Source organism: Schistocerca piceifrons, chromosome 1 (genome assembly GCF_021461385.2).
Source record: "Schistocerca piceifrons isolate TAMUIC-IGC-003096 chromosome 1, iqSchPice1.1, whole genome shotgun sequence".
NCBI lineage: Eukaryota > Metazoa > Arthropoda > Insecta > Orthoptera > Acrididae > Schistocerca > Schistocerca piceifrons.
Window position 1 is genome coordinate 1091919096 of NC_060138.1, and position 1153433 is coordinate 1093072528.

At 43.6% G+C, this 1153433-nt stretch overlaps 2 protein-coding genes and 1 non-coding gene across 3 annotated transcripts; all 3 read left to right on the forward strand.

Moving 5' to 3' along the window:
- Positions 1 to 203258: 203258 nt before the first annotated feature.
- LOC124777853 (rap guanine nucleotide exchange factor 6-like) lies at positions 203259 to 814614 on the forward strand. The gene is made up of 5 exons (XM_047253392.1): positions 203259 to 203408; positions 271088 to 271094; positions 592148 to 592769; positions 755659 to 755786; positions 814479 to 814614. The coding sequence occupies exons 3-5, from the start codon at positions 592635 to 592637 to the stop codon at positions 814612 to 814614; spliced, it is 399 nt and encodes a 132-aa protein (XP_047109348.1). The 5' UTR covers positions 203259 to 203408; positions 271088 to 271094; positions 592148 to 592634.
- LOC124721686 lies at positions 653017 to 653120 on the forward strand. Its single transcript, XR_007006375.1, has one exon. It is a non-coding gene; the product is annotated as a U6 spliceosomal RNA (small nuclear RNA).
- Positions 814615 to 825681: 11067 nt separating the features above from the next.
- LOC124777864 (fibrous sheath CABYR-binding protein-like) lies at positions 825682 to 992339 on the forward strand. The gene is made up of 5 exons (XM_047253401.1): positions 825682 to 825799; positions 861958 to 861992; positions 877930 to 878036; positions 986803 to 986935; positions 991026 to 992339. The coding sequence occupies exons 1-5, from the start codon at positions 825682 to 825684 to the stop codon at positions 992337 to 992339; spliced, it is 1707 nt and encodes a 568-aa protein (XP_047109357.1).
- Positions 992340 to 1153433: the final 161094 nt, after the last annotated feature.

Consider the following 1153433-nt stretch of genomic DNA (forward strand, 5'->3'; position numbering starts at 1 on the left):
GTGGGTAATTACCCCCACGCTGCGAACCACTGCTTTATATGCAAGGCAATTGGAACACAGGATGAAGTAACTAAAACGAAATAATAACACTTATAACCCATTTATTTTGTGATTATTTTGTTGTTGCTGTTGCTGCTGATGCGATCCTTTTGCAACGTTAAGTGTTTACCTCTAAATTAAAACCTTGTTAACTCTTTTCTCATGTGAAATAATATAAGAGTCTTTATGTCAATTCCCTATTTTGAAAATCCATCCAGTTTGTGATTTGACATTTGTTTCAAGGCTTCGGCAGAAGCCGGAACAGAACTAGTGAACGATCCACATGTGCCTTGTCCTTTGTCTTCCAGCAGGTCGGTGTAGTCAAGTGTGCTCAGTGCCATTTCAGTTTAAACGTACTGTAAATTTACAACTAAATTCTCTCAGGTGCACCAATCTCGATCCTCATCGCCCCTGATACAAGGATTTTGAGCGACCACTTTCGCGTAAGACATAAACCGGAATTATGTCCAAAACAGATATGTTCCTCTGTTCTGAGTATTGTAAATTCTTCGAAAGCAGCTGCTGGATATCGGACAGTGAAATGTAGTTGAATTAATCTCTTTGAAATGTATGATACTAGTAGCAAAAATAACTATAATACTATCTGAAAAAGCGAATTGGATGCTGATATGTGTGTAATTAACACAGTTGCAGAAAGAGCCTTCGTGCCCTTTAGTGAGAACTTTCTTACAATTTGTCTAGGTGAAAACAGAATTATCTGAAATGAACAGCTTAGTTAAATCACCCTAGATAGAATAAAAAGGGTGTGTTACTACAGTAGAATCTTGCACCGCAAGGAAGCAAGGGAGAGGATGTTGTTGTGAGTGGCCAGAGTCCTCTTTCTACTTTACAAACACCGAGCGAGGTGGCGCAGTGGTTAGCACACTGGACTCGCATTCAGGAGGACGACGGTTCAGTCCCGTCTCCGGCCATCCTGATTTAGGTTTTCCGTGATTTCCCTAAATCGTTTCAGGCAAATGCCGGGATGGTTCCTTTGAATGGGCACGGCCGATTTCCTTCCCCATCCTTCCCTCACCCGAGCTTGCGCTCCGTCTCTAATGACCTCGTTGTCGACGGGACGTTAAACACTAATCTCCTCCTCCTCCACTTCACAAAGGTACACCTGGATTAATACTGTTCTTTATTTACATGAATTGCAAACACTGATTTAACTTGAATAGAGTCCATGTTCTGTGGTACAAGCTCACCAGTAATAGTCCTCTTGTTGACTGATGTAATGTCCAAATCAGTAATCTTGCTATTACATACATTAGTTTCTCACTGCTAGTAAAGTAAAATTCTGGTTGAGGTAAACTAGTCCCGCTATAGTCACTAATCATGTGATTAGCCTGTGACGAACTAACTCCGCTCTGTGAGTAAAGAGACAGACACCAAACTGGATGATTGAGTGAGGCCCTCCAGTCAGTGGCAGCGGCCTAAATACACTCCTGGAAATGGAAAAAAGAACACATTGACACCGGTGTGTCAGACCCACCATACTTGCTCCGGACACTGCGAGAGGGCTGTACAAGCAATGATCACACGCACGGCACAGCGGACACACCAGGAACCGCGGTGTTGGCCGTCGAATGGCGCTAGCTGCGCAGCATTTGTGCACCGCCGCAGTCAGTGTCAGCCAGTTTGCCGTGGCATACGGAGCTCCATCGCAGTCTTTAACACTGGTAGCATGCCGCGACAGCGTGGACGTGAACCGTATGTGCAGTTGACGGACTTTGAGCGAGGGCGTATAGCGGGCATGCAGGAGGCCGTGTGGACGTACCGCCGAATTGCTCAACACGTGGGGCGTGAGGTCTCCACAGTACATCGATGTTGTCGCCAGTGGTCGGCGGAAGGTGCACGTGCCCGTCGACCTGGGACCGGACCGCAGCGACGCACGGATGCACGCCAAGACCGTAGGATCCTACGCAGTGCCGTAGGGGACCGCACCGCCACTTCCCAGCAAATTAGGGACACTGTTGCTCCTGGGGTATCGGCGAGGACCATTCGCAACCCTCTCCATGAAGCTGGGCTACGGTCCCGCACACCGTTAGGCCGTCTTCCGCTCACGCCCCAACATCGTGCAGCCCGCCTCCAGTGGTGTCGCGACAGGCGTGAATGGAGGGACGAATGGAGACGTGTCGTCTTCAGCGATGAGAGTCGCTTCTGCCTTGGTGCCAATGATGGTCGTATGCGTGTTTGGCCCCGTGCAGGTGAGCGCCACAATCAGGACTGCATACGACCGAGGCACACAGGGCCAACACCCGGCATCATGGTGTGGGGAGCGATCTCCTACACTGGCCGTATACCACTGGTGATCGTCGAGGGGACACTGAATAGTGCACGGTACATCCAAACCGTCATCGAACCCATCGTTCTACCATTCCTAGACCGGCAAGGGAACTTGCTGTTCCAACAGGACAATGCACGTCCGCATGTATCCCGTGCCACCCAACGTGCTCTAGAAGGTGTAAGTCAACTACCCTGGCCAGCAAGATCTCCGGATCTGTCCCCCATTGAGCATGTTTGGGACTGGAAGAAGCGTCGTCTCACGCGGTCTGCACGTCCAGCACGAACGCTGGTCCAACTGAGGCGCCAGGTGGAAATGGCACGGCAAGCCGTTCCACAGGACTACATCCAGCATCTCTACGATCGTCTCCATGGGAGAATAGCAGCCTGCATTGCTGCGAAAGGTGGATATACACTGTACTAGTGCCGACATTGTGCATGCTCTGTTGCCTGTGTCTATGTGCCTGTGGTTCTGTCAGTGTGATCATGTGATGTATCTGACCCCAGGAATGTGTCAATAAAGTTTCCCTTCCTGGGACAATGAATTCACGGTGTTCTTATTTCATTTTCCAGGAGTGTACATGCTGCCGAGAGTGCGTTGTCGGCATGTTGCTTGTGGGTCTGTCTCTAGTCTCACTCGTGATAGGCGCGCTTGATCCAGCACCTAATAATCTATCTTCACCCTTCATCTTTACCGACCGGTGTGCTGACGACAGCTTACGCGAGCCAAACCATTGTATGATGACCAGTCGTGAGCAATTTCCTTGGAACACATAAACAGAGAAACATACACATTGTTAATGCGACTTTTGAGATAGCTAACCACTCCAACAAGTGTTGGCTTAAACTCTGTTACACAATGCAAGATGAGAAACAGCTTGCAATAGCATTCAAAAGCAGTAAAGTACGTCGCCTTGATCCTCATCTGAAGTGAGGCAGCCCATATGCTGCTGTCCATACTTTAGCATGTGATAATGAAACACTCTACACGCAGAATATTTGAAAAAAGAAGAGAGAATCACGTTCTTACAGGAGATAGTACTGGTCGAACCCAGAACAAAACTCCTAACATATTTCCGCAAACAAATACTTGAGATATTAATCAGTTTGTTCTATGATAACTTACACTACAGTATGTTCTCAGTGAGGTTGCTGCTCCATCTTATTCATTCTTCAGCATGCGTTTACAAAGTATCACTAACTCAAGCGAACATATTTGGCTGACTACGGGTTTGGTCACATCCATTTTGTAATGTTTCGAGGTGGAAAAGCATTTGACAATGTCAAATGGTGCAAGATCTTAGAAATTCTGAAGAAAATAGGGGTAAGCTATAGGGAAAGACCGATACTATGCAACACGTACAAGAACCAAGAGGGAATAATAAGACTAGAAGATCAAGAATGAAGTGCACGGATGAAACAGGGTGCCAGACAAGGGTATAGTCGATCACACCTACTGTTCCATCTTTATGTCACAGAAGCAATGACGGAAATAAAAGAAAGATTCAGGTGTGGCATTAAAATTCAGGGTGAAAGGATATCGATGTTAAGATTCGCGGTAGAAAAATTACAGGATCTGTTCAATGGAATTAACAGTATAATGGGCACAAAATATGGATTACTAGTAGATTGAAGAAAGCTGAAGATAATGAGGAGTAGCAGAAATGGGAACAGCGACAAACTTAACTTCAGAACTGGTGATCCCGTAGTAGGTGAAGTAAGGGTTACTGCTACTTAGGCAGCAAAATAACTCATGGCGGACGGAGCAAGGAGCACATAAAAAGCAGACTAGCATGGGAAAGAAGGACATTCATGGCCAAAAGAAGTTACTAATATAGGCCTTAATTTGAGGAAGAAATTTCTGAGAATTTACATACGCAGCAACGTTGTAAGGTTTCCTATCATTATTTCTTACCGAGCGAGGTGGCGCAGTGGTTAGCACACTGGACTCGCATTCGGGAGGACGACGGTTCAATCCCGTCTCCGGCCATCCTGATTTAGGTTTTCCGTGATTTCCCTAAATCGTTTCAGGCAAATGCTGGGATGGTTCCTTTGAAAGGGCACGGCCGATTTCCTTCCCAATCCTTCCCTAACCCGAGCTTGCGCTCCGTCTCTAATGACCTCGTTGTCGACGGGACGTTAAACACTAACCACCACCACCACCATTATTTCGTTTCCACAGGCCACAAACATTTACTATAATTCAAACGGTCGGGATAAATAGGGTGCTGAAACGAAATATTGCTGTTTTCAGACTTAGTTTATTATAGAGACAACACGTGAATTCCGAGAATTAGCATATAGATTAAAATTACACAGAAAAAACACGAAACAAATACACGGTGACAGATGAGTTTGGTGGGTGGCAAAATTCTCAAGGTGCAAGACGGTCAAGCTAAAGCGATGCCTCCCGCAAGGTAGTAGCAACAAAGCTTTCTGACTATATTTGGGGTACTGACCGAGGTCGTGGACCGCGAGCTGTACCTCAGTACGACATGGGTTGTTTGAAGGACAGGGCTGCGGGTCGACTGGACTTTCTGCAGTGAAGACTAAATCCTCAGCTTGCCAATACGTCCGGGTTGCCGATATGCTCGCCACTGAACTGTCCTACGGGTGATGTGGATACTGGCAGTAGGTGCGCAAGTGCAAAGGCCGCGACCGGCGTATCCTCGCACCAAGATGTACAGAGCATCACGCCCCAAAAATTAAGACTGTCTTCTGTGGCGGATCTCCTCCAGTTTGTCCAAGATACAGCATACCTCAGCCGAACTGCCCAGACCGTCCACAAAAATCTCTCCTCTCTTCACTCCTCGACGCCAAATCCACATGGATTCGCCAAAAATTATCTCCTCCAACGGCTAAGCTGTTCGCATAAATTGCATCAATGTCGTACCCATAACACCACGCCAGAACTCCCTCCTAGAAACGGCATAGCAGTATTCTTCCAATGGGGAAGTTTGCCACCAAAATCTGTGCTCTTCTCCACTAAACTCGGCGCCAGGGAAAAATTTTTGCATTCCGCGGCTGTGTTGGTCAGTGCTCTCCTCACAGAGCGATCATAAAGTTCGGCGCCCGTCTGTACATGGTATACCCGAGGAGTACAATACTTAATCGCAGTGCAGGCCACTGGCCATTATCCAGCTGAAGACCGGGTTGCCCTCGTGGGCCTACTTCATGGCAAGATGCAACTGCCTGCGCTCACAAGCAAAGCAGTTGCACTTTCACGCAAGCCTACACTCTTTCCTAGAGGAGCCTATGGCTGTTTCTTTGACTTCTGCCACCCTTCTCGTATCTCCCTGCCGTCTTCGCCGATACAGAAAAAAATCTAGTGCCACAATTATTATTGTTAGCGGCAAACAAACTCTGTCATACCCTCTCGTACCTAAAGCCTGAAGGCTCGCTACGTATGTAGTTGAGATGACTGCAGGAATTACTAATTTACAAAGTGTCAAAAATGGCGTGCCCAAAGGACCGCCAGCTTTAAATGTTCGCTGAACGGTCGTTGAGGAGACACTGTTGTCTGGCCCTCGTTTCATCTGGGTGGTGAGTTGCTCAGATGTTGCATGTTTATTCGCCCATACACATCTCTCCACCTGTTGTTCACCCCTGCCATCCAGACCCGTGGCACACCGTAGTTGCCTTGGCACCAGTTCTGGATAGCGCCATTTTGCCATGCATAAGAATACTTTCAGAGTATCAAGTAGGTAAAAAGACGAGGGCTAGTAGAAATCCTTGGGTAACAGAAGAAATATTGAATTTAATAGACGAAAGGAGAAAATATAAAAATTCAGTAAATGAAGCAGGCAAAAAGGAATAGAGGCGTCTCAAAAATGAGATCGATAGGAAGTGCAAAATGGCTAAGCAGGGATGGCTAGAGGACAAATGTAAGGATGTAGAGGCTTATCTCACTAGGGGTAAGATAGATACTGCCTACAAGAAAATTAAAGAGACCTTTGGAGAAAAGAGAACCACTTGTATGAATATCAAGAGCTCAGATGGAAACCCAGTTCTAAGCAAAGAAGGGAAAGCAGAAAGGTGGAAGGAGTATATAGAGGGTCTATACAAGGGCGATGTACTTGAGGACAATATTATGGAAATGGAAGAGGATGTAGATGAAGATAAAATTTGAGATACGATACTGCGTGAAGAGTTTGACAGAGCACTGAAAGACCTGAGTCGAAACAAGGCCCCAGGAGTAGACAACATTCCATTAGAACTACTGACAGCCTTGGGAGAACCAGTCCTGACAAAACTCTACCATCTGGTGAGCAAGATGTATGAGACAGGCGAAATACCCTCAGACTTCAAGAAGAATATAATAATTCCAATCCCAAAGAAAGCAGCTGTTGACAGATGTGAAAATTACCGAACTATTAGTTTAATAAGTCACAGCTGCAAAATACTAATGCGAATTCTTTACAGACGAATGGAAAAACTGGTACAAGCCGACCTCGGGAAAGATCAGTATGGATTCCGCAGAATTATTGGAACACGTGAGGCAATACTGACTTTACAACTTATCTTAGAAGAAAGATTAAGGAAAGCAAACCTCCGTTTCTAGTATATGTAGACTCAGAGAAAGCTTTTGACAATGTTGACTGGAATACTCTCTTTCAAATTCTGAAGGTGGCAGGGTTAAAATACATGGAGTGAAAGGCTATTTACAATTTGTACAGAAACCAGATGGCAGTTATAAGAGTCGAGGGACATGAAAGGGAAGCAGTGGTTGGGAAGGGAGTGAGACAGGGTTGTAGCCTATCCCCGATGTTATTCAATCTGTATTTTGAGCAAGCAGTGAAGGAAACAAAAGAAAAATTCGGAGTAGGTATTAAAATCCATGGAGAAGAAATAAAAACTTTGAGGTTCGCCGATAACATTGTAATTCCGTCAAAGACAGCAAAGGACTTAGAAGAGCAGTTGATCGGAATGGATAGTGTCTTGAAAGGATAAGATGAACATCAACAAAAGCAAAACGAGGATAATGGAATGTAGTCGAATTAAGTCGGGTGCTGCTGAGGGAATTAGATTAGGAAATAACACACTTAAAGTAGTAAAGGAGTTTTGCTATTTGGGGAGCAAAATAACTGATGATGGTCGCAGTAGAGAGGATATAAAATGTAGACTGGCAATGGCAAGGAAAGCGTTTCTGAAGAAGAGAAATTTGTTAACATCCAGTATAGATTTAAGTGTCAGGAAGTCGTTTCTGAAAGTATTTGTATAGAGCGTAGCCATGTATGGAAGTGAAACATGGACGATAACTAGTTTGGACAAGAAGCGGATAGAAGCTTTCGAAATGTGGTGCTACAGAAGAATGCTGAGGATCAGATGGGTAGATCACATAACTAATGAGGAGGTATTGAATAGGATTGGGGAGAAGAGAAGTTTGTGGCACAACGTGACTTGAAGAGGGGATCGGTTGGTAGGACATGTTCTGAGGCATCAAGGGATCACCAATTTAGTATTGGGGGGCAGCGTGGAGGGTAAAAATCGTAGAGGTAGACCAAGAGATGAATACACTAAGTAGATTCAGAAGGATGTAGGTTGCAGTAGGTACTGGGAGATGAAGAAGCTTGCACAGGATAGAGTAGCATGGAGAGCTGCATCAAACCAGTCTCAGGACTGAAGACCACAACAACAACAATAATACTTTAACCATGGCAGCACACAAGGCAGTTTACAGGCTTAGTCGTTTCAGAAATGCTCTCACCATTGTCCCAAATACAATGGTCAAGTCCACTAAGACGTCAGATAAATCACTGTTTCCTTATTACTACTACAACTGCACTATTGGCCACTTCCCCATGGCACGCTTTATATACCCTCTATTGCTAATGCTGCCACCTGTTATCTGTGAGTGATTATTGAACGTTGAGATCGAATATAGGCAATGGTCACATTAACGTGACTAGACCGTTTTTTTGAGATGGAATAAGATTTTGACGAAGCCACTTGGGGTGCCTACGTGTGCCTGTCGATTAATACAGTTTGTTAAACCGTGGAAGAGTACCATGTCTGCGATTTTCCAAGTGGAATAATAGGACTATTTCACTGTTGATGTTCTACATTATACGGAATCAATTACATTGTTCAGATACCTGAACTACTTCAAAATTACATACAAAATTATGTAGGAGGCAATTGTAATTGTCTGAAGACAGCATCACGGTCAGACGATTAAGTACAGGATCAGGCAAATCCAATAAGAAAAGAGTCTGCATCTCTGACTACTGGCTGTTCTTGGCGCAAGTGTAATGGTACATATTTCAACAAGTATTTAGTTCTGGAGATACGTTTAGAGGATTCATTCTTCTAGTTTGGACCAGTACTATCTCCTGCAAGACTAAGGAAAAGGTTTTTAAACGTCTTATATAAATTCTATGATCGCACTGGAGCTGAATTTCACTTAATGATCACAACGTACTTGTGATTGTCTCCCGTTATAAAGCAGGTACTCACTAGAGATGATCTAACTAGTGTCATCCCATGTCAAATCGCCTAATTTATGAACATTTTTCTGCTCGAACATCACGGATTTCGACGAAATTTTATGTGCAGATTCGCACATGTCCACGATGAACACTGATAAAGTTTGACATTTGTCGGAGCAATACTGGCCCAGATACAGTCACTCATTTGACTCCGTGAGCGACTTTACGCAAAGCGAGCGTGAATTTCTGGCGACTTTGAGCTGTTATATATCGAACAATATTTTGTTGAAAGAAATGGAATTTGGTCGTCGTATACAACTGGACCAGTTTTATTAAGAATAATAATGAAACGAATTTTACAAGACATATTCAACCAGAAAAGTTTAGACAAAGCCACCCGAAAAAATCAGCACCCGGAAAAATTTCAACATTTAGCTTGTTATATCTCAGGGACTTAAAGGTATGACATACGTGAAACTTGGCATGAGGTAACCTAAAAATACAAGGGTCTCAAATATAAAGTTTCATTTAAGTACGATTTTCCAATACTGAATAAATTAAGGGCAGATTTGAAAATGTTGTAAAAGTTACAAAAATGCCGTATCTTCGACCTGATAAAACTTTTTAAAGTGGGCTCATTAGTAACAATATGGGTTTAAAATCCTAAAACGCGGAATGACAAAAATATAGATTTTGGATTCTTATACCCCGCAGAGTAAACGCACAGAACATAAAATTTAATGCACAATACATCGGTAGCCCAAGGATGTGAATTACAAAATTTTATTCACCTACTGTTTGCCAGTAATCCACAAATTCGTCGAAAAGATAACAGTTTTTGTGAAGAGCTGAAAACAATGCATATTCGACACTTCTTTTTCAAATGCCGTTTTCTGGTAGAGCTTCAAAACCAGTTTTATCCGAAACAACGTGTCTTAAGCCCTCGCAAAACGGTGAGTTTAATTTCCAACATGGGCTATCAACGCTACGTAAATTGAGGCAAACTAGTGGCAAACATAGCGCTGCGCGTAAAGTATTAACTTTGGGTTCTTATACACTACTGGCCATTAAAATTGCCACAACAAGAAGAAATGCAGATGATAAACGGGTATTCATTGGACAAATATATTATACTAGAACAGACATGTGATTACATTTTCATCCAATTTGGGTGCATAGATCCTGAGAAATCAGTACCCAGAACAACTACCACTGGCCGTAATAACGGCCTTGATACGCCTGGGCATTCTGTCAAACAGAGCTTGGATGGCATGTACAGGTACAGCTGCCCATGCAGCTTCAACACGATACCAGAGTTTATCAAGAGTAGTGACTGGCGTATTGTGACGAGCCAGTTGCTCGGCCGCCATTGACCAGACGTTTTCAATTGGTGAGAGATTTAGAGAATGAGCTGGACAGGGCAGCAGTCGAACATTTTCTGTATCCAGAAAGGACCGTACAGGAACTGCAACATGCGGTAGTGCATTATCCTGCTGAAATGCAGGGTTTCGCAGGGATCGAATGAAGGGTAGAGCCACGGGTCGTAACACATCTGAAATGTAACGTCCACTGTTCAAAGTGCCGTCATTGCGAACAAGAGGTGACAAGGACATGTAACTAATGGCACCCCATACCATCACGCCGGGTGATACGCCAGTATGGCGATGACGAATACGCGCTTCCAATGTGCGTTCACCGCGATGTCGCCAAACACGGATGCGACCATCATGATTTTGTAAACAGAACCTGGATTCATCCGAAAAAATGACGTTTTGCCATTCGTGCACCCAGGTTCGTCGTTGAGTACACCATCGCAGGCGCTCCTGTCTGTGATGCAGCGTCAAGGGTAACCGCAGCCATGGTCGCCGAGCTGATAGTCCATGCTGCTGCAAACGTCGTCGAACTGTTCGTGCGGATGGTTGTTGTCTTGCAAACGTCCCCACCTGTTGACTCAGGGATCGAGACGTGGCTGCACGATCCTTTACAGCTATGCGGATAAGATGCCCGTCATCTCGACTGCTAGTGATACGAGGCCGTTGGGATCCAGCACGGCGTTCCGTATTATCCTCCTGAGCCCACCGATTCCATATTCTGCTAACAGTCATTGGATCCCGACCAACGCGAGCAGCAATGTCGCGATACGATAAACCGCAATCACGATAGGCTACAATCCGACCTTTATCAAAGTCGGAAACGTATGGTACGCATTCCTCCTCCTTACACGAGGCATCACAACAACGTTTCACCAGGCAACGCCGGTCAACTGCTGTTTGTGTTAGAGAAATCGTTTGGAAACTTTCCTCATGTCAGCACGTTGTAGGTGTCGCCACCGGCGCCAACATTGTGTGAATTCTCTGAAACGCTAATCATTTGCGTTTCACAGCATCTTCTTCCTGTCGGTTAAATTTCGCGCCTGTAGCACGTCATCTTCGTGTTGTAGCAATTTTAATGGATAGTAGTATATCTTGCTGATTAAAGGAATGATATACTTGAAACTTTGGACACAACAACGCAATAACTTAAGGTTTTCCCAGATCAACTGTCACTCACGTATTTCTTTCCAAATTCCTACAAAATCATTTCAGACTTTATTTTCGTAAAAATTACAAAAATAGATCACATGGAATTTACTTTTAGAAAATCTGGTTTGCATAACTGATTTTAAATTAATCACAGTTTGTGAGAGCATGTTTTCAAGCTTTCTGAAAATCACAGTCGCTGCTACAGTGTGTGCTAACAATATCAGAAAATGACAATAAATTTGAGGTAATGTACCGCGGCGACAAGCTACGAGCTCGTACATTGCAGTAACCTGTTGTCCTTGTTTCGTTACATGCGGTTTTTATTTTTAAAGTGACATGTAATATCTCACTATATTACGCAGGTGCATGGTGACATTGTCACTACCGGTTCAGGAACGTGAACTGGCAACGCCATCGCCATAGGGGTCTCGACCGATAGGCGTGCAGTACCAGCCACGGGTGGGTTTCTTTATCCAGGATCCCTAGCCGCTTATGTGGTTTCTTAACTTAGGTTCTAAAGCCTTGTGGTGGTACCTGTTTGTCTACAAAGCCAACCAAGCCTAAGTACCTTATCTCCATTTCTCAAATCTCTAGGACTGTCTGTCACAGGCGGCAAGCAAACAGTAATATCAATTTCGATTTAAACTTTTCGACGCTACCACATTATTGACATTTCAGGGGAACAAATTCATGCACTGATACAATTTATGCGTCCTCAAGATTCAGCTCATGCTGGATGCTTGTTGAGTACCAGAACAGGAACTCATTTCCACGCTCTCTGTCCATTCAATATCATCAGGTGGCTGACAGTATCAATTTCCAGTAAATGAACAGCAGAAAGTCTCTAAAAAAATTTCGAAAAATGTAAATTGCGATGTTGTGAAATTTAAAATCAAAATTGGTATTATCTTTTGGCGCCAATGTGAGACACTCCAGCACACTTGAGAATCGAAGAAAGGTACTTAGGAAATGGTTTGTCATCTACATCTACATCCATACTCCGCAAGCCACCTGACGGTGTGTGGCGGAGGGTACTTTGAGTACCTCTATCGGTTCTCCCTTCCAGTCCAGTCTCGTCAGTCGTCAACAGACAGGTACCACCACATGGCTTTGGTACTTTAATTACGAAAACAAATTACAGGCTAGTGGGATCTGAATGAAGAAATTACCTATGACTGGTATTGCACAGCTGTCGGGAATGATCCCTATGGCGATAGGGTTGCCGGTTCATATTGTTGAACCGCTAGTGACAATGTTATCATGCACCATCGCAATGTAGTGAGATATTACCTGTGAATTTGAAAATAAACACCACATGCATCGAAACACGGATAACAGGTTACTACAATGTAGCCGTTTGCCATGGTACATTCCCTCAAATTTGTCATTATTTTCAGATACTGTGAGCGCACACTGGAAACTTGAAAGTGATTTTCTGAAAGCTTCAAAACATGCTCTTTCCAACTGTGATTAGTTTGAAGTCAATTTCACAAAAATCGCCACCTTTTCTACGAATATGTAGATTACTGGAAAACAGTAGGTGAATGAAATTTTTTGTTCCACACCCTTGTGGTACCGATCTACTGTGTATTAAGTTTCATGTTGAGCGGGAGGTTACGCTACGAGATATAAGAATCCAAAATTTACATTTTCTTCAAGCCGCAGTTTTCGCAGCCAAATTTGATTCAAATTACCTATCTATGTTAGCTCACGTTGTATAATTAAATACACTGTTTTAGGCTGCTAAAGCCATGATATTTCTAATAATCCCAGTTTGAAAAGTTTTGCAGAACATAGTTTTTTGCAAACGCTGGTCGTGAATACCGCTTTTTTTACCTTTTTACAAAATCTCCCACTCTGCACTCAATTTATTCAACATTGGAGAGTGGTACATAAATGAAACTTTACATTTGAGACCCTTCTGTTGTTAGATTACTGCATGCCAAGTTTCACGTTCATCAAGCCTTGAGTCTCTGGACTAGAAGAAGTCAAACTTTGAAATATTTTCGGGCGCTGATTTTTTTCGAATGACTTTGTCTAACGTTTTTTGGCTGAATATACCTCGTAAAATTCTTTTCTTTATTATTATTAAGAGAAAACGCGCAGTTTCGCAGGATGGGCAAATCTCATTTCTTTCAGCAACATATTGCCCGAGATATAACAGCTCGAAGTCACCAGAAATTTACGTTCGATCCGCCTGAAGTCGTGCATGGAGTCAAACGAGTGACTATATCTCGGCTAGTATTGCTTCGACGAATGTAAACTTTATCAATGTTCATCGGGGACATGTGCGAATCTGCACATAAAATTTCGTCGAAATCCGTGATGGTCTAGGGGAGACAACTGATGAATGATCCACTAGCAGTGAAACGAATAACAGAAATTCTAAATTACTGCTGCTGGATAATAAAAATGATGTATATCATAATTCAGCTGACATTTGTGGACCAGAATACACATAAGACGTATTTATGTTGCAGGAAGACGCAGATGCGTTCGTGCGACGAAGTGCGTAACGCACTTCTTGTCCGTCTGGAAGACTGGATGTCGTCCTTCTCCACGTGTAGCAATTGCTCCCGCTACCAGGTGATCACTCCTCCCCTGTAAAGGAGGGGCAGGGAGGGTTGGGCTGATTCCTAACTGTGTTCAACACTAACTGTAAGCTCTGTGTGATGTTTATCTTGAAGCTTCCTGACAGATTAAAACACTGCGCTGGACCGAGACTCGAACCCGAAGTTTTGACTAAGGCAGGCAATGCTCTGACAGACTGAGCTATCCAGGGACGATCCACGATCCACCCTCAAAGTATAACTTCCGCCAGTGCTCACTCCTATTTTCAAAATTTCACAAACCTCGATCAGCACTACTGGCAGTAAGAATATCGCCGACAAGAGACTTAGCCTGAGCTACGGGATAGCTTCCAGGAATAATCTCATAGAGTTTTTTTAAAACAGCGCACAGGCCACAGCTGGGTGAAGAATTAATCCTAGATAATATTTGCCTCGTTAATCGACTTCTGGGTTGTTAGGTCCTCATCAGACAATCGTTGACTGTCTTTATCAAAAATGACCTCACGCTTGTAAAAATGTTTTACTAGTATATTAGAGGAGAAAAGTGTGTTGCAGTAGCTAGGAGACAGAGAGCCATACCATTTACTGTCTAGTTGAGACATACCAAAAAACAATAATAATGGTTGGCCTCTATTGGAAGAATCCTAAGGAAATGCAATCCGAAAACAAAGGAAGTAGGTTACAATACGCTTGTTCGCCCACTGCTTGAATACTGCTACGCGGTGTGGGATCCGTACCAGATAGGGTTGATAGAAGAGATAGAGAAGATCCAACGGAGAGCAGCGCGCTTCGTTACAGGCTCATTTAGTAATCGCGAAAGCGTTACGGAGATGATAGATAAACTCCAGTGGAAGACTCTGCAGGAGAGACGCTCAGTAGCTCGGTACGGGCTTTTCTTAAAGTTTCGAGAACACGCCTTCACCGAAGAGTCAAGCAGTATATTGCTCCCTCCTACGTATATCTCGCGAAGAGACCATGAGGATAAAATCAGAGAGATTAGAGCCCACACCGAAGCATACCGACAATCCTTCTTTCCACGAACAATACGAGACTGGAATAGAAGGGAGAACCGATAGATGTACTCAGGGTACCCTCCGCCACACACCGTCAGGTGGCTTGCGGAGTATGGATGTAGATGTAGATGTAGAATGGTTACGGTTAAAACTCATATAAAATATAGTAAAAGACATTACAGTTGCCTTTAACTGTAACTGTTATTTATATGCGCTACTGCAGATTCGTCCGTGTGGACATTGTGAAGTGGTATAACTGTGCTGTAGCACATGTGAAATCTAAAAATAGTCTGATGCGTTTACTCGTCACCGTCGTACCTATACGCTGGTTTTTTAACGTTGACATCTTTAACATGAACATATCCCTATTCCTGGATAGTGTTTACATAACAATTCATGTGGAGGCTGTAGACGAATAGATTTGGTGTGATTCATGTTAAAAATGTCAGCCATGTTAAAAGACGAGTAGTATGAACAGTATGTACGAAGAGTGAGTTGATGGGATTCAAGTTAAGGATGTCAAAAACCTTAAAAAGACCCAGCATACAGCTATAATGATGACATGTAAACGTATCAGTCGATTTTTAGATTTTTAATATATGCTAAAGCGCAATTACGGCACTCGATAATCTCCACACTGTGGAATATGAAGAAGTGCAAATAAATAGCTTTTAAAGTAAAAGGTGACTATGTTGTCTTTTACAGCATAGTACTAGTAGTGATTAAAAATGAGGATGGATGAATGTATTCCTGCAAAATGGATTATTCATTATAATCACACTATAACTGATTATAATTTAATAACAAAGGAATTACGTAATCTAATATAAGTTTTTAATAATAGACGTGTTCCTGTAAATACAAGTAAGGAATTACCGATAGACAGAACTACTGAGAATTTGTAAATACGGTAAAACAGCAAGCTGGTTCACGATTTATAATATATAGAGAACCAAAAGGTGATAAATATAACACAAAGTGGACAAACAGGGTGGGGCAGACTTTACTGGGAGTGTAGAGAAGTTGTTTCAACACAATGGATGATATTTAGGTACGGGAAAGTACGAAAGTGAGTTTGATAGTTTAAAATAATGTATGGGCTGCCTGCCTGATGTTCATTGGTCTCAAGGATCTTCAGCAATTAAAACTTTCGTCCTGTCTTTTGTCAAATGGGGCGCAAAAAAAAGGTTGAGCGGTACCATGGCTTCCAATCACTAAATATCGGAAATTTTAGAATCAGTGTTCTGTATTATCCAGTTACACTCATATTAGGCTACTCTTGCTGCCTTAGCTCTGTATGACCGACGAATGTAAAACTTATCACAGAAGAATAAGCAATTTTATATTGTTGCCGAACAATTATTTCTTGCCTTAGCTGAGCGCTAGAGGTTCCAAAATATAATGAAATTTTATAGTTTTAGACTGTGAATATTTTAGCCACATTCTGCGATACGTAGCGTAAGTATGAAACGTAACACCATTTTCGCCAGAAGGGAGAAATAACTGGACAGGGAATAGAGGAAAAATATAAACTGCTGTTCATGTGGTTGGCTGTACTTACTGGTGCGTGGTATGTCTCTATGTCTATGACCAGATCCATACTACATATTTTGGAAGTAACTAAAGTAACTATTTGAACTGTTTTGACCATACCACGTCAGCGTAGGTTTATTTAGCTCCTGATTTTTACAACGCCTCTGAATGTAGTTAAATTAGAATCTGAAGTTATATATTTTGCTATAACACTATTAGCAGATGCAGCAAGAGATGAGATCCACTCAATATGCTGAAACTTGCAAACAACACGAAGAAATCATTACACAATTGACTGACGAAGCCGGCCGGGGGGGCCGAGAGGTTCTAGGCGCTACAGTCTGGAACCGCGCGACCGCTACGGTCGCAGGTTCGAATCTTGCCTCGGGCATCGATGTGTGTGACGTCCTTAAGTTAGTTACGTTTAAGTACTTCTAAGTTCTAGGGGACTGATGACCTCAGAAGTTAAGTCCCATAGTGCTCAGAGCCATTTTAACCATTTTTTTGACTGACGACTCCTGTTTAAAGCCATGGCAGTCGTTCACTGCGGATTATAGAAACTGTATTGCTTTCATGCATTCCTTCTGACTGTTAAATTTGTTGAGGTTTATGTGTCCGTTCAGTGGATATTTGTCGAGTGTTGTTCCATCTCGCCTTTTTATCCTTAAGCCTCTATGACAAAACGAGACATTCCCTTTTTCGTTGCTACTGTATTGTAAAGGCACCATACAGTGTAATGTAACCTGAACCATACTTGCTAACTGTAGATAACTGCTTTTATTATTTCCTGTAGATGATATGTGTTTACTCTATACAGTAACATTTATTGACTCACACCTAGGATGATAGACATGACTAAAATAAATTGTATACCACAGATTTGAGAATTCGATATGGTTGAAGTTTGCACCTGCTGATATCGGTACAACTATGTCGTGAAATGATACCATATGGAACCTGCATTGGTCCCTGGGAAACCTGCTTCCAGACAGTTCGTTTGCGAAGCCAGGAACCACCGAAAGCAATTCATGGAGCATAGTGACGCACTAGCTGCAGAAAATACACAGGTTAACGTCACAAGTCCTACAATCTTGACCACGATCCGCGGCCAAGTCTGAATATCTGTGTTACATACAACCAACCCAGTCCACATTTAGACTCTACCCAAAAGTGCGTTTACACGCTTTCTGCGCAACCAGCCATGTGAAGGAGCAAAGGCCATCAGAAGTGACCGAGCGGTTCTAGGCGCTACAGTCTGGACCCACGCGGCCGCTATAGTCGCAGGTTCGAATCATGCCTCGGGCATGGATGTGTGTGATGTCCTTAAGTTAGTTAGGTTTAAGTAGTTCTAAGTTCTAGGGGACTGACGACCTCAGAAATTAAGTCCCATAGTGCTCAGAGCCATTTGAACCATTTTTGATGGAGCAGAGGCCTGAGCAGTCTTCCTTCCGACAACAGAGAAAGGCGGACGTGTGTAGCCAATCAGCAGGCTTTGTTCGCCCGACAGTTCTCCCTAATTAATTCGATAGTTAACATTTAAATGATGAAATTGAAAGCACTTGCCGCTGTCTCCTATTTCTAGACATGGGAAATGCCTTTCATTTTTTCCCTATTAACATTGCTACGCCATTTTTTTTTAAAATATTACTTCATTTAGAATGGGCGGTCCTTTAGAATGCGATAAAGGAACCAAACGGACGATATTAAAGACGCATGACTCTCCTGTCAAAAGCCTAGGTCGCGACAGTAGAAACATACAGAATAGTTTAAAAGTTATGCACAGGCTACGAAAAGGTAAATTACTTCGTACATGAAGTTTCTGTTTAAAATCTCAACTGACAGTCGCATTCTCTGGCCCGCAGGTCGTTCCCACGTTGTGTTGTCTTTCATACGAGCTATGAAAATATGTAATGTTGATTGATGCTTTGCAGGGTAGCTTTGGTATGCTCAAGTTGGAGCAGTGACAAATGACGCGTGCGACGATAGTAGCGTAGGCATTCTCTCAGCAGTGTTTATGTTAGAGCATCGCTCTGGTCTACGCTTACAAGGTGGGCTGCGCTAGGAGCGGCGATAAACCTAGCTTCAATTTTCTTCGCTAGTATCGAGTATGGTGTCGGAAGTTTTATTGCTTAAATATATGATAGGCCTGCATTGTCGGAAGAAAGAACAAAAACTATCGCAACTAGGTTCGTTTTGGGCGAATTCTGGAATCACCTGGCAGCTAAATTCAAAACAGTACAGATGAGAAGAAGTTTATTTTTCCTGTAATAGCTGTAATAAATAAAACTGAAATCAGACGAAGGTAAGTTTTGAAGAGATGGTGAATATTTGCCGCTGTTTGGTTTGATCTTCCCGTGCAAGAAATGTTAGATGACAAATACTGTCTGTGACGTTCTCGCCATGTGAGGTAATACTCAATGCCTTCCCTGTCTCATATGAAACCATGCAATAAGCAAATGCCTTTAACTTTGGCGTCGGCCCATTGCCGTGGCTAACATTCTCTGTTTAGAAAGTGTTACACCAAAGGCACGTTCAACGACGCTCGTGATAACCTACTGGTGAAGTATTCTTTGTCAGCACTTAATTCACGCCTTCCGTTCGGTTTTAACGAACTGCTTGAAACTGGTTTATCTTCATAGTCTAGAATAATAAAATTAAGTCATCCCACAGATCGACAGAGCACTAGCGTCAGGAATTCTGAGTCTTCTGTTTCACAAATGCAACAACAACAACGCTGAAGATCAGAATGTTCCACCACCATTATGTTTTACTACCACTAAATTTAATGTTGATGAACTTATAATTACTATCAACCAGTCATTTTAACACAACAGAACATTCTGTTTGTAAGTTTTGAACAAAGATCTAGAACAGGCAGGGCAAATAATACGAATGAGTTATTCATCTACGCCTCGTAAACAATTATAAATATTCCACTTACAAAGGTAAACATCCGCGGTTTTTTGAAATCATCGACAATTTTCGGTTTTGACAACGATAACCTTAATTACCTCGTTTTTCCCAAGCGTTGGAGCTCCAACATCAAACGAAAACGCTAGTTTCTAAATGACTGACCGAAAGACAGATATCTGAAAAAGTATGGAATTGACTGAAACACATACCTTTTTCAACTTGTCACGTGTTAATAGTTAGACAGCGTGGTTTTGAGCAATATATCCTTGATCGAACATTGCTTTGTTTTTCAGGAACTACTGTACGAAATAAATCGAAAATCTGGCGCGTTAGATTTAGGAATACCTTAGCTTCCATTCCAAATACAAAAAATATACTTTTCGGTACTCAGTTCAATGCTGTTCTCACATCCTGTACGTTGGTAGAAACTTAGAATCAGCCTATGCTTTGGTCACTGTTCTCTTCGACGCCCTTCTCTTTTACTATAGCCCCAACGTAAACCTATCCTTAGGCACGGAGAAACCTTAAAAGTGTCGATCAGAAGAGGGCGAATACAGTTATAGATAAGATGTAGAGAAAAAATAGTTGCTACCGCTGCGCAAGACTGCCGAAATATCAGCGTTTGTGTCAAATGTATTAGGTGAGTGGAAGACTTAACTGCGAATGGGAATACCGTTGTCTTCTAGGTGTATGTATTGCCTTTGGGAGCTCCAATATTTGGTTATACAGTGAAATGTGATTTTTTCTACTGCTTGGTCATCGTTTCTACGAATATTATTATTATTATTATTATTATTAGCGAATGTCCCCACGGGAGAACGATAAGCACGCGATTTTCAATCTTTCTCGGGGTTCTTCATTTTTTCCCAATATTTCTTCATTTTCTCCCCAAAGACCTTCTTTCTTTCTTCCGTCCACTTTGGTCCTTATTGTTTTGGTTCCGTCTCCGGAGTAAACTTATCAGTTTTTCTTCTGAATGTATCCATGACTGATGTGTTTGTTACGTCAATTTTTGCCTTTGTTAAATCCTTCTTAACTTCAGTTACCCAGGGTATTGATGGTTTAAGTGATGTCACATACTCAAATAGACGTTTTGTTAGTCTGTTTCCAGGTAATCTGTCTAGGTGTCCACAGACCTTCATTCGTCTCTTTCTGGTGTTAATTTCGATATTTGACACTTTTTCTGTTGTCTCGCTGGTTTGCAGTCTTTGTCCATCTTGCGTGTATTGTGGTGCAGAATTTCTTAATTTTTTTGGAAATCTAGCTTTCGATTCAATGAGAATGTTTTACTTGTATATGTGACTGTCGGTTTATTACCATGTTGTAGCGTCTGATTTTAGTGCCTTTTGACAGGCATTTTTATTATACAAATCTCAGACAAGTCCTGACGCTTTCTTGATTTTCTGCAGTCTGTTTTTCTGTGCTATTTTTTCAAGTCCTGTTGGTTCAATAACTACACCGAGATACTAGAAGTCTTTGACTGTTTATTTCACCATAATTTAAGTTTCGAAATATCTAGCTTGGAAAACACAAATTCAATCTTCTCAAAGGAGATATGCAGGCCAGCCTTCTCTGTACATTCTTTGAGGGCTCGATTTGTTTTACTTCTGTTTCTTCACTGTCGGTTAGAATCGATAAGTCCTCTGGAAACGCTAAATATGGGACGTTAAATTTTCCTTGATCTCTTCCTAGTTCGATGGGCTTCCAGAAATTTTGTTTTCTGGTTCTATTTCCCATTCTTTCATTACTTTCTGTAAAGCTATGTTGAATAATAGTGGCGAGAATGGTTCCGAAATTTCATCTATGAATTCAATCTTTGACTTGGTTTCTGTCAGTGTTTGTTAGATCAGTTTTCGAGTTTTAGTGTCTATTTCTCGTTCTATTAGAATACTGCAAAGAGATTTCTATCTATAGAAACGTATGCTTTTTAAAAAATCAACAAATGTGCAGACTATTGGTTTCGACCTAATTGCTTTAATTTTTAAAATAGTTTTAAGATTAAAGATCTGTTCGGGCACGATCTATTAGGTCGAAAGCCTGCATGGTAAACTGAAATTGTATGTCTAGTTGTGCTGTGCCCTCTTTAGGAGACAACCGGATAAAATTTTGTAAGTGGCCGGCAAAAGTGAAATGCCTCTGTAGTTGTCTACATTTAATCTCCCTCCGTTTTTGTGCAATGGATGAATTAGTGCACATTTCCAGTCCTCTGGAATATTTTCTGTCTGACGAATTTTTTGGATGATGTGAGTGACCCTTTTTAAGGAATTTGGACCAAGGTTCTTCAGTAGTTCAGATACAATTACATCTTCTCCAGATGACTGATTATTTTTGAGATTTTTAATGTCACTACAAAATTCTTTTTGAGTTGGCTGTAGTGATGTTTCATTTGTGTGTTCTGGTTGTAACCTGGGGAATTTCGTACATGGTTTCGAGCAGTTAGAAGCTGTGATAAATATTTGTCAAATTCTTGGCAATTTTCTTTGTTAGTTAGTGTCAATTTTCCAGTTCGTTTCCTGAAACAGAGGTTTCGTGTTGGGTATCCTTTGATTTGATTTACAAACGTTTTGTAAACGTCGTGTGTTTTTTGGTTCCTAAAGTCTTCTTCAATTTAGTTTAGGTATTCATTGAGGTATTTTCTTTGAGTTTGTCTAAGTATTTTAGCTGCTTGTTTTCTGGCTTCGAAAAATTTCTCTTTGTGGTTTCTGATTTGTCACAATTGTTGTCACAATCGTTGTCTCTCTTCTACTGCGTTATCACAATTAAATTTCCACCATGGGTATTTGGATTTTTTCTCTGATGGGATCAGTTCTCCTGCTTTCTGTATAATTTTCGTTTGGAAACCTCTCCAGTTGTTTGTAAGTAGTTTTTCTCGTACTTCTGTTATTTTTTATTCTTGGATTTCTCAAATCAGATTTGGGAATTAGTGGTGTTTTCTTTCGGCAATTCCTTTTTGGGTGTGAATTTTAGAAGAATTTGAAATTCATCTCGCTGAAGGATTGGGGATCGCCATGTTTTTTGTTTCTTAGGGTTCTTTCGAAGTGATGTCGACATGATTTTTAGATTGTTTTGTTGGTACAATTCGATGAGCCCGTCGGTGAATATGTGTGTAGGGTAATTGCCGGCTGTTTTTTCACGTTTCTCTCTTTGCCAATCTGTGCGTTGAAATCACCTAGAAGAATTTTTGAGTCCACCTTAGGAATTCTGGACATTTAAATTTCAAGTCTGTAAATGTTAGTAGGTGCGTGAACATTAATAATTGTGTATGTTTTGTTGGTGTGCTTAATTCGCATGGTCATTAGACTGTTGCTGATTTGTTTACATCTGTAACAGAGTCAATAATGGCCCATTTCACAAATAAAGGCCATGCCTAATACTGCAGCTCCTTTGCATATTTTTTTGTCTGTTCCGCCTTTAAATATACGGTAGTTGTTGTAGTCTGTTGTTTCCCAATCGATGAACCTAGTCTTTTTAATTTAAAGGACTTGAATTTTCTGTCTGTTGAGTTCTGTAGTAAGATTCTGTAATTTACAGCTTGAATAAGTGTTTGGATGTTCAAGGCGCCAACACATGTGTGAGATTTTCGTGGACGTCCACCAGACAACTCCGACTTTCTCTGTTGACGAGCCCAAGCTCCTCGAATCCGATAGCTTGGTTGTCGCCACAGGGCGAGTGAATTGACCACTTGGAGCAATGTTAATATTACTTGTACGAATGATTCTGCTTGTAATTAAGTTCCATCTAATGCGATTATTATTATTATTATTATATACTTGTATGGCCTCATTGGACCACTTTAGTCTATCATTTGCTGGTCATCTTCTTTGATAAGTACATGTTTCGTTCCTTCCGAATTGTCCAATATCTTTTCATTCGTTCTGACCTATTTCGTCGTTCATCACTGTAAACACCCTTTTTGCGTGTGTCGTTTGTCTATTTTTTATTTAAATCTTATTTCCATGTTTCTTCAGTTTCTTGAGATTTTGTCTTTTGTTGGTCAGATCATACAGTTTTTATTATATCTAGACCACGTTAGGTTTTGAGCCTTTATCATGTTATTTGTTCTTTCTAACCAAGTAGTTCTTTTTCATTCAAGTTGTAGGTTACAATTTCTCCTAGATATTTAAACTGTTTCACTGTTTTTTCTGTTGTTTACATAGAATTTTGCATTTGTAGTTGGGCTGTTCGGATTCTTTGATGCTGCAGCTGCAGCTTCTATAATTCTTGTGTCCGCCGCTCGTGGTCTCGCGGTAGCGTTCTCGCTTCCCGAGCACGGGGTCCCGGGTTCGATTCCCGGCGGGGTCAGGGATTTTCACCTGCCTCGAGATGACTGGGTGTTTGTGTTGTCCTCATCATTTCATCATCATCCAGGAAAGTGGCGAAATTGGACTGAGCAAAGATTGGGTAATTGTACGGGCGCTGATAACCACGCAGTTGAGCGCCCCACCAACCAAACATCATCATATAATTCTTGCCTGGTGTGTATATGCGTTGCGTATCATAATTAATAGTCAAATCTGATACAAGTGAAATTAAACTATAACAAGAGCAAAATCGTTCCAGTTAATATGGGTCCGTAAACTCGCCGTTTCTGAGAACTGCGAACGTGTGGTTACGAGCCGACAAGGACTTCAGTATCAAGTACACGACGGAAAAAAATCGCAATATCAAAAAATAATTAATATAGAGTAATGAAATTTCGATAATACATTTGTGTAGGTAACATATTTAAGTTATTAACGTTGCAAGATCACAGGTTAATATAAGCGCGAGATACGTCATTGCAAATGTGAAATGCTGGTGCATTAATTAATTTATTTATTTACACGTCAAGTCCCATTGGACCAAATTGAGGAGCAAGTCTCCAAGATCATGGAACATGTCAGTACATGAAATTGGAACGTAAATGTAATAACAGATAAAAATAAAATGTTTATGAAGCCTAAAAAGTCAAGCCATAACTTCAAGTAAACGCAATCAACAATATAACATAAGAATCAGCATAGTTTTTCAAGGAACTTCTCAACAGAATAGGGGGAGTGACCCATGAGGAAACCCTTCAGTTTCGATTTGAAAGCCCCCCCAGGGGCTCAGCATTCATTTGCTGAGTACGGGCTTGGCGACCCCGGGGTCCTGAGCTGGGGACTGGTCAGCGCCGCCAGTCTCCTGTCACCGTAACCCCCGGACATGCTTCAGCGACCACCGCACGGCGCGGCGGTGGAATGTTGTGTGCTGCGGGGAATGGTAATCTTGGCTTGACCGCCTGGATTGCGAGCAAGGTAAACCTCTATAACAACCCCTCAATCTTACGGTGTGCTGCGCGCCTATAAGATGCATGGCCGTTGGGGTGGAACAGTCGCAAGCGGGCAATCTCTGGGGCACCTGCCGCGCCCCAGTTGTATAAGGCTTACCTAGGCACGCGGGGCTCTGTCTAGGTGGACTTCTAGTTCCCTAGCCGCTCGTGGGACCGAGATGGAACCCTCGAACTTTTATTCTTCTCCTGCCAGCGGAAAGGGTGGACTGCTGGTGGGTTCTAACACCCAATCCAACAAGAGGGCTCGTGTAGCCAGTCCTCCTGATACAGGTAGTAGTAACAGAACGCATGCTGCTTCGCAGAATGTGTTTTTCATAATTAAAAGAAAAGATGGGAGTTTTGAAAAAGTTTCGCCATTTTATATACAGAAGGGCTTAGAAGGTATTGCTGGCACATTAAAATCTGTAAAGCGCTTGCGAAATGGCACCTTGTTGGTTGAAACATCTAGCTTCGAGCAAGTCCAGAACCTTCAGAAGGCACAATTTCTTGGGGAGTTTGCGGTAGAGACTGAATTTCACAACACCTTGCACTACAGCAAGGGTGTTGTGACTTGCAGAGATCTCGTTGACATTCCCCAAGACGAACTGAAGGCTGAATGGTCCCGGGAAGGAATTGTCGACGTGCAACACATTATGAAACGGGTGGATGGTGCTCTCATAAAGACTGACTCATTTATCCTTACATTTAACACCACCAAATTGCCAGAGCATGTGAAGGCAGGTTTCCTACGTCTCAGTGTATGGCCTTATTACCCCAACCCCATGCGGTGTTTTAAATGCCAACACTTGGACACACTACTCTCGGCTGTAGAGGGGAAGCCCCTTGCGGGAATTGTGGTAAAGCCGCCCATGAGGGAGTTGGTTGCTCCTCTCCTCCCAAGTGTGTCAACTGCTCTGGGGATCACCCTGTGTGGAGTAGAGTTTTCCTTGAGGAACGGAAGATCCAGGAACTAAAAACTACAAAACGCATCCCGTATGGTGAGGCGAAGAAAATCTACAAGTCCATGCAGCCGCCCACATTCGCTGCTTCCTTTTCTTCCGTTCTCAAACAACCAGTCTTGAAAACTGATGCCGCTACACAAACGGAGGTTGCTACTGTCAGCACTAGTCAATGTACGTGTGCTGCTGCCGTTCCTGTGAAGCCTGCTGCTCCCCCCCGGCCTTCTGACCAGGCCGTGGTAGTTGACATCATGGAACTTCTTGCCCCTTCCCGGGGCCAGTCTTGTGCACTGCCCAGCGCTGCTACACCCCCTACTGCTTCTGAGGTTTTGGCTCCAATGCCACCTCAGGCCAGAACATCGAAGCCAAAGACAAAGGTGAAGACTCGCCCACTAAAGGAGACTGCAGTTATACAGTCTCCTGATGTGGATGTCATTCTCTCTGACGTCTCTCTCGACTCCTCTTCTGAGGCGATGGAGGTTGATGTCAGACTGGGGCAATCATCTCGCCCCAAAACTGAACCTCCACCTGTTGTGGGCTCTCCTCCCCAACAGAAAGTATGAAGGTACTCCCACCCTGATAGATGGCTCCCATTATACAGTGGAACATGAATGGATTCCGGGCACATGTGGAGGAACTGAACCTCCTAGCACGGCAACGCCCCCTGTGCTTGTGTTTACAGGGAACGCATTTAAAACCATCTGATGCTCCTGTACTAAGGGGCTATACGTCATATCGCAAAGATGACCTGACTGGAGAAAGGGCCAAAGGCGGAGTCGCTGTGTTTGTCAATAATGACCACCACTCCTCTGCTCTCCCCCTGGATACTGACCTGCAAGCAGTTGCAGTTGAAATTCATTCACCTCGGAGGCTTACCGTTTGCTCCCTTTATTTACCCCCTCTGGATGCAATGACCTTAGACGCTCTCACAGATCTTATCGACCAACTGCCCCACCCATTTCTCCTCCTGGAAGACTTCAATGCCCATCATGTCCTGTGGGGCTCCACTTCTCTTTGCGCTCGAGGTCGAATTTTGGAGAGCCTCCTAACATCTCAAGTGTTGTGCATCCTCAACACAGGTACTCCGACTCATTTCTCTACTGCTACAGGGTCATTCTCAGCCATTGACCTATCTTTCTGCTCTCCAACCCTCACCGACTCTGTTCACTGGGAGGTCATTGACGACCTTCATTCCAGCGATCACTTCCCTATCCGCATTCATCTCCTGGATGGTGTATCACTGGAGCAGAGGCCACCATCGTGGATGATTGGTAGGGCTAACTGGCCACTGTTCACTCTGTTGGCTGTCTTTGACCGCCACAATGACGTACAGGAATGGGTGGATCACATCACGCTTGTGGTCCATCATGCTGCTGACCTGTCCATACCACAGTCTTCTGGCACTCTTAAGCGGCGCCTTGTGCCTTGGTGGACAGAAGAGTGCCGTTCAGCCATCCGGGACAGCCGTGCGGCTCTTCGCCGATTAAAATGCCGCCCAACAGCGGTCAATCTTACCGCCTTTCGAATCGCGAGAGCCAGGGCACGCCGTGCCATTAAAGAGAGCAAGAAAAGGTCATGGCAGGAGTTCCTGGACTCCATCAACCGTTCCACTTGTTCCACAAGAGTATGGGAAGCCATCCTGAGGATTTCCGGTAAACATAGCCGTTTACCAATAGCTGCTGTCCTGAACCAGGGATGCCTCCAAACGACACCCAGAGCCATTGCTCAGACGCTGGCAGAGCATTTTGCACAAAGTACTGCCACTGAAAATCAGGATCCAGCGTTTCGTCGCTACCGTGCGACTGTCGAAAGAGCGACCTTGGACTTTCGGTCGAACAGTTCTGAGGCCTACAATTCCACTTTCTCCATGTGGGAACTTGAATCGGCACTTACTGAGACTTCTGACACTGCACCAGGTTACGACCGCATCCGGTACTCCATGCTTCGACATCTGCCAGCGGCGTCAAAGGAAATCCTCCTCGAATGTTTTAATCTCATATGGCAGACAGGAGTGTTCCCCACCTCGTGGAGGGAGGCAATTCTCATCCCTCTCCTCAAACCAGGAAAGGACCGCACATGTCCCGGTAGTTATCGTAGTATCGCCTTGACAAGCTGTGTCGGAAAGACTCTGGAACGGATGGTTAACCTGCGTCTGGTCTGGCTGTTAGAGATCAGACAGCTCCTTAGCCGCTTTCAGTGTGGATTCCGAAAATTTCGGTCCACGGTCGACAACCTGACCCTCCTAGAGGCGGCTATTCAGCAGGCTTTTCTCCGTCAGCATCACTGTATCGGTATCTTCTTTGAGATCAGTAAGGCATATGATTCTACTTGGAGACACTGTATTCTTGCACAAATGCATCAATGGTGCTTTCGTGGCCGCCTCCCGATTTTCATTCGGTCTTTCCTGTCTCAGCGGTTTTTTCGGACCCGTGTTGGTAACACACTGTCTGATCGCGTTGGGCAAGAGAACGGTGTCCCCCAGGGCAGTGTTTTAAGCGTTACCCTCTTTGCCATAGCCATCAACAGTATAACGTCTACAGTGAGGAGTCCAGTACAGTGCTCCTTATTTGTGGACGACTTCGCTGTTTTCTGTTCCTCCTCCAGTGTTGCAACCGTGAGACGTCAGTTGCAGCTAACAGTGCGGCGGTTAGAGGAGTGGGCTGCAAAGACGGGTTTTCGGTTTTCTGCCGATAAGTGTGTTTGTGTTCATTTTAATCGTTCTCGTCATCTTTTTACTTTGCCTGCCTTGCATATGGGGGATACTGTCCTACATTTTAGAGACACAGTGCGGTTTCTGGGCCTAATTTTTGACTCCAGGTTGTCATGGCTGCCACACCTACGTGACTTGAAAGCCAGAACGCTGAAGGCACTGAACATCCTCAAGTGCCTCAGCCACAGATCTTGGAGCGCGGACAGGGCGCGTCTCCTTCAGTTTTATGGAGCTTTTGTGCGTTCACGGCTGGACTATGGGTGCACAGTATATGGGTCAGCGAGGCCATCTTATTTGCGGATCCTTGACGCTGTTCACCATGCTGGGATCCGACTGGCCACAGGTGCTTATCGGACCAGTCCCGTACCCAGCCACTGTGCTGAGTCTGGCGAACCGCCACTTACCATCCGGCGGCAGCTCCTGCTGGTGCGCCAGGCTTGTAAGTTTCTTGCAGCTCCCAGATCGCCTACTCACCATCTTGTTGCCCATCCACCTCTGGACCGCCTTTTTGTCCGCCGTCCCCGGGCTACGTTGCCGTTTGGGATCCGTGTGCAACGTGTATTAGAGTCCCTCGGTGTGGAGTCTGTGCAACCCCAAATCCAAGGTTTTAACCGCCTGCCACCCTGGTTACTGAAGAGAACCGGAGTGATTTTAGATTTATTGCAGTACAAGAGAGATTGCACTCCTGCCACAGTTTTTAATGCAGCATTTTCTGCCATATTATCTGAGCACCACGAATGTAGCTGTTTTTACGGATGGGTCGAAACAAGGGGATTCTGTTGGTTGCTCAGTTGTTTTTCCATATCGTGTCCTCAATGTCCGACTGCCTCAGACTTTTACTGTCTTTGATGCAGAATTGTTTGCGATCTTGCGGGCACTGGAGCACATGAGACATTCTTCCTCTCCTAAATTTCTTGTCTGTTCCGATTCACTCAGTGCCCTTCACTCATTGCAGCGTTTGTATCCGGCAGACAAAATTGTCCAGACCATCCAGGATGCCCTCCTCCGACTACAGCGACTGGGGAAGGTTGTAGCTTTCTGCTGGGTTCCGGGGCATGTTGGCATTGCTGGGAATGAAAGGGCAGATCTCGCAGCCAAGGAGGCGTGTCGTGCCCCACAAGTATCTCAGTGTGCTATCCCCTTGCACGCACTCACCTCGCTGTTGAGCTCACGGGTCATGCGTCGGTGGGAGGATGAGTAGCTGGAAGTGACTGACAATAAGCTCCGTATAGTCAAGCCCACAACGCGTGTGTGGTGTACTTCCTTTCAGCCCCATCGACGGGACGAGGTTTTCCTCACTCGGCTTCGAATAGGCCACAGCCCTATGACGCATGGCTTCCTTCTCCGACGAGAGGACCCTCCAATGTGTGGTGCTTGCGGCGTCCAGGTCACTGTGCGCCACGTTTTATTGGATTGCGTTTTATTTTCTGACCAGCGGGTCGCGGCTGACTTGCCAGCGGACCTGCCATCTCTTTTAGGCAACACTCGGACGAATGTTGTTAAAGTTTTAAAGTTCTGTGCCATGTCAAATGTTCTTACAAAGATTTTAGGGAGAGGATCTTAATTTGCTCACTGTGTGACAAGCTCGCCCATATTTTATGTAAGTGGCCAGCCAATAACAATTTCCTGTGACATTCTTGTTGCTATGTTTCCCCTTTCCTTAGGTTTTTACTTTCTTATGTAGCATTTTCCTTCTTTTCCTGCTTTCTTTGAGTGTGTGCTTTAGTTTTCTTAGGTCTGTCCACATTTGTTCCTTTTAATGTGTGTCAGGGCGCTGATGACCTCGATGTTGAGCGCCCATAAGCCCCAACACACCACCACCACCACCACTCGATTTGAAAGCGCTTGGATTACTACTAAGATTTTGGAATTCTTGTGGTAGCTAACTGAAAATGGATGCAGCAGTATGCTGCTCACCTTTCTGCACAAGAGTTAAGGAAGTCTGATCCAAATGTACGTTGGATTTCTGCCGAGCATTAACTGAGGGAAAGCTGCTTATTCTCGGAAACGAGCTGATATTGTTAACAAGAAACGACAGTAAAGAATGTATATATTGAGAGGACAACGTCAAAATACCCAAACTATTGAACAGGGGTCGACAAGACGTTCGTGAACTCACACCACTTATTGCCCGAACCGCCCGTTTCTGAGCTAAAAATATCCTTTTAGAATGGGACAAGTTACCCCAAAATATAATACCGTAAGACATAAGCGAATGAAAATAAGCATGGTCGACTAATTTTCGTGTCGAACGATCACTTACTTCAGACACCGTTCGAATAGTAAAAATGGCAGCATTAAGTCTTTGAACAAGATCCTGAGCGTGGGCTTTCAATGACAGTTTACTATCTATCTTGACACCTAGAAATTTGAACTGTTCATTTTCACTAATCATATGCCTATTCTGTGAAATTAAAACGTCGGGTTTTGTTGAATTATGTGTTAGAAACTGAAAAAACTGAGTCTTACTGTGATTGAGCGTTAATTTATTTTCTACAAGCCATGAACTTATCTCATGAACTGCACTGTTTGAAACCGAGACATGTTGCACACAACATCTTTGACTACCAAGCTAGTGTCATCAGCAGACAGAAGTATTTTAGAGTTACCTGTAACATTAGAGGGTATATAAATAAGGAATAGGAGTGGCCCCAACGCTGACACCTGGGGCACCTTCAGTTGACCGTACCCCACCCAGATCCCACATCATAGCCGTTATCAACATTGTGAATAATGTCCTTTTGCTGTCTGTTGTTAAAGTAAGAGGTGAACCAATTGTGAGGTACTCCCCGTATTCCATAATGATCCAACTTGTGGAGCAATATTTTGTGGTCAACCCAATCAAACTCCTTAGTTAAATCAAAAAACACGCCTAGCGTTCGAAACATTTTGTTTAACCCATGCAGTACCTCACAGAGAATATAGCATTTTCAGTTGTAAACGACTTCTAAAGCCGAAATGCACATTTGATAGCCAACTAAGTGATATAAAATGATCAATTATCCTTAAATACACAGCCTTTTCAATAACTTTAGCAGACACTAAAGGCATAGAAATAGGTCTAAAATTCTCTACATTATCCCTTTCTCCCTTTTTTATAAAGCGGATTTACTACTGAGTACTTTAATCGTTCAGGAAACTGACCATTCCTGAAGGAAAAATTACAAATATAGCTAAGTACAGGGCTAACAGGTGCAGCACAGTACTTTAATATTCTGCTAGGCACTCCATCATATCCATGAGAGTCCTTAGCCCCTTAGTCTTCATCGATTTAATTATTCAAATGGCTCTGAGCACTATGGGACTTATCTTCTGAGGTCATCAGTCCCCTAGAACTTAGAACTACTTAAACCTAACTAACCTAAGGACTTCACACACATCCATGCCCGAAGCATGAGTCGAACCTGCGACCGTAGCGGTCGCGCGGTTCCAAACTGTAGCGCCTAGAACCGCTCGGCCACTCTGGCCGGCGATCTAATTATTGACTCAATCATCAGGAAACATTAGAGATCTCCACCCTGCCTTTCACTGAGGTCTCGCTGGACACTACTCAAATTGCATATGGCAATGGTTTGGGGTCAGTGGAATGCACGCTACAGGATGACTGGCTCGGAGCTGTCCTTGAAGTAATCGATTTGTTAGAGTTCTTTGTGTGTCTGTGGTGCCAACTGCTGCTCATATTGCTAATGCCGATGCAGCTTGGTGCGTCAGAGGCATACGCCGACCACGATGGTCTTCCGTCTCGGGAATAACACGTGGCCTTTTGGAACCACGTCTTCTGGCGACCGTACATCCTCGTGACCACTGCTGCCAGCAATCATTCACAATGGCTACATTCCTGCTAAGGTCTTCTGCAGTACTGCAGACGGAACATCCAGCTTCTCGTAGCCCCATTATACAATCTCGTTCAAACTCAGTGGGGTGTTGATAATGGCGTCTCGGTAGCCTTAAAGTCACTCTTGACTAATATCAACACACCAGGTCCAGTCTCACGTAGGTGGTATAGCACTTAGCAGCCCCATCAGTCAAACGAATCAGTAACAGTTTGCACTGTGCGTGCTGTACATTTTTGGAACACAACCTACGACCAGCTTGGAGACAGAAGTGATGACACTTTCTGCGGGACCTGACCATCATATTGCACGACAACGCTCAAGCACGTACAGTGCAAGCTGTGACTGATTTGTTTGACTGATGGGGCTGCTAAGTGCTATAACACCTACGGCTCTCGCCTAACTCAAGCCCTTGTGAGTTCAATTCTATCTCTAAACTGAAGGAAACACTTAACGGCATTCGCTTCAGAACTGCCACAAATTCCTCGGGCAATAGGTCGCGCCGCTCGAACTGTCAACACAACTGGCACTGCTAAGAGTATCCTACGACTTCCACATCACTGGCAACGGGTTATACAAAATGTTGTTGACTACTTTGAAGTTCAGTAAAACTTTGAAACACGCATCGATTTTGTACGAGCTGTAAATAAATCCTCCAATTTTCTTACTGTTTAGAATGTCTCGTAGTATAAACTTTCATGAACCCCTCTCTTACATTCATACTCACAAAAGGCATTTTTCAGTATCTGTTGTTCCAGAGATATTTGCGCTGAAACGTTTAAGTGGACCACCCTGTATACCATATCTATATACCAGGGTTTTCCAAACTGTATTTTGCAGAACACTGGTCTTCCACGGGGAGAGAATAAGTGCTCCGCAAAAACCTATTAATACCATGATTCTTTCCGACATTTTGACGATACTATCTTTTTAAATTTTTTATGATTTCTGTGTTATTCGTTATGATTTCAATTTGAAGTAATCACTGAACAAAACAAGTTTCTCTCAATTTTTTGTATTTTATGAATCTTCAAAATAAACATGGTCTTCCATCAAAGTACCATGACTCTCAAAGTGTTCCGTTAGAGGAAAAGTTTGGGAGCCCCTGCTCTGCATATATAAACTTGGAGTTCCCTGCTCGCTTCTGTCGGTATGTATGGGCTAATCTTAAGAACTACTGTAGAAATTTTCATCCTGTTTTGAATAATAGACTGATTCACAGGAAGGTACGTGTGTATCTTTTACAGAAATTTCGTGGCACTGGGGAAAACGTAATGAATTAAAGTGGCAGTGCCAGCCGCCGCAACTCCAGGTAGCAGTGAAGCTAGAGCAGAATCAGATACAGACCCGGTGGTCTAGCACGTGCCTCAAAACCAATAGTTTGCGGGATCGAACCCCTGTCGGACCACAGATTTTTCCTGTCTTTTAACCTGGCAACCACGTCTCATGTTATCGACAATGGACAATGACGTAACAATATGCAGGGAATAATGCATTGGACAATGTTGATTTTAGTCCTCAAAAGAGTGTAGAAGTAGCGTTGAAAATAACAGGTTATTAATGTTCTTGTTTCCGGCAGGTGGTGTCGGTGGAGCCGAACTCTCTGTGGCTGTGGCACAGGTCGGAGTGGCGGTCTGCGGCTTACGAGGCGGACATCTCGCTGTTCTTCTCTCCCAGGCCCAACAACACCTGCCACGTCTTGGTGAGTAACACCAGGCCACACCATACGGTACCATCCATGGACTGCCCGGGGTACGAGACAGTGGGTGGCTGAGTCTGTGAACAACTGGCAGTCTACAGCTAGGAAAGGCTTCTCCTTATTTATACACACATCAAAAAAAGTTTTGCATCACCCCGGTTCCCAGAACTCCTGAACTCCTGAAGACAGACATTGACTGCGGATATTGTATCACAGACACAGTCCCTTGACTGTTCAGAGATGTCACTAAACGCGCCCAAAGATGTAAACAACCGTGCATGAGCAGCGCCTATTAGACGGAGGGGATCCGACAGCCGATCAGTTCCAGTCATACCACCAGGAAGGAAGTACACGGCTGGTTTTGACTGTATTTCAGCCATGCCTAGATGGTCAATACTGCGGTTCATTGCGTCTGCATTGTTACCTTGTGCCAGGAAGGGCTCTCAACAAGGGAAGTGTCCAGGCATCTCGGAGTAAACCAAAGCGATGTTGCTCGGACATGGAGAAGGTACACAAAGACAGGAACTGTGGATGACATGCCTTATTCTGGCTGCCCAAGGGCTGCTACTGCAGTGGATAGCCGCTACCTACAGCTTATGGCTGGGAGGTACCCTGACAGCAATGCCACCACGTTGAATAATGCTTTTCATGCATCCACAGGACGTCATGTTACGACTCAAACTGTGCGCAGTAGGCTGCATGATGCGCAACTTCACTCCTGACGTCCACGGCGAGGTCCATCTTTGCATCCACGACACCATGCAGCGCGGTACAAATGGATCCAACAACATGCGAAGTGGACCGCTCAGGATTGGCAGCACGTTCTCTTCTCCGATAAGTGTCGCATATGCGTTCAACCAGATAATAATCGGAGACATGTTTGGAGGCAATCTGGTGAGGGTGAATGCCTTAAACACACTGTCCAGCGAGTGCAGCAAGGTGGAGGTTCCCTGCTGTTTTGGGGTGGCATTATCATTATGTGAGACCGACGTACGCCTCTGGTGGTCATGGAAGGCGCCGTAACGGCTGTACGATACATGAATGTTGTCCTCCAACCGATAGTGCAACCATATCGGCAGCACATTGGCGAGGCATTCGTCTTCTTGGATGGCAATTCTCGCCCCCCCCCCCCCCCCCATCGTGCACATCTTGTGAATGACTTACTTCAGGATAACGACATCGCTCGACTAGCGACCAGCGTGTTCTCCAGACATGAATCCTAAACATGACTGGGATAGATTGGAAAGGGGCCGTTTATGGATGACATGACCTATTAACCACACTGACGGATCTACGCCGAATTGCCGTTGAGGAGTGGGATAATCTGGATCAACAGTGCCTTGATGAACTTGTGGATAGTATGCAACGACGAATAGAGGCATGCATCAATGCAAGATGATGTGCTACTGGCTATTAGAGGTACCGGTGTGTACCGCAATCTGGACCTCCACCTCTGAAGGTCTCGCTGTATGGTAGTACAACATGCAGTGTGTGGTTTCCATGAGCAATGAAAAGGGCGGTAATGATGTTTATGTTGATCTCTATTCCAATTTTCTGTAGAGTTCCGGAACTCTCGGTATCGAGGTGATGCAAAACTTTTTCTGATGTGTGTATTTGATTAGCTTTACCAGTTACTGTGAAATAAAAAGAAACGATTAGAAGTCTTACAGAAGGCTGTTCATTATAAGATAAATTGATCGAATAAGAAGCTAAGAAGTCCTGCAACAAGAGAAAAAAGTCAAAGGACATAGAGGGAATGGAAGTGATATAATATTAGGTATGTTTCTAGAAACTTAAGTTGAAGGGTTGGTAAGGAGGAACGTAGGCTTTAACATCATGTCATCGTGGACAACGTTTGCTGACAGAGCACGAACTGTGAATGGGAAAGGCAATAGACCATGTACTTCTAAAAGAAACACCCAAGCATTTGCCTTCAGCTATTTAGGGACTGCACGGAAAACTCTAATCACGGAAAACCTAAATCTGTATGGCTGGACAGTGATGTGAATCCATTGTCTAAATCACCCTGTTGATCTCGGTAGCATAATGGCTCTGAGCACTATGGGACTTAACATCTGTGGTCATCAGTCCCCTAGAACTTAGAACTACTTAAACCTAACTAACCTAAGGACATCACACACATCCATGCCCGAGGCAGGATTCGAACCTGCGACCGTAGCAGTCGCGCGGCTCCGGACTGAGCGTCTAGAACCGCTAGACCACCGCGGTCGGCGGTAGCATAAACACTGCCGGACAAAAACCGTAAAGCGCCCACAATGGAACGAAGAAATGTAATGAAACTTCACAGGTTGAGGGAGCCTTTGATGTTATTTCAGTGATAAAACGAGTCAAATTTACAAAGAACTTGGCAGTACAAGCCCAAAGATCAGCATGACGTTACACCCCCTCTGTCCTGAATCCAGGCATTGATTCATTTGCGAAAGGTATCAAGAAGCTGTTGTATAATGTCCGGAGGCAAGCCGAACCACAACTGCACAACTGTTGTGACTGGTCCTTGATATCTCTGATACTGGTACTGGGGCAGAGTTAACGTCCGAGGTTGTCCTACACACGTTCCATTCGGAGCGTATCTGGCGATCTTGCTGGCCATGTGAGTACCACAACATTACGTCGGCAGTTCACAGACACATGTGTCATGTGTAGGGGCATTATTCTGTTGAAAAATGACAACACGGTACTGCTCCATGAGAGGTGACACACGAAGACGTAGGATGTCCGTGATGTATCGTTACGCCGTCAGTATTCCCTCTAGTGCTACCTGTAGTCATACCCGATGTCAAGCATACACCATGGCACCAGGAAAAACACCGCTGCCTCTCCAAAACTTTGGAAGAATTGGTCCTCTCCTCTGCCCTCGCCATACGATTGTCACCCAGGGTAGTGGACCGAGATTTATCGCTGAACACAGTGCAGCGCCATTCTTCAGCAGTCCACGTCTCCCACTCACGGCAACACTCCAAACATAACCCTTTGTGTTGTGATAATGGCAGCCTACACATGCGACGGTCATTCCCTTTTGGGACGAGTGGCGCGAGACGACACAGAATGTTGCAAGGAGTCTATTACTTGTTCTCGGATGGCGGACGCAGATGTTTGGACTTATAAAGTGCTTGGCGCTTGGTGATTCTTCCCAGTGGTGGTCAGACGTGGTCGACTGGAACTTTGACGACGAGTATGCTTCCCCTCACGTCGCCATGCAGTCCAGCATCGAGTCAATGTCATATCTGAACGCCCCACAAAAGTCTGGATATTTCACGACTGGACAATCCGGCCAAATGGAGACCCCTCCACACTCTGTCAGTTGCTGATAACGCTTTCTCGCACGATATCGATAACTCCATGTCCTTCACATGTTCACTCGTCATACGACGCTGCTCACGCCCCTTGCGTACCATAACAGGCCTGATAACAAGTCTAAACACGGCCGATACTAATGCACTTGATGGCCGTTCTACTTGTCACAGACAATTACAAATCGTTTACATACGTGCAGATTGTATGCGCGTGTACCAAGCTACTCGGACATCCGATCGTATCTTCAGGGTGTTTCACCTTTTTGTCAGGCAGTGTATACATATGTCAGATTGTCGAAGACGAAGAACGCAGCATTTGCGGTCAACTGAAGAGAATAGCTGGGAAGCTCATTCGAGTTTACAACTCCAGCAACTATATGGCAGACGCAGACTGTAACTTCCGCATCTGCCTACCTTCTCCACCTCGCATTCTGTACCAACTCATCTACTTTCCGCGATCCAGGTCAGTTTTTGTGATGGATTGTCACTTCTCCCCTAGCCACCGCAGTCACCAGATCTCAATATTATTGAGCACTTCTCGTCTACTTAGGAGAGAAGGGCGCGTGAACGCTGTCCAACTCCATCATTGTTACCAAAACTTACCACTATTTTGCAGGAAGAATGATATAAGCTTCCCTTGAAGACCGTACATGACCTGTATTTGTCCATTCCGAGACGCCTGGAAGTTATTTTGGATGTCAGCGGATTTCCTACAACGTAACAGACGTGATAATGTGTTGTACTTTTGGTTTTTCCATATTTTTGTCGGCTCCCCTGTATGTTTGTTATGCCCTGCAACCGTGAACTGTACAGGTAGCTATATTAAAGGATCCAAGGTCGAGGAGAGGAGATTCATGGTAGTGATAAACCCTGAAATAACATTTTTGTACAAGTGTTTATTTGTTTACACGCATCGATTTCCAAATATCGCATCTACCTTTCGGAACGTAAAGTAGAGTGTAAAATACAGCGTCTCGAAAATGCCAAGTAATTCTGAAAATTACAAGCTACGTTTAACGTAACATACTTTCCACTTGCTTGTGTGAGAGCCTGCCTGTGTAACCTGACTGGTAACATTGCAGTCAAGTAAAGGCGTACATTTCCAGGTGACAGTACGTGCTGTCAACAACAAACGCGACACGATTCGTGAGTCCATAGATAGAACCGGCAAAACAGAGCAAGCTGAGTAAGGGAAGGCAGAGGGAAAGACCAACGACTAAGACAGAAAAAAATTATTATCATTGTATTAAACCACTGAAAAAATTTTATTGGAGTTATTATCTGAAAATGACACGTTTCGCTTGATCTTTATTTTCATTTGTTTTGTGAAAACATTCAAAATCACTCGAACACATTAGGGAATATCGTAAAAATAAGTATTCAAAAAAAATCATAAAAATGTTAGTATTTCACTCTCAAAAATACTCTCGAATGCTCAGGGATACTTTTAAGTACTCATAAATCCACTTAATCGTTCAACAATAACCTAATTTGAAAGAAAGTATTCTGTCACTCTTTTATTTCTTTACAGAACACCAAGAACATTCCAAAAAATTCGAGAACATCCTGAAATGGTCGAGAACGTTCCAAAACATTCATAAACGATAGGGGAAAAAGTTAGAGAAAACACTGGAATTTCAGTTTGTTCGTCGCCAATGAAATACACCCTACAAAAATTTATAAGTTTCATTTGGCAATGAATGGTATGATCCTACTCTATGACAGAGTGCTCCTTTAATCGAAAACACAGGATTGAACTGATGTGCACTGCTCATGGAAGTAGCTCCAAATGATGGCATTTCAAAGCAAGCATTGTATGCTCTCGCATTTTGTAAAAAATTGTTTGATTCCAGAGTTTCTGCAATCATGTTGTAATTCTGGTAGAGCCACTTCGTGTGATACTAATCAAATTTTCTCACTCACACAACACATTCCTGGTGTTTCTCAGCACCTAGTCCCAAAGCGAAAAAAATCTCCGACCCGGCCAGGAATCGAACTGGGGTCCCTTTGGCTAGCAAGCCGGTACACTGATCTCGCAGCTACCGGGGAGTCTCTGTGTCAGCTTGCTGAAGTGTCTCACTGGACACTCGTCTCTAATTTCATTTCGTTGTTCATCTGTTTTCTCCCAACCGATTCATTCTCTCAGGCTGTGAAACTAAACATGCTTCTCACTCCTCATCTATTTCATTTCTTCACGGTTCTGTTTTACTCTTTTCAGTTCACCACTGTCAAAATCTACTCCTCTTTTACATAACGGCATCCTGTTAATTGACAAACTGCCTATTGGCTTCTGTCTCGGGTTCTTCGGCCGACGTTCATCTAATGATTTTACTGACGTTTCGCCAGCACGAGTGGCTGGCATTGTCAAGGCTTCACCCTCCATTGCCGGTGGTGAACTGGAGCCGAGCTCGCGGCCGCAGACTATATGTACCTGGCGCGCCAACGTCCGAGGGCTTCTCCGCGGTCATTTCCGGTGCGGTTCTCCTCTTGCTACCTGCGACGGTCGTTCGCTGCAGTACGGGAAGCCAGGATCCGTTTACCTTAAGGCTTTCCTCTTTCTTGTTCAAACTGTTAGCGTGTTTTTGCATTTCTACAGCTTCTCTGAACAAGCGCGTGTGATAGTGCTTCTCTACAGCCAGGACTTCCGTGTCGGCGAAGTTTATTACGTGGTCGGTCTCACCTAGTGCGCGCTCTGCCACGGCCGATTTCTCCACCTGCCCCAGCTTGCAATGTCGCTTATGTTCTTTGAACCTGGTGTTGATTGATCGTCCAGTCATTCGGACATAAACTTTCCCGCATGTGCATGGTATACGGTATATTGCAAGTGGGTCCCTTTTCTCCTTTGCCGATCTAAGACACTCTTTGATCTTTCGGTTTGAAAATTGTCTTTACGCCTTGTTTGCGCAATATACGGCCGATTCTGTCCGCCACTCTGGGAATGTATGGCAGAGAGGGGGCGTCCCCAACATTTCTTTTTTTGATTCCTTACTTCGCCGAGTGTTTGGCTCTGTTGCTCTTCTAATATGATTTGTGGAGTACCCATTGCTCCTCAGAACACTTTCCAGGTGTTACTCGTCGCGTCTGAGGTATTGTGGCTCACATATTCGTCCTGATCGCGTTACGAGCGTATTAATCATGCCTCTTTTCTGGCTCGGGTGGTGGTTTGATAGTTTGTGAAGGTATCGATCCGTGTGTGTCGGATTTCTATACACTCTGTGTCCCAGGTTTTCGCCATCCCTTGTGACCAGCACATCTAGAAATTTAGCAAACATGGCACACGCCAGTGGCCTCTGGGTACCCCAGAACCAGAATTTGGTCTCCAAAGTAATCCTCCAGGACATGAAATACACTCCTGCTTCGACGTGGTCGAGCTCCGTCTTGGATGAACCACAGCTTTCCGAAATCAGGGCCACTTTGGATAATGGAAGTGAAATCATCTTCCAAAACATTCACGTACTGTTCGGTCGGCACAGTAGCATCAAGGAAGATCGCACCGATTATTCCGTGACTGCACATTGTACACCACACAGTCACTCGTTGAGGTTGAGGGTGAAGAGACTTCTCGATCGCAAAATGCGGATTCTCAATCCCCCAAATGTACACAGTCACCCGTTGCGGGTGAAGAGACTTCTAGATCGCAAAATGCGGATTCTCAATCCCCTAAATGGGCCGATTATGCTTATTGACGAACCTATCCAAAAGAAAGTGGCATTCGTGGCTAAATCAAACCATGCGCATGCGCATACTAATTCCCAACATGCCCCGCGGCCAACCGTGCAGTTCAAAAGTCCTAACGCAAACAGTTCAGAAGTTGTGACGATTTAATTTCATATACACTACTGGCCATTAAAATTGCTACAACACGAAGATGACCTGCTACAGACGCGAAATTTAACCAACAGGAAGAAGATGCTGTGAAACGCAAATGATTAGGTTTTCATAGCATTCACGCAAGGTTGACACCGGTGGCGACACCTACAACGTGCTGTCATGAGGAAAGTTTCCAACCGATTTCTCATACGCAAACAGCAGTTGACCGGCGTTGCCTGGTGAAACGTTGTTGTGATGCCTCGTGTAAGGAGGAGAAACGCTTACCATCACCTTTCCGACTTTGATGAAGGTCGAATTGTAGCCTATCGCGATTGCGGTTTATCGTATCGCGACATTGCTGCTCGCGTTGGTCGATATCCAATGACTGTTAGCAGAATAGGAAATCGTGGGTTCAGGAGGGTAATACGGAACGCCGTGCTGGATCCCAACGGCCTCGTACAACTACCAGTCGAGATGACAGGCATCTTATCCGCATGGCTGTAACGGATCGTGCAGCCACGTCTCGATCCCTGAGTCAACAGACGGGGACGTTTGCAAGACAACAACCATCCGCACGGACAGTTCGACGACGTTTGCAGCAGCATGGACTATCAGCTCGGAGACCATGGCTGCGGTTACCTTTGACGCTGTATCACAGACAGGAGTGCCTGCGAAGGTGTACTCAACAATGAACCTGGGTGCACGAATGGCAAAACGTCATTTTCTCGGATGAATCCAGGTTCTGCTTACAGTATCACGATGGTAGCATCCGTGTTTGGCGACATCGCGGTGAACGCACATTGGAAGCGTGTATTCGTCATCGCCATACTGGCGTATCACCCGGCGTGATGGTATGGGGAGCCATTAGTTACACGTCTGTGTCACCTCTTGTTCGCATTGACGGCACTTTGAACAGTGGACGCTACATTTCAGATGTGTTACGTCCCGTGGCTCTACCCTTCATTCGATCCCTGCGAAACCCTGCATTTCAGCAGGATAATGCACTACCACATGTTGCAGGTCCTGCACGGGCCTTTCTGGATACAGAAAATGTTCGGCTGCTGCCCTGGCCAGCACATTCTCCAGATCTCTCACCAACTGAAAACGTCTGGTCAATGGTAGCCGAGCAACTGGCTCGTCATAATACGCCAGTCACTACTCTTGATGAACTGTGGTATCGTGTTGAAGCTGCATGGGCAGCTGTACCTGTGCACGCCATGCAAGCTCTGTTTGACTCAATGCCCAGGCGTATCAAGGCCGTTATTACGGCCAGAGGTGGTTGTTCTGGGCACTGATTTCTCAGGATCTATGCACCCAAATTGCATGAAAATGTAATCACGTGTCAGTTCTAGTATAATATATTTGTCCAATGAGTACCCGTTTATCATCTGCATTTCTTATTGGTGTAGCAGTTTTAATGGCCAGTAGTGTAGTTCGATAATTGTCAGCCTGTACGTGGTGGAGGGCCGTGAAGCACTTGAGATGAGGAGCGGCTGTGGTGCGTTGCAGGCGCAGTGCCGGTCTCGCGGCTGGATGTGGCCGCTGGACGGCGGCGCCAGCTTCTGCGCGCTGACGCGCCTCGCGGCAGACTCCAGCTTCCTGGGCCCGCTGGCCACGCAGGCCACCGACGACCCCGTCTGCACGCAGTTCTCCTCGGCCGCCTGCCCGCGGCTCGCCGTTCCAGAGGTATGTCGCCCGCCCCTTGCACGGTGTTTTCCTCTTAACTTACAACGTAATAAGTAGGGGAGATGGGGGCAAGTTGGCGATGTTAACGATTAAACATTTTTAAACAATTAATTTTTTTGAAGAAAATATTTTTTCGTTGCAAATATTATTAGACTGGTCTTTATTGCAATGTTCGTAGTTATATATCATTTTATTGTAATGTTATCCGAATTTTTTCGCTAATTTTAGAAAGTAATGCAAAACTGTCATCTTGCCCCAGCACGGGGGCAAGATGACTTTGACCACCGGGCAAGATTACACTTAATAAAACTGCAATACATTTTTATTGTTATAAATATCAATACATTGTTGTACATACATTAACAAAAGTCACATACAAATTTCCCTCCTTCACAGTTTGAACAGTCTTCGTGCCACCATCTAAAGCACTTACAGCACTGTATCCAGTCTTCTGATGGAGGGTCTTCGTATATCTCATCACATCCAGGACACTGAAGTAAACTTTCTTGGGAAGCATAGGTTGATTTTATCGAAACTCTGGGTTTTTTTTATATCAGAAAAGGAAAATGCTAGTTTCTTAGTAAAACTTTTATTTCTTGCATCCCGAGCCTGTCGTCTTAGTTGCTTTAGAAGTTCTTGTTCCATCTTCTTTGCTTCTTTCTGCTCTAAACTGTCTTTCATAGGCGTGCTTGTTAAAACATTTGCACATTGTTTTTGAGTTCTACATTTCCTCATGCTTGGTTTTTCTTTTGGCACTGGTTTTAAGTCAAAAATACTTCTGCATAATTTTGGTTTATCCTGATGGGCACTACTTGAAGGTCCTGCTTCTTCATTCAGCTTTTTTGAGGAGTGGACATTAGGTTCTTCACTCTGAACTGCAGGATTTTCATGTTCAGTAGGACTGTCTCAAGCAAGAGCATGGTCTGTGACGTCTGCTGCAGCAAAATCGTCCTCATCAAACACAAGAGGATCATAAGGCTCGATTCCACATTTTCTGAATCCCTTAACGGCATTCCCAACGGTGGCTGCTTTGAAATAGGCAGTGCTCAGTAGCCCACCAACATTTTTGTCAGTAATCGCCTGCCCTGGATGAGTGACCATAAAGTTATCACAAGCTTGGCTATAATAGTTCTTTAAAGGCCCAAAACATGAAACGTCCAGTGGTTGTAGACGATGGGTAATGTGAGGTGTAAATCCTACCACAATTATCTGATGTTCCCTGCAAAATTTGATAGCCTCCAGCGTTATGTGAGATTTATAGTTGTCAACCAGCAACAAAACTGCTGATTCAGAAGTCAGCTTAACATGAGAATTAAGATGCTTCAAAAACATCAAAAATGCGTCTCCATTGCTCCATCCATTGTCACTACAGTGTCCAATTGTTCCTGGTTGTGCTCTTTCCACAAGCTCAGGTCGCATCTGTTTTCTTGCAAAAATAAAAAAATGGTGGCAGGTAATATCCAGTAGCACTAATGCAACAAATTATGGTAACATTCCTTCCTCTCTCCACTGACTCAATTTTGGAAACTCTTAGTTCCTGTGGGTGAAATGACGTTTGGTAACTTATTAGGCACAGTGGAGATCCAGATTCATCTGCATTGTAAATGGTAGAAGCCGTAAGTTTATATTTCTCTCGCAATTGTTTCAATATTGAGAAGAACTTACCAACACTTGGCTTGTTAAAACCCATTCCTCTAGCTATCTATGTTGCCTCTGGTTTCCGTACACCGAATTTAAATTTTTTCATTAAATTTGATAGCCAGTCATCACCTGCTATCCTGGTAACAGGTTCGAATGGATGGGATATCCCACACTGCTCTGCGTAATCAAAGGCAAGCCTTCTACATTGCTGCTTCGTTATTCCAAAACACATTTTATACATTGTTGTCACATAGCCCTTTAGATCTTTTAGTTGCACTTCATTAAAAACTTCTCGAAATCGTCCACCATGAATAGGTTGTTCCTATGAAAACTAAAAATAAATAAGCGACCTGACCCCAGGTCCTACATAGTCTCTAAACATTATGTTATGTTGTGGTAGGCCTATTTATTATACGATCTAGGCCCTATATAGGCTAAATATCACAAACGCACGCGCGCACGCGCAGACGTACAATGCACACACACACGCGCGCGCACACACACAAAGTTATACGAATATTTTTGCGTATGAAACAAACATTCATTTCTTACGTCATCTGTTTTCTTCAAATTACGACGTAGTGTTGCTTCAGGGATATTGTAAACGTTTGCTGCACGCAAGCAGCTCTTTCTTCCTTCTTTGACAGCTCTTATTGCAGCTGCCATAGCATTTCGGTCCCACTCGCCTCTAGAGGACATTTTTTTATGACTTCTCACCATGTCTGGATCATAATGCGTCATAAATTAGTAAAGTAGCCCACTTTCAGCATGTTAAGAAATACTTTGTGAGTCATGAAAGTCAAGACTGTTACACAAAACACAAAAAAGACAGTCAAAAACTGAAACAGGCACAGCAAAAATCATATGGGGCAAGAAGACGATGTCAAGTTGCTCCAGCCAACTATCCCCGAACGACAAAGTTACAAACTTCCCGTTATTGAGGCAGTTTAAAGAAGAATGAGGTATAAGTATACAGTCTTTATGTAAAGCACATTGTTTGAGTTACTCGTGTATAGCAAAGTATAAAACAATATCTTGCCTGTTAGTCTGCGAAGTCTTAGCTCACAGATGTAGAAAATTGCAGCACGTCACAGAAAATTCTCGATCAGAGTATAGCAAGGAACGATACGGCACGAGTGGCGTCAGTGCACTATATTTTACTTCCTAGTCGTGTGGAGCACTAGTAGTATGCATACGATGCTGCTACATAGATATGGGAATCTAAACCAAATCATTTTTGATCTTTCCCCGCTCGTAAAAGTACACTTTCTGCGGAGTTGTGGACATATTTTTGCTGTCATGTAGCTGATGAATTTAAATCAGCTTTTTACAGATCAATGTGTAACAAATTTCAGTTAGGGAACTAGCAAATTTCAGAGTTTTGGGGGCTGGATGCAACATGTTGCGCGTAATAGGGATTGCCGAAATGTTCATTTACGTGAATATACAATTCAATTCGTCCTCTAAACGACCTGCAGACGAATCGTAAAGTTGCTGGCTTCAGGGATTGACTAGCCTCCTCGATGCATTTTTTGAAGGCAACTGGGGCTGTTCTTTCAAGACGTAAACTCGGTTCTTTAGATATAAAAAAAATGCAGTGTCATTCCGTCATGAGGTTAAAAACTTTCGGGGGTAATGGACAAGGTTAAATTAATCAGTTTAAGGCAAGGGAACCTGATATATATTAACGACATAGGAGACAATCTGAGTAGCCGTCGTAGATTGTTTGCAAATGATGCTGTCATTTACCGTCTTGTAAAGTTATCAGATGATCAAAACGACTTCAAAATTATTTATATAAGATATCTACATGGTGCGAAAAGTGGCAATTGGCCCTGAATAAGGAAAAGTGTGAAGTTATTCACATGAGTGCTAAAAGAAATCAGCTAAATTTCGATTACGCGATAAGTCACACAAATCTGAAGGCTGTAAATTCAACTGAATACTTACGGATTACAATTGCAAACAACGTAAATTGGAACGATCACATAGATGATATTGTCGGTAGGGCAAACCAAAGACTGCGATTCAATGGCAGAACACTTAGAAGGTGCAACAGGTCTACTAAGGGACTGCTTGTCCGCCTATTCTGGAGTATTGCTGTGCGGTGTGGGATCCGCATCAGGTGGGACTGACGGATGACATCGAAAAAGTTCAAAGAAGGGCGGCTCGTTTTGTACTATCGCGAAATAGGGGAGATAGTGCCACACACATGATACGTGAATTGGAGTGGCAATCATGAAAACAAAGCCGTTTTTCGTTGCGACGGTATCTTCTCATGAAATTTAAATCACCAGTTTTCTCCCCGATTGCGAAAACATTCTGCTGGCACCCACCGACATAGGGAGAAATGATCATCAGGATAAAATAAGAGAAATCAGGGCTCGCACAGGAAAATTTAAGTGTTCGTTTTTCCCGCGTGCCGTTCGAGAGTGGGACGGTAGAGAGACAGTTTGAAGGTGGTTCATTGAACCCTCTACCAGGCACTTTATTGTGAATAGCAGAGTAATCACGTAGATGTAGATGTAGATGTCCGGAAACAACTGAGTCGAAAGTTATAAGTGAAAATCTTTCTGATACCTCTGACAGTGGAATACATGCACCTGTACTGTTTTGCTAAGACTGTAGAGCAGGCAACTGTCAGAGGTGGTAGTATGGATCCAAACAAGCAAAAATGTCTAGTGAACATGGGCTCTAAAATACATACCTTAAGGTCCACGACCACTTATTCTATAAAGGAGGTGTGTTTCACAGTTTCGAAGATGAACATGGGCTCTAAAATACATACCTTAAGGTCCACGACCACTTATTCTATAAAGGAGATGTGTTTCACAGTTTCGAAGATGAACAAGTTCTCATAGCTCCTCAAGTATGCGTTTCACAGCCCTTCTTTAGCAGACTTTTTTCTTGTCTTGGTCCATTCTACCACGTCTGAAGTTCTCGCTTCCCACGCCCGGGTTCGATTCCCGGCGGGGTCAGGTATTTTCTCTGCCTCGTGATGACTGGGTGTTGTGTGATGTCCTTAGGTTGGTTAGGTTTAAGTAGTTCTAAGTTCTAGGGGACTGATGATCATAGATGTTAAGTCCCATAGTGCTCAGAGCCATTTGAACCAACCACGTCTGAAAGTTGTCTACCCTACAATACCGCACATGTATTCCACTGTCAGAGGCATCACAACGATTTTCACTTATAAATTTCGACTCAGTTGTTTGCAGACCAAAGTCTCTTACCTCAAGCTGATACATTTACCCTTCTCCATCACCCTCGAAAGCTTGTAAAATCATCGCCGAATCACCGTGCATACCGGCGTAAAATCGGACGACAGTGTGAGTCTACATCTACATAGATAATCCCCAACCCACGGTTCGGTGCGTGGCGGAGTCTACCCTGTACCACTACTTGCATTTCCTTTCTACATCTACATCTGCATCTATTTTTATACTCCGCATGCCACCCAACAGTGTGTGGCGGAGGGCACTTTACATGCCACTGTCATTACCTCCCTTTCCTGTTCCAGTCGCGCATGGTTCGCTGGAAGAACGACTGCCGGAAAGCCTCCGTGCGCGCTCGAACCTCTCTAAGTTTACATTCGTGACCTCCTCGGGAGGTATAAGTAGGGGGAAGCAATATATTCGATACCTCATCCAGAAACGCACCCTCTCGAAACCGGCAAGCAAGCTACACCGCGATGCAGAGCGCCTTTCTTGCAGTCTGCCGCTTGAGTTTGCTAAACATCTTCGTAACGCTATCACGCTTACCAAATAACCCTGTGACGAAACGCGACGCTCTTCTTTGGATCTTCTCTATCTCCTCTGTCAACCCGACTTGGTACGGATCCCACACTGATGAGCAATACTCAAGTACAGGTCGAACGAGTGTTATGTAAGCCACCTCCTTTGTTGATGGACTACATTTTCTAAGGACTCTCCCAATGAATCTCAACCTGGTATCCGCCTTACCAACAATTAATTTTATATGGTCATTCCACTTCAAATCGTTCCGTACGCATACTCCCAGATATTTTACAGAAGTAACTGCTACCAGTGTTTGTTCCGCTATCATATGATCCTCGCAAATACAGCGCGGGAAAACGACTGTCTATATGCCTCCGTATGAGCCCTAATTTCTCGTATCTTATCTTCGTGGCCCTTACGCGTATTTTATGTTGGCGGCAGTAGAAACGTTCTGCAGTCAAATTCAAATGTCGTGTTCGCTAAAATTTCCCAACAGTGTTTCTCGAAAAAAACTTCGCCTTCCCTCCAGGGATTCCCATTTGAGTTCTCGAAGCATCTCCTTAACACTTTCCCGTGCTGTTCTAACCTGCCGTTAACAAATCTAGCAGCCCGCCTCTGAATTGTTTCGATGTCTCCTTCAATCCGATCTGGTACGGATCCCAAACACCCGAGCAGTACTCAACAATAGGTCGCACCAGCGTCCTATATGCGGGAGGTGAACCACTTTTTTCTAAAATTCTCCCAATAAACCGAAGTCGACCGTTCATCTTCCCTACCAAAGTTCTCAGGTGCCCGTTCAACTTCATATCACTTTGCAATGTACTTGACTGTGTGAAGCAGGACTCTAGTCACACTGTATCTGAACATTATGGATTTGTTCTTACTTTTCATCTGGGTTAACTTACATTTTTCCACATTTGGAACTAGCTGTTATTCATTACACCAGCTAGAAATTTTGTCTAAGTCGTCTTGCATCTTCCTATGATCACCCAACCTCGATACCTCACCGTACACCGAGCGAGGTGGCGCAGTGGTTAGACACTGGACTCGCATTCGGGAGGACGACGGTTCAATCCCGCGTCCGGCCATCCTGATTTAGGTTTTCCGTGATTTCCCTAAATCGCTCCAGGCAAATGCCGGGATGGTTCCTTTCAAAGGGCACGGTCGACTTCCTTCCCCGTCCTTCCCTAATCCGATGAGACCGATGACCTCGCTGTCTGGTCTCCTTCCCCAAAACAACCCAACCCAACCCGTACACCATAGCATCACCAGCAAATAACCGCAATTTGCTGCCTGCCCTGTCCTCCAAGTCATTTATGTGTACAGAGAACAACAGCGGTCCTATCTCACTTCCGTGGGCGCTCCTGACGATACCCTTGTCTCCGTTGAACACATGCTGTCCAGATCAAGATAATGGGTTCTATTATTTAAGAAGTCTTAGAGCCACTCACGTATGTGTAAACTTATTCCATACGCTCGTACCTTCGTTAACAGCCTGCAATGGAGCACCGTGTCAAATGTTTTCTGGAAATCTAGAAGTATGGAACCTGCCTGTTGTCCTTCATCCATAGTTCTCAGCGTATCATGTGAGAAAAGGGCAAGCTCAGTTTCGCACGAGCCATGCTTTCTAAAACCGTGCTTACTCGTGGACATAAGGTTCTTAGTCTCAATAAAGTTTATTATATTCGAACTGAGAATATGTTGAAGGATTCTGCAGCTAACAGAACTTAGGGATGTTGGTCTGTAATTTTGCAGGTCGGTTCTTTTACCTTTCTTATATACTGGAATCAACCTGGAGCCATTCCTAAGGACTACGGCATTCTAACCATATTCCAGGAAACCACTTGTTCAGTTACTGTTCACGCGCAGAATGAACTGAGGGAACATCGTGCTGCATCCACATACGGCCTCAAATGTCCGGACTGACATTTGCAAGGGGAGTACTGATACTTTCGACGGTAAAAGTTTGATGCATCTCACCCCTCAGAGAACAAGCGAAGTAGTGTGACTCGATGATTTCATCCTGAGGGATTCCACATCACATATTAATGGACCACCTCGATTGTCGATCGACATGACGTATCCAACTTCTATTTTCAGTGGGCCAGTAACGCTTATTAGGACGGTTCATTGTGCCATATTGTGTGATGTCGATTCAGCGGAGAACGCAACACTTCGTAAATCGTCCAGAGTGAAATTATTAACGGCACCTCGCAGAATGTAATTTTTTGGTTGAATTCCAATTCTCTCGAGTGTTGGTGATAGGTCGTAGCTTATCACAGTGTGCTATTTGCCACACCACACATCGATATTAGGCTGATATCATTTAATTCGGCAACTTGTTGTAAGCAAACATGCGGATCTTGGTCTACTACATCTAAAATGCTTCGATAGCTTTACTGTTTGGTGGTCTTCGTCTGTTGCTGCTGTCCCTTATCAGACAACTTGTTTCTCGAATCCATCGTTCAGCACGTAAGAACGTAATCGCTAATGCAGCTTTTTGACGAGTATGTCTCCTGGCATAAGCAATGGCTGCGTGATTGGTGGCGTGTCGGCATTCGCCAAGGATCAGCAACGTCTCAACGCACACGTCGGATGAGTACGACATATTTATTCCAGGTCAATATCCGTGGCAGGGCGAACCTATTTTGTCTAAGCGAGCGTGACTTTAAACTGCGCATCGAGGAAGCTTCACACCAACAGCTTCACATCTCGTCTGCAGGTCGTTTCGAAGGTGCAAAACGGACACTCGTTTTAGCACCTCACTTAAAAGGACATTCTGACTCAAGAACACCAATCTGTATACATCCCCAAAAAATTGATAGTTTCCAGCTACCTTGGTAAAATTAATGGAAATTTGATGTAAACTGATTTGTACTTAGTTAGCACAAATACAGTAGCTACATGACAGAAGAAGTTTTTTATTTAAAAAATTATAAATCGTAGCTGTGAATCTCTGGAAAATAACCAAATAAGCCCTATTCGTAACTAGGAGAAAGGGTAACATTTCTTGCATTTACCTTTTTAAATGAATACTCCTTTCCCCTATAATTTTGTAAGTTACAGACAAAAAACGTCATCTGAAACACCCTGTGGATATTAGCTAGTCGAAAGAGATAAAAGACTGCTGCAGGGAACTTAAGATAATTCAGGTGTGGGTTATATGACTCATGAACTATCCGTGAAGTAGTGGGGCGATTTTGAAAGAAATGAAAAAAAGGAAACCAGAAGGATTCAGTTATAATTAGAACGAGTATTATAGTTCAGAACAAAGATTTGCAGTTGTGGGAACTTAGGTGATGGAGATGGTTAAACACTGATGCCTTCTAACCGGGATTCGAGAAATGTGTGCTTGGTAAAGTAAGAGAGCGAACACAAGGCTGTCGAGAAAACATTTTGCAGTTGCAGTTGCGCAGGCACGGTGGCCAAGATACATGTCACGACGACGGAAGGAATTTAGCATTTTACGTAAACACTAATTTATCTGTACGACTAATCTTCCCCGGAGTATGCAGCATTCCCTCAAAAATATAAATATACTTGGGAGAGCCAGCTATGACAGGACTATTCTACTTTTCATGCAAGATGCATCGGACAGGCGGAAAACCCTTCGATTTTAACAAGAATGTGAGTGACGGAAAATACCAGTTATGGTTGGGCAACCTCATCAGAAAGCTGCAACAAAATCAAAGAGTTTCAATGCAAATTTAATCGAAGCCAAAGCCTCACAGAAAATGCCGGCAACTTGATAGATGCCGCACTTAATAAAGCGTATGACAAGTGTTTCAAGTGGAAGCTATCATTTACAGCCTACACAGAAACTGATTTTTCAAGACTATAAAGCAGAAATAAAAAGAGTAAGCAGGATCGTTTCTGGTCATACGGTGGCCTCCTCCTTCCCAAGGTTATCTTGCAAGAAAAATTGTGCAGTATCTCTCTCTACAGCCTGCATTCCCTAGGCCTGTGTCACCAGAAAACACTCCTTGACGGTAAGCTTGCCATCTTGGCCTTTTTTCGCTCTGATGGCCGTCTCAAAGTGAAAAATCAAAGTTGGTCAATTCATTCACTCATAAACATCCCCAAATTGGCTATTAAAAGTGTCCTCTACAGCAGAACCTCAATTAAATTTACGAAAGGTTTCATGTTTTAACACACTATTGAGAAGGTACATTTATTCAGAGTTTGAATAAAAATGTGGATGTTAGTGATGTGACAAACATATGTTCCTTTACACAAACACTGAGGAGACAAAAATTATGGGATACCTCCTAATATCGTGTCGGACCTCCTATTACCCGCTGTACTGCAACAACTCGACGTGGTATGGATTCAACAAGTCTCTGAAAGTCCCCTGAAGAAATATTGAGCCATTCTGCCTGTAAAGACGTCCATAATTACAAAAATATTGGCAGTGCAGGATTTTGTGCATGAATTGACCTCTCGATTATGTTCCATAAATGTTCGATGGGATTCATGTCGGGCGATTTGGCTGGCCAAATAAATTCGCTCGAAATTTCCAGAATGTTCTCCAAACCAATCACGAGCGACTGTGGCCCGGTGAGATGGCGCATTGTCGTCCATGAAAATTCCATCGTTTCTTGGGAACAAGATGTCCACGAATGGATGCAAATGGTCTCCAAGTAGCCGAACATAACCGTTTCCAGTCAATGATCGCTTTAGTTAGACCAGAGGACCCAGTCCATTCCATATAAACACAGCCCACCCCATTATGGAGCTACCACCAGCTTGCACGATACCTTCTTGACAATTGAGGTCCACGGCTTCGTGGGGTTTGCAGCACTCTCGAACTCTACCATCAGCTCTTACCAACTGAAACCGGGACTCATCTGGCCGGGTCGGGGGTTTTCAGTCGTGTAGAGTCCAATACATATCATCACAAGCCTAGGAGAGGCGCTGCAGGCGAGGTCGTGCTGCTAGCAAAGGCACTCGTGTCGGTCGTCTGCTGCCACAGCCCATTAACGTCAAATTTCGCTGCACTGTCCCAACCGATACGTTCGTTGAACGTCCAACATTGATTTCTGCGTTTATTTCATGCAGTGTTGCTTGTCTGTTAGCACAGACAACTATAAGCAAACGCCGCTGCTCTCGGTAGGTAATTGAGGCCGTCGACCACTACGTTGTCCGTGGTGAGAGGCAATGCCTGACATTTTGTATTCTCGGCACGCTCTTGACACGTGGATGTCGGAATACTGAATTCCCTAATCATTTCCAAAATAGAATGTCCTATGCGTTTAGCTCCAACTACCATTCCGCGTTAAATGCGTTTCAATTCCCGTCGTGACGCCATAATCACGTCGGAAACCTTTTCACAATTACCATCTGAGTATAAATGACAGATCCACTGATACGCTGTCCTTTCATACCTTGTGTACGCGATGCAACCTCCATATCTACGCGGGTTGGAACGTTAATAGTGGCAACTATTAATTTACAGCTCGTTCAAAATAGATACGTGTTTCAAAGTTTTACTGACCTTCAAAGTAGTCACCAGTGATGTGTACAACCCGTTACCGGCGATATGGATGTGGTAGGATACTCTTATCAGTGCCAGTTGTGTTGACAGTTCGTGCGGCGCGGTCTATGGCCCGACGAATTTGTAGCAGTTCTGAAGCGAATGCCGTGAAGTGTTTCCTTCAGTTTAGAAATCGAGTTGAACTTACGAGGGCTTAAGTCAGGGGAGAGCTGTAGGTGGTATAGCATTTAGCAGCCCCATCAGTCAAACAAATCAGTAACAGCTTGTACTGTGCTTAAGCATTGTCCTGCAAAATGATGGTCAGGTCTTGCAGAAAGTGTCATCACTTTTGTCTCTATGCTGTTCATTTTTGGAACACAACCTACGACCAGCTTAGAGACAGAAGTGACAACACTTTCTGCAGGACCTGACCATCATTTTGCAGGACAATGCTCAAGCACGTACAGTGCAAGCTGTTACTAATTTGTTTGACTGATGGATCTGCTAAGTGCTATACCACTTACTGCACTCCCCTGACTTAAGGGGAGTCGTACCGCCCTATCTCGACAATGTTAAATTGATTATATAAATGCCCCGTTTTCTCAGGAACTTTTGAGTATATAAAAGTGCACACCAGACCATTGCGTTAAAAAAAAAATGTCGTGTGACTAGGGCCTCCCGTTGGGTAGACCGTTCGCCTGGTGCAAGTCTCTCGATCTGAGGCCACTTCGGCGACTCGAGCGTCGATGGGGATCAAATGATGATGATTAGGACAACACAACACCCAGTCCCTGAGTGGAGAAAATCTGCGGCCCAGCCGAGAATCGAACCCGGGCCTTAGGATTGACATTCTGTCGCGCTGACCACTCAGCTACCGGGGGCGGACACCATTGCGTTGAGATAGCTTTTTAGAAATTTCAATTTCCACTCGACATATACGACAACACACTGTTTCACACAAAGCTGAAAGAAGTATATGGAGATTAATAATGATACTGCAGTTTGTTTTACTGTCTGAAGCTGAGTTGTATTTTACATCATACCCAGCAGTTTTTTCTTGGAAGCACTCGGAGGAGTAGAAAGACTGTCACTATTTACAATCAAATTATCACGCCCTTTGGCGCTAACCACTCTTTTTACTGTTACTATATTAGTTCCTAGTATCTGTTTCCTTTGTTTCGTATTTTTTTAAACACTCCTTTTGGTTTAGTCATGACGAAAACTATCACAGGAAATACAGAAACTAAAATGCAGCTAGTGGATAACTGTTGTTGTCAAACACAAACAAATGTACAGTTCAAAGAGTTCACCGCGAAGTACCGCCAGTGTAGGCAACCTATGAAACGGACAGTTCTCTACAAAACAAAAGAAACCACAGCCTTCTGGACTATATAGTTCCAGAGAAAAATGCCAATATGCGAAATGATGGACAAACAAATTCTCGGAAATGTGGCTGCATGATTATTTTCAAATATTTATTTAAAATAGTAAATAATCGAATATTTCGATAAAACCAACACCAAATTAACCATAAACATCCATATTTTCGTAATTTGCATAAAAGTAAAAATGTAAAATTTTGTCATTTTGGGCGATACGACTCCCCTTAAGCCCTCGTGAGCTCAACTCGATAACTAAACTGAAGGAAACACTTCACGGCATTCGCTTCAGAACTGTTACAAATTCGTCGGGCAATAGACCGCGCCGCTCGAACTGCCAGCACAACTGGCACTGCTAAGAAGATCCTACGACTTCCACATCGCTGTCAACGGGTTATACGCAATGCTGGTGACTACTTTGAAGGTCAGTAAAACTTTGAAACACGTATCTATTTTGTACGAGCTGTAAATAAATAGTTTCCACTATTTAAGTCCCAACCCTCGTATATGTGCGTGTCGCTATCCCATGACTCGTCACATCAATGTATGTTCAAGTATGCTACACGTAAATGGCATTCTAACACTGTTTGGGGATCTGAATAAGATAAAAGGTGATGATATTTTAGAGAACTACGCACATTTACACTTAACTGGGAACATTTGCTAGAGTGTGAAACTGTCAGGGAGCGCGGTTGACAGGAGCCGCCACACGACCCGTCGCTGCTGACCAGCTTACTGGAGGTGGAGGCGCCGCGGGAGGACGACTGGCTCCGAAGCCAGGACCGCGCCGCCGCCAGCTGAGGCCTGTCTCGCCGCGGCAAATCCTACATGCAAATTCCCAGTGAAGCGGCCGTCGACCTCTTACCGTCGCGTGCCACTACGCAGCGCAACAAACCGTCCCAAGAAGATGCAAGAAAAAACAACAGTTCAATAATAAAGCAATCCTGACTTAACCGTTGTGAGTGGTTGGTGCTTCGTAGTCCGACCAGTCAACCTTAGCAGTGCACCAAGTCGCAAACGTCCACAGTATTTGTCGATAGATATAGTATATTAAGTGTCCGTGTATCTGCAGCTCACCCTACTGTTGTGCTAGACGTTCTATTCTGATAAGCTACATTTCTAAATAAATTTATGTGGTACTATATTACACTGTCTTTGCTTTCTGCTACTGCTTCAAACTGTGTTTGGTGATTGACTATCTGAAACAAAAATCTTATATGAACCATGTCTAACATTCCTCCTCTTTTGTGTATTACTATACTATTCTTTTAAATCTGCTACTTAAAATACTACATTTTTTTTGACCATGTACCCTTTCTTTCTCTAGTTTCGGACAAGAAATATTACAAACAAATTTACATCGTAGGCGATTGGAGTCTGGGATCAGAAATCTCAGTATGGATTAATAACACGCAGAAGACAATGAACAGATTTTAATGATTACCTTTAGTATATTATCGCAGATATTCGAATGGTAATTAATAACTTTCTAAATGTTAATATTACACATGCCGCCGTATTCATAAGCATGCACGTAATGGCAGATTATACACTCCTGGAAATGGTAAAAAGAACACATTGACACCGGTGTGTCAGACCCACCATACTTGCTCCGGACACTGCGAGAGGGCTGTACAAGCAATGATCACACGCACGGCACAGCGGACACACCAGGAACCGCGGTGTTGGCCGTCGAATGGCGCTAGCTGCGCAGCATTTGTGCACCGCCGCCGTCAGTGTCAGCCAGTTTGCCGTGGCATACGGAGCTCCATCGCAGTCTTTAACACTGGTAGCATGCCGCGACAGCGTGGACGTGAACCGTATGTGCAGTTGACGGACTTTGAGCGAGGGCGTATAGTGGGCATGCGGGAGGCCGGGTGGACGTACCACCGAATTGCTCAACACGTGGGGCGTGAGGTCTCCACAGTACATCGATGTTGTCGCCAGTGGTCGGCGGAAGGTGCACGTGCCCGTCGACCTGGGACCGGACGGCAGCGATGCACGGATGCACGCCAAGACCGTAGGATCCTACGCAGTGCCGTAGGGGACCGAACCGCCACTTCCCAGCAAATTAGGGACACTGTTGCTCCTGGGGTATCGGCGAGGACCATTCGCAACCGTCTCCATGAAGCTGGGCTACGGTCCCGCACACCGTTAGGCCGTCTTCCGCTCACGTCCCAACATCGTGCAGCCCGCCTCCAGTGATGTCGCGACAGGCGTGAATGGAGGGACGAATGGAGACGTGTCGTCTTCAGCGATGAGAGTCGCTTCTGCCTTGGTGCCAATGATGGTCGTATGCGTGTTTGGCGCCGTGCAGGTGAGCGCCACAATCAGGACTGCATACGACCGAGGCACACAGGGCCAACACCCGGCATCATGGTGTGGGGAGCGATCTCCTACACTGGCCGTACACCACTGGTGATCGTCGAGGGGACACTGAATAGTGCACGGTACATCCAAACCGTCATCGAACCCATCGTTCTACCATTCCTAGACCGGCAAGGGAACTTGCTGTTCCAACAGGACAATGCACGTCCGCATGTATCCCGTGCCACCCAACGTGCTCTAGAAGGTGTAAGTCAACTACCCTGGCCAGCAAGATCTCCGGATCTGTCCCCCATTGAGCATGTTTGGGACTGGATGAAGCGTCGTCTCACGCGGTCTGCACGTCCAGCACGAACGCTGGTCCAACTGAGGCGCCAGGTGGAAATGGCATGGCAAGCCGTTCCACAGGACTACATCCAGCATCTCCACGATCGTCTCCATGGGAGAATAGCAGCCTGCATTGCTGCGAAAGGTGGATATACACTGTACTAGTGCCGACATTGTGCATGCTCTGTTGCCTGTGTCTATGTGCCTGTGGTTCTGTCAGTGTGATCATGTGATGTATCTGACCCCAGGAATGTGTCAATAAAGTTTCCCCTTCCTGGGACAATGAATTCACGGTGTTCTTATTTCAATTTCCAGAAGTGTAGTTTTAATTCATTAAATTATTGCTAATGGTGGATGAGTAGGCAATGTGTCTTATCTACTTGAGTAGCATACTAGAACTATTTTTCTTCATTGTCTCCGTCTTCGAATAAAAAGAAAGAAAAGTAAGGAATCCACAGAGTAATATTATTATTATTGTCATCTGTGGCCTGTGTAATTGTAGGTTGTATTTATTCATTCCTAATACCTAAGGAAAAGCACAAAGGTTGAAGTATATAGAGGGCCTATACAAGGGCGAAGCACTTGAGGACAATATTATGGAAATGGAAAAGGATGTAGATGAAGATGAAATGGGAGATACGATACTGCGTGAAGAGTTTGACAGAGCACTGAAAGACGTAAGTCGAAACAAGGTCACGGGAGTAGACAACATTCCATTAGAACTACTGACAGCCTTGGGAGAGCCAGTCCTGACAAAACTCTACCATCTGGTGAGCAAGATGTATGAGACAGGCGACATTCCCTCATACTTCAAGAAGAATATAATAATTCCAATCCCAAAGAAAGCAGGTGTTGACAGATGTGAAAATTACCGAACTGTCAGTTTAATAACTCACAGCTGCAAAATACTAACGCGAATTCCTTACAGACAAATGGAAAAACTGGTAGAAGCCGACCTCGGGGAAGATCAGTTTGGATTCCGTAGAAATGTTGGAACACGTGAAGCAATACTGACCCTACGACTTATTTTAGAAGAAAGATTAAGAAAAGGCAAACCTACGTTTCTAGCATTTGTAGACTTAGAGAAAGCTTTTGACAATGTTGACTGGAATACTCTCTTTCAAATTCTGAAGGTGGCAGGGGTAAAATACAGGGAGCGAAAGGCTATTTATAATTTGTACAGAAACCAGATGGCAGTTATAAGAGTCGAGGGACATGAAAGGGAAGCAGTGGTTGGGAAGGGAGTGAGACACGGTTGTAGCCTCTCCCCGATGTTTATCAATCTGTATATTGAGCAAGCAGTAAAGGTTTTAAAATACATGGAGAAGAAATAAAAGCTTTGAGGTTCGCCGATGACATTGTAATTCTGTCAGAGACAGCAAAGGACTTGGAAGAGCAGTTGAACGGAATGGACAGTGTCTTGAAAGGATGTAAGATGAACATCAACAAAAGCAAAACGAGGATAATGGAATGAGTCGAATTAAGTCGGGTGATGCTGAGGGAATTATAGTAGGAAATGAGATACTTAAAGTAGTAAATGAGTTTTGCTGTTTGGGGAGCAAAATAACGGATGATGGTCGAAGTAGAGAGGATATGAAGTGTAGACTGGCAATGGGAAGGAAAGCGTTTCTGAAGAAGAAAATTTGTTAACATCGAGTATAGATTTAAGTGTCAGGAAGTCGTTTCTGAAAGTATTTGTTGGAGCGTTGCCATATATGGAAGTGAAACATGGGCTATAAATAGTTTGGACAAAAAGAGAATAGAAGATTACGAAATGTGGAGCTACAGAAGGATGCTGAAGATTAGATGAGTAGATGACATAGCTAATGAGGAGGTATTGAATAGAATTGGGGAGAAGAGGAATTTGTGGCACAACTTGAGTAGAAGAAGGGTTTCGGTTGGTAGGACATGTTCTGAGGCATCAAGGTATCATCAATTTAGTATTGGAGGGCATCGTGGAGGGTAAAAATCGTAGAGGGAGACCAAGAGATGAATACACTAAAAAGATTCATAAGGATGTAGTTTGCAGTAGGTACTGGAAGATGAAGAAACTTGCACAGGATAGAGTAGCATGGAGAGCTGCATCAAAGTAGTCTCAGGACTGAAGACCACAACAACAACAACCTTTCTTTAAATTGCTTTGGCCTGCTAAAAACCACAATTAATAACTAAAGTCTCATTTCTTTTCTCTTTACTTTCTTTCCAGTTAGTTTTTTTTTCATTCTTTGTCTGTACTTTCCTCTTCTTTCTTTTGTCCATATTAAACCTGTCTTTTTCTTGTTTTCTCCTGGAATCAACTGAAACTTTTCAGTTTTTCTCTGATCTTTTCTCTTTCTTCTATTTCTTCCTCCGTTATTTCCGTTTCTCTCAGGCGTACTTTAACTTCTTTAATCCATTTCATTGATATTTTTGGGTTTGTCAAACTATTTAGATATTTTTATTCTTGTCCTGTGTTCATTAAGCTGTTTTAGATGTCTGTAGAATACAACTATTCTCTTCCTCTTTGTGTCTGATATTGCTTCTGTTTCTTCGTAAATTTCTTTGTTACTTCTTAATTCCCATTTCCTATTTTCTGGCGCTTTCTTCGACGACAAGAGACAGTTCGGTGTTGAGTGGAACGACTCACACGTCTCTTCAAGTTGACTTACACATTGTGCTTGCAGCCGATCTCTTCTTTGCGTTATCAGCTACGTTGCTCTCACCGTTTAATTCATCTCCGAAGACTGTATCAGGTTAAAGGGAATATCATTAACCAGCTCTATATTCTTGAAATAAATTATGTACTCGTAGGAGGTTGTCAGTTCAACAATAATATACAGGGTGATTCAAAAAGAATACCACAACTTTAAAAATGTGTATTTAATGAAAGAAACATAATATAACCTTCTGTTATACATCATCACAAAGAGTATTTAAAAAGGTTTTTTTTTCACTCAAAAACAAGTTCAGAGATGTTCAATATCGCCCCCTCCAGACACACGAGCAATATCAACCCGATACTCCAACTCGTTCCACACTCTCTGTAGCATATCAGGCGTAACAGTTTGGATAGCTGCTGTTATTTCTCGTTTCAAATCATCAATGGTGGCTGGGAGAGGTGGCCGAAACACCATATCCTTAACATACCCCCATAAAAAAAATCGCAGGGGGTAAGATCAGGGCTTCTTGGAGGCCAGTGATGAAGTGCTCTGTCACGGGCTGCCTGGCGGCCGATCCATCGCCTCGGGTAGTTGACGTTCAGCTTTCATAACTAACCTTTTTCGTAGGACTCTCCATACAGTTGATTGTGGAATTTGCAGCTCTCTGCTAGCTCTACGAGTCGATTTTCCTGGGCTGCGAACAAATGCTTGCTGGATGCGTGCTACATTTTCATCACTCGTTCTCGGCCGTCTAGAACTTTTCCCTTTGCACAAACACCCATTCTCTGTAAACTGTTTATACCAACGTTTAATACACCACCTATCAGGAGGTTTAACACCGTACTTCGTTCGAAATGCACGCTGAACAACTGTCGTCGATTCACTTCTGCCGTACTCAATAACACAAAAAGCTTACTGTTGAGCAGTCGCCATCTTAGCATCAACTGACGCTGACGCCTAGTCAACAGCGCCTCAAGCGAACAAATGTACAACTAAATGAAACTTTATAGCTCCCTTAATTCGCCGACAGATAGTGCTTAGCTCTGCCTTTTGTCGTTGCAGAGTTTTAAATTCCTAAAGTTGTGGTATTCTTTTTGAATCACCCTGTATTTTCTACTCTCGTCCCAAAGTAACAATTGCTCTCTACAAACTCCACCATGCCAACTGGTTCCAAGATAAATTTCAGAATCTACTAAACACTCATACAGTTACATATTTTCTGCCTCATGCAGAGCCAAGACATAAAGTACTGGTCTCTATATAATACACGCTTCATCTGTCTCTGTAAGATTCCTCATGACACCACAAACCACGGAACATTATACAAACACTCTTTGACTTTGATGTAACTTCCAAGGCGCTGCTGTTAACCACTTGTCGGGACCGCTCGTCTGACGCAGCTCCTGGCTTCTCGTGACAGCTGTCCCTCCTGCACACACAGACATGTGTGGCACAGTAAAAAGGCTCTCTCACCTTCGTCGTTAAAATAACTTTTCTAATTATTTTCTTTACTTCTTTTCTATTTCATCTTTAGTTTAGCACTATTTAACGAAAGGAATTCAGAAGCATTAAGGCATTCTCGTTTAACGACAGTATTGTGGTGCCTGAGTTTTGCATTTATGGAAATAGATTTGTTGTTATACTTGTCACTTGTTAGGTGAAAAGTGACCTCCATTTTCATTGTCCTTGTTAAGTTAGCTTCTTTGTCCAAAGCATTTGGTTGTATTATTTATTTGAAAATTACCGTTTTAATTCGTAAGCTCATTAGAGGAAAACAGAGGTCTTACGCGTGCCACACGACTTCCATGTGTTCCGCTGTATTTTACACGGAACAAACTACTTCCTGACGAATACAAGGCATATGGAAAACAGTAGGTAACAAGAGAGGCTAAAATACTGTAAATCCCTCGCAGATATCATTATGAACTGGGAAGACAATGTAGTAGAGAGACACTAAGTAAATTCCGAAGGGTTGTTTAAACACCACAGTGTTTCAATAGGCGCGATTCTATTGGAGGTCGTATCCTAATGCCTTCCTGTGACTTTTGAACTGAATCTCCCAATCAGTTAGAGGGGGATGTAGACTCAGATCTACGGCACTACTAGGTAATTTTCACATTTACAACCACTATCAGAGCTGAAAGAAGTCATAACTGACAGATAAAAAATCCTAGAACTAACCACGGATCAAAGCCCGGGCATTTAGTTTCGAAGTGTGGCACTTAACTTCTGGGCCATTTGTAACAAAGGATGTAAGCCGGTGGATGTTTTCATCCTGTAGTGTTTTCTCTGCTCCCCCTCCCCCCCCCCCCCCTTGCAGTCTCCAAAAATTTCGAAGATTAACTTAGGTCTTATCCAACTTAAATTCAATATCCATTACATTCTTATGGTAAGTTATAACTCATATGTGTAATTACTTTACCTAAAACTGTGATAGTTACAAATACCTGTAAGATAAACCTTAGTTATCATGGTTAGTATGTAAATATATATCTGATTGCTAACTTACTGATAAGGTAGATGAAAAAGCCATGTATAGGACTGCAGCATTTATACAGTTAATATCGAAAATATGTTAGCAACTTTTGCTCACATTTAGTTTCGGAGTAATTAGAATTATTAGGAAAATCATTGTTACTGATGTAGAGCACCAGTTTTGGTGAGCTAGACAGCATCATTCAATAGAAACAACTGTTCTAACTGAAAGTCCTAGCTAATATATCTCTCCACTATTCCGTTATTCAGGAATATAGATCTTTAATTGTAACTTAGGAAAATCCAGCAACTTTAATTTTAATTATTGCAAACTTATAAAAGGGAGACTTCTGGAAGACGTTTGAGTCTGTCTGCAGTGAGTTTGAAAGGGGTAACATCTATGTCCGCCAATTCCGGAAATACACCGCAGACAAGTTAACAAAAAGCACAAGGCGTAAAATGTGCCGATCTTGATCTACATTTCGTATCGAGGAGATCATTCTGTACTTTAGTGACTGTTTTAAATAACTGGTTGGACAATGAATGTGTAATTAATATCAGGGACTGTGCCAAACTTCAATAACGCTCACTGGGTCAACTGGGTCGAACAGTGAACTGTGTTATTTCCAAATTATACTTCCTGATTACAAAGTTGATATGGAAGTTTTGATGTGACTATCCACTTGCGAGGACAGTGTTAATGATTTGTGTGCCACATGTGAACTTTGTGTCACTTTATTATTATGTTGATGCACTCGAACAATCTCATTACCTTACTATCAACAGAGTGTGGTATGTGGCTAACCATTTATCTGTGCGTAAAACATAATATGTGAGAGTCTATCTGGCCATAAACAGTAAATTACTCAACATCAAAGTGCAATTACGAATCAAGTATTTGAACGGTAAACTTTGTGTGGACAACATAATCAAAACAGCCTGCTTTAGACAACCACTTTTCAGCGAGATGGCGTACTGCGGCCACCACGAATTCCTCTCCTGTGCCAACTTTTTCATCTCAAAGTAGCACTTGCACACTACGTCCTCAAATATTTGCTGTATGTATTCCATTCTCTGTCTTTCTTTAAAGCTTTTGCCGTCTGTAGCTCCCCCTAGTACCATGGAAGTCATTCCCATATGTCTTAACAGGTGTCCTACCATCGTGTCCCTTCTTCTTGAAAGGTTTATCCATATATTTCTTTCCTCTCCTATTCTGCGCAGAACCTCCTCATTCCTTACCTTATCAGTCCGCCTAATTTTCAACATTCGTCTGTAGTACCACATCTCAAGAGCTTCGATTCTCTTCTGTTCCGGATTTCCCACAGTCCATGTTTCGCTGTCATACAATGCTGTGCTCCACGCCTACATTGTCAGAAATTTCTTCCTCAAACTAAGGCCTCTGTTTGATACTACTAGACTTATCTTAGCCAGGAATGCCCTTTTTGCCAGTACTAATCTACTTTTGATGTCCTTCTTGCTCCGTCCATCATTGGTTATTTTGCTGCCTAGGTAGAAGAATTCCTTAACTTCATCTACTTCGTGACCATCTTTCGTCGTTCTTTGATTTACACTCAATCCATATTTTGTACCCATTAGACTGTTCATTCCATTCACCCAATCATGTAATTCTTCTTCACTTTCACTCAGGATAGCAATGTCATGAGCGAATCGTATCGTTGATATCCTTTCACCCTGAATTTTAATTCAACTGCTGAACCTTTCTTTTACCTCCATCATTGCTTCTTCGATATGTAGTTTGAACACCAGGGGCGAAAGGCTACTTACCCGTCTTACACCAATTCAATCCGAGCATTTCGTTTTTGGTCGTCCACTCTTATTATTCCCTCTTGGCTCTTGTACGTATTGTATGTTTCCCGTCTCTCCCTATAGCTTACCCCTATTTTTCATCTTGCACCATTTTACATTGCGAACGCTTTTTCCAAGTACACAAATCCTATGAACGTGTCTTGATTTTTCTTTAGTCTTGTTTCCATTCTCAACCACAACGTCATAACTGCCTCTCTTGTGCATTTACCTTTCCTAAAGCCAAACTGATCGTCAACCAATACATCCTCAATTTCCTTTTCCATTCTTCTGTACATTATTCTTCTCAGCAACTTGGATGCATGAGACGATAATCTGATTGTGCGTTAAGTCTCTCACTTGTCAGTTCTTGCACTCTTCGGAATTCTGCGAATAACATTTTTCTGAAAGAGAGGATGGTATGTCACCATATTCATACCTTCTACACACTAACCTGAATAGTCGTTTTGTTGCCATTTCCTCAAATAATTTTAGAAATTCTGATGGAATGTTATAATGTTATCTATCCCTTCTGCCCTATTTGATCATAAGTCCTCCAAAGCTCTTTTAAATTCTGCTTCTAATACGTGATACCCTACTTCTTCTAAATCGACCCCTGTTTCTTGTTCTATTACATCAGACAAATCGTCCCCCTCATAGAGGTCTTCATTGTTCTCCTTCCACCTATCCGCTCTCTTCTCTGCATTTAAGAGTGGAATTCCCGTTGCACCGAAGCTTATTTTGACTTTCCTATATGCTGAGTCAGTCATTCTGACAATTATTTCTTTTTCGATTTCTTCACATTTTTCATGCAGCCATTTCGTCATAGCTTCCCTGCACTTCCTATTTATTTCATTCCTCAGCAACTTGTATTTCTGCATTCCTGAATTTCCCTGAACATTTTTGTACTTCCATCTTTCAACGATCAACTGAAGTATTTCTTCTGTTACCCACTGTTTCTTCGCAGTTACCTTCTTTGTACCTATGTTTTTCTTTCCAACTTCTGTGACTGCCCTTTTTAGAGATGTCCATTCCTGTTCAACTGTACTGCCTACTGAGCTATTCCTTATTACTCTATCTATAGCCTTAGAGAACTTCAAGCGCATCTCGTAATTCCTTAGTACTTCCGTATCCCACTTCTTTGTGCACTGATTCTTCCTGGCTGTCTCTCAAACTTCAGCTAAATCTTCACAACTACTAAATTGTGATCTGAGTCTATATCTGCCACTGGGTATGCCTTACAACCCAGTAACTGATTTCGGAATCTTTGTCTGACCATGATGTAACCTAACGGATCTTTTCTTATCCCCCGGCCGCTTCCAACTATACCTCCTCCCTTTTTGTGCCTTGAACAGAGTATTCAGTATTACTAGCTGAAATTTATTACAGAACTGAAATAGTCATCCACTTCTCTCAGTCCTTGTCCCAACCCCATATTCTCCTGTAACCTTTTCTCCTACTCCTTCTCCTACAACTGCATTCCAGTCCCCCAAGATTATTAGATTTTTATCTCCCTTCACATACTGTATTACACTTTCAATATCTTCGTATACTTTCTGTACCTCTTTATCTTCAGCTTGCGAGATCGGCATGTATACCTGAATTATCGTTATCGGTGTTGGTTTGCTGTCGAATCTGATAAGAACAATCCTATCACTGATCTGTTCACAGCAACGCATTCTATACCCTACCTTCCTATTCATAACAAATCGTACTCCCGTTATACCATTTCTGCTGTTGTTATTACTCTATACTCATCTGACCATTTCATTTCACTGGTCCCTACTATGTAGACTGAGTCTCTGCATTTCTCTTTTCAGATCTTCTAGTTTCCCTACCACGTCCAAGCTTCTGACATTCCACACCCCGACTCGTAGAATGTTATCCTTTCGTAGGTTATTCAATGTTTTTCTCGTGGTCAGCTCCCCTTGGCAGTCCCTCCCCTGTCGGAGATCCGAATGGGGGACTATTCCAGAATCTTTTGCCAATGGAGAGATCATCATGACACTTTTTCAGTTACAGGCCACATGTCCTGTGGATACACGTTATGTATCTTTAATGCAGTGGTTCCCATTGCCTTCTGTATCCTCATGCCGTTGATCATTGCTGATTCTTCCGCTTATAGGGGCAGTTTCCCACCCCCAAGAACAGGAGAGTGCTCAGAACCTCTGTCCACTTCTCCACCCTCTTTTGACAAGGCCATCGGCAGAATGAGGATGACTTCTTATATCGGAAGTCTCCGGCCAGCAATGCTGATTATTAATCAAAATTTAAGCGGTGGCGGATTTCGAACACGGAACCCAGAACGTTTTGATTGCTAATCAAAGACGCTCAATCTAGATCTCTGTACCCTAGCAGCTGGAAATCAAAACAACAAACAACAAAGAACACAACATAGGCAGATACAAGAAACTTCGGACATAGAAAGAGGGAATTAAAATTCAATCTACAGGCGAAAAATCCGTAGAAAATTAAGGTGATACTCAAACTCATTTGTAACAGAAGAAAAAATCACAATGCATAAGATGACATCTGCAAGCAGCAATAGTTTAGTTTAGGTATGTAGTATTTCATAACAGCGTATTTTAGTTAACTCATTACTTGCATTCATTATAAGTGTACTGATTAATCATGGACCCTGTTGGTCACTAGTGCAACGAAGATAACTACGACGACTGCATTGGTAATTAACCATATGGCCACAACCATGGACAGAGAAAAGAGCTATTATGGTGATAACAAATTCAAACTCATTTATAAATGATGAAAATATCAGAATGCATAGGACGACATAAGAAAGCAGCAGTAACTTAATTTAGATGTGTAGTGTTCCATACCAGAACATTTAGGTCAACTCATTACTTGCATTAGTTATAAGTATACATAATATCCTTCACGATTTTGGCGCGTTGCTGTTGGTCAATAGGGTAAAATGGATAACTACATTGTCTCCGTCAGTAATCAACCGTGCTGCCACAAATATGGACAAGGAAAAGAAGGATGTCCCTGTGAAAGACTTTGGACTCTCAGTATCAAGTATAGAAAAAATCCCTAAACTGCAGGCCTACATCAGACATTTATCAGAAATAAAAATAGAAGATCTATCAAGAGCACTAGCAAAGAAAATTAGATGTAGGAGTAGAACAAATGTAAACGCAAAATTCTCTAATTTTTCAACATTTTTAAACTGAACTTTCAAAAGACATTTCCAAAAAATACCTACAACAGTATCAATGACACAAAAATAATTGGACAACAGCAGGTAGTAGGAAGTCCTCCCTAAACATTAAATTTCTCAGCTCCATGAAAAAACGTCATAATGAGCCAGAGTTCATATGTACAAAAAGATTTGTATAAGGGTGTTGATAAGTGCAAAGAAACTCGTTTAGTAACAAAATAATACACAGTGCAGAGAATAAAAGCAAAACAATCTGGGATGTCATATAACAGCAAACAGGGAGTGAGAAACGAAAACATTACAACATACTGATAAGAAATAGGGATAAAGTATGATGACTAGCAAACTATCATTTTTCAGGTATTGCAGAGCACGCAGAGGTAGCGCAACACGATGTGACATGGACTCGACTACTATCTGAAGTCGTGCTGGAGGAAACTGACACCATGAATCCTGCAGGGCTTTCCACAAACCCATAAAGTACGAGGGGGTCGAAAGATCTTATCAACAGCACACTGCAAGGCATCCTATATATGCTCAATAATGTTCATGTCTGGGGAGTTTGGTGGCCAGTGGAAGTGTTTAAACTCACAAGAGTGTTCCTGGAGCCACTCTGTAGCAATTCTGGACGTGCGGGTTGCCGCATTGTCCTGCTGGAATTGCCCAAGTCCGTCGGAATGCACAGTGGACATGAATGGATGCAGATGATCAGACAGGAAGCTTACGTACGTGTCACCTGTCAGAGTCGTATCTAGACGTATCAGGGTCCATATCGCACCAACTGCTCACGTCCCACACCATTACCAAGCCTCCACCAGCTTGAACAGTCCTCTGCTGACATACAGGGTCCATGGATTCATGACGTCGTCTCCATACCTGCACACGTCCATCCGCTTGATGCAATTTGGAAAGAGACTCGTCTGACCAGGCCACATGTTTCCAGTCACCAACAGTCCAGTGTCGGTGTTGAAGGAGCCAGGCGAGGCGTAAAACCTTGTGTTGTGCAGTCATCAAGAGTACAAAAGTGGGCCTTCGGCCCCGAAAGCCCATATCGATGATGTTTCGTTGAATTGTTGCACGCTGACCCTTGTTGATGGCCCAGCAATGAAATATTCAGCAATTTGAGGAAGCATTGCACTTCTGTGACGTTGAACGCTTCTCTTCAGTCGTCGTTGGTTCCGTTCTTGCAGGATCTTTTTCCGGCCGCCACGATGTTGAAGATCTGATGTTTCCTCAGATTCTTAATATTCACGGTGCACTCGTGAAATGGTCATACGAAAAAATCCCCACTTCATCGCTACCTCGGAGATGCTGTGTCCCTTCGCTCGTGCGTCTAATATCACACCACGTTCAAACTCATTTCAATCTTGATAACGTGCCATTGTAGCAGCGGTAACCGATCCAAGAACTGTGCCAGACACATGATGTCTCATATAGTCGTTGCCGACCGCAGTGCCGTATTTTGTTTGTTTACATATTCTGTATTTGAATACGCATGCCTATGCCAGTTTCTTTGGCGCTTCAGTGTATTTAAGACAGGTAACAGTTGTACCGCTATTAAAAATATTTTAAAAAAGTATTGTAGAAGATTTATAAAACTAAAGGCCTATTTCCCTACTGTCATAGTTCGCAAAACTAACATAATCAGTTACGAAAGAGAAATTAATGAATTACTTGAATAATTACAACCTTCTAAGTGAATCACAGCTTGAGTTCCGAAGTGTCAGAAGTACATATCAGCCATAGTAGAATTCAGGAAAGTGGTACCTGATACGATTTACAAGGATGAGTGTGTCACAGGCATATTCGTGGATCTTTCTAAGACTTTTGATACTGTTGGCGATAGGAGTGTGCTAGGTATAAGAGCCGAAGCTAATGAATGTAGAATTCCTAGGAATAAGAGCCGAAGCTAATGAGTGCTTCTAATCGTCCTAGCAGAACCAAAATTCGTTAATATAGGAGTTCCTCTGCGTAGCTTACTATGAACAGTACTTTTCCCGAATACTCGAATTGATATATTACCCCACAGTGTTGGTCATGCGGAAAAAATTCTCTTTGCTTATGGCAGCAATATTACAATCAATGAGAAAACTATAGTACTCCTTGCAGAGAAAGCAAAGTGACACAGAATATAAAGAAAACAAATGCCATGAACTTCAGTTTGAGGAGGGAACATTTAAATTAATCTATACTGCTACCTGTATAGACCGCTTAACATCAATGTAATTAATCGTACAAATGATCCAGGGAACACGAGAGTAACTAATGTAGCCAAAATTTCTAGGAATGAATATGATTCTCAGTTGAAGTGGTATGAATGCAAAATGATATTTGCAAAGACAATGTCTTCAGCATGCCCTGTCATCAGTTTGTAGCAGCTAGTGTCTTTTAGCTGCATACTATTCACTGGGTTCTTAGCTATTAAATTTTTTTCTGGTGAACAAAACATGAGCATAGTTTTCTAACTACAAAGAATGGCCTTAGAATACTGACCAAAAATGGTAGTCGACCTCATGGTAAGTTTCTTAACAAAACTATGGGAATTTTAATTACACCAAGCGAGCACTTTAACAAATCGCTTATCCACATCAAAAATAACATTAAAATTACTTCACAAGCAGCTCTCTCCGCGGTGGTCATGGAACAAGATCTAGACCTCACTTACATCTACCAAGAAAGAATGAACATAAAACTAAAAACGTCATTATTTCCAAAAGAATAAAACTGTACAGTTAGTTAGTTACGTATTCCATTGATCAATAGCACGGAAAAACCGTTATGATGTGGAAGGTGTCAATTGCACAAGAAATGCGCACAGGAAACAAGTTTTTTTTGTTTACATTATAGTGTTATACCTAAATATTTCTAGTATCTATCCCATTCCCTCAAATGACACAAAACGCATATATTATTCCTCCAGATTTATTTACTCATATTCAAGAATTCATCTATGATATAGAAGGAGTTGTCAAGGAGGTATGATTTCAATTTGTTTTTGAAACTATTACTGCTGTCTGTCAGACATTTTATTTCATCTGAAACGGCGCAATGAGAGTTGTAAAGTGAACTTATTTAGAATGACGAAGGGTTACTAAGATAACACAGAACAATGATTTGTTAACTAATCTAGCACAAGAAAACAACAATAACAATAATAATAAGACATCTATCATTTCACGTTAACACACATTGTTTTTTTTCTATCTGAAAACTTTACTCTCAAAGCTACGTACAACACTAACACCCACTCCCTTTCTGAGCTCAACATCTCACTCATTACATACGGACGCTGACTCAGATCTTCAGGCAAACAAATGGGAAGTTGCAGTACACAAAATGGAAACCAAACATCGTCGTTATTGTACCGATATCAGATGATATTGTGTGCAGCGTTACATTATGAAACAATGTGTTTGCAGTGTATAATCTGTGCTGTGTCTGTGAGTGAGAAATGGGTGAACCGTGTAACTTCTTTGCACAACAGTATTGTAAACTGGGGATAAACCATATAAGGTAGCACTAGTTTAAACAGACCGGCCTTGTATTCGTGAGGATGGGCGTTACACCTTCACCTGGCCGTCCTGACTTAAGTTTCCGTGGTTTCCTTAAATTCCTTCAGATCAATACTGATACGATTCCTACTGTAAGGCAACTAACGACTAACTACTTGTTCCTCCCATCTCAAATGAGACCTGTAAGTATGTAAACTCCTGTATATATGAATTACATAATTGTTGCTATTATTAAATTGTAATATCGTGACATGTCCAACATCCTTGTAAAAGTGATCCACGGATACTGCTACTAATTTTATGGCTTTTTACTTGTCGACATCAAATTTCCTGAGTCGAATTAAAAATGAAGCTCTTTTTTAATAAATCTGGGACCCAAAGGCAGCATAATTTCGTTGCATACAAGTCGTAACATTAAGCCGGAGAAATAGGGCACTTTATTCTCACGACGTTGTAAGGTAATATGACTCGTATTCCGTTTGGTTTCATCAGGTAGCCACTGCTCAGGACATGTAACGTCGCCAGTTCCATGTTGTGGGCTTTGAAAACAAAGCAAAAAATCCATGTCGGAACATATGGATTACAATAAAGGACATCATAAAATATGCTGGGTGAATGGAATTTTATCGGTAAAGCTGTAGCATCAACAAATAAAAAGAACAGTACGATGCACAGCTCAGCTTCGACATATCTGGAATGTAGAAACATGATCCTCAAAAACGCGGAATAAAAATGCAGACACAGATTTGTGAGTAGAAGTACTACAAATAAATTAATACTCCAACGTGGAAGTAAAAGCGCTTCTACAAAGGAAATACTCCATTGGAGTTTACCCGCCTAACCGAGAAAGTGATGCGACCTGTCCCTTAGGCAAATTGTGCACTCACCCAGGTAACAAACAAAACTTTGTGCTCTCTTGCCGCGCCTCTGACGTGCCACCACATTCTCTCTGCATTCTGCAAGTCGGTGGAAAAGTGTAAGGGATCCACGTAGTTCACATTGTGAGTGCATTCGTTTTATTACTAGCATCAACAATTTCTTGGCCCGCTCTTCCACAGGAGCCCACATTAAATACCGTCCATTAAAAGGAATACTTAGCATTTTGAATGATTTATAAATTTTACATGTCGAGAAACATAGCTTTGGCACGTAAAGAAGCTACCCTCACTATTATTGTTCCTCCTATCCTATATATGCATCCACTGGCGGTTTTGTTTACCCTCTAGACTTCAAACCATTACTTACATAATAACTCATTCCACTGCAGCGCAGTTAACCTAGCGTGCCCGTGCGAAGTTATGATCTGGATAAGAGGAAGAAATATGAGCATTGACGTGTTTTGATGACGAGGGCGTTGCAGACGGAGCACGAACTTGCATGTGACACAGATAGGAAAGAAAATTAGCAGTGGCTTTTCAAAGGAGCCATTGATCTTAATTTTGGGGAACATCGGTCTTCCAAATTGTGAGTACTAATTTTCTCGCCACACTCCTCAGTCAGACCATCTATAGAAGGGGAAGAGGAGACAGGTAAGAGCAGAAACATTCAGAGATAATACGCCCAAGCTACCTGTACCAACCCACACAACAGCTGCTGACCAGTCTCTTTGACCCAGCATATCCTTACTTAAACTCTACACAAAATCTGGCTAAACTGCCACTGCCTTTCAAAGAACCGCTGCCCATGAAACTTTGTATATGGAATCATCACACACACTCACTCTCTCTCTCTAGCAGATGAAACATGTGGAGGAGGAAATGGAGCTCACAAATATAGCATGGTACACAGAAATATATAGTATGTATACACAATAAACGTGGTTTTAGGAGTATATATAAACTTAACAGACCTGTAAGTGTGTGAAACATAAAATAGAAACTGAGAAATCGAACTATAAAATGCCACTGTGGGTGTCCAATGGAACACTCTGCTTTTCATCTCTCTCTCCAAATCAAGAGCACAGATGGGCCGACAATCAGAGGTGGTAAGAAGTATCGGAAAGCCCAGATCAGCTCAGCAGAACTAATGGAATGACTCACATAAAGACGTTTCATGGCCTTGTGCCTCCCGAGAAAAAATGAGGAGGGGTGGCCTTGCCATGGAAGAGCGTTTCCAAACATTTTTTACATACACAAGGTTACATCAAAGAAATATTCCAAAAATACCTGCACCAAGAATTCCATAACTAGATTTTACCATAAGTTAACATCTTACATCTACACTCTTTATTTAACTGTGGTTTTGGATGAAACAGTCAATACGGGCCTCTTGCAGACCAGCAGGGTTTACTTATGGCCACCTCTTTTAATATTTCAGCATAATTTAATGGCTGCTCCACTGATGGAATCATCATACGCAAAACGCAACACAAATTTAAGACAAAACACAGACCAAAGAATTCAAAACACAAATAATTTGCCACATGAAAAACATAGCCAACAAAAAATTCCACAGAATATACAATGACTTAATAATAAATCGAGGCAAATAAAATACACCAAATCTCAAGATAAAGTTGTGTGACAGTCAGGCTGGTATCCCACCGCTGTCCAGGGCATCTTGTAACACTCCAAATACAGAAACCCTATACAAACAGCCCTTTGTTGTAAAAGAAGTAGGAAAATTAGTCATCCTGACAGTGACGGCAGCTACTGACGACAAAATTTACACTTGTGATAATTTGATCAACAGGATTGTCAAGTGAATAACAATATTTGTCATGAAATAGAGACTGAATGAAAGAATATGATAGGATACGCAACAAAAACATCAAAGAAAGAACTGCAAAGTAATTAATAACGAAGGTTAAGTCCAGATGGTGGATTGGCCAAAGATAACATTTACCGTAGAAGTGAGTTGTAGCCGCATCGAAAAAGAAGTTCGATGTGGCTATAATGTAGCTCGGAGCCTCGGACATGGAAATATTAGCTTCAATTGCTATCTAGTCGCTCTCTAGTACTATTGCGATCGTAGCGTAAGCGCTACTAGATTGTTTTAAGCTAATCGGAAGTTTGAAAGTTTTGCGATGTAGACTGAAGCATTATTCAGAAGTCATACTCAAAGCAAAGTCATCATTACCGTTAGCAAGATAACGGGATACGGAGATTCGCGACGAAATTAAATCGTGTGAGATTTGTGATGGGACTTAGCCTTAGTGATACTGAATAAGCACCAACAGTCAAGGACATTGAAAAAGAAAGATCGCCGACAGAAAAACAATTATTAATCTCGAGTAGGTAACATTCAAACGCCAACACGAAGAACGTACAATAGCGCCGAGTTCTCAGAAGTTGACGTCAACGACAGGATTACTGATGCAAACGGAAGCAATTCCCTGAGTGAGAAATCGGTGTGCTTGCTCAGTGTAGCGACAATTAATTACAAGGAACAATAAAATTGGATTCAAACTTTAAGACTTCGTGTCGCCTACATAATTGAATAGACATTATCAATTGTATTAGTGAAAATTGACTATTACAATATTATGAAGTGAAAAGTGATTTGCTGAAGTATATCTCTGGAACTACATCGTATAGTTATTGAACACGCGACGTAGCGACGTCTTGACGAGGGAATAACAATTTGTCAACTTAACATTCTCTCAAACCCATACTGTGGCCACGACTTAGGTGATGGATTGAAGATTCAAGACTTTATATTACACTACTGGCCATTAAAATTGCTACACCATGAAGATGACGTGCTACAGATGCGAAATTTAACCGACAGGAAGAAGATGCTGTGATATACAAACGATTAGCTTTACAGAGCATTCACACAAGGTTGGCGCCGGTGGCGACACCTGCAACATGCTGACATGAGGAAAGTTTCTTACCGATTTCTCATACACAAACAGCAGTTGACCGGCGTTGTCTGGTGAAACGTTGTTGTTATGCCTCGTGTAAAGAGGAGAAATGCGTACCATCACGTTTCCGACTATGATAAAGGTCGGATTGTAGCGTATCGCAACTACGGTTTATCGTATCGCAACATTGCTGCTCGCGTTGGTCAACATCCAATGACTGTTAGCAGAATATGGAATCGGTGGGTTGAGGAGGGTAATACGGAATGCCGTGCTGGATCCCAACGGCCTCGTATCACTAGCAGTCGAGATGACAGGCATCTTATCCGCATGGCTGTAACGGATCGTGCAGCCACGTCTCGATCCCCGAGTCAACATATGGGAACGTTTGCAAGACAACAACCATCTGCACGAACAGTTCGACGACGTTTGCGGCAGCATGGAGTATCAGCTCGGAGACCACGGCTGCGGTTACTGTTGACGCTGCATCACAGACAGGAGCGCCTGCGATGGTGTACTCAACGACGAACCTGGGTGCACGAATGGCAAAACGTCATTTTTTCCGATGAATCCAGGATCTGCTTACAGCATCGTGATAGTCGCATCCGTGTTTGGCGACATCGCGGTGAACGTGTATTCGTCATCGCCACACTGGCGTATCACCCGGTGTGATGGTATGGGGTGCCATTGGTTACACGTCTCGGTCACCTCTTGTTCGCATTGACGGCACTTTCAACAGTTGACGTTACATTTCAGATCTGTTACGACCCGTGGCTCTACCCTTCATTCGATCCCTCCGAAACCCTACATTTCAGCTGGATAATGCACGACCACATGTTGCAGGTCCTGTACAGGCCTTTCTGGATACAGAAAATGTTCGACCGCTGCCCTGGCCAGCACATTGTCCAGATCGCTCACCAATTGAAAACGTCTGGTCAATGGTGGCAGAGCAACTGGCTCGTCGCAATACGCCAGTCACTACTCTTGATGAACTGTGGTATCGTGTTGAAGCTGCATGGGCAGCTGTATCTGTACACGCCATTCAAGCTCTGACTCAATGGCCAGGCGTATCAAGGCTGTTATTACGGCCAGAGGTGGTTGTTCTGGGTACTGATTTCTCAGGATCTATGCACCCAAACTGCGTGAAAATGTAATCACATGTCAGTTCTAGTATAATATATTTATCCAATGAATACCCGCTTATCATCTGCATCTCTTCTTGGTGTAACAATTTTAATGGCCAATAGTGTTTATATTATCTCTGGAACTACGTCGCGTAGTTATTGAACACGTGACGTAGTGACGTCTTGACGACTGAATAACAATTTGTCAACTTAAAATCCTCTCAATTCCATAATGTGACCACGACTTGGGTGATGGATTGAAGATTCAAGACTTTATTTTTTTAGTATTCAACAACCATTTTCTAACTGGGGCAATATAAAAAGAAGAACTACAGTTAGTCAGTTCACACGAACTGAAAAGTCTATCGCGGACTCACAACAAAAGAAGGCCACGCGAGGAGTTTGTGTTTTTCTACTACTTACAGGATGGCATTGTCGTGAGCGACGGACGCCGTTCCACGTCATACTGACTGGGACAACCATCACCGCCGAATCGTGTCAAGGAGACGCAGACGCCACAATCTGCAGACTCGTCTTCGTTGGTCATGGGGGACTGGAATCATATTGACTGGAGGAGAATTGACTTCAGTGATGAGTCAAGTTTCATTTTAGCCCCGATGACCAGCAAAGACGTGTCTGGAGTCGCCCCAGACAATGGCGGGATACCAGGCTGACTGTCACCAAAAAAAAAATGTTCAAATGTGTGTGAAATCTTATAGGACTTAACTGCTAAGATCATCAGTCCCTAAGGTTACACACTACTTAACCTAAATTATCCTAAGGACAAACACACACACCCATTCCCGAGGGAGGACTCGAACCTCGGCTGGGACCACCCGCACAGTCCATTACTGCAGCGCTTGAGACCGCTCGGCCAATCCCGCGCGGCGACTGTCACCCACTGTACGGCCCTGTAACCAGGAGTGATAGTCTGGGGTGTTATCTTATTTCACAGCAGGACCCCATTGGTGTCATCCACGGCACTCTTACAGCATAGCATTTCGTCGTCGATATTCAACAGCCCCTTTTGTTGGCCTTCATGGCAAGCCATCCAAGGCTTACATTTCAGCAAGATAATGTCCGTCCGCACACGACCAGATTTTCTACCGCTTGCCATCGTGCCTGCCAAACCCTACCTTGGCCAACAAGATCGCAGAATCTCTCCGCAGTTGAGAACGTTCGGAGCATTATGGGCAGGGCCCACCAAACTTCTTGGGATTTTGACGAGCCTGTTGGACAGAATTTGGCAAATATGCCTCAGGAGCACCTCCTACAACTCTGTCAGTCAATGCCAAGCTTGCTCAATTAATGGACCCCTTTCTCTGGAATAAACTATTCAATTTTATGGGATGGTAATCATTTGTGTATCTGTACAGGTACGTTACATCTACTGATTTTTGTCCCCCTCGGATAACTCCTTCGTGGTGCGTCGTATTTTTATCTTATGAGTGTACAACATTACAAGTTGGGTAGGAAACCTGTAATGCTCAGTAACATTTAAACAACATTTTTCTGTAAGTTTCCTATAATGTCTGAAATCACTTTATACAAGTTTTCGATTTCAGCCACTCATAAACGTAATTCGCTGTAACACATTCCTTCTCATCGAGACAACAGATCTTCAGCTGAAGCACTGCAGCAAAGTTGTGTGATAACTGATCGCTCATAAGAGTGTGTTAAACGCTGGATTCTAAGTAAAAGCAAATGCATCAGTAGTCATAACATGCAGTAACGCTAACTAGCATCACACATGTTCACAAGGAGATTTATCATCCAGTATTTATCGAGTTTAGCGTGAAGGATTATAACCTTGCTGTTTTACAATAGCAGCAGTGATGAAGTAACTGTAGAGCTCAGAGTATTTATTTCTATATAACGGAAACAAAATTGATACAAATTGCATTTCTTATAACCACATATACTGCCACTAGAATAATTTATATATTAACAGTTATCGGTAAACCATTCTCCCAGTCGTGTGAGCACTCTCAAAGGTTAATTATTTTGAGACATATAGCAACACTCCTCAGTGCAAGACACGTAAATGTTAGTGCTGACGATTAGTAATGAGTAAAGGAGCTATGACGACAGTTTTAATTTATTCAAGATGATGGATCCTCCCCTATCCCTCTCCCTGCCCTACTGAAGGAAAATTCAAACATCAGCAGGAAATTTTTTTTTCTCTGGCTGTGAAGCATGCGAGGTGGGAAGGGGTAGTTGCCATTGATCGAGCGCTGCAGAGAAACTCTAGCCAGTCTCATCAATAACTGCTGGATGTAGAGAGGATATTTTCGCTATTATTCTAGCACTAGAGAGTTGCTCCAGCCAGTCTAGCCAATAGCCCTATGAGGGAAGGATAGGTAATAATAATAGGACAGCGAATAATCACCGAAGTGCAGGAGAGTAGACTCCTGCCGATCTACAAGTGGACAGCAGCTGGAGGAGTCATGTAGCAACAGCATAGGGGAATGAAACACACTTCTGCAAATTTAGTAGTCACAAGTCACAACCTAGGCAACAGAAATGTGGGAAATATATCATACGATTATTTTACGAGTGCAGTGCTCATTATCTTACTTGAACATGGCATGTCAAGACGAAAAAACTGGCCAGTCACCTCCCGTCCAGTCCAGTGCCATCTACTAAGTGTAGTGTGCATCTGAAGATGCGATCAGCTGGAGCCTTTCTCTGTACCTGCCCGTTCATTACAGGCTAAGCCGCAGCTTCCGGTCGGACGAGTCCTCTTAACCACGCCTGCCGCTGTCCGCGGACCGACCTCGCTAACTCCCAGAACACAGCGAGACAAGCAGGTGTGGCTTGGATGTAGAGCTCTGACTGCAATCTGTAATGCGCCAGATCATAATCGCTCCGAAAAAAGGGGATTGCTTGTTTGTATCGCCTCAACTTATCGACTTTTATGTGCTAGAAGAATGAAGAGTTAAAGTTGTTTATAAAGTTTTCCTAAATTTTTGTGTTAAAATGTTTTAGATATGTGACACTTGAGGGTCGAGAAAAGCTGTGTCCGATTGCTAAATCGCGGCGTGCGACAAAGATATCAACTACGCTGCAGCTGGCCACTACGAACGTTTGCGGCGACTGTGTAGAAGAAACACTTACTGTTAAACAAGAATTAGCATGGTATGTTTGTTCGCAGAGAATGGATCTTGGCTTGTCCTTTGAGAATTTTAGGAGTAATATCCGAGTATGGTATGGGGATGCAATGGGGATGGAGCTCAAATGTATTCAGAGCAGTTCTAAGTTGTTTAGAAAGGTATTTTGAGAAGATTATCGGATTAAACAAGAATTAGCATGGTATGTTTGTTCGCAGAGAATGGATCTTGGCTTGTCCTTTGAGAATTTTAGGAGTAATATCCGAGTATGGTATGGGGATGCAATGGGGATGGAGCCCAAATGTATTCAGAGCAGTTCTAAGTTGTTTAGAAAGGTATTTTGAGAAGATTATCGGATTATGTAGGAAATGATTATTTCGCCGACTTTCCGTAGAGTGTACTTTCACCACGTATAGGGAAAGCTCCGATTCACTGACGTGCGAGATTAGTTTCTCCTAGTTGTGATTAATGGTGCCTTGTGCTGTTTAATAGCCACTCGATGGTAGGCGAACCTCATTTCAATATCTTTGAGCGATTTTCCGTTGGATGGTGTATGTGAAGAGACGTGTTCACGCGAAGTCGTTTAGTTGTTTTGTGGTTGAGGATTAAAGTACACACTAAGGGATAGTAGCGTTGCAATGTATTATTGTGGTTGTATGGGTGTACGCAAGCGCTAAGGAGTAGTGACTTGGCGGTATTTGGGTCAGGATTTAGAGGGTGACTTCGGCGTGAGCGTCGCAATATAGTAAATTTCGGAAATCTCGTTGGATTCACTGAATGTGCAGACTATATTAAAGAGAACGGTCGTCCTATGCAATACTTATTTATTGAGAAACAATCACAGGTTTATTGAGAATGTAATATCTTTTCCCTTTGGCCCTAAACGACAAATCAACAACCATTTAAAAGAGAACACGCTAATTCTCTCTGAAAGAGATCGTCGAGTGCTGTGCTTAGAGCTATAAATATTAGTGGGTCGTGGAAGAGATAATCTAGTGCCGTGTTCTGAGTTATAAATATTAGTGGTGACGGAAGTCAACACCTGAAGTGGTTGAACGTAGTCTGAGTATTTGAGTTCATATAGCTGAAAAGCGGCACTGACGCTCAGCTTTTTTGTTTCAATTTTTTTTTACATTTCCGCTTAGTGGGGATCTGAATATTGGACTAGCGCTCGTAAATAAAACGCTGACTTGTAGTTTTAAATGATTTAATTGCACAAAATAAAGAAAGCCCCTTTAAACTGAGAAAGTCAGTACCCGACTAGTCTTATATCTCTAAACTATTACAAAAAAAAATAATCACAGGCTTATTTGAAAGCAGACAAACTTCTGGAATGTATCTTTTTGGAATAAAGTAAATCCAAAGGCCAATAAAGTAACAGACTGGAATATTGGTAAAAGCAAAGTTCAAAGAAATTACAGAAAAGAAATACTATTTTCAGTGAACGACTTATAACAAAAAGAAAGATAATTAATCTTTAGACAGGAAAATCAAATTTCCGTGTTACGGAAAAGTGATTAATTATAAATGAAAAGTAAGTCCATTTAATACTGAAAGATTGATAGTAACGAAAGAATTTATTACGATAAATTTCATTAGAGTCAAAGATATAGTTGTAGCGAGGCGCTACATATAGAGATTATCTTTGATTGACAACGAGACATAAATAGTATAAAATTATATCTTTGCCTTGTGAACGTATTCGCTAACATAGGTTGCTGTTATTGGTGAAGTAAATACATCATTCCTAGTCCGCACAGACTCTCGCATTTACACTACTGGCGATTAAAATTGCTACACCACGAAGGTGACGTGCTACAGACGCGAAATTTAACCGACAGCAAGAAGATGCTGTGATGTGCAAATGATTAGCATTTCAGAGCATTCACGCAAGGTTGGCGCCGGTGGCGACACCTACAACGTGCTGAAATCAGGAAAGTTACCAATCGATTTCTCATACACAAACGGCAATTGACCGGCGATGCCTGGTGAAACGTTGTTGTGATGCCTCGTGTAAGGTGGAGAAATGCGTACCATCACGTTCCTGACTTTGATAAAGGTCGGATTGTAGCCTATCATGATTGTGGTTTATCGTATCGCGACATTGCTGCTCGCGTTAGTCGAGATCCAATGACTGTTAGCAGAATATGGAATCGGTGGGTTCAGGAGGATAATACTGAACGCCGTGCTGGATCCCAACGGCCCCGTATCACTAGCAGTCGAGATAACAGGCATCTTATCCGCATGGCTGTAACGGATCGTGCAGCCACGTCTTGATCCCGGAGTCAACAGATGGGGACGTTTGCAAGACAACAACCATCTGCACGAACAGTTCGACGACGTTTGCAGCAGCATGGACTATCAGTTCGAATACCGTGGCTGCGGTTACCCTTGACGCTGCATCACAGACAGGAGCGCCTGCGATGGTGTACTCAACGACGACCCTGGGTGCACGAATGGCAAAACGTCATTTTTTCCGATGAATCCAGGTTCTGTGTACAGCATCATGATGGTCGCATCCGTGTTTGCCGACATCGCGGTGAACGCACATTGGAAGCGTGTATTCGTCATCGCCATATTGGAGTATCACCCGGCGTGATGGTATGGGGTGCCATTGGTTACACGTCTCGGTCACCTCTTGTTCCCATTGACGGCACTTTCAACAGTGGACGTAAAATTTCAGATGTGTTACGACCCGTGGCTCTATCCTTCATTCGATCCCTGCGAATCCCTACATTTCAGCAGGATAATGCACGACCACATGTTGCAGGTCCTGTACGGGCCTTTCTGGATACAGAAAATGTTCGATTGCTGCCCTGGCCAGCACATTCTCCAGATCTCTCACCAGTTGAAAACGTCTGGTCAATGGTGGCCGAGCAACTGGCTCGTCACAATACGCCAGTCACTACTCTTGATGAACTGTGGTATCGTGTTGAAGCTGCATGGGCAGCTGTACCTGTACACGCCATCCAAGCTCTGTTTGACTCAATGCCCGGGCGTATCAAGGCCGTTATTACAGCCATATGTGGTTGTTCTAAGTACTTATTTCTCAGTACCTATGCACCCAAATTGCGTGAAAATGTAATCACATGTCAGTTCTAGTATAATATATTTGTCCAATGAATACCCGTTTATCATCTGCATTTCTTCTTGGTGCAGTAATTTTAATGGCCAGTAGTGTAGTATTTTTCTGGTGATTGATACTAGTTTTGGTGGTAGTTTATCTTTCGAACCTAATGAACCCTGATAGTCAGGTGCGTTTTAGTAGTTAATATGAAGATAGTTACCACTGACCCCATTATACTACGAAAAGTGTCATTGTGTCTATCCTTTGGTACATAGTGTGTCGTAGCGAGCGGTAGAGCAATTTATAGCGTGAGAAGCTGAATATAAAATCTTATGTGTCGTCTTTGTGTCAGTACAGGCGATTATTTCTCGTCACACAGATTACGTCGTTGAGTGTAGGCAAGTTCTTGTCAGGACAGCTAATTGTAGTATTACAAGAGTGAACTACATTGGCCGACGTTGATTTTAAAAAAAAATGGCTCTGAGCTCTATGGGACTTAACTTCTGAGGTCATCAGTCCCCTAGATCTTATAACTACTTAAACCTAAAGAACCTAAGGACATCACACACATCCATGCGCGAGGCAGGATTCGAACCGTAGCGGTCGCGCGGTTCCAGACTGACGCGCCCAGAACTGCTCGGCCACCCCGGCCGGCGTTGCTTTTCACCTCCGTATTGCAGCCCTGATAGAGCTCGTTCATACAATACGAGGTGCACTCAAGTTCTAAGGCCTCCGATTTTTTTTCTCCGGACTGGAAAGAGATAGAAACATGCGCATTGTTTTAAAATAAGGCCGCATTCATTGTCAATACGTCCCAGAGATGGCAGCACTGTACGGCAGATGGAATTTTACCGCCAGCGGCGAGAATGAGAACTGTTTTAAATACTTAAAATGGCGACGTTTTCCTTACTTGAACAGCGTGCAATCATTCTTTTTCTGAATTTGCGTTGAGTGAAATCAATTGAAATTCATCGACAGTTGAAGGAGACATGTGGTGATGGAGTTATGGATGTGTCGAAAGTGCGTTCGTGGGTGCGACAGTTTAATGAAGGCAGAACATCGTGTGACAACAAACCAAAACAACCTCGGGCTCGCACAAGCCGGTATGACGACATGATCGAGAAAGTGGAGAGAATTCTTTTGGGGGGTCGCCGAATGACTGTTGAACAGATCGCCTCCAGAGTTGGCATTTCTGTGGGTTCTGTGCACACAATCCTGCATGACGACCTGAAAGTGCGAAAAGTGTCATCCAGGTGGGTGCCACGAATGCTGACGGACGACCACATGGCTGCCCGTGTGGCATGTTGCCAAGCAATATTGACGCGCAACGACAGCATGAATGGGACTTTCTTTTCATCGGTTGTGACAATGGATGAGACGTGGATGCCATTTTTCAATCGAGAAACAAAGCGCCAGTCAGCTCAATGGAAGCACACAGATTCACCGCTACCAAAAAAATTTCGGGTTACCGCCAGGGCTGAAAAAATGATGGTGTCCATGTTCTGGGACAGCGAGGGCGTAATCCTTACCCATTGCGTTCCAAAGGGCACTACGGTAACAGGTGCAACCTGCGAAAATGTTTTGAAGAACAAATTCCTTCCTGCACTGCAACAGAAACGTCCGGGAAGGGCTGCGCGTGTGCTGTTTCACCAAGACAACACACCCGCACATCGAGCTAACGTTACGCAACAGTTTCTTCGTGATAACAACTTTGAAGTGATTCCTCATGCTCCCTACTCACCTGACCTGGCTCCTTGTGACTTTTGGCTTTTTCCAACAATGAAAGACACTCTCCGTGGCCGCACATTCACCAGCCGCGGGTGCTGCTATTGCCTCAGCGATTTTCCAGTGGTCAAAACAGACTCCTAAAGAAGCCTTCGCCGCTGCCATGGAATCATGGCGTCAGCGTTGTGAAAAATGTGTATGTCTGCAGGGCGATTACGTCGAGAAGTAACGCCAGTGTCATCGCTTTCGGGTGAGTAGTTAATTGGAAAAAAAAATCGGAGGCCTTAGAACTTGAATGTACCTCGTATATCTCGTACGATTGAAACATAGTACAAAGTTGGCCTTAGTGCTGTGTGAATGGTGGAACAGCACAAATTCCAATCCCGGCATAGACTCGCTAGTTAAAAAAAAAAAAAAAAAAGCCACCAGAGTCGCATGATCGATTTACGATCGCACGCTCGATATGTATTGTTTGGACCCCTCGACTTCGATAGCCAATCATTCTTGGAAATTACCGAAATCGGAGTATAAATGCGTTTCCTCATCGCTAAAAAGTCGTTAACTTGTTGATTCTTAGAGTGAAAATCCTGTAGAATATGTGGAATAGTATGACGTAGGCTATATTTTCTCTAAGTATTCTCTCATCCGGTAAAAAAATCTGTTCTTATCAGCTCAATGTTTGGTAAGGTCTGCATCACAGGACTCGAATGTTAAACTAATTTTTGGCTCATTAAGGAGTGCTGACAGCATACTGTATCTCTGTCACAGGATGCCTGCTCACTTTCGAACTCCCTTAAGGAAGTCAATTGTCTCATTACCTATGAAGTCTCTTGATGTAGCAAAATAGCAGCACAGAGTAGTTGTAAAGATTTTATTACGATTTTATTGCGATGTCTCCCTGTGTACATGAAAGACAGAAATGTCATTAAGAGATCTCACAGCAAGGCAAAAACGCCTGATTACCACTCCAGAAAGCGAATTATATCCGCGGCACTCTCGCACTCGCTTCCAACCGCCTGGCGGCGCGTCACTAACAAAATTGGTTAACTAATTGATGAAACTGTTCATGAGATTCCCTCTGCATAGTGATAATATTTTTCTCGCAGTCGAAGTAAATCACCAGGTAACTGTCACAGATGCTTCCGTGATTTCTCTCGGAGCTTCCTATAGGCCAGATAATCACTTCGGCTGGTGGAAGTAAGTCACTTAGAAATCTGGTGTATTGCTCCCAAACTAATCCTGCTGATAACTGAGACATGCCGGTCTATGGGGACAGTAGGATACTTCACTGTCCTCCCTGCCCCTGCGATGCCCTAACCCCGCCCCCCACCGTGTTGCAGGCGAACAGTTGCCACCACTGCCACTGGGCCTCCAACCACCCCCTGCACGTCAGCGCTGTATCGCTGGCTGTGAAAAGCCACAGCTCGCCGTGCCAGGCAGCTGTTGATGATTCCAAGACTCGCAAAAGCTGTCCTACTCTTCTCAGAATTAACTCATACCAGGTTGGTGAACATTATACTTCCCCTCCTAAAACTAAACTCCGCCCGAACAGGCCATGAAGGACCAATGGTACTGACTGGCCGCCGTGTCATTCTCAGCCCATAGGCGTCACTGGATGCGCTGATATGGAGGGGCATGCGGTCAGCACACACTTCTCCCGGCCGTATGTCAATTTACGAGGGTGGAGCCGCTACTTCTCCATCATGTAGCTCCTCAGTTTGACTCAGAAGGGCTGAGGGCACCCTGCTTGCCAACAGCGCTCGGCAGACCAGATGGTCACCCATCCAACTGTAAGCTCATCCAGACAGGTCTTAACTCTGATGATCTGAGGGGAACAAATGTTTCCACTGCGGCGAGGTCGTTGGCATACTTCCCCTCCACCAACTGCAAACGGAAACGTACTGAGATGTGTTTTCAAGATATGTCAGAAATTTTGCATAATCACCAAGAAGATAAGGCACGAGAAATTAGCGCTTATACAGAGGCATTTAGACAGTATTTTCCCTCGCTCTATTTGCGAATAGAATAGGAAAGAAAATGACTAGTAGTGGTACAGGGTACCCTCCGCCACACACCACTCGATGGCTTGCGAAATATGCATACAGATGTAGGTGTAAATTTAGTCTACCTATGAAGATGCCTGCCCATCCATTTATACGCACACGAAACTCACGGAAGAATGTTCTCTCTCATTTTTAGAGGAAACAAACTACGGAACTTCTCTTGCTGATTGTCTCCCAGGAAAATCCTTTGTGTTAGCCTCTAATTTTCCCACTGCAATCACTCTGTGAGCCTTACATCTCCAAGCATAATTCAGAGCTACTGCAAGAGTAGGTGGAAATTCGGGACTTAATCACAGCATTGCTCATTTTTACACCAACGCGCTATTCAATTGTGAACCGACCATCTTACAGTATTCCGGCTAGACCACAGTATATCCACATGGGTAGTACACATTTGAATAGTGGTAGTTATTTGTTTAGAACCAAACCCAGCCCTACATGCTTATGCAACTATCATACATAGAGTGCCAATTAACCAACGAGTACAAGTCGGACCAAATCAGTGTCAATGTTTCCTCCAGCAATTGCTGTAATGTTAGTACCTCTTGCAGCTCAATCCGAATTGTTGGGTCACAGTCTCTAGGTGGCATATCGACGGGATTTGCGGCCACTCGCCTTCCACACTGTCACTTCTTGGTTGGTGGTGTTATTAGTTTTTATTCGTTCTATTTTGCATGTATGAACTGTTTGTGAAATAACTCTGTAAACGATGCACCTGCTCTCATTTTCAATTTACGCATTTACTTGAGTGTGTCGACTCCTGAAGTCTCATTTTCTTTATTTCGTTGTCTCGCTCTCGTAAGGTAAGGACGCCATTCTACTGTGCTCATTGTAAAGATTATTGTGTAAATGGTAATTAGGGCTCGTAGTATGAAGTTAAAGTTATTCTACCTTTTATTTCTAACAAAAATCATGTCACTTTTACATGATTTTTAATTTGTGTGATGTGTTTTCAGAGGATCACGGCTGGAACAGAGGCGTCGATGGCACGTTGTTATTGGACGTTAATGACCGAACACTTTGCATTGTGTCTTACGGTGTACGTCCTTGCTTGGACCGGTCATTTTATTTGTACCTTGCAGGATTTTCACGCATATTATGCAAAGAATGCTAACAACGATGTCGTTATGCGGCCTACACTAGTTGGACAAAGGTCCCACCAACATTTAAAAGTTCTTGCTAGTGGTTAATTTTCCTTATATGTCGCATTCTCAGCTTCACGCCGAACTCAGTACAAAGCGTTGGCTGCATTACCGCGCTGAGCCGTACGTACTGCGGACGGCATACACGCATACTGATGACTTCATCAGTAATGCTTCTTACAGTTTGTATTATAATTAGGAACGATGTAGCATCCAGCTATCCGATACGTAATTTTTAAAGATGTGAACAGAAGGCAAAGATGTTATAACTGTACCAGTAATATTAAATCGCTGCTATGAGTCAGCCGCCTAGCATTTGTCTTAGCATTGCGAAATATTTTTCGCCATTCTGTAGCCATTCTTCCTGTCTGAGGCATCGCACGGGCAGGACACAAATTTCGGCGACTATTCCTATTCTCATACAAAAAGTGTAATAGTGGAGATAGATCTGTGTTAAGCAACTGATTCAGAAACACTTCATTCGTGTAGTATTGATATTTCATCAGAAAGCTGATCAAAAGGAGAAGATTTTATCACAACACTGTGACAATAAAAATAGTAATAATACATCTAAATGCGAATTAAACTGGTTAATTTATTTTATCGAATTAAACAGAAACAAAAAAGGATTTTACAGAGAAATGTATAGAAGAATCACATTTACTTTCTGGAAAATGGGGTATTTGCAGGTGGGCCAGTAATCAGAAATCGTTTTGCATCACTGTTCCCCTAACAGGAATTCGCTTCTCGGTGCTGCTCCAAATTTGGGTCGCTAGCCTGCAGCTCCCTGCCAGCCTCAGCAGTTGCTTCATCTGATCCGCCAACCTGCATGGTACTGTCAGCCACAATAGTTACCTCATTTGGTTCACTACTCTTCAATACAGAGCCACCCTCAGTGGAATTTTCTTTTCGACTACCATTCTCCGTAAACCTGGCACCGAGAATCATCTCCTCCTTTGGTTCACTTCCTTCCAATACACTGCCATCCTCAGTGCAATTCTCTGTTCGACCACTGCCCATCACTACACTGGCAGTGAGAGTAATCTCCTCATCTGGTTCTCTTCCTTCCAATACACTACCATCCTCAGTGCAATTCTCTTCTGGTCCTCTGCACTTCATGACGTTGGCAGACTTCGCAGTCTTCTCGTGACATCTGCTGCTCTTCAGGTCCCCAGCAGCCGCAGAAGTCTCCTCAGCCTGTCAATAATTAGATAATTATTAGATACTCGTTGCCCATAGATGTTGTTTGCTTGTTATTACATTGATTGCAAGATTATGCATAATAAGTAGCTCTGTTATCAATCGGGGTGTGTCCGTTATTCTGGTCTCTCCATAGGTTCACCTTCAGATTGGTTGCTATTATCAACGAGGGACGTAAAATATCCTAGAGCTGCTACGTCCGTGTTTTGTCTGTCCATGTGACACGGATTCCGTGGAGGCTTGTTGCCGTGTTCACTTTGAGTATTCTTCTTGTTTTTGACTATTTTGGACACTAATTTCTAATCCCCCCTCCGTTATAGCAGAACTGGATATTAAGTCGCCCCCTGAGATAAAACGTTGCATGATAGTAGCAGACAGGTTCCCACATAGTGCTATTTACATGGCTGTCGTATTTGAGGCGAAAAGTGCACGTTCTGTGTGGGCGTTTGCCCAATAGTTTAACTTGATGGAGGTTATTTGTTGTGTGGTCACACTCTTCCATTACCATTAATATTCATCCAACATTATTTTGATTATAATTTGTGGCTCTTAAAGCGAAGAGTAGTTTTCATGTACACCAGGTAGATGTTATGTTACGACTAACATGTGTAGGCATTTGGATATGCGACTTGACCAACGTTTTCTTTGTTTATAATTAAAAAACACACCGAGAAGGTACAAAGCAACGCGACCCTTATACAGAACTTTTTTAAAATTTACTATATTTTTTTATAATTCTACCTCCTATCTTGGTTCCATTTGACGCAAAAAGTTAAGTTGTGCGAAATTTTCTCACGTCAGGAAAAGGAAGTGGTTCCCCTAGGATTCCAAAATTGGGAAATTTAGAGAAAATATGAAAATCTTGGACTTCGAAAAGCATTACTTATGCATTACGAATTCATTCGTTACTTAATGTAGGAAAAGTGTTTACTTCAGTCTTCTTAAGCGAATACATTCTGAAATGTCAGTTTGCAATGGTCCATTGAAATGACGAGTGAGTGAAACCAAAAGCCGGCCAGAGTGGCCGTGCGGTTCTAGGCGCAACAGTCTGGAGCCGAGCGACCGCTACGGTCGCAGGTTCGAATCCTGCCTCGAGCATGGATGTATGTGATGCCCTTAGGTTAGTTAGGTTTAATTAGTTCTAAGTTCTATGCGACTGATGACCTCAGAAGTTAAGTCGCATAGTGCTCAGAGCCATTTCAACCATTTTTTTAACCAAAAAAGGTAGATGGACGTTTCTTTTTACAGCATAACTCAGTACATCCCATTCGTGTCTGAGTTTCGGGGGAAAGTATGAGTCATGAAAAGCACAGTGCTTTTCTCCGTTGTTCGTGTAAGGGACAAAATATATTTCCGGGAGTTTCACTCAGATGAAATGAAGAGAAGCAAACTGCTATGTGTATTAAAGGTTTACTTTTACAATTTGCGCGTATGTCTATTAACTGTGCGTCAAACTGCCACAAAATCTGTGCGGGAAATGATGACTGAGGATGAGAACGAATTAGATCACAGCAGCTGAGAAACTGTGTGCGTTCTGCAGCCGTCAGATGTATGAAATCATTCTCAAGAGCATTGCTGGGGGAAAGACTGGCAATGCAAGCACAAGTCCAACTAACCACCCTTGAAGAATTCAAAATCAGTGACGATAAATTTCAGACTGTAATTTGGCATATAATGGCCGAGGCACACTTTGGTCAAGTCGTGTGCTTGGAATCCTTCATTTGGTGTGAAGTATTAGCTGTGGTCGCTCGTGGTGAAGTAATATTTCGTACGGCCTGTGTATAAAAATCGCTGATGAAGGTCGAATTTGACCTTAGTTCAGATACTTAACTTTGTTCAGGACTCCACTGCATCGTTTGACACTAAACTTGGATCCACTGAACAAAATGCAGAGTTAATCTAAATTTGCACAAAACACGCATTGCAACTACACTAAAACCGACGCGATTATCGTGCTTCGAGAGCAGATATTAATCGTACATCATAGATACGCACTATTTATTATTTAAGTGGTTGTTTTGTTAAGATGGAGAATACGAAGAAAAGGGTATATTCCTCGAAATTCTTCGCTACAAAAAAACATTCGTTGATGGAAATCGTACAGAGAGCAAAAAAACTAATAACGTTACGACGACCAAGAAATAATAAGCATGGAAAGAAATTACCGTTGACTTTAATTCGCAAAACATAATGAGAAATCGTGACTGAAAAGTCTGAAGAAGTATGATGGCCGGCCGGAGTGGCCGTGCTGTTCTAGGCGCTACAGTCTGGAGCCGAGCGACCGCTACGGTCGCAGGTTCGAATCCTGCCTCGGGCATGGATGTGTGTGATGTCCTTAGGTTAGTTAGGTTTAATTAGTTCTAAGTTCTAGGCGACTGATGACATTAGAAGTTAAGTCGCATGGTGCTCAGAGCCATTTTTGAAGTATGATGGTAGTATTTAGAAAAGGACCAAGAAAGTATTCACGCATGAAAAGGTATTATTTTAAGTCGCATCTTACAGTCGTTACATATCATCTTTATGGACTTATGTGTTCTGTGTCAACTGCACGAGAAACAGTGTGAAATTTTGAAGGTTGAAATACGTAAAACTGGAGGCAGTAATTTTTCAGGCCTACTGTTACAGAAAGTAGATAGAAGCGGCCTTAGAGCCCCAATTCATCCTCACTGCCAACTCCTTCGATGGCGATGGATATTTTCATCCGAAATTTGTATGCTGCTGTTCGTAATCAATTTAATACGCTTGTGTAAAGCTTTTGGAAAGTATTTGCTGAGTATAAAGCAGTATATAATACAGTATTATTCAATAAGTTCCTGTTCATTTCTTTTTCTTTTAAGTAATACAGAAGGTTGCAGTTCATTCACATCAGTGACGCAGAAGGACACAATGTTGCAGGGTGTCAACCACTTAATCTCAGATAATAGGCTGGGATATGAAGTGGTTACGATTTGCTTGGTGCTCTATATGGTGATCCGTTCTTGTGGTGGTCAGATATGATCGAATGGAACTTTCACCATGACTATGCCCCCTATACATTCCCATTCACTTCAACATCGAACCAACGTCACATCTGAAACCCTACAAATATGTATATTTCACTATTCGATCAGGCGACCAAATGGACATCCACAAAGAAGCCTCTTTCAAACTCTGTGACATAAGTATGCTGCGTCCCTGTATCTTTCACACAAACACACACACACTTCTTATACTCCCTATCAGGCCTGGTAACAACACTAAATACGAACAGCACTAATATAATCTGGTTCTAGGTGTCACAGAGAATTGCAACTGTATTATCTTTTACATATCCACCGATGGTGTGTACATGTACCAATTTACATTAGCATCGGACCTAGTCTTCTCGCTCTTTCATTTTTTTGCGAAAAAGTGTATTATTTATTTAAATGAAAAGCTCTACTTGCTTTTGTTCTACAGTACTAAATTATTGTGTTAAGCGATTTTCGGCTTACAAGGCCATCATTAGACATTTATTTATTTATACCAGTTGTCATTTCAGCCTGTCAACACCGCATTCTGTCATCCCAATGGGAATACTGAATCAAAACTGAATACAGTGTTTACATTGAATTGTGAAGCAAAACCTTCAGATAGAAATATTAAAATGGTTAAAGTAGGATTCAATCAAATCACACAGCTGGGTCAATCAGATTGTTTTTGATGGAAGAATATTGTTTTGCACCAGATCTGACTCCAGTGACAGTTCCTTTAAGTCACATCATTTGGAGTGTCATAAAAATGATGTTTTCGTCAACGGTATAGACCTCGTTAGTAAACTGAACATTGTAAACGTTGATTTTCGTGAATTGTTTAGAAAAAAACGAGGAACAGAAGCAGAATGAAGTGGCTGAGGTTGTATCCGAGTGGCCATAAGTTGTATTATTGTGCCCTGCCCGCGACGTAATAACATACTGTTTTCCTTTCCTATCGAAATATCAAGAGTTAAAGATGTAATTTAACCACTGAGTTAATGAACAGCACTGCAACTCAGCGAATATGTACGCCTAGGTTAATGAAAGCGGCGTAGCATTATCATCTGTATTTTGTTCTATATAAGAATGCGCGCTCGTCTTTTCTTTCTCTTCTTTAGTCGCGCACCTTTCCGACAGCATCTTACTCTATCAGACACTTGTTTCCTTCCATTTTGTTCAAATGAACTGAAATTATGTTCCTATTAGGATTTTGTTTAATTGTGTCATTATTATCGCCAATTGCGATTACTGATATGACTTTACTATGAATACTTTTTTCTTTCTCTCCAGATTCGGCCTAAGACTATTGCAATTTTTACGTATTTTTCTGGAATACGGCAAAAATTCTTTGTTATGTCTAAAACTATGAGATTAATGCACGATATGTCAGGCGTCTGTATAAAAAGCTTCTTTCGTTAAATAATAATTGCTTAATTTGGCATTTCTGCTTTCATTTCGTAGTAACGATCATCAGTTCCCAATTTATGAATGTTACAGATGTTGCTTTACTACACTTTATCTTACGTTGCCAACGCGATACCCACGAAAATAAATTGAACTGTTCTGAATTTTCTCGGGAGGGGAGAAGACAGTTAGTAATTTCCCTGTGATTATAGAAACCCAAATTAAACGTTATTCAGCACGCCACGAATCTACCGACCTTCACTTCAAACAATAAAAAAGGTAAAAAAAGAATATAATTAACTAAGGAGTGAAATGATTTTTTTTACGTAGTCGATCGTGTGCATTTTCGGACAAAAAATAGTGTTTATTATAGAGACTAAGAAAGTGGTGTGTGTGTGCGGGTGCAATATTTAGGTTCATTTTACTTTTCATTTAGTAGTTTTCCTTTTAATTAATTATTTATTTAATTATCATCAAGTATTATTATTATAAAGTTTACAGGGGAAACAGACTTGTCACAGAATAGGGTTATTAAAAGACAGTGTAATTTCCTCGTCATATTTGCGTCACGACAGCATGGTTACATCACACACGGTCCAGTCACATTAATGTCACCACCTGTCAGAAGTCCTATTAACCCATTTTGCAGCGCGGATGTGCAGGAAGTGTGGCAGTAACGTTCCGGAAGGTACTGACAGAGATGTGGAGCCAAGGCGATTCCAGTACCGTAGCCAGGTTGGTTGAAGTTCCATAGCGCGAACACTCCGAGCGAGGTGGTCCATCAGATTCTCGATTGCGTTTAAATCCAGAGAGTTTGGTGCCCAGGGGAGTAAGGTAATCTCATCCTGGTACTATTCTAGCGACGCACGTACACTGCGAGCTGTGTGACATGTTGCGTTGTCCTGCTGGTAAATGTCATCGCGCCGAGGAAAAACAAACCGCATTTATGGGTGGGCGTGGTTCCCAAGGATAGCTGCACGATTGTGTTGACCATTGTGCCTTCCAGAATGACGAGGTCACGCAAGAATGTCATGAAAACATTCCACGGAGTATTACGATTGTTGCCCTGACTTGGAAAATTAACGGTTGTTGTAGGGCATCACACACCAAAGGCCATTCGTCCGATGGAGCATAAAATCTGAATCATCGTTGAAGCCCACTTGTCGCCCTCACTGGACGTCTACTTGCGGTACTAGCGTACTAGTTCCAGATCTCGTCTTCCAGGAACAGCAGGCAGCATGGTTGCATGAACAAGCTGACTGCTGCGGTGTCTCATATGCAGGAACTTCCGCTGAAGGGTCGTTGAGGAGACACTGTTCGTAGCCCCTTGTTTCACCTGGGTGTCAGTTGCTCCATAGTTGCAGGTCTATTGGCCCGTACACATCTCGTAGCCATCGTTCATCCCTGTCATCTACGTCCCGTGATGCACCGCAGTTGCCTCGGTACCAGTTTGGCATTAGCGCCATTATGCCATGCACGATATATATTTCAGCCACGGCAGCATGCGGACAGTTTATATACTTAACCGTTGCGGAAATGCTTCCACTCTTGGCCTTAAAATCAATGATCATACATTTTTGGACATCAAATTAATCGCTTTATTTCTGCACTACGACAACGACTGCACTATTTTCCGTTTCCCCTCTCCGCGCTTTATTCAGGGTGTAAATTTTAAGTTGACAACCCAGAATAACTCGAAAAATAAGCTTCACACGAAAAAATGTGTAGAATACAAAGTTGATTACTTTCGAGGGGGACATCTGCTGGTGCTAAAATTAGCCTGCCACCCGAGCCCCCTGGAGGTGGGGCGGGGGGTAACTTTAAAATTTCAAATGGGAACCCACATTTTTTATTGCAGAAACAGATTCTACATAAAAAAACTGCGTACATTTTGTCTTCAACATTTGTTTTGATTCTTGGTAAATGGCGCTGTAATTTAAGAAAATCCATGTTCTAATTTTTGCGTGGAAAATAGTTATCTTCGTAAATTTTGATTCGCTAAAACTGAAACCCTCCCTCTCTCCCTGTAGGGTGTGGTTTGAGAGAGAGGAATTAGACATTTACAAATGTTGACCCAAATACTTGGGTCAAGAAAATCCATGTTCTCATTGTTGCGTGGAAAATGGATACGGATAAATAAAAAATACTTATTTACTTCGTAAATTTTAATTCGCTGAAACTAAAACTTTCCCTCTCTCCCCATAGGGATATGTTCTCATTTTTGCGTGGAAAATGGTTACGGATAAATAAAAAATACTTAGGGTGGGGAGAGAGGGAGGGTTTTAGTTTTAGCGAATAAAAAATTTACGAAGTAAATAAGTATTTTTTATTTATCCGTAACCATTTTCCAAGCAAAAATGAGAACATGGATTTTCTTGAATTACAGCACCATCTGCCAAGAATCAAAACAAATATTTAAGACAAAATGTACGTAGTTTTTTTTATGTAGAATCTGTTTCTGCAATAAAAAATGTGGGTTCCCATTTGAAATTTTAAAGTTGCCTCCCGCCCCATACCCATGGGGCTGGGGGTGGCGGGCTAATTTTAGATCCATCAAATGTCCCCCTCGAAAATATTTGTATTCTACACTTTTTTTTCGTGTGAAGCTTATTTTTCGAGTTATTCTGGTTTGCCAACTTAAAATTTACATCCAGCATACCCTCCACTGCTAGTGCTGCCATCGGCCGTCTGTGAGCCGTTGCTGCACGCGGACGGTGTACATAGACGGTGGTGAAGTTAATGTGACTGGACCCTTTATATTGCATTTTTAAACTTTATACAGCAATATTAATCATTAAGTTGAAAGTATAAGTTATTAACTAATTAGCCACTCCCAAACTAGATACTTAAGCTATAATCACCAGATTTTAGTGCAGTGTGCCTATTAATTTCAAGTTTTAGGCCTCAGTGGCCCTCCGTCCCTTTTCTTATTGAGCCCAACTCAAAAATAACTAATTTTTTTCGGCAATAGAAGTAAACTTGCAGGTACCACAAAGAAGAAAACCAAACTTGGAAAATAAGAACCAACCGGTTACGCTGTGTATACGGTGAATAGTTTGCAGTATGTCTATGCTGCATTGTCCGTAAACGCGAGCCACTAATGGAGCTTTGCAAAGTCCAGTTCGTCCTATACCTGATACTAAGTTACAATATGATGTAATAACCAGTGGCTGCAGTAAACGCGATCTGAACGTTCCTAAGCACTGCTATGGCGCTTTACACTCACGTACATCTAGGACAGACTGACTTGCGGACGACCACTCACCTGCTCTCTGCACCACCCTTCGCCCTCTTCTGCCCCAGCCCTGCAGGGACAAAGGATCCGGACCCAGAGCGGGGCCATCTGCAGGAAAAGAAATATCACGTCAGGAACTGTGTCGCACTTTCTGCATCATCTCGGCAAGCCATCGTACAGGATGTGGCTTGGGTACCTGGGGTTACATTCGCAAATTGTGTGCTGGGAAAAACAAACTACGATCAGTAAAATGCATAAGAATTAAAAGTTCTGTGATTTTTCTGTCATTGTCAGTTCGTATACGGGAGTAAGTGACATTCTTCTTGACTTCTTCTGTGCTTTTCTTTGAGCATACGCTTCTGAAAATTAAACGGTAAAACACCCCGCGACGCAATGAACAATTTAGTGATATACACTCCTGGAAATGGAAAAAAGAACACATTGGCACCGGTGTGTCAGACCCACCATACTTGCTCCGGACACTGCGAGAGGGCTGTACAAGCAATGATCACACGCACGGCACAGCGGACACACCAGGAACCGCGGTGTTGGCGCTAGCTGCGAATGGCGCTAGCTGCGCAGCATTTGTGCACCGCCGCCGTCAGTGTCAGCCAGTTTGCCGTGGCATACGGAGCTCCATCGCAGTCTTTAACACTGGTAGCATGCCGCGACAGCGTGGACGTGAACCGTATGTGCAGTTGACGGACTTTGAGCGAGGGCGTATAGTGGGCATGCGGGAGGCCGGGTGGACGTACCGCCGAATTGCTCAACACGTGGGGCGTGAGGTCTCCACAGTACATCGATGTTGTCGCCAGTGGTCGGCGGAAGGTGCACGTGCCCGTCGACCTGGGACCGGACCGCAGCGACGCACGGATGCACGCCAAGACCGTAGGATCCTACGTAGTGCCGTAGGGGACCGCACCGCCACTTCCCAGCAAATTAGGGACACTATTGCTCCTGGGGTATCGGCGAGGACCATTCGCAACCGTCTCCATGAAGCTGGGCTACGGTCCCGCACACCGTTAGGCCGTCTTCCGCTCACGCCCCAACATCGTGCAGCCCGCCTCCAGTGGTGTCGCGACAGGCGTGAATGGAGGGACGAATGGAGACGTGTCGTCTTCAGCGATGAGAGTCGCTTCTGCCTTGGCGCCGTGCAGGTGAGCGCCACAATCAAGACTGCATACGACCGAGGCACACAGGGCCAACACCCGGCATCATGGTGTGGGGAGCGATCTCCTACACTGGCCGTACACCACTGGTGATCGTCGAGGGGACACTGAATAGTGCACGGTACATCCAAACCGTCATCGAACCCATCGTTCTACCATTCCTAGACCGGCAAGGGAACTTGCTGTTCCAACAGGACAATGCACGTCCGCATGTATCCCGTGCCACCCAACGTGCTCTAGAAGGTGTAAGTCAACTACCCTGGCCAGCAAGATCTCCGGATCTGTCCCCCATTGAGCATGTTTGGGACTGGATGAAGCGTCGTCTCACGCGGTCTGCACGTCCAGCACGAACGCTGGTCCAACTGAGGCGCCAGGTGGAAATGGCATGGCAAGCCGTTCCACAGGACTACATCCAGCATCTCTACGATCGTCTCCATGGGAGAATAGCAGCCTGCATTGCTGCGAAAGGTGGATATACACTGTACTAGTGCCGACATTGTGCATGCTCTGTTGCCTGTGTCTATGTGCCTGTGGTTCTGTCAGTGTGATCATGTGATGTATCTGACCCCAGGAATGTGTCAATAAAGTTTCCCCTTGCTGGGACAATGAATTCACAGTGTTCTTATTTCAATTTCCAGGAGTGTAGATGCTGTAATGCAGTAGTAACGGGTCTGCACGTCTTTGTATGTGCAGCACCTTACAATTGCTTATGTTGAAAATCAACTGCCACTTTGTTTATCAAGTGTCAATACACACAGTTCTACCTGAATTTCTCTAAAATGTCTGGCCGTTGCATCCAGAACAGCGTCATCTCTAAATATCAGTATGGAGCTTCCGACTATATCAATTTGGTATTTATACGAACAATAACGCTCCTGTTGTAATACTAATGCTTTATACTGCAGCCTTTACCACACAACTCTTTTGTACTACTTCTGTAAATATGGGTGTATTATGATTTACTTTGTGTGCTCTCAGTTTTGTGTACTTATTCTACTGATCGTTGTTATGAGATTTATTTCCTTCTGTGGCTTGAATGAGAGAAACATTTTCTGTAAGTTCTCTGGTTCTCGTATAGGAAATGTAACTGTTACGAAAAGGTGGAGGAAAGCCTCTGTGTGTTTGGGATCTGTAAATGTTGCAAAGGAAAACGTGGAAGGACGTGGGGTGAGCGTGTACAACAAACATTAGCCTAGGGCTAGATCTTGAAGTACCCACAGCTGCAGTGAGAAGCGAGGATAAATTGTTTATAATTATCTTAAAAGAGCATCATATGGAAATAACATTTGTTGATTTCAATGCGACGTATTGCTGAATGCCCTAAACTATTTTGACGTTGCGAAGAAGAGGTTTTACAGATCAAACTATCCGTTTCCCGCAGCTATGCTCGCACATCACTAGTTTGGTTGTGAAGAGTGACTGTAAGTCAGCTGTTTGTATGTGCAAAACCTTCAGCTGCCCCCACGTGCCTGTCAGTTCGAGTAACACAGACACGGCACCCACAGCGTCACTAACAAGCGTTGCATGTGGAGGGTCATGAACAGGAACACCTACCTATGCAATCTGCTATCGAAGTAGCTACAGTTCGTCAAAGACCGTTTACATTGTAAGGTTGCAGGGTTTTGTTTTTGCTTGCTTATTCCTGAATTGAGAACAACTGTGTGAGGTGAAATGACAAGTTTAATGTCGCAATACTTCTTACCACATTACAGCTTTTCACACAGTTTTCAACTCGCCAACATAAAAACAGCGCAATGGATAACGCATCTGCCGGCCGAAGTGGCCGTGCGGTTAAAGGCGCTGCAGTCTGGAACCGCAAGACCGCTACGGTCGCAGGTTCGAATCCTGCCTCGGGCATGGATGTTTGTGATGTCCTTAGGTTAGTTAGGTTTAACTAGTTCTAAGTTCTAGGGGACTGATGACCTCAGCAGTTGAGTCCCATAGTGCTCAGAGCCATTTGAACCATTTTGATAACGCATCTTGCCAACATCAAAAAGTGAAATAAATTTATACACAACAATGTTGAATATTAACTCTCTGAAAGAACATTAATCTTAAGCACAATATTATGAAAGTTTAATTGGAAGTTTCTTTACATTAATCCTAAGCACAATATGTTGTTGTTGTTGTGGTCTTCAGTCCAGAGACTGGTTTGATACAGCCCTCCATGCTACTCTATCCTGTGCAAGCTTCTTCATATGAAAGTATAATTGGACGTTTCTTTACAAAATTGCTCCTACACATACGTTATGATGTTGGTCAGTACTACGAAAATCGTCCGATTCCGGTTCAAATTTCGGTACCATTTAGGATGACAATCAAGTCTACGGTGGATGGTTAGTTAAGTGACAAATTTGAGCGCAAGATTACCCAAAGCCGCTCGAGTTTACAGTGGACGCAAGCTGGTAAACCAACAAAGTTTACGCCTCTGCACGCGGTATTTTCCTTAAGCTGTGACGTGCTGCTGTCCGCAAGGCCGCTCTCTCCCACTGAAATTCCTACAAAACTAATCTGGCCTTTACTGAACTTACCGGCAGAAACTTAACCTATGTTTCTCATTATGCGAGGAAACATGTACTCATCCCTGGTCTTATTATGTGGCGATATACACGCGCATGGTTGGAGGAGCGTGCATATTGTAGTGCCCTCTCAGTTCTAGCAAGAATAATTAACTAATTTGGCTGGTTCGTTTCTCCACAGTTGGAACTAAACGTTGCTACAGCTAATTTTAGCTGGAGTGCAGCCGCTGTGAACGCAGTGTCCACACCAATTTCTTCTCTGCGTCGTACGGAGCGTTAAGCGCTCTGTTCTGCTTTCGACGCCAGTTCAGAGAAGCGTCCCCACCACAAAATTTCTCTCTTGTCCCACTCATGGCAAAACTGCCTCTCTCCACTTGGGTTCCTCTCTCACGTCACGGCTTTTTTTGACCAATAGGAGCGTTCCTCTTGTTTTGTAGAAACACCCTCTACTAATAGCAACGTCCCTTCTATCAAACTGCGTCGAAACTTCAGTAGTTTTCTCCTTCCTAGTGAGTTTCCAACAATCGGACGTTTTGTGCCCATTCTAGATGCCTAAAGTACATTGATTGACCTTTCCATGTCTCGCACTCGCTGGACGAAAATGCGTCACTTGCTTTTGTTCGTATCCCATTGGAATTTCGAAACACGGTTTTCTAAAGCTTCTTCTGTGCCCTTGTACCGATGCCCTCGCTACAGGCGGCTCTCCAGCTTGAATCACCTGGCCCGGGGTCGCTGTTCTCTTTCCTGCCATTCCTTTATGTGGTTGCCGGCGTAATTCCCGCAGCGCGGTTTCGCTACGTTGTTGTGGAGCTGGCTTTTCAAAACTAACTGCAGCTCGACTCGGTTTCCCTGTTATACTTTCCGCTCAAAGACATACATTGTATAGGAATGGTGTGTTAATTACCGTCGATTGACTGTCATCCCTTTTTGCAGTACATATTGATAGGCAAATGTTCTCCTAACTGTCGGTTTACGTTAGGTGTCATCTTCACCTTCTCATTGCGATTTGTAAAGGTCTCATGTAAGGTGTGAATCTGACCATTTATGCTGCCACCTTACAACATTATGCAATCAATTTAATAATTTTTAACATTATGTCCACTGATGTTAAAAGAAAGACGGTCATTTCCCTACTTAAGGGTAGATTTTTTTTTTCTTTTTACTGTAGCAGACGGAGAACCATCCCTGTTTAATATTACTAGTATCGAAATATGATTAACATGTTTAGCATTGTATAAGGATTGTGTTCATTACATTGAATAGTGTTACGTAGAAGATATCAACCAACAAAATCATTTCCACAAATACAGGAATGTTCAAAAGCCAAAACGAGATACACTCACGCTCATAAATTAAGGATAATTGCTGGCCGGAGTGGCCGTGCGGTTCTAGGCGCTACAGTCTGGAACCGAGCCACCGCTACGGTCGCAGGATCGGATCCTGCCTCGGGCATGGATGTGTGTGATGTCCTTAGGTTAGTTAGGTTTAATTCGTTCTAAGTTCTAGGTGACTGATGACCTCAAAAGTTAAGTCGCATAGTGCTCAGAGCCATCTGAACCAAGCCAAGGATAATTGCAGAATGTGGTGCCACACAATGTGGTACGACACAAAACTGACGCTAATAGCGTAGGCACATAGGGAACACACATAACACAGATCTGTAAGTCCACGGTATTGGTGATAAGTGGAAAAAACCGTCCCGATACACATGTGCTACAAAACGCCACTGTTTCCTGCGCATGCACCCTGAGATCAATATGGGATATGATTACCAAGCACACGTACACAGGCCACACAACGGGCTGGCATTCTCTGGATCAGGTGGTCGAGGAGCTGCTTGCACCAGTGCCTGTCGGAGCTCCTGAAGTGTCCTAGGGGTTTGAAGACATGGAGCCATACAGCGAACGAGAGCATCCCAAGTGTGCTCAATGGGGTTTAGGTCTGGAGAACAGGCAGGCCACTTCATTTGCCTGATTTATTTTGTCTCAAGGTACACCTCCACGATGGCAGCTCGGTGGGGCCGTGCATTATCATCCAGCAGGAGGAAGGTGGGACCCACTGCACCCCTGAAAAGGATGGACATACTGGTGCAAAATGATGTCCCAATACACCTGACCTGTTACAGTTCCTCTCTCAAAGACATGCAGTGGAGTACGTACACCAATCATAAACCCACCCTACACCACGAAACCACGACCATACAGGTCCCTTTCAAGGACATTAAGGGGTTGGTATCTGGTTCCTGGTTCACAACAAATGAGAACCCAGCAAGAATCACTGTTCAGACTATACTTGGACTTGTCCGTGAATATAACCTGGGACCACAGTTCCAATGACCATGTACTGTGTTCTTGACACCAGGCTTTATGGGCTCTCCTGTGACAAGGGTCAGTGGAATGCACCTTGCAGGTCTCCAGGAGAAAAAACCCTGTCTGTTCAGTCGTCTGTAGACTATGTGTCTGGAGACATCTGTTCCGGTGGCTGCGGTAAGGCCCCAAGCAAGGCTACCTGCAGTACTCCGTGGCCGTCTGCGGGCACTGATGGTGAGATATCGGTCTTCTTGTGGTATTGTACACTGTGGACGTCCCATTTTGTAGCGCCTGGACACGTTTCCTGTCTGCTGGAATTTTTGTCATAATCTTGAGATCACCCTTTGTGGCACACATAGGGTCCGTGCTATAACTTGCTATGTTTGACCAGCCTCCAGTCGACCTAGTATTCTACCCCACATAACGTCATCAATGTGTGTTCTTTGAGCCATTTTCAACACACAGTCACTATTAGCACGTCTGAAAATGTCTGCACACTTACTCGCTGCACCGTACTTTGACATGCACCAACATACCTCTGTGTATGTGGACTCCTGCCAGCGCCACCGTGCGACGACCGTAGGTCAAACGCACTGCATCGTCATACCCTGAGGTGATTTAAACCCGAAAACCGCCCACCAGAGCGTTGTTTCACCATGTATCAACATTATCCTTAACTTATGAGCATGAGTGTAGTTGTTCAAGAAGTAAATATTTTTCCCCTGATCTCTCTCTCTCTCTCTCTCATATATATATATATATATATATATATATATATATATATATATATATATATATAGTGTGTGTGTGTGTGTGACGTCTTTCCATTTATTTTACTCTGTAGCCAAAACTCTTCACTGCAGACCAATGGCGTAAATGCGTGGCTGCAGTCTTAAGTCTCGCATTGTGCACTATAGTGTTTTGGTTGCGGTGGGTGGAAGTGGGCGGTTTTGGGCATCGAAAATTATAATGTTAACGTAATTAAGGGTCGACGGTGCCAACACAAACTGCTTGGTGTAATCTCTACTGAGCACATCCCAATATTATTTGTAATAATCGCAGGAAAAGAAGAACAAACTGAAAACTGCTCGCGAAAACTATGATTCAGTTCCAGTTCAACATCTAAAGGAGGAGTAATTAATATCTGTGTGTAGTGATAAATAACTTGAATATATATTAGAGTAAAATGCTCAAACGTAAAAGCAACTTTTCCGACCTCGTATAATGTTGAAAGACAAAAGACGGCGCGGAACTACGAAACCCAACAAGAAAGAGAAGCTCGTCTAGCAACGTTACGACAAAATTCTCAATGAAGAACGTGTAATCTAACAGAAGACCAACATCAAATTATTAGGGAGACAGATCGGAGAAGAAAGCAATCGTATAGAAAAACAGGAAAAAGATCGGATAGCAAAAAAATGATTAACAGGTTACAGAACTAATAAATACGAGTAATATTCCCACAATAAATCAGGTCGCGGCACAATCATTGAAGATATCTTCAAATCTTGGCTGCACAAGGAGGCAAGAACGCCATTGTCTTAAAAATGAGGCATTTCTTTACGATCCAACTATAAAATACAATGAACATCCAAGTATAGCAATTGGGAGAATGGATAGATCATGTAAATATTGTAAGGCAAAAAAATTCAGAGGAGCTGCTCAAATATTAAAATTATATTACCAGCACTAAAACTACCTCTACCTGAATTCTTTGAATATATGAAAGGTGAAACACTGATATCGAAGGATTTTTTGAAAAAGAAAAATAAGACGCTTTAACTCATGCTTTCAAAGGACATCAGAAAGTCAAGCAACTGCAGATAATATGTGGTTTAAATCTGATTGCTCTTGGTTAAATATGTACTACGAAGGGTATATTACGTGTCATACAATTTTGAAACTCGAAAGTACCTTAAGAAATGTGCTGAATATCATAACTGTTTTAGGGTCCACATTTCCGAGACACTCTGCAAGTCAGTAAAAGCGTTATTAATTATTATAACAGTCTGAGGGTTCCCATATACTCGACACTGCCTGGTTCAGTAATTAATTATATTTCATTTAAGAGAGTCGTTTTTATATTCCATATGTCTATGTGTAGTAAAAGTTCTTCCAAATATGTAATTGTATTCTGTAACAGTTTTAGGGTCCCAGTCTTCCAGGCAATGTGTGGGCCGGTAATCAATGCATTTTCATTAAAGAATGATGTGGTTATCAAACCGACCAGCTAGTACATGTAATAGTGTAACAAAGGTTGTCGCTTTAGTCAGGCAACTTTATAGTGGTAGTAAATAATTAATGCTCCTAGTGTGTTCTCGTCCGATTGGCCCCTGTCTTTCATTCTGAACGTAAAGAGGTTGGTAGTATTGTGGGGCGGCTGGTGGAAATTAATAGTTTATATAATGTAGAATTGTAATGTAGAAAAGATGCATTTCCCAGCCAGTGCACCATATGTGGGGCGGCTCGTGGAAAATATGTTGTTATTTAATAATGTGGAATTGTAATGTAGAAAAGATGCAATTCCCTGCCGTTTTAAGCATATGTGGGGCGGCGGGTGGAATTAATTGTTATATAATTGTTTCTATCATTTATGCTGTCTTTTGCCGTTCTCAACACTGGCTCTCTAACTACAATATTGGCAACCAGAAAGTGATTAGCAAAACATGAAGCCTGTAATTAGAATTCCTAGTGCCCACTTCATCTGAGAAACACACTTATGGCTACAGCTTATAGCTCTGAGGAATTAGGAAATTGTCTGGGACTCATAATCAAAAACGATCGTGTAAAAACGTTCTCTATATTCTGAAAGTCACAGATGAAAAAAAAGAATCCACACAATCTGACTAACAGAGCAGTTCAGAGTCTAATGCGCTGATGCAACTATAACTGTCCAAATTAAGTGTTTAAGTGAATGCTCGCCATAATTTGATGATAATGTTCATCAAACGCCACGCTAAATAATGGTAGAATGTCTGTCCCGCGGCGACACGTGAAAATACGACATACGTAAACTGAAAATAGATAATTAAAGTCGTCCCAGAATTAACACTTCACTCGAAATAATGTCATGGTTACGCGTATCCCGAGTAACTTAATACGGCATCCGAGGCTGTTTATAGCAATGATACCGACGCGACGCGACGCGACTCCCGACACATATGGTGTGCTATTCAGTGTCTGGAGAGAACTGGGGCCTTCTTCCTCGCGCAGCGTTCTTATATATAAAGCCGCGGTGCGGACGGCTAAGGGAACGCCTGATCAAATCGGCTCTCCCAACTAGCCGCTGGGCTAGTAAAGCACCACTTTAAGTTACCGAATAAATCATAGCTTCTTTTGCTGATGGCCGATGAAGCTCTCAATTTAAATGTGCATTCAGCACACAGGTAAGTAATCATAATAAAAATCTGATGTGGCTAAGTCAATTATTTTGGGCGAGAGAATTAATTTCATTACACTACACGCAGTAGACGAGCTCTGAACCTGCCCTTTGGAGACACGCTGTCGCTATAATTTTATAGTTATTCAATTGAAACTTCTCACGTCTTTATGATTATAGCGGATCTCCATTCATCATGAATTTCAACTAAAATCTTAATTTGTCAGATCCAGAAGACTGTTTCTATTAAATTATTATGAAAAAGGAATCTAAATATAAATTTTTAAGTCTCTAGCTCTTTTCTGTTGCGCCAATGATTTTTTACAGAAAAACGTCCAAATTTCGAAAATGGTTAAAGTTATCGAACTGATATTCAACACATATTAATTTAGTATTGCTCCTGACATGCTAGAAACGTTTTCGGTTATTTACTTGATTTTTAAAGTATTGCGCAACATTTATGACGTCGGAGCTAGATACAGCGGACTGGGCTGGCACACAATGGAAAGACTGATGAGAATTTTATTACGGCGTGAGTAGGCTGCTTCCCTACAGAACCCTCTACTTAAATTTTTTTCTTTTTTTTTGAATGTTAATGAATGAGAACAAAAATTTAATTACAAAAAGGGAAGCAAGGGTACAGCTTAACTCCCTATGAGAATTAAAATTGAATTGTAAACATATAGAAATATTAAAAGAAAACTGATTACCTACTTCAATTATTTAAATTACTGACATGTTCACTGCCTCTTAAGCAATATTATCCCTCAAAATTTAAGCAAAATCAATGAAACACTTTGGCATACGTATTGCCTTAGACAAACGAACTCATAAAGTATGTAAAATTATGAAAATCTTAAATCCATTAAATACATTTTTACATACACAAATTCAAAGAAAATAACACAGTTATTCAACATACATAAACAGATGATTATATCTTAGCATTCTTTTCTAAACCTGAAAGAAAATTTCACAAATCATTTTTACACACGTGGTTGTAGCCGCTTTGGCTGGCGTTCTACACTTCCATCCACAAGGGTAGAGGAGGGGAAGTTGCTATGGTGTGCGTCCTTCACGTTCACTCTAAATTACATGGGGAAAGGGGAGGGGTCACTGTGAGTTGTGTCCAAGTCACTCCACGCTTTCACGCAGCTACCAGGCTGCCATTATCTGGTTTGTCCTGTAGAACAAACAAAAAGAGTGCCTCAGACTCTGTTCACTTAACATCTAAGGGTGGGTCACAATGAAATGGGGATATATACATTTTATCCTTCAATATGTTGCTGGAACAAAGTTAACAGAACTTTTCAATTTTACTCTCGTGGTTACTTAACTGTCATAAAATCGGTAAACAAATGGCTCAAAACGCCTTTAGTCACGTATTAGAGAAAATTTATGCTCAAGGTATACCATCATAAATCCTATTTAATCTCAATTTAACATTTCTGGGCCGGAACACTGATCCAATGCTCGGTACATTCCTGACAAATCTGTATTTTATTAACTTAACTGACTCATCTTTGATTACCTTATTCTTAGAGATAGTATGAGTATATTTGATTAGTAGTTGTCTTCTCAGCTTCTTTGTACATGTGAGTAACTTGTGGTAATAGTACAGTTCTGAGTGTTCAAAACACACTACGTTTAGTTGATTACTAACTCCACTCATTGGTCCTCTGCTGCTGTGTCAGTTCCACATCTGCAATTATGTACTTACTTCATCGAAGTGTATTTATGCTGAGCTATAAATAGTGTTTCACGTCTGCCATTATGTTACTCAATCACGATGCTAGTGTATATACTTATTTAACACTCACTATTAACATTTAAAGCATAGGATAGCACATTTATTCCATATCTATAGTGTATTGTAGCTGATCAGTTTGCTCACGTGGCAATCCATTTCCACTCGATTAGATGCTGAAACCACAGGTAGTCTCTCTCGACCTACCACTAAAATGCATTAAGTAATTATGGACGAGCGTAATGCTAAATTCCTTAAACTTATAGGACACCATGAGCTGCTCTGTCTTATCTAACATAAGGGTACCTATGGTCGCATTCACGCCTCCAACTCATAACCTCAATACGTGTAGGTGTGTCCTGTCACACACTACACCAAATAACGGCCAGTTCCAACCTTATAAATACTTCAGGGACGTGTCCTTCACGTCTCAACCACAAACACTGTTCAATTCTATTACACTGCCATTCCTTGCTACACAAGGTGAGTTCATTTTTACAACTTATCTGCATATTTTTCATAACACTAAGCAATCTCTTTTACTATTAATTAGTTAGCTCTACAGCATACAATAGGTTTCACTGCCACTTCAGATCCTGCTTGTACACGAATTTGTATATCTTTTTAAATTACTGTTTGATGGACCAATTCCAGTAAAACAACAACTTTGTACTTATAATATTACCAAGGTTCTATACATACTTGTTACTCAAATACATTTGTATCTTAATTATGTCATACTTCTCTGTTGTTTGTCACTATTAGGTTTGTTACATTAGGTATTTTCTTCACTAATCGGTGGATAGAATGGTTACAGAACTCATGGCTTGATAGCCATGTCAGAAAATTTTCATATTGGAAAGAAGGGGTCGAAATTTTTGTAGATATGAAAGATGAAGAATGAGTGAGACCTGAAATGGGAAAGAAGATCTCACACAGCTGGGACTGCACAGCTGCCACACTGCGTAGAGGTTACAGAACAACCTCCTCGCTATGGAATTCATTGGTTTCAGAAAATTTTCGTATTGGAAAGAAGGGGTCGACATTTTTGTGGATAGGAAAGACGAAGAATGAGTGGGACCTGAAAAGGAAAGAAGATCTCACACAGCTGGGACTGCACAGCTGCCACACTGTGTAGAGGTTACAGAACAACCTCCTCCCTACAGAATTCATTGGTTTCAGAACATTTTCATATTGGAAAGAAGGGGTCGAAATTTTTGTGGATAGGAAAGTCGAAGAATGAGTGAGGCCTGAAAAAGAAAGAAGATCTCACACAGCTGGGACTGAACAGCTGCCACACTGTGTAGAGGTTACAGAACAACCTCCTCCCTACAGAATTCATTCACTACCTATGAACTTCTTTAGGTCGATCACGTTCCTGAGACCTAATAGCTTTTTACCCCTAGGGTACTCTAGCCTACATGCATTGGCATGTGGTTTTCCTATGATCATGAAAGGTCCTTGGTATACGAACATGAATTTCTCTGTTCCAGCATTTATTTTCTTTGATTTTTCCTTGGTTTTGACAAGGACTAACCGACCTATTTCAAAACTGGTGAGTACAGCTTTTGCGTCATGACGCTTCTTCCTTTCCAATGCTCTTTTTCTTATATTTGCCCTAGCCTTTAACTGCTTCTCGTCTGTAGATATTTGCGTTAGAATAGGGAATTCTACCATATCTGCAATCACATTGTGCGGTTCTTGGCCAAACATCAATTCGCAAGGTGCAAAACCAGTTGCATCATGTCTTAAGTTGTTAATTAAATTCTCAAAATACTTAATGTGCTCTGCCCAACTTGAGTGTTTCCGAGCACAATAAGTCCTGCAAAGCCCATTCGATTCTCTCATAATACGTTCACTCATATTTCCTTGGGGGAAATACGCAGATATTTTCAGATGTTTCACTCCGGCCTTATCTAGACATTCCTTAAATCTATCAGAAGTAAATTGAGGCCCACTGTCTGACAGCAATTTCTTCGGAACGCCAACGTTCACGAAGAAATCTTTTTCCAACTTTTCTACCAACGTTTTTGCATTTGCTCTTTTAATTGGGTATGGCTTAACATATTTACTGAATCCATCCACAACAACAAAAACATGGGTGCACCTACCTCTCGAAGCAGGAAGAGGGCCAAACAAATCACAAGCAAGTAATTCTAGGGTTTCAGTTGGCTCTACTGAATGCATATCCCCTTGTATTCTTGTGTTAGCAGCACGGACTTTCTGGCACACTACACAAGATGCTAGATGCTTGGCCACACGGCGGTACATGTTGTCAAACACAACTTTCTCTTTTAATTTTGCAATGCACTTCTTTGCACCGTAGTGCCCATACCTCAGGTGTACATAGTCGATTAGTAAGTCTACATGTTGTGAGGGAAATTACATCTTCCACTCAGAAACACCTACCTTTTTCCTCCTAAACAGAATACCTTTATGCAGACAATAGTATTGCGAAACCTTAGGATAGTTCGCATTTCCTAAATAGCTCTTCACTAATTTCAGTTGGTCATATGCATTCTGCTCACGTCTCAAGTTCTTAATCACTCTCTTTAATGCACTTTCTTCCTTCACTTCGTGCAACGCAAACATTCGTACTTCACTTAGGTCTGTTGCTGCAATTACCGCGTCATCACAGAGCTCCGCACTTCTAGATAGCCCATCAGCTACCAGATTGTCTTTCCCTTGAATATATCTAACTTCAAGGTCAAACTGCTGGAGATACAATGACCATCTTACCAAACGAGAATTCCTCAACTTACAGGTCTTTAAAAAGGTCAACGCCTTATGGTCACTGTAAACAATTATCTTGTGACCTAATAGATACTGCTCAAACTTCTGTACCCCAAATACAATTGCCAATGCTTCCAGTTCTGAGATGCCATAATTTCTCTCTGCTGCCTGTAAAGATCGACTTGCGAAAGCTATAGTCTTGTGCACTTCTTGTTCGTTCTCTATTTCTACTTGGAATACCTCCACAGCTATACCATAGCCACTAGCATCAACAGACATACAGAATGGTTTTTCAAAATCAGGATGATGTAAAATAGGACTATAAATTAAAGATTGTTTAAGCACCTCGAACGCCTGTTGACATTCTGCTGTCCAAACCTAAGGGGTATTCTTTTTCAGCAGGAGGTGAAGACAGGGAGCATTAAAAGCCTGATCACTAACAAAACGCCTATAGAAGCCGAAAAGACCGAACATCGATCTCAACTGCTTCTTGTTTCTGGGAGCCTCAAATTTTTCAATGACTGCTAGCTTGCCTGGGTCAGGCAGAATACCTTTTCCACTTATCATATATCCCAAGAAACCTATTTCCTCTTTAACACACTCTGTCTTTTCAATCTTTAGTTTCATGCCACCTCTCTCAATAGCCTCTAACACTTCCTCTAATAAAGCTATGTGTTCTTCCCAGGTAGGAGTTGCTATTAACAGATCATCTACGTAGACTGTTATTTTATTACTTAAGGCTGGTCCTAAAACATGGCACATCACACGTACGAAGGCACAAACAGAGATATTAAGTCCGAAAGGTACAACACGATACTAGTAACAAACTCCTTCGTACAAGAAAGCTGTGTACTTCCTTGAACTTTCCGTCAGCGGCAAATTCCAATATCCACACGTGATGTCCATAGAAGTTAAGAATTTTATTCCCCGGAACTTTTGCAATAACTCGTCCATGTTCTGCGGTCTATCACTTTCCCTAACCACTATTTCATTCAACCAACGAGCGTCCAAGACCAATCTGACACTCCCGTCTCTTTTTGGTACAACAACAAGAGGATTATTGTACTCACTGACCGCCTTTTCAATCACACCCCACTCTAGCAGTCTCTGTATCTCCTTTCGAACCGCCTCCTTCCTAGCTACATGTATTTGGTATGGCTTCCTGAAAAACACTTGGCCAGGTTTCACCTTTAACTGACATTCATAACCTTTGACCACGCCAGGTCTATTTGAAAATACCTTATGATGCCTTTTTAAAACCTGTCTCAGTTCTTCCTTCTGATTAGCTGAAATTTTATCGATTTCCTGCACTTTAGCTCCTATTTTGTCCAAAATAACTGCTTCTTCTTCATCTATGTTTAGCTTACTTGTACTAAGATTAACACCTTCGTCCCAATATCTCCTATTTTTCAGAACTCGTATAGGCAACTCCCAAGTTTCATCATTAGTTACTACACGTTTATCACTAAAAGGTACCATAATTACTCCGGTTATTGGCAAGACCATTTTTAACTGGCTTCTTTCAAAGTCAACAACACTCTGATATTTCGACAAGAAATCTATGCCAATTAATTCCTCAATACTGAGATTGTTTACAATTAAGCAAGAATGATCAATTAAATTACCATTAATATTAAAGGGCAGCAAAACTTCTTGCTTTACCATTTTTGACACCTTGCCAGTTGTTGTTGTTGTGGTCTTCAGTCCTGAGACTGGTTTGATGCAGCTCTCCATGCTACTCTATCCTGTGCAAGCTTTTTCATCTCCCAGTACCTACTGCAACCTACATCCTTCTGAATCTGCTTAGTGTATTCATCTCTTGGTCTCCCTCTACGATTTTTACCCTCCACGCTGCCCTCCAATACTAAATTGGTGATCCCTTGATGCCTCAGAACATGTCCTACCAACCGATCCCTTCTTCTGGTCAAGTTGTGCCACAAACGTCTCTTCTCCCCAATCCTATTCAATACTTCCTCATTAGTTATGTGATCTACCCATCTAATCTTCAGCATTCTTCTGTAGCACCACATTTCGGAAGCTTCTATTCTCTTCTTGTCAAAACTATTTATCGTCCATGTTTCACTTCCATACATGGCTACACTCCATACGAATACTTTCAGTAATGACTTCCTGACACTTAAATCAATACTGGATGTTAACAAATTTCTCTTCTTCAGAAACGCTTTCCTTGCCATTGCCAGTCTACATTTTATATCCTCTCTACTTCGACCATCATCAGTTATTTTGCTCCCCAAATAGCAAAACTCCTTTACTACTTTAAATGCCTCATTTCCTAATCTAATTCCCTCAGCATCACCCGACTTAATTAGCCTACATTCCATTATCGTTGTTTTGCTTTTGTTGATGTTCATCTTATATCCTCCTTTCAAGACTCTGTCCATTCCAGTCAACTGCTCTTCCAAGTCCTTTGCTGTCACTGACAGAATTACAATGTCATCGGCGAACCTCAAAGTTTTTATTTCTTTTCCATGAATTTTAATACCTACCCCGAATTTTTCTTTTGTTTCCTTTACTGCTTGCTCAATATACAGATTGAACAACATCGGGGAGAGGCTACAACCCTGTCTTACTCCCTTCCCAACCACTGCTTCCCTTTCATGTCCCTCGACTCTTATAACTGCCATCTGGTTTCTGTACAAATTGTAAATAGCCTTTCGCTCCCTGTATTTTACCCCTGCCACCTTCAGAATTTGAAAGAGAGTATTCCAGTCAACATTGTCAAAAGCTTTCTCTAAGTCTACAAATGCTAGAAACGTAGGTTTGCCTTTCCTTAATCTTTCTTCTAAGATAAGTCGTAAGGTCAGTATTGCCTCACGTGTTCCAGTGTTTCTACGGAATCCAAACTGATCTTCCCCGAGGTTGGCTTCTACTAGTTTTTCCATTCGTCTGTAAGGAATTCGTGTTAGTATTTTGCAGCTGTGACTTATTAAGCTGATAGTTCGGTAATTTTCACATCTGTCAACACCTGCTTTCTTTGGGATTGGAATTATTATATTCTTCTTGAAGTCTGAGGGTATTTCGCCAGTTTCATACATCTTGCTCACCAGATGGTAGAGTTTTGTCAGGACTGGCTCTCCCACGGCCGTCAGTAGTTCCAATGGAATATTGTCTACTCCGGGGGCCTTGTTTCGACTCAGGTCTTTCAGTGCTCTGTCAAACTCTTCACGCAGTATCGTATCTCCCCTTGCCAGTAGCACCAATTATTCTTAGTCCTCATACACTCATTACTGTAAGCTTGTCTTTACCAGGTAACGCATCAAAGAAGGACTGAGATATCGCACTCACCTCACTTCCACTGTCTAAGAGACAACGTACATTGATACCCAACATATTCACTATTATTATAGGGTGGCTTATTCTCTGTTGTACAGGTGGTTCCTCAAACTCATCCAACCTGCATATTTTTGTTTGGAACAAAATTACTATCATTTGGATGCCATTGTTGGTTCTGATAATTATTTCTCCAATTCCTACCTCTCTTAGAATGGCGAACACCTACTGTTCTGATGTTTACATTGCCATTCTGTTCATTCTTAAAATTACTACTAGTGTTATTAGCATTTCTGTTATTACATGCTTGCTCCTCATTGGCAGCAACATGTTCTACACGTTCCAAATACTCAATGAAACGATCCAGATTGTCTCTAGGGGCAGATATAATTCTAGTTTGCCAATACCATGGCAGTTTGGCTTCAAGACCTAGTATTATCATTTCAGGTGACAAACGTGAGATCCATGACCTTGCAAACTCTTTAATAGATTCCTTGCCTGCATTGAAGCGTTTTCCACTCCAAAATTCTCTCAACACTTCATTTTGCTTATTGCTAGACCAATAATCATTAATGAAAGCTGTTTTAAACTCCGCTAATGTTTTGCACTTCAACATAACATCAGCTGACCAACGCATGGCGTCACCTGCTAAATGGCTTCTAATAAATTAGATTTTCTCTCGTTCAGACCAAGTTGGTGGAATCACATCTTCAAAATCGTTCCAGAAATCTAGCGGGTGGATATTTTTATCTGGATCGAACCGCAAGAACTGCCGAAACCCGATAAAAGCGGCGTTTGCAGCTACAATTTGTTGCATACTACTATTACCAGAAGTTACTGAAGCTAATTTACTCTCAATGTTAGCAATGTTAGTACTAATATTTTCTACTCTCATTTCAACATTATCTACTCTTTGCACAATATGAGTAGTATCAGTTTTGTTTGCGTCTACTTCTGCTTGACATATGTTTACTTTTATATCAACATCTTTAAACCTATCTGAGCACAGTTCAGATTCCGTCTCGATCATTTCTGTTAACTTGTGCTCCAGCTTCGCATCTTCCATTTGGAAGTCTTTGCGAACCTCAGCAACTTCGGATTTTACTGTTTTATACATTTCAGAAAATTGTTGAGCAACCTTTTTCTTAATATCCTCATGATTATAATCAATTTTATAATTCAAACTGTCCAGATCCTCTTTCAACTTATTGCAGCCAGCCTTGAAGGTATTGTCCATTACCTCCAATCGTTTATTAAAATTAATTTGGCTGGCCACAATCTCATATTTTAATTCAGCATTATTGGATTCTAATTTATTGTCCATTGCCTCAAACCGTTTATTAAAATTTGTTTGGCTGGCCACAATCTCAGACTTTAATTCAGCTGTCATTTTTGCATTACTGGCAGCTATTGCTTGTAATATTACATTTAAATCCACAGCCTCAGTATCTCTGGGTTGCTCACTAGCTGGCTTTTTATCACACTCAGGTGACGAGAAACTAGCTCCAATACCAGAATCATCAAAACTAAATGAAACTTCTGATTGATCAGTCATATCTAACTTCTCCTTCCTAAACTCTGCCATCTCTGATGACTGTTTCGGTTTTAACTCATCAGATAAACTATCATCCAGTAAGTTAACAATTTCTAATTTCTGCTTTACTACAGGGGTCTCTATTATTGAATCATTGCCCCTTTTCACACTACTGCCAGGAGACAATACTTCATATTTCACTTTAACATTACTACTTTCATGCATATTTATACTTAAATTGTTGTCTGGATTTACAGTTCCCTCAACAGACATAGGTTCCGATTTATGTTTAACCCCAGTTTCTTCTGGCGATTCCATCGCCGACAGTCTTTTAGTGCAGGTTAGTAAAATTTTTAACAGCTTTTCACTTAACTTAGTTCCTTCTGCACGACGAATGGCGTTGCCGGCGCGGCGTACCAGGATTACTGATGCGACGCGACTCATTGAACTGCAGACGGCACTTCGACGGCTGCTGTGTGTTTGCGTGGACCGCAACTGCAGGCGCAGCTCCGGTTGCTCCGGCGGACGACTGCGGTGAGGCGAAACTGGCTTCTCACAATGCCAGCAGCGCCGCTAGACTCAGTGCCAGCTCCGTCAATCCAGATGCGTTGTTAATCCAATTGCGTCGTCCACATGCACACGTAACACTTTCACTGTTCTATTACTCAGTTGCGTGTCGCATTTCACTCGCGGATCCGAATATTTACAATCACTTTCACTTTACTCAGTTTCTTTCTCGGCCGATGCACCAATTGTGGGGCGGCTGGTGGAAATCAATTGTTTATGTAATGTACAATTGCAATGTAGAAAAGATGCATTTCCCGGCCAATGCACCATATGTGGGGCGGCTGGTGGAAAATATGTTGTTATTTAATAATGTGGAATTGTAATGTAGAAAAGATGCAATTCCCTGCCGTTTTAACCATATGTGGGGCGGCGGGTGGAATTAATTGTTATATAATTGTTTCTATCATTTATGCTGTCTTTTGCCATTCTCAACACTGGCTCTCTAACTACAATATTGGCAACCAGAAAGTGATTAGCAAAACATGAAGCCTGTAATTAGAATTCCTAGTGCCCACTTCATCTGAGAAACACACTTATAGCTACAGCTTATAGCTCTGAGGAATTAGCAAATTGTCTGGGACTCATAATCAAAAACGATCGTGTAAAAACGTTCTCTATATTCTGAAAGTCACAGATGAAAAAAAAGAATCCACACAATCTGACTAACAGAGCAGTTCAGAGTCTAATGCGCTGATGCAACTATAACTGTCCAAATTAAGTGTTTAAGTGAATGCTCGCCATAATTTGATGATAATGTTCATCAAACGCCACGCTAAATAATGGTAGAATGTCTGTCCCGCGGCGACACGTGAAAATACGACATACGTAAACTGAAAATAGATAATTAAAGTCGTCCCAGAATTAACACTTCACTCGAAATGATGTCATGGTTACGCGTATCCCGAGTAACTTAATACGGCATCCGAGGCTGTTTATAGCAATGATACCGACGCGACGCGACGCGACTCCCGACACAGATGGTGTGCTATTCAGCGTCTGGAGAGAACTGGGGCCTTCTTCCTCGCGCAGCGTTCTTATATATAAAGCCGCGGTGCGGACGGCTGAGGGAACGCCTGATCAAATCGGCTCTCCCAACTAGCCGCTGGGCTAGTAAAGCACCACTTTAAGTTACCGAATAAATCATAGCTTCTTTTGCTGATGGCCGATGAAGCTCTCAATTTAAATGTGCATTCAGCACACAGGTAAGTAATCATAATAAAAATCTGATGTGGCTAAGTCAATTATTTTGGGCGAGAGAATTAATTTCATTACACTACACGCAGTAGACGAGCTCTGAACCTGCCCTTTGGCGACACGCTGTCGCTATAGTTTTATAGTTATTCAATCGAAACTTCTCACATCTTTATGATTATAGCGGATCTCCATTCTACTTAAATTTAAACATCCTAGCCTTATTTATTAGCCTACTTAATCTATCTTGCTTCCTTAATTTTTAAGACAAAAACCAGAAAATCATGAATTTCAACTAGAATCTTAATTTGTGAGATCCAGAAGACTGTTTCTATTAAATCATTATGAAAAAGGAATCTAAATATAAATTTTGTAAGTCTCTAGCTCTTTTCTGTTGCGCCAATGATTTTTACAGAAAAACGTCCAAATTTCGAAAATGGTTAAAGTTATCGAACTGATATTCAACACATATTAATTTAGTATTACTCCTGACATGCTAGAAACGTTTTAGGTTATTTACTTGATTTTTAAAGTATTGCGCAACATTTATGACGTCAGAGCTAGTTACAGCGGACTGGGCTGGCGCACAATAGAAAGACTGATGAGAATTTTATTACGGCGCGAGTAGGCTGCTTCCCTACAGTATGCATTTCATTTCTGAAATTTGAAATTCATTTATTATTGTTCTAAAATTATTGGGAAATGGCGAGAGGTTTTGTTTATTTGACGACAAACTATTGATGTAGCCTGAAGAATTTTGGTTCGAATGTCGTTACTGGTTCATTCTCTCTTTTTAATATCTATGTCAGGAAAGGAGCCTACAATTTGATTTGCTTTTGTCCCTTAGAGACAAGATTACGATCAGTTAAGCCCGTAATAGTGGTAACACTTACTTTGCGTGTAGCAAATAACAGCGGGAAGCATTATACAGATGTTTGCATACAGTAACTTAAGCCACATTGTTATGCTGTGACAGTCCCTTGGTTTACGCCAGAGGCTAATTTTACGTCTGACGACAATGCGCTGGTAATAACGACATGTTGAATTATATTTCCAGGCTGGTCTGATATTGTGCAAGCTGATATGTTATTTACGAGGGGGTAATGCGAACGCCTTCTGGACATCAAGAACCACTGCAACATTTCTGGTGCCGTTATTAACTACCTTCCGGTTCTCGTAGATGAACAGTGTCAGACGGTTGTAAAGACCCGTCGTTCACTGAATCCACCTTGGTTCCTGCAGGAGTGATTTCCAGTCTCCAAGAAGGTCACCCTTCGTATAGGCAGAAATGGCCGGTTACTTTTCCAATGACTTCGAGCTCTATTTCTATAGGAAAACTGCTACTACAAGGGGCGCAAGCAATCGTGTCGTGTCGTCAGGTACGACAGCATTCCTTTCGCTGAGTGATTTTTTTCTTCCATTCCATTAGATCTGTTACTTCGATATTCGTTCGATAGACTAAAGGAGGAACAATTCTCCGTCAATTAAATAATTTCGGGAGACAAATGAAGTGACAGTTTCCTTTCGTTCTTACATGACCACTTAGCGATTGTAGTTTGGGGCTACGTGATGATTTAAAACGTTTGCTCAGTTCAAATTTAATTTAGTCCATCCACACAAGGGCCTGTACACTGCTGATGTGGGTAGTGAAAGAAAACGTAACGAGTTAACTCTACTCTTCATTCCTCTTTCTGCCATGCCAGTTCTCCTTAGCTGCCCCTAGTGGTTCCATCCTGTACAGCAGAGCAAAAATTGTGGTCGTGCTACACTCGAGAGGGATCAGATCACTTTTAATTTTTCTAAGGGGATTAGTGAATTTCTGTGCTGATAAACCTCTTACGTCATTTGATTTTGAAACAGCTGAGCAGAACTGAACGTACTCAGACATTTCTCTCTTTACTTATTCTGATCAACACTAAACTGACACACAATATTTTTAGCGCAACGCAATCTGGCTTTCAATAATCCCTACAAAAGAATGGCCCTGACTAACAATAACCTATACCTTTTACGAATCACTTACCTCACAAAAATCTTCATTACTCGAACTACTGCAATACAGCGAGCGCCAATACTGCCAGCTAAATAAAAGATTCAAACTACTGAAGGCACTAACTACTGATAGGCATAGTTAGCAAATGAAAGATTTTGATGGAGAACAAACAATGTATTTACCTTAATAATATTCAAAAGTCATCATATATATACACTCCTGGAAATTGAAATAAGAACACCGTGAATTCATTGTCCCAGGAAGGGGAAACTTTATTGACACATTCCTGGGGTCAGATACATCACATGATCACACTGACAGAACCACAGGCACATAGACACAGGCAACAGAGCATGCACAATGTCGGCACTACTACAGTGTATATCCACCTTTCGCAGCAATGCAGGCTGCTATTCTCCCATGGAGACGATCGTAGAGATGCTGGATGTAGTCCTGTGGAACGGCTTGCCATGCCATTTCCACCTGGCGCCTCAGTTGGACCAGCGTTCGTGCTGGACGTGCAGACCGCGTGAGACGACGCTTCATCCAGTCCCAAACATGCTCAATGGGGGACAGATCCGGAGATCTTGCTGGCCAGGGTAGTTGACTTACACCTTCTAGAGCACGTTGGGTGGCACGGGATACATGCGGACGTGCATTGTCCTGTTGGAACAGCAAGTTCCCTTGCCGGTCTAGGAATGGTAGAACGATGGGTTCGATGACGGTTTGGATGTACCGTGCACTATTCAGTGTCCCCTCGACGATCACCAGTGGTGTACGGCCAGTGTAGGAGATCGCTCCCCACACCATGATGCCGGGTGTTGGCCCTGTGTGCCTCGGTCGTATGCAGTCCTGATTGTGGCGCTCACCTGCACGGCGCCAAACACGCATACGACCATCATTGGCACCAAGGCAGAAGCGACTCTCATCACTGAAGACGACACGTCTCCATTCGTCCCTCCATTCACGCCTGTCGCGACACCACTGGAGGCGGGCTGCACGATGTTGGGGCGTGAGCGGAAGACGGCCTAACGGTGTGCGGGACCGTAGCCCAGCTTCATGGAGACGGTTGCGAATGGTCCTCGCCGATACCCCAGGAGCAACAGTGTCCCTAATTTGCTGGGAAGTGGCGGTGCGGTCCCCTACGGCACTGCGTAGGATCGTACGGTCTTGGCGTGCATCCGTGCGTCGCTGCGGTCCGGTCCCAGGTCGACAGGCACGTGCACCTTCCGCCGACCACTGGCGACAACATCGATGTACTGTGGAGACCTCACGCCCCACGTGTTGAGCAATTCGGCGGTACGTCCACCCGGCCTCCCGCATGCCCACTATACGCCCTCGCTCAAAGTCCGTCAACTGCACATACGGTTCACGTCCACACTGTAGCGGCATGCTACCAGTGTTAAAGACTGCGATGGAGCTCCGTATGCCACGGCAAACTGGCTGACACTGACGGCGGCGGTGCACAAATGCTGCGCAGCTAGCGCCATTCGACGGCCAATACCGCGGTTCCTGGTGTGTCCGCTGTGCCGTGCGTGTGATCATTGTTTGTACAGCCCTCTCGCAGTGTCCGGAGCAAGTATGGTGGGTCTGACACACCGGTGTCAATGTGTTCTTTTTTCCATTTCCAGGAGTGTATATATATATCAGTTCATGATATACAGTATTATAAATTAACTCTTTATGATGGACACACGTCCAGATCGTCCGCTCTCAAAATTCTGCCATCTCTCTCTCCACATCCACCACTGCTGGCGGCTCACCTCCAACTGCGCAACGCTGCGCGCTATTCACATCCAACTGCCCACCACTATAATAGCAAATATTCCAACAATGCCAACCAGCCACAGATTGCACACAGCACAGTCAGTGATTTTCATACAGAGCGCTACGTGGCGTTACCAACACAAAAACCTAAACAGCCTACTTACATAGCCCCCATGCTCCCCACAAAAAAATTTTACTAATTGTTTTGGGCAGTGGCCAATACATATTTGTTTACAAAAATTTTATATTAACGCTAATAAATATATCAATTGCACACAAAGACAATTCATGCACGTTTGCTTGCTTGCATTCAACATTATGCCAGTTACGTCGGTTATTAATGTACCAGCATTTCACATTCGCAATGGCTCATCTCGCGCCTACAGTGAGCTTGCAATGTTAATCACTTAAATATTTTACCTAGACAAATGTATTTCCGAAATTTCATTGCTCTAGATTAATTAATTTTTGGTGTTGCGATTTTTTTTCCGTCAGTGTTCTACACTCTTTTCTTTCACATTGTAAGACAGGATGTAGACATGCTTTGCTAATTTTGTTGTGACTTTTTTAATACTGTGTTGTTATTCTAATAAGAGGCTGCAAAATGTCCGTGATAATTTTGAATGTACAAGTATTCTTGTAGCATACGTGTATATTCAGTTGGCTTTAGATACGAATGATGGTCATTATTTGTCTAACGTGAATTCGGTAATGTGTGACGTCACAGGAAGTATTTAAGGGTGAACTGTAGGGAGCTTGTGATGTTTTGCTGGTCAGTGGTCATTGTGCTTTGATCAGTCGGTGTTAGTGGGTCGGTTTATGAACTTCGCAGCTGAGCAGCTGCGTGAGTTACGTACTTTTGCCAGACCTGGAATAACTTTGTGAGTGCTTGTTACATACTCTGGATTCGTAGTTTACGTCATCATTCAGACTTATGTGATTCTTATTTTTATCAGCAATTTATGTAATATCACTGTTCACAGATACGCATGTTTTAAACATTTGATTTGTTTAAACTATAATTATGCGGAATCGTCAACATCATTAATGCTACTAGGTTTATCCTGTGATTTCAGTTGTTTACGTGTAATTTTCTCTGACTTGCCTGTTAACTAAAAAGGATTTAAAGATAAAATAATGCTGTTATAAATGTATGGGGTTTAAAGCGACGGTGCACGACCGACATCTGTGCTATCATAACGAGTCAAGCCATCAAGTCAGGTTGTGCATTGACTACACAGACAGGAGCCGACTTAACCGCCGGTGCGATCGTACTGCCTTGGTACCAACAGACGCAAGCGCAGCCGTTTTTCCTATCACCAATCTCCTTGAGAAGAAGAAGAAGAAAAAGTTGCCGTTGAAATTTTTAGCGGATTTTTGCAGTAGTTGTCATTTTGAGGAAATATAGAAATACTCTCTTAGAGATCATATTTGAAATCAGAATCTAGAAAACTGTTTTCCACTACATAGCGGATCTGGCAATTATGTTATCCTATTTCTTCATTTGTTTCTGAGGGAGTAATCTCCATGAGCGGTTTTAAATACTTCGGAATAAAATAAATAGCAAAAACAGAAATTCATCAGCGCGTTAGACATTAAGAATGGGTCTTTTCCTTGTGCGCTTTAAAGCTTAGGCGCTTGTGTCTGTTCTGTCTTCACTTTTCACTGCCACCTTATCTGGGTCTTTGTATTTACTTTCTTCTTCTTGGCTGGTAAAGCATGGTCCCCACAATCATCCTTTGTAGTTGATGTTTATACCATATTTTATTATTTTTTTTCAATATTTTCATTAACTGGCTATTACAGATATCTAGTTTTTCTGTAGCATCCTCATTTCTTATGTGGTAACAACTGCAGCTTTCCCAAGAAACCTGGTTGCTGATGCTCGTAAGTTCACTTCTCTCAGTTTTTTAGAGGTCTACGACAAAGTTTTACGTAACACTACAGATGCAGCCGTGCTATTATAAAATTTAAATTTTGTTTCCTTTCGTATTTCGTTCTGGAACCTTTCGTTTCTTATTCTGCGCGTTGATTTATATTTATTAATCTTATTTTCTTTAGGCTTGTCCATATCATAGCTTATAACAATTCAAAAAAAAATTGAAGCTGGTCATGTCCTCAAGTTGGGTATTTACCTGTTACTGTTTTTGAGTGGGTGGGTATTTCCCATGATAAGCTATTATTCGTTTCCTTTATTGCAATAAGAATGTTATGTACGTTTTTCCCTAATTGATGTAGTTTATACATTGCTTTTTGCAGTTCATCTTCACTTTCTTCCAGAATTGTTTCATCATCTGCGTACATGAGGATATTAGCATACTCGTACTTATTTCCAGTAGTCTTTATACCCGGATTTACTTCCTGTCCTCAGTTCTAAATCAAACGTTTATATGTACGAGGGCAATCCCAAAAGTAAGGTCTCCTATTTTTTATAAGTACATAGACCTCTTTATCTCTACAATAGTTTACATCAGTTTGCAGCTTGAATATTTAGCTATTTTTCCACATAACCACAATTTCTGTCGATGCATTTTTGTAGACGCTGTGGCAATTTTTGTATGTCCATGTCATACCAGCTCGCCGCCATGCTGTTCAGTAAGTTATGAACCTCTTCTTTCACCTCGTCGTAGGAGCTGAATCGCTTTATGGCCAAATGTTCTTTTAACCTAGGGAACAGGTGATAGTCACTGGGCGCCAAGTCAGGACCATAGGGGGGTGGGTGATTATGTTCCACTGAAACTGTTGCAGGAGAGCAACGGTTTGCCGAGCGATGAGTGGGCGAGCGTTGTCATTGAGAACGTGTACACCCTTGCTCAGCATTCCTCTTCTCCGATTCTGAATTGCCCGTTTGAGTTTTTTCAGTGTTTCACAGTACCTGTCAGCCTTAATTGTGGTCCCAGCGATTCAGCTCCGACGACGAGGTGAAAGAGGTTCATAACTTTCTGAACAGCATGGCGGCGAGCTAGTATGACATGGGCATACAAAAACTGCCACAGCGTCTACAAAAATGCATCGACAGAAATGGTGATCAAGTCGAAAAATAGCTAAATGTTGAAGCTGTAAACTGATGTAAACAGGTCTATATACTTATAAAAATAGGAGACCTTACTTTTGGATTTCCCTCGTACATTACATTAGGTCGGTGACAATCTGTAGCCGTGTTAAGTCTCCTACCAGTAGTCATTTCTTCGGTTTTTAATATATTTTGTATGGGATCTAAAAATTTAAAAACCTCTCTCACACCGGCCTGATTTAGCATCACTGATCAGGATAGTAAAAAACATGCGTATATTAAAGGAATTTTGATTGACAAAGCAGGCTTATCACATTCACACAGTTCAATACTGTTCTATCCTGATTAAATTAAGCTTAACTTAAATTCCATAAGGCAGTGAAGCAATTTCGAAGTCTCGGTGCGACGAAAATTGTCAGTCGATCTCCTGGAAACATTTGTAATAATTATTAACTTTCGGTGATCACATGAGGAAGACCGGAGACCTGCTGGTAAGACCGTGTTAGCCTATTTATTTGAAGTAACTGGATATCTTGAGCATACAAAACGGCAGGTTCGTCCAGTGTAAATCAGACGTTCCCCACTGATCCCGTGCAACACAGCGTAGTAAGCAGACACTGTCAATGATAATAATCCGTTAAATAATACGCGAACACACTTACTTTAGTTTAGTTCATTTATTAAATTCCTTCTCATACAGAATCTCATCGAGATGGCGACTAGCTCAACAATACATACATATACATCCCTCTTTCACGACTAATCGGCAAGAAGTCCCCTATTCTTTTTCCTAAGAAAAAACATAGATAGCAGAGAAGCTATTCCATGGAGTAAATGGACGCTCCAAGGAATAATTGGGCTTGAAACTACTTTGCATTGATAATCGGTAAGATAAGAAGAGATATTTCGAGATATGTACTGAGTTATATAATTTATAAAATTTCTGAAAATATCGTGGAGAGACCGCTGCAAGAGACATTACAAGTTGTATTATTGCCAACTTTCATTATTATTTTTGTGTCCTTGTGTATGTTTTTATAGGTTCAATAAGAAGTGTAGGATATCCAACTTCGCCGGCCGGGGTGCCCGAGCGGTTCTAGGCGCTTCAATCTGGAACCGCGCGTCCGCTACGGTCGCAGGTTCGAATCCTGCCTCGGGCATGGATGTATGTGGTGTCCTTAGGTCAGTTAGGTTTAAGTAGTTCTAAGTTCTAGGGGACTTATGGCCTCAGATGTTGAGTCCCATAGTGCTCAGAGCCATTTGAACCATATCCAACTTCAATCATTATGTGCCATAGTTTCTTTCGGTTTAGATTCTCAAAAACTTTTAAGAAGTAGAAAAAGGTATCTGCGCCTCTAAACTGACTTTTAGTTGCTTCTCTAAAATTCTTTTTGTGGTCATCACTACATGTATGGAAAAAGTATATATAAATGTCACTGGCTGACCACTTACAAAAAACACGAGTGAGCCGGTCACCCTGCTTTGACATTAAAAACATCTCCCTAAAATCTTGAGAAAAACGATCGACAATTCACAACACTTTAAAACCCTAACCACACTCGTCTGTACGTTACCTAAAAGGGTAGAGCCGTCGGTAAATCCGCCCCGGGCCGCTGGTCGGAAAATAAAACACAGTCCAATAAAATGTGGCGCCCAGTTATCTGTACGCCAGAAACACCACACGTTCGAGGGTCCTCTCGCCGGAGCTAGAAGCCAAGCGTCAGAGGACTGCAACCTACGCGAAGACGAGTTAGGAGGACCTCGTCCCATCAACGTGACTGGAAGAAGGTACGCCACGTCACATTCACCGTCCCAAGGATGCAGGCCAGTCGCAGTCGGCACCGGATCATACAGATTGGATGGTGGATCAATTGGAAGTTGTTGCCTCATCGGACGAATTACATTTCCATTTAAACCAGATAGATAGTAGCGTCCCGATATGCCGCCATTCAGATCATTCACCGCCCCAAGGCCAGTAGGAGCAATATTATACAAAGGGTATCACTCACCTGGGCTTACGTGGGACCTGTTCCTAATAGATGGTACTATGATACCTGTGGACTACTTGAACATTATTGCGAGCCACCTGCATCCCTGCATGTTTGATGCCCTCGCCCACGGCGATGGCATTTTTAGAAGGATGGTCCTCGGTTTCACTCTAGTCAGAAGAGAGTCATAGTTTGCACACGCTGATGTTCTGACCGCCAAGCTTGCCTGACCTGAATCTAATAGAAAACATCAGCTACTCTATTGGGGGCCTGTTCCGCTGCAACAAACCACCGTACCGTTATTTTCCGGAAAATGTTTGACCAGTAGGTAGTGCCACATACCTCTGTAAACCAACCATTGGCTTACCACGAAAAATGACTGCTATATTGCGCCCCAAAGATGGACTTTTATACTGTTAAGAGCACGGTCACAATGTATTGGCTGTTTGTACTAGGGTTGGAACTTTAATAGTGGGAACTATTTATTTACAGCTCCTACAAAACAGGTACGTGTTTCAAAGTTTTACTGACCTTCAAAGTAGTCACTAGCATTGTGTACATTGTGTATAGCCCGTTACCAGCGATGTGGAAGTCGTAGGATACTCTAAGCAGTGCCAGTTGTGTTGACAGTTCGAGCGGCGCGGTCTATTCCCCGACGAATTTGTAGCAGTTCTGAAGCGAATGCTGTGAAGTGTTTCCTTCAGTTTAGAAGTCGAGATGAACTCACGAGGGCTTAAGTCAGCGGAATGCAGTTGGTGGTATAGCGCTTAGCAGCCCCATCAGTCAAACAAATCAGTAACAGCTAGCACTGTACGTGCTTGAGCATTGTTGTGCAAAATTATCAGGTCCTACAGAAAGTGTCATCACTTCTGTCTCTATGCTGTTCATTTTTGGAACACGACCTACGACCAGCTTAGAGACAGAAGTGATGACACTTTCTGCACGACCTGACCATCATTTTGCAGGACAATAGAGTATCTTTATTTCCAGATATGGAAAATGTTATTGTTAGAATTAGGAGTAAAGTAAGAGGTATTATTTCAGTGTAAGATGATGTGATTGAACGAAATCAGACAAACAGCATCAAACAATAGGTATCCTCTTTCCTTAGTGGACTTCATAGTGCACAAAAAGCAGAAACAATAGATGCACTGTCTTCTTTTCCCTTTCTTGACCAACACCTCAGTAACTCAATAAATGCTGCAAAATTCTATATGTAGGGAAAGCCTCATTGGAGGTAGCCAGAAAGCTCAAACCCAGGAACGTGAAAACATAATTTTATGTGCACAACAGTGTTGGACGCTTTTGCCCATTAGTAAAGACAGAGCTCCAGCTTTGGAAAAGAATGGACTACATTAAAGTTACTGTACCTGTAACTGTGCAAAATTCTATATAGGTAAGTCTGGCAGGGCAATGTACACCTACTTAAAGGAACACTACAGAAGTTGGAAACTTACAAAAGGAGACTCTACATTTGCAGACCACCTGCTTAAAGAAGGTCATAGTTACAAGGTGAAACACGAAGCAGTACTTCTCACCCATAAAGGAAGATAGATGAACTGCCTTGAAATGTTGGAAATTAATAAACACATGTCCATCAGCCCAAACGTAATACTGAGTGACCACAGTTCCCTTACTCGCCACGTATAAAAATGGCTCTGAGCACTATGGGACTCAACGTCTGTGGTCATCAGTCCCCTAGAACTTAGAAATACTTAAACCTAATTAACCTAAGGACATCACACACATCCATGCCCGAGGTAGGATTCGAACCTGCGACCGTAGCAGTCGCGCGGTTCCGGACTGAGCGCCTAGAACCGCTAGGCCACCGCGGCCGGCTCGCCACGTATAACTGCAGATACTACTCACAATCCCATCCAGGCCATGTTATAATTTTATCTCTCTGACTCAAATGCCCTATTTTCCTTTATTTCAGTTACTATGATTTCCCTTGTTGTATTAAAAAAAATTTACTTTGCAGAATCACATCTGCTTTACCCACCTGCTTAATATCACTTATATCTTATTTGGTTGTGATTTAGTACCTATTAAAGACAATATTATTTTGTTCAGCCATATCTTCGGAATATGTTGCCAAAGTTTCTCGTTCCGTTATTTTCTTTTATAAAGAACTGTTGTAATATGTCTATAGTTCATTAGTTAATATGTTCCATATTGTATCTCACTGTTACTTAAGTAATCTTTCATCACATTCACACAGAAATAACCCCTTTTGTTTTATTCCTAATTCTAACATTAACATTTTTGATCTCTGGAAATGAAGATACTCCGTAGACACACTAGGTTAAAATTCACACTAGTTTGATCCAACAAAATTTTACTTCACCACATGCTTATCTTTCTGCCTGATGATGGCGGAAAGCCGAAAACCGGTTTGAGAAACAAATAATAAATATTGTAGGATATTACACTATTGTTGTGTGTGTTTCCATTCATAACATACAGATGGCGGTAGTGTCGCCCACACAAGGTGTAAAAGTGCAGTGCTTTGTACTAAAGTCATTCACGTGAAAAAGTTTCCGACGTGATTATGGCTGCAGGAGGGGAATTACTAGACTTTCAACGCAGAATGGAGGTTACAGCTAGACATATGAGACATTCCATTTTGGAAATCGTTAGGGAATTTAGCATTCCGCATCCATAGTGTCAAGAGAATGCCGAGAATACCGCATTTCAGGCGTTCTCATTACCACGGACAACGCAGCGACCGACGGCCTTCACTTAAAGACCGAGAGCCGTGTCGTTTGCGTAGAGTTGTAAGTGCTAAAAGACACGCAACACTTCTTGAAATAACCGCAGAAATCAATGTGGGACTTACGGCGAACGTATCCGTTACGCCAGTGTGGCGAAATGTGGCATTAATGGGCTATGGCAGCAGGCAACCGACGCGAGTGCCTTTGATAGCTGCAGCGCTTCTAGTGAGTTGGTGACCATATCGGTTGGATCCTACTCGACTGGAGAACCGTGTCTGGTCGGTTGAGTCTCTATTTCAGTTGGTAAGAGCAAATGGTAGGGTTCGAGCGATGTACCCAAGTTGTCAACAAGGCACTGTACAAGCTGATGGTGGCCTCAAAATAGTGTGATCTGTGTTTACTTGGAATCCACTAGGTCACCTGGTCCAACTGAACCTATCATTGATTGGAAATGGTGAAATTCGGCTACCTGGATACCATTTTCAGCCATTCATGGACTTCATGTTCCCAAACAACAATGGGGTGTTTGTGGATGACATTGGGCCACAGTTGTCCGCGATTGGTTTGAAGAAAATTCTGGACAGTTCAACCGAATGATTCAGCCATCCAGATCGCCCGACATGAATCCCATCGAACATTGATGGGATTCACTCGAGAGGTCAGTTTATGCACAAAATCCTGCAGGCAACACTTTCGCTATTGTGGATGGCTATAGGGGCTGGAGCTCAGTATTTCTGCAGGAAACTTCCAACGTTTCATTGAGCCCATGTTACATAGAGTTGCTGCACATCGCCGGGCGAAGGAGGACCGACCTGATTTGGGAGGTATCCCATGACTTTTTTCATCTCAGTATATTGTTACTAAGTGGCAACGGCCATGCCGCCGTGGATCCACCAGTTCCCGTGAGATCACCGAAGTTAAGCGCTGTCGGGCGTGGCCGGCACTTGGATGGGTCACCATCCAGTCCGCCATGTGCTGTTGCCATTTTTCGGGGTGCACTCAGCCTCGTGATGCCAATTGAGGAGCTACTCGACCGAATAGTAGCGGCTCCGGTCAAAGAAAACCATCGTAACGACCAGGAGAGCGGTGTGCTGACCACACGCCCCTCCTATCTGCATCCTCAACTGAGGATGACACGGCGGTCGGATGGTCCCGATGGGCCACTTGTGGCCTGAAGACGGAGTGCATATTGTTACTAACATAGCGAACGTGATGTGAATACGTATCCTGCACTGAATCAGTGACTGTTTAATATATTACCCGTAGATGAATTAATAAAGTGCACATTCATTTCATAGAGGATTTTAGTTGGTGTATCAACGCGTCCGGCGAGATTTATTTAACATAAATAATGGAGATGCGGTATTTTCTTCCGGATTTATCTCTATGCGAGGCAATCCGTTGCCAACTGACGTCCAAACAGTTGTTGCGATGGAAGGAAGGAAAGTTAGCATTTGTCGTTCCATCGACGACAAATTCAATACGGACGGAGAAAAAGTTCGGATCGCAGGAGGAAGTCCTCCGTGCTCTTTGATAGGAGCCATCCTGCCATTCACCATAAGCGATTTAGGGAAATCACGGAAAACCTAAATTTGCATGGCTCGCGGGAATTTGAACCACCATTCGAATGCAAGTCCAATGGCTCACCACTACGCTTTCTTATACTACTGTGTAGCGATGAAGAAGTATGACGTAATATAACACGTATCCTGAAAGTGGCTCGCAGCTGCCGAAAAGCCATTCCAGACAGCCATATAAAGTCGTGATCATTCCCGCCCTCCCCCCACCAGTTCCACCGTCACCAGCAAAACGCAGTTTTCACTTGAGTCATGGTATTCAAGCTAAAGGCTTTCTTCGCTCTCGAATTTATGAAAACCAATTACATTGTCACTGTGTGGAGTGTTTTTCAATGGACCTCTAGCAATGTGTGCACATCCTTCTCTAAGAATATCCCACAGTAGTTTCGACAGTTCCGAGGCAGTGTGTGTCTGATTAAAGTCGCGAGTATCCAAGAAAGACGTGCGGAGAATCAGGGCGAAATTGAAGGCGATCTCCCCCCCCCCCCCCCCTAGATACTGCAGGGGACCGTCCCCCATCCTCCCCCTCCAATCTGCTCCAGTAGAATGCGGAGAAGAGCTCTGCGCACGGACTGCAGTCGATACCTGTACTTCTACAGAAAATATCGATACAACATACTCAGTGAGAAGGCCGAGATGATGGCAATGAAAGCATTTGGAAATTTCTCAAGCGTACCACATGATACACATTAACTCCTACTTCAAGCTCTTGTTCAGTGACTAGAATGCAGGGCAAATTCCATCAAACCGATTTCTTACAAAATAAATATGCTGAAATCTATGTACATATAGAGGCAGTCATAATATTTGCTCACTTCGCCAGTTCTGGAAGTTATTTGATAAGCATTATGCTCGTATTACTGAATTTTAGATTAGCACCGTCAGTTTGAAACTGCGTAAAGCCAGTAATTGTTTTGTCAGACGCATTTCGTCTCATTCTTTTAGTGTATCATAAATGGCCCGAAATACACACAGGGGAGAGATACCTTTAGAGATTTAATTTATTATAGCCCAAACAATAAGTTATAAAATTATTTAAACAATGCCATTCTCAATCGCAGGCAATTGTTATTGATGTCTGATTTCAAAGATTATAAATGCTTAGAAAAAGAAACATTCTACACTTAATTATCTAAACATCTGCATCTGGTACAAATTAGGGATATGGTTTCCTAATTTGTGCCAGTGGATGCATAAATTGTACCACCCCTACGAACGATGTCCCTGAGCGTAATGATATGTGCTAGTCTCAGTTTAAAGAAATGTTTCGTATTGTAGAACTTACAACACTAATTGCTGGCGTTTCACTATAATTTCTTCATTCTTTTCCCCTCTTTACACACTTTGCCTGAATCCACATTTTGCATTTCATGCATCTGATCATTTCTTCCACTCGATCTTCCTGGCACTACTTGCTACATCATTCCTCTGTTTTACAAATGAGTTTCTTTGGAATTCCTTTGGTGACTTCTCCGCAGAATCTCCAAAACACTTTGTTTTCATAGGTGGAGCTGTTGTTCTAATTTCTTCAGCTTTGGTTCGGTAAGCTTTTTTTGCGTGGTCTGTACATCAACTCACAGAAATGAAGGTTTGATTGGAGCTATCAGATTCGTCGATATTCTTTAAATAGACGCCTTCAGTTCAATTTTTGCCTGCCATGGTTTCTTCTACATTGAAAATATGGCGCAATTCGTTTCGTTCTGCAATGTCGAACGCAAGTTTTCTAACATTCAACATGTTTAACCGAATCATCGCAATGACTGAATATGCTCTTCCAGTTTGTTTTCAGTTTCGTTTGAAAACTACTGCAGCCAACTATTTTTATATCCCCATTTGCATCTTTGTTTTCAGTTTTAGCATGCCTCTTAGTTGTTGGCTTAGACGCATTGTGTATATGCTCTTCCAGTTTGTTTTCAGTTTCGTTTGAAAACTACTGCAGCCAACTATTTTTATATCCCCATCTGCATCTTTGTTTTCAGTTTTAGCATGCCTCTTAGTTGTTGGCTTAGGCACATTGTATATGTGGCCTCCCGGCCAGCAATGCCATACGTTCATTTCATTTCATTTTGCAGGTAAGCATCGTGCAAGTCGATGTGGGGAAAATACTGGCCCCCGACAGCTTCACCAACAATACCGCCAGCCATGGAATAGGATACCAATCGCAACACATTGTGCATTGACTGTCTGTTAAAATCGCCACAATGCTGCACGGCGCTGTCGGGCATCTGTATCGCCACCAAGGGGACGTCCGCTGACTCAAAGAAATAGGAAAAACGACAGCCTTGTCCTGCCAACGTTGCAACTCAGCCTTTAACATATCACGCATGGCGAAGGGAATGTGGTGGGGGTGAAGAAATTACGGTATCGACAATGGCTAAAGGCAAACATGTGCCTCGAAATTTTCTGCCCTGTCGAGGATATGCTCAATCAGCGGCAGTAAGACTGCAGTGAGGAGTCCAAATCGTGAAAAGGAACGGATTGAGATACTAAATGCACTTCGCCAACGCCCTCAAAGCTGACAACAGAAAAGCGTCGAGGCCAAATATATATTGCATCAATGGGGAACTGATCACTAACAATGTATGTTACCATTCCACATTTTTGTAATGCACAGAAATGACGAATTACCCTCGCAAGGGAATCTATTCTTTTCTATAAGACACAGTCTGATGGAGCGGCCTTTGCAGATTCAGGCACCTTAAGATCCTGTACGTATCCAACTTAAGGTGGCTGATTGACTGGCCACCCACCCACAACCAGCATCAGCAAAATACGCTAGGACGATACGTGAAAGATGCTGGAGGCAGCCCCAGAGTCCAGGGAAAACAACGAGGCATCCGATGACTGACTCATGGCTCGCCAACTGTCATAAACAGCTGCCAAATGACCTATCTGATGGCATAACCCACACGTGGCGTCCATGTGCGGGCAGTCTCGGTGAACATCCAACAAATGATAAGGGGGGACAGGACCGTTGGCGTGCCCAATAAGCAGAAGGAGAACGATACTGAGAACCCGAAAATTGCGAAGCTGCGAGCACACGAACACGCCGAGCTAAATGCGGATGAAGACGGGCAGCGCAAATGTCGGGCGCAATTGTTAGATCCGTAACCGATCTAACAATTGTGCCTGACACTTGTTGTCTTATATAGGCGTTGCCGGCCGCAGCGTCATATTCTGCCTGTTAACATATGTCTGTATTTGAATACGCATCCCTATACAAGTTTCTTTGGCGCTTCAGTGTATATTAATGATCCTGTAACAACAACGCTGCTACAATGGCAGGTTTTCAAGATTTAAGTGAGTTGGTGAGTAACATGGTGTTATAGTCGGCACGCGGGTGATGGGATACATCATCTTCGAGGTAGTGAAAAAGTGGGGATTTTCCTGTACGACCAATTCACGAGTGTATCGTGAATATCAGGAATTCGGTACAACATCAAATCTCCGACATCGCTGCTGCCGGAAAAAGATCCTGCAAGAACGGGACCAACGATGATTGAAGAGAATCGTTCAACCTGGCAGAAGTGCGACCCTTCCGCAAATTGCTCCAAATTTCAATGCTGGTCCATCAACAAGTGTCAGGGTGCGAACCATTCAATGAAACATCATCGATATGGGCTTCCGTAGTCGAAGGCCCCCTCGTGTACCCTTGATAACTGCATGACACAAAGCTTTACGACTCGACTGGGTCCGTCAAAACTGACAATGGACTGTTGATGACTGGAAACATGTTGCCTGGTCGGATTAGTCTCGCTTCAGATTGTATCGAACGGATGGACGTGTACGGTTATGGAGACAACCTCATGAATCCATGGACCCTGCATGTCAACAGGGGACTGCTACAGCTGGTGGAGGCTCCTTAATGGTGTGGGGCGTGTGCCGTTGGTGTGATATGGGACCCCTGATACGTCTAGATACGACTCTGACAGATGACAAGTATGTAAGCATCCTGTGTGATCACCTGCATCCATTCATGTCCATTGTGCATTCCAACGGACTTGGGCAATCCAGCAGGACTGTGCAACACTCCACATGTCCAGAATTGCTACAGAGTGGCCCCAGGAACATTCTTTTGAGTTTAAACACTTCCGCTTGCCACCAAACTCCCCAGACATGCACATTATTGAGCATATCTGTGATGCCTTGCGACGTTTGTTCAAAAGAGATCTCCACCCGTTTGTACTCTTACGGATTTATGGACAACCCTGCAGGATTCATGGTGTCAGTGACCTCCGGCACTACTTCAGACATTAGTCATGTTGTGGGACTTCTGCGTGCTCGTGGGGGCCCTACACGATATTAGGCGGGTGTACCAGTTTCTGTGGGTTTTCGGTGTACTCAACTAAATATAAATGTCTAGCACGTCGTTTCTATTTAAACATTTAGCTATGGTGTTACCGCCGCTGTGTTTAGTGGGATGGGGATAGAGGCTATCATTTTATTCTAGGATCTGGGTACTCTTTTATTTACTTCTATGTTTTGTTTCAGTTATGTGAATATCTACATTACACCAAGTGCCACGACAGCAGACACGCCTCTCAGAACGCAAGTTGCCTCTATTCCTCCACCAAGAGTGGTCACTGTGTAAGTAATTCATCCCCTGAGAGTGCAGTCCTGTGTTAGGTGTCTATGCTGTCATCAGGGGCAGCTGCCCCACCACAGAAAACAACAAGAAAAGAAAGCTAATGAGCTAATGAGCTGATGAGCAAAAGATTATGACGACCTGCTTGATAGCTTATTTGTCCGTCTTTGGAACGAAATACATCACTGATTCTGCGTGTCAGGGATCCGACAATACGTTAGTAGGTTTGTGGAGGTTTGTGGCATTAGGTGTTTACGTATAGGTCACGTAATTCCCATAAATAACGGGCCGTTGATTCGCGTGCGCGGCGATGGTGTCCTATAGCGATCCAGAAGGTTTCCATACGATTTACATCAGGCGAGAGTTCACTATAAAGCTCCTCAAAGTCATTGTCGCATGCTTCTGGCTCCGAGATTCGGACAAGTATGCTGCTGAAAGTTGAGATCACCTTCGAGGAAGACATCAAGCATGAAGGGATGCAGTTGGTCCGCAGATGTCAGCCTGACTTCGATTACTACCACAAGTTCCATGCAAGCGCAGGAGAATGTCTCCAACAGCGTAATGCTGCTCACATCAGCCTGCGTCCGTGGCGCGCTGCACGTTTCGAGCCGCCGATCGTGGTGACGACGTTTGTGGAGACGGTCATAGACCTAGTGTAGCAAAAATGTGATTCACCCGAAGAGCCGTCACTATTCCATTCATCGACGGTCGAATACTGCAACCATAATCGGCGATGTCGTTGGGTCAACAAGGGAACACGTAGGGGTGGTCTGTTGAGGAGCTCCACATTCGACAATGTACGATGAACGGTGTGCTCCGAAATACTTGCACGTACTCCAGGGTTGTGGTCTTTCGGCAGAGATGCCACAGATCACCATCGATCCTACTTTATAGAGCAAGCAAGCATCCGAAACCTATGTTCTGTGAAGAGTCGTGGACGACCAATCATTTAGCGCCTAGTGATAGTTTCACTGTCCTACCTCTTTCCGTAGATGCCCACGACAGTAGCACTTGAGCTTTGCAGTTTTCGAGATACTCGTTATCAGGCTCTACACAATAATAATCTGCCCTTTGTCAAAGTCGCTTATCTCATTGGATTTTCCTATTTGCAGCCCCTGCATGCTTTTGTCATCGTCTCAAGTGCCTGCAAGTGGCGTCCATTGTTGCAGTGGGCAGTGATCATAATATTTGGCTTATCGGAGTATTGCTTTACTGCACAGCGATGCAATATTGCTGCCGAGCTGTTATATAAGTGTCATTTTAATACACTGCTAAATTTATTGCTTAAGCAGGCGTATCTGCACAAAAAACCCGCAGGTCCCTTATCGTAATATGCAAGTACGATTACAGATCACTGGTCAAGAACCAAAAAAATCTTGGGTCAAAGAAAAAATTGTCTGTATTACTATTTATCAAAATACACAATATTTCGAGTACAAAACGCCTGTGACACTAGTTCTATAGCAATAATCTATGAACCATGGACCTTGCCGTTGGTGGGAAGGCTTGCGTGCCTCAGCGATATAGATAGCCATACCGTAGGTGCAACCACACCGGAGGGATATCTGTTGAGAGGCCAGACAAAGGTGTGATTCCTGAAGAGGGGCAGCAGTTTTTTCAGTAGTTGCAGGGGCAACAGTCTGGATGATTGACTGATCTGGCCTTGTAACATTAACCAAAACGGCCTTGCTGTGCTGGTACTGCGAAAGGCTGAAAGCAAGGGGAAACTACAGCCGTAATTTTTCCCGAGGGCATGCAGCTTTACTGTATGGTTAAATTATGATGGTTAAATGATGACGTCATCCTCTTGGGTAAAATATTCCGGAGGTAAAATAATCCCCCATTCGGTTCTCCGGGTAGGTTACTCATGGGGACGTCGTTATCAGGAGAAAGAAAACGCGTTTTGTCCATCAGAGCATAGAATGTCAAATCCCTTAATCACTCAGGTAGGTCAGAAAATTTAAAAAATTTAAAGTTAGATATAGTGGGAATTAGGGAAGCTCGGTGACAGGAGGAACAAGACTTCTGGTCAGGTGACTACAAGATTATAAATACAAAATCAAATAGGGGCAATGCTGGAGTAGGATTGATAATGAATAAAAAATAAGAGCGCGGGTTAGGTACTGCGAACAGTATTCTGAACGCTTAATTCTGGCCTAGATAGACACGAAGCCCACGGCTACCACAGTAGTACAAGTTTATATGCCGACTAGCTCTGTAGGTGACGAACAGATTGAAGAAATGTATGATGCGATGAAAGAAATTATTCAGATAGTGCAGGGAGACGAAAATCTAATAGCCATGGGTAGCGTTGAGAGATGAAATAGTGAAGGCAGCACAGGATCAAGTATGTAAAAAGAAGAGAGCTAGTAGAAATCCTTGGGTAATAGAAGAGATACTGAATTTCATTGATGAAAGGGGAGAGAAGGAAAAGTAGTAGGTGAATATGGAACGGGGGTAAAGAATGAAAGAGGAAGCCGCCTGGTAGAATTTTGCGCAGAACATAACTTAATCATAGCTAATACTTGGTTTAAGAATCATGAAAGAAAGTTGTGTACGTGGATGAGGCCTGGAGATACTGGAAGGTTTCAAACGAATTATATAATGATAAGACAGAGATTTAGGAACCAGGTTTTAAATTGTAAGACATTTCCAGGGATGGATGTGGACTCTGACCACAGTTTACTGGTTATGAACTGTAGATTAAAACTGGAGAAAATGAAAAAAAGTAGGAATTTGAAGAGATGGGACCTGGATAAACTGAAAATAGCAGAGGTTGTAGAGAGTTTCAGAAATGCATTAGGGAGCGACTGACAAGAAGAAATACAATAGAAGAAGAATGGGTAGCGTTGAGAGATGAAATAGTGAAGGCAGCAGAGGATCAAGTATGTAAAAAGACGAGAGCTAGTAGAAATCCTTGGGTAATAGAAGAGATACTGAATTTCATTGAGGAAAGGATAAAATATAAAAATATAGTAAATGAAGCAGGCGAAAAGGAATACAAACATCTCAAAAACGAGATTCACAGGAAGTGCAAAATGGCTAAACAGGGATGGCTAGAGGACAAATGTAAGAATGTTGAGACATATATCACTGGGGGTACAGGTAATTTAAAGAGACCTTCGGAGGAAAGAGAACCCCCTGTATGAATATCAAGAGCTCAGATGGGAAAATGATCTAAGCAAAGAAGGGAAAGCACTAAAGTGGATGGAGTACATAGAAGGTCTATACAAGGGCGATGTACATGAGGGCAATGTTATGGAAATGGAAGAGGATGTAGATGAAGATGAAATGGGAGATAAGATGCTGCGTGAATAATTTGACAGAGCACTGAAAGACCTAAGTCGTCACAAGGAACTACTGATAGTCTTGGGAGAGACGAAACTCTACCATCTGGTGAGCAAGATGTATGAGACAGGCGAAATACCGTCAGACTTCAAGAAGAACACAATAATTCCAATTCCAAAGAAAGCAGGTGTTGACAGGTGTGAAAATTACCGAACGGTCAGTTTAGTAAGTCACGGCTGCAAAATACTAACACGAATTCTTTACAGACGAATGGAAAAACTGGTAGAAGGCGACTTTGGGGAAGATCAGTTTGGATTCCCTAGAAATGTTGGAACACGGGAGGCAATACTGACCTTACGACTTATCTTAGAAGATAGATTAAGGAATGGCAAACCTACGTTTCTAGTATTTGTAGACTTAGAGAAAGCTTTTGACAATGTTGACTGGAATACTCTGTTTCAGATTCTGAAGGTTCGAGGGGTAAAATAAGGGATCTGAAGGTCATTTACAGTTTGTACAGAAACCATATGACAGTTACAAGAGTCGAGGAGCACGAAAGGGAGGCAGTGGTTGGGAAGGGAATGAGACAGGGTTGCAGCCTCTCCCCGATCCTATTCAATCTGTATACTGAGCAATCAGTAAAGGAAACAAAAGACAAATTTGGAATAGGAATTAAAATCCATGAGAATAAGTAAAAACTTAGAGGTTTGCTGATGACATTGTAATTACGTCAGAGACAGCAAAGGACTTGGAAGAGCAGCTGAATGTAATAGACAGTGCCTTGAAAGGAGGATATAAAGTGAACATCAACAAAAGCAAAGCGAGGATAATGGATGCAGTCGAATTAAATCAGGTGATGCTGAAGGAATACGATTAGAAAATGAGACACTTGAAGTAATAGATGAGTTTTGCTTTATGGGGAGCAAAATAGCTGATAATGATCGAAGTAGAGGGAGTGTAAAATGTAGACCGGCAATAGCAAGGAAAGGTTTTCTGAAGAAGAGAAATTTGTTAACATCGAGTATAGACTTAAGTGTCAGGAAGCCGTTTCTGAAAGTATTTGTATGAAGTGTAGCCATGTATGGAAGAGAAACATGGACGATAACTAGTTTGGACAAGAAGAGAATAAAAGCTTTCGAAATGTGGTGCTACAGAAGAATGCTGAAGATTAGATGGGTAAATCACGTAACTAATGAGGGGGTACTGAGTAGAACTGGGGCGAAGAGGAATTTTGTGGCACAACTTGACTAGAAGAAGGGATTGGTTGATAGGACCCTTTCTGAGGCATCAAGGGATAACCAATTTAGTATTTGATGGAGGTGTGGACGCTAAAAATCGTAGAGTGAGACCAAGAGATGAATACACTAAGCAGATTCAGAAGGATGTAGGTTGCAGTAGTTACTCGGTGATGAAGAAGCTTGCACGGGATAGAGCAGCATGTAGAGCTGCACGAGACCAGTCTTTTGACTGAAGACAATAACAACAACGATAAAAACGCATGGATCACATGGATTACATTTTGAAGCTACCATTAAATGTAAATGTCGTGTGACTAGGGCCTCCCGGCGGGTAGACTCTTCGCCGGGTGCAAGTCTTTCGAGTTGACGCCACATCGGCGACCTGCGCGTCGATGGGGATGAAATGATGATGGTTAGGACAACACAACAACCAGTCTCTGAGCGGAGAAAATCTCCGACCCAGCCGGGAATCGAGCCCGGGCCCTTAGGATTGACATTCTGTCGAGCTGACCACTCAGCTACCGGGGGCAGACGAAACTACCATTGATAGAATGATATTGACTGATTAATTGTGGATGATCCGTGAAGCAGCCACAGCTATATAAAAGATCCAGTGGATAATGTCAGAAGTCCATGAGGCTGGGCGCAGGTGATGCGGTTGTCCATAACAAAGAACGACACCGGAAGAGTTTAGCAAAATGGCAGAGGATTGATGGGGGTGTACAGAGACCTGGACTCTGGTAATGTGAGGTGCTGCACACAAATAGCCCAAGAAACCCAGTAGTGTATGATTGCGGTCTTGACGACAAATCACTAGAAACAGAAACCACCGTAAAATACCTGGAACTAAGCATCTGGAGTGACCTAAAATGGCAAGACTATATAAATGAAATAGTCCGTAATGTATACATTAGACTCATGTTCATTAGAGGAATCTTAGCAAATGTAATCCACCGAGGAAGGAAGTGACTTACAAAACACTTGTTCGGCCAGCCCTTTTTGGTATCGCTCAGCAGTCTCGGAACGTTACCAGGTCCCATTAAAAGAGGGGGCAGACAAGATCCAAGGAAGAGCAGCACCCACGCAGCCGTTTAGTTGGCATGAGAGCGTTACAGATGGTAAACAGTCACTACAAGACAAGCTTTACTGTTGAAAAGTTCCGAGACAGTAAATTCTGGGCAACACGATACTTCCTCACACATGCCTGGCAAAATGACCGCAACGAGGAATTAGAGCTAACATTTTATTCACAATCATTCTTTCCACGCATCATTCACGAATGAAATGGGGACAGGCGTTAAATGACAGACGTATAAAAGGGGAGCAAGTTTGCACATGCACACTATCCAAGTAGCAGGATGCTGGAAAAAAATAGATATCAAAGTCAGTCATACCGACCATTCCATTCTCGTATAGAATGGATGGGGAGGGAGGAGGCTAAATTAGAGAAGTACTCTCCACCGCATATCGCAACCTGGATGCGGGTGTTACGCGTCTGATTTCCAGCACGGTTCATGAACAAACATTAGCATCATCTAGGAAATGCTTTATGAATCGTCTGTGCAATGATATGTATTGTAAACAGTGTAGAAGCCCAAGCGTGGATTATGTAGGGGTTAGGAAGTAAATCGTTCACGTGCTTCCCTAAGGAGTATCACAGCACGCAGTAACACGCTACTTAGACGACCGACAGGCGCAGTGTAAGCGGTCTTTCTTAGTATAGATTTGCTGCGTCTTCTTCATGTTCTGGCATTAAGAGGCAGACTTTGACTCACCCTGCCAACGTAGCTTTAGCACTGAAACTTCCTGGCAGATTAAAACTGTGTGCCCGACCGAGACTCGAACTCGGGACCTTTGCCTTTCGCGGGCAAGTGCTCTACCATCTGAGCTACCGAAGCACGACTCACGCCCGGTACTCACAGCTTTACTTCTGCCAGTACCTCGTCTCCTACCTTCCAAACTTTACAGAAGCTCTCCTGCGAACCTTGCAGAACTAGCACTCCTGAAAGAAAGGATATAGCGGAGACATGGCTTAGCCACAGCCTGGGGGATGTTTCCAGAATGAGATTTTCACTCTGCAGCGGAGTGTGCGCTGATATGAAACTTCCTGGCAGATTAAAACTGTGTGCCCGACCGAGACTCGAACTCGGGACCTTTGCCTTTCGCGGGCAAGTGCTCTACCATCTGAGCTACCGAAGCACGACTCACGCCCGGTACTCACAGCTTTACTTCTGCCAGTACCTCGTCTCCTACCTTCCAAACTTTACAGAAGCTCTCCTGCGAACCTTGCAGAACTAGCACTCCTGAAAGAAAGGATATAGCGGAGACATGGCTTAGCCACAGCCTGGGGGATGTTTCCAGAATGAGATTTTCACTCTGCAGCGGAGTGTGCGCTGATATGAAACTTCCTGGCAGATTAAAACTGTGTGCCCGACCGAGACTCGAACTCGGGACCTTTGCCTTTCGCGGGCAAGTGCTCTACCATCTGAGCTACCGAAGCACGACTCACGCCCGGTACTCACAGCTTTACTTCTGCCAGTACCTCGTCTCCTACCTTCCAAACTTTACAGAAGCTCTCCTGCGAACCTTGCAAAACTAGCACTCCTGAAAGAAAGGATATAGCGGAGACATGGCTTAGCCACAGCCTGGGGGATGTTTCCAGAATGAGATTTTCACTCTGCAGCGGAGTGTGCGCTGATATGAAACTTCCTGGCAGATTAAAACTGTGTGCCCGACCGAGACTCGAACTCGGGACCTTTGCCTTTCGCGGGCAAGTGCTCTACCATCTGAGCTACCGAAGCACGACTCACGCCCGGTACTCACAGCTTTACTTCTGCCAGTACCTCGTCTCTTACCTTCCAAACTTTACAGAAGCTCTCCTGCGAACCTTGCAGAACTAGCACTCCTGAAAGAAAGGATATAGCGGAGACATGGCTTAGCCACAGCCTGGGGGATGTTTCCAGAATGAGATTTTCACTCTGCAGCGGAGTGTGCGCTGATATGAAACTTCCTGGCAGATTAAAACTGTGTGCCCGACCGAGACTCGAACTCGGGACCTTTGCCTTTCGCGGGCAAGTGCTCTACCATCTGAGCTACCGAAGCACGACTCACGCCCGGTACTCACAGCTTTACTTCTGCCAGTACCTCGTCTCCTACCTTCCAAACTTTACAGAAGCTCTCCTGCGAACCTTGCAGAACTAGCACTCCTGAAAGAAAGGATATAGCGGAGACATGGCTTAGCCACAGCCTGGGGGATGTTTCCAGAATGAGATTTTCACTCTGCAGCGGAGTGTGCGCTGATATGAAACTTCCTGGCAGATTAAAACTGTGTGCCCGACCGAGACTCGAACTCGGGACCTTTGCCTTTCGCGGGCAAGTGCTCTACCATCTGAGCTACCGAAGCACGACTCACGCCCGGTACTCACAGCTTTACTTCTGCCAGTACCTCGTCTCTTACCTTCCAAACTTTACAGAAGCTCTCCTGCGAACCTTGCAGAACTAGCACTCCTGAAAGAAAGGATATAGCGGAGACATGGCTTAGCCACAGCCTGGGGGATGTTTCCAGAATGAGATTTTCACTCTGCAGCGGAGTGTGCGCTGATATGAAACTTCCTGGCAGATTAAAACTGTGTGCCCGACCGAGACTCGAACTCGGGACCTTTGCCTTTCGCGGGCAAGTGCTCTACCATCTGAGCTACCGAAGCACGACTCACGCCCGGTACTCACAGCTTTACTTCTGCCAGTACCTCGTCTCCTACCTTCCAAACTTTACAGAAGCTCTCCTGCGAACCTTGCAGAACTAGCACTCCTGAAAGAAAGGATATAGCGGAGACATGGCTTAGCCACAGCCTGGGGGATGTTTCCAGAATGAGATTTTCACTCTGCAGCGGAGTGTGCGCTGATATGAAACTTCCTGGCAGATTAAAACTGTGTGCCCGACCGAGACTCGAACTCGGGACCTTTGCCTTTCGCGGGCAAGTGCTCTACCATCTGAGCTACCGAAGCACGACTCACGCCCGGTACTCACAGCTTTACTTCTGCCAGTACCTCGTCTCCTACCTTCCAAACTTTACAGAAGCTCTCCTGCGAACCTTGCAGAACTAGCACTCCTGAAAGAAAGGATAGAGCGGAGACATGGCTTAGCCACAGCCTGGGGGATGTTTCCAGAATGAGATTTTCACTCTGCAGCGGAGTGTGCGCTGATATGAAACTTCCTGGCAGATTAAAACTGTGTGCCCGACCGAGACTCGAACTCGGGACCTTTGCCTTTCGCGGGCAAGTGCTCTACCATCTGAGCTACCGAAGCACGACTCACGCCCGGTACTCACAGCTTTACTTCTGTCATGCCTCCGCTGTATCCTTTCTTTCAGGAGTGCTAGTTCTGCAAGGTTCGCAGGAGAGCTTCTGTAAAGTTTGGAAGGTAGGAGACGAGGTACTGGCAGAAGTAAAGCTGTGAGTACCGGGCGTGAGTCGTGCTTCGGTAGCTCAGATGGTAGAGCACTTGCCCGCGAAAGGCAAAGGTCCCGAGTTCGAGTCTCGGTCGGGCACACAGTTTTAATCTGCCAGGAAGTTTCATATCAGCGCACACTCCGCTGCAGAGTGAAAATCTCATTCTGGAAACATCCCCCAGGCTGTGGCTAAGCCATGTCTCCGCTATATCCTTTCTTTCAGGAGTGCTAGTTCTGCAAGGTTCGCAGGAGAGCTTCTGTAAAGTTTGGAAGGTAGGAGACGAGGTACTGGCAGAAGTAAAGCTGTGAGTACCGGGCGTGAGTCGTGCTTCGGTAGCTCAGATGGTAGAGCACTTGCCCGCGAAAGGCAAAGGTCCCGAGTTCGAGTCTCGGTCGGGCACACAGTTTCAATCTGCCAGGAAGTTTCATATCAGCGCACACTCCGCTGCAGAGTGAAAATCTCATTCTGGTAACTTTAGCACTGTTGTACATGGTAATGACGTTATTCTGCCCCATTTCTATTGACGCACAAATGCTATTTATAAATGCATAATTATTATTAAATTAGTATGAGGGAGGTTACTATACAGTGCCATTCTGACAGGTGGATGTACTCTTAGTGGAACGGATGTAATGTTTATTACACATTTGATTTTCTGTACATCCTTCATATAGACCATGGCATTGTCTGGGAAAGCTGTATGGAGCTTCCAATCTTATAATATGCACATTTGTTTAGTTCTTAATTGGTACAAAGTATACAGTACAGGAATTCTTGCATGACTGTGTGGCATCAATTACCCTAAATCGTTTACATAATCCTTTTGTTCCACTTGTTTTTTGAGGTATAACTGAGCAATGGATACGCTCTTTATTATTCTTGTTTGTGTTGAGCATTATACATCGCTCTCAAAGTTGCAGCGTCCATTGAGCCAGAGCACTGAGTTCTGTGAAATGGTGCCCTCGCAAAGCTGATGATGGCACTGGGGATAAAAAAAGATATGTTTAATCAGCGAGGGAAAGCCTGGCCTATCAGAGTGCTCTGACCTTGGCGGTAAAATGTGGCCGTTGCAGCCTCTATGTGGTTACTGTAGAGAGTTTCATACTTCTTTAAAGTACACTCCTGGAAATGGAAAAAAGAACACATTGACACCGGTGTGTCAGACCCACCATACTTGCTCCGGACACTGCGAGAGGGCTGTACAAGCAATGATCACACGCAAGGCACAGCGGACACACCAGGAACCGCGGTGTTGGCCGTCGAATGGCGCTAGCTGCGCAGCATTTGTGCACCGCCGCCGTCAGTGTCAGCCAGTTTGCCGTGGCATATGGAGCTCCATCGCAGTCTTTAACACTGGTAGCATGCCGCGACAGCGTGGACGTGAACCATATGTGCAGTTGACGGACTTTGAGCGAGGGCGTATAGTGGGCATGCGGGAGGCCGGGTGGACGTACCGCCGAATTGCTCAACACGTGGGGCGTGAGGTCTCCACAGTACATCGATGTTGTCGCCAGTGGTCGGCGGAATGTGCACGTGCCCGTCGACCTGGGACCAGACTGCAGCGACACACGGATGCACGCCAAGACCGTAGGATCCTACGTAGTGCCGTAGGTGACCGCACCGCCACTTCCCAGCAAATTAGGGACACTGTTGCTCCTGGGGTATCGGCGAGGATCATTCGCAACCGTCTCCATGAAGCTGGGCTACGGTCCCGCACACCGTTAGGCCGTCTTCCGCTCACGCCCCAACATCGTGCAGCCCGCCTCCAGTGGTGTCGCGACAGGCGTGAATGGAGGGACGAATGGAGACGTGTCGTCTTCAGCGATGATAGTCGCTTCTGCCTTGGTGCCAATGATGGTCGTATGCGTGTTTGGCGCCGTGCAGGTGAGGGCCACAATCAGGACTGCATACGACCGAGGCACACAGGGCCAACACCCGGCATCATGGTGTGGGGAGCGATCTCCTACACTGGCCGTACACCACTGGTGATCATCGAGGGGAAACTGAATAGTGCACGGTACATCCAAACCGTCATCGAACCCATCATTCTACCATTCCTAGACCGGCAAGGGAACTTGCTGTTCCAACAGGACAATGCACGTCCGCATGTATCCCGTGCCACCCAACGTGCTCTAGAAGGTGTAAGTCAACTACCCTGGCCAGCAAGATCTCCGGATCTGTCGCCCATTGGGCATGTTTGGGACTGGATGAAGCGTCGTCTCACGCGGTCTGAACGTCCAGCACGAACGCTGGTCCAACTGAGGCGCCAGGTGGAAATGGCATGGCAAGCCGTTCCACAGGACTACATCCAGCATCTCTACGATCGTCTCCATGGGAGAATAGCAGCCTGCATTGCTGCGAAAGGTGGATATACACTGTAGTAGTGCCGACATTGTGCATGCTCTGTTGCCTGTGTCTATGTGCCTGTGGTTCTGTCAGTGTGATCATGTGATGTATCTGACCCCAGGAATGTGTCAATAAAGTTTCCCCTTCCTGGGACAATGAATTCACGGTGTTCTTATTTCAATTTCCAGTAGTGTATTTGAGATCTATACAGGTGTACCTGTGTAGTGATAGTATGTCAGCGTGATGGAATGTTAATAATAACATCTCATTCCCGGAAATATCCCAGATGAGTTTCAGACCACTTATGATACTAGTGTGTTTAAGTGTAAGACTGGTGGGCACTCCGTATCTACAGTCGTCAGACCATAAGTTACCTCTAGTGGCTAGAGCTGTGAGGCCCTATCCCATTCGATCTTACGCTGTGGTAATTTTTAACCATTAAACGTCTTCTATTTACGATAAACTACACACAGATTTCGATAATGATCTTGAAAATGAATTCTGGCAATGTTGTCTACTGCAAACACTAGATTCTTCCCATAGCTACATTTTTTTAAAAAAATTCCTGATTTATCATCAACAACTCTAAAAGTTATATTACATCGGTAATTGTTGACTCTCTTGCACCTTTTGAATTTTACTCTTAGCACTGCACTGAATATTCCTAAACAAACAGACCATTCCATATCACTTCCATTTTTTTAACTTCCCGCCATTTTTTGCACGTCTACTGGAACGTCATATTGTCGACTAATCGCGGGCAGCCAAGATTGACAGTGACGCCATGTTGTTGTTGTGTTCTTCAGTCCTGAGACTGGTTTGATGCAGCTCTCCATGCTACTCTATCCTGTGCAAGTTTCTTCATCTCCCAGTGCCTACCGCAAACTACATCCTTCTGAATGTGCTTAGTGTATTCATCTCTTGGTCTCCCTCTACAATTTTTACCCTCCACGCTGCCCTCCAATAGTAAACTGGTGATTCCTTGATGCCTCAGAACATGTCCTACCAACCGGTCCCTTCTAGTCCACTTGCGCCACAAACTCCTCTTCTCCCCAATTATATTCAATACCTCCTCATTAGTTATGTGATCTACTCATCTAATCTTCAGCATTCTTCTGTAGCACCACATTTCGAAAGCTTCTATTCTCTTCTTGTCAAAACTATTTATCGTCCATGTTTCACTTCCATACATGGCTACACTCCATACAAATACTTTCAGAAACGACTTCCTGGCACTTAAATCAATACTCGATGTTAACAAATTTTTCTCCTTCAGAAACGCTTTCCTTGCCATTGCCAGTCTACATTTTATATCCTCCCTTCTTCGGCCATCATCAGTTATTTTGCTCCCCAAATAGCTAAACTCCTTTACTACTTTAAGTGTCTCACTTCCTAATCTAATTCCCTCAGTATCATCCGACTTAATTCGACTACATTCCATTATACTCGTTTTGCTTTTGTTGATGTTCATCTTATATCCTCCTTTCAAGACACTGTCCATTCCGTTCAACTGTTCTTCCAAGTCCTTTGCTGTCTCTGACATAATTACAATGTCATCGGCGAACCTCAAAGTTTTTATTTCTTCTCCATGGACTTTAATACCTACTCCGAATTTTTCTTTTGTTTCCTTTACTGCTTGCTCAATATAGAGATTGAATAACATCGGGGAGAGGCTACAACCCTGTCTCACTACCCTCCCAACCACTGCTTCCCTTTCATGTCCCTCGACTCTTACAACTGCCATCTGATTTCTGTACAAATTGTAAATAGCCTTTCGCTCCCTGTATTTTATCCCTGCCATCTTCAGAATTTGAAAGAGAGTATTCCAGTCAACATTGTCAAAAGCTTTCTCTAAGTCTACAAATGCTAAAACGTAGTGTGGGGGGCGGGTAAGTTGTAAAAATATAATTGCTGTATAAATGCTTGCATGTTGAATCAGTTTCAGGCTTTTAGAATGTTGTTAATGCTGTCTTTCGCCGTTCTCAACACTGGCTCTCTATTTACTTTTTAGCACCCAGAAAGTGATTTAACAAAACGTGAAGCCTGTAATTAGAGATCCTAGTGCCCACTTCATCTGAGAATACCATTATAGCTGCAGCTTATAGCTCTGAGGAGTTAGGAGATTGTCCGGGATTTCTAATCAAAAACGGTTTTCCAAAATAGTTGAGTATATTCTGAAATTCACTGATAAAAAACACAAGTATCCCTACAACCTAACTAACAGAGCAGTTCAGAGTCTAATGCGCTGATGCAACTATAAATGTCCGAATTAAATGTTAAAAAGAATGCTCGCCATAATTTGATGAGAGTATTTCATCAAACGCCACGCTAAATAATTGGTAGAATGTCTGTCCCGCGACGGCACGTGAAAATACGACAATACGCAAACTGAAGCTAGATAATGAAAATCATCCCAGAATTAACCCTTCACTTGAAATGATTTCATGGTTCCGCGTATCTCTAGTAACTTAATACGGCACCCGAGGCTGTTTGTAGCAGTGATACCGATGCGACGCAACTCCCGACACAGATGGCGTGTTATTCAGCGTCTGGAGAGAACTGGGGCCTTCCTTCCTCGCGCAGCGTTCTTATATATATAGCCGCGGTGCGGACGGCTAAGGGAACGCCTGATCAAATCGGCTCTCCCGACTAGCCGCTGGGCTAGTAACGCACCACTTCAAGTTACATAATAATTTATAGCTTCTTTTGCTGATGGCCGATGAAGCTCTTAATTTAAACGAGCATTCAGCACGCAGGTAAGTATTGATAATAAAATTTTGACGTGGCTAAGTTAAATATTTTGGGCGAGAGAATTAATTTAATTACACTGCACGCAGTAGATGAGCTCTGAAATGACCCTTTTGAGATCCGCTATCGCTATAATTTTATAGGTATTCAAAAGAAACTTTTCACATCTTCATAGTCATAGCGGACCTCCAACCTATTTAAATCTAAACATCCTAGCCTTATTTATTAGCCTACTTAATCTATCTTGCTTCATTCAGTTTTGAGACGAAAACCAGAAAATCATGAATTTCCACTAAAATCTTAATTTGTGAAATCCAAAGTACTGTTTTTATTAAATCATTATGAAAGATGAATCTAAATGTAAATTTTGAAGTCTCTAGCTCTTTTCTGTTGCGTCAATGATTTTTTCAGAAAAACGTCCAAATTTCGAAAATGGCTGAAGTTATCGAACTGATATTTAACACACATTAATTTAGTATTATTCCTGACATGCTAGAAAAGTTTTAGGTTATTTGCTTGATTTTTAAGGTATTGCGCAACATTTAGTACAGCAGACTGGCTGGCACACAATGGAAACTGATGTGAATTTACTACAGCGTGAGTAGGCTGCTTCCCTACATCACCCTCTACTTAAATTTTTTGTTTATGAATGTTAATGAATGAAAAAAAAATTAATTACAAAAAGGGAAGCAAGAGTACAGTTTAACTCCCTATGAAAAAATAAAAATTGAAATATAAACATGTAGAAACATTAAAGAAAACTGATTACCTACATTAATTATTTAAATTGTGGGCATGTTCACTGCCTTTTAAACAATGTCATTACTCAAAAATTTTAAGCAAAATCAATGAAATATTTTGGCATACATATTGCCTTAGACAAACAAACACATACAAATTGAAAAATTATGAAAGTCTTAGATCCATTAAATACATTAAATACATTTTTACATACACAAATTCAAAGAAAATAACATGATACATAAACAGATGATTATCTCTTAGCAGTCTTTTCTAAACCTGAAAGAAAAGTTCACAAATAATTTTTACACACGTGGTTGTAGCCGTTTTGGCTGGCGTCCTACACTTCCATTCACAAGGGTAGAAGAGGGGAAGCTGCTATGATGTGCGTCCTTCACGTTCTCTCTAAATTACATGGGGGAAAGGGGAGGGGTCACTGTGAGTTGTGTCCAAGTCACTCCACGCTTTCACACAGCTACCAGGCTGCCATTATCTGGTTTGTCCTGTAGAACAAACAAAAAGAGTGCCTCAGACTCTGTTCACTTAATATCTATGGGTGGGTCACAATGAAATGGGGATATATACATTTTATCCTTCAATATTTTGCTGGAACAAAGTTAACAGAACTTTTTCAATTTTACTCTTATGGTTACTTAACTGTCATAAAATCGTTAAACAAATGGCTCAAAACGCCTTTAGTCATGTACTAGAGAAAATTTATGCTCCTAAGGCATACAATCATAAATCATATTTAATCTGAATTTATTATTTCTGGGCCGGAACACTGAACCAATGCTCGGTACATTCCTGATACATTTGTATTTTAAGCACTTAACTGACTCATCTTTGATTACCTTATTCATAGAGATAGTATGAGTATGATTAGTGGTTGTTTTCTCAGCTTCTTTGTACATGTGAGTAACTTTTGGTAACAGTACAGTTGTGAGTGTTCAAAACACACTACGTTTAGTTGACTACTAAATCCACTTATTGGTCCTCTGCTGTTGTCAGTTCCACATCTGCAATTAGGTACTTACTTACTTTGAAGCGTATTTATGCTGAGCTAAAATAATGTTTCACGTCTGTCAGTATGTTATTTATTTATTTTGCTGGTGTATGTACTTATTTAACACTCACTCTATCAATATTTAAAGCATAGGATAGCACATTATTTCATATTCATAGTGTATTGCAGCTGATTAGTTTGCTCACGTGGCAATCCATTTCCACTCGATCGGACGCTGAAACCTCAGGTAGTCTCTCTCAGACCTACCACTAAAGTGCATCAAGTAATTATGGACGAGCGTAATGCTAAATTCCTTAATCCTATAGGACACCATGAGCTGCTCTGTCTCATCTAACATAAGGGTACCTATGGTCGCATTCACGCCTCCAACTCATAACCTCAATACGTGTAGGTGTATCCTGTCACACACTACACCAAAATAATGGCCAGCTCCAACCTTATAAATACTTCAGGGACGTGTCCTTCACGTCTCAACCACAAACACTGCTCAATTCTATTACACTGCCATTCCTTGCTACACCAGGTGAGTTTAATCTTACAACTTATCTGCATATTTTTCGTAACACTAAGCAATCTCTTTTACTATTTCTTAGTTAGCTCTAATGCATACACTAGGTTTCACTACCACTTCAGATCCTGCTTGTACATGAATTCATATATCTTTTTAAATTACTGTTGGTGGACCATTTCCAATAAAACAACACTTTGTACTTACTATATTACCAGGGTACTATACATAATTGTTACTCAAATACATTTGTATCTTAATTATGTCATACTTCTCTGTTGTTTGTCACTATTAGGTTTGTTACATTAGGTATTTTCTTCACTAATCGGTGGATAGAATGGTTACAGAACTCATGGCTTGATAGCCATGTCAGAAAATTTTCATATTGGAAAGAAGGGGTCGAAATTTTTGTAGATATGAAAGATGAAGAATGAGTGAGACCTGAAAGGGAAAGATGATCTCACACAGCTGGGACTGCACAGTTGCCACACTGTGTAGAGGTTACAGAACAACCTCCTCCCTACAGCATTCATTAGCTTAATGCTGGCTTGATAGTCATAACGGAAAATTTTAGTATTTGGAAAGAAAAGGTCTAAATTTTAGTGGATAGGAAAAAGGAAGAATGAGTGAGACCTGAAAGGGAAAGATGATCTCACACAGCTGGGACTGCACAGTTGCCACACTGTGTAGAGGTTACAGAACAACCTCCTCCCTACAGCATTCATTAGTTTCTTGTTATTGGCTTGATAACCATAATGAAAAATTTAATGTGCTGTAAAGAAGAGTTAGAAATTTTAGGTGGATAGAAAAGATGAAGAGTGAGTGAGACCTGAAATGGAAAGAAGATCTCACACAGCTGGGACTGCACAGCTGCCACACTGTGTAGAGGTTACAGAACAACCTCCTCCCTACAGCATTCATTGGTTTAATGCTGTATTGATAACCATACCGGAAAATTTAATGTATGAAATAAGAGGTCGAAATTTTTGAGGACAGGAAAGAGGAAGAAAGAGTGAGACCTGAAAGAGAAAGAAGATCTCACACAGCTGGGACTGCACAGCTGCCACACTGTGTAGAGGTTACAGAACAACCTCCTCCCTACAGCATTCATTGGTTACCTATGAATCTCTTTAGGTCGATCACGTTCCTGAGACCTAATAGCTTCTTTCTTTTAGGGTACTCTAGCCTATATGCATGGGCATGTGGTTTTTCTATGATCCTGAAAGGTCCTTGGTATACGAACATGAATTTCTTTGTTTCTGCATTTACTTTCTTTGATTTTTCTTTGGTTTTAACAAGGACTAATTGACCTGTTTCAAAGCTAGTAGGTACAGCTTTTGCGTCATGACGCTTCTTCCTTTCCAACGCTCTTTTTCTCATATTTGCCCTAGCCTTTAATTTCTTCTCGTCTGTGGATAGTTGCGTTAGAATAGGGAATTCTACCATATCTGCAATCACATTGTGCGGTTCTTGGCCAAACATCAATTCGCAAGGTGCAAAACCAGTTGCATCATGTCTTAAGTTGTTAATTACATTCTCAAAATACTTAATGTGCTCTGCCCAACTTGAGTGTTTCCGAGCACAATAAGTTCTGCAAAGCCTATTCAATTCCCTCATAATACGTTCACTCATATTTCCTTGGGGGAAATACGCAGATATTTTCAGATGTTTCACGCCGGCCTTATCTAGACATTCCTTAAATCTATCAGAAGTAAATTGAGGCCCATTGTCTGACAGCAAATTCTTCGGAACGCCAACGTTCACGAAGAAATCTTTTTCCAACTTTTCAACCAATGTTTTTGCATTTGCTCTTTTAATTGGGTATAGCTTAACATATTTACTGAATCCATCCACAATAACAAAAACATGGGTGCAACCACCTCTCGAAACAGGAAGAGGGCCAAACAAATCACAAGCCAGTAATTCTAGGGTTTCAGTTGGCTCTACTGAATGCATATCTCCTTGTATTCTGGTGTTAGCAGCACGGACTTTCTGGCACACTACACAAGATGCTAGTCGCTTGGCCACACGGCGGTACATGTTGTCAAACACAACCTTCTCTTTTAATTTAGCAATGCACTTCTTTGCACCGTAGTGCCCATACCTCAGGTGTACGTAGTCGATTAGTAAGTCTACATGTTGTGAGGGAAAGCACAGCTTCCACTCAGAAACACCTACCTTTTTCCTCCTAAACAGAATACCTTTATGCAAACAATAGTATTGCGAAACCTTAGGATAGTTCGCATTTCCTAAATAGCTCTTCACTAATTTCAGTTGGTCATATGCATTTGCTCACGTCTCAAGTTCTTAATCACTCTCTTTAATGCACTTTCTTCCTTTACTTCGTGCAATGCAAACATTCGAACTTCATTTAGGTCGGTTGCTGTAATTCCCGCGTCATCACAGAGCTCTGCACTTCTAGATAACCCATCAGCTACCAGATTGTCTTTTCTTGAATATATTTAACCTCAAGGTCAAACTGCTGGAGATACAATGACCATCTTACCAAACGAGCATTCCTCAATTTACAGGTCTTTAAAAAGGTCAATGCCTTATGGTCACTGTAAACTATTATCTTGTGACCTAATAGATACTGCTCAAACTTCTGTACCCCAAATACAATTGCCAACGCTTCTAGTTCTGAGATGCCATAATTTCTCTCTGCTGCCTGTAAAGATCGACTTGCGAAAGCTATAGTCTTGTGCACTTCTTGTTCGTTCTCTATTTCTACTTGGAATATCTCCACAGCTATACCATAGCCACTAGCATCAACAGACATACAGAATGGTTTTTCAAAGTCAGAATGATGCAAAATTGGACTATAAATTAAAGATTGTTTAAGCACCTCAAACGCCTGTTGACATTCTGCTGTCCAAACCCAAGGGGTATTCTTTTTCAGCAGGAGATGAAGACAGGGAGCATTAAAAGCCTGATCACTAACAAAACGCCTATAGAAGCCGAAAAGACCGAACATTGATCTCAACTGCTTCTTGTTTCTGGGAGCCTCAAATTTTTCAATGACTGCTAGCTTGCCTGGGTCAGGCAGAATACCTTTTCCACTTATCCTATATCCCAAGAAACCTATTTCCTCTTTAACGCACTCTGTCTTTTCAATCTTTAGCTTCATGCCACCTCTCTCAATAGCCTCTAACTCTTCCTCTAATAAAGCTATATGTTCTTCCCAGGTAGGAGTTGCTATTAACAGATCATCTACGTAGACTGTTATTTTATTACTTAAAGCTGGTCCTAAAACATGGCACATCACACGTACGAAGGCACAAACAGAGATATTGAGTCCGAAAGGTACAACACGATACTAGTAACAAACTCCTTCGCACAAGAAAGCTGTGTACTTCCTTGAACTTTCCGCCAGTGGCAAATTCCAATATCCACACGTGATGTCCATAGAAGTTAAGAATTTTACTCCCCTGAACTTTTGCAATAACTCGTCCATGTTCTGCGGTCTATCACTTTCCTTAACCACTATTTCATTCAACCAACGAGCGTCCAAGACCAATCTGACACTCCCGTCTCTTTTTGGTACAACAACAAGAGGATTATTGTACTCACTGACCGCTTTTTCAATCACACCCCATTCTAGCATTCTCTGTATTTCCTTTCGAACTGCCTCCTTCCTAGCTACATGTATTTGGTATGGCTTCCTGAAAAACGCTTGGCCAGGTTTCACCTTTAATTGACATTCATAACCTTTGACCACTCCAGGTCGATCTGAAAATACCTTATGATGCCTTTTTAAAACCTGTCTCAGTTCTTCCTTCTGATTAGCTGAAATTTTATCGATTTCCTGCAATTTAGCATCTATTTTGTCCAAAATAATTGCTTCTTCTTCTTCTGTGTTCAGCTTACTTGTATTAAGATTAACACCTTCGTCCCAATACCTCCTATTTTTCAGAACTCGTATAGGCAGCTCCCAAGTTTCATTATCAGTTACTACATGTTTATCACTAAAAGGTACTATAATTACTCCGGTTATTGGCAAGACCATTTTCAACTGGCTTCTTTCAAAGTCAACAACACTCTGATATTTTGACAAGAAATCTATGCCAATTAAGACCTCAATACTGAGATTGTTTACAATTAAACATGGATGATCAATTAAATTACCATTAATGTTAAAGGGCAGTAAAGCTTCTTGCTTTACCGTTTTTGACATCTTGCCAGTAGCACCAATTATTCTTAGTCCTGATACTCTCATTACTGTAAGCTTGTCTTTACCAGGTAATGCATCAAAGAAGGACTGAGATATCGCACTCACCTCACTTCCACTGTCTAAGAGACAGCGTACATTGATACCCAACATATTCACTATTATTATAGGGTGGCTTATTCTAGGTTGTACAGGTGGTTCCTCAAATTCATCTAATAGTTCCTTTTGGATTTGTCTCCAACTAAAGTGATCGACATCTGTCTTCATTACATTTAGATCACAATGTGTAGGGGTTTCCTGAATTACATTTTCAGCTGCCTTTTCCAGTCGGTCTATTAATTTCAAATCGAAACACCGCACGACTTCATTACATTTAGTATGCTGAACATAACCCAAATTACTGTAGTCTGAGCGATTCTGCGCCTCCAGACCTGGCATAACATTAGTTACAGCTAAACCACTTTCACCATTATCGTCGGTTTCCTTCTCAAGTGACAACTGGTCACAGCTACTGGGTTCATCGACCCTCAACAGCCTACCCTCTACATTTTCACTTATCTCCTGTCCTAAATCTAATAGTACATTATCAACATCCTGCACAGGCACTTTAGATAAGAGCACATCATCTTCATCGTAAATATAAGCATGAATTTCTTCTGCTTCTTCACCTGACAATTCAATATTTTGTAGCTCTTCCCTATCATTACACTGCTGCGCCATCTCTTTCTCTTCCCACTTAGAAAGCGTTTCTAACACGGTATCTATCAAATACTGTGAGTGATCTAATATTTCTGTTGTATCCTTAGATGCTACCGACACTTCATCCACCTGTTCAGTTTGAGTATTCTGATTTGTCTTACCGATTCCCGTAACTACTGGCTTAGGAAAAGTAACCGCCTGGTGAGCGCCAGTGTCCTCATAGACGGGAACTAGTTTTCCTGCCTCGGCCTACTACTGTTTCCTTTAGTTTCATTATAGTTAGCTGGCATAGCATTGCTTTCCGCGCTGTTGTTTACCTGCATAATTCTGTTTGGAACAACATTACTGTCATTTGGATGCCATTGTTGGTTCTGATAATTATTTCCCCAATTCCTACCTCTCTTAGGATGGCGAACACCTACTGTTCTGATGTTTACATTGCCATTTTGCTCGTTCCTAAAATTACTACTATTATTATTAAATTTCTGTTATTACGTGATTGCTCCTCATTAGCCGCAACACGTTCTACACGTTCCAGATACTCAGTGAAACGATCCAGATTGTCTCTAGGGGCAGATATAATTCTAGTTTGCAATACCATGGCAGTTTGGCTTCAAGACCTAGTATAATCATTTCTGGTTTTAGCTTTTCCGCCAAATGTGACAAACGTGAAATCCATGACCTAGCAAACTCTTTAATTGATTCCTTGCCTGCATTGAAGCGTTTTCCACTCCAAAATTCTCTCAACACTTCATTTTGCTTATTGCTAGACCAATACTCATTAATAAAAGCTGTTTTAAATTCCGCTAATGTTTTACACTTCAACATAACATCAGCTGACCAACGATTGGCGTCACTTGCTAAATGGCTTTTAATAAATGAGATTTTCTCTCGTTCAGACCAAGTCGGTGGAATCACATCTTCAAAATCGTTCCAGATATCTAGCGGGTGGATATTTTTATCTGGATCAAACCGCAAAAACTGCCGACACCCGATAAAAGCGGCATTTGCAGCTACAACTTGTTGTATACTACCATTACCAGAAGTTACTGAAGCTACTTTACTCTCAATGTTAGCAATGTTAGTACTGATATTTTCTACTTTCATTTCAACATTACCTACTCTTTGTACAATATGAGTAGTGTCAGTTTTGATTGCTTCTACTTCTGCTTGACATATGTTTACTTTTATATTAACATCTTTAAATCTATCTGAGCACAGTTCAGATTCCGCCTCGATCTTTTCTGTTAACTTGTGCTCCAGCTTCGCATCTTCCATTTGGAAGTCTTTGCGAACCTCAGCGACTTCGGATTTTATTGTCTTATACATTTCAGAAAATTGTTGAGCAACCTTTTTCTTAATATCCTCATGATTGTAATCAATTTTATAATTCAAACTGTCTAGATCCTCTTTCAATTTATTGCAACCAGCCTTGACGGTATCGTCCATTACCTCCAATCGTTTATTAAAATTTGTTTGGCTGGCCACAATCTCAGACTTTAGTTCAGCATTACTGTTTTTGACCTCAGTTATTTCAGACTTTAATTCAGCATTATTGGATTCTAATTTATTGTTCATTGCCTCAAACCGTTTATTAAAATTTGTTTGGCTGGCCACAATCCTGTTATTGACCTCAATTATATCAGATTTTAAATCAGCGGTCATTTTTGTATTACTGGCAGCTATTGCTTGTAATATAAAATTTAAATCAACAGCCCCAGCATCTTTGGGTTGCTCACTGGCTGGCTTTTTATCACACTCAGGTGACGAAAAACTAGCTCCAACACCAGAATCATCAAAACTAAATGAAACTTCTGATTGATTAGTCATATCTAACTTCTCCTGTTTAAACTCTACTATCTCTGATGACTGTTTCATTATTAACTCATCAGAGAAACTGTCATCCAATAAATTTACAATTTCTGCTTTCTGCTTTACTACAGGGGTCTCTATTATTGAATCATTGCCCCTTCCCAAACTAATGTCAGGAGACAATATTTCATATTTCACCTTTACATTACTACTTCCATGCATATTTACACTTGAACCGTTGTCTGGATTTACAGTTCCCTCAACAGACATAGGTTCTGATTTAAGTTTAACCTCAGTTTCTTTTGGCGGTTCCATCGTCGACAGTCTTTTAGTGCAGGTTAGTAAAATTTTTAACAGCTTTTCACTTAACTTATTTCCTTCTGCACGACGTATGGCGTTGCCGGCGCGGCGTACCAGGATTCCTGATGCGACGTGGCACGTGAAACTGCAGACGGCTCTCCGACGGCCGTTGTGTGTTTGCGTGGCCCGCAATTGCAGGCGCTGCGCCGGCTGCTCCAGCGGACGACTGCGGTGCGGCGAGACTGGCGTCTCGCGATGCCAGCAGCACCGCTAGACTCAGTGCCAGCTCCGTCAATCCAGATGTGTTGTTAATCCAATTGCGTCGTCCACATGCACACGTAACACTTTCACTGTTCTATTACTCAGCTGCGTGTCGCATTCCACTCGCGAATCCGAATAGTTAAAAAACACTTTCACTTAGTTGATTTCCTGGCCGATGCACCATATGTGGGGCGGCGGTTAAGTTGTAAAAATATAATTGCTGTATAAATGCTTGCAAGTTGAATCAGTTTCAGGCTTTTAGAATGTTGTTAATGCTGTCTTTCGCCGTTCTCAACACTGGCTCTCTATTTACTTTTTAGCACCCAGAAAGTGATTTAACAAAACGTGAAGCCTGTAATTAGAGATCCTAGTGCCCACTTCATCTGAGAATACCATTATAGCTGCAGCTTATAGCTCTGAGGAATTAGGAGATTGTCCGGGATTTCTAATCAAAAACGGTTTTCCAAAATAGTTGAGTATATTCTGAAATTCACTGATAAAAAACACAAGTATCCCTACAACCTAACTAACAGAGCAGTTCAGAGTCTAATGCGCTGATGCAACTATAAATGTCCGAATTAAATGTTAAAAAGAATGCTCGCCATAATTTGATGAGAGTATTTCATCAAACGCCACGCTAAATAATTGGTAGAATGTCTGTCCCGCGACGGCACGTGAAAATACGACAATACGCAAACTGAAGCTAGATAATGAAAATCATCCCAGAATTAACCCTTCACTTGAAATGATTTCATGGTTCCGCGTATCTCTAGTAACTTAATACGGCACCCGAGGCTGTTTGTAGCAGTGATACCGATGCGACGCAACTCCCGACACAGATGGCGTGTTATTCAGCGTCTGGAGAGAACTGGGGCCTTCCTTCCTCGCGCAGCGTTCTTATACACTCCTGGAAATGGGAAAAAGAACACATTGACACCGGTGTGTCAGACCCACCATACTTGCTCCGGACACTGCGAGAGGGCTGTACAAGCAATGATCACACGCACGGCACAGCGGACACACCAGGAACCGCGGTGTTGGCCGTCGAATGGCGCTAGCTGCGCAGCATTTGTGCACCGCCGCCGTCAGTGTCAGCCAGTTTGCCGTGGCATACGGAGCTCCATCGCAGTCTTTAACACTGGTAGCATGCCGCGACAGCGTGGACGTGAACCGTATGTGCAGTTGACGGACTTTGAGCGAGGGCGTATAGTGGGCATGCGGGAGGCCGGGTGGACGTACCGCCGAATTGCTCAACACGTGGGGCGTGAGGTCTCCACAGTACATCGATGTTGTCGCCAGTGGTCGGCGGAAGGTGCACGTGCCCGTCGACCTGGGACCGGACCGCAGCGACGCACGGATGCACGCCAAGACCGTAGGATCCTACGCAGTGCCGTAGGGGACCGCACCGCCACTTCCCAGCAAATTAGGGACACTGTTGCTCCTGGGGTATCGGCGAGGACCATTCGCAACCGTCTCCATGAAGCTGGGCTACGGTCCCGCACACCGTTAGGCCGTCTTCCGCTCACGCCCCAACATCGTGCAGCCCGCCTCCAGTGGTGTCGCGACAGGCGTGAATGGAGGGACAAATGGAGACGTGTCGTCTTCAGCGATGAGAGTCGCTTCTGCCTTGGTGCCAATGATGGTCGTATGCGTGTTTGGCGCCGTGCAGGTGAGCGCCACAATCAGGACTGCATACGACCGAGGCACACAGGGCCAACACCCGGCATCATGGTGTGGGGAGCGATCTCCTACACTGGCCGTACACCACTGGTGATCGTCGAGGGGACACTGAATAGTGCACGGTACATCCAAACCGTCATCGAACCCATCGTTCTACCATTCCTAGACCGGCAAGGGAACTTGCTGTTCCAACAGGACAATGCACGTCCGCATGTATCCCGTGCCACCCAACGTGCTCTAGAAGGTGTAAGTCAACTACCCTGGCCAGCAAGATCTCCGGATCTGTCCCCCATTGAGCATGTTTGGGACTGGATGAAGTGTCGTCTCACGCGGTCTGCACGTCCAGCACGAACGCTGGTCCAACTGAGGCGCCAGGTGGAAATGGCATGGCAAGCCGTTCCACAGGACTACATCCAGCATCTCTACGATCGTCTCCATGGGAGAATAGCAGCCTGCATTGCTGCGAAAGGTGGATATACACTGTACTAGTGCCGACATTGTGCATGCTCTGTTGCCTGTGTCTATGTGCCTGTGGTTCTGTCAGTGTGATCATGTGATGTATCTGACCCTAGGAATGTGTCAATAAAGTTTCCCCTTCCTGGGACGATGAATTCACGGTGTTCTTATTTCAATTTCCAGGAGTGTATATATAGCCGCGGTGCGGACGGCTAAGGGAACGCCTGATCATATCGGCTCTCCCGACTAGCCGCTGGGCTAGTAACGCACCACTTCAAGTTACATAATAATTTATAGCTTCTTTTGCTGATGGCCGATGAAGCTCTTAATTTAAACGTGCATTCAGCACGCAGGTAAGTATTGATAATAAAATGTTGACGTGGCTAAGTTAAATATTTTGGGCGAGAGAATTAATTTAATTACACTGCACGCAGTAGATGAGCTCTGAACTGACCCTTTTGAGATCCGCTACCGCTATAATTTTATAGGTATTCAAAAGAAACTTTTCACATCTTCATAGTCATAGCGGACCTCTAACCTATTTAAATCTAAACATCCTAGCCTTATTTATTAGCCTACATAATCTATCTCGCTTCCTTCAGTTTTGAGACGAAAACCAGAAAATCATGAATTTCCACTAAAATCTTAATTTGTGAAATCCAAAGTACTGTTTTTATTAAATCATTATGAAAGATGAATCTAAATATAAATTTTGAAGTCTCTAGCTCTTTTCTGTTGCGTCAATGATTTTTTCAGAAAAACGTCCAAATTTCGAAAATGGCTTAAGTTATCGAACTGATATTTAACACACATTAATTTAGTATTATTCCTGACATGCTAGAAAAGTTTTAGGTCATTTGCTTGATTTTTAAGGTATTGCGCAACATTTATGGCGTCAGAGCTAGTTACAGCAGACTGGCTGGCACACAATGGAAACTGATGTGAATTTACTACAGCGTGAGTAGGCTGCTTCCCTACAGTAGGTTTGCCAGTGACGTCATACTGTATCATAATTATATTCTTAAGATGAAACATCCCGTGACCATGTTAAGTCATAATTTATAGCAATAAAGAAGAGAGTGACATAAATATAGTCATATTGGATAATAAATTGGATCCTAAATGAACACAGAATAACAGCCCAAGTAGCCTACTGGAAGGAGGTGGAGGGGGTGGGAGAATGGATGATGGGTGCAGTTTGTTTACATCATCATCATCAGGATTTCCTTTCAGGCAGTCGAGTAGGAACTTTGTAATTACTGTCCCGGTATAGCTTTCCTCTCTCCACTGCACCACACATAATTCCTCTCCTCTTGAGATCTTCACTAACTTTACCTGCCCATCTCTTCTTAGGCCTCCCAATCGGTCTTTTCCCTGGTGCTCCATCTCCAAATACTGACATGGAGTTCAAAGCAGCTGAATTCGTTTGACATGACCTGTTCCCTTCAGTCTTGCAGCACCCATTCTTTCCTCCAGGGTCAAGGTCACCTGCAGGTTTCTCCTTGCATATTAGTTCCTGACTCGGACTCTCTTGGTATTTTTTTTGTAGAGCTGGCCTAAGGAACTTCATTTCACGTACTTATATTTTACCCTCTTCTCTCTTATTCACAACGCAGATCTCCAGACTATACGTTATGACTGGTAGGAGATAGGTTTTACCTATGTTCTGGATAGCTCTTAGTAACCAGGGTTACATAAGGGTCATAAATCACTTCACCAGCTCTCTTTTTGCTACACTACTAACTGTCTTTGACATTATCATTAGTTTAGCATATGTTTTGAGCACGGTAGATATCAAGATATCTAATGGATTTTCATAAAAATAATGAATTCAGCACTGACAATCTTTGAGTGCTATCCGAAGAATTTCTGAACTGAAACGTGACAAGACATAGGTGCAGTACGTGAACTCTGAAACTATGGAACAGTCCAAACAGTGGATACACACTCATTCCCCCAATAAGACAAAAAAATTCAAGCAGATGCTGTCAGACTGCAAAATGTTTTCGTAGCTCAAAGGAATTTTGACAAAACACTTAATGACTGTAACGTATGAGTAAAGTGCAGCAGCACAGTTTTTGTGAGACTCTTACAGAACTCCAAAAATCAACGCTAAAACAAACGGCGTGGGACGATTACCGAAAGAATCATTCTCCTTCACCACCATGTGCGTCTTCACGCTGCAATTCAAACAAAGTAAAAACAGGTTATTTGGCTGGGAGAATTTTCAACATATTCCTACTGTCCAGACTTGCCACAAAACGACTTACACAGCTCTTCACCACCGACAATGAGATAAAGGATATATTGTCAAAAACCGCCAGAAGTACCAGGCGGTACCATTTGTTGATGAAAGCTGGTGTCACGGAGCGACAAAAATTTCAGTTTGGGTTGTGAGCAGGTGAAGGATGTTATGTCAAAATGTAAGTACAGGTTGCACATAATTTTTTATTTAATTTGTTTTCGTAGCCAGTCAGGGTGAATTTATGAACAGCCCTGATATGACAGGGATGAGACTTCGGAGCAAGCATATTTTATGGCATTTTCATCATTGGACGCACATATCTGCAGAGTTTTAAAAAAGTAGCTGTCAACTGAAATTCCATGAAATTCCTGTTAGTATTTTCAATTGTGGTAGAGCTGCAATCTAGTGGCTACCCTCCCGCCGTTTATCGAATGAATTCTTTACGAGAAAAAAAACCCATATTCTTCTGCACGTAACCTACGCTTAAACAGAGTCAGCACTGGTTGCATACGTTATGCACTTAGCAGCGGGAGGCGGCCGGAGCTATTTCGTTTACATTCTGATGAGGTACTCTGCTGGTAAGCAAACAAGAATCTGCAGACCACCCGCACGAGCGTGCATAGCTCGAGCACCACCTCGTTATTTCAACGCCTCCGGTCTCTGACGCACAGGACTTCATCACTTCCACTGCAGGCGGGATACACGCAGAGATGAGCAGAGTCCACACATCACCGCACACAGGTAAACACACGCGAGTGCCGTTTGCGCTGTTAAGCAAATTATTTCGCCTTAGAGGAACTGCGCTAGTTTCTGCTCTGATGCAGTAGCGTTCCCGCAAAATTGCACCAGAGATCATGGAGAACTCTGCGTCTCTAGATAGACGAAGCGCGTTTCAGTAAGATGATATCGCGATCGCTTTGATGTGCGTTTATGCAGCATCGCGAAACAACTAATCGTCGCATGAAACAAGCTAATGGAATGTAGTCAAAATAAATCAGTTGATGCTGAGGGAATTACAGATGGGCAGACTATTAAACAGGACAGGCGGCGAACTTTGGCGGAACTAACATCAGACTTTAATGCTGGGCAGAGCACAAGTGTGTCTGACCACACAGTGCACTGAACATTCCTAACGTTGGGCCTCGTCAGCCGACGACCCATGTACACTATGTCATCAAAAGTATCCGGACATCCCCAAAAACATACGTTTTTCATATCAGGTGCACTCTACCGCCACCTACTAACAGGTACTCCATATCAGTGACCTCAGTAGTCATTAGAAATCGTGAGAGAGAGCATAATGGGGCGCTCCGCGGAACTCATGGACTTCGAACGTGGTCAGGTGACTGGATGTCACTTGAGTCATACGCCTGTAAGCGAGATTTCCACACTCCTAAACATCCCTAGGGCCACTGTTTCCGATGTGGTAGTGAAGTGGAAACGTGAAGGGACACGTACAGCACAAAAGCGTACAGGTCGACCTCGTCTGTTGACTGACAGAGACCGCCGACAGTTGAAGAGGGTCGTAATGTGTAAAACGCAGACATCTATCCCGACCATCAAACAGGAATTCCAAACTGCATCAGGATCCATTGCAAGTACTATGACAGTTAGGCGGGAGGTGAGAAAACTTAGATTTCATGGTCGAGCGGCTGCTCATAAACCACACATCACGCCGGTAAATGCCAAACGACGCCTCGCTTGGTCTAAGGAGCGTAAACATTGGACGACTGAACAGTGGAATAACGTTGAGTGGAGTGATACACAATGTCGCGATCCGATGGCAGGGTGTGGGTATGGTGAATGCCCGGTGAACGTCATCTGCCGGCGTTTGTAGTCTCAACAGTAAAATTCGGAGGCAGTACACCATGAGGGTATCAGGCTGGCCACTGGTGCCTTCCGTACCAGTCCCATCCCCAGCCTGTGCGCTGAGGCAGGGGAACCGCCGCTCGCCATCCGCCGGAAACTCCTCATGGTGCGACGAATGTGTCACTTCCTTGCCTGTCCTACCTCCCCTGCGTACTCTACCGTTGCCCGACCGCCTATGGAACGTCTCTTTTCCAGTCATCACAGGGCAACGAGACCATTTGGGATTCGTGCCAAGCATTTGCTCGAGTCCCTTGGTGTGGAGCATGTGGCATCCCAACTCCAGGGTTTTAACCGCCTGCCTTCCTGGTTGCTCCAGAGGCCCGGCGTCGTTTTAGACTTGTCAGAGTACCGGAGGAGCTGCACTCCTGCGTTTGTTTTTACCTTATTTTAAACCAGCATCCCGACCATGTACCAGTATTTACGGATGGCTCTAAACAGGGGGACTCTGTTGGTTGTGCTGTTGTTTTCCCTGATCGAGTCGTCAAGTTACGGCTTCCTGCGGCGTTTACCATCTTTGATGCCGAATTGTTTGCGATCTTGCGGGCACTGGAGCAGATGATATGTGTTCCCAGTCTTAAGTTTCTCATCTGTTCTGACTCCCTGAGTGCCCTTCAGACCATGCAACACTTGTACCCAGCGGATACGGTCGTCCAGAACATCCATGATGCCCTTCTCCATCTGCAACGGCAGGGGAAGGAGGTTTCCTTCTGCTGGGTGCCGGGGCACGTGGGTATTAGGGGAAACGAACTGGCGGATGTGGCTGCCAAAGATGCATGTTCCCTCCCTCACGTTGTTGAATGTGCCGTCCCCCTCCATGCTGTTACCTCCCTTTTGCGTTTTCGTGTTATGCGTCAATGGGAAGAGGAGTGGCTGGCAGTCGGTGAAAATAAGCTGCGTCTGGTCAACGCCACCACGCGGTCATGGCGTACGTCCTACCAGTCGTGCAGGCGGGATGAGGTTCTCCTCACTCGCCTCCGCATCGGGCACAGTCCCTTAACGCACGGTTTTTTACTCCGGCGGGAGGACCCCCCAATCTGCAGTGCTTGTGGCGTCCAGATTACTGTCCGCCACATTTTACTTGACTGTCCTTTATTCTGTGACCAGAGGGCGGTGGTTTCCTTGCCACCGGATTTGCCCTCTATTTTGCAAGACGACGCAACGACTGTGGTTAAGATCTTACGGTTTTGTGTCCTGTCCAATTTGTTGCCTCGGATTCTAGGGAGAGGATTTTAATGTGCTGCTGGGTGACTGGCTCACCCAGGTTTTAGGTAAAAGGTCCGCCAGTCACGATTAACTACTTGTTTCACTTCGATTTGTGTTCTCTTTTGCTTGTGTTTCCTTTCCTTTTTTAGTGTGTTTCTTTTCCTCTTGATTTGCCTCTGTATGTGAGGATTTGGAACTGCGTCAGGCCTGTGTCTTTTAGCCGTTCTCCTTGTTCGCTGTCCGTCTTCGTCCCTTCACCGCATGTGTTCCTGTTTCTATGCGTTTGGGCGCTGATGACTACGCTGTTTAGCGCCCGAAAACCTCAAAACACACACACACACACACACACACACACACACTCGGAGGCTGTTGTGTTGTGTTGTGGTCGTGTTTTTCATGGAGGGGGCTTCCACTCATTGTTGTTTTGCGTGGCACTATCACAGCACAGGCCTACATTGATGTTTTAAGCACCTTCTTGCTTTCCACTGTGCAAGAGCAATTCGGGGATGGCGATTGCATCTTTCAACACGATCGAGCACATGGTCATAATGCGCGGTCTGTGGCGGAGTGGTTACACGATAGTAACATCCCTGTAATGCACGGGATGCACTGGCCTGCACAGAGTGCTGATCTGAATCCTGCAGAACACCTTTGGGATGTTTTGGAACGCCGACTTCGTGTCAGGCCTCACCAACCGACATCGATAGCTCTCCTCAGTGTAGCACTGAATAATGGGCTGCCATTCCCCAAGAAACCTTCCAGCACCTGATTGAACGTATTCTTGCGAGAGTGGAAGCTGTCATCACGGCTAAGGGTGGGCCAACACATATTGAATTCTAGCATTGCCGATGGAGGGTGCCACGAACTTGTAAGTAATTTTCAGCCAGGTGTCCAGATATTTTTGTAGTGTATGTGCCAATGTTAACACCATGGTATCGACAACCACGACTGAAATTGGTACGTGACCATCGGCGCTGGACGTTGGCTCAGTGGCAGACCATTGCATGGTCTGATGAACCCCGATACCTTCTTCATCATGCCGACGGGAGGGGCGAATCCGTCGTCTTACAGGGGAACAGCTCCTTGAGATCTATACTCAGGGACAGAGACAAGTTGGCGGCGGCTCCATTGTGGTCTGGGGAACATTCGCGCGGGCATCCATGGTTGCAGTGGAGTTCGTGCAAGGCACCATGACGGCCTAGGAGTATTGTGCACTGGTTGCAGACCATCTAGACCCGTTCATGACGATCATGTTTCCTGACAGCAGCGGTATGTTTCAGCAAGATAATGCGCCATGTCACAAGGACTGGAGTGTGACGGAGTGGTTCGAGGACGACGCTGGCGAGTTCCAATTGATGCGCTGGCCCCCCAATTCGCTAGATCTGAACCCGATCGAACATGTCGCGGATGCCTCTATATGTCCATCTTTTTAGCTATGGTTGAGTCGGCAGGAGATGGTTGAAGTAATCACTGCAACGGATATCTACCAATGCCAGTATAGCTGACCCCTGTTTTGGTCACAAGCGAGGTGGATTATTCCTACACCTCTCTCAGGGGCCTGAAAATGGCGTAGTAAAACTGGTTGCCCAATAAAATAAGATTGGAAAATGACGGCTGAAAGGCGTTTAATTTGACATCCTGTAACTTGGATGTGATTAAACGTGACGTCAGAGCTCATCTCCCTCCTCCGCGGAATATAGGGGAATTAGGTGACGTTTTTGTGCAGATGTGGTGTCAACTCCCTCCAGCGACCTATCAAGGCCTCATTGCTTCCATGCCACGACGCGCCGCCGCTGTTATCCGTGACAAAGGTGGACATACCGGCTATTAGATAGGTGGTCATAATGGATATGATACACTGAAAACAGTTCACGTGGTTTGCTATTTGCAAAAACAATTGCTACAAAGGGAGAAATACCCTGGTGTGGCCGGCCGCGATGGTCTCGCGGTTCTAGGCACGCAGTCAGGAACCGCGCAACTGCTACGGTCGCAGGTTCGAATCCTGCCTCGGGCATTGGTGTGTGTGATGTCCTTAGGTTAGTTAGGTTTACGTAGTTCTAAGTTCTAGGGGACTGATGACCACAGCTGTTAAGTCCCATAGTGCTCAGAGCCATTTGAACCATTTGAACCATTTGAACCCTGGTGTGCTAAATGTAAGGACGAAATTAATTTTCGCATAATGTGTCACTGCCAAGTAACTTAGCTCGTTGTAACTTCGACCATACATAGAAAGAACTGCTACAGTATAGTACGAAAGGTAATTGAACGAAATAACCAATGAGACCAACAAAAATGACACTTTTATTCACAGCGATTCGTGATGGTTCTCTGGACATTACAAAAGGTGGACTTGATTCTTAATAGGATTGTGACCGCCACGGATGGCAGTGTATTGTCTGCAACGTGCTGGGCTGAAGCGCCCAGAACCGCTCGGCCACTTCGGCCGGCAACACAGCTTGGATGGCGTGTACAGGTACAACTGCCCATGCAGCTTCAACACGACACCACAGTTCATCAAGAGTAGTGACTGGCGTATTGTGACGAGCCAGTTGCTCGGCCACCATTGACCAGACGTTTTCAATTGGTGAGAGATCTGGAGAATGTGCTGGCCAGGACAGCAGCCGAACATTTTCTGTATCGAGAAAGGCCCGTACAGGACCTGCAACGTGCGGTCGTGCGTTATCCTGCTGAAATGTAGGGTTTCGCAGCGATCTAGTGATGGGTACAGCCACGGGTCGTAACACATCTGAAATGTAACGTCCACTGTTCAAAGTGGCTTCAACGCGAACAAGAGGTGACCGAGACGTGTAACCAATGGCACCTCACATCTGTGGCACGTAATCTTTGTGGTGTAGCAATTTTAATGGCCAGTAGTCTATTTGACTGGAGTGTAGCATTATAAGCAAGAGATATGTAGACGATTAACACTACAGACAAGAACACAACAGAAGAATTTGAAATTTGATGTTACAGACGATTCTTGAAAATTAATAGGTAAGTTAGTTAACCAATACAGAGGTACTGAATCGAATTGTGAAAAAAGATTTTAATGGTACGGCTGGACTAAAGGATTAAATCAGAAGATAGACACATCCAGAGACATCAAGTAATTTTCAGTTTAGTAGAGTCACTAAAACTGCCCACCCTATTCTCCAGAGACTTTCGCATGAGAGCTCACGCCGGCTGGAACTGGCGATGAGTGTTTGTGTGCGACACAGTTGTGATGTGCGCTATTTCGACCGTATCATTCCCGCCTACGGACAGTTATCACGGCTACGTGCCGATAAGCATAGAGATTATCATACTCCGTGTTTGCTGTATCGTCTTCTCAATCATTTCACTCCTTCCTGTATATCTTCAAGCCTTACACTACTATCTGAAAAAGACAGCAGAGATACCCATTCCCAACAAAGTAAAAGCATCTCTGTAATACTAGACGACACTGACATGTTCTCTAAGTCATTTTCTGTATCAAGAATCCGACTCTGGAACAACCTTCCTCAAAAATTAGAGAAATTAAAATATTTTCAAACTTCAAAAGGCAGTTAATGGCCCACCTTCTGTCACATTAGCTATCTCTTCTTGCAGCTCAGCCTCATCAACCCTCCCTCCCCCAACATTTATTCCTTCCTTTGTCTACACAGTTCCCTATTGAAATTCTGTTCTTTCCTAGCAACCATTATCGCTTTCATTTCGACACTCTCCTCTTTCTTCTAATACCAAACAAGGCTTCAAAAGTGCTGAACTAATCAATATTATTCTTAATGCCTCCATTATTTTGTTATTATTATTATTATTACTGTTATTCTTACTTTTGTTAATAATTCTAATTATTATTATTGAGTTTTATGTATGGGAAGGGTAGGCATAGTGGCCACTGCGGGCATAGTGGCCACTGGCTGTTAATGCACTGTACAGTGCTGCTACACAGCGGCGGACGCGTCAACTATTCCATTGGTACGCCATCTCAGATGTGTTGCAGGTGGAAGCTGTTCAAAAGTTATTGAATATTTTCGTGTTTTTCAATGTCCTGATTTAAGGTAAGTGTATTTAATTAACTGTTGTAACCAAACTTTCATTGATAATACAGGCAACTGATAGTAACATCTTAAAAGAGGTGTATTTAGGCTACATAATGATGTGTCTGTGTAACGCTTTGCTCGATTCGTTTAGCCGGTAGTGTGGCATTTATGTAATGAAGGCGAAGAGGGCAAAGTAGCCACGTCTGTGGCCACTGTACCCGACTGTAGCCACTTTGCCCGACATAAAGTAAAATATATTTTCATTGAAAAATAATAGTATTGTATGTTGTTTACAAAACTTCTGAGGGTTTCAAACAGCCAACCTAGCCCACTGCCTCACTGCAACACTTCATGTAATTCAGTCAGCATCTCCAAGACCAATAGGCCCTATACTTTTGCTGTAAGCCCACAGGATATTGTTCCAATCCCTAATGCAAATATTATCAAACGAGAAAATAAACGAAAAAAAGGAACAGTTGCAGTTTTGACCTCAAGCCCTTTCAAGATGGAACTAGTAGCCGCAAAAGCAGAAAAAGAAGAAAAGGAAAGACTTAAGAAAATAAAGCTGGAACTGAAAAAAGAAAAACAAGAGTAAGAAGAGGAATGAAGGAAGCAAAGAAAAGTTAAAGGAAAGCAGAAAACGAAATCAAAATCAGCGAAGCGTTCTTTGTTTAATGACTCGAACAGTGACTTGAGTGATACTGATTGCTTTTTCTACCGGGACTTATATTCCAAGTCAAGGGAAAAAGAAAGGTGGATAAGATGTTCGGGCTGTTTACGATGGGTACATGAAGTTTGTGCCAGGTGTGAAGAAGAAGACAATGACTTTATTTGTGACGTTTGTAAATAAACTCAGTGTGGAACTTCCTTTTTCTACGAGGTAATAATGTTTTTATTTTGAAAATACACTTTCATTTAGTATACAAATTAAGTTTAAATTTTGTATTTTATATTGGGCAATGTGGCCACCTCATGGCCTCTTTGCCCCACCCCAAAGGGCAAAGTGTCCATTTGGTAGGGATAGATTATATATATATATATATATATATATATATATATATATATATATATATATATATATATATTACCGAGATAAAGTCAAAATAATAATCGCCTTATGTAGCTAAATATGTAGGATATCGTATGTTAATATACAGTTTATTTCTTATTTATTTTCTTCAAGATAAAAAAAAATATTCCTTAGCATGGCCACTTCGCCCACCCTTCCCCTAAAAGCTAATTAATACCATTCTTAGTTCCTCCACTATTTTATCATCATTATTATTATTACTATTATTGCCAATTATGATTTTATTAATAATGCAAATTATTATTATTGTGATTGCTATGTAATATTTATTGTGTACACGTTGACTACCGCAGCGCCGCGAAACGGCATCAAGAAGGTGCTGACCCCCGCGCCAGTGGAAAGAGCGGGCAGCGCCACACCTCCAGGAAAACAGACTTCAGCGCCCCCTGTCAAGCTGACATCACCAGCCGCCCGTCGCTGGTCGCACCCAGTTCAGTCGCAGAGAGCATCAGTACTGAGTAAGAGGAAGACGCTACTTAGTCTGCGTTCTGCGAGTAGCAACAGAGAGTAAATGCAATAATTGTATGTAGGAGGCACAGGGAGCGCAGGAAGACACTCCATTATGTCTCTTTCCTTTTTAGAAACATTTCTATTAATTTGAAAGTTTAATGAACAGATCATTTCAGATTCCTGACACCGGCCATGTCAACTTGTCTCCATCCTTGTTTGTGCCGGTGCTGACTCCCACAGTGGCCGACTCAACATCTGGTGACGAGGATTCCAGAACCAATGCTGCCGTCACAGCGCGCCACTAATATTTCTCTTTTCTTTCAGAGGAGCATTGCTAATAATTGTGTTCTTTCTTGCAGACTAGCCGCAACGCTTCCTCTAGTGTGCATCTGCCTGTTGGGCTTTTTTCTCATTAAAATGGCCTCTAAACCGCCTTCTATACCACCTGCGCCTATGCATCCGGTTGCTGTTGGCTTTGATCTAATGCAGTTCATTCAGTTTCAGAACCACAGGATGTCGCAGTTGATACTGGCAGCCCAGCAGCTCATTAATGCACAAACCGCTGCTGCCTCAACTCAGCCACGACAGCCAGCCACATCCACAGCACCGCCTCTGTGCATTCCACCGTTCCGAGCTTTCAATGAACAGCAAGAGGAATGGAACGAATGCTACGCTCAGTTCGATGCTCATTGTAGTACAAATCACGTGCAAGGTACTGTGAAACTTTCTTATTTTTCGTCTACGGCCGGCACAGGAGTTTACCACCTCGCTCAGAAGTTATTGCCGAATAGTAGTGGCTCTGAGCACTATGGGACTTAACATCTGTGGTCATCAGTCCCCTAGAACTTAGAACTACTTAAACCTAACTAACCTACGGACATCACACACATCCATGCCCCAGGCAGGATTCGAACCTGCGACCGTAGCAGTCGCGCGGTGCCGAATAGTAGTCCACAGTTTTTGAAGATTTAGTTCTCGCTCTCACTAAGTATTCCGTGGACCAGCTACAAGTTGCTGCAGCTCGTTACAAGGTCTTCCGACTGCGGGAGAGGTAGAACAGACATACCTGAGCCGGCCGCTGTGGCCGAGCAGTTCTAGGCGCTTCAGTCCGGAACCGCGCTGGTCGCAGGTTCGAATCCTGCTTCGGGCATGGATGTGTGTGATGTCCTTAGGTTAGTTAGGTTTAAGTAGTTCTAAGTTCTAGGGGACTGATGACCTCACAAGGGAACCTCCCCATCGCACCCCCCTCAGATTTAGTTATAAGTTGGCACAGGGATAGGCCTTGAAAAACTGAACACAGATCAATCGAGAAAACAGGAAGAAGTTGTGTGGAACTATAAAAAAATAAGCAAAATATACAAACTGAGTAGGCCATGCGCAAGGTTGGCAACATCTAGGAGAGTGTCAGCTTGCGAGCGCCATGTTCCCGTGGTTAGCGTGAGCAACTGCGAAACGAGAGGTCTTTGGTTCAAATCTTCTCTCGAGTGAAAAGTTTAATTTTTTATTTTCAGACAATTATCAAAGTTCAGGCACTCACACATAATCAACTTCGGTCTCCAAAATTCCAGGACATGTTTAGATTTGCTTGGACATATGTAGGATTTGACGGTCTACACACGGAAACATTTGAAAACGTAAAAAACATATGTTTTGACAGAACACAGGGAAAACTGTGCGACTGTGAAACTGTTGCATACATTTGTTGCAGTTTATGTGGCAAACTCTTATGTTTTCATCACTTTTTTGGGAGTAATTATAACATCCACAACAAAACCTAAATCGGGCAAGGTAGAAGAATCTTTTTACCCATTCGCCAAGTGTGCAAGTTAGGTGGGTCGACAACATATTCCTGTCATGTGACGCACATGCCGTCACCAATGTCGTATAGAATATATCAGACGTGTTTTCCTGTGGAGGAATCGGTTGACCTGTGACCTTGCAATCAAATGTTTTCCGTTCCTATTGGAGAGGCACGTCCTTTCGTCTACTAATCGCACGGTTTTGCGGTGCGGTCGCAAAACACACACTAAACTTATTACAGTGAACAGAGACGTCAATGAATGAACGGACAGATCGTAACTTAGCGAAAATAAAAATAAAATTTTCACTCGAGGGAGGACACGAACCAAGGACCTCTCTTTCCGCAGCTGCTCACTCTAACCACGGGACCACGACGCTCCTCGGCTCAGTGTCTCCTTGATGTTGCCTATCTTCCACATGAACTACTCAGTATATTTTTCTTATTTTTCCATAGTTTCATACAATTTCTTCCTGTTTTCTCTGTTGATCTGTGTTCAGTTTTTCAAGGCCTATCCACTGCGTCAATTTATAACTAAATCTGAGGGGGGTGCGATGGGGAGGTTCCCTTGTCAGATGTTAAGTCCCATACTGCTTAGAGCCATTTTTACATATTGAAAGACGTGCACTTCATTCACCACTCTGGCTCGTATTTCATATTTCTAATCCCAGCATTCTGGTATTCGGTAATATAACAATTCAGGCCCTGTTAATAATTTCTATGGGTTGCCTAATTTATTTGACGATGTTTACAGTTTCTCAGACTGATCTGTGAGAGGAGCTTGGTGCTAGGAATTTTCTTTATTTATGGGTCTTCCTAGCAGCCACGATGGCTTCCCGTTTCCCATCCTTTTTCCGATCGCCAGGGTAACACGTGGTGTCGTTTGAACGTTCAGTAGTGGCCAAAGTTTCTCGTGTTCTCAGTTCCCCAACCTGCCTTACCAACCTTGTAACTGCTATTTCTGCTCGATTTTAATGTCGCGAGGTCGCATCCCTGTGAGATTCCGGCCCTCTGATTGGCCGGTTGAGGTTGTAACACCATAACTCTAGTGCTCTACTGATTTGTTTTGCTTTTGTTTCATTTAATGTTACATCGTTGAGCTTCTGTAAATATGTTTGATTGAATCGATAACACAAAGTTGTATACTTCTTTCTTTGTAAAAACTTTGGATGTCATGATTTGATTCCATGTAATGTAGTATCTGTCATTTAAATTCTTTGTTCCATTTGGAGGAAATAAAAGTTACTATATATAATTGTAATTTCTGTGTGAATAATTTTTTTTAGAAATGTCAATATGTGGAAATGTTCGGTTTTATTTAATGTGTTTGGTTGCTGTTACGTAAACTGCTGATCCTCACTTAGGGTTCTTAGTTCTTCAGTATATAAAGTGTGTAATAGTTCCCCTCGGGAACGGAACTGTGTAGCGCGCGCAAATTGTGGTAGGCCTAAGTAGAAAAGGTGGAATTGAGAGTCAGTCGGGGACGAGCTACCAAACTGTTCACTGCCATGTAAAAGTTGCATATTGTGCTGGTTCCGAGAGAGGCTTTTTCTGCCACTTTCCAATGCCTCAGAACGATGGATTAATAGCTGGAACGATTCTGGAATTGGTATTCGTCATCGCCACCAAGAAGGGACAGAGTCCAGCAATTCTGCCTGCAAATCCACCTACCAACATGCAGTTGCCACCACATTGCGCAATCACTGTATCGGAATGCTATAATAATGTACAGTGAAGTTCAGCTTATTGGATGTTTTAGTGTGCACAAATATAAGGTAAGTTATAACTGAATTCATGTATCTACCTTGATTTGTTCCCTATCACAACACCTCTCAGGTTCCTCTCCATTTGAACTATGATTACCGAGTGTCCTAGTTTGTGGAAAAAATGAAAGCTTCAGAATATTAAATAATGTTGTTTGATCTTTGGTAAGAAGGGAGCATTCAGATTTACTATGGATTTAGTGAAATTGTGGGAGGTAGTAAATGTAGTCTTGTGAAAGCCTCCCAGGGATGGAAACAGTCTAACTTAAAGTTTCGTGGAGTTTCAAAGTCTTCTATTTAATCATTTACTTGCAAGTAGAAGACTTTGGTAATAAAGACAATTTGCAGTTTCTTTTAAAGATTAAAAGCTCTTAAAACTGCGGTTTATAAAGTTTTGCTTAGTAAATGATCACATTGCTGCCTGTAGTAAATTCTAAAAGGTGTCAGTTTCTTGCAATTTCGTCAACATTGTGTTTCACTGTAGTAAAAGTGGAAAACTGCAATAGCAGAAAATTATATGTTCATGATTGCTAAGTGTTTCTCTTTTGTGTATTGGAAGTGCATATTAATAGTATAACAGGATCCACAGTTTGTTTATTGTGCTAATGCTAGGTAACAAGTAACAGGAAGACCACTATTTACGAAAACTATAATTTCTTTATTCAAAAGACAGTGAGAAGTAACCTGTTAATGAATTCCATTTAACTTTCATTCTAAATGGAATAGTATTTAGTTGAGAGATATTTAACTTGTGACCAGTTCATAAAAATGCAGTGAACTGCATTTATAATTTTGTCAGCTAGGAAAATATTTGAACAATAATACTGAACCTATGTTCAATTAATGATTCTGCAGTGAATAGTAATAATAGCGTTATAAAGACCATTCAGTTTGAATAGGCACTGAAAGTAATAGTGTGTTTCGTTATTTGTTATATTTATGCAAATAGTTTGTGCTGCTCTAGTTGTTAGTTACAACCTGAACGTTAAGATATGCAGGTGTCAGAGTTCATTGCACTCGCGTGTGGTAAAATATAGGTTGTGTTATCCATTAAAGTTACTCATACCTACTTTCTTTAACAAGATCGTTAATCTTTCTCTTGCCTAATTAGGCTGGCGACCGTTTTCCTTATTCTTTAAACAGTGTAGCTAGGTAAAACATTATTAATTACTGTTTGAATAATTACGTAATTCTGGTTTTTACTTCCGATAAGCCACTTCCGTTAGGTACAACACCTCTCAGAGGCTAACACTGCTCTGTTGCTTTATACCATAATTACTCTAACAAAATAATCCTGTTTTGCAAACTGCCTCCAGCTTCGAGGTTATGGTATAGCAGTAGCGGACAATAGTGTTATAAGGTGCGCGCCCGTTTTTCGCGGACGGGCGCCAACCACCCTCCGCGGATGGATAGTGGACAAGGGGGCGGTAGTCAGTTCTGGTGTGACCGTGCCTGAGGCCGGAGGTGCTGCTTCCAGGAGATGAAGTTCGGTAAGCATGAGCGCCGACGTGCACTGTAGCTTCGCACCCTGCGGTCCAGAGGGAGCCTTATAGTTCATTTTACTGATGTGCGTTCCTTAAATTACTTGAAGTGTATACTTCCATGCTCACTTTTCCGCTTCGTCTGGCAGTAGTTCTTTCAGTTCTCCCGTGCAAAATTTGACTCAGAATTTAGGTCTCCCTAGCTTGAAAACTTGTCCCTTTGTCCTACGCCACGTGGTGAGTGTCTGGCGCCCCTTCATGTTTCGTTAACGTAGTCGGACCGCGAACCAAAGTTATCTAGTATCGCCTGTATGAATAGTTTCGCGTCTTGCCGGTTTTATCCCTTTAGTACAGGATGCTACCTAGCGATTCACCCCCAGTAGCATCTTTCTTAGTCTTTGGTTGATTGATGGTGGTGGTCGTTGCACGCCTGCAACCCCTTCCTTTAGTAAATTGAACCCCATTTGATAATACGGCGATCGTTCCTAAAATTCCTTCCCTCCTGATATCGTGGCTTGTTAGGAACGTACATTGGGGCAGGCTGTTGAACTCAATTCTTTCTTCCCCCACCCCCATTTAATTGTATAGTTGTTCAATATTCAACTGTTAAAATGTCAAATGAATGGGTCCTTTAATCTTTACATTCTCCCTTTCACTACGTGAAATCACAATTAGTGTCACAGTAGAATAATGCAGAACTATAACGGTTGCTATAAGGCCGTGCAGGTCTCACACCTTTAATGATAGGATAAAGACTCAATATCGCGCGCCTGGCACGATCATTGCACGCATGGCACCGATAACAGAATAATAATTTTCAATTATCCCCCATTGATGAACTGGGAAGTGTTCACGGCTCAGTGTGAGTACGTGAGCACTAAATCCACTTGATGTGGTGGAAATAGTGGCAAGGGATAGTAACCTGTAAAAATAAAACGAGCCACCGCTTCTAATATCTGAGCCTTGGCGGCTCTAATCTTGGCGGTTCTAATCTTGGCGGTATGGTATTCCACTGGCGCCAATGGCTACTTAGGCTGCCGATATCGATTCGATCGTGCGTCGCGAGCAGAGGTCTTTGGTCGAGGTGTGTGTGCGCAGTTGGTTTGGCGGGGCCTGGAGATCCGTGGGCTGAGGAGCGCGTGGCTGGAAAGTTGTGACTTTTGGTGGACTCCGGCTGTCCAGGGCAGGTCTAAAGAAGTGGCGTAGGGTAAAATCGATCGAGGGCGATCTTGGCCGGCCCGTTTAAGAACTGGTAGCGGCGGGCGGCGCGAACACAGATGGACGTCACGTGCAACCTGGTCGGCAAGTTCACGGCCTACTCTGCAAACATAAGGTTTACGGCACTTCGACGATCGCCTGCCTGATGGGGGGGGCGGGGGGGGGGGGGCGGAGATCAAACTGCGAGGTCATTGGTCCCATAGAATTAGGGAAGCATTGAGAAGGTAGTCGGCCGTGCCCTTTGAAACGAACCATCCCGGAATTTGCCTGGAGTGATTTAGGAAAATCACGGAAATCCGAAATCAGGATGGCCGGACGCGGGTTTGAACTGTCGTCCTCTCGAATGCGAGTCCAGTGAGCTAACCGCTGCGCCAACTCACTCGGTCGATCGCCTGTACGGGCTGGAGGCAATAACGCCCTGGCTGGAGTCCTGCAAGTCACGGCTCCTTCACACATGAGAGGAATAATTTGTAAGAGGTCCATGACTAAGGAATTTATTGCTAGCGCACTCGAGCAGATGTAGCTTCGATGGATTGCTCACGCGCTGCCTGCAATATGTAAGCTACAGTAGAATCGCAGACCAGAGAGCAGTGTCGGAAGCAGTAGTTGTAGTAGTAGTTCGCAGTTGGGCGGTTGGGCCGGTCGTGGAGAGCGTCGGCGGTGCCTCAGCGATGTAGTATAAAGTGAAAGCAGCCGCGCGCATATGTAATTTGTAACAGCTGATTTTGTACTATTGCTATATCAAGTCCCATGTAAAAGTTTTTAAAAAATCTTTTAATAATACTCTTTCTTATAAAATTAACTTTTGACAGTCATTCATCTGAATTTAAAGATTTTACTAATTTCTCCTATCCATGGTCATCCCGATTATCGTAAAGAAAAATCAGTTGTTTCTTTTTATACATGTCAAATCTAGCGGCCAGCATTTCACTGGGCTGTGCCACAAAAATTTCTTATAGGAGCAGATATACACGCGTTATCCGGCGACTTAATTGAGGTAAGAATTTTAAGTTTGTTCAGAATGACTTTTCTGGGCCATGACGCAGTATTGCTGACGTCCCGATTTACTAGTTTATACTGAGTCAGTTGATTATTGAAAGATTATTATGAGTTACCATTGTTATTGCTAGGTTACGGGATTTATCTGTTGGGAGGTTACGAAGTGTTTTTTTCTTATTCCGAGTACTTCATACCGTAAGGCCGGGTCTGTGTTATATGGAATTGTACCTGTTATATTGGAAATGGAAGAGGATGTAGATGAAGATGAAATGGGAGATATGATACTGCGTGAAGAGTTTGACAGAGCACTGAAGGACCTGAGTCGAAACAAGGCCCCCTGAGTAGACAACATTCCATTGGAACTACTGACGGCCTTGGGAGAGCCAGTCCTGACAAAACTCTACCATCTGGTGAGCAAGATGTATGAAACAGGCGAAATACCCTCAGACTTCAAGGAGAATATAATAATTCCAATCCCAAAGAAGGTAGGTGTTGACAGATGTGAAAATTACCGAACTATCAGTTTAATAAGCCACAGCTGCAAAGTACTAACACGAATTCTTTACAGACGAATGGAAAAACTAGTAGAAGCTGACCTTGGGGAAGATCAGTTTGGATTCCGTAGAAATACTGGAACATGTGAGGCAATACTGACCTTACGACTTATCTTAGAAGAAAGATTAAGGAAAGGCAAACCTACGTTTCTAGCATTTGTAGACTTAGAGAAAGCTTTTGACAATGTTGACTGGAATACTCTCTTTCAAATTCTGAAGGTGGCAGGAGTAAAATACAGGGAGCGAAAGGCTATTTACAACTTGTACAGAAACCAGATGGCAGTTATAAGAGTTGAGGAACATGAAAGGGAAGCAGTGGTTGGGAAGGGAGTAAGACAGGGTTGTAGCCTCTCCCCGATGTTATTCAATCTCTATATTGAGCAAGCAGTAAAGGAAACAAAAGAAAAATTTGGAGTAGGTATTAAAATCCATGGAGAAGAAATAAAAACTTTGAGGTTCGCCGATGACATTGTAATTCTGTCAGAGACAGCAAAGGACTTGGAAGAGCAGTTGAACGGAATGGATGGTGTCTTGAAGGGAGGATATAAGATGAACATCAACAAAAGCAAAACGAGGATAATGGAATGTAGTCGAGTTAAGTCGGGTGATGCTGAGGGTATTAGATTAGAAAATGAGAGACTTAAAGTAGTAAAGGAGTTTTGCTATTTGGGGAGCAAAATAACTGATGATGGACGAAGTAGAGAGGATATAAAATGTAGACTGGCAATGGCAAGGAAAGCGTTTCTGAAGAAGAGAAATTTGTTAACATCGAGTATAGATTTAAGTGTCAGGAAGTCGTTTCTGAAAGTATTTGTGTGGAGTGTAGCCATGTATGGAAGTGAAACATGGACGATAACTAGATTGGACAAGAGGAGAATAGAAGCTTTCGAAATGTGGTGCTACAGAAGAATGCTGCAGATTAGATGGGTAGATCACATAACTAGTGAGGAGGTAATGAATAGGATTGGGGAGAAGAGACGTTTGTGGCACAACTTGACTAGAAGAAGGGATCGGTTGGTAGGACATGTTTTGAGGCATCAAGGGATCACAAATTTAGCATTGGAGGGCAGCGTGGAGGGTAAAAATCGTAGAGGGAGACCAAGGGATGAATACACTAAGCAGATTCAGAAGGATGTAGGTTGCAGTAGGTACTGGGAGATGAAGAAGCTTGCACAGGTTAGAGTAGCATGGAGAGCTGCATCAAACCAGTCTCAGGACTGAAGACCACAACAACAACAACATATTGGCGCGCCTGCGAGTGTTCCAGCGCATGACCATCAGTCAGTGTTACTAATTGCAATTTGTGTTCTAGGCCCTATGTCGTGCAAGTGTAAGAGTATCCCCTGTGGTAGCTTCCGTGAAGGGAATAAATTGTAACGTGATCTGTGTGGGAGGCAAGGTGGTACGTGTGTATGTTTGTTTTGCACCAGCAGGCGCTAATACCATCACTTGTGAGTACTAGTAATTTTATGGAGTGTTAAATTTAACCTATATTGGTACCCTCTTTGCCATTAATTTATATTTTTTACTTTATGGCCATTTTGTACGAGGGTGAGTCAAATAAAACCTTAAATATTTTTTAAATATTATTTATTGTGCAGAAGTGGTACAAACCTGTATCACTTTTCAACATAATCTCCCCCACGCTCAATGCAAATCCACCAGCGCTTACAAAGTGCATAAATTCCTTTAGAAAAAAATTCTTTTGGTAGTCCGTGCAACCACTCATGCACTGCGTGGCGTACCTCCCATTGCGTCTTTGAGTGGTCCAAACTTACGGAAATCACTTGGGGCAAGGTCTGGTGAGTATGGTGGATGAGGAAGACATTCAAAATGAAGGTCTGTGATTGTTGCAACTGTTGTACGGGCAGTGTGGGGCCTTGCATTGTCAAATTGCAAAAGGACACCTGCTGACAGCAATCCACGTCGCTTTAATTTGATTGCAGACCGCAGATGATTTTTTAGGAGATCTGTGTATGATGCACTGGTGACAGTGGTCCCTCTAGGCATTTAATGATCCAAAATGACGCCTTTTCGTCCCAAAAGACAGTCAGCATAGCCTTCCCTGCTGATGGTTCTGTTGGAAACTTTTTTGGTTTTGGTTATATAGGAATGGCGCCATTCCTTACTAGCTCTCTTCGTTTACGGTTGGTGGAAGTGAACCCAGGTTTAGTCTCCAGTAACGATTCTTGCAAGGAAGCCATCACCTTCTTGTTCAAAGCGCCGAAGAAGTTCTTCACAAGCATCAACACGTCGTTCTCTCATTTCAGGAGTCAGCTGCCGTGGCACCCATCTTGCAGACACTTTGTGAAACTGGAGCACATCATGCACAATGTGGTGTGCTGACCCATGACTAATCTGTAAACATGCTGAAATGTCATTCAGTGTCACTCGGCGGTTTTCCTTCACTATGGCTTCAACTGCTGCAATGTTCTGTGGAGTCACAACTCGTTGTGCCTGATCTGGACGAGGAGCATCTTCCACTAAAGTCACACCATTTGCGAACTTCCTACTCCACTCGTAGACTTGCTGCTGTGACAAAGATGCATACCCGTACTGAACCCTCATTCGTCGATGAATTTCAATAGGCTTCACACATTCACAACGCAAAAACCGAATAACAGAACGCTGTTCTCCCTGGTGCAAGTCGCAAGTGGGGCGGTCATCTTTATACTGACACTGCGACGGTATGTGTGCATCTGCACTATGCTGCCACCTACAGGCCATTCTGCACGCTGTTTGTAGCACGCTTACCAGCTTACAGGATAACGGCACGAATTGTTATTACAAGTTTAACTTTTCACAAGCTGCGACATTGCTGCGAAAAAACAGTGACCCGTATATGTAATAAGTTTCCTTTAATTTACGCCTATGGTCACAAACTTTTTGTTAACAGATTACTGGTTTAGGTCTTTAATGACCATCATCAGATCTGCAGCAAATATTGGAAAAACATAAATACACTCGCAAACTGTCTACAGCTTAAGAACAATACATAGACCATACTGAAAAGTAGTACTGACAAAATTTACATTCGTGCGCTTTAAATATTAAGAGGCATACCTGTATCATAAAAACAAAGTCCTAATGTGCTGCAGCCATAGTGGCATCGTCAAATGTTAAATGCGTAATCAGTACCAGCATCGCAAATACATATAAATGACATCACATGCACGAGTCATGTTGTTAGTAGTACTACTGTTTAAAACAAGCTATCGTACAGTAGCCACAAGATGTTTGTGTTGTAAGTTCACCAGATGTCGCTAATGTCGCCATACACTAGTTTTCAATAATTAGTTGAAACAGCGAAAATAAAGGGGGATACAATAGTTGAAGTCTGTAATAAGCTTATAACGCATAAAAGGCATTATGGTAATAAAAAGCAATAAAAAGAACACGACAAAAGTAAGATTGTTAAAAAGAGGAAGAGTTAAGAAACAGTGGGTGACATGTGCTCTAGTGCCAATATTCTAGATAATGACATAAATATTAAACACCGTTTATAGTGCACCGGGTAATACGAAACAACCATAAAACAAATCGCTGAAGGAGCCTCTTTTTAACAATCTTACTTTTGTCGTGTTCTTCTTTTTATTGCTTTTTATTACTATAATGGCACCTTCCATTTTTTTCCTTTAAAGATGTCCCAAACACAGCTGTGAGATATCAGTACCTTCAGTAGGTCACTGAACTTCAGGTTTTGACAAGACGGCGTCGTTTTTACTATAGTGACGCAATGATTCGTGATGCAGTCACGTAAAATGAGCCGAACAGCGGATTCGTGAGCAAATTCTCAAAAATTTTAATCCTACTTTGAAACAAGTGTTATAAATTACTGAACACCAGGATTCATATGATAGTGCCGTAGAAATTTTGAGGTAGTTCGCATTTGCAGTGTATTGCAAAGTGACAAACAGGTACGGCCTGCTGACCGACCACTGCGTGCAAACAGTCCGATGCGCCGTGGACAGAGCAAATAAGTGTCAACACGTATGTCTGCTGTGAAATCATGTCCCTGCTGCTTTTACACGTATGAAAGACAACATTGCCCATCGCAGAACGCTTTGCTTGTGGAAAGCCAAGTGATATACAGTCTGTGTGCTTGCAACAAAAAATTACTCTACCCACATTCGCTCTTGTTAAGTGTGCAGCACCTTCTCACTCGGTGAACGTAGGTTTTTTTCTAAACCGGCTACCAGTGCTATTAATGACCAAATTCAGGACGTGCCTTCACACCGCCCACGTGCTGTGCAACGACAATTAAAAACAAACTGTTTGTGAACTTAAGTCTTTGGCTAAAACTGTGTGTGACTTCAGTTGGACACAGGCGCTTCCGTTGCAGTGCTTTATCATGTCACTTATTAACAGTTGGGCTCGCCACAGTTGACAAAATCTTGCACGTAACTTACTGCGTATAACGGTCAGGACATTTCAGTGCATGGTACACGTAGCTTGCGTTCCACATTCCACTCTCACACCAGAACAGTGACACAATTTTGCGTTCACAAGACTGTGAAAATATTTTTGGGTTCGATTCATTTGATTTGTTCGGTTTTCTCACTCAGGAGAATGTACTTTCCGTTTCTCCATTCAGCCCAAGTGACAGTGTTACTCAGTTGATTACGGAGTTTCCTGATTTATTTTCTGAAGTACTTGGCAGCGCAAATAATTTTGTGCTGCACGTTACAGCGGAGGACAACACACGTTACAATCAAAGACAATGCGAAACCTAAGTTTTTTCAGGCATGTCCCATCCCTAATGCGCTTAGAGACAAGGTGCAAGTGAACTTAAAAGAATGGCAAGACAATGGTATTACAGCTCCTAACCAGGCTAGTACAGTAGTCAGTGGGCTTCTCGCTTAGTAATCTTACCAAAGCCTTGTGGAACGCTTCGTCTTTGTGTTGACTTTAAAACACTGTCAATCCACAAACAATAATTAATAGTTATCCGTTGCCTCGCCCTGAGGAATTAATTGACAGGTTTGGTGCAGGCCGCTATTTTGCAAATACTTACTTACGCGAAGCGTATTCGGAAATTCCGCTAGATGAGGAGTCTCAGAAAATGTTTGTGGTCAACTCACATATAGGGTTATTCTAGTTTTTGCGCTTACTCTTTGGCAACGCTTCCGCGCCGGCCATATTCCAACGCTAATTAGAATAATTTATTTCAAAAGTGCTGTAACACCGAAAATGTAGTTAAATTACCTTCTCCATCATCCAGAATTTTTACTGCTAGTTTTGTTTGTTTGCTAATGACCAGTTTCAGTCTAAATTTTCTGCCTCAGTAGATATTCATTCTTGTGTTTCATAACAGAAGCTTATCTAATTTGCAGGTTTGGATATTAACTTCCTTCACGTAAAGTAACGTAAACTGTCATTGGCAAAAACTAAACACAAGGTACAGTACAAATTCTTCTGTATTTAGCTTAGCGAATGACTTCTGCTGTCTTCGTATGCATCTAATTGTTGTTATATTAAAAGTAAAATCAGTTGTTCATTTGCTTAAAGTAAATTCAGCTCAGTCCTTCAATAGCCAAAAGTAAATTGCTTGCCTTTTTCTAATTTTTGAGTTACGTCACACTGAGGTTACTGAAAGTCATTATTTACATAACAAAGTTTAAGTTACAAAAATAGTTCAAATGGCTCTGAGCACTATGGGACTCAACTTCTGAGGTCATTAGTCCCCTAGAACTTAGAACTAGTTAAACCTAACTAACCTAAGGACATCACATACATCCATGCCCGAGGCAGGATTCGAACCTGCGACCGTAGCAGTCGCGCGGTTCCGGACTGAGCGCCTAGAACCGCTAGACCACCGCGGCCGGCGTTTAAGTTACAGCCAGTCATTTATTTAACCAGTAACTTCATTTAACTTTACTTTCAAAATTTAGTACTTCAGAATAAGTAACTGCAAACTCAGTGTTCTATGATTCATTTATTTTCTCGTGAACTGTTGTGTTCTGGAAAATCGTTTCAACCTTTTGTTTCCACGCCAGTGATTTTTGATTAAATTTCTTTGCCATTACCTTTCTTAAGATTCTGGAGATTCATCGCCCTATCTGGCTGGCGACTGTTTAATTATCCCCTTTTTAGCTAATCAATATTATCACTATTATCAGTACTTTTTAAAAATATTACGTGGTACCCTTTTCCCCCTGTGTGGTTCGTGAGCGACTGTACTATATTCCATCCATTTCAAAATTGTCATCAGGATTTGGATTAAGTTGAGAATAGATTCTTCCGTCAGAAGGGTCTGTTGTACACTTTCGTCCTACTAACTGGTATCATTTTCCTTCGACAACTACAGCCTTACTCACTAAATTTCATTCGGCATACGCGATCACGTTCAATTACATCGCAATCCAGTAGGCCGATTAGGAAGGGGGAGGTTACAGTTCCATTCTGTTCAAATTACTTGGGCGATATTGTGGTATTAGGACACACACCAGAGACACCGGAGGAACGTATCAGTTACCTTCGTACGCTTCTTCAATATCTTTCAGAAGCAAGTTTGAAGTGTACCCTGGACAAATGTGCCTTTTTTTCAGACTGAAATTTAGTACTTAGGCCATGTTCTTAACAGCCAATGTGTTCTTCCCCTTCACTCACATTTGCTTGCCATCCTGGACCTCCTTGCCCGGCCGCAGAATTTGACGGAATTGCCGTCAGTTCTCGGGGAGTCGACATATTATATCCGGTTTATACCCAACGCAGCCAGATCGCGGCTCCGTTACATCGTTTACGCCGGAAGAAAGTGCCTTTTTGTTTAGATCAAAGAGTGTCAGGATGCATTTCAGAAACTTAAAAATGCCTTTTTGAGTGACAGATGCCTTGTTCATTTCGATCCCCTAAGCCTGTGGTTTTGACAGTGGACACTACTTCGTTCGGAATCGGAGCTGTGCTCTCGCAGGGATTTGGTTCACAGGTCAGGCCGATTGCTTTAGCTTCCAAGTTATTGACTCAATGTAACTGAAATCCCTGGGCTAGCAGGACAGAGCGGATGCGGTTATATTTGTGCAAAGGGGCCAAAATAAGTTACTGTCAGATGCACTCAACATACATACTTTATTTCTTAAAACACACAATCACACAAGCAAGACTCACAACTCTCAAGGTTTTAACGAAAGACCTCCTTTCATTTAATATAGATCGGCTGAAGGACACATTGAAAATACAAGGCCCAAGGCCTAAGCAAGGAACTGAGGTACAAGAGTTCTTCTGGAGGTTTCACTTCTTTGGAAAAAAAATTTTATCTTCAATGTAAATAGGCTGAAAGTTTTAGCTTAAATTTTTCCCATAGAACTCGGCTGAAGGCCTTCCATTAATCAAGAACAGTGTTACTGCTTAAGGCCGAGACAAAGTTTTTCAATGTTTAATCTAAATAGGCTGAAAACTCGGCTGAAGGCCGCATATCAACAAAACAATTTAACGGCTTAACACCTAGGAAGAAGAGCTTTCAATTTGAAAAAGCTGAAGGCCTTATCTTAAAATATTTCGTGTAAAACTCGGCTGAAGGCCTCAAACTAAAGAATAACAATCTTATGACTTAAGGGATTTGAATTTTTAATCTAAGAGAGATTAAAACTCGGCTGAAAGCCACACACACCATGCAGAAAACAATTTTACGGCTTAAGGCTTAAAGGGAAGAACTTGTAAGTTTCAACTAAAATAAGCTAATGGCTTTATCCTAAAATGCTTCAAATAAAATTCGGCTGAAGGGCACATACGAAACTCAAACAATCTGACGGCCTCACACACGGAAACGGTCAAAAAGCCAAATACACGCCGGCCGATGAGACAACCGACCGTACGACAAACCAACGGTCGTTCGCGCTCCAGTCTCCTTCCGTCGGGCAGTGCACGTGTGTCCCCAGCGGTCGGCAACTACTGGCTGTCAGCACCTCACTGGCGCTCCGTCCCCGACGCTGCTCCGTGCCCGACTGCACTCCTGGTCCGTCTCCCAACTGCTTCCAGACACACGACGACCCGGAAATGCACAACTGGCCATTAAAATTGCTGCACCAATTAGAAATGAAGATGATAAACGGGTATTCATTGGACAAATATATTATACTGGAACTGACATGTGATTACTTTTTCAAGCAATTTGGGTGCATAGATCCTGAGAAATCAATACCCAGAACAACCACCTCTAATCGTAATAACGGCCTTGATACGCCTGGGCATTGAGTCAAACAGAGCTTGGATGGAGTGTCCAGGTACAGCTGCCCATGCAGCTTCAACACGATACCACAGTTCATCAAGAGTAGTGACTGGCGTATTGTGACGAGCCAGTTGCTCGGCCACCACTGACCAGGCGTTTTCAATTGGTGAGATATCTGGAGAATGTGCTAGCCAGGGCAGCAGTCGATCCCGAAAGGCCCGTACAGGACCTGCAACATGCGGTCGTGCATTATCCTGCTGAAACGTAGGGTTTCGCAGGGATCGAATGAAGGGTAGAGCCACGGGTCGTAACACATCTGAAATGTAACGTCCACTGGCTAAAGTGCCGTCAATGCGAACAAGAGGTGACCGAGACATGTAACCAATGGCACCCCATACCATCGCGCAGGGTGATACGCCAGAATGGCGATGACGAATACACGCTTCCAATGTGCGTTCACTGCGATGTCGCCGTACACGTATGTGACCATCATGATGCTGTAAACAGAACCTGGATTCATCCGAAAATGACTTTTTGCCATTCGTGCACCCAGGTTCGTCGTTGAGTACACCATCACAGGCGCTCCTGTCTGTCATGCAGCGTCAGGGGTAACCGCAGCCATGGTCTCCAAGCTGATAGTCCATGCTGGTGCAAACCTCATCGAACTGTTCGTGCAGATGGTTGTTGTCTTGCAAACGTCCTCATCTGTTGACTCAGGGATCGAGACGTGGCTGCACGATCTGTTACAGCCATGCGGATAAGATGCCTGTCACCTCGACTGCTAGTGATACGAAGCCGTTGGGATCCAGCACGGCGTTCCGTATTACCGTCCTGAACCCACCGATTCCATATTCTGCAAACAGTCGTTGAATCTCGACCAACGCGAGCAGCTATAAACCGCGATCACGATAGGCTACAACCCGACCTTTATGGAAGTCGGAAACGTGATGGTACGCATTTCTCCTCCTTACACGAGGCATCCCAACAACGTTTCACCAGGCAACGCCAGTCAACTGCTGTTTGTGTATGAGAAATCGTTTGGAAACTTTCATCATGTCAGCACGTTGTAGGTGTCGCCACCGGCGCCAAACTTGTGTGAATGCTCTGAAAAGCTAATCATTTGCATATGACAGCATCTTCTCCCTGTCGGTTAAATTCGCATCTGTAGCACGTTATCCTCGTGGTGTAGCAGTTTTAATGGCCAGTAGTGTACTATCGGTCGCTCCAGAAATGGTACGACAGTGCACTTATGCTTAAGCGCTGCTGCTGCCACTCACGGGCAAGTAAGGCAGAAGTTAGTGACGCCAGTACTTGGAATAAGAAAACGAGGCGGCAGTACCGCAAAAGAAGATGATAAACAATAAATGGCATGAACACGAGACGCGCACGGGTCACTAACTATTCCCAAACCGAGAAGGAAGTGCTCAGTATTATCAATGGCGGGGAAGTTTCACCATCTTCTGTTTGGTCGAAAATTTTACCTATTGACGGACCACAAGCGACTTCAGCCTTTGCTTCATCCGTCCAAACCTGTTACTGCACGCACGGCTCGGAAGCTGCAACTTTGGGCTTTGACATAGTCACAGTACCATTACAAAATATTTTACCGGCCCACGTTGAAGCATGCAAATTCTGATCCCTTTCTCGCTTTCCTTTTGGTCCGATTCTGAATTCGATGCCACTGGAGCATCTTGTCGTCAGATCGATGCGCAGGACACTGAACTTCTACAGACTTTTCCTCTCCACCATAGGAAAGTCGCACAGGCCACTGACCGTGACATGAACATTTTGTGGCACTCCATCCGTACCGCTTGGTTCGTTCAGTGAAAAACATTCAGAATTCTTTTGTGCGCCGATATTTTGCTCGGCATAGCCTCTCCGTCCAGCACGGTGTGATGTTATTGGAAAATGACGCTGGACAATCGCGTGCGCTTATTTCTAAAGTGCTGCAAACGGGTGTGTTGCGATTGCTCCACTAAGGACATTGGGGAATTGTACGCACTGAACAGCTAGCGCGTCGACAGTTTACTTGGCCGGGCATGGGCGCCCACATTGAACAAGTGACGTCACACTGCCTCGTCTCGAGTCCGTCGGCCGTCGTAATTTAATTTATCATTTACTACGGAAATTGATTGGTAATGGTGACTGTTGTCGACTTACGTGGTGGACCTTAATCAAAATGATATTTCATTCAATTTTTATTAACAATTAAACACTTTTGTGAAGTTCTCTTTTTTAACAATGTTAATCTTCAGTGGAAATTATTTGTTACGTTAATGAACGTTAGACTCGCTGTATCTTAAAACATGAGCATATAAGTTGAACGACGGAATAAACTTTTCATATTAATTTCCTCGCCTAGTCAGTTCAGATGGCTCTGAGCATTATGGGGCTTAACTTCTGACGTCATCAGTCCCCTAGACCTTAGAACTACTTAAACCTAACTTAACCTAAGGACATCACACACATCGATGCCCGAGGCAGGATTCGAACCTGCGACCGTAGCAGTCGCGCGGTTTCAGACTCTAGCGCCTAGAACCACTCGGCCACTCCGGCCAGTCGTAGTAACTTCACTTTAAAGCAAAAAATCTTTAGTTAGTAATTACAATTGCGGCCCACCCACGCGCGAGAGTATGTTTTTTTTCTTACCCCCGTTAAGCATTACATTGTAGTCGGAGTCCTGGCTCTGGCTCTTGGCTGTTGTACTGAAAATAAAGATCTTAAAGCTACGTATTTTCTGCAATGTCGCGCGGGTCTGGAGAAAAATGCGTATTATCTTAATAGTGGGCGTGTTTTTCGCTTCCGCTAATTTTATAAGTTAATATCGCCAAATAATGGCGTCGCTGGCTGCATCGGCCGCTGCGATTGTTGAACTGTAAATTACTCGAATGCAGGTTAACTCAAAGGAAGGCGGACATGAAATCGGGATCACCCCTTACAAATTAAAAGTGAAGAATAATATTAAATCAGTATAGACAAGAAGAGAATAGAAGCTTTCGAAGTGTGGTGCTACAGAAGAATGCTGAAGATTAGATGGGTAGATCACATAACTAATGAGGAGGTATTGAATAGAATTGGGGAGAAGAGGAGTTTGTGGCACAACTAGACTAGAAGAAGGGATCGGTTGGTAGGACATGTTCTGAGGCATCAAGGGATCACCAATTTGGTACTGGAGGGCAGCGTGGAGGGTAAAAATCGTAGAGGGAGACCAAGAGATGAATACACTAAGCAGATTCAGAAGGATGTAGACTGCAGTAGGTACTGGGAGATGAAGAAGCTTGCACAGGATAGAGTAGCATGGAGAGCTGCATCAAACCAGTCTCAGGACTGAAGACCACAACAACAACAATATTATCTGCTTAATTAGTGCAAATATGCTTACATTTGGCCGGCCGAAGTGGCCGAGTGGTTCTAGGCCCTACAGTCTGGAACCGCGCGACCGCTACATCGCAGGTTCGAATCCTGCCTCGGGCATCGATGTGTGTGATGTCCTTAGGTTAGTTACGTTTAAGTATTTCTAAGTTCTAGGGAACTGATGACTTCAGAAGTTACGTCCCATAGTGCTCAGAGCCATTTGAATCATTTTCTTACTTTTGCCAGCACTCGCAAAAAATGGTTCAAATGGCTCTGAGCACTATGCGACTTTACTTCTGAGGCCATCAGTCGGCTAGAACTTAGAACTAATTAAACCTAACTAACCTAAGGACATCACACACATCCATGCCCGAGGCAGGATTCGAACCTGCGACCGTAGCGGTCACGCGGTTCCAGACTGAAGCGCCTTTAACCGCACGGCCACACCGGCCGGCCAGCACTCGCAAGATGTCCGTCTACACGCAACCAAGACAAGAGAAGCGAAGACGACTAAAAAATTAACAAAAGAGCGTATCTTGTCGTCTCTTTAGATCATTTTGTTATGTTTCTTTGCCTTCGAAACTTACACAGAGAAAGTATTATAATACGGATACATGAGGAAAATGTATGTTCCCCTGAGCGGCTGATGTCCACTTATTATTCAATTTTTAAATGTCTCGTCTTTATAAATACTGTTTTTCAAGTCTTTTCTCATTATTTCAGTGGGGACGCTATACGCGTTTGTGCTGGAACTCTGTCGGGAGCAGGCGCTATTGCTCTTCCTCACAACTTACCGCTCCCAGCCCAGCGGAGCTCCAGCACGATCGGCGCCCGCGCAAGCTTTCCAGTTGCTACACTCACCGCGTCGCATGCCGCCTCCTACGCTACGCAAGTATCGCTTTGATCCTAATGATTCTATTCTTTTCATAGTTTTTGGTCGCACGAGGCGCTGGAAGACAGGAACAATACCGCGAAATACAGACGCTTACATTGTGAACATGTGGGGTTGATCTGCTATTCTGCGCAGCGGATTAATCTGAGATGTACCTATTTCCCTGTGGCTCCTGCAAGATGCAAATGCCACCCCCACACTACTACAGAAGTCAAACAGACGCCCCTAACGTTCTAAAGAGAAATGCCTGAAAAACTTTCAGCAATAAATATCTTCTGGAGTCGTCCGATGTAAGGAAACGACACAAAAATTCACAAAATTTCTTACGTAACTAGTGGGATACTTGGGTGTTGGAGTAGTGCTAGTTAGTGTAAGAAAAACATGAAATTAACGAAAATTATTATTTATTTCGCAAAAATTCTGAGAAATCACAATGGCACTTTTAGTTATGAATTGAAAAAGTTATATCCTGGTTCTTTTCGGAATGTGAAGTTACCTCTCAAGGATAGGATTCGCTAATGAAATTTCTATACAAAGTTTAAGATTGTTATTGACTTGGCAGAATGGCTGAGAGGCGCGCCTACTCAACTTGAATAATTATCCTCTAGAATGTTGCTAGGTACGGTCGAGGGTGTCGCGTGTGAAATGCAGTGAAGTGTACTGCTGTGGAGGAAATACGGGGCTCGCAATAGCTGTAGCGCACAATACCGTAAGCTGCGATGACTGCTGTCTGCGCCGCTCGTTGCTGACAAATAAGATAACTCTCGTTCTATCTGGATTGACCTTTGCCAATCAAACTCTCCCTACACCTTGATGAGGTCAAGGATTCCTATTCGCCCCTAGTCTAACTATTGGCGTGGTACACCGGTCAGATAACCAGTCCACCACGATGCCACTCAAAAATTCGCTCGCAGGTGTTGAACTATAGCTCTGTCCGTTCACACCGCACAATAAGTGTGTCGGCCAACACAATGAGCAACGCTTAAACGCAAGGACTCAGTATAGAGTCGCACTCCGATTCGCTCTCGACAGAGGTGTTCTCCCAGTGAAGTACTGAGGAGAGACTTGTTCCTCACTCCAAGAGCGACAACGGAACGGCGCCTCTCCACGCCAGACGTGAAGGGATATATCTTTTGGTCTGTTCCATTACTCCTTCAGCTCAAGGCGTCAGAAATATCGTCTGAAAATCAGCATTGCTCTTCTAAAACCAGAGAATGCCGTTTCGTTTAAGGCGACCATATCGGAAATCTGTAGTGCCGGCGCTTAGCGTTTGCTGTCTCCCTGTGAAAATCTCTGAAACTGCGTGCTATGTGTAATGAATGCGTAGGTTGGACGCTCCCACACAATGTAGCGGAATTTGCTTTTAAGCCGAACACGGGGTCGTTCCCCCTTTCACTCAGGCACACACTGTCTGCTCCACGGGTGGCCGAGGTTGACTCGTCCTCTGAAGGGACCCGCCTCCCGGTGTGTGGTCTGCCTCTCATAGAACTAAAAGCTCCTGTGACCATCGTGTTTGGAATGTATGTGTGTACGCCAGCCTCGAGTATTTCAACTCCGGTGCGCACTTGTTATTTGCATATCGTTTACATGAATTCATACAACATTGACTTTATCTTATCGATTTCGGGTTCGAATGAAGCGTCTTGATGTGCGGAATATAATTGTGAGGGTGGAATATGTAAGCAATGAAGGTCAGGAGACCACAACGTCTTACAACATGTATTTAATTCAAGGTCCTGCTGGGTTGCTGCGCCGCCACCAGAACCAAATTGGTGCTTGTCGATTGCGAGATTCTTTCGCAGACTTTCTGCCCCCAGATTCGCAACCTACCAGGATCCTGCGGCATGCGCGGCCGGCCCCGGTCCTTGGCACCGCCTGCAAAACCGTTAGCTCAACTTCCCGGCGCTCGTCAAGGCGACCCCCGTGGAGCCGCCGCCGCTGCAGCTGTCATCACCGCTCTCTCCGTTTTTCGTCGGACCGGCTCTGGAATAGGGCAGGCACCTTTCTGGAGGCTATGCGATCGACACTCCCCTCGGAGCCTAGGATGGATGTCGGGCGCGGCCAGTGGCTCCGCGTCGGTCTCAGTAGCGGCTCCCGGCTCCTCACACCACCCAGCTTCCTGCCACTCTCCCCCTGCCCTGCCTCCCACCCCCGTGAGATGGATCCTACAAGACAACGGTGCGGGAGGAGGGAGGAATGCGCAGTCCTAAAGCTTTGACTGCACGGGGAATAGCGCAGCATCAAGAAGGCTGTAAGTAGGCTGTTTAGGTTTTTGTGTTGGTAACGCCACGTAGCGCTGTGTATGAAAATCACTGACTGCGCTATGTGCAGTCTGTGGCTGGTTGGACTCATTGTTGAAATATTCACTTGTGTAGTGTTGGGCAGTTGGATGTGAACAGCACGTAGCGTTGGGCAGTTGGATGTGAGCCGCCAGCAGTGGTGGATGTGGAGATAGAGATGCCAGAGTTTTGAGAGGTTGCTATAAGCGGACGACCTGGACGTGTGTCCGTCAGAAAAAGGAAATTTGTAAAGATGTATGTCATCAATTGATAGAAATACCGGGTGATCAAAAAGTCAGTATAAATTTGAAAACTGAATAAATCACGGAATAATGTAGATAGAAGGAATACAAACGTCTCAAAAATGATATCGACAGGAAGTGCAAAATGGCTAAGCAAGGATGGCTAGAGGACAAATGTAAGGATGTAGAGGCTCGTCTCACTAGGGGTAAGATAGATACTGCCTACAGGAAAATTAAAGAGACCTTTGGAGAAAAGAGAACCACTTGTATGAATATCAAGAGTTCAGATGGCAACCCAGTTCTAAGCAAAGAAGGGAAAGCAGAAAGGTGGAAGGAGTATATAGAGGATTTATACAAGGGCGATGTACTTGCGGACAATATTATGGAAATGGAAGAGGATGTAGATGAAGACGAAATGGGAGATATGATACTGCGTGAAGAGTTTGACAGAGCACTGAAAGACCTGAGTCGAAACAAGGCCCCGGGAGTAGACAACATTCCATTAGAACTACTGACAGCCTTGGGAGAGCCAGTCCTGACAAAACTCTACCATCTGGTGAGCAAGATGTATGAGACAGGCGAAATACCCTCAGACTTCAAGAAGAATATAGTAATTCCAATCCCAAAGAAAGCAGGTGTTGACAGATGTGAAAATTACCGAACTATCAGTTTAATAAGTCACAGCTGCAAAATACTAACGCGAATTCTTTACAGATGAATGGAAAAACTGGTAGAAGCGGACCTCGGGGAAGATCAGTTTGGATTCCGTAGAAATGTTGGAACACGTGAGGCAATACTAACCTTACGACTTATCTTAGAAGAAAGATTAAGAAAAGGCAAACCTACGTTTCTAGCATTTGTAGACTTAGAGAAAGCTTTTGACAATGTTGACTGGAATACTCTCTTTCAAATTCTGAAGGTGGCAGGGCTAAAATACAGGGAGCGAAAGGCTATTTACAACTTGTACAGAAAGCAGATGGCAGTTATAAGAGTCGAGGGGCATGAAAGGGAAGCAGTGGTTGGGAAAGGAGTGAGACAGGGTTGTAGCCTCTCCCCGATGTTATTCAATCTGTATATTGAGCAAGCAGTAAAGGAAACAAAAGAAAAATTCGGAGTAGGTATTAAAATTCATGGAGAAGAAATAAAAACTTTGAGGTTCGCTGATGACATTGTAATTCTGTCAGAGACAGCAAAGGACTTGGAAGAGCAGTTGAACGGAATGGATAGTGTCTTGAAAGGAGGATATAAGATGAACATCAACAAAAGCAAAACGAGGATAATGGAATGTAGTCGAATTAAGTCGGGTGATGCTGAGGGAATTAGATTAGGAAATGAGACACTTAAAGTAGTAAAGGAGTTTTGCTATTTAGGGAGTAAAATAACTGATGATGGCCGAAGTAGAGAGGATATAAAATGTAGACTGGCAATGGCAAGGAAAGCGTTTCTCAAGAAGAGAAATTTGTTAACATCGAGTATAGATTTAAGTGTCAGGAAGTCGTTTCTGAAAGTATTTGTGTGGAGTGTAGCCATGTATGGAAGTGAAACATTGACGATAACTAGATTGGACAAGAGGAGAATAGAAGCTTTCGAAATGTGGTGCTACAGAAGAATGCTGCAGATTAGATGGGTAGATCACATAACTAGTGAGGAGGTAATGAATAGGATTGGGGAGAAGAGACGTTTGTGGCACAACTTGACTAGAAGAAGGGATCGGTTGGTAGGACATGTTTTGAGGCATCAAGGGATCACAAATTTAGCATTGGAGGGCAGCGTGGAGGGTAAAAATCGTAGAGGGAGACCAAGGGATGAATACACTAAGCAGATTCAGAAGGATGTAGGTTGCAGTAGGTACTGGGAGATGAAGAAGCCTGCACAGGATAGAGTAGCATGGAGAGCTGCATCAAACCAGTCTCAGGACTGAAGACCACAACAACAACACCAATGTAGATAGAGAGGTACAAATTGACACACATGCTTGGAATGACATGGGGTTTTATTAGAACCAAAAAAATACAAAAGTTCAAAAAATGTCCGACAGATGGCGCTTCATCTGATCAGAATAGCAATAATTAGTATAACAAAGACAAAGCAAAGATGATGTTCTCTACAGGAAATGCTCAATATGTCCACCATCATTCCTCAACAATAGCTGTAGTCGAGGAATAATGTTGTGAAAAGCACTGTAAAGCATGTCCGGAGTTATGGTGACGCATTGGCACCGGATGTTGTCTTTCAGCATCCCTACAGATGTCGGTCGATCACGATACACTTGCGACTTCAGGTAACCCCAAAGCCAATAATCGCACGGACTGAGGTCTGGGGACCTGGGAGGCCAAGCATGACGAAAGTGGCGGCTGAGCACACGATCATCACCAAACGACGCGCCCAAGAGATCTTGCACGCGTCTAACAATATGCGGTGGAGCGCCATCCTGCATAAACATCGATCGTTCCATCAGGTGTTCATCAGCCAGGCTGGGGATGATGCGATTCTGTAACATATCGGCGTACCTCTCACCCATCACGGTAGCGGTCACTGACATTTTGCTGTCCAGCGCCATATGTCGGACATTTTGTGAACTTTTTTTTTGGTTCTAATAAAACCCCATGTCATTCCAAGCATGTGTGTCAATTTTTACCTCTCTATCTACATTATCCCGTTTTCAAATTTATACTGACTTTTTGATCACCCGGTATATATATATGATGACTTCTGAAGACTATTAAGGTAAATACATTGTTTGTTCTCTATCAAAATCTTTCATTTGCTAACTATGCCTATCCGTAGTTAGTGCCTAGAGTAGTTAGAATCTCTTATTTAGCTGGCAGTATTGGCGCTCGCTGTACTGCAGTAGTTCGAGAACGAAGACTTTTGTGAGGTAAGTGATTCGTGAAAGGTATAGGTTATTGTCAGTCAGGGCCATTCTTTTGTAGGGATTTTTGAAAGTCAGATTGCGTTGCGCTAAAAAATATTGTGTGTCAGTTTCATGATGATCAGAATAAGTAAAGAGAAAACTGTTTGAGTACGTTGAGTTTTTCTCAGCCGTTTGAAAATCAAATAACGTAGAAGTTTACCAGCATAGTCATTCATAATTTTTCTAAGGGGACGTTTCATAAGGCGCTGACCCGTGCGCGAATGAAAAGAGCAGGCAGCTCCACACCGCGAAAACAGATTTCAGCGCCCCCTGTCGACTTAACCAGCCGCCCGTAGCTGGTCGGACCCAGTTCGGTCGCAGACTTCAAGAGCATCAGCACTGAGAAATAGGAAAGCGATACTTAATTTGGATTCTGCTAGTAGTAGTAGTAGAGAATAAATGTAATTCTGTGTGTAGGAAGCACAGGAAGACACAACATAACAAGAAGTTATGTCTCTCTCCCTTTTAGAAACAAAGAATTCTATAAATTTGGAAATTTAATGCACAGATCATTTCAGATTCCTGCCACCGGTCATTGCAACTTCTCTCCATTCTCGTTTGTGTCTGTGCTGACTCCCACACTAGCCGATACAGTATTTTGTGTGTGTTCTTCTCGGTCAGATGTAAGAGAGGGCATTAAGGCTCTAATATGGTCAGGCTAAATAAACAATAGATACTTAAAAATTGTAGGGGGAGAGTGGGGCTTGACTACAGTAAGCAGATTCAAATGGATTTGGAGTGCAGTAGTTATTTGGAGATAAAAAAAGGCTTGTATAGGCTAGAGTAATGTGGAGAGCTACATCAGACTAATCTTCCGACTGAAGACCAGAACGACAAGGTGTTAGTCTGTTTACTTGGTGGTGTTACCACGCTACCTATTTATTCCAATCTTCTGTTAGACAGAACAAATAATCCGGTCACTCTCTAGTGGAAAATGAAATTGATGTTATTTCCATCTGTGAATACAAAACGCAAATCGATGTGAATCTAATAAATATAAATGTGGTTTGTCAATGCGTGCCTCACAGTACATTTACTAACTAATGAAATTTTTTCTCAACAACATGGACCAGTTTACAAACAACAGTGACATTCATGATTATAATACCAGAAAAAACAAAAACTTACACTATCCTTTACTCAACCTATCTTTGGCACAGAAAGGTGTAAAATATGCTGCTATAAAAATTTTCGACAAATTACCCAATGAAATAAAATGTCTCACAGACAGCAGTAATAGCTTCAAAAATAAATTGAAATCAAATCTCCTTGACAACTCTTCTATACCATAGACGAATTCTTGAATAGAAATAAATAAATCTATAAATATACTATATGCATTTTGTGCCATTTAAGAGAATGTTGTGAATAATAGAAATATTAATCTTTAACTCTGTTCAAATGGTTTAAATGGCTCTGAGCACTGTGGGACTTAACTTCTGAGGTCATCAGTTCCCTAGAATGAGATTTCCACTCTGCAGCGGAGTGTGCGCTGATATGAAACTTCCTGGCAGATTAAAACTGTGTGCCCGACCGAGACTCGAACTCGGGACCTTTGCCTTTCGCGGGCAAGTGCTCTACCAACTGAGCTACCGAAGCACGACTCACGCCCGGTACTCACAGCTTTACTTCTGCCAGTACCTCGTCTCCTACCTTCCAAACTTTACAGAAGCTCTCCTGCGAAACTTGCAGGAGAGCTTCTGTAAAGTTTGGAAGGTAGGAGACGAGGTACTGGCAGAAGTAAAGCTGTGAGTACCGGGCGTGAGTCGTGCTTCGGTAGCTCAGTTGGTAGAGCACTTGCCCGCGAAAGGCAAAGGTCCCGAGTTCGAGTCTTGGTCGGGCACACAGTTTTAATCTGCCAGGAAGTTTCAGTCCCCTAGAACTTAACACTACTTAAACCTAACCAACCTAAGGACAATACACACATCCATGTCCGCGGCAGGATTCGAACCTGCGACCGTAGCGGTCGCGCGGTTCCAGACTGTAGCGCCTAGAACCGCTCAGCCATTCCGGCCGGCTTTAACACTGTATTGTATATATATTAAAAAATCTTGTTTCGTATGTGCATTTCTTGTGCACTTGAAACATTCCACATCATAACGACTACCGTACCGTACGAGTGATCAATGGAACACGCAACCAACTAAGTAACTAACTCCACATCCCGGTCTGCAGTCATATGGCACGACAGCCCTCTACCCCCATCTACGACAAAGGTTTTGGTTTGGAACTACAGGTGTTAGGTTCGAACATATGGCTGTCAAAAGAGGCCGTTGAAGTGGCTGAAGTGCCAAAGTGACCAGAATGTTCGATAATGTTGGAAAACGTAGTAGACTCTTCCAGAAGGCTCGTGAATGTTCTAGAATGTTACACAAGAGCGTCTTTCTCGGCTAGTTATCAACTAAAATCGCTTACAAATTCACAATGCTATTAATTTAGCACAGTGATTGGTATAATTTGATTCGATAATTAGGATTACAGTACAAAGACAGATAAATAACCACCCTCTACAAAACGAAAGTGGGAGTGACAAAAATCCAACGTCAAGAAAGAGAATTTCGTGTTATAAATAGAATAAAGCAATATTGCAAAAAATGTTCGAATGTGTGTGAAATCTTATGGGACTTAACTGCTCAGGTCATCAGTCCCTAAGCTTACACACTACTTAACCTAAATTATCCAAGCACAAACACACACACACACACACACCCATACCCGAGGGAGGACTCGAACCTCCACCGGGACCAGCCGCACAGTCCATAAGCAATATTGCAGATTATCATCATTGTTGTTCAGCTTCCACATCGAAGAATCTATAAATGAAGTATAAGACTCTTCTGAGAGAGGAATAAAGCTCCAAGGAGAATAGAAATCAAAGCTAATGTCTGCAGTGACACGGTCATTCTGGTGGGTTTTAGGATGGCTTAGAAGACCTGCTGATAGCAATTAAGAAGTTGATGGTGACTAGAAGAAAGGAGAATAAATACTATCTTAATATCAGGGCCGAAAAGGACACACTACTGGAAGAAGTAAAGGAAATCTCTTATCTAAGAAGCAGGATCACACAGAACAACCGAACAAAAATATTTCAGAAGTTGGTTGGCACTGGGGAGTAAAGATTTGTTCAATGGGTGAGCTTTACTGAAATCACGTATTGATTTGGAAATAAGGAAGAAATTCCCACAAATATTTGTCTGGAGTACACAATGTATTAAAAGGAAACGTGGAATATAGGAAAAGAAGAAATTGGAAGCGTTTGAAATGTGATACTATCGGAGAATGTTAAAAATTAAGTGGACAGATAAAGCACAAAATGAAGACGTACTAAAAAGAGTAGATGAGGACAGAAGTCTCTGGAAGAGCCTTATCAACAGAATGGACAAGCTAATCGAACATCTGCTACAGCAAACTTCCTGTTGGCTCCTGTCTCGGGTTCCTCGGCTGACGTTTGTTTGATAATTTTCCTGGCGTGGCTGGTATTGTCATCGCTTCACCCTCCATTGCTGGTGGTGGACGGAGCTTCGAAATGCCAACGTCAGTAAAACCATCAAGCGCCGGCCGAAGAACCCGAGATAGAAGCCTTCATGCAGATTGTCAAAAAATGGCCACAAAAGCCTTAACAATTTTACCTGTTATGGTGTCCAGGAATAGTTAATTTGGCACTAGAATCAGGAAGTTAATTTAATGTGGATTGAGGCTCACGCTGGGAGCCGTCACAATGAAATGTTGGATCTTTCAGCGAAGTACAGTATTAAAGAAAAGGCTGTATGCAAAGCATAACTCTATTTTATATTTGATTCCACTCAAGAGAAATTATCCATCTACTGGCTCACAACGCAGACAGATAAAGTAAAATATTAAGAACCCAAAAGCCAAAAGAAATAAATAATAAAGATATTTTGTCCGAGTTTAAACTGTCACCACACGAAAGCCATGTTTTTATGAGCTGAATCTGAATAACCGACATACTGCATTCGTTGTTATGCTGCCCCTAGGATACGGGTGTTATCCAAGTTAAGGACAATCGATATTTACCCCGATGAGCCTTTTCAAAACTCTAACCTCAGCCACATCATTCCGAGACGTAAAAATTATGGGAAAGAGCAAGTTGAACTATACGAGAAACTTGTGAAACAAGGAATCACATTCTCCACTTCTGTATTTGTTTTATTGTATGGAAACACTTATACAATTTTAACTTCCTTTTTGCCTGTGGTAAACAATGTCCACAAATTAATAAATGATCTGACGCTACACAGTTATTCCATACATTGTAAAATGAATGAGAAAGAATAAAATTGATCGTTATTGTCCATGTAACACCGTATTTTCATGAATTCTTGTATTATACTTAGGTGCCTAGTGTTAGACGATTGATTCATTTTATACACTCCTGGAAATGGAAAAAAGAACACATTGAAACCGGTGTGTCAGACCCACCATACTTGCTCCGGACACTGCGAGAGGGCTGTACAAGCAATGATCACACGCACGGCACAGCGGACACACCAGGAGCCGCGGTGTTGGCCGTCGAATGGCGCTAGCTGCGCAGCATTTGTGCACCGCCGCCGTCAGTGTCAGCCAGTTTGCCGTGGCATACGGAGCTCCATCGCAGTCTTTAACACTGGTAGCATGCCGCGACAGCGTGGACGTGAACCGTATGTGCAGTTGACGGACTTTGAGCGAGGGCGTATAGTGGGCATGCGGGAGGCCGGGTGGACGTACCGCCGAATTGCCTAACACGTGGGGCGTGAGGTCTCCACAGTACATCGATGTTGTCGCCAGTGGTCGGCGGAAGGTGCACGTGCCCGTCGACCTGGGACCGGACCGCAGCGACGCACGGATGCACGCCAAGACCGTAGGATCCTACGCAGTGCCGTAGGGGACCGCACCGCCACTTCCCAGCAAATTAGGGACACTGTTGCTCCTGGGGTATCGGCGAGGACCATTCGCAACCGTCTCCATGAAGCTGGGCTACGGTCCCGCACACCGTTAGGCCGTCTTCCGCTCACGCCCCAACATCGTGCAGCCCGCCTCCAGTGGTGTCGCGACAGGCGTGAATGGAGGGACGAATGGAGACGTGTCGTCTTCAGTGATGAGAGTCGCTTCTGCCTTGGTGCCAATGATGGTCGTATGCGTGTTTGGCGCCGTGCAGGTGAGCGCCACAATCAGGACTGCATACGACCGAGGCACACAGGGCCAACACCCGGCATCATGGTGTGGGGAGCGATCTCCTACACTGGCCGTACACCACTGGTGATCGTCGAGGGGACACTGAATAGTGCACGGTACATCCAAACCGTCATCGAACCCATCGTTCTACCATTCCTACACCGGCAAGGGAACTTGCTGTTCCAACAGGACAATGCACGTCCGCATGTATCCCGTGCCACCCAACGTGCTCTAGAAGGTGTAAGTCAACTACCCTGGCCAGCAAGATCTCCGGATCTGTCCCCCATTGAGCATGTTTGGGACTGGATGAAGCGTCGTCTCACGCGGTCTGCACGTCCAGCACGAACGCTGGTCCAACTGAGGCGCCAGGTGGAAATGGCATGGCAAGCCGTTCCACAGGACTACATCCAGCATCTCTACGATCGTCTCCATGGGAGAATAGCAGCCTGCATTGCTGCGAAAGGTGGATATACACTGTACTAGTGCCGACATTGTGCATGCTCTGTTGCCTGTGTCTATATGCCTGTGGTTCTGTCAGTGTGATCATGTGATGTATCTGACCCCAGGAATGTGTCAATAAAGTTTCCCCTTCCTGGGACAATGAATTCACGGTGTTCTTATTTCAATTTCCAGGAGTGTATTTACTACTTCTACAGTTGTTAAAGAGGCTGATAATGTACTTGAATTGAATGATCCCTAATAAATAAAGCATTACCTATATGCGCGATATTGTGAGAGAAAATTGTAAGAATAAATAATTACTTACAGCGCAAATAAGGGCAACCCCCTGATTTTTTAAAAAAATCTTTCGATTAAAAGAGCCACTTCTCTTATGTCTGTATTTTCTAATTTATTTTGGTCAGACATCAACAATACAATTAACGTTTTGAGATTTGAGCAGTGTCAATTTATGAGTGGAATAAAGAAATAGAATCCCACAACACTACAGCACTATGTGCGTCCAGACAAGAAAAATTACAGATATGTGTACTTAGAAGAGTGATAAAATGTATAATGTTTTCCGAAAACCCTGATAGAGGCGGAAAAACGGTACAACTCTGAAAAACATAGATCCAGCATAACAATGAGCATTAAAACTCTTTGTAATAAAACTCTGTTATGTCAGTAATACATATTTGCTGGATAATAGGAAAAGAATACGAATGGGTTTGAGAAATTTACTAGTGTGAAGTAAATTTCCCGCGACAGCTATTTACAAAATTTGAAGCGCCAACTTTAAGTGAGTAATGTACGAATATAACACCAATCGTATAGCTTCCACAGGAATCTTGAAAACAGATTGTAATATACAGCTATAGTGCGCACAGAAGCGTTTTCGCTACCGTTGTTTCCAACAAGCGGTATGAATGTAGTAAAGTAGCTCATTTCTCTTCTTTTGTACTATTGTATCTCTCGAGTGTATGCAATTTATTGTTTGCATTTTGCTGCGCGATAAATATTTGGAAACCGCGCATTACTGAATGGAGTAAAGGAAACTTGCTTCCAAAGCATTTCAAAAATGTAGCTCTGAAAGAAGCCCGTTGCAGAGAATAAAGTTAATAAGAGTAAACTTTTCCTATAGCACTGGTAGGTAAAATAAATCAAGACGGGGAGGCGGCCCACGAAACTTTCTGTTTGGAATATCATGGGTAGAGTCTGTCGACAGCAGTCGAAGTTGCAGCGTCTACCGCAAGGAGCGCCGCCAGCGCTTACATGCGCTGCGCCACCTGTGCCACGGTCGCAGAACTAGCAGCTTGTTCCGTTGGTGAACCGCGCGGAGCGGTAGTCCGGTTTGAAACGCGGCGGTAAGCGGTCGGGACCGAGTGGTGTTCATATTGTGTATCGTGTCATTCGATGTTTGTGTTTGTGTTGCTGAACGTGGACGTTAGAACTATACATATGCTGCGACGGACTGCTGTCTGAACAATACTCGTGCGCAGACACAGGTAAGCAGGCGGGCTTTTGTGTAAGTCAAACGCAGTCAAGGTTCCAACCGGGTGAACACAAGCCGCACGCACCTGTCTCACGGTAAACAACGGCTGCGTAGGGAGTCAACAGGACCAGCGGGGGAAGTCAAGCTCTTACCTCTTGTTCATTACGTATCTGCTGGTTTTACGAAGACTTCTAAAGCCCTGTATCCAGTAATAATAAAAGGAACAACCTAGTGTGGATTATATACAAGAATGTGGAACATTGAGGCAGTATGTCACGTATGTAGAAATTGCTTTGGATGTGCCAAAATAATTTGATGGGGCAATTCAAGGAGTAAATTAACTTTTTTTTAGGCTACGGTGCTGTGTGAAATGTTATATTAAAAATTCTAGAGTTGTCTGATTTTTAACTAGACACGCCTGCTGCAAAGTTGTAGTAAAAAAAAAGTGCATTTGCTACACGATAGAATCTGATCACTTACGAATGACGTGAAGTAGAATAATTAGCAGGCACAGTCGTAGTTACAGGACATGGTAGAGTTAAATTGACTGGATGTTTGAGAATAGTTAGTCCAAGGAAAATGCGATTAGATCAGTACTTTCTAAATTCAGTATTTTATTGTTAGTCTCCAGTACTTTGAATTTACCGTAAATTATTTTGTTTGAAATAGAATACATGCTGTTAAGTTTTTTCCAGGGTTCCTTTTAATTCGTTGGCATTTGTGCGGTGAAGCCGGTCATAGATGGACGGCCTTCGCTTTTTGTCTTATATTTTACTTTCATAGATATCATTTCTTGTCTTCAAAAACTTGTCTGTTGCAACTATTATTTTTTCTGGTAGTTAAATTTTTCATTCCAGAACTTTTTTGCGACGAAGGCTCTATGATGCAATGCCATTATAGAAAATCAACAAAAAGACATACTAAAATAGTGCCCGTTAAAATTGGGGTGTAATCACTGTTAGAGCAATTATGTTGTCTGTGTAATGTATATAGGACGGACGGTAGTGGCAGCTTTTAGGAAACGTCCGAAATTTTCGTTTGTTCTGAAGGTCGTGCGGAAATAGTATAAATTTACTGATAATTCTCAATGCCGTATTCGACTGTTCTACTTATTTCTATCGGGCTCATAACTTAATGGATTTATGAAATAAATTTTCGGTGATTGTACTTAGAAAAACAATCTAGATTGCACAAATCAGATTTATTGGTTTCTGTGCAAAAGCGTACCATCATTCGAAAGTGGCCCATCTTTGGACAGAAACCTGGCACCAGTAAGGCTGATTTGTGCGATCCGTTTTTCAGAGTAAAATCGAAAAATCGGTTACTGTTTTTCCCTAAATGTGTCCGAATGTTATTTCCATGATTGTAAGCGTCTGAACCCTATGGCTAGCTGTCAGTGTGTGCAAATCTAGGTGTTGATCCATTGGTACACGAGTAATGTTAGGGAAGAGCGCATACGTATTGTAAGCAGCTGTGAATCGAAGTGTGATAACTTTGGCGTGTGCATCATGTTGGCGTTAACAGGCTGAAGTGTCCAATAACGCGTACCATATGACGAGCACGCTTTGAACAGACACGAATCATATCTGATAGCTGTGAACTCACACTGCCTCATTTCGAATGTCGGCCTCTTTTGAGGTAGTTTCTGTGCCAAATAGCTACACTAATAAATTCTTTGCGTTCATTATTTCTAGTTATGTAATGGATACGAACAGCGGTACGGCTAAATTCGACTCGTCTCACAATCTATTAAATTAACTTACGTAGCGTGAGGAAAAATAAGGCACTATCTTTATTGGTTTAAAAACTTGGCGTTTTCTCATTACGCCCATTTTAAAAAATGCGTAGTGTAATTTGAGCCCAATTGTGCTGCAAGGAGACTTAATAAATAGGCAGTACTGTTTAGCTAGCAGTATTTCCACCTCATTGAAGGCGGATGAATGTATTCGCGGATATCTGACAATGCTTAATGTAGTTGGCGAGGGAAGTGAATTTCGCCTGGCATACCGCAATCACAAGCTTGAAATTTGTTAGGTAGCGTCTGTAAAGACACTGGAAATGAAGAGAGCTAAATAGGACGGTGACTGTTCAGAATGAAACGCGAGATAGTCTAGTCGTCGGTAAAACGAAATATTACCTTGTGACCATTGACATGAGGGATGGTTACTTCTGACACCATCGTACACAGAAGTGGGTGTGTCGCGTTTTTAACACTGGAACACTTGCCATGCGAGTGTGTGCCATACTTTGATTTCAGGAGTGAAAATCTCTTTGCTATGTAGGTTTCGTTCAGTTTTTAAAACAGCTGGAATTGGATCTTGGTCGGTGTTTTGCTCACCGTCATTGTTCGTAAGTTAGGCAAGTGTGTGTAGGCGTTCTGTATTCCGTCTAAAGTGAACGTGCATCTACGTTCCCCTCCACCCACTCCTCCCCCCCCCCCTCTCTCTCTCTCTCTCTCTCTCTCTCTCTCTCTAGGTTGTAGCGGCAAATAGGTCGTGTGTAGGCTAAGCCGACGAGTGTGCTAAAAAAGTTTGTGGTAATAGATTAACTTGTAGCGCAGCCTGACATTTCTCACCATATATAACGCATTCTCCATTAAGAGAACTATAACTGGAAGGCAAATTCAGGATGCCTCAAGCCATTGTTTTGTTGTGTACTCAGTACTTCGTACGAAAGCTGCGAAAAATGAGTTCACTATCTTGCTCAGGAGTCATTTTCTCGATTGAATTTTCATGGTAAGCTTAATTGTTCTCGGTATGTGTGAAGCTGAGCGATAGCGGTAAGAGTATTAATGGACTATATAAATATCGCACCTCACAGTGGTCAACCAATTCCACGAAATTGTACTGTGCAGATGGGTAAATCGCGCTTACACTTGGAACATGAAACCACGTATTTACTGAGATTAGATTTTCGGCCTTGGTTTCACTGCGTTAGAACAGTTTTAAGGGTCCTTACCAACATTCGAAGGGGTCTCTGCTCCGAAAGCACTGAATAGCTAATATGGTAATTCTTTACTGTATGTAATGTGGCCTATATGTCTCTTGTTCGTAATATAGGTCACAATTATTGGCATACCAAGTTAATGTTTGTCATTTTCGAAAAATCTTCAGTCGGTAAGTTCCTGGTTAGTCTACTAAAGTTTTCATATATTTTTATTTCTTACAATATTCTAGAATTTCACTCTTTAGATCTCTTTGGGAATAATTATATGAAAGCAGGCACCACCTACCGGGACCTGAGATTTTTGTTCAAATTAAAATTGCTATAATTTGTTTCGTCGTCCAATTATCTTTTGACAGCGTACGGAACCTCAGCTGCAAAAGCCTAACCTTCAGCGAAACCATCGCAATGCCATGTGATGTAAACGGGGTCGTGCTTGCTAGTATAGGACCTACGTATTGCGTGCTTGTGTCCTCACACTGTTTTTGGATATTATGTGAACGAACACTCGGTATGAAGGCTTCTTATAAAATATAGTATGCTTTGATAATTTTCAAATCTGCTTGGTCGTTTTGTTTTGAAATAGTTTTAAAATAAAATTGCTGTTGTGCATTGCACCTGTCTAAGGGTGTCCTGTAATTACGAATAAGTTCAAAGTTGAACAGAAGATGAATTGAAAGTTTAAGGATATAGAGAAGTGATTAAATTGACTGTAGAGCACTTTTCAGTGACACACCGATAGTTCGAATATTTTTATTTTGCTGTCATTGTTATAGGAAATTTGTCACTGAAGACAAGCGGATGAGTCTCGTACAAAAAGTGCAACATCTGCATTGCATGAGTACCTGTTTGATACGCGTTATTGTGGATTGTGGAAGTGAAATCTAATTCGCGGAAAGTTCACATGTTTAAGTAACGTCCCTTCTGTACATAATTATACAGCAGATGCCTCATAGATTACTTGATATTATTTGATGGAAACTAAGTCCTCTCAGTCGTGGCAAAATACCTACAGCAAGGATTATTGTGAAGTAGTAGGAGGCATTTTCCAAATTAGCTCAAATCGAAATACTTTAGCGTGTCGGATTGTATATTGTATTTTGCTGTTAAGTGCTCTTAAAAAAGCCTTCAGCATCGTAAAGTAGTCCCTTGTCGACGACTTGAGTTAAAGAAGCTGGAATACCTTCGTTTCCTAAGATACGAGGCACTGTCAGGTAGATCTAATTTTTACGCAATTAAGTAAATCACCTGGCCAAGAAAATTCTTTGCTAGACTCAGATATGAGGTGGATGAAGACGTAATCAAAAATGGGTAAGACCCATGGGAAATCATGCAGGAGCAGTATTGGTGACTACAACTGAAGATCTAATCTATGGTTAGTTTTGAACTACTTGTACAGCAGTGGTTATGAGGAGGGGGAGTCGGCTGGGTGCCCTGGCGTGCTGTAAATAAGGCTACAGCAACAGGGAACGATGGTGCTGTGAAGCTAACTCACAGTGTAGGGGAAAAAAGCAAGAGAACAGACTTACACAGGGCAGAATAAAGGTCCATGAGATAACAAGTCTACAGGGTAGAGTAAGACAACGTTATGAACGTTAATGGCCACCTGACAAACTTTGAATTGGCACAGCGGAATTTTCGCGACGCTGAAGTTGTTTGCTTGAATGTAAAATAAATGGTCAATTTTGTAATAGCTGTTAACTCAATATTACACCGTAAAGAAGTTTATTAACGCCTATTCTGACTTACCTGTTTAAGATTTCGATTTTTCATAGTTCTAGTGGAAAGAAAATACTTCTTAAGGGCCAGTTTTCACATATTCCGGACCTAGGTTTACACAAATTTAAGTCTTCATAAGTATTAAGTGGAGGATCAAGAAATTGATACTGTTGAAACGGAAGCAGGGCAACCAAGAGCGCAAAGACTGTTCACGTCAAATTGTATGAAAAATTTAAGTCAGAAGTTGAAAAATTTTTAATACGGAAATTTTTTCTTGTCGAGAAAATAAAATCCAGATTTTCATTGGAAAAGGCAAGGCTATATATGGCAGAGGCAATACTTAAACAGTTCAATAAAATTGAAATTCTCCACCTCCCCTTCTGAACTTACGAAAAGTCTTGCATGGAATCATGGCGTTCCTAGCAGAATACGAACGGCTTGTTCACAATAGATACGTAAGGTTCTCAGCCATATATGTAACAGCTCAGTGAAAGTCCTTTTACCTGAAGGACTGAAATACTGCTGTTAAACAGTTGCATAAAAAGGCGATAGGTCTGATGCGTTACTACCACCCAATCTCACTTCTGACAGCTTCATCTAAAATTCTCGAAAAAGTAATGTCTTAAAAAATAGTTTATCATTTTTGCGAAAGTAAAGGAGTAAGATAATGTTAGTTTATTTTCCGAAAGGTTTTTCAACAGAATGACTGATCAAATGTTAAGTGGGGGAATAACCTAACTTCACCCTTTCGTATTCTTTTTCTGAGGCTTTTGATTGTGTAACCATGTAAGAGCAGTGTGTAACGAGTTCTTCCTGAACATTAACTATAAGCAATCGCCGATTTACGACAGCTGCATTATACAAACCGAGTGGAAGACTTCTCCGGTTGATTAACATGGTAATAATGCTCCTGGAAATAAAATACCAAAAGATCGCTTCCCTATCGTAAGGAACTACATAAAAAGCTTTCCTCATTACACGAATCACTATTCTCAGTAAACGTAGCCCCCCACAGGAAATACCTGTCGTCAGTTACGTCTTAATGTATGTGCGTTATACTAAGAAAACATTTTGCCAGTGAAGGCCTCCATTTACAGTCAAGTGTTGAATTCAGAATTTAATCTATCACTTTATAAGCTAAGGAGTGACACCTGCGATACTTGTTACCCATTAGAAAATTTAATTAAAACAAAGGTACATATCAGTAAAATTAACAATCTAAGTCTGGAGAAAGAGCTTCACCTAAGGGGAGTTGAGCAAGCAAGAGCCGTTAAGATAGGAGATACACAGAAGTCAAAAGAAGGCTCAATACATGTACTTACTTTAGACCTTGAAAAAGCATTGCCAACTCCAATGCTAACAACAAATCTTATTTACAAGACAGCTTTGGACATTTAATCTTGGAATACATGTCTGTAGAACAGATCATGCTGCCATGTATGTGGTCTGAAAAAAATGCCTCACTTGGCCCTTCAGAACTGGGTTTTTGCTTAATGAAGTGTGTAAAATCATTGCCATCTGATATTTAATGTTATTGCCTACACTGACAGTTGCGGTAGGCAAAACAGAATTCAAATAATAGCCCGATTTTGGCTCTATATTGTTGGTCATACTTCTATTGAAATTGATCAGAAGTTCCTCGTGCCTGGACATAGTTAGCTTGAAAATACTGATTTTTTTTTTCTCTCATTGAGAGGAAGAAAAAGCAAATAGTTTATATTTGTGCCACAGGATTCGATGACGCTTGTAGAAAATGTCAGGGTGACATTTCGTGTGAAAGAAATGAAGCAAGATTTCCTATCTACAGAACTGCAAAATTTCTCATAAACAGGAAAACACACTGAGAAGCAAAAGGTTACTTGATTGACACTGGGATGGATGTGATACAGAAAAGCTGAACTAAAAACTTCCTTCATCAAGGAGACATTGAATGAAGACATAAAATTTGGAAAAGTAAATCTTGCCCGTCCATGTAGATCTGGAACAATAACTGAAAAATTTCCACTACATCAACATCGATCAGCATGTTCAAAGCAAACAAAACTTGATGACTTGACGTCGTTCTTACAGTTCATTCCTCCAGTGTACCAAAACTTCTATGAGAGTCTCACTGATTCAGAGTTCACCAGAAAACCAACCAGAACGTTGTGGTCGTCCTCGTGGTCGTGGCAGAGGTTAACATCTTTCACGCTTTCAACAGTACACTGCACAACTAGGTGATGAATGCTACCCAGACAACTGTGATAGTGATGAAGTGAATGAAAGCGAGTAAGACGAAAGAGTTTAATCTTTAAAGGCATAGTGATAGAAGTGACATTTTATGAAGACATTTTGAAACCATTATAGTAAATGTATTAATCTATTATGTTCTAAGAGGAGGTCCATTGGCCCCTACGTTGACGGATCTGTTGGTAAACATTATGCAGTGTTGTGATGAACGGTAAAGCGCAGTCTTTGGATCACACAAGGTCGGAGAGCAGGCCAGATGGCAGTGGCACGGAATCCTAAACGCCCATTCCCCCACTCTAAACGCCCAGGTTGGTCAGGCGAGATGAGCCCCAGCCGGCGCTGTGTGGCTTCCCTTCCCAGATATTTCCGTCATCCACAGCTGGTGTACTCTACCGAACCCTGCACTCTGTGGGTCTAATCTCTGATATCTTCATGTAGGCGGAAAATGACTCAATTATTACACTGTATTATTTAATTTTAACACTGATTCATTTTCCCCGAATCTTTCTTACATTTCTAAATTAAGATTTTAAGACTGTTTACCTTTCGAGCGAAAATCTGAAAGTTAAGAAGCATGGAGTTACTCTAAAGTGCCATTGTATTTTACTGTTGCAGGTAAATTTCGTTCTTAGCTTCATTTGAAATAGTTAACAGTGATGGACACAAACATTTGGATTTGAGCAAGTGTCTGGGATAGGAAATTCAGTGTAATTTTGACTCTTTTTCGGTGTAAATAATTGGTTTTATTTAAAGAAGACTGTTCAGTCTGTGTTTTGACAGTATGAAACTGTGGACCTTCGGGATAAACAGGCTAAACGCATTTGGTGATAGAAATAAATTCTCAATTATCACTACGCTGCTGTCCCATTGCTAAATAAAATATCCGTACTATACAAGCCATTTGACGATGCGACTACGTGTACTACAATAATTTTTCCCTGTCTTTCACAGTGGCGACTGGTCCGTAGGGAGTTCATTAAAGTAGCCATTGGTACGAGCTAGAATTAAGTTCTCCGACATGGCCACTGCGCTGTCAAGGAAGGAACAAGTAATAACTGCAAAAACCCTCTTGGAAAATACGCTATCGGAATTCTAACAGTAGACATCGGTGACGCACACCACATCTTGTAGCGTCCATCACCGCAATTTGGACATCTCCGACGCTCTTCAGCTTATGAAGCTCGCATTCGGGAGGACGACGGTTCGATCCCGCGTCCTGCCATCCTGATTTAGGTTTTCCGTGATCTCCCTAAACCGATAAAGGCAAATGCCGGGATGGTTCCTTTCCAAGGTCACAGCCGACTTCCTTCCACCTCCTTTCCTAATCCGATGAGACCGATGACCTCGCTGTTTGGTCTCGTCCCCAAAAACAACCCAACCCCCTTATGATGCGAGCCCGAGACGATACGCGCTGCTCTGACTTCGTTGGGATCCCATAGTGACGAGCAGAATCCGTTGACTCTTCCGTAAGCTGCTTGTGGTCCTACCAGTGAGAAGTTGCCGACATCTGCTTTTTCTAAATCTAATTTTCTCGTTCAACGTGATACAGCTTCCGGGCTTGTATTGTAGACATTTTACTGTTTGCCAACCGTCTCATCGGGAAAACAGCGGAACTTAAGTTCACGCGTATAATTGTTAAACTGACATTTGTAGCGCAGCATTTCCCGTGCGTAGATAAATTCCTTGCATTGCATCTAACATAAGCCATCGATAGGAATGGAAAACTAGCCTAGATTAGACTTCTTAGCAGAAATCAGCTAACTTTTTAGTAACTGCACACACCAGCTTAACGGATATTATCTAGGACAAGTTAGAAAAAACGCGTGTATGATTTCTGAAGGTATAACATCCTAGAAAAAGGTAACTAGCCGGCCGAAGTGGCAGAGCGGTTCTAGGCGCTTCAGTATGGAACCGCGCGACCGCTGCGGCGGAGATTCGAATCCTGCCTCGGGCATGAGTGTGTGATGTCCTTAGGTTAGTTAGGTTTAAGTAGTTCTAAGTTCTAGGGGACCGATGACCTTAGCTGTTAAGTCCCATAGTGCTCAGAGCCATTTGAACCATTTGAAAAAGGTAACTAGCTATGAATACTAGTCAAAATGCAGAGGCTTGACCGTTCCAAAGTGGAAACTGTAGAGCATGGGCAGATGTTTTTACTCTGTTCTAACCAATCAGTAAACCCCGACAACAGATTTTTAAAGTATCGAACTTCGGTTTATTAAAAAGCAGCTACAAACAGCTGATTATTTTACAGTTAATGTGTTAAATATTTCGTTAAGCAGGTAAGCGAGAAAGTTTGAAAAGGTTCGAAACTTTAAATTTCGTAGGAAGTTAAGTGTCATCATTCTCAACTACTGGTGTGGATACCCTGCGCGTCGTGAATTCCGCTGTATCAAGACGTTTACAGAGCTCTGTAATCCTGGTCTTACTATATTAAACCACAGTTGTTAATAACAAAGTCGGTAGACGTGCCTACTTAAGACAGCCTCATAAATGATAGCAACTGTTACTTTCAGGTGTGACCATAGTTCCCACTGAACGTGAAAACGCAGTTGACACAAATCAACTGAAATGGACCTAGCATTTATTTATTGTGAATCATAGACTTAAACAAGATGCTGAAAGTTACCTGCAGCATACACCAGTACACGTCTAAGCATATAGATACAGCCGATGTAAAGATTGAATATCTATGGCGGAAACTTTATGGTTGATGGTGTCTTTAAGTTCCTGCGGTGTGTGTGGACTTGTTTCACGCATGTCGATCTTAGTCCCCACAGGAAAAATGACACGAGTGTCAAAATCTCGGTCCAGTGATTTGATTTCCTGTTACACCGCACCAAACGCAGTTTTTCTTCGTGGAGTGGTTGCCGACACATGATCTTCGGGTTCTCAGTTGCCCAGTGCCTTGTTTTGTGAATTAACATGACCAGAAAGATGAAACCATACTTAATCACTCATAATGTAATGGAAAGGGTGTAACAACCTTTAATGTTCTTCAGAAGCCACATGCAGTAGTATACAAGACCGTCATCGTCCCGCAATTGCTGAACAGTTGTCGCAAGACATAGCTTCAAATTGACTTCCCAAGATCCGCTGCCAACACATACTTCATGCGCCTGTTCGGCCAATTTACTTCTAGACTTCGTTGGGCCCTGAATAATTAGTCGGCGAATGTATGCAATAACTTCCGGTGTGCGAACTGAAGGAATCTTTCGTCGTTCTACACTTTGCACAGATCTCTAGGTGCGCCACTTCGTTCGTTACGGTCTTAAGAGACTGGTTTGATGCAGCTCTCCATGCTACCCCATACTGTGCAAGGTTCTTCACCTCTAAGTAACTACTGCAGCCGACATTCTTTTGAATCTGTGTATTCATCCCTTGGTCTCCCTCTGATTTTTACCCTCCCCGCTTCCCTCAATACTAAATTGCTGATACCTTGATGCCTCAGACCGTGTCCTACCAACCGATCCCTTCTATTCAAGTTGTGCCACATTCCTCTCCCCAATTCTATTCAGTACCTCATTAGTTACGTGATTTGCCCATCTGATCGTCAGCATTCTTCTGTAGCACCACATTTCGAAAGCTTCTATTCTCTTCTTGTCCAAACTAGTTATCGCCCATGTTTCACTTCCATACACGGCTACACTCCTCACAAATACTTTCAGAATGGACTTCCTGCCACTTAAAACTATACTGGGTATTAACAAATTACTCTTCAGAAACGCTTTCCTTGCCATTGCCAGTCTCCATTTTATATCCTCTGTACTTCGACCATCGGTTTTGCTCCTCAAATAGCAAAACTCACCTACTTCGTCTCATTTCCCTAATTCCCTCAGCATCACCTGATTCAATGCGGCTACATTCCATTATCCCCGTTTTGTTTTCGTTGTTCATATATCCTCCTCCAAGACACTGTTCATTCAGTTCAACTGCTCTTCCAGGCCCTTTGCTGTCTGACAGAATTACAATGTCATCGGCAAACATCAGTTTTTATTTCTTCTCCGTGGATTTTAGTTCCTTCACCGAATTTTTCTGGGTTCCTTCACTGCTTGCTCAATACACGGACTGAATAACGTTGGGATGGGCCACAAGCTTGTCTCTCTTCCCAACCACTGCTTCCCTTTCATGCCCCTCGACTCTTATAACAGTCATCTAGTTTCTGTACAAATTGCAAATAGCCTTTCGCTGCCTGTATTTTACCCCTGCCACCTTCAGAATTTGAGAGGATTAAAGTCAACATTGTCAACAGCTTTGTCTAAGTCTGCAAATACTAGAAAAGTAGGTTTCCCTTTCCTTAATCTATTTAAGTCGTAGGGTCAGTATTGCCTCATGTGTTCTAATATTTTTACGGAATCCAAACTGATCTCCCCTGAGGTCGGCTTCTACCAGTTTTTGCATTCGTCTGTACAGAACTAGTCGGTATTTTTGCAGCCGTGACTTATTAAACTGATAGTTAGGTAATTTTCACACCTGTCAACATCTTTCTTTGGGATTGGAATTATATTCTTGTTGAAGTCTTTGGGTATTTACATGTCCCATACGTCTTCCTGCATCTACGTGATTACTCTGCAATTCACAATAAAAAACTCACCAGATGATAGTTTTGTCATGATTGGCTCTCCCAAAAAACTGTTAGTAGTTCTAATTGAATGTTGTTTACTCCTGGGGCCTTGTTTCGACTTAGATCTTTCAGTGCTCTGTCAGATTCTTCACGCAGTATCATATCTCCCATTTCGTCTTCATCTATGTCCCCTTTCATTTCCATAATATTACCCTCAAGTAAATCACCGTTGTATAGTCCATCTACATACGCCTTCCACCTTCCTGCTTTCCCTTCTTTGCTCAGAATTGGGTTTCCACATGAGCTCTTGATATTCATACAGGCTGTTCCTTTCTCCAAAGGTCCACTTCGTTTACTCTCAGTATTGCTCTTTCGCTGGTAGTCCTTTATCCGAATACTTGGCCCCGAAAATTTCGCGCGTTTTCTTAATCGAACCTGTTTCCACATAAGCTACCACAATTTCATTTATTTCTTCCATTGAGAGAGTTAGTTTTCAGGCCGCAAAGGGAAACGTCTAACTGCTCTGAGGAAATAAACTGAATGCCGACAGAAGGCTAACAATAGATTATTCAATAAAACTGCCCATTGTTGTAGCTGTTGACTTTCAGAAGTCGAAAATTCGCATTCGCATTCAAAGGTGAGACGGGCTACTTTCAACTGCGCTACCTTATATAATCGCAAAAAGCATTACAGGCCCATTTGGATTGCGTCGGTAAATGACTGCGATAAGCAATAGTAAAACAATGGACGTGTGTGGCGTTTGGTAGTACTGTAATGACAAGCAGGGAACATGTTGCCCTTTACGAAGTACTGATCTACTTCGTATTAGATTCATTCATATGGCTTGCAGCAGCTCTACGAATTCTTGAATTATATGAAGGGACTTCAAAAAGTAATTTAAGTACTGTACAGGGCTAAGTAATTTCCTTGAAGGCTGCGCTGCGAAGTGGCACAGATACACTGGGCTATACAAGTAACCAACGGTTGGAGCGTTCTATCAGTCGTTCAGTTCCTCGACGATGGAAACACGCTCCTTGATCACGGAGCCATTAGGGAACAGTTGTCAACGTCCTCATTGTCGGAAAATCTGAAATTGCTGCGAATCAGAAACTCAGTTTATAACCCTCCTACCTCTCCGGCTAATTAGGCTTTTCTATCTGATTGTGTACCTAAAGTTTCTAATCTGGGGAAAAGGCATCTTCTCCAAAGAATAACGCAAAACCGAGAGAAGTAGATGAAGTTAGAACAGAATCGCCACCGCTCAGTACTTCAGCAATGACGATTAGAAACAAAGAACGGTTAACTTCATATGTTTTTGTTAGGTAAACTAATTTAAATTAAGTTTGTGGAAAGTTTGGAATAATTTTTCAAAGTATGCCATCAATGACAGTAACCAACGGACGCCAATTCCTTACCAGAACAAGAATAATTAAATTTAAACTGAACTGCATACTGCAGTTTGGCGTCATAACGTAGGCACAGTACCTAACACACACTTTAAAGTACTTCATACTAAACATGTCACAGTAGCCAAAAATCAAACAGCAAACACGTACAATATATTATATTTTCAAAGATCAATGAAAGTAAGATTATTTGCTGGCTGTGGACACTAACTTTTATGAGTTAGTGACTGTAATACTGACTGCCGTAATTTTAGAAAGCAGAAAGAATGTCTGAATTTACTCATTGGTAAAGACTGTTTTATATCTAGCAGTTACTCTGGTATTTCTTTGTAATAAAAGCTATAAATTATGCCACAAGCTATAAATTAGAACTCTGCTTAGACAGGGAAATACCGTGTCAGTTACGTAAAATTTTACTACAGACCTTTTATTATGAAAGTTACTTTATTTTTAGCAAATGAATTAATACTGACTTTGGCATCATTCTATTTCTGATAGTGATACTGCAGCCAAAGATTTCGTTATTAATTGTCCAAAAGTTGGAAAATTTGTTTTGATAATCTAATAAATCAATGTTCATTTTCAGTTTATTTTCTGATTATCTCAGTTTTTACAAAGGGATAGGATGGGTACTTCTTGGATAACGACTTGAGAAAATCATTTTCGTGACAATAGGCACGAAAACATCATTAAAGGAATAAAATTCCAACCAAGCCTTTCACCTTATTACATTTCTAGTTATAAAAGTCTAGATCTTACTTCACTTAATGATGCCGTCGGTTTGCCGAGTGGCTTCATTTAGCGGTAAATTAGGGTACAGGTTGATATCTTCTTGCCATATCAGTTAATAAGTGCCTACAATACTCTTGTACGTGAATTACTCTTACTGCATTTGTACTGTGCCCAATAAATGCTATGCCCGTATTAAACATCCGCCAAACCAACCATTTGTTTTCACTGTTCTGCACTTGGGAAACATTTATCTCCGCACTTTTGCATAGCCACACCGGCGAATGCATACAAATAGGGACATCAATAGTCTCCTCGCGACTCCGAACTACTTTTTGGGGCGCTCGCACGCCCAGTGACAACGCATTTACAATTTATTACACCCTTTCACAATAGCTTTTCCCTGACTAGGCCAGCGTGTCTATTTACAAAATGTTAACATTCCATGCGTATTCTTTCTTAAATAATAGCATTTGCAACTTGACAACATAATTGCAAGGATAATATTCACCACAGCTAATAAAATAAACTTCGTAAAACACACAGAAAAAGTATGATCATTCAGAGTTGTGGTGTTACATGTTACCTGGACGTTTTCGCCTGTGGTCGATCTTGTCGATGCTTTCGTTCCCGGTCAACGTCCATCCTTGACGACGGCGCTTCCGGCAGAACGTCCTTTCCTTCCGATCTGCACCATACAAGTCTGCACGGCCTCAGTCAGATTGTTGGCTGGATGTGACAGTGCATTTGGCCCATATAACGCTAGAATTTCGCGGTGAATCTGATCAGTTCAGGCGTTTTGCCCACAAGAATCGTTGTTTATCGTGCTTCAGCCTTAGAGTAAGTTTAAAGTTACCGCGCAATTTGAATCACACGCTGCGATGCGTCTGCTACCTGTACCACAGGAGCACTGTATTTATAGGAAATACTGAACACGAACTCTTGCGACATTTCGCCGCTCATGTTGTGCAGTGGTTTTACCAAGCCGTGACTTAATGTCTATAGTAGTCCCGTTCTATAATTCTGCCAGTCAGTCTTCCTTCGACTGTTACTTAGGGGAAGTCTGTATTGTACGGACTCTGAAAGTGGAGCGGCTATGGGTGGATCTTACAGAGCGACTGTTTTGCTACGAGAAGATCTCGAATTCATTAGGGAACTGTAAGGTTCCTATCAACGACGACGACTACTAAAAGGAACATACAGCAATGCATTCGTACAAAGGGAAGGCTGTCGTAATATAAAATGAAAGGGTTAGCTTGGTGCTCGCTTTAGTGAAACCGTTACTCTTTACTTCGAGGGTAACGACTTCGGGAAAGTCATAGTCGTTTCGTTTGGTTTAATTCTTGAGACTAAATTTGGAGCGCTACAGAAGTTTCATCCTGACATTGTCGAATGTGTACAGATTGCAAATACTTCGGTGATAGATGCTTTCAAACAGTCGCCTACGAACTCTCTGCAACACAAGACAGTCGCGGTGGAAGTGTAATTGCGAAGTGTATCCATTTCCGTTATTACTCATCACTGGAGATTACTCGCAGTTAATGAGCCGTGAGAGTCCTGAGAAGAGTCTGTTGAGCGCTAATAGCCGCAGCGCAGTAAACCTGGTAGATTTCTGTACAGCACGACGTTGAAAGCTCTTCGTGAATAGTGACTCAGGCCATAAAACCTCACAGCTTGTCACAGTACATTAGCGTTGGGATTGCTGTCCGTAAATTATGTACTCCGGAAACGTATAACGTATAAAATTTCACTACCCAACAATACCTTTACTCAGGAAGAGCTCGAATGGGATTAGTCACTAAGCCAGCAGTAAACAACATTGCTACAGGCTAGGGAGGGTTAAATGTAAAAGTACTTATTTCATTTATAATAACGTAGCAGAACGTTGTCCCAGGATCTCTTCGCTCGCAGTCGTGTGGAGTATGCCACAAATAAAGGGAGTGAGGGGGCGCAGATAGTCCCGCTCAAAGTATTTTTGTCAGATGCAGACGATGGCAGCAAATTAAACTCGATTTGGGTGGCATAATCTTAAGAAATTCCCTTACAGACCATGCCCTTACAGACCATTTTTGGTCGCCAAAGTTCATCATTTTTGAAAACTTTGACTGATTAAAACTTTGTCAGACCCCCGCGGGCAAGTGCCCTACCAATTGAGCTAACCAAGAACGACTCGGGACTTGCCCTCACAGCTTTACTGCAGCCAGTACCTCGTCTCCCACATTCCAAACTTGACAGATCTTCCTCATTGTTTCATGTGTAAAACCACCTGGTAGTTCCTCAGCGAGTGGAAGTTAGAAGTATTCTGCCTGGAGAAGAAATATTCTTAAAACTAGCTGGTCAATTCAAAATTTTCGTAATTCGCTTAACGGTACGTTCAAGTAAAGCCTTCTACACCCTAAGTGACAAATGAGAGCTTGATGGCAGGTCTGGAGCTGCGTAGACCTTGCGAACTTTGGTACAAAAGGCTGCTTCGTTTATGAAGCGATAGGCAGATCATGGGTAGAAATTGAACGAAGCAGTGTCTACGTGTCTCCGAAAGTGTAACACCTAGGCCTATACGAGTTTTTAGGAAGAAAAAATGGGAATAGCAGGCAATATTTCTGAGCACAACACTTGGGTCATTAATGTTTCATTATAGCATATTCTCACTTCAAATGTAATAAACTGTAAAACGTTATTCCGCTAAAACGGTAACAGCATTGATTCAGAAAATGTCGTACAAAGCCCAACTCGAGGTTTTCTCATCTCAAATCGTGTCGTGGACCAAGGCGATCGGGTGGATGCAATTTTTTCTTGACTTATGAGCATTTGACTCGGTAAAACCCCAACGCTTCGTCATATATCTACGATCATATGGTGTATTCAGACATTTGTGATTAGACAGGAGATTTCGTTGCAGGTAGGATGCAACATGGCATCTTAGATGTAGTCAGATGTGGAGCTAACGTCAAGCATGCTGCAGGCAAGTGTCGGAAATCGTGGTAATGTTGTGTATAAATGACATTGCACGTTACTAACAGTTACCTTAGACCATCTGCAAGTGATATTTTTATCTATAAAAGAGCATGCGATGTAGATGTTCGAAGTGGTGCAATGGTTTAGATGTTAAGAAATGTGAAATTGTGCGCTCCACGATACAAAGAAACTTAATATGCCACAACAGTAGTAACGACTGGAATTACGGAGTCAGCTCAAACAAAATACCTGCTTATACGAAAAGACCGCGGTGGTTCAGCAGTAAGCAAAGCAGGTAGACTGAAGTGCATTGGTAGGCTATTCAGAATGTTAAACTGGATGAGACATTGCTTACATTCGTTCGACCTATCTGAGAAAACGGCTCAAGTGTGCCACCTGTACCAAATAGTACAATGGAGAGACAAAGTGCAGCACGAATTGTTCGAGCTTCGGAAGAGTGTCATGGCAGTGCTGAAATAACTGAGCTGGCAGACACTTTAAGACAGGATTCGCTGCGCTCCGTGTACATCCTTGAGCCTAGCGGTGACGTGCGAGCTGAAACTGAACCGCTGAAATAGTGGCGGCAGGCACTTTGGTTAACGGTGGAACAGCGCGACGCACGTTTAGTGCCTGCAGTGTAGTCGCAATAAATTGTTTCCTGCGATTGTTTAGTGCGGTTCCTTGCGATGACTTCTTGCAAGATAATTTTTCTCGGATCAGGAAAACACGAGGATCTTGAACGCCAAAGTTCAAATGAAGTAGTTAAAGACAGTGGCACACAGTTAAGTAGAAAAATTAAAATAACTACTAAAAGTTAAAATTAACACGAGAAGTTCATCATACCTTTATTACGCAAAAATTCAGGTTTTAAGATAACAGCCACAGTTGTTAATAATATTCAATAAATTGTTCGTGAATGATTTCATTACTGTTGACGTATTTCTGAACGTTTCTGACTCTGATGGCGCATCTTGAAGCACTATTATTTGCTCTTTTATTTTGAAAGCGTGCTGCCTAAGCATTCAGATTGTCACTGTAAACACTATCAAAGGAAGATGTCTAGCATCTTTTGTTGTCCCAATTAATTGTTGGTGAGGCCGGTGCCAGGTTGAGATACATTGGGAGAGTCCTTAGAAAATGTAGTCGATCAACAAAGGAGTTGGCTCACAAAACACTGGTTAGACATACTTCACGATTGCTCATCAGTGTGGGATCCGTACCAGGTCGGGTTGACAGAGGAGATCGAGAAGGTCCAAAGAACAGCGGCGCGTTTCGCCACAGGGTTATTTGGTAAGCAGGATAGCGTTATGGAGATGTTTAGGAAACTCAAGTGGCAAGAGAGGAGCTCTGCATCGTGGTATAGCTTGCTGTCCAGGTTTCTAGAGGGTGCGTTTCTGCATGAGGTATCGAATATATTGCTTCCCCCTACTTATACCTCCCGAGGAGATAACGAATGTAAAATTATAGAGATTCGAGCGCGCACGGAGGCTTTCCGGCAGTCGTTCTTCCCGCGAACCATGCGCAACTGGAACAGGAAAGGGAGGAAATGACAGTGGCACGTAAAGTGCCCTCCGCCACACACCGTTGGGTGCCTTGCGGAGTATAAATGTAAGATGTAGAATACGGGCGCGTCGTAACCTGGACGTGTTTCCCAACAATGACCCCGCCGCCCCCCCCCCCCCCCCACATGCATACATTGTCGGCGAACGATCTATTCAGCGGACTCAGATATTCTCGACTGCTGTAAAGTGATTTTTGATGAAGATTGCCAGCTTCAACATAAAAGTATAGTAAATCTACTACCATAGTAATCATCACCCTCTAGCTTTCCATGTGCACTCGGAGCGAAGATCCGAATATTAGAATCAACGTATAGAACACGAGAATGTCTCTTCAGTCAGACTGGCTCCTCTTAACGTCCTTAGCAATCTCAACGAAGTATCCAGAGAACAGTTAAAATGTGTGATTAGGTAGTTACACCCAAATCACACTTTCCAGGAAACATTAGCAAAAGCAGCCGTTTCCTTCAAGCAGCTGATAGTGGTATTAGCTCCTCCAACACCAACTTGTCAGATAAAATTGTACTGCGGCCTTGGGAATAAAGCTACCATCGTGTCACGCGAGACAGTGGACTGAGATGAAGTTCGGAAATTTGAAACCGTGTGTTGCCGCATCTTTCTTGCAGAGAAAATTTGCATATCGTCAGATTCGGCGATCGCTTCTCGAGCAAATAAATCAAAAATGGTGGAAACAGTGGTCTAAAATAGAAAAAAGCCGTATACAATACCAAAATATTTCTGAGTGGTGCATAAAGTAAGGTTAAGCTACAGTTTTAACACTCCTAACTTCATATACAGATAGGATAACGTCTGTTGCTAAAAGCGAACACTAGAATTTTTATGACGTTAGATAACACTTCATAATGTTTAGTGAAAAATTTCACGAGAGTGATATTGAAGTAGACTTGCGTGCCAGACAGAAATGTGGAGGCACAGCGCAATTTCGCCCTCGTTATGTTATTTACGAGGCAATTGAGGTGAGACTGAGATAGGCTGCCCTGGGTTCCTCGCGTACAGATTACCGCCTTATTTCCTTAGTTTCACAAAAGCCGCATTGTCATCGTTTGTACGATAGCTCTTCGTAGCCGAAAGTATGAAAGTAGAAGTTAGGTTATATACTACGAACTGAACACACCCCGAAAGTAATTTGGCATATTAGGCTTAGAGGGAATATATCCAAAAGGATGATAAATAAAAATATTTATCAATAGTTTACTGATGTTTTGTTTTGAATTACTTTACCCTCTACATAAATTTTTGATTTTAGTTCCATAAACATGGATTTTTTGATTGAAAATATCACAATTTTAATGCAAAATCTGTACAATAACTAATAATAAATTATTAAAACATAACGTTTTCTTACACTATGCGCATAAAATGAAGGAAATTTCTTCGTGATATACAGAGAACATAATATAAAACAAAATTCAGGAACATTTCAAATTGTCGCGGTTGACCGTACATCTCACGACTGTACACGTGCCGTCGAGCCCTTCGGAAAGATCTTCAGATGTAGTTCTGTTGAACGTCTATTTCAGTCTATACTTCAAAACAATAAAATCGACCTGCATTACCTATTACAAAAGTTCTCCTCGCCACGGCTTACCAGTGTACTGAAATACATCTGATACAAATCACTGTATTTAGAGGGTCACACAATTCGAAAACCTGCTGAATTTTGCACTTAACTTAGGTAAAGTAGTTCTAAATAGACGGTTTCGTAGTTCGTACGTGGGTAGCGATAGCCATGTGGAAGTTTGTAAAAAGCCTATGAAAAATGTTCGCCCGAATCACGGTGAAGTTTATGGAAATCTTTGAAAACTAAATCGGATATCAGTTACAAACTTTTTAAACATTGATAGTCCAATGCTTTATTAATCCTCCCGTTAAAATTAGCATATGCTACGAGCGCCTAACCCTTGTAAACAAGAATTACTGTGTGAGAAACCATAACGCAGTAATGATATTCGCATTTTATCAGTACACGGACTTTTTGACGTGGAAGTTTCTTTATAGAACTGTTACAGTGGGGGAAACCAAATTCTCTGTAGGTACTGCATGGACTACATTTAATTGTATTGCATTTTTTTACACGGACCTGTAGTAGCTTTATATGTCGAATATAACGAAGTCATCTCTGAAGGCTTTTGAGTGTAGCCTGTTACGGAAGTGAAACGTCGACGAAAGGCAATTCTGACAAGGTAGCTTCTGGAATGTGATGCTGTAAAAGAAAGCTGAAGATCAGGACAGGTCCAGCAACTGAGACACTGAACCGAGTTAGAGAGAATAAATTTGCCGCAACTTGATCAAAAAAGGGATCTGTTCTTGGGCCACAACCTGAGGTAACAAGGACTTGTCAATTTGGTAAGTTTTTTTTTGGGGGGGGGGGGGGGGGGAATGAGTGAGTCAGGATACACAAGTTGAAATGGATGTAGATTGCAGGATTGCAGATAATTAGCGTTGAGCTGCATTAAATCAGTTTTCGGACTGAAAACTGAATAAAATATCGATAAGCAGTATAGACAAACTAAATAAATGGGCGCACACATACCTGTTTCCCTTATTAACAAACACGAGCCATCAGCATTGTGCTATATAAGAAACCTAAAGCGTGAGGTGATACTTGAAGGGACCCACATAAGGACAGTAAACTCGTCGCGATAAAACGTCTGGAAAAGGTTTTGGCCATTAAGACACTGCTGAATTTTGGTAGAGATCGACAAATGGGATACCGATTCTTCTGGGTAAACACGGAAAACCTAGAATTCTCAGCATTAAATTGTACCTGAAAAAATCCGGAAAAGCTTAGGGAGTTGTAGGGCTTTCATAATCTCAGGTACTGTTTTTAACATAAAATTGGAATTCAATTTAGTTTTATAAATCAAAATTTTTGATATACTTGCTATTTTGAAGTATATTAATTACACGAGTAGTATTCCATTTAAATTATCGATGTTTAATGACTGCGGGCAAACTACTGCTTATGGATAGTATATCTCGGCCAGGAGGAAAGAAAACTTCTTACTGCGAGATGCTCACTTCTCTCCCCCGCTCAGTTAATTTCAGTCCTTACAAGCCATCGCGCTTCCCATACCTGGAAATCTCACGGAATTTCTTTTTAAAGTTTGAGTAGCCATCATGCTGCAGAATAAGTTGAACGATCCTGCTGGCAAATCAGAGAGGTCCTTCAGCAAGCTCGGTCGAAACAAAACCTGAATCTATGAACAAGGCCATTAGCAGATAAAAGCTAAGGTTGACTAAAATATGTTTGAGGTGCACTTGCGTCAACAAATCTTTTGCTTGGCTGTCCAGATAACCACGGCGGCAGATCCTTTAGCCACCTTGCACGTATTTGTCGTTAACAGCGATAAAGTAAAATTTGATTCCTCGGAACTTGACTACTGACTCGCACCATGCCACGACTTTATTCTCCTGATTTAACTTATTCCTCCTCAGAGTTGCCGTGGATAAAACAGAATAGCATCTTCCAATATCATTTGGAAAAAATTAAGCCCCGAAATAAAACATACCGAGCAGATTAAATGCTATTGGGTTACAGTTCTTCCTGTAAAAGCCTGACAGTGCATATCTATTTCATCGGATTTCCACTTCATCGTGAGCGTAAATCGAACGTTCATTAAAAATTAAGCTTTCACCATAAACTAATCAGAGTAGAGCCAAGCAGTTTAGCAGGAAAAACTTCAAATTACAGTGAAAACCTTTTACAGCGTTCAGCGAACTTAAAAATTTATAAGCTTGATTGATCAAAGCATATTACTAAACGGCTAAAATGGTAAACAGATCACTATTGCAGGTACGTAATGGCTTCAAAGTAAGACAAAAATCTGATTTTCAGTGTCATATAATTACTGAGGAAGACTAATAAAACATAATTAGGCTTCTGCGCATTCGACTACAAAGATTTTAATTGAGCGAAGTCAAATATTTAATACAGTAACTCAATCGGATATTAGACGTTACAAAATGTTTAATCCAGAGGTGTTAAATTTTTTAATGGATGGTATGGAGGAACAGGTTAAGTAATCAGAGCTGAGAGTAATAAATTTTGAGAACTTGTAAGCTTACTACATTAAAAATGCACTACTGCCCCCTTGATCTCCTTCTCTTTGTTAGTAGCCATGTACTCTGCTCCTTAATTCATTAATGGAAATAATCACCTCACGATTAAATGTATGTAGAGTTGATATTGTGCCTTAGTGTAAGTTGCAAGCAATGGAGATTCAATGCGGAAGGTATACTGGAGTGGGTACAAAATTAGTTTTTGGTAATCTGGTCAGCGCTTTCGTTGCCTTGTGCTCATGTAGCCAACGTCCATGGAAACAGTTCAATTTATTGGAAGCCTTCCCGTACATACATACATCCTTGTTCCATAGATCATGAATACATTTCATAATGATGTAGATCGTGTCACTTCAAAAAGTTTTCTTTACACAAAATAATTTTTGTTTATAGTTACTACTTCTATAGTTACATCTATTAAGAATTGTCATTCAGAAATTCTTCTAGTTTGCTTTTAAATGTTGATTGGCTGTCATTTTTAGTACTTTGTGGCAAATGACCAAAGATTTTTATGGCAGCATAATTCACCCCTTTCTGTGCCAAAGTGCGATTTAATCCAGAATAGTGGATATCATCCTTTTTTCTAGTGTTGTAGCTATGCACTTCGCTGTTACTTTTGAATTGGTATGAGTTATTAATAAATTTCATAAGTGAACATACGTATTACGAAGGTACTTTGAATATCCAGAGTTCCTTAAATAAATGTCTGCAAGGTGGTCTTGGGTGGGCTCCAGCTATTATTCTGATCACACGCTTTTGTGCTGTGAATACTTTCTCTTAATGATGAATTGCCCCAAAATATGCCATATGAAAGCAGTGAGTGAAAATAGGCATAGTAGGCTAATTTACTGATACGTTTATCACCAAAATTTGCAATAACCCTCCTTCCGATCTTGATACACCCTGAAAGGTTTTCCATACAGAAGTAGTGTAGAATCACACCGCCATGAGAGAGGTCAGCAAAGAAATAAAGGCTTCAATTTGAGGTGAAATGTGTTGTGGCTATCTTAAACGAAACATCCCACTATTCGACTATAAAAGGGTTTAGAGAAAAGACGGAACCCTAATAAAAATATAGTTGCTGTCAGGCTTGTCTAAAGTGTTTTCTTCTGGCTGCATGTGTCTACAGCGACATTCAAATCGGTTCACATATGTTTGAGATCGGAAGTTCCGCAACATGGAATGTCTGCAGTCTCACTGTAGTGATCCGGTCTCTTCGGAGATAATTACCGTTAGCCTCCGCCCTACAAAAGTGTACCTAATCTGAAATTCAGTTAGTTTATAATGTAGACACTGTTAACTATGTCTCTAATTCTGTATACCGTCGGAGTTCTTCTGTGTAAGCGAAATTTTAGCGTCCAGTAGTTTCCCCTACGGAAGATCTGGCCAGCGCATTGCAGCGGAAGTAGCAACGGCGGAACCGACAGTAAAGAGATTTTATTGCTGTTTCTCTGAATGGATCAGTCCAGCCCTATAGCTGTCAGATGCCAACTCTATTCTGTTCTTTTACTACTTGCTGGCTGCGTAATGAACTGCAAATTCTGAATTGGAAATGTTTTAAGACTCATTAACTGTGAAGGCATAAATGGAAGTCAATGAAATGCTTTTACAGCCGGCTGCCAGACAGACTCCATCAAACAAGTCTGAAATAAACTTTCTAGATAGTTTAATAGTAAATGTTCTTAGGTGTATTTTCTTCTTACTGGGAAACTTGTTGTTCTTTCTGCTGTGGTGGTCGTTTCGAATACAGCCGCCGTAGAAGTTGCTAATCGATGACAATACCGCCTAACGAAAGAAACTTGTTTGATATGGTCAGACGAACCGTTTGCCAAATAGACAGGCACTTTATTTATATTAAACCAAAATACCATCTTCTTAACAAAGCTGTCACAATGGGAAGAGACGCCACACACCTCTTTCTGCCGATGTAAAAAATGAATTACCTCTCATCTAATAGCGTCTCTGCTGCAGCGCGTAGCTTCCTTTTTACGTTACGTATACCTCTTTGGAAAAGTTCAGCGAGTGTCGTTACACAATCGAATTAAATAGTATTATAGAGAACAGTTTACCCAGATTCCAGGAATGACTCCCTTCAGCGGCGTGCGGTAAGTAAGAAGAATCCTTGCGTGGGAGTATCGCGCTGTATTGCCCCGGTGACGGGACGGCGGACTTGCTGCCCGCGCAGACAAAGGCAGCGGCGAGTACGGTACAGTAGAGCAGTGTGTGACGTGACGCCCGTGTGGGCGGCTGCGGCTGCTCCAGAAACAAAGCGTGCGCTGACGGCGCTCCTGTAGCGTGACGATTCACAACATTTCGTTACACTAAGTTAGTTCAACTGTCAGCGTCTGCTGGCATGACTACAGTGTTTGAGCGACAAGTTACTCTACTGAATCTCTCTCCTCCGCCCGATGATTGTACGCATGACGGGTGAAAGAGGAGGTGGTAGCGGCAGCGGGGGTACTCCACGGTAATGAATCCCATTTACTTTCATAGCCTGCAAGCCACTGCGTACCGCGTATTAGTGTTTCTTCCCTTTCCATTCGCGTATGTTTAACCGCCTCCTTGCGCACGACAATTAACCTAGTCCTGTCATTGTGAGTTAACGAGTATTGCGCTCTCATTTCAATATATGGCCGAAAGTCATCCTACAGGACTGTGTGCCACAAAGGGCGTAGGTTCATCATAAGATGGGTAAACTCACAGGCGTCTATCTATTGAGGCCTAAGCGCTGTAGTGTGCGGGTGAGACAGACCAGAACCTGTCATAGGGAAACCTAGTAGCATTGTTAAATAGGGCGGACCTAAGATACACCATAAAGGGAAACACGTATGAAAACTATTTAATTCTATAGAAGTGCATGGAATCAAGCCACAATAATTCCAAGCTGCCATCCTCCATAAATTCTTATGGTGATCCCCATAAAACTTGAATATTGACCATATTTATAATAGTTTAAGATTTACTGTCGGTGAAATTCACAAGTTTTGTAACAAAGACCTGAATGCTACAATCTGAAAACTTTGTTCGATCTTAACGATCGACATTTCATGTAGAAGCGCATCATTAAAATGACAAACGTTGTAAATAGCAACTCTGTAACTTCGTTTAAAAGATACAGTACATGTAAATTACCCGTATTTACAGTTAAGCATCAGATCATTTCCTCCACACAACACTGAACGGTGACAGCGTGACACCTTATTGAATCATTAGGTAATAGAATATTTGTTGTAAAGTTTATTGCATAAGTTACTTTCGTTCATTTATCAGCAAGCACACGGTGCAAGGCTACTGGCTGTCGCATTTAAAGCTAAGAAGGAAATGGTATTTTTATGTGAAAGATTTTAACGTTTATTATGTAATGTGTTACTTCATTTACAACGTGAAAGCGGTCAAGCTTTATTTAAATACGTTAAAACGTAAAATAATGTAGAATACGCTGTAGCCAATCAGATGGACGGCTTCAGGAAAGGGAACTGTCCTAGTCAGTTGAGATGATGATAGGCGCGCAGGAAAAGCGGTCGGAGACGGGCGGGCGGCAGTGCTTGTCGAGACACAGAAGGGGTACAGTTCGGCTGGAGACACCGAAGGGTACTCCAGGGATTGCTCGGTACGAGTGCCTGTAAATTCATTGTGAGGTTGGTAGTGACAAAAGACGTATCCTCCCTCCCTCACCCTACTCACCAGACCACAGTTCATGTGACTTAGATTCCACAACTGAGGAAACTACTGCGTGGGAGGCGCTTTGCAGTGTGAATGCCATCACAGCATTTCGGCGACGGGTGCAACACACCGACGGCGATCCAATGTAATTCAACACATTCCCAACCGTTGGCAACACTGTGCGTGCAGTGGGGGACTATTTTGAAATAAGACAGTTGATTCTAATTCACTTTAGTTTTATTTGTATTGCTGCACGATGTAAATACAGTCCCAACAAAGTTGCCAAGACTTAGTGAAAGATACTCGCAATTTACGGACCCCTATAGCAAAATGTAAAACAATCCAGTCACAAATCTATAGCTGTAAGATTCAGGTACAGGAACACGGAAATTAGCCGTAAAATGCTGATGAACACGCAGATTCAGTAAGGTGCCAGGGGAAACTGTAACTCAAATGTTATTCTTCCCTATGCCATGTTTCGCTGGCTAATATTGGTCTCATCTGTACGAAAATCTGAAGCTGTGTATCAAAAGGAGTCGAAATACTTCCTACTGCAAGTGCAGCAATGCCCATCTATTTAAAAATGTGAAAATGGGTACCTACACGCCTAATCCCTTGCCCAGGCTGAAATACCACAGGTTCACTTGCTCAGAGTTAGATGTGTTTTATGATAACTCGTTAGTGATATTGTCCGGTTAATTTTTTATTTAGTATAATAAACACCAAACTTCCATTAGAAGCCAACATGGCAGATGTCACCAATTTTAAATTTTCAAAAATCATAGCAGTAGCAGACAAACGTGTGCAGACAAGAACGGAACTACTGCCCTCCTGTGTAAAGTGGGTTTTTCGTTAAATTGGATGTTCATGAAGGAAATTTGACACTTCAAACAAGTTAACTACATTGCCTATAAAATATAGTGAAAATAATAAATTACATGTCATTCACTCGATATCAATACGTAAAGATTACGTAAAGCACAGCCATATACTTCGGGTCTAGTATTTGCCCGTAAATCGTGTGAAGAGAATGATACCTAGTATCTTCACCTGAAGTTTTGTAGTATTATTGGCTTACCTATCTGCGGGTAAACTGTGACAATAGTCGCAGTATAGTTTTTGACAAACTACGACACCTTATGACACACGGAAAAGCGTAATGATTGCGGTTTTGTACGAAGTAAGGGAGGAGGGCGAGCGACCGCCATGCGATGCACGTAAGACATTGGAGGTCAAGTAAGACTTGGTTTGCCATGTTGGGTATTAGGGCCGTGCGTAATTCTCCGTGTATGACGACCCTGGTGGCTGCAGTTGGCACGGTCCCGTTGCTGCGCTATCTTCACCTCTCTGCAGATAGCGCTGTTTGAGCAGCGAAGCCAAGCTGTATTTAGATTGTGGCGACCGGCGCAACAGACTGAAATTATCTTTCGCTGAAACTTGCCCTCGCTGTAGTCATTAATCCTAACTCGGTTGATAGAACCACGAACATAGCTTGTTTAACAAACCAGCAGAAAAAACTTAGTCTGCTCCTCCGGACCAGTATGGACACGGAGTGGCAGTAATGATATGGTCCACAGAGTACAAACACGGAGCGTGTGTACGTAAGTGATATTTCAGAAAATTAACAGGTACTATCTATACACGACACTGGCCATATAGACATGCTCCATGAAAGTCCTCTCCAAATGCAATTCAGTGCAGCACTATTGCCTTAGTCTCCAGAATTCCGTAATAATATTCTTTGTTCTTCGAGCAAGGTAAATCCATTGTTGATCGCGATGACAGGCCACAACAGTTATCGCTTTGTTTGCATCAGAGGATGCAGCGGTTTAGGCGCTGGACTACCAGTGCAGTCGAAGAGTCAAATCCACGGCAGGTCCTTTCTAACGTCATCGACGGAAAGTTGAACCTCATTTTTCTTCCGTCTTAGGCATAGAAAACTAATCGCCTAAGTTGATCTGCAGTTCAAAGTTTGGAGAACTCCATATAAACTGAAAATGCTTGACCATTTTGGTCCATTAGTTGTACAGGTACAGTAGATGCGTATTAATTTTTTGTTCTCCAAATGTTAATATTCGCGTTTTCTGTTGACTTCGTCCCAGCGAGACAATAAGAACCTAACCTCCTGATAAGTGACTAGATACATAACAGAAAATCAGTAAAATTTAAACACAAGACCCTAAAAATTATTGCAATATTTGAAGTGGTCTTCACTCTGAAGACCGGTTTAATGGAGCTCACCAGGGTAGACTATCCTGTCAGCCTCTTCATGTGTGCGTAACTACTGGAACCTTCGTCTGTTGGAAGTTGCTTGCTGTAGTAAAGGCTTGGTCTCCCTCTGCAATTTTTATCCTCTACATTTCCCTCCATTAACAAATCCACCACTCCCCGACGCATCAGGGTGTAGTAGAACATGCAATCACGATAACATTTAGCGGTTTTGAAGACTGACACGGAATTCGTAGTTAAAAAAATCACACATTTGAACCAATGATTACTGGAAGAAAATTGGGTGTAATTAAGGTACAATTACTATTTCGCGCAGAAGCTTCGCAATAGTTTCGGAAAAGTGAGCAATTACTTAAATCTCTTGAAAAGTTTAGTGAGTGGAATTAAATTTCAGCTGAAGGAGAAAATTTCATTATATATAAAAATAAACCAAATATATTGTCAGCAATAGGAAAAACTGAAAGCGATCGTTGATACCTTGGAGAAACCATGTGGTGGAATGGTGTCCAAAATTTTCGAATAGATGCATGAAATGAGAGAACGGAAAAAACATAATTTAACTAAAGATATCAATAAAAATGTGTACCTTCGATACAAAACTAAAACACTCTGCAATAATACGAAAACTTATATGCACGTGAATGTTGAACAATGAACTACAGCTGGACAAGATATACATTCACACTTATTACAAAAATGGCTTCAATAAATCGACAGCGTTGGATAAAAAGTGGTTATCTAACAAAAGCAATGACAAACGTCAGTCCGCGGATACCCCTACCGAATAAATAACAGGCGAACAAAGCATGTTCGTGTATTTTTGTAAAAAATTAAAGATGGTAATACATAAACTAGAACAATATCAAGGAATAAAACCATTGTACTAACAAAATACAAAATTGAGTCTTTAAGGACAAAAATAGGTAACAAGATACTGATGAAGGGAAGCCAACTTTGGGAAGGCAGTGTTCTGGAATATAGGGCCGAAAGAAGAGGCGTTTTATGAGGTAAATATTATAAATACGAAGGCATCTAATTGTGCAGTGAAAGCTCTTAAACTATTCCATGTAACTCATATAGTGTGTACCACAATGAACCCTTCAAAATTACATCTGTAAATTAAATCTGCAGGATAATCCAAATCTTTCGCCTTTGTGTGGTCTGAGTGAATGAAATGAACTGAAAGTCTTGCTATGTAGTACGTGTAGTGAGACAGCAATTGTTCAGAGGTAAGAGCGATGACGTGCACGAAATTTGAAAATTCTCACTGCAGATCTTTCTGACCATCTTTCCCCGATCTGAGTGAATGTGAATAGGTATCAAAAATACCATAAAACATAAAATAAGCAAAGTAAATAAGCTTTCGGGTTACAGTGAATCTCCCTTCTAGGGAACGTTACACTGTTTATGCACAGTGCTCTGAACGTGATGCTTACAAAAGAGCTTTCCATTTATCTTCAGTCCTAATAATTTAGTTCGTACGGCTTAGAAAATATTCATTTACGTAATATCGTTGAAGTATGTCTTCCTTACCGTTCAAGAAATCTTCCAATCATTCCATATGTGCTGGTGGATGTTGGTTATATCTTACCATACTGTACTCCTTCCATAAGCTACTAGAAATGGGATATTACGCCAGCAATGAGCTTCGATGCAACGGATCAGTTAACAAATGATTTTCAGTTTGTAGTGCAAATGTGTAAACTGTTGTTAGACCGTAGGGGTCTACTCGTAGTAGTGTTACCAGTTTGTTTTCCCTTAACATTATTACTGAATTTCCGCCATACGTAGTTCACAAACGTACCTGGATAAGTTTTTATACCCACAGGGACTTTAACATTCCCCCTTCTCCTAATACAACTGATAAATTTTCAATGCATTTTACTAAATTATTTGTTTGCTATTACTACATTGTCATTTGATACTACTATTAAAGGAGGGGCCTGGTACTTTTACCTGCCGCAAGTACATTAGAAATAGCTGTTCAGTAACTTAATTAGATCGGTCGCGTTCGTAGTTAATCCCGTGCATCCAGATCAATCTTCTTGCCATGTATTTGCGACTCTCCTCCATGACTCTGCAGCAGGATCGGATGGCCATGAGACAAGTGTTAGCTTCTCAGCCTTCTACAACGTGAAGGATATATGGCACAGCTGTTGGTTTCATCTGTTCAAAAGTCTCTAAGTAACGGCTTTCCGATGTGCCCATGTAAAGGTGTCATTATGTCTTAAACGATATGGCAGAGTGGTGAACTTCATTTGCCCAGTGGTAAACTGCAATTAAGACTGGAGTTTGTTGTTGTGGTGGTGGTGTTATTTCCAGTAATATACAAACTTTTTGCGGTAAAACACAATTTTGAAATTATGTGCGGACTTGCTCTATTCGAATGTAATGTTTGACTTAATAATGTAATAAAAGTACTAGAGACATTGGCCATAATGTAGTCGACACTTGCGCGCAGCCTAACTATTCCTTATAGAATAGAGCCCAGTAGGCATAATGATTGAATTGTTTTCCTGGCTTCGGCTGATTATAGCACTTGCTGCTATGTTGCATATCTTTCTTGCGAATGAGTTCCAGTGAGATCGGCTTGTGGAGTGCCCTGGCACGATGTTGAGGTAGCCGCTACGTATGACCGGCAGCAGCAGGCGGCGGTCGTGTCGTAACGTATGCGTGACGTCGGCCGCCACCTGGCCTCCCGCACCCCTTGTTTAGTGGGTGGCGGTGCGTGGGACGCACCTGCTGCGCTGCGTGCCGCGAGTTGGCGCGCGCAGTTGCGGCTCGGCTCGCTATTGGCCAGTTCGAACCGGGCTCTGGCTCAGGCCGACATTGTCAGTCACGCGAGCGTTTCGTTAAGCTGTATGCAGACGGAGGAATACACTGCTAACGTAAACATCAAACTGCAAGGGCTTTGTCAGGCAACTTTAGTGTAACATTTAATAAAATATTCCATGTGCTCGAGTAACTTTCGACATTTCTAAAGATGTGGTCCTTGCTTCCGTGAAACACTGACTGTGGTTTGTCCCTATTTGTAACGTTTGTGGACAGTAACATTTTGTCGTGAGAGAATGTGATTGACTAAATCCTTAATACTTCATTGTTGTTCGATCCAGTCTCATAGCGCGTAACACTTCAGCCGGTATCGATATTAAATGAACAGAACTGGTTTCACAAGCTGCAACATCGTCGCGAAAAAAGTGACCCGTATATGTAAGAAGTTTCCTTTAATTTACGTCTATGGTCACACTTTGTTAAACAGATTACCGGTTTCGGTCTTTAATGACCATCAGATCTGCAGCACAAATGGGAAAACTAACACACTAGCAAACTGTATGCAGCTTAAGAACAATACATACAGCATATTGAAAAGTAGTACTGACAAAATTTAACATTTTTGCGCTTTAAATATGAAGAGGCATATCTTTCATAAAAAGTCCTAATGTACTGCAGCCATAGTGGCATCGTCAAATGTTAAATGCGGAATCAGCACCAGCATCGTCAAATACATGTAAATCACATCACATGCACGAGTCATGTTGTCAGTAAAACTACTGTTTAAAACAAGCTGCCGTACAGTAGCCACAAGATGTTTGTGTTGTAAGTTGACCAAATGTCGCTAATGTCGACAGATATTAGTTTTCAATAATTGAAACAGTGAAAATAAATGGGGGATACAATAGTCTGCAATAAGCTTATAAAGTATAAAAGGTGTTAAAGTAATGAAAAGCAATAAAAAGAACACGACAAAAGTAATATTGTTAAAAAGACGAAGAGTTGAAATATGCTCTAGTACCAATATTCTAGACAATGACATAAATATTCAACACCGTTGATATTGAACCGGGTAATATTAAACAACATAAAACAAATCGCTAAAGGAGCCACAAATTGAAGAAAATACAGTTCTGCATATAATCAGCGCCCTCTGTTAGCGCTGACGCCAGAATTCCGCACAGACGGGAAGTGGTTGGAGGAACATGACTACTCAGTTGCAAGAAAAGAATGATAAAATTCATTACATAGACTGCGTTAATCAGATAATGTAGATCATCAACTCTTACGGAATTTTGTCATTCTGAAGTTAATCTACAAAAAGAAACATGGAGTGCGTAAACGAAATTACAGAGAAGAAAAGTTTCCTAAGGAGTAAAGGACATAAGGGACACCCTTGGAGCAGCCACTGAAAGCGAATTAAGTAAATGCTGCAACTCCCAGTACGAACACGTACAGAAACTGTACCAAACCCAGTTCAGCATTAGCTAACGAAACGGCAGCTGCACAGTCTAGTCATTGTGACCACTGCCTATCTGTTACGTCAACGTGCAATAATCACACAAGACAGGTTACAGCGCTAGCAGTGAAGGGTATATAAATCGAACTGGCAGTATGCGAGAACGGTACGGTACTTGTCGTAATGCCGAAACGAAACGATTTATCTGATTTCCGAAGGAACTTCATCGGCTTTCGGGCCAAGGGTGAAGCAAAGGCAAAGTTCCTAAACTGTTCCCGTGTCGCCATGGTTAAAGTATTGCGTGTGCAAGGCAACTGTGGTTCACCACGTGCCTTAGGTGATAGGGATGGAAGAGGGCTACAGAGAAGTGTATGGGAGAGTAGACCTCGAACTGTTGAGCAAGTGACTGCTCAGATGAACCTTCGGGTGTTGCAGCGGGTCTCCACAAAGACCGTTCAGTGAGCGATGTTGCATGTGGTCCTCCGCAGCCGGCGCCCGGTTCATGCATCCACACTCATTCGCAAAGGAGGCTGGAATTTGCACGCTAGTACCGCAACTGGACGTCCGCTGAGTGGCGACAGGTGGCCTTTTTAGATGGCAGATGACCGTTGGCGTGTACATCTACATTTATACTCCGCAAGCCACCCAACGGTGTGTGGCGGCGGGCACTTTACCTGCCACTGTCATTACCTCCCTTTCCTGTTCCAGTCGCGTGTGGTTCGCGAGAAGAAAGATTGCCGGAAAGCCTCCGTGCTCGAATCTCTCTAATTTTACATTCGTGATCTCCTCGGGAGCTATAAGTAGGGGGAAGCAATATATTCGATACCTCATCCAGAAACGCACCCTCTCGAAACCTGGGCAGCAAGCTACACCGCGATGCATAGCGCCTCTTGCAGAGTCTGCCACTTGAGTTTGTTAAACATCTCCGTAACGCTATCACACTTACCAAATAACCCTGTGATGAAACGTGCCGCTCTTCATTGGATCTTCTCTCTTCTGTCAACCAGTCCTGGTACGGATCCCACACTGATGAGCAATATTAAAGAGTACAGGTCGAACGAGTGTTTTGTAAACCACCACCTTTGTTGATGGACTAAATTTTCTAAGAGACTCTCCCAATGAATCTCAACTTGGCATCCGCCTTACCAACAACTTTATATGATCATTCCACTTCAAACTTCAAAAACTTTGAGGTTCGCCGATGACATTCTAATTCTGTCAGACAGCAAAGGACTTGGAAGAGCAGTTGAACGGAATGGACAGTGTCTTGAAAGGAGGATATAAGATGAACATCAACAAAAACAAAACGAGGATAATGGAATGTAGTCGAGTTAACTCGGGTGATGCTGAGGGAACTAGAGCAGGAAATGACACTTAAAGTAGTAAAGGAGTTTTGCTATTTGGGGAGCAAAATAACTGATGGTCGAAGTAGAGAGGATATAAAATGTATACTGGCAATAGCAAGGAAAGCGTTTCTGAAGAAGAAATTTAACATCGAGTATAGATTTGTGTCAGGAAGTAGTTTCTGAAAGTATTTGTATGGAGTGTAGACAAGAAGAGAATAGGTTTCGAAATGAGGTGCTACAGAAGAATGTTGAAGATTAGGTGGGTAGATCACGTAACTAATGGAGGTATTGGATAGGATTGGGGAGAAGAGGCGTTTGTGGCACAACTTGAAGGGATCGGTTGGCGGTTGGTAGAACATGTCCTGAGGCATCAAGGATCACCAATTTAGTATCTGGGGGCAGCGTGGAGGGTAAAAATCGTAGAGGGAGACTAAGAGATGAATACACTAAGCAGATTCAGAAGGATGTAGGTTGCAGTAGGTACTGGGAGATGGAGCTTGCACAGGATAGATTAGCATGGAGAGCTGCATCAAACCAGTCTCACTACTGAAGACCACAACTACTACTTCAAATCGTTCCGCACGTCGTGAAACATCTGAAAGAAAACAACTTACAACAATCGTCGGGAGGGCCCACACGGGAGGATGGAGCGTTATGATCTGTGGGAAGTTTCCGTGGCAATCTCTGGAGGAACTTGTCATTCTGGGATGCGCAGTGAATAAACAAAAGGACGAATCCATCGTTGGGAACCATGTCCACACCGCCACAGTTTCTCCTTGGCACGATGGTCCCTACCAGCAGAACAGGTCTAGACTGGAACTACTACACGGTCTCGCTAGTAAACCTACCCAGAGGATACCCTTAGATTTTGATTGGGTTTCAATATGTTGAAGTGCAAAGCAAAACAGACATCTCATACTACCCCATGCGGCCGTTACGGGCTGTGAAACATCCACTTGAAAAATTGAGATCAGTGTTGAAATGGTGAGATACAAAACAAGTACCAATAAAAGTTCCAACTTTTTCATGCACGTTACAACGGTGCACCCACATTTGTCGATAAAGCAATTTTTTCGAAATCCCTTCCTAGAGTTTTTCATTTAGACACTTGACGAATAGCAAACTCTATAGCATCGTTAATATCAAATTCAATCGCATGTGATGCAGTATTTCGAAGACGCATTTTTCAGAAATAAACTGGAAATATCTCCATACCGCTGTAGGAGCCTGATAAATCTCTGCTTCAATGCCAGTTGTCACGTCGGGTTGTTAAGTATTTGCCAGCTAAATATATCACAAATGTGCATTCTACATATTCTGTACATGCACGTAATTAAAACTATTGAACTTCGGAAATAAAATCGTCATAACTTCTGAACGCTTTGCATTACAAGCACGGTTGACCGTGATGGGAATTAGTAGGGTTTGGCTTAGCGACGAAGCCCACTTCGTCAATAAGCGAAACTGGCGCGTTTGGAGGACTGAGAATCAGCATTTCGCCATCGAGAAGTATCTTCACCCTCAACAGGTGACTATGGTGAGCAATGTACAATCACAGAATAATCGGTGCGATATTCCTTGATGGCACGGTGACTACCGAACGTTACGTGAAGGTTTCGGAAGAAGAGTTCATCCCCATTATCCAAAGTGATCATCTTTTCGACAAGATGTGGTTCATTAAACTGGGAACTCGACCCCACGGAAGCAGGAGAGTGATGTCCTGGAGGAGCACTTTGGGGACCGCATTCTGGCTCTGGGTACCTAGGGGCCGCTGGCATGGGCATAGATTGACCGCCATGTTCTCTGGATCTGAACAGTTAAGACTCCTTTTTCTTGGGCTATATTAAAGACAAGGTGTACAGCAATTACCCCAAAACCATTGCTGAGCTGAAAACAGCCATTCAGGAAGTCATCGACAGCATCGATGTTCAGAAACAAGTGGTTCACGCAGAATTTCCCTATTCTTCTGCGCTGCATTATCGCTAATGACGGCAGGCATATCGAACACGACATAACCTAAATCCGAATATCCTAGTGACATAAACATGTTACTCTATGCACGCCATAGTTTATAATTTTTCGTATAGTTCAGTAATTGTAATCCTGTATGTTTTTAATTTTATTTCTTCTAATACGGTTTACTTTTTAATTTTTATGTTGTGGTTTTCAAATTGTATTATTTTGGTATGTTTTACATTTGAAATCGTTTCTACACCGTTGTACCACTACTACAATTCTATACAATCAGGAATTGGGCAGCAGAGGAATGTCACAAGACTTTCTCGACAAGTCTGGCTGTACCGTTGTAACAGCCGTAAAAGATAACTCTTATTCGAAGTTTTTTAATTACATGTTACCGTTTCAACAGATTGTTCAGAAATTTTAATAAACGTACATTTCACCCCCTTAACAGCCGTAAGAGCACGTAAAATCTTTCGCTCATTAAAACTGATTAAAAGCCAATCAAAATCGGAGTTTAATTTCACTTGTTAATCTTACAAAGTGGGTACTAGATGCACTGGTTTAGTTCATAAAACCTAGAAACACTTCTCCTAAGCTTTATCGTACTTCCACCATTACGCGGATACGTTTCCAAGAGTTTTGACTCAAGGCCACACAACATGGTTTAGTAATACCACAGCGGTCATGTCTCACACGTCACCATTTCAATATGAAGACTAGAATTCTGTTGGCAGTAATTGTGAAACGGGAATGACTACGCCTAGCGTTACAGCGATGACTGGAATGGCACCCATTAAACAGTATAGCACAATAATTACTGCATCCAGTTATTGCTACAAACTTCCATTACAGTTAAGTTACCTTACCCACGAGGCTTTCACATGGAGCGCAGTAACAATAAGAAAGTAAAGAGGTGCACAGATGTGTGGCTGTAGTGACGCCAACATGGACGCGCAAATAGAAATGAACAGCGCTTTCGGTTCTCAAAAGTCCACACTCAATACAAGCACGTATTAAGTGCTGCCGTGTCGCTGGTCAAGCAGGCAGGCAGATACGGGTGCCTCGCACCTGGAGCCAGGACTCGTTCTCCATGCGGCTGCCGGCGAGTGCAGAGTGCACACGAGCGTGACGTGGTAACAACGTGCGCGGGGTGCGCTGCCTCGCCTAGCACAGTGGTCACACATCGTACGTGCTGTTCCGGCAGCAGTGCTTTACGGTAGGAAGGCCCGTGTTTTATTCATGGCCGCGGGCGCTCTCTAATCACGCCGGTTCGGGTAAGGAAAAAGACAAATAGGTGCACGGAATGCGACTGTATTTAAGGACCGCAGTGATTTGAATTACATGAATTCCACGAATAAGGACAAGCACTGAGCTGAACTTGGGACGAATACATCACACCATCAGCGCTGCCGACAAAGAATGTCTTACAGCAGAGCCAGTCTGAGATTCGCACAAAAATTACCATCTGAACCATCCGAGTACTGGAGTGCTATGAGTCATGTCGGCACATTGTGCATGGCGGAGGGTATTTCCTGCCAATATTGGGACTTTTTCCCTGTTTCATTGGTGTGCTGATATTGCGAAAAATTAGTCACTACACATCCTTACCTCATCTTACTCTCCAGATCGCCGCTAGAAGTCGATGTTGTCAGCAGAGTTCGTAATCACGACTTCGAACAGTGGTAGTAGTAGTAGTTTTAAGTTTATAGATACAGAGAATCGGTAAAGTTAGAGTAGCGTCGATTCGTGGTTTTTTAGTGGGTAGAGGCAAACACGCGAATTTCCTTACCGTAATAAAAATGCAACCTCGTTCTGAAAATTTTCCATTACCGCCTATGCCCAGTCAAGAGTTACAGATCTATTTATTTATTGCCAAATTATATACCTGTTACCTGATGTTTAAAACAGGCCGTACATCTTATAATTTTCGTTTTTCGTCTTTTACAGTTTTCTTTCCTTTTGTTTTATCGACAACATTTACAAAGAATGATACATCTGAAAATAACAATAATTTAAGGCTGAAATATAAATAAAATTTTGTTTTTAAGAAGAATATAAAACGATCGGATGGATGAGAGATTTGTTAGTACCATCAGTGTGACTGACGGTGAATACCTCGGAATGGTTTCTTAGAGCCGTTGACTGCCAGTCACACACAAATGGTTATTAGTAGAGGAATAATGTTGCTTATCCTATTTGTTACTAATCCTATGTGTTACCTACTTTAGGTGCCCATCCATGTACAGCATTTGGTGTTTTCTTGGCTAGATTGCCAGCAATTTGCTTATTTACTGTCACATCTCAGATTTTACAGATGTGGAACATTGTTTGCTGGACTTGACAAATAGTTTCCTTTTCAGGGCAGCTGCAGCTGAAGTAATCAATGTTTCTGAAATAAACCACCTTGAGCTGTATCTGACCATGTACAGGAACACAGCTTCTTGATGTGGTTCGACATCATCAGGTGTACATAAGTCAATAAAACCTATAAGCCCTGAGGAGGTTGAGTACCCCTCATTCCCGTGTCATGGCTTAAATGTTTTACTGACATAATGGAACTGTTTGCGTCGCTGTAAAAGTTCATATAAAGCTCAAAGCGGTTTATTTCAGAAACATGGACTTGAGTTCTGACTTGCTAAATGTCGGAAAACTTTGAAACGTCCCCTTTGAACAATTATTCATGACTGTCCTTAAACTGATCCACAATATTTTTTTAGCGCAATGCAATCTGACTTTCAAAAATCCCTACAAATAAAATGGCCCTGACTAACATTAACCTATGCGTTTCACAAATCGCTTACCTCACAAAAATCTTGGTTACTCGAAACTACTGCAATACAGCAAGCGCCACTACTGCCAGCTAAATAAAAGATTCAAACTACGGAAGGCACCAACCACTGATAGGCATAGTTAGCAAATGAAAGATATTAATAGAGAACAATGTATTTACCTTAAGTCATAATATATATATATATATATATATATATATATATATATAGTAGTTCATGACATCCAGTGTTACAAATTTCAAAACTCCGTCATCTCTCTCCCCACATCCACCACTGCTGGCGGCTCACCTCCAACTGCGCAACGCTACTCGCTGTTCGCATCCAGCTGCCTAACACTACAATGGCAGACAACAATGCAAACTAGCCACAGACTGCACACAGCACAGCCAGTGATTTTCACACAGAGCGCTACGTGGCGTTACCACCTAAACAGCCTACTTACATAGCCCCCATGCTCCCCACAAAAAATTTTACAAATTGTTTTGGGCAGTGGCCACTAATGACTTGAAAAATTTTTCATAATTACAATAACAAAGAAATCAAATGCACACACTTATTGATACAATGTTGGTCAAAAGCTAAAATTTTGTCACAGTCCATACAGTCAGTCCTAATCATCATAATAGTAATTAGTTTTTTTCACAAAGTCTCATTAGTAAAAGAAATTGCACACAGAAGTAGTGGATTTCCATGCAGTCTTGAAGAAGTAGTGTTGTCCTTCCAACGGAAAGACAGCAGAGCAAACCCACAGCAGTCAGTCGAAGTTTTGAAGAATATTGGTAGGTAGGTCATCACAGAGCAGACCACTGTAGTCCTGGTAGAAATAATTGTACTGGTGAGTCAGCAAAGGTGTAGACCCGCTGTAGTCATTGTAGAGACGGCCAGCAGCCATCTGTTGCGACTGTGCAGGTGCACAATCACCATCGAAGATTCTTGCGGAGAATATAGCAAGTCCATAACCACCACTTGTGCACTCACAAAGTTTTTGGAATTGTCCTTAGAACCAGCAATGCTGTTATCCAGTCCCTTGCTGAATTGACACATGTGCAAACACTAACAGTCCCTACTTCTCACATATTGTCCATATACTATGACCAACAGAAATGTGTGCAGTGAAATGGAACTTACAAGTTGCTTAATTTGATGGTGTAAAGTACAATTTTATAACATAAGAACACAATAACAAAGGTACAAAACACATCATTAAAAACATAATACAGATAACATTTGTTGTAATAGGGGCTTTACAAAAGAATAGAAATAAACATATACATCAGTGTTACAGGAATTATGACATAAGTAAATACATAAAAGATCAGAATAACTTTTGAAACATCACCTTCACATATGAGCAACAAAACAGAATAAATGTCTCAACATCTTTACAAAGTAAATAACATAGTATTAGGAAAATTCTACAACATAGCTCTCATCAGCTAAACACATAAAGACAGGAAAAACACAAATACACAAGGGTACACAAACCTATAGAGGGATGACACAAAAGGAAAGGGCAGGGTTTGTTTTACTGCAGTATTTTGCATGGAGATCACCCTTTGTTCATCATTATTCCCAAAAGTACTATCTAAGCAGGCTTTCTGTATTCTGTCCATATCCTTTTTCAAAATAGTTTTTCTCCACTGTACACTACTTTTTTTGGCCAAACCATTTTCTTATATCTTCTCAATGCATTTCTTCCAATTCATCATAGTTTCTTATAGTCTACCCCTCTTAAGCTAACTTAAATCTACTGAGCTCAGATGCTAAACTAAGGGACGAGGCAATGCAGCAGCACAAAACAATTAACACAAACAGCAATGATAAAAAATACAAAAGGCAAAGCAAGCAGCATAAATTACAACTAATATAAGGCAATGAGCAGCAAACAAGAAAAATAAATGCGTAGTAAAACTGGCTTAACAGCGTAATACAAAGTCAAATTCAATAACATTATGCCTGGCAACCAGCAGCAGAAAATGAAATAACTTATACCTAAACATGACAAAGCTCAAGCAGAAAAAATAGTACACTAAAGATAACAATGCAGACAAGGGAAATGTATAATCACATCTTAATGTCTATGTAATTAAAGTGGTGCACCACAACTTATTCTACAAAAGAAATTACCAAGTACTTGAAAAGAAAATTATGAATGCAGTTCCTGTGAAGGTAAATGTCTTTTTTGTGCTCCCTCATTTTTTTGAAAAGTTATTATTTACTCGATCTGTAGACAGAAAATATTTATATTAGTACATCTATAAAATTTTATTTTAAACAATGCTGCAGTGCAGCTAGAAACTAGATATCAAATGAAATAAGCAACTATGTACAAAGCAAAGCATAAGAACATCGTTCAATAGCCCTGTGGCATTTCATAAGTAGTAAAAAATCTCTCATCTAGAAAGACAGTAGTCATAATCAGGTGTGTAGACAAACTATTTCTTGTCATTTCATTAGGCATTTCAGTAACTATCAGAAAGTACGATATGTTTCCAAGTAATGAGTGTCGATCCACCACTGCTGGCGGCTCACCTCCAACTGCGCAACGCTACGCGCTGTTCGCATCCAGCTGCCTAACACTACAATGGCAGACAACAATGCAAACTAGCCACAGACTGCACACAGCACAGCCAGTGATTTTCACACAGAGCGCTACGTGGCGTTACCAATAAGAAAACCTAAACAGCCTACTTACAACTTGTCGGGCCATTGCCACTCTTCTAGATCCATTTTGTGCCTTATTCTTAAAGACATAGTTTACTGAAGTTCATAAATATATATTCAATTACGTGGCGGTTCCGCCGCCGGGTACAAGTCTTGTGTGTGGAGCAGTTCAGGCGAGGCGACTTGCGTGTCGGTGATCAAACACAACACCCAATCCCAAAGCATAGTAAATCTGACCTGGGCGGAAATCGAACCTGGGCCTCGTCTGTTGGCATTCAGCCACGCTGACCCTGCAACTACTACCAAAGGGGACGTGTGACCTCATGAGTTGTAAGAAAATGAATCGCCTACAGCCGTCTTCACTATCTAATTTGTGTAGGCACCAGTTCCGGCGCTTCAGTGCGCTGTCTCCAGGCAGTAGTTCATGCTGAAGGGGTTAACACGATCAATATATAAACCGCATCAATGGCCAACCTAACTGGTTACGCAGAATACCTGTAAACGAAGGTGTCAGCTCTCTAACCATCAAATGCCAACTCAGTTGATGGTTCGGCTGCTGTTATCAAAGTTTAGAGGTAGTCTGCGTAAGTAGTTGGGTTGGTTACTGATGAGGTGTACATATGGATCGTGTTAACCCTGTCAGCATAAACTACGGCCTAAAGACAGCGCGTTGAAGCGCCGAAACTGGTAGCTACACAAATAAGATCGTAAGGACAGCTGTAAGCGTTTGTCTTAAAATAGTGAACGGCCGTCGTGCAAAGACCATCAGTCAAAAGGATGGACATACTCAAATTTTCTCATAACGGACAAAATGGAGTCCACATCATCCTCAGGCTAGCGGAAGGATAGTGTTCATCAGATAGGTGGAAACATGTTAGGTTATTACATAAATGCACACGATGCAGACAATGACACATTTATCATCTGCAGTGAATATGTATAACTCCAAAGTATACACTAGCCCGTTTAGTCAACGTTTGAGGTGGCATATGAAAAAAGATAACTTCACTTACAAATGTTAACGGACAGAATGAGGCAGGAACGGTGAATTGGCCTGAGAACTTGGGAGAAGTGGAGAAAAGGTCCAGCGAACGAATGCAGTGAAGTTCTAGAAGCAAGGAGATAAAATAAATCGAGTGGGAACATGACTGCGGTACAAAGGAGGACTATGAGAGATGTGAGTGAGTCAATAGACTGCAAAGGGGAAAACCAAGTTTATATAACAGTATCAGGGGCTGTACAAAGTGGATGAGACGGTCACCAGTGAATGTAGAGTTGTAATGGCCACAAAGGCCAGCAGTTCAGCATGTTGGTCGTGTATGGCCATTCAGGGGTACTCCTGCAGAGATTTCAGAGATGGTAGGTTGAAAATGGGGCCAGAGAAGAAGAAAGGTAGAGATGAGCATGAACTGGTGGTCCAGGTACCTCACTCTCGATGAGCGTTGAGGCCAGGGCATTATATATTGATTTTAGGTGTTTTTGTTGTATTATAAGTTGTTCACTTTATTTGAGCTGAGTATGTCTTCATGATAGGATGTATCTGTAGGGTATTTCGACATGCTGTCAGCGACAGCGGACTTCTGAGGGGAGAGGTCATAATGGTCCCTGCCCTCACTTCGCTGTACGGAGGAAGGGCGTCAGCTAGTACTCCTAACTGAAATTTGGAAGCAATAAAAGCACGGATGCAAGAATTGGCTGTGAGGAGAACGCTAACAAGACTACAGCAATCTCAAGGGGATAACATTCGGGATGCAAGAGTAGAACTGACGAACTTGCAAGAAGCCATTTGTCAGACGTGTCGCATGCACTTTTCACCTGCGTAGTATTTGAGGGAACGAAGGTTGAACCCGTGGTTTAGGGGTAGCGTCTTTCATTCAAAATGTCTTAGGTCCTGGGTTCAAATCCTGCCGCTGCTTAAATTCAGATTAAGTCAGCATTAGTGGCCGAAGACTTCAGTCATAAGAAATCACCCCTCATTCTACCAACGGTCTTGCCAAAGAGGGCGGAGGAGCGGACAGAGGTTCAGGGCACTTTCTTGTCTTAGGAGTGGGAAACTGCCCCTAAATGCGGCTGAATCAGCAAAGATCAACGGCATAGGATGCAGAAGGCAGTGGAAACTACTGCATTAAAGACACGTAACGTGTATCCACAGGACATGTGACCTGTAACTGAAGAAGTGTCATGATCTTTCCATTGGCAAAAGATTCCGGAGTAGTCCCCCATTCGGATCTCCAGGAGGGACTGCCAGTGGGGAGGTGACCATGAGAAAAAGATGCAATAATCAACTGAAGGATAATGTTCTACGAGTCGGCGCCTGGAATCTGAAGCTTGAACATGGTAGGGGAAACTAAAAAATCTGAAAAGGAAAAGCAAAGGCTCAATGTAGATGTAGTAAGAGTCAGTGACGTGAAGGGGAAAAGTTCAGTGACAGGTTTGTTCTTGTCAGAATTGACAGCAAACTAAAGAGATAAAAATCGAATAGTCCTGGGGCACTGGGATGCAGTTGTAGGGGGAGGAGTAGAAGAAAAGGTTAGAGGAGAATATGGGGTTGGGACAAGCAATGAGGGAGGAGAAAGACTGAGTTCTGTAATGAATTTCAGCTAGCAATAACGAAAGCTCTGTTCGAAAATCACAAGAGGCGGCGGCATACTTCGAAAAGGCCAGGTGATACGTAAAGATTCAGTTCGATTACATCATGGTCAGACAGATTCCGAATTCAGATACAGGATTGTAAGGCATACCCAGGAGCATATATAACCTCAGATCACAATATAGTAGTGATGAAGAGTAGGCTAAAGTTATTGATCAGTCAGGAAGAATCAATACACAATGAAGTGGGATACGGAAGTATTAAGGAATGACGAGACACCGTTGAAGTTACCCAAGGTTATAGATACAGCAATAAGGAATAGCTCAGTAGGCAGTACAGTTGAAGAGGAATTCATTTCTAAAAAGGGCCATCATAGATGTTGCGAAGGAAAACGTAGGTACAAAGAAAGTAACTGCGAAGAAACCCGTTGGTAACAGAATACTTAAATTGATCGATGAAAGGAAGTACAATGTTCCAGGAAACTCAGGAATAGAGAAATGTCACTGAGGAATGAAATAAATAGTAAATGGAGGGAAGCTAAGACGATATGGCTGCAGGAAAAATGCGAAGAATTCGAAAAACAAATTGTCGGTAGGACTGACTCAGCATACACGGGAGCCTAAACAATCTTCGGTGACATTAAAAGCAAGGGTGATAACATTAAGAGTGCAACGGGAATTCCACTATTAAATGCAGAGAGCGGATAGGTGGAAAGAATACATCGAAAACTTCAATGTAGTGGAAGATTTGTCTGGTGTGATGGAAGAGATAGGGGACCCGGTATTAGAACCAGAATTTGAGATTTGGAAGACTTAAGATCAAATAAGGCAGAAGAGATAGATGACATGCTATCAGAATTTCTAAAATCGTTGAGGGAAGTGACAACAAAGCGACAGTGATATGGTGTGTAGAATGTAGGAGTCTTGTGACATGCCACCTGATATACGGAAAAACTTCATCTACACAATTGCGAAGACGGCAAGAGGTGACAAGTGCGAGAATCCAAAATCATCTTAACAGCTGAAGCATCCAAGTTGCTTACCAGAATACTCTATAGAATAATGGAAAAGAACATTGTGGAATGCGTTAGATGACGATCAGTTCGGCTTCAGGAAAGGTAAAGACACAAGAGAGGCACTTCTAAAGTTGCGATTGCTAATGGAAGCAAGACTAAAGAAAAATAAAGACACGTTCATAGGATTTGTCGACCTGAAAAAGCGTTACAGTGTAAAATTGTGCAAAATGTTGAAAATTCAGAGAAATAGGGGGAGCTATAGGGAGACACGGGTCTTCTACAGTATGTAGAACAGCCAAGAGGGAATAAGAAGAGCGGCCGACCAACAACGAAGTGCTCGTATTAAAAAGGGTGTAAGAAAAGGATGTAGCCTTCCGCTCCTACAATTATCTGTGTATAGAGGAAGCAATGATGGAAATAAAAGGAAGGTTCAGGAGTGGAATTAAAATTAAAGGTGAAATGATATCAATGATACGTTACATGATCTGCTGAATGGAATGAAGAATCTGAAGAGTACAGCGTATGGATTGAGAGTAAATCGAAGACACTCAGGTAATGAGAAGTAGTAGAGATAACAGGGTGAAACTAATACGGATGGATGGTCATGAAGTAGATGAAGTTATAGAATTCAGTTACTTAGGCAGTAAAATAACCAATGACAGACGGAGAAAGGACATGGAAAGTAGACTACCAATGGCAAAAAAGGGCATTCCTGGCCGAGAGATGTCTACAAATATCAAACATCAGCCTTAAATTGAGGAAGAAATTTCTGAAAATGTACATCTGGAGTACAGCATTGTATGCTAGTGAAACATGGACTGTCGGAAAACCGGAACAGAAGGGAATCGAGGCATTTGAGATGTGGTGCTACAGACGAATGTTGAAATTTAGATGGACTCACAAGGTAAGGAATGAAGTTCTGTGTAGAACTGGAAAGGAGTATGTGGAAAACACAAGCAAAAGGGACAGGATGATAGGACACGTTATGACATGAAGCAATGACTTCTATGGTACTAGAGGAGCTGTAGACGGCAAAAACTCTAAGAGGAAGACAGATTGGAATATATCCAGCAAATAATTGAGGACGTAGGTTCCAAGTGCTACTCTGAGATGAAGAGATTAGCACAGGAGAGGAATTCGTGGCGGTCCGCATCAAACCATTCCGAATACTGATGACAAAAAGTTGCTATTAGGGAATTAACTCCAGAATTAGTTAGCCGCAGAACCGGTGGTAAAGAACAGTGGATGTACGACGGATAATGCATACCAGTAAGATACTGATAGCGAGCAGGCATGCGTTATTCAAATGTTATTAGGTGCGCACCTATCCAGTGAAGTTGGTGGCAATTACAAAGTCTGTGGAAGTGTGTTGATAGTAGCAGGAGATGGGGACTGAAACTTGCCAATGACAGGTGCCGGAACAAGATGGTCAATATATGACCGACTCGGGGTTGCAACTGCTGGAGGTTATGCAGTTGTTCATAGGTACAGCAGAGAGACGTCCATGTCAGAAGTGATAAAACAAAACCGTAATTTGGGAGAGTAGGCTTACGTTGAATATTAGTATAAGGCAAAGTAGTAGTGGTAGCTAGTAACCACGAGCGAGGAAAACTCTTGAGAGCAAGGTATTCAGTTGCAATTAAAGTAATTAAGCAAGCATGTGACGATTCGCACCACCTATTTTTCGTTCATGCTCAATGCATGTTAACGCAATCTGATCTGAATCACTGTTAGCGTTCCTGTATGGAGTGTCGGTGACTACTTAAAGCATGATACTGCCTTCATTAGTCATAATTGAGTCTTGCACTCCAGTCTGTGCCCAGAAGTATCTTCCGGTCTCATAGTTCCCGACGTACGTCGAAACAAAATGTTTAGTTTTTTAACTTCTACCTACGTAGAAACCAAACTACCACTCTCAAATTTAACAGCAAAAACAGAAAAGCTAACTCGGCAACCATTCAGGCTGGGCCTATATCCACACATTCCACCATTTTAGTTACTGATGCCATTACGCTGGGAAAAACTAAAGAAATCTGACAACTATGCGGGCTAGGTTAGCGTCCTAGAGTCAACTGTCTTGGATTCTATAGATATGACAAGTGACCTCGTTGGATTTCCCACTATTTCACACTTAGGGCAATTGGGCCTTCAACTGTGTCTTCATAGGAGTGGGGGGGAAGCTCAATAGAACAATTTAGCTGTTTTGAATGTCCTATTTTATGGATAGGACAAGTAGCCTATGATGCCAGGAGATGTTTGCAAAATTATGGATTGCAGTAATTTAGGGAAACAAATTGTCGGGATATCCAGGAGGAACTAAAACCACTAAATTTCCAGTTAAAGGCTCGTACGTAAACAGCGTAATATCGTTCGGTTTACTCCTGGTACACAACTATCTTGTTCGGACAGCATTGCAAAGATCTTACTTCGTAATTTAAAAAGTTAGTGCTACTCTGTTAAGATACTAACACCAGTGACGCTCCTAATTCCTGCCCATAATTACCAAATCAAACGTCGTGTACGTGCGGTAACTAAGAGTGTATTCCTGCTGTCATTCAAAGTTGCACCCAGACCGCCACTCCACCTGTAGGCCAGTGTGTGTAACACGCAGACAGGTTGGTTGCAGGACCTCAGCTGGCCTCCTAATAAATGACCACCTCTAGCACAGGCAGAAACATCTTTCATCAGAAACCATGCTCCCCAGTGAGCTCCTTTTTGACACCACTGAAGCCTCAAATGGCCGTGGTTTGGTGGCCATGGAATGCAAACTCAGGGAATCTAGCTCGGAGCCGTCCTTAAAGTAACATTTGTAACAGTTCGTTGTCACTGTAGTATCGTCTCCTGCTCAAATTGCTGCTGCAGATTAAGATACGCCAGAACCATTCTTCGAACACAGCCTTGCCTCGGTAGAGGTATGTACTGTCAGCAATCGTACGCAGAAGCTACATCCCTTCAATGTTTACTTGTCATATCGCAGAAAGATATTCAGCTACGAGTAGCCCTGTTACACGACCTCGTTGAAACTCGGTGAGGTGTTGATAATGGCGACTTTATTGCTTTAAAGGCATTCTTGACTGTAACAGCTCATCACGTCTAATCTCAAAGGTAATTAACGCTCATGACTTTTAAACGTGTAATTACAGCAAACGTGTAATTACAGCAAACGTGTAATTACAGCAAACGTGTAATTACAGCAAACGTGTAATTACAGCAAACGTGTAATTACAGCAAACGTGTAATTACAGCAAACGTGTAATTACAGCAAACGTGTAATTACAGCAAACGTGTAATTACAGCAAACGTGTAATTACAGCAAACGTGTAATTACAGCAAACGTGTAATTACAGCAAACGTGATTTGCATCCTCATCGTGGCGACACTAAGACCACTCCTACGCGACTGGAGTGAAATTTGAACAAATCTTTCAGGTATAGGAACAAGACCACCAACTCCTTGATACTGAGATCGTTTGTCAGTGCATGTTCAGTCGAGGAGGCGTCGTCGAAGGGCGAACAACGCGATGTTCCCTTCAAGGCGTTTATAGATGCGTCGAAGCTCGACCCAGTACTGTCAGCACATCAGTGTGTGTAGGTACAGAACTAAGAGAAAACGGGTGGTACGGTGCGAAGGAGTGGAGGAAGTGCACACCAGAGAATGTTCCAAGAGTGGAAGAACACTTCAACCGAAGTCCTGCGGATTCTGCACACAAGTATGCGCTGTAACTTGACACACGGGATCGCAGTGTACGGCGAATATTGCTCAAGGAACGACAATACCAGACATGTATAATACATTTAGCGCAAACACTTAATGCGGACGACCTCTGAGAGACTAAACGTTTGCCGGGAATTCTTATAACTCGCAAACAACCCACGCCTTCGTGACGGTACGATCACGAGTGACGAGGTCAATTTTTGTCAGGTTTTTTAACAACCAGAACTCTAAATTGGTGACGTGAAAAGCCAGAAATTTTAATGAAACGCAAATTCAAAGTTGTAGCGGTCTGGCGTATCATCGTTGGGAATCACAAGGCCCTATTCCTTTTAATACGGTCGCGACAATGCTTTTACTGTGACTACAGAACGTTACGTTCGCATGTTGAACCATTTCTTACTGCGACAGCTTGATCTTCTTTAAAGAGCAAACGCATCCTTCCAATATGACATGGCCTCATGCCATACCAGGCGACATAACATTAACGCGCTACAGAAAATCTTACCTGATAATCTCATCTCAAAGTACGGGGACATTTCCTGGCCTCTTCTGCGTGATTCCTTTCTTCGGGGAAATCTCAAATATTCCCGTGTGACCCACCACGCACCGTCCAGGAACTGAAGAGTCAGTCGGGAGGAAGTTAATAGAATTCCAGTGCGAGTCATGCAAAATGTGATTAGTCTCTCACGTAAGTCAGACGTGTGTGAAGGAAATTGACAGCCACCTAGGTGATGCCATTTTCAAGTGATTAGCATTTTAAATTGCAAGCATTGTAAATTCATGTTGCCGTTCTATACATCGCTGTGAATAAATTCGTATCTCTGGCTGGTTACAAAATCGCGGCTGGTTACAAAATCGCCCGTTTCACTGCCACACCTCTTACCTGCACAACTGTGCAAATATCCAGTGTGCGCCGTTGTTGCGTAACAAATTTGCTACATTCACTCACGGTACTTGAGCTCAAGTGACGTCACTTAACCCGACGTCCTAAAGTTCGCATTCAGTGCGGCTCAGTATTGTCTTTGGTTTTTCTCCGACAGTGTTGTACATAGTCGTACACAGCAGTATGGATAGGTCAAGTGATGATTATGCCGAGATATACCTCATGTATGGCTTCACTGAAGGCAACCACATCACTGTACTTCTGCCTCTGAGGGGTGTTAAATTGTTTTGGACGTTCTGGTGAAAATATTTTCAGAATAACAAAGGTGACTGGGGTACCAAATCGAACAAATCAAATAATTGCCTTTCATGAAGCTAATGACTACGGATAGCTTATACCAAAATACTCAGAAAATACCGCTGGGAAACGTCCAAAAATTCGTTAGTTACGGTTCAGCCTGTTGATCGCTCCATCCGTGGATGTACATGAGAATCCCTTGCAACGTCGTTAACGCGGGCTAGCAACGCTCAGACCTCAAGTGAGGTGAGGTGGTTAGTTAGGTGTTTGCCGGTGTTTGTGCCACTAGCCGGCAATCAGCAGCCCCGGGATCGATACTCGGCGGCGAGCAGAGGTTCGCGTGCGGTCGCACCTTACGTAAAACTCCCAAGGGTCGCTGTGTCCTGTCTTCCCTCCCCAGTGGGTTGCATCACGAACACCCCCCCCCCCCCCCACCCAACTGCGCCAACAATTCAATTGAAAGGTCTTCTTGTGGCTTATCGACTGAAATGCCAAGTTCAGTTGGGACCCTAATACACTTGCGTAAGTACTGCTCTAAAAGTGGAATACTACATCTAATTATTTCGTAGAACTAATGCTTCAGTGTACATAAAATACTAAAATGTAGTAGGCAATTAAATTTGCAGATGTTCTAAGCTTTTGTTAGATTCCCCATTAATTTAGCTTGTACCATTTAAAACACGATATTAGTTGTATCTTCACCCTTGTTTCTGAAGCGAGCTTACGGCGTATGGCTGAGGGTACGTTGGTACCATTCTCAGCCTCCATCTGTGTCAATTTGCAGATGTGTAGCAAGAAAGGTTGACACGGTGCCACATTGCCGATTGTTGACTAAGGTAGTAACATACGGAATAGGTTCACAGGTGAGTGGCTCGAAGACTTCTTAAGTAACAAAAACCATTCCTCGACAGTGAGTGTCCATCAGACAAGGGTATCGGCAAGAGTGCCCCAGGGAAGTATGAACTTCCCACGAGGGTAAGTCAATTATTATCCGCAAACTAGTTACAAAATTTTATTGTAATCAAATAGGAAACTTACAGGAACATTGTTTTTCGACATAGTCTCCTTGCGTTTCAACGCACTTGGCCCATCGTTATAAAAGCTTCCTGATTCCCTCATAAAAGGTTCTCGGTTGAGCTGCGAGCTAGGAATGCACCGCTTCTTTCACTGTTTCGTCCGAGGCAGATCGACGGCCCGTTAATGTCTAAGGGGGGGCGAGATCGGGACTATATGGAGGATGATCCAGTACTTCAAATTTGAGTTTCTGGAGCATTTCAGCAGTGTGGGCAGCAGTATGCGGACGGGAATTGTCGTGCAACAACACACCTTTTGACAGCAATCCTCGGCGTTTGCTTCGAATTGTAGGCTTTAGCCTGGCAGTAAGCATCTCATTGTAACGTACACTGTTTATTTTTGTGCCCCTTTCCCCATAATGTTCCAGTACTGGACCCTGTGCGTCCCAAAAAACCGTAAGCATCAGTTTTCCTGCAGATGGCTGGGTCTTGAACTTTCTCTAATACGGCGAATTGGGGTGTTTCCATCCCATACTCTGCCGTTTACTCTCCGGCTTGTAATAATGGATTCATGTTTCGTCACCAGTAATGATCCTGTCTAAGAAGTTACCCCTTCGTTACCATAGCGATCCAAATGTTTCTTGCAGATGTCCGTTTTTTATGCAGCATGCACAAACTTGATGAAACCCAAATCTGTTAGGGATGATTTCGTACGCAGAACCGTGGCTAATTTGCAGACAATGTGCCACTTGGTCAATAGTTAATCGTCTAAGAGAATCATTTCACGTGAATGCTCAATGGTTCCTTCATTTGTGGCGCTAAACTGTTGTCCGTTTCCTTCATCGTGCGTAACACTTGTGCGACCAATTGGAATTTTTCAATCCATTCGTAGACACTCTGTTGTGGCAAAACACTGTTCCTGTACTGTACCAAAAGTCTTCCATGAATTTCGGCCCCTAATACGGCCTCCAACCACAAGAAACGGATCACTGAACGTTGCTCTTCTTAGGAGCAAATAGACAGCAGAGCAGCCATGATTAACAGCACGGCAGCGATAACGAAACTAACGTAGCAGCTTGAAAATTGCAAAGATATAACAAAGCATGCGTCATAAAAGTAAAACGATAGTACACCAAAACAAACAAGAACAAAACTAAATTGCGGATGATACTTACCCTCGTATATACATACGTAAATGATGGGGCAGACAGGGTAAGCAAGAGTCTGCGACTGTTTTCTGATAATGCTGTGGTGTACGAGAGAACAGTCTCTGAGTGGCTGTCGGATGTTATAAACAGCAGCTAGCTCTAAATATAGGAAAATGTAAGTTAATGCAGCATTAGTGGTGTGCTACTTGAAAGCCACGTTGACTGAATATCTGGAAGCAACGCTGCAAAGAGATAATGATCACATATGGATTGTGGTAGGGAAGGCGAATGGTCGAGTAAGGTTTATTGGGAGAATTTTAGGAAAGCGTGCTTTGTCTGCAAAGAACACATTTGATACTAGTGCAACACGTTCTTCAGTACTGTTAATGTTTCCGATCCACACCAGATTGGCTTAAAAGGAGACGTCGAAGAAATTTGGAGGCTGGCTGCTAAACTTGGTACGTATAGGTTCGTAGAACACGCAAGTATTACGGAGAAGTTTCGGGAACTCAAAAGGGAATCACAAGAGCGAAGGCGATGTTCTGTTCGAGGGGCACTAATGAGAAAATGTAAAGATCCTGCAATTTAGGCAGACTACAGAACGATTTCATTGGCGCCAACGTCAAAGTCGCGTGAGGACCACGGAGATAACATTGGAGAGATTAGGGCTTCTACGGAAGCTTGCAGACAGTCGTTTTTTGCCTGGCTGTTTGCGAGTCAAGAAAGTAGTGGTACAGGATACCCTCTGCCACACACCATACGGTGCCTTGCAGAGTATGTATGTATGTATGTATGTATGTATGTATGTAGGTAGGTAGGTCGTCGGTAAAGCTTCGTATGAGATCTTGATGTGTAATTTTTCTCGTCGTGATTATTTCTCGAGGTGACCGTAGAAGTAATGTTCATCCATCCTTGATGGAAGGTACTTAATAGGAATTTAAACTCTCCGTTACGCCCAGCGTCTCACTTATTTAGTCTGCCACTGGAATTTGTTGAACATCTCCATAACGTTCTCGCAGCTGCTGGCCGATCCCATGGCGAAGAACGCAAATTTTCATTGTAGCCTCCCTCAAAAGGAATGCGCAGTCCCGTTTAGGTAGCTCCGGATGGTTACTGCGAAGTGTTTCGCGGTAGGTACTGTTCACATGGACTTGCTGTCAGTGCCTAGTGTAATATTCCAATAGTGGCTCTCTTAACCCGTTTGTGCATAATGAGTTGCATTATGTACGTTCAGGATCAACTGCCTGTCCCTGCAACGATCATTGGTCATTTGCAGGGGTTCCTGCTTTTCGCTATGGCCTGCTGCCGTTAGGACCTACCTATAAACAGCACTTCGATGAATACACCTTCCAAAATTCAAACGATGATAAAGGCGTCAGACATGTAGCAATGGTCTAGTAATAAGATACATCAGATTTTCGTTTATGGACATCTGTGATTAACACACACTGTCAATGTTGTTGCAAAATTTCGTTAAGACCGTCCAACATCGGTTCTTTCGTGCGGAAAACATAATAGCCAACTTACCTCCTGTTGACACTACTTGATAAACAGTTTGTTATATTAGCATACATTCTATACGCTTCGCTGTGGCTTACTCGATATTGTTTTTCTGTCGAAAGTTGACACATTGTCCGTGTAAAGAAAGCTAGCTATGCTTCACGAAGTGGTAGTTTTCCTAACTCCGTGCTGATTCTGAGCGGAAAAAAAGCCGGTGCGGACTCCAGCCGACGGGCGCATTGCCATAAAGAGCGACTTACACAATGAAGCATTGCAAAGGAGGTTGGAATTTGATCCAAGACGTCGGTCTAAAGTGCAATGAGCAAAAACTTAATGCCAGCGCTTTTCAAAAATTGCGGTAGCAAACCAGAATCGTCTTAAGATCACGGAAGGCAACCTACAAGATGATGGACTCTGGAAACATCGGAATTAGAGGCCTGTGTTCAGCTTTCACGAGACGATCCACAATACAAAGTACGCAAAGTAATATTGATGCTAATACAGTACTATTGTGCTGTTCTATTTCATTACCATTGTTACTTAATTGTGATTAGGTGTTATTGTGCGTTCTTGGATCATACAGAGCTATTATTGCAATCTTCGAAGTTTCGAAGCAGCTCTCCCTTTTCTCCCTTGATTCTTCTGTTTTGTGTACGGGCTAGTGATGCATTAATTGTCGAGCAGTACTTCCCAGCTGCTGAATTTTTTTTTGTCCATGTTGGTTAAAAATATCAGATGAAGTGACTTTCCTAAATCCTTTTTGAGCAACTGGATCCAGGAACTGATTTTGAATTATATGTAAGTCACAATTTTGAGTCTTGTTAGGAGTGTGTATATGCCCACAAAATATCGATCTTTTATGTCTGTGGCCAAATACGATATCTTCTCGGGGCTGTAGACTCATCTTCTGTTCTTTTGGGCTTCGTTCCTCAGGCAAAAATTATATACCTGTATTGCTCATTTACGATTGAATAGACATAAAGTGTCTACTTAAAATAAAATCATGTGAGATTTTTTCAACATTTATATAAAAAATTATAGTTCCTCATTGCATGAAACAATGAAAGATACCTGCATTGGTATCGAACCTCACTTGCACAATTACGTTTAGGAGTTTCCAGTTAATTTCGAGTAACTAGCAAACCAAAATAGGAAAACTGACACGGTTCATGTTACGAAAATGTATCCTGTACTTAAATATGCTACAGTATAAATCGTTGTGGTCTGTAGTCTGAAGACTGGTTTGTAGCTGCTCTCCGTGCTACTCTATTCTATGAAAGCCTCCTTATATCCGAATAACTTCTGCAACTGCAACTTGCATTCTTCTGAATCTGCTTACTGCATTCGTCTCGCCGTTTCAGATGTTTACCCCTCACACTTGCCTCAGAAAGAAATTAGCGATCCCTTGTCTCAATGTGCCCTATCAACGTATTCCTTCTTCCAGTTACGTTGTGACAATTTTCCTCCCCAATTCTGTTAAATACCTCCTCGTTGGCTACGTGAATTACTCATCTAATCTTCAGCATTCTTCTGTATCACCAGATTTTAAAAGCTTATATTCTCTTCACCAAATTTTTTATCGTCCACATTTCACTTACGTACATGGCTGCACCCATACCAATACTCCCGGAAAAGACCTCCCGACACATCTATACTCGACTGTCATTGGCAGTAAACATTATATATCATCTACTTCGGCCATCATCAGTTATTTTGCACCCAAATAGAAAAACACATCCACTGCTTTCATTATCTCTTTCTCATTTTCTCAGCACTGCCTCATGTAATTAGAGTAAACCCCATTATCCTCGTTTTTGCTTCTTTCATCAACTTGTATCCTCTTAAGACACTGTCCATTCCATTCAACAGCTCTTAAGTCCTTTGCTGTATCTGATAGAACAATGTCATCGCAAAACTGTTTTCATTTTCCCTGGACTTTAATTCCTACTCAAACTTCTTTCGGTTTACTTTAATGCTTGGTCAATGACGGATAAACATCGGGAACGGGCTACAACCCTGTCTCCCTTCTTAACAACTGCTTCATTTCCATGCCCCGCGACTCCAACTTTCGTCCGGTTTGTGTAAACGTTGTAAATAACAGTTCGCCACCTGTACTTTCCCTGCTATTGAGTACCCCAATTAACTTCGTCACAAGGTTTAAGTCTACGTGGATTTGCCTTTACTTATATTACTTACGCCCTTGTTCCTACATTTCTCAAGAAACAAAATTGATCTCCGTCGACGTTAGCTTCTACGAGGTTCCCCCTTGATAGTATCAGTGCTGAGCTTATTCCATGTTGAATCGGTGACATATCGACCAAATGCGCTGCGGAACGCAGCCAGAACCACCTTGGCGGAAAGTTGTGGAAGACGCTGCGATCTGCGCAGGCGGCCGCTGCTGGTATCTCCAGCCTTGGGGTCCAGGTCGCCCTATCCTGAATATTACCGCAGGATGACGTAAGATGGTGCGCGGTAACGGCTCGTATTGTTAGAGCAGCCGTTTCTGTGGCCGCCGCGGAACGACCTCCACGTGCCTGCTGACTCAGCAGCAGTGGGACGCGTGGAACACTGGTAGCTATATGCAGTGGCTGCTACAACAGCACACAGTGCGTCAGCAAGGTCGTGGAGGGAGGGGGGACGGCGGCGGCTGCTACATCTGGGTCTGTATTCGTCACGACACCTTTCGGAACGTGAGAGGGGGTGTTTCTGCTACCGTTCGGGTTATCAGATGGGATTTTTTGGACTAGGGCCTTTATTAATGAACCTTTTACATATAGTGGAAAGAATAAAAATTACAGTTATAGTGGACGTCATTGGTATTTCTTAACACCACTCACTTCGCCGAGAAACTGCAGTGTGCAGTTTGTAAAACTGTTCAGTGCGTTCAATAAAAACTGTATTGCCATTACGAACTCCGTAAGTGCCTGTTAATAGGCGGTTTCTTCCTTTACTCCACTTACCTATTAAGAAACACTGTAACCTCCCAACAATAAAAATATGTACTGCATTCACATCCAGTGTAACCTCCCAACAGTTTATTATTCCGTAACCTCGCAGTAATCACATGACTAACCTAATAAAAAAACTCATATGTAACCTTTCAATAATTGACTGTGAATCTAAACTGGTAAATCTGGATGACAGTAGTGCTGCGCCATGGCCCTGAAAGATCATACTGAATAAATCGAAAATTCTTACCTCAATGAAGTCGCCGGATAACGCGTATATATCTGCTCCTGTAAGAAAATTTTCTAGCACAGCCCAGTGCAATGCTGGCCGCTAGATTTGTCATGTCTAGAAACAAACAACTGATTTTTCTTTACGGTAATCGGGATGACCTTGGATTGCAGAAGTTAGTAAAATCTTTAAATTCAGATGAATGATTCTAAAAAGTTAATAATATAAAAAGGATTTTTAAGATTTTTCGAAACATTTACGTGGGACTTCATATAACAATAGTACAAATTTAGTTTAACAAACTACATAGGCGCGGCTGTTTTTAACCTTATACTACATCGCCCAGGCACCGCCATCGCTCCCCATGACCGGCCCACCCAACTCGACACACACGACAGTTAGCTACTACTTACTCCTACTGACACTGCTCTTACTGCAGCCAACACTGCTCTCTGCTCTGAGATTCTCTTACAGCCTACATATCGCAGGCAGCGCGTGAGCAGTCCATAGAAATTACATCTGCTCGAGAGCGCTAGCAATAAATTTCTTAGTCGTGGACCTCTTACAACTGAAACGTTCGCATTTACATTAGAAGAGTACATCATTTTATCTAGACTTCGGCCTGTCTTCTATACCTTCATTTACGTGAGCTATGGTAACGCTGTAAATTACAGAAATGATCAAACTGCTTCGGACAAAGGAGCATTTTTGTTTCACATACTCCTGCAGATTATATCAGCGTTCAGTGGGGGTAAAACAGCAGACGTATAACGCCACAAGGTAGGAGAGGCGACGACACACGCTGCTACACAGGATGATTCTGAAGTAACTGCACCCACGTCGTGGGTGTAATGTAAGCATAAAAATAAAAGTTAAATGTCTGAAATTGCTTTATTTTCGAGATACTCTAGAGTACGGATCACGAGGGCACCACAAACAACACAAAATCAGTTTTTCTCAGAAACCAGTGACGCAAAAGGACCCGAATTTCAATGCAACTATGTACTGTACCATACCCCACAACATGTTCAGAATAATGTCCATGTAGACGAACAGTGAAGTGCTCATCTTCCCACACAGTGCTGTAGCTGTGCCAAATTCCCATTTGCAACGCCATACACGAACTCCTTGACGGCCCCAAAGACAGTTCAGGTTTAAGATCCGGAGATCTGGCGGGCCTGGTCCTGCACGACCTGTCCATTAATCGGTGCAAGCAAAATAGATACTCCCCTGCCTCCCGACAGAAATCTGCCGGGGCACCGTCATGCATTAAAGTTGGTGCTTGTAGCAAGTGGGACATCATGAAGCAGAATACCAAATAGATGTTCCAAAAGCTGTTGATACTGTCTGGCGCTGTGGAATAACATGCGACCCGAGTAACTGACTGTCAACAATAAGACACCTAATGTTCACCTCAAAACGGTATTTATATCCCCTTACTGTAGTTACGCGAGAATTATCATTACCCCTACACGTGCATGTAATGAGCGTTCACGATAACCACCAGGGTAAAGATGCTCTCTCTCTCGTAAACAGTACCAGACCACCGAACAGTGGATCAGCATCATGGCGCTCGAGTAACCACTAACAGAAATTCTGACATCTAGGGTAGTTTGCAGGTGTTAGTTCACGTATCGTCTGCAGGTGAAATTAGTGGAATTGATGTTTCCGTAGCAAGTGCCATGCAGTTGGTTGAGGAAGCCCTACCGCGGCACTCGTAAGGCGGGTATTTACGGTCGGAACTTCATCTACCATTTAGAGGATGTTATCAGCACCCATGATACGCCTACCACAAATGACATTCTGCATTGTAGCTCGAAAATACAGCAGTTTCACAAAACATTCCATTCTCCTGCTGTGTAAATTGTACACGCACAGTGTTCAGTTACTTTCGAATCACCCTCTACATAGCATTATGGAGCAATCTTCAGAAACGCCGCAAACAAACTGCTTGCTCTGATTGTCCACGGTGGTGATTACACTCTTACGCGCGTAAATACTATAACTCAATTTGTTAATAGTAACTACACCTTTAGATGCACTCCCAACTACTATGGGGGACCCCCGCACAATTCTGTGCTTCCGTGGAGTATTTGACAATGTTGCAGTTAATTTTAGATACGCTGAGACTATATACACAAGAATTAATGGGTAATATTTTACCCAGATTAGACGTGCCAAGAAAACTTAAAGAACTTCGCCGCTTGAAGCGTCTTTGTGGTACGCGCATGCTGGCCCATGAAGCCCCTCCGTACCAAACCCCTGAATGCCTCAGCTGATGGTGTCTGCCGTGGAAGTTATCGTATAATAAAAACGTCGCAAAATCAAACCGGGAAAAGCTTTTAAAATTCTTGCCAGCGTCCTAAAGAACGGCATGGTTTGTTGGTTATGAGCGCATCGCACCGCTGTGACTACAGTTGTTTAAATCACCAGGTGTAAGACTTCCGTAATATAGCAGTGATAGTTTGGTATGTACAGCAAACATAAAATGATTCATCAATTAGGTCAGATGCACCGGTTCAGAAAAAGAGGGCAAACAATTCGTATTAAATCATAGAATGAAATGCAGAAATAATTAAATTTTCAATAATTGTCAAGCCGCAGCACAACGTATGAATTTGTTTCGTGCTAACAGTTAAAAATTGAATTTAACAATGACTGTGAATTATATCGTAGCGAATGTGTTATTTGTATTGGGTTTTTTCTTTTGGAGTGGAATGAAATACTCAGGTGTCACTTCGTTCCAGCTTCTCCATAGAGCCAATTCGTGAATGTACTGCGAAATTTTGGCTTAGAATAAAGTTCACTTTCGTTAGAAAAGTTGCAAAGTTTAGGAGAACCTTCCTGATATTCGTAAGTTTTGATTATGTGATGGTGGAAATGAATGACTCAGCGAGCACAGTTGTAAACATTACTTTGTGATTTGAAACTGGAATTAAAACTGCTACAACTAAGCCTTTGTTAGTGGCTGTCATGGCCTTCATACAAGGCAGCTAAACGCTCTAACGGGTGAACTATTGTAGGCCTACCACAAAGTATAAGACGTGTTCTGTTTGGCCAATAAGTAAGTCGTCATTGTTGGCTTGCATTAAATCTCCGAACCGTTGTTTCGTGACGTGTAAGCGTTATGCTTGCCTGGTACGCTGCTTCCGCGGCTCCACGTGTGATCACGGAGCGAGATAATCCTCGACGGACCGCTGGTTCGAGAGAGAGAGAGAGAGAGAGAGAGAGAGAGAGAGAGAGAGAGAGAGAGAGAGAGAGCGAGCGGGGGAGGGGATTTTTTGGCTGCCTGCGGCTCTCCGTGGCCCACACTCCAGCCCTTCCAGATAACTTTGCGTTACAGAAAACCGGCAGTTTTTCCGCAATCGCGCACTCGAATTTCGCTCGCGTTCAGTTTTTGTAGCGCCCCATTCTTTACATAAATAAAAAGTCTGTTATAACTGTGATAAAAATTCAGCTTCGCTGTGAAAATAATACCAATCCAAACAAGATTACATAAAAAGCTACAGGCACAACCAGTAAAAGGAGCTCCGGGAAAAGAGCAATTTTACGTTGACGCACTTGGTGTGGTATATATGCTCTCACCAACTGAAATAGTGACCCATCTGACCAGGCCACGGTTTTCCAGTCGGTGAAGATCCAGTCTATACGGTCACGAGCTCAGGAGAGCCGCTGCTTGCGGTCATGCTGTTAGCAAAGCCACTCGCGTCGGCCCATGGATCTGGCTTTCTGTTAAGGGAGCATCGTTTCGTTACTGTAACTATGAAGTTAAACATATCTTCCTTACTTTACAGTTATTGAAAGGGTTACTTAAAGTTATTTCGTTATGAATACTGATGTTGCAGTACGCAATGTTTGTTCAACATCAAAATTTTGCCGTGGATTTTTGTTAACAGTAAAACACCAATAAGTACCACGGCTAACATGCAAGAACATGAGACTATTATCAGAGAAAAATGTTTTCACTATGTTTGCCACACCAGAACTAAGATATCATGCGCAGCCCGCGTCCACCTGTAAAGCACATAATAAAATCTGCTGCTCTGCCCTGCAGTCCAGAGAGCTGAAAGAAATAATTTTAGTTCACTGTTACCTGTCCGCTTCTTTGCGGTATGATTGGTTTCATTTAATGCAGTTTGAATGCGCCGCACCAGCGGCTCGTTCTCTCGTAGCGTAGCTCTGCACCACGAATAATAATTAAATAGTTTAAAATGTGTTAAAAGGATGGGATAAAATACCAGGCAAGCTTATTACAAATCATAATGTAAGTTCCCACTAAGTAACTCTATTCAAAACATTTAGACAGATTAAATTATTACACACCTTCACAAATCAGTACCTAATGGCGTCCTTCTCTCAATCTTGACAAAAGAATGCTACACAAGCATACAATATAGCGTCACAGTAGGAATACTCTTGTAACTCCAAGACGACGACAGAAATTAATGCTCGGTCACTACTATTTATACTCGTTCACATTCTCATCTTCGTTTGATATTTAATAAGTATCGTCTGTGGCGGTTTCAGTACTCGCCGACTCATATCTTTAATAAAATCGGTACATAATTCTATAAAAGTATAAAACATGACACACAATGGTTTCTCTTTATTACATAAAGTTCACACAATCATTGTCCACGCAATTGCAATCATCCAGTTCAATTACTCTTTACTCCTTTTTTACCACATGTTTTGCCAGGAGACGTTACATATGCTTCTCACAAATGACACGACATTGAAAGGAAACAGTATCACTTCCACTTTTATATATCACAGCGACTATCTAAATAAAATGGCATATTTCTTCCATTAAGAGCTTCATATAAATAATGAACCGCAATGTAGGCAAAATAGGTGACACTAGTTTTGTAGGTTCATTGTCAATTTTCTTGTAAACAGAGCTTCACATATTAATAATCCATCTGAATATAGTGGAATGGTATAAGTCAGCGTGCCTGTTGTTACAGGAATAATTCAGTAAAGTAAATATTTGTCAGTTGGATGAAATAGTGCTTTAGGTAACGATGTCAGCCTGAACCCACATTTCTTTTCTTGTTAGAGAGTAGAGGCGGGGTTAGCCAAAACATTGACGAAAGACAATTTATGTTCACGTATCCGCTCTTTTCTCCTTGTCTACTATGTGGTGGCTGTTACTATGCTACATCGGCAGACCACTAGCCAGTGTTAATTTTCCTGAGCGTACACCTCCCATTTCACATTGAAGAAAACATTTAAGATGTGACTGCCGAATAAGATTCCCAGTCAGTATTTCTTACGATGTTACTGCCCTTTTTGCATTGATTTTTTGCACTCTCAGTAGTTCCTTCTTTCCAGGGTTAAGTAAAATTGGATGGATGGACAGTGATTAAATTTCAAACCTCCAGAATGAGAACATTCTTTGCCAGGGCGTCACATTGCTCATAAACTCCGTCCTACGTTAGATCATCGGAAGCCTGTTGGCAGCAGTTAACTTTCGAGCTAATCAGGTTTTTAGAGCAACTGGAACGTGTAATGAGTGCGTAAATGGCGTCGGGAACCTGTCTCACTTGTCAGCTGTGGAGAGAAACAGAGCGGCCTTGGCGCGCTCATCGCTCAGCGCAACGAGCAGAAATGCATCACGAGGAATTAAGACCCCGAGCAGGCTGTCCACCTACGCGGTTTGGCAGCTGGACATAATTCAATACACTCCGCTACCTGCCCTGACTTTGGGGGAAGACAGGCCTGCTAATAATACCTGTGACGCGTGTCGGATCGCTGCCACGAACCTGTGTAGAATATAGAGACCTCTTAGCTTGCGGTTCTCCGTCAGCAGGATTTATTGGCGTCCCAAGCACTGCCAACCCTGAGTTTCCATACCAGGATCATGTAGAACCTGGAAACGGTCAAAGGACAGCCTGTCGCGGAGCGTGCTGGAGTAAGCTTCCAGGTAAACTCTAAAAACAAAATTCTTATTTTACTCGGAACTGAAGTGTACAAACCGTACGCCAGTGACACTAGACAAGTCTCAACCTCCAGGCTAACAATGTTTTTAAAATTCCTGACATCTCGTTTAGTCCCCGAACTGTTCGGAGGACGATGGTCTAGGTTGAAGTGTAACGTATTGGTCTCCGAATCCAACAGCATTAATTTACCTGTTTGACGATTGACCAGAGGCCTTTATGTGAACTGTTGACTTTTCAAAAGTCACATGATCTTCATTACATAAAATATGCAACTGACTGTAAAACAAATTTTGTCCGTGTAGATTCCATACATGGTTTGTTTCTTCTAACCGTCTTCAAAACGGTAGGCAAGAAAATAAAATTACTTAATCTAAATGCATACTTTTTCTTTACACAGAAAAACCAAATTCACTAGTACACACCGGACAAAAGAGACGAATAATGCGTAGATTTCAGTAAGCAATATGCAAGCTACACCGTAAAAAAGACAATTTCCATTGTTAATAGAAGCCCACTACGCAACTGACAAGTCACGTTACTATCTCTAGCCGAACTCGAGCCTCGTATTAGATACATTTATTGCATAGTCCAACATTACATACATTCCCAGATTTTTTAATGAAACGAAACTTCAGACAGAAGGAAAATTCATTTCATAAACGCTTATATTTCGAAAGCCAAAGAACAATGAAACGAGTGTACTGATACCTCATTTGACTAACAAGCACTTGTAAGGGTCACACGTAAATTAGAAAAAGAAATGGAAAAAATACCTTGACTCAGAAGGTTGTAACCTTACACAGAAGTAAAAGTTTGTAACCAACAATAATACACATTTGTATTTAAGCACAGTATTCACCAACATATTCGTATGAAACATTAATACTAAATCTCTATAGACCTGACAATCTATGTGCAGTGCAGAGGAAATGTCACTGAAGCTATTTCTTGTAGTAAGCATTATGCTGACTAAAGTTGCAAAGAAATAACATTAAAATGTTACTCAGCCTTCAGTTCTTCATAAAATTGTTCGAATTTCTCTGGAATATACTTGCAAATGCCCATAAAGTCTAAAAACTTTTCTGCTTTTATCGGCAACAGCTGAGAATAAGAACAGGAATTTGTTAGCGCCACACTGTAATGCTTAAAATATATATTGCGAAGCCTTACGGTTTGAGATGGAATATACATTCCAGAATTGTAACACGTTGTGGTTGATACTCAAACGAACAGTTCCTAGATCTGCTGATACCTGCATCCAATGTGACATTTTGAATTTCGGATCCCTTCTCAACGAATGTTTAAAATGACTCAAATGTTTGCAGTTCTCAGGCTGCGTACAAGAAAAGGTTTCATGGGCTTTGCTGGAGCGATAACTTCTATCCAGTGTTCAGGAACATGCACAGTACGATTCTTTTGACTATCAGGGCAAAGTCTCGGTCCCACTGCAGAAAACTAACCTGATAACAAGAACCTTTGACTGACTGTCGTAAAGCATGCCAGACTAAGTTTTGCCAAAGTGGCAACATACAAAAATTGTTTTGCACTATGCATTTGTCGGACACAAATAACTAGTGTGGCCTCTCGCCGAGCAAGAGGCTGATAACTGGAGGTGAAGAAATTTCGTCTGATCCTCGCCTGGCCTCACTTTAAGGGCACAAGCACATCGTTGCATCATTAGGCCAGCATTATGTATGGTTTGATTATAACGTCAATACTGCCGTTGATGGAATACTGAGGAGTGGCACAGTACAGGACGGAAAAGCACTTGCTGTAAATCAGTGTAAAGTACAACGTAATAAGACTTCGTTTAGCTTTGTTTTAATGTTACTTCATTGCTTTATAAGGTACTTCGACCTTGCCGTGATGTAAACTTTGATCTTAAACAGCCTGTCTCTCAGCTGTCTCTGCTGACGTAATACCCAAATAAAACTTGCACAAATACAGTTTAAACACAAATACACACTGAACGTGTACGGAATGGGTAGCGTAGAAGATAATCTGGGCCAGTTCATGGTTCACCGGTTAGTCTCGCCTTTTTCATCCTTTTTTTCCTTCAATTTGAAGCATCTACGTCTCGTAATTGTAAAATTACTTATTTTCATGAATAATGCTAATCTTATTTCTAGTTACACACTGCACGCGAAATTCGTTCCCATTTCAAATATAATTTATTAATCGATATTTTATGAAAGATAGTTTATGTAGTGTGCTTAAATTAAGAAAACATAATTTTATAACAAATTAAAAAACTAATCTCTTTTCGGATTGTGTACATTGTTTTACACCAACGATGTAGTCTGACATAGTGATAAGTGTCGTAGAAACACGAAAACAAATTTTTCACAGCATCGAGCACACCATATAAGTGCTGCATTTTTACATGTGCCACTGTACCATTACAATATGAACCAAACAGAACGGATCTGGAGCAAAGTTAAGGGATTTGTCCTGAGAAACAAGACCGTTAAGCTTCCAGACGTGCAGTAATTAACGCACGCAGCTTTTTCACATGTCACACTGAACGCTGGCGAGATATTGAACGGCACGTCACAAGAGAAGAAAATGCGGCGCCTGGGTGATTTTCGTGGATTCTGCTGATTGACTCGTTATCAACGTAGCTGTAGTTGGAAATAATAGTTCCAGAACTGAAGTGTTTTTTTTTCAGATAAAGGAGCTGAGACTACCAAATGACTGACTTTATTTGATGCCTTCATTGGCTTCAGTATTAAACAACGTGAAATCCCAGCAGCATGCTTTTTCATCACACAGCTCGCTCAGAAAAATTACCTGTGTTTCAGTTACGAATTTTCATCTCTTGCTTGCAATTAGAATACCATGTTAGGTGAAAACGAGAGCATTTTTTGCTTTTCGTCTTTCTAGAATTCTGCCGAATATTATTTCGTTCTCTTCCAAAATAAATGACATTCAAAGCTATATTGTTTCCCTGCTCGAACCTTTTAACATCTGAACTGCAACTGGCTCATCATTGCAGGTTAGTTGGACCAGCTGGCAGGTCAGTGCTGTCAAAGTTAAAATGTTCCTGTAAAGCTGTTGTCCCGCACTGTCGCTCAGGCTGTGTGCGTGTAACACAGCATAAAACGTATCCGCATGTTCTTATTTGACTGTACTGTACAAAACGTGGCTTCTGCTCCACTTGAAACGAAATCCAATGAGACCCAAGCAAACGTTGAAGCACACGTGGTGTAATGTTTACATCAGGTTTATTCTTACGATGGCCACAGTGTAATACTTTACGCAATGCAGGCGGTTGAAAAAGGGCTGATAACTGAAGTGTTCTAATTGTAGAAGTGTTTGTTCTAAAATGAAAGGGCGTAAGACCAAGTAGAAAATGTCCGTACCACACAAGTGCAGAAGAGCCATATTCGGGGTATTTCATAAGGTAGAAAACGAAAAGTCCAACTTGTATACGATTCGAAATTTAACCTAGTTTAATGAGCAATTAACTCGTTCAGCGAACTGATTATGAAAGTTAAGTATAATCATAGAAGTGTGGTGTTTTTATAACTGTGAATCAGCCACCTTACAGAGCCAGCAAAATTATCCACACCGCAAAACTCAAAGGTGTCCATCGTATGTCTGAAGTTTTGACGTAAATATAATTTTTGGCGTAAAGGTTATCATGTCATTACTATATTTTGAAAAGGTTGTGCGAGAAAATTCGGAAGCAGACACCACAGGTGGGAAAAGACGAGTCGGACTCCTTCAGCATGATAGTGTGCTTACTCAGCTTTGTGCTAAAAATTGGTTGCCTAGCGCAGCATTTCCCAAATGTCTGCGTTGGTGTCGCAGACATTTTTGTCCCCCAATCATGCGTGTTTCACATATCTAGAACATACTGTCGCCAGATAGTTCCTCGGAGTAACTCTACTTCCAAGAAATGGACCCTCTTCGTTTGCAATTATGCCTATAATAATAAAGTGTGTACTTAGTTTTTGTATCCACAAAGATACGTAGGGGTGTTGCGGACGTTTGAAACGTGCTTTGGTGTACACCAAAGGAAAAATGTTAAGAAATTTAGGCCTAGACTGTCGCAGCGTAACTTGACTAAAAATATAAGGGAAGATTATTTTGGCCCAACTTGATAGGTTTCACAAACAATGCAATCGCTGTTTGGAAGTAGTAACTCTCTTCACGTTTAAAAGAATAGCAAGATTTGTCTTCTGTGTTAGTTTTCTTAGCAAGTGTTATAACTAAAAGAAGTTACATAGAGAAAAATACATTAAATTAAACTAAGATTTCCATAGCATAGATAAAAACTGCAGTAGTTAATTTTTGCTAAGTATTGCGTATTTAAATTTCATGCGAATGTGGTGACAGTCTCTAACACACAATGAAGAGATGATACTGGCCACCCCTTCTCAGTAAAGGATCCTCCAACGATCGTGTAACTTAGTTTTGGACGCTTGTTCCATTGAAATGTACTTCAGACCTACTCCTTCAGTACTGCGTACCCATAGTATATTTCCTCTTGAATTCACGTATGTTCACAGTGCAGTTTAAATTATGAAATATTACATTCATCTGAAAGAATAACAGAATGAACGATTGAATGTGTTCTGTAGAGGCGTAAAGATCTTAGGCGCTTCAGGAAAGTTGGAAGAATTGTCTACTGATCACAAAATGAATTTTCTTACTTCCTGTAAAAAGGAAGCTGCTGTGTTTCTTACATAAGTTTCGTTCAAATTCTTAAATTGAAGCTGTTCTTGCGTTTGGAGGTGAATCTAAAAATTATTACACCCGTGACCCCTGTTTGCTGCAATTCCTTCGGTATTCAACGTCATACATTCAGATTTCGTTGTATTTTGTACTTAAATTCAGTGATAAATATTGTTTACTATAATCTATACAGCAAAAATTGTTTTGGTACCCTGCAGTCGATAAGGCGGTAAGAACAGACTAACGTCTCGCACGTTCTGCGTAAGACGACGTATCTCGCTTAGGCGGCGTACAGTCATTTGTCGTTCCTGACCATTGCATTGTCAGTGTTAATTTTTCTGCAGATCAGATAGTTCAGTAAAACAACGAAAATTTCGTTTCGTAATTCGCGTTAAGGTTGGGCGGCATAAAAATAAGATGGTGAAAAGCTGCAGTGTTTCTGTATTAGTCTATATTCTTTACCCAAGTTATCACATATGCTTCAAAGGTATTTAATTTCGGGACAGAGTACCAGGACACAGAATTGCTTAGAATGAAGAAAATTAACAAGAGAAATTATAATTTGCTCTTGGGGTAGGACAGCCCATAAAATACTGGCCAATGGGTAAATATGTCCTGCATTTGCTGTATGTTACAGTATTTAATATTTTCTCTTTTTGTTCCAGGAATCAGGTAATGAAACGTCAGCTGCAACCAATGGGACGAGTCGGTGACTTTATTTCGACCACGTGAGTTTCGTTGACTTCGTTCAGTCTCAAGTCTCCAAATTCGGTTTATTACTTAAGGGAGCACTGCTGCTTGCATACGTAGAATATAACGTAAGGGTATGGGATGTGGACACTTAGTTTCTCTATCAAGTACTTGAACAAAATATTGTCAGGCATACGTGAATTGATAGTTGTAGTAATGCAATATGCCTGATTTGCAGAACTCGGAGACGTTAAGGAACAGTTCATTGTGGAGGTAAACATTGCAGAGACAAAGGCTTTTGGTCACAGAAAGTAGGTTCGAGTAGTTAGGTAGAGTAAGTTTTACGAGGGACGACTAGTGTAGCTGGTTCGTCAAACCATTCCTCTAATTGAAAACTACGTCCATCCAATAAACGTACAGTGTGCATTGCTAAATTTACTAATTTTATTTACTTCTCGTGAGTCTATTATTCAACCTCATACGGGACGACGCAGCTAACGTTGACGCGGACGAGAAACAATATCAGGGGAGGTTATATACGTCCCGGGACGAACAGGAAATCTGCGAAAACCCGAATTTTTTAGACTTACTGGAATTTTTCATTCTAGTTTGCAACTAAATTTTTGTAATTTTGACAGGTAAGAACAGAACTGCAACAAAGAATTTTACTTCAGCCCGCTACTACAGAATAATACTGCAGCAATAAACCACAAACGAGAGTAAAACACCAAATTAAAACTTCAGTTGCAAAGAGAATGCGCCATTTAAAACATGGTGCAAACATAAGTGCCTGGCACAAGCAAAATGTCGAAGACTACGCTATGCTATGCTTACTAACAAAAAACTGCTTTCAATGCGTCTTTGTGAGTCTCGTTTTGATGAGCGTGATGTCAAACTGTTTACATTTGAAATAGGTCGCGCGAAAATATTGCTAATGGTGGTTAGAGAAGCGTTACTTCAAAAGTAAATTTTCTTCTGCGCAAGATGAATTATTATTTGTGAGAATGATGAATTTAAATCACGGAGCATTTGACCCTCATTAAAAACTTTACTGAGGACCCCCACACAGAAAAATTTCCGGCCCGGAAGACCAGTAATTTATGCCGTTATTTAATAGTTTACTGGCATATTTGCGTTTGATATCTTACATGGTAACACATGCTAAAATAGACAAAATTCTAGATTTTTCATAATTTTAGTTCTCACAGATTGCAAATTATGCAGGAACTATGGCAAAAAGTAGAATTAACGTCCAGAACATGTGCGAAGTGAGTTATTGAGAAATTGTACGTGTAATTGGCTTATCTGTGAAAAAGTTGAAGTGCTCAACGTAACATATTCAGCCAGGTAACCCACGAAATGTTTGGTGCACAGCACTGAATCTTACAATCGTGGTTGTCAGACATATTTAGATGGTGCAATTTAAGCTCTGTCCCTAGGACCCTGCCTAATCATACCTCTGACAAAAAATCGACAAACATTTATTGACGATCAGTATTGTATGTGAAAGCTTACCATGCTGTATGTATAGTAACGTAAACCATTACCTCCTTCAGTGCGTTCTCGCTACTTAACGATGATGTTGGCTATTGGCTGACTACCACTTGTCCTGCGCTCAGAATATCAGCTGTCGTCGGCTGGCGTCAAGAGCTGATTGGCTGACAAAAGTGCAGCGCAATCTATATTTCGGTACTTCGGAAGCTGCCGTGCTTTATTTGGTGGAATCGCTGTTGCTATATCTGCATTTGAAGTTAATACTTCAGTAATTCGAAAACACGCGGTGTCAAGGTCACTGCACGCCAAAGATGTTTTTGCTGGGTTTCGTTTCAGTGCTGGGTAGTTTCATGCTGGTGTATAAAACTTTCGCCATTAAAATAAGTTTTACGTGTGGAAGGGAGAGTATATTGCCACTTATTACAGAAAAAAATGTACTCCCATCAGGGGCATAGTGTATTTTCACGCTTGAAAATTGTTCTAACCGGGAAATCCGGGTAAAACCCGGGAACTGTTGTCCGCGTATACACCTCGCCAGACGCAGCGCTCCCGCGTCACATAGAACGCCCTCGTTAACGTGATCTGAGACAGCAGCGCCCTTCAGCGGCAGCTTTGTTGGATCTGTCTCGCAAACGAGAAATGGACGCATGTAAAATTCATACGTTAACTCTTACAAAACGCATCTCCTTCCTTGCAAAAATACTAGCCGTGTTCTGCCTGTAGCACACGCAAATAAAAACTTCACTCTCAATGAGCATGTGTTGTTCGATTTCAGTCATGTAATAACCGCGTCAGTGGTTCACGGGCATCGCGTCGGATAATACGAACGCTGCACAATATCTACTCGCCGTCTTCAGAATCATTTTCTGACAAGTTGCTGCAGTCGCTCGCTAATGAGCTGGCATGCTAGAAATCGCAGGCGCCAAGGGGTGGGTGGAACTAGCATCACATCAGTAAACACCTGAAGGTGACGAGCAGCTGTCTCGTTGAAACACGGTGCAGCTTTCACATCCGTTGCGGCGCCCGTGATCCTGTCAAAAGGCAAAGACAACTTTCGTGTAAAGTCAGTAAAGGCATCAGCTTATAAAACTCCACTAAATCGAACAAACTTACTACTGAGAGAGCCCTCTTACTTTAATATAGAATGTTACAGTATTTCTTCTTCCCCCCAGGGGGTCCACAACTCTTTTGTGGATACGTGCGTGGCGAGCACGGGGCCCCGAGCCATTAAAGCCTTCTTTCTCTCCCGGGCTGCATTTCCTTTCCCTACCCCTCCTTTCCCCTCCATACCCCTTTCCCCTCGCCCTCTCCTCTCCCTCTATTGGTGTCCTTGCTTATGTTGGCCCCCACTATCCTCCTGGTTCTGTTGGTTTTACACTCCGGCTTTGTTGCGTAATCATCTCCTCCTTTTGGCATTCCTTGGTCCCCCTCTGGGGTTCGACCTCCATTCCAAAATTTCTCTTCCGTAGTGTGAGCCATTTGGGGAAGAGCACCTTACCTAGTGTCTCCGACGTGTGCCCTCCTAGTACATTCCACCTTTTCTTTTACGTCGTTGTCTGATGCTAGGGTGCATAGCCAGCACGGTAGCCAGCCCGTGTGGTGGGGTTGCTATGTACCCTTTTGGTTGAGCCCCCTGAACACACAGGGATCACACTTCTGATACCTGAGCTGTGACCTCCTCATGCATGCCTTGGAGTGGTTGCTCGTCATCCTGGAGCATCGGAACTCCCGGCAATGGCCGCCGTGCCAGACGGCCCTTGCTGTGGCTGGGTGGCGCCCGTGAGGAGAGCCCCTGATCGGAGTGGGTGGTATCAGGGCGGACGCTATGCAGATGAAACGCATACGGGTCCAAAACTCTGGCCGCTCTTCTGCGGCCGTCTCTGTGCATGGTACTGATTCCTCAAGTGCTGCTTTTCTTGCCCCTTCGGCCTTCCCTTCCATGGCTACCCCCTGGGAGGAGGGTCAGGCCCGTCGTCTAGGGGCAAAACCTTTCCCCCGTTATTTAGTTTGCACCAGGACTGATGGAGATACTTTCACCAGTGTCAAACCTTTATTCTTTGTGGAACACATTGAAGACAAGTTCGGCGAAGTGGACTCCCTGAGCAAGATGCGGTCGGGTTCGTTGCTGATAAAAACTGCTTCGGCTGCCCAATCTGCAGCCCTTCGTGCCTGTACCCATCTTGGCACAATTCCAGTGTTCATTACCCCTCACCAGTCTCTAAATATGGTACAAGGTGTGATTTTTCAGAGAGACCTCATCCTTCAAACTGATGAGGAACTTCGGGACAATCTCGGACGGCGGGGTGTTCACTTTGTTCGGCGTGTTCAGAAGGGTCCTAAAGATAATCGTATTGATACTGGTGCCTTTATCCTGGCCTTTGAAGGGGATACCCTTCCTGAGAAAGTTAAGATTATGGTCTATCGCTGTGGTGTGAAGCCGTACATCCCACCTCCTATGCGGTGTTTTAAGTGCTTGCGTTTTGGCCACATGCCTTCTCGCTGTTCCCAGGACCCTCTCTGTGGTGACTGTGGACGTCCACTCCATGAGGGGAGTCCCTGTGTTCCCCCTCCTGTATGTGTAAATTGTCATGGTAGTCATTCTCCACGTTCAGCAGATTGCCCAGTCTATAAGAAAGAAAAAAAGATACAGGAGTATAAGTCCCTTGATCGTTTAAGCTACACAGAGGCCTGTAAGAAATATGCACGATTGCACCCTGTGTCCATGACATCTAGTTACACCTTGGTTACATCTTCATCCCTTCCTCCCCCTTCCTTACCCCCATCCCGGACCCCTCTCCTTCCCCCCTCCCCTGCGGCTCCCACCCCTTCTCCTCTGGGCGCTGCTCCCCCTCCCCAGCCGGAGAAGTGTCCCACTCCATCGGCGTCTGCCGGTCAAGGGCGCCTCTCCCGGGATGCCCCTTCCCGGCACCTTCCAGGTCAAAGGTCTGCTGCAGCGCGGCGACCGCGAGAGCCGCGGTCTATCGGCCCCCAGGTCGCCCGGTCTCTTTCTGTTCCTGATCTTGCTGCAGCTGGCTCCATTATGCCACACAGCCCTCCTCGATCTCAGCCTGAAAAGAAGAAGAAACATAAGTCCCGGGACAAAGAGCCTCTGGTGTCACCGGAGGTCCCTTCCCCGGCTTCACAACCGGATTCTGACCTGTCGTTTATGGATGTCGCCCCCTCCTTGTCGGTGACGGGTGGGGACCCGGCGGTATACTGGATTTAGCGTGTTCAGCCCTCATTTAAACCATCGTTCTGTGGTTCTCCAATGGAATTGTAATGGCTACTATCGTCACCTTCCGGAATTGAAATCCCTTCTTTCGTCCTACTCAGCAGCTTGTGTGGTTCTCCAGGAATCTCATTTTACTGATGCTCACTCACCGACCCTCCGTGGGTTCCGTGTTTTCTGTCGAAATCGGGTCGGACCCTTGCGGGCTTCTGGTGGCGTTTGTACGTTGGTCCGTACAGACATTGCTAGCACGTGGATTCCTCTCCAAACTACATTGGAAGCAGTTGCTGTTAGGGTCCACTTAGACTCTGCAGTCACAGTATGCAATCTTTATCTCCCTCCTGACAGGACTCCTACACCTGCTGCCTTAACCACCCTTCTTCAGCAACTTCCTCCTCCTCCCTTCCTCCTCCTTGGGGATTTTAATGCTCATCATCCTTTGTGGGGCAGTGCCTTTCCATCTAGACGAGGTCTTCTTATCGACCAATTTATTGCAGACCACGACCTGTGCCTTCTTAATGATGGCTCCCCTACTCATTTCAGTGCTGGTCATGGTACCTTTTCTGCCATTGATCTTTCTCTTTCTTCTCCCTCTCTCCTCCCTTCATTACACTGGTCGCCACACGACGACCTTTGTGACAGTGACCATTTCCCGTTGATTATCACGCTCCCTTCCCGCTCCCCGATGGAGAGGTTACCTCGTTGGTCTTTCCACCGCGCCGATTGGCCTCTATATACTGCACAGGTCGAGTTTTCTCCCTCTTTGTCGGGTTGTATTGATGACGTCCTACGTGACGTGTCTGACGCGATTGTTCGCGCTGCTAACCTTGCTGTCCCGCGCTCATCTGGACAATTTCGTCGTCGGCAAGTCCCGTGGTGGAGTACGGCCCTTGCCATTGCCATCCGTGATCGCCGTCGAGCTTTGCAACACTTTAAGAGGCACCCATCTGTAGCCAGCCTTTCTACCTTTAAGCGCCTTCGCGCTAAAGCCCGTTATTTAATCAAACAGAGCAAGCGGATATGTTGGGAACGATTCGTTTCTTCCCTTGGTTCCACTGTCCCTCTGTCACGGGTATGGGCTACACTTCGCTCTCTCCAAGGTTGCCATCGGCAGTCCACCCTCCCAGGCCTTCACCTCCCAGATGGCATTTGTACGGACCCATTAGTTCTTGCAGAACATCTTGCGACCCATTTTGCAGTGGCATCAGCGTCGGCCTCCTATCCAGCTGCTTTCCTTCATCAAAAACAGCAGGCTGAAGCTGTCACCTTATGTTTCACCACTTGTGAGTCAGAATCTTACAACGAACCTTTCACTGAATGGGAATTTCTTTCTGCTCTATCTGCTTCTCATGATACGGCTCCTGGCCCAGATTCCATTCATAACCAGCTGCTTCAACATCTCAGTGCTCCACAACGGCACCATCTTCTTCGGGTGTTTAACCGTATCTGGCTCCAGGGTGACTTCCCTTCTCAGTGGAGGGATAGCATTGTGGTTCCTGTCCTTAAGCCTGGTCAGAACCCCCTATCTGTTGACAGCTATCGGCCAATTAGTTTGACCAATGTTGGTTGTAAGTTACTTGAACGGATGGTAGCCCGTCGGCTCACTTGGGTCCTCGAATCTCGGGATCTATTGTCCCCTTACCAGTGTGGCTTTCGAGAGGGACGATCTCCAATCGATCATTTGCTTCGCTTGGAATCCGCAGTTCGGCAGGCTTTTTCCCAGCGCCGCCATTTGGTTGCAGTGTTTTTTGACCTTCGCAAGGCCTATGACACGGCCTGGCGCCATCACATCTTACTAACCCTTCATCAGTGGGGTCTTCGGGGCCCACTCCCGATTTTTATCCGCCAGTTCCTGATCCATCGGTCATTCAGAGTTCGAGTTGGTACTGCTTTTAGTTCTCCACGGACCCAGGAGACGGGCATCCCACAGGGTTCTGTCTTGAGTGTCCTTCTTTTCCTCATTGCTATCGATGGACTTGTGGCCTCTGTCGGTCCCTTGGTCGCCCCTGCCCTGTATGTGGATGATTTCTGCATTTGGGTTAGTTCCTCCTCGATGGCATCTGCAGAACGGCAGCTCCAGGTGGCTATACGGCGTGCCTCTGCATGGACCCTCTCCCACGGGTTTCAATTCTCTCCTTCAAAATCGCGGGTGGTCCACTTCTGTCGCCGTACTACGGTCCACCCTGATCCAGAGCTCTATCTCGCTGCACAAAGATTGCCTGTGGTTCCACAGTTTCGTTTCCTAGGTCTTCTTTTCGACAACAAGCTCACTTGGCTGCCCCATATCAGACTCCTGAAGGTAGGATGTTTCCGTAAACTCAATGTCCTTCGCTTCCTTGCCCACTCCTCCTGGGGTGCGGACCGTTCCCTCCTCCTCCGTCTTTATCGTGCTCTAGTTCTGTCACGTTTGGACTATGGTTGTCAAGTTTATGGTTCAGCTGCTCCTTCCACGCTGCACGTGCTGGATCCAGTCCACCATCGTGGTATCCGTTTGGCCACCGGTGCCTTCCCTACTAGCCCTGTTGATAGTCTCCTGGTTGAAGCTGGGATCCCCCCCCTTTCTGTTCGGCGGTCCCAGCTTCTGGTGTCTTATGCCCTTACTATCCGTTCTTCTCCCACTCATCCTTCCTATTCTATCCTATTCCCAGACCATGGACGTCGCCCGCCTGACTCCCGCCCTCGGGCGGGTTTACCGGTTGGGCTGCGCCTTGCGTCTCTTACCCGTGATTTTCGGCTTCCTTCTTTGTCCTGTCTTCCTCGCTCCCTCCCCTCCACCCCTCCTTGGTTAGTTCCTCGGCCTCGAATTCGGATGGATCTCCGCCGCGGTCCGAAAGATTCCATCCCCCCCGGTGGTGTTCCGTTCCTTTTTCCGCCAAATTTTATGGGAGTTTCGGGATGTTGTTGTTTTTTACACTGATGGCTCTAAATCTGCTGATCATGTTGGGTATGCCTTCACGTCCTTCATTGGAACGGAAAATCATCTACTGCCACCCTCATGTGGGGTGTTTACTGCGGAATTGATGGCAATTTCCCGGGCCCTTACCTTTATTAAAACCGCGTTTTGTTATGTACGGACTCGATGAGTGGCCTTCTTGCTATTGACCGGTGTTTTTCGCGCAATCCCTTGGTCTCTGCCATCCATGACCATCTCGCTGATCTTCACCGTGCTGCTTGTTCCATTGACTTCCTATGGGTCCCGGGCCATGTGGGTATCCCGGGTAATGAGCTCGCTGATCGTTTGGCTGGGGGAGCAGTTACTTACCCCCCGTTTTCTGTAACCCCTCCTGCAGCGGATTTACGGCTTCACATCAAATCCCACTTTGCACAGTCATGGGCCAATTCTTGGGAGGCTACTCCACTGTCTAATAAACTTCGTGCCATTAAGGTGAATACAGGCCCATGGCGTTCTTCCTTTAGCCTCTCCCGCAAGGACTCGACCACACTGTGTCGTATCCGCATTGGCCATACCAGGCTGACCCATGGTTTCCTTTTGCGTGATGAGCCACCCCCGCTATGTGGTTGTGGAGCCTTCCAGTCAGTGGCCCACATTTTGGTTGAATGCCCCCTTCTTTTGGCTCTGCGTGCTAAGTACAGACTCCCCCACACTTTACCTTTGATGTTGGCTGACGATTCCCGGATGGTCTCTCTGGTTCTAGGTTTCCTCCGGGAGAGTGGTTTTTATTCTCAGTTTTAAAGTTTTTAATCTCCCTCTGGTGTTGGGGCAGGGCGGTGAGTGTTTGGGTGTCTCCCACTGTAGGCAGTGTTCAGAGATTCCCGATTCACCTCCCTGACCGGAATCCTCTTTTCTTTCCCTTTTACTCTGTTTTTACCCCTTCTTTTTAAGGCTTGGTTAGTTTTTCTATTCCCATACGTACTTTCTGCATTATAGCAGTTGTACCTTTTAAGTCACAGGTGGTCTTGCCTATGCTGTTTCAGCATAGTGTTGGGTTCGTTCTCTTGCCAACTTCCCTCATTTGTTTTTACTAATGACAACGTGACTGCCCTTTTACGTTTCCCCTTTATCCGTTTTATTTTTCTGACTATACTGAGATGTCCCGTTAGCAGAATGGAGTCTATTTGAAACAAGGGACTGATGACCTTGCTGTTTGGTCCCTTTAACCTCAAACAACCAACCAAGTATTTCTTCTTAGTAATGACCTTTCAGAAAACACGAAGGTGGGAAAATAGTTGCATACAACACGACGCGAACCTGACACTCTGCCTCATACTTAGTCTCCAACAACTAAGCTACGCTAAATCTACAACAAACAACCTTTCATTTTGTTACTGCCTTGTGAAACGTTTAAACGACGATATTTTATTAAGAGATGTAAGAAATTCTACAAAGATGACGCGCTTTTCATGAATATTCTATGTACCATTTCCTTAAAACAGCGTACTTAGACAATACGCAAGTTAACTCGAAAAACTAAATACGAAAATTCGTTAACAATCGATGTATCCTGCCATATTATTACAACAAATAGTACCAGTAACTACGTGTTTTTGAGGATCTCGTAATAACCCTTTCTAAAAGCTTATTTGTATGTTTACACCAATGTTTACATCGATACAAATGACAGGTTTTCTGTGCAAATGCATGAGTGATAAAAGACGTAGCCTAAAAATTTCTTCAGAGCAGTTAGGAGAAACCTTACTGTTCACGCTTTGCTTCCTGCTTTCATCTATCGCAATATAAGCATCGTGGGCTGTGGCTGTCAATGATTCCATAACATGCGGGATTATTTTCTCATTTCCTTCCGGTAACCGATCAGATCACAGGTTTCTATGAACATTCCTTGTACTTCGAATCGTATTTTTCAGAGTTTGTAACAAGGGATATGTAACAGTTCGATGTAGCATCGACCCGCTATTGGCGTGATTTCATTACTAATCTGCAATGTTCACTCCTACGTATTATGTGCCCGATTACCAAATCGCAATATGCAGAGTAGATTTTAGAAAAGTCCGATCGGTCCACATGCACTACTGCGTAGCTCCCAACAGTCTTCATTCTAGTAAAAATATAGTGAAATATTAAGTTAGCGAAGGGGGAAGCCAACTCAGTCTATCAGTGTGCCAGTGCGCAGACGCAGCATCCATTGATCGGGTGTCCGTAATCTAAAATCCACGAAATGAGGGGTTTAGCTAAAAGCAACAGATGAAATAATCGTCTCAAGTTACGTTTGCGAAGTGTTCTTTTTTATTGGTTCAACTTCTCGTCACACGTTGCTGAAATGTCACAGAACATACGGTTTCACGTGAGGCAGCGACTCTTCAATGTGAAATTACAGGAAGTCACAACTCGTACATTTCGGCGTCTACGTTATCTAACTCGTGCTACTTCAGAACGGCATTACTCCTTACTAGACACACAACCATATCGGCTACATAAGTCAATGTTTCAACAACGAAGTAAGCACTTCGTAAACTAAGGGACCGAACAATCGATGGTGGGACTTTAAATCCGGCGAAATACGTGAGCGGCATGTGTATGCATAGCTGGAAGACAAGGCGCACGGGGTCTGTCAGCTGAGCTGAGCTCGTCTGGTCCAGTTCCAGCTCCAGAGCCGTACCGCTAGGCGCGACCAATTGTGTGCGCGGCGTGTGGCCTATTAGCGTGCGTGTCGGCGCGTGGGTGCGTGGGTGCGTTCACAGGCGGGCGTGTCGTGCTGGCCTTGAGGGCGCCAGCTCCGTGGCGCTGGCGCCTCGGTGGTGTGCATCATCAGTCCCTACCGGCAGGGGCAGCACCAGCTGGCATGTTCCAGCAGCTCACCTATACGTCCAGCTCTTTATGCTCATTATAATTATCACATACGTAAAAAAAGATTCATTTTACGGAGTCGGGGTTAAATGCTTAGTGGTAAAAATACTTTGAAAGATTTCGTTGGCCAAGATTTGTCCCAGGATGATAGATTAAAATAATAACGACCACTGCTACCAATCATGTAGCCATCGCACCTGCACACGAGGATGACTGACCCGACTTTTGGATTGGAAATAAAACACAAGAAGAGTTTGCGCTTCACCTGCCGACAAGTTCGTTTCAACCTCGCAGGTATCGAGGGATACTGCTTTGGTAAAGTCGGTCATACACAAGCACTGTTAATGAAACGTAGCAGTCTTTTTCTTCGTGAAACCCTTTTCTAGCTATCTGTAATGAGATTTAAAGTAGCATTTGATAGCGAGCAGCCTGAACTGTGCACATCCCCTATACACCAGTGAGAGGTGAATTACCTTCTCTTACTGTGTTACAAAAGCTTGGTGCCCGTCAGATCCGTCAGGCGCTACTTAAAAAGATACATGTATTATAACGATTTGTTTCTCGTGTCTCAAGACGTGCGATGCCAACAGTCCAAAGAGGAGACCAGCATCTGGGAGACGCTGTAGAGATGCGCTGTGTGGCTGGAGACAGTCCGAAAAGCTTGCAACGGTGCTTCAGGGTGGGGTGTGCTAAGAGAAATTAGATACTTCGCTCAATTTCAGAGTTAATTAGCACTAAAGTTAACAAACCAGGTCGTCGCGCACGAAAATTCAAGCGGCTCGCCCAATACATTTAGTTGCAATTTCTTTGATAGCGTGATGACAGCGCAAGACACTGCTCAGCCTCTGGTTCGGTGTCGATCGTAACGTGTCACGTCCAATTTTTGTGTCGCTCTCTTGTTAGGTTTTAGGGAACTAAACGAAGAACACGTTCGGCAACACTGTCTCGAGCGGGCAACTGGAATTTTTGCGCGGAGTGGCCTGATCGGCTAATTCCTCTGGCAATTACCTCCGAAACACAACGTGTAAAATTTTTCACAAATTATTTCTCAGCACAACCTATATCCAGCACCCTTAAAAGCTTTCCAGATTTCCTGACCACCTTGTCCATCACACGAGAATTTCAGAATTCTTACTTGGACTCCGTAGGATCTTCAGTGTGTCAAGTGATTTTCAATCGCCTAGAGCGAAGCGTTGTGGTGCGCGCCTGCAAACCACACTTATCGCGAAAAGGTCCTATCTTCGAATCTTAAACGTCAGGTGCCAACTGCTTTAAATCGGACCAATAATTCACAGCAGTGTTACTGACATGATACATACTACCGCTAGATGGCAAAATTGGGCTTCATAAATAGTAACTGCTGAAGTAGCTGTCGCCTGATCTACCTGCGGCAGCGTATGGTCGCCACAGATTCTACACTCCTGGAAATGGAAAAAAGAACACATTGACACCGGTGTGTCAGACCCACCATACTTGCTCCGGACACTGCGAGAGGGCTGTACAAGCAATGATCACACGCACGGCACAGCGGACACACCAGGAACCGCGGTGTTGGCCGTCGAATGGCGCTAGCTGCGCAGCATTTGTGCACCGCCGCCGTCAGTGTCAGCCAGTTTGCCGTGGCATACGGAGCTCCATCGCAGTCTTTAACACTGGTAGCATGCCGCGACAGCGTGGACGTGAACCGTATGTGCAGTTGACGGACTTTGAGCGAGGGCGTATAGTGGGCATGCGGGAGGCCGGGTGGACGTACCGCCGAATTGCTCAACACGTGGGGCGTGAGGTCTCCACAGTACATCGATGTTGTCGCCAGTGGTCGGCGGAAGGTGCACGTGCCCGTCGACCTGGGACCGGACCGCAGCGACGCACGGATGCACGCCAAGACCGTAGGATCCTACGCAGTGCCGTAGGGGACCGCACCGCCACTTCCCAGCAAATTAGGGACACTGTTGCTCCTGGGGTATCGGCGAGGACCATTCGCAACCGTCTCCATGAAGCTGGGCTACGGTCCCGTACACCGTTAGGCCGTCTTCCGCTCACTCCCCAACATCGTGCAGCCCGCCTCCAGTGGTGTCGCGACAGGCGTGAATAGAGGGACGAATGGAGACGTGTCGTCTTCAGCGATGAGAGTCGCTTCTGCCTTAGTGCCAATAATGGTCGTATGCGTGTTTGGCGCCGTGCAGGTGAGCGCCACAATCAGGACTGCATACGACCGAGGCACACAGGGCCAACACCCGGCATCATGGTGTGGGGAGCGATCTCCTACACTGGCCGTACACCACTGGTGATCGTCGAGGGGACACTGAATAGTGCACGGTACATCCAAACCGTCATCGAACCCATCGTTCTACCATTCCTAGACCGGCAAGGGAACTTGCTGTTCCAACAGGACAATGCACGTCCGCATGTATCCCGTGCCACCCAACGTGCTCTAGAAGGTGTAAGTCAACTACCCTGGCCAGCAAGATCTCCGGATCTGTCCCCCATTGAGCATGTTTGGGACTGGATGAAGTGTCGTCTCACGCGGTCTGCACGTCCAGCACGAACGCTGGTCCAACTGAGGCGCCAGGTGGAAATGGCATGGCAAGCCGTTCCACAGGACTACATCCAGCATCTCTACGATCGTCTCCATGGGAGAATAGCAGCCTGCATTGCTGCGAAAGGTGGATATACACTGTACTAGTGCCGACATTGTGCATGCTCTGTTGCCTGTGTCTATGTGCCTGTGGTTCTGTCAGTGTGATCATGTGATGTATCTGACCCCAGGAATGTGTCAAAGTTTCCCCTTCCTGGGACAATGAATTCACGGTGTTCTTATTTCAATTTCCAGGAGTGTATGAACATTCTAGCACTTAGGCTGTCCCTGAACTATCGTAAGGGAAGTAATCTAAGATAATTACAGCATTGCTTGTGTGATTTAAGAGTCTTAGCGCTCTGACCCAAGCATGCCTGTTCTGCTGGGCTGTAAATGGTTGCATACATGGAAACGGCTTCGCACTTCGTGCACACTTATTACTTCGTCGTCCTCTGGTTCGATGTGGTCTGCCACGAATTTCTCTTGGGCAGCCTCTTCATCTGAACTTCGTCAGATAGGCCTACATTCTATCCCGAACAGTTCACACCATCTACAGCTACATCTAATGCCATAGGAGCTTTTGCCTGTTTTCCACTCTTGCCAGTGCTTTCCATACGTTTGACTCATTGTTAAATCTGCGGAGAGCGTCTTCATTTCTTACCTTAATGAGTAAATCTAATTTAAACTTCCTTCTGGCGCACCACATTTCTTCTCTTTTCTGGTTTTTCTCACAATTTCCACATTTTTTCCTCAAATTATAGCTTGTGTTCGATGGTATTAAACTTCCCTTGCACAGAATGCCCTCGTTGCCTCTGTCAGTTCGCTTTTTATATCCTGTTCCTCCTCCTCAAATCATGTTTTACTTACAAAGTAATAGAATAATCTTTCATTTTGTCACGAATTTTGATAAGTTTCTCAGTAAACTCATTTGTTACTCAACCTTCTTTCTTTTATTCCTTCAATCTGTATTCTGTACTCAGATCATCAATTCCAAGCAGCATTCTTGTATTCCTTAAATTTTTTCTGACCATCTTCTCACTGACATCCTTCCACGCTGACTTTTAATCCCACTCTGGAACCTTCCATTTCCGTCATTCCTTTACCGATTTGTAGATTCAATGGTAGGGGACGAAAAAATTCAGCCCTGTCTTAAATTTTTCAGTATGACCTTTCCCTTCATGATATTAAATTCTCAATTGTTCCCTCACTTCAACATGTTGCATGTTGCCCGTCTTCCCCTATAGTTCATTCCAATTTTTCTTAGAATTTCGAACATATCTAACTCGACAAATCCTAAGGCCGTGTCTTCATATGACTCCCCCCAGGGGGTCCACAACTCTTCTGTGGATACGTGCGTAGCGAGCACGGGACCCCGAGCTAATGTGGCCCTCCTTCCTTTCTGGGCTGCATATCCTCCCTTTCCGCATCCTTCCCCATCCCCCATCTTCGCCCCCCCCCCTCACCTCTAGCTCTTTCCTTCCCTTTCTCCCCCTGTGGGAGTATGGTTTGTGCCTACATCTGGAGACGGACGCTCGAAACCGTTACAAATTCCTTGCTTTCTATACTTGCCAGTCTTCGTCCTTCCTCTGTCCTTCTCTTTTCCTTCCCTCTTCTCTTTGCCCTTTCCTCCGCTTCGGCGTTTGAGACCCCCTCTTCTTTCCTTTCCCTTTCTCTTTTTTCCTCCCTGTGCGTGTCTGAAGGCCGACCCACGCACTTCAATGCATAGCCGGTGACGGGGTAACGCGTAATTCCCCACCCCGGGTAGAGAGGTAGGACACGTACGTACCCCCTGGTAACGGCCAGGCCCAGAGAGGGGTGATTACCCGAGCTGATACCTTCCGAAAGTGTCGATTGGTCCCTCCGTCCGTTTGTCGGGAGGTGTGACCTGAGGTGTGAACAATCACCTAAGGCGGGAGTGCTCTCAGAGAGGGTCCCCACAAGGGAGGAGCGCGCCATCGGAGACGCCGGTAATCATGGGGATTCTTCCGCAATGGTTTCCTCACTTTCCACTATGTCTGCTCACAAGCGTAAGTTCACGGAGTCTCAGCCACAGACAGTTCTTCCATCGTTGCCACAGTTCCTTGTTGTTTCTCGCTCTGACGAAAGTCACGACTTCTCCACGGTCAACCCTTTCATTATTCAGAAAGGTGTCGACGCAATTGCAGGTCCTGTAGTGTCTTGTTCCAGATTACGGAATGGCACCCTGTTGTTGGCAACAGTCAGTGCCCTCCAGGCACAAAAATTGCTGTGTACCTCACTACTACACACCTTCCCTGTCCGGGTGGAACCGCACCCGCGTGGAGTCGTTTATACACGCTCCCTCGATGGTTTGTCTGACGAAATTCAGCACTACCTGTCTGACCAGGGCGTAACGGCTGTTCATAGGGTTATGAAAAGGGTTCACACGAACATCATTCCAACCCGCACTGTCTTCTTGACATTTGACAAAGTTCAACTCCCATCGAAAATCAAAGCAGGCTATGAGAATTTCCGTTCGCCCTTACGTCCCAAACCCTACGCGTTGCTATCGGTGTCAGCGGTTCAATCACACCAGCCAGTCTTGTTCCAATCCGGCCAAATGTGTTACGTGTGGCAAGGATGCCCATGAGGGTGCTTGTCCACCTCCATCCCCTCGCTGCATCAACTGTATGGGTGACCACGCTGCTTCCTCTCGAGATTGCCCCGTTTTTAAGGACGAAAAACTCATCCAGGAAATAAGAGTGAAGGAAAAGGTGTCTACCTTTGCTGCTCGAAAATTATTCGCCAGTCGAAAGCCCACCGTGCCTCAGACAGGAAAATACAGCACTGTCCTTGCTTCTCCTCGGCCAACAAAGGAGGCGGCCACGCAGACTTGCGACCTTACCTTTAGTGCCACGGTCGTCAGATCGGCCAGCGCAAAGATCGCCCGTTCAACCTCACCACTTTCGCCTGCCCACTCTCTGGCTCACCCTTCATCGGGTTCTGCTAAATCTCGAGCCCAAAAGTCGGACACCAAGACTTCGAAAAAAGAGCATAATCGTGAAGAGGTTTTACGTACCGCAACTTCCCAACCATCGGTTCCTCCTTCCTCTAAACATCGTACTTCCAAGAAGGCTACAAAGAAACCCAGTTCCTCTCCTCCTCCGCCAAGGCGTGTCCCTTCTACAGCACCACCTGGCGGAAATCGCCCTCGGCCGTCTTCTGTGTCGCCGAGGCACACTGCTGGCGGCCGATCAACCGGCCGATCGCTGGTGGCAGGAGCTGCTCCTGAACAACCTATGGATCAGGATCTTCTGCCTTCGGCTGAATGCCATTCCATGCTGTCGGTCGCAAGCTCTGAGCAGTCGATGAGTCGACAGCGACTTTGGTCACATTCCTCCATTTTCTGTTCTCCCTATGTCCATTATCCACTGGAATATCCGCGGTATTCGAGCCAATCGGGATGAATTGTCGATCCTCTTACGATCCTACTCGCCGGTCATCTTCTTTCTTCAGGAAACAAAGCTGTGTCCCCATGACCCCTTTGTTCTCCCTCATTTTCAGTCCGTCCGATATGATCTCCCCTCTGTTGAAGGCACTCCAGCACATGGAGGACTCATGATTCTTCTCCATGATACTCTCCATTATCACCCAATCCATTTAAACACTTCCTTCCAAGCTGTCGCCGTCCGTCTTTCCCTTTCCGGATACATGGCACGAGCTGATCTCCTTCATCTTCTTGGTCATCTTCCACCCCCCCCCCCCCCCCCCCATTTGCTGGTTGTGGACTTCAATGCCCACCACCCGCTTTGGGGATCTCTGCATCCTTGTCCACGTGGCTCACTATTGCTAGACGTCTTCCACCAAGCGGATCTAGTTTGCCTCAACAACGGGGTCCCTACATTTTTGTCTGCCTCCACGACAAATTTATCTAATTTGGACCTTGCGGTCGGTACTGTTCGGCTAGTTCGGCGCTTCGAATGGTTCGCCCTTGACCATACACACTAGTGACCACTTTCCATGTGTCCTTAGACTGCAGCCTCAACTGCCATACATGCGCCCGCGACGCTGGAAGTTTGCCCAAGCTGATTGGACGCTCCTTTCGTCTCTAGCGACATTCGATGACCGTCACTTTCACAGCGTCGACGATGAGGTCACACATATTACCGACGTTACTCTTACAGCTGCGGAACATTCAATACCACGCACCTCCGAATTGCCCCGGCGCCCCCCCCCCCCCCCCCACCCCAGTTCCTTGGTGGAACGAGGCATGCCGTGATGCAATACGTGAGCGGCGACGTGCTCTCCGCGTTTTCCGCCACCATCCTACTTTGGCCAACTGTATCCGCTATAAGCAGTTCCGAGCGCGATGCCGTCGTGTCATCCGCGATAGCAAGAAGGCAAGCTGGAAATTCTTTATTAGCTCATTTAACACCTTCACTCCCTCCTCGGCAGTTTGGAGTCGGCTTCGACGGTTCTCAGGCGCGCCTAGTTTCTCCCCGGTCTCTGGGCTCACTGTCGCGCATGATAAATTAGTGGACCCCGTCGCAATTTCTAACTCGTTGGGTCAGCACTTTGCTGAGATTTCGAGCTCTTCAAATTACCCGCCAGCGTTTCTCCCGAAGAAACGTGCAGCGGAAGTGCAACCTCTTGCTTTCCTCTTTCAAAATCGCAAAAGCTATAATACTGTTTTCTCCATGCGGGAATTCCAACATGCACTCTATTCTTCTCGCTCCTCCGCCCCAGGACCGGATGGTATCAACGTCCAAATGTTGCTGCATTTATCAACCCATAGTCTGCGTTTCCTCCTTCGCCTTTATAATCGAATTTGGACCGACAGTACTTTTCCCAGACGATGGCGGGAAGCTATCGTCGTTCCTGTTCCGAAACCTGGAAAGGACAAACATCTCCCCTCTAGCTATAGCCCCATTTCTCTCACGAGTAGTGTATGTAAGGTATTGGAGCGTATGGTGAATTACCGTTTAGCGTGGTGGCTGGAATCCCGCAGTCTTTTAACATCTGCCCAATGCGGATTCCGAAAGCATCGTTCTGCAGTTGACCATCTTGTTGCTCTCTCCACTTATATCATGAACAATTTTCTCCGGAAACGCCAAACAGTAGCAATATTTTTTGATCTGGAGAGAGCATACCATACCTGTTGGAGGACAGGCATCCTCCGCACACTGTTCTCTTGGGGCTTTCGAGGTCTGCTGCCCCTTTTTCTTCGCGAATTTATGGCAGAGCGCACATTTAGGGTGCGGGTGAACACCACTCTCTCCCGTACTTTCTCTCAAGAAAACGGGGTACCCCAGGGCTCCGTGCTGAGTGTTGTACTGTTTGCCATTGCCATCAATCCAATTATGGATTGTCTTCTTCCTGATGTCTCGGGCTCCCTCTTTGTGGACGATTTTGCGATCTACTACAGCTCTCAACGGACCAGCCTTCTTGAACGACGTCTTCAAGGATGTCTCGATCGCCTCCACTCTTGGAGCATCGAAACCGGCTTCCGTTTTTCTCCCAGTAAGACCGTTTGTGTTAATTTTTGGCGACGTAAGGAGTTTCTTCCACCCTCCTTACATCTAGGACCTGTCAACCTTCCGTTTTCGGACGTCGGTAAATTCTTGGGTCTTATGTTTGACAGAAAACTGTGCTAGTACTCCCACGTTTCCTATCTTTCGGCTCGCTGTCTGCGATCCCTTAACACCCTACGTGTCCTGAGTGGTACCTCCTGTGGAGCGGACCGAGGGGTCCTTCTCCGCCTCTATCGTGCCTTAGTGCGCTCGAAATTGGACTACGGAAGCATAGTTCACTCCTCTGCTCGGCCGTCTATTCTTCGTCGTCTCAACTCTATCCACCACCGTGGATTACGTTTAGTGTCTGGAGCTTTTTACACCAGCCCTGTGGAAAGCCTTTATGCTGAGACTGCTGAACCTCCGCTGTCCAATCGGCGAGCAGTCCTTCTGAGTCGTTAGGCTAGCCACCTGTCTTCCATGCCTGCTAATCCAGCCCATGACCTTTTTTTCGACGCCTGCTTTGATGTAGGGTATGCAGGCCGCTCCTCCTCCCTACTACCCCCCGGGAGTCCGCTTCCGTCAACTGCTCCATTCTCTTTCCTTCCGCTTTCCTAAAACCTTCTTGACAACTTGGGGTACAGCACCGCCTTGGCTCCGTCCCCGGATCTACTTGCTCCGTGACCTATGTCAATTTCCCAAGGATGGTACCCCTACACTTGTTTACCATCGGGCATTTGCTGCTCTATGTGCACAAATGACGGACGCCACATTTATTTACACCGACGGCTCGAAAACATCGTTAGGTGTAGGGAGTGCCTATATTGTTGGCGACACCCCAAATCACTTTCGGCTTCCCGACCAGTGTTCGGTTTATACTGCGGAGCTTTACGCTGTTCTCCAGGCTGTCCACTACATCCGCCGCCATCAGCGGATACAGTACGTTCTCTTCTCAGTCTCCAAGCTCTTTACCCTGTGCACCCTCTGGTCCACCGGATTCAGGACTGTCTGCGCTTGCTCCACCTGGGGGGCGTCTCGGTGGCGTTCCTCTGGCTCCCGGGACACGTTGGTATCTGTGGAAATGAGGCGGCCGATATTGCAGCCAAGGCTGCAGTCTTTTTAAGACATGTTGTGACGGCGCCACTCACGGGAACATGTTGAACTAAGTTTGTAAACAAGGGGGAAGGATGTATCTACACACTGTAAAACTTTCACACATGCAGAATGAAAACTGTAATTTTACGAAAATAGTGTGCATTTCTTTTGGAGTGATCCTCGTATGTTTTATTTCAACCTGTTAACATCGTAGCAGCGTCTTTGAATTTGTCTTGTCCATTTAATGACCGTCTTCAAAGACGGTGGTGGTGGTGGTGGTGGTGGTGGTGGTCAGTCCCGAGACTGGTTTGATGCAGCTCTCCGTGCTACTCTGTCCTGTGCGATCTTAATCTCCCAGTGCCTACTACAACCTACATCCTTGTGAATCCGCTTACTGTATTCATCTCTTGGTTTCCCTCTACATTTTTACCCTCCACGCTGCCCTCAAATACTAAACTGGTGACCCCTTGATGCCTCAGAACATGTCCTACCAACCGATCCCTTCTTCTAGTCAAGTTGTGCCACAAGCTCCTCTTCTCCCCAATTCTATTCAGTACCTACTCATTAGTTATATGATCTACCCATATAATCTTCTGCATTCTTCTGTAGCACCACATTTCGAAAGTTTCTATTCTCTTCTTGTCTAAACTATTTATCGTCCATGTTTCACTTCCATACATGGCTACACTCCATACAAATACTTTCAGAAACGACTTCCCGACACTTAAATCTATACTCGATGTTGACAAATTTCTCTTAAAAGCTTTCTTTGCCATTGCCAGCCTACCCTTTATATCCTCTCTACTTCGACCATCATCGTTTTGGTCCCCAAATAGCAAAACTCCTTTACTGCTTAAGCTTGATCTTTAGCTTTAGCTCAGTGTAACAATGTTATAAATTTTACTAACCCCCGGCCGGTCACCTTTTCGGGCAGATATAGATGTGGGTTGTTAATCTCAAAACAGTCATCCGGCACGTCTTCTTCCTTTTAAGGTTGGTATTCTAGCCATTAGCCAGGATACCATCTTTGTCTTCTGTCGTCCGGAACACGAGTAGTTCGCACTAACAGGAAAAGCTTTCCCCCATTGACGACTACCTTGCTGCTGAACTTGATAAGTGTCGGGTCCTACATTCTCAGCAGCACACCACTGGCCTTATGGTCTAGCCATAACGGGGAAGCACAGTGAGGCAGGTGACGCAGTGCCGCCGTCCTGCATCAGCTCGAGTTGTAGGCGGCTAGGCGTACCCGCGCTCCACTCTGTACTTGGTCGGCGTTCCGCGTGGCGTACACAGTACGGTCTCGCGTAGGAAGAGCCTCAAGGCTCGTGGATAAAATATCACGCGCGCTCGTACACTGCGAAACCTGTCCTGCTAGAGGTCGCAGTTAGCTGACTTACAGAAGCGACTAGGCATTAATTTTCCTCGCCCCCCCTCCCACTTCCTTTACGGAATATTACGCCATCCTCAGACGGGAATCTGTGCCACCCATGAAGCACGCGAGCACATGCGGTGTAAGAATCAGTGGAAAATGGACTGATGCCAAAAAATGGCAACTTCGGTGATAAACATTGCAAGATCACAGGTGAATGTAAGTGCTGGAACATTATAAATAGGAAGTGCTGGTACATTAATAACCGGTATAACCGCCAGAACGCTGACTGCAAGCATACACATGTGCATGCTTGGTGTTACACAGGTGCCGGATGTAAGTTTGGAAATGGTTCGATGCATTTTGCACTGGGTCAGTACAGGGACTGTTAATGCTGGATATGGATGACACTGGAGTTGTTGTCCTATGATGTCCCATAACTTCTCGATTGTAGACGCCCGTTCATCGAGCAGGCCAAGGCAACATTTCGACACAATGCAGAGCATTTTGTGTTAAAACAGCGGTCACTGGCGAGCGTTATCCTGTCGGAAAACAACACATGTAATGCAGTTCATGAATGGCGGCACAACAGTTGGACTCACCAGACTGTCATACAAATTTCCAGTGAGGGTGCGTGGGATACCCACGAGTGTGCTCCTGCTGTCCTATAAAATAGCACAGAGGCCATCCAGGTGTAGGACCAGTGTTAGTACACAGATATGTGGTTTGCAGGACCTAACTGGCTCCCTCCTAACCAACACACTGGCAGCAAAGGAGAGCCACCTTTCAACACAAAACACAACAGATTTCCAACCAACTCTCGCTTGACACTTTCAAAGTCGCAAATACCGGTGCTTTGGAGCCAGTGGAATGCACGCTACAGGCTGTCTGGTTCGGAGCTGTCTTTGAAGCACCTGATCGGTAACAGTTAATTACGACGGTTGTGAGAGGTGATACTTGCATTGCTGCTGCAGATGCAGTAAGATGTGCCAGAGCCATATGCCTTGGCTCTCCATAGTGCCACGTGGCCGTCGGGGGCCCGGTCTCCTCGAGACGGTACCCTCCCGTGACCGTCGCAACCAACAGTCATGTACGTTGGCTACATTCTGCCAAGTCTTTCTGCCCTACCGCAGAAGGAACATAAACCTTCGTGTAGCCCTGTTGCACGACGTTCTTAAAACTCGGTGAAGGGTTAATGGCGTCTTTGTCCCCTTAAAGGTATTCTTGACTGACATAAACTTCCTACGTTCAATCTCAAAGATAACCAATGCTTACGAGCGTTACAGCATGCATTTCAAGCAAACCTGGTTTGCATCCCCATAGTGGGGACTCTTACATGACTTTCTCCTGCGACTGGCGCGTAATTTGAACAGACTTCTTTCAGATATAGAAACACACGAACTGCCGTACTTCGCACAGCTCCTCGATGAAATTTTTTCGTCACTGTGTATAGTCTGATTGCTACGTGTTAGCTACGAAGATTATCGGGGCCACTGCTTGGACGGGAGCGGAGTTATAGCTACTTACGGTACGCTGACACCACCGGTGGTTAGTAAACTGAGCAGACAGGGCCACTTGGAGGGTGAGCAGAGGTGGCTACTGCTGTGACCTCTGGGGCAGCACTAACCAGGAAGACGTTCTTCTGGCGGCTACTGGCTCACCTGCTGACCTCCAGGCACAAACATGGCCGCCGCGTCTGCTGCAGCCGAGCTCTGACGTAACGCTGCACTAGTCGTCCCCGGAGGGCGCTACGTTTGTACACGGGACGGATGAGACTTACGGAATAATAGTACACTACTGGCCGTTAAAATTGTTACACCACGAAGATGACGTGCTACAGACGCGAAATTTAACTGACAGAAAGATGTGATACGCAAATGATCAGCTTCTCAGAGCATTTAAACGAGGTTGGCGCCGGTGGCGACACCTACAACGTGCTGACATGAGGAAAGTTTCCAACCGATTTCTCATACACAAACAGCAGTTGACAGGCATTGCCTGGTGAAACGTTGTGATGCCACGTGTAAGGGCGAGAAACGCGTGCCATCACATTTCCGACTTTGATAAAAGTCGGGTTGTAGCCTATCGCGATTGTGGTTTATCGTATAGTGACGTTGCTACTCGCATTGGTCGAGATCCAATGACTGTTAGCAGAATATGCAATCGGTGGGTTCAGGAGGGTAATACGGAACGCCGTGCTGGATCCCAACGGCCTCGTATCACTAGCAGTCGAGATGACAGGCATCTTATCCACATGGTTGTAACGGATCGTGCAGCCACATCCCGATCCCTGAGTCAACAAATGGGTAGGTTTGCAAGACAACCATCATCTCCACGAACAGTTCGACGTCGTTTGCAGCAGCATGGACTATCAGCTCGGAGACCGTGGCTGCGGTTACCCTTGACGCTGCATCAGACAGGAGCACCTGCAATGGTGTACTCAACGACGAACCTGGGTGCACGAATGGCAAAACGTCATTTTTTCGGCTGAATACAAGTTCTGTTTACAGCATCATGATGGTCGCATCCGTGTCTGGCGACATCGTGGTGAACGCACATTGGAAGCGTGTATTCGTCATCGCCATACTGGCGTATCACCCGGCGAGATGGTATGAGGTGCCATTGGTTACACGTCTCGCTCACCTCCTGTTCGCATTGACGGCACTTCGAACAGTGAACGTTACATTTCAGATGTGTTGCGACCCGTGGCTCTACCCTTCATTCTATCCCTGCGAAACCCTACAATCCAACAGGATAATGCACGACCGCAAGTTGCAGGTCCTGTTCTGGCCTTTCTGGATACAGAAAATGTTCGACTGCTGCCCTGGCCAGCACATTCTCCAGATCTCTCAACAAATGCAAACGTCTGGTCAATGGTGGGCGAGCAACCGGCTTGTCACAATACGCCAGTCACTACTCTTGATGAACTGTGGTGTCGTGTTGAAGCTGCATGGGCAGCTGTACCTGTACACGCCATCCAAGCTCTGTTTGACTCCTCAGGATCTATGCACCCAAATTGCGTGAAAATGTAATCACATGTCAGTTCTAGTATAATATGTGTCCAATTAATACCCGTTTATCTGCATTTTTTCTTCGTATAGCAATTTTAATGGCCAGTAGTGTATTAGTACAACGATAGAGCGCTGCTTCAAAGTTACCACTGACATCAGTTTCGGATACTGGATTGCGTAAAGGCAAGCCCGAAAACCTCTGATTATTCACCAGGATAGAAAGACAAGAATTAAGTACACAAATTTCACTGCTTTCTGAATCTATCAATACTGAACATAAACTGATGTGACGCCCCTTCTCATAATTTCCCGCCACTGTGCATCAGACTCGCGAGCGTCTTGAACCACTAGGCTGAGATGGAGGCGGCGTGGAATGGAGAATCGCGAACGAAAGTGATGAGCGTTGCCAAGGCCGGTGCGAGCATCACCTGTCCCGCTGTCCCGCTGTTCTTGCTGTCACTAATGACACGCATTACGACGCGACCTGTGATTACGGCGTGGGCAGGTGCCAAGGCCGCCGTCTGTTCCACTACGGCACTGTGCCAGCCAGCCAGCCAGTCTCTCTCCAAACACTTCGTAGCGTAACACGAGCTGGCGGCCCGACACGCTATCTGGTGGTACGCTTGGCTTCAGTAGTTGCCGCTTTCCGCTTCCACTTAACAAGCTTAACATAACGGGAAGCTGGTGTAAGACAACAGAGCACCCGATAGTGTCAGATTGAAAGATGGGTGGCGAAGATCTGGAACACGCGCGAAGGTATTAAGTCGTATACCATGGAAGGCCAGTTCAAAGCATTTTGTTGGCGCGGTTCTGAGAAGAATCAAACGACTGCGACCAATTGGCAATTGGCTAGAAAGTAGTACTAATTACGTAGTCTCACTTCCACTTCAAAGTCGGCCGCGGTGGCCGAGCGGGCCTAGCCGCTTCATTCCGGAACCGCGCGACTGCTTCGGTCGCAGGTTCGAATCTTGCCTCGGCCATGGATGTGTGTGGTTGAGGTTGGGTTGTTCGGGGAAGGAGACCAGACAGCGAGGTCATCGGTCACATCGGATTAGGGATGGACGGGTAAGGAAGTCTGCCGTGCCCTTTGAAAGGAACCATCCCGGCATTTGCCTGGAGCGATTTAGGGAAATCACGGAAAACCTAAATCAGGATGGCCGGACGCGGGATTAAATCGTCGTCCTCCCGAATGTGAGTCCAGTGTCCAACCACTGCGCCACCTCACTCGGTGATGTGTGTGGTGTCCTTCGGTTAGTTTGGTTTAAGTAGTTCTACGTTCTAGGGGACTGATGACCTCAGATGTTACGTCCCATAGTGCTCAGAGCCATCCACTTCAAAATTAGACAGGTTCCCGATGACAAGCATCGATTGTAAGTTTCTGATAGTGGTGAAACGTGTCACTAAACGATTAATCAGATTGCCACTATAACATTACCGTCTGTAATTGCGTGAAATTTGCTCTTTATTCTGAAGCGGATGCTCAAGAGCATTTGTTGGTAATGTTTTCGGTTTAACTTCTTCCGCGAAAATCAAGAATGATAGTACTGTTAGCTTTCATTTCCTTTAAAACTGAAAGATAGCTGCGGTCCACAGTTAGCTTGGAAACAAAACTGCTGTTATTTTACTGACGGTGTAAGGAAATGCTTTGATTTGTAATAGTTGCACTCAAGAAAACGACTGGACGTTCTAACATGTAAACAGTAACTACACATAAAACGACTTGAGAAATAATTGCGGACCAGCCAAAAGCTTCTCCTTTAAGTTTCATCACTTTTTATGAATGAAATCATTTTTATCCAACATTAAAGAGGATCTTAAAATAGTAAAGGTAATCCGCAGTTTATTTTTATGCTTTAATGAAGTTACACAACTTAAATTTAGTAATACAACTCAGTAAAAGCGATCGAGAGAGACCTAATTCTTAAAAATACCTAATCGTAAGAGAATGATTGTGCAAGCGAGTGCTAAAGAAAACTAGCTTTTCACGTGCGCATAGGCCGTTTCATAATATTGTAACTGTTACATCTGCGTAATTTCTATCTCAACACAGGTTAGAAGGTTCCCTCCTTGCAGCATTACATAGATGTTTTAATTAGAAAGATTAAAAATTGTTCCACTCTAGCGGACTAGACGCTGTCATCTAGTAATTATTTCTCTTCTGGGGAAAACTCGTTGTCTGCCTGTGACGCCACACCACCTGGAAAAGTCATCAGCAAATTGCAACATCTGTGTAATGCGTGCTATACTGTAATGTACTGCTCCAGCGTTTGTACTTCGTGACAAGTAGAGCACGGCAGAAGGCAACGAATGAATTCTGACGTGCTGCAGGAGCCTAACAAATGAGCATAGCTCGTACAAATGTGTAGCTGACGCGCAAGGAACTTTGAAGACTTCCCTTCTTGCAGCCATAATGTCCCCAGTTTCTGTAAACATACATTTAAGATAGCATATCTATTTCTACAACTAAAAACAAACTATTTATTCTACCATCCCCGTTTCATTTTAGTAATGTAAATTATCATTGTTTCGGAATTACATGTGTACAATTTTGGCTTGCTCTGATATAAAAAAATTTAAATTTAAGTGGAAATTGGACAAAACACGACAAACGTGACACTCTATCATTAAAATCTATACATTTATAAGCAAAACGACTCTAAATATTATTGCAGAAAACTTACGATGTTCTAAATGAACGGAACATAACCGTATGGTGAAATTATTTTTAGTTTCATACTTTCTGTAATAAAGTGCAAATGTTCCGAAGAAAGGCGACTAGTTCCCGGAAAACCGTATAGTGATAAATTTCGATAAACGGTGCGCGAGGAAGACGTGGTTCTGCTGCCTCCGTTGTGTATGTCACGTTGGGATTGAGAGGTAGGGAGTGGCGAGAGGAATATAAAATTAACGTTATTTAACTTAATACACGAAGAGAGTATAAATTCAGTAATACCGGTACCACACACTATTCTGTGGCTTTCGGAGTGTACTAGTAGGCCACAATATTATCGTACCCCCAAGGGGCTTGAGACTCTTTGGCGGGTTCGTGCTTGACTACCACGGGACCCCAGCCTCTGCAGCATTTTTGCCCTTCGGTGCCACATATCAATCCCCTTGTTCTCCTTTTCCCCTTCCTTGGGAACATGTCTGGGATGTTATTGGCAATATTGTGCATTCTCTGCCGCTGACGTAAGAACAGTCTCACCATTGTTTTTCGATCCCTTTTCCCTTCCCACGTTCCTCCGCTTCGGCGTTTGAGGTTCCGCTTTTTCTTTTCTGTGCGCTGCTGAAGGCCAGCCCACGCCTGTGACGCGTAGGTTACTGGGTGACAAGTTATTCCCAGCCCCGGGTCATCAGGTAGGGCTTGCACGTACCAACTGGTACAGACCAGGCACAGGGAGGAGTGGTTGCCTAAGCTGCAACCTTCCCAAATTGCCCATTGGTTCCTCTGTCAGCTGTTCGGGAGGTGTGACCTGAGATGTGAACACTCACCCAAGGCGGATGCGGCCCCCTTGCGAAAGGGTCCCCCAGTTGGAAGTAGTTCATCAGAGATTCTGGCAATCATGGGGATTTTCTCGCAATGAGTCAGCCATCTTCCCAATCAACGTCTACTAAAAGTAAACGTAATGAGGCTACCGATTCAAAGACCCTTCCAACTGCACCACAGTTCCTCGTGGTCTCACGTACTGAGAACGGTCAGTCCTTCGCCAGGGTAAATGCGTTTATTATTCAGAAAGGTGTTGATGCAATTGCCGACCCTGTGAAATACTGCTCCCGTTTTTGAATGCCACTTCGCTTTTGGAGACTATTTCCGATTATCAAACACTACCCCTGCTTGCCGTCTCGCTTCTGCGTGACTTACCTAGTCGTGTCGAGGACCATAGAACTGTTAATACTTCCCGTGGTGTAATTTACACCAGAATGCTCGACGGTCTAACAGAGCCTGAAATCCAATTTTACCTCTTATCAGGGTGTCATTGCTGTCCATTGTGTAATGAAGGTAGATTCCTCCTTAGTGCTCACCTGCACTCTTTTCCTCACCTTCGACAGTGGTGCTTCCGTCTAACATCAATGCAGCCTGCGAAATTCAGTCCAACCGTACATTCCGAACCTGATGCGCTGCTACGAATGTCATCGTTTCAACCACACAAGAATGTCTTGTCGACACCCAGTCAAATGTGTAGCCTGTGGTAGGGATGCGCACGAGGGCGATTGTCTGCCTTCTCCCGACTCTATCAACTGCAATGGCATTCATGCTGCCTCATCTCCGGATTGTCAAGTGAATCATAATGAGCAGGTTGTCAAAGAGATCAACGTAAAGGAGAGCGCCTTACCCAATCGCTCGCAAGTTACTAGCTAGTTGCAAACCCTGCATTCACCCGTCTGGCACCTATAGTACTGTTCTTGTTACCCCTCGCTCCATGAAGGACACGGCCACGCAGAATTGCGACCTCAAATTCAGCTCAGAGGTTGTGAAATCGCCCAGTGTCAAGGTAGCATCACGATTCCCCCGTCCAGCTGTGCAACAAAGCGTCAAACTCTCGCCTCAAGGGGCGAAGCCACCATCTACACAACTGGTAGGCCGGAAAGGACAGTAGTAGTATTTTTGTGAAGACATCCTCTGTCCCTCCAGCCAAACAACAGAGTCTCTCTATAACCAGAAAGTCTCGAAGTCCACCAGAGTCAAACGGTCTTCTCCTTTGCCAACTCGAAACCCTCTTCAATGGCGTCAGCACGTGACGCCTTAGCCTGGCCAGCCAACGTATCGCCAGTGCATACCAACCGTTTTTCAGCATTGGACTCAACTGACCGACGGCACAAGGAAGCCGATGCTTCTGTGCACCCCATGGAGCAGGATCCTCCTGCTTTTGTGCCCTGTAGTAGCGACTCTACACCGGCTGTCACTCGGCAGCCACCGAAGTGACACCCCTACATCTCATCTTCAAGACTCCAATGTAACGTTCATGGCCTTCGGTACCACAAATAGGATTTACAGGTGCTTTTAGCATCGCAGTGTCCGCTTGCACTCTGCCTTCAGGAAACGAAATTACGTTCTCAAGACTGCTATGAGCTTTCACATTACTTACCGATTAGTTTTGACCTTCCCCTTTAGGTTGGCATTCTCTCACTGGGGCGTCATGATGCTCATACAGGATGACCTTCATAGTCAACTCATCTCCCTGACTACCCATTTTTAAGCTGTTTGCAGTATGCCTTTTCCTTCCCTACCTGACTTCTTCCCTCTGTACCATTATGTACCTCCGTCATTGTCACCAGGGCAGACTTCCTTAAACTTACTGGGCAGCTACCTCCTCACTTTCGCTACTTGGTGGCTTTAATTTGCATCATCCCCTTTGGGGTTCTCCCAGGACCTGTCAGAGGTGCCCTCTTGGCTGACCACCTTAACTCTTCCACCTTAACACTGGAGCAACTATTTTGCTTCACAACTCCTCGCACACCTATTCCCATTTGGATCTATCCTTGTGCACGGCCTAGTTTGCCCATCGTCTTGAGTGGTCCATTCTTTGACATCTACTCCAGTGATCATTTCCCATACGCTATCCATTTACGCCTACCCCATCCGCATGCATGTCCAAATGGCAGATTACAAAGGCTGACTGGCAGCTTGACTCTTCCATGGCGACCTTGGCTGGCTGGAGTGGCCGTGCTGTTCTAGGCGCTGCAGTCTGGAGCCGAGCGACCGCTACGGTCGCAGGTTCGAATCCTGCATCGGGCATGAATGTGTGTGATGTCCTTAGGTTAGTTAAGTTTAATTAGTTGTAAGTTCTAGGCGACTGATGACCTCAGAAGATAAGTCCCATAGTGCTCAGAGCCATTTGAACCATGGCGACCTTCGAAGAATGATTTCCCCAGTTGTGATGACCAAGTGGAATATCTCACAAACGTTATCCTTACTGGTGCAGAACGTTCGGTTCCTTGTACTTTCCTTTACCACGTTATGCCCCAGTCCCTTGGTGGACTGAGGCATGCCTCCTCGCAATTCGCAGATGGAGACGTGGTCTTCGCGTTTTTAACAGTCATCCTACAGTGGCAAACTGCATTCATTGTAAACAGATGCTTGCCAAGTGTCGTAGTTCTTCGGGATAGCAAAAGAGCTAGGTGGATTTCATTCACTAGTTCTTCTAACAGTTCCACCCCTGTGTCGTGTGGGCTAATCTCATACGTCTCTCTGTCCATTCACCAATTTCTGGCGTGGCAGTAGCTGACGTTGTCATCGTGGACTCTATTGCTATCTCCTACACGTTGGGCCACCATTTTGCGGAAGTTTAGAGCTCTTCCCACTATCACCCTGCCTTCCTCCATCGGAAATGACCGGACGAGGCTCTTCCCTCTCTTCCCCGAATCGTTAGTGCTACAGTTCTTCCTTCACTATCCTCTGTCCCAGGGCCACACGCCATCCACATCCAGATGTTGCAGCACCTTTCTCTTGCAGGCAAGCACTTCCTGCTTCACATGTACCACCACATCTGGGCAGAGGGCAAATTTCCTGGACGCTGGCGTGAAGCCACTGTCATACCCATATCTAAGCCTGGTAAGGACAAAAAGTTTCCTTCTAGCTACCGCCCCAAAGCTCCTACAATCTGCGTTTGCAAGGTGGGGAACACACGATTCATGCCCGGTTGGTATTGTGGCTAGAGTCTCGCAATTCCGTGGTCGCCTACCCTGTATCCTTCAGGCATTTTTGAAAGATCGAGTTTTCAACGTGCGTGTGGGTTTTGCCTTGTCGGAAACATTTATCCAGGAAAACGGTGTGCCTCAGGGTCCCGCCCTGTGTGTCGTCCTCTTTGCTATAGCCTTCAACCTCATCATGGCCTTTCTCCTGCCGAGCATCTCAGGATCCATTTTTGTTGACGATTTTGCCATCTCTTGCAGTTCTCCACGTATCTGTCCCACTGACAAGGGAACCTCCCCATCGCACCCCCCTCAGATTTAGTTATAAGTTGGCACAGTGGATAGGCCTTGAAAAGCTGAACACAAATCAATCGAGAAAACAGGAAGTTGTGTGGAACTATGAAAAACATAAGCAAAATATACAAACTGAGTAGTCCATGCGCAAGATCGGCAACATAAAGGAGAGTGTGAGCTCAGGAGCGCCGTGGTCCCGTGCTTAGCGTGAGCAGCCGCGGAACGATAAGTCCTTGGCTCAAGTCTTCCCTCGAGTGAAAAGTTTACTGTCTTTATTTTTCGCAAAGTTATGATCTGTCCGTTCGTTCATTGACGTCTCTGTTCACTGTAATAAGTTCAGTGTCTGTGCGACTGTGAAACTGTTGCATTCATTTGTTGCAGTTTATGTGACAAACTCTTAAGTTTTCATCACTTTTTTGGGAGTGATTATCACATACACAAGAAAACCTAAATCTGGCAAGGTAGAAGAATCTTTTTACCCATTCGCCAAGTGTATAAGTTACGTAGGTCGATAAAATATTCCCGTCATGTGACGCACATTCCGTCACCAGTGTCGTATAGAATATATCAGACGTGTTTTCCTGTCGAGGAATCGGTTGACCTAGGATCTTGCGATCAAATTTTTCCGGTTCCCATTAGAGAGGCACGTCCTTTCGTCTAATCGCACGGTTTTGCGGTGCGGTCGCAAAACACACACTGAACTTACTACAGTGAACAGAGACGTCAGTGAACGAATGGACAGATCATAACTTTGCGAAAATAAAGTAAACTTTTCACTCGAGGGAACCAAGGACTTCTCGTTCCGCAGCTGCTCACGCTAACCACGGGACCACGGCGCTCCTGAGCTCACAGTATCCTAGATGTTGCCTATCTTGTGCACATGGACTACTCAGTTATTTTTTTCATAGTTCCACACAACTTCATGTTTTATCGACTGATCTGTGTTCGGTTTTTCAAGGCCTATCCACTGTGCCAACTTATAACTAAATCTGAGGGGGTGCGACGGGGAGGTTCCCTTGTGAGCAACGTATTCAGCGATGTCTTGATCGTCCTTACTCTTGGATCATCGGTAATGGCTTTTCTATTTTCAACTGACAAAAGCAGTTTGTATGAATCTCTGGCGAGGTATATGGTTTCTCCCACCATCTTTACATCTTGGCCATGTTGCCTTTCCGTTCGTTGAAACTGCGAAATTCCTGGGACTCACGCTCGATAGGAAACTATTGGTCTTCCCATGTCTTAGCTGGCAGTTTGCTGTACGCAGTTCCTCAGTGTCCTACATGTCCTCAATGGTATTTCCTGGGGTGCCGATCGAACTACCCTCCTCCGTTTGTACCGGTCCCTTGTCCGTTCGAAACTATGGGTGCTTTGTTTATGCGTCTGCACGCCCATCCGTCTAATGCTTTCTCAACACTACACACAAACGTGGTATTCGTTTGGCCACTGGCGCCTTTTTCACTAGCCCGGTTGAGAGTCTGTTTGTTCAAGCTGCTGAACTACCACTGTCCTACCGCTGTGACTTCCTCCTCAGCAGGTATGGATGCCGTTTGTCTGCCATGGGTGGCCACCCATCCTATGCCGCCTCCTTTGATTCCTTCGATCGCTAGTAAGGGGGGCGTCCCTCTGCTGTTACTCTTGGATTCCGCTTTCGTCACTTGCTACGGCGACTTAACTTCACGCTACCTGCAACTTTCCCAGTGGGCGTGAACCCTTCACCAACTTGGATTCGTCAAGCGGCCCATGTTAACTTTGGCCTTCATTCGCTTCATAAGGACACTACTCAAACATCGGTCTATCGCCTTCAATTTCACAACCTTCGCTTGGAATTTCGCGATAGTACCTTTGTATACATTGATGATGGCTCTAGGACTGACCATGGGGTCGGGTGTGCGTTCGTCACTGGCAGCCGTGTGTTTTGACATAGACTTCCGGCACACTGTTCAGTATTTACAGCCGAGCTCTTCGCCCTGTATCAGGCCGCGGAGTACATCCGGCGACACAACCTTTTCAATTGTGTCCTCTGCTCAGGCTCGCTCAGTGCCGTCCAGTCTACGCGCGCTGTACACCGCCCATCCCTTAGTGCAGCGGGTCCAGGAAAACTCGCTGGTTCACTCTTAATGGAACCAGTGCGTTGTTTGTGGGTTCTTGGTCAAGTCGGTCCGCCAGGAAACGAGGCTGCTGACGCTGCTACCAAGGCTGCAGTCCTCGTACCTCATCCCACGAGTACCTGCATTCCCTCCGATGATCTCAGCGTTGCCGTCTGTCAGGTGGTGGTGTGCCTTCGGCATCACCAATGGTCCTCCCTTCGCGGGAATAAGCTCCGGCTTATTAAGCCATTCCCAGCGGCTTGGACGACCACCTCTCGGCCCTTCGGCTGCATGTTGGGTACTGCCTTTTCAGCCCCGTCATTTGCTAAGTGGCGCTGCCCCACCACTTTGTACACATTCCGCCGAAATCTTCTGTCCGCCACTTTCTGCTGGAATGTCTTTTTTTTTTAATCGTTCACGTTCCCGCTTAGGTTTGCCGTCTGAGTTATCGACCGATTTAGAAAATGAAGCGCGGGCTGCCGACCGCGTTTTACTTTTCACCGCCAAAGCAATATCGCGAAGGCCATTTAATTTTTAGTTTTGGACCTCTGCTTCTGTATGGTATCTTTTTAGCCCTTTTTCCTCGTGCCTGTTTTTAGCTGTCTCCTATTATATCAGTAGACTGACGTATAGTCGTTTAACTCCTTCGTCTTCGTGCTCTATGGTTTTGACTTGGGCGCGTAGGACCCTAGTTTTTTGCGCCCTAAAGCAAAACAAAATATTATCGCACCTGGGAATGGGAGCGCTTCGTTCGGCTTACCATGACCCAGCGCGTAGGGCGGTTCATGGTGTGCGCGCAACTGCCATGAAAACATTGATACCACCGTAAGTTTTCCCTGGTGACCACTGTACTTTACTGTACAGACACTGCGTGTATACGACGACGGCAAATGCGATAGTGTCGTGGTTCAGTACTTCGTACGTAGTTCCGTGTAAATTGTCTTCAGACCGAAAACAGTTTCGCTGCATCTGTGCATAAATACAGCAAACTAAAGTCCCTTGAAGCTGCTTGCTGTATTAGTCTTGACTTGGGGTGTGTAGCGGTGGGTACTATCCGTTCATCTTCCTGTTAGACTAGTGCATATTAACGCGATCATACAAGCTGTACGGAAGCCATCGTGTGAGCTCGAATTTGAATTTCTTGTTACAGTTTAGGTTGGAGGAAACAGGTTATCCCAGTCTTCTTGGAACAAACGTCATTGTTTTTACTATAAACATCTCGTGATCCACAGTGTCTTGTAGCGCCCGCCACGAAAGTTCGAAGAGAATCTCCTTGGTGGTGTGGTGCTCGAGTTACCGTACGCTTGAGCAGATTGGCCGCACTCCTTTGGCTCATCTCCGTCTAATGATACCACCTAGTGTGGTTGCAGAATGGCGAGCAGTACTCCACAATTAGTCACGAAGATCTTTACGCTTCATACCTGTTTACGTAATAACCTTACCCTCGCTGCTTAATGTAATAGCAGTCCAGCACCAACGGACATATCTTGTACACTCGCAGCCATGTTTCGGCTTAATGTTAAATATGCGTTGGTTTGTTAAGTAGACTTCGATGTAGGAACACGGGTGATTACTTAAGCTCCAAATTTTACTTGCCTTAGAATACAGATCGGGTGATACTTTGACCAGAATTTAAATCAAGGCTCAGTGTTCAAAAGACGAAATAGTTTCGCGTAGTTTGTTGGAATAAAATCTCCGGAATGCAGACGGCTAATATCCCAGCACCGCCTATAGTGCACACGGACACACGCACTCGGCCTAGAATAGTCTGGCTCGGCTAGGGTCTGCTGTCCGCAAAGGTGGTGTCCTTTCAGCTGATTTAACCAAGGAGACGCGCGTCTCCGTATAAGCTCAGTGGCGCACAGCAGCTCGCATACCTACTCGATGCATTATTCAGCAGGTGGTGTTCATTGCCTCTGTACAGTGTTGGCGATCGTGTAGCCAACAAAAGAAATAGCACTATCCTACGGACTGCCAGCCGTCAAATAGACGGTAGTGGCGGTGTACTAGTTATTTGAGGCGTCGAAATCCTCTACCAGTTATTGCGGATGGTATCGTTCGGCCTTTATTCACTCAAATAAGCATTGGGAAAGTAATCACGAGAATTCTGTCGATGTTTTACCAGTACCTTGGATTACCACAGATATCACTATCGTACACAAGTTTCAGAAGCTGTGTATGAAACTACACTGACTGTACAGAACAATAAATAATTCTGTTAGTCTAAGTTGCTATCATACTAAACTCAACTTGTCACTGTGTTTAATCACATGTTCATATGCTTTTCACAAGACTTTTCCTCATAGTTAGGCTGAGGTTACTACTTAAGAACCTTAAACATCGCAGCGCGTCAGCAGTCGTTGGTTAATATATTAAAAAAACTAGAAACCCGCCTCGATTGCGAAAAAGCACCTAGTGTTAAGCTAGGTTTCGGCGTAGATAACCACACCTTCTTCAGAACAATAAAACCCACAAGTGCCTAAGAAGACCTTTGTCAATAGTGGTCTTTTAATCATTGACAAAGGTCTTCTTAGGCACTTGTGGGTTTTATTGTTCTGAAGGTGGTGTAGTTATCTACGCCGAAACCTAGGTTAACACTAGGTGCTTTTTTCGCAATCGAGGCGGGTTTATAGGTTCTTTAATATGAGGCTATTACTTCCTATCGCTGCAAGAAATTGTACGTATTGTTCTTTGTGGTATTGGGTACTGTGCTGCTTCGAAAAGGGAAGAGCCATATCTTAACACAATCAGTATAAGGGGAGCTGCCAAACATTAGGAAATAGGCGCACATCTTCTGTAGGAATGTACCCTAGTTGCAGATGTAGAAAGGGTCTCTAAGCAAGTTTCAAAAGGGTATAATTACTTAAGACAACACAGAATACGATGACTTTATTACAAATCATATAGCCTACGCTCTCAGAGAAAAAGCAAAAGGTAACTGTAGTTAAGATACCACGATAAAGGGAAGGAGAAAGAAAGTAGACTGCTCTATTGTTCCCTTGTTATATTGTTCACTGGTTATCGTTGTAATGATAATAGATTCGTTCCGATGTAAGACAGCAAGATACTAATGGACCCGGCTACGTGGCCGGTCTGGTAGGGCATTTACGAAGAAATGAACGAGCGTGAATTAAAAGATAGTGCACTAAACTGTGCTGGTGATCACGGATCTGAACAGTAATCGTAACTGTTTCACGAAATACTACCGTTGCCGATTGCCATTTACGTAAGCGAAACACAGATAACAAAGATACAGTAAAAATACGTGGTGCGAAGATGTGATTTGTCATACGTAGGATACATGAGGAAGACCCATGACTCAACATAATTTCATTACTGGATACGGAGTAATCTCTTAGACAGCCACCAATACGTTAGCAATAGTAGTTGAATTGAAAGGTAATACTATAAATACTGCTAATTTAAAGATTCAGTATAGAACAGTAACCACTGAAATTCACGTGAATGGATGAAATAAATAACTAAAGTTGAGCGCCCAGGGAAACAAAGGGAGACTGATTCCTTACAGACATGACACACAGCTGAAGGTCGTTAACTTCCATCACGTCGTGCGCACTTTGGCGGAGGGAAACTAAAGTTGTGGCATCCTGGTTGGACTTCCATTGCAGCGCCAGTGACGGGCCGGCCTGGTGTACTGATGTTGCGTCTGCTGACAAAGCAGCGGGGCGCAGGCGGTGTTTGTTGCCTGCTAGCCCATGTTGACCAGACGAGCGCATGCTGCCATGCACAACAAGTTCACGCCCTTCCTGACTGAGTGATGCAAGTGGCAAAGCAGCAACAACCGGCTCATTGTCGGACCTTGCTTTCACGATTTAACGCACCCAAATCTCAGGTTTTACGTGCAGGTAGTTTGTCTGTGTTCGCGAACTTCGAATTTGTCCTGGTGGACGTTTAATCCTCTTGTGTACCAAAGATTACTTCAAATACGAAAGATTTATTGCTCGGAAAGGCGAACTGAAGACAGGACATGTGGGCAGCACCGTTGGCTACATCCGAAAAACGGCGAGGGGTAGTAGTAAGATGTCAAAGATGTTACTGTATGTGTATGTTTCGATCTCAAGAAGCGACGGAAGATTCAGTTAAAATGTAGTAATGGGATATTGCTCAAAAACATTCCATCCGGATAAATTACTGGCAGCTTCGTTTCTAGTTAGAATGCCGCATCGGTGACACTGCTTAAACCGTCCCATAGACTAACCAATTTTTCTCGTTCACACAAAAAAGTCCAGTCCTACGTGACAAAAACTGCGGACTTTTCGCATAGTTACTATTTCTGTTTCTGATAACTTCGTACAGATTCCCGCCTAACAAAATTATCCATACCGCCGGTGGGAATATCACGCGCAGTTTGCTGCTTCATGCTTGGCAGTAGATAGTAGAATCTCACTGTTGTGAAAAGCATAGAAGCAGTCGTTCTTCATGAGCTAGCGTCCCGCTCACCACAAGCTAGTGCCACCCACGTTCATATGACATGTTCCTCATCGAGCCTGCCTCTCTCTCTCTCTCTCTCTCTCTCTCTCTCTCTCCCTCTCCCTCTCCCTCTCCCCCCCCTCCCCCCCCTCCCCCCTCCCTCCCCAGTCTCTCTCTTGCCGTAATTTGTCTCTAATCGACTTCATCGACATTCACATTTTACTTGCACATTGCGTCACATTTACCATTAGCCCTCTCGTTTTTACTACTCATCTTTTAATGAACCCGAGAGGACATTCCTAGCTTCGTGGGAATATTTTGACGTAAGTCATTGCAGAATGTAAAGCAAAGTCTGAGCAGGTAAAACGAAGAGATGAAGTAAATAGCATTGGAATAGTGAACTATAAGCTGTAAAGTACAGGCAGTCCATAAAGTTCGTTAGTTTCAAAACGATGCAGAAAGGGAACCTCGGCTCACAGTGATGTCAAACTTCAACAACATGTTATTGACACGTTGGGAAATGTCAAGGAACAAAAAAATTAACAATTTTAACATAAGGCAGATCGAGTACGAATTACAAATAAATCGCAATGTAAGGGCCATGGTTAGCGTTGAACATAACACGATTCGCACTGTTTAGTTTAATAGCTGCAGAAGTTCGGCAGTCACAGTTGTGGCACTGTTAGTTAAGCCCATCTACCACGGCAAGCTCCCACCAGATCGGATGGTAAAAATTGCATTTTAGTTGTCCTAGGGCCAAAAACCGCATTAAATCAAAATGAAATGGGTTTTTAATTGTTCTGGGACCATAAACTTCCAAAAGAATATAGGTTTTAGTCCTGAGACAGCCTAAAGACATACTTCAAATTCCTTCCACCGTTTCTGCAACAAGTTGAAATAGAAAAACAGCATGTTCAACGGGAGTTTCTCAGTAGTCATGCGATCCGGATGGCCAAGCTGTAGGGAAATGACGGACGATAACGCTAGCATTTTAGAAATTCCTCTGCAGCATCCGCTTCACTCGCTGTGCAGCGTGTGGGTGAGCGCCGTCTTGCATAAAAATAATGCTACGTACACATGCACGCTGCTGAAGGGTGTTGTTGTGGTCTTCAGTCCTGAGACTGGTTTTATGCAGCTCTCCATGCTACTCTACCCTGTGCAAGGTTCTTCATCTCCCAGTACCTACTGCAACCTACATCCTTCTGAATCTGCTTAGTGCATTCATCTCTTTGTGTCCCTCTACGATTTTTAACCTCCACGCTGCCCTCCAATGCTAAATTGGTGATCTCTCGATGTCTCAGAACATGTCCTACCAACGGATCCCTTCTTCTAGTCAAGTTGTGCCACAAGCTCCTCTTCTCCCCAATTCTATTAAATACCTCCTCATTAGTTATGTGATCAACTCATCTAATCTTCAGCATTCTTCTGTAGCACCACATTTCGAAAGCTTCTATTCTCTTCTTGTCTAAGCTGTTTATCGTCCACGTTTCGCTTCCATACATTGCTACACTCCATACAAATACTTTCAGAAACGACTTCCTGACACATCAACACTCGATGTTAAATTTCTCGCTTTCCTTGCCATTGCCAGCCTACATTTTATATTCTCTCTACTTCGACGATCATCAGTTATTTTGCTCCCCAAATAGCAAAACTCCTTTACTACTTTGTCTCAGTTCGTAATCTAATTCCCTCAGCATCACCCGACTTAATTCGACTACATTCCATTATCCTCGTTTTGCTTTTGTTGATGTTCATCTTATATCCTCCTTTCAAGACACTGTCCATTCCATTCAACTGCTCTTCAAAGTCCTTTGCTGTCTGACAGAATTACAATGTCATCGGCGAACCTCGAAGTTATTATTTCTTCTCCATGGATTTTAATACCTACTCCGAACTTTTCTTTTGTTTCCTTTATTGCTTGCTCAATATATATTGAATAACATCGGGGATAGGCTACAACCCTGTCTCACTCCCTTCCCAACCACTGCTTTCCTTTCATACCCCTCGACTCTCACAACTGCCATCTGCTCTCCGTACAAATTGTAAATAGTCTTTCGCTCTCTGTATTTTATCCCTGCCACCTTCAGAATTTGAAAGAGTATTCCAGTCAACATTGTCAAAAGCTTTCTCTAAGTCTACAAATGCTAGAAACGTAGGTTTGCCTTTCCTTAATCTTTCTTCTAAGATAAGTCGTAGGGTCAGTATTGCCTCACGTGTTCCAACATTTCTACGGAATCCAAACTGATCTTCTCCGTGGTCGGGTTCTACCAGTTTTTCCATTCGCCTGTAAAGAATTCGCGTTAGTATTTTGCAGCTGATAGTTTGGTAATTTTCACATCTGTCAAAACCTACTTTCTTTGGGATTGGGATTATTATACTCTTCTTGAAGTCTGAGGGTATTTCGCCTGCTCATACATCTTGCTCACCAGATGGTAGAGTTTTGTCAGGACTGGCTCTCCCAAGGTTGTCAGTAGTTCTAAAGGAATGTTATCTACTCCGGGGGCATTGTTTCGACTCAGGTCTTTCAGTGCTCTGTCAAACTCTTCACGCAATATCATATCTCCCATTTCATCTTCATCTACATCCTCTTCCATTTCCATAATAATGTCCTCAAGTACATCACCCTTGTATAGACACTCTATATACTCCTTCCACCTTTCTGCTTTACCTTCTTTGCTTAGAACTGGGTTTCTATCTGAACTCTTGATATTCCTGCAAGTGGTTCTCTTTTCTCCAAAGGTCACTTTAACTTTCCTGTAGGCAGTATCGATCTTATCCCTCGTGAGGTAAGCCTCTACATCCTTAAATTTGTCCTCTAGCCATCCCTGCTTACCCATTTTGCACTTCCTGTTTACCTCGAGACGTTTGTATTCCTTTTTGCCTGCTTCATTTACTGCATTTTTGTATTTTCTCCTTTCATCAATTAAATTCAATATCTCCTCTGTTACCCAAGGATTTCTACTAGCCCTCGTCTTCTTACATAGTTGATCCTCTGCTGCCTTTACTATTTCAGCCCTCAAAGCTACCCATTCTTCTACTATATTTCTTTCCCCCATTCCTGTCAGTTGTTCCCTTATGCTATCCCTGAAACTCTGTACAATCTCTGGTTCTTCCAGTTTATCCAGGTCCCATCTCCTTAAATTCCCATCTTTTCGCAGTTTCTTCAGTTTTAATCTACAGTTCATAACCAATAGATTGTGGTCAGTCCACATCTGCCCCTGGAAATGTCTTAAAATTTAAAACCTGGTTCCTAAATCTGTCTTGCCATTATATAATCCGATACCTTTTAGTATCTCCAGGGTTCTTCCATGTATACAACGTTCTTTCATGATTCTTAAACCAAGTGTTGGCTATGATTAAGTTGCGCTCTGTGCAAAATTCTACCAGGCGGCTTCCTCTTTCTTTTCTTAGCCCCAATCCATATTCACCGACTACGTTTCCTTCTCTCCCTTTTCCTACTACCGAATTCCAGTCACCCATGACTATTAAATTTTCATCACCCTTCACTATCTGAATAATTTCTTTTATTTCATCATACATTTCAATTTCTTCGTCATCTGCAGAGCTAGTTGGCATATAAACTTGTACTACTGTAGTAGGTGTGGGCTTCGTATCTATCTTGGCCACAATAATGCTATGCTGTTTGTAGTAGCTTACCCGCACTCCTATTTTTTATTCATTATTTGATTTTGTATTTATAACCCTGTATTCACCTGACCAAAAGTCTTGTTCCTCCTGCCACCGAACTTCACTAATTTCCGCTATACCTAACGTTAACCTATCCATTTCCCTTTTAAATTTTCTAACCTACCTGCTCGATTAAGGGATCAGACATTCCACGCTCCGATCCGTAGAACGCCAGTTTTCTTTCTCCTGATAACAGCGTCGTCCTTAGTAGTCCCCGCTCGGAGATCCGAATGGGGGACTATTTTACCTCAGGAATATTTTACCCAAGAAGACGCCATCATTTAACCATACAGTGAAGCTGCATGCCCTCGGGAAAAATGACAGCTGTAGTTTCCCCCTTGCTTTCAGCCGTTCGCAGTACCAGAACAGCAAGGCCATTTTGGTTAATGTGACAAGGCCAGATCAGTCAATCATCCAGACTGTTGCCCCAGCAAATACTGAAAAGGCTGCTGCCCCTCTTCAGGAACCACACGTTTGTCTGGCCTCTCAACAGGTACCCCTCCGTTGTGGTTGCACCTACGGTACGGCTATCTGTATCGTTGACGCACGCAAGCTGAAGGGTAGGAACGACATTGGTGCGTGCCTCTCTGATAGCGTTCACCAGTGGCGGTACGGGTAAAACGACCCGCAGTACTCGCCTACAAAAATAGCCCTTCAACGAAATATACCGCCAACCCGCACTACAGTCACCTTCACAGAATGAAATGTACCGGTTGAAGTGCGTCTGAATTTTCCAGAACCAATATTCTGAAATTCTGCGTATTGACACCTCTGCAGACGAATAAGTGTTTAGTCTGTCAACAGAATGTTCGATGGGCTTTCCTTGTCCACTTTCACGCGAGCAAGAAATTCCAAAGTGAACGTATAGGTGATTGTTTACGGATAATAACGCAGGATGTTTCGCAAGATATAGTGCGCAGTCCTCGCGGGCATGTCAAACGTTCTGGCAATTCCCGTGCACTGCATACGCGCATACCACCGTCCCGCCCCTCCTGCAGTGCTATGGCTATATCTTACACGTCGAATCAACTGCTTGACTCCCTCTGCCACATAGTACGTCAAAAGAAACTATATTCTTCAATTTTGTAATCGTATTCTCCAGACCCTTAGCGGGCATCGGTCGAATGGCTTTCTTCATAGCCTTGCGTCCGGAACTTCAAGGCTACTGGCATGCAGTCAACGTACATGTGAAAGAGCTATGCTAAGAGGACGATCTTGTTGGGTGTCTCGGAAGCAAACTGAGGAACAGCCGTCAATTATTGATGGATGTGCTCTGAAACTTCCAGCGCCGGCTATTGGTAAAATTTTCTTTAATCTTTTTATGAGAAAGTCACCACAGTTGTATCTTGAGGATGTCTTTCGCTCATACGACTCGTTTGATCGGTATATTACCGCCATCCTCAGGCCCCACCACTACCGTAGGAGTATTAGATTTCCAAGGCACATTCATTGTGGAGTCCTTTTTACTAGCACACGTGAGCTAGCTTTCAGCAGGGATCTCTATTGGCCACCGTGTTGTCTCCAATAAACACGTGGAGACAACACGGTGTCGAGTAGACCCCTGATAAAAGCTAGCCCACGTGTGCTAGTAAAAAGGATTCCACAATGAATGTGCCAAGGAAATCTAATACTCCTACGGTAGTGGTGGGGCCTGAGGATGGCGGTAATGTGCCGCTGAAAAGAGTCGTGAGACATTAGACACTCTCAAGATAAAGCTATGGTGGTACTTTTTCTCATATGTATAGTCAGCTGAAGTCCGTCGTCCATGAAATAGGATGGAAATTCATAAAATGTTTTTTTTGTTCGTACCATGACATTTCCTCCTGCTTCAATAATATACTGTTCAACTTTGACGTCATTTAGAGCAGTGGTTCTTTCTACACATTTCTGAAACTGGAACTTCCATTACGAGTCCCAGGGTCACTAAACGTGGATTTAGTAATTCAAGCGGCGTCGTAATGTAAAGATTACTTTTGTGCTTGGAAGTTAGGTGTTCAGAGCTCCTTGTCTGTTAAGAAGTCCACAATTGTTCTCCGCTATCATACAAATACTTCATCATACTAAACGTTAAGATAGGCGAGACTCGACAGCTTCGAGGAGATGGTAAACAGAGCACGTGTGGCCTTGAGTGATGCCCATCAGATACACAGGGGCGTATCTGGCAGTGAGTCTCCTCTCTCTCTCTCTCTCTCTCTCTCTCTCTCTGCTCCTGACCTTGTTCCTTCCTGCCACCACAAAGAACTTTGGCCCGCTAACACTTCTGCTGGCTGGCCGACTCCAACCGGTAGTTGCCACAGAAGATACATCTGCACGACTGAGGATTAGTCTTCCTCCAACCAGCCAGTTTTGCTCGTACAGCCACCTAACACACATCATCAGAACCGAGCTCGACAGTAAGTCTATTTGGGCTCATTAGTGCTTGGCCCATAAACTATATCATTTCCAACTGATGTGTTCTATTCGTTTACACCCGGATTATTCTCATTGTCGTCATTTCACGGGTCCTCCGAGGCAGGAAGTATGTTGCCTGGCTTCTGGTCACGAACGCTCTAGGGATACTTCCAGTAAACGCCTGTGATTCGGCGTCTCAGTGCCGTTACAAGAGTATCTCCGTGACACTCCCGCACTTGCCAAATATATCCCACTTACCGGATCTCCTCTTGTAATTCTTCATCCAGCTATACTTAAGACAAGTTTTTTCTGGCGTTAACTCTGTTCTATTCTTGTGACGTTGTCACAGCTCTTCGTTGACTAATAGTCGATACTCATTGTTGCCTTGACTGGAGGGGCTAATGACAACACTGTTACCCTGTGTATCTAATCCACGATCTATAAACCATTATAAAGTGCATAGCAAGGGTACCAGGCAGACAACTTACTCTCCACAATCAGCGGAAAGTGCTTAGGTTGTAAAGTAAATTTTCTACTCATTCTTCAGTGAATCTACTGCGTATGTGCCTTCCCTAATGCTATTACTTCGATCGTTAAATTTTAAATCGCTATGTAGCCACACGAAGTGTTAAGCAGTTAATTGCTTCCAACGATGAACGGTTATGATGTAAAACAAAGTTGAGACCTTCATGGCCACTTGTGAACACATTACCTGTTCCCGTTCTAGCACGGATCCTTCGGCCGACGTTCGATGTAGGGCGAAACGGTGACAATATCAGCCACTCGTGTTAGCGAAACGTCGGAAAAATCCTCAAACGTCGGCCGAAGAAACGTAACAACGTAAGGTAAGTGGAACTATACGGTTCCAGAGACACTTTCAAAGTGTCAACATCTGTGCTCTACGTATGTAGAGTGAAGCGACGAATGAAAATTTGTACAAATAGGTCTTCCTATGTACATCATTGATGTTTGAGACCTGAAAATATTTCTGGAACCATATAGGTTCCTTTGATTAAATCACCTACGCCTTGGGTTAGTCTCACATTTCGTTCGATGCTGAGGTGCTATTCCGATACAGTTAGTGCCTCTTCAGTGTAGTCACAGTTCAGGGGAATACAAAGTAGACGGAGGCGTGAGTGAGAATTTGGATTGAGGAGAGACGTGCTAGGTTAGTCTGTGCATTTATACAAAGCCACTTCACCTGCCAGGGTGCTGTACTGATTAACGCATTTGCCTAGTGAGAAAGAGACCTGGACTAGTCCCGGCCTGCGTAAAATTTTCATACGTCGCTTCAGTCTGCATATACACAGCAATGTCAATTACGGTGTAATAAATTTGCTACTTGTTCATGCTCAGTACGTTAAGTGTATGATCAGTTAGCTGGAAGTTCACTGATAAGCGTAGATACACCTAAGTGCTCGTACTCTGACGTAGAATTTTCTTCTGTTGCAGCAACGGCACCATAACAGAAATCGCTGTTGGGCTTTCACTCTGCACTGGAATTTTATGGCTGGTCGTGTTAATAAGATATTAAATTCTCGTAGTAGCATAAGTGGTCTAATTTTGTGAAACATACTACTGAATCGTCATTTTCATGGCTCAGAATGCCGCATAGCAAACTTCGTTTGGCCTCATTACGGATGCTAAGTTTACACAAGCTTGTCGTATGTAATATTACATTCTTATAGTCAAGCAGCGGACTGGGCGTATCCGGTGCTTCACTGTGCACAATTTGGAACAAGGAGCTTTTTGCACCTATTGATTGCCTCTCCGCCCTTCCGGCAATTGACTTTCTGCAGACCTGTAATCGAAGGCGGGAGTTAAGACGTAACTTTGGAGTAGAGATTACGCGGGTTAAGTTCCGCTGTATGCCTAACCGGTAACTCGCTCTGCAGGTCGTGCTAATCTCAACTCGCGCGCATGCTGCCAGCCCTGCGGCCCAGATGGGAAAACTTACCTCGGCGCCAGAAGCGGCAACCGCAGCCCTCTAACGAACCAATAACCAACCGCGCGCCCGCCGGCTTTCCGCGTGGTTGCGCGGGACTCCCCCGCCGTGACGTGTGCAGTCGCGCTGGGTGCTGATTGGCCGCGTCTGCTCCACTGAGCTCGCGTTATGCGGTGCTGGTCGCTCAGGCGCGAGATTGCACTTTGGCGGGACCCGCACTTCGGGCGCAGAGGCGCAGCCGTCGTCCATTTTCCGTGTCACTACGCCAGCCGTCGACCCGTAAAACTACCACCGCCGTATACATATCTTACGAAATCTTCATCCATGTTCTTTTTCCATCAGATAAGGAAGCTGCAGTACATTACGCATGTCGTCATATCAATGGTAGACAATGAAAACCTTGTAACTCTGCTTCGTTGAATTTTATAGGAGAAGCAAAAAATGTCTTCAAAAAAGACAAAGGCCTTACATGTAACTATATAACTGAAGGGTAGTTAGTGGCATACTAGAAATTCCATGCACTTTCAGATCCCTTTGATAATAGTTAGTGAGGTTTTCACGGACAGATCTTTCCGTTTTCTACCATTGATACGGAGATAACACAACGATCATGTGGGGGGTGGGTGCTGATTGCAGGTGACTTCCAGAGTAAACGTTAATTTTACTAAAGTGTCTTCAGTCAACAGTTTGATAACAGGTGGGGTAGTGTTATACAGTATAGCTTATTACAGAATCCGGGGTATGGGTTACTCATACTGTTAATCATCCATACCCTACAGTCACTCGACGACACTTCCCCATACAAGACCGGCAAACAGATTGCTGCTCACCCTATCGGTGAGCTCGTTAATACGAGTGGTGTCTAGAAAGTAAGTTCCAGTCAGTCGGGAAATAGAAACCACAGTAATACGATAAAAAGTTACATAGATCTGTTGAACAGTCTCTAGTGTGCCCGATGATCGCGTCACGTGACACTTCAGTCCTGAGCGCACATAGACCCAAGCAGATGTCGCCCGCCAAGTATGAATGTTTGCCGAGAGAGGACTCCGAATTTCACGCACCCAGACATAACGTGACCGTCAAGAACATACTTTCCACCACAGTTCTTAACCGCACGCAGCAGGGGCAGTGAGGACGACTCACTGCAGTATTTTCAACGGGATGTTTTTGATCACCCATCATGCAGCGTGGACGTGGCTCCGTCTCTCATCTGTGCCCACTTGAACTGCTGGCTATGAAGACGATATTTCGGCACAACGATCTGCAGACCAACGTAAATAGTTTGCGGAGAGCACTCGGCAACCTCCTATGACGAGGCAATTGGAAAGTTGGTACAACACTACGACAGATGTCGAAGTCGGAGCGGCGGCAATGTACAGCAATAGCTGGAATATGTAGCTAAATGTTGCGGGGAGAACATTCTTTCTTTTCGCTGTCATTTCCATTTCGCGGTCGATCGGAGCTTGTCTCATGGATAATCCTCGGTAGCGTTGCTCTTAGGGGGCAAAAAGAAAAAGCGTTGCTATTTTATATTTTTTTTGGAAAAAATGTCGAAAAAGTGAATATTTTGGTGGACCACTTGGCAACAGAATCTGGGATTGATTACACTATAACATACGTTGAGCATTAAATACCTGAATAAGAGAAACATTATCATTTCTGTGCATTTTTATATTCGCGATGTAGTCATACCCGGAACAACACTAAGGGACCAGAAGGTTCATAAACTTTAAAAGAAATGCAACACTACACAATTAAAAAAAATTGGTTCAGAAATAATACGAAAACGATAATGTTCCTTCTGCCTCATGCTGCATTCGGCCCATCAGCGTGATCGTAATTTCTGGTGATGAACTAACACAATTATCAATTAAGTAAATGAGATGGAAATCATAAAGGTTAATTTACCAAAATAACACCTATCTTTAATACTTTATAATGCTACGTACCTTTTCATACTAAATTACAATAGACGACCATTGTGGTTAAATTATTTATACGTAAGTCAAAATGTCCTCTTGATGCTGTCTGTTCGTAATCAGTTACAAGAAACATGTTTTCTGATTGAAAAAAAATTAGCATTCACTCAATATTTTCACATGAAATATAAAATACCGTTGCGGAACGCAGCTAGTCCGCGTCCGCCTTTTATGGAATACAAACAGAGACAGGTGAGGCGCCAATTGCCTCACTTGTCTAGAAACAATTCTTTTTTATATCCTTAATCGATACATGTACATAAAGATTTACAGGCACCGCGCAAGAACGGCAAAGATAAAGAATAATAGATTCTGTCGCTGCTATGCGATGGTTCATTCCTTTTACTTTACAATTGTTCGATAACTTTAGGCCATCAGGCGTGTACTATTGAGCGTATATTAATGTATGTTAGGCGAAAATTACTGATATTACACCTCGTACAAAAGAGGAAAAAAAGCAGTTCTGGCACACTTCTGAGTCATTTCCGACGATACCTTTCTCGGGTGCTCGTTGACTGAGACAACATGAAAAATGCTATTACATCAGGTGTGTGTGTGTGTGTGTGTGTGTGTGTGTGTGTGTGTGTGTGTGTGTGTGTGTGTGTGTGTGTTTCAGCGTCCTTTCTCACATTTTGTACCGTTCGTTCGAATAATATTTGTACTTAATCATGCAACAGTTCATGCAGAAAGTTGGAAAGAGTGTTTACGCTATTTTGAGACGCATTGAGTTAATAATGGAGTTAAACCAATATAGTTGATAATAGCTACGGAGGTAAAAAGTTAGTTTTATCCTCTATTCACTTCAGTTTCCCGCAAAATGTGCAAGGTGTTAACTAAGTTGATCTGTGAAGCGACTGTATGGACGGAGAGGCGAGATACTGTGGGATAAAATGCTTCCTGAGACAGGAGATGAAAGCTGTATTAAACCTGTCACTGGCACACTATTTGCATACGTATGTTTTTCGTATGTCTGGAGTCTGCAGTTGCTATCAAAACTCGTTACGTTGGACGCAGCACAGAATGCTGCGACATAACGTATGCATGAAATGTGTGCAGCCGAAGCGGCGAGTTGCAGAAGCGGAGCGAATAACTGGGTCACACAATCACGCCGGGTTTTTTGCACGTAATGAATTTTCTGCTATCTGCCGGGCGCATCGAATAATTGGAATAATTGAGCGAGCTGCGGTCTCGCGGACAGATGCGGAAACTGCTGGCGTTATCTAGTGTAGCGCTGTTAATATTCGGGCGGTCAGCACTATTGGTGATGAGTTCGCTGGCGCATGTGTTATGTATGGGCCGCTGCATAGCGATAAACAGCGGGACACGCCAGGACAGCGGCTGTTAGCGGAGTGCAGAGCGCTGGCGCCAGTTACGTCAGACAGTGCCATGTTCACGTTGTGGCGCCCGTAGTGCGTCCAAAACTAGCAGGCAAGTTCCAAAGACGTGTCACGAAAGACTACAAAGTGGTTCAATTATGAAATTTCAATGTGGTTGTGTCCCCTAATTCTCGTTACTGGAAAAGTCGAGCTATACTTTCGCGACGTGTCTTTCCAGTCAAATAGTCATTCATTTTCGAGCAGTCCTACGAACCTCAATCACACTTAAAGAGATAGAGATCTCCACTATAGCCTCACTATATATATATATATATATATATATTCACTTATGAAATTTGTTATTAACAATCCGAACGAATTCAAAAGTAATAGCAGTGTACATGGCTACAACACCAGGCGAAACGATCTTCACTACTCACTTTGGCGCAGAAGGGGGTAAATTATGCTGCCACGAAAGTCTTTGGTCACTTACCTAATAGCATCAGAAGTCTGACAGATAGCCATATAGCATTTAAAAGGAAATTAAAAGAATTTCTTAATGGCAACTCCTTCTACTCATTAGATGAATTTTTGGATATAATAAGTGGCTAATTTCCCCAACCCCACAAAAAATTAAAAATATTGTCATGTAATATTTTGTGTAATGTAATATCTTGTATAGGCACCTTTTATTAACCTGATACATTCAACATCATTACGAAGTGTCGTATTCATGATCTATGGAACAAGTACTAATCTAATCTCATTTCCTCACGATAAATAGCCCGTCAATGCAAAATTGATAATGCTTTTTCTAGGGTGTCAGTGAGTCTCGTCATACTGGCTTGTAAAATCTCTGCCACAAACAAAAACATCCTCTCATTCAAAACAGTGGGACAGAATCCAGATGAGTTATCTCAGCCCTGAAATGGAGACGTTATAACTTCAGCTAGTATAATATACAAATACTTGAAATCTTTTCTGATCGTTGGTAAGTTACCGTACTTCGAGGGAATAAGTGTTCCACAGCTCTGTTTAACTCAATTTTTTGATCAATTTGGAAGATTTAGGGGGCCAGCACAATTACAAAAGGCTGTGTTACCGCATAAGACACAAATTACCAGGCAAGGTTTTAATGGACATGGTTTACGGTTTTGGCTATTCTGTGATAGTCCTGTGGGATCGGAGAGCTGGTAGATAACTGGAGGAGGTGCTAGAAGAAGAAACTGACTTAGAGAGGAACACAACAGTGATGACTAACCGTGCTGTTCCCATGGAATTGTTAAATTTTGGGATGACTTTCTGACGTTATCACCTTGCCAGCCGTTTTCCCGATATACTGAGATTCACAGGACATAGTGAAAAGATCTGCAACTCGAATTCAATTCGATGTTACGGGCCACTGATAAGTTATGTGCGAGATACTTTTGTACAGTGTCTAAAGTCAAACTGAGGTTGGCCATCTTCATCAAGCACTACTAATACATGGTATTGTGTGTGTATTGTGTATTGAACCCGGGACCTAGAAACGATTGAGTCTTCGTCCCGCCGTAGCCCTCAGTGGTTCATAACCCCACAACAGACCACAGCAATCCACCCACATCACCGCCGCCACTCACCGAACCCAGGGTTATTGTGCAGTTCGGCCCCAAGTGGACGCTCAGGAACGTCTCACACCAGACGAGTGTAAGCGACACGCCTTCCTGCTCGGGAATTAGCAAGTTAGATCGCGCGGCTAGCCGGGCGGGCTAATAATATAGTAGTGACGAGTTTATGAAGGTGAGTTGATTAATAATTCTTTCGCCGACGACGGTGAAATTCACACTTCAAATACTTGGCCGTGGAAGATAAGTGACTTTGGCGCTATTTAAAGGAAAAATAGATCCTTTCCTCATGTCTTCATCAAATAAGGGAGAACTTCGTGTGTCCAGAGTTGTCTTTCAACAAGGCCTCCGTTCTGATCGCTAGCAGTGGAGACAATTACTGCCGTAGAAATTTGTATATGTTCATTGCCAATTGTGCAGCGTACTTAGCTGTGCTGGCTGTGCACTGTCGTCTGTTTTGTCGGACAGGTAGCAGAATGATTTTTTGGTTGCACTACCTTCATTGCGATTTTTTCGAAAAAATTTAGGTGCGTTGCTAGCCCATCGCGGGGTTAGCTTCTACTCCAGTTCAGAAAAGGAAGCTGTATATCAGGCGCTCCTGAAACCTCAAACTTTCTTCGTCTGCGTACTTGCAATATGCATTGAGGAGAAACTTAGTACTGACGCCTCGTGAATTAAGAAAAATGTGAAGTCATTGTGACCCCGGGAGGCAATCGTGACCAATATCGTCAGGCGACCGTAGCAATAAACCCCTGTAACAGTTTTAAAACATTACCCAACCAATCCAGCATGGAGGAAAATTTTATTTTATCCTACAAGGGGCAGAAGACAAATATGAAAGGAAAGATAGCTACACAAAAATTCATATGTAACACATCGTGAGGGTAACGAAGTTTCTCAAAAGGTACTCCGGAACTTGGCAGCGTCCATTCTGGCCTAATGAATTCCTCGAGAGCAATGCAGTCTTCAGATGCTTCAAATTAATCATTGTAAGGACTTACTCCCATTATTACCGTAGGAAATAAAAGGGCCGTCTTGTAACTTTTTTGTATTAGTCTTGGGGCACACAAATTATAGAATTTCCTGTTTAAAGTACCTAGGTCACCAGATGACAGCTTTAAAAATGAAATTAAGGATATTGAAATACTGGGGAACGTAATTACAAACTAACCTCGGAAAACTAAAACTGTGCGAAACGTTCTTCTCATATTATTACTTCAGAGACGTTTAGTTAAAATAACCATACATTGTTTTCGAAATAAGATTTGTAGTCAAAGGATCAAGCGCAGCAAGGGGTCTAAGTCCCGTCCGACACAGTCTTCATTCCCTTGTACAGGTGATGGTTCTTTGTATTCGCAACTGCGAATACATATCACGTATTTCAAGAATACTGTAGTCGCCGCAGTGCCTACTGCCTCGGACATTTATGGTTGTTTGAAGAAACACCACATAGTTAGTAACACAGGCACTGCAATATTGCATTTCTGACAAGCTGATGGATTATATCGTACCTCACCCTTTTTAACTCGTAACACATTCATTGAGCTAACTGAACTGCTGGTAACAATTCGGAACTGTGGCGATACCTTCCGCTGATACATGTGATACCTAGCAAGCACCCTCTGCATTGCTCCTCGTCTGTCAGTAAGAGGCTCCCTGGTGTCAGTTCAGCTGTGGTTGTTCATTTGTGTTCCCGCTTCAGCCACATGACCTACAGTCTACTCGGGCAGCTTCAGAAGGTATGAAAGGTTCCAAGTGGATTTGATACTTGGTTGACATCAAATGACTAGTCAGCGTTCGAACTACTGAGGTCGCTTGACCCAGCCGTTTCGCTGTTATTGCGTCTCTACTGACAACGTAATACACCACGCATCCTTTCATATTGCGCATACGCATCGCGTTAGGTGTAGTGGTCAGTTCAGTCCGGGTACTTCCGATCACATAGTGCGTGTTCACATCGTCAGCACCTCTCTGGATGTGTTCAGCAGACAAGTTAATATATAGCGTCTCCGTTAAATTAATAATTCATTTCCTAGTGTATATATGGTTCTCGGACGAGACGTCGGATGTCATAGTGAAAATTCCACAATGTCATCAGCGCAACTGGCAGACATCTTCAGGTGCGACGAACACAATGCAAAGGCAGGACCAGAGCCCCCTATTTATGCCAGTCTTAGGCAGGAAGTGCGCATGCGTGGAGGCGCCAAATTCGATGGTCAATAGCGACGATAGCAACAGATTGCTGGAAGGACAGCAATGCCACCTACAGGATGAAGAACCGAAGACTTCGGCGCAAGCGCGGAGGCTGCCGCTGCCGCCGCTGCTCTGCGCTGCCATCGGCCGCCCCAGCGACCTCTGTCGGAAGCCGCAAACAAAAATGCGCGTCCTTGTAGGCGCGTGACTATCCTCCTGTTGTCAACAGAATATTTGTTTCTAGCGAATCGTCATCCGTCGTATGACCAATAGTACTCCTCTGCTCGATGCGACTTCAATATGGCCACTGCTGGATCCCAAGCTGTACGGAGCTGAAAGTCCCTGTCTGTTTACAAGATTCGTCGAGCTACGTATGTCCACTGATTCCTTAACACTGTCCCAGTACGAACTCGTCGATGCGACAATTTTGGTGTCAATAATTCATGGAATGACCTGTACTGAGACAATGCTCGGCAACTGCAGACTTCTCTGGTTGCTCCGGACGAGTGTAGCGTCGGTGTTCAGTACGTCTCTTCTACAGTGCGACAAGTTTGTCCAATGTACGACATGCCGCAGCTACAAGAAATCTCGTAAACACCTGGTCGTCTTAAGCCAAGGCTGTCCGTAGATGAGCCCAAGAGAGCTCTGAATGCGCCGAAGTCTTCCGTTCTTCATCCTGTAGGTGGCGTAGCTGTCCTTCCAGCTATCGGCTGATATCGTCGCTATTCACCATGGAATTTGGCGCCTCCACGCATGCGCACTTCCTGCCTAAGACTGGCACAAATAGGGGGCTCTGGTCCTGCCTTAACAGTGTGTTCATCGCACCTGAAGATGTCGGCCAGTTGCGCAGATGAAATATTGTCGAGTTTTCTCTGACATCCGACGTCTCGCCCGAGAACCATATATACAACATGTACGTCGGGAAAGCCTCAAGCAACTCACTTCCTAGTATTTAAATATTACCTGGTTCCCTTTGTAAACAGATCATTTAATGACTACTTCGCAAGAACTGGTAAGGTGCTTATGGCCTGAAGTTAAAAAATGAAATAAACGGAGGAGCGGCCACACCTCTGTGGTGCGCTACGCTACGCCACGCCACCGGCCAGCGACAGCACGCAGCGGCAGACAGTGGGAGGTGCCCTGCGGCCCGCGCCGTGTGTGCGGCCGCATCCTTCCGGCCCGCCGGCGGGCGTCGGCTCGCGGAAGGACGCTGCGGCGCACCCCGGCTGTGACGTCACGGGCGGCCAGCGACCCCAGCGACGGCGCAGAGGTCTAGGTCGCGCCGTGCCGCGCCACGCCGCGGCTACGTTGCAGCTAACGTCGGTATCTCCTAGTTTCAGAAACGTGGTTTCATCCCGTGGAAAAGTTCGTAACCCCCTACGCTGACAGGGTGTTTCTCAAGTCCGAAGACAGGTTTGATGCTGCTCTTCTCAAGCCTCATCATCTCCGAATAACTACAAAAACCTACATTCTTCTGAACCTGCTTACTGTATTCATTTGTTGGTCTTCCTCTACGATTTTTACCCTCCACACTTCATCCAGTACTAAACTGGCGATCACTTGATGTCTCACAACGTGACCTATCAGCCAGTCTCTCTCTCGTCAGGTTGTGCCAGAAATTTTTCTCCCCCGTTCTGTTCCGTACCTCCTCATTAGTTACACGATCTACCCATCTAATCTTCAGCCCTCTTTTTGTAGCACCATATTTCAAAAGCTTCTATTCTCTTCTCTAAACTGTTCATCGTTCACGTTTCACTTAAATACGTGACTTTACTCTGTACAAATACTTTCAGGAAAGACTTCCTGCCACTTAAGTCTATACTCGATATTAACAAATTTCTCTGCTTCAGAAACGCTTTTCTTGCCATTGCCACTCCACGTTTTATATCCTCCACTACGGCCGTCACCACTTTTGCTGCCCAAATAGCAAAACACAGATACTTTCAGTGGCTAGTTTTCTAATGCTATTCCCTCAACAGCACCTGATTTAATTACACTATATTCCATTATCCTTTGTTTGCTTTTGTCGATGTTCATCTTACATCCCCCATTCAAGACACTGTCCTTTCCGTTCAACTATTCTTCAAAGTTCTTCGCTGTCCGACAGAGTAACAGTCATCAGCAAAACGCAAGATTTTTATTTCTTCTCCCTGGACTTAAATTCCTACTCCATTTCTTTTCTTTTGTTTCCTTTACTGCCTGCTCAATATGCAGACTAAACAACAGCGGGGATAGATTACAAACCCTGTCCCAAGCATTTCTCAAGTAGTGCTTACTTTCCATGTCTCTCGACGCTTACTACTGCCATCCGGTTTCTGTAAAAGTTGCAACTAGTCTTTCGCTCCCTGTATTTTACCACTGTTGCCCTCTGAATTTCAGCGTATTTCAGTCAATATTGTCAAAAGCTTTCTGTAAGTTTACAAATGCTATAAACGTAGGTTTGCCTTTCTTTAATCTAGCTTTCATGAGAAGACTTCAGGGTCAGTATTGCCTTGCGTGTTCTTAGGTTTCTCCGGAATACAAACTGATCTTCCCCGAAGTCGCTTTCTACAAGCTTTCCCGTTCTTCTGTGAAGAATTTGTTAGTATTTTGCAACCATGACACATTAAATTGATAATTCGGTAATTTTCACACGTGTTACCACCTGATTCCTATGGCATTATGATTATCGTATTATTCTTCAAACCTGGGGGTATTCAGCCAGTCTCAAGCATTTTCAGCCAGGATCGTATCTCCCATCTCCTTCATTTTCGTCCCCTAAAATTTCTATAATATTGCCCTCGGGTACATCTCACTTGTATAGATCCTCTTAAACTATTCTAACCTTTCAGCTTTCCATTCTTCGCTTAGGACTTGTTTCCCGTCTGAGCTCTTGATGTTCATAAAGCTGGTTCTCTTTCCAAATGTGTCTAATTTTCCTGTAGGCGGGATCTATCTTTGCCACGGTGAACTATGCTTCTAAATTTTTAAATTTGTCATCTAGCCATTCCTGCTTAAGCATTTTGCGCTTCCTGTCCATCTGATTTTTCGAATGTTTGTATTCCCTTTCGCTTGCTTCATTTGCTGAATTTTTATATTTTGTCCTCTCAACCGTTAAATTGTCTTTAGTTACCTAAGGATTCCTACTAGGCCTTGTCTCTTTACCTATCTGATCCTCAACGCCTTCGCTATTTCATCTCTTAAAGCAGCTCATTCCGTCTTCTACTTTCCCTTGTTCTAGTCAAGCATGCCTAAGACTCCCCCTGAAACTCTCGGCAACCTCTGGTTCTTCAAATGTACTCAGGTCCCATCACCTTAATTTCCTAGCTTTTTCAATTTCTTCAGTTTTAATGTACAGTTCCCAACCAATAAATTGCGATCAGTTTACATCACCCTTTCCAGTATCATAAAATTTAAAATCTGGTTCCGAAATCTGTATCACCACTAACTAATAAGTCTGAAACCTTGGCGTTTCCACGTCTCCTCCACGTATAGAACCTTTTGTGGTTCTCAAAGTGTTAGCGATGATCAAATTATGCTGTGAACAAAACTGTGTTCCTTTCCCCCAGTCCATATTCACGTATTATGTTTCCTTTTCTTTCTTTTCCTACTGTCTCTTTCTAGTCCTCCAACACAGTCAAATTTGTCTCCCTTAACTGTCAGAATAATTTCTTTTATTTCCTTACACGTTTCTTCAATCTGTTCACCTGCTGATCTGATTGGCATATAGTAAAAGTAGTTAACGTGTAGTATTGTGGTAGGCATGGGCTTCGTGTCGATCTTCGCCACGATAATGCGTTCACTGTGCTATTAGTAGTTTCTGTGCATTCCTACTTGCTTATTCATTACTAAACCCACTCCTGCATTACCCTTGTTCGACTCTGTATTTATAACCCTGTAATCATCTGACCAGAAGTTCTGTTCCTCCTGCCACCGAACTTCACTGATTACCACTGTATCTAACCTATCCATTTCTCCTTTTAAACTTAACCTACCTGCCCGATTAACGCATCTGACATTCCACCCTCCGATCCGTATGCCAGTTTTGTATGTCCTTAAAACATCCTCCTGAGATCCGAATGGGGGCGCTATTTCACCCAAGGGGATGCCATCATTTAACCATACAGAACAGCTGCACACCGTCGGGGAAAAATTACGGCTGTAGTTTTCCCTTGCTTTCAGCCTTAAGCATCAGCACAGCAAGGCCATTTTGGTTGATGCAAGGCCAGATCAGTCATCCAGACAGTTGCCCCTGCAAACTAAATAAGCAAATACGCTGTTCTTCTGGGCTGTTAGACTGATGTTCATCTAAAACGGTTCCGAACTACGTAACATTGTACAGATTAAAGAACGAAGGCGGAAATAATGTGGGAAGTGTTGTACGTACCATGTCAGGCTCGCAGATCGCCACATTGTGATAACCAAAACTGGTGAAGGCAAACAAAAAGGGTTGTCTGGATCTGGAAAGTTACAAATTATGAAACATGATAAACTAATACTGCATTCACTTAGTCTGAAGCTAATCACACATCCTGTCAGTGAAACTACCTCGTGAGCCTCTAAGAAGCAAATACTGACACCTGTATGGATTGTAAAGAACTCTCATGGTTTCCAGCAATAAGTGATGATGTAAACAATTTGTATGAATTGGATAGCACCGGCAACTTGTGTGCAGCCACGAGTATTTGCCTTTGGAGGTGTTGGCAGCCTGCCCGCGCGGCCGCTGGGTACAGAGCAACTTGCCCACAGTCACAGAAAACAACTTGGCGCCCGGGAAAAAAACTTTTTCTCTCGGCAGCTGTGCTGGCAGTCTCCAGTCAGCCACAAAAAAAAAAGCGCCTACAGCTACTGTTCACTTGGCTTTTCAGCTCCTTTCTTCGTCTGCTGCACGGATCCAGTTAAGCTGGAGTTGAGTGTGCCTGCAGGAATACTCTCGAAAAGGTCTGCGGTTTCACTCGCGAACTTGGTGCTTCGATTAGCGCTCTGCGCACTGCGCAGTACTCCAGGGCTCAAAGGAAAACATTGCTTTTGTTTGTCTTTAATGTAAATTTGTGTAGAAATACACTCTACAGAAGCTGCTGCGATCACAAGCGTAGTTTCATTTTGCTCTCAGCTAGAGCGCTCATAAATGGGAAGGTCGGTCTGTGCAGCACAGTTCTTACCTGTTGCTCGACAAAGAGAAATATCAGCCTAGAAGTAAATCCTTGTGTAATGGAATGGCTGAAGTGCAGTATGACTACTGAGTCGTCACTCTTCTAACGGACAATTATACCTTAGCAAGAGGGGAGTTTGATAGTATCAAAGGTTATACTAATCAATAATTTTTCGTCTATCTTGATAATTTTAACGGTACCACGTTGCTTTGTTGGCATCTTACTTTGCATAGTCTCTCTAAATGATCTTATTGGATACTGTATGTGTACGAGGGTCAGTCAAAAAGTAATCGTTTTTTTATTGGTCAAGAATTTCTAAAGCAATTACATACGTTAAAAATCACATTGACGATTAATTTGAGTTCTCAATATAATCTCAGTCCAGGTTTTGAGCAATCTTTTAACAGGGGCATGTATTCCAGAGTGGTAAACCTCACAGCCCTGTTTTCGAAGCCACTGACGCACAGACTTTTTTAGGACGTCCTCACCTTCAAACTGAATCTCGCGATGAGCTTCTATCAGCGCGCCGAATAGACAATGTAAGGTCAGCTGTATCGGGATCAGGCAAGACTTCCCACTCAGATTTCATAGTCTCTGCAGTAGCACGAAGACGTGTGTAGTCTTGCATTGTCATACAAAAGTAGTAGTCTGTCATAACTTTCATGCGGACTCCATGAAGTCGTAGTTTAAGCTGTTAGTGTCCAGACGTATTGGCCGGGATTGATAGTGCATCAGTGTTCCAAAAACTCGACCGACACTCCTGCCTCTCAGAATACTAAAGCCACAACTTTCTCTGCCGACTGCACAGCTGGGGGTTCCTGTGATTGCATTATATCGACTGCCTCTTTGCTTCTGATTAAAACAATTAATCCGTGTTTCGTCTGTTTTCCGGAAACTACCCTTCCTTCAAATGGAAGTGTTGCAAGAGTTTGGAGGAAATACTTTTCTTGTCTTCATTCTGGTTCTAAAGTTGCACTACCCTTAATGTATCAAAGCAGGCGAATAATCGTCACATTGCCTTTACTGAGGGGGGGGGGGGGGGGGGGCTAATGCGGCACGAATCATCTGCAGTCACCCGGCGGTCACCGCGAATGACTTCCTCGATTCGCTGAGTGTTGTGTGGAGTCTTTGCAGTCGCTGGCCTGCCGCACCGCGTTTCTTGAGTCAACAATGTTTGCCCTTCAGCTTCGTTCAGCTACGAACCCATCGTCCGGCGGTGCTGATATCGATTGCTGCCTGCACCACTGTAAGCATTTTTAAGCCTTTCATGAATGGGATGAGCGTTTCACTTTCTGAATTAAACAAATGTATCACACCACTAATACGATGTCGGCCATTTTGCAAGCGACTGCAGTATTGGAATGTGCTGATGCAGAAAGTTATTACTGCAGGGGATGGGAGAAAAAGCTTTGTGGAATAGCATGAAATTCAAATTATCATTTCAGTGATACGTGAATATGAAAAGTGCCAGGTTTCACTGTAGTTGGAGTCCACATTGAACTGTAGGTCCTCTTACAACTGCCTGGGTCAGTGATTTAGGTCAGATCAGACAACGGCATACAAATCATCAAAGCACGGAACGGTTCAAACCAATAGTCGGGTTGAGGGCAATTTAGTTTCTCTCTTAATTTCGTGAGCTGCTCCCCTGATGTGGCGAGTCACTTTAGCTATGTGACTCGTTTGGAACAGTCTGACAGAGCGAGATGATGCAGATGTTGACATTACTGGACGCACATTCGTAAAGTCGGGGATTCAAATATCCGTCCGACCATTGAGGTAGTTTACCTGTCACTCCCCTAAATGGCTCCAGGCAATTGCCGGAATGATTATTTTGAAAAGGGCACGGTCGGTTTCCTCCTCCCCCCTCCCTGTAATCGGAGCTTGTGCTAGGCTTCCAGTGACATCATTGTAAATGGGATATTAAATCTTGATCTTCCTTCCTTCGTCCTTAGAGTAGTTCGAAAAAATGGTCTGTGTTGTTTAGATTAGGTTGTTGCGAGACTGAAGTTTTCAAATCTTTCGATTTTGACCACCATGTACTTGCATTAGTTTAACAGGAAAGGACACGCAGTACATGATTTTGCGATGTATGGTCAGAGTTGTAAGATACTACATAATTAGAAACTTAAATTAATTTTTTTCGTATGGTGGTACCATAAGCTCACGTTAAACCTCGCAAGGGACCGTTAGCTCTTTGTTGTTCGTGCTGGGTTGCCAAGTGGCCCCAGCATTTGCAGCAAATCTTTCTGTGCTGCATCTCTATCATCCTATTCTTTATCCTCCCTTAGGGACTACGTTATGGGTATTGTTGGAAATGCGTTCTAAAGTTCCGATAGCCTGGCATCGGAACAGTTCTTTCCTTATTCGTTCTCCATCTCCCCTTCCTCTGCTTCGGCGTTCCAGGCTTCTTTGTTTCTTCTTCCTCCCTGTGCACTCCTGAAGGCCGTCCTACGCGTTTGACGGGTAACAGGTGACTGGGTAACGCCTAATTCGCAGCGCTGGGTGACTGACAGGGTTCGCACGTATCCCACGGTACAGGCCAGGCCCAGGTGGTAGAGGAAACTGTTTGACCTGTCACCTTCCAAATTAGTCGGTATGCTGTTACCTTGCCAATTAGTTAGTCCGTCGGGAGGTGTGGGAGATGGTGGTGTGAAGTCAATTAACGCAGGTGAGCCGCCCCCACCTCTGAGGGTATCCCCAGCCAGGTAGACGGAGCGCGACATCAGAGAAGTAGGCTATCATAGGGCATTTTTTCGCTATTAAGTTTCATCTCAAAGGCCTCTCTCTTGCTAAAAATCAATGAAATTTTTATTCAGAAAGGTGCTGATGCAATTGCAGGCCATGCAGAACCAACCCTTCGTTTCTGGAGACAAGTTCTGGTCGTCACGCCCAGCAACTGCTTACAGCTTCGCTCCTCCATGGCCCATCGTAAACAGAGTTCTTCGCAAGGTGTTCTTTACAGCTGGCTGCTTGATGAGATGACACAGAGGGAATCATCTCTCTGACCGGTTAATGTAAAAGGTTAATGCAATCTTTGTGCCTACATTCACTTCTTTCTCACATTTGAGTAGTGCTTCCATCAGATTAAGGCATGCTATGAAGTCAGTCCAACTGAACACTCCATACTCATACATTGCAACCAGTCTCAGCGTTATAACCACACTCGCATATCTCGTCAAAACATAGCCAAAGGTGTGGTAGGGATTGTCAGGAAGGCGATGGCCCACCTCTCTCCCCGCTGTATCAATTGTAACGGCGTCCATGCCGCCTAATACCGTGAGCGTCCCGCGAATCTCAATGAGCAGAGCATTCAGGAGATCGGGGTGAAGGAAAAGTACGCTACCTCGTTGCTCGCAAGTTGCGGGTAGCTGTAAGCCCTAAATTTTACAATGTGGTACTCAAAGTACCATTCTTGCTACGCCTCGATTCACGGAGGCCATGGCCATGCAGACTAGGGACCTCCAGTTCAGTATTGGAGTCGTGAAATCACCAAGTATCATGGTAGAATCCCTGTCTCCTACAGCTTCGCGATAAGCCACCAAATATTCGCCTCCGGCGGCGCAATCACCTGCTACACAACTGGCAGGTCAGTAAGGAGAAAATGAACACTCCTTCTAAGACTTTTTACGTCCCTCCAGCCAACAAACAACTGGTCTTCGTCTACCAACCATGAAGGTTCTAGCAAATAGAAAAAAGGCAAACACTCTTCCCCAGCCCCGAACCACAGATTGTTTTCAATCATGTCACTGCATGATACTCCCACTTAGCCGACGTCCACATCTCTGGCGCGCACCACCTGCAGTTCATATGCCCAGGAGTAAAGCCAATCCAGTGAGAATGCAGACGCCTCCGTAAATTTCTTCGAACAGGATCTTCAAAGTTCTGCATGGTGTAGCAGTGAGTCTTCGAAGTCTGTTACTAAGCAGCTGCTGAGGTTACGGCCTTTCGTTTATTCCCTCCTCCCCATTCTTCGTTGTGGCTATTTACCAGTGGAACGTTCGTGTCACTATATACAACAAAGCATTGCAGCTGCTGCCGGAACTGCAGCGTCCTTTTTTCTTGTGCCTCCAAAAAACGAGTCCAGCTTACTGGTCAGTTCTCATCCCTTTTTTGGTGCTTGGCGACTTTAATGCCCACCATCCCGTTTGGGGCTCTGAGTACCTCTGAGGGGTTCCCTTTTGGCTGACCTTCTCCATCAACTCAACCTTATGTCTTCGCACTGGAACACCCACATTACTATGACTCCATGCACACCTATTACCACTTGGACGTCTTTATGGCCAATTCTATCTGACTTGTACTCCAACGGCCATTCCCTGTGCACTATCCGTTTGCTGACACGTACACCCACCTGCATATAAACCCAATTGGCAGCTCTGTAGGACAGACTGGAGGCTGTACTCCTCCCTGGCGACCTACAACGAACATTTCCTGAGTTGTGATGACCAGGTAGGGTACCACAAGAACCTTACGCTTACCGCTGGAAAATGTTCCTTACCTCGCACTTCCTCCTTGCGCTGTGTGTCCCACTCCCATGATGACTGAGGTGTGCCGCCACACGATTCACGCTCGGCGGCGGTATTAGCCGACAGTCTTTGATGGCGAATTGTGTTCGTTGTAGACAGTTGGGTGCGCAGTGTCGTCGCATTCTATGGGATAGCGAAAAAGCTAGCTGGATTTTCTGTACTGCTTGTTCTAACAGGTCCACGTTTTCTTCAGACGTCTGGGGCAACCTCCATACTCTGTGGGAGTGTTCATTCCCTGATTACCCGTATGACCATAGCAGATATCGTTGTGGACATTATTGCTGTCTCAAAAACCTTCGGCCGCTACGTTGCGGAGATAACGAGATTTACCCACCATCACCCCGCCTTTCTCCTTCGGAAACGATTAGAGTTGGCTCGGGTGGTATCGTTATCTCAGAATCGTGAATGCTACACACACCAAAAAAGTTTTGCATCACCTCGGTACCCAGAACACCTGAAGATAGACGATGACTGTGGATATTGTATCGCAGACACAGTCCCTTTGACAGTTCAGAGACGTCATGAAACCTGCCCAAAGATGTAAACAAAGATGCATGAGCACCGCCTGTTAAACGGAGGGGGGTCGACAGCCGATCAGTTCCAGTAATTCCACCAGGAAGGAGGTACACGGCTCATGCACTCAGTAGTCCAGCCATGCCCAGACGTTAAATACTGCGGTCCGTTCGCGTCCCCATTGTTATATTGTGCCAGGAAGGGTTCTCAAAAAGGGAAGTGTCCAGGCGACTCGGAATGAACAAAAGCGGCGATGTTCGGACATGGAGATACAGAGACAGGAATGGTAGAGGGCATGCCTCGCTCAGGGCGCCCAAGCACTACTACTGCAGTGAATGGCCGCTACCTACGGATTGTGGTACGGTGGTACCCTGTCGGCAACGCCACCCTGTTGAATAATGCTTTTCGAGCAACCACAGGACGTCGTGTTACGGCTCAAACTGTGCGCAACAGGCTGCGTGATACACAACTTCACTCTCGACGTCCATGACGAGGTCCATCTTCGTGACCACGACACCATGCAGCGTGGTACAGATGGGCCCAACAACATGCCTAATGGACCGCTCAGGATTGGCATCACGTTATCTTCAACGATGAAAGTCTCACATGCCTTCAAATAGACAATCGCTGGAGACTTGTTTGGGGGCAACCCGTTCAGGCTGAACGCCTTACACACTGTGCAGCGAGGTGCAGGTTCCCTGCTGTTTTTGGGGTGGCATTATGTGGGGCCGACGTACGCCGCTGGTGATTATGGAAGGCGCCGTAACGGCTGTACGGTTCGTGAATGCCATGGTCCGACCGATAGTGCTACCATATCGGCAGCATACTGGCGAGGCATTTGTCTTCATGGACGACAATTCGCGCCCCCCATCGTGCACATCTTGAGAATGACTTCCTTCAGGACACCATCGCTCGACTACAGTGGCCAGCATGTTCTCCAGACATGAATCCCATCGACCATGCCTTGGATGGATCGAAAAGGGTTGTTCATGGACAATGTGACCCACCAACCACTCTGACGGATCTTCGCCTAATCGCCGTTGGACCAACAGTGCCTTTATAAACTTGTGGATAGTACGCCACGACGAATACAGGCATGCATCAATGCAAGAGGATGTGCTACTGGATATTACAGCTACTGGTGTTTACTGCGGTCTGGAGTACCACCTCAGAAGGTCTCGCTGTAGGGTGGTACAACATGCAGTGTGTGGTTTTCATGAGCAATAAAAAGAGCGGAAATTATGTTTATGTTGATCTCTCCCAGTTTTCTGTACAGGTTGCGGAACTCTCGGAACCGAGGTGATACGGAACTTTCCTTGATGTGTGTACAATGTCGCCTATGCTATGAGGGTGCACAACCATGCTCCTATTCCATCCTGATCTTCCACCCCAGGGTCAGAAATTGTTAACATTCAGTTGCGGGACCTTTCTGTTTTAGGCAAGCACTTTCTCCTTCGTATGTACAGTCTCATTTGGATAGATGGCACGTTTCCCAGACGCTGGCGCGAAGCCAGTCATAATTATACCTAAGGCCAGTAAGAACACACACTTTCAGCTATCGCCCCATTTCCCTCACAAGCTGTTTTTGCAAGGCGATTGCACGTGTAATGCCCGACTAGTAGGATGTCTTGAGTCCTGCAATCTACGCACCGCACAAAATGGATTTCATGCGCACCGTTCTACAGTTACCCACCTCGTCAACCCCTGTTACGTTTTTCTGTGGTAATACAGGCTGTGGCCATAACGTTTGATGCAGAGAAAGCCAATGGCACCTACCAGAGGAGTAGTATCCTCTGTACGCCATACACATGGGACTTAGGCGCCACCAGCCCCATTCGCTACCGGAATTTTTAAGACAGTTCTCAAGATACGTGTGGGTTCGGCCACGTCGGATAGCTTTAAGGATAAGAGGGTGCCTCAAGGTTCTACACAGCGCATCGTCCTCTTCGTTACAGCCGTTAACAATATTATGGATGGGCCCATGCTGGGCATGTTCTGCTCAATTTTAATCACTACTTTGCGAACTGTTGCAGTTATTCATGGACCTGTCCCCTTGAGCGACGTTTTAAGCGACATCTCGGTCGTCTTTATTCATGAAGCAGAGACTGACAGAACCGTTCGTATGAATTTGTGGCGGCACAAAATGTTTCTTCCATCGTTAGGTTTTGGGCCTGCTCCTCTTCACTTCCGTGAAACCACGAAATTCCTAGTGCTGTAGGGCTCATCCTTCATAACAAACTGTTGGTCCTCCCATTTACATTTTTCTCTGTCTGTCTTCTGACTACTTTGATGGGGCCCGCCATGAATTCCTCTCATGGGCCAACCTTTTCATCTCAGAGTAGCACTTGCATCCTACGTCCTCAATTATTTGCTGAATGTATTCCAGTCTCCGTATTCTTCCATTCTTACCCTCCACAGCTGCATGTAGTACAGTGGAAGTCATTCCCAATGTCCTATCATCCTGTCATTCCTCCCTGTCTCTCCCACATACTCCTCTCCGATTCTATGCAGAAGCTTATCAATCCACCTAATTTCAAACATTAGTCTGTAGCATCACATCTCAAATGTTAGTATTCTCTTCTGTTCCGGTTTTCCCAGTATACCTACCATACAATGCTGTACTCCAGACTTACATTCTCAGAAATTTCTTCAAATTAAGGCCGGTATTAGTGGACTTCTCTTGCCCAGGAATATCCTTTCTGCTTTTAATGTCCTCCCTCCGACCGTCATAGGTTATTTTGCTATCTAAGTAGCAGAATTCCTTAATTTCATCAACTTAGTGACATCAACCTTGATAAGTTTGCTGTTGTCATTCCTTCTACTTCTCATTAATTTCTTAGATTTACTCTTAATCCATGTTCTGTACTCATTATACAGTTCATTCCATTCAGCAAATCATGCAATTCTTCTTCACTTTCACTCGGGATAGTAATGACATAAGCAAATCGTATCGTTGATAGCTTTTCACCTTGAATTTTAGTTCCAGTACTGAACCTTTTTTGTTTCCGTTACTGATTCTTCGATGTACAGATAGCAGCGTAGGGGCAAAAGACTACATCCCTGATTTACACTCCGTTTAATCAGAGCAATTCGTTCTTGGCCTCCCACTCTCGCTAGACTCTCTTAGGTCTTGATCATATTGTATGTTACATGTCTCTCACTATACCTTACCCCTATTTTTCTCAGGATTTCGAACATCGTGCGTCATTTTACATTGTCGAACGTGGCCGAGCGGTTCTAGGTGCTTGTCCGGAACCGCGCTGCTGCTACGGTCGCAGGTTCGAATCCTGCCTGGGGCATGGATGTCATGTCCTTAGAACTACTTAAACCTAACTAAGTCTCGGGGACTGATGGCCTCAGATACGTCCCAAAGTGCTCAGAGCAATTGTCGAACGTTTTTCCAGGTAGACAAATCCTATGAACGTGTCTCGATATTTCTTTAGTCTTGCTTCCATTATTAACCGCAACCTCAGAATTGCCTCTCTCGTGCCTTTACTTCTCCTAAAGCGAAACTGACGTCATCTAGCACGTCTTCAACTTTATTTTCTGTTCTTCGGTGTGTTATTCTTGTTAGCAACTTGGATGCACGAGCTGTTAGGTTGATTGTGCGATAATTCTCGGACTTGTCAGGTCTTGGCGTGTCTGGAATTGTGTGGATGATATTTTTCCGAAAGTCAGATAAGATGTCGCCAGGCTCACATTCTACACACCAACGAGAAAAGTTGTTTTGTTGCCACTTCCCCTAATGATTTTAGAAATTCTGATGGAATGTTCTCTCTTCTGCCTTATTTGATCGTAAGTCCTCTGAAACACTTGTAGATTCTGGTTCTAATGCTGGTTCTCTTATCCCTCCTAAATAGACTACTGTTTCTTCTATCATATCAGACAAATCTCCCTCCCATAGAGGCCTTCACTGTACTCTTTCCACCTATCCGCTCTCTGCTCTGCCTTCAACAGTGCAATTCCCGTTGCACTCTTAACATTACCACCCGTGATTTTGTCACCGAAGGTTGTTTTGTCCTTCCTATACGTTGAGTCAATCCTTCCGACAAACATTTCCTTTTCGATTTCTTCACACTTTTCATGCTGCTTAGTGGATTAAGTTGTAGGTTTGCGATAGGAATGAGACTGTTTCCATTGCGGGTGCGGAACAATTTTTCATTTGTCGAGTCTTTCCTCACTCATAAGAGGTAAGTTCCATCTTCAGCACTGAATAAATAATCATGATTGGATCTCACATTTGACTGTAAGAAAAAGCTGCATCACTCAATCGCAGAGCCAGACGATAGTCCGCAGCAGATGGTATCGAAGCCTCGCTGAAGGTCAGCTCGGAGCGCGAACCGCGATGTACAGAATAAATGACCTTGCGCCGGGCGTGAACCGCGGCCCTGAGCTGGGCTGCTTGCAATCTGCTCCGTCACTCTGCCGTTGCTGCCGCTGACAGCCAAGACCGATTGTCAATGGAAGGTTTCCACTTCAATGGCAAGTCGTTGGAGGCAGTGGATATTCCGGTAGTGCAGAAGGTACAGTGGCTGTATGCTGATCATCCAACTGAAATGATGCAGATTTTGCTAGAGAAGAAACACCTGTGACTTTACAAGTGGAATCAATTTCTACTGTAAAGAAAGACTCTGATCATTAATGAATCTACACTTAACTATTTCTGTAATGCGTATTGGTTCACCTTTGGAACGCAATATTGCCATCTTCTGCGTTGCCTGCATTCAACAAGTTAGTGGTAGATTTCCGAGGGTCTGTTGCACCAGCTGCGGAGCCCCATCTAAATCAACGTACGCTGAATGGTGTGCCTACACCCGTAATGTACTCTCTCTTCAGGTGTCACACACACCGCCACCTGGCGTGCTACAGAGTCGGCAAGACTCCGACCTCCACGTCTTGCGTGGGCCGTATCGTCACTGCCTCCGTTCCGCTTGCATACTTGCATTACTGCGTCACTTACACGCATCCAATCTCTGGCTGGGCAGTGGTCATAATGTTCTGTGTTTTCAGTGTACGTCCCTGTTCAGCTGTTAAAATCTTCTTAATGCAAAACGATCCTATGCGATTACTGTCAACAGTCAAGATCATATACATAGGAGAGCTACAGAATCTCTTACAACCTCAAGCAAACTATTGGGTGGTGACATTAAACGTACTATAACAGATTTTACTTTGAAATTAAAGCTTAACCTTTCTACTAGAGGTTTTGTCGACAGGACCTGAGACCTAGGTCTCCTTTAATTTCCTGCAAGTTAAATAAGACCCTCCCTTGCGCCTAGTTACTTATTCCAGTACTAGAATAAACATTTTGCCAGAAGGCAAGGTCATAGCTATGCTGTACGTATAGACTTCAAGCTGTCCAGAAGGTTTGGGGCAGTAGACAACACTAACGTTGTTTGCAGTACAGTGTAATTCAGAAAGATCATTGCTTTTCCACAAGACTATAGTCTACGTTAGTGAATGTAGGAACTTCGGTTGAATTTTTACGTTCACGACTACGAAGTTTTTGTTTCAAAAGCGCTCTCTCATTTTCCAAGAACATCACACACACATGCAGCCTTCAGATAGCTTTCGCAGCTGTAATTGAGGTTAAAGATTCCATTTATGTTTCACAAATATACAACATGCTTTTCACCGGACATGGAGCAAACATTCAATAATAGTGAAAATAGTCCCTCATTCTGTGAGGATGTCGAGAATTACTGCAAGTGGCGCTATACGTCGTTGAAGTTCCCCTGAAGGTACTCAAAGGCGCACAGACGAATCCACTAAAAAGACATGAAAAATATACCTAACTCAGAGCTGCTCCTTGCGGCCGATCGATCGTAGAAGCAGCTCACTGTTAGTAAACGCTCTTACGTACAGGAGCCAGAGCGGTGATACTATAAAATTTTACACACGTTTTCGCATGTTCCACGCTCACTTGTCGATGAGTGAACCGGTAGGCTGCATCAGGGAAACCCTTACTGAAGATTAATAATTGCCGCCAAATTTACTCAAGGGATTGACAGGATAATGTAGAGGATCGACTTGAGAAATTGAGCGCGTAGTCTTCGAACACCCTGCATTGCGGTGGTAGCTACAGTTAGGTGTAAGCATTAGTACAGTTACTGTCGAATCGCAATGACAACGATGTACAGAAACTAATATACATTAGTTTCGTTAATCTACCGGGTGATCAAAAAGTCAGTATAAATTTGAAAACTTAATAACCCACAGAATAATGTAGAAAGAGGGGTAAAAATTCACACACATGCTTGGAATGACATGGTGTTTTATTAGAATAAAAAAAATCAACGTTCGCAAAATGTCCGATGGATGGCGCTAGACAGCAAAACTGCTACCGTGACGGGTGAGAGGTACCGCCGAAATGTTACAGAATCGCATCATCCCCAACCTGGCTGATAAACACGTGCTGGAACGTAGGATGTTCATGCAGAATGGCGCTCCACCCCATATTGGTAGACACGTGAAAGATCTCTTGTGCGCGTCCTTTGGTGATGATCGTGTGCTCAGCCGCCAGTTTCGTCATGCTTGGCCTCCCAGGTCCCCAGACCTCAGTCCGTGAGATTATTGGCTTTGGGGTTATCTGAAGTCGCAAATGTATCGTGATCGACATCTCTAGAGATGCTGAAAAACAACATCCGACGCCAATGCCTCACCATAACTCCAGACATGCTTTACAGTGCTGTTCACAACATTATTCCTCGACTACAGCTATTGTTGCGCAATGATGGTGGACACATTGAGCATTTCCTGTAAAGATCATCTTCTTCGCTTTGTCTTACTTCGTTATGCTAGTTACTGCTATTCTGATCAGATGAAACGCCATCTGTCGAACATTTTTTGTTCTAATAAAACCCCATGTCATTCCAAGCATGTGTGTCAATTTGTACCTCCCCATCTACATTCTGTGATTTATTCAGTTTTCTGATTTATACTGACTTGCTGATCTCTCTGTACATTAATACATGATACAATGAAAGGAACCCATAAGTATTCACAAATAACGCAGAGCGAATACCAGATATGCCTCGTTGTCTTGGGACCCTACAAGTTCTACAGTGAAAAACTGATTTACTTCAGACACGAAAAAGAACAGTCCAGTAACCCTGGGTCGACAGCACATAAGACATAGGTTCTGGCCTCCACAAGCGCAAGGGACTCGAAACCGTAGAAGAGCACAATAGGATGGCAGCTAAAAAATGTAAATACATTTTCTTTGGCGACATCGGTTTAACTCCATTCAGTGTAAAAATAAGTTATGTAAAACTTGTGCGCAGTAGAGTAAGGGTAAGAGGAGTGCTCTTGATGTCGAAAATCGGAAAATCAAGCAAAAACAGGGAGAACTTGCAAAGTGTTAAACTTACACGATAATTGCGTTCATTACCTGGTATAGGCAAGTTGTTAAATTAAATCTCCCTAATTAAAAGCGTTATCTCCCAAAGTGTGTGGAAACAGATTCGGACGTTCCCCAGGGAAGTGTTGGTACCCTTGATGTTCATGTTGAATGTCAATGACCTTGCTCTAAATTCTGATCTTTGTTTTTTAGCAGTTTTACGAAACTAGGTTTCGTACGTCATGAATATTGTCATCCTGGTTAGTGTTTATTGTCATACCTAGTTCCTTATGTATTTTATACGATTTAGGAAAATTCCATTGTGAAGAAGATATCCCTAGTGCGTGTCGAAAACTTGGTCAGTGTATCTACCAGTTACGTGCAGCCGGTTGACTGTGTAATTCTATGTTGAAAATATAAAATTGATTGCCCTCCGGAAACTGTTAAATAGGCAACCTGCAACTGGGGCCGGTTTATGGGAGAGCTGTTCAGTAATACAAATGTGCCTAGCCTGGCGGTGGTGTAATGTGAGCAGGCAGATCGTATGTTACTTCGAATGAGGCACGGGTGCTAAACTCGTCGATCGCCGTAGACAGGTCGGATCACCCTGACCTTATGAATAGATCTTTCAAAACCTTTATCCGAAATATGTTTGAGCTGCTCTCATAAAATACCAGCTTGTTGGCAAGGAGTGTTTCGCAAGGTATTTGTAGGCGGTATATCTGAAAAGGGATCCGTCTATATGGTCTCCTCCTACATTTCACCGCCTCTAACGCTTGCGCCCAGCAACAGTTTCGCCTCGCGCATGGTGAGGTATTACTCGCGAACCGTAACTTAGCCCGTTGTGAATGCACATGACTGCGTGTGCGTGTGCAACATCTTCCACCTTCGATAGGCAACACTCACTTGTTTCTCATGAGCTACCCGGAAACAATGCCCGTAATAGAGGAAATACGATTTCACACTGATACTTGCGTAGTCAGAATAAAATGCAGAAAACTTTCGGAAATTAGTGAGTACAAAAACCAACCCTGACGTAAAATAGGCATCGTATGTTTTATCGTTTTGGCTGAAATTATTTTTTGTGTGGCAGCGTCTCCAGTGATAAACGTAGTGTAATCTAAAGTGTAGAAAGAAACTGACTGATCCTCATCTTTTGGTCCGTGTGAGGTTGGTTCTGATAAAACATTCATTAGACTGTTACAAACTACCCAATAATATGCAACGCAAAGTATCTCTCAAAACTTTTCACCATTTAAGGTGGTGAATATTTTAGTGTTCTCCACCTGTAATTTCTTGAAAACTGAGCAGTAGGTCTACAACTTTAAAATGACCTGTGTATACTGTGTGATTAAAATGGTTACTTTAGGCTACAGTGGTATTTTGTGCTTCCACCTCGAAAATTTTTTAAGTCAGTAGATCTCTAAATGGACTAAATTGCAACTAGATCTCGAGCCTGAAAAACTGGGCACCTCTGGACTGAGGAATTCGAAGCGACGCCGCAGTAGGTGAGCGTCTGTGGGGACACGCAGTGCGTGAGGACGGGTGGCGGTGCGCCCCACGCACTCTGCGTGTCCCCCCTGCCGGGCGCCGCTCCTTGTCTGAATGTTTCATGAGTCGGCGGCCCTCGTCTCCCCGCCACAAACGACGCTCTCAGGACCTGCGGAACTGTGCCCGCAGAGCGCCGACAAAACACGTCACCGTGTGACGCAGACCGCCGGCACGGGCCGAAACACCTCCTGTCTGCGTTGTTCTTCTGATCTGTTCATCACGATTTCCTGTTAGTCTCGTTTATTTTTATTCTCCAGAGAGACGTCGTCTCTATAGGTTCTCACAGCGCTTTACACAATGACTTACTACTTCGTGAAAGACCATAGGTAGGCAAAAGTAGCTGCACTTAGACTGGTTATTCCAACTCAGTTACTATGTGATTTGCTGGAACAAGGGAAATACTCAAAGACGATCGCCTAAGACGGAATAAATATCGTTTTAAAATACGAAGGCGTGAGGGTTCTAAGAGTCATAAAGATTATTAACCTCTGAAACCCAACCTTAGGGTACGAATAATTAGGTTAACTCGTCCAAAGGCCGAAACTAAAGCCCAGGCCGCTGGAGGAACAATACCGCGTAGCAGATTCACAAGAACAATAAAGCAGGAAAATGACGAACGTTTCAAACAATGTACCAGAATGTTAAAATGCAGTAATTTGTATTTCTTAAATTTGTATTACAATCTTATAACCCTGTTGCAAATAGTACATTTGTAATTGATACAGAGACCACAGATTTTATCAAGTCTCAGGTGTGTTGCAGAGGAACCTGTCCGGAGCACCCAGCTACCAGCTATGCGCACATCGTAAGTCTGTAACCAGTCATACTTCGACTATGCGAGTGTAGCGGTTAAACGGGCAATGTTTTACCAGTTTCATCGTACAGAATCCATAAATAGTACGTCATGCAAGCAAAATAATAAAAGTGTAGTCTTCCTCGCCATAGTAATTTCATTAAGTTCCATTACAGCAAACTTAGTTCAAAAATCTATACAGTTTCTTACGGAATAGATAACAGTAACGTCTTAGTCACTATTACTCCCTGTGCTAGAGCAGATTTCAGAATGGTACTTGTCATAGAAGCAACCGAAACACGGATTCGTAGAGCACCACGCACATCTAATGAAAGCCACGGCCTTGCAGGCGCGCGAGTTTTTTCATATGATGCCGGGAAACTCATTTCGTTTAACTTAAAACAGATGGTTCTTTCTTCGATAAACTTGGATGCGAACCACGCAGATTTGATCATTACTGTCCAAGCAGGTGTACTAAATTGATGGAGAATAAAGGAATGTATTTTTATGGAATCTCCCCTTGAATTGCTATCTTTGTCATCCTTTAACGAGTCGGTATAATTTGGATTTTTGCGTTGGAATTGCCACTTTTCTGTAAAATAGTTACTTTTGGCAAAGAAAAGTACAATGGGGTGGAATAACTTTGACGACGCAGGTGCATCGTCTTCTTTCTTACAAAGATTTTATTGTAAAATGTCTCGTCAGTCTGCCCACTCCACTTACCAGTAATACAACTAAATCTATCCGTCCTACGTTCAGAAGAATGACAGACTTTAGAAACATTTTGTATAGCACATAGGGGACTTCCTGATTTCGTGTAGACCATAATTACAATTACTTGGTAAACTCGCAACTTTTTAGAGCAAGCCGACCGAATTTTCCGGATTTTTTATTTTGAGAAAACGTAAGGAAATATGTTTCTTGATGCACTCCTAGTTTACTGCGAAAGAGTGAACAATCTCGATCAGTTCTGTCTTTACTTCGTTTCACAAGCGAACTTCCGTACATCTGTTGGTACTGCCAGCCGGTTTGATCGCTATTAATAGCATAATAGAGGTCAAAATTAGAAGAGTGCTTTCGCCTGCATCTGGTATCCTTCTGCAGTTTGCTAATACTTCGTCCATCGTTGCGAACTCTTGGAGTCTGTCAAAATATTTGCAGTTTTAACTGGCTTACTACGAACGGAATAAAGTTTGACGAAAGTGTGCGATTTATTAATGAAATTAGAGTGAAAATGACCAGTTGTGAATTATTTTGTAACACGTATACCACTTCATGACATTCTTGAATCATTAAATTCAAAGCAAAAAATTCCCGGGTAGAACTGGAACTCTTAAGCGCTATCGTGGTAGCCCTGAGTCTGTCGTTTAGCTGCGCTACCTCCCTAGGTCGGAATGAGATTAACTTCACAGATACAAAAGATATGCATAAAATTTCTGCACGTTTTCCCAGAAACAATGGGGGGTCGTCAGTTTAAAAGCCACTAGCCAGATATTCAAGACGGATGTGTGTACATTCCACAACATACCTAAAACTCGCGAAAATCGGTGATCAACAGGCCCGGTGGTTCCTTTGTGGGACTTGCAATGAAGATCTTAGTTATTAAACCTTTAGTGACTATATTTAATCCATTATTAATGCAAGCTATAGTTCAGATAGTAAAAGTTGATCCCTGACTGCTGCTGTGGGCTGTACCTGAACCAATAACGTAACGCGATATTGTAAACGTCACAATGGCAACGCATCTGCATTGTCACAGCCCTCTAGACAGCCGCTGTTTCCACTTGCAATCGCTAGCGCTCAACAGTCGAAAGCGCGCAACAGCACTGCGAGCTGTTATGGATTCCCTTACACCGTCTCGACTGAATTGACTTCAGTACACTATTAATGGAAATGCGAATATAGCGTCAGTGAGTTGAATGAAGCACGACAGAAGCGCATCAAATGGATATGCTAATCATGCAAATTCCTGGAAACTTAATACTGCGTGCCCAACTGTGACTCGAGAGTGCTTTGCCTATTGCGGGCAATAGATTATATTAAAAACGAACTTAACCAAACACGTGAGAGACATCACAATGCAGACATTGGTACGGTATCTAAACAGAAATGAAAGCACACTCGTGAGTACAATAACTCTCTCTGTGAAACTACCTTAAACATGTAACTCACATAACAGGCAGTTAATGTGAGCTTGTACAATCACTAATGTCGCTCGAAATATATTCACTTAACCCAACGGCGTGACAGATCGTAATTCAGAAGCACTTCACAAATACGACGCAGTTTCCAGTGAGGAAGTTGATAGCTGCATATGCAAAATGGAAAGCAACAAGTGCACGATTAGTATCGTTGAAACTGAACCTAAGGTTCAAAACGAACCCCGTTACAGTTGATGTAACTTAAGAAATGATACCCAGCGCGCAAGGCACCACACCCTTCAAGTAAAGCGGCCATGGACCCCCTTCTTCAGCCCCATTGTCCAATGCTTTTAACTGTGGATTTAATACTGACAACTGCCTGCCTTTACAAGAACAACAAAGCTTAACACCAGCTGAGTTAGCAGTCCGGCCTGATTTACCAGCAGCAGTTCTCTTAAACACAATCTTATAAAGTTACTCAAATGATCTCAGCCCTTACTACTAAATCCGTAAAGTAACTGAGCGGCACACGGGCACGCAGTCTCAGAGCACCAGGGACGCTCTTATACGAACAAATTTATCTTGACTTCCCACTATTGTCGGTGTTTCCGGAGTGCAGATTATCCAACGGTTGTTGCTGGCCTTACGGCCTCGCGTATGAAAGGCAACTGCCCAGTGGATCCGGCCGCACAGGCATCTTAGGGCGCGCACCCTCTAGGGACGAGGCTAAGGGGGCGACAGACCGGATTCGGCCGAACGTTGGTCGCCAGCGCATTGGCGTTCGGCTTCCCGTGCACACCAAACCAAGGGCTTCGGCCATGTGGAATCGCAAATTGCTCTGATAACCTGCCGAAGTTGCTCCCTTTTTGTTGTTGTTGTTGTTGTTGTTGTGAAGCAGCGTACTAATTGAAATTTCGCCGGCCGATATTATGAGGTTAAGAAGAGGATTTAGGAACAGCCCCACGTGCAGCATTTATTTTACGGCAAGAAGCTGAGCATCAGGAGGAGGAGAATCAAGGCTGATAAAAGACCTCTCTTCTAAACAGTAAGGAGCAGTGTGGTGGGACAAAACTAAAGTCTGTCTTAAAGGTGAATTGGAAATGGGCTACTTCATAATTTTTCCCCGAATAAATGCTACAGATATCAAATTTTTGAATCCTACAGGCCCTAAACTTTCCAAACGTAACACCTCGTTTGGGAGAGCTGTGTCTGCAGCAGAAAGTCACTGACAGTTTTGTTTCTCTTTGTCGTTCACGGCGAAAAGGTGGCAATAAAAACGCAATTTCCTTTTTCTCATCTTGCCAATAATTTACTAATAGCCGGGTTATTTCCCTCAGTTTCTTTTCCATTTCTTATGATCGCAGTTCGAAGGGGCCATAAACTTCCCCGTTCACTAAAACAGCTTTAATTCCCTTCTATATTCTACTCCAGTCAAATATTGTTAAACACAATACGCACACACCCATATCGAGAGAAGGCGTTCCCTGCAGGAGAAACAGCTACTGTTGAAATTAAGCAATGCAGGACAGTTAAGTCCTGTCGGCATGTTTCATTGACGGCTTTCACTCTTTCCACGCAACTACTGTACTTCAAATGTAAATTAGAGTATTTGATGATACTCTTAAAAATTAAAGGACGACAGGTCAATAAAACATCCTAAATGCGACCTGTAGTTGTCCTAACAAACTTAAATACACACCGTTCTAGACACAAAAGTTCGCTACTGAACGAACATGTATTCGGCCCGGTGGCCACATTAGGAGACGTGTCCAAACACCAACCAACCGCCAACGCTTCGACTTTATCGCTAGCAGGCCGAACTGCAACCAAGACCAACCGCTTCGTTGGCTCAATGTGTCGCCCGTTGACAATAAGTAAATCTCGGCCAACGAAGCCTTAGTTGGCTAGTGTGTACGCGCCTTTGCAGCAGCGCCCTCTTTCCTCGCCAAATCCGGTCTTTCAGGTGTGTACACCGTACTGCAACACATCCCATCCACGAGCCACCCGAACTGTTCCTCGGGGTTGACTTCCTCCAGACCCAGCACGGCATGCCTCTAATTACTCTACCTACCGGACAGTACTGCCCTCTCCTAGGCTCCACCCAGCCATGTCTGCCAAGCCAGGTGCGGAAAGTACCATTCTGGAACTGCCACCAACTGGCAGTTTCGCGCGCACGGCACATTAACGACTATCAGTTTCGGGAGATAAAGTTCCGTCAAGTGTGGCCTGTTACTTCTTTTTTTCTTCTGTTGGTCGGCCTACTTGGAACTCCCTTATAATGCCGAAATAGGCAGAAATTTGTAAGTGGATCTAGCTCATAACTTTCGGACACTGTAAAGCAAAAAGGTAATAGGTGAGAACGTTCGTGTTCTACACTGGCTTACTTCCTTGAATTTCCTCAAGAGATTGTGGAGGGAGAAGGCACGAAATGTCGGTAGGGGTTGCATGCTGATGCTGGAAAACATTAAGACGGTCTGACATATCTCTGCCCTGCTGTGCAGTTAATACGGCGCGACCGTGGCGGACCATTAGCTGCTGACAGCGCAGGACTGCAGGGCTACCTATAGGCGACAAAAGGGACAGGAACTAAACTGCTACGCCCTTGCGCAGGTCTAACGAACCAGCAAAATATCAGCGCACCGGACAAGGTAGTACGCTAGTGTATACGTTCGTAGCGTTTTTCCGCAAGTTTAATGATCACAACATAGACAGGGATTCACGCATCAACAGTAGATTCTCCTTCACTAGTCATGTCGGCCACCGCTGGGGTAACTTCTAGATTCTGCAACTACAGAAATCACATGGTTTTGAGGCGAAGAACTCAGAGCCATGTTCGGAGAGCGTTTTCGTATGGAAAGGAGGTATCTTGAAGGTTGTGTAAGAGATTAAGGTTGGTGCGTAATGACTTCCAACGCAACTAGTATACTTTCATCGGTCTAGCTGAATACGACGGGCGGGATCATGAAGTAGCGTCAGTATACGCAGTCTTTCTGATAGTTTTTGGATTGCCTCTGCAAGACGCCTCAATTGATGACAGTAAATATGAGCAGTAATGGTGACACCTCGGGGAAGCAATTCGTAATACACCACACCGCCGCTGTTCCACCAGATGCGTAACATTATCTTCTGTGGATGCGGCCAGCTGTTTGTACGGGGAGTTGATGCTTTCCTTACTTTGGGATAAAGACTTCCTTTCTCGTCACCAGTAGCGATACAAGATAGGAATGGTAGTTTTTCTTCGTGACCCAGCTGATAATGAGCAAGCAGAAGTGCACATATGGGCACTCGCTGATTTAGTGTGTTTGACTTAGAGGATGCGGTACCAGTACATTCGATTTTTTGAACCATCCACAAAGCACGCAAGACGGTGGAATGACGACAGTCGATCACATTTGCCATTTCTCGTGTATACTGAGGTGCATCATTGTGGATCAATGCGTTCAAACTATCTCCACCAAACGCTGAACGACGTCCTGTACGTGAGTGTTATTGTCAAAACGGCGCTCCTTAAAATAAGAACGCTTTTTCTCACCGTGCTCTGTCCAGTGGCATTATCCCAATACACAGCACAAATTGGTGTGTGAGGTACAAAAGTTTTAAAGACGTTCGAGTCGATAGAAGTGCAGAGTCGATGCGGTGTGCGTTGTTTGTATTAATGTCGCCTGCAAGTGGTGAAAATTTACGCACCTACTTAAGAGGCAGTAAAATGATTTGCAAGAAATGTAAAGCGAGTCCCTCCTAATATCAGTAAAATTGGAAATTCAGTTATTCACGCAGTTTCACACAATAAAGCCAGGATCGTATATTTTACCCCCTTCTACTTCCGTCAAGTTCTAGTATTTAACTCAGTTTTTCTGTATTAATACTCGCCAGGATCATGTATTCCATAAGTATTTGTCGCTCGTTACAGTGCGCTGTTGGTTTTACATGGACTCAAATTTAAAAAGTCCACGTAATTGCGGTCAGCGGTAATCCTTTTCGCCCCCGCAGCAGCTGTGTTAAATTGTTCGAAAATATTAGATAAGCGGCAAATGCAGGCTGTTATCCAAAAGACGGATACATGTACGCTCACTGTTGCTTTACAATGCATTAAGAATTACAATAATGATAAACTTACCACAATCCCGACCTCTAAGTCCAGATAAGAACAATCGGTCTTCTAACAAACGAAACAAAAGTAGCTCGATACGAGATACGAGCAATAAAGATCAATATTGAGAGTTGCTATTTATACGCGATTTACAATAGAAGCGATTGTTACTCCTGCTTGCGTTACATCTTTGTCTTTCATATAATTAATATGTGATATAAGTAAAAGAATACATGGATCAACGATTGTTAATTTCTAAAAGTTGAAAGATATTGTGCGTAAATTCTTAATGTCAGTTTTTCTATACCGGTACGTTATGTACGCAATAAAATGTTTCTGGCTTCCTCCGCTATTGTCAACCTTCCACTGAACTCCAACAGAACAACGTCGCAAATGTTCACTCCCCGCCTGCCGCTCCATTCTCTAGCGTCCACAGCTCCACTCACAAGATAACATGTATACTCAAATAACAGTGAACTAAATCTATAAATAACGATCGATAAACAAACCCATAGCAACAGGAACACAACATGCAAAACAAAACGCTGCGAACCTAATATTACTCACGCTTAGGAGAACTCTGGTAGCTTTGGTACCAGCCGGTTGACCAGGCTGTATGGGAGGAATTTTCTGAAGTGAAGAGAATTTTATTAGCAGATTCTATGGGTAAAATGTTCTCCTTCAATAAGTTTCCCTTCTCTGGTTGTATAATCTCGTCCAGTATTTCAGAGGCTTTCCAATTTATTTGCCTTGCAGAGCGTGTTTTCTGTACATTTTCTTCCTAAGCTTTAATGCTGACGCACTGTTCTCTCATATTTGTTCTGTCAGCTAGATAACGGAAAATGTATAGTAGAAATACCTGTTACAAATACAAATAGTAAAATTAGTGAAAATAAAATTGTTTGTCTCGCAATTTTTCGGAGTAACATGCGAAACTGATAGAGGTCTCTAATTGTTTTACTGTATGTTTTGAAATTTTACTTCTCCATCGTTTTCTTACGAACACTCTTCTCCCCATAGCGATTATCCAGTGTAATAGAGCAGCAAAACATCGAAACAAAGTATGAACTTAGTTTGCTTTCATTCTGAAACAATACAAAACTGTTGGTTGACATTTGGGAATTAGTAGTTCGAATTTCAAAGAAAAAATCTGGGATAATCTCAATTATATTTACTTTCAAATAAGCAAATAAAAATTTGAATTTTCGTGCTTACTGCCATCGTCTCCCCTTAAGGAATAAACAGTGAAGGTAGGTTAACCACGGACGAAGGGGCGTTCATGCCAGCAGTAAACAAGAGGCCACACGCGCAGACCGCGCTTTCAGTTGTTAAGACGAAGTTAAAGATGGTGGGAATTAAAGTGGCAGTTACTGTGTTCAGCCTTCCCACTAAGAGTACTGAAAGAATGTAAGTGAACAGCATGGTTCATGCCAGTTCTTACCGAATGAGCCTGGATGCTCTTAGTTAAGTGGTACGGAGTCGGCGGTGGCAGGTACTTCAATGCCATCAGAGGTGAGATACATACAGGGTGGTTATATTTTCCGCTACTTAAGAAGGCCCCCATGAAAATAATCCAAGGAGTTATACTTCATGGAAACCTTCGTAAGGACACGCAAAAATAGCGAATAAACCGTGGAAAGAAACACTTTAATTTCCACATCACATTTGTTAATTGCATACCAAGCATTCTAGATAGCCTGGAACCGCACTAGCCGGCCCTGCTGTTGTCCGTGACAACGGTGGAAGACAGAATGTCAGGTGTTGGGAAATACCTTGCACACTGCTTGAAGATAGCACAGCGTCCTCACCCATGACAGCATTAACTTAAAAGCAAATTGCGGCGCAGTTGGTTGTCGGCCTCTCCCAGGAGCAGTTACGAAATCGCCAGTTAATTCGAACTTCAAGAATTATGCTCTTGAAGCCCGGTGGGGAAAGAGGACCCCCTCCATATTCCTTTAAGGCGTCAGTACTCCCGAAGAGCTGTAGCACTACAGCTATTTCTGTGTAATAGCTTTATTAGTAAAGCCCTGTTCACCTTGTCCAGACCCATGCTGACTTCGGCAGCTGTAATGGACACTACCGCTTGTCCTTAAATCGTATGTCGCCTACCAGTATCGGCGCCTAATAGGAAGTCAAGACACTAGTAGCATGGCGAATCCTTCAGCGTACAGCGTGACCATCATTCCAGTATATGGTTTTCCGTCAACATTGGCCCAAGTTGAGAAAGTTTAATTGTAACCACCCGTATTATGCGAAATCACATACGTAATCATTCCCATTATCGGAACTTAACATAATCTACTTTCACATTTAGTGACGTCCTTGTCCTGCTTAATTATTTCCATCTAATAATCTATATTAGTAACACAGACCAACGAAAAAGTATTTCTGTAGTGTAATAGATTAAACCTACTTCCTTCGACTGAATCCATAAGACCAGTTTGTCATGTACTGTGACCTCGTTACGAACTAGCAGTAGCGAGCGATTCACTGGTAATGCGAATCAAGTGTTCAGTTTCGTCATTGTAATCGAGGGTTTCATTGTAGTACAAAAATAAAATTCTCTTCATTATATTTTTACTCTGACGGCAGGACATGTTGATTTTTCTCTTCCTTGAACCAAGTTATGCAGCATCTCCTCCGATGAATTACGTATGGTTCGTTTCGCGAAAGTGACTAAGAGTCTATCGTATCGATGTTCGCGACCCAAATGCTCTACCCATCATTATAATTTTCTGATAATGAAATCGTTCGTTTTGGCTGTTACATCCAAATGTTCAGGGAAAACAAAGGTTCCGGTCCAAAATACAATCATTAGGCTCATCAAATAGTCTAATTTCTTGAAGTTTCCGAACATGTGGGCAAAAATGCAATGCGACTCTTTCTTCTTGCGTAAGAACTTAGTACCATCATCCAGTGAATAAAAGTTTCCTACTCGGCCATTTCTTATTCAAAGTCGGAATCGAGTATCTTTTAGTCGTGTTCAGTGAATATGCACTATTTTAATTTCGCTTACGAAAATACCTATCAACCATTCCCACAGTAATAGCAGCTTCATATTAATCCAGCTCAGGATATGAGAAATACAAACGTAGTCCCTCTGCTGCTGTGTTAACGGGATTCGGTGCTTCAGAAGCCAAAGATACAAGCCACCTTCATTAAAATATCATTCGTGCTTGTAACGAAATAGTCACAAATTTCTTTAATCTTTGCTCCAGCTCATTTTAACAAATTACACGATAAACCACGTCGCTGGAAAGCACTTAATAGCTTTTGAATGGGCTTTCAACACACTTTGGAAATAAAATTAATTACCAATCGGATATTTTGTATCGCAAAATAGCAAAAATAGCAGTGCAGACGCGGAGGGAGGAAAAGGGCTCTTTCAGCAGATTTTGTATCCCAGTTCAGGAGACCGTTAAACAACTAGTAGTTAAAATGTGGAACCTTACACTGTCCCTACCTTTACCACTCCTATAAAAAAAAGTTTTAAAATATGCGCGCACGTTAAGATAACTGATGGCAAGGAACAAGTTCCAAACGGGGGCAATTGCGTACGGAAAGCGCGGCGCCTTCATAGTTGGATTGATGGCTCCCGCTTAAATGTGAATCCATTTCGTCTCCAGAGCTGCGCAACGCGCGTGCTAAATTTCGCACGTGATGGCCGCCGCTACTGGGCCCCTGCTAACAGTTCGCGATCGGGTTCTCTCTTTGTCTTTTATGGTCGCCGTTCTGGCAATGGCCATCGGAAAAACATTAAGGCCGCGTGTGGCAGGATTGTTGAGCCTGTGCGGGCCAGAGAACTACTCTGCTGCTATGGCGAAGCTCAAACGGCCAGCAAGTTGACGTGAGTTACGGTGACGCAGCGCAGCTTGATGTGACGTGGCGCCAGCTCTTGCGTGTACCCGCGCTGTTAGCCAATTCCGTGTCAGCCGGTCGTTAATTCGAACGTTATTTGCGTACAAGCTGCTGTGCGCCGCAGAAATGCGCACCATTCGGTCCGGTCTGCTATGCAGAGGTCCTCTTTCCTCCCGAAACGGCAGTTTCAGTTGAGCTTACGACGATCTGTCACTCGGAATCTCCAAATGAGTAGCACTGGATCTCTGTTGCTGTAACGAGCAGCATCTGGTGGGAGGAGGGCCGCGATAATGAGTTCATCACCCACAAACACCGATAATCCACCTTCTATCCTGTAAATCTTCAATGACTGTGTGAGGGAATCAGCCCGTTCCAAACGTTAATCGGAGACGAGACTCCAACCCAGTCGGCATAAGCCATGCCAACATTACAGTATGTCTCTAACCGCGGAGCTAACGTAGAGTGCAGGGCGTTTTCAGCAGTGTTCCGTTGCTTGGAACCACGCTGTCCAGCAGTTCATAATATATACATAACCGTACTAGAGTCGGATTGAGATTTCTTGATAGTTGACAGTCTAAGCATTGGGGCTGGTTTCCTCCAGAGTGGGGACTGGGTGTTTGTGTTGTCATCATTTGAACAGTGACTAGATTGGATCGTGAAAAGAAAATGGACTGTGTAAAAATTGGGACTTTGTACGGGTGCTGATGAGCGCTCAACGACATGCCAAAGTTGTACGCCATTGCCAAACTGCCGCAATAGTTAGATAACTTTCAATTCCTTCTCCGGTATTATTTCTTGGTGTTTGGATCTTGAATTACAGTCAGAACCTCTTCTAACTCCTGTAGTAACAAGGGAGGCGGAAATATGCCCAGGAGTCTGCGCTCGAATGCCGCCGACAAGAGATCGGTAATATTACTCAGGGACTGTGCTGGCCAGTTCAGTTGCACGCTCTTCATACCACGATTGTACTGTCTTGGCTATGTGAATAGGTGCATTATCGTCCTGAAATACAGCACCTTTGTTGTGAGCAATATTTGAATCATGATGATGATCACCTGATCACCAAATGTTCGCATAATCGTTGGCTGTAACATGGCCTTACAGCTTAACGATGGGACCAGCAGAATACCATGATATGGTTGCTCACACAACCACACTTCCACCTCCATTCCTCACCGTTGGAATCAAATGATGAGGATTGTAGGCTTCTTTTGGCGTTATCCAAACGTAAACCCGGCACGATGTTGGAAATACTGAAATCGTCGACACGTCAGACCATATGACGTGGATCCACTGAGCAGCCGTCCATGATTTATGCTCCTGACACAATGTTCTACGCATTGTTGCGTTGGTTGTCAGTAATGGTTTCGGTATAGCAGCTCGTCCATGAATATTCGCTTTCTGGAGTTCTCGGCGGACAGTGTCGATAGGTAAGGGGTGTTAAAGGTGGCTGTTGAGCTATGCAGTGAATTTAGCCGGCGTAGTTATGTGTTTTGACACATTCGTATTAGCGTATGACGATCTGTCCTATAGTTTTGATTTGTGCCCAATATTGCGTTTACACGATGGTGCCTTACTAAGTTCTGTGTAGGCTGTCACGACTGTTAACTGAGTTTCTTTTGGAAGTTCAGTAAGTTGGCTGTCTCGGTTACTGATCCTCCAGCTAATCGAGCCCCCACTAACTGCCCTCTTTGGAACTCTGTTAAGTCTTTCATTTCACGTCGATCTTGACCGTCAAACACTACCATCCCATTTCTACCACTGTTCACATTATTTTACCTATCCTAAAGAAATACACACGTTTCATACACAGAACTAATTTAAACCCTATTGGGTACTTCGGCACAAGACACGATTCAGCGTCACATATGTCATTACCATAATCACAGATCGGCTTACGTGGGATAAGCTTCGCACATTACGTGAAACATGGCTCTTGAATCGTCATTGCGACATCTGCATTCAGTTGTCTGCTTCTCCTTCAGCGTTAGCCGGCACGGTAGCTCAGCGTGTTCGGTCAGGTCAGCTGTCATCTGTAATGATAAAAAAAAGTGAACGGGTCAATGATGAACTTGAACGGGTGTCATGGGACGTCCGCCCAGAACAAATGCAGCGAACAAAACGAGATCAACAGAAACAGTAGCGGTATGATACGCGTATTATCCAGCTGTGCTGAAGGTCGTAGGTTCGACTCTCGTCAGAAGCGGTGAACTTTTTACTTCTAAATCAAGAATTTATCATTTTTATTCAGTTAGTTGGTTCAAATGTAATTTTTCAATTTCTGACTCTTTGGCACGTCATTTTCATCAACGTATTGGCATTTTTATTTGCTCTGATTTCCCTACGTATCATTAGTCTGTAGTCTTCAACAAAGTCCCAGTGAGGACCGTTCATCTGTTGGTAACGCGGCAGCTCATGTAGTCAGTGTGAGGATAGTTCCAGGTAGCCAATGATAGAAATTTGTTTGCTTGTCCTGAGTTTGCTCGTAGGGGTTAGCTTTAATCGTAACCTACCGTGATTTTAGTTCTGCTGCAGATTGTTTACTACACTTTCTCGGCAACACAATACTCATCGAGGTTGCGGTTACGAAATGCATAGTCTGCTGCATTTCAGCCATGGGTCACTTAAAAGCGGCTGTCGACAGAGCATCTCGCGTTTCCGACATACCATGCGGCGACCACTTTCTACATTGCTCCGCGTTACATATTGACAGCGTTTGAGAAGTAACCTGCTCTTTGTTTTCCATGTCTGAGGTGTGGGGTTGATATGTTATTCTGCACAACGGATTAATCTGAGATGTACCTTTTACCCTGTGGCTCCTGCAAGATGCAATTTCCACCCCCCACACGACTACAGAAGTCAGACGCCCCTAACGTTCTAAAGAGAAATGCGCGAAGAACTTTCAGCAATAAATATCTTCTGGAGTCGTCCGCTGTAAGGAAATGACGCAAAACTTCACAAAATTTCTTATGTAACTAGTGGGATACTTGGGTACTGGAGTAGTGTTAGTGTAAGAAAAACATGAAACTAACGAAAGTTATTATTTATTTTGCAAAAATTCAGAGAAATCACAATGGCACTTTTAGTTATGAATTGGAAAAGTTATATCCTGGTTCTTTTCGGATTGTGAAGTTACCTCTCAAGGATAGGACTCGCTAATGAAATTTCTATACATAGTTTAAGATGGTGGTTGACTTGGCAGAATGGCTGAACTTAAATAATTATCCTTTAGAATGTACCAGGTACGGCCAAGTCTGTCGCGTGTGAAATACAGTGAAGTGTACTGTTGTGGAGGAAATATGGGGCTCGCAATAGCTGTAGCGCACAATACCGTAAGCTGCGATGACTGCTGTCTGCGCCGCTCGCTGCTGACAAATAACTCTCGTTCTATCTGGATTAACCTTCGCCAATCAAACTCTCCCTATGCCTTGAAGAAGTCAAGGACTCATATTCGCCCCCTAGTCTAACTATTGGCTTGGTACACCGGTCGGATAACCAGTCCACCGCATGCCACTCAAAAATACGCTCGCAGGCGTTTAACTATAATTCTGTCCATTCACACCGCACAATAAGTGTCGGCCAACACAGTGAACAACGCTTAATCGCAAGGATTCAATGTAGAGTAGCACTTCGATTCGCTCTCGACAAAGGTGCTCTCTCAGTTAAGTACTGAGGACACTTGTTCCTCGCTCTAAGAGCGACAACGGAACGGCGCCTCTCCACACCAGACGTGAAGGGATATATCTTTCGGTCTCTTCCATTATTCCTTCAGCTCAAGGCGTCAGAAATATCGTCTGCCAATCAGCATTGCCCTTCTAAAACGGGAGAATGACGTTTCGTTTAAGGCGACCAATCCGGAAACCTGTAGCATTGGCTTTCGCTGTCTCCCTGTGAAAATCTCTGAAACTGCGTGCTATGTGTAAATAGTGCATAGGCTGGCTGCTCCCACACAATGTAGCGGAATTTCCTTTTAAGCCGAACACGAGGTCGTTCCCCCCTTCCACTCTGGCCCACGCTGTCCGCTACACGGGCGGTCACCGGCCGACATAGGCTGGGTCGTCCTCCGAAGGGACCGGCGTCGCATTGCGCGGTTTCTCTCCCGAACTAGAAGCTTCTGTGACCACCATGTCTGGAATGTGTGTGTGTACACCAGCCTTGAGTATTTCAGCCATGGTGTGCTTACTTGTTAATTGCATATTGTTTACATGAATTCATACAACATTGACTTTACCTTATCGAGTTTGGGTTCGAATGAAGCGTCTTGATGTGCGGAATATGATTGTGAGGGCGGAATATGTAAGCAATGAAGGTCAGGAGACCACGACATCTTACACCTGCAACTGAGCGGTAGCCACTGGCTGATTTGGCAACACTGTAGGGGCAAGTGACAGACGCCAGCTATCAAGTAATTTTAAACCATCTGTACTTAACACCGCCGTTGGCAAGAAAGGGCATGACAACAAACACACCTTTCGGTGGTCGGTATGTAATGGTACTTTTCTAGAGTTCTACATGACGAAATGAGTCGATGCATGACTCAAGTCGGTTTATCGCTTCAGTGCTTAAATGCAGTGGTTACTTCTGTAGTCATAATTCCGGTTATATTTAATCGCTGTTAGTGTGTGTATGACGCTTTGGAAGATAGCCTCTGAGGAAATGCTCCCATGTGTACTTTCAAAGCAGTGAGCTTAGTCTCCCTTCCTTGAGTTTTTCCAAAGTTCTGATACACGTTTCTTCAGGAAACATCAAAACTTTCTGCCAAAATTATTGTGGTTCCATGTCGTGCGTTAGGCTACAGTGTCATGGGGCGTGGTCATCAACTAAGGATCGAGAGTATGCAAGCTAATCCTGGTGTATTAAATTGGATATGTATCATCGCCTTAAGTGATATATGTACTTCGCAGCTGTCATTTTTGGAAATATTTTTTACTTGTGGTGAGGGGCAACTTTAGATGATACACATAGTCATCTGCAAAGTATGCTAAATGTTTTGTAGTTGGCATCAAGCAAGAAATGTCATGCTTCAAATTCTATGTAGAATTACGAACCGCACGAGTACGTGGAGAGAACCTCACTTGGCATTCACAGAATTTTTCACTGGTTCGGTATAATACCAGTGACGTCCCTGTATTCGCTCCGCTTTCACGCTAGTCTTTGCTACAATTCAGCACCTGTTGCTCCTTAGTAGTCCCTATCTCTGAATCTTAGTACGGTACTTAAGAGTTTAAATTGTTCCCGTTGCCACGGCTCCATACCGCTCACCCTACCCGCCGTGCAAATAAAACAGCTACTTCGGCGGTTGCACCGCCAAAATATTGAAGATTATTATTTAATGAGGCCATAGAATAACAGTAGTATCCTCCTTTGTCAGGTTTCCTCGGCTCAAAGTGTTTCCACCGGCCCAACATTCTAAAGATCTGTGGTCGTGATACATGCTCAGAGAATAAATATTCATTATTTGTGATCATCGACTCGCTATACTTTATCAATCAATCTCACAGATTGACTTAACCTCTCACAGCAAACTCTTACTTCGACATGACGAGTGCTAGAAACGCAGATGAAATTCAGATGCATATAAAATTCCTCAAAGCACTACCTCATAATATTCAGCTCTGTGTTAATATCAGTGTTCAGAAGTCGTGTCACGGATTGCGCGGCCCCTCCCGCCGGAAGTTAGTCCTCCCTCGGTCTTGGGTGTTCCTGTTCTTAGCCTAAGTTAGTGTGAAAGTCTAGGGACCGATGACCTCAGCAGTTTGGTTCCTTAGGAATTCACATACATTTGAACATACCAGTGGTCAAATCAAAATCTGTTGGATTCAGAGATTTTGCTTACCCGCTTACTAAGCATGCCCATTGATCCGCATATACACTGTTAGGGATGCACATTACCGTTCCGAATTTGCACCCTGGGCAACCTCCGTTTGTGATTAAAACAGAATTCACACGTTTTTAGCACCCCCGCCCCACCCTATTACTATCGCTTAAGAGACAACAGCAGGTTACAAATTCATTTGAACTCCCAAAGGTGTCGTTCCCTACGCATTTGTGTAGTAGATACAATTTTTCGCCCTTAAAACGCTATGTTCGAATTTTTTCTCTGGCGAACTACAGATTTTGAGTGACGTATACAGTGTTTTTCTGCACGTACAGAACTTAGTAGTCTGATTATAGCACTAGTATCTGTACAGCGTGGTAAACATCGCAGCACCGTTTTATTCATTGTGGAAAGGGTAGAGATCAACCTCGAAACATGAAATTTACCAGGTAAAACCCTGATAAATAACTTCATTCAAAAGAATGGACTGTAACACAAGCTTCTGATGGGCAAAATTGATAATTAAGGTAACCAACGAAGGAAAGAAAAGGGAAGAGTTCGTTGCAACAGGGTCAACAGCCGTGATAGTGACTAACTAAATGGTTTGCTGCAACGGCGATTTCCGTATTTTTACTTTGTATAACATCGTTTCGACTGTGTAGCAATTTTCAGGTTAAGTGTTCAACCCGTTGACTAATGAGTTTTGGGTCACTCACTTCCCATGGAGAGTCCATTATCGGGCTTGAAAACTGTAGCTATCATATCTGGTACAGTACAGCCATTGGCACATAACTATGCCATTACTATTGGTCGTGTAACGTGGACAGCTGCCGAAGTATGTTCATCACTAACAAGTACTGAAACCTCCATCGGCTTCCACCTGTGCCATATTTTAGACTAGGGTTCCTTCACTATTTTGACCCCCGCAAAAAATTTCCGATACCAGTTTAACTAAGTTATCCTTCTTTTAGTAACATTTGCTTTTTGAGAATGAGATTTCCACTCTGCAGCGGAGTGTGCGCTGATATGAAACTTCCTGGCAGATTAAAACTGTGTGCCCGACCGAGACTCGAGCTCGGGACCTTTGCCTTTCGCGGGCAAGTGCTCTACCAACTGAGCTACCGAAGCACGACTCACGCCCGGTACTCACAGCTTTACTTCTGCCAGTACCTCGTCTCCTACCTTCCAAACTTTACAGAAGCTCTCCTGCGAACCTTGCAGAACTAGCACTTCTGAAAGAAAGGATATTGCGGAGACATGGCTTAGCCACAGCCTGGGGGATGTTTCCAGAATGAGAAGAGCTTCTGTAAAGTTTGGAAGGTAGGAGACGAGGTACTGGCAGAAGTAAAGCTGTGAGTACCGGGCGTGAGTCGTGCTTCGGTAGCTCAGTTGGGAGAGCACTTGCCCGCGAAAGGCCAAAGTCCCGAGTCTCGGTCGGGCGCACAGTTTTAATCTGCCAGGAAGTTTCATTTGCTTTTTGCTTAAGGCCTTATTCCTGCAGCAATGCGGGGTCGGCCTTGTCACCATTGATTTGGCAGTGTTAGTTTGAGGGTGGCTGGATGCTGTCCTGCCGCCACCCCGAACCCCCTGGGATGGAATTAGTGTACCCCAACTGTCTGCGTCTAGTGTAAGCCACGGAAAAGTGTGAACGTGTTACAAATGTCTGAGAGTCGTCACTGAAGCGGAAAGTGGGACCAGCCCGGTACTCACCAAGTGGGATGTGGAAACTGCCTAAAAACCAGATCCAGGCTGGCTGGCATACCGGTCCTAGTCTCCAATCCGCCGGGTGGTTTTTATCCGGGGCCGGTGCGCCTACCAGTGTCCAGGAAGCAGCGCATTAGCGTTCTCTGCTACGCTGGCGGCTCTTCGTTTGGTAACACTGTGCCATCATTTGCAATGACCCGTCCATGTAGCATTAAGCTGTCCTGTGCAAGACGAGGCAGCTAACGTTGACACGGACACGGACACGGACACGGACACGGACACGGACACGGACACGAGAGAGAGAGAGAGAGAGAGAGAGAGAGAGAGAGAGAGAGAGAGAGAGTGGGGGGGAGACGTCGGCACACGGGACGAACTGCTAATGTGATTTGTGTTCTCAGCACTTTCCAGCTGTCGTTGGCGGCTTTATTTGGCCCGCAAACAGTTCTTTTACGAAAATGGATGCGCGTGAAACAGCTGCGTTAACTCTGTCAGCGATTGTCGAAGAAAAGCGGAGAAAATTGAGACTAAGGTCCTTGACTTGTCGATGGCTTAAACAGCGAATTGCCGTTACGGGATACGACATAATGCTGCACAACGATCAAAGACGAATACCAATAGAAGCAATTCGTCAACACTATGGAATTTTATTCACATCTTCGGTGTTGAGTATATTTTAGGTATAGTATCAAACGTCAGTTTGCAGGTGCATAATATTCATATTATCGATGTTGCACTACACGCACACGCACAGACACCGAAATAACTTGTTTCTTCATACAAATTTCAAAATATACTCTTAATTCCATTCGAATGGAAGAAATTTTTTCGAAACTGCTAACAATCATTCGAAAAGATATTCACTGTAAAGACATTAACACGGCTAGTCCATAAACCCAAACTTCCACAAAAAGTTTCAGGATAGTAAAAATAAACTTCTATTGCATAACTTCCCTACGTTCAGACAGACGGGCAATCATTAAGATTCCTGGCCACTGGGAAACTTTCCAGTCTTCGACCTTTGCAACAAGAATTGCAGCAAATATATTATTAATTTTAAATAACACCGATTTTTGAGATAAAAACCACTACCTTAAAGAAAACAAACGGCGAAAAAAGATTGGAACGTCATGGATGCGAACCTCTCTTCACCAATCAACATTTCACGACGCTACCAAATGCGCTACAGCTTCAACATACGTACCGCTGCTCACTATATGATACGCTGAACTGACAGAACTCACGGGATAGCGATATGTACATCTATAGATCGCGGTATATCGCCTATACACTGTGTAAAAGGTGAAGCTACCATTTGTATTTGGGTTATTCGTTTGAAAAGGTTTCCGACTCGACTATGACCGCACGACGGGAATTTAGACTTCGAACGCGAAATCGTAATTCGAGCTAGAGGCATGGGACATTGCATTTTGTAAATCAGGAAATTAAATATACGGAGACCCACAGCATCAAGACTGTGCCGACAATACAAGATTCAGGCATTACCTCTATGGACAACGCAGTGGCCGATGGCCTTTGATCAACCACTGAGAGCGTCAGTGCTAACAGACAAGTAACACTGCGTGAAATAACCGCAGAAATTAATGTGTGACGTACGACAAACGTGTACATCAGGACAGTGCGGCGAAATGTGGCATCAATGGGTTATGGGAGAAGGCGACCGACGCGAGTGCCTTTGCAGCACGACTGTTGGCCACCAAATATTACTGCAGAAGTTGGACCATTATGGAGTAAGGGGAGTAGCTTACAATTCGTTCGTCTCTTACTTCAAGAACAGAAAGCAGAATACAATTCTCCGCAATATTGAGACTGGTAGTGATGTTCAGTCCCAATAGGGCACTGTTAAGGGGGGCGTTCCCCAAGGGTCGGTGCTGGGGCCACGGCTGTTTCTTATTTATATAAATGATACGCCTTCTAGTATTACAGGTGATTGAAAAATATTTGTTTGCTGATGACACCAGATTGGTAGTGAAGGATCTTGCGTGTAATATTGAAACAGTATCAAATAATGTAGTTCATGAAATAAGTTTGTGGCTTGTGGAAAACAATTTGATGCTAAATCACAGTAAGACTCAGTTTTTACAGTTTCTAACTTACAATTCAAAAAGAACCGATATTTTGATCAGACAGAATGGGCATATTATAAGCGAGACGGAACAGTTAGTTCCTAAGGGGTTCGGATAGATAGTAAGCTGTTGTGGAAAGCTCATGTCCAGGATCTTGTTCAGAAGCTAAATGCTGCTTTATTTACCGTTAGAACAGTATCTGAAATAAGTGACACTTTAACACGAAAAGTAGCCTACTTAGCATATTTTCATACGCTTATGTCGTATGGTATTTTTGTGGTAATTCTGATTAAAAAAGGGTATTTTTGGCTAAAAAACGGGCTGTTTGAGTTATGTGGTGTAAGTTAGAGAACCTCTTGTCGACCCCTATTCAACAGTCTGGGTATTCGGACATTGCCCTCACAGTATATATTTTCTTTAATGTCGTTTGTTAGCAATATTAGCCTATTCCAAAGAGTTAGCAGCTTTCACTCGGTTAATACTAGGCAGAAATCAAATCTGCGTGTGGAATGCACTTCCTTGAATTTTGTGCAGAAAGGAGTGCAGTATTCTCCTGCATCCATTTTCAATAAGCTACCACAAGAACTCAAATCTTTGCAGTAGCCCAAAGTCTTTTAAGTCTAAACTGAAGAGTTTCCTCATGGCTCACTCCTTCTATTCTGTCGAGGAGCTCCTGGAAGACCTAAAAAATTAAGCAAATTCCAGTGTTACATTGTTGATTTTCTTTATTTAAACTTATGACTTGTCACCTGAATGTTTTTTATATTTCATTTTATGTTTCCACTATCGTATTAAAATTTCGTGAATTGACTCGTTCCATGACCATGGAGACTTCTCCTTCATTTGGTACCACGGAACAATAAATAAATAAATAAATAAATGTTGCAGCGCCTCTCCTGGGGTGGTGACCATATCTGTTAGATCGTAGAGACTGGAAAAAGCGTGGCCTGGTAAGATGAATCCAGATTCCAGTTGGTAAGCGCTGGTGGTATCGTTAGTGTGGCACACACCCCACCAAGCCGTGGACCCAAGTTGTCAACAACGCACTGTGCAGGCAGCTGGTGGCTGTAATGGTGCGGGCTGTGTTTACGTGGAATGTGCTGAATCCTGGTAGTGTTTCGCTACTCATAGACCATTTGCAGCCATGAACGAACTTCACGTTCCCAAACAGTGGAATGTTTACAGATGACGGTGCGCCATGTCACTGGGCCACAGTTATTGGCGATTGGTTTCAATATCATTCTGGATACGAATCGCATCGAATATTTGTGGAACATAATCGAGAGGTCAGTTCGTGCACAAAATGCTGCGCTGGCAACACTTCAGCTACTACGGATTGCTACAGAGGCAGAATAGCTCCATGTTTCTGCAGGGGATTTCAAACTGAGTCCATACCGAGTTGAGTTGGTCCACTGGGATCGGCAAATTGGGGATCCGACACGATGTTAAGAGGTATACATGGTCTTTTGTCACCTCATTGTACAGTGTCCAAAGATTGTATCTACAAATGAAGTCATTCTTCAGTTAATATGAAAATTGTGCCAAGTCATGCTTTTGATCATGTGGTCTTACCATGGCTTCGGTTTGCTTCCTTAGCACGCAAATTACAACATTAAAGCCATAAAATGCTGGTAGCCTTTACCTACTGACATGAAATTTCATTTCATTATAATAAACAGTAGCCAAAGCGACTCCCTTTCGACAGATCCTCAATTTGCCGATTCTTTGACACGGCTTATACTCATCTTGGGTACTCCACGATAGAAGAGAGCAACCAAATACGATGTTTAACGTCATACAATAGGGCGGCTTCTATGTTTCGCTGAGGACTTAAATGGATGTTGCATCTCATTGGTCATGTTCCTCTCCACGAGGCAATAGCGGACATAACGGATTCTTTCTTTACAACTCTGGGGATTAGTGGTACCTGGAATTCAACTCTGTGCCGTCACCAGCTCGCCGGCGGCTTAGATGTCGTCCAAAATCCACGCTCAGACTGCCACGGTCTAACACAAATACTGGGCTGATCCCCCCACTTCTCGCGCCGGAAACACTTCACACACAGTCAAAAACAGGATCACATGAAGTTTACACTCAATTCAAAACAGGACGAACACGTGCTTTCCCTCCCACAGGTAACGGAGTCAGTGGCCAAAGGAAGGAAATCCCGCTGCAAGAGTGAATGAAACTAAAACTGCCGAAATTTTAGTACAGCTGAACCCGTATTTAAGACGAGATAGAATCTAAGAAAGGATTCCATAATTTTCCTCCCATTCGATTCAGTATCCGATTACTCCACCCATGTAATCTCCAGCATCCTTCCGAACAACTAAGTTTCAAAGGCTTCTCTTGGAACTGCTTATCTTCGGTTCCACTTCGGAGCAAGGCTACTCACGACATACTTTCCAACCGAAACATCCAAATTCGGTAGTAACATGTGTCTTTCAGAAAGGCTTTTCTTGCTGTTGCCTGTCTGATGACCATACTAGAGAGGCTATAAAATGCAGTTGTTTCACTGACTAAATAGTGAAAACTCGCCTACTTAGTCACTTTCTAGTCTAATTCCTCAGCACCATCGGATTTATTTTGATTACATTCCAATACCCTTGTTCCACTTTCGTCGACATTCATCACAAGTTTCAATGTACTAACCATTCCATGCCTACTCAAACACCCCCATTGCATCTTCAATCATTTAAATTTGTATTTGTTTCTCTCTTGTCTTCCTAAATTTCGCAACGGTCATCTTCACAGCTTGCCCGATATACGGACATCGTGGATCGGGTACATATTCGCTTCTCTCTTTACCCTTAAAATTGGACTCTGGTTTCTGTAATAGTAGTAGAGAACTTTCCTGTGTTCCGATAATACCACCTTCAAATCCACGCGGAATCTTAACATTGGATAGCATATTACTGTATCACACTGCATGCGGAGTAATACTTGAGACTGGTAGTTAACGTCAGCACTGTCAGCATGCATGCTTATTTTAATTACTCTTATCACAGTGTAAACCAAAGTATCAATGAGAGTATGCAGACCACGACACGAGGCGAGACACGGAAACATCCCGCAGGCAAGCTAATTTGTCTTCCATACGATAAACAGTGTAGCGGCACGATATAATTATGTATTGTAGTAGCTTCGTGAGTTAATGTTTTTCTGTTGAGTTTAAATAAACGTTCTGGTTGATGTGAAAGGAGACGGTGAGTCTTATTGGTTGGAACTACACCAAACAAATCTCACATTGAGTGTTGGTGACAATAGTTAGCGCAATGCCTATATTACGTTAACATGGGGTGAAGGACATCATCGTGCTCCGGGACTCGAATGGTCTAAGTAAACTGCAGTGGAGCTCAGACCAAGGTATAGAAAGGTGAAACGCTTAACTGTTCAGTAATTCAGCTACAACAAAAAGCGGACAAGCTTGCAACAAAGCAACACAATCCACTTTTACCCAGGCCGAACTGTTTCTAATAATCTATACTTCAGACTCCTCCGTTTCGTGGGGAAGTACTGTACCCACTCTGGCACAGTTCGTCTGTCGGGAAGTTTCAATGTACACCGCATTTGCATTAATATGTTACTCATCAGTAGAAAACAGCCGTACTCTGTGGTACGGGGTACGACTGCCTATTTTCCTACTTGCTATGCTGCAGACTGCCTATTTTCCTACTTGCTATGCTGCAGACTGCCTATTTTCCTACTTGCTATGCTGCAGACTGCCTATTTTCCTACTTGCTATGCTGCAGACTGCCTATTTTCCTACTTGCTATGCTGCAGACTGCCTATTTTCCTACTTGCTATGCTGCAGACTGCCTATTTTCCTACTTGCTATGCTGCAGACTGCCTATTTTCCTACTTGCTATGCTGCAGACTGCCTATTTTCCTACTTGCTATGCTGCAGACTGCCTATTTTCCTACTTGCTATGCTGCAGACTGCCTATTTTCCTACTTGCTATGCTGCAGACTGCCTATTTTCCTACTTGCTATGCTGCAGACTGCCTATTTTCCTACTTGCTATGCTGCAGACTGCCTATTTTCCTACTTGCTATGCTGCAGACTGCCTATTTTCCTACTTGCTATGCTGCAGACTGCCTATTTTCCTACTTGCTATGCTGCAGACTGCCTATTTTCCTACTTGCTATGCTGCAGACTGCCTATTTTCCTACTTGCTATGCTGCAGACTGCCTATTTTCCTACTTGCTATGCTGCAGACTGCCTATTTTCCTACTTGCTATGCTGCAGACTGCCTATTTTCCTACTTGCTATGCTGCAGACTGCCTATTTTCCTACTTGCTATGCTGCAGACTGCCTATTTTCCTACTTGCTATGCTGCAGACTGCCTATTTTCCTACTTGCTATGCTGCAGACTGCCTATTTTCCTACTTGCTATGCTGCAGACTGCCTATTTTCCTACTTGCTATGCTGCAGACTGCCTATTTTCCTACTTGCTATGCTGCAGACTGCCTATTTTCCTACTTGCTATGCTGCAGACTGCCTATTTTCCTACTTGCTATGCTGCAGACTGCCTATTTTCCTACTTGCTATGCTGCAGACTGCCTATTTTCCTACTTGCTATGCTGCAGACTGCCTATTTTCCTACTTGCTATGCTGCAGACTGCCTATTTTCCTACTTGCTATGCTGCAGACTGCCTATTTTCCTACTTGCTATGCTGCAGACTGCCTATTTTCCTACTTGCTATGCTGCAGACTGCCTATTTTCCTACTTGCTATGCTGCAGACAGCTTCGTTTCTATACTAGATAAGTTTTCAGGACGCTCGTTGGTTACGGTACGCTGCAGAGACACTTCGGCTACGATTTTGATTTGAAACTGTGGCCAGGATCTTCAGCCGCGAACGAAACACCACGATGTCAGTGTTTCGTGGAAGATACGAAGAAAGGAAAAAGAACTGAATGACGTCACTGCGCAGCGGCTTGTGTTCGCGTATGGTATTAAAAGGCTTGCTACCCAGAACTATATCTAGGCTAGGATCAAAGTCAGTTAACACGGTTCTCAGTAAAGGTATTGAACATAATAGTGCTATAATAAATACTCCTGAAATTCAGTTAATTGTCAGTATCGGCAGAAAGAACATGAATCACTGTGTGAACTCGTTGAGAGAGAAAACGCGCGCGCGCGCGCGCGCACACACACACACACACACACACACACACACACACACACACACACACACACACCTGCGTTCTCTCTATCGAAGCGTCGATTTGCCGCTTTTGTTGTAGAAAGGAAAAAAGTCCAAATACTGATACGATCGACCTAGGTGAGAAAAACGCTTCGGCAAAACGCTCATACTAATTCGTGCCATATACTATTTTGAGTTTCCACGTAAATTGTCTTGAAGTCATTAAAGAAGTGAAGCAAACCATGGTACAACCGAGCTAAACTGGCTCAGTGTGTGCCTCTAAGAATCATTTTGACACAAACTAGAATAGAAAATAGTGTACTATAAACATTAAAAGAAAGTGACGTTAAACAGTATATGAATATAGTTACAAAACTTACATTCACATTGAAAACAGATAAGTAAATATAACAATACATACTGCATATTTGGTTCATTTTAGTTCTAACAGTCTTCCGAAAGCATGGAAGTTCCTTAAAATAGTTGGTTTGCGTTACGATCATCGTTCCTGTTAATTGCAATAAATGAATTTCACACACAGAACAATGCTTTGCAGTTACATACGAAGACACGCATTTCAATTTAGTTTTGTTCTTTCGTTCTGTTCTTCAATCAGGCAGTAGCAGCCGATCGAGACAAGGAAGTAACCGCTTTTGTGACATCTGAGTTCCTAACTAGGTGCGAATTTTATTATATCATCTGTGCGCCTTAATAGTTTGGTTTCTTGAGTTTCTGCATGTAAATTTAATATCTAATAGCCACAGTTCTCGCATTTTTCCTTTGCGTCGGAAAGTAAAAGTAAACAGATTTTGTGGCATATTAAAAGTTCCTAATCAGGGGCAAATTGTTTAGTTTCCGAAGAGTGCTTCGGTACTTAGGTTTTCGAATATCTGCGTATTACTAGACACAGTTCGTGCGTTTCCGTCAGGGTCTAGAGTTGCGCAGCGCGTGCCGATAGTCCGTTTATCTGCATAGTTTAGTTTTCCACGGTCTTTGATATGGACAGGGACTGCGATTGTTGTGTGCGGTTGCGAGCCGATTTCGTGACGTTTCGTTCTCAGCTTCAGGCTGTGATGGCTTCGGTTACACAGCTTGAAGCTGCAGTGGATGGGCACCACTGTTGTGGGCCGGCCGTAGGGATCCAACGGACGTCCAGATCCTCCCCGGTGGCCAACCCGGTTACTGCTCACACTGACGCTGACCCCTCACCTGTGGACGAGTGGGAGGTCGCCCCGGGGCGGAGCAGGCGGCGGAAGACTTCCCAGGCAGCCGCACGTAATGCCTCCACGGTTCGTCTGACAAACAGGTTCTAGGTGTTGTATGTGGCTGACACTGTCGCTGAGCCAGATACTGTCGCCTGTAATGTTTCAGAGGAAATCTCTCAGCCTGCAAGATTGGGGCAATTAGAGTGTGGGATTATTGGTAGCTGGGAGCTCCAACGTTAGTCGCGTTATGGGCCCCCTCAGGGACTTTGCTGACAAGAAGGGGAAGAAAACTAATGTGCACTCTGTGTGCATACTGGGTGGAATCATTCCAGATGTGGAAAGGGTCGTCCCGGATGCCATGAAGAACACAGGATGTAGAAGGTGGTTGCTCACGTCGGTACCAATGATGTGTGTCACTTTGGATCAGAAGAGATTCCATCTGACTTAGAGTGGCTAACAGAAGTGGTAAAGGCTGCCAGGCTTCCTTGAAGATGAAAGCAGAACTGACCATCTGCAGCATAGTCGACAGGACCGATTGCGGACCTGTGGTACAGAGCCGAGTGGAGGGTCTGAATCAGAGGCTCAGACGGTTCTGCGACCGTGTAGGTTGCAGACTCCTCGACTTGAGCCAAAGTGTGGTTGGGTTTCGGGTTTCGCTGAACAGGTCAGGTGCCCACTATACGCAGGAAGTCGCTACACGGGTTGCAGGGGCTGTGTGGCGTTGACTGGGCGGTTTCTTTAAGTTAGAGGGTCTCTGGAAAACACAAGAAAGGCCTCAGTCACAAAGGGTGCAGGCTGAACAAAGAAAGAACGTAGATAAGGAAACCATTTGTTTTAACAGTTGTAAATTGTCGTAGATGTGTTCGGAAAGTACCAGAGCTCCAAGCGCTAATAGAAAGGATTGATGCTCAAATCCTTACAGGCACTGAAAGCTGGCTAAAGCCGGATATAAGCTCAGCCGAAATTTTTGCGAAGAACCTAACGGTGTTCTGAAAGGATAGGCTAAACACAGTTGGCGGTGGCGTGTTGGTTGCTGTTAGAAGTAGTTTAACTTGTCGCGAAATTAGAGTAGATACTTCCTGTGAGCTAGTATGGGCACAGGTTACAATTGGTAACCGGAATAAAATAATAGGATCCTTTTACCGTCCTCCCAATTCAGATGATACTTGCTGAAAGGTTCAAAGAAAACTTGAGTTTGATTTCAAACACGTACCTGACTGATATAATTGGTGGTGACTTTATATTACCTTGGTTATGTTGCCGAAAATACATGTTTAATTCCGGAAGTACGCATAAAATACCATCCGAAATTGAGAGAAACGCATTCTCTGAAAATTATTTCGAGCAATTAGTTCATGACCCCACGCGAATAGTAACCGGTTGTGAAAACACACATCACTTAGCAACAAATGATCCTGACTTAATAACGAGCAACAAAAACGATAGAAAAATTAGTGAACACAGGGCTGTCGTAGCGACGTTGAATACTATAATCCCCAAATCCCCGAAAAATATGCGAAGAACGTACCTATTCAAGAAAGCAGATGAAAATTCACTTTACACCTTCCTGAGAGAATTCCCACTCATTCCAAATTAGTGTAGACCAGATGCGACTTGAATTCAAAGGCATAGTATCGCCAGCAATTTTATACCAAATAAATTAATAAAGGATGGAGAGGAACCTCCTTGGTACACAAAATGGGTTAGAACACCGTTGCAGAAACAGCGAAACAAACGTGCCAAATTTAAACAGACGCAAAATGCCCAAAATTGGCTATCTTTTACAGAAGCTCGAAATTTAGCGCGGACTTAAACGTTAGATGCTAATGTTTCCAAAACTAAACTGTCTCGAGACCTGGCGGAAAATGTAGAGAGATTCTGGTCGTATGTGAAGTACGTTAGCGGCAAGAAACAATCAATGCCTTCTCTGCGCGTAAGCAATGGAGATACTACCGAAGACAGTGCTTCATAAGCAGAGTTTCTAAACACAGCCTTCCGAAATGCCTTCACGAAAGAAGACGAAGTAATTATTCCAGAATTCGAATCGAGAACAGTTGCCAACGTGAGTAGCGTAGAAGTAAATATCCTCGGAGTAGTGAAGCAACTCAAATCACTTAATAAAAGCAAGTCGTCTGGTCCACACTGTATACCAATTAGGCTCCTTTCGGAGTATGCTGATTTATTAGCTTCATACTTAATAATCATATACGACAGTTTGCTCGACGAAGGATCCGTACTCAGAGACTGGAAACTCCCACAGGTCGCACCAATAGTCAAGAACGGTAGGAGTAATCCACTAAATTACAGGCCCATATCTTTAACGTCGATATGCAGCAGGATTTTAGAACACACATTGTGTTAGACACACGTCTATTGACGCAGCCAACATGGGTTTAGAAAATATCGTTCCTGTGAAACACAGCTAGCTCTTTATTCACATGAAGTGCTGAGTGCTATTTGAAAGGGATTTCAGATCGATTCCGTATTCCTGGATTTCCGGAAGGCTTCTGACACTACCACACAAGCAACTTCGAGTGAAATTGCGTGCTTTCGGAATATTATCTGTTACGTGACTGGATTTGTGATTTCCTGTCAGAGGGGCCACAGTTCGTAGTAACTGACGGATAGTCATAGAGTAAAACAGAAGCGCTTTCTGGCGTTCCCCAAGGTAGTGTTATAGGCCCTTTGCTTGTTCCTTATCTATATAAACGATCTGGGAGACAATCTGAGCAGCCATCTTAGGTTGCTTGTAGAGGACGCTGTCGTTTATCGACTAATAGTTATCTGAAGATAAAAACAAACTGTAAAAGATTTAGAAAAGATATCTGAATGGTGCGAAAATTGGCAGTTGACCCTAGATAACGAAAAGTATGAGGTCTTCCACATGAGTGCTAAAAGGAACTCGTTAAACTTCTTTTGCACGATAAATCAGTCTAATCTAAAAGCAGTAAATTCAACTAAATACCTAGGTATCACAATTACGAATAACTTCAATTGGAAGAAACACACAGAAAATGTTGTGGGGAAGGCTAACCAAAGACTACGGTTTGACAGGACATTTAGAAAACGTAACAGATCTACTAAGAAGACTGCCTACATTAAGCTTGTCCGTCTTTTAGAATATTGCTGCGCGGTGTGGGATGCTTACCACATAGGACTGAGGGAATACATCAAAAAAGTTCAAAGAAAGGCAGCACGTTTTGTATTATTGCGAAGTATGGGAGAGAGTGTCACAAATGATACAGGATTTGGGCTGAACATCATTAAAAGAAAGGCGTTTTTCGTTGCTACGGAATCTTCTCACGAAATTCCAATCACCAAATTTCTCCCCCCGAATGCGAAAATATTTTGTTGACACCGACCTACATAGGAACGATCACCACGATAAAAGAAGGGAAATAAGAGCTCGTACGGAAAGATATAGGTGTTAATTGTTTCCACGCGCTATACGAGATTGGAATAATGGAGAATTGTGAAAGTGGTTCGATAAACACTCTGCCAGGCACTTAAATGTGATTGGCAGAGTACGCATGTAAATGTAGATGTAGGCGGGGTGGAGGACAGCTACCTACGTTTAATGACCTGATGCAGACGCGGCTTTGACAAATTCATCCAGCTACGAAGTGGTTCTGAAAAAGGTTTGCATCTCGGAAGCTAATCAGATGCATAGAATGAACTGAAAGGAATTGCACAAGAGCCAGGGCGATGTATTTGAGGGGGAGCTTATCAGCTCCCTTCGCCACGTGGAAAGTGTCAGCAAGAATGTCAACGGAGCTCTCTGGTTTTTGGGGCATTTGAGCCCCGGTTAGGCTGCAGATAAACGGTCCACTCCGCTGTTATCTACTGTGTGTGTGTGTGTGTGTGTGTGTGTGTGTGTGTGTGTGTGTGTGTGTGTGTGTGTGTGTGTATTTTTTTTGTTTTTGTTTGTTTTAAAAGACACTTAAATTTCTCTTCCTTTTACAGGTAGGTGTTGTAGCTGGTGTCCTAGACTGTCCTGCCTTCCATGTCAGAGAGTGAACTGGTAAGATTCGGGGTACTGAGCATTCGATTTCCATTCGATCGTATATCACTAGGAAATTTTACATAAAAATTGAGTATGCGATAACAGAAAACATATTGGCCACTAATGATGAACAGAAAGATTGAAATGACTATCGGTCACAAAGTAACGCTAGAAAGTCGTGAACTCTAAGTTCTTCACGTTCCTATGCAACATGTTACCTAATAAAACAATTAGTTCCTCAAATGTATGCAGTTGTGCCAGGTTTTCGGGAGCGTCTTGATTCATTGATGCCATATCTTACGATTCGTGAGCTTAGTTGTTCCAATACATAGAAAACCGTCTGAATGACAGTTTCTTGCGCTAACGACATATCATCTTCAGGTATGGCGCCGCAAGACGCAGAAGTATGACCCAGACGATGTTTTCTCATTTGTTTCTAGTCTAGATGCTTGACAAAAAATTACGCTAGAGCACCGTATAATTGACTGAACTCAATGTAAAAGGATGGTGTATTTGGGATGTTGGTACAACAAATTTTCTGTTCTCCCATAGCCTGTTGCAAACAGGTCGGTCGCTGCTGTGCGGTTCCTCCGTTGTTGCCGACTTAGGTATTCGACGTATGTCGTCCTGAAACTGCCGGTAGAGGTATGGGACTACTAATAAAATTAAATGGATTTTAGAAAAGCTTAGTAGCACCTTTTGGTTTGAGACTACTAGCTTTTCCAAAATCCAGTCAATTTTATTTGGCCGAACACTTCTTCACTGCACGTTTTTCCGCTTAACACCAAATCCACAATAGTCAACAATATAGTAAACTGTGTATCATTCAGATGCAGTTCTAAAGATAAAGATTGTAGTCAGATGCTGCACTTCCCAGTATTTACATTTTGAAGTTGGGATAAATGAAACGAAGCGAAAGCACTTCGTACATTCTTCATGCAGTTAGTCGTAAACTGTATTTTCAAACTAAGATGTTTGTTGATTCTCATACTACGTGGTTTTCATGTGAAGAAATGTTTCATACTTAAACACATTTCACGTGCGGGCCTATTGCAAAAAAATAGTGAAATTTGTAGTCTTTACATATTGGCACCAATAAATTAACAATGTTATTTAGCCTTCCATTGTGATGGAAAAACACGGCTGGCTGTAGTCACTTCATGGCCGGTTCCGCGCAAGTTTAGGCGCATCCTCAGGTCGTACAGATCGTTTCTTCAACGTTATATTTGGCTGTTCTGAAGCCTCTCCCCGTCCGTGATAAATTAAAACCTGCTAGAGGCGTTTGTCAAATTGATAAAAAAAGTGTTCCATGTTACCGGCTAGAGGCAATGAACGCACGGTCATAAGGAACACTAAACTACTGTCTTTCGGCCTTATTGTACTTCTGTCATATTTTTTATGAACTTTCTACAGCCAGACAGCTGTTCCTGCCTTCGTGTAGAAAATGTGGGCATTTGGCTGCGGTTGACCGTAATTCAAAATATTTATGTTGGTTTTAAAAGCCAGTGTCTGAACCCCCCGTTAAGTAGCACTTCCGAATAAGACGAAGGGTTTGGTATTCCGAAAGTAAAAAGTATTTTTCATAGTTCGCAGCGTATTTACCTCTCCACGTCTTCCTGGTAGTAATTGGGAACTTAATGTTGTTAATTGATTCATACCAAAACGGAAGTTTCCTCTTTTCGTACTTGCGGGGAATCAATATGAAACACTTTAAAAATGCGTCAAATGGGTCAAAGCAAAACGTAATTCATATTCTATGCGCTGCTGAATAAGAAGTTGCACCACAGTGCAAATAAGTTTCTGAAAGACACAATCTACCTGTCCTTGAAGTTAATTACATTTTAAACGCGAGATCGAAATTTCGGCACTTACACAATTTTCAAGTGTTTCTGCTAAGTAATCACTACTGTAAAAAGTTACATAACATGCAATATTGGAAACAATACACACATTTAAGTACTTCAAACATTTCAGCAATCGTGATAATCTCATATATATGAAACTATCAGCTTTGATTGCGGTAATGAAACCAACCTTTACCTAGGTTTCAGTCCAAGTAATTGAGCCTTCTTCAGAAGATAAGCCTGTTTCTATAATATGTCCACGAGGGCACGGTCTAGAAATAAAACTAAAACAGCCTGAATAGGCGTAGTCACACTTTAAAAATGCGGTACATAAGTACTAAGTCAACACCAAGACTTAAACTCCGGCGTGCGCCTCGTCTCCATGGACGCCGTGCAGTGGGCCTCGGGAGCTCACGTGAAACAAAGTAGGACTGGATAATGCGCTGCAAATCGACATGGCGGGGAACATTGCGCATGTCTGAGACTATGACTGTCAAAGATAAGACGAACGCCGTTATCTTAAAACAACTTGTAGAACGGTTGAAACTGTTACATTTAAGTCAAAAACAGGTGCAGAGGCTTTGTTTCAAACTATGCATGGATTTATGAGTGCGAACGCACTACCCCGACTAACACTATTACGATATATCGGCCCTTTCACAACGAACGCTGCATAACGCAACCATCGTTAATAATGAAAGATTACATAAAACAGCGAAACTGTAGTATGAAAACGCCAAAATGCAATAATTTCGGATAACCTGTACACAGATGGTCGAGTAGGTGTTTGTCAGTTGACGTAGATATGCTTGTTATTGCTGACATGCACTGAACGAAGAATATTAATAAGATTAATTTTTATCTTATTACTAAAAAAGAGTGAATGAACGCCCTTTCATCGTCCTTATACTGTATCGACCTACAGAGGTCAATTTCTTTACGTGCTACAAAAGAAAAGTATCGCCTATTACATTAAGTGCTATTGTTAGAGATACGACAAAACTTGCGATTCTTGAGTTTCTCCTGGCGTATTTGATAATCAAAATATCCACGGGTGTACTGCCGGTCTACAGTGTCCAACGGGCACAATATTTCGGCGATCATACATGTCGCCATCATCAGGTGAACTGACGGACTGAGCTCCTGTGAACGTGCCGGCACGGAGATCGGTACGCTATGACTGCTCAGAGGGAACGGGGTTCGGTCGCGGCGGCAGCCGATTTAAATACCCTCCGCCCGCGGCACGCTCCTTCCGCCGACCGCGCCCTGCGCCACGGTCGCGCGGTGGAACAGATTGCGACGTTGTCTGAGATGACGTCGGTGTGATGGCTCTGTCCGCCGTGGTCGTCACAACTATACGTTTGCTCGATTTACTCTTGATTAACCCAATCGCTGGTTCCCAAGCCTTGCTAAGATTATAGCCAGTCACGGTTTATGAGGTCGCCATTGGTGCGAATTTCGATGGCCTCTCTAACAACGCTGTCCCGGTATCTCGACGTCTGTACCAGAATCCTCGTGCGTTCATACTCCATAGCGTGATTTTTCCGACAAACAATGTTCAGCGACCGCCGACTTGACCAGATACATCAGTCGAGTGTGCCTCTGGTGTTCACGGCATCGATCCTCGACAGTACGCATCGTCTGACCAATATACACCTTGCCACATTGACACGGAAGCTGGTACACGCCGGCCTTCCTTAAACCGAGGTCATCTTTGGCGCTCCCCACCAGTGCACGAGTTTTATTCGGAGGACAAAACACAGTTCCGACCCGGTGTTTCTTCAAATGCGTGCGATTTTCCCCGAGAGTGCGCCTGTATGTGAAATAAACGCAGTGCCTACCTCCTCCCTCGTGATTTCATCCATCTCCACAGGTTGTGCTGTAGTGGTTGGGCGGAGAGCATGTTGTATCTGCCACTCTGAGTACCCATTTTTTCGAAATACAGTTCTCAGATGTTCTAATTCCCGGGGTAGACTATCTGCGTCAGACAATGCGCGCTCTATGTACTAGTTTTAAGTACCCCATTCCTCTGTGAAGGGTGGTCGCAGTTGTCTACGTGCAAATACAGATCAGTGTGCGTTGTCTTCCGATACACCCCATGACCTAGGGTGCCGTCGGCCCTTCTCTTGACCAAGATGTCAAGGAAAGGTAATTTACCCTCCATTTCAGTCTCCATAGTGAATTTGATGTTGGGGTGTACTGAGTTTAGATGTGTAGGGAAGTCAAGCAGTTCATCCATACCATGTGGCCAGATGAAAAACGTGTCATCCACGTAACGGAAAAAGCAATGTTTCCATTCGGATAACGACAGGGCTTCCTCCTCGAAGTTCTCCATGTACAAATTCGCTACCACCGGTGAGAGTGGGCTACCCATGGCGAATTTCTCCGTTTGTTCGTAGTATTCTCCATTAACAAGAAAATACGTGGAAGTCAAGACATGCTTAAAAAGTTCAGTGGTCTTCTCGTAAAACTTCTGACTAATCAATTATAGTGACGCTCAAGGGTACCCTCGTAAACAAGGAAACGTCAAAACTCACCATGATATGACTCATCCAACCTGAAACTATCAGGGCGTTCAACAAAATCCACGGAATTACGGACATGATGAGGGCATTTACCCACATAAGGACTTAATATTCCCGTCAGGTATTCGGCCAACATACATGTAGGTGCCCTGATGTTGCTGACAATGGGGCGAAATAGTACCCCCTCTTTGTGAACCTACGGGAGTCCATGTAGTCTAGGCGGTACCGGACCTTGGGGTAACAATTTCTTAGCGTCACCCTCCGGTAAATCTGCGTCCTTAAGAAGCGACCTCTTCTTTTTCTCCACCTTCTTTGTAGGGTCAACGCTGATCTTCCGGTAGGAATCGTCATTTAGCAGGCTTTGCATCTTATCAGTGTAGTACTTACGGGAGACAACAACTGTAGCATTGCCTTTGTCAGCCGGTAAGACAATTTCAGAGCGCTTCCTCAAATCACGACTGGCCACCCTCTCTTTACCGGTAATATTTTACTTAATCGGCTCGAATTTCGTCAACTCACGACAAGTTTCAGAACGTACTGCCTCAGCTGATGCAGGCGGAAGTCGAGCTGAAACATGTTCAACAGCACTAACAATTTCTGCGACCGGAGTGAACTTGGGGGGTGGGAGCGAAGTTCAGACCATTCTGCAAAACAGAGACTGCATCAGCACTCAACACCATGCCACTCAAATTGATGAGTCTCGCAAGGAACCTGCAGAGATGGTTTCTAAAGGAGACGTGAGAACGTAACTGTTCGACGTCCCGTTGCCGCCTTATGGGCGGAATCAGCTGCAACCCAGGTGACACCATCAATCCAATCCCAGGAGAAAGAAGTGTAATTACTAGCTAGTTGCAAATGTAGTTAGAGTAATTCCTGTGGCAAACTCAAGGCTCACCGGGTGAACTGCACTCTCACGTACCAATGCGATGCTGGCTCGTTTCTTGATTCTCTTAGCTGCTGCAGAATCGATGTGATGCATAAACTTAGCAAAATTTGGAACAACATTCTCGGAACGACATCTCATTACAAACTCAAGAGTACATAGCAAACGACATGTACGGTGGTGCAACTTTTCTAATTTCTTCATGCTGCGGCACATCTGCTCCCCGTAAAGGTGTGTGATGCGATTCTCGAGTTTCTCTCGGCGAATTTGATAACCAAAAGATAACGTTCACAGGAGCTCAGTCCGTCAGTTCACCGGATGGCGACATCTATGATCGCCGAAATATTGTGCCCGTTGGACACTGTAGACCGGCAATACACGCGTGGATATTTTATGTAATGCCTTGGATAGCAGGACAGAGCGGACAAAATTGCGGAAAGGGTCCAAAATGAGTTTGTCAGTTGCACTCAACATACAAACTTTATTTATTAACGCACAATTTTGATTATCAAATCAGCCGGGACACCTTCGGTCTTGTTCCTGTGATGCCAGTCATGGCACTAGTGGCACCGTGTCGAGGTATCGCTAATTCGAAAGCTGTATCTACCATTACGCTTGCACCATTCACTACATTCATACTAAAACGGGAATGTATATAAAAATGATAGCAAAAAGCCACTGCCAGCTGATGGGAAGGTATCCTATGTTTAACAATAAATGATGTAAATGTGTGGGTTGTCATTTCTTGAGCTGTCATCGACCCCTTAGGCCTTGTTCCTGTGATGCCAGTCATGGCATTAGTGGCACCCTGTCGAGGTATCGCTAATTCGAAAGCTGTATCTACCATTACGCTTGCACCATTCACTACATTCATACTAAAACGGGAATGTATATAAAAATGAGAGCAAAAAACCACTGCCAGCTGATGGGAAGGTATCCTATGTTTAACAATAAATGATGTAAATGTGTGGGTTGTCATTTCTTGAGCTGTCATCGACCCCTTAGGCCTTGTTCCTGTGATGCCAGTCATGGCACTAGTGGCACCCTGTCGAGGTATCGCTAATTCGAAAGCTGTATCTACCATGACGCTTGCACCATTGACTACATTCATACTAAAACGGGAATGTATATAAAAATGATAGCAAAAAACCACTGCCAGCTGATGGGAAGGTATCCTATGTTTAACAATAAATGATGTAAATGTGTGGGTTGTCATTTCTTGAGCTGTCATCGACCCCTTAGGCCTTGTTCCTGTGATGCCAGTCATGGCACTAGTGCCACCCTGTCGAGGTATCGCTAATTCGAAAGCTGTATCTACCATTACGCTTGCACCATTGACTACATTCATACTAAAACGGGAATGTATATAAAAATGATAGCAAAAAACCACTGCCAGCTGATGGGAAGGTATCTTATGTTTAACAATAAATGATGTAAATGTGTGGGTTGTCATTTCTTGAGCTGTCATCGACCCCTTAGGCCTTGTACCTGTGATGCCAGTCATGGCACTAGTGGCACCCTGTCGAGGTATCGCTAATTCGAAAGCTGTATCTACCATGACGCTTGCAGCATTGACTACATTCATACTGAAACGGGAATGTATATGAAAATGATAGCAAAAACCACTGCCAGCTGATGGGAAGGTATCCTATGTTTAACAATAAATGATGCAAATGTGTGGGTTGTCATTTCTTGAGCTGTCATCGACCCCTTAGGCCTTGTTCCTGTGATGCCAGTCATGGCACTAGTGGCACGCTGTCGAGGTATCGCTAATTCGAAAGCTGTATCTACCATTACGCTTGCACCATTGACTACATTCATACTAAAACGTGAATGTATATAAAAATGATAGCAAAAAACCACTGCCAGCTGATGGGAAGGTATCCTATGTTTAACAATAAATGATGTAAATGTGTGGGTTGTCATTTCTTGAGCTGTCATCGACCCCTTAGGCCTTGTTCCTGTGATGCCAGTCATGGCACTAGTGGCACCGTGTCGAGGTATCGCTAATTCGAAAGCTGTATCTACCATTACGCTTGCACCATTCACTACATTCATACTAAAACGGGAATGTATATAAAAATGATAGCAAAAAACCACTGCCAGCTGATGGGAAGGTATCCTATGTTTAACAATAAATGATGTAAATGTGTGGGTTGTCATTTCTTGAGCTGTCATCGACCCCTTAGGCCTTGTTCCTGTGATGCCAGTCATGGCACTAGTGGCAGGCACCCTGTCGAGATATCGCTAATTCGAAAGCTGTATCTACCATGACGCTTGCAGCATTGACTACATTCATACTAAAACGGGAATGTATATATAAATTAATGCAAAAAACCACTGCCAGCTGATGGGAAGGTATCCTATGTTTAACAATAAATGATGTAAACGTGTGGGTTGTCATTTCTTTAGCTGTCATCGACCCCGTAGGCCTTGTTCCTGTGATGCCAGTCACGGCACTTGTGCCACCCTGTCGTGGTATCGCTAATTCGAAAGCTGTATCTACCATGACGCTTGCAGCATTGACTACATTCATACTAAAACGGGAATGTATATATAAATTAATGCAAAAAAACCACTGCCAGCTGATGGGAAGGTATCCTATGTTTAACAATAAATGATGTAAACGTGTGGGTTGTCATTTCTTGAGCTGTCGTTGACCCCTTAGGCCTTGTTCCTGTGATGCCAGTCATGGCACTAGTGCCACCCAGTCGAGGTATCGCTAATTCGAAAGCTGTATCTACCATGACGCTTGCAGCATTGACTACATTCATACTAAAACGGGAATGTATATATAAATTAATGCAAAAAAACCACTGCCAGCTGATGGGAAGGTATCCTATGTTTAACAATAAATGATGTAAACGTGTGGGTTGTCATTTCTTTAGCTGTCATCGACCCCGTAGGCCTTGTTCCTGTGATGCCAGTCACGGCACTTGTGCCACCCTGTCGAGGTATCGCTAATTCGAAAGCTGTATCTACCATGACGCTTGCAGCATTGACTACATTCAACGGGAATGTATATATAAATTAATGCAAAAAACCACTGCCAGCTGATGGGAAGGTATCTTATGTTTAACAATAAATGATGTAAATGTGTGGGTTGTCATTTCTTGAGCTGTCATCGACCCCTTAGGCCTTGTTCCTGTGATGCCAGTCATGGCACTAGTGGCACCCTGTCGAGGTATCGCTAATTCGAAAGCTGTATCTACCATTACGCTTGCACCATTGACTACATTCATACTAAAACGGGAATGTATATAAAAATGATAGCAAAAAACCACTGCCAGCTGATGGGAAGGTATCCTATGTTTAACAATAAATGATGTAAATGTGTGGGTTGTCATTTCTTGAGCTATCTGTCATCGACCCCTTAGGCCTTGTTCCTGTGATGCCAGTCATGGCACTAGTGCCACCCTGTCGAGGTATCGCTAATTCGAAAGCTGTATCTACCATTACGCTTGCACCATTGACTACATTCATACTAAAACGGGAATGTATATAAAAATGATAGCAAAAAACCACTGCCAGCTGATGGGAAGGTATCCTATGTTTAACAATAAATGATGCAAATGTGTGGGTTGTCATTTCTTGAGCTGTCATCGACCCCTTAGGCCTTGTTCCTGTGATGCCAGTCATGGCACTAGTGGCACCCTGTCGAGGTATCGCTAATTCGAAAGCTGTATCTACCATGACGCTTGCACCATTGACTACATTCATACTAAAACGGGAATGTATATATAAATTAATGCAAAAAACCACTGCCAGCTGATGGGAAGGTATCCTATGTTTAACAATAAATGATGTAAATGTGTGGGTTGTCATTTCTTGAGCTGTCATCGACCCCTTAGGCCTTGTTCCTGTGATGCCAGTCATGGCACTAGTGGCACCGTGTCGAGGTATCGCTAATTCGAAAGCTGTATCTACCATTACGCTTGCACCATTCACTACATTCATACTAAAACGGGAATGTACATAAAAATGATAGCAAAAAACCACTGCCAGCTGATGGGAAGGTATCCTATGTTTAACAATAAATGATGTAAATGTGTGGGTTGTCATTTCTTGAGCTGTCATCGACCCCTTAGGCCTTGTTCCTGTGATGCCAGTCATGGCACTAGTGGCACCGTGTCGAGGTATCGCTAATTCGAAAGCTGTATCTACCATTACGCTTGCACCATTCACTACATTCATACTAAAACGGGAATGTACATAAAAATGATAGCAAAAAACCACTGCCAGCTGATGGGAAGGTATCCTATGTTTAACAATAAATGATGTAAATGTGTGGGTTGTCATTTCTTGAGCTGTCATCGACCCCTTAGGCCTTGTTCCTGTGATGCCAGTCATGGCACTAGTGGCACCCTGTCGAGGTATCGCTAATTCGAAAGCTGTATCTACCATTACGCTTGCACCATTCACTACATTCATACTAAAACGGAATGTATATAAAAATGATAGCAAAAAACCACTGCCAGCTGATGGGAAGGTATCCTATGTTTAACAATAAATGATGTAAATGTGTGGGTTGTCATTTCTTGAGCTGTCATCGACCCCTTAGGCCTTGTTCCTGTGATGCCAGTCATGGCACTAGTGGCACCGTGTCGAGGTATCGCTAATTCGAAAGCTGTATCTACCATTACGCTTGCACCATTCACTACATTCATACTAAAACGGGAATGTACATAAAAATGATAGCAAAAAACCACTGCCAGCTGATGGGAAGGTATCCTATGTTTAACAATAAATGATGTAAATGTGTGGGTTGTCATTTCTTGAGCTGTCATCGACCCCTTAGGCCTTGTTCCTGTGATGCCAGTCATGGCACTAGTGGCACCCTGTCGAGGTATCGCTAATTCGAAAGCTGTATCTACCATTACGCTTGCACCATTCACTACATTCATACTAAAACGGGAATGTATATAAAAATGAGAGCAAAAAACCACTGCCAGCTGATGGGAAGGTATCCTATGTTTAACAATAAATGATGTAAATGTGTGGGTTGTCATTTCTTGAGCTGTCATCGACCCCTTAGGCCTTGTTCCTGTGATGCCAGTCATGGCACTAGTGGCACCCTGTCGAGGTATCGCTAATTCGAAAGCTGTATCTACCATGACGCTTGCACCATTGACTACATTCATACTAAAACGGGAATGTATATAAAAATGATAGCAAAAAACCACTGCCAGCTGATGGGAAGGTATCCTATGTTTAACAATAAATGATGTAAATGTGTGGGTTGTCATTTCTTGAGCTGTCATCGACCCCTTAGGCCTTGTTCCTGTGATGCCAGTCATGGCACTAGTGGCAGGCACCCTGTCGAGATATCGCTAATTCGAAAGCTGTATCTACCATGACGCTTGCAGCATTGACTACATTCATACTAAAACGGGAATGTATATATAAATTAATGCAAAAAACCACTGCCAGCTGATGGGAAGGTATCCTATGTTTAACAATAAATGATGTAAATGTGTGGGTTGTCATTTCTTGAGCTGTCATCGACCCCGTAGGCCTTGTTCCTGTGATGCCAGTCACGGCACTTGTGCCACCCTGTCGAGGTATCGCTAATTCGAAAGCTGTATCTACCATGACGCTTGCAGCATTGACTACATTCAACGGGAATGTATATATAAATTAATGCAAAAAACCACTGCCAGCTGATGGGAAGGTATCCTATGTTTAACAATAAATGATGTAAATGTGTGGGTTGTCATTTCTTGAGCTGTCATCGACCCCTTAGGCCTTGTTCCTGTGATGCCAGTCATGGCACTAGTGGCACCCTGTCGAGGTATCGCTAATTCGAAAGCTGTATCTACCATGACGCTTGCACCATTGACTACATTCATACTAAAACGGGAATGTATATAATAATTATAGCAAAATAACACTGCCAGATGATGGGAAGGTATCCTATGTTTAACAATAAATGATGTAAATGTGTGGGTTGTCATTTCTTGAGCTATCTGTCATCGACCCCTTAGGCCTTGTTCCTGTGATGCCAGTCATGGCACTAGTGGCACCCTGTCGAGGTATCGCTAATTCGAAAGCTGTATCTACCGTGACGCTTGCAGCATTGACTACATTCATACTAAAACGTGAATGTATATAAAAATGATAGCAAAAAACCACTGCCAGCTGATGGGAAGGTATCCTATGTTTAACAATAAATGATGTAAATGTGTGGGTTGTCATTTCTTGAGCTGTCATCGACCCCTTAGGCCTTGTTCCTGTGATGCCAGTCATGGCACTAGTGGCACCCTGTCGAGGTATCGCTAATTCGAAAGCTGTATCTACCGTGACGCTTGCAGCATTGACTACATTCATACTAAAACGTGAATGTATATAAAAATGATAGCAAAAAACCACTGCCAGCTGATGGGAAGGTATCCTATGTTTAACAATAAATGATGTAAATGTGTGGGTTGTCATTTCTTCAGCTATCTGTCATCGACCCCTTAGGCCTTGTTCCTGTGATGCCAGTCATGGCACTAGTGGCACCCTGTCGAGGTATCGCTAATTCGAAAGCTGTATCTACCTTGACGCTTGCAGCATTGACTACATTCATACTAAAACGTGAATGTATATAAAAATGATAGCAAAAAACCACTGCCAGCTGATGGGAAGGTATCCTATGTTTAACAATAAATGATGTAAATGCGTGGGTTGTCATTTCTTGAGCTGTCGTTGACCCCTTAGGCCTTGTTCCAGTGATGCCAGTCATGGCACTAGTGGCACCCTGTCGAGGTATCGCTAATTCGAAAGCTGTATCTACCGTGACGCTTGCAGCATTAACTACATTCATACTAAAACGTGAATGTATATAAAAATGATAGCAAAAAACCACTGCCAGCTGATGGGAAGGTATCCTATGTTTAACAATAAATGATGTAAATGTGTGGGTTGTCATTTCTTCAGCTATCTGTCAGCGACCCCTTAGGCCTTGTTCCTGTGATGCCAGTCATGGCACTAGTGGCACCCTGTCGAGGTATCGCTAATTCGAAAGCTGTATCTACCGTGACGCTTGCAGCATTGACTACATTCATACTAAAACGTGAATGTATATAAAAATTATAGCAAAAAACCACTGCCAGCTGATGGGAAGGTATCCTATGTTTAACAATAAATGATGTAAATGTGTGGGTTGTCATTTCTTCAGCTATCTGTCATCGACCCCTTAGGCCTTGTTCCTGTGATGCCAGTCATGGCACTAGTGGCACCCTGTCGAGGTATCGCTAATTCGAAAGCTGTATCTACCGTGACGCTTGCAGCATTGACTACATTCATACTAAAACGTGAATGTATATAAAAATGATAGCAAAAAACCACTGCCAGCTGATGGGAAGGTATCCTATGTTTAACAATAAATGATATAAATGTGTGGGTTGTCATTTCTTCAGGTATCTGTCATCGACCCCTTAGGCCTTGTTCCTGTGATGCCAGTCATGGCACTAGTGGCACCCTGTCGAGGTATCGCTAATTCGAAAGCTGTATCTACCGTGACGCTTGCAGCATTGACTACATTCATACTAAAACGTGAATGTATATAAAAATGATAGCAAAAAACCACTGCCAGCTGATGGGAAGGTATCCTATGTTTAACAATAAATGATGTAAATGTGTGGGTTGTCATTTCTTGAGCTGTCGTTGACCCCTTAGGCCTTGTTCCTGTGATGCCAGTCATGGCACTAGTGGCACCCTGTCGAGGTATCGCTAATTCGAAAGCTGTATCTACCATTACGCTTGCACCATTCACTACATTCATACTAAAACGGAATGTATATAAAAATGATAGCAAAAAACCACTGCCAGCTGATGGGAAGGTATCCTATGTTTAACAATAAATGATGTAAATGTGTGGGTTGTCATTTCTTGAGCTGTCATCGACCCCTTAGGCCTTGTTCCTGTGATGCCAGTCATGGCACTAGTGGCACCGTGTCGAGGTATCGCTAATTCGAAAGCTGTATCTACCATTACGCTTGCACCATTCACTACATTCATACTAAAACGGGAATGTACATAAAAATGATAGCAAAAAACCACTGCCAGCTGATGGGAAGGTATCCTATGTTTAACAATAAATGATGTAAATGTGTGGGTTGTCATTTCTTGAGCTGTCATCGACCCCTTAGGCCTTGTTCCTGTGATGCCAGTCATGGCACTAGTGGCACCCTGTCGAGGTATCGCTAATTCGAAAGCTGTATCTACCATTACGCTTGCACCATTCACTACATTCATACTAAAACGGGAATGTATATAAAAATGAGAGCAAAAAACCACTGCCAGCTGATGGGAAGGTATCCTATGTTGAACAATAAATGATGTAAATGTGTGGGTTGTCATTTCTTGAGCTGTCATCGACCCCTTAGACCTTGTTCCTGTGATGCCAGTCATGGCACTAGTGGCACCCTGTCGAGGTATCGCTAATTCGAAAGCTGTATCTACCATGACGCTTGCACCATTGACTACATTCATACAAAAACGGGAATGTATATAAAAATGATAGCAAAAAACCACTGCCAGCTGATGGGAAGGTATCCTATGTTTAACAATAAATGATGTAAATGTGTGGGTTGTCATTTCTTGAGCTGTCATCGACCCCTTAGGCCTTGTTCCTGTGATGCCAGTCATGGCACTAGTGGCAGGCACCCTGTCGAGATATCGCTAATTCGAAAGCTGTATCTACCATGACGCTTGCAGCATTGACTACATTCATACTAAAACGGGAATGTATATATAAATTAATGCAAAAAACCACTGCCAGCTGATGGGAAGGTATCCTATGTTTAACAATAAATGATGTAAATGTGTGGGTTGTCATTTCTTGAGCTGTCGTTGACCCCTTAGGCCTTGTTCCTGTGATGCCAGTCATGGCACTAGTGCCACCCAGTCGAGGTATCGCTAATTCGAAAGCTGTATCTACCATGACGCTTGCAGCATTGACTACATTCATACTAAAACGGGAATGTATATATAAATTAATGCAAAAAAACCACTGCCAGCTGATGGGAAGGTATCCTATGTTTAACAATAAATGATGTAAACGTGTGGGTTGTCATTTCTTTAGCTGTCATCGACCCCGTAGGCCTTGTTCTTGTGATGCCAGTCACGGCACTTGTGCCACCCTGTCGAGGTATCGCTAATTCGAAAGCTGTATCTACCATGACGCTTGCAGCATTGACTACATTCAACGGGAATGTATATATAAATTAATGCAAAAAACCACTGCCAGCTGATGGGAAGGTATCCTATGTTTAACAATAAATGATGTAAATGTGTGGGTTGTCATTTCTTGAGCTGTCATCGACCCCTTAGGCCTTGTTCCTGTGATGCCAGTCATGGCACTAGTGGCACCCTGTCGAGGTATCGCTAATTCGAAAGCTGTATCTACCATGACGCTTGCACCATTGACTACATTCATACTAAAACGGGAATGTATATAATAATTATAGCAAAATAACACTGCCAGATGATGGGAAGGTATCCTATGTTTAACAATAAATGATGTAAATGTGTGGGTTGTCATTTCTTGAGTTGTCGTTGACCCCTTAGGCCTTGTTCCTGTGATGCCTGTCATGGCACTAGTGGCACCCTGTCGAGGTATCGCAAATTCGAAAGCTGTATCTACCATTACGCTTGCACCATTGACTACATTCATACTAAAACGGAATGTACATAAAAATTATAGCAAAAAACCACTGCCAGATGATGGGAAGGTATCCTATGTTTAACAATAAATGATGTAAATGTGTGGGTTGTCATTTCTTGAGCTATCTGTCATCGACCCCTTAGGCCTTGTTCCTGTGATGCCAGTCATGGCACTAGTGGCACCCTGTCGAGGTATCGCTAATTCGAAAGCTGTATCTACCGTGACGCTTGCAGCATTGACTACATTCATACTAAAACGTGAATGTATATAAAAATGATAGCAAAAAACCACTGCCAGCTGATCGGAAGGTATCCTATGTTTAACAGTAAATGATGTAAATGTGTTGGTTGTCATTTCTTGAGCTGTCATCGACCCCTTAGGCCTTGTTCCTGTGATGCCAGTCATGGCACTAGTGGCACCCTGTTGAGGTATCGCTAATTCGAAAGCTGTATCTACCGTGACGCTTGCAGCATTGACTACATTCATACTAAAACGTGAATGTATATAAAAATGATAGCAAAAAACCACTGCCAGCTGATGGGAAGGTATCCTATGTTTAACAATAAATGATGTAAATGTGTGGGTTGTCATTTCTTCAGCTATCTGTCATCGACCCCTTAGGCCTTGTTCCTGTGATGCCAGTCATGGCACTAGTGGCACCCTGTCGAGGTATCGCTAATTCGAAAGCTGTATCTACCTTGACGCTTGCAGCATTGACTACATTCATACTAAAACGTGAATGTATATAAACATGATAGCAAAAACCACTGCCAGCTGATGGGAAGGTATCCTATGTTTAACAATAAATGATGTAAATGCGTGTGTTGTCATTTCTTAAGCTGTCGTTGACCCCTTAGGCCTTGTTCCAGTGATGCCAGTCATGGCACTAGTGGCACCCTGTCGAGGTATCGCTAATTCGAAAGCTGTATCTACCGTGACGCTTGCAGCATTCACTACATTCATACTAAAACGTGAATGTATATAAAAATGATAGCAAAAAACCACTGCCAGCTGATGGGAAGGTATCCTATGTTTAACAATAAATGATGTAAATGTGTGGGTTGTCATTTCTTCAGCTATCTGTCAGCGACCCCTTAGGCCTTGTTCCTGTGATGCCAGTCATGGCACTAGTGGCACCCTGTCGAGGTATCGCTAATTCGAAAGCTGTATCTACCGTGACGCTTGCAGCATTGACTACATTCATACTAAAACGTGAATGTATATAAAAATTATAGCAAAAAACCACTGCCAGCTGATGGGAAGGTATCCTATGTTTAACAATAAATGATGTAAATGTGTGGGTTGTCATTTCTTCAGCTATCTGTCATCGACCCCTTAGGCCTTGTTCCTGTGATGCCAGTCATGGCACTAGTGGCACCCTGTCGAGGTATCGATAATTCGAAAGCTGTATCTACCGTGACGCTTGCAGCATTGACTACATTCATACTAAAACGTGAATGTATATAAAAATGATAGCAAAAAACCACTGCCAGCTGATGGGAAGGTATCCTATGTTTAACAATAAATGATGTAAATGTGTGGGTTGTCATTTCTTCAGGTATCTGTCATCGACCCCTTAGGCCTTGTTCCTGTGATGCCAGTCATGGCACTAGTGGCACCCTGTCGAGGTATCGCTAATCCGAAAGCTGTATCTACCGTGACGCTTGCAGCATTGACTACATTCATACTAAAACGTGAATGTATATAAAAATGATAGCAAAAAACCACTGCCAGCTGATGGGAAGGTATCCTATGTTTAACAATAAATGATGTAAATGTGTGGGTTGTCATTTCTTGAGCTGTCGTTGACCCCTTAGGCCTTGTTCCTGTGATGCCAGTCATGGCACTAGTGGCACCCTGTCGAGGTATCGCTAATTCGAAAGCTGTATCTACCGTGACGCTTGCAGCATTGACTACATTCATACTAAAACGTGAATGTATATAAAAATGATAGCAAAAAACCACTGCCAGCTGATGGGAAGGTATCCTATGTTTAACAATAAATGATGTAAATGTGTGGGTTGTCATTTCTTGAGCTGTCGTTGACCCCTTAGGCCTTGTTCTTGTGATGCCAGTCATGGCACTAGTGGCACCCTGTCGAGGTATCGCTAATTCGAAAGCTGTATCTACCGTGACGCTTGCAGCATTGACTACATTCATACTAAAACGTGAATGTATATAAAAATGATAGCAAAAAACCGCTGCCAGCTGATGGGAAGGTATCCTATGTTTAACAATAAATGATGTAAATGTGTGGGTTGTCATTTCTTCAGCTATCTGTCATCGACCCCTTAGGCCTTGTTCCTGTGATGCCAGTCATGGCACTAGTGGCACCCTGTCGAGGTATCGCTAATTCGAAAGCTGTATCTACCGTGACGCTTGCAGCATTGACTACATTCATACTAAAACGTGAATGTATATAAAAATGATAGCAAAAAACCACTGCCAGCTGATGGGAAGGTATCCTATGTTTAACAATAAATGATGTAAATGTGTGGGTTGTCATTTCTTCAGCTATATGTCATCGACCCCTTACGCCTTGTTCCTGTGATGCCAGTCATGGCACTAGTGGCACCCTGTCGAGGTATCGCTAATTCGAAAGCTGTATCTACCGTGACGCTTGCAGCATTGACTACATTCATACTAAAACGTGAATGTATATAAAAATGATAGCAAAAATCCACTGCCAGCTGATGGGAAGGTATCCTATGTTTAACAATAAATGATGTAAATGCGTGGGTTGTCATTTCTTGAGCTGTCGTTGACCCCTTAGGCCTTGTTCCTGTGATGCCAGTCATGGCACTAGCGGCACCCTGTCGAGGTATCGCTAATTCGAAAGCTGTATCTACCGTGACGCTTGCAGCATTGACTACATTCATACTAAAACGTGAATGTATATAAAAATGATAGCAAAAAACCACTGCCAGCTGATGGGAAGGTATCCTATGTTTAACAATTAATGATGTAAATGTGTGGGTTGTCATTTCTTGAGCTATCTGTCATCGACCCCTTAGGCCTTGTTCCTGTGATGCCAGTCATGGCACTAGTGGCACCCTGTCGAGGTATCGCTAATTCGAAAGCTGTATCTACCGTGACGCTTGCAGCATTGACTACATTCATACTAAAACGTGAATGTATATAAAAATGATAGCAAAAAACCACTGCCAGCTGATTGGAAGGTATCCTATGTTTAACAATAAATGATGTAAATGTGTGGGTTGTCATTTCTTCAGCTGTCTGTCATCGACCCCTTAGGCCTTGTTCCTGTGATGCCAGTCATGGCACTAGTGGCACCCTGTCGAGGTATCGCTAATTCGAAAGCTGTATCTACCGTGACGCTTGCAGCATTGACTACATTCATACTAAAACGTGAATGTATATAAAAATGATAGCAAAAAACCACTGCCAGCTGATGGGAAGGTATCCTATGTTTAACAATAAATGATGTAAATGCGTGGGTTGTCATTTCTTGAGCTGTCGTTGACCCCTTAGGCCTTGTTCCTGTGATGCCAGTCATGGCACTAGTGGCACCCTGTCGAGGTATCGCTAATTCGAAAGCTGTATCCACCGTGACGCTTGCAGCATTGACTACATTCATACTAAAACGTGAATGTATATAAAAATTATAGCAAAAAACCACTGCCAGCTGATGGGAAGGTATCCTATGTTTAACAATAAATGATGTAAATGTGTGGGTTGTCATTTCTTCAGCTATCTGTCATCGACCCCTTAGGCCTTGTTCCTGTGATGCCAGTCATGGCACTAGTGGCACCCTGTCGAGGTATCGCTAATTCGAAAGCTGTATCTACCGTGACGCTTGCAGCATTGACTACATTCATACTAAAACGTGAATGTATATAAAAATGATAGCAAAAAACCACTGCCAGCTGATGGGAAGGTATCCTATGTTTAACAATAAATGATGTAAATGTGTGGGTTGTCATTTCTTGAGCTGTCGTTGACCCCTTAGGCCTTGTTCCTGTGATGCCAGTCATGGCACTAGTGGCACCCTGTCGAGGTATCGCTAATTCGAAAGCTGTATCTACCGTGACGCTTGCAGCATTGACTACATTCATACTAAAACGTGAATGTATATAAAAATGATAGCAAAAAACCACTGCCAGCTGATGGGAAGGTATCCTATGTTTAACAATAAATGATGTAAATGTGTGGGTTGTCATTTCTTGAGCTGTCGTTGACCCCTTAGGCCTTGTTCCTGTGATGCCAGTCATGGCACTAGTGGCACCCTGTCGAGGTATCGCTAATTCGAAAGCTGTATCTACCGTGACGCTTGCAGCATTGACTACATTCATACTAAAACGTGAATGTATATAAAAATGATAGCAAAAAACCACTGCCAGCTGATGGGAAGGTATCCTATGTTTAACAATAAATGATGTAAATGTGTGGGTTGTCATTTCTTCAGCTATCTGTCATCGACCCCTTAGGCCTTGTTCCTGTGATGCCAGTCATGGCACTAGTGGCACCCTGTCGAGGTATCGCTAATTCGAAAGCTGTATCTACCGTGACGCTTGCAGCATTGACTACATTCATACTAAAACGTGAATGTATATAAAAATGATAGCAAAAAACCACTGCCAGCTGATGGGAAGGTATCTTATGTTTAACAATAAATGATGTAAATGTGTGGGTTGTCATTTCTTGAGCTGTCGTTGACCCCTTAGGCCTTGTTCCTGTGATGCCAGTCATGGCACTAGTGGCACCCTGTCGAGGTATCGCTAATTCGAAAGCTGTATCTACCGTGACGCTTGCAGCATTGACTACATTCATACTAAAACGTGAATGTATATAAAAATGATAGCAAAAAACCACTGCCAGCTGATGGGAAGGTATCCTATGTTTAACAATAAATGATGTAAATGCGTGGGTTGTCATTTCTTGAGCTGTCGTTGACCCCTTAGGCCTTGTTCCTGTGATGCCAGTCATGGCACTAGTGGCACCCTGTCGAGGTATCGCTAATTCGAAAGCTGTATCTACCGTGACGCTTGCAGCATTGACTACATTCATACTAAAACGTGAATGTATATAAAAATGATAGCAAAAAACCACTGCCAGCTGATGGGAAGGTATCCTATGTTTAACAATAAATGATGTAAATGTGTGGGTTGTCATTTCTTCAGCTATCTGTCATCGACCCCTTAGGCCTTGTTCCTGTGATGCCAGTCATGGCACTAGTGGCACCCTGTCGAGGTATCGCTAATTCGAAAGCTGTATCTACCGTGACGCTTGCAGCATTGACTACATTCATACTAAAACGTGAATGTATATAAAAATGATAGCAAAAAACCACTGCCAGCTGATGGGAAGGTATCCTATGTTTAACAATAAATGATGTAAATGCGTGGGTTGTCATTTCTTGAGCTGTCGTTGACCCCTTAGGCCTTGTCCCTGTGATGCCAGTCATGGCACTAGTGGCACCCTGTCGAGGTATCGCTAATTCGAAAGCTGTATCTACCGTGACGCTTGCAGCATTGACTACATTCATACTAAAACGTGAATCTATATAAAAATGATAGCAAAAAACCACTGCCAGCTGATGCGAAGGTATCCTATGTTTAACAATAAATGATGTAAATGTGTGGGTTGTCATTTCTTCAGCTATCTGTCATCGACCCCTTAGGCCTTGTTCCTGTGATGCCAGTCATGGCACTAGTGGCACCCTGTCGAGGTATCGCTAATTCGAAAGCTGTATCTACCGTGACGCTTGCAGCATTGACTACATTCATACTAAAACGTGAATGTATATAAAAATGATAGCAAATAACCACTGCCAGCTGATTGGAAGGTATCCTATGTTTAACAATAAATGATGTAAATGTGTGGGTTGTCATTTCTTCAGCTATCTGTCATCGACCCCTTAGGCCTTGTTCCTGTGATGCCAGTCATGGCACTAGTGGCACCCTGTCGAGGTATCGCTAATTCGAAAGCTGTATCTACCGTGACGCTTGCAGCATTGACTACATTCATACTAAAACGTGAATGTATATAAAAATGATAGCAAAAAACCACTGCCAGCTGATTGGAAGGTATCCTATGTTCAACAATAAATGATGTAAATGTGTGGGTTGTCATTTCTTCAGCTATCTGTCATCGACCCCTTAGGCCTTGTTCCTGTGATGCCAGTCATGGCACTAGTGGCACCCTGTCGAGGTATCGCTAATTCGAAAGCTGTATCTACCGTGACGCTTGCAGCATTGACTACATTCATACTAAAACGTGAATGTATATAAAAATGATAGCAAAAAACCACTGCCAGCTGATGGGAAGGTATCCTATGTTTAACAATAAATGATGTAAATGCGTGGGTTGTCATTTCTTGAGCTGTCGTTGACCCCTTAGGCCTTGTTCCTGTGATGCCAGTCATGGCACTAGTGGCACCCTGTCGAGGTATCGCTAATTCGAAAGCTGTATCTACCGTGACGCTTGCAGCATTGACTACATTCATACTAAAACGTGAATGTATATAAAAATGATAGCAAAAAACCACTGCCAGCTGATGGGAAGGTATCCTATGTTTAACAATAAATGATGTAAATGCGTGGGTTGTCATTTCTTGAGCTGTCGTTGACCCCTTAGGCCTTGTCCCTGTGATGCCAGTCATGGCACTAGTGGCACCCTGTCGAGGTATCGCTAATTCGAAAGCTGTATCTACCGTGACGCTTGCAGCATTGACTACATTCATACTAAAACGTGAATGTATATAAAAATGATAGCAAAAAACCACTGCCAGCTGATGGGAAGGTATCCTATGTTTAACAATAAATGATGTAAATGCGTGGGTTGTCATTTCTTGAGCTGTCGTTGACCCCTTAGGCCTTGTTCCTGTGATGCCAGTCATGGCACTAGTGGCACCCTGTCGAGGTATCGCTAATTCGAAAGCTGTATCTACCACGACGCTTGCACTATTGACTACATTCATACTAAAACGTGAATGTATATAAAAATGATAGCAAAAAACCACTGCCAGCTGATGGGAAGGTATCCTATGTTTAACAATAAATGATGTAAATGTGTGGGTTGTCATTTCTTGAGCTGTCGTTGACCCCTTAGGCCTTGTTCCTGTGATGCCAGTCATGGCACTAGTGGCACCCTGTCAAGGTATCGCTAATTCGAAAGCTGTATCTACCGTGACGCTTGCAGCATTGACTACATTCATACTAAAACGTGAATGTATATAAAAATGATAGCAAAAACCACTGCCAGCTGATGGGAAGGTATCCTATGTTTAACAATAAATGATGTAAATGTGTGGGTTGTCATTTCTTCAGCTATCTGTCATCGACCCCTTAGGCCTTGTTCCTGTGATGCCAGTCATGGCACTAGTGGCACCCTGTCGAGGTATCGCTAATTCGAAAGCTGTATCTACCGTGACGCTTGCAGCATTGACTACATTCATACTAAAACGTGAATGTATATAAAAATGATAGCAAAAAACCACTGCCAGCTGATGGGAAGGTATCCTATGTTTAACAATAAATGATGTAAATGCGTGGGTTGTCATTTCTTGAGCTGTCGTTGACCCCTTAGGCCTTGTTCCTGTGATGCCAGTCATGGCACTAGTGGCACCCTGTCGAGGTATCGCTAATTCGAAAGCTGTATCTACCGTGACGCTTGCAGCATTGACTACATTCATACTAAAACGTGAATGTATATAAAAATGATAGCAAAAAACCACTGCCAGCTGATGGGAAGGTATCCTATGTTTAACAATAAATGATGTAAATGCGTGGGTTGTCATTTCTTGAGCTGTCGTTGACCCCTTAGGCCTTGTTCCTGTGATGCCAGTCATGGCACTAGTGGCACCCTGTCGAGGTATCGCTAATTCGAAAGCTGTATCTACCGTGACGCTTGCAGCATTGACTACATTCATACTAAAACGTGAATGTATATAAAAATGATAGCAAAAAACCACTGCCAGCTGATGGGAAGGTATCCTATGTTTAACAATAAATGATGTAAATGCGTGGGTTGTCATTTCTTGAGCTGTCGTTGACCCCTTAGGCCTTGTCCCTGTGATGCCAGTCATGGCACTAGTGGCACCCTGTCGAGGTATCGCTAATTCGAAAGCTGTATCTACCGTGACGCTTGCAGCATTGACTACATTCATACTAAAACGTGAATGTATATAAAAATGATAGCAAAAAACCACTGCCAGCTGATGGGAAGGTATCCTATGTTTAACAATAAATGATGTAAATGTGTGGGTTGTCATTTCTTCAGCTATCTGTCATCGACCCCTTAGGCCTTGTTCCTGTGATGCCAGTCATGGCACTAGTGGCACCCTGTCGAGGTATCGCTAATTCGAAAGCTGTATCTACCGTGACGCTTGCAGCATTGACTACATTCATACTAAAACGTGAATGTATATAAAAATGATAGCAAAAAACCACTGCCAGCTGATGGGAAGGTATCCTATGTTTAACAATAAATGATGTAAATGTGTGGGTTGTCATTTCTTGAGCTATGTCATCGACCCCTTAGGCCTTGTTCCTGTGATGCCAGTCATGGCACTAGTGGCACCCTGTCGAGGTATCGCTAATTCGAAAGCTGTATCTACCGTGACGCTTGCAGCATTGACTACATTCATACTAAAACGTGAATGTATATAAAAATGATAGCAAAAAACCACTGCCAGCTGATTGGAAGGTATCCTATGTTTAACAATAAATGATGTAAATGTGTGGGTTGTCATTTCTTCAGCTATCTGTCATCGACCCCTTAGGCCTTGTTCCTGTGATGCCAGTCATGGCACTAGTGGCACCCTGTCGAGGTATCGCTAATTCGAAAGCTGTATCTACCGTGACGCTTGCAGCATTGACTACATTCATACTAAAACGTGAATGTATATAAAAATGATAGCAAAAAACCACTGCCAGCTGATGGGAAGGTATCCTATGTTTAACAATAAATGATGTAAATGCGTGGGTTGTCATTTCTTGAGCTGTCGTTGACCCCTTAGGCCTTGTTCCTGTGATGCCAGTCATGGCACTAGTGGCACCCTGTCGAGGTATCGCTAATTCGAAAGCTGTATCTACCGTGACGCTTGCAGCATTGACTACATTCATACTAAAACGTGAATGTATATAAAAATGATAGCAAAAAACCACTGCCAGCTGATAGGAAGGTATCCTATGTTTAACAATAAATGATGTAAATGCGTGGGTTGTCATTTCTTGAGCTGTCGTTGACCCCTTAGGCCTTGTTCCTGTGATGCCAGTCATGGCACTAGTGGCACCCTGTCGAGGTATCGCTAATTCGAAAGCTGTATCTACCGTGACGCTTGCAGCATTGACTACATTCATACTAAAACGTGAATGTATATAAAAATGATAGCAAAAAACCACTGCCAGCTGATGGGAAGGTATCCTATGTTTAACAATAAATGATGTAAATGCGTGGGTTGTCATTTCTTGAGCTGTCGTTGACCCCTTAGGCCTTGTCCCTGTGATGCCAGTCATGGCACTAGTGGCACCCTGTCGAGGTATCGCTAATTCGAAAGCTGTATCTACCGTGACGCTTGCAGCATTGACTACATTCATACTAAAACGTGAATGTATATAAAAATGATAGCAAAAAACCACTGCCAGCTGATGGGAAGGTATCCTATGTTTAACAATAAATGATGTAAATGTGTGGGTTGTCATTTCTTCAGCTATCTGTCATCGACCCCTTAGGCCTTGTTCCTGTGATGCCAGTCATGGCACTAGTGGCACCCTGTCGAGGTATCGCTAATTCGAAAGCTGTATCTACCGTGACGCTTGCAGCATTGACTACATTCATACTAAAACGTGAATGTATATAAAAATGATAGCAAAAAACCACTGCCAGCTGATGGGAAGGTATCCTATGTTTAACAATAAATGATGTAAATGTGTGGGTTGTCATTTCTTCAGCTATCTGTCATCTACCCCTTAGGCCTTGTTCCTGTGATGCCAGTCATGGCACTACTGGCACCCTGTCGAGGTATCGCTAATTCGAAAGCTGTATCTACCGTGACGCTTGCAGCATTGACTACATTCATACTAAAACGTGAATGTATATAAAAATGATAGCAAAAAACCACTGCCAGCTGATGGGAAGGTATCCTATGTTTAACAATAAATGATATAAATGCGTGGGCTGTCATTTCTTGAGCTGTCGTTGACCCCTTAGGCCTTGTTCCTGTGATGCCAGTCATGGCACTAGTGGCACCCTGTCGAGGTATCGCTAATTCGAAAGCTGTATCTACCGTGACGCTTGCAGCATTAACTACATTCATACTAAAACGTGAATGTATATAAAAATGATAGCAAAAAACCACTGCCAGCTGATGGGAAGGTATCCTATGTTTAACAATAAATGATGTAAATGTGTGGGTTGTCATTTCTTGAGCTGTCGTTGACCCCTTTGGCCTTGTTCCTGTGATGCCAGTCATGGCACTAGTGGCACCCTGTCGAGGTATCGCTAATTCGAAAGCTGTATCTACCGTGACGCTTGCAGCATTGACTACATTCATACTAAAACGTGAATGTATATAAAAATGATAGCAAAAAACCACTGCCAGCTGATGGGAAGGTATCCTATGTTTAACAATAAATGATGTAAATGTGTGGGTTGTCATTTCTTGAGCTGTCGTTGACCCCTTAGGCCTTGTTCCTGTGATGCCAGTCATGGCACTAGTGGCACCCTGTCGAGGTATCGCTAATTCGAAAGCTGTATCTACCGTGACGCTTGCAGCATTGACTACATTCATACTAAAACGTGAATGTATATAAAAATGATAGCAAAAACCACTGCCAGCTGATGGGAAGGTATCCTATGTTTAACAATAAATGATGTAAATGTGTGGGTTGTCATTTCTTGAGCTGTCGTTGACCCCTTAGGCCTTGTTCCTGTGATGCCAGTCATGGCACTACTGGCACCCTGTCGAGGTATCGCTAATTCGAAAGCTGTATCTACCGTGACGCTTGCAGCATTGACTACATTCATACTAAAACGTGAATGTATATAAAAATGATAGCAAAAAACCACTGCCAGCTGATGGGAAGGTATCCTATGTTTAACAATAAATGATGTAAATGTGTGGGTTGTCATTTCTTGAGCTGTCGTTGACCCCTTAGGCCTTGTTCCTGTGATGCCAGTCATGGCACTAGTGGCACCCTGTCGAGGTATCGCTAATTCGAAAGCTGTATCTACCACGACGCTTGCACTATTGACTACATTCATACTAAAACGTGAATGTATATAAAAATGATAGCAAAAAACCACTGCCAGCTGATGGGAAGGTATCCTATGTTTAACAATAAGTGATGTAAATGTGTGGGTTGTCATTTCTTGAGCTGTCGTTGACCCCTTAGGCCTTGTTCCTGTGATGCCAGTCATGGCACTAGTGGCACCCTGTCGAGGTATCGCTAATTCGAAAGCTGTATCTACCGTGACGCTTGCAGCATTGACTACATTCATACTAAAACGTGAATGTATATAAAAATGATAGCAAAAACCACTGCCAGCTGATGGGAAGGTATCCTATGTTTAACAATAAATGATGTAAATGTGTGGGTTGTCATTTCTTCAGCTATCTGTCATCGACCCCTTAGGCCTTGTTCCTGTGATGCCAGTCATGGCACTAGTGGCACCCTGTCGAGGTATCGCTAATTCGAAAGCTGTATCTACCGTGACGCTTGCAGCATTGACTACATTCATACTAAAACGTGAATGTATATAAAAATGATAGCAAAAAACCACTGCCAGCTGATGGGAAGGTATCCTATGTTTAACAATAAATGATGTAAATGTGTGGGTTGTCATTTCTTCAGCTATCTGTCATCGACCCCTTAGGCCTTGTTCCTGTGATGCCAGTCATGGCACTAGTGGCACCTTGTCGAGGTATCGCTAATTCGAAAGCTGTATCTACCGTGACGCTTGCAGCATTGACTACATTCATACTAAAACGTGAATGTATATAAAAATGATAGCAAAAAACCACTGCCAGCTGATGGGAAGGTATCCTATGTTTAACAATAAATGATATAAATGCGTGGGCTGTCATTTCTTGAGCTGTCGTTGACCCCTTAGGCCTTGTTCCTGTGATGCCAGTCATGGCACTAGTGGCACCCTGTCGAGGTATCGCTAATTCGAAAGCTGTATCTACCGTGACGCTTGCAGCATTCACTACATTCATACTAAAACGTGAATGTATATAAAAATGATAGCAAAAAACCACTGCCAGCTGATGGGAAGGTATCCTATGTTTAACAATAAATGATGTAAATGCGTGGGTTGTCATTTCTTGAGCTGTCGTTGACCCCTTAGGCCTTGTTCCTGTGATGCCAGTCATGGCACTAGTGGCACCCTGTCGAGGTATCGCTAATTCGAAAGCTGTATCTACCACGACGCTTGCACTATTGACTACATTCATACTAAAACGTGAATGTATATAAAAATGATAGCAAAAAACCACTGCCAGCTGATGGGAAGGTATCCTATGTTTAACAATAAATGATGTAAATGTGTGGGTTGTCATTTCTTGAGCTGTCGTTGACCCCTTAGGCCTTGTTCCTGTGATGCCAGTCATGGCACTAGTGGCACCCTGTCGAGGTATCGCTAATTCGAAAGCTGTATCTACCGTGACGCTTGCAGCATTGACTACATTCATACTAAAACGTGAATGTATATAAAAATGATAGCAAAAAACCACTGCCAGCTGATGGGAAGGTATCCTATGTTTAACAATAAATGATGTCAATGTGTGGGTTGTCATTTCTTGAGCTGTCGTTGACCCCTTAGGCCTTGTTCCTGTGATGCCAGTCATGGCACTAGTGGCACCCTGTCGAGGTATCGCTAATTCGAAAGCTGTATCTACCGTGACGCTTGCAGCATTGACTACATTCATACTAAAACGTGAATGTATATAAAAATGATAGCAAAAACCACTGCCAGCTGATGGGAATTTATCCTATGTTTAACAATAAATGATGTAAATGTGTGGGTTGTCATTTCTTGAGCTGTCGTTGACCCCTTAGGCCTTGTTCCTGTGATGCCAGTCATGGCACTAGTGGCACCCTGTCGAGGTATCGCTAATTCGAAAGCTGTATCTACCGTGACGCTTGCAGCATTGACTACATTCATACTAAAACGTGAATGTATATAAAAATGATAGCAAAAAACCACTGCCAGCTGATGGGAAGGTATCCTATGTTTAACAATAAATGATGTCAATGTGTGGGTTGTCATTTCTTGAGCTGTCGTTGACCCCTTAGGCCTTGTTCCTGTGATGCCAGTCATGGCACTAGTGGCACCCTGTCGAGGTATCGCTAATTCGAAAGCTGTATCTACCGTGACGCTTGCAGCATTGACTACATTCATACTAAAACGTGAATGTATATAAAAATGATAGCAAAAACCACTGCCAGCTGATGGGAATTTATCCTATGTTTAACAATAAATGATGTAAATGTGTGGGTTGTCATTTCTTGAGCTGTCGTTGACCCCTTAGGCCTTGTTCCTGTGATGCCAGTCATGGCACTAGTGGCACCCTGTCGAGGTATCGCTAATTCGAAAGCTGTATCTACCGTGACGCTTGCAGCATTGACTACATTCATACTAAAACGTGAATGTATATAAAAATGATAGCAAAAAACCACTGCCAGCTGATGGGAAGGTATCCTATGTTTAACAATAAATGATGTAAATGTGTGGGTTGTCATTTCTTCAGCTATCTGTCATCGACCCCTTAGGCCTTGTTCCTGTGATGCCAGTCATGGCACTAGTGGCACCCTGTCGAGGTATCGCTAATTCGAAAGCTGTATCTACCGTGACGCTTGCAGCATTGACTACATTCATACTAAAACGTGAATGTATATAAAAATGATAGCAAAAAACCACTGCCAGCTGATGGGAAGGTATCCTATGTTTAACAATAAATGATGTCAATGTGTGGGTTGTCATTTCTTGAGCTGTCGTTGACCCCTTAGGCCTTGTTCCTGTGATGCCAGTCATGGCACTAGTGGCACCCTGTCGAGGTATCGCTAATTCGAAAGCTGTATCTACCACGACGCTTGCACTATTGACTACATTCATACTAAAACGTGAATGTATATAAAAATGATAGCAAAAAACCACTGCCAGCTGATGGGAAGGTATCCTATGTTTAACAATAAATGATGTAAATGTGTGGGTTGTCATTTCTTGAGCTGTCGTTGACCCCTTAGGCCTTGTTCCTGTGATGCCAGTCATGGCACTAGTGGCACCCTGTCGAGGTATCGCTAATTCGAAAGCTGTATCTACCGTGACGCTTGCAGCATTGACTACATTCATACTAAAACGTGAATGTATATAAAAATGATAGCAAAAACCACTGCCAGCTGATGGGAAGGTATCCTATGTTTAACAATAAATGATGTAAATGTGTGGGTTGTCATTTCTTCAGCTATCTGTCATCGACCCCTTAGGCCTTGTTCCTGTGATGCCAGTCATGGCACTAGTGGCACCCTGTCGAGGTATCGCTAATTCGAAAGCTGTATCTACCGTGACGCTTGCAGCATTGACTACATTCATACTAAAACGTGAATGTATATAAAAATGATAGCAAAAAACCACTGCCAGCTGATGGGAAGGTATCCTATGTTTAACAATAAATGATGTAAATGCGTGGGTTGTCATTTCTTGAGCTGTCGTTGACCCCTTAGGCCTTGTTCCTGTGATGCCAGTCATGGCACTAGTGGCACCCTGTCGAGGTATCGCTAATTCGAAAGCTGTATCTACCGTGACGCTTGCAGCATTCACTACATTCATACTAAAACGTGAATGTATATAAAAATGATAGCAAAAACCACTGCCAGCTGATGGGAAGGTATCCTATGTTTAACAATAAATGATGTAAATGTGTGGGTTGTCATTTCTTCAGCTATCTGTCATCGACCCCTTAGGCCTTGTTCCTGTGATGCCAGTCATGGCACTAGTGGCACCCTGTCGAGGTATCGCTAATTCGAAAGCTGTATCTACCGTGACGCTTGCAGCATTGACTACATTCATACTAAAACGTGAATGTATATAAAAATGATAGCAAAAAACCACTGCCAGCTGATGGGAAGGTATCCTATGTTTAACAATAAATGATGTAAATATGTGGGTTGTCATTTCTTGAGCTGTCGTTGACCCCTTAGGCCTTGTTCCTGTGATGCCAGTCATGGCACTAGTGGCACCCTGTCGAGGTATCGCTAATTCGAAAGCTGTATCTACCGTGACGCTTGCAGCATTGACTACATTCATACTAAAACGTGAATGTATATAAAAATGATAGCAAAAACCACTGCCAGCTGATGGGAATTTATCCTATGTTTAACAATAAATGATGTAAATGTGTGGGTTGTCATTTCTTGAGCTGTCGTTGACCCCTTAGGCCTTGTTCCTGTGATGCCAGTCATGGCACTAGTGGCACCCTGTCGAGGTATCGCTAATTCGAAAGCTGTATCTACCGTGACGCTTGCAGCATTGACTACATTCATACTAAAACGTGAATGTATATAAAAATGATAGCAAAAAACCACTGCCAGCTGATGGGAAGGTATCCTATGTTTAACAATAAATGATGTAAATGTGTGGGTTGTCATTTCTTGAGCTGTCGTTGACCCCTTAGGCCTTGTTCCTGTGATGCCAGTCATGGCACTAGTGGCACCCTGTCGAGGTATCGCTAATTCGAAAGCTGTATCTACCGTGACGCTTGCAGCATTGACTACATTCATACTAAAACGTGAATGTATATAAAAATGATAGCAAAAAACCACTGCCAGCTGATGGGAAGGTATCCTATGTTTAACAATAAATGATGTAAATGTGTGGGTTGTCATTTCTTGAGCTGTCGTTGACCCCTTAGGCCTTGTTCCTGTGATGCCAGTCATGGCACTAGTGGCACCCTGTCGAGGTATCGCTAATTCGAAAGCTGTATCTACCGTGACGCTTGCAGCATTGACTAAATTCATACTAAAACGTGAATGTATATAAAAATGATAGCAAAAAACCACTGCCAGCTGATGGGAAGGTATCTTATGTTTAACAATAAATGATGTAAATGTGTGGGTTGTCATTTCTTGAGCTGTCGTTGACCCCTTAGGCCTTGTTCCTGTGATGCCAGTCATGGCACTAGTGGCACCCTGTCGAGGTATCGCTAATTCGAAAGCTGTATCTACCGTGACGCTTGCAGCATTGACTACATTCATACTAAAACGTGAATGTATATAAAAATGATAGCAAAAAACCACTGCCAGCTGATGGGAAGGTATCCTATGTTTAACAATAAATGATGTAAATGTGTGGGTTGTCATTTCTTCAGCTATCTGTCATCGACCCCTTAGGCCTTGTTCCTGTGATGCCAGTCATGGCACTAGTGGCACCCTGTCGAGGTATCGCTAATTCGAAAGCTGTATCTACCGTGACGCTTGCAGCATTGACTACATTCATACTAAAACGTGAATGTATATAAAAATGATAGCAAAAAACCACTGCCAGCTGATGGGAAGGTATCCTATGTTCAACAATAAATGATGTAAATGTGTTTGTTGTCATTTCTTGAGCTGTCGTTGACCCCTTAGGCCTTGTTCCTGTGATGCCAGTCATGGCACTAGTGGCACCCTGTCGAGGTATCGCTAATTCGAAAGCTGTATCTACCGTGACGCTTGCAGCATTGACTACATTCATACTAAAACGTGAATGTATATAAAAATGATAGCAAAAAACCACTGCCAGCTGATGGGAAGGTATCCTATGTTTAACAATAAATGATGTAAATGTGTGGGTTGTCATTTCTTCAGCTATCTGTCATCGACCCCTTAGGCCTTGTTCCTGTGATGCCAGTCATGGCACTAGTGGCACCCTGTCGAGGTATCGCTAATTCGAAAGCTGTATCTACCGTGACGCTTGCAGCATTGACTACATTCATACTAAAACGTGAATGTATATAAAAATGATAGCAAAAAACCACTGCCAGCTGATGGGAAGGTATCCTATGTTTAACAATAAATGATGTAAATGTGTGGGTTGTCATTTCTTCAGCTATCTGTCATCGACCCCTTAGGCCTTGTTCCTGTGATGCCAGTCATGGCACTAGTGGCACCCTGTCGAGGTATCGCTAATTCGAAAGCTGTATCTACCGTGACGCCTGCAGCATTGACTACATTCATACTAAAACGGGAATGTATATAAAAATTATAGCAAAAAACCACTGCCAGCTGATGGGAAGGTATCCTATGTTTAACAATAAATGATGTAAATGTGTGGGTTGTCATTTCTTCAGCTATCTGTCATCGACCCCTTAGGCCTTGTTCCTGTGATGCCAGTCATGGCACTAGTGGCACCCTGTCGAGGTATCGCTAATTCGAAAGCTGTATCTACCGTGACGCTTGCAGCATTGACTACATTCATACTAAAACGTGAATGTATATAAAAATGATAGCAAGAAACCACTGCCAGCTGATGGGAAGGTATCCTATGTTTAACAATAAATGATGTAAATGTGTGGGTTGTCATTTCTTCAGCTATCTGTCATCGACCCCTTAGGCCTTGTTCCTGTGATGCCAGTCATGGCACTAGTGGCGCCCTGTCGAGGTATCGCTAATTCGAAAGCTGTATCTACCGTGACGCTTGCAGCATTGACTACATTCATACTAAAACGTGAATGTATATAAAAATGATAGCAAAAAACCACTGCCAGCTGATGGGAAGGTATCCTATGTTTAACAATAAATGATGTAAATGTGTGGGTTGTCATTTCTTGAGCTGTCGTTGACCCCTTAGGCCTTGTTCCTGTGATGCCAGTCATGGCACTAGTGTCACCCTGTCGAGGTATCGCTAATTCGAAAGCTGTATCTACCGTGACGCTTGCAGCATTGACTACATTCATACTAAAACGTGAATGTATATAAAAATGATAGCAAAAAACCACTGCCAGCTGATGGGAAGGTATCCTATGTTTAACAATAAATGATGTAAATGTGTGGGTTGTCATTTCTTCAGCTATCTGTCATCGACCCCTTAGGCCTTGTTCCTGTGATGCCAGTCATGGCACTAGTGGCACCCTGTCGAGGTATCGCTAATTCGAAAGCTGTATCTACCGTGACGCTTGCAGCATTGACTACATTCATACTAAAACGTGAATGTATATAAAAATGATAGCAAAAAACCACTGCCAGCTGATGGGAAGGTATCCTATGTTTAACAATAAATGATGTAAATGTGTGGGTTGTCATTTCTTCAGCTATCTGTCATCGACCCCTTAGGCCTTGTTCCTGTGATGCCAGTCATGGCACTAGTGGCACCTTGTCGAGGTATCGCTAATTCGAAAGCTGTATCCACCGTGACGCTTGCAGCATTGACTACATTCATACTAAAACGTGAATGTATATAAAAATGATAGCAAAAAACCACTGCCAGCTGATGGGAAGGTATCTTATGTTTAACAATAAATGATGTAAATGTGTGGGTTGTCATTTCTTCAGCTATCTGTCATCGACCCCTTAGGCCTTGTTCCTGTGATGCCAGTCATGGCACTAGTGGCACCCTGTCGAGGTATCGCTAATTCGAAAGCTGTATCTACCGTGACGCTTGCAGCATTGACTACATTCATACTAAAACGTGAATGTATATAAAAATGATAGCAAAAAACCACTGCCAGCTGATGGGAAGGTATCCTATGTTTAACAATAAATGATGTAAATGTGTGGGTTGTCATTTCTTGAGCTGTCGTTGACCCCTTAGGCCTTGTTCCTGTGATGCCAGTCATGGCACTAGTGGCACCCTGTCGAGGTATCGCTAATTCGAAAGCTGTATCTACCGTGACGCTTGCAGCATTGACTACATTCATACTAAAACGTGAATGTATATAAAAATGATAGCAAAAAACCACTGCCAGCTGATGGGAAGGTATCCTATGTTTAACAATAAATGATGTAAATGTGTGGGTTGTCATTTCTTGAGCTGTCGTTGACCCCTTAGGCCTTGTTCCTGTGATGCCAGTCATGGCACTAGTGGCACCCTGTCGAGGTATCGCTAATTCGAAAGCTGTATCTACCGTGACGCTTGCAGCATTGACTACATTCATACTAAAACGTGAATGTATATAAAAATGATAGCAAAAAACCACTGCCAGCTGATGGGAAGGTATCCTATGTTTAACAATAAATGATGTAAATGTGTGGGTTGTCATTTCTTCAGCTATCTGTCATCGACCCCTTAGGCCTTGTTCCTGTGATGCCAGTCATGGCACTAGTGGCACCCTGTCGAGGTATCGCTAATTCGAAAGCTGTATCCACCGTGACGCTTGCAGCATTGACTACATTCATACTAAAACGTGAATGTATATAAAAATGATAGCAAAAAACCACTGCCAGCTGATGGGAAGGTATCCTATGTTTAACAATAAATGATGTAAATGTGTGGGTTGTCATTTCTTGAGCTATCTGTCATCGACCCCTTAGGCCTTGTTCCTGTGATGCCAGTCATGGCACTAGTGGCACCCTGTCGAGGTATCGCTAATTCGAAAGCTGTATCTACCGTGACGCTTGCAGCATTGACTACATTCATACTAAAACGTGAATGTATATAAAAATGATAGCAAAAAACCACTGCCAGCTGATGGGAAGGTATCCTATGTTTAACAATAAATGATGTAAATGTGTGGGTTGTCATTTCTTGAGCTGTCGTTGACCCCTTAGGCCTTGTTCCTGTGATGCCAGTCATGGCACTAGTGGCACCCTGTCGAGGTATCGCTAATTCGAAAGCTGTATCTACCGTGACGCTTGCAGCATTGACTACATTCATACTAAAACGTGAATGTATATAAAAATGATAGCAAAAAACCACTGCCAGCTGATGGGAAGGTATCCTATGTTTAACAATAAATGATGTAAATGTGTGGGTTGTCATTTCTTCAGCTATCTGTCATCGACCCCTTAGGCCTTGTTCCTGTGATGCCAGTCATGGCACTAGTGGCACCCTGTCGAGGTATCGCTAATTCGAAAGCTGTATCTACCGTGACGCTTGCAGCATTGACTACATTCATACTAAAACGTGAATGTATATAAAAATGATAGCAAAAAACCACTGCCAGCTGATGGGAAGGTATCCTATGTTTAACAATAAATGATGTAAATGTGTGGGTTGTCATTTCTTCAGCTATCTGTCATCGACCCCTTAGGCCTTGTTCCTGTGATGCCAGTCATGGCATTAGTGGCACCCTGTCGAGGTATCGCTAATTCGAAAGCTGTATCTACCGTGACGCCTGCAGCATTGACTACATTCATACTAAAACGGGAATGTATATAAAAATGATAGCAAAAAACCACTGCCAGCTGATGGGAAGGTATCCTATGTTTAACAATAAATGATGCAAATGTGTGGGTTGTCATTTCTTCAGCTATCTGTCATCGACCCCTTAGGCCTTGTTCCTGTGATGCCAGTCATGGCACTAGTGGCACCCTGTCGAGGTATCGCTAATTCGAAAGCTGTATCTACCGTGACGCTTGCAGCATTGACTACATTCATACTAAAACGTGAATGTATATAAAAATGATACCAAAAACCACTGCCAGCTGATGGGAAGGTATCCTATGTTTAACAATAAATGATGTAAATGTGTGGGTTGTCATTTCTTCAGCTATCTGTCATCGACCCCTTAGGCCTTGTTCCTGTGATGCCAGTCATGGCACTAGTGGCACCCTGTCGAGGTATCGCTAATTCGAAAGCTGTATCTACCGTGACGCTTGCAGCATTGACTACATTCATACTAAAACGTGAATGTATATAAAAATGATAGCAAAAAACCACTGCCAGCTGATGGGAAGGTATCCTATGTTTAACAATAAATGATGTAAATGCGTGGGTTGTCATTTCTTGAGCTGTCGTTGACCCCTTAGGCCTTGTTCCTGTGATGCCAGTCATGGCACTAGTGGCACCCTGTCGAGGTATCGCTAATTCGAAAGCTGTATCTACCGTGACGCTTGCAGCATTGACTACATTCATACTAAAACGTGAATGTATATAAAAATGATAGCAAAAAACCACTGCCAGCTGATGGGAAGGTATCCTATGTTTAACAATAAATGATGTAAATGTGTGGGTTGTCATTTCTTCAGCTATCTGTCATCGACCCCTTAGGCCTTGTTCCTGTGATGCCAGTCATGGCACTAGTGGCACCCTGTCGAGGTATCGCTAATTCGAAAGCTGTATCAACCGTGACGCTTGCAGCATTGACTACATTCATACTAAAACGTGAATGTATATAAAAATGATAGCAAAAAACCACTGCCAGCTGATGGGAAGGTATCCTATGTTCAACAATAAATGATGTAAATGTGTTTGTTGTCATTTCTTGAGCTGTCGTTGACCCCTTAGGCCTTGTTCCTGTGATGCCAGTCATGGCACTAGTGGCACCCTGTCGAGCTATCGCTAATTCGAAAGCTGTATCTACCGTGACGCTTGCAGCATTGACTACATTCATACTAAAACGTGAATGTATATAAAAATGATAGCAAAAAACCACTGCCAGCTGATGGGAAGGTATCCTATGTTTAACAATAAATGATGTAAATGTGTGGGTTGTCATTTCTTGAGCTGTCGTTGACCCCTTAGGCCTTGTTCCTGTGATGCCAGTCATGGCACTAGTGGCACCCTGTCGAGGTATCGCTAATTCGAAAGCTGTATCTACCGTGACGCCTGCAGCATTGACTACATTCATACTAAAACGGGAATGTATATAAAAATTATAGCAAAAAACCACTGCCAGCTGATGGGAAGGTATCCTATGTTTAACAATAAATGATGTAAATGTGTGGGTTGTCATTTCTTCAGCTATCTGTCATCGACCCCTTAGGCCTTGTTCCTGTGATGCCAGTCATGGCACTAGTGGCACCCTGTCGAGGTATCGCTAATTCGAAAGCTGTATCTACCGTGACGCTTGCAGCATTGACTACATTCATACTAAAACGTGAATGTATATAAAAATGATAGCAAGAAACCACTGCCAGCTGATGGGAAGGTATCCTATGTTTAACAATAAATGATGTAAATGTGTGGGTTGTCATTTCTTCAGCTATCTGTCATCGACCCCTTAGGCCTTGTTCCTGTGATGCCAGTCATGGCACTAGTGGCGCCCTGTCGAGGTATCGCTAATTCGAAAGCTGTATCTACCGTGACGCTTGCAGCATTGACTACATTCATACTAAAACGTGAATGTATATAAAAATGATAGCAAAAAACCACTGCCAGCTGATGGGAAGGTATCCTATGTTTAACAATAAATGATGTAAATGTGTGGGTTGTCATTTCTTGAGCTGTCGTTGACCCCTTAGGCCTTGTTCCTGTGATGCCAGTCATGGCACTAGTGTCACCCTGTCGAGGTATCGCTAATTCGAAAGCTGTATCTACCGTGACGCTTGCAGCATTGACTACATTCATACTAAAACGTGAATGTATATAAAAATGATAGCAAAAAACCACTGCCAGCTGATGGGAAGGTATCCTATGTTTAACAATAAATGATGTAAATGTGTGGGTTGTCATTTCTTGAGCTGTCGTTGACCCCTTAGGCCTTGTTCCTGTGATGCCAGTCATGGCACTAGTGGCACCCTGTCGAGGTATCGCTAATTCGAAAGCTGTATCTACCGTGACGCTTGCAGCATTGACTACATTCATACTAAAACGTGAATGTATATAAAAATGATAGCAAAAAACCACTGCCAGCTGATGGGAAGGTATCCTATGTTTAACAATAAATGATGTAAATGTGTGGGTTGTCATTTCTTCAGCTATCTGTCATCGACCCCTTAGGCCTTGTTCCTGTGATGCCAGTCATGGCACTAGTGGCACCCTGTCGAGGTATCGCTAATTCGAAAGCTGTATCCACCGTGACGCTTGCAGCATTGACTACATTCATACTAAAACGTGAATGTATATAAAAATGATAGCAAAAAACCACTGCCAGCTGATGGGAAGGTATCTTATGTTTAACAATAAATGATGTAAATGTGTGGGTTGTCATTTCTTCAGCTATCTGTCATCGACCCCTTAGGCCTTGTTCCTGTGATGCCAGTCATGGCACTAGTGGCACCCTGTCGAGGTATCGCTAATTCGAAAGCTGTATCTACCGTGACGCTTGCAGCATTGACTACATTCATACTAAAACGTGAATGTATATAAAAATGATAGCAAAAAACCACTGCCAGCTGATGGGAAGGTATCCTATGTTTAACAATAAATGATGTAAATGTGTGGGTTGTCATTTCTTGAGCTGTCGTTGACCCCTTAGGCCTTGTTCCTGTGATGCCAGTCATGGCACTAGTGGCACCCTGTCGAGGTATCGCTAATTCGAAAGCTGTATCTACCGTGACGCTTGCAGCATTGACTACATTCATACTAAAACGTGAATGTATATAAAAATGATAGCAAAAAACCACTGCCAGCTGATGGGAAGGTATCCTATGTTTAACAATAAATGATGTAAATGTGTGGGTTGTCATTTCTTCAGCTATCTGTCATCGACCCCTTAGGCCTTGTTCCTGTGATGCCAGTCATGGCACTAGTGGCACCCTGTCGAGGTATCGCTAATTCGAAAGCTGTATCTACCGTGACGCTTGCAGCATTGACTACATTCATACTAAAACGTGAATGTATATAAAAATGATAGCAAAAAACCACTGCCAGCTGATGGGAAGGTATCCTATGTTTAACAATAAATGATGTAAATGTGTGGGTTGTCATTTCTTGAGCTGTCGTTGACCCCTTAGGCCTTGTTCCTGTGATGCCAGTCATGGCACTAGTGGCACCCTGTCGAGGTATCGCTAATTCGAAAGCTGTATCTACCGTGACGCTTGAAGCATTGACTACATTCATACTAAAACGTGAATGTATATAAAAATGATAGCAAAAAACCACTGCCAGCTGATGGGAAGGTATCCTATGTTTAACAATAAATGATGTAAATGTGTGGGTTGTCATTTCTTCAGCTATCTGTCATCGACCCCTTACGCCTTGTTCCTGTGATGCCAGTCATGGCACTAGTGGCACCCTGTCGAGGTATCGCTAATTCGAAAGCTGTATCTACCGTGACGCTTGCAGCATTGACTACATTCATACTAAAACGTGAATGTATATAAAAATGGTAGCAAAAAACCACTGCCAGCTGATGGGAAGGTATCCTATGTTTAACAATAAATGATGTAAATGTGTGGGTTGTCATTTCTTCAGCTATCTGTCATCGACCCCTTAGGCCTTGTTCCTGTGATGCCAGTCATGGCACTAGTGGCACCCTGTCGAGGTATCGCTAATTCGAAAGCTGTATCTACCGTGACGCTTGCAGCATTGACTACATTCATACTAAAACGTGAATGTATATAAAAATGATAGCAAAAAACCACTGCCAGCTGATGGGAAGGTATCCTATGTTTAACAATAAATGATGTAAATGTGTGGGTTGTCATTTCTTCAGCTATCTGTCATCGACCCCTTAGGCTTTGTTCCTGTGATGCCAGTCATGGCACTAGTGGCACCCTGTCGAGGTATCGCTAATTCGAAAGCTGTATCCACCGTGACGCTTGCAGCATTGACTACATTCATACTAAAACGTGAATGTATATAAAAATGATAGCAAAAAACCACTGCCAGCTGATGGGAAGGTATCCTATGTTTAACAATAAATGATGTAAATGTGTGGGTTGTCATTTCTTCAGCTATCTGTCATCGACCCCTTAGGCCTTGTTCCTGTGATGCCAGTCATGGCACTAGTGGCACCCTGTCGAGGTATCGCTAATTCGAAAGCTGTATCTACCGTGACGCTTGCAGCATTGACTACATTCATACTAAAACGTGAATGTATATAAAAATGATAGCAAAAAACCACTGCCAGCTGATGGGAAGGTATCCTATGTTTAACAATAAATGATGTAAATGTGTGGGTTGTCATTTCTTGAGCTGTCGTTGACCCCTTAGGCCTTGTTCCTGTGATGCCAGTCATGGCACTAGTGGCACCCTGTCGAGGTATCGCTAATTCGAAAGCTGTATCTACCGTGACGCTTGCAGCATTGACTACATTCATACTAAAACGTGAATGTATATAAAAATGATAGCAAAAAACCACTGCCAGCTGATGGGAAGGTATCCTATGTTTAACAATAAATGATGTAAATGTGTGGGTTGTCATTTCTTCAGCTATCTGTCATCGACCCCTTAGGCCTTGTTCCTGTGATGCCAGTCATGGCACTAGTGGCACCCTGTCGAGGTATCGCTAATTCGAAAGCTGTATCTACCGTGACGCTTGCAGCATTGACTACATTCATACTAAAACGTGAATGTATATAAAAATGATAGCAAAAAACCACTGCCAGCTGATGGGAAGGTATCCTATGTTTAACAATAAATGATGTAAATGTGTGGGTTGTCATTTCTTCAGCTATCTGTCATCGACCCCTTAGGCCTTGTTCCTGTGATGCCAGTCATGGCATTAGTGGCACCCTGTCGAGGTATCGCTAATTCGAAAGCTGTATCTACCGTGACGCCTGCAGCATTGACTACATTCATACTAAAACGGGAATGTATATAAAAATTATAGCAAAAAACCACTGCCAGCTGATGGGAAGGTATCCTATGTTTAACAATAAATGATGCAAATGTGTGGGTTGTCATTTCTTCAGCTATCTGTCATCGACCCCTTAGGCCTTGTTCCTGTGATGCCAGTCATGGCACTAGTGGCACCCTGTCGAGGTATCGCTAATTCGAAAGCTGTATCTACCGTGACGCTTGCAGCATTGACTACATTCATACTAAAACGTGAATGTATATAAAAATGATAGCAAGAAACCACTGCCAGCTGATGGGAAGGTATCCTATGTTTAACAATAAATGATGTAAATGTGTGGGTTGTCATTTCTTGAGCTGTCGTTGACCCCTTAGGCCTTGTTCCTGTGATGCCAGTCATGGCACTAGTGGCACCCTGTCGAGGTATCGCTAATTCGAAAGCTGTATCTACCGTGACGCTTGCAGCATTGACTACATTCATACTAAAACGTGAATGTATATAAAAATGATAGCAAAAAACCACTGCCAGCTGATGGGAAGGTATCCTATGTTTAACAATAAATGATGTAAATGTGTGGGTTGTCATTTCTTGAGCTGTCGTTGACCCCTTAGGCCTTGTTCCTGTGATGCCAGTCATGGCACTAGCGGCACCCTGTCGAGGTATCGCTAATTCGAAAGCTGTATCTACCGTGACGCTTGCAGCATTGACTACATTCATACTAAAACGTGAATGTATATAAAAATGATAGCAAAAAACTACTGCCAGCTGATGGGAAGGTATCCTATGTTTAACAATAAATGATGTAAATGTGTGGGTTGTCATTTCTTGAGCTGTCGTTGACCCCTTAGGCCTTGTTCCTGTGATGCCAGTCATGGCACTAGCGGCACCCTGTCGAGGTATCGCTAATTCGAAAGCTGTATCTACCGTGACGCTTGCAGCATTGACTACATTCATACTAAAACGTGAATGTATATAAAAATGATAGCAAAAAACCACTGCCAGCTGATGGGAAGGTATCCTATGTTTAACAATAAATGATGTAAATGTGTGGGTTGTCATTTCTTGAGCTATCTGTCATCGACCCCTTAGGCCTTGTTCCTGTGATGCCAGTCATGGCACTAGTGGCACCCTGTCGAGGTATCGCTAATTCGAAAGCTGTATCTACCGTGACGCTTGCAGCATTGACTACATTCATACTAAAACGTGAATGTATATAAAAATGATAGCAAAAAACCACTGCCAGCTGATGGGAAGGTATCCTATGTTTAACAATAAATGATGTAAATGTGTGGGTTGTCATTTCTTCAGCTATCTGTCATCGACCCCTTAGGCCTTGTTCCTGTGATGCCAGTCATGGCACTAGTGGCACCCTGTCGAGGTATCGCTAATTCGAAAGCTGTATCTACCGTGACGCTTGCAGCATTGACTACATTCATACTAAAACGGGAATGTATATAAAAATGATAGCAAAAAACCACTGCCAGCTGATGGGAAGGTATCCTATGTTTAACAATGAATGATGTAAATGTGTGGGTTGTCATTTCTTGAGCTATCTGTCATCGACCCCTTAGGCCTTGTTCCTGTGATGCCAGTCATGGCACTAGTGGCACCCTGTCGAGGTATCGCTAATTCGAAAGCTGTATCTACCGTGACGCTTGCAGCATTGACTACATTCATACTAAAACGTGAATGTATATAAAAATGATAGCAAAAAACCACTGCCAGCTGATGGGAAGGTATCCTATGTTTAACAATAAATGATGTAAATGTGTGGGTTGTCATTTCTTCAGCTATCTGTCATCGACCCTTTAGGCCTTGTTCCTGTGATGCCAGTCATGGCACTAGTGGCACCCTGTCGAGGTATCGCTAATTCGAAAGCTGTATCTACTGTGACGCTTGCAGCATTGACTACATTCATACTAAAACGGGAATGTATATGAAAATGATAGCAAAAACCCACTGCCAGCTGATGGGAAGGTATCCTATGTTTAACAATAAATGATGTAAATGTGTGGGTTGTCATTTCTTGAGCTGTCGTTGACCCCTTAGGCCTTGTTCCTGTGATGCCAGTCATGGCACTAGTGGCACCCTGTCGAGGTATCGCTAATTCGAAAGCTGTATCTACCGTGACGCTTGCAGCATTGACTACATTCATACTAAAACGTGAATGTACATAAAAATGATAGCAAAAAACCACTGCCAGCTGATGGGAAGGTATCCTATGTTTAACAATAAATGATGTAAATGTGTGGGTTGTCATTTCTTGAGCTGTCGTTGACCCCTTAGGCCTTGTTCCTGTGATACCAGTCATGGCACTAGTGGCACCCTGTCGAGGTATCGCTAATTCGAAAGCTGTATCTACCGTGACGCTTGCAGCATTGACTACATTCATACTAAAACGTGAATGTATATAAAAATGATAGCAAAAAACCACTGCCAGCTGATGGGAAGGTATCCTATGTTTAACAATAAATGATGTAAATGTGTGGGTTGTCATTTCTTGAGCTGTCGTTGACCCCTTAGGCCTTGTTCCTGTGATGCCAGTCATGGCACTAGTGGCACCCTGTCGAGGTATCGCTAATTCGAAAGCTGTATCTACCGTGACGCTTGCAGCATTGACTACATTCATACTAAAACGTGAATGTATATAAAAATGATAGCAAAAAACCACTGCCAGCTGATGGGAAGGTATCCTATGTTTAACAATAAATGATGTAAATGTGTGGGTTGTCATTTCTTGAGCTATCTGTCATCGACCCCTTAGGCCTTGTTCCTGTGATGCCAGTCATGGCACTAGTGGCACCCTGTCGAGGTATCGCTAATTCGAAAGCTGTATCTACCGTGACGCTTGCAGCATTGACTACATTCATACTAAAACGTGAATGTATATAAAAATGATAGCAAAAAACCACTGCCAGCTGATGGGAAGGTATCCTATGTTTAACAATAAATGATGTAAATGTGTGGGTTGTCATTTCTTGAGCTGTCGTTGACCCCTTAGGCCTTGTTCCTGTGATGCCAGTCATGGCACTAGTGGCACCCTGTCGAGGTATCGCTAATTCGAAAGCTGTATCTACCGTGACGCTTGCAGCATTGACTACATTCATACTAAAACGGGAATGTATATGAAAATGATAGCAAAAACCCACTGCCAGCTGATGGGAAGGTATCCTATGTTTAACAATAAATGATGTAAATGTGTGGGTTGTCATTTCTTGAGCTATCTGTCATCGACCCCTTAGGCCTTGTTCCTGTGATGCCAGTCATGGCACTAGTGGCACCCTGTCTAGGTATCGCTAATTCGAAAGCTGTATCTACTGTGACGCTTGCAGCATTGACTACATTCATACTAAAACGTGAATGTATATAAAAATGATAGCAAGAAAACACTGCCAGCTGAAGGGAAGGTATCCGATGTTTAACAATAAATGATGTAAATGTGTGGGTTGTCATTTCTTCAGCTATCTGTCATCGACCCCTTAGGCCTTGTTCCTGTGATGCCAGTCATGGCACTAGTGGCACCCTGTCGAGGTATCGCTAATTCGAAAGCTGTATCTACCGTGACGCTTACAGCATTGACTACATTCATACTAAAACGGGAATGTATATAAAAATGATAGCAAAAAACCACTGCCAGCTGATGGGAAGGTATCCTATGTTTAACAATAAATGATGTAAATGTGTGGGTTGTCATTTCTTGAGCCGTCGTTGACCCCTTAGGCCTTGTTCCTGTGATGCCAGTCATGGCACTAGTGGCACCCTGTCGAGGTATCGCTAATTCGAAAGCTGTATCTACCGTGACGCTTGCAGCATTGACTACATTCATACTAAAACGTGAATGTATATAAAAATGATAGCAAAAAACCACTGCCAGCTGATGGGAAGGTATCCTATGTTTAACAATAAATGATGTAAATGTGTGGGTTGTCATTTCTTCAGCTATCTGTCATCGACCCCTTAGGCCTTGTTCCTGTGATGCCAGTCATGGCACTAGTGGCACCCTGTCGAGGTATCGCTAATTCGAAAGCTGTATCTACCGTGACGCCTGCAGCATTGACTACATTCATGCTAAAACGGGAATGTATAAAAAAATTATAGCAAAAAAACACTGCCTGATGATGGGAAGGTATCCTATGTTTAACAATAAATGATGTAAATGTGTGGGTTGTCATTTCTTGAGCTGTCGTTGACCCCTTAGGCCTTGTTCCTGTGATGCCAGTCATGGCACTAGTGGCACCCTGTCGAGGTATCGCTAATTCGACAGCTGTATCTACCATGACGCTTGCAGCATTGACTACATTCATACTAAAACGTGAATGTATATAAAAATGATAGCAAAAAACCACTGCCAGCTGATGGGAAGGTATCCTATGTTTAACAATAAATGATGTAAATGTGTGGGTTGTCATTTCTTGAGCTGTCGTTGACCCCTTAGGCCTTGTTCCTGTGATGCCAGTCATGGCACTAGTGGCACCCTGTCGAGGTATCGCTAATTCGAAAGCTGTATCTACCATGACGCTTGCAGCATTGACTACATTCATACTAAAACGTGAATGTATATAAAAATGATAGCAAAAAACCACTGCCAGCTGATGGGAAGGTATCCTATGTTTAACAATAAATGATGTAAATGTGTGGGTTGTCATTTCTTCAGCTATCTGTCATCGACCCCTTAGGCCTTGTTCCTGTGATGCCAGTCATGGCACTAGTGGCACCCTGTCGAGGTATCGCTAATTCGAAAGCTGTATCTACCATGACGCTTGCAGCATTGACTACTTTCATACTAAAACGTGAATGTATATAAAAATGATAGCAAAAAACCACTGCCAGCTGATGGGAAGGTATCCTATGTTTAACAATAAATGATGTAAATGTGTGGGTTGTCATTTCTTGAGCTGTCGTTGACCCCTTAGGCCTTGTTCCTGTGATGCCAGTCATGGCACTAGTGGCACCCTGTCGAGGTATCGCTAATTCGAAAGCTGTATCTACCGTGACGCTTGCAGCATTGACTACATTCATACTAAAACGTGAATGTATATAAAAATGATAGCAAAAAACCACTGCCAGCTGATGGGAAGGTATCCTATGTTTAACAATAAATGATGTAAATGTGTGGGTTGTCATTTCTTGAGCTGTCGTTGACCCCTTAGGCCTTGTTCCTGTGATGCCAGTCATGGCACTAGTGGCACCCTGTCGAGGTATCGCTAATTCGAAAGCTGTATCTACCCTGACGCTTGCAGCATTGACTACATTCATACTAAAACGTGAATGTATATAAAAATGATAGCAAAAACCACTGTCAGCTGATGGGAAGGTATCCTATGTTTAACAATAAATGATGTAAATGTGTGGGTTGTCATTTCTTGAGCTATCTGTCATCGACCCCTTAGGCCTTGTTCCTGTGATGCCAGTCATGGCACTAGTGGCACCCTGTCGAGGTATCGCTAATTCGAAAGCTGTATCTACCATGACGCCTGCATCATTGACTACATTCATACTAAAACGTGAATGTATATAAAAATGATAGCAAAAAACCACTGCCAGCTGATGGGAAGGTATCCTATGTTTAACAATAAATGATGTAAATGTGTGGGTTGTCATTTCTTGAGCTGTCGTTGACCCCTTAGGCCTTGTTCCTGTGATGCCAGTCATGGCACTAGTGGCACCCTGTCGAGGTATCGCTAATTCGAAAGCTGTATCTACCGTGACGCTTGCAGCATTGACTACATTCATACTAAAACGTGAATGTATATAAAAATGATAGCAAAAAACCACTGCCAGCTGACGGGAAGGTATCCTATGTTTAACAATAAATGATGTAAATGTGTGGGTTGTCATTTCTTCAGCTATCTGTCATCGACCCCTTAGGCCTTGTTCCTGTGATGCCAGTCATGGCACTAGTGGCACCCTGTCGAGGTATCGCTAATTCGAAAGCTGTATCTACCGTGACGCTTGCAGCATTGACTACATTCATACTAAAACGTGAATGTATATAAAAATGATAGCAAAAAACCACTGCCAGCTGATGGGAAGGTATCCTATGTTTAACAATAAATGATGTAAATGTGTGGGTTGTCATTTCTTGAGCTGTCGTTGACCCCTTAGGCCTTGTTCCTGTGATGCCAGTCATGGCACTAGTGGCACCCTGTCGAGGTATCGCTAATTCGAAAGCTGTATCTACCGTGACGCTTGCAGCATTGACTACATTCATACTAAAACGTGAATGTATATAAAAATGATAGCAAAAACCACTGTCAGCTGATGGGAAGGTATCCTATGTTTAACAATAAATGATGTAAATGTGTGGGTTGTCATTTCTTGAGCTATCTGTCATCGACCCCTTAGGCCTTGTTCCTGTGATGCCAGTCATGGCACTAGTGGCACCCTGTCGAGGTATCGCTAATTCGAAAGCTGTATCTACCATGACGCCTGCATCATTGACTACATTCATACTAAAACGTGAATGTATATAAAAATGATAGCAAAAAACCACTGCCAGCTGATGGGAAGGTATCCTATGTTTAACAATAAATGATGTAAATGTGTGGGTTGTCATTTCTTGAGCTGTCGTTGACCCCTTAGGCCTTGTTCCTGTGATGCCAGTCATGGCACTAGTGGCACCCTGTCGAGGTATCGCTAATTCGAAAGCTGTATCTACCGTGACGCTTGCAGCATTGACTACATTCATACTAAAACGTGAATGTATATAAAAATGATAGCAAAAAACCACTGCCAGCTGATGGGAAGGTATCCTATGTTTAACAATAAATGATGTAAATGTGTGGGTTGTCATTTCTTGAGCTGTCGTTGACCCCTTAGGCCTTGTTCCTGTGATGCCAGTCATGGCACTAGTGGCACCCTGTCGAGGTATCGCTAATTCGAAAGCTGTATCTACCGTGACGCTTGCAGCATTGACTACATTCATACTAAAACGTGAATGTATATAAAAATGATAGCAAAAAACCACTGCCAGCTGATGGGAAGGTATCCTATGTTTAACAATAAATGATGTAAATGTGTGGGTTGTCATTTCTTCAGCTATCTGTCATCGACCCCTTAGGCCTTGTTCCTGTGATGCCAGTCATGGCACTAGTGGCACCCTGTCGAGGTATCGCTAATTCGAAAGCTGTATCTACCGTGACGCTTGCAGCATTGACTACATTCATACTAAAACGTGAATGTATATAAAAATGATAGCAAAAAACCACTGCCAGCTGACGGGAAGGTATCCTATGTTTAACAATAAATGATGTAAATGTGTGGGTTGTCATTTCTTCAGCTATCTGTCATCGACCCCTTAGGCCTTGTTCCTGTGATGCCAGTCATGGCACTAGTGGCACCCTGTCGAGGTATCGCTAATTCGAAAGCTGTATCTACCGTGACGCTTGCAGCATTGACTACATTCATACTAAAACGTGAATGTATATAAAAATGATAGCAAAAAACCACTGCCAGCTGATGGGAAGGTATCCTATGTTTAACAATAAATGATGTAAATGTGTGGGTTGTCATTAATTTCAGCTATCTGTCATCGACCCCTTAGGCCTTGTTCCTGTGATGCCAGTCATGGCACTAGTGGCACCCTGTCGAGGTATCGCTAATTCGAAAGCTGTATCTACCGTGACGCTTGCAGCATTGACTACATTCATACTAAAACGTGAATGTATATAAAAATGATAGCAAAAAACCACTGCCAGCTGATGGGAAGGTATCCTATGTTTAACAATAAATGATGTAAATGTGTGGGTTGTCATTTCTTGAGCTGTCGTTGACCCCTTAGGCCTTGTTCCTGTGATGCCAGTCATGGCACTAGTGGCACCCTGTCGAGGTATCGCTAATTCGAAAGCTGTATCTACCGTGACGCTTGCAGCATTGACTACATTCATACTAAAACGTGAATGTATATAAAAATGATAGCAAAAACCACTGTCAGCTGATGGGAAGGTATCCTATGTTTAACAATAAATGATGTAAATGTGTGGGTTGTCATTTCTTGAGCTATCTGTCATCGACCCCTTAGGCCTTGTTCCTGTGATGCCAGTCATGGCACTAGTGGCACCCTGTCGAGGTATCGCTAATTCGAAAGCTGTATCTACCATGACGCCTGCATCATTGACTACATTCATACTAAAACGTGAATGTATATAAAAATGATAGCAAAAAACCACTGCCAGCTGATGGGAAGGTATCCTATGTTTAACAATAAATGATGTAAATGTGTGGGTTGTCATTTCTTGAGCTGTCGTTGACCCCTTAGGCCTTGTTCCTGTGATGCCAGTCATGGCACTAGTGGCACCCTGTCGAGGTATCGCTAATTCGAAAGCTGTATCTACCGTGACGCTTGCAGCATTGACTACATTCATACTAAAACGTGAATGTATATAAAAATGATAGCAAAAAACCACTGCCAGCTGATGGGAAGGTATCCTATGTTTAACAATAAATGATGTAAATGTGTGGGTTGTCATTTCTTGAGCTGTCGTTGACCCCTTAGGCCTTGTTCCTGTGATGCCAGTCATGGCACTAGTGGCACCCTGTCGAGGTATCGCTAATTCGAAAGCTGTATCTACCGTGACGCTTGCAGCATTGACTACATTCATACTAAAACGTGAATGTATATAAAAATGATAGCAAAAAACCACTGCCAGCTGATGGGAAGGTATCCTATGTTTAACAATAAATGATGTAAATGTGTGGGTTGTCATTTCTTCAGCTATCTGTCATCGACCCCTTAGGCCTTGTTCCTGTGATGCCAGTCACGGCACTAGTGGCACCCTGTCGAGGTATCGCTAATTCGAAAGCTGTATCTACCGTGACGCTTGCAGCATTGACTACATTCATACTAAAACGTGAATGTATATAAAAATGATAGCAAAAAACCACTGCCAGCTGATGGGAAGGTATCCTATGTTTAACAATAAATGATGTAAATGTGTGGGTTGTCATTTCTTCAGCTATCTGTCATCGACCCCTTAGGCCTTGTTCCTGTGATGCCAGTCATGGCACTAGTGGCACCCTGTCGAGGTATCGCTAATTCGAAAGCTGTATCTACCGTGACGCTTGCAGCATTGACTACATTCATACTAAAACGTGAATGTATATAAAAATGATAGCAAAAAACCACTGCCAGCTGATGGGAAGGTATCCTATGTTTAACAATAAATGATGTAAATGTGTGGGTTGTCATTTCTTCAGCTATCTGTCATCGACCCCTTAGGCCTTGTTCCTGTGATGCCAGTCATGGCACTAGTGGCACCCTGTCGAGGTATCGCTAATTCGAAAGCTGTATCTACCGTGACGCTTGCAGCATTGACTACATTCATACTAAAACGTGAATGTATATAAAAATGATAGCAAAAACCACTGTCAGCTGATGGGAAGGTATCCTATGTTTAACAATAAATGATGTAACTGTGTGGGTTGTCATTTCTTGAGCTATCTGTTATCGACCCCTTAGGCCTTGTTCCTGTGATGCCAGTCATGGCACTAGTGGCACCCTGTCGAGGTATCGCTAATTCGAAAGCTGTATCTACCATGACGCCTGCATCATTGACTACATTCATACTAAAACGTGAATGTATATAAAAATGATAGCAAAAAACCACTGCCAGCTGATGGGAAGGTATCCTATGTTTAACAATAAATGATGTAAATGTGTGGGTTGTCATTTCGTGAGCTGTCGTTGACCCCTTAGGCCTTGTTCCTGTGATGCCAGTCATGGCACTAGTGGCACCCTGTCGAGGTATCGCTAATTCGAAAGCTGTATCTACCGTGACGCTTGCAGCATTGACTACATTCATACTAAAACGTGAATGTATATAAAAATGATAGCAAAAAACCACTGCTAGCTGATGGGAAGGTATCCTATGTTTAAGAATAAATGATGTAAATGTGTGGGTTGTCATTTCTTGAGCTGTCGTTGACCCCTTAGGCCTTGATCCTGTGATGCCAGTCATGGCACTAGTGGCACCCTCTCGAGGTATCGCTAATTCGAAAGCTGTATCTACCGTGACGCTTGCAGCATTGACTACATTCATACTAAAACGTGAATGTATATAAAAATGATAGCAAAAAACCACTGCCAGCTGATGGGAAGGTATCTTATGCTTAACAATAAATGATGTAAATGTGTGGGTTGTCATTTCTTCAGCTATCTGTCATCGACCCCTTAGGCCTTGTTCCTGTGATGCCAGTCATGGCACTAGTGGCACCCTGTGGAGGTATCACTAATTCGAAAGCTGTATCTACCGTGACGCTTGCAGCATTGACTACATTCATACTAAAACGTGAATGTATATAAAAATGATAGCAAAAAACCACTGCCAGCTGATGGGAAGGTATCCTATGTTTAACAATAAATGATGTAAATGTGTGGGTTGTCATTAATTTCAGCTATCTGTCATCGACCCCTTAGGCCTTGTTCCTGTGATGCCAGTCATGGCACTAGTGGCACCCTGTCGAGGTATCGCTAATTCGAAAGCTGTATCTACCGTGACGCTTGCAGCATTGACTACATTCATACTAAAACGTGAATGTATATAAAAATGATAGCAAAAAACCACTGCCAGCTGATGGGAAGGTATCCTATGTTTAACAATAAATGATGTAAATGTGTGGGTTGTCATTTCTTGAGCTGTCGTTGACCCCTTAGGCCTTGTTCCTGTGATGCCAGTCATGGCACTAGTGGCACCCTGTCGAGGTATCGCTAATTCGAAAGCTGTATCTACCGTGACGCTTGCAGCATTGACTACATTCATACTAAAACGTGAATGTATATAAAAATGATAGCAAAAAACCACTGCCAGCTGATGGGAAGGTATCCTATGTTTAACAATAAATGATGTAAATGTGTGGGTTGTCATTTTTTCAGCTATCTGTCATCGACCCCTTAGGCCTTGTTCCTGTGATGCCAGTCATGGCACTAGTGGCACCCTGTCGAGGTATCGCTAATTCGAAAGCTGTATCTACCGTGACGCTTGCAGCATTGACTACATTCATACTAAAACGTGAATGTATATAAAAATGATAGCAAAAACCACTGTCAGCTGATGGGAAGGTATCCTATGTTTAACAATAAATGATGTAAATGTGTGGGTTGTCATTTCTTGAGCTATCTGTCATCGACCCCTTAGGCCTTGTTCCTGTGATGCCAGTCATGGCACTAGTGGCACCCTGTCGAGGTATCGCTAATTCGAAAGCTGTATCTACCATGACGCCTGCATCATTGACTACATTCATACTAAAACGTGAATGTATATAAAAATGATAGCAAAAAACCACTGCCAGCTGATGGGAAGGTATCCTATGTTTAACAATAAATGATGTAAATGTGTGGGTTGTCATTTCTTGAGCTGTCGTTGACCCCTTAGGCCTTGATCCTGTGATGCCAGTCATGGCACTAGTGGCACCCTGTCGAGGTATCGCTAATTCGAAAGCTGTATCTACCGTGACGCTTGCAGCATTGACTACATTCATACTAAAACGTGAATGTATATAAAAATGATAGCAAAAAACCACTGCCAGCTGATGGGAAGGTATCTTATGCTTAACAATAAATGATGTAAATGTGTGGGTTGTCATTTCTTCAGCTATCTGTCATCGACCCCTTAGGCCTTGTTCCTGTGATGCCAGTCATGGCACTAGTGGCACCCTGTGGAGGTATCACTAATTCGAAAGCTGTATCTACCGTGACGCTTGCAGCATTGACTACATTCATACTAAAACGTGAATGTATATAAAAATGATAGCAAAAAACCACTGCCAGCTGATGGGAAGGTATCCTATGTTTAACAATAAATGATGTAAATGTGTGGGTTGTCATTAATTTCAGCTATCTGTCATCGACCCCTTAGGCCTTGTTCCTGTGATGCCAGTCATGGCACTAGTGGCACCCTGTCGAGGTATCGCTAATTCGAAAGCTGTATCTACCGTGACGCTTGCAGCATTGACTACATTCATACTAAAACGTGAATGTATATAAAAATGATAGCAAAAAACCACTGCCAGCTGATGGGAAGGTATCCTATGTTTAACAATAAATGATGTAAATGTGTGGGTTGTCATTTCTTGAGCTGTCGTTGACCCCTTAGGCCTTGTTCCTGTGATGCCAGTCATGGCACTAGTGGCACCCTGTCGAGGTATCGCTAATTCGAAAGCTGTATCTACCGTGACGCTTGCAGCATTGACTACATTCATACTAAAACGTGAATGTATATAAAAATGATAGCAAAAACCACTGCCAGCTGATGGGAAGGTATCCTATGTTTAACAATAAATGATGTAAATGTGTGGGTTGTCATTACTTGAGCTGTCGTTGACCCCTTACGCCTTGTTCCTGTGATGCCAGTCATGGCACTAGTGGCACCCTGTCGAGGTATCACTAATTCGAAAGCTGTATCTACCGTGACGCTTGCAGCATTGACTACATTCATACTAAAACGTGAATGTATATAAAAATGATAGCAAAAACCACTGCCAGCTGATGGGAAGGTATCCTATGTTTAACAATAAATGATGTAAATGTGTGGGTTGTCATTTCTTCAGCTATCTGTCATCGACCCCTTAGGCCTTGTTCCTGTGATGCCAGTCATGGCACTAGAGGCACCCTGTCGAGGTATCGCTAATTCGAAAGCTGTATCTACCGTCACGCTTCCAGCATTGACTACATTCATACTAAAACGTGAATGTATATAAAAATGATAGCAAAAAACCACTGCCAGCTGATAGGAAGGTATCCTATGTTTAACAATAAATGATGTAAATGTGTGGGTTGTCATTTCTTCAGCTATCTGTCATCGACCCCTTAGGCCTTGTTCCTGTGATGCCAGTCATGGCACTAGTGGCACCCTGTCGAGGTATCGCTAATTCGAAAGCTGTATCTACCGTGACGCTTGCAGCATTGACTACATTCATACTAAAACGTGAATGTATATAAAAATGATAGCAAAAAACCACTGCCAGCTGATGGGAAGGTATCCTATGTTTAACAATAAATGATGTAAATGTGTGGGTTGTCATTAATTTCAGCTATCTGTCATCGCCCCCTTAGGCCTTGTTCCTGTGATGCCAGTCATGGCACTAGTGGCACCCTGTCGAGGTATCGCTAATTCGAAAGCTGTATCTACCGTGACACTTGCAGCATTGACTAGATTCATACTAAAACGTGAATGTATATAAAAATGATAGCAAAAAACCACTGCCAGCTGATGGGAAGGTATCCTATGTTTAACAATAAATGATGTAAATGTGTGGGTTGTCATTTCTTGAGCTGTCGTTGACCCCTTAGGCCTTGTTCCTGTGATGCCAGTCATGGCACTAGTGGCACCCTGTCGAGGTATCGCTAATTCGAAAGCTGTATCTACCGTGACGCCTGCATCATTGACTACATTCATACTAAAACGGGAATGTATAAAAAAACTATAGCAAAAAACCACTGCCAGCTGATGGGAAGGTATCCTATGTTTAACAATAAATGATGTAAATGTGTGGGTTGTCATTTCTTGAGCTGTCGTTGACCCCTTAGGCCTTGTTCCTGTGATGCCAGTCATGGCACTAGTGGCACCCTGTCGAGGTATCGCTAATTCGAAAGCTGTATCTACCGTGACGCCTGCATCATTGACTACATTCATACTAAAACGGGAATGTATATAAAAATTATAGCAAAAAAACACTGCCAGATGATGGGATGGTATCCTATGTTTAACAATGAATGATGTAAATGTGTGGGTTGTCATTTCTTGAGCTGTCGTTGACCCCTTAGGCCTTGTTCCTGTGATGCCAGTCATGGCCCTAGTGGCACCCTGTCGAGGTATCGCTAATTCGAAAGCTGTATCTACCATGACGACTGCATCATTGACTACATTCATACTAAAACGTGAATGTATATAAAAATGATAGCAAAAAACCACTGCCAGCTGATGGGAAGGTATCCTATGTTTAACAATAAATGATGTAAATGTGTGGGTTGTCATTTCTTCAGCTATCTGTCATCGACCCCTTAGGCCTTGTTCCTGTGATGCCAGTCATGGCACTAGTGGCACCCTGTCGAGGTATCGCTAATTCGAAAGCTGTATCTACCGTGACGCTTGCAGCATTGACTACATTCATACTAAAACGTGAATGTATATAAAAATGATAGCAAAAACCACTGCCAGCTGATGGGAAGGTATCCTATGTTTAACAATAAATGATGTAAATGTGTGGGTTGTCATTTCTAGAGCTGTCGTTGACCCCTTAGGCCTTGTTCCTGTGATGCCAGTCATGGCACTAGTGGCACCCTGTCGAGGTATCGCTAATTCGAAAGCTGTATCTACCGTGACGCTTGCAGCATTGACTACATTCATACTAAAACGTGAATGTATATAAAAATGATAGCAAAAAACCACTGCCAGCTGATGGGAAGGTATCCTATGTTTAACAATAAATGATGTAAATGTGTGGGTTGTCATTTCTTCAGCTATCTGTCATCGACCCCTTAGGCCTTGTTCCTGTGATGCCAGTCATGGCACTAGTGGCACCCTGTCGAGGTATCGCTAATTCGAAAGCTGTATCTACCGTGACGCTTGCAGCATTGACTACATTCATACTAAAACGTGAATGTATATAAAAATGATAGCAAAAAACCACTGCCAGCTGATGGGAAGGTATCCTATGTTTAACAATAAATGATGTAAATGTGTGGGTTGTCATTTCTTGAGCTGTCGTTGACCCCTTAGGCCTTGTTCCTGTGATGCCAGTCATGGCACTAGTGGCACCCTGTCGAGGTATCGCTAATTCGAAAGCTGTATCTACCGTGACGCTTGCAGCATTGACTACATTCATACTAAAACGTGAATGTATATAAAAATGATAGCAAAAAACCACTGCCAGCTGATGGGAAGGTATCCTATGTTTAACAATAAATGATGTAAATGTGTGGGTTGTCATTTCTTCAGCTATCTGTCATCGACCCCTTAGGCCTTGTTCCTGTGATGCCAGTCATGGCACTAGTGGCACCCTGTCGAGGTATCGCTAATTCGAAAGCTGTATCTACCGTGACGCTTGCAGCATTGACTACATTCATACTAAAACGTGAATGTATATAAAAATGATAGCAAAAAACCACTGCCAGCTGGTGGGAAGGTATCCTATGTTTAACAATAAATGATGTAAATGTGTGGGTTGTCATTTCTTGAGCTGTCGTTGACCCCTTAGGCCTTGTTCCTGTGATGCCAGTCATGGCACTAGTGGCACCCTGTCGAGGTATCGCTAATTCGAAAGCTGTATCTACCGTGACGCTTGCAGCATTGACTACATTCATACTAAAACGTGAATGTATATAAAAATGATAGCAAAAAACCACTGCCAGCTGATGGGAAGGTATCCTATGTTTAACAATAAATGATGTAAATGTGTGGGTTAGCATTTCTTTAGGTGTCGTTGACCCCTTAGGCCTTGTTCCTGTGATGCCAGTCATGGCACTAGTGGCACCCTGTCGAGGTATCGCTAATTCGAAAGCTGTATCTACCGTGACGCTTGCAGCATTGACTACATTCATACTAAAACGTGAATGTATATAAAAATGATAGCAAAAAACCACTGCCAGCTGATGGGAAGGTATCCTATGTTTAACAATAAATGATGTAAATGTGTGGGTTGTCATTTCTTGAGCTGTCGTTGACCCCTTAGGCCTTGTTCCTGTGATGCCAGTCATGGCACTAGTGGCACCCTGTCGAGGTATCGCTAATTCGAAAGCTGTATCTACCGTGACGCTTGCAGCATTGACTACATTCATACTAAAACGTGAATGTATATAAAAATGATAGCAAAAAACCACTGCCAGCTGATGGGAAGGTATCCTATGTTTAACAATAAATGATGTAAATGTGTGGGTTGTCAGTTCTTGAGCTGTCGTTGACCCCTTAGGCCTTGTTCCTGTGATGCCAGTCATGGCACTAGTGGCACCCTGTCGAGGTATCGCTAATTCGAAAGCTGTATCTACCGTGACGCTTGCAGCATTGACTACATTCATACTAAAACGTGAATGTATATAAAAATGATAGCAAAAACCACTGCCAGCTGATGGGAAGGTATCCTATGTTTAACAATAAATGATGTAAATGTGTGGGTTGTCATTTCTTGAGCTGTCGTTGACCCCTTAGGCCTTGTTCCTGTGATGCCAGTCATGGCACTAGTGGCACCCTGTCGAGGTATCGCTAATTCGAAAGCTGTATCTACCGTGACGCTTGCAGCATTGACTACATTCATACTAAAACGTGAATGTATATAAAAATGATAGCAAAAAACCACTGCCAGCTGATGGGAAGGTATCCTATGTTTAACAATAAATGATGTAAATGTGTGGGTTGTCATTTCTTCAGCTATCTGTCATCGACCCCTTAGGCCTTGTTCCTGTGATGCCAGTCATGGCACTAGTGGCACCCTGTCGAGGTATCGCTAATTCGAAAGCTGTATCTACCGTGACGCTTGCAGCATTGACTACATTCATACTAAAACGTGAATGTATATAAAAATGATAGCTAAAAACCACTGCCAGTTGATGGGAAGGTATCCTATGTTTAACAATAAATGATGTAAATGTGTGGGTTGTCATTTCTTGAGCTGTCGTTGACCCCTTAGGCCTTGTTCCTGTGATGCCAGTCATGGCACTAGTGGCACCCTGTCGAGGTATCGCTAATTCGAAAGCTGTATCTACCGTGACGCTTGCAGCATTGACTACATTCATACTAAAACGTGAATGTATATAAAAATGATAGCAAAAAACCACTGCCAGCTGAGGGGAAGGTATCCTATGTTTAACAATAAATGATGTAAATGTGTGGGTTGTCATTTCTTGAGCTGTCGTTGACCCCTTAGGCCTTGTTCCTGTGATGCCAGTCATGGCACTAGTGGCACCCTGTCGAGGTATCGCTAATTCGAAAGCTGTATCTACCGTGACGCTTGCAGCATTGACTACATTCATACTAAAACGTGAATGTATATAAAAATGATAGCAAAAAACCACTGCCAGCTGATGGGAAGGTATCCTATGTTTAACAATAAATGATGTAAATGTGTGGGTTGTCATTTCTTGAGCTGTCGTTGACCCCTTAGGCCTTGTTCCTGTGATGCCAGTCATGGCACTAGTGGCACCCTGTCGAGGTATCGCTAATTCGAAAGCTGTATCTACCGTGACGCTTGCAGCATTGACTACATTCATACTAAAACGTGAATGTATATAAAAATGATAGCAAAAAACCACTGCCAGCTGATGGGAAGGTATCCTATGTTTAACAATAAATGATGTAAATGTGTGGGTTGTCATTTCATGAGCTGTCGTTGACCCCTTAGGCCTTGTTCCTGTGATGCCAGTCATGGCACTAGTGGCACCCTGTCGAGGTATCGCTAATTCGAAAGCTGTATCTACCGTGACGCTTGCAGCATTGACTACATTCATACTAAAACGTGAATGTATATAAAAATGATAGCAAAAAACCACTGCCAGCTGATGGGAAGGTATCCTATGTTTAACAATAAATGATGTAAATGTGTGGGTTGTCATTTCTTCAGCTATCTGTCATCGACCCCTTAGGCCTTGTTCCTGTGATGCCAGTCATGGCACTAGTGGCACCCTGTCGAGGTATCGCTAATTCGAAAGCTGTATCTACCGTGACGCTTGCAGCATTGACTACATTCATACTAAAACGTGAATGTATATAAAAATGATAGCAAAAAACCACTGCCAGCTGATGGGAAGGTATCCTATGTTTAACAATAAATGATGTAAATGTGTGGGTTGTCATTTCTTGAGCTGTCGTTGACCCCTTAGGCCTTGTTCCTGTGATGCCAGTCATGGCACTAGTGGCACCCTATCGAGGTATCGCTAATTCGAAAGCTGTATCTACCGTGACGCTTGCAGCATTGACTACATTCATACTAAAACGTGAATGTATATAAAAATGATAGCTAAAAACCACTGCCAGCTGATGGGAAGGTATCCTATGTTTAACAATAAATGATGTAAATGTGTGGGTTGTCATTTCTTGAGCTGTCGTTGACCCCTTAGGCCTTGTTCCTGTGATGCCAGTCATGGCACTAGTGGCACCCTGTCGAGGTATCGCTAATTCGAAAGCTGTATCTACCGTGACGCCTGCAGCATTGACTACATTCATACTAAAACGTGAATGTATATAAAAATGATAGCAAAAACCACTGCCAGCTGATGGGAAGGTATCCTATGTTTAACAATAAATGATGTAAATGTGTGGGTTGTCATTTCTTGAGCTGTCGTTGACCCCTTAGGCCTTGTTCCTGTGATGCCAGTCATGGCACTAGTGGCACCCTGTCGAGGTATCGCTAATTCGAAAGCTGTATCTACCGTGACGCTTGCAGCATTGACTACATTCATACTAAAACGTGAATGTATATAAAAATGATAGCAAAAAACCACTGCCAGCTGATGGGAAGGTATCTTATGTTTAACAATAAATGATGTAAATGTGTGGGTTGTCATTTCTTGAGCTGTCGTTGACCCCTTAGGCCTTGTTCCTGTGATGCCAGTCATGGCACTAGTGGCACCCTGTCGAGGTATCGCTAATTCGAAAGCTGTATCTACCGTGACGCTTGCAGCATTGACTACATTCATACTAAAACGTGAATGTATATAAAAATGATAGCAAAAAACCACTGCCAGCTGATGGGAAGGTATCCTATGTTTAACAATAAATGATGTAAATGTGTGGGTTGTCATTTCTTGAGCTGTCGTTGACCCCTTAGGCCTTGTTCCTGTGATGCCAGTCATGGCACTAGTGGCACCCTGTCGAGGTATCGCTAATTCGAAAGCTGTATCTACCGTGACGCTTGCAGCATTGACTACATTCATACTAAAACGTGAATGTATATAAAAATGATAGCAAAAAACCACTGCCAGCTGATGGGAAGGTATCCTATGTTTAACAAATGATGTAAATGTGTGGGTTGTCATTTCGTGAGCTGTTGTTGACCCCTTAGGCCTTGTTCCTGTGATGCCAGTCATGGCACTAGTGGCACCCTGTCGAGGTATCGCTAATTCGAAAGCTGTATCTACCGTGACGCTTGCAGCATTGACTACATTCATACTAAAACGTGAATGTATATAAAAATGATAGCAAAAAACCACTGCCAGCTGATGGGAAGGTATCCTATGTTTAACAATAAATGATGTAAATGTGTGGGTTGTCATTTCTTGAGCTGTCGTTGACCCCTTAGGCCTTGTTCCTGTGATGCCAGTCATGGCACTAGTGGCACCCTGTCGAGGTATCGCTAATTCGAAAGCTGTATCTACCGTGACGCTTGCAGCATTGACTACATTCATACTAAAACGTGAATGTATATAAAAATGATAGCAAAAAACCACTGCCAGCTGATGGGAAGGTATCCTATGTTTAACAATAAATGATGTAAATGTGTGGGTTGTCATTTCTTGAGCTGTCGTTGACCCCTTAGGCCTTGTTCCTGTGATGCCAGTCATGGCACTAGTGGCACCCTGTCGAGGTATCGCTAATTCGAAAGCTGTATCTACCGTGACGCTTGCAGCATTGACTACATTCATACTAAAACGTGAATGTATATAAAAGTGATAGCAAAAAACCACTGCCAGCTGATGGGAAGGTATCCTATGTTTAACAATAAATGATGTAAATGTGTGGGTTGTCATTTCTTGAGCTGTCGTTGACCCCTTAGGCCTTGTTCCTGTGATGCCAGTCATGGCACTAGTGGCACCCTGTCGAGGTATCGCTAATTCGAAAGCTGTATCTACCGTGACGCTTGCAGCATTGACTACATTCATACTAAAACGTGAATGTATATAAAAATGATAGCAAAAAACCACTGCCAGCTGATGGGAAGGTATCCTATGTTTAACAATAAATGATGTAAATGTGTGGGTTGTCATTTCTTCAGCTAACTGTCATCGACCCCTTAGGCCTTGTTCCTGTGATGCCAGTCATGGCACTAGTGGCACCCTGTCGAGGTATCGTTAATTCGAAATCTGTATCTACCGTGACGCTTGCAGCATTGACTACATTCATACTAAAACGTGAATGTATATAAAAATGATAGCAAAAAACCACTGCCAGCTGATGGGAAGGTATCCTATGTTTAACAATAAATGATGTAAATGTGTGGGTTGTCATTTCTTGAGCTGTCGTTGACCCCTTAGGCCTTGTTCCTGTGATGCCAGTCATGGCACTAGTGGCACCCTGTCGAGGTATCGCTAATTCGAAAGCTGTATCTACCGTGACGCTTGCAGCATTGACTACATTCATACTAAAACGTGAATGTATATAAAAATGATAGCAAAAAACCACTGCCAGCTGATGGGAAGGTATCCTATGTTTAACAATAAATGATGTAAATGTGTGGGTTGTCATTTCTTCAGCTATCTGTCATCGACCCCTTAGGCCTTGTTCCTGTGATGCCAGTCATGGCACTAGTGGCACCCTGTCGAGGTATCGCTAATTCGAAAGCTGTATCTACCGTGACGCTTGCAGCATTGACTACATTCATACTAAAACGTGAATGTATATAAAAATGATAGCAAAAAACCACTGCCAGCTGATGGGAAGGTATCCTATGTTTAACAATAAATGATGTAAATGTGTGGGTTGTCATTTCTTGAGCTGTCGTTGACCCCTTAGGCCTTGTTCCTGTGATGCCAGTCATGGCACTAGTGGCACCCTGTCGAGGTATCGCTAATTCGAAAGCTGTATCTACCGTGACGCTTGCAGCATTGACTACATTCATACTAAAACGTGAATGTATATAAAAATGATAGCAAAAAACCACTGCCAGCTGATGGGAAGGTATCCTATGTTTAACAATAAATGATGTAAATGTGTGGGTTGTCATTTCTTGAGCTGTCGTTGACCCCTTAGGCCTTGTTCCTGTGATGCCAGTCATGGCACTAGTGGCACCCTGTCGAGGTATCGCTAATTCGAAAGCTGTATCTACCGTGACGCTTGCAGCATTGACTACATTCATACTAAAACGTGAATGTATATAAAAATGATAGCAAAAAACCACTGCCAGCTGATGGGAAGGTATCCTATGTTTAACAATAAATGATGTAAATGTGTGGGTTGTCATTTCTTGAGCTGTCGTTGACCCCTTAGGCCTTGTTCCTGTGATGCCAGTCATGGCACTAGTGGCACCCTGTCGAGGTATCGCTAATTCGAAAGCTGTATCTACCGTGACGCTTGCAGCATTGACTACATTCATACTAAAACGTGAATGTATATAAAAATGATAGCAAAAAACCACTGCCAGCTGATGGGAAGGTATCCTATGTTTAACAAATGATGTAAATGTGTGGGTTGTCATTTCTTGAGCTGTCGTTGACCCCTTAGGCCTTGTTCCTGTGATGCCAGTCATGGCACTAGTGGCACCCTGTCGAGGTATCGCTAATTCGAAAGCTGTATCTACCGTGACGCTTGCAGCATTGACTACATTCATACTAAAACGTGAATGTATATAAAAATGATAGCAAAAAACCATTGCCAGCTGATGGGAAGGTATCCTATGTTTAACAATAAATGATGTAAATGTGTGGGTTGTCATTTCTTCAGCTATCTGTCATCGACCCCTTAGGCCTTGTTCCTGTGATGCCAGTCATGGCACTAGTGGCACCCTGTCGAGGTATCGCTAATTCGAAAGCTGTATCTACCGTGACGCTTGCAGCATTGACTACATTCATACTAAAACGTGAATGTATATAAAAATGATAGCAAAAAACCACTGCCAGCTGATGGGAAGGTATCCTATGTTTAACAATAAATGATGTAAATGTGTGGGTTGTCATTTCTTCAGCTATCTGTCATCGACCCCTTAGGCCTTGTTCCTGTGATGCCAGTCATGGCACTAGTGGCACCCTGTCGAGGTATCGCTAATTCGAAAGCTGTATCTACCGTGACGCTTGCAGCATTGACTACATTCATACTAAAACGTGAATGTATATAAAAATGATAGCAAAAAACCACTGCCAGCTGATGGGAAGGTATCCTATGTTTAACAATAAATGATGTAAATGTGTGGGTTGTCATTTCTTGAGCTGTCGTTGACCCCTTAGGCCTTGTTCCTGTGATGCCAGTCATGGCACTAGTGGCACCCTGTCGAGGTATCGCTAATTCGAAAGCTGTATCTACCGTGACGCTTGCAGCATTGACTACATTCATACTAAAACGTGAATGTATATAAAAATGATAGCAAAAAACCACTGCCAGCTGATGGGAAGGTATCCTATGTTTAACAATAAATGATGTAAATGTGTGGGTTGTCATTTCTTGAGCTGTCGTTGACCCCTTAGGCCTTGTTCCTGTGATGCCAGTCATGGCACTAGTGGCACCCTGTCGAGGTATCGCTAATTCGAAAGCTGTATCTACCGTGACGCTTGCAGCATTGACTACATTCATACTAAAACGTGAATGTATATAAAAATGATAGCAAAAAACCACTGCCAGCTGATGGGAAGGTATCTTATGTTTAACAATAAATGATGTAAATGTGTGGGTTGTCATTTCTTGAGCTGTCGTTGACCCCTTAGGCCTTGTTCCTGTGATGCCAGTCATGGCACTAGTGGCACCCTGTCGAGGTATCGCTAATTCGAAAGCTGTATCTACCGTGACGCTTGCAGCATTGACTACATTCATACTAAAACGTGAATGTATATAAAAATGATAGCAAAAAACCACTGCCAGCTGATGGGAAGGTATCCTATGTTTAACAATAAATGATGTAAATGTGTGGGTTGTCATTTCTTCAGCTATCTGTCATCGACCCCTTAGGCCTTGTTCCTGTGATGCCAGTCATGGCACTAGTGGCACCCTGTCGAGGTATCGCTAATTCGAAAGCTGTATCTACCGTGACGCTTGCAGCATTGACTACATTCATACTAAAACGTGAATGTATATAAAAATGATAGCAAAAAACCACTGCCAGCTGATGGGAAGGTATCCTATGTTTAACAATAAATGATGTAAATGTGTGGGTTGTCATTTCTTCAGCTATCTGTCATCGACCCCTTAGGCCTTGTTCCTGTGATGCCAGTCATGGCACTAGTGGCACCCTGTCGAGGTATCGCTAATTCGAAAGCTGTATCTACCGTGACGCTTGCAGCATTGACTACATTCATACTAAAACGTGAATGTATATAAAAATGATAGCAAAAAACCACTGCCAGCTGATGGGAAGGTATCCTATGTTTAACAATAAATGATGTAAATGTGTGGGTTGTCATTTCTTCAGCTATCTGTCATCGACCCCTTAGGCCTTGTTCCTGTGATGCCAGTCATGGCACTAGTGGCACCCTGTCGAGGTATCGCTAATTCGAAAGCTGTATCTACCGTGACGCCTGCAGCATTGACTACATTCATACTAAAACGGGAATGTATATAAAAATTATAGCAAAAAACCACTGCCAGCTGATGGGAAGGTATCCTATGTTTAACAATAAATGATGTAAATGTGTGGGTTGTCATTTCTTCAGCTATCTGTCATCGACCCCTTAGGCCTTGTTCCTGTGATGCCAGTCATGGCACTAGTGGCACCCTGTCGAGGTATCGCTAATTCGAAAGCTGTATCTACCGTGACGCTTGCAGCATTGACTACATTCATACTAAAACGTGAATGTATATAAAAATGATAGCAAAAAACCACTGCCAGCTGATGGGAAGGTATCCTATGTTTAACAATAAATGATGTAAATGTGTGGGTTGTCATTTCTTGAGCTGTCGTTGACCCCTTAGGCCTTGTTCCTGTGATGCCAGTCATGGCACTAGTGGCACCCTGTCGAGGTATCGCTAATTCGAAAGCTGTATCTACCGTGACGCTTGCAGCATTGACTACATTCATACTAAAACGTGAATGTATATAAAAATGATAGCAAAAAACCACTGCCAGCTGATGGGAAGGTATCCTATGTTTAACAATAAATGATGTAAATGTGTGGGTTGTCATTTCTTGAGCTGTCGTTGACCCCTTAGGCCTTGTTCCTGTGATGCCAGTCATGGCACTAGTGGCACCCTGTCGAGGTATCGCTAATTCGAAAGCTGTATCTACCGTGACGCTTGCAGCATTGACTACATTCATACTAAAACGTGAATGTATATAAAAATGATAGCAAAAAACCACTGCCAGCTGATGGGAAGGTATCCTATGTTTAACAATAAATGATGTAAATGTGTGGGTTGTCATTTCTTCAGCTATCTGTCATCGACCCCTTAGGCCTTGTTCCTGTGATGCCAGTCACGGCACTAGTGGCACCCTGTCGAGGTATCGCTAATTCGAAAGCTGTATCTACCGTGACGCTTGCAGCATTGACTACATTCATACTAAAACGTGAATGTATATAAAAATGATAGCAAAAAACCACTGCCAGCTGATGGGAAGGTATCCTATGTTTAACAATAAATGATGTAAATGTGTGGGTTGTCATTTCTTGAGCTGTCGTTGACCCCTTAGGCCTTGTTCCTGTGATGCCAGTCATGGCACTAGTGGCACCCTGTCGAGGTATCGCTAATTCGAAAGCTGTATCTACCGTGACGCTTGCAGCATTGACTACATTCATACTAAAACGTGAATGTATATAAAAATGATAGCAAAAAACCACTGCCAGCTGATGGGAAGGTATCCTATGTTTAACAATAAATGATGTAAATGTGTGGGTTGTCATTTCTTGAGCTGTCGTTGACCCCTTAGGCCTTGTTCCTGTGATGCCAGTCATGGCACTAGTGGCACCCTGTCGAGGTATCGCTAATTCGAAAGCTGTATCTACCGTGACGCTTGCAGCATTGACTACATTCATACTAAAACGTGAATGTATATAAAAATGATAGCAAAAAACCACTGCCAGCTGATTGGAAGGTATCCTATGTTTAACAATAAATGATGTAAATGTGTGGGTTGTCATTTCTTGAGCTGTCGTTGACCCCTTAGGCCTTGTTCCTGTGATGCCAGTCATGGCACTAGTGGCACCCTGTCGAGGTATCGCTAATTCGAAAGCTGTATCTACCGTGACGCTTGCAGCATTGACTACATTCATACTAAAACGTGAATGTATATAAAAATGATAGCAAAAAACCACTGCCAGCTGATGGGAAGGTATCTTATGTTTAACAATAAATGATGTAAATGTGTGGGTTGTCATTTCTTGAGCTGTCGTTGACCCCTTAGGCCTTGTTCCTGTGATGCCAGTCATGGCACTAGTGGCACCCTGTCGAGGTATCGCTAATTCGAAAGCTGTATCTACCGTGACGCTTGCAGCATTGACTACATTCATACTAAAACGTGAATGTATATAAAAATGATAGCAAAAAACCACTGCCAGCTGATGGGAAGGTATCCTATGTTTAACAATAAATGATGTAAATGTGTGGGTTGTCATTTCTTGAGCTGTCGTTGACCCCTTAGGCCTTGTTCCTGTGATGCCAGTCATGGCACTAGTGGCACCCTGTCGAGGTATCGCTAATTCGAAAGCTGTATCTACCGTGACGCTTGCAGCATTGACTACATTCATACTAAAACGTGAATGTATATAAAAATGATAGCAAAAAACCACTGCCAGCTGATGGGAAGTTATCCTATGTTTAACAAATGATGTAAATGTGTGGGTTGTCATTTCTTGAGCTGTCGTTGACCCCTTAGGCCTTGTTCCTGTGATGCCAGTCATGGCACTAGTGGCACCCTGTCGAGGTATCGCTAATTCGAAAGCTGTATCTACCGTGACGCTTGCAGCATTGACTACATTCATACTAAAACGTGAATGTATATAAAAATGATAGCAAAAAACCACTGCCAGCTGATGGGAAGGTATCCTATGTTTAACAATAAATGATGTAAATGTGTGGGTTGTCATTTCTTCAGCTATCTGTCATCGACCCCTTAGGCCTTGTTCCTGTGATGCCAGTCATGGCACTAGTGGCACCCTGTCGAGGTATCGCTAATTCGAAAGCTGTATCTACCGTGACGCTTGCAGCATTGACTACATTCATACTAAAACGTGAATGTATATAAAAATGATAGCAAAAAACCACTGCCAGCTGATGGGAAGGTATCCTATGTTTAACAATAAATGATGTAAATGTGTGGGTTGTCATTTCTTGAGCTGTCGTTGACCCCTTAGGCCTTGTTCCTGTGATGCCAGTCATGGCACTAGTGGCACCCTGTCGAGGTATCGCTAATTCGAAAGCTGTATCTACCGTGACGCTTGCAGCATTGACTACATTCATACTAAAACGTGAATGTATATAAAAATGATAGCAAAAAACCACTGCCAGCTGATGGGAAGGTATCCTATGTTTAACAATAAATGATGTAAATGTGTGGGTTGTCATTTCTTCAGCTATCTGTCATCGACCCCTTAGGCCTTGTTCCTGTGATGCCAGTCATGGCACTAGTGGCACCCTGTCGAGGTATCGCTAATTCGAAAGCTGTATCTACCGTGACGCTTGCAGCATTGACTACATTCATACTAAAACGTGAATGTATATAAAAATGATAGCAAAAAACCACTGCCAGCTGATGGGAAGGTATCCTATGTTTAACAATAAATGATGTAAATGTGTGGGTTGTCATTTCTTGAGCTGTCGTTGACCCCTTAGGCCTTGTTCCTGTGATGCCAGTCATGGCACTAGTGGCACCCTGTCGAGGTATCGCTAATTCGAAAGCTGTATCTACCGTGACGCTTGCAGCATTGACTACATTCATACTAAAACGTGAATGTATATAAAAATGATAGCAAAAAACCACTGCCAGCTGATGGGAAGGTATCCTATGTTTAACAATAAATGATGTAAATGTGTGGGTTGTCTTTTCTTGAGCTGTCGTTGACCCCTTAGGCCTTGTTCCTGTGATGCCAGTCATGGCACTAGTGGCACCCTGTCGAGGTATCGCTAATTCGAAAGCTGTGTCTACCGTGACGCTTGCAGCATTGACTACATTCATACTAAAACGTGAATGTATATAAAAATGATAGCAAAAAACCACTGCCAGCTGATGGGAAGGTATCCTATGTTTAACAATAAATGATGTAAGTGTGTGGGTTGTCAGTTCTTGAGCTGTCGTTGACCCCTTAGGCCTTGTTCCTGTGATGCCAGTCATGGCACTAGTGGCACCCTGTCGAGGTATCGCTAATTCGAAAGCTGTATCTACCGTGACGCTTGCAGCATTGACCACATTCATACTAAAACGTGAATGTATATAAAAATGATAGCAAAAAACCACTGCCAGCTGATGGGAAGGTATCCTATGTTTAACAATAAATGATGTAAATGTGTGGGTTGTCATTTCTTGAGCTGTCGTTGACCCCTTAGGCCTTGTTCCTGTGATGCCAGTCATGGCACTAGTGGCACCCTGTCGAGGTATCGCTAATTAGAAAGCTGTATCTACCGTGACGCTTGCAGCATTGACTACATTCATACTAAAACGTGAATGTATATAAAAATGATAGCAAAAAACCACTGCCAGCTGATGGGAAGGTATCCTATGTTTAACAATAAATGATGTAAATGTGTGGGTTGTCATTTCTTGAGCTGTCGTTGACCCCTTAGGCCTTGTTCCTGTGATGCCAGTCATGGCACTAGTGGCACCCTGTCGAGGTATCGCTAATTCGAAAGCTGTATCTACCGTGACGCTTGCAGCATTGACTACATTCATACTAAAACGTGAATGTATATAAAAATGATAGCAAAAAACCACTGCCAGCTGATGGGAAGGTATCCTATGTTTAACAATAAATGATGTAAATGTGTGGGTTGTCATTTCTTGAGCTGTCGTTGACCCCTTAGGCCTTGTTCCTGTGATGCCAGTCATGGCACTAGTGGCACCCTGTCGAGGTATCGCTAATTCGAAAGCTGTATCTACCGTGACGCTTGCAGCATTGACTACATTCATACTAAAACGTGAATGTATATAAAAATGATAGCAAAAAACCACTGCCAGCTGATGGGAAGGTATCCTATGTTTAACAATAAATGATGTAAATGTGTGGGTTGTCATTTCTTCAGCTATCTGTCATCGACCCCTTAGGCCTTGTTCCTGTGATGCCAGTCACGGCACTAGTGGCACCCTGTCGAGGTATCGCTAATTCGAAAGCTGTATCTACCGTGACGCTTGCTGCATTGACCACATTCATACTAAAACGTGAATGTATATAAAAATGATAGCAAAAAACCACTGCCAGCTGATGGGAAGGTATCCTATGTTTAACAATAAATGATGTAAATGTGTGGGTTGTCATTTCTTGAGCTGTCGTTGACCCCTTAGGCCTTGTTCCTGTGATGCCAGTCATGGCACTAGTGGCACCCTGTCGAGGTATCGCTAATTCGAAAGCTGTATCTACCGTGACGCTTGCAGCATTGACTACATTCATACTAAAACGTGAATGTATATAAAAATGATAGCAAAAAACCACTGCCAGCTGATGGGAAGGTATCCTATGTTTAACAATAAATGATGTAAATGTGTGGGTTGTCATTTCTTGAGCTGTCGTTGACCCCTTAGGCCTTGTTCCTGTGATGCCAGTCATGGCACTAGTGGCACCCTGTCGAGGTATCGCTAATTCGAAAGCTGTATCTACCGTGACGCTTGCAGCATTGACTACATTCATACTAAAACGTGAATGTATATAAAAATGATAGCAAAAAACCACTGCCAGCTGATGGGAAGGTATCCTATGTTTAACAATAAATGATGTAAATGTGTGGGTTGTCATTTCTTGAGCTGTCGTTGACCCCTTAGGCCTTGTTCCTGTGATGCCAGTCATGGCACTAGTGGCACCCTGTCGAGGTATCGCTAATTCGAAAGCTGTATCTACCGTGACGCTTGCAGCATTGACTACATTCATACTAAAACGTGAATGTATATAAAAATGATAGCAAAAAACCACTGCCAGCTGATGGGAAGGTATCCTATGTTTAACAATAAATGATGTAAATGTGTGGGTTGTCATTTCTTGAGCTGTCGTTGACCCCTTAGGCCTTGTTCCTGTGATGCCAGTCATGGCACTAGTGGCACCCTGTCGAGGTATCGCTAATTCGAAAGCTGTATCTACCGTGACGCTTGCAGCATTGACTACATTCATACTAAAACGTGAATGTATATAAAAATGATAGCAAAAAACCACTGCCAGCTGATTGGAAGGTATCCTATGTTTAACAATAAATGATGTAAATGTGTGGGTTGTCATTTCTTGAGCTGTCGTTGACCCCTTAGGCCTTGTTCCTGTGATGCCAGTCATGGCACTAGTGGCACCCTGTCGAGGTATCGCTAATTCGAAAGCTGTATCTACCGTGACGCTTGCAGCATTGACTACATTCATACTAAAACGTGAATGTATATAAAAATGATAGCAAAAAACCACTGCCAGCTGATGGGAAGGTATCTTATGTTTAACAATAAATGATGTAAATGTGTGGGTTGTCATTTCTTGAGCTGTCGTTGACCCCTTAGGCCTTGTTCCTGTGATGCCAGTCATGGCACTAGTGGCACCCTGTCGAGGTATCGCTAATTCGAAAGCTGTATCTACCGTGACGCTTGCAGCATTGACTACATTCATACTAAAACGTGAATGTATATAAAAATGATAGCAAAAAACCACTGCCAGCTGATGGGAAGGTATCCTATGTTTAACAATAAATGATGTAAATGTGTGGGTTGTCATTTCTTGAGCTGTCGTTGACCCCTTAGGCCTTGTTCCTGTGATGCCAGTCATGGCACTAGTGGCACCCTGTCGAGGTATCGCTAATTCGAAAGCTGTATCTACCGTGACGCTTGCAGCATTGACTACATTCATACTAAAACGTGAATGTATATAAAAATGATAGCAAAAAACCACTGCCAGCTGATGGGAAGGTATCCTATGTTTAACAAATGATGTAAATGTGTGGGTTGTCATTTCTTGAGCTGTCGTTGACCCCTTAGGCCTTGTTCCTGTGATGCCAGTCATGGCACTAGTGGCACCCTGTCGAGGTATCGCTAATTCGAAAGCTGTATCTACCGTGACGCTTGCAGCATTGACTACATTCATACTAAAACGTGAATGTATATAAAAATGATAGCAAAAAACCACTGCCAGCTGATGGGAAGGTATCCTATGTTTAACAATAAATGATGTAAATGTGTGGGTTGTCATTTCTTCAGCTATCTGTCATCGACCCCTTAGGCCTTGTTCCTGTGATGCCAGTCACGGCACTAGTGGCACCCTGTCGAGGTATCGCTAATTCGAAAGCTGTATCTACCGTGACGCTTGCAGCATTGACTACATTCATACTAAAACGTGAATGTATATAAAAATGATAGCAAAAAACCACTGCCAGCTGATTGGAAGGTATCCTATGTTTAACAATAAATGATGTAAATGTGTGGGTTGTCATTTCTTGAGCTGTCGTTGACCCCTTAGGCCTTGTTCCTGTGATGCCAGTCATGGCACTAGTGGCACCCTGTCGAGGTATCGCTAATTCGAAAGCTGTATCTACCGTGACGCTTGCAGCATTGACTACATTCATACTAAAACGTGAATGTATATAAAAATGATAGCAAAAAACCACTGCCAGCTGATGGGAAGGTATCCTATGTTTAACAATAAATGATGTAAATGTGTGGGTTGTCATTTCTTGAGCTGTCGTTGACCCCTTAGGCCTTGTTCCTGTGATGCCAGTCATGGCACTAGTGGCACCCTGTCGAGGTATCGCTAATTCGAAAGCTGTATCTACCGTGACGCTTGCAGCATTGACTACATTCATACTAAAACGTGAATGTATATAAAAATGATAGCAAAAAACCACTGCCAGCTGATTGGAAGGTATCCTATGTTTAACAATAAATGATGTAAATGTGTGGGTTGTCATTTCTTGAGCTGTCGTTGACCCCTTAGGCCTTGTTCCTGTGATGCCAGTCATGGCACTAGTGGCACCCTGTCGAGGTATCGCTAATTCGAAAGCTGTATCTACCGTGACGCTTGCAGCATTGACTACATTCATACTAAAACGTGAATGTATATAAAAATGATAGCAAAAAACCACTGCCAGCTGATGGGAAGGTATCTTATGTTTAACAATAAATGATGTAAATGTGTGGGTTGTCATTTCTTGAGCTGTCGTTGACCCCTTAGGCCTTGTTCCTGTGATGCCAGTCATGGCACTAGTGGCACCCTGTCGAGGTATCGCTAATTCGAAAGCTGTATCTACCGTGACGCTTGCAGCATTGACTACATTCATACTAAAACGTGAATGTATATAAAAATGATAGCAAAAAACCACTGCCAGCTGATGGGAAGGTATCCTATGTTTAACAATAAATGATGTAAATGTGTGGGTTGTCATTTCTTCAGCTATCTGTCATCGACCCCTTAGGCCTTGTTCCTGTGATGCCAGTCATGGCACTAGTGGCACCCTGTCGAGGTATCGCTAATTCGAAAGCTGTATCTACCGTGACGCTTGCAGCATTGACTACATTCATACTAAAACGTGAATGTATATAAAAATGATAGCAAAAAACCACTGCCAGCTGATGGGAAGGTATCTTATGTTTAACAATAAATGATGTAAATGTGTGGGTTGTCTTTTCTTGAGCTGTCGTTGACCCCTTAGGCCTTGTTCCTGTGATGCCAGTCATGGCACTAGTGGCACCCTGTCGAGGTATCGCTAATTCGAAAGCTGTGTCTACCGTGACGCTTGCAGCATTGACTACATTCATACTAAAACGTGAATGTATATAAAAATGATAGCAAAAAACCACTGCCAGCTGATGGGAAGGTATCCTATGTTTAACAATAAATGATGTAAGTGTGTGGGTTGTCAGTTCTTGAGCTGTCGTTGACCCCTTAGGCCTTGTTCCTGTGATGCCAGTCATGGCACTAGTGGCACCCTGTCGAGGTATCGCTAATTCGAAAGCTGTATCTACCGTGACGCTTGCAGCATTGACCACATTCATACTAAAACGTGAATGTATATAAAAATGATAGCAAAAAACCACTGCCAGCTGATGGGAAGGTATCCTATGTTTAACAATAAATGATGTAAATGTGTGGGTTGTCATTTCTTGAGCTGTCGTTGACCCCTTAGGCCTTGTTCCTGTGATGCCAGTCATGGCACTAGTGGCACCCTGTCGAGGTATCGCTAATTCGCAAGCTGTATCTACCGTGACGCTTGCAGCATTGACTACATTCATACTAAAACGTGAATGTATATAAAAATGATAGCAAAAAACCACTGCCAGCTGATGGGAAGGTATCCTATGTTTAACAATAAATGATGTAAATGTGTGGGTTGTCATTTCTTGCGCTGTCGTTGACCCCTTAGGCCTTGTTCCTGTGATGCCAGTCATGGCACTAGTGGCACCCTGTCGAGGTATCGCTAATTCGAAAGCTGTATCTACCGTGACGCTTGCAGCATTGACTACATTCATACTAAAACGTGAATGTATATAAAAATGATAGCAAAAAACCACTGCCAGCTGATGGGAAGGTATCCTATGTTTAACAATAAATGATGTAAATTTGTGGGTTGTCATTTCTTGAGCTGTCGTTGACCCCTTAGGCCTTGTTCCTGTGATGCCAGTCATGGCACTAGTGGCACCCTGTCGAGGTATCGCTAATTCGAAAGCTGTATCTACCGTGACGCTTGCAGCATTGACTACATTCATACTAAAACGTGAATGTATATAAAAATGATAGCAAAAAACCACTGCCAGCTGATGGGAAGGTATCCTATGTTTAACAATAAATGATGTAAATGTGTGGGTTGTCTTTTCTTGAGCTGTCGTTGACCCCTTAGGCCTTGTTCCTGTGATGCCAGTCATGGCACTAGTGGCACCCTGTCGAGGTATCGCTAATTCGAAAGCTGTGTCTACCGTGACGCTTGCAGCATTGACTACATTCATACTAAAACGTGAATGTATATAAAAATGATAGCAAAAAACCACTGCCAGCTGATGGGAAGGTATCCTATGTTTAACAATAAATGATGTAAGTGTGTGGGTTGTCATTTCTTGAGCTGTCGTTGACCCCTTAGGCCTTGTTCCTGTGATGCCAGTCATGGCACTAGTGGCACCCTGTCGAGGTATCGCTAATTCGAAAGCTGTATCTACCGTGACGCTTGCAGCATTGACCACATTCATACTAAAACGTGAATGTATATAAAAATGATAGCAAAAAACCACTGCCAGCTGATGGGAAGGTATCCTATGTTTAACAATAAATGATGTAAATGTGTGGGTTGTCATTTCTTGAGCTGTCGTTGACCCCTTAGGCCTTGTTCCTGTGATGCCAGTCATGGCACTAGTGGCACCCTGTCGAGGTATCGCTAATTCGAAAGCTGTATCTACCGTGACGCTTGCAGCATTGACTACATTCATACTAAAACGTGAATGTATATAAAAATGATAGCAAAAAACCACTGCCAGCTGATGGGAAGGTATCCTATGTTTAACAATAAATGATGTAAATGTGTGGGTTGTCATTTCTTGAGCTGTCGTTGACCCCTTAGGCCTTGTTCCTGTGATGCCAGTCATGGCACTAGTGGCACCCTGTCGAGGTATCGCTAATTCGAAACCTGTATCTACCGTGACGCTTGCAGCATTGACTACATTCATACTAAAACGTGAATGTATATAAAAATGATAGCAAAAAACCACTGCCAGCTGATGGGAAGGTATCCTATGTTTAACAATAAATGATGTAAATGTGTGGGTTGTCATTTCTTCAGCTATCTGTCATCGACCCCTTAGGCCTTGTTCCTGTGATGCCAGTCATGGCACTAGTGGCACCCTGTCGAGGTATCGCTAATTCGAAAGCTGTATCTACCGTGACGCTTGCAGCATTGACTACATTCATACTAAAACGTGAATGTATATAAAAATGATAGCAAAAAACCACTGCCAGCTGATGGGAAGGTATCCTATGTTTAACAATAAATGATGTAAATGTGTGGGTTGTCATTTCTTCAGCTATCTGTCATCGACCCCTTAGGCCTTGTTCCTGTGATGCCAGTCATGGCACTAGTGGCACCCTGTCGAGGTATCGCTAATTCGAAAGCTGTATCTACTGTGACGCTTGCAGCATTGACTATATTCATACTAAAACGTGAATGTATATAAAAATGATAGCAAAAAACCACTGCCAGCTGATGGGAAGGTATCCTATGTTTAACAATAAATGATGTAAATGTGTGGGTTGTCATTTCTTGAGCTGTCGTTGACCCCTTAGGCCTTGTTCCTGTAATGCCAGTCATGGCACTAGTGGCACCCTGTCGAGGTATCGCTAATTCGAAAGCTGTATCTACCGTGACGCTTGCAGCATTGACTACATTCATACTAAAACGTGAATGTATATAAAAATGATAGCAAAAAACCACTGCCAGCTGATGGGAAGGTATCCTATGTTTAACAATAAATGATGTAAATGTGTGGGTTGTCATTTCTTCAGCTATCTGTCATCGACCCCTTAGGCCTTGTTCCTGTGATGCCAGTCATGGCACTAGTGGCACCCTGTCGAGGTATCGCTAATTCGAAAGCTGTATCTACCGTGACGCTTGCAGCATTGACTACATTCATACTAAAACGTGAATGTATATAAAAATGATAGCAAAAAACCACTGCCAGCTGATGGGAAGGTATCCTATGTTTAACAATAAATGATGTAAATGTGTGGGTTGTCATTTCTTGAGCTGTCGTTGACCCCTTAGGCCTTGTTCCTGTGATGCCAGTCATGGCACTAGTGGCACCCTGTCGAGGTATCGCTAATTCGAGAGCTGTATCTACCATGACGCTTGCAGCATTGACTACATTCATACTAAAACGTGAATGTATATAAAAATGATAGCAAAAAACCACTGACAGCTGATGGGAAGGTATCCTATGTTTAACAATAAATGATGTAAATGTGTGGGTTGTCATTTCTTGAGCTGTCGTTGACCCCTTAGGCCTTGTTCCTGTGATGCCAGTCATGGCACTATTGGCACCCTGTCGAGGTATCGCTAATTCGAAAGCTGTATCTACCGTGACGCTTGCAGCATTGACTACATTCATACTAAAACGTGAATGTATATAAAAATGATAGCAAAAAACCACTGCCAGCTGATGGGAAGGTATCCTATGTTTAACAATAAATGATGTAAATGTGTGTGTTGTCATTTCTTGAGCTGTCGTTGACCCCTTAGGCCTTGTTCCTGTGATGCCAGTCATGGCACTAGTGGCACCCTGTCGAGGTATCGCTAATTCGAAAGCTGTATCTACCATGACGCTTGCAGCATTGACTACATTCATACTAAAACGTGAATGTATATAAAAATGATAGCAAAAAACCACTGACAGCTGATGGGAAGGTATCCTATGTTTAACAATAAATGATGTAAATGTGTGGGTTGTCATTTCTTGAGCTGTCGTTGACCCCTTAGGCCTTGTTCCTGTGATGCCAGTCATGGCACTAGTGGCACCCTGTCGAGGTATCGCTAATTCGAAAGCTGTATCTACCGTGACGCTTGCAGCATTGACTACATTCATACTAAAACGTGAATGTATATAAAAATGATAGCAAAAAACCACTGCCAGCTGATGGGAAGGTATCCTATGTTTAACAATAAATGATGTAAATGTGTGGGCTGTCATTTCTTCAGCTATCTGTCATCGACCCCTTAGGCCTTGTTCCTGTGATGCCAGTCATGGCACTAGTGGCACCCTGTCGAGGTATCGCTAATTCGAGAGCTGTATCTACCGTGACGCTTGCAGCATTGACTACATTCATACTAAAACGTGAATGTATATAAAAATGATAGGAAAAAACCACTGCCAGCTGATGGGAAGGTATCCTATGTTTAACAATAAATGATGTAAATGTGTGGGTTGTCATTTCTTCAGCTATCTGTCATCGACCCCTTAGGCCTTGTTCCTGTGATGCCAGTCATGGCACTAGTGGCACCCTGTCGAGGTATCGCTAATTGGAAAGCTGTATCTACCGTGACGCTTGCAGCATTGACTACATTCATACTAAAACGTGAATGTATATAAAAATGATAGCAAAAAACCACTGCTAGCTGATGGGAAGGTATCCTATGTTTAACAATAAATGATGTAAATGTGTGGGTTGTCATTTCTTGAGCTGTCGTTAACCCCTTAGGCATTGTTCCTGTGATGCCAGTCATGGCACTAGTGGCACCCTGTCGAGGTATCGCTAATTCGAAAGCTGTATCTACCGTGACGCTTGCAGCATTGACTACATTCATATTAATACGTGAATGTATATATAAATTAATGCAAAAAACCACTGCCAGCTGATGGGAAGGTATCCTATGTTTAACAATAAATGATGTAAATGTGTGGGTTGTCATTTCTTGAGCTGTCGTTAACCCCTTAGGCATTGTTCCTGTGATGCCAGTCATGGCACTAGTGGCACCCTGTCGAGGTATCGCTAATTCGAAAGCTGTATCTACCGTGACGCTTGCAGCATTGACTACATTCATACTAAAACGTGAATGTATATAAACATGATAGCAAAAAACCACTGCCAGCTGATGGGAAGGTATCCTATGTTTAACAATAAATGATGTAAATGTGTGGGTTGTCATTTCTTGAGCTGTCGTTGACCCCTTAGGCCTTGTTCCTGTGATGCCAGTCATGGCACTAGTGGCACCCTGTCGACGTATCGCTAATTCGAAAGCTGTATCTACCGTGACGCTTGCAGCATTGACTACATTCATACTAAAACGTGAATGTATATAAAATGATAGCAAAAAACCACTGCCAGCTGATGGGAAGGTATCCTATGTTTAACAATAAATGATGTAAATGTGTGGGTTGTCATTTCTTGAGCTGTCGTTGACCCCTTAGGCCTTGTTCCTGTGATGCCAGTCATGGCACTAGTGGCACCCTGTCGAGGTATCGCTAATTCGAAAGCTGTATCTACCGTGACGCTTGCAGCATTGACTACATTCATACTAAAACGTGAATGTATATAAAAATGATAGCAAAAAACCACTGCCAGCTGATGGGAAGGTATCCTATGTTTAACAAAAAATGATGTAAGTGTGTGGGTTGTCATTTCTTGAGCTGTCGTTGACCCCTTAGGCCTTGTTCCTGTGATGCCAGTCATGGCACTAGTGGCACCCTGTCGAGGTATCGCTAATTCGAAAGCTGTATCTACCGTGACGCTTGCAGCATTGACTACATTCATACTAAAACGTGAATGTATATATAAATTAATGCAAAAAACCACTGCCAGCTGATGGGAAGGTATCCTATGTTTAACAATAAATGATGTAAATTTGTGGGTTGTCATTTCTTGTACTGTCGTTGACCCCTTAGGCCTTGTTCCTGTGATGCCAGTCATGGCACTAGTGGCACCCTGTCGAGGTATCGCTAATTCGAAAGCTGTATCTACTGTGACGCTTGCAGCATTGACTACATTCATGCTAAAACGTGAATGTATATAAAAATGATAGCAAAAAACCACTGCCAGCTGATGGGAAGGTATCCTATGTTTAACAATAAATGATGTAAATGTGTGGGTTGTCATTTCTTGAGCTGTCGTTGACCCCTTAGGCCTTGTTCCTGTGATGCCAGTCATGGCACTAGTGGCACCCTGTCGAGGTATCGCTAATTCGAAAGCTGTATCTACCGTGACGCTTGCAGCATTGACTACATTCATACTAAAACGTGAATGTATATAAAAATGATAGCAAAAAACCACTGCCAGCTGATGGGAAGGTATCCTATGTTTAACAATAAATGATGTAAATGTGTGGGTTGTCATTTCTTGAGCTGTCGTTGACCCCTTAGGCCTTGTTCCTGTGATGCCAGTCATGGCACTAGTGGCACCCTGTCGAGGTATCGCTAATTCGAAAGCTGTATCTATCGTGACGCTTGCATCATTGACTACATTCATACTAAAACGTGAATGTATATATAAATTAATGCAAAAAACCACTGCCAGCTGATGGGAAGGTATCCTATGTTTAACAATAAATGATGTAAATGTGTGGGTTGTCATTTCTTGAGCTGTCGTTGACCCCTTAGGCCTTGTTCCTGTGATGCCAGTCATGGCACTAGTGGCACCCTGTCGAGGTATCGCTAATTCGAAAGCTGTATCTACCGTGACGCTTGCAGCATTGACTACATTCATACTAAAACGTGAATGTATATAAAAATGATAGCAAAAAACCACTGCCAGCTGATGGGAAGGTATCCTATGTTTAACAATAAATGATGTAAATGTGTGGGTTGTCATTTCTTGAGCTGTCGTTGACCCCTTAGGCCTTGTTCCTGTGATGCCAGTCATGGCACTAGTGGCACCCTGTCGAGGTATCGCTAATTCGAAAGCTGTATCTACCGTGACGCTTGCAGCATTGACTACATTCATACTAAAACGTGAATGTATATAAAAATGATAGCAAAAAACCACTGCCAGCTGATGGGAAGGTATCCTATGTTTAACAATAAATGATGTAAATGTGTGGGTTGTCATTTCTTGAGCTGTCGTTGACCCCTTAGGCCTTGTTCCTGTGATGCCAGTCATGGCACTAGTGGCACCCTGTCGAGGTATCGCTAATTCGAAAGCTGTATCTATCGTGACGCTTGCAGCATTGACTACATTCATACTAAAACGTGAATGTATATAAAAATGATAGCAGAAAACCACTGCCAGCTGATCGGAAGGTATCCTATGTTTAACAATAAATGATGTAAATGTGTGGGTTGTCATTTCTTGAGCTGTCGTAGACCCCTTAGGCCTTGTTCCTGTGATGCCAGTCATGGCACTAGTGGCACCCTGTCGAGGTATCGCTAATTCGAAAGCTGTATCTACCGTGACGCTTGCAGCATTGACTACATTCATACTAAAACGTGAATGTATATATAAATTAATGCAAAAACCACTGCCAGCTGATGGGAAGGTATCCTATGTTTAACAATAAATGATGTAAATGTGTGGGTTGTCATTTCTTGAGCTGTCGTTGACCCCTTAGGCCTTGTTCCTGTGATGCCAGTCATGGCACTAGTGGCACCCTGTCGAGGTATCGCTAATTCGAAAGCTGTATCTACCGTGACGCTTGCAGCATTGACTACATTCATACTAAAACGTGAATGTATATAAAAATGATAGCAAAAAACCACTGCCAGCTGATGGGAAGGTATCCTATGTTTAACAATAAATGATGTAAATGTGTGGGTTGTCATTTCTTGAGCTGTCGTTGACCCCTTAGGCCTTGTTCCTGTGATGCCAGTCATGGCGCTAGTGGCACCCTGTCGAGGTATCGCTAATTCGAAAGCTGTATCTACCGTGACGCTTGCAGCATTGACTACATTCATACTAAAACGTGAATGTATATATAAATTAATGCAAAAAACCACTGCCAGCTGATGGGAAGGTATCCTATGTTTAACAATAAATGATGTAAATGTGTGGGTTGTCATTTCTTGAGCCGTCGTTGACCCCTTAGGCCTTGTTCCTGTGATGCCAGTCATGGCACTAGTGGCACCCTGTCGAGGTATCGCTAATTCGAAAGCTGTATCTACCGTGACGCTTGCAGCATTGACTACATTCGTACTAAAACGTGAATGTATATAAAAATGATAGCAAAAAACCACTGCCAGCTGATGGGAAGGTATCCTATGTTTAACAATAAATGATGTAAATGTGTGGGTTGTCATTTCTTGAGCTGTCGTTGACCCCTTAGGCCTTGTTCCTGTGATGCCAGTCATGGCACTAGTGGCACCCTGTCGAGGTATCGCTAATTCGAAAGCTGTATCTACCGTGACGCTTGCAGCATTGACTACATTCATACTAAAACGTGAATGTATATAAAAATGATAGCAAAAAACCACTGCCAGCTGATGGGAAGGTATCCTATGTTTAACAATAAATGATGTAAATGTGTGGGTTGTCATTTCTTGAGCTGTCGTTGACCCCTTAGGCCTTGTTCCTGTGATGCCAGTCATGGCACTAGTGGCACCCTGTCGAGGTATCGCTAATTCGAAAGCTGTATCTACCATGACGCTTGCAGCATTGACTACATTCATACTAAAACGGGAATGTATATAAAAATGATAGCAAAAAACCACTGCCAGCTGATGGGAAGGTATCCTATGTTTAACAATAAATGATGTAAATGTGTGGGTTGTCATTTCTTGAGCTGTCGTTGACCCCTTAGGCCTTGTTCCTGTGATGCCAGTCATGGCACTAGTGGCACCCTGTCGAGGTATCGCTAATTCGAAAGCTGTATCTACCGTGACGCTTGCAGCATTGACTACATTCATATTAAAACGCGAATGTATATAAAAATGATAGCAAAAAACCACTGCCAGCTGATGGGAAGGTATCCTATGTTTAACAATAAATGATGTAAATGTGTGGGTTGTCATTTCTTGAGCTGTCGTTGACCCCTTAGGCCTTGTTCCTGTGATGCCAGTCATGGCACTAGTGGCACCCTGTCGAGGTATCGCTAATTCGAAAGCTGTATCTACCATGACGCTTGCAGCATTGACTACATTCATACTAAAACGTGAATGTATATAAAAATGATAGCAAAAAACCACTGCCAGCTGATGGGAAGGTATCCTATGTTTAACAATAAATGATGTAAATGTGTGGGTTGTCATTTCTTGAGCTGTCGTTGACCCCTTAGGCCTTGTTCCTGTGATACCAGTCATGGCACTAGTGGCACCCTGTCGAGGTATCGCTAATTCGAAAGCTGTATCTACCATGACGCTTGCAGCATTGACTACATTCATACTAAAACGGGAATGTATATATAAATTAATGCAAAAAACCACTGCCAGCTGATGGGAAGGTATCCTATGTTTAACAATAAATGATGTAAATGTGTGGGTTGTCATTTCTTGAGCTGTCGTTGACCCCTTAGGCCTTGTTCCTGTGATGCCAGTCATGGCACTAGTGGCACCCTGTCGAGGTATCGCTAATTCGAAAGCTGTATCTACCGTGACGCTTGCAGCATTGACTACATTCATACTAAAACGTGAATGTATATAAAAATGATAGCAAAAAACCACTGCCAGCTGATGGGAAGGTATCCTATGTTTAACAATAAATGATGTAAATGTGTGGGTTGTCATTTCTTGAGCTGTCGTTGACCCCTTAGGCCTTGTTCCTGTGATGCCAGTCATGGCACTAGTGGCACCCTGTCGATGTATCGCTAATTCGAAAGCTGTATCTACCATGACGCTTGCAGCATTGACTACATTCATACTAAAACGTGAATGTATATAAAAATGATAGCAAAAAACCACTGCCAGCTGATGGGAAGGTATCCTATGTTTAACAATAAATGATGTAAATGTGTGGGTTGTCATTTCTTGAGCTGTCGTTGACCCCTTAGGCCTTGTTCCTGTGATGCCAGTCATGGCACTAGTGGCACCCTGTCGAGGTATCGCTAATTCGAAAGCTGTATCTACCATGACGCTTGCAGCATTGACTACATTCATACTAAAACGGGAATGTATATATAAATTAATGCAAAAAACCACTGCCAGCTGATGGGAAGGTATCCTATGTTTAACAATAAATGATGTAAATGTGTGGGTTGTCATTTCTTCAGCTATCTGTCATCGACCCATTAGGCCTTGTTCCTGTGATGCCAGTCATGGCACTAGTGGCACCCTGTCGAGGTATCGCTAATTCGAAAGCTGTATCTACCATGACGCTTGCAGCATTGACTACATTCATACTAAAACGGGAATGTATATATAAATTAATGCAAAAAACCACTGCCAGCTGATGGGAAGGTATCCTATGTTCAACAATAAATGATGTAAATGTGTGGGTTGTCATTTCTTGAGCTGTCGTTGACCCCTTAGGCCTTGTTCCTGTGATGCCAGTCATGGCACTAGTGGCACCCTGTCGAGGTATCGCTAATTCGAAAGCTGTATCTACCATGACGCTTGCAGCATTGACTACATTCATACTAAAACGGGAATGTATATATAAATTAATGCAAAAAACCACTGCCAGCTGATGGGAAGGTATCCTATGTTTAACAATAAATGATGTAAATGTGTGGGTTGTCATTTCTTGAGCTGTCGTTGACCCCTTAAGCCTTGTTCCTGTGATGCCAGTCATGGCACTAGTGGCACCCTGTCGAGGTATCGCTAATTCGAAAGCTGTATCTACCATGACGCTTGCACCATTGACTACATTCATACTAAAACGGGAATGTATATAAAAATTATAGCAAAAGAACACTGCCATCTGATGGGAAGGTATCCTATGTTTAACAATAAATGATGTAAATGTGTGGGTTGTCATTTCTTCAGCTATCTGTCATCGACCCATTAGGCCTTGTTCCTGTGATGCCAGTCATATCACTAGTGGCACCCTGTCGAGGTATCGCTAATTCGAAAGCTGTATCTACCATGACGCTTGCAGCATTGACTACATTCGTACTAAAACGTGAATCTATATAAAAATGATAGCAAAAAACCACTGCCAGCTGATGGGAAGGTATCCTATGTTTAACAATAAATGATGTAAATGTGTGGGTTGTCATTTCTTCAGCTATCTGTCATCGACCCATTAGGCGTTGTTCCTGTGATGCCAGTCATGGCACTAGTGGCACCCTGTCGAGGTATCGCTAATTCGAAAGCTGTATCTACCATGACGCTTGCAGCATTGACTACATTCGTACTAAAACGTGAATGTATATAAAAATGATAGCAAAAAACCACTGCCAGCTGATGGGAAGGTATCCTATGTTTAACAATAAATGATGTAAATGTGTGGGTTGTCATTTCTTCAGCTATCTGTCATCGACCCATTAGGCCTTGTTCCTGTGATGCCAGTCATGGCACTAGTGGCACCCTGTCGAGGTATCGCTAATTCGAAAGCTGTATCTACCATGACGCTTGCAGCATTGACTACATTCGTACTAAAACGTGAATGTATATAAAAATGATAGCAAAAAACCACTGCCAGCTGATGGGAAGGTATCCTATGTTTAACAATAAATGATGTAAATGTGTGGGTTGTCATTTCTTCAGCTATCTGTCATCGACCCATTAGGCCTTGTTCCTGTGATGCCAGTCATGGCACTAGTGGCACCCTGTCGAGGTATCGCTAATTCGAAAGCTGTATCTACCATGACGCCTGCATCATTGACTACATTCATACTAAAACGGGAATGTGTATAAAAATTATAGCAAAAAAACACTGCCAGCTGATGGGAAGGTATCCTATGTTTAACGATAAATGATGTAAATGTGTGGGTTGTCATTTCTTGAGCTGTCGTTGACCCCTTAGGCCTTCTTCCTGTGATGCCAGTCATGGCACTAGTGGCACCCTGTCGAGGTATCGCAAATTAGAAAGCTGTATCTACCATGACGCTTGTACCATTTACTACATTCATACTAAAACGGGAATGTATATAAAAATTATAGCAAAAAAACACTGCCAGCTGATGGGAAGGTATCCTATGTTTAACAATAAATGATGTAAATGTGTGGGTTGTCGTCATTTCTTGAGCTGTCGTTGACCCCCTTAGGCCTTCTTCCAGTGATGCCTGTCATGGCACTAGTGGCACCCTGTCGAGGTATCGCAAATTCGAAAGCTGTATCTACCATGACGCTTGCACCATTTACTACATTCATACTAAAACGGGAATGTATATAAAAATTATAGCAAAAAAACACTGCCAGCTGATGGGAAGGTATCCTATGTTTAACAATAAATGATGTAAATGTGTGGGTTGTCGTCATTTCTTGAGCTGTCGTTGACCCCTTAGGCCTTCTTCCTGTGATGCCTGTCATGGCACTAGTGGCACCCTGTCGACGTATCGCAAATTAGAAAGCTGTATCTACCATGACGCCTGCATCATTGACTACATTCATACTAAAACGGGAATGTATATAAAAAATTATAGCAAAAAAACACTGCCAGCTGATGGGAAGGTATCCAATGTTTAACAATAAATGATGTAAATGTGTGGGTTGTCGTCATTTCTTGAGCTGTCGTTGACCCCCTTAGGCCTTCTTCCTGTGATGCCAGTCATGGCACTAGTGGCACCCTGTCGAGGTATCGCAAATTCGAAAGCTGTATCTACCATGACGCTTGCACCATTTACTACATTCATACTAAAACGGGAATATATATAAAAATTATAGCAAAAAAACACTGCCAGCTGATGGGAAGGTATCCTGTGTTTAACAATAAATGATGTAAATGTGTGGGTTGTCATTTCTTGAGCTGTCGTTGACCCCTTAGGCCTTCTTCCTGTGATGCCTGTCATGGCACTAGTGGCACCCTGTCGAGGTATCGCAAATTCGAAAGCTGTATCTACCATGACGCTTGCACCATTTACTACATTCATACTAAAACGGGAATGTATATAAAAAAAAACACAGCCAGCTGATGGGAAGGTATCCTATGTTTAACAATAAATGATGTAAATCTGTGGGTTGTCGTCATTTCTTGAGCTGTCGTTGACCCCTTAGGCCTTCTTCCTGTGATGCCTGTCATGGCACTAGTGGCACCCTGTCGAGGTATCGCAAATTCGAAAGCTGTATCTACCATGACGCCTGCATCATTGACTACATTCATACTAAAACGGGAATGTATATAAAAAATTATAGCAAAAAACACTGCCAGCTGATGGGAAGGTATCCTATGTTTAACAATAAATGATGTAAATGTGTGGGTTGTCATTTCTTGAGCTGTCGTTGACCCCTGAGGCCTTCTTCCTGTGATGCCAGTCATGGCACTAGTGGCATCCTGTCGAGGTATCGCAAATTCGAAAGCTGTATCTACCATGACGCTTGCAGCATTGACTACATTCACACTAAAACGGGAATGTATATAAAAATGATAGCAAAGAACCACTGCCAGCTGATGGGAAGGTATCCTATGTTTAACAATAAATGATGTAAATGTGTGGGTTGTCATTTCTTGAGCTGTCGTTGACCCCTTAGGCCTTGTTCCTGTGATGCCAGTCATGGCACTAGTGGCACCCTGTCGAGGTATCGCTAATTCGAAAGCTGTATCTACCATGACGCTTGCAGCATTGACTACATTCATACTAAAACGGGAATGTATATATAAATTAATGCAAAAAACCACTGCCAGCTGATGGGAAGGTATCCTATGTTTAACAATAAATGATGTAAATGTGTGGGTTGTCATTTCTTGAGCTGTCGTTGACACCTTAGGCCTTGTTCCTGTGATGCCAGTCATGGCACTAGTGGCACCCTGTCGAGGTATCGCTAATTCGCAAGCTGTATCTACCGTGACGCTTGCAGCATTGACTACATTCGTACTAAAACGTGAATGTATATAAAAATGATAGCAAAAAACCACTGCCAGCTGATGGGAAGGTATCCTATGTTTAACAATAAATTATGTAAATGTGTGGGTTGTCATTTCTTGAGCTGTCGTTGACCCCTTAGGCCTTGTTCTTGTGATGCCAGTCATGGCACTAGTGGCACCCTGTCGAGGTATCGCTAATTCGAAAGCTGTATCTACCATGACGCTTGCAGCGTTGACTACATTCATACTAAAACGGGAATGTATATATAAATTAATGCAAAAAACCACTGCCAGCTGATGGGAAGGTATCCTATGTTTAACAATAAATGATGTAAATGTGTGGGTTGTCATTTCTTGAGCTGTCGTTGACCCCTTAGGCCTTCTTCCTGTGATGCCTGTCATGGCACTAGTGGCACCCTGTCGAGGTATCGCAAATTCGAAAGCTGTATCTACCATGACGCTTGCAGCATTGACTACATTCATACTAAAACGTGAATGTATATAAAAATGATAGCAAAAAACCACTGCCAGATGATGGGAAGGTATCCAATGTTTAACAATAAATGATGTAAATGTGTGGGTTGTCATTTCTTGAGCTGTCGTTGACCCCTTAGGCCTTGTTCCTGTGATGCCAGTCATGGCACTAGTGGCACCCTGTCGAGGTATCGCTAATTCGAAAGCTGTATCTACCATGACGCTTGCAGCATTGACTACATTCATACTAAAACGGGAATGTATATATAAATTAATGCAAAAAACCACTGCCAGCTGATGGGAAGGTATCCTATGTTTAACAATAAATGATGTAAATGTGTGGGTTGTCATTTCTTGAGCTGTCGTTGACCCCTTAGGCCTTCTTCCTGTGATGCCTGTCATGGCACTAGTGGCACCCTGTCGAGGCATCGCAAATTCGAAAGCTGTATCTACCATGACGCTTGCACCATTTACTACATTCATACTAAAACGGGAATGTATATAAAAAAAAACACTGCCAGCTGATGGGAAGGTATCCTATGTTTAACAATAAATGATGTAAATCTGTGGGTTGTCGTCATTTCTTGAGCTGTCGTTGACCCCTTAGGCCTTCTTCCTGTGATGCCTGTCATGGCACTAGTGGCACCCTGTCGAGGTATCGCAAATTCGAAAGCTGTATCTACCATGACGCTTGCAGCATTGACTACATTCATACTAAAACGGGAATGTATATAAAAATGATAGCAAAGAACCACTGCCAGCTGATGGGAAGGTATCCTATGTTTAACAATAAATGATGTAAATGTGTGGGTTGTCGTCATTTCTTGAGCTGTCGTTGACCCCTTAGGCCTTGTTCCTGTGATGCCAGTCATGGCACTAGTGGCACCCTGTCGAGGTATCGCTAATTCGAAAGCTGTATCTACCATGACGCTTGCACCATTGACTACATTCATACTAAAACGGGAATGTATATATAAATTAATGCAAAAAACCACTGCCAGCTGATGGGAAGGTATCCTATGTTTAACAATAAATGATGTAAATGTGTGGGTTGTCATTTCTTGAGCTGTCGTTGACCCCTTAGGCCTTGTTCCTGTGATGCCAGTCATGGCACTAGTGGCACCCTGTCGAGGTATCGCTAATTCGAAAGCTGTATCTACCGTGACGCTTGCAGCATTGACTACATTCATACTAAAACGTGAATGTATATAAAAATGATAGCAAAAAACCACTGCCAGATGATGGGAAGGTATCCTATGTTTAACAATAAATGATGTAAATGTGTGGGTTGTCATTTCTTGAGCTGTCGTTGACCCCTTAGGCCTTGTTCCTGTGATGCCAGTCATGGCACTAGTGGCACCCTGTCGAGGTATCGCTAATTCGAAAGCTGTATCTACCGTGACGCTTGCAGCATTGACTACATTCATACTAAAACGTGAATGTATATATAAATTAATGCAAAAAATCACTGCCAGATGATGGGAAGGTATCCTATGTTTAACAATAAATGATGTAAATGTGTGGGTTGTCATTTCTTGAGCTGTCGTTGACCCCTTAGGCCTTGTTCCTGTGATGCCAGTCATGGCACTAGTGGCACCCTGTCGAGGTATCGCTAATTCGAAAGCTGTATCTACCATGACGCTTGCAGCATTGACTACATTCATACTAAAACGTGAATGTATATAAAAATGATAGCAAAAAACCACTGCCAGATGATGGGAAGGTATCCTATGTTTAACAATAAATGATGTAAATGTGTGGGTTGTCATTTCTTGAGCTGTCGTTGACCCCTTAGGCCTTGTTCCTGTGATGCCAGTCATGGCACTAGTGGCACCCTGTCGAGGTATCGCTAATTCGAAAGCTGTATCTACCATGACGCTTGCAGCATTGACTACATTCATACTAAAACGTGAATGTATATAAAAATGATAGCAAAAAACCACTGCCAGATGATGGGAAGGTATCCTATGTTTAACAATAAATGATGTAAATGTGTGGGTTGTCATTTCTTGAGCTGTCGTTGACCCCTTAGGCCTTGTTCCTGTGATGCCAGTCATGGCACTAGTGGCACCCTGTCGAGGTATCGCTAATTCGAAAGCTGTATCTACCATGACGCTTGCACCATTGACTACATTCATACTAAAACGGGAATGTATATATAAATTAATGCAAAAAACCACTGCCAGCTGATGGGAAGGTATCCTATGTTTAACAATAAATGATGTAAATGTGTGGGTTGTCATTTCTTGAGCTGTCGTTGACCCCTTAGGCCTTGTTCCTGTGATGCCAGTCATGGCACTAGTGGCACCCTGTCGAGGTATCGCTAATTCGAAAGCTGTATCTACCGTGACGCTTGCAGCATTGACTACATTCATACTAAAACGTGAATGTATATAAAAATGATAGCAAAAAACCACTGCCAGATGATGGGAAGGTATCCTATGTTTAACAATAAATGATGTAAATGTGTGGGTTGTCATTTCTTGAGCTGTCGTTGACCCCTTAGGCCTTGTTCCTGTGATGCCAGTCATGGCACTAGTGGCACCCTGTCGAGGTATCGCTAATTCGAAAGCTGTATCTACCATGACGCTTGCACCATTGACTACATTCATACTAAAACGGGAATGTATATATAAATTAATGCAAAAAACCACTGCCAGCTGATGGGAAGGTATCCTATGTTCAACAATAAATGATGTAAATGTGTGGGTTGTCATTTCTTGAGCTGTCGTTGACCCCTTAGGCCTTGTTCCTGTGATGCCAGTCATTGCACTAGTGGCACCCTGTCGAGGTATCGCTAATTCGAAAGCTGTATCTACCGTGACGCTTGCAGCATTGACTACATTCATACTAAAACGTGATTGTATATAAAAATGATAGCAAAAAACCACTGCCAGATGATGGGAAGGTATCCTATGTTTAACAATAAATGATGTAAATGTGTGGGTTGTCATTTCTTGAGCTGTCGTTGACCCCTTAGGCCTTGTTCCTGTGATGCCAGTCATGGCACTAGTGGCACCCTGTCGAGGTATCGCTAATTCGAAAGCTGTATCTACCATGACGCTTGCACCATTGACTACATTCATACTAAAACGGGAATGTATATATAAATTAATGCAAAAAACCACTGCCAGCTGATGGGAAGGTATCCTATGTTTAACAATAAATGATGTAAATGTGTGGGTTGTCATTTCTTGAGCTGTCGTTGACCCCTTAGGCCTTGTTCCTGTGATGCCAGTCATGGCACTAGTGGCACCCTGTCGAGGTATCGCTAATTCGAAAGCTGTATCTACCGTGACGCTTGCAGCATTGACTACATTCATACTAAAACGTGAATGTATATATAAATTAATGCAAAAAACCACTGCCAGATGATGGGAAGGTATCCTATGTTTAACAATAAATGATGTAAATGTGTGGGTTGTCATTTCTTGAGCTGTCGTTGACCCCTTAGGCCTTGTTCCTGTGATGCCAGTCATGGCACTAGTGGCACCCTGTCGAGGTATCGCTAATTCGAAAGCTGTATCTACCATGACGCTTGCACCATTGACTACATTCATACTAAAACGGGAATGTATATATAAATTAATGCAAAAAACCACTGCCAGCTGATGGGAAGGTATCCTATGTTTAACAATAAATGATGTAAATGTGTGGGTTGTCATTTCTTGAGCTGTCGTTGACCCCTTAGGCCTTGTTCCTGTGATGCCAGTCATGGCACTAGTGGCACCCTGTCGAGGTATCGCAAATTCGAAAGCTGTATCTACCGTGACGCTTGCAGCATTGACTACATTCATACTAAAACGTGATTGTATATAAAAATGATAGCAAAAAACCACTGCCAGATGATGGGAAGGTATCCTATGTTTAACAATAAATGATGTAAATGTGTGGGTTGTCATTTCTTGAGCTGTCGTTGACCCCTTAGGCCTTGTTCCTGTGATGCCAGTCATGGCACTAGTGGCACCCTGTCGAGGTATCGCTAATTCGAAAGCTGTATCTACCATGACGCTTGCACCATTGACTACATTCATACTAAAACGGGAATGTATATATAAATTAATGCAAAAAACCACTGCCAGCTGATGGGAAGGTATCCTATGTTTAACAATAAATGATGTAAATGTGTGGGTTGTCATTTCTTGAGCTGTCGTTGACCCCTTAGGCCTTGTTCCTGTGATGCCAGTCATGGCACTAGTGGCACCCTGTCGAGGTATCGCTAATTCGAAAGCTGTATCTACCGTGACGCTTGCAGCATTGACTACATTCATACTAAAACGTGAATGTATATATAAATTAATGCAAAAAACCACTGCCAGATGATGGGAAGGTATCCTATGTTTAACAATAAATGATGTAAATGTGTGGGTTGTCATTTCTTGAGCTGTCGTTGACCCCTTAGGCCTTGTTCCTGTGATGCCAGTCATGGCACTAGTGGCACCCTGTCGAGGTATCGCTAATTCGAAAGCTGTATCTACCATGACGCTTGCACCATTGACTACATTCATACTAAAACGGGAATGTATATATAAATTAATGCAAAAAACCACTGCCAGCTGATGGGAAGGTATCCTATGTTTAACAATAAATGATGTAAATGTGTGGGTTGTCATTTCTTGAGCTGTCGTTGACCCCTTAGGCCTTGTTCCTGTGATGCCAGTCATGGCACTAGTGGCACCCTGTCGAGGTATCGCTAATTCGAAAGCTGTATCTACCGTGACGCTTGCAGCATTGACTACATTCATACTAAAACGTGAATGTATATATAAATTAATGCAAAAAACCACTGCCAGATGATGGGAAGGTATCCTATGTTTAACAATAAATGATGTAAATGTGTGGGTTGTAATTCTTGAGCTGTCGTTGACCCCTTAGGCCTTGTTCCTGTGATGCCAGTCATGGCACTAGTGGCACCCTGTCGAGGTATCGCTAATTCGAAAGCTGTATCTACCATGACGCTTGCACCATTGACTACATTCATACTAAAACGGGAATGTATATATAAATTAATGCAAAAAACCACTGCCAGCTGATGGGAAGGTATCCTATGTTTAACAATAAATGATGTAAATGTGTGGGTTGTCATTTCTTGAGCTGTCGTTGACCCCTTAGGCCTTGTTCCTGTGATGCCAGTCATGGCACTAGTGGCACCCTGTCGAGGTATCGCTAATTCGAAAGCTGTATCTACCATGACGCTTGCACCATTGACTACATTCATACTAAAACGGGAATGTATATATAAATTAATGCAAAAAACCACTGCCAGCTGATGGGAAGGTATCCTATGTTTAACAATAAATGATGTAAATGTGTGGGTTGTCATTTCTTGAGCTGTCGTTGACCCCTTAGGCCTTGTTCCTGTGATGCCAGTCATGGCACTAGTGGCACCCTGTCGAGGTATCGCTAATTCGAAAGCTGTATCTACCGTGACGCTTGCAGCATTGACTACATTCATACTAAAACGTGATTGTATATAAAAATGATAGCAAAAAACCACTGCCAGATGATGGGAAGGTATCCTATGTTTAACAATAAATGATGTAAATGTGTGGGTTGTCATTTCTTGAGCTGTCGTTGACCCCTTAGGCCTTGTTCCTGTGATGCCAGTCATGGCACTAGTGGCACCCTGTCGAGGTATCGCTAATTCGAAAGCTGTATCTACCATGACGCTTGCACCATTGACTACATTCATACTAAAACGGGAATGTATATATAAATTAATGCAAAAAACCACTGCCAGCTGATGGGAAGGTATCCTATGTTTAACAATAAATGATGTAAATGTGTGGGTTGTCATTTCTTGAGCTGTCGTTGACCCCTTAGGCCTTGTTCCTGTGATGCCAGTCATGGCACTAGTGGCACCCTGTCGAGGTATCGCTAATTCGAAAGCTGTATCTACCGTGACGCTTGCAGCATTGACTACATTCATACTAAAACGTGATTGTATATAAAAATGATAGCAAAAAACCACTGCCAGATGATGGGAAGGTATCCTATGTTTAACAATAAATGATGTAAATGTGTGGGTTGTCATTTCTTGAGCTGTCGTTGACCCCTTAGGCCTTGTTCCTGTGATGCCAGTCATGGCACTAGTGGCACCCTGTCGAGGTATCGCTAATTCGAAAGCTGTATCTACCATGACGCTTGCACCATTGACTACATTCATACTAAAACGGGAATGTATATATAAATTAATGCAAAAAACCACTGCCAGCTGATGGGAAGGTATCCTATGTTTAACAATAAATGATGTAAATGTGTGGGTTGTCATTTCTTGAGCTGTCGTTGACCCCTTAGGCCTTGTTCCTGTGATGCCAGTCATGGCACTAGTGGCACCCTGTCGAGGTATCGCTAATTCGAAAGCTGTATCTACCGTGACGCTTGCAGCATTGACTACATTCATACTAAAACGTGAATGTATATAAAAATGATAGCAAAAAACCACTGCCAGATGATGGGAAGGTATCCTATGTTTAACAATAAATGATGTAAATGTGTGGGTTGTCATTTCTTGAGCTGTCGTTGACCCCTTAGGCCTTGTTCCTGTGATGCCAGTCATGGCACTAGTGGCACCCTGTCGAGGTATCGCTAATTCGAAAGCTGTATCTACCATGACGCTTGCACCATTGACTACATTCATACTAAAACGGGAATGTATATATAAATTAATGCAAAAAACCACTGCCAGCTGATGGGAAGGTATCCTATGTTTAACAATAAATGATGTAAATGTGTGGGTTGTCATTTCTTGAGCTGTCGTTGACCCCTTAGGCCTTGTTCCTGTGATGCCAGTCATGGCACTAGTGGCACCCTGTCGAGGTATCGCTAATTCGAAAGCTGTATCTACCGTGACGCTTGCAGCATTGACTACATTCATACTAAAACGTGATTGTATATAAAAATGATAGCAAAAAACCACTGCCAGATGATGGGAAGGTATCCTATGTTTAACAATAAATGATGTAAATGTGTGGGTTGTCATTTCTTGAGCTGTCGTTGACCCCTTAGGCCTTGTTCCTGTGATGCCAGTCATGGCACTAGTGGCACCCTGTCGAGGTATCGCTAATTCGAAAGCTGTATCTACCATGACGCTTGCACCATTGACTACATTCATACTAAAACGGGAATGTATATATAAATTAATGCAAAAAACCACTGCCAGCTGATGGGAAGGTATCCTATGTTTAACAATAAATGATGTAAATGTGTGGGTTGTCATTTCTTGAGCTGTCGTTGACCCCTTAGGCCTTGTTCCTGTGATGCCAGTCATGGCACTAGTGGCACCCTGTCGAGGTATCGCTAATTCGAAAGCTGTATCTACCGTGACGCTTGCAGCATTGACTACATTCATACTAAAACGTGAATGTATATATAAATTAATGCAAAAAACCACTGCCAGATGATGGGAAGGTATCCTATGTTTAACAATAAATGATGTAAATGTGTGGGTTGTCATTTCTTGAGCTGTCGTTGACCCCTTAGGCCTTGTTCCTGTGATGCCAGTCATGGCACTAGTAGCACCCTGTCGAGGTATCGCTAATTCGAAAGCTGTATCTACCATGACGCTTGCACCATTGACTACATTCATACTAAAACGGGAATGTATATATAAATTAATGCAAAAAACCACTGCCAGCTGATGGGAAGGTATCCTATGTTTAACAATAAATGATGTAAATGTGTGGGTTGTCATTTCTTGAGCTGTCGTTGACCCCTTAGGCCTTGTTCCTGTGATGCCAGTCATGGCACTAGTGGCACCCTGTCGAGGTATCGCTAATTCGAAAGCTGTATCTACCATGACGCTTGCACCATTGACTACATTCATACTAAAACGGGAATGTATATATAAATTAATGCAAAAAACCACTGCCAGCTGATGGGAAGGTATCCTATGTTTAACAATAAATGATGTAAATGTGTGGGTTGTCATTTCTTGAGCTGTCGTTGACCCCTTAGGCCTTGTTCCTGTGATGCCAGTCATGGCACTAGTGGCACCCTGTCGAGGTATCGCTAATTCGAAAGCTGTATCTACCGTGACGCTTGCAGCATTGACTACATTCATACTAAAACGTGAATGTATATAAAAATGATAGCAAAAAACCACTGCCAGATGATGGGAAGGTATCCTATGTTTAACAATAAATGATGTAAATGTGTGGGTTGTCATTTCTTGAGCTGTCGTTGACCCCTTAAGCCTTGTTCCTGTGATGCCAGTCATGGCACTAGTGGCACCCTGTCGAGGTATCGCTAATTCGAAAGCTGTATCTACCATGACGCTTGCACCATTGACTACATTCATACTAAAACGGGAATGTATATATAAATTAATGCAAAAAACCACTGCCAGCTGATGGGAAGGTATCCTATGTTTAACAATAAATGATGTAAATGTGTGGGTTGTCATTTCTTGAGCTGTCGTTGACCCCTTAGGCCTTGTTCCTGTGATGCCAGTCATGGCACTAGTGGCACCCTGTCGAGGTATCGCTAATTCGAAAGCTGTATCTACCGTGACGCTTGCAGCATTGACTACATTCATACTAAAACGTGAATGTATATAAAAATGATAGCAAAAAACCACTGCCAGATGATGGGAAGGTATCCTATGTTTAACAATAAATGATGTAAATGTGTGGGTTGTCATTTCTTGAGCTGTCGTTGACCCCTTAGGCCTTGTTCCTGTGATGCCAGTCATGGCACTAGTGGCACCCTGTCGAGGTATCGCTAATTCGAAAGCTGTATCTACCGTGACGCTTGCAGCATTGACTACATTCATACTAAAACGTGAATGTATATATAAATTAATGCAAAAAACCACTGCCAGATGATGGGAAGGTATCCTATGTTTAACAATAAATGATGTAAATGTGTGGGTTGTCATTTCTTGAGCTGTCGTTGACCCCTTAGGCCTTGTTCCTGTGATGCCAGTCATGGCACTAGTGGCACCCTGTCGAGGTATCGCTAATTCGAAAGCTGTATCTACCATGACGCTTGCACCATTGACTACATTCATACTAAAACGTGAATGTATATAAAAATGATAGCAAAAACCACTGCCAGCTGATGGAAAGGTATCCTATGTTTAACAATAAATGATGTAAATGTGTGGGTTGTCATTTCTTGAGCTATCTGTCATCGACCCCTTAGGCCTTGTTCCTGTGATGCCAGTCATGGCACTAGTGGCACCCTGTCGAGGTATCGCTAATTCGAAAGCTGTATCTACCGTGACGCTTGCAGCATTGACTACATTCATACTAAAACGTGAATGTATATAAAAATGATAGCAAAAACCACTGCCAGCTGATGGAAAGGTATCCTATGTTTAACAATAAATGATGTAAATGTGTGGGTTGTCATTTCTTGAGCTATCTGTCATCGACCCCTTAGGCGTTGTTCCTGTGATGCCAGTCATGGCACTAGTGGCACCCTGTCGAGGTATCGCTAATTCGAAAGCTGTATCTACCGTGACGCTTGCAGCATTGACTACATTCATACTAAAACGTGAATGTATATAAAAATGATAGCAAAAATCCACTGCCAGATGATGGGAAGGTATCCTATGTTTAACAATAAATGATGTAAATGTGTGGGTTGTCATTTCTTGAGCTGTCGTTGACCCCTTAGGCCTTGTTCCTGTGATGCCAGTCATGGCACTAGTGGCACCCTGTCGAGGTATCGCTAATTCGAAAGCTGTATCTACCATGACGCTTGCACCATTGACTACATTCATACTAAAACGGGAATGTATATATAAATTAATGCAAAAAACCACTGCCAGCTGATGGGAAGGTATCCTATGTTTAACAATAAATGATGTAAATGTGTGGGTTGTCATTTCTTGAGCTGTCGTTGACCCCTTAGGCCTTGTTCCTGTGATGCCAGTCATGGCACTAGTGGCACCCTGTCGAGGTATCGCTAATTCGAAAGCTGTATCTACCGTGACGCTTGCAGCATTGACTACATTCATACTAAAACGTGAATGTATATAAAAATGATAGCAAAAAACCACTGCCAGATGATGGGAAGGTATCCTATGTTTAACAATAAATCATGTAAATGTGTGGGTTGTCATTTCTTGAGCTGTCGTTGACCCCTTAGGCCTTGTTCCTGTGATGCCAGTCATGGCACTAGTGGCACCCTGTCGAGGTATCGCTAATTCGAAAGCTGTATCTACCATGACGCTTGCAGCATTGACTACATTCATACTAAAACGGGAATGTATATATAAATTAATGCAAAAAACCACTGCCAGCTGATGCGAAGGTATCCTATGTTTAACAATAAATGATGTAAATGTGTGGGTTGTCATTTCTTGAGCTGTCGTTGACCCCTTAGGCCTTGTTCCTGTGATGCCAGTCATGGCACTAGTGGCACCCTGTCGAGGTATCGCTAATTCGAAAGCTGTATCTACCATGACGCTTGCACCATTGACTACATTCATACTAAAACGGGAATGTATATAAAAATTATAGCAAAAAAACACTGCCAGCTGATGGGAAGGTATCCTATGTTTAACAATAAATGATGTAAATGTGTGGGTTGTCATTTCTTCAGCTATCTGTCATCGACCCATTAGGCCTTGTTCCTGTGATGCCAGTCATGGCACTAGTGGCACCCTGTCGAGGTATCGCTAATTCGAAAGCTGTATCTACCATGACGCCTGCATCATTGACTACATTCATACTAAAACGGGAATGTATATAAAAATTATAGCAAAAAAACACTGCCAGCTGATGGGAAGGTATCCTATGTTTAACATAAATGATGTAAATGTGTGGGTTGTCGTCATTTCTTGAGCTGTCGTTGACCCCTTAGGCCTTCTTCCTGTGATGCCAGTCATGGCACTAGTGGCACCCTGTCGAGGTATCGCTACTTAGAAAGCTGTATCTACCATGACGCCTGCATCATTGACTACATTCATACTAAAACGGGAATGTATATAAAAATTATAGCAAAAAACACTGCCAGATGATGGGAAGGTATCCTATGTTTAACAATAAATGATGTAAATGTGTGGGTTGTCGTCATTTCTTGAGCTGTCGTTGACCCCTGAGGCCTTCTTCCTGTGATGCCTGTCATGGCACTAGTGGCACCCTGTGGAGGTATCGCAAATTCGAAAGCTGTATCTACCATGACGCCTGCATCATTGACTACATTCATACTAAAACGGGAATGTATATAAAAATTATAGCAAAAAACTGCCAGCTGATGGGACGGTATCCTATGTTTAACAATAAATGATGTAAATGTGTGGGTTGTCATTTCTTGAGCTGTCGTTGACCCCTGAGGCCTTCTTCCTGTGATGCCAGTCATGGCACTAGTGGCACCCTGTCGAGGTATCGCAAATTCGAAAGCTGTATCTACCGTGACGCTTGCAGCATTGACTACATTCATACTAAAACGTGAATGTATATAAAAATGATAGCAAAAAACCACTGCCAGCTGATGGGAAGGTATCCTATGTTTAACAATAAATGATGTAAATGTGTGGGTTGTCGTCATTTCTTGAGCTGTCGTTGACCCCTGAGGCCTTCTTCCTGTGATGCCAGTCATGGCACTAGTGGCACCCTGTCGAGGTATCGCAAATTCGAAAGCTGTATCTACCATGACGCTTGCACCATTTACTACATTCACACTAAAACGGGAATGTATATAAAAATTACAGCAAAAAACTGCCAGCTGATGGGAAGGTATCCTATGTTTAACAATAAATGATGTAAATGTGTGGGTTGTCGTCATTTCTTGAGCTGTCGTTGACCCCTTAGGCCTTCTTCCTGTGATGCCAGTCATGGCACTAGTGGCACCCTGTCGAGGTATCGCTACTTAGAAAGCTGTATCTACCATGACGCCTGCATCATTGACTACATTCATACTAAAACGGGAATGTATATAAAAATTATAGCAAAAAACACTGCCAGATGATGGGAAGGTATCCTATGTTTAACAATAAATGATGTAAATGTGTGGGTTGTCGTCATTTCTTGAGCTGTCGTTGACCCCTGAGGCCTTCTTCCTGTGATGCCAGTCATGGCACTAGTGGCACCCTGTCGAGGTATCGCAAATTCGAAAGCTGTATCTACCATGACGCTTGCACCATTTACTACATTCATACTAAAACGGGAATGTATATAAAAATTATAGCAAAAAACTGCCAGCTGATGGGACGGTATCCTATGTTTAACAATAAATGATATAAATGTGTGGGTTGTCATTTCTTGAGCTGTCGTTGACCCCTGAGGCCTTCTTCCTGTGATGCCAGTCATGGCACTAGTGGCACCCTGTCGAGGTATCGCAAATTCGAAAGCTGTATCTACCATGACGCTTGCACCATTTACTGCATTCACACTAAAACGGGAATGTATATAAAAATTATAGCAAAAAACACTGCCAGCTGATGGGACGGTATCCTATGTTTAACAATAAATGATGTAAATGTGTGGGTTGTCGTCATTTCTTGAGCTGTCGTTGACCCCTGAGGCCTTCTTCCTGTGATGCCTGTCATGGCACTAGTGGCACCCTGTGGAGGTATCGCAAATTCGAAAGCTGTATCTACCATGACGCTTGCACCATTTAGTACATTCATACTAAAACGGGAATGTATATAAAAATTATAGCAAAAAACACTGCCAGCTGATGGGACGGTATCCAATGTTTAACAATAAATGATGTAAATGTGTGGGTTGTCGTCATTTCTTGAGCTGTCGTTGACCCCTGAGGCCTTCTTCCTGTGATGCCTGTCATGGCACTAGTGGCACCCTGTGGAGGTATCGCAAATTCGAAAGCTGTATCTACCATGACGCTTGCACCATTTAGTACATTCATACTAAAACGGGAATGTATATAAAAATTATAGCAAAAAACACTGCCAGCTGATGGGACGGTATCCTATGTTTAACAATAAATCATGTAAATGTGTGGGTTGTCGTCATTTCTTGAGCTGTCGTTGACCCCTGAGGCCTTCTTCCTGTGATGCCTGTCATGGCACTAGTGGCACCCTGTGGAGGTATCGCAAATTCGAAAGCTGTATCTACCATGACGCTTGCACCATTTACTACATTCATACTAAAACGGGAATGTATATAAAAATTATAGCAAAAAACTGCCAGCTGATGGGACGGTATCCTATGTTTAACAATAAATGATGTAAATGTGTGGGTTGTCGTCATTTCTTGAGCTGTCGTTGACCCCTGAGGCCTTCTTCCTGTGATGCCTGTCATGGCACTAGTGGCACCCTGTGGAGGTATCGCAAATTCGAAAGCTGTATCTACCATGACGCTTGCACCATTTACTACATTCATACTAAAACGGGAATGTATATAAAAATTATAGCAAAAAACTGCCAGCTGATGGGACGGTATCCTATGTTTAACAATAAATGATGTAAATGTGTGGGTTGTCGTCATTTCTTGAGCTGTCGTTGACACCTGAGGCCTTCTTCCTGTGATGCCTGTCATGGCACTAGTGGCACCCTGTCGAGGTATCGCAAATTCGAAAGCTGTATCTACCATGACGCTTGCACCATTTACTACATTCATACTAAAACGGGAATGTATATAAAAATTATAGCAAAAAACACTGCCAGCTGATGGGACGGTATCCTATGTTTAACAATAAATGATGTAAATGTGTGGGTTGTCGTCATTTCTTGAGCTGTCGTTGACCCCTGAGGCCTTCTTCCTGTGATGCCAGTCATGGCACTAGTGGCACCCTGTCGAGGTATCGCAAATTCGAAAGCTGTATCTACCATGACGCTTGCACCATTTACTACATTCATACTAAAACGGGAATGTATATAAAAATTATAGCAAAAAACTGCCAGCTGATGGGACGGTATCCTATGTTTAACAATAAATGATGTAAATGTGTGGGTTGTCGTCATTTCTTGAGCTGTCGTTGACCCCTGAGGCCTTCTTCCTGTGATGCCTGTCATGGCACTAGTGGCACCCTGTGGAGGTATCGCAAATTCGAAAGCAGTATCTACCATGACGCTTGCACCATTTACTACATTCATACTAAAACGGGAATGTATATAATAATTATAGCAAAAAACACTGCCAGCTGATGGGACGGTATCCTATGTTTAACAATAAATGATGTAAATGTGTGGGTTGTCATTTCTTGAGCTGTCGTTGACCCCTGAGGCCTTCTTCCTGTGATGCCAGTCATGGCACTAGTGGCACCCTGTGGAGGTATCGCAAATTCGAAAGCTGTATCTACCATGACGCCTGCATCATTGACTACATTCATACTAAAACGGGAATGTATATAAAAATTATAGCAAAAAACTGCCAGCTGATGGGACGGTATCCTATGTTTAACAATAAATGATGTAAATGTGTGGGTTGTCGTCATTTCTTGAGCTGTCGTTGACCCCTGAGGCCTTCTTCCTGTGATGCCAGTCATGGCACTAGTGGCACCCTGTCGAGGTATCGCAAATTCGAAAGCTGTATCTACCGTGACGCTTGCACCATTTACTACATTCATACTAAAACGGGAATGTATATAAAAATTATAGCAAAAAACACTGCCAGCTGATGGGACGGTATCCTATGTTTAACAATAAATGATGTAAATGTGTGGGTTGTCGTCATTTCTTGAGCTGTCGTTGACCCCTGAGGCCTTCTTCCTGTGATGCCTGTCATGGCACTAGTGGCACCCTGTGGAGGTATCGCAAATTCGAAAGCTGTATCTACCATGACGCCTGCATCATTGACTACATTCATACTAAAACGGGAATGTATATAAAAATTATAGCAAAAAACTGCCAGCTGATGGGACGGTATCCTATGTTTAACAATAAATGATGTAAATGTGTGGGTTGTCGTCATTTCTTGAGCTGTCGTTGACCCCTGAGGCCTTCTTCCTGTGATGCCAGTCATGGCACTAGTGGCACCCTGTCGAGGTATCGCAAATTCGAAAGCTGTATCTACCATGACGCTTGCACCATTTACTACATTCATACTAAAACGGGAATGTATATAATAATTATAGCAAAAAACACTGCCAGCTGATGGGACGGTATCCTATGTTTAACAATAAATGATGTAAATGTGTGGGTTGTCATTTCTTGAGCTGTCGTTGACCCCTGAGGCCTTCTTCCTGTGATGCCAGTCATGGCACTAGTGGCACCCTGTGGAGGTATCGCAAATTCGAAAGCTGTATCTACCATGACGCCTGCATCATTGACTACATTCATACTAAAACGGGAATGTATATAAAAATTATAGCAAATAACTGCCAGCTGATGGGACGGTATCCTATGTTTAACAATAAATGATGTAAATGTGTGGGTTGTCGTCATTTCTTGAGCTGTCGTTGACCCCTGAGGCCTTCTTCCTGTGATGCCTGTCATGGCACTAGTGGCACCCTGTGGAGGTATCGCAAATTCGAAAGCTGTATCTACCATGACGCCTGCATCATTGACTACATTCATACTAAAACGGGAATGTATATAAAAATTATAGCAAAAAACTGCCAGCTGATGGGACGGTATCCTATGTTTAACAATAAATGATGTAAATGTGTGGGTTGTCGTCATTTCTTGAGCTGTCGTTGACCCCTGAGGCCTTCTTCCTGTGATGCCTGTCATGGCACTAGTGGCACCCTGTCGAGGTATCGCAAATTCGAAAGCTGTATCTACCATGACGCTTGCACCATTTACTACATTCATACTAAAACGGGAATGTATATAATAATTATAGCAAAAACACTGCCAGCTGATGGGACGGTATCCTATGTTTAACAATAAATGATGTAAATGTGTGGGTTGTCATTTCTTGAGCTGTCGTTGACCCCTGAGGCCTTCTTCCTGTGATGCCAGTCATGGCACTAGTGGCACCCTGTGGAGGTATCGCAAATTCGAAAGCTGTATCTACCATGACGCCTGCATCATTGACTACATTCATACTAAAACGGGAATGTATATAAAAATTATAGCAAAAAACACTGCCAGCTGATGGGACGGTATCCTATGTTTAACAATAAATGATGTAAATGTGTGGGTTGTCGTCATTTCTTGAGCTGTCGTTGACCCCTGAGGCCTTCTTCCTGTGATGCCTGTCATGGCACTAGTGGCACCCTGTGGAGGTATCGCAAATTCGAAAGCTGTATCTACCATGACGCCTGCATCATTGACTACATTCATACTAAAACGGGAATGTATATAATAATTATAGCAAAAAACACTGCCAGCTGATGGGACGGTATCCTATGTTTAACAATAAATGATGTAAATGTGTGGGTTGTCGTCATTTCTTGAGCTGTCGTTGACCCCTGAGGCCTTCTTCCTGTGATGCCTGTCATGGCACTAGTGGCACCCTGTGGAGGTATCGCAAATTCGAAAGCTGTATCTACCATGACGCCTGCATCATTGACTACATTCATACTAAAACGGGAATGTATATAAAAATTATAGCAAAAAACTGCCAGCTGATGGGACGGTATCCTATGTTTAACAATAAATGATGTAAATGTGTGGGTTGTCGTCATTTCTTGAGCTGTCGTTGACCCCTGAGGCCTTCTTCCTGTGATGCCTGTCATGGCACTAGTGGCACCCTGTGGAGGTATCGCAAATTCGAAAGCTGTATCTACCATGACGCTTGCACCATTTACTACATTCATACTAAAACGGGAATGTATATAATAATTATAGCAAAAAACACTGCCAGCTGATGGGACGGTATCCTATGTTTAACAATAAATGATGTAAATGTGTGGGTTGTCATTTCTTGAGCTGTCGTTGACCCCTGAGGCCTTCTTCCTGTGATGCCAGTCATGGCACTAGTGGCACCCTGTGGAGGTATCGCAAATTCGAAAGCTGTATCTACCATGACGCCTGCATCATTGACTACATTCATACTAAAACGGGAATGTATATAAAAATTATAGCAAAAAACTGCCAGCTGATGGGACGGTATCCTATGTTTAACAATAAATGATGTAAATGTGTGGGTTGTCGTCATTTCTTGAGCTGTCGTTGACCCCTGAGGCCTTCTTCCTGTGATGCCAGTCATGGCACTAGTGGCACCCTGTCGAGGTATCGCAAATTCGAAAGCTGTATCTACCATGACGCCTGCATCATTGACTACATTCATACTAAAACGGGAATGTATATAAAAATTATAGCAAAAAACTGCCAGCTGATGGGACGGTATCCTATGTTTAACAATAAATGATGTAAATGTGTGGGTTGTCGTCATTTCTTGAGCTGTCGTTGACCCCTGAGGCCTTCTTCCTGTGATGCCAGTCATGGCACTAGTGGCACCCTGTCGAGGTATCGCAAATTCGAAAGCTGTATCTACCATGACGCTTGCACCATTTACTACATTCATACTAAAACGGGAATGTATATAAAAATTATAGCAAAAAACTGCCAGCTGATGGGACGGTATCCTATGTTTAACAATAAATGATGTAAATGTGTGGGTTGTCGTCATTTCTTGAGCTGTCGTTGACCCCTGAGGCCTTCTTCCTGTGATGCCAGTCATGGCACTAGTGGCACCCTGTCGAGGTATCGCAAATTCGAAAGCTGTATCTACCATGACGCTTGCACCATTTACTACATTCATACTAAAACGGGAATGTATATAAAAATTATAGCAAAAAACACTGCCAGCTGATGGGACGGTATCCTATGTTTAACAATAAATGATGTAAATGTGTGGGTTGTCGTCATTTCTTGAGCTGTCGTTGACCCCTGAGGCCTTCTTCCTGTGATGCCAGTCATGGCACTAGTGGCACCCTGTCGAGGTATCGCAAATTCGAAAGCTGTATCTACCATGACGCTTGCACCATTTACTACATTCATACTAAAACGGGAATGTATATAAAAATTATAGCAAAAAACTGCCAGCTGATGGGACGGTATCCTATGTTTAACAATAAATGATGTAAATGTGTGGGTTGTCGTCATTTCTTGAGCTGTCGTTGACCCCTGAGGCCTTCTTCCTGTGATGCCAGTCATGGCACTAGTGGCACCCTGTGGAGGTATCGCAAATTCGAAAGCTGTATCTACCATGACGCTTGCACCATTTACTACATCCATACTAAAACGGGAATGTATATAAAAATTATAGCAAAAAACTGCCAGCTGATGGGACGGTATCCTATGTTTAACAATAAATGATGTAAATGTGTGGGTTGTCGTCATTTCTTGAGCTGTCGTTGACCCCTGAGGCCTTCTTCCTGTGATGCCAGTCATGGCACTAGTGGCACCCTGTCGAGGTATCGCAAATTCGAAAGCTGTATCTACCATGACGCTTGCATCATTTACTACATTCATACTAAAACGGGAATGTATATAAAAATTATAGCAAAAAACACTGCCAGCTGATGGGACGGTATCCTATGTTTAACAATAAATGATGTAAATGTGTGGGTTGTCGTCATTTCTTGAGCTGTCGTTGACCCCTGAGGCCTTCTTCCTGTGATGCCAGTCATGGCACTAGTGGCACCCTGTCGAGGTATCGCAAATTCGAAAGCTGTATCTACCATGACGCTTGCACCATTTACTACATTCATACTAAAACGGGAATGTATATAAAAATTATAGCAAAAAACTGCCAGCTGATGGGACGGTATCCTATGTTTAACAATAAATGATGTAAATGTGTGGGTTGTCGTCATTTCTTGAGCTGTCGTTGACCCCTGAGGCCTTCTTTCTGTGATGCCTGTCATGGCACTAGTGGCACCCTGTGGAGGTATCGCAAATTCGAAAGCTGTATCTACCATGACGCCTGCATCATTGACTACATTCATACTAAAACGGGAATGTATATAAAAATTATAGCAAAAACCTGCCAGCTGATGGGACGGTATCCTATGTTTAACAATAAATGATGTAAATGTGTGGGTTGTCGTCATTTCTTGAGCTGTCGTTGACCCCTGAGGCCTTCTTCCTGTGATGCCAGTCATGGCACTAGTGGCACCCTGTCGAGGTATCGCAAATTCGAAAGCTGTATCTACCATGACGCTTGCACCATTTACTACATTCATACTAAAACGGGAATGCATATAAAAATTATAGCAAAAAACTGCCAGCTGATGGGACGGTATCCTATGTTTAACAATAAATGATGTAAATGTGTGGGTTGTCGTCATTTCTTGAGCTGTCGTTGACCCCTGAGGCCTTCTTCCTGTGATGCCAGTCATGGCACTAGTGGCACCCTGTCGAGGTATCGCAAATTCGAAAGCTGTATCTACCATGACGCTTGCACCATTTACTACATTCATACTAAAACGGGAATGTATATAAAAATTATAGCAAAAAACTGCCAGCTGATGGGACGGTATCCTATGTTTAACAATAAATGATGTAAATGTGTGGGTTGTCGTCATTTCTTGAGCTGTCGTTGACCCCTGAGGCCTTCTTCCTGTGATGCCAGTCATGGCACTAGTGGCACCCTGTCGAGGTATCGCAAATTCGAAAGCTGTATCTACCATGACGCTTGCACCATTTACTACATTCATACTAAAACGGGAATGTATATAAAAATTATAGCAAAAAACTGCCAGCTGATGGGACGGTATCCTATGTTTAACAATAAATGATGTAAATGTGTGGGTTGTCGTCATTTCTTGAGCTGTCGTTGACCCCTGAGGCCTTCTTCCTGTGATGCCAGTCATGGCACTAGTGGCACCCTGTCGAGGTATCGCAAATTCGAAAGCTGTATCTACCATGACGCTTGCACCATTTACTACATTCATACTAAAACGGGAATGTATATAAAAATTATAGCAAAAAACACTGCCAGCTGATGGGACGGTATCCTATGTTTAACAATAAATGATGTAAATGTGTGGGTTGTCGTCATTTCTTGAGCTGTCGTTGACCCCTGAGGCCTTCTTCCTGTGATGCCAGTCATGGCACTAGTGGCACCCTGTCGAGGTATCGCAAATTCGAAAGCTGTATCTACCATGACGCTTGCACCATTTACTACATTCATACTAAAACGGGAATGTATATAAAAATTATAGCAAAAAACTGCCAGCTGATGGGACGGTATCCTATGTTTAACAATAAATGATGTAAATGTGTGGGTTGTCGTCATTTCTTAAGCTGTCGTTGACCCCTGAGGCCTTCTTCCTGTGATGCCTGTCATGGCACTAGTGGCACCCTGTGGAGGTATCGCAAATTCGAAAGCTGTATCTACCATGACGCTTGCACCATTTACTACATTCATACTAAAACGGGAATGTATATAAAAATTATAGCAAAAAACTGCCAGCTGATGGGACGGTATCCTATGTTTAACAATAAATGATGTAAATGTGTGGGTTGTCGTCATTTCTTGAGCTGTCGTTGACCCCTGAGGCCTTCTTCCTGTGATGCCAGTCATGGCACTAGTGGCACCCTGTCGAGGTATCGCAAATTCGAAAGCTGTATCTACCATGACGCTTGCACCATTTACTACATTCATACTAAAACGGGAATGTATATAAAAATTATAGCAAAAAACACTGCCAGCTGATGGGACGGTATCCTATGTTTAACAATAAATGATGTAAATGTGTGGGTTGTCGTCATTTCTTGAGCTGTCGTTGACCCCTGAGGCCTTCTTCCTGTGATGCCAGTCATGGCACTAGTGGCACCCTGTCGAGGTATCGCAAATTCGAAAGCTGTATCTACCATGACGCTTGCACCATTTACTACATTCATACTAAAACGGGAATGTATATAAAAATTATAGCAAAAAACTGCCAGCTGATGGGACGGTATCCTATGTTTAACAATAAATGATGTAAATGTGTGGGTTGTCGTCATTTCTTGAGCTGTCGTTGACCCCTGAGGCCTTCTTCCTGTGATGCCAGTCATGGCACTAGTGGCACCCTGTGGAGGTATCGCAAATTCGAAAGCTGTATCTACCATGACGCTTGCACCATTTACTACATTCATACTAAAACGGGAATGTATATAAAAATTATAGCAAAAAACTGCCAGCTGATGGGACGGTATCCTATGTTTAACAATAAATGATGTAAATGTGTGGGTTGTCGTCATTTCTTGAGCTGTCGTTGACCCCTGAGGCCTTCTTCCTGTGATGCCAGTCATGGCACTAGTGGCACCCTGTCGAGGTATCGCAAATTCGAAAGCTGTATCTACCATGACGCTTGCACCATTTACTACATTCATACTAAAACGGGAATGTATATAAAAATTATAGCAAAAAACACTGCCAGCTGATGGGACGGTATCCTATGTTTAACAATAAATGATGTAAATGTGTGGGTTGTCGTCATTTCTTGAGCTGTCGTTGACCCCTGAGGCCTTCTTCCTGTGATGCCTGTCATGGCACTAGTGGCACCCTGTCGAGGTATCGCAAATTCGAAAGCTGTATCTACCATGACGCTTGCACCATTTACTACATTCATACTAAAACGGGAATGTATATAAAAATTATAGCAAAAAACTGCCAGCTGATGGGACGGTATCCTATGTTTAACAATAAATGATGTAAATGTGTGGGTTGTCGTCATTTCTTGAGCTGTCGCTGACCCCTGAGGCCTTCTTCCTGTGATGCCTGTCATGGCACTAGTGGCACCCTGTGGAGGTATCGCAAATTCGAAAGCTGTATCTACCATGACGCTTGCACCATTTACTACATTCATACTAAAACGGGAATGTATATAAAAATTATAGCAAAAGACTGCCAGCTGATGGGACGGTATCCTATGTTTAACAATAAATGATGTAAATGTGTGGGTTGTCGTCATTTCTTGAGCTGTCGTTGACCCCTGAGGCCTTCTTCCTGTGATGCCTGTCATGGCACTAGTGGCACCCTGTCGAGGTATCGCAAATTCGAAAGCTGTATCTACCATGACGCTTGCACCATTTACTACATTCATACTAAAACGGGAATGTATATAAAAATTATAGCAAAAAACACTGCCAGCTGATGGGACGGTATCCTATGTTTAACAATAAATTATGTAAATGTGTGGGTTGTCGTCATTTCTTGAGCTGTCGTTGACCCCTTAGGCCTTCTTCCTGTGATGCCTGTCATGGCACTAGTGGCACCCTGTGGAGGTATCGCAAATTCGAAAGCTGTATCTACCATGACGCCTGCATCATTGACTACATTCATACTAAAACGGGAATGTATATAAAAATTATAGCAAAAAACTGCCAGCTGATGGGACGGTATCCTATGTTTAACAATAAATGATGTAAATGTGTGGGTTGTCGTCATTTCTTGAGCTGTCGTTGACCCCTGAGGCCTTCTTCCTGTGATGCCAGTCATGGCACTAGTGGCACCCTGTCGAGGTATCGCAAATTCGAAAGCTGTATCTACCATGACGCTTGCACCATTTACTACATTCATACTAAAACGGGAATGTATATAAAAATTATAGCAAAAAACTGCCAGCTGATGGGACGGTATCTTATGTTTAACAATAAATGATGTAAATGTGTGGGTTGTCGTCATTTCTTGAGCTGTCGTTGACCCCTGAGGCCTTCTTCCTGTGATGCCAGTCATGGCACTAGTGGCACCCTGTCGAGGTATCGCAAATTCGAAAGCTGTATCTACCATGACGCTTGCACCATTTACTACATTCATACTAAAACGGGAATGTATATAAAAATTATAGCAAAAAACTGCCAGCTGATGGGACGGTATCCTATGTTTAACAATAAATGATGTAAATGTGTGGGTTGTCGTCATTTCTTGAGCTGTCGTTGACCCCTGAGGCCTTCTTCCTGTGATGCCAGTCATGGCACTAGTGGCACCCTGTCGAGGTATCGCAAATTCGAAAGCTGTATCTACCATGACGCTTGCACCATTTACTACATTCATACTAAAACGGGAATGTATATAAAAATTATAGCAAAAAACACTGCCAGCTGATGGGACGGTATCCTATGTTTAACAATAAATGATGTAAATGTGTGGGTTGTCGTCATTTCTTGAGCTGTCGTTGACCCCTGAGGCCTTCTTCCTGTGATGCCAGTCATGGCACTAGTGGCACCCTGTCGAGGTATCGCAAATTCGAAAGCTGTATCTACCATGACGCTTGCACCATTTACTACATTCATACTAAAACGGGAATGTATATAAAAATTATAGCAAAAAACTGCCAGCTGATGGGACGGTATCCTATGTTTAACAATAAATGATGTAAATGTGTGGGTTGTCGTCATTTCTTGAGCTGTCGTTGACCCCTGAGGCCTTCTTCCTGTGATGCCTGTCATGGCACTAGTGGCACCCTGTGGAGGTATCGCAAATTCGAAAGCTGTATCTACCATGACGCTTGCACCATTTACTACATTCATACTAAAACGGGAATGTATATAAAAATTATAGCAAAAAACTGCCAGCTGATGGGACGGTATCCTATGTTTAACAATAAATGATGTAAATGTGTGGGTTGTCGTCATTTCTTGAGCTGTCGTTGACCCCTGAGGCCTTCTTCCTGTGATGCCTGTCATGGCACTAGTGGCACCCTGTCGAGGTATCGCAAATTCGAAAGCTGTATCTACCATGACGCTTGCACCATTTACTACATTCATACTAAAACGGGAATGTATATAAAAATTATAGCAAAAAACACTGCCAGCTGATGGGACGGTATCCTATGTTTAACAATAAATTATGTAAATGTGTGGGTTGTCGTCATTTCTTGAGCTGTCGTTGACCCCTTAGGCCTTCTTCCTGTGATGCCTGTCATGGCACTAGTGGCACCCTGTGGAGGTATCGCAAATTCGAAAGCTGTATCTACCATGACGCCTGCATCATTGACTACATTCATACTAAAACGGGAATGTATATAAAAATTATAGCAAAAAACTGCCAGCTGATGGGACGGTATCCTATGTTTAACAATAAATGATGTAAATGTGTGGGTTGTCGTCATTTCTTGAGCTGTCGTTGACCCCTGAGGCCTTCTTCCTGTGATGCCAGTCATGGCACTAGTGGCACCCTGTCGAGGTATCGCAAATTCGAAAGCTGTATCTACCATGACGCTTGCACCATTTACTACATTCATACTAAAACGGGAATGTATATAAAAATTATAGCAAAAAACTGCCAGCTGATGGGACGGTATCCTATGTTTAACAATAAATGATGTAAATGTGTGGGTTGTCGTCATTTCTTGAGCTGTCGTTGACCCCTGAGGCCTTCTTCCTGTGATGCCAGTCATGGCACTAGTGGCACCCTGTCGAGGTATCGCAAATTCGAAAGCTGTATCTACCATGACGCTTGCACCATTTACTACATTCATACTAAAACGGGAATGTATATAAAAATTATAGCAAAAAACTGCCAGCTGATGGGACGGTATCCCATGTTTAACAATAAATGATGTAAATGTGTGGGTTGTCGTCATTTCTTGAGCTGTCGTTGACCCCTGAGGCCTTCTTCCTGTGATGCCTGTCATGGCACTAGTGGCACCCTGTGGAGGTATCGCAAATTCGAAAGCTGTATCTACCATGACGCTTGCACCATTTACTACATTCATACTAAAACGGGAATGTATATAATAATTATAGCAAAAAACACTGCCAGCTGATGGGACGGTATCCTATGTTTAACAATAAATGATGTAAATGTGTGGGTTGTCATTTCTTGAGCTGTCGTTGACCCCTGAGGCCTTCTTCCTGTGATGCCAGTCATGGCACTAGTGGCACCCTGTGGAGGTATCGCAAATTCGAAAGCTGTATCTACCATGACGCTTGCACCATTTACTACATTCATACTAAAACGGGAATGTATATAAAAATTATAGCAAAAAACACTGCCAGCTGATGGGACGGTATCCTATGTTTAACAATAAATGATGTAAATGTGTGGGTTGTCATTTCTTGAGCTGTCGTTGACCCCTGAGGCCTTCTTCCTGTGATGCCAGTCATGGCACTAGTGGCACCCTGTGGAGGTATCGCAAATTCGAAAGCTGTATCTACCATGACGCTTGCACCATTTACTACATTCATACTAAAACGGGAATGTATATAAAAATTATAGCAAAAAACACTGCCAGCTGATGGGACGGTATCCTATGTTTAACAATAAATGATGTAAATGTGTGGGTTGTCATTTCTTGAGCTGTCGTTGACCCCTGAGGCCTTCTTCCTGTGATGCCAGTCATGGCACTAGTGGCACCCTGTGGAGGTATCGCAAATTCGAAAGCTGTATCTACCATGACGCTTGCACCATTTACTACATTCATACTAAAACGGGAATGTATATAAAAATTATAGCAAAAAACACTGCCAGCTGATGGGACGGTATCCTATGTTTAACAATAAATGATGTAAATGTGTGGGTTGTCGTCATTTCTTGAGCTGTCGTTGACCCCTGAGGCCTTCTTCCTGTGATGCCAGTCATGGCACTAGTGGCACCCTGTGGAGGTATCGCAAATTCGAAAGCTGTATCTACCATGACGCTTGCACCATTTACTACATTCATACTAAAACGGGAATGTATATAAAAATTATAGCAAAAAACACTGCCAGCTGATGGGACGGTATCCTATGTTTAACAATAAATGATGTAAATGTGTGGGTTGTCATTTCTTGAGCTGTCGTTGACCCCTTAGGCCTTGTTCCTGTGATGCCAGTCATGGCACTAGTGGCACCCTGTGGAGGTATCGCAAATTCGAAAGCTGTATCTACCATGACGCTTGCACCATTTACTACATTCATACTAAAACGGGAATGTATATAAAAATTATAGCAAAAAACACTGCCAGCTGATGGGACGGTATCCTATGTTTAACAATAAATGATGTAAATGTGTGGGTTGTCATTTCTTGAGCTGTCGTTGACCCCTTAGGCCTTGTTCCTGTGATGCCAGTCATGGCACTAGTGGCACCCTGTGGAGGTATCGCAAATTCGAAAGCTGTATCTACCATGACGCTTGCACCATTTACTACATTCATACTGAAACGGGAATGTATATAAAAATTATAGCAAAAAACACTGCCAGCTGATGGGACGGTATCCTATGTTTAACAATAAATGATGTAAATGTGTGGGTTGTCATTTCTTGAGCTGTCGTTGACCCCTTAGGCCTTGTTCCTGTGATGCCAGTCATGGCACTAGTGGCACCCTGTGGAGGTATCGCAAATTCGAAAGCTGTATCTACCATGACGCTTGCACCATTTACTACATTCATACTAAAACGGGAATGTATATAAAAATTATAGCAAAAAACACTGCCAGCTGATGGGACGGTATCCTATGTTTAACAATAAATGATGTAAATGTGTGGGTTGTCATTTCTTGAGCTGTCGTTGACCACTTAGGCCTTGTTCCTGTGATGCCAATCATGGCACTAGTGGCACCCTGTGGAGGTATCGCAAATTCGAAAGCTGTATCTACCATGACGCTTGCACCATTTACTACATTCATACTAAAACGGGAATGTATATAAAAATTATAGCAAAAAACACTGCCAGCTGATGGGACGGTATCCTATGTTTAACAATAAATGATGTAAATGTGTGGGTTGTCATTTCTTGAGCTGTCGTTGACCCCTGAGGCCTTCTTCCTGTGATGCCAGTCATGGCACTAGTGGCACCCTGTGGAGGTATCGCAAATTCGAAAGCTGTATCTACCATGACGCTTGCACCATTTACTACATTCATACTAAAACGGGAATGTATATAAAAATTATAGCAAAAAACACTGCCAGCTAATGGGACGGTATCCTATGTTTAACAATAAATCATGTAAATGTGTGGGTTGTCATTTCTTGAGCTGTCGTTGACCCCTTCGGCCTTCTTCCTGTGATGCCTGTCATGGCACTAGTGGCACCCTGTGGAGGTATCGCAAATTCGAAAGCTGTATCTACCATGACGCCTGCATCATTGACTACATTCATACTAAAACGGGAATGTATATAAAAATTATAGCAAAAAACTGCCAGCTGATGGGACGGTATCCTATGTTTAACAATAAATGATGTAAATGTGTGGGTTGTCATTTCTTGAGCTGTCGTTGACCCCTGAGGCCTTCTTCCTGTGATGCCAGTCGTGGCACTAGTGGCACCCTGTCGAGGTATCGCAAATTCGAAAGCTGTATCTACCATGACGCTTGCACCATTTACTACATTCATACTAAAACGGGAATGTATATAAAAATTATAGCAAAAAACACTGCCAGCTGATGGGACGGTATCCTATGTTTAACAATAAATGATGTAAATGTGTGGGTTGTCGTCATTTCTTGAGCTGTCGTTGACCCCTGAGGCCTTCTTCCTGTGATGCCAGTCATGGCACTAGTGGCACCCTGTCGAGGTATCGCAAATTCGAAAGCTGTATCTACCATGACGCTTGCACCATTTACTACATTCATACTAAAACGGGAATGTATATAAAAATTATAGCAAAAAACACTGCCAGCTGATGGGACGGTATCCTATGTTTAACAATAAATGATGTAAATGTGTGGGTTGTCATTTCTTGAGCTGTCGTTGACCCCTGAGGCCTTCTTCCTGTGATGCCAGTCATGGCACTAGTGGCACCCTGTCGAGGTATCGCAAATTCGAAAGCTGTATCTACCATGACGCTTGCACCATTTACTACATTCATACTAAAACGGGAATGTATATAAAAATTATAGCAAAAAACACTGCCAGCTGATGGGACGGTATCCTATGTTTAACAATAAATGATGTAAATGTGTGGGTTGTCATTTCTTGAGCTGTCGTTGACCCCTGAGGCCTTCTTCCTGTGATGCCAGTCATGGCACTAGTGTCACCCTGTCGAGGTATCGCAAATTCGAAAGCTGTATCTACCATGACGCTTGCACCATTTACTACATTCATACTAAAACGGGAATGTATATAAAAATTATAGCAAAAAACACTGCCAGCTGATGGGACGGTATCCTATGTTTAACAATAAATGATGTAAATGTGTGGGTTGTCATTTCTTGAGCTGTCGTTGACCCCTGAGGCCTTCTTCCTGTGATGCCAGTCATGGCACTAGTGGCACCCTGTCGAGGTATCGCAAATTCGAAAGCTGTATCTACCATGACGCTTGCACCATTTACTACATTCATACTAAAACGGGAATGTATATAAAAATTATAGCAAAAAACACTGCCAGCTGATGGGACGGTATCCTATGTTTAACAATAAATGATGTAAATGTGTGGGTTGTCATTTCTTGAGCTGTCGTTGACCCCTGAGGCCTTCTTCCTGTGATGCCAGTCATGGCACTAGTGGCACCCTGTCGAGGTATCGCAAATTCGAAAGCTGTATCTACCATGACGCTTGCACCATTTACTACATTCACACTAAAACGGGAATGTATATAAAAATTATAGCAAAAAACTGCCAGCTGATGGGACGGTATCCTATGTTTAACAATAAATGATGTAAATGTGTGGGTTGTCGTCATTTCTTGAGCTGTCGTTGACCCCTGAGGCCTTCTTCCTGTGATGCCAGTCATGGCACTAGTGGCACCCTGTCGAGGTATCGCAAATTCGAAAGCTGTATCTACCATGACGCTTGCACCATTTACTACATTCATACTAAAACGGGAATGTATATAAAAATTATAGCAAAAAACTGCCAGCTGATGGGACGGTATCCTATGTTTAACAATAAATGATGTAAATGTGTGGGTTGTCGTCATTTCTTGAGCTGTCGTTGAGCCCTGAGGCCTTCTTCCTGTGATGCCAGTCATGGCACTAGTGGCACCCTGTCGAGGTATCGCAAATTCGAAAGCTGTATCTACCATGACGCTTGCACCATTTACTACATTCATACTAAAACGGGAATGTATATAAAAATTATAGCAAAAAACACTGCCAGCTGATGGGACGGTATCCTATGTTTAACAATAAATGATGTAAATGTGTGGGTTGTCGTCATTTCTTGAGCTGTCGTTGACCCCTGAGGCCTTCTTCCTGTGATGCCAGTCATGGCACTAGTGGCACCCTGTCGAGGTATCGCAAATTCGAAAGCTGTATCTACCATGACGCTTGCACCATTTACTACATTCATACTAAAACGGGAATGTATATAAAAATTATAGCAAAAAACACTGCCAGCTGATGGGACGGTATCCTATGTTTAACAATAAATGATGTAAATGTGTGGGTTGTCATTTCTTGAGCTGTCGTTGACCCCTGAGGCCTTCTTCCTGTGATGCCAGTCATGGCACTAGTGTCACCCTGTCGAGGTATCGCAAATTCGAAAGCTGTATCTACCATGACGCTTGCACCATTTACTACATTCATACTAAAACGGGAATGTATATAAAAATTATAGCAAAAAACACTGCCAGCTGATGGGACGGTATCCTATGTTTAACAATAAGTGATGTAAATGTGTGGGTTGTCGTCATTTCTTGAGCTGTCGTTGACCCCTGAGGCCTTCTTCCTGTGATGCCAGTCATGGCACTAGTGGCACCCTGTCGAGGTATCGCAAATTCGAAAGCTGTATCTACCATGACGCTTGCACCATTTACTACATTCATACTAAAACGGGAATGTATATAAAAATGATAGCAAAAAACTGCCAGCTGATGGGACGGTATCCTATGTTTAACAATAAATGATGTAAATGTGTGGGTTGTCATTTCTTGAGCTGTCGTTGACCCCTGAGGCCTTCTTCCTGTGATGCCAGTCATGGCACTAGTGGCACCCTGTCGAGGTATCGCAAATTCGAAAGCTGTATCTACCATGACGCTTGCACCATTTACTACAATCATACTAAAACGGGAATGTATATAAAAATTATAGCAAAAAACACTGCCAGCTGATGGGACGGTATCCTATGTTTAACAATAAATGATGTAAATGTGTGGGTTGTCATTTCTTGAGCTGTCGTTGACCCCTTAGGCCTTCTTCCTGTGATGCCAGTCATGGCACTAGTGGCACCCTGTCGAGGTATCGCAAATTCGAAAGCTGTATCTACCATGACGCTTGCACCATTTACTACATTCATACTAAAACGGGAATGTATATAAAAATTATAGCAAAAAACACTGCCAGCTGATGGGACGGTATCCTATGTTTAACAATAAATGATGTAAATGTGTGGGTTGTCATTTCTTGAGCTGTCGTTGACCCCTGAGGCCTTCTTCCTGTGATGCCAGTCGTGGCACTAGTGGCACCCTGTGGAGGTATCGCAAATTCGAAAGCTGTATCTACCATGACGCCTGCATCATTGACTACATTCATACTAAAACGGGAATGTATATAAAAATTATAGCAAAAAACTGCCAGCTGATGGGACGGTATCCTATGTTTAACAATAAATGATGTAAATGTGTGGGTTGTCGTCATTTCTTGAGCTGTCGTTGACCCCTTAGGCCTTCTTCCTGTGATGCCTGTCATGGCACTAGTGGCACCCTGTGGAGGTATCGCAAATTCGAAAGCTGTATCTACCATGACGCCTGCATCATTGACTACATTCATACTTAAACGGGAATGTATATAAAAATTATAGCAAAAAACTGCCAGCTGATGGGACGGTATCCTATGTTTAACAATAAATGATGTAAATGTGTGGGTTGTCGTCATTTCTTGAGCTGTCGTTGACCCCTTAGGCCTTCTTCCTGTGATGCCTGTCATGGCACTAGTGGCACCCTGTGGAGGTATCGCAAATTCGAAAGCTGTATCTACCATGACGCCTGCATCATTGACTACATTCATACTAAAACGGGAATGTATATAAAAATTATAGCAAAAAACTGCCAGCTGATGGGACGGTATCCTATGTTTAACAATAAATGATGTAAATGTGTGGGTTGTCGTCATTTCTTGAGCTGTCGTTGACCCCTTAGGCCTTCTTCCTGTGATGCCTGTCATGGCACTAGTGGCACCCTGTGGAGGTATCGCAAATTCGAAAGCTGTATCTACCATGACGCCTGCATCATTGACTACATTCATACTAAAACGGGAATGTATATAAAAATTATAGCAAAAAACTGCCAGCTGATGGGACGGTATCCTATGTTTAACAATAAATGATGTAAATGTGTGGGTTGTCGTCATTTCTTGAGCTGTCGTTGACCCCTTAGGCCTTCTTCCTGTGATGCCTGTCATGGCACTAGTGGCACCCTGTGGAGGTATCGCAAATTCGAAAGCTGTATCTACCATGACGCCTGCATCATTGACTACATTCATACTAAAACGGGAATGTATATAAAAATTATAGCAAAAAACTGCCAGCTGATGGGACGGTATCCTATGTTTAACAATAAATGATGTAAATGTGTGGGTTGTCGTCATTTCTTGAGCTGTCGTTGACCCCTGAGGCCTTCTTCCTGTGATGCCAGTCATGGCACTAGTGGCACCCTGTCGAGGTATCGCAAATTCGAAAGCTGTATCTACCATGACGCTTGCACCATTTACTACATTCATACTAAAACGGGAATGTATATAAAAATTATAGCAAAAAACACTGCCAGCTGATGGGACGGTATCTTATGTTTAACAATAAATCATGTAAATGTGTCGGTTGTCATTTCTTGAGCTGTCGTTGACCCCTTAGGCCTTCTTCCTGTGATGCCTGTCATGGCACTAGTGGCACCCTGTGGAGGTATCGCAAATTCGAAAGCTGTATCTACCATGACGCCTGCATCATTGACTACATTCATACTAAAACGGGAATGTATATAAAAATTATAGCAAAAAACTGCCAGGTGATGGGGCGGTATCCTATGTTTAACAATAAATGATGTAAATGTGTGGGTTGTCGTCATTTCTTGAGCTGTCGTTGACCCCTGAGGCCTTGTTCCTGTGATGCCAGTCATGGCACTAGTGGCACCCTGTCGAGGTATCGCAAATTCGAAAGCTGTATCTACCGTGACGCTTGCACCATTTACTACATTCATACTAAAACGGGAATGTATATAAAAATTATAGCAAAAAACACTGCCAGCTGATGGGACGGTATCCTATGTTTAACAATAAATCATGTAAATGTGTCGGTTGTCATTTCTTGAGCTGTCGTTGACCCCTTAGGCCTTCTTCCTGTGATGCCTGTCATGGCACTAGTGGCACCCTGTGGAGGTATCGCAAATTCGAAAGCTGTATCTACCATGACGCCTGCATCATTGACTACATTCATACTAAAACGGGAATGTATATAAAAATTATAGCAAAAAACTGCCAGGTGATGGGGCGGTATCCTATGTTTAACAATAAATGATGTAAATGTGTGGGTTGTCGTCATTTCTTGAGCTGTCGTTGACCCCTGAGGCCTTCTTCCTGTGATGCCAGTCATGGCACTAGTGGCACCCTGTCGAGGTATCGCAAATTCGAAAGCTGTATCTACCATGACGCTTGCACCATTTACTACATTCATACTAAAACGGGAATGTATATAAAAATTATAGCAAAAAACACTGCCAGCTGATGGGACGGTATCCTATGTTTAACAATAAATCATGTAAATGTGTCGGTTGTCATTTCTTGAGCTGTCGTTGACCCCTTAGGCCTTCTTCCTGTGATGCCTGTCATGGCACTAGTGGCACCCTGTGGAGGTATCGCAAATTCGAAAGCTGTATCTACCATGACGCCTGCATCATTGACTACATTCATACTAAAACGGGAATGTATATAAATATTATAGCAAAAAACTGCCAGGTGATGGGGCGGTATCCTATGTTTAACAATAAATGATGTAAATGTGTGGGTTGTCGTCATTTCTTGAGCTGTCGTTGACCCCTGAGGCCTTGTTCCTGTGATGCCAGTCATGGCACTAGTGGCACCCTGTCGAGGTATCGCAAATTCGAAAGCTGTATCTACCATGACGCTTGCACCATTTACTACATTCATACTAAAACGGGAATGTATATAAAAATTATAGCAAAAAACACTGCCAGCTGATGGGACGGTATCCTATGTTTAACAATAAATCATGTAAATGTGTCGGTTGTCATTTCTTGAGCTGTCGTTGACCCCTTAGGCCTTCTTCCTGTGATGCCTGTCATGGCACTAGTGGCACCCTGTGGAGGTATCGCAAATTCGAAAGCTGTATCTACCATGACGCCTGCATCATTGACTACATTCATACTAAAACGGGAATGTATATAAAAATTATAGCAAAAAACTGCCAGGTGATGGGGCGGTATCCTATGTTTAACAATAAATGATGTAAATGTGTGGGTTGTCGTCATTTCTTGAGCTGTCGTTGACCCCTGAGGCCTTCTTCCTGTGATGCCAGTCATGGCACTAGTGGCACCCTGTCGAGGTATCGCAAATTCGAAAGCTGTATCTACCATGACGCTTGCACCATTTACTACATTCATACTAAAACGGGAATGTATATAAAAATTATAGCAAAAAACACTGCCAGCTGATGGGACGGTATCCTGTGTTTAACAATAAATCATGTAAATGTGTCGGTTGTCATTTCTTGAGCTGTCGTTGACCCCTTAGGCCTTCTTCCTGTGATGCCTGTCATGGCACTAGTGGCACCCTGTGGAGGTATCGCAAATTCGAAAGCTGTATCTACCGTGACGCTTGCAGCATTGACTACATTCGTACTAAAACGTGAATGTATATAAAAATGATAGCAAAAAACCACTGCCAGCTGATGGGAAGGTATCCTATGTTTAACAATAAATGATGTAAATGTGTGGGTTGTCATTTCTTGAGCTGTCGTTGACCCCTTAGGCCTTGTTCCTGTGATGCCAGTCATGGCACTAGTGGCACCCTGTCGAGGTATCGCTAATTCGAAAGCTGTATCTACCGTGACGCTTGCAGCATTGACTACATTCGTACTAAAACGTGAATGTATATAAAAATGATAGCAAAAAACCACTGCCAGCTGATGGGAAGGTATCCTATGTTTAACAATAAATGATGTAAATGTGTGGGTTGTCATTTCTTGAGCTGTCGTTGACCCCTTAGGCCTTGTTCCTGTGATGCCAGTCATGGCACTAGTGGCACCCTGTCGAGGTATCGCTAATTCGAAAGCTGTATCTACCGTGACGCTTGCAGCATTGACTACATTCGTACTAAAACGTGAATGTATATAAAAATGACAGCAAAAAACCACTGCCAGCTGATGGGAAGGTATCCTATGTTTAACAATAAATGATGTAAATGTGTGGGTTGTCATTTCTTGAGCTGTCGTTGACCCCTTAGGCCTTGTTCCTGTGATGCCAGTCATGGCACTAGTGGCACCCTGTCGAGGTATCGCTAATTCGAAAGCTGTATCTACCATGACGCTTGCAGCATTGACTACATTCATACTAAAACGGGAATGTGTATATAAATTAATGCAAAAAACCACTGCCAGCTGATGGGAAGGTATCCTATGTTTAACAATAAATGATGTAAATGTGTGGGTTGTCATTTCTTGAGCTGTCGTTGACCCCTTAGGCCTTGTTCCTGTGATGCCAGTCATGGCACTAGTGGCACCCTGTCGAGGTATCGCTAATTCGAAAGCTGTATCTACCGTGACGCTTGCAGCATTGACTACATTCGTGCTAAAACGTGAATGTATATAAAAATGATAGCAAAAAACCACTGCCTGCTGATGGGAAGGTATCCTATGTTTAACAATAAATGATGTAAATGTGTGGGTTGTCATTTCTTGAGCTGTCGTTGACCCCTTAGGCCTTGTTCCTGTGATGCCAGTCATGGCACTAGTGGCACCCTGTCGAGGTATCGCTAATTCGAAAGCTGTATCTACCATGACGCTTGCAGCATTGACTACATTCATACTAAAACGGGAATGTATATATAAATTAATGCAAAAAACCACTGCCAGCTGATGGGAAGGTATCCTATGTTTAACAATAAATGATGTAAATGTGTGGGTTGTCATTTCTTGAGCTGTCGTTGACCCCTTAGGCCTTGTTCCTGTGATGCCAGTCATGGCACTAGTGGCACCCTGTCGAGGTATCGCTAATTCGAAAGCTGTATCTACCGTGACGCTTGCAGCATTGACTACATTCGTACTAAAACGTGAATGTATATAAAAATGATAGCAAAAAACCACTGCCAGCTGATGGGAAGGTATCCTATGTTTAACAATAAATGATGTAAATGTGTGGGTTGTCATTTCTTGAGCTGTCGTTGACCCCTTAGGCCTTGTTCCTGTGATGCCAGTCATGGCACTAGTGGCACCCTGTCGAGGTATCGCTAATTCGAAAGCTGTTTCTACCGTGACGCTTGCAGCATTGACTACATTCGTACTAAAACGTGAATGTATATAAAAATGATAGCAAAAAACCACTGCCAGCTGATGGGAAGGTATCCTATGTTTAACAATAAATGATGTAAATGTGTGGGTTGTCATTTCTTGAGCTGTCGTTGACCCCTTAGGCCTTGTTCCTGTGATGCCAGTCATGGCACTAGTGGCACCCTGTCGAGGTATCGCTAATTCGAAAGCTGTATCTACCGTGACGCTTGCAGCATTGACTACATTCGTACTAAAACGTGAATGTATATAAAAATGACAGCAAAAAACCACTGCCAGCTGATGGGAAGGTATCCTATGTTTAACAATAAATGATGTAAATGTGTGGGTTGTCATTTCTTGAGCTGTCGTTGACCCCTTAGGCCTTGTTCCTGTGATGCCAGTCATGGCACTAGTGGCACCCTGTCGAGGTATCGCTAATTCGAAAGCTGTATCTACCATGACGCTTGCAGCATTGACTACATTCATACTAAAACGGGAATGTATATATAAATTAATGCAAAAAACCACTGCCAGCTGATGGGAAGGTATCCTATGTTTAACAATAAATGATGTAAATGTGTGGGTTGTCATTTCTTGAGCTGTCGTTGACCCCTTAGGCCTTGTTCCTGTGATGCCAGTCATGGCACTAGTGGCACCCTGTCGAGGTATCGCTAATTCGAAAGCTGTATCTACCGTGACGCTTGCAGCATTGACTACATTCGTACTAAAACGTGAATGTATATAAAAATGATAGCAAAAAACCACTGCCAGCTGATGGGAAGGTATCCTATGTTTAACAATAAATGATGTAAATGTGTGGGTTGTCATTTCTTGAGCTGTCGTTGACCCCTTAGGCCTTGTTCCTGTGATGCCAGTCATGGCACTAGTGGCACCCTGTCGAGGTATCGCTAATTCGAAAGCTGTATCTACCATGACGCTTGCAGCATTGACTACATTCATACTAAAACGGGAATGTATATATAAATTAATGCAAAAAACCACTGCCAGCTGATGGGAAGGTATCCTATGTTTAACAATAAATGATGTAAATGTGTGGGTTGTCATTTCTTGAGCTGTCGTTGACCCCTTAGGCCTTGTTCCTGTGATGCCAGTCATGGCACTAGTGGCACCCTGTCGAGGTATCGCTAATTCGAAAGCTGTATCTACCGTGACGCTTGCAGCATTGACTACATTCGTACTAAAACGTGAATGTATATAAAAATGATAGCAAAAAACCACTGCCAGCTGATGGGAAGGTATCCTATGTTTAACAATAAATGATGTAAATGTGTGGGTTGTCATTTCTTGAGCTGTCGTTGACCCCTTAGGCCTTGTTCCTGTGATGCCAGTCATGGCACTAGTGGCACCCTGTCGAGGTATCGCTAATTCGAAAGCTGTATCTACCATGACGCTTGCAGCATTGACTACATTCATACTAAAACGGGAATGTATATATAAATTAATGCAAAAAACCACTGCCAGCTGATGGGAAGGTATCTTATGTTTAACAATAAATGATGTAAATGTGTGGGTTGTCATTTCTTGAGCTGTCGTTGACCGCTTAGGCCTTGTTCCTGTGATGCCAGTCATGGCACTAGTGGCACCCTGTCGAGGTATCGCTAATTCGAAAGCTGTATCTACCATGACGCTTGCAGCATTGACTACATTCATACTAAAACGGGAATGTATATATAAATTAATGCAAAAAACCACTGCCAGCTGATGGGAAGGTATCCTATGTTTAACAATAAATGATGTAAATGTGTGGGTTGTCATTTCTTGAGCTGTCGTTGACCCCTTAGGCCTTGTTCCTGTGATGCCAGTCATGGCACTAGTGGCACCCTGTCGAGGTATCGCTAATTCGAAAGCTGTATCTACCGTGACGCTTGCAGCATTGACTACATTCGTACTAAAACGTGAATGTATATAAAAATGATAGCAAAAAACCACTGCCAGCTGATGGGAAGGTATCCTATGTTTAACAATAAATGATGTAAATGTGTGGGTTGTCTTTTCTTGAGCTGTCGTTGACCCCTTAGGCCTTTTTCCTGTGATGCCAGTCATGGCACTAGTGGCACCCTGTCGAGGTATCGCTAATTCGAAAGCTGTATCTACCATGACGCTTGCAGCATTGACTACATTCATACTAAAACGTGAATGTATATAAAAATGATAGCAAAAAACCACTGCCAGCTGATGGGAAGGTATCCTATGTTTAACAATAAATGATGTAAATGTGTGGGTTGTCATTTCTTGAGCTGTCGTTGACCCCTTAGGCCTTGTTCCTGTGATGCCAGTCATGGCACTAGTGGCACCCTGTCGAGGTATCGCTAATTCGAAAGCTGTATCTACCGTGACGCTTGCAGCATTGACTACATTCGTACTAAAACGTGAATGTATATAAAAATGATAGCAAAAAACCACTGCCAGCTGATGGGAAGGTATCCTATGTTTAACAATAAATGATGTAAATGTGTGGGTTGTCATTTCTTGAGCTGTCGTTGACCCCTTAGGCCTTGTTCCTGTGATGCCAGTCATGGCACTAGTGGCACCCTGTCGAGGTATCGCTAATTCGAAAGCTGTATCTACCGTGACGCTTGCAGCATTGACTACATTCGTACTAAAACGTGAATGTATATAAAAATGATAGCAAAAAACCACTGCCAGCTGATGGGAAGGTATCCTATGTTTAACAATAAATGATGTAAATGTGTGGGTTGTCATTTCTTGAGCTGTCGTTGACCCCTTAGGCCTTGTTCCTGTGATGCCAGTCATGGCACTAGTGGCACCCTGTCGAGGTATCGCTAATTCGAAAGCTGTATCTACTATGACGCTTGCAGCATTGACTACATTCATACTAAAACGGGAATGTATATATAAATTAATGCAAAAAACCACTGCCAGCTGATGGGAAGGTATCCTATGTTTAACAATAAATGATGTTAATGTGTGGGTTGTCATTTCTTGAGCTGTCGTTGACCCCTTAGGCCTTGTTCCTGTGATGCCAGTCATGGCACTAGTGGCACCCTGTCGAGGTATCGCTAATTCGAAAGCTGTATCTACCATGACGCTTGCAGCATTGACTACATTCATACTAAAACGGGAATGTATATATAAATTAATGCAAAAAACCACTGCCAGCTGATGGGAAGGTATCCTATGTTTAACAATAAATGATGTAAATGTGTGGGTTGTCATTTCTTGAGCTTTCGTTGACCCCTTAGGCCTTGTTCCTGTGATGCCAGTCATGGCACTAGTGGCACCCTGTCGAGGTATCGCTAATTCGAAAGCTGTATCTACCGTGACGCTTGCAGCATTGACTACATTCGTACTAAAACGTGAATGTATATAAAAATGATAGCAAAAAACCACTGCCAGCTGATGGGAAGGTATCCTATGTTTAACAATAAATGATGTAAATGTGTGGGTTGTCATTTCTTGAGCTGTCGTTGACCCCTTAGGCCTTTTTCCTGTGATGCCAGTCATGGCACTAGTGGCACCCTGTCGAGGTATCGCTAATTCGAAAGCTGTATCTACCATGACGCTTGCAGCATTGACTACATTCATACTAAAACGTGAATGTATATAAAAATGATAGCAAAAAACCACTGCCAGCTGATGGGAAGGTATCCTATGTTTAACAATAAATGATGTTAATGTGTGGGTTGTCATTTCTTGAGCTGTCGTTGACCCCTTAGGCCTTGTTCCTGTGATGCCAGTCATGGCACTAGTGGCACCCTGTCGAGGTATCGCTAATTCGAAAGCTGTATCTACCATGACGCTTGCAGCATTGACTACATTCGTACTAAAACGTGAATCTATATAAAAATGATAGCAAAAAACCACTGCCAGCTGATGGGAAGGTATCCTATGTTTAACAATAAATGATGTAAATGTGTGGGTTGTCATTTCTTCAGCTATCTGTCATCGACCCATTAGGCCTTGTTCCTGTGATGCCAGTCATGGCACTAGTGGCACCCTGTCGAGGTATCGCTAATTCGAAAGCTGTATCTACCATGACGCTTGCAGCATTGACTACATTCGTTCTAAAACGTGAATGTATATAAAAATGATAGCAAAAACCACTGCCAGCTGATGGGAAGGTATCCTATGTTTAACAATAAATGATGTAAATGTGTGGGTTGTCATTTCTTCAGCTATCTGTCATCGACCCATTAGGCCTTGTTCCTGTGATGCCAGTCATGGCACTAGTGGCACCCTGTCGAGGTATCGCTAATTCGAAAGCTGTATCTACCATGACGCCTGCGTCATTGACTACATTCATACTAAATCGGGAATGTATATAAAAATTATAGCAAAAAACACTGCCAGCTGATGGGAAGGTATCCTATGTTTAACAATAAATGATGTAAATGTGTGGGTTGTCATTTCTTGAGCTGTCGTTGACCCCTTAGGCCTTGTTCCTGTGATGCCAGTCATGGCACTAGTGGCACCCTGTCGAGGTATCGCTAATTCGAAAGCTGTATCTACCATGACGCTTGCAGCATTGACTACATTCGTACTAAAAGGTGAATGTATATAAAAATGATAGCAAAAAACCACTGCCAGCTGATGGGAAGATAACCTATGTTTAACAATAAATGATGTAAATGTGTGGGTTGTCATTTCTTCAGCTATCTGTCATCGACCCATTAGGCCTTGTTCCTGTGATGCCAGTCATGGCACTAGTGGCACCCTGTCGAGGTATCGCTAATTCGAAAGCTGTATCTACCATGACGCCTGCATCATTGACTACATTCATACTAAAACGGGAATGTATATAAAAATTATAGCAAAAAAACACTGCCAGCTGATGGGAAGGTATCCTATGTTTAACAATAAATGATGTAAATGTGTGGGTTGTCGTCATTTCTTGAGCTGTCGTTGACCCCTTAGGCCTTCTTCCTGTGATGCCAGTCATGGCACTAGTGGCACCCTGTCGAGGTATCGCTACTTCGAAAGCTGTATCTACCATGACGCCTGCATCATTGACTACATTCATACTAAAACGGGAATGTATATAAAAATTATAGCAAAAAACACTGCCAGATGATGGGAAGGTATCCTATGTTTAACAATAAATGATGTAAATGTGTGGGTTGTCGTCATTTCTTGAGCTGTCGTTGACCCCTTAGGCCTTCTTCCTGTGATGCCTGTCATGGCACTAGTGGCACCCTGTGGAGGTATCGCAAATTCGAAAGCTGTATCTACCATGACGCCTGCATCATTGACTACATTCATACTAAAACGGGAATGTATATAAAAATTATAGCAAAAAAACACTGCCAGCTGATGGGAAGGTATCCTATGTTTAACAATAAATGATGTAAATGTGTGGGTTGTCGTCATTTCTTGAGCTGTCGTTGACCCCTTAGGCCTTCTTCCTGTGATGCCTGTCATGGCACTAGTGGCACCCTGTCGAGGTATCGCAAATTCGAAAGCTGTATCTACCATGACGCTTGCACCATTTACTACATTCATACTAAAACGGGAATGTATATAAAAATTATAGCAAAAAAACACTGCCAGCTGATGGGAAGGTATCCTATGTTTAACGATAAATGATGTAAATGTGTGGGTTGTCATTTCTTGAGCTGTCGTTGACCCCTTAGGCCTTCTTCCTGTGATGCCAGTCATGGCACTAGTGGCACCCTGTCGAGGTATCGCAAATTAGAAAGCTGTATCTACCATGACGCTTGCACCATTTACTACATTCATACTAAAACGGGAATGTATATAAAAATTATAGCAAAAAAACACTGCCAGCTGATGGGAAGGTATCCTATGTTTAACAATAAATGATGTAAATGTGTGGGTTGTCGTCATTTCTTGAGCTGTCGTTGACCCCTTAGGCCTTCTTCCTGTGATGCCTGTCATGGCACTAGTGGCACCCTGTCGAGGTATCGCAAATTCGAAAGCTGTATCTACCATGACGCCTGCATCATTGACTACATTCATACTAAAACGGGAATGTATATAAAAATTATAGCAAAAAAACACTGCCAGCTGATGGGAAGGTATCCTATGTTTAACGATAAATGATGTAAATGTGTGGGTTGTCATTTCTTGAGCTGTCGTTGACCCCTTAGGCCTTCTTCCTGTGATGCCAGTCATGGCACTAGTGGCACTAGTGGCACCCTGTCGAGGTATCGCAAATTAGAAAGCTGTATCTACCATGACGCTTGCACCATTTACTACATTCATACTAAAACGGGAATGTATATAAAAATTATAGCAAAAAAACACTGCCAGCTGATGGGAAGGTATCCTATGTTTAACAATAAATGATGTAAATGTGTGGGTTGTCGTCATTTCTTGAGCTGTCGTTGACCCCTTAGGCCTTCTTCCTGTGATGCCTGTCATGGCACTAGTGGCACCCTGTCGAGGTATCGCAAATTCGAAAGCTGTATCTACCATGACGCTTGCACCATTTACTACATTCATACTAAAACGGGAATGTATATAAAAATTATAGCAAAAAACACTGCCAGCTGATGGGAAGGTATCCTATGTTTAACAATAAATGATGTAAATGTGTGGGTTGTCGTCATTTCTTGAGCTGTCGTTGACCCCTTAGGCCTTCTTCCTGTGATGCCTGTCATGGCTCTAGTGGCACCCTGTCGACGTATCGCAAATTCGAAAGCTGTATCTACCATGACGCCTGCATCATTGACTACATTCATACTAAAACGGGAATGTATATAAAAAATTATAGCAAAAAAACACTGCCAGCTGATGGGAAGGTATCCAATGTTTAACAATAAATGATGTAAATGTGTGGGTTGTCGTCATTTCTTGAGCTGTCGTTGACCCCTTAGGCCTTGTTCCTGTGATGCCAGTCATGGCACTAGTGGCACCCTGTCGAGGTATCGCTAATTCGAAAGCTGTATCTACCATGACGCCTGCATCATTGACTACATTCATACTAAAACGGGAATGTATATAAAAATTATAGCAAAAAAACACTGCCAGCTGATGGGAAGGTATCCTATGTTTAACAATAAATGATGTAAATGTGTGGGTTGTCGTCATTTCTTGAGCTGTCGTTGACCCCTTAGGCCTTCTTCCTGTGATGCCTGTCATGGCACTAGTGGCACCCTGTGGAGGTATCGCAAATTCGAAAGCTGTATCTACCATCACGCCTGCATCATTGACTACATTTATACTAAAACGGGAATGTATATAAAAATTATAGCAAAAAAACACTGCCAGCTGATGGGAAGGTATCCTATGTTTAACAATAAATGATGTAAATGTGTGGGTTGTCATTTCTTGAGCTGTCGTTGACCCCTTAGGCCTTCTTCCTGTGATGCCAGTCATGGCACTAGTGGCACCCTGTCGAGGTATCGCTACTTCGAAAGCTGTATCTACCATGACGCCTGCATCATTGACTACATTCATACTAAAACGGGAATGTATATAAAAATTATAGCAAAAAACACTGCCAGATGATGGGAAGGTATCCTATGTTTAACAATAAATGATGTAAATGTGTGGGTTGTCGTCATTTCTTGAGCTGTCGTTGACCCCTTAGGCCTTCTTCCTGTGATGCCTGTCATGGCACTAGTGGCACCCTGTGGAGGTATCGCAAATTCGAAAGCTGTATCTACCATGACGCCTGCATCATTGACTACATTCATACTAAAACGGGAATGTATATAAAAATTATAGCAAAAAAACACTGCCAGCTGATGGGAAGGTATCCTATGTTTAACAATAAATGATGTAAATGTGTGGGTTGTCGTCATTTCTTGAGCTGTCGTTGACCCCTTAGGCCTTCTTCCTGTGATGCCTGTCATGGCACTAGTGGCACCCTGTGGAGGTATCGCAAATTCGAAAGCTGTATCTACCATGACGCCTGCATCATTGACTACATTCATACTAAAACGGGAATGTATATAAAAATTATAGCAAAAAAACACTGCCAGCTGATGGGAAGGTATCCTATGTTTAACAATAAATGATGTAAATGTGTGGGTTGTCGTCATTTCTTGAGCTGTCGTTGACCCCTTAGGCCTTCTTCCTGTGATGCCTGTCATGGCACTAGTGGCACCCTGTCGAGGTATCGCAAATTCGAAAGCTGTATCTACCATGACGCTTGCACCATTTACTACATTCATACTAAAACGGGAATGTATATAAAAATTATAGCAAAAAAACACTGCCAGCTGATGGGAAGGTATCCTATGTTTAACGATAAATGATGTAAATGTGTGGGTTGTCATTTCTTGAGCTGTCGTTGACCCCTTAGGCCTTCTTCCTGTGATGCCAGTCATGGCACTAGTGGCACCCTGTCGAGGTATCGCAAATTAGAAAGCTGTATCTACCATGACGCTTGCACCATTTACTACATTCATACTAAAACGGGAATGTATATAAAAATTATAGCAAAAAAACACTGCCAGCTGATGGGAAGGTATCCTATGTTTAACAATAAATGATGTAAATGTGTGGGTTGTCGTCATTTCTTGAGCTGTCGTTGACCCCTTAGGCCTTCTTCCTGTGATGCCTGTCATGGCACTAGTGGCACCCTGTGGAGGTATCGCAAATTCGAAAGCTGTATCTACCATGACGCCTGCATCATTGACTACATTCATACTAAAACGGGAATGTATATAAAAATTATAGCAAAAAAACACTGCCAGCTGATGGGAAGGTATCCTATGTTTAACGATAAATGATGTAAATGTGTGGGTTGTCATTTCTTGAGCTGTCGTTGACCCCTTAGGCTTTCTTCCTGTGATGCCAGTCATGGCACTAGTGGCACCCTGTCGAGGTATCGCAAATTAGAAAGCTGTATCTACCATGACGCTTGCACCATTTACTACATTCATACTAAAACGGGAATGTATATAAAAATTATAGCAAAAAAACACTGCCAGCTGATGGGAAGGTATCCTATGTTTAACAATAAATGATGTAAATGTGTGGGTTGTCGTCATTTCTTGAGCTGTCGTTGACCCCTTAGGCCTTCTTCCTGTGATGCCTGTCATGGCACTAGTGGCACCCTGTCGACGTATCGCAAATTCGAAAGCTGTATCTACCATGACGCCTGCATCATTGACTACATTCATACTAAAACGGGAATGTATATAAAAAATTATAGCAAAAAAACACTGCCAGCTGATGGGAAGGTATCCAATGTTTAACAATAAATGATGTAAATGTGTGGGTTGTCGTCATTTCTTGAGCTGTCGTTGACCCCTTAGGCCTTGTTCCTGTGATGCCAGTCATGGCACTAGTGGCACCCTGTCGAGGTATCGCAAATTCGAAAGCTGTATCTACCATGACGCCTGCATCATTGACTACATTCATACTAAAACGGGAATGTATATAAAAATTATAGCAAAAAAACACTGCCAGCTGATGGGAAGGTATCCTATGTTTAACAATAAATGATGTAAATGTGTGGGTTGTCGTCATTTCTTGAGCTGTCGTTGACCCCTTAGGCCTTGTTCCTGTGATGCCAGTCATGGCACTAGTGGCACCCTGTCGAGGTATCGCTAATTCGAAAGCTGTATCTACCATGACGCCTGCATCATTGACTACATTCATACTAAAACGGGAATGTATATAAAAATTATAGCAAAAAAACACTGCCAGCTGATGGGAAGGTATCCTATGTTTAACAATAAATGATGTAAATGTGTGGGTTGTCGTCATTTCTTGAGCTGTCGTTGACCCCTTAGGCCTTCTTCCTGTGATGCCAGTCATGGCACTAGTGGCACCCTGTCGAGGTATCGCTACTTAGAAAGCTGTATCTACCATGACGCCTGCATCATTGACTACATTCATACTAAAACGGGAATGTATATAAAAATTATAGCAAAAAACACTGCCAGATGATGGGAAGGTATCCTATGTTTAACAATAAATGATGTAAATGTGTGGGTTGTCGTCATTTCTTGAGCTGTCGTTGACCCCTTAGGCCTTCTTCCTGTGATGCCTGTCATGGCACTAGTGGCACCCTGTGGAGGTATCGCAAATTCGAAAGCTGTATCTACCATGACGCCTGCATCATTGACTACATTTATACTAAAACGGGAATGTATATAAAAATTATAGCAAAAAAACACTGCCAGCTGATGGGAAGGTATCCTATGTTTAACAATAAATGATGTAAATGTGTGGGTTGTCGTCATTTCTTGAGCTGTCGTTGACCCCTTAGGCCTTCTTCCTGTGATGCCAGTCATGGCACTAGTGGCACCCTGTCGAGGTATCGCTACTTCGAAAGCTGTATCTACCATGACGCCTGCATCATTGACTACATTCATACTAAAACGGGAATGTATATAAAAATTATAGCAAAAAACACTGCCAGATGATGGGAAGGTATCCTATGTTTAACAATAAATGATGTAAATGTGTGGGTTGTCGTCATTTCTTGAGCTGTCGTTGACCCCTTAGGCCTTCTTCCTGTGATGCCTGTCATGGCACTAGTGGCACCCTGTCGACGTATCGCAAATTCGAAAGCTGTATCTACCATGACGCCTGCATCATTGACTACATTCATACTAAAACGGGAATGTATATAAAAAATTATAGCAAAAAAACACTGCCAGCTGATGGGAAGGTATCCAATGTTTAACAATAAATGATGTAAATGTGTGGGTTGTCGTCATTTCTTGAGCTGTCGTTGACCCCTTAGGCCTTCTTCCTGTGATGCCTGTCATGGCACTAGTGGCACCCTGTCGAGGTATCGCAAATTCGAAAGCTGTATCTACCATGACGCTTGCACCATTTACTACATTCATACTAAAACGGGAATGTATATAAGAAAAAACACTGCCAGCTGATGGGAAGGTATCCTATGTTTAACAATAAAGGATGTAAATCTGTGGGTTGTCGTCATTTCTTGAGCTGTCGTTGACCCCTTAGGCCTTCTTCCTGTGATGCCTGTCATGGCACTAGTGGCACCCTGTCGAGGTATCGCAAATTCGAAAGCTGTATCTACCATGACGCCTGCATCATTGACTACATTCATACTAAAACGGGAATGTATATAAAAAATTATAGCAAAAAAACACTGCCAGCTGATGGGAAGGTATCCTATGTTTAACAATAAATGATGTAAATGTGTGGGTTGTCGTCATTTCTTGAGCTGTCGTTGACCCCTGAGGCCTTCTTCCTGTGATGCCTGTCATGGCACTAGTGGCACCCTGTCGAGGTATCGCAAATTCGAAAGCTGTATCTACCATGACGCTAGCACCATTGACTACGTGTATAAGTAAAAGGGTATGTATATCTAAATTAGTGCAAGAAGCACCGGCAGCTGATGGGAAATTATCCTATGGTTAACAGTAAATAAAAGGGGGGGTTGATGACGGAGGAACATGCAGGTTATGCCACTGGCCTACCTCGCCGTATAGTGCCCTCCGCACCGAAGGTCTCGTCGAATTGATTTCGCACTGCCTGAGCGAAGTGCGCAGATGAACCATCATGTTGATGGGGGTACCTCATGCGGTGTCGAACATTGAGTGGGACACGCTCAAGAGTCCGCCAGTGTTTCCCTTAAGATGATTACATATCTATATATGAGTCGTCCGGAGCACATATGGACCAATGAAATTATCGTCTATCAATCCAGCTCCAACGTTCACAGCAACGCGCTCTCTGTGACCATGTTCAAAGGCGGCTTGTGAGTTTCCCGTGCCCACACGTGTTGAGTGTGGCCGTGGATCACGTCTTCACTCGTAAAGGATGCCTGATCCGTAAAAAGTTCAAAGTGTGGGAATAAGTGGTTGAAAGGCACACTCCTGTAAGAACCACTGGCAGAAGTCAAAGCAATGCGGAAAATCTTCTGGGTTAACGTTACGGATCTTCATTCCATACACACTAGACTGTGGCTTACACTCGTTTCTCGAGCGACACTCCGCGAGCTTGTCCAGGGCTTATTTTGCAGCAGTGCTAACGCCTTCTCTTAAAGCCCTAAAATGCCAAATCAGAAAGCTGTCAGCCGTCTAAATTTCCCGTTTTATTTTCTTTGTGCAACTAGTCTCAGCTCTACATTGCGCCATCTTCATCCCCCTGACCGACGTGCGGGAAGAATCCCGCCTCAGGTTCAGTCAACCTAGGGACCATCATTCACTGACTGGTATCTGTAGATTCCTTTTTAGTACAGCCATCCCTTCGGTCATCACTTGCGGTTCTCGATGGCGTAATGCAGCGCTGAAACTGGTTGCTGAGGTCCCGCACAATCTTCTGTAAATATGGACGTACAGAGACTTCTCAAACTCTGGTGTGTACACCGCATCCATGCGCCCTTCGCAGTTGCCTCAAAACGAATGCATCGGGCTTTGATGGAGACGTTAAAAAGCACATTGGGCATTACACCACCTTGTCAGTGGACAACTCACCTCAAGTAAATCTGTCCCCTCTGAGACCTGTGAATAGCGGTGAACGTACGGAACTAAGTGAACGTACAATCGTTAACCAGCGAGATCATTTGCATCCGCCGCCGCCGCCTAAGCATACTGTATGTCTGCCCTTTCCTCTCAGGAAAAGCGACCTATTTCCCGTCCGCTCTGCGCGGTGCCAAATCGTAATCTTTTGTTGACACACTGATGCCGGGCAAACCAGACTCGGCAGTGTGCACAGGTGCCGACCTCTGTGCAACATCGTATCAAACAGGCATTTGCCGTACCAAACTAAATGCTTTCGCATCCCACCGAACGCCGGAAGAAAGTGCATTGTGCTCTCCTGGCCAAAATACTTCGGTGATTTCATCTCAAATCATACGGGTAAAGAGTGAATGTGTCTCACAACAATTTCAAAGTTTGCTGAAAAAAATCTTAAAATTCCACGTGATACCTCTCCAAAACATTTTGAATTTCTGATGGTTTGTTGAAACATTACAGAGTAAATGAGTATTTGTGAAAAATTGTAAATCGTAATAAAGAAACCAAAAGCGATAGAGATCTAAACTTATTTTCAATACACACATCGCTCCCAATGCTACGAGACATGTTTAATACACTCTCTCCTCTGAGCTTGGTTTTTTGGAAAACCTGAACAGTCACACGATGTAAACTGCCTTCAGATACGTTGAAGTGGAAGGGCTGCTAACTGTCAGCTGTGACATTATTGCCTGAAGTCCTTAAACTGTCAAAATACTTGTATATAAAGATCAAAGAATCTGAAATGTTTTGGTTATTTAGAAATATTCTCCAAAACCCTCCTCCTAAATGTTTTAAAAATTTCATAGGACGTTAGTTCTCGCTGTTCTGCGGGAAGTACAATCAGTTCGTAAAAAATGTGGGAAATTTTGTAGGTAGATCTACCTGTACTCTAAATGTGAAAAAAATCATTGACTCCTGAATATTTATTGATGGTTGATTTTAAGTAAATGTCATGCAAAACTGCTACTTCTGAATCAAAACTATTACTTCGCAACATTGCGATTGGGAAAGCAATTCATAATTTCCTTCGAAAGAGAATGACATGTAGAATATTTATACCAATTTTTTTTATTACGTTGTTCACAAATTATTATTGTCTGTCAAGATTTTGCTTATTCATGACTGTACATGGAGTAAAATTGCCTACAATGAACGATAAACACTGAACTGTTCAGAGTTAAGTTTTTTCCATTTGGTTCTCCATGAATTCGAAGAGACGAGCTGAATTTGCAGGAGGACAAGGATGTAGTGGGAAATGCTCACTGAGTGTTTGATGGTCACTTCAAAGCATTAACAGGACCATGAGGGGTCGTATAGGAGACGGCTATATCTTGCAGCTCATGACATACACTTACGTCCTACCCACCACCGATTGTCATACACACGAGGAATGAAGTGGCTCAATATAAATTTTTCAAATCTATACTGTGGTCCTTGCATTTCACACACAGTAATAGGCTGCATTTCGAGGAAAGCCGTTCTTGCATAATGTCACAGTAATGCAACCCAATAGTGACTTGAATAAATTCCTACCACAGGCTTCATAACAGACCACTCTTCTCTTTTTTAAATGGAATTCCCCTAATGTACTCTCATTTAGAATTAAGAGTTTAATTTCGTTACTAATGTTGATATGGTTTGTACAAATCCAGTAGCATGTCTTGTAGCATCAATAGCTTCATGCTGGAGATTATATCGTGTTGAAAGATGCTTCTAAGGCGCTGCAGTCACAGATTGTGCGGCTGGTCCCGGCGGAGGTTAGAGTCCTACCTCGGGCATGGGTGTGTGTTTTTGTCCTTAGGATAATTTAGGTTAAGTAGTGTGTAAGCTTAGGGACTGATGACCTTAGCAGTTAAGTCCCATGCCGGCCGGTGTGGCAAAGCGGTTCCAGGCGCTACAGTCTGGAACCGCGCGACTGCTACGGTCGCAAGTTCGAATCCTGTCTCGGGCATGGATGTTTGTGATGTCGTTAGGTTACTTAGGTTTAAGTAGTTCCAAGTCTAGGGGACTGATGACCTCAGATGTTGTCCCATAGTGCTTAGAGCCATTTGAACCATTTTTTGAGTTACGTCCCATAAGATTTCATACACATGTAAGCATTTTAAAGATGTTTACAGAAACCTCCTACCCCATCACATGCGCTTTATCGATGACCTATTGCTGAAAAATCCATACTTTGTCTCAATTCTTTTACTACAGTGTTGACGAAGTTCATAAAGTTGAAAGCGGTTTTTAAAATTAGATGTTGCACAGTGAGTCACATGCACATGTCAAGGAAATTCATGTCCTCTAGATGCTATATCATCAGTTAGAATGCTGACAGCGTAGCATTCATGTGCATTGTCATGTATGAGATCACTGACAACAGCAAAACAGTGTGATGTTCTAAGGAAGTGAGCAACACATGTATGTTGATACCTGTGATGTGTGCCAGTGGTAACTTTGAATTTCGTTTTGCAAAGCAACACAGTTCTAAGCAAAGTCAAAATGAATAACTAATGAATCCGTATTCTGCGATGTGACTGTTTTACTTCTGCGATGGCCTCTCTGAATCCTCCGGATATGATGAACTATTCCTTTCGTGACCCAATGCGTAACCTCTGTAACAAGCTTCTCTGGCTATACTGTCTTCTTCACCAACTCTCCTCCCTCCCACACTGCATAGGTTACGTCATTGTCAGTATCCTGACGGTGTAATACCTACACTCATCACTTCAGCACCGGTACATATTGCACCCTCCTGTTCTTGACATACACACAAAAGCATCAGGTCCATCTCTGTGTACTCTGACACTGCTTATGTCGAAACAAACAACTTCAAATTAATGCTGTAGATACATGTGCATACTTTATTCACAGGCTGGTGTTTCACAGACTTTGCTCGTAAGGTGTAGAATTTTGAGAGACCAATTTTTTTAGCTCGGATTCTCCCTTTTCATTAAGAGATATGCTTCTCTTGTTGATCTTGTCATATATCTATCTACTTTAACTTTTTCACTAACGGAGATAACATCAGCCTGGTTAAGACTTCGCCTTCTGCAATCTTTGACTTGCGTAATATTGCAGAGTAACAGTAAGCGTATCGTCTTGCAACGGATGCCCCCTGTAAGAATCTGGGAATGCCCAAATATCTTTCTCATTTTTTATTTTACGAGCTTTTGGAATCATATTATGTGAGAATGTGGGTACGTATTTCTAGAACTGCTGTTCAGAGTACCTACTTCCTATCAATGTCAGTAACTGTATCTTCTCAGTACAGGTGGCTGCTGAGATAGTATTTAGGGTTTGAAACCACACAACATTTCGTGCACACTTATCACTTCAGCAGCTTTAGGTTCTGCACAGACCGCATCTGCATCACACAATATAAAAAGGTCTGAAGATGTTGCATGTGTAAAACTTTTTTAATTTCTTCCGTTTTTTGTTTACATACTATTTCCTCCTTGTGCTCCTTAGCATTCCTGGACGTTTTAAGGGAGATACAGTAGGGGCTACAGTAGAAATGCTAAAATTCAATACATACACGTCACACCCCGGAATATTGCATTGTCCTCTTTTAAGTTTTGGTCGGGTGACACTGATAGTTCAGCTGGGTTGTCAAATTTCTTCTTGTAGTGAGTGTAGGAATTCTTACACAAGGGATGCGATGCTAATACCGTCACTTGAGGACCAATATACTTGTGCAATACATGTGACACATGTCAGACTACTGTGAAGTGTTTTTTCACTTTTCTTGAACACCAACTTGTCTTTTCTTCAGTCCACACACGTCACTCTTTCACTATTGTGGGTCCTTACTGACATAATATCTAACAAAGTTCAAACAAAACACAAAACACGATGCCGAATGGTTTATATGCAAGTTCTCACTAGTTTGCTGTTAACAGAAGAACGCTGGAAACAATGTTGCAAACATGCATATTTTACACTAGAAATTCAATGCTGCTAAATACGTTTCCCACTGTTTGCACTGACTATTAACTTATTAACCAAACAATATTTTATGTAATTCTCAAAAGTTTTCGAGTAAATAATGCGTAAAATACTTATGTTTTTAGTAATATTTACATAACAAAGATAGCTGGAGCAGAGAGGATACTGTTTGTAGTTAAATCAGTAGTATCTGGTAATAACAGAAAAGATAGCGTTTCGTTACTTCCCAAATAAGAACAAAATTTCAGTGGAAAAATTAATGTAAACTTCGTATTTTCGTTTTATATTTGTAAGTTAAAGGAAGCCAATAAGAGTCAGGTTGTTAGGTACATTTCAACACTCTAAGAGGGAGCTTTAACACAAAATAACTTCTGGGTCTCGAGTACTTTTAGTTTATTATATTGTGTTCCCTACTGTTTCAAGAATTATTTACAAAATACACCTTTTTTTCAAAGGACTGTACCATTTACACTTACGATATGGAGGTCTAATATATATTTTTTCCAGAGAAATTCATGACTAGTTGACATGACTTCCATGATAAGAGAGAAAATCACCCGCTTGCTACCATTTCGACTCGGATTGTGGGTTGTACGTCTACATTCCCGGTGGCGCGCGAGACTTTGGAGATGAAATCCGCACAACTTTATGTTAAAAATATCGTGTCAGAGCATAGATCGGAGCGCCATCTTCTCGACGCGAGATTCACCTATCGTCCCGAGAATAGGGTTCATCTCGTATGACAACAGTTGACGGATGTCTCGCTACCTGTCCCTTGACTGCTCCTGCTGCTGCTTTGTTGTCATCTAGAATTATCAAAGAAAATGTAGCGAACGTAACGGCGAAAGACTGAGCCAGTATGGTTGCATTGAAGTAGTTTCGTGCATGTACAACGTAGGTTTTGCAGTTTGCCAGAATTTTGCTACAAATACGCCACGTTTGTTGAGTGAGCAAGAAAATTTGACGCTAAAGGGGAAGAAATTTCTGTGACCTCGCTGTTTTTCCTAGGGATGATAATGTTACTTTGCGTCATTATTTCAAAATTCGTAAGCTAACAAGGAACTAAAATAAATACGAACCATGGATCTTGAAGCTTGGTCCTTCGTATGTATTACTTTTGAAGACGCATAAACTACATTTTTGCTAGTACCGCTTTAAATAACGTCAGGGATATAGGCCCGATATCCTAAGTGGCCGGTCTCGAAAGAATTAACGACGCCTAGCACCGAACGCTGAGGGATGCGATCATCAGCTATTGTGAAAGTGGCTCGCCCAGACCCTCTCTGCCAACCCTCTCATTTCAAGCGTTCTTTCTAGAAAAACCCTGTATACATAAGTTCATTGTTAAGTAATCCACAGTGAGACACATGTTCATAGTGTAGCATATGTGTTAAACTGCTAAATGGGGTCGTGACAGTGTGTGTCTCGCAGTTTAGTATTAGTACGCTACAAGAAGCTTCAGAGTGACCAGGATGTGAGGTCTAGATCAGTGACATTATGGTTATAGTTTCGGGGTCCAACCAGAGACTACTCAGAGTACCTTCGAAGGAGCAAAACTACCATAGGAACTAATTCCCAAAATCTCACTTGTACACGCAGACGAGTTCTGATATGTCAATGTACATGAGGGCGCACGAGGATCTGTGGTGTTATCCACGAGATCACCGATTCTTAATAATAATAATAATAATAATAATAATAATAATAATAATAATAATAATAATAATAATAATAATAATAATAATAATAATAATAATGGTAGCGTAATCGTGTTGCAGCAACAGGGGATGCGACAAGTCGGAGGATGATGTCTGAAAGAAATATCAATTAAAGAAACTGAAGTCGGTATCGTAGTTCGTTACTAATGGTGATTTGAAAGAAGCATTGGTCCAAACAAATTAATGTAACAGTGTGCGCTGTAGACACACAAAAAATGTCAAACATTCATCAAAAGTGTGTAATTGATCACACATTAATTTGGGCCTGTGTGTATTTGAAAATGAAAAAAATTGTGTGCGCGACCATAAACGCAGTATTTGTTCTAATAATAGAACGTTTATTAAAAAAGTTAAAGGCAGTACTCAGATGCCAGCAATCGAGACATACACGGTTGACGCTACTTCGTATATTCATGGCTTTAAGAAACACGAAACACGTGTCGTGTGCACCATCTGCCTTGAAATCTTGTTAGGCCGCGTTTTTCACTGCTTGTATATGGTACTGCTTGAAGTGGAGATCGGAACCAGCCCAGCATTGGCCTGAACGAAAGGAAAGCTGCCTAAAAGCAACTCGGGGCAGCTTGTCCAGTGTAACAGGCACAGGCCTCACTCACCTTCATGTGTCACTTTGGTCAACCCTCGGTTAAAAAGACGTCATGAGGTTGTCGGTTAAATGAGCGGTTCATCCTTAACTGTTAGCGAATTTATACTAAATGCTCATTATAAAGTCTCCCGTAATCAGAGATGCAGCATGTTTCAAGGTAACTGCATCACCCTTCTAAGGGTGACAGATCACCTTACAAGAACAACTTTCGTTAAAAACACGATGTTTGATGACGTTCCAGGCGACGCTAGGCATCTATTAATGTTCCCGGCCCTGGAAAGGGGAGATTTCACCTAACTTGCAGCGTCTGCTAACCAGATGTTCCATACGTACCCACACCACTAAACTGATTGTGATTTTCAGCAAGAAAACTGAAAGAATGAGTCTAAGCGAAGAATGAAATTTGAGAAACGATTCAGGAACTTCAATGTTGCTAGGTCCACCTCTATCGAATGGAGGATTATAGGATATAAACGCATGTTGCGGTGTGCCTACACCCTGCCGCCTCTGAGGGGCACAAATTGCACAAAAAGAAGCCAAGCGTCGACCTGAAGCGTTAGCGAACATTTCGTGCCTAGCAGCTATTCCTCCGTGATGTGAAAAATCACCATTAGACGTTGAATGAAAAAACTTAAACAGGTTGTGTATATGGTAAATACACACATGAATTACAATCAAGGCTGAGCCGGCCGAAGTGGCCGAACGGTTCTAGGCGCTACACTCTGGAGCCGCGCGACCGCTACGTCGCAGGTTCGAATCATGCCTCGGGCATGGATGTGTGGATGTCCTTAGGTTAGTTAGGTTTAAGTAGTTCTAAGTTGTAGGGGACTTAAGACTTCAGCAGTTGGGTCCCATAGTGCTCAGAGCCATTTGAAACTATAATCAAAGCTGAGCGTAGCACACGGAGGCGACACGCCGTATGATATCTGAAATATCGTGTTTGACCTCCTTTTGGCCAGCATGGTACAGCAACTCAACTTGGCATGGAGTCAACAAATCACTGAAAGTCACCTGCATGAATATTGACCCATGTCGCCTCTGCAGCCGTCCATAATTGCAAAAGTGTTGCCGCTGCAGGATTTTGTGCACAAACCAACTTCTCGATTATGTCCCATAAATGATGGATGAAATTGATGTGAGGCGATCTCTGTGGCCAGATTATTCGCTCGAAATATCTAGAATGTTGTTCAAACCAATCGCGAACAATTTTCGTCGACAATTTGGGTCCTTGGCTCCGTGGGATCTGCACCACACTCGAACCCTACCATCAGCTCTTAACAACTTAAATCTGGACTGATGTGACCAGATGACTGTTCTCCAGTCGTCTATGGTCCAGTCGATATGGTCATGATCCCAAGGCCGAGGCCCACGAGAAAGACAGCCCGCGGCGCGTACGTCACGAAGGTAGTCCTGAACTCGCTCGCTCGCTCAGCTCAGCTGACAAAATGCGTTTCTAAACCTGTTAACTCCCAGCTGGGCGTGTAAGTACTAACGAGAATTGCATCTCCCACTGGAATCTGCTATTATGAAGTCTTGCTAATTAACAGTACTACAGCAAAATATAATTTAAAGCAATACCGGATGTAAATGGTATAACAGCTTGATTATAGCATTTAGTCACTTCTGCTTCACAGTACTCACTACATGCTGGAAGTAGTGTCTTCTGCAACTGATAATCATTTACGCATGATTTTATTTTATTGTACGCCATACAGCCGTAACAAATTATAAGCAGGCCCATGGACTTCTCATTATAGGGCTAATAACAGTAAGATTCCATAATAGCGGATTCCAGCAGAAGATTGTTTTCGTTTGTACGGACAAGCCTAACTCAGTTAAAAGGTGTAGAAGCGTAGTTTGTCTGCTGATTTGACAGAGCGGGTGCAGGACTTCCTTCGTGACGTACGCGCCCCGGCCTGTCTTTCTCGTGGGCCTTGCCCAAGGCACTGCAGGTGATAGGCTTTTAGCAAAGGCATCCGCGTCGGTCGTCTGCTTTCACATCTCTTTTACGGCAAGTTTCACAACACTGTCCTGACGGATACGTTCGTCGTACGTTACACGTAGAGACCTGCGTTAATTTTACGCAGTGTTGATTGTCTGCTAACTCTAACAACTCTAGGCAGACGCCGCTTCTCTTCGTCGTTCAGGAAAGCGATCGGCCACTGCGTGGAGAGTGGTAATGCCTGAAGTTTGGTATTCTCGACACACTCTTGTCACTGTGGATTCCAGAATATGTAATTGCCTAAAGGTTTCAGAAATGGAATGTACCGTGCGTCTAGCTTCAACTACTGTTCCTCGTTCAAAATCTGAATTCCAAGCGTTCGACCATGATGACGTAGGAAATCTTTCCACATGAATCCCCAGACTACAAATGACAGTACCGCCAATGATCTTTCGTACCCTGTGTAAAAGTGCAGGTTACTAGCCCATGACTTTCTTCACTTCAATATAAATGCTTTGTTACTAGAATCGGTAGCGATCGCTTGCCTGAACGGAAGCGTTCATTCTGCTCGCATCTGTTGTGAAATGGAAGACAGTGGAAAGTGTTCCTGTATTATAATAAGCTGAAGTGCTATAATAGGATATCGTAATAAATTAATCACGTCGTTGAGTTACGTCAACGTTAGTGGAACCTTAATGTCTCTTCGATTTCTAACGCAAATATACTCCACCAGGTCTTGTGAGCGTTGTAAGCGGTCAGTTTGTTGTTCTCAATGGAATTCATCCAGCACTTGTCTCGTAAATATAGGTCCTTGAAGTTAAGCAGATCAGCTCTACGATATTGACTCTTCACTACACTCCCGATATTTTTCAACACTTAGAGTGTCTAATATGATCCCCATAACTGTAGCCTAGGAAAAACTTTTCCTTCTGGACGGAATTGTGTTAACAGACTTTAAAAGAGAACAGATACCGCAGGCATTACCTCATTTCCCGACGAAGATCTAGACTTAAATCATAAACATAGAATTCCGTTACATTACTTCAGGACATTTTTGGCGTTCCAAGAAATTTACAAATGACCCATGTATTCGCATGAAAGTGCATATCAAATACAATCCCTAATACAAGCTGTTCAACTTTCCGACATTTATACATGAGTAGAATGACGACACATCAAGCAGTTCTGACACACTGCATGCCATAACACGGAACTAACAAAGTTTCCGTTCCGTATGTGCCAGTATGAGGGCTACTGCCACGTCAGCGCTACCGAAGACGCCGGATCTGGGATTTTCTCTTTGCCCTGGGATAGGGCGTACGCTGTGCAGATAGGGACCTCCCAGTGTGGACAAAGGGCGCCATCAAGGGATTGCCGCCGCCGCCGCGGAGGATTAGGGCCCATTCAGGCAAGCTGCGAGTCGGCGGATTTAGATGCCAGCGAACGCCCCTTGAGAGAGTGACTGCAAAGTGCCAGCAAGCGGTTCGTACTTAGCTCCATTTCGCAATACGTCTGCTGTCATTGCCTGCTGCCTGTACTACAGGTGAGACATGAGCCGTCAGCTATTAACTTTCCGGCTCCTGAATGGGAGGATAAGTTGAGAAAACAATGTACGAAATGTTGGTGGCTTCGGTGTTCGATGCGACTACTGTGGAAAATAACAATGCTACTTTTCTGCGCATTCCCGTGAGAAGGGAGTTTGTGTTGCTGTGTTGTAGATTCTGAACTGCTGCTGAAAAAGCGTTGTTAAAGATGCCGGAGATGCAGTCCATGCAACAAACTTTTCACGATTGGGTCACCAAGAGTGAAGTGAAGTGAAAGTGCTGCAGCAAAGTCTTTCATTGAGTGCCGAGTTTAATAGACCATAAGTCCGCCCTATTACTAGAGGTTTCAAACACTGAATTGGTACTGATCAGGTAAGCAGGTAACGAAAGAGTATAAACTGGATGTTTGCGTTTCTAGATTGAAGAAATAAGTGAATTCATAGACTAATACTTCTAGCGCTGTTGTATCTACATCTTGGAACAAACGAGACCATGGCGCCACAGACGATTTGGCACTCCACGAAGCCTGCTTTACGCCATCGCGTGTGTTGGGGCAAAGTAAACTTACTTAACGTGTTACTCTGTAAAGGGCATGACTTTTACATTTATTATTTTTAGGACGATAACATCCATCGAAACATAATTAAAAATTATTTGTGCACCATGAAGATAGGCAACGGCCTTGCCGCAGTGGCTACACCGGTCCTGTGAGATCACCAAAGTTAACCGCTGTCAGGCGTGGTCGGCACTTGAATGGGTGACCATCCAGGGCACCATGCGCTGTTGCCATTTTTTTCGGGATGCACTCGGCCTCGTGATGCCAATTGAGGAGCTACTCGACCTAATAATAGCGGCTTCGGTCAAGAATACCATCATAACGACCGGGAGAGCGGTGTGTTAACCCCACGCCCCTCCTATCGGCATTTTTAGGATGACACGGCGGTCGGATGGTCCCGATAGGCTACGCGTGGCCTGAAGACGGAGTGCACCATGAAGATTGTGTAAAAGCCACTTCACCACTGTGGCAGTTAGGTTCTCTCTAATAAGTTTCATTAACACCCTGAAAAAATCAGGTTTTAATTATATAAATTTTGATCCGTACAATGTTTATTTTATGTCAGAAAGGCAGATAAGCTTACTCAAATGTAAAAGTTTTTTAAAGTTCATCATTGTCGCCTTTGGATGTAAAATTATTTATTTATCAGATCCACTACTGAAATTTTTGCTGTATGGCTGTATGGAATACTGAAAAATTGTACTTCAGTGCATGTCAGAAGCTTAAAAAGCAACTGACTTGTGTGTGCTCACGTCGTCATATCTATATGTTCGGTGTTCAGTGTTCCGTTAAACACGGTGAAGGTTGCAGTAGTGGGAGTAGTTTCCAATTTTAATCAAAGGCGACTACCATCACCAAAATTTTTACGACTGTCGGGCCTAGTAAAGAGAAGTCAAATGAAGAAGTGACTGAATTTTAATTGCATTCTGGGGTAAGTAAATGGTGCACTTCCTACTCCCACGTTACATTTTACTTCCTTATTTTCCAAAGTTACATTTTATATCGCTTCTGCAGGTGTCGGTAGCATCAAATAAGCTCCGGCAGCACTGCAGAACGCATAGGAAGGGAGTAAGATTTCAGTTCCTGCGCTGACAGAAGTAGCCTCTGTCAGCAGGCGGTGGGGTGAGGAGCTGTGGCTAGCTGCGAGAAACATCAGTAACACGACACATGGGGAAACCACAGCCATTCTGGCGAGAAGCAAAAGATTTCGTTTAGTAAGTACTTTCTAATAAAAGCTGGTTTCCCCACTACAGATGCTAGAAGCATATTAGTCATAAAACAACAATAATGCAACACAACAAAGCAATACTTTCGGTAAACAGACGAACAGTGCCCAATAATCTTACCTGGGAACGTAAGATATTGACATTACAAGGAACATCCGAATCTGACTGCTAAACCAATACCTCATACATTCACGGGATTTTCACTTTTCGTTTCAGTGGTTAACGTCACTCTTTCAGTACATTTGTATTATATTAGGCAAAACATACGTAAATTTCGATCCAATTTTGACATTTGACGAAACAGGAACATGCAACTATGTTACGTAAATGTGAAAAAAAGAACTTCCTGAATCTCTTGTGTGAATAATGGCAACGCAAAAAAGAAATACTTGCTTCATATAGACTTCATTAGAAAAATTATATACAAAACGAAAGAGAACGGAATCACGAAAACATAGCAATAAAAACAAAAATAGTCTGTAAAAGTATCGACCTTCAAAGAATTTGAATACGTAATAACAGAAATGACAGTAAAGAAAGTTCGTGTGAATTCTAACAACTGAATATTACATTCTAAATATAAGTGATAACAAGCAAAGGTAAGTTACACACTGTAACACAAAATCCACGATACTCCAGAAAACACTACACTCCCGCCCCGCGGCACCCTACTCATTGATCATCTGAAATGACAGCACAGCTCTTCTTCAGTTATTTTAAACATTTGATTGGCTGCTATCCAGTAACCGTACGCTGTTTAATTACAGGACGTTTATACAGCCACTTCGGTTGCACAAAATTGTCAATTGACCACGGTTTCGGTTGCATTAGGGCAAGCTTCATCAGAATAAAAAGTTACATGAAATATACATAAGCACACCATGGTTTGAAACATCTGAGCAAAAAATGCTCTCGTCAAACAGAAATGTCATAGGAATAAAACTAAAATGTAAAAGTGTAACATGATTGTCAACCAGATTAAATACTTTCGTACTCTTTAGAAGATGAAAGGTCATAAAATGTAATTGCTGTGCATCAAAATGGGATATTCGTGACTGTATACGTCACTGGGAACGCACGTCTGTGAAATATCATTGCTCAAGTGGGAATATCCGCCTGGGCAGCGGTTGCATTTATATACGTTTTTGGGGTATATTTGTCTGCGTGATAGCGTAGGTTTCGGAAAACCAGTGCTCACTGCGCCAGGCGAGCAACCGCGAGCGTGCACGCAGTCTTCCCGGCAACGCATGAACGGCTGAGTCACTCGTGGTCTTAAAGGGAAGTACAGGAAATTGCAGCGCTCCGGCGTCGACAAGTTCAGTATGTATCCGCCTGTGAGGGGAGTGATCCATGTTAAGGGCTGAGATGAGTAAGTCCAACGAACAGCTACGATTTTTCACGATTGTAAGTAAAAGATCTAGACGGCGTGCCTCGATCTCCTTCCGCCGTTAGACCATGCTCTCAAGAAACGGCTAGTTTGAAGTTAATAAGGAAGATACAGTTAATCAGTTTACGGTGTTTTCGTAAATAAACACATCTTAATAGTATCGAGAAACATTATTTCTAGTAATACAGCTTCCCACTTCATCAGAAATTGAGCTATCTAGAGAATCGGATGGCGTTGGTACTGATACGCCGATGGACACCAACTAAGTGCTTTGCGGCTGAACAGGAAGGAAGGAATCCTACACAACTACTCAGTAAAACTATGCAAGCATAAAATACGTAAAAATGAAAAAATAGTTGCGCTCTAGACCGGTAATGGCTGGTTAGCCTCCTTTGTCATAATTTTCGTTTTTGTATTCAGTTCGGAAACCTACTGAACTAAGTAATTCATGAAATGTATGCCACCTGACACACCTTTAATAGTTCTATATGGAAAAGTGGATGCCCTGTTTGTAATATTAGCTGTTGCCTGCAGTTTCGTACACAAGTCCATAGTTCAGTTTTGAGTGATGCTAAGCAATTATGCTACTGTATGTGCAATAACGTCAGCCACCCTCACGTGTCTGCCTGTTTCGGTAAGGGTATCTCAGGTGTGTGTGTGTGTGTGTGTGTGTGTGTGTGTGTGTGTGTGTGTACAATATTTTTGCGCACGTGCTTTTCGTTGCAAATGTAAATTAACTACCGGTCTTTTTATAAAAGATAGTTAATAAAGATCCTTTTAATTAAAAAGCCACATTTCTTCCTTAAATATATATAATCTCGCGATTCACTGAAATGCTCATGGAGCATTTCTCTCCCTTTAGTTTTACCACTGATTGAAATTCAGCCAGAGCCCACGCACGCGTTAGGTGAGCGTTATGCCACAGAAACGTTACCTTTGGGAAAGAAGACATTCCTTTACCGTAATAAAGACCCCCAGAAAAGCTCGACGTAAATTTTCTCGAATTTTTGAGAGTTGCATTGAACTGCCGTGGGATGTTAAAATTGCATTTATGCACTTAACGTTTCAAAATGTTAATATTTCATAGACCTTCCTCTTATGTGTAGCACTTCTGTTAACCTCTGCGGCATGAAATGAACGATTTTTTGGTAGTATCGGAGGTAATACGTTGCCATTCTTGTTGCAGACATTGTTTCAGAGCAGTCTTACTTTGTGTTTAATGTCTTCCGACCGGTCTTTCAAGAGTACTCCGAAGATGTTCAATGCATTAAGGTATGATCCCTTGCTGGAAACGTGAGGACATTGGAAGTACGGTACAACCACGACAGACGAACAATAGTCGCTATATGCTTATTGTCTTGTTGATAGTAGTAATCTGTACCTATACCCAAGCTATGAACATCTTTCTGGAGATTTTCATTCGAAATATTTAAATAATGAAATGTAACCATGTTACCTTAATTAAAAACTGGTTGCCGAACACCAGATTTAGCCATACTTCCCGATACCAGTTTGTTCCTCCACCGTGTTGTACTATAGGTGGAATCATTAAGGCGCGCAGAGACTTCACAAGCCGTCAATTTAGGATCTTCTGTGACGATCTTTATTAACATAATTCTTCCTCTTCACTTTAGCTTCTGTGGTAGCCTTCTTTCGCTGTTAGAGTATTTCTTTCTATTAATCGTGATATTATGGTCTGCACAGTTGCCCGGCTTCTTCCTGTATCAGCTATTTCTGCAAATGACATTCCCTTGTCGTATTGGGCGATAACTACTTGCGTTTCCTCTACAGTTTCCTCCATTACTTTCGCGACCCATTTTACTGTTGCATGGCATTCACTGCACATCACAACCAAGATGCACGAGGTGCAACTTTCCACTGAAAGCGTTCAGTGCTGCAAGAGGTTAGTTAGTCCTTCCTACTAGTGCAGGAATACTTTCTTCTCAACTGTGTGAATCCTGCTGGTGCATAATTAACTGCTTTTTGCAGAATGCTAATTTAGTTAATCCTTCCATGTGTGCAGAATAGGAAAGATACTCGACACTGTTAATGATCCTTCCTTTATGAGGGAGCAGAATCACACAGAATTCTTAAAATAAAATTTCTCCACTTAATTGTTCACTTATTTTTCACAATCATGATTCCAGCCTTTGGGCTGTTTTCAAGTGCATGTTCAAATGATGTGTGTCTGACCTGTCTGATATGTAATCGTCCAAGAAACATGTGTCGGGTCTTCCAAACGAGTTATATTACAAGATAAGAGTTCGTGGCTCACATTGTGTACAGTGAGAAACCACAAAGTATAGAGCAATTAGCAGCTACATATTGCTATGACCTGCATTCATCACTTTCGTTACCAACAGTGATAAATGCATGTCACAGGAATATATTAGGTTCCAAGTACGCCATACGGTATGTTAATGATTTTTCGAGTGCACAATGTCAGCCATATTATGTATTTTCAATATGACATATAAGAAACTATCAGCCTCGATTGGGTAATGAAACCAACCTTTACCTAGGTTTGAGCGCAAGTAATTGAGCCTTCTTCAGATGATATACTTGATTCTACAATATGTCTACGAGGGCATGGTCTAGAAATAGAACTAAAACAGCCTGAATAGGCGTAGTCTTATTTTAAAAATGCAGTACATAGCTACTAAGTCACCACCAAGACTTGACTTAAGCTCCGGCGAGCACCTCGTCTCGAAGATGCCGTGCGGTGGGCCTCGGGAGCTCACGTGAAACTAAGTAGACCTAAATGACGAGCTGCATATTTTCAATATATACTGGTCTTGTGTAATACGACTCGTCTGTAAGACGAGAAATGTTTTTTCGACGATGACAATTCAGATACATTTCAACATCGAAATCATGGTTGTGTAAAATAAGTGAACAATAAAGTGGCGGAAACTTTTCAAAAAATATTTAGAAACCCATGACCTTAACTTACCAAGTAACATCTATGATTATAATCTTCAGTTCAATAAAATAAGGTTGCCTATATGAACAACGGTGTAAGAATATTTCTTCCCTGGCTATCTAAGGTCAGAGTACTGTGTGGTCTCGTTGTTCGTGCAAAGTATAAACGAGTAGCGTCAGTAGAAAGTCACGTAGCAATCCCTGTATGACGTGGCTACACGCGGTGTACTGCTAGTGGACGGGTACTGCGAAAGGGAGCCGATTGCGGGGCGGAACTGCTGAGAGGAAGCGCGGCTTCGCAGATTGGCCCCGTCTGAGGCGGGCTCAGCACTCGCTGAATCACCGTCGGCATCCGGCGGCGGCGCTGTAATTCCGCGATCGGCTGCGGCCCGCCGGTGACATCAAGCGCGCTGAACAATAGGGGCCATCTCCACCCAGCGCTGTATGCTAATGGCCGGCAGGGCGGGCCGCTGGCGAAATCTCCACATTCCATTACCGTTCTGCGACCTGGGATTCGTCTGGTAAACCCAGAGCGGCACTTCAAACGCCCGTGTACTTGAAGCGTAGCTTTCCATCAACGTACTTCCACAACGTGCCAAGTGCATGGTCTAAAGTACTTAACAGGTAGGTGCCATGAATTCTCCCGGTCTCTTAGCTTATGGAGCGACGTAAGAATGACTGCTGAAAGGAAATAAGCCTTCGTGTGGGCTGTTACCACACTATCGCTTTCGCGGTCGATACGGTAGGGGTACATAAGGAACTAAAGTACATCGCTTCAGTGGTATCACGTATCGATATCACGCTGAAAGATGTAAATGTCGCTATCGGCGTATCACAGTTGGCAACGAAATTGAAAGTTCCGTCCAACGCAGACAGCGATCGTGCAGGATCCGGCTGACCCAATGGAGCACGCTGACTGAAACAAGCTTCCAATGGCTGTCGACTATGAGCACCTTCTGCTGCCACGACACTGGATGGCCGGCGGCAGTGCCTCAGTCCCACTTGCACTTTCAGCCACTACGCTACAACGTCTACAACTACATTTATACTCCGCAAGCCACCCAACGGTGTGTGGCGGAGGGCACTTTACGTGCTACTGTCATTACCTCCCTTTCCTGTTCCAGTCGCGTATGGTTCGCGGGAAGAAAGACTGTCTGAAAGCCTCCGTGCGCGCTCGAATCTCTCTAATTTTACATTCGTGATCTCCTCGGGAGGTATAAGTAGGGGGAAGCAATATATTCGATACCTCATCCAGAAACGCACCCTCTCGAAACCTGGCGAGCAAGCTACACCGCGATGCAGAGCGCCTCTCTTGCAGAGTCTGCCACTTGAGTTTATTAAACATCTCCGTAACGCTATCACGGTTACCAAATAACCCTGTGACGAAACGCGCCGCTCTTGGTTCGTGCTTATTCCTCGTCTCACAAATAGCTGGATTCTCTCTCGTTGCATCGTCTGAGTCTTCGTACGTTTGGAGAAACAGTTCAGTGTATATGCTGTGTCAACTGTTCACTAATTACTTCTGCTCTTATCCAGCTTTCCTAGAATGACAGTTGCAACACAGCTTTGTAGCCCACCTCTTCCTACCGCTAAGTAGACGAAGACGTACACAACAGCTCCATGCTTGTTTTCAGACTTTGTAAAAAGGCTTTCGCGAGATAATTCTGTATGTCGCTTAGCATATGCCAGTCTAAGCTTCTTCGTATTTCCCTCTCTCTCTGCCGTCAAACAAACATGTAAACCATTCGTGCTACCGTTCCTTTTATACGTTCCGTTTGCTCAGTTTGTGGTGTTCTTTTATGGGTTGTGTGCATTCTTGTCAAGTTGTAGTTATTACACACACCAAAAAGAGCTTTGCATCACCTCGATTCCGAGAGTTCTGGAACCTGTACAGAAAATTGGAATAGAGATCATCATCATTTTCGCCCTTTTTATTGTTAATGAAATAGCGCATTTCATGTTGTACCACCATACAAAGAGACCTTCAGAGGTGGTGGTCCAGATTGCTGTAAACACGGGTACCTCTAATACCCAGTGGCACGTCCTCTTGCATTAATGCATGCCTGTATTCGTCGTGGCATACTATCCACAAGTCCAAGGCACTGTTGGTCCAGATTGTCCCACTCCTCAACGACGATTCGGCGTAGATCCGTCAGAGTGGTAAGTGGGTCACGTCGTCCATAAACAGCCAATCCATCCAAGGCATGTTCGATAGGGTTCATGTCTGGAGAACAGGCTGGCCACTGTAGTCGAGAGATGTCGTTATCCTGAAGTAAGTCATTCAAAAGATCTGCCCTATAGGGACCGCGAATTGTCGTCCATGAAGACGAATGCCTCGTCAATATGCTGCCGATATGGTTGCACTACCGGTCGGAGGATGGCAGTCACGTATCGTACAGCCGTTATGGCGTCTTTCATGACCACAAGTGGCGTAAGTCGGCCCCTCATAATACCACCCCAAAACAGCATGGAATCTGCGTCTTGATGCACTCACTGGACAGTTTCTCTCAGGCGCTGAGCCTGACCGGGTTGCCCCCAAACATGTCACCGACAAGTGACTGGTTGAAGGCATATGAGACACTCATCAGTGAAGAGAATGTGATGCCAATCCTGAGCGGTACATTCGGCACGTTGTTGGGCCCACCTGTACCGCGCTGCATGGTGTCGTGGTTGCAAAGATGGACATCGGGAGTGAAGTTGTGCACGGTTTGAGTCGTAACACGACGTCCTGTGGCTGCACGAAAAGCATTTTTCAACACTGTCACGGTTCCTCCGAGCCATAATCCGTAAGTTGCGGTCATCCACTGCGGTAATAGCCTTGTGATATAAGGAACCTTTGTGAGAAAATTGTTTCGCTTGAAATTCTGAAAACATAAACAAACAAACAAACCGTTTAATAAGGCAAGATTTAATGCCTGAAGAAGGTAAACTGTTTTTGTAATGTTTTGGAATAGTGAAAATTTAGTTTATTAATGTAAATAAGCCTTGTTAAGTTGCCCTCTTTCAGTAGGAAAATACGTTGTGGTCTTCAGTCCTGAGACTGGTTTGGTGCAGCTCTCCATGCTACTCAGTCCTGTGCAAGCTTCATCTCCCAATACTTACTGCAACCTACATCCTTCTGAATCTGCTTAGTGTATCCATCTCTTGGTCTCCCTCTACGATTTTTACCCTCCACGCTGCCCTCCAATGCTAAATTTGTGATACCTTGATGCCTCAGACCATGGCCTACCAACCGATCCCCCCTTCTTGTCAAGTTATGCCACACTCTCTTCTCCCCAATTCTATTCAATACCACCTCATTAGTTATGTGATCTACCCATCTAATCTTCAGCATTCTTCTATAGCACCACATATCAAAAGCTTCCATTCTCTTCTTGTCCAAACTATTTATCGTCCATGTTTCACTTCCATACGAGTACATGGCTACACTCCATACAAATACTTTCAGAAACGACTTCTTGACACTTAAATCTACTCTCTATGTTAACAAATTTCTCTTCTTCAGAAACACTTTCCTTTCCTTGCCATTGCCAGTCTACATTTTAGATCCTCGGTACTTCGACCTTCATCAGTTATTTTGCTCCCCAAATAGCAAAACTCATTAACTGCTTTAAGCGTCTCATTTCATCTAACTCCCTCAGCATCACCCGACTTAATTCAACTACATTCCATTATCCTCGTTTTGATTTTGTTGATGTTCATCTTATATCCTCCTTTCAAAACACTGTCCATTTCTTTCAACTGCTCTTCGAAGTCCTTTGCTGTCTGACAGAATTAAAATGTCATCGGCGAACCTCAAAGTTTTTAGAATTTAAAAGAGAGTATTCCAGTCAACATTGTCACAGGCTTTCTGTAAGTCTACAAATGCTAGAAACGTAGGTTTGCCTTTCCTTAATCTTCCATCTAAGATAAGTCGTAAGGTCAGTATTGCTTCACGTGTTGCAACATTCCTCCGCAATCCAAACTAATCTTCCCCGAGGTCGGCTTCTCTGTTTTTCCATTCGTCTGTAAAGAATTCGCATTAGTATTTTGCAGCTGTGACTTATTAAACTGATAGTTCGGTAATTTTCACATCTGTCAACACCTGCTTTCTTTGGGATTGGAATTATTACATCCTTCTTGAAGTGAAGTGTGAGGGTATTTCGCCTGTTTCATACATCTTCCTCACCAGACGGTAGACTTTCGTCAGGACTGGCTCTTCCAAGGCCGTAAGTAGTTGTAATGGAATATTGTCTGCTCCCGGGGTCTTGTTTCGACTCAGGTCTTTCAGTGCTCTGTCAAGCTCTTTACGCAGTATCATATCTCCCATTTCATCTTCATCCTCTTCCATTTCCATAATGTCCTCAAGTACATCGCCCTTGGATAGACCCTCTATGTACTCCCAACTTTTTGCTTTCCCTTCTTTGCTGAGAACTGGGTTTCCATCTCAGCTCTTGATATTCATACAAGTCGTTCTCTTATCTCCAAAGGTCTCTTTGATTTTCCTGTAGGCAATATCTATCTTACCCTAGTGAGATAGGCCTCTACATCCTTACATTTGTCCTCTAGCCATCCGTGCTTAGCCATTTTGCACCTCCTGTCGATCTCATTTTTGAGACGTTTGTATTCCTTATTGCCTGCTTCATTTACTGCATTTTTATGTTCTCTCCTTTGATCAATTAAATTCAATATCTCTTCTTTTACCCAAGGATATCTATTAGCCCTCGTCGTTTTACTCATTTGATCCTCTGCTACTTTCACTATTTCATCTCTCAAAGCTACCCATTCTTCTTCTACTGTATTTCTTTCCCCCATTCTCGTCAATTGTTGCCTTATGCTCTCCCTGAAACTCTGTACAATCACTGGTTCTTTCCGTTTATCCAGGTCCCATCTCCTTAAATTCCCACCTTTTTGCAGTTTCTTCACTTTTAATCTACAGTTCATAACCAATAGATTGTGGTCAGTCCACATCAGCCCCTGGAAATGTCTTAAAATTTAAAACCTGGTTCCTAAATCTCTTACCATTATATAATCTATCTGATACCTTTTAGTATCTCCAGGATTCTTCCATGTATACAACCTTCTTTTATTATTCTTGAACAGTGTGTTAGCTATGATTAAGTTATGCTCTGTGCAAAATTCTACCAGATGGCTTCCTCTTTCATTTCTTAGCCCTAATCCATATTCACCTACTATGTTCCCTTCTCTCCCTTTTCCTACTCTCGAATTCCAGTCACCCGTGACTATTAAATTTTCGTCTCCCTTCACTACCTGAATAATTTCTTTTATTTCATCATACACTTCAATTTCTTCGTCATCTGCAGAGCTAGTTGGCATATAAACTTGTACTACTGTAGTAGGTGTGGTCTTCGTATCTATCTTGGCCAGAATAATGCGTTCACTGTGCTGTTTGTAGTAGCTTGCCCGCATTCCTATTTCCCTATTCATTGTTAAACCTACTCCTGCATTACCCCTATTTGCTTTTGTATTTATAACCCTGTATTCACCTGACCAAAAGTCTTGTTCCTCCTGCCACCGAACTTCACTAATTCCCACTATATCTAACTTCAACCTATCCATTTCCCTTTTTAAATTTTCTAACCTACCTGCCCGATTAAGGGATCTGACATGCCACGCTCCGTTCCGCATAACGCCAGTTTTCTTTCTCCTGATAACGTCATCTTGAGTAGTCCCCGCCCAGAGATCCGAATGGGGACTATTTTACCTCAGGCCTGTTTTAACTCTGGAATATTTTACCCAAGAGGTCATTTAACCATACAGTAAAGCTGCATGCCCTCGGGAGAAATTACGGCTGTAGTTTCCCTTTGCTTTCAGCCGTTCGCAGTACCACAATAGCAAGGCCGTTTTGGTTAGTGTTATAAGACCAGATCAGTCAATCATCCAGACTGTTGCCCCTGCTGCTAATGAAAAGGCTGCTGGCCCTCTTCAGGAACCATGCGTTTGTCTGGCCTCTCAACAGATACCTCTCCATTGTGGTTGCACCTACGGTACGGCCATCTGTATCGCTGAGGCACGCAAGCCTCCCCACCAACGGCAAGGTCCATGGTTCATGCTTTAAATCAGGAAACTACCGCTTCTAACACTTTTGGAACACAATGCAAAATTCGGATTTTGTGGTTTAACTTCTTATGTTCAGTAAATGTAACTCCATCCTATGTCAGGAGTGCGGGACTTACGCTTTTAGATTTCTGACAACAACTAATAATAAAATATGAACCGCTGTTATTTTGGTTTTGTTAGGCAACCAGTTTCGGCATTACATTATGCTATATTCAGGCCTGCATATATCGAGTAATCCTAGTGTTCTAAACCAATGCAGCACTGTCAATTGGTATCGAGGAGATTTCCCTCCCCCCCCCCCCACCCCCCCACCCCCCCCCCCCCGGAGATGTGCCCTGCTGACAGCTGTCAAAGGAGCACACATGCCCATGGAAAAAAAATCTTCCCGATACCAGTTGATAGTGCTGCATTTGTTTCTAACGCGAGAATTACTCGATACATGCAGGCTTAAAGATATCATAATGTAATGCCGAAACTGGTTGCCTAACAAATAAAAGCAAAATAACGGCTGTTGGTATTCAATTATTGGTTTCCTAATGTTGCACTATTTCAATAGGAAAAGATAAAATCAAATTATTGCAGCTAGCAAATCTTTGCCGAAAGAAACTTCAAGTTTTTAATGTATCGATTTGCTGTATTATGGTAAAAATGTGACGGAGTCTTTCCATTGGATCTCTTCATTGCATCCTCGATGACGTCACGCTGGACCTGGGGCGGCGGGACTCGTTGGTGTCGTTGTAAAAAGCTCTTTGTCATCCTCCAGGCTGTTCCGTCTTACATTCGGAGAGTGGCAATTCTGCCGGCCCAGTCACGGTTTCGGTGATTTGCGATCGCGAACTCCATTTCGCGACATGTTGTATCTATCGTGGCCTTGGTTGCCGACTGTCGTCTGACCTACCACTCCTGGAACAAGTAGTTGTTCTTCGGGATGGCCTGGAAAATACCTTGCGGAAGCTGTCCAGTGTGTTCTTGCTGTCGTCTTCGCTCTCGCAGCGAGGCTGCTGCGGCTGCTTCACGTGTCAGGCCCTTAAATGCGGCAAATGTCGCGTCGGCGCCCTCTGCCTCTGGTGAGATATTGCGGCGACTGTCTCTCGGAAGTGGTCCCGGTCGACGTTGCGGTATTGCATGCGGTCCTCCAGTGGTGCGACTCTGTTGAAGGTAAGATCGGATACCATCGGGAAGCGATCCGACTATAGTGCCACGCGATGGCGCCGCGTGCGGCACCCTCAACGATTGCGACATAAGAGAGGGGCGGCTGCGCTTGGGATAGTGTGTGGGGTCGAAAGGCCCCAGCACCATCGCGTTGTGCTGTTGGGCCAGTCGCAGTTCCCTCCTTCCGGTCCATCGTCGTCCCAGAGTTCCACTCTGTGCTTGACACTGAAGCCGCCGCCGATGAATAAGTTGCCTCGAATCGACGGCAGCATGCGGAAGTCGCGCAGTTGCAACAGTCATCCTGGCTGTCAATACTCGGCCGCAAACTTCATGTGGCCCGCTGAGGTGTTGACCACATCATCAGTAGCCTCTACTGTGATCAACTCTGGCATCTGTAAGCGATGATGGCGAAGTGATGCCGTCACGTACACTGCTGTTCCGCTGCCAGTCGTCTCTTGATCGTTGCTGTAGCACCCTAAGTTCGGTGCCTGCGCACGTACTCCTGGTTTCAGCCAAGCTTCGGTGGCGAGGCAGACTTCCACAGCCTCGTCACGCAGAAACTGCCGAAACTCGCCAGCTTGATCTCTAATACCACTTGCATTTCATATGAAAAGTGTAAGTTTGTTACCCATGATACGGGGATGGGGCTGTTCGTGTGGTGGTGGCGGCCTGGTTGACCACAATCACGGCAGATACAATCATATGCTGAATCTGCAGGATGAGATGATTAAACTCACAGCATCTCGCATGCTCTGCAGCTTCGCTGGACGCAGCTGCGTCAATGGAGGCAGAGCTTCCTCGGTGGATTTCGGTAATAGGGTGTCGCTGATAGGCAGACCTCCCCGTCTTCCGCACTGGTTTCCTGCCCCACTGGCGTGCCAGGGGCAGACTGCTGTATCCGTAGTCCGCACTCCAGGACGTCCGAGGGGAGGCGGGAGGTATCTGGGGGTGATTTCGTCGGTGTCGCAGGTGTAGTGGCGGACATAGCGAAGCTCCTGGCTGCTTGCACACTCTGGGGGGGGGAGGGGGATCAAATGGCCCACTGGCTGCTGTTCTCCTAAAGGAATTGCAGCCTCTGTAATTGGCTACGTGTGTCCCTCTGCAGTTAGAGCAGGTCGGAGGGTCCATTTTGGGAATGGGCACCTCCCTGTTGAGGTGGCCTCCAGCGCATTTGTCACACCGTGGAGTCATTTGGCAGTATTTTGCAACGTGGTCAATTCGTCAACATTTAAAGCACTGTGTAGGTCGCCTTATGTGCCGTAGTTTCTCCACGGTGACTTCTGCGATGCCCACTCTCTTCTCCTGGAATATTTTTATGTGCACACGATTGTCATACAGGACAACCAGGAATAGAGGCTAGACACTGCTGTCTGCGTGCGACTCCATCCGCTGTCTGGTGCGGACTACCTAGCCCTTTACTTCTAGCAGCTCCCGGAGGTAGGTACGATCCGTCCCGAAAGTCGGTTTTCGAAAAATCACCTTCAGTGTCGTCACCGGTTGGGACGAATATATGGAGTAGTAGAGTTCCTCACGCTTTGCCAGGTCCATCACACCTCGGTAATCATCCAGTGTAATCACGCAGTACAGATACCTGCCTGCCGTCCGTGTCGTGAAGGTGCCCTTCACCACCTGCTTGATCTTAAGGTTAAAATCAACAGTCTAGATCGGAACATTATTTATTTACCAGTTTCGGCTTACGTTAAAGCCATCTTCAGAATTTTTGGCGCATTGTGGCTGGTCGTTGGGGCTCCTAGGTTTTCTGTCAGTCTATGATCGTGGCATCACGAGAATACCGTGCATTTTGTTCACAAGACATTCAGTGGTAAGAGCAAAGGAGAATAGTTTACATGCTGCGGATGAAAATATAAATACGTGCAAGAGAAACTTATTTTCATCGGTTAAGTACCACAAAGTAAAGTGGATTTCGAGGTGATCAGGTGGCCACAGAAGATGTGCTTTGCGCAATCTGAATTTTCACTCCATAGATAAATTTGCATTCATTTCTTTGCTATTTTCTTTTCGTGTGTTACACAGATAAAATAAGACTGAACGTTGCTCATTAGTCGGCATGAATATAGCACGTAATATTTAAGGTCGGTTCAGATGTGTCAATAATAATGGCGTGTGACCTCCCGTCGGGTAGACCGCTCGCCTAGTGCAAGTCTTTCGATCTGACGCTACTTCAATGACCTGCGCGTCGATAGGGATCAAATGATGATTAGGACAACACAACACCCAGTCCCTGAGCGGAGAAAATCTCCAACCCAGCCAGGAATCTAACCCGGGCTGTTAGGATTGACAGCCTGTCGCGCTGACCACTCAGCTACCGGGGGCGGACAGATGTGTCAATATAAGTAAGCATCGTGTGTTTAAGTTGGAAAAGAAAATGTGCATAAAAATATCTACTTGTTAATAATTAACAAGATGTATTCGTGTTACGCGTGGGCCATGTGGCGCAGAAATAGAAGTGCAACCAGAATCCAGAAGGAATATGCTATTGGTCTGCGGGACTGAGCTGCATCGCTAGGTCATAGACTTCGTATTCATAATTCTGGACTACACAACTCTGCGGCATTACACTTTCGTAGTTGCTATCAGAACCAAGCTACATTCCTCATTCGTCTGATGACTACAGCCCCCTCCCCACCTGGTGCGCTGGGGCACAGCTCAGGATCCACAGGGGCTGTGCCACTCGTGCTGTACACATTAGGCATTAGGTGCTGGCTGTCAGGGTCTCTGCAAATGCTTCCTGTTTTCCCCGAGGCTCATCTCCTTACTGCTTCAGGTAAGTTGTTGTAGATGCATGTTGTCATGTGTAGCTTGTAGGCTTGCACCTCATAACTTTATATTTTAGCTGACAGAGTACAGCTTGTGCCGCAGCTCCCCATTCTTCATTGCGTTAAAGACTCCTGTATTACGAATGGTGCTTTCATCGCGGTGTGTAACTTTTTCCAATGTTAAACTCCCTACGATCTGGTCCAACGTGTCGTTTGCTCGACATTCAGATGTCTGTGGTGCGTTGTCGTATGTTCAGTAAATAGCTGGGATATGGTCCATGTCCCGACAGGTAGTATATAGCTTCCTTGCTCGGAAGGAAGAATGAATGTCTGTTGGTGCCTTGTCCCAGGTTTCTCCCCATTCTGTCAACGCAAGCCTTTACTTCCATACTCGATACCTGCTGTCCCCAGTGTTCCACTTCAATTCGTCCTCTTTGAGTCCACATTGTTCACACCTTTCTTACGGCTAGGTCCAGAACCAGCAAGTCTAGCATGAGCAGCGGCGTCCCAGTATGTATTCTGTACGAACCTGTCAGGCGCTGGAGTAAGCACTCATCTGTGCTCGACGTAGAGCCAGTGCTGTCCTTACCTTTCCGGTTCTGTGCGTCCAAAACGCAAGATTGGTTATACTACGCTGTTATTCCGCTTCATTTTATTCAGGATTTTAATGCCTCCCAGGCACGTGATATGTATGTGTGCATGATAGTTTCGCCTTTCTTCGACGTTTGTAGCGGGGTAACTGTAACCTTTTTTTCCCAAAGGTTTCATTTATTCCGATTGTGAGGTTTGCCAGTCGAGATAATCTTCCTTTTTGTTCGAAGATAAACCGTTCACTGTGCTGCTCCATAGGTAAGTAAATAGGCAAATACTATGTTCAATTTTAATAACTTTTTGGAACAGCGATCAAAAATTTAAAAACTTTTTACTTTTTAAAATTCAGTGTTGATGGCACTACCTATGCTACAAAAACATAGGTGACCAGTTTCGGTCATATCACATGACCATCATGGCACCCGTGGCATCCTTTGAAGATCGTAGGTGGAGCATTCTTCTCAGCTGCTGTGATGTCAACCAGTTGATGGTCACCTATGTTCTTGTAGCATACGTGGTGCGATCAAGACTGAATTTTAAAAAGTAAAAATTTTTTTAAAAAAAATACTATGTTACTGCTTGGTACAGCTTAACCATCGGTTGCTAGGTTCCTAGAGATAAAATTAAATACGCAGCTTCATGATTTGTACTTTAAAAAATGCAATTGATTTGACTCAACGAAACAAGGTTCTTACACTTCACTGGAAAAGTTTTTTAAATTTTGTTTACAAAAACAAATAACATCAGTTCACTTTCCTGATCGCTGGGATAAATGGTTAACAAGGGGAGGCACATTAGACAGCACCTCGTGCCACCTTAGTGATCCGAACAGCGGAGATAAGGACGTTAGGAAGGCGCTGCGATGGCCTCGCGGGGCGGAGATAGGCCGGCGGGCTGGTAATTGAAGTCCCCATTCAGCGCTCGATACGGCGTGCGCCGTGCCGTTCTGCCACGTTCCCATTTCCGGTTCTCCGCAGGAAATTGGGTTCTCCAGCTTGGAGGCTTCTGCCAAGGTCGGAGGCCATTATCGGCGCCATTTTAATTTCGGCTCCTTATTCTGATGTCATACCGAGCCGGGAATTCCGTCCACTTACCGTGTCTAGGGGCGCTCCTCATCACAGTATACTTGAGGTGGGGCTAGTACCCGCCCAATGCGTGTCATTTGAGGCAGTGGAGTAGACTTGGTGGTGAAGAAAGCCTTTCATTCAATCTCGCCAAAAGACAAGGTGATAAAAATTCTCTTACTTGGTAATGTTTCTTCTTTTCTGGAGTTGAGTCATACAAAATTGTTCGAAAGACATCATTGTTAAAACTGCTTAATATCCACTTCCGCCGTTAAGTAATTTCTCCAATGGAATACAGCCAGCTGCAGTAAATAGTGAACAAATTCTAAAAATAGTTCACACATACTTACGTAACAGTTCATCCTCTTACCTATAGCTGACATATTTGTCTAGAGAAATGCAGCAACTGTACTGATAGTTACAATCGTATTTATTGTTCCGTCACAGTCGCACATTTTTATTAGCTTACATGTTTCGATGCTTAGGATCATCTTTAGATGTAAAACTAAATACGTAGTACCCAATAATTTAAAGTAAAAGAGGAAATAGTTGTATATCAGTCTAGAATTTGGTAGTACAGTCAACAACTCGTCTTGACTACTCAGAACCACACATCAGAGTACAGTTTTTTTTTGCAAATGCAGTCAATGTTTCAAATAGGTATGTGTTGGTGGTAGGGGAGGGGGGTTCAGGAAGGGGAATGTGAATAGAAGCAGGGAGGCGGTGGTGGGGACATAACGAGTTTAACAAAAAGGATCATGTTAAAATTACGGAACGTATAATTAAGTAAAAATTCTCGTTAAAATGCTAACAGTGTAGAACAATGGGTATGTGGAATGTAAACGTCATAAAATAGAGAAATTATAAAACGGAGCTAAGTGGGATGAGAGCGGACAAAAAAGGAAAAAAGGAGAGCAATAGTGACACCGATGCTTGTCTATCAAGACGCAGTCTTATTGAAAACTGCTAAGTCAGTTATGTGAAAAAAAGCATTCCGTTGAAATACCAGAATCGATGCGTAAAACTGTAAAAAGTGATAAAATAGTAAATAAAGTGGAAATAGAGTAACGAAAATTGAATTGGGATGTTAAGATAATCAGTCTTAAACTTCGAAAGAATAAGTCTTACTCACAAATCGTACAAATATTTTCGTTGAAATATTAAAAGTATATGCGTAGAACAGTGGATGGATAAGTAGTGGCACACGAAGATCGTAAAATTACGGAAGTGAGCTTACGTAGAGGACCTAGATATACATGAAGTGTCATTAAATATTATGAATTAAAAAACATTAAAAAGATAAAGCCGTAGAAAGTATAAAAAATTATAAAAGTGAAACTAAGTGCTGCATCTGAAGTCACAGGGAACAGGACGTAAGGTTCATTGCATTTGGTTCTGCGTTGTGGCGCTGGGTTTTGCAGTACGTAGGGAAGGCAGTCTGCACGCCTGCCTGCTGCTAGCACAGTGTGAGCCGATGCACTGTAGCTGTCGCCTCCCGGTGCGTGGGACTGTTGGTCACACGTACGCTGCGGTGAGGTGGACGAGTGGAAGAAGCTTCCAAAGTTTCTGAAAATGCACTGGCAATAAAATCGTTCTGCTGATTTATGTTGCCAAGCTCAATTTCTTCCAACATGATCACAGGTGTCCCTTCGGTTCATTGTGCAGCAGTTACAAATGCGTATCATTATTCAAACAGCAGGGTTCGATGTTACCTTCGTCGACTGTCAATGGGAAGATTATCAATTTACGGTTATTGATTTCTTAATGTAAAAAGGACTTAAAAATTTCGAAAATTCGTACTAACTTTCTAACGACAGAAGGAAAATAAAGATTAGTGTCACTTGGTATGGTAGTACAGAAACTCGTCACCATAAGAACAATTCGCAGTTGCAGCAAAAAATGGCTGCCTTAGAGGGTGTTTTTTGTGTGTCTGGTTGGAAGAGGTGAGGTCTGCAACAACTGCGCAACGTAATCTTTGTACAGAGTATGGTAAAGATCCTCCGGATGAGCCTATTATTTACCCATGCAGAAGTGTCTTACTGAAACTGGATACTCCGTAAGACACGCAGAACTAGTCGTGAAGACTTGCGTGTGGAAATGGGTTAGAATGATTGGATGAAGATTTTCACTTAAATGGGTAAGGTAGTAAACGCAACGGTAGGATATGGAGCAGTGAAAATAAACGAAAATTCATGGGAAACGAACGTGATAACTCTAGAAGGAATGTGTTCTGCGCTTCGCTCAAGAGCAAAGTTTATGGACCTTACTTTTCCACGAGAAAACTGTTAGCGGAATACTATACCGAGATATGCTGCAAAACTATTTGACCCCCAGACAGTTAATGCAAGATGTCACACCGCCAGAGTACCCCTCAGACGTCCGCGATCTAAATGTCCGCTTTCCAGGCAAGAGGATGGACCGAGATGCGCCAATTGCCTGGACCTCACGTTCGCCGGCCCTGACACCTCTTGACTTTCTCTTTTGGGGATTAGTAAAGGATAGCGTTCCACCAATACCAACCTTTCTACCAGAGCTCAGAGCTAGAATCTACCTCAGAACTGAATACGTCGCGTATGATATGCTGCAAAGTTCGATAAGAACTACACGTCAGAAAGGACGTGTATTATATAACCAATGGAAGTCGCATTCAACAGGTGTGGGTATAAGGTAAATAAAACTTGATGCCACGTAGCAACGACACCAAAATCATGCCCGTAAGTTAAACGAATAAATCGACAGGAATTTTTAGTGTTGTGAAGTCCTCCTCGATATATCCATTATATCAATTCATTCAAAAATAATAGGTCGTGACTGACAAGATGTACATTTCATTTCGTTCATGTTTGACATGTTGTTTGCGGACAGCGTGCGTGAGCTTGTTCAGAGTGGAAAGTTTACATCACTAAATGGTCACACAGTTATGTATTGGCTATACTGCTGTCTACTTCTCAGTAGTTCCTAATAGTCCTAAAGAAGTGGCACATTTTGTTTAAGGTTGATAAACTACGTGAGGCAGAGCAGACTTAGTTGTCGGAATAAGTGGCGGTTTCATTGAGATGGAATAGATAGGGCAACGATTGGGATTTGGTGCAGGGTGAGACGACTTCCAAACTATTGGTTGTTTTGGAGGACGACAGTAACAAATATATCTTCAGCTTGGTATGGAACTTGTCTCTGTCATGTTCGTATACAAAAATACGAAAATATGCCAGTGATAAGTCACCACCCGACCAAGTAACAAGTCGTACACAATACATTGTGCGCGCAAGTGGACCCGGGCAGCTGGCGGAGCTGTTGCCCGTGGCAGCACCGGTGACGTCAAGTGGCGCCAGGGGCAGGCGCCATGTTTGAAACTGCCGCTCTGCACATGTGTGTTTGCTTTGTTTCGATGTCCAGCTTCCATCCCCAGACCCTGCTGAGTGTGTATCCCTGGTCTGTGTTGAAATTTTTGTTGTTTAAACGAATCTCTGCCGCTTCCTTTACAACGGAGTCCCAGTATGTAGACGCATGAGCCAACACTTTTGTATTTTCGAACTGTATTTTATGTCAATTTTCTACGGAATGCTCCGCTGTGGCCGACTTGTCAAGCTCCCTTTGTTTTATATGGCGCTTGTGCTCAGTACAACGGTCAGCAACCGTGCGAATTGTTTGTCCAATGCACATGCTGCCACATTCACAGGGTACACCATACACACCGGACACTCGAAGAGCAATGTCGTCCTTAACAGGGCGCAACATATCTCGTATTTTGGGGGTGGGTCGGAACACTGGTCTTAGCCCATGTTTTTACAGCAGACGTCCTAACTTACTGCTAGTTGCTCCACAGTATGGCAGGAATACAGTCCATTTGGCCTCTTCTACTGATTCCCCAGGTGTCTTTCGTCGGCGGCCCTTGAAAGCGTTTGCGATTTCTCTTTCGCTGTATCCATTTTCCCTGAACACAAATTTTGCAATTCCGACTGTAGGTGGTCATAGTCAGTGATAATGTTGGCTCTATGAACTAACGTGTTCACGACAGCTTTTTGTGTACAGGTTGGTGGAAACTATTGGCTTTAAAGTACCGATGTGTGTGTGTGTGTGTGTGTGTGTGTGTGTGTGTGTGTGTGTGTGTGTGTGTACCTTTCCAGCTTGCTGTGCTTTCTCGACAGTAAATTTATTGTTGGGATGGACACCATTCATACGATCGACGAATTGCTGTAGTATATCTTCACGATGAGGCCATATCAGGAAGGTGTCATCAACGTATCGTAGAAAGCAAGACGGCCGTAAAATCGCAGTTAGCAGAGCCTGCTTCTCAAAGTGGTTCATGAAGAAGTTAGCGACTGCTAGAGACAATGGTGGTTCCATGGCTGTGCCGTCCGTCATCTCATAATACTCATCACAGTACAAAAAGTACGTTGTCGTTTGGAAGTGACGGAAAAACTTAATGATACCAGATGGAAAATGTTAGTCCAAAAGATCGACCGTATCCTGTATTGGCACCCTCGTAAAAAGTGACATAACGTCCAGGCTAACCATTAGGTCGTTTGAGCCTATCTTCATTCTCGTGAGCGTCTCGACAAATTTCTGCGCGTTGACAACATGGTGTTCGCTATGTCCCAATTTTGGTGCTAATAATCCTGCCAGATGTTTAGCAAGTCTGTAGGTGGACGAACTGATTGCACTAACAATGGGCCTCAGAGGAACACTTTCCTTGTGTGTCTTTGGTAATCCATAGAGCCTGGGAGGTCTGGCGGCACGAGGCGTTAATTTCTTCACCACTTTACCTGGTAATCCGGAATCCTTCAATAACGTCCCTGTCTCTCTGACAATGGCCTGTGTGGGATCACGACTAAGCTTGCGGTACGTGGCGTCTTCTAATAAATGTACCATCTTCAGGTGGTAGTCTGCAGAGTTCAGAAGTGCCGTCGCATTCCCTTTGTCAGCTGGCAAGACAACCAAGTCTTCATTCTCAGGTAGTAACAGTAAGCAGCGTAGTTCCTCCTGGCTAATATTAGATGTTGGTGGCTTGGCTTTAGACAGGATATGGCTGGTAGTTAGCCTGACGACCTCAGCTGCATCGTGCGGAAGATTCCTAATGCACGGTGTGGCCGTGCGGTTCTAGGCGCTTCAGTCTGGAACCGCGTGGCCGCTACGGTCGCAGGTTCGAATCCTGCCTCAGGCATGGATGTGTGTGCTGTCCTTAGGTTAGTTAGGTGCAGAACTATCACTTCTGAAAGAAAGGATATTGTGGAGACATGGCTTAGCCACAGCCTGGGGGATGTTCGCAGGAGAGCTTCTGCAAAGTTTGGAAGGTAGGAGACGAGGTACTGGCAGAAGTAAAGCTGTGGGGACGGGGCGTGAGTCGTGCTTGGGGTAGCTCAGCTGGTAGAGCACTTGCCCGCGAAAGGCAAAGGTCCCGAGTTTGAGTCTCGGTCCGGCACACGGTTTTAATCTGCCAGGAAGTTTAAAGCTCGTACCGTGTCTGTCGTATCCGCTGCCACACTATGGCGAGACTGGTCCTCTTCAAAATTCTGTCCACTGCAGCAGTTTGAATGTGGTGCTTGACTACTGCAAAGCGAGAAATTACTTCCTTGTCCCGACAGCGTTGTAAAAATGCCAAAGAACTTCGCACATGTGATCTCCTTTTCCGCAGTTTTTATAGCAGTCGCACACTGCGCATTATGTCCTCAACGTAAAGTTGCCTCCTCGGAGTCTTTCGCGAAGGCATACATGAATAAAACGTTCTCCGTTTTCCAGCCGCGTCAATTCGTATAAAATCCTCGAGCTTTCGATGGCCACTGCTTCTCCTGCCAACTTCAGTACGAGAGAGCAACGGTGCAACTAACTTCTACATTACCTTCTGTTAGCACTTCACTTGCTGCATGCGGCTCTTAGCAAGTCACTAGGGGACTTCCTGTCAGTGTGAGTGATAAAACAGCAAGGCGTTGAGTCACAAACAGCTTGCCTTCCGTCTGCTCACAGCTCGCCCGCCCATATCCAGCAAGGTGAGAACAGTAGCAGCATGGTGGGGGCGTGCGCTGCCGCGGGCAGTATGTGGAGCGTGCGGTGCACGGCTGCGCGCTGGGTGGGCACAGCAGCTGCACCGGGACCGCTAGCTACTTCAAGCCCAACTGTCAAAGTCCGTATTATTCCAATTTGATGAGGTCAGGACCGCATGAAAGAGCCGACCTAAGACACATTTCGGCTTCCCACCGCATGAAAGAGCCGACCTAAGACACATTTCGGCTTCCCACCGCATGAAAGAGCCGACCTAAGACACATTTCGGCTTCCCACCGCATGAAAGAGCCGACCTAAGACACATTTCGGCTTCCCACCGCATGAAAGAGCCGACCTAAGACACATTTCGGCTTCCCACCGCATGAAAGAGCCGACCTAAGACACATTTCGGCTTCCCAATACTTCATCCTTACTTTTTTTCTGTCGGTGTGCCGCCTTCTTTTTTTCGGATTTTCTTCCGAAAACTCTAGACTTCCTATACTTCTTGTTCAACTCGTGTCCATTTTCTGTTTCTTCGTTATTCCCAACTCCTGTTGATCTTTGTCAGCTTCTACAAACCGTGAAATTCAGGCTTTCGAATTTTCGATAAGGTTGAATACTTTTCGTGAGCCTCTTACCAACCATTCTTTTCAAGCGACCATACAACGCAATCCCCCATTTTCTCGTATCTATTCCCTTTTTTATACTCTTCAATTTCCAAATCGCATTGTCATACTTAACTCCCAAAACATTTCTAACTGCGTTTATTTCTTCTCCAAATTAAGTCAGGCTTGGATCACAGCGAGGCATTCTGAGGCATATAGACAGCTGGTTCTAATCACTGCATTGTAAAGCCCCAATTTTGCACTAACAGATCAGCATTTCTTATTGTATGTTCTCTTTTACGTGGAATGTCACATTTTTTTTGTGGCTATATTTTTTGTTTCACGTTTTGTCCAGAGCATTTGGCCTGCTTTTTTCTGCAGATATTTAAGTTTTGAAACTTTATTATCCATATTTGGATTCTATATATTTCGGTGCACGTTTAATGTTGGTTATGTATACGGTTTTTTTCATACGATATTTGTCATCTAGCTTTTTTGCTACCTCTTCTGGAACATTCGTCTATTTCGATGCATCTGATACCTATAGGTTCCCTGCTAAAATTGCTAAATCGCCATCTCCCAACTTAACGACCGTTTTAATTGCAAAAGGTTTGATGTATCACCTAAAACATTGTTAGGAAAATGATGTATTACTCAGTCTGCTTAATGATTGCCAGTTTTGTCTCCTCCAGATTCTTCTTAAACACTGAGTAGTGTACCTCTTCCGACAGAATCGTTGATTGCATGATTGCTTTTTTAGAAAATAATCATGGATTGGGGCTCAAAGACCTCATTCGTATTCACTCTTCTCCTCCTCCCCCCCCCCCCCCCCCCTCTCAGATTTCCTGATCAGTTGGTCGAAGTCCGTATACTTCACACAACTGTCATGTGCGTTTACAAATACGGCAGAATAGCCTGCCTTCTCCCTTGTCACAGATTCCTAGTTTAAAATAGTGTTTGTGCAGTCATTTGGAGGTGCCCACACAGCACCACTTCTGTAGTTTCGGCCTCTTAACTCCACTGCCCCCATATTGAAAGCTCTTTTCTTCTTACAAAGGCAAAGTGTAAATTAAGGTAGTAGCAACACTGTGTCGAAACTAGACACTTGGAAACTATCAGTGCTACCAGTCCCGTAATTTCGATAACCTCTACAGTAACACACTGGACTTTCTCTCCGCCGAGATACCTCATTGGCCACTGCAGGTCTGAATAAAGTACATCCAATCGAACTGCTATGTTTATTAGTTTAGTAGCCCAGTGGGTGAGTGTGATCTACCTCTGCAAATCACTTTTACATATGGTTAACGGTGTGCTTTCGGGAGCTAAGATGTTGATTCTGCTTATCCACAATATTTCGACGACTGATCCAGCCTTCTTCAGGGGCTGCGCGCAGTTCGGAGTACGAGCTGCCTGCACACCACCTAGTTTCACCATCCGACAGCTTTCCATCAGCGGCGCCGAGAAGACTTCAGAGATTGCTCCTATATTTGGATAAGTTGCATCGTGTTTTTTTAGCTGCAACTGTTTTTATTGTGGTATTGCATTTCGTCCAGTGTCAAGCATACAATAAACCGCACCAGGAACACGTAACAGAACAGAATGTATAACAAAATCTGCAGTGTAACATTCACAACTTACAAAAGTATGAGACATACTATGGTATTGAGTGGGCTGGTTGCCAACGGAACTACTGAAGTACAGAGATGCGAAGGTTGTTGCTGCCACACAGATTGCGGCATTGGAAGAAAGAACTTTCCTCAGGCCTTTGGCACCCAGCTGTACCAGTTAGTTAAGCCACGAGGAGGGATTTGATTATTTTGCGATAATGCCTCGTTCTTTGTAGTATAGTTCGTATTTTCACTAAATCAGTCATTTGGATCTACGGTGTTTTACTATGGAACGGTTCAGCAACTGGATGTGGAAATGTACAGTACCAAGACAGTAAACATATTATTTAATTTTCAATTAGACCCGAAGTCTAGGTAACTGCCTTCCAGCTCCACATAACTTCCACATTTTGTTCCTTAACTTATGCGTGCAGTCACACTTTCTGCATATTTAAGGGGTTATACACTGATCAGCCAAAACATTAGGTAGGTTGGAGGTATGTGGCTTCAGAACTCTAGGTGCAGGTCATGTAATTTCCCTAAATAACGGGACACTGACTGGCGTAGACACTGACGGCGCCCGACAGCGATACACATGGCTTCCATATGTTTTACATGAGACGAAATTGATCGCCGAGACGTCAACGTGAGTCACTAGAGTGCTCCTCAAACCAGTGTAGCACGGTTCTCGTTCAGAAACACAGACAATTATACTGCTGAAAGGTGATATCAGGCATGAAGGGATTAAGATGGTTTGCAGCTGTCGGCGTGTCTTAGATTAATGCCAGAGGTCCCGTGCAAACGCAGGAGAGTGTCTCCCATAGCATAACACTGCTGCCACCAGCCGGCGTCCGTGGCGCGCCGTACGTTCCGGACAGCCGTTCACCTCGATGATGGTGTTTGTGGAGACTATCATCGACCTTTTGTAGTAAAAATGATTCACCCGAAGAGCCGGCACATTTTCGTTGATAGACTGTCGAATCCCAATGGTCCCGTGCCCACTGCAGTCGTAATTGACGATGTCGTTGGGTAAATATGTGAACACGTAGGTGCGGCATGCTGCAGAGCAGCAGCGTACGATGAACGGTGTGCTCCGAAACGCCTCAGCGTGCGCCACCAGTGAGCTGTTTCGGCAGGTAATTATCTATCCCACTTTACAGAGCAGACAAGCCTCCAATCTCCACGTTATGTGAAGAGTTGTGGACATAAAACCATTTAGCGTCTAATGGTAGTTTCACTATCCTACCTCTTTCCGTAGATATTAATGACAGTAGCACATGAACATTCGACCAGCTTCGCCGTTTTCGAGATACTCGTTCACAGGCTCTGCGTAATGATCTTCCCTTTGCCAAAGTCGCTTATCTCAATGGATTTCCCCATTTGCAGCCCATTTCTTCACTATGGTGCTCTGCTTACATAACTTCCGTTACCGCATCACATGCCCTCAACGCCAACAGACGCCTTCCAACGTTGCGATGGGCAAAGGTCATAATGATTTGTATGTTCCTTAATATTTCCTTACATTATTGAAGTAAAGCTTGTTGAGTCATTAGATAATCATAGATGCACAGGCAGTAAGCAGCCTTTAAATTGTTCTGCTTTTTTAATATGTACTGTTTTCCTATTAAATTCTAGCGGAGTGGCTGTGGGAATCTTAATTCACCAACTTTTTTGAGTGTCAAACGTTCATACAAGAAAATAAAAATATTTTGTTTATACTGTTAAAAATCTTTCATAAAAGGTTACATACAGCCGTGTATTGTACGATGCTGCTATTTTTGACTACCGAATCGGTCACACCGACAGTCACCAAACCAAAGTACCAAAAGGGTAAAATTCATAAACAAGGTACGTAACGTACATAGTGACTCTTAGTACATTTTTGGTAATTATATCTGCTTATACACTGCGTCAGTCAGGCAAAGTACTGTAAGTACAGTCTTAATGTATTTGACACTTTGTATAATGCACGTATGCTCAAAGAAAAATGTTACCAGTTTGTATGTATGTATGGTTACTATGTGCACAATACATGTACTTACTCTCCTTCGGCGCAGATGGCCAAAGGGTAGTCAGTGAAGCATATATCGAAAGTCTTGATTATAGCTGTCAATTGCGTGACGCAGTTGCTTACATGGAAAATACATAGCTGGGAAAAATAGTCCCGGACCTCGACCGACAATTTAGCTGAAAGCACCACGTGGTGCGATCGCGCACTTATTTTTGCTGCCTGGACAGGAGCCCCGTGCAGTGGGTGTGGTCCCAGTTCATCCGCGGTTATAATAATAATTGACAGGCGGTCCTGCACCCAAATAGCGCACCGTGGGCGTGCCCGCCGGTCGACCGCACAATCTATAGTCGGTCGAGACGCACCTCGCTCGACCTTCGGATGGTCCGTATAATCAGTGGCCATCGGCACCTTTCACGGCGGGACCCAAAGGCGGTGACAGAGTATCATGGGGTCTGGGGATAGAAAACTGAATTTAGTTTCGTTCGAATTAAATGGGCAAAAAGTTCATTACTTTTGAATACATCGAAGGAGGAGACAGTGATCAATGTTACTACTAGTAGTTACTATTACAAATCAGTCTCGATCACAAATTTATTTATTCCGGTAACCGGTTTCGACCACGCCTGTGGTCATTTTCAGACCTAAAAGTCAAAGTCCGATCAGAGGGCTACATAATTAAAGAAAAACATAAAACTACAAAGTTATAAAACGATGAATTACCAAAATGCTGTATGAGCAGGCGCCGCCGCCTGGTGGGAAATCACTGCTAGATAGAGCAGTGCTCGTCTTACAAATACTGGAAGCTCTGACAACTTTTGACAAAATGCTGTCATCGCTAACCAATGTGTTAAGTCAAATAACAACGTAAAATTTCGTAATTAAAAGAACAATGACAAGAACGAAAAATAAAAATACATGGAACTTAGCTGGTTCAACAGCTATTGTCAGATAAAATATATAAAAATGGTAAACATACGAGATACATAATCTTTCCGACAGTACATGGGTTGCTCTCTCTCTGGGCCTGTTGGAGCGCCAATTAGAAGCTGCTGGTTGCCATGGTAAGTATAGACACCATTCCAAAGATGTGGCAGCGGGCTACTCTTCAATGAGGTTGTTATAATATCGATAGGCAAATACTGTCACGTCAGACGACGTACCATTAACAGCAGCATATTGTTAAGGAAACTATAGGCGTTCTGCCAGAGCGCTTTCCGTTAGGGAGGCTGCAATGACTGACATGTTGTAGTAAATGCTGTACAGATATAATTTCAAGGTGTAACAAGAGACATCCGTTTGTATAGATTACTCGAGCAATAATGATTAGTTCTTGCAGATGAAAACTGAGAAAGTAATAGAGGGCACAGTACTTGAGCATCTCAAAATACTGCCTATGACCTTCCTATATATATTGCAAATTTTACATGTGACAATATTAAACGACATTGCTCTGTTTGATTTTACATGCGTCTTATAAATAAAAATATAGTTAAAGTATAAAAATAATACTAGAAGACTAAGACTATAACAATGACAGGTACGAAATTAACAGGTACCTGTGACACTAAAGCACGTGAAATGCTTTATTGGTCGATAAAATACATGCACAAAATTGTATATAGAATTGTTTTGCATTTTGTTTCTTCGTAAAATGTAAAGTAGCAAAAACTGAAGTGACTAAAACGTACGAGACAGACTATGTTATCATAGATTAAGATCACTTGCACGTAAGTATATAAAAATGTTCATTAAACAAATATAGGAACATAAATAGTGTATATACCATTAGTCAAAAAGTAGAGGGAATTTAAAATACTACAAGCCGTAGTGTCAGAATATTAAAAGGATTTGAATTTGCATTATGCAGTCTTAAAGCGACAGAGTATGTAACTTCTAAAAACAGATTGTCAGTCATAAAATATTTGCCAAATTAATAAAGGTTACAAAGTATAATATGTTGTTATAAAGGTTTGAATAATTTTAACAAATGAGACAGAAGAGTATTCTAAACCAAATCGTCAAAAAGCTCAAAGAAATGTTTCTCTTTGAATTTAAGCTGCTGATTTAAAACAGATAACACTTTACTTTTATAAAGTGAAAAGATTCAAATTTCTTCTAAAGTATTTAGCAGAAGGCCTTTTGGTACATTATATAGTATTTTCAAATTGCTAGAAATGTAACCCTCAGTGTTTGTATTCGTGAAGATGCTGTCCAAATATTGATTTGGTACGTGCAGTACCCGTAATTTGTTCCTTCAAACGTGTTGGAAAGTTACGGCCAGTCTGACAATACACTGTTTCTCACAGTCGTTACATTGTATTTTGTAAATACCTGACTTTTGATATTTGATTCCCCGATTATGTTAAAATTTCATCTAATGTAGGTTGTTGGTTTTGAATGCTACTGTCACATTTGTATTCTTAAATAAATTCATTTATTTTATCTGAAATAAGTCCCATGTATGTCATTTTAGTAAATCTCATCTTGGAATTTGTAACAGCGTCATGAGTTCGTTGTAATTTTTGATGTAACACACAAGTCTGATGAGCATTATACTTGTTAGCAACCGCTATCTGTTTATTTTTCATTCTTGTCATTGTTCTTTTAACTACGGAATTTTACGTTATTTGACTTTAAACCCACTGGTTAGCGATGACATTCTGTCAAAAGTGGGCAGAGCCTACAGTATATAAGTAAGACGTACACTACTTTATCTAGTACTGATTTACCACCGGAAGGAGGCTCCTGTTCATACATCATTTTGGTAATGCATCGTTTTATAACTTTGTAGTGTTATATAAATGTTCGTTAATGTATGTAGCCCTCTGATAAGACTTTGTATATGACTTGTAAGTCTGAAGACCACTACAGGCGTGGGCGAAACCGGTTACCAGAATAAATAAATTTGTGATCAAGACTGATTTTAATAGTAACTATTAGTAATAACAAACTGAATTTAGTTTTGTTCGAATTAAAAGGGCAAAAAGTTAATTGAATACTTCCGCAGAGGCGTGGCAAGTAGACCAGTATCTGAGGGCGGTGTGAAGGTTACTGATCAGGAAGTCAGTGCTGATATGTCAGCATGTGTCCAGGTATACAGTCAGGTTATACATCATTATCTTTGGAAGGGAATGCACCAAGGCAAGCATGCTGCGTACAATTAGTTTGAAATGGATCATCACACCTGTTAGTAATATTTCGTGTTGGTCTGAAAACTGCCATGTTCACCGTCCCATATTATGGAGTATATTCGAAATTTTATTGTATCACCAAAATCTCAATGTGTAAACTGAAGGCAAAAATTGATGTATGCATATTATCCACTCGGTTTTAGTTTCTGAATTATAAACCCGAATCATAATGTAGCACATCTAGTGTCGTCGCCGATGAGTTGTGAGAAGTGTGTCTGAAGACTGCGAGAATTGTCTTCAGGATTGTCACTTCGCTCCTCTTGTTTAGTTTGCCTGTGCAGTTAACATCCTTGCCTGTGTGGTGTACAAAGGTTCTCACCAACGTAAGCTGAAAAATCAAGGCCATTAACACATACCAACAGTAATTGGTAACCACCAGACTTCGTCCGGAAATAGCTGCTCTAACACGGTTTTGTATGTTCTTATAAAAAAATCATTAGCCAAGATCGCAAATACTTGTACATACATAACTAGCCTCAGTAAACTGAACTTCTATCTTCAAATTTGAAAAAAAATCAAGAAGCAGGTTAGAAGTCAAACGGATGTTCATAATAAATGTATCTCACAGTAAAGACATTGTTACGCTCCATAGGCTTTCGTAATGTAGTAGGTGCATCAAAATGGTGTAATAAGCAGGTAGCAAAACACATTTCTTCTAATGCAATGTTTATACCTCATGATATGTCAAAACACAAAGGTGGTCACTTTCCGTTCAGTATTTTTATGCAAGCCTACTCCAGTGTTACTGCGCCACATAAGGAATTCCTTTTTTATAACACTCTGCACTTCATTGAATTTAATTTCTAACTGAAAGAATTTTATCTAAGTTTTGAGTATCTTGCAAAACCTCAGTATTTATGCATGTCACGTTCGTCTTTTTTAACAACTTATTTATTTATTTACTTACTTACTTTCACTTTCCTTATTACCAGAGAGTTGAAACCTACAATTCTGGATAAAGGGATGTAAGGCGAAAGGTTAAGGCCTATGTACCACCATCTGTCATTTCCTGTTACTACATTATTGAGATCAATAACTCTGAAACAGGTAGGCCTTCGGCAATCACAATTTCCGTTAGTCACAACACAGATTAAGATACCAGGTCTCAATAATAGGGCAATAAAAGGAGGTAGGCTTTGATTAATAAGATTTTAGCTAACCTAAATTATGAAACAGTTCTTAATTTAATTAAAAAGGAACAGCCAGGCCTTCAACAATAATAGCTTCAGTCTAGTAAAATAACCAAACAGAAAACAGACAAGCCTTCTATAATAGCTAAGACTTCAAAAATCCAAAACTTTATTGAAATTCAGGAATCTAAGTTGAAGCTTGCCGGTTCCAAAGGTGGCAGACACTTCAGCTCTCATCGGTGTGCCACGCCCCAGAGCTGGCTGGCCAGGCTACTCACGAAAACTGCACTCCAAGTCGGCCACGGATTCAAATCGGGCCAACAATATGGCCACCAACCACTAGCCGGACGCCGAGTCCAAGACGCTTTAGCAAGTGATCGCCGGACGGACCCCTCTCACCTTCCACCTCGCTCCGTTAGTACTCCCCAATTCGCCACGCCACAACACGCCCCTCTTCCACCAACCACATTGAGTGACCTTGAATGAGAGGGACGTCACAAGACAGGGAGAGCTAGTGGCGCCAGGAATTCTTAAGGCGACGCCAGCAACCCGCCGCGGCTCCATAGTAAGAATATTAAAATCGCTAAATTTATGTGAAAACAGATGGTTCAGTACATACGCAAAATTTAACTTCAGCATTTCTACTACATAAATCCCGCAGTACTTTGACCTGCACTTCAAACGTTAATCCACAACAGTTTTGAGACATTTATTCAAAGATAAAAATAAGTGCTTGTAGACACGGAACAAAGTACTTCAAATGTTCTTAAAACAGCTTTACTCGGAATAATTAAACACCAGGAAAGGACCCTATATAGGTAAAGGATTAGGAATAAAATAACACGGTGAGCCAAATTTTATGTTAACACAATGATTACTCCACAAAGTCAACTCCGAATTAATAGTTCAAGCTTCTAGAATTCTAATTATGCAATTCGTAACCTTTGGGCTGTAGTCGTTGGCTGTGGCGGATAGTAATAAAGGCTAAAAAACCATGGTATGGCGTGCAAGTTTCTTGAAGTATGGTGTGATTAATTCTTCCTGGCGTCGTTTCAACGCCCATAACATAGCCCAGCAATTTGTACCAAAGTTGTAATCATTCAGCAGTCGTAATCCGAGGCTACTGTGAAACAATTTCCATGCCTGCTCCGTCCAAGTCTTGCTTCTTTCTCTGCTGCCTATTGAGTGTGTCCTCTCATTCTTGCTCGTTACACTTCACGTAATAACTTTTGTGCAGTACAAAAATACTCCATCTTTAAAATAACGCATATCGTACACATTGTCCCTAAGCTTTTACCATTATATACAAATGACAACTTGTACACATACATAAAATTACATGCATGAACATTCTCATTTCATTAATCCATGACAAAATATTATTTAGTAAATTATGTGAAAAGTATGTTTCTGTACATAATTTACTAACGTACATTAGCAAAGCACTAACATCAAACATATTACACCTTCCACATAGTCTTCGCGTATCAGTTACGTTATGACAAACATTAAAGGCAAAATTTTTTTAGAAATTAAGTGAATGAATGTCACAACCTGACACAATTCTCTTGTTTTGGTCCATACTACCAACAGATAAAATTCCCTGCTCCACAACCTAAGCAGCAATAGTATCGGTACATGTCTTCCACTGTAAAAGATGTAAGAACAATTTTAACCTAAAACTTTAAATTCGGTCGTTTCCGGCACATTAACTCTTTGACCGCCAAATCGATAAATTTAGTCTCCTCCACCATCCCCAGAAGTCTGTGTCATCATAATGGAGACAACAGACTAATTTCCTGCACATACAGATATTGACCCAAAACACCATCGAACACAAGACATCTACAAATACAACCAACTCATAAACTAACCTCCGCGCCGTAATGAATTCGCACACAACACAACACCCTTAAGTGACGGTCGAAGCAGACGGATGAGATCTGACGCCTCCGTTGACCCATTATCAATGTAAAAAAGGAGCAGCTTGATGCATGGAGAGGTAATAGGGAGTAGAGAATGAATCAGGTGTTCCGTATTTTAAATTAAGACGAAGACTTTGTCCTAAAACCTTGGTTTCTAATTTGTGATTAGTACTTCATTTTAGGGGCGCGTGACTGATCGGTAGAACGCAGAAACGCAGATAACAGCTTCATTTCCGTAACATGGAGCTGTGGATTACATTCCACATACGTTTGGGGAATGCTAAATATCAAATCGATAAAATGATAGTTGGAGCTAAGTGGCCAGTTCTCATACAAACTGATACAAGGCAGTGCACCTATCGCCTGGCAAACGGAAAATAGTTGGTTTGCGTCTGAGTCGGTCAGATGCCTATTTGCAGGAAAAGAGGTTTCAATAAGGTTTTTGTGACATTAAAGAGATGGCTGCACCGCAGTAAACGGGCCCGTAGTTAAGCAGCAGCCTGGCAAAAGGTTAACGGCGTCTCCGCGTGTTGCAAGTCTGCTGTGTGCGGTGCGTTTGTGCAGCACTAATGATAGCAGCAGGAGCCCATAAACCGCAGGTTGCGCCGCTCTGCGTAATGCGCAGATCCACCGCACCGGCAGGAGCAATTTTATATGAAGTCTCTCCAGTGAAAGTAGACCCGTCGTTCTCCGTTTCTGGCGTGTACTGCAGCAGCCTGTCAACATCACTGCTGAATAAGTCACTCCTCTAGACTAATGCGTGTGTTACGGTATCCGTCAATGTGCATTTTCTAATATCGCCTGCTCAGCTTCCATTAGGCCGTCGTTTCACTAATTCCTTACTCTTCGGTATGCATCAGAACTTGATTGGTCGATGCACCACTCTCTCGTCCGGTCCCATGTTTGACTCACCTCCATTCCGCTTTCATCAGTCGTTATCGCGTCTTCTGTTCCCTGATCCACTTATTTCCCCGTCTGTTGAGTGTTCCCAAAATGAGTCTCTCCATTACTCGCTGAAAAACCATCGTGTCAGGATGATTTCTGGCCGGCCAGGGTGCCAGAGCGGTTCTAGGCGCTACAGACGGGAACCGCGCGACCACTACGGTCGCAGGTTCGAATCCTGCCTCGGGCATGGATGTATGTCATGTTCTTAGGTTTAAGTAGTTCTAAGTTCTAGGGACTGATGACCTCAGAGGTTAAGTCCCACAGTGCTCAGAGCTATTTGAACCATTTGATGATTTCTGCAAAAAATTGTCTAAAGTCCTACCCAACAAGGGCTGCAAGCGCTGGAATAGGGCTCCAGAGCTGGTGTCACTAGTGTCCACTTTTGGATTTCCTTTACAAATGTTCTGCAACTACCCGAACTCGTCAAAGGAATCTCTAGTTTTTTGAACTTTGTTGATCAGGGACCAGCAACCTTTTTTTAACATTCCATGAAGCGTTTCTTAATAAATCTAAGAGTTAAAATACATAAGTTTGGCGACTAGTTCCAAACCAACTGGTTCATTCCAGAGTCTGAACAACCGAGAGTGACCTGCAAGTGCCTGATGTAAATAAATCAATAAATGCTTTGGAGAATCATCGTGGATGACTCACTAACAACGTGTGCCTACTCGGCAAATCAAGATCTCTGCTTGCCCTAAATTTAACTGATATAATGTAAGATGATCATAAATGCTGATTATAAACTGTGCTTTCATTTTTTATTGGAAGTTTACTTTTGAAAGCTACATGGTTTCAAAGAGCAACCAGGCCGTTTTAGCAGTTAATTGCATTATTTTGGTGACCATCCAGTTTCCGACACTCTAAATGTAAAAACTCGCCGATCGATTCAAGGACATAATTGTTAATTTCTTGTACTTTCTATCGGTTATTACTTCAGCCTAATTCTAATTTAATGCGGATGAAGTTAAACGGCGGCTCAAACAATTTCGTAAAGCAAGACCGGAAGTACATTTGGAAAAACGGATAGCAGTACAACAGTATCATCAGCGAATCCTAAACTGTTCAGATATGTTCCGTCAGCACGTGTTCCTCACTCCCAATGTCACCTTAAGACGGCTGAAAGTGTCCGGGTGACGAGATCTTTGTCTGATCTCCGCTATTCTAATGAAGTCTAATGAAAGACGTTCACAAATCTTTCCTAGTACACAACATGGGTTCACAGACCTGTGTGATTCAGGCGACGCACCCTCTGCCTGCGCTTCAGTCGTTTTCAGTGTGTAAATGTAGATGCGTTCTCTGGAAGCGTACATGTGCTAAGTCTAGCGTGTTCATTTGCTCCATGGAAAGCGTACACGTTTCCTAAATGAATAGTAATAACTAACATAGCGTCCGCTGCTTCGCTCACGTTGACGGTTCTGAACAAATTCCTTCCTTTCTTTTAAACGAATTTTTAGGTTCACAAATTGCAACATCTCACAGACTTGGTACAAAAATTAAGGCGAATGTTGGTGCCAGAATCTCATTTTGATCAGAAGTCTAGTCAGAGGAGTTCCCATCGTGCCTTGTGAGTTCTTCGGTATTTCCGTAGAAAATTTCATCCCGTAACACACACTTCTGTAGAACTCAAATGCTAATTTTCGTCGACTTAGCTTTAAAAGTTTTAATATAACGAAACATTTTCCTAATAATTTCCTTCCCATATTTAACCTCCATAGTGGTCGAATTTCCAAAAATTCTGAAGCAGGTACTTCAGTATGACAGAGAAACCAAACACCATTTTTGGAGTTGTAGCTTCAAAATTGCTTTAATAGCGACATACTCTAAAAAACCTTTCAGCACCTACTTCACCCATTCAGGGCCTGAAATTTCGAATAATCCGTTTCTAAACGGTGCCTACAGTAGATCAACACACTCTCCGAATTTCATGTCTGTATCATCAGCGGTTTGGGCTGCCCTTGAGGAGCAAAGGGAGACACTTCCTTATATATAGAGATTCTACCGAATAACATGCACATGTTGGAGAGGGATAGATGTGTAGTTTTTTCCTTCCATTTAAACAATAATAATCGCAATTTATTCTGCGTATACTACGACAAACTTTCGTGCAGGAGACCCATAACTCTTTCAGTTCAATCTTCCATTTCTACTGTCAAGATCGTCTTTTGTTTACGAACGAGTAGCGGCTCACTGGCTGCATACAAAGCCCATCTGCACACGGCAAATGATAAACAACTAGTAGACGCGTGTCAAATGTCAATGTAATTTGACTAATTATAACTGCCCCCACCTTCTTGATATCTTCCTTGGCGTAAGACCAGTTTTACGAATACCGAAAACTCAGTAATGATTTAACTTTGATGAACGAAATTACTTAAATTGCTACAATTTATTACATCAATTCGAATAATGTTCCAGCTACTGCCATGATCTAAAACTTGGCATTTTGATATCACGACTCTGTTTCGACTGGAAAGTCTTGTTGACCTGTATAGAGATGGTTGTAGCGTACTGACGCGCACATAAACATTTTTACAAATATTTTGCTGCTGATATTGTTGGTCAGTTCGACACAGATCCCTCTACTCGATTTCGTCTTACTGGGTGAGGTGTAGTAGTTGGATAAAACTGGTTGAGACACACTTCAGATATAAAATTGGTACCAACCTATGAAAACTAATTAATTAATTACCCCACGCCAGATGTCACGGGTTTTCTCCAGTCAGCACGTGGTCCCATACCACTCCCTCCCGTGGTGTAATCCACAATGGCGGCCTGGGAAAAAAATGAAGGGAAATTAGCTCAGTTTGTGTCGAGCTGCTGGACTCAGAGGACCTCACAATGGTAGGTTACTATAGCGTGAATAAGGGTTTGTTTAAACAGTTTAAAAATATTACTTCTGAAATAGTAATACTCCTACAAATCGACAATAGTGTTTAAACAATTTAGACTGTTAAACAATTGCGGTTCCTTTTTTTAAATTCCGATAGCGAAAGGAGCCAATTGATGACAAGGTCGCAAATCGTGCTAAATATGTTTGAAAACTATCTCGCACGCACTCGATCCACCAATCGCGCCCATTGGAAGGTGGCATGCGCCGGGCTCGCTGCACCGGTCAGTCAGTCAGATACGCAGCAGCCCTAGGGCAGCACTAAGAACTCGCTGTCAGTCTGGAAATACCCCGGTCTTCCTCCTCTTTGGCGCAAGTTCCTTTCTTGCATAGTGATCACGCCACTTGGAACCGGCAACAGACCGCAAGCCACCCTGCCTTCCTCCCTGGGATACTTCACGTTATTTTATTCTGAGGAATACCTCCACACTTGAACACACTCACATCGCGGCAGGTTCTCGCACACACCTCAGTCTTAATCCAGTCTTCCTCTCTGAGACATCGCGCCGTTTTGTGACGATACAATCTGCTGTAGTAACAGTAGTTTTAATGGCCAGATGTCACACGTTGCTATCGATCGGGAATTTTACGTCGCCATAGGCTGTCTAAGGCACTAGACAATTCCCAAATTGGTTCTCTCCGCTACATTAAGGACGAGGAGGAGGAAGGGCTTACGATATGATGAGATACAGACAACAGCAAATACCACTGCAAGACGGTCCACTGCAATGTACTGAACAGTGCTAAACACGACACACTTAAACTACGATCTAGTCCGTAGCAGTAGGTACCACCATGAGTCTCAGATCGCTGAAACAGCCTCACATGCCGTGCACTCGTGTCCCAATGTCCACACGAGGCGCGCCAATCCCCTCATGCACCGCCAGCGCCAACGCCAACGGTGAGAGGTTGGTGGAAATTACTGCAGCAGCCGCAGACATGGGCGTGAACACACAGGAAGACCAGAGTGCACCACCCGCGGCCATGGAGGGCATTCGAAGATAATTGGAGTGTAGAAAGAACTTCAGAAAGCATATAAACTGACGGGGACGCACTGTAATAAGAGAAATTTTTAAAGACAGACCAAACTTGGGCAAAATAATAGTTATACTACCAGAAGCACTCTACGCATCAGAGACGACCACAATCAGAACATTTGGCTTCAGAGACAGAAAAGAATAGAACGTAAAATCTTCAGAAAAATTTTTGGTGCAGCTCACATATTGCAACGATGAAGAGACCAACAAAAGAATTACATGAACACACAAACACGCTCACAGACATCAGAAAACGCTAACATACATAGAACGAATATCACTCACAAAGAGGATTTTTGATGTAGTAAGCAGTTCAAATCAAGAATCAATTGTTTTCATGAAATAGACTTAAAACAAGCAGGGACCAGTACCGAAATGGTAAATGACGGAGACAAATTCAGAAACCAAATTAAGAACACGAAATTTGAAGCAAAAGAAAGAAACTATAGACAACATATGGATAGAGGAGACAAGGAAAAAAATGAATAATGTAAGTCAAGTTAACCACCGTCCCAGAGGCAAATACATGAAAATAATAGTGGTGGTGGTGGTGGTAGTAGTAGTAGAAGAAGAAGGAGAAGAAGAAGAAGAAGAAGAAGAAGAAGAAATGGGAAAGATAGATATCCAATCAAGCTCTGTACATTTGGGTTGGGTAGTGTCTCCACTATGCCCATAGTGTCACCTCTCCCCTAAATTCTGAGGTCACAGCTAGTGAATAGTCCTACAAAATACTGTTTCGCCAAGCATGGGTTCCTGGCAAGATATTTCTCCTGATTTCAAAAACCCCACATTAAACGTTACACATGAAGACGCTCTTGCAGCGTTTCCGGTGGGAAGAGTTGGATCACCCACCATACAGACCCGACTTGGGCTCCCTCTGATTATCTCTGCTCAGATGAACCGCTGGCTATGAATACAACGCTCTGGCATAGACAACGAGCTGCAGTCCAGCATAAAAAATGGTCGGAAAGACAAAGAGGCAGCCTTCCGTGACGAGGGTTCTGGAAGGTAAAGTTAAGTTGCAAATAAGTTTTGATTTTTCACTGTTTCAATTTCGCAACCGGCCATTCCTTACTTTCCGAATATCCCTTGTATTAGTTTTCTCCCGTTCCATTTGTATCGGAAGCGTGGAAGAACTACTTAAAATGCCCCTGTTTGCGCTGTAACTAGTCTAACTGTAACTATGATATCTACAAGAATAAGAGGCAGGGACTTTAATTAGCAGGTTGCTCACTTAAAACTGCTCAAATATCTGAAAGTTGGCATTCAACGGATAGTTCCCATCAAGCCTCTAGCGGGTGAAATATCTCGGCATTTCCCTGATGATGCCCTCCCGAGGTTCAAACAAAACTGTGACCATTCGTGCTGCCCTTCTTCGTAGACGTTCAGTGTCACAACTCGTACTTCCTACGGCTCTCCAGCTTTAAAAATTTTAGGGTAGGTTACACGACTGTTACGTAATCTTTCTTTTGTACATTAAATACACGTCGCCAGCATCCCGGCAATAAATCGGTCTGCTACCTGTTAATACTACTAACCGTCTGGTGATTACATTTCACATCACCTCAAATTCCTACACTTAGGCATAGGAGTTGATTCCGGTTGTGAAAAATTGATATTGAGATCACAAGACACTGAGTTTTGCTTCTTCTAAAGTTAAGTTCCACATTTTAAAGCACGTTGACAGTCTTCCACCTACATCCAACAGCATGTGCTAAGTGTCTGAGGTTAATATTATCTGCTAGGTCGTTAACAACAAGGGTCCCATACACTTGCTGGAGCTCTGATAAGTTATTTCCACGTTCGTAATGATAAGTTCATTAAGGAAATGGTCATAAGCTTTCCAGAAGGTAACAGATAGTACAGTTACAGATAGCCTTGGGCCATGGCTTTCAGGAAGTCATGCTGATTCAGTTTTGTGTAACTGATCTCGTAACATGCTACTTCGCATGGAAATACCTACATGTAAACTGTGTGGACACACAATCACCGAGGCCGATAAGTTACACTTTATCGGTCACCGCAAATTTCTCTCGATATTTCTGTTTCAAGCGGTGTTAGTACTCCGTGTCCCTTCTCTCTCTCTCTCTCTCTCTCTCTCTCTCTCTCTCTCTCTCTCTCTCTCTCTGCGCTGCAAGATATCATCGCTGCCTGCCAGCCTTTTATTGCTGTAACAAATTAAAAATCTAAGACTATAAACAGTCAGTATCGCCATGGAAAAGGTGGCTCTCATTTAAAGATGACCATGCTTTATTAAGTGTCAAAATATTGGCGAAACGCAAAAATTCGTAGTGGCACCCTCACAACTGCAATAAGTGTCAGAATGAAGATTCACAGGAAAAACATGGGGTAGTGGACTTAGTCCTTCCTCCCATGGTGACGTCCCAACTGTGTGGATCTAGGACCAACTGCAGGCCCAGTGTCCAATGTACCAAGTGTTACATTCGCGCACGGATCGCCAAACATATTTCTGAAAACTTCGTAAACTCTATCTGTCGAACATCTCTTTACTTTGTCATATTCAGCGCGGAAGTAATGTTCGTTGTTGGTAATTCATTAAACTTGCTTGTAGAACAAAAGACCGTTTTGGTAAATTCGTGGCACACAATAATAGGACGAATTATTGTTACGTGGGTAGTTACTTTTACTGTTACATATTCTATTGTATTTTGACATGCAGTTAACTTTTTTTACTTTAACTTGAGCTGCACCGGTTTTTGTTGTTTAGTAATAAGTGTCCGTCATGATGTTCCGTAGAGACTAAAATTACTACTGCCATGTATTCTCATTAATAGTTACCATAAATTAGGAATGTCTGGAGTGTGCATAGCTTACTCCTAATGTGGTCACCATTGAACTGGAGCGGGTCTCATGACTCCAGTCAACGCTGTTCGTTGTGATTTTTCACTAATATCAGAACAATAAATCCGCATGTGATCATTCAGTTTATAAACATTTAATACTACCAAAAAGAGTAATTCTTACTGCTACGCGTATGGAAAGACAAGCTGAGTGTCAGTCTTGTTACCTTGGACGCAATGTAAGCTGACGACGAAGATTGTTTCACGCATCTGCATGCTCACTCCAGACATTCCTACTCAGAGGGTCACAGCTGTTGAGCTTGGTTAGTCAAACGTTTGCCCTTATTACTGTACGATGTCCAGCGGAGTCAATTCCGAATGACGTTTTGTCACTTCATAGCAATAGTTCCGCAACATCCACAGCATGTAATTAAACATGTTGAATGTTGCAAAGCTAGAGGGTTATAATATTAATTATAATTCATATTTACAATTGGTAGAAATTAAACATTACAATAATCAGAATCACATTCTGGCCACACAACTGTTAGACGTAGAATTAGACTGGAGATGTTGTTACGCAACAGTTACGACATTCGAAAAACAAGTGTAAGCGCTAGTCAACAATATGTACATGCACATGTTTGCACCGGCATTTACGGTAAAAAGAAAAATTGTACTCAAGCGACGATAGCTGGTGAAGAATACCAACGCTACAAGTTTTCCCATTGTATGTTACTCCAACAAGGACGTAAATATGCTCCCCCATATAAAAACTGGCTTTGCCCTAATGTAACCGCATGGCACATTCAGAAACCGCTACAAAAAGCACTAAACATTAACTGTAACAACTACTCAGTGAGTAGCGGCCGTATTACCTACATCTGCGATTCCGTGGGGCGCTACGTCGAGAGACAAAATCCGTTTGGAGAGGAACAGGAGCGTATAACAGTCATCTGGGAATCTAAAAGAAATGGTTTTCAGGTGTACAGAGAACTAAGACGGCATAGTTCTGATACTAGAAGTCAACAGTAGGAGAAATATTGTGTCGAAACCAAATTCATGTAAAATTGGACGAGACATACTACCCACTGTAATAAGGAACTTCGACCCTCTAACATACATGTTCTAAAATGACTTAAAAGTGTGTTAGACGTCGCATTAGTAAGTTACCTTCCTGTGGCGATGAATCATGTCTCACTGAACCTCAAGACGGGACTTTGGAAACTAGTGGAAATCCGAATGATTTACACAAACACTTTTTCATAATGGTTGTATATTTACTGTTCGTGGAAATAGCTACTATCAAGAAAGGGTACGTACCACGCCAAATTTATCACTTAGTCAACGAAGTTACCAGAAAGTCCATGCAGCTCAGTCACCATTACGAATAGTCCATCAGAGAGAATCCAGATACCTACTGGTAGATGCGGCGAAGCCTTTCTTTCGTGGCCAGGCAGCGAGAAAATCGGCGCAGTTCGGAGGTAAACAGACGAGATACTGTCTGGGCTGCCGAGTTCGAGCGCTCAGATGTTCGTCTGTTAAGCTGAAACTCGGATCCGGGGCCAGACTGCGATGATACGTGACGTCAACCTGAAGAAACGCCGCTTGTGTGTGTGTGTGTGTGTGTGTGTGTGTGTGTGTGTGTGTGTGTGTGTGTTTGTCGGCGGAAAGAAGTGAGAGCTCCGTCGACGCTGCGCTGTTTGTTGTTGTGTCACCAGGTGACTGGAGTGGTCATTTCTTGTACCAGTGGAGACAATTTTATTCGCACAGTTCTAGGTGTGTGCAACATTAACAGCAATGGGAAACTGAGAGATCGAAAGGCACCTCGATGTGAGTGGAGGTGATAAAAGGTCGCATGGTCGAATACCTTCAATATTCAAACAGAAAATGTCAGTGCAGAAAAGGACGTCACAAAATGTAAAGCATGGTTGCCGAAATGCCAATAAAATACGTTCGCTGAAGTTAGACATGGCTAGAAGCCGGTCGCAGAGAAGTGAGTAGTCTTAATTTTCATTAATATGAGTTTCGGGAGGGAGAACAAATCGAAGATGCAATTAACGTAATGCAAAGCCTACCGATAACTACAGAGGGAAAATAAGCGGGATGTTGATTAAGATCCATTCAGCATCCTCTAGTCGTCTCTCGTCGCTAGACTGAAAGATGTGGAATCCCTGGATGACCATACGACGACTTATAGGATTACTGTATAATAAGAGTGAAATTGTCTGCAGTAATTGCGAAGCACGTCACAGACTCCGTGGTTTCATCTTCTAGAATAATCAGGTAGGACACCCCTGGCGTTCTAGCGAAAAATAGTCAAATCATACTGACGTGCCGGACCTATTGTTTCAGATATCATGAACCACTGTGGAACGAATTAAGTAATGCGCAAGCCTTAACACTTCACTCCTGCGTTAGGTTCATATAGTCTGTGGTCAAAAAGAAATGAAATTATTGAACTAAAAAACTCCACAACGAAATTGGGCTCAGTAATACTATAAACGGATACGTATTTAGGAAACACTCAACCCAGACACGAGCCAAATACGTGAAAATTGAAGAACTGCTTCCGGCAGTAGCCACAGTGAGCTGACCTAAATTTAAGAGTCCAATCTACTGAGCAGCTCTTGGCATACGAGCTGGGACAGCGCCGTCAGTCGCAGTCTTGAACAAAATTAAACAGCGAATGCACCTATGGCTGAAGAGGGCCTACAGACGTACGTGTCAAAACGTTGCTCAGGATTTTTTGGATTTTACCCCGATGATTCACAAACAAGGATTTTTGGAGCACTGTCCTGGCTGCACAATGAAAGTAGAGATACTGTGGAAGGAATCAATGTCCGAGAAATCCTCAGTATCAGTAAGCAAGAGTTCAGCTACTAAAAAGTGGTGTACATGAGGGACAAAACGGAAGTAACATTACATTAACTACTGTCAGACTATGTGACTAAGACGAAGCTCTTTACAAGATCTAATAAACTTCAGCTCTGGTCAAGGGCCATGTTTTTCTGCGCTTACATCGAATAAAAGGATTTTCTCCGAAGTTAACAGTGGGCGATGTTAGGACCCGAGGGCAAACTGTTCCTGCACAAGTCTGTATGTAAATGCTGAGGTAGAACATTACCTCGTCGGAGGCAAAAGCATATAAAACAACAGAGTGAGGTGTTTGAATTATAGCAATTCGTTTGCTCCAACTGACGTGCGTTGCGGTTCACTCAGGGATGATTGTGGCATGATTTTGAACTTCTCAAGGTAGAACTGCATTCAGTTACTTCAAACAAGATCTCTTAGAATCTGATGGTGGGTGGAGCGAACCCCACACGCAAAGTTCATAACGGCAAGATCAAGCATCCTGTGGCTGTATTTTTAATGTCAAAAGTTTAATATTACTTTAGCATAACAATTACTGAAGTGTCAGTACTAGGAGAAATGACTATGTAATAGTTGGCCAGCTAAGAGCAACTGATAAGATACCTGTAGTTTTTAATGTAGATTCTAGTTAGTAGATTTTAGTAGTTTCAAGACATACTTAGTCCATTACGGACTGTTTGGCAACAGCTGCGACTCATTATGTAATATAAAACAAATCATAGATTTACTGTTTCAGTAGCTGGAGCAGTAAATCTAAGATAGTTTTGTGTAACAGTAGCAAGACGGAAAATAATCCAGAACCAAATACTAAGCTGTGAAACAATGAAAATGTACCTATATTGATTAAATATTCAATGAAAGCAATGAGTAAATTTAAAAATGTGATATTCTATACTTAAAAGTAAGGTTCAGTATTCCTAGGTTCTAAGATGGAGTTCACCAAACTGAACCGAATAACAGAAATAGTGATAGTTGTCATAGTAGTTCAGTGTAAAAAATGAACAGTGATGTCAGACTAAACTGAAGCGCACACATTCCGTAAATAAGTTCGTGCATAGCTTAAGCTAGAAATTCGTATAGTTTTAAAAGCTCTGCACGCTTCATATCGCTGTTCAAAAGTTTCACACTTAATATGGAAGAAGACTGGCGTTATGTCTGTGGAATCTTCAATGCAATGAACAAGGTGCAAACGACAAGCGAAGATCGTACTTTCTGATAAGTCTTGTTATAGGTGCAATAACATTACATGTGCATTCGAATCTAGTGACAATCTACCAGTGCTCAGACGCTAAAAATGAAAATCTTGGTTATAAGAGAATAAAGATTTTCGATGCCTATTCAGTAACAGAATGGAACCCATCTGATGGTTGTAGACGTACAGCGACGTGAAACAGTTCCACGCATACTCGAGTGGACGAAATGGTGTCGAACCCACCCTACCTTAAAGTAGCTTCCTATGTGATGCCATAGTCCAGACTACCGCCCTTAATTTAAACTGAAACCATGTATCCGTTGAACCCCAGACTAACCTGTACACGAGAAGTGTGGAAAAGGAAACGTGATATCCAAACAAAACTCATATGATCTGGGCAAATATGCAAGTTCCAAATAAATTACAAAAAGTCCTTACTTCCAGGGTGGAACTACCTAACACCCAATAGAGTAACAGTCACAAAAGATCACATGGTCAAACGATGCAAGTTCCCTCTGTAATTGGTCTTCCATCTACACACACAAATTATACCAACTTTGACGTGTCAAAAAGAGGCAACTGGCCAAACAAGTAATGAATCGGTACCGGTAACCATCCGATAGCGAACCACTCTACAGCTTCGGAAAGGCACTTCAGCGTTCACTTGGTGTGGCCAATGAGAGAGCAGAATTGGAATGCGGTGGACCAAAATTTGTGGGAGCAGACGGAAGATGGCTCACGGCAACGCTGTTCAATTCTCCAATGACAGCTGGAAAGGAACTTGTGCCTGATGGCGTTTCATGAAGTGGTGTCAATCATAAAGTTAAGTCAGATCGATAAATGGCAGTAGAAATTTTCTCCGCTGTAAACAAAAATCATGTTCGCAACTTCATCGTGAAACCAATACCATGACGGTTGGATTAAAGGAGAGCCTACTGGCAAGCGCAACGAAGTCAAGGCTTTGGTCAGACAAACTATACAGAGGAAATTTTGACCGTTTCAGTAAATAATGAAACGGACCGTTCCGAGAAATCATTGTGGAAATAACATATTTATAAAAACACTAGAGCTAGTGTTAGGCAAATTATCTGGACTTACCTATGTGAAAATGGCATTATGCGATGTGGAAATTTTGGTTCTGGTTGGAAGGAAACGTCATTTTGATTACACACACACTCCGACCAAGTGCAATTTTCGCTTATGGTTATCTCCATTGTACCTGAGTCTTTCTAAGCACTGACATTCATGGAACAACTCGACTCGCAGTCGAGATTTGCGATCGTCCTTCTCGAATTTTCTTACATTGCAAAATTTATAGTGCAAATTAAGTGGCCAGAAGGTTTAAATCCGGGCATACGCTGTCTGTAAAGTCGGAAAAGCCGGTTACTGTCGTCCTACACGATGTCAGTGGTGCGCCTCGGGAAGAAAATTTGATCTCTGCTGACAATTCAAATTTGTTTCTTTGCAGACGTTCTAGGGATACGTTCAATGTCCCTACTCATTCCCGCGTAAGACGACATAATGCCAAAGTGGATGTGGAAAGGACGAATAAAATATTGTCCGCTAGCTTTGATGTCGAGTACCCCGAAATGGAGTGAGATTTGGCTACTGAAGTAAATCAGTCCATTGTCGCCACATACGGAAAATCTTCTTTCATGAAATAAGTACGCAGTTCCAAAATAGGTAACATACAGAAGAGCCATTGCAGAAAATAAACGTTAATGAAATTTCTGCCTTGACGTCGATCGTCATGGAGAATTGGCTGTACTCGTTACGTGCCGTGTGCAGTCACTATGTTAAAGCATTAAAACTACAGTTTGTGTTACACATGGGAAACTGGCGCGGCAAATCCTGAGATCTCGGAGGAACCGTGAGCAAAAGGCTTACCTGCTCAAAGGACACTCTAGAAATATCAGCAAAACACGAAATTCTGATAAAGTTTGGAGACCATAGAAGGCTAAAATTACGTGTTAAGGAGAACAGGAGTTTCTCGGTTTACAAGAGCAGCAAGACACTGCCCTAGGTGCAACTTAATTTTGCAGAAAAGCGGCTGTAGAGATTCACCCATCAATACTCGCAAGACAACTGAAGGAAACAGTACTTGGGCGGAACCACTGCGAACTGTCAGTGGGAAGTAGGGTAGGGTAGGGCAGGACTGTGAACTTTACATTGCACATGCTCAGGAGATTCAGTGAAAGGCCACACATGGAACAATCTTAGAGAGGTTACCGTGCTTAATGACGTCACTTCTCTTCAGTGAGGCCCTTACACAAGCCACCATATCCAGTTCCTCACTACCGACGCCACCACTGTACGGTTTCGAGAGTCACACGCTTCACAAGCAGGACTTGATGCCAACACGCACGATGACTTTGTGGCTAAGCTTCAGATGAAACGATCAGCCGATTGCGAAGATGGATTGTTTCGCAGTAATTTGTGTCCGTATGAGGACGACGCAGGATGGACATACGTGACAGGGAAAGAAGTTTCGCAATGCGCAGATACCATAGAATAACAGTTTTATATGCAGAAGAAGAAAATTACTTCGTAATCCGAAACGGTTTTTAAAGCGCCACGCCCATGGCCTTACCCCACACAGTACTGGAAACACTTCTGCTGAAACGTGTCCCTCATATTCTATCCAACACAAAAGCTCTACCATGCAACAGTCTCATATACAAGCTGCTGCTAACAGACGTCACCGTAAGAGAAAATTAACAGTACAGAAGTAGCAGCACTGGACTCTCTCCGGTCCTAAGCAACAAACAATCAGCAGTCATTCGTAGAGATCCCTCAGGAAAATACAGGCCAAAACGACGTGATGGGTTAGTCTCGACGTGTTGCGAGGGTGCTGGTACGGGGCATGCTGAATCTTCTGGCCCAACAGTTTCCCCTCTGGGATCGTAATGCTGTTCCGCCATGTTTTACCGACAACTTACTTCCTCTGCCGCAACTAATATTATGAGGTGACGGATGGCACAGCCGAGGGATAACTGCTATCTCCAGCCGTCGTGAACTCCTTCGTGGAGCGCTTGGAGAAACAAGCTCTGAACTTCGAGGTTGCCGTAGTCTTGCTTTTCATGGTAAGCTGACACCACCTTCCCGATACGGCTTCACGGTGAAAATTCGCAGTTGCAGTTCGTCGACCACATTAACGTCTCCATCCCAACATTAAATTTACTGTCGAGATGGAGAGGGATGGCAGGCTTCCGTTGTTAGATGCAAAAGGCTGTCTTGGTAATTAAGTGCACTGGAAATGTGTGCACTCTGTCCGGTACTTGGATTCAAACAGGTTTGACCACGCCGTTAACAGTAAAGCTGTCCTGATGACTTCAACACAAATAGCAAAGACTATTTGTGACGATGACTATCTGGACTCTGAATTTCAGCATTTGAAGCGTGTATTCAGGGGAAATGTTGACATCAAGGGAGATCTGCAGAAGCTTTCAGGTGCGCCGACGAAAGACGCGTCGTGAATGGGCGGAAGAGGCCAAGCCAGCTGCATTCTCTCCATACTGTGGAGCGACGATTAGCAAGACAGGACGTGTCCTGAAGAGGCAAAAAGGTTGCGGTCCGCCTCAAAGATAAAGATGTGTTATGCCCCGGTACATATAATGAAGGGCCTAGTGCCTGGCGTTTATGGTGTCCCATGTGAATGTGGAAGCATTTACCATAGGTCAGACTACTAGTACTCTTGCTAGCGTTGTACGACATACTAAACGAAGCAAACATGAAGTCGGCCGTAGCCGAACATTGGCTTGAAAAGAGGCATAGAATACAAATATTGAGATTTTGTTACAAAAGAAGCGGGCGAAATTAGAATAAACAACGTTAATATTAAGAGCGCCCAGGGGTACACACTCAACACAGTATGGAGGTGCGGACTTCGTATATTCAGTGGAAGCAGAGACGAATGCTTGTCCGGATGCGGGAGCGGCCGTTTCAGACGTGGCGCCGGCCCCTCGCGCCACCTCACGTCGCTTTGTCCCGCGGCGGGACGGAGCCGCCATGAGCTGCCAGACCTGCCTTCGGTACATGATTCACTTGAGCCCTCTCTGGAATGTTACACACGCTGTTGGATCTGTATAAGTACAACACGTGCCAACTCCGGCTGTCAGAGGTTTAACTCCTGAGGACGACGGCGGAGGCAGCTATCGAACGTGTTCGATGTGATGCTACTTGCAAACCGAGGAGATATTATTGAAGCATGCCACTGTGAGACTTGGACGACGCAAGGGTCCGCACTTCTGTGTAAAATTGCCTTTGCATCTATCGTCACACATTTTTCACCCTACCTGGTTAGCACTTGATCTGTAACATCAAAACCCGGTCACGTCCTGATAAACAGGCATATACGGCTGTGGACATACGACGCGAAGAAGAAATTACAAGAAAATATAACAGTTAACAAACTAATAGCACAGCAATAAAACTGGAGGAGGAATAAAGAGGGCAGCAGCTAAAGTGTAAAGGAAACCCCGCCAGGAACTAAGATACAATTGAAATATCAGATGAACCGAAAGAAATACTGTACGTTAATTGGCAAAAGCAAGGAAAGAAGAACCCATGACGTCGAATATTAAGGATGGGAAAACACTCCAGCTTATTTGCAAATCCTGTAAATGGAAGACCCTCATTTCCTTAGTTCTTAAGAACGCGATGGTTCCAGTAATTTGCCTGCCCTCTGTGACTGGTGGGTGAGGAAAGTCACTTCTCACTTTCGAAAAGTGTACAATCTACACAATCCCGACTTGAAGTCATAACCTGGCGGACTGAATTTCGTAATATCCGGACAATCTCTCACGAGAAACCTACGAAGACGGGTGATCCAGCCAAAATGTTCCAAATACTGTCCAATTCGTCTTTCGCCTGCGATGAATATGCTTGGAGAGGATTCCGGACGACTCTATCCGCTCAATCATCCAGCTTGCTGGCACTCACATGTTGCTGTAATATATATGCTTAGACTTACTCGATCTTCACCGACTGTCTTCATTGTGAGAAACTGATGGAGAACCACATTACTGCACATTGTTCTCATTGATTTGAAGAGCTTTCTGTTCTACACTGATTTGGTGCACTCTAACAATAATGTGCCTAAACGTTGGCTTTACTAGGGCAAAATGCTGTATGGAAAAGCCAAAAGCTTAATCTGTTGAACAGTTCACCTAAGGCAGCTTTTGCGCAACCATTGGTCTGCACTCTTGTTCAGTTCGACAGTCACATAGTTCGGCAGCGAAATATGCCTTGGAACATCTACACGAAAGGTCCGGCACAGTGACACGCACCTCAACCAGTCAATTTCGATTCAGACTAAATGTCGCAAAAAAGTAATTGCGAAACTGGTCTTGAACTGAAGCGTTCCAGTACTGTCGGTGTTGATATGTGAAGGTGGTGGACGTATTCAGTTACCTTGAATCTCAGTTCTAGGAGCATCATTAATGGACAGAGAGAAGAATATAAGCAGCCTAGATGCAGTGGCAGAGCGCATCATGAAACAAGACAATGGAAAGCGAGGATACAGTTTATCATCTTGTAGCGCTGTATGGCGAAGAGTTCTGGTTATCAGCAATGTGTAACCTACACCAGCATATGCTACTTCGTGACAGACCAAACTAAATGACAAACAACTGGCATATCTCGCTTTACAGGGAGAATTCAGAAAACTTATCTTCGATGGTGTGAACATACGGTAACATCTCTTGTGGCTAAACCTGCGTACAACTACATGCAACTGAATCAATGGCAGGTGCCCATTGGAGGACCTAATAGAGATGGGATATCGTTAAGATACGGGAAGATCGTTTCTTTTCCACAAGACAATTATGAGTCCAGAAGAGTTAAAACAATTACTTCTGGTGAAAATTAAGTTTTACCAAGCCTGTTCAAAGAACAGAGTTTGTCATTTATCTCATTTTCAAATTAACAGCACTGTTCACGTAATCTATATCAGAAATAAGGATAACATTAATAAAACTTAAATCCACTTTGGTTCTGAAATGTGGCGATTATCAGAAACTATTCCCAAAGAGCTTAGCAGCTACGATGTAGCGACTGAAGAGTCTGAAGGAATGTGTTAATGATAAATTATTAAGTCAAACCAGTTGACGATGTCAGCATTTGTTACGTGATACATTACCGTATCACTTTGTAAATGTGTGTGCCTTTCTTTTCCTGAGGAACGAAAAATGTATCGCCTAATTTAAAATAAGAGAAAACAGGGTACCAAGATAAGAACCAGGGACTGCCGTAGTTAAAAAGCAAGAACATTTTGGAAGGAACAGTTTATTCTGCAACAAAAGTACTTCTGGACATTTCCCTCATAATCAGCTGAAAAGTTAACATAAGATGAAGCCAAGTCTAAAAGTGCACACACATAAAATATCATATGTCACGCTCTTTATTAAAGATCACCTATTTGAAACTGGACTAGCCTAGAATCATGAGTTACTAATTACAGTAAATAAAATTCCACATGGAAGATCACAGCGACATGCCATAGCCTCCAATTTTACTTCATGGCCTTACATGAAACATTAAGCGTACCGAGTGATAAGTCTCCTCAGGATTACTTGTCGACATTAAAATACCTGAAAATGGAGGAATAATCTTCAGAAATCTGTAGCATCTAGCACAGTGCTGGAGACAGAAGTGAAATTTTATTTACTGCAATATCTTTATTACAACTAAGCTGTAATAGATTCAACCCAAATGTTAATATATGGCAGTAATAATTAAAATAAAATTCGTTCTTAGCAGTTATTTTCAGCTCAGCTAGTAAAGTCATTGTATGCAATTCATTATGTATGCGACATGAGTAACTTTCCAATAAACAGGTCAATGTTTGTTATGACATCGCCTGTATTTCAACCGCTTCATAAGCCGAAAGAATAATGGAGAGAAGAGGCTTTTTACTAAAATTCCATGAATTGATTAGGTACGGGCACTTCAGGTAGAAGGTACGTCCAGACCTTTTCAGTTTCTCACTACAAGCTGAAAAAAGCGTTTACGTGAATTTGAAATAGCTAGAGAACAATCCCAAGATGGGACACTCCCACAGATTTTTCCTTCATTGTGGTTGCAACTCAGTTAAGAGCTGATAACTTACCATTTTTTGGCGTACTGGGTAAGCAGTGGGCTATACATTAAAGACGCGTCGTTCGATAATGGTGTGACGGCCAAATTCCTGAATATCAGAAAAGAGCATCGTTACACTGAAAGACTATTTTGTGTACAATTTACCGAAGATAAATGCCAAGTTCTATTTTTTTCACAAAGAAGATATTTACAGTGGTGAGAAGTGGAGGGTACATACCTCCATGAAGTAATGATCGGGAGATGATAGGAGCGGGGGGGGGGGGGGGGGGTCAGAGGAGAGCGGGAATAGAAATGTCTCATCTATCCACTCACAGGCGTTCGCAATTACTGCACAAAGGTGCCATCAGTTGTACGCAAACGTTTCCAAACCACTGGAAGTGGACTGTTGACTGTGAACTGATCTTGGAAGAAGAGTTCCACCATAACCTTCAACGTCCTGTGACTATCTCAAACTATTGCAATTTTTTTCTTGGCTGTATTGTTACATACTCAAATGCCTGAACAATAAATTAGAGAAAAGAAAACAGTGGCTGTATGAGGTGGTTCTTTCGTGCGCCAATCGGATATTGTCTTGCTCTTAAAGCATCCGGTGAAGCAGGAGCAGTATCATTACCAGTTGTCTAGAAAAATCATCGTGTAATTAACTTCAGTTGAAGGGTGGTGCTTCTGTCAGCTCACTTCGCATCCTTGAGTTGGGCGTCTCTGTGCTGACAGCAAGGGTGGTCACAGTTAACGGTACAGCTATCCAGTCTTTGCAATCGAAGATAAACTGCAGAATTTATCAAGAACGTCGTACATTTTTATGTGGCTATTAGTTTAGGCAAATCATTCCTTTCGATCGTAATTTAACGATACAACACACATTCATTGAAGATCGACTAGAATACAGTTTCGTACTTAAATCCATATTGAAAGTATAATAAAGTTCTGGGCCTAAAATAAAGATCATGTACCGCTGTTTTAGAGAAGTCTGTTGCGTACGAAAGTCACTTCATCTAGCGTAGTAAGTAGACTCTGCATTTCGTATGCTTAATCTGAGCTTGTCCCGTCAGTTTTTTGCGTACATCAGTGTTCAATTTCTCTGATAAACACTGTATCATAACGTTGACAAGAAGTTTCTGACTTTTCATACTCCGAAAGCCTGGCTTAGTAATTGGTATACAGTGCGAAGAATGTCATTGTTGTCGCGTGTCGAGGAAAATCTGTGAAGACCGGCATGTAGGTACTGAATTAAATTTTTCTTTCTAAAATTCAGTCTTAATTGCACCACCTATGCTACAAGAACATCGGTAACCGGTTTCGGTCACATCACATGAGCATCATCAGACCCATGGCATCCTTCGAGGATGGTTGGTGGAGCACTCTTCTCAGCTGCTGTGATGTCAAATACAACACTTCCAAAAATGTTTATTAACACTGTTAGGTACTGTATGTTCAATTAAAAAGGCAGCACTTCACCTTCCAAGCCGCTGAAGCAGAACTTACATGCCTCCGTTCTTTCCGCTTTTTGAGCACACTGTCCGCAACAAACGTACCAAAATGTGCCACACATGCAGCTTCTGAAGCTGATTTTCATTGCTGTGTGCTTTCGTCTTTCTAACTAGGGTTTAAAGCAGCGCGTATGTTGCACATACTGTTCGTATCACATGCACCTACAAAAAAATCTGAAATGTGTATTTCAGCATTACGCTAAGAATACTCTACAAAAGTGCTCTACAAATGATAGTGTTCACAAATCACTTGGGGAACCATACCGAATAGAAAAGGGCAAATGTAACGTGTACGGAGGAGGAGAGTACAAAGATCACAGGTTTGTTTGACTCCTGGGAGGTTTGCTACCTCTGTGACCGACGCTTCAAGGTAATCGGTAACATCCCAAGAAAGCCTGCTGACGAAGATTAAAACGAGCTTCCAGTGATGAAGTTGGGAATATATTAGAAATCTGTACATATCACACTATTAAAAATCGCGAGGACAAGATTAGATTAATTAAAGTGCGCACAGAGGCATTTAAAGTGTTACTCTGCCAGTGCTCCATAGGTGAATGCAACGGGAAGAAACCCTAATAATTAGTACATTGAAAAATACCATCTGTCATGTACTCCAGTGGTTTGTCGGGTGTGCATGTAGATGCAGAATAATTAGACATCGAGAAACAGATCTCCTTTCCTACTAGGGCTCACTTGGACAGGAAAAAACGCGTATACAGAATCCAGAACGCGCACCACTTTGTACTGTTCTGTCCCAAGTTGCTAGGACACAGCTTTGTAATCCAAAATAATGCGCTCACAAGCCATCCTTTGTGACTTCAGGATGTCAAATTACACCTTTCAGCTGCCTAATTCCCAACCCTGGTTTATTTGGCGACCAGTTCCAGCGTTTTACTACGCCATCGTCCGCGGCTGGTGGTCTTGCGGTAGCGTTCTCGCTTCCCGCGCACGGGGTCCGTGGATCGATTCCCGGCGGGGTCAGGGATTTTCTCGGCCTCGAGATGACTGGGTGTTGTGTGTCTTTCATCATCATCATTGACTCGCAAGTCACCGAAGTGGCGTCAGCTAAAAAGGACTTGGAATTTCGGCGGCCGAACGCCCCGCATGGGGTCTCCCGGCCAACAACGCCGCACGACAATTTCATTTCACTACGCCATCTTCAGGCCCCTGACAGACGTGCAGGAATATCCTACCTCGATTGCGATCAAAACCGGGCCAGCAATGCTGCTATTAGATTTTTGCTATAGCGATCACTTCAACCATCATCTGCCGACCACCGCTCGAAGAGCGCGTAGCCTGGAAAAATGTGTGGCCACTAACAAAATAAAAAGGGTTTCACGAATCGTGACATACTCGCAGCTAGATTGACAGAGATCCAGGGGAAGTTACGTATACGTGTACTACTACTACTACTACTACTACTACTACTACTTACGGACCACAAATTTTTGTGCTATGTGATTAATTTTGGTCTGTGTTGTCCATAAAGACCTCCAAAATGGTAAGACAAAAGCATTTTATGGTACGAACTGCAGCAACTCATAAACTAAACCAATCGGAAATAAATGACACATTCATATACCTGATAGAAACAATTTTTTCCTCAGATGGAACAAACATATGTAGATATGGTACTGTCTCAAAGTAATAAACGAGGTGATTCGCATTTTTTATGTAAGTGTCACAAAACATTCGAACAGGCATGTTGACTGTGTGCAGGATCTTGAAAGACTAAGGTACAGCGGCGAGTGACGTGTGCGTAGCTGACGTCCCAGGTGTCGTCTCTAGTGCACGAATTGTACAATTAACCATTTACGAAATTAGCGAATGCAAAAACCCGTTTAGGTAGGTCAATAAAACTAGCTGAAAATACTCTCCCCTGTTCGGCTTCTGAGAACAGTTGAGATTCCTCCGCAAAGTGTAAATTTTGCTGATGGAGCAAGGGCTAGGCCATGGGGATACGTTTTCATCTAATGTATAATGTAGCCTTTCTTCTAGCCACTTGCGCTACTAAAAAGAATTACTGTTCATGAAGGCCCCACTTCGCTGAAAGCGGACGGTTAGCTGCGGACGCTATGTTGGAACTGACTGTCGCACGCGGGTGTGTACCGAGCAAGACGGCGGATCACGCACAAGCGCGCTCGGGAAGTCAAAGGTGACGGCCATTGGCGGTCTGTTACGTACGGGAAATTACGTATAGTTAAACTGTAAATTTGTTACAGAACAAGGCACTAAGTGGATAAAATCCCGATGAGCGTTAACTGTAAACAGATACCCTATTAACTAATAAGAAATTTACTTGTAAAGTTCAACTTGTTACACTAAAACCGCTATGTTGCATGGTTCCGCACGTTCTCATGCGGGGCATGAACAAAGTTATACGTACGTAACGCGAGGGTTAGGGGAAGATGGAAATAAAATAATTCCCATTATACATGGAGTAAACCGTAAATTTAACGCGAAATTTGACTAACGTTATGTTATGGCACTACATTACTATGCATTTATGATTTTTTTTTTGTGTGTGTGTGTGTGTGTGTGTGTGTGTGTGTGTGTGTGTAAAGCTTAGGGCATCATTTTGACTTTATGCACAGATGGTCAACGTTGTGTTCAGGAAACCTTTGATAACTCAACCAAACATACACAAACTATAAATACAATACGTACGACCGTACACTATATGTAATATTAAGGGTGATGTGGAACAAAACAAGGGAAAAGGTTAATTATTAGTTAGTAGTGGGTTCAAGACCCCTATGCATTTAAAAATTTGAATTTTTTTTTGTTGAGAAATTATTCCTCTCAAAGGTTAATTTGCAGACTATATTTTGTAAATGCTTGACCTATGTCTGTGAATAGTACGTAAGTGTGATAACGGGGGCGTCGTACGCCCAGTCACACCCTACTTTAAATATTAGGTTCTGATTTATACTACGTGAGACACTTTTACTTTGCTCACTATTAGACCATATCCGTAATTTGTTCCCGTTCAAAAGGGAAGAATATAGCTCATATTATTAACTAGACCTTTGTCGGTCAATACCATATAAGTGTGTTGACAGTGGCGTTGTACGCCCTGACACACCCTATTTAAAATATTAGGTCCTTATTTCGTGGTAGTCTGTGTGAAAATTCCACCACGCTCACAATAATCCTCATGCTAAACAGTTAATAGCCTTATAGGCAATATCCTAAACAGGTAATATCTGACACACTGCAGTATGTGTTTAGACAATCTCAAATGCGAATTCTTAAGTCAGCAATGTTGGATATAAATGTAAAATTCTACTCATTAGCTTTCCTATGATAAAATTTCTCATTGTTTTATCTGGATTAGAACCAGAATTATATAAGTCGAAACAAACGCATGTAAATTTCACACAATTTAAAAACTTTTCATACCTGTAACTTCCTTCACAATTCTCCTAAACATCTGCAGTGGCAGCTTTCCGTATCTTATATGGAAAACTGAATATCGCAAAGTTGAGATACCTGAGTGAGTCGCTTTCAGAGCTGCGTTGATTTGATTTGGAATTGCCCTATCTTCAAATCATTCTGCTAGCATAGGTCTATCATCCTGTCGCCGGTGTCACTCGAACATTTTCCTTACACTGACCAACAGCGGGGTAATCAGTTCTCCACACAATACAGAGGAAAGGCACTATCATCAAAAATTACTACATTCGATGCTATGTTCGGAGAGTTTGTTTCCAGTTCTCCGTGTGAAGCTCACCTAAAAAAACAACCGTCCGTCTCAAACCCTACCGTTGCATGCCCCGTTTAGGTATGTGAAGCAGTAACTGTTGTCAACCAAGGCCAACAATACAACACTGTTCGATAATTTAAAATTAAAAGTCTGATCCCAAATTTGGAGGTTTTCCGCTTAACGCTCCTACACATCCAGGAAAATACCATTTGGTTCTGAATCAATGTTCAATGTACTTCCATTCTTCTTAATTTGCTGTCACTTCAAACAAGAATGTCAAACACATTCTTCTCTCTCCGTTCGTTTCTTTTTAGGCACAGAAATCAGATAACATCGTCTCTAACACCAACAGTAGAGCATATGATATTCGATGAATCATCTGCAGACTTGTCTACATCCTCTGAGTCAAAAAAAGTAACCTGTCTTTACATCTGCCCGACCACCTAAGAAAAAGAATGAGGACTCAATGGAAAAGGTCTATAAAATTCTAGATAAAGAGACAAATGACCTTTCGTACGCTGCGGATGATGAATTTGTCATTTGGGAATAGCGGAGCAGCCCAGTTAAGAAAATGACCTATTTCTAGTGCAGTACGGTTACAGGCAGAGATACAGTGTCTCATTTAAAACGAGCGGTTGAAACTCCTCACCAAAAAATCGCTGTCGGCACCTTGACAACTACAAGCAACTGTGAACCAAGATAGCTGACAAGAGGAAAAATGTGCTGTTTCATGAGCACGAAGTTTCAGTGCAAACGTTACACCATGAAAATACGAACAAGGTGGATTATTTCGAAGGGAAATACTGTCTCAACGATAAGAAATCCAACTTCCCTATTTGTTTTAAAGGGACCGTGTAGTATTAAAAGGCACACACAACCTGATTTATAGATCGACCAAATGAATACTTAATCGATTATTTACGGACATCAAAATGTGCTTTAAGTGTCTTTAAATGCGAAGCTACAAGTGGCCATTAAATAGATTTTGAATTTAGTTTTAACATAATCCTTGTTTTTCACATTGAATGAGTGAACGGTGATAAACCTTATCTCAATATCTCATTAATAATGTTACGGTAAGAATGAGTTCATAGCAAATACGAAGGGCTTCGTATAGGCCTGTTACACTATCCAGCCTATCTTACACTTCGTCTCGTGCTCCACATGAAAATGTTATTAACATTGTAACAGTGATTCATTATATTGAAATTATTTTAATATTACATTGAACTATATTTAAAAAACGTCGCTTATTAAAGACATGTTGTACGTGCTTTTATGAAGTCTTCCAGAGCATGATACAGGGCACTGAAATACTTCAGGTAAAATTCTGCTGATTGTGGTAACAGGAAACTGATATAGAACTTAAAGAGACTTGAAACTTCCACGTGCAAGTAAATATAGCAGCACCACTTCGAGCTTGTTGTGTTGGTAATTCTGGTCTCATGTTTGTGTGGTGTTTTTCTATGATAGGGGTGACTTTGTGCAGTAATCGTGCAAACTTCGCTCCGTCCATCTGCATATAACTTTTTTAAGAACAGGTGTCCTCAAGTGACAGTTCTCGAATTAAAGTAGCCGGTGTTCCCAGCCTCTGGCGTCTAAGTATCCACTTTTATGTCCATATCTGCTTTATCTGTGGTTTGATAACTATCAACTCTTGAAACCTAAATGAATAGTTAGACGCATCAGTTCACAAAAAAGTTCTCGAAGCAGATCATCCATTTCAGCCGTCTCTAGTAGGTACTCTCCATTGACTAAGATGCGTACTGTTCGCGTACTAAACGCAGAGCAACACGTACGCAATGAGGAGTAGGCAATAGACTGTAGCAACTAGTTACTCAAACTGCTACACAGTTCCTACTGCAGTCAACACTGCTCTCTGGTCTGAGATTCTCTTACAACTTTCATATCGCAGGCAGCGCGTGAGCAATCCATCGAAATTACGTCTGCTCGAGTGCGCTAGCAACAAATTCCTTAATCATGCACCTCTTACAACGTGAAGTGTCAACTATCGAGTAATGTAGTGGCACTGTTGCCCCGGTTCATGACTAGGGGTTTGCAGGCACGAAAGTAAATCTGTCACACTAGAGATAATCCCTAGAGCATTGGAGCTTACCAACTTCACGTACAAGACATTCTACAGTTAATTAGTAAGAGACGTCTGATTTCTGGGTTACTGCCACTGAGGCACTCTCACTTAAGAACCACTGAGCCGTCTCTCTCTCTCTCTCTCTCTCTCTCTCTCTCTCTCTCTCTCTCTCTCTCTCTAGCGTGACGCGGCTGTTGCAAGACTAGAAAGCAGGAGAGTGCGGCCTGAAGACAGGTGGCGGTCGCGGGGCGTGACCAGGTCACCGTGGCGACGTTGACGGGAGGAAGCACGCACACCTGGCTCCACGACGTGTGCCGCCCGCTTCCTACCCAGTGCAAATGGTTCAAATGGCTCTGAGCACTATGAGACTCAACTGCTGAGGTCATAAGTCCCCTAGAACTTAGAACTACTTAAACATAACTAACCTAAGGGCATCACAAACATCCATGCCCGAGGCAGGATTCGAACCTGCGACCGTAGCGGTCTTGCGGTTCCAGACTGCAGCGCCTTTAACCGCACGGCCACTTCGGCCGGCCTACCCAGTGCAGACTGACACATGTCAAGGTCTGCTCGCAGTGCTCGCCGTTTCCTCCATAGTGCCCCGAACAACGTAGCTTAGTGATGCTGCGGTGGATTGGTAGGTCGCCCTCTCCCTCCGTACGGGTGACACACTGAAGTACGCCAACCGTTCTACGCATCCTAAATCTCTGATCAGAGTTCAGTGGCACCATACGAGGACAAGTCTTAATTTTTCTTACTCCGTCGGAAGTTACTGCCATGCCGTGTCAGTCAAGTAAGTATAAGTGTGGAGGATTTATGAGAGGAGTTGTTGCAGGTCATCGGCGAGTAGTATTGCAGCCACACCAAAACCCTTCGTGCGTGGATGCAGAATCGCACCGGGGTGGCGCGACTGCCCAAATTCCGTGACACACCTCTTAAGACCCAGTGTTAAATTACAATTGCTCAACGGAATCACTACCTCAAAAATAATAATTATTGTAATAAAATAATTGAAGGAAACAAGTCACTTCACATGAAATACAAATAAAATTAAATTGATGTTTTACCATATTAAAAACAATAACGTAGCATGAGATTCACAAGGGGAGACCATTACGTTTGGAACGCGGATTTACTGCAGACTTCTTACACTCGTAGTACTCCACGAGGAGAACAAATAGTGTAAGCAGTACCGCGTACTTCTCAAGCGTTACTGAGAAAATCGCAAGATAATTTCGGTCGTCACATATGTACACCTGTGCATGGCCATTTTTACTATGAAGCGCTGGCAGCCGAGTGGTGAAAAATGCCGTCAACTGGTTGAAGGGACACGTGGTATTTTACCTACTGTCCAGTAAAGAAAGGAGCGAAGGAGATTTTTGGACTTATACCTCCCACCAGCATCACGAGATGCTACGCATCAATAATTACTGTAATAAATACGCTAACTTCCTCAGAATAACCGCCATGTGAACTCAGTTTTCGATGATGCGATTCAGAACATGGAGAAACGAGACAATTTGATATTTGAAAAACACAAACGATCAAATGACGAAAATCACACTCTTGTCTAGACTTTGATTTCTAAAATGTCAAGCAACCTGTAATTAATTTTAATTTGTTTTATTTCTTTAAATGTCTCTTAAAAATTATGTACTACTGTCGAATGTTATGATCAATAAAAAAAAGTGCTAGCGTTCAAGCCCCGTAATCGCTGGATCGAGTCCCGCTTGTCAGTTTTTTCCCCTAACAGCCATTTCCTTTACTATTTATATTGCGCTTGATGTAATGGGAAAAATTCGTGTAATCGGATGAACTTTTATTAAATTTACAATGTTGTGTGGAAGTCTACAGATTTTCATTATCACAAATAATACAATATTCATAACTACCGACTATTAAACGGCCAAACGCATAAAGTGATACTGAAAATGTATGCTAGATTGTGTCTTCAATATTGTTCGTATTTAATAGAAATAGAACGAGAAATTTCTTGTGAAGACGCTATTGAAATACATTCGATACTGCATGACCAATGATCAGTGCCGATATTTAAGGAAATGCTGCGTTATGCATGGTTTGCTTCCAAATTATCGGCTGAAAGAGGTTTTTGAAAATGGTAACGAGGTTTGTTTTTCCACGGAAAACCTCAAAAGACCTTACATGTGCGGAAACATAGCATTTATTCAATGCAGCTGGTGGCGTTTCACTTCGTTTTTCACGTTTTTACGAAAAATACCATCCCGTAACTTGTAATGTCGAAAGCGACGAAAGCCGTTTGTAGCGGTCAAAACATGGAGGTAGCAAGTCGTTACGGGCTCCTTCCAGGCATGGGTGATTCCCAAATCACAGAGAAGCATACATTTTCAGTACCACGTCATGCGTTTGGCCGTTTAATAGTCGGTAGTTATGAATATATTATTTGTGATGATAAAAGTTTGTAGACTGCCAAATAACATAAAAGTTCATCCGATTACACTTATTTTTCCAATTACATTAATTGTAATATAAATAGTAAAGAAAATGACTGTTAGGGGGAAAAAACTGACGAGCGGGACTCCATCCATTGACCTAGCGACTACGGAGCTTGAACGCTAACAACTTTCTTTATTCCACAAAAACAGTGACAAAAATGGCTACAATGAAATAACACAGCTACCGGCGCTTCATGGTAGAAATGGCCACACACAGGTGTATATATTTGACGACAGAAATTATCTTGAGATTTTCTCAATAACGCTTGAAGTACGCGCTACTGCTTACATATTACTTTATCCTCACTGATTACTACGAGTGTACGAAGTTTGCAGTAAATCCGCGTTCCAAACGTCGTGGCCTCCCCTTGTCAGTGACATAACTGTTAATAAAGTAACTGCAATGAAGTTCTGAAGCAACGGGTACAGCACTATCATATGTTGGTTACTTAGGTGGTTGCACTCGGTCTTCAGACCCCAAGTGGCCCACCGGGACCATCCGACCGCCGTGTCATTCTGAGTTGAGAATGCGGATAGGAGGGGCGTGTGGCCAGCACACCGGTCTCCCGGTCGTTATGATGGTTTTCTTTGACCGGAGCCGCTACTATTCGCTAGAGTAGCTCCTCAATTGGCATCACGAGTCTTGAGCGCACCCCGAAAAAATGGCAACAGCGCGTGGCGGCCTGAATGGTCACCCATGCAAGCGGCGGCCACGCCCGACAGCGCTTAACTTCGGTGATCTCACGGGAACCGGTGTATCCACTGCGGCAAGGCCGTTGCCGTACTTTAAGTGGTTGACTGAATAATAAATCCAAACGCTACTTTCACTGCAGACAGGGTTAGAAAAAAAATGGCTCTGAGCACTATGGGACTTCACGTCTGAGGTCGTCAGTCCCCTAGAATTTAGAACTACTTAAACCTAACTAACCTAAGGACATCACACACATCCATGCCCGAGGCAGCATTCGAGCCTGCGACAATAGCGGTCGCGCGGTTCCAGACCGTAGCGCTTAGAACCGCTCGGCCACTCTGGCCGGCCAGGGTTCACAGTTCTGTAGCAACACTACGTGCCCTTTACAGACATCAACGCCCGCCTATCGCCGGTGTTGATGGATGTTGTTACCAATTTGCTGTGGCGGTAAGTCGGCTGTGCATGGTCGCATATGAAGAACGAAGACTCAGACACCGTGAAGTGCCATCCACCATCTGAACTCAGTTCTCGACGTCTGAAACCGGCGACATTTGGTTTTCCACGTCCAAACCATCTTCTCGTGTCCTTGCTCCCCGGGCGCAACTGCCAATCAGAAAAACCTTCTCCGTGAGTAGCGTGAAAACTGCCACGTTTAATACGTCTCCAGGCGCGGGCCAATCGGAGCGCATCTTCCTCGCCAATTTGCTCTAGAAATTCCCGTCTGACGTCAGCAGGCGATGGGCGAATCAGCGCTTTTTGTCGTCCTCCGAATTTCCAGAAGCCTAACCAACGCGACGGGTAATCAGCGAGGCTGTTACCACTGCTCCTACCGCGTAGGCCCAGACATTCCAAGGCGCGCAATTTTTGACCATAAAATTATTTGGTGTCGGCCAACATTTGACTGTCGCCCTCAGACTTTCACAGAGCCGAACCGTGCCAAATTCCGCGAACCTCGCCTCAGCGTGACTGACAGGGGAGTTAGGTTAGTCCTCTCGGGTGGCTCCGACAAGCCGAAACAAAGCCTCTGACTGCCGTTTTGTCTCCCTTCTCACTTTGAGTTCTGTGCGAACTGAGCGGTTCTCACGCGTTCTTAAAATAGAACTACAAGCCTCTACCGGCAGCCACTGTAGTTTTATAAGTCCCCAACTAAAGGGACCACACAGTGGTTCAGGTCGAAAAAATCGATTTTCGGTTTTCATCATATTTCGATAGGTTGAGGTTTTATTTAAGTACTCTAAAAAGGATTTTGCTGAAAAAGTTTTTTCAGAGCATTTAAAGAGCATTTTCCTACCACGTCTGTTTGTGCCACGCCCACTTTTGTCACCCACTGTCAACGCACCCAATGTCAACTCCAAGCCATATGAACATGCCATTATTAGCAAGACAGAATGTGTAGGCTATGTTCAAAAACGTTTGGGAACAAGGCTGAGAAAACAGTTGATATGAGAGGAAAAAAAATTAGAAGATGGAAAATTGTTGACAGGACAGGGTCGGTTAAGTAAAACTCAAACAGAAAACTAGCAGGTATACTATGGGCAGGCAATTCGGAGAAATACAGAAAATCTGGAGGCAATAGAGAGAGATGTTTGGGCCATATTCTTCCATACGTTCTCTACTGATAAGCCGTGTCATGGGTTGTGTCCATCAGCAGAAAATTCGTGATGCAAATACAATAGGGCTCAGGCAACTGGAGAACCTTATTCTCACCAGCATTCTCTTCCTGCTGCTGTTATTACAGCAATTAAACCTATTTTCAGAGACTAGGCTCATCCGGACCTTATAAGGAAATGTCTGCATGGGCGGACCCAGAACCCAAATGAATGTTTCGACAGCGTAATTTGGAACCACCTTCCTAAACTTGTAATTGTAGGCATGCATACAATGAAACTAAGAGTTCATGATGCTGTTACTACACTCAATTGTGGTAATATTGGAAAGTGTTGGGTACTGAAAAATCTGGGAATTAATCCTGGTGAAAATATGATCACTGGGCTGCAACATTGCGATAAAATGAGGGTAGCCGATGCAAACAGGTCTGCATCTAATATGGACAAGAAAGCAAGACATACATCCAGGAAGGTGAAAAAGAAGCTGGAAGACCTGTTAGAGGCCAAATAAGGGCCATCATACGCAGCAGGACAGTTTTATTTAACTGTAAGTAACAAATTTCAAACTAAAATTTTCAGTACATGGGCTCCATTATATCAGAAACTATCATAGATAAATGAAAGAAATTTTTAGATACTCTGCATAACATAAAAAGCCACCTCTGGTACTACATTCATTAATATTCCCCCATTAGGATGTTCACAAAAATATTTTCTGCAGAAAACCTTATGACTTTTTTGTTAATAAATTTAAAAAAGTATTTCTTAAAAACTATAAAATGGATAAAGTAGATTCTAGTACATTTAACTCTATTAGCATAATGTAACATACAATAAAAATATTAAGGTCCTGAATCAAATAGTTTTTTCAGAAATGGGTCAAATACTTGCCTAAATTAACATGGGTTGATAGGCAGGGTGTGATCCCTTTAATAACGTTATGAGACGTTTAGCACGATGAAACCAGTATCCTGTCTATCGCCAGACCTGCCAATGAGCAGATGAATTTAGCGTACAAATGGAAGGAGGCAAGACAGACGGCTTGTAACCTTTCACCACGAAATTCGGCACTTCTTACTAGGGAACGGTACGAATTTCCCCTCGTCGATTGGATTCATATTGCACACGGTATCTAGGGCATGACTAGGACTTGAACGTACTATATGTTAACAGGAAGCTGCATCTCTCAACCGTTTTCGGGTCAATCGAGTTTGAAAATCTTAGGCCTGCTTATATACTTCATATGGTCGCGACTATTAGTCCGCGGCCCAAGGAGTAGACGCTTCGATCGATAAGCGAATGTCTGTTGGTCGAATCGCGCTGCGGGTACTTCATTCCAGCGCAAGGGCTGGAACACCTGAGTGTTTTGCTCTGACAATTCCGTATTCTCAAGCCGATTTTGCTGAAACGTCGGACTGTGGCAGGAGGCGACATTCCGAATAATGCTTTGAACTGTTCCGAGCATTGTCACAAACTAGGCATTATTCCCACATTAGACGAAAGATAAGCAAAATGAAATGTAAATGGCGGACATCATAAGTGCTGATTCATTCAACCACGTGGACAGCATAAGACGTTTTAACCGATAGTTTTCAAGACAGTATTTTAGTGTGAAAATATACAAACAGATGCAATCCGGACGCGGATGGTATTCTAATATACAAATAGACGGTCTGAATGCGAAACATAGATGGCACACAAAATACCGCACGAAACAATATCAATTTTTTTTCCAGATATGGACAATATACGTTTTGATTGGTTGCTCCTCAAATTGTCAGCAGATAGAACATAAATCTTCAGAACGTAGCTATATCCGAAATTCGATAAATTACTGTGCTGAAGCTGAAGTTGATGGTTGAAGGTAGCACTGCATGGTTCATATTTTATGCAGTTGATATAAATGGTGACACTTTCTTTCCCATTTTAATCCGTATTTGACAGACAATATAAAATACAGTGACCTCACTTTCATTCTGTTCTTTTCGTTTCGTATTATTTACAAAACTGCGTTAGAATGTGAGAGTGAGAACATATTTAAGACGATTTTTGCCAGTTCATGGAAAACATTTTCTCCTCCCGAAGTGTCAATAACAATGAACTTACACCTAAAATTTAACAGTAATTCACTTCATCGCACATTAAATTGCGTAAATTTTTCCACTCTTCGTCAACAGCTGTTCGTTTTTCGGTAACGTGTGTAAGCCATGGTGCTCTATAAATTACAAACTATTTTACAGACAGGACGCTTTAGTCAGACGGAAACGGGGTAACTTAAATGTTCTTGGGAAGACGCTGATCGAGTGGATTTACTGAAACAACAATGAATGTAAGGCACCTTTCAAGCACATGCTTCTCAAATTCCTAAGAGAATTTTTCAGTACACTCTTCCGTCCAAAATTAATAACCAACGTGCGGTGTTGGATCTACGTGATTTGTTCTGAACAAAATCCTGTCTTTCACTGACACAAATGTTGATGTGAAGCACGAAAAGCTGCTTCCACACTTCAGTGCTTGATCGTGTCCATAAGTTTCTTTATATCACTTTCTTTTGCTGACAAGGGCACTTTACAGTACTTAAAATAGCACTGTCGTCTCCCGCCAACCTAGACAGCCACTTTCCATATCGTTCACCTTTTAGCCTCTACGCATGAAATCTCTGCAGGTTCAGTTAAGTAATTCTACTGAAAATAACTCTCACTAACGAGCTTCCTAAAAGCAAGAATGAGAACGAAATAGAGTTCGTTATTAAGACACAGAACCCACGTAAAGCACTGGGGTCTAAGGTACTGAGTGCGGGTAAACAAAAGTTTCCTGCGCGAGGGAACCGAACAACAAACCGGGGACTTCACTAGTGTGGTGCGGTGTTGACCGTGACATCTGACGTAATTGCTGCTAACGAGGAATGAAAAAGGTACATCCAAATCACTGCGAGAATAGTTTCACATTTTGTTTGTAACTGAATCTTAAAATTTGTTGCCATTCTTTAAAAAGCTCCAGATTAGTCCCTAAAACGCACTTAAAGTCTGCGGAAGTGAGCCGTTTCGCATAACGTAAAATCTCTTCGCAAAACTGAATTACAAAAGTTAGATTTAGCAACAGACATAGTGACTTTACACGCCAAGCGGAAAGGCGGGCGCCAAGCTCCACCCTCCTCCTACGACGGGGCTTCGCGTCAAGGACGCTAGCTCACAGGAGCAAAGATGCATGAAGGGTAGACGCGACGCGATATAACTGGGACAGGATAAATATCTGTAACCTCCCAAAACGGACGTATATACGGTACTTCAATCAGTGACATTATACTGCTTGCGTTTACTCCATGAAGTACACTAATCTGCTGGAAACAAAACATCACGTGTTTTGACAGAAACAAAGTTTCTCAGTTAACTGAAGCACAATGAAATAAACGCGGAGGGGGATTCCGTTATGGCGTACTTTGGCAGCTAGTATAGGAGAGGCATCGATTTACAGCGGCGTCTTTGTGTACAATTGTGTGTGTGTAACTGCAGGTTCCATGAAAATGCTGAGACACGTCGCGGTCATTTTCATGCACCTTTAATAACTCTACTTACGTCTTGATCACAATTGAATCTTTCATCAGTCTTGCGCGTTTCTGCTGTGTCAGACATACAAAACATTACACACATTTTATCGAGTGCTCCAGAATGTTGACGTGATATAATGTATTCAATGTTTTTAGAAGACAAGACATAGCACTGCCTTTGAAAATGGCGGAAAGTCGAAACGCGTAAGGTCGAGGTAGAGAAAGTGTGGTCAAGACATACGTTACTAAAAGTACATGTGTGTTACGACGGTGCCAAATAGGACATAAAATGAAAGCTGTCGAAGAATATAACTACTATCTCCATAGTAAGCAAAGGACAGTCTTCGGGAAGAAGTCAGCTACGTTTTGTTTCGTTACCGTGGTCGTAATTTTAGTGATCAATTTGTACCCAGCAGGAGCACACGAGAATCACCGACCACAGCCCAGCAGCAGCCGTGCCTACAAACATTACAAGAAGCCCGCCCCGTAACAAGGGTCACTGAATTATGTGAAGCAAACTTCTTCTTGGGCTAGTTTTAGTGGTGCCACCCAAGTTCTACTGCAGCGAATGCACTGTTCTCAGAACCCGTTACAAACTAACATGGCCATGTAGTCGTCACTACTCCCGAAAGTACACCGCATTATATAGGTTTCATAATACACACATCACGTGTACAATCACCGAAAATCTGAAGCACCTCGCATAAAACATAACATAGTTACGAGAAGGGGATGGCTTTCTACGTAGTCAAAGGATCAGCGACGTATTGTTAAGAGTAATGTGTGAACGTGTCAATACAACAGCTACTTTCCTGTAAGGTAACACAAAATGTTTTGTTTTCGGTAATTCCCTAGACTTAGTTCCCTGAACGGACTTCACAAACAATATGTAAGAAGCAATATGTAGGATGTGTCACACATTGGGAAGCTAAGCTATGCTTTAGACGATGATTACAGTGTAAGCTGTAATTATTATTAATGCTGTTAAAAGAAACAGTTCGCTTCTGACTTACACGAACAGTCTAAAATACATTATCCTTTGAAAACTTCTAAGGGACATAAATTGACAATATGGGACATAATACGCTGAGCACGTGTGGGCGAAAAATATTATTGAATAACATGTTCAGATAACGTACGGGAATGCAGTTGAATGACGTCTTCGACAACCGCTGTAATTTCAACAGGTGCACACAGTGTCATATTCAAGGCACAAATTCAGCATGGAAGCGCTAGGCAATGATGCCAGTTCCTCCAGTTAAATATATTGACATCAGCTGTCCTCATGCGCTCACATGGGCCGCGCCAGTGCTATTTCCACTCCACAAGAACAGTACAGGGTTGTGATTGTCACCCGCCACTTAACGCGCGTCTGACGCAGGTTGGTTTGTTTGTGGGCTTGAACGGACGAGAATACAAAGGCTATCTGTCCCTATGACGGTGGGATGCCCTACAGAGTATGTACTGTACATGTATTGAGTGAGCATAATCTACGGCGCATGGTCTCAAGATCAAATCGGGCAAGTCACTTGCTTCTGGGACGACGCTGCTAGTCTAAAATTTGCTGTAATAGCGAAGCCTCAATGTTGCCCATATTAGCCCTGTTTTATAAAAGTTTCTGCGCGTTTGAGTTTTAGTAACAGCTATGGTGCAGTAATGTTGCTTCAGGTGTACAGAGAACTAAGTGAAATAAAAACCAGTTACTTCTCGTATGTATGGACAAGAAACGTGTAATTTTAAATGTCATATTAATAATACGCCCTTCATGTGCCGAAGAATATCGCGACACGGTATTACGAAGTCTTGTATTGTAGAGACAATTTCTGCGATTCTATGTCCGTGTATTTACGTAACAAATGAGACAATTTTGAAAGTCTGTTTCAGTAAACTTCCAGTCAATGTATACCTATTGGTGCTATGTTCTTAAGCATATAAAATTTACGCATGACGGTCCGATTAATTTCATCCAATTTGTGGCAGTCTCAAACATGTCTGTGTATCAAGTATTTCTGCAGTGACATTGTAAAGTAATTCGAACAGATTCGACAATATGAATAACTGCAATATAAAACCTGAAAACATTGTTGGCTGTCACTTCCATTATTCCAGAATTCGGGCATTGGACTTGCATTTTTTTATTTTTTGTGCGTAGTGTATAGTCACTATTTTCTGATAATGGCGAAAAACTGTTCGTTATTTTACGTGTCTGTAAGAAGCAGAACAGTAAGTAAAGAAAAATTGAAAGAATGCAAAACAGGTGATGCAAATCGCTTGCGGTAGTTATGACAATTCATAGTTCCAGATGCGTTATTTTTTCATAATTCGGCGGCGTCACTCTGGCGTAATTAATTAGAATAGAGATTCAACAATACGAATATAAGTGCAATATAAAATGTAAAAAAAAAGGTTGTTCGCTGTCATCTAGTTACCGAAAAACATAAATAAAGTGGGACCTTAGCTATCACGAAAAGGCATAATGCCATTGCTCTTCACAACCTCAAGCCAACTTCAGTTCCTGGTATCAAATTGTTCAGATGTCTGAAAACACACACACAAAATTTCACGGTATTTCCGAAGGTGGTCTACAGCTGCGAAGTAATAACTCACAATACGCTAAGCGCTATTCGGGCTAAAATGCGCAGTCTCAAAATCATGTGACTTTGGTTGCAGGAGATGCTGCAGGCAGAAATCTCGTCCTTAGCATCCGAATGCTCACTCCACAGATGTTCACACTCCACGGGCTGCACTCAAAAGACGGAGGTGGCCGTGGAGCAGAAAGCGCTCTGAACAAGAATGGGTGTGTCTTGTGTCGACTTTCTCCTGTCTGGCGATGGGCGCATGACCGTGGGCAGGCTTTTATTGTGTGGTCGAGACACGACACTGCCGAACAACTCGCCACACATGGATGCTTGTCGTCACATGCCGTAGGCAGAAGCTCAGAACTGAACGTGGCACGTTAATACAGATGATGCATCATAACATTCGTTTACTTGAAGTCCAGATAAAGTTAAAACATTTGTTCATTTTTGCCTCCCGATTCTGTAACAAGCTGCATCCGTAACACAGCATGGTCGACAATCATTTGAAACATGTCCAGTGTAAACAGAGCTAAATATTGTCGTATGCTATCCTTCAGATCAGGAATAGTCCATACACATCCCTGATGGACACGATCTTTCAGATGCCCCATAACCCGAAGTCACATGATTTTAGGTCTTCGGAACTGGGAGGCTGCTAGTCTTGAAATTGCCTGCAGATGACGCTGTCGTTACCGAAGGGTTCTCGAATCAAATCTTTCACCTGGTGTTGCCGCATCTTCCAAGAAAACAGTGTTGTGGACACAACTGCCTTCCAGCAGAGCTGGATCGCGTCATGCACAAGAAGGTGCTTGCAACGTGCATCCAAAAAATATTACCCAGACGCATGTCACTCAATAGGTCATTGCGTTGTAGCCTACCTCGGGGCTTCATCTGTTGCACATTTTGAATCCTCTGAGAACATCAGAGTAAAATGCGCCGCAAAACGTTTCGTTCTATTGACCGGTGGGAAATTACTCGCGTGACACAGCTCGAGCACTGGCTGCATTAAGTTGCAGTACGTACTGCACAGTCGGCTTTAGCTACAGAAACTTCAACTGCCATAGGAATGGGGCGCCTCCTTTTCATTGCTGTACTATCTAATACACCTTTTCCTTCAGATTTCTTGATCATGTTCTCTAGCGCAATTTTAATATGAGGCCACCTCGTAGCTATTTGACGGCGATATTCCCGTAAGGTAGAGGTGTTACATTGCTACCGTTCTCATAAAACAGCCTTACCAGTAGTGCACAGTCTTTCTTCTCAACAGCCCGTTTTTTTGTAAGGAAATCTAAATCTTCCTAATCCTTTACACCAAGCGACAAAAACACTGACATCAAAATAGAAAACACTTAACTTTGACTGCTTACAGCGCCATATTTTCACCCAGTGACAGAATGTGGACCTATTGCATTTTTTCCTACGCCTTTAGCGCACCAATTAACGAATATAACAAAGATGTTTTAGCGTACTGCAGTGTATGCAACCTGCACTGCAGCTCTCGCAACACTGGTACTTTACTGCTGTTGCTTGTATGGAGTTCCGAAACCTGTACAGTATGTTGCAATAGATAGAACTTAGTTAGAAATGTTTCTATTTCCTATAAGGTTGAGCTATCACTTACATTTCAACTCTTCATGTGGTTTTTCCATCTGTGAATCACATGAGTTCTATTTTTTTTCTCACAGCAGATACATGGAGTTTTCGTAGTAAACCCAGAAAATCTTAAAGGCATAAGAACTGTTAACAAAAAGCAGGAAATCTAGGAAAGCTTACAAATCTATAACATAATGCAGCGCTTCAGCAACCGTGAATTGTTAAATTCCCAGTAAATTCATAATTCATCATTCAGCCTTCACTTTCAAGGTAATTTTTTTTTTTAGTTTACCTCGGTTTCGATGCCAACCTATAAATTAATCTATACGAACATATATTAAACATTGAAATACATCGTCAATCTAATGATTTCTTAATAAGGAAAATCGTGATACACTTACTGTTTTGAGGGCCAAACGTTGGCCACGTCACAGAATAAAACTAATGCAGATTAAAGACGCATAATCATAAGATCATGTCTGTCAATACTAAAAACAATAAGAAAAACTTAGACGGAGCTACGCCGGGCCAGGAATAAGTCACACGTAAGCAACAAGGAAACTAGGGGTCGCGAGCAATTCCGCGGCGAGGCTCGGCCAGCGGCCAAGCGGAAGCGCAAGCGCTAGAGACAAGCTGTCTCAAAATTACTTAGCGCAACGTAAATTCTAAACCAAATGTGATAGGAAACAGTCCTGCAAACGGACAAACGCCTCTGGACAGAAGATGGACCATGACGTAGGTGAAGATGCTAACTGATATGTGGACACAAATGTCACTTTGGTACAGTCAGGTCCAGCAGCTGCATCAGATGTTGGCACAGCAGACTATTAATGTAGATTTCAGTGCCCCCACCAGCATATTGCCCTGTCAGTGCGATAGTTGCAGCAGTTCTTCATTTTCGCAGATGACACTGATGTTCATGGCTTTATGGTGAAAGAAGTCCGGGCGCACAGACCGTTGGCATTCCACAAACGAACGATGAGGGTGTTACCGATACAGCTGTTAATGGTACGCTAAGAGCTACGGACTGGACGGCCGCTGTGACAAAAGATGAACAGAAGTTTGTGTACCTCCTTTTTGAGGGTCCGCAGGAGCGATTGGACTTAAGTCATATCGCTGTAATTGACTGTTGCCACATAAATTGGAGCAGGAGTGGAGCTAGGGACCACTGGCACAGCTGGAACTGCTGACAGTGGCTGGGCAGGATGGACTGGCTGCTGGTCAGTATGCTCAGCAAGGGTTTGGTGGTGGTGGGATGCTCTGCCATATGACTGCAGCCATAGGGAGTAGTGGTAACATCGGGAAGAATCTGATATTTCAGGATGGTGAAGAGGCGAGAATTACCGCACCATCAGCTTAACAGTTCATGCATCAAAGTTGATTACAAGAATAATATACAGGAAAGTGGAAAAGAAATCTGAGTGTGTGCTAAATGACGATCAGTTTGGCTTTAGGAACGGTAAAGGCACGAGAGAAGCAAATGGTTCAAACGGCTCTGAGCACTATGAGACTTAACATCTGAGGTCATCAGTCCCCTAGAACTTAAAACTACTTAAACCTAACGAACCGAAGGACATCACACACATCCATGCCCGAGGCAGGATTCGAACCTGCGACCGTAGAGGTCGCGCGGTTCCAGACTGGAGCGCCTAGAACCGCTCGACCACTCCGGCCGGCCGAGAGAAGCAATTCTGACGTTGCGGTTGATAATGGAATCAAGAACGGGACCGCCGGACAGCGATCTGACACATCCGCCGCATCTTCGCTCCGATCTCGCCTCTAATTGTTCATTCAGATTTGAGAAGCAGGATAATCCATAATGTGGTAGTTCTCGAATGGTAGCTTCAGATACATACCAGTTATGTTACAGAGTCCTGTGGTCTATTTCGCTATATAAAAAACTGTGCATTTCCTCACTGAACAGTAGAACCCCACATAAGACTTAAGAGTTAGATTTCTGTATTGGTAGGCCATATACCAACTGTGCTCCATACCTCCATATCCGGCGAAGTAGGTTCCTGAGATTTCCTTTTCTCCATTCCAAATAAAACATATACAAATCTGGGGCGTGCTTGTATCCTTCTCGTCTTGCAAGGTTTTAAAGCGAAATAGCTTATAGCAAACTATGCATTAAAAATTTCGGATTAGTACCATTCATCGCCTTAGTTTCCACATCCGCAGGGTGGTCGGAACGTACTCTGGCCCTAGTAGTCTCGACCTGTAAGAATTAAAAGGGTTTTTAAGATTTTTGTCGATTTACATTCCTTGTCGCCCTTTACCGATTTACTTACTTACCTTCCCAAATGATGTAGTTATTTTCCCACATGTCTTTTCTCCCAGTAAAGCTGCAACACCTTTTCAGTTTCAGGTGGCTTCTTCGGACGATTCGGCATGGTGGACGTAACCGTCTGTGGAGACAGTCATTAAAGATCCACACGCACCACTCCCGGGGTGGTACAACACGACCGAGCGGCCTGGGAACGCGGATCAACCAGCGGTCTTGTCCGCCATCAACTACTCCAGACGACGGCAAAGTGTGCTCAGTGATTTCTCCAGTTTCACATATTCGTCTTTAGTGTTCACATTAGCTGTGATAGTGAATCATTCTTCTTGGAAATACGTAGTGCGTTTCGCGTCAGTGCTCTGAGTAAGGATGGTGAGAAGTATCTCCGCAGTGGGCGTGATACCTGCTGTAAAAGTGTAACGTGTGGCATCATTTGTGCCTGCGAAGTCGGCGGCGGCGGCAGAAGGGATGGTGATTCCCCGCGGCACGCAGTTTCGGGCGGCGGCCGCATGAGGCCGCCCTCTGCGGCTGTGGCGGCGCTGCATCGCGATGCCATGTGGCGGCCATGAGGGCCGACGGGGAAACCCCTTTCCCGCCCCTCTACCAAGGCCCACCGCCGTGTGCAGCCATGGACGTAGAGCGCGTGGACCCAGCCTTCTGCCGCGCCCTGCGGACCGATCCCTGCCGGCGGTCCATACAGGTAACTGTCAACACAATTTTACCGTCTTTGGTTTTTCATCTGTTTCCACCTGGCCAGTTTTGTAGCAACACTTTGCTTATATCGCACTGTTCACTGCAAAATGGAGATGATACGGGAGTGAAATCTCTAAAGTTTGCGCCACAAATATTATTAACCAAAGCAAACAGTAGATAGAGGCTGTGGCAGCAACACCTGTGCATTTCCTGTCTGGATACATTCAGACGTGCAGCCTGCTAACTCGCAGTATCGGGTTTGCGTAGTGGGATGGCGCACTTTGGCCGCTAATATAGAACTTTGTCTGTGCAGCGTCTTTAATTTACGCGACAATCAATCCAAACATTGAATACGGGCAAGATTGTTCAGTTATCGGCCGTTGAGGTCTTCCTAAACTGATCGTTCTCATTTACTGGATGAATAGAGTCTAGTTCATTGGCGCGCCGCGAGTTACGCTGCCTCTGGGCGTATACACGATTCTGTAATACTTCCGTGTGTTATGAAATCAGCGGATAAAAATACTTTGTGTGTGTGTGTGTGTGTGTGTGTGTGTGTGTGTGTGTGTGTGTGTGTGTGTGTGTGTGTGTGTTTTGCTGGGGGGGGGGGGGGTTTATGTGTTGCATCGCTTGCACGTGCCATCGACGAGGCAACAAATCTTGTTGCAAAACTGAGTCAACTTAAGGGCAACGTGCCATTCAAACGTCCACAGGAGCAGCTGCTGCTGCAGCAGCTACTGCTGCAGCAGCAGCAGCAGGATGATCCCCATATTAGAGTGGCACGGCAAATTTTTCTTACCTGTGAATTAAGATATGCTGTTGCAATTAAGCAAAGCACAGACTGTAGCTGCAGTACACTATGTAGTTCCGAAGATATAGTCAATAAGCAGGTTCAATTTTAACGGTCCATCGTAGAGGGTGAAAGAGCATTGGTAGCAATAGCTTTAGTAGTATTCATGATGATAAAAATTTCCTTATCATATATTCACTTTCCGTCAAGTTTCTACAGCAACTGATCTTCGGTCCTAATATTTTGTGTTGGAACAGTTTGATCTTTCACTAAGTCAACCCCCACGACGTTCCACTGTTAAAGAATAATTTGCTTTTTTTCTAGTTCAAGCTAATACTTCTCCAGTATTAGTATAACTTTCCACTTTAAAATTACATGTAACGTAGGTTAGAATATGCAGCGACTTTACTATAGCGGGCCGCCGCAGCTGCGCTAAAAGTACAAAGATAATTTTTGTCTGTTGATTTATAACTGTCACTTGACAACGTATTTCGCCCGTAATTTGATAAATCTTTGTTCCTGCAGTGTTACGAATTTAGATTTATATGCCTCCTAAAGGAAATCTGAGCATCCTAGTCGTCGTGAGGTACAGTCCATCCAACTTTAAAAAAATAAACTTCACTTAATCCACAATATATTCCACTCAATTCGTAAGTTACCTTCATATTAACTTTTCGACTGAGCACTTCAAAATTAATAACGTCACTTTTTATCCACTTTATTACAGTGAAATCATAGTTACAAATATCCACGTATCAAACATCAACAATGTGGATGAGTAAGTTTGCACCCATTCGTGACTAAAGCTGAACATGAACTCCCTCGATCTTTAGTTTCAACTCCATACAATATCTGTTCCACTTTTTAATATTCTTTCCATTATTTCGGCAAGGTTGGCAAAGTCGCTTCGGGACGTCTCCTTGGGAACTCGACCTTCGTTGTTAAGTTTCTGATGGCCGGTGACTCTGTGACGACGGAAAGACTTTCCCTTCCGCCACTGCAACACCCCCACCCCCCCTCGTATTATGAAACAGAAATAAACGTAACAAGAGAATACAATATTCATTTTATCATATCCAAACATTATAACAAACCTACAGTACTTACCTTCCATGTGTCACGAGGCGGGAACAAATTGATGGCACAGCGCTTCAAACACTGTATCATCACAATATTACATAAAAAGAAAATAAATCCTAGTTCAGTGGTGTTTGTTTCGTGAGCTCCTGGTCTCAGTTGGTCTAGCAGCACATAATCGGGTACTTTCAATGCATCAAAAAGTGATACCAATTCGATGCTTCACCATAGTCTTGTTGGTATGCCCATTTAAGCACTACACAACAGTAGGAATAGGTACTTCACTGTTGTTTAATCGATTCATATTATTTCCGTAGGGAGTTATTTCATATAGGTCCCTTTGACTTTCGATTTTTGTGTGTAAGGTTGATCGGTTATGGCACGGGAGATGTAACCGAGAAATATTTCAGTTGCATGTCAAAATACAAGCGGTAAAGGTTCCAGCGAAGCTTCGTAGGTGGCAGACCTACATCCTGTAGGGAAAGGGGGTGGGGGGCGGACGCAACGACGGGAGGTTATTTGGACCCATCTGGCACTGAGTTAACATTCGATAGTCAGCCAAGGCACCAGCATGGGGCCACCACGTCACGATAAGCCAAGGAGGCGAAGGCTCCAGGCCGCACTCTGGAAAAATCAGGCTAAGAATCTTCCCTGTTAGGCGGATATTTAGTTCGTCATGTGGTGATAGAATACCTCAGGAAGCTAGAAAAATAGTTCCAGAATGAAATTTTCTCTCCGCAGCGGAGTGTGAGCTGATATGAAACTTCCTGGTATAGCACTTGCCCGAGAAAGGCAACAGATTCCGAATTCGAATCTCGGTCCGGCACAAAGTTTCATTTTAGAAACATGATGATGGCCTTATACACCCATATCTGAAGGGGAAAAGACGCATAATAATCGTATATAAGGACAGACAGCCAGTATCAAAGCAGATTATTGAAGTAACAGTGATTGTGCATGTGCGTGCGCTTCTACTATAACACACAAGGCGAATATGTCCAGGTCGTAGTTACAAATATAGAAGAAAGAACTAGCTTTTCGGCTTAAATGACAACTTCAACAACATATAAATCTAAACGTTTTGACTTACTGGTGCTTATTTGTTAGTATTACTACCCATGTCAGGTAATACAATGCATCGTGTCAAGTGACATGTCATTTGGTATAAAGACACATGAAATATGCCATTTAATGCGATACAACGTGTCATTAAACTTCAGGTTGCATGCATCCCCAATATGAGACACTTCCCATTAGATGCACCCCACTCTGATACTTCATATTGTATATGCATCCCACCTGCAGAAGCACCTATATTCGTGTCTATTTGTTCTGACACCCCATTATCATACATGCAACAGGGATGTGTTCGGGAGAGAAAACAGAATCAAGGCCCCCACCCACCCAGAAATCAAATTGTTTACCATCCCTCCCCACCCCCCCCCCCCTCCAGGAACAAATCCAACACAGGCATTGTATCTCCGCAGAAACACTTGATTAGCTGTTACATGTACGCTCTTGGATTTTGGGCGCAGGATCAAGCACTTCAGCCTGTGAATTGCAAGTGCGCCAACGGTTTGTAGCCAAGAGCGTAATGCATTGAGAAACAACGGTTAAGTCATGAAATAGTTGGGATATTTCAAGATGTTTTGGTTTAAATGCCCTTGAAGCTACCAAATACGTCAAAAAACTCGTTCCCTTCTTTTACATCCCTAACTCTGCCTGGGACATACTCGTCTTTTTATGCCACCGTAGCAGTTGTGGATCTTGTTTTACTCTGGCGACGACTTATCCAGCACAGATCTTCTATTATATTTCGAGTCCTTGTGCTTTAGTTGGATAACGTTAGTCTGGCTCCTCTACGGTTGCCTACCTGGTATGGTTGAACCTGTACAGTATAGCCTACTGGATCCTCACAGCACGCCAACCTCACCCCCAAGTCAGGGTCACAGGCCTGCAGGAGGTTCTTGTTTTAATTATTTTTAATTTTTAAATTTATTTTTTATATTTTTAGTTCCTTGGTTTTATAATTAGAGTTGATTCACGCATGCTTGAAGCTGTAAGCGCGAACATATGAAAAAGTATCACAAATACATAATGCAGTACACAGAATAGCAACAAACATATGTACGATACTGAACAAAATATTAACTACTGTGGAAGTCTGTAGCAATAACGTAAGTAAATAGTTTCTATTATGTACAAAAATTTGTAATTGAGCGTATTAGATAAATACAATTACTTAAAATACTACCCTATCGCAACCTGGAAGGTTTGTGCAGCTATTGAAAAGCGTACATCATTTTATTACATCTCATTTTAAAATGCTTCTCATTGTTTATTTCAAGTATACAATAGTAAAAATTGAAAGTTAAGCAACAGCTAGTAGAGCAGCTCTCAAGACTTATTTTTGGTGCAGACTGTAGCAACAACTAATTCATAAGTATGAGAATGATTGGCTGAAATAAGCAGAAAAACTGCGAAACAAATTATGCATGACAAAATGCTATGAACTGTCCAATCACGTAAAAAAATTGTAGAGTTCAAGCATCCAGAATTTTTCTGTTTTTCTAAATACATGACGTGCAACTCTCATACATTGGGGTGGAGAGTGCCATAGCGTTTATAATAAAATGACATACTGGTTACTCATGCACACACATAACTGCAACCTGATTAAAATTACGTGATATTGACGTCCGTAACTTGCTGCTACAGTGCTGCCACATCGGCTACCGGCTACCACTCGATTATAGACGACATTCAAACACGGCGCAATTTTTAAAGTGACGACCACGAGATACGTCCGAAATGCGAGATGCTGCCAGCTTATTTTAAGTGACTAATGACGGAATTGGGGCAGAGGACGCATAATGTACCAGTGAATTATCCGAAGCTAATTACAAACTCGTGATGTGCAATGTATCCCATACGGCGATTAAAGCTAACCTCTGCGAGAAAACTCAAGACAGACAAAAATCAGTTTCGGCGCTAAAAGCAAACTAATTTCTCGCTGTCATTGGTTACTTGAAACTAGCCTCTCATCGGCTACACGGCCTGCGCATTACGAACCGATGAGTAGTCCTCGTTGGCACGTGGTTACATGAAAGATAGAGTAAATAAAAAAGGTCAGTACGATGATGAAAGTCAGGATTTGAAATTAAAAATTACATTCAAACCAATTAATTGAATTAAAATAATGAACTCTTTTGATTAGATTTAAAAATAAATATTCATTACGTTCGAAGAAGATGGAACCTACTACCTCCTAAACCTATAAAGACAGGCTTCTATGCTAACCATGCTCTATGCCACAACTATGGGTTCAGCAGTTACATTTATGACTACGGTGGCTCAGTCGCAATTATGAATTGCACACTTCAAAAATTCGGCCTCACGCAATTCGCGCGAAGCGTATCTAATGTAAGCTGATCTCCGTGGTTACCATGACCATACATGTGACACTAAATCGTGTCTTGTGCACAAGTATCCAGTAGTGTTCTGTTTTAGTGCTATGTATGATGACGTGTGTGTGTGTGTGTGTGTGTGTGTGTGTGTGTGTGTGTGTGTGTGTTTTTATATATATGAATTATGAAATAAATGTGCAAGGCCCATGATTCCGCACCCAAACACACGAAGTAAGAACGCGGGGCAAGGAATTGGACGTGGATTAACAATTTTGTCTTGTCACCATGTTGCTTTAGACCGCACCATCGTTCCATTATTAAAGCATGTGTGGTCTCTCTCTCTCTCTCTCTCACTCACACACACACAATTCAGCTTCTCTTTACCAGGTACACCATTCGTAGATTGCTTTTTTTCTTATTTATAAATGTATGTGTGATGCCATGTGTCTCCCTCCATATAAATAATTCCGTATATTATTACAAAGGGGCATGTGGGCATCTCAACTTAGTTTCATTTTTCTGGGAGCAGACGGTGCTGTGTTTCTAATAGTTATCTCTCCCTAGTACAAACTTAGTGCTTTCTAGGAAAGTATCCAAGATACCTCCAGGCACATCGATCTAGTTCTTACGCCTTAAAATTTCGGATATACTGAACTTACAGACATAGGTATCCTGTATGACCATGTCGTATCCTCATTTTGCCACATTTTTGACATTCAACCACATTTTTCTACATTTAAATTTTCCCACACATTTTCCGTAAGTGAAAAGTGTATACATCGCCTTACTACATAAATTACCGTCCAGCTGTGATACACAGTCCAATGCACCCTTAGTAACCACAAGCAAGAATTCCTTCAAATGTCAACACACATCACACTAAGTGCCAAAGCCAGCGCTAAAGCCTAAGCAAGTGTGTGGTTCGCTGTGGAGGTTGAGTGTTGATTATATTCTGTTGACAAAAAACGTGCGCGCACTCGCACGTGTCAGTTGATCTTGTTTCGTGAGCCGGCTTCTCGAGGGAGTCTCTGGTGGGTTCAGAATACTGTACTATGAAATGGAAGACCGGGTTTGAAAACTCTTCGGCACAATAACCATGGTACCTACTTTGCATAGCAGTACTGTAGGATTTCCAATGTGTGTTGCTCAAAATTTCACTTGAGTTTCCCAGTCACCGTTCCGTTTTGTCACTATTTCCATTAACGAATATGGAAAAGTGTTTGCCGTAACATCATGAAGATTCCATTTTGAAATCGTTCCTTCGTCTCTTCCTTCACATAAGCCTCAAAATATAAAGTTTGTTTTAAAATTAAATTTGTTGAACTGGCGAGAAACAAACCTTGGACTTGCTTTCCACTGCACCCAGTATAGGATACCGAGCCTTCGAATATGATTTCCTGCGCTTTTCATGAACAGAAAGAACTGTACACTTAACTCGCCCAACATACGTACCAACCTTCCTCACCTTGATTCTCTCTGTAAACGTTCGTATTTCTGTCTCTGCTTTGTCATCTATCCCGTCCACGACACTTCCAGTGCCAATAAAACAGGCATTACACTGAGTTTCACCGATGAAAATCACTAAACAATGGTCAGCTCACGACTGAAGCCTGTAAGGCGCATTAATAATACGCACCCCGGAGGAGTAAGTTTCAGACAATAATGGAGAAACAGTGTGTACTGTAGAGTAAACCAACAAGAATGAGAATGAATAGAAACACTTCAGCTGAAAGTAAAAACCTGATGGTCGTTTACCGTGTGATTTACATATCACTAAATGACAAAATTTTCTAACCCGTTAGGTTTTTTCGCTTCCTTTGACCGTTCCCAAATTCAGTTTGATGCTCTACAACGTTTCTTCTATCAAATTTAGCGTCAAATTGCCCGATCCTCAAATATGACATATTTTATAATGGCGAAAAGATTTTCGAAAAGAATGAATGTAACATTATCTGACGTAGCATTCTTTTAGGAAATTTTAATCACAGCAATGTCTTAGTACTCATCCGTTGCGGAAGTTAATTTCGAAGGAACCTTGAGGTGGTGTGAAATTTTATTGGTTTTCTTTACATCACGTTTGAAGCTCTTTCCGATGTGGGGAGAAACCAAGGTTCGCCACATCAGAGGCCTACTGCAGGGCTTAAAACAGTTTCTAGAATTCTACTAATTTTTAAGGCAACCCTTCTTTTGGAATTAACTAAACGCATGAAATAAAGATGAAATAAGGATGTAGAGGCCTATCTCACTAGGGGTAAGATAGATACCGCCTACAGGAAAATTAAAGAGACCTTTGGAGATAAGAGAACGACTTGTATGAATATCAAGAGCTCAGATAGAAACCCAGTTCTACGCAAAGAAGGGAAAGCAGAAAGGTGGAACGAGTATATAGAGGGTCTATACAAGGGCGATGTACTTGAGGACAATATTATGGAAATGGAAGAGGATGTAGGTGAAGATGAAATGGGAGATACGATACTGCGTGAAGAGTTCGACAGAGCACTGAAAGACCTGAGTCGAAACAAGGCCCCCGGAGTAGACAATATTCCATTGGAACTACTGACGGCCTTGGGAGAGCCAGTCCTGACAAAACTCTACCATCTGGTGAGCAAGGTGTATGAAACAGGTGAAATACCCTCCGACTTCAAGAAGAATATAATAATTCCAGTCCCAAAGAAAGCAGGTGTTGACAGATGTGAAAATTACCGAACTATCAGCTTAATAAGTCACAGCTGCAAAATACTAACACGAATTCTTTACAGAGGAATGGAAAAACTAGTAGAAGCCAACCTCGGGGAAGATCAGTTTGGATTCCGTAGAAACACTGGAACACGTGAGGCAATACTGACTTTACGACTTATCTTAGAAGAAAGCTTAAGGAAAGGCAAACCTACGTTTCTAGCATTTGTAGACTTAGAGAAAGCTTTTGACAATGTTCACTGGAATACTCTCTTTCAAATTCTGAAGGTGGCAGGGGTAAAATACAGGGAGCGAAAGGCTATTTACAATTTGTACAGAAACCAGATGGCAGTTATATGAGTCAAGGGACATGAAAGGGAAGCAGTGGTTGGGAAGGGAGTAAGACAGGGTTGTAGCCTGTCCCCGATGTTGTTCAATCTGTATATTGAGCAAGCAGTAAAGGAAACAAAAGAAAAATTCGGGGTAGGTATTAAAATTCATGGAGAAGAAATAAAAACTGTGAGGTTCGCCGATGACATTGTAATTCTGTCAGAGACAGCAAAGGGCTTGGAAGAGCAGTTGAATGGAATGGACAGTGTCTTGAAAGGAGGATATAAGATGAACATCAACAAAAGCAAAACAAGGATAATGGAATGTAGTCTAATTAAGTCGGGTGATGCTGAGGGAATTAGATTAGGAAATGAAATGTTTAAAGTAGTAAAGGAGTTTTGCTATTTGGGGAGCAAAATAACTGATGACGGTCGAAGTAGAGAGGATATAAAATGTAGGCTGGCAATGGCAAGGAAAGCGTTTCTGAAGAAGAGAAATTTGTTAACATCGAGTATAGATTTAAGTGTCAGGAAGTCGTTTCTGAAAGTATTCGTATGGAGTGTAGCCATGTATGCAAGTGAAACATGGACGATAAATAGTTTGGACAAGAAGAGAATAGAAGCTTTCGAAATGTGGTGCTACAGAAGAATGCTGAAGATCAGATGGGTAGATCACATAACTAATGAGGAAGTATTGAATAGGATTGGGGAGAAGAGAAGTTTGTGGCACAACTTGACCAGAAGAAGGGATCGGTTGGTAGGACATGTTCTGAGGCATCAAGGGATCACCAATTTAGTATTGGAGGGCAGCGTGGAGGGTAAAAATCGTAGGGGAGACCAAGAGATGAATACACTAAGCAGATTCAGAAGGATGTAAGTTGCAGTAGGTACTGGGAGATGAAAAAGTTTGCACAGGATAGAGTAGCATGGAGAGCTGCATCAAACCAGTCTCAGGACTGAAGACCACAACAACAACGAGATAATGGCTCATACTGCCGAAAGAAATTTTGTTTTCTGTGAAATGGGATCTACACGCCAAGCACACTAAAGTATAAAAGACTAAAGCTGCCACGAATGAAAATATAGTACCAAATGTAATCAATAAATGGCAAAGCTATTCAATAACCGTTGCTGTTAACCAATGACGGTTCCACTCGCATATTCCTCAGTGTTGCAACAACGGCCGGGGCAGCAGATGTTCGTAGCAGTTTGATTGGAAAGATACTTCGCAGAAGTGAGTAAAAAGCTGAAAAATGAAGGGAATGAATACACAAGTTGAGGTAATAAATGAATTCCTACAAAAACTCGTGCAGCACGGCAGGTAAGTCTCATTACTGGTAGATAACCCATGCCACAACTGGGCAGAATGTTTCTTCAACAGTTAACAGATGTATCGCTCCGGAATATGTGAAGGACACGATACAACAATCGAGACAAAGCCATTTATTGTCAGTAACATGAATGATTTTTGAAATGCACGACGTGAACGCAGAATGGCTATGTTCACATTTGTTGTGTTTATATTTCCAAGTCCGGTTGGACAAACGTAAGCTTCATGTAGTCCAGACAAGTGTGTATGAAAGTGAGGCCTGGTAAGGCAACCCTATTTCGAGAAAAGGTGTAAAAGCACAGGGCATCCCTGTAAGTTAAAAAGGCACATCTGGAAGAAAGGGGAGATACAATGGAAAGGATTCAGTAGCTGACTGATAGTGGTCCAATCCAAGTTTCACAAAGGCAAAATGTACTTTAGTTTTTGCTGAAAAACTAAACAGTGGCAGTTGAAGCTTTTCATTGCATTTCCACTTCCCCTAAGATTTCATACTACTACAATACAATGTCAACGATTTCCTTTGGAAACTACGAGTAGATCCGTATGGTCAGCTTTCAAATTAAACACATTAAATTGCAATTATGACAATTAGCTGAAATTTCCTGGCAGATTAAAACTGTGTGCCGGAACTCGGGCATTTGCCTTTCACGAGCAAATGCTCCACCATCTGAGCTACCCAAGCACGACTCACGCCCCGTCCTCACAGCCTTACTTCCGCCAGTATCTCGTCTCCTACCTTCCAAACTTCACAGAAGCTCTCCTGCGAACCTTGCAAAACTAGCACTCCAGGAAGAAAGGATATCGCGCAGACATGGCTTAGCCACAGCCTGGGGGATATTTCTAGAATCTCATTCTGGATTAATTACCTGGTATACGTATCGCTTTCCCTCAAATTCGTGATTTTGACTATTATCCTTGTATTTTTTTCAAGGCTCCGGTTTTACTGGCGTAGGAGGCGACAACACGAAGGTCGTCGTAAATTGTTACATGGCTTTAGGCTTAAAAGTCAACATCATAAACTTGATCTTACACTTTGGGGGGGATAAAGCACACTTCCAAGATCATAGCCGCAGCAACCAGTAAAGACAAATTATACGAGTCTCCAATAAACGGATCCGATAAAAATTTCCGGAGCAGTACTTCGCGTAATTTGTCTCGCCCAGCCGCTGCTAACAAAGAAACGTCAACGTGACCTCATTAAAAGGAGAAAAAGTGAACTTACAAGATATCGGCCCCAGCAAAATTCGCAGCCCGTGCGAAAATTTGGGTTGTAATTCTGACAGTACGCAGTTAAGCAAAGCTGTTAAATTTTACGCGCACCGTTTGTCACGCGCTACGCTCCACAATAATGCAGGGCAGTTCAAACGGAGTGCCAGCCTATTCGGTGATGTTGAAGGTGTGGAAAGAGGAGGATGCAGGTGTACACATCCGGCCAACGTGTTTTAAAATGTTACAAGCAAATACACGTTATTATACGAGAACAGCAATAGTACGGCCTTACGTGAGTGCGTAGTGTCAACATCATGCACATGAACTACCAGTATAATTTTAACAGAATTGTGATACTGATATTCTGCAGCTCTATAGGAGCGTCAAAATAAAGATGAATAAAGCTAACGTACTGAACTACTATGAAACGTAGTTAATGATTTTAGCTTCACTTAAACCGTATGGGCTTTAAAATCCAAAGAAAATAACGCACAACGGTGGTGCTAATAATGAAATAGCGCTCCTGTATTTCTATAATGATACTTACTCTTCTTACACTGCATTTGAGACTCGCAACATAAAAATGTTAAAAGCGAAGAGATATCTCGCACTAGATACAGGTTAGAAATCACATAGACATATTGAACAAGGGCTGTTATCAACGTCCAAGCAGTGTTACACAAACGTCCTACTCCGCTGTAGAGTACTTCGCGCTCGGCATTAAGCGGCTGCTGTGGGTGGACCGACTGCCGGTGCAACATAAAAGCTGTACATTCAGAAGGTACGGTAACAACTGCGCACTGTCAAATTTTCGTGCGGAATCGCTGTTTGAAGCTGATACTTTGCATGTGTGCTTCTCACCCCCACCCCCACCCTCTCCCTCAAATATGAGGTCAGGTACGTCATGTTTCCTTCTAACAAGGGAACCTCCCCATCGCACCCCCTTCAGATTTAGTTATAAGTTGGCACAGTGGATAGGCCTTGAAAAACTGAACACAGATCGAGAAAACAGGAAGTAGTTGTGTGGAACTATGAAAAAAATAAACAAAGTATACAAAGTGAGTAGTCCATGCGCAACATTGGAAACATAAAGGATAGTGTGGACTTGGAAGCGCCGTGGTCCCGTGGTTAGCGTGAGCAGCTGCGGGACGAGAGGTCCTTGGTTAAAGTCTTCCCTCGAGTGAGAAGTTTAAATTTTTATGTAATCAACTTCGCGCTCCAAATTTCCAGGACATGTTCAGATTTGCTTGGACACATGCAGGATTTGACGGTCTACGCACGGAAAAATTTGAAAACTTTAAAAACATAAGTTTTGGCAAAGCACAGGGAAAACTGTGCGACTGTGAAATTGTTGCATTCATTTGTTGCAGACAAACTCTTACGTTCTCGTCACTTTTTGGGAGTGATTATCACATTCACAAGAAAACCTAAATCGGGCAAGGTAGAAGAACCCTTTTATCCATTCGCCAAGTGTACAAGTTACGTGGGTCGACAACATATTCCTGTCATGTGATGCACATGCCGTCGCCAGTGTCGTATAGAATATATCAGACTTGTTTTCTTGTGGAGGAATCGGTTGACCTATGACCTTGCGATCAAATGTTTTCGGTTCCCATTGGAGAGGCACGTCCTTTCGTCTACTAATCGCACGGTTTTGCGGTGCGGTTACAAAACTGACGCTTAACTTATTACAGTGAACAGGGACGCCAATGAACGAACGGACAGATCATAACTTTCCGAAAATAAAGAAAATAAACTTTCCCTCGAGGGAAGACTTGAACCAAGCACCTCTCGTACCGCAGCTGCTCACGCTAACCACGGGACCTCGGCGCTCCTGAGCTCACACTATCCTTGATGTTGCCCATCTTGCGCATGGACTTCTCAGTTTGTATATTTTGCTTATTTTTTTCATGGTTCCACACAACTTATTCCTGTTTTCTCGATTGATCTGTGTTCAGTTTTTCAAGGCCTATCCACTGTGCCAACTTATAACTAAGTCTGAGGGGGGTGCGATGGGGGGGTTCCCTTGTAAGAGTGCGAGACTTCAGGCCACGGCCTGCAAAGTGAGATTTAGGGCGAACCTTCAGAGACGAAGAAGAAAGGGCGAAAGAAATGGTCCATTACTACACCGCAGGTAGAATGACACTTGTGCCGAGCCTCGAAGAAAAACGGTATTCAAGAATATCCACAATATCCACAATATTGTCAGGATTAGAAAGGAACTTGCGTGTGAAATTGAAATTTTTGTAATAGATATTCCTCGGGTTTTTTCCTCTTTTATGGAGTTTCTAGTTCTTACACAGTATCCTAAACATGTGAAGAGTTACCACAGCCTAACTTGAAACATTAAAGCTGCTTCCAGAAACGAAATACTTGGAAAATGAATCTTATTTCCGTTTCTTATTTTTCAGGTCGTGAAGTCCTGATGTGGAAAATTAGCCAGTCGTGCTCTTCCTGTGATTCACGTAGAGCGAAATGTAAAGCGGTGCTGAGCTACATTGACTGTCCGCTGTGGGAATTCCGTGGCTGCTTGTAGAAACTGAGCAGAAGTGCAGTCTTTTGAGAGGAGTTAGCGAATTGTCACTTGAAACAGAAAAAAGTGCTTGCACTCATAATTTACATGTAGTGTTTCTATGCAGATGCTGAAACGGTTTTATCATAATCTTGCTCTACCCACTGTTCTAAATAAATACTGGAATACCGTTGAAGTATGGTTTGATACTACGTTTTTACCAACACAAGATGAAGGAATGACTAACGAATCGCTAGAAATATTACCTTAACACCTGCCACTGTCTCAGCAAAATAAATTAATCTGGCCAATTCCCCCGCTGTACTTAGACGTGAGTTTATTTCTCCGCTTGCAAATGACCAGACAGGCTAAGGTCCGCAAATGAGACTTACGCAACACATACAAATATGAAAGTACAATAATATTTATACGACTATGTAGGTAAGTTCTGACAGAGTTACTGTGCATAGAATCAGACAGAAACGGCAACATGAAATGAATCTTGCAACTTCGTTCTCGTATATGTCAAGGTGCTGTCTTCCCGTATATTGAACAACGTCTAGCTGAAATCTGTCTCCGAAACAAAGTTGAACTACAGTGTTACTATAAGCCAACATTTACAGATTTACGAATTTCACGTGAGGTTTTCCTACTCCAGTTCAGTAGATCAAAATGTTTGATTCTGAGAGAAGTGTGGTTTTCACTGTAACATATTAAATACTCCTTGACTTCAATCAGAATGTAGATTCGTTATTGTCCTAGTAATAACGCTTGTTGTTTACACCTAAATAAACACTGCATGGTATTGTTTAGTTCTTCCATGAACATTCACTGGCGTGAGGGGAAAATGGTTGTCCAAAGTACAATAAACGCTTCTCTCACTTCAGATGAAGTTGCTAGCAGATAACACTCCCGAGATTTGTTACTTCGGCAGATGTTTCGCTGTCACTGGAAGGTGCATAGCTGGCGGTGAACTAAATTGTAAATTAAGTGCAAAATGCTAAGAGTTACAACTGCCACTTCACACCACCGTCCCATTGATAAAACCGCTTCTTCAAGAAAGTACAATCTCTCTATCTCTCTCTCTCTCTTTCTTTCTTTCTTTCTTTCTTTCTCTGGACTCCCAAGCGATAATTTGACTGACGCACTGTGTAATTTACTTGAGAACTCCTGCTTCCGGAATAAATCCATACTTCGGCCCTCATAGCACATCGTTTAACAATGGCTGATCCATTCGATCGACTTCCACAAAGAGTTTCATACAACTGGGTTTATACCGCCGCTGTATTCAAGTCTCTTATGTTGAATGCATTTGTCTACTTAAACATGGTCTGTCAGTGCACCATACACACAAGTTTTGCGATTTAAAACGCCCACAATTCTCTTTAAGACTTCCTTCAATCTTCGAACTCCGGTTGTTTCCTGCATAGAACTGCTTGCTAAATCTTCAGTTCCTGAATCTTCTCTCCTGTTCCTTCCCTCTGATGCCTTCACGTCCGTGCTGAATTTAGATATTTTGGTGTCTCTTGTTACAAACTTCGTTATTTATTGCAAGAATGATGCCGTGATAACCTTCTGCCAATTTCTTCACTCTGTTGGTCACTGCTTGCCAAAGGTGCCTAAAGGTGCCGCCACTGTCTAAATACGTCAGTTCGCTCTCCACATCACACCACCCAGGTGTTGCCACAATGAAAATGATCTCTCTCCACAAAATACAACTATTCTTCACCGCTAAGAACCTTTCTCATCTTCCCAGTCAGTCCTCAGATTTAAACATCTTCCCAGTCAGTCCTCAGATTTAAACATCTTCCCAGTCAGTCCTCAGATTTAAACATCTTCCCAGTCAGTCCTCAGATTTAAACATCTTGTCTTCAGTTGCCCAAACATAATATTTCGTTTATCCTTTCCAAATTTCACCACCCTTCGTTACTACGATGATAAAAAGTTATTTGTTCACTAATAATCTCGCATGTCCCTATCGTCCATTTATACACTAACCCCATCCCACATTCAACCGTCATTTCCATTGCAATAAAATTTACAACGATTGTATTTCAGTTATCGTACTAATTTCACATTGGCATTACAGAAGAATCACGTGTAACACAGCATACATACATTCGTTACTTATCCTTAAATTTCCGTCGATACATATATGATGACATAAAAAATAAGATTAAGTTGAATTAAATCATAACATACTGTCTACGCTAAAAATATTGTTCCAGTTGGTGGTGGAGAAAATCCGTCATAGTGCCCCTATGACTTGACGGCTGAGAACTGTTTTCGCAAATTTTTAGTATGTTCAGTTATAGTTCAGAACACTTCGGTAGAACATCAGGATCTAAATGCAAAAACTACACGTACTTTTAAAATTAAAAAAAAAATTAAATTCCGTCCCTACAACAGCCCCGATATTATAAGTTGCTGTACATAATTGTTTCAGCAGGCCACAACTGGTGCAAAAATTGTCAGAAGTCCAAATAAGTGTTCTGTTTTTTTAATTTTACGTGTACACAGAAGAGTTGACGAACGTTATTTCTTCATGCTATTTTGTCAAAACTGACAGATTCAGCCCGTGGCCTTGTACAAAATATACGTTGGCTCTTACACAGAAGATTACAGCAACCAGCCACTTTGCTGTCATCTTCTGTGTAAGTCAACATACATATTTCTTATTGTAAATGGCACTGGCTCAACATTATGAAGTTAAACATTCAAAGCTGGAACGTAGCTAGCGCGGCGTAAGATCCAACATACAATTCGGGGGAAACGTACAGTAAAAATAAATATCTAAGAGACCTATCTACGGCTAAGCCTTTCACTTAAAATATCTTGGCCAGAGAAGCCCACCATAATCTCTAAAGAATAATTCATCTGAGCTACTGGTTCCTTCATACACGCATAATGTTAAGCTACATTCAAACAAAACACACGTGGGTCCGCATATGCGGAGGGTACACAAATAATACAGTACAATGGAACACATTGTACGTAAAAAAAACAAAAAAAGCAAAAAAAATTGGTATATCAACGATGGTGTTTCAAAAGTACGCAACTTTAGATGTGCATTATGATGCAACAACGAAAAAACTAGGAAAACTCCACTATTTCAAGGGGGAGGAGAGGAGGAATACACCGAAAAGGTGATCGCATGTCAAATCAATACATAACAATATTTTAATAATACTGTGCACTCTGCACAATGAGTTGAAACTATGCTGAATCACAGAAATGTTCTGTTAAACTTATCAGTTCATAGGGATCATGTACTTCAGTTTCCGGTTTGGCCAGAGCTATACAGCCTTCATAGAACGACTATTTTCCAACAGCTTATGGGGGTCCAATATGAAACTGAAGTATTTTGAAGATCGATCAGAATGAGCTTCTTGCAGAAAATGATAAAGGGGTACTTTCGTAGGTTAGAATCCGGAGCTAAGCACTTTGTTTTGAAGTCAGTCAAAAGCAAACAGCATACGTCGGAAATCAGTAATTCCGACCACAGACAACAGGCAATACGGAATATAGTAAAACGAGCGCTAGGAAACCAGCCACAGAACATGGTAACGCAACTGTTGATCTCCATGGGAAAAATCAAAGCTGTACGTTGAAAATGCCACTCTTGTGAAATTGGCACAGGAGGAAATATGTAATGCATCACAAACACAAAGTATTCTTCCGAAGTGATTTATACGTGCTGCTGTTATGCTGCTCCGTAAGAAATGTGATAGATACGTTAGTAATAGGAAGATAATTCACTTCAGATATTTTTCCAATATTTTATACAATGTGATGTATCCTAGAACAGTATCTTCTCACCTGAGCTACAATACTATCCTCAGCAAATCAGTTTGGATCTCAGAAGAGTTGATCTACTGAGAATGTCATTTACATGTCTACTTACCAAATTTTACAAGTATTCAATAATAAAATAGCGCCAGTTGGTATTATCTGCGACCTATCGAAGGCATCTCACTCTGTGAACCACAGTATTTTCCTACATAAATGGGTACTGATGGTATAGCCAAGCAATGGATGTCACATCTAAGCAAAAGTATACAGAAAGTTGAACTGTGTAATTCAAACAATGTAGTCTAGGGAAAAGAGTTTGGAGTCTGACTGGAAGGAAATAACATATCGGGATTCCCCGAGGCTCAATCTTACGTCCACTATTGACTCTCGTATATGTAAATGATCTTTGGTGTAGTATACAAGCAGAATTAATTCTTTTTGTGGATACCACTAGTATTATGATCAATCCAAGCATGCACACAGCAACAGAAGAAATGGTAAGCAGTGTTCTTAAAATTATCATTCACTGGCTTTCTGCGAAAGGTCTTAACCTCACTTTAAAAAGACACAACAGATCCAGTTCTGCACATCTAGGGATACTACACCAATAAAAGGTGCAACACATGAGTAAATAATAAAAGTGGTGGAAACTTGAAAATTCTGAGGTGTCCATACTAATGACAATTTAAACTAAACAAAGCACATTTTGGAACTCCTAAAACCTTGCAGAAGCAAATCGGTAATTTGGCATATTTTACATGTATTTACATTCAGTGTCGTATGGAATAATGTCTGGGGTAACTCATCTTCGAGAAAGTAAGTCCTCGGTGCTCAAAAAGGGTAAGAATAATAGGGATAGTATGGTGTGCTCATCCAAAATCTTACCAGTAGATACTTGCTGAAGGAGCTCGGCTTTCTTACTGCTGCTTTGCAGTATATATATTCCCTCATGAAGTTTGACGTAAGTAATCCACTGAAGTTCAAAAGGAACACTGCTGTATGTAATGACAGTACCAGAAGAAAAAATGAAATTCTTTACTCCACGCTAAGGTTGTCTAGCACAAAAAGGGGTACACAAAGCCACAACTGAAATTTCTCATAAGTCACCCAGTGATATAAAACGTCTAACAGACAGCAAAGCAAAATTTGAAAGAACTTCAACCTTATAAATGTTTAGCGTGTAGTCATATTTACGAATTTATTTGCGTTCTGAATGTAAAATGACGTGTTCCACAGCATTACGAACTATTGTGCAAATGACTGCTGGAATATGAAACTTAAGATGCAGAAGGAACTAAAGCAACCCTCAAAAAACTGCTGCACTCCTAACACTGCTCTCCTTGTAAAAAAAAAGTAACAAATTACATTCAACTTGACTTTCCGGAGGCTTACCAAACACAAGGAGAAAACACTGCCGCATACAAAAAGCAATAATTTGGTGAAAGATTACGCAACACTCCGCAACATATTCAATGACGTACAGTGTCACCGATTATCGAAGAATCTGCTATACAAGGTAATCAGTCAGATTCAATTCGTTGCACACTCTTAACCGAACATTTGCAATTAGCTCTACAGTGGGTTAAAAAAAAAAAACAATAAATGAGCAAAATGAGAAACAGGAACAGCATAACAAGACGAATGTGATGTTGTGTTTTACTAACGTAGTTCTGTTAATCAAAACTTGGGAGACTAGGTAACAGGAGTGGCACAAGACGCGAATGAAATGTGTACAGTGACATCCTACAAAGTACATAAAGGACGCACTATGACAAAAACTTACGCAAAAAAAACTGTCTGCGATGTACTCCGAATATAGTAGTGTTGACTTTATTTTTGACTAAAAAGTGCGTAACAGGCCACCCTGTGAAGCACAAGCCATGCATTAATGCAGTTTCAGGCGAGCAGTCACTGCAACATAGACCCGTGTGTTGCAACCTTCTGTATAAAGTAAAAAACCAGTTTAAGGTATGTATTTAATTTTTATACAGATAAAATGCTTCCCACCGAATATGACAATGTAACAGAAAAATGTATGGTTTAAAATACATGAAAACGTTTTTGAGATGGTGACTCAGGAAAAGATCTGAACAGGCCTAAACAGTGACAGGAACTCTTAATTTAAATACGATAATAGTGAAGAGTATTCATTAACCAGCAGCCACATGCTTAAACTGTGTAGCAGATTTCTGAATTCATGAGCCCTATATGTGATACATTCGTATCGATGTCTCTTCGGTACGCCGACGGTGGTGCTTTGACTTCGCAGTTTCTGTGGCACGCCCGATAGAGCACGTGACTTCTGGTCTCACTCACGACGCCGCGCAAGGGCAAGGAGAAAAATCTTTTTTTTTTTTTTTTTTTGGGGGGGGGGGGGGGGATTGGAGGTACAGCGATGCCCAGTTAACCTAGCAGCGGAAGCACGCGAAGGTTGTGCTGGACAGTGAAAGCGTGCTGGGTTTATAAAGGAATGGCCAGTGGACAGAAATCACGCCCTGCTAGAAAAAATAAAAAACCTTCCAGAAGCTGGTCTAAAAATATTTACATTCGGCACATGTCCCTATAGGTCGTCCCAACAGATGTAAAACACAATTCAGTCTGAGAACTCTAAAAGAGAAAAAAGTTACCACACACAGCAGCATCTAAGAAAAATTACGTATCTAAGAGAAGGAATCACTTTTCATCTTTCCCATCACTCACAACACAAATGAAGTTAGCAAATTAATCATCAATTATTAGGCTGCTCCTTTGTTCGAATCGCGCACAGCTAACGTATTGCAATCGCCTGAGTTGGCGCACTATCAGTTTATGCCGGAGGAAAGCACACCACTCAAGTTATCGCTGGCATTCCTGTTTGATTTGCGAGTAAAAGGGACGCACAAATGATGTGGGCAGCGGAACTCCCACGATGGCTAGTAAGTTCATTGGCCTTTCGCTCAACTGTTATTACGCAAAACAGCAGATGGGAGCTCACTATTAACTTCCATTGTATGATAATAGTAACTGCCACACGGCTAAGCAGCAGGTAAACCTCTGTCAAGCACTGTTGTCGCGGAATATAATACGGCGTGATCACATTCAGTGGTACATAGCAACAATGGAGAGTTCACAAAAAGTGACGACCTTTACACATGGCTACTCACCACATAGCCACCCCCAAACAGGAAAACCTGACGCCTTTAAAAGTAAACACACCCCACTCCTTACCATCCTGGGCATCCTTAACGTGTTGACGCTGGTAGCGAACTGGTCATCAAAGATACCGCCCAAGGCGTCTTTGTTCTGTCGCGCTTGCGCGCCGTGTCAAATCCGACAGTCCGGAAGTCACGTAATCTCGTGGCGTGCCAAAGATACTCAGTCAAGGCTTACTGTGGCTTACTTAAAATATCAGTCTAGTATGACGTCTGCCCAGGTCCGTAACCAAAGTAGAGTAGCAATTTGTACGGGACTTTCGCTTTTTGGTTTACATGCGAGGCTTGAATTGACTTCGTTAGTACGATTAAATGTCCATCCTCGGACCTTCTGTTGCGGGGAGATCGTTGAAACATACATGTTTAACAACGTTACCAACGTGCGTTGCTGCGCGCGACACTGAAGTTTTCAAGAGCGCGTGTGATCTAGCTGTGTGTAACAAAACAGTGATCACTGGTGGAACACTATTATGCTTAACCTTTAACGATACATAGAATGATTAAATACCTAGGAAAGAGATGCACGCTTACCGAAAAGAACTGATGAATGCTTTGTCAGCAGTCATTTTTATTGGCAAAGGCTCTCTTACAGAGTGTGTATGGCAGCTGGCAAATTACCCAGCCGTGAAAGATATAAATAGTTGTCGCCAAGCAGTTCGGTTTTCAAACTTCGTGGCAGATCAAAACTGTCCGACCAGTACGAGCCTGTACCTTGCGCCTCGTGAACAGTGCTGTTAAAGAGTGAGCTATTCAGGCACGACTTCGGCTATTTCTCACAGCTTCACTTCTGTCAGTGGCTCTTGCTTTCCAGACCTCATCTGATAATTCTTTTCCTTCTCTGTTTGAACTTCGATAGTTAAAATTTCATTTCGGTTATTCATTCCCAAAGACGGTGTGTACTCCAGATGCCCGTGTTAAGAATTTCTAATGACATGCCACCAAGATCTTAATTTCTTTTAAATGATTTCGTTAACTAGTTCAAATGTAGTGATGTAGTGATGTTGAGAAGCAGCAGTCTGGAGCACCCGTGAAACAAAGTACGGCCACACTGCCACTACTGTTGACAGCCGTCTCCTCGACTATGTTGTAGGATTGGGGTTGTCTACCTGCGACTTCATTTACTACCCCATGGCACTTCATGGACACAGTTCGCAGACCGTTCAGAAGGCGGTGTTGCACGAGTGGCATTCGATAAAAACAAACTGAGTTCGTTCGCAAATCTCATCTCAATAAATGTCACGAAAATCAGAAATGCAGCTTAATCTTTTAAGCAGACGGGTGAGATCAACAACAGTACTGAAAAAATCTCTGGGTTTCAGAAAGTCGGGAGCCCTCTACATTTCCACGAAAGACTGTTCGATACTAGAATAATTAAGAATACCCGAGTAGCGCTTGTACCCGCTCTACACAGCAGTTAACTTTATCTAAATGGGAATTCCATGTCAGTTAAATGCCCTGTTCAACCCGATCAACTCAGGTTTCTTTCAGGTGTAGAGCATTCAGTGATGCTGATAAGAGATTGTACTCTCCAAAGACGAAAAGGGTATATCACATTTGTGAAAAAATGTACTGGTCTGCAAAGTTCGTAAATTGTGTGGAATTCAGCGAGACTGTCTAAACATAAATGACCCAATTCTGGTTCTAATACAGATTCAGCAATGAAACTTACGTAATACAAAACGTAATGTGTAGTGCTTTTTACTGATAAGCAACATGGTGGGTTCCTAACAATTTGCGCATAAAGGTCATTGACCTTGATCTTACACTCTAAATATCGTAGAACACACTACCTTCACTTTCTTTAAAAAAGAGTTATATTGTTACAGCATGATATAGTCAGGGTAAATATGAAGATGGCTCACCAAAAGCAACATATCAAAAAGTTGTTAGAATAAATAAACTATCAAAATGCGGTAAGCAAGTATGGATACAGAATTAAATGCTCACTATGTAGCGGAGTGTGCGCTGATATGAAACTTCATGGCAAATATAAATTGTGTGCCGGACCGAGACTCGAACTCGGGACCTCTGCTTTTCGCGACCAAGTGCTCAACTGACTGATCTACCCAAGCACGACTCACAACCCGTCCTGACGGGTTTACTTCAGTCAGTACCTCGTTTCCCACCTTCCAAATTTAACAGAAGCTATCTTGTGTAACATACAAAACTAGCTCTCCTGGATAAGGGGGCGTGAGTTGTGCTTGGATAGCTCCGTCCGTAGGGAATGTGCCCTCGAAAGGCAAATGTCCCGCGTTATTCTCGATCCGGCACACAATTTGAACCTGTCGGGAAGTATCTTCTAGGATAGTTTCATCCAGAGGAGCATCAAGTAGCAGTTCCTATTATTTTGATCAATAGGTGAACATTTCTTGCTAAGGACAGCCAACTGAAGATCTTTATTTGAGCCGATCATCATTAACTTGTTTCCTGTGTGTGTGGATTTTGTGCTCAAACTGCAGTGCATACGTACTGTGTCGTGTTTAGTGGTAGTTAGTAAAAAATGACTGGAAGTCAAAACTGTATAATTGCGATCCATTTAGAGGTGGTCATACGTGAGTACCGAAGAAATTGAGGGCTGTTCAAGAGTGGATGGGAAATAAATAAGTGTATTGCTAGGCAGAAAAATTTGCAGCAGATGTAAAAGTCAAATATCGCAAAACCCGTGTGCAGGTGTTGCCTCAGCTGTGCTACTTAACGCCAGAGAACCCCCTGCGGGTCCGGGGTAAGAATAGGCCCGAGGTATTCCTGCCTGTCGTACGAGGCAACTAAAAGGAGTTTCAACCGTTTCGGCCTTCCATGTGATGGTCCCCCTTGGGGTTTGACCTCCATTTTTCAAAATTCAACAGGAGTACGAGCCTTTTGGGGAAGGACACCTTACACGGTGTACCACTGGTCCTAAGTGCACTAAGACCTTGGCACTCAGCATTGTACCGGCGTTGTAACCATACCCACTATTCCTCAAATTGGGCGTCAACGTGTGATGGGTTTTCCAAGTTACGCCCATAGTGCATCTCCATCTGCCCCAGCGATCATGATGGACTTTCCATGGCACCAGAAATCCAGCACAGTAGCCAACCCGTTGTGGTGGGGTCGTCATGTACCCTCTAGGTTGTAGCCCCCTGACAACACAGGGATCGTACTGCCGATACCTGAGCTGCACCCTCCCCACGTCGGCCAAGGAGTAGATGCCCGTCTCCTTCGGGCATCAGGACTCCCGGCAATGGTCATCCTGCCAGGTGGCCCTTGCTGCGGCTGGGTGGCGCCCGTGGGGAGAGCCCCTGGTCGGAGTGGGTGGTATCGGGGCGGACGTTTCGCAGATGAAATGTCAAACATGTATCAGGTCGCTCTGCGGCCGAGTCTTTCAAAAGAAAAGGTACCGTTTCTAGTTCTGGTTCTCCTGCCCTTTCCCCCTTGGCCACTGCATGGGAGGAGGGACAGGCCCGCCGGCTTGGGGCAAAGTACTTCCCCCGCTATTTGGTCTGTTCTCGAACCGATGGGGGGACGTTCGCCACCTCCAAGCCCATGTTCTTTGTTCAGCACATTGAGGACGTCTTCGGGGAAATCGAGGCTCTCAGCAAGATGCGTTCAGGGTCCGTTCTTCTCAAGACCACCTCCGCCACACAGTCGGCGGCGCTCCAGGCGTGCGACCGCCTAGGGGACATCCCAGTATCCATTGTCCCACATCTGGCACTAAATAGGACGCAGGGGGTTATTTTTCATCGTGACCTCCTGCTACAATCTGATGAGGAGCTCAGGGCCAACCTGGAGCGCGAGGCGTGCATTTCGTCCGGCGAGTCCAGCGCGGCCCCAAAGACCGTCGCATCGACACCGGGGCCTTTATCCTCGCCATCGAGGGGGACGTTCTCCCGGAGAAAGTAGAGGTGATGTGCTGCCGGTGTGACGTGCAACCTTACGTCCCACCTCCTATGCGCTGTTTTAGGTGTTTGAGCTTTAGGCACATGTCATCACGGTGTGAGGCTGAGCCCCTTTGTGGCGATTGTGGACGTCCTCTTCGTGAGGAACATACATGCACCCCACCACCTCGGTGCGTTAATTGTCCTGGCGTCCACTCGCCTAGATCCTCAGACTGCCCCGCATATCAGAAGGAGAAGATACAAGAAATCAAAACTTTGGATCGGCTCTCTTATTCTGAGGCCCGGAAGAAGTACGACCGCCTTCATCCCGTGTCATTGACCACTTCGTTCGCCTCAGTTGTGTCCACTCCTTCCGCGGTATCCTCACCCCTATCCTGTCCCCCCTCCGCCCCCTCTGCCCATCAGGGGGCTCTGTCTCCGCCTCCCAAATCCCTCCCTTCCAAATCCTCCTCCCCCATGGCCCCCACCCCCTCTGCCCCAGGGGCCACCCTTCCTCCTTCTCCCCCCACGCCACCTGAGAAGCGATCCTCTTCTCAGGCGTCCATCGGGGCAACGTTCCGGACCCCAGCTTCCGAGGTCCGGCGTTCCAAAACGGACCCCGCGCGTGAGGACCTCCTTCGGGTCCAGCCCACCATCCCTGTGCCTCCTCGGCCTTCCAAGAAGGCCTCTAAGAAGAAGTCTCTATCCCCCTCTCCACCCCGGCGCGTTTCGTCTGACGCTCCATCCTTGAGTCACTGCTCCCGGCCATCCTCAGTTTCGCTGGGACGCTCTGCTGCCAGGCGCTCCGCCGGCCTTTCGTCGGCAAATGATGCGGCCCCTCCTACACAACCAGCGACAGCGGCCGCGGCTGGCGACGAGTCGATGGAACCGGATCCGCCTCCCGTCGGTTGTAGCGTTGTTCCCTCGCAACCTGGCCCTCCGCGGCCGTCGAGGTGACCAGCTCTTCCCCCGTCTCGTTCCCCAACTTTTTGACCAGCGATGGCGTTGTTTCATTGGAACATAAGAGGTATTCGATCTAATCGGGAGGAATTACAACTGCTCCTCCGCCTGCTCGTCCTTGGTCTCCAGGAAACCAAGTTGTGCCCGACTGACCGTATTGCCTTTACCCACTATACCTCGGAGCGGTATGACCTCACCCCTGTGGACGGTATCCCAGCTCATGGTGGGGTCATGTTGCTCGTTCGGGACGATGTCTATTACCATCCCATCCCATTGACCACCCCACTCCAAGCAATAGCTGTACGTATTACTCTTTCTGCTTTTACTTTTTCAGTTTGTAACATCTACACTCCACCGTCATCTGCTGTTAGTCGGGCTGACATGATGCACCTGATCGTTCAGCTTCCCCCGCCGTTCTTATTGTTTGGCGACTTCAATGCCCATCATCCCCTTTGGGGCTCTCCTGCATCCTGTCCAAGAGGCTCACTCTTCGCGGATGTCTTCAACCATCTCAATCTTGTCTGCCTCAATACCGGCGCCCCGACTTTCCTCTCGGACTCTACTCATACCTACTCCCACTTGGACCTCTCGATCTGTTCTACCACTCTTGCCCGTCGGTTCGAGTGGTATGTCCTTTCTGACACCTGTTCGAGCGACCACTTCCCCTGTGTCGTTCGTCTCCTGCACCACACCCCATCCCCACGTCCTTCGAGCTGAAACATACTGAAAGCTGACTGGGGGCTTTACTCCTCCCTGGCGACCTTTCTGGACCACGATTTTCTCAGTTGTGACAGTCAGGTCGTATACCTCACGGCTGTTATCATCCATGCTGCGGAACGTTCCATTCCTCGTACTACTTCTTCTTCACGTCGCGTTTCCGTCCCCTGGTGGAACGAGGCTTGTAGGGACGCTATCCGTGCTCGACGACGTGCTTTACGCACCTTTCGCCGCCATCCTACGTTGGCGAATTCTATTGAATACAAACGACTCCGAGCGCAAAGCCGTAGAGTCATCAAAGACAGCAAAAAAGCTTGTTGGGCCTCTTTCACCAGCTCCTTTAACAGTTTTACTCCCTCTTCCGTCGTTTGGGGTAGCCTGCGCCGGCTGTCGGGCATTAAGGCCCACTCCTCAGTACCTGGCCTGACCTCAGGTAATGAGGTCCTTGTTGATCCTGTGGCTGTCTCCAACGCCTTTGGCCGCTTTTTCGCGGAGGTTTCAAGCTCCGCCCATTACCACCCTGCCTTCCTTCCCAGGAAAGAGGCAGAAGAGGCTCGGCGACCTTCCTTCCACTCGCTGAATCTGGAAACTTATAATGCCCCCTTTACTATGCGGGAACTCGAACGTGCGCTTGCACTGTCCCGGTCCCCTGCTCCGGGGCCAGATGCCATTCACGTTCAGATGCTGGCACACCTTTCTCCGGCGGGCAAAAGCTTCCTTCTTCGTACCTACAATCGCATCTGGACCGACGGTCAAGTCCCCATGCGTTGGTGTGACGCCGTTGTTGTTCCTATACCCAAACCTGGGAAGGATAGACACCTTCCTTCTAGTTACCGCCCCATTTCTCTTACAAGCTGTGTCTGTAAGGTGATGGAGCGCATGGTTAATGCTCGGTTAGTCTGGATTCTTGAATCTCGACGACTACTTACTAATGTCCAACGCGGCTTTCGTCGCCGCCGCTCCGCTGTTGACCACCTTGTGACCTTGTCGACATTCATCATGAACAACTTTTTGTGAAGGCGCCAAACGGTAGCCGTGTTCTTCGACTTGGAGAAGGCTTATGATACCTGTTGGAGAGGAGGTATCCTCCGCACTATGCACAGGTGGGGCCTACGCGGTCGCCTGCCCCTTTTTATTGATTCCTTTTTAACGGATCGAAAGTTCAGGGTACGTGTGGGTTCCGTATTGTCCGACGTGTTCCTCCAGGAGAATGGAGTGCCTCAGGGCTCCGTCTTGAGCGTCGTCCTTTTTGCCATCGCGATCAATCCAATTAAGGATTGCCTTCCACCTAATGTCTCAGGCTCTCTCTTTGTCGATGACTTCGCGATCTACTGCAGTGCCCAGAGAACATGCCTCCTGGAGCGCTGCCTTCAGCGTTGTCTAGACAGCCTCTACTCTTGGAGCGTGGCAAATGGCTTCCGGTTCTCTGAAGAGAAGACAGTTTGTATCAACTTTTGGCGATATAAAGCGTTCCTTCCGCCATCCTTACATCTCGGTCCCGTTGTTCTCCCATTCGTGGACACAACTAAGTTTCTAGGGCTCACGTTGGACAGGAAACTGTGTTGGTCTCCACATGTCTCTTATTTGGCGGCCCGTTGTACACGTTCCCTTAATGTCCTCAGAGTTCTTGTATCGGTCCATAGTCCGATCGAAGCTGGATTATGGGAGCTTCGTCTACTCGTCCGCTCGGCCATCCCTCTTACGCCGGCTCAACTCCATCCACCATCGGGGGATACGTCTTGCGACCGGAGCCTTCTACACTAGTCCTGTCGAGAGTCTTTATGCTGAAGCTGCCGAGTTACCATTGACCTACCGGCGCGACGTACTGCTGTGTCAGTATGCCTGCCGGCTGTTGTCCATGCCCGACCACCCCTCTTACCAGTCCTTCTTCGCCGATTCTCTCGACCGTCAGTACGGGTTGTATGTGTCTGCCCTGCTGCCCCCCGGAGTCCGCTTCCGTCGCCTGCTTCGACAATTGGATTTTGCCCTCCCTACCACCTTCAGAGAGGGTGAGAGCCCGACACCACCTTGGCTCCAGGCTCCGGTTCCTATTTATCTCGACCTCAGCTCACTCCCGAAGGAGGGTACTCCGGCTGCAGTGTATTGCTCACGGTTTGTCGAACTTCGTGCTCGACTTGCCGGTCACACCTTTATTTACACCGATGGCTCCAAAACTGACGACGGTGTCGGCTGTGCCTTTGTCGTCGGTGCCGCCACCTTTAAATACCGGCTCCTCGACCAATGTTCCAGCTTTACGGCCGAGCTTTTTGCTCTCCATCAGGCCGTTCAGTATGCCCGCCGCCACCGCCATTCATCGTATGTACTCTGCTCTGACTTACTCTGTGCTCTTTAGAGCCTTGGAGCTCCCTATCCGGTCCATCCCTTGATTCAATGGATACAGCAGTCCCTCCATTCTTTCGCTGCTAATGGTGGTTCTGTCAGCTTTCTGTGGGTTCCCGGACATGTAGGAGTGCCTGGGAATGAGGCTGCGGATGCTGCAGCCAAGGCTGCAGTCCTCCTGCCTCGGCCAGCCTCCCATTGTGTCCCGTCATCTGACGTTCGTGGGGATGTATGTAAGAGGCTTGTGTCGTTGTGGGATGCTTGGTCATCCCTCCAAGGAAACAAGCTCCGGGCAGTAAAACCGCTCCCAACTGCTTGGACAACATCCTCCCGACCATCTCGGCGCGAGGAGGTCCTTCTGACCAGGTTGCGGATTGGGCATTGCCGGTTTAGCCACCGCTACCTGCTCTCCGGTGACCCAGCCTCGCAGTGCCCTTGTGGTCAGGCATTAACAGTGCGCCATGTTTTATTGTCGTGTCCCCGTTTTAGTCAATTTCGTGTTATCCTGTCCCTGCCATCTACTTTACCGGATGTTTTAGCTGATGACGCTCGAGCAGCTGCTCGTATTCTGCGTTTTATAACTTTAACTGGCTTGTCCAAAGACATTTAACCTTTTTACTTATTTTATCTGCATCTTTGTCAGGTCCTTCTGATGTCCCCCCATCCCCTTGAGTTTTAGCAGATTCCATGTGCTCTAACACCAGTGACTGGGCGCTAATGACCTCAGCAGTTGAGTGCCCTTAAACCCTACCAAAAAAAAAAAATGGCCTACGCCTCAGCAAGAAAGGGAAGGGTAAACCGGCTGGGCTGATAGCAGGAAATTTAAAGGGGGAGGAACTATATCTCATGGTGGAAACTCGTTTTTAGTGTAAGATCAGTGTCCAGTGGGAAACTCAGGCAGGCAAGTACTAAAGATGTTAAAAAAGTTCAAGATACCCACAAAAGTAAAGTGAAAAATAATTTTAGTATATTTCATCAAAATATTGGGGGATTGAAGAATAAAATTGATGAGCTCCTGCTTTGTTTAGAAGATATAGAAACTGAGAATGTAATAGATGTACTATGCCTGTATGAGCATCACATTGTCACTGATATGCAAAAGGTTAGCATCAATGGGTACAAATTAGCTGCACATGTAAGTAGAGATGATGATGAGAGGAGGAGTTGCCATATATGCAAAAGCTTCCACAGTATAAAAAAATTTAGAAACTAAAAAATTTTGTGTAGAGCAACATATGGAAGCATGTGCCACTGAACTTAAACTAAATGACGGCAATTTCATAACAGTGTATAGGTCCCCCTCAGGGAATTTCCAGCTATTTCTAGAAAACTTGGATGCTTTGTTGTGCTGTCTGTCAGATAGGGGGAAGCAAATTATCATTTCTGGGGATTTCAAGGTTGATTCCCTGAAAGAGTGCAATAGGAAGAATGACCTTGTAGTATTACTCGTTTCTTTCAATTTCAGCTACGTCATTGATTTTCCCTACTCTGATAACAAAGAACAGTACATTGATAGATAACTTTTTTATTGACAAAGATAAGTTTAAGGACATAAATGCTTATCCTGTTGAGAATGGTCTTTCAGATCATGGTGCACAGCTAGTTACAGTACATGACATAGCTCCATGCAGTATATCAAATCAAACTTTCAAAGCAGTGCGTTCAGTTAACAATATAAACATTGCAAACTTTAGGGAAAACCTACATTAGCTAGACTGGGATGAAGTGTATAAGGAACCCGATGCAAACTTGAAATGTAACTTATTTCACGATACATTTTTAAGGGTATTTGAAAATTGTTTTCCCGAGAAAGTAGTTAAACATAATTCCAAGAAAACACACAAAAAAACCTTGGCTAATTAAAGGATATCTTGCAACCGTAAAAGAGCTGTATCTAACAGCAAGAGGGAGTACTGACCCCAAAATTGTTTAATATTATGAAAACTATTGTGTGGTACTAAGAAAAGTTACTGAAAAGTCCAGAAGCATGTGTATCATGTCTGAGATCAGTAACTCCGATAATAAAATTAAAGCAATTTGGAATATTATTGAAAGGGAAACAGGGCAACCAAGAGCACAGGAAGACTTTAGTGCCATAAAACTGAATGACAAGTGTACTAACAATCAGAAATTGAAAATATTTTCAATAATCATTTTTTAAATGTTCTGGAGAAAATAGGATCTAGATCTTCACTAGAAGAGGCAAGGCTACTAATAGAAGAGGCCATACCTGTGCAGTTTGAAACAACTGTAATCCCACCAACCTCTCCCTCTGAAATCAGTAAAATAATAAACTCGCCGAAAAGTAAAAGCTCTTACGGAATTGATGGCATTTCCAGCAAGGTACTTACAGCTTGTTTCCCACAGATAAGTAGGATTCTCAGCCACGTATGTAAAAGCTCTTTGGAGCATGGTGTTTTCCCCGATAGACTGAAATATGCCATTGTAAAACGATTGCATAAAAAGGGGGGTACGTGGGATGTCAACAACTACCGCCCAATCTATCTTCTGACAGCTCTATCGAAAAATTTTGAGAAAGTAATGTATTCAAGAGTAGCCTCCCATATTTGTAAAAATAAAGTACTAACAAAATGTCAGTTTGGTTTTCAGAAAGGCTTTTCAATAGAAAATGCTATATACGCTTTCACTGATCAAATACTAAATGCTCTGTATAACTGGACATCACCCATTGGTATTTTTTTGTGATCTCTCAAAGGCCTTTGATTGTGTAAATCATGGAATTCTTTTAGATAAGCTAAATCATTATGGTTTGAGTGGGGCAGTGCACAAATGGTTTAATTCATACTTAACTGGAAGAATGCAGAAAGTTGAAATAAGTGGTTCATGTAATGTTAAAACAGCTGATTCCTCAAACTGGGGGGGCTGTCAAGTACGGGGTCCCACAGGGTTTGGTCTTAGGTCCTTCACTGTTCTTCATATACTGATGAAGTTGCAAAATTAGTTCTTTTTGCTGATGATACAAGTATAGTAATAACATCCAAAAACAAAGAACTAAGTGATGTAATTGTAAATGATGTTTTTCACAAAATTATTCAGTGGTTCTCAGCAAATGGACTCTTTTAACTTTTGATAAAACACAGTATATACAGTTCCGTACAGTAAATGGCACAACTGCAGTAATAAATATAGACTTTGAACATAAGTCTGTTGCTAAGGTAGAATTTTCAATTTTTTTACGTGTGTCCATTGATGAGAGGTTAAACTGGAAGCAACACATCAATGGTCTGCTGAAACGTCTGAGTTCAGCCACGTATGCTATTAGCGTTATTGCAAATTTTGGTGATAAGAATCTCAGTAAATTAGCTTACTATGCCTACTTTCATTCACTGCTTTCGTATGGCATCATATTCTGGGGTAATTCATCGTTGAGTAGAAAAGTATTCATTGCTCAAGAACGTGTAATCAGAATAATTGCTGGAGCCCACCCACGGTCATCCTGCAGACATCTATTTGATATAGGGATCCTCACAGTGTGTGTGTGTGTGTGTGTGTGTGTGTGTGTGTGTGTGTGTGTGTGTGTGTCTATATATATATATATATATATATATATATATATATATATATATACATAATGTTCACTTATGAAATTTGTTGTTAATAATCCAACCCAGTTCAAAAGTAATAGCAGTGTGCATAGCTATAACACCAGGAGAAAGGATGACCTTCACTATGCAGGGTTAAATCTGACTTTGGCACAGAAAGGGGTAAATTATGCTGCCACAAAAGTCTTTGGTCACCTACCAAACAGCATCAAAAGCCTGACAGATAGCCAACTAACATTTAAAAATAAATTAGAAGAATTTCTAGATGACAACTCCTTCTACTCAGTGGCTGAATTTTTAGATGTAAATTAAGGGAAAAAAACTTAAACATTAGTGTCATGTAAGATTTTGTGTAATGTAATATCTTCTTCAGACATCTTTTATTAACCCGACACGTTCCACATCAATACGAAGTGCGTATTCATGATCTATGGAACAAGTATTAATCTAATCTATACTCCTTGGCTGTTATGATGCCCTGCATGAGTACCGCTTCACCCGCGGATGCCCACGTGAATGTTTCCCAGAGCATAATGTAGCCGCTGCCAGCTTGCCTCCGTCCTGTGGTATAGATGTCAAGGAGCTGTTCACCTAGAAGACAACGGACTCTTACCCACCCATCAGTGTGATCCAGAAGGTCTTGGGACTCATCAGACCATGTAACGCTCTGCCACTGCGCCAACGTCCAGCGCCGATGGTCACTTACCCATTTGTCGTAGCTGGCGATGTCGTTGTTAACATTGGCACAAGCATGTGTCGTCGGCTGTGGAGAACCGTCGTTAGGAGTGTTCGGTGCACTTGTACTCCTCCCAGCATTAAAATACGTTAGTTCCGCTACAGTTCGCCGCCTGTCCTGTTTTACCAGTCTGCCCAGCTTACGACGTCCGCCATATGTAATGAGGGGTGGTCGCTCAACCTCAAGACAACATTGCATGGTTCCACCTTGGTTTCGCCACATGTTGAAGCCACTCAGTACATCACTTCTCGAACACCGGACAAGTTGTGCAGTTTCCGAAAGGCTCATGCTCAGCGTCCGGGTCATCAGACTGCCATTACACGCATCGTGTTTGTGTCTAACAAGCAGTCGTTACTCGACATGTGACGCTGCTATCGTCTGGACAGGTTTATGTCGATGGTAGGGCGTTGTCTTAATGTTCTGATTGATCAGTGTGTAAGTGTTGGTTAACACGATGCATGGTTGTTGGAAAGACTTCCATAAAAGTAACATTTCAATGAGGTGTTTCCATCGAGGGTACGACAGTCCTACCGCACTCGTTTCACACACCAGAAGCCAGTTACAATCATTAAACAACTCACAGTAAATAATATGTTCATATTTGTGATTTTGCAGAGAATCAGTCCTCACCATTCGGGATGAAGTACAGGGATTCCACTGCAATAATCCGCAGGTTACAATTCACCCATTTGTAACTTACAACACATGAGCAACCTCAGGCCTTATACAGTATGTGTGAATTAGTCCCAACACAATTTCATGAATATCTTAAAACGTCTCTTTCAAATTTCAAAGCACATTTACTATTTCGTAAATGGATGTCTTGCCAAACACAAAAACAGAAAGAATTTCATGAATCTGTCCTACCACCAGGAAGATTTAGATACCAAAGCAGAATGGCATTTGTTACTGCAGCGCACAGTAAAAGGTCTTGGGATGAGTTTGTGGGCACTAAAGGGATTGGCCACACTTAGCAGCCTCAAGCAAACCATATATTGATAACACGACATTTGTTTCAGAGGTACAAAGAAAATGTTGTTGCATTTGTCTCCCACTGTACGTCGGTTTTACATCATAACGAAGGCATTGCCAAACTGAAACAACGTTTCAATACAGGGACGATTCCAGATTCGAGTCGCGGTATTTCGAGGTTCCGTGTAATTTGAGTTGGTCTCCAGCAAATTAAAATTCTACTCAAAACTGGAGCAAAACGCGTTTTCATACGAACTCCGCATGTACTTTTAACGCACTTTCGAATGTGTTACATTTCGAACTTCGTTTTAATTTTCCATGTGCAATACAGGGAAAACTGTCCCACTTAAAGTTTACATTCATAACGCACAGAGAGAAGTTTAGTCGCGGACTGCTAATAAATTTCTGTGACACATGGACAGGTACCATTACGTTTCGAGGTGTGCGCTTGCTCTTTTTGTCGAAGCATCACTAATTGGAAACGCCTGATAATCAATCGTACGGTGCATACCATCCTTACTGTTGGCCCCTATTGTTGCGCGTACTAAGCAACAGTGGTTGTTAAAGTACAGTACGCCGAAGTAACAATACAGCACACAATTTTACAAAATTTGTTGCCATTGTGTACGTACTGTAGCTGGTTTTGTAGTAAGTTTTGCAGTGAGCCTACATGTGTCACGTAAATTTTGAAGTGTTGTATGTATGTACAGTGTATGTACGTGTGTTTAACGTCTTAATTCATGTTACAATGAGTAGTAGGAGTAAGAGCATTTGTGCCACTGAATGTGAAACTAGAGGCTTTGAAAAGACAAGACAAAGGATAAAATTGTTTAAAAAAGTTGCTCCTGAGTATGGAGTAGGTGAAGTGACAGACCGGCATAGAAACAGACAAAATTGAGTTTTCATCAGATAAGTATTCTGTCATTTCAACGGAAATCAATGAAGAAATCTTAGTACGAAGAAACGAGTGAAGCTTTCTTCGTTTTGTTTACTCAACAAAGATAAAAAAGAAATCTTATTTCAGGGCTGTTCTGAAAGAAAAAACTATTTCTTTAGAAATAAGTTAAAGAAAGGTAAGGATGATACTATTGAAAGTTCAGAATGGTTGGATAGGTGGAAGAAGAGATACATCGTAAGGCAGCCTGAAATTTGGGGAGGAGAAACTTCCTTCGGATTCTCAAACTGTTACCAATTTTGTGAGAAATTAAAAAAAATTATACGAGAAGAAAATATTACTCATGACCAACTATATGACTGATGAGAGGGCTAAATTATAATATGCTTCAATCTAAAAATCTAGCTTCAAAAGAAAAGGTTTTTACGGGCTACAAAAAGGCTGCCCTAGGCTCTGCTAAGCCCAGAGCTTTTTAAAAAAACTAATGCTTGTGCGTGGCCTCTTGTGTATGTCCTCCAAAAACCTGCTTGGACGGAAGAAAACATTTTTAAGAAGTCGGTTTCGAAGATTTTGTTCCAGAGACCAAACAATAACGAACAGGAAAAGTAATTCTCTTCCAAAGCAATCTTAACGCTTTGACAACGCTGGTTCACATCTTGATATAGAAGAATTACAATGTGATCATATTCGCGCATTGTTCCTACCTCCTTCAATGTGACAAATTTAACATAACCTGTAAACCAAGACGTTTTGCAGTGCTTGAAGAAGAAAAAAGTTACCACCGTCCTTTGCTTCAAGCGTTTCTATTCACGGTCTGAAAGAAGTCCTGCAACCAGATCTGGAGGAATGAAACGGATACCTACAGTACAGACAATGGTTTACTGTTGGCAGAGCTGATCATAAAAACCTTGCTGAATGTAAAAATGGGTATGTTAGGATTCATCGTGCCATCTGCGGACTATCTCAGTGGCGTTTCACCCTCTAACAGCGCATTGGGAAAAATGAACACTTAAATCATTCTGTGTACGGGCCCTGATTTCTCATTTTATTACGATCATTTTGAAATGTCAGAAGAAGATCTCAGTGCAACGAAAAAAGTATTTGCTTCAATGATTTCCATCCCAAGTCTCTTACCTTATCCGTGACACACATTCACCTATTTCGTGATAATTCAGAACGAGCTGCCCTTCCTTTAATTTTTTCGATGCCCTCCGCCAGTTTTGTCTGATAACGTTCCCACACCACACAGCAGTACTCTAGCAGAGTGCGGACAAAACTTCTTCAGGCAGTCGTCAGTAGACGTCTTGCATATAAGCGGTCTGCCAATAAAACGGTCTTCGATTTGCCTTTCCCGAATTATTATGTTTCTTTCTTTAGAAAATACAAAATTTTGAAAATCTGATTTTCGTTACACGTGTAATTCGTAATAATTGAGTTTTATTTGGTTTAAGTGCTAAAGTATTCATTAAGCACTTAAATTTTAAGAAAACATTAAGATTATAAACAAACAGCTTTCGTTGACATTTCACTGAAAGTCAGTCTGTACACGGCTTAAGAATATTCAATGAACGAAACGGTTCAACGCGCTTTCGTCGTGCCTTTTAAGCACTCTGGACTCACGGATTACACCTTCGACAACCACCGTCCTCTGGCAGAAACTTATATTAGTACTCTTTGAAGCTACATCGTTTAACTGCCTTTAAATCCATATCAGTACACATTATAAAAAATAGTGTGTACGTGTGTTCTTTCCACGTCTTCTGCTAAACCACTGGACAGATTTAAACCACGCTGGGTACACAAATACGTCACTGTCAGATGACAATCGCTGTGGGGGTAAGAACAAAGTACCTATCAAATAGGTGGGGGTGAAAAAGAAGCGTAACGCACGACACGTTAATCTCCATGCTTTATTCATTCCGTATTTGAGAATGAGAGCACTTAGCGACTTTCAACATACTTTACGCACAATTTCAAAACTTTACGAAATTTTTTGTCGCTTACAACCACTGATTAGATGAAAAACGTTTATCGCATACTGCTTTTTCGCTGTTCTTGCAGCAAAAGTACGGCATGAGACACGGCGTTTTAATTGGTTACTTCGTGAGTACTGACTGTATTAGCGGCTCATTTTACAGACAGTAGGCACGTATACTACTGTTCGTAAGTGCAAAATAAAATTATTGTACTACACACATTTCGGAAGGTACGACGTCGTCACCAAATTGAGCACAAGGCCAGTTCCGGAGGTGGACGCACGGCTATAACAACAGGACCACGCCAGGTTTCTCCGCTAGTTTCTTATAAAAATAGAATCATTCTAGAACTGCCGAAGGGGACATATTCTACATCTCCATGGATACTCAGCAAATCACATTTAAGTGCCTGGAAGAGGGTTTTTTCGAACCACCTTCACAATTCCTTATTATTCCACTCTCGTATAGCGCGCGGAAAGAATGAACATCTATATCTTTCCGTACGAGCTCTGATTTCCCTAATTTTATCGTGGTGATCGTTCCTCGCTATGCAGGTCGGTGTCAATACAATATTTTCGGATTCGGAGAAGATTCAGTCGCAACCAAAAACGCCTTTCTTTTAATTATGTCCAGCCCAAATCCTGTATCATTTCTGTGACACTCTCTCCCATATTTCGCGATAATACAAACCGTGCTGCCCTTCTTGGAACTTTTTCGATGTACTGCGTCAACCCTATCTGGTAAGGATTCCACACCGCGCAGCAGTATTCTAAAAGAGGACGGACAAGCTAGTGTAGGCAGTCTCCTTAGCAGGTCTGTTACATTTTCCAAGTGTCTTGCCAATAAAACGCCTTCCCCACAACATAGAATATGTGTTCCTTCCAGTTTAAGTTGTTCGTAATTGTAATACCTAGGTATTTAGTTGAATTTATGGCTTTTAGATTAGACTGATTTATCGTGTAACCGAAAAGCTGAGTCTAAAATTTACCAGATGATAACATAATTGGAAAAGCAGTTCTTGGTGCGAACAGTAAATGAAGAGATGAGGCACGAGCGGAAGTAAAGCTGTGAAGGATCGTGAGTCGTGCTTGCCCGTGAAAGACAAAAGTCCCGAATTAGTCTGGGTCCGGCACACAGTTATCTACCAGGAATTTTCATATCCGCGCACACTCCGCTGCAGAGTGAAAATTCTCTAAATAAATGAAGAGCTTAGACACGCGCTCACCTTTCAAGCACAGTTTCAACACACTCGAGACAGCAACGTAGACCATGGTGAATTCATTATAGCTGATCACGAACGAAGTTCAATTAATTCAACAATTCCCCAAAAAGTGTGAAAGGCTAGATCAGTCACACGTTTTAATGAGGCACTTAATGTGATGTTCACAGCTGCGATAGACGGGGCGCAAGAAGCTTCCCTCCCCATCAAAATTCGTGCATCTAGATTCCATACAACAACGCAGTGACGACTACAGTGTATGGCAATATGGCGCGTTCTTTGTTTGCAGACAAACGGGCTACAGAAACAACAAACTCTTCCTGATAAACTACGCTGACGCCCTGGATAGCTCAGCAGTGGGCTAGTCGACATCGCCGATGCTGCGTACAGCTGTCTTCCTCCTATTGGCGTCGTCTCGTTGGTTACTGTTTACTCAGCTGTCACCGCCGCATGCTTTGTGGTCGCCGCACACTCGACCATCGCATATTGGTCAAGTTCACTTCCGTACCGCAATAGCTCTAAACACACGAAGAGTGTTCCGAAACTGATAAACAAGCTATGACCGCAAGTTAGTATTCAGTCGGCTAAAAGGGTAGAGGAAAGGGATAGTAATTACCTCATTCGAAGTATGTTCGGTAGCTCGTGAGGGCTAGAATTCAGATATTACAAGAACATGAAGAGGACATCGAATATCTGGTTATGTAATATACTGACTTCGTTTTGGAGTTCCTGGCATCCGCTGGCAACAGCAGACGCAGCTCACTGCTTAGCATTAAAAACCATAAAAAGTTCCTTAAAATTTAAAAACTCCATCTTGGTTCAGATGGCTCTGAGCACAATGGGACTTAACATCTGAGGTCGTCAGTCCCCTACACTTAGAACTACTTAAACCTAACTAACCTAAGGACATCACATACATCCATGCCCGAGGCAGGAATCGAATCTGCGACCGTAGCAGCAGCGCGGTTCTTGACTGAAGCGCCTAGAACCGCTCGGCCACAACGGCCGGCATCCTCTTAGTGGTGTCAAATTTTTGCTATGTACACTGTTAAAAGGTGGTATTTTCCACTTGTGCTGTAGTAATTTTATTAGTTAACAGCAAGTTCCTGCCTTGTTGGCAATTCTCTAGTGATCATGTAGCTCTGTACCGAATAGAAGATACATTATATTACCTCTACAAATGGAAGGCAATGATGTGAACGTGAACTTAATTCTATTACATTTACCTGCAATAGAAGACCTTGTCTTTCGTATTGCAATGGCAGCATCTTTAAAGTTCTGTTTCTTCTGCTGCCATAGCCCACAGACGCCACATTTCGCCGCGCTGTCCTAAGGATAAGTTCGTCATACTTCCCACATGGATTTATGCGATTATTTTACGAAGTTTTCGTTCCCTGTTACCACTGCCAACTTCAGGCACACACTGCTGCTCTTGGTCAAGTAAAGGCCGTCGTTCATTTCTTTGTCCTTGGTAACAGGTGATTCCCGAAGTATATTTTCGGCACACTCTTGACGCTGGGGTTCGCCTGATATTGAACTCGCTAACGATTTCCGAAGTGGAATGTCCCACGCGTCTAGCTTCAATCACCACTATGCCTTCAAAGTCTGTTGCTTCCCATCGGGCGGACATAGTAAAGTAAGAAGCAATGTCTCATGAGTCACCTAAGTACGAATGACAGCTCGGCCAAGGCACCGCCCGTTTATACAGGGTGACAATACTGAACTGCACGAAATAAAACTGTCACAACTTCTGATCGGTTTGCGTCAGGACGTTCAAACTGCGCGGTTGCTCGCGGGTCAAGATGGGTATGAGCATTGTCGTCGGCCATTTGCACGTGAAAATGCCACGGAACAGCGTGTCTGAGCGTATAGCGCTTGTGAACTACTATGCGAGCAATAACAGTACAGCTGAGGCTCAAAGGAAGTTTGTAACAGAGTTAAAGCTGAAGACAAGTGATTGAAGTGTGCTAACAATCAGTAATTTGATTCGCAACTTACAAAGAACGGGTAGTGTCTGAGATGACTGTGTGTAAGTAGGCTGTTTAGGTTTTTATGTTGGTAACGCCACGTAGCGCTCTGTATGAAAATCACTGACGGCTGCGTGCAGTCTGTGGCTGGTTCGCATCGTTGGAATATTCGCTGTTGTAGTGTTTGGCAGTTGGATGGGAACAGCGCGTAGCGTTGCACAGTAGAGTTGGGCAACACGATTCTTTTTCCCGATTCGATTCCTACGATTCAATCTCACATTGCGAGTCGATTCCTACGATTCGTTCACGATTCATTCTAGTCTGCGATGGCACGAGTCTTACGGAATGCAAATAGTTCTACATCTTACAGATGGCAGGACATGTCTGAAATCGTAAATGGGGTTAGAATCGAACTGTCATAAATAGTTTATTTATGAGTAAACATGCATATGACGTTACAAGTGTGATTCTCGATTTCTACGTGTAATGCCTTAATTGACGAAAGGTCACGTTTGATTTGATATCATCTATTGCTTTATTTCAGTATGCCATGGAAGAGGAGTCGATTTGTGCGAAAGTTGGTGCAAAATTGCTTCATTTGTACACACGCATCCTCGACTTGACTGCCATCTGGCGGTCGTAATCATTCGGCACGACTCGGCATGATTCGGAAGTTTCCTTCGATCGAAGCATGCGTAGTGCGTACTAAGAATCGATGAACCGTTGGAAATTGGAATCGTCACGACTCGGAAACACGCAATCGTTCTTACGATTCTTTTGAACGACTATTCGTCCGTATCACGATTCGATTGTTACGATTCTTTATTTAGAGTCGTTCAAATGAACGACTCATTCACGAATCGCCACAACTCTATTGCGCAGTTGAAGGTGAGCCGCCAGCAGTAGTGGATGTGGGGAGTGAGATGGCGGAGTTTTTTGAGCGGATAATCTGGACGTGTGTCCACCACAAAAAGGAAATTTGTAAAGATGGATGTCATTAATTGATAAATACATTGACTTTTGAACACTATTAAGGTAAATACATTGTTTGTTCTCTATCAAAATCTTTCATTTGCTAACTATGTCTATCATTAGTTAGTGCCTTCACTAGTTAGAATCTTTTATTTAGCTGGCAGTATTGGCGCTCGCTGTATTGCAGTAGTTACAGTAACGAAGATATTTGTCAGGTAAGTGATTAATGAAAGGTATAGGTTATTGTTAGTCAGGGCCATTCTCTTGCAGGGATTATTAAGTCAGATTTTGTTGCGCGAAAAATATTGTGTGTCAGTTTAGCGATGATCAGAATAAGTAAAGAGTGAAACGACTGAGTACGTTCAGGTTTGCTCAGCTGTTTGAAAATCAAATAACGTAAGACGTTTACTAGCACAGTCAGTGATTTTCATACAGAGCGCTACGTGGCGTTACCAACATAAAAACCTAAACAGCCTTCTTAAGTGTTAGCAGTATCGGTCGTCCAAAAAGGATGAAAACGCCTGAAAACATCGAGAAGGCACGCGCTGTGTTTCAAACCAGCTACAGGAAATAGATCAGACGAGGTGCACAACATGTAGGAATCAACCGGGAGACACTGAGACAAATAGTTGTTGAAGACCTATATCTTTTCCTATACGATATTCAAACCCATCAACCATTAAGCCCCGGAGCTCTGGAACAGCTGCTGGCGAAACAACACTGTTGTCCACAAAATTGACGAGCAGGACTTTGATGTGAATATGGTTTGCTTAAGTGGCGGCCGGCCGCTGTGACCGAGCGGTTTTACTTCCTTCAGTCTGGAACCGCGCGACGCTACGGTCGCAGGTTCGAATCCTGCCTCGGGCATGGATGTGTATGATGTCCTTAGGTTAGTTAGGTTTAACTAATTCTAAATCTAGGGGACTGATAACCTCATGTTAAGTCTCATAGTGCACAGAGCCATTTGAACTTCTTTTTTCCCTGAATTGGCGCATTTGGGGGACTGAGAATCCGCATTTCGCGATCGAGAAGTCTCTTCACCCTCACCAGGAGACTCTGTGGTGTGCAATGTCGAGTCACGGAATAATCGGTGCGACATTCCTTGATGGATGGCACAGTGACTACTGAATGGTACGTGAAGATTTTGGGAGATGATTTCACCTCAGTTATCCAAAGTGACGTTGATTTCGACAAGACGTGGTGGTTCATGTAAGACAGAGCTCGAGCTCATCGAAAAAGGAGTGTATTTGACGTCCAGGAGGAGCACTTTGGGAACCGCATGCTGGCTGTGGGGTACCCAGAGGCCACTGTTAAAAAAAAGAGGTTCAAATGGCTTCGAGCACTATGGACTTAACATCTGAGGTCATCAGTCCCCTAGAACTTAGAACTACTTAAACCTAACTAACCTAAGGACATCACACATCCATGCCCGAGGCAGGATTCGAATCTGCGCCTAGAACCGCTCGGCCACAACGAGAGGCCACTGTCATGGGCCTTCTGTGGCTGCATTATTCTCCGGATCTGAACACATTTGACATCTTTCTGTGGGGCTGTATTAAAGACAGTGTTCAGGAATACGCCCAAAACGGTTGCTGAGCTGAAAACAGCCATTCAGGAGGTCATCGACAGCATCTGTGTTCAGACACTTCGGCGGGCCATGCAGAATTTCGCTGTCGTCTGCGCCGCATCGTGACCAAAGATGGCAGGCATATCGAATGTGTCATAACCTAAATCAATGTAGTGACGTTTACGTGTTGAATAAAGTGTGCTGCACGCTGTAGTTTCTAACTAATGTCTTTTTTTTTTCACGTAAATAGTTGTCAGCCTGTACGTCGTGCATGCGGTACCTGGCGCGCGACCTAAGAAAGAATGCGAAAGGTGGCCACAGGTGGCCACAGGTTACCAAAGGTGACTCGTGCCTGCTCTAAGATGCGCACACGATAGAACGATAAACTGCATGCTGCGTAGTGTCATCGTGTTAGGAGGGAGGGAGGGAGGCCGGCAGGTGTGTAGGTTGGCGGCACCTGCCGGCCAGAAGAGACACAGGTAGGGGGAGGTAACCGGAGGCGCCGCAAACCGGTCCCTACTCACCACGCAGCTGCTGCTTCCGGCAGACAGCTACTGGCGCGCTCAGCTCCACTCACTCTCCGTCATGTAATCAGCTCAATTAAGCAGTGAAAGGAATTTGGGGAGAAAGTAAGTACTGGAAAAATTACTTAATTTTACCCATTGCCTGCGGTGTTTCTTCCGTGACTGTATGACCGTTTTACTTTCGTAATAATAAAGAACGGCCTCGGTTCACAAGTTGTGATTTTATTAAAATTCAGGTTGCGTTTCGAGCCCTGGAGCTCATTTTCAGGTGCTTTGACAGTCCATATCAATTAACTAAACGAACTGTAAAGGTGATGATGTAGACTGTAAAAGCACCTGAAGATTAGGCTCCAGCGCTCGAAATGTATCCTGCATTTTAATAAAATCGCGACTTGTGGATTAAGGCTGTTGTTCTTTATTATTACGGGAGACATTTCCTCGAATGACTTCACAGCCGCCGTGATAGGTCTGGGTAAGCTGACACTGTTCTGGTTCATTAAAACCGCGCGGTACTATCTGGGTCTGTTTTATAGTTCCGTTAACATCATTCGTATCTGCAATTTTTTTCTCTTAAAGACAAAATTCATAGCTTTACAGGTCACACCGCCACACAGTTAGCAAGGCAGTTTTATTAGAACGTATATTTCAAATTGTGACGTAGATGAATAGTTTAACGCAATACTGCTAATTACGTTTTTCGTAGTGTTACTTTTTGTTACCGCGTCCCGCTACAGTGCTATAGCAATAAGCACTCAAATGCAATGGGCGTACGTCCAAAACTTCGTTGCGTGTTCACTGTGTTCATTCAGAGTTGTCTCTGTTCAGCCTCTTCCTGTAACCTTCTATCGTAATTATTTACGATCTCTTCACCCACGAAAAAGTTGTTCTCCGGCTATCGTAGAATTAAGTTAACGGGACAAGAAAACTTTGTTGCTAAATAAATTATTTCTGTCGTCTTCAGTTTACTGCAGCATTGGCAATGTACAGTGATTCTGACTTCGTTGCTCCAAAGACGTTACATAGCTCACAGCAACATTCTCCTACTCATCTCACAAGGGAATATTCCCAAATGTCAGAAACCAATCTTGATTAAACTTGGCAGGTGTGCAGAGGGAGCAAAATAATGCAATATGCATAGTTTTGTTCGTGCTCACTTCAACTTTTATGCGGTAAAGCCCACCCGGAAAGGTATTTCGGCATATTAGGTTTGGAGGGAATGTCTTCGAAACTGTTACAAATATAAAAATGTTTCTCATAGAAAAGTTTATATATAATTAACGTTCTTGAAAACGGTAGAGTTGAATTTTGAAATAATTTCAAATTTTGCAAAAGGCCCCGCCATAGTTCAAGAACAAAAATTTTTCTTACAATGTAAATTAAAGCAGCTTTCAACCTACACGTGTCTGTGTGTAATAAAGCTGGCTTCAGAAATACCATTTTTGGAAAGCACTCTGTACACAGTGTGCTATCAGTATTTTCATCATATCTAATTAAAATATCTCAATCATTATTAGTCTAGCTATTTGTTTTACTTAATTGCTGTATGTTTTAAATTAAAGTTTTACATTCGTTTTTCAGTTTACAGTTTCACATACGTGTATTTTGTTAATTGAAAACAATAAGTAACTCTTTAATAAGATAAAAAATCATTACAATAATGACAAATCCTCAAAACATAACTTTCTCTTACACCATGTACACAAAATGTACGAAATTTCTTCACATAATGCACACGACGGAGCGCACAGTATAAAACAAAATTCAATAGAATTTCAAATTACCGCGGGTGATTCTCTGTAACTCAAGAGCTGTACTGGGCATATTTCAGTACATCGGTAAGCCGTGGCGAAAAGAATTCCGTAATAGTGACCGCAGCTTAATTATGTTGCTTCTCAAGTGGGGACCCACATCAAAATCAAACCTCTTTTCAAGTCTTTTCCAACATCGAAAGCCGTGTAGGTACCACAACTATACCTGTGCCGTCGAGTCCTTTTGGAATCGCCAGATGAAAAAGTTACGCGTGGCACCATCGAAACCTGGTAACGAAAAGTCTGACCATATCAAAAGATATTGGCAAGGCATTTACTTTCCCAGTGAGGGAGGAAATCGGTATTGTCAGATTCTTAGTGCTATCAGTGTAAAAGAACCAGATAGAGAATCGTACTTGAGGGCAAAGAACTTGGTATCTGGTAATCCCAAAGGGCTCGACGCTACAGGTACATTCGTGAGATGTATACGGCTTTCGATGTTGGAGGAACTTCGTGAGAAGATTTTCTGGTATACATGTTTCGAATCATCACGATTTCAGTCTCCACTTGAGAAACATGTAATCAGGCTGCAGTCACTAGTACATACTCTATTCTTTTCGCCACAGCTTCAAAATGATTCAAATGGCTCTGAGCACTATGGGACTTACCATCTGAGGTCATCAGTCCCCTAGAACTTAGAACTACTTAAACCTAACTAACCTAAGGACATCACACACATCCATGCCCGAGGCAGGATTCGAACCTGCGACCGTAGCGGTCACGCGGTTCCAGACTGCAGAGCCTTTAGCCGCTTGGCAACACCGGCCGGCGCCACAGCTTCCCAATATACTGAAATATGCCCGGTACAACTCAAAATAGCTACGAGGGTGACCGGCGTCAACTCGAAATCCCGCTGAATTTTGTTTTGTATTGTGTGAAGTTTCGTTCATTTTATGTGCATGCTGCAAGAAACGATTATTTTTAAGAATTCATCATTATTAATGGAGTGACTTTGTACTAGTGGGATGCCTGTAATTTTCACTTAACAAAATACTCGTATGTGAACTACAAAAAGAAACTACAAAAAAAAAGGAAAACGTAAAATACAAATTTAAGACGTAAAATAATAGAGCAATAAAGTATATTCAGATGCTTTAATTCATTGCTCTTCATGGTATATTGTGTGCAATGTATTTTCCAAAAATGGGATTTAAAAAATCAGCTTTATTACGCACAGATGTATGTATCTTTAAACCCTCTTTAGTTCACGTTATAAGAAAAATATCCATTTTACAAAGACAATTAATGATTGTGGAATATTCTGCAAAATTTCAAATTACTACAAAATTTGAGTATCTAGTTTTCAAGAGTGTTAGTATGTGATTAACTTTTATACGGGGAACATTTTTTATGTACAATCATTCCGAAGATACTGCCGCCAAATCTAATACGCCAAATTACCTTTCCGGGTCTGTCATACCGCCCTCTACTCAGCACGCCCGCATTCCTGACGTTGAATCCAGCGGATCTTGTCCATTCTGAGCCATATCCACATTTTAAAAGCTAAAATTCTGCTCTCTTCCCGCTTTCTCAGTGTACATATTTCTGCTCCATACGAGGTAACGCTCCAAATCGGGAATTCCACGAGTCTGTTCCTTAACGCCGTGTTCAAACCACTAAGAGGCTTACCTGTTGGCATCCCTCGTTCGGCATTCTTACATAGATGTCCTGCTCAAAATGAATATCTTCCCTAATAAAATTTCAGAAATACCTGAATGCTCTCACCTGTACTGTAGTTCCTGATCCCAACTTTAACCTTCATTCTTCTTCACTTTGTCTTTAACCATGCTTTTCGTTCTCTCTATTTTCATACCGTGTGCTACAGTTTTCATTCAGGTCATTTAGCAATTTAAATCAATGTCTTCTTAATTTCCTCCAAGAATCACCGTGTTATCTGCGAATATTGCGCATTCTATTTTCTGTCCACCCTATCCTGACTCTTTCCCATCCAAACAACTTTTCACTATTACATCAAAACAGATGTTAAATAGGATCGACGAGAGACAACAACCCTGCGTGACCCCTCTCCCGATTTTTCTGTCTTCCAAATCCGTCTATGCACTTTCTTCGTTTACTTCGCCAATAGTTTTTAGAAGCACGGCAGCGTCTTGCCCCTTTGCCACATTGCTTCTATTAAAGAGCTGCTTGCAGCGTTACGTATAGCGTTCCTCTATTCAGAACTCTGAACAAATTTTGCTGCCTCCAACATTAGGCTGATCGTAACGTATTTCTTCAGAATTCATACTCTTTCTCGGAATGGGTAGCAAGAAAATCTTTCGGCCATTCCCCTTCGTCGTTGTAATCGCAAAGAGAGGTCAACAACTCCTTTCCGACTGTTTCTTTCAATCCCTTCAAAATTTTGAAGGGTTGTTGTTGTGGTCTTCAGTCCAGAGACTGGTTTGATGCAGCTCTCCATGCTATTCTATCCTGTGCCAGCTTCTTCATCTCCCAGTACCTACTGCAAACTACAACTTTCTGAATCTGCTTGGTGTATTCATCTCTTGGTCTCCCTCCACGATTCGTACCCTCCACACCCTTCAATGCTAAATTTGTGATCCCTTGATGCCTCAGAATATGTCCTACCAACCGGTCCCTTTTTCTCGTCAAGTTGTGCCACAAATTCCTCTTCTCCCCAATTCTTTTCAATACCTCATTAGTTATGTGATCTACCCACCTAATATTCAACATTCTTCTGTAGCACCACATTTCGAAAGCTTCTATTCTCTTCTTGTCTAAACTATTTATTGTGCATGTTTCACTTCCATACATGGCTACACTCCATACAAATACTTTCAGAAACGACTTCCGGACACTTAAATCTATACTCGATGTTAACAAATTTCTCTTCTTCAGAAACCCTTTCCTTGCCATTGCCAGTCTACATTTTATATCCTCCCTACTTCGACCATCATCAGTTATTTTGCTCCCCAAATAGCAAAACTCCTTTACTACTTTCAGTGTCTCATTTCCTAATCTAATTCCCTCAGCATCGCCCGACTTAATTCGATTACATTCCATTATACTCATTTTGCTTTTGTTGATGTTCATCTTATATCCTTCTTTCAAGACACTATCCATTCCGATCAACTGTTCTTCCAAGTCCTTTGCTGTCTCTGACAGAATTACAATGTCATTGGCGAACCTCAAAGTTTTTATTTCTTCTCCATGGATTTTAATACCCACTCCGAATTTTTTTGTTTCCTTCACTGCTTGCTCAATATACAGATTGAATAACAACGTGGATAGGCTACAACCCTGTCTCACTCCCTTCCCAACCACTGCTTCCCTTTCATGTCCCTCGACTTTTATAACTGCCATCTGGTTTCTGTACAATTTGTAAATAGCCTTTCGCTCCCTGTATTTTACCCCTGCCACCTTTAGAATTTGGAAGAGAGTATTCCAGTCAACATTGTCAAAAGCTTTTTCTAAGTCTATAAATGCTAGAAACGTAGGTTTGCCTTTCCTTAATCTTCCTCCTAAGATAAGTCGTAAGGTCAGTATTGCCTTACGTGTTCCAATATTTCTACGGAATCCAAACTGATCTTCCCCGAGGTCCGCTTCTACCAGTTTTTCCATTTGTCTGTACAGAATTCGCGTTAGTAATTTGCAGCTGTGACTTATTAAACTGATAGTTCAATAATTTTCACACCTGTCAACAGCTGCTTTCTTTGTGATTGGAATTATTATATTCTTCTTGAAGTCTGAGGTTATTTCGCTTGTCTCATACAGCTTGTCTCATACATCTTCCTCACCAGATGGTAGAGTTTTGTCAGGACTAGCTCTCCCAAGGCCGTCAGTAGTTCCAATGGAATGTTGTCTACTCCCGGGGCCTTGTTTCGACTCAGGTCTTTCAGTGCTCTGTCACTCTCTTCACGCAGTATCGCATCTCCCATTTCATCTTCATCTACATTCTCTTCCATTTCTATAATATTGTCCTCAAGTACATCGCCCTTCTATAGACCCTCTATATACTTCTTCCATCTTTCTGCTTTCCCTTCTTTGGTTAGAACTGGGTTTCCATCAAGGCTATCTGTGGGGGAGAAAAGAACGAATATTGAGTGGGGGTGGATTTGGAAAGTTTATTCCATACGATAAAAACCTGCGCATGGAAACACATTATACACACGTAACTCAGCAAAAGTGGAGGTATTACTAATACAACAACTGAAATTCATCTCAGTGTGGACTGAACATTTCTGGAATAAATTCACGAGACGCAAGATCATTTACATCCAACATGCTGGTGCCTGCTTCGTTATACAGTAACAGAATTAACACACAATACCGAAACTTATGGCTTGTGGACAGTAAGTATTTGGCAAAATAAGGTTGACAAAATAAGGATGGCGGAATGAATAAGACTACGCACGTCCTTCGACATTCGAACTAGAACAACAGATGGGAAAAAGATCGAGAACACAAACCTACAAAATACGCACATACAATACGGAAAGAAGACACGCTCCCACTGCCAGACGCATTAGTAGTGGCACATCCAAAATTTACAGGTTAAGTCTGAATAAGAAGGCATAGCGTCAGATAGAATTTGGATTAGAACATTGATTCAAACGGACCGCAGTGCAGGGTTCAAGCGAACGGACCACAATGTTTCCTTCCCAAATTTCAGGTCAGAAGGTCATTGATTAGCACCATAGTGACTCCCTAAACAATCGTTGATCCAAAGGGGAGACGTATAAGTTGTCTGCCGAATGTTGGACGAACTAAATCATGATTGTTGCTGCATCTCTGTCGGAAAACGGCGTTGGCTTGCTCTTCGTGACAGTTACAGGGGGGCTGATCTCCCTGCACCTACTCCCTGCACGTCCACCAGTACGAGATGGCCTTCCACAACATAATTCCGACTACAAACTTCCCCTGCAAATTGTGAGGTCCGGAATACAGGACGTCAATCCAAAGCGCTGATAAGCCCCAACCCCCGGCTCTGCAGGAAGAACATCGCCCAGTGCAGTGTGACACGCGCTCTGTAATTAATTGCAGGGTGGATGCCACAGGCACGTCGGCTGTTACTGCTGCAGGAAGCTCCGCGACCGTAATTGACTCGTGGTCGATGCACTTACCTGGTCGATGCACTTCCGTGCCGGATTACCGTCGCTTCTCCTCGAAAGAATTTCATGCGTTGGCGTCATTTGCCGAGAGGCGAACATAGCTGTATCATTCAACATTGACAAGCTGTCAATGTCAACGAAATTCACCAACAGCCATGATCTTTAGATGTTACTTCAGTTTGTTTTGAAGGCTACCAGTTTCAGCGTTTCACTATGCCATCTTCAAATGCTGAAACTGGTAGCCTTCAAAATCAAATCAAGTAACATCTAAAATACGTGATTCTTTATGAATTTCATTGACATTAACATTTACTTTCCCAGCCGATGTCCCCTGTCGAAGATGGACCAACAGAGACTTACCTGAAAAGAGTTCATCGCAGTGAGCTCGTGATGTATGACAGCCTGTTCTTAAACTTACTGTGGCGATGCGTAGAGTATAGTTATTCAGTATTTATTCATAATTACGTAACTTAATGTTTTAGGGGTGAAACTTACAGGGAAGTTAAAACACTGTCCCGATCGGGAGTCGAAGCTAATACAGTCGTTAGCGGGCAAGTACTCTACCAACTGAGCTGTCACAGTACGACTCAAGGCCTATCCGATTCCGGGAAGCACTTAGGAGGTAAAAATTTCTATTTAAACAGTCCATCACACCGAAAACAGTTTCACATATTTAACTCTCCGCACTGTCCGTAGATAAAATAGTCGAAATCGCTAAGTTATACAACAAAATATATACCCAATGTAGTCATAATTTGCTGAAATAATTTTTTCGTCACTTAACCCTCGAGTGACACTGGTGTATATGCACACCACTGGTGAACTGGATTTACCATGTATAATGGTTTTTCTCCTTCGTCTTTTTGTTGGTAGACACAAAACTGCGTAACAAATTGAGGTGGTTTCTTCGTTGCTATTCCCAAAGACTACATACTGACATCTCCTTATAGTAATGAAAAAAGATTTGTCATTTAATGGATTATATGGTGCATCCCACACAGTGTTTTTGCTATCTCCAGCATGAAGACTAGTTGGGTGCAGCTCTCCATGCTACTCTATCCTGGCAAGCGTGATTTGTTGAGAGTATTTTTGTTCTGTCGTTGCAACTATGAAAATGCGCATTTTTTCACCACACGCGTTTCGCTTTATTGAGGTAAAGCATCATCAGTGGTCTGTAATTAAGTTTTGATATTTTGATTTTAGATCAAAAAAGTTCGTTAAGAATATGTTAATTTATACTTAAGGTGATTTTCGCTTGATTTCTCGCTTACATCGGGAAATGCCACCTGCTAGCACATTTTTGTTTTTCTGCGTTGGACACTGATAATTTTGGTCTGATTATTAGTTCTGCAGCACTACGCATTTCTACGTTTCTCACAACACTTTCTTGCATACCTATGTATTCTGTTAGTTTTTGTTCTAAGTATGTTTGTGGTTTGTGTTTCGTAGTGTTTGCCAACACAACCTTTCCATTACTTTGTCATCGACCTACAACTTCTTTTTTTATTAGATTATTGTATGTGTGTAATTCCATTAAATTACGTTTATGTATTTTTATACTGTGTATGACTAGGTAAGGAATAGTGCTGGAGGGATTTTTTTTCTTTGCGGTGTAGGGGAGGGGGAAAGCATGATGAGTGGACGTAAGTGTGTTGCAGTGTGATGGAGTGTGAGGTACAGGAGAAAGTGAGGAGCAAGAAGTAGTATGAAATTGAGTGTGGGACGGTGGGTGGAGGGTGGGAGGGAGTGTAAGATCAGAAAGGCTCTTTTCTTTTTTGCCAGTCTTGCTCTCTACTAAGGCCGTCATCAGTTATTTTGCTGACTAATAGCAAAACCTATCTACTACTTCAAGTGTCTCGTTTCTTAATCTATCTCAGCTTCACTTGATCGTCTTGCTTTTGTTGTTCATCTTTTCCAAGTATTTCGTTGTATCTGATAGAATTGCGGTGTCATCGGCAAACCTCCAGGTTTCTATTGATTCTTCTTGAACTTTAATTCCTACTCCAAATTTCTTTTTGTTTCCTTTACTGCTTGCTCGGTGTACAGATGGCAGACAACAAGCACTTAGCAAGTTAGGATCCGTGGGTTTCCCTGCCCATTTCCATAAAAAAAATTAAGTCAAAATATCGGCTGTCAGATCAGAAAGATGGTCGACGTAGGCGCGAAGGCGGATGAGTGCCCTCAGGTCGTCAAAGGTGGCGCAATCACTAAGGACAGTGGTTGCGGTCACCAGCCTGTAATTTTCCACACACCTCCATCCTGTACCCCCCTGTAATTACACGCTCTGTGGTCAAGACTTCTTGGCTGACCTGCTTTTGAGGGCGGGCAGCAGTTACACTAAGAAAGGCAGTGTAGGGTTAATTATAAAGCATCACGGAAGTGGCTGTGTTTGAACGTTCGTCCCGTGTGTGTCTGTCTTTTAAGGACCTGATTTATTCTTTCTTGGTGATATAAACCCCTGTTCTCCAGTATAATCAGTACTGTTTTTTGACGTTTGCGAAACCACGAAATCAATTTTTCGACTACTTCTCGTGTGAAGAGGCTATTACCGGAAAAAGCAAAAATAACTTGACCAAAATCAATGTGCGGTAATGAACAGTACAATTATAAGTATCTGCAAATGAGGAAATTAACGTCATGCAGTAATCCCCTCCTGCAGGTATGTTTCGTAAGTGCACTGTACGTTGTCAAGTCAGCAGTACAGCTTCCTTTTATATTCTCGAAATTTTATACAACTAAACAAAAAATAGTCATAGTTACAGTAAAATATTAAAAGCAAGAAGTAGCAATACAGCAACTAAATTTAGCCATAATGTAAAACAGTTTCGACTATCTGACGCCAGACTTAGGAAGTATTTCCTCCGCAAAATTGCATCCCGAGATTTTTGGTAACTAGTGTAAAAGAGCAGACATCAGACGAAACAGAAAGATAGGTGAACGGCAGAAACCAAATTAGAATGCCAACCTAGTTATTGAGAAGTTTTCTGCATACAAAAAAAATTTCATCCAACCTGCAGTGAACGAATCCAAGAACTTGGTAGAGGTCATGACAAAGCAGACCTGAAATTAGTCTCAAGACTCCAACAGTGTATCACGAACTCACCACAGAGGAGACAGCACAGCACACTGTGTTTATTGTGAGAACTTGAAGGTGACAGTTTGGAAAACAAAAGTAATAAACAAGGTTAAATTGCCTCAGAGTACTTTTGGTAACTGTAGCTCCCAAAATTAACCTTCGGAAATGTGTAAAAAGTACCCGAACAGGTAACATACGTCTGGGAGACGGCTGTCGAACGCCCTAATAGTCATCCCCTCCCTTTGCGGTGTCGTTTCGCTATTTTCCTCCGTGTATCTTTGAATTGGAGTGCTGGGTTCTTGAAGTGATAGAGGGGTGCATTTCTCCGTATATAACCTTCAGTATAGCAGCACTGACGTCTCATAGGCGTTTGATACCAATTGCGTGATTATTGTTCTTCAGGCGCGTTTGTCAGTAACAACCATAACATAGTCCACCATAACTGAGAAGCCCATTTACAAAAGGTCATCATCATCATTTAAGACTGGTTATGCCTTTCAGCGTTCAGTCTGGAGCATAGCCCCCCTTATACAATTCCTCCATGATCCCCTATTCAGTGCTAACATTGGTGCCTCTTCTGATGTTAAACCTATTACTTCAAAATCATTCTTAACCGAATCCAGGTATCTTCTCCTCGGTCTGCCCCGACTCCTCCTACCCTCTACTGCTGAGTCCATGAGTCTCTTGGGTAACCTTGCTTCTCCCATGCGTGTAACATGACCCCACCATCTTAGCCTGTTCGCCCTGACTGCTACATCTATAGAGTTCATTCCCAGTTTTTCTTTGATTTCCTCATTGCGGACACCCTCCTGCCATTGTTCCCATCTACTAGTACCTGCAGTCATCCTAGCTACTTTCATATCCGTAACCTCAACCATATTGATAAGGTAACCTGAATCCACCCAACTTTCGCTCCCATACAACAAAGTTGGTCGCAGATAACTTAGTCTTGGTACTGACTTCCTTCTTGCAGAAGAGAGTAGATCGTAGCTGAGCACTCACTGCATTAGCTTTGCTACACCTCGCTTCCAGTTCTTTCACTATGTTGCCATCCTGTGAGAATATGCATCCTAAGTACTTGAAACCGTCCACCTGTTCTAACTTTGTTCCTCCTATTTGGCACTCAATCCGTTTATATTTCTTTCCCACTGACATTACTTTCGTTTTGGAGATGCTAATCTTCATACCATAGTCCTTACATTTCTGATCTAGCTCTGAAATATTACTTTGCAAACTTTCAATCGAATCTGCCATCACAACTAAGTCATCTGCATATGCAAGACTGCTTATTTTGTGTTCACATATCTTAATCTCACCCAGCCAGTCTATTGTTTTCAACATATGATCCATAAATGATATGAACAACAGTGGAGACAGGTTGCAGCCTTGTCTTACCCCTGAAACTACTCTGAACCATGAACTCAATTTACCGTCAACTCTGCTGCCTGACTATCCATGTAAAGACCTTTAATTGCTTGCAAAAGTTTGCCTCCTATTCCATAATCTTGTAGAACAGACAATAACTTCCTCCTAGGAACCCGGTCATATGCCTTTTCTAGATCTATAAAGCATAGATACAATTCCCTGTTCCACTCATAACACTTCTCCATTATTTGCCGTAAGCTAAAGATCTGGTCCTGACAACCTCTAACAGGCCTAAACCCACACTGATTTTCATCCAATTGGTCCTCAACTAATACTCGCACTTTCCTTTCAACAATACCTGAGAAGATTTTACCCACAACGCTGATTAAAGAGATACCTCTGTAGTTGTTACAATCTTTTCTGTTTCCATGTTTAAAGATTGGTGTGATTACTGCTTTCGTCCAGTCTGATGAAACCTGTCCCGACTCCCAGGCCATTTCAATTACCCTGTGTAGCCATTTAAGACCTGACAATCCACTGTATTTGATGAGTTCCGACTTAATTTCATCCACCCCAGCCGCTTTATTGCACTGTAATCTATTGACCATTTTCTCCACTTCCTCAAATGTGATCCTATTTCCATCATCATTCCTATCCCATTCTACCTCGAAATCTGAAACATTACTGATCGCATTTTCACCTACATTGAGCAACTCTTCAAAATATTCCCTCCATCTGCCCAAGGCATCCACAGGATTCACCAGCAGTTTTCCTGACCTGTCCAAAATACTTGTCATTTCCTTCTTACCACCCTCTCGAAGACTGCTAATTACACTCCAGAATGGTTTTCCAGCAGCTTGACCCATAGTCTCCAACCTGTTTCCAAAGTCTTCCCACGATTTCTTCTTGGATGCTGCAATTATCTGTTTGGCTTCGTTTCTTTCTTCAACATAACTTTCTCTACCTACCTGGGTTCTGGTATGTAGCCATTTTTGATACGCCTTCTTTTTCCTTTTACAGGCTGCCTTGACTGTATCATTCCACCAAGCTGTTTGCTTCATCCTACTTTTACACACTACTGTTCCAAGACATTCTTTCGCCACTTCTAGTACTGTGTCCCTGTACCTTGTCCATTCCTTTTCCAATGACTACATTCAACTAACTGTTACCTTTCTGAGATCGCTGTTATGTACTTGCGCCTGATTTCCTTATCCTGAAGTTTCTCCACTCTTATCCTCGTACATATGGACCTGACCTCCTGCACTTTCGGCCTCACAATCCCAATTTCACTGCAGAATAAATAATGATCAGTGTCATCGAAGAATCGCCTGAATACACGTGTGTCCCTCACAGCCTTCCTGAATTCCTGATCTGTTATTATATAGTCAATGACAGATCTGGTTCCCCTGCCTTCCCAAGTATACCGGTGAATGTTCTTATGTTTAAAAAAGGAGTTTGTGATTACTAAGCCCATACTGGCCCAGAAATCCAAGAGTTGTTTCCCGTTCCTGTTGGTCTCCATATCCTCTCCAAATTTATCCATAACCTTTTCATACCCTTCTGTTCGATTTACAAAAGGTACCAAATCCATAAAATCAAATTTAACAGGAGAGGCAAAGTTTTACAGTCACAATAGCATCTGAATGTTTTGCAGCATTGTTGTTACATTCAGACAAATATTGAGACACAGTACACCAAGTATCTCTGTTAATTTTTGTTATTGCATAAATAAAAATGGATTTGGTACCTTCTGGCAGCGAGTTGTCAAGTTTGGCAACTGTTGGTCTGGAGTTTCTGTAGGTGATTCACAGTAGTCATCAGATATGACTCCATAGTTTAATTAAAAACTCACAATGAAAATAAAAAATGCCAGGCTCGCCCTCATTACATACAATATCATGTAAAGAAAGGTTGGCATTTGTGTGTGTGACGTCATTACCAAGAGGAACAGCGATTGGATGCCGAGATTTGGTATTTATTGGAAAAGAGGTAACACTGGATTTGATAGTCTTCGCCGTGAACAGAAAATCTTAGGGGGAAATACATTGCGGATCGGTACGTTGTGGCATACGTAACAGTTCTTATTACATAGGTAATGGTTAAAAGTAGTGCTGCCACCTGTTCTCGTTTTTCAATTTTAGTACCTCCTGGAAATGAGCTTCTCAATTATCACAGTTACCAAGATCTATCGATAGTATCTCGTAATTAATTTGCGCAATATGGAGCACCTACTTACACCACTTCTGGATGAGGTTGTGCGGAGGCCGTACAGTAAAATTGGCAAACAACCCACCTTTTGCACATGACACGGACGTTCTTGAACTGAAAAGGAACATAGGTTCACTTGTATTCACAGCAGTCCTGATATCTGGCAAGTAATGTGTAGATACATCTTTCTCATTTGGAGGGACGTGACATATTTTCCATAGTATTATAAAAAAAGATTTTTGTTCCTATCGACAGCTCTTAGGTTTGAAGACCCAAGCGACGCGAAAGAAAACAGATAGGACTGCCACAGTGTCAAAGAAAAGATATATTGTGGAGTGTCAGCAGCGTTATACTCCAGGCTGCATTGTGTGTGTTGACGAATTGCTTGTTACATCACTCGATGTAGATCTCGGATGTATATGCCAAGCAAACTGGATTCTGTACCAGGACCCAGTACTTACATGATGCCTACATTGAGACCTATAAGAAATTTTAAATTCACATCCAAATATGAATTTAACCTTGAAATTTTCCAGCAATTTTGTTTATTCCTGTTTTACGAAAGACATGGCACAGAACTAATAATGTTTTCTTTTTAGTGTTTTGAAAAACTTAGAAAAATACTCTTTCATGGAACATCAGTTGCGTATTTTCTGTATTTGCTTCTTGATTATTATTTTGCACTGTTATTTCGCTCTCCGGTCTCTAACCAGCGGTAAGACGGTAGTCCACGTGGAAGTGTATGCAAAGATATGCCTTAAAATTACGCTGTTAAAACGTTGTTTACACTTCGCTTCGAACGAGTCCAGTAATAACAACAGGTACAGTGAAATAACGAGCACCACCCTCCCCGAAGAATGCAGTTTCTTTAATAACAGTAAATGCATCTGCGAAGAGACAAATTCCTGTTAACGTTATCTTTCGTGGCCCCCTCTCGCAGCAATATACGCGGACAGCCACAAATGTTGTTATAAACGATAACTGGATGGATAAAAAAAACTGCTCTTCCATCGCCATGCGGAATATGCAACCGAAAAAGAACTCGAGCTAATAAAAGCGTTGTACCCAATATTCACCAGCATGGAACTGAACCTCGACACCAAGCTCCGGCTGTAACATATGGTTGTGCACCCTTGCCTCACCTATGGCTACACTGCGTGGGCTACGATTAGTGCCTCCCGGATGCAGATCCTCCAGCTCCTGCAGAATAAGATGCTTCGGTGGAGGCCGCATGCCCCTCCCCTCACGAAGGTAGTTACCCTCCACGAGGAAACGGACATGGCCACTCTCAATACGTCCATGCGAGAGAAGGCGTCTACGCCAAAGTAGAAGTCCTGTGCGACACGGTCGCTGGCTTACAAAACATTGGCACAACGCCTCCCCTGCACTGACAAAAACACCCTGTTCCTCTCACCATCCTTACGGACTCAATTATGACCATGGCTAACAATAGCACTGTTACGGCCACTAATTAAACTTTAGTGTTGACCTGGCCACTCGATAGGTATCGACCATCGCAACCACCACTGTTCATACGTAATGTAGTTCGTAGTTAGTTAATGTCTGCCTGTAGATGTAGATGAAATTCCACCGTCGGAGGGTGGGACGGGACTTAGTCCCACCGCCACACCTTCAACGTGCACTCCAGTGATGTTTTTGGAATGTCGTTGTCGAATGCAACAGTTTTACTATCCACCAAGACAGTAAACCCGTGAGCTACCAGTGAAGCTGTATTTAAACTTCCCACGAAAAAAAAACTTCAACTTACAACATTCAATAATGAGTGCATTTCTCGTTACGTCAGGCTACAACATGAATTAATTCAAATAATTAGTTTTATCTCGGTATTTTCTAATGACTGCTAACAGTGCTCAATACAGTCTTTTTTACATAAATGCCAATGTTCCTGACTTATCGGAAAATAATAGTGTAATTTCCTGCACAGTGAGTCATACAAAGCAACTGCTAAGCCTAAAGTAGTCAAGATAGACTTAAAAAAATACGCACGTCACTTACTGTTAGAGGATCGAAATTAAAGCAACGATAAATTGGTTTCTCTCGCCTCTGAACTTCAAAAGACACTTTCGGAGAGTTAATAAAATTAAGGTTTCCTAATGACAATAGTTAGTAGGGCTGTGGAGATAGATATTCGTATTAAATTGGGCAAGAAAACGCAAAGATTAAAATACTGTGATGTTGTTTTGGTCTTCAGTCCTTAGACCGGTTTGATGCTGCTCTCCATGCTACTCTATCCTGTGCAAGATCCTTCATCTCCCAGTACTTAGTGCAACCTACATCCTTCTGAATCTGCTTACTATATTCATCTCTTGGACTCCCTCTACGATTTTTAACCTCGACGCTGCCGTCCAATACTAATTTTGTGATTCCTTGATGCCTCACAGCATGTCCTACCAACCGGTCCCTTCTTGTCAAGTTGTGCCACAAACCCCTCCCCAATTCTATTCAATACCTACTCATTAGTTATGTGATCTACCTATCTAATCTTCAGCATTCTTCTGTAGCACCACATTTCGAAAGCTTCTATTCTCTTCTTGTCCAAACTGTTTATCGTCCATGTTTCACTTCCATACACGGCTACAGTCCATACAAATACTTTCAGAAACGACTTCCGGACACTTACACCTATACTCGATGTTAACAAATTTCTCTTCCTCAGAAACGCTTTTCTTGCCAGTGCCAGTCTACATTTTATATTCTCTCTACTTCGACCATCATCAGTTATTTTGCTCCCCAAATAGCAAAACTCCTTTATTACTTTAAGTGTGTCATTTCCTAATCTAATTCCCTCAGCATCACCAGATTTAATTTGACTACATTCCATTATCCTCGTTTTGCTTTTGTTGATGTTCATTTATATCCTCCATTCCAAACACTGTCCATTCCGTTCAACTGCTCTTCCAAGTCCTTTGCTGTGTGTGAAAATTACGATGTCATCGGCGAACCTCAAAGTTTTTATTTCTTCTCCGTGGATTTTAATACCTACTCCGAATTTTTCTTTTGTTTCCTTTACTGCTTGCTCAATACACAGATTAAATAACATCGGGGAGAGGCTACAACCCTGTCTTACTCCCTTCCCAACAACTGCTTCCCTTTCATGTCCCTCGACTCTCATAACTGCCATCTGGTTTCTGTACAAATTGTAAATAGCCTTTCGCTCCCTGTATTTTACCCCTGCCACCTTCAGAATTTGAAAGAGAGTATTCCAGTCAACATTGTCAAAAGCTTCTCTAAGTCTACAAATGCTAGAAACGTTGGTTTGCCTTCCTTAGTCTTTCTTCTGAGATAGGTCGTAGGTCAGTATTGCCTCACGTGTTCCAACATTTCTACGGAATCCAAACTGATCTTCCCCGAGGTCGGCTTCTACCAGTTTTTCCATTCGTCTGTAAAGAATTCGCGTTAGTATTTTGCAGGTGTGACTTATTAAACTGATAGTTCGGTAATTTTCACATCTGTCAACACCTGATTTCTTTGGGATTGGAATTATTATATAAAATGGCGTATTTATAATTCCGCTGCGTGTACTATAAAGCCGCCTCGCTGTTGAGTTTTTATATTCGAGCCAACAGTTCCTCTACCTACTCCGGAGCAACTGGCAAGGTTACGAGCAACGAGTGAGCTTCATACACGTGCTGACTGCCTATAGCTGTAGCGTACAATGCTTGACAATGTGTGGAGGCGGCTTTTATCCGGCTGTGGATGCCGAACGGTGTTTGTAGAAGGAGGGGTAGTGGTGTAACCGAATAATAATCGCTGTGAGTGTGCCGCGAGAGATCTCGGGGCTCGTGTGTTTAGCCGGCAGAGCCCGACGTGACGTGGGAGGTGAGTGTTGACACGCAGAGCCGGCGAGGCGCGTCAACACTGGTTGCTAGTATACGCGGGCTCCGGGTTTCGGCTGCCTGAGCCGCCGGCGTCCAGCAGTTAACAAGCGCCCGGTTTACGTGTGGCGCTGCGCGGCGCTCAGTTTACGGATGAAACTCGTGGACAGAACGGGCCCTGACGTGTGCCCACGAGCATACGGCTGTCCAGCTAATTCTGGCCCGCCGCGTCTGCTCTGAAAACTTAGCGGGCTGAATCGGCGCCTCTGCTACAAAACGGTGAAACACACAGCAGAGGGTCCGCAGCTCGTGATCTAGGGGCTGTACCCCCTTCGGCAGTACACACACTAAAATTGGAACGATACAGAGATTAGCATGGCCCCTGCGCAAGGATGACACGCAAAATCGTGAAGCATTCCACATATAATAGCCGGCACGGTAGCTCAGCTTGTTCGGTCAGAGGGTTCGCTGCCCTCTGCAATAAAAAAAAACTGAGAGAACAGATCAACGAAAAACCCGAATGGGTGTCATCGGACGTCCGCCCCGAACAAATTCAACGAACAATATAGACTAAAATGAGCTCAACAAAAAAGTGGGCTAACTTTGCTGCTTCTTGATCACGGGGTCCCGGGTTAGATTCCCAGCCGGGTTTGGGATTTTCTCAGCACGGGAACTGGGTGATTGTGTTGTCTTCATCATTTTGCGAGAGTGACTAGATTGGATTGTAAAAAGAAAATGGACTGTGTAAAAATTGTGACACCGTTTTGGCGCTGATAACTGCGCAGGTGAGCGCCCCACAAACCCATCACATCATCTTCATCCATCATATCAACAACACACCTGAGGATGTAAGGATGGCACGCCCCCTCCCTATTACCACAACCACCACCTGGTTAATGTCTCCTGAGAGCTAAAGTTTATCAACTGTGCATAGTTCAAATGTGGGTGAATTCCTAACGAACCAGTCATCGGACCCTACTTTTACACACTACTTAAACAAACTTAGGCTAAAACACACACACACACACACACACACACACACACACACACACACACACACACACACACGCCACAAAAGGAGGACTCGAACCTCCGGCGAGAGGGGCCGCGCGATCCGTGACATGGCTCCTCTAACCGCGACACTACATCCAAATATCTGTTAACTCTTAATCTGTCGTGCCGTGGTATCCAGGATGCTCTAAAAGTGACGCTATCTCACGGAAGGATGAACTTTTCCTTCCAGATACACTCTTTCTTCAAGTGAGGAGGATACGGTCTACACATTAGTTTTACCGTTCGCTACAAAGAGAGATTCTTCAGAAACGTTACGAACGTTCCCCCCCCCCTCCCCTCCCCCCTCCCCAAAAAAAGAACATTCACGAGAACTATGTCCACTCCATCACCATAGCAAGACCATACAGGGTTACACACTACATCAATTTAGAATGGCATCCAACAAGAATTGCTTTGAAATACTGAGGTCAAAACGTGATGGGGTAGCGATATGACATAAGCAGATGGCGGTAGTATCGCATATACAAGTTACAGGACAGTAAAGTGGCGGAGCTCTCATTTGTACTCACGTGATTCATATGAAAAGGTTTTCGACATGATTATGGCTGCGTAACGGTAATTAAGACTTTGAACATGAGGTGGTAGTTGGAGCTAGACGCATGGGACATTCCAGTTCGGAAATCGTTAGGGAACTGAATACTCAGAGGTCCAGTGTCAAGAGAGTACCGAGAGTAACAAATTTCAGGCATTACCTCTCACCACGACAACGCTGTGGAAGACTGCCTACACTCAACGACCGACACCAACGGCTTTTGCGTAAAGTTGTCAGTGCTAACAGACGACCAGTGCGTGAAATAAGCCCCGTGGGACGAAAATTTCCGCTAGGACAGTGTGCCGAAATTTGGCGTTAAGTGGGCTACCTAATAGACGACCGACGCGAGTGTCTCGCTGGCAGCTCGACATCGCCTGCACCGCCTACCCTGGGCTTCAGTATCGGTTGGGCCCTGAACTGGTAAACCGTAGCCTCGTCAGGTAAATCCAGATTTCAGTTCGTAAAAGCTGAGGGTACGCTTAGCGTATGACGCAGACTCCACGAAGCGATGGACGTAAGTTGCCAGCAAGAAACCGTGCAAGCTGGTGGTGACTCCATAATGGTGCTGGCTGGGTCTCTGGTCCAACTGAACTGACCATTGACTGGAAATGGTTGTCTGGTTTCTTGGAGACAATTCGCAGCCGTTTGTGGACTTCATGTTCCCATGCCTGTGCGCTATCTCAATGTGCCACAGTTTTTTGCGACTGGTTTGAAGAACGTTCTGAACAATTTGAACGAGTGATGTGGCCACTCAGATCGCTCAACATGAATCCCACCGAGCTTTTATGGGACATAATCAAAGGGTCAGTCCGTCCACAAAATCGTGCACCAGCAGCACTTCGGCAGTTACGGACGGCTATAGTGGCAGCATGGCTCAGTATTTCTGCAGGGAACTTACCGCGACTTACTGACTCCATGCCATGTAGAGGTGCTGCACTACGCCGGGCAAACGGTGGTCCGACACTATATAAGGTAGTATCCCATGACTTTATACACCTTGGTGTATATTAAATGGGCGATAGATGTTGTCATCCTTTCTCCGCACAGCGAGATGTTAATGAAGGAATCTAAATACTTCATCCTGTGCATAATCTTCACTGTTAATGTTCCGTAACGTAATAGGTGATTCCGTGATGACTTCCGGAGCTTTCAGGTATGATGGAGTCCGGAAACGACAGAATGGAAAGTTATAAGCGAAAACCGCTCAGACACCTCTGACAGTGGAAATACGTACCGGTGCTGTTGTTAAGATCGTGGGGTAGGAAGCTTTCAGAGATGGTATTATGGCGCAAAACAAGACAAATGTCTAGTAAACAGGGACTGTAAACAGCATTTCTTAAACCTTAAACTGATACATTTACCCATCTCCATCATCCCTGAAAGTTTGTACATAATGAATGGAAGTAATGAATCCGTCTTTCCTTTAACCCTATAATGGATAGCTGGCTGTGCTTCCGAATTCCATTCACGGGACACTTGCGTCCCAATGGTAAATATGCTACAGACTGTTTAGAGTCTAAAATCATTGCGTAAAAGCAAAATTTTTATTCCATGTTAAATTCACTGAGCATGACTTAAAGGTCAAATGCGAAACGCATCTGGAACGTAAATAAATATTTATTACAGCAAAAATCTTGTTAATTCATAACACGAATATTCACGTGTATGTACTCGAGTGGAGGATCCTGAAACAAAATCAGCTGTCATACTACGTACGAATTATCACGCTGATAAAGACTGTGTAGCCACTTGCAGCATTTCACACCAGGTTCGTTTGAGCGTTGCAAGTGGATTCACGCGCATGCGCAGAGCTGAAGTTGCGTATGAGCAGCGCCTTCACCCGCTTCTGGCTACTTGAAATAGAGCTGTTAGTATATGAACAGTAGCAGCAGATTCTAACGGGAAAAGTTTTTCTGGTGCGCCCAAACTGCCAGACTGGCGCATGTGCGGAGCAGTCAGAGCTGTAGTGAGGGGTAGACTACACGTGACCCGTGTTTACGTTTTGTCATTTGCTGTTTCCTCTTCGTTTACAGCTCACACGTCAAATGAACGCAAAACGGATTTCTGTGGTTGTAAGCTAACAGGTGAAATTAAAATACTTTCACATAATCACGGAAGACTGTCATTACTTTAAGTTTCCCAATATTATTTTATTTCCAAGCTATTAACAATAACACACGAAGGATCTTGCAGAACAGAAGTTATTTTTAAATAATTTTGCCTGTTATTGATCTTTTCGTTCAGAGTAAATTGACTGCCTCTGCGGAAGTGTTTCATTGCACACTACAGTCTAGTTTCAAATGTTCGCTCTATTTCAGGTGCCCATTTTCATTTCCCGGCACGTACGCCATTATGCAATAATAAAGGACCAAACATGAGATATCACGGTATTGGTACCACATGAAAATCGCCATATCGAAAACCACACTAAAAAAAACTTAATTCCAGGTGAAATGAAATGAAGTCCCATGCTTCTTTACAGAGGGTAGGGGAACGATCCGGGAGATCCGCACCGCTTTACTAGGCAAGGTCCTAGTGGAGGTGGTTTGCCATTGCCTTCCTCCGACCGTGATGGGGATGGATGATGGGGATGGATGATGGGGATGATGACGACACAACACCCAGTCATCTCGAGGCAGGAAAAATCCCTAACCCCGCCGGGAATCTAACCCGGGACTCCGTGCTCTGGAAGTGAGAACGCTACCGCGAGACCACGAGAAGCGGACTGTAGGGCGGCGGATGTATAAGTTTGTAACAATAATAAAAAATCTGATTGCTGGATATATGCTTGCGTGTTGAATCAGTTTCTAGCTTTTAGAATGTTGTTAATGCTGTCTTTTGCCGTTCTCAACACTGGCTCTCTATTTACTTCGTGGCCCCCAGAAAGTGATGTAATAAAACTTGGAGCCAGTAAATAGATATCCTAGTGCCCACTTTACCTGAGAATGTTATTATAACTGCAGCTTATAGCTCTGAGGAATTAGGAGATTGTCCGGGATTTCTAATCAAAAACGGTTTTCCAAAATAGTTCAGTATATTCTGAAATTCACTGATAAACAACACAAGTATCCCTACAACCTAACTAACAGAACAGTTCAGAGTCTAATGCGCTGATGCAACTATAAATGTCCGAATCAAATGTTAAAAAGAATGCTCGCCAAAATTTGATGAAAATATTTCATCAAACGCCACGCTAAATATTTGGTAGAATGACTGTCCCGCGACGGCACGTGAAAATACGACAATACGCAAACTGAAGCTAGTTAATGAAAATCATTCCAGAATTAACACTTCACATGAAATGTTCTCATGGTTCCGCGTATCTCTAGTAACTTAATACGGCACCCGAGGCTGTTTGTAGCAGATACACTGATGCGACGCGACTACCGACACAGATGGCGTGTCATTCAGCGTCTGGAGAGAACTGGGGCCTTGCTTCCTCGCGCAGTGTTCTTATATATAAAGCCGCGGTGCGGACGGCTGAGGGATCGCCTGATCAAATCCGCTCTCCCGACTAGCCGCTGGGCTAGTAACGCACCACTTCAAGATACATAATAATTTATAGCTTCTTTGGCTGATGGCCGAAGAAGCTCTTAATTTAAACGTGCATTTAGCACGCAGGTAAGTATTGATAATAAAATTTTGACGTGGCTAAGTTAAATACTTTGGGCGAGAGAATTAATTAAATTACCCTGCACGCAGCAGATGAGCTCTGAACTGTCCCTTTTGAGATCCGCTATCGCTATAATTTTATAGGTATTGAAAAGAAACTTTACACATCTTCATAATCATAGCGGACCTCCAACCTATTTAAATCTAAACATCCTAGCCTTATTTATTAACCTACTTAATCTATCTTGCTTCCTTCAGTTTTGAGACGAAAACCAGAAAATCATGAATTTCCACTAAAGTCTTAATTTGTGAAATCCAAAGTACTGTTTTTATTAAATCATTATGAAAGATGAATCTAAATATAAATTTTGAAGTCTCTAGCTCTTTTCTGTTGCGCCAATGATTTTTCCAGAGAAACGTCCAAATCTCGGAAATGGCTGAAGTTATCGAACTGATATTTAACACACATTAATTTAGTATTATTTTTGACATGCTAGAAAAGTTTTAGTTCATTTGCTTGATTTTTAAGGTATTGCGCAACATTTATGACGTCAGAGCTAGTTACAGCAGACTGGCTGGCACACAATGGAAACTGATGTGAATTTACTACAGCGTGAGTAGGCTGCTTCCCTACAGGACTAATTCCAGGTATTTCAGTGTAAATCGGGACATTAACCCCAGGACACTAAGGGGAGGGGTGGGGAGAGGAGGAATTTTAAATTGCTGATAAATCATCGAAAAGTTTTCTATTTCATACTTTATTCAAATGAAGTCACAATTAATAGGTTATGCATTACTTAATTACCATTTTTATTTTTCTTGTTTTATACCCTTCTGTAGTCCTAAGTTTTACACCTATAAGTTACCTGGGGTTAAGCCGAATTACGCTTCTGAGTGTTTCACCAGATTCCGATGCTGTCGGAGTATTCCGATGTCCTGTTTCTTTTATTACACAGTATAAGGTCGCTCAAATGGTCATGAAAATAACGTATTCTCCTTAGTTCTGATGTATACAAGCAGCTTTTTATTTTTGCAGAAAATATGTATTCTTTCATTATAGGTGTCTGCAGTGCTGTGTATATGTAAACGTTATTGAAATGGCCTCGGAACAATGTTGCAGGGTGGATAACCTGACCACGATATTACCGCATTCGACCTCTCGCGGCCGTTGTCAGAAACCCGCGATGACGTTAGACAAGTACAGTGGTGACTAGGGAAATTCATTGCATTGTGAATGTCTTCAGGAAAATTGCGCACGCGCTATTAAGTGGTTTGCCGTGCCCATGTCAAGTATCACCATAAAAACTTCTGATAAAGCGACTGAAGCTCCCTCACACCCAGGTGAAATAATATTGTGGTCAACTAATACTTGAAGCAGTAGAGTCTAGTTTTGATGTATTACGTCAAAGACTGCTTCCTTATTCTGCGTTCATTTGGATAGGGTATGATAAAACCGTTTCTCTAAGTACATTAAATCCATATGTCCCGTCCGAACAACATGCCCGAATAAGCACGAAATTTCAGACAGAAATGCAACGAAAACCATGTGAGCAGGAAAAAAAAACTGAGCACGGGCTTCCTTCGTCATCGCAGCTGCTCATGGGCAGTAACGCCTGTTTTCTGGCGCTCCTCGGTAACTTCTCAAATGAACCTATCGTGAGATATAACGGGCGTCGGAGTGTGCGCGTGGACGTGTTGTAGCGCGCGTGTGTTTTGAGCAGGTGGAGGTGGATAAGGACAAGGCAGCGAGTCGGGGGCAGGTGTCTGGCTGAGAGCTGTGCTGGCCGGAAGTGGGGGCCTCCTCGCCGGAAGCCGTCTGCCTCCTGCTGCCGCTCGCTGCCCACAATGGGCGCGACGTGAGCCGAGCTGTGATAGGGGGAGGGGGGGGAGGCTCGACTGACTCACTGGCGGACAGCTACCTCCATCCAGCAGCCAGCGGAGGAGGCATTGTTCCGCGCACAGACATAAATTACTGGACTGGCAAAGACGCTCCTTCACTGAAGCCTGACGTATGGTGAGGTAAGATAGGGGCCTTGCGAAGTTCGTGAATGATGCTACTACGATTTTCTAAATCGAAATGACTTACGCTTTACGAGATGGTCTGAACAAATTCTGCAGTTGAGCAACTATTTGCGTACTACTTGAGTCTCTCTCTCTCTCTCTCTCTCTCTCTCTCTCTCACACACACACACACACACACACACACACACACACACACACTCTTTGAATCGTGTTTGACGAGAACACCGCGTTACGTGTACAAACGTTTAAGCAGACTATAATTTTCGTAAGAACACCTAATGAATAAAGACACGTGTTATCTGTGGCAAATACAACTTTCTCCTTATAGGAACACTTGCACGACGAGCACACTACTCGAAGGAAAGCCGAAGTTGATCAAAACAGGTAAAATACGTCATTACGCTATGTCTGTTGACACTAGATTTATTAAACCCCTTAAAATATGCATAAGCTATTTATACACTGCTGGTATCTCATATAAGAGAAACTATAATTATTTAGGCTTCCATACAGTACAAAAGCAAAAAGTACCTAAGATGTTTAGTTACGCTTGCATTGAGTCATGTTCCTGTCTTTGTATCTTCCGTCGGTTGCACGAAAAATTACAGCCAAACACGACGCGTGTATTCACCATTACGTCAAAATTCTAAATGCAACGTAGTCTTATCAGTTTATAACCATTTCTTTTTACACGTCCTTCGCGCTCGTTGCCATATACCGATGATACTGTAGATGTTCTTGCCAGTCTACTAATCATCTCCGTGGTTCCACGGCGTAATAGGCCATTCGTCAACATTTTCTTGCAATGAGATCGTCACTGATCTTAGGCTATCTGAATTTAACCATGTAAACTAGAAAGCTATATGTGAAGATCACAGAATTTTAAGCATTCTCTCACATGGAAAATATTAGCAGGACTAATAACCAGACGCATTAAGAACAGACTTGCAAGGTTGGTGTAAAGCACCACTCTGTTAGTTAAGCCTAGAATACTTCCACATTTGACAGAGTGCCCCAAACTGTCCACTTCAGACGATTTTTCGTAAGAACAATTTTTTTTACCAGTTTAGCTGAGCACTGTTACGTTAACGGATGGGTTCGAACAGGGGGGATGCTACTGGATGTTCCGTCGTTTCTGCTGTTCGTGTCTTCAGTTTCCGTCTGCCTATCGAGTTTACTATCTTTGCCACTGAACACACTGCGATTCGTAAAGCCGTGGATCAGAATGAAACGTTACTGTGGCCTCAAATTCTTGATCTGCTCTGATTCACTCACTACCCTGCACTACCTTTCAGCATATGTAAGACGTGCAGCCACTTCCTTCGCCAGCACTATTTCCGAACCTGGGTCGAACCGAGCGCGATGGAACGACAACTATTACATGGACTACGTGAACATGTCGAGCAGGCGTGGCGTAATCTACACCATGACGAGGATAGTATTCGTCCTCCGTATAATCCACTGGAGGCCAAAGAGCGCCTGGGTTGCCACTAGACGGGTCGTTCGCGAACTAACTGGTCCAAAGGAACGGTCTTTCATAGTTCACTTCGGTCGCGGATTTCTACTTATAGTTCCCGGGAACGGAAAACGGTCGGTCTCGTTCCCGCAACGGCATGTCGGCCGGTCTCGTTCCAGCCTCGGTCCCATTCCCTTCGGTCTCGGTCTCGCTCGGGCGGACTCGTCCTTCTTCGCGTGGCCACTCGTCGCAGTTCCACTGCTCATAGTTAGTACAGTATCGAGTTGTTTTTCGTTTTGTTCGCTGCGCACGCCCATTCTAGGTGTTTCAAACCTTTCTTGAACTCTGAACTTCAGGTTCTTTCCGTATTCTATTCAGCGTCCATGACTGGTATTTAAAATGTATTTCGCAATTACGTTCCCGTCGGAGGTCACAATTACGTTCCCGTCGGAGGTTCGAGTCCTCCCTCGTGTGTGTGTGTGTGTGTGTGTGTGTGTGTGTGTGTGTGTGTGTGTGTGTGTGTGTGTGTGTGTGTGTGTGTGTGTGTGTGTGTGTGTGTACCCCCCCCCCCCCCCCCCCCCCGGATTTAGTTATAACTTGGCACAGTGGATAGGCCTTGATAAACCGAACACAGATCAATTGAGAAAACAGGAAGAAGTTGTGTGGAACTGTGAAAAAATAAGCAAAATATACAAACTGAGTAGTCCATGGGCCACATAGGCAACATCAAGGAGCACGTGAGCTCAGGAACGCCGTGGTCTCGTGGTACGTGAGCAGCTGCAAAAGGAGAGGTCCTTGGTTCAAGTCTTCGCACAAGTGAAAATTTTACTTTCTTTATTTTTGCATAGTTATTATCTGTCCGTTCGTTCATTGACGTCTCTGTTCACTGTAATAAGTTTAGTGTCAGTGTTTTGCGACCGCATCGCAAAACCGTGCGATTAGTAGACGAAAGGACGTGCCTCTCCAATCGGAACCGAAAACATTTGATCGCAAGGTCATAGGTCAACCGATTCCTCCACAGGAAGAAACGTCTGATATATTCTATACGACACTGGTGACGGCATGTGCGTCACATGACAGGAATATGTTGTCGACCCACCTAACTAGTACACTTTGCGAATGGGTAAAAAGATTCTTCTACCTTCCCCGATTTAGGTTTTCTTGTGGATGTGATAATCTCTCCCAAAAAAGTGATGAAAACATAAGAGTTTGTCACATAAACTGAAAATAAAAAATTAAATTTTTCACTCGATGGAAGATTTGAACCAAGGACCTTTCGTTCCGCAGCTGCTCACGTTACTAAGAGACCACGGCGCTCCTGCAATCTTAGTGTCCTTGATGTTGCCTATCTTGCCATGGACTACTCAGTTTGTATATTTTGCTTATTTTTTCACAGTTCCACACAACTTCTTCCTGTTTTCTCAATTGATCTGTGTTCAGTTTTTCAAGGCCTATCCACTGTGCCAACTTACAACTAAATCTGAGGGGGGTGCGATGGGGAGGTTCCCTTGTTAGGATAATTTAGGTTAAGTAGTGTGTAAGCTTAGGGACTGATGACCTTAGCAGTTAAGTCCCATACGATTTCACACACACACACACACACACACACACACACACACACACACACACACACACACACACATACACAAACACAGCTACGTAAATTACTTAAAAATTACGTCGTATGTAAAACACCTTTTCAGGTAAGAAAACGGCATATCAGCTTATTTCACTACTTAGATAAACAGCAGAAGAAATACTTCTAAAAATGCAAGAATTTTTTATTATTATACATGCAAAGTCGGCACGGGACACACGAATGGCCATTTTCCGTCGTTTTTAGATCCAAGGTAAAAGAGCATGTCCATTGTTATGGAAGGTAGACCAACACAGAACCCAATGAAGTCCGCGTTCTATAATCAAGTGTCTGGTGTCACATTCTGTGAAGAGAATGATAACTTCTACAATATTACTTCAGTGGTACAGGGTGGCAAACGGAAAAATCGGCCCCGAGTGCTAGACTGCTCATTGTCGCCTATCTGTCATCTATAGTTTCGAAGTTGTTGTTTGCATTAGCTTATTTGTTATTTCTTCACTGCCTCATTATTACATGTTTATGTTTCCTGCTGCTAGCGGTGAACAAATCCTGCGTAAGTGGCGAGGAGTCTGTACTCGGGGCCGGTTTTTCGGGGGCCACCTTATATTATTTCACTGCGATCAGCCGCATAAAGCTACAGTTGGCTAAACGAAATGTTTCGCAGAATCACGAAAATTACAATTGTGTGTGAGAATTCTGTTATAAATAAAAACTCTGTACTCCAGGGCGGAGGCAAGTGCACCCTCTCGGCGCTTTCCATCTTCAGTCACCTATGCTACTAATTTTCAATTTTTCATAAGAACCGTATACCAAGCACAAATGAACGGTTCCCAAAAAAGAGCAATCACCCGTGAACTAGTTCCAAAGGATGCACGAGTTTTCCCATCTCTAGTTGCCACCTGTGGAGGCTACATAGCGTAATGATATGGGTGTTTCAGCGTGGGTCGATACCTGGTACCTCACAACCGCTTGCAATATCGGTTTGTACTCCATATGCACTGTTTAGGCAATGAATCTGGAGTGAGTTGGAAACCTTCAAAAGGTGCACTAGTTTTTTCCGGCAGTGTATATCAGCAGGTTTTGTTCTTTTTTTTCTGCCTGTAATTCATTTAAGAGACTATACACATCATGTTACATAAATGGAAGAGAATGTAGATGAAGATGAAATGGGAGATATGATACTGCATGAAGAGTCTGATAGAGCACTGAAAGATCTACGTCCAAACAAGGCCCCAGGAGTAAATAACATTCCATTAGAACTACTGACAGCCTTGGGAGACCCAGTCCTGACAAAACTCTACCATCTGGTGAGCAAGATGTATGAGACAGGCGAAATACCCTCAGACTTCAAGAAGAATATAATAATTCCAATCCCAAAGAAAGCAGGCGTTGACAGAGGTGAAAATTACCGAACTATCAGTTTAATAAGTCACACCTGCAAAATACTAAGGCGAATTCTTTACAGACGAATGGAAAAACTGGTAGAAGTCGACCTCGGGGAAGATCAGTTTGAATTCCGTAGAAATGCTGGAACACGTGAGGCAATACTGACCTTACGACTTATCTTAGGAGGAAGATTAAGGAAAGGCAAACCTACGTTTCTAGCATTTGTAGACTTAGAGAAAGCTTTTGACAATGTTGACTGGAATACTCTCTTTCAAATTCTGAAGGTGGCAGGGGTAAAATACAGGGAGCGAAAGGCTATTTACAATTTGTACAGAAACCAGATGGCAGTTATGAGAGCCGAGGGACATGAAAGGGAAGCAGTTGTTGGGAAGGGAGTAAGACAGGGTTGTAGCCTCTCCCCGATGTTATTTAATCTGTGTATTGAGCAAGCAGTAAAGGAAACAAAAGAAAAATTCGGAGTAGGTATTAAAATCCACGGAGAAGAAATAAAAACTTTGAGGTTCGCCGATGACATCGTAATTTTCACACACAGCAAAGGACTTGGAAGAGCAGTTGAACGGAATGGACAGTGTTTGGAATGGAGGATATAAGATGAACATCAACAAAAGCAAAACGAGGATCATGGAATGTAGTCGAATTAAGTCGGGTGATGCTGAGGGAATTAGATTAGGAAATGATACACTTAAAGTAGTAAAGGAGTTTTGCTATTTGGGGAGCAAAATAACTGATGATGGTCGAAGTAGGGAGGATATAAAATGTAGACTGGCAATGGCAAGGAGAGCGTTTCTGAAGAAGAGAAATTTGTTAACATCGAGTATAGATTTAAGTGTCAGGAAGTCGTTTCTGAAAGTATTTGTATGGACTGTAGCCATGTATGGAAGTGAAACATGGACGATTAACAGTTTGGACAAGAAGAGAATAGAAGCTTTCGAAATGTGGTGCTACAGAAGAATTCTGAAGATTAGATGGGTAGATCACATAACTAATGAGGTACTGAATGGGATTGGGGAGAAGACTAGGAATCGGTTGGTAGGACATGTTCTGAGGCATCAAGGGATCACCAATTTAGTACAGGAGGGCAGCGGGGTTGGTAAAAATCGTAGAGGGCTACCAAGAGATGAATACACTAAGCAGGTTCAGAAGGATGTAGGCTGCAGTGCTGCAGTAGGTACTGGGAGATGAAGAAGCTTGCACAGGACGGAGTAGCATGGAGAGCTGCATCAAACCAGTCTCAGGACTGCAGACCACAACACACACATCCTAAATTGTCGCCGGTATCACCACGGTAGGCACGAATGTGGTGAAGGGATGACGAGTGCTGATCATAGACTTGCACAGCACAGCACACGTCACCTCGCCTCGGCTCAGGCCAGATTCCTGCTGGCTGGCCGGCAGCCGTCGTAAAGCGGGGCCCCGCTGCTGGCAGACGTGAGCCGACGGCACAAGAGGGCAGCAGCCATTGTCTGCCGGCCGCTGTCTGGCTGCGTGGGCGGCGCCCCGTCGCCTCACCTCTGCTGATTTACGGCGCCAGGGCGCGTCGACGTGCGCGCGGGTGGCGACCGCTCGTCTGGGCACGGGCTGAGCTGGCGCGGCCCGCCTCGTATGGGAGCTCTGCGTGTAGTCCGCCACCACGCGATGGCAGGAGTGAGGGAGGGAGGGAGGGAGGGAGGGCGGGCGGCCGACAGCCCCGCTTAGTGGGCGCCGTGCTTGACTGTTTCCTTTTTTTCACCTTCCCTAACAGCATGTAGAGCAAACATCCTCGGTTCAGAAACTAGTTACTGCGTAGTGGTTTACATTTTTTCTAAAAATTTAGAAAATTGAATCCCGATCTCTGAATGTAATACGCTGGGGCGACAAAAGTCACGGGATACCTCCTAATACCGTGTCGGCCCCTCTATACCCGTCCATAACTGCGAAGGTCTTGTGCCAGTGCATGATTTTGTGCACGAAGTACCCACACGATTATGTCTCTCAAAATATTCGATGGGATTCATGTCGGGCGAACTGAACTGGGTGGCCAAACCAAGCGCTCGATTTGTCCAGGATGTTCTTCAAACAAGCTACATTGAAAGTATCGTAGATAAAAATTATTTTTAAAAGTGATAGTATCTAACCAAAATTGTTTCCTTTTTAATTAGTGGAAGTATCATAGATTGTTCCAAAATAATTATTCAATTATTCAACAAACCTGCATCTGACTGCGAACTTGTTTCTTGCACTCCTCCATTTTGCCGGTAATGTAACATGTATTTGACTCAGCAGTCAAGTTTAAGAGAATAATGCCGTGTGTGCAATGGCATTAAGGTGGTACTGATAAGTTAACTTCTGGCCCTGATCTTTACTTGAAAGTCGCGAGCTCTATATGTTCTTATCTCGTGTTTTCTACTGAAAATTTCGTGCTTGTACTCTTGTTAACTTTACTATTACAGAGATCGCCAAAACTTTATTTTTTTTTAAATTGGTCCTGTGCGCAACAGATAACTTACATGGTCTTTCTGCTGCCACTGCTTGATAGGCTGCATTCCATTATTTAACAAAAACATAAAAAACCTATTATTCATGCTGAGTGCAATGCATGTTCTGTATGGCGGCTCCTGCTGTTGCTGCGGCTGCTGCTGCTGCTTACTACAACTACACATAATTCGAGAGAAAGGGTTTGGTCAAATCTAAACTCGATAAATGATAACCCAAACACACAATTCTTTTTTTTTTCCAAAACTATATTCTGAAAGCGATTCTTTCTCATTCAGTTAACAAAACGCTAGAAGCTCTTTGAAAAATCGCTTCGTATGTAAATCTGCCTTCAGTGGCATTAAAGCAATATTACAAATTAATCGAACTCTTGAGACAGACTGAAATACTTCTCAATTGAATACATAGTGAAACAATTCCCTGACAATTACAAAAGAAATCAATGACAAAAATCAATACTTAATCTAACAATGGTTTCCCCTTAAGAATTCAACTCCTGTCATTATCAAAATTACCGTCTGCTGCTACGCACATACACAAATACTTTTCTTTAAATTAATAAGCGCGCTGCAAATTATAAAAAATATCAACTAACTACCAAATCCTGTGTCGCTGCTGGCGGACACGGCAGTACGGCAGCTCGGGGACAACCCCTCGCCCAACACACGTGCGCACCACAGCAGGCGGGCTCCTACACTGGCTTCAAAGTTGCCACTAGTTAATCCGTGCGCTGCGAGACACGACAACAATATCTTAGATTCCAGAGCTTGTGTATGCGCGCTGTAGCCAACCTTTACATCCTAAGAGAGTATTGCCAACTCTCATACTTACTGAAATTATATCTTGACTTCAATAATGCCAGTTGTGCAATGGCATAATATTAGTTATTTGAAATAAATTTGCTCTCATAACTTTAGTTACACGAAAATCGATTTCAAACCATGAACTGTACACACATATATTGCATAGAGATCTCACTTCTTTTACGTTCTTTCATTGGTGGGTAACTTTACTACTCATTTTCATATTCAATACAAGCAAAGGATGTGGTTTATGATTCAGGCTGTTGGATTTAAACACGATGTTGATATCATATATATATATATATATATATATATATATATATATATAATGTAGTTAAAATTATAACACACACACACACACACACACACACACACACACACACACACACACGTCAAACCTTGGACATACAAATCCTAACTCTGAACATTATCAAACAAAAACCGTTCTGAAATCATTACATAGCTTCCCCTATTAACGTGCTAAAGTTTGCTCAGTGTAAACTGCGCAGCGCGAATTCTATCTTAACGCTGTCACCACACGTCTGCTTCCTCCGGGCACCTAGCTGCGACTCCAGAGTTTTTTACAGCGCGCGCACGCACCCTTAACCATAAAAGATCCTCTTAATCAAAGATATACTCATTCCACCTTGCGGTGGGCAACTATCGACGTTATTTCCTGCATCTACCCTGATCAGACCTTAGCACGTACCTTTCAACATGGCACATTGTCATCCATAAAAATTCCGTCATTTTTTGCGAACATGAAGTCCATGAATAGCTCCAAATGGTCTCAGTTGTTAGTTGGACCAATGGACCCAATCCATTTCATGTAAACACAGCCCACGCCATTATGGAGCCACCACTAACTTGACAACTAGGGTCCATGGCTTTGTGGGACTTGCACCACATTCGAACCCCCCCATCAGCTCTTAACAACTGAAATCGGGACTCACCTGACCAGACCACGATTCTGTATTAGTCTAAGGTCCGACCGATGTGGTCGCGAGCCTAGCAGAGGCGCTGCAGGCGACGTCGTGGTGTTAACAAAGGCAGTCTCGTCGGTCGTCTGTTACCATAGTCCATTAACTCCAGATTTCGCCGCACTATCCTAACGGATACGTTCGTGGTACGTTCCACAATGATGCCTGCGGTTATTTCAGGCATAATTGCGTGTCTGTTAGCACTGACAACACTCAGCAAGCGCCGCTGTACTCGGTCGTTATGTGAAGGCTGTCAGCCACTGCGTTGTCGGTGGTGAGAGGTAATGCCTAAAATTTGGTATTCTCAGCACACTCTTGACACTGTGGATAACTGAGTATTGAATTCCCTGTCTCTTTCCGAAACGCAGTATCCCATGCGTCTAGCTCCAACTACCATTCCCTGTTAAAGTGTGTTAATTTCCGGCGTGCGGCCGTTTCACATGAGTCACCTGAGTACAAATGACAGCTCCGTCAAGACACTGCCCTTTAATACTTTGATAATTAATCGCTTCAGGTGTAAATAGCTTTATTGCTTCAAAAGCGTAACCGGTTTCGGGCAAGAGAGCAAAAAGGAAAACAAAGAAACTAGTGTCAGAGATTGTGTAAGATTTAAGGCGAGTTTGTTATAATAACAATGGGGATACACTGTCCAGCTATAAATGAGAAGTTGATATGGTCGGGTTAGTCAGAATGGATGTCGGACCAGGCAGCCACAAAATATCCTAAGATAAGTGGGGAATCAGAGGAAGAAAAAAGGAGAGAGATACCAAGAGAATATCACCGAATAACGTACGGCAACGTATACCGTGAGGCGCGTGACCGCCGCACGTGAAGGCCGAGATAAGGAATGACCTGATGGTAGAAGGCAGTCGTCCATGGAAAAAGAGACACCCAAGCGACCGTCATATTACAAGCGGAAGTAGAGCCATCTAGTGGAACTTGACTAGCCCGAACGTTAAAATGTGGTGAACACGTATGTATAACTGAATAGAAGATGGTTAAATGTGCATTATTGAAAAATAAAGATGAGAAAGTTATGTACTTGGCCATAAGTTCTAAGTGCCCAGCCATCTGTTACAAAGCAATACAATAGGATTAAAATAAACGTAACTACATAAAGTACCCACAAAGGAAAAATAGTGACATTTAGTCGGCTTAAAATTAGAGAGATAAGAAAGAAAAATATAATTTCTTAGAGAGGAAAGTCTGAGGGGAATATTGGTGAAGTTTCACCGCTGCTTCCAAGAGAAGTAATTATTTACACGTGCTACAGAGCGATTTGCCGGTTGAGGGTAGTTGAAGAGTTCTTTTTAAGCTGTGAATAATTCCAATTTCCTCTAATAAATTAAAGACGCAGTCTTTATAACGACGATAAAGATATTCAAATTGCTACTTATGTCACGAATACAGTGCCCATTAGCTTTCAAATGACTAGATAAAGTGGACTCAGAATTATTTAGGCCCTGATGTTCCTTGACTCGGATATTAAAAATTGAGCTCAGTCTGACCGACGTAAAGGCACTGGCAATGATTACACTACACATGTAGTGATTGTGGGTCCAAGCTTCATGGTGCCCGTGTCGAAAATCAATTCTGTTCGTCACAATGAAAACACGGGTGTCGCACTTGATAGCCACAAAACACTTTTTTTTTTTTTTTTTTTTTTTTTTTTTTGAAATATCAAACCCAACTGTATAAACTTCACATTTATACTTAGACAGTGGATTCCTACCTATTATTATAACAAACAAGTGTTAACATTCATACGGTCAATTACTACAGTTCGTTCTTTTTCACTTTTCCAGTCTTGTACACCTGAAGAACGCGGCCTTGTAATTGCCTGAGACCGGTCGTGATTATGAACCAATAAAACTATTTTAACTGAAGTGGTTAATTATGTGTGTGTCTACTATGAAGCTGTTGCGGATGTTCTCCTAACTAAATATTATGCAATAAACGGAGTTCTTAAAGTCCAGCTGGAGGAACCAGCGCTATTATGGGCTTGCAATGAAAATCCCCTGGATAAAATAATTGACCAGTAGTAAGAAACACAACGGGGCCCCTAGACTACGCATCTGGCTACTTGACTGAAAGCACTCCAGATTTGTTTTAGTTTCGTTCAAGACAGCAGGTGCTTTCACGGCATTGTGCTCGTAATTGCGGCTTTATGAGCACATTGCACATTTTGAATTGCGTTGTGAATATACTGTTTGGTCGCATCCGTAATACTGGACGGAGTAAAATGATTCCGTATTTGTTCCTTTTCCACATAAAACGGAAGCAAATCTTGTCGCATGGTATCCTGTGGACTTCAGTAAATTTTTTACAGCTTACGAATCAATGCGATACACACAAGGAGGTCGTAATAGCGAACACAATGCGCTGAAACCAGTTTCTTTGTCGTGTCACGACAGATGAATTTCACGTTTTGACATGTGCAAAGTGCAACTCTTTTCATTTCGTAGTGGTCAACGGTTGAACAGGTAAAAGACGACGGCGATTTCGTTCACAAAATTGTACTTGGTTGTGAACCCCGGAACGAGAACTTAGTCTTGGTTTTTGATTGTGATTTCTTGGTTATAGCACTTCGCAAGGTACACACTTCACCACCAGACTGTCAGGCCCACTCGTAAGGTATAAATGGAAAAAATGTTATAGGCTGATACTCGTATTTTCCCGTATTTGAAGTCACTGCTTGGGCAGAAGCAGCGCTATTGTCGTCATGTTCCCGTATCGTAACATAGATAATGCACTTCTTTCAATTCATTCTGTGGTGGCTAAGTTCCAAGAATGTTCGGGGATAAAACATAGAATAACCAACTGTCCAATTCCACGTAGCAATTAACAAAAACTGGAAACAAAGCTAAAATATTTCACCTCAGTTCGCTTCTTAAACAAAACGACTGACTGCTGGATTAGCAACGGAGGACACATTTTTTAAATACACTCAGAGGTACTACGCCTCGTATAAATAACTTCGAGACAGTTTTTAAGCCAATGTTAATAATAACTACAGTAGTCGTATCCTGGAGCAAATCAGTCTAGAATGGATACAAAACACACTACTGCATAGTTAAATTAGCCTTCTTTCGTAAGTCGTCTTAGGTGATCGTTCCACGCCTCCCCCTCATACACACATTCTCTTGTGGACACTAAATTTCACAGAACTCGAAGTTGGGAGGCGGCTTTCGAAGTTTTTTGGGGCAATATGTAGCAAAATTTTTCCACAAATCATTAATAAAAAAGACCATTCAACAATTATAAATTGGTATTCTCCTAACTTATATTCGAAATTAATATTTTGGCGAGAATAAAAAAAACTATGTACCTCGACCGCTGCAACGAAATTCGCGTGTTTGAATTATTTTTATTTAGAGCAAGAGTATAACATGGCAGCGGTATTCACCTTCAGTCCGAAGACTGCTTTGATCTACCTCTCTACACTAGTCCATCCTGTGCAACTCGCATCGTTTCTACATAAATGCTGCAGCCTAAACCCATTTGAACCGCTTTGTGTCCAAGCCTTGGTTTCACTCTACAGTGTTTACCACCCACATTCCCTTCCATTTAAGAAAACGACGATGACTTTGTGGGGCAGCGGATAGAATTAATGTTGTTAAATGTTTGAATGTTGAAACACTTCCCGGCCGTTTAACCGTATGTGGGGCGGCTGGTTGGAATTATTGTTGTTTATGATGTTCCTATTATTTAGAATGTTATTTATGCTGTCTTTCGCCGTTCTCAACACTGGCTCTCTAACTACAATATTGGCAACCAGAAAGTGTTTAGTAAAACGTGAAGCCTGTAATTAGAATTCCTAGTGCCCACTTCATCTGAGAATACACTTATAGTTACAGCTTATAGCTCTGACGAATTAGGAGATTGTCCGGGATTTATAATGAAAAACGATTTTCTAAAATAGTTGAGTATATTCTGAAAGTCACAGATGAAAAACAAAAGAATCCACACAACCTAACTAACAGAGCAGTTCAGAGTCTAATGCGCTGATGCAACTATAATTGTCCAAATTGAATATTTAAATGAATGCTCGCCATAATTTGATGATTAGTTTCATCAAACGCCACGCTAACTAATGGTAGAATGTTTGTCCCGCGGCGGCACGTGAAAATACGACAATACGCAAACTGAAGATCGATAATTAAAGTCAACCCAGAATTAACACTTCACTCGAAAATGATTTCATGGTTCCCGTATCTCGAGTAACTTAATACGGCATCCGAGGTTGTTTGTAGCAATGATACCGACGCGACGCGACGCGACTCCAGACACAGATGGCGTGCTATTCAGCGTTTGGAGAGAACTGGGGCCTTGCCTTCTTCGCGCAGCGTTCTTATATATAAAGCCGCGGTGCGGACGGCTAAGGGAACGCCTGATCAAATCGGCTCTCCCGACTAGCCGCTGGGCTAGTAATGCACCACATTAAGTTACCGAATAAATCATAGCTTCTTTTGCTGACGGCCGATGAAGCTCTTAATTTACATGTGCATTCAGCATGCAGGTAAGTATTGATAATAAAATTTTGACGTGGCTAAGTTAAATATTTTGGGCGAGAGAATTAATTTAATTACACTGCACGCAGTAGACGAGCTCTGAACTGGCCCTTTGGAGATATGCTATCGCTATAGTTTTATAGGTATTCAAATGAAACTTTTCACGTCTTCATAGTTATAGCGGATCTCCAACCTACTTAAATATAAACATCCTAGCCTTATTTATTTGCCTACTTAATCTATCTTGCTTCCTTAAGTTTTAAGACAAAAACCAGAAAATCATGAATTTCCACTAAAATTTTAATTTTTGAATCCCAAAGTACTGTTTTTATTAAATTATTATGAAAGATTAATCTAATTATAAATTTTTATTTTTCTAGCTCTTTTCTGTTGCGCCAATGATTTTTACAGAAAAACGTCCAAATTTCGAAAATGGCTAAACTGATATTCAACACATCTTGTTTTAGTATTACTCCTGACATGCTAGAAATGTCTTAGGTTATATGCTTGATTTTTAAAGTATTGCGCAACATTTATGACGTCAGAGCTAGTTACAGCGGACTGGCTGGCACACAATGGAAAGACTGATGTGAATTTACTACAGCGTGAGTAGGCTGCTTCCCTACAACTTGATTCCCCAGAATATGTCTTGTCGATCAACCATTTCTTTCAGGCAAGTTCTACCAATATCATTTTTTCCCCTAATTAGAACCAGTATTTTCTCTTCGTGCGATCTACCCAACTAATTTTCGGTGTTCTGTAACGCCACATTTAAAAAACGTACGTTTTCTCCTTGTCTAAACAGTTCATCGGTCATCTGTCGCTTCAATAGAAAGCTACACCCAGGACAAAATACCGTCATAAAAGGTTTTGCCAGGATACTGCCATCAAAGAGTGTGCATGAATCCTCTTCAGTTTGACGATTATCCACAATCTGTAATATATTAGGGTACTGTTACAGGCCGGTTCAGCTAACAAGTAACATTGGCGAACATTAAGTTCATAAGTGAAACAACAGTGTTTCGCACTTCAGATTTGTCATACACTACGTCGGCGACTGGGACATCTGCCTGATCGCTCAGAACGTTTGTGCACCAATTGTGCAACAATAAAAACGTAATTTTTCCAAGCATACTCGGCCAGTACAGCGCCCATCCAGCACACGCACCTCCTTCAACGACACTCAAATGCCTCATATCCTGCGTACAGGTACCTGAGCAACCCCTTCATCTCTGCCCGGGAAAATCGCCCGTTCAACCGCCAATCACGTTCCAAGCATTCACCTAATACAAGTCTCAGAGTCTTCACGTCATATTTTCAACAACATTGTACTCCTTGTTAACAGAATGCTATTTCAGGAACGCTTTTCTTTCTATTGACAGTCTGCAGTTTATATGATCTCTACTTTGGCAATCATTTTGCTGCCCAAATAGCACAACCCATTTACTACTTTCAGTGTCTCATTTACTAACGCTTTCTTACGTTAAGCTGCTGTTGCAAGTGACTTGCCGTCTCCGATAGAATCACAGTGTTGTCGGCAAATAAAAATTTTTAATTCTCTTTTGAAACTTCTCCTTGGTGCCCTTACTGCTTTTTCAGTGTACATGTGTAATGACATGGGCGATATGCTGCAACCCTTCACACTCCCTGCTCGACTACTGTTTCCATATCATGTTCTGTGAATCTCAAAACTGCAGTCTGGTTTGTGTACTGGTTGTAGAAAACTTCTGGCTTCCTGTATTTTATAGCTGGCAAATGCGTGAAAATGCGTATTACTATCGAAGGCGCTAAGCCACTAAAGTGAACTCTTACGCAAAATAAAATAAAATGTTTGTCACAACGAATAATTCATTACTCAGATTTGAGAACTTATCATTTTTCATTTTTTAGTTCTAATGTAACCCGAAAATTGAATCCTAACTATTGTATGAGGAGGGGTGTGTACTAAATGAAAATAGCTGTTCCTAGTGTTAAGTCTTCGTCACAATTCCTACTGTTAAGTCTTCATAACAATTCCTTTGCAGTAATTCTGAGCCTCTTGATAAGCGCCCCAAATACGAGGCCTGTTCAGAAAGTAAGCTCCGATTGATTGCCAAATTGAAACCACAGTGAACATCCGAAATGTTTTACTTGTAACAATTAGCTACACCTTTCAGCTACTTCTCTACGTAGTCGCCGTTCTGACTTACTTTTGTCATAGCGTTGTACCAACTTTTCAATAGCCTCATCATAGAAGGCAGCCGCCAGTGCTTTCCGCCAATTCTCCACGCTGGCCTACACCTCGTTGTCCGTGTGAAAATGTTGTCTTCAAAGACAGCGGTTCATGTGACCAGAGATGAAACTCAGGGGGAGACAATTGCGGACTGTATTGTGGGTAATCTCACATTTCCATTTGAAAACGATGCAGGAGCATCTTCATTGCCCCTGCAGAATGCGGCTGAGAATTGTCTCGAAGAAGAAACAGCACGACAGTTATGTAATGTTAGCTGCATAGCTTCAGGCGAAATTTCTCACCAGGCCCTCGTACTTGGCGGCAGACACTATTTTCTAGACATCTTTACGCACTCACTGCGAGCTGAGAAATGAGAAGAGCGACGTGATGCTAACTGGGGTTATACTAGAGACACTACCCAACACATCTGTGCAAAGCTTTATCGGATTTTCATAGTCGTTTTCATTTCGCGACCGATCGGAGCTTACTTTCTGAACGCCCCTCGTAGTTAGGGAGCTGACACCGCAGATGGTTTTAAAAGCTCTTCTCTGGGCTACGGATAGTCTTTCTGATGGAGAGAGTTGTTCCAAAATATGCCATGGCACATAGGCCACTAATTAAACAAGATTTCTCGTATCAGTGACATCGGAGATTTTACCTCCATTGAATAGACGCATTCACTTTCTACTTAAAACTCCTGAATGTGTTGTTTTCAACAAAGGTTTTCATTTGTCTACAGTCCAAGACACTTAAATTTTATTGACGTGTACATACAATGTCGTGCATCTATTTCGATTTTTAAAAATTGAAGAGCACATAGCTGACACGTGAGAACAGATCGGTGACAGATCATGACTGTCGGAAACAAATGTATTACTTTGGGATTACTGAGTAAAAATGATTAAAAAGCAGAAGAAATGCACAATTTGTTTTCAGACGATAAGCGACATAATCGTATGGTTACATAATGACCTGCAAAAGTCTAGATAAAGAACTACATATGAGAGGCAGTCACTTGAAAATAAGACAATTGCGAAAAAATAAGAAAATGTCTTATTTCAAAATAATCGCCACAACTGTTGATAAACAGTTTACTTACTTTTTTTTCCCCCGTCTCTCGTTTTCATTTGACTGCCCGCTTACACAAGCGGCACCTTCGCTTTGCGTAGTCGAGTACTAAAGCTCGCTGTGGAAAGACACGGATACATGTGTGGGCTCCAATCTGTTGTTATAATTTTGCAGTTCGTTTTATTCCTCGATGCGATGATAGTAACGATAATATATAGTGAGAAATTATTCAGTTTTCTTGGTGTCTTACACATAATAACTAGCTGGTTACGGTACTGCCCACATGAAAGGAATCGGTGATTATGAGTAAATAGTGATATTAACTCTCATAAACAATTTGGGTGGCGATTAGCTCCAATCCTGTGGAAGTGAGCGGGGAAGTCCCAGTGACGGAATCCTGTCCTTACCATTGGCGTTAGGATCGTCTACTCCACCATATATCCAACGGGTAAATGATGACCCTGTGGCTGCACGTTGTAGTACTGGTAACCTCTGTTTACATTACTGTATTCCCACAGTAAAATTTTTCTTTTGTGAATTTCATATTACAAACTTTAAGCTTTGTTTTGTTGCAATTAACAACCTCCGATGCCATAGTCTTTACTCAGGAAATCGTTAACATAGGTCTATCGGGTTATTTAGCTATGCAAACCAGAGAGCCAGTTTTGCCCCAATTTCCAAATGACAAGAAAATTGCAAATGGGGAGTTTAACTTCAACACAGTTGGCTGGAGATCACAGCTAGTCATGTAGAGCTAAGCGTACTTCAACTGGATATCGCACTGGCTGAAACTAAACCTGAGAAACTTTTGAATCTAATTTATCCTTCACGACAGAAACCTCACTGACGCAGGTTGTACGTTAGAAATTCGGTACTTGGCCTCGCGCGTACTTACACCAGTCTATAGAGTATGCAGTTAAGGGACTTAAACTTCCAGAAACTGAGTTCCAGAAGCGCCTCCAGCCATGAAACTTTACGCAACGTGTAAGCAGCGGGATCTCGCCTGTAAAATTGTGTATAACAATCTGCTCTGCACATTCTCCATGCGATGCAGATAACACTTTCGACCCCAAGTACTTCAGAACTGTCCAAGCCAGTGCTAGAATAATTTACCAGCTATGTTCTGCAATAAACGGGTAGAGACGAACATTCTGGTGCCATAACCATTGAGTACACGACCCTGGTGCGTCCAGGCTACGAACTAGCCGACAATGAAACTTCTAAATTTATTCTAAATCAGGGGAGGGGTGGTGCGGGGGGGGGCTACCGAACCCAGTCCCAGTATCACATATAGACAAGTGCACGTGACGTTGGCGCTGTATCTGACGTTGATGCTTTAACAGCCAGTTTAAGCACAGGACTGTATTATTTAGCCGTATAATGTTGTAAGAAGGTTGGCATTTAACAATGTAACTGTACGTAACTGTACGTAACTTCGTTCTTTCTAGACCTAAGCAACGTATCAGTGCGGAGCTGAAGCGGGTCAAAGCAGTAGCACCAGTCTCAGAGAAAATACAAATTCACGTGAGAGGATTAAAAATTAATCACTGTCTGAGTTACGTTAAGGAGGAAGGATAACATAGGAGAAGAAAATGTAACATTAAATAAATCAGAAACAAAGGTTTCTGGCTTGTGGCAAAACACGGCAGTCAAAAGATCTAGTTCGAAGCAGACCATGCTCTACGTGTTAAGGTTAACTAACCTATCTATAAAGTAAGATCACTGCTGATGAATGGATCTAAGATACGTAGCGTAACAACTGACCATGCAAATAGGGATCTTCGTTTTAAATGTATTACTGTGTGAAATAACATAATGGCGCACAAAGGCGTGCCTTCAGTAAACTTATTTTGGAGAATCGCTGAGAGGATTAGGGGCTTACGACTTGTGAAGGAAACACTGTCTTGAGATTAGGCGCATACAGAACATCACATCGACAGATGACACGACAGATGACAACGTTTCTCCAGAAAAGAAGTTGTCCGCAGCTCGTGGTCGTGCGGTAGCGTTTTCGCTTCCCGCGCCCGGGTTCCCGGGTTCGATTCCCGGCGGGTCAGGGACTTTCTCTGCCTCGTGATGACTGGGTGTTGTGTGCTGTCCTTAGGTTAGTTAGGTTTAAGTAGTTCTGAGTTCTAGGGGACTGATGACCATAGATGTTAAGTCCCATAGTGCTCAGAGCCATTTGAACCATTAGTACCTAAACTTAAATCGAACTACATCCGCACAACCTTTGTACTACAGTGTTCTGTGTGGTTACATTCTGTACTACTTTGGTACTGTATTTTGTAAACTGTAATTCAATATTCCTGCATGCGTACCCTGTTGTCATTGTTACCATAACCTTACACAATAACAACCTGTGTCCTGCCAGTGTAAAAGCAATGACAGTGCTTCTGTGTATTTAACATTAGCAGGTGAAGACTGATACTTGTGCTGAAATGTATCCCATATGCAGTGGCAACTACTCATACAGCAGTTCTATTCACTCTCAATCTGTTTCCTACACAGTTGTACCACACGAAGCCACTAACTGCTGCAACACCTTTGTTCATGACAGTAGGCAGGAAATGTGAAACAGCCGCACGGAGTGGATGCGCGTTTTGAGGCGCTGTGGCACGGATTGCGTGGCCCTTCCGCCGAAATTTCGAGTCCTTCCTCGGGAGTGTGTGTATATGTTGCTCTTAGCATAAGTCATTTTAACTTAAAGTAGTGTGTACGTATAATGACCAGTGACCTCAGCAGTTTGGTCCCTTAGGAATTCACACACATTTAAACATTTGAAACATGAAAGTGATCTTCACTCGTCTTACGTATGGAAGATTATGTGCAGTGGTAGTGTTTTTAGTTAAAGATTTGTTCCCTTGGTCACTATTGTCTCTAGAGGATGCTAGCCGTTATCCTCTGCTGGCTTGATAAACAGAAAGCTCTTCCGTAATAAATATTAGTAGTTGCAATAAGGTATGTAAACGAAAGACTGATGTGGATAGATTTGACAGTGTCCAGCAAGAAAATTAGGATTCTGTCAGTATATTCGCATTGTGAAGGGACAGATCAAGATAAGATGCATAGTTTTTATGACGCACTCAGTGATGTAGCTGTTAGAGTTACGGACAAGGACAGTGTTCTGCTCATGGGTGATTTTAATGCCAGGATTGGAAATCGAACAGAAGGGTATGAAAAGGTTATGGGTAAATTTGGAGAGGATATGGAGGCCAACAGGAACGGGAAACAGCTCTTGGATTTCTGTGCCAGTATGGGCTTAGTAATCACAAACTCCTTTTTTAAACATAAGAACATTCACCGGTATACTTGGGAAGGCAGGGGAACCAGATCTGTCATTGACTATATAACAACAGATCAGGAATTCAGGAAGGCTGTGAGGGACACACGTGTATTCAGGGGATTCTTCGATGACACTGATCATTATTTAATCTGCAGTGAAATTGGGATTGTGAGGCCAAAAGTGCAAGAGGTCAGGTCCATATGTAGGAGGATAAGAGTGGAGAAACTTCAGGATAAGAAAATCAGGCACAAGTACATAACAGCGATCTCAGAAAGGTACCAGTTAGTTGAATGTAGTCATTGGAAAAGGAATGGACAAGGTACAGGGACACAGTACTAGAAGTGGCGAAAGAATGTCTTGGAACAGTAGTGTGTAAAAGTAGGATGAAGCAAACAGCTTGGTGGAATGATACAGTCAAGGCAGCCTGTAAAAGGAAAAAGAAGGCGTATCAAAAATGGCTACATACCAGAACCCAGGTAGATAGAGAAAGTTATGTTGAAGAAAGAAACAAAGCCAAACAGATAATTGCAGCATCCAAGAAGAAATCGTGGGAAGACTTTGGAAACAGGTTGGAGACTATGGGTCAAGCTGCTGGAAAACCATTCTGGAGTGTAATTAGCAGTCTTCGAGAGGGTGGTAAGAAGGAAATGACAAGTATTTTGGACAGGTCAGGAAAACTGCTGGTGAATCCTGTGGATGCCTTGGGCAGATGGAGGGAATATTTTGAAGAGTTGCTCAATGTAGGTGAAAATGCGATCAGTAATGTTTCAGATTTCGAGGTAGAATGGGATAGGAATGATGATGGAAATAGGATCACATTTGAGGAAGTGGAGAAAATGGTCAATAGATTACAGTGCAATAAAGCGGCTGGGGTGGATGAAATTAAGTCGGAACTCATCAAATACAGTGGATTGTCAGGTCTTAAATGGCTACACAGGGTAATTGAAATGGCCTGGGAGTCGGGACAGGTTTCATCAGACTGGACGAAAGCAGTAATCACACCAATCTTTAAACATGGAAACAGAAAAGATTGTAACAACTACAGAGGTATCTCTTTAATCAGCGTTGTGGGTAAAATCTTCTCAGGTATTGTTGAAAGGAAAGTGCGAGTATTAGTTGAGGACCAATTGGATGAAAATCAGTGTGGGTTTAGGCCTGTTAGAGGTTGTCGGGACCAGATCTTTAGCTTACGGCAAATAATGGAGAAGTGTTACGAGTGGAACAGGGAATTGTATCTATGCTTTATAGATCTAGAAAAGGCATATGACCGGGTTCCAAGGAGGAAGTTATTGTCTGTTCTACAAGATTATGGAATAGGAGGCAAACTTTTGCAAGCAATTAAAGGTCTTTACATGGATAGTCAGGCAGCAGAGTTGACGGTAAATTGAGTTCATGGTTCAGAGTAGTTTCAGGGGTAAGACAAGGCTGCAACCTGTCTCCACTGTTGTTCATATCATTTATGGATCATATGTTGAAAACAATAGACTGGCTGGGTGAGATTAAGATATGTGAACACAAAATAAGCAGTCTTGCATATGCAGATGACTTAGTTGTGATGGCAGATTCGATTGAAAGTTTGCAAAGTAATATTTCAGAGCTAGATCAGAAATGTAAGGACTATGGTATGAAGATTAGCATCTCCAAAACGAAAGTAATGTCAGTGGGAAAGAAATATAAACGGATTGAGTGCCAAATAGGAGGAACAAAGTTAGAACAGGTGGACGGTTTCAAGTACTTAGGATGCATATTCTCACAGGATGGCAACATAGTGAAAGAACTGGAAGCGAGGTGTAGCAAAGCTAATGCAGTGAGTGCTCAGCTACGATCTACTCTCTTCTGCAAGAAGGAAGTCAGTACCAAGACTAAGTTATCTGCGACCAACTTTGTTGTATGGGAGCGAAAGTTGGGTGGATTCAGGTTACCTTATCAATATGGTTGAGGTTACGGATATGAAAGTAGCTAGGATGACTGCAGGTACTAGTAGATGGGAACAATGGCAGGAGGGTGTCCGCAATGAGGAAATCAAAGAAAAACTGGGAATGAACTCTATAGATGTAGCAGTCAGGGCGAACAGGCTAAGATGGTGGGGTCATGTTACACGCATGGGAGAAGCAAGGTTACCCAAGAGACTCATGGACTCAGCAGTAGAGGGTAGGAGGAGTCGGGGCAGACCGAGGAGAAGATACCTGGATTCGGTTAAGAATGATTTTGAAGTAATAGGTTTAACATCAGAAGAGGCACCAATGTTAGCACTGAATAGGGGATCATGGAGGAATTGTATAAGGGGGGCTATGCTCCAGACTGAACGCTGAAAGGCATAATCAGTCTTAGATGATGATGATGAGGAAAAAATATCATTTGCTTTTCAACCTTAAGAGAAATCACACTACCGGAAAAAAATCTTACCACAGAAACGATAGTTGGTAGGAGACTTCCTGCATCTGAAGATCACGCTTGTTAAAATTTCACGCCAGTCGCATTTGAGTGTGGCGGTAATAGCGCCTCTATGAGGATGAAAATCGGGTTTTCTTTAAACACAGACTGCAACGGCCGTGAGCCTTACTTGCTTTTGAAATTGGACATGGTAGTTGATGTTGGTCAAGAATGCCTCTAAGGCGACAAAGACACCATTATCAACACCTCACTGAGTTTGAAAGATGTCTTGGAACAGGGCCCAGACTTCGCAGTCATGTAGTCACAGCACATGATTGCTAGCAGCGGCAAGAATTATGGTCGCACAACCGAAAGATAAGACTGTCGTGTTCGGTGTATGGCTCTGGTGCATTGGGCTGCACCTGCAGCAGCAATCTGAGCATCAGTTGGCACCACAATGATACAACGAACTGTTAGAAATCGGTTACTTCAAGAACAGTTCCGGACCAGGTGCCCCGTAGCTTGCATATCACTGACCCTGAATCACCGCCATTTGCGACTTCAGTGATGTCAATCAAGAACTCACTGGAGGGCATGGTGGAAATCTGTTGTTTTCTGATTAAAGCTGATTTTGCCCTAGTGTCGGTGATGGCCGTGTGTTGGTCAGGATGAGGCCAGTTGAGAGCCTACAACCAACCTGTCTGCTTGCTACACACATTGGCTGGACCTACACCTGGAGTTACGGTCGGGGGTTATTCCATTCACCCTGACAGCAAATATTTAAGTCAATCTGCTGGTTCGACCCGTTGTGTTGCCATTCATGAACAGAATTCCAGGTGGTATTTTCCGACAGGATAACGCTTGCCTACATTCCGTTGTAACCCAACATGCTCCATAGTGTTGACATGTTGCATTGGCTTGCTCGATCACGATATCTCTCCCCAGTCCAGCACATATGGGACGTAATCTGACGACGATTCTAGTGTCATCCACAAATGGTTCAAATGGCTCTGAGCACTATGGGACTTAACATCTGATGTCATCAGTCCCCTAGACTTAGGATTACTTAAAGCTACGCAACGTAAGGACATCACACACATCCATGCCCGAGGCAGAATTCGAACCTGCGACTGTAGCAGCAGCGCGGTTCCGGACTGAAGAGCCATCTCAACAGTAATGGGATACTTAGTAAATCACAGTTCGGATTTCAAAAATGCTGGTCCACTGAGACAGCAACATACAATTTCACTGTCCACATAATAGAGTCTTCAAATAGTAAAATGTCACCAATAGGAATTTTCTGTGACTTGTCCAAAGCGTTTGATTGTGTGGACCATGACATTATGTTACAGAAATTACTATTATATGGTATAAATGGAATAGCATATGAGTAGTTTAAGTCGTACCTACAGAACAGGAAGCAAAAAGTTTCCTTATATGGATCAAGTGATTCAAGTAAGTTTGCCATTCATCAGACTGTGGTGAAATTACATTAGGTGTTCCACAGGGTTCAATCATGGGTCCCCTTCTGTTCTTGATATATGTTAACGACCTCCCTTCCTATCTGAACAGGAAGCTGAACGACGTTGTTTGCCGACGATTCAAGAATCATTATTAATCCAGTAAAAGAAAGTTAAATTGAAAATGATACAAATGAGGTCTTTGGAAAAGTCATTAATTGGTTTTCTGCAAATGGGCTTGCTCTAAACTTTGAAAAAACACAGTACATCCAGTTTTCTGCTGCAAAAAGTATAATTCCTTCATGAAATATAACACATCAACAGAAGTCAGTAGACAAGGTATAGCATACTAAGTTCTTGTGTGTACATACAGATGAGAATCTTAATCGGAAAATTAATATTTTGGGTCTCCTAAACCGTCTAGGTTCAGCAACTTTTGCGATCAGAATAACTGCCAATTTTGAGGATATAGAAATTAGTAAGCTAACATACTTTGCATACTTTCACTCTCTGATGTCATACGGAATATTATTTTGGGGTAACTCAACATTTAGACAAAGTATTCACTGCTCAAAAGAAAGTGGTTAGAATAATGTGTGGGGTTCATAGTCGCACATCTTGTAGGCATCTTTTAAAAAGATTGGGAATTCTTAAAACAGCCTCACAATACATCTACTCACTAATGAAATTTGTTCTAAAAAACATGGACCAGTTTAAAAACAACAGTGACATTCATGATTATAATACCAGAAGAAGAAAGACGTACACTATCCTTTGCTCAACCTATCTTTGGCACAGAAAGTGGTAAAATATGCTGCTATAAAAAATTTCGACAAATTAAGAGATGAAATAAGGTGTCTGACACAGCAGTAATAGGTTCAAAAATAAATTGAAATCATATCTCCTTGGCAACCCCTTCTATACCACAGATGAATTCTTGAATAGGAATAAATAAATCTATAAATATAGTATATGCATTTTGTGCCATGTAAGGGAATTGGGTAAATAATAGAAACATTAATCTTTAACTCTGTATTGTTATATTTGAAAAAAAAGTTTCGTATGTGCATTTCTTGTGCACTTGACACGTTCCTTATCAATGGAACCGGGACTGCTACGGTCGCAGCTTCGAATCCTGCCTCGGTCATGGATGTGTGTGATGTCCTTAGGTTAGTTAGGTTTAAGTAGTTCTAAGTTATACGGGACTGATGACCTCAGACGTTAAGCCCCATAGTTCTTAGAGCCATTTGCAGGCATGGAACTCTAGCCCAGAGACAGACATCTGGCACTTGTTCAACACAATCCATGCACGTTGGCTTGCTTTCAACATTCTGGCGGCTACACCGACGTTTCACATTTGCAATTGCTTATCTCGCGCGTGCATTAACCTGTAACCTTGCAGTGTTAACCACTTACATGCATTACCTACACGAATTTTATTACTCTGTGTTGTTTTCCTTAAGTGTAATTCAAAATTATTGCTACCCTTTTGTGTAAGGGACAGCTGGGAACAAAAGGAAGTGCGTGACTGGCAGTCGAGTTTAGCGAGTGGTGCGTCCAGGGTGGCAGAGTTCCCACGGGCGTGGGAATGTGCGGAGGGAAGAGTGCTGGCGGCTAAGAGCAGGTGGTTAAAGCAGGCAGAGCGACGACCCCGCAGCGACCAAGGCCGCCGCCCTGCCTTGTCGCGCCTAATCGCTTTCCCCTGTCCCTACTCCCTCGCTACAGCACTCGCGTCCTGTCTCCTAAGCTCACAGAAATCATACCGTCTGCGTATTCGAAAGAATGTCACTGTATACTGGGGGCGCAATTTCCCAATCACTTTCCCTTCCCTACCCTCTCCACAAATAGGGGGAAACCACAGATATTAATAATTACTGGCCAGTATCCTTGCTTACAGTATTTTCAAAAATTTTTGAGAAAGTAATGTATTCAAGAGTGGTTAGCCATCTCAACAGTAATGGGATACTTCCTTAGTAAATCACAGTTCGGATTTCAGAAATACTGTTACACTGAGACAGTAATATACAATTTCAGTGTCCACATAATAGTCTTTAAATAGTAAAATGTCACCCGTAGTTCTAGGGGACGGATGACCACAGATGTTAAGTCCCATAGTGCTCAGAGCCATTTGAACCATTTTGAAGTCATACCTACAGAACAGGAAACAAAAAGTTTCCTTATATGGGTCAAGTGATTCAAGTAAGTTTGCCATTCATCTGACTGTGGTGAAATTACATTAGGTGTTCCACAAGGTTCGATCATGTGTCCCCTTCTGTTCTTGATATATGTAAATGACCTCCCTTCTTATGTGAAACAAGACGCTGAACTGACACTGTTTGTTGATGATATAAGCATCATTATTAATCCAGTAAAACAAAGTCCGATAGAAAATTATACAATAAGGTCTTTGGAAAAGTTATTCATTGGTTTTCTGCGAATGGGCTTGCTCTGAACTTTGAAAAAAAACAGTACATCCAATTTTCTGCTGCAAAAAGTATAATTCCTTCAATAAACATAACACACAAAAAGAAGTCAGTATCCAGAGTAGAGCATATTAAGCTTTTGGGTGTACATGTAGATGAGAATCTTAATTGGAAAAGTCATAATTTGGATCTCCTAAAGTGACTAGGCTCAGCAACTTTCGCAATCAGTATAATTGCCAATTTTGGGGATGTAGAAATTAGTAAGATAACATACTTTGCATACTTCCACTCTCTGATGTCATACGGAATAATATTCTCGGGCAACTCAACACTTAGGCAAAAGGTATTCACTGCTCAAAAGAAAGTAGTTAGAATAATGTGTGGGGTTCATAGTCGCACGTCTTGTAGACATCTGTTTAAAAGGTTAGGAATTCTCACAACTGCTTCACAGTACATTTACTCAGTAGTAATTAAACTTTTTCTCAACAACATGGACGAGTTTAAAATAAACAGCGACATTCATGATTAAAATACCAGAAAAAAGAAAAACCTACACTACCCTTTACTTAACCTATATCTGGCACAGAAAGGGGTAAAATATGCTGCTATAAAACTTTTTGATAAATTACCTGATGAAATAAAATGTCTGACAGACAGCAGTAATAGTTTCAAAAACAAATTGAAGTCATACCTCCTTGACAACTCCTCCTATACCATAACGAATTCTTGAATATGAGTAAATAAATCTGGAGATATAATGTATGCATTTTGTGCCATTTAAGGGAATGGGATAGATAATAGAAATATTTAGGTATAACACTATAATGTAAAAAAAAATTAAAAAATCCTTGTTCCCTGTGCGCATTTCTTGTGCATTTGACACGTTCCACATCATAACGGTTTTTCCGTGCTATTGATCAGTGGAACACGTAAATAACTACACAGGTAGGTACATAGAAATCATATTCTGCAAAGTGCAGGTAAAAGGTAAATCCCACTGTACCAGCTACTAAAATTTCTTGTGGTTCCATTCCCTTGCGGAGCGCGGAGAAAATGACGAATATTATAATGCGCACAAATTATTAAACAATCTAATCTCTCCCTCACGATTCCTATGGCAGCGATACTTAAGCCGTTGTAATAAAATGAGGTGACAATTCATGGCATAGCGATATGCACATATACAGACGGCGGTAATATTTCGTACACACGGTATGAGAGAGCAATGCATTGGTGGAGCTGCCATTTGTGCTCAGGTGATTCATGTGAAAAGGTTTCCGACGTGGTTACGGACGCATGACGGGTATTAAGATCTGGAATGCGGGATGGTAGCTGGAAATAGAAGCATGTGACATTCTATTTTCGATATCGCTAGGGAATTCACTATCCCATAATCCACAGTGTCAAGATTGTGCCGGAATACCAAATTTCAGGCATTCGTTTTCACCGCAGACAACGCAATAGCCGATGGGCGATGGCCTTCACTTAGCGACCGAGAGCAGCGGCGTTTGCGTAGAGTTGTCAGTGATAACACATGCAACATTGCGTGAAGTATCCTATACTCGCTACTGCCAGATCATCGGTATAACGTCGTTGAGTATCTTCAGTGGTTGTATCAAAGTATTGTAATAAAGCATACTTTATTACCATTGCTGTTTTTGACCACTGAAATAGCTTAGATCTGTTAGCCAATACATGAGTAAAATTAGAATTTCATTAATAACTTCAGCTGCTAACGGTCGTTGATATATATCAACGGGGACAGGTGATAATGTGTGCCCCGGCCGGGACTCGAACCCGGGATCTCCTGCTTACATGGCAGACGCTCTATCCATCTGAGGGCACAGACGATAGCGCGACTGCAGGGACTATCTTGCGCACGCCTCCCGCGAGACCCACATTCTCGCCTTACATGTCCACACACTACATTCGTAGTGTCCCACAGTTGGGAATGTGGGTCTCACGGGAAGCGTGCAGGGGATAAGACCCTGCAGTCGCGCTATTCATTTGTGCCCTCGGTGGCTCACATGGATAGAGCGTCCGCCATGTAAGCAGGGGATGCCGGGTCCCCGTTGATACATATCAACGCCCGTTAGCAGCTGAAGGTATTAATGTAATCCTAATTTCGTTATAGACGGCTGCAGGTCATCAATGGTGTCTGTTCTTTCGGAATATATGAGTAGTTTTCTAGCAGTTGCTCTCTTTTAAAAGATGAATAACAAGAGACAGTTAAATTAGCTAAACCAACATAGCGATTATTCTTAGTGCTTTGGTTTTATGGGCATGGGCTGTGGTGTCAGACGTGGTCATAGTCTCTGATTTAGATAGGTTACTGACGAAGTCTTTCTAGCTTCTGATGTGTATCGAGCATTACAAGAGAGGAAATTTAAGGTACAGAAACATGCCTTACACCACGGCCCAATGCCCATAAAGCTAAACTTGCCAAAATGAAAATACCGGCAATGAAAGCATACATTACAATATAATAGCCATTATTCCTGGGCAAACTGAGTGCTTAAATCGGTATAAGACTTTTGCTCGTGGATTAGGTTTAAGCGTCTTCTATCTTCCCAAATATTGTCACCCCATTTTACGTGTACTTACATCTCTTCTTCATAGTGGTAAACACAGCCATAAATTTTTAAAAAAGGCAATATTTCTTCTTAGAATTAAGGCGGCATTGTTCCACTTCCATTTCTTACACCGGTCGCGTTATAGGTTTTGTAAGATAAGGATGTCCTGTGTAGCCCATACCCTACACGTGTTCCTACCAAATGTGTTAACGTACTCCACGTCAATATAGTTTGTTAGAACCTTGAGGCAGAAAGATTTCGTTTCTTTCGTGATCTACTCCTCACTAATCTCTTGGTCTGAGACACTCCATTCCTGCGCTCTGTGTTTTATCTCGAGTTCCATTTTATGAGTACCCAGCATTCACGCCGTCACGAACTTCCACACTGTTCAGTTTCACATGCAGGTCTTTATTACAGTGTAGGTTAGTTCTCAACTCAAATAGCTGAAGCATGATACTTGTTCCAAAATTATGTTGTCATAGCGTTCTTGGTGGGACAGAAGATCCACCGCAAAACTGTCATTTCAGTCTTAGTTTTAAAAATTTCAGTATTGTATTGCTTACAAAACTCTATTACAGTGAGCGCGTTGTAAGACACTTTGAATAGACTGTGCCGTAACAGCACAACGAAAAAAAAAATTCAGATGCTCTTATTCTGATAATTATGTATGTTAGTGAACACATTGTTTCCAATTTGTGGACAGCATCTGTAATGTATACGTTAAAAATGGTTTCAGCATAGTGCTGTACTAATAACCGGACAAGACGGAGAACTAAGGAGTATAGGCAGCTTATGCAGATGAAGAAAACGAGCAGTATGTGAATACTGGTAGCGGAGTAGAAGATGGCGAGAGTGAAAGTGTCGTGGAATAGTAAGCACTGCTAAAAGACTACGTAAACGGAGAGGTAGTAAAGCCTGTCACACAACGGCAGTGAGACGTGCTACTGCTTCTCTCCACCATTAGCAGCGACACGTTAATTCCCATCACACAAGCTGTATAGGCGGACTGCGCTGTACTGGTGCGGCGTAGGAAGCCCGTATAAGCTCTCACTAGGGATTCTCGCTTCTAAATGTTGACGCGGAAGACAGCCTGGGGGTTAAAGTTTCCACCTTTAAGCCCTTTCTGCTCTCCGGCAGACTACAAACCGTAAATTGCGTGCGTCTGATTCATTCGTAGATGTGCTGCAAGCGGACATTAAATTCACTGTAATTCATTCAAAGCTTCCGAAGGATAATTCTGGGTTTCACTCACTCATTGATTCATTGATTCATTCATTCATTCATTTTAAGCTTGTTCGTTACAATTGAGTTACATCGGTCCTGTGCAGTGAGCGTGTGAGCATTTCATTTGGCACACTATAACAGTGCAAAGTGCATGTGCGCATTCAGTTACAGAGCCTAGAACTAAAAGAATAATTAATGCAATCTGAATAGTGTCATTCCGCTAAAAGCAAATGTTTCCTTTAGCGTGGACTAAGAAGGGCTTCACTCACTGATACATTTCATTCGAAATGATCAAAGAATGAGCACAACTGAACATGAATACTCGTCTGGTGCCTAGAAATTGCTGTTGCATTACTATTCCTGTCAATAATTTTATGACAGTAGATCAGGCAACGAACTGAATGAATGGCTACGTAAAGTCTGCTCACAGTAGCAGCAACTTCAACCAAACATTTGAGAATATCAGGCATGATTCGCACCAGCCCATTCGTAAACAGAGCAAATCTTGAACTAGCTAACAAATGAGAATTTGGAGCAAAAATTTACTCCCCAGATTTCAAAAAACACATGACACTGCCGACCGCGAATCACTATCCCAAATATTGGAAGGACGAGGTCTAGTTACGAAAACACTTGCAATCGTAAAACAGTTAACGAAAAGTGCGAAGTCCAAGTTTAAATTTACGGAGGAACTCTCAGATCTTTTAGAAATCAAAACGGCAATATGACAAGATGATGGGCGGTGTCCTTTGCTTTTTCAAATATATCCTTGAGAAAGTGATAAAAGAATGCCGCAAACAGAAATCAGTCCTCAAAATTGACCAGTCACATTGGGCAATGGCAAGTTATCTATAGATTGCCTAGCATTTGTACACTGTTTGGTGCTATTAATTCGCAATATTTCATCAGCCTTAGACTGATGACCTCAGAAGTTAAGTCGCATAGTGCTCAGAGCCATTTCATCAGCCTTAAATCAGACGGGACTCCCGAAAGAAACTCCAGGTACAGTCTATCTCCAGATCTTTCGGAAAAACAAATACGTGACCTGCAACAAAGACAAAAATTCGTGTAGGCCAAACGTGGCAAAAATAAAATGAGCTCCACTCAGTGAAATCATTCAAGAAAATTGAATATAAGCAAAATCAAACGATATTAGATGCCATAAGATGTGCCAAAAGATGGAAACAGCATAATTATCCACTTACCCAAATACCTCCAACAAGAAATGTTTGTGAAAGCACACATGAGACATTGCATTGCAGTAACTAAATCAGAACGCCTCTATGAATAGTGAACTCCAATTCTGAATAGGAAAACAGACATTGATAACATCGATAAAAAGGAATGCAAAGTCATAAGACAAATTCTAGGCCCAAAACTTGTAGACGAACAATTCACAATTATCATTGGTGACATTAGGAAAGGCAGGTGAAGATTGTTTGGACACAATAAAAGAATTAACCCAGACGGACTTCACAAAACAAATACACAGTTGATTTTTTTGACGATACCGTCGAGATGAAATGGATTGGCGACGTCAGACTGATCGGAAGTTGGCAGGAATTAATCGTGAAGATGTCCAACACATGAATTCTTCAGGTCCAAAATTCACAAATAAGGTGACAAATCGCAAAAACCAGAGAAGACTGGAACAACATGGTCTGAAGAGAAAAAGGAAGACCACAGGAAGAGAATGAAAAAAATTTGGGCGCAGAGGAAAGCAATTGTCCACCTCTGCAATGCACTGCTTAGTGCTAACGGGCTTACTTGCAATCAGAATACTAATAACAGTAATAATAATAACAGTAATAGTAGTAATAATATCGCGAAAGACGGCGAAGTAAATATACCAGAATTCAAATCATAAACAGTTGTCAATATGAGTGACTTAGAAATAGATATCCTTGGTATACCGAATCAATTTAAATCACTTAATGAAGGCAAAGAGCACAGTACAAATTGTATACCAGCCAGGTTCCATACCCTGATACAAAAGCTCAGTACTTATCAATCATAAACAATCGCTCTCTCAACGAAATATCCATACCTAAGACCGGAAAGTTGCACAGGTCGCATCAGTACTCAAGAAACAAAATAGGAGTAATCTGATGAATTACATACCCATACACAGACGTCGATCTGCAGTAGGATTGTGGAACGTATGCTATGTTCGAACAGTACGAATTAACTCGACGAAAACAATGTGACAAACAACTAACACGAATTCAGAAATACATCATTATTGTGAAACTCAACGAGCTCCGTATTCTCGTGAAGTAACGAGTGCTATCGATTGGCGATGTCAATTAGGTACAATATTTTTAAATTTCAAGAAGACTTTTGACACCGTTTTCCACAAGAGACTTCCAATCAAAATGCGTGCCAATGGAGCATCGTCTTAGATGTGCGACTGGATTCGTGATTTCCTGTCAGAAAGGTCACAGTTCGTAGTGACTGACAGGAAGTCATCGAGTCAAACAGAAGTAATATGTCATTCCTCAATAAAGTGCTACAGACCCTCTGCTGCTCCTGATCTACACAGACGACATAGGAAATGATTTGAGGAACCCTCTTAGATTGTTTACAGAAGATACTTCCATTTACCGCCTTAAATACAGTTACGAATTACTTAAATTGGGAAGAACATATCGAAATTGTTGTTAGGAAAGCAAACAAAAGACTACAATTTATTGGCAGAAAACTCAGAAAATGCAACAGATCTACTAAAGAGACAGTTTGTACAACGCTTCTCTGCCCTCTTCTTGAGTATTGCTGGCAGTGTTGTATCCACATCAGAAAGGACTGACGGAGGACATCAGGAAAGTTCAAGGAAGGGTAGCTCGTTTTGCATTATTGTTAAAATAGGGGAGAGAATGCCGTGGACGTTATCACGGTATAAGTGTGTATATTTTTTTTTATAATTATATTTTATGATTTTGGTTGGGTGGCTTTAAATAGTGTGGGCTAGCATGAGACTTTTAATTAACTTATACCGCGATAACACTCGTACGGACATCGGCTGCCCCGAAGTACGTGCGATATACTTTTTTAAACACAGAGCGCGACTCACCGCCTTCTAATAAATAGTTTGCGTGAGCGCCACTATTTAGCAATGAAAATACACACATTCTTACGCAAACTGTAATTATTAATATGGGTCTCAGGGGCTACTGGTTATTTATGTACCAAATTACACAAAGATTAACTGAGATATTGCGTAATGTAATGATTTTCAATATTTGTTTTTTATTATTTGCAAGGCAAAACTGGAGAGAATCCCGTCTGCCGTTAGGCGGCCAAAATGAAACCTACTGAACTCACTTAGTATTCTAAATATTAATAAACGAAATCTATTTTGACTCTTTTTAACTTTGAAATTAATGAAAGATCAAAACTGAGAAGTCTCTCGCATTTACATTTAATACAGTCAGCGTAGTGGCCGACTGAATCCTGCTACGGGAGATGAGCTCCCTGCACTGCGAAGTTCTGTAAAAACTTTGTTAATTATAATTGATTGCGATCATGAGAGGTGACAACGAAGTCAATAATACACACTTTCTAATGACAATTTCTATTATATTTTTCAAAATACAGATAAAACTTACGTTGATTATCAGACAGCACTCCAATGGCAGCCTACCGCTAGACGAAACAAAACAGGAGAGCTAGTTCAATCAAAGCATTGTCTCTGATCTTCATGGCCTATGCTACACAGAGATTATACAAAAAACGGTGTTTCGTTAATTACATCGATATTTGTGTTTTGATAAAAATAACTTACGTTCTACACTATTTGTTATACATCGCGCACACGTACACAGTCTTGAAATAATTTATAATTCACACGTCTCACAACAAAAACTTCCTTTCCCTTTCTCCAAATGTCCATTTATGTGACGTACCGTCTCAACGTGATAACGAATTGGAACGACAATCGTTAAAACAAAGGAATTTTTCGTTGCCGCAGTATGTTCTTACGAAATTTTAATCATTATCTTTCTCCCCCGAATGTGCAAAAAATATTGTTGGCGCCCGCCCGCACAGGGAGAAATCTTCATCGTAACAATAAATAGAAATAAGAGCTCCCGTGGAAAGATTTAAGTGTTCGTCTTTCCTTGCGCTGTTAGTGTGGAACGGTAGAGAAATAGCTTGAAGGTGTTTTTTTGGAGCATCTGCCAGAATTTTATTTGTGGATTGCAGAGTAATCATGTAGATTATTATGGTTATTGAACAGTAATCTTATCTAAATCTGTTTCATGACTTTCAATTATTGCGTAGCTGAAATTACAGTATATACTTCTTTAAAATACGTGTGGAATACGGCATAGTATGCTCGTAGAGGGATGTAACTGCGACCCTAGGAAGGGGGAGAGGAGGTGCGAAATATTATGCACTTCACAGCATCTGTTAGTGATAAATTCAGCCCAGGAGTATATATAATTTGTAGTAAAGATGATTGGGGGCCAACATACATCAGTACTCTGAACGGACATTACTAAATATTTCACTTTGAATCTTAGATTTTTTTTCTGAATCAAAATCTCAGGTATGTTTCATGGTAGTTTATCAAGTACTTTAAAAAATTTCAGTGAATCAATAGCTCTGTCCAATGATCAAATACCACTGGAAAAATGCCAGGAGCTAGGAAATCCACTTAGTAAGCATACAATTTTAACTATCGATGAGCCATATGTAAATTTCATTACAAATGCATGCAACCTGTCCGTTACCTAACCACAAAAACCACATCAGTAATTTGTCAAGAATTTGTATTTAATTCATCGCAATAATTACGACAGGAAGTGGGTAAATATAATAAAATTAGTAGCAAAACAAGACGCAGAATAACTTTTGGCCATGTCCTCAAAGAAGTGGCTCGAAACACTGTTCAGTGGTCACAAGACAATATGAGCAGTAATGGCAGATTTCATTTTTTTGCGTACTGAGACGAGAAATAGGCTAAGAACGATTCAGAGGTGCGGCTTGCGCAAAATAACGTGGCACCGGCGTAGAAACGCATCCTCCTCGATCGCTGGCCGAGTCCATCCCGTTGTCACGAAAGGGCAGACCCTTCTGTTGACTGCCGCCTGCCAACCTGCGGCATTTGGGCGTTCGCGTTGATTGATAGCGCACCTCCATACTTCAGGGAAAGGCACGTCCGATCAATAGACAGAGCTATTGATTCGCTGAAATTTTTTCAAGTACTTGAGAAACTACCATGAAACATACCTGAGATTTTGATTCAGTAAAAAAATCAGACTTAAACTAAAAGATATAATAATGTGCGTTCAGAATACTGATGTACGTTGGCCCCCAATCATCTTTACTACCAAAAAAACACTTCTGGACTGAATTTATCACTAACAGATGTTGTAAAGTGCATAATATTTCTCACCTCATCTCCCCCTTCCTAGGGTTGCAGTTATATCCCTCCACGAGCATACTATGCCATATGCCACACGTATTTTAAAGAAATATATACTGCAATTTCAGCGTAGTAGATAAGATTCACCGTGTATGGAGTTAATCATGAAACAGTTACAGGAAGATTACGCTCAATAAATATTAATAACAAGAGGTTTTTGGACAAACAGACAACTTTTGCGAGCATAATTTGAAGTTCTGAGTCCAGCATTGCACGAGAACCATCACTATGTAGACAGGCAAGCTCCGATAGGCGTATTAGTGTAAGCCAAACTTTGAGTTAGGAGTGGCCTCGCAGGAATGTTCCGGAGAATCGTTGCGCCATTTAGCACTTAAGACCAGCGTTTAGCAAATACTCAGACTGATACTGTGCAGAGCAACGTAGTGCACAGACTGGCGGATTTAGGACCTACGTTGATTCCTAGAAGTAGTGTCATTTTCCACTGTGTCATTTTCCACTGTGTCGTTTTCCCACTGTGTGTCGTTTTCCCACTGTGTGTCGTTTTCCCACTGTGTGTCGTTTTCCCACTGTGTGTCGTTTTCCCACTGTGTGTCGTTTTCCCACTGTGTGTCGTTTTCCCACTGTGTGTCGTTTTCCCACTGTGTGTCGTTTTCCCACTGTGTGTCGTTTTCCCACTGTGTGTCGTTTTCCCACTGTGTGTCGTTTTCCCACTGTGTGTCGTTTTCCCACTGTGTGTCGTTTTCCCACTGTGTGTCGTTTTCCCACTGTGTGTCGTTTTCCCACTGTGTGTCGTTTTCCCACTGTGTGTCGTTTTCCCACTGTGTGTCGTTTTCCCACTGTGTGTCGTTTTCCCACTGTGTGTCGTTTTCCCACTGTGTGTCGTTTTCCCACTGTGTGTCGTTTTCCCACTGTGTGTCGTTTTCCCACTGTGTGTCGTTTTCCCACTGTGTGTCGTTTTCCCACTGTGTGTCGTTTTCCCACTGTGTGTCGTTTTCCCACTGTGTGTCGTTTTCCCACTGTGTGTCGTTTTCCCACTGTGTGTCGTTTTCCCACTGTGTGTCGTTTTCCCACTGTGTGTCGTTTTCCCACTGTGTGTCGTTTTCCCACTGTGTGTCGTTTTCCCACTGTGTGTCGTTTTCCCACTGTGTGTCGTTTTCCCACTGTGTGTCGTTTTCCCACTGTGTGTCGTTTTCCCACTGTGTGTCGTTTTCCCACTGTGTGTCGTTTTCCCACTGTGTGTCGTTTTCCCACTGTGTGTCGTTTTCCCACTGTGTGTCGTTTTCCCACTGTGTGTCGTTTTCCCACTGTGTGTCGTTTTCCCACTGTGTGTCGTTTTCCCACTGTGTGTCGTTTTCCCACTGTGTGTCGTTTTCCCACTGTGTGTCGTTTTCCCACTGTGTGTCGTTTTCCCACTGTGTGTCGTTTTCCCACTGTGTGTCGTTTTCCCACTGTGTGTCGTTTTCCCACTGTGTGTCGTTTTCCCACTGTGTGTCGTTTTCCCACTGTGTGTCGTTTTCCCACTGTGTGTCGTTTTCCCACTGTGTGTCGTTTTCCCACTGTGTGTCGTTTTCCCACTGTGTGTCGTTTTCCCACTGTGTGTCGTTTTCCCACTGTGTGTCGTTTTCCCACTGTGTGTCGTTTTCCCACTGTGTGTCGTTTTCCCACTGTGTGTCGTTTTCCCACTGTGTGTCGTTTTCCCACTGTGTGTCGTTTTCCCACTGTGTGTCGTTTTCCCACTGTGTGTCGTTTTCCCACTGTGTGTCGTTTTCCCACTGTGTGTCGTTTTCCCACTGTGTGTCGTTTTCCCACTGTGTGTCGTTTTCCCACTGTGTGTCGTTTTCCCACTGTGTGTCGTTTTCCCACTGTGTGTCGTTTTCCCACTGTGTGTCGTTTTCCCACTGTGTGTCGTTTTCCCACTGTGTGTCGTTTTCCCACTGTGTGTCGTTTTCCCACTGTGTGTCGTTTTCCCACTGTGTGTCGTTTTCCCACTGTGTGTCGTTTTCCCACTGTGTGTCGTTTTCCCACTGTGTGTCGTTTTCCCACTGTGTGTCGTTTTCCCACTGTGTGTCGTTTTCCCACTGTGTGTCGTTTTCCCACTGTGTGTCGTTTTCCCACTGTGTGTCGTTTTCCCACTGTGTGTCGTTTTCCCACTGTGTGTCGTTTTCCCACTGTGTGTCGTTTTCCCACTGTGTGTCGTTTTCCCACTGTGTGTCGTTTTCCCACTGTGTGTCGTTTTCCCACTGTGTGTCGTTTTCCCACTGTGTGTCGTTTTCCCACTGTGTGTCGTTTTCCCACTGTGTGTCGTTTTCCCACTGTGTGTCGTTTTCCCACTGTGTGTCGTTTTCCCACTGTGTGTCGTTTTCCCACTGTGTGTCGTTTTCCCACTGTGTGTCGTTTTCCCACTGTGTGTCGTTTTCCCACTGTGTGTCGTTTTCCCACTGTGTGTCGTTTTCCCACTGTGTGTCGTTTTCCCACTGTGTGTCGTTTTCCCACTGTGTGTCGTTTTCCCACTGTGTGTCGTTTTCCCACTGTGTGTCGTTTTCCCACTGTGTGTCGTTTTCCCACTGTGTGTCGTTTTCCCACTGTGTGTCGTTTTCCCACTGTGTGTCGTTTTCCCACTGTGTGTCGTTTTCCCACTGTGTGTCGTTTTCCCACTGTGTGTCGTTTTCCCACTGTGTGTCGTTTTCCCACTGTGTGTCGTTTTCCCACTGTGTGTCGTTTTCCCACTGTGTGTCGTTTTCCCACTGTGTGTCGTTTTCCCACTGTGTGTCGTTTTCCCACTGTGTGTCGTTTTCCCACTGTGTGTCGTTTTCCCACTGTGTGTCGTTTTCCCACTGTGTGTCGTTTTCCCACTGTGTGTCGTTTTCCCACTGTGTGTCGTTTTCCCACTGTGTGTCGTTTTCCCACTGTGTGTCGTTTTCCCACTGTGTGTCGTTTTCCCACTGTGTGTCGTTTTCCCACTGTGTGTCGTTTTCCCACTGTGTGTCGTTTTCCCACTGTGTGTCGTTTTCCCACTGTGTGTCGTTTTCCCACTGTGTGTCGTTTTCCCACTGTGTGTCGTTTTCCCACTGTGTGTCGTTTTCCCACTGTGTGTCGTTTTCCCACTGTGTGTCGTTTTCCCACTGTGTGTCGTTTTCCCACTGTGTGTCGTTTTCCCACTGTGTGTCGTTTTCCCACTGTGTGTCGTTTTCCCACTGTGTGTCGTTTTCCCACTGTGTGTCGTTTTCCCACTGTGTGTCGTTTTCCCACTGTGTGTCGTTTTCCCACTGTGTGTCGTTTTCCCACTGTGTGTCGTTTTCCCACTGTGTGTCGTTTTCCCACTGTGTGTCGTTTTCCCACTGTGTGTCGTTTTCCCACTGTGTGTCGTTTTCCCACTGTGTGTCGTTTTCCCACTGTGTGTCGTTTTCCCACTGTGTGTCGTTTTCCCACTGTGTGTCGTTTTCCCACTGTGTGTCGTTTTCCCACTGTGTGTCGTTTTCCCACTGTGTGTCGTTTTCCCACTGTGTGTCGTTTTCCCACTGTGTGTCGTTTTCCCACTGTGTGTCGTTTTCCCACTGTGTGTCGTTTTCCCACTGTGTGTCGTTTTCCCACTGTGTGTCGTTTTCCCACTGTGTGTCGTTTTCCCACTGTGTGTCGTTTTCCCACTGTGTGTCGTTTTCCCACTGTGTGTCGTTTTCCCACTGTGTGTCGTTTTCCCACTGTGTGTCGTTTTCCCACTGTGTGTCGTTTTCCCACTGTGTGTCGTTTTCCCACTGTGTGTCGTTTTCCCACTGTGTGTCGTTTTCCCACTGTGTGTCGTTTTCCCACTGTGTGTCGTTTTCCCACTGTGTGTCGTTTTCCCACTGTGTGTCGTTTTCCCACTGTGTGTCGTTTTCCCACTGTGTGTCGTTTTCCCACTGTGTGTCGTTTTCCCACTGTGTGTCGTTTTCCCACTGTGTGTCGTTTTCCCACTGTGTGTCGTTTTCCCACTGTGTGTCGTTTTCCCACTGTGTGTCGTTTTCCCACTGTGTGTCGTTTTCCCACTGTGTGTCGTTTTCCCACTGTGTGTCGTTTTCCCACTGTGTGTCGTTTTCCCACTGTGTGTCGTTTTCCCACTGTGTGTCGTTTTCCCACTGTGTGTCGTTTTCCCACTGTGTGTCGTTTTCCCACTGTGTGTCGTTTTCCCACTGTGTGTCGTTTTCCCACTGTGTGTCGTTTTCCCACTGTGTGTCGTTTTCCCACTGTGTGTCGTTTTCCCACTGTGTGTCGTTTTCCCACTGTGTGTCGTTTTCCCACTGTGTGTCGTTTTCCCACTGTGTGTCGTTTTCCCACTGTGTGTCGTTTTCCCACTGTGTGTCGTTTTCCCACTGTGTGTCGTTTTCCCACTGTGTGTCGTTTTCCCACTGTGTGTCGTTTTCCCACTGTGTGTCGTTTTCCCACTGTGTGTCGTTTTCCCACTGTGTGTCGTTTTCCCACTGTGTGTCGTTTTCCCACTGTGTGTCGTTTTCCCACTGTGTGTCGTTTTCCCACTGTGTGTCGTTTTCCCACTGTGTGTCGTTTTCCCACTGTGTGTCGTTTTCCCACTGTGTGTCGTTTTCCCACTGTGTGTCGTTTTCCCACTGTGTGTCGTTTTCCCACTGTGTGTCGTTTTCCCACTGTGTGTCGTTTTCCCACTGTGTGTCGTTTTCCCACTGTGTGTCGTTTTCCCACTGTGTGTCGTTTTCCCACTGTGTGTCGTTTTCCCACTGTGTGTCGTTTTCCCACTGTGTGTCGTTTTCCCACTGTGTGTCGTTTTCCCACTGTGTGTCGTTTTCCCACTGTGTGTCGTTTTCCCACTGTGTGTCGTTTTCCCACTGTGTGTCGTTTTCCCACTGTGTGTCGTTTTCCCACTGTGTGTCGTTTTCCCACTGTGTGTCGTTTTCCCACTGTGTGTCGTTTTCCCACTGTGTGTCGTTTTCCCACTGTGTGTCGTTTTCCCACTGTGTGTCGTTTTCCCACTGTGTGTCGTTTTCCCACTGTGTGTCGTTTTCCCACTGTGTGTCGTTTTCCCACTGTGTGTCGTTTTCCCACTGTGTGTCGTTTTCCCACTGTGTGTCGTTTTCCCACTGTGTGTCGTTTTCCCACTGTGTGTCGTTTTCCCACTGTGTGTCGTTTTCCCACTGTGTGTCGTTTTCCCACTGTGTGTCGTTTTCCCACTGTGTGTCGTTTTCCCACTGTGTGTCGTTTTCCCACTGTGTGTCGTTTTCCCACTGTGTGTCGTTTTCCCACTGTGTGTCGTTTTCCCACTGTGTGTCGTTTTCCCACTGTGTGTCGTTTTCCCACTGTGTGTCGTTTTCCCACTGTGTGTCGTTTTCCCACTGTGTGTCGTTTTCCCACTGTGTGTCGTTTTCCCACTGTGTGTCGTTTTCCCACTGTGTGTCGTTTTCCCACTGTGTGTCGTTTTCCCACTGTGTGTCGTTTTCCCACTGTGTGTCGTTTTCCCACTGTGTGTCGTTTTCCCACTGTGTGTCGTTTTCCCACTGTGTGTCGTTTTCCCACTGTGTGTCGTTTTCCCACTGTGTGTCGTTTTCCCACTGTGTGTCGTTTTCCCACTGTGTGTCGTTTTCCCACTGTGTGTCGTTTTCCCACTGTGTGTCGTTTTCCCACTGTGTGTCGTTTTCCCACTGTGTGTCGTTTTCCCACTGTGTGTCGTTTTCCCACTGTGTGTCGTTTTCCCACTGTGTGTCGTTTTCCCACTGTGTGTCGTTTTCCCACTGTGTGTCGTTTTCCCACTGTGTGTCGTTTTCCCACTGTGTGTCGTTTTCCCACTGTGTGTCGTTTTCCCACTGTGTGTCGTTTTCCCACTGTGTGTCGTTTTCCCACTGTGTGTCGTTTTCCCACTGTGTGTCGTTTTCCCACTGTGTGTCGTTTTCCCACTGTGTGTCGTTTTCCCACTGTGTGTCGTTTTCCCACTGTGTGTCGTTTTCCCACTGTGTGTCGTTTTCCCACTGTGTGTCGTTTTCCCACTGTGTGTCGTTTTCCCACTGTGTGTCGTTTTCCCACTGTGTGTCGTTTTCCCACTGTGTGTCGTTTTCCCACTGTGTGTCGTTTTCCCACTGTGTGTCGTTTTCCCACTGTGTGTCGTTTTCCCACTGTGTGTCGTTTTCCCACTGTGTGTCGTTTTCCCACTGTGTGTCGTTTTCCCACTGTGTGTCGTTTTCCCACTGTGTGTCGTTTTCCCACTGTGTGTCGTTTTCCCACTGTGTGTCGTTTTCCCACTGTGTGTCGTTTTCCCACTGTGTGTCGTTTTCCCACTGTGTGTCGTTTTCCCACTGTGTGTCGTTTTCCCACTGTGTGTCGTTTTCCCACTGTGTGTCGTTTTCCCACTGTGTGTCGTTTTCCCACTGTGTGTCGTTTTCCCACTGTGTGTCGTTTTCCCACTGTGTGTCGTTTTCCCACTGTGTGTCGTTTTCCCACTGTGTGTCGTTTTCCCACTGTGTGTCGTTTTCCCACTGTGTGTCGTTTTCCCACTGTGTGTCGTTTTCCCACTGTGTGTCGTTTTCCCACTGTGTGTCGTTTTCCCACTGTGTGTCGTTTTCCCACTGTGTGTCGTTTTCCCACTGTGTGTCGTTTTCCCACTGTGTGTCGTTTTCCCACTGTGTGTCGTTTTCCCACTGTGTGTCGTTTTCCCACTGTGTGTCGTTTTCCCACTGTGTGTCGTTTTCCCACTGTGTGTCGTTTTCCCACTGTGTGTCGTTTTCCCACTGTGTGTCGTTTTCCCACTGTGTGTCGTTTTCCCACTGTGTGTCGTTTTCCCACTGTGTGTCGTTTTCCCACTGTGTGTCGTTTTCCCACTGTGTGTCGTTTTCCCACTGTGTGTCGTTTTCCCACTGTGTGTCGTTTTCCCACTGTGTGTCGTTTTCCCACTGTGTGTCGTTTTCCCACTGTGTGTCGTTTTCCCACTGTGTGTCGTTTTCCCACTGTGTGTCGTTTTCCCACTGTGTGTCGTTTTCCCACTGTGTGTCGTTTTCCCACTGTGTGTCGTTTTCCCACTGTGTGTCGTTTTCCCACTGTGTGTCGTTTTCCCACTGTGTGTCGTTTTCCCACTGTGTGTCGTTTTCCCACTGTGTGTCGTTTTCCCACTGTGTGTCGTTTTCCCACTGTGTGTCGTTTTCCCACTGTGTGTCGTTTTCCCACTGTGTGTCGTTTTCCCACTGTGTGTCGTTTTCCCACTGTGTGTCGTTTTCCCACTGTGTGTCGTTTTCCCACTGTGTGTCGTTTTCCCACTGTGTGTCGTTTTCCCACTGTGTGTCGTTTTCCCACTGTGTGTCGTTTTCCCACTGTGTGTCGTTTTCCCACTGTGTGTCGTTTTCCCACTGTGTGTCGTTTTCCCACTGTGTGTCGTTTTCCCACTGTGTGTCGTTTTCCCACTGTGTGTCGTTTTCCCACTGTGTGTCGTTTTCCCACTGTGTGTCGTTTTCCCACTGTGTGTCGTTTTCCCCACTGTGTGTCGTTTCTCTCTCTATCTCTCTATCTCACCCACACACACTGTGTGTCGTTTCTCTCTCTATCTCTCTATCTCACCCACACACACTGTGTGTCGTTTCTCTCTCTATCTCTCTATCTCACCCACACACACTGTGTGTCGTTTCTCTCTCTATCTCTCTATCTCACCCACACACACTGTGTGTCGTTTCTCTCTCTATCTCTCTATCTCACCCACACACACTGTGTGTCGTTTCTCTCTCTGTCTCTCTATCTCACCCACACACACTGTGTGTCGTTTCTCTCTCTATCTCTCTATCTCACCCACACACACTGTGTGTCGTTTCTCTCTCTATCTCTCTATCTCACCCACACACACTGTGTGTCGTTTCTCTCTCTATCTCTCTATCTCACCCACACACACTGTGTGTCGTTTCTCTCTCTATCTCTCTATCTCACCCACACACACTGTGTGTCGTTTCTCTCTCTATCTCTCTATCTCACCCACACACACTGTGTGTCGTTTCTCTCTCTATCTCTCTATCTCACCCACACACACTGTGTGTCGTTTCTCTCTCTATCTCTCTATCTCACCCACACACACTGTGTGTCGTTTCTCTCTCTATCTCTCTATCTCACCCACACACACTGTGTGTCGTTTCTCTCTCTATCTCTCTATCTCACCCACACACACTGTGTGTCGTTTCTCTCTCTATCTCACCCACACACACTGTGTGTCGTTTCTCTCTCTATCTCACCCACACACACTGTGTGTCGTTTCTCTCTCTATCTCTCCCACACACACTGTGTGTCGTTTCTCTCTCTATCTCTCTATCTCACCCACACACACTGTGTGTCGTTTCTCTCTCTATCTCTCTCTCTCTCTCTCTCACCCACACACACTGTGTGTCGTTTCTCTCTCTCTCTCTCTCTCTCTCTCCCACACACACTGTGTGTCGTTTCTCTCTCTCTCTCTCTCTCTCTCTCTCTCTCTCTCTCTCTCTCTCTCTCTCTCTCACCCACACACACTGTGTGTCGTTTCTCTCTCTCTCTCTCTCTCTCTCTCTCTCTCTCTCTCTCTCTCACCCACACACACTGTGTGTCGTTTCTCTCTCTCTCTCTCTCTCTCTCTCTCTCTCTCTCTCTCTCACCCACACACACTGTGTGTCGTTTCTCTCTCTCTCTCTCTCTCTCTCTCTCTCTCTCTCTCTCTCTCACCCACACACACTGTGTGTCGTTTCTCTCTCTCTCTCTCTCTCTCTCTCTCTCTCTCTCTCTCTCTCTCTCTCTCTCACCCACACACACTGTGTGTCGTTAACACAGAAGCATAAAAGTCAGTCTGTTTTAAAGCTACAGAATACAGAACACATAAGCGATTTAGGCCTCTAGACATTATGTACTTCTCTCAAACGACTGTCGCTGAAAACGGGAGTGGCATACTCACTTATCCAATCGTTGCTTCACCGAACTGGAGTAAATGGCTGCAAGCGTAAAGTCATGCCTGGCCCTACCCACCACCTCGTGCACTGGCTATTTCGGACGCCATAGCCGGTTTCTGGTATCCACGGGAAGGGTGTGTGGCAACTCTGCCCTTCCGGATACTTTCTAAATCGTGGGCGGGACCTGCTATGCCGATTTGAAAGGAAGTCATTTTCCCAGGATGGCCGGTCGTTTATGCACATGTGTTAGAAATAAACTTTGAAAAGGTCTTTGTTGAAAGCGCTATCAGCGGGAGTAGGAAACGGAGAATGGAAATGCCTGGGTTTTGTTCCTGAGACTGAATAGATCAAAGAGTTAACTGTTCAGCAAATTCGTCGCGAATTCGACAGAGATTCGGGACGTCGGAGGATGTCTTGTGAGCTCTGAATAGCGGCAGTGTTCAAAGTGCGTCTCTGAAGTCGATAGTGCTGAAAGTGACTAACAAAATATGGAAAGGCCTCAAGAAAGCAAAATGAGTTCTCATCTGCAAGCGTGGAGTTCTGGTTGAAACATTTTCATTTTTCTGGCCAGATGGGGCAAATGCATCGTATTGGTAAATCAGCCAGATAGATTGAAGACAGGAGCTGGTGAGCCGGCCAGCCAGCCAGCTGGATGCGGTTTTTAGGTTTTCTGCACCCAACGGGTAAATACTGGGGTGGTACCCACTTTCCGACTCACATACACGCTATGCAAACCATTATAAAAACATTCTCATACTTTAACACGAGATATTGTCTATATGCGGACAGATAGGGTACACAGATGCCGTCCCAGGAGTAGTGGTGGGCCGGCCGCTGTGGCCGAGCGATTTAAGGCGCTTCAGTCTGGAATCGCGCGACCGCTGCGGTCGCAGGTTCGAATCCTACCTCGGGCATGGATGTATGTGATGCCCTTAGGTTAGTTAGGTTTAAGCAGGTCTAAGTTCTAGGGGACTGGTGATCTCAGATGTTAAGTCCCAAAGTGCTCAGAGCAATTTGAAGTAGTGGTCGTATAGGGAAGGGCATCTGGCCACTATCAGTTCTTAGCCAATACCCATATAACATCGCCGACCCAGTACAGAAATGGGAAACAGCAAAAGAAAATAAACAGGAGGAGAAGTCAGCGGCCTCAGATCAGGGAGCCAGTAGCTATGGGTATGTGGTGTTGGACAATAGTGATAGACTTATCTGAGCTTAATCGAAGCCACTATTTTTATTTTTTTTTGGGGGGGGGGGAGGGGAGGAAGGCTACATCTGGTATTTTTTAGTTCATTTTGATCGGTTGACTTTGAAATGAATTCAGATTTTGTTGTTACGGAGATTACGAGCGGAAGTTGATAGGAGCCGGCGAGGGCTGATGTATGAATTGATGATAGTGCACATTTCCCAAACGGTTCCCGGGTTTCGACACTGTTCTGAAAGTAGCTGGATTGCTACAGTTCTTCGATAATTGATATTCTAGTGGTGTGAAGTTTAACCGTGTGTCGCGGGTCAAAGCGAGGTTGTCAACCCTCATTTAGACTAATCTGACAGTGTCTCAGTGAAGAGAAATCCGGCAGTAAACATCTCCAATTAAGTGTACCTAGCAGTATGTCGCGTAATTTGACTTGCGCGTCGCACTGCGCTAGGAGTGCGTGGATTCCGGACGCAGCAGCCTGTGGAAATTAACCTCAGAGTTTCCGTGGAGCTCCGCGGAGAAGGAAAGTGAGTTTGAAGACTTCTTACACGTCATCTGTGTACAATCGTACTATTATCTCATGAACTCCAGATACCTCACATCTCTTGAGCAAGTTTGTCTTTATGAAGGGCGCTCAGTAAATAAAGCAAAACACTTTCTTTGTCGGCCAATTTCGGTTTTAAAAAATGCGAATTTTAGGACATCGCGGAATATTTCCGCTTCAGCTCCTAGAATTTCGTGAAATTCCGATCTGTCGCGGCGCTATACGCAGCCTTCAAATTGGCTTCTATTATAGGAGATACGTTTGAAGCAGAGTATTGTCAATGCGTTCCTTTTGACGGAGCACCAGAGAATCACAAATATTCGTAGGCGCTTGCAGCATGTCTGAGATCTGGCAGTGAACAAAAGCACGTAGAGCCTTTGGCCGTGACGTCTGTCATCACCGCAACATTGTCGCGCAAACTGTCCGATCTGATGGATCGTGCAGACACTCTCATTCGAGCGTCGCAGTCAAACACCTCGCTCCACAACTGGGCGTATCTGTTGGTAGAGGTGACTCACTCGTCCACCAGCAGGGGTAGTCAAAGGCGTGTGCCCTCTGAGTTCTTGTCGAACGTCGTCACAGGTGATGAAACACGTGTTCATCACTTCAAACCGCAAACAAAGTAGCAATCAAAGGGGTGGGCCCCACCACCGCTCCTTAGATGAAAAAGTTTGCACCCTCAGCCGTTAGTCACTGCGACGGTCTTCTAAGACTCTGAAAGAGTTACTCTTTTCAATGTCCTCCCTCGTCGTGCAACGACTGACTATGAAGTGTATTGTTCTACTCTCCGGAAATCGGAGAAACATTTTTCAGCATGTTAGTAGCCACAAAAATGCAAACTACTTCAAAACTTCATTGGACGGCTCTTCGTCATCCACCCTACAGCCCGGATCTTCCCCCTGCGGGTTCGGGGTACGAATAGGCCCGAGGTATTCCTGCCTGTTGTAAGAGGCGACTAAAAGGAGTCCCTCCCCCTCAAGGAGGTAGTTAGCGCCTGCGTCCGGAGACGGACGGTTCCACGACCTCTATTTTCGGTCATTTTGCTTTTTCACTTCTCGTTTCTTCCTTCCTGGGGCTGGTTCCTTTCTTTGCTCTTCTCCATCTCACTGTCTTCCTTACTCTTTCCCTTGTCTTCTCCTTGCCTTCTCATTGCCTTCTTGTCCTTGCCTTCTCTGGTCTCCGCCTCGGCGTTTGAGACAGTTTGTCCTCTCTCTTCCTCTCTCTGTTCTTTTTCCTCTTCTTCCTTCCTCCCTGTGCGCGCCTGAATGCCGACCTACGCGTTCGCACGCGTAGCCGGTGACGGGGTAACGCGTAATTCCCCGCCCTGGGTAGACAAGTAAGGCACGCACGTACCCCGTGGTAAAGGCCAGGCCCGGGGAGGGGTGATTGCCTGAGCTGATACCTTCTGACCATGCCGATTGGTCCCTCCGTCTGTTTCTGGGGAGGTGTGACCTGAGGTGTAAACATTCGCCCAAGGTGGGAGTGCCCTCTGAGAGGGTCCCCACAAGGAAGGAGCGCGCCATCGGAGACGCTGGCAATCATGGGGGATTCCTCCGCAATGGATTTCTCTCCATCTCTCTCGACTTCTGCCCAAAAACGGAAACTTGACCAGCCACCAGTGACAAAAGTACTACCGCCTGCCCCACAGTTCCTCGTCGTTTCTCGATCTGAGGACGGAAAGGATTTTTCCTCTGTCAACCCTTTCGTTATCCAGAAGGGCGTAGATGCCATAGCCGGATCTGTCAAATCGTGTACCAGGTTGCGTAATGGTACCTTGTTACTCGAAACTGAGAGCGTCTTTCAGGCACAAAAACTGCTTTGGGCCACACTCTTGTACACGTTCCCTGTCCGGGTGGAGGCTCACCGCACTTTGAATTCGTCTCATGGCGTGGTCTATACTCGATCACTTGACGGATTAACAGACGAGGAGATTCAGTTTCCTCGCTTAGCAGGGCGTGACGGCTGTCCATAAGGTCATGAAAAAGGTCAACAATGACCTTGTACCGACCCGGACGCTTTTCTTGACCTTTGACAGTGTTCAGCTGCCGTCACGTATCAAAGCGGGCTACGAGGTTATTTCTGATCTCCCCTATGTCCCGACACCTACGCGCTGCTACCAGTGTCAGCGTTTTAATCACACTCGCCAGTCTTGTTCCAATGCGGCTAAATGTGTCACTTGTGGCAGGGATGCCCATGAGGGTGACTGTCCACCTCCGTCTCCTCGTTGTGTGAACTGTCGGGGTGACCATGCAGCGTCCTCCCGCGACTGTCCCATCTACAAGGAAGAACGCTGTATCCAAGAAATTCGGGTCAAAGAGAAAGTGTCCACCTCGGCTGCTCGCAAGCTATTTGCTAGTAGGAAGCCCGCGCTGCTCCCAGCGGGAAAGTACAGTACTGTCCTCGCCTCTCCTCGGACTACCAGGGAGGTGGCGACGCAGACATGCGATCTGACCTTCGGCACCACGGTCGTCCGTTCGGCCAGTGCTAAGATCGCGCGGTCGACGTCTCCTCTTCCTCCCGTCACCCCTCCGACACAAGCACCTTCATCAGCTTCTGCCAAGACGAAGACCCAGAAATCAGATGCACGGGCCTTCAAGAAGGAACCGTCCCGTGCAGACTTCCTACGTCCCTCGCACTCCCAGCCGTCGACCAGTACTTCCACTAAAAGACCTTCCAAGAAGGCTCATAGGAAGCACAGTTCTCCTTCTCCTCCACGGCGCATTTCTTCTGTGCGCCACTCAGCGGTTGCCGCCCCAGGCCGCGGTTGCCTGCCCGCACCGCTGGTAGCCGAACATCTGGCCGTCCACCGGCGGAGGAAGCTCCTCCTCCCGGCCATCTTAACGAGATGGCCGATGAACCTATAGAACCAATGGCCGATGGCTGTCTGCCTACTGATAGCGGCAGCAGTACTCGCTCGAAGCCAAGCCCTCAGCGGCCTTCGAGGTGACCCCTTTTTTCATCTTCCTTTTCTTCTCCCGATGGCACTTACTCACTGGAATATTCGCAGCATTCGCAGCATTCGCTCCAACCGAGAGGACTTGAAGTTGCTGCTCCGCTTGCACTGTCCGCTCGTCGTAGCCCTCCAGGAAACGAAGCTCCGCCCATGCGATCACATTGCCTTGGCACACTACACCTCTGTGCCTTTTGACCTACCCCCTGTGGTAGGTATTCCGGCTCATGGAGGGGTTATGTTGCTGGTCCGGGATGGTATTTACTACGATCCCATCACATTGCACACCGGCCTGCAGGCAGTTGCCGTCAGAATTACTCTCCCCACTTTTACATTTTCTATTTGTACCGTTTACACTCCATCGTCGTCTGCCGTTACCAGGGCAGACATGATTCAACTTACTGCTCAGCTACCTGCACTATTTTTGTTAACTGGAGACTTCAATGCCCACCATTCCCTTTGGGGCTCTCCAGCATCCTGCCCGAGGGGCTCACTGTTAGCAGACCTTTTCAACCAGCTCAATCTTGTCTGCCTCAATACTGGCACCCCTACTTTTCTTTCGGACACATCTCACACCTATTCCCATTTAGACCTCTCTATATGTACTACCCAACTTGCACGCCGGTTTGAGTGGTATGCCCTTTCCGATACATATTCGAGCGACCACTTCCCGTGTGTCATCCATCTCCTGCATCATACCCCCTCTCCGTGCTCAGCTAGTTGGAACATCTCCAAAGCCGACTGGGGGCTCTTCTCTTTCGGGGCGACCTTTCAGGATCAAACCTTCACAAGCTGCGATAGTCAGGTCGCACACCTCACGGAAGTCATTCTCACTGCTGCTGAATATTCCATCCCACACACCACTTCTCCACGTCGCTTACCGGTCCCCTGGTGGACCGCAGCATGTAGAGACGCTTTACGTGCTCGTCGACGTGCATTACGCACCTTTAAACGCCACCCTACAGTGGCGCATTGTATCACTTATAAACGATTACGTGCGCAGTGCCGTCGTATTATTAAAGAAAGCAAGAAAGCCAGCTGGGCTGCTTTCACAAGCACCTTCAACAGTTTTACTCCTTCTTCTGTTATCTGGGGTAGCCTGCGCCGTCTATCTGGCACTAAGGTCCACTCACCAGTTTCTGGCTTGGCGGTCGCGAATGACGTCCTTGTGGCCCCTGAGGCTGTCTCCAATGCCTTCGGCCGCTTTTTCGCAGAGGTTTCGAGCTCCGCTCATTACCACCCTGCCTTCCTTCCCCGAAAACAGGCAGAGGAGACTAGGCCACCTAACTTCCGCTCCTCGAATCGTGAAAGTTACAATGCCCCTTTCACCATGCGGGAACTCGAAAATGCACTTGCCCGGTCACGGTCCTCCGCTCCAGGGCCTGATTCTATTCATATTCAGATGCTGAAGAACCTTTCTCCTGCGGGTAAAGGTTTCCTTCTTCGTACTTATAATCGCATCTGGATTGAGGGACATGTTCACGCATGCTGGCGCGAGTCTATTGTTGTACCGATTCCTAAGCCGGGGAATGACAAGCACTTGCCTTCCAGTTATCGACCCATCTCGCTTACCAGCTGTGTCTGTAAGGTGATGGAGCGAATGGTTAACTCTCGTTTGGTTTGGCTGCTCGAATCGCGGCGCCTACTTACCAATGTACAATGTGGATTTCGTAGGCGCCGCTCTGCTTCGTTTCTTTTTAATGGATCGACAGTTGAGGGTACATGTGGGTTCTGTCCTGTCGGACCCCTTTCGCCAGGAGAATGGGGTGCCACAGGGCTCAGTTTTGAGCGTCGCTCTCTTCGCCATAGCGATCAATCCAATAATGGATTGCCTCCCAGCTGATGTATCAGGCTCCCTTTTCGTGGACGATTTTACCATCTATTGCAGCGCGCAGTGTACACGTGTCCTGGAGCGCTGTCTTCAGCGTTCTCTTGACCATCTTTACTCCTCGAGTGTCGCCAATGGCTTACGTTTCTCTGCCGAGAAGACGGTCTGTATTAACTTCTGGCGCTACAGAGAGTTTCTCCCACCGTCCTTACGACTCGGTCCCGTTGCTCTCCCATTCGTGGAGACAACAAAATTTTTCGGTCTTACATTTGACAGGAAACTTAGCTGGTCTCCACATGTCTTATTTGGCTGCCCGTTGTACCCGTTCACTAAATGTCCTCCGTGTCCTCAGTGGTATGTCGTGGGGAGCGGATCGAACCGTCCTACTTCGCCTATATCGGTCGATCGTCCGCTCAAAGCTGGATTATGGGAGCTTCGTATACTCCTCTGCACGGCCGTTCATCTTACGCCGCCTCAACTCCATACGACATCGGGGTTCACGTCTTGCGATCGGAGCATTTTATACTAGTCCCGTCGAGAGTCTTCATGCTGAAGCCGGTGAATTGCCACTGCCCTACCGGGGCGATATACTGCTTTGTCGGTATGCCTGTCGGCTACTGTCAATGCCCGACCACCCGTCTTATCGTTCCTTTTTTGACGACTCCCTCGATCGTCAATACGGGTTGTATGTCTCTGCCCTGCTACCCTCTGGAGTTCGTTTTCGTCGCCTCCTTCAACACCTTGATTTTTCACTCCCTGCAACCCTTAGAGTGGGCGAGGGCCACACGCCACCTTGGCTCCAGGCTCAGGTTCGCGTTCACCTTGACCTCAGCTCGCCCCCAAAGGAGGTTACCCCCGGTTCGGTCTACCACTCCCGTTTTGTCGAACTTCGTTCGAAGTTCATTAATATGACCTTCATTTATACAGATGGCTCAAAGACCAATGACGGGGTCGGGTGTTCCTTTATTGTCGGGGCACAAAGTTTCAAGTACCGGCTCCATGGCCATTGTTCGGTCTTCACAGCTGAGCTCTTTGCCTTCTACCAGGCTGTTCTTTACATCTGCCGCCACCGACATTCTGCTTCTGTCATCTGCTCCGATTCCCTGAGCGCCATCCAGAGCCTTAGTGATCCGTATCCAGTTCACCCTTTCGTGCACTGGATCCAACGCTCTCTTCAGCAGCTGGTGGATGACGGTTCTCCGGTTAGTTTTATGAGGGTTCCTGGCCCTGTCGGTATCCCTGGGAACGAAGCTGCAGATGCCGCGGCCAAGGCTGCGGTCCGCCAGCCTCGGACAGCTTTTTGTTGCGTCCCTTCATCAGATTGTAGCAGGGTCATTTGTCGGCGCATTTTATCACTGTGGCATGCCGATTGGGCTGCACTTACGGACAACAAGCTTCGGGCCTTGAAACCTCTTCCCGCGGCTTGGACGTCCTCCTCACGCCCCTCTCGGCGGGAGGAGGTAGTTGTGGCCCGCTTACGAATTGGACACTGCCGGTTCAGCCATCGCCATCTGCTGACGGCTGCCCATGTGGGCACTTGCTGACGGTCCGCCACATTTTAACGTCCTGTCCGGATTTTACTACACTGCGTCTTGATCTTGGCCTGCCATGTACTCTCGATGCCATTTTAGCAGATGACCCAGGAGCAGCTGCTCGCGTTCTTCGTTTTATCAAATTGACCAACCTGTCTAAGGACATTTAATTATGCTGTTTTTTTTAATCCTATGCCTGTCGATCTTTTATCATGTTTTCCCTTTTAGTTGCTGTTTTAAACTTGTGCCTCGCGGTGCATTCCTAACGTAGTCTGGGCGCTGATGACCGTTGAAGTTGTGCGCCCTAAAACCAAAAAAAAAGCCCGGATCTCAAACCTTCCGACTTGCATCTCTTTGGTCCAACCAAAGGTGCACCCCGCGGGAAGCTATACGTAGATGACGGGGAGGTTACATGATGCAACAAGACTTTGACTCCGACGTGGACGAGTAGTGGTACCATGCGAGAGTACAGGTCCTCCCAGTAAGGTCCTCGCATTATGTCGAAAAATTGGGTTTTTCAGTCAGGAGAGCGGGGAATAATATGGTGTATTGGAATCCCAAATAAAAACAACCTGACTTGTTCATCGCCTTTCGTATATTTGGCGATCGGTCATAAGGAGAACGTTATGGAAATTGTCACAGCTTACTGACACAGGAGGAGGTTGTAGTAGTGTCACATTCTGTCCTCCACGGTAAATGTTTAGGTATTGAGGCAGTGTTTCGCAGGATGTATACCAGAATGAAGAAGCGTTGCTGTGACACGTTGCGTAACGCGAGTGTTCTGCGTGGTGAGGATGTTATGCAGGCGCCGAGTGTTTGGCGTGCAGCCTCGGCTTGATGGGGCCGTGATTTACGCCTTCCCCTGGCAGCCGCACGGCGGCACCTGCGCCTGCTGATGCTGCGAGGTCGTCCACCCACCCGAGTACCCCACACGTTCTTTACACCGCCATCTCTCGCTGACACGACACGCAAGTTACGACGGAAGGAAGGGCCTGACCGCGTCAGCGCCAGGCATTATATCTAAATAAAAGTCAGCGAAGATGATGATAGCTGTTTAATGCTAACAAAAACGCCAGGAGAATATCATAAGTTGGGATTGGAAGCATATTTTCGACACACTGAATAACTATGCAGTGGAGAAAACGTAGGAAACTGTTCAAGTTTCAGTGAGAGGAACGGCTAGTATGAAGTGGGTAGGAGATTAATTTAAGGCAACATCCATTTAATACAGTATTAAAAGCCTACGAACATTTCGTTAAGGTAATTTTAAAACTCCCCACTACCAATTTCTGTGTTAGATTTAAAGTTCATAACATTCCCAGCAAGTTTCTTGTAATGATCCCACATGCAATAACAATGATGAGGATGATGATGATTTTGAAAATACTTCAGAAAATTTCTGGCTGAGTTTCAGAATGCTTAATTGCCGGTAATTTCTCACGCAATAATATGACAGAATTTCAAACACTTACTTCCGACCCTGATATAATTTACGACTTAGGTTTGCAAGCTATTACACAACAGACATGATTTTGAGAATATTCCCTTTCACAACATAAAAGTTTCAACTGAACAGTACATACCAATCGTATCTGGATAACTATTCCGCAAGGCACACAGGTGAAACTACCTGCCTAATTTACCAAAACAGATAACATTACAAGTTAACACTGTTCACGGTTACCAAATGTGTTGTTCTCTCAATCATGTCTATCATCTACAGCCTAGCCAACTTCACTTGTTTCATGATAATATCGGCGTCTACTTGCGTGCCAGAACCAGCATAGCAGCCCCATAGGCACAACAACCACGTCATTCAGCGGCACCCATCAAACTGACTCCAGCAACAAACTGTCTTAACCATGGGCACCAACTGGTACACCGGTCATAATCTAGATGCCGACCGCCACTTTCACCATTACTGACAGTGTCTACAAACTGCGTCGGCGTAGCGAACGGCGTGCTGCACGGAGAGCGAGCCAAAGTTGAAACATCCCGCAATGTGTCCACTAAGCCAATGCTGCAGCCAAGTGGCGCCACACTGCAGCGAGTTCAGGAGACGTGGTCGCGGGAGCTAAAGTCGCCGCAACTAGTGACAGCTACAGCCGGCAAAGGAGCTTGGTAGTAGGTCAGTGCATAAAAAATTTAAATACTGGGGCAGCATCCTATCGGAAGTCGGAACGAGTGATTGGGAAATACAGCAAAGAGTAACTCACGGGGAAGCAGCAATCCAAAATATAGAACCTCCGTTACGATTTTCTAAGATACGTTGTAAAGTAAAGACGATGCGCCGTGGAAGTAATGTAGACCCTATAACGACCTATGGATGAGAGTGCTGGGAGTTAACTGGAAAACATAAAACAGTTGTAGAAATAGATTATCTCTGAATATCGTGGAGAACCTCTCTGCGACACCTCACGAGAAACACGATTGGAGAAATGACTCACACAGAAGAAAACTTTTTTGGGGGTAATCAGTTTTTTGCCTGGTTTGATGCGGCCCGCCACGATCCCTAGCCTGTACCAACCTCTTCCCCTCAGAATAGCACTTACAACCTACGTCCTCAATTATCTGCTGGATGTATTCCAATCTCTGTCTCCCTCTACAGCTTTTGCCCCCTACAGCTCCCTCTAGTACCATGGAAGTCATTCCCTCATGTCATAACAGATGCCTATCATCCTGTCGCTTTTCCTTGGAAGTGTCTTCCACAGTTCCCTTTCCAATTCTGCGAAGAACTTCGTCATTCCTTAACTTATCAGTCCACCTAATTTTCAATATTTGTCTGTAACAATACATATCAAATGCTTCGATTCTCTCGTGTTACTGTTTCCCCCCACAGTCCATGTTTCACTACCATACAATGCTGTACTCCAGGCGTACGCTCTCAGAAATTTCTTCCTCAAATTAAGGCCGATATTTGATACTGCAGTTCTCTTTTTGCCATTGCTAGTCTGACGGAGCAAGGAGGACATCAAAAGCAGTCATTGGTTATTTTACGTAGCAGAAATCCTTAACTTCATCTACTTCGTGATTATCAGTTCTGATAAGTTTCTCGCTGTTCTCATTTCTGCTACTTCTCATTACTTTCGTCTCTCTTCGATTTACTCTGTCCATATTCTGTACTAATCAGATTGTTTATCCGTTCATCAGATCATGTAATTCTTCTTCGCTTCAGGATAGCAATGTCATCAGCGAATCGTATCTCTGATACCCTTTCACCTTGACTTTTAATTCCACCCTCGAACCTTTCTTTTGTTTCCAGCATTGCTTCTTCGTTGTACAAGAAAGCATTACAGAAAGAGTACAAGAACAGCGGTTCGCTTGGTATGGACATAAAGTACTAGTGACTGACAGCCAAAGATCATTTTGATGAACCATAACTGAGATGATGACGATGGAAACCGAAGTTTGCCTCGTTAGACGGGATAAAGGAGGCCATGAGAAACTGAAAAAGACGAGGCAAGCATGGCAAGATCGAAGTCAATGGCGACAAGTATGCGGGATGCGGCGACAGCTGTAGGAACGCCACAAGAATGCGAGAGAGAGAGAAAAAGTACAGTTCGATGTGCTAAAACAAAGGTCCAATTGCGTCATGTGTTAATGTCTGTGTAAAATCCTTCTTGTATGTTCGTTATTTCATTAAAATAAATTGCCTCGTATATGCCTTGTGAATAGGCTTCCTCCTCTTGTCCGTCTTCATGTAAGGACAATTTTTTCTTACTTACACTGTTACATTAGTGGTGGTGGTGGTGGTGGTGGTGGTGGTGGTGGTGGTGGAGGAGTTTCTGATTATCGTGGTACGCGATTGATTTGTCGTCGCATCGATTTGCGCGCCAATATGTTCAGATTTACGTACCTTATAAAAAGAACTTTGCAGTCCAAATTTCTTATTACAGAATTAAATCATTTTTTTTATGAAATGCAAAACATTTTGTCGGATTATACGAATGTTATCACAGTCCGCCGTCACCAAGGTTGCTGCTCCCCACCGACGGCTTTGAACTTGACGGCTACGAAATCAGATAACGGAAGAGTTTTTTTTTTTTCATTACAACTGTGTAAATTTGATCAAAATTGAACGCCTTATGAGTTACCTTTCTTTGTCGTGCTCCTGCTGTGGACGTTGTGATGTATCTAGACTTCGAACAATTTCTTTCCGGAAGAATCAAGTACCTTCATTACTTTTCAGTCACCTTTCTTTATATTGAAAGGGATACTTTACAGACCCAAACAAAAGTACTCGATAATATCATAGTATCATAACAAAAATCGGATTGTCAGTATCGGAAGTATCATGTGGTTAGGTAGAAAATATTCCTAAGCTATTTTCGTGGAGGCACTCAACTGGCAGAGAGGCTGGCCTTCTGGAAAACACTTCGGCGACATAGGCCGAGTAGTAGGCATGCGGGGGCCATAGAATGACACATTACTGATGCTGCAAAATACAGCTAAAATGTGAGGGACCCACACCACACGTAACTGGGTACTTACAGTGCATGAAATGTTCAGATTTTCTAACATTTCTATTAGGGACACCCAAAGAAAGACGCTATACATCTCGGGACGATCTGCTTAGAAAGCTTACAATGGTATCTTTCAGGGCAGAAAGTAAAAATAACGTTCATACGTATCTATCTCACAGAGGTAGTGCAGATACAAGACAAATAGCAGCTCTCCCCGAGGGTACTGGCAGTCATTTTTTCCACGCTTTATTCTTGAGTGGAACTGGAAGAAACCTTCATAAGTCCGTCCCCCGAGTAACTCGGGCGCATCCTGAGTACGGGATGCTGATCCACGTTAAGAGCTTCGACCAAACAAGTGCCAGCAATGCAAGCCAAATCGGCACACGGCATGAACACCAAACGAAATTCTGTGGCAAAGCACAGGCGTTTTCACGAACCGCGCCAGACATTTAACTGTGTGGTGCTTACTGTCGTACCTGCTTAGGGTCCAGGAGATTAAAGGGCGGTGTATGCGGGCACATCCACCACCCAAGGCAGCAGGTAGCAGGGTTATTCGAACTCTATATGGCTCGGCGCTGGACATACAGATGAAAGCGCCCATTCTCCAGTACACGTAGACACGCTGCCCAAAGGAAACGCGCGCCAAGCAAATTCGGGGAGCGGACGTCCATGGCTATCAAGTCCAGGCAGCAGTCCAGTAAAGCTCCGCAAGAGTTGCTCCAGCACCAGCGTCACAGACCTTAATGTGAGGTGCACGCGCACTTAAATGCCGCTTGAGGCGAGGCAAAGGTGCCACCACATGCGACACAAGAGAAACTGTAGGCTAAGCAACAAAATCCAGAGGTTCCGCTAGCATAGGTATCGGTATGAGCGCGCGCACGTCTCAATGCTTCTCTCATACTCCACATCCGAAATTTCGCGATTCACTTACCATTCGTATCAGTTACCACAGTGACTCGTTAGTGTCGAAAATGCCATTTCCACTGTGGTTCGGACTCCGCTGTAAAGTGTGTCCCCCTTTGTAATTGCCTGGGTAACGTAGCTGGCGCCGTTGTGGCCAAGCGGTTCTAGTCGCTTCGGTCCGGAACCACGCGGCTGCTACGGTCGCAGGTTCGAATCCTGCCTCGGGCATGGATGTGTGTGATGTCCTTAGGTTAGTTAGGTTTACGTAGTTCTAAGTTCTAGGGGTCTGATGACCTCAGATGTTAAGTCCCATAGTGCTTAGAGCCATTTGAACGCAGATGACGGTGTGGACGAAGGCAAAGGCGCACCGCGTTCACTATCAGTACGTATGGTAAAGCACTGCTGTGTTCAAACATAACATTTGAGGACGTCATCTGTAAGGTGCATTACGACTACAGCGAATTTAGTCACATTAGCAACCGTTCTCGAAACACTTATATTTCTTTTCTGGACAGACACACGACCCTCTCACACCTTCATTGTTGTCTCTGCCTCTCACCTGCCCTCAAACTTCACAGAAGCCTTCCTGCATACCGTGCTGGTAATACAGTCCTAGAAGAATGGGTATTGCGGAGACCTGGCGTAGGCATTGCCCAAGGGATGTTTCCACAATCAGTCACTCCCTCTGAAGATGACGTTGTGCTCTTTTTCCGCGATAGCCTCTCTTCCGGGAGTTATAGTCACGCAAGAGAGAGACTCCATGAAGTCTGGAAGGTAAGGGAGAGGTTATGGAAGGATTGAACAGCTTTTGAGGTCATGCTACCCACACACTTTAAGTTTAGTATAAGGAACATTCAGTGCATGTTTATCTCAGTCAAATGATAATGAGAAGCTACGGCGAAAAGGACAAGATGTGCTCACTGGATCCAAATAACAGCACCTTAATAGAACACTAAGAAACAGAGTTTTAAATTACTCAAAAAATGAGGGAAATTTTCTTAATTGACAAGAAGCAAAAGCTATATCTGCGAAAATTTGCTGTGAAATAGGAAAAAGAAACGCTGAACACGAGACAAAAATATTCTCGTCAGATAAGTCAGCATACTAAGATAAGTGATCACCTTCTTCCGTGCATTGCATTTCTTGTCACGGAATTGAATGTAGAAATAATAAAATAGAACTTGTTGCGGCGCTGGGCGCATCACGACATGAAGAGAACTCCAGATCTTGAATCTGTGCACCGACTTCGTTCTCTCGCGACGTCTATTATGGCCAACCAGAGTACAACTGACCTGGACACACTTCCATTATTATCTCCGAAAGGAGAAGAAATGGCTTCTTTTAACTGCTAACTCGCACACCACGTGAGAGGTCGGAAAGACAGTCATAACACTTAAACGAATAGAAAGCTGCCTTTTCGCCTAGCATGTCGGAATGGATAGTTGACGACTAAGTTGATTGGCAAGTCCCAGCAGACGATACAAAGCAAGCACTTTGGCGCTGTGTGCGAGCTCATAGTTGAGGACGAAGTAATGATAATTCCGCGTCAGTCGCTAGCAAGTGCTATTCCGGTGATAACACAGAAACTATTCGCAATCGCTAGCAGACGATGCGAACCAGTGAGGTCGCATTAACTGCTTAAGCAGTCAGATCAATGATAAAAAATTTCTAAAAGCTTTCTAGCTTGGCGTTGAAAGAAAGATAATTAACTTACATCCTAAATAAGGGAAGGTGTGTGTATGTCACCTTACAAGTAGTTCTAAAGGATTACACCTAAAGCACTGAGCCGCTGCCGGCATTCCACGTTGAAGTTTTCAGGATACCGATTAAGCCTGGTTTACACCGTATGTTATGAAAGCGAACGTACGCGAAAGTACGTTCGTAGGCAGTTCATCAGTGTTCACCAACACACGATTGTATGAGCGAGCAAGCATGTACACGAGAGGGAACAGAAGAGAACACGACATAATGAAAACTCTGCGTTACTGTTTTTTGGCGCTAATAATCGGCGCAGAGGATACAACTCGATAAATAGGTAGTTACAACCACGGTGCAAAACTTTCATACTCTGGCAGGACAATTTTCCATAGCGAGCGCACTGTTTCTTGATAAAATTCGCAAAATGGTGTAATAAAGGAGGAATTTAAGTGTGACCGTTTGTATGTAAACATGAAATGAAATGAGTGGAGGTTGTGCACTAAGGCTGAATTTCAGCTCCAGCTTTCCTTAGCATTATTCCAAACCTTCGCACATAGGTCGGTTGACACTTTGCACTGGCTCCTCAATACAAGTAAGGAAGACATTTAAAAGCAGAACACTCTTTACCGACGACAAACATTACCTGAAGAAAGGCTAGCATTAACCCTCTGGTTGTTAAAAACTGTGCATAGCTACGTTAAACTTCACACTTGATTAACTGCTGTGTCGCAAATAGTTTTCGATGTCTATAGTGACACATGCGGATCACTCAACGGTTTTATTAAAGTACGCATAAGGAAGACAACGTCATGTGTATGATTAATAAAACGATAACTATACACAGGGCCTGTCACATAGGCTACTTGATCAAATCTGCCTTACAGTTCGTTACATGGCAGTAGTATAATCACGAGTAAACTGTTAACCTCATCAAAAAATCACTTAACGTAGCAGTGATAACTTCAGCCATGTAATTAAAGATAGATTACTATGAACGAAGGCAACGAGAGTGATAGGTCTCTCGTGAATTCTATTTTTCTAATCGATATGACACTTTCAATGAAATCTCTGCTTTTCCTGCTTGATAAAAGGAAACATTGCAGTAATGAAGACTTCGAACCATATGCTTCGGGCTGCGTAGCAGCTATCTCACGCTACCGGCCGGAGTGGCCGTGCGGTTCTAGGCGCTACAGTCTGGAGCCGACCGACCGCTACGGTCGCAGGTTCGAATCCTGCCTCGATCGTGGATGTGTGTGATGTCCTTAGTTTAGTTAGGTTTAATTAGTTCTAAGTTCTAGGCGACTGATGACCTCAGAAGTTAAGTCGCATAGTGCTCAGAGCCATTTTGAACCATCTCACGCTAGGTGAGAACCCTACGTCGCAGTGACGTAACGCTACGTCATCGTGTCGTAAATAAACGTAAATCGATTTCATGAGTACGTATATCGATCTTTGCAGTTGCACCACAGAGGTTGCACGGTAACGTGAAAGCTAAATGTAAATACATGTGAAGAAAAGAAGTTACAGCAGTTATGTGGTATGTTCAGCCCAGGTGAATTAGTTATTAAGCTTGAATCCTAACAGTTTTGGATGTTATTGTGTGTGTCTTGAACATAATGAATGTCTGAACGAAGTAACGAGAAGGAAGTAACCAGAACGAAAGTAAAATAAGAAACGCTTGCAGCCATTTTTTTTTAAAATCCGATGAATCGTCCATAAATCATGTGGACAGAAACATGAAATAATTATTGAGCTGTAATCCAAAGAATTTGGGATGTTAGTGGGTATTTGATGAACATAACGAAAGTCAAAAAAGGCTTGTAGTCATTTTTTTAAAAAAATCCACGAATCGTGCGTGATTGTGTCGACAGAAACTTGAAATAATTATTAAGCTCTAATCCCAAGTATGCGGGATGTTATTGTGTGTTTCATGAACATAACGAAAACCTGAATGAAGGAACCATAACCACAACGAAAGTCAAAAAAGCGAGTAGTCATTTTTAAAAAAATTCAATTATGCATATGTCATGTAGATAGAAATGTGAAAGAGAGAGAAAAAGTATTTTTATGAAAGCCACCGGATCGTACATAATTCTTCTGGGCAGAAACGATAAGCCGAGAAATTAATGTGGTTCCAAAGATAATTCCGAATGTTACTGGAATTTTAATTTTGCCTTCATGTTGCAGATCAACTAAAAAAATGTTGCTCTTCAGAAATGAATTATTGCTGATGATTATAATGTGTAATGGAACTTGTTTATAACACGTCATTTTTTTCTTTATATGCTGTAGACTGTGAAAAAAAATTTTTATCTATAATTATTACTCACATTTTAATATTTAAGCAGTATCAACTATAAGAGAAAGTAAGTTCCTAGTAGTTGCCAGATGATGTTGAACACTGAATGTAGAAATGGGTGAGCTACTTGACAAAATAACAACAGCCCACAGTTTTTAGCAGCACTAACTGATGCATCATATGCGATGGTGGAATACTGTGTTTCTTTATTCTCGAAATAGACATCGTATAAATTTTGGGGGTGTTTGGCATAAGTCATACAAAAAGTAGCTGCAAATGGCGACTTACATGTCATTGTATTTTCACAGTATAAAACGTATAAAGAAAAATGACGTGTTATAGCAGGTCAGTACATTATAATCATCAGTAATAACTTATTTCTGAAGAGCAACGAATCCTGCCTCGGGCATGGATGTGTGTGATGTCCTTAGGTTAGTTAGGTTTAATTAGTTCTAAGTTCTAGGCGACTGATGAACTCAGAAGTTAAGTCGCATAGTGCTCATAGCCTGAAGAGCAAAAGTTTCTGTGCTGATCTACAGCATGAAAGCAATACTAAAATTACAGCAAAATTCTGAATTACCTTTGGAACCACATTAGTTTCTCGGTTTAACATTTCTGCGTAGAAGAATTATGTACAGTCCATTGGCTTTTATAAAAATACGAAATACTTTTATTTCTCTATATTTCACGTTTGTATCCACATGATTTATGCACAATTAAATGGATTTTTAAAAAAATGACGAGACGCTATTTTTGCCTTTCGTTATTGTTGTGATTCTTTCGTTCAGATATTCATTTCATCAAAAAACACACAATAACATCAAAAATAGTTGAGATTACAGCTTAATAAGCAATTCAACTGGGATAAGCATACCACACAACTGCTGTCACTTGCTTTGTACACGTCTACTTACATTTAGCAACCTCTGCGGTACAACTGCAGAGATCGATACACGTACTCACGTAGTCGATTTAGGTTATTTACATCACGATGACGTAGCGTTACGTCACTATGACGTAGGGTTCTCCTCACCTAGCATGAGATGAATGCTACCGATTCGGGCTTTACAAAGACTGTACTTAACGTTGGTCATTGACATCATTAATTCTTCCTCTTTTGTCTAAGAGTAAAGGGGAACAAAGCTTGAGTTCATCAGACACCGTCACCACAATATGTGAAGCAGGTTCGTAATTTCCAATTTCTTTATTCTCAATAGCTACGAATACCTTTGTTACGCGGAACCTACATTTGTTTCAGGATATGCCTCCAAGAAGAACTCTTATGGGTCTGTCTGGAAGACAAAGGTCTAGGTAGGAGTAGTCAGCCCTTTTCACCTACCGCCCACTTGCATGTTCGCAGTAAAATTTTCTGTGCCTCCAGTTCCTCAGTAAACGTGACTTATAGAGGGGTAACTTAACTTTACAAAATTTATAAAGTAGAGTTACAAGTTAGAGGATATAATAATAATAATAACAATAATAACTTAAATACTGCTGTAAAAATTTTATGAAAAAGTTTTTAAAACCCCTGCCGCCCACCATGAAAGTGGAGCGGCCATTAGTGGGCAGTAGGAACCAGATTGACTACCACTCAGGTAGAGAGAAACTTTTGCGTAGAAAACGATACGGATGGTGTCGACATTGGTAGTGGCAATTCTACTGTTCTGAAAGAGACCTATAAACGTGCAGTCAACGTAATCGCAAATAATTTTGAGAGTTTCAATAGCGATTTGATGATTCCACAGTGCAGGTTTTGTACTGCAAAATATTTTGCATGTGAGATTTAAGTTATTCAACGGCGTTAGCATTTTTCTCTCATAAGGAAAAAGTAAATATGCCGCCACTGCCACAAATTTTTTTTATCGCATTGTAGAATGGATTCTCATCAAACGATCAAATAGTTAAATAGAACTCAAAGAATTAGTGAAATAATATTTGCAGCTACGTCGCAGCATTTGCTGTGGTCACTTCTCAAACAACGATTTCAGACACAGGTTACGTGGAGTGTATTACTTGGAGATCAGCAACATTTTGTACCATAGATCTGGTCGAATGACTATGGTGGTGTAAGCGAGTGAGGTGACAAGTCTCTGGATAGTGAAATGCACATATACGCATGGTGTTACGCTCGTATACACGAGGTGTAAAAGGGTAGTGGATTGACGAAGCTGTCATTTATACTCCGATCAAAAGTTTCCGATGCCTGCACGACGGGAATTATAACTAGGAACGCGGAATGGTAGTTGGAGCTAGACGCATTGGACATTCCATTTCGGAAATGGTTAAGGAATTCAATATTCGGAGATCCACAGTGTCAAGAGTGTGCCGACAATACGAGATATCAAGCGTTACCTCTCACCAAGGACAGCGCAGTGGCCGACGGCCTTTACTTAACGACCGAGAGGTGCGGCGTCTGCGTAGACTAGTCAGTGCTAACAGACAAGCATCACTGCGTGAAATAATCGCAGAGGTCAACGAACGTAGTCGTTAGAATAGTGCGGCGACGTGTGGCGTTAATGGGCTATAGCAGCAGACGACCGACGCGAGTGCCTTTGTTAACAGCGTACGTAGCTCGTGGTCCCGAGGTCGCGTGCTCGCTACCCTAGCACGGGGTCTCGCGTTCGATTCCCGGTGTGGCAGGGATTTTCACTTGCCTCGAGATGACAGGGCGTTGTCCTAATCATTTTTTTCATCATTCATGAAAGTGACGAGACTGGACTGAGCAAAGGTTGGGAATTTGTACGGGTGCTGATAAACGCGCAGTTGAGCTCCCCGCAAACCAAACATTATCACCACCATCGTCATTTGCTAACAGCACGACGTCGCCTGCAGTGCCTCCCCTGGGCTCGTGACCGTAAAGGCTGGACTGTAGACGGAGATGAGTCCCGATTTTAGTTGGTAACAGCTGATGGTAGGGTTCGAGTGTGGTGCAGACCCCACGAAGCCATGACCCAGGTTGTCAACAAGGCACTGTGCAAGCTCGTGGTGGCTCCATAATGGTGTGGGATGTGTTTACATGGTTACGTTTGGCTACTTGGAGACTGTTGCAGCCATTCGTGGACTTCATGTCCCCAAACAACGGTCGAATTTTAAAGCTGACAATGCGCGATGGCGCCGGGCCACAGTTGTTCGCGATTGGTCGGAAGAACGTTCTGTGGAATTCGAGCGAACGATGTGGCCACGCAGATCGCCCGACATGAACCCTATTCAACATTTATGGCACATAATGGAGAGGTCAGTTCGTGCACAAAATCCTGCACCGGCAAATCTTTGGCCATTTGTGGACGACTATAGATGCAGCATGGCTCAATATTTCTGCAGGGGACTTCCAACGACTTGACGAGTCTGTGCCATGTCGAGTTGCTGCACTACGCTGTACAGAAAGAGATATGGCAAGATATTTGCAGAATCGTACGACTTTTGTAATGATTAGTGTGCTTTAACAACATCTGCACAATTGGTCGAATTTGGACGACAGGTGATACTATTCTCCATTGATCTTTACATTTTTCCAGACGACTCCATCGTTGACGGAACTCCAGTCAGCAACAAATGTGGAAAAGACAGCAGGCGAAAGCTGTGTGTATTGTTTGCGGCGAAGCGTAGAGGTCGCGGAAACTAAGTTTGATTGTTCACTAAAAGGCATATAAATAGCGGTAAATGATAGAATAAGAACGTAACCGACTGAGTGCAGTTCGCTCGCGTTCGCCTACCGTTTACCGCAGAGAATTCTCGTCGGCTGACGATCGTTTGCTTACGTTCGCTGCGCTGGAAAGCAGGCCTTTAGAGTTCCGTCGTGGCTCACGTGTTTAATCTGTCGGTAAGCTGCAACGGAACGCGCAACGTTGTGGAGAGTGAGAGATTGATAGTGGGAAAAAGACGAGAGTTGCTGGCAGCTGTTTAGCTCATTGAGGAACTGGGTCCGTCTTCGCGTGACGGGCTGGCCTGTAGCGACACGTGGCCGTGCTCGTGTGAGGTGAGCTGTTCGTGGCGCGGAATGCGGCCCTCTGTAAACACGGCGCCGACGGCGGGCGCCGGCAGCAGCGGGAACCCGTTCTGGCCCGCCGCGCCTCACAGCTTCTGCCCTGATCCTCTCACACTGATCGCCGGAGAGCTGAGCCAGCCACTGCCCAACTGAAAGCACAGCTTCTACCACTTTCATTCCTTCGCTTCATCGCCCACATGCGTCTCTTGGGCCGCAATCATCCTAACGGGGACACGGACTTCGTAACCTCCCAACAGATAAATATGTATAGCATTCACATTCAGTGTAACCTAGCAACAGTTCATTATTCCGTAATCTCGCAGTAATAACGTGACTAACCTACTAATAAAAAAGTGACTCATATGTAACCTTTCAATAATTGTCTGTGAATTTAAACTGGTAAATTTGGACGTCAGCAGTGCTGCGTCATGGCCCTGAAAGATCATACTGGATAAATTGAAAATTCTTACCTCAGTGAAGTCGCCGGATAACGCGTATACATCTGCTCCTATAAGAAATTTTTCTGGCACAGCCCAGTGCAATCCCGGCCACTAGATTTGTCATGTATAGAAAAAACAAAATGATTTTTCTTTACGCTAATCGGGATGACAATGGATTGGAGAAATTAGCAGATTCTTTAAATTCAGATGAATGATTGTCAAAAAGTTAATTATATAAAAAGGATTATTATTAAAGGATTTTTGAAACATTTACATGAGACTTAATATAACAATAGTACAAATTGAGTTTAACAAACTACATATGCGCGCGCCTGTTTTTACCTTATACTACATCGCTCAGGCACCGCCATCGCTCCCCACGACCGGCCCAGCCAAGTCCATACACACGACTGCTAGCTATTACCTACTCCTACTGCCACTGCTCTCTGGTCCGAGATTCTCTTATAGCTTACATATCGCAGGCAGCGCGCGAGCAATCCACCGAAATTACATCTGCTCGAGTGCGCTAGCAATAAAACCCTTAGTCATGGACCTCTTACAACTTGGTCAGACAAGTTGTCTGACTACCAAAATGTTCAAATGTCTGTGAATTCTTAAGAAACCAAACTGCTGAGGTCATCGGTCCCTAAGCCTACACTCTACTTAACCTAACTTCAACTTACGCTCAGGACAACACACCCATGCCCGAGGGAGGACTCGAACCTCCGACGGACGGGGAGGGGAGGGGAGTCGCCCGGACCGTGACAAGACGCCCCAGACCGCGCAGCTAGCCCGCGCGGCTTGTGCGACAACCACACCCAGCGTCCACCTCATCTGCTCCTCAGTGTGCACAGTGGTCACAATTAAACTTTCGCTGTTTCAGCCAGTGTAAATGGAAAATTATTTTCCATGTCTCTGTATGTCCATTTCAGAGATTGTTGCGGGACAAGGTTGTTCGATACAGGATGTAAACTGAAACACCGTTCAGCCGTCTAGTTTCCAAACTTACTTTACTTGGCTACCAGTTTCGGCGATTTACTACGTCACGATGGTTGAAGTGATTGCTATAGCAAGCGGAAATCTAACAATACCAGTATTGCTGGCCCCTGTTTTGACTAGAACCGAGGCGGAATCTTCCTACGTCTGTCTGGGGCCCGAAGATGACGTAATAAATCGCCGAAACTTGGTGGTGGTGGTGGTGGTGGTGGTGGTGGTGGTGTTGTTGTTGTTTACAGTCCTGAGACTGGTTTGATGCAGCTCTCCATGCTACTCTATCCTGTGCAAGCTTCATCATCTCCCAGTACCTACTGCAATCTATATCCTTCTGAATCTGCTTAGTGTATTCATCTCTTGGTCTCCCTCTACGTTTTTTACCCTCCACGCTGCCCTCCAATACTAAATTGGTGATCCCTTGATGACTCAGAACATGTCCTACCAACCGATCCCTTCTTCTAGTCAAGTTGTGCCACAAACTTCTCTTCTCCCCAGTCCTATTCAATACCTCCTCATTAGTTATGTGATCTACCCATCTAATCTTCAGCATTCTTCTGTAGCACCACATTTCAAAAGCTTCTATTCTCTTCTTGTCCAAACTATTTATCGTCCATGTTTCACTTCCATACACGGCTACAGTCCATACAAATACTTTCAGAAACGACTTCCTGACACTTAAACCTATACTCGATGTTAACAAATTTCTCTTCTTCAGAAACGCTTTCCTTGCCATTGCCAGCCTACATTTTATATCCCCTCTACTTCGACCATCATCAGTTATTTTGCTCCCCAAATAGCAAAACTCCTTTACTACTTCAAGTGTCTCATTTCCTAATCTAATTCCCTCAGCATCACCCGACTTAATTCGACTACATTCCATTATCCTCGTTTTGCTTTTGTTGATGTTCATCTGATATCCTCCTTTCAAGAAACTGTCCATTCCGTTCAACTGCTCTTCCAAGTCCTTTGCTGTCTCTGACAGAATTACAATGTCATCGGCGAACCTCAAAGTTTTTTATTTCTTCTCCATGGATTTTAATACCTGGTAGCCAAATAAAATAAGTTTAGAAACTAAACGGCTGAAAGGTTTCATTTCGTGTCCTGTATTGTCCATGTGGCTACCCAACTTTACAGGAAAGATGATCAGACTGTTCGCTGCAGTGTTTCCAGTTTTTTTTCAGTGTTAGTGTCGAGACTTGCCGTTAGATGCCGTTCGCTACGTAGGATTAGAACACCAGCGTGTGTGTGCTTTACAGTTGCTGACAGTCAACATGGGGTCTGGTCAAGGAGAGCAGGGTTTTACTCGTAAAGTTGTTTTGTCAAAACAGCGCAATAGTTCTGTTGTTCTTCGCCAGTATCGACGCGTTAAAGGAATACGGAGAGGATGCTGTTCCCGTACCGAGGTCGAAGAGCATGATTTAGAAGTTCGAATTAACTGCTGATTTGGGAACTTCTCCTGGGAGAGGCCGACGGACATAGCGCCACAAGTTGCCGAAGTTAATGCTGCCGTGGCTGAGATTGCTGGACGCAATGAGCGATCTTCAAGCAGTGCAGGAGCTGCATCACGACAGCCGAACATTACGTGGTTCACCGTTCGAAAAGTGCCGCGAACAACCGTCAAACTGTATCCGTACAAACTTCCAGGCTGTTTGTAACCTGGAACGTAAACATGATAAACAGTTAACAAATGTTAGGATGGTAATCCCCAAAGTAAGGTCTCCTGTTTTTTATAAGTATATAGATCTGTTTATTTCTACAGTGGTTTACATCCCAGCGATTCAGCTCCGACGATGAGGTGAAAGAAGAGGTTCATAACTTTCTAAACAGCATGGCGGCGAGCTGGTATGACATGGCCATACAAAAACTGCCACAGCGTCTACAAAAATGCAGCGACAGAAGTGGTGATTATGTCGAAAAATAGCTAAACGTTCAAGCTGTGAACTGATGCAAACCATTGTAGAAATAGACAGGTCTATGGACTTACAAAAAAATAATAGGAAACCTTTGGTTTGGGATTATCCTCGTACCTTCTCATCTGGAAATTAAAATGTTTTTTTTTTTTTTTTCAGTGGTTTGTTCGTTATGTTCATCCGCGTGTCCTTACAAATCTTTCCGCAAAGTTTATCTGTCACTCGTTTTTCGTAGGGCCTTCTCAAGATGTAGATTTCGCAGACATTTGCTTAATGGCACAGCGAAATCGAGACATCGAAGAGAAGAGAAGAGAAACTGGACAGGTTACAGAGAGGTGGAAGTTGCAGGCTCAAGATAAATATTCGCAAAAGTAAAGAAATGCGGATAAATTCGACCATTACGAATAGGCCGGCCATTAATGGAGAGGACGTAGAACAGGTCCAATCCTTCCTCTATCTCGGAAGTAGTCACGAGTACAGGAGGCGCAGATGAGGACGCCCATAGTCGCATCCGCAAAGCAAATGGTGCATTTGTACAACTGTACCCTTTCTGGAGAAACAAGAGCATCTCAAAGAAGACCAAACTCCGACTTTTCAATAACAATGTGGAGGCTATTCTGTTTTATGGTTGCGAACTTGGAAGGTGACTAACCACATCAAAAACCAGCTCCAAGTTTTTATCAATCGCTGTCTCCGGCGTATCTTAAATGTGAGATGGCCAGATATGACAGATGATCTTTGGAGGGAGACAAATCAGCAACCAATCAATATACAAATCAAAGAAAGACACTGGAACTGGACTGGGCATACATTGAGGAAACCAGATGGAGCTATTGAAAGGATTGCTTTGCATTGGAACCCCCAAGTAGTTAGAAAACGTGGTCGTCCCAGACAGACGTGGAAAAGTACGATCGAGAGAGAAGCTGCAGAGAATGGGAAAACTTGGAGTGAAGTGACGAGACTTGCTAGAAATAGTACCAGGTGGAGGAATTTCGTCACGGCCCTATGTTCCAGAGGGAACGACAGGAACTAAGCAACAAGCAAGCTTCTCAAGTAGCGGAAATTTATTTATAATCCTGTACAACGTACATGCACCGAAGTACCTCACATCTCAAATCAAGTAACTGTCCTACCATCATCACATCACAGGTTTCACTTAAATAGTATTCTAACTATGCCGTCCGTAAAAGGAACACATTAGCAAAATACGCCTTCATTTGCTGCTACCTGCCTCTGGAACAACCTGCTCTGCGCACAATTCAGTGCCCTGTGTCATTTACGAAAAGAACTGCAGCACTTTTTTTCGTCATCCTCTGTACCTTTCCCCAAAAATGTAACATACATGGGTATTTCTGTATCCCAATCAGTGAAGCAGATGCGTACTTCTGCCAGTTACATGTCTTCCTCTATCACACAGTTATTATTTTTCCCCTTTTTCGCTTTTTTTGGTCTTCCATGTTCCTTTCGGATCTCTGACGTCCATCGCTGCCACGACCCTCAATATAAATATACCTGCATGTGATTTACCTCTCTGGTATTCTACTTTTCACAATAACTTGTGTTCCTTTTTTCTGCTACAGCTATTAATGTTTTTCGCTGTTTACGTCGTTGATATTTCTAAGTATTGACTTCTTTACTTTTATAAAATGTGCTTTATAATAAACATTTTGTTAACTGTCAAGAGTATCTGCTTAGAGATCAGAGACAGTCTAATGGCTCTAATAGTGTCAGGATAAACAAACTGATGAACATGTACCTTTTCATGTCACACAGCATATTTCATGACAATATTTGAACCTAGGTTACACAACCAACAAATCAGTCATCCGACAATATTCACATTACTCGTAAGGCATCCAAACGGAATGTGATAAAAGGAAAACTGTAAATAGTGAAATCTGTTTTGGCTAAATAGCTTCACTGAAGAAGAAAGTAAACTTCGTACTTCGGAGCAACTCAGACGGACTCCACTACAGTGGCATGGTCAACATCCTAACTCCGAAACAGCAACATACTTCTTGTCATTGTCACTCCAAGTAACACCTCAGTAAACTATTACAGGACTGGGACAGTACTGAGCTAAAGGGTACGATCCTGTTTTATTAGAAGCATTACAGAAGGTAATACACCGGTTCGACAGCTACCTCAAAAACAGAAGTCAACAAGTCATTTGTGGGTCGGAAAAGTCATCATGGGAAAACGTGCGCTCTGGAGTTCCCCAAGGCTCCGTCCTTGGTCCATTACTCTTCTCACTGTACATTAATGATATTTCTTCAGTGATTCACTCCTGCAACTACCATCTATATGCCGACTACATCCAACTGTACATAAGTGCAAGCCCCAAGAACATTGCTGACGCAGTAGCGAGTATGAACGCAGATCTTTGCTCTGTTTCTCGATGGGCACAGAACCTAGGTCTGAAACTAAACCACAAGAAATCCCAGGTCATACTTATATCTCATCCAAAGTTAATCAGTCGGTACTTTCGCGAAACAGTCCCTCAAATACTCCTCAATGGTACCCAACTACCATACCAAAAAAACAGTAACAGACCTTGGAATAATCTTGGATGAACACCTAAACTACGAAAAACAGTCAGTCATAGCTTGCCGGAAATCGCTCTCCTCCCTACATGCAATTCAAAAATTTAGAAAAATATTTCCAACACATGTTAAACAAAAATTAGTCCAAACACTAGTCTTGCCTAATCTTTACTACTGTGATGTAGTTCAACACGGCACAAATAGTGAAAATTCGAGATGCCTCGAGCTAGTGATGAATCCTTGCGTTAGATACGTATGCAATATACGGTTGTATGATCATATCAGTCCTTCATACTCCCAGCTAGGTTGGATACGCCCACATAAGGCTCGCGATCTCCACACGATGTGCTTACTTCATCGATTTCTTAGCCACTGGTGCCCACAATACCTATCTTCTCACATTAAACGCCTATCATCATTCCACAACCGCAATACCAGATCGGATACGTCTAGCATCTTGGCTGTACCTTTACATAACACAAAATCTTTCTCCGTGTCATTCTCCATCTCAGCCATACGACTATGGAACGCACTCCCCTGTGATCTGCGTCTTATCCAGAACCACTCAACATTCAAGAGGGAGCTCAAGACTTACATATTAGGGACGGTATAGCCACCATTGTTGTGCCCCTCTCATCTTTTTCTTTCTCCTCTCCATCATAGCTTCGAATTTTGCCATTCTATTTCTCTTCCTCTAACCTATCTACCTCTTCTATATCTCTTTCAACCCATTCTATCGTCTTATGTCTCTGCTTGATGAGAATAACTCACAAGCTGCAAGAATATAACGAGAAAATTCCCAACTAGCAATAGGACTGACATTCATAAAAGAAAAATGTTTACTTTCATATACATAGTCATTATTATTATTATTATTATTATTATTATTATTATTATTATTATTATTATTATTCTTGATTGTTAAAATTATTTTTTGATATAATTATCATTGTACTACTTTCATAATCTCTCTTTTTTTTTTTCTTTAACATTAATACTCTATAACATGTTATATGTCCTTAATGTTCTGTAGAAACTGAAATTTGTTGAATCTGAGTATGCCTGGTTAGGTGTAAGAGAGGGCCTGAAGGCCCTAATCTTGCCAGGTAAAATAAATGCATAAATAAATAAAATAAATAAATAAATTATCATCTTAGATATCCTGACAGGGTGACGACGGAAAATGTATGAAAGAAAAAGTATTTAATAACGAGCTTCGGTTGCAAGTAGTTTTATTCAGTAAATAATTTCAATTTAACGATAACATTTCACCTACGTACAAAACGCACTTCAGTATGTCTAGTCTCTCCATTTTGCCATTACACAAATTGGTACTTAAGTGAATACCTCTTTCTTTGGGTTTGTCAGTTTTTGGTACGCAGTCAAATGCGACACTACTTAGCCGAACGTAAGGGTCAGTTCTCAACTTACTCACAAAAATGTTAATGTTACCGTCAGCTGAGACAAACAAAAGAATCAACTATACATAAATACTCCGCAGTCCACAGTACGGCGGATGGCGGAGGGTATCCCGTACCACTACAGTATGTCATTTCCTTTCCAGATCCACTCGCAAATAGTGCGGGGGAAAAACGACTGTTTATATGCCTCCATATGAGACCTATCTTCGTGATCGTTACGCGCAATGTATGTTCCAGGCAGCAGAATCGTTCTGCAGTTATCTTCAAATGCCGGTTCTCTAAATTTTCTCAATAGTGTTCCTCGGGAAGAATGTAGTCTTCCCTCCAGGGATTCTCGTTTGTGTTCCTGAATCATTTCTGACACACTTCTGTGTTGTTCGAACCTACCAGTAATACGTCTAGCAGGCTGCCTCTGTATTACTTAGATGTTTACCTTTAATCCGACGTACGGATCCCAAATACTCCAGCAGTACTCGAGAATAGGTCGCACGAGCGTCCTGTATGCAGTCTCCTTTACAGATAAACCACACTCTCCCAAATCATAATGAAAATTCTCGCTCGTGTTCCTACGGGAGGTAGTACTGGTCAAAACTAGAAGAAAATTTGTCCGGAAATCAACACTGTTGAAATGTGGGCCAGTCTATTCTCTCATTTTAGTCTGTTACGTAGAAGTACACACACATAGGCAGTGCTGCAAGTGTCACTCCAATCCTGACACATCTATCAGCCCCTTTCCTCAGTAAGGATCATAGATACATGGGTTCATTCGGAGTATGTCACATCCGCTAATCATGCACTATTGTAACGTATGCACATTGTCGATAGGTTGGACATACACCAATGTATTCAAATATCCACACAGCCAGAAATACAACCGATTAGAGTCCTATGACCGACCATGCTACCGGATCACCTCGAGCAGTCCATCGTCTGTGGTACATTTTGGTGAGGTAGAGTCGCACGATCCGCAGAAAATAGGATGCTTCTTCGTTGTGGGTAAACAAAGGGCAACTTTCTCCATAAGCGCTGACAATTCGTCGTGCAGAAATCTGTCGTAAACGGCACCTGTTAATCCGTTCCGTAAAGTGCATGGCCCAATGAGTCTCTCACCGACAGTTCCTGCCCATACATTCACACTAAAGCGATCCTGATGATGCCTCACTTCCGTGATTTATTGAGGATTTGCATCTGCCCACACTTGCGTGCTGTGACGATTTATAATGCCGTATCTTGTGAATCCTGCCTCACCACCAAATACTACACATTGTTCATCAGAAATAAAGCGACCCATACCTCTTGACGTATTGCTTTTCGGGCATGTTATTACAGAAAATGTTGGTCTAGTTTCGATCTTCTACCTGTACGAATGTGACATTTACCCTTTTCTTTAAACACCCTTTATATACGCTCACGAATGGCGAAGTTGGGGAATTTGGGTAGGTGATTTTGTGGGCCCTTCGACGTTTTCGAAATTACAGAGTTGGAGTGTGTCCCTTTCGACCCTCGCGCGGTCGGATATATGATAGATGGAAACAAGCGCTCATTGAGTTGATCTGCTGATTACGTCATAGGCTCACTCAATTAGGTATACAGTGTACTGTACAGAACACATGTTACGTCTTCTGCAATAGTCTGTCGCAGATACCTTCTCCAGTCACGTGGGACAGTCTATTGGATCAGTCGTTCCAGTCACTAAGAGTTCGCAAGTTTTCGTTGTATGCCGGTAGACGTTATTACAGCCCCTTCTTTTGTTGTCCAATTATAAATAGACGCAAAGTGGTTTTGTTCAATGTAGTCGGCACCACGTTCATGTACAGTTGGAATTTCAGACCAGTCTGTAAATATTGGGTGTAAATATTTAGATAACTCGTCCAAATCTCACTGATTGTCTTGATGTAAGTTACTTTAGCTGATTTACGTTCCCGCCGAGATATGGGGATATCACAAATTGGGTGCGTGATCTAATATCTACGAGTTTCCCTTCTTCATTACTTAGCGACGTACGCATGTGAGGGTCTGTAGGAACATATATTCTGCGAATTTTAACTGTAAACTTCTCCGTGATGCACAAGGTCTCTCACTGGTGTTGGATGAGCGATCTATCATCTCTCTGCAATTAAAAGTGGCTCTCACTGTCAAATTTTAGCTAACGTTTAGACATAATATTGAAATAGGTAATCATAAGAACAATATCGAATCATTTGATGGGGGTCTCTTAGAATAAATCACGTGTAAAATGATAGGTTCGGATTTTTTGTTTCTGTTGATACCAGTTACGCTAGGATAAACTTAATGTATGTGGTTATTTAGGTTATATTGCAGAAGTTCAGGAAGAAGAAATAAAAACTTAGCCATTTCGCGGTGATATTGTACACACATCAAAAAAAGTTATGCATCACCCCGGATTCCCAGGATTCCTGAAGATAGACCTTGACTGTGGATATTGTATGACAAAGTCCCTTTGACTGTTCAGAGATGTCATTAAACGCGCCCAAAGATGTAAACAACAATTCATGAGCAGCGCCTATTAGAGGGCGAGGATACGACAGCCGATCCGTTCCAGTCACTCCACCAGGAAGGAGGCATATGGCTCGTGTTGTCTGTAGTTCAACCATGCCTAGACGGTCGATACCGCGGTTCGATCTCATCCGCATTGTTACTTTGCGCCAGGAAGGGCTCCTAACATGGGAAGTGTCCAGGCGTCTCGGCGTGAACCAAAGCGGTGTTGTTCGGACATGGAGGAGATACGGAGAGACAGAAACTGTCGATGACATGCCTCGCTCAGGCCGCCCAAGAGCTACTACTGCAGTGGATGACTGCTACCTACGAATTATGGCTCGGAGGAACCCTGACAGCAATGGCACCATGTTGAATAATGCTTTTCGTGCAGCCACAGGACGTCGTGTTACGACTCAAACTTTGCGGCAATAGGCTGCACGATGCACAACTTCATTTCCGACGTGCATGGCGAGGTCCATCTTTGCAACCACGACACCATGCAGCGCGGTACAGATGGCCCCAACAACATGCCGAATAGACCGCTCGTGATTGGCATCACGTTCTCTTCATCGATGAGTGTCGCATATGCCTTCAACCAGACAATCGTCGGAGCCGCGCTTGGAGGCAACCCGATCAGGCTGAACGCCTTAGACACACTGTCCAGCGAGTGCAGCGAGGTGGAGGTTCCCTGCTGTTGACGGGGTGGCATTATGTGGGGCCGACGTACGCCGCTGGTGGTTATGGAAGGGGCCGTAACGGCTGAACGATAAGTAAATGCCATCCTCTGACCGATAGTGCAACCATATCAGCAGCATATTGGCGAGGCATTTGTCTTCATGGACAATTCGCGCTCAGAATTGTGTACATCTTGTGAATGACTTCCTTCAGGACAATGACATCGCTCGAGTAGAGTGGCCAGCATGTCCTCCAGACATTAACCCTATCGAACATGTCTGGGACTGAGTGAAAGGGACTGTTCATGGACGACGTGACCCACGAAACATTCTGAGGGATCTACGCCGAATCGCGTAGTTGGAGAGTGGGACAATCTGGACCAACAGTGCCTCGATGAACTTGTGGAACGTATGCCATGGCGAATACAGGCATGCATCAATTCAAGAAGACGTGCTACTGGATGTAATAGGTACCGGTGTGTACAGCACTCTGGACCACCACGTCTGAAGATCTCGTTGTGTGGTGGTACAGCATGCAATGTGTGGTTTTCATGAGCAATAAAAAGGGCGGAAATGATGCTTATGTTGATCTCTCTTCCAATTTTCTGTACAGGTCCCGGAACTCTCTGAACCGAGGTGATGCAGAACTTTTTTTGATGTGTGTAATTCTGTTAGAGACGGAAAAGGACTTGCAAAAGCAATTTAGTGGAATGGCTAGTGCAAATACAATTCTCGGGTTTGCCGCCGGATCGTATTGCGTAACTCGCACAATATTTCACCGATGCAACTGCTCGACATCATCAGGTCGTGGTAGCTGCTGCTGGCTCGAAGGCGCGGCTGATGATAAACACCAACAAAAGTAAAACTAGGGTAGCAGAATGTAGTCTAATCAAGTGTTACTGGAAGATGAGAAAATGAGACGTTACAGGTAGTATACGACTTCTGCTATTTGGACAGCAAAGTAACTGAAAATGGCCGAAGTAGAAAGGACAGAAAGCGCAGAATGGCTGTTGCAAGAAAAGCCTTTATGGAAAAGAAAGATCTGTTGACATCGAATATAGATTTGTTAGGAAGTTGTTTCTGAAGGTACTTATCTGGAGAAAAACGCGTACAATGAGCGGTTAGGAGAAGAGGAGAATTGAAGCTTTTAAATTGTTGTGCTACAGAAGAATACTGAAAATTAGATGACAGAACCAGTAGCTAACTGATCAAGAGGTACCGAACCCAAAAAATTATGACGCAACTTGACTACAGTAAGCGATCATTTAGTAGGACACATACTGAGACACCAAGAAATCGTCAATTTGGTAATCGAAGAAAGGTTTCAATACTGTAAGCACTTTAAAATGGAGGTAGGCTGCAGTAGTCTGTAGGCTGCAGCTGCAGTAGTCATGCAGGGATGTGGACTGCGCAGGGTAGACTAGTGCACAGAACTGCAGCACCCAGTCTTCCAAACAAAAGAGAAGACATAACGGATTGAGCCGGCCGTGGTGGCCGAGCGGTTCTAGGCGCTCCAGTCCGGAACCGCGCTGCTGCTACGGTCGCAGGCTCGAATCCTGCACGGGCATGGTTGTTAGTGATGTCCTTATGCTTAAGTAGTTCTAAGTCTAGGGGACTGATGACCTCAGAAGTTGAGTCCCATAGTGCTCGGAGCCACATAACGGATTGACACTGCGTACAGTGCAACAGGTATTTAAATACAGGTGTTAAACCGTTAAAAACTGAATGAAAAGTCCAATAATCCGCTGTAGTTGGATGTGTTTAAGGCGATTAGAGACTCACACAAACAGTTTCGCAACTTTTAAATGGTATACTCTGGTGTACATAAATGCTTTGTCATATGGTACAGGGAGTTACAGAATGCCGCAGCTAAGTTGGATTAGCTAGGCATTCTGTAACTCCCTGTACCATATGACAAAACATTTATGTACACCAGAACATTCAACTCAAAAATTGCGAAACCGGTTGTGTAGGGTCTCAAATAGATTTAAAATACGGCTACATCGGACTGTTGAACTTCTCATTCGGTTTTGTACTTAAATAGTTTTAACACCTGGATGTAAACACGTGTTGTACTCCATGAATTGTCAACAATTACGTATCTGTGGCTGTCCCTGTTTCAGAATTGTGTGGAAGAAGAAGACAGACAAAAAAGCTTTTAGGCAGAAACAATCGAATGAGTGCTTTCTTTCGACTCGGTGATGTGATGCTTACGAATATCCGGCTGCCATACTTGGTTGACACTTGTCAGGGCTGAATGGGGATGTGTCATGATAGTCCCAAGTTTTGTAGCAGCGTGGCAGGAATCACACACCTACTCAGTTTTTTTATTTCAGTCGAGCTGTCTCGGCCGCCCAGGTTCACTGGCTGGCTAACGCCTTTCCCCGTTTGAGTGCGACCTGACCTACCTGCAGTGTTTTTTGCCGGGAGCGGCTGATCGCTTTTGATCATCCGCTGGATTCGGCTCTGTTCAGTCGTCCCTGGTGTGGATAATGCTGATTGTAGTCGATGCTTCGGTTCCGCTCGCTGCAGTCGCTTCAGGTGATCAAAACCCAGCACTCCCAACTGACGCCGCCGTCGCCTCTAATCAGCCGCTGCCCGTTCGTACCGAAGCGTTGGACCGACCGCTTTTGTAACTCTGCCTCACGCTATTCTCTCCTGACGCTTCTGCACAGCGTCGCACATAAGCGAGTTCACAGGAAAGTTTCGGAACGGTAGCACATTCGAGGGTTCAGTTTAATACATTTAAGGTTAAAGTTTACCATCTTTTTTGTAACACTTCGCAAGCATACGGATTTTTTTGAGCGTAAATTACGTCTAGATCGCATCCATTTCAGTGAAGACAAATTACAGATTTATCACGGTAATCTGAATATAAATACATAGTTTTACGTTTCCTTCCCGGGCAACGCTATCTTATGAGCAGCGGTTGTGCACTAAACGGAACGTGTAAAAACCATTGGCCGGCCGGTGTGGCCGTGCGGTTCTAGGCACTTCAGTCGGGAAGCGTGACCGCTACGGTTGCAGGTTCGAATCCTGCCTCGGGCATGGATGTGTGTGATGTCCTTAGGTTAGTTAGGTTTAAGTAGTTCTAAGTTCTAGGGGACTGATGACCACAGATGTTAAGTCCCATAGTGCTCAGAGCCTTTTTTGAGCATTCGTAAACACACGGGGCTGCACAGACTGCCTGAACTCGGTACCCGCACCTTGCTGTTGCATGTCGTGTGAAACCGAAGGCAAATTGTCTACCCATGCTTGAAAGCGCATAGGATGTTACACGAATGATGAGTGCTTCACAGCTGCCACGATGCGCTGGCAAATGATTTCGTGAAAAAAGGAGGTTGAACGTGGCAGCTTGGTGCAAAGAAAAAAATGATTGCTTTTAATTGAACCGTATGAATTGAAACAGTCTTCTGACATAAAGTAGAAATCATCATAACAGGAACGAACGTAATACAGCTGTAATGCTGCTGCCCAGTCTTTCAGCAAAAACTATGTCTTCAGCAAAAGTAATGAGAAGTAACCAAATTTTGAGTCCATTAAGAGTTTTTGACCTGCTTTTAAAAACAAGACATAATCTAGCCTGTTAGTATGTGAGAACATAACTTATTATTAGTGGATCGTTTCCTGTTCCATTTTGTTGATACTATACTATACCATCTTTTTCCACGAACAGACAAGTAAATCACTATTCCATATTTAGCCTTAAAGGTTACGTATAATCAGTTTTACTGTCTCTCTACAAACAGCGTAACGCAGTTGGAGCTACATCATAGGTTTATGCATGAAATTTTTACGTCAATTTGTTTTACTAAATGTACTTGGTTAAATCTGTCGTGTCACGTTGATCGTTAATTTACTATGATAACAGTTCTTCATTAAAAAACTGTTTTTAAGGACTCTATCTTTCTTTCACACTAAACGTTAATTGCATCACTTAACCATTACGATATGAGTGACAACGCTGGGGTTTAGCTTTAGAAAAATTTCAAATGGATACGTAACTATGTTTTATGAAGACGGACTTCAACAAAATCGTTTTAATTTTTTAATTTTTATTTCTTAAGTGATATAACAATTTTTATAAGGCAGTTAAACGAATCTAATAATGATCCTTTGCGTAGGTATTGGTGGAGCGCTTCGCCACTAAGATACAAGCAACCACGTTGTAAGTTGGCATTTTTGGAATGTTTCAAAGAGATAGAAATATGCCTGTTGATTCCAGATATTAAAAAATGTTTTTAAATTACTGTATTGAAATGAACCCTGTTAGTTAACTTACAGGGCTTTACTTGCACTACATGAGGTAAACTACGGTTTCTGTACGTGCTGTAAACAACCGCCTCAGTTTCCTTCTGCCTGTACACTATAGTAGTAAGATCGTATGGTGACATGTACTGCCGCCAGTTTGTTGGATTGTAACTCAAATGGTATATTGATCAGAATGGATAGCTGCTAGATAACGTGGTGGTTTATTTATAGTTGTATGTAAAGGAAATTAATTCTGGTAATGTCATTTCCGTGTATTTTAGCACTGAGGATAGTTACGTACAGCAGTGGAGCATTGAATTAAGAGCTGCGAGTCAATAACCGAAAATGTGGCGACATGTGGGGTCTCAGTAACAGACATGCAAGGGGACTGTGAAGGCAGGGCAGCATAGCGCAGCCGTTAAGTGCGCTGCACAGCGGTACTCGGGTATCCAGTGGGGCGATGTCACCACACCAGGGCGAGTCTCGTATCGTGGCAACGTTACTAGGCGCCAGGTTTTAGTGAAAAGACATAATTTCGGGGCAGGGGATCACTTGTCGACGCCAGAAACCAGCAGCACCAGCACCAGCACCATCACCATAACATCAGAGCTACACAGGGCAGCAAGAAAACTGGGCACTGCCAGCAGCAGCCGTGGATTCGAGACCGTACTGCTTCTGACGCCACAACTATATCCTTCACTGGGCTGGGTGCCCGATCCGTGTCTGCTGCCGCCGACGCTGAGTTCCTAGAAGCACTGGGCACCGCCGTGCCAGCCGGCTTCGGACTGCCGCCAGGGGGCAGCGACTCGTATCCCACGGGCAGCGGCCTTCGCGTGCAGCCGCAGTGACAGGAGCGGAGCGTCAGGCCGTGCGGGCTGCGCGACCCTGAGGAACGTAGTGAGCGGCCGACATAAAAGGGGCCGTGGCATTAAGGGCCGTGCCATACTGGGACACCACGGGAGGTCTGCTGGCAGCGCACGGGTGTGGCAGTAAAAGACGCCAGAGGAATGCCTTCAGTCTCCTCTCAGTAGAAGAGCTACAACTTTCATGTGCAAGTTCGAAATGAAAAGGGAAGACAGAGAAAGAAGTTATAGGCATATCCCGTCATTGCTGATCGTGACGTTAACGGGTTATTTGACGCGCTTTATGATGATGTAAGAAATTACGTTAAATTTTGCACTATCCTGAGAATGACATTCTGTCCATTTGACGAGACAGTGGAGATCTCCGGAGACCGACGAAAAAGTCATTGTTTTAAGGAAAGTAGTCCCATCAGAGGAAAAGATTTTCGTGACCTATGTACTCGGTAGCTAATTGTTTGTTGTCAGCAGTCATATTTACCGTTTTAGATGCAACTGCAAAGTAGCCTATACGTAGAACTGCTTTTCAGTTTTTGTTTGAAAAGTACGTATTATAAACTGAAAGAAAATTTACAAATGCTTTAGATAAGAAGTCGGGAACTTGTCTCCCTTGTTTACATATCTTTTCTTCAAATAATTCTAGCGTGTCTGTATCTGGCGGTTAGCATCACTTGCTGCAGCAGGAGATGTAGCGCTGCTGTTTCGGTTTGGAATTAGCTTTCGTCGAAAACTTACATATCCCGGATAGTAAATGTGTTTTGTCTGTGGTGTAAAGCTCTTGTGGTTGGAGTGAAGCTTCAGGAACAGGCTGTGAGGAAATTGGGAATAGATTTCCAATATATCCACCCAGCCATAGTCGAGAGAGTGCGTTATAAGTAGTTTAAACGTGATTCTAATGGGGAGAGGATCATTCTTCGAAATGGGTTTCGTTTATGGCCCTCGTAATTCCCAACACTTCTTTTTGCAGTTCGCGTTTTGAATAGTTCTGACACGGAGTGTCCCAAGTTACTGATGTTACGTGAATCTCGCAGATAAAAGATTTTGTGTCAAAACTATCCACAGCACTCACGTGGGCGGTTTTAACTACACTCATGCTCATAAATTAAGGATAATTGCAGAATGTGGTGCCACACAACGTGGCACTACACAAAAACTGGCGCTTATAGCATAGGCACATAGGGAACACATACGACACAGGTCTGTAAGTTAACGGTATTGGTGACAAGTTGACAAAACCGTCCCGATACACATGTGCTACAAAACGCCACTGTTTCTTGCGCATGTATACCGACATCAATATGGGATATGATCACCATGCACACGTACACAGGCCGCACAACGGGTTGGCATTCTCTGGATCAGGTGGTCGAGCAGCTGCTGGGGTATAGCCTCCCATTCTTGTACCAGTGCCTGTCGGAGTTCCTAAAGTGTCGTAGGGGTTTGAAGACTTACAGCGATATGTCAACCGAGAGCATCCCAGACGTGTTCGATGGGGGAATAGGCAGGCCACTCTATTCGCCTGATATCTTCTGTTTCAAGGTACTCCTCCGCAATGAGAGCTCGGTGGGGTCGTGCGTTATCATCCATCAGGAGGAAGGTGGGACCCAATGCACCCCCGAAAAGGCGAACATACTGGTGCAAAATGACGTCCCGATACACCTGACATGTTAAAGTTCCTCTGCCAAAGACATGCAGGGGTGTACATGCACCAATCATAATCCCACCCCACACCACCAAACCACGACCTCCATACAGGTTCCTTTCAAGGACATTAAGGGGTTGGTATCTGGTTCCTGGTTCACGCCAGAGTCACTGTTCAGATTATACCTGGACTCGTCCGTGAATATAACCTGGGACCACTGTTCCAGTGACCATGTACTGTGTTCTTGACACCTGACTTTACGGGCTGTCCTGTGACCAGGGGTCAGTGGAATGCACCTTTCAGGTCTCCGGTCAAACAAACCGTGTCTGTTCAGTCGTTTGTAGACAACTGTTCCAGTGGCTGCGATAAGGTCCCGAGCAAGGCTACCTGCTGTACTCCGTGGACGTCTGCGGGCGCTGATGGTGAGATATCGGTCTTCTTGTGGTGTTGTACACTGTGGACGTCCTGTACTGTAGCGCCTGGACACGTTTCCTGTCTGCCTGAATCGTTGCCATAATCTTCAGATCACAATTTGTGGCACACGGAGGGTCCGTGCTACGACCTGCTGTGTTTGAGCAGCCTCCAGTCGCCCTGGTATTCTATCCCTCATAACGTCGTCAATACCTGTTCTTTGAGCCATTTTCAACACACCGTCACCATTATCACGTCTGGAAACGTTTGCACACTTACTCGCTGCACCGTACTCTGACGTGCACCAACACACCTCTGCGTATGTGGACTGCTTATAGCGCCACCGTGTGAAGACCGCAGGTCAAATGCACCGCATGGTTATACCCTGAGGTGATTGAAACACGCAAACCGCCCACCAGAGCGCTGTTTCACCATGTAGCAGTATTATCCTTAATTTATGAGCATGAGTGTTGGTACAGGTGGGCGGCAGGCAGAGCTCGGCCGCTCTGCAGGCGTCCTGGTGCCGGAGCGGGCACAGGCCGCCGTGCGTTCCACTGGCAGCGCCGCCACGCTGGCAGATCCTCGCGGCAGCCGCTGTGCCGGCAGGTCTGCCACACTCAGGTAGAGTGCAGGTGCGGGAGGCTCCATCGCTTCCCAGGCTTCTGTCTGCCGTCTGTGACAGCAGAGCTGCCGTGGCAGAACGGCCCTTTGCTGCCAGCCTACCACGGGATTGCCGTCAGCAGCTGCCGCGGTAGCCATCACTCATGCAATAGCGCCGGCAAGGGACAACGGAGAGGCGGTTGCCTCGCTACATCACATATTGAAATCAACTATCAACTGTGTTTCCTCTGGTGGGCTCATCACTCACCTCAGCGCCCTATAGAGCATTAAAACGGGGCGATGTGGACTAACATTCAGGGCGTAGACGATTCGCACCCGCATCCAGCCATCCTGATTTAGGTTTTCCGTGATTTCCATAAGTCGCTTGAGGTAAAGGCTGGGGTGGTTTCTCTGAAGGGGCACGGCCCATTTTCAGCAATTTGGTCCCTTAGTAATTCACACACACACATCTAGTCCCCTCTTCCTGCACAGCATTAAACGAAACACGCTGTGAGAAGTCTAGGCGACAGACAGCAGTGAAGGAAGGAAAATGAGAACTCTGCGTTACAGTAGTGCATATAAAGACCTGTCATTGAGACCTCGAAGAGATTTTGGCACTCAAGATGTTTACGCACCGAACTTCCAGTTTTTCACAGACTTCGATTTACCAATGACATGGAATCTATAAGTAACCGATATCTTCTGGGAAGAAGTAATTGTTTTCCTCCTCATAGTGTTATACTTCGTTAATTTCTGTTGCAGTAGGTCTGGTGGTAATTGATAATTATTCTTCCTCATCCTCGATTAATTTTTAAGTGAGCGTTCGTCGTCTGAAAAGTTATTTTCAAACATATGTCTTGCTTTCCCACTCCTCCCGCCTACACATACATTTTATCACACACAGTGACCGTTTCCTTCTTTCCGTGTTTTCCACTGTCACGGCATATAATTCAGTCACTGTTCGTTGTAGTAGCTACTATATCCATTGCGGTAAAGTCTCTCTAAAGTCAAAGGTTTAGCTATGAGGTCGATTTGCATTGTACCTTGCCTGCGGCTCCGCAAAATACTTCGTCCGTGCCAAACACATGGCCATCTTCACGTGACCCCGCAGTTTCGTATGGACGCCCGTGACCCAGCACTCAAGTAACTTGGCTCAAAAAACATTCTCGACTGCTGCGATGTACACAGGATGATCTTTCCAGACGCAAGCAGCCAGTCAGCGTCTCCTTGTCAACTGGATGCTACTTCCAATTGTCGATGACTACTAATCGTGGCGCACAAAAACAGTAAGAGGCAACAGACTACGACAGGTCCCCACTCCCTCTCCAACAGAAAACCTAGTGCAATAAAGTTTTCCACTCCTGCCACTAGCGACCGATAACTTAGTCTTATAATTAAATTTTCCCCGAGACGTTTAAGTCTCATCTTTATCTGCAACAATTATGAAAGCTCAATAAATGAATTAAAATCTGTGCCACAGCGGGGACTTGAACCGAGGTCTCTTTGCTTACTAGGCAGGAATGTTGACCAATACACCACCACTTACAGCCGGCCGTTGTGGCCGGGCGGTTCTGTCCGGAACCGCGCTGCTGCTACGGTCGCAGGTTCGAATCCTGCCTCCGGCATGGATGTGTGTGGTGTCCTTAGGTTATTTTGGTTTTAGTAGTTCTAAGCGTAGGGGACTGATGACCTCAGACGTTAAGTCCCATAGTGCACAGTCATTTTGAACAATCACTTACACTTAAAATGCCTTGGGGAAAATTTAATCATAAAATCGATAGGATCACTTGAGATACAGAATTTTTCCATTACGTCTACCGCTGGGGTGCTATTGCAATGCCTGAGAGCCCTGCCAGTGGTGACGATTTAGGGGGAAATACGCTCAAAGGTATGAAGATTGTGTTGGGGAGGGCACTAAACTGTGCAGCAATGTTGATCATAGTGCTGTGGTGGTCTAATGGTCAGTATTCTTGCCTAGTGAGTAAGATGATCCGGGTTCAAGTCCTGGCCATGGCACAAATTCTAATTCATTTGTTCAGCTTCCATCATTATCGCAGATAACGTAATCGTTTTTAAACTTGCGACGTAATGTCATGATCAGCAGAGCAGTGATCACAAAATATATGCAACTCCGGAGGGAAAAATTACCACAGTAGACCCGGACGGAGGCCACTGTAACATTTACAGTTTTTTACAATATGACGCGGTACCTTGCCCAGAAACCGCTGAAGCCTACGAAATTATATTAAAACATTATAAACTCGTATATTAATGTAGATGAGTTAAACTCTGTACAGCTCGTTTCTGTGTGGCTTTTCCCTGCAGAGGAACCGCAGGAGCCCTGCTACCTTGGAATAGTGTTACCTTGACAGTAGCATAGAGACGTAAGTCAGTGTCGTCCTGACTCCGGCAGGCGATGGACCAGTCAGAGTTACGTTCTCTCACCTGTTTACTGCTTTCGTTCTATACTTTCGTCAGCCGTTAACTCATCCGACATCCGAATGACAGACCAGCCAGAGCAGACGAGCTTTGTGGCCTGGGAAAATGGTTCCGTTATAACTAATAACTACGCGAAAAGTTTGAAATTTTGTGAATGCCGTGTTAAACAACTTTTATGTATGTTAAAGAAACATTGTATGTCCTATGCCGCCAATGTTAAATTATCGAATTTTGTGACCCATTAGTTAGGAAACTTTTTAAGTCACCAACTTAACAATTTTCCATAATTACTGAATGCACCTTTCTAGATACACTGAACTAGAATTATTACTAAAATTGTATTATGTGGCATGTTATTTTTTTTCTTTTCAAACACTCGATTTTTTAACATAATTTTGTAAATAAATGAACATAAATAAATGAACATAAATACAAAACAATGCAGTATATTTTAATTATCCCAGTTCCATGTGTGTTGAATATCACACTTTGCATTCTGAAAAAAATTCGTGTGTTTACCATCAGTACTTCGTTAGAAAACGGGTCATTTATTGCAAAAAATGTAGTTCAGAGATATTTAGGTTTAAAACCTTTTGTGTTACAAATTCTTACACAGACTTAAATTTCTGCGTCTTTTATGCACTACAATTGCCCTGGCCCATGGTCTATGTATTCTTCAGTGTCACAACAGACCAGTGCTTGCCTCCTCCTCTTCTTTCTTGCTTCTTTTGTCATTTTCTGAGCAGCTAACTCTACTTCACCTACACGAAGCTCATCCAGTTCCCGCAGTCCTTCAGCTGCATCCTGTCCAAATCTTACCCCTAACTTCTCCAGAACCGTAAGTCTTTCATAGTTCCCACCATTAAAAGTTATTACAGCATCAGACACTGCTAACTTCAGAGTCATAAAGCCAACAAATACATTTTTATGCACACGGCACCACACAACATTATTGAAGGACTCATTCACATTCTGGATCTTCCCGTGTAGACACTTCTGTAGTTGCTCAGGATTTGCCAAATCTCTGCAGATAGGTTTGATTGCCTCCATTACTGCCAAAGGAAGAGAATGTTTGTGTGTAAGTTCATGCAAGGTGCCAGAAAATTCAGCTTGCTTGTATTTATACCAAGTGTTTGGTAGAGGTGGACACAAAGCATGACATGGCCTTTCATAGGTTGATATTCGATGAAAGAAAGTGCTCCACACAGTACTCCAGAAGAAAATCCAGGTATCTCATATCTGTTACCCGAAACTTTTGGTTTGTTGAAGATACTTTTACGCTTAGTCATTTTATTTACGTATAAAAAGCAATGGAAGTAGGCTTATTAGAAAAATAGCAGATAATCACACTACTTTCAACGAACACTAGTATCAGAAACAAAGGACTGCTTTGTTTATGCGTAATGCCAACTTTTGAGACGAGTCAGTAGGCACGAAACAAGCAATTCACAGCCCTCTAGACTGTGTGGTTCCAAGATATGACTGCTCAACTGTGGCGGTCTATGCGTAGCCGCGAAATTTGGCTATCACACATCAACATTCAAAATATTATTTGAAGGTCTCACAATTGTCTGATTTTTAATGCATTAAATACCGAAATGTTCAGGAAAGTCCTAAGTATATTATGGAGTAGAAAACAGAAAATGTCAAATTTCAACGAATTTCACGTAGAATGTCCTCTTCAGAACTGCATTATACAAGTACAGTACACGACTATACTAGCTATTGTACTCTTTACTATAGATGTTGATAAACTTCAGACCGTGCACAAGTTTCTTTTCGTCCAGATTACTCAGGTAAGACTGACGAAGTCGATAGTCAAGAATAAAATAATTAGTACAGCTGTGTGCTATATAATGCAGTTCTTAACAAGATGATAAGACTGTTGGATTTTCATTCCTTTTTTTCTTAAGTCTACACCAGTGTTTGTAGTCCGTTCACACGACGGCTTCTAAATTTCCAGTGAAGTGGAGTTTTATTTTCTCTGTGCAGATGGCCGCCTGTCTACAACGTCATTGGTTCTCCATGGCAACAGCCGCAGCCAGTGACAGCTACAATGTTATCCACGTCACTGCTAATACTAGAAAAAAAAGTTACTCAGTCACAGAAATTCCGGCCTCAATTACTCTCACTTCACGATATTATCAAATCGTAAATAATGGGAGCCAAGAATGTGAGTGCTGTCAGTAAATATTTAAGAGTCCAAGTATGTGAAAGAAGACACTAATTGAGAAGATCGTGAGGAGGTTACAAGCCTATCTCCCATATTTTCCACTCTGTACATTGAGCAAGCAGTAAGAGAAGCGAAAGAAAAACATTGGAAGGCACTTAAGGTTGACGGAGAAGAAATAAAAACTTTGCTGTTTCTGACAAAATGTCAACCGAAGAAGTCAGTGTTTCTAACAAGGGAGCCTCCCCATCACACCCCCCTCAGATTTAGTTATAACTTGGCACAGTGGATAGGCCTTGAAAAACTGAACACAGATCAATCGAGAAAACAGGAAGAAGTTGTGTGGAACTATGAAAAAATAAGCAAAATATACAAACTGAGTAGTCCATGTGCAAGATAGGCAACATAAAGGATAGTGTGAGCTCAGGAGCGCCGTGGTCTCGTGGTTAGCGTGAGCAGCTGTGGAGTGGGAGGTCCTTGGTTCAAGTCTTCCCTTGGGTGAAAAGTTTACTTTCTTTATTTTCGCAAAGTTATGATCTGTCCGTTCGTTCATTGACGTCTCTGTTCACTGTAATAAGTTTAGTGTCTGTGTTTTGCGACCGTACCGCAAAACCGTGCGATTAGTAGACGAAAGAACGTGCTTCTCCAATGGGAACCGAAAACATTTGATCGGAAGGTCATAGGTCAACCGTTTCCTCCACAGGAAAACACGTCTGATATATTCTATACGACACTGGTGACGGCATGTGCGTCACATGACAGGAATATGTTGTCTACCCACCTAACTTGTACACTTGGCGAATGGGTAAAAAGATTCTTCTACATTGCCCGATTTAGGTTTTCTTGTGGATTTGATAATCACTCCCAAAAATTGATGAAAATATAAGCGTTTGTTACATAAACTGAAAATAAAAAGTTAAACTTTTCACCCGAGGGTAGGCTTGAACCAATGACCTCTCGTTCCACAGTTGCTCACGCTAACCACGGGACCACGGTGCTCCCGAGCTCCCAATATCCTTGATGTTGCCTGTCATACACATCGACTACTCAGCTGGTATATTTTTCTTATTTTTTCATAGTTCCACATAGCTTCTTCCTGTTTTCTCGATTGATCTGTGTTCAGTTTTTCAAGGCCTATCCACTGTGCCAACTTATAACTAAATCTGAGGGGGGTGCGATGGGGAGGTTCCCTTGTAAGAGCAGTTGAATGGAAAAGAGTGTGTGAATTCCTAAGGGACCAAACTGCTGAGGTCATCGGTTCCTAGACTTACACACTTAAACTAACTTATGAACTTATGCTAAAACACACACACACACACACACACACACACACACACACACACACACATATATATATATATATATATATATACAGACACAAGCAGACATATTTGAAGACCAAATATGTCTGCTTGTGTCTGTATATGTGTGAAGACCAAATATGTCTGCTTGTGTCTGTATATGTGTATATGTGTATATATGTGTGTGTGTGTGTGTGTGTGTGTGGGCGCGCGCGCGCGCGCGCGAGTGTATACCCGTCCTTTTTCCCCCTAAGGTAAGTCTTTCCGCTCCCGGGATTGGAATGACTCCTTACCCTCTCCCTTAAAACCCACTTCCTTTCGTCTTCCCCTCTCCTTCCCTCTTTCCTGATGAGGCAACAGTTTGTTGCGAAAGCTTGAATTTTGTGTGTATGTTTGTGTTTGTTTTTGTGTGTCTATCGACGTGCCAGCGCTTTCGTTTGGTAAGTCACATCATCTTTGTTTTTAGATATATTTTTCCCATGTGGAATGTTTCCCTCTATTAATTCATATATATATATATATATATATATATATATATATATATATATATATATATATATATATATTAGTGTGTGTGTAACTTATATTAAGTAGTGTGTAAGCCTAGGGACGAATGACCTTAGCAGTTTGGTCCATAGGAACTTACCACAAATTAAATTAACTCAATGAATAGCTGTCCCCGGTGATAAAAATTCAAGAAAATATACGGTAATAAGTAATTAAAATGTAAAGTAAAGCCACATTTTACCATAGTAGCAACAACGTATTAGGTAACGCACTATTTAAACAGCATCGTATAGGGTTGTCAAGCTGTGTGCATTTTTTTCCCCCAGCAGTTGCCACACCTGACACTAGATCATGTGCACTTTCAATCAGTAAATAATATTTTGTTTCGTTTGCAACAATTGTTACAGTACAGAAACACACGGAAAAAGCACATGCACACGATAAATTTTTCAGTTCATTTGTTTAATTTATAATTGTTTGTTGCGGTTTACGAATCTATGCTATAATGAATGAGCCCCATTGAAATGTCTAGTGGAAACTTTTCAGATTTACTTCATCTTTTCTGCATAATTTCTGCGTGTGTTTTGCAAGGCAAACAACTCAGTCGCAATACATGCGGATCCCACATCGTTGAGCGCCGGGAGGTTCGCCATGAAGTCAGAGTTTTAACTGACGCGTCCCGGTCATAAATACCTTACAATAACGTTGTACCGTTCGTGGCCTTACACGTTCACACAATATATTGACACAATATTATTGTGCAATAAATATTGAGTGTGCGGGTCCCTTAACACTGCCAATACCACCCTCGCTACTACGGCCAGGTACGGGATTCCTCAGCGACGTATTACTGCGTGACGGCGTGCTATCTTTACTAAAACATTCATCACGTGGATTAATACAAAATTTATCCCCTACCAGTAGCTTAATTCTGTCGTCCGGCAGCATTTGCCTCCAGACCGTTCTAGTCATAAAAGTTAAGACAGGAAATACAAAAAAGCGTGACCGATGACCGTAGCGGTTTGGTCACTTTAATCCCACTAACCAACCAACCACAAAAAAGCGTATGGACGGCCATTGCGGCTGTACAGTGAGAGCAGCAAAATAACTGACGGTGGTCGGACCAGAGGATATAAAATACAGTGCGCAACGTTTCTTAAAAAGATAAACTTGTTGACATCGAATGTAACTTGTTAAGATGTCTTTCAGGAAAGTATTTGCTTGCAGTGTAACACTTGTGTCGAAGAAGAAACATGGACAGTAGGCTGTATCGACAAGAACAGTACAGAACCGTTTGAAATGAGGTGCTACACAAAAATGCAGAGGGTTAGATACGTAAACCCAATAACCAATGAAGGGCTGCTGAGACGAATTGGAGACAGAAGGAAATTTTTTGCACAACGTGAATAAAATAGGGATAGTTGATGTGATACATCATGTGCAATATAGCAATCTTCAATTTGGCAATCAAGAGAAAAGGGGGGGGGGGAGGGGATCAAATTTGTGGAGGTAGACAGAGGATTGACTGCAATAAGCAGTTGAAAATACCATGAGGTTGTAACTAAAATGCAGCTAGTCGCAGAGGTCTAGTGTGAACTGCAATTATTGTACGGCAGCGAAACATAGTAGACATTCTAATGCGTTACTGCAGAACCGATTTACTCTGACAAAAGTTCAGATTTTGGCCACCGGGTGCGAATCTGGCGCTTTGAATGCAAGACAGACATACGGCAGTGTTTCCATATGTAATGGATTAGGAACGGGACGTGAGCAGAGAAGGGTGAAATAAGTCAGAAAGGCATAATGTTGATTTTATTATTAACCACCACTTATACAGTTTGCTCAGTATGAGCACTGGAGACGTCGATGATAAGCCGTTCAGCGCCAAATTTGGACCTTGTGACCAAAATTTGAACTAACTTTTTCCAGAGCAAGTCAGTTTGGCATTAACGCATTAGCATATCTACAAAGTATCGCTGCCACACGATAATTCCAGCCCACACTGACCTCCGGCAGTCGCTGTATTTCAATTGCAATACCCGGTAGATGCAGAGCGGCGTAGAAGGTTCCTGTAGCACCCTACATTTAGTGTCCCTCGGCGTCAAGGCCAAAATGTGTCCCAGCTGTTCTAAAACAGCGATGGCGATGGTTCCATCGGGGATACTAAATCCGCAAAATGATGATCCTGGTTCATCAGGACTATATGCCGTTTTCCTCAGCGAGAGTTCTGTGATTAGCTCGTATAATGAAACGACGGAGAATCTGCCTGTAGTGCAGTTGCAGCCGTTTGCAGGAAATTATGAATATGAGTACACGCATTAACCTTAATGATCTAAATAAACGGCTTCAAACGAAAAAAGCTTGAAGTCTATTGAAATGTGGTAGCTTAAAGCTCCAACAGTCGATTTTATGGCGCACGCGTAGTTGATTAACGAGACAATTTAGCGATAAACACACAAATAAAGACAGTGTTCTATACAGGTTTTCCCGCTCCACATGTTCATAAATCAGCTGATAGCATTTGCCGCTTATTGTGCATACAACCCTCTCAGCAAAACGCGCACGCACACGCGCACGCACACACACCGCTTTGCGGCAACATGTCTCAGTATGCCGAAAAGGCACAGAAAGGCCATGTCGTAGGAAAGTCATACAGTTTATAAGGTAGGATTAATTCTAAGCGAGCATGTAAAGTTGTGAATGCACACAAAGCAATTTGATTAATGTTAGTCGTGTAAAGCAAAAAAACGCGCCGTGCCAGCTGTTGTAAATAATTTGACAACTGAACAACTTCAGTGATATAAACTGGAAGTTATTTGAGAATTATTTTATCGGCAGTTTCGGCGCTTCTGAAATAGGGATATGTGACAGAGATATCGTGTTTCTTAGAGCAACGTTTCTGCTACTGTTAAAAGCAGCATTCGTCAGGGTAGTGTTTTTTCTACTGGACGAGTGGTCGGGTCGTGCGTTCTAATATTTGCAGTTGGCTCAAATACGTTAGTCAGTCCTGTTCGTTATTGCGTTACAGAAATTAGAATGCATGTTCTGACATAATCACCTATCTACGAGATGTGATAAAGTAACATCAATTTTTGTTTTTCTCAAAGAATCTTTATCCATTCATCAACATAAACTTTGTCACCTTCAAAGTATTCCCCCTCAGATATTACACACTTGTACCAACGATTATTCCAATCTTAGAAGCAATTCTGGAAATCGCTTTTCGTTATGGTGTTCAGCTCCTTCAGCACTTCCGTTTTAATCCTATCAGAGGTGTCAAAACGACGTCCTTTCATGGTCCTCTTCAGCCTCGGGGATAGAAAGAAGTCGCAGGGAGCCACGTCTGGCGAATGCGGTTACTGAGGCAACATAACGGTTTTGTTTCTTGCTAAAAGAAATCGCGAACAAGCATTGAAGTGTGAGCGGGTGTATTATAATGACTGGTTGTACCACAGTTCTGGTCGTTTCATTCGGATTGTTTAGCGCAAACGGCCCTCAGGTTCTAGGTAGTAGTCCTTTCTGAACTTACGACCGTAAGGAAATCTTAATGCATCATCCGATTGTAATCGAAGGAAATAGTGAGAAGAACCATCACATGTGATCGAACTCTTCGAATTTTGTTCGGTCTTGTTTCTTCAGCTGGTTTCCATTTGGACATTGGGCCTCGGTTTCGACGTCATACCCATATATCCGTATTTCGTCTACTGTTGTAGCCTTATTTACAAGTTATGGATCGTTGGGGACTTAGTTCAGCAAGTCGTCAGCGATGTCTGCGCGTCGCCGTTTTCCATCGAAAATAAACAAAGAAATTGCTTAGCATGAGCCAAAGGATATCCTGACATCATCGGCAACCTCTCTGATGTTCATTCTCCAGAACTATTTTTTTTTTCCTGCATTGTCAGTAATTGATGTGCTAGGGCGTCCACGACGGTCGTCGTCTGCAAAGTCTTCTCGATGCTCTTCGGAAAGTTTACCATTTGTACTCATGTCTCACAGTAGATTCGCCAAAAGACACCGTCAACATTTCGAGTGCGGTGCTGCACTTCATTCCATTTTTCAAGCGAAATTTAATGACATTCTTTGGTCCCTTTTGCCCGAAGTAAAAATTCACGAACACTCGTAAACCACGTATAAACGTTTCGACTTTCAACAGTAGACTAAATATTTAAAACAGCTGGAAACGCAAACGTACATCAGGAACATGTGTACCAACAAGAGACAAAAATTTTGAAAATAGGGTTATGAAGTCCGCGAAATTAATAAAATTGTGTTATCTTTTGATCACCCGTCGCATCTATATATCTATCTATTTATCTATCTGCCTAAGGCACCCACGCTGATGCCATGCAATCACAAATAGGACTCACTGACATTCTTCTGTAACCTAACACTACGGCAGGATTAAATATCAGTATGTAAAATCTGAATGAATACAGCGCTGACCCAGTTGTAAATGTCATCCTCATGATGCTACTTCCTACAGTGGCCGAAGCTTGGTATGTAAAACAACATAACGATGTAGTCCAATACTGAGAAAAATATAGGCGAACGTTTATGTTACGAATAAAGGTCTCTGTCGAGAGTAACGCTTCCCATTATACCGTGACGAACATATTGAACAGTGACGCCCAAAAAGAACTTTTGGACTGCATTGTGCCTGCCATAGAAGTTAACTGTAAATGTTTGCGCCTTACTTAGCCGTTGACAAATCCTGCTCCCCAACAAAAAGTCGCTGTTGTGTTGCATTTGTGTGGTAATGAGACATGTTCAGGAACAAAAGTTTCTTTCAAATGGCAAAAAGGAATTGTGACTGCCAGTTGTAATAAACAGTGTGCACTGAAACATCGCAACGTCTATGTTAAAAGAAATATATGTTCGATGTTAAAAAAAATTTCATTATTAATATTAGAACAACAAAGTTTATAAATTCCCAGCCTCGGTATTATTTAGATGTAACACCGTGAACAGTACACTGGACCCGGGTTCGATTCCCGTCGGGGTCAGGGATTTTCTCTGCCTCGTGATGGCTGGGTGTTGTGTGTTGTCCATAGGTTAGTTAGGTTTAAGTTGTTCTAAGTTCTAGGGGACTGATGACCATAGATGTTAAGTCCCATAGCGCTCGGAGCCAGTACACTGGATATAAAGAACCAATTGGGGCGTGGATCCGCACTCATTGTATGGATGATCAGCCTAATCGTGGTTCCCTGTGGCGACTATCAGTCTTCCTCACTGCTGCCAGGGTCTAACGAGCTTCTCTATAAAGGGTTTGACACCTCAACAGTGATTTTTTTTCTGCACTAGTCAACGAGGTGGTTCGACGGTTACTTACTAGCAACAACAGACTCATTGACTGCAGGTTGACGGGATTGTTTGCTTCCTGGGGGGGGGGGGGGTTGTTTGCTTCCTGGGCTGGGGGGGGGGGGGGTTTGTTTGCTTCGTGGGCCTACTGTCTGGAACAGTGTGAAACCATTCTGCAACATTGTTTTATTTTGATTCATTTTACTTTTTGTGCGTGTATTTTTAAATGTGCTCATGAGGTGCGTGGTGATTGTTCCAGGACCTGCAGGTGATCTACTATGGGCTGCGGGGCCTGGAGGCGCTGTCCGCCATCAGGGACTCCGTGCTGCGCGCCATGTGCCGCGCCGTGCGGTACGAGAGGCACGACGCCAACGACGTCCTCTACTAGTGAGTACTACACCGTACTATACTGTCCTGTCCTGTCCTGTCCTGTCCTGTCCTGTCCTGTCCTGTCCTGTCCTGTCCTGTCCTGTCCTGTCCTGTCCTGTCCTGTACCGTACTGTACTGTGTTGTGTGGCACTGTACTGGGCTACAGTATACTGTACTGTACTGCTCTGCTCTGCACCGTGCTGGGCTGTAGTGTGTGCGCTAAACTTCACTACACTTCTATGCTCAACCTTAGAGCAGACGACTGCTAGTACTAGTAAAAACAATGTGGTAGCCTGTCTTCGGTGTCTCCCATTGAGTACTCTAAAATATATCCAGAAAGAATAAATACATAGATTTGCGGTTTTCGCTAGGGAATAGTGGACAATATACTGTCCTTCGCACAACTTAATTTTTAACGTTTATAGATGACTAATAAGTACACAAGATTTTTTTAAATGGTAGAATATACTTTTCTGTGGCGTTGGAAAGAGCCTTCGAAGAGGATTTCAGCGACATAACAAGTATGTAACTGGACTAACACCGCAGGCCGGTGTCCTGCCGTCACGAGAAGAGGTCCCTTGTACGTCTGCCCTACTGTGCCGAATGCACGCAAACACGTGACTGATAAGGTTCGTGTGCTTATCTGTGCTCGTGAAGTCCGTCAGTCTGTGTTCTGCCGTTTTACTTTTGAGGCGTTGCTCGTGAAGCTATCCAGAATTCGACACTGCATAAGACATTTGGAAAACTAGATGCCGATTTCGTTTATGGCCAGTGTCGCCGTCAGACCATTAGAGCAGTGGTAGTGCCTTTTTTGGAAAAGAGCCGTGGCAGCTTGCAGAGGCTGTTGCTCTATAGTACTCCGCTGCTACTATGCAAGTGACGAAGCGCCAGCGAAGACTTTAAAAAAGTGTTTGATGCAACTGGGATAGCGAGAGGGCTGTTGAAATGGAAGAACTAAATCTAAACCGAGGATTTAAAAAAAAATAAAAAAACCAGGTATTTAACAGTAGTTTTATTTACAGTCTGTGGCTGATACAAACATCATAAAATTAAATTACATACACACATGTATATATTTACACACAAACTTGAGTTTGGCTTTACAACTGAATATCCAGTCCTTCAGCCAGCCGGGGGTGGCCGAGCGGTTCTAGGCGCTACAGTCTGGAACCGCGCGGCCGCTGCGGTCGCAGGTTCGAATCCTGCCGCGGGCATGGATGTGTGTGATGTCCTTAGGTTAGTTAGGTTTACGTAGTTCTAAGTTCTAGGGGACTGACGACATCAGATGTTAAGTCCCATGGTGTTCAGAGCCAGTTGAACCATGTGAACCAGTCCAGCGCACTACATCTGCTGTTCGTAGCAGGAAGTCCTCTTCGGCACCGTGATAGGCTCGAATCCTGCGTTCACTGACAATGTGGTGAACGGTCTGGTATGGAGCCCCGCAGTCACAGGCTGGATTAGGCAGCTTCGTCCACTTAAAGACAGCTTCCCTGCATCGGCCGTGGCCGGTACGGATTCTTTTGAGAGTAGTCCAGGTCTTGGGTGGTAGGTGGAATCCACTTGGAAGTTTATCACCAGAGAAGATGTTATGCAGACCCACATCTATCACTGCTTCACACCGAGCTTTCCATTCTTCAAGGGGATTCGAAATCCTTACCAACCATGTCAGCAGCATCGCACATAGTTGGATGGGGTGATTTCAGTCTCTTACGATTTAAAAGTGGCAGGTTGCTATGCACGGGTAGGTTAGAATTCCTGGAGATCTTGTGGAATTCCCTCATAAGGGCAGTACATCTGTGTAGATCAGGAGACATTATGCCAGTGAACAGTGGAAGCCAATAAACTGGAGTAGATATGATTGCGCCAGATGTTATGCGCATTGTTGTATTCACCTGGGTGTCAACAAGCCTTGTGTGATGACTGTTCATCTAAACAGGTGCACAATACTCAGCTCTTCAGTACGCCAAGCCCAGAGTTCAAGATCGCAGTGTAATAAAACTTTCAGAATAAATTAAATACTTCAGAATACGTAAGATCAGTATGTATGTATTGAACCGGACCTAGAAACTACGCAGAGGCTTCGTCCCGCCGTAGCCCTCAGTAGTTCACAACCCCACAACAGGTCACAGCAATCCAGCCACCCCTCCACCGCTCCACACCGAACCCATGGTTATTGTGCGGTTCGGCCCCCAATGCCCCCCCCTCCCCCCCTGCCCGGGAACGTCTCATACCAGACGAGTGTAACCCCAAATGTTTGCGTGGTAGAGTAATTATGGTGTATACGCCTATGTGGAAGCGGTGCTTGCGCAGCAATCGCCGACACACTGCAATTGAGGCGGAATAAGGGGAACCAGCCCGCATTCGCCGAGGCAGATGGAAAACCGCCTTAAAAAACCATACACAGGCTGGCCGGCACACCGGCACACTGGACCTCGACACTAATCCGCCTGGCGGATTCGTGGCGGCGACCGACATGCCTTCCCGCTGGGGAAGCAGCGCGGCACACCGCGATGCTGACTGAGCGGGCTTAACATCAATAACGTAACTTCTAGTAAATCAAAACACATTGTAGTGTGTGGCACGTAACAAAACCTGCCCCCTCCCCTCTTTTTTTTTTTTTTTTTACAGGATCAATCTCTCGTAACACAGGCGACTCAACTTGTCGCAGAACAAGCTTCGGATGCCGATAAATTGTTTCTGTGATCAGATGAAAAAAATTTTCGTTCCAGTATTAAACCTTGACGCCTCAGGAACAGTGCGTGGCATTGTCATTAGGCGCTGGGCTCTTTAACATGTCTAGACAGCGGACAACCCATGGAATAACTTCCAGCAGTATCTCAAAAGCAGATTAAGCTTGTGTAAACACATCAAATTGCAGTTAACATTTATACCCTTCCTTTCACCTTTACCTTGCTGAACCAATAAGTTGAGTGTGCACTAAGTAATCAATGTTCAAACCTGGACTTTAACACAACCGCTAATATAAGCTTAAAAGGAAACTTTAAATACTTATACTGAGTTACACTGAGCCACTTTTAAAAGGCGCATAAAAAATTGTCAGCAGATCGCTCTCTAGTCAGGCACATAAGTTTCTGAATTACAGATATCAACTGTTGTTGTTGTGGTCTTCAGTCCTGAGACTGGTTTGATGCAGCTCTCCATGCCACTCTATCCTGTGCAAGCTTTTTCATCTCCCAGTACCTACTGCAACCTACATCCTTCTGAATCTGCTTAGTGTATTCATCTCTTGGTCTCCCTCTACGATTTTTACCCTCCACGCTGCCCTCCAATACTAAATTGGTGATCCCTTGATGCCTCAGAACATGTCCTACCAACCGATCCCTTCTTCTGGTCAAGTTGTGCCACAAACTTCTCTTCTCCCCAATCCTATTCAATACTTCCTCATTAGTTATGTGATCTACCCATCTAATCTTCAGCATTCTTCTGTAGCACCACATTTCGAAAGCTTCTATTCTCTTCTTGTCCGAACTATTTATCGTCCATGTTTCACTTCCATACATGGCTACACTCCACACAAATACATTTAGAAAAGACTTCCTGACACCTAAATCTATATTCGATGTTAACAAATTTCTCTTCTTCAGAAACCCTTTCCTTGCCATTGCCAGTCTACATTTTATATCCTCTCTACTTCGACCGTCATCAGTTATTTTGCTCCCCAAATAGCAAAACTCCTTTACTACTTTAAGTGTCTCGTTACCTAATCTAATTCCCTCAGCATCACCCGACTCAATTAGACTACATTCCATTATCCTTGTTTTGCTTTTGTTGATGTTCATCTTATATCCTCCTTTCAAGACACTGTCCATTCCATTCAACTGCTCTTCCAAGTCCTTTGCTGTCTCTGACAGAATTACAATGTCATCGGCGAACCTCAAAGTTTTTATTTCTTCTCCATGAATTTTAATACCTACCCCGAATTTTTCTTTTGTTTCCTTTACTGCTTGCTCAATATACAGATTGAACAACATCGGGGAGAGGCTACAACCATGTCTTACTCCCTTCCCAACCACTGCTTACCTTTCATGTCCCTCGACTCTTATAACTGCCATCTGGTTTCTGTACAAATTGTAAATAGCCTTTCGCTCCCTGTATTTTACCCCTGCCACCTTCAGAACTTGAAAGAGAGTATTCCAGTCAACATTGTCAAAAGCTTTCTCTAAGTCTACAAATGCTAGAAACGTAGGTTTGCCTTTCCTTAATCTTTCTTCTAAGATAAGTCGTAAGGTCAGTATTGCCTCGCGTGTTCCAGTGTTTCTACGGAATCCAAACTGATCTTCCCCGAGGTTGGCTTCTACTAGTTTTTCCATTCGTCTGTAAAGAATTCGTGTTAGTATTTTGCAGCTGTGACTTATTAAGCTGATAGTTCGGTAATTTTCACATCTGTCAACACCTGCTTTCTTTGGGACTGGAATTATTATATTCTTCTTGAAGTCTGAGGGTATTTCGCCTGTTTCATACATCTTGCTCACCAGATGGTAGAGTTTTGTCAGGACTGGCTCTCCCACGGCCGTCAGTAGTTCCAATGGAATATTGTCTACTCCGGGGGCCTTGTTTCGACTCAGGTCTTTCAGTGCTCTGTCAAACTCTTCACGCAGTATCGTATCTCCCATTTCATCTTCATCTACATCCTCTTCCATTTCCATAATATTGTCCTCAAGTACATCGCCCTTGTATAGACCCTCTATATACTCCTTCCACCTTTCTGCTTTCCCTTCTTTGCTTAAAACTGGGTTTCCATCTGAGCTCTTGATATTCATACCAGTCGTTCTCTTATCTCCAAAGGTCTCTTTAATTTTCCTGTAGGCGGTATCTATCTTACCCCTAGTGAGATAGGCCTCTACATCCTTACATTTGTCATCTAGTCATCCCTGCTTAGCCATTTTGCACTTCCTGTCGATCTCATTTTTGAGACGTTTGTATTCCTTTTTGCCTGTTTCACTTACTGCATTTTTATTTTCTCCTTTCATCAATTAAATTCAATATTTCTTCTGTTACCCAAGGATTTCTACTAGCCCTCGTCTTTTTACCTACCTGATCCTCTGCTGCCTTCACTACTTCATCCCTCAAAGCTACCCATTCTTCTTCTACTGTATTTATTTCCCCCATTCCTGTCAATTGCTCCCTTATGCTCTCCCTGAATCTCTGTACAACCTCTGGTTCTTTTAGTTTATCCAGGTCCCATCTCCTTAAATTCCCACCTTTTTGCAGTTTCTTCAGTTTTAATCTACAGGTCATAACCAATAGATTGTGGTCAGAGTCCACACCTGCCCCTGGAGATGTCTTACAATTTAAAACCTGGTTCCTAAATCTCTGTCTTACCATTATATAATCTATCTGATACCTTTTAGTATCTCCAGGGTTCTTCCATGTATACAACCTTCTTTCATGATTCTTAAACCAAGTGTTAGTTACGATTATGTTGTGCTCTGTGCAAAATTCTACCAGGCGGCTTCCTCTTTCATTTCTGTCCCCCAATCCATATTCACCTACTATGTTTCCTTCTCTCCCTTTTCCTACACTCGAATTCCAGTCACCCATGACTATTAAATTTTCGTCTCTCTTCACAATCTGAATAATTTCTTTTATTTCATCATACATTTCTTCAATTTCTTCGTCATCTGCAGAGCTAGTTGGCATATAAACTTGTACTACTGTAGTAGGTGTGGGCTTCGTATCTATCTTGGCCACAATAATGCGTTCACTATGCTGTTTGTAGTAGCTTACCCGCATTCCTATTTTCCTATGCATTATTAAACCTACTCCTGCATTACCCCTATTTGATTTTGTGTTTATAACCCTGTAGTCACCTGACCAGAAGTCTTGTTCCTCCTGCCACCGAACTTCACTAATTCCCACTATATCTAACTTCAACCTATCTATTTCCCTTTTTAAACTTTCTAACCTACCTGCCCGATTAAGGGATCTGACATTCCACGCTCCGATCCGTAGAACGCCAGTTTTCTTTCTCCTGATAACGACATCCTCTTGAGTAGTCCCCACCCGGAGATCCGAATGGGGGACTATTTTACCTCCGGAATATTTTACCCAAGAGGACGCCATCATCATGTAATCATACAGTAAAGCTGCATGCCCTCGGGAAAAATTACGGCTGTAGTTTCCCCTGCTTTCAGCCGTTCGCAGTACCAGCACAGCAAGGCCATTTTGGTTATTGTTACAAGGCCAGATCAGTCAATCATCCAGACTGTTGCCCTTGCAACTACTGAAAAGGCTGCTGCCCCTCTTCAGGAACCACACGTTTGTCTGGCCTCTCAACAGATACCCCTCCGTTGTGGTTGCACCTACGGTACGGCTATCTGTATCGCTGAGGCACGCAAGCCTCCCCACCAACGGCAAGGTCCATGGTTCATGGGGGGGGGGGGGGAGAGATATCAACTATCAATTAATAAACAATAAGTTCCGTAGAACGTAATGCGCTGGAGAGGACTAAAGAACCCGGGAACAGCCAAGCAAAACCAAATAACAAAATAAACCGACGGATAGGGCAGTTTTAACGGTAACCAATAATTGTCAGTATCTGAGGATAAACCTCCGAACAAGTAAGGTTTGAATATTACAGCTCACCAATAAATAGTTAGTAGGCGGCCTGGCGGCAAATCAAACCCAAGCGAGGCGGCGTGGCAGCACAAATGTCTCAGTGGGAGTGTACGGCAGCTCACATGGACTCAGCGTTGGAGGCAGTTCCGTGTGGTACACCTCACGTTGCCACGTCGAAATACAGTTCCGCCACATACGAATTGCGCTCCTACAGCCACTGACTGCTCCAAGCGACCGCTACATGCCGGGCTTACTGCTTGCACGCAACTCTCCGCCGATGTTCAAAAATGTTCAAAAATGTTCAAATGTGTGTGAAATCTTATGGGACTTAACTGCTAAGGTCAGTAGTCCCTAAGCTTACACACTACTTAACCTAAATTATCCTAAGGACAAACACACACACACACACACACACACACACACACACACACACACACACACACATGCCCGACGGAGGACTCGAACCTCCGGCCAGGACCAGCCGCACAGTGCATGACTGCAGCGCCCTAGACCGCTCGGCTAATCCCAAGTCTCCGCCTATACCCCGCCTGCTTCGCTCATGCGTACCTAGTGCACCCAGGCCTGCCCTCTGTGAACTCTATTCTAATACAGACTGTCTGCTTCCAGCCTCCCCTCCACTCTTTTCCTCCTTCCCACCCTCCCTCCAACCCTCACGACATCGAACTCTGCGACAGACGTACACTTGCGCGGCAACAATATACGAGTGCTTGAAAACACGGAACGCACGTTTGTTTGTACTACCTTAACCTCCTCATCACCGAACCAAAAATTCTGTACGGAAAGAATATCAGTGCATATCGTCTATAGGCGTTATGTTTCGGACTAGCAAAATTTAACAACGGAGACAATACTTAAAACGTATTACCACCACTACTGTTGTCAATCATTTGACATCCACTGCGTGATAAAGCCCCCCATCTAGACTACTCGTGCATTACCTTTGCGAACTACACGCATCCTTGTTTGTCCTGCTTGTTTTCTAGTGACATTTACGCACTTTCCGGCAGGTTTCGCTATTTTCTTGTTTCGAAATTCAACGTAAAACATTCTCGGTCCATCTACCTGGTGAAATACCCCGCCCACCTCCGTTACAGCTTCTACTCCAGTCTGTTCCCCGATCCAAGTTCTTCGAAGTTTCCTAGAGGAGATAGGAAAACAAGCATGCATATCTCCATTGATAGATTAATAAGCTTGAATTTTTCACCTTAAAGGTGATAATACGTAACTGAAGCAAAATTTCCGATTAGTACACATTCAAATACTAAATTACGAGAAACTCTAGTTTGCTTGTCAGAAACACTACAAGCGATTCCATTTTTTAAAATCCCCTAGTTATCTTCAGCTCGGTGGCGCAATGATAAAGGTCTCGGCTTAGGTCGCCGGTCAATCCTAGGATTATTATCTGTAAATTATTACCGCTTTCACCTCTGGCAGGTTTGTTGATGTGAAAAAGGGTGAGCCGAATTGTCACTCGAAGGCCACGTTAAACTGATTGTCCCCCTATAACTGGCTGGCTAAGACAGTTCAAACATTGGAAGAAGGCAACGGCATACCGCCCCCAACAGGACCATACCTAGTAAATCACTGTGGTGCTCAAATCATTTTTAGGATTGTTGAGAGCTTTAATATACTGTCTTGTTCTTTCCTAAGTACAGAACAAATGGTTCTGTTGTGATAATTAGCAATATTTCCTGTCCAGTTTGACCGTTGCATGTCATTTCAGGCATGTTATAATTTATTTTCAGGCCTTCTTTCAAACACTTTCCATTACATGGTACCTCCTCTTTTCTTAGTCAACCTGCACTGGAAGCAAACAGTACAGTGTCGTAAGAAAACGAAGGTGGTCCATATATATCCGTCAGTAAGTATTACTCCTACATTTTTCGAGTGTCAGAACTTGAAAATGACCTGTAGGGCTGAAGAATCCAGTTTGGGTGATACGGAATCTCCTTTCTTGACCCCTATACCAGTTCTGAATGTCATACGTCCCTGATGAAGCCTAAATCCCTGAATATACCGGAGCGAACACTATCAAACGACTATCACCTGACGAGTGTTGTCCCTGTTGTGCACAGAAGGCGAGCACAAGCAGGCAGCATTCGGTCGTGTTCGGTTTAGCATTCGCAGGCACTCGCGAACCTTCGGAGGAAGTTCGGGCGCTCTCCACTTTGGCATTCGCAGCACAGAACGCATTCATCTGGTGTTCCACGCACGAACTACTTTCGTTCTTGAAGCTGAGTTGGTCGAGTAGAACAGAGTGTACTGTTACTGGTAGTAGAATATAAACATCGTAGGTGCTTCTTTAATCCAACAGATCCTAATGGAAAGAAACATGCTTGGTTGAAAACTAACGTAACACTCAAAGATCCAAATGGGGAAATGAGATAGACGAAAAATTCATTAGTTGCTTCCATCAGGCGGGAACGGAGAGTAGAGGCAAAAGTTTTTGTATTTGTTTTTATTGAGAAGGAACAGCACCATAAACTACCTGGAAAGAAAAAAATAACGTGATGTATCTCTTATCACGATTTATCCAAAATAAAAAATGTGCAAAAGGCCTGATCAATGTCTTGCCTCAAGTTAAAAGTAACTGCTATTACATTGCAAATATATCACTTTTACTTCACGAACTCTTGCTGTAATACACTGAAGAAACTGGTATTCATATACAGAGATGTGTAAACAGGCAGAATACGGCACTGCCGTCGGCAACGCCTGTAAAAGACAACAGTGTCTGGCGCAGTTGTTACGTCGGTTACTGCTGCTACAATGGTAGGCTATCAAAATTTAAATGGGTTTGAACATGGTGTTATAGTTGACGCACGAGCGACAGTATATCAAGGAAGCGATGAATTGGGGATTTTTCCGTACGACCATTTCACGAGTGTACCGTGAATGTCAGGAATCCGTAAAAACATCAAATCGCCTACATCGCTGCGGTCAGAAGAAGATCGTGCAAGAACGGGACCAAGGACGACTAAAGAGAACGGCTCAACGTGACAGAACTGCAACTTTTCCGCAAATTACTATAGATTTCAATGCTGGGACATCGACAACTGTCAGCGTGCGAAACATTCAACGAAACATTATCGATATGGGCTTTCAGAGCTGAAGGTCCATTCGGGTAACTTGATGACTGCATGACACAAAGCTTTACCCTTCGCCTGGGCCCGTCAACATCGAGATTGGACTGTTGATGACTGGAAACATGTTGCCGGTCGGACGAGTCTGGCTTCAAATTGTATCGGCGGATTGACGTGTACGGGTATGCAGACGATCTCAGGAATCCACGAGCCCTGCATGTCAACAGGGGACTGTTCAAGCTGGTGTAGGTTCTGTATTGGTGTGGGGCGTGTACAGTTGGACTGATATTGGACCACTGATACGTCTAGACCACAACTCTGACAGGTGATACGTACGTAAGCATCGTTTCTGATCACCTGCATCCATTCATGTCCATTGTGCATACCGACGAACGGGCAATTCCAGGAGGACAGTGAGACACCCCCACACGCCCAGAATTGCTACAGAGTGGCTCCAGGAAAAGTCTTTTGAGTTTAAACACTTTCGCTGGCCACCAGACTCCCCAGACATGAACAACATTGAATATATCTGGGATGCCTTGCAACGTGCTGTTCAGCAGAAATCTCCACCCCCTCGTACCCTTACGGATTTATGGTCAGCCCTGCAGGGTTCGTGGTGTCAGTTCCCTCCAGCACTACTTCAGACAGTAGTTGAGTCCATGCCACGTCGCGTTGTGGCACTTCTGCGTGCTCGCGGGGGCCCTACACGATATTTATTAGGCAGGTGTAACAGTTTCTTTTTCTCTTCAGTGTATGACCGAATAAATAAAATTCGTTCATCTTTTGATCACATGCTCTCCCCTCCCTCTCCCATAACAAACAACATAAGAGTTTTTATGAAGTTTGACATGCCGTACTTTTAATTTACATTACATTAATCGTACGTTACTAACATCCTCCTTATAACTCATACCAAAAACTGATGTAGCACATGAGCAGGAGTCAGTAGATAGGATAGAGTGCTCCAAAGTTTTCGGTGTACATATTGATGAAATCTTGAACTGGAAGAAACATTACTAAGCTTCTCAAACCGTTCACTTCAGCTACTTTCGCTCTTCGTATAACTGTTAATGTTGGACACAAACGAATCAACCTCCTAATAACATATTTTGTGTATTTTCGCTCAATACTGTCTTATGGAATGATTTTGTGGGGGTAACGCACCACTTACAAAGAAAGTATCGCTTGCACAAAACCGAGCAGCAAGAATAATATGTCGGGGTTCACCCACAGACGTCACGTAGATAGACGTCGGGAGCTAAGTATTTTAACTGCGCCGTCACAATAGATATTCACTAGTGAAATTCGCCGTAAATAGTCCATCACAATTAAACAGCGACTGTGATGTCCATACCTGGAATACTAGGGGCAAAAATTGTCCAGGGACTAGTAGGCCTCGTGCTTTGAGGGTTCCATACAAACTTAATTATTTATGCAGACAGTTCGTACAATCCCTGAAATGAAGAATCCAGACGGTTTTTGTCTGTTATCGACTTTGATAAGGGGAAGGTATCGATCCCGGGGATTCCAAGACTTCCGGAAATGTAAGTCAGAAGTCGGATATCAGATGACATGTTGTTGTTGTGGTCTTCAGTCCTGAGACTGATGACATAAGAAACATTTTTCGTGTGATGCATTTACACATCAACGATTTTCTGATATTTTTCCTTTACTTGCATTGCGACTATAACTACCGTTATATTGGCGCGAAACATGTGTGTCGATGGTACAAGCGAATGGGCGTGTGATGGTTAACACCGGATGATTGTATGTGATAGCCCTTTCTCTTTTGCTCGTTTGGTAGGCGGATGGTGTATTTCTTCTTAGGATGAATTACTACCAGCGAATATAAGATAAAATTTCATTTTCTCTTAAACTTTCTACAACGCGGTAAGGCTGTTCTCGACAAGCTGGTGAACAGAAATTGAGCATTCTGCACAGCGGCCCTTACGACAGAGATGGTAATCCAGCAGAGGGGAAGTGTAGTGTTAGTGTAGTATACGAGGCGGCGCTGATAAACGCGACTCTCACGGCTCGGCAGACACGCACTCTGTGCGTATTTTTAGCGCAGCGACTGCCAAACACGACCGCCCGTTCCGCTTTGTTCCCTGTGTCCCCGCAATTTCCTGCAGAATAACCTCCTGCGTTGCTTTGGGCAAAATAATTGCCCAATTTCTATTCGAAAGTCACTGTACACGAGGAGAAATACTAAGCATGAAATTAGATTTTTGAACAGTATCTCCTAATCTTATCTCTCTCTGCATGAACGTTCGCTTTTATATTTCATGCTAGGAAACTAAGCTGCCTGGGATCCGTCAAAACTTGAAGGTACTGTTGTTGTTGTTGTTGTTGTGGTCTTCAGTCCTGAGACTGGTTTGATGCAGCTCTCCATGCTACTCTATCCTGTGCAAGCTTCATCATCTCCCAGTACCTACTGCAACCTACATCCTTCTGAATCTGCTTAGTGTCCTCCTGCCACCGAACTTCACTAATTCCCACTAACTTTAACCTATCCATTTCCATTTTTAAATTTTCTAACCTACCTGCCCGATTAAGGGATCTGACATTCCACGCTCCGATCCGTAGAACGCCAGTTTTCTTTCTCCTGATAACGACGTCCTCCTGAGTAGTCCCCGCCCGGAGATCCGACTGGGGGACTATTTTACCTCCGGAATATTTTACCCAAGAGGACGCCATCATCATTTAATCATACAGTAAAGCTGCATGTCCTCGGGAAAAATTACGACTGTAGTTTCCCCTTGCTTTCAGCCGTTCGCAGTACCAGCACAGCAAGGCCGTTTTGGTTAATGTTACAAGGCCAGATCAGTCAATCATCCAGACTGTTGCCCCTGCAACTACTGAAAAGGCTGCTGCCCCTCTTCAGGAACCACATGTTTGTCTGGCCTCTCAACAAATACCCTCCGTTGTGGTTGCACCTACGGTACGGCCATCTGTATCGCTGAGGCACGCAAGCCTCCCCACCAACGGCAAGGTCCATGGTTCATGGGGGGTTGAAGGTACTAAGAAAGTTAAACTCCCCAGAAAATGTTTAGTGACTTCGATATCACTGAATAAATCCTCGTAGAAAAAGAAATCGCAGCCTTACTCGTACAGTACTTGCACATGTGAAGACTCAGTTCGCCAGAAACGATGCCTTTAAAAGGCAACAGTACAGCGCGAAGTAGCTATCCTCATACGCAAATGTTCTCGGTTGTCAGATAAATCGTTCATTTGCCTTTAACCTCGTTCTGCTGCAAAACCCTCGTTTGGCCATTAACGCCGCTCGGTTTTTCTGACTGCCCTTCAAGATGTTATACTCGATCGTTGCTTGTAGTGACAATCATTTCCAAACGCATCATCGAAGCCCTGAAGAACTTCTTTCGCGTCAGTAGCTGTTTCGGCTGCCTACTAATGTTGTAGTTTGTGATCGAAACCTTTACGGCGAACTATCAACTGATACCTGTAAATTGTAAAATCGCGTGTAATAAACACGTGGAAAATGAAATAATGCAATTAACAGTGAAATCATAGAAAGCAGCTTACCAGTTGTTGAACACAATGGATTATTAGCAAAGCAAAAAGATACTAAAAGCTCTCTAGACTATCTGCTCTAAAAATAAGCACGTTTTCAAAGCTGATCATAAGGTGTCTCAAACGAAATGTTGATAATCTGTGTTTATCACCGTGGAATCTAGTTTATCCGGCCCTCATTGATCCAGTTCATGCAGATTCGTGGTTTTTTCTTTTGTTTCAATAACTTTTAAGTATTTGATACTGCGGACGTACTACTTGCTACAATCTACGACGAGAATTCTAAAATTTAAATGCATACAACCGCCATACACGGATCTTGGCGTGGTGTCTGTTACGGAGTTCACAATGAGCTGTATATTACGTGTTGGCCTCGTTTGTTTTGAGTGTAAAATGACATCAGAGAGAGAGACGCTGTAGAATCCACGAGCAGAGAGTTAGCTACGCTGCGTAGGATGGAGAAAAAGGGGCATTTGTTGAAAGACACTGCAGTTGCTTCAACACCAATTTCAGCAGCAAAGATTCCAGGATGCTCACATACAGGTTTACTAACGTAAATGACTGACTGCGAAAAGACAATGATACCTTTTATGATAAGATTTCAAATGATGAAATTATCGCCATTTGTTCATTTAGCAGAGAATGACGATAGTAGTGATGGATTAATTGACGGAATTACCGCTCAATCTGAAGATATTTACACGTACAGAGGGAACAACGCAGCTGGACAAAATAATGGCATATTTGGAACGCCAGGCGGAAACGTTTTCGTCCTAACTGTCACTGGTGAAACCCCCGCGTGATATTGCTTCATGTACACTCACCGCCATAAAGGATACCACCGAGGAGGACAACGCGGATTTGGATCATTGTTGGCAGGCAGGTGGATGGTACTACACATACAAAATGACTGCACTTTCAGCTTTGAAGCACCAACAGTTATTCCGCTACATGACCACAAATCGTGTTACTGTGGCTTCAGGGGCCTATGGTTGTGAATACAAGCGTCAAGAAGTGCGGCATGGAGGCTTTTACAGATCGCGGATATACGTGGTTCAGTCACATTAATGTGACCACCTGTCAAAATCCTGAACCTTCTGCAGCGCGGACTTGCAGGAAGAGAGTAACTGAGGTTCTGGAAGCTACCGACTGGAGTGCCATGGCCAGCTGCGCTAGGTTTCTCGGATCAGCATCGGTGGAGCGAACACCCTGATCAAGGTGGTCCCGTAGATTCTCAATTGGGTTTAAAACGGGGGTTAGGGGAGTATGGTGACCGGGGGAGTACAGTGAACTCAACCCAGTGCTCTTCGAAGCACGTACGTACACTATAAGCTGTGTAGCATGTTGAATTGTACTGCTGCTGGATGCCATCCTGCCAAGGAGAAAAAAAAACTGTATGTGGTAGTGGACATGGTTCCCAAGAACAGATGTGATCAATTGTGCCTTCCAGAATGATGAGACCAAAGGAAATGCCACAGGAACATTATCCAGCCCGTAACACTCCCTCCTACGGCCTGGACTCTTCCGACAATTGATGCAGAGCCCTACACGCAAACGACAATCTATCCGGTGGGTGCATAAAACGTGATTTACCTGAAAAGGCCACTCGGTTCACCGCTCGGTCGCGTACTGACTTGCAGCTTCATCCTATGTTACCGAAGAACAACAGTTGGCACGGGTCCATGAACCAGGTGCTTTCTGCGGAGGCCCATATGCTACAACGTTCGCTGAATGGTCGTTGAGGAGTGTCTGCTGTTGGACTATTAGTTCATTTGAGTGGTCAGTTGCTCAACAGTTGCACCTCTATTCGCCTGTACACATCTCTGCAGCCATCATCCACCCCAGCCACCTATGGCCTGTGTTACATCACACTTACCTCGCCGACGGTTTTGTATAGCGCCATTTGGCCACACACAATGTACTTTAACCACGGTGGCACGTGAACAGTTTACAAATTTAGTCGTTTGGGAAATGCTGCCACACTTGACCGTAAAGCCAATGATCGTGCCCTTTGGACGATAGATAATTCGCTCAGTATCTGCGTTACGACAGCGACTGCACTGTTTCCGCATACACCTGAAATGCTTTATATACCCTCCACTGGTAAGATTTGCCACCTGCCTTCTGAGTGGTTATTGCATGTTGACGCCGAACATCGACGGTTTCCGCATTAATGTGATTGGAGTGTGTAGGCCGGTGATACCCCATCCCATGCCGCTTGCACCTGAACATGCAGATCCTAAAGAATACTGGGTCCTGACGTTACACGTTCCATGGCATTCCACACATTCTCGATTGGGGAGAGATTGGTCCATGCTACTGGCCACGGCAGAGTATCAACAACTGCAAGGCCTTGCTCGGGATTTTGCCGCCTGCGAAAGGTATTGGCGGTTACGGGATGCTACATGGAAGGTAAGACAGCCCACTGAGGGTGACAGTTGTCCTATTAATGTGGGACAAAGCCGAGAGCGTCCACGAACAGCAGAGCTGCAGCTTGCAGCACCTAATGTACTGTGCAGCTGTCATGGATCCCGTTAGGAACCCGAGAACGATGAATGGGCACCGCAGGATAAGGCTCCCCCCACCATGAGCCCAGACTGTCGGGACATCTGATGGGAAACCATAAACCGCTCTTCGTGGTGCCCTCAGCTGCACCCTGTGACACAGACCCGGTGGTTGTCACCTCCAAGACAGAAGTGGGACTCGTCACTGAAGAAGATCCACTGCCAGTCTCCAGGGCCGCGTGTCCGCCGTCGGCAGCAGGCGAGCCGGGCGCGAGGCTGTGGCGGTGTGAGTGGCAGGCATCATAACAGGTTTGTTTACATCAGGAACAGCGTGCTCCACGGCCACATTGAGATTCATGATGGGAGGAAAAGGGAATATGGGTCGTAAATGTTAATCTTTTTATAGCAGATCGATTGCTGCTACTGCGTAATTGTATTTCATTGTTATTCTATCCAAGACTTAGCCTAAATAAATTCGTACATAGTACCTTTTGACTGTTGAACCGCCTGGTGTCTATAATATCAAGTGGTACCATGTGTAATTTTATTTACGATGAGTCATTATGATTTGGATAGATTGCACTGGATATAGCTACAATAGCTCAGATCGATCGTCAGTAGGTTAAAAACTTAAGACAGATGCTGCCCTTCTCCCTCTCGTGGAGGAATCATCACAGTTCACATCCGGCAAGACATGCGTCTTGCCGCCTACCGAAGGTATTGGCGGTTACGGGGTGCTGCATGGAAGGTAAGACAGCCCACTAAATGGCTCCTGTCGTTGCCATTGGATCTGCTGGCGTGTGGCGGACATTCCTTCGGTGCTCCCTCCTTGTTGTTGAGAACGTCAGACGTCCAGATGCTGCACGCACGCACGCACGCACCCAGCCTCCCGCAGTCGCACTATATGCCCCTACCCGCCTCGGTCAACTAGTCCAGCTGGGCAACATACTGTCTTTCAACGTGTCGCCTGGGCTTAGTGCAAATTAACGTGATGCTTTAGTGATTCTACCCGCTGTCGTACCGGCCGCACGGCCGTTTGGGACCCCTCTAACATCAACCGAAGCGCACGACATCAGAAAATAAGAAATGGCTCTGAGCACTGTTCGACTTAACTGCTGAGGTCATCCGTCCCCTATAACTTAGAACTACTTAACCCTAACTAACCTAAGGACATCACACACATCCATACCCGAGGCAGGATTCGAACCTGCGACCGCAGCGGTTTCGCGGTTCCGGACTGTGGCACCTAGAACCGCTCGGCCACCGTGGCCGGCCACACGACATCACAGCCCAGCACTGAAGAGTCTGTGGTCGACTGTGCGAAAGTAATTGAGACCAACAACAAGGCTCGGAATTAATTTAAGGAAAACACGTGGAAGGGTGGCCCAACCTGATATATCATTCCCAAACAAGTATTTTTAAATAATAAAATGGAAATGAAACGAATGGATATTGATGTACTGGGAGTCTCAGAAATGAGATGGCCAAACGCTGGTGACTTTTGGCCAGGGGATTACAGAATCATACACACTGGAACAGCACAAGACAGTCCCGGGATTGCAGGAGTGGGAATTATCCTCCATAAAGAGATGGGGTTAAGAGTAAAAGGATTTGTTCAACATAGTGAGAGGATAATTTATGTCCGATTGGAAACTAAACCAAGAGACACAATCATAATCCAAGTATACATGCCAACTACGAGGCACGAGGATGATGAAATCGACATGATGTATGACCACCTTGAAGAAGTAATTGGCAGAATTAAAGGAGCTGAAAACCTTGTCATCATGGGAGATATGAATGCCGTTGTTGGGGAAGGTAAAGAAGAGGATGTGGCAGGGAATTTTGGATTAGGATTAAGAAATGAAAGAGGGGATAAACTTGTAGAATTCTGCCAAAGAAATAAACTTTGCATTACAAATACCTTCTTTAACCATCATCCAAGAAGATATACTTGGAAAATGCCTGATGACATTAACAGATACCAAATTGACTTCATATTAGTGAAGCAAAGATTTAAAAACCAAGTTAAGGACAGCAAATCATATCCAGGCTATGATGAGGAAAGTGACCACATACTCGTTATGATGACGACTGAACTAAAATTCAAGAACATTAAAAGAAGTACATGTAAATGGGGTTTGACAAACCTGAAAAACAAAAATACACTGAAGCACTATCAACTAGAAACAGACAAGAAAACAAATACACAGGGCTGCAATGACATCCAAAGCAGCTGGGAAAAAATAAAAACTGGTATTTTAGAAGCAGCAGAAGAAGTAATAGGAAAAGAAAGGACAGAGAAAAGGAAGGAATGGATCACTAATGACCTACCAAATATGATGGAAGACAGAAGGAAATTAAAAAATTCTGTGAAGAAGGAAGACCAAGAGAAATAAGAGTCTGAAAAACAGAATCAACAGAGAGGCAAAACAAGCAAGAGAAAAATACCTTTATGATCTCTGTATTTCAGTTGAGGACCACATGAGCAAGGGACATACCGACAAGGCGTATAAATGTGTGAGACATTGCTTTGGAGACAGAAGAAACAAATGTAGGGCTGTGATGGATGAAAATGGCAATATGTTGGATGACGATGATGAAGTTGCAAGAAGACGGAAACAATATATAGGAAAACTGTACAGCGGACCAGACCTGTCTGAAAACATCATGGAAGAAGAAACAGAAGTAGATGCATACAACATAGATGAACCTATATTAAAGGTGGAGTTTGAACTAGCTCTGAAAAAATTGAAAAACAACAAATCGCCTGGTATAGACAATATCCCAGCCGAACTTCTGAAATCTGGAGGAGCAAAACTGAATCAAGAGTTGTATAATCTTGTTTTCAACATGTACGAGCAGGGTAAAATTCCTACAGACTTTGAGAAAAACATTATGGTCCCCATTCCAAAGAAGGCAAATACTACAAGATGTGAAAATTATAGGACACTCAGCCTAGTTACTCACGCCTCTAAAATATTAACCTCAATTATCCCAAAATACATAGAACAAAAAGTCGAAGCTACACTCTCCGAAGACCAGTTTGGATTCCGGAAAGATAGAGGAACCAGAGAAGCAATATTTGCTCTAAAACTAATATTAGAGAAACGACTAGATAAGAACCTGAAAACATACATAGCTTTCGTAGAGGTAGAGAAAGCCTTTGATAATGTTAAATGGGATAAGATGTATGAGGTACTCAAAAAAGTAGGAATAGACCATAAAGATAGAAAAATGATATGGAACCTATACAAAAACGAGACTGCAGATATCCGTGGACGGACAAAACAAGAGGAGGTTCAGATACAGAAAGGTGTCCGGCAAGGTTGCGCACTATCCCCTGTTATCTTTAACGTATACATTGAAGAGGCGCTGAAAAAAGTAAGGGAAAATTCACAGACAGGTGTAATTCATGGCCAACGAATAGATATGATAAGATATGCCGATGATATAGCTGTCCTGGCTGAAAGTCAAGAAGATCTTGTAGTCCTACTGAATAGAATGGATAAAGTTGTGGGTGAAGAATATAATATGAGAATTAATAAAGCAAAGACAAAAGTAATGGCATGCGACAAAGAAGATCAAGTGAAAGTCCAAGTTCATGTAGGCAATGAACTGCTTGAACAAGTTGATAAATTTACTTATCTGGGCAGTAATATTACCAGGGATGGAAGGAGCAAGGCAGAAGTGAGAAGTAGAATAGCTCAAGCAAAGGCTGCTTTTAACAAGAAGAAAAACATACTACATCTAAGAGCATCAGCCTTGAAACCAGGAAAAGATTTTTGAAATCATATGTGTGGAGTGTGGCATGCTATGGGTGTGAAACATGGACTCTCGGGACAAAGGAACAGCAGAAGCTAAATTCTTTTGAAATGTAGTGCTATAGACGCATGCTCAAAATAAAATGTATCGATAAGGTCACAAACGAAGTGGTTCTGGAAAGAGCAGGTGAGAAGAGAAGCTTCTGGAGTTTCAATGTTAAAAGAAGAGTGCAATTTACAGGCCATCTATTAAGACATAAAAGACTCCTGAACACAATCATAGAGGGATATGTCGAGGGAAAAAGACCAAGAGGAAGAACACGACTGAGGTACATGGATCAAATCGTGAAAGATGTGGGATGTAACACCTATAAAGAAATGAAGAGAGAGGCTGAAAGACGCACAGAATGGAGACAAGCTGCCATTGTAGCTGTTGCAAACCAATCCTTGGATTGACCACTACAGAAGAAGAAGAACTATTCAAACATGAGTCAGCTGACAGTTACCAAGATTCTTGAGAAATTTATACAAACAGTTGAAATTATTAAATTAAATTCACAATGTATAAGGACATTTACATTATACATAAAATTACGGATAGCACTAAATTACGGATACTACTCAAAAATGTCAAAGTACAACACATTGGTGGTGAACTACAAACAATTAATTAAATAAACCTGCGGCGGCACTCTGTCCCCGCAACTAGAACACAACTTGAAGACAAGTTCAACTAACATTAACAAAGAACCATGGTTATTTTGCTCTCATATAGGCAAGATAAGGACAAGCTGCCCAAAGGCTACCCACGTGTAGAGCAGAAGCAACAGTAGTACTTCACTGATTGGCCACAAGCCTATTCCACGTAAATCACGTCAAGTACTTAAACTACCGGGCTCCTAAAACAAATTAAAATAACAATTAAACCCTTAATTTTTTAAAGAAATCAAGAAACTCAATGCTCAGTTTGCCCAAAGGCTTTAATCACAAGCCGACAAGGGCCTTAAAATAACAGAATTACTGAGTCAGTTACTTCATTATCCGGCGCCACCCCCGCCGCGGCACGATACCAAAAAAATAACAAATTAACTAACTTGAGGTTCGAACGGGAGATCGGTAGAATCGCTTGTCACATGCCAACAAGAAGGCCTCCTACGATGACGGGAAAGTCGCCGAAGCAGAAGCAATTTGCGTCCCTGCCCAGAAACAGTAGAAAAGCACCGCGTCGACCACTGCCGGTACAAGGCTGTTAACGTATACCAAACGACGAACAGCAAAACATGTTTGATAACAATTATTGCAACAGTAATAGTTCAACGGGCAACTGAAAATTCAACTGTTGAAACTTTAGTATGAGACGGACCGCAATAACAGGAAGCAATGTACAAGGTCATTTAAAGAATAATTACATAACCAATTTAAACAAGAGTTTAAAAAATCAAGATAAACCTTCACTGGGGCGTTTTAGAGGCTAATACACATGTAATTGGGATACGAACCAAGTGGCAGATGACGCAAGCGCGCGCGCACGGCTCTACGTGTGTACCTTTAGCCTGAGGCCACAACTTCAGTTGCAGGCCATATCCAGTAACTCGTGCCGCCCCCCATCCCCTCCCCCCAGCTCAGGAAGGGTCATGAGATCTACAACAAACAGAAGTTACAATCAGTAGTATCAAATACTCAATACCTCCCACTCTCTCCGCTCCCCCCCCCCCCAAACCCCCCACCCCTCGGCGCTTCCCTCCAGTACTAAATTGGTGACCCCTTCATGTCTCAGAATGTGTCCTATCAACCGCTCCCTTCTTCTAGTTCGGTTGTGCCACAAATCTCTTGTTTCCCCAATTCTATTCAATACCTCGTCACTAGTTACGTGATCGAGCCATCTAATCTTCAACATTCTTCTGTAGCACCACATTTCGAAAGCGTCTATTCTCTTTTTGTCTAAATTGTTTATCGTCCATGTTTCACTTTCATACATCCAGGCAAATACTTTCAGAAAAGTCTTCACGACACTTAAATGTATATTCGATATTAACAAATTTCTCTTATTCGGAAACAATTTTCTTGCTATTGCCAGTCTAAGTTTGATATCTTCTCTACTTCGACCATCATCAGTCACTTTGCTGCCCAAATGGCAAAATTCATTTACTACTTTGTCTTGTTTCCGAATGTAATTCCCTCAGCATCACTTTACTAATTCGGCTATTTCCCCATTATCCTCCATCTTATATCTTCCTTTCAAGACACTGTCCACTCCGTTCAACTGCTCTTCCATGCCCCTTTCCGTCTCTGAGAGGATAATAGTTTCATCGACAAGCCACAGGATTTTCAATTTCCTCCCTGGACTTCAATTTCTACTCCAAATTTTTGTTGGCTTTCCTGCATGCTCAATATACGGATTGAATAACATCGGGGTTAGGCTACAACCCTGCTTCACTCCCCCCTCAATCACAGCTTCCTTCTCATGCCCCCTCGATTCTTGTAACTTCCATCTGGTTTCTGCAGAAATTGTAAATAGCGTAACTTTACTAACTCTCACTAAATCTAACTTTAACCTATCCATTTCCATTTTTAAATTTTCTAACCTAGTTGCCCAATCAAGGCATCCGCCATTCCATGCTCCCACCCATAGAACGCCAGTTGTCCAGTTGTTTCTCCTGATAACTACATCTTTCTGAGTGGTTCCCGCCCGGAGATCAGAATGGGACACTGCTTTACTGCCGGAATATTTTACCGAAGAGTATGCCCTCATTATTAAACTACACAGTAGAGGTGCATGCATTCGGGAAAAATTATAGCTGTAGTTTTCCCGCCTTGCTTCCAGCCGTCGAGATAACTTACAACAATCTCAAAAGTAGTTGCGTACTTTTATGGTGTTCGCAGTTGGCCCTTGTGTTACGCTTTGAAAGAGAAGTGACTTCTTGAGCTGTCTGTTTAGACTTGATACAGCTGTAGCGTTTCCGCTGCCGCCGAAAACGAATTACCGCACGCTACTCTATAATATCAATACGCTGTCCCATTTTGTTTTAGGTCACGTGGCAGCATGCTGCGATACTGCAGCGCAGAGGTTTGTCAGTATGTAACAGTACTGCAGGCGTTACCTGCATACAAGCAAAAAATTAAATTCGTACGTATATTTTTTGGAAGCGATAATTAAAACTTTGTCTGCAGTTTGCAAGGGCGCCAGTGACCAAATGCTTCTTTCTAGTGCGCCTAACTTCAAAGACTTACGTGGAACCATAGACTTTGCGTTGGTGGGGAGGATTGCGTGCCTCAGCGATACAGATAGCCGTACCGTAGGTGCAGTCACAACGAAGGGGTATCTGTTGAGATGCCAGACAAACGTGTGGTTCCTGAAGAGGGACAGCAGCCTTTTTAGTCGTTGCAGGGGCAACAGTCTCGATGATTGACTGATCTGGCCTTGTAACAATAACCAAAACGGCCTTGCTGTGCTGGTACTGCGAACGGCTGAAAGCAAGGGGAAACTACAGCCGTAATTTTTCCCGAGGACATGCAGCTTTACTGTATGGTTAAATGATGATGGCGTCCTCTAGGGTAAAATATTCCGGAGGTAAAATAGTCCCCCATTCGGATCTCCGGGGGGGGGGGGGGGGGGAGACTACTCAAGAGGATGTCGTTATCAGGAGAAAGAAAACCAGCGTTCTGCGGATCGAAGCGTGGAATGTCAGATCCCTTAATCGGGCAGGTAGGTTAGAAAACGTAAAAAGGGAAATGGATAGGATAAAGTTATAGTGGGAATTAGTGAAGTTCGGTGGCAGGAGGAACAAGACTTCTGGTCAGGTGACTACAGGGTTATAAACACAAAATCAAATAGGGGTAATGCAGGAGTAGGTTTAATTATTATTATTATTATCATCGTTAATTCCCCATTAAGGAGAGCGTTAAAACACAATATTCACAATGACAATATGGTACATAAATTGGTACATTTCAAATTCATGGCACTTTTTTCTGTCTCTTTCTTTTCTCTTCCCAAAAACCTTTCATAAATTCACTGTGTTTCTTCTTCCTCTCTTCTGTCCACTTCTTTCCTGGTTTCTTCTCTTTTGGTGTTTCTTCGAATTTCTGTTTGTTGATTTTTTCTCTGTATTTTCCTCTGTTTGATATTTCTTCTGTGGAGATGTTTAGATTTTTGAGGTCTTCCATGGTTTCCTTTACCCAGTTAGTTTTCACCTTATTCGTCACCACTATGTTAAAAATCTTCTTGGTCAGCCTATTTTCATTCATCCTATGAATGTGCCCATAGAATTTTGCCCTTCTTTTTCTGATATTGTCTGTAATTGTCTCTGCCTGTTTGTACAATTCCTTTGTTGGTCTCTTTATCCAGATCCCCCGTCTCTGAACTGGCCCATAGATCTTTCTTAGAATCTTCCTCTCTTGCTTTTCCATTTCCTTGATTTTAGATCTTCCTCTGATTACTGTTGTTTCTGAGGCATACAAGGCCTCAGGTAAGACTACTGTTTTGTAATGTCTTAATTTGGCATTGGCAGAAATATTTCTTTTATTGTAATGGTTCCAGGTAAGTCTGTATGATTTTTGTAGTTTTGTAACCCTTTCTTCATTGGCTGTTGAATTCAGTCCTGTTTTCTGTATAATCTCTACCAGGTATTTGAAACTTTCTACTTGTGTTATCTTTCCATACTTTGTTATCAATGGGCTTCTGTCTGCAGATTTTGTGTCCACGTACTGGGTTTTTTCATATGATATTTGTAGTCCTATTCTGGCTGCGATTTCATGCAATATCTCTAGGGCTTCTCTGGCTTCTTTTCTGTCATTTGTAATGATGGCTATATCGTCGGCAAAGGCCAGACATTTTATGTTGACGGTTCTATTTTTCTCTCTCCCCATCTTTACCCCATTGACTCCTTTGTCCCACGTCCTGATAATTTTCTCTAAAACAGCGTTAAATGAAATGGGTGACAGGCCATCTCCCGGAATAAAAAAAAAATACGAGTGCGGGTAAGCTACTACAAACAGCATATTGAAAGCATTGTGGCCAAGATATACACGAAGCCCACGCCTACTACAGTAGTACAAGTTTATATGCCAACTAGCTCTGCAGATGACGAAGAAATTGAAGAAATGTATGATGAAATAAAAGAAATTATTCAGATTGTGAAGGGAGACGAAAATTTAGTAGTCATGGGTGACTGGAATTCGAGAGTAGGAAAAGGGAGAGAAGGAAAGGTAGTAGGTGAATATGGATTGGGGCTAAGAAATGAAAGAGGAAGCCGCCTGGTAGAGTTTTGCGCAAAGCATAACTTAATCATAGCTAACACTTGGTTCAAGAATCATGAAAGAAGGTTGTATACAATGAAGAAACCTGGAGATACTAAAAGGTATCAGATAGATTATATAATGGCAAGACAGATTTAGGAACCAGGGGCAGATGTGGACTCTGACCACAATCTATTGGTTATGAACTGTAGATTAAAACTGAAGAAACTGCAAAAAGGTGGGAATTTAAGGAGATGGGACCTGGATAACCTGAAACAACCAGAGATTGTACAGAGTTTCAGGGAGAGCATAAGGGAACAATTGACAGGAATGGGGGAAAGAAATACAGTAGAAGAAGAATGGGTAGCTTTGAGGGATGAAGTAGTGAAGGCAGCGGAGGATCAAGTAGGTAAAAAGACGAGGGCTAGTAGAAATCCTTGGGTAACAGAGGAAATATTGAATTTAATTGTTGAAATGAGAAAATATAAAAATGCAGTAAATGAAGCAGGCAGAAAGGAATACAAACGTCTCAAAAATGAGATCGACAGGAAGTGCAAAATGGCTAAGCAGGGATGACTAGAGGACCAATGTAAGGATGTAGAGGCTTATCCCACGAGGGGTTAGATAGATACTGCCTACAGAAAAATTAGAGAGACCTTTGGAGAAAAGAGAACCACTTGTATGAATATCAAGAGCTCAGATGGAAATCCAGTTTTAAGCAAAGAAGGGAAAGCAGAAAGGTGGAAGGAGTATATAGAGGGTCTATACAAGGGCGATGTACTTGAGGACAATATTATGGAAATGGAAGAGGATGTAGATGTAGATGAAATGGGAGATATGATACTGCGTAAAGAGTTGGACAGAGCACTGAAAGACCTGAGTCGAAACAAGGCCCCGGGAGTAAATAACATTCCATTAGAACTACTGACAGCCTTGGGAGAGCCAGTCCCGACAAAACTCTACCATCTGGTGAGCAAAATGTATGGAACAGGCGAAATACCCTCAGACTTCAAGAAGAATATAATTCCAATCCCCAAGAAAGCAGGTGTTGACAGATGTGAAAATTACCGAACTATCAGTTTAATAAGTCACAGCTGCAAAATAATAACGCGAATTCTTTACATATGAATGGAAAAACTGGTAGAAGCCGACCTCGGGGAAGATCAGTTTGCATTCCGTAGAAATGTTCGAACATGGGAGGCAATACTGACCCTACGGCTTATCTTAGAAGCTAGATTAAGAAAAGGCAAACCTACGTTTCTAGCATTTGTAGACTTTGAGAAAGCTTTTAACAATGTTGACTGGATTACTCTTTCAAATTCTGAAGGTGGCAGGGGTAAAATACAGGGAGCGGAAGGTTATTTACAATTTGTACAGAAACCAAATGGCAGTTATGAGAGTCGAGGGGCATGAAAGGGAAGCAGTGGTTGGGAAGGGAGTGAGACGGGGTTGTAGCCAATCCCCGATGTTATTCAATCTGTATATTGAGCAAGCAGTAAAGGAAACAAAAGAAAAATTCGGAATGGACAGTGTCTTGAAAGGAGGATATAAGATGGTCATCAACAAAAGCAAAACGGGGATAATGGAATGTAGTCGAGTTAACTCGGGTGATGCTGAAGGAATTAGTTTAGGAAATGAGGCACTTGAAGTAGTAAAGGAGTTTTGCTATTTGGGGAGCATAATAACTGATGATGGTCGAAGTAGAGAAGATATAAAATGTAGACTGGCAATGGCAAGGAAAGCGTTTCTGAAGAAGAGAAATTTGTTAACATCGAGTATAGATTTAAGTGTCAGGAAGTCGTTTCTGAAAGTATTTGTATGGAGTGTAGCCATGTTTGGGAGTGAAACATCGACGATAAATAGTTTGGACAAGAAGAGAATAGAAGCTTTCGAAATGTGGTGCTACAGAAGAATGCTGAAGATTAAATGGGTTAATCACATAACTAATGAGGAGATATTGAATAGAATTGGGGAGAAGAGAAAGTTGCGGCACAATTTGACTAGAAGAAGGGATCGGTTGGTAGGACATGATCTGAGGCATCATGGGATCACCAATTTAGTATTGGAGGGCAGCGTGGAGGGTAAAAATCTTAGAGGGAGACCAAGAGATGAATACACTAAGCAAATTCAGAAGGATGTAGGCTGCAGTACGTACTGGGAGATGAAGCAGCTTGCACAGGATAGAGTAGCATGGAGAGCTGCATCAAACCAGTCTCAGGACCGAAGACCACAACAACAACGACGTAGAAAATTAGTTTCTGCTTAGCACGGTTGATTACTCCATCTACTTAACGCCGTGTTTAAATCCGGAAATCGCTATTCCGTTTCTCACACCCATTTCTCAGTCTTTTTCGTTCTCGCATCCAGCCATCTGGCGAATGATCAAGCTGGTTGCTTACCAGACGATGCGTGGACGACGCCTGCGTGTCGGACCACCCGCCAAGCTGCGTCGCGTTGCGGGTGCTGTAGTCGCTCCTGCACAAGATTCACTGAATCGACATTAACGTATTACCGCACCGGTATGAGAGATTTTCTGTACTGTTAGATTCGCATATCGGATCTCTGTATGTGCCTCAGTCTTATCTTCACCTCCTCGATCCTTCGACAGATGTGTGGTGGTCCCAATAAACTCTGTTTTTCGAATACCGGTTATCTAAATTTACTCAATAGGATTCCGCAACAACCACCTCATCTTTCTCCCGATCAAATTCCCCGAGCATTTATGTTACACTTCCTTTTACGCCGTAAGACCGGTTACATTGCTAGTAGTGTTCGTCTGAATTTTTGGATGCCTACTTAATAAGGACTCAAAACACCGCAGCAGTAGAATATGTCGTACTAGCGTCTCGCTGGGATTTGCATTAGAGATACGGTGCACGTTCCCAGAACGCTTCCAACAAATATTTCCTACGTGAACGTCCCAATAAATCTCTTCCTCTTCCTTCCTGTAGAACATTTTGTCTTACAGACTCGTTTTCTTTCCAAGAAATGTTTCTCTTATTTATATGATTGATCTCAGTAGTTCTAATTTGAAATTTTTTCGTGATGTAGTCTTGGTAAAGAAAGTGTTCTTTGTTTAAAAAAACCACCAATGATGTGACGTTATTGACGGCATGTTGTTTACATCCCTTGCGATACTAACGGACGGGTTTTGAGCTGTGACGTCTTCACTATGACAGTTTCCTCTGTATCCAAACACTCCGTAAAACTTAAGGTAAATTCAGGAGAACGATCATCCGTAAGTTACCGTCAGTGACTGTCATTCAAAGACAAATGTTAAAAAGAGGCATTCGGAACACTTAAAGCACTAAAACGTGGAAAACAAACACTACATTTGCAAGGCCTCATATAACGAAATCACCACGCTACTGGCATAAAAACGACAGTAAGCAGTAATGATAATTCATAGACAGCTAATGCCCATTTACCACAACCCAAATAGATCGGCCACAGTATCTTTAATCTTAAACCTCGCTTCTTGGTTTAACAAATTATTATTTGAGGTTACAATTTACACCTGAAATTTTCTATGAAAATTTTGCCTACTTGTGATTTCCAATAAAGCCGCGACTTCAGTCAACAGATTCCGAGCTGTGTCCGATTATATTATTTTTCATACTCGGGGCGTAACACCAATTTGGTAATAAAACGGTCGCCAGCCTAATTAGGCATTAATTGAGTTTCTTCCCTGTACAAGTTGAAGTACGTGTATGCAAAACAACACATAATAACACTGCATAATATGGTAAATTTTAGAACCAGAAAATCTACTGAACTAATAATTTCACTTTCTGTACTAATATGAACAAGCCATAAATACCCAACAATACACTATAATGTTTACTACAAACTTCGTACAGTCTATTGATCTGATTAAAATCGGGCATAGGTTACCCTAGAAATAGCAGTTTCGAAACACACATACAATGTCAATTTTGAAAAAGGTAAAACACTAATAACTTTTGGTTTTATCTTGACTTTAACTTTGCTGGTCAAATCAGTTCAGTACATTTCAGAATTTACATGAATAGAAAAGAAAAAGGGGGGGGGGGACCTTGAAACTGTTATGATCACTGTACTGAAATTTTTGATTATCGAAATCGTTAAGCACTCATGATTTCCAATATATGAGTTACTACTCTTTTTGTCTTATTTCTTGCTCATTTAACTACCATTATTTTTGTCTCAAATTAATTAGCCTTCATTACTAAACCAATTTCAACACTATCTTCCAACTTTGTCAGACCTATACTATTTACCTATATATTCATTAACAACAAAGTTCTTTAAACATCATTCTAACATAAATAGGTCTGCAGGTAATTATTATTAACATAAACTTTAAATCTTCATCTCGGGACACTCGGATTGCACAACATGTGGAGAGGATCCTGTCTAGGTTAGTGATGAGGATAATTAAATGATAGGACAATTCTGGTAAAAGTTAAGTTGTTATTGAACAGTAAGGAACGAAAGTAACACTGGTCCACACGAATACAGTACTAAAAGATTCAACCTGTTCGTATCGATGCGGCGGTTGGCGGGCGGCGAGATGGCGAGGCGCAGAGCGCACATACAATCACAGCAATGGCTCTTGATGTATCGGCACTTCTTCATAGCGTCGCAATATTTTTCCATTTAGTGCCTATGTAATTTTGCCATGCTGTATAGTCGTCGGAAACGGCACATCCGAGGCTCAATGAAACTACGTCTTCCAGGAGAGCCTCCTCCATCCAGAACGTGTTACTTAGACCGATGCCCAACTCCGACTACTACTGCTGAGCCCGTTATGCCGTGCAGCGCCCGTGTGCATTTTCCCGCGCTCGCCTGCCATCCACCTTTTACCGCTCCCTTACAGACAGGGTATTCACCAAAGGTTTTGGATTCTACATATCCTAATACATTGCCTACGTATGGACCAGGCGCACGATGACAACTTTAACATCTTACAACAGTTTCAACATTTCTTACATTTCCATTTTGTTATAATATTGTTTGCAATTTGACATAAACATTAATATTCACACCGAAAATTGTTTATAGTTTCCTCAACACAATGACATGAAAAGAAAAGAAATGAAACCAGAATGTCGATTACACTAATTTATCGAAAATCAGAAGAAAAAAATTATTATATGTACAATAGTATAGCGTTGTTGTTGTTACAAGGGTTCCACAGACTCCTTTGTTGAACTAATCAGTTTCTCAGGGTCCAATTTCGCGTGTGAGAACGTCGACCGTTTTTGCCGTAGAAAACAAACTGATCTGAATGTCATCGATTCTCATCTGAAGTACGTACGTTCGGACGATGAGATCGGCTGCATTGCGATCGCGCTCGTACTGGTATACTGATTTGAAAACTCTGGCGTCTTTCGCCGATGTCGGTCGCCGTCGGCATCCGCCGAAGTCGGTACCACTGTGACGGGAGCCTAAGTTGTAAAGATGGTAATTTCTCCGAAACTACAAATCGATTTTGAAGAGTAAAATGTTTTTAGAACGAATATACTAGCAGACGAGAGTATAGTTGTATTTTAAAAACAGTAGTTAGTACCGATATCTGTCTAACCTGATATAGCTATGAAAAAAATCGTGCAGAGAGAACGTTCTCACAATCCATCTTCATGAAAACAGAATTACGAGATATTACACGCTTCCAGAACTGTAGAGGTGAAAAACTTAGCTCAATCACCCGTGGTTACGTCTTGGACCTCTTGTAAAAAACACCTCTGAGAATAAATTACTGACAGAAGGCTAGTCATTCGGCTTTAAGGGAATCCGGGTTTGATTTCGCATTTATAAAATGTGCAGAGTCAATTAGTTTGGGAAAATAAGCAAGGATTATATGCAGAGGTTCTAAAATCACAGGAATAACAACACTGCAGTGGAACGGAAGAGGGGAATTGTTGGACATACGGGTTGAAGGTAGTGTGATATTTAGAATTTTGTACAGGTAGAAGGCGTACTCCGGTAATCTTCCAGTCACGCGACTGGTCGCGCAAGCCAGGAAATACAGGTTCCACTCCTGCTCCTGGCACAAATTTTCAAGTACTACTTCAGATATTTCAAATACTTACTGGAATAAGTAGCTAGTTTCATATAATTGTTCAGTACCATCTCATGGATAAAAGGCTCCTTCAGGGGTGTGTGTGTGTGTGTGTGTGTGTGTGTGTGTGTGTGTGTGTGTGTGTGTGTGTGTGTTGCAGGAAAAGCACGCACCGAACTCCTCTGCTACCAATAAACTATGAGAAATTGAGAAATGGCGAAATCTCTTACCAACAGTCCTAAAACACGCGAACTAAGCATACTTTCACTATCTGGTTGATATCTTCATTAATGCAGACTCAGTGCCATACTTCGCACACGATTTAACGAGAGAGGAGTACCTCTGTTACGAACTATAGCAATTTATCGAAAGATACTGGCCCATCACGCTTGTATATACATAGATGGCTCAAAAACAGGAGAACTGGAATATGCCTTCTTCATCGCATTTCATGTCACCTATAAAATGATCGCACTTCCACCTGAAACGTCTCTCTATACGGCGGAGGTATTGACCATTAGGGACGTTATCTATTATGTCATATAGACATCTAAGCTTCGTTGATACTCACGGACTCGCAACACTTCATTCAGCAAAATCCGGAACTCGACAAGCAGACTAATAGAAGTATTTTGGTTACACCGGAGGCCATAACAGAAGCAAGGTAATATAACAGACGTCCAGTTGCTGTGGATAAAAGGAGTTCATGGAATTCTACATAGCGAAATAGTCGACCACTTTGCAGAGAGGAACACTAATGAATGAAAATTCCTTCTAATTCGGATTCCTCGTACTAATCTCAAAATCTACGATCAAGAAAACTGCTCACCATAACTGGAACCGTGAATCACATGTATCTCAGCAACATGACAGACACCTAGCGGCCATACAGCCCGAAGTATCTCCTCAACCTTGGTTCCACTACGTGAACCTAAGTAAACCTCTTGTGACTTTCAACACTCGAATTAGGCTGTGACATGGAGGTTACCCCATACATTTACACCGATTAAGAATTCTAAATTCTGGATACTGGCGTGAGGATCATGATATTTTTAAGATTCATTGAAGATGGGGACCAGAAATGTTATTTAATACAACCCACAGTTCAGTGCGGAACAGATAGTTAATATTCCTTTAGTTCGTTTTACCGCAAATGTGCCCTCTTCCTCGGCTTTCGTATCAGACCAGTGAGCCAATTGGTTAACGCGCTTGTTACACGGCGTGTAACCGATCAACTTACTACATTTCTTGGAAGAGTACCAAGTAAGCCACTGAACACTGATCGATACGAAATATCTCATGGACGCTGTAGTTTGATGCGCCACGAGAAAACGCGATCAGCGTGCGATCGTTTGCCGTTGAACAATTCGTCACTGCCCCCTGCGGTTTTAAGCCTGAAATAAAGATAAAAAATACATGGCAGTATGCATGATAACATTAATTATACGAGTAACTGGAGTACTTATATGTAGCTTACACATCATCAGCAACAAGAAAGATGAAAGTTTGACTGTATGAAGGCGGATCTTCAACTTTTTCAGTGATGAGCATTTACCAAGCTAACACACAGATTATACAACACGAGTCGATAAAATGATAAATTTCTAGCCGTCAAGGAAAAAGTACAAAAATCCATAATTGAAGTTACGAATTGATACAAATCTTGGTTTATTCCAGTTAACGTTTTATCAGTGAGGATTGACAGATTAGAATCGTATAACACTGGCATGCGCTAAATACAAAGACGAACAAGAAGTGCTGTACGGGAAACTGGTAGCATGGGATTTTCCCATCCCTGCAGTGTAATCGCCTAACCCTACCGATTATAACTATCTTAAGCTATAGAATGTTAAGTCTTTGGACTGTGCTTTTTATAGTCACAACACGCCCATGTTTCTTACGACGTCATTGGGCACAAAACTCTTTTTAATCTACTTGACTTCTTATATTTTTGTTATTTGACCTTGCATATCTACCGCATAATATAGGTTGTATATTGCGCTGTACATATATAAGCATTGTCTTTTACCTACTATTATAAAAACAAAAATGTGTATATGCACATCATATTATATAATAGCATGTGGTAGTTTTTGGTACACTTCATGATGGCGTAATATTTAAGGCCATAACTGTTCGTGTAAACTTACTAACTTCCAGAAAAAAAAAAACCATCTGGAGCTACTTTTCGTTAGTTAAAAAATAGTTTGATAACGAAATATTTAAAAAAAAGACTAATACCGTATACAGATTTGAACTGTAAGTTCAGGTGAAGCAAGTACTCCTATGGAATGAACCAGTTAGAAAAATGTATTTTGATTGTGTGTCTTTATTTTTAACTAAAAACTTCTGTTTTGATCAAAAAACTTAGTTTATTGTTGGATTTGTGAAATTTGAAGTTGTTAACTTAGTACTGTTGTAACTGCATGGTTGATGTTATATAGTAAATAAAATATGTGGGTGCACGAAACTGGAATACAGTACACGCTTATTAGATGCTTGCCTTTCAAATTGTGATTTTCCCCCCCTCCCTTTACAGTTGTAAGACGTATTTTAAAACGCGCAGCTGTAATCCAGCGGGCTCCCTGCGGGCGCTGTAGACGCCGTTGCCATCTAGCGGCGACGCTGTGAAAGCAACAGTTCTGCCGTGTGCCCAGAGATAGCGCTGTCGGCACAGAGTGCGACCTTCGCCAAGGCTGAAGGCAGCAGCGGCCGTCCTTGGCAGTCTTTTTGCTCAGCGTGCCTTCCCTTCCCCGGCTGATAATCACCGCGTGGGACCAGTTCTGCAGGCCGCTGCGGTAATATTAGGCGCCCCCAGCTTGGCGACGCGGACACTGGCTCAGCCATGGGCTGCAGCGAGGTCCGGGAAACATTGGCAGTCTATGAAGGAAAGCAGTGTCCACAGACAACATTGTTCGGGTGGCCAAGACAGGAGACTTAATGAGCAAATACTGTCACAAAAACATCTACAGCCGCCGTAAGATAAATCTGAAAGTCTCGCAAGATCAGCAATGAAGGGTTCCACATCATGTAGCTTATTAAAAAAACAAGTATGAAAGCTGCAAAAGATAAGATCTCGACGTGAAAATGAGGCGAAAATTCACATATGCAGACTTGCACTAATGAGAATAAATGTTATGACCACTACCCAACTTCAGTTTAAATGGCGCCTTGTAGCATTGCGGGTACATGATGCGGTAAAGGAAATGCGTAAGTGAAGCAAAGCAACACCGACTCAAAGGCAGGCCTCGGCGCTTGTTGGTGACGTCACATCAGCTAGGCACGGCGAACGCCAGGTCTGCTGCAGGCAGAAACGCCTGTGCGTGCTTATCACTATAAATATCTTATTTTTGGACAAAATGTTTGGTATTGTTTTGGATTCTGCAGTTTTGTTTAGATGAAAGATTTTCTTACTATCGTAAAGCTACAAATGAAGATCATAGTGCTGTATTACTGAATCCTGTCAAAACAAACTTGGATCAATATGAGAAGATACTTTGCCCCATTGCAAGCTTCGGAAATTTTACGTTCAAGTTACTATATTTACTTGATCCATTTTGTTATCGAAACTTACCCCAACCCCCTTACAATTAACTCATTTCTTTTATTTATTTATTTTCGTTTGACATCTTCACTGGAAATGTAAACTAATTTACATATGTAAATGTCCAACTGTTGCCAGTCATTAGATTACAGTCGTCTTCAACGAAAGGAATTCTAAACAGGAAACAAAATAGCTTCATACATCGAAAATACTGCTGAGCTTAAACTTTTTTTAAACATGCACATTAGAAAAGATAAATATTCTCCTCTTGCAACTGAAAGGAGAAACTTTAGAAGATAAAAAATTTTTATTTGATATAACAAGTATCTCTCTTTTGCCTCCTCTTCTGTCCCCCACCCCCTCCCCCAACGTGTGCAATCGCAAGATATTTCATTAACGTTCAGTGCTCCTCACCCCATAGTCAACCAAGATACCTAAAGAAGAGCACTAGTATGTTCACAGTTTCTTGTAAAAGTAACCCAGTACAAACGTAACTTCCTCAGATTTACAAATAAGATAATGAAGCACGAATTCTGTTGCTGCTGGAAAATGAAGTTGTTTTTGTATGTCAATCCTTAAAACAGGTGGAAATTTAAGTTCAGGAGTACACTATTTATTAAGAAGTGTAATGAATTGCACAATTAATTGATTGCAGAAATCTCTCAGAACAATGTGTGTTGGTCAACTACCGCCAATAGTTTCACATTTTCCTATGTCAGAGGGGGAGACACCACCATTATGAGTATGCCTGCAACAGACCTGGCGTTCGCCGTGCCTAGCTGACGGGACGTCACGAACAAGCGCCGAGGCCTTCCTTTGAGTCGGTGTTGAGCAAAGACGAATGGGAATTCCACTGAAGTGAGCGACTTCGATAGAGGGCTGCCTGGTATCAACCTCGCGCCCGGGAACGAGCATCTGGGACTAGGGTTACCAGGTGTCCGGCTTCAGCCAGACAGGTTCTCCTTTTTACGGCCGCGTCCAGCCAAGTGTATACACTTATTTATTTATGAATAACAGCCAGCGAAACTGCTACGTACGTTGTTTATATTTTATCTCATTCACAACGAGCCCATTTCGGCAAATTGCCATCGTCAGGTGCTCTGTAAATACGAAGATCAGCGATGGTCTTAATCTAATGGTTTTGTAACTATGATCTGAAAATTTATATCATATCATTTGGTGTTTTACCTTACACGTAACTTCGTTGCTGTCATATCCTACCTGTTTTGGAGTTACTACTTTCTACCAGGGGTAGAGTAGAGACGTATATCGAATGTTGCTTGTTTTCATATACAGGGTGGCCGGAAATACCCGTTACAGACATCTAGGACTTGTAGAGGGGAGTGAGTACATCCTATTTTGAATAGGAACCCATGTCCGGAAACGTCATCCAATGAGACTACAGAGCGTCAAAGTTTTAGGCGCGGGCGTCTGTAAATGTACGTATACACGGGGCGATCCCGTGATGGTGTTACAGACTTTCTAGGATGATGGAGAACGATAAATGTATTAATTTGAAGTAAGGATCCCTGTCCGGAAACGAACGAGTCGAAAGTTATAAACGAAAATCGTTCTGATACCTCTGACTGTTGAATACATGTGCCGCTTCTGGTGTTACGAAGAGTGTAGGGCTGGTAACTTTCAGTGGTGGCAGTGTGGGCAAAAACGAGAAAAAATGTCTAATAAACGTGGGCTCATACCTGAGGAGCTATGACCATTCGTTCATCTTCGCTAATGTGTAACACATCTCCTCTATTGAGCAAGTGTTCATAGCTGTTACGGTACGCACTTTAGAGCCCACGTTTATTGGACATTTTTTCTCGTTTTTGTCCACACTACCACCACTGAAAGTTACCAACCCTACACTCTTCGCAACACCAGAACCGGCACATGTGTTCAACTGTGAGAGGTATCAGAATGGTTTTCGTTTATAACTTTCGACTCGTTCGTTTCCAGTACAGGGATCCTTACTTCAAATAAATACATTTATCGTTCTCCATCAGCCTAGAAAGTCTGTAACATCATTACGTAATAACCCCGTGTATACGTATGTTTACAGACTCCCGCGCCTATAACTTTGACGCTCTGTAGTCTCGTTGGATGAAGTTTCCGGGCATGGGTTCCTATTCAAAATACGATGTACTCATTCCCCTCTACAAGTCCTAGGAGTCTGTAACGCGAATTTCCGATCACCCTGTGTGCTACTTTTCTGACAGTTGGATGACAGTGGGTGAGTGATGTTAGAAGTTTACATAGTTACTATTATAAATGAATGTGTGAAATGCAGTTGTGTATTATTATTTTTCATATAGGTTTGTTTCTAATTATGTTTTTGCCTAAAGTTAGTTTGTTTTATTTTAAGTTTTTAATTTTTCGTAATAATTGTTGATGTCTATGATTTGTGTTAGTGTTATGTCTCTGTTTCACACTATTCATGTTAACGCTGTTATTACGGATATGTGTTGTTTGGAGTCACTGATATTATCATTTTACCCGTTTTCCCGATTTATAATGTGAATAAAGTTTTCTATATACTTATTGTGCATTAGGTCGGTTCGTTCGTTCAGTAAATTTGTTAGGTTTTTGTATGCATGTGGAAATATATCTATTTCCTGGAGGATTTCTAGTGCTTCTTTTGTGGGTTTACATAGTTTTTCTCTTTTCGGCAGAGATGCCACAGATTACCATCTGTCCTGCTTTACGGAGCAGATTGCAGACAAGGCTCCAAATCCCACGTTCTGTGAAGAGTCGTGGACGTCCAACCATTTGGAGCGCCTAGTGATATTTTCGCTGTTCTACGTCTTTCCGTAGATGCTTACAACAATAGCACGTCAACATTCGACCAACTTGGCCGTTTTCGAGATACTCTTTCACAGGCTTTGGTATTAATAATGTGCACTTTGTCAAAGTTGCTTACCGCATTGTATTTCGCCATTTGCAGCCCATATCTTCGCTAGGGTGATCCACCGTCCATGTCTGCTCCGTTTACCGTGACACTTGCCCGCAATGCCACCGTGTGACATACAATATCGCGGTGGACAGTGGTCATAATGTTTTTGTCTTACCAGTGTAGGTGACATCTTCCGGCAGGATAAATATCCATGCAATACGGCCTGAATCGATTAGGAGTTTGAGGAGCATAGTACTGAACTGACTGTCATGGCTGCCAAATTCTCCTGATCTGAAACGATGAAACACAACTGGGACGCTACTGGACGCCAGCACGTCACCCACAGAGGCCGACCTGTGCATAGGCGTCTGGTGTCTCACACTTCCGGAAGACTACCAACGATTTGGCGAATTAATATCACGCAGAATTTCTCCTCTATTGCTTTTCAACGGACAAAAAATTCACCGAAAACATCTATAATATGAAAGAAGAAACGCATGTGGAATGTTAGTTAATATCATACTGCAGCAATAAAAAGGAGTTTCCAAGTTCAAAAAATGTCGATAACCTTCCAAGCGCTGTGCTGTGCTGTAATGCAGGTGGGAAATTACTGAAGTGCACGGTTACTGAAGTGCACGAAGTCGTGTTCTCTATTACCAGGACTGATGACTGCAGTTATGCCCGTGTGCATATTTGTATTTGAGATGATGCGGAACACGTCTATTCCTTGGACATTTTTATGTTGCAATTCGCAAATGCAGTGTAAATGGAATGAAGCGAAGTAATGCATCACTGAAGTAGTAGCGTACCACTATTTAACATTTTGCCGTCCGAACGTCTCGTACAAGTTTATTCGCTTCGCGCCGACAGTGCTAATTCGGATTACTTCGCTTGCCGCCGGCCGTTCTTGACATTATCGGGAGATTTAAAATTGTTACGTTTTACTAATCTCACCGTCAGTTATCATAAGTTCTCAACTCTCTTCCCCTGCTTTCATAAAATTTCGAAGATATACTTAACGTAAATAAATACAAAATATGTTTGTTTCATATATTTGTTTATTTGAATTGTCTTTGGTACTTCGTATTTCTCCTTCATATGATATGCAGCAAAACAGTCTCCAAGATGTAACGCAACTCCACAAGACTTGCACATTAAGTTTGTTGTTCCTTTTTTGAAACATACATGGCAGTTTCTTCGTTTCCGTTTATTCGTTTCGGAAATACGTAGGCCTATTAATGGGTGTTGCTTGATGTGACCGGAAAGTCTGTCAACCGGATCATGATGAGACGTACGCGATGTAATGGCAACCTCCACCGTTTGCTCCGCGCATTCATCGTAAATAATCGTATCGTCTCTTTCGTCTACCATGATGAAAGGGCACAAGTACTTATAAAAACAAAAAACTTGATGAATTGTGTAACTTACTGTTACCTAAATAGAACTCAAACAGAATGCAAAAGATGCTACAGTGCTGTCGCCCGCCATGCGCGATACTATGCACATGACACCACTGTGGTGTCGCCGGCCGTTGACCGATATTTCGCGCACGACACCGTTGTGGTGTCGCCGGACGGCAGAGTGTTAATTACTAAAATCGCTATTGTGCGTTATTTTCCTTGGATTTTAAAGCTAATACTGTTAAAGTGATGATCATCTGCAGGGTTATGTGAATTGAAGGCGGAGGGCAGGGGGTTGGGGGAAGAGAAAGGAAAGAGAAGCAATTCATGATATCAGCTGCATCGGAACTTTATCCAGAGTCAGCGGCGACGAGTGAAAATGTGTGTCGGCATGTGATACGAACCCGGAATATCCTGGAACATGGACAGAGACAGCAGATGTGTGGCGCTGTTTGGGTATGTGGGTCAGCCTGGGAGCGCGCCGAGGTAGTCAACGCAGTTGCAATGAATACTGTGTCCAGGTGGTGCAGTGGTTAACGCACCTGCATAGTCAGCAGGAAATCCCGGGTTCGAATCCCGACCCGGTACACATTTTCACTCGTCGCTACTGACTCTACATGAAGTAACGATGCAGCTGACATCATGAATCTCTTTTCCCTTCACCTCCCCCTCCCCGCCACCTTGAATTTACATAATACTTACCACAGCTGGGGACATGTCCGAAAAAGCGCAGACACAATGCATTCAGATACATGTGCAGGAGATGTGCTGGTCTTCAAAGTGATTAGCATGATTAAATTTTAAATCTAAAATCATAACTTCATCTCGTAATAATTCTTCAGTCGCTTACGCTTGTTCATTTGGTTTTGAGGCGAGGCGTATAAGTAACTGCAGAGTATCAGTACGAAATCATTTTTAAAATAATATTTAACGCATGTGTGGTTGGGGTTGACGTATTTACCAGTTTTCGCATGCAATAACATGTGTTCTCGAACAATATTTCAACGCCCGTTGAGCAGAAGTGATGGCTCTCCTCCCTCGCCTTCAACATCTGTCCAATAGGAGGGCTCTGGTTGTCAATTCACTGCACAGTACCCCTCGCTCATGCATTAGGCGACTGGAGTGGCGCGTAGCGAAAACAACCCGTGCGCGCGAAATGTTTAAAAGCTGTACTTTCAGAAACTCATAACTGCCTACGATCAGAATTATGCCTCAGATTTAGCCGCGGGTGCTACCTTACTAGTATGCTTTCTTCCACCTTAGTATGCTTTTTTCCTCCTTAAAGTATGAGGTAAAGTTAGTGGTGTTTCCTTGACAGAGATAACCAGCGTTGTCAAGATTACTTTCGAGGTCGTCATAGGGGCTCTGCTCGCAGCGTGATAGTATGGGATGCCGTTCTGAACACAACACGATCAGTGCCTAGTTGTAGAGCAGGCGTGACATTTCTAAGGTGATAAGGCCGACGGCTGTACCGTATCTTCGTTGTCAGTATGGCGTTATCTTTCATGAAGACAAAGCAACAGTGCACGTTGCCTTTGATGTCCTGATCTACCCAATATTGTTGCCCTCGTCGGCACGTCCTGCAGACCTCTCACTCACTGTACACCTCTGGCAATGGACTGACAATAGACTGGCACGCCACCACTCCCGAGCGTCTACGGTTGATGGGCTGTAGCAGAGCGTTGAAGCAAAACGGAATGAGTACCCCTATCTGCCGTGCACGTTTAGTTGGACGCTGGGTTCCTGCGGCGTTAGAAGCAATGTTTGGCACTGCTGTATACTATTCTTCGCACACTGTACTCCGCCAGATCACCAGTAATGTAATCACGTATTCTTCCCACCATATTCTACACGGTATAATGTACCTCCCTTCCCACTGTTGTTCATACGTGTACTGAAGCAAAATTTACTACGTCGAATTGACTGTTTTATTGTTGTCAGTGTAAAATAATTTTTGATGACAAACATTATATTGGAAAATCAGTGTTACCTTGCCATTTCGGTCTCATTGCTTCGGCAGACATACTTGTTTCAATATTAATTTTTAAAATATGTCGTCAAAGGTTTTTTAATAACGAATCGCTGGAATATTATGTCGCTTTTAAATACTGCCTTCATTTATTGATCTGTTCTTGACAATTTTTTTACAACGGCACATCTTGTAAAAACACATTGTGTAACATTTCTGTACAATACAAATAACATAATCGAACAGAGTGTCACTCAGTGATTGCTAAATCTAATCTAGCGCTATCTAAAGCTGTACCTATATATGTTACGAACACAGCTTTCGGTATCTTTCAGAACAGGATGTAGTCCAAATTAGTATAGTACGGCTATCTTATACGAAATAGTCTTTAAGATTTAATTTGCATAATGTTTCATTGAAATATTTACGGGAAGATTTATACGCTTAATGGTAATAACAAAGGCCGCAAATTCTGACAATATGGAAAACAGCAGTTTCCTTAATTGTACAAGACTGACTTTATGGTTGATGATAAAATTACAAAAATTATAAATGAAAACAGGAATTTAGTTTGCATGAAAACCGATGCATAATATTATTATCTGTACTGTAAAGTGGTTATTGGATCATTTAAGTTAACAATCGTGATTACAGCGCGTAATTGATCGATTGAATATTAAAAAAATACACGATCAGAAAAATAGATTTCACGCAGTTAAATATATTCAGAGATATCTTCAGACGAAGTATGTAAAATTGAAGTAAGAGAGTAAACCCTTATCCTCAGTGGGATTAAAATTAAAGTTGAAAGGATATCTGTAATACGATTCGCTGATGACATTGTTATCCACAGTGAAACTGAAAAAGAATTACAGTATCTCAATGTAGACAAATGTAATATGCTTTAAATACATACAAAAAAGATCCGTTATCATTTAGCTACAATATAGCAGGTCAGCAACTGGAAACAGTTAATTCCATAAATTATCTGGGAGTAGACATTAGGAGTGATTCAAAATGGAGTGACCATATAAAAGTAATCGTCGGTAAAGCAGATGTCAGACTGAGATTCATTGGAAGAATCCTAAGGAAATGCAGTCCGAAAACAAAGGAAGTAGGTTACAGTACACTTGTTCTCCCACTGCTTGTGAATACTGCTCACCGGTGTGGGATCCATACCAGATAGGGTTGATAGAAGAGATAGAGAAGATCCAACGGCGAGCAGCGCGCTTCGTTACAGGATCATTTAGTAATCGCGAAAGCGTTACGGAGATGATAAACTCTGGTGGAGGACTCTGCAGGGGAGACGCTCAGTAGCTCGGTACGGGCTTTTGTTGAAGTTTCGAGAACGTACCTTCACCGAGGAGTCAAGCGGTACATTTCTCCCTCCTACGTATACCTCGCTAAGAGACCATGAGGATAAAATCAGAGAGATCAGAGCCCATACAGAAGCATACCGACAATCCTTCTTTCTACGAACAATACGAGACTGGAATAGAAAGGAGAACCGATAGAGGTACCAAAGGTACCCTCCGCCACACACCGTCTGGTGGCTTGCGGAGTATGGATGTAGATGTATGTGCTGAATCGTATGAACAGTCTAATAAGTACAGAATATGGATTGAGAATAAATCTTGGAAAGTCTGGCCACAATTTGTGCAGAATCGAACATTACCATTGAGATATGAATGTTCTGAGCAGGCAGGATTAATTAGGACGCACAATAAGTAGAGTTTCGTTACTTGGTGGCCTTACTGTTCTTCCTATTTTAGTGGCTAGCAGTGCAGCATACAAGTGCGTCCAGTCTGCCAACACGCCGTTATGCTCGCATCTCGTGGTCGTGCGGTAGCGTTCTCGCTTCCCACGCCCGGGTTCCCGGGTTCGATTTCCGGCGGGGTCAGGGATTTTCTCTGCCTCGTGATGGCTGGGTGTTGTGTGCTGTCCTTACGTTAGTTAGGTTTAAGTAGTTCTAAGTTCTGGGGGACTGATGACCATAGATGTGAAGTCCCATAGTGCTCAGAGCCACAACACGCCGTTATGCAGCACACGCGCACAAGACTGCAAGTGTGCGGTAGTGGGGTTCCAGCTGTTTAAATTAGCCTGCTTAAGTCTGCTTTAACCTGTGTAGTGCACATAAGTTTAAGGTGATAAAGTCTGCTAGGTAACGATGGAGGTTGCTTTACTTTGAGCTTTTTGGTGGTCTAAGGATGTTATTTAGCAGCGTGTCTAGAGTAGCGTCTTTTATAATAAATCAAAACGTCTTTTATAATAAATCAAAACGCCTTTTATAATAAATCAAAACGCCTTTTATAATAAATCAAAACGCCTTTTATAATAAATCAAAACGCCTTTTATAATAAATCAAAACGCCTTTTATAATTAATCAGTCTTGCCCTAGGGATGGGAAACTGTCCCTAAAGGTAGAAGAATCGTCAATGATCAACGGCACGATGATGCAGAAGGCAGTGGAAACCACTGCATTAAGGGCACGTGTGTGTATCTACATGACATGAGGCCCGTAATTGAGAAAGTGTCATGATGATCTCTCCATTGGCGAAAGATTGCGGACTAGTCCACCTTTGGGATCTCCGGGAGGGTACTACCAAGTGGGGGGGGGGGGGTTGGTTGGTTGGTTGGTTGGTTGGTTGGTTGGTTGGGGAAGAGACCAAACAGCGAGGTTATCGGTCTCATAGGGTTAGGGAAGGATGGGGAAGGAAGGAAGTCGGCCGTGCCCTTTCAAAGGAACCATCCCGGCATTTGCCTGGAGCGATTTAGGGAAATCACGGAAAACCTAAATCAGGATGGCCGGACGCGGGGGGGCGGGGGGGGGGGGGGGGGTGGCCATGAGAAAAAGACTGAGTAACCAACAAAATACTAATGCTTTACTAGTCGAGGCGTGGATTCTCAGAAGTTTGTACATGGTAGGGAAACAAAATCTGGAAAGGAAAGTGAAAAGTCTCAATCTAGATATAGTGGGGGCCAGTGAAGTGAAGTGGAAAGCAGACAAGGATTTATGGCCATATGAGTATATAATAATATCGGCAGTAGCAAAAAATTGTACAACAGGAGTAGGACTCGCTACGAACAGGAAGATTGGACAGATAGTGAGTTACTGTGAATAGTTCAGTAATAGGGTTATCCTCATGAGAATCGACAGCAAACGAACACCGACAGTTCGGTAGTTCAGGTATACATGCAGATGTCGCAAACTGAAGATGAAGAAATAGAGAAAGTGTATGAGGATATTGAACAGGTAATTCAGTACATATAGGGAGATGAAAATCTAATAGTCATGGGGGACTGGAATGCACTTGTAGGGGAAGGAGTAGAAGAAAACGGGAGAATATGGGCTTGAGACAAGGAATGAGAGAGTAGAAACACTAATTCAGCTCTATAATAAATTTCACGTAGTAATAGAGAATATCCTGTTCAACAATTACAAAAGGAGGTGGTATGCTAGGGAAAGGTCGGGAGATTCGGGAAGATTTCAGTTAGATTACACCATGGTTATGCAGAGATTCCGAAATCAGATACTGGATTGTGAAGTGTACCCAGGAGCTGATATGGACTCGGATCACAATTTAGTAGTCATGAAGACTAGGCTGAAGTTTGACACATTAGTCAGGAAGAATGAACGCGCAAAGAAGCGGCACATGGAAGTACTAAGGAATGACGAGATACGCTCGAAGTTCTGAGGCTATTAGATACTTGCGATAACGAGTGGCTCAGTAGGCAGTCCAGTTGGAACGGACATCTCCAAAAACGGAAGTCATAGAAGTTGGAAAGAAATTCGTATGTACAAAGAAGCTAACTGCGAAGAAACTACTGGTAACAGAACGGATACTGAAGTAGGTCGATGAAAGATGAAAGTACAGAAATGTTCAGGGAAATTCATGAATACAGAAATAAGTCACTTAGGAATGCAATACAAAAAAAGTGCAGAGAAGCTAAGACGAAATAGTTGCATGAAAAATGTGAAGAAATCGAAGAAGAAACGATTGTCGGAAGGACTGACTCAAGATACACAAAATTTAGCACCACCGTAGGTGAAATTAAAAGCAAGGTGGTAAAATTAAGAGTGCAGTGCAGAGGAGAGAGGAGATAAGATGAAAGATTACAGTGAAGACCTCTATAACGGGGAAGATTTGAATGACAACATCAAAGGAGGAGGAGGAGGAGGAGGAGGAGGAGGAGGAGAAGGAGAAGAAGAAGAAGAAGAAGAAGAAGCAAGTGTCGACACGGAAGAGATGGAGGATCCATTATCAGAATCAAAATTTAAAAGAGCTTTGGAAGACTTAAGATCCAATAAGGCAGAAAGGATAGAATGTTATCTATTAGAATTTCTAAAATCATTAGGGGAAGAAAACGATTATTCTCGTTGGTGTGTAGAATGTGTGTGTCTGGCGATATACCATTTGAATTTCGGAAAATCATCATCCACACCATTCCGGGGTTTACAAGAGCCGACAAGTGCGGAAATTATCGCACGATCAGCATGACAGCTTAAGCATCCAAGTTGCTGACAACAATAACATACAGAAGAAGAGAAAAGAAAATTGAGGATGCGTTAGATGGCGACCATTTTGGCTTTAGAAAAAGTAAAGGCACCAGAGCGGCAGTTCTGACGTTACGGCTGATAATGGAAGCAAGACTAAAAGAAAAATCGAGATACGTTCATGGGATTTGCCGATCTGGAAAAAGCGTTCGACCGTGTGAAGCTATAGGGGGAGATGGGTAATATGCATTATCTACGTGAGGCAAGAGAAACTGATAAGAGTGGACGATCAAGAACAAAGTGCTCGGATTAAAAAGGGTGTAACACAGGGATTTAGCCTTTCACCCCTACTATTAAATCTGTATATAGAAGAAGCAGAGATGGAAATAACAAGAAAGGTTCAGGAGTGGGACTACAATTCAAGGTCAAAGGATATCAATGATAAGATTCGCCGATGACATTGCTATTCTTAGTGAAAGCGAAGAAGAATTACAGTATGTGTTGAATTGAATGAACAGTCTGAGTACAGAATAAGGATTGAAGATAAATCTAAGAAAGAGGAAAGTAATGAGAAGTAGCAGAAATGAGAATAGCTAGAAACTCAATATGACTGATGGTCACGAAGTAGACGACTATGAGGAATTCTTCTTCCTAGGCAGCAAAATAACCCGTGATGGACGAAGCAAGGACGACATAAAAAGCAAACTAGCTCAGGCAAAGAAGGCATTCATAGCCAAGAGAAGTCGGCTAGTATCAGACATAGGCATTAATTTGAGGAAGAACGTACGTTTGGAGAACAGCATTGTATGGTAGTCAAACATGGTCTGCGAGAAAACCTGAACAGAAGAGAATCGAAGCATTTCAGATGTGGTGCTACAGAAGAATGTTGAATACTAGGTGAACTGGTAAGATAAGGAATGAGGCGGTTCTCCACAGAAATGACGAGGAAAGAAATATAGGCAAGAAGAAGGAACGATATTAGAGGACATGTGTTAAGACAGTTTTGTCATATGATGACATGGTTGGAGACGGTGGCTGTTATTTGAAGATAAATGTTGATGGTGTTGAGACAGCAACCAGCCATCAACTTATTTTAAGCTGCTTTATTCAAAACGTACCGTTACCGGTTTCGAATCATTACAGTTCATCTTCAGACGGCTTTCATGCTTTCATTAGAACACATGGTGCATTTTTTACTGATTAGTTGTCCTAAAATACAAATAATACGTAATTATAAGCACGTCACACAGATGGCTGCATTACAGATTTGCATTGGGATGTGACTCAGGTGAAATGCCGGTTTGGAGTACTTGTTTTCATAGTTTTCATCCAGCAGACGGCGTTCGTAGTTTTCACCACATTCCCATCATTGCACACACAAACTTGTATAATTGAGCGCTTCAGATTTGTTACTGAATACATTTCCACCACTTTCCTACTGTTGCACACGGAAATTTGTATCACTGAGCACTTCACATTAGTCACAGATCAGACTTCTAACATGCACTGCATGTTTTGATAGATGCAAAGTGTTTACAAACATATGAGTGTCAAAGATGCTGATATATCGGTACATAAAGGCATTTCAGTTATGTAAGTTAATATGTGATCTTTCCCCACACATGGGGCATCTTTATAATGTTACGATATATCATAGCATCTTTGACACTCATATGTTTGTAAACACTTTGCATCTATCAAAACATGCAGTGCATGTTAGAAGTCTGTTCTGTGACTGATATGAAGTGCTCAGTGATACAAATTTACATGTGAAACAGTAGGAATGTGGTGGACAAATCTGAAGCGCTCAATTATACAAGTTTGTGTGTGCAGTGATGGGAATGTGGCGAAAACTACGAACGCCGTCTGCTGGATGAAAACTATGAAAACGAGTACTCCAAACCGGAATTTCACGTGAGCCAAATCCCAATGCAAATCTGTAACGCAGCCATCTGTGTGACGTGCTTATAATTACGTATTATTTGTATTTTGGGACAACTAATCAGTAAAAAATGCACCATGTGTTCTAATGAAAGCATGAAAGTCGTCTGACGATGAAGTGTAATGATTCGAAACCGGTAACGGTACCTTTTCTGAATAAAGGAACTTATTTTAAGTTAGTGGCTGGTTGCTGCACCACCACAAACATGTGTTAAGACATCAGGCACTAAATTATTTGATAGTAGAGGGAACTGTGGAGAGTAAAAAGTGTAGGGGAAGACAGAGATTGGCGTATGTATATCGAATAACTGAGGACGTAAGTCGCAAGTGCTACTGTGAGATGAAAAGTTTGGAACAGGGGACGAATTCTTGGCGGGCCGAATCAAACCAGTTAGAACACTAATTAAGGGAAAAAAGTTTAAGCATTGTTAGGAAAGTCACTTACCTCCAGTATTGCTTTGATGCAGTTTATGTTGTCCAGACACCGATTTCACGTAGACTGATTTGTAAAGTACAGTGGTGCAGGATTTTCTTGTTCATAATTAAATTCCGCTTTAGATGCCACTTCGTTCTCTTATTGCTGAACATTTCACTACTCACTAGGGAATAGTCAGACTTGTCACGTCGATACCTGTGTTGCTTTATTTACCACTGTGAGTTAACGTCGAGGAAAGTCCGTGCGCAGTATTTTAGCTGTTGACATGACCTGGAAATCTGTAAAAAAGCTTTATGAAGCAAGACATTCGTAGCGTGGTTTCCACATTTGTAACTGGCTATTTTACGGCTCTGACCTCCATCACTACTGCATGGCAACGCCATCTAGGGCGTTAGCTAGGCACCGCTCTCTTGCCACAGCAATGAGACAGCTGGTTCGCCCAGTGAAAGCGATTGTAAGATAATAAACATTAGCTGAAAAGTTAAACTAATATGTTATCTACAACATTATTTCCAAATTTCTGTGACATCTACACAAATCAATATTCGGTTAAGAACACGTCAAAATTAATTTTATTTCTTGTAACTACCGCAGAAATGAGAAATATTGATGCACTGTTCCAAACATACATTTCTTGTGCATCAAGAACATACATATCAAGACGACATATGACAGCCCTGCGTGTTATGGACATTATTAGACGTTCTTAGAAATAATTGTGCCTGTGTTAGAAATGAATCAGGTAAGTATGTTTCGACGAATGCCACTCATGTTAAAGAACATTTTGAAAACCGTGGAGAGAAACTTTAGAATATTGTCACGATGGTAGACTGGAAACTACAGTGACCTGCACACAATAATTTTCTGTGTTAATATTCTGTAAAATGCGTTCCACTGACTAAAAACTTCTGTCGAGCGGTTGAATTTATGTCCTGGATGGAATTTGAAGTATTTCTTCTTCTTTTTCAGAGCGAGATCGAAATTTAGCTTTTAATGAATAAGAACTTTTATGACATTGTAAGGTTGCAGGGGTTTGTTTTTGCTTGCTTATTCTTGACTTTTAGCAACTCTGTGAGATGAAACAAGTTTATTGTCGCAATATTTCTCACCACATTACAGCTTTTCACAAAGTGTTCAACTTGCCAACATAAAACATCAAAAAGTCAAATAAGTTTATACACAACAATGTTAAATATTAAATCTCTGAAAGAACATTAATTTTAAGCACAATATATGAAAGTTTAATTGGACATTTCTTTACAAAATTGCTCCTACAAATACATTATGATGTTGGTCAGTACTACGAAAATCGTCCGATTCCGGTTCAAAGTTCGGTACTGTTTAGGATGACAATCAAATTTATGGTGGATGAGTAGTCAAGTGACAAATCTGAGCGCAAGATTACCCAAGGCTGCTCGAGCTACAGTGGACGCAAGCTGGTGAACCAACAAAGTTTAAGCCTCTGCACGTGGTATTTACCTTAAGCTGCGACGTGCTGCTGTCTGCAAGGCCGCTCTCTCCCACTGAAATTCCTACAAAACTAATCTGGCCTTGGCTGAACTTTCCAGCAGAAACTTTCCCCCTGTTTCTCGTTATGCGAGAAAACATGTACTCAGCCCTAGTCTTATTATGTGGCGATATACACGCTCATGGTTGGAGCAGCGTGCATATTATAGTGCCCTCTCAGTTCTCGCAAGAACAGTTAACTAATTTGGCTGGTTCGTTTCTCCAAAGTTGGAGCTAAACGTTGCTACAACTAACTTTAGCTGGAGTGAGGCCGCTGTGAATGCAGTGTCCACACCAATTTCTTCTCTGCGTCGTATGGAGCGTTAAGCGCTCTGTTCTGTACTTGACGGCAATTCAGAGAAGAGTCCCTTCAAAATTTCTCTCTTGTCCTACTGATGGCAGAACTGCCTCCCTCCACTTACGTTCCTTTTTCACGTCACGGCGTTTTTCGACGATAGGAGCATTCCTCTTATTTTGGAGAAACACCCTCTACCAATCGCAACGTCCGTTCTATCAAACTGCGTCGAAACTTCGGTAGTTTTCTCCTTCCTAGTGCGTTTTTGCCAATCGGACGTTTTGTGCCCGTTCTAGACGCCTAAAGTACTATGACCTTTCCGTGTGTCGCACTCGCTGGACGAAAATGCGTCAGTTGCTTTTGTTCGTATCCCACTGGAATTTCGAAACACAGTTTTCTGAAGGCTCTTCTCTGCTCTTGTAGTGATGCCCTCACTACAGGCGGCCCTCCAGCTTGAACCACCTGGCCCGGGGTCGCTGTCCTCCTTTCTGCCACCCCTTTAAGTGGTTGCCGGCGTAACTCCCACAGCGCGGCTTCGCTATGCCATTGTGGATCTCGCTTTTCAAAACTAAAAGCGACTCGACTCACGTTCCCTGTTCTACCTTCCGCTCAAAGACATGCATTGTATAGGAATGGTCCGCTAATTACCGTCGATTGACTGTCATCCCTTTTTACATTACATATTGGTCATAACTGTCGATTTACGTTAGGTGTCACCTTCACCTTCTCATTGCGATTTGTAAAGGTCTCATGTAAGGTGCGAATCTGACCATTTATTCTGCCACCTTTCAACCTGATCACGATTCCTGAAGAACAACAAGAGATTTGTCCAGCAGAATGGAAGAAAAGCACGACGCATGGAAACTGCAACATTTTCATTTCCCACTTTCCCCAACTTCGATGCGTTTACCACAAGACTGTATGCATAGAACATCGCTCTTTCGAAATGTGGTTCAAAATGTCTGATTGATTCTTGAAGACATACATATAGTTTGGGAAACAATTAACATCCAAACTAATCTTGGCCATTATAGTGTACGAACTCGTGAGTGTCATTGTGGAATGCGCTGTAGCGTTTGTTTTTCCCCTTTCAAGGACAGAGCTCTTTTAGCACGATTTCTTTTTTGAAAACCGGACTGATCTGCATTGTGATTCACTAAAACTAGCCACTTTATGCTCTGCATTCGTAATAAAAACTATAATTTCGGTTTGAATCACTTCATTTTCCTATCTGTTTCTCGATACAAATTTTGTTATTTTTCGTGCCACGACTTTGTGATCTTTTGAAGCTAACAATCCAACTTTGAGAAACCGTAAATTCTGTAGCACCTATCTCAGTGGCAATACATGAAGCCTAATAACGTAAAGTTTTATCGCTGACACTAAAAGACTGTTGGGAAATAGCTCAAAAAGTCACGCATTTAACCCCGTCGCAATTTCCAGTCGACCCTTACGTCTTCCAGTGACTTCTTTTTTCCACCTACACAATTCACGTCCAGAACGGACTAAGCTATTTTGAACAGTACCGACACGCAGGTGTTCCACAGCAGTTTCGCTCAACCGATACCTCATCGCTTTTCCGTTGTCTGACAAGGTAATTTTAGTTCCTAGCGCCATCTATCCCCAGTCCTCGACCGTGTTCTCCATGCTTGCTACTTTGAGACTCCCTCAGGAGATCGAACGTAATTGCTTTCTGACTTTCGTTTCTTGACAATTGATTCGCCTCGATAAGCAGTGAATCCACCACCTTCAGTGCGGATGCACGAAATTTCGCTGCTAAATTATCTGTTCAAAGACAGACAGTACCTGGCGGTACCTAACCTAGTACGAGATGAAGTGGTGGTATGGCTTCACCTGCTGCAGCGCGATTGCAAATTCTGCTGTATGCTGACATACATACAACAGGATATTGAAAGTTCCATCAGAATATTATGAAACATCTCGAATAAAACGATCTGTTGACAAATAACCCGTCGTATTTAAAAAAATATCGTTTTTATGTGTTACAACTGGCTCTTTACTCACTCGTAGTAATGAATGCTATCGACACGAAATCTTAAGTAGTTTCCGTATTCAGAGATTCCCAAAAGGCTTTTGTCAACGTTACTGTAGGTAATAATTAACGGGAAGTCTTAAAAAAGTGAATCAAAAGTATAAACGATGTAGCAGATAATCAGAGTAGGTATCTTAGATTGTTCGAAGATGATGCTATCGTTTACGTTCTAGTAACCTTTTTAGAAGAACAATACAAATTACAAAATAATTTACACAAGATACCTGCATGGGGGAAAACGGACAATTGACCCAAAACAATAAAAGTGAGGAGTCCTCTACATGAGTTCTAAAAACAATCCGTTAATTTTTTTACACGATAAATCAACAAAATACCTAGTTTCGAACAACTTTAATTACAAACGAAAGACATTGTTTCATTTGCAGAATGAAAGAAAGACAGGAACAGAAGAGTAGTAATGTGATCTTAGATGACAAGTTCCTGAGGAAACGACATCCGGCGCCCTCTAGCGGCGGCGCTTTGAAGTAGCGCAACAGGTGGGCGTGTACTGTCGCCATGGCTACAGGATGCCGCGGTTTCCGGGCGGCGGGACAAAGAAACACGCTTCACGTCAGCTGCCGGCAGTGCTAAGCCGAGTCGATACGAAAGTCCTTCTGGAAGTCGAGCAATAAAAATCCGTTCCCAAGTTGGGGGGTGGGGTGGGGTGGGGGGGGGGGGGAGAGAGAGAGAGTGAACGTGCGGTGCAGTGGTGCCTCCACCTGTTTAAGGTTGGCAGCCTTGGTGGCCAGTTAACAGTACAGACAAGAAGTTTCTGAAATGAGGTGCTCTAGAGGAGTGCTAAAGGTTGGCCTAGTTACTAACGAGGGAGTACCGAATCGTGGTTATGGAGGGACATTTACTGGGAAAAAACTGTAAGCAGTTTAAAGTGGATATAGGTTGGAGTAGTTATTTGGAGACGCAGAGACTTACACAGGATATCATAGAGCAGAGAGCTGCATCAAGCATGTTCTCGTACAAAACAAACACGACTTGTTAGCTGAAACTGCATGGAAGAGGTGAAGAGCCTTCATTTCTGCCTCCCGATTGAAATTGTGCAGGATTAGGCTAATAGGACAGCAAGAAACTTAGGGTAATTGGGAGACTGATGACAAAGTATTTTGTAACACATCCAGCCCCCAGTCCAGATCTCTAAGCTGTGGTACCCAATTCCCTAAGTGTGCATCTGAAAATCTATCTTTATGATTATCTGTGTAGTAGTTATATATCATTCGTGAAGAACGCTATTTGTCTTACAAGTGAACATAACTTCATCTCATCTTTTAAGGAGAAAAAACACTCTAGCAAGATATCAACCCAGCAATCGACCCTGCACGAAAATTTGGGCCATAATTTTGACAGTACGTAACAATGACCTTCGGAATGCAGTTTTTTTAATATGCGCGCAAATTGTTTGTCACTCACACCGTCGGACTGCAGGTGCCTAATGCCAGTGTGAGCCGCACGGGGTAGCCGCGTGGTCTAGGGCGCCTTGTCACGGTTCGCGGAGCTCCCCCCGTCGGATGTTAGTGTCCTCCCTTGGGCATGGGTGCGTGTGTGTGTGTGTGTGTGTGTGTGTGTGTGTGTGTGTGTGTGTGTGTCGTCGTTAGTGTAAGTTAGTTTCAGTTAGATTAAGTAGTGTGTAAGTCTGGGGACCGATGACCTCAGCAGTTTGGTCCCTTAGGAACTCACCAGCACATAATTTTTTTGCAGAGCGTTAAGTATTGCGCAGTTGAATGACAATCAGCGTCATCCCATTCGCAGGATGTTAAGAGCGATGGAATGGGAAGGGAAGGCGTGACATTTCATTTAGCATTGCGGTGCAGCGTTTTTCGGTGGGCAAAACTGTCAAGAGTTCAGCAGAACCGTGCTATCAGCCCTGTTTACCCTTAGCTGTTTGATCGTCGTGTAAAGGTGGTTTACAGACCCTAGTGGCTGTTTGCACGAAAAGAGGCAGTGTAGCGATCTGTCTACATAATCCATTAATATTTGTGGGAATGACGAAAGAGAGGGGTACTGCATATTTGCTATGCAACATTACAATACCATGCAGGAAGAATTTAAAGGCTTAGTTGACAATGAAATAACAAAAAATTACAACGATCCACAGACGGGAGTCATTGTTCTGTACATCAAAGTGTACTTTGTGGTGAATTTGCAGGCATGGAGCATGTGAAGAAATCGGTGGTGCGAATAGCAAAATTTCTGAAGTTGCGCGAATTATTCCAGTTTCAGTTGCACCAGTTTTCAGTGGAACTAAACGAAGAGTATAGAGACGTCATACGTTACTGCAAAGTACATTGGTGAAGTCAAGGGGTACGCCTGAACTTAGTTTTCGACTTAAAATTCGCTATCGCTGAATTAAGAAGGAAGAAAGAGTGGAGGAACGAAAATTAGAACATCCAGAATGGATTGCAGACTTCACATTTTAAGTGGACTTGACTGCACACTTTCCATGGTAAGACTGATTTCAAGCGGATCTATTTGAAAAGAAAATCGCGATGTAGGAGGAACACAAGCTGACAAAGACAGTAAAGTTCTGTAAGTAAATGTGATACTTGAAGAATTAATTGTGGCCTTGGAAGAATTAAAAGGATAATTTTATAAAGGTTTTGAGGACACTGTCAATCATGCATCTGGCTTAGAGACGGTTTGCAGTTTCAGTTGAAAGCGCCCCTGCACATGTGCAGATGTAACTGATTAATGAAAAATCATTGTACGTTGTATCTGCCCAGGACATCTACATTGCTTTCGTCAGGTAGTTTCCAAGTTTCCAAAATGAGGTTGCAAAAGTGCTACACTATTTCGATCGACAATTTTGTGTAAACGACAATTTTGTGTAAATAACCTTTTTTTCGATTTTGAAAGTAAATAACTCACAACTACGTGGGAACTGAAGTGTGAAACTCCATGACATTGTCTGCGTCTATCCACATGCCGACAGTTGCCTGCACTGCAATGTAAATGCGGTGTTCGCATTATTCACCTCTTCTCCCTCCTTGCGCTCAGACAGCGCAACATGGCGGTGGGGGAAATGTGCAGTGAGGCTGAGCGCTTTGGCACTCGTGCCCCCGTATGACCCGCGAGCCGGAATCTTGGCCGCCCCTGCCCCACTGAGTTCCGTAAGCCACTGCTGCAGTGCGCTTGCTTATGTCACAGCTGAGCGCCGCTCAGCCCAGACAGCAACGTCCCACTAGTCAGCAGCGGGAGAGTTGCAATAGACGGACTAAGCAGCGCAGTTTATGGACAATTGTACTTTTCCAAAAGCCATCTAAGGACCCACAACTGTGCGCACGAGTGTTATTTTGTCCGGACAACACTAAAAACCCTGACCGATGGGGCGTTAGTGTGGGAACCACATTCTTCTTTTTTCTTTTTGGTTTTCCTAGTCTTCTGGCGAATATGCTTCCCAGCGCAAATTTCGGTTGCATTAAATTTCCTACAAAAAGGGTTCTATTAATTTTTTTCTGTAGAACGAATAATCACCGCATAGCAGGGGGTGGAAAATTCGGAGATAATGAAAATAACTTTTAGTAATTTAAAATTGATTATTTTAAATGAAGCGAGGTAAGAACAAATATTAGTTGTGTGTAACCGTATCTACGCGCAGTAGAACCGTATGGGATAAATTATGTTCAGGGCGTGCGGGGGTGGGAGGGGCAGGGGGAGGAATGGATGGATGGAGAGGACATGAGCGAGGGAAGGTAGGTCGCCGAATTTCTTACTTCATAGGTCTGCAAACTGAAGAGCAAGCAGATGCTTACCCACTCTGCCTACTGTACTACGCCACAGAAAGCCACTAAAGGGTATGTTACAAAGTTATTTCGACATTTGCGCAGCTGACCATATGAATCACAGGTGAAGAGAGCATATGGACCGAATCGATTGGGTCGATACTCAGCCTGTGCGTCAGCTGTAGCTTTCACTCAGGGAGGCAACTTCCACCACCACGGACACTGCTTACTTCCCACTTTAGACACACCATATCTCCACAGCATTGCCTATCCAGTTCTCTTAACTGAACAGACAAAATATCTTCACTGGCTTTGTGTTTACACAGTGGAGTTGTTTGCAGTTTATGAAGTCAGTACATATTTGCAGTTGATAAGTGAGATTTTATGTAAAATGCGTTACTATAGACAGTGGCGGAGAAGGACTTACGGAAGTAATGTTGTCACTGACCTATGTAATGTTGGTGGGAAAAGAAATGGATGCTGTCGTCGACAGCATATTGTAAAACTGTCTAACCGTATTGTAGTTACTTGGTGGAGAATTAATGAATGACAAGAAAGTAACTGCAATTTTGTATTGGTGGAAGGCTGCGCAAATTTCTTCAACACAGGGATTGCTGGCAGTTGTAGAACAGGTTGCACAGAGTAGTCACCATATGTACACGGTGTTATCTTCCAAGATGGGAGTGAATATGTCTGATGCAATAAGACTGAGCATGATAAAATCTACAACAGTAATGTGCTGTGATGCGTTACTTGACTTACGTTGAAATATATGAAGTTCCATAGCAACTAGGTGTCCTCCTCTGGTTACGGAGGGGGCCAATTTAAGCCTCTGGAGTTCTTCAGAGCAGAGGCTGGGGTGATGAATTTGGTACCCCCCTTTTTTTGGGGGCACCAGTCTTCTGAATGCTTTGATGCATCTCACCACGAATTCCTCTCTTGCGCCAACCTCTTCATCTCAGAGAAGCACTTTCAACCGCTACGTTCTCAATTTTTTGCTAGATGTGTTCCAATTCCTGTCTTCCTCTACAGTTTTTGCCCTCTACAGCTCCTTGTAGTACCATGGAAGTCATTTCTTCGTGTCTTAACAGATGTCCCATCATCCTGTCCCTTCTCTTTCAGTGTTTTCCATTTATTCCTTTCCCATCTGATTCTGCGCAGAACCTCCTCATTCCTTACCTTATCAGTCCACCAAATTATCAGCATTCGTCTGTAGCACCACATCTCAAATGCTTTGATCCTCTTCTGTTCTCGTTTTCCCACAGTCCGTGCCTCACTACCGTATAATGCTGTGCTCCAAACGGACCTTCTCAGAGATTTCTTCTTCAGATTAAGGCCTACGTTTGATAATAGTAAACTTCTCTTGTCCAGAAATGCTGTTTTTTTTCCAGGAATAGTCTGCTTTTGATGTCCTCCTTACTCCGTCTATCATTGGTTAATCTGCTGCCCAGGTAGCATAATTCCTTAACTTTAACTACTTCGTGACATCAATCTTCATGCTAAGTTTCTCGCTGTTCTCATTTCTGCTACTTGTCATTACTTTTGTCTTTCTTCGATTTACTCTTAATCCACATTCTGTACTCATTGGACTGTTCATTCCATTCAGCATATCATGTAGTTCTTCTTCATTTTCACTAAAGATAGCGAAGTCATCATCGAATCGTATCATTTATACCCTTTCACCTTGAATTTTACTTCCACTCCTGAAGCTTTCTTTTATTTCAATAATTGCTTCTTCGATGTACAGATTGAACAGTAGGGGAGAAAGACTACATACTTTGCTTACACCCTTTTTAATCCAAGCACTTCGTTCTTGGTCATCCACACTTACTGATACCCTCATCCTGTTAAAAGTATTCAAAGCAAATATAATGGGGCTTTTCTACATAATACCTCATGTAAAAACTGCAAATAAATACTCAATAATTTGCAAATATCTGCACTACTAAACAAAAGCTAAGAGAAGTTTAAGTATTTCTAAGTCTGGGGGACTGACGACCTTAGATGTTACGTCGCATAGTGTTCAGAGCCATTTGAACCATTTTTAAAGAGGCTGGTAATGTCATGAAACCAGGAGCTATATAAAAATAAAGGACTAAATATAACTGAAGCGGTTTATCAGTATCCTGGATGAATAAGAACAGACTTTCAAAAGATACTGAAGTGTGATTTTTTATCTACAGCGTTTTTGTCTGATTTCCGCTTCCATATCGAAGTGTCGTCTGCGTGCATTTTTCCGAGGTACTCCATAGTAAGGCCTTATTTCACCTTGGTTTGCAGCTTTACGCATTTCTAAATGTAAACTACGACAAAATATTGCACCAATAATGTTTACTTTCCGCTTGTTAAATGGTTGTGTCTCCTGTGTTTGTAGTGTTGTCAACTTAACTGTTAGTTCTAGTTTTCAATTTATGTAGAAAACTTTTTTGTTTTTGTTTGCCATAGTGTAATACGCTATTTTATTTGTGTTCATATGTTTTTACATGCATAAGGAGGATAGAGTAGTGTGGTAGTTTATTATGTAAGTGGAAAGTGGGTGAAGGGAGGAGGGAAGTGAACAGTAAATCCAAATCATACTAAGAGAAAATGGGGAAAGGGAGGAGGTAGAAGTATTCTGGTTGTGTGTGTGTGTGTGTGTGTGTGTGTGTGTGTGTGTGTGTGTGTGTGTGCGCGCGCGCGCGCGCGCGCGCGCGCGCGCGCGCGCGCGTATATATATATATATATATATATATATATATATATATATATATATATATATATAAAACCTTTGTCTTTGGTTCTGCCATACATAGCTTACCTGCATTACTCGTCGATGTAACAGCAGAAAGAGTACATAACTGTCTTTGCGCAGCCTAATATTGCGTTTTGAGAGCAAATTCTTTCTGGGATCTTGGCCCACTACTCGTACCCAGTGCTGCTATAATGCTAAGAATTGAATGAATGCCTGAAATGATCTGTATGTTTCAAAATGAAATGTCTTCATTATGGTCTCTTTGTATTTAAAACAAATTCTAAAAATGGTAAGTGGCTTTCGCTTCAGCCGTACTCCGCTACCAGTGGGAGAGGAGCAAACTCTGACATCGTCCTCCCATAATTTGACACAGCTTTGTAGTGAACACCTGCACGTCGGTCGTAGCTTTCACACGCTATAATACGGCGACGCTACTGTTAAAATGGTTCAAATGGCTCTGAGCACTATGGGACTCAACTGCTGAGGTCATTAGTGGCCTAGAACTTAGAACTAGTTAAACCTAACTAACCTAAGGACATCACAAACATCCATGCCCGAGGCAGGATTCGAACCTGCGACCGTAGCGGTCTTGCGGTTCCAGACTGCAGCGCCTTTAACCGCACGGCCACTTCGGCCGGCCGACGCTACTGTTACTTAAAATAGAAGTCAGATCGGCCACTTGCGACACACTAATTTGTAAATACTTCTAATCATTTGAAAATCAATGAAGCTATTCTATGCCACGTACATGCAATTATCTATTTACGTTCTTCCCTGTCCTTATAATTTTTGTCCCACTGTAAAATGATGGTATTGTGTATTATTGGTTTATAGTTAAAAGGTATGATTTCGTATATATTTAAATCTTGCTGTTTACACTTCATAAACTGCACAGTGTATGTTTGCACGTGCTGATTTGTAAGAGGAAGTGAACCAATTGGGCGTTTTGTTGGCAGCACTGGCGAACTGTCGACGTGCTGGTACATCCTGCTGTCTGGTTCCGTGTTCATCGATGGCTCCATGTTCCTGCCGCGATCCAGGTCAGTGCGCACCGCAGAACACACTATAGTATACGTAAATAATAATGTGTAACAGTTGAAAACTACAGATATTTACCGCGAATATCCAAAAGCAGCACCCAGTTCTGAGAGACGCCACATAATACCCGCATCAAATAACAAATTACGAGCAGCAGGTATTTTCTGTGATCTGTCAAAGGCATTTGATTGTGTGAACCACAACATCCTTTTAAATAAATTAGAATTCTATGGTGTCATGGGCAGTGCTGCAAAATGGTTCAAGTCATACCTCGCTAACAGGAAACAAAGGGTGTCAGTGCAAGGGACTAGTGAATTACGTCATCAGTCATCATCAGAATGGGAAGAAAATACATGTGGTGTCCCACAAGGATCTATCTTAGGGCCATTGCTTTTTCTTGTGTGCATTAATGATCTCTCATCAGTTACACTGCCAGAAGAAGAGTTCGTTTTGTTTGCAGATGACACAAGTATTGCAATAAATAGTATGTCGAGTGTAGTTCTAGAAAATCTGCTAATGATATTTTCATGGATATTAATAAATGGTTTAAAGCCAACTCACTGACATTAAACTTCGAGAAGACTCACTTTATGGAATTCAGAACCTGTAAGAGGTTTCCACCCAGCATATGCATGAGGTATGAAGAAGAGCAGATAGAAGAGGTTGACAGTCTTAAATTCCTGGCACTACAACTTTATAATAAATTCAGTTGGGAGCAGCACACCACAGAACTGCAGGAATGCCTTAACAAATCTGTATTTGCAATTCGTGTGTTAGCTGACATAGGCGACATAAAAATGAAAAATCTTGCATACTTTGCCTACTTTCATTCCATAATGTCATATAGTATAATATTTTGGGGTAACTCTTAAAGTCAAGCAAAAGTTTTCAGAGTCCAAAAGCGTGTAATACGTATTACTTGTGGAGTAAATTCACGGACGTCCTGTGGAAACCTTTTCAAAGAACTGGGTATACTAATTACTGCCTCTCAGTATATCTACTCCTTAATGAAATTTGTCCTAAATAATATCTCTCTCTTTTTCCAACAAACAGCTCAGTTCATACATACGATACCAGGAACAAAAATGATCTGCGCAAGGACTTAAAAGCACTTACTTTAGTTCAAAAAGTGGTCCGCTACTCAGGAACATTCATCTTCAATAATTTGCCAGCAAACATAAAAAATTTTGTTACAGTTCAAAAAGCGCCTGAAGACATACTAGTGGCCAACTCCTCCCACTCCATTGGCGAATTTTGTAATAAAGACAAATGATGTATTGTATCTATTCATACTATTAGTATTGCTATTTCAGCTTAAAAAAATTTGACATGTTCCACATCCACGAGAATCTCCTCAGCACGGATCTATGGAACGAAAAACTAATCTAATCTCATCCCAATACTGTCAGAAAATGAAGCGATGTACGTCTCTGGGAGTGACAGTATCACCATCTACCGTGTCTACCCCCTTAACCAAATTAAAATAGCATCTTAGTGTGCTAACTTAGAAATATATTTTTGTTGTGGACGACAGATACGTGAGAGAAATATTTTTACGTGTCCTGACGTCGTACTATGCATGCCAGCGATTCAGAAACTTCTCAGCTACTCTAAAACTTTAAAAGATTTTCCGAAGAAAGACTGTTACTAAATTCTTTCGTGATTACTAAATCACTGCAAGATAATTCAAAGGTGACGTGCCAATTGAAGACTATAATTGGCGGCATCACTGCATACTGGGCATTGTCGCCTGGATAGCCACGGCATCGTCTACTGCCAAATCCTTGAGAGGGGCCCGGTTTCTTTGTATGAGGAACTAATTTTGCGTAAGACCTACCGACATAACCCGTCGGTTCAAAAAGTTTGGAGACTGAATTAATAAAAAATAGAGACGTGAGGAGATGGTATTTTAATCCCTCAGGTGTTCTGTAGTCTCTCTGCACTGGTCTACAAGGTACAGAACGTTCATACAACGATGTGAAGCTCTCAGAAAAGTGCTTCTGTGGGATGTTGTTCAACTCGCACGTCACAATGGCTTGAAGTCGGTTATGTCGTCAGCGCCTTGATCCTTCATGTCAGTTTCTATAATTTGTTGTTCTGTGGTAGGTTAGTACTGATAACAGAAAGTCGAGTCGCCTGGGATGTTTTTTTCCAGAAAAGAGTTGTCCGCGTTTTGCATTTCAATCCAATAGCAACAGGCTACACGGTCGTTCCGCACGCCTTGCGTCCCGGAAAAAAATATAAACTTTGTATACACTTTTCTCTGCTTCAAAACATTGTGGAAAATATCTTCAACACTTCATTTGGAGATGTTGCTCCATTATGATTCATCACGTAACAAAGCTCACACACCACGGCCGCACGTCCACTATTTAAAACTGACTGGGCGAATGCCCGTCTGTTGTTTACAATTGGCAGTTCAAGCTGCTATCGTACTTACATTGCGTTGTCGTCGCTTATAAGCCAGGAATAAAATCAGTCTCTGAACTTTGTGGGCGGACATTTCAGATTTAGAGAACTTTTTAAACGTGCCTGGACTCTTTGGGACTCTGAAGGCAGCTGGGATCGTACTGGGAACGAAAGGTTATTTACAGCTTGTACAGAAACCAGATTGGAACTATGAGTCGAAAGTCATGAAAGGGTAACGGTAGTTGAGAAGTGAGTGAGACAGGTTACAGCCTCTCCTCGGTTTTATTTAATATATAAATTGAGCAAGCAGTACAGGAATCCAAAGAAATATGTTGATCAAATCAGTACTTCCAGCTTACCTGAAACAGTAATTCAGTAGAACCTCGCTAATCCGTCCCCTACAGGACCGAAAGCGTGGTCGGAACGCAAAAAACATCGGATTAAAAAATAGTACAAATGGCTCTAAGGACTATGGGACTTTGAAATCAGAGGTCATCAGCCCCCTAAACTTAGAACTAGTAAAACCTAACTAACCTAAGGACATCATACACATCCATGCCTGAGGCAAGATTCGAACCTGCGCACGTAGCAGCAGCGCGGTTCCTGACTGAAGCGCCTAGAATCGCTCAGCCACAGCGGCCGGCTAAAGATCAGATTAACAGAGGAACATTTTTATTGTTCGATAACATCACAATACAATAAAACTTAAATTTTCAACTGGAAATACAGTCTGAAGTCGGTTCCACGTTAAAACAGCAGCAAAACGAAAAGAATACATTGACACACTAACAAATCTTCCACCAAAGTGTAATGTACTTTAATGCCAGTACTGTAAAATACGCCTGTATCTTACAGTAAGATAATGTTGCTGTTAGTGAAAATTTATCGCTGCTCGTGGTCTCGCGGTAGCGTTCTCGCTTCTCGAGCACGGGGTCCCTGGTTCGATTCCCGGCGGGGTCAGATGACTGGATGTTGTCGTCGTCTTCATCATCCATCCATCCATCCATCCATTCATCCATCCATCCCCATTACGGTCAGAGGAAGGCAATGGCAAACCACCTCCGCTAGGACCTTGCCTAGTAAGGCGGTGCGGCTCTCCTGCAGCGTCCCCTACGCTCTGTCAAGGAGTATGGGACTTCATCATCACATACCTTATTATAATACTGCACAAACTGATTTGCTCTTAACTATTTAAAATATGAGAAATCACATTGTAAAAATGTTCTGTTCTTAAGCGAGACGAAAAAGTCTGAAATGTTCTTTTGCTTAACAGACAAACATCTTGATTTTATCGCGATGTTCCGCTATTTCCTAATCTATAAAATGTTTATTGAAGTAGACATAGAACTTCCTTCGATCCATTGAAGGACTATATTAGATACATTTATTCATCTGCCTGTGATACTCGAATGGTAGGTTCACTGTCTTCGTTGTCATCATCTTTCTCGTTCTCATAGGTTGTTCGAGTTACAGCGTCAATGATTTGGTCGTCGGTTAATTCTGCTTCCTTTGAGCGGTTAACGTGAGCTGCACTGGTTCACTCACGCCACCGTGCTCGAAGTCCGGTTGTAAAGACAGCGTCACATATTTACGTTTAGTTGATGCCGTAATTTAGTTTCACACGCTTTAATATGTAAGAATAAGACAGTCACTAATTTATAAAACAAATGCGTGCACAGTGAGACCTATTGACCGAGTTAGAAATAAATTATTTCATACTAAAAGTGATCGGACTATGGTGCCGCACCTGGCAACGTTCAGCTATCTGATGATCGCTGTAATTATTCAAATAAAATATTTTTTAAAAATATAACAAGCATTTAAACTGCACTAAAAATATAATTTCTCCTACCCCCATACACATTCCTAACGTCATGCAGACAGTTCTGATACTTCGAGACAGTGAATTTTTTAATGGCTGTGAAATCATTGCAAGATTTAAAACGGAAGAACGTGGGGGCGCACACAGTACATAACTGATGCAGGAGTTGTTTGCCTCCTCTATCGCATAGTTCGCAGGTTTTCATTTTGAATCTTACAAATAGTTTGATAGGTATTAAAAAATCCGCAACCACAAATTTTCAGGATTATGCATATGGGGGTTAGGAACCTGTAACGAGCTAAGAAAAATTAATTTATACTTCTTAGTCCAAGTTAAGTTTTTAAGTTAAAATTAATTTTAGTTAGATTTTTTTACACTTGCATATGCGAAATTTTTCAATAGATTTCAAACATGTTTATGAGAATATGACAGAAACATCTGTCGTATTTCAGGTTTTTTTTTCAGTTTCTCTTTACCTGAGGCAGACAATATATTGCTATGTCCTTCATTTATCTCCCGAAAATACGAAAACTGAAATTAGAAATACTGCAGCTCATGCGGAGGCTTACCGGCAATCTTTCTTCCTGCGAACCGTACGCGACTGAAACAGGAATAAAAGTAGAAATGGCAGTGGTACACAAAGCACCCTCTCCCACACACCAGACACGAAAGTGAGTTAATATTGAATTATCAGCCAGTTCTAAGGTATGTTAAAAGTTTCATGTCTCTAGTTAATCGGGAAGTACTTTTAAAACTTATTGCAAGAGTTGCACAAAAGAAATGAAATTTCCTTTGCGCAAATGGTTGCTTATTATTTAATTATATACGACTAAAGTTGCTGAGGAAGGATAAAATACTAAGTTCGACTTGCTAAGGTAGTTGCCGGAGTGTAGTGATAAGAAAAATAGTGCCTTCGGGACAACTACTGCTCTGGAATATAGAGTTGTTCTATATATGGATGGCAGGTCTCAGCAATGGCGCCAATTTTGAACTTCGAAATGCAAAAGGTTGCTTGAAAGCCATAGTCGACCAGAAGTGCGGCAAAAACTGAGACGTTGCCAACGTAAAGTAAACAAAATTCGTCGTGGTAGACACGAGAGACAGTCTGTGAAGAGTATCGTACCCCGTCGTACAGACCATTTTAATAGAAAAAGCATTCTGCAGAGTAATCACCACTAGAATATTACGGAATAATGTCATTCCGCCATTTAAATTTGAAGTTTGTATGTCTACAGCAGATATAGTTGATTTTGAACAACTTCTTGTAATGTGGATCCACAGTTTCAATAAATTGTTTAACTGACGTTATATCCCACTTGTGGTTGTAACTATTTTTATTGTGTTATTGCGATTTCGCCTTATGCAAAGTTTAAGATGCGATACCATACTAAGACGTACAAACTGGTGAAAAAATAACGATACCGTTGTAGGTCTGTATCACAATCGATTATAATAGTCAGCGGCTGTTATCAATGAAATAGGTGACGTGTTGGTTACATGCAGGTTGAAGGCACTGAACGTAGAGCATTCGTAACAGCAGTTCACTTCATTACGTGCGGACCAAAGGAAGTGCACTGATCAGCCAGAACATCAAATATCAAATAACCGGTTGTCCACATCTCATATAGCAACGGCGACGCGTCGTGGCGTGGATGCAATGAGACCTTTGTAGGTCGCTGGAGGGAGTTGGGACCACAGCTACACACACGTGTCACCTAATTCCCGTAAATTCTAGGGAATGGGGAGATGAGCTCTGACGCCACATTCGATCACATACCAGACGTGTTGGATCGGGTTCAGATCTGGCGAGTTGAGAGACCCAGCCCACCAGTTGGAACTCACCACACTGACACTCATTCCCTTGAGACATGCCGCGTTATCTTGTTGAAAAATGCGACTGCCGTTGGGAAACATGATTGTCATGAAGGGGTGGACATGGGACGATGCTCCTCGGCCGTCAGATGCCTTGCACGAGCTCCATTGGACTATGGGTGCCCACACAAATGTTCCCCAGAGCATAATGGAGCCGCTGCCAGCTTGTCTTCGTTCCGCAGTATGGGTGTCAGGAGCTGTTCCCCTGCAAGACGATGGATTCCGCTCCCTCCCACGGGCATGATTGAGGTGATTTCGGGATACATTCCGAGCGGAACTGGGTTGGAGGGATCAGATAGTGCTACCGAAAGTACTCTCCGGCGCACACCATTAGGTGACTTGCGGAGTATGATGTAGACGTAGATTCATCAGACTACGCAACGCTCTGTCACTGCGTCAACGTCCAGTGCCGATGGCCACGTGCCCAATTCGATGTTGTTGCCAATGTCATGCTGCTGACATCGACACATGCATGGGTCGTCGGCTGTGGGGGCCCATCGTTAGGAGTGTTCGGTGCGCCGTATGTTCGGACATGTACTCTGCCCAGCATTAAAGTCTGACATTAGTTTCGCCACAGTTCGCCGCCTGTCCTGTTTTACCAGTCTGCCCATGTTACGATGTCCGACCTCTGTAGTGAGAGATGGTCGCCCACTTTCACGGCGTCTGGACTTGGTTTCACCTTGGTTCCACCATGTATTAAAAACACCACAGCACTCCTCGAACACCCGCCAAATCGTGCAGTTTCCGAAATGCTCGTGCCGAGCCTCCGGGACATGACAATCTAACTAAAACAGATCCCGCGCCTTTCCCATTCTACACGCGGACACCTCGCTCACTGATATAACATGCACAGAGCGTGTGTCTGACCGACTGGACGGGCTATATCGATTGCAGGTCGGTGGTCACAATGTTCTGGCGGATGAGTCCCCTCGCTAAGACCGTTACACAACAAGAGTGGCGCATAGTCAAAAGAGGGTACATGTTTCGGGTGTGCTGCAGAGACAGTTATGCTGCTGTAAGCATAACCGTGCAACGCAGCGTGAGCGAAGTGACGCAGCTGTCGTAAAAGAACTCCTAAGGTGAAGTACGTGGGACAATAAGATCCATGTGGGCCAAACGTAAAAATTGCACACAGTCGCCGTGGAATTTTGGCAGTCTGTAGAGCACATGCAGTGTGGCCACAAGCCGTCGCGAAATGGTACCAACAATTCAACGAAGGTGGCACAGACTAAGGTAATGCGGAGCGGGAAGTCCAGGTGTTGCATCGTGCGATTCACATCTTTTCGACGAGCTGAAGGAACATCCGGATGGAGGAAGAAGAGTTTCTTCAACGGTTAGTACGTTCACACGTCTGAGACGGCTCCGAGACCAAAGTGCAGGTTTCCGTGGTCGAGGTAGTAGACGATTAGTAGTCAGCTCCAACCATTCATTGTTTACCGAGACTTGGTGACGATGTTGGAAAAACAGTGTCGCGTATCTGTGTCACTGTGAAGTGTAGTGCAGAAGTGAATAAGTTACGTGGCCTGCCGTGATAATGTGCAACATAATTTTCGAAATCCTTCAGACCATTAAGAGTGAAACAGCCCTACAAGGATGTTGTTTGAACCTGTGTAGTATGGCATCTCATCTTATAAATTTCCTTTACTTCACATGTATGGTCACAAATTTTCATGTCACCAGACTCCTGGTTTCGGCCTATAATGACGATCTTCAGATCTCTAAAACGGATCTGAAGACAGTCATTATAGGCCGAAACTGATAGTCTGGTGACATGAAAATTTGTAACCATAGACTTTGAAGTAAAGGAAATGTATTCCATTTTAGGGTCACTATTCAATTCGCGACTACGTCGTAGCTTGTGAATATAATATTACGTCTGACAATTTGCATAAGCCGAAATTGGAATAGCACAATAAAAGCAGTTCCAGAAAAAGGCGGAAAATGTCATTTAAAGTATGATGAACATGACTGGACATATGAGCAATGAACCACACACACAGACACACACACACACACACACACACACACACACACACACACAGTAGAGAGAGCGAGAGAGAGAGAGCGAGAGAGAGAGAGAGCGAGAGAGAGAGAGAGCGAGCGAGAGAGAGAGAGCGAGAGAGAGAGAGCGAGAGAGAGAGAGCGAGAGAGAGAGAGCGAGAGAGAGAGAGCGAGAGAGAGAGAGAGAGAGAGAGAGAGAGAGCGAGAGAGAGAGAGAGAGACAGAGAGAGAGCGAGAGAGAGACAGAGAGAGAGAGAGAGCGAGAGAGAGCGAGAGAGAGAGAGAGAGAGAGAGAGAGAGAGCGAGAGAGAGACAGAGAGAGAGCGAGAGAGAGACAGAGAGAGAGCGAGAGAGAGACAGAGAGAGAGAGAGAGAGAGAGAGAGAGAGCGAGCGAGAGCAGGGGAGGGAAGGAAAAGATAAAAAAAAGAGGGGGGAGTGAGCTATATGTATGAGAGATGAAGGGAAGTAGTACCCCAATCCTCTCCCGCTGCTTTGAGGTAGGGTCGGCACCGCAGGTACCAGAAGTGAGGTGTGTAGCGCCTGTGTTGCAGGCTGCAGCCTTTCGGAATGCGTTTCATTCCGTTTCTTTCTCGTTTTTCACGCGCATGCTGCCGGCGGGAGTGTGGTGTTTGACGGAACATCCGCCATCCCCCCCACGGCTATTTTTCCGCCGTCAGCCACGGGGCAGAGATTAAATTTTTTGCGCCCTCCGCGACGGGCTCCGTGATGCATACGAAATGCGGACATCCGCCCACGTGTGGACACGTGTCCCTCCTGTCACACGTCTGGTTTTTTCGCCCTTTTTGTCTGGCGCCCGCCGCCTCCAGTACGAAGGCAGGTGTCTCGCAGCTCGTCAGACCTGACTTCTGGTGGACACCAGGGTATTGTGCTACTGCTTCGCTGTCGGAAGCGCCTCTACCAGCTGTACTGTGAAAGGAAATACAGTATTATAGCAACAGTCCCCTTGAAATGGGCGTGATATTGTCAGTGGAGAAAAGCGAGAGGGAGAGCGCACATTAATGGTTGATAGGATACAGTCTGCCTGCATAGTGTGCTCATTTAGGTTAAATTCGCTTCATTTTTCTGCATCTAAGTTTGTACTTCGCGAACCACTGTGGAGCGTGGCAGATGGTACTGTATGCGGTACTTTGTATTAAGGTTCCTTGCGGTTACTATAGTTTAATTTTATGTAAACGATCTCTTTCAATTCGATTCGCATACGACAGAAGAATTTCCTTTATTTAGCGAAGTAAACTCCTACAAAATGGTGGTAGTATGGTAGTATGTTAATCGAGGAAGTCATCCTGTTTGGAGTTAACGAACTTAAAAGGAGGCAAGGTAGAAAACATATCCAACAGTTACTAATGTCATACAAAATAGTGCACAAAAAAGTGTGATGTAATAGAGACCACAAAAAAACTTTGCATTCGTCCAGAACATCTATGTAATGTAGACACGGATTACCAGCCCACCAGCTGCAACTTAAGGCTCTTATGCGGACGATCTATCGCCTGGTACCCAAGCAAAAGGTTTTGAAGAAATAATTGTCTCAAACGGCTATCAACAGTAGCTTACTGCGCAAAACTGTATTACATTCCTTTATTATACTATCAGTCAGTCTTGTGCCATCATCTGGTACGAAATAATGAACACTGCAACTTACATGTCACACACATGTAGCCCCTATGTCTGAATTTGTGTGATTTTATGAGTTACATTGCTGTTATTTCTTATCCTATGGTATTCGAAGACTGAAACCTGTAGTACAGTAGAGGAACTCAATACAGCTTTGTCTCAGGAGCTTTTTGAAAAACTTTCGAAGATCCTGAAAACAAACTCCACACTGCTCTCGACACCTTGGACACACATTACAAATGAAATAGATTATATCCAAATCCAGACAAAACTCGGACATGCGTATTTCAAATGAAAATTGAAAATCAGCTGGAATATAACAGCCCCGGAGCCACCCAAATATCATCACTGTCTGGGAATTATCATTGGCAGAATCTTACTGTCAAATCACGTTGTCAGAATACCAGACAAAAGTCGCCACACGTAACAACATGATGGCTGCCTAACGCGCCATCGAGGTGCGCGTCCTTCCACACATCAACTCTTCCGTTATGCTACGTATTATCCACGACTATGTCCCGATCTGCAGACATCTGTAAATTACCAGCAGCTAGGTGGCGACTCGTGCAGCGAAAGAGCTTTTAGAATACCGTGTAAGATCCCCCATTTTCTTACTAAACCACACCTTAGTTGGGGAGTCCGTAGACGATGGACGTGCTTTCCCATCCGAGACTCTCAGACATTAAGACAATCAGTCCTCGTGGTCGTGTAGGATTTCCTGCTATCTGTTTTACCACAAAACTCGCGTCGTTGTCCCTCGCAGAAGCGGTATCAGCACCATCTAATTCTCTAAAAAGTGCAACTCTATATCTCTAATTTCTAAGTGATGGGCCGGCCGTTGTGGCCGAGCGGTTCTAGGCGTTTCAGTCTGGAACCGCGCGACCGCTATGGTCAAAGGTTCGAATCTTGCCCGGGGCATGAATGTGTGTGATGTCCTAAGGTTAGTTAGGTTTAAGTAGTTCTAAGTTCTAGGGGAGTGAAGACCCCACATCTTAAGTCCTATAGTAGTCAGAGCCATTTTCTAAGTGATGAAGCTGGAAGCTATATCACTTGAAATAATGTTCGTAGATGCCCTTTCGACGTGTTTATTTACGAAAACGACATTATCTGACAATACTCAATCTCTCTTAACTGAAAACTAGCAATTTCTGAGAGCACGGTCTTAAGACAGAACTACATCGAAAGGCACCCTGTCGGCGATTGGCGACTATGGCCCCTAGCCTGCGTTCTTTAGTGCAGCCTGACCTTGTCGAACGCTACTGATACGCTGACATAAAATGTAAATATGGAAAACAAGGAAATAAAATCTAGTATAAAAATAAGGGGTACACAACAACCGTCAGTGAAACCACACTGCAGCCAAAACAGCTAGGGAGCAGAGATGTCCTGCTCGCTTGGTCAATCCACAGGGATGGATCCCACCTTGGAGAAGTACCAGCTGACGAGGAAGAAGGATGCAAGACCTGGTAATATATCAAGTGAATCAGGTGTGGAGTGGCGTAAGTGACTTTCCTTCTGCAGAGCGTTTTTTACGCGTGGTCTGTAGCCTAACAAATGGAACACCGAGTGAGGTGCCGCGTGGTACGTCCCTTTGATCTGTCTCGGAACTTTGGGGCCAGAATCCACGCACTCTCAAGCCGTCAAGCTGCTCCTCAGAACTGTCTGGTACGTCCCAGATGACCTCGGAAGGGACGAGCGTGGTACTGACAAGAGAATTCAATCCACTTTCGAAGTCCAAGGTAGAATTTATGAAATCTCTCATTTGCCTTTGCTTAATACCTTCTGCGATTATTTGGATAAAAAGTTCTCGGCCAACTTGCTGCGTCAAGTTCGGATAAAAAACCGAGCTTTTGATTATTGTCAAGGGCTATCGTCGAAAGCTTTGGATTTTATCCGAATTTGACGCGGCAAGTTCACCGACAACTTTTTATCCAGTTACGTCGTAGCAAGATATCGTAGTCATCCTTCGGGTGTTTGTTTGGGTTGTATCCCAACAGCTGTACCTCTGTAACCAATCAAAATTGGACTTTAGTTATACACACTGAAGTGGAAGAAAGTCCTGATATACCTCATAACATCGTGTTGGACCTCCTTTTGCCCGACGTAGTGTAGCAACCCGACGTGACACGGACTCAACAAGTCGTTGGAAGTCCCATGCAGAAAAGCTGAGTCATCCTGCTTCTATAGGGGTCCAGAATTGCGAAAATTTTGCCGCCGCAGGATTTTGTGCATGATCTGGCCTCTCTGTTATGTCCCATAAATGATCGATCGGACTCTGTCGGGCGATGTGGATGGACGAATTATTCGCTCGAATTGTCCAGAAAGTTCTTCAAACCATTTGCGAGCAATTGTGGGCCGTGGCACGGTGCATTGCCATTCGTAAAAATTCCATCGGCGTTTGTGGACGCGAAGTCCATGAATGGCTGCAACTGGTCTCCAAGTAGCGAAACATCGTCATTTCTAGTCAATGACATGTTCAGTTGGACCAGAGGACCCACTCCATTACATGCAAACAGTCACAGCATTATGGAGCCACCACTGGCTTGCACAGCTTGGGTCCTTGGCTTCGTGGCGACTACGCTACATCATCAGCTCTTACCATCTAGACGGCCGGTATGGCAGTGCGGTTCTAGGCGCTTCAGTCTGGAACCGCGTGACCGCTAAGGTCGCAGGTTCGAATCCTGCCTCGGGCATGGATGTGTGTGATGTCCGTAGGTTAGTTAGGTTTAAGTAGTTCTAAGTCTAGGGGACTGATGACCTCAGATGTTAAGTCCCATAGTGCTCAGAGCCATTTGAACCATTTTGAACCAGAGTAGAAATGTCAGCTCTGCCAATGCACTGCCCTTTTATACCTCGTGTAAGCCATACTACCGCCATCTGTAAATATTCATATCGCTATCACATGACTTTCGTCACCTCAGTGTACATAACGTTTTATTCAAATTAGTCTGTACTACTATCTCCTAGAATAAGTACAACCCTCCTGGGACACAATATTTACGTACCGTGACGCTACACGGCGTGCATCCACTGGGATGCCCCACGCATCTGCTACGCGCTGTATTTAGACATCAGGAGACATTACGAGAGTAGTAAAAGACCCAGCGAGAGGCATCGATCGATCGCCTGGTGCAATCTTTTTGCGAGGCCACCGGAGAGGAGCGAGCCGCCGGTGCTCTTATTTGTGCGCGGCGCGTCACCTGCCCGCCCACTGGAGCGCGTGCTCCGTGTTTGGCGGGCTGCCTCCTATCTGCCGTGATATGAGTCACGGCGGCCGAGCTGTCCTCGCCGCCTGCGACAGGACAGGCGGCTGCTCACGCAACTCCGTCTGTCGTCTCCCTGCGGCCGTACTTCTGACCGGGCGAGGGAGCGCAGTGATTACAACACTGAGAAATGTTCCTGCTCCTCGGCGTCGGGGCTGCCGTAGCGTCGTGCAGAGTCCCGCACGCGGCTGCGGCCAGAATCCACGCACTCCAGCGATATGTGGCGCCCGAGACAAATCAAGCTACGTATTATTACTGCGCACACATTCCAGGAAGCGGAATTAGATTACTTGTCTGCTCCGCTGCACTTCAGAAAAGTTTCATGAACGGGTTCGCCAGCCTCGCCTTGAGCTGCCAGGCACGGTTAAACATATCACTGCTGCCAAAATCAACGAATGCTGTGTCACAGATAACTGCTTTCAGAAAGCTTCAGCGGCCCGCCGACTGCCCTTGGAAAACGTTCACGGCTAACAGCTTTGTAGCCCGCCACAAGTGGCTCGTAACAGTTCAAATGGCTCAAATGGCTCTGAGCGCTATGGGAATTAACATCTGAGGTCATCAGTCCCCTAGAACTTAGAACTACTTACACCTAACTAACCTAAGGACATCACACACATCCATGCCCGAGGCAGGATTCAAACCTGCGGTTCCAGACTGAAGCGTCTAGAACCGCTCGGCCACACCGGCCGGCAATCGTAGCAGTTCCTAGAGCCAATTAGACATAGCTAAAGCCGACTCTTCAAAATATCCCGCTAGATAATGCCTCAGCCATCTGATACCATCATTTTCCGACCACCAATGCACACATCCTGAATACTTGCCTACGATAACCAGAAAACAGTTTTGGAACCCTCATGCGTCCTCAAGAAAAGCATTTGGGAATTCATTCAGTTTTTCTCTTGTCGTACTTGTGCTCTGTGCGATACGATCGAGTTTCAGCAGTCATTTTGTGCAAGCTGCCTACCGCACTCGCAAACTCACCACAAAAATGACTAAACAAGCGATTCTCTGAGCAGAACACAACCGTACAAATGTTAAATGATTACTCAGGCTACTCAGTTCAATTATCCACAAAATAAAATTTAATTAGAAAAGATCCAGCTAACTTTCCTAATGGAGAGGGAAGACTGTTTCTCCTAATGGAACCTGTATTACATTGGAAACCGTCACAATGAGACTGCAGCTGAGTGAGCTGGAATCCTCCGACGATATTTATTTTTAATGGGAAGGGTCACCTCATCAGAATGCTGTCGGAGGAAATGATGCAGTGATAAGTCAAATTAAAGGTACCAGTTTATTTGTAGTCAATCAGTATGGTCAGGTTGAAGTTGGATATTTACAGTTACTTTAATCAAAACTTAAATAGCAGTACGTGTACAATGTAAAGATTTTTTGAATCACCAACGTGAAAAATGCTGATTTATAAACACGGTATAGGTGCAGAAGCCACCCGAACTCTCTGAAAGACTGTAAATTGAGATAGAAATCACTTTCCGAAGTCTGGATATCTCACAAAAAGGACATACGCTAGATAGCACCGACTTTGGATTCCTGTAAGATGGAGACACGTAACGTGTATCCACAGGACATGTGGCCTGTAATTGAAGAAGTGTCATGATGATCTCTCCATTGGCAAAAGATTCCGGAATAGCCCCCATTCGGAATTGCGGGAGGGGACTGCCAAGGGGGAGGTTACCATGAGAAAAAGATTGAATAATCAACGAAAGGATAACGTTCTACGAGTCGGGGCGTGGAATGTCACAAGCTTGAACGTGGTAGGGAAACTAGAAAATCTGAAAAGGGAAATGCAAAGGCTCAACCTAGATATAGTAGGGGGTCAGTGAAGTGAAGTGGAAGGAGGACAAGGATTTCTGGTCAGATGTGTATCGCGTAATATCAACAGCAGCAGAAAATGGTATAACAGGTGTAGGATTCGTTATGAATAGGAAGGTAGGGCAGAGGGTGTGTTACTGTGAACAGTTCAGTGACCGGGTTGTTCTAATTAGAATCGACAGCAGACCAACACCGACAACGATAGTTCAGGTATACATGCCGACGTCGCAACCTGAAGATGAACAGATAGAGAAAGTGTGTGAGGATATTGAAAGAGTAATGCAGTATGTAAAGGGGGACGAAAATCTAATAGTCATGGGCGACTGGAATGCAGTTGTAGGGGAAGGAGTAAAAGAAAAGGTTGCAGGAGAATATGGGCTTGGGACAAGGAATGAAAGAGGAGAAAGGCTAATTGAGTTCTGTAACAAGTTTCAGCTAGTAATAGCGAATACCCTGTTCAAGAATCACAAGAGGAGGAGGTATACTTGGAAAAGGCCGGGAGATACGGGAAGATTTCAATTAGATTACATCATGGTCAGACAGAGATTCCGAAATCAGATACTGGATTGTAAGGCGTACCCAGGAGCAGATAGACTCAGATCACAATATAGTAGTGATGAAGAGTAGGCTGAAGTTCAAGACATTAGTCAGGAAGAATCAATACGCAAAGAAGTGGGATACGGAAGTACTAAGGAATGACGAGATACGTTTGAAGTTCTCTAACGCTATAGATACAGCAATAAGGAATAGCGCAGTAGGCAGTACAGTTGAAGAGGAATGGACATCTCTAAAAAGGGCCATCACAGAAGTTGGGAAGGAAAACATAGGTAAAAAGAAGGTAGCTGCGAAGAAACCATGGGTAACAGAAGAAATACTTCAGTTGATTGATGAAAGGAGGAAGTACAAACATGTTCCGGGAAAATCAGGAATACAGTAACATAAGTCGCTGAGAAATGAAATAAATAGGAAGTGCAGGGAAGCTAAGACGAAATGGCTGCAGGAAAAATGTGAAGACATCGAAAAAGATATGACTGTCGGAAGGACAGACTCAGCATACAGGAAAGTCAAAACAACCTTTGGTGACATTAAAAGCAACGGTGGTAACATTAAGAGTGCAACGGGAATTCCACTGTTAAATGCAGAGGAGAGAGCAGATAGGTGGAAAGAATACATTGAAAGCCTCTATGAGGGTGAACATTTGTCTGATGTGATAGAAGAAGAAACAGGAGTCGATTTAGAAGAGTTGGGGATCCAGTATTAGAATCGGAATTTAAAAGAGCTTTGGAGGACTTACGGTTAAATAAGGCAGAAGGGATAGATAACATTCCATCAGAATTTCTAAAATCATTGGGGGAAGTGGCAACAAAACGACTATTCACGTTGGTGTGTAGAATATATGAGTCTGGCGATATACCATCTGACTTTCGGAAAAGCATCATCCACACAATTCCGAAGACGGCAAGAACTGACAAGTGCGAGAATTATCGCACAATCAGCTTAACAGTTCATGCATCGAAGCTGCTTACAAGAATAATATACAGAAGAATGGAAAAGAAAATTGAGAATGCGCTAGGTGGTGATCAGTTTGACTTTACGAAAAGTAAAGGGACGAGAGAGTCAATTCTGACGTTACGGCTAATAATGGAAGCAAGGCTAAAGAAAAATCAGGACACTTTCATAGGATTTGTCGACCTGGAAAAAGCGTTCGACAATATAAAATGGTGCAAGCTGTTCGAGATTCTGAAAAAAGTAGGGGTAAGCTATAGGGAGAGACGGGTCATATACAATATGTACAACAACCTAGAGGGAATAATAAGAGTGGACGATCAAGAACGAAGTGCTCGTATTAAGAAGGGTGTAAGACAAGGCTGTAGCCTTTCGCCCCTACTCTTCAATCTGTACATCGAGGAAGCAATGATGGAAACAAAAGAAAGGTTCAGGAGTGGAATTTAAATACAAGGTCAAAGGACATCAATGATACGATTCGCTGATGACATTGCTATCCTGAGTGAAAGTGAAGAAGAATTAAATGATCTGCTGAACGGAATGAACAGACTAATGAGTACACAGTATGGTTTGAGAGTAAATCGGAGAAAGACGAAGGTAATGAGAAGTAGTAGAAATGAGAACAGCGAGAAACTTAACATCAGGATTGATGGTCACGAAGTCAATGAAGTTAAGGAATTCTGCTACCTAGGCAAAAAATAACCAATGACGGACGGAGCAAGGAGGACATCAAAAGCAGACTCGCTATGGCAAAAAAGGCATTTCTGACCAAGAGAAGTCTACTAATATCAAATACCGGCCTTAATTTGAGGAAGAAATTTCTGAGGATGTACGTCTGGAGTACAGCATTGTATGGTAGTGAAACATGGACTGTGGGAAAACCGGAACAGAAGAGAATTGAAGCATTTGAGATGTGGTGCTATAGACGAATGTTGAAAATTAGGTGGACTGATACGGTAAGGAATGAGGAGGTTCTACGCAGAATCGGAGAGGAAAGGAATATGTGGAAAACACTGATAAGGAGAAGGGACAGGATGATAGGACATCTGCTAAGACATGAGGGAATGACTTCCATGGTACTAGAGGGAGCTGTAGAGGGCAAAAACTGTAGAGGAAGACAGAGATTGGAATACGTCAAGCAAATAATTGAGGACGTAGGTTGCAAGTGCTACTCTGAGATGAAGAGGTTAGCACAGGAAAGGAATTCGTGGCGGGCCGCATCAAACCAGTCAGTAGACTGATGACAAAAAAAAAGATGGAGAACTACTGATAAAAAGCAGTCACAAGTTAAGAAGCAGGCTGTCAAATTCTGAGCTATGCCGCGAAAAGACAACGCAAACGCTAAACGTGACGCTTGCTCTAAAACAGCTGAAGGACTGCAAAGCTGAAGCGGGGCACTTCACAGCGACTCCCCAACGAGTCGCGGACCTCCGCTGTGAGCTCGCCCCCAAAATCCACTAACCACTCTGTACTCTCACACACTTCCAAAAATAATGCTGGCAGGAGAGAAAATAGCAGGTTTTGCCACAGTGACAACTGAAAATCTCTCTTTCTCTTCCTGCACAAAGTAAAATATGCAGAATTTTCTTCTCCAGCAATTGTATCCTCTGTTAACAAACTGAAAATTGAAACTTCCCAGCAGTTTAAAACTGTGTACCGGACCGAGACTCGAACTCGGGACCTTTGCCTTTCGCGGGCAAGTGCTCTACCATCTGAGGTCTCGAGTTAGAGTCTCGGTCTGGCACACAGTTTTAATCAGCCGGGCAGTTTAATATCAGCGCACACTCCGCTGCATAGTGAAAATCTCATTCTGGAATCTGAAAGTTGGTAGTATACTGGCCCTCGCCTTATGATTGGCCGAATGTTATCCGGGCGTGTAAAAGCAGCTCGCTTCCCACGCTGTTCACCGAAACATAGCGGTGGCTCTGTTCCCTGCTTCCGCTTCTAGAACAACCTGTCGGCTTTCGTTGAAATCTCTCAAGAGCTCATGTGGTTCGCGCTGCTTTGAAAGTAATCTGGCTTTAGAGATGCCGAAAGCAGCTTACTCATGCGAACACTGCCTGTCAGAGTTCTTGGTGGGAATCTTCGCGAACTTCAACAATCGCCTACCCACCGCCTAAGACTTCAGGTGGCACGTCTTGCGACATTCCAACAACTGGCAGAAACATGATCTAAAATGGCAGAATTCACAGGCGTTGCTTTTCTATTCAGAAAGTTTATGAGAATGCAAAATAAAATCATTATATGTAGTCGCCTAGCGACATGCGGCGAACCAGTATCGTCACATTCTGTACTGGAAGAAATATTCTGTGGATCACTAAACCTGAGAAATCAGAATACTCTCGGATCAGCACCTCCTCTCCAAAGAACTTACAACGCGATCATTCAGGAGGGCTGCCGGTGTTTCCCTCGATTTCGCTCCAGTCGACTCGAAGAAATTCTATTTACGTACAGGCTTTTCAGTCAACTAACCTTACCTGAAGACTTCAGGCATTTTCGTGGGCATTTACAGCTCCCATTTACAGCAGCCCCCTGCAGAGTTCTGCCTCTCGTCAGGACGTACTGTAAATAGATTTTCAACATTTGCTAAACACACTTGCCGTCTGCGAACACGAACTACTACTCCTGATTCCTGAAAGACCAATACATCACTCCAGGATGTACAAATCACTCGCCTTTCCATCACAGACCACGTGCCAGCTGCGACTTCCCTAGCAGCCGAGAGGAATACCGCACGACAGAGCCAGGAAAGATACACTGAAGCGCCAAAGAAACTGATACAGGCATGCGTATTCAAATACAGAGATATGTAAACAGGCAGACTGCGGCGCTGCGGTCAGCAACGCCTTTATAAGACAAGAAGTGTTTGGCGCAGTTGTTAGTTCGGTTACTGCTGCTACAATGGTAGGTTGTCAAATTTTAAGTGAGTCTGGACTTCATGTTTCAGTCGGCACACAGCGATGAGAGACAGCATCTCCAAGGTAGCGATGCAGTGGGGATTTTCCCATACGACCATTTCGCTAGTGTACCGTCAATATCAGGAATCCGGTAAAACATCATATCTCCGACACCGCTGCAGCCGGAAAAAAGTCCTGCGAGAACAGGACCAGTGACGACTGAAGACAATCGTTCAACGTGACAGAAACGCAACACTTCCGCAAATTGCTGCAGATTTCAGTGCTGGGCCATCAAGTGTCAGCGTGCGAACCACTCAACGAAACATCATCGGTATGGGCTTTCGTAGCCTAAGGTCTACTCGTGTATCCTTGATGACTGCACGACACAAAGCTTTACGCCTCGCCCGGTCCCGTCCACACCGACATTGGACTGTTTATGACTGGAAATATTTTGCCTGGTCGGCTTCCGCTGGCCACCAGACTCCCCAGAAGTGAACACTATTGAGCAAATCTGCGATGCCTTGCAACGTGCTGTTCAGAAGAGATCGCCATCCCGTCGTACTATTACGGATTTATGGACTACCCTGCAGGATTCATGGTGTCAGTTCCCTCCAGCACTACTTCAGACATTAGTCGGGTCTATGCCACGTCGTAGTGCGGCGCTGCTGCGTGCTCACGGGGTCTCTGCATGATATTGGGCATGGGTTCCAGTTTGTTTGGCTCGTCAGTGTACGTTACAATTGGACTTGCATCCGCTGTATGTACGTGTTATTTTCTGTGTTTTATTGTCCCTGTTAATACATATCGATAAAACGAATATTGTACTAGACATATTTGGGACTGCTCTTTCAAATGGTCTCGTAAATTCCGTTTTAGCCGGCCTGTGTAGCCGTGCGGTTCTAAGCGCTTCAGTTTGGAACCACGTGACCGCTACGGTCGCAGGTTCGAATCCTGCCTTGGGCATGGATGTGTGTGTTGTGCTTAGGTTAGTTAGATTTAAGTAGTTCTAAGTTCTAGGCGACTGATGACCTCAGAAGTTAGTCTCATACTGCTCAGAGCCATTTGAACCATTCCGTTTTAAAAATCTTTTTGTTTGTAACGGAAAACAAACCGACGCTTTCCGTCAACAATGGGCGTCGCATGAAAGGTGTGGTGTGCACTGTTTGTTTGTGCCAAATCCATCTATAGGTTTACATTGCAAAAGCGAAATTGCAAATATCTGCCGAAGCAGCAGATAAAATGCGCCTGAAGACTTTTACTAGAGACCCTGCGTGCGTGCGTGTGTACACACATCTTCTTAACCTTACATCAAACTAGTTTTAAGTTGCAGTCGGGGAAGGTGCCTTCGTCCCGCCCTCGGAGCTTCACTATCGTCTCATTAACGGACGCGGCAAGAAACCATGAGCTCTTAGCGATGTGCGAGACAAATTATGCGACGGACTTCTCCAAAGGCTGACTAGGGAAACGTTTATCAATGGACCCAGATTAGTCCTCTGTACTTCTATTAATTAAAATCAGTCTAAAAAAGGGTCACGAGCTCGCGTATAGTGTTAATTTGGTCAGTGCTCAGAAACCTATGATTCATGTACTGCAGCTATGGAACTGCATTCAGGAAGATACCGAGATCCGAACACTGGTCTGGAAATTTGCGGTGTAAACAGTTCTTACACAGATATAAACTCGTAGGCTTCCACAGCCAGTGTCACTTCAGGTAAAATAATTTTGGGTGTTGGGCCGCGTAATTGTAACTACTGAAAATAGCGAAATTGCCGACGTTTCGTCCGATTTGCTGCTGTCGCAGTAAAGAGGACCGCAGCGAGTCGGTCGAAATGTCGGAAATTTCGCTGTTTTGGTAGTTACAATTACGCGGCCCAACACCCAAAATTATTTTATGCTAAAGTTTATACACAGCTTCCAGCTGCCTCCTAGTTACTTCTGTCGATAATCTCCACAAAGACGAAACAATAGAATTGTATGGAGTCAATGGGTAAAAAGACATACAAACATACCATGTTTCAAAATTCCACGGGAACAAATGTGATTTCTGGGTTCAACTGGGCCTCGCCAAGCGTGTCACTTCCACCCGGCATTCCTGCCAGCTAGCTAATGGGTCCCGAATCACATAGAGGCCTCTTCCTACCGAGCTCCTCAACACACTGTCAACTGCAACACTGGCTCAGAAAACTGGAAGATGGCTAAACAGAATTCCACGGCCACACACGGCGATATGGTTTCGATTCTTCCAGTCTCCTTGTATCTGGAAAGAAACTGTTCAGCGCTGAGGATTACTCATTTGATGTACGAAACACTCTGCCTCCACAGGGCTCACGACTTGCCTCAAAGATCTGCAAGAGCTTTCCTTCCATTTACAGGAGCGCCAAGAATCTCTGAGATTGGCTACAAGATCCGAGTATTCAAACAATCAGCCTCACACTGCAGAGCCTTCTATACGAATCCCTATAGGGCGCTGCTTCCTGCCAGAAATATCCAGAAGTTTGCTGCAGCATCGGAACTGATTAAACCTTACAGCAGCTTAGTGTGTATTGACCGCAGTTTGCTTTTGAGGTATTTCATGAAGAACAAGCCATTTAGGTGTAACCTGTGGCTCGTCCGATGTTAGAAAAAAGATTATCACGCAGAAGCGTAAGCAGCTTAGTAGTCGGGGCAAGCGGCCCACTCACTGTTCGACATAGTTAGAAGTTTAAGGTAAAATCCATGAAACGCATGCAGAATGTCTGCAAGGCATGACGACATCCTAGCAGACCTACTTGCTCTGTGGACGTTTAATTGTGCCGTGCCGTCAGTACTTGGAAGTGTTTTGGACGTCTCAGAGAAGACCCATCAATAGTTGTAAACACAAGAGTACCAACAATCAATTTGTCCATTTATTACTGTTGTGAAATTGGTCATTAGACTTATATATTTAGAAATAATTATGAAAAATCCGCCTCTATTGCACAAACTACCTGGTGTTTACCTAGGTTTCAGCGTGGGTAACCACGCCTTCTTCAGAACAAATATAAAACAGCTTGCCTAAATAGGCATAGTCAAAGGCCTATTTAGGCAAGGTGTTTATTTGTTCTGAAGGCGACGTGGTTACCCACGCTGAAACCTAGGTAAACACCAGGATGTTTGTGCAATCCAGGCGGATTTTTCATAATTATTTTGATACTTACGATTGCTGACGCCCTGCAGTGCTGAAAGTTCTTATGTATTTAGATATTCGTTGTTATAATGACTTGAAAATTCGAGATAGTATACAGTCAGACTGTTCGAGACGACTTAAAATCTGACGTTTTGTGAGAGAAGGTCCAGCTATAATTTCGCAGCTGCTGGACCTACTCAGAACTACATTCTTCGCACCAACTGCATCGGAAAAGAGCCTCACAGGGTAACCAGTGACTTTGATTAGCAAGTCCACGACAAAAAGGAGTCCTCAGAAGGCGACCGTAATTGAGAATAATTCCAGGTAAAACATGCACAAGCTACTAAAAGCTGACAGAAACTTGACACATTGTTATACATTGCAAGGAGGAACAACGCACCATCGTCTCTAGGCTGGACAAAGCCCTTTCCTTCAGATACCTGGAGCGGGCTCTCATTTCCACAACCAAGAGGACGAGTCCACAGTCACGGCCACAAACATATGTTAGAAGTCCGGATTCGGAGGTCACGCAGTGAGTCAGTGGTATGAGTGTGTGCTGCCCGCGAAGCTCTGTGGCAGAAGCGAGGACTTCCGCGCAGCTGGTGAGGCGAGGCGAGGTGTGGTGTGGCCCTGAGCCAGCGCGGCGTTCCCACCGCCTGGATGGCCTGCCCCAGCCTTTCAGAGACCAGAGTTCGCCACTCGCCTCGGCCACTCCGAGGTTTCCGCGTGCGGCGCAAGCAACCGCTTCGTTACACAGACTGGTGCCTGCCACAAATGGGGCCCTGCCTGCCTCCGCGTAGTCGCGTCTCGGGCTGGCGCCTCCCACGTGCCTCTGTCTTAGGTCACAGCGGGGTGCGCCGCTCCTAACAGTCGTGTCTAATGTCTCGTGTCTAGTGCAGTGGAGCTGCTGGCAACGGCGCGCTGCTAACCTGTGGACCCGTTATACTCTGCAGGTTCTTCCCGAGGTTAACACCTCCTTCAGATTGTGTGTATTATATATACACTACTGGCCATTAAAACTGCTACACCACGAAGATGACGTGCTACAGACACGAAATTTGACCAACAGGAAGAAGATGCTGTGATATGCAAATGATTAGCTTTTCAGAGCATTCACACAAGGTTGGCGCCCGTGGCGTCACCTACAACGTGCTGACATGAGGAAAGTTTCCAACCGATTTCTCACACACAAACAGCAGTTGACCGGCGATGCCTGTTGAAACGTTGTTGTGATGACTCGTGTAAGAAGGAGAAATGCGTACCATCACGTTTCCGACTTTGATAAAAGTCGGATTGCAGCCTATCGCGATTGCGGTTTATCGTATCGCGATATTGCTGCTCGCGTTGGTTGAGATCCAAAGACTGTTAGCAGAATATGGAATCAGTGGGTTGAGGAGGGTAATACGGAATGCCGTGCTGGATCCCAACGGCCTCGTATCACTAGCAGTCGAGATGCCTGTCATCTTATCCGCATGGCTGTAACGGATCGTGCAGCCACGTCTCGATCCCTGAGTCAACAGATGGGGACGTTTGCAAGACGACAACCATCTGCACGAACAGTTCGACGACGTTTGCAGCAGCATGGACTGTCAGCTCGGAGACCATGGCAGCGTTACCCTTGGCGCTGCATCAGACAGCAGCGCCTGCGATGGTGTACTGAACGACGAACCTGGGTGCACGAATGGCAAAACGTCATTTTTTCGGATGAATCCAGGTTCTGTTTACAGCATCATGATGGTCACATCCGTGTTTGGCGACATCGCGGTGAACGCACATTGAAAGTGTGTATGCGTCATCGCCATACTGGCACATCACCCGGCGTGATGGTATGGCGTGCCATTGGTTACACGTCTCGGTCACCTGTTGTTCGCATTGACGGCACTTTGAACACTGGACGTTAGATTTCAGATGTGTTACGACCCGTGGCTCTACCCTTCATTCGATCCCTGCGAAACCCTACATTTGAGCAAGATATTGCACGACCGCATGTTGCAGGTCCTGTACGGGCCTTTCTGGATACAGAAAATGTTCGACTGCTGCCCTGGCCAGCACATTCTCCAGATCTCTCACCAACTGAAAACGTCTGGTAATGGTGGCCGAGCAACTGGCTCGTCGCAATAGGCCAGTCACTACCCTTGATGAACTGTGGTATCGTGTTGAAGTTGCGTGGACAGCTGTACCTGTACACGCCGTGCAGTGCAGGCAAGTAAACAGGCAAATGTGCTGATATTCTGACAGTATCACGAGAGCTCTGCCTGGTGGTGTTTGCACCGCTAATGTCGATTCCGGCCACTGTGCTCTTAAATTGTAGGACATTTCTCAAATTTTTTGTGACACGTTTCAACGTCAACATTGACAAGAGCTGTCGATTGCAGTTTAAAAAGTACATGGTTCCATTTAAAAATTGCACTTGCTTCAGTATCGCTATTGCTACCAGCGCTAAAAACATCAACGCTCTAACATTTGCCGGAAACCGCATTGCGATATTATAACCGTTCACGAAGTTCGTACGTGACTCAGCAAATGTAGTTAAAAAAGGAACGAAGTTGATGCCATATTTCAGTACCTATTAACTCCTTTGAATACGTCAGAAAATTTGCCACATTGTCAGCTGTAACTAAACTGAAACTGCACCTCTACATCATTTTAACTAGTAACGTATACCTTTCCCTGTGTTTTCATTCAAATAATGTGTACTCGGTTCGCATGCCAGACATTTTCGGCTCTGGGCTTAGGCGTGTACTGTGTCGCCTTAGATCGATCAGATGCTAATCTGGCACAGATGAAAAATTGTTGGAACGGTACGGTTTTCTGTACTGCAGACTGAGAATTTGTAAAGATGACATGCATTAAAACTGACAAAGTTTTCTGAGTGTTAAATAGAAGCTTCTTAAACTGTGTGATTTCACTTCTCTGTATATGCCTTTGATGCATATCAGAGGTTAGATGTGCGTCCAGATGACTAACTACAGAGACGTGTTGGGAACAGAGGTACTCTGTTCTAACCGTATGAGGGCTTATAATAACACGCCGCTTCATTAGTGTATACGGGATGAGATTCTCGCGTTACCAATTTCTCAACCAGACTAAAAGTTGAGGGTTTCCTGGAAATAGGGACAAATTTTAAAGTGCCCTAGAACATACAGAATTTATTGAAAATATTTTTTTTCAAACACATTGTGTAACTTGTCCCATTTATGTATGACAACCCAAGGCCGTACGGCAACGAGCAATGCGTTCATTGAAATTCTGGATGATGCATTCGCAAAAATCTGTTGGTATGTCTTTAATAATGCTTCTGATTCCTTCAGTTAGTACATTGTTCCTGGTTTGTTCACGTACACTTTTGATGTCACAAATCCTTACCAAAAAGTCACAAGGCACGAGATCGCATGATCTGGCAGGCCGTTCCTGGTTGCCACGCAAAGAGAAAATATTTTGAGGAAACTTTTCATTCAGCAGAGCAGTCGTTTCACGCGATGTGTGACATGTCGCACCATCTTGTTGAGACAAAAAAGCGTCATTTTCATCAGTGAAAGGGAAGAACCAATCAGATAGCATGTCTGAGTAACGGACGCCGTTCAGTGACAGAAGCTCCCTTATCATTTTCAAAAAAAGTACGTGCCGGTCACTCGTCCTGCCGAGAACCCACACCAAACAGCAGTCGTGCGTTGTGAATACATCTCATCTTCCACAGTCACTCGCGGATTTTCGTTACCCCAGATTCTGCAGTTCTGCTTATTGACGTGCCCACTGATATGGAAGTGCGCCTCATCTGAGGAAATAATTTTTTTTGTGAAGTTCTCGTTCTGCGCTTCTCGAGCTAAGACCCATTGAGCAATCGATGCCTCATTCTACGATCTGCAGGCTCCAACCCTTGTGTAAGGTGAATCTTGTACGCACACATTTTCAGATCTTTTGAAAGGATTTCATGCAGTGAACTTGGTGATAAACTCAATTGTTGAGCTCGTCGGCGAACCGATTCTAGGGCTTAGGGTCACAGTGTCACGCACGATAGCAATGATTCGTTGTGTTCGAACAGAGCGCCTTCGTCCTGTTTTCTAAACATTTGAAATAGAAGCCGTGGTCTCAAACTTCCGAAGTGATGATTCCTTTGGAGCAGCATTACGTCCGCGTGTCATTGCAATTCTTGAACGGTTACCTTGTGACTTTAACTGTTTTTATAAGAAGTGTTTATCACTTGGGTAAGTTGCTCAGTTGTCATTTGCTCTATGATAAAAATGAACATCAAACGACAATACTCGCCACACAAAAGCTGTCACGCTACTAATGAGAAGGATCGCAGATAACAAACATGAAAAAAAACTACGGCTGCCAACCGTCGTATGACAAAATGGCGCAAAATTTAAATTCGTCCTTATTTTCCGGACACCTGTTGCATTCCTTCATCTGATCGTCACAATTCCTCAGAATATCAGTGACGTGCCTTCTAGTGATAAAATTCCTCACGTACCAAAGTACTCCATTACTTGAAGAGGGAAGTTCCTTAAAAATGGAACCTCATGTCTGTCGCTGGTCGGATGGCCATCATCGCTGAGTAAGGTAACAACATCGGGAAACATCCCATTCTTGCAGTAGAGGGGCAGAGCGTATTTACTCCTGACGTCTAGGTGTAGGAAGCCGTCAGGTATGGCGTCAGGTCACAGCTGGTAATGATGAGGGAACTCGGGCAGCACATAAGTACATCATGGATATCCTGCGTCCTGTTGTCCCCCACGATACCACAGTACGACTGTTACATTTTTCAACACGACAGTGCTCGTCCACCTGTGACATCTCTTTCTCAACTGTGTGCGTGATATTGAAGTTCTCCAGTGGCCATCCAGATTCCCAGAGCTGTCCACGCTTTTCGGATGTGAACTCCGTCCCAATAACAGTATCGAGGATACATATCAGGAACCAGTTACAACAATGTTGTGGGCCAACTTGCCCCAGGAGAGGATACAGTGCCTTGATGTCACCTTTCCCAACCGATTCAGCGAATGCATCAAGGCCAGGCATATCGTCATGCTGATAAGTGGGCTTACACTGTTGTTTGCAAATCTGATTCGAGTTTTTAGTCCTTTGCAATAACATCACAAGCCTCCTATCAAACTGTGGAATTTCGTTTCTCCTTTCCGGGTTGTCACTTTTTTGTCAAGCAATGTACACTCCTGGAAATGGAAAAAAGAACACATTGACACCGGTGTGTCAGACCCACCATACTTGCTCCGGACACTGCGAGAGGGCTGTACAAGCAATGATCACACGCACGGCACAGCGGACACACCAGGAACCGCGGTGTTGGCCGTCGAATGGCGCTAGCTGCGCAGCATTTGTGCACCGCCGCCGTCAGTGTCAGCCAGTTTGCCGTGGCATACGGAGCTCCATCGCAGTCTTTAACACTGGTAGCATGCCGCGACAGCGTGGACGTGAACCGTATGTGCAGTTGACGGACTTTGAGCGAGGGCGTATAGTGGGCATGCGGGAGGCCGGGTGGACGTACCGCCGAATTGCTCAACACGTGGGGCGTGAGGTCTCCACAGTACATCGATGTTGTCGCCAGTGGTCGGCGGAAGGTGCACGTGCCCGTCGACCTGGGACCGGACCGCAGCGACGCACGGATGCACGCCAAGACCGTAGGATCGTACGCAGTGCCGTAGGGGACCGCACCGCCACTTCCCAGCAAATTAGGGACACTGTTGCTCCTGGGGTATCGGCGAGGACCATTCGCAACCGTCTCCATGAAGCTGGGCTACGGTCCCGCACACCGTTAGGCCGTCTTCCGCTCACGCCCCAACATCGTGCAGCCCGCCTCCAATGGTGTCGCGACAGGCGTGAATGGAGGGACGAATGGAGACGTGTCGTCTTCAGCGATGAGTCGCTTCTGCCTTGGTGCCAATGATGGTCGTATGCGTGTTTGGCGCCGTGCAGGTGAGCGCCACAATCAGGACTGCATACGACCGAGGCACACAGGGCCAACACCCGGTATCATGGTGTAGGGAGCGATCTTCTACACTGGCCGTACACCACTGGTGATCGTCGAGGGGACACTGAATAGTGCACGCTACATCCAAACCGTCATCGAACCCATCGTTCTACCATTCCTAGACCGGCAAGGGAACTTGCTGTTCCAACAGGACAATGCACGTCCGCATGTATCCCGTGCCACCCAACGTGCTCTAGAAGGTGTAAGTCAACTACCCTGGCCAGCAAGATCTCCGGATCTGTCCCCCATTGAGCATGTTTGGGACTGGATGAAGCGTCGTCTCACGCGGTCTGCACGTCCAGCACGAACGCTGGTCCAACTGAGGCGCCAGGTGGAAATGGCATGGCAAGCCGTTCCACAGGACTACATCCAGCATCTCTACGATCGTCTCCATGGGAGAATAGCAGCCTGCATTGCTGCGAAAGGTGGATATACACTGTACTAGTGCCGACATTGTGCATGTTCTGTTGCCTGTGTCTATGTGCCTGTGGTTCTGTCAGTGTGATCATGTGATGTATCTGACCCCAGGAATGTGTCAATAAAGTTTCCCCTTCCTGGGACAATGAATTCACGGTGTTCTTATTTCAATTTCCAGGAGTGTATTTACAGGAACTGAGTCTTAGGTTTTCATCGTGCTTAGGGTTTTCTGAAACCTAATACGGTTCCGTAATTACGCGCAAGAGCAAGTTGCTACGTCATCCGTCACAACGTCGATTTTCGAAAATTTAGCCGGCAGATGAGACGATTGGGTTTGACAAAACTCTGACGTACGTGGCAGAGAACGCAGAGAACAATTTTCATCCTAGATTAAGGCACCTTTGCGTTTCATTCACGGATTGAGGTTGGGAAGAATCACTGTTCTTACGTCTCTGTACGAGCTGTTATCTGTCTAATATTCATCTGCACAATCTTTACGCGGTCGATATGTTTCCTAAGCAAGTCCTGGCAAGATGTATAGCCTTCATCTTACCCTTCCAGTGAAGATTTTTCACATTTCTCTCATTAATCAAACAAACACGGTACCGTTCGCACGGCCCCTCTTTGTGTAAGCTCGATAGCTCATATCAACCCAATCCGATAAGGGCCCCATAAACTTCAACACTATCATAGCAGAAATTTATTGCTTGCCATTGGCTTTAGCTGCTGCTGAGCCTAGCTGGCTGTTCCAATCCATCTCTCCACACATTGTTACTGCCAACTGTTTGTGTGGCATAAAGGACTCCAGTTGTGACTCGTGAATCCTGTAGTCAGAGAATAACAGGCTTTTATGCTTCGTGAAGGGTGTAGTTTTGGATTTCTCTACATTATAAGCAAGTTGTACGTCACGGCACTAGACTGATATTTTGTTGAGATTTAATGTGATTTTACTGTAGTGTTTACCACATGGAATTTTCTCATACAGAGCTGTATCATCTGCGAAAGCTCTGGGATTGCAACTATTATTATCTGCTTAGTCATTAACGTATAGCATGAACACTAGCAGTCCAATTACGTTCCCCTGGGGCACACAATACCTTACTTCAGTTCCTATAGAAGACTCCAGATCCAGGATGTCGTGCTGTGTCCTGCCAGTCACGAACCTGTTTTTGTTTCCCATAGAACGCTTTTTGTTTACACGTCGTTGATGTGGTACTGAATGAGAGAGCTTTTCAAAACACTGAATTAACCTTGTTTCCTTTCTCAGTGGCGGGGTTATGTAGTCTGTGGGGAGCGCTAGTGGAATTAGACACAATCGATGTTACGAAGTGTATATATATAAGCCGCTTTCTTTACAGAGGGTTGGGATTTTCCCGTCCATCAGGCACTCGATGTAAAAGTTATTACGAGCTAACACCCTAATAACACGAAATGTGAGGACATCATTAGCACATCCAATAACATCCAGGTTGCGATTTTCTGCATATCGGTTGTGACTGTATCTGTGACTGTGACGGTATAATACCTGTGACTGTGATGGAGGGCCGAGAGAGCAGGAGCAGATCCCTAATGTGTTGCTGCAGAAAATGGAAAATCGCCCGATAGTCTAGCAGCTGACTGTATCTGGCTCTTCTGGTCATGACAGAGCAGGCTGAACCATATTACTATTTCTTAAAGTACTCAAAGCCCTTGCAGGGTAAACCAGATCAACTCTCGTGGCACTTCGTGAAATGCCTTCTGGACTCTGAGGAAGGCGCGGTGTGTTTCAATAAGCAGGCCAGCAGCAGCATCATCATCATCATCTGTCATCCCACAGCCCTTCGCGAATGACCATTGAAAGGCGATGAGACCGATAATTTGTAGGATCCTTTTATGGATGATGCGTTCCAAGGCCTTCATTGTGCATGCGGTAGTTGCCGTGTTCAGCTTGGCTACCCTTCTGCTTGAAAACTCGAACTTTTGTGCTATATGTCCAATCTGCTGGGAGTTTCTTAATGCATGACACGCAGCTGCTGAATTCTCTTATTATAACTACTGGTTTCAGTTTACACTTTTATCACGGTACTTGTATACATCAAAACAAAGCATGAAACAAATAAAAATGCACAATATCTAATCAGTTATACATAGGTCAAATATTGTCATGTCGTAGTGTATCATACCAATATGGCAATCCGTAAATTAGTGCCCCATCTGAAGTTTTAAACATTTATCAAATTATTCAGATATCCTTGCACGAAAGGTGGTGTATCCAGTTTGAACCCACAGTTAAAACTGATTATCAGCAAAGTGAACACGTCTGAAAGGGGATCCAACGTAGATGTACGTTATGAACAATAAACCGCAATGAAAATACAATAATGCTTCTTCATGGATTCAGTATTAAAAACATGTGTTCTGTTTTTATGTCTATTTAATTTTCTCTTTGTTTCATTGAATTTTTTTGTTATTACAGCATGTTGCATAAAATATACTCTCTTGACATGAGAACAAAATAAAAATTTTGTAATAAAATTGCAAGGCAGCTGCACAAGAGTATAATGAAAAACAAAAAACAGGAACAGAACGTAATAATAAAATAGAGAACCATACAGGTGTAGATAATAAATAAGAAAGGTGTAAACAGTAGAATTACTCGAAAGAAAACTAACTACCCCTACGTCATTTAAGAACTAGAGTTTTTTTCCTAATGTAATATATAACATTCTCATTAAGAATAAAAATATAATACAAATTTTGGATATAATTGAGGAAACATTAGAATCCGGATAAATGAAAATCATTAGTCATTTTATCCTACAAACAATCGTCATAAAATGGGAGCATACATCTATTTTATCATATCTAATGTTAATTTTCAAAATACAAGAGCACAGTTTTTCGGTACGTGTGTGGAAACTTTACAATCGCTGTATAGGACAAATATGGTTAATTGTAGCCTGCATATAACACAAAAAGGGACCCTACAACTCTGTTAAGATAAAAATAAGAGGAAAGAGACCTGGTTGTTCCTGTGGATGTTTGACTGCTCTGATGGTGGCAGTAGTTATGTGGATTGACATATTGGTATGATACGCTGTCATGTGATTAATTTTGCCTTTCGTAGGTTTCAATTTATACGTCCTATGTATAACCGGTTAGATTTTACATATTTTTATTTGTTTCATCCCTTGTTACACACATACTGTGATGATAGTGTAAACTGAAACCAGTAGTTAAAATAAGACAGTGTCATGCATTAAAAAAATTGTGGCAGCTGTTGGCCGTCACCTTCAAATGATGTTTAATTCCATATTGTTCGATTTCTTAGCCCCATAAATTTTTGTATCTGTATTGCATTGAAAACACCTGCAAAACAGTGCAAATATCGACGACCTACATTGTGTATCTTATTCAGAAACAAATTTGTTCTCCTCCTCCTCACCGTACTCCCTGTTGACAACTCTTCGCGCTGAAACATTTTTTCGTATTGAAAATTTGACAGTTTTGTCTCGGCTTCGTTTTCTTTTTTTCAGCGCTAACAAACAGTGGTAGGTAGATATATTTGACAGGTTTATCTATGAACAGTTGGCCGGTATACAACACCTAGTTTATGGTTTCACTGACTGCGACGGAAGAGCGGCATAACGATGCAATGGTAATGCGTTCCCGCAGTGACGTCAGCCCTATCATAGTACTGAGGGTCGTTGCATTAGTCTGTGTTTGGTGTTGCATGTTTCGGTATTTCCATATCATTTCATATGTGGAGGTATCTGCTCAGAAACATGCTATAGTTATTACAGTCACAAACACAATAAATCAGAACGTTCTTAGTCCGTAACGAGTCACCGGAGGCCACGAGGCCTTTGTACCAAAACATTCAGAAAACGCCCCTCAACAACGTCTGAGATGATGTCGGTTGAGTTCGGGTTCACACTGTATTTTTAGACAAATACATTGTGGGGACATACGTACTGGGCACATAGTTGGCCATCATGAATTCTAAATGTAACTCGCGAGGTGTGGGAGCGTGGTGCGTGTTTTTGCCGTGTAGTGTGTGTGTGTGTGTGTGTGTGTGTGTGTGTGTGTGTGTAGGACGGGAGGTGTAAATGGGCGACTTCCTGGTCCCACCGCAACAGCGCCGCGTGCGACCCCGGGAGTACAGCAGCCAGCCGGGGGGCTTCCGCGTGTCAAAACACGGGCCAACCGCCACGGGACGTCCTCATTAATGGCAGGCGCAGCTAGCTCGCTGTGGGACCAGGGGCACGCGCTTCTCTGTGTGGGCACCGAGATGCCTGACACGTTGCAGTACAGTACATCACTCGCGTCATACTCCAGTCGAGTCTCTTTAGATCGGTCCTACAGCTGCGTTGAGTGTACAAGGTCCAGGATGTTCGAAATCCGTAGAAAAGATGTATAAGCTAGAGGGAAAGACGGTAGTATGTAATAAATACGTACAAAAATAATCACTGGACAGTAAAAATCGAAGGCCATGAGGGAGGCGCTCGGATACAGATGGGTGTAAGACAGGAATGCAGTCACTCCCTGCTGTTAAACCTGTACAGAACAAAAATAAAAGTAACGTTCTGCAGATGGATTGAAGTTCAAGGTTGTTATAAGATTCACTGATGATACTGTTATTCTCTGTACAAGTGAAGAATAATTACAGGACATATCAAATGGAAACAATACTTTAAGAAGCGCAGGATATGGAGTATCAGAAAAGAAATTTGCGACAAACTCAACATAAAAAATGGAGAATCACAATGCACACGCCTTGAATAAATTCTGCTGCATTAGATGCCAACTATCGCCGAATGCGACATTGTATGGAAGTGGATCGCGGTGGACTGTCGGAAGGTCGCAAAAAAAAAAAAGCATCGAAGCGTTTGAGACGTGGTGTTATAGAAGGGTACGGAAAACTAGGTGGATTGATGAGAAAAAAATTTTGTCCGCGGACATAGTGAGGACTTGTGTTAAGTCATCAAGCAAAAGCTCTTACAGCAGGATACTTGAGGGAAATGTAGAGAGTAGAAATTCTAGCAGACAGGTTGGAATAAATCCCACAAATAATCGAAGACGTTGGGTGTAAGTGCTATTCCATGATTATGTATAGGTACCGTAGAACCATGTGTTCGCTGGCCAAAGCCCCCAAACAGCGCGGGAAATTCCACGTCAATTTCAAATATCGCCCAGCATATCCCATCCCTTCCCCTCGCCTCCCTTCTCTATATTTTGGAATCTGAAGGTAAACAAAAAAAGAAACCATAAAATCTAAAAGGTCTTGTGAACACACACACACGCGCGCGCGCGCCCGCAACTGTTTACTATAAACGTTAAGCATCAAATAAGAGTTCCGTTATCCAAGAAAAGGAACAGCAAGTAGTCATAAACTTGCGTGAAGAAGTTTTTCAGGCACTTCAACAGAGCCTAGAAAACGTGTGGAATTATAGATTTCGATGTAACATATCTGGAACTGGATCTTCCAGCTAGGGCAGTTGTCTCGAGTAGCAAGTACTCTGTTAAAGCTAACCTTATCACCACTCACATAGCGTTTCTCTATTTAGCGTTTTTTCGCTGTAAGGTTGAAATATTGCTTTGAAATGACGAATAAAGTTATTAAACAGGGTACGGCTTACTATCTTTGTCTTCCATCATGCTCAAAAGTGCTTATATTATCCCAATGTTTCCACTTCTTTCTACGATATCGTCTTCGTCTCAAAATATACCGGCTGCGCCGACAGCTTCTACTAGCAAAGCGGACATCAGTTACTGGAAAGGTGTGCGTGGTCGCGTCTAAATATGAAGGGAATCATGCAAGGGCACATAAAGGGAAATAGGAATACACCTACGCGCATGCCACTTGGCGTGTGGGGCACACACAAGCTCATGGCGAGCTGGTGTAAACGCACGTTTACCAAGAGTCGTTCATGCCGCGCAGCATTCGCGTAACAGAAAAGGGGAAAAACTGTGTTACCAGATTGTAACGTTGCTTTACGCTATTAGGTTCAGACAGCCACATAAAGGCACACTGAACAGTTACTGTCGTTAACACAGATCCCCAATTCGGTGTTGCCTCTAATAAGATCTGACTGAGCGAACTGCCGCGCTAATTTTTACGATATTCCCCTAACCAACCCAGCTACACGACACGAACTTCATAGAGTATCTTCTTACGTTACTCTTTCTCATCCAACCTTACTGAATTAATCGATTCAAAGTCCGTTTAAATCCAGTGTGACGAATATTGTGCACATTCTAAGGGAAAACTAAGAAAGAACAGTATAAATAAATATTCCTATTCCTGGTCTGTCTTGTTTATGCGGAAGTTCAGCGTCGCCCGTTTGCGGAGGAGCGGGGTTTTTCTGCTTGAAGCAAGCTGCATAATTAATGTCCACCTACCTCAGTATCTCAGTATAGCGTTCGTTCACCACCCGTTGCTCTGCATTTGATGGTACTACGTAGACGATGTTAAAATCAGCGTTGAAGAAAACCATCGTCCATACTTAAGATTGCAAATTCCGCGTAACTCGGGTAACGAAATAAACCTTTAAATCTCTAGTATTAACGGGCAGAAATGGATGCTTCATTCCTTCATTGAAAATGTCCGCTTATCGATACTAATGTTTTTTATTGTCTTTTAGTTGTGGTGTCAACAAGCCCACATTTACGTCGATAGCACATCCACCACTAGTTCATGCAGCTTATATCACACGCTAGACAGCCAGAAAGGTACTAAATACCGAAATATTACGAGATTAATACAGTCAATACTCTGCTACGAAATGAGTTTCACACTCGGTCCTTTTCAGTGGATTCTTCAAATGAAGATACTCGCCAAAAATGTTCTACCTGAACACGCCACGCAGAATTCTGTACAAAGGCCGATAGTTTCACACGCTGTTTTCTCTACAAACAACACTCCAAAATCTCCCAAAACTTCACAGTCCGTAACTGCATCTGCTTGAACGGCAATATCAACCGAACGCGATATAAGTCATTTCTTCATTTTGCAAATAATTTTTTCGGACACGTCTAACATGACCTTCTCGTCCGGCAGTTAGTCCACGACAGACTGAATGCCATTGCTTTTAGGGCATATAACTCATCCCAATTCTCGGGAAAGACTTTACCCTTATTGGTTGATCAAAACGAACAGCTAATCAGACTAATCTTTCATGATAATATTCGCGCTCAAACTGCTTTACTCGAATCAACATTCGCAGATGCATCTACATCATTTCATGATGCAAATATAACAAAACGTCCCATCAAACGAAACGAAAACTAAGGGAAATATATTATAGAACTGACTATCCTCTTACTACATTTCTGGCTATCTTATTACAAAAGCAAACGCTCATAGACATACGTCATCCGCCAGTTGGTGGTTTTTTACAGTTTTTTTCATGACACGCTGGTGGCGTAACACTTTCTAGTTACGTAAGGTGTAATACGATCTAGAATTGAAATTTGACTATGTCCCACATACACATTCACATTCACTCTTTTACTCTCACCCTAACACAAAATATAAATATTAACTTTTAAACTGTTGTTTTCATTACGAATGAAAAATTATCGAAAGTTTAGAATTGAAAATCTTTGTAAATTAAATCAGCACACTAAGAGAGCTATTAATGTTTTCACATAACGAAAGAAATATAAGCTGTTATTGTTACTATCTGAAGTTAATTTCTTAAGTGTCAGTTAAGTACTTTTTAAAAGGTTTTTTATATCTCCGAAACTATTACAGGTAGCGGTATCAAATGCAGACACAGTTCGTCTGAATAATAAAAGGTCATGTACCAAATTTGGAATAAAACAGCTAATATTTAACGTAGTTATTTAGTTTCTTAGGTGAGGTGAGGAAGTGATTTTAGTACGCGCCACAGTGAGCATTCTCACGGTCCACCTTAGCGACAGGTGTGGCTGTGACGCATACAGCAGGCCACATGCCGGCCGCCACCGAACGCTACTATACTGCAGGCTCCCGAAACAGCTTTCCATAACGTAACAAACTTACTGCAAAAATCTGCAGTCGCGTAATAGCTGCGACGCTACACGTTGTTGAACACTATCATCAAAAACTACGGAATCTTTACGAAATTCGTGTAAGTTAAGAAAATTTTTCAGATCTAATCAGTTTCTGATTACTTCCTCAGCAAAGACAACGTTTATTTAATTCTTCACAGTACTGTTCCAACCGGCTTCTACCCAGAGCACGACATCGTCATGCTGCACAAGGCGGCAAGAGACCCGGGAACAAAGCGTGAAACCTATCAATACAATAAGCAATTTCACATCGTCTTTAACACAACAGATTTACCAATGCGTTTTGGATTTTAATGTCATTACTGCACATGCTCTATTATTTTGTGCACAAAATTTAAATCACAATTTGAATAAAAGACAGACATTAGAAGACGTAGATGCCACAGAACGACAGACATTGCTGATTGGTATAATCGTCTGCTTCTATAAAATATAAAGAAGCAAAATGAAAGCATACGACTCGAATATCACAAAACGAACTTAACAACGCCACGTCTCGGAAATAATGTAAACTGAACGACATCCTCCGAAACGAAACACCGAAAATATTACAGTCGGTGGTCACCGTAGGAGAAGGGTTTTATCTCACCGAAATCGCATTAAGTATTTCATTGCCCGAAGAAAGGAGAAATATTCAATTCTGGAAAAGTTAGAGCCGTAAACCACAGCTACACAACGAATGGCAGCTTTAAAAGTGCTGTTTTACGTTTGATCGGTTTTGTTGAATGTAATGTTTACGCTTGAGCTATTCCCTCCCCTAGCGAAGATAACCCCGTTTATTCCGAATTTTTTCGTAGCGTCGACGATAAACACATACAAAAAGAAGTTTTGCATCACCTCTGTTCCGAGAGTTCCGGTACCTGTACAGACAATTGGAATAGAGAGGAACATTAACATCATTTCCGCTCTTTTTATTGCTCACGAAAACCACACATTGCATGTTGTGTACCACCCTTAGAGGTGGAGGTCCAGATTTCTGAACACACCGGTACATGTAACATCCAGTAGCAAGTCGTCTTGCATTGATGCATGCCTGTATTCGTCGCGGCATACTATCCAAAAGTTCATCAAGGTCCAGGTCCAGATTGTCCCACTCCTCAACGGCGATTCGCCATAGATCTCTCAGGGTGGTTGTTGGGTCGTCCATAAACAGCTCTCTTCAATCTATCCCAGGTATGTTCGAAAGGATTCGTGTCGGGAGGACGTGATGGCCACTCTAGTTGAGCGATGTCGTTTTCCTGAAGGAAGTCATTCACAAGATGTGGACGATGGGGCCGCCAATTGCCGTCCAAGAAGACGAATGCCTCGCCAGTATGCTGCCTATATGGTTGCACCATCGGTCGGAGGATGGCTTTGACCTATCCTACAGCCGTTACGGCACCTTCTATGACCACCAGCGGCGTACGTCGGCCCCACATAGTGCCACCCCAAAACAGCAGCGAACCTCCACCTTGCTGCACTCACTGGACAGTGTGTATAAGACGTTCAGCCTGACTGAATTGCCTCCAAACACGTCTTCGACGATTGTCTGGTTGAAGGCATATGCGACACTCATCGATGAAGAGAACGTGATGCCAATCCTGAGCGGTCCATTCGGCACGTTGTTGGGCCCATCTGTACCGCGCTGCATGGTGTCGTGGTTGCAGACAGACCTCGCCATGGACGTCGAGAGTGAAGTTGCGCATCGTGGAGCATATTGCGCACAGTTAGAGTCGTAACACGACGTCCTGTGGCTGCATAAAAAGCATTATTCAGCATGGTGGCGTTGCTGTCAGGGTTCCTCAGAGTCATAATGCGTAAGTAGCGGTCATCCATTGCCGTAGTAGGTAGCCAATGGGCGGCCTGAGCGAGGCATGTCATCGACAGTTCCTGTCTCTCTGTATCTCCTCCATGTCCGAACAACATCGCTTTGGTTCACTCCGACACGCCTGGACACTTCCCTTGTTGAGAGCCCTTCCTGGCACAAAGTAACAATGCGGACGGATTCGAACCGAGATATTGACCGTCTAGGCATGGTTGAACTACAGACAACACTAGCAGTGTCCCTCCTTCCTGGTGGAATGACTGGAACTGATCGGCTGTCGGACCCCCTCTGTCTAATAGGCGATGCTCATGTATGGTTGTTCGCATCTTTGGGCGGCTTTAGTGACTTCTCTGAACAGCCAAAGGGACTTAGTCTGTGATACAATGTCCACAGTCAACGTCTATCTTCAGGACTTCGGGGAACAGGTATGATGCAAAACGTTTCCTTGATGTGTGTCGTATCAGAGGTACGTAAGGACTTCAGAAAATAAGTCACAAGTCAGCCCACGCTGAGGCCATTACGTAAGAACAGTGACACTTTGTCAGAACAGTACATGTTTATAGTTTCCTGTAGACACAGTTCTGCAGCTGTGCAGATAACGGGTGCATTAGACTGCGCGTGTGAAATGCCGCGGCTACTGCAAACGTACCTGAAAGTTGAAGAACGCGGGTCACTACGATTGTTGTGGACAAAACATCAAAATTGTACACAGATTCACCGTGAAATTCTGGCGATATATGGACCAAATGCGGTGTCGCGTCCAGTTGTAGTGAAATAGTGCTAGTAATTCGACCAAAGCCGCACAGACGTTGGTGATGCTGATCGGAAAGTCCACACCTTGCGCCGTGCCATCACCCTCTTCAGATTCTCCCTGTGGCCTTCAGAGCCTCTGCGTGCTATACACCGTCCTTCCCTTAGTGCGACCGGTCCAAGGAGGCTTCTACTTGCTCACTCTTCAGGGAGCCATTGTGATTGTGGGTTCGCTGTCACGTCGGCCTGGCGGGAAACGAGAATGCTGACGCTGCTATCAATGCTGCAGCCCTCCTACCGCGGCCCGCTAGTTTTTCCGTTCCTTCCAATGATCTCCGTGTTACTGTCTGTCAAGAGGTAGTGTCACTTTGGCGTCAGCACTTGTCTTCCCGTCATGTGAACAAGCTCCGGGGAATTCAACCTCTCCCAGCCACTTGGTCGACCCTTTCTCGGCCCTCTCGCTGCGAGACCATCTTAGCTATTTAGAACGTGATTTAATCACGTAAAACTTTTAATGCTTGGGAACAGCAGCATTTGGATTTGTTCTGTGCCTAAATCTCTATCCCGGTTACTAGTCACCTAATTCTAAGACATATTGCTTAAAACATGTGCACAATAACTACGCTAAATACTGCCGAAATTTCCTTTCGAAACTTGTACACCGATTCTGGACTTCTATGTAAAAAGCTTGACATAAGACGTCCGTTCACATATCAATTTTTATTTTTTTGTAAGAACTTTATTTGTTAATTTACAGCAATGTTGACCTCTTTAAAATTTCCCCATTAGATACTGTACACTTACGTCAGTGATTCTCCAATTCCCGAAATACATTTGGAACGGTTTCTTCGGTATAGTTTATAGGTCTGGTAACGGTGTACTTTTAGCCTCATCCATGCTTGTACAACCTCTGTCCTTTAAGGCCTGCTTTGAAATACTTATACCGCTTGTATGTCCTTATTTTACTCACAAGAGGCTCACCAAAGGCAATATAAAAATTTGACACTATTCCATTCTTATAACAAAATTTAATATAGATTCTCTAATGTATTTATATACAAAACAAATAATCGTTGATACTACTAAAACACATGTAACCTCTTTGACAGCTGACAATAGAATAAATACCCAATATGCGTAACATTGCACAGATACTTTTCAGACATGTTTACGAAGACACTGACAAAAAAATTAGTGGAAATCGGACTAATACAGCACGCGAAATTATAAATTTCTCCCTACTTTTTGAGCACTCTTCGTGTTGCAATAATTGTCAAATTTTAACGCAACCCATCAAAGAAAATTTCTAGCAATTAGTAGAAACATGACGTAAGAACAAGCCTTAAATTCTACAGATTGATTGCACCATACAGGGTTCGTTTTACGAATTGCAGTAGAGGGTACATACATTCACATGAACAGGCATTCGGTTTTCGTGTTTGTAGCAGAATCCTGACTTCCGTTCTTATGTTAATATTACTTACTCTATAATGTTGTGTTTCGGAAGAAGCTATCGTCTTTTGTATTCATTATGGTCTTAACGCATTTGTCTAAAAATAAACGCTGCCGGGACGTATCTGTACACGGCGTCGACACAGATTTAAAGCGCGCGCCGCGGCAGGGCCGGTACTACGTTGTGAAACACCCTGTGGAAGGGCCTCTTGACGTAGCTGGGTAGGCAGAGTGAGGACTCTCTCTCTCTCTCTCTCTCTCTCTCTCTCTCTCTCCAGTTTACTGACAGACAATAGGTTCCGTATTGGGCACCATCGTTTTACCATCGCCATTTTTAAGCGATGATCCCCCTCCACTACTTTGTGCTAAGTCATCAACCATTGACAGTTCGCCATCTCCTGACGGAATACCTTTTTTTAACCACTTACTACGTACGTACAGGGTGTCACTTAGTGAACTATATGAAACAAAATCGTCATAACGTCTGAACGGTCTGCGTCAGAACGTTCAAACTGCATGGTTGGCTGCGGGGCATGATGGGAATTAGTATGCACACGCACACGCGTCTTGTTGTTGTCGGCCACTTCCATTTGGATGGCTTCGTCAATAAGAAAAATTGGTGCATTTGGGAGACAGAGAATCCGCATTTCGTGATCGAGAAGTATCTTCACCTTCAACGGGTGACTGTATGGTGTGCAGTGTCCAGTCACGGAAAAATCGGTGCCATATTCCGTGATGACACGGTGACTACCGAACCGTATGTGAAGGTTATGAAAGGTGATTTCATCCCCATTATCCAAAATGACAAGATGTGGTTCATATAAGACGGAGCTCGACCTCATCGAAGCAGGAGTGTGTTTTGAATTCAGGGAAGCGCATTCTGGCTCTGGGTTACCCAGAGGCCTCTGGCATGGGCCTCGATTGGCCACCATATTCTCCTGATCTGAACACATGGGTTATATTAAAGACAAAGTGTACAGTAATAACCCCAAAACCTTGCTGAAAACAGCCATTCAGGAGGTCAACGTCAGAATCTATGTTCCGACGCTTCAGCGGGTCGTGCAGAATTTCGCTATTCGCCTGCGTCACATCGTCATCAATGATGTCAGGCAAATCTAACATGTCATAACCGAAATCCGAATATCTGTAGCGAAGTTTACATGTTGAATAAAGTGTGTACACGCTGTAGTTTGTAATTTACGTTTATTTCCTATACTTCAATAATTGTTGCATGGGGGCTTAATTATAAAAATGAAAATGCAATAATTTTAGTAGCTGTGTGTCCGGTTACGAAGTCTTGTAACCGTTTGGCCCTGGATAGTATTAGTACGCAATCTGACTGCATAAAATAACAATAAAGAATGAAAGGAAATTTCCGTTAACACAATTGATTAATTAAGTCCCCAGCAACTATAAAAGCTACGAAACAACAAAGCACAAGTGTAACTGTTCTGTGTGTGGTAGTGTGGTTCAACGTACACGTATCTGGCACGGTTCTTACTCAATACGACGAGATATTTTAAACACCATTTACAATGAACTAATTATAAAACCAGAAATACTATAATTGCACATAGAAACCAGAATTAAAAGTCTAATACATGAACACGAGCCAGGTGCTTTGTTGACTGAACCTGTGACCAAGATGCATTATTATTTAGGAAATTTGAAATAAAAAATATATATTGATGAAAAATACACTGTGATCATTGCAACATCTTCCATCTATACATTACACCAACCGAACAGCATCTGTTCTCTCGCCCAACAGAACAACAACTGCACACGACATGCTCTCAACTAGTACTGTTCTCGACATCCTCTCAACAAGCACTGCCCATGGCAACCTCTGAACTACTACTGCCGCCAGTGGAAGCGGCGGAATAATACTCTGGCGCAATCTCTGGCGCTGTGACTCAGTGTAGCCACCTTTCATTGTCACGTCGTACGTTCGCCGTCTGAGTTATCGGCCGTTTTACTTTCTGTTCGTCGTAGCAATATGGCGAAGGACATTTAATCTTCAGTTTGGAACCTCCATTGTCTGTATGGCGTATTTTGTGGACCTTCTTGTTAGAGGAAGTCCTTGTTCTTATCTCTTTCCTCCCATCGGTTGAGATTAACGTGTACTCGTTTTTAACTCATTTTTCGTATTGGTGTTCTAGGGTCCTGATATGGACTCGTATGATTTTAGTTGTTTTTGCGCCCTAAAACAAAACAATCATGCGATTTCCATCTCTCTGGCAAACTGAAAGAACATCTGGGAGAGAAAAGATTTTCCATCGAAGTGGATGGTCACACAGCAGTTGTAGAATGGCTTCGTGACCAAGTAGCGGGTTTCCCTCGTCGAGGAATTGAAAGTTTGAATGTCACCAAGTCTCTAAACAACGGCCGAAATGTTCTATGTTGAAAAATAGTGTCGTGTATGTGTTTAATTTTGAAGCACTCAATAAAAGTTACTTGCCATGATAATGTGTAACTTATTTGCTGAAGCCTCTCGTACGTGTAGAGGGCACTGCCTGGTACCATGAAGGCCATGAAAAGCGTGTTACTCGTAGAAAGGAGGTCAATTTTTCTTACTTACTGATTCGGCAAATTTATTGTATTTTTAACTCTGTGGCCGGGAGAACTTCCTGTCGCCGTTGTCGTCAGTGAACTTAACAAGGGACCATGAGAATGTTCCGTCACAGATTTGATTAATATTGACAGGGTGTGTAAGGCAAGGTTAGAACGTACACATATGTAAACCTGAAGACGCAAGTTTCAACTGTTTTCGAGAAAATCTGGTTTGGAAATTTTAGGCGTGGATGGATTCCGCAGCCGAGTAAATAGGCGCTTAGTTGCAGAAGCGCGAGGTGTCTGGATCGCATCTCGTTGCCGGTACTTGACCTTTTTTCATTCCATTAATTTAATTCATTCGTTTAGTTCTAACAACAGATACGCTTGATACAGCACGAAATATTGTGATGACAGAAAACCGTAAACCAAGTCTGTTCTGCAATAGGCACATAAAAAAACCATAAACATGCAAAAATCGATGTTCATTGAATGTACTGTACTTTTATGTCGCTATAATTACAGTTTTCTGTTTTTTACGATCATATTATCCTGATTCGTACAGTGCTCTAGAGGTTACACGTTAAACGTGCCACAAATGTGGATAAACAGTATCAGTAAAACGACTGTTCTGATTTGATTGAAAGTTCTTGTGTAACCTTATTTATAATTCCCATCTTACGCAAAATGTTTTTCCTCTTTCTTCAGCACAAAGGTCATGAAAAAAACAAATCATTAAATATTGATAACTTTGGAAGTCATAATAAATCTATTGTTGAGAATGAAAGAGATCAGTAGCGGCAGCGAGATTCGATCCACACACCTCGCAATTATGCAACTACGTTCTTACAGGCGTGCCTGCGGACCCCTTCAATACACGCGACCATAAAGTTATAAACTTTCTCTACCTGAGACAGCCTTCAGGTCTGAAAGTGGCAATACGTGAAATACTGTTTGATACGTGATAATTACGGCCTCTTAATTCAGCCAGGTAGGAAAACCGGGTAGGGCTTGACCGGTGGGGATTTTAATCACATAGCAGGCAATTAAGCTTTTTCCAAAATTAATTAAGAGCCCAAGTAATCAGAGTAATTTAAAATTCAATGACAATTCTTTAATGTACAGAAAATTTAAAGTTAACTTTAACCCAAGATGTCTTAATATTCTTTAAGGCGAGAGACGGCCTATATAAGACACAGTGAAGTAAGGGTAAAGCTGGAATAAAGTCAGACGTAAATCTAAACAGTACTACCAGAACAGATCAGAAGACCCTTAATTACCAAATGGTGAGAATATAACATGTTTTAAACTTGAATGCTAAAAAAATAAAACCATATTTAAAACTATGTAACACCATATCTAGGCAAGATAATTTTGACCCTAGCAATACACATCAAATGAAGATTTAACACATTTTCCAGCAACACAAGAATAAGTTAAAACAGATTAATCCCAGCGCCCATCAAAATTGGCTTAAGGTGATGGCCACGAGATAATGGCTCCAAGTTCAAGATTATTCCAAGTATAAACTTTATTTCAACAGGAACAGCGGTGGGAGAAAACAGCGCGAAACACAAACAACAGCGAGAGCTGCCGAGCGTATGCACTCCAAATGACGTAAACACCTGGCTTAGCAAACCGACGCACCGTGAATAAGCGAGGCCCAACCCTGGGTAGCACGTTCCAGCAATGGAGTACAGAAGATCGTTAACGACACTTCCCTGCAGCACCAATAATTTTTATTAGAATTCCAACATACAGCCGTTCATCGAATTAATTCGTCTGAGCTCTTACCAAAAACTACGATAACCAAAAGATTTAAGAACCAGCTACAAATATTTTAAAAATTAGTTTCAGCATTTAAATAGCAATTTTCTTCCTTTTTAGCAAGCCATTGGAGCAGCCACAAGGACACTTCCATGACATTCAAAGCTCATCCGTACACACATTAATCTATTGTGGTGCGGAGAGTAGAAATGCGTCTTGGAGGAGACTAAAACTTTCTTCGGCCACTTAGATAGAACAGACGCACAATATAATTTGTCAGACAGCGTACACCTTTAGCATTAGCTTCGAGCAAACCAGCAAAACAAATTATAAATAGGTCAATAAAATAGCAAAACCGACACACTCTGACAAGAACAATTAAACATTCGTGGTAACTGGTAATAAAACATCTTTCACTGCGCCAACTATTGAAAAGTACATGACCGATCATTTATTTTAAGAATCGGAAGAATTCATGGGCGGTGGAAAAGAAAAGGTAAAGCGTACACTAACGCATACCGCCAACCTTTTCAATGAGCTTTCTTCTGGAACATGGCGCTTTACGCTGACTACAGGTTTACAAACACTACAGATACATAAGGTTAATACATAAGGTTAATACAGAAAACAAATTGTAATAAGATACCAACCAATGAATCAGTCTAAAACGTCTAACAGATCTTTGAATCTCATTGCCCTTAGAGTACCCGATACCACCCGTCGGGTTTGACCAATGACGTAATGTGTGATGTTATTTTGTTTGTGCCGCAGATTGCTGTCGTTGAACGTTAAATTAAAAAATTGATGTAGATTGTTTTGTTTTCATCTCGTAACTAGTTTTCGGCGTCTTTTGTTAATGAAAGTGGTCGTGATTTATAAGTAGTAGTGATTTATAAGGTCTTGATATCTGACGCTGTTCGTTATGGATGAGTCAGTTGTGTTTACTGAGAAAATTCTGCTTCAGAAAATGAGTAACCGTAAATCAACTATAAATTTTTTGCAATCATTGGGTGCCATTGCTGAATTTTGGAAGTGCAGTGTTTGTGGAAATTGTATGGTTTTGACGAGGGTTGCGTCATCACGAACTTCTGACGAATTCTTGTCGAGGTGCAGAAAAAATGACATACGGAGATCGATACGCAAGGGGACGTGGTTCGAAAGATTGAGGCTGAATTTAGAAGTAATTATCGTGCTAACCTACTATTTTTGCTATGAATATTCTTGCAAATCTATCATGCACGAAGCAGGGGTTTCGTGTGGCACTGTAGTCGACTGGTTCTTGTTTTGTAGAGAAGTCTGCGGGGAATTTACAAAGAATAGGGGGTCATTGGGGGGGGGGGGGGGGGGTGGCAGGCAGGGGTTATAGTTGAAGTAGATGAGGTCACATTTTGGAAAGAGAAAGCACGAAAGGGGGCACGAGGTTGTTGGCTGTGGATTTTTGGAGTAGTAGTTTCTGGAGGAGATTATGCTGATATTGTATTTAGGGTTGTACCAAATCGGACAAAGGGAGTCTTGACATCCTCAATAGAACAATATGTGGAAGACGATTCTGTAGCTATGTCGGATGGGTTTGCTTCGTACAAAGGGTTGGGTGAAAGGGGTTATCATCATTTGGTCGTGAATCACAATATTCAGTTTAAAGATTATAAGACGGGGGCATGTACTAACACTATCTACGGGTATTGGGGGGCTGTAAAATCTCTTGTCGGGTGGGGAAAGAGAAGAATTTCTGTGTTGCAAGGCCATTTAGATGAATATTGCTGGAGGAAGAGTATTCGTAAAGGTTATTGTTTATTTCTTGCATTTATGAAAGTAGTCAGCAAAATGTACAAGCCTTGTTTTGTCAGTTAGGTGTTGGTGGGTCCGATACGTCTTTCTTGTTTTACGTTGCGTTTTTTTATGTTACTGTATTGTGCCAGTGCTACATTTTTGGTTTCTCTGGAGGGAGGTTTTTCTGTCGTTTTCATATTTTCTGTTTACAATGGTGGGCCGAGGGATATTGCTGTGTCTTTGCCGTAGGGTTTATGTTATTGGCTCGTGGTTTCATTTTTTGTTACTATTTTAAAATTTTGCGTCTGATGGATGGCGGGTGGTAGGGAAGCACTGATTTGGGTGGTACCTCATTCGTGCCTGGCAGTTTGTGTTTATTATTTTTTTCATTAGTTATTCTGGATTTTTATTGTTTCGTTACAGTTTGATCTTCTAACATTATTATTTCTTGTTATGTCCTTATTTCGTTCTTGTCAGGTTCGATCTTTGACTCCTTTGGAAGTTCATATGCGGTAAGTTTCTTTTTATGTAGGCACTTTTATGTTTTCCTTTTCGATGTTTCTGCAACGCTTCTCTTATTTTTACTGTCACTCATGGTGTATCAGTTTTACAGAGTGTCATTTGGAGCCACTGTACCTGGTGTGACTTACGTGTAGGTAGTATAGTTACCGGTTGCAAGGTTTGGTCATTTTTGCGTTTTATTTCTTTGTGTGTGCAGTAATGTGTGCAAAGATTTTCATCTTTTGAAAGTCTTGTCGTATTCTGTAGTTCACTTACAAGATCATTTTTAAAGACGTTTCTGATATAAGATTTTTGCGAACAAACAGTAATGTCGGAATCGGTAACTAGAAATGACCTCCTACATAGTTTGCTTCTAGTTACCGATTCCAACTATTCGACGGTTCATTATTTTGATGGTTTTTGCAGTACGTGTGGAAAATATAATATATATGCACTCATAATTGCTCTCGTATTCTTATTTATTTCAGTCATCTTCAACTCTCTTAAATGAAATTCGCGAGGAAATAATAGTCCCGTTAAATGTATTATTTTATTGCCAGCGTTTGAGTGAACATACACTACTGGCCATTAAAATTGCTACACCACGAAGATGACGTGCTACAGATGCGAAATTTAACCGACAGGAAGAAGATGCTGTGATATGCAAATGATTAGCTTTTCAGAGCATTCACACAAGATTGGCGCCGGTGGCGACACCTACAACGTGCTGACATGAGGAAAATTTGCAACCGATTTCTCATACACAAACAGCAGATGACCGGCGTTGCCTGGTGAAACGTTGTTCTGATGTCTCGTGCAAGGAGGAGAAATGCGTACGATCACGTTTCCGACTTTGATAAAGGTCGGATTGTAGCCTATCGCGATTGCGGTTTGTCGTATCTCGACATTCCTGCTCGCGGTAGTCGAGATCCAATGGCTGTTACAGAATATGGACTCGGTGGGTTCAGGAGGGTAATACGGAACGCCGTGCTGTATCCCAACGGCCTCGTATCACTAGCAGTCGAGATGACAGGCATCTTATCCGCATGGCTGTAACGGATCGTGCAACCACGTCTCGATCCCTGAGTCAACAGATGGGGACATTTGCAAGACGACAACCATCTGCACGAACAGTTCGACGACGTTTGCAGCAGCATGGACTATCAGCTCGGAAACCATGGCTGCGATTACCCTTGACGCTGCATCACAGACAGGAGCGCCTGCGATGGTGTACTGAACGACGAACCTGGTTGCACGAATGGCAAAAGTCATTATTTCGGATGAATCCAGGTTCTGTTTGCAGCATCATGATTGTCGCATCCGTGTTTGTCGACATCGCGGTGAACACACATTGGACGCCATACTGGCGTATCACACGGCGTGATGGTATGGGGTGCCATTGGTTACGCGTCTCGGTCACCTCTTGTTCGCATTGACGGCACTTTGAACAGTGGACATTACATTTCAAATGTGTTACGACCCGTGGCTCTACCCTTCATTCGATCCCTGCGAAACCCTACATTTCAGCAGGATAATGCACGACCGAATGTTGCAGGTGCTGTACGGGCCTTTCTGGATACAGAAAATGTTCGACTGGTGCCCTGGCGAGCACATTCTCCAGATCTCTAACCAACTGAAAACGTCTGGTCAATGGTGGCCGGGCAACTGGCTCGTCACAATACGCCAGTCACTACTCTTGATGAACTGTGGTATCGTGTTGAAGCTGCATGGGCAGCTCTATCTGTACACGCCATCCAAGCTCTGTTTGACTCAATGCCCATGCGTATTAAGGCCGATATTACGACCAGAGGTGGTTGTTCTGGGTACTGATTTCTCTGGATCCATGCACCCAAATTGCGTGAATATGTAATCACATTTTAGTTCTAGTATAATATATTTGTCGAATGAATACCCGTTTATCATCTGCATTTCTTCTTGGTGTCGCAGCTTTAATGTCCAGTAGTGCAGAATCGCTGAGAAATCACACTAAGCCTGAGTGATGTGCCAGACCAGCGGTCATCATCCCTCGCGCCGACTCTACCCGGGTGTGGTTCAACACCTCCTCTCACAAGCATATTAAGCTGTACACGCAGCTATGATTATGCTGTTAGTTTTAATAACTCTAATGTCAAAGTGGGACACAGCCTGAAGCTACTAGACGTGAATGATAAACTTCATAGATGTATATTATGTTTCTGTCTTGGAGCGTCTGATAAATTTTCATTCAAACCTCGGAGCGTGTAGTCAGTTGGAATTGTAGTTTAATAAACGTTTAGTACACAATCTGCGCAAGTCGGGAAACAACTGTGAACGCAGCCATTTCTTTTTTTTTTTTTTTTTTTTTTTAAATGGCTCTGAGCACTATGGGACTTACCTTCTGAGGTCATCGGTGCCCTAGACTTAAAACTACTTAAACCTAACCAACCTAAGGACATTACACACATCCATGCCCGAGACAGAATTCGAACCTGCGACCGTAGCGATCCCGCGGTTCCAGACTGTAGCGCCTAGAACCTCTCGGCCACTCCGGTCGGCCAGCCAATTCTATTCTCAGTATTTTTCATTTTTATCATACACAACAGAGTTTATTCTTGAAACGTTTTCTTGTACCTTATCAGAAATTGCCCCGACTTATCTGTCTACAGGAAGTAACATCTCCTAACGGTACGAAATGTACGTATGTTTCCCCGTAATAAGATAGCGCCGGTCCCGAAAATGGCAATACGTCAAACACTGATAACACTTTAGCGAGAAATTCCGTTTATCACGGAAGTTGGTATGAAATATCCTGAAATCATTCGGATAAATATAAAATTTGCTAATCGTATTGTAAACGCGGAAACCACTTAATACAATTCGAAACTGTCAGGAGCTGACACGTTAATGGAAAGCTGAACTTGAACCAGGGACAGGCGGAAGGTAGACGAAATTTTGTTGTATCTGTCTGCTTACGGACGACATCCTTAAATGCGTACTGGAAGGAAATCATGCAGAGACGACGATATAGACAGCTGGCACAGATATCAAAATGTCTTAAACGGAAGGAAACATTCTGTTTCATATGATTTTAATCCTGCCAAATGTGGCAGATGTCACGATGATTAAGAGAAAAACGTACAAGCATTCTTTAACTAGTAGTGATTTGACTTATAATATTGATTTTACAGTATTTGTGTTCAGTATACTTCTAAGCATTTTGTGACCTCTTGTGCTGTGAGATACACGAATACACTTCAGTTGTACATAATAAATTAGAAATTTGCTGGGAAACCAAAAATGTACGTACATGGGCGTGAAACTTTTTCTTCGAACAACTTACTGTTCTTCAGACATTGTGGATACAACAATAGTTTTGAACTTTGCATTGATGTAAGTTTTTAGTTAAAGGGGTTTCGTGTTGAAGTGTGTAAAAAGTACCGAATGTAAAATTTTGAATTCGCAGGAGGTCACTAGTGTAATGAGCTACCTATTGTGGGTCGTGCTTAACCCGTCCGTTATGTAGTTGACATGTACAGCCGTTCTTCCTGAGTTGCCACTACAGTGTTTGTTTACATTGTATATGAAGATATTTATTACTCGTCTTTGCCAACATGTTGTTTAACCCAACATGTTCCATCTTAATGGCATGTTCAGCAAGATACAAAGGATTTTTTTTTTTTGGTCATCAGTCTACTGACTGGTTTGATGCGGCCCGCCACGAATTCCTTTCCTGTGCTAACCTCTTCATCTCAGAGTAGCACTTGCAACCTACGTCCTCAATTATTTGCTTGACGTATTCCAATCTCTGTCTTCCTCTACAGTTTTTGCCCTCTACAGCTCCCTCTAGTACCATGGAAGTCATTCCCTCATGTCTTAGCAGATATCCTATCATCCTGTTCCTTCTCCTTATCAGTGTTTTCCACATATTCCTTTCCTCTCCGATTCTGCGTAGAACCTCATCATTCCTTACCTTATCAGTCCACCTAATTTTCAACATTCGTCTATAGCACCACATCTCAAATGCTTCGATTCTCTTCTGTTCCGGTTTTCCCACAGTCCATGTTTCACTACCATACAATGCTGTACTCCAGACGTACATCCTCAGAAATTTCTTCCTCAAATTAAGGCCGGTATTTGATATTAGTAGACTTCTTTTGGGCAGAAATGCGTTTTTTGCCATAGCGAGTCTGCTTTTGATGTCCTCCTTGCTCGTCCGTCATTGGTTATTTTACTGCCTAGGTAGCAGAATTCCTTAACTTCATTGACTTCGTGACCATCAATCCTGATGTTAAGTTTCTCGCTGTTCTCATTTCTACTACTTCTCATTACCTTCGTCTTTCTCCGATTTACTCTCAAACCATACTGTGTACTCATTAGACTGTTCATTCCGTTCAGCAGATCATTTAATTCTTCTTCACTTTCACTCAGGATAGCAATGTCATCAGCGAATCGTATCATTGATATCCTTTCACCTTGTATTTAAATTCCACTCCTGAACCATTCTTTTATTTCCATCATTGCTTCCTCGATGTACAGATTGAAGAGAAGGGGCGAAAGGCTACAGCTTTGTCTTACACCCTTCTTAATACGAGCACTTCGTTCCTGATCGTCCACTCTTATTATTTCCTCTTGGTTGTTGTACGTATTGTATATGACCCGTCTCTCCCTATAGCTTACCCCTACTTTTTTCAGAATCTCGAACAGCTTGCACCATTTTATATTGTCGAACGCTTTTTCCAGGTCGACAAATCCTATGAAAGTGTCTTGATTTTTCTTTAGCTTTGCTTCCATTTTGGCCGTAACGTCAGAATTGCCTCTCTCGTCCCTTTACTTTTCCTAAAGCCAAACTGATCGTCAACTAGCGCATACAAAGGATACGAAACATACACTCCTGGAAATGGAAAAAAGAACACATTGACACCGGTGTGTCAGACCCACCATACTTGCTCCGGACACTGCGAGAGGGCTGTACAAGCAATGATCACACGCACGGCACAGCGGACACACCAGGAACCGCGATGTTGGCCGTCGAATGGCGCTAGCTGCGCAGCATTTGTGCACCGCCACCGTCAGTGTCAGCCAGTTTGCCGTGGCATACGGAGCTCCATCGCAGTCTTTAACACTGGTAGCATGCCGCGACAGCGTGGACGTGAACCGTATGTGCAGTTGACGGACTTTGAGCGAGGGCGTATAGTGGGCATGCGGGAGGCCGGGTGGACGTACCGCCGAATTGCTCAACACGTGGGGCGTGAGGTCTCCACAGTACATCGATGTTGTCGCCAGTGGTCGGCGGAAGGTGCACGTGCCCGTCGACCTGGGACCGGACCGCAGCTACGCACGGATGCACGCCAAGACCGTAGGATCCTACGCAGTGCCGTAGGGGACCGCACCGCCACTTCCCAGCAAATTAGGGACACTGTTGCTCCTGGGGTATCGGCGAGGACCATTCGCAACCGTCTCCATGAAGCTGGGCTACGGTCCCGCACACCGTTAGGCCGTCTTCCGCTCACGCCCCAACATCGTGCAGCCCGCCTCCAGTGGTGTCGCGACAGGCGTGAATGGAGGGACGAATGGAGACGTTTCGTCTTCAGCGATGAGAGTCGCTTCTGCCTTGGTGCCAATGATGATCGTATGCGTGTTTGGCGCCGTGCAGGTGAGCGCCACAATCAGGACTGCATACGACCGAGGCACACAGGGCCAACACCCGGCATCATGGTGTGGGGAGCGATCTCCTACACTGGCCGTACACCACTGGTGATCGTCGAGGGGACACTGAATAGTGCACGGTACATCCAAACCGTCATCGAACCCATCGTTCTACCATTCCTAGATCGGCAAGGGAACTTGCTGTTCCAACAGGACAATGCACGTCCGCATGTATCCCGTGCCACCCAACGTGCTCTAGAAGGTGTAAGTCAGCTACCCTGGCCAGCAAGATCTCCGGATCTGTCCCCCATTGAGCATGTTTGGGACTGGATGAAGCGTCGTCTCACGCGGTCTGCACGTCCAGCACGAACGCTGGTCCAACTGAGGCGCCAGGTGGAAATGGCATGGCAAGCCGTTCCACAGGACTACATCCAGCATCTCTACGATCGTCTCCATGGGAGAACAGCAGCCTGCATTGCTGCGAAAGGTGGATATACACTGTACTAGTGCCGCCATTGTGCATGCTCTGTTGCCTGTGTCTATGTGCCTGTGGTTCTGTCAGTGTGATCATGTGATGTATCTGACCCCAGGAATGTGTCAATAAAGTTTCCCCTTCCTGGGACAATGAATTCACGGTGTTCTTATTTCAATTTCCAGGAGTGTATAATTGTTTGCTTTAAGTTTTTAATTCACTTCAATACATATCACAGATAAAAGTTTTGAGGTCTGGTTTTTTCTTTCCACGGTTATGAATTCTTCCGTTGCTCCGTCGTAGGACAAGTTCTTATGCGTTGTATTATCTTATAGCTTCCGTGTGATGTTTTAATTGAAATGTGTGTCCGTTCAGAGATGACTGGCCACACTATAATTCATGCTCTCTACTTTGTTTCCACACAGTAGTAAGTAAAATCCAGTACCGTATTTGACAAACATTGTGAGTTAAGAGCACTCTCTGACATTCCTTCGTAACGTCATGATAAAATAATCTGTGCCGTTTTTATTATATTTAATTTTCAAGGATTAGTTATTTTTACCCAATGATGACCTAATCGGTTAGTAATAAACACAAATATTAGTGAAACAAAATGCAATTCGCTTATTTTCTTAGTTTGAGTTTACTGAGCAATACCTTGAACGATTTTGTACAAATACAAAAGCTTCTACACAGAAATATTAAAGTTGGCAGAATAAGACAAACACTTAAGTTTAAATTTCATTTAGCAAGCGTGATATCAACTGACCACACCTGCTACATGAAATTTAAACTTTAATGTTTGTCGATGTTTCACCAGATTTCTAACGTATATGGTGTATGGAACAGGAGATAAATTCACAGCACAAGATACATCTGTTCTTACATAGCGTCTCACGTCTTTGTATTATTGTGTTACATCATCCCACAATGTTTAAAAATGACCATGTATCGAAGTTGCAATCGCAATCAATAATGTTTTAAGAGCCTAAAGCGGAATAATTTCATTTTAAAATCTCATGAAGTCTGTGGACCCAATCAGGATCAAACACCACTGAGTTACAGTATTTACATGGGCACGTCAGTTATAGCTAAGGAGCCTTGACATAACTGTAGCTGGAAGAGAATACAAAAAAAGACTTAGAATGTCGAAACAGAAGTAAAACTTGAAACAGCCAGACTCGCTTTTGTACAGTATTTGTGATGACCGGTTTCAACAAACTACGTTGCCATATTGTGCAGTACATTTCACTGAATCTTGATCAAATGCACATTATACCATATCGTCATATGACGATGTTTCATGAACTTGAGAACAATAGTATACCAACAAGTCAAGCATAAAATAACTATCAAATAAAACGGCGTACACCTCGCACTCATTACACAAGCTCGCGTTCGTACATTAACAGAATGAGTCTTGCGGAAGACCGGACAGGTTTGCGCGACCTTGTTGCAATGATGGCAGGTGTCTCGCCCAAAGACTCACGGAGCTTCTGTTGACTGCCAGGTCTCCGTAGACATTCTGTAAGTGCCTATGAATATCTGCGACGTCTGGTTTTCCGCCAAAAGGAACTCAAAAGCGGCTATATGCTGGGAACGCACCACCCTTATAGAAGCCATTTTGAAGGCTGCGTATAGCGCCGCCACCTAGCGGAACTTCATGGAACTATAGGGCCTGAAACGGAAATATTCCGCGATGTTCCACAACAACAAATTTCGGATTTTTTTCGCCAGAAACTGGCCGGTAAAAGATGTGTTGCATTACTTACTGAACACCCCTCGTATCCACGTACACATGTTACGTGATTAATAAATTAAACTGTACACCGAGATATCGTCTCCACATCTGTACTCCGCACGCATTGTTATGGTGTGTGATGCGAGTACTTTATGCACTGCTATCAGTTTGCTCTTTTCCTGTTTCAATCGCAAGTGGTGTGCAGAAGAAAGGCAGTTGGTATCCCTCCGTGTGAACCCGATTCTCTCTCTTGTTACCTTCATGGTCTTCTCACAAGATACTTGTAGGGGGAAGCAGTATTGATTGACTCTTGTAGGAACGTACACACTCGGAATTTTATGAGTACACCAGGGGCGAGGCGTGCTAGTATCTGCTTTAATCACCGATTTCAGTTACGAATAAGACGCCTTTTCTTACATTTAAACATCGGTGGTATTGGTTTTTTGTACAGTTTCAGCTGCGGGCGTACCTCATACTTTTAAAACCAGCTGTTAACCTGGGGACATATTGGGCATTAACGGCTGTCAGTGTGGCAGGCGTCAGTTTCGAAGGCGACAGGCGCTGGTTAGCTACATGGTACACTCCTGTAACTTCCAAGCAGCAACGATTAACGCAAGGCCCATCCTCTCTCTCGCTACCGCTAGAAGAAAAGGAGCGCTGTGTAACTGTTACAGGCAGTTCATAATTGTGTAGCGCCTGAGATTCTCTACCTCTTCCAAAGAGACGTGTGCTATTCTTTAGCAGGCTACAATGTTGAATGTGTTCAAATTTAAATCATGGTACATATCTCTGTGTTTCATAGTGTTTCAGAACAAATTATTTTTTATTCATTTTAGTTTTAATGAAAAGGTTAATTTTTTAATGATTTTAAATTAGTTTATCCGTAAGTGTGAAGTTGGGTTGCTGAAGCAGTATGGAAGAAGTAGCCGGCTGCTCAAAAGATGCAATGAGATTGAAATGTGTTCTGGAAAGTCGTTGGAAACATCCATTTGGAGTACTTAATTTTGAGGGGGAAAAGTGACATGATCAAGCAGTGACGGCCTATACGAAATCTTACGCCTTAAATAAAGTAACTAAACATTATGTCAGACATTTTAAAGAATTTTGGTACTCCTCTTACAAAAGGTTATGGTGCTATAAACAGTACTTTTGCCATGTGTCTCCTTTTTCTTTCGATGTGTTGTGCACAGAAATCGGCATGAGTGACATGAAGAGTTCCAAAACTTAAGGGAACGGCACGAAAATTCCAAAAACCATATTATTTTTGTATGGACGCTCAGTAAATTTGGCAGCACAACAAAAGATTTTTCTTCGAACAATGCCTTGATATTAAATGTTCAGAAGCATAACGAACAAGTGAAGAAAACAAACACATTGTGAGTTGTTTAATTTGTCATTTTTCCTGGCTGTACAGAATTTCTTTCAGAGGTCATGATGAAACAAAGAACACTTACGATCGGGGAAATTACGTTCAACTGTTACACTTAATTGCACAAAAAAAGAATGATTGTCAAATCACGTGCATGTCCCAAGTCACGTACAGAATTACCTCATCGATTACATTGCTGAAGTCATTCACACAGAAATTTCGAAAGAACTAAAAGAAACACCATTTGTTAGGTTATTATGGATGAAACGGTAGATCCTTCAAGCCAGTCCCAGCTTTAAACTGTTTTGTGATTTCTATTATCCACCAGTGAAGTGTTAGAGAGATTTTGGGGCTGGTTGTTGTCAATGATAATCGAAGTGTTGTTAATTTACCAGAGCATCTTTTTGGCTGCATAAGTCAATTCGACGGTGGAAGAAATCTTGTAGCTCATTGTCAGACATACAATGGCTGTGTCATCATGGCTGGACAACATAATGGGGTACAAAACTTTTGAGAAGGAAATACCCCTCAGCTTTCTTCGCACACTGCTGCGCTCATAAACCGAATTTGTTACTGAAACAGTCTGTTGAGTGTAGACGGGAGTGCAAAATATTTTTTCGTACAGTTTCTGGTTTTGCCTCTTCCTCCAAATCGTCTAAAGGAGCCAGCGTTTTGGATGAAATGATCAAACGACATTAGTAGCCAACGCCAGATGGTTATGTAACAGCAGATTAGTCGGGTTAGTGGCGAACTGTAAGACCAAACTAGAAGAGGTTTTCAAATCCAAGAAAGATGGTCCTAATGCGTAGGCTGGCAAAACACGAGCATGTGCCAAAGGCTTTTGCCTGGCACTTAAGCAATTTAGTTTCAATTTCTTGCTTAATGTTTCTTTTGTGTATACTTCCCAAGTCAGCAGCTCTTTTCAAAATACTGGAAACATCTGACAGGAAGTTTCATATCAGCGCACACTCCGCTGCAGAGTGAAAATCTCATTGTGGATTTAGAAAATGGTTCAAATAGCTCTGAGCACCATGGGACTTAGCATCTGAGGTCATCAGTCCCCTAGAACTTAGAACTACTTAAACCTAACTAACCTAAAAATCACACACATCCATGCCCGAGGCAGGATTCGAACCTGCGACCTTAGCGGTCACGCGGTGCCGGCCTGAAGCGCCTAGAACCGCTCGGCCACCGCGGCCGGCCCAGTATTTAGACAAAGCCAGTCTCTCACCTCCTGTGGTCTTACTGAAGCAGTTCTTGAAGCATCAGAACTAATCAAATTAATGTTAACCGTTCCTAAAAGAGCGCTTCGGCAGAATGATCGTTTCGGCGTTGAAAAGAATCAAAACTATTTCTTCGAAATAGGTAGTCGCAAACCAAACGTTCTCTCCTTGTCTTGTTGTCGATTGAGAAACGATTGCTCAAGTCCGTGAAGCAAAAAGTGTCGTTCTACGACTCGTGATAGACGTTTTCGACAAGGATTGCAGAATTAACGTCTAATATAAATAAAACTGTGTACCGAAAATTACGATAACATCTTTTAGATACAATCACAGATTTTCCGAGTAGCCAGTATCGCTCAGTAGGCGTAATCTTTACGAGGTTGGGCCTCGTACTTCAATTCACGGCATGGCTTACTCAGTGTACAGGGCTATTACAAATGACTGAAGCGATTTCATAAATTCACTGTAGCTCCATTCATTGACATATGGTCACGACACACTACAGATACGTAGAAAAACTCATAAAGTTTTGTTCGGCTGAAGCCGCACTTCAGGTTTCTGCTGCCAGAGCGCTCGAGAGCGCAGTGAGACAAAATGGCGACAGGAGCCGAGAAAGCGTATGTCGTGCTTGAAATGCACTCACATCAGTCAGTCATAACAGTGCAACGACACTTCAGGACGAAGTTCAACAAAGATACACCAACTGCTAACTCCATTCGGCGATGGTATGCGCAGTTTAAAGCTTCTGGATGCCTCTGTAAGGGGAAATCAACAGGTCGGCCTGCAGTGAGCGAAGAAACGGTTGAACGCGTGCGGGCAAGTTTCACGCGTAGCCCGCGGAAGTCGACGAATAAAGCAAGCAGGGAGCTAAACGTACCACAGCCGACGGTTTGGAAAATCTTACGGAAATGGCTAAAGCAGAAGCCTTACCGTTTACAATTGCTACAAGCCCTGACACCCGATGACAACGTCAAACGCTTTGAATTTTCGGCGCGGTTGCAACAGCTCATGGAAGAGGATGCGTTCAGTGCGAAACTTGTTTTCAGTGATGAAGCAACATTTTTTCTTAATGGTGAACAGACATAATGGGCGAATCTGGGCGGTAGAGAATCCTCACGCATTCGTGGAGCAAATTTGCGGTTCACCAAAAGTTAACGTGTTTTGTGCAATCTCACGGTTTAAAGTTTACGGCACCTTTTTCTTCTGCGAAAAAAATGTTACAGGGAACGTGTATCTGGACATGCTGGAAAATTGGCTCATGCCACAACTGGAGACCGACAGCGCCGACTTTATCTTTCAACAGGATGGTGCTCCACCGCACTTCCATCATGATGTTCGGCATTTCTTAAACAGGAGATTGGAAAACCGATGGATCAGTCGTGGTTGAGATCATGATCAACAATTCATGTCATTGCCTCCACGCTCTCCCGACTTAACCCCATGCGATTTCTTTCTGTGGGGTTATGTGAAAGATTCAGTGTTTAAACCTCCTCTGCCAAGAAACGTGCCAGAACTGCGAGCTCGCATCAACGATGCTTCCGAACTTATTGATGGGGAAATGCCGCGCCGAGTGTGGGAGGAACTTGATTATCGGCTTGATGTCTGCCGAATCACTAAAGGGCCACATATCGAACATTTGTGAATGCCTAAAAAAACTTTTTGAGTGTTTGTATGTGTGCAAAGCATTGTGAAAATATCTCAAATAATAAAGTTATTGTAGAGCTGTGAAATCGCTTCAATCATTTGTAATAACCCTGTAATATTAGGACGTGATGCGACGCAATAATGGATAATCGTAAACAATAACATAACACAATAATTACAATAATACTGTTACCTGGACAATCGTAAGCAATGACATCAGAGTATAAACAATGACAACAATGATTACAATAATTCAGTTACTTTTAACAGTTTTTAAAAGTGATTACAGTTACGAATACCTCACGCCCCGCCACTGGAGTAAACCACACCTCACTGCACAACGCCTCTCTTGCAGCGTGTCACTGGAATTGGATGACATCCTGAGACATGCTTTCGTGCTTACAATATGAAACTATCATGAAAAGCGTCCCTATTCTTTGGATTTTTTCTATTTCCTCAACCGATCCTGTCCGCTCGGGATCGCAGACGGACGAACAAGATTGAAGTATGAGGTTTCCATAAGCTATCTCCTCCTTCAGTGGACTACACTTCCCGAGTAACCTTCCAATGCATCTGCCTTTCTTACGATTACTTTTATGTAGTCGTTCTATTTTCCTCATCTCCCTCAATTTTGCACGGCACACTTCTAAAGCCGTATTACAGAGTGCTCTATAACGCTGAACATTTATACTCGGCCTCTTCAGCCTCAGAGATGAAAGTTAGATTTAAGGTTACCTGAGCTCTGTTTCTTATCGCATTTACTAAACAGGAATATATTCATACCATTATTTACATCTTATTATTGCTGTGGTGAATGATGCTATAGCGGCATTACGGCCGTTGATTCCATTCACTACGTCGCCCGAGTAAAAAAAAATTCGGACCTGCTTATGACTGAGAGTTCCAAGATGCTTCACAACGATCGGTACCTGATTAACTACTCAAGAAAATTTTTATCTGAGGGATACAGAGCAAAGACTCAGCGTTCAGTATCCATACTAACAGCTCTAATCACTTCAGCCTTGCAATCTACAGCTGTTAAAAATGAAAATAATACACGACTGGATTACTGCGATCAGGAATGGTTCTGACATGTCCGTGTTTGATATTTACATATAATCAAACATTTTCCTGGTTTGAGGAACCTCCGGCCCGAAATATTTCAGATTCCATTCTGAATGATTATTAATCTGGACTGAACACTCGCGTGTAAATTTTACACTGAAGCGCCAAAGAAACTGGTATGGGCATCCATAGTCAAGTACAGAGATATGTAAACAGCCAGAATATGGCGCTGCGTTCGGCAACTCCTATACAGGGTGTTACAAAAAGGTACGGCCAAACTTTCAGGAAACATTCCTCACACACAAATAAAGAAAATATGTTATGTGGACATGTGTCCGGAAACGCTTACTTTCCATGTTTGAGCTCATTTTATTACTTCTCTTCAAATCACTTTAATCATGGAATGGAAACACACAGCAACAGAACATACCAGCGTGACGTCAAACACTTTGTTGCAGGAAATGTTCAAAATATCGTCCGTTAGCGAGGATACATGCATCCACCCTCCGTCGCATGGAATCCCTGATGCGCTGATGCAGTCCTGGAGAATGGCGTATTGTATCATAGCCGTCCACAATACGAGCACGAAGAGTCTCTACATTTGATACCGGGGTTGCGTAGACAAGAGCTTTCAAATGGCCCCATAAATGAAAGTCAAGAGGGTTGAGGTCAGGAGAGCGTGGAGGCCATGGAATTGGTCCGCCTCTACCAATCCATCGGTCACCGAATCTGTTGTTGAGAAACGTACGAACACTTCGACTGAAATGTGCAGGAGCTCGCATCGTACATGAACCACATGTTGTGTCGTACTTGTAAAGGCACATGTTCTAGCAGCACAGGTAGAGTATCCCGTATGAAATCATGATAACGTTCTCCATTGAGCGTAGGTGGAAGAAACTAAAATGAGCTCTAACATGGAAATTAAGCGTTTCCGGACACATGTCCACATAACATCTTTTCTTTATTTGTGTGTGAGGAATGTTTCCTGAAAGTTTGGCCGTACCTTTTTGTAACACCCTGTATAGGACAAGTGTCTGGCAGAGTTAATAAATCAGTTATTGCAGCTACAATGACAAATTATCAACATTTGAATGAGTTTGTACGTGGTGTTACAGTCGGCGCACGAGCTATAGGACACAGCATCTCTGAGGTAGCAATGAAGTGGGGATTTCCCCGTACGACCATTTCACGAGTGTACCGTGAATATGAGGAACCCGATAAAACATCAGATCTCTGACATCGGTGCGGCCGGAAAAAGACGCTGCAAGAATGGGACCAACGAAGACTGACGAGAATCGTTCTACGTGACTGAAGTGCAACCCTTCCGCAAATTGCTGCAGATTTCAATGCTGAGCCATCAACAAGTGTCAGCGTGCGCACCATTCAACGAAACATCAATGTGGGCTTTGGGAGCCGAGGGCCCACTCTTGCGCCCTTGATGACTGCACGACACACAGCTTTACACCTCTCCTGGGCCCATCAACATCGACATTGGAATGTTGATGACTGCAAAATCGTTGCGTGGTCGGACGAGTGTCGTTTCAAATTGTATCGAAGGATGGACGTGTACGGGTATGGAGACAATCTCAAGAATCCATGGACTCTGCATGTCAGCAGGGGACTGATGAAGCTGGTGGAGTCTCTGTAATGGTGTGGGGCATATGCAGTAGGAGTCATATGGATCCCTCATACGTCTAAATAGGATTCTTCACAAGTGACTCGTTCGTAAGCATCCTGTCTGATCACCTGCATCCATTCGTGTCCACTGTGCATTCTGGCGGACTCGGGCAATTCCAGCAGGACAGTGCGACACCACTCCGTCCAGAATTACTACAGAGTGGCTCCAGGAACACTCTTCTGAGTTTAAGCACTTCTGCTGGCCACCTAACTCCCCAGACATGAACGTTATTGAGCATATTTGGGAAGCTTTGCGAAGTACTGTTCAGCAGAGATCTTTCATGGTGTCAGTTCCCTCCAGCAGTACTTCATACATTAGTCGAGTCCATGGAACGTCGTGTTGCGGCGCTTCTGCGTACTCGCGGCGACCCTACACGATGTTAGACAGGTGTACCTCATACCTCCCGCCGGAGGTTCAAGTCCTTCCTCGGGCATGTGTGTGTGTTGTTATTAGCGTAAGTTAGTTCAAGTAGTGTGTAAGTCCAGCGACCTATGACTCGCAGTTTGGTGCCTTAGGATTTCGCACACATTTGCACATTTTATCTATCAGATTCTTTGGCTCTAAAGTGTAGATGGAAGTCGTCGACTGCGCGGAAAAACCAATGTACCTTTTTGTGAGAGCAGCACGCTATTTAGCTAGTGTTGCCGGCGATGCATGCGAGACAGGCGCGCGGCCTCACACGCCTATAAACCGGGAACGCAACCCGACAAAAAGCGAAGCGCGTGCGGCCTAGCTATCTATCGCCTCGGCTTTCCTCTCTCCTCTCGGGCGCGTGAGCGAATGCGCTCGTCTGGCGGCTGCGTTCGGGGAAGGCCGAAGTGTGCCGAACAGTTCCGAAGTGCGCGCCTTGGAGGGCCTCCCGCACTCAGAGGCAGCGCGTCGTCGGGTTAGGACGGGTCGGTCGCAGCGTGCGTCATCTGTACTCAATCTGTCCGGCGCGGTCCGCGAGTGACGAACGGCGACGATGGCAGTTTAAATCGCAGAGAAAAAGAAAGCAGTGTGTGTTTGTTTGTGGCTGTCGAGTGTTTGGTGGAAAGTGCGACGAGTTTTGCCGTGTACACACACGTCACGTGTAGCTCCGCGCCGCAGCTCTCTGCGCCAGCGCCCCCGCCGCCTCGTGTATCACTCTAGCGTCGCCGGGACCGAAACCTCGCCAAGCTGGATGCGCCGACGCCCAAGCAGGAGCCAGCAGATCAGCAGCAGCAGCCACCTCAGCAGCCGCCTCGCAAAGATGACAGGTAAGGCGGTCTGCGTCCTGTCACCCGTCTTACCCCCACGTGTCTGCTCAGGCTAGGGGGCGGCGTCGCTGCTCGCACGTGTGTCCAGGCCGGCCGAGGTACAGTCGCCTCCCGTAGCAACAGGTTGCGTTTCTGACAGCATTGCTCCTCCTCGGGAAGGCCTCATTCATTTGACAGATGCTGCTTCGTATGACATTCGTTTGTATCTGTCAAGCTGTGAGGATGATTTGGTAAGTAAGTCTGGTAAAAAAGCAAAAAAACCTATTTGTTTCATAAACAGCCATCCTTACGTCTCGACATAGTCTCCTTTCAGGGAGGTAAACGTCGTCCAGCGATCCTCCAACTTTTTCATCCCATAAGAAAAAGAGGTTCAGTCAAACTCTGCAAAATACTCGTTGACTGCAACATTGCTTCGTCATTTAATGAAAATTGCTGTCCTGCAAGCCAAAGTTTGAAGTGTCAAAAAGGATGAAGTCTTTTGGGGCTAAGTCTGGTGAATAGATTGGAAGAGGGACAAATTCAAAACCCAATTTATTCACTTTCGCCATTGTTATCGCTGATATCTGGGATGGTACGTTATCTTGCTGAAAGGCCACAGTTTTGCATGCCAACCTTGATTTTTTTTCAACCGACACAAGTTTCAAACGATTCAACAACAAAGCATATTAGGGGGCAGGTGTGGTTATCCACTTTTCCAAGTAATCAATTCCTCGGGAATTGCAAAAAACAGTGTCCATCGCCTTACCGGCTGCCTCCTTCGGTGCACTTTCACCAGCCCTTGTCCATTGTTTTGACTGCCGTTTTGACTATCGAGTGTAATGGCTCCAGGTTTCCTCAACAGTCGCAAATCAGCGCATTTGGCGGATTGCTGTTAATAGTCAGCAGACACACTGTTTAAAATTTGTGCCGGATGCACTTGTGGTCGACTCAGCAATCGTTGCACTCACCTCGCACACAACTTCTTCGTAGTCAAGTCTCCGTACAGGATATTATGCACTCGCTCATCTGAGAAGTCTACAGTCTGAGCAATCACAAGAAGTTTTAGTAAGCTGTCTTCCATTAACATATCATGAATTTGGTCTATCGTATCCTTTGTCGTGACCTCAATTGGACGGCCGGAGCTCTCTCCGTCTTCGGTGATTGTCCGACCACGCTTAAATACATTAATCCAGAAGTAAAGGGTCTTCAATGACAGAGCAGAATCTGTGTTATCTCCATCCTGTTCGTTTTTGATTCGTGCGGCACTCTAACGCTTCAAATGAAAGTGTTTAATAACAGCTCGAAGCTCTGTTTTCTCGATTTTCAGTCGCAGTCGACACACTGACCAGTTCAGACAGCTGTCAACAATGAACTGTTACTGTACATTGTTAAAATGTTTTAAACGATCCTTGGAATAATGAAGGTTACCAACTATAAAGGGGTAACAAAAAAGTGCCGTCCTTTCATGGAAATTGACCTGCCTTGTCAAGTGCATCACAGCTTTTGCTGACGATGCAGTGGTCTGTAGTTGTCTGTAACGAAGTACTTAAAGGAAAAAGAGACGCACAATTAACCTGTCAAATCTCGATAAGATTCCAAAGTAGAGCCAAAATTGCTGTAAATGTTCAGAAGTATAGAATTCTGCACTTCACAAAACGTAAAACACTATTTTATGTGTACAATATTAGGGACTCAGTTGGAATCGAAGAACACTCTAGAAATATGAAAGTGTAGCAATTTGTGGGGACATTAAGTAGAATGCTCACATAGGTAAATTCTTAAGTAAAGCAGGTGGCAGACTTCGTTAGTAGGATATTGGGAAAATGAAATCTATTTATCTATCTGCTTAAAAAAAAAAGTGTGGCCGGTTCTTGTATATTGCTCAAATGTATGGAACCATACCGAATAGGACCAGTGAGCATACTCAAAGGCCACACGAACTGTCATAGATATGAGTGATCAGAGGGAGAGCGTGACTGAAAGTCCGAAAATCGTGAGCTGGCAGGTGCTGAAGAGACGACAGTGAGCGATCCCAGAAATACACCGCAGCTCCCCCCCTGCATAGCGACCGCGTAAACAGTCTCGTCCGAACTGAGGCATTTAAGGAGTCAAATCACTTTCCTCGCACTCCATTCACGAACCGAGCACGAAGAAACCCTTACGTGTGGTGCAATGAGAAGTACTCTCGGCCATGTATTTCATAGTGATTTGAAGACCATGGTTGAAGATACAGACATCATAGCTGTTCCAGAGATCAAGCTACAGGAGGAATGTAAAATCATGCGAATTCTTGCTTAACATTAGCTGCAGACCTACAGTGTCATGCGTCAGCCAAGCAATGTATACGACTCATGCCACAAACTTCCAAAGTGTACTGAGCTTTACCACAGACGGCTTTGAAATAGGTTGCCTTATTCCTCCAGCTGGTGCTCAGACAGGGGAACGGCCATTTACACATGACATTCATCACAGCTGACTCTAGAAATGGGAAACACATCGGCCGATTCGTTAATTCTGAGCTCTTAAACTTGATTTTCATTCTTTGTTGACACACCCAATACCTTAGTAGCTGTAAAATTCAGAAAAAAATCTTGGCGTAACATTCTATTATTCTGAGCGACATAATTGCGTTTGCAGCAAATGACTTGTTACAATCCTAGCAAAATTTTCCATGTTTTTCCAACAAAGAAACTTTTTTGGTACTCAGTCATAGCCAGCGCCTCCCTTTAATCGTTACGTTTCCACACGTTACAGTCCACTAAGTAAAATGATACATATTGCAATGCCTGTATTATTCTGAATTACAATGTAAAGTTCCTTTGCACATGCAGGAAAGACACTACGGCGACTACAGCCGTTATGAAATACATTAAATGTATTTGAAGTTGCGCATATGGACAACCATCAGTTGTCGAATGGAATGACAATGAAAATTTGTGCCGGACCGGGATTCGAACCCGGATTTCTCGCTTATCGCGAGCGGTCGCCTTACCATTTGGCTATCCGTGCACGACTCACGGCCAATTCCACAGGCGACTTCAAAGTAAGTCTCGCCTGTACTGGAATATACGTAATGGATGTAAGAGTTCTTGTAGATGCATGGTCGACTACATATGGAATTATGGGTCTGGCGGTGAGTCGTGCTCGGATAGCCAAACAGTAAGGCGACCTCTCGCGATAAGCGGAGAATACCGGTTCGAATCTCAGTCCGGCACAAATTTTCATTCTCGCCATTTCATTCCGCAGGTGGTGGTTGTCAATTTTGCAATTGCGAATAAATTTAGGCCTAATGCAAGTGAAAGAATAGTTTGTACGGTACAGAATTCATCCAGTGACACATGACCGAATTTTTAAAAAAATATCTTAGGATGTCCGCAAAGTATCTGGTGAAGGAAATGGGAAGCTCTTACACTTAATCAACAACCATTGGGTGGGACTAGTTGATCTATCCCATAATGGCAACACTTGCAGTAACCACAACACTACTTTCTCTGCGGGGTAACGGTTTGTGACTAAGTAGTTCTGTAAAAAGACGCAGACAAGCGGTTCAGCTAAGCAGGTCATCCATCACCGGGGTATGTATACGTCTAAGAGCGCCTGCACGAAGCGGCTCACACGCCCCTTCCGTGTGAGAGGCATCTTGCATTTGTAACCTGCTTCCACACATCTTCAGACCACTTAACGGTGACAAATAGTTTCCATTTTCTGCGCACTGTTACATTGTATGTATTTTTGTCTCTGATATACATGGTGCCAGGTAAAATAATAATTTAAGAAACGTCAAAGGTGTGCTTCTATCAAGACTTCCATACCGAGTGTTCGTCTATTTTAGGTGTAGGCTGTACCTACGGCATAGTCCACATCCACGTCCAAGCTCTTCACTCCACTGTGAAATGATTGGCAGAGGATACTTGCCAATGCACACCATGTAGGGGATTATCTTACAGATATGTTCGTGTACGGAGCGCGAAAACAGTGACTAGCTGCTTAAAAGGCTTGTAGAGGTCAATGAAACAAGCAAATAACAGTAGTAAATACAGGTCCGGAAACAAATGGTTCCGCGACACGGCGTATTACGACACCATCTAACACAGACCCCGAGGATGCAAACTGCAGGTATGCACTTGAGCACAAACACCTTAAAAGTGTTCTCTATGGTCACGGTTCAGGTGAAGGCAGGCCTCAGCTCGTTCAGAAATCCCATGTATATTGCGAGTGCATTGGCAACCACCCACAATGCGTTCCCGGTGTTCTGCATATCAACAGAGCTTTCAGATGTCCCCCATGCACAAAATTCCAACGGATTCGAGTCGAGGAAATGGGCGGCGGTGGTAAAATGATAAAATCAGACGAGGGCAGTTCACCACTTTGTAATTTGTGCCTCACTTGCGATTTAGTCGAAATAAACGTAGCGTTGGATATTAACAGTATTGTAACATTGGCGTGACTGCACTTTTATATACGCCGCGTAGGGAAACCCATTGGTTAGATTTAACTGTAGTACTCCTCCTCGCCGGCCGGTGTGGCCGAACGGTTCTAGGCGCTACAGTCTGGAACCGCGTGACCACTACGGTCGCAGTTTCGAATCCTGCTTCGGGCATGGATGTGTGTGATGTCCTTAGGTTAGTTAGGTTTAAGTAGTTCTACGTTCTAGGGGACTGCTGACCGCAGAAGTTAGGTCCCATAGTGCTCAGAGCCATTTAAACCATTTTTATTCCTCCTCGGCTTTGGTGAAGTAATAAATCGGTCTGTATCCTTCAGAACCAAAGCTTAGCTGCGCTCATCCAGTCGACCTGTTTAATACTGTCTTCTGTTTGGCAGCGACAAACTGATCTGGTGGCAGAGGATAAATTCTTTCCACATGTTCGTTAGGATTATTTGCCTGTGCCATTGTCTTCTGAATCTATAATATAAACAAATTACTTCCAAGCAAACAGAAGTGTTTCAACGTAAGTCCGCATCAACATTCAGAGTTAAAACGTATATGGAGGGGAGTTATTTGGTTTTTTCGTGTGAAACACAAGTGACAAACAAGTAGGGAAAGACTTAAGTATTTCGTTGTAAGATCCAGCGATGTGCGGAGGAGAGCGGGAAGCGAGAGTGCATGCAGCCTTTCGCTGCCCGCGGTCTCTCAATTGGATACATCCTGGCTGGACGGCCTCATTGGCTAACACAAAATTTAGACCCCTCTCTGCCGGCTTGGGATTAATTTCAATAGGATACAGAACTGTTTTCCATCTGTCCAAAGTCGCTATCGAGATTAGGTGTGTGCCAAACGAAAAACTAAGTTTTCTACAATTAGTCAGAGTGCAGCATTCTTACGCAGTCTCTGTCCTTACTCTGTTGCTTTCTCATCAGAAAAGGACAACAGGACGTATTTCCAGTAGTTAGACTCAAATGTTGTATTCCCCCTTCGCCTTTGGTGAAGTAATAACTCAGTGTGTATCCTTCAGAACCACAGAGAAAAGAGCCGCGCTCATCCAGTCGGCCTGTTTATTATTGTCTTCAGTTTGGCAGCGGATTGTAATCCATGACTACTGTTGCTTTCTGCATCACAAACTGATCTGGAGGCAAAGGAGAAATTCTTTCCGCATGTCGGCCATCAACCAAATGAATTTACTGCTGAAGGCAAAATTGTATTTGGAAGTCTTATAGAAGTCCTTCTGCGGTTTCCGTTATTCGGTAATGTGCTAATACAAGGATGGTTTCTTTGAAAAGCGCGCGGGCGATTCTCTTCGTTATTTTCTCCAGTCCGAACTTTTTGTTCTATATCTCTATGCCTACTGAGCAATACAGACTTATCTGATTTCTCCTTTGTTATTGCGATGGTCATTTCTCGCTGCGTAGGTGAGGGTCAATAAAATATTTTGGCATTGAGGACAAAGTTGGTGATTGAAATTTCTTGAAAATATGTCCGAAATGTGATAAAAGGACATCGGAATCTGGGAGTGGTGACCACTGAGCCCATGTTGTTGTTGTTGTTGTTGTGGTCTTCAGTCCTGAGACTGGTTTGATGCAGCTCTCCATGCTACTCTATCCTGTGCAAGCTTCTTCATCTCCCAGTACCTACTGCAGCCTACATCCTTCTGAATCTGCTTAGTGTATTCATCTCTTGGTCTCCCTCTACGATTTTTACCCTCCACACTGCCCCCAATGCTAAATTTGTGATCCCTTGATGCCTCAGAACATATTTGTACAGAATATTTCTACAAATTGTACAAATTGTACAAATATTTTACAATATTTCTATGGACTCAGTCCTCCCCCCATGAACCATGAACCTTGCCGTTGGTGGGGAGGCTTGCGTGCCTCAACGATAGAGATAGCCGTACCGTAGGTGCAACCACAACGGAGGGGTATCTGTTGAGAGGCCAGACAAACGTGTGGTTCTTGAAGAGGGGCAGCAGCCTTTTCAGTAGTTGCAGGGGCAACAGTCTGGATGATTGACTGATCTGGCCTTGTAACACTAACCAAAATGGCCTTGCTGTTCTGGTACTGCGAACGGCTGAAAGCAAGGGGAAACTACAGCCGTAATTTTTCCCGAGGGCATGCAGCTTTACTGTATGATTACATGATGATGGCGTCCTCTTGGGTAAAATATTCCGGAGGTAAAATAGTCCCCCATTCGGATCTCCGGGCGGGGACTAATCAAGAGGATGTCGTTATCAGGAGAAAGAAAACTGGCGTTCTACGGCTCGGTGCGTGGAATATCAGATCCCTTAATCGGGCAGGAAGGTTAGAAAATTTAAAAAGGGAAATGGATAGGTTAAAGTTAGATATAGTGGGAATTAGTGAAGTTCGGTGGCAGGAGGAACAAGACTTTTGGTCAGGTGAATACAGAATTATAAATACAAAAGCAAATAAAGGGGTAATGCAGGTGTAGGTTTAATAATGAATAAAAAAAATACGAGTGCGGGTAAGCTAATACAAACAGCATATCGAGCGCATTATTGTGGCCAAGATAGACACAAAGCCCACGCCTACTACAGTAGTATAAGTTTATATGCCAACTAGCTCTGCAGATGATGAAGAAATTGATGAAATGTATGATAACAGAAATTATTCAGGTAGTGAAGGGAGACGAAAATTTAATAGTCATGGGTGACTGGAATTCGAGTGTAGGAAAATGGAGAGAAGGAAACATAGTAGGTGAATATGGATTGGGGCTAAGAAATGAAAGAGGAAGCCGTCTGGTAGAATTTTGCGCAGAGCATAACTTAATCATAGCTAACACTTGGTTCAAGAATCATGAAAGAAGGTTGTGTACATGGAAGAACCCTGGAGATACTAAAAGGTATCAGATAGATTATATAATGGTAAGAAAGAGATTTAGGAACCAGGTTTTAAATTGTAAGACATTTCCAGGGGCAGATGTGGACTCTGGCCACAATCTATTGGTTCTGAACTGTAGGTTAAAACTGAAGAAACTGCAAAAAGGTGGGATTTAAGGAGATGGGACCTGGATAAACTGAAAGAACCAGAGGTTGTACAGAGTTTCAGGGAGAGCATAAGGGAACAATTGACAGGAATGGGGGAAAGAAATACAGTAGAAGAAGAATGGGTAGCATTGAGGGATGAAATAGTGAAGGCAGCAGAGGATCAAATAGGTAAAAAGACGAGGGCTAGTAGAAACCCTTGGGTAACAGAAGAAATATTGAATTTAATTGATGAAAGGAGAAAATATAAAAATGCAGTAAATCAAGCAGGCAAAAAAGAATACAAGCGTCTCAAAAATGAGATCGACAGGAAGTGCAAAATGGCTAAGCAGGCATGGCTAGAGGACAAATGTAAGGATATAGAGGCTTATCTCACTAGGGGTAAAATAGATACTGCTTACAGGAAAATTAAAGAGACCTTTGGAGAAAGGAGAACCACTTGCATGAATATCAAGAGTTTTGATGGAAACCCAGTCCTAAGCAAAGAAGGGAAAACAGAAAGGTGGAAGGAGTATATAGAGGGTCTATACAAGGGTGACGTACTTGAGGACAATATTATGGAAATGGAAGAGGATGTAGATGAAGATGAAATGGAGATATGATACTGCATAAAGAGTTTGACAGAGCACTGGAAGACCTGAGTCGAAACAAGGCCCCCGGAGTAGACAACATCCCATTAGAGCTACTGACAGCCTTGGGAGAGCCAGTCCTGACAAAACTCTACCATTTGGTGAGCAAGACGTATGAGACAGGCGAAATACCCTCAGACTTCAAGAAGAATATTGTACAATATTTTACAATTTTGCCCATAGAAGCAAAAAAAAAAGAAACTTGTTTTCCGAGTAAGTATCCTGGTTTAATCATTTCTGAAACAGTCTATTAAGGGCCAGTTACCTTAAAAGATCTTAAACAAACACAGAAAATTTCGAAACTAAAAATTTTTGAGAAACTTCTTAAAAATACAAGAAAATTCACAGGCCATTATAAAATCCCCCCCCCCCCCCCCCCAAAAAAACGGTCACCAAATCAGTTAATACTTCAGGCAAGGAACTTTTTAAGAAGTGGATCCATTTAAATGAATTTAGAAACCACGTAAATAAAACTGATACATAACTTCCTATCAACGGGTACGCGCAACCGGGACTCAGGTGGCTTAACCTTTCGCTTCCACCAGACATTCACTGTACGTACAACCAGTCACACCACTAAACGGGGCGCTAAACATGAACAAAACACAAACTTTCTGAAACAGGGTTCAAATGGGTCTGAGCACTATGGGACTCAACTGCTGAGGTCATAAGTGCCCTAGAACTTAGAACTACTTAAACCTAACTAACCTAAGGACAACACACACATCCATGCCCGAGGCAGGATTCGAACCTGCGACCGTAGCGGTCGCGCCGTTCCAGACTGTAGCGCCAGAACCGCTCGGCCACCAGCGGCCGGCTCTGAAACAGGGAAAGATCAGTCAGTTTTAAGCTTGTGAGAAAGTACTGCACGCGACTAAATACACATGCCCAGAAACCGGTGGTTATGCAGTGCGCGGATGAGAGGTTCTGCACATTTATATTTACTAACGGCAAACACTTCGCCTTTTAGTAAAACAATGTCATTAATTAGCGGATTCAGTTATTCAGTGACCGATGAGAGAAGCTGCAAAGTTAAATTTACTAACAGCACCAAACGCTAGTCTGCCGACGTCGTAACGATACCACCTTTAAAAGCTGGAATAACATCTCAACCGACACAATTTTTCTTACAGTGTCAGAAGAACGCCAAACACAAGATGGCAGATGGATGTCCACGGTTTCCAAACTGACGTGCGTATGGATGTAACCGGCCAGTCTACGACAGTCTACGAGCAACAGGAGGCAGACATGAAATCTCATTAACACGGGCTTACTCGCACGGGAAGATTCGCCACAATATGCGACAGCTATTGGTGTGATCCTCTGTCACATACTGCCAGTATATGGAACAGCGACTAGCTCTCCCGCACGCCCATCTGTACTGCCCGCAGCTGCTTCCGTGACGGACTGTCCACTCGCGTCCTCATACGTAGCAGTAAACCCAACGCTCCAATAGGGGGTATTAAGACCATACGTATCAGTACGGATGTAACAAACTCGCCGCAACGGAAAATTATCCTGTTGCAAGATGCCATCGCTGTCGAAAAGGCATCAGCGGTGAAGGGATGCAGATGGTCCGCAGTAATGCGTACTTACTGTGAAGGTCCCACCTCAGGTGTTTACATACATTTATGTTAGTCAGTTTCATATATGCCCACTGCTGTCGGTTCACACAATTTCGTTTGATCAAACTGTGAACGCGTAGGGGGACGTCATCTTCACAGCAAATGACAGCCTATCCTCCTTAACAAAGCGGGCAGGTCTCCTACCTCCACTTTCCGTGATGAGGCCTGAATGTCCGCCGTATCTGTACAACGTTTGGTTCTTGTGCAATAAATAACCGAAAGTGTTCACGGACTGTATGTACACCCTGTACTTACGCGGCTGAAGGAAGCAGGGGTCACATTGGTTAAGCAAGGTTAATCGCGGAAATGTGGATAAACTGGAACGTCCGTATCACAGTCATAATATCCGGAAAATCTGAAATGTGATCTTATGATCTAAATACATAGGAAACCAGCTCTTTACGTTTACGAAAGAAAGCAAGTGTTCCGCTCTAAAATCAGAAATGAAAATGCGCTAACCTTGATTAGGTTTAAGAAATACACCAATGAAAAATGATACGAAACCAGTATAATCTGGCATACAGGAAGGTATTGTAAGGTTGTGACGGGGAAGAAAGGTATGCGAACAGTGAGAAGCGACAGTGGAACATAACGGCGCGTTATCTGTCCTTCAATATGTCTGAGTAGCTGCTGCATAGTGGCCCAGGATTAATCTTCCAATCGCGTAAATCACGTAGTTTTATTGTTCACGAGCGTATGTTACAGTAATGTGTGTGTTACACTTTCAGTACCCATCTTGAGTGTCTGAGGCCGTCAGTAAGACTTTCGCCAATACGGCGCCTTGCGTGACCTGCCATATGGCCTTATGATGGACACTGGATACATGAAACGGACGTGTGAAATATCCGCTGCTCCACGAAACTGACAGAAACAACACACTGTGAGCCTGCACGATCTTGGTAAAAGAAGAAAGGAAGATAAGGCTATAACGTCCCGTTGACATAGAGGTGGTTAGAGACCAAGCACAAGTTCAGATTGTTTAGAAGATGGAGAGGGGAAACGGCCGTGCCATTTCAAAGGACCAGTCTTGGCATTTGCCTCGAACGGTGTGGGGAAATCACGGAAAACCTAGCCGGCCGCAGTGGCCGAGCGGTCCTAGGCGCTTCAGTCTGGAACTGCGCGACCACTACGGTCGCAGGTTCGAATCCTGCCTCGGGCGTGGATGTGTGTGATGTCCTTAGGTTAGTTAGGATTAAGTAGTACTAAGTCAAGGGGATTGATGACCTCAGATGTTAAGTCCCATAGTGCTCGGAGCCATTTGAACGGAAAACCTAAATCTGCCTGCTGGACTGGGATTTGAATGCAATTCCAACCATTTAAAGACTCGGACCCAGCAAGGAAACAGAGTACTATCGTGGATGTCACGGTTTTCTGTTGCCACGTTAAATGACCATTCTTACTAAGAATTAGTTCACTTTTGAAAGCGATTTCTGAAGGAACTACACGCATTTGCTCGGCTGCCATTACATGGCTCGTTCAAACTGCCACCTACGTCCCAGCAGAGATACACTTGCGCTCTTGCGTCGTCTTTCATACGGAGAATAGTACCTAGTGGAGTTACATACGAAATTAAAAATCATTCGAATATTGTTTCGGATACAACAAAGAACATAAGAACATAATCCAATTTTCATATCTCTCTCTCTCTCTCTCTCTCTCTCTCTCTCTCTCTCACACACACACACTCACTCACTCGCGAACATATAGAAAATCGTTACTCAAATTTTAATATTTATTAATTAATAAATTAAACCTAAATTCAGTGAATTTGATGTCAGTCAACTGCCCTATATTTTGGCCAAAATTTCCATCCCTTTCGGTGTCAGCCGAGTTAACTAATCATGATCATTTTACGAAGTTGAGTTTTGGTGTACCGGTTTATTGGTTTGCGCAGAACCTAATAAAGATTCTTGCAATCGTGGTTCTGGTGACTGATCTGTAGCGTCGTCCGAGGTCTAGGTTAGGGTGAAAGGTGGTAATTTAGGTACTAGTTGGTAAAGCCAACGGATATGAAAGCCAAATAAAGCCTATGGTAACAAACTGATAGCGCAGCCTAATGTTTACGTCCGGCCATATTTAAAAATGCAAGGGGAGGGGGGAGGGTTCAATATGGAACAAATATGGTGTAACAACTCTCATACTACAGCATAACTGCTGAAGTAAGCTTCCCGTGCGTATAATTTGAATTTTGTCACCACTGTAAGGCAGCCCTGTCCTTCGGCCCAGTTGGACTTTGCTGCATTAGCGACTGTATGCAGCGGGACTCTGCCGCTACAAGAGAAATGACACTGTTTATTGCCTGCGTTAATGAGGCGGCGTGCGCCTCTTCGATAAGCAGAGAAAGGCGGGAGAGGTGACGGATTTATGGAGAGGATGACGAGGCGACGCAACACTGGAGTTGCCTATAAGGACCGCGGGTCACTCACCTTTGACACAAACGCGTGGGAAAGAGTACATAGTGGAATATAATGCTTCCTGTTCTGTACTAGCTGTGTGGTATGACGGTGACGTATGAATGAAGACAGAACAAAGCATCATGGTATGTCGTGTGTGTATTTCTGGTAATTGGTGATGCATGTAAATCGATTTAAACTACAAAGTAATCACCATTGTTAAGGAAGCTTGAAAAATCTGTTCGGAATATTATAATACAAAGGTTGCAAAAATTAGTTGAAGTAACCGTATTTGAAAGCAAACGGAAGAATGTGCATTGATGTCTTCAGCTTAAAACAGATAATGAAAGAGATAATACGCCTAGAGGGAATTCAGTGCAGAGGTCTAGGCCTAGCTTTTTCTCATCCATTCTGCATAGTTACGGATTATGCATAATACTGATTACGTAAATGTGTTTCAGACAGATATCAACCACAGAAAACTACGAAGTTACATTTTTCTCACATCACTTAAAAGAATTAACCATAGATCTATTTTAAAGACAAATACTTAAGTAGTAGTTTCCACGTTAATAGGTATTGAGGGATATACCAAATACTTGAAACACACTGGAAAATTTTAATATCCGAAATGATACAGAGGGACCGAAATTCATAAGAAGCGTCGTATACTGATAGTGTAGTGGTCCGTGCAAATAAATCAGATTTTTTTTTTTTTTTTTTTTACCAGAAGGAATTATCTGAAAGCATTAAGGTAATGAAAAACAAATAGTTTGGTAAACTTAAAAGGAACGATGGTAACTGGTACGGGAAAATCGCAGCGAATTATAATTTAATTACAACCCAGAAAGAGTTAATTACTGGATAAAATACAGGAAGCCCCAAGAAGAATGGTCAATATTCAAGGGTATTACAGGAAGGACCATTTGAAGCAAACTTCATGTGGATATATGGTTTGCTATTCTGAATGGTTTCCGGGGTGAAACACAGTTAATCTACATTTGCTTTTGGGGTATTGTACAGGGTGACAATTATAGAACTATATGAAGAAAAACGTAAATTAGTTACAAACTACGGCGTGCACACACTTCATTCAACATATGAACGTCACTACAGGTATTCTGATTTAGGTTATGACGTGTTCGATATCCTGCCGTCTTTGGCGATGATGTGGCGCAGACGAATAGCGAAATTCTGCATGACCCGCTGAAGTGTCGGAACATGGACAATGGCGATGACCTCCTGAATGGTTGTTTTCAGCTCAGCAATGGTTTTGGGGTTAGTGCAGTGCACCTTGTCTTTAATATGGTCCCCAAAAAGGAGTCGCATGTGCTCAGATCCGGAGAATATGGCGGCCAATCGGGGTCCATGCCAGAGGCCTCTGGGTAACCCAGAGCCAGAATGGTGTCCGTAAAGTGCTCCACTAGGATATCACTCTTCTGCTTCGATGGGGTCGAGCTCCGTCTTGCATGAACAACATCGTGTCGAAATCAGGGTAACTTTGGATAATGGGGATGAAATCATCTTCCAAAATCTTCACGTACAGTTCGACAGTCACCGTGCCATCACGGAATAACGCATCGATTATTCCGTCACTGGACATTGCACACCACACAGTCACCCGTTGAAGGTAAGAACTACTCGATCACGAAATGCAGATTCTCAGTCCCCCAAATGCACCACTTCTGATTATTGAAGAACCCGTCCAAATAAGAGGGCTTCGTCGCTAAAGCAAATTATACAGTGCATGCTAATTCCCGTCATGCCCCGCGGCCAGCCGTACAGTTTGAACGTCCTAACGCAAATCGTTCACAAGTTATGACGATTTTTTTCATGTGGTTCAAGAAATATCACCCTGTATTTGTCTTAGCCAATCAACCGCTTTGACGCTGTACTCAAGCCCAACCTACCTCGTTGCTTTAAACCTCTTTGCTCGGGCTGTCTTTCTGCCATTAAACTAGCCAATAGAACGTGCAGTTGTCCATGGTGTGTTGTGAGTGATGTAGTGAGAGGGATTGAGAACCATTGGTGAACAATGTTCGTACACGCACCGGCTAAAGCGCCACATATTTACACCAATAAAAAACATGCAGATACGGTGTATATCTACGTATTGTGCTATGGTAGTGATCCTGCTGCTGTCTTAAGAATACCGTCGGCGCTTTCCGACACGTCGAATACCTGATTGTAGGGTGTTTACCACAGTTTTTAGTACTTTACGTAAAACAGGTACCCTACGAAGAAAACATTTTTCAACAATCTATGCAGGAAGACCAACACATTGTTGAAATGATCAACGTAGCCCTACTGCTAGCACTTAGTAGCACCAGCGATCGATGACTTTCTGCACGTATCAGTTACCACGAACACGTGTATGGCGAACATCATGTGCGGAAAACTTGGATCCATTTCACGTATAGCGTGTCCACAATCTTCACATTAGCGATAACTCCACATGACTTGAATTTTGTCATTGGTTAAATGACAATCGTCATTTGGCTCCGTTACTACTATTCACTAATGAAGCCACGTTTGCACGGAGTGGAATCAATAACACACGTAATAATCATCGATGGTCATAGTAACCCGTGGTCTAGGGGTAGCCGGCACGGTAGCTCAGCGTGTTCGGTCAGAGGGTTAGCAGCCCTCTGTAATAAAAAAACTGAGTTAATCGATCAACAACGAACCTAAACGGCTGTCTTACGACGTCCGCCCCGAGCAGATGCAACGAACAAAAGCGAACAAAATGAGAATTAAAAAAAACAATGGGTAGCGTCTTTGATTCATAATCAAAACGTCTTCGGTCCCGGGTTCGATCCCCGCCACTGCCTAAATTTTGATAAATAATCAGCATTGGCGGCCGAAGACTTCCGGCATAAGAAGTCAGCCTCATTCTGCCAACGGCCTTGTCAAAGAGGGCGGAGGAGCGGATAGAGGTTCAGGGCACTCTCTTGTCCTAGGGGTGGGAAATTGCCCCTCAAGGCGGAAGAATCAGCAATGATCAACGGCATGAGGATGCAGACGACAATGGAAACAACTGCATTAAAGACACGTAACGTGTATCCACAGGACATGTGGTCTGTAATTTAAGAAGTGTCATGATGATCTCTCCATTGGCAAAAGATTCCGGAATAATCCCCCATTCGGATCTCCGAGAGGGGACTGCCAAGGGAAGGTTACCATGAGAAAAAGATTGAATAAACAACGAAAGGATAACGTTCTACGAGCAGGGGCGTGGAATATCAGAAGCTTGAACGTGGGAGGGAAACTAGAAAATCTGAAAAGGTAAATGCAAAGGCTCAATCTAGATATAGTAGGAGTCAGTGAAGTGAAGTGGAAGGAGGACAAGGATTTCTGGTCAGATGAATATCGAGTAATATCAACAGCAGCAGAAAATGGTATAACAGGTGTAGGATTCGTTATGAATCGGAAGATAGGGCAGAGGGTGTGTTACTGTGAACAGTTCAGTGACCGGGTTGTTCTAATCAGAATCGACAGCAGACCAACACCTACAACGATAGTTCAGGTATACATGCCGACGTCGCAAGCTGAAGATGAACACACAGAGAAAGTGTATGAGGATATTGAAAGGGTAATGCAGTATGTAAAGGGGGACGAAAATCTAATAGTCATGGGCGACTGGAATGCAGTTGTAGGGGAAGGAGTAGAAGAAAAGGTTACAGGAGAATATGGGCTTGGGACAAGGAATGAAAGCGGAGAAAGGCTAATTGAGTTCTGTAACAAGTTTCAGCTAGTAATAGCGAATACCCTGTTCAAGAATCACAAGAGGAGGAGGTATACTTGGAAAAGGCCGGGAGATACGGGGAGATACGGGAAGATTTCAATTAGATTACATCATGGTCAGACAGAGATTCCGAAATCAGATACTGGATTGTAAGGCGTACCCAGGAGCAGATATAGACTCAGATCACAATATAGTAGTGATGAAGAGTAGGCTGAAGTTCAAGACATTAGTCAGGAAGAATCAATACGCAAAGAAGTGGGATACGGAAGTACTAAGGAATGACGAGATACGTTTGAAGTTCTCTAACGCTATAGATACAGCAATAAGGAATAGCGCAGTAGGCAGTACAGTTGAAGAGGAATGGACATCTCTAAAAAGGGCCATCACAGAAGTTGGGAAGGAAAACGTAGGTAAAAAGAAGGTAGCTGCGAAGAAACCATGGGTAACAGAAGAAATACTTCAGTTGATTGATGAAAGGAGGAAGTACAAACATGTTCCGGGAAAATCAGGAATACAGTAACATAAGTCGCTGAGGAATGAAATAAAGAGGAAGTACAGGGAAGCTAAGACGAAATGGCTGCAGGAAAAATGTGAAGACATCGAAAAAGATATGACTGTCGGAAGGACAGACTCGGCATACAGGAAAGTCAAAACAACCTTTGGTGACATTAAAAGCAACGGTGGTAACATTAAGAGTGCAACGGGAATTCCACTGTTAAATGCAGAGGAGAGAGCAGATAGGTGGAAAGAATACATTGAAAGCCTCTATGAGGGTGAAGATTTGTCTGATGTGATAGAAGAAGAAACAGGAGTCGATTTAGAAGAGATAGGGGATCCAGTATTAGAACCGGAATCTAAAAGAGCTTTGGAGGACTTACGGTCAAATAAGGCAGAAGGGATAGATAACATTCCATCAGAATTTCTAAAATCATTGGGGGAAGTGGCAACAAAACAACTATTCACGTTGGTGTGTAGAATACACTCCTGGAAATTGAAATAAGAACACCGTGAATTCATTGTCCCAGGAAGAGGAAACTTTATTGACACATTCCTGGGCTCAGATACATCACATGATCACACTGACAGAACCACAGGCACATAGACACAGGCAACAGAGCATGCACAATGTCGGCACTAGTACAGTGTATATCCACCTTTCGCAGCAATGCAGGCTGCTATTCTCCCATGGAGACGATCGTAGAGATGCTGGATGTAGTCCTGTGGAACGGCTTGCCATGCCATTTCCACCTGGCGCCTCAGTTGGACCAGCGTTCGTGCTGGACGTGCAGACCGCGTGAGACGACGCTTCATCCAGTCCCAAACATGCTCAATGGGGGACAGATCCGGAGATCTTGCTGTCCAGGGTAGTTGACTTACACCTTCTAGAGCACGTTGGGTGGCACGGGATACATGCGGACGTGCATTGTCCTGTTGGAACAGCAAGTTCCCTTGCCGGTCTAGGAATGGTAGAACGATGGGCTCGATGACGGTTTGGATGTACCGTGCACTATTCAGTGTCCCGTCGACGATCACCAGTGGTGTACGGCCAGTGTAAGAGATCGCTCCCCACACCATGATGCCGGGTGTTGGCCCTGTGTGCCTCGGCCGTATGCAGTCCTGATTGTGGCGCTCACCTGCACGGCGCCAAACACGCATACGACCATCATTGGCACCAAGGCAGAAGCGACTCTCATCGCTGAAGACGACACGTCTTCATTCGTCCCTCCATTCACGCTTGTCGCGACACCACTGGAGGCGGGCTGCACGATGTTGGGGCGTGAGCGGAAGACGGCCTAACGGTTTGCGGGACCGTAGCCCAGTTTCATGGAGACAGTTGCGAATGGTCCTCGCCGATACCCCAGGAGCAACAGTGTCCCTAATTTTCTGGGAAGTGGCGGTGCGGTCCCCTAAGGCACTGCGTAGGATCCTACGGTCTTGGCGTGCATCCGTGCGTTGCTGCGGTCCGGTCCCAGGTCGACGGGCACGTGCACCTTCCGCCGACCACTGGCGACAACATCGATGTACTGTGGAGACCTCACGCCCCACGTGTTGAGCAATTCGGCGGTACGTCCACCCGGCCTCCCGCATGCCCACTATACGCCCTCGCTCAAAGTCCGTCAGCTGCACATACGGTTCACGTCCACGCTGTCGCGGCATGCTACCAGTGTTAAAGACTGCGATGGAGCTCCGTATGCCACGGCAAACTGGCTGACACTGACGGCGGCGGTGCACAAATGCTGCGCAGCTAGCGCCATTCGACGGCCAACACCGCGGTTCCTGGGGTGTCCGCTGTGCCGTGCGTGTGATCATTGCTTGTACAGCCCTCTCGCAGTGTCCGGAGCAAGTATGGTGGGTCTGACACACCGGTGTCAATGTGTTCTTTTTTCCATTTCCAGGAGTGTATATGAGTCTGGCGATATACCATCTGACTTTCGGAAAAGCATCATCCACACAATTCCGAAGACGGCAAGAACTGACAAGTGCGAGAATTATCCCACAATCAGCTTAACAGTTCATGCATCGAAGCTGCTTACAAGAATAATATACAGAAGAATGGAAAAGAAAATTGAGAATGCGCTAGGTGACGATCAGTTTGACTTCAGGAAAAGTAAAGGGACGAGAGAGGCAATTCTGACGTTACGGCTAATAATGGAAGCAAGGCTAAAGAAAAATCAGGACACTTTCATAGGATTTGTCGACCTGGAAAAAGCGTTCGACAATATAAAATGGTGCAAGCTGTTCGAGATTCTGAAAAAAAGTAGGGGTAAGCTGTAGGGAGAGACGGGTCATATACAATATGTACAACAACCAAGAGTGAATAATAAGAGTGGACGATCAGGAACGAAGTGCTCGTATTAAGAAGGGTGTAAGACAAGGCTGTTGCCTTTCGCCCCTACTCTTCAATCTGTACCTCGAGGAAGCAATGATGGAAATAAAAGAAAGGTTCAGGAGTGGAATTAAAATACAAGGTGAAAGGATATCAATGATACGATTCGCTGATGACATTGGTATCCTGAGTGAAAGTGAAGAAGAATTAAATGATCTGCTGAACGGAATGAACAGTCTAATGAGTACACAGTATGGGTTGAGAGTAAATCGGAGAAAGACGAAGGTAATGAGAAGTAGTAGAAATGAGAACAATGAAGTTACGGAATTCTGCTACCTAGGCAGTAAAATAACCAATGACGGACGGAGCAAGGAGGACATCAAAAGCAGACTCGCTATGGCAAAACAGGCATTTCTGGCCAAGAGAAGTCTACTAATATCAAATACCGGCCTTAATTTGAGGAAGAAATTTCTGAGGATGTACGTCTGGAGTACAGCATTGTATGGTAGTGAAACATGGACTGTGGGAAAACCGGAACAGAAGAGAATCGAAGCATTTGAGATGTGGTGCTATAGACGAATGTTGAAAATTAGGTGGAGTGATAAGGTAAGGAATGAGGAGGTTCTACGCAGAATCGGAGGGGAAAGGAATATGTGGAAAACACTGATAAGGAGAAGGGACAGGATGATAGGATATCTGCTAAGACATGAGGGAATGACTTCCATGGTACTAGAGAGCTGTAGAGGGCAAAAACTGTAGAGGAAGGCAGAGATTAGAATACGTCAAGCAAATAATTGAGGACGTAGGTTGCAAGTGCTACTCTGAGATGAAGAGGTTAGCACAGGAAAGGAATTAGTGGCGGGCCGCATCAAACCAGTCAGTAGACTGATGACCAAAAAAAAAGTCGAAGGAAAATCCACTCACTACAATGGAAACAAACTTTTAAGTTAGTTTACCAAACAATGTTTGGTATAGCGCGATCAGTGGCATGTTGATAGATGCAATCACTTAAGAAGATCGAATGACCTTTTCTTCTTCTTGTGTAATTTATTTGTTGAACACCTTGAAGACGTTCCTTTGGCCACACGGCCTGCAGTGCTCTTCCATCGTGATGGAGCCACTCCACATTCCACCAAACGTGTGAAGCAACGCCTCAACCACACTTACCATAGTTACTGGAGTGATCGTGGTAGTACAATTAACTTGCCACGAAGATCGTCAGACCTTACGTCATTAGATTTTTGTTCGTGAGATTGGATGAAGTCCGAGGTGTGCAAAGGAGAGGTGAGTAAGTGAGATGAACTGCTTAGTCGCATCGTGGACACTGCTGTACTGATTAGGAAACGTGCAGAGCCACTAACACAAGCAACCCAGTCTGTTTCCCCAAGAGTGCACAAATACGATGTTGACTGGGGGTATTCGAAAATTTCTTCTGGACTGTACAACAGCTGTATTATGATGTGTACGATAACGCTTAGAGGTGAATCTGTTAAAAATATGTATTTTAAGTTGAATGTAAAACGTATATTGTAATGTTTACTAACTGTTGAGGATGCGTACATATGAAAACCTGATGATGTATTGAACAAAATGTTGAATTCCTAAGGGACCGAACTGCTTAAACTAACCTATGCTAAGAACAACACACACACACACACACACACACACACACACACACACACACACACACACGCCCGAGGGAGGACTCGAACCTCCGGCGGGAGGGGACGCGCAGTCCATGACATGACGCCTCAAACCGCGCGGCCACTCCGATCGGGATGTACTGAACAATACATTAAGTAAAAAACAACGTACATTAAATGCGTTCTGTCTCGGAGACCATTTGGAATAGGGCATGTATCCAAATGAAGCTTTTTTAAATTTTTTTTATTTTTTTAATATATAACTTCAAACTATCGTTCGTGGCGTATCTCAGAATATTGATCATTCCTGCTGAGATACCCTGTGTAAGAATAGCGAAAAGTGCACCTTGGAAGGAAACACATAATTTGACGTAGAAGTGGAAGTGCTGGAGGGCATCTAAGAGAGCGGATCACACTAGAACATCTAAAGACGCAAAGAGAGGTGAGCCTTGTAAGGGTTTTCTTACACAGGTGGAAGGAATCCCACGGCTAGAAGATGAAAAGAAGGAAAGAATCAGAATCTCAGTGTACAGTATCCCGCAGGCAGTTAGCAAACGCCGTAATAAATGGACAGGCCACGTGCGACGGATGAAGGACTGTTTAAAACTACTTTGCGGAGCCAGCTGTCAGCCTACAGAGAAAAGAAGCGGCATACAATCAACCGAGGCCCCTTTAACACGAAAGACGAAGAGAGCTGAAGCGATTCGCTTTAAGACACGTTCGCACCGCAGCGAATGGTAGCGAACACAGATGAACGAGCATTCGCAGACAATCGGCCATTGTTCTCTACCGTTCGCCTGTACCTGTGAATAAGCTTTTACCATGGATGGAACGGAGGAGAACTCCAGAACGAGCGTAGCGTGTCAACTGTACAAGCGCTGCGGTTTTTGCGCTAATAATCGTTGCACAAGTTTCATTCGGTGGAACACTTGTTAAGCAACAGGAATGAATTTGTGGGTGCGTTATCCTGTTGCAAGAGTCATGAATTGTCTCGCCATATTTCACGCAGTTTTCTTCCCACATTTACTCGCAGGCTTCGCAACACCTACCGATAGTACCATCGATTAACAATTTGTCCCTCTGGCACGAGATCATGATGAACTAATCCTTGGACATTTGGCCTGACTTGACGAGCCTTTTTTTTGGTCGTGGAGGACCTTTCCCGACCCATTGTGAAGACTGAACCTTGGTCTCAACATCATAACCGTAGACCAACTTCTCATCACCAGTTAAGATTCTATTAAGAAACATCTCGTTTCATTTGCGCAATCCAAAAGCTCTTCACAGATTGCGAGGCGAAGATCTTTCTGGTCTTGGCTCTTGAGCCGTAGGACGAACTCGGCGGCAACAGGAAGCATTCCAAGATACTGTTTCAGTGTTTCATAAAGTGATCCAGCAGAAATTGTACATTGTTCTGCAACTTCTCGGACAGTCTTCGATTGGCATGCACAGTTTCGTTGACGTTCTGACATGGGCGTCGTCGGCAGACGTCCTCAACGAGGGGCATCTTTAACTTCCTCAGGCCGTTTTTAAACCGTGTGAACCATTAGTAGCACAGAGTACGGCATAAACAATCATCACCAAAGCCTTCCTGCCTCATTTGGTATCTCTCTGTAAAGATTTTCTTGAGTTTGACGCAACATTCATGCAGCCGCGTTGCTCCTTTGATCTTTCCATCTCGAAATTCGCAAACTGGGTGACACAACGTTCTACTCAGTACAGCACTAAACAATAATAAACGGACATTCAACAGTGAAACACAGGTGGGTGCAGGGATGCCAACTGCGTTTCGCTCCAACACACCACTGGTGAGAAATTACAAATGTTTCGTAATTTTCTGAACAGACCTCGTTTCAGAAGCATCACGTTGTCCAGTCACCACTCCATCACTTGCGCGACTCCATCATCATCATCATCATCATCAACATCAACAACAGAAGTAGTTAACACGCAGAACGGCGGACGAATGCTCCCTGTACTACCAGCAACGAAACATAGAGGAAGCAAGTTTCCTTTGATAGTTCACTGAACTATCGGCGAGCAGCGGAACACGAGCGAGCACCTGCGAATGCGAATCCAATACGACTGCATGGTGTTGCTTCGCGCTCGCGCACCGTTTACGCCAGAGAGAACCCTCGTCATTGATACTCCTTCGCTTGTGTTCGCTCCGGTGTGGACCTTGAACGGTATGCGTCCTTTCACGCAAGAAGCTCATAGCTTGGAGCTTCGCCTTTGGCTAAATGCAGCCATCGTGTAGGTTGTCGGGCGAGTCACCGCTGCTCGCTTCACACCGTCGCGTCAGGTGGGAGTCTTCACACGGGGAGGGCACGGGACAGAGGAACCGCTTGCCGGCACTGCTTACCACAGTTTCGGTTGTCGTCGTCGTCTTCTTCTTCTTCTTCTTCAGTCTGAATGGTTTGCTGCAGCTCTTCATGCTGCTCTATCCTGTATATGCCTCCTCATCTGCGGGTAACTACTGCAACCTACATCGTTCTCTCTTTACTGTATTCATCTCTTCGTCTCCCTGTACGATTTTCACCCCCGGTTTTACCACATTCCCCACCCCCACACTTTTCGCCATTACTAAATAGATGGTCCACCTGACGTCTCAGAATGTGTCGTGTTAACTGATCCAGTCTTTTAGTCAAGTCGCGCCACGAACTTCTTTTCACCCCAGTTTTGTTCAGTACCTCATCATTATTTACGTGATCTACCGATCTAATCTTCAGCATTCTTCGATAATATCACATTTCAAAATCTTCTATTGCTCCCCTTGTCTAAACTGTTTATCATCCATGTTTCATTTCCACACAGGGCTGCACTCCGTACAAATACTTTCAGTAAAGAAAAGACTTCCCATCACTTAAATCTGTACTTCATGTCAACCCATGTCTCTTCCTCAGAAACTCTTTTCTTGCCGTTGCCAGTCTACGTTGGGTATCCTATCTACTTCAGCCATCATCAGTTATTTTGCTACCAAACTAGCAAAACTAATAATCTAATACGACTACACTCTATTATCCTTGTTTGCCTCTTGTTGGTATTCATCTTATATCCTCCTTCCAAGACACTCCATTCTATTCAACTGCTCTTCCAAGTCCTTTGCTGTTCCTGACAGAATTAAAATGTCATCAGTGCGCATTGTCAGCCGGCCGCTGTGGCCGAGCGGTTCTAGGCGCTTCAGTCCGGAACCGCTCTGCTGCTGCGGTCGAAGGTTCGAATCCTGCCTCGGGCATGGATATGTGTGATGTCCTTAGGTTAGCCAGGTTTAAGTAGTTCTAAGTCTACGGGACTGATGACCTCAGATGTTATGTCTCATAGTGCTTGAGCCATTTGAACCAGTTAGCACTGCCTTGTGAGATAACACGTCTGTCTTGGCTGCGACGTAATTTTGTTCAGCTTTATCGTGTTCGTAACATTTTTTGGCATATTTTTATACTACACGGCCCAGTCACGCTTATGTGGCCACCTGTCAGAAGGCTGAATAATCACATGCAGGCGCGCCGACTCCACTGCGTGAGCAGCTGCGCTAGGTTTCTCGGTTGAGGATCCATAGCGCGAACAGCCCGATCCAGGTGGCCGCGCCGATTATCAGTTGGTTTTCCGGTGAGTTGGTTGGCCACGCGAGTAGGGTAAACTCATCCAGCTGCTCTTCGAACCACCCTGGTACACTGTGAACTGTATGGCACTGCATTGTTCTGCTGGTGGACGCCATCGTGCCGAGAAAGCAACAGTGCATGTAGACGTGGTGGACATGGTCCCCAAGGATGGATAGATGCTTCTGTTGATCCATTGTGGCTTTCAGAATACCAAGATCAACGAGGGATGCCATGAAAACATATCTTGTTGTTGTGGTCTTCAGTCCTGAGACTGGTTTGATGCAGCTCTCCATGCTACTCTATCCTGTGCAAGCTTCTTCATCTCCCAGTACTTACTGCAACCTACATCCTTCTGAATCTGCTTAGTGTCTGCTTAGTGTCTGCTTCGTCTCCCTCTACGATTTTTACCCTCCACGCTGCCCTCCAATACTAAATTGATGATCCTTTTATGCCTCAGAACATGTCCTACCAACCGATCCCTTCTTCTAGTCAAGTTGTGCCACAAACTCTTCCCCAATCGTATTCAATATCTCGTCTTTAGTTATATGATATACCCATCTAATCTTCAGCATTGTTCTGTACCACCACATTTCAAAAGCTTCTATTCTCTTCTTATCCAAACTATTTATCGTCCATGTTTCACTTCCATACATGGCTACACTCCATGCAGATACTTTCAGAAACGACTTCCTGACACTGAAATCTATAATCGATGTTAACAAATTTCTCTTCTTCAGAAGCGCTTTCCTTGCCATTGCCAGTCTTCATTTTATATCCTCTCTACTTCGACCATCATCAGTTATTTTGCTCCCCAAATAGCAAAACTCCTTTACTACTTTAAGTGTCTCATTTCCTAATCTAATTCCCCCAGCATCATCCGATTTAATTCGACTACATTCCATTATCCTCGTTTTGCTTTTGTTGATGTTCATCTTATATCCTCCTTTCAAGACACTATCCATTCCGTTCAACTGCTCTTCCAAGTCCTCTGCTGTCTCTGACAGAATTACAATGTCATCGGCGAACCTCAAAGTTTTTATTTCTTCTCCATGGATTTTAATACCTACTCCGAATTTTTCTTTTGTTTCCTTTACTGCTTGCTCAATATACAGATTAAATAACATCGGGGAGAGGCTACAACCCTGTCTCACTTCCTTCCCAACCACCGCTTCCCTTTCGTGTCCCTCGATCCTTATAACTGCCATCTGGTTTCTGTACAAATTGTAAATAGCCTTTCGCTCCCTGTATTTTACCCCTGCCACCTTCAGAATTTGAAAGAGAGTATTCCAGTCAACATTGTCAAAATCTTTCTCTAAGTCTACAAATGCTAGAAACGTAGGTTTGCCTTTCCTTAATCTAGCTTCTGAGATAAGTCATACGGTCAGTATTGCCTCACGTGTTCCAATATTTCTACGGAATGCAAACTGATCTTCCCCGAGGTCGGCTTCTACCAGTTTTCCATTCGTCTGTAAAGAATTCACATTAGTACTTCGCAGCTGTGACTTATTAAACTGATAGTTCGGTAATTTTCGCATCTGTCAACACCTGGTTATCGCAGACCATAATGCTTTCTCCTCCGCCATGGAACTTTCCGACGATTGTTGCAGGCTGTTGGCTTTCAGAAGCTTCACTCATACACGCCAGAGGGCATCTGTCTGATGGAGCATAGAACGTGTCCTCAGGAAAAGCATCCTGTTGCTATTTGGTGGACATCCAGTTCTGGTACTGGCTTGAAAATTCCATCCATCGTCGTCGATGAACAGCACTCAGCATGGGTGCATGAACCAGGCGTCTCCTGTGGAGGCCCGTATGTAGCAACGCTGGCTGAACGGTTGTTGCTAGCACCTGGGTTCATTTGGAAGGTTAGTTGCTGAAAAATTTCACGTCTATTCGAGGCCGTCGTTTACCCCTCTCATCTACGGCGCGTGGTGCATTACAGTTGCCGCGGCATTAGACGTTTCAGAAATCTACATCTATACTCCGCAAGCCACCCAACAGTGTGTGGCGGAGGGCGCTTTATGTGCCACTATCATTACCTCCATTTCCTGTTCCATTCGCATATGGTTCGCGGGAAGAACGACTGCCGGAAAGCCTCCGTGTGCGCTCGAATCTAATTTTACATTCGTGATCTCCTCGGGAGGTATAAGTAGGGGGAAGCAATATATTCGATACCACATCCAGAAACGCACCCTCTCGAAACCTGGACAGCAAGCTACACCGCGTTGCAGAGCGCCTCTCTTGCAGAGTCTGCCACTTGAGTTTGCTAAACATCTCCGTAACGCTATCACGGTTACCAAATAACCCTGTGACGAAACGCACCGCTCTTCTTTGGATCTTCTCTATCTCCTCCGCCAACCCGACCTGGTACGGATCCCACACTGATGAGCAATACTCAAGTATAGGTCGAACGAGTGTTTTGTAAGCCACCTCCTTTGTTGATGGACTACATTTTCTAAGGACTCTTCCTATGAATATCAACCTGGCACCCGCCTTACCATCAATTAATTTTATATGATCATTCCACTTCAAATCGTTCCGTACGCATAGTCCCAGATATTTTACAGAAGTAACTGCTACCAGTGTTGGTTCCGCTATCTTATAATCATACAATAAAGGATCCTTCTTTCTATGTATTCGCAATACATTGCATTTGTCAATGTTAAGGGTCAGTTGCCACTCCCTGCACCAAGTGCGTATCCGCTGCAGATCTTCCTGCATTTCGCTGCAATTTTCTAATGCTGAAACTTCTCCGTATACTACAGCATCATCCGCGAAAAGCCGCATGGAACTTCCAACACTATCTACTAGGTCATTTATATTTATATTGTGACAAGAAATGGTCCCATAACACACAACTGTGGCACGCCAGAGGTTACTTTAACATTTGTAGACGTCTCTCCATTGAGAACAACATGCTGTGTTCTGTTTGCTAAAAACTCTTCAATCCAGCCACACAGCTGGTCTGATATTCCGTAGGCTCTTACTTTATCAGGCGACAGTGCGGAGCTGTATCGAACGCTTTCCGGAAGTCAAGGAAAATGGCGTCTACCTGGGAGACTGTATCTAATATTTTCAGGGTCTCATGAACAAATAAAGCGAGTTGGGTCTCACACGATCGCTGTTTCCGGAATCCATGCTGATTCCTAGAGAGTAGATTCTGTGTTTACAGAAGTGACATGATACGCGAGCAAAAAACGTGTTCTAAAATTCTACAACAGATCGTTGTCAGAGATATAGGCCTATAGTTTTGCGCATCTGCTCGACGACCCTCCTCCACTATTCGTCGAAAGCGGATGATCATGCCGTTCTGGACGTCAGACAAATCGCTCCGTTTCCGCGTTACGACAAAAAATGCACTGTTTCCCTCTTCGGCCCGCCTCCTTCCCCCCCCCCCCCCCCCCCACTCCCCTTCCGCCGCACAGTTTATTTATCCTTCACTGCTAGTGGTGGCACCTGCCATTTGTAAGTGATTATTGCACGTTGACGTGGAACATAGGCGGTGGTCACATTAAAGTCTAGGGCCCGTGTATTAGCCGTATGCTTAATCAGCTCTAACGCTGATGCCGCCTTCTCATTTTCACTTTCCTCAAAATAATGAGGCAGCCTAGCCAAATTTGTCTTCGCCTGCTTAGCTGCGGATTACAGCGGATGCTTAGGTAGATTCGCTCGTCCCTTTATATAATATATATTAAATGAAACGGTTACAAAGCGTTGGTGTTTGGTAATTTACTTAATTTAACAATTAATCGCTTTGTATCTTATCTGGGGGGGGGGGCGGCAAGAGACAATATTTCGCAGCCAAAGCTGCCACAATATTTCTTCTGCCTGTCTGGGCAGTTGAAGAAAATACACACTTTACTTCTGATGTACCCTTTCCACGATCTCGCATTCAGCAGCCTAGTGTAATTAAATTACGTGTACACTGATTAAACATGGCCCACGCAGCTAGGCAAGATTTTTGTTGCTGTTAAGTTGGACTGACTGTCGGCTCGAAGTGTTGGATACGGTCCTGAGGTCTTCGGTGTTGTCGTGACGTAACACCGCGACCGTTGATCACGTCTAATTGCTGGACATTTCACAAGGAGTCGCCTGCGAGGCGCGGCCTTGACATATCGTGGACCTCTCGCTGCCTTGGCTGTCCCTTACTTCCGTCTCTCTCTCTCTCTCTCTCTCTCTCTCTCTCTCTCTCTCTCTGACTCATCTGTTACCGTGAGATTACTACATCCTTAAGCGACTCTGAAAACACACACCTGTTTCTCTACGCGGTCTGGTTGTATAATGGGCAGTCGCGCTGTGTTACGGCGTCGATAGCTAACTGACCTTCCTTATGTTACCGTATTTCCTTGTATTCCACCTTCGCACACGAAGTCCCGTTAGTACCAGCATGTTTTCCACTATCTATCGTCTAATTATTTTTTTAATGCGGAATCGGTTCTCATCTACAGCAAACCTGCAAACTTGACTTCTGTCACCCTTTATTCAAGCGTTGCATCATTGGATTGACGTATGTATCGCTACACGAAGCCCTGCGTCATCAGATGTATCGTAGCATTAATTATTTTCACGTCACAATAAATAATACTTACAAATATGATGTCGATAAATATTTATGGTTCTGTAGTGAATATTAGTTGTTGCTGAGGGCTACGCTATAGAACCAGCGTCAAGTCCAGTCACATTTATAGTTAAGTATAACCATTTCCGATAAATTACACTACGCAGAGTGACGAAGAATATTCCTTCTCTTGGAATAGGAACGAAATACTTCGTGAAAACAGTTTATTCACCTGAGTGAATTTTCCATACATCAAGGTGTCACTTAACCTCTTAAATAGGACAAAAATCGTTAAGCTTATATGTGACGAAACTTTCATCCGCTGAAGGCTGACTATAAATTTCAAGAAAGAGTTGGTCATGAGGTCTTTTTTTCTTTATTTGTTGTTTTGTGCTAATAGGCAGAATTAGTATCAAATATTACGCGCTTGAAGTTAATAACATTATACAGAAGCCACTCCAAGATAAAAGTACTACCTAACGTTCATTACGCAGTTTCTTCGTGCACTGCGTACACAAGCCAGTCACTTGATAATTGAAGAAAAAAGTGAGAGAAGAAAGGTTTTTGGTTTGGACTTGCAAAGTCTTGTATTTCATGGCTAAGAGCTCCCTTTTGGCGGATGATGGACAAAGTAAGAGACTCAAAGGTTCCACTGAAACTAGTGGGCCTCGAATGAAACTAGACAGTTACAAATGCTTTGATTTCCGCCGTGAGGGCACGCACTGTTGTTTCTCTACACGGTGCGTTGTTATGCGAGGAGAGTCCAGTCATGTTACGTCGTCCGCAGCTAGAACTGGTCCACCGTATCGCCGCACCGACCTTGAGCTGCAGTATTTCCTTGTGGTCGGCGACTTAACACTAGCTGCTAACGAGAGCATTTATGTTGTATCGCCTCTCGTTTCTGTGAAGTGCATTTATGATAAAACGTATGGATATTGTTAAATTTCATCTCTCAAGGCCGGAAAGATTCTGGTTGTTGTTGCTGCTGCTGCTGTTGTTGTTGTTACTGTGGTCTTTAGTCCGAAGACTTTCGATGCAGCTCTCCACACTACTCTGGCCTATGCAAGCCTGTTCATCTCTCCATAAATACAGCAACCTGCATCGATTTGAACCTCCCTACTGTAATACTCCCATGCTCCCTTGGCATTTCCCTCAAAGTTCTCGCCTCTCGCCGCCGCCCCTCCCCCTCCCCCTCACTCTCGCTCTCCCCCTCCCCCTCACTCTCTCTCTCCCCCTCCCCCTCACTCTCTCTCTCCCCCTCCCCCTCACTCTCTCTCTCCCTCCCTCACTCTCTCTCTCCCTCCCTCTCTCCCCCCCTCCCCCCTCTCTTCCCCGTTACCAAACTGATTATCATGAATAGACGATCAGTAGACTTCAGTGGATCAAATGTGTGTAAATTCCTAAGGGACCAAACTGCTGAGGTTATCGGTCCCCAAACTCGCATGCTTCTTAAACTAACTTATGCTAAGAACACCACACACGCCCATGACCGTGGGAGGACTCGAACCTCCGACGGGAAGGGCCTCGCAGTCCGTGACATGGCGCCCTAAACCGCGCGTCCACTCAGCTCGACACTTTGTGGTTGACTGCGAAACTGACTCAGCTTCATGCGTAAAACCAGTGTCTGGACTGTTGGACTGTGCAGACCTGACAAGGAACTACTCAATAATATAGTGAAAATAGCATCCACTCATTCCCTTCGAACATTATGCTGGGTAAACCATTTCAGTACAGCTGTAATCACGTTGTTAATGCAGGAAGGAGAACTATGCTGTACCTAGCAGCTAGGTGAGAGAGGCACACACTCGTAAAACATGAACTTTCTATCCCACGTAATGCCCACATATATTCCACCCGGGCCACTTACAACAAATTAGAGCACTCACTACTCTTTTTGCCGTCATAATTGTCACCTACGTGCAAATAAGAGCACATATTTTTTTCTTAGACTGCTGTCCGCCGCCGAATGTTGTTTTCAGACGTGGACGACATCCACCGCATAGATTCAGTTTTAAAGGTGACTTCTCGTGGAAGATGTGCAAACGCGCTGTAGATCACATGTACCTGCGGATATATGTGTCGTACGGAAGATACTTCTGTATGCGTTGATGCTAACATTTAAATACTGAAATAATTCACTATTCTCAAGAGATTTTGGGGAACTGAAATGTTTTCCGTTATGTATGTAATGGTATTATCCTCGACACCATCTAAAGCGTCACAGCTGCCAAGAAGCCATCAAACAGCCTACGTTTTCAGGATTCGTGGATGTAGAAAGCTTTTGGCAATGTGGACTGGACTACACCTTTGAAGCTTCAAGGCTAGCAGGGATAAAATACAGGGAACGAAAGATTATTTCCAACTTGTACGGAAGCCATACTGCAGTTATAAGAGCCGATGGACGTGAGGGGGAAGCTGTTGTTGGAAAGGGAGTGAGACAGTGTTGCAGCCTATCCCCGGTTTTCTTCAATCTATACACTGAGCACTCAAGCCAAGGACAAATTTGGAGTGAGAATTAAAGTTCAGGGGGAAGTAACATCAAAGGACTTGGAAGATCGGTGTCTTGAAAAGAGCTTACAGTATGAATAAAAACAAAAATCATAGGAATTAAATAAGAAGATGCGGAAGAATGGAGTTTAGGAACCGTAAGTTTTGTTATATATGTACCAAGACAACTGACAATTTCCGGAAGTAAAGCAACAACCTAATCAGTCCATTATTATAAAAAGCTAATTGGCAAATATTGCCCAAAACTATGGATTACTTGTTTTAAAGGAAGCAGAAACCAAACAACTATATTAGGTTGAGATTCAGCCATAGTTAATTATGTAATATGTGCGTCGTATCAAAGTAATTAATCCCACTTGTTGTGGCGGTGTTGGAACAACAATTGGAGATTTCAACAGTGCACAGTCGACAATGAGAGTTACTTAACCTTTCGGTAAAAACTGACCACCAGCTACCAACTACGGTTGGCGGTATGCTATTCACAAATGGTATGTGAATGTAAGAAATATTAGGTAATTTTTTTGTGTAGATGTGACACTTTGGAGTTACAGGTCATGGGAAAGCGGTTTGCACGTATGCAGATGACGGTAGTATCGCCTACCCAAGATATAAAAGGTCAGTGCACTGCCAGAGCTGTCTTTTGTACTCGGGTGATTCATGCGAAAAGGTTTCCGACGTTGTTGTGGCCGCACGACGGGAATTAAGACTTTTAAGGTGGAATGATAGTTCGAGCTAGACGCGTGGGACATCCCATTTCGGAAATCATTACGAGATTCAATGTTCCGAGATCCACAGTGTCAAGAGGCCGCCGAGAATACCAAATTTCCGCATTGTCTCTCGCACGGACAACACAGTGGCCGACGTGCGTGAAATAACCGTAGAAATCCATGTGGAACGTACGACGAACGTATTCGTTAGGGCAGTGCGGCGAAGTTTGGCGTTAACGGGCTATGGCGGCAGACTGCCGACGCAAGAGCTTTTCCTAACAGCACATCTCCTGCCGCGCCTTTCTTCGGCTCGCGACGGTATCGGTTGGACCGCAGACGACTGGTAAACCGTGGCCTGGTCAGGTGAATCCCGATTTCTTTTAGTAAGAGCCGATTGTAGGGTTAGAGTGTGAGACAGGCCCCACGAACACATGGACCTAAATTGTTACCAAGGCACTGTGCAAGCTGGTGGCGGCTCCATAATGTAGAACTGTGTTTACATGGAATGGATTGACTCCTCTGGTCCAACTTGTAACCTCCCCCTCACTTAACGACCTTAATGACAGTGAAAAATTAAACCGCGTGTACCTAATGGAAATTTGGGAAAAGCAATCGTCACCGAAGTCAATTTGTCGGTAAAGAGGAAGGAAAGGGTTACATCTAAATGAAAGGAAAAATGCAAATGAAACTGGTGGAAATTAATTTTGAAAAGGGGTAAAGTTAATAAAGAAAGTAAGTGTGCGGCCGTTACGTTAACAATTAACTAGCGGTAATTAGATATTTGAGATTTGGGGGAAATTACGGTCGCCAGTCCTAAGGAAAATTACTATAGTAACTGAAAAAAAGAAAGGTTATTACACATATACACTCCTGGAAATGGAAAAAAGAACACATTGACACCGGTGTGTCAGACCCACCATACTTGCTCCGGACACTGCGAGAGGGCTGTACAAGCAATGATCACACGCACGGCACAGCGGACACACCAGGAACCGCGCGGTGTTGGCCGTCGAATGGCGCTAGCTGCGCAGCATTTGTGCACCGCCGCCGTCAGTGTCAGCCAGTTTGCCGTGGCATACGGAGCTCCATCGCAGTCTTTAACACTGGTAGCATGCCGCGACACCGTGGACGTGAACCGTATGTGCAGTTGACGGACTTTGAGCGAGGGCGTATAGTGGGCATGCGGGAGGCCGGGTGGACGTACCGCCGAATTGCTCAACACGTGGGGCGTGAGGTCTCCACAGTACATCGATGTTGTCGCCAGTGGTCGGCGGAAGGTGCACGTGCCCGTCGACCTGGGACCGGACCGCAGCGACGCACGGATGCACGCCAAGACCGTAGGATCCTACGCAGTGCCGTAGGGGACCGCACCGCCACTTCCCAGCAAATTAGGGACACTGTTGCTCCCGGGGTATCGGCGAGGACCATTCGCAACCGTCTCCATGAAGCTGGGCTACGGTCCCGCACACCGTTAGGCCGTCTTCCGCTCACGCCCCAACATCGTGCAGCCCGCCTCCAGTGGTGTCGCGACAGGCGTGAATGGAGGGACGAATGGAGACGTGTCGTCTTCAGCGATGAGAGTCGCTTCTGCCTTGGTGCCAATGATGGTCGTATGCGTGTTTGGCGCCGTGCAGGTGAGCGCCACAATCAGGACTGCATACGACCGAGCACACAGGGCCAACACCCGGCATCATGGTGTGGGGAGCGATCTCCTACACTGGCCGTACACCACTGGTGATCGTCGAGGGGACACTGAATAGTGCACGGTACATCCAAACCGTCATCGAACCCATCGTTCTACCATTCCTAGACCGGCAAGGGAACTTGCTGTTCCCCACAGGACAATGCACGTCCGCATGTGTCCCGTGCCACCCAACGTGCTCTAGAAGGTGTAAGTCAACTACCCTGGCCAGCAAGATCTCCGGATCTGTCCCCCATTGAGCATGTTTGGGACTGGATGAAGCGTCGTCTCACGCGGTCTGCACGTCCAGCACGAACGCTGGTCCAACTGAGGCGCCAGGTGGAAATGGCATGGTAAGCCGTTCCACAGGACTACATCCAGCATCTCTACGATCGTCTCCATGGGAGAATAGCAGCCTGCATTGCTGCGAAAGGTGGATATACACTGTACTAGTGCCGACATTGTGCATGCTCTGTTGCCTGTGTCTATGTGCCTGTGGTTCTGTCAGTGTGATCATGTGATGTATCTGACCCCAGGAATGTGTCAATAAAGTTTCCCCTTCCTGGGACAATGAATTCACGGTGTTCTTATTTCAATTTCCAGGAGTGTAATAGCGCTAGAAGCGTGGCAACTGAAGGTTGACACGTTTAGTGTGAAAACTGAAAGTTTGTCCGAAGTAACAAATTTCGCTACACTCTGACTTAATGTAGCAAAAAAATTCATAAAACCGGAAAATCGAAAGGCAATTTAGTGACTGAAGTTAATAGTGAGCTTTCTTTCTGAAGCACATCGAAATTCAGTAAAATACGGTTAGTCTTGGACTACCTCAATAATCATTTCAAAAGCTACTTGAATCTACGCAATTTAGAAATAAGAGATTTAACTTTGAACTTGAATTAAATGATTCTGTACAATTAACAATAGTAAAATTTAGTACGTACCAAGCTGAGCTGCAGTCACAGTAACTAAAATACGGTAACAAAACTCGCACTCTTAATTTGTGCTTGTGCAACCTAAATATTGTAGCCAGCTATGAATACCTTAACTGAACTTCGAAATTAAAGCAGTGAAATCGAATGATGCTGGCGTTTGAATTTCAACGACACTCGGGCTCATTTCGGAAAAGGAAGGGACCTGCTTGGCAATGCAATTGGGACAATGAGCAACAAAGGTTCATGCTAAGTTACTGTAATTTTGTGATGCAACAATTTTAGAAGTTCGAAAAGCTGAGGTCTGCCATACAGTTCTAAAACTTTACGTGCTTCCAGTCTTCCTTGTTGGCTGATCGAAGGTTGAAGCCGTCGATCGAGGAGGTGGCGACAGTCACTCATTGTCGGCCGTCGCTGTTGCAGAAGCTGGATGTTGGCGCGCCTTCTTCTCGACACGGTCACCAGACGAAACGGGCTCTTGATGTGCGCCAGCTAATGCTTCCCGTCCGCGACACCATGTCAGAAACTACCATCGCAAGTCGAGCGCAATTACATGCTGCCAAACCCCGAAAGCGCGGCAACTCGCGGGAGCTTCACACAACACACCTGCTCCACTGCACCACCCCAGCCAGACTCTCTCCGCCCGCGCTCCACGCGGCAGAGTTAACACTACCAAAGATCCTAAACACTTTCGTTCTTCACACGACCTATCGATGTATTCGTTCGATAGCATAGTTTTCCCTAGGCAAGACCCAACGTAAAATACAAATAATATTTACAAAACAAACCAATTACACATCGACATAAATGCATATATATATATATATATATATATATATATATATATATATATATATAATTACAATATATAAAGACACAGAAATGTAATATCTTGAGGTAACAAAACAAGGAAAAAAATTACAGTACAATAGATGGAAATAGGAGGATATGCATTTCCGGCGTTACAAACTGAAACGATCATTGAGTTGAAGTGTGTATGTACGGCTATTAGTTCCGAAACAATAGTGGAATTTTTTTGGATGACAGAAGATTCTGGAAAATTCGAGCGAATGATTTGACCACCCAGACCAAAAAGGGATCCGACACGATATTAGGACGTATCCTAGGACTTTAGCCCCCCACAGTGTGTTTTCCACTAAAAGTGTGATTAATATGCGGAATACATAAATTAACTAATACGATCACGTTTAATGCTCGCACTAGCTACAGCATTCAGAGCAGAGCGCTCAGAACACTACTGAAAACTCATTGGCTGTCGGAATATGCGTGACGTAGGTGCGCGGAACAAGGCTAAACTCGACAACCATCGTTCGTGACTCCAACTATAACAACAAATTCATCCTTGTACGGCAGACACCGTTCTTCTGCGGAACGTGCTTCGCCTTCCACAAGCGCTGCTCGCTCTTTAGATTGCTGAGACACTATACGTCGTATTTTTCACGTATACAAATCATTTCCAAATGAACTGAAGTTAATAAAAAAAGGACCTTGGGCCGACTGGACATCTAACCCTGGACCTTTCGATTTGTAGTCGGGCGCTTCTCGGCTGAACCAACAGTCCATACAGTAAAACGGCGTAAATAGAGGGAAAAATGGGGTATGTTTGACCTAGAGATAAGCGATAGGTCGGTGGCATCAGAGTCTGTACCTCGTGGTCAAGTGGTAGCGTTGCTGCTTATTGATTAGGGGTTCCTGAAGTCGATTCCCGGCCGGGTCGGAGATTATATCCGCTCGGGGTTTAGCGTTGTGTTGTCCTCGTCGTCAGTTCGTCATCGTCATCCATGCCCGAGTAGGCGAAGTGGCGTCAAATAAAGGAAACTTGCGCTAGGCGGTCGACACAACCGCAGATGGCGTCTCCCCTCCAGTAATACCTTGAGATGATTTCATTCCACTGGCAACAAACACAGCCTTCAAGTAAGCCAATGTGGGAACTTTTACGGAGCGATTTATGGTAGAAATATCACATCAATGTACCTATGAGAAAATTAAGTGATGGAGTTAGATTCATTGGCAGGATCCAAAGGAGGTGTAATTCGTACGAGAGATCCCTCAATGAATCCTCGTACCACCAAATCCTGAGTGTGGTCTTTTAACTGATTTGATGCGGCCCGCCGCATATTCCTCTCGTGTACCAAGCACTGTATCTCGTAGTAGCACTCGCATCCAATATTCTCAGTTGTTTGTTGGATGTGTTCCTCTCTCTTCTTATAGCTAGTTTTTACACTCTAGATCTCCCTCTATTACCATGGAAGCTATTCCCTGGTGTTTTAACACATACCCTGTCATCCCTTCTTCTTGTCACTGTTTCCCACATACTTCTGTCCTCACACACAATCTGGAGGGCCTCGTCATTTCTGACCTTGTCAGTCCACGTTATTAACAACATCTTTCTCACGCAACTCCGGCGGTTTGATTCCTTTCTTTTACGGTTTTTCCACACTGTGTGATTCACTTCCCCACATTTCTGTCCTCCAAATCAACGTTTTTCAGGAATTACTTGATCACATTAAGGCCGATGTTTGATACTAGCGATCTTTTATTGGTCAGGAATGCCCACCGAACGAAATGGCGCATTGGTTAGAGCAGTGGACTTTCATTCTGGAGGACGACAGTTCAAATTCCAGTCCAGCCACCACATTTAGGTTTTGCTGTGATTGCCCTAAATCTTTCCACGCAAATGCCGGGATGATTCCTTTAAAAAGGGCGCGGCCGATTTCCTTCCCCATCCTTTCGTGATCCGAGTTTCTGCTCCGTCACTAATGACCGCGCTGTCGACGGGACGTGAAAACTCTAGTCTTCCTTCAGGAATCCCTGCCTGTGGCAGTCTCCTTTTCTGTGCTCCTTTCTGATCAGGTGTGTTTTTTGTTTTTTTTTACTTTCGAGGCAACTGAAGACGAAAACTTTGTCCCCAGTTTTGACAAGTTTATTTTATTTATTTATTTATTTATTTATTGTTCCGTGGGACCACATTTAGGAGAAGTCTCCATGGTCATGGAACGAGTCAATACATGAAATTATAACACGATTGTAGAAACACATAAAATGAAACAAGTCGTTAGTTTAAATAAAGAAAATCAAGAATGTAACACTGGAATTTGCTTAATTTTTTATCTCTTCCAGGAGCTCCTCGACAGAATAGAAGGAGTGAGCCATGAGGAAACTCTTCAGTTTAGACTTAAAAGTGTTTGGGCTACTGCTAAGATTTTTGAGTTCTTGTGGTAGCTTATTGAAAATGGATGCAGCAGAATACTGCACTCCTTTCTGCACAAGAGTCAAGGAAGTGCATTCCACATGCAGATTTGATTTCTGCCTAGTATTAACTGAGTGAAAGCTGCTAACTCTTGGGAATAAGCTAATATTGCTAACAACAAACGACATTAAAGAAAATACATACTGTGAGGGCAATGTCAAAATTCCCAGACTATTGAATAGGGGTCGACAAGAGGTTTTCGAACTTACACCATACATAGCTCGAACAGCCCGTTTTTGAGCCAAAAATACCCTTTTTGAATCAGAAGAATTACCCCAAAAAATAATACCATATGACATAAGCGTATGAAAATATGCGAAGTATACTACTTTTCGTGTTGAAATGTCACTTATTTCAGATACTGTTCTAATGGTAAATAAAGCGGCATTTAGTTTCTGAACAAGATCCTGAACATGGGCTTTCCACAACAGCTTAACGGTAATGCTAGTTACTACTTTCCTCATCCTTCGGTTTGCTGTCAATCCGTAGTGTGTGGTTATTAGACTGCATAGAGGTACGCCCATTCTCCCTCACTTTCACTGGACTGTCACCTTAACGCAAGGGGCGAAAGGATTCAAAGATCAGCTGCACGATTTGTCACGGATTCGTTTATTCAGATTGAGAATGACAAACCCTCATTGAACTGCCAAGGCAGATGCGCATCTCGCAGAGCCTTGTACACAGAATTCCGATAGTCCAAGAGTCAAAACGACTCAAGAGGCACATCACTTCGTTCAGCAGCATGTACCTCATGTAATGAGCGCGAGGTAAGATTTAGAGAAATTGGGGCTCATGCGGAGGGGAAGCGCCAGAGCTTTGTCCTGCGTGCCATACACCGCACCGTGGACTGCAGAGTTGCATTACATAACTAGAAAATGATTAAGCGGCCAGTATCCGTCAGGCTTCGCGTCTTACGACGCCATTGAGGTTGGGGATATGCAACAGTCGCGGAAGGGGGCTAGAAGTTAAGCGAAGTGCGTAATGCGGGTAGAGTAGTGTGTGGCGGCGGGCGTTTGGTGACTTAAGTAGCGGCCAGCCGCTGACGGCACTTCCTGCCCGGAGAGCCGCTTTCATCGCCCGAGGCTCAGCGGAGTGCTAAGCTGCGTACCTGCCTGCCTGGCCTACACGCCGCAGCCGCCGTTCTGCTGTCCACTGCGCACAGTGCTGTCTGCAGAACGGGGCGTACTGCGCACCAGACTCCGTTCACATGTTTACTGTCTATGTTTACCAGCGTACGATTACTGCTGTGTGAGTTGCCGTAACTGACTTTGCGGCTTGGTTTTGCCTTAATGAAATGTAAATAGTACTGTATGTACAAACTCCAACACCAAGGAGGCGGAATTTGATCACAGTGCTATTCATTCCACATATTAGAGCCGTGACAATGCAAGAAATGATAATTGCATAACTTTCACCATCAGAATTTACACCTAGTCTCCGCTAGCCGTCTCACGATGTGTGGCGGAGGGTACTTCCTATACCAGTGTCACTTTCCCCTTTTCCTCTTCCGGTAGCGTCCGCAGCCTGTGGTCCAGTGGCTAGTGTTGCTGCCTCTGGGTCAGGGGTTCGATTCCCGGCCGGGTTGGGGATCTTCTCTGCCTGGGAACTGGGTGTTGTGTTGTCCTCATCATTTCATCACCACCATCATCATTCGTGACAGTGGCTCGATTGGACTGTGTGGGGGGAGGGATTGGACTGTGTGGGGGGAGGGATTGGACTGTGTGGGGGGAGGGATTGGACTGTGTGGGGGGAGGGATTGGACTGTGTGGGGGGAGGGATTGGACTGTGTGGTGGGGGGGATTGGACTGTGTGGTGGGGGGGGATTGGACTGTGTGGTGGGGGGGGATGGATTGGACTGTGCGGGGAATAGTGACTTTAGACGGGTGCTGATGACCTTGCAGTTGAGCACCCCACAAACCAAATATCATCAGTCATCATTTTCCGATAGCGTATGGTTTGCGAGAAGAAAGATTGCTGGTAAGCCTCCGTGTGGGCTCGTATCTATCTAATTTAAGAAATGTACGCTCTTGGAACATTAACACTAGACGACACTGCGATGAAGAAGGCCCCTCTTGTCATCTGCCACAGTTGCTGGCTGGCAATCACCGTGAAGCTTTTACTCTTGCTAGATGAACCTGTAACAAAACATGCTGCTCTTCTTTATATATTCTGTTACATCTATCAGTCCTATGTGGTAAGAATGTCGTACTGACGAGCGGTATTAAAAACTTGTCGAACGTGTGATTTGTAAGCTACTGCATTTCCTAAGGCTTCTTCCTATGAATCTCCGGCATGTACCTTACTTCAGGTTAATTTTATGTGGTCGTTCCACTTCAAATCGTTCCATGTGAAAATTTCTCTCCTTACAGAATAACATGCTATGTTCTGTTTGCTTCACAGTCGTCGTGTCAGGTAATAATGTGGAAGCTGTACGATGTTTCGACGAGATAGCTGAAGATAACGAGCAGCTGTCTCGTCGAAATATTGTGAAGTTTCCACGACATTATTCGATGCGACGCCCGTGAACCAATGAAGCAGTTACTACGTCAAACAGCACAACTATCCTATTTGCATAGAAACCCTTCAATCACGAAGTTGGTCAGACATTCATACGCTCGTATTTTGTTCATTACGCGGCACTGCGGGAACTGCGTAGAATGCCTTCCGCAAGTCAAGGAACACACGGCATCTACCTGGGCGCCTGTGTCTGCTGCTATCTGGGTCTCATGGACTCCAGAGCGAGCTGGGCTTTGCATGATCGTTGTTTTCGGAAACTAAGTTGGTTCCTACAGAGATTCCGGCAGCCCGAAATGTCATAAGCGAGTTTAAAGACGTCGCAACATTCTACAACAGACTGAGGTCTTTAGTTCTGTGCGTCTGTTCGACAATTCTTATTGAAAATGGGAATGACCTGTGTTCTTTTTTCCAATCATGAGTACAGCGTCGCTCCTGTAAGAGACCTACGGTACATTATTGCTGGAAGAGGTGCAAGTCGTTTATCCCGTCAGGTCCAGTGCCAGTCTGTACATCGATTTCAGTTTTTTTCTATCCCTTCGTCACTTATTTCGACATGTCACTCTGTCGTTCGTGCGACGATTTAAAGGAAGAACTACAGTGTGATCTTCATCTGTGAAAAAGTTTTGGAAAAAGGCATTCAGTATTTCGGCCTTTTCTGTGGCATTCTCTGTTACACTGCAATTTTTGTCAGTAACAGAATGTCGATCCTGTTAATGATTTAACATAAGACCAGAACCTATTTAACGCGGTGCGAAGCCGCCACGTGTTTTAATCAGAGCCTTTAGACGTTCTGGCATAGAGGAACTGGATATGGTGCTGGGGTTTGTAGGCGCGTGCGTGAAAGTGGCTGCAGGAGGACCAGAAAAAGCTCTGTGAACATGTCTTCGTCAGTTTGGAACACGGTTGCGGCCATAGCATACTCATCGTGAAGATGTAGTTTAGAAAGCGCACCGATGGTGTTTAGTTAAATGTCGCGGTACCTCAAATGAGTGGACCTAAGTGACTGTACGAAAAAACACTCCCAAAACGTCACAGAACCACCACCTACCTAAACTACAACCTTTACACACTGCAGTTTGAAGCCCCATTAGGCCATCGGTGCACTCAGATGTCCAGTTTCTGGTTCGGGCGCCCATGGAAGACGTATAGTTGTATGTTGTCCTGCCAGCAAAAGCCTTTTGCGAGGTTCCCAAATCCAAATGCACATTGCATGCAGTTCAACTCTCTGTGTTCCTTTGGAAACTAGTTGATATGTACCTGCATTTCACTGATAAGCGGTGACACACTACTCCTGTCATTCCTTGTCAACACGGTGGACAGTTTGCATTCATGTAACCACAAATTGGTCAGCTACATTCAAGATATGATCATACTCACTATCGAACACGAAAGATCTTCATTGCCGTTTGTCATGTCTTCGGCATCTTAGTGCATGATTCCAGAGAACACACTGGCACATGGTTCACATCACTGGCATGATCCACATCAACGTTGGAGAGCCTGGTACCAGTTCGGCATAGTCTACAGGGCTCCAAAGAGACCAGTGCTCTCTTTTAAGGTTTTGAAGAGTGGGACAGAGAGGGGCGAGAGAAAGACCTAGCTTCTCTATGGGTTTACTTCTGGTAAAAGTAAAATTTCGTCTTAATTTTAACGACACCGTGCCAGAACAGGAGGAAACTATGTGGTGATGTCATCTCGGCGTGGGCTCAGACATTTCAGGGAAGGAAGAGGTTTTCAACGTGCCTGGAGAATACTACTCCATTAAGGCGTAATTGTTTCACCAGTGCCCCGTCGCCTGCCCATATGATATTCTTGTTTGATTTTGCTGCGTCCTCACCATCATTAACGTTGACTGTGCAGAAGAGACCTGCAGGACGTTCCCATTTCAAAGAATGCGGTTTTTACGTAGAGTCTCCGTGCGTAACTTGCGAACTTCGTGGGTGTGTCATCGTATTTCCTGCGCATTTGAGATACTTTATGGTCCACTTTTATGACGCGAATTTATGACTCGAGTTTATGACCTGCCTCTTTATGAATCAGCGCTGACGACTCAGAGGATTTTCCTTAGCTCTAGACTGTCCGTGGATTTAGTTGCAATCACTGGCTACAAATGTTTATATACGTGACTAGAACTGTGCCGGACAACACAGTAATTTGTTAAAGCCCAGAAATTTCGTAGCGAAAACTCTGCAGAATGGTGGTAAGACAGAGGAATATTGAATCAGGTTCCTGCAGAAGTTACCCACTTCTCCCTAGCATTTAATGATGAGAGCATCTCGGAACAATAACTTTCGTTAAATTTTCATTTGAGGTTTTGTAGATCGAACGTTTTGGCACTTTTATTTTAGTATGTGATGTAGAAAGGATATGTTATCTGTAGAATTAATCAAGCGATGTCATTGTGCAACTATGATAGATACATCACTAGGCAGACGCCATCTTCTGAATTACTAACACGCTGAGGAGGGTCTAGTTGCTGACCTGCATACATCGACTCTTACCAGAATTCGTGGTACCCTGGTTCAAGTATGAGCATAAAAAAAGTACAACTACTTCTCATCCTCTGTAGAAATATCTCCTGTGCCCTGGAGTCCAGTGAGACCGTGGAGGTAAAAGCGGGATCTTCGATGTAGCTTATGCGGAAACACTGGGCTGCTGCATCTTCTGCTTCTGTTACATTAATTTTTTTAAAAAAAAAAGGCCCGTCCCCCGTTGCCTTGTCGGTTCGTTCCGCACAGGTCTCGTTGTCTCTGTTTGCCATCATTGCCCATTCGTTTCTTACGCTACGAGAACCGCTAAATACATGACACTGAGGATCGAGCAATTACTTGACGTCTGTGGAGTTCAGGAGTTAATGCTGTTGTCAATCAATGCTGGCTCACTTCGTCTTGTAATCAACAGCGATTTTGTCTCTGCTAGCTGTAATGAAGTAAATAATGTCGGCTTCATACTTCGAAAAAATATTTTAAAAAAAACTCTCATCGGTCCAGTGTCGTACATCCTTTCAGTAGAAGGAAAAATAGATAAATAAATACATATCATGTAGCCTCATCACATAATATACACAGTACCTTCGGTCGTACATGCTAAATGCAAATACAGTAGTTGCATTTAGTACTTTCACCATTGGCCGGGCAAGTGTTTTACAAATTCTCTACCGCTAACAGCCCTAGAGAAATTAAAATACACTGAAGAAGGTATCCGCTAATGCTACATCGTCAATTGCCCTTCGTTAGGCTAGAGAGAAATTCAAAACTGAGAAAGGAGACAGACGAGAAGTTTCGATATCACTATAGCTTTTCGCAGCACCCAAGAGCAAGTCTCATATCCTTAACTTGCGACACTGAAGAAGGAATTTGTTTTAACTGAATATACCTGAACCAAAATGAACATGCTATTTCACAGTGCCAGTGAATTGACGTGCGAGACATGGTTACATTAACGACGGAAAATGTTTATTTTCATTAGCGAGGCGGTGTTCAACAACGGCTGTCATTTCCGAAACTCCATTTTAATGCGGTGGTAGATGGTGTTGTGAACATCAGTCGAAAACTGTATGGGTTGGCAGATTATGCCCTGAGACCAACACTGTCCTTAACCGAGCGCAACCTTTTTGAGGTTCTGAGAAGTATGTCTTACAAGGTCGTTTGCCCAGACAGATTTTGGTAGATGTAGCCCCCATTAAAAGATAAGAAGCTAATAGCTGCGTCGTTGCACCGTTATTGATCATGTTAGCAAGATCTTTTCTTAGTGTACGCTAATTTCACTCTTGCCAAATTGCTGTATTTTGTTTTACACGTGGGCCAGGCAACAGTTGCAATTACCGACCAAAATATACAGCTGAGAGTCTACAGAAGAGACTGCGAAGAATGTCGGAGACACAGCAGGCATATTGCGTACAGATGCAGGTAACAGATGTGACGTGAAGTCACGTAAGCTCATTTTTACGTAATTTAAAGGTTGAAGCGTCCATAATAGTACTGATACCTTCAAATTACAGCCGCAGGCCTAATGTTTCAGAGAACAGAAATGGTTTAGATGAACGAAACATTGAGTTGCGGTATGACTTTTAATTTAGCTCGATGAAGTTGGCGCAGTGTTTTTGAATCTCTGTTTAAATGCCAAGTGACTGGAATGAAGGCTTCGGTAGTTGTTTACCTCTGCTTGCATGTGGTAACCCGCTCGCTCTCTCTCTCTCTCTCTCTCTCTCTCTCTCTCTCTCTCTCTCTCTCTCCCCCCCCCCCCCTCTCTCTCTCTCTCTCTCTCCCCCCCCCTCTCTCTCTCTCTCTCTCCCCCCCCCCCCTCTCTCTCTCTCTCTCTCTCTCTCTCTCTCTCTCTCTCTCTCTCTCTCTCTCTCTCTCTCCCCCCCCTCTCTCTCTCTCTCTCTCTCTCTCCCCCCCCCCTCTCTCTCTCTCTCTCTCTCTCTCTCCCCCCCCTCTCCCTCTCTCTCTCTCTCTCTCTCTCTCTTCTCTCTCTCTCTCTCTCTCTCTCTCTCTCTCTCTCCCTCTCTCTCTCTCCTCTCTCTCTCCCTCTCCCTCCCTCTCTCTCTGTCTCTCTCGTGTGTGTGTGTGTGTGTGTGTGTGTGTGTGTGTGTGTGTTTGTGTGTGTGTGTGAGAGAGAGAGAGAGAGAGAGAGAGAGAGAGAGCGCGTTTTATGTGGGGATTCGGGAAGGGTGAAGATAGTGTCCTCTCCGCCTTGCCTCCACTTCTGTCATTGTTACCAAATTTGCGATAGCTGTCGAACAACATTAATGGTCTACCAGACATGAACACATCGGTCGTAGACACATTCAAAGATAAACTCGACGGCACAGAACTACCCGAAGCATACGATCGTGTTTGTTGCAAACTTCAACCTGCCCAGTGTCCATTGGAAAAACTATGCATAATTTATCAGTACTAAAGAGAAACAACCTTGGGAAGCATTACTCGTCAGACAACTACATGGATCAACCAATCCGATAATTCATATGCGAAAGAATTATTAATAAACCACCTTGCTACAGACAGGTATGGCCTTTTCGAGACTGCCGCCTGCGAGGGAGGGATTAGCCACCGCGATGCTGAAGGTGTTGATCAGATGCAAGAACGAAACAAAGGAAATAGTGTGTATGGACGTAGGCTCAACAAAACACGCATTAAAATGACCTCCTCCGGGCCCTGTACAGTGGTATGCGATGTATAGATGTAGACGTCTGACCTAATAGCGGTAGTCTTGTCCACTGAAGCGGTTGGACCTCACATCGAATGCCCCTACGGCCGCTGTAGAAACTTAAGACTTTTTAGATGAAGAGTTATGAAAGTTGGACACTGAAGGGGAGAGACAGAGAGGAAATCGAAGTATTCGAGATGTGGGTTTGGTAGAGAAAGGAGAAAATAGAATGGGCGATTAAAGTGAATTACTGGAAAAGATAAAGGAAGAAAGAACTAAGATAAAACTGGTTAAGGAAAGGAAAGCAGGCTGAGTGGGACATAATGTACAAGGAAAATGAATCTTTACATCTATCAAAGGTAGAGTGACATACGAAAATAGGAAGGAGAAGAATAAAAGTTTTGTATGAAGTGAAAAGAGGAGCGCAGCTGGTCTGGAATGGAATCAGTTGGGGACGTCAGTGGTGTCAAAGGACTGCCAACAGTAGAACACGTGATGATTATGAGATAGAACTTAATATTTTCACGTGAAAATGACAAAATCGATCGGTTTTTGGTGCGAAGCAGTCACATTCCTAAAAGCCGATGCACAAGATAAATGAACGGCAGATTGTACACGGGAACGTAAATGAATTCATCTGGACAGACCAGACATTTCCGTTGCTGCCAAAAATCGATAACTACCGCACGATAATCCACTTCGCCAACGGTTACGTCTTTTTGTTTTGGTCCGGCGTGCTGCGATTCTGTGATACGGGGATTTCAGTGTCTATCAGGACTGCAGATATTTATCAACAAACAAATAAAATTAGTTACATAAGTTTGTTTTTTCGAGCTGATAATTAAAGCTTTACGAGTATTCTCTCGTATTGTGACCGAGGAGTACACACACCATAGTAGTTACAGCTCACGCAAAATAATCTGACCCAGTCTGTTGCTTTAGTTTGGTGAAAATAATTTGACTGTCGTCTCAGCGAGCCGAGTGGTAGGGGCCAGCTGCCAGCCAATCGGTTCTTTCTCGAGTGTCATGTGGTCCCAGTGTTGCCTATTTTGTAGGTACGGGAAGAGCCTTGTCAAGGGTGGCTTCTAACAGTGCCCAGCCATTACAGTATCTCAGTGACGAAGTTTATTCTCGAATCAGAAACATACAGATTTACAGTTGCCATACACATCAATAAATATATACACACAAATTGTATTTATATTACATGTGCCCAGTACTTTGCAACCTCCAAGGCGCTTGGGGTGGCTTGCAGGAGATCAATGTTCGTGTAGGATGTAGGGCACAAAAGGCACTGGAGAATGTGGCTTGTGGTTTGTTCTTGTCCACAATCACAGGACGTATCTTCTGTTACGAAGCCCCATCTCCTCAGGTTGTCTCTGGATCGTTCAACTCTTGATCGTAATCTGTTTAAAGATTTCCACACCAGCCAGCTCTCTTTGTGTCCAGGTGGTTGTTCTTCAGCTTCTGGCGTCTGCAAGTGAGGCATCGACTTCTTCCATAACTCCAACCTTGCCTTCTCTGGTGAAATGGTGAGCTTCCCGGATGTTCTCAGGAAGCTCTTTCGCGATCTCAGCCGTTGCTGTGGTGGATTATGTACATGCAGTGGATGGGCACTGTCCTGTTCCACTTTCAGTCTCCCCTTGTTGGCAGCCACTGTTCTGCGTATCCATGGTGGCGCTATCCCAGCCAGGCAGTAGAGATTATCAGTTGGGGTAGGTCTTAAGTAACCTGTGATCAACCTGCAGGTTTCGTTGAGAGCAATGGCTACTTGTCCGGCATGAGATGACCTGTACCAGACTGGAGAAGCATATTCAGTAGTAGAAAAGCACAGTGCCATTGCAGAACTGCGAATAGTTTGTGGATGTGATCCCCACTGTGTCCCCGCTAGTTTGCGAAGTTAATTGATTCAAGATCGTTATTTATATTCAGTATTGGTGGAAAATTCCGCCAACAATTTGTGAAGGGCCGGATTTATCGGCTGCAAAAAATGGTGACGTGGCATATGACGCGGAAGCGTCGTCCGGCGCCAGTGGGAACAGCGTTTGCCTCATGCGCCGTTCAACCCCCGGCGTTGTGGGGGTATCGGCCGCCCTCCTGCGTGGGCGTGGCGGGGGCGGAGGGCGCGCACCGTGGCGCCCATCTGGTGACGTGATCAATAATGAGATGGGGGGGGGGGGGGGAGCGGCTGGGCAACGCTTGGCAACGCCGCAGGCAGCGAACGCCGGCCGCACAGGAATCCGGACCGAGGGAGCTGAGCGCTGAGCGGCAGCCAGACGGGCGCAAAGTGCCGCTGCGCCCAGGTGTGCATCGGGGCTGCTCACGTGCCGTGTTGCGTACCTCACACGGCGTGTTTCCGTAACTAACCTGAAATACGGTAATTCCCAGGTTCCAGTTCTCGTACACCTTACAATCTAAATGAATTGAAACTTTCAGCTGCCGATAGGTGTTGTTGATATATCTCGGTGGGGACAGCTGAAAATGTGTGCCCCGACCGGGACTCGAACCCGGGATCTCCTGCTTACATGGCAGACGCTGTATCCATCTGAGCCGCCGAGGACACAGATGAATAGCGCGACTGCAGGGACTTATCACTTGCACGCTTCCCGTGAGACACACATTCCCATCTGTCAAATGGCTCTGAGCACTATGGGACTTAACTTCTGAGGTCATCAGTTCCCTAGAACTTAGAAATACTTAAACCTAACTAACCTAAGGACATCACACACATCAGTGCCCGAGGCAGGATTCGAACCTGCGACCGTAGCGGTCGCGCGGTTCCGGACAATAGCGCCTAGATCCTCTTGGCCACTCCGGCCAGCTCTCAACTGCCCACAATCTACATACGTAATGTACTTAATAGCTATTTGCCCATCCACTCATTACTCGCGCACACTAAGGTGACGATTACCGTAAGAGTTAGGGCAACCTGTACGCATTCGCACAGACGAAGGTCAATGGCTGGGTAGCCTTTAAATATACAGGGTGTTACAAAAAGGTACGGTCAAACTTTCAGGAAACATTCCTCACACACAAACAAAGAAAAGATGTTATATGGACATGCGTCCGGAAACGCTTAATTTCCATGTTAGAGCTCATTTTAGTTTCGTCACCTACGCTCAATGGAGCACGTTATCATGATTTCATATGGGATACTCTACCTGTGCTGCTACAACATGTTCCTTTACAAGTACGACACAACATGTGGTTCATGCACGATGGAGCTCCTGCACATTTCAGTCGATGTGTTCGTACGCTTCTCAACAACAGATTCGGTGACCGATGGACTGGTAGAGGCGGACCTGACCTCAACCATCTTGACTTTCATTTATGGGGGCATTTGAAAGGGCTTGTCTACGCAACCCCGGTACCAAATGTAGAGACTCTTCGTGCTCGTATTGTGAACGGCTGTGATACAATACGCCATTCTCCAGGGCTGCATCAGCGCATCAGAGATTCCATGCGACGGAGGGTGGATGCATGTACGCTCGCTAACGCAGGACATTTTGAACATTTCCTGTAACAAAGTGTTTGAAGTCACGCTGGTACGTTCTGTTGCTGTGTGTTTCCATTCCATGATTAATGTGATTTGAAGAGAAGTAATAAAATGAGCTCTAACATGGAAAGTAAGCGTTTCCGGACACATGTCCACATAACATATTTTCTTTCTTGGTGTGTGAGGAATGTTTCCTGAAAGTTTGGCCGTACCTTTTTGTAACACCCTGTATATACGAAGATAGTAACTGTCCTCGAAAAAACAGATACTATTGATGACCGTGCAGCTTCTCTAGAGTAAATGATAATGAATTGAAACTCTCAGCTGCTGACAGGTTTTGTTGAAATACCTCGATGCGGACAGCCGAAAAATTTGTTCCCCGACCGGGACTCGAACCCGGGATCTCAGTCTACACCAGAGCGGGATACCCGTGGAGCCGGAGGGGGAGGGGGTGCCAGGAGGGGAGGAGGCGTCATGGAGATAATGGCGCACTGCACCCAAAAACTTAATACTAAATCCATTCGTTCCTACACATGCTACTCTTCAAATTTCTCATTCAACTTTTGGGTTCTAAAGGGCTGCAGAACGAACAGTCTCGAAAATGGCAAGGAGCTGTAGAAAGTACAAGCTACATGGGCGGAAAAGAATTGCACAAAAAAAAGTGGAAAGTAATGAAATTTCGGGAATGCATTTGTCTATGTAACATATTTATCGCTGCCTGTTCTGTTCGGACATGTCCGAAAGAACAGACACCACGTATTCTTATACGAGGGTTGCCCAGAAAGTAATGCACCGTTTTTTTTTTCCTTCAGCAAATTCTTTATTGAACGTAATGAGAATTACACACACAAAAGAATTGTGTTTTATGTACACATCCTATTTTTCCTCGTAATCACCATCCCGTTCTATGGCCTTCCGCCAGCGCGAAACACGGGCGTGTATGCCCTGTCGGTACCAAACTTGTCCTGGTGGCGGAGCCAGTGCTTCGCAGTGTGAATCGCCTTCTCGTCGTCCTCAAAATGTCTTCCACGAATGTTATCATTTAATGGTCCAAAGAAGTGGAAGTCAGTGGGGGCTGCGTCAGGGCTGTTAAGTGTGGAAGTCGTGGATGGTCTCCTCGACCGCTGCAAATCGTGGAGCTTCGCCGAACCGCCTTCTGATGACTTCACCCTCCGTGCCCAGCGACTACCTGTACTTCTGTCGACAGCGGATGCACCATAGACTTTGCAAAAGCGTTTGTGAATATTCCCCACAGTTTCTTTCTATGCAGTGAGAAATTCAATGACGGCACGTTGCTTTTTCTGTATATCACATACAGACGCCATTTTGAAACTGCCCTGCAGCTACGCTATCTGGTTGGAGTAACGCAGATTTGGTGCGCTTACTCAGGAGACTTCATATAATACATAGTAGCCTTTCGCATTCGTAGCATTGTTTTCGGATGAGAAAAAATAATGCGGCGCGTTACATTCTGGGCAACCCTCGTTACTGATTCGTCTCGATGGGCAATGGATCCATCTTCTCCAGTGCGGATGCATAGGTGCTTCCGACCTCCTGCAGGAATCTGAGTAGCGAGCGTGGAGGAACTGGACAGGGACTGTGCGGATAGGTGGCGCTGGGTGGGAATGTGGGTCGGCCCTGAGGCGTGCCGAGATAGTCCGTGCAGTTGCGATAACACTGTTTTCGGATGGCGCACCTGCCTAGCAAGTAGGAGATCCCAGGTTCGAATCCTAGTCCGACAGCCATTTTCACCCGTCGCCGCTGATTGCGCTTAATGTTCAGATTCAGCTGACGTCAGTGATTCCTTTCCTTTCTCCTCCCATGCACCTTAAATTTACAAATAACTTACACTACTGGCCATTAAAATTGCTACACCAAGAAGAAATGTAGATGATAAATGGGTATTCATAGGACAAATATATTGTACTATAACTGACATGTGATTACATTTTCACGCAATTTGGGTGCATAGATCCTGAGAAATCAGTAACCAGACCAACCACCTCTGGCCGTAATAACGACCTTGATACGCGTGGGCATTGAGTCAAACAAAGCTTGGATGGCGTGTACAGGTATAGCTGCCCATGCAGTTTCAACGCAATACCACAGTTCATCAAGAGTAGTGACTGGCGTATTGTGACGAGCCAGTTGCTCGGCCACCATTGACAAGCCAGGGCAGCAGTCGAACATTTTCTGTATCCAGAAAGGCCCGTACAGGACCTGCAACATGCGGTCGTGCATTATCCTTCTGGAATGTAGGGTTTCGCAGGGATCGAATGAAGGGTAGAGCCACGGGTCGTAACACTTCTGAAATGTAACGTCCACTGTTCAAAGTGCCGTCAATGCGAGCAAGAGGTGACCGAGACGTGTAACCAATGGCACCCCATACCACCACGCCGGGTGATACCCCAGTATGGCGATGTCGAATACACGCTTCCAATGTGTGTTCACCGCGATATCACCAAACACGGATGCGATCATAATGATGCTGTAGACAGAACCTGGATTCATCCGAAAAATTGACGTTTTGCCATTCGTGCACCCAGGTTCGTCGTTGAGTACACCATCGCAGGCGCTCCTGTCTGTGATGCAGCGTCAAGGGTAACCGCACCCATGGTCTCCGAGCTGATACTCCATGCTGCCGCAAACGTCGTCGAACTGTTCGTGCAGATGGTTGTTGTCTTGAAATCGTCCCCATTTGTTGACTCAGAGATCGAGACGTGGCTGGACGATCCGTTACAGCCATGCGGATAAGATGCCTGTGATCGCGACTGCTAGTTATACGAGGCCGTTGGGATCCAGCATGGCGTTCCGTATTACCCTCCTGAACTCACCGATTCCATATTCTGCTAAAAGTCATTGGATCTCGACCAACGCGAGTAGCAGTGTGGCGATACGATAAACCACAATCGCGATAGCCTACAATCCGACCTTTATCAAAGTCGTAAACTTGGTGGTACGCATTTCTCCTCCTTACACGAGGCATCACAACAACGTTTCACTAGGCAACACCGGAAAACTGCTGTTTGTGTATGAGAAACACGTTGGAAACTTTCCTCTTGTCAGCACGTTGTAGGTGTCGCCACCGGCGCCAACCTTGTGTGAATGCTCTGAAAAGCTAATCATTTGCATATCACAGCATCTTCTTCCTGTTGGTTAAATTTCGCGTCTGTAGCACGTCATCTTCGTGGTGTAGCAATTTTAATGGCCAGTTGTGTATTTAAGTGATTAACGTTGCAAGATTACAAGTTGACGTAAGCGCGAGTTGAGCCATCGCAAATGTGAATTCGCGGTACATTAATAACCACCAGAATGTTGAATGAAAGCATGGAAACGTGAATGCATTGGAGTGTACAGGCGCCAGATGTCGGTTTGTGGGATGGAGTTCTGTGTCTGATGCATGTTTCTGGGTACACTGGCGTTGTCGTCCAATGACCCGTACGTGTTCGATTGGATACAGATCTAGTGATCGAGCAGTCCAAGGCATCATGCCGACATTCGGTGTGGACGTGCGTTATTTTGTCGGAAAACACCCCCTGAACGCCGCTGGAACTGGTCGAATCACCAGACTGACGAACAAATTTGCAGTCAGAGCGCATGGGATAACCATGAGAGTGCTCCTGATGTCATGTGAAATCGTACCCAAGACCATAACTCCAGGTATAGGTCCAGTGTGTCTAGCACGCAGACAGATTGGTTACAATCCGTCAGCTGTCCTCCTTTTAACCAACACACGGCCATCACTGGCACCGAGGCAGTACTAGCTTTCATCAGAAAACACAACATACCTCCATCTGACCCTCTAATGATTTCTCGTTTGACACCGTTGAAGTCTCAGATGGCGGTGGTTTGGGGTCAGTGGAACGCACGCTACAGGGTATCTGACTCGGAACTGCCCTTGAAATAACCAATTTGCAAGCAATCGTGTCACTATGGTGCCGGCTGTTGCTCAAACTGCTGCTACAGATACTGTACGATGCCAGAGCCACACGCCGAACGTGGTAGTCTCTCCTATCGGTAGTGTCACGTGACTGTCCGGAGATCTGTCTTCTGGCGACCATACATTCGCGCCAGCATCATTGCCAGAAATCACGTACAGCGGCTACATTATGGCCAACCCTTTCTGCAATATTGCAGAAGGAATCTCGAGTTTCAGGTAGCCCTATTACATGACCTCGTTCAAACTTAGTGAGGTGATGGTAATGACCATTTTTGTCGCCTTACATGCATTCTTGGCTAACATCAATTCACCACATCCAATCTGAACTTTATTTAAAGAAAATGTGATTTCCTTCCTCATATGCGACTGACGCGAAATTTGAATAGTCATCACCTTTCAGATGTAGAAACGAGCCTACCAACTTTAGTTTATGTCGCACAACTCCTTCTTGGTGTTGCCTTTTTTCCATCAGTTTATTTTTATTCCAAGATACGTTTCACTGGTTTGCCTGCGGGAGTGCCCGTGTGTATTGGCTTGCGGCCTGACCGTCTGCAGAAAACATTCCAGTCATGTAACACGCTCATTCACAGGCGAAACACATCTGTCGTTAGTAGCAAATCGGACACGGTTCGTGAGGCCACATGTAGAACCGACAAACCACAGCAGGTTGAGGAAGGCAAGACGAAAATAGAAGTATTCGCTCGTAAGAAGAAAATAACGGAGACAATCTTCCCCAAACGTAGCTTGAAACGACTGAAACGTACATCCCCCACTGCCCATTTAACACGCTCGCATAGACGTAGTCTGTTCCGTCTGTTGATGATGGTAATGCTTAGTTAATTACTGATAATGGAAAGGGCACACTTCGATTTTACAGTGTGTAAATTGTAACGGTGTCAAAGTTGCGAGGAGTACTCGCATCGCCCAGGACTGGTTTTATGAGCACGAGGTTGAATTACGCGTTTCCCTTGGCCAACAGAGTCACGAGATCTCAAAACTGCTGAGGCTTTGTGGTGTAGAGATTAGGGTGTGTTCTCTAGGAGTCAAAATTTTCTAGGGACGGATGACCTGAGCAGTTTGGTCCCATAAGCCCTTACCACAAATTTTCAAAATTTTCCAGGAATAATGGTATGGGATACCGAAGCAAGCTATACAGGACCTCTACTTATCCATTCTTAGGCCACTGGAAGATGTTCTGAATGCAAATGAGCTTCCTGCACCGTTTTAGGCACCGTAGTGTTTTTTGGTATTTCTGTATTGTTACCCAACGCCTGTATCGTCAGGGACATCAGCACATGATGTACAGTATCTTTTAACTGTGTGTTGCTGCTCCCGGCGGAGGTTCGAGTCCTCCCTCGGGCATGGGTGTGTGTGTTTGTCCTTAGGATAATTTAGGTTAAGTAGTGTGTAAGCTTAGGAACTGATGACCTTAGCAGTTAAGTCCCACAAGATTTCACACACATTTTGACACACAATTGTGTGTGATTTTATTTCTGACATGCTGATGTTACCTGCCACTTTTACTTACAATTTGACGCAACATCACTATGCGACTTTACCGAGCGAGATGGCGCAGTGGCTAGCACACTGGACTCGCATTCGGGAAGACGTCGGTTCAATCCCGCGTCCGGCCATCCTGACTTAGGTTTTCCGTGATTTCCCTAAACCGCTCCAAGCAAATGCCGGGATGGTTCCTTTGAAAGGGCACGGCCGACTTCCTACCTCTTCCTTCGCTAATCCGATGAGGCCTATGACCTCGCTGACTGGTCTCCTCTCCCCCCCCCCCCCCAAACAACAACAACAACAACAACAACAACTACTACTACTACTACGCGACTTTCAGTGTTGTAGCAATCTTGTAATATAATAACGCTAAAAAATCCGATTATGACAGCGTAGATCTGTCGAAACGGGTCTCCGTAATAAAAAGAATTCCTAGCGATCCTGGATACGTCACAAACGATAGGGTATCTGTGAAGGTAACGACACCAACGTCGACGCGGGAAGGACGAGGAATGCCAGTGATGCGTACGTATAAGGCTTCACACAGTCTGTAATATGTTTTTCCCTGTATTGGTTCTGTATCTCAGAATTCCCAGCTGAAGTTCCTACATAGTCTTAATAATTTTGATGCTAAAGTTGTGGGGTATCGAGGTGTAGTGAACTGTGTTGTCGCGGACTGTGTGTGTGTGCATGCATGCATACGGTCAGCCTTTAAATTTCTACATTACATTCCTCGCATTCCCCCCAGTCAGCGCGGCGAGGTTGGACCATCGTCCGCTTGGCGGCGCGCGCGCCGCGGCCGCGTCAGTTCAAGGTCTGAGCGGCGAGCGCCGCCCCGCGCTGGTATGCCGACAGCTGCAGCCGCAGGTGCAGGTGTAGCCAGCCTCGCTCTGGCTCCTGCCTTGTTTACACGACGTGTCATCGTACTCACACCTCGCGCTGCTCCTCCCCCACCCACCTCAAAGGTGTGGCACGTGCTCGTAATACAGACGCACATCGGCAGTACCTAGGATGATTTCACTGAACACTTCGTAGCCCAGATTTATTATGGGGACTTCATTAATTATGTAAGAATCTTCACTGCGATATCAACACCCCACAAACACGTCTACAGGGTGAAAAGTATTTAAACCGACAAACTCTGGGAGGTTGTAGGGGGCATCAAAACCAATAGTTTTCCTTAATGTCATTTTTTCCTAAGAGAAGTATTTAAACCGGTAGAGGAAGATTTCTCTGGCGGCAAATTAATTAAACCAACAAACACTTTTCCATTTTTTTATGACCAAGAGACAACACATTAACACAACTCAATTTCAATTACAGTACATTTTCAAAAATGACTCCATTGACACGTAAACGAAGGTTACACCGTCGGGTCATGTTGTGTCTGACACGGGCAAAAACCCCAGGAGTATTCTGAATTGTTCCTGCTGCTGCTGCTGCTGCTGCTGCTACTTTTATCGGGGCAATCAGATCCTCTTCTGATGCAATACGAGTTGCGTAAACAAGGTTGCGCATCTCTCCCCCCACAAAAAAGTCCAGAGGGGACATATCTGGGGATCGAGCAGGCCATGGTACAGGACCACCTCTGCCAGTCCACGTTTCTGGGAACCGTCGGTCCAGGAATCGACGCTCACGACGACTGAAATGTGCCAGCGCCCCGTCATGTTGGAACCACATGCGTTGTCTTGTAGGGAGCGGGACGTCTTCCAGCAATTCTGGCAATGCTCTGGCGAGAAAATTGTAATATTGCCTGCCATTTAATGGCCTAGGTAGCAGATACGGCCCAATTAAACAGTCCCCAACAACACCGACCCACACATTAACGAATAACCGCATTTGATGAGCGCTAGTAACTGTGGCATGTGGGTTATCCTCACTCCAAACATGCGAACTGAGCAAGTTGAACACACTATCACGCCCGAACGGTGCTTCATCAGTAAACAACACAGAGGATAGAAATGTAGAATGCATTTCACACTGTTCCAGGTACCACTGCGAAAACTGTGCTCTGGGTGGATAATCAATTGGTTTCAGGTTGTGGACACACTGTAAGTGAAATGGAAGTAACAATTGCTCTCAAAGGACTGTTCTTTCATTCGTCTGGTTCGTCCCCATGTTACGTGCAATTGTACGAGTGCTGATTGAAGGATCCCGCTTCACATGCTGCAAGACAGCTTCCTCAAATTGCAGCGTTCTTACCTTGCGACGGGCTCCCTGTCCAGGTAATCTGCTAAATGACCCGGTCTCACGCAGACGCTGATACACATCAGCAAAGGTCGTATGATGCGGGATACGGCGATTGGGATATTGTTGTTGATAAACCCGCTGTGTAGCTCGTCCGTTGTGGTGCGCTACGTAGTACGCACCAACCATATCAGTGTACTCACTCCAGGTGTATTGCTCCATTAGTAAACAGACACAATGCGCTACTACACTGGTGGACAGCAGTTGCCTACAACTGAGGAGCATAATACGGCCTCCAGCGGTTTAAATAATGCTCATAGGAAAAAATGACATTAGGGAAAAATTTTTGTTTTGATGTCCCCTACAACCTCCCAGAGTTTGTCAGTTTAAATACTTTTCACCCTGTATGCGAATTTTTTTGGTTTCTTTTGTATACGACGCTGCAAAAGTAATTCCAACTTGTTCACACTGTTAAAAATAATACACTGTTTTCAAAGAAAATCAAGCGACAATGATATACTGCCTTCTGGCCAATTCTCGCGGAAAACATAGTGTTTAGTGTAGCTAAATTTACCGAAACAATATGTGGAATTGACGAACGCTAAACGCTGTAGGCTGGCTGGTCGTTTTGACGATTCTATATTACTACCCTTTTGTTTGACTTGTGGTTTGCTCTTTTTACTCAGCATCGGGTTATCTATGGATACCATTACTGGACAATCTAGCTCCTGAGATACATGCATCTCTAAGTGTTCCTGACGGTGTGCGTATGACAGGTGTCCTCCCAAACTCAGACTTCATCTCATCAGTAAATCTTTATCACTAGACATACTACGATAAATAAGATTCTCAGAATTAAACAGTTTGTAGGTGACACTAAGTTCATTATATCTCCAGTCCATAAAAATGCTCCCTATGTCGATTTTAAAACTCAGTTACATGAATACACGCACTATCCACAATGCCATCGCTCGTTTAAATTGGGTCGCCGTTATACACAGTGATTCATCTGCCCTTACCGAATGGTTTTATGCATCCTGCAACGCCCACTTAAACCAACTGCGAAATTTTCATATTCTCTCGCTCGCTACACGCAAACTGTTAGTCCTACAGAAAAAAATGAACAGGCTCTTTTTGTAGGGAACTTTAATGTAGTTAAATTTTGTACTGGGGTACGTTTCCGCTGGAGTCAAAGAGTTTTCGAATTGATTTCCTTGAATAATTCGAAAACTGCAGCTTCTAGCGAAAACGCAAGTCAGTGCAGGTGTGGTACTTGAAGGCGTAGCAGGTTGCATAAAAGCCAGCTTTAGGGGCAGCTGAAACACCCTGTGTTTAAAGTGAATGTATACTCCTTCAGAGGGCACAGTGTTACTCAGAATAAATATTTCACGACACTATGTCCGCCAACGGAGCCACACCTCAATTCGTAAGTATTCATTCCGCGATCTCACCCATGAGACTGACTACTTGCGCACTTTTCCCGCGGTTGCCAAAAGCTTACCCTGTTCCGTAGCCGACAGCGGCGCGTCCCCGCGGCACCTGTGATCTGCGGTCCATTAGAGATGGGCGAGGGTAAGATGCGATGCGTATTAGCGGCATCGTTAACTACACCCATACAGTGTGAAGCTGAGTTGAAATCGTCTTTTTTGTTGATGGGCTAATCTGACTAAGCGCAATGTTGGTAGCGACTGGATATCTGTGAATACTGTTCGGCGTCATTCAGTTTCTATCGATTCAGCTGCACCAATCTACTGCTTCGCCGGAAATCTTCTTACACGGGGACCGGGCCTACGCCTCGTCACCGATTTCGTCCAATTTTTTTGCTAATGGCCGAAATGAAAATGACAGGTTCGAGCGCCAGCTGGCCAACTGTTCAGAAAAAATATCATTTTTGACACGGGTAGGGCGGTTCACGAGTCATTAACGTTAGCGTACTCTCCAGAAAGCGGGTGGCGCAGCGGAAAGACTACGAGCGGTAATGCGAGGGTCGTGTAGTTTAGTCACTATAGTTTCAATTTTTAGGTTACTAACACTGCTGATAACGGAAATAATTTTCATAAAATGCATGAAAAGGCAAAGTAAAATTCTGGATTGCAAATAAATTTCCAGAAAGGGGTTATAAACAGCATACGAGAAATTCGTATGTGCTGGGGGTGATATTCATTGTAAAAATAGGGAAACCAATAATTCTCTCGGCGTCTTGCACACGTTATAAACGCCATACTCTTAACTGCATGGTGACTGTACTGTTTTCTGACAAAAACTAGAGACAATATATGTCAAAAGAGAGTTTTGCTAGTATGTATCATTTACCAGTGGAATTGACAAATCAGATCAATCCCAGTAAGCCTTCTGTATCTTCACGTACTGTTGAGTAATAGGTTTCTACACGGTCCAGTCAGCGCCTGTGTTTGACGTCAACTAGGAATAGCCTCTCAGAGACTTCAAATGATAGCACTGGCAGTGGAGGGTATATAACGCGTCGCGGGTGGAGAGGGGGGGGGGGGCGGAGACACGAATGCAGGGTGGAAGCGTTTCAAAACGGCCAAGTTGTAAACCGTGTGCTGCCGATGTTAAAAGTATACTGTGGATGGCAAAACGTCAGTATCCAAAACCGGTGCCAAGGCGACAGTGGTACACCACAGGCCATGGATGACAGGGGTGAACGACAGCTGGGGAGACATGTACGGGCGAAGAGATGTGCAACTGTTGAGCATCTGGCCGGCCAGGCGAGCCAAGGGGCTACTAACAGTGTCTCCTCAACGACCGCTCAGTTAACGTTTATGCATGTGGGCCTCCTCAGCAGGCGCCTGGCTCATGTACCCATGCTGACCGCTGTTCATTGGCGACGAAAGCTGAAATTTCCACGGCATTACCGAAACTTCGAAACTGGACGTCCACTGAGTGCCAACAGGTGGCGTTTTCAGAAGTATCACGTTTTGTGCTCCATTGGATAGGTGGCTGTCTGCAAGCAAACACCCTGCAACATCAGAGGAACGGTCCAGGCGGGAGGAGGGAGTGTTTTGATCTGGAGAACGCTTTTTTGTGGCGTTTCCTGAGTAACCTCAGCATACTGGAAGGTTCAATGGATCAACACAAATGTGCATCTATCCTTGGGAACCATGTCCACAGCTTCATGCATTTTTCCTTTCTTTCGACGGCAGCACGACAACAGAACGTGTCAGAGCTCACAGCGCTCGTGCGTGGTTCGAAGAGCAGCAGGATGAGGTCACCTTACTCCCCTGGCCAGTAAACACCATGGTTTTAAACCCAATCGAAAATCTCTTGGAGTCACCTCGATAGGGCTGCTCGCGCCATGGATCGTCAACCGAGGAACCTAACGCTGTGGTGCATGAATTTCACTGCACTGGACAACTTTTAATGGTCAATTCTCTGGTGTTTTCAATCAAGGAGAGACTGAAAGCGGAACAGGACAGTGCCCATCCACTGCACGGACATAATCCACCACAGCAACGGCTGAGATCGCGAAAGAGCTTCCTGAGAACATCCGAGAAGCTCACCATTGCAGCAGAGAAGGCAAGGCTGGAGTTCTGGAAGAGGTCGACGCCTCACCTGCAGACGCCAGAAGCTGAAGAACTACCACCTGGGCACAACGACTGCTGGCTGGTGTGGAAATCTTTAAACAGATTACGGTGAGGAGTTGGACGACCCAGAGGCAAGCTGAAGAGATGGGGCTTCATAACAGAAGATACGTCCTGTGATTGTGGACAAGAACAAACCACAAGCCACATGCTCCAGTGCCTTTTGTGCCCTACATCCTGCACGAACATTGATCTCCTGCAAGCCACTCCAAGCGCCTTGGAGGTTGAAAAGTACTGGGCATACGCAACGCAAGAGACTGTATAGTCCGGTGCTGGCCGTGTTTGATCCGAATCATCCTGTTCCATTCGCATACAAGGAGAGAGGCAAGACAACAGTCCGTGTGCCTTTCTAAGCTCCCTAATCTCTGTCATCTTTTTCCCACAATCCTCCTTAAGATGCCAATAAAATGGTGGCACAGTCTTCCAAAACTAACTGTTTTCGAGATGTGTCCTACAGGGCGAGAACACTGCAGCCGTTGTCTTACGTCCAAAGACTGCCATTGAAGTTCCTCGACCACCTCTGATACACTTCGGTATAGAATGTACACGCCACTTGCGATCTTGTCTTCGAGATTGTACACGTTTATTTCCCATATCATAGTGTTGCCATTAAATACCAAGGTGGTAAGGGTAAAGTACAGGGAGCGAAAGGTTATTTACAATTTGTACAGAAACCAGATGGCAGTTATAAGAGTCGAGGGACATAAAAGGGAAGCAGTGGTTGGGAAGGGAGCGAGACAGGGTTGTAGCCTGTGCCCGATGTTATTCAATCTGTATATTGAGCAAGCAGTAAAGGAAAAGGTATTAAAATCCATGGAGAAGAAATAAAAAATTTGAGGTTCGCCGATGACATTGTAATTCTGTCAGAGACAGCAAAGGACCTGGAAGAGCAGCTGAACGGAATGGACAGTGTCTTGTAAGGAGGATATAAGATGAACATCAACAAAAGCAAAACGAGGATAATGGAATGTAGTCGAATTAAATCGGGTGATGAAATGAGACGCTTAAAGTAGTAAAGGAGTTTTGCTATTTGGGGAGCAAAATAACTGATGATGGTCGAAGTAGAGGGGATATAAAATGTAGGGTGGCAATGGCAAGGAAAGAGTTTCTGAAGAGGAGAAATTTGTTAACATTGAGTATAGATTTAAGTGTCAGGAAGTCGTTTCTGAAAGTATTTGTATGGCGTGTAGCCATGTATAGAAGTGAAACATGGACGATAAATAGTTTGAACAAGAGGAGAATAGAAGCTTTCGAAATGTGGTGCTACAGAGGAATGCTGAAGATTAGATGGGTAGATCACATAAATAATGAGGAGGTATTTAATATGATTGGGGAGAAGACGAGTTTGTGGCACAACTTGACTAGAAGAAGGGATCGGTTGGTAGGACATGTTCTGAGGCATCAAGGGATCACCAATTTGGTATTGGAGGGCAGCGTGGAGGGTAAAAATTGTAGAGGAAGACCAAGAGATGAATAAACTAAGCAGATTCAGAAAGATGTAGGTTGCAGTAGTTACTGGGAGATGAAGAAGCTTGCACAGGATAGAGTAGCAAGGAGAGCTGCATCAAACCAGTCTCAGGACTGAAGACCACAACAACCACCACCCTTAAATACTTAATAGATGTGACAAACAGAAGACTGTCGCGAGTAATCTTGTTAACGGTTCCTCTCGGGATTTTTCTATTACGAGCATTGCAATCGTTGTTTACAGCTATGGTATCCTGCAAGATCTTCTCAGGAGAGATCGCGGCGCTGGAGCTGGCGATTAACGTCTGCGTACGATATATCTGTGACGTTCGAACTTTCGAATATGTTTCAACTTCATATGTCTAGCTATCCTGGCTACGTGCAGATAAGCACAGAGATTTGCATACACTGTTTCCTCTACTGCCTTATCAATGTATACAGTCTCTCATATCTCTCCTCGACCTTGTCTGAACAGCGCAGCAGACCGACTTGTTCCCATCAGAGCAAAATACTTCGTGTCCCGCTCATTGTTCATATTCATTCTTTAAGTCCTTTTGAGTAGCAGGAGCTCAACTTTGGGACATTCTCCCTTGCTAAATCAGAACTGAACCGAATAACCTATCGCTTCAGTATACAGCTCATTGCATATCTACTAAAACAACAATGTCTGCATTTTCCTTTACGCCCCATTGAGCCATTACAACTAAGTATACTCCCATACCACCATACCGTCCTCATTTCTCACAGCGCAAAGCTGGTGTAACATTTCTAAATTTCACTCTCTCACAAGTCGCTGTGGCACTAAATATAATTTTCGTACATCCAAATAAGCATTTTGTATTTTCTGCTGTCGTCGTCGTCGTCGTCGTCGTCGTCGTCGTCGTCGTTGTTAGTGGTGGTGAAACTACTTCTATTAGTACAATATACTACCGCGACGCAACTCGTGATCCTTCTGAAAGGGCCATTTGTTGCCACTCATTGGACGTTCAGTTTCGGTACTGGCGTGCAAATTCCAGCCTTCGTCGCCGATGAGCAGTAGTCAGCATGGATGCACGAACCAGGCGCCTGCTGCGGAGACCCATATGCAGCAACGTTCGCTGAACGGTCGTTGAGGACAGACTTGGTCCATCTGGGCGGTCAGTTGCTCAATAGTTGCGCGTCCCTTCCCCCGCACGCGTCACCGCATCCGTCGTTCAACCCCTGTCATCCATGGCCTGTGGTGTGACACAGTCGTCTTGGCGCCCGTTTTGGGTAGTGCCATTTTGCCATGCACGGTATACTTTAACCTTGGCAGCACATGAACTATTTACAGACTTAGCCGCTTCGGAAATACTTCCACCGTTAGGCCGGGAGCCAATGATCATGCCGTTTTCGAAGTCAAAATTCAACATACTTTTTCTCGCCATGTTTCGGTTGAAAAAAATGCCGAATTTGTGGTGGAATAGCGTGGAATACTTCCACTTCCATCCCTAAAGTTTACCGAGCCAGGTGGCGCGGTGGGTAGCTCGCTGGACTCGCATCCCGGAGGGCGACGGTTCAAACCCGCGTCCGGCCATTCTGATTTAGGTTTTCCGTGATTTTCCAAAATCGCTTCAGGCAAATTCCGAGGGATGATTCCTTTACAAGGGCAGGGCCGACTTCCTTCCCTATCGTTCCCTAATCCGGTTGGACCGAAGTCCTCGCTGTTTCATCCCTCCCCCAAATCAACCAACCAATCAACCCCCACACTTTCTTGAAGTTCCGGTAGATGGCAGAGCTATACGTAGCTTTCAAAATGGCATCTGTAACGGAGGTGTATTCCAGGCAGAGAGCGGTGATTGAGTTTCTATTGGCGGGAAACTAGAGCATCGCAGATATTCATTGGTACTTGCGAAATATCTACTGAGACCTAGCAGTGAACAAAAGCACGGTGGGTCGTTGGGCGAGGCGCCTGTCATCATCGCAACAAGGTTGCGCAAACCTCCCGTGTGTTGGCTGGCCACACACGACTGTGACACGCCCAGGGATGGAACGCACTGTCGCCTTCGTGTCTTCGGTGGCCCAAAGTGCTTTTAAGCTTGACGCAGTACCCGAAAAATTGTACTCCAGGTATAGTTCTTACAACTTTGTTTTCGTCTATTTTAAGTATATACCATAGTTTTATCGTTATTTATACTAACGGATCCCAGCAGGGGAATGCTCTTGGTGGTTCTGTGGGTTTCCCTGATCGGGTTTTTAAAGTGCGTCTTCCAGAACAATGTACAAATTATGATGCGAAGTTATATGGCATTCTAATGGCACTGGAGATGGTTCACAGACATCACCGTACGGGTTTCCTTGTCTGTTTCGACTCCCTTAGTGCACTGCAAGCGCTCCACCAAATTTATCCGGTAGACCCGCTGATTCAGCTCATCCGTGACTGCTTACAGCGGCTCCAACGCCGTGGCAAAGTGGCAACCTTTTGCTGGGTACCTGGCCATGTTGGGATAACGACATGGCTGATAAAGCTGCCAAGGAAGCATGTTGGGATGGTGCTGTCCATCAGTGTCCCATCCCGTTGCACGCCATTATCTCATTTTCTGACAGATGCATCATGCGTCGGTGGGAGACTGAATGGCTGCAGGTGTCGGACAACAAACTGCGGTCCCTCAAACCGACAATAAAAGTTTGGCGGACTTCGTGTCAGCCTTGCCACTGGAAGGAGGTTTTGCTTACCAGACTGCACATCGAGCGTAGCCCTTTCACACATGGCTTCCTCCTCTGGGGCGAGGATCCACCTTTCTGTGAAGTTTGTGGCGTGCCGCTTTCAGTTCAGAACTTTGTGGCTACGTGTGTCCTGTATACTGATAGTAGGGCAGCCCTCGGTCTCACTGAAGATCTGCCCACCGTCCTAGCAGATACCGATACAAGTGTTATCAGAGTGGTGAAATTTTGTGAACTATCAGGCCTCATCCCTAAACTGGTGGAGAAGGGCGGCAGACTTTAGTACGTTATAAACTGCTCTGCATGTGGGGACAGCCTTCGTCCCCACCCATGAGATTTCATGTTGACTTTTCGTCAGGGCGCTGATGACCATGATGTCGAGCGCCCCCTCAACCCAACTCATCACAACCACGTCTGTGACTTGCGCACACTCTCATTCGAGGTGACCGACAGATCAGAAAGTGATACCTCGCTGCTCAACTGGACGTCTCTGTTAGTAGTGCTGGTACACTCGTCCACCAAGGCGTGTACCCGCTGGGTTCCTTATGGCTCAACTCCCAACTCTGAAGTGTATCGTGCTGCCCTCAGGAAAGGAACGAACGACTTTGCCGTGTTCGTCGCCACAAAACTGCATACCAACTTCTTCTGCGCAACCGAGAGCAGCTCACAAAATTTAATTGGGCTTTTTTTTCTCATCGAACCTATAGCCCGAAATTTCACGCCTTCCGGTCCAATGAAAGCTGTGCACCATAGGAAGCAGTACGTGGACGTGGAGAGGTTATGCAGCAAGACGTTAGCTGCAACGTCGACCAGTAGGGTGGTACCATGCGGGCCCTCCCACTAAGGTGGCGTAAGGCTGTCGCATTGAATGAAGATTATGTTGAAAAATATGGTTTTGTAGCCAAAAGAGTGGTGGATAACGTAGTGTACTGGAACCGTGAGAAAACCAACCAGCTTTCAGAAAAAAAGTATTGCATTACTTATTGAACGCCCCTCGTATTGCTACTCGTTCTTAGTTAGTACACTCATGCTCATAAATTAAGGATAATGCTGGTACACGGTGAAATAACGCTCTGGCGGGCGGTTTGCGGGTTTAAATGACTTCGGGGCTTGACCATGCGGTGCATTTGACCTGCGGTCGTCGCACGGTGGGGCTCCCAGAAGTCCACATACGCAGAGGTGTGTCGGTGCATGTCAGAGTACGGTGCAGCGAGTAAGTGCGCAGACGTGCTAATGGTGACTGTGTGTTGAAAATGGATCAAAGAACACACATTGATGACGTTATGCGGGGTAGAATACTAGGACGACTGGAGGCTGGTCAAACACAGCAGGTCGTAGCACGGGCCTTCCGTGTGCCACAAAGTGTGATCTCAAGATTATGTCAACGACTCCAGCAGACAGGAAACGTGTCCAGGTGCTACAGTGTACACCACAAGAAGACCGATATCTCACTATCAGTGCACACAGACGGCCACGGAGTACTGCAGGTAGCCTTGCTCGGGACCTTACCGCAGCCACTGGAACAGTTATCTCCACACAGTCTACAAACATGGTTTACTCGCTCGGAGACCTGCAAGGTGCATTCCACTGACCACTGGTCACAGGAGAGCCCGTAAAGCCTGGTGTCAAGAACACAGTACATTGTGTTTGGTACAGTGTTCCCAGGTTATGTTCACGGACGAGTCCAGGTATAGCCTGAACAGTGATTCTCACTGGAGTTTCATCTGGAGTGAACCAGGAACCAGATACCAACCGCTTGATGTCCTTGAAAGGGTCCTGTATGGAGGTCGTGATTTGATGGTGTGGGGTGGGATTATGATTGGTGCACGTACACCCCTGCATGTCTTTGACAGGGGAACTGTAACAGGTCAGGTGTATCGGGACGTCATTTTGCCCCTTTTCAGGGGTGTAGTGGGTCCCACCTTCCTCCTGATGGATGATAACGCAAGGCCCCACCGAGCTGCCATCGTGGAGGAGTACCCTGAAAGAGAAAGTATCAGGTGAATGGAGTGGCCTGCCTGTTCTCCAGACCTAAACCCAATGGAGCACGTCAGGGATGCTCTCGGTCGACGTATCGCTGCAGGTCTTCAAACCCCTAGGACACTTCAGGAGTTCCGACAGGCACTGGTGCAAGAATGGGAGGCTGTACCGCAGCAGCTGCTCGACCACCTGATCCAGAATACGCCAACCCGTTATGCGGCCTGTGTACGTGTGCGTGGTGATCATATCCCAATTGATGTTGGGGTACATGCGGAGGAAACAGTGGCGTTTTGTAGCACATGTGTATCAGGACGATTTTCTCAACTTATCGCCAATACCGAGGACTTACAGATCAGTGTCGTCTGTGTTCCCTACGTGCCTATGCTATTAGCGCCAGTTTTGTGCAGTGCCACGTTGTGTGGCACCACATTCTGCAATTATCCTTAAATTATGAGCATGAGTGTAGTATTATTCCAAATGGATTTACTTCAATTTAAATCATATGTAAAATAATTGTAAATGGTTTTACCATAATGTCATTCATGAGTATCATATTAAAATAGTCATCCTTTAAAGGACTGTGATGTAAAAAGTGTTGTCTGTGGAGAGCCCTAACCCGATTTAAGCTTCTAATTCGATCAGGTTAAATGAATAAATACTATATTATCGTCTTATATTTATCACCGTTTAAAGAGAACTCTCGTTTACGCTAAATGGAAACGTTGTCCATATCTGTCTGCATTTCCTTACCATCGTTAAATGACGGTACTTTCGTGTAGACATCATCAGCATCTGCGAACAACGTGATATTGCTGTTGACCCTAACTAATAAATAGTTACTGTTTATTGAAAAAATCAATGGGGGGCCTATTGCGATTTCTTGGTCACCCCCAGCATTACTTCGTTTGTGTTGAAGTACAACGCAGGCGGATTTTATCAGTCAAAAGAATCAAAGCCAGTCGCACGGGGCTTGAAATAGAGAGAGGCTACCGACAGGAAGAAGGCACCGTGTGATTTGAGGAAGGGAACATAATGGAGCCTGGCCGTGAGGCGATGGATTGGAGCGCATTCAGCTGCCGCGGGCCCGTTATCTGCGCACAAAAAGGCGCCTCCCTGCACCGGAGGCGCACACAGGCTCTGCGTTGTTCCCTCTGTGCTCGCACCGCGCTCGCTCTTGGCCAGGTTCCACGCCGTGCTACGCGGGCCGCATACCTAACGCCGGCCTGGACTGCTCTCGTTGTAACAGAAACAGATAACGGTGCGGCCAGTACTGTCTCGCCTGTTACACACCGGGAAAATACGCTGGTCGGTATCTGCCCTTGGTCATCTCTGTAAACCAACTCAGTTCATGTCACGGAAGCTATATAAATTACAAATTGGTGATAAGAAACATCCTTGAACAACGTCTGTTTGCTTCATGTGGATTATTTATTTCCATGGCGTTTTTGTCAGAGTGGCGAATCAGAGTGCTTCGCACCATTGCCAGATACACTTGAAAGGTCTGAAAATTTTTCTGTGCCTGATACGACCAGAAGTGCAAACAGATTTGAACTCATCTGCGTCTATAACTCGTAAGTGGTGGAAGGTACATTTCATTGCACCACATCTTTGGATTCTTCCACTTCCATTCGTGAGTGGAGCGCAGGACTGCTTGTTCGCCTCTGTGCTGATGGGTATTTGCTTGTCCGGCCTCTACGGAGAGTAGAGACGTATGCGACCCGAAAATAATCGCAGTTTGTACTCTGAAGACGGTTTTTTAAATCTGGAGAACCATTTCGTCGTGAGACGTACAGCGTCTTTATTAGTCTGCCAATGAAGAATTTTCAAAATTTCTGTCGCCTCTCGCTTGTAAGAGAAGCATGTGACAGTTGAAGGGGTCGAAAGAATGAAGTGCCAACCCAAAGGGGTGTATTTTTACTTGTTGCATGTTAAATGCTTGGTTAAGTTTCAATAAATACCGTAAGACTAAACAGTTCATACAGGCTGACTCAGCCGCCCCTACCGATGTCGTCTTACGCAACCCGCAATTCTGTATGTGACCTTAATAAACAACGCGCGAGGTTTTCATATACACTCTATCGCTACACGCAGACTAGTGGTCCTACAGCAAAAAATGAACAGGACATTTTTGTAGGAAATGTAAAGTAGTTAAATTTTGTACTGGGATATTTTTATGGATGCCCTGGTCGTCTAGTTCGCCAAGAAAATCGTACAAAAGTGACCTGTACAGAAATTTCCAGCTACGTCAGATATTCCTAATAATGCCAGTGAAGACCCAAAAAGGTCGAATGTGGGAGATAATTAGTGGAGTCACAAATTTTTGTATAGTGGTAGAAGGGAGAGTCACGAATAATACAATAGAAATCGTGAACGGCAGGGTTTGTGCGGGAGTGGGGCCGTGACTCAAGGTCACTTTCGTACATTTTTGTTGATTTACTCGAAAGCTACCGCCTCGATCGAATACGTATCGCAGTACAAAATTTAACTGCGTTACATTTCCTACTAGAAAGAGTCCTGTTCACTTTTTTCTGTAGGACCAATACTTTGTCTGGCGAACGAGAGAATTAGAAAATCTCGCGAGTGCCTTTGAAGCCCAGATATAGAACTGTGGGTTGCAAAAAGTGACATCGGTAGGTGCAGCTGAGTCACCATGTTTAGTAGATAGCGCTGTCCAGCGGTACATGTAAATTTACTCGCTACCACCCTGTGGTGCATTAGAGTATACACTGACTGGTCAGAACTATCTGGACACGCCTTTGTACTGCGGAAATCATCACTAGATGTTACGAGACGCGGGGAGAGTTTTGTTCGTCAGTAGAGAAGCAGCAACAACTGAATGCGCCGGTGAGGAGAGCTAAGTAACTTTGAACGAGATTTACTCACTGGATGTCACCTCGGGTCATAGGTCGTCCTCTTCTTCTCCTCCCCTCCGGTTCCCACTCCAGTATCAATTTTGGTATTCTTTTCCTCCATTCGCCTGGAAAAAAATTTCAGAACCCAAGAACAACAATGTGGTTTTACGGCTGGGAGACCATGTATAGACCATATTTTCACATTACGGCAGATTTTGGAGACACATAGGGAAAAATAAAAAAAATATAAGATTCATTTTCATAGATCTAGGAAAGCGTATTATACGGTTCCAAGGAAGCTACTTTGGAGAGCAGTAAATACGGCAAACATAATCCCTTCCTTGATTAAAATAATGTAACAGATGTATAAAGATAACATTTGCCAAGTGAAAGTTGGTAATAAATTTTCACAGAAATTTAGAACAAGAAAAGGCCTTTTACAGGGCTGTCCCATGTCACCATCATTAGTTATATAGGCCTTAGAACATGGTCTCGTAAATGTATTAGTATGGAATTATAAATAAGAGATGGAGTTTACCTACATCATTTATTGTTTGATGATGATAAAGTAGTAGTAGCACATATGTGCAATCAACTAGCAGTAGCATACAGAACTTGGAGTTTTAAGATTAATTACTAAAAAAAAGAATTCTTGACTCTTGATTCAGATGAGCTGTACATTGAAGGAAAGAAAATCAAAAAGATAAACATTTTCTGTTACTTGGCATCTATTTTAGAAATCGAGGGAAAATCAGAGTCAGAAATCAATAAAAGAATTAGTAGCGGACGGAAGGCCATTGGGATGCTTAACTCAGTCTTATGGAGCAGGGGAATGTAATGAGCAGAACTAAAAAATATACAAATCTATAATAGAGAGTGTGGTTCTGTATGGAACGGAGACCTGGACAATTAACGTGAAGCACATCAAAAAATTACAAGCTCTGGAGGTGGACTACTGGAGAAGATCGGCAAGACTCTCCAGGAAAGAGAAGATAAGGAACACCGAAATAATAAGAGTAATGGAAATAAAAGAAAGAATATATGACGTAATGTGTCATTCGTGATTTAAATAATAAAGACTGTGCCAGTTATGTGTTTTTTTTCCATGCATAGCGCAACACGTTTCGAGAATTTATTCTCAAATGCATTTGTTCACATAAATATTTTATGTGATGTTAGCATGTTTGATTTTCTACCTCTCATGCGCCGAAGTTGTCTCCTACAGGTTATGCTCCAGTCGCATAATGCGAAAAAAAATCTTGTGATGTTATTTATCTGCTAAAGATAGTATTTTTGTGTGTCTACTTAATAGTATTGTGCCTCTTCGACTACAGAAAATAGCGTATACACAAATCATCACTTACTCTGTTCATTTTTGTAATCAGAATAAGTTACAGATATATTTCGACAGTATGGTTGTACAGAGTGTCTGTCTACAGTCAGAGGTGTTAGATTTTCTGTGGATTACGTCATTTACTTAAAGATGTCAATTATAAAATTTATTTTATTTTTGTTTTGATTAAAACAAGTAATGTGATGATTAGTATATGCGTGATAAAAGTGCGTAATGGAGGAGGCTCAGTACTTGATAATACAGACTTCGTGTACTGACGGATAGGGACAATCGAGCGTTGCGGAGGGTAGTTGTGGAAAAATCGCATCGCATCAGCGAAAATAATCACTCGTGATTTCCAAAGCGTTAGTCGGCCGCTGTGGCCGAGCGGTTCTAGGCTCTTCAGTCCGGAACCGCGCTGCCGCTACGATCGCAGGTTCGAATCCTGCCTCGGGCATGGATGTGTGTGATACCCTTAGGTTAGTTAGGTTTAAGTAGCTCTAAGTCTAGGGGACTGATGACCTCCGATGTCAAGTCCCATAGGGCTTAGAGCCATTTGTGCCATTTTGAACCAAAGCGGTACTTGCAGTCCAGGTAGCAGTAGTTTTCGTAGTGAGTGTAAAATAATGTTACACTTATAAAGCAGCTCCTCGTAAGCCACACATTTCTCTAGTAAATGCTAAGCGACGTTTGTAGCGGTGTAAGAGGCTGGGCAGTGGGTGACTGGGAGAGAGTGAATTGGAGTGATGAATCACGATACACCACGTGGTAATCCAATGGAATGCCTTGGGCTTGGCTAATGCCTGGAGAACGTTATCTTCAATCACGTGTAATGCCAACGGTGAAGTACCCAATATGTGGCGTCATGCTATGGGGCAGGGTTTCGAAGTTACGGTGTGGTCCCCATATGCCGCTTAAGAAAACACTAAATACTGCTGTTACCGCTTCATTACTGACAACCTGGCGGGATCGGTCTCTCATGACATCCAGTGGCGAATTCCACATTACGTAGTGGTATAAGGTTACTTTCGGTCAGGCAGCGTTCTTTTAGTGGTGTGACCCTTGACTGGTAGGACGAGAGAGACGGAACCGTCGGTGGGCGGGCGCTACCAAAGACTGACACAGAGGGCTCTCTGTGTTGCTATCAGAAGACCAGATAGCGGGCGCGTTTGCAGACTGACTAGGCTACGCTTGTCAGGTAACACCAGACACTCAACTCCCTCCCGAGAAGAGCCATGTTATCACCTGCAGACCTAACATTACGTTGCTCATACCGGGAGACATTTTCTGGCAGGCTGTAATGTGCATACAGTAACTAGCACGTAAAGATGGAAAAACATAATGTTACAAACACTGATGTAAATCTAAAAAATACTCGTATGGGATGGCACGGTACTGTAAGGACATTACATGGACGTACTGGTACTGTAGACTGTGTGGTGTCGCCCGAATAGCGACGTGCCAAAGCAAGGTTGTTACCTCGTAACACAACGACAACAATAGACAGCCGCTGCAAGCCGCATCGACGAATGAGCGACAACGGCACAGCCACGTCCAGAAACGTTTCGCTACGCCGCCGCAACGGATCTTCTACTTACGGACGGACCCAGTACCGCTCTGCCCAGTCTTGTCTTTTAGCAGGCCAGCTATGTGATCGATGTATTAGGCAGAATTCTACCTGAAATTTACTGTTGAATATACTCTTAGTCTGAGACTTGTATTCTGTCCATATCAAGCGGTAAGTTAATTTCAGACACATTTGTAAATAATGACATTCCTGTAGAAATGGATTGTACATAATTAATTCTTCTTATCTACGTTATAATAAAGTGAACTAGCAACGTGTGTGTTATAAACTGAAGAGCAAATGAAACCGATACACGTCCCTAATATCGTGTAGGGCCCCGCAAGCACACAGAAGTGCCGCAACACGACGTGGCGTGGACTCGACTAATGTCTGAAGTCGTGCTGGAGGGAACTGACACCATGAATCCTGCATGGCTGTCCATAAATCCGTGAGAGTACGAGGGGGTGGAGATCTCTTCTGAACAGCACGTTGCAAGGCACCCCAGTTACGCTCAGTAATGTTCATGTTTGGGAAGTCCGCTGGCCAGCAGAAGTTTTCAACTCAAAAGACTGTTCCTGGAGCCACTCTGACGTGTGAGGTGTCGCATTGGCCTGCTGGAATTGCCCAAGTCCGTCGGAATACACAGTGAACATGAACGGATGCAGGTGATCAGACAGGATCCTAACGTACGTGTCGCCTGTACGAGTCGTATCTAGACGTATCAGGCAGGGGTCCCATATCACTCAATCTGAACACGCCTCACACCATTATAGAGCCTCCACCAGCTTCAACACTCCCCTGCTGACATGCAGGGTGCATTGATTTATGAGATTGTGCCTATACCCGTACACGTCCATTCACTCCATACTATTTGAAACGAGACGCGTCCTACCAGGCACCACATTCCCAGTCATCAACAGTCCAATGTCGGGGTTCAAGAGGTCCAGAAGAGGCGCAAAGCTCTGTGCAGTGCAGTCATCATTCTTAAGCCTGGCAAAGACTCAAAGCTCCAGGACTATAGACCTATAGCTCTTCTAAGTCTATGCTACAAACTATTGGAGAGACTTATTCTCAACAGAATAAAACCCATTGCTGAGAATTTCATTCCTATTGAACAAGCCGGATTTAGACCCGGTCGGAGCTGCTGTGATCAAGTATTATCTCTTACCACACATTGAGAGTGGATTTCAAAGGAAGAAAAAGACAGTCGCCGTGTTCATAGATCTATCGTCAGCATATGACACAGTGTGGAAGGAGGCAATGATTCTTAAACTCCAACGCATTATTCCTTGCAAGAAAACGGCTACCCTAATCAACAATATGCTTCCAAATAGATTTTTTGAAGTACACCTAGATGGAGAGATAAGCAAGAAATATAGGTTAAATGATGGCCTGCCCCCCAAGGATCCGTGCTAGCTCCATTACTTTTTAATATATATATATATATATATATATATATATATATATATATATACACACACACATCAGACCTACCAGAGACATCTTCTAAGAAGATTATCTATGCAGACGATATTGCTCTCACATATCAACATCAAGACTTCCACAATTCCGAAAGAATCATTGAGGAAGACCTTATCAAAATGGATGAATATTTCGAAATATGGAGGATCAGACCTAATACTTCTAAAACCCAAGTCTCCTGTTTCCACCTCAACAACAGACAGGCAAACTATGCACCCCACGTAGAGTTCAGAGGCCAGCTGCTTAACTACAATCTCCTCCCAAAGTATCTGGGAATTACATTGGACCGATCTCTGACGTACAAGGAGCACTTATACAAATGCGCTGCAAAAATCAAAACCAGAAATAATGTCCTACACAAACTCACTGGAAGTAGCTGGGGAGCAAGCGCCACAGTTCTCAGAACATCTGCTCTTGCACTAGTATATTCGGTGGCTAAATACTGCGCTCCGGTCTGGCTAAACAGCACTCATACAGCAACGGTGGACACCCAGCTAAACGACACCATGAGGCTCATCTCAGGCACTATTAAACCGACGCCCCACCAATGGCTCCCGGTACTTGCTAACATAGCCCCACCTCATCTAAGGCGAAGATCTGCACTGAAAAGGGAATGGCAAAAGTGCGCTAACAACCGTGACCTACCCTTACACGAAGACTGCAAGAATCCCAGCCACAGGCTCAAGTCCCGTAAGCCATCATGGAGATTAGGGCAACAGCTGATCGAGGACAATTATGATATCGACGAAGCTTGGCGTCGGGAATGGGATATGTCTAACCCTGATCACCTTAACTTAGTCTCGGACCCAACTGTACGGCCCGAGGGCTTCGGTCTTCCCAGAAAATCTTGGACAACTTTAAATCGTATCCGAACAGGCTATGGTAGATGTAATTACTGGAAGCACAAATGGGGACAGACTGACTCACCCAACTGCGACTGTGGGAATCCACAAACTCTACATCATATCGCAATGGACTGCCCTACGAGGAGATTCCCTGGCACAATGCAGGAGCTGCACCTCCTGGAGGGAGATGCTTCTGGCTGGCTGAGGGACTTGGACATACAACCATGAGTCTGGTCTACTCTTCTCCTTCTGAAAAACCTATTACTAGATACTATTACTATAATTTCTATGTATTTTTGTGTATTTTGTGTTTTACTTCCTTTTTTAGATCTAATAATTGTTTGTTGCCTGTAACATTGACCATTCATTGTTTTTATACGTTGCTTGTGTTACTACTTACTTACTGCTGTATTCTATTAGCCATACGAAATATATAATCAAGGGTATACAAGGGGACCTTCGGCTCCGAAAGCCGATATCGATAATGGATTCTCTTCAATCGGCTTTGGTCTCGTTCTTGCAGGATCTTTTTACAGCCGCAGCGATGTCGGAGGTTTGATGTTTTACCGGATTCCTAACATCCACGGTACGCTTATGAAATGGTCGTACAGGAAAAATCCCCATTTCACCGCTACCTCGGAGATGCTGTGTCCCATAGCTCGCGCGGAGACTGTAACGCCACATTCAAACTCACTTAAATCTTGATAACCTGCCATTGTAGCAGCAGTTACCGATCAACAGCGCCAGACACTTGTTGTCATAAGAGTAAATAGGCGATACCGACCGCAACTTCGTATTCTGCTTGTTTACGTATCTCTGTATTTGAATACGCATGCGTATACCAGTTTCCCTGGCGCTTCAGTGCAGTATCCACCCTGCCTCCTCCCGGAGCAAACCAAAGAAACCACCATTGTACCGACAAGGGTATTTCCGTCCGGTACAACAGACAGCAGTCGGAAAGAAGCCGCTAAGTCGCTGACTGGACAAAATGAGTTCTATTGCGGACCCATTTTTTAATTTACACAGTTACCTTCTGCTCTAGGAAACTGCCTAATTAACTAGACAGATAATCTGTGCTTGTGCTACAGACACCTGCGAGACTCTGCTTGTAGAATTTCCCATCTTAAATAATTATTACATTAAAAAATAGTAGTAGACTACTACTGCCCGACGCTTTACTGTGTCGGACACCAACTAATTAACCGCGTCAGTTGAAAGAACAGCCAAGGTATATTCTAACAAACTGCACTCCATTCTTCCCTAGATATCTACTAAAGCTCTCTTGAAGTCCCTGCTGAATTTATTCTCCTTCCGCCGCAGATTCTAACATGTGACGGCCTTTGGGAATGCTACTGCGATGCACCAATAATATCTCACTGCATGGGACGGCACCTTGTTTATTAATCGGAACCAAAATGAGGAAACCTTTATCACAGGCGGTCCTAGATACGAGCCGGTCTTAGCTCATTAATCACAGTAACGACTGCGGAATGTGATTATAATTACCGTTTCCTTAATCAAAATTCCACTACAAATCATTTTGTTAAGTAAAATGAATCAATCGTGATTAATACATGTTCACGTCATGAACAGAATAGCTAGACTGTGTTAAATAGTGGCTCTACGGTTCCCTGCATCGTTGCGGAGGTCTTATTTTCGTAAGAGAATCAACACTAAATTCGGTCTGGAAAACAACCTGCAGGAAAAACGAAAGATTATAAGGAAAATTTTAGGCAAAAAACCAAGACTGAGGACCGATACAGACTGAAATTGCATAAAACGACACGGAAGTTGTCAAACCTGGCAGCAGACATTAGAAAACGAAGATTAAAACAGTTTAGACATTTTCAAATACTCCTAGTAGTGTAGTTCACACACACAATTATGACATATACGAAATTGAAGAACGAACTATGAATTCGACAAGTGGAAGTAATAGTTCAGCTTCTGACTGAACAGATTCCTATCGTGCAGTAGTTCAGAGAATGAGGTTTGTGTGTACAAATTGGTTCTAGTTAAACTTCTACTACTTGGGCCAGTGTAAGTGTTAAACTACTTACATTTTGGGTGGCCAACTTTATAGGAATTATGTTCAGACAAAGAAAATTAGAACATCTGGAGTAGATTACTGCCTTCTCGCATTTTAAGCGGTCCTGACTGCACACTGGCCACACTAAGACATTGCAAGATAACTTCTTTCGGATTTACTGAGGATACGTTTAAAAAGAAAATTGCACTGTAGAAAGGATACATTCTCACAAAAACAGACCAGTTTCCCAAGCCCACTAGCGTTAAAGAAAGCGTGGGGGTTTTGAAGAATTAACTGTGGTGTTACAAGAATTACAACGGTAGTTTTATAAAGGCTTTGAGGACACTGTCAATCTTACATCTCTTTTAGAGACCGTTTGCCGTTTGTTAGCCGGCCGCAGTGGCCGAACGGTTCTAGGCGCTACAGTCTGGAACCGCGCGACCGCTGCGATCGCAGGTTCGACTACTGCCTCGGGCATGGATGTGTGTGATGTCCTTAGGTTAGTTAGGTTTAAGTAGTTCTAAGTTCTAGGGGACTGATGACCTCAGGAGTTAAGTCCCATAGTACTCAGAGCCATTTGAACCATTTCAGTTGAAAGCGCCACTGTGCATGTGCAGATTTAAATGACTGACCTGCAAGGTAATACCAGTTTTAATTGCAAATATTTTAACTTAAAAATTGCCCAGGTCGTCTATATTGCTTTTCTCAGGTAGATTTTAAAAGTCTCCATAATGAGGTTGTAAAAGCGCTACAATATTTCGATCGACATATTTGTGTGAATGATCTTTTTTCGATTACGAAACTGAATAAGTCGCGATTACGTGGCAACTTGAGTGCGAAATACTCTGATATTGTCTGCATCTGTCTGTATACCGATAGTTTGTACCATATAAAAATTACATTGTGTCTTGAGGGTGCCATAAATAGTTAATTAATATTGAAAAATTGCTTTTTTTTTAATAATCTGTGTTGTCGAGAAATGTGAAATACACTCCTGGAAATTGAAATAAGAACACCGTGAATTCATTGTCCCACGAAGGGGAAACTTTATTGACACATTCCTGGGGTCAGATACATCACATGATCACACTGACAGAACCACAGGCACATAGACACAGGCAACAGAGCATGCACAATGTCGGCACTGGTACAGTGTATATCCACCTTTCGCAGCAATGCAGGCTGCTATTCTCCCGTGGAGACGATCGTAGACATGCTGGATGTAGTCCTGTGGAACGGCTTGCCATGCCATTTCCACCTGGCGCCTCAGTTGGACCAGCGTTCGTGCTGGACGTGCAGACCGCGTGAGACGACGCTTCATCCAGTCCCAAACATGCTCAATGGGAGACAGATCCGGAGATCTTGCTGGCCAGGGTAGTTGACTTACACCTTCTAGAGCACGTTGGGTGGCACGGGATACATGCGGACGTGCATTGTCCTGTTGGAACAGCAAGTTCCCTTGCCGGTCTAGGAATGGTAGAACGATGGGTTCGATGACGGTTTGGATGTACCGTGCACTATTCAGTGTCCCCTCGACGATCACCAGTGGTGTACGGCCAGTGTAGGAGATCGCTCCCCACACCATGATGCCGGGTGTTGGCCCTGTGTGCCTCGGTCGTATGCAGTCCTGATTGTGGCGCTCACCTGCACGGCGCCAAACACGCATAGGACCATCATTGGCACCAAGGCAGAAGCGACTCTCATCGCTGAAGACGACACGTCTCCATTCGTCCCTCCATTCACGCCTGTCGCGACACCACTGGAGGCGGGCTGCACGATGTTGGGGCGTGAGCGGAAGACGGCCTAACGGTGTGCGGGACCGTAGCCCAGCTTCATGGAGACGGTTGCGAATGGTCCTCGCCGATACCCCAGGAGCAACAGTGTCCTTAATTTGCTGGGAAGTGGCGGTGCGGTCCCCTACGGCACTGCGTAGGATCCTACGGTCTTGGCGTGCATCCGTGCGTCGCTGAGGTCCGGTCCCAGGTCGACGGGCACGTGCACCTTCCGCCGACCACTGGCGACAACATCGATGTACTGTGGAGACCTCACGCCCCACGTGTTGAGCAATTCGGCGGTACGTCCACCCGGCCTCCCGCATGCCCACTATACGCCCTCGCTCAAAGACCGTCAACTGCACATACGGTTCACGTCCACGCTGTCGCGGCATGCTACCAGTGTTAAAGACTGCGATGGAGCTCCGTATGCCACGGCAAACTGGCTGACACTGACGGCGGCGGTGCACAAATGCTGCGCAGCTAGCGCCATTCGACGGCCAACACCGCGGTTCCTGGTGTGTCCGCTGTGCCGTGCTTGTGAACATTGCTTGTACAGCTCTTTCGCAGTGTCCGGAGCAAGTATGGTGGGTCTGACACACCGGTGTCAATGTGTTCTTTTTTCCATTTCCAGGAGTGTATAAGACTAAGCAGTATGCAGTACGACTGCACTGGCATTTAAATGCGGCGCGTTCGCTGTTTTTCCCCCCTCTTCTCCTTCCCCGCGTGCAGACAGTGCGGTGTGGGGGTGGGGGAAATGTGAAGCGAAGCTGAGCACTTTGGCACTGGGGCTCCAGCATGGCCCGCGATCGGAAATCTTTTGGCCAACCCTGGGTTAGACACTACTTGCAGGTGCCGTTGCAGCGTACCAACATGTCAAGATCTTCATTTAGCAGAAATATCCTGCTTTTTTTGTGTTTCTGCGACAAACATCTGTGACTGCTGTGTAGGATTCTAGTTGCACGCGCTAATCGTAGTGCATGGCGGAGCAACGTGCAGAAATACTGACCAGGTAACACACGTGTAACACCAGTTACGATAACGTGGTACCTGCAGCGCAACTCGTTACGGTCGGTTGGCTGACCTTATGCTACAGGATATTAAGTTACTCGCCAGTCACGGCGTGACTGGCAAAATGAACTGCACGCCGGTCTTGATTGTCGTGGGAGAGACTTAACCGTTCCGCAATCGTAACGCGATATCAGACGCGCTTTTAATACCGCTTCGTTCTCAATGCTCAGCTCCTAGAATGAGGCGCATAAAACTGCCTAGCAAATTCCATTCTTTTGACGTCGCTCTCATTGGATATGGACGTCTTAAAAACGGATATTAGGTTTCGTTATGGGGTGTACTTCAACTGATTTAGACAGCATATGTAATAAAGTATATGACTTGAAATTGGGCGCAGTCACCATTCATAAAAACTGCGACACCTACACGCAATAAAAATACTACAACCGTTGGGTGAACGCGGTTTCTAGTTTTCCAGTGCGCTAAGCTACACACAGTAGAAGGTGTAGTGTGTGCGATGTAGTAAGCGACGCCACGGGACAGCGCATGACTAGAAACGAGTGGTTTGGTGTGATGAGTCACGCTGTACCCTGTGGCAATACCGACGTTACGGTACTGGTGTGTCGCTGGTGGTTGAAGTGTCCCCCCCCCCCCCGATTGCGCTTAAGAAAACGCTAAATACTGCTGTTACTGGTTTTTAACTGGCAACACAATACTCAAGGTCTCGTTTTAACTGGCGGATCTACCTCTCATGCCTCTCCTCTGAACCATCACAACCACCATCACCACCACCACATTTCACATCTACCCCGTGATAGAAACCTCTAGACTTCATGATAAGCACGTCGCCTCTTCATGTTAGGTCTTCTCCCAAGCTTCCATTAGACTTTCGTCTGGATTTTTTCTTATCTGTTGGTATATAGAGAGAGAACTTTTTTTCATTCTATCTGTTCCCCTCTGTCCCCTTGGCTGAATATCCCACTTACCTCCATTTAATTTTCGTTAAAGCTACAATTATGACGCCCTTTTCCATGATTAATTTCTTTGGATGCGCCTCCAACACGAATTTTCCCTTTGTTCCCTGAGCAACTCGGAGCTGTTAAACGGTCTTGGCATTAAAAGTCAAATGTCTCAATGCCATCAGTGAAATCTGGTTATAAACATTAATTGTAAACTTCGATTTTGGATACTTAGTTGAGTTTACGAAAACATTCCTGGCTATTTTTCCTCTTTTCATTTTCTTTCAAAGATCCGTGCAAATTGAGAAGTATTGCTCTATTTTGTTGTGCTGTATGTACACAGGGATTTGTCTTAACACTTCTACTATCTTTTGTAGTTTTTAAGTACTTTATTTTACCTGTACAGGGTGTGCGTCGCTCCCTGTATTCTCTCCCAGAGCTCTGCCACATCACATGGTAGAGGCGGTAAATACACCAGATTTTTTAAAACTCGTATGTCCCCACAGAAAAAAAGTCACATGGAGTGAAATCTGGTGATCGGGGAGCCCGTTTCATGAAACAGCTTGCTCCGCACCTCAACTCGCCATGTTAGCGACTAGCACCATCGGCAAATTACCAAACGACGCTGTGGTTCAAAATGAGGTATGTATGATATCTGTACAATGTTTGGTTCTTGTGCAATAAAAAATTGAAAGTGTTCTCGGACTTTATGTGCACCCTGTACTTTCTGTAAAGGTTGATGTGGTACACCTTGATGTACACTACATTTGTACTTTTGATGAGTGGCCTTCTTGCTATTGACCGGTGTTTTTCGCGCCATCCCTTGGTCTCTGCCATCCATGACCATCTCGCTGATCTTCACCGTGCTGCTTGTTCCATTGACTTCCTATGGGTCCCGGGCCATGTGGGTATCCCGGGTAATGAGCTCGCTGATCGTTTGGCTGGGGGAGCAGTTACTTACCCCCCGTTTTCTGTAACCCCTCCTGCAGCGGATTTACGGCTTCACATCAAATCCCACTTTGCACAGTCATGGGCCAATTCTTGGGAGGCTACTCCACTGTCTAATAAACTTCGTGCAATTAAGGTGAATCCAGGCCCATGGCGTTCTTCCTTTCGCCTCTCCCGCAACGACTCGACCACACTGTGTCGTCTCCGCATTGGCCATACCAGGCTGACCCATGGTTTCCTTTTGCGTGATGAGCCACCCCCGCTATGTGGTTGTGGAGCCTTCCAGTCAGTGGCCCACATTTTGGTTGAATGCCCCCTTCTTTTGGCTCTGCGTGCTAAGTACAGACTCCCCCACACTTTACCTTTGATGTTGGCTGACGATTCCCGGATGGTCTCTCTGGTTCTAGGTTTCCTCCGGGAGAGTGGTTTTTATTCTCAGTTTTAAAGTTTTTAATCTCCCTCTGGTGTTGGGGCAGGGCGGTGAGTGTTTGGGTGTCTCCCACTGTAGGCAGTGTTCAGAGATTCCCGATTCACCTCCCTGACCGGAATCCTCTTTTCTTTCCCTTTTACTCTGTTTTTACCCCTTCTTTTTAAGGCTTGGTTAGTTTTTCTATTCCCATACGTACTTTCTGCATTATAGCAGTTGTACCTTTTAAGTCACAGGTGGTCTTGCCTATGCTGTTTCAGCATAGTGTTGGGTTCGTTCTCTTGCCAACTTCCCTCATTTGTTTTTACTAATGACACCGTGACTGCCCTTTTACGTTTCCCCTTTTTCCGTTTTATTGTTCTGACTTTTCTGAGATGTCCCGTTAGCAGAATGGAGTCTATTTGAAACAAGGGACTGATGACCTTGCTGTTTGGTCCCTTTAACCTCAGACAACCAACCAACCAACCATTTGTACTTTTTTTATTATTCAGGGGCCTGAACGTGGCATATTGAATTGATGAAACTGGTAGCGAAACTAAAACTAAATAACTTATGAATTTGCACGGGTGTTTGCCGAATTTCTTTGTTAAGCAAAACAACTGGTGGTGGCCCTAGCAGAGAAGGAGTCAAATGCAGACTGGCAATAGCGAGAAAAGCCCCTCTGAAAAAGAGTAACTTGTGACTATCTTTTGTAAGTCTAAGTATCAATTTCATCATTACGAGGTGCATCCAGAACGGTCGCTGCATTAGTAACTCGGCCATCCACTCCTTCATCACATACTAAATGACTTCAAATTTGTGTTCAGTTACATGTTAGTGTTTTATAAAAGTCGAAGACCCTGTATTAGCCCATGTGATGACCGTATGACCTTTATTTTTGGCCGGTCCATGTCATTCGCTGAGAGCTCGTGAACCATTCCACCTGTCGCAGCATCGTCAACGGTGGATAGTAATAGGTCCATATTTCGTGTAGCCAGACAGTAACAGATGTTCACGCTTACCAGGTGCGTTGTGCTGAACACCAGGTGCGAGGCGTGGGTGGTTGGTGGTCCAGACAACCAGAAGCTGCTCTGCTCTGCTCTAGTCTAGGCTAGTCCGGTCCAGTCTAGTTCACTGTCTGGCAGCTGGCGAGGTCAGCAGCCGCGGCGCAGGAGAAAGTGGCCGCGGGCTCGTGGGAACTGCGAGCGAGTCTCCTCCCGTACCGTTGGCCAGCCTCCTCAAACACCGTACGGCCGTTACGGTAACGCTCGTCCATTGCAGATTCAACTGAAACTAGTGGCTGAGCACAGGCAAAACGGTGCCCTAGAGGCTCTGGTGGTATCCCCGTCTCGTTAATGTAAATCAGTTTTAAGTTTCGGATTTCCCTGTAGCTTGTCGGCACGACAAGTCTGCTGGAAATAATTGTTTGCAACTATAAATTGTTTAGTATATTTGGTGCTGTGGTGGGTACAGCGTTTGAATCCAGCTCTGAAGATCTCGAGACTAGGAGCGGGGAATTTTCCTCATCCAGTGACTCCAGGACGGTTCAAAGTCCTCTCAGTTTGCTATCAAATTAAGTGCCGGAGACCTTCCCCAGGGCGTTCGGGGCGATGTCCTCGTCACTCAAAAATGGTTCAAATGGCTCTGAGCACTATGGGACTTAACATCTAAGGTCATCAGTTCCCTAGAACTTAGAACTACTTAAACCTAACTAACCTAAGGACATCACACACATCCATGCCTGAGGCAGGATTCGAACCTGCGACCGTAGCGGTCGCGCGGTTCCAGACTGAAGCGCCTAGAACCTTGTCACTCATCCCCTCCTAGTGCCGCGGCAAACGAAAGGCTGCTCTGTACCTGCAGTGCGACCAGAACTTCACTGTTTTTAACACTGCTACTATACCTGTTAAAGTTAGCTCCCTTTCCTGTACACATGGTGCCAAGACGCGATTACACCATCGGAGAACGATCACTAGAAGCAGTCACTTCCATTTAATATCTAAGAGTATGCGTACGAAACTACCACATAAAAGTAATCGCAGTAAGGGCAGATGACAGACTGAGATTTATTGAAAGAATCCACAGCAAGTGTAATTCACCCACAAGAACAGCTTGCAAAACCGTCGCTCAGCCGGTATTTTAGTATTTCACCTTAGTCTGGGATCTTCACCAGGTAAAATAAATACGAGAAATAGATAAGACCAAAGAAAAGCAGCAGGTTTCGTGCAGGGTTCGTTTAGTTACTACGAAAGCATCACGAAGAGGCTCATCTGGTTTCAGTGGCAGACACAAGAGCGGAGGCTTTATGCATAGCTCTGTGGTTTAGTGTCAAAATTCCTAGGGCATACGCCCTACAAGAGTCAGTCAATACGTTGCTTCCCGTGTAAATCTTATTTGAAAGAGGCTCTTAAAATTAATTAGACAGATGCGATCACACACGGAGATTTAACAAATGACTTTCTTTCTGCACACAGTTCACGACGGGGTTGTGGCTTGTGGAGTATTTGATATTTGATGCAGAAGAGACATATTTTGCTAAAAATATGACAAAGGATTAGGTCACTAAAATAATAATAAACCACTGTTGTAATACCAGAAAGCCTATATGGTGCTGAGTCAAGCATTTTAAAAAGTATAATTCAGGCCTCGAAAATATCGCTTCTATGGTCGGTTATACTTGTAATCAGCATAGAGTAAATAGTCACTCTATATCTACAACGTCAATAACGGCATAGTGGAATATTGCAGACGCGGGGATCTGCCGGAGAACTCGTGAGTGATACTTGCACACTGACTTCAGTAAACGTGGGTAAGGTAACGAATTGAACCGAGCGCGCAGGCCCAAGATTTATTAACTGCTCGTCTTTTCATAATAACAAATCACGTGGTATGTGGAGCAACCACATTTCTGATGATACATTTCCCTTGATGAGAACTACAACAGCTGCGTCACAGTGATTTATTAATTACGACTAGTTTTGTGACAGTCATAGCTTCGGGTAACAAACTTCTGATCTTTCAATACATAAAGTCCTTACTTATTTTTACGGAGTTTTAACGGCATTACATGTTGAAAGGTCAACACTTCATCTGTAGATATGACTCTAATGTTACAGAACAAGTCGTACTTTCTTTTAATGATTTTGAGGCAGCTCTTGCGGTTATCATCAATTGAAATTTTCATAGTAAGTTGGCAACAAGCAGAACGACCTAATACTTCAGGGGTGGTGGTGGTGGTGGTGGTGGTGGTGGTGGTGGTGTCCCAACGTTTTATAGCCTAAAGACGTGATTGTCATTCCTATGTGACCCACGCGTTAAGTAGATATCCACTGATAAAAACGTCGCTAGTGATGAAAAATGAAATATTAATAACCCAGGATAATGCAGAGTCCCTTCTGCAGAGCATTAAATACTGTTGACCTTAAGATACTTAAACATGAGGTAAGGCGTTGAGTTATGTAAAAAGACATGCTATTTTGTTTGATTATGCTATTGGTCCTAAGTGACTGAAACAATTACTATCGTAAAGTATCTGGAAGAAACCGTCTGGAGTGAAACAATTACATCAAACTAGTTCTAATAAACAGAGACGACAGATTGAGATTCATCAAATAATTTTAAGAAAATGTATTTCACCCACGAAAGTGACAGCTTACAAAACCTAGGATCGACCGAACCTTACGTATTCATTTTTCATAGACTGTACAAAACGTAACTTCGTTTCAGAATCGTTTAATAGAACCTCATCACGGTAAAGCATATGTCACAGTTTTAAGAAACTAAAAAGCAGGTGGTCCTATCACAGAGAAACATGTCATGATCAAAGCGATTAATTCTGCCAGAACAAACTACCGGCGGGAAAGTAAAAAAGTATTTATTAATGTGAGACAGGAGGAGATACTGAACGCAAGTAAACAGTTAAAAGATGTGTGTGGACGCGAATCTTCTCGCGAAAAATAGTATTGCCGTCAGTGTTGATATGATGTTATAGCTTGTCTCACGATTATGTCCTGCTATTTAATGAAAAGTGTAAAGAGTGATAGGAGGTTAAAGTATATTTCAACACTGATCCTGAAATAATTGTACCCATCATGTGGACCTATCTACGACTCTCTTAGACATTAATTGTTAACCACACGTTTCCTCTTTCGCTTTGTTTTTTTCGTATGGCAGTGAAAGAGCCTGCCAAAACGAGCAAACTCGTCGCCCGAGCTCCACATGCCGAAACACAGAAAGTGATGCCTCTCCAACTAATTATGCGTGAAGTACATGGTGACGAAATGGATTTGTGCATGTTTGCACGAAGTGTTTGAGTGTGGGCTGGCAAGCTTGCGGTTGCGTATGTAGGCGCCACTACATCGTGAAACTGCATGCCCCACCGTCCCCCATAACGAATGGCTGCTAATTGACAGACTGGAGGAAGCACCATGTCAGATAAAGCACTTCGGGCGTTGAAACTAGCATCAACATTTTGTGGACAGCTTTAATTTTATTGAAAAGAATTGTATTCAACTGTGGTGACTGTATTATAGGGCGTTTTTAAATTAGTTATACGAAAGTAACCTTTAATTGTGAAAAGGTAAATAATTTACAGAAATGTTTGATTCAGGACTGAATGTAGTAAATCTTGGAAATTCATTTACAAATGTTCACTGTGACTACCTTTTGTAACACGACATATGTCCCATCTGCAATCAGTTTCTTGCCAAATCCTACGAAGTAAGTCTTGATGCATGGTGGCAACTGCTTGTGTCACAGCTTGTCGACGTTACTCGGAAGCGGAAGACTACACACTCTGTCTTTAATGTAATCCCATGCGCAGAAATCCATTGGGGTTAAATCGAACGATCGTGATGGCCAGGATATTGCTCCGTCACTTCGTCTGTCGGCACATTCCTACAGAGATTCGCGCGACAATTTCACGGTGATAATGTGGTGGCGCTGGAAAATAAATTCTATGACAATATCCTGTTGCAATTGAGGCATTAGAAAATGGTCAAGCATATCCAGGTACGATGTTCCAGTTACAGTTGACTCGACAAAAAAGAAAGGACCGTAAATCTTCTTGCAGATAACATCGCAAAAACATTTACCTTACGCTCGCTCCGGACTTGTTCACGTAGGTTCTACTGCTGGTTGCTTGCGATATTTAGGCCCGAAAATTTGGAAATTTGTGGTAAGTTCCAATGGGACCAAACTGCTGAGGTCATCGGTCCCTAGGCTTACACACCTAACTTAAACCAACTTGCGCTAAGGACAAAACACACACACACACACACACACACACACACACACACACACACACACACATGGGATGACTCGAACCTGAGTCGCGCGAACCGTGTCAAGGCGCGCTAGACCATGCGGCTACCCCGCGGCTATTTAGGCCTGAATTGTCTCTGAACTGTAGTAGCAGATTTGGATTCACGAAACCACAAACAGAACTGCGCTGTTATACGACTCCATGATGACTGTTGAAATAACTCAGTCGTACATGCCATATCGCACGAATGTTTGGTACTAACAGTGTTAGGCGAGAATAAAACTTGAAGATAAAATGAATTTTGTGCTGTTTCAAACATTTCTGAATGTTATTTACACTTCTCATAGTTAAAGATTACTTTTGTATAACTAGCACATACACACACCGCTTTTTTACAAGCTAAAAGTGCAGAGCCGGGACTCTAAACAGTAGATCCTGTCCTCAGCGAACAATGCACCTCTTTTGGTTACGCCATCCCAGCACGCTTGACCGACCAAGTGGTCAACTTGTCACGTGCTCTTCCCCCCCCTCTCTCTCTCTCTCTCTCTCTCTCTCTCTCTCTCTCTCCTCTCTCTCTCTCTCTCTCTCTCTCTCTCCTCCTCCCCCCCCCCCCCCTGTGTGTGTGTGTGTGTGTGTGTGTGAGAGAGAGAGAGAGAGAGAGAGAGAGAGAGAGAGAGAGAGAGAGAGAGAGAGAGAGATATGAGCCCCGCTGAGTCAGCACCCGGAAGGCTTCGGCGGGACAGCTGCGCAAACATCCCCGGCCGCACTGCAGCCGCGTCAGTCTGCCCGAGGTTCCGCCCCACTAACTACCAGCACTTAGAGGCCGAGAGTGTTAACTGCACGCACACAACCTTTCCCTAACGTTCAGAGGGTTCACAGGCCCCTTCAAGAATGACAACTGTGCTACCACAAATGTGTTCGCTATCGTAACAAGAGTGACACATCGTAAAGATCTTTAGACCGAAGAAAGAGACGGAAACAGGTAACAAGGTTTTGGTTCTGAGAGGTTGGAGGGGAAGGGAGGCGGGGCCAAAGTTCGAAACTGTCTCCCCCTCATGCCCTCCCCCCACCCCTAAAAATAATTTGCCATCCCCCCCCCCCCCCATCACCACCACACCACCACCACACCACCACCAGCAAAGCTGTCGTTCCCTCCTACGTTCGGAAAGCGATTCGTTTTTCTCCCTCTTTTCTTACTGGAGAACCTTTCTCCTCCTGTCTTGCCCTACTCAACTCCTTGCGGTTTGGGCCCGCCGCTGTGGCCGAGCGATTCTAGGCTCTGAGCACTATGGGACTTAACTACTGTGGTCATCAGTCCCCTAGAACTTAGAACTACTTAAACCTAACTAACCTAAGGACATCACACACATCCATGCCCGAGGCAGGATTCGAACCTGCGACCGTAGCAATCGCGCGGTTCCGGACTGCGCGCCTAGAACCGCTAGACCACCGCGGCCGGCGGTACCCAAGTGGTAGATAGTTTTCCGTCTACGCTGGTTATAAACCACCATGTAGATCAGCACCGACGTGCATGTGTACGTCACACGTCTCTGTTCAGATCATAGGAATACTACTTCAGTTCACTTACCTTGAGCAGTAACGGATAATACGTAATAATTACCTGAGAGATGGTAGATTTCTTAGCTAGGATCGTTTGTGAAACAACCTTCGTCGATTACCGGTTTCGGTAAGCGTGGTTACTTGTACAGCTGGTATAGGAGATACGCATTAACCTTTTATCGAGATCTAAAGATGATAACCATGCTTGCTGAAAACGGTAATCGACAATGAAGGTTGTTCCCAAGCGATCTTGGCTAAGAAGCTCAGTTTCTCTCGAGATACCAATTCTAGCGCTATCTGCCCTACTCCATTCTCACGTTGAGTGAGAGAATGATGGCTGTCTTTATTCCAACTTCGCTTCCATCAGGAAGTGTCTAGCCTGTGACCGAGATTCACAGCAGTCTGTCCCAATCCCATAAGCTTTTTATGATTCTTGCAAATCTAGATTTCGGCTATAAGTAGTATAATGTAATAAAATTTTTTTTTTATTTTTCTGTGACTATTAGTGTAATGTAATAAAATAATATATGAGCCGTGACTTATACAAAAAAAGAAACACATTAATGCAATGGCTCAGCATAAAAGAGAAATAACAAATGTAGGAATATTATTAACAGTGTAATATATTGTTTAATTTAGCCCGACATGTATAAGTACTCAGTAAACTAGCTCAGTTCTCAGGATAGTTAGGTAATCGTCGATAATTAATTGTCCTTTTCGTATTCATACAACACTAGGCTCGTGAGAAGTCGTGTGCTTATTGCACCAGAGAATATTTGCCAAGTCTCTTAGGTGTACACTACTGTAGTACGTAACTTAATACGGTGGTTTCGTCTCGATTCCCCAATATAAGATAACAAGAGTAGCATCTACAAATGAAATCCTATAGTGGAACTGGAATGTTGTGACCAGACCTTTTTTGCCTGGGATGTTATCTCGTGATATAAAGAAAATCTGTAAGTAAAATTGTTAAATTTTTAGTAGCTGCCTCCGGTCTCATGGGATCTGAAATAAAGTTAATAGTCCTAACCGACGGCACGTCTCGTAGATGAACTAAAAGAAAAATGTTAAAGATTTTTCTAAGATGGCGCCTAACAATGAAAATTCTTTGTTAAGGCCCATATCTACTTAAGACAGTCTAGGTATCAGACGATCAATTAATTGACCACATACACAAATTCCTTTGACAAAATAACCATTTCTCGGGTTTTAAGTACAACTTACATTATCAGCTGGTACAGCAAGATGAGCTTTACACAAGAACGTCCTCTTAGGTCCGAATCCAAGCAGATAAGATAAGCGAATGACAAAGGAAAGATATTTCATGCATAGAAGCGCAAGAGGCATGGAATAACATGTCCATTGTAGTTCTCTCTCTTCTTCTTTGACGTACTTGTCGATTATTTATAAAACTTACCGTAATATTTAGTTAACATTTTTTTAAAACCCAAGTCCACCCTGGAGAAACAGTACAGTAGCCATCTTAAGGGCATGTTCGTTACATTTCAACAGTCTCGCGATAGTTTGTATCACGATAGTCTTACAGGTGTTTAGGCGGAAGGAACTACTTTTGGCTATACACCTATAGATATACGGTGATGTGTACTGCCGCGAGTCTGTTGAGATGTAACGAAAATGCCCTGAAGATGGCTACTTGTAGCCGAAATCTACATTACTGGGATCACAACTGACTGATGTGTGTTTTTATTCCTCAATACACGCCCTGATCTTACGTTACTCTCGCTGACATACGATAGTGGTAGCACAACTCTCGCACACTCGATCCAGAATACCACCTTCAAAGTGCACAGAAATTCTTGAAAACGTATTTTGCCAAGCACACCCGTTTTTGCGTTCTCCCGCATATCTTTACGCTCTTGCCATCGCTTATCGGAACTCGTTCCACGTCTGGTGTTGTTCCTATTCAATGAGCAAGCCAAACAATACACTAATACTATCCCAATACACCTCGTCCACACACTACCGAAGCGTAATTTACGAAAATTGCATGACCCGTGCCACGAAGAAACCCTGCAATAGTGCGTTCCAGAGATGGAGAAGCTGTTAAGCAGATGTGTGTATTGCGATTGCTACATCCCAATGACTGATGTTACCATTTCGTACTTTCTCTCGTTTCTCGTGTTTAAAACTTCAGGAAGAGCGCTGTGTTTTGTAGCGACTCTTATTTCTATCCCGACTTCCGTATCTTGCATGAAAGTAGGAATGTTAATTTATCTGTACATTGACTGGTATTGAGAGGTTTTGTTTTATCCCGGCTAGTTCTTAAATAAACCCCAGTGAGTCACTGAAGGAAAAAACCATAAGTAAATTAATACTAGTGTGTTCAATAGATTCTCGTTCACTTGTTTCAGTTACTAGTCTGCAGTTTATTCTTGGTGAAAATGACTTAACCTAATTAATTATGAACCTAAATCGAAGTAAAGTTCAAGACGAATAGTCAGTTTCAAATTAATACGTTATTTTATTTAACAATAATTATTAATAAATCAGTTCATTCACACGATCGCATTCAAAGGGGTTCTTTGAATAAGTATCTAATCAGGAATCCCGTCAGTATCAGAGATACTAAACAATGTTACGTCACTTTCGATAAAAAGATTGTTCCCGTTTAATATCCATAAACTGTCACGAACTATGATTACTAGTCGCATGAAGTAAAGCTTTTCCACTATCACAATACAAAGTCCGAATCTGTCCAAAAATCGTTAATTTCGTAAAATATTTAAATCTTCACACGAAGTGACGTTAAAGTGAGAGAGATAATTGATCACCTCCCCGTTCCTCCAATATGACAAAAGTTCTAATTCTTCCCAAAAAACTATCTCGTCGCGATTTATTCTCGCGCCCTGGTTTAATAAAGCTCCTATTGTTGCTTCCTAAAGCTGTACGTCCTAATTGACTTTGAACAGACTAGAGGATAGAGGCTGGAGTATCATAATTGCATTGTATGTCTATTTATACTTCAGTAAAAGCTATCTTTGGTGTTCAAGACCTACATTCTGTGACTATAATATTGATTTTCTCATATATAAGAATAACTAATAATTTAATCATTTCTATCGTTTTCCCCCCTCCCATGCTTCCAAAATTTATGATTAAAATTCTTTTTCTATTATTTTTCTACTATAATTTCCCTCTATTTGTCTCTTATTTCTATTTCGTAAATTACTACTTGTGGAGGGGCTTGGAACATTTTCTGAATTTATATTTCGAGGGCATGGGAGCTAATTTGGGAGCTATTTTGAATTATTAACATCGAGAGGCGTTGTAGATGTTACAGTTGAAAACCATTGTAGTCGCCGCTCGTGGACAGCTGTCGGAAGGCACATGCAGACACACTGGGTAGCCCGCTGCAGCTGCTGATGAGAGGAGGCAGGAATAGCGAGGAAAGGCGGCAAACCGGTTGCGCGGGACTGCCTGCCAGCCCGTCCCCTGAGAAAGTCTCGCCGCTGCTGCCCCAACATCTCTGATTCCTCCTGTCCCGTTGCGGAAGTACGGCGTCAGCGTAACAGGTACCAGGGTTGCAAGTCAGCGAGCGGCGTAACGCGATGGTTAAGGTAATTGTCTCGCATTCTGGTGGACGACGTTTCAAATCCCTGTCCGGCCTTCCCGATAAAACAATTAACATAGTTTCCTTAAACAGCTTAAAGCAAATTCCAGCATGATCTCTTCGAAAAGGACGTGACTGCTTTCCTTCCCCACCATTCTACGGAAGAAGTCGGTACATTTAAAGAAAGAGTGCATTTACAAGGGGCAAGGGACATGGAAGTGAGACAGTACTTGACAAAGCAAGGAGACAGTGTTATACTCTACTCCCTATACGGTTCTGTACGACTTCATATACAACGGTAGGCAGAGATTGGCTAGTGAGTGATGTGGCAACATTAGTGATAGGAAACCTGGATAGGAGCAGAAATGTTTAGCGAGCACGTTAACACAGTAAACAGGAGATTTACTTAACTTGTATTTCTCACGTATACGAAGACTCGTGACAAATAATGCAGCCGGCCGGTGTGGCCGAGCGGTTTCAGGCGCTACAGTCTAGAGCCGCGTGACCGCTACGGTCGCAGGTTCGAATGCTGCCTCGGGCATGGATGTGTGTGATGTCCGTAGGTTAGTTAGGTTTAAGTAGTTCTAAGTTCTAGGGGACTGATGACCTTAGAAGTTGAGTCCCATAGTGCTCAGAGCCATTTGAACCAAATAATGTAGCAAGAAATAGAGGCCTGCTAATACAGTAGCAGCAAGGATAAGGCTTTCTGAACTAAACACACAGTGGTCGCCGCAGCAGAGGGCGCTCGTAGTTCAGAGGCGTGGCTCAGCGAGTTTGCTGCATTGGGTTCACCTGATCCCAGACGGGCAAATAGTCTACAAACTTGGCTACCAGACTATCCTTTGGGATCTCCTGGTAATTCAAACATGCAACGAAGTGACCAAACGAACGATTCCTTTGGGAACCATCCGACTAGAAGATTGGGACCATCAGTCCGGATCTGCCAGCTAAATATTGAGGGAATTAGTCGATCCAAATCTGAATATCTTTCAGAGTTTCTATTGGACAATAGCATCGATGTGGTACTCCTTCAGGAAACACATACCGACTCGCAGGAAGACTTACAAAGAAGAGGACGTATTCAAGGCTTCCAACAAATAGGCGCAACATATCATCACGCCTATGGCACCGCCACATATGCCCGATCCGATATTGAACATGCACACCTGCTGTCCACAAGCACAGAAAACAACATCCATGTTGCTGATATAAAAGTAGACAACATAAGACTTATAAATGTCTACAAACCAACAAACCAAACCAAATCTGGCCAAGTATTGTACTACCCGTACATGAACACCCAACGATATATGCCGGTGATTTTAATAGCCGTCATGAAATGTGGCGATACACCCAAAATAATGAACATGGAGAAGCGCTGGTGGAATGGGCCGACGAGAACAATCTACATCTTATATTCGATGCCAAGGAGAGGGGCACATTCCACTCGGCCGCCTGGCGCAGGGACTACAATCCGGACCTCTGCTTTGTAACTACCGATAATGAGGGAAAACCAGTGCCTATACATAGAAGGGTTGCCACAGATTTCCCACACAGCCGGCATAGGCCTGTTTTTTAGACATCGGTGTCACTATACCCCTGATACGGTCCTTCTCTCGACCTAGATGGAATTTCCAAAAAGCTGACTGGGAGTATTCAGCGGACCTTGATAAATGCATCCGGTTTATACCGTCACTACCTAAATGCTACGATCGGTTCAGGAAAGCTATAATTACCACAGCTAAAAAACACATCCCTAGGGGGTTTCGAAAAGAATACATCCCAGGATGGGATGCAAAATGCCATCAGCTATATGAGGATTTTACTAGTAGTGGTGACCAAGAAATAGCTGATGACCACCTCCACAATCTAGATTCCGCAAGAAGACAACGATGGACTGAAACAACTGAAAGAATGAATTTCACTCAATCAAGTAGGAAGACATGGAGTTTGTTACGTAAACTCGGAGGTACGACAAGACCAGCCCAGAAAAATCCAACCATAACACCAGAGAAAATTGCAAATAACATAGTCGAAATGTCAAGAGCTCCGAGAGACAAACCACATACCAGGATGATTAAGCGCGAACTCAGAACACTAAAAAAGAATACTCCAAATATATCAGAGCTTTCCAGACCATTCACTGAGGATGATGTCATTACTGCCCTCAAGGATATGAAACCGGGCAAAGCCCCAGGTTTTGACAACATACATCCAGAATTTCTAACCTACGCTGGAAAGAACGTAGTCAAATGGCTGGCAAATTTCTTTTCGAACATTTCGACTACAAACCATCTCCCTAGAGAATTCAAAAAGGCAAGAATAATAGCTTTGCTGAAACCAGGGAAACCAGCAGACCAACCGCTAAGCTACAGACCAACAGCACTTCTTAGCTGTACATACAAACTTCTCGAACGACTTGTCCATAATCGAATTAGCGGCATTATTATGGAGAACTTACCTATAGAACAGGCAGGCTTCAGACCTGGCCGTAGTTGCTGTGACCAAGTTCTGGCATTAACACCCTACATAGAGGCTGGCTTTCAGCAGAAATTGAAAACAAGTGCTATATTTCTAGGCTTAACATCTGCATATGATACTGTTTGGAGAGATGGAATAATTTACAAACTCTTAAGAGTGATTCCTTGCCAGATTCTAACATCCTTAATACATAATATGCTGAGTAACAGAACCTTCCAGGTCACCCTAAACGGAAAGACAAGCAAATCAAAACTTATTAACAACGGGCTTCCGCAAGGCTCCGTATTGGCCCCTCTTCTGTTTAACCTCTATATAGCAGATCTCCCAAACACAAAGTCAAGAAAATTTTGCTATGCGGATGACGTAGCACTGGCTACCAGAGACAAGTATCTCTTCAATACAGAGGAAGTCCTTAATAATGACGTTGAAATACTATACAATTATTTCAAGAAATGGAGACTCAAGCCAAACCCTAACAAAACTGAAGTATCTACATTCCATCTTAATAACAAAATGGCAAATGAAATTATTAACATAAAACTCGGAAACACCAACCTCAAACATAATAAGTTTCCAAAGTACTTAGGTATAACATTGGATCGCACTCTTTCTTACCGAAAACATCTGGAGAACACCACTGCAAAAATTGGAACACGGAATAACATCATCCAAAAACTTAGCGCTACTACTTGGGGAGCTAACGCAAAAACATTACGCACCTCATCTATCGCCTTAGTGTTCTCTGTGGCTGAGTACTGCGCTCCAGTCTGGATTAATAGCTGTCACACCAAACACATTGCCAGGCAATTAAATAACACAATGAGGTTGATTTCTGGAACTGTTAAATCAACGCCCACGTACTGGTTACCGGTGCTATGTAATATACTGCCCCCGGACCTGCGTAGAAAAGCGGCCCTACTGCACGAATTCAGAAAGATTGAGACAAAACCAGAACTACCAATTAAAGAAGAATTCTCACAACTGCGACACACTCGATTGAAATCAAGAAAGCCACCCATACGCACAGCTGAGCAGCTTCAAAATAATAACTATGACCTCATGAAACAATGGAGACTAGATTGGAACCAAAAGACAAATGACCAACTACAGACCTGGTTTGAGAGCTATAACTGCAACATCTCTGGAATGGAACTAACACGGAAAACATGGTCCGCATTAAATCGAATACGTACTGGACATGGCAGGTGTGCGGATTCACTACACAAATGGGGAAGAGCGATGTCACCAGAATGCGACTGCGGTGCCCCTAGACAGACGATCCAACACATCCATGGTGAATGTTCCTTGCGAGCATATGCAGGGAAATGGTCCGACTTCCTGGAGGCATCCCCATCGGCGCTAGAATGGATCTCAAACCTAGATATAACCTTTTAACTGACCAATATAAACATAAATTATATTTATGATTGTTATAAGATTTTAATGTCTAACACTTGATGTATTAATGTTGCATGTATAGCCATACGCTAAATAAATAAATAAATAAATCCCAGACGACCACAATAGTCGTCTTCCAAATGATACTAAAAGAAAAACTAACTTTAATGTTACAAATGTCGGTTTGGGGTGGCTTCCTCTAGCTCTGAAAGTATGCCAGCTTGAAAGATGAGATTATGTAAAAATCTTCTTTTTAATAACAAAGGGCAGAATATTTACTTTTAACTTAATTGAATAATATATAATATAGTTTATTTAGATTCTTAGGGGCTTGAATATTCTGTCGCTCGAATTTACACAGGTACCGCTTCCCATGGATAGGCAAGCGACAGGTGCGAATGAGTCACGCTAAGATACAAGCGGCTGTTTCTACCCCCGTCAACGGTTCCAAAGCTACGAGCCGTACTGCAATCAATGCTATTGCGTATTGACTCGCTACGTTACAGTCGATGGAATATTTTTATTCCATTGCCAACTCTGAGACGCTGGTAGGTTGGTATCGATACATGATATCACAAATATTTTTCAGTCTGTACATTCAACAAGTTCTGAAAGAAACCAAAGAGAAATTTGTAGAGAGGATTAAAGTTCAAGAACTGAAAAAAACACCTCTCAGGTTGCCGATGACACTGTAATTCCGCCAGAGACTGGAAAAGAGTTGGAAAACCAGTTGGACGGAATAGAATGAAAACAGATATTAAGGAAACATCATCGAAAGGCATAAAGAGCACTGGAATTCCGCCACATTAAATCAAGTGACGCTGATAAAACTGTAACAAGAAATAATATACTATAAGTAGTAGATAAGTTTTCCATTTGGATAGCGAAGTGTCTGACGAACGCAGAAGTACAGAGCATCCAAACTGCAGACTCGAAATAGCAAGATTGTGTTATGAACTCTCTTTCTGAAGGTATTTCACTAGTAGCCCGTCAGAGGGAGTGAATATTATACAATAAACAGGTAGGGCAGGAATGGCGTTCAAACTTTTGAAATCCGGTGGTACAGAAGAATGCTAATGGCGAGAGATGAAGTTCGGATAACTAGTGAGTACGTACGTAATCGAATCATTGAGAAAAGAAATTTGTGGGAGAATTCGCTTAAAAGTAGATTCATATTCATAGGAAAGCTTAGGAGGCATGGAGCAGTGGTCAGTTGAATAGTGGATCGTAGAAGGGGACGGGGGCTGCGTGGGGGAATTGTAGATGTTGAGCAACGCTCGACAGTAGAAAGCAGGTTAAAATGCATGTAGATGACATTAGTTTATGCAGAGGTGAAAAGTAGTACTCAGGATAGAGAAGCGTCAACAACTACGTCAAACCATTCTTCGAAATGAAGACGAGGACGACAATAGGAGAACTATTCGTACTTGAGCTCCGTTTCTAAAGACCTGTACATCGACGTACGTTAAACCTCAAATTTCATTCTTTCGTTTGCAGGCCTTCAAAATAAATGGTCAACATTTCTCTGCAAGCTTCACGCGCTTGTTCGAGATAGCACGCGGTTAAGAGTACTGGACTGCAGTCCATTGCTTATTTTGGGCGGAAGCCCTTTCTGGCAGTGTTTCCACCTGCTCTTCCCTCTTCCCTCTCGTCTCGTCTCATGCCGTTTTGTCTCACGGTTGCTGCAAAACGGAAGAAGTATGTTCATAGATTCATGAATGCTGCTTAATTTAAAACAATTTCGTATTAAGACACCTGCTCCGTGAGCAACAAACGTACGATGTAATTCTCAGAATTCGTACTGAGGATTGTACACTTATTTGCCACCCGTATTTGGAGCGATCATAAGTATGTGCACTCGTTGTTTTCCGGGTAGTGACTGATTCGTGTAGCAAGTTCTATTGAAGCTGCTCCTTCTCTGAAGGAAAAAAAAGCGCACATGTGCTTGTTGCATGTGTATGTACATAGTAATCGTTGATGCCTGTCAAACGTGGCATTAGTTTGAGCGACGCTAAGTTCTATTGGACAAAAACGGCTGAGCTGCTACCTGATCCGGACTTTCACATGCTAGACTGAGCCAGGTGGTGCATTGGTGTATACACCAGGCTAGAATCCAGGAGTAGCGTGCTCGAAATCTCGATACCGCCATCCAGATTTGAGGTCGTCTTTGCTGTCCCTACACACATTACAACAAATTGTAGGCTAGTTCTTTCGAAAAGGACGTGGCTGATTCTCTTAAGTAACTGTTTTCCATACGAACTTTCAGCCAATATCTTATGTCCTGCCGGCCGTTGTGTCCGAGCGGTTCTGGGAGCTTCAGTGCGGAAGCTTGCTGCTACTATGGTCGCAGGTTCGAATCCTGCCTCGAGCATGGATGTGTGGGATGTCCTTAGGTTAGCTAGGTTTAAGTAGTTCTAAGTCTAGGGGACTGATGACCTCAGATGTTAAGTCCCATAGTGCTTAGAGCCATTTGAACCATCTTACGTCCTCGTCGTCGATTTGTCGTTAAACTGCAGTCCTTCTTCGTCACTCACCAAATGATTGTGCAGGATTATTTTTTCAATGAAGTGTGCCTGGCCTTCTGGACGCGGTTAAGGACCTAGTCGACCGTGACACGGACGTCTCGCCCCCCCCCCCCCCCCCCCCCAGACCGACGCACACTGGGAGGTGAAACCTCGACAGCTCACCGGCTGCGCTCGGCCTCCGTATCGGAAAGAGCCGGCCGGGGTTGGGTGTTTACATCGGCCGCATTTGATCGGGATCGGGATCGGGTTGCTCGCGCCGCCCACGCCGGGAAAGCGATATGGCTGCCCGGCTGTGCGCCGACGCCGGGACGCCAACGCCAAGCGGCACTGAGCCCCGCTTTGTTCCCCCCCTCCGCTCCAGGGGGAGCCAGGAGGCCCGCACTCACTGTGCAGCCGACGACGGGGGCCGTTCTAGGTGTGCAAGCCAGGCTTCCAGTCTGAATAACAATAATACACGAACTTCCAGCATGCTGGAGTAATTTGAGGCAGCAATAGAACGAAAAACCATTCCAAGTTCCAAGTATTTTATTTTTCAATCGATAATTAGTTTCGGGCCGACATCCGATTTCAAATCAACATAACAAAGTTGGAAGCTGACTTTGTTGAAATATTCGGAAATGCCTTTTTCGACTATACGTTGATTCGAAAGTGGGTCTCGGCCCGAAACTAGGCAACGCATGAAAAATAAAATATTTGCAACGTGGATTGGTTTTTCGTTCTGTTAACAATAATATAGTTTGTTGGCGTAGAAAACTAAACTTACTGGTACGGCAGAACAGTTCTAATGGTACTGTTGAGCCACCAGCTGCACGGAGTGCGAGAACATTAAGTGAACTTTACTTCGGTGTTTGGCGGAACACAATTATAATAGACTGAATAACATAACGCTTTCCTAAGTGAACGTTTTATATGTCGTCATTTTTGTATCTTCTGTATAAGTAATATATGTGGGTGTCGCATGTCATTGTATCTGTGTTGGTGACTCATTTTTCACCTTAAGATAGCTAAAGAAGCCGAAATCCGGTTCATGACAAAATAAATTTAATCTCCTGATGTCGTGCAAAAACGTTCTACAAAATTTAGTTTGAAACTTCCTGGCAGACTAAAACTGTGTGCCGGACCGAGACTCGAACTCGGGACCTTCGCCTTTCTCAGAAGAGCTTCTGTGGAGTTTGGAAGGTAAGAGACGAGATACTGGCAGAATTGAAGCTGTGAGGACGGGTCGTGAGTCGTGCTTGGGTAGCTCAGTCGATAGAGCACTTGCCCGCGAAAGGCAAAGGTCACGAGATTGAGTGTCGGTCTGGCATGCAGTTTTAATCTACCAGGAAGTTTCATATCAGCGCACACTCCCGATGCAGAGTGAAAATTTCATTTTCGAAAATTTAATTTGTTTGGTCTCAAACCAACTTTCAGCTTCTCAGACTGTGTTAGGTGACAACTCAGTGCCGCAAATACGGTAAAATCACTAGCGACTGACACATATAACTGCACAAAAGATGAAAAATGATGACATGCAGAATGTTCACATCGGGAAATGTTATTTTTTTTGTCATGCAGAAACGGTTACCCCGTCCGAACAGGCCTCGAAAGGCCCAACGGTACCGACCGACCGCCGTGTAATCGTTAGCCCATAGGCGTCACTAGGTGAGGACCGTTGTCAGTTACCGGACCAGAGCCGCTACTTCTCGGGCAAGCAGCTCCTCAATTGCCTTCATATGGGCTGAGTGCACCCCGCTTCCAAACAGCGCTTGGCAGACGCAGACGGTCACCCATCCGAGTTATAGCCAAGCCCGACAGCGCTTAACTTCGGTGATCTGATGGGAAGTGGTGTTACCACTGCGGCAAGGCCGTTGGCAGGAATGATTAAATTAGTTGAAAAAGAAATAGTTTTCTGTGAAGATACACTCAACAGTCGATAAAAAATAATTCTGAGTTTACAATTTCTATCTGTTATTTACAATTAAAATTTCATGTAAAAGAAGGGGAGAGGAAACTAAATTTGATCATTTAAATTCTAAGCTGGCACTCGGTGTCATACGTTAGTTCATTTCCAGTGGGGTCATCTTACTGCTTTTCCTTACAGAATGTAAAACTTCACATTCTGCATCATATGAGTCGTTAAAAGAAGATAGGCAAAAAGTGAATCTTTCCCAGTTTCTTTCTTTTTAGATAATCTTACGACTGACCAGTAAACACTTTCTCACATTGCTTGCATGCGATTCTATATACACCACTCTGTGCCAATGGTTGCAGTTTGTCTTTACTGCTGAATAAAAATTTTGGTATGCTGTTGGTATTACAAAATGCAGGAGTCATGTTGCGAGGCTTCAACTGTTCACCGAGATTATCTGAAATATTGTAGTATACGGGATGTTGGCCCACGCCGGCCGCTGTGGCCGAGCAGTTCTAGGCGCTTCAGTCCGGACCTGCGCTGCTGCTACAGTCGCAGGTTCGAATCCTGCCTCGGGCATGGTTGTGTGTAATGTCCTTGGGTTGGTTAGTTTTAAGTCTAGGGGACTGATGACCTCAGATGTCAAGTCCCATAGTGCTTAAAGCCATTTGAACCATTTGTTGGCCCGCTTTTGTAACTACTTACTGGTTCCTGTTGGTCTGCATGCAGAGATGGTGTAATTTTATGCATTTTCTTTTTTCGTGCTACATTATCAACCAGGGCAGAACTGCAATCCATTTCCTGCAGTTTGGAGACTTGAGTGGAACAGATACTGTGGCTGTGTGGGTGCTGGGAACTTAGGATTACTCTATTAGTAGCTATGTTTATTCCGTAAATGCTAAATAAGTGTGTCTTTCTGCTGATATCTATATTACGGCGCGAGAAGTTTGTAGAAGAGCCTCACACTTCCATTGTGAAGTGAATTTTCTTACGTTTGGAGCACGAACGTTGTATAATTCTCGAATGGCACCAGTCCATAAACACATATCTGAACCAATACTTAGAAGTTTTGTTTTAAATTGTTCTTGAAAATATTTCCCCTCTTTTAAATGAAGCTTCAGTTACTAACAATAGATTGAAATTGTAAATTCAAAATTATTTTTCATCAGTTGTTAAATGTATCTCGACGAAAGAATGTTTTTCTTCATAAGTTAATGTAATTATTGCAGCGTTACAAAAGAAATGAATAATTTCCTATTCGAACGCTCTGCATATCAGTATTTTTTCTTTTTGTAAATAAATGTAAGTAACATCTGTGTAAGTCGCACGTCATTGTCTGTCTGCGACATTCAGTGGTCTTCTGAAGATGGCTAAGAACCCGAACGCCGCGTCGTGACCAAATGAATATAATTTTGCTGAATGTCAGGAAATGTTCTTATTTAGCAATAAAAATACTTTTTTTATGTACTATATCGGCTGGTGTCATTAGTTTTATGACAATGCGTCGAAAATTACATCGACGTTTTCAATATATATATTGTTACAAGTAGTAAAAGACAAAAACATGAAAGCATGAACCCAACCTCCAACATGAATGGCACTATGAGCGTATCCAAGTGTTTTTAATGTTTCAACTCACGTTTACGGCACTGAAGATGGCCACACAGTAGGGCCGAAATCCAGGTACGGAACAAATATCATATGCGGTTGACTGCCGTACCCTTTACTGCTTGCAGTGAATGCAGTCGCTGGTTACAACTGTTTCCCTGTGGAATCAAACCCGTCAAATGTTGTGATTGATGACTGAATATGATTTGGATATGTCTGAAACTGAAAGAAAACTGTTACTGTCATAGTGTTCAAAACCTTTTAGTAGAAATTACAAAGACAGCTATAACAAAAACAGTTTTTCGAGAGTGCCATTGTTTCTTTCCTGTTTTTTTTTACAAAAACATTTGCAGTCTGTCTTCTGTCGTTCAACCAATTTCGTTATTGCTCTAAAAACTTCCGCCTTCAGTGAAAGTAGTCTACCGAAAGGACAGGTGTGCTACTCATTCTTGCATATTTGCAGGCGACTTCATAAAATTCTGAAAACTGTGTGGAATAATCTTTCCAATTTTCAATGGATTTTTGCTTGGTCCTCCTACAGGAGTTCTCGGACAGATTGAAAGTTAGTTTCTCTGAGAATCATCAGATTCATTACTCTTCCAATACCGTGAAATACTTTATGATGGTCAGGCCATAATGGAACCATCTCTTCATTTATTTTTCTTGGATTTTCAGATTGGGATTGTGTCACAGTCGCGCCCTCTAAAAGTGATTTAAGAGAGAGAAACCTATAAGTAGATTCACCCAGCAAATGCATAGATTAATTTTTTAAAAATGTGAATCGAGTAAATCAGAGCTCTGACAACACATCCGTTGCATCTACATTGTACATATATGAATGCATCAGGTTCAGTGCGAATGCACAATTACGTTCACTCGGGAATCTCATAGTAGCTAGCATGGAGGACACGAACGGGGACTACGGGCAGGTGGCGTTCGGTGGGAATGTGGGTCGACCGAGAGACGTGCAAAGACAGCCCGCGCATTTGCGTTGAACATCGTGTCCGGATGGCGCAGTGGTCAACGCAGCTGCCTAGTAAGCAGGTTCGAATCCCAGTCAGGTACACATTTTCACTCGTCGCTGCTGATTCTGCATAAAGTCCGGAACGAACTGACATCAGTAGTTCGTTCCCTTTCCCTTCTTTTCTCCCCTCTCCACCTTCAATTTACATAACTGTACTTTCAGTTGTTTTTAGTAGCACATCGGTGTATATCATCCATCCATAATGTGGCATCGGACCCTTTCCCGGCAGTCCGACAGTCGATCACAGGACTTAACCGGCCACTTATCGGAAAGTCGCTTGCGGAGTCTGCAGAATATGCAGACGTAAACACACAAGTTTCTAAGAATTTCACACCAGTGAGTGGGCTGCCCCAGGGGTCGCCGTTGGCAGCTGTACTACAGGCGTTGAGGAGGCGAGCCATGGACAGCAACTTCCCCTTAGTATGCAGAGCTTGCCTCTGCTGTCGCCGCGTTTCGCATGGCGGACATCAGTAGGGGATCCTCTAGAGTACTGAGACTCCCCCACACTGGCTGCCAACTTGGTTCGCAGCTCGGCGCCCCAGCGCTTTTTGTGTCGTCAGCATGCGGGGTCACGTCTCAGCTGCAGGAGCTGCAGCCTCTCGCTGACTGCTATTCTGTTCTTTACTGTGCAGGGCCGTGACGTCCTGTATTGTGATGGTGACGCAACGAGTGTTTGCAGCATAGCATAGCTAGCTTGCAGCGTCTGCTTTCCGTCTACAAGCAGCGATCGGTTCTATGCGGATTCCAGCATCGTATTACATGCCCGCTCTCTCATGGTTGATACAATCAGTCTGTTAGGATAAACACACACACACACACACACACACACACACACACACACACACACACACACACACACACACAATATATATATATATTGGGGGGGACTACCGGAAAAAGATTAGTACACCTGTGTAACAACCACAGCACAGATACGAATACATAGAAGGAACAATGCTTTATTGTATGATTATATGATAGCGGAACAAACACTGGTAGCAGTTACTTGTGAAAAATATCAGGGAGTATGCGTGCGGTACGATTTGAAGTGGAATGATCACATAAAATTAATTGTTGGTAAGGCGGGTGCCAGGTTGAGATTCATTGCGAGAGTCTGTAGAAAATGTAGTCCATCAACAAAGGAGATGGCTTACAAAACACTCGTTCGACCTATACTTGAGTATTGCTCATCAGTGCAGGATCTGTACCAAGTCGGGTTGACGGAGGAGATAGAGGAGATCCAAAGAAGAGCCGAGCGTTTCGTTACCGGGTTATTTGGTAAGTGTGATAGCGGTACGGAGATGTTTAGCAAACTGAAGTGGCAGACTCTGCAAGAGAGGCGCTCTGCATCGCGGTGTAGCCTGCTGTCCAGGTTTCGAGAGGGTGCGTTTCTGGATGAGGTATCGAATATATTGTTTCCCCCTACTTATACCTCCCGAGGAGATCACGAATGTAAAATTAGAGAGATTCGAGCGCGCACGGAGGCTTTCCGGCAGTCGTTCTTCCCGCGAACCATACGCGACTAGAACAGGAAAGGGAGGTAATGACAGTGGCACGTAAAGTGCCCTCCGCCACACACCGTTGGGTGGTTTGCGGAGTGTAAATGTAGATGTAGATGTACGAGGGCCTGTGAACCCAGACGAAATGTTACGAACCGGTTCTTAGCAATGGGACTAAGGGCGTGCACACCTCTAGCCTGTCTTCGACTCGCGTCACAGCATCGGCGTGCACGGTTCGACAGGTGCCGACAGAGGATCTCTTGGAAGATGGAATGGCGCGCTGTGCTCTTCAACGACGAAAGCCGATTCTGCCTGCATGTTTGTGATGGTTGTCTGCCCGTATAACGTAGACCCAGTGAGTGTGTCTCGTAGAGTGTATTCGTCCGAGACACACTGGCCCAAACAGATGGCTTATACTCGGGGATGCGACAAGCTACAACTTGTTTCCGGAGGGGACGGTGACCAACGCTCGGTGTGTGTGTGTGTGTGTGTGTGTGTGTGTGTGTGTGTGTGTGTGTGTGTGGTTTGAGGTTTTCGGGCGCTAAACAGCGTGGTCATCAGCGCCCAACCAACGCTCGGTACGTGCAGAATGTTGTTACACCCATTCTTTTACTGTTATTCCAACGGAAGGCGATGCGTTGTCCCAACAATATAATGCTAGCCCACACACTGCAAGTGAATATCAACGTCCTCTGCAAGACGTGCAGCAACTTCCGTGACCAGCACGATATCCAGACTTGTCTCGAATCGAGCACGTGTGGGATGTGATGGGGACGAGAAGTGACTCCTGCGACCTGTCAACCAACAACTCTTACAGAACTACGTGAACAGGTCGGTCAGGCGTGGAATAACGTATCACGGGTCAGTATTCGCCATCTGTGCGATCGACTGGATGTCAGAGTCAGCGCCTGCATTGCCACGCGTGGAGGCTACACCAGCTGCTAATATTGGTGTTTCAGCAAAGGTCGATACCTCGTACCTCAGAACCGCGTGTGCTATTGATATGTAAATTTGTTTCATGTACTCCATATGCACTGTTGCAACAGTAGATCATGAACGAAATGGAAACCTCAAAAAGGTTGTAGTAATTTTTTTTTCGACAGTGTAGCATTATCACCAGCTACGTCTTATATGCATGAGATGTAACACTCCATTTATTTCATAAGTGTTTAAAGAAATCTAAACGAATTTTTCGTCACGTGAAAGTTCCAAGAGGAAACCGTTATTTTGTTTCTTGTTTAATATACACTGACTGTTAAAAAAAGTAAAGCACTCACAAAGGAAGTTGTAAACTGTATCGAACTTCATGAGTTGATTGGATATGTGATGTTACTGCAGCAATTACAAAAATTTGCAACTTGGGCAGTATGAGCCCACTTCTCAGTACGACGCTGTACACCCTCTGGCCTGGCTGGATGCCTGCACTCAATGGATGGGGAAGGGCGTGATACAGCTGTCGAGACACGATGGCTCACAGATATTGAAACTTGTCCTCGATGTCCTAGATGCTGGCACTGGGACGTAGTTGACGTCTGTGCTAGTCCCCCACATGTTCTATGGAGGACATATGTCTGTCTTCCTAGCCACGGGAGTATCTCAACATCATGCAGACAGTTCATAGAAACACGTGCCATGTGTGAACGAGCATTGTCCTGTTGGAAAATGTCAGCACGATATTGTTACATGATAGGTAACACATGAGGACGCAGAGCTCTCTCAATCACTATTAGATACACCATAGTTTCCCCACAAAAACTCTAGGCGTAACAGCTCTGTGCCTCATCAAAACATTGCCAAATATGGCGGCCATCTGGAGAGAAGTAGTCCCATTCTACCAACGATGGTCATCGTAGGTAGTACAGAACTGCGATTCAGCTGCAGTCCGTGCTTTTCGGCCACTACAGCATTCCAAACACATCAGTTTTTGTTGCTGTGTCGACGGCAGCCTACGTATGTTATAGCACTTCGCTAACCCGGCTGCTCTTATTTTCTGGTCAATGGTGCGCGATGACACACAGTGCCCCTTACGTGGATGGCAGGCGCGTATGTGAAGAGGTTATGACGCCTGGTACACAGTGCGGCGGTCATCTCTTGAAATGGTCGGTGGTCAGACGTGATTGACTGGAACATTGACAATGAGTGTGTCTGCCATCACATTCTCAGGCAGACCAAGGCACAGTCACATCCCAATGCCAGAAAAATCAGGGTATTGTAGGTTTTGCCCAACAGATGCATAGTATAAAACAAATCAACGAATCGAATACGCTGAAGGCTGAATATACCCTTCTCTAATCTAGACTCGGGCTTGTGGACGAGTATCTCTCCCCCCTCCCCCCTCTCCCTCTCCCGCACGTGTCTAGTAAAGTCAACTGCGGATTGTAAAGAGTGTGTAGTACACGCAAATGCAGAAGTTCCTCATCAACAGTGTTCGGCGAGCCCCTTTGGTTACATCTGGCGCAGTTCAGTCTTCGAATGAAGATCGGTGGCTACACACATTTCAGTTGACTGGTAATGTTTGTGTAACACTTACTGTTGTTCTGTTATTTTGCTCCTAATTACAGTATCTGATTAAGGTGGGAGTCCACCAAACATGTCGTAATGAATGAAAAATAGTAAGCTATCTACACTGTTACTCGAAGGGAAAAAAAGATCGCAGACCGTTTAAGGAGTCTCTTTATTAAAACGGGCTCTTGGTTCTATATAATATCACAATTGAAATCCATATTTGAGGTCTGAATTTTTTTCTACACGTGCTCTGAGATTTTTGATTTGTTTTTTTTCATTAGAAGAACATTGAGAGCCTCCGAGAGCTGGAAACTCAATGTTTGTTTCGTACAATGAACGAAAGTGAAAGTGACATATTAATGAAGGACCACTCAATGCGTGGAAAAAATCCGTGGCTACAACTGTTAAAAAATAGGACTAAAATTATCTGTATATGGAAAAGTGATCAGTGTAAATTAACAGAAAAGACAGTTACAGAAATAACTGACGAGCTCTGGTATCTAGTACAGTAACGGGATGGACAATGAAAGAAATAAACAGAAAATAAAATTTTCTTGGGATGCTTGTGATAGACTACATAGCGTTATTTAAAAAGGAGCAGCCGACATGTGCATAAACGGGAATTTACGAATAGTATGTATCAACGGTTTTTGCATATGACGGTGAGAAACGTACATTTAATGCTAAAAGCATCCAAAAAGCTGAAGGTTGTTAAATGTAGAAACTGACGTTAGGAATTACTTGGAAAAACAGGAAACACGGTGATATAAAAACCGTAATTATGACCTTAATGGGTATACATTTGATGTGAGAGGGAAAGGTGGGATGCTGAAAGGGTGATACATAGTCCAAGAAAGTTCTTCGCTGCATTCCGAGAAATAAGAAAAGACAGAAACGGCGCCAGTATGGAAGATGGTTAGCAAAGATGGACACACATCACTGGTCATAGTGCATGGAGAGGCGGCTTTTATCCAGCAGTAAGTGTCAAATGGATGACGATCAGAGTACAGTGTGTCCCATTTGCTTTCAGGCCTAAAAAACCTAATCAAGGGATACAGTAATAGTGGGAGAGGGTTGAGAAGCTGCCAGTGGGGATTTTTACACACGGAACGTGCGTTATAGTATTCACAGTTCAAATTACGTAAGGAAATAGCAAACAAATGGAAATAGTGCAGAGAAGATTTTTTCTTTTTTGCCGACCTCCTAAAAAGGTTATTGTCTTCAATATCAAAGCAATAACTTTCGTCCTCTTGCTCTCCAGGAATACGAAATACAAATACAAGAAACGCAACGGAGAAAATACCCGTGCTCTCAAACACACCGTGTGCTGGAGTGAGTATAAACTACGTATTTCAAAGCAATTGCTTTAAACGTGTTTGTACGTAGCTGTTGCGCTATGTTTACGCTATGATTTTGGGACATTTGAGGGGCCCGGTACAAAATTCTCAAGGTATCATCTACGTCTATACTCCTGAACCCATCTTATGGTGTGTGGCGAAGGATACTTTGTGTATCATCCTCCCTTCCCCTTTCTCTTGTTTCAGTCAAATTGATGGCCTATACCACGTGATTATGCTATTGATTAAATGATTCCGTATGAACATTAAAGCTGATCGCGAGTCTGACAGAAGAATATATATATATATATATATATATATATATATATATATATATATATAGTCATCAGTATAGCCCGCATCTCGTGGTCGTGCGGTAGCGTTCTCACTTCCCACGCCCGGGTTCCCGGGTTCAGTTCCCGGCGGGGTCAGGGATTTTCTCTGCCTCGTGATGGCTGGGTGTTGTGTGCTGTCCTTAGGTTAGTTAGGTTTAAGTAGTTCTAAGTTCTAGGGGACTGATGACCATAGCTGTAAAGTCCCATAGTGCTCAGAGTCATTTGAACCATCATCAGTATATTCAAGACCCTCTAGAATTGCAGTGAGCTCCGCTGTAAATAACGAGGCTTGGCGGTAGGGGGGGGGGGGTGCTGGATTTGAACACTTTGTCTGTCGATATACGCGCTTCCAACCCCATCTGTAATACGTGATTAATCTGTGTAGAGACCGTGCACATGTTGCCAACCACTTAGAAGGTCCTTCAACAGTTGGGGAGTCATTATGTTCGGTGTGTGGTGTATCCGTTGGAATCTGTCGTGGGATTCTTGTACATTTTGACGTTCGTGCGGCAGTTTAGGGGAGAGGAGGGTAAGGATCAGAGGGTCTAGGGCGTGGAAGTCTCGTACGCGCGCCGAGAAAGCGCAGCGGCCGCTGGAGTGTGAGGACCGCGAAAAGCTGCGCAGCGCGGGGGCAGATCCACTTCCGGTAGGCAGGCAGCGCGTCACTTCCGGAGGCTAGAGCGGCGACCTTGGGCGGATGAGTAATAAGGCGCCGCGGTAGCACTGCTGTATGGGAGGATGAGGATGAGGGCGGGTCAGGGAGGGACGGCCGGAAGTTTAAATGCCCGCAGCGCCGTCGCTGCCTCCTCCCACACCAAGTCGGCACGCTGTCGCAGAGGCTTCCATGCGAGGATCCGTCTGCCGGGGCCGCTTACTGTGACGGACAGCTCTGTTCTAGCGTTTTACGGTTTCATTTCGGTGTGAATTTCCGTACTTGGGACTCCAAGGCTAATCTCTGTAGCTAAATGCTGAACGAAATGTGTATACGAGAACCATTTTCAATATTTTTCTAAGTGTGTGTCGTCAGTCTTTTGAAGCTGGGCTCTACGATTTCGCTCCGTCTGCTGGTCTATATTTCATCTCTGAGTAGCACATAGACAGCTTCCTTAATTATTTTTTCTATTGCAATAGCTTTACCACGAGTACTATGGAAATTATTCACTGTCCCCTTATATAATCATTGTTTTTTATCCACATATTCTTGCCAGTCCACTTACGGGGAGGTTTATTATCTTTGGCCGAATGAAACATGTTCTTTGAGAATTTTTTTCTCGGGATGTGTTATAGATATCTGTGTGAAATTTGGTCAAAATGTTTGCTGATATTCACTCTCCAGACTGGAATTTTTTCGACCGGAAATGTCGAAGAGCAAAGGCGAAAGTGCCATCGGAACGAAACAAAATTTCGATGTAGACCGCCACGCGTGATGTGTGACAGGTCAGCCGCTTCGTCTGAAATCAAAATTGAGTTGACGTGACCCAAGTATATAAGATTCTTTAGAAGTTGTACCTCGCTTAAGTTATTTGGACCATAGGAAACAAAATGACGGCCATTTGAAAAAAATAGGGGTTTTCCCATCGATTTTTCGACTTCGTCGGCCAAATAAAATATTTATATTTGATGGATCGGAATAAAAGTGGTACAACTCGTATACAATTTAGGTAGCTTCGTCGGAAAAATAAAGAATCATGCCAATCGGTTCAGTTGATTGGAAGTTACCATAGCGTGCGATAAAAAAAACGTCATTTCGAGAAAAACGCGTTTGACTTTTTGACTACATATAATTGCAATATTATGCAACTTTCGTTCAATCTGCTATTCCGGGTCCATAAACTAGTCCTTCCTCGTCCTCATAGACGGCATTCTGCTCGATCTGGGGCATCCTGCGCTATTCCAGAGCCGCTCGTACGGCCGGTGACAAGCGGTTTTCGGCCGCTTGAATCCGGTGGTCGTCTGAATGCTTGGCGAAATGCGTCAAATAGTCCCAGTGTGACGTCCATCGGTGTCATGTCTTTAGAATTGCTGAATACCCTTCGTTGAAGCGGATCACTGCCAGGAAAGTCGCAATCTCCACAGTCTTCGCACCAGGATGCAAATGCTTGGGAGCTAACTTCCAAACACACGCGTTCAAACTTTCATTTGAATTTTGTGTGTTTCCTCCCAAGCACCGATACAATAACTCGTCCCCCGAAAGAGGCCAATTTCAGGTACGTGCATTTTTTGTTCAACCGCGAATAAAAAAACATTTCCGTTGCGTATTCGGAAAAACCGTTTCAGGGGTGGATTCTAAACACTTTTATGGATCGAAAAATGCAATGTAGAAAATCAGATTTTCTGAACCAAAAGAGAGTAAACCTTCCCTTAAATGTCATGTCTGTAACATCAAATCACAGATGTGTCGATTCTCTCTCTTTCCGGTTTCCCACAATTGATGATTCATTTCCATACAATAGTGTACTCTAATCGAGCATTAACAGAAATATCTTCATCAAACTGAGGCTTACGTTTCACACAAACAGAATTCCTTTAGCGATGAATGCCCTCTTTTTCGTTTTCTAGTCTACTATTTATGTCGTCCTTGCTCCGTCCGTCGTGAGCTATCAGAATTCTTTAACTTCGTCCGCTTTGTGATCATGAGTTTCGTTGTTAATTTACCGCTAATCTGATTTCTGCTACTCATCGCTTTCGTCTTTTTCCGGTTTACTCTAGTCCATTTTCTGTGCTCATTAGTCTGTTAATTCTGCTGAACAGCTCCTGTAATTGTTCTTAAATTTCACTGAGAATAGCGTCAGCGTCCCCGGCAAGGTGCATACATCAGTTGCCGTCAGATCACGGATGTTAAGCACCGTCGGGCGTGGCCATTACTTCGGTGGGTGACCGATCGGACACGCAGCGTGCTGTTGACAAATTTTCCCTTCACCTTTACGGCAGATGGGACGAGAGGGGCCCCTCTGAATACCAGTCTCTGCGCCATTGTCCTGAATTAAACCCCAAATATGTCCACAGCGTCTCATGAAGCGAGAGCATGCGACTCTGTTGATGATGCGTGCGTCGGATGTGGACGCGAAGCTCGGTGAGACCCCTTAGTGCTCTTAAAGAGGGCCAGGCTCCGTGCCGGCACTTGGGTCCACAGTAAAACCTTTCTAGTAAGTCGAGTGAACCTGCCCTTCGGCATCTCCAAGCCATTCATCCCATACGTCTTCAATTTCTTTCTGACAATAACAATGTCGTAACGGAATCCTATCACTGTAAACCACTGCTGAACCCGTTTGTTTCTCGATGGAGACTTCGCTCTTCAGCTTGAACAGTAGAGGACATGTTTATAAACATGTGTCGTGATCATTGTAATTTTTGTGTTTATCACAAAACATTACGGTGACGTGGCCTGCATAATGGCTAGATAACGTTGGCCTACCTTGAAACGCGTGTTACTAACCTTAAAATATAAAGTGAGACCCATTACTGCTTATCACGTCTTTTATAGCACCTTCTTAAACATCTGCATGTGCTGCTACCTCTGTTCTCTTGTGTGACGGAGGATGCTACCACGTTGTATGGTGCATAAAAAAGGTCTAACAGCCCCTCTCCGTACACTCCTCTAATTTGTCTTAGTGGTCATAACGAGATGTAAGTCCGGGAAGTAATATGCTAGTTGATTAATCTTGGAACCTAAGCTCTCAAAATACTGAGTATGGAATCTACGGAACTCTGAATACCCTCTGATCTGCTCCATTGATATCTCCCTCCTCCTGCTTCTACACCAGTCTCCACGGCTGATATTTATTGCTATGTGTATACTGATTTCTCAAAGCGTTATTCCCTTCCACTGTGATGCCCGTCTAGGATAACTACTTCTTCAGTGACAAACTGCCTAACTCAAGTTTTTCCTCTCGTCTGTGGATGATTCGACTCAAGTCCAGCCAGATCACAGGCTCGGGAAATCTTGTCCTTTTGAGTCTGATTTCTTCTAACAGTGTCCTCGATCTCCGGTAGAGTTTGTTACTTAATTATTGCTCTCACCTTCCCTTTCTTAAACGTCAAATATCTCTCCAAGGATAGTTTCTTTTTGCTTGTTCTGCACCATGTATTTCTACAATTTCAATTTCGGCAGCCAATAGCACTACGTTCACTACTTGTTTGTAGGGCCTTAGTTGCAGTTCTTTACATAATTAACTATTCTTGTTATAAAGCATTATGTTCTTCTTCTTCTTCTTCTTCTTCTTCTTCTTCTTCACATTCTTACTATTCCCTATACTACTCTTGTTTATGCTGGGCTGTGACATAATGTTTGCACCTCACTGATCACATCTGCTGCTCTCACACCTGACCCCTCAGCCCAACTACCCTGCGTTTCGTTGACCGTTGGCCATGCATTCAGTTCGGAGCGCCTCGTCCTGTAGACTCGGCGTCACTTAATTTCTGCTTTTCTTCATTCCATAACCACGTCCTTTCACGCAAGAAGTATTGCTATATCAGTACATCATTGTTAAGGTTATTTTAACAAACCATAAGTGTGCTAATTGTACGTTTACATTTACATTCTGAAAACCACTGTGAAGTGCATGCCAGCGAGTACTCGCATTTTACTACGTATTAGGGCATTTTTCCATATATTTCGGGTATAGAGTGCGCTCCGTATTTCTCAGGTCGCCTTTGCGATCTGTACGGGAGCAATACGTTCTGCTGATGACCTGTGTAAATGAGATAAGCTAATTAAAGAATAATCATCAAATAAGTTTCCCGACGTCAGAGTTTCCCGGCGTCAGAGTTTCCCGGCGTCAGAGTTTCCCGGCGTCAGAGTTTCCCGGCGTCAGAGTTTCCCGGCGTCAGAGTTTCCCGGCGTCAGAGTTTCCCGGCGTCAGAGTTTCCCGGCGTCAGAGTTTCCCGGCGTCAGAGTTTCCCGGCGTCAGAGTTTCCCGGCGTCAGAGTTTCCCGGCGTCAGAGTTTCCCGGCGTCAGAGTTTCCCGGCGTCAGAGTTTCCCGGCGTCAGAGTTTCCCGGCGTCAGAGTTTCCCGGCGTCAGAGTTTCCCGGCGTCAGAGTTTCCCGGCGTCAGAGTTTCCCGGCGTCAGAGTTTCCCGGCGTCAGAGTTTCCCGGCGTCAGAGTTTCCCGGCGTCAGAGTTTCCCGGCGTCAGAGTTTCCCGGCGTCAGAGTTTCCCGGCGTCAGAGTTTCCCGGCGTCAGAGTTTCCCGGCGTCAGAGTTTCCCGGCGTCAGAGTTTCCCGGCGTCAGAGTTTCCCGGCGTCAGAGTTTCCCGGCGTCAGAGTTTCCCGGCGTCAGAGTTTCCCGGCGTCAGAGTTTCCCGGCGTCAGAGTTTCCCGGCGTCAGAGTTTCCCGGCGTCAGAGTTTCCCGGCGTCAGAGTTTCCCGGCGTCAGAGTTTCCCGGCGTCAGAGTTTCCCGGCGTCAGAGTTTCCCGGCGTCAGAGTTTCCCGGCGTCAGAGTTTCCCGGCGTCAGAGTTTCCCGGCGTCAGAGTTTCCCGGCGTCAGAGTTTCCCGGCGTCAGAGTTTCCCGGCGTCAGAGTTTCCCGGCGTCAGAGTTTCCCGGCGTCAGAGTTTCCCGGCGTCAGAGTTTCCCGGCGTCAGAGTTTCCCGGCGTCAGAGTTTCCCGGCGTCAGAGTTTCCCGGCGTCAGAGTTTCCCGGCGTCAGAGTTTCCCGGCGTCAGAGTTTCCCGGCGTCAGAGTTTCCCGGCGTCAGAGTTTCCCGGCGTCAGAGTTTCCCGGCGTCAGAGTTTCCCGGCGTCAGAGTTTCCCGGCGTCAGAGTTTCCCGGCGTCAGAGTTTCCCGGCGTCAGAGTTTCCCGGCGTCAGAGTTTCCCGGCGTCAGAGTTTCCCGGCGTCAGAGTTTCCCGGCGTCAGAGTTTCCCGGCGTCAGAGTTTCCCGGCGTCAGAGTTTCCCGGCGTCAGAGTTTCCCGGCGTCAGAGTTTCCCGGCGTCAGAGTTTCCCGGCGTCAGAGTTTCCCGGCGTCAGAGTTTCCCGGCGTCAGAGTTTCCCGGCGTCAGAGTTTCCCGGCGTCAGAGTTTCCCGGCGTCCGTCCGAGTTTCGTTCCACTGAGGTCCATGCGACCGTCGGCATTTGAAATGCATTTTGGAATGTTTAGGCGTCCCGTCAAGTGTGAATCGGCGTTACGCGTCTTAACGTGCGGCGTCCGACCGCACTCCGCAGCAACAGCGGGCAGGCCGGAGAGCCAAGGCCGTGAGCGGCGCTGGCCGGCGGGTCCACATTCCTGTGCAATCGCCGAGGCACGCCGGACCACAGCCGGGGTACTGCCCGCACGTGTCCGCGCTGCGACCAATCCAGTCCAAACCAAACCCTGCACTCCCACTCCGCTGTTTCTACAGCGTGTGAAAAACTCTCTAAGATTTTGAGACGCCTTAGTAGTCACTAAAACGAGGGAAATAGTCCAGGAAACATGGTTATGGAAACTTAACCTTTCTGAGATACGAACACGAGTTAATGCGAGGCTTAGTCGCAGAGCTTTTATTTTCATCTTGAAAGATAAAGTTACATGATTTATTTTTCGTTTGTTCGCAGGTACATATCTGCAGTCGATTTGTTTTGATCCCTCTAGCGGCGTTACTGTCGAGCGGTGATGTTAATGTGTACCATCAAACGAACAAACAAGTTCAAATGGTTCAAATGGCTCTGAGCATTATGGGACTCAACATCTGAGGTCATCGGTCCCCTACACTTAGAACTACTTAAACCTAACTAACGTAAGGACACTAGCTGCTTATATTTTGTGACCCACCGTCTAATTTCTTATGGTGGGTCGTATGTTGCCACTTAGCCGCTGTGACTGGGTACGGGGTCCGGAGTGACTGAAAGTAACACCACACCGGCTCCCGTCCCCACTCACACCGTTGCCCGTGTCCCGCCACGTGGAGGCGGGCTCTGTTTGTTTAGATCCAATTGATATCTTTTTTTTGTGCAGCATTAGAAATACTTATAACTAATACAAAATCAAGTGAGATATTAATAAACAAAACGAAATTAAATATTTGGGAAGAAGGAAGGAAGTACCTAGCTTTAAGCTCTTATTAGACATGGAGATGCTGTTACCTATTTACATACAAAGTGCAATCTGTTTTTAGGATTGTGTGTGATTTGTGCACCTCTTGTCGGTTGTTCCACTCTGTTCTTTGAAGCTGACTTGGTTGACACTATGGATCATCCGCGCGGGACGCTTCAGTATCTGTGTTGGTGCCCTGCTCTGTACCTGTTTCTTCTTCATCACTCGTGGTGCTAATCATATCTGCGTCCCCCTGGGCATCGTGATGTCTGTCTGGACCGACTTGCCAACGGTAGGGTCTGTTGCGTAAGTATTCTATTTGTTGGATCTTCGAGATTTCGTCAGTTAGTTTGTTGAGTTCAGTCCACCTTTCCGGGTCGCGTATTATGGCATGTAGTTCGTTCTGTGTGTTCAGGCGATTTATGTGTACTGTGTGTCTTGTGTTCGTGCGTTGTCCGCAGAAGAAGACAGTATGTTCAGGGGAACCTTCTTCCCCGCATGTGCATCTATAAGTCCGCTGCAGACTCACGCGGTACAGGTGCGTGGGATAATGGCCATGTCCTGTGATGAAATGTACCATACCGCGGCTGGGATCGATATATTTTAGTTTTAGTCTTTCCCGGATGTCAGGGAAGAAGTTGTATACACGGCGGCCCTTGTCGCTGTTGGCCCACTCGCTCTGCCAGGTATCCACTCGCCATGTTCTGAGTTAGCGTGTTGTCTCAGTCGGTACACCAGTGATCTGCCGAACTTGGTCTATTCTCCCCATCCTAAGCCAGTACATTGCTGCGCGGTACCTGATGGTGATATCTATGGGGAAGATTCCCATGACGACACATAGTGCGTCATTTGATGTTGTGTTGAATGCCTCTGTTAGTCGAAGTAGAACACTTCTTTGGCCTCGACGTACAATGGTTCTGCTGGTTGAGAGATTTAATCTGTGGGCCCACGTACTGGCAGCAAAGCATAGTACTGACTCGAAGAGAGCGCAATGATATGTTCGTGTCACTGACAGGGGTAGTCTGAATTGTTCCGAATTTAGCCTAGCCAGTTTGTGTAGTATCTTTTCTGCTTTGTTTGTGAATATTCGCATGTGTTCGTGGAAGTTCAATCGTTCATCAATGTATACTCCTAGATAGCGTGTGACTGCTAGTCTTTTTATGTTTGTGTCCCCGATTTGGACTATTGGGTTCCTGCGCAGGATACCCTTTAGCAATGTATAAGTTGTTTTGTTTCCTGCTATCTTTAATTTATTATCTGTGCACCATTGGGTTATTGTCTGAAGTGTTCCATTGGCTCTTTCTTCTAGCTGGGTACGGTTGTTTGCTGAAACTACGACGAGTAGATCATCAGCATAAGCGACAACTCCATCTGTCAAGATGTGCTCCTGTAGTAGCTGTAGGAGCGGTTCTATAACTATGTCCCAGAAGATGGGGTCGCAGATCGACCCTTGTGGACAGCCTTTTGTAATTCGTTTAATCACTTTCTGGTTGTCCATTTGCCAAACGGCCGTTCTGTCTCTGCAATAGTCCATGAAACTATTATACAGAGACTCCGGTACCTGCAGGTGTCTGAGCCTCTTGAACAAGGCCGGCCACCAGAGGTTGTCGAAGGCACCTGAGATGTCTATCATAATTGCAAGTGTGTATTTGGGGGGTGTGTCGTGTACTATTTGGAGTGCTCTGTTAATTGCGTCGTCTCTAGATTTCCCTTCCCTGAAGCCGTATTGGTGTGGTGTCAATCCCCGTAGTGTTTGGTGTGCTTGTAGTCTTTTGCGGAGTAGTTTTTCTTGTACTTTACCGAGTGTATTGATAAGGCAAATTGGTCTGTATGACTTGGGGTCTGATGGGTCTTTGTCTGGAGCCTTTTTGGTGATAACCGCCTTCGAGGTCTTCCACACTGCAAGCACACGGCCCAGCCTTAATGCATCGTTTAACAACGTTGTGAGAAACGGGTAATCTGCGGTGCAATTTGTTTCAGTACCTCAGAGTGGATACCATCCGGTCCAGGCGCCTTTTTGTTTTTGAGTTCTGAGATCGCTGTCGCCACTTCTTCCTGCGCAAATGGACAGGTGACGGTTAGTGTGCTGTATACTGTGTCTACTTCGCGTCTCAGTGCTGCATGTTGTGTGTCTGTGTCTGCGATGTCGTCAGGCGGGAGTTTGCTCAGCAGGAACTCTGCTGTGCGTCTCCAGCCCATCTCACCATCCTCCTGTCGCAGCGTTCGCAGAACCAGTGGGCTCTTAATTTTCTCTGTCATGATTTTGTATGGTTCCCCCCAAATGTTTAGTTGTGTTTGTGCTGCTACATGGCTATTCCAATGGTCTCTCCTGGTCTTATTCAGCTCAAGTTTATATTTGTCCTTGGCAGTCTGTTGAATGAGTGAGGTGATGGTGGGCAAGTTCGTATCGTGGTGGATAATTGCTTGAGACGAACCAAGGCGCGGCGTCCATGATCCTGTGAATCTTGTTCTGTGGGATATGAATCTTTTTAACTTCACAACCATATAACAATGGGAAGAACGACCGTCTTCCACATGAGTAATTTTCCACTGGTGGCAGTCGATTAGCTTTTAGCAATGGGTACATGTTATAAATACTACGCGAACCTCGATTACACACATTCAATTTGTGGGAGTACCACAGTAGTTCAGGGTCAAATTTTAGGCCGAAATATTTGACGCTGTTACACCAGGGGAGGCCCCGATCCTCAGTGATTTGTCGATTGGGCAGTGCCCTCCTGTTTGTAACATGAGTGCACTACATTGGGCTGAATTTACTTTCATTTTGCAAATGTTTCACCATTGTGTTACGTCCCCTACATGCCTCTGGAGGTGGAAAAAGGTTTGCATTGTCATCCGCTTTGGGTTGTCATTTGTTAATGTAAAGGATAAGCCCCAATACCGAGCCTTGAGGAACTGCTGCTCCAGTTTCTTAAGACTGCTCTTACATCTTAAGCTTACATAGAACTTCCAACTACCTAAGAAGGAAGCCAGGGTTTTGGCGATATGTACAGGACACTCGTGTTGGAGGAGCTTGTACAAGAGGCCGTCATGTCAGACACGATCGAAGGCTATTTTATCCACAGGAAGACACCCATCCTGTGTGCGACTGCCTTTGCCTTACATATTTGCTCAATTACACGGGTGGCTTGGGATATGGTGCCAAGCCCCCTCGAAAACCACACTGTTCGGAAATGGTTGTACGTCGGTCAGTAAGGAAAGGTTGGAGTGATTTAAGGGTTAAGCGTTGTAGTATTTTACTTTCGAAACTTAGGAGTAAAATAGGACGGTAGTTTTGTGGAAAGAGGGGGTTTTAGTTAGGTATGGGAATGAAAATAATTTCGGCTATTTTCCAGGAGGATGGGCATGGTGATCGTCCGCAACATCGGCTCCCCTATTGCGCTATGGGCTTCCGAATCATAACACAGTACTACTCGAATATTTTTATGATTTAACATAACCAAACGTTGTGGATTTATACCACTACCTTACACCATAAAATAATTAGTTAAGCGAAAGAGAGAACATCCATAAACTCCCATAGTACTTGAAAATGGAAATAAATTTCCGAAATGCGTCTTACTATGCATGGAAGATGGAAAAATAGAAAAACTAAGAACTTAACCTGTGTAATAGGTTTGTTGTTGTTGTTGTTGTGGTCTTCAGTCCTGAGACTGGTTTGATGCAGCTCTCCATGCTACTCTACCCTGTGCAAGCTTCATCATCTCCCAGTACCTACTGCAACCTACATCCTTCTGTATCTGTTTGATGTATTCATCTCTTGGTCTCCCTCTACGATTTTTACCCTCCACGCTGCCCTCCAATGCTAAATTTGTGATCCTTGATGCCTCAAAACATGTCCTACCAACCGATCCCTTCTTCTAGTCAAGTTGTGCCACAAACTTCTCTTCTCCCCAATCCTATTCAATACCTCCTCATTAGTTACGTGATCTACCCACCTTATCTTCAGCATTCTTCTGTAGCACCACATTTCGAAAGCTTCTATTCTCTTCTTGTCCCAACTAGTTATCGTCCATGTTTCACTTCCATACATGGCTACACTCCATACAAATACTTTCAGAAACGACTTCCTGACACTTAAATCTATACTCGATGTTAACAAATTTCTCTTCTTCAGAAACGATTTCATTGCCATTGCCCGTCTACATTTTATATCCTCTCTACTTCGACCATCATCAGTTATTTTACTCCCTAAATAGCAAAATTCCTTTACTACTTTAAGTGTCTCGTTACCTAATCTAATTCCCTCAGCATCACCCGACTTAATTCGACTACATTCTATTATCCTCGTTTTGCTTTTGTTGATGTTCATCTTATATCCTCCTTTCAAGACACTGTCCATTCCATTCAACTGTTCTTCCAAGTCCTTTGCTGTCTCTGACAATTACAATGTCATCGGCGAACCTCAAAATTTTTACTTCTTCTTCATGAATTTTAATACCTACTCCGAATTTTTCTTTTGTTTCCTTTACTGCTTGCTCAGTATACAGATTTACTGTTTAAATCATATTGACACAATTGCAGGTTTTCAAAATGTAACATTGATAACGAATGAAATTAAACCACAGTTTACCTCTAATTTTCGTATTAGGCATTCAGCAATAATCTCTCTCCCTCTCTCTGGAAGATGAAGCGTGTGCTGCAGCAGAGCAGAGCAGAGAAGAGCTGCGCCCTTGTCCGCTGGAGAGGAGACGAGAGGCGGAAGTAATGCGACTCGGTGCTGTGCTGTGGTGTGGTGGGGCCATTACTGTGCAGGGTGACGGGGTGGGGAGGGGAAGCCCCCAGGCGGCGCTGCTAACGAGCGGCGCGCTGATTGGCGGTGGCTGCCCTGCCAGGCACAAAGGGCGCCGATCGACCCGACAACCCACCTGCGCCCGTCTCAGCCTCTCTGTAAAAGCCTATGTAACAATGCGGCGTGCCGACGCTGGCAGCAAGTTTCCTGTGCTCCTTACAGCCGCGCAGTATCTCAAACGTTACATGTTTTTTTATGAATGCTTAGTGTCTTTTCTCTCGGAAACCGCAGCTTAGATACATATTATATAATAACTGAAGTTGAAGAGGGGGGAAGGGAGGGAAAGGAAAGGGACTATTGATGTCAGCTGCATGGGGACTTTAGATGGAATCAGCGGCGACAAGTGAAAATGTGTGACGGATCAGGATTCGAACCCGGAATCTTTTGCTTACTAGGCACCCCCCCCCCCCTCTCTCTCTCTCTCTCTCTCTCTCTCTCTCTCTCTCTCTCTCTCCCTCTCCCCCTTTCCCCCTCACCCAATCATTGTGCTGTAAAAGGTAACTTACATTCTTCTCCTTGTTCTTCACCTTCATCTTTTCCCGGTTCTCTACGGGGTCGGCATCATTATACGGGGTTTGACAGCGGTAGGGATTGTCGGTGGCGGGATGCCCTTTCTTCTGACGAACCATTCCCCACCCGCCGGGAGGAATACGAAATGTATGTACCCAATATGTCTGCTGCTAGATGAAATCTCATGTTCAAGTGTGAGAACGTTTCCTGAATGTTTGCGTAGCTTGTATCGGAGCCAGGAAGAAGGTATCAGCCCTTTATTCAGTTAGATGAATGCGAGAGACCACCTAGAAACTACATCCAGGCTGGCCGGCTTTCTAGCCCTCGAAGTTTGTGCGCGAGGCGGATTTGACCCGGAAGCGACATGTGAACGCGCTCGGCTATCCGAAAGCGCCAGGGGGTTCCTTTTATTATGCCTTATCTTATGGTGTCGTCCTGTGCCATTCGCGGATTAGACATGAATAATGACTGTTTGTAAGCTTTTGTGCGATCTGGTGTCTGCGTAATTTTATCTGCGCGATCTCTACGGGACATAATGTGTTTGCCGGCCGCGGTGGCCGAGCGGTTCTGGGCACTTCACTCCGGAACCGCGCGACTGCTACGGTCGCAGGTTCGAATCGTGTGATGTCCTTAGGTTAGTTAGGATTAAGTAGTTCTAAGTTCCAGGGGACCGATGACCTCAGATGTTTAAGCCCCATAGTGCACACAGCCATTTGAACCATTTATGAACATAATGTGTTTCCTCCTGAAGAGTGTTAGTAATATATGTCCTGAAGTATAGTTGTTGGATATTTTTTTCCAAGCAAACCTGTCGAGGCATATGGCATCTTTCGTCCAGTGTCCGAAAGTTGGGATAATGTTCTTTTATTTTCTTTATTTTTAAGACACTTACATGTGGTTTCCACGCTGCAGTAATCGTTTTTTCAACCAGTCAGTGGTCGTAATGACTGTCAGTAGATAACAGGAGAGATAAAGAATCGTTATCCAATGTATGAAATCTCCCCAGTAGCCTGGCAATGACAAAAAAGGAATAAATAAAATCATGCCTAAAAGAATTTTCTGCAAACGATTTCGTTTACCGTGTCAACAATACCGTAGGCAACAGTAGGTATAGGTCAAGGCTTTTAGGTGGAGATAGATGCCGTGAGTGTATGGAAACTGATTTCACTCCTACGAAACCGCTTGTAACAAATGCCTTTAGGAATGTTATTTATTCTTTTCTCTCATTACCTAGCAGGTTTTATACATGGTATAATTATTCTTTGTTTCTTTGTTTCTTGTGTTTATCTGTCGACAGTCTTACAAGATCACCAATCGCTGGTCGAAATCGGTTACTGTAGTGTTTAATGCAGAAGGATGTATAGGTTGCAGTAGTTACTCGGAGATGAAGCTTGCACAAGATAGAGTAGCATGGGAGCTGCATCAAACCAGTACCAGTCTGTGGACTGAAAACAACAACAACAGTGTCTAATTGTCATGCGATTGCACCGCAGAAAAAAATTGAACAAAGTTGACCATAATTAATCGCTTAATCTTTCTGAGCCGTATATCAGTTACAGATTTTTGTAATATTTGTGCCCGAATCTCGTGGTCGTGCGGTAGCGTTCTCGCTTCCCACGCCCGGGTTCGATTCCCGGCGGGGTCAGGGATTTTCTCTGCCTCGTGATGGCTGGGTGTTGTGTGATGTCCTTAGGTTAGTTAGGTTTAAGTAGTTCTAAGTTCTAGGGGACTGATTACCACAGCTGTTAAGTCCCATAGTGCTCAGAGCCATTTGAACCATTTTTTTGTAATATTTGTCTCGCATTTCAAAAACTTCACCGTTGACCGCCAATAGTAGCTGATATAAATTTCTTTATTGCACAACCGGTTTCAGTCCACAGACCATCAACTGGTACCATAAAATATTTGTAAAATCCATGGCGTCAAAGATATATAAAATCCATTATTCGACACTGTATTCTGACGCCATTGATTTTATAGTGAACTGTCTGCTGTTGTAAATATTTTGTTATACCTCATGAAACCTTCCCGTCTCCTCTATATATCCTTTGTTAGGCATCCTTCCCTTCTACAATAACCTATGAAACCTTCCCTTAGGATTTCTATCTCTTAATTAATAATAACAAATGAAATCTTCCCTTTGAAATTATTTCTCTTTCTCAATAATAATAAGTGCAAATCTTCGTATAAAAATTTAAATGCTACTTATTAAAAGTGATTTGCTGATTATTTCGACGAAACAGAGAATGTGTCGTCCTCGTGCCCCTCAGTCGTTACCTGCAGTAACCCAAAACTGTTCCTTACCTTTTTTTACTGTTACTGGATCGCCATCTGACTGCTACATCGAACTGCGACATGAATATACTTACTCTGTTTTACTATACTCTACTAGTTGCTGATGGACTGTCATAATAAGTGGCTGTATTTATTACCAAAGCTGACGTTATTCTTTAATTAATTTGACTGAAGTTACATAATTCATAGGTAAACTTTTTCTTGACAGCAATAAAATTTTGCAAAGTTTTACGTTGATGGTTTTTGGGATGGATTATAATCAGTAATGCAATATTGCTGGCAAAAATTAATTATATTCTGAAAACCATTCTTCAAATATTTACTGTTGGTAATGAAATGATTTTACAAACGTTCAAATGGGACTTACTTTTTACAATAATCGTACAACTAGCATTGCGCAAACATACCTTCAGATGTCTTGAGTTTCTCAAAAAAATAATTCAATAATATTAATTCCTCTTATGATAATGGTTAGGTGATGTCTCTGTACATCCGTTTATAACCCCCTTGTAAATCATAGCTAGTGGCTGGCAGGCACACCGCTCCTCTCAACCTCTCGCTTCAGACCTGCTACCGACTCGCTCCGCATCTCGCTTACTACTGACGTCCACGAACGCTTAAGTGCGATCTCACCCTCCAATAATTCTTTCTGGTGCAGCAATCCCTGTTACCATTACAAAATGTATCAGTGCGCGGTCTTTCCCGCTCTTTTCTTAAAATGTATCCGTACGCGGTTACTTTTGTGCAGACATTCCCTGCTACCAGAATTATTTCCAAAATGACTTAATCCTATTAATAAAATATAAACATCTGTCATAAATTGTGGTTTGACAATAGACAATAGAAATATACACATCTTACACTCGTAATGGCTTGTGGACCGAAATTGGCTGTTTACTAAAGAAATTCTTTTCAGCAGTTCTTGGCAGTGAATCATGATGCTTTATAAATATTTACGAGGTTTGGGACACCACTTTTTTTAAAATGAATTTCTCTACCGTTCCCTCGTCACAGAAACGAGCCTGTTACCGACACTACGCTCATCTGCGGTCGAAGTGCCCAGTTTTCCGATCTGCCCATACACTAGGGCGGTACTCAAGAATGCGCCTTAAAAGTGTTTCGCATGGATTTCTCATTCAAACTGCAGTTTACCAGTATCCTACCGATAAATCATAGTCTCTCATTTGCTTCACCTATAGTATGTCCTACGTAATTGTTAAGACTTCCTATCTCTAAACAATGTTATTCCTAGGTATTTTTATGACATGACTGACTATGGTTGTGACTTATTAATCCGGTAGTTGAAACTATACGTTTCGTGGAGCGCATTTGGATATAGAAAGTGGAAATTTGTAAAACTTACGAGAGATAAGATTACGTTATCCTGGACGGTAAGTTTTTAGTGGAAGTAAACAGTTCATTGTCGAATACATTCATCCGTCCTCTGAGTAAAATGGAGACTGACTAGGAGAAAGGGTGTGAGGGAAGGGTTTTAAGTAGCTAGTTCAAGCAATAAGGGATCCTCGTCCGAATTTTCTACCGTCAAACATCTGCACCTTCCTACGCAGTATACGCTGCAAACACTGTGACATGCATGGTAAAGGATACAACGTGATGGGGTTCCGTCACATATAGTTTTAAACGAAACGTGGTCTCTGTGCGGGCTGTAATTGATTAATTTTTTCACGGTCCCTAGGCGAGTGGCACATTCCGGGATCGTCTAACTCCAAGCGTCTGTAAATTCAGTATGCTCAATATTTCCGTGACGATCTCATGTGAGTCAATCCTGCACCCTTTTGCGCAGCCCTCCTCTGTATACGTTCAGTATCCCGTGTTAAGTCCAGTTTGGTACGCACCCCACTCACGTGAGGAATATTCAAAGATGGATCGCGCAAGTGATTTGTTAAGTCTCTTTTGTAGACTGATTACGTTTTTTCAGTATCCTCTCACTAAATCGAAGTTTACCATTTGCCTTAATTACAAAGTTTTATACTCAACCATTTGTTTGAATTTAGTCATATCACAATACGGTCTTTCGTTTTGTGATGTGCATAATTTTACATTTCTGTAGATTTAAAGAAGTTGCCTATCTTTGGACTATTCCGAAATATTATCAAGATCTGAGTGAATATTTTCCAGCTGTTTTAGGAAGGTATTTGATTGTAGTTTACTGCATCATTTGCGAAAAGTCCGAGTTGCTGTTAATGTTGCCAGCAAGATCGTTAATATAAACCATGAACAAGGAGGACCCCAACACACTTGCTTTGGGCACGCCGTTAGTTATTTCATCATCCTGGATCACAGGGTCCCAGGTTCGATTCCCGACCGGGTTAAGGATTTTCTGCGCCCGGATACTGGGTGTTTTTGTTGTTCTCATCATTTCATCATCATTCATGAAAGTGGCGCGATTGAGCTGAGTACAGACTGGGAATTTGTACGGGCGCTGATGACGGCGCAGTTCGCCCCACAAACCAATCATCATCATCATCACTATCAGTTACTTCATCTGTAGATTCCCCGTCAAAGATAACATACTGCGTCGTTCCTCCCAATTTTGTTTGAGGCCCCTTAGAATCGGAATCTACTAGAAGGTGTTAGTGAGTTAGCGACTCAGCTGCTTTTCGGAAATAAAGGAATATTGTCATCTACTTGATTCCCTTGATACGTGGCTTTCTGGGTGTCACGTGAGAAGAGAGCAAGTTGGGTTTTACAGGTCATTGTTTCAAGATCAATTACAGTACCCTATAACAAAGGCAATCTGTAGGAGAAAAAATACATCAAAGGAATCTGCAGAACGTGGCTCATTCCACAGCACTGAGACAAACACTGTTCTTGCATGCAAAAAAAGTGCAGAGACATGCCTCTGTAGCCTAGAGTCTTGATTAAATGGGTAACAAATCATTAAACATAGCAAATTTATTAAGACAGTGGTAGACTGTATTTCCTGAAGAACACTTTTTTAATTACATTGTTTTAATTAATAAGGATGTGATTTATAAGAAAAACAACATATAATGAAGTTTTGGTCAGTATTACTCAGGTGGTGCTAAGTAATACAGGGTAAACATTAATAAACCGACAAACTGCAGAGGAGGATTCTTCACTGGCAATGAACGAAAGAAGTTCCTATGAACGTATGTCCAGAAATGAATTGTTGCCACGGTAGATGACGGTGACGAATGATAGTTCATTTATATCGCTACTGGCACGCCACCACATCACTCGTCTTTGCTCACAGATCTCTCAAAGTCAGCTGATCGTAGCGAACATGGGCGCTACTCTTCAATGGCCTGAATTTTTTGTTCCAAAAACTACCGAAATTACACGTGTAGTTCTTATTACTATAGAGACTACATATTTAAACACTTGACACTATTCGTACTACCACACTCTTTACTCTGAGGTGGTGAAAATGGCAGTTTGATATTTTTTTTTCCGGCAAATTTATAACGGGCGGGCTGCAGGTTCGGCAGTCTTGTAATCACTGTCATATTGTTCTGGTAAACCTTCCGGGATGTAAGGTCGTGGTACATGAAACTCTTCAGCTCCTAACGTTTCGTCCAGAGCTGCGCTGGACATCTTCAGAGGGGTGTTTCTCCTCCAGTGAGTCTTGCTGACTCGTGAGTCGCCCGAAACTCTTCAGCTCCTAACGTTTCGTCCAGAGCTGCGCTGGACATCTTCAGAGGAGTGTTTCTCCTCCGGTGAGTCTTGCCGACTCGTGAGTCGGCAACACTCACCGGAGGAGAAACAACCCTCTGAAGATATCCAGCGCAGCTCTGGACGAAACGTTAGGAGCTGAAGAGTTTCATGGACCACGGCCTTACATCCCGGAAGGTTTACCAGAATATATGTCATCCGGTCGTGAAAGCTTTCATACTATGACTGTCATATTGTTTGATATTTTGCAATACAGCACTTCAGATTTCTTTTGCAAAAGCTTATTTAACTTGGTGATTAAGGTCAAAAGAATTTTGCAGATTTTTTTCATTTTGTTAAAGAAAATCTTATGGTTATATATTATTAAATAAACAGGTTGTGTGAAAAGAAAGTTATTTTGGTGGGTCTTCCACGTTTTCTATAATTCCAGTAAGTACCACGTCGCACATACATGTCGCCGAGCAGTCCCCTATGTGATATCTGGTGTACCAGAACGATAGTTAATCCGGTGTACGAATTAGACTCTTTCTCGCAAGCTAGCTCTGTACGCGTTAGGAGCAGATTTATGTCAGCAAATCAGCTTTCTCAAGCAGTTCCGCAGCGCGCCGTGTACCAGGTAAGCGGTCGATCCTGAATCGGTGTCGTCCGCCTCCGCATGGCACGTAGTGAACCGGCGTCTACCATGTTCTTGTGGCGTCTGTCTGCCTTTCAGCGCCGTGCCCAACCGTTGTGTAAGCGCGACAGTAATCTCACGCGGCGAAAGCGAGCTGGCTCGGTCTGTCTTTTTGTCCGTGAGAACGAGGCCGTCGCGATTAAAGTCAGCTCTTCTGGAAACACAAGAGCTCTGCTCACTCCCTGTACACCTCGGTAGCTTCTCGTGTAATTTGAGGCACCAGGGCGTTTCACCGTACTCTGTTACACTATCAGAGTAATGCTCAGCCACCAGCTGTTTTCTCCAGTGATTGCGTGTTTTCGTTCTGAAAGATGAGAGAAGAATAATGTGAATGCAGTAACTGAATGGTACTATTAATTCAAACCAAACATCCAAAGTAACAGTAAACTGTTTTCCTGCTCTTTTCCTTAAGGTAGCTGATTAGCACATTTGCAAGTACGCACTTGTTATGGGGCGCCTAACGAATAATATTTATTAGGGTTATGTTACAAAATGGAACTTCGGTACAGTTTGTTGTGTGACCGTCAGAAGTCGAAAACCTAATGCAATGGTATCTAACTTAGCTGTGTCTTGGCAGCCTACGACATCACTGGTAGTAATGGTTACACACACTCTTTTACAGTCGTTGTTCTCCATAAATAGCGACTACTACGACGGAAGACAATCTTCAGAGTATTATACTGAGGTGACTGCAGGCACTGGAGTGAACTGTCCGACGACTGGTTGGTAATTGGCCGAGAGCCCGCGACGTGTAGTGTTTCGAGCCTGGCAGCAGAAGAATATCCACGTCCGTCCCTACAAAGCGGAAGCAATATAGCCCGCAGTTAACTGCCACCAGAGGGCACCGAATTGTAGCTTGTAATACAGCTGTGTTTGAAATAACTACGTCGAAGAGTGAGAAACAGCGTGCTGTAATCAACCTTCGAATTCGGGTACTTCGTGCACATATGGAGCACACTCTCCCTGACAATGACAATGCCAGGCCACACAGCAGCGCTGCGACATCGACAATCCGATGCCTTGGGCTCGCCGTCGTCCGTCATCCCCCATACACTCCCAAACTGGCGCATTCTGATTTTTCATCTGTTCACAAAACGTACAGAACAGCTTCGGGGACTTCGCTTTGATAGTGATGAAGCGGTGCAAGCAGAGGCTAGGTAGTGGCTCCGTCAACAAAGTCAAACATTCCACAGTGACGGTATCAACAAACTGGTCTCTCGTTGACAGTACTATGTTTCGAAATAAATATATAGACATGAAGCATGATAATGATAATGTCCCATACTCCGAGGAGCGTAGGGGACGATGCGGGAGACCCGCACCGCTGTACTAGGCAAGGTCCTAGTGGAGATGTTTTGCCATTGCTTTCCTCCGACAGTAATGATGATGATGCTTTCCTCCGACAGTAATGATGATGATGATGATGATGATGATGATGAAGACGACACAACACCACCCAGTCTTCTCGAGGCAGGAAAAATCCCCGACCCCGCCGGGAATCAAAGGTGTAGAATATCAATAAAGTTTTGAAGAAGAAACATCTGCCGATCCCTCTGTTTCCAGCTGCTGATTAGAGTTATGTAAGTGTGCAAATAATTTCTTAGAAAAGTGCAGGCTTCTTGTAGCTGTCCATGAACGCTTGCCTACGATGTATCTAAGATATTAGAGTTTTTGATCGATTTCTCTATCTTATGCGTGGCTATGACCAGACAAGCGCAGAGTTTCCACACACTGTCTCCTATATACACTTATCCACGTATGCAGTTCCTCGTGTGTCTGCTCGACGTTATCGCTTTTCTGGAGGGAAAAAAAAGCACAGCAGAAAAACACGCTTCCATCACAACAAAATCATTTTTTTTTGTCCCACTCCATGGCTCAGCCAGTTTCTCTAGGTCGTTTTCAGTTCAGTAGCAAGAATCCTCACAGTGTCAGAGAACGGAATCACATGACCATCTTCAAAAGGCAGGTAACGGTCTATCTTCTAAAACAAGAACGATGTTTACACTTCATTCTGAACGTTTCTTTCCACCATTACAAGTAAGCCCCGTCCTTTCCCACCAGACCTATCTCAGTTCCTAAGATCCGAACTGGGGGCAGTTCACCCAACTTACTCATTTTTCTGAAAAAGAAAGAAATTTGTTAACGGCTAACATGCGTTCAAGTGTTAAGTCTTCCATGAAGTTAATTGCCCGGAGCGTAGCCTTGTACAGAAGTGAAAAGTTAAAGATAAGCAGTTCACCCAAGAAGAGAATAAAAGCTTGTTGAATGTGATAATCCAGAATAATTCTGAAGATTAAATGAGTAGATCGAATAACAAATTAGTCATGGCATAACTAAAGCTCGGCCTAAGTTGATACGACACATCTTGAGGCATCAAGGAATCGTCGATTTGGTATTTATCTGATACTGATGTAGAGTGCAGTAGTTGTGCAGAGCCTTCAGCGCAGGATAGACTAGGGCTGAGAGCTGCATAAAACCAGCATTCTTTCGGCAGACGAAGACAGGAAAAATAACAGCTTTATAGAATAAAATCCGCTTCAGTTGCCAATGATTTGTTTAATTTATTCCACGACCCGTTTCGAACCTTAAAGCTTTCTCTTCAGATGCCACCAAATGATTATGGGAACATACAGTGACTCACATAATTATTCGGACACTCACTGATTATCGTTTGCGACACAATGTCCCTATGATTTCAAGAAAATAGTGTACTCACAAACTAGTTGTATCGCTTTTCGACAGAGTCAACACCAGGTAAAATGTTTACTTTTAGGAAACATTCGAAGACTGTTAACGAGCGTCAGCAATGTTATTCGGACACGCTCAGTTGTCCTGCAGAGGACGTGTGTAGAATAGCCACGGACAGTGTGAACGTCAGCGAAGAAGTTAGCTCTTTACAGCTAAAGTAACGATGGGCCGCAGAGGAAGAGAGTACATTCAAGCAGCGGCAGCTAGTAATTTTCACCATGCCAAAGGTAAAAGTTGTCGCAAAATTACTGAAAGCTTATAAAAGAAGAAAAGTACAGTTTCCAATATAATGAGAAGATTCCGGGAGGAAGATAGGATTGACAGTCGACAGCATAAGGGACGTCTCAAAGGGTTTTATATCGAGAAGAATGTTATATCAACAGGAAAACGAAAAAGAACTCCAAGTTAAGTGCTCCAAAACTCACAATTGAAAGTGCCAAAGACACCGGAAAGGTAGTGCATCCACAAACAATAAGGAGAGTGCAGAGGAGAGGTACCTTTCACGGCTATATTGCCCTTGATAAGTAAAATAAATCAAAGAAACAGAATGCTATTTGCCAAAGAGCATATTAGAGACAATACGTAATGGAATGATGATACATTTGCTGACGAGAATAAATTTAAAATACTTCAATCTGATGGGAGCATAACGGTTTGGCGGCGACCTAATACTGACCTGCAAGAGAAATCTCAAAGCAGCTGTGAATTATGGCGGTGGACGTGTAATGGTATGGGGCTGCATTTTGGCGAGTGGAGTTAGGTTGATACTGAGGGTAAAATGAACCAATTTCAGTACCTCAGACTACTGAGGGACAATTCGCAAAAGAGCCCGGAAACATGCGGATGGAAACAAATTTTAAATTCTACCAAGGTAAACCGAAATATATGGCCTGGAATGTGAGGAAATGGTTATTTTGTAATTGTCGAAAGGTGCTACATCCGCTCCGTCGGTCACCAGACTCCAGTGACAGATCTTTGGGACAAACTAGATACATAAATAATCCAGAGAACAGCTGAAAAACACTCAAGAAAAATGACAGAAAATATCTCCCAAGTACACGCCGAAATAAGAGCAGAGTATTCCAAGTAGTCTCGTTAAAGTAGTCATAATTAAAAGAGTGCCTATCAGCTGCTAACTTACGGAACATAAGTAGAAATAAAAATGTCGTAATAATTTTGTGCATTGTTGGTTTTGTTTTTGATTGTGTTCATTAATTCTTATGTTTGAATGTCCATCGTACTTCTAAAGAACACCACAAGTACAATTCTTTTATCCCTTACAGGAACTTGTATTTACTCTATATCAGTGCTTTATTACTACTGGGCTCACTAATACGCAGGGAAATGTAATACATCACGTGTGCCGAATAATCATGTGAGTCACAGTAAATGTGTAGCGGTCGGGCCGTTCAGTCACTTGGGTTCACAACTACGTCAGACAAACGCAAGGGACATCTTCAACTTCTGTAGTCCTGTCTTACTCAACTGCGTGTAATATAACGGTATATTGATAATTTTTACTTATGGACCGTCTGACAGCAACTGAATAAAACACAATTTTAGTGCCATACGCGTTTCGCCTTTGTTTTGAACTGTACTTACAGGTTGCGTGGACAACTTCTTACATATTACGCTCCTGTTGCATTTTTGGTGGTGTTCTTCTTCTTATGAATGCCAATTTGCGGTTTTTTCCCGCATTCCACAGCACTATGAACTGAACTCTTGTTTCAATGCAATGTTTTGGTTTCTGTTGCCGACTGTCAAACGTTTTTGCCAAAGATCGAATGTTACTGCCAAACTTTCGAGTGTAATTATTGAAGTATCTGTGATCTGTTCGTGTGTGCGTTTGGGTGCCTTTTTTTTTTTTTCTCTCTCTCTCTCTCTCTCTCTCTCTCTCTCTCTCTCTCTCTCTCTCTCTCTCTGTGTGTGTGTGTGTGTGTGTGTGTGTGTGTGTGTGTGTGTGTGTGTGTGTGTGTCTCCAGATGGTGTGGGGAAGAATTTTTTTTATTTTATGTTGTTGTTGTGGTCTTCAGTCCTGAGACTGGTTTGGTGCAGCTCTCCATGCTACTCTATCCTGTGCAAGCATCTTCATCTCCCAGTACCTACTGCAACCTACATCCTTCTGAATCTGCTTAGTGTATTCACCTCTTGGTCTCCCTCTACAATTTTTACCCTCCACGCTGCTCTCCAGTACTAAATTGGTGATCCCTGGATGTCTCAGAACATGTCCTACCAACCGATTTCTTCTTCTAGTCAAGTTGTGCCACAAACACCTCTTCTCCCCAGTTCTACTCGATACCTCCTCATTAGTTATGTGATCTACCCATCTAATCTTCAGCATTCTTCTGCAGCACTACATTTCGATGGCTTTCTATTCTCTTCTTGTCTAAACTATTTATCGTCCATGTTTCACTTCCATACATGGCTACACTCCATACAAATACTTTCAGAAACGACTTCCTGACACTTAAATCAATACTCGATATTAACAAATTTCTCTTCTTATTTTATGTTATCATTTCCTTTATTAAGTGTAGTAAGGAGCCTGTGCTGATGTGTGTTTGTTCATCTATCACATGTTTGTTTTCTGCTATGGCTTTCTGGATGTGAAAGTTTTCTTGCGTTTGTATAAGATGTTTGTCATGGTTGCTTATTCTCATTATTTTCATTTCTTGTTCCATGTTTGTAAGATGATGGTTATGGTGTTTTAAATGCTCTGCAAATGTGGAATGGTTTGTTTCAAACTTCCTGCATGTCATGCCTATGTTTACTGCATCACAACTTTGACATTCAAGTTTATATATTACTGATTGTTGGAATTTGTCCCTCTTGGTAGCTGGCTGGCTTAGTTGTGGTTGGAGTCATGGGAGTGTAGGACCTACAACCTCAGTGCCCGCTTAGACAGCAGGACACGGACGTTACTAGTTGCTGATCTTGCGCTCCCGTGCATATATTTCAAGTGGTGACTGAATAGCCCGACCGCCACACATTTATTTATGTTCCAACAATTATTTGGTGGCACCTGAAGTTCAAGCTTGAAGCTTCGAAACCCGGTCGTAGAATAAATTAAGAAAATCACTGGCAACTGAAGCGGATTTTTGTTCTATAAAGATATACCTTAGTTGATGTTCACCTGATCAAATATTTTGTCACAACAAAGGCGCTCTATATCGTAAATTACTTTTCTACCATTGATCTTATGGAATTACATTTTCCTGGAGACATATTGAGCTTCAGTATTAACTTCGATGAGGATAGAAGCTGAAGTAATCCTATTGCAATATCGGAGAACCTCGGCAATACTGACGATTTAAGAAAGGGAAAATCAAGGTGGGCTGAGGTGTGAACTGAAGTTTGCGTTAGGGAGGTCACTGGACTAGGGTAGTCCTTGAAGTTGTGAGTTAACCACAATGCCAGGAGACCTGGGTTCAAGTCCCGATATTGACACAGATTTTATTTCATTACTTCAGCTTCCATCCCTATGACTTTTGTACATCAACGAATTTATTTTGCGTCTTCTAATGTCGCTGGTGCTGCTGTTGTTGTTACTGTTATTTCTTAGTGAGTACTGTTACTGTTTTTCTAAATTATCTTAGATATATCCAGATGTTGTTTCAGTATTGTAATTCTTTAGGTTACTGCGGTGTAAAAAGTACTGTGTACATAAGAGCATGATGTAAGAGAGAAGCAGATGACCATAATTTGATCAAGGAGTATAAATAAAAAGTACAATGTTGGTGCGGTACAGGTTTTTTTTCCCCGCCACGTGAGACTAACTGCTGCTGTGAGACAAGACGTGTGTGTGTGTGTGTGTGTGTGTGTGTGTGTGTGTGTGTGTGTGTGTGTGTGTGTTTGAGAGAGATATGCTCCATGACAATACGGTCACTGTTGCCCTCGCTGAATGCACCGTCTGATGCTCTGTTTGTTTGCTTGTTGCAGGTGAGTGTGACGCCACGCAGTGTGCCTACTCGCTGCCCTGGTAAGCCACAACTGCGCTTCATTCACCTTACGTCTGACGTAATGCGCTAGCTCTGCCCTTGTTTGTGATTCACAACCTCACGAATAATCACTTCGTGGCTCCGCGAGTTTCACAGTTGCAACCTAGCCTGATTGCCGTCGCTTGGAAGTTGTTGTTTCACAAGTTACATCTCATTCTTGGTGATTACTCAACTCAGGCACATTGCTGAACTGTACCAATTTGTCGACTAATAGCCAAGACAATGTCAGCTGCGTGACTGATTCAAAGCTTTTTTTTTTTTTTTTGTCATTTCCAGGCAGCATTTTACATCCTCTCTCCGTGGGTCATCGACAGTTATTTTCCTGTCCAAATAGCAAAACTCTGAGGCAAGCTACAGCCCACCTCGGCAGGGTGTGGGGCTCTTTCAGTACGCGGCTGTAATAGGACAGCGTCGCTACAGGACTTCGTAACCATCACTCTACAGTGTACGGTGACTTTAGGATTAAAGCAGACGGAATCGCATGAAACTACGTTGCGTTGTAAACATTTGTACGAGTTAGTCGTTTCAGAAGCAACGCTAAGAGTTACTTAGTGCTTATTGTCCACTTCACTGTTCGAAAAAAAAGGTTGCAACTTTTTCGGTTTTTTAGCCATATGCATACTTAAATTATATTCTAAACTAAGTCTGACATGTAACTTAAAAACCAAAAATAGTCAGTCAGTCAGTCATAGGGAGTCCATGGTTTATTACAAAACACTGTAGAATTGATTCCACATTAATATGACTACGCGGCAGATAATAAGGATTTCGTGTGAATCGCGCAGGGTACTTGGGGTGGCAGCATCATTTCTCACCTTTGCTATTCCATTCCTGAATGGTGTGCGGGCAGACCAACTGTTGGTAAGTTTGCCATGTATTCCCTTTACTCTGAGTTTTGCCATCATAGCCATCACGCGGTGTGTGTGTGTGTGTGGGGGGGGGGGGGGGGGGCTGAAATTCCGAGAGAGTGATGCCCCTCTTGTAGCATCTGCCCCTGCAGTTTGATGGAGCATCTTCATTGTGCTCCCGTGATTACTAAACGAACGCATGACATAACGAGGCGCTCGTGTATGGTTATGTTTCCTGTGATTTATCGCCATTGGTTAGACCTAGAAATACAGAGGTCTTTGCAATTATTTCCCCGCATTCCGTTATAATTATATGTGTGTGTCATCAGTGTCAACTACCAGTCGCTGCAACTCTATGTGGGTCACCGCTAAAGTCTTCTGGTGTTGCAACTTCACAATAGACACCATCATCCGCGAACACTCGTGGAAGTTCGAAGAGTATCCAATAGATGATGTACTTTCCTAAGATATTTTCACAGTTTCTTACATATCCCAAGGTTTCGCCTCTTTAAGAACGACGTGCCGTGTTCTGTATACTAGGAAGTCAATGATCAATTCAAAAACTAGGTCAGGTATACTATAGTATCGTATTTTGCTCGTTAGGCGCAATCCGGAACTGCCATGAATGCTTGTGGGCACTGAGGGAACGCAGCATTGTCCTGGGCTCAGAGTTCTGCTGCTGTCAAGGCTCACAGGCGACAAGAGCGAATTGAGTTTCGCAGAAGTCTATGTTTGTGGAATCCATGTTGATTCGGCACACTAGATCGAAATGGTCTAGGAACTCCATAAAATAGTGGTCGACGAATTTAATAAATCGTCCAAATATCTGAGCGCAGAAGGGCTGGAGTACGCTGTGGAATGGAATGATGATGGGTACTTTTGCCTCAGGAGGAGTAAACAGCTACGGAACGCGAGAATTATAAGCAGATCCTGACTAAGCATCGGAGTCGTGAAAGGGAACAAATGTTTACTCGCGGAGAATGCGCCGACTCACTGCGGGCACTCACAACACGCCTCTCGCTCCGTACGTCGCAACTGAATAGCGGCGCGCGAGTTTTTCTTAATGGTACGCCGTCGTTACCTCTGGAAACCTCACGAGGGCTTCTGTTCGTTCCATTTTCGTGGATGCAGTTGCCTAAGTGCAAGTTCTGCCCACATGTTGCCTACAGTTATGAGTTTAGTGTGAGAACATTTCTTTTCATTCACCTTGGCAATCAGCAACTGTTGTTTATGCTGCAGGAAATACCGGGTGGTTATAATAAAGTTCAATTACACACAGATGTCCAATATGGGACGTTATTATCGCAAGGCAGCAAATCTTTCTAGATATTTCAGTGCGTTAACGCCAACCGATTTACGCTGGAAAAAAACAGCTCTAGTTTTCAGAATGAGATTTTCACTCTGCAGCGGAGTGTGCGCTGATATGAAACTTGGAAGTTTGGAAAGTAGGAGACGAGGTACTGGCAGAAGTAAAGCTGAGAGGACGGGGCGTGAGTCGTGCTTGGGTATCTCAGATGGTAGAGCACTTGCCCGCGAAAGTCAAAGGTCCCGAGTTCTAGTCTCGGTCCGACACACAGGTTTAATCTGCCAGGAAGTTTCAGTTCTGGTTTTGGTCACCAGGTGAAAATCTGGCTATGTGAATGCAGTAAAGATACATAGAAACGTTCCCGTATGTAATGGATTAGAAAAGGTCAAACAAGTGAGAAAGGCATAATGTTGACGTTATTATTAGCCACTGCTTACACAATTTGTTCAATATGAACTCCGCAGACGTCAACAAGATGCTGTACAGTGCCAGAATTGCACCTGGTGGCCAAAATTGGAACGAATTTTTTTCCAGCATAAACTGATTCCGCATTAAAATCTTAGCATATCCATCAAGTTTCGCTGTCGGACGATAATCACAGCACTCCGCGAGTAGCTGAGCTTTAATCATACCCACCCGGTATAAGTCCATCTTACGGATGCTGGCGTCCATTGAGCACCGTTGCGAGTGAGATTATGTTGCAGATAGGTTAAACGTATATCATTTATTAAAACAATATTATCAGTTGCGGCTGCAGCAGTCACGGGCCCTCCGCAGCTGCAGCATAGAAGCAAATGGGATACAGGACTTCGTTGCAGATCGAACTCAAGAACGTCATTCTTTGTATCAAGGAGAGGTCTACTTTTAAAAATTCCGAGAACGTAGGTTCCCGGAAGTTTCGGGCAATATATTACTTCCTCCCACATGCCGCTCGTGAAATGACCAATACGAGAAAATCAGAGGAATTGCAGCTCAGCTAATGTGAAGTATTACCGGCAGTTACTCTAATAGCGTTCCATTAGCGAACGGAAGAGCAAAAGGGAAGTGTTAAAGTGGTCCAGAAATACGCACCGCAACAGACCATAATGTGACTGAGCGAGGTGGCGCAGTGGTTAGCACACAGGACTCGCATTCGGGAGGATGACGGTTCAAACACGCGTCCAGCCACCCAAATTTCCATGATTTCTGTAAATCGTTCCAGGCAAATGCCAGGATGGTTCCTTTGAAAGGACACGTTTCATTTTCTTCCCTATCCTTGACACCATCCGAGGTTGTGTTCAGATTCTAATGACCTCGATATCGAAGGGGCGTTATACCCAATCTTCCTTCCTTCCTTGCTGTATTGTGGCTTGCGAAATGAACGTGTGGATGTAAATGTAAGAAGAAGAGCGTGTTACAGTCGCACCAAAAGTATTGGCACACGCGTATTTATCGTTGCTGGTTACAAACGCTGCACCCTCCGCTCCACAGCACACGTACGTGCTACCCTCACATACTAGACATTAAAATTCTGCCCACAGTGCCTACCATTAACAAAGAATTGCAGTGTTAAGGGCTAACATGTATCTCCTCTGCACACAAAAAGTATTGGCACAGATCGTGGCTTCTCGGTATATTGCTGGGTTTTCAGGCACCGGAACGCCATCTGCTCACGCAATAGACACTGCGTGTTGTTGACGGCCCAGTCGTTAGTATGTTGTTGTACTGCGCGATAGTGGTCAGCATGGCGCCGCAGAAGAAGGAACTTTCAGTGGCGTTGCGTGAGAAGTGGTATTGCTCCATTCACAAGGGAGAAGCTATCGACAAATCGAAGCAGTGGTGTCTGTCAGCTACACCACGGCACGAGCCATCATTCATAAATATAAAGAGACTTGAACAACAGTGAATAAGTATCGTCCTGGACGTCCAAAAGTGCTTACAACCCGAGAGCGTCGCCGTATCATCGCATTTGCTCGGAAGGAACCTGCTACAAGTGCAGCAACTATTGCTGAGGTTGTTCAGACAGCGTCCGACAAGACGGTTAGTGTTCAAACTGTACGAAATGTGTTAAATGAGGCTGACCTGCATGGACGTTGTCCCAGGAAAAAGCCATACATGTCGGAAATTAACCGGCAGAAACGCCTGCAGTTTGCCAAGGACTACATCAGTAAGCCGATGGAGTTTTGGAACACGGTGACATTTAGCGACGAATCGAAGTTCAATGTTTTCGGATTTGATGCCAGAAAGTAAGTTTGGCGCGAGCCGAATATGCACCTCGACATCAAACACATGCATCCCACAGTCAAACACGGTGGGGGCATATCATGGTCTGGGGCTGTATAGCGGCGTTCGGCGTTGGAAATCTAGCTGTAAATCACGGTACAATCGATAATGAGATACATCGCCCCTTACTGGGGTGTTTCATTTCCAGCAAGACAACGACCCAAAACATACCACCATGAAAACCCGTTAGTGGTTACTGTACGATGCCCCCAGAAGGGTTCTAACACCACCTCAGAGCCCTGATTTGTGTGTGTGAAATCTTATGGGACTTAACTGCTAAGGTCATCAGTCCCTAAGCTTACACACTACTTAACCTAAATTATCCCAAGGACACACACACACACACACACACACACACACACACACACACACACACACACACACACACACACGCACGCCCGAGGGAGGACTCGAACCACCGCCGGGATCAGCCGCACAGTCCATGACTGCAGCGCCTGAGACCGCTCGGCTAATCCCGCGCGGCTGCCCTGATTTGAACCCCATCGAGAACCTGTGGGCTCATCTTGACACACAAGTCAGAAAAAGGCGTCCATCCGGTAGAAACGACTTAGAGAAAGTGCTCCTGGAGGAATGGTCGAAAATTACCCCTGATACCACAGCATTCCTAGGCGTTTACGTGCTGTTATGGATGCACACTAGCTATTAGAAGGTGAACATCAATGAAGAACACAAACCCACTTTTAAGTAATTGTAAGTCTCGAGGACTGATGACCTCAAATGTTAAGTCCCATAGTGCTTAGAGCCATTTTGAACGAAAACACTGTCCGATTTATACGCGTGTGCCAATACTTCTTTGGATGCGGAAGAGCGATGTTTATTTTCGTAACACTGTATGTTACTTTACGGACAGGTGATGGTTCAAATGGCTCTGAGCACTGTGGGACTCAACTGCTGAGGTCATTAGTCCCCTAGAACTTAGAACTAGTTAAACCCAACTAAACTAAGGACATCACATACATCCATGCCCGAGGCAGGATTCGAACCTGCGACCGTAGCGGTCTCGCGGTTCCAGACTGCAGCGCCAGAACCGCGCGGCCACTTCGGCCGGCACGGACAGGTGATTTGGACATATTTGTAACCTATGTAACGTAAGGTGGCAAGTGTCTGAGTTCTGTTCTGAAAGATATGTTTCGTTTAACCTACGACCACTAAAATGTAACTGCCCCAATACTTTTTGGTGCGATTGTATATCCTATACTTGAATGCTGCTGAAGTGTATGTATTATGCCATTGAGGAGAGCGTAAATTCCAAATTAAAATGTCACCCAGCCAAACATCCAGTGAGAAAGCCTACATTAACTAGTATGATAAGTGATACGGTTCGGGCCGTATTCACACAGCCACAGCAGTTGGAAAGCACGATATTGTTTTACAGGGCTGTACATTTACGTGCAGTATTTCACACGGCCTTCTGATTGGCCCTGTTTGGCGGCTGCAGGACTCTGTTCAGTGACAGGCGGAGCGTGGTAAATCTCCTGCCTCGTGCTGAGGCACAGGTGCGCGCCAGATGTGGCGCCGGTTGCCATGGAGACAGTCCCAGGGGCCAGGGGGAGACCGACGCTCCCCAGGTCTGTCTCGCCCTCCGCAAATTGCACAACCTGCTGCGCGCTTCCACCCTCCCAACCCAGGGCAGCCATCTTCTCCCCAGGCTCACAGCTTCCTGCTAGCCGCCAAACGCGCACCTTATGTCACGCACTTGTTACGGCAGGTGGACCCTTTGTGTTGGGGCATTGGAGCGTCAGTGGTAAGGCTGTTAACTGGGTCATACAACATATTCTCTTTCACATCATTTTCTCTGTGACATGGCGCTTTTTAACTTATCGAAGGTTGGGACGTCAATAGTTGCGACACTGCCTGGGACCCCTCACACGCGCCGTATTGCGCAGTATTGCCGATTTGAGCAATACATTGAAGGAGATTGGAGAGCTCTAAAAAACAGCCGCTCGCTCAATATATTGTGAAATATATATTGTACTATGTAAAGATAGTATTGCTCAATAAACAGCAGTTTCTGTTGAGACTGAGAGAAACTCAGTTCGCTCCGAACGAATTTCGCGAAGAACTGAAAATGTAAGAGACAGATAGGGATTGTGTTGGAGAGCTTATATTAAATCACCATGCGACTCCAGAATGAAATTTTCGCTCTGCAGCGGAGTGTGCGCTGATATGAAACTTCCTGGCAGATGAAAACAATGTGCCGGACCGAGACTCGAACTCCGGACCTTTGCCTTTCGGGGGAAAGTGCTCTACCATTTTTTTAACATTTTCATTTTGTTCGCTTTTGTTCGTTGCATCTGCTCGAGGCGGACGTCGTAAGACATCCGCTGAAGTTCGTTGTTGATCGATTTTTATTACAGACGGCAGCTAACCCTCCTACCGAACACGCTGAGCTACCGTGCCGGCTCTTAGAAATTTTTGGAAATTTCTGGTAAGGACTAGGGGACCCTAGGCTTGCGCACTACTTAATCTAACTTAAACTAACTTACCCTAAGGACCCCACACACACACACACACACACACACACACACACACACACACACACACACACGCCCTAGGGAGGACTCGAACGTCAGTCGAGCAGAGCCGCGCGAACCATGACAAGACGCCTTAGACCGAACGGCGTTAAAATTTTACAGTTCAGGTGAGTTTTGAACTCACGACCCCCCATGCAACAGTCTAGTATCATAACCACTACACCACAGTGACTGCTGCCATCTGAGCTACCCAAGCGCGACTCACGACCCGTCCTCACAGCTTCAATTCTGCCAGTACCTCGTCCCCTACTTTCCACCATGCGATACTTCGAGAAATGAATTTCCTGAAAGTTTAAGAAACGCCAGATACCTCATCGTCCACAACAGCAGAGGACGCTGTAGACAATATTGACATGACAGTAAGCAGAAATGTTTGTTTTACTTGTAGCATTGTCAGAACTCGCAAATAAGATCTGATCAGCTGTTCAGTGAGCATACCTGTTTTTTTTTCCCGATAGCCATCATACCACGGGACGTGCAGGATGACGCAAAAAGTCCGTTAACATTTGAAAATTCAATGCGTCAGTGAATAATGCAGGTGGAGAGATAAAAATTGACATACATGCCTGAAATTACAAGGTGTTTTTTTTTTTAAACCAAACAAGTGCACAAAATGACTAACAGATGACGCTTCATATTCTACAAAAGCAAAAAGCAATAATTAGTATAACAATTGATTTTTTAGCAAAGACTATGTTGTTTACAGCAAATGCTTCTCATATCGGACGTCTTTCATGAACAGTACCTGTAGTCGAGGGGCAATGTTGTGAACAGCACTGCACAGCATATGGGTAGGTATGGTGAAAAACCACCGTCGCACGTTGTGTTTTTGCATCCTTAATGAGGTCGGACGATCGCGGTTGACTTGCGACTTCAGATAACTCATTAACCAATAATCACACGATTTGAGGCCTGGGGACACGGGAAGCAAAGGGTGGCGGAAGTGGCAGCTTCAGCACGTGATCCTCACCAAAGGATGTGCGCAGTAGATTTTTCACAAATGTAGCAATATGGGGTGGAGCGCCATCGTGCATAAGTCGTGCCTTCCAGCAGGAGTTTATCAGCCAGGCTAGGGATGATGCGCTTTTGTAAGATACCGGAATACCTCGCACTCCGCCACATGACTCCAGCGCAATCTGTTAGCCAGTATTTGCACTCGTTTTTGGTTTCAGTAAAACGCCATGTCATTTCACATGTCATTTTAGGCATGTCTGTCAGTATTAACTTCCCTACCTACATTATTCCGTGAAATAGTGCATTTTCAAATGTTAACGGACTTCAGAGTCACCCTGTTTATAAGAGCATGTAAGTTTTCAACAGGTAATCAGTAACTATTTGTTTTATTTCATTTGAAACTGTAGTTGTAGTACTAATATACCCAGAAAGCAGCACATGTACGCGATAAATTACCGAGCTCACATCTTTGATTAGTAATTGGTTGTTACTGTGGTTTAGGACTCTAAACCGCAGTGAATAAACCCCTCGTCCACAGATACGTTTACTGGAAGCTTTTCAGGCTTCGTGCGTACTGCATAATTTCTGCTTGTGTTTTGCAAAGTAAGCAATTTGTTCGCAGTACATCCATCGTCGAACGCAGACATGTTCGCAACTGAGAGTTCTAATTGACGCGTCCCAGGCGTAAATGTTCTGCAATAATATTGTGCTTTTCTTGACCTTCTACTTACGTGCGCAGTATATTGACGCAATATTATTTCGCAGTAAATATTGAACGTGTGAGGGCCCTTTCAAGGACACAACGCAAAGCAGTGAAATGATGCTTGTTGTACTGGTCAGTGATTGACGCCAAACGATTTGTGAGTTGACACGATGGACAAGATTAGTGCATACGATTGTACCACACATGCTGAAGGATCGCCTCGGCATGGTAAAAACCGTCACGATGAGTTCCACACGACTCGACTGAAATGCAGAAATGGCTGCGACAGGACTTTGCTCTTAGCTACTTGGGATGCTATGAACACGAAGGACAGACTGTCTTACACTGCGATAGATGAGACATGGACGAAAAGGTACTAACCACGCCTGAGACGGCAGTCAAACGAATTGCGTCCTTACACGGCACCACGACAGTCGAAGGTTCGTCAGACCCCAGCAAAGTCACGGATACGGCGATTCTCGTGTACGACGTAATAAAATGGAACACCGACAACCTTGCTTTATATGTTATTTATTATATGGCTACCAGTTACGGTGATTCACTGCTCCATCTCAGGCTTAACTGACGCTGAGGTGTTAACTCCAATTGTATATACGATCCAATCTGGCCAACACCTGTGAACTGGTTCCTGTAGGCTGTGTAGTTGATAGCTGAAGACACAACATCGTTGTTACAGTCAACGGAAACCAGTTCATGGACGTTGGCCGCTGATGAGATCGTATATACGATTGGAGTTAACACCTCAGAGTCAGTTAAGCCTGAGATGATGTACTGAATCACCGAAACTGGCAGCCGTATAATACATAACATCAAAAACGCGGCTGTACGTGTTCCATTTTATTGCATAAATGAACGACCGAAGTGTCTCAAACCTACAGTGAGAAGGCTGGACATACAAAAAATGTAACGATATTACCCTAACGCACAACCGTTTCGCTTCGACAGAACATCAATGTGTTGTGTTGCTATTCATTTTTGGAACACAACCCGAGATGAGATGTGTAAAAGAAAAGACGACGGATTTTGAAGGACTATGCTCGGGCGCATACAGCACTGTGACTGATTTGTTCGATCGATAGGGCTTGGGAAGTGCAGTACCAGTCATTGCTCTCTCCGAGACTTAAGCTTTTGTCTCTTCGACTGTATTTCTGAGATGAAGAGACCATTCCGTGACATTTGCTTAGGAACTGTTACGGAAATTCGTCGGAAAATTGACTGCTCCGTTTGAACAATAAACAAATTTGGCGCTGCTTAAAGTAGCCTAAGATTTTGATTTTATCCATTATGGATAGGAGAGGTCGTGTTTCAAGGTGGTTACAGGTAAAGCAGGTGACAGAGTCACGGAACTTCGCAGGAAATATTTGTTGTCTATAAAAAGTTGGTTCCGTGCTTCTGATTGTTCGCTTACACAACCACGTAGATGCGTCGGCCACATGACACTTTTTTAAACTTGACTCTTGCTTGTTTGCGAGTTGAGGGTGTGGAACTGAATGCACGATAAACTTTTTACAAGTTTTTGTCCCGTGTGTATTGGTCTAGGTGCGATCGTACATTGGTGCAAACTACTGTTCGAATGGAACATAAAATTTATAAAGTTTGCTGCATGAGATTATGAAATGTTAATAGAAATTATTTCGTGTGACTATGTGACATACAGGGCTTGAGTTTGTACTCTTCTTGTTAATCAAATATTCACATATTTAGTGGCAAATTGGACACTGCGTTCAGCAAATAGCAGTCGTCACCAGTAAGTGAAGACTCAAATACTATCCTATCACGTTTCGTGATAAGTTGTGAAACAGCTTAGCGAGCACCTATAATTACGAACGTAACTAAATCTACTAACTTAAATTGGAAGGAACACACAGAAAACGTTGTGGGGAAGGCTAACTAAAGACTAAGTTTTATTGGCAGGATATTTAGAAAATGTAACAGATCAACTAAGGAGACTGCATACACTACGCTTGTCCGTCCTCTTTTAGAATACTGCTGCGCGGTGTGGGATCTTTACCAGATAGGACTGACGGAGTACATCGAAAAAGTTCAAAGAAGGGAAGTACGTTTTGTATATCGCGAAACATGGGAGAGAGTGTCACAGAAATGATACAGGATTTGGGCTGGACATCATTAAAAGAAAGGCGTTTTTCGTTGCGACTGAATCTTCTCACGAAATTTCAATCACCAGCTTTCTCCTCCGAATGCGAAAATATTTTGTTGACACCGGCCTACATAGGGAGAAACGATCACCACCATAAAATAAGGGAAATCAGCGCTCGTACAGAAAGATACAGGTGTTCGTTCTTTCGGCGCGCTATGCGAGATTGGAATAATAGTGAATTGTGAAGGTGATTCGATGAACCCTCTGCCAGGCACTTAAATGTGATTTTCAGAGTATACATGTAGCTGTAGGTGAACTAAATCGAAAGTCTTCACTGTGCCACGACCTAGTTGCAAACGCTTTTTACTGTGACCAAAAACAGAGAGAGAGAGAGAGAGAGAGAGAGAGAGAGAGAGAGAGAGATCTTCCTTGGACGTGTCCGAAAGACAACTCGTGCTCTGTCATCTTAACCCATCACAGTGTCCTCGCTTCCCTCTGATTGCAACTTAATCATTTGTGACGCCAGACGCTATAATTACACGATATTACTATCAAGCCAGTAGGCCGATTTAAAATAAAAATAAACTTTACTAGATGGCCGTTAATGCGTTGGTCATTTTGATATACAGCATAACTACGTTAAGTTAGCTAAATTCTTACTTCAGAATTGATAAACTCAATACTTATAATTTTGCGTCATTTCGGTTAACGACCTTTACTTCTGTAAAAATCATCCTGGAAATATAATACATTATTTCATTTTTTTTTTCTTCATTGGGTTTGGTCTGCTGCTAACTAAACTTTTATTTGCTACTTAACCATTCAGGATAATGAGCGTTAACAGAAACTTTTCTCCACGTAACAAGCCCGGTAGAAGCAGATTTAAATCATTGTTGGTTTCATATTAACGTTACGCACAATGGGCGCGATAAAAGTGGCTTGGAAAATACTTACAATAAGAGTGACGCTGGACTGACTCTTTGCAAATAGTGGAGAGTTTATTCGCTACAGAGCCTGTTTAGGCCCATTTTATCACGAAGTTTTGCGTTGCCGACTTTCTGGCAAACAGTTCGGCGCACATTTTCCACGGATTTTGTTTCGCATAACGCTCCATAATGAGCGCGTGCAGTTTTATCGTGAGCACCACTTTTTGTTGCGTTCAACTAGTCGCCTAACACGTGTCCTCCTCTCACTCATTCAAACGTAACGACACAGCGGAATACAGGACAGAGCTTGCGGGAGACGAACATGCGCAGACAGGTGACAGCAACTGACTGTTGCAGCCAAATGAGCGATTCCAGCATCTTCTGGGATGGACAGTTCTCCTGTTCATTAAAAACGGTCAGTGCTGCGCCGGTATTACAAATTTTTGCTGGGCCAGCTTCATTTTGCCCACCTTGTATATCACTGTTGAGAAGGTAAGTGTGCCGTGAAGTTAGTTTTAGTGTGTGCTGCTTGTCACAGGGGAAACAGTCACACCTGCCATGCAGATAACTGAGCAGGAACACCTCTTCAGTTTGCTAACTCCCCCCGCCCCCCTCCCCTCCCCTCATTTTCCCCATAGCCCAGATCTCATTCCCTTTGAAAGCATGTAGCCTGTTTGTCATCGCTGAGCTCATCTGTTGAACTTTCCATGCTGAAACCACAACTACCTTGAAAGTGTAACACTTCGAAACATGTTGCAGTATTATAATACACTACTGGCCATTAAAATTGCTACACAACGAAGATGGCGTGATACAGACGCGAAATTTAACCGACAGGAAGAAGATGCTGTGATGTGCAAATGATCAGCTTCTCAGAGCATTCACGCAAGGTTGGCGCCGGTGGCGACACCTACAACGTGCTGACACGAAGAAAGTTTCCAACCGATTTCTCATACACAAACAGCAATTGACCTGCGTTGCCTGGTGAAACGTTGTTACGATGCCTCGTGTAACGAGGAGGAATGCCTACCATCACGTTTCCGACTTTGATAAAGGTCGGACTGTAGCCTACCGCGATAGTGGTTTATCGTATCGCGACATTGCTGCTCGCGTTGCTCGAGATACAATGACTGTTAGCAGAATATGGAATCGGTGGGCTCAGGAGGGTAATACGGAGCTCCGTGCTGGATCCCAACGGCCTGGTATCACTAGCAGTCGAGATGAAAGGCATCTTTTCCGCATGGCTGTAAGGGATCGTGCAGCCACGCCTCGATCCCTGAGTCAACAGATGGGGACGTTTGTAAGACGACAACCATCTGCACGAACAGTTCGACGACGTTTGCAGCAGCATGGACTATCAGCTCGGAGACCATGGCTGCGGTTACCCTTGACGCTGCATCACAGACAGGAGCGCCTGCGATGGTGTACTCAACGACGAACCTGGGTGCACGAATGGCAAAACGTCATTTTTTCCGATGAATCCAGGTTCTGTTTACAGCATCATGATGGTAACATCCGTGTTTGGCGACATCGCGGTGAACGCACATTGGAAGTGTGTATTCGTCATCGCCATACTGGCGTATCACCCGGCGTGATGGTATGGGGTGCCATTGGTTACACGTTTCAGTCACCTTTTGTTCACATTGACGTCACTTTGAACAGTGGACGCTACTTTTCAGATATGTTACGATCCGTGGCTGTACCCTTCATTCGATCCGTGCGAAACCCTACATTTCAGCAGCATAACGCACGACAGCATGTTGCAGGTCCTGTGCGGGTTTTCTGGATATAGAAAATGTTCGCCTGCTGCCCTGGCCAGCACATTCTCCAGATCGCTCACCAACTGAAAACGTCTGGTCAATGGTGACCGAGCAACTGGCTCGTCACAATACGCCAGTCACTACTCTTGATGAACTGTGGTATCTTGCTGAAGCTGCATGGGCAGCTGTACCTGTACACGCCATCCATGCTCTGTTTCACTCAATGCCCAGGCGTATGAAGGCCGCTATTACGGCCAGAGGTGGTTGTTCTGGGTATTGATTTCTCAGGATCTATGCACCCAAATAGCGTGAAAATGTAATCACATGTCAGTTCTAGTATAATATATTCGTCCAATGAATACCAGTTTATCATCTGCATTTGTTCTTGATGTAGCAATTTTTATGGCCAGTAGTGTAATTAAAGCGGGTTGACTAGTAATTTGTGACTGATGGCTGCCTCTGAACACCTGTAATAAACACTTGCAATTGCCCGCCTCGACACAGCTTGTAGCTATGCGCAGAGTCGAGATGTAAGCAGGGAACACTCGCGCTCTCCGCCACCCGTGTGGTACGTTTCGATATGATGCGCTACCGTGCTTCGTCAGTGTACAGGCACGCCGGTGTGTGTGACGCACGGCCAGTGTACTGGATAAAGCGCTGCAGTGCCGCGCCGACCCCCACGCTTCCGGGCCCAAAGCGGGACACTCGTCACGGCAGGAATGTGTGCCGCGCCGCCCACGTCACAGCCAGCTGGACGCAGAAGGACCTTCCCTGCTCTGGCCACCTCGCGGCGCCTCCTGCTCTTACGGCCTTCCGACGTAACAACTGTCGCGCTCTTACGCTTCGTCGCAAGGAATACGTTAATAAGGCCTGGCCGGGCAGAACGCGGCCTGTGGCCTTGAGCCGCGACGGCGAGGCCCTGTTACTGAAGTGCTCTTTTATTGCATAGGGTCGGTCAGTGAGAGAGCGATTTGAACGCGTCGCACCCCGCCTGCAGCAACGGACGGTGCCAGGTTGTCACAAAATTCGTCGCTGTGGCAGGTGGCTGTCTGCATAGTTAGACACAAGACTGTCAATACGTTAATCGTTAATTAACGAATTTGACTTTTCGAGTAATGGATTAGCTTTTAAGGTAATTTTACAAAAACTTCCGATTACTCTCTTAGAGTCCGTTGATCGTTAATTAGGTACTTGTTGTATGTTAACCGGGGACCTAGAAACGACGGAGAGGCTTCGTCCCCGCCGCTGCCGCAGTGGTCCACAACCCCACGACGACTACCGCAGTCCACTTCACCCCTCCGCCGCGCCACACCGAACCCAGGGTTATTGTGCGGTTCGGCCCCCGGTGGACCCCCCCCCCAGGGAACGTCTCACACCAGACGACTGTATCCCGTAAGTTTGCGTGGTAGAGTAATGGTGGTGTACGCTTACGTGGAGAACTTGGTTGCGCAGCAATCAGCCAACATAGTGTGGCTGAGGCGGAATAAGGGCAACCAGCCCGCATTCGCCGAGGCAGATGGAAAACCGCCTAAAAACCATCCACAGACTCGCCGGCTCACCGGACCTCGACACAAGTCCGCCGGGCGGATTCGTGCCGGGGACCAGGTGCTCCTTCCCGCTCCGGAAAGACATGCGTTAGACCGATCGGCTAACCGGGAGGGATTAATTAGATATTCACTATTTGTGTCGGAAATGACGCCACGCTTGCAGCGGGAATCATGTTCTCACAAATTCCGTTCGTGTAGATGTGTGTACGCCGGGTGCATGCAATTGATGTAAACAATCGAATGCGAGCAAGAATAACTGGGTGTTGGCTGTTTATTGTTCGTTTGTTTAGTTATAGTGGCTCTGAGCGCTATGGGCTTTAACATCTGAGGTCATCAGTCCCCTAGAACTTAGAACTACTTAAACCTAACTAACCTAAGGACATCACACACATCCATGCCCAAGGCAGGATTCGAACCTGCGACCGTAGCGGTAGCGCGGTTCCGGACTGAAGGGCCTAGAACCGCTCGGTCACAGCGGCCGGCCGTTTATTGAGTTGGCATTAACTGCTACTTACTGGATGGAGTAGGAAACTAAATCGTGGATTCGGATAACAGTCTAAAGAGAAGCCTAGTAGTACCACATCTGTAAAAAGTAAAGCCCAGGGTCTAGTCAAAATGTGGCTAGACATGAAATCATAAGACTCATTCTGCGATGCGGTATTTGTTTGGGAATAGGTTTTATCAAATTTATTTACTGAATATAATACCCCTTCGAAGTGAAACGTGGACGATAAATAGTTTAGACAAGAAGAGAATAGAAGCTTTCGAAATGTGGTGCTACAGAAGAATGCTGAAGATTAGATGGGTAGATCACATAACTAATGAGGAAGTATTGAATAGGATTGGGGAGAAGAGAAATTTGTGGCACAACTTGACTAGAAGAGGGGATCGCTTGGTAGAACATATTCTGAGGCATCAAGGGATCACCGATGTAGTATTGGAGGGCAACGTGGATGGTAAAAATTGCAGAGGGAGACCAAGAGATGAATACATTAAACAGATTCAGAAGGATGTAGGTTGCAGTAGGTACTGGGAGATGAAGAAGCTTGCACAGGATAGGGTAGCATGGAGATCTGCATCAAACCAGACTCTGGACTGAGGAAACCACCACCACCACCTCCATCAACAACACCACCTCCCCCTATACCCTAAATTGTCACAGTCAGTCGATTTGTTTTCTGTGGGTACAGACATTTTTTCACCTAAATGGGCTTCGCTCTCGGATGAATACTTCAACATGTTGCTGTTCATGGAGGAAAATAAGCACTTTGTCAGAAACTATCTGATTCTCCTGTATTTTGATTCTCCCGTGATTTAACATGGATACTAAAAAATTATAAAACTGATTAAATGATTTGTTTTTTGTTTATCTACGATGTGCTACCTGAACTTTCCAACCAAACCATTTTCATTGAAGCGATGGTAGAACTTGCTCATTGTACTACACCGACAGCATAAAGTTTACAGTTGAAAGTTAACAATCAACTTTAATGCCCAATGAAACTCTTATGAAAGTTTAACCAAGTTAACTTTTTCAGTCACGGATTAAAAATTAGGAAGAAAACATTTTTATTAACTTTGCACGGCTGTGGCTTGTGTGCCCCTGCTGACCCATTTAAGTTCAGTTTCCTCATACTGACGGCTGCTCGTGTGAGCGAGATACGTTGTTTCGCACTCCACTTGCTAGCTAATAATAAGAATTCGGCCGCTTCCACATTGTGGCAGCTGACACACCAACAACAGTCGCTTCGCAACTCCTATAAGCCCAGTCAACGGAGGAAAAATAAGGGGGAAAATTTGAGTACTCCCAAATTTTTGCACAGTGCTAGGACGGAGTACCACGTACAACATACTAAAAATCCTGGGTTTGAGCGATGGTGTGGTAGGTCGTTTACAGGTCACGTTTTTATGTTTCTCTGTGGAAAAACTCGTTAAACCCCGACTTCTAGCGAAAATGTTGCACAGTACACAATTAAAATACATTAAACTTCCTACAGAAAGATACTGTACATCTTTTCTCCAGCGCTAATCGCAGTTACTAAAAATGTTGTTTTAGCGTTATGAAACTAATGTTATCTTTAAATTAAGTGTCTTAAGAACAAATATTAAGTGTGTGTGTATCAAGTCTATGTGCAGTAGAGCCTTATTATGGGGTAAATTTTGTTCGTTCGGTGTAAAATCACTGGCGACGCAGCGTGTAGACATGCCCCGTGTGGGAGGCAATGCTTAAACAGTACGTGAAATAAAATTAATGTAAGATAGGCATATGGACAGAATTTACGTAAATCTCTGCGCACTGTTGTGCACCGCTAGAGGGGAAATTCTCAGTTGGTGTTCTTACGGAAAAGGCAACTTCCTCCATCACAAGCGCGGCTTGATTTTCAGTTCATTTACTGTCTAGTAAGTACTTTTTTGCAATTATGTGATCTTATATGTAAAATACGCTTCTGTAAACAATCACTGAGAAGTGTTTAATTTTGGACTATGACGTTGTGAGTGAGCTACGTAGTGTTGGTGGGAAAAGTGTTGGACTGGTGTATCTAGCACCTTGCTGCTGTCTATCGTTGACGGTGTATTGTAAAGCCGTGTAATTGTTATAGTCACTTGGAGATTAATTAGTGATTGACCAGAAAGTTAATATAGTTCTCTCACCAGTGGGAAGGACTGCCCCTGGAACATTGCGAAACACCAAAATACTTAGGCGTCACCTTGGATAGAGCACTCACCTATAAAAAGTACTGCATGAACACTAAACACAAAGTAGCCGCGAGAAACAACATTGTGCGCAAACTAACGGGCATTACATTGGGGGGGTCACAGCCTGGAATAATGAGAACCACAGCTCTTTCTTTGTGCAATTCAACAGCGGAGGATGCGTGCCCAGTGTGGTACAATTCTAGCCACGCCATCAAGTGGACATACCGCTTAATGAATCCTGCCGCATCATCACAGGCTGTCTGAGACCAACCCCGACTGATAAACTGTACTGCCTGGCAGACGTGGCCCCACCAGATATTAGAAGGAAAGTAGCGGCCAGGAAGGAAAAGACAAAGGCGTTGACATCACCAGCCCACCCGCTGTACAAATACCAGCCAGCCCGCCGTCGACTAAAATCCAGAAAAAGCTTCCTGCACACAGCAGAAAACACCGTCTGGATACCGCAGCAAGTGAGGCTGGCAATGTGGCGTGAAGAAAACGCGCACATTGGGGAATGGTTAGTCCCAAACGAAGAACTCCCTCCCGGCGATATGGAAGGATGGACGACATGGAAATCTCTTAATAGGCTGCGCTCTGGTGTCTCACGATCCAAAGAGAGTAAGCGCAAATGGGGCCTCTCAAATGAACCCGCGCTGAGTGACTGTGGACACACTCAAACCACCACCCACCTCAGGCAGTGTGTGCTGTGCCCAAGCACCTGCACCGTGAAGGATTTGATGAATGCCACCCCGGAAGCGCTGGACGTGGCCAGGTTCTGGTCCAAGAATTTATAGAATAAAAAACTACTGACCCTGCTTATATATCTGTATACTTTTATACTCTTTTTGTATTTGTTATATACTTGATATGTATGTGTTATTCTGATTTTATTTACGATGCTTCTGACACGATTACATAATAAATACCAGTGCGATAATGGTGAAATGCATAAATCTTTCCCATTCAGGAACAGTTGGCACCCAATAGGATGGGCTGCTGTTACCGCACATCTGGGATGTACCTTCCAAAATGGTTGTGAATATATCTGACGAAATGGGGCTGGCCATGTTCAAGTCTAGGGCAATAATTTGCCGTAAAGCATTGCTCGACTTAAGTTAAAATATGTGAAGTTCCAGAACTCCTACGTGACATCTTTTCGTTGTAGAGGGAGACGATTTAAGCTTCTCGTCAGAGATTGGCAGAACTGAGGCTTGTGTCATGCATCTGATATGCTGTGAAAATTATTGAATACAGTGACAGTGAAGACAATAAATGGAAATTTTAGAATATATATTGGTAGCATGAGACACTTGGGTCAGGCTCTTTAAGTGACGTAGTCAGTTGACCACTCCAGCTGTTTATTATTTTCACACAGCAGAGCACTTACAAACGGCCACTAAATATTCAGGTAACAATCCGAAAATAAATCCATCGTATAAAAACGAGGTTAGTGAAGATATTCCGTCTACTCACATAAGAGAACTGGACGGGAAATCATGTCGATATATGGTCTATCTGTAAACTGAAAAGCAATTAGTGCTCGTGATGGGGGAAATTGCCTTTCCCGGAAGAACGCTACAGCTGTCGTGAAGTTCGACTAAGAATCAATTTCCCCTGTAGTAGTGCAGAACAGTGCACAGAGATTTACGTAGATTCTGTCCACATGGGTTTCTCGCGTTAGTGTTATTAGTAACTCATACCTTCATTCCACGTGGCGTGAACGCGTTTTGTGGAGATTAAACTTGCCAGGCGTGTGTGCACACAGCGCCATAAGGCGAGCTGCGGAAGGTCGGTGTAAATTTGTGAAGCTCTCTGTAGCTGCTTTTTGCGACGCAGCGATTAGTGGAGAATCAACTGCCCGATCTTAAGTTTGCAGACGTATGAAGGAGGGAAGTAGGTAAACAAGATCCATCGACCTACATTGTCTCTGCTTCCATCCAACACAGACTCCTTCTCCCAGGCCCACCTCCACCCTGTTAAATCCACGTAACACAATTTATCCCTTAATGTGTCTTTTTAAGAGTAACTCTTTTAAAGGTAAACATTAATTTCACACCGATGAAACAATTTTTTAAGAATCTGCGATTTTTTCCGTCCCTTAGTCGTAGAAGAGTCATCCAGTATATGATTTTTTTCCTACTTATAACTCGCGAAAAGACCATGAAGGTAAAATTAGAGAGAGATTCGATCTCGCACAGAGGCTTACAAAAAATTGTTTTTCCCACAGGACCCTGCGGAAGGGAACAGTAAAGGGAGGAAGTACACTGCGTACCCTCCGCCGCTCACTATAAGATAGCCTCCGAAGTAATAGATGTAGCTGATTTAATAGCCAAGCTTTAACCAATAAACTACCTAGAAAGTTCGCGTTCAATGTAACCAATCATGGATAGGAATTTAAAATTTGCCAATTTTGTCTGTTCAATAGAAAAAACTACCTTTAGGTAATTTAATTAGTAACTGCAGTCTTTAGCATGACATTTATTAGCTGGAGAAAGATAAGAGTACACACACACACACGTCGCTGATGGGCTGTCGTTTTTTGGCTTTCTTTTACGACTTATGTCATTAGGAAAATATTGGTTGGTTCGACATCCCATACCCTGCTCTGACCTTAACGTGAGGTAGTCTCTCCACCTTGTACACGCTGCGTGCCGCTTCACTCCGCTGTGCGTGGCGGAGCGCACTGGACAGATTGCTTCACTGAAACTGCACTAGACTTGCCGTATATGCGACCATCAAACACAACGCTCTTACTGCCAACCAACGGCTACCCAAGCCGGTCTTCGAATGCTTCCTGTAGGAACGCTGTGCGTTGTGGTGCTCAATGTTGTTCTCCGTTGCACCCAGCGTTCTCTTGTCGGTGGTTCACAGGGCTCCGGACGGCGCAGGTGTAACGGCGCTCCCGCCGTAGGGATGGGAAAAACTGGCCGGTAAAACTCATACCGGTGTCTCAGTTCTACATAACAGATATTTCTCGGTATTTGTGCGATGTCGATTATAACTTTTTGTTCCTAATGACCGGGCAAAGGAGGAGTATATCAATTAGTCATAGCAGTGGAGCTAACATTTTTTATATTTAAATAATTATTTTTAAAGCGAATAAAACGTTAGATGGTTATAGCAAATGGGAAAAACTGCCAGTTATTTCAATGATAGTCCCAGATGTTAGAAACGAGCAAGAAACAAATGACATTAGACTCGGTACTGGACTGTTGAAACAGAAATGTACCTGTTGCCCTTTACTATACAGTAGCTATGATCTTTCCGTTTTTTGGAGAAGGAAGGTGTATGCCAGCCTTGTAATTTGCAGCCCAAAAATATTTCTCGTTGGTGAAAAGTTCTGTGGTTTCTGAAGGATTTTCTCGAAGGGGTTAACTTAGAGAGCAAAACATTGCGGAACGAGTATTTATCAACACATTAAACAATAAATATTGACCAGTAGATTAATTCGCTATTGAAATTTTAACTATTTTGAAATAATTGAGCCTGATAAATATTATGTTTTGCCTACCATCTGAACTGGTCATTCGAATTTTTTGAGAGCATTTTTAGTTTTGTCATAAATACACTCCTGGAAATGGAAAAAGAACACATTGACACCGGTGTGTCAGACCCACCATACTTTCTCCGGACACTGCGAGAGAGCTGTACAAGCAATGATCACACGCACGGCACAGCGGACACACCAGGAACCGCGGTGTTGGCCGTCGAATGGCGCTAGCTGCGCAGCATTTGTGCACCGCCGCCGTCAGTGTCAGCCAGTTTGCCGTGGCATACGGAGCTCCATCGCAGTCTTTAACACTGGTAGCATCCCGCGACAGCGTGGATGTGAACCGTATGTGCAGTTGACGGACTTTGAGCGAGGGCGTATAGTGGGCATGCGGGAGGCCGGGTGGACGTACCGCCGAATTGCTCAACACGTGGGGCGTGAGGTCTCCACAGTACATCGATGTTGTCGCCAGTGGTCGGCGGAAGGTGCACGTGCCCGTCGACCTGGGACCGGACCGCAGCGACGCACGGATGCACGCCAAGACCGTAGGATCCTACGCAGTGCCGTAGGGGACCGCACCGCCACTTCCCAGCAAATTAGGGACACTGTTGCTCCTGGGGTATCGGCGAGGACCATTCGCAACCGTCTCCATGAAGCTGGGCTACGGTCCCGCACACCGTTAGGCCGTCTTCCGCTCACGCCCCAACATCGTGCAGCCCGCCTCCAGTGGCGTCGCGACAGGCGTGAATGGAGGGACGAATGGAGACGTGTCGTCTTCAGCGATGAGAGTCGCTTCTGCCTTGGTGCCAATGATGGTCGTATGCGTGTTTGGCGCCGTGCAGGTGAGCGCCACAATCAGGACTGCATACGACCGAGGCACACAGGGCCAACACCCGGCATCATGGTGTGGGGAGCGATCTCCTACACTGGCCGTACACCACTGGTGATCGTCGAGGGGACACTGAATAGTGCACGGTACATCCAAACCGTCATCGAACCCATCGTTCTACCATTCCTAGACCGGCAAGGGAACTTGCTGTTCCAACAGGACAATGCACGTCCGCATGTATCCCGTGCCACCCAACGTGCTCTCGAAGGTGTAAGTCAACTACCCTGGCCAGCAAGATCTCCGGATCTGTCCCCCATTGAGCATGTTTGGGACTGGATGAAGCGTCGTCTCACGCGGTCTGCACGTCCAGCACGAACGCTGGTCCAACTGAGGCGCCAGGTGGAAATGGCATGGCAAGCCGTTCCACAGGACTACATCCAGCATCTCTACGATCGTCTCCATGGGAGAATAGCTGCCTGCATTGCTGCGAAAGGTGGATATACACTGTACTAGTGCCGACATTGTGCATGCTCTGTTGCCTTTGTCTATGTGCCTGTGGTTCTGTCAGTGTGATCATGTGATGTATCTGACCCCAGGAATGTGTCAATAAAGTTTCCCCTTCGTGGGACAATGAATTCACGGTGTTCTTATTTCAATTTCCAGGAGTGTAATAATTGTGATCAAATTCCTGTACGAAAGCAAACAAAAATATTGGTCTGTGTATGTGTTTTCATTCAAACTACTGGAAGTACAAGAATGGCTACAGTAATATAGTAAAAATTTTACAATTCATTTATTACCTATAATAGAAATATAAAGTAGCTGATCTGGCCTCTGTGTACATATGTACCTTTGTTTGCAGCCCTTGGAAGTGGGCAAATTAACACGAAAAACAAAGTTCTCCAACCTAAGTTTTCATCCTTTAACATTGCATTGTATTAAACCGGGGACCTAGAAACGATGGAGAGCCTTCGTCCCGCCATAGCCCTTCAGTGGTTCACAACCCCACAACAGGAGACAGCAGTCCACCCACCCCACTGCCGCCCCACACCAAACCCAGGGTTATTGTGCGGTTCGGCCTCTAGTCGATCTCATTTTTGAGACGTTTGTAATCCTTTTTGCGTGCTCTATTTACTGAATTTTTATACTTTCTCCTTTCATCAATTAAATTCAACATCTCTTCTGTTACCCAAGGATTTCTGTTAACCATCGTCTTGTTAGCTAATTGATCCTCTCCAGTTGGTCAAACGCTGCGCCGCCTCCTCGACGTAGAAGAACGTAGGTAGTAATAATAGCCAGGTCGTCATGTAACATTTGTACCGGCATGAAATCAAAATAAAATAACAAAATAGACATTAAGAAGACACAAAAGTACGATTTCAATATCTCTTATCAGGAGGAGTGCAACATAGACTGACGGAAAAAAAGTCGCTCCACAAAGGAAGAGTTGTGCGAAATAAACGAAAGTTTATTTCGGCGCCAATCGCGTAAGAGTGGCGTTAGTAGCGTCACTATGAGGGTGCCAATCACCTTTGCTTTACATACGCACTGTAAAGGTCCTGAGCGTTAGTTATCTTAGAGATTGGGCGTGGTGACTTGATGTTAGTGAAGAACGTCTTTAAGACGACAGAGACGCCATTATCAAAAACTCACTGAATTTGAACGAGGTCGTTTACTAGGGCTAGAGAAGATAGATGTTCGTCTGCGATACTGGGGAAAGACCTGGCAGGAATGTAGCCACTGTACATCGTTGTTGGCAGCGGTGGTCACGATAATGTACGGTCGGAAGAAGACCGAACTCTGGACGGCCGCGTGTCCCTGCCTCTGGGAAGACCATCGTATGGCTCTGGTGCACCGTACTGCATCTGTAGCAGCAGTCTGAGCAGCAGTTAGTACCACAGTGACACAATGAACTGTTACAAATTGGTTACTTAAAGGACAGCAACGAGCCAGACGTCCTGTACCATGCATTCCACTGACCCCAAGACACCTCCATTTGCAACTTAAGTGGTGTCAGACTAGAGCTCATTGTAGGGTAGGGTGTAGGTCTCTGGCGTTTCCTAAGAAAGCTAGTTGTGCCTGCGTGTTCTAGACAGTGTACCTGCACTCCTTTGTTCTTGCAGCCCAGTCGTATTCCACCCAGTCCTTTCATTCCTTGTCGCCACTCTTTGATCACTTTATCGAGGGCACAAAGAGCGAAGGAGAGAGTCCGTCTCCCTGCCTCACCCCAGTTTCGATCTTAAAGGCCTCAGACAGCTTTCCTCTGAACTTGACTTCGGTTGTTGTGTTGCTTAGGGTCTGTTTAACCGGTTTGCTGGATTATCTATCCAAACTCATCTCCTCTAAAATTTGGAACAGTGTGTGTCTGTCTACAGAATAATAGGCGTTCATGAAGTCTGTTAATGTAAGCTCCTCAGTTTTTGATGAGCAATTATCAGTTTTAGATTCAGGATCTGTTCTGCCCATGATCTCTCCTTTCTGAAGCCCACTTGGTACTCATCAAATTGTGGATTTATTTGTTCTTCCACTCTGTTTAGAAGTGCTTTTGTGAATACTTTATAGGTCACAGGCATTAAAGAAATTTCCCTGTAGTTCCCAAGTTCCGCCTTCTCGCTTTTCTTGTCTATAGGATATATTAGTGCCGATGTCCAACCTTCTGGAAGCTGCTCTACTTCCCAGATTTTTCGTTTAACTTGTGATAGTTCTATGAACACATTCTCGTTCGCATACTTTAAGAGTCCTGCCATGATCCCGTTTTCCGCAGGTGTTTTTTATTTTTCAAGGTTCTTATAATGTTCTTAACCTCTTCTACAGTTGGTGGTTCCGAGTTAGGGTTTGGTTCTTCCTCATTGTAACTGAATGTATCGGATGGCGGTTTACAATTCAGCAGGTCTTCAAAGTATTCCGCCAAGATCTGACTGTTTTCCATGTCTCCATACACTATCTTTCCCTCCTTTCCTTAAAGCTGAGGTTTGGAGGATCGTGTTTACTTAAGTTGGTCTTCAATGTTCTATGTAAGTCTCGCGTGGTGTCCTTCCGGCGACTACAATCATTGTGAAATACATGAAATCTTATCTCAGCTGCGAATGCGAAAAACCATCAACTGTATAAGGGAATGACGACAGTGAAAATTTGTGCCGCGTCCCCGAACTCGGATTTCCCGCTTTATGCAAGCGATCCCTTTAACTGCTTTAGCTATCCGTGTACAGTTTACGGCCAGACGCAAACTTCCATAATCGCCGTTCTGTGTCACAACCTGGATTAGTGTACACATTATGTAATTCTCGTACAGGGGAGGACATTTTAAGTGAAGTCGCTGCCTAGTATCGACGATAAATGCGAAATTGCAGTGCCTATATTAAGAAGATCGATGCAAGGTTCTTTCAGACATGCATTTTCGTTGTCGTTATTCCGTCATACAGCACGAGTCGTACAGCCGCTTGATGATGGTGTTGTTTGGTGCATCCCTACCATACTTTTCTGTGGAGGCATTCTGAGTCGTAGCACAACTGGAACGTTTCACGTACTTCGTTGCAATGAATGCTGTAATGATCAACCCATTCCTTCCTATTAAACAAGATTCATACCTGCAACAAAAAGAAATATTCTTCCGTAGGGCTGCGTCATCTTTTGAAGTCATTACTTCTATACAGAACAGAGTTTCTGATGGGAGTACATATTTGCTGAGTCAGTTACAGCTTGTTATCCAATGGACCAGTAGGCTGCACACAGTGCAACGGTGAGCTTGAATTCCGGCTGGTTTTCGCGCTATCTGCAGAGCAGGCAGCGGAATCTTGTCTTCCGCCCCCACCCAAGCCGTCACCCCTTCCCTGCTTATTAAATTCCGCCTCCGTTTCAGCGCGACTGCGTCTGGCATTCCCCCGACAGGGGGAGACATACCTTTCCGTTCCCTCTATAGGAATGCCCGGCGTCTCGACCCAACACGAAAATCATCTGCAGACAACAAAATCTCGTAACGGAAATATTCAGTTTCCGTGGTGTAACCCCTCCCTCCCACCGTTCTCTCTCTCTCTCTCTCTCTCTCTCTCTCTCTCTCTCTCTCATTTGTGACGTCAATATTCGTCGTTATCCTACTTTTTGTACGATTTCCGTGATATTTACGAGCATGGAGTCATTCTGCCACATATGAAATTTTTCAGAATAATAGGAGCTACAGAATATTCAGGGAGACGACAGCCAGCAACAAACACTGTGCAAAAAACCTGTATTTCATTGCCAAAATTGGATTCGGACTACCGTGCCCGCCTTCGCTTGGCCACACTGGTTGTATTACACTGTCAATATCTTAGCATATGTAAAAATATGCTAATGTGCATGCAGTTAAAATCACGTGATGTTAGAGTTGTGTGCACTGTCAGTGTTTTTTTTTCTTCTTTTTTTCCCCTGTAAACTGAAGGTGGAGGGGAATGGGATGAAGGGAAGGGGAAGTGAAGCAATCGATGATATCAGCGGCAATGAGTAAAAATGTGTGCCAGACCGGGACTCGAACCCGGGATCTGCTGCTTTCTAGGAAATTGCGTTAACCACTGCGCCATCCGGAAACAGTGTTTACCGCACATGGGCTTAGTACTTCGGCACGCTCCCCGGCCGACTCACGTTCCCAGCCAGCGCCACATGTCCGTAGTCCCTGTCCATGTCCTCCATGCTAGCTAATTTTAGATTCCCGCCGGAAGTCGATCGCAGAAGTGCATCAGCACTGAAGATGGTGTATTCAATGCCCATAGAGGCGAATCAATTTTATGAATTAATGGACTGACGCATCCATATACAGGGTGGCGCACGAAATGAGTTACCATTTTGTTTTTGAATATAAACTTAATTGTCAATACAATCGGAAAGGAACATATACTACAATGAAGAGCCGTCCATGGAGATTTGTTCTAACTCAGCACATGCTCAATATGTCCACCATTGCGCTTCCTAACTTCCTCCAAACGAACACTGAAGTTAGTGATTATCCTGCGGCACATGTCTTCCGTAATTTCACTGCAAGCTTGAAGAATAAGTCTTCTAAGCTCCATTAAATCACGTGGGTGTTTCGGGAATTTTTTTTCCTTTAGGTACCCCCAAAGAAAAAAGTCACATGGATTGAGGTCTGGACTATTGGGGGGGCCAATTTTGTCCGTCATTGAAGCGACCTGGAAACCTGAGTGAAATGATCCGCGTGTCGAAATGCTCGTGTAAAAACTCCAACACAGTGTTTGCAGTATGTGGCCTTGCTCGATCTTGCATGAACCACTGCTTGTTGAAGGGCAAGGCAGTAGCAAGAAGCTGTGGAATTTAATGGAGCTCGGAAGACTTACTCTTCAAGCTTGCAGTGAAATTACGGAAGACATGTGCCGCAGGGTAATCACTAACTTCAGTGTTCGTTTGAAGGAAGTTAGGAAACGCAATGGTGGACATATTGAGCATGTGCTGAGTTAGAACAAATCTCCATGGACGGCTCTTCATTGTAGTATATGTTCCTTTCAGATAGTATTGACAATAAAGTTTATATTCAAAAACAATATGCTAACACATTTCGTGCGCCACCCCGTAATTTTTCCCGAAAGAACACACCATACATTCATATGATTTTTTTTCTCATCATTTGTTCTTTTGAATTATTGGACTAAGCGGGAAACATTTAAACGTAAAAAACTTTCGCAGAGTGGGCATTCGACTGTGGCACACCCACCCCTGAAAACAGCAGGAGCGATAGACCGGTGCTTTACAAATAGTCTTTTTGTTTACAAGGAATTAAACCTACCTTTTATGTGCTGCGAAATGAAATGTTTAAGAGGGTTTCTTTTGGAAAGGGATGGGGTGGAGAGATTATTTCGTGGACTGACTTCCAGTGTGTTTTTGACATATCATCATAGAAACTTAGAGCATCGGTAATGGTAATGGAATAATATTGATAACATAACACTAATAGAAGCTGTTTACTAAAACATCTAAAGCTTCCGTGAACTATTTAATGGTACTGGTGTCAGTCGCCAGTTTTTTGTAACATTAAAGATTTTTGACCATCTCTACATGCAGCTAAATAAATTCGGCTTGCGTTTAGCAGATGATTTTTTTCATCAGCTGACTAAGGCATCTTCAGGATAGTGAATTACATACCCATTTTCACTTCAATGCAGGGTTTTTAATTCCCATATTTTTTTAAATACACGTGCCGAGGATGGATAAAATACTTTTCTGTATTGTGTCATTGTGCCATTGACAAACAGCTGTGGCCCTGGTACAATCTTACTAAACCATAGGTTTTGTCACTTAACAACGTGTGTTTGTCTTGTTATCTCTGTTTTGGTTTATGTTGGCAACTAATATATACTAATATTTACCCCAGTAGTTAGATTTTGTTTACTTGGGTTTTGTCATTCAGTTGCTTGCTATTGCCATGCTATTGAATACGACACTTGTCTTACATTGGCAGGACATATTTATTGTGACTATTTGTTCTGTCTGCTGTTCATTCCTACATAATACACTGCATAGCACTATAAAGCAGTCATCGGTGTTACTGACAGTCATTCATAAACTTCGGGATGGTTAAGTATATCAAAGCAGATCACTTTAGAAAAAGGCGATGTCTCAGAAATTGACATTTAGGTACATAGGCAGAAATTTGCATGCAGGTGTATAACAACAGTAGTTGTTACTTTGTGGGTATTTTTTCTTAGTGACATGCTGTTACAAGAATATCTTTAAAGTAATAGTCCAAGCTGCTGTAAATTATTTAAAGAAAATAATTTTCCTGCTTAGGCTTATGTGTTACATGGAAATATATTTCATTATTTAGTAACATGCTAATTTCGCCCCGTTGGTCAATGTGAAGCTACATGACAATAAAAATTGGTAGGGCAGCCACATAAAATGCTTATAACATACGCCACACAGCAGTGTGTGTGTGTGTGTGTGTGTTTTTTTTTTTTTTTGTGCACGCGAAAGCAACATGTGATTGCGGTTTTTTTACTTTACATATGAGCTTGACATCTGTGATAGTTCTGTTCGTGCCAGCTATGGTGGTGCTGAAACCGTTTTGGACGCCATGACATGTTGCTTTTTCCCCTCACGGATATGTTCAGTACAACATACTGTAAGCCTGTTGTTGTCATCTTCACTTCAGAGACTGAGTTAATGCAACTCTAAATGCTACAGCAGAGCTACATGTCCCCTGGAAATATGACGAGTGTAATTTCCTCTTTGCTCTCAGCCTTTACAAGTACCAATACATGAAGGCATTATGGCGAATGTTTAAAGGCCAGATCAGTGAGTCATCCAGACTGTTTCAGTAGCAGCTACTGAAAAGGCTTCTGCCCGTCTTCAGGGGCGATATATTTGTCTGGCCCGGTTGCACCTACGGTGTGGCTATTTGTATCGTTGAGGCACGCAAGCTACCACACCACGGCAAGATCCTTGGTTGTTGGTAGGACGGGTTGTCTGTAATCGTAATAATTTTATGTAACTCCATGATGTCCAAGGGTGTGAAATAAGCCAGTTGCCAGATAATGAAACAAAATATTTCGAATTAATGGAAATTCCTACAAGAAATAATTTTTTTTACATTTATGAGGGGCGATGAAAAACTTCCGTTTCGAAGGCCATACAGTCCAGAATCGGTGTGCCAATCAGGTAAAATTGCTGCGGTCATTGAGGCAATCATCCCGTCGACGCACCAGACCGACGCGAAACCCGTTTGGTAAAACACTGTGCCCTGCTTTGTGAAGATGTTCGCAACTGCTTGCTGCATATACTCGTCAGACATTGATCTTGGAGCCTGCAAGGCCCTTCTTAAGGGTCCGATAGTAGCATGGGGAGAGATCAGCAAGATAGGGCGTTTGCTCGAGTTCAGCTAGCTTAACTTTTGCGTTAACGACATTTTTGATGTGCGGACGTGCGTTCTCATGAAACAGCACCTCTTGCCGCGCAGCAGTCCTCAATGATTGTTTTCGACAGACATGCTGCCCGTACACATTGTTTGCTCGCCAGTGAATGTCTGCCGGTGTCTGTCGTTCTGCAGCCAAGAAAAGAGTAACCTCATGTTGATCCTGTTTGGGCGCTTTTGATAGTAACATCGCCACAGTGCACTTTTCCGCACTTTCCGCACGCACATCTGAAAGACACAAATCCACACTAACCCTTTGCCTATATGCCGGTGCTTATACACATCCATAGCATTCGCGCTACGTCGCGTATACGCCGCAGCAACGCCCTCAAACGGAAACTTGATCGCCCCCTTATAACGTATTGATGATCCATCATCTGTCCAACTGAATGGAGAGATTTCTGCATTACACTTTTTTTTTTTACAAGTTGTACAGAAGACATTTTTATTGTGTGTCTCTATATAAAAGGAAATGTACTGACTCATCATTGCCAGCCCAAACTGCTAAGGATGCAAACGTTGAAATTTGGAGATGGTGTGGGTTTGTACTTTAGGCATAGTTTAAGAAGGGATTTTCAAAATTCCAGCCCTAAGATGGTAAAATAGGAGAACAGGTTTTTTGAAAATATGTCGCTATGAAGATAATCTTGAAGCTAAAACTAGGAAAATTATTTGGTTTCTCGGTCAGAAATAAATACGTGTTTCAGTATTTTTGGAAATTTGACCCCTATGAGGTGAAATGGTGAGTGAAATTTTTTTGGAAGCGAATTATTATTGAAGAACCACTGAAGCATTTTTAAAGCTGCATCTATGGAAATTGCTTTTGACTCTCGGATAGAAAGAATACATACATGTTTTAATGATTTGGTAATTCAGCGCATGAGGGGGCGAAAAGGTGACGAAAATCTTTTATGAAAATACTTATGAAAATACTTCATTATAAAAGCATTTGGATAGCTAAATCTATGAAAATTAGTATTTGGTTTCTCGGTTAGAAAATTTAAAAAAATGTATTTCACTGTTTTAGAGAATTAATGCCCTAAGGGGGTGAAATAGGGCCTGATTTATTCACTGACTTGCCCCCCAGCTCAAACCGCTAAGGATAGAAGCTTGAAATTTGGGGAGGGCGTTAATATTAGAAATTACACTCCTAAGAGGGTGAAATGGGGGATGAAACGGTATTTGAACTACGAAAATTTGTATTTGGTTTATCAGTTAGAAATTAAAAAAAAATACGGGTTCCTCAGTTTTTGGAAATTAAATTCCTAAAAGGGAGAAATAAGGGGATGAAAAGTTTTAAAAAATGTTTCGCAACATTGAAACAGTTTAAAGCTAAATCTGTGAAAAATCGGTATTTCAGTTGTCGGTTATAGTAAAGAAATATTTGGTGGAAGATGAAAGTTTCTGTGGAAATATCATTGCAAGAACTCAAAGGGGAGGATTAACAAAAACCTCCCAACTCCAGTTACCAGACTCGCTTTTGGCCCGAAGCACATTCGGAAAAGACCATGCTTATGTGGCCGTAATTAGCTTGGCACAACACAGAAATTCAATTACAGAAAAAAAAAAATTGTGCAGGCTAGACGATTTTACAATTACATAAATATTCAGAAAGTAAAGTTAGATTGAGAAATTTGAATGTAACTTAAGATTGTTATTAGGAACGAAGAGCAAAGGAAAGTAGGATAAAAATTCTAATATTCCACCACAAGCGTCGTTCTAAATGCAAGGATTTCGATGGTACACTTAGAGCCATTCACCTCTCCATGGCGTACTGATTCCGTATGCTATTGTTAACGAAGGTACAAAAATACGGAATATGTTCCCAGGTATTTGAGTGGCTCGAAGACTCCTTAAGTAACACAACCAAGTATGTTATCCTTGACGGCGGTATTCATCAGAGACAAGAAGTGCCCCAGGGAAGTGTGATTGGACCTCTGTTGTTTTCGGTATACGTAAATAATCTGACGGACAGAATGAGCAGCAATCTGCGACTGTTTGTCGATGGCGCTGTGGTGAATGGGATCGTGTCACCGTTGAACCACTGTAGGAGGATGCAAGACAACTTGGACAAATTTTCTAGTTAGTGCGATGGGCGGCAGCTAGCGCTAAATGCAGAAAAATGTAAGTTAATGCAGATAGTAGGAGAAATAGACCCATCATGTTAGAATACAGTATTAGTAGTGTGCTGCTCGACATTCACGTCTATGAAATGGAATGAACATATAGGGATTGTAATAGGGAAGGGGTGACATAAAAAATAACTAAACTCTTCAGTATTATATCATTGATTAATGTTTGGTGTTTTGATCCATAATTCTTTTATGATGTAGCATAAACGAATGTGAATTACACATGGGTGCGTATGTGCAGCCCTACAAAGATGTTTATAGGCCTCTGGAGGTATTGTCTTCTTAGATGGGACATTGCATAAGACAATCGAAAGACAGAGGTGACTGCATTATCTCTGTGGAGTCTGACGCGTAAAGAACCAATGTACCCTCGAAGACAGTGCTTAAAATGGCCATCGCCAGAGTCAACACAACATTGCGAAAATTGCCCCACACCTCCTAGCATTTCAGAGGAAATTACACTGCAAGCAGCAGTAATACGTGGTTTCGTATCGTGTATAATTGTTTGAGGATGTTGACGTCTATTGGCATATCTTCCGGCGTACACGAGATACGAAACGAAAGTTATACTTCCTACATTCGCTTCAATCTGTGATCATGTCCACTCTTTTCGCATTGGTAAATACCATCTGCCAAGCATGTCCTACTACGTCCAACACCACACAATAAGTGACAGGACAGGGGTTTGTTGGGAGATTTTTACAAAAGTATGGCTCATGTGTATACGAGACCGCATATGCAAAACTAGTGCTATGCGTTGTTGGGTACTGTTGGAGTGTTTGGAATCCGCACCTGGTCGAATTAGAGGAAGACATGGAAACAGTTCAGAGGTGGGCTGCTAGTTTTGTTACCGGAAGTTTGAACAAGACGGAGATATTACGCAGGTGCTTCGGGAACTCATTTGGGAATCCCTGGAGGAAAGGCGACGTTGTTTCGGAGGAGCACTACGGAGAAAATTTAAAGAATTGGTATCTGAGGCTGACTGCAGAGCAATTCTACTGCCGCCAATATACATTCCGAGTTACGACCACGATAAAAACTTACAGAGATTAGGGCTCTTAGGGAGCCATATAGGTAGTCGTTTTTTCTTCGCTCTGTTTGCGAGTGGAACAGAAAAGGAAATAAGTAGTAGTGGTACAGGGCACCCTCCGCCATGCGCCATACAGTGGATTGCGGAGAATGTGTGTAGATGTAGTGATTCACTGAGTATAGGGAAGCATCTCCGGATGAATGTGGAGTCGCCGCCGTAAGTCTGTCTCCTATTCTATTCTGCTTACTATTCTACGAGGGTAATCCCAAAAGTAAGGTCCCCTCTTTTTTTATAAGTTTTATTTCTACAATGGTCTACATCAGTTTACAGCTTGAATATTTAGCTATTTTTCGACATAATTACTATTTCTGTCGATGCATTTTTGTAGACGCTGTGGCAGTTTTTGTATGCCCATGTCATACCAGCTCGCCGCCATGCTGTTCAGAAAGTTATGAACCTCTTCCTTCACCCCGTCGTCGGAGCTGAATCGCTTTCCGGCCATATGTTCTTTTAACCTAGGGAACAGGTGATAGTCAGTGGGTGCCAAGTCAGGACTCTAGGGTGGGTGGGTGATTATGTTCCACTGAAACTGTTGCAGGAGAGCAAGGGTTTGCCGAGCGATGTGTGGGCGAGCGTTGTCATGGAGAATGTGTACGCCCTTGCTCAACATTCCTCTTCTCCGGTTCTGAATTGCCCGTTTGAGTTTTTTCAGAGTCTCACAGTATCTGTCAGCGTTAACTGTGGTCCCAGCGATTCAGCTCCGACGACGAGGTGAAAGAAGAGGTTCGTAACGTTCTTAACAGCATGGCGGCAAGCTGGTATGACATGGGCATACAAAAACTGCCACAGCGTCTACAAAAGTGCATCGACAGAAATTGTGATTCAGTCGAAAAATAGCTAAATGTTCAAGCTGTAAACTGATGTAAACCATTGTAGAAATAAACAGGTATATGTACTTACGAAAAAATAGGAGACCTTACTTTTGGGATTACTCTCGTATTGTAGTTTGCTTCTTGAATGTAACTGCCCAGTGAAGGTGTTACTTTGTATTTAAACTCTTAGTCTTCTATCAGTCTTGCGCCACAGGTTATCGTTTCGTTGTTGTTGTTGTGGTCTTCAGTCCTGAGACTGGTTTGATGCAGCTCTCCATGCTACTCTATCCTGTGCAAGCTTCTTCATCTCCCAGTACCTATTGCAACCTACATCCTTCTGAATCTGCTTAGTGTATTCATCTCTTGGTCTCCCCCTATGATTTTTACCCTCCACGCTGCCCTCCAATACTAAATTGGTGATCTCTTGATGCCTCAGAACATGTCCTACCAACCGATCCCTTCTTCTGGTCAAGTTGTGCCACAAACTTCTCTTCTCCCCAATCCTATTCAATACTTCCTCATTAGTTATTTGATCTACCCATCTAATCTTCAGCATTCTTCTGTAGCACCACATTTCAAAAGCTTCTATTCTCTTCTTGTCCAAACTATTTACCGTCCATGTTTCACTTCCATACATGGCTACACTCCATACAAATACTTTCAGAAATAACTTCCTGACACTTAAATCTATACTCGATGTTAACAAATTTCTCTTCTTCAGAAACGCTTTCCTTGCCATTGCCAGTCTACATTTTATATCCTCTCTAGTTCGTCCATCATCAGTTATTTTGCTCCCCAAATAGCAAAACTCCTTTACTACTTTAAGTGTCTCATTTCCTAATCTAATACCCTCAGCATCACCCGACTTAAATCGACTACATTCCATTATCCTCGTTTTGCTTTTGTTGATGTTCATCTTATATCCTCCCTTCAAGACACCATCCATTCCGTTCAACTGCTCTTCCAAGTCCTTTGCTGTCTCTGCCAGAATTACAATGTCATCGGCGAACCTCAAAGTTTTTATTTCTTCTCCATGGATTTTAATACCTACTCCAAATTTTTCTTTTGTTTCCTTTACTGCTTGCTCAATATAGAGATTGAATAACATCGGGGAGAGGCTACAACCCTGTCTTACTCCCTTCTCAACCACTGGTTCCCTTTCATGTCCCTCAACTCTTATAACTGCCATCTGGTTTCTGTACAAGTTGTAAATAGCCTTTCGCTCCCTGTATTTTACCCCTGCCACCTTTAGAATTTGAAAGAGAGTATTCCAGTCAACATTGTCAAAAGCTTTCTCTAAGTCTACAAATGCTAGAAACGTAGGTTTGCCTTTCCTTAATCGTTTCGTTATTGATACCATAAGAGCGCAAAACCATGACTAGATGTTTTCGGTCGGTTTCTCAATGACGACAGTCAAGGTGTGGTCTGACTCGGTGTGTAACGAAGCCGCTGGGGAAGGTTGTTGAGCTCTGAAGACGTGTGGAATGCGTGGCACGGCGTGTGGCCGCTAAGTATAGCGGGAAACACAGCACACCACCGCTCACCTAGAAGCTGCGCCGGCGAGGCACCTGCCCCTGTCTCACAGACGTGTGGGCGCAGGTCCTCAGCGAAGGCACATCGGCAGGTAGACTGTCACTGCCGTCTAGATGCCCATGTCACAGTATGCCACGAAAGTGGAGAAAGTACACACACGCACACACACACACACACACACACACACACACACACACATACACACAGATCTTTCAGATAGTGTGTTCTTCTCTGTAACTTAACAAAGTAGATAGGTATACGTAGGAAGTGCTACTCGTTCTGTGGTGCTATAAACATAGTCTGTTAGTTATTTTGCAGAGAACTACAGCAACGAGCTATAATTTTTGAATAGAAAACATTTTTTTTCTGTCAAACAACTGTGCACGAATCAATTATAAAACGGTTATAAATGATTATACCCCTTTATACCCTGAGAGGAAATCTCTTAAAATTTTACCTGATATGTACCAATTACCATGCATTATTACGTGTAGAATCAGGTAAAAATACTGAAAAAATTCACATCGTGATAGTTTGTTCAAGAAGTCACCAGCATTATCGTGCTACTCAAAATTCAAACATGTATAAAACGCAAGTAGCATTTCATGGAAGTGTCTAGATACCTTACACACCTTAAGTGAAAGATTCTCAGTCTAAAATGATACAGGAACTTCCTTAAACTAATGAAATGTAGGAAAACAGAATGCATTTATCTCGGTAACGCATGGCTTTGTCTTGTCGTTGAAGTTTTAAATGATCTGTTGTACTCTGGTGGTCACAGCATGAACTAAAACAGCTGCCAAACGGAAGCTGGGTGCTCGCACCATCGTTGCAGTCTGGAGTGACGCAGAAACGTGATGTAGCTGAAACACGAAAAATTTATAGTCGAACCCGCACGATTGTGCGAGCCAGAGTGGAAAGGCATATAGAATCCGCCTCGGTTGCAAATAGAAAGCGGATGTTGACCTAGGTTTCGGCGCGGATAACCACGCCTTCTTTGGAACACACTGAAACTACAAACTGCCTAAAGAGGCGTGGCCAAACCTTAATACAGAACGCCCAAAAGGGCAAAAAACTCGCGTAAAATGTAAAATAAACGGTACGTGTGTACCATGTCAATAGCTGTACTTGGCTCAAACGTCAGAAAGGTCAAATAATGTAACGGGCTTAATATACATGCGTGAAATGACGTATATTAAGCCCGTTACATTATTTGTCCTTTCTCGTCAACAGCTATTAGAACATAAAGGTAGTTTGTCTGTTCCACGCTATATGCGTTCACAGACCTCACTTGCTTAAGTTTCATGGTTCAGTACCTTAAGTACCCGATTTTAAGAAACTAGTCTAGCCTTAGGTTCTTTTTGCACTATTTTGGTTCAAAAATGATTCAAATGGCTCTGAGCACTATGGGACTTAACTGCTGAGGTCATCAGTCCCCTAGAAATTAGAACTACTTAAACCTAACTAACCTAAGGACATCACACACATCCATGCCCTAGGCAGGATTCGAACCTGCGACCGTAGCGGTAGCGCGGTTCCAGACTGCACTGCCTAGAACCGCTCGGCCACCCCGGCCGGCACTATTTTGGTACATATCCGATAGCACTATTCAAAATGACCTCTGTCGGTCATTAGATATTAAGGGCGATGAAGGCAACGTCGCACGTGCGTTCACACAATTACATTAAGCCTGTCATACTAATTTGACACTTTTCTGGCCGATAGCGCTTAGAATTTAATATAGTAACTTTACACGCTTATCGAAGCGTAGTCATCAAACATGGGTTATTCATCCCCCATATTTTTAGCCTGCTTCTAGCTGATGGTATTTTGTCTGTCCTGCGTGCATGCGTTTTGACCATCCGTGGAATTTGGTATCCCACATATATAGTTTCAGCCTATCCACGTTCTGTAGCTCTATAAAATCGTCTTCGAGCTAGGACATTATACATACACACGCATTAACTTCCTGCGCCTTCGACCCGGTCATCGGCTCACTTTCGTAACATATTTTTTTCCAATCATATGGAAGAAGACGGTTTCTCAACTTGCGCATGCGCGTTCGTTTCCGGCATTCTCACAGCCTAGCTGCCGGCGCCACCTCAGTTTACCTGAGAGCCCGCGGCCCACCGAACGTTGGCCGAGGTGATGAAGCACGCTTCTGACGTTTGAGCTAAGTACAGCTATTGACATGGTACACACGTACCGTTTATTTTACATTTTACGCGAGTCTTTTGCCCTTTTGAGCGTTCTGTATTAATGTTCGACCATGCCTCTTTAGGCAGTTTGTAATTTTAGTGTGTTCCGAAGAAGGCGTGGTTATCCACGCCGAAACCTAGGTCAACATCCGGTTTCTATTTGCAATGGAGGCGGATTCTTTATAATCATTAAATTATTCACGATTGACGACCACGGCGTCCTAACCTTCTCCTAGAAAATATATTATTCGATTCTTGGACATCATCACGCAACAAAGGGTCTTTGTGCCTGCCATGTCTACACTGACATTTTCAAGGACAGCACCTAAACAGTTCACCGTAAAAGATCGATACAACTCACCTGTCAAGATTACCCGCGAAGAAGTGTGGATCGACGATTTCATGTGAACGGATTCCACACCACAAGTAGTGGACCACCTCCTTTGTCGAGCGATACGACGTATCCACTTAGGGCAGTCATGCGTATTACAACGGTTCCTTGATCCATAATATGTGAACGTGGATTCATCGGAGAACGTAACACTTTCAAAGGCGTCCAGAGTGAAATTATTCAGGATCCATTCGCAGGAAGTAACTCTCCGATTGAAATCGTGCCTATGGAGCTCCTTTGTCAATGGCAGGTGGTAGGTGTGATTCTACTCGTCACACCGCAGTCAGGTTCATACCAGTGACTCAAGCAACTTCTCGTAAGCTTACATGCAGGGCATGGTGCATTGCAGCTAAAGACTTCTATAGCCTGCCCTCACCTCTTGCTGCCATTCGCCTATTATTGCTGGCCCTTCTCAAACTACTTATTTCTCAACGTTGTCATTCAGCATGAAAGAACGTAATGGCCGGTGCGAGCTCTTCGAGCAGGGTAGCTCACGAGACGAGCCACGGTATCGGTAACATGTCAGCATTCGCCGAGCATCAGCATAATATCAACGTGCTCGTTGGATGCGTACGTCACATTTGTTCCACGTCAATATACGTTACAGGGCCAACCCCATTTGTTAGTGCATTCCCACCTGCCTTGTTTACGGCAGTGTAAGGATACAGACCAACTGAACATGACTTTAGAGCGTTGCGAAGGCTAGTCGCTGCGTGATTTCATGTACAGCATATTGCATAAACCCCTTAATCTCATGACGCCCCAAAAGGGTGAAACGCGTCATTGACAGTAAATGATTTCGCAACCAAGACTGTTTTTATACTGAAATAATTCTAAATTGGTTGCTGTGGCACCCTGCCATAATGGAATCGAATAATTTTTAGCTTATACTTGCTTTGCTGTGCAGAACGTACGCACTCTTGCCATATACGTAACAAATTGTCTAACCAGTGAGGTAGGACGTTGCATCAGAAGCTCCATGGCGAGCCGCCTACCTGCGGGCGCCCGTCGTTACGCGGGCGCATTCTCCTCTGCGATGCAGTGTTGCGCAACCCGACGCCGCTGCGCGCATCAGCAGCGAGCTGTGAGCGCGAGAGGGCCGTCCGTGTAACGGGAGAGCAGACAGCGACACACAGGCCGTCCCCTCACCCACAGCCGCCACGTCTGTTCGCCTGCGTTTCCTTCACTGTGATCCTCCCTCCCTATCATCGCTCCCTCGCTGCTGTCCCCTCCTTACCCCGTCTCGGTATTCTGATTCATGTCGACCCTATCCACCTGATTCCCTTGTATGGCTTGCAATTTTGTTCCACCTGCCTTTTCTCTTTCATTCGTTTTGGTGTTCAGGTCCACGATTGGGGTTTGATCACCACTACTAAATTCTATGTTTTTAGAGTGAGCCATGTGAAGAATTCACTTCCTAGCGTCTACGGCGTGGATTGCTCTTCCCCTTCCTTCCCCACCGTAAGCCCTGTGGTGTGCGTACTGTAAGACCTTCAGTACACACACCATCAGATTATTTGACTTGTCGCTCTAACGAAGTAGGCGAGTGTCAGCATTATGTCTCGTAGTCTTATCATGGCGTGTTTATCTTCTGCCGTTGTTGTTTTCAGTCCTGTGACTGGTTTGATGCAGCTCTCCATGCTACTCTATCCTGTGCAAGCTTCATCTCCCAGTACTTACTGCAACCTACATCATTCTGAATCTGCTTAGTGTATTCATCTCTTGATCTCCTTCTACGATTTTTACCCTCCACGCTGGCCTCCAATGCTAAATTTGTGATCCCTTGATGCCTCAGAACATGTCCTACCAACCGGTCCCTTCTTCTTGTCAAGTTGTGCCACAAACTCCTCTTATCCCCCAATTCTATTCAATACCTCCTCATTGGTTATGCTATGCCGTTAGGTCAGACGATAGAAATGCCACTTGCACGCTTAGAGTAGCAGATTGACGGTGACCAACTTTAAACAGAACTTGGTTAATTTTCACACACATTTATTAAAATAATAACAAGCATAAAAATTACTTAACTTGGTTCTGGATGCTATTTACAATTGACAATCTGAAGTTCCTTTGGTATTGGTACATTAATCTTATTCTCACATATATCTCTGATACTTGACAAAACTGTCTGTACATTTATCTTCAGGGCTATGTACAGGAATATGGTAATCTTATTAGGCGCGGACTGAAACTTGACTATAGACTGGTACAGACAAATGTAGAACTCGTACAGACTGGTGCAGACAAATGCAGACTGCCTAATCGGAGGTCTGTACACTCGTTATAATACCTCGCGCGTTCATGTATCACTGCGCGAGTGTGATCCGCGAGGAGAAAAGGTTCTACGTTAGCAGCAATCTCACTGGCTGCGTTACATATTAATACGCGGATCGGCGGAAGCAGAATTTGGTCCGTCTCTAAGGCAGAGCCATCTCGTAGTGCGGAGACGGACGAGTGCTGCGCCTGCGCTGTTGTGCTTAGCGGGAGGCGCTCTAGTGGGAAAGTTGTGTACGCGCTGACTACGCGGAACTACGTACACAAGTCCCCTCCACCCCGCTAGGTCACCAGCGTGTGTAGCCAGTCCATGTGGTGGGGCCAGCCACTGTGCACCCGGACGTGCCATCTCTCGCCTTGCAACCTGAGACTGACATTCATGGATGTCGCCCCATCATTGTCGGCGACTACCGACTGAGTCGTCGTCTTTATATCAAACCTGGGTTCTCACCACACGACAATCCAGTGGAATTGCAATAGATATTATCGTCACCTGCGGGAAATACAACAACATGTTTCCTATTATTCTGCTTTCTGTCATCCTCTTCAAGAAAAGCACTTCCGTGTGTTATTGGACGTTCCGTCGAAACCGGTCTGCCCCGACATAGCATCTGGAGGGGTCTGCACTTTGGATCCCCCTTCGTACCAACCTGGAAGCAATAGCGGTTAGAGTCCACCTTAACACACAAGCTCTCGCCGCCGTCTCTCCTCCTCTGGGACTTCACTGTGTAATCCCTGACACAGTACTCGTTAAAGCCTGTGCTATGGTAAGTGAGCGGGATTCACATTATGAGAAAGGATTTTCGCATAGATATCGACCGCGTGTACCTGAATGGTGGCAAATCAGACTTACATCCAATCCGTAATAACAATGATCCGTCAAGTAAGTTTGAAATGCAATTACACGTCGGGATAGGCCAAAAGCAAACCAGAAGATGCTACCAATGTGGCAATAATACGGTCGCCAGCCTAATTAGGCATTAACTGAGTTGCTTCCCTGTACAAGTTGGTATATATTCATGCAAAACAACAAGTTGTAACACTGCATAATATAGTAGAATTTTAGAACCAGAAAATCTATTGAACTGATAGCTTTACGTTCTGTACTGATATGGAAAATCATGAATACATAACACAACACTATAATGTTTACTACAAAACTTTATACTGTCTATTAATCTGATTAAAATCGGGCATAGGTTACCCTAGAAATTGTACTTTCATGCCACAAACGAAATGTCAATTTTGATAAAGATAAAACACTGATAAATTTTGACTTTTATATTGACTTTAACTTTTGCTGGTCAAACAAATTTAGAACACTTCAGAATTCAAATGAATGAGGGGGGGGGGGGGGGGGAGACCCTAAAACTGTTATGATCGCTGTATTTAGAAAAAATGATCACTGGAGATTTCCAGTATATAAGTTACTACGCTTTTCAAATTTCCAGTATATAAGTTACTACTCTTTTCATCTTATTTACTGCTCATTTAAATGCTTTTAAATCTGTCTCGAAATAATAAACTTCATTACTATATCAGTACTAAAGTTATCTTTCGACTTCGTTAGACCTTCGCTATTCATTTACTGGTTCATTAACAAAACATTTCTTTAAACACTATTCAAATATAGTTAGTTCTGCAAATAATTATTATTAACACTATTTTTAATTTTCATTTCGGGACACTCGGATTGCACAACGTTTGGAAAGGACCCTTCTAGGTTAGTTGTGAGGATAATTGAATGATGGAAAAGTTCTGGTAAAATTTAAGTTATTACTGCACCAAACAAACACAGTTTACTCTCTGATCCATACGAATACAGTACTAAAAGTTTCAACCTGGTAGTATCGATGGGGCGGTTGGCGGGCGGCAAGATGGCGAGGCACAGAGCACACATACAACCACAGCTGTGGCTCTTGATGCATCGGCACTTTAATTCTTCTTAACGTCGCAGTACTTTTCAATTTAGTGCCTATGGAATTTTGCCATGCTGTGTGAGCGTTGGAACGGCATACCCGAGGCTCAGTGAAGCTATGTCTTCCAGGAGAGCCTCCTCGCTCCAGAAGGTGTTGCTCAAACCAGTGCCAAACTCCAACTACTACTGTGTCCGTTGTGCCGTGCAGTTCCCGCGCGCATTTTCCAGCGCTCGCCTGCCATCCACCTTTTACCGCTCCCTGACAGACCGGGTATTTTTGCATTCTACATATCCTAACACATTGCCTACGCTTGGACCAGACGCACAGTTACAATAGTAAACATCTTACAACAGTCTCAACATTTCTTACATTTCAATTCTATTACAATATTACTTGACATTTGACATGAACATTAATATTCACATTGAAACTTATTTACAGTTTTCTTAACATAATGGCATGAAACAAAAAGAAATGAAATAAAAACATCAATTACACAAGTTAATCGTAAAATCAGATGAAAAGAATTACTTACCTGTACAATAGTACAGTGTCGTAGTTGTTACAAGTGCACATCACCTCCTATGGGGGAGTGTCACTTCGACGGGTATGGGTCTTCTTATTGACAAACTTATTACAGACACGTTTGTGTCTACTCAATGACGGCTCTCCTACTCACTTTAATGCCATTCATGGCTCCTTTACTGGTATAGATCTCACGATCTCCTCTCCGGCTCTCGTGTTCTACATTGGTCAACCAGTTATGATCTTCGTGATAGTGACCAATTTCCAGTGACTCTATCGTTCCCCTGCCGCCGCCAGGCAGACAGGCCCCACGTTGGGCATTCCACAGGGCATTTCGACTTCGACACCTCTCTCTCGAATTGCACTAATGCGGTCGTGCAAGAAGTCTCTGCCACCATTCTTCATCCTGCTGGCACTGCTGTCCCCCTATCCACAGGGTCGACCGTGGTGGACCAAGGAAGTAGCAGTCGCTGTCCAGGACTGACGACTGGCGCTGCAGTGATTTAAATGACACGCTTCACTGACAACTCTCTCAGCTTTTAAGCGTCTCCGCGATAAGGTTCGCTACCTTATTAAGCGGAGTAAAAAAGAATGCTGTGAGCGCTATGTTTCCTCTCTGGGGACGTATGCCTCTTCACCGTAGGTTTGGTCGAAGCTCCGTAGCCTTGTGGGCCGCCAGCGACAGTCAGCTGTCCAGGGACTGATCCTCCAGGATGCTCTGTGTACAGGTCCACTGGTCTTCGCAGAACATCTCGCGACGCACTTTGCGACAGCATCATCGTCCACTTCCTATCTCACTATCTTTCTCTGGCAGCAACACCGAGTTGAACAGGCTCCCTCTGTTTCAACGTGCGCCAAGCTGAACCCTACAATGAATCCTTCATTGAATGAGAATTCTTGCAGGCTCTTACCACTTCATATTACACAGCCCCACGCCCGGGTTCCGTGGCTATTTTTGGCCCACATTTACAAGAAAGTCTTCTGCAAACTCTTTTAAACATTTCTCATTAGAAACACCATGTCCTAAACGACCTATAAAACTACATTTGGTTTTAGAATGAGTGCATTAAAGACCGTGAAAAAAGACCAAGGTCGGGTCCATTGAAAATGGGTCCGTATTCCGCTAGTACTCAAATCTGACATCTTTTATTTTGTTCTACAGTTGTTCAGTATTTTCTGTGGAAGATAATGGCAAAAGTCCTGATAACTAGGAAATGAGCTCGAGGCAGAAAAAACGGCAAGTAAGTAGTCTTTTTTTTCTTTTTTAGGCATCTCTATAGCATTCGTCTCAACAAATCCCTTTTTATAAAAGAAAATAAGTGCAGTAATGAGCCCAGTAAAAACAATAGTTTTCTCATTTTTGTGGTTCTAATAATTTTAGGTAATCACATTTGAAGAGTGTAATTTTGAGGGTTTTGTCTTACCAATAGTTCTTCCCAAACAGTCCCTTTAGCGACATCATCTGGCCGGCTGTATAGTTTTCCTCGTAACATTCTGCAGCAAATCAATGGAACTTGTTAAAAATATTCGCCGGCCTCGGTGGCCAAGCGGTTCTAGGCGCTTCAGTCCGGAACCGCGCGACTGCTACGGTCGCAGGTTCTAATTCTACCTCGGGCATGGATGTGTGTGATGTCCTTAGGTTAGTTAGGTTTAGGTAGTTCTAAGTTCTAGGGGACTGATGACCGTAGACGTTAAGTCCCATAGTGCACAGAACCATTTGAACCATTTTTTTTGTAAAAATTAGAGTTCCTTCAAATGGACATACGCGTAGGATCCTAAAAGAGATTTCTTCTACCTTTGGTTTGTGACGCTTATAGAAATATATCATCAGCTTGGGATCCTGTGTAAAGAAATGCTTATCGCGTTTGGGAACCTGTGGCGAAGAAACCCATGGCTACTGTTGTACAGATCTCGGGCGCGGCACCTATGGTGATGGGGGTGCCAATTTTTTCACTGTAAAAGGAACCAGCAGTGGTTTAGCCACCATGGACCATACCAACACATACATTCTTTCTTTTGTACATTAATGTTCCAGATTAAATGCAAACTAAGCTAACACAAAGTGCGCTAGACCTTAAACTAGAATTAAACTAGCACATCAGTAGCGTTACGCAATAAAAACATATTCATAATTATCCATAACATGAATCTACTTCAAAAAACTCTCAGGAAGTTTATTCTGGACATCACCAAAACTTAGGCAATGTGACAATGGTGTAAAACCCGAAGGCTACTTATGCTATGTATACTGCAGCTGTTGTTCAATCGGTTGTTTACCATGATCACCACTGACTTAGTAACGCACAGTTAAACTAAGAAGTTTATAGCCAGTTTGATCCTGTAGTTGTAGCAGAAAAACAAGCTGAAGTGCATCACGATGAGTGACGACAAAACACAAACAATCGTCAAATTTGCCCTCGATTTGTAAACTATTGAAAAGCAGTGTTGTTACCAGGAGATATAAAAAGCTAACTTCACATTTCTTGGAGCTTCTACTTTTTCGACCGATTTCGCTTTAATTTATCCATAGGCACATCGCTCAGGACATCTTTCTTTTTTTATTAGTTCGTCTAAGCGCAAAACGTTGTGCAATGTGACCTAGATTTGTTTCTTTCACGGCTGCAGGAGAGCTTCTGTGAAGTTTGGAAGGTAGGAGACGAGGTACTGGCGGAAGTAAAGGTGTGAGGGCGGGACGTGAGTCGTGCTAGGGTAGCTCAGTTGGTAGAGCACTTGCCGGCGAAGGGCAAAAGTCCCGAGTTCGAGTCTCGGTCCGGCACACAGTTTTAATCTCCCAGGAAGTTTCATATCCGTAGGTCTTGTTTACTTCGTAAGGCACCTCTGCCTGCTCTTCCGCTAAAAACTATTATCCTTCTCCTAATTTGTTGTGGTTTAACAGAAAACTGCTGCCAGCACTCATAGCTAGTAACTCTGCTTTGAGCTAAATTTCTTCTGTTGTTTACGGATCTCTCATTTCACTGTGATTTTTGCCCGCTGGCAGTGTTAAGTTCTCTTCGTTGGTTGCTGCTCTAGCATTTTAGTGACAGAATCATATAATCTCGATTATGCAGGAACACAGCTACTGTAAATATAGTTAAGACATAGAAGTCTCTTCTCTGCTACCCTTTCCTTTGCCTTCAAAGTCCTCCTTACTTCAGCCGAGCGTCATCCGGAGCGCCATATTGACCCTCAAAGTGAAAAAAGCACCGTCGTGTCCTTGGTTTTAAGAATTCCTCGGCAGTGGTTTGCTTTCTTCCTTGAAGAGCGCCACGTCACAGTTCGGTCTTCTTTCGTTCTCTTCACTATGTAAGAATAGCCGTCGTACTTGCAACGTGGCTTACCGTGAATGGTCGTAGAAACGTCCAGATCTGGTGGTAGAAACTACCATATCGCAATTATTGTGACAGAAATACACAAGTCACACTATGTTACTTCAACGACAGCTAGAGCGGTATTAAGGCCGTTCTTTCAGACAGTTGGCTATTGTGGTAGAGGTGGTCTATAGGGCCATATTTCGGCCGTGTATGAGGAGCAGATAGCTTCTAGTAATTCGACAGTCCGGGCGCAGATAGGACGTGACACAAAGGGAGCAAGTATTGGACGCAGGTTTCACAGATTTCTGGTGGGGCACAAATTTCAGTGGGCGCAGATTTTGTGTATTCCCTACAAATACTGTGCGAACATTCGTTGTGAACAAACTGGTATTGTAAAAAAAAAATTAAATAGATTTTGCACAAAGACTTTGAAAGATCGACTCATTAAGTCTTGCTGATCGACTGGTCGTCGGCGATCGACGGGTACAGCACTGTTATCATGGACTATCGATCTTCCTGAAATACGTTTGCTCGGCATTTCGTTCCGCGGCGCCTCGTAGTTAGACACAGACGGTCCCATACCTCAGCGGAAAAAGTGACCTAGTATGCGTGTGGCAGCCGTCTGCCGCATCTCGCGAGCTGGAAATATGAACGGCCGCCTGAATGTTGTACGTACGTGGGCTGTCGGGTGGTTTTATTCCCCGAGAATAATGCATGGGCCGGCGACATCGCCGCGGTAATGGCCGGCGTGCATAAAACAGCAGAGGCGCTGGCTGCGGCTGCCACGGGCTAGGTTCTCGCTGCCGGCTGCTCAGACCAGAACGACCGCCGTCCATTAGCGACCGTGTCCACCCCAAATATTGATGGCGCCGCCCGCTGTGACGTCACGGAGTGCGCGCTGGCTTTTGGGACGGGCGGCGGCAACCGCCGCTGCCGAACTCCGTGCGTCAGAGAACTTCACTGAACATGCTGGAGAATCAGTTCGTTTAGTAGCTCATTGTTATCGAAGATCTCTCGCACAACGAGAAGTCCCGCGTGCCTGTGAAAGAACACAGATCATCCCTGTTTACAATAAAAAGGGTAAAACATCCGATGCATTGAACTACAGATCAATACAGGTGCGCTCCGACTGTTGCCGGATTCTAGAGAAAATTCTGAGCTCAAAAATTGTGAAGTTGTTGGATGAAAAAAAGCTGCTCTCAAACAATGAGCATTCTTGTTAAACACATATTACTTTTATTTGCGGCCAACGTCAGACTAGTAGGCTGGAGCTTGAGTTCGTAACGTTTTTCTTTTGCATGTTGATATTCCGGTTACTACGGGTTTATATATCGATTTTCAATTTTTATTTGTAGTTCACTGTTGCTATTTGAGATTACACAGTGGCATTTTGAGATAATGAGTTCTAACGTCCCCTTAGAAAAATTATGAATGAGTGTGCTCGTAAACTTCTGCGTTATTTGATTTTCAAACAGCTGAGCAAAACTCAACGTTTTCAAACAGCTTTCTCTTTACTTATTCTGATCATCACTAAATTGACACACACTATTTTTAGCGCTACGCAATCTGACGTTCAATAATCCCTACAAAAGAAGGGCCGTGACTAACAATAATCTATACCTTTCATGAATCACTTACCTCACAAAAATCTTCGTTACTCGAACTACTGCAATACAGCGAGCGCCAATACTGCCAGCTAAATAAAAAATGGTTCAAATGGCTCTGAGCACTATGGGACTCAACTTCTGAGGTCATCAACTTAGAACTACTTAAACCTAACTGACCTAAGGACATCACACTCATCCATGCCCGAGGCAGGATTCGAACCTGCGACCGTAGCGGTCGCGCGGTTCCAGACTGTAGCGCCTAGAGCCGCTCGGCCACTCCGACCGTCGCTAAATAATAGATTCTAACTAGTGAAGGCACTAACTACAGATAGACGTAGTTAGCAAATGAAAAATTTTGATAGAGAGCAAAGTATTTACGTTAATAGTGTTCAAAAGCCGTATATATCTATCAATTCATGACATCCATCTCTACAAATTTCCTTTTTCTGGCGGACACACGTCCAGATCGTCCGCTTATAGTAACCTCTCAAAACTCCGGCATCTCTCTCTCCACATCCACCACTGCTGGCGGCTCACCTCCAACTGCACAACGCTACGCGCTATTCACATCCAACTGCCGAACACTACACAAGTGAATATGAGTCCAACCAGCCACAGACACAGCGCAGTCAATATTTTCATACAGAGCGCTACGTGGCGTTTACGAACATAAAAACGTAAACAGCCTACTTGCAACGTGAATGAGGCTCGAACCGGATCACACAAGTAAGATGGACCTCAAATGACATCAGCCGATCAGAGAAACCTCCCCCACCACGACTGCCCAGAAAACATGTACTCAAACGGCCCTAGCACGGAAACGTTACATTTCCTGAAAAGGGTTGTTGTTCAAAATATCGTGTACTAAAAGTGCTAGAAGATTGTAACGGGAATTTCCGAACACCCTGTATTTACTCGTAATGTATACTTTTCGAACTTGCTTGTTTGTACTGCTTGGCCTAAGCATCAGTGTCACGTTAGTATGTTTCGTCGAATAATTATAGATGGCATTATTAGATGTGCTCGAATATTGATACTCACCGCTATCAGGCGTGTCAAATACCTCCTAATGGGAAGCAACAAGCAAAGTACCGTAGAGCGTCGATTATCCAAAGTAATTGGGGGACATGGGTGTTCGGAAAACTGGTTTGTTCAGATAATCGAACTGTACATGTTTATTTGCTTAAAAGATTTACTGTACAGTAAATTTTTTCATAAAAACAGGCATCTCTTTTAGTATTACAAAGTAACATACAAAGGCAACTTCAGTAGGAAAATACAGTATGTGGCACAGTTTATTAAACAAAAATATATACATATTACATACGCATTTTGCATGAACAATACACACAGTACACAAAATTAACGTTTAAAAAATCCTTTATTTTGGTCTGCCTAAGCAAGCCTATACGCTTGCGAGCAGCTAAGTCACGTACTTCTTTCATTACAGCTATCTGAAACTGGGCACTTTCATCTTGGTCTTCAAACCATCCCAAGGCAGTATCTTAACGTTTACGTTTAAGCATTTTGTATCGTCAAGTTCACTTCTTCACGCAGCAGCACACGAGTGGTCGTAACAGAGAACAGAAGGTGACTGCACAGTGAGAAGCTCTTCTTGGGGGCGCGCAATCCTTCAAACTGCGCGGAGCGGCACGCCTCAACTCTAAGCTGGCGCAGCTGTTGCTGTGAACAGCTTTGATACTGCCGCTACTTCTACTGCCAGTGCAAAGCCGACAGAAGTGTGCTGATTGTTGAAACACAGCGACTGGCTGCGTGGCCGGTCAGCAGCGCCTTGTGAAGGCCCCATTAGAAGCAATGTTCCGCCAGCGGTGGCACAGTGCGGAGGTTACTGTGGGAAACTTGGTTTGTGAGTGAGGGGGATGATGGACGGTAGGGTGGGAGAGTAACAGGTGAGAGCGAGTACACAGTTCGGTTAAGCGGTCGTTCGGTTGACCGACGTTCGGATAATCGACGCTCTACTAGTCTACTGTACTGCTTTTTATGGCGGGCGGTAGGAACTTTGCTGCGGTGAGGTGGGTCCCTGTGATGTTCCCAGCGGTGACGCAGAAGTGTCCAAGCGTTCCGGAGGTGGCCAACCTGCAACGGGCTGGCCTTCACGGCCGCCACAAGCGACCAGCACGTGTAGTCCTTGACTGCCGCAATTTGTCCGCAGCTGTCCGGTCAAGGTGGCTCAACTGCTGCTGCTGAAGACCCCACGCTCCTGAGACGGCTGGAGGACATCGTCTCCCATTAAGGGAGTCCTGCTGAGCAGCCACAAGTCGTCGTTTGGTTCCAAAGCAAGCCCAAAAAATATTACGCTGCTGGTTTTCAGCACCTAGTGAAATAGTTGTTCAAATGGCTCTGAGCACTATGGCACTTAACATCGGAGGTCATCAGTCCCCTAGGCCTTAGAACTACTTAAACCTAACTAACCTAAGGACATCACACACATCCATGCCAGAGTCAGGATTCGAACCTGCGACCGTAGCGGTCGCGCGGTTCCAGACTAAAGTGCGTAGAACCGCTCGACCACAGCGGCCGGCCTGAAATAGTGGCTCCTAGCCTAAATTAAATTTGCTAATGTTCTGTTAAGAAGACTGATGTACAGTTTGTCGTAGCGTATTAGAGCCTGGCTGTCTTCAATTTTTATCTGTAGCCTCAGGCTGTTAGGCGTACGCAGATAAAATTTACGGTGCATCAAAGTAAACAAACGTTGTAGTGGCCGAGGAGCTTGCAACACGGAACGATCTCTGTTGCGCCCTGTGGCACAAAGGAAACTAGGTATACTTCCAATGCACTATGTGATCAGAAGTATCCGGTAACGTATTACTATGGGATGTATCCACTGTTCGTCTTTATTGCATCTTGAACTCCGCTGGGGACACTTCCAGTGTGGTGTCCGAATGTCCGTGGAGGAATGCCCATTATTCACGAAGAGGCGATACCAGAGAAGGTAGTAACATTGGGCGCTGGCGTCTGGAGCCAAGTCGGCGTCGTAACTCTTCCCACAGGTGTTTAATTTGGTTCAGGTCGGGACTTTGCGTGGGCACTTCATTTCAGGAATGTTACTGTAACAAACCATTGCTTCACAGATGCTGTTTTATGTCAAGCTGATAAAAACAGTAATCGTCTCCGTCTCCGAACAAGGAACAAGAGCATGTCATATCAACAAGACATCTTTCGCCTCCAGGCACTTCGGAGCCCAGTCAACATACTGGCATTCCATCTCGAATGTTTAGTAACTATGACTTAAAACCTTGGTTATTGTCAATATCTTGCTCTCTGGTCTGCTGCCGGATCGCATTTTGTGTATCCCACAATATGTCGACTGCCCGACATCGTCGAGCGATGGCTGCTTCTTGAAATTGGCAACTTCCGCTGTCCAGATTGTGACGGTCTGCGTCTCGGGGACGTCGTCCGGAAGTTGTGCATGTGTGCCCGAGCTGCATACAGAAGATACCGGTAGCATGTTCAGAGCCCCCTAAAGGGAATCGAACTGTGGCATGCTGCGCATGCGCGAGGCCTCCCGGTCCTGCTGCCGAATGTCCCTGTGGCCAGGAGCCAACCAAAAATTGGTAGTAAGATGGACCATCTAGTATGCTGCCGCGTAATTGTTTTTCTCTGTGTCTAGTGGCAACAAGCACCGAGTTGCACCCGCACATTGGTCTTCCGTGGGAAGGCATTAAGTGCTCCGCGAAAAACTATTAATAACACGGCGATTTTACCGTCACTTAGCTTATTTTCTAGCCGCGCAGTCTCAGGCGCCTTGTAACGGTCCGTGCAACACCCCCCCCCCCCCCCCCCCCCCGGAGTTTCGAGTCCTCCCTCGGGCAAGGGTGCAAGGGTGTGTGTGTTGTCCTTGGGAGTAAGTTAATTTAAAAGTTAATTTAAGTTAGATTAAATAGTGTGTAGGCTTAGGGACCGATGACCTCAGCAGTTTGTTTGCGTAAGACCTTACCACATATTTCCAATTTACATTTTCTTATTTTCTAAAATTTTATGATTTATTTATTATTAGTTACGATTTGAAATTGAATTAATTACTGAATAAAACAAGTTGTTCTCATTTTTTAAACTTTTTATTCTATTAACCTTCCAAATAAACAAGGTGTTCAAATTGTCAGGACTCTCAAAGCGCTCTGTTAGAGGAAAAGTATGGGAAACTGTGATTAGATTATCCGTCTGCGAATATGTATTGCCTCCTCCATCACTCAATCTCACAATGACAAAACTAAGGATATAATATTACGAGGAGAACAGAAGTACCATAACCTGACATCACAAACTTCGCTCAGTGAAAAAGGGGGTCCGAATAAGCGAACACGTGACTCAGCTTATCCGCAGATACTCAACGGTTTCTGCAACGACAGTCAAAACTTTCGAGGTTTTTTTCAGGCACTTTATGTGCCTGTTACCGGACGGTATACTCAGAGGAAATGGTGGCATAGTGGTTAGCGTCGCGGCTTTTATCATTTTGCGCCCCGTTCTTGAAACCCGATTGTTATTTTAATTTTTGTTTTTCATTTATATACCCATGTCCGTGCAAAATTACTACAAGAATGTTTTTCAGTGTATACTAATACAACGTTGTCCTTATTCATCTACTAATTGTATGTCAGATGAAATAATGTAACAAAAGAATAGAAAAGTCTTTGAAATTGATTTCGGTGAAATTCTTGTAGTGTATCTTGATTTTGATTGCAAACGCCAGTTTTCGGAAAAGTGATACTTTTGGCATGGTTTGCCGCGAAATTATTGCTAACGCGCGAGATCGTCACCAATTTTGACGACATTTTTTCCTGAGAGATTCCTATGAAGAAATGGCACTGTGGCAAACTTGGGCTCGATTTTCGTGGTTTTTGGAATATCTGTGCTTCGAATGTTTCTGTTCTGTGATCGGTATCATCAAAGGCAGTGCACCAAATTTTCCTGAAGAGTAAAATATAAGAATTAAAATAACAACTGAAACGAAAATTAAATATCGGAATATGAGAATTTAAAAAGATTATAACCCCTCGACGTACCATACACGCATACGTATATTACACAATAAACGTGTGATGCTTACTGTGAAATCTAGTTCCAATTTTACAAATAATATAACTTTGTATCCCCTGATTTGTTAAGAAACATTCACGTAGTAACCGTTCACGGGCATGGGTAGATCAATAAAAACAATGAAAATAAAATAAATAAAAGAATAATTGGGTTTCGAACTCGGAGCGTAAAATAAATAAAGTACGACGCTGACCACCGAGCCAGCATTTCGTCTGAGGATATCTGTATCCATACTCCGCAAGCCATCATCTGACGGTGTATGGCGGAGGATGCCTTCAGTACCTGTATCGGTTCTCCCTTCTATTCCAGTCTCGTATTGTTCGTGGAAAGAAAGATTGTCGTTATGCCTTTGTGTGGGCTCTAATCTCTCTGATTTTATCCTCATGGACTCTTCGCAAGATATACGTAGGAGGAAGCAATATACTGCTGGTCTCCTCGGTGAAATTATGTTCTCGAAATTTCAACAAAAGCCCGTACCGAGCTACTGAGCGTTTCTCTTGCAGAGTCTTCCACTGGAGTTCATCATCTCCGTAACGCTTTCGAGATTACTAAATGATCCTGTAGCGAAGCGCGCTGCTCTCCGTTGGATCTTCTCTATCTTTTCTATCAACCGTATCTGGAATGGATCCCACACCGGTGAGCAGTACTCAAGTAGTGGGCGAACAAGTGTACTATAACCTACTTCCCTTGTTTTCGGACTGCATTTCCTTAGGATTCTTTCAATGTCATCTGCTTTACCGACGATTAATTTTATATGGTCATTCCACTTTAAATCACTCCTAATGCCTACTCCCAGATAATTTATGGAATTAACTGCTTCCAGTTGCTGACCTGCTATATTGTAGCTAAATGATAAAGGATCTTTCTTTGTATGTATTAGCAGCACATTGCACTTGTCTACATTGAGATTCAATTGCCATTCCCTGTACCATGCGTCAATTCGTTGCAGATCCTCCTGCATTTCAGTACAATTTTCCATTGTTAGAACCTCTTAATATACTACAGCATCATCCGCAAAAAGCCTCAGTGAACTTCCGATGTTATCTAAAAGGTCATATAGCAACGGTCCTACGACACTCCCCTGCGGCACACCTGAAATCACTCTTACTTCGGAAGACTTCTCTCCATTGAGAATGACATGCGCGGTAAAAGGCATATAAAGACCTGGAAAATAGCTTGAAACCTTTCACCGTCGCCTTTTTAGAAACGGTCTGTATCTACGGACAAGCAGAGTCCGCGCGGTATTAGCCGATCGGTTTAGGCGCTGTAGTCGTGGACTGTGCGGCTGGTCCCGGCGGAGGTTCGAGTCCTCCCTCGGGCATGTGTGTGTGTGTGTGTGTGTGTGTGTGTGTGCGTGTGTGTGTGTGTGTGTGTTTTTTTCCTTAGCATAATTTAGGTTAAGTAGTGTGTAAGCTTAGAGACTGATAACCTTAGCAGTTAAGTCCCATAAGATTTCACACACATTTGAAAATTCTTTTTGATAAGCAGAGACACGTGTTCGCTTAGTTTGACTCCTCTTCCACTGATAGAAGTTCCGGTGAAATCGGATGACGGCATTTGCCGTGTTCTGCTCGTTAGTCTTCCCGTACCCCATGCGGTGTCCTGGTTCTGCTGTTTCAGGTTTATCAGGTTTTGCGCTGCACGATATGTCTGGGTAGTAAACATTCCAGAATTGTCAGGATTTTTGTATACACCTGGTATGCTGAGGCCGAGATAGATTTTGACCAGACACATCAAACTCATCAGTTTCGCAGGAGGGTGGGAAACGGGGATTGGGGGGGGGGGAGGGGGGCGGATCTTATAAGTGTTCCGTTGACTCTTAGTATACTAGAGGAGACAAAGTGTTTGTATCAGATTCAAATGGCTCTGAGCACTATACGACTCAACTTCTGAGGTCATCAGTCGCCTAGAACTTAGAACTAATTAAACCTAACTAACCTAAGAACATCACACACATCCATGCCCGAGGCAGGATTCGAACCTGCAACCGTAGCTGTCGCTCGGTTCCAGACTGCAGCGCCTAGAACCGCACGGCCACTCCGGCCGGCTGTATCAGATTCCTTGTGGGCGTGGAACTGTGGATATTGGGCAGAGCAGTCGGGTTGTCCGCTGTTGTCCCGGGTGTGGTGGAGTGGCGGTGAAAACAGCAGGAAGCTGCGCTGTGCGTCCCGCCTGCGTGCCGCTGTCTTTGTGCGCACCGGCACCGACGCAGACACACGGAGTGGCGTATCCTGCGACCCAGCCCCCGGTGGCCGCTTTGTAGGCGTCCGCCGCTTCCGCCCTCTCTGTGTGGGTGGCTGGGTGCGGCTCATCCCATCCCATCCCAAGCCCTGTGTGTGTGTGTGTGTGTGTGTGTGTGTGTGTGTGTGTGAGGTAGCTTGCGAAACAGCCGCCGCGGGGGACCTTGCGTGTTTGTTATCTCGGGAACGGGACACATCCAATATCGCTGTAAGGGCGGTTCTTAATAGCTGTAGACTTCACAGCGTCGCACGAGATTCCAGTGAAACCCAGCAGTGTTATACGTGTTAGGGATAATGAGGGATTCAGTGAAACCTCTCTAAGGGGAGGTTTACTATCTTTTGGTTCAAAAAATCGATTTTTTTTAAATTGCATTTTTGGATCCATAAAAGTGTTCAGAATCAATCACTGAAACGGGTATTCCGAATACGGAACGGAAATGTTTATTCGCGGTTGACCAAAAAATGCACCTGCCTGAAATCGGATTTTTTCACGCAGCAGTTTTTTTCTTTCTGAGGACGAGTTATTGTACCGGTGCTTCGGAGGAAACACACAAAATTCAAATGTAAGTTTGAACGCGTGTGTTTGGAAGTTAGCCCACAAGCATTTGTATTCTGGTGCGAAGACTGTGGAGATTACGACTTTCCTGGCAGTGATCAGCTTCAACGAAGGGTATTCAGCAATTCTGAAGACCATGACAACGATGGACGTCACCCTGGGACTCTACTCGTCGCAGTTCGCCAAGCATTCGGATGACCACCGAATTCAACCGGCCGAAAACGGCTTGTCACCGGCCGTACGAGCGGCTCTGGAGCAGCGTAGGATGGCCCAGATTGAGCAGAACGCTCTCTATGAGGGAGAGGAAGAACTAGTTTATGGATCCGGAATAGCAGATCGAGCGTAAGTTGCATAATATTGCATTTATATGTAGGCAAAACTTCAAACGCGTATATGTAATCACGCGGTATGGAAATTTCAATTCTACTGAACCGATTGGCATGTTTCTTTGTTTCTGACGAAGCTAACTAAATTGTCTAGGAGCTGTACCACTTTTATACCGATCCGTCAACTATAAATATTTTTACTTGGCCGACGAAGTCGAAAAATCAATGAAGAAAACCATATTATTTTCAATGGTCCAAATAACTTAAGCGAGCTACAACTCCTAAAGAATCTTATATATTTCGCTAACGTCAACTCAATTTTGATTTCAGACGAGCCGGCTGACCTGTGACATACCGCGCGTGGTGGTCTACATCGAAATTTTGTTTCGTTCCGACGTCACTTCAGCCTTTGCTCTTCAACATTTCCGGTCGAAAAAATTCCAGTGTGTAGAGTAAATATAAATAAACATTTTGACCAAATTTGTCATTGATATCTATTACACACCACGAGAAAAAATTCTCAAAGAACATGCTTTTTTCGGGCCAAAGATAGTAAAGCTCCCCTTAAGCCGACTACTTGAATTTTTGTGAGAAAGTGGTGGTGATATTAAAGGGTGATCAAGGTAAAATTTGGTGCTGAACGTATTTGCTTAAACACAATTAATGACTACTGCTACAATGAAACACGAGCACTTGTAACGCATCAATAAGCGTAATAATAACACATACCTAATCGTTTACGTAGTAAAATACGCGGGAATTGGCATCAAATGGTTCAAATGGCTCTAAGCACTATGGGGCTTAACATCTGAGGTCATTAGTCCCCTAGATTTAAACTTCCTAAACCTAACTAACCTAAGGACATCACACAAATCCCTGCCCGAGGCAGGATTCGAACCTGCGACCGTAGCAGCTGCGCAGTTCCGGACTGAAGCGCCTAGAACCGCTCGGCGACAGCGGCCGGCCAATTGGCATCTACGAACTCTTTTTCATAGGTTTTTTTACAGTCGTGTTCTCACATTCCTTTCTCACCTCCTATTACAACAACATCAGTTTCTGGTTGGAAAGCTCATGTGTCACTACACCGAGGATCTGGGTTCATTTTCGCAAATACATTTTCCCAATCATCACCAATACTGAAGCATTCAATTTTTTCTTTCACTGTAGATTTGGCCAATTCAGTATTAGCAGCACCGCAAAGGTGGCTGCGTATGATTATTGATTCATTGTCCACATTTTGTGAAGACCGAAAACCAAAATTGAGGCATTTTCTAAATGTTTCACATTCACTCCATATCACGCCCTTTTAGTTCAGCTGGCAGCAGCACCTACGGTCACAGACATAGCTAGGTTATACAGGGACGTGGCGTTGTCTATTTTCCCAGCTAGGCGACGCAGAAGCTTCTATCGGTAATTAAATTCAAAAGACTGGACTACTCCTTGGTCAAGAGGCTGAACACACGATGCTGTGTTGGCAGCGAAATTTTGATTTCCACATTTGATAAGTCACATTGGACATATGTAGGAATATTAGGAATTTACGTTTAGGAATGCTCTTTCAATAATTTAAATCATTCAGCCAGCAGGCCAAGAGACACCAAGCAAGGAAATCACCCTTCACAGCTAGTGTTCATACTGGAACAGCTTTAAAAAATAGACCAGTTTCATTCGTACTGTAGATGTCACTACCACAATAGCCACTTGTGTCGACTTCCAGTCATCTTGATTAACCTCCGCAGTTTTTCCACAGACTGCTCGGAAAACAATACTACGTCGAAAACAAAATCGTTCCAACCAGCCGTTGCTCGCACTGAAATTAAGAATTTCAAGATCATAAGCAAATTTGAGTTTTTTTTTTCTTATAGCGTCGCTCCACTAAAAGGTATTTCTTTGGCACGTGCTCTATTTATCGGCTCTAAAACAGCATTATTAACATCTAGAAATGGTAGCCTTTTTTTATTTTACTCTTCTATTTTTTGTTGGCGTTTTCTTCCCATTCTTTAACATATCTGCCGCGATTTGCAACTGTATCGTACTTAGCTTTTTCCACAATTAAACTCACTCGCTAACTGACCCTGAGATTTTACTTTTTCACTCTTTGTAATAACAGAAATTCGCTGTTGTAGTGAAAGAACAAAAAGTTTTCTTTTATTTGAAATAGCCATTGCTGTTCATGGAGGAATAATCATAACTGTTTTGCTACTTGAAGTACAAGTGAGAGTTAAATTTAAGAGACTGTTGTGCTACATTGTCGACGAGAAACTTTATAGTAATACAATAATTCCCTCGTTTGTGGTTGTTTTAAGGGAGGACATCGTTAGTTAAAGATTGGTCATAAGTCGGGAAAAGTGGTGGTGATCTTAAAGTGGATAAAGATGCATTGGTCTTGTAGAAGCTTATTCCCGTTCGTTAAAAATGTGGTCGTTTAGCAATGGGGTCGGCTTAGAGGGGTGTTCTTCCTTCGAGGTTTCAGTGTACAGGCCTAAACAAGACAAAATTGCCCAGTAAACGTGGGTTCTAAAATGGCTACCATCAGATTTATGAGCGCTTGTTCGTCTTCGCTACTGTCAAACACATCTCTCCTACTGCATACACTTCGCTATTACGGACGACCTACAGAGTGCAGTAAGCAAATGAGGACACATTCCTCTGTTATTCTCTATATATACAGCATGCAGTAAACTGTATTCACAGTTCTGGGTAAGTGCACTGCATGTATTAGTTCTAATGGAACCAGTTTGTGTCTGGATAAGTTTGTGAAACATCTTTACGTCGTAGTTTTATCTTTGCACTTAACGACATAATGGAAGCCTACTATTCCACACGGGAAATGGCAGACAGAATCTTCCGTTATTATCTTGCTCGTGGAAGATTATCTGCTGTTTTCTAATGGAAGAACACGCTTCCATTATGCTTCTAAGAGCAAAGATAAAACTAGATTGTACAAGTATTTCACAAAATTATTTTTGTTTGACAGGAAAATATCGAGATATCGCGATATAAATGGGACGAAAATAACGTGAAGGAAGCTGTAGAAATAGTTCTTGAAATGACGGTCAGGAAAGCGAGTGAGAAATATTCAGTTCCACTAAGTACATAAGTACATTACTTGATAGACTTGAAGCTTTATGGGAAATCAGAGATGCGGAGGTGACTATGAAACCTGTTTCATGAAATATCAAATTCTTCGCAGAACGTTCAGTGATGAATAGGAGAAACATTGTAGGACCAGTGAGACCTTAGAGGAAAACTGGATTTAGTGCCACAGTTGTGAGGATTGGGGCCCATGAGTATTATACACATATAGTGATGATCAATCTTTAACCTGCCAGAACAGCCGAGAGCGCTAACGCGTTGCTTCCTGGACTCGGGTAGGCGCGCCGGCCCCGGGCGGATTAACTACGAGGGGTGTGGTTTTTAGGCGGTTTTCCACATCCTGCTAGGTGAATACCGGGCTGGTCCCCACATTCCGCCTCAGTTACACGACTCGCCGACATTTGAACACGTTCGCACTATTCCATGGATTAAACTAGACGCAGACAGCTAGGGTACGCTTATTCTGTGGGCGGTGGGGGTTGGTACGGGGTGGCGGCAGGAAGGGCATCCGACCACCTCTTCATACTAACCTTGCCAAACCCGTTCCTAACAATGCCGACCCCGCGTCAGTGCGGGACATGGCTCCAGTGAAAGAAAGAAAGAGATGTTCAATCTTTACTGCACGTTGGAGATATTTTTTTCTAAAAGTCAAACTAATATTTGATTTACGCCGATCCTGCTCATAACTAAACATAATAACTTCATTATAAATTCTTGTTTATACGAGTCAACTTCATGCCGACTTGGATACTTAGCACTAACAAAAGATAATATGCCTTGCAGTAGACTCAGTTTAATTTTTATACCATGTACAGTCCACATAAGTTTTTTATAATAAAATTTACTTTTTTTGGTATTATAATTTCATTTACTACAGAAACCTTCAAAAATTTAAACGGCTAAATTGCCGAGGGTGGATAAATATTTAAAAAATCGACGGATGTATATTATTATGACAGAGTTTTATAGTACTATTAGCGAAGCAGGCAAACCTTCTCAGTAGCTAAATATGTAAGGGCCTTGGATATACGTACATTCTAAACTCTTTCCCCTTGTTTCACTCTGGCCATCTTCTCCCCCTCCTCATTTTTGTCCATCACCTCCTCCGCCCACCTCTATCTGTGCGTTACTTCACTCCCTCTTTCTGTATATTCCCACTACTAATTCGGAGTTTGCTACTACTGACAAATATAAATAGAAAGAGCTGAATATAAATATTCTCTCATGACAGAGGAGTCCTTAAATCGAACAGAAAAAAAAGGTCCCAGTGTCCTGGTTTTTCTCGTGAACAGTGTAGGCTGTCTAACGCAATCTGCGTGCGAGAAACGTAGCAACGCACATTATAGTAATGTCCCCACAGGCTGTAGCAAAAGTACATTAAGATTTTCCATAGTAAAAATACTTCAAAAAAAGGATTGTTCTCTCATGTTTATGGACGAAGCACGTCATTGAGTATTGGTTACAATATGCTAATATCAAATTGCCGTATTCTGCATGATATACCATCGGGGAAAAAATTAATTCATTTGGACGGACGTCGATTTTGATCCGATGCGGCGTACGCCACCAGGGGATAGCAGATGTACTGATAATCGTTTTAACAACGTCCGCAAACAGGTATCATAGTAGCATAGCTACCAGAGCGCCATCTCCACTCTAATAGGGAATTCTCACAGTCGGAAGCAAGCAGGCCACGCGACCATTCTCACACCCGCAGACGAGGAGCTGGACGTCCACGCAGCACAGATCGTCGTATTGTAATGGCGGCAGTGGCAGATTGTACAGCTAACAGAGCACAGATAAGAGCGCTTGTGAGCCCTGGCGTGTCAACACGAACTGTTGCGAACCGGTTATTAGTTGTGCGACTAAGGGCTCTCACAATTCTAGTCCTTATCCATTCACGCCACATCATCGACCTGCACGGGTAGATTGGTGCCGTCAGAGGATCACTTGGAAGATGGAATGGCGCGCCGGGGCGTTCAGCGATGGAAGCAGATTTTGCCTGCACGCAAGTGATGGTCATTTGCGCATACGGTGAGGAACGTCTCGTGGAGTGCATTCGTCCAAAACACACTGGTTCCACCACAGGCTGTATGGTCTGGGGTGCGATAAGCTACAACTCTCGTTTATCTTCGGTATTTCTGGTAGGGACACTAATCAGCTTTCGGTACGCGCAGAATGTTGTTAGACTCGTTCTTTTGACCACCTTGAACAGGTAGGTGTGTTGCGTTGTTTCCACATACCTGCAGCAACTTCAGCGGCCAATATGATCTTCAGACTTGTCTCCAAATGAGCAAGTGTGGGACATGATGGGACGAGAAGTGACACGTGTGACTCGTCAACCAACTACTTTTATAGAAGTAAGTGAACGGGTCGAGCAGGTGTGGCATGACTTATAGCAGGACAGTATTCTGCCCCCGTGAAGGCTTGTGTACTGATACGGACGTTTCACTATGGGTCGATACCTGGTACCTCAGAACCGCTTGCGCTATTGATCTGTATATGTAATCATTTCATGTACTTCATATGCACTGTTTGCAATAATAAATCTTTAGTGAAATGGAAACTGTAGAAGGGTGTACTACTTTTTTGTGACGTTCTATGCGCGATTTATATTACTTTGTATGCAGTGTGCTTTACATTCAACTTTTCTATAGACACAGAGAAATCCACTCTGACTGACAATTACGGTTCAAGACAATGATGCGCAACTGAATTATTAAAAAAAAGTCATTACACTAATATCTGTAATGCTTTGTTTTACACAATCACTGTCACAACTTTCTGAACGACAGTCGAGTTTTAATGTAATGAGGTTATTTCGGTACATCGTTTAGTTACCGAGGGAAGGAGGGAGCTGTTTCCTTGAACTTGGTTAACCCCAATTCTATCGAAGACTACCTTAAGATGGCAGGTGCCCTTTCCTGTCGACGGATCGATAGCTGCTATCAATAGAAAGCTGCACGCCCAGTCAGGACTGCCACCGCCGAAACACTTTCTTGTTCTTCCACATGAGCAGTGTGAATCTCCTCGTTTTAGCTTGCTGACTTTTACCACCGATGATCTTCACGGACGCCGTACCACCAATGAAATATGAGAACTCCAGTCTTGACCTTTATCGCCGTATACGGGGCGTCACAAACTTCAGGTGGGGTTTCTGAATCCAAGAATAGAAGGAATGACATGGTATGAATCCTTTCTGTCCAGTATTTTGTAATAGTTATTTTTTAATTTGAGGCTACAGAAGAAAGCTGAATATCAGATGGGTAGCTCGGTCAACTAATGGGCATGTACTGAATGGAATCTGGGAGAAATAAATCTATGGAACAAATTGACTGAGCCGGCCGCTCTGGCCGAGCGGTTCTAGGCGCTTCAGTCTGGAACCGCGTGACCGCTACGGTCGCAGGTTCGAATCCTGCCTCGGGGATGGATGTGTGTGATGTCCTTAGGTTAGTTAGGTTTAAGTAGTTCTACGTTCTAGGGGACTGATTACCTCAGGTGGTAAGTCCCATAGCGCTCAGAACCATTTGAACCAATTTGACTGAAAGGAGGGCAAGGTTGGATGCTATACGACATTTACGGTTTTAATAGCTCTTTGGAGTTAAGAAGCCAACGAGACAGGGTTGCAGCGTATCGCCGATGTTGTTCAATCTTTACAATCAGCAAGTGGTGAAGAAAACAAAAGAAACATTTGGAGTACGAATTAAACTTTCGAGAGACGAAATAAAAACTTTGGAGTTTGCCGATGACATCTTACTGTGTCAGAGACGGCAATGGACTTGGAAGGGCACTTGAATGGAAAATGACAGTCTCTTGAAAGTAAAATACAAGATAAACATTAAAAAGCAAAACAAGGATAATGGAATATAGTAGAATTGAATAATTAAATAAGAGGGCGTTAAGGGAATTAGAGTACGTAACGATACACTTAAAGTAGTAGATGTGTTTTGTGTTTGGGCAGCATAATAAATGATTATGACTGAAGTAGAGAGGAATGTAAAATGTGGACTGGCAATGACAAGGAAAGCGTTTCTGAAGAATAGAAATTTGTTACCATCGAGTACAGATATACGTGTTAGGAAGTCCTTTTCTGACTGAAGGTATTTGTCTGGAATGTAGCGATGTATGCAGGTGAAACATCGACGCTAAACAGTTTCGGCACACAGAGAATAGAAGCTTTCGAAAAGTGGCGCCACAGAAGAATGTTGAAGAGTAGATGGGTCGATCACGTAACTAATAAAGTGTTGAACAGAATTGGGGAGAAAAGAAATTTGTGGCACAATTTGACCAAAAGAAGGGATAGGTTGATACGACGCATTCTGAGACGTCAATAGATGACTAGTGTAGTATTGTAGGGAAGTGCTGGAGGTAAAAATTGTAGAGGGAGACAAAGAGATGAATACAGTAAGCAGATTCGGAAGGATACAGGTTGCAGTAGTTATTCGGAGATGCAACTTGTGCAGGATAGAATAGCATGGGAGCTGCAGCAAACCAGTCTTCGGACTGAAGACAAGAAGAAGAAGAAGAAGAAGAAGAAGAAAAAACAACAATGTCTATTGGGAGACGTGTTAGTAGTAGTAGTAGTAGTAGTAGTAGTAGTAGATTTTTGAAACGTCTTGGGGAAGCTCCATCTGTTGGAGACTTACGCAAAAATGCAGACAACCTCCGCGTAAGGAAGATACGTCTCGCGACCGGACCAACGCTGCTCATAGAACTGCATAGTGGTTTGTTACCCTACCTGTTGCTGGCACAGGTAGATCAGCCGCTTCTTGATTACTTCACTGAAGGCAGCGTGAGGCTCACAACGAGAGAGACAGGGTGGTTTTGTGCTCTACATCTACATGATTACTCTGCAATTCACATTTAAGTGCTTGGCAGAGGGTTCGTCGAACCACAATCATACTATATCTCTACCATTCCACTCCCGAACAGCGCACGGGAAAAATGAACACCTAAACCTTTCTGTTCGAGCTCTGATTTCTCTTATTTTATTTTGATGATCATTCCTACCTATGTAGGTTGGGCTCAACAAAATATTTTCGCATTCGGAAGAGAAAGTTGGTGACTGAAATTTCGTAAATATATCTCGCCGCGACGAAAAACGACTTTGCTTTAATGACTTCCATCCCAACTCGCGTATCATATCTGCCACACTCTCTCCCCTACTACGTGATAATACAAAACGAGCTGCCCTTTTTTTTGCACCCTTTCGATGTCCTCCGTCAATCCCACCTGGTTAGGATCCCACACCGCGCAGCAATATTCTAACCGAGGACGAACGAGTGTAGTGTAAGCTGTCTCTTTAGTGGACTTGTTGCATCTTCTAAGTGTCCTGCCAATGAAACGCAACCTTTGGCTCGCCTTCCCCACAATATTATCTATGTGGTCTATCCAGCTGAAGTTGTTCGTAATTTTAACACCCAAGTACTTGGTTGAATTGACAGCCTTGAGAATTGTACTATTTATCGAGTAATCGATTTCCAACGGATTTCTTTTGGAACTCATGTGGATCACCTCACAGTTTTCGTTATTTGCCGTCAACTGCCACCTGCCACACCATACAGCAATCTTTTCTAAATCGCTTTGCAACTGATACTGGTCTTCGGACGACCTTACTAGACGGTAAAATACAGCATCATCTGCGAACAACGTAAGAGAACTGTTCAGATTGTCACCCAGGTCATTTATATAGATCAGGAACAGCAGAGGTCCCAGGACGCTTCCCTGGGGAACACCTGATATCACTTCAGTTTTACTCGATGATTTGTCGTCTATTACTACGAACTGCGACCTTCCTGACAGGAAATCACGAATCCAGTCGCACAACTTAGACGATACCCCATAGGCCCGCAGCTTGATTGGAAGTCGCTTGTGAGGAACGGTGTCAAAAGCCTTCCGGAAATCCAGAAATACGGAATCAACCTGAGATCCCCTGTCGATAGCGGCCATTACTTCGTGCGAATAAAGAGCTAGCTGCGTTGCACAAGAACGATGTTTTCTGAAACCATGCTGATTAGGTATCAATAGATCGTTCTCTTCGAGGTGATTCATAATGTTTGAATACAGTATATTCTCCAAAACCCTACTGCAAACCGACGTCAATGATATAGGTCTGTAGTTCGATGGATTACTCCTACTACCCTTCTTAAACTCTGGTGCGACCTGCGCAATTTTCCAATCTGTAGGTACAGATCTATCGGTGAGCGAGCGGTTGTATATGACCGCTAAGTAGGAAGTTATTGTATCAGAGTAATCTGAAAGGAACCTAATCGGTATACAATCTGGACCTGAAGACTTGTCCGTATCAAGCGATTTGAGTTGCTTCGCAACCCCTAAGGTATCTACTTCTAAGAAACTAATGCTAGCAGCTGTTCGTGTTTCAAATTCTGGAATATTCCATTCGCCTTCCCTGGTAAAGGAATTTCGGAAAACTGCGTTCAATAACTCCGCTTTAGCGTTTAGGTGTAGCAAGTCCCCCCCCCCCCCCCCCCCCCCCGGACACACACACACACACACACACACACACACACACACACACACACACACACACACACACGAGAGAGAGAGAGAGAGAGAGAGAGAGAGAGAGAGAGAGAGCGAGCGAGCAGAGACTGCTGCGGCGGTGGGAACACGGCAGGCGGGCAGCGAGCGAGTGAGTAACAACTCTGGCGCGAGCAGAGCTGAAGCGAGGCGAGATGTAGGCAACGCACGACTGGTGGCGCTAACTGCGCGCTTCCGGCGCACACGTGCTGTCTCTGTGAGTGTGATGGGACCACGGGTACAGCAGAGTTTTCCTGGAACAGCCCACGGTCTATCTTTCCGTAGTCCGCAACACTGTGGAAGAAGAGTTAAGACGAAGTGTGAAAACATTACGCTGGACCCATCTTACAGCTCCGCTATATTACATGCAACACAGCACATCTTACGGGATTATGTGAGACTGGTAATGCTGCATTCCAACGTCATGGAACAGCGGCCTACTGTTGTTGGTTCGCATCTGAGAGCTACGTCTACGTGATTACTCTGCTATTCACAATAAAGTGCCTGGCAGAGGGTTCAATGAACCACCTTCAAGCTGTCTCTCTTACCATTCCACTCTCGAACAGCACGCAGGAAAGACGAGCATTTAAATTTTTCTGTACGAGCCCAAATTTCTCTTATTTTATCGTGATGATCATTTCTCCCTGTGTAGGTGGGTGCCAACAGAATGTTTTCGCAATCGGAGGAGAAAACTGTCGATTGAAATTTCATGAGAAGATCCCGTCGCAGCGAAAAACGCCTTTGTTTTAATGATTGCCACTCCAGTTCACGTATCATGTCTGTGACACTATCATCCCTATTTCGCGATAATACAAAACGAGCTGCCCTTCTTTGTACTTTTTCGATGACATCTGTCAGTCCCACCTGATGCGGATCCCACACCGCGCAGCAATACTCCAGAATAGGGCGTACAAGCGTAGTGTAAGCAGTCTCTTTGGTAGACCTGTTGCACCTTCTAAGTGTTCTGCGAATGAATCGCAGTCTTTGGTTTGCTCTACCCACAATATTATCTACATGATCGTTCCAATTTAGGTTATTTGTAATTGTAATCCCTAAGTATTTAGTTGAATTTGCAGCCTTCATATTTGTGTGACTTATCGCGTAATCGAAATTCAGCTGATTTCGTTTAGTACTCATGTGAATAACTTCACACTTTTCCTTATTCAGGGTCAATTGCCACTTTTCGCACCATACAGGTATCTAAATCGTTTTGATCATCTGATGACGTTACGAGACGGTAAATGACAGTATCATCTGCAAACAGTCTAAGACGGCTACTCAGATTATCTCCTATGTCGTTAATATAGATGAGGAACAATAGAGGGCCTATAACACTTCCTTGGGGAACGTCGGATATTACTTCTGTTTTACTCGATGACTTTCCGTCTATTACTACGAACTGTGACCTTTCTGACAGGAAATCAATCCAGTTGCACAACTGAGGCGTTACTCCGTAGGCACGCAGTTTGGTTAGAAGACATCTGATGAGAAACCCATAAACAGTATAGAGAAAACTAAAACAACACAATGCTCTCATCACCAAGGCAGACAAAGGAATGTTCAAGCGTTAATGACAGAGGCAGAATACATTGAGAAAACAGAAAAATTTCTGGCAGAGAATGAAATAAGCTGGCGTAATATTCTGGATCAGAAACAAAGTGCAAAAGTTTTGTTTTTCTGTGTAAAAAGCAGCCACATACCATCCAACGAACGTGAGTACACGAATAGCCAAGCAACAGCTCAATACACATCAAAATAACTGGTTTCCACAACACTACCACAACCACAAGTATATACTGCTGGTATGCGAATTTCACCTATTAGTATTTGTTTACTAACAGCCGCTCACATGGTTGCAGATGACATGATGTTCGCTAAGTAAAAAGACGGCAACAGAGGAAAAAAAAGCACAGAAAATGTCGCAAAGAGCGCCAATAATTGCTTAAAACATGCTGTAACATACAATAAATAAGGTAGTATGAAAGTAGCAATATAAAACTATATTTCAATGTAATGATGTTTTACTGTGTTCGTGCAATCATACCATTTTCTGCATGTTTTAGATTATAAAAACCCCTCTGATGATGGTGATATTTGTCACCGAAACTAGTTTGGGATAATAAAGAAATAAACGAATAACAAGGTGTTTTGCATCAAGGCGGACTCAATTTCTGATATTACTATGTTTCTACTGATTAACCCGACCACGAACTCACTTAGCAGACTGTACATGCGAAGGCACCCGCGGTCGGTGTTCCAGTCTTCCCTTCTCTTGGGTTGTTTTGGATTTTATTTAAAGAAACAGCTCTTGATGACCTCACTATTGAGTCCCTTTTAACCCACTAACCAATCGGCCCGGATTACTTTGCACTCGTGTCACTTATTAGCGCATCCCAGTGTTGCCAGGAAACCTTGCGGTGTACTCATTATCGTCGTAGTTCATGTTGTGTTGATCTAGGAGGTTGCTTAGCCATTCGAAATGAGTGTTTTAGTTGAATCGCCGGCCGGAGTGGCCGAGCGGTTCTAGGCGCTACAGTCTGGAACCACGAGACCGCTACGGTCGCAGGTTCGAATCCTACCTTGGGCATGGATATGTTTGATCTCCTTAGGTTGGTTAGGTTTAAGTAGTTCTAAGTTGTAGGGGACTGATGACCTCAGAAGTTAAGTCCCATAGTGCTCAGAGCCATTTTTGTTGAATCCACTGTGCGCTGGTCCCCCTGTGGCGCATAGTACAGGGTGGCGCACGAAATGTGTTACCATTTTGTTTTTGAATATAAACTTTATTGTCAATACAATCTGAAAGGAACATATACTACAATGAAGAGCCGTCCATGGAGATTTGTTGTAACTCAGCACCATTTCGTTTCCTAACTTTCTTCAAACGAACACTGAGGTTAGTGATTACCCTACGCCACATGTCTTCCATAATTTCACTGCAAGCTTTAAGAATAAGTCTTCCGAGCTCCATTAAATGACGTGGACGTTTCGGGAAAATTTTTTCCTTTCGGTACCCCCAAAGAAAAAGTCACAATTTTGTCCGTCATTTAAGCGACCTGGAAATCTGAGTGAAATGATCCGCATGTCGAAATGCTCGTGTAAAAACTCCAACACTTTGTTTTCAGTATGTGGCCTTGCTCCATCTTGCATGAACCACTGCGTGTTGAAGGGCTAGGCAGTAGCAAGAAGCTGTGGAATGAAGCTATTGCGAAGCATGCTCAAATAACGCTCGCTGTACACAGTTTCTTCAAAGAAAAAAGGTCCAGTAAGTCTGTGACTGGAAATTGCTGCCCACTCTGTAATCCTCGGAGCATAATGTTGTCGTTCATGAAGCACTTGTGGGTTTTCAGTTGCCCAAAAGCGTACATTTTGTTTGTTGATCACACCGTCTAAATGAAAATGCGCCTCGTCTGAAAACCAAACGTTGTTGAGAGTTTCTTCCCTATTCTCCGCCCGATGAGCAAACAGTAGTCTCTGCTGCTTGTGTTCTTCAGTGAGCTAGTGTGCACAGGTCATCTTGCATGGGTACATTGGAGGTCACTTTTAAGAATACCTTGAATGGAGCGTCTGGATAATCCCAGTTGCACTACTGCCTTTCTTTACGATTTCCCGGGACTTGTCTGTACAGCAACTCGTACCGCTTCAATATTCTCCGGCGAACGAACAGGCTTAGGCCGAGGTCGCTTCGCTTCCAATACTGTTCCTTCCTGTAGAAATTTATCGTACAACCTGTGGATGGTCTTCTTGCAAGGGACCCATCGTGTGTTAAACTGTTGTCGAAAACGCCTCTGAGTGACAACAAGGCGTTACGTTTCATGAAAAAGTAACACAATTGCCGATCGTTGCTGTGTCGTCAGTCTTCCGTTGTCAGCCATTGCTGCTTACTAGTCTCCTAGAGGCAGTATCGTGAATTACACGTCATTTCGTAACTCATTTGTTTTTCCAAGCTTTGCTGGTACTGCTGTAGAGATCCCAGCGGGGTATCTAATGTGCGTCGTAAATTGTGAAAGAAACAGTTGGTAACACATTTCGTGCGCCACCCAGTAGTTAGCAGCGTGTATTGTTAAGTGAGTCGTGTTGTATGGTTGAAGGGCTGCGAGGTGAGGTGTCGGGCGTAGTTAGCAGGTGGATAGTGCCAGAGCGTCTGTAGCTCCCACGGCACGGACTGCGGTGGCGTAGCGGTTTCTGTCGCCCCCTCCTGCTTCACTCCGCTGTCATTTCTCACGGCCCAGAACCGCGTCACAGCGTCCGCAGCAAAGCCCTCTTCACAACGGTGCGAGTTTAAGCGAACACAAGCGAATGCGCGCTGCCGGATAGTTCTCTATTGTTCACTATCATTCGCTTGTATCTACACTGACTAGAAAAAAAATCACAGCGCCAAATAATAATTAATATAGAGAAATGAAATTTCGAAAATACATTTGTCTCGGTCATATGCATCAGTGACTAACATGGCAAGATCATCGGTTTATGTAAGCGAGAGATAACCAATTCCAAAGAAATGCTGGTACATTAATAACTGGTGCAACCGCCAGAATGTTGAATGCAAGCACGCATTGTGTTCTACGGGTGCCGGATGTCATTTTGTGGGCTGGATGCCTGTTGAAGTTGCTTCATCAATACAGAGACGATTAATGCTTTTTATGGATGACGCTGGAGTTGTCGTCCAGCGATGTCCTATATGTGCTCGATTGGAGACACATTTGGCGATCGAGCAGGCCTAACCCACATGTTGACACTCTGCAGAGCTTATTGGTTTGCAACAGCAGTATGTGGGTGAGCGTTATGCTGTTGGTAAACAATCCGTGGAATGCTGAATGGGAGCACAATACGTCGAATCACCAGACTGCCGTACAAATTTGCAGTCAGGGTGCGAGGAATAACCACAAATGTGCTCCTGCTGTCATACGAAAACGCATCCCAGACCTTAGCTCCAGTGTAAGTCCAGTCGTGCGATTACAGACCCAGTCGTTTTGTGACCCTACCTTCCCGTGACCACCGCTGTCAAGTCTTTCTGTAACATCGGAAAAGAAACATCGAGCTTGGAAACCTTTTGCATGAGATCGTTCAAACTCAGTGAGGTGTTGATAATGGCCTGTTGGTCGCCTTAAAGGCATTCTTGACTGACATCAAACTCCATAAGTCCAATTTCAAAGATAACTAACGCTCAGTACGGTTACAGCGCGTCTTTAAAACAAACCTGTTTTGTCCAGAATGAGATTTTCACTCTGCAGCGCACATTACGCTGCAGAATGAAAATCTCATTCTGGAAACATCCCTCAAGCTGTGGCTAAGCCGTGTCTCCGCAATATCCTTTCTTCCAGGAGTGCTAGTTCTGCAAGGTTCGCAGGAGAGCTTCTGTGAAGTTTGGAAGGTAGGAGACGAGATACTGGCAGAAGTAAAGCTGTGAGTACCGGGCGTGAGTCGTGCTTGGGTAGCTCAGTGGTAGAGCACTTGCCCGCGAAAGTCAAAGGTCCCGAGTTCGAGTCTCGGTCCGGCACACAGTTTTAATCTGCCAGGAAGTTTCAAACCCGTGTTGTGTTCTTATAGCGGCGCTAGTAGCACCACTCTTCGCGACTTGCGCGAAATTTGAATAGACATCGTTTCATGTGCAGAAACGCGTTTACCAACTTCGATCATGTCGCACACCTCCTTCGTGTTCGGATTTTTTTTTTCCGTCAGTATATGAACAAGCGTTTACACTAGAGGAAATGGAAGGTAACACAAACGTCGATCCTTGCCTATGAAGACTGGTTTATTATTTCTTGCGCCAATAACTGGCACACGGGACAGAATAATGTAGAGAGCCACGACGCAAAAGGTTGATATTTAAAGAGGGAGTTTGTGATGCAGTCGGCTAAATGGAGTAGGAAAGTAAGTATTTGGGTGTCTCACCTTGTACGTAAAAGTGAAATGTATGGAGGTAGGGTACGTTATACGGAATTGCAGTTAAGCTCTCGTTAGCATTAGTCTATAACTTTGCCCATGTGTCGGTTGACACTTTTCCAGACTATTAATAACGATTGAGGAGGAAATTTAAAAGTAGAACACTGATTGCCGACGACCAACATAACCAGGAGAAAGTCTGGCATTAACACTCTGGTTATTAACAGCTGTAAGTATATACATTAAAATGGTTTGATATTTGAATAGCTGCTGTATCTCTGACAGTTTCTGATGCCACTACAGTTATTTTATTGAAGTACGTGTAAGGAAGATAATGTCAATAAATATGATTAATGAAATGCGAAATAAACAGACGGCTGTCACATAGGCTACCTGATAACATCTGTTCTATAGTTCGTTAGTGGGCAGATGGCGTGACACCGGATAAACTGTTCTTACTTATGATCAAAAATCTCAAACATAACTGTGATACGTCAGTCATGGAATTTGCAGATACTGTGGACGTAAGCGACGACAACGGAGTGTAATCAGAATAACTGATAAATTTTCGTACGTTTTTACTTTCAGGGAAATGTAGTGCACTTTTTTAATGAAAAGAATTAACAAAGCTTATGCTTATTCATTCCGTTCCCGCGTGATGCAAGCTCAATAAATGGCTCTAAGCACTATGGGACTTAACATCTGAGGCCATCAGTCCCCCAGACTTAGAACTAATTAAACCTAACTAACCTAAGTACATCACACAAATCCATGCCCGAGGCAGGGTTCGAACCTGCGACCGTAGCAGCAGCGCGGTTCCGGACTGAGGCGCCTAGAACCGCTCGGCCACAGCGACCGGCTGATGCAAGCAGATTTTTCTCGTTTCAGTTAGACTTTCAAGTGGGCAGGCAATTTTCTGCGAATCTTATTTCTTTTGCTTATGCATTTTTCTTGTGGATCTCTTCGATTCCAGAAGAATGATATCAGTATTCTTGTATCAGTATCGCTCAGGCGATAACCAGCTGAAAACGAGCGAACTTAAACAAATGCGAACCGCACACGATCGAATACCGTTTACTCATGCGCACCTAGAGCTTACACCTTTATGGTGTTTGCTGTTGCACTGCTCGTTCGCTTATGGGTAAAGTGTCAAGCCACTGTGAAACCCCCCCCCCCTCTCTCTCTGTGTGTGTGTGTGTGTGTGTGTGTGTGTGTGTGTGTGAAGTAATCTATGTATGTTGAAATGTTACCAACAAAACTCGTAGTATTATTTTGACCAAATACGTGCCTTACTTATTGAAGTATCAGTGTGCACAGAAGATAAAAGAACTGTATTTCACAACGATGCCACGAATATTTTCGCCAAATCTACGTGCCAATCCGGTTGATACCGATACGATAAAGCTCAAGAGGAAGCAATCTTTCTTCCCGCACGCCATTCGAGAACTGGCGCGGGAGCAATACGTATTTGGTGCAATAAAAAGTATCCCCTTCCACTCACTTAGTAGCGACACGAAAAGTGTCGACGTATATTGAACATATCGTTCTCCATACTACAGACAAAACTGAGGTGCGGTATTCCGTCGCTAGCCAGCATACTGGTAAAACTTACGTGACCTTTCCTGTAAACCCACATGCAACTTTGAGGAAACCGATAGCCAGCCGGAGTAAGTAAACCCATATGCTTCGGAAATGAGTAGGAGCAACTATAGCGTGTAGGTCACAAACGGTATAACGACCTGTTCTGTTCGTAAATACAGCGTGTTTCAAAAGTATAGAAACAGTTTAAAAATTAATTTTAGCCGAATGAGTAGCCTCACAAAGTAACAATATACTTAATTTGAAAGAGTAAACTTGTAATATTTTGTTCAACAACATTCACTTCACATGTCCTACATATGGGATATGTCGACGCTATAACTGAACTCTTGCCCCACACGGCCCGACATGTTTTCCGAGATTGTGGCTGTTGCTTATTCGATTCTCCTTTTCAATTCCACGTCATCACTTGGAAGAGGACGGACTTAAACAGGGTCCTTCACATAACCCCATAAAAATAAATCACAATAGCTAATATCCGAGGAGGCCATTTTAGCACACATTGGTCTGTCGCTCCACCACGACGAAAACACTTCGGTAGCACTATGTTCACATACGTCCTGACATCACTTTGAAAATGTGAGTGTGCACTATCTAGCTAACGGACAAAGTTCTGTGATTCCGTATGCAAAAATTGCATTAACAGTTCTGCAATCTCGGAATGAAGGTCTCTCCAGTTACAGTTCACTTTTCAGAGAGGGAAGGTCCAGAAAGTTTCTTGCGGGACGTAGCACAAAAACACTGACATGCGGAGAATCTCATTTGTGTTACACAGTATTATTCGGGTTTTGTGTTAAAGTCCTAAAATTGCGCCTGTTTACTTTCCCATTTGTATGAAATGTTGCCTCGCCGGAAAAATTATCGAATTCACGAAACCGTCATCTTCGACCTGAAATTCACAGGAAAATTCGAAGTGCTGGTCTTTGTCTTTAGGATGTAACTTTTGCAATAATTGGTGTCTGTGCGGTTTCAGATTTAATTTTTTACGCAAAGCTCACCACACAGTCTTTTCTGACATTCCCAACTCACGTGAAGCACTGCGTAGAGATTTTTCCGGACTCCTTGTGAAAACTTCTCCCACTCGTTAAATGTCATTTGCATTGACCTCTGACCGACCACTTCTTTTCTGATCACACAAACACCCAGTTTCAACGAACTGTACATGCCAACTGTAGGCTACCTTTCTGATTGGTGTTGCTTTCCCGTACTTCATCCTAAATTTTCGTTGGACTCTCTTTGCACTCTTCTTGTTTTGTCAAATTCTAGGACGCAGAATGCGTTTTCAGTTCCAGAAAGCGTCATCCTGGTAATACCACCACCTAGCAACCATACATCAAACTACACGTCACACCTTAACTAAGGAGAAAAGCTTAAAAGCTTACTCTTTCAAGTTATGCACTTACGTATTGTTACTTTGTAATGCTACCCATTAGGTTACAATAAATGTTTTAAAGTGTTTCTGTTTTTTTGAAACACGCTGTATACTGTTCCTATGTCTTTTACAGATGTCTGGTCGCGCGTGTTGACGATGCCACACTCTTGACAGTCTTCCGTAACGTGTAACTTCGAATTCGCGATAAAAAGCAATAATATCTTATCATGTTAGCCGCGTTTGTACCCGTCTTAATATTAATTAGGCCATCATTGTTCCTCGAGATCGTGTAGTTGGGAAACTAGGGGTCTTTGTATCCAAGAACAAAGTATAAATTTCAACTTCACCCTTGCATTCGATTACCGTTCTGATAATCAATGTTTGCCACTAAAGCGCAGTGTCAGCTTTTGCTTCTGAGCCAGAAAACAATACAAACTCATATATGAAGATAGTAACTGTTCTCGAAAGAAGTGATACCATTGACGAACGTGCAGTTCCTCTAGAATAAATGATAATTAATGGAAACCCTCAGCTGCCGACAGCTGTTGTTGATAGACCTCGATGGGTACAGCTGAAAATGTCCCCATCGAGGTATATCAACAATACCTGTCGGCAGCTGAGGGTTTCCATTAATTATCGTTTAATACAAACTCAACATGAGAACTTTTCTCCTGAGAATCAATAAACCTACTTTCTATACCGATCGCCACGTCATGGACGGCGAACCTTGGAAGTCAGTGTACTCATTAAACTTATAACAGTTGATGGCTTTAAATTTAAATAAATGTACTGTAGTTATTGCCGTTTTATACCAGAATGAAACTAACAAGATTTTGAGTGACTTCCTTTTCAAACATAACTTTATGAACTTCGCAAAGAAAAAAATTAAGGTAGTAACTGTCATTGCACTGAAGTTACTTTAACCTTGCGACTTTAAACAAATGATTTTAAGCATACGAAATTTGAGCAAGTACTGTTGCAGTGCGACCCATCAAAGTATCTCCATGGTTTTGATTTAATAAACCACACAAACGCGTCATTCACTGTTCTTTCTTTTCCACACAATAAATAACAATATCAAGATAGGATTTGGACAAAGTGAAGTGAAGTAATAAGTACTTGCAATGAAATGGTAATACTTTTTCGAATAATTGTACATGTATTAAACCAAAAGTACTTTTCATAAGGGTTTTTGTTAACTTAAGTCTGCTTTTCTTTTACAAGAATAGTTAAATAGTCTTCCGCAGATTCTTCACTATCTTAATTAGATGGATCAACAACGCCGTAGTGTGTACTTCTTAGAAGCATTCTTGCAACACCATATTTTAGCCTCCAGAAGTCTTGCATGCACAGCTACACGAGGCGACTTACTAATGCAGAAGTGTTAATATCGCCTTCTTTCGTAAACTGTATCAATGTTAGCACAAAATATTGAATGTCTTTCAGAATGCGCCAATAGATGGCCTCCCTCAACCACTGCTGGCTGACCATTCCCTACAGTTGAATCTGTGAGCAGTCTACTCTGAAGTGACACAAATCGTGGGATAGCGATATGCACATCAACAGATAGCGGTGGTATCGCGTGCACAATGTATAAAAGGGCAGTGCATTAGCTCAGATATTGTTCAAATGGCTCTGAGCACTATGGGACTTAACATCTGAGGTCATCAGTCGCCTAGAACTTAGAACTAATTAAACCCAACTAACCTGAGGACATCACACACACCCATGCCGAGGCAGGATTCGAACCTGCGGCCGCTACAGTCGCGCGGTTCCAGACTGAAGCGCCTAGAACCGCTCGGCCACCGCGGCCGGCACTGCATTAGCGGAGCTGCCATATGTACTCAGGTAATTCGTGTGAAAAGGTTTCTGTCGTGATTACGGCCGCACGTAGGGAGTTAACAGTACTTCAACGTCGACTGGCAGTTGGAGCTAGACGCATGGGATATTCGGAAATCGTCAGGGAATTAATTTTCCAAGATCTATAGTGTCAAGAGTGTGCTGAGAACAGCCGGCCGGCGTGGCCGAGCGGATCTAGGCGCTACAGTCTGGAACCGCGCGACCGCTACGGTCGCAGGTTCGAATCCTGCCTTGGGCATGGATGTGTGTGACGTCCTTAGGTTAGTTAGGTTCAAGTAGTTCTAAGTTCTAGGGGATGGATGACCTCAGAAGTTTAGTCCCATAGTGCTCAGGGCCATTTGAACCATTTTGCTGATACCACCAATTCTCAGGCATTACCTGCCATTAAGGACAACGCAATGGCCGACAGCCTTCACTTAACGACAGAGAGCAGCGGCGTTTGCATCACTGCTAACAGACAAGCAACAATACGTGAAATAACCGCAAATATCGATATGGGACGTACGGCGAACGTATCCGTTAGCACAGTGCTGCGAAATTTGACGTTAAAGGGCTATGGCAGCAGACGACCGACGCGAGTGCCTTAGCTAAGAGCACGGCATCGCCTGCAATGCCTCTCCTGGCGTCGCGACCGTATCTGTTGAATCCTAGACGAATGGAAAACAGTGACAGGGTCAGACGAGTCCCAATTTCAGCTGGAAAGAGCTGATGGTAGGTTTTGAGCGTGGCGCTGACCCCACGAAACCGTAGACCCAAGTTACCAACAAGGCGCTGTGCAATCTGCTAGTGCCTCCGTAATGGTGTGGGCTGTACTTAAATGCAATGGACTGGGCCGTCTGGAAGTTTGGCTACTTAGAGACCATTTGCAGCCATTCGTGGACTTCATGTTCCAAAACAACGCACGTCACCGAGCCACAGTTTTTTCGCGATTGGTTTGAAGGCCATTCTGAACAATTCGAGCGAATGATTTGCCAACCAGATCGCCCGACATGATTCCCATAGAACATTTATGGGACGTAGTGCGGAGGTCAGCATGCACAAAATCCTGCACCGGCAAAAGTATCGCTATTGTGGACGGCTGTAGAGGCAGCACGGCTCAGTATTTCAGCAGGGGACTTCCAACGACTTGCTGAGTCCATGCCACGTGGAATTACTGCACTATGCCGGGCAAAGTAAGGTCCGACACGATTTTAGGTAGAGTCCCATGAATTTTGGCACCTCAGTGTTTTTTCGTTCCACATGAAGGGTTGACAAAATCGAAAAGACCCCCACCTCTCGTTGTCCAGCGGGCAAGACGATCACGGAACGACAAGGGAAAAGCTTAAGCGTGAACACACTTAATAGCTTCCTCGTTTCTTTACCAGAATACTATTATTTCCGTAATAATAAAATACTGCAGCTTCAGAAGAATTTACACTTAAAACCCAAATGATTGTTATAAATCCGTAGGTATCTAACAGCGAAATAAATCTGCAGTTATTAATCAAGTTTGCTTTTAAAAGAGTTTGATAATACCTCTTCCGCATAATCATCTTTAAATAATTATTAATTCATGTCAGTTACCGAAAAAACACTACGTGAAAGTAATGGTGTTCCCATACAACGTCGCACTTCTGACTCTTCGACCTTGGTTTTCTCAAAACAGTTATGAAGTTAGTTATCAAATTTTTTTTAAATTCCTTCGGAGAAACCTTTAATAGCCAAGATCGAATTCAGTGCTGTTTGTTCGCCATGGCCGGTATCACACATGCCATGTTGACATTATAGTGGATAGTAATTCTGTGTAGCAGGTTTGTTAAAAATTGAAAAAATGGTACGTCACAAATGAAAACAATACAGATAAAAAGCGTTTTAAAAAGCCCGTAATCATACAAGACGCGTTTTAAGTATGTTGTTTGTATATATGCCAGACCTGTTCTTCTTTTAGGAAACATGTGTGGGCTGTGCTACTTAAGAGTACAATCTCCCATAACGTTAACATATCATATGTGATACAGTCAGAACAGTACGTACAACAAGTTTATTTTGAATATCAGAAGTTGACAGTCTTGGCTGTTGACAAGGGTGATGGCGAATAAAGGGTACCGAATTCCATCATCGCTATTAAACGTTTCTTCAAAGCAAGTGCACATCGCACCTTCTAGTCTCTAATTATGAGAAATTTCAGTTTTCAATTTGTATCATCCTTGTATTCGTTCGTATGTCTCAGAATGTTCGTCTGGTGTACCCATTGCATTGAAGTGAATGTTCGTCTCAGGGGAAACAAGGAAAAACAAGAGCATAGAATCGCTTGACGTTTATGTTACAGGTGGATGACGAAATTTTAGCCGACTGATAAGGTAGGTAACGACTTGGAAAGGAATAATAGACCAGTAAGAAGAAGAAAGGATGGGAATAACTACTACGGTAGGGAGTTGTAGAGGGCAAAAATTGTATTGGAATACAGATATTAGAAGGTATCCACGTTGGACGCAGGTGCGACTCTAAGGTGGCACACGTTACTAAATCGTGACTGACCACATCAGACCTGATTAGTTTTTCGTTCCATAGATCCGTGTTGAGATGATCCTCGTGGATGTGGAACATCTAATTTTTTTTAAGCTGAAATAACAATACTAATAGTATGAATATATACAATACATCATTTGTTTCTATTAAAAAATTCGTCAATGGAGTAGAAGGAGTTGGCCACAAGTAAGTCTTTCAGGCTCCTTTTAAACTGATCTTTATTTTTAACTAAATTTTTTATGTTTGCTGACAAATTATTGAAGATGAGTGTTCCTGAGTAGTGGACCCCTTTTTGAAATAAAGTAAGTGCTTTTAAGTCCTTGTGCAGATCATTTTTGTTCCTGGTATTGTATGTATGAACTGAGCTGTTTGTTGGAAAAAGAGATACATTATTTAGGACAAATTTCATTAAGGAGTAAATATACTGAGAGGCAGTAGTTAGTATATCCAGCTCTTTGAAGAGGTTTCTACAGGACGTCCGTGAATTTACTCCACAAATAATACGTATTACACGCTTTTGAGTTCTGAAAACTTTTGTTTGACTCGAAGAGTTACCCCAAAATATTATACCATATGACATTATGGAATGAAAATAGGCAAAGTATGCAAGCTTTTTCATTTTTATGTCGTCTATGTTTGATAACACTCGAATTGCAAATACAGCTTTGTTAAGGCAGTTCTGTGGTGTGCTCCTTTCAACTGAATTTATTATCAAGTTGTAATCCCAGGAATTTAAGACTGTAAACCTCTTCTATTGCTCTTCTTCATACTTTATGCATATGCTGGGTGGAAACCTCTTACAGGTTCTGAATTGCATATAGTGAGTCTTCTCGAAGTTTAATGTCAGTGAGTTGGCTTTAAACCATTTATTAATAACCATGAAAATATCATTAGCAGACCTTTCTAGAACTACACTCGACATACTATTTATTGCAATACTTGTCATCTGCAATCAAAACGAACTCTGGTTCTGGCAGTGTAACTGATGAGAGATCATTAATGTACACAAGAGAAAGCAATGGCCCTAAGATAGATCCTTGTGGGACACCACATGTAATTTCTTCCCATTCTGGTGATGACTGTCAGAAGGCCAATGGAGAGGTGGGAAGGGGGGGAGGGAGAAGAAATATTCGGCGAGCCTCGGGGGACATTATGCCCGATTTCAGCCTGAGTACGACAACGCTGTCGCGCCATAAGCGTGCGCAGTGTACCATAGGATGCGTGTGTCACGGTTGCCATTGCGACTGCGTCGTGAAGCAGCGCGCAGCGGAGGCTGGTGGCGCACAGGAAATTAAATGCGTCACCTCTGGCCCAGGCGTGCCATTCATCCACCTCATTCAGCTCAGCACAGAACGGCTCAGCACAGCACAGCACGGCTCATTCACGCAACTGCGACGCGGCCACCGTGGCGAAGAGATACAAGAGTCTCTCTCTCTCTCTCTCTCTCTCTCTCTCTCTCTTTCTCTGCCGCTGCGTTTTCTATCAGTCTGCTCTCAGCCTAATAATTCTCGTGCCGTGGCTCGTCTACTCGAAACAGTCGAGACGGTTAATCACGAGACGTAGAAATTGTCTTGATAGCCTGCGGCAAAGACCGCCCGCCATTGACATGAAGGTCTGTTGGAGGCAGCTGCTACACTACACCCACCTGTAATCTAAGAGTATACATAAATTTGTATGGCACTTAGCACTTTCTGCTCTACTGTACATTACTTTCCTTCGTGGATGTTGCGTGTAAATCGAGAATGATTATCAGTAGAAATAAACTAACGGAAGAATGTCGCAACACTAAAAAATAATTAATGTAGGATAATGAAATGTCGAGAATTACATTTGTCTATGTAACACATGTAAGTGATTAACATTGCAAGTATGTGGCCTTGCTCCATCTTTTTTTTTTTTTTTTTTTTTTTTTTTTTTTTTTTTTTTTTTTTTTTTTTTTTTTTTACCGCGTGTTGAAGGGCAAGGCAGTAGCAAGAAGTTGTGGAATGGAGCTATTGCGAGGCATGCTCAAATAATGCTCGCTGTTCAGTTTCTTCAAAGAAAAAGGGTCCAATAAGTCTGTGACTGGAAATTGCTGCCCATGCAGTAATCCTCGGAGCCTAATGTTGTCGTTCATGAAGCACTTGTGGGTTTTCAGTTGCCCAAAAGCGTACATTTTGTTTGTTGATCACACCGCCTAAATGAAAATGCGCCTCGTCTGAAGACCAAACGTTGTTGAGAGTTTCTTCCCTATTCTCCGCCCGATGAGCAAACAGTAGTCTCTGCTGCTTGTGTTCTTCAGTGAGCTAGTGTGCACAGGTCATCTTGCATGGGTACATTGGAGGTCACTTTTAAGAATACCTTGAATGGAGCGTCTGGATATTCCCAGTTGCACTACTGCCTTTCTTTACGATTTCCCGGGACTTGTCTGTACAGCAACTCGTACCGCTTCAATATTCTCCGGCGAACGAACAGGCTTAGGCCGAGGTCACTTCGCTTCCAATACTGTTCCTTCCTGTACAAATTTATCGTACAACCTGTGGATGGTCTTCTCGCAAGGGACCAGTTGTGTGTTTAACTGTTGTCGAAAACGCCTCTGATTCACAACAAGGCTTTTCGTGTCATGAAAAAGTAACACAATTGCCGATCGTTGCTGTGTCGTCAGTCTTCCATTGTCAGCCATTGCTGCTTACTAGTCCCCTAGCGGCAGTATCGTGAATTACACGTCATTTCGTAACTCATTTGATTTTCCAAGCTTTGCTGGTACTGCTGTAGAGATCCCAGCGGGGTATCTAATGTGCGTCGTAAATTGCGAAACAAACAATTGGTAACACATTTCGTCCGCCACACTGTAGTATCGCAGAAGCAACATCCAGCTTCGCGTAGCCCTATTCGACAACCTTGCTCAAACTCGGCGAGGTGTTGATACTGGCGTGCGTGTTTTTCTCCTTAAAGGCGTTTCTGAGTAACATCAATTCACCACGTCCAGTCTCAAAATTAAGTACCGCTCACGACCGTTAACGCGTGTTTAAAGTAAACCTGATTTGCATCTTCATAGTGGCGCTGTTAGTGCCTCTGTTATGCGACTGCCGTGAAATATGAATAGATATCATTTTTCCGATGTAGAAACACTCCTACCACCTTTTGTTTATGTCGCATAAATCCTCCTTGTGTTGAGATTTTTTTTTTTTCCGGCGGTTGTTCCTGATATTATCTTAAAGTGGGAAGACGAAGGAACAACCAGAGTTCAACCAAGAATAGACAGCCCTCATGTACTTGCGGCCAGGGATCATCGAGCACTGCGGAGTTTGGTTGTAAAAATCGAAGCGGATGGAATCCGTCGTGAGTTCCAAAGCTGTAACGTTCCTGAAATGGTTTGGCTTGCCCAGAATTCCAACCTGAACCCAATGGAACACTTTTCGGGACGAGTTAGGATCTAATGGCAAATCTAACACACGGTCACACGTTAGTTTTAAATATTGCAATTGGAAATCCGACAGTCTGCTCTCGCTCTAGACCTCTTTCCTCGCCGATAAGTAATTATTAAAGCCGTTTACCGTCTGTGCCTTTCGCACATCCTGTCACGAATATAGACAACAAAATGCCATTACTCTTTCTCTACACTCGTTCTCTTTAAACTGTGTCATTTAGATGTTCTTCTGACTGTACACTAGTTTTAATTTCTTTTGATGTTTATACAACAAAAATATACTTGTGTGAGTTTAGATATATAAGTTTATTATATATGTTACACGACATATAAGGGTCAGTCAAATGAAAACAAGACAGATGGAAAAATTAAGTAAACTGGTTATTAATTAAAAAGTAATCGCCATAACTGTCAGTACATTTTTCCAACTGACAGATAAGATCAGTGCCTTCATGGCAAAATGTTGTTTTTGCATTTATGATTGTACGCAGGTGTGTACCTCTTCGTCCGAAACAAATTGACGTTCACGAATGTCTTTCCAAATATCTAAGCGCGCCATCGAGTCCTAATGCCCAGTAATGTTGACAGGCGGCATCATTAGACTGTAGGATAATGCCCTATGGCGCTGCAGTCTGGAACCGCGAGACCGCTACGGTCGCAGGTTCGAATCCTGCCTCGGGCATGGATGTGTGTGATGTCCTTAGGTTAGTTAGGTTTAACTAGTTCTAAGTTCTAGGGGACTAATGACCTCAGAAGTTAAGTCCCATAGTGCTCAGAGCCATTTGAACAAGTGCCCTATGTTGCCAACGTTGTTTCGAGTACGCTGCATAAGTTTCGCTGGGAATCTCTGACACATCCTCCTTACAGTCCCGATCTCTCCCCCATGCGATTTCCATGCGTATGGAGCCTTGACGTAGACGTTCACGGCCGGCTATCTGCTTCGGACGAAGAGGCGCACGCCTAGGTACAATAATGGTACCATAGACAACTGCAAACATGTTTCCATGAACGCACTGACGGACTTGTCTCTCAGCAGGATCAATATACACTACTGGCCATTAAAATTGCTACACCAAGAAGAAATGCAGATGATAAACGGGTATTCATTGGACAAATATATTATACTAGAACTGACATGTGATTACATTTTCACGCAATTTGGCTGCATAGATCCTGAGAAACCAGTATCCAGAACAACCACCTCAGGCCGCAATAACGGCCTTGATACGTCTGGGCATTGAGTCAAACAGCGCTTGGATGGTGTGTACAGGTACAGTTGCCCATGCAGCTTCAACACGATACCACAGTTCATCAAGAGTACTGACTGGCGTATTGTGACGAGCCAGTTGCTCGGCCACCATTGACCAGACGTTTCCAATTGCTGAGAGATCTGGAGAATGTGCTGGCCAGGGCAGCAATCGAACATTTTCTGTACCCAGAAAGGCCCGTACAGGACCTGCAACATGTGGTCCTGCATTATCCTGCTGAAATGTAGGGTTTCGCAGGGATCGAATGAAGGGTAGAGCCACGGGTCGTAACACATCTGAAATGTAACGTCCACTGTTCAAAGTGCCGTCAATGCGAACAAGAGGTGACCGAGACGAGTAACCAGTGTCACCCCATACCATCACGCCGGGTGATACGCCAGTATGGCGATGACGAGTACACGCTTCCAATGTGCGTTCACCGCGATGTCGCCAAACACGGATGCGACCATCATGATGCTGTAAACAGAACCTGGATTCATCCGAAAAAATGACGTTTAGCCATTCGTGCACCCAGGTTCGTCGTTGAGTACACCATCGCAGGCGCTCCTGTCTGTGATGCAGCGTCAAGGGTAACCGCAGCCATGGTCTCCGAGCTGATAGTCCATGCTGCTGCAAACGTCATCGAACTGTTCGTGCAGATGGTTGTTGTCTTGCAAACGTCCCCATCTGTTGACTCAGGGATCGAGACGTGGCTGCACGACCCGTTACAGCCGTGCGGTTAAGATGCCTGTCATCTCGACTGCTAGTGATACGAGGCCGTTGGGATCCAGCACGGCGTTCCGTATTACCCTGCTGAGCCCACCGATTCCATATTCTGCTATCAGTCATTGGATCTCGACCAACGCGAGCAACAATGTCGCGATACGATAAACCGCAATCGCGATGGGCTACAATCCGATCTTTATCAAAGTCGGAAACGTGATGGTAGGCATTTCTCCTCCTTACACGAGGCATCACAACAACGTTTAACCAGGCAACTTCGGTCAACTGCTGTTTGTGTATGAGAAATCGATTGGATGGCTCTGAGCACTATGGAACTCAACTTCTGAGGTCATCAGTCCCCTAGAACTTAGAACTACTTAAACCTAACCAACCTAAGGACATCACACAGATCCATGCCCGAGGTAGGATTCGAACCTGCGACCGTAGCGGTCGCGCGGTTCCAGACTGTAGCGCCTAGAACCGCTCGGCCACCCCGGACGGCAAATCGGTTGGAAACTTTCGTCATGTCAGCACATCGTTGGTGTCGCCACCGGTGCCATCCTTGTGTGAATGCTCTGAGAAGCTAATCATTCGCATATCACAGCATCTTCTTCCTGTCGGTTAAATTTCGCGTCTGTAGCACGTCATCTTCGTGGTGCAGTAGTTGTAATGGCCAGTAGTGTATTATCAGTTATGGAGATTACTTTTGAAATAATACATCTGTTTGTTTTCGTTTGGCTGCCCCTTTTAAATGGAAGAAATGGTTGAGCGTAGAGAATTCGTAACAGCACGGCGCCAGCAGCGGCTGGTTATTAGTCCGTGCTGGAGTTGCGTCACAGTTTGAGCAGCGGTTCGCATAACAGCTCAGAGGTCGCCATCTCCCCCCCCCCCCCCACCTCCCCTCCTTCAGCCGCCTCCGGTGGGCACCTGCAGGCGCTATGCCTCGGCTGGAGCTGTCACTCGCAGCTCTTTAAAGCGGTCGCACTTTGCGCCGTTACGTCACCCGTGCACAAAAACCGCGACTAGCAAGTGTCGTGTTTCTTGTCACCCGAGGCCCATCACCGGTGGAGTGTTTCCTTCCGATGCGTGCGCCAACGATGAGATGACGTAATATATTGCCGGGATGAGTCTGTTCCGCGTTCTTCCACCGACAAGCTGTTTATTTGTTAACCAGACGTTTCGCCGGCTCGAGTGAATGGCAGAAAACGACGGACGGTGGTAGCAAGAGCGAAGATGCACAGGCGCTCACATTTTCTTGATGTATTTGGTATGTGGCCCCATGTAGTTCAAGGACCATTCTTCAGTAAGTTTTGCCACAAAAGTTACATTAACGTTGGAAGCTGAAGAACTGAATTAAAATTTGTGCTGCGGCCAGGACTCGAACACGGGTCGTCTTGTCATCTCGTAGAATCGGGTGTACTGCCTGTGGTCCGCGTCTTCCCAACACGATATTTCGACGTCGTAACTCGGCGTCTTCTTGAGGTGTTCTTGCTTACTAGGCTGATATGCTGACCATTACACCAACACAGCATTGTGGTCAACGTAGCTGCACGAACTACCTAAGTCAAATACCCTTCCCAAAATATACTCCAGTTCACATATCCCCTTATATTGTCACTATTACCAGGGTAGTTCGTGCAGGAATGTTGATCGTAATGCTGTGGTGGTCTAACGGTCAGCAAATCTGCGTAGTGAGCAAGAGGATCCGGGTTCGAGTCCCGGCAGCAGCACAAATTTTAACTCACTTCGTCAGCTTCCAACGCTGACATAGACTTTAGAGACTTAGAAAATTTAAGACAAAAGTACAGTAACCATCAGTTGTGCAGTGTTCTGTAAAATATCTCCACAAATAACTTTTAGAATCCATGCTTAAATACAGTAGCTTAGTAGCTCACACCATGAAGATTTACTGTCAGCCATTTCGACCCCTCCCCCTCACCCCCCAACACACCAACACACAAACACACAAACACACAAACACACAAACACACAAACACACCAACACACCAACACACCAACACACCAACACACCAACACACCAACACACCAACACACCAACACACCAACACACCAACACACCAACACACCAACACACCAACACACCAACACACCAACACACCAACACACCAACACACCAACACACCAACACACCAACACACCAACACACCAACACACCAACACACCAACACACCAACACACCAACACACCAACACACCAACACACCAACACACCAACACACCAACACACCAACACACCACACACCAACACACCAACACACCAACACACCAACACACCAACACACCAACACACCAACACACCAACACACCAACACACCAACACACCAACACACCAACACACCAACACACCAACACACCAACACACCAACACACAAACACACAAACACACCAACACACCAACACACCAACACACAAACACACAAACACACAAACACACAAACACACAAACACACCAACACACCAACACACCAACACACCAACACACCAACACACCAACACACCAACACACCAACACACCAACACACCAACACACCAACACACCAACACACCAACACACCAACACACCAACACACCAACACACCAACACACCAACACACCAACACACCAACACACCAACACACAAACACACAAACACACAAACACACAAACACACAAACACACAAACACACCAACACACAAACACACCAACACACCAACACACCAACACACCAACACACAAACACACCAACACACCAACACACCAACACACCAACACACCAACACACCAACACACCAACACACCAACACACCAACACACCAACACACCAACACACCAACACACAAACACACAAACACACAAACACACAAACACACAAACACACAAACACACAAACACACAAACACACCAACACACCAACACACCAACACACAAACACACAAACACACAAACACACAAACACACCAACACACAAACACACAAACACACAAACACACCAACACACCAAACACCACACCACACCACACACCACACCCAACACACCAACACACCAACACACCAAACACACCAAACACCAACACACCACACACCACCACACACCACACCCAACACACAACACACCAACACACCAACACACCAACACACCAACACACCAACACCACCAACACACCACCCACACAACACACCACCCCCACCCAACACCAACACAAACACACAAACACACAAACACACAAACACACAAACACACAAACACACAAACACACAAACACACAAACACACAAACACACAAACACACAAACACACAAACACACAAACACACAAACACACAAACACACAAACACACAAACACACCAACACACAAACACACAAACACACCAACACACCAACACACAAACACACCAACACACAAACACACCAACACACCAACACACCAACACACCAACACACCAACACACCAACACACCAACACACAAACACACAAACACACAAACACACAAACACACCAACACACCAACACACAAACACACCAACACACAAACACACAAACACACCAACACACCAACACACCAACACACCAACACACCAACACACCAACACACCAACACACCAACACACCAACACACAAACACACAAACACACAAACACACAAACACACAAACACACAAACACACAAACACACAAACACACAAACACACAAACACACAAACACACCAACACACCAACACACCAACACACCAACACACCAACACACCAACACACCAACACACCAACACACCAACACACAAACACACAAACACACAAACACACAAACACACAAACACACAAACACACAAACACACAAACACACAAACACACCAAACACACCAACACACCAACACACCAACACACCAACACACCAACACACCAACACACCAACACACCAACACACCAACACACCAACACACCAACACACCAACACACCAACACACCAACACACCAACACACCAACACACCAACACACCAACACACCAACACACCAACACACCAACACACCAACACACCAACACACCAACACACCAACACACCAACACACCAACACACCAACACACCAACACACCAACACACCAACACACCAACACACCAACACACCAACACACCAACACACCAACACACCAACACACCAACACACCAACACACCAACACACCAACACACCAACACACCAACACACCAACACACCAACACACCAACACACCAACACACCAACACACCAACACACCAACACACCAACACACCAACACACCAACACACAAACACACCAACACACCAACACACAAACACACAAACACACAAACACACCAACACACAAACACACAAACACACCAACACACCAACACACCAACACACCAACACACCAACACACCAACACACCAACACACAAACACACAAACACACAAACACACAAACACACCAACACACCAACACACAAACACACAAACACACCAACAAAAACACACACAGGACAGCTTCAGTTTCATTGAAAAGTAACAGAGTTGTCGAAACATCATATGTATTGAGTGAGGGACACGATACATGTGAAAATCTCGAAAACAAAAGTATTAAAAAAACGATTCAGTAGAAGAAGACGGATAATAATTATTCTTAGCGCAATAGTAAACGTAATTTTCAGTCGTTTTTCTCTCTAGGTGTTATTTTGTCCTTTCCCAAATCCACGATTCATAAGATGTGCGTCCGGGTGTTCTTTCAGTTTGGAAACCAGAGTTCTAATGTTAGATGAACCTATCATGAATTTCAGGCATCTTTGCGTACCCCTCTTAGTCAGTGCAGACTAGCTACTCCATTTTCTTGAAGATCGTTACAGCCAATTATGAAGACGAGCAGAGTTGATCAGGTAACGCTATCTTTGCATACAAAGATGACATTATTCCTGTGAAAGTTCAGGGATTACATCTAGATGGCATCAGTTTTATTGCTTCTCCTTTTCTCCGGGCAACGATCAGAGGCCGTTCTCTGGTGACGCTGCAGCTTTCGTTGAAGTATAACCACCGACTGGCTTTAGGATGCTTCTAGATGAGTTGGACACGATGAAGGACAGTTCGCTTTAAAGTAACTTAATCAGGATATTCAGGAGAAACTTTCCTATAATATTCGAATACAGTAACAATGTTCACATCGATTAAATACCAAAGCGTAAGATTATGGATCGAAATAAAATGGAACGAGCAAATAAGGGTTCTAGGGAAACTACTGCGAAAACGTGTTTATCTGTAGGGGAGACCGCGTACATACAGATTACGCGACCCATTATTTAGAACAGCTCCCACCAGTTCGGACAGTGGAAGCAATTTAGAGGCATGGTTTTAGAAGGTGCAGAGTTACGGTGACGGTCCGCTAGTTTAAATGGGATCGTGTTAAGGGAAGATAAGTTTTCGCGGAACGCTAATCAGGAAATTTCGAGGAGCAGCTTTTGTGGCCGACTGCAGGAAGATTGGGCTTACTACCATTCGCGAATGGACCAGGGAAGGAGAGAGCGAGCAGACGAAGCACGCCCCCGCCACATACTAAACGATAGTTTGCGAAATACAGCTATAAATGTCAGTTGGTACCGAGTAGCTGCCATCGTTTACTTAACACTGGTTTGCAGATACAGAAATTACAGGTACAACAGTAGCTGCCATCGTTCACATAACACTGGTTTGCAGATATAGCAATTACAGGTACAACAGTAGCTCTGCAGTTTCAGCGGACTCGATTTGGAGGGTGCAGACTTTCTCTTAGCTGCGCATCGGCTGGACGCATGCTCAGCGTGGGAGAGACCTTACTAGTGTAGCAGCCAGGTCCTTCCTGCTGGAGGACGATTATTCAATTGGTCGCTGCGTGACGCAATCTGGCCTGGGAGCCACCGCCACCGTACCTGCCGCATCCTCCAAGTAGGCTCCAGCTGGAGAGCTGTGGAAGAGAAAGCTGGCTGTACCGAGAGACGGGGCTGCAAGTGTGTGGAGAAGAGATCGCTACGGCCGGCTTTTGCGTGACGCCGCTAAATCACTCCACTTTGTTAAAATACTTTCCACTTTCGTCTATGGAGTGTTGAACCAGAGAGGAGTCGCCTGCAGGAAGGAGGTTACTGTCGTCTCGTAAGAAACAGAACCAGAAGACTAAGAACAAAGGCGAAAGTAAGGTCAGATGTCTGTCTTTCCTAAGCCTTCTGAACAGGAAGAGAGCCTTGCACGAACAAATTTAGATCCAAATATGTGTGTATTTTGTCGCAGGTCCTTCTTTGAACAAAATTGCAGTCGATTTTGTGACTCGATTCAGCGAGAGAAATATATTCCATATTCTTCAGAGCACCGCAGGGCTGACACATTCCAACCGAAAATCTTAGATAAAAACGGAGAGTGGGTTTAACGTCCCATCGCCGAAGTTTTCATTAGAGACGGAGCACAAGCTCGTATGGAAGAACTATGGGCGCCTAGCTTGCCTTTACTGAATGTCTCTAACAGATTTTTAATCACGCACGGAGTTGCTTCTATATTTCAGTACAGGAAAAGATATTTATCAATTATTTTTGTTTCTCCCTGCTATGTTTATTGCAGTTTGAGTGCTTCACAAAATAAATGTTTCGCTTTTATTTACAAAAACAACTCCAGCGGTCTTTGTAATATTTTTCTACATTTTGCTGTTCTAGGCACTTCTGTCTGTAACCATGCGACCGCTACGGTCGCAGGTTCGAATCCTGCCTTGGGCATGGATGTGTGTGATGTCCTTAGGTTAGTTATGTTTAAGTAGTTCTAAGTTCTAGGGGACTGATGACCTTAGATGTTAAGTGCTCAGAGCCATTTTGAACCATACATTTTGCTGCTTCACATATTCAAAACAGCATTTCTTTAAAACTTTGGATTGCGATTTACTTACGGTGGTTATCAATCTTGTTTACATGTTCCAAGAGTCAACTGCTTCTTTGCTCGTTGTTAGCGGAGGTTTAAGCTGAAAAAAAAAACTTTTTGCACATTCACCTTACACGATTTTTCAACTTTTACGAATCCGGACCTGTTGGTTTCTTCCTGTCTTTGCTCTTTTTTTTCACTTCGTAATAGGTATAGAGGATGGTTAGAAAAAGTCTGAAAACCTTTCAGGGATTAGGCAAGGTAGATAGTACTGAGAAATAATTGTTAAGAAAAAAAGGTTGGATACGTTGCACCGTTTCCGAGTTAATTAGCGTTGAAGTTAGCCAGTCAGTTCGTTGCACGCACAAATTGAAGCGCCCCGCCAGATACAGTTAATGTCAGTTGTTCTCACAGGATAGGTGACAGCGCGCGAATTTGCTGAGGATTCGATCCTTACTACCGCCCCATGTACAATTTTTGTCTCGTTCTCTTCTTTGGTTTCAGGAAACAAAACGAACACGTTTGGCAACACTGTCTCTGGCGGGTCCGCTTGAATCTGCGCGCGCAGCGGCCTCAGGGCTAACTTCAATGCTAATTAACTCCGAAACGGCGCAACGTATCCAATCTTTTTCTTAATAGTTATTTTTCAGCAAAACGTACCACGCAGCAGCGTTACAAGCTTTTGCAAGCTTCTCAGAATCCTTCTGACCGCTATGTGTGGTAGCTGCTGTGGAAGATGGCCATGTATACTACGATACAGTTTTTAATTTTTGTTAGGTTGATTCTTTTTACATATGACGTATGTTACTGCAGGCCGTACTTCACTGTTGTTATCAGAACAATGAACGCAGCAAATAAGATCAGTGTGCTAAATTTCTTATTTTGTCGGTGGTCTGACAGTTCCCAGGCGTCCAGATTTGAGTGATGGATCAGTGCAGATCCCGATAAAGTGGCTTTTTGTAGCTGGCAGATGGTTGATATGTCAATTCTAATTATTCTTAAGTGTCAGCTGAGATCTTTCGGCATTACTCCCGGCTAGCCGCGCTGTCTAACGCGATGCTTCCCGAGTGGGAAGGCGTGCCGGACCCCGGCACGAATCCGCCCGGCGGATTAGTGTCGAGGTCCGGTGTAAGGGCAAGCCTGTGGATGGTTTTTAAGGCGGTTTCCATCTGCCTCGGCGAATGCGGGCTGGTTTCTCTTATATCGCCTCACACTATGTCGGCGATTGCTGAGCAAACACTGTCTCCACATACACGCACAAAAAAATTACTCTACCACGCGAACATTTGGGGTTGCACTCGTCTGGTATGAGACGTTCCCGGGGAGGGGGGATCCACTGTGGGCCGAAACGCACAATAACCCTAGGATCGGTGTGGGGCGGCAGCGGCGGGGTGGGTGGACTGCTGTGGCCTGTTGTGGGGTTGTGAACCACTGAGGGCTACGGCGGGACAAAGTCTCTCCGTCGTTTCTAGGTCCCCGGTTTAATAAACACAATAGACACATTGCCAGCACTCTCACTAGTTTACGCCATATGTTGTTACTATAATAACTGTCTACAGCATATTAATAACGTGTTTCCTACGTCTATAAATAGTTTAGTATACTTTTTCGAAATGAAACAGCACGTGACACTAAACTTTTATCAATCTTTAAAGGAGAATAAAGTGGTCTACAAGAGAGAGAATCTGAGAGAAAGACAAGGCAATACCTAATTAGAACAGAAGGTGTTAAATATAAAACAAGGAGCTACCAGAAATAGTTTGAATAAGATAAAGTAATTGGATGGTGTCGGACGTAGTTTTCGTTATAGATTCCTTTAAGATTTAATGTAATGGAAGATAGACTGACGACATAAGCACACACACAAAACGTAGATGCGGTAAGCTGAATCATCTTAGGGTATGAAAAAGTCTGGAAGAGGCCTATACCCAGCGGCGGACGATAAAGAGCTTATATATGATGATAAAGTGTTGCTGATGCTGATGACTAAATATGACGACAGTGAACGGCAACGTACCAATCACAGAGTGCTGGAGCTCCGCCACACTCACAAAGCGAGGTCTGGTTTATTCTGGTAGATGTTCACATTGATCTTCGGTTTGCTTGGCACGTGAAGTGTCATGTTCCGGGTGCAGCCGGTGTTCCCACGGTTGCCGGACACTGCGATACAACGCAACACTGGCAGAACGAGGGGAGACAGCACACCATCAAAGCCGTGACGTGTGGAGTGCTGAGCCGTTTGGTGTACGGGCCGCAGCTACGTCAGGTGTAGGCGGACGCGCCGTGGCATTTGGCCGTGCTGGTCTGGGCGTGGTCCCCAGGCGCCTGCCTGCCTTTCCCCGCAGGAGGTCAGCTTACCTTACACCGCCGCGGCTGTCTCCGTCTTGCTGCAGCGCTCTGCTCCCAAATGTCTTCACCGTTTCCGTATCCGTCGCGATAGTGCAATGAATGGCTGCGCATGAATGCCTTAACTATTCCACTGTCAGGTCCCGTCGAAAATTCTTGTGATAATACCACTCTGTCGGTCTCCTCCTGAGCTGGAGTAATTACTCGTGGTTCGTCTATGTTTGTGTGGCTAGTTGAAATAATTGCATAAACTGCGGTCGCCAAAGTGTTGTGACTCTAAGATGCCTCTGAAAGAGTAACTGCGCATCGAAACACAAATGCTCTGAATCAGCTTGCAGGATTGGACAGCAGTGTTGTCACCGTGGATCGAATCCAGAGCTGAAAAATGACTAATGGTGACAACACAAAGCCTGTTATTTGGACAAGTCGTGCAAAACAATGTATAAACACAAGCATCATAATTTCCTCTCAGACGGGTCATAGTTCGTATAATTGACGGACAGTCATCGAGAAAAACAAGTTATATTTGACGTTCCTCAAGGAAATATTACAGGCCTTTTGCTGTTCCTAGTCTACATAAACGATTTAGGAGACAATCCGAGCAGCTCTCTTAGCCTGTTTACAGATGATGCTGTCGTTTAGCGTCTAGTAAATTCGCCAGAAAATGAAAAGCAATTGCAGAATGATTTACGCACGATGCATGTATGGTGCGAGGAATGTGAGGTCATTCACATGAGTAGTAAAAGGAATCCGTTAAATTTAGGTTCCATGGTAAACCACACGAACCTAAAGGCTGTCATTTCAAGTAAATACGTGTCCATAAGAAACACGAACAACTTAAATAGGAATGATCACAAAAATGTGGAGAAGGTGCACCAGATCCACTTAAGAGAATGTCTACACTACTTGTAGATGGTAGAAGAATGCTTTGCAATATGGGATCCTTGCCCGATAGGATTGACGGAGGACTTCGAAAGAGTCCAATATATTATCGCGAAATAGGGGAGAGACTGTAGCGAATATGATATGCGAGTTACGGTGACAGTCATTAAAACAAATGCGTTATTCGTTGCAGAGAGATCTTTACTCGAAATGTCAATCTCCAACGTTCGGTCTGAATGCGAAAAATTTTATTGACACCCGCCTACATAGGAAGGAGTGGTCCAGGTAATAAAATAATAAAAACCAGAGATCGCACGGAAAGATGAGATCGCACGGAAAGATTTGAGTGTTCGTATTTCCCGCGCGCTATTAGAGACTGGAACCCTCTGCCAAGCACTTAAGTGTAATTTGCATAGTAGCCATGTAGTCGTAGACGCAGATGTAGAATCCTGCAAATATTTTTAATGTATGTAAATGCACACGTTATAATGGTAAAAGCGCACAGAAATCTGATAAACGTGGCAGAAAACGATGTTTGCTACGCGGGAGAGATTGTAGGCTTTCTGCAACATGGTTTGCTGCGGCGACTGGAACCTCAGTAGCACGCGGAACTGGAGTCTGAAACAGGCGCCCATCCTTCATAGACGTGGCTGCGCGGAACGTCTCCTTTTCATCACTTTCCATCTGTCATTTTGCTCCTGATCTACCCGGAAAACCAATGACCCTTTTTTCCGCAGTTGCTTTCACAGAATCTGCGGTACAGACTCTTTCTAGGTTGCCAACCTAAATGTTGCAGTACGCACGTTTCTTCTACAGTAAAGATGCAAGTTTTCTGTTAAGGCCGAGTCTGCAAAAGACGTCAAACTCTGTTCTCCATCGAGTTTGAACTTAAGGGCCTCGCTCTCGCTTTCTGTCATAAGAAATGGTCAGTGTTCAAAATACCTCTCAGTGCGGGACCAAGAGTAACGTGCAGCCACATAAGCGTCACGTCATTTCTCTGCCATCTCCCGCGCTCACGTCATTGACGTCTATAAAAAAAAATATTTATGAACACCAACAATTTCCTCCGTACTAGACATTCGGCATTGTGGTGAAGAATCGAAATATTCATACACTACAGCCTGTAAGAAAATAATAGTAAATTAGAGACGTACATGTATACTTCGAAAAGCCACCTTACAGTGTGTGACGAAGTGTACCACTATCTTCCTCTCTCCCCACCCAACTTCGTTATCGCTGTTTCATTGTTGCTTGTGAAGATTCTCTGTCTTTAACCTTCCGTTGAGCTCCAGTTTCTGTGATCGTGTTCTTGGAAGATACGCTCCCGGAATTTCAACAGCGATGCACGACCGGTTTCTCATCCAGTCCAGTTGACACTCCACTTTCGAACTTGGAGGAGACCAGTGACCTTGATACGTATATAAACTGTAGGAAGCACAGTCGTGGGCCGGCCGGGGTGGCCGAGTGGTTCTAGGCGCTACAGTCTAGAACCGCGCGAACGCTAAGGTCGCCGGTTCGAATCCTACCTCGGGCATGGATGTGTGTGATGTCATTAGGTTAGTTAGGTTTAAGTAGTTCTAAGTCTAGGGGACTGATGACCTCAGAAGCCAAGTCCCATAGTGCTCAGAGCCACACACCGTCAGGTGGCTTGCGGAGTATGGATGTAGACGTAGATGTAGATTTGAACCAAGCACAGTCGTGGAAACATTTTATTTCCGCAAGTAGTTGATTTCGGATTTACAGCCGTTATCAGATCTTCTAAACCAGTGCCAGGACGTGTTTATGTTTCGATCACTTCCTGTCGTCCCACAACTACACAGCGCCCCGCTGTTACTAACAGGCGTACCATTTCATTATTAGTCGCTAGGCGACTCGAAACCAATAAGGGGGTAGTAAAAATTTCTGTCCAGGCGACAGATTATAATCGTCTGTGGGGACAGTAGTTAAAGTGTTTTCACATCTATAATGAATAAAAGTTTTAATAATTAAACACAATTAATCTAATGGAGAGATAGATAAGTGCAGGAACAACTATGCCTGGTATTAAACAACGATGAATGCTAACTCATTAGATGTAATATTTACATGAACGTTTTGGGTATTGTAGGATGATTCTTTGAAAGAAAACGACAGCAACCAGCCACTATGAATATTTTAATTATTGAAGTAAACAGCGCCGTAACCGGTTTCGAACCGACAGTTTCATCTTCAGATGGCTGTTGACAAGACGCACATTTGTTGTAAGTTTACATCAGATTTTTGCTCTTTATTCCCCCTTATGGCGAAAGATTCTTAGGGTGTTGGTGCCCTACAGTAAAAAAACGATGTTAAAAGCGACTTCTGTAAATCTAACTATTGTTCATGACGATCGAACGCAATACAAACATTGTGCAAAGCAACACACACACACGCCCGCACGAGAGAGAGACCGACTGAACGAAAAGTTGTTGCCACATGGAAAATGTACACAAAGACGGCGCTGTCACAAGTACAACAGTTTCAAAGACATTCTCTCTCGGAGATATTACTATATTTACATTGATTTGACAGTAGTAAATTTTTCAAAGAATAAAGTTACAGTCCGCAGCTCGTGGTCGTGCGGTAGCGTTCTCGCTTCCCACGCCCCGGTTCCCGGGTTCGATTCCCGGCGGGGTCAGGGATTTTCTCTGCCTCGTGATGGCTGGGTGTTGTGTGCTGTCCTTAGGTTAGTTAGGTTAGTTACGTTTAAGTAGTTCTGAGTTCTAGGGGACTGATGACCACAGATGTTAAGTCCCATAGAGCTCAGAGCCATTTGAACCATTTTTGAATAAAGTTACATTATGTGGATTTAACATTCAGTGAGCATAAATTGCAAATAAAATCAACAGATGTAGCAAGCAGTTTGTTTGGAGATATTACTTAAATGATAAATGAAATGGCTCTGAGCACTATGGGACTCAACATCTGAGGTCACCAGTCCCCTAGAACTTAGAACTACTTAAACCTAACTAACCTAAGGACATCACACACATCCATGCCCGAGGCAGGATTCGAACCTGCGACCGGAGCGGTCACGCGGTTCCAGACTGAAGCGCCTAGAACCGCACGGCCACACCTGCCGGCACTTGAATATTATTGTGTAAATATTGTGGTACACAAAGGAAACAAAATAAGTGGTGATAATTAAATAAATATTACGTCATTAGAAATTACATAAACGTATGATGGCAAGTTGAAAAGTTCAAATGAATTTAACAATTATGTGAATGTGTGACTGGGCAGGCTGCTACATTTTAGTGCAGTGTTGTTATTGGATTACTGACTGCATGATGCTGTCAAAAGTAGTAGTATTTATTTATGTTTAAAACTGGAAAGTAGGTGAGTGACTCTTGTAGAAACGCTGCTTTGGCTACCACTGTGTTCGTTGAGCACATGATCTGGTGATTTGCTAAGGTTACAGCGCTATTTACTTAAATAATAGAGGCTAGCTGCTTTTTTTTCTTTGAAAGAATCACATTTTGTACACAGCTACGGTCTCAAAATCAGCTTTCGATAAAGTAGCCATTTAAGGCATCTTTTGGGGGATCTGTAGCCGAAGATGCCTGCGCGACCATTATGCTGCTACCGATCAACATAGATACGAACTCCCAGCATGTTGGAGTAAGTTCGGTCAACAACTTCCATTAATCGATAGAACGATAAACCAGCCCAAGTTGCAAACATTTTATTTTTAATTCGATGACTAGTTTCGGCCAGAGACCCATTTTCAAATCAACGTATAGGGCAGAAAACCAAATTTGCACTCGTGCATAATACATTCTTGCCAAATTCTTAAGCTTATGTCAACGACACAGAACACACCGTTTTAAGCTTACTTAACAAAGTCACATTTCCGAAGAAGTCAAAAAATGCGCAATGTAAGTTTACAGTGCATACAGATAACTGGCAGTTTACTCCTTTCTCTGTCGTGCGGAAACATCTGGAAGGTGGCGCCTTGTCAGGATATAGTCCGCAATAAAATATGAATTACATAATATCAAAAAGTTGTTGTATCTGCACGAAATTTGTAATGTTTGGCGTGATAAAAATTTTTATGTTTGTAAATGGTCGGAAGTGATGAGGATTTTTAACCTCCTGTTGTTCTCTTGCTGTTCTTTTTTAGAGATTTTTACGTGCCTACACGGCATAAAACTAGGTAGTACGCGCCCTAGATTGTGCTGTTTTGTTGTACTGTTCAGCGGATTTAAATAGTTGACTGTTTATAGTAATGGAATTAAATGTAATAATTTTATTGTTGACTTGCACGGTTTGACAATTACGATTTTTACGTGTCAACATGGCATACAGTTTTGGCTCTGCTGTGTACCACCGGTCAATGATTTTAAGCATTTAACTCTTTTTGGTAAAGATTTTAAAAATATTAATTTTATTGTGAACATTTACCGTTATCGTATGAATCGTTGTATTCTCGATGGTTGGAGAACATTTTAATAAATAAAAAACCTGTTTACAGAGGAGCTGAAAGAACGGATACATAGGATTACAGACCAGTATCTCTAATGTCAGTTTGTTTTTGGATCCTGGAGCACATTCAATGTCCGAGCATTCCACTTTGCTGGAGGAAAGTGAACTTCTGTCAAGGAATCTGTGCAGATTTAGGAAAAACTACTCTAGTTAGTATGTTGCATTCACACGTGGTACCTTGTAAATAGTAGAGACAGGTGGACAGTTTGATCCTATCTTCTCTGCCTCGTGATGACTGGGTGTTGTGTGATGTCCTTCGGTTAGTTAGGTTTCAGTAGTTCTAAGATCTAGGGGACTGATGAGCATAGATGTTAAGTCCCATAGTGCTCAGAGCCATTTGATCCTGTCTTCTTAGCTTAACGAAGGGCTCTCGCACCTGTGGTACGATGTTGAATACGAACTAACTTACGATCACACGTACTCCTCTTTTATACACAATATATATAATGTGTGTGCGTGTGTGTGTGTGTGTGTGTGTGTGTGTGTGTGTGTTTGTGCCGCTGTAGTTGCGTACACTGAATGGCGCTTTCCGTATCTCTTATATGTTGGTTGCTTCTTGTGTTGCAGGTGAGTGTGACGTCACAGTCCTCTGCTGCCAACTGCCGTCCATTCTTCCTGGAGCACTGCGAACGCAATGGTGAAGTTTATCGCTTAACCTTAGACTGTTTCAAACCACAACCTTCACACGAAGTACAATTAAGTTTTAAGGCTCTTGTCTTCACCGTCATTTTCGAATTTCAAGCCTTTTGCATATTACATAATTTTAGTGGTGAGTGGAAAGACTTGCACGTGATATTCTAGCCTGGAGAGCTGCATCAAACCAGTCTTCGGACAAAAGACCACATCAACACGACGTATTTCGAAACTACTCCCTTCTGCGTTCCATGCACCGCAATGTCCATGCAGACCACTCGAAAATTTATGGATAGATTTATTTATGGAGGTGTTTTCGGTGTCGTTCTTATGCAGCTCCTCGCTAAGTTCATCTGCCCGTTTACAACGCTGCATTGACTTACTGACCTTTCCATTTCGTAAAGGAGGCCATATATTTAGATTTTCAGATATGATGATAACTTATCGTCTCGAAACTGTCAATCGCGCTTTCTTTTTCCCTTTTAATGTAATAGTGAAAGGAAGATCGACATTAAGATCATAGTTTCAGTGGTTGGGTAGAACCACTAAATGATATGTTTTACTTCATCCTCTAAACAATTCTAGACCTTGCATCTCGAATAAAACCTTGAATGTTGACAGCACAACTTCTAATTTTTTAGGCACTGGTTTTATAAGTGTGTAACATTACTTGCCTTCCTTTCAACTACGACTTCGTTTAAATTTATGTGCCCGAGGGATTAACTCGTCGCCGCGCGGGATTAGCCAAGCGGTCTAGGGCGTTGCAGTCATAGACTGTGCGTCTGGTCCTGGCGGAGGTTCGAATCCTCCCTCGGGCATGAGTGTGTGTGTTTGTCCTTAGGATAATTTAGGTTAAGTAGTGTGTAAGCTTAGGGACTGATGATCTTAGTAGTTAAGTCCCGTAAGATTTCGCACACACATTTGAACATTTTTGATTAACTCGTCAAGCTCTCAGTTTAGGTTTGTCCGAGGTTTCCCCAAATCACTTGAGAAGAATGCTCGATAAATCAAATACGTCCCCGTTTACAATGAGGGTCGCCGCTGCGAATGTGACGCCTCAGCCAAGTGCGATTTGCTTATTCATTTTTTGTATTGAAGTGACATTAGTTAAGTTTTCGAATTTGTAAGATTTCGTCACTCCTTTTCGTTTCCGTACGTCTAATTTTCCGTGTGTAGTATTTGTCCCTCAACACCATATACTTCAGAAAATGCACAACACAGAGCTATTTTAATCTATTATTACTACCGCTTTCCTTAAAATTCCATCTTCTCGTTATGATCAAAGACTACCACTCATATACAATTAAAATGCCTTACATGGAAAACCACATTTTAACTGGAAACTCACTGCAATGGATCATTGCCTATTCTTTGTTAGAACATTTTCTACGTTGCTAAATATGCACAATTACGAACAGTTTATATTTAAAATGTGGTTTTCCATGTTAGAAATTGTAATATGAGTCTTTCTTGATACTAATATGATGGAATTCTCTCGAAACCGATAGTAATAATAAAGAAAGATTAATACAGCTCTGTGCGTTTGATTTTCTAAAGATCTAGAATCTTACAGTGATGCATCATTCGACTGTACATGTACGTGTCTGAGAATTATTTGGAAGTTTTGACATACTCAGATCTAGGCTACTTTTGCATTAATTCGTTTGAATTTTTTTTTCTTTTTGTACCAATATTAATATTTCAGTAGTATCTGGAAAATATAAACTGAAGTAAACTAGAAAAATTTTCCAAGGATATTTCACTATCATTTATTAATATTTTTCTGAACCGCGCAAGGCCTGCCTTTCAACGTGCGAAAGACGCGGTATTTTTCTTGACTTTTCTATGATTCTTTAAATAGTTCGAAATTTACTTACAGTATTATATATTGTTTTCTGTTAGTAACTCACTAGTCACGTATAGCATCATATTCTGTTCGGAGTATCTTCTTTTCGTTCATTAAATGGTGAGTGCAGGAACTGGATAGCAGCAACACATACTCGTATTTTGCTCCTTCTATAGTCCTTATGGGTAAGATAAGAGGCAGAAAACTTACGCAGTAGCTCATTTCGGATCACACCACATCATTCAGTGGGGATATTTAACGAATTAATTGTAAAAAAAAAGGCTCTGAGCACTATGGGACTTAACATCTATGGTCATCAGTCCCCTAGAACTTAGAACTACTTAAACCTAACTAACCTAAGGACATCACACAACACCCACTCATCACGAGGCAGAGAAAATCCATGACCCCGCCAGGAATCGAACCCGGGAACCCGGGCGCGGGAGCCGAGAACGCTACCGCACGACCACGAGCTGCGGACAATTAATTGTAAAACATAGTGTAAAATGTTGTTCACGTTTATCTGAAACTTCGCATTTCGTTATTATCCAGTTGTTGCAGTCAGGTCTTCAGTTGTTATCGCCGCCTCGTTAAATGATTTTATGTCGTTTATTTATGCAAGTATTGTCATTGTGGTGTGCTGCATCTATGCGCGCGTACGTACATTTTATGTCACAGTGTAATCCGACGTATAGTATAGGTAGGAGTAAACGACGCATCTGTTTAAAGGTTGTGGTTGCCGCAGCGATGCACACCCACAGGACACGGGGTACAGAGTGCATCGTAAAATGATTGAAGACAGTCGCTGGTGTGTGACGTGTGAGGCAGTGTGCGGGCTTCCACCCCATCTCATGCTTTCTCCGTTCCTTCCTTCCTTCCTTCCGGCCGGCGGCGCTTTTAATTCAGCATTTGGCCGCTGATTGTGGCGCGCCAGAACAAAAGCCGCATTGTGCGCTGCTCTGCTCTGCCAGAGGACGGGCGAGTCATTTATTCAGCACCGCCAGCCAGCTGTGTGACGCCTCAGCCGTCTGACTGCCGACTTCTGCAGCGGCCGTGACCCACAGCCAGCGGGAGGCGGGACTGAGGGAACAGACGCGAACACTACTGTCAGCTTCATGTTACACAGGGTAGTAGCAGTAGCCAGGGGTTGAATGGAGCACGTCTTATCTTGATGAGAGAGGACAGTGGTCATATGTAGGATGAACAATGATAGTGGGCTGTGGAGAAACTGATGAATGGGAACAGGAAGATATTCGTATACGACACATGACCTTCTGGGATGGGGAAGCAGGGGGTGGGGCCGGGGAGTTTGGGACGACACAGTTGACGATGCAGTGTTAAAGATGTCGTGTTTCCTTTTGTTTGGAGAAACAAGGTTCGTATAAAGGTGAAATGTGATGCGGCCGGCCTTGTTACGCACATAAGTAAATGGTCTGATGGGTGAGCCGCAATCTGTGACTGCTTATGACGCTGTAGTGGATTAGAAAGTAACTTCACCCTGATGTGTACGAAAAAAATCCCTTAATGTTCCTGTACAGTATTTCTGTTGTGTTGCTTGACACAGCCACGTCGATTAAATATCTAGACGTAACGTAGCAAAACGATACGAAATGGGACGATCACATAAGGTCGGTAGTAGGGAAGGCGAATGGTGGACTTCCGTTTATTGGGAGAATTTGCAGGGAAGTGTAGCTCATCTGTAAAGGAGACCGGGTACAGAACGCTTGTGCGACCCATTCTAGAGTACTACTCGAGCGTTTGGAGACCCCACCCACTCTGATTCAATGAATACATCGAAGTAATTGTGAGGTGTGTTGCTGGAGATGTCACCTGTAGATTCGATCTTAATGGGCGTATTTTGTAGATGCTTCGTGAACTGAAATGGTAACCCGTGGAGAGAAGACTACTTCCTTTTGTTGAAACTATTGAGAAAATTTGGAAGACTGGCATTTGTGACAGACTGTAGAACGATCCTGTTGCCACTAAAGTACGTCTCGCTTAAGGATCGTGAAGACAAGATAACAGAAATCAAGGATTATATGGAGGCTTATAACCAGTCGTTTTTTCCTCATCCCATTTCCTATTGGAATAGGAAATTAGCATTGGTACAAGGTACTGTCCCCGTGCACTGAATAGTGCCTATTGAAGTCCATATATAGGTGGAGGTATTGCTGCGCATGTATATTACAACTTGTACTGCGTGACTCTTTCTTCTTTGGCCGTGTGAAGAGAGATCGATGGAGCTGTGCTCGAGAAACTGAAGTTAGTTCTTCAGTCGAGGTCGTATCAGCTCAAGGAGGCTTCCTACAGTGATGGAGATCGTCCAGAGATCGCAATGCCACATCAGAGCCAACAATGTGAATCGATACCACAGGAACTAGGGAGGGCTCGCTGCAGTCCCCAATGACGTATGGGAGCCGCTTCAGATGACCACACATTCGGCAGGACGACGGTTCAAACCCGCGTCCGGAGACACTGATTTAGGTTTTCCGTGATTTTCCTAAATCACTTCAGGCAGATGCCGGGATGGTTCCTTTGAAAGGGCACGGCCGACTTCCTTCCTCAACCTTCCTTAATCTGATGGGGCCGATGACCTCGCTGTTTGGTCCCCTCTCCCAAATCAACCAGCCAGATGACCACGCCTCCCTTCCAGAAACATCGGCGCCCTCACACTGAGGTCAATATAGTGTTCAGCATGCAAGATACGGCCCGGGTTGTCACTTCAGTTGAACGAGCCAACATCAGTCAACAGGATATATAGTTAAAGATTCTGAGAGACAAGAACTTTCGCTTATGTTAATCAGTGTGCCTCAATAGAACAGTTTGCTATTAAGTGCATTAAGTGATACTTTGCTAATCTATGACAATCGTTAGTTATTCAGTACACCTATTGCAAGGAAGTGTGTGAAAGTTTAGTAAATCTTTTATTCATTTACGTAATGAAATGGAACGTGCGTTCCAGTTCGATAAGCCTTCTCCCAGAGCAATCAAACATCCCAGAGTTGTGGTTCACGAAGGTGGTTCCGCATAGTTACAACACGTGCTATCGCCATAAAATAAGATATTGTCGTCACATCTCCAGTCGTATGTATTCGAGCAAGATTGTCACTTTACGTAATTTGCTGACCACGCATTAGTACGAGATGAGCCACCACCATGTTGACCAAGGACTTAACAGTAGGGCACATATGAGTTTCGTTCCACACACCTAGGAAGAAAAATTTTCGCAAATACAATTCGCACTCGCCCGTCCGCAGAGTCAGTTTGAAGGAAGGCAGAACATCTAGTGGATGCGTACTAGCAGCAAGTATATCCAGAGTCATGTCTCGTGAGATGTCTAAACTACTTCTCCATTTGTCACGAAACTAGGGTGAAATCCCCCTTACCTTAGTCCTGATCCTGGGTACGCTTTTACAAGTGAACTCCACAACGCACCCCTCCCCCTCAGATTTAATGCTAAGTGGGCCCAGTATAGACAGCTCATCAAAAACTTATCACAAATTAAGCACGGAAACAGGAATATGGTGTACTGGACTGTGAAAAAAAGCAAAATAGAAGCAGTGAGGGGGCCAGGAACAAGAAGTGCAAGATACAGCAGCTGGGAAGAGCAGTTGCGTAGTGGTTTAGTGGTTATAGTGTTGGAGTGCCAAGCGGGCTAGCCGTGTTCAGACCTCCTTCGTGGCTTTTTTTCACGCTGTTCGCTTTATTTAAATTTGTGTCTGTACGTGGTGTAACGTCCGTTGGCAACAGCGAGGTATAAGGTTGGGACCTATAATGGCAGTCGCTTCTGCACAACTACTCTGTTAGCAGCCGAAAGGAAGTGGCTTTCGAATGGGAACAGCAAATGTTTGATGACAAGGCGACAGGTCACCTGAATCCACCACCGGAAAACATGTCTGATGTGTCACAGACGGCATTAGTGACAGTACGTGTGTTATATGATAATTCCTATGGTATCGCCGCACCTAATTTGTGCGCCCGGTGAGTGAGATACGCCTCCTGGCCCGATACAGGTGTTCGTATGAATGTGATCGCTCCCAAGGAAATGATGAAAACTCAATAGTTTGTCACGTAAGCTGCAACAAATGAACGCAACATTTTCACACTCTCACAGTTTCTCTGAGCTCTGTCAAAACATGTTTTTAACGTTCTTGAAGTTGCGTTTAGTTTTGGAAGGCTTGAATCTCGAATCCCTTTGTTGTAATATAGTTCACTCCCGTTTATTTGTTGTTTTCATTTTTGTGAGACAGCTATGCGGTATCTATCCTAGTCTCACTATTCATCAAATTTTCTTGCGCCGGTATCATTCTTACCACATGACTCATATCTTATAACCAATGTATTGTATGACAGCTGCGGAGACTGCAGAAAGAGAATAAACATTTCAGTGACCGGACGGACTGTTCATAAGGTTATGGAAAAAAAGCCACAAGGGTGTTTTGAACACCGCTCGCCCGCTTAGCACTTCACCACTATGACCACTTACCCATGATTCCGTTGGTATTTCGAGCTGCTCTTATTGGACTTCTTGTTCTTGGATCGTTCACTGTTTTTATTTTGCTTTTTTTTCACAGATCAGTTCGCCTTCTTGCTTTCATGGTTGGTCTACACTCATGCTCATAAATTAAGGATAATTGGAGAATGTGGTGCCACACAACGTGGCACTACGCAAAACTGGCGCTAGTAGCATAGGCACATAGGAAACACACACACACGACACAGTTCTGTAAGTCCACGGTATTGGTGATAAGTTGAGAAAGCCGTCCCGAAACACACGTGCTACAAAACGCCACTGTTTCCTGCGCATGTACCCCGACATCAGTATGGGATGTGATCATCATGCACACGTACACGGACCACACAACGGGTTGGCATACTCTGAATCAGGTGGTCGATCAGGTGGTCGAGCAGGTGCTGGGGTATAGCTTCCAATTCTTGCACCAGTGCCTGTCTGAGCTCCTGAAGTGTCGTAGGGGTTTGATGACGTGCAGCGATACGTCGACTGAGAGCATCCCAGACGTGCTCGATGGGGTTTAGGTCTGGAGAACAGGCAGGCCACTGCATTCGCCTGATATCTTCAGTTTCAAGGTACTCCTCCCCGATGGCAGCTCGGTGGGGCCGTGCATTATCATCCATCGGGAGGAAGGTGGGACCCACTGCACCCCTGAAAAGGCGGACATACTGGTGCAAAATGACGTCCCGATGCACCTGACCTGTTACAGTTCCTCTGTCAAAGACATGCAGGGGTGTACGTATGTACACCAATGATAATCCAACCCTATACCATCAAACCACGACCTCCATACAGGTCCATTTCAAGGACGTTAAGGGGTTGATATCTGGTTCGTGGTTCACACCAAATGAAAACCCGGCGAGAATCACTGTTCGGACTACACCTGGACTCGTCCGTGAACATAACCTGGTACCACTGTTCCAATGACCATGTACTGTGTTCCTGACAGCAGGCTTTACGGGCTCTCCTGTGACCAGGGATCAGTGGAATACACCTTGCAGGTCTCCGGGCGAATAAACTATGTCTGTTCAGTCGCCTGCAGACTGTGTGTCTGGAGATAACTGTTCCAGTGGCTGCGGTAAGGTCCTGAGCAAGGCTACCTGCAGTACTCCGTGGCCGTCTGCGGGCACTGATGGTGAGATATCGGTCTTCTTGTGGTGTTGTACACTGTGGACGCCCCATACTGTAGCGCCTGGACACGTTTCCTGTCTGCTGGAATCGTTGCCATGGTCTTGAGATCACACATTGTGGCACACGGAGGGCCCGTGCTGTGTTTGACCAGCCTCCAGTCACCCTAGTATTCTACTCCTCATAACGTCATGAATATGTGTTCTGTGAGCCATTTTCAACACACAGTCACCATTAGCTCGTCTGAAAACGTCTGCACACTTACTCGCTGCACCGTACTCTGGCATCCACCAACACACCTCTGCGTGTGTGGACTGCTGACAGCGCCACTGAGCGAGGACCGCAGGTCAAATACACCGCATGGTCATACCCCGAGGTGATTTAAACACGGAAACCGCCAACCATAGCGTTGTTTCACCATGTATCAGCATTATCCTTAATTTATGAGCATGAGTGTATGTTCAGTTTTTGACAAGCCATCTTAGCACTAAATCTGAGGGGGTTGCGATGGGGAGCTTCCGTTGTTAGTGGTAGCAACGGGGTGTGCCGACCTAAGGGTCACGGGATTTTACGTCAGACCGCGCCAGAAGCTCACAGCGCTGCCGATGCCGCTGGCGTCGATCCTACGGCCGTACTCTTCCTTTTCTGCCACCGTAAAGCATTTTACTGCCTCCGGGGACGAGCTAAGGTAAACATAGCTGCTGCGCGCGGGAGGAAATAAAAGCGGATGGCAGTCACGTGTACCCACTAAATTGTCTCGACTTCTCCGCTAAGCAGCCAGCGGTCTTCCACAGTCCTAATAGATGCGATTAGCTATCTGCTCCAGAGCAGCAACAGTCTGTTACCAGAGTGTCGTTTATAGCGCCCAGCTGAGACCATGATAGATGGAACGGGACGGTAGGCGTGTATGTGGCATACATAACGGAAAAAATGGAAATGTCGCGTGGCTAGGGCCTCCCGTCGGGTAGACCGTTCGCCTGGTGCAGGTCTTTCGATTTGACGCCACTTCAGCGACCTGCGCGTCGATGGGGATGAAATGATGATGATTAGGACAACATAACACCCAGTCCCTGAGCAGAGAAAATCTCCGACCCAGCCGGGAATCGAACCCGGGCCCTTAGGATTGACAGTCTGTCACGCTGACCACTCAGCTACCGGGGCGGACTACATAACGGAGACACACACACACACACACACACACACACACACACGGCCAGAGCTTGTGAACGGTGCTTTGTTGTTACAGAAAAAAAAACCATTATACTCACCCGGTAGCTATTCTCGCGTCTGCCCCCTTTATCCCCAGTCAATTCACGAATGTATGCCTAAAAAAAGAAATTTATTTCTTAAGCAGTTTTTCGTTCGTTATAACTTACAAGTAAACCACAAAATCACCTCTTATTACTGTAACTGTAAGTTTAAGGATTTAGTCGTTTGTCCCTTCTGTTCAGTTTATAAATCAAAAGAACAATGTTAAAAATAAACGTTCCAGAATGGAATTAAAATTTACGGCGAAAGGATATCAGTAATAAAATTCACTGATGACATGCTATCCCCAGCGAGTATGAGTGAGAATTACAGGACTTGGTGAATGGAATGAATAGTTTGACTACAGAATACGGACTGAGTGTAAACCGGAGAAAGACGAAGGTAATGATATATTGCAGAAATGAGAGCAACGAGATACTTAACATCAAGATTGGTGATCACGAAGTAGGTGAAGTTACGGAATTCTGCTAGCTTGGAAGCAGTATAACGCACGACGGACGTCGCAAGGAGGCGAAGAAAGCAGAGTAGTACAGGCAAAGAGGGCATTCCTGGCCAAGAGAAGTGTGCTATTTTATACGGCAGTGAATCGTGGACAGTGGGAAAAATGGAACAGAGCGGAATCGAAGTATGTGAGATGCGGTGCTGCAGGCGAATTTTAAAGATCAGGTGGACTGATAGGATAAATACTGAGGGAGCTCTGGTCAGAATCGGCGAAAAAAGGAGCATGATATGGAAACACTGGCAGTAAGAAGGGACAGGATAACGGGACACATGTTAAGACACAGGAAGTATCTGCCTGGTACTAGAGGGAGCTGTAGAGAGTCAGAACTGAGGGGGCGAGAGAGATGGAAATATACGCCTTAATAATTGAGGACGATGGGGTAAGAGCTAATCAGGGAAAAAGTTGTTGGTAACGGGGAGGAATTCGAGGCGGAACGCATCAAACCAGTCAAAAGACCGATGACCCGGGAAAAAGCCTTGAAGCATATTACGCTCGATGGAATTAATTTTCCACCTCGTGAATTTACTTACTGCCTGTAGTGAATCTGTTCCGTAGGTGTTTTATCATGTCACATGCAGTTAGTAACTCACCAAGTAATATGAATTTTCATTGTTCTGTTTTTTACGAGTGGACTCGAGTCAGTTTTTTCTGTTAATTTATGTATTACAAAAGCTTTCTGTTGCCTGCAGTACAGTATTCAACAGACAGAAACTACAAGTTATTCAAATTGAATATCCATCAAATGCACAGGAACCACTTACACCTCACTATTTTGTTAAGAATGTATACTCCGCATGAGACTCAGATACTTTTGACGGAACTTCGTGCGCAGGGGGGAGAAAATAGTTTTGTTGTCTAGTAGCTGACGAGCAATAACTTCAATTATTATTAAGTCGACTAGCGTGTGTGATGGATCTTATTTTGGTTGAGCCATAAAGGAAATGTCACTTAATAACATTGGAACACTGTGCGGGGCAAAGATTCAGTATAAACATGTCCGCACCAAAAAGAGGTGTACGAAAGAAAAAAAACGCACATCTATATTCTAGTATTTCGTTAAGCCGATATCAAGTTCTTCACTCTTCACCTGTCTGTCTCTGCCCGTCCGTGTTTCTGCGTGGACGTGTTGCGTGAGTGTGGGACACCTATGTCTATTCGTGTAAAAGTTTTTTACACTACGTCTTCTGGAAATGGAGGCAGTTCCTTTCACTTCTAAATTATTCATCCTAAAAATAATACCCGGGATCACCGCAGCCTAAAATGTTAGACAATAGCGGCGACCTCGTTTATGGTCGTATAATACTGCATTCTTTATCACGACAATGGACGACGTCTTTTCTTCAAGGAAGAAGAGGTAAATATCATTCTGTTAGAAAGGAGAATTAATATGTTAATCAATTAGACTGTTTCAGTGGTAATCATAGCGAGAGACTGTGGAGGTGCGAACTTCGACGCGAGAATTGTTGCTGGTGAAATTATCGACTAGCCACACATCTGGAAATAATCCACATTATTCGCACCTCCCTTACGTCGCCAGTACGTAAATGGCCAGTAGGCCTGTGATGTCAGTGGTCGTTGTATCATACAGCAGCGTTCGTTTCAGGACTAAAGTTTCCTTGGCCGACGATACAATTGCAAACATGAGACGTTAACTACACTGTATTGTGATTTTGTGTGTGTGTGTGTGTGTGTGTGTGTGTGTGTGTGTGTGTGTGTGTGTGTGTGTTGAAATTCTTCTGGTGCGCTCTGTAACTAAAGGCCTGTAAAAATACTGGATCGGATAAATGGTAGAGTAGGAGAACAAATGCCGCCGTTTGCTTCCTTACGCACACTTAAATCCATTTTTTCCCCGGGGGCACCCTTGCGCAAGTAATATTATTCGTATACTCTGAGAGATGCAGCGTTGCGAAATAGAAGTGCGGTGGCGGGTCAGCAATGGAAGTAGAGTTTTTTTTTATTTATTTCCCCTGCAGCTGCAGTATTTGCAGAAATATTGCTGGGATGGGCGCTGGCGGAGTTGCACCAATTAACACTGTGTGCGAGATCACAGCGGAGGCTGTGTCTGCAGAACGGGGTCTGCCCGCTCGTTACACACACACACACACACACACACACACACACACACACAATGTGACCTAAACTCAGGCTGCTATTTCCTTCTTTCGCGTTTGCCTTCGACGTAGTTTCGTGGTATACGATTAGAAAGGAGGAACAGTGTACATTCAATATAAAGAAACCCTGTCAAATTCTTACGTAATGTTTATGTATAATCAGACATCGTTTACCCTCTCTAGGTGGGACTGTGGTGGGTCATCAGGATAGTTCGGAAATTTTAATAAAAATAGATTGACATGGGTCAAACGCTATGAGCAAGCACATAATATTTATTTTCGTGTAAAGACACAAGTTATACATCATTTCCATATATATATTAATCGGCATACTGATAAAAACTTTGTATTTTGTACACTGACGTAGTCAGTATGTTTCTTCGGATAGAGATATAAATGTCGTTTATTCGCAGCAGGAACATGTAGGCGTTACACCAGCACTACCTCGAAGTTGTTTCCGCCTGTCGTTCCAAATAAAGTTTTATATTGCTTTGTTGCCTCAGTATATGCGTCATACTGTTTTCAGGTTCAGCATCAGTGTCATTAGCTAATACACCATCACTGACATTGTGTGCAGACGAACAAACGTTGACAATTTCATCAGAAATCTACACATAGCCAGTGCCATTGCCATTTCACAGCCAGTTACGTACGTCTGTAGCGCCTACACTATGGTATCAAAAGTATCCGGACACCTGGCTGAAAACGACTTAAAAGTCTGTGGGGCCCTCCATCGGTAATGCTGGAATTCAGTATGGTGTTGGCCCACCCTTAGCCTTGATGACACCTTCCACTCTCGCAGGCATGTTTAGTCAGGTGCTGGAAGTTTTCTTGGAAATGGGAGCCCATTCTTCATGGAGTGCTGCACTGACGAGAGGTATCGATGTAGGTCGGTGATGCCTGGCACCAAGTCGGCGTTCCTAAATATTCCGAACGTGTTCTGTAGGATTAGGTTCAGGACTCTGTGCAGGACAGTCCATTACAGGGATGTTATTGTCGTGTAACAACTCCGCCACAGGCCATGCATTATGAACAGGTGCTCGATCTTGTTGGAAGATGCAATCGACATCCCCGAATTGGTCTTATACAGTGAAAAGCAGAAAGGTGCTTAAAACATCAATGTAGGCCTATGCTGTGATAGAGCACGCAAAACACAGAGTGTAAGCCCCCTCCATGAAAAACTCGACCACAACATAACACCATCACCTCCGAATTTTACTGTTGGCAATACACACGCTGGCAGATGACGTTCACCGGGCGTTCGCCATACCCACACCCTACCATCGGATCGCCACCGTGATTCGTCACTCCATACAACATATTTCCACTGTTCAATCGTCCAATGTTTACGCTCCTTACACCAAACGAGTCGTCGTTTGGCAGTTACCGGCGTGATGTGTGGCTTATGAGCAGCGGCTCGATCATGAAATCGAAGTTTTCTCACCTCCCGTCGACGAACTGTTTGTCATAGTACTTCCAGAGGATCCTGATGCAGTTTGGAATTTCTGTCTGCCTATTACACATTACTACCCTCTTCAACTGTGGGCGGTCTCTTTTAGTCAACAGAAGTGGTCGGCCTGTACGCTTTTGTGCTGTACGTGTCCCTTCACGTTTCCACTTCACTATCACATCGGGAATAGTGGACCTAGGGATGTTTAGGAGTGTGGAAATCTCGCTTACGGACGTATGACACAGGTGACACAATCACCTGGCCACGTTCGAGGACACTGAGTGCCAAGGAGCGCCCCATTCTTCTCTCTCGCGATATTTAATGACTGCTGATGTCTCTGATATGGAGTAAGTGGCAGTAGGTGGCAGCATAATGCACCTAATGTGAAAAAAGTATGTTTTTGGGGATGTCCGGATACTTTTGATCACGTAGTGTATATCTGAGCATTGTGGGAACGTAAATGCTTCATCAAATTCAGTAGCAGTGTTTTTCAACAGTTCTCCCTTATCCATCCTATTCATTGCACCTAACTGTTTGTGTATGGACCCTACTACATCCTTTCTCTGACGTCGTTTTACAGTCGCAGCGAACGTGAGCAATAGAGTTGGTTACTAAAAACCGGAGAAAGAAAGGAAAAAAAGATCCGAATAAACCGACGACCTGGAATAGTGAAGGCCAGATAAATGAAGTTCCACTGCACATAATAGTTCTCTCTCCACATTTAAGAAGTATGCAAACGAAGGGCTTCTGCTAGTGTTCGCGAAGATATCATGAAAGAGGATGACAGTTATATAATCTTTCAAATTTAACTGACTCATTAGAAGTACGTGCTGGATAAGGACTCGAATCCGGAACCTTACTTACCCGTCTTCACAGGTTCAGATTTTCCAGTACACCTCTACTACTTTCCAAACTTTCAGATGCGCTCCTGCATACCACACAGAAGAATTGCTTAACCATAGCCCAGGGGACTCTTTCCGAAACGAATTTTCCACTCTGCAGCGGAATGTACATTTCGAAACCCTTGGACACTTGGTTGCAGCGTAAGAGATCCGGAATGAAAGTTCCAAGTTTATGCCCGCAAAATTTCCAGATTTGGACTGTACTCTTGACTTGTCGGCAGCGATGAGAAACTTCCAACTTTCTTTCACTCAGAGGCATCTTGTATAAGCGTTGGGTATTCAGGTGAACAGATGAGTCTTGAAATACAAAAGGTATTAATATGCAATCACGCGGCTTTCCCTTCCACAGCGACCATTCACTTATGCTTCCGCCTGGCCTCCTAACAAGTCTGCTTTTTGCTTCTTCCTGAACAACATTCCCGCAGCCACGGCTGTCGTGGCCACCTGTCGATGCTGAGGCTCGTCTTGTAAACGCATTCTCCACCGTATCCCGTCTGTGTGTCGGGTAATTTGTGTTCATTTTAAAGGCGTAGGAGAGACATACTGTCCAACTGCAGGCTGTAGTCGAGTCCTGGAGGTACTTTAACGGAGGACTCAGTAGTCATGGCTCCAGTCGGAGAAATCAGCTGCTGTGACTACCATCCAGCACAAAGCTGTAAGACGAGGTTTCTCAATTTCCAAATGAAATGTGTACTATGAACAAAATGTAACTTTGTCTCTTTCGAGGGGATGCTGGGAGCGTAACTACGCTACCGCCGCCTAGTTTATGAACTGCTCCGGGGGAGAAAGAGAGATGTAGGGGAAACAAACTGTGCCAGTTTTTCGCAGGGCAGCAAGAACGCTGGAATGAACATTGCATTAAAGTGTATACTGCAGTGCGGCAGCATGTTGCAGAGTTTAGTAGCTAAGTTTGGCAACCGGCGGAAACATTCCGTACTGGCCCGAAGTCACCCAATGCTCACAGATTACTTCGCTTCCAGCAAAGAGCGTTTTTCCTCTCCTTGCAACAACCATCAACTATAAAGAGGGTCCTGCAATCGTTAAACTGCGGATTGCGGAGGCATGTACATGTAATGAAGACTAAAAATATCTGGCAAACACCCGCGTATGTTCTACCAGAAAAAAACACAAATGCGAACTCCACTGGTAAAAAAAAAAGTTTTAATAATACGATTGTCACAAACTGTAACATTTCGGCTACAGTAGTCTGTTTGAAATACTTTGTAAACTATCGTCGTGCTGCTCAGTCACACCGTTTAGTAATTAGCACTTCTCTCATACGAAAGTCACTTTTCGGATATTCAGTTGTGCTCGTCGTAATTGGCACAGTTCCTACTAACACTGTCCGCGGTAGCGTTCTCGCTTCCCGAGCACGGGTGTCCCGGGTTCGAATTCCGGCGGGTCATGATTTTCGCCTGCCCCGAGATTACTGGGTGTTGTTGTCGTCATCATCATCATCATCATCATCATCATCATTTATCCCCATTACGGTCGGAGGAAGGCAACGGCATAGGACCATGAGTAGTACGGCGGTGCGGGTATCCCACATCATTCCCCTACGCACTGTCAAGAAACATGGGACTTCTTTAATACTAAACTGCTGCCGATCTCTGTCAGCTGTGTACACGTAACCGTTCAAGGACGCAGTTGGTCGCTGACCTCACAACACAATACACGGACGGAAGTATCTACATTCATGAATTTTGATTGCACACAATCTTTAATTTCTCAAAAACAGAAAGTTCACCGACATTTTTTTGGGTGGGGTGAGGGGGGTGGGGCTGTTCACGAGTAACCATTACCGATTGTTGCTTCGGCGACACTACGCACGAATACGCAACGTACACTTTTTCATAATGGCTTGTAAGAACTTCTACTGGCGAAGTTCTGGTCTGGCGTAACAATACATATGCGAGTACTGTTGTAAAATTTCTACCCATCTTTTTTGGAATCGCCATGCTTCCGACAATACTTCTGCCACCTTAAATAAAGATACACACTCGCCTCCCTAAAGAGGCAATCATCGCTTCTGAGGAGAGCAGCAATGCTGTTTACACAGTCCTCAGAAACTACGTCACAATACAAAGAAGGGCTGCACGTTTGGCCTCAAGCTTGTTGTATGAAGTTAATTCCTTTACTGATGCCTTCCTTTCATTTTCATGACAGCTACAAGAGATACGGAAATTATAAAATGACACTGAAATAGAGTAAGATTTCAGTCATGCACTGTCCTTTTTTCCATGTACTTATAATCAATCGTTACGCACTTTCGCAAACGATGAACAAGAGCCTGTATGCCACGCTCCTAACATCATGCACCAGCTAAGGCTGGCTTTGATGACAGCATCTCAGTCTGAAAAATGTTGGCCACATTGTCCATCTTCCATAAATCCAAAAAGGTAGAAGTCTGGAGATCTTATATCAGGACCATACAGCGGATGTGTTGGCCAAATATGGCTATGAGTTCCGTGATCACAGAATTGTTGGCGGGCGTGGCGAGTTGCAAAAGCGGAAGTTTGTTTTATTTTCTGGCCTGACTCTGGAAATTCGGGCTTCGAGCCTACTCATTGTCGTCTTGCAGCGTTCTGAATTGACAGTTTCTAAGAGATCCAGAAGAACCACACTCTGGCTGGAATACTGTGCACATCGCTTTACTTGTAGATGGAGATGTCTTGATCCACTTCTTTGATGGAGAATTCACATGTGGTCACTCGGTAGACTATCTTCTGTATTCCGGCTCTTAGTGGTGACACGACGATTCATCTCCGGTGACTACGATATTACGAAAATCGTCACATTCAGCGTCGTGTTGGCCCAGCAGCTGCCGAAAAATTTCCATTCCATTTTTTGGGTTTTTTTGTAAGAATCCGTGGGGCCCATTTCCGGATAGACTGTGCGATAACTGAGGTTGCACAACAACAGGTCTGGCGCATTACAGCCACTAGTAAACTTTGCACACAACTGCACGGATCAGTTGATCGAGACGCTGGGTGTTGAATTAACTAACCTAATAAGACTATGGCGTAACTGGCTGTGGTACTATGAAAGGCAGGTTGAGCTGTCTAATTGGAAAAGCTTTTCCAATCTTCAGAGCTCTCGGGCACCTTTCCTTTTGCGAAGTCAGGTGCTTAAGTGCACCTTGCAAGTGTAGGTGACCGTGATGCATACAAGATGAATCACCTAAAATTTCCCCGCAAATATTGCGGAAATGGAAAGTACTCTTGATATGTGGTTTTCAGATAATTGATTAGTAGTCAGGACTGATATTGTTAACCAATCAGCAGATTGTAATAATACTTGGAAAGTGTATTTTTCGTGCAAACCTATTTTTTTTTAAATGTAACAATTCCAAATAACGTTACAAAATTAAAAGTGGGGTAAATAAGAATGCTGGTGTTTGTTGCAGGATTCTTGTGCGGGTCGTTTACGAGATATCATATTTGGAAAAGTTCCCACACGGATACTTTTACGACACTTGTGGTACCACACAGTAAACAACAACAAAAGTGCGTACACTAGTTACGTGGATTCTGACCAGTAACAGGACAATTGACCATCACAGGTTGTGTTCAAAATGACCACTGGCAGTGGCAATACACGCTTCCAGTCTGGTATGGATAGAGTGCTGCATGAGTGCTAGCATTTCAGTGGAGATGTCCGAGAAGGCTGCAGTAATAACGTCGTTGCACGTCATCGAGTGTAGCTGTTATGTGCTTGTAGACAGTGACTTTCAGTTTTTCCCATAAAGAAGAAGACTACAGGCGTCAAATCCAGGGAACTAGCCGGCCAAGGCACAGGTCCTCTGCGTCCAATCGAACGACTTGAAACAATTACCTGCTGTAGTACTCAGTGCACTATCGGCAAGACAGCCATCACTTTGGTATCACAGGTTCCTTCTGGTTGCAGAGGAACGTCTGCTAGCGTCCGTGGAAGATAGTCTGTTAGGAGGCTCCCATACTGGTGCACATTCACTGTTCCGCGTATCAAAAACGGGATATGAGCTGATGGTTAATTATCCCACACCACACGTTTACACCCACGGACGTTGACGTTCCACCGGGCGAAGCCAACTGGTATTGTCAACAGACCAAAAGTGCATGTTTCGGCGTTTTACGTGGTCATGACTGGTAAATGTGGCTTCATCACTAAACGAGAGTCGTGATATAGCTGAAGTGTCCTGCCCATGTACGCAAGTTAACGCGATCCTAATAATTGTTTCCATGCAGCTCTTGGTGGTGAGAGATGTGGTAGGGGTGGAAGCTATGTCGATGGAGATTGCGTAACACGCTTGCCTCACTCATGTCACTTCCTCGTGCAACTGCGCAGGAGTTACAGTGCGACTCAGCTGGAACAGCAGCAGGAACGTTAATTTCCCCCTCTTCTGTCACTTGTTCCCTTCTGTTACGTTGTCTAGGTGTCGCACTACCACTTTCACGTAACTGTTTGCAGAGGTTTATAGATAATTGCCGAGATGGTTGACGTCTATGGGGTATCTTGCCGCATGCACGGTACAAGAACGAACCGCCTTTTCCTACACTCTCCGTGGAGTACATTTTTTGCATAGGTAAATCCCATTGCAGAAGCAGTGATGGAAATAAAAGAAAGGTTCAGGAGTGGAATTAAAATTCAAGATGAAAGATTCCCAATGATAGTATTCGCTGATGACATTGCGATCCTGAGTGAAAGTGAAGAGGAATTACATGATGGGGCTCAATGGAACGAACAATCTAATGAGTATAGAATATGGATTGAGGCTAAATCGAAGAAAGACGAAAGTAATGAGAAGAAGCAGAAATGAGAACAGCGAAAAACTTCTGAGAATTGATAGTCACGAAGTCATCGTTAAGGTATTTTGCTACCGAGGCAGCAAAATAATGACGGACGGAGCAAGGAGGACATCTAAAGCAGACAAGCACTGGCGAAAACGGCTTTCCTGGCGAAGAGAAGTTTACTGGTATCAAACATAGGCCTTAATTTGAGGAAGAAACTTCTGAAGACGTACATTAGGAGCATTGTATGGTAGTGAAACGTGGACTGTGGAAAAACTGGGACAACAGAGAATCGAAGAATTTGAGATGTGGTGCTATAGGCGAATGTTGAAAATTGGGAGGACTGGTAAGGTAAGGAATGAGGCGGCTCTGCGTAGAATCTGAGAGGAAAGTAATTTGTGGAAAAAGACTCGCAAGGAGAAGGGACAGATTGATAGCACATCTGTTAAAGACATCAGGGAATGACTTCCATGGTACTGGAGGGAGCTGTAGAGGGAAAAAACTGTAAAGGAAGACAGAGATTAGAATACATCCAGAAAATTATTGAGGACGCATTAATTCGTGGCGGGTCGCATCAAATGTCAGAAGACTGATAAACAAAAAGAAAAATCCCGTCGTCCATTCACCACTTACTGCTTGTACTGCCATACACTAACTGACCAGCAAGTCGCAGTACACTCAGGGGACACATAAGAGCACTGTAAGCAAACATAACAGCATCGTACCTAGCAACTACGCACGTAGAATAGCACAAACAAGTGATACTGTGGAAACTTTTAAAAATACCGTATCTTGGGAACAACTCGCACTAGAATCCTGCAAAAAACACCACTGCCGCTACTTTTAATACGTTAATTTCAATAGGCATTGTTCCCCAAAATTACTCTTAATGCGGAATTTTACGCGGTACTTTGAGCGGGTCCCAAGTTTGTCTAGTGCTTTACTTCTTTTAACGATATGTATCATCAGGGACGGTAAAACGCGAAGGATAACGATTACTCTAGCAGGGACGATGCATTGCTGCTGCATCGTGGTAACAGTGAGCCCGGGCCGGGGCGATGCTGTCGCTACTGGGCTACTGCTTATTCTTCGTGTTACACCGTCCCTGCCAATACATATCGATAAAACGAATATCATACTAGACTAATTTGGGACCAATCAATCGAATGACTACTCACAGGTCAAATACGATATAGTGTGTGTTGCAGGAGGTGGCTGATGGTGATGGTGCGAGATGGGACAGGGAATACCTGCTGCCGGCACATAGCTTTCCCCTCTCGAATAGCACCTTGGAAGCCACAGGACGAATCACCATCAAGACATGCACTCACTCCATGAGACACTGCGGAAATATCTGGAACTGAATGCAGGGCATCGGCACAAAGACTAGCGATCTGGGATTTACCGTCAACATCTGACTGCCCATCGGCCATAACTATAAAGGGAAAGCCACCAACGGCACGTGGCGTCGGGCGATTAGCCATCAAAGTACTCCCCAGACTAGACGTTGCTTAAGTTCGGTGATAACGAACCTATTTCAGACATGTGTTGCCTTCCGCATAACATTTTATTCAGTAACCAGTTCTGTGAGCAGATATAGTTTGCAATGGGCCTGCGTGTCTTGAAGTCTGCGACATTGGAACCTGCTTGCTTTTTTTTCGGTAAGTAGGCGATACTTTTGTTGCTTGATTTCATAGGAGTGACACTTCGAACAACTTTTTAGAACATACGAATTCAGTACAACTGAATACTGACTTCACAGTGGAGATGGAAAGAGTGGTGGCATTACCTTCCTTGATGTGTTAGTCAAAGGAAGGTTGCTGATTTAGTTGGGACCCGCGTTTGTAAGAAGCCAACTCATACATTTTAGTCTGCAGGCTGGTAGTTGTCAACTTCTGGTTCAGCATCAATGGGTACTTGGGTCGTTAATTCATAGGACCCACATGTCAGCTGAGTTAGCCTACTTCGAAGTGGCTTTTCTCCAGAATGGTTACAGTGAAATACAGATCCGACGCGCGTTGTGCTGTTGACCCATTGTTGATTGTATGAGTGATGACAATTGTGTGGCACCAAGTGTACAGCCTTTGTGCTTTACGGAGGTAGCATTTCCAGTAGGATTGGTCATATTCTTCGAAAACCAGGTACCAATTGTGTTTTTCAAACGCCATGCAATTGTGGAACACTTTTAGGATTCGCAAGGGATGATCCTGTCTCATGCAGTCGTGGCATGTCATATACACACATCAAAAAAAGCTTTGCATAACCCCGGTTCCCAGAACTCCTGAAGATAAACGTTGACTGTGGATATTGTATTACAGACCCAGCCATTTTGACTGTTCAGAGAGGTCACTAAACTCCCCCAAAGATGTAAACAACCATTCGTGAACAGCGCCTGTTAGACGGAGGGGGTCGGACAGCCTATCAGTTCCAGTCATTCCACCAGGAAGGAGGTAAATACCGCGATTCTATCGCGTCCGCATTGTCACTTTGTGCCTGGAAAGGCTCTCAACAAGGGAAGTGTCCAGGCGTCTCGGAGTGAACCAAAGCGATGTTGTACGGACATGGAGGAGATACAGAGAGATAGGAATTGTTGATGACATGCCTCACTCAGGCCGCCCAAGGGCTACTGCTGCAGTGGATGATTGCTACCTACGGATTATGGCTCGGAGGAAACCTGACAGCATGTTGAATAATGCTTTTCGGGCAGCCACTGAACGTCGTGTTAAGACTCAAACTGCGCAATAGGCTGCATAATGTGCAACTTCACTCCCGACGTACATGGCGAGGTCCATGTTTGCAACCACGACACCATGCAGACCGGGACAGATGGGCCCAAAAACATGCCGAATGGACCGATCAGGATGGGCATCACGTTCTCTTCACCGATGAGTGTCACATATGCCTTCAACCAGACAATCGTCGGTGACGCGTTTGGAGGCAACTCGGTCAGGCTGAACGCCTCCGACACGCTGTCCATCGAGTGAAGCAAGGTGGAGCTTCCCTGCTGTTTTGGGGTGGCATTGTGTGCGGCCAACGTACGCCACTGGTCGTTATAGAAGGCGCCGTAACGGCTGTACGATACGTGAATATCATCCTCCGACCGATAGTGCAACCATACCGGCAGTATATTGGCGAGGCATTCGTCTTCAAGGACGACAATTCGCCCCCCCCCCCCTCCCCCCTCCCCCCACCACCGTGCACATCTTATGAATGACTTCCTTCAGGATGGCGACATCGCTCGACTAGTGTGTTCTGCAGACATGAACCGTATCGAACACGCCTGGGATGGATTGAAAAGGGCTGTTTATGACGAACCACTCTGAGGGATCTACGCCTAATCAAAAAAAATGTTCAAATGTGTGTGAAATCTTATAGGACTAAACTGCTAAGGTCATCAGTCCCTAAGCTGACACACTGCTTAACCTAAATTATCCTAAGGACACACACACACACACACACACACACACACACACACACACAAGCCCGAGAGAGGACGCGAACCTCCGCCGGGACCAGCCGCACAGTCCATGATACTCCTAATCGCCCTTGAGGAGTGGGCCAATCTGGACCAACAGTGCGTTGATGAACTTTCGGATAGTATGCCACGACGAATACAGGCATGCATCAATGCAAGAGGACGTGCTACTGGATGTTGGAGGTACCGGTGTGTACAGCCATCTGGACCACCACCTCTGAAGGTATCACTGTATGGTGGTACAACATGCAGTGATGTGTGTACATGTCAGACCGTCAGGACAGTGGAGGATCGGTAAATGTAGCATTAACTTCCTTGCAACAGCCGAGCAACTCTGCTGTAGCACAGTATTGTTTTCGTACTGGTCATCCTATGGAATCTAACAACACATTCTGCTGTGTACTTGCAGATACAGTATAGCGTTATTAAGGAAGCAGTTACATTAAATTCGCGAGGGACCTAAAAAACCGAGGAGAATGTTTGTGCTTACATTCTGCTTGGAGTCCTGCTCTGTCCCTAGTAAACCAATAGAGGCACAGAATTAATCCTGTATAGTCACCCTTCGGTAATAAGTAGTAGCTCCACATGCTGAAGGTTTAAAGTTCGTTACCCAGAGAGCTTTCTTGTGGTTTTGTTTGTGTCTTGGAAATGACAGGGGATTTCACCTGTCGAAATATGGACGCTTGTCAAAGACGACACCCGATTGCATTCCCGTAAGTTGTCTGGACCTTAACAAGGCCGAGTGCAGTGGTAAGTACCGGTCACTCTGTTGTTCACTGACGTCAGCGGCCGGAGTTGCGAGTCTCAGAGGTATCATTCAGCAAGACTGTCCCGGTGAGGCACGGCCAACTTGGCGCCGCGTCCACCACCGTCACACGCCGTACACACGAGGAGTTCGACCTCTGCCGGATCCTGGCAGTGCGCTGGAGGTGTCGCGCGCGCCGCCTGCCCCCGCTGCCTGGGGCTGGGGTAGCGCATCCTGTCCGCGCCGGCGTGCCCCTGACCTTGTTCTGAGTGCTGTTCGAGGCCAGCAGGAAGCTGAGCTGGCTGCAGCCGGCGTTTCCCCGCCCCGGGCGCTGCAGTGGACAGCCGACAGCTGTGCGTGCCTGCGTGCCGGGCTGCGGTTCAGTGGTGTCATTCAGAAACAGACTAAAGCTCTGTATTTCAATAACTTTGCGCAGATGGATGTCCTCCAGCGATGTTAGGGCCTTCATAAATCCACCCTGATCAGACAAACTAGTTCTGAAGTTCAAGACAGCCACACCGAGATGGGTGCTCATACACTAAGAAAAAAAACGCAACACAAGCAATGATTAATTTCGGAAATACAGTTCTCTAGGATCGAGCGGGTTAGCTCAGTTGTTTGCACACTGGAATCAGTCGGGAGGATGACGGTCCAAACCCACGCCCGGCCATCATGATAAAGATTTCCCATGACTTCCCTAAACGTTTAAGGAAAATTCCGGGATGGTTCCGTCGAAAGGACACGGCTGCTTTTCATTTACATTCTTTCCTAATCCGAGCTTGTGCCCCGTCTCTACTGACTTCGTTGTAGACGGGACGTTAAACAATAATCCCCTCCTCCTCCTCCTACATTTGTCGAGGTAACAAAATGTTTCAAATGGCTCTGAGCACTATGGGACTTAACATCTGAGGTCATCAGTCCCCTAGAACTTAGAACTACTTAAACCTAACTAACCTAAGGACATCAAACGCACCCATGCCCGAGGCAGGATTCGAACCTGCGACCGTAGCGGTCGCGCGGTTCCGGACTGAAGCGCCTAGAACTGCATGGCCACACCGGCCGGCTGTCGAGGTAACACATTTGAGTGATAAACATTGCAAGACCACAGATCAATGGAAGTGCGAGATGAGTCATTACAAATGTGAAAATGCTGGTTCGATAACAACCTCCAGAAAGTTGAATGCAAGCATGCGTACGTGCATGCGTTCTATTGTGGATGTGCCGCTAGGACAATATTTCGAGAGCAGGGATACTGTTACGTTGTTCAGAACGCAGGAAATTTTTTTTGTGAGATAGGCGTTTCATTTATTCTGTTTTAGATTTTGTCACAGATGCAACTGCTGAAGACATCATTAAAGTTTAAGGAACTTTATCTGCTGTGACGGTGCGCGTGAAATTATGAACGTTGTCCGGAAAAAAAATCGCAGTGCCAAGGATGAGCTGTGCGTGTTCCCACATCTCAGAGATGATGTATATTCAAATTACGCGCCAGTAGCATACGAGTAACGCTAGCAGTGCCACTATGAGCATGGAAATCAAGCTTGGTTCAAAAATACGCTTTAATGGTGGTGAGCGTTAGTTTCCTTTGAGATTGGATGTGGTGAATTGATGTTAGTCAACAGTGCTGTAAGGCGGCAAAGGCGCCAAAGGCGCCATTGTCAACACATCACTGAGTTTAAACGAGGTCTTGTAATAGGGCTACGGGAAGTTGGATGGTATGGATCTCCCTGCGTGTTGCACTTCATCGGTCAATACAGGGACGGATAATGCTGATTGCGTTTGACGCTGGAATTGTCGTCCGATGATGTCCCATATGCGCTGCATTGGAGACAGATCTGGTGATGGAGAAGGTCAAGGCAACATGCCGACACTCTGTAAAGCATGTTGAGTTACAACAGCGGTATCTGTGCGTGCGTTATCCTGTTGGAAAACACCCTCTGGAATGCTGTTCATGAGTGGAAGCACAACACCACGAATCACGAGACCGACGTACAGCAGTTTAGCAGTCAGGATCTGTGGTATCACCACCAAAGTGCTCTTGTTGTCTTATGAAACCGCAGCCCAGACCATAACGGCACTTGTAGATCAACTGTGTAGCTCGCAGATAGGTTGGTGGCAGGCCCTCAACTTGCCTCTTGCTAGCCAACACACGGCCATCACTAGCATCGAGGCAGGACCAGCTTTCACAGAAAACACGACAGACCTCCACCCATCAGTGCCCGTTTAATACAACTCGCAAATGAGTGGTATGGAGCCATTGTAATGGACGCTGGCTAAAAACTGTCCTTGAAGTATCCGATTTGTAACAGTTCGTTTTGTCACTGTGATGCCAGCTGCGGCTCAGATTGCTGCTGCAGATGCAGTACGATGCCCCAGAGCCACTGCCGAACTAACTATTCTCTGATGGCTCAGGATGTGTACTGTAAATTGGTCCCTTCTTTTGGCTAACTCGTGCCGTAAACTTCTCTTCTCACCGATTCAATTCAGTACCACCTCACTTGTTATTCACTTCACCTCATGTTTTATCCACTCTGCCCGTCCAATTTTCATCATTATTCCGAAGCATCAATTTCGCTACGTTCAGTAGGAAATGTGCGTGTTAATTTAAATACTTACAGCATAGAAGCACGGCGTAATTTCAGTAGCTGCTGCAGTATAGATAATCATGTTCAGCTGACTGATTCCGCGCCATTCATTCAAAATTTATTAAAAAATTACTTCTTGTTTTTTTTATTAAGCGGATGGGATATTTTAAAGTTAAATTTATTCTTTATTTTAAAAAAATACAGTAAGCTGTTCATAGGTAAAGGCACCAGCCAGATAGTCACTTCTGACGTTGCGGTTGATATTGGAAGCAATATTTCATAGGACTTTTCGTCCTGGAAAAACCGTTCGACAATGTAAAATGGTGCAAAGTTCCCGAAATTCTGAGAGAAATAGGGGCAACCTATGGGGCATGATGGATAATATACATTATGTACAAGGCCAAAGAGGGGACAGTAAGAGTATAATGTAAGACTGTACAATGTACACATCGAAGATGCAATGATAGAGATAAAAGAATGGTTCAAGATGGAATGTTAAGATTCGTAGATGACATTGTTGTCTTCATTGAAAGTAAAGAATTATTACAGTATCTGTTGAATGGAATGAAGAGTATAATGGGTATGAAATAGGGATTAAGAGTAAATTAAAGACAGATGAAAGTAAAGAGACGTATGGGAAGTGAGAACAGCGAGAATCTTAACATCAGAATTGATGACGAAGTAGATGAAGTTAAGAAACTCTGCTAACTAAGCAGCAAAACAGCTGATGCCGGATGGAGCAAGGAGTGCATAAAAAGCACACTTGCACTGGCAAAAAGAGAATTTCTGGCCAAGAAAAGTCTATTAGTATCAAACATAGGTCTTAATGTGAGGAAGACTGGCGTAACTCGCGAATTTTTTAATGGATCTTTTATCACCTGTATCTTCTCTGGTATTGGAATAAGCCCCTACTACCGTTAAACGCTTTGCTATAATGAAAATTATAGCCCAAACATAGTGAGTACATCATGTTGCTTCACGTCTGTATCACACAGGCTTTCCGGCTTTTACTTTGACTCCAGAGATTACACTTCTAAGCAACTGTTTTGCATCTGAGATGTGATATATTAATCAGGAAGTATTTTGGTACGTAGAATCCGAATCTACGTTTCAAAACGATCTAGCACGTAAGATACTTTAGCTTATAATGGTTTTTTATTGTTTTGCACTTCCCGTGTTTTGCTGTCGATTGTTCTTTTGTATAGATGTCTTAATTTTTCGTTCTTGTTTTTTTTGGAACTCGAGTGCTAGAAGAGTAGGAAAAAAAGAAAAAAGTACCAGGTGTCATACAAATTCTAAACTGTACCCAACTAATATCATCGTAATCTTTTGTGCAAAAGAATCTACAATAATCTAGTGCACGTTGTACACCAATGGTGCAGTTCTCAGGATACTTACCTCGCCCAACAGTAAACTTCGAGTTTTTGTTAGCTCTGTGAGTGTTTATTGTGAAAGATAGTGGAACGTTGGTGTTCAAATCTTACAGTTGGTCCTCCCTTATCCCAAAATTCAAAGAAATCCAGTGATTTCATTAAAAAGGTGTACAAACTATACCTGGATTGTCCTGTTGGTGGCCAATACAACAATTTTGCGACACGTATTGGTTGTATAACCTGTACTACCACTTTAACCGAATGGTTGAACGGAAAAAGGAAGCCATGCCATTCGCTGTTACAGTGGGTTGGTATAAGCCTAAAGACTGTCCCTTTTGTCTCACAAATATTGCAGGGCATTCAAGTCAAACTAGAAGTAAAATAAAGTATCCAGATGTTCTTCAGCGCATTTTCCTATGCCCCGAGACGATCCGTTGCCTATTCTTATTTGTAGCTTTCAAGCCATGGTGGTGGTTGTTGTCTTCAGTCCTGTGACTGATTTGATGCAGCTCTCCATGCTACTTTATCCTGTGCAAGCTGCTTCATCTCCCAGTACGTACTGCAGCCTACATCCTTCTGAATCTGCTTAGTGTATTCATCTCTTGGTCTCCCTCTATGATTTTTACCCTCCACGCTGCCCTCCAATACTAAACTGGTGATCCCATGATGCCTCAGAACATGTCCTACCAACCGATCCGTTTTTATAGTCAAGTTGTGCCCCAATTCTATTCAGTATCTCCTCCAAGCCATGGTATCAGACCGAAATTAACTGCTTGATCTTCGTCCAGAACAACGGCGAGGGGCTTTTTGAGCAACAGAATAGATGCAAACTATATTTCCATTGTGAATGATTTGTTACTCACAACTAACATAATACGAATACAGCTACAAGAATATGGGGTGTAGAATGTCGTGGAAAATTCACCGGGACTCTTCGATGATGGACGAATACTACTGGGATCTTGATAGGAAGAATGACGTAACGGCAAACAAAAGAAGTCACATTTTTCGAATACGAAAGAAAATTAAACTTGAAAATATGGTATTAACTGCTTTAGACCTACCATTGACGTCATCTCCACATGTACGTCTTAAATAGTATTGCATTTAAAAATTATGAATTTATATTTCTTGTGTGTTTAATTCGGTCTGTGTTTGCCAGTATTGCTTTCAATTCTGCTGCGTTTCTAGAAAATATGACGTCTTAGAAAAAAAAGATTTTGCCAGTGATTCAACACCCCAGAATTTGGCAGATCTACCTATTTACGAACTAGATGCATAAAAAAAGCTCAAATTTGTCGACTATTGTTAGTGTAGTTTGCTACGTATGCAACGCCTAGGTGTGTCCATCGACACTCACTAGACCAGATCGAAACATTTATTGTAAGTTACGTGGAGCAAGATGGATGCTGTTAATTCAGCGTCAAAATTTCTGAATCACTTAGATTGTATAAGCTACTATAAAGTGTACAGTATTGTCAAGAGGAAATGCAAGCGCACATTTATCCCGTAAGACACGATGATTTGTGGAGGAACTTGGCCAAGAAAAGCAAATGTAACGGAAGTGAGCAGTAGAGGTGAAGGGCAGGCGCAGGTGAGTGCGTCCAAAAATACGTTGTGAGGCATTAATCAGGGGGAAAGCAAAGACTGAGAGCTGCCAGCTCGCGTTACACGGTGCAAACAGCTAGCTGGACATGGCGCGTGAAGTAAGTTATTACGGCCGTAGCCAGTTTATTTTTGCCCTTCATTTATAATCTTCATTGGCTGGCTTCCTCTATGAGGGCGGCCCATTCAGATTCCGGCTGGACTAATTCTAACCCCCACTCAGCTTTCCCCCTACCACATCGTATTTCGTACCAGACGCCCTCTGCTCGAAAGAATCTTGCTGAATGCGGACGCTAGAACAATATTTCGAGAGCAGGGATACTGTTACATTATTCAGAACGCAGGGAAATGTTTTTGTGTGATAGTCGTTTCATTTATTCTGTTTTAGATTTTGTCACAGATGCAGCTGCTGAAGACATCATTAAAGTTTAAGGAACTTTATCTGCTGTGACGGTGCGCATGAAATTACGACCAATGTGCGCTACCTGTGTCTGAATATGGCCGAAACCCATCATGTTAATAGACACTCACGGAAAAGAAATCGCAGTGCCAAGGATGAGCTGTGCGTGTTCCCACATCTCAGAGATGATGTATATTCAAATTTCGCGCCAGTAGCATAAGAATAGCGCTAGCAGTGTCACTATGAGCATGCAAATCAAGCTTGGTTTAAATATACACTTCAGTGGTCGTGAGCGTTAGTTGCCTTTGAGATTGGATGTGGTGAATTGATGTTAGTCAACAGTGCTGTAAGGCGGCAAAGGCGCCATTGTCAACACATCACTGAGTTTAAACGAGGTCTTGTAATAGGGCTACGGGAAGTTGGATGTTTCTCTGTGATATTGCGGAATGTCTCGTAAGGAATGGAGCCACTCTACATGACTACTGGCAGCAGTGGTCACGAGATTGTACAGTCGCAAGACGACTGGGATCCCGACAACCACGTGGCACTATCGAGAAGGAAGACCATAGTGTTGGACATACGGCTCTGGCACATCATGCTGAATCTGCATCAGCAATCTGAGCAGCAGTTGACACCACAGTGCATAACGATCTGCTACAAATCGGTTACATCAAGGACAGTTCCGAGGCGGTTGCCCTTGCATTCCACCGACCCCAAACCGCCACCATTTGCGACGTCAGTGGTGTCAAGCGATGGCTCGTTGGAGGGCAGGGTGGAGGTGTGTTGTGATTCCTGATGAAAGTTGGTTCCGCCTCGGTGCCAGTAACGGTCGACTGTTGGTTAGGGGGAGGCCTGTTGAGGACCTGCATCCAACCTGTCTGCGTGCTTGACTCAGTGGACCTACAACTGGAATTACGATCTGGGGTGCGATTTCGTATGACACCAGGAGCATTCTCGTGCTTATCCCAAGTACCCTGACCTCAAAACTTTGCATCACTCTGTTATGCTGAGATTCATAAATAGCATTACAAGGGGTGTTTTCTAACAGGATAACGGTCGTCCACATACCACGTTATATCCCAACTTGCCTCTGCAGTGTGTAGACTGTTGCCTTGTCCTGATCGGTCACCAGATCTGTCTCCAATCGAGCACGTGGGGGAGATCATCGAACGATAATCAGGCATCAGCCACAAACGGCATTAACCGTCTCTGTGTTCGCAGACCAAGTGCAACAGGCGTGGAACTCCATCCCACAAATTAACATCTGGCACCTCTACAACATAATGGATGCACGTTTGCTTGCTCGCATTCAGCGTTCTATCGGTTACACTTATTATTAACGTGCCAGCATTTCATATTTGCAGTGACCTATCTCGCGCTTGCATTAACCTGTGATTTTGCAATGATAATTACTTAAATACGTTATCCAGACAAATGTATTTCCGAAATTTTATTATTCTATATTAATTGGTTTTTAGTGTGTGGTTTTTTCTCCGGCTGGAAATTTCTTTCCATGAAACGAGTTATATTGAGTAATTGTGTTACAGTTATGTACATTAGCAGTTATTATTTTCTTACGGATATTCCTTTACAGCAAAGTTGACACTTTACCTACAGGTCGTTAATGTGCAGTGCAGCAATTCACCGTATTATCAATAAAAATCCACATTTCATTCACTGAATTGTACAATACAATAGCTCTTGCTGTCGAAATCATATAACAGCACCATTTGCCAAACAGAACTGGGTGTATCTCTCTTGTCTAAGTAACGTACTAGCTATAACGCATAGTATGACTGAAATCATATGCAGGCTGAGAAGATTTTTGCCTTTGCATGAATGTAACGTTCAAGAGATTGTATAGTGACCACAAAGAAACCAAAGGAGGCTGGTTGCTGAGATACATGTAGATAAAATATGCTGTACGAATATGGATTTTTTTTATTTGCAGATGAAACAAGCATTACTGTCATGTTGATCTTCAGGGAAAATAGTAAATGATGTGTTTATATTAAAGTTACTAAATGGCTTTCCACAAATGGCGTAGCTTTAAACCTCCAAACAAACTCATGTCATCCAGTTATGTACTTTAGAAAACACCCCACGTACTACGAATGTAGTTCAGCAACAAAAAATAGTAAACTGGATAGAAAATGCGTGGATTATGCAAGGTGAATAACTGAGGGTGTAGAAAAATATCCGCTACCAGTAACAATAAAAGGTTATTTATTTGTCACACGACCGGTTTCGGCCTTGCGCCCATCCTCAGGTGTTTATACATTCATATGCATGTTTATACATTCATATGCATGTTTATACTGTTGGAGATCACTGTATAAATACAAAAAAATTATTTGCTGGTGACTACACAGGTACAAGTGGGACAGTTGTAAGTGGTAAGGCAGCTTTTGACGAAAATACATCTGTACTTACATAAAGATGAAGCACCATTATTACAGTTATGTTGTGGTGATAGTTTTGCCACTTAGTTACACACTTATTGTCATTTTCACGTCCATATTTCAGTTTTACCAAGTATAGCTTCATATTTCACTATCATGATGTGCACTCGTGAAATATACTATGTTTACATACAAACATGTGCGCTGTGGTCAAAGAACTTAGATGTAGCAGGTGTAGCCGCTTTATAAAAAGGGAGAAAGGGATAATGTAGACAATTTTAGACCTATTTCTATGTAGTCAGCGTTTGCTAAAATTATTGAAAAGGCTGTGTATGTAAGTATAATAGATCATTTTATATCACACTATTTGCTATCAAATGTACAGTTCGGCTTCAGAAGTCGTTTAACAACTGAAAATGCTATATTCTCTTTCCTCTGTGAGGTATTCGATGGGTTAAACAAAAGGTATCGAACGCTAGGCATATTTTTTTGATTTAACTAAGGCGTTTGATTGTGTTGATCACAAAATGTTACTCCGTAAGTTGGACCATTACGGAATACGTAATTGCTTACTTACCAACAGACAGCAAAAGGTCATTATTCAGAATGTTGAGAATGGCTGTGATGTGGGGTCTGAGTGGGGTACAGTCAAGTAGGGGAGGGGGGGGGGGGGGGGTGCCACAGGGAAGAGTGTTGGGGTCACTCCTGTTCCCTATTTATATAAATGATATGCCCTCTAGTATTACGGGTAACTCTAAAATACTTCTGTTTGCTGATGACACTAGCTCGTTAGTGTAGGATGTTGTGTGCAACATTGTCTCGGTTTCAAAAAGTGCAGCCGGCCGCGGTGGTCTAGCGGTTCTAGGCGCGCAGTCCGGAACCGCGCGACTGCTACGGTCGCAGGTTCGAATCTTGCCTCGGGCATGGATGTGTGTGATGTTCTTAGGTTAGTTAGGTTTAAGTAGTTCTCAGTTCTAGGGGACTGATGACCACAGTAGTTAAGTCCCATAGTGCTCAGAGCCATTTGAACCATTTTGAACCAAAAAGTGCAGTTCATGACCTAAGTTCATGGCTTGTAGAAAATAAACTAACGCTTAATCACAGTAAGACTCCATTTTTTTTCAGTTTCTAACACACAATTCAACAAAACCTGACGTTTTAATTTCACAGAATCGGCATATGATTACTGAAACTCAACAGTTAAAATTTCTAGGTGTTTAGGTAGATAGTAAACTGTAGTGGAAAGCATACGTTCAGGATATTGTCCAAAAACTTAATGCTGCCATTTTTACTATTCGAACGGTATCTGATGTGAGTCATCGTTCGACACGAAAATTAGTCTACTTTGCTTATTTTCATTTGCTTATGTCGTATGGTGTTATATTTTGAGGTAATTCTTCCCATTCTAAAAGGATATTTTTGGCTCAAAATGGGCGGTTGGGGCAATAAGTTGTGTAAGTTTACGAAACTCTTGTCGATCACTGTTCACGAGACTGGGTATTTCTACGTTGGCCTCTCAATATATATGTATTCCTTACTGTCATTTCTTGTTAACAATATCAGCTTATTCCCAAGTATAAGCAGCTTTCGCTCAGTTAATACTCAACAGAAATCAAACCTGCATTTGGATCGGACTTCTTTAACTCTTGTGCAGATATGTGTGCAGTATACTGCTGCATCCATTTTCAGTAACTACCATTAGAATTCAAAAATCTTAGCAGTAATCCAAGCTCTTTCAAACTGAAACTGAAGAGTTTCCTCATGGGTCACTCCTTCTATTCTGTTGAGGAGTTCCTTGAAAAATTAAGCTGATTCTTGTTGTATTGTTGATTGTGTTTGCTTAAACTTATGGCTTGACTTTTTCGGGTTCATAAACATTTTATTTTTATCTGTTATTACATCTATGTTTTAATTTCATATACTGACACGTACCATGACCTTGGAGATCTGCTCCTCAGTTTGGTCCTACGGAACTTGACGTGTAAATAAATAAATAAAAATCTGGGCAAAGCCAGGTTTCTCAGTTAGCTGATTAGTGTGTTCGCAAAGATTGCAACATTTTCATTCACTAATGTGCTACACGATAATATTTTGCGGTAACTCCTCACTTAGACAAAAAGTAGTCGTTGCCCAACGAAAAGTAAGTAGTATCAGATGTGGAGTTGACACACGTACTTCTTGAAGATATATCTGCAATACCTTCGACTGAATCTACCATTAGCAATTTTCATCTATGAAATTCTCTGATATTTCGCGTATCGATGTAAAATGCCTGACAGACAGCAAAAGTGTTTCCAAAACTAAAGTTCTCATTTACAACTTATTCAGTACCATTGAGAAATTATTGAAGACAAGCCAGTAGTCAATTACAAACCTGTAAGTTACCAGCAACGTGAATGTGATATGCTTGATGTGGAACTAACTGAGTTGGTGGATCTTCCTGTCGCAGGGGGAACCTGTGACTGAGTGGCTAGTGTTGGATTCTTAACTTGGTGAGCGTCAATCCCTCCCAACGGAGTGGCTGACGTGAGGTCCGCCACGCCTGGGTGGTTGATCGACCGCAGTTTCTTTTCAACCTCTTCCAAGTGCTTCTCTCCGCACTGACAGGTGACAATGAGGTGGCAGCGTGCAGGGCGACGTCACACTAAAGCTCTTCCTCGGCCGCTGTGTCGTCTGGCGCCGCTAAGTGTTTATGTCGGGAAAGATTTCCAGAACGAAGGTACCCCCGCATGAGATGTGTTGTTATTGTTGACTAATTTAGTGTTGGGGCAAGACACGCAGCTGCAACAAGTAAACTTGGCTGCACTGTAAATTGTGGTATTTTAGTGGAGGATCTTTTGTGGGACAGTGCCTCGGGATGCACACAGTAAAGTTACGTGGGACTTTTATTATACACTACTGGCCATTAAAATTGCTACACTACGAAGATGACGTGCTACAGACGCGAAATTTAACCGACAGCAAGAAGATGCTGTGGTATGCAAATCATCAGCTTTTCAGAGCATTCACACAAGGTTGGCGCCGGTGGCGACACCTACAACGTGCTGACATGAGGAAAGTTTCCAACCGATTTCTCGTACATAAACAGCAGTTGCCCGGCGTTGCCTGGTGAAACGTTGTTGTGATGCCTCGTGTAAGGAGGAGAAATGCGTACCATCACGTTTCCGACTTTGATAAAGGTCGGGTTGTAGCCTATCGCGATTGCGGTTTACCGTATCGCGACACTGCTGCTCGCGTTAGTCGAGATCCAGTGATGGAATCGGTGGGTTCGGGAGGGTAATACGGAACGCCGTGCTGGATCCCAATGGCCTCATATCACTAGCAGCCGAGTTGACAGGCATCTTATCCGCATGGCTGTAACGGATCGTGCAGCCACGTCTCGATCCCTGAGTCAACAGATGGGGACATTTGCAAGACAACCACCATCTGCACCAACAGTTGGACGACGTTCGCAGCAGCATCGACTATCAGCTCGGAGACCATGGCTGCGGTTAACCTTGACGCTGCATCAAAGACAGGAGCGCCTGCGATGGTGTACTCAACGACGAACCTGGGTGCATGAATGGCAAAACGTCATTTTTTCGGATGAATCCAGGTTCTGTTTACAGCATCATGATGGTCGCATCCGTGTTTGGCGACATTACGGTGAACGCACATTGAAAGTGTGTATTTGTCATCGCCATACTGGCGTATCACACGGCGTGATGGTATGGGGTGCCATTGGTTACACGTCTCGGTCACATCTTATTCGCATTGACGGCACTTTGAACAGTGGACGTTACATTTCAGATGTGTTACGACCCGTGGCTCTACCCTTCATTCGATCGAAACCCTACATTCCAGCAGGATAATGCACGACCGCATGTTGCAGGCCCTGTACGGGCCTTTCTGGTTACAGAAAATGTGCGACTGCTGCCCTGGCCAGCACATTCTCCAGATCTCTCACCAATTGAAAACGTCTGGTCAATGGTGGCCGAGCAACTGGCTCGTCACAATACGCCAGTCACTACTCTTGATGAACTGTGGTATCGTGTTGAAACTGCATGAGCAGCTGTACCTGCACACGCCATCCAAGCTATGTTTGACTCAATGTCCAGGCGTATTAATGCCGTTATTACGGCCAGAGGTGGTTGTTCTAGGTACTGATATCTCATTATCTATGCAGCCAAATTGCCTGAAAATGTAATCTCATGTCAGTTCTAGTATTATACACTCCTGGAAATTGAAATAAGAACACCGTGAATTCATTGTCCCAGGAAGGGGAAACTTTATTGACACATTCCTGGGGTCAGATACATCACATGATCACACTGACAGAACCACAGGCACATAGACACAGGCAACAGAGCATGCACAATGTCGGCACTAGTACAGTGTATATCCACCTTTCGCAGCAATGCAGGCTGCTATTCTCCCATGGAGACGATCGTAGAGATGCTGGATGTAGTCCTGTGGAACGGCTTGCCATGCCATTTCCACCTGGCGCCTCAGTTGGACCAGCGTTCGTGCTGGACGTGCAGACCGCGTGAGACGACGCTGCATCCAGTCCCAAACATGCTCAATGGGGGACAGTTCCGGAGATCTTGCTGGCCAGGGTAGTTGACTTACACCTTCTAGAGCACGTTGGGTGGCACGGGATACATGCGGACGTACATTGTCCTGTTGGAACAGCAAGTTCCCTTGCCGGTCTAGGAATGGTAGAACGATGGGTTCGATGACGGTTTGGATGTACCGTGCACTATTCAGTGTCCCCTCGACGATCACCAGTGCTGTACGGCCAGTGTAGGAGATCGCTCCCCACACCATGATGCCGGGTGTTGGACCTGTGTGCCTCGGTCGTATGCAGTCCTGATTGTGGCGCTCACCTGCACGGCGCCAAACACGCATACAACCATCATTGGCACCAAGGCAGAAGCGACTCTCATCGCTGAAGACGACACGTCTCCATTCGTCCCTCCATTCACGCCTGTCGCGACACCACTGGAGGCGGGCTGCACGATGTTGGGGCGTGAGCGGTAGACGGCCTAATGGTGTGCGGGACCGTAGCCCAGCTTCATGGAGACGGTTGCGAATGGTCCTCGCCGATACCCCAGGAGCAACAGTGTCCCTAATTTGCTGGGAAGTGGCGGTGCGGTCCCCTACGGCACTGCGTACGATCCTACGGTCTTGGCGTGCATCCGTGCGTCGCTGCGGTCCGGTCCCAGGTCGACGGGCACGTGCACCTTCCGCCGACCACTGGCGACAACATCGATGTACTGTGGAGACCTCACGCCCCACGTGTTGAGCAATTCGGCGGTACGTCCACCCGGCCTCCCGCATGCCCACTATACGCCCTCGCTCAAAGTCCGTCAACTGCACATACGGTTCACGTCCACGCTGTCGCGGCATGCTACCAGTGTTAAAGACTGCGATGGAGCTCCGTATGCCACGGCAAACTGGCTGACACTGACGGCGGCGGTGCACAAATGCTGCGCAGCTAGCGCCATTCGACGGCCAACACCGCGGTTCCTGGTGTGTCCGCTGTGCCGTGCGTGTGATCATTGCTTGTACAGCCCTCTCGCAGTGTCCGGAGCAAGTATGGTGGGTCTGACACACCGGTGTCAATGTGTTCTTTTTTCCATTTCCAGGAGTGTATATTTGTCGAATGAATATCCGTTTATCATCTGCATTTCTTCTTGGTGTAGCAATTTTAATGGCCACTAGTGTATTTCGACGTAGGTGGCGGATCAGTCAGATTATTGTATCTAACACGTTCGTCGTATTACAGACGGCAGAGGACGACGATATATCAGTGCTGCCACTTCAGCCGTCTGTGTAACGTACTGTCTGGCTTTACACCTGACATTTATGTCTCAGCGGTATTGTGCTATATTTGGTTCTCGCTGTTCGAAACCCCCTCCAGTGGGACACCTCGTTTTCTGTCTGGCCCAAGACGCCGTTAATCAGGACAGAGGTGGTTAATTGCCAGTGTGTCCCATAGCGCGCCTCTGTGACATGCAAGCGCCTGCTACCGCAGCAGCGGAAGACGTTTAGTGCCACTTAAATAACCGCTCCTCTCTTCCTTTGAATCGTCTTCCCTCTGTGGCTGATGTTAACGACACACTCAGTCACCGGCATAAACGTACTTCGAGGATATGGAGTTAATTAACACCTTCAATGTAGGGTTTCACTCTTCAGTAAAAAAAGAACTGTGACAGACCAACTAACATACTAAATGAGAAATAAGGAACTGTTGACGCTTCCTTCACCACTTCATGTTAATTCTAGCTGCTAGGTCATGCTTTTGAACAACCGATATTTCAGTTCTACTCACTAAAGAAATAACACAATATTTTTCTTCAAGGTTTGCTCGGCTGAACTGTGACACATGGTTGAGTCATATTGTGATCACTTCCTAAGTGTGACACGCGCATGTGTCTCGTTGCTGCACACCAAGTGACAAACTTCGTGGATTAGTGGATCAAATACAAAGATTCATTACTTGTTAAGCAACATTTCTTTTTAACCCTAAGATGGGACTATACACGTCAGGCTTTCATCATTTTCTAATATGTAAAACAATAATTACAGACAAATTACACTTCTAATACCATATTTCAATAATTTTACAGCAAGTCTTCATTCTACCCTGCACCTCATCACTCGCTTGATATTACTGCAGCAATCACTGCCCAGCACATTTCTGTTGCGAAACGCACCTCTCATGCAGGCAATCACGTCCTCTCTTGTGGAAGTATTCACAGCACTTTTGACATACTCTCAATGAAAAATTCAAGAGGTGTTGAATCAGGTGTAAGCACTAGACACACAACAGCTCCTGGTCTATCAGTTGTTTAATCCCCAAATCTAGCTGTAAATTAGCTGGACAAACAATGAAATGTGCTGGGGCTCCATCAGTGTATGGAAACTGGTCCTGTCACGGTCGCCAGTTTTAACATTCAACACATCATCTTTCGTTAAGAGCGGCTTAATGTTAATCGTTGTCCAGAAATCCTCTAAAACTCAAGTGACAACTTAATGGCATCTGAATAAAAACAGCTGTGTCAGTTACATAATCCACCAAGACCGTTTATTCTTCAGTGTTGGAATCGGCGTTACTTGAATCAGTTATTCAGGTGCAGTGCAAAAGTGGCACAGTTTTCTCTACGACACACTTCACTTTAATTTTTTTGTGCATACAGTTTCACATAACGAGAGTATATCACTTATTTTTTTCCCAAATCTTCACACATGTGTCGACTACTTGGACAGGACACGACAGAGTGGGTGATTGATCGAAACAGCAGGTGAGTGCTGAGAATTTAATGACACGAATCTAAGTTACTGACGCAAAATTAGAATGATTGCTTTACGTAGCCGCCTGGGGGAAGTGACGTTACAACACTTTTGTTGCTGCGCGCAGTAAGCAGTATTCTATCGCGCTATTTGATAAATGTGGTTTGCAGAAACCGATGGAAAGTTGAGTGCAGGAAGGAGGACTGCAGTTCATATAGGAGTACCATACGCTCTAACTCAAACATTCACGGAAAAACTTCGACGAACTCTATCGAAAATCAATGCAGATCTTTATAGCCCTAATTACTACTGTTTGTTACCGGGAGGTGTAACGTTGGCGTCATCTATAAATAGCATGGGTGTGTAACCCATCACGTTTAGGATATCGATCATAAACAACTGCAAAAACTCCCTACGAAATGCGAAATAGTGTGGTCCTAATGTCGACATCTTCTGAAGGTGGTAAACATGTAAGTTATAGTCCCGCAGTATCGTCCCTCCCCCCGCCATCCCCCCTCCCGCCACCCCCAAAACGATTACATATCCTCGTCCATAGAATGTGCTACAGCACGCTTACCGATGCGTTGGAAGTGCGTTACTAAACGTCTCCATCGTGGCATACTGAAAATGCGGCGTTCTCACATCAACTACTCACAACGAAGATCCCCGTTTCTAGAAGCGGTTGAGAAAGTGTAGCAGAGCAGATGTGGTAATACACTTCTCACTTTTTCACTGTTCACCGGGTGCAAACATCTAACGGTGTCGAGCAGTTGAAATATTCTGTGATAATGACAAAACGTGATCCTGCGACAGGCGGGAGAACTTTATATACAATGCAGATGGTCAGCAGAATTTGCGTACTACAGGATTTCTTCACGTTCCTTGTCGTCAGGAGATGGATGGACGTTTTCTCCTTGACGTTTATCAAAGAACAGGGCAACATTCAAGAACCATTTCTGCGTGAATACAAGAAAGTGTGGGCAGCGTTATGATCTGCAGAGTATTTTGTGTCATTCTGTTTGACCCTCACTTCACGAAATTCTCTTGACTGCTATGTTTACCAATCCTGCCTCGAAAGTAATATGTATCCATGTACGATGACAGTCTTCCCTGAACAGGACAGTAATTTCAACAAGATTATATACAGGGTGTTACAAAAAGGTACGGCCAAACTTTCAGGAAACATTCCTTACACACAAATAAAGAAAAGATGTTATGTGGACATGTGTCCGGAAACGCTTAATATCCATGTTAGAGCTCATTTTAGTTTCGTCAGTATGTACTGTACTTCATCGATTCACCGCCAGTTGGCCCAATTGAAGGAAGATAGTGTTGACTTCGGTGCTTGTGTTGACATGCGACTCATTGCTCTACAGTACTAGCATCAAGCACATCAATACGTAGCATCAACAGGTTAGTGTTCATCACGAACGTGGTTTTGCAGTCAGTGCAATGTTTACAAATGCGGAGTTGGCAGATGCCCATTTGGTGTATGGATTAGCACGGGGCAATAGCCGTGGCGCGGTACGTTTGTATCGAGACAGATTTCCAGAACGAAGGTGTCCCGACAGGAAGACGTTCGAAGCCATTGATCGGCGTCTTAGGGAGCACGGAACATTCCAGAATATGACTCGCGACTGGGGAAGACCTAGAACGACGAGGACACCTGCAATGGACGAGGCAATTCTTCGTGCAGTTGACGATAACCCTAATGTCAGCGTCAGAGAAGTTGCTGCTGTACAAGGTAACGTTAACCACGTCAATCTATGGAGAGTGCTACGGGAGAACCAGTTGTTTCCGTACCATGTACAGCGTGTGCAGGCACTATCAGCAGCTGATTGGCCTCCACGGGTACACTTCTGCGAATGGTTCATCCAACAATGTGTCAATCCGCATTTCAGAGCAAATGTTCTCTTTACGGATGAGGCTTCATTTCAACGTGATCTAATTGTAAATTTTCACAGTCATCATGTGTGGGCTGACGAGAATCCGCATGCAGTTGTGCAATCACGTCATCAACATAGATTTTCTGTGAACGTTTGGGCAGGCATTGTTGGAGATGTCTTGATTGGGCACCATGTTCTTCCACCTACGCTCAATGGAGCACGTTATCATGATTTCATGCGGGATACTCTACCTGTGCTGATAGAACATGTGCCTTTACAAGTACGACACAACATGTGGTTCATGCACGATGGAGCTCCTGCACATTTCAGTCGAAGTGTTCGTACGCTTCTTAACAACAGATTCGGTGGCCGATGGATTGGTAGAGGCGGACCAATTCCATGGCCTCCACGCTCTGCTGACCTCAACCCTCATGACTTTGATTTATGGGGGCATTTGAAAGCTCTTGTCTACGCAACCCCGGTACCAAATGTAGAGACTCTTCGTGTTCGTATTGTGGACGGCTATTATACAATACGCCATTCTTCAGGGCTGCATCAGCGCATCAGGGATTCCATGCGACGGAGGGTGGATGCATGTATCCTCGCTAACGGAGGACATTTTGAACATTTCTTGTAACAATGTGTTTGAAGTCACACTGGTACGTTCTGTTGCTGTGTGTTTCCCTTCCATGATTAAAATGGTTCAAATGGCTCTGAGCACTATGGGACTCAACTGCTGAGGTCGTTAGTCCCCTAGAACTTAGATCTAGTTAAACCCAACTAACCTACGGACATCACAAACATCCATGCCCGAGGCAGGATTCGAACCTGCGACCGTAGCGGTCTTGCGGTTCAAGACTGCAGCGCCTTTAACCGCACGGCCACTCCGGCCGGCCTTCCATGATTAATGTGATTTGAAGAGAAGTAATAAAATGAGCTCTAACATGGAAAGTAAGCGTTTCCGGACACATGTCCACATAACATATTTTCTTTCTTTGTGTGTGAGGAATGTTTCCTGAAAGTTTGGCCGTACCTTTCTGTAACACCCTGTATACATCACCTTGCGGCTGGAGCTGTTTGGAAGAACGAGCTCGAAACATAGGGAGTACATCCCTGCTGGGCATAAACATCTTGGCTTGTAACCCAGTTTAACACCTTTGAGTGCACCTCCATCGTCTTGTGCCCTGTGTGAATCATCTGTCACTCATCACATAACTGCTGTGGGAAGACCTGCAGACAGCACGTTTCCTAATAGTCGTGGAGAGCTATTAGCACCTGAATGAGTCACTTCCAATACCTCTAGTTACTTTGTGTGCTTCAAATTGGGGGTAGTATGAATACTTCAGGAATTTCCAGCGGACACGACGAATTTAGGCTCGCTGTGGTCATGTTCTCAAGGCTTCGACTTGATGACAAATATGTTCCGACCTAACAGCATTCGATAAGCACTTTTCGAAACAGAGATGGAGGCACACTCCGCAAGAAGTGGAGCAAAAGCCTGGTGAAAGTAGAATTCATGCATCAGTTACATGAAGGTCTGGCTCGTTGTAATCCATTCTAGTTCATCTCCTTGGCTCTGTTGTCCAGAAGACAAACTGTTTCCACTAAGTTAGAAAAAAATATTCGAGGTTTGCATCTGTGAATAATATTTACACGTTTTTCAACTTAATTATTCCATCTTGACTGAAATTTTACTCCTATACCGCTTCTACATTACTACTTAGCACACGCCTTAGAGGTTAGCTCAATACAAGAATAATTAAATAACACAAAAATTAAGCAAAAGCGGCTATCTTGAAATACAAGATAATGATGCGTAAATATCGATCCTTAACATTCATAGGAATTTGTCATAGGAAAGGTTAAT

Bases quoted from the DNA above. Each gene is read 5' to 3' on its own strand.
- LOC124777853 (XM_047253392.1), top strand. From the start codon at position 592,635: ATGAGGGCCGACGGGGAAACCCCTTTCCCGCCCCTCTACCAAGGCCCA. The intron at 592,770-755,658 runs GTAACTGTCAAC...TGATTGTTCCAG, and splicing joins CCTGCCGGCGGTCCATACAG to GACCTGCAGGTGATCTACTA. The intron at 755,787-814,478 runs GTGAGTACTACA...TTTTGTTGGCAG, and splicing joins GCCAACGACGTCCTCTACTA to CACTGGCGAACTGTCGACGT.
- LOC124777864 (XM_047253401.1), top strand. From the start codon at position 825,682: ATGTCCTGCTCGCTTGGTCAATCCACAGGGATGGATCCCACCTTGGAG. The intron at 825,800-861,957 runs GTAAGTGACTTT...CGTTCTTGTCAG, and splicing joins TGAATCAGGTGTGGAGTGGC to GTTCGATCTTTGACTCCTTT. The intron at 861,993-877,929 runs GTAAGTTTCTTT...GTATCACTCTAG, and splicing joins CCTTTGGAAGTTCATATGCG to CGTCGCCGGGACCGAAACCT.